The sequence below is a fragment of the Phyllobates terribilis genome, unplaced genomic scaffold (assembly GCF_046119375.1).
Source record: "Phyllobates terribilis strain yellow unplaced genomic scaffold, ASM4611937v1 Scaffold_9__5_contigs__length_417890890, whole genome shotgun sequence".
In the NCBI taxonomy this organism is placed as follows: domain Eukaryota; kingdom Metazoa; phylum Chordata; class Amphibia; order Anura; family Dendrobatidae; genus Phyllobates; species Phyllobates terribilis.
The window spans coordinates 188,017,177-189,045,765 of NW_027362769.1; the positions used below are offsets into that span (position 1 = coordinate 188,017,177).

Genomic DNA, 1,028,589 nt, shown 5'->3' on the forward strand with positions numbered 1-1,028,589 from the left:
TCTCTCTCTCTTTCTCCTCCTCCTTCTTCTCTTTCTCCCTCTCTTTCTCCTCCTTCTTCTCTTTCTCCTCCTTCCTTACCTCTTGCACAGTGCTGTAGGACATGGCTGCAGGGGGCGGGTGTGTCGCTATAGTTTAGTGTAGACTTTACCTCTGACATTTTTGTTTTGCGCCTCCAGATAATTTCATACAGAAGACGAAGCAGAGATTCAACAACCCGCGGTCACTGACCACCAAGGTGAACCTTGCCGACATGCAGACAGAAATCCGACTGCGGCCCCCCTACCAGATCTCACTGCAAGAGCTCGGCCTGGAGAACGGGATCAGCCACCGCAGAGACCCGGCCTACAAGGGGATAGGTGAGCGAGGGTCTCCTTCTACCATTCTTTCCCTTAGTTGGTGACCACTGGTCCAGCATCCTCCCGCGTATGACCGGCGGGCTGTCCAGGCAGTGTTGTCATGACCCCGTGCCTGTACAGGAAATCGCCCTCGGCCGACTTATGGAATCACATCGGCCTCAGGGCAGCAGCGGATTCTCGTTTGTTGCCCGGTCGTGGCCATTGTACTGGGCACAGACATTGTTGTCTTTCTGTACTGTCCCCCCAATGTCGGGAAGGAGCGTGCGGATGGGACTGTAGGGATCGTCCCTCTGACCCCATTGTCTGCCGGAGATAAGGGGCCGCAGTCTTGTCCTGTTCCTGCTTTTCTTTCTCCTCAGTGGAGGTAATGTGTCCATTTGGCCGAGCGTCATTCTGTCCATTGTTCTGAGCGATCAGACGTAGCTTCTGCCTCACGGCGGTATAAACTACCTGGTCGTGTATAATAAGACATCGTCCTCCTGTAAAGCCCCCCGAAACCGTGGATAACAACCGTCATGTCTGCCAGAGGGATCATCCACCCGAATAATGTACATGGAGGCCTCCTGACTGCTCGTTAATAACACGTGCACGCTCATCCAAACTGAGTGTGCACGTATACGAGGGTCCGCAGAGAGGGACAGCAAGGCCCCTTTACATTCTGCAGGGATTCAGGCTTCAGGCCACTTTTGGTTATTGATGATCCCCTGGTGGTCCGCCTATCGGGGGAGGGGGGCAGTCCCGTTGTTAGTCTTTCCAGTCCAGTGAATTAAACACAGGTGTTCCTTCTGTGTGCCCGTCCTGTGCCCGCCTGCCCTTATTGCCAGTCTAACGCCTGGTTTCTCTCCCGTCAGCTCCTCACCAGCGGCTGGAGCCATTGACCTTGTCGGGGGTCATCTCCTGCCTCCTCAGTCTGCTGTGTGCCGGACTCAACCTCATCCGCGGATTCCACTCGGTGGAGAGTCTGCTGCAGGTACCGTGTGCGGGTTATGGAGGGGCAGGGGCGGGTGGAGTGTGTGGGGGCAGGCCCGGAGTGTGAGCGGGGGAAGGACGTGTGCGCGGAGTATAAGGGGCTTGCGGGCCGGGGGCTCGGTGCCGCTGGGTGAATGTGTGGAGTCGCCCGTCTCCACCAGATCCATGCACTGAGTACATGTAAGCCCGCAGGGGCAGGGTCCTCCTCCCTCTGTACCCGTCAATCATTGTTAGTTTACTGTAAGTGATAGAAAATACAGATATGTAACAGCAGAGAGCACCGGCGGCGATCTGCACGCACAGGACCGCATCGCTCATTGCCGCCATCATGCGTCCTGCACAATGACATCACGGGGCATGACAAAACGTCATCAGGGCAAGTGTAGAGGGGTGTAAAGATAACAATGTCACCTGGCAGAGAGCAGCAGCTGCCTGTGCTGACATCGCTGGGTGACATGACGCCTCCTGACTGACGCCTCGTCAGCCGCCCCCCCATCTTCCCAGTCAACTGGGCGGGGGTCTTCTCTATAAACATCACAAACAGCTATGAACATAAGGGGAACATATTTTCCAGCCCCGTGACTAGAGCGACGCTGAATCGCGGCCTCCGCAGACATCGTGACCCGCGAGTGCACCTGGCGTCAGCAGAGATGGCGGGAGGCCTGTAATGAACCAATTACAGATGGTGACAGATACGGGCAGCGCTTGCTCCCACGCTGCGCCGAGCGCGTCCTTCTATATATTCCCCTCTTCATATGTAAATCGCCTCCGTTACCCGGAGTTCCGTCTCCTCTGATGTAGCCACAGCGCCCCCTGCTGGACAGAGTCTGGTACTGCCGGTAAAGAGGTCGGAGTTAGTTTTCTACCTTAAACATATGACAAATTCACATTGTGGATGTCGGGGGCTGGGAACGTGTGCAGCTCGCTGACACCGATAATACCGCCATATTGTGTCGCACTATCCTACTGTATCCGGCTGTTTCCTCCTGGGGTTGGGGATGATGGGAAGAGTGATACACTGTGTGATAGGAGATTAGATTGTGACGGAAACGTGTAAATCCAGCAAAGGGTCCAGTAAAAAATTATTCTTCATTTAAAGTTCATTAAAATCCACAAATATTAATAACTGCAGACGCGTTTCTGACTGACATCCTTATTCATTGCATACATATAAGGACATCAGTCAGAAACGCGTCTGCAGTTATTAATATTTGTGGATTTTAATGGACTTTAAATGAAGAATTTTGCTGGATTTACACGTTTTCTTCATCGTGGAACCTTGTAATACTACAAGATCCTTGGGGCTATAGGGATCCATTTATCCATGGGTGAACTGATTTTCTGTGGACCCTGACGGGTCTCTCACTACTTTCTCTTTAGATTGTGAGCTCCTAGGGTCAGAGATGATAGGAATAATGATACATTATGGGAGAGACATGGAAGTTTAATAATTGTGAAACTCTATATTGCAGAATGATGATGATGTCAGCTGTGTCATTGCCTTTTTCCTGGGAACAGCCGCCTGCCTATACCAGGTAACAGTATCAGGGGGAGCTCCCTGTATACAGAGATACATGATGAGATCCTGTCTGCAGCCACCACTAGGGGGAGATCCCTGTATACAGAGATACATGATAAGATCCTGTCTGCAGCCACCACCAGGGGGAGCTCCCTGTATACAGAGATACATGATAAGATCCTGTCTGCAGCCACCACTAGGGGGAGTTCCCTGTATACAGAGATACATGATAAGATCCTGTCTGCAGTCACCACTAGGGGGAGCTCCCTGTTTACAGAGATACATGATAAGATTCTGTCTGCAGCCACCACTAGGGGGAGCTCCCTGTATACAGAGATACATGATAAGATCCTGTCTGCAGCCACCAATAGGGGGAGCTCCCTGTATACTGAGATACATGATAAGATCCTGTCTGCAGCCACCACCAGGGGGAGCTCCCTGTATACAGAGATACATGATAAGATCCTGTCTGCAGCCACCACTAGGGGGAGCTCCCTGTATACTGAGATACATGATAAGATCCTGTCTGCAGCCACCACTAGGGGGAGCTCCCTGTATACAGAGATACATGATAAGATTCTGTCTGCAGCTACCACTAGGGGGAGCTCCCTGTATACAGAGAAACATGATAAGATCCTGTCTGCAGCCACCACCAGGGGGAGCTCCCTGTATGCAGAGATACATGATAAGATACTGTCTGCAGTCACCACTAGGGGGAGCTCCCTGTATGCAGAGATACATGGATAAGATCCTGTCTGCAGCCACCACTAGGGGGAGCTCCCTGTATACAGAGATACATGATAAGATCCTGTCTGCAGCCACCACCAGGGGGAGCTCCCTGTATACAGAGATACATGATAAGATTCTGTCTGCAGCCACCACTAGGGGGAGCTCCCTGTATACAGAGATACATGATAAGATCCTGTCTGCAGCCACCACTAGGGGGAGCTCCCTGTATACAGAGATACATGATAAGATCCTGTCTGCAGCCACCACTAGGGGGAGCTCCCTGTATACAGAGATACATGATAAGATCCTGTCTGCAGCCACCACTAGGGGGAGCTCCCTGTATACAGAGATACATGATAAGATTCTGTCTGCAGCCACCACTAGGGGGAGCTCCCTGTATACAGAGATACATGATAAGATCCTGTCTGCAGCCACCACTAGGAGGAGCTCCCTGTATACAGAGATAGATGATAAGATTCTGTCTACAGTCACCACTAGAGGGAGCTCCCTGTATACAGAGATACATGATAAGATCCTGTCTGCAGACACCACTAGGGGGAGCTCCCTGTATACAGAGATACATGATAAGATTCTGTCTGCAGCCACCACTAGGGGGAGCTCCCTGTATACATAGATACATGATAAGATTCTGTCTGCAGCCATCACTAGGGGGAGCTCCCTGTATACAGAGATACATGATAAGATCCTGTCTGCAGCCACCACTAGGGGGAGCTCCCTGTATACAGAGATACATGATAAGATCCTGTCTGCAGCCACCACTAGGGGGAGCTCCCTGTATACAGAGATACATGATAAGATTCTGTCTGCAGCCACCACTAGGGGGAGCTCCCTGTATACAGAGATACAGGATAAGATTCTGTCTGCATCCACCACTAGGGGGAGCTCCCTGTATACAGAGATACATGATAAGATCCTGTCTGTAGTCACCACTAGAGGGAGCTCCTTGTATACAGAGATACAGGATAAGATTCTGGCTGCATCCACCACTAGGGGGAGCTCCCTGTATACAGAGATACATGATAAGATCCTGTCTGTAGTCACCACTAGAGGGAGCTCCTTGTATACAGAACTGTATTCTTCTGCTCCATGCTTTGTGCTATTTCCCGCACTGTCGCAGGTGTCAGCCGCTGTGTCTCTTGCAGTGTTACCTGTTCTTGTACAGCACCAGCTGGAGGAACATGAAGTCATTCCTGGCGTTCGGTCTGATCTGTCTGTGTAACATGTATCTGCATGAACTGCGTAATCTGTGGCAGCTCTTCTTCCACGTCACTGTCGGAGCTTTCACAACTCTCCAGATCCGACTGCGGCAGCCGGAGAGTAAATCGCCCGATTACAACGTCTGACCCTGGCGCCGCCCGCTGCGCTGCTGGAGGAAGTGCTCGGTCTCCTTAATATCTGCCTTTTTTTTTTTTTTGCATCCAGTGCCAGCCGTGTGTTGGCGGCGGGGCTGCGTACCGTTGGCGGCGGGGCTGCGTACCGCTGCCGTCCCCGGAGTTATTGCCTTTGTAAGGCAGTCTATCCTTATTTCGTTTCTAACAAATAAAATAATTCTGTTCTGACCTCGTCCCGGTGTGAAATTCTGACGTAAGACGCCGACCAGAAGAGCGAGGGCGCGTCTGCGACCGAGACGTCTCACCTGTGTGCTGTGTGTATTACATTAATGTTCTGTTCACCGACAGCAAGCGGGATCCTGAAAACAAGGAAGAATTCAAGCGCAAAGTTTTACACAGTTGCAGAAATTTAGCTTACACGAGTACTGACTTATTTACATGGGACTGCGCCTGCTTTGTAATGACGGTTGCAGTTCTCTCTTGGGGAGCGATCAGTAGCGGTTTTGCCGTCCTTCACCTTGTCCCTTCTGACGTCTTCAGTAGTTGCAGCCATCTGCTGCTTTCCTGTTGGCTCTCAGACTCCTCTATGGGGCAGATGCACTGCAGGACTTTACTACCATGGACTGACTCCTGCAGGAGCGCTGGCAGGGGTGGGTGACCTGCAGGGGGGACCTGTGGGAGAGACAGGGGGGGGGGGACCTGTGGGAGTGCCAGCGGGGAGGGGACTTATGACCTGCGGGAGAGACGGCGGGGACAGACTGACCTGCAGGAGCGCTGGCAGGGGTGGGTGACCTGCAGGGGGGACCTGTGGGAGAGACAGGGGGGGGGGACCTGTGGGAGTGCCAGCGGGGAGGGGACTTATGACCTGCGGGAGAGACGGCGGGGACAGACTGACCTGCAGGAGCGCTGGCAGGGGTGGGTGACCTGCAGGGGGGACCTGTGGGAGAGACAGGGGGGGGGGGACCTGTGGGAGTGCCAGCGGGGAGGGGACTTATGACCTGCGGGAGAGACGGCGGGGACAGACTGACCTGCAGGAGCGCTGGCAGGGGTGGGTGACCTGCAGGGGGGACCTGTGGGAGAGACAGGGGGGGGGGACCTGTGGGAGTGCCAGCGGGGAGGGGACTTATGACCTGCGGGAGAGACGGCGGGGACAGACTGACCTGCAGGAGCGCTGGCAGGGGTGGGTGACCTGCAGGGGGGACCTGTGGGAGAGACAGGGGGGGGGGGGACCTGTGGGAGTGCCAGTGGGGAGGGGACTTATGACCTGCGGGAGAGACGGCGGGGACAGACTGACCTGCAGGAGCGCTGGCAGGGGTGGGTGACCTGCAGGGGGGACCTGTGGGAGAGACGGGGGGGGGACCTGTGGGAGTGCCAGTGGGGAGGGGACTTATGAGCTGCGGGAGAGACGGCGGGGACAGACTGACCTGCAGGAGCGCTGGCAGGGGTGGGTGACCTGCAGGGGGGACCTGTGGGAGAGACGGGGGGGGGGGACCTGTGGGAGTGCCAGTGGGGAGGGGACTTATGAGCTGCGGGAGAGACGGCGGGGACGGACTGACCTGCAGGAGCGCTGGGGAGGGAGGGGTGGGACCTGGTGGAGTGCCAGCGGGAGGGGACGGACGACCTGTGGGAGCGGCGGGGGGGGGAGGCCTGCAGGGAGGGGGCAACTGCGGGAGCGCTGGCGTGGGGAGAGGGGACCTGTGGGAGAGACGGCGGGGACGGACCGACCTGCTGGAGCATCGGGGAGGGGTGGGGGGTGGGACCTGTGGGAGTGCCAGCGGGGAGGGGACAGAGTGCCAGCGGGGAGGGGACAGACGACCTGTGGGAGTGTCAGCGGGGAGGGGACGGACGACCTGCGGGAGCGCCGGGGGGGTGACGAGCTGCGGGAGCGCCGGCGTGGGGGAAGAGGGAGCTGCGGTAGAGACAGTGGGGGAGAGTAGGGGGCGTTTTTTGGAGGACAGGACTAAAACTTTGCTTTACTGCTGCCTTTTTTTTTTGCAGAAAAGTTTTGTTTCCTTTGTGATCGTAAGACATTTAAAGGGACGGTCCATTCCAGGGTAAATAAACCTTAATCATCGTCTGAGTCTGACGATCTTTTATTGCTGCCAGTGATAGAAAAGTTTTCAGAAAGTTTGTCATGGTGGCTGCCCGCCCTTTGTATGAATGAACCCTCTTCGATAGTGACTAACTGCAGGACCATCGCTGTGGGGTGAAGGGTTAGTCACTGCTACAACCTGGGCCTAAAGAATGAATATTCCATCACTCAGATGTCGCTGCCATAGATCCATCCTTGTAGCTCCAGTAATGTTGTGTAGGTCAGGAGTTCCATCTTGTCTTCTCCAATTACCTTCGGAGCTGCATTCACCATTCTGCTGGTTCTCTGTACACCGCTGCTTCCTGCTGGTTCATTATACAGAGAATGATCTGCAGTGGTGCATTGTCATATACTCAGTGCTGACAGGTTCCAGGTGGTAGCGAGCTGAATTATAAATGCAGCTCTGGATGGGACTGGAGTATGTCTAATGTGCAGACAGCGGTGGTCCAGCAGAGCGTCGTCCCGCCGGCCCCCACATAAACCACAAGGACAGCAGTAAAACAGCATTTAATGTAGATGTTTAGTTTCCATGGGAAATCAACGCTGCACCAAATGACCAACAAAAGACGTCGCCAATGTAGGTGAGGCCCGCGAGCACAGTGCGGAGGGTACAGGACGTGGGGGGCGCGGGGTCTGCAGGTACCAGGGTGGGCGTGGCGCAGATGGAAGAAGCGTTTAACAGAGTGAATTATAAATAATATAAGGAAAGTGTCTGGAAACCTATAGTGATGTGGACGCGTCTCCTACATGGAAAGACCGGGCAGCTTCACGGGAAGACGATATACGACCAGCGCTGTAACCCCGTCACTGCCAGCAGGACAAGAGGAGACCCCCGGTATAACGAGAAGACACCGCGGAGGAAAAGACGACATCGCGGACAATGAGAAGACGCCATGGAGAATAAGACGAGACCGCAGAGGACACCGTGGAGAATAAGGAGAGACCGCGGAGGACAAGATGAGACCGTGGAGGAAAAGACGACATCGCAGACAATGAGAAGACACCGTGGAGAATAAGACGAGACCGCGGAGGACAAGAGAACACCGTGGAGAATGAGGAGACTGCGGAGGACAAGAGGACACGGTGGAGAATGAGGAGACCGTGGAGGAGACCGTGGAGGAAAAGACGACATCGCGGACAATGATAAGACACCGTGGAGAATAAGACGAGACCGCGAAGGACAAGAGAACACCGTGGAGAATGAGGAGAGACCGCGGAGGACAAGATGAGACCGTGGAGGAAAAGACGACATCGCAGACAATGAGAAGACACCGTGGAGAATAAGACGAGACCGCGGAGGACAAGAGAACACCGTGGAGAATGAGGAGACCGCGGAGGACAAGAGGACACGGTGGAGAATGAGGAGACTGCGGAGGACAAGAGGACACGGTGGAGAATGAGGAGACCGTGGAGGACACCGTGGAGGAAAAGACGACATCGCGGACAATGATAAGACACCGTGGAGAATAAGACGAGACCGCGAAGGACAAGAGAACACCGTGGAGAATGAGGAGAGACCGCGGAGGACAAGATGAGACCGTGGAGGAAAAGACGACATCGCAGACAATGAGAAGACACCGTGGAGAATAAGACGAGACCGCGGAGGACAAGAGAACACCGTGGAGAATGAGGAGACCGCGGAGGACAAGAGGACACGGTGGAGAATGAGAAGAGACCGCGGAAGACAAGAGGACACGGTGGAGAATGAGAAGAGACTGCGGAAGACAAGAGGACACCGTGGAGAATGAGACGAGACAGCGGAGGACAAGAGGACACCGTGGAGAATGAGAAGAGACTGCGGAAGACAAGAGGACACGGTGGAGAATGAGAAGAGACTGCGGAAGACAAGAGGACACGGTGGAGAATGAGAAGAGACTGCGGAAGACAAGAGGACACGGTGGAGAATGAGAAGAGACTGCGGAAGACAAGAGGACACGGTGGAGAATGAGAAGAGACCGCGGAGGACAAGAGGACACGGTGGAGAATGAGAAGAGACCGCGGAGGACAAGAGGACACGGTGGAGAATGAGAAGAGACCGCGGAGGACAAGAGGACACGGTGGAGAATGAGAAGAGACTGCGGAAGACAAGAGGACACGGTGGAGAATGAGAAGAGACCGCGGAGGACAAGAGGACACGGTGGAGAATGAGAAGAGACCGCGGAGGACAAGAGGACACGGTGGAGAATGAGAAGAGACCGCGGAGGACAAGAGGACACGGTGGAGAATGAGAAGAGACCGCGGAGGACAAGAGGACACCGTGGAGAATGAGACGAGACAGCGGAGGACAAGAGGACACCGTGGAGAATGAGAAGAGACTGCGGAAGACAAGAGGACACGGTGGAGAATGAGAAGAGACTGCGGAAGACAAGAGGACACGGTGGAGAATGAGAAGAGACTGCGGAAGACAAGAGGACACGGTGGAGAATGAGAAGAGACCGCGGAGGACAAGAGGACACGGTGGAGAATGAGAAGAGACCGCGGAGGACAAGAGGACACGGTGGAGAATGAGAAGAGACCGCGGAGGACAAGAGGACACGGTGGAGAATGAGGAGACCGCGGAGGACAAGAGAACACTGTGGAGAATGAGAAGAGACCGTGGAGGACAAGAGGACACGGTGGAGAATGAGAAGAGACCGCGGAGGATAAGAGGACACTGTGGAGAATGAGAAGAGACAGCGGAGGAAAAGAAGATATCGCGGACTATGAGAAGACACCGTGGAGAATGAGACGAGACCGCAGAGGACAAGAGGACACCGTGGAGAACGAGACGAGACCGCAGAGGACAAGAGGACACCGTGGAGAACGAGACGAGACCGCAGAGGACAAGAGGACACCGTGGAGAACGAGACGAGACCGCAGAGGACACCGTGGAGAACGAGACGAGACCGCAGAGGACACCGTGGAGAACGAGACGAGACCGCAGAGGACAAGAGGACACCGTGGAGAATGAGAAGAGACTGCGGAAGACAAGAGGACACGGTGGAGAATGAGAAGAGACTGCGGAAGACAAGAGGACACGGTGGAGAATGAGAAGAGACTGCGGAAGACAAGAGGACACGGTGGAGAATGAGAAGAGACCGCGGAGGACAAGAGGACACGGTGGAGAATGAGAAGAGACCGCGGAGGACAAGAGGACACGGTGGAGAATGAGAAGAGACCGCGGAGGACAAGAGGACACGGTGGAGAATGAGAAGAGACCGCGGAGGACAAGAGGACACGGTGGAGAATGAGAAGAGACTGCGGAAGACAAGAGGACACGGTGGAGAATGAGAAGAGACCGCGGAGGACAAGAGGACACGGTGGAGAATGAGAAGAGACCGCGGAGGACAAGAGGACACGGTGGAGAATGAGAAGAGACCGCGGAGGACAAGAGGACACGGTGGAGAATGAGAAGAGACCGCGGAGGACAAGAGGACACCGTGGAGAATGAGACGAGACAGCGGAGGACAAGAGGACACCGTGGAGAATGAGAAGAGACTGCGGAAGACAAGAGGACACGGTGGAGAATGAGAAGAGACTGCGGAAGACAAGAGGACACGGTGGAGAATGAGAAGAGACTGCGGAAGACAAGAGGACACGGTGGAGAATGAGAAGAGACCGCGGAGGACAAGAGGACACGGTGGAGAATGAGAAGAGACCGCGGAGGACAAGAGGACACGGTGGAGAATGAGAAGAGACCGCGGAGGACAAGAGGACACGGTGGAGAATGAGGAGACCGCGGAGGACAAGAGAACACTGTGGAGAATGAGAAGAGACCGTGGAGGACAAGAGGACACGGTGGAGAATGAGAAGAGACCGCGGAGGATAAGAGGACACTGTGGAGAATGAGAAGAGACAGCGGAGGAAAAGAAGATATCGCGGACTATGAGAAGACACCGTGGAGAATGAGACGAGACCGCAGAGGACAAGAGGACACCGTGGAGAACGAGACGAGACCGCAGAGGACAAGAGGACACCGTGGAGAACGAGACGAGACCGCAGAGGACAAGAGGACACCGTGGAGAACGAGACGAGACCGCAGAGGACACCGTGGAGAACGAGACGAGACCGCAGAGGACACCGTGGAGAACGAGACGAGACCGCAGAGGACAAGAGGACACCGTGGAGAATGAGGAGAGACTGTGGAGGACAAGAGGACACCGTGGAGAATGAGACGAGACCGCAGAGGACAAGAGGACACCGTGGAGAATGAGACGAGACCGCAGAGGACAAGAGGACACGGTGGAGAATGAGGAGAGACTGCGGAGGACAAGAGGACACGGTGGAGAATGAGACGAGACCGCAGAGGACAAGAGGACACGGTGGAGAATGAGACGAGACCGCAGAGGACAAGAGGACACCGTGGAGAATGAGACGAGACCGCAGAGGACAAGAGGACACGGTGGAGAATGAGGAGAGACTGCGGAGGACTGCAAGATTTACAAAAAAAAAACCTCTGCAATTCTGCCAGGAGCAGCTGCTGGACAGATATCGCCGTCAGTGTCCCGAAAGCCGCCCCTCCACGAGCTGCAATGCCCCCTACAGCCCGGCTGTGGTAATGTGAGCCACCGCTTCATTTCACCATCCAGGTGATACGTAAATGTGAATGAGGTCTTAAAAATTTGGATTTGCATTTGGAAACGCCTTCGTGTACAGGGCTTGCTGTATTTTCATACTTGTGACTTGCAACAAAAAAAAAAACAAAAAACAAACCGCGATGCACTCGTCCGGCGGCAGAAATCTGAAGGTACAAAACCCAATGTACCACCTACGGTTTTGTGGCACTTTCTCTGGTGCAGCTGCTGTTTGATGTGCGTTCTGAGAGCAGACGCCGAGCGCGCGTCGTAACGTAACCTGCCCCCGTAAGCTCAGCCCCGGCCGTGCCAATCTGCCGGGTTCGGGGAGCGCTTGCATTCTGCTGTATATCGGGCTGCTCGTGAAACTGCCGGGTCTGGAAGCTGGGAAATGAGAACTACTGGTACTATCCTGGATGGAAACGCGCTGTGTGCTCAGTTCACTCGGCGTCAGCCTTGGTATAGAATTTACAAAATATATCCTCTGTGTTTTTTTTTTTTTTTTTTACTAGATCTTCAACTAAAATATTACAAAATAAAATTACAAAAAGGTGCAGATCTCCTGGCGGGTCCGGGGCCCGGCCCTAAAGTGAACCTGGCAGCACCCACCACGGGGAGGAGACGCCCTGTGCCTTTTATACTTTTCACCAACTCACAACATGGCCTCCTCGGCATGTACGGGGGACGGGGTCACTTTACATGTGTTTCTCTAGTAATAAATAAAGAGATATTTGTCCTGCCCGCATCTTCTACCAAATGTGGTGTCAGGTAGTGAGAGAATTCCTACTGACTGGGGTCTGGTCACAAGAAAAAAGGCCGTGGGACGGTTGTGACGCGTTTCAATTCATTGCTAGTCCGCCATGTACATTACCGTCGGTCTGGTACTGTAATACATTCCTTCCTTCATAGAGGAAATCAATGAGTCGTTTAATAAATATCTCCGTCCTCCGCTCGTCTCCTGCGCAGACGTTTATACCTTCATCATCTTTGGTCGATCACCGTCAGCCTGACGGAGCTCCTGGGTCGTGTGGCTGCTCGCAGCCGTGTTGGCTCCTCGCCGGCGGGTACGGTGGACATATATCAGTGCACGGTGGTAGCTGAGCTTCTCCTGCATCGCTAACTGCTTGAGGGTCCTTCATTTAGGAAGTAGGTGGTCATCTCGCCTTTGCCTTTCACTTTGACCACCCCCCGGCACTCCAGCGTGTAATTACAGGCGGCCAGGACCTGCTGGAGATCGGCGGTGACCTGAAACGCAACAGCAGCACTGAGCAAACAGCATCCAAATCTCAGCAGCGCATGGAGGGTCCAGCGCCATCACCCACCTGAATCCGCTCAGGGACGCCAGTGCTGTCCATACGACTCGCCACATTGACCGTGTTCCCCCAAATGTCGTACTGGGGTTTACGAGCACCTATGACACCAGCAACCACGGGTCCGATGTTCAGTCCTGAGAAACAACAGCTGAGATCAGCTTCATGGGATATTTGGTGGGCGGGCGGTGCCCACGCTTCATCTACCGCTGCCAGCTGTCGCCATTACTCAGCGCACAGTATCTGACCATTCAGACATTGGGGAAGCTGAGATATGAGCTGCTGTATGTCGGGTGCTCGGTACAGAGAGAGGCAGGAAGGGATCCGCTGACCCATGACCGACGCAGACTGAATCTCGCAGGTGGTTCGCCCTCAGTTTGTAATAATCTGACAAACAGCAGCCTAAATCTCAGCTTCAAATATTAACGTAACTCAAACCTCAAAAGGATTAATCCAGGAAAAACCGATCTGCTGTGCTATGCCTGGCACGGGGGGCCGGCGGGCGGACACAGGGATGAGTTTTTGGCTGGGAGTCCACTGTTCCCGTCCTCCCCCCCCCCCCCCCCCCGCTGCACCCACCGATTTTCATCTGGAAGTTGTTGAATGAGTGCTCGTTGATGTATTTCATCTGATCCATCAGTCTCATTGCATAATCCGCCAGCGCCTTGATGTGCGACTTTCCCGCCTTGTCGTAAGTCGTGTCGTTCAGTCCCGAGGCCGCCATGTAGGTGCTGCCGATGGTCTTGATCTTCTCCAGCTGCCGGAACTCGTCCTCACTGATGATCTGTGAAGAGACCGAGATCCGTCATCAGCCGCACGACCACATGAGCAGTGGGGGGGGTCGGGGGTCTGTACCCTGCTGCAAGGCATTGTGGGAGATGTAGTGTTTACTCCATACATCAGCGATCTGATAAATCTACCAGACGCAACACACAGTGGGCAAACTAACCGCAGAGTAGTCGGTGCAGCTCTGGATGTGAGCAGTGACTGGGAGTGGTTTTTTAGGACTGGTTCACACGCAGGTGAATTTTCACAGAGTTCGGATCTAGAACAACCCGAGATAAGTGATGGCGTCCCTTCCAGCCTCACCTCATCGAAGTCGGCGATGATCTCGTTGAGTAGCCGCAGACACTCCACGCCTTCGTTGTTGGCCTCAAGTTCCACGTAGAACTCGGAGAAGTTGCTGATGGACGCGAACATGACGGCCACGCACTCGCAGGACTGGTAATACAGCTCGTCGTTACGCCGCTCCCGTGCCAGGAAATGCGCCGCCACGTCCTTGGGGAGAATGTTGTGCAGGAGACGGCGGTTGTAGGCCTGCAGCTCCTCCATCTCCTCCTTCTCCTCGGTGGCCTGGAAGACAAAGTAGGTCGACATAAGGTGCAAGATCCAGGAGAGAAATTGGCGCTGTGCCCCTCGGGCGGACAGGTGACATGACCCCATAGCCGAGATCCATCCTGTACCTGGAGCTTCCATAGAAAGTCCAGCCGGGCGGTGGACTCCACCTGCTGAGCGTGGAGGTAGAGCGCCAGCACGAAGACGCTGATGATCACCGGCGTGGCGATCTTCAGGGTGACTCTGGGAACGCCATCCGTGCTGTGGAGACAACAAGAGACGTCTCATCTGGGGCGCGATCAGTAGGATACCGGGGGGACGACGGTAACATCCGGAGGGTGGGATTACCACCTCATGGGCAAAGTCACAATATCTGGAAGTTCAGACGCCGGACTGTGGGATGAGCTCTCACCGCCATCACTATAAACCATCTTCTCCATGTTCTGGGAATAACTGGTGAGACGGCAGCAATCAAACCTCTACTTTCACCAATTCCTAAAAGGGATTTTCTAGGAAAATTAAACAAAATATTCTGGAAACCTGTCCTGACCTAATCCTGCTCACACTGTAACAAGCTCTCAGCTGTGTATCAGCGCGGACCACCCTCAGCACAGATCCCTCCTGTACCGGGACGCTGTCACGTTTCCTGCTCACACTGTAACAAGCTCTCAGTTGTGTATCAGCGCGGACCACCCTCAGCACAGATCTCTCCTGTCCCGGGACGCTGTCACGTTTCCTGCTCACACTGTAACAAGCTGTCAGCTGTGTATCAGCGCGGACCACCCTCAGCACAGATCCCTCCTGTCCCGGGACGCTGTCACGTTTCCTGCTCACACTGTAACAAGCTCTCAGCTGTGTATCAGCGCGGACCACCCTCAGCACAGATCCCTCCTGTCCCGGGACGCTGTCACGTTTCCTGCTCACACTGTAACAAGCTGTCAGCTGTGTATCAGCGCGGACCACCCTCAGCACAGATCCCTCCTGTCCCGGGACGCTGTCACGTTTCCTGCTCACACTGTAACAAGCTCTCAGCTGTGTATCAGCGCGGACCACCCTCAGCACAGATCTCTCCTGTCCCGGGACGCTGTCACGTTTCCTGCTCACACTGTAACAAGCTCTCAGCTGTGTATCAGCGCGGACCACCCTCAGCATAGATCCCTCCTGTCCCGGGACGCTGTCACGTTTCCTGCTCACACTGTAACAAGCTCTCAGCTGTGTATCAGCGCGGACCACCCTCAGCACAGATCTCTCCTGTCCCGGGACGCTGTCACGTTTCCTGCTCACACTGTAACAAGCTGTCAGCTGTGTATCAGCGCGGACCACCCTCAGCACAGATCTCTCCTGTCCCGGGACGCTGTCACGTTTCCTGCTCACACTGTAACAAGCTCTCAGCTGTGTATCAGCGCGGACCACCCTCAGCATAGATCCCTCCTGTCCCGGGACGCTGTCACGTTTCCTGCTCACACTGTAACAAGCTCTCCGCTGTGTATCAGCGCGGACCACCCTCAGCACAGATCTCTCCTGTCCCGGGACGCTGTCACGTTTCCTGCTCACACTGTAACAAGCTGTCAGCTGTGTATCAGCGCGGACCACCCTCAGCACAGATCCCTCCTGTCCCGGGACACTGTCACGTTTCCTGCTCACACTGTAACAAGCTCTCAGCTGTGTATTAGCGCGGACCACCCTCAGCACAGATCCCTCCGGTCCAGGGACGCTGTCACGTTTCCTGCTCACACTGTAACAAGCTGTCAGCTGTGTATCAGCGCGGACCACCCTCAGCACAGATCCCTCCAGTCCAGGGACGCTGTCACGTTTCCTGCTCACACTGTAACAAGCTCTCAGCTGTGTATCAGCGCGGACCACCCTCAGCACAGATCCCTCCTGTCCCGGGACGCTGTCACGTTTCCTGCTCACACTGTAACAAGCTCTCAGCTGTGTATCAGCGCGGACCACCCTCAGCATAGATCCCTCCGGTCCAGGGACGCTGTCATGTTTCCTGCTCACACTGTAACAAGCTCTCAGCTGTGTATCAGCGCGGACCACCCTCAGCACAGATCCCTCCTGTCCAGGGACGCTGTCACGTTTCCTGCTCACACTGTAACAAGCTCTCAGCTGTGTATCAGTGCGGACCACCCTCAGCACAGATCCCTCCTGTCCCGGGACGCTGTCACGTTTCCTGCTCACACTGTAACAAGCTCTCAGCTGTGTATCAGCGCGGACCACCCTCAGCACAGATCTCTCCTGTCCAGGGACGCTGTCACGTTTCCTGCTCACACTGTAACAAGCTCTCAGCTGTGTATCAGTGCGGACCACCCTCAGCACAGATCCCTCCTGTCCCGGGACGCTGTCACGTTTCCTGCTCACACTGTAACAAGCTCTCAGCTGTGTATTAGCGCGGACCACCCTCAGCACAGATCCCTCCTGTCCCGGGACGCTGTCACGTTTCCTGCTCACACTGTAACAAGCTCTCAGCTGTGTATCAGCGCGGACCACCCTCAGCACAGATCCCTCCTGTCCCGGGACGCTGTCACGTTTCCTGCTCACACTGTAACAAGCTCTCAGCTGTGTATCAGCGCGGACCACCCTCAGCACAGATCCCTCCTGTCCCGGGACGCTGTCACGTTTCCTGCACCGATACATTTGTAGCAGCCATCGGATGACGACTTTCAATGTGATTGGTGCCCGGTTCTGCGGCTCAGAGGATCGTCTCAACTGGATACAAGTGCAACAAACAGTCAGCTGTGAGAAGTTTGGGGCTTTTCAGCCTCTGGATGGGAAACTGATGCCTAAAGGAGAAAAATAAATGGGGCGCATTGTACTCCGGCGCCCTTCAGATTAAAGGGTGCGCGTCTCCTAATGAATCCGGGGGGGAGGGGCAGAAAATCTCTTATGGCGAACGCATTATTTTGTTGTTGGCAAAAAAAGTTGAACGTTTTCAGATAATTACGGGATTTTTCCATTAAAATGTGCTAATGAGAACCTCAATATCAGACAGAAGGACGAGGCCGCGCTTCTTACCAGTTCATGGTGGAGTTGGATAATTCGCTGTAAGAGAAGAAGCAGAAGATAATCAGTACCAGGCGGTGGCGGTTCATCACCCTGCAGCGCTGCGCTCCCAGCACTAGATGGCGCCATCCTCCTGGCTATCCTACATAACTGACAGCAGAGCAGCAGGGTCGGTCCACAGACTCTCCACAGCCAAGTCAGCGCCTATAATACAGGGGGCAGATCGCCAGTGATAACGCGGACACATCCCACCGCAAATCACAAGGACAATCTCTGTGCAGGTGCTGATCAAAGGGGATGCTGGGAGATTTCAGCTCTGAAGCCACTAGAACTGTGAGTGCTGCTCTGGAGCATAAGTAATGTACTGCGGATGATAACGCGTGAGTTCCTCTAATAAAAGCGCCAGTACTGATACTCACATCCCATTGGCTGCCACCAGCAGATCTGCGTTATCAAACAGCGCCACCTGCGGGACCTCCACGATAATGACGTAGACGAGCTCGATGATCAGCATCAGAATGAGTTTCCCAATGCTGCTGATCTGGAGAAAGACGGAGCAGGCCAGGAGGCTGAGGAGGACGCAGGCGGTGAAGTACTGCGGAGACACAGCCTGCAGCATTACAACTCATGTCCTATTAAAGACCCCAAGTGCCATCAATACGGATCACATTTTACCTCTGGAAAGTTGCAGTTCGGGGTCTCGTCCCCGCAGAATCCCCCCTCAGTAGAAAGGCTGTAATTAAAGGCAGAGTTCCTGAGCAGACACGGGGTCACACTGTTCAGGGGGACGTTGTACTCGGCAGCGAGGCAACTCCTCAGATCGGTATTACTGCACAGGAACTGGAAGATGAGGAATGTCAGGTACGAGCAGCCTGAGAGCTAACAGAAAGCCAGCAGAATAGTGACCGCAGCTCTGGAGGTGATTGGAGGATAAGACACGATGTAACAGCAGAATAGTGACCGCAGCTCTGGAGGTGATTGGAGGATGAGACATGATGTAACAGCAGAATAGTGACCGCAGCTCTGGAGGTGATTGGAGGATGAGACATGATGTAACAGCAGAATAGTGAATGCAGCTCTGGAGGTGATTGGAGGATAAGACATGATGTAACAGCAGAATAGTGAGTGCAGCTCTGGAGGTGACTGGAGGATAAGACACAATGTAACAGCAGAATAGTGACCGCAGCTCTGGAGGTGATTGGAGGATAAGACACGATGTAACAGCAGAATAGTGACCGCAGCTCTGGAGGTGATTGGAGGATAAGACACGATGTAACAGCAGAATAGTGACTGCAGCTCTGGAGGTGATTGGAGGATAAGACACTATGTAACAGCAGAATAGTGACCGCAGCTCTGGAGGTGATTGGAGGATAAGACACGATGTAACAGCAGAATAGTGACCGCAGCTCTGGAGGTGATTGGAGGATAAGACACGATGTAACAGCAGAATACTGACCGCAGCTCTGGAGGTGATTGGAGGATAAGACATGATGTAACAGCAGAATAGTGACTGCAGCTCTGGAGGTGACTGGAGGATAAGACACAATGTAACAGCAGAATAGTGACTGCAGCTCTGGAGGTGATTAGAGGATGAGACAGGATGTAACAGCAGAATAGTGACCGCAGCTCTGGAGGTGATTGGAGGATAAGACACGATGTAACAGCAGAATAGTGACCGCAGCTCTGGAGGTGATTGGAGGATAAGACACAATGTAACAGCAGAATAGTGACTGCAGCTCTGGAGGTGATTAGAGGATGAGACAGGATGTAACAGCAGAATAGTGACTGCAGCTCTGGAAGTGACTGGAGGATAAGACACGATGTAACAGCAGAATAGTGACTACAGCTCTGGAGGTGACTGTAGGATAAGACATGATGTAACAGCAGAATAGTGACTGCAGCTCTGGAGGTGACTGTAGGATAAGACATGATGTAACAGCAGAATAGTGACCGCAGCTCTGGAGGTGATTGGAGGATAAGACATGATGTAACAGCAGAATAGTGACCGCAGCTCTGGAGGTGATTGGAGGATAAGACATGATGTAACAGAAGAATAGTGAGTGCAGCTCTGGAGGTGACTGTAGGATAAGACACAATGTAACAAACAGCAGAATGGTGACCGCAGCTCTGGAGGTGACTGGAGGATAAGACCTGATGTAACAGCAGAATAGTGAGTGCAGCTCTGGAGGATAAGACATGATGTAACAGCAGAATAGTGACCGCAGCTCTGGAGGATAAGACGGGATGTAACAGCAGAATAGTGACTGCAGCTCTGGAGGTGACTGGAGTATAAGACATAATGTAACAGCAGAATAGTGACTGCAGCTCTGGAGGTGATTGGAGGATGAGACAGGATGTAACAGCAGAATAGTGACTGCAGCTCTGGAAGTGACTGGAGGATAAGACACAATGTAACAGCAGAATAGTGACTGCAGCTCTGGAAGTGACTGGAGGATAAGACACAATGTAACAGCAGAATAGTGACTACAGCTCTGGAGGTTAAGACATGATGTAACAGCAGAATAGTGACAGCAGCTCTGGAGGTGACTGGAGGATAAGACACAATGTAACAGCAGAATAGTGAGTGCAGCTCTGGAGGTGACTGTAGGATAAGACACAATGTAACAAACAGCAGAATGGTGACCGCAGCTCTGGAGGTGACTGGAGGATAAGACTTGATGTAACAGCAGAATAGTGACTACAGCTCTGGAGGCTAAGACATGATGTAACAGCAGAATAGTGACAGCAGCTCTGGAGGTGACTGGAGGATAAGACACAATGTAACAGCAGAATAGTGAGTGCAGCTCTGGAGGTGACTGTAGGATAAGACACAATGTAACAAACAGCAGAATGGTGACCGCAGCTCTGGAGGTGACTGGAGGATAAGACTTGATGTAACAGCAGAATAGTGACTGCAGCTCTGGAGGTGACTGGAGGATAAGACATGATGTAACAGCAGAATAGTGACTGCAGCTCTGGAGGATAAAAGTTCCATTATCTGTGGTTGTACCCTGTGGCCGCTCTCGGTGCTACACTGTGACGGATCCTCCTCGGTGTTATCGTTCATTCTTACCATGTTAATAAATGATGAGAGGAAGACGAGGATTATGGTGACGACTCCCACCGCCGTGCTGTTAATCCGAGATTGCACAATCTTTTTAGATAAAGTCTGGAGCGGAGCTGGGAAGAGCTGCAGAAGGAAATGGATCAGAGGTTACACCGGGGCCAGGAGCGTCCAGTCTGGTGATGTCAGTCCTGGTCCCCGTTACAATGTATCAGTGTGGACAATGCTCTGTGAGGAGCCAAACACAGCAGCAGTGCACATCTGTCCTGGGCTGTAGACTGATCACTGCTTAGCCTATGTTCACATGTTGCCGTTTTTTCTGCAGCAAAACCTGCTCTCGGTTTTGATGAGTTTTTGTCAGATTCATTTGTCTCTTGTGCTAAGAAAGTTTAGTGCATAAAAAAAGAATCTGATTCAACTTCCTCAGGTTTTGGCACCAAAAATGCAGCAAAACCTGATGCCTGCGTTTTTTTCTGCGTATTTGCAGCGTTTTTTTCTGCGTATTTGCAGCGTTTTTTTCTGAGTATTTGCAGCGTTTTTTCTGCGTATTTGCAGTGTTTTTTTCTGCGTATTTGCAGCGTTTTTTCTGCGTATTTGCAGTGTTTTTTTCTGCGTATTTGCAGCGTTTTTTCTGCGTATTTGCAGCGTTTTTTTCTGAGTATTTGCAGCGTTTTTTTCTGCGTATTTGCAGCGTTTTTTTCTGCGTATTTGCAGCGTTTTTTTCTGCGTTTTTTTCTGCATATTTGCAGCTTTTTTTTCTGCGTTTTTGCAGCGTTTTTTTCTGCGTATTTGCAGCGTATTTTTCTGCGTTTTTTTCTGCGTTTTTGCAGCGTTTTTTTCTGCGTATTTGCAGCGTTTTTTTCTGCGTTTTTGCAGCGTTTTTTTCTGCGTATTTGCAGCGTTTTTTTCTGCGTATTTGCAGCGTTTTTGCACTTCCCATTGCTTTCTATGGATGAAAAATGCTGAAAGAAGTGACATGCTGCATTCTGCAAAAATGCAGCTCTTGAAAAAACAGTCGGGGGGAAAAAAAAAAAAAAAAACCAAGCTGTGTGCACAAGATTTCTGAAATCTCATAGACTTTACTGGTACTGTAAAACGCAGCAGAAAATTTGCATAAAAAACGCTGCAAAAAACGCTCCAAAAATGCCACGTGTGAACATAGCCTAACATTGTAACAAGCTGTCAGCTGTTTCTCCTTCTTAGCACTAGTGAGGCAGGAAGTAGCTGACTTCTCCTCCTGCAGATACAGAGTATCCTATAGGAGGAGGAGGGGAAGTGCGAGGATTCATGGGACCCCACAGGACGATTCTCCCCCGAGACACAGACAGAGAAAATGTCGCAGCCTGTGGCTGCTGATTAGAAAGTTTCCATCTCAGCCTCAGACTATTCCGAGCGCCTCTCGTCTCCCAATGTTCAGCGTCCGGAGACTGCGGGGGATAATTTTATTACATGTCGCCTCTGGTCTGGGAGACGCTTATTTATTGGGTAATGGATCTCAATTTCCCGCTCGTCAGCATTAAATGTCGCTCAGACGGACAGAAATAAATGACGGCGACTCACAAATGATAATCAAATGACCGAGAGAAGAAAAAGCAAACGAGGCGGAGGAAGGACTGCAAGTCCCAGAACATCCAGAGCGGACACAGCTGTACCAAAAATGGGTAGAATGTGCTCATCTTTCAATGCATTTTTGTTGCGATGTTTTAATGAATTTTTTTCTCGTTCATCTGAAAGATTTGACAAACTGCAGATATAAAACTGCTTCAAATGTGCGAGGAAAAAATAATCCGCGTGTGCGGGAGATTCCAGAAATCTCATTCACTTTGCTGGAACATTGTTTTTGCAGCAAAAATGCAACATGTGAACGAGCCCTAACAATCACCAGGATGGATCTCGCAGGGTTCCTATTCACTGGCAACAAGCAGAGGACTTGAAACCTTTAAAGGGTCTACAATTAAAGGACCGGCGCCCTGCCACCTTGTAATCGTGTCCTGCCCACGTCACACTGTGACGACCACTCACCTTGATACAGGAGTAGATCAGGGAGACGCTCAGCACGATCAGGAGGACGAGGAAGCAGGTGAGATAGAAGCCCAGCATGAAGGTGGAGCTGCAAGCGGAGAGGGGGGCTGTTATTACACACCGGACCCCCAGAACCACCACCGACACCGGACTTCAGACACAACGGCCCCTCACACTACTGGTGCCCCCCAGAACCACACCGATGACAATCTGGCTCCTCAAATACCTTCAGCACAACCCCAGTGAGAACACAAAGGTTAACCCCTAAGTGCCAACTACTCCCACAACAGGGAGGTGGAATAGGAAAACATGGCTTTACTCCGCTCCGCAACCAATGTTCCACCCAGAGTCCACCTCGACATGAAGACCTTGGTGAAAGGTGATGCAGGTGAGATCTAGCAGTACCGTGATCGGCCACTGGACAGTGTACGGCGCTGTGCTGCTTCAACTACAGGTGCATCTCACTAAATTAGAATATCATCAAAAAGTGAATCTCCTATATTATATAGAGTCATTACACACAGAGGGATCTATTATATAGAGTCATTACACACAGAGGGATCTATTATATAGAGTCATTACACACAGAGGGATCTATTATATAGTCATTACACACAGAGGGATCTATTATATAGAGTCATTACACACAGAGCGATCTATTATATAGAGTCATTACACACAGAGGGATCTATTATATAGAGTCATTACACACAGAGGGATCTATTATATAGAGTCATTACATGCAGAGGGATCTATTATATAGAGTCATTACACACAGAGCGATCTATTATATAGAGTCATTACACACAGAGGGATCTATTATATAGAGTCATTACACACAGAGCGATCTATTATATAGAGTCATTACACACAGAGGGATCTATTATATAGAGTCATTACATGCAGAGGGATCTATTATATAGAGTCATTACACACAGAGCGATCTATTATATAGAGTCATTACACACAGAGGAATCTATTATATAGAGTCATTACACACAGAGCAATCTATTATATAGAGTCATTACACACAGAGGGATCTATTATATAGAGTCATTACACAGGGATCTATTATATAGAGTCATTACACACAGAGGGATCTATTATATAGAGTCATTACACACAGAGGGATCTATTATATGGAGTCATTACACACAGAGGGATCTATTATATAGAGTCATTACACACAGAGGGATCTATTATATAGAGTCATTACACAGGGATCTATTATATAGAGTCATTACACACAGAGGGATCTATTATATAGAGTCATTACACACAGAGGGATCTATTATATGGAGTCATTACACACAGAGGGATCTATTATATAGAGTCATTACACACAGAGGGATCTATTATATAGAGTCATTACACAGGGATCTATTATATAGAGTCATTACACACAGAGGGATCTATTATATAGAGTCATTACACACAGAGGGATCTATTATATAGAGTCATTACACACAGAGGGATCTATTATATAGAGTCATTACAAACAGGGATCTATTATATAGAGTCATTGCACACAGAGGGATCTATTATATAGTCATTGCACACAGAGGGATCTATTATATAGAGTCATTACAGACAGAGGGATCTATTATATAGAGTCATTACACGCAGAGGGATCTATTATATAGTCATTACACACAGAGCGATCTATTATATAGAGTCATTACAGACAGAGGGATCTATTATATAGAGTCATTACACACAGGGATCTATTATATATAGTCATTACACACAGAGGGATCTATTATATATAGTCATTACACACAGAGGGATCTATTATATAGAGTCATTACACGCAGAGGGATCTATTATATAGTCATTACACACAGGGATCTATTATATAGAGTCATTACACGCAGAGGGATCTATTATATAGAGTCATTACACGCAGAGGGATCTATTATATAGAGTCATTACAGACAGAGGGATCTAGTATATAGAGTCATTACACACAGAGAGATCTATTATATAGAGTCATTACACACAGGGATCTATTATATAGTCATTACACACAGAGGGATCTATTATATAGAGTCATTACACACAGAGGGATCTATTATATAGAGTCATTACACAGAGGGATCTATTATATAGAGTCATTACACGCAGAGGGATCTATTATATAGAGTCATTACACGCAGAGGGATCTATTATATAGAGTCATTACACGCAGAGGGATCTATTATATAGAGTCATTACACACAGGGGGATCTATTATATAGAGTCATTACACACAGAGGGATCTATTATATAGTCATTACACACAGAGGGATCTATTATATAGAGTCATTACACGCAGAGGGATCTATTATATAGAGTCATTACACGCAGAGCGATCTATTATATAGAGTCATTACACGCAGAGGGATCTATTATATAGAGTCATTACACGCAGAGGGATCTATTATATAGAGTCATTACAGGCAGAGGGATCTATTATATAGAGTCATTACACGCAGAGGGATCTATTATATAGAGTCATTACACGCAGAGGGATCTATTATATAGAGTCATTACACGCAGAGGGATCTATTATATAGTCATTACACACAGGGATCTATTATATAGAGTCATTACACACAGAGCGATCTATTATATAGAGTCATTACAGACAGGGATCTATTATATAGAGTCATTACAGACAGAGGGATCTATTATATAGAGTCATTACACACAGGGATCTATTATATAGAGTCATTACACACAGAGGGATCTATTATATAGAGTCATTACACACAGAGGGATCTATTATATAGAGTCATTACACGCAGAGCGATCTATTATATAGAGTCATTACACGCAGAGGGATCTATTATATAGAGTCATTATACACAGAGGGATCTATTATATAGAGTCATTATACACAGAGCGATCTATTATATAGAGTCATTACACGCAGAGCGATCTATTATATAGAGTCATTACACGCAGAGGGATCTATTATATAGTCATTACAGACAGGGATCTATTATATAGAGTCATTACACAGAGAGGGATCTATTATATAGAGTCATTACAGACAGAGGGATCTATTATATAGAGTCATTACAGACAGAGGGATCTATTATATAGAGTCATTACACACAGAGGGATCTATTATATAGAGTCATTACACACAGAGGGATCTATTATATAGAGTCATTACACACAGATGGATCTATTATATATAGTCATTACACACAGAGGGATCTATTATATAGAGTCATTACACGCAGAGGGATCTATTATATAGTCATTACACACAGAGGGATCTATTATATAGAGTCATTACACACAGAGGGATCTATTATATAGTCATTACACACAGAGGAATCTATTATATAGAGTCATTACACACAGAGGGATCTATTATATAGAGTCATTACACACAGAGGGATCTATTATATAGAGTCATTACACACAGATGGATCTATTATATATAGTCATTACACACAGAGGGATCTATTATATAGAGTCATTACACGCAGAGGGATCTATTATATAGTCATTACACACAGAGGGATCTATTATATAGAGTCATTACACACAGAGGGATCTATTATATAGTCATTACACACAGAGGGATCTATTATATAGAGTCATTACACACAGAGGGATCTATTATATAGAGTCATTACACACAGAGGGATCTATTATATAGAGTCATTACACGCAGAGGGATCTATTATATAGAGTCATTACAGACAGAGGGATCTATTATATAGAGTCATTACACACAGAGGGATCTATTATATAGAGTCATTACACACAGAGGGATCTATTATATAGTCATTACACACAGAGGGATCTATTATATAGAGTCATTACACACAGAGGGATCTATTATATAGAGTCATTACACGCAGAGGGATCTATTATATAGAGTCATTACACGCAGAGCGATCTATTATATAGAGTCATTACACGCAGAGGGATCTATTATATAGAGTCATTACAGACAGAGGGATCTATTATATAGAGTCATTACACGCAGAGGGATCTATTATATAGAGTCATTACACGCCGAGGGATCTATTATATAGAGTCATTACACGCAGAGGGATCTATTATATAGTCAGTACACACAGAGGGATCTATTATATAGAGTCATTACACACAGAGGGATCTATTATATAGAGTCATCACACACAGAGGGATCTATTATATAGAGTCATTACAGACAGAGGGATCTATTATATAGAGTCATTACAGACAGAGGGATCTATTATATAGAGTCATTACACACAGAGCGATCTATTATATAGAGTCATTACACACAGAGCGATCTATTATATAGAGTCATTACAGACAGAGCGATCTATTATATAGAGTCATTACAGACAGAGGGATCTATTATATAGAGTCATTACACACAGAGGGATCTATTATATAGAGTCATTACACACAGAGGGATCTATTATATAGAGTCATTACACACAGAGGGATCTATTATATAGAGTCATTACAGGCAGAGGGATCTATTATATAGAGTCATTACACACAGAGGGATCTATTATATAGAGTCATTACACACAGAGAGATCTATTATATAGAGTCATTACACACAGAGGGATCTATTATATAGTCATTACACACAGAGGGATCTATTATATAGAGTCATTACACACAGAGGGATCTATTATATAGAGTCATTACACGCAGAGGTATCTATTATATAGAGTCATTACACGCAGAGGGATCTATTATATAGAGTCATTACAGAGAGAGGGATCTATTATATAGAGTCATTACACACAGAGGGATCTATTATATAGAGTCATTACACACAGAGGGATCTATTATATATAGTCATTACACACAGGGATCTATTATATAGAGTCATTACACGCAGAGGGATCTATTATATAGTCATTACACACAGAGGGATCTATTATATAGAGTCATTACACGCAGAGGGATCTATTATATAGAGTCATTACACGCAGAGGGATCTATTATATAGAGTCATTACACGCAGAGGGATCTATTATATAGAGTCATTACAGACAGAGGGATCTATTATATAGAGTCATTACACACAGAGGGATCTATTATATAGAGTCATTACACACAGAGAGATCTATTATATAGAGTCATTACACACAGGGATCTATTATATAGTCATTACACACAGAGGGATCTATTATATAGAGTCATTACACACAGAGGGATCTATTATATAGAGTCATTACACACAGAGGGATCTATTATATAGAGTCATTACACGCAGAGGGATCTATTATATAGAGTCATTACACGCAGAGGGATCTATTATATAGAGTCATTACACGCAGAGGGATCTATTATATAGAGTCATTACACACGGAGGGATCTATTATATAGAGTCATTACACACAGAGGGATCTATTATATAGTCATTACACACAGAGGGATCTATTATATAGAGTCATTACACGCAGAGGGATCTATTATATAGAGTCATTACACGCAGAGCGATCTATTATATAGAGTCATTACACGCAGAGGGATCTATTATATAGAGTCATTACACGCAGAGGGATCTATTATATAGAGTCATTACAGACAGAGGGATCTATTATATAGAGTTATTACACGCAGAGGGATCTATTATATAGAGTCATTACATGCAGAGGGATCTATTATATAGAGTCATTACACGCAGAGGGATCTATTATATAGTCATTACACACAGAGGGATCTATTATATAGAGTCATTACACACAGATGGATCTATTATATAGAGTCATTACACGCAGAGGGATCTATTATATAGTCATTACACACAGAGGGATCTATTATATAGAGTCATTACACACAGAGCGATCTATTATATAGAGTCATTACACACAGAGCGATCTATTATATAGAGTCATTACACACAGAGCGATCTATTATATAGAGTCATTACAGACAGAGGGATCTATTATATAGAGTCATTACAGACAGAGGGATCTATTATATAGAGTCATTACACACAGAGGGATCTATTATATAGAGTCATTACACACAGAGGGATCTATTATATAGAGTCATTACACACAGAGATCTATTATATAGAGTCATTATGCACAGAGGGATCTATTATATAGTCATTACACACAGAGGGATCTATTATATAGTCATTACACACAGAGGGATCTATTATATAGAGTCATTACACGCAGAGGGATCTATTATATAGAGTCATTACACGCAGAGCGATCTATTATATAGAGTCATTACACGCAGAGGGATCTATTATATAGAGTCATTACACGCAGAGGGATCTATTATATAGAGTCATTACAGGCAGAGGGATCTATTATATAGAGTCATTACACGCAGAGGGATCTATTATATAGAGCCATTACACGCAGAGGGATCTATTATATAGAGTCATTACACGCAGAGGGATCTATTATATAGTCATTACACACAGGGATCTATTATATAGAGTCATTACACACAGAGCGATCTATTATATAGAGTCATTACAGACAGGGATCTATTATATAGAGTCATTACAGACAGAGGGATCTATTATATAGAGTCATTACACACAGGGATCTATTATATAGAGTCATTACACACAGAGGGATCTATTATATAGAGTCATTACACACAGAGGGATCTATTATATAGAGTCATTACACGCAGAGCGATCTATTATATAGAGTCATTACACGCAGAGGGATCTATTATATAGAGTCATTATACACAGAGGGATCTATTATATAGAGTCATTATACACAGAGCAATCTATTATATAGAGTCATTACACGCAGAGCGATCTATTATATAGAGTCATTACACGCAGAGGGATCTATTATATAGAGTCATTACACGCAGAGGGATCTATTATATAGTCATTACAGACAGAGGGATCTATTATATAGAGTCATTACACAGAGAGCGATCTATTATATAGAGTCATTACACACAGAGGGATCTATTATATAGAGTCATTACAGACAGAGGGATCTATTATATAGAGTCATTACAGACAGAGGGATCTATTATATAGAGTAATTACACACAGAGGGATCTATTATATAGAGTCATTACACACAGAGGGATCTATTATATAGAGTCATTACACACAGATGGATCTATTATATATAGTCATTACACACAGAGGGATCTATTATATAGAGTCATTACACACAGAGGGATCTATTATATAGTCATTACACACAGAGGGATCTATTATATAGAGTCATTACACACAGAGGGATCTATTATATAGAGTCATTACACGCAGAGGGATCTATTATATAGAGTCATTACAGACAGAGGGATCTATTATATAGAGTCATTACACAAAGAGCGATCTATTATATAGAGTCATTACACACAGAGGGATCTATTATATAGTCATTACACACAGAGGGATCTATTATATAGAGTCATTACACACAGAGGGATCTATTATATAGAGTCATTACACGCAGAGGGATCTATTATATAGAGTCATTACATGCAGAGGGATCTATTATATAGAGTCATTACAGACAGAGCGATCTATTATATAGAGTCATTACAGACAGAGGGATCTATTATATTGAGTCATTACACGCAGAGGGATCTATTATATAGAGTCATTACACGCAGAGGGATCTATTATATAGAGTCATTACAGACAGAGGGATCTATTATATAGAGTCATTACACACAGAGGGATCTATTATATAGAGTCATTACACACAGAGGGATCTATTATATATAGTCATTACACACAGGGATCTATTATATAGAGTCATTACACGCAGAGGGATCTATTATATAGTCATTACACACAGAGGGATCTATTATATAGAGTCATTACACGCAGAGGGATCTATTATATAGAGTCATTACACGCAGAGGGATCTATTATATAGAGTCATTACACGCAGAGGGATCTATTATATAGAGTCATTACAGGCAGAGGGATCTATTATATAGAGTCATTACACACAGAGGGATCTATTATATAGAGTCATTACACACAGAGAGATCTATTATATAGAGTCATTACACACAGAGGGATCTATTATATAGTCATTACACACAGAGGGATCTATTATATAGAGTCATTACACACAGAGGGATCTATTATATAGAGTCATTACACGCAGAGGTATCTATTATATAGAGTCATTACACGCAGAGGGATCTATTATATAGAGTCATTACAGACAGAGGGATCTATTATATAGAGTCATTACACACAGAGGGATCTATTATATAGAGTCATTACACACAGAGGGATCTATTATATATAGTCATTACACACAGGGATCTATTATATAGAGTCATTACACGCAGAGGGATCTATTATATAGTCATTACACACAGAGGGATCTATTATATAGAGTCATTACACGCAGAGGGATCTATTATATAGAGTCATTACACGCAGAGGGATCTATTATATAGAGTCATTACACGCAGAGGGATCTATTATATAGAGTCATTACAGACAGAGGGATCTATTATATAGAGTCATTACACACAGAGGGATCTATTATATAGAGTCATTACACACAGAGAGATCTATTATATAGAGTCATTACACACAGGGATCTATTATATAGTCATTACACACAGAGGGATCTATTATATAGAGTCATTACACACAGAGGGATCTATTATATAGAGTCATTACACACAGAGGGATCTATTATATAGAGTCATTACACGCAGAGGGATCTATTATATAGAGTCATTACACGCAGAGGGATCTATTATATAGAGTCATTACACGCAGAGGGATCTATTATATAGAGTCATTACACACGGAGGGATCTATTATATAGAGTCATTACACACAGAGGGATCTATTATATAGTCATTACACACAGAGGGATCTATTATATAGAGTCATTACACGCAGAGGGATCTATTATATAGAGTCATTACACGCAGAGCGATCTATTATATAGAGTCATTACACGCAGAGGGATCTATTATATAGAGTCATTACACGCAGAGGGATCTATTATATAGAGTCATTACACGCAGAGGGATCTATTATATAGTCATTACACACAGAGGGATCTATTATATAGAGTCATTACACGCAGAGGGATCTATTATATAGAGTCATTACACGCAGAGGGATCTATTATATAGAGTCATTACAGACAGAGGGATCTATTATATAGAGTCATTACACACAGAGAGATCTATTATATAGAGTCATTACACACAGGGATCTATTATATAGTCATTACACACAGAGGGATCTATTATATAGAGTCATTACACACAGATGGATCTATTATATAGAGTCATTACACGCAGAGGGATCTATTATATAGTCATTACACACAGAGGGATCTATTATATAGAGTCATTACACACAGAGCGATCTATTATATAGAGTCATTACACACAGAGCGATCTATTATATAGAGTCATTACACACAGAGCGATCTATTATATAGAGTCATTACAGACAGAGGGATCTATTATATAGAGTCATTACAGACAGAGGGATCTATTATATAGAGTCATTACACACAGAGGGATCTATTATATAGAGTCATTACACACAGAGGGATCTATTATATAGAGTCATTACACACAGAGATCTATTATATAGAGTCATTATGCACAGAGGGATCTATTATATAGTCATTACACACAGAGGGATCTATTATATAGTCATTACACACAGAGGGATCTATTATATAGAGTCATTACACGCAGAGGGATCTATTATATAGAGTCATTACACGCAGAGCGATCTATTATATAGAGTCATTACACGCAGAGGGATCTATTATATAGAGTCATTACACGCAGAGGGATCTATTATATAGAGTCATTACAGGCAGAGGGATCTATTATATAGAGTCATTACACGCAGAGGGATCTATTATATAGAGTCATTACACGCAGAGGGATCTATTATATAGAGTCATTACACGCAGAGGGATCTATTATATAGTCATTACACACAGGGATCTATTATATAGAGTCATTACACACAGAGCGATCTATTATATAGAGTCATTACAGACAGGGATCTATTATATAGAGTCATTACAGACAGAGGGATCTATTATATAGAGTCATTACACACAGGGATCTATTATATAGAGTCATTACACACAGAGGGATCTATTATATAGAGTCATTACACACAGAGGGATCTATTATATAGTCATTACACGCAGAGCGATCTATTATATAGAGTCATTACACGCAGAGGGATCTATTATATAGAGTCATTATACACAGAGGGATCTATTATATAGAGTCATTATACACAGAGCAATCTATTATATAGAGTCATTACACGCAGAGCGATCTATTATATAGAGTCATTACACGCAGAGGGATCTATTATATAGAGTCATTACACGCAGAGGGATCTATTATATAGTCATTACAGACAGAGGGATCTATTATATAGAGTCATTACACAGAGAGCGATCTATTATATAGAGTCATTACACACAGAGGGATCTATTATATAGAGTCATTACAGACAGAGGGATCTATTATATAGAGTCATTACAGACAGAGGGATCTATTATATAGAGTCATTACACACAGAGGGATCTATTATATAGAGTCATTACACACAGAGGGATCTATTATATAGAGTCATTACACACAGATGGATCTATTATATATAGTCATTACACACAGAGGGATCTATTATATAGAGTCATTACACGCAGAGGGATCTATTATATAGTCATTACACACAGAGGGATCTATTATATAGAGTCATTACACACAGAGGGATCTATTATATAGTCATTACACACAGAGGGATCTATTATATAGAGTCATTACACACAGAGGGATCTATTATATAGAGTCATTACACGCAGAGGGATCTATTATATAGAGTCATTACAGACAGAGGGATCTATTATATAGAGTCATTACACAAAGAGCGATCTATTATATAGAGTCATTACACACAGAGGGATCTATTATATAGTCATTACACACAGAGGGATCTATTATATAGAGTCATTACACACAGAGGGATCTATTATATAGAGTCATTACACGCAGAGGGATCTATTATATAGAGTCATTACATGCAGAGGGATCTATTATATAGAGTCATTACAGACAGAGCGATCTATTATATAGAGTCATTACAGACAGAGGGATCTATTATATTGAGTCATTACACGCAGAGGGATCTATTATATAGAGTCATTACACGCAGAGGGATCTATTATATAGAGTCATTACAGACAGAGGGATCTATTATATAGAGTCATTACACGCAGAGGGATCTATTATATAGAGTCATTACACGCAGAGGGATCTATTATATAGAGTCATTACACGCAGAGGGATCTATTATATAGTCATTACACACAGAGGGATCTATTATATAGAGTCATTACACAGGGATCTATTATATAGAGTCATTACACACAGAGGGATCTATTATATAGAGTCATTACACACAGAGGGATCTATTATATAGAGTCATTACACACAGAGGGATCTATTATATAGAGTCATTACAAACAGAGGGATCTATTATATAGAGTCATTGCACACAGAGGGATCTATTATATAGTCATTGCACACAGAGGGATCTATTATATAGAGTCATTACAGACAGAGGGATCTATTATATAGAGTCATTACACGCAGAGGGATCTATTATATAGTCATTACACACAGAGCGATCTATTATATAGAGTCATTACAGACAGAGGGATCTATTATATAGAGTCATTACACACAGAGGGATCTATTATATATAGTCATTACACACAGAGGGATCTATTATATAGAGTCATTACACGCAGAGGGATCTATTATATAGTCATTACACACAGAGGGATCTATTATATAGAGTCATTACACGCAGAGGGATCTATTATATAGAGTCATTACACGCAGAGGGATCTATTATATAGAGTCATTACAGACAGAGGGATCTATTATATAGAGTCATTACACACAGAGAGATCTATTATATAGAGTCATTACACACAGGGATCTATTATATAGTCATTACACACAGAGGGATCTATTATATAGAGTCATTACACACAGAGGGATCTATTATATAGAGTCATTACACACAGAGGGATCTATTATATAGAGTCATTACACACGGAGGGATCTATTATATAGAGTCATTACACGCAGAGGGATCTATTATATAGAGTCATTACACGCAGAGGGATCTATTATATAGAGTCATTACACACAGAGGGATCTATTATATAGAGTCATTACACACAGAGGGATCTATTATATAGTCATTACACACAGAGGGATCTATTATATAGAGTCATTACACGCAGAGGGATCTATTATATAGAGTCATTACACGCAGAGGGATCTATTATATAGAGTCATTACAGGCAGAGGGATCTATTATATAGAGTCATTACAAGCAGAGGGATCTATTATATAGAGTCATTACACGCAGAGGGATCTATTATATAGAGTCATTACACGCAGAGGGATCTATTATATAGTCATTACACACAGGGATCTATTATATAGAGTCATTACACACAGAGCGATCTATTATATAGAGTCATTACAGACAGGGATCTATTATATAGAGTCATTACAGACAGAGGGATCTATTATATAGAGTCATTACACACAGGGATCTATTATATAGAGTCATTACACACAGAGGGATCTATTATATAGAGTCATTACACACAGAGGGATCTATTATATAGAGTCATTACACGCAGAGCGATCTATTATATAGAGTCATTACACGCAGAGGGATCTATTATATAGAGTCATTATACACAGAGGGATCTATTATATAGAGTCATTATACACAGAGCGATCTATTATATAGAGTCATTACACGCAGAGCGATCTATTATATAGAGTCATTACACGCAGAGGGATCTATTATATAGAGTCATTACACGCAGAGGGATCTATTATATAGAGTCATTACAGACAGAGCGATCTATTATATAGAGTCATTACAGACAGAGGGATCTATTATATAGTCATTACACGCAGAGGGATCTATTATATAGAGTCATTACACGCAGAGGGATCTATTATATAGAGTCATTACAGACAGAGGGATCTATTATATAGAGTCATTACACGCAGAGGGATCTATTATATAGAGTCATTACACGCAGAGGGATCTATTATATAGAGTCATTACACGCAGAGGGATCTATTATATAGTCATTACACACAGAGGGATCTATTATATAGAGTCATTACACAGGGATCTATTATATAGAGTCATTACACACAGAGGGATCTATTATATAGAGTCATTACACACAGAGGGATCTATTATATAGAGTCATTACAAACAGAGGGATCTATTATATAGAGTCATTGCACACAGAGGGATCTATTATATAGTCATTGCACACAGAGGGATCTATTATATAGAGTCATTACAGACAGAGGGATCTATTATATAGAGTCATTACACGCAGAGGGATCTATTATATAGTCATTACACACAGAGCGATCTATTATATAGAGTCATTACAGACAGAGGGATCTATTATATAGAGTCATTACACACAGAGGGATCTATTATATATAGTCATTACACACAGAGGGATCTATTATATAGAGTCATTACACGCAGAGGGATCTATTATATAGTCATTACACACAGAGGGATCTATTATATAGAGTCATTACACGCAGAGGGATCTATTATATAGAGTCATTACACGCAGAGGGATCTATTATATAGAGTCATTACAGACAGAGGGATCTATTATATAGAGTCATTACACACAGAGAGATCTATTATATAGAGTCATTACACACAGGGATCTATTATATAGTCATTACACACAGAGGGATCTATTATATAGAGTCATTACACACAGAGGGATCTATTATATAGAGTCATTACACACAGAGGGATCTATTATATAGAGTCATTACACACGGAGGGATCTATTATATAGAGTCATTACACGCAGAGGGATCTATTATATAGAGTCATTACACGCAGAGGGATCTATTATATAGAGTCATTACAGACAGAGGGATCTATTATATAGAGTCATTACACGCAGAGGGATCTATTATATAGTCATTACACACAGAGCGATCTATTATATAGAGTCATTACAGACAGAGGGATCTATTATATAGAGTCATTACACACAGAGGGATCTATTATATATAGTCATTACACACAGAGGGATCTATTATATAGAGTCATTACACGCAGAGGGATCTATTATATAGTCATTACACACAGAGGGATCTATTATATAGAGTCATTACACGCAGAGGGATCTATTATATAGAGTCATTACACGCAGAGGGATCTATTATATAGAGTCATTACAGACAGAGGGATCTATTATATAGAGTCATTACACACAGAGAGATCTATTATATAGAGTCATTACACACAGGGATCTATTATATAGTCATTACACACAGAGGGATCTATTATATAGAGTCATTACACACAGAGGGATCTATTATATAGAGTCATTACACACAGAGGGATCTATTATATAGAGTCATTACACACGGAGGGATCTATTATATAGAGTCATTACACGCAGAGGGATCTATTATATAGAGTCATTACACGCAGAGGGATCTATTATATAGAGTCATTACACACAGAGGGATCTATTATATAGAGTCATTACACACAGAGGGATCTATTATATAGTCATTACACACAGAGGGATCTATTATATAGAGTCATTACACGCAGAGGGATCTATTATATAGAGTCATTACACGCAGAGGGATCTATTATATAGAGTCATTACAGGCAGAGGGATCTATTATATAGAGTCATTACACGCAGAGGGATCTATTATATAGAGTCATTACACGCAGAGGGATCTATTATATAGAGTCATTACACGCAGAGGGATCTATTATATAGTCATTACACACAGGGATCTATTATATAGAGTCATTACACACAGAGCGATCTATTATATAGAGTCATTACAGACAGGGATCTATTATATAGAGTCATTACAGACAGAGGGATCTATTATATAGAGTCATTACACACAGGGATCTATTATATAGAGTCATTACACACAGAGGGATCTATTATATAGAGTCATTACACACAGAGGGATCTATTATATAGAGTCATTACACGCAGAGCGATCTATTATATAGAGTCATTACACGCAGAGGGATCTATTATATAGAGTCATTATACACAGAGGGATCTATTATATAGAGTCATTATACACAGAGCGATCTATTATATAGAGTCATTACACGCAGAGCGATCTATTATATAGAGTCATTACACGCAGAGGGATCTATTATATAGAGTCATTACACGCAGAGGGATCTATTATATAGAGTCATTACAGACAGAGCGATCTATTATATAGAGTCATTACAGACAGAGGGATCTATTATATAGAGTCATTACACGCAGAGGGATCTATTATATAGAGTCATTACACGCAGAGGGATCTATTATATAGAGTCATTACAGACAGAGGGATCTATTATATAGAGTCATTACACGCAGAGGGATCTATTATATAGAGTCATTACACGCAGAGGGATCTATTATATAGAGTCATTACACGCAGAGGGATCTATTATATAGTCATTACACACAGAGGGATCTATTATATAGAGTCATTACACAGGGATCTATTATATAGAGTCATTACACACAGAGGGATCTATTATATAGAGTCATTACACACAGAGGGATCTATTATATAGAGTCATTACAAACAGAGGGATCTATTATATAGAGTCATTGCACACAGAGGGATCTATTATATAGTCATTGCACACAGAGGGATCTATTATATAGAGTCATTACAGACAGAGGGATCTATTATATAGAGTCATTACACGCAGAGGGATCTATTATATAGTCATTAAACACAGAGCGATCTATTATATAGAGTCATTACAGACAGAGGGATCTATTATATAGAGTCATTACACACAGAGGGATCTATTATATATAGTCATTACACACAGAGGGATCTATTATATAGAGTCATTACACGCAGAGGGATCTATTATATAGTCATTACACACAGAGGGATCTATTATATAGAGTCATTACACGCAGAGGGATCTATTATATAGAGTCATTACACGCAGAGGGATCTATTATATAGAGTCATTACAGACAGAGGGATCTATTATATAGAGTCATTACACACAGAGAGATCTATTATATAGAGTCATTACACACAGGGATCTATTATATAGTCATTACACACAGAGGGATCTATTATATAGAGTCATTACACACAGAGGGATCTATTATATAGAGTCATTACACACAGAGGGATCTATTATATAGAGTCATTACACACGGAGGGATCTATTATATAGAGTCATTACACGCAGAGGGATCTATTATATAGAGTCATTACACGCAGAGGGATCTATTATATAGAGTCATTACACACAGAGGGATCTATTATATAGAGTCATTACACACAGAGGGATCTATTATATAGTCATTACACACAGAGGGATCTATTATATAGAGTCATTACACGCAGAGGGATCTATTATATAGAGTCATTACACGCAGAGGGATCTATTATATAGAGTCATTACAGGCAGAGGGATCTATTATATAGAGTCATTACACGCAGAGGGATCTATTATATAGAGTCATTACACGCAGAGGGATCTATTATATAGAGTCATTACACGCAGAGGGATCTATTATATAGTCATTACACACAGGGATCTATTATATAGAGTCATTACACACAGAGCGATCTATTATATAGAGTCATTACAGACAGGGATCTATTATATAGAGTCATTACAGACAGAGGGATCTATTATATAGAGTCATTACACACAGGGATCTATTATATAGAGTCATTACACACAGAGGGATCTATTATATAGAGTCATTACACACAGAGGGATCTATTATATAGAGTCATTACACGCAGAGCGATCTATTATATAGAGTCATTACACGCAGAGGGATCTATTATATAGAGTCATTATACACAGAGGGATCTATTATATAGAGTCATTATACACAGAGCGATCTATTATATAGAGTCATTACACGCAGAGCGATCTATTATATAGAGTCATTACACGCAGAGGGATCTATTATATAGAGTCATTACACGCAGAGGGATCTATTATATAGTCATTACAGACAGAGGGATCTATTATATAGAGTCATTACACAGAGAGCGATCTATTATATAGAGTCATTACACACAGAGGGATCTATTATATAGAGTCATTACAGACAGAGGGATCTATTATATAGAGTCATTACAGACAGAGGGATCTATTATAGAGTCATTACACACAGAGGGATCTATTATATAGAGTCATTACACACAGAGGGATCTATTATATAGAGTCATTACACACAGATGGATCTATTATATATAGTCATTACACACAGAGGGATCTATTATATAGAGTCATTACACGCAGAGGGATCTATTATATAGTCATTACACACAGAGGGATCTATTATATAGAGTCATTACACACAGAGGGATCTATTATATAGAGTCATTACACACAGAGGGATCTATTATATAGAGTCATTACACACAGAGGGATCTATTATATAGAGTCATTACACACAGAGGGATCTATTATATAGAGTCATTACACGCAGAGGGATCTATTATATAGAGTCATTACAGACAGAGGGATCTATTATATAGAGTCATTACACAGAGAGCGATCTATTATATAGAGTCATTACACACAGAGGGATCTATTATATAGTCATTACACACAGAGGGATCTATTATATAGAGTCATTACACACAGAGGGATCTATTATATAGAGTCATTACACGCAGAGGGATCTATTATATAGAGTCATTACACGCAGAGCGATCTATTATATAGAGTCATTACACGCAGAGGGATCTATTATATAGAGTCATTACAGACAGAGGGATCTATTATATAGAGTCATTACACGCAGAGGGATCTATTATATAGAGTCATTACACGCCGAGGGATCTATTATATAGAGTCATTACACGCAGAGGGATCTATTATATAGTCATTACACACAGAGGGATCTATTATATAGAGTCATTACACACAGAGCGATCTATTATATAGAGTCATTACACACAGAGCGATCTATTATATAGAGTCATTACAGACAGAGCGATCTATTATATAGAGTCATTACAGACAGAGGGATCTATTATATAGAGTCATTACACACAGAGGGATCTATTATATAGAGTCATTACACACAGAGGGATCTATTATATAGAGTCATTACACACAGAGGGATCTATTATATAGAGTCATTACACACAGAGGGATCTATTATATAGAGTCATTACACACAGAGGGATCTATTATATAGAGTCATTACACACAGAGAGATCTATTATATAGAGTCATTACACACAGAGGGATCTATTATATAGTCATTACACACAGAGGGATCTATTATATAGTCATTACACACAGAGGGATCTATTATATAGAGTCATTACACGCAGAGGTATCTATTATATAGAGTCATTACACGCAGAGGGATCTATTATATAGAGTCATTACAGACAGAGGGATCTATTATATAGAGTCATTACACACAGAGGGATCTATTATATAGAGTCATTACACACAGAGGGATCTATTATATATAGTCATTACACACAGGGATCTATTATATAGAGTCATTACACGCAGAGGGATCTATTATATAGTCATTACACACAGAGGGATCTATTATATAGAGTCATTACACGCAGAGGGATCTATTATATAGAGTCATTACACGCAGAGGGATCTATTATATAGAGTCATTACAGACAGAGGGATCTATTATATAGAGTCATTACACACAGAGGGATCTATTATATAGAGTCATTACACACAGAGAGATCTATTATATAGAGTCATTACACACAGGGATCTATTATATAGTCATTACACACAGAGGGATCTATTATATAGTCATTACACACAGAGGGATCTATTATATAGAGTCATTACACACAGAGGGATCTATTATATAGAGTCATTACACGCAGAGGGATCTATTATATAGAGTCATTACACGCAGAGGGATCTATTATATAGAGTCATTACACGCAGAGGGATCTATTATATAGAGTCATTACACACAGAGGGATCTATTATATAGAGTCATTACACACAGAGGGATCTATTATATAGTCATTACACACAGAGGGATCTATTATATAGAGTCATTACACGCAGAGGGATCTATTATATAGAGTCATTACACGCAGAGCGATCTATTATATAGAGTCATTACACGCAGAGGGATCTATTATATAGAGTCATTACAGACAGAGGGATCTATTATATAGAGTCATTACAGACAGAGGGATCTATTATATAGAGTCATTACACACAGAGGGATCTATTATATAGAGTCATTACACACAGAGGGATCTATTATATAGAGTCATTACACACAGATGGATCTATTATATATAGTCATTACACACAGAGGGATCTATTATGTAGAGTCATTACACGCAGAGGGATCTATTATATAGTCATTACACACAGAGGGATCTATTATATAGAGTCATTACACACAGAGGGATCTATTATATAGTCATTACACACAGAGGGATCTATTATATAGAGTCATTACACACAGAGGGATCTATTATATAGAGTCATTACACGCAGAGGGATCTATTATATAGAGTCATTACAGACAGAGGGATCTATTATATAGAGTCATTACACAGAGAGCGATCTATTATATAGAGTCATTACACACAGAGGGATCTATTATATAGTCATTACACACAGAGGGATCTATTATATAGAGTCATTACACACAGAGGGATCTATTATATAGAGTCATTACACGCAGAGGGATCTATTATATAGAGTCATTACACGCAGAGGGATCTATTATATAGAGTCATTACAGACAGAGCGATCTATTATATAGAGTCATTACAGACAGAGGGATCTATTATATAGAGTCATTACACGCAGAGGGATCTATTATATAGAGTCATTACACGCAGAGGGATCTATTATATAGAGTCATTACACGCAGAGGGATCTATTATATAGAGTCATTACACGCAGAGGCATCTATTATATAGTCATTACACACAGAGGGATCTATTATATAGAGTCATTACACACAGAGCGATCTATTATATAGAGTCATTACACACAGAGCGATCTATTATATGGAGTCATTACAGACAGAGCGATCTATTATATAGAGTCATTACAGACAGAGGGATCTATTATATAGAGTCATTACAGACAGAGGGATCTATTATATAGAGTCATTACACACAGAGGGATCTATTATATAGAGTCATTACACACAGAGGGATCTATTATATAGAGTCATTACACACAGAGGGATCTATTATATAGAGTCATTACAAACAGAGGGATCTATTATATAGAGTCATTGCACACAGAGGGATCTATTATATAGTCATTGCACACAGAGGGATCTATTATATAGAGTCATTACAGACAGAGGGATCTATTATATAGAGTCATTACACGCAGAGGGATCTATTATATAGTCATTAAACACAGAGCGATCTATTATATAGAGTCATTACAGACAGAGGGATCTATTATATAGAGTCATTACACACAGAGGGATCTATTATATATAGTCATTACACACAGAGGGATCTATTATATAGAGTCATTACACGCAGAGGGATCTATTATATAGTCATTACACACAGAGGGATCTATTATATAGAGTCATTACACGCAGAGGGATCTATTATATAGAGTCATTACACGCAGAGGGATCTATTATATAGAGTCATTACAGACAGAGGGATCTATTATATAGAGTCATTACACACAGAGAGATCTATTATATAGAGTCATTACACACAGGGATCTATTATATAGTCATTACACACAGAGGGATCTATTATATAGAGTCATTACACACAGAGGGATCTATTATATAGAGTCATTACACACAGAGGGATCTATTATATAGAGTCATTACACACGGAGGGATCTATTATATAGAGTCATTACACGCAGAGGGATCTATTATATAGAGTCATTACACGCAGAGGGATCTATTATATAGAGTCATTACACACAGAGGGATCTATTATATAGAGTCATTACACACAGAGGGATCTATTATATAGTCATTACACACAGAGGGATCTATTATATAGAGTCATTACACGCAGAGGGATCTATTATATAGAGTCATTACAGGCAGAGGGATCTATTATATAGAGTCATTACACGCAGAGGGATCTATTATATAGAGCCATTACACGCAGAGGGATCTATTATATAGAGTCATTACACGCAGAGGGATCTATTATATAGTCATTACACACAGGGATCTATTATATAGAGTCATTACACACAGAGCGATCTATTATATAGAGTCATTACAGACAGGGATCTATTATATAGAGTCATTACAGACAGAGGGATCTATTATATAGAGTCATTACACACAGGGATCTATTATATAGAGTCATTACACACAGAGGGATCTATTATATAGAGTCATTACACACAGAGGGATCTATTATATAGAGTCATTACACGCAGAGCGATCTATTATATAGAGTCATTACACGCAGAGGGATCTATTATATAGAGTCATTATACACAGAGGGATCTATTATATAGAGTCATTATACACAGAGCAATCTATTATATAGAGTCATTACACGCAGAGCGATCTATTATATAGAGTCATTACACGCAGAGGGATCTATTATATAGAGTCATTACACGCAGAGGGATCTATTATATAGTCATTACAGACAGAGGGATCTATTATATAGAGTCATTACACAGAGAGCGATCTATTATATAGAGTCATTACACACAGAGGGATCTATTATATAGAGTCATTACAGACAGAGGGATCTATTATATAGAGTCATTACAGACAGAGGGATCTATTATATAGAGTAATTACACACAGAGGGATCTATTATATAGAGTCATTACACACAGAGGGATCTATTATATAGAGTCATTACACACAGATGGATCTATTATATATAGTCATTACACACAGAGGGATCTATTATATAGAGTCATTACACACAGAGGGATCTATTATATAGTCATTACACACAGAGGGATCTATTATATAGAGTCATTACACACAGAGGGATCTATTATATAGAGTCATTACACGCAGAGGGATCTATTATATAGAGTCATTACAGACAGAGGGATCTATTATATAGAGTCATTACACAAAGAGCGATCTATTATATAGAGTCATTACACACAGAGGGATCTATTATATAGTCATTACACACAGAGGGATCTATTATATAGAGTCATTACACACAGAGGGATCTATTATATAGAGTCATTACACGCAGAGGGATCTATTATATAGAGTCATTACATGCAGAGGGATCTATTATATAGAGTCATTACAGACAGAGCGATCTATTATATAGAGTCATTACAGACAGAGGGATCTATTATATTGAGTCATTACACGCAGAGGGATCTATTATATAGAGTCATTACACGCAGAGGGATCTATTATATAGAGTCATTACAGACAGAGGGATCTATTATATAGAGTCATTACACACAGAGGGATCTATTATATAGAGTCATTACACACAGAGGGATCTATTATATATAGTCATTACACACAGGGATCTATTATATAGAGTCATTACACGCAGAGGGATCTATTATATAGTCATTACACACAGAGGGATCTATTATATAGAGTCATTACACGCAGAGGGATCTATTATATAGAGTCATTACACGCAGAGGGATCTATTATATAGAGTCATTACACGCAGAGGGATCTATTATATAGAGTCATTACAGGCAGAGGGATCTATTATATAGAGTCATTACACACAGAGGGATCTATTATATAGAGTCATTACACACAGAGAGATCTATTATATAGAGTCATTACACACAGAGGGATCTATTATATAGTCATTACACACAGAGGGATCTATTATATAGAGTCATTACACACAGAGGGATCTATTATATAGAGTCATTACACGCAGAGGTATCTATTATATAGAGTCATTACACGCAGAGGGATCTATTATATAGAGTCATTACAGACAGAGGGATCTATTATATAGAGTCATTACACACAGAGGGATCTATTATATAGAGTCATTACACACAGAGGGATCTATTATATATAGTCATTACACACAGGGATCTATTATATAGAGTCATTACACGCAGAGGGATCTATTATATAGTCATTACACACAGAGGGATCTATTATATAGAGTCATTACACGCAGAGGGATCTATTATATAGAGTCATTACACGCAGAGGGATCTATTATATAGAGTCATTACACGCAGAGGGATCTATTATATAGAGTCATTACAGACAGAGGGATCTATTATATAGAGTCATTACACACAGAGGGATCTATTATATAGAGTCATTACACACAGAGAGATCTATTATATAGAGTCATTACACACAGGGATCTATTATATAGTCATTACACACAGAGGGATCTATTATATAGAGTCATTACACACAGAGGGATCTATTATATAGAGTCATTACACACAGAGGGATCTATTATATAGAGTCATTACACGCAGAGGGATCTATTATATAGAGTCATTACACGCAGAGGGATCTATTATATAGAGTCATTACACGCAGAGGGATCTATTATATAGAGTCATTACACACGGAGGGATCTATTATATAGAGTCATTACACACAGAGGGATCTATTATATAGTCATTACACACAGAGGGATCTATTATATAGAGTCATTACACGCAGAGGGATCTATTATATAGAGTCATTACACGCAGAGCGATCTATTATATAGAGTCATTACACGCAGAGGGATCTATTATATAGAGTCATTACACGCAGAGGGATCTATTATATAGAGTCATTACACGCAGAGGGATCTATTATATAGTCATTACACACAGAGGGATCTATTATATAGAGTCATTACACGCAGAGGGATCTATTATATAGAGTCATTACACGCAGAGGGATCTATTATATAGAGTCATTACAGACAGAGGGATCTATTATATAGAGTCATTACACACAGAGAGATCTATTATATAGAGTCATTACACACAGGGATCTATTATATAGTCATTACACACAGAGGGATCTATTATATAGAGTCATTACACACAGATGGATCTATTATATAGAGTCATTACACGCAGAGGGATCTATTATATAGTCATTACACACAGAGGGATCTATTATATAGAGTCATTACACACAGAGCGATCTATTATATAGAGTCATTACACACAGAGCGATCTATTATATAGAGTCATTACACACAGAGCGATCTATTATATAGAGTCATTACAGACAGAGGGATCTATTATATAGAGTCATTACAGACAGAGGGATCTATTATATAGAGTCATTACACACAGAGGGATCTATTATATAGAGTCATTACACACAGAGGGATCTATTATATAGAGTCATTACACACAGAGATCTATTATATAGAGTCATTATGCACAGAGGGATCTATTATATAGTCATTACACACAGAGGGATCTATTATATAGTCATTACACACAGAGGGATCTATTATATAGAGTCATTACACGCAGAGGGATCTATTATATAGAGTCATTACACGCAGAGCGATCTATTATATAGAGTCATTACACGCAGAGGGATCTATTATATAGAGTCATTACACGCAGAGGGATCTATTATATAGAGTCATTACAGGCAGAGGGATCTATTATATAGAGTCATTACACGCAGAGGGATCTATTATATAGAGTCATTACACGCAGAGGGATCTATTATATAGAGTCATTACACGCAGAGGGATCTATTATATAGTCATTACACACAGGGATCTATTATATAGAGTCATTACACACAGAGCGATCTATTATATAGAGTCATTACAGACAGGGATCTATTATATAGAGTCATTACAGACAGAGGGATCTATTATATAGAGTCATTACACACAGGGATCTATTATATAGAGTCATTACACACAGAGGGATCTATTATATAGAGTCATTACACACAGAGGGATCTATTATATAGAGTCATTACACGCAGAGCGATCTATTATATAGAGTCATTACACGCAGAGGGATCTATTATATAGAGTCATTATACACAGAGGGATCTATTATATAGAGTCATTATACACAGAGCAATCTATTATATAGAGTCATTACACGCAGAGCGATCTATTATATAGAGTCATTACACGCAGAGGGATCTATTATATAGAGTCATTACACGCAGAGGGATCTATTATATAGTCATTACAGACAGAGGGATCTATTATATAGAGTCATTACACAGAGAGCGATCTATTATATAGAGTCATTACACACAGAGGGATCTATTATATAGAGTCATTACAGACAGAGGGATCTATTATATAGAGTCATTACAGACAGAGGGATCTATTATATAGAGTCATTACACACAGAGGGATCTATTATATAGAGTCATTACACACAGAGGGATCTATTATATAGAGTCATTACACACAGATGGATCTATTATATATAGTCATTACACACAGAGGGATCTATTATATAGAGTCATTACACGCAGAGGGATCTATTATATAGTCATTACACACAGAGGGATCTATTATATAGAGTCATTACACACAGAGGGATCTATTATATAGTCATTACACACAGAGGGATCTATTATATAGAGTCATTACACACAGAGGGATCTATTATATAGAGTCATTACACGCAGAGGGATCTATTATATAGAGTCATTACAGACAGAGGGATCTATTATATAGAGTCATTACACAAAGAGCGATCTATTATATAGAGTCATTACACACAGAGGGATCTATTATATAGTCATTACACACAGAGGGATCTATTATATAGAGTCATTACACACAGAGGGATCTATTATATAGAGTCATTACACGCAGAGGGATCTATTATATAGAGTCATTACATGCAGAGGGATCTATTATATAGAGTCATTACAGACAGAGCGATCTATTATATAGAGTCATTACAGACAGAGGGATCTATTATATTGAGTCATTACACGCAGAGGGATCTATTATATAGAGTCATTACACGCAGAGGGATCTATTATATAGAGTCATTACAGACAGAGGGATCTATTATATAGAGTCATTACACGCAGAGGGATCTATTATATAGAGTCATTACACGCAGAGGGATCTATTATATAGAGTCATTACACGCAGAGGGATCTATTATATAGTCATTACACACAGAGGGATCTATTATATAGAGTCATTACACAGGGATCTATTATATAGAGTCATTACACACAGAGGGATCTATTATATAGAGTCATTACACACAGAGGGATCTATTATATAGAGTCATTACACACAGAGGGATCTATTATAGAGTCATTACAAACAGAGGGATCTATTATATAGAGTCATTGCACACAGAGGGATCTATTATATAGTCATTGCACACAGAGGGATCTATTATATAGAGTCATTACAGACAGAGGGATCTATTATATAGAGTCATTACACGCAGAGGGATCTATTATATAGTCATTACACACAGAGCGATCTATTATATAGAGTCATTACAGACAGAGGGATCTATTATATAGAGTCATTACACACAGAGGGATCTATTATATATAGTCATTACACACAGAGGGATCTATTATATAGAGTCATTACACGCAGAGGGATCTATTATATAGTCATTACACACAGAGGGATCTATTATATAGAGTCATTACACGCAGAGGGATCTATTATATAGAGTCATTACACGCAGAGGGATCTATTATATAGTCATTACAGACAGAGGGATCTATTATATAGAGTCATTACACACAGAGAGATCTATTATATAGAGTCATTACACACAGGGATCTATTATATAGTCATTACACACAGAGGGATCTATTATATAGAGTCATTACACACAGAGGGATCTATTATATAGAGTCATTACACACAGAGGGATCTATTATATAGAGTCATTACACACGGAGGGATCTATTATATAGAGTCATTACACGCAGAGGGATCTATTATATAGAGTCATTACACGCAGAGGGATCTATTATATAGAGTCATTACACACAGAGGGATCTATTATATAGAGTCATTACACACAGAGGGATCTATTATATAGTCATTACACACAGAGGGATCTATTATATAGAGTCATTACACGCAGAGGGATCTATTATATAGAGTCATTACACGCAGAGGGATCTATTATATAGAGTCATTACAGGCAGAGGGATCTATTATATAGAGTCATTACAAGCAGAGGGATCTATTATATAGAGTCATTACACGCAGAGGGATCTATTATATAGAGTCATTACACGCAGAGGGATCTATTATATAGTCATTACACACAGGGATCTATTATATAGAGTCATTACACACAGAGCGATCTATTATATAGAGTCATTACAGACAGGGATCTATTATATAGAGTCATTACAGACAGAGGGATCTATTATATAGAGTCATTACACACAGGGATCTATTATATAGAGTCATTACACACAGAGGGATCTATTATATAGAGTCATTACACACAGAGGGATCTATTATATAGAGTCATTACACGCAGAGCGATCTATTATATAGAGTCATTACACGCAGAGGGATCTATTATATAGAGTCATTATACACAGAGGGATCTATTATATAGAGTCATTATACACAGAGCGATCTATTATATAGAGTCATTACACGCAGAGCGATCTATTATATAGAGTCATTACACGCAGAGGGATCTATTATATAGAGTCATTACACGCAGAGGGATCTATTATATAGAGTCATTACAGACAGAGCGATCTATTATATAGAGTCATTACAGACAGAGGGATCTATTATATAGTCATTACACGCAGAGGGATCTATTATATAGAGTCATTACACGCAGAGGGATCTATTATATAGAGTCATTACAGACAGAGGGATCTATTATATAGAGTCATTACACGCAGAGGGATCTATTATATAGAGTCATTACACGCAGAGGGATCTATTATATAGAGTCATTACACGCAGAGGGATCTATTATATAGTCATTACACACAGAGGGATCTATTATATAGAGTCATTACACAGGGATCTATTATATAGAGTCATTACACACAGAGGGATCTATTATATAGAGTCATTACACACAGAGGGATCTATTATATAGAGTCATTACAAACAGAGGGATCTATTATATAGAGTCATTGCACACAGAGGGATCTATTATATAGTCATTGCACACAGAGGGATCTATTATATAGAGTCATTACAGACAGAGGGATCTATTATATAGAGTCATTACACGCAGAGGGATCTATTATATAGTCATTACACACAGAGCGATCTATTATATAGAGTCATTACAGACAGAGGGATCTATTATATAGAGTCATTACACACAGAGGGATCTATTATATATAGTCATTACACACAGAGGGATCTATTATATAGAGTCATTACACGCAGAGGGATCTATTATATAGTCATTACACACAGAGGGATCTATTATATAGAGTCATTACACGCAGAGGGATCTATTATATAGAGTCATTACACGCAGAGGGATCTATTATATAGAGTCATTACAGACAGAGGGATCTATTATATAGAGTCATTACACACAGAGAGATCTATTATATAGAGTCATTACACACAGGGATCTATTATATAGTCATTACACACAGAGGGATCTATTATATAGAGTCATTACACACAGAGGGATCTATTATATAGAGTCATTACACACAGAGGGATCTATTATATAGAGTCATTACACACGGAGGGATCTATTATATAGAGTCATTACACGCAGAGGGATCTATTATATAGAGTCATTACACGCAGAGGGATCTATTATATAGAGTCATTACAGACAGAGGGATCTATTATATAGAGTCATTACACGCAGAGGGATCTATTATATAGTCATTACACACAGAGCGATCTATTATATAGAGTCATTACAGACAGAGGGATCTATTATATAGAGTCATTACACACAGAGGGATCTATTATATATAGTCATTACACACAGAGGGATCTATTATATAGAGTCATTACACGCAGAGGGATCTATTATATAGTCATTACACACAGAGGGATCTATTATATAGAGTCATTACACGCAGAGGGATCTATTATATAGAGTCATTACACGCAGAGGGATCTATTATATAGAGTCATTACAGACAGAGGGATCTATTATATAGAGTCATTACACACAGAGAGATCTATTATATAGAGTCATTACACACAGGGATCTATTATATAGTCATTACACACAGAGGGATCTATTATATAGAGTCATTACACACAGAGGGATCTATTATATAGAGTCATTACACACAGAGGGATCTATTATATAGAGTCATTACACACGGAGGGATCTATTATATAGAGTCATTACACGCAGAGGGATCTATTATATAGAGTCATTACACGCAGAGGGATCTATTATATAGAGTCATTACACACAGAGGGATCTATTATATAGAGTCATTACACACAGAGGGATCTATTATATAGTCATTACACACAGAGGGATCTATTATATAGAGTCATTACACGCAGAGGGATCTATTATATAGAGTCATTACACGCAGAGGGATCTATTATATAGAGTCATTACAGGCAGAGGGATCTATTATATAGAGTCATTACACGCAGAGGGATCTATTATATAGAGTCATTACACGCAGAGGGATCTATTATATAGAGTCATTACACGCAGAGGGATCTATTATATAGTCATTACACACAGGGATCTATTATATAGAGTCATTACACACAGAGCGATCTATTATATAGAGTCATTACAGACAGGGATCTATTATATAGAGTCATTACAGACAGAGGGATCTATTATATAGAGTCATTACACACAGGGATCTATTATATAGAGTCATTACACACAGAGGGATCTATTATATAGAGTCATTACACACAGAGGGATCTATTATATAGAGTCATTACACGCAGAGCGATCTATTATATAGAGTCATTACACGCAGAGGGATCTATTATATAGAGTCATTATACACAGAGGGATCTATTATATAGAGTCATTATACACAGAGCGATCTATTATATAGAGTCATTACACGCAGAGCGATCTATTATATAGAGTCATTACACGCAGAGGGATCTATTATATAGAGTCATTACACGCAGAGGGATCTATTATATAGAGTCATTACAGACAGAGCGATCTATTATATAGAGTCATTACAGACAGAGGGATCTATTATATAGAGTCATTACACGCAGAGGGATCTATTATATAGAGTCATTACACGCAGAGGGATCTATTATATAGAGTCATTACAGACAGAGGGATCTATTATATAGAGTCATTACACGCAGAGGGATCTATTATATAGAGTCATTACACGCAGAGGGATCTATTATATAGAGTCATTACACGCAGAGGGATCTATTATATAGTCATTACACACAGAGGGATCTATTATATAGAGTCATTACACAGGGATCTATTATATAGAGTCATTACACACAGAGGGATCTATTATATAGAGTCATTACACACAGAGGGATCTATTATATAGAGTCATTACAAACAGAGGGATCTATTATATAGAGTCATTGCACACAGAGGGATCTATTATATAGTCATTGCACACAGAGGGATCTATTATATAGAGTCATTACAGACAGAGGGATCTATTATATAGAGTCATTACACGCAGAGGGATCTATTATATAGTCATTAAACACAGAGCGATCTATTATATAGAGTCATTACAGACAGAGGGATCTATTATATAGAGTCATTACACACAGAGGGATCTATTATATATAGTCATTACACACAGAGGGATCTATTATATAGAGTCATTACACGCAGAGGGATCTATTATATAGTCATTACACACAGAGGGATCTATTATATAGAGTCATTACACGCAGAGGGATCTATTATATAGAGTCATTACACGCAGAGGGATCTATTATATAGAGTCATTACAGACAGAGGGATCTATTATATAGAGTCATTACACACAGAGAGATCTATTATATAGAGTCATTACACACAGGGATCTATTATATAGTCATTACACACAGAGGGATCTATTATATAGAGTCATTACACACAGAGGGATCTATTATATAGAGTCATTACACACAGAGGGATCTATTATATAGAGTCATTACACACGGAGGGATCTATTATATAGAGTCATTACACGCAGAGGGATCTATTATATAGAGTCATTACACGCAGAGGGATCTATTATATAGAGTCATTACACACAGAGGGATCTATTATATAGAGTCATTACACACAGAGGGATCTATTATATAGTCATTACACACAGAGGGATCTATTATATAGAGTCATTACACGCAGAGGGATCTATTATATAGAGTCATTACACGCAGAGGGATCTATTATATAGAGTCATTACAGGCAGAGGGATCTATTATATAGAGTCATTACACGCAGAGGGATCTATTATATAGAGTCATTACACGCAGAGGGATCTATTATATAGAGTCATTACACGCAGAGGGATCTATTATATAGTCATTACACACAGGGATCTATTATATAGAGTCATTACACACAGAGCGATCTATTATATAGAGTCATTACAGACAGGGATCTATTATATAGAGTCATTACAGACAGAGGGATCTATTATATAGAGTCATTACACACAGGGATCTATTATATAGAGTCATTACACACAGAGGGATCTATTATATAGAGTCATTACACACAGAGGGATCTATTATATAGAGTCATTACACGCAGAGCGATCTATTATATAGAGTCATTACACGCAGAGGGATCTATTATATAGAGTCATTATACACAGAGGGATCTATTATATAGAGTCATTATACACAGAGCGATCTATTATATAGAGTCATTACACGCAGAGCGATCTATTATATAGAGTCATTACACGCAGAGGGATCTATTATATAGAGTCATTACACGCAGAGGGATCTATTATATAGTCATTACAGACAGAGGGATCTATTATATAGAGTCATTACACAGAGAGCGATCTATTATATAGAGTCATTACACACAGAGGGATCTATTATATAGAGTCATTACAGACAGAGGGATCTATTATATAGAGTCATTACAGACAGAGGGATCTATTATAGAGTCATTACACACAGAGGGATCTATTATATAGAGTCATTACACACAGAGGGATCTATTATATAGAGTCATTACACACAGATGGATCTATTATATATAGTCATTACACACAGAGGGATCTATTATATAGAGTCATTACACGCAGAGGGATCTATTATATAGTCATTACACACAGAGGGATCTATTATATAGAGTCATTACACACAGAGGGATCTATTATATAGAGTCATTACACACAGAGGGATCTATTATATAGAGTCATTACACACAGAGGGATCTATTATATAGAGTCATTACACACAGAGGGATCTATTATATAGAGTCATTACACGCAGAGGGATCTATTATATAGAGTCATTACAGACAGAGGGATCTATTATATAGAGTCATTACACAGAGAGCGATCTATTATATAGAGTCATTACACACAGAGGGATCTATTATATAGTCATTACACACAGAGGGATCTATTATATAGAGTCATTACACACAGAGGGATCTATTATATAGAGTCATTACACGCAGAGGGATCTATTATATAGAGTCATTACACGCAGAGCGATCTATTATATAGAGTCATTACACGCAGAGGGATCTATTATATAGAGTCATTACAGACAGAGGGATCTATTATATAGAGTCATTACACGCAGAGGGATCTATTATATAGAGTCATTACACGCCGAGGGATCTATTATATAGAGTCATTACACGCAGAGGGATCTATTATATAGTCATTACACACAGAGGGATCTATTATATAGAGTCATTACACACAGAGCGATCTATTATATAGAGTCATTACACACAGAGCGATCTATTATATAGAGTCATTACAGACAGAGCGATCTATTATATAGAGTCATTACAGACAGAGGGATCTATTATATAGAGTCATTACACACAGAGGGATCTATTATATAGAGTCATTACACACAGAGGGATCTATTATATAGAGTCATTACACACAGAGGGATCTATTATATAGAGTCATTACACACAGAGGGATCTATTATATAGAGTCATTACACACAGAGGGATCTATTATATAGAGTCATTACACACAGAGAGATCTATTATATAGAGTCATTACACACAGAGGGATCTATTATATAGTCATTACACACAGAGGGATCTATTATATAGTCATTACACACAGAGGGATCTATTATATAGAGTCATTACACGCAGAGGTATCTATTATATAGAGTCATTACACGCAGAGGGATCTATTATATAGAGTCATTACAGACAGAGGGATCTATTATATAGAGTCATTACACACAGAGGGATCTATTATATAGAGTCATTACACACAGAGGGATCTATTATATATAGTCATTACACACAGGGATCTATTATATAGAGTCATTACACGCAGAGGGATCTATTATATAGTCATTACACACAGAGGGATCTATTATATAGAGTCATTACACGCAGAGGGATCTATTATATAGAGTCATTACACGCAGAGGGATCTATTATATAGAGTCATTACAGACAGAGGGATCTATTATATAGAGTCATTACACACAGAGGGATCTATTATATAGAGTCATTACACACAGAGAGATCTATTATATAGAGTCATTACACACAGGGATCTATTATATAGTCATTACACACAGAGGGATCTATTATATAGTCATTACACACAGAGGGATCTATTATATAGAGTCATTACACACAGAGGGATCTATTATATAGAGTCATTACACGCAGAGGGATCTATTATATAGAGTCATTACACGCAGAGGGATCTATTATATAGAGTCATTACACGCAGAGGGATCTATTATATAGAGTCATTACACACAGAGGGATCTATTATATAGAGTCATTACACACAGAGGGATCTATTATATAGTCATTACACACAGAGGGATCTATTATATAGAGTCATTACACGCAGAGGGATCTATTATATAGAGTCATTACACGCAGAGCGATCTATTATATAGAGTCATTACACGCAGAGGGATCTATTATATAGAGTCATTACAGACAGAGGGATCTATTATATAGAGTCATTACAGACAGAGGGATCTATTATATAGAGTCATTACACACAGAGGGATCTATTATATAGAGTCATTACACACAGAGGGATCTATTATATAGAGTCATTACACACAGATGGATCTATTATATATAGTCATTACACACAGAGGGATCTATTATGTAGAGTCATTACACGCAGAGGGATCTATTATATAGTCATTACACACAGAGGGATCTATTATATAGAGTCATTACACACAGAGGGATCTATTATATAGTCATTACACACAGAGGGATCTATTATATAGAGTCATTACACACAGAGGGATCTATTATATAGAGTCATTACACGCAGAGGGATCTATTATATAGAGTCATTACAGACAGAGGGATCTATTATATAGAGTCATTACACAGAGAGCGATCTATTATATAGAGTCATTACACACAGAGGGATCTATTATATAGTCATTACACACAGAGGGATCTATTATATAGAGTCATTACACACAGAGGGATCTATTATATAGAGTCATTACACGCAGAGGGATCTATTATATAGAGTCATTACACGCAGAGGGATCTATTATATAGAGTCATTACAGACAGAGCGATCTATTATATAGAGTCATTACAGACAGAGGGATCTATTATATAGAGTCATTACACGCAGAGGGATCTATTATATAGAGTCATTACACGCAGAGGGATCTATTATATAGAGTCATTACACGCAGAGGGATCTATTATATAGAGTCATTACACGCAGAGGCATCTATTATATAGTCATTACACACAGAGGGATCTATTATATAGAGTCATTACACACAGAGCGATCTATTATATAGAGTCATTACACACAGAGCGATCTATTATATGGAGTCATTACAGACAGAGCGATCTATTATATAGAGTCATTACAGACAGAGGGATCTATTATATAGAGTCATTACAGACAGAGGGATCTATTATATAGAGTCATTACACACAGAGGGATCTATTATATAGAGTCATTACACACAGAGGGATCTATTATATAGAGTCATTACACACAGAGGGATCTATTATATAGAGTCATTACAAACAGAGGGATCTATTATATAGAGTCATTGCACACAGAGGGATCTATTATATAGTCATTGCACACAGAGGGATCTATTATATAGAGTCATTACAGACAGAGGGATCTATTATATAGAGTCATTACACGCAGAGGGATCTATTATATAGTCATTAAACACAGAGCGATCTATTATATAGAGTCATTACAGACAGAGGGATCTATTATATAGAGTCATTACACACAGAGGGATCTATTATATATAGTCATTACACACAGAGGGATCTATTATATAGAGTCATTACACGCAGAGGGATCTATTATATAGTCATTACACACAGAGGGATCTATTATATAGAGTCATTACACGCAGAGGGATCTATTATATAGAGTCATTACACGCAGAGGGATCTATTATATAGAGTCATTACAGACAGAGGGATCTATTATATAGAGTCATTACACACAGAGAGATCTATTATATAGAGTCATTACACACAGGGATCTATTATATAGTCATTACACACAGAGGGATCTATTATATAGAGTCATTACACACAGAGGGATCTATTATATAGAGTCATTACACACAGAGGGATCTATTATATAGAGTCATTACACACGGAGGGATCTATTATATAGAGTCATTACACGCAGAGGGATCTATTATATAGAGTCATTACACGCAGAGGGATCTATTATATAGAGTCATTACACACAGAGGGATCTATTATATAGAGTCATTACACACAGAGGGATCTATTATATAGTCATTACACACAGAGGGATCTATTATATAGAGTCATTACACGCAGAGGGATCTATTATATAGAGTCATTACACGCAGAGGGATCTATTATATAGAGTCATTACAGGCAGAGGGATCTATTATATAGAGTCATTACACGCAGAGGGATCTATTATATAGAGTCATTACACGCAGAGGGATCTATTATATAGAGTCATTACACGCAGAGGGATCTATTATATAGTCATTACACACAGGGATCTATTATATAGAGTCATTACACACAGAGCGATCTATTATATAGAGTCATTACAGACAGGGATCTATTATATAGAGTCATTACAGACAGAGGGATCTATTATATAGAGTCATTACACACAGGGATCTATTATATAGAGTCATTACACACAGAGGGATCTATTATATAGAGTCATTACACACAGAGGGATCTATTATATAGAGTCATTACACGCAGAGCGATCTATTATATAGAGTCATTACACGCAGAGGGATCTATTATATAGAGTCATTATACACAGAGGGATCTATTATATAGAGTCATTATACACAGAGCGATCTATTATATAGAGTCATTACACGCAGAGCGATCTATTATATAGAGTCATTACACGCAGAGGGATCTATTATATAGAGTCATTACACGCAGAGGGATCTATTATATAGTCATTACAGACAGAGGGATCTATTATATAGAGTCATTACACAGAGAGCGATCTATTATATAGAGTCATTACACACAGAGGGATCTATTATATAGAGTCATTACAGACAGAGGGATCTATTATATAGAGTCATTACAGACAGAGGGATCTATTATATAGAGTCATTACACACAGAGGGATCTATTATATAGAGTCATTACACACAGAGGGATCTATTATATAGAGTCATTACACACAGATGGATCTATTATATATAGTCATTACACACAGAGGGATCTATTATATAGAGTCATTACACGCAGAGGGATCTATTATATAGTCATTACACACAGAGGGATCTATTATATAGAGTCATTACACACAGAGGGATCTATTATATAGAGTCATTACACACAGAGGGATCTATTATATAGAGTCATTACACACAGAGGGATCTATTATATAGAGTCATTACACGCAGAGGGATCTATTATATAGAGTCATTACAGACAGAGGGATCTATTATATAGAGTCATTACACAGAGAGCGATCTATTATATAGAGTCATTACACACAGAGGGATCTATTATATAGTCATTACACACAGAGGGATCTATTATATAGAGTCATTACACACAGAGGGATCTATTATATAGAGTCATTACACGCAGAGGGATCTATTATATAGAGTCATTACACGCAGAGCGATCTATTATATAGAGTCATTACACGCAGAGGGATCTATTATATAGAGTCATTACAGACAGAGGGATCTATTATATAGAGTCATTACACGCAGAGGGATCTATTATATAGAGTCATTACACGCCGAGGGATCTATTATATAGAGTCATTACACGCAGAGGGATCTATTATATAGTCATTACACACAGAGGGATCTATTATATAGAGTCATTACACACAGAGCGATCTATTATATAGAGTCATTACACACAGAGCGATCTATTATATAGAGTCATTACAGACAGAGCGATCTATTATATAGAGTCATTACAGACAGAGGGATCTATTATATAGAGTCATTACACACAGAGGGATCTATTATATAGAGTCATTACACACAGAGGGATCTATTATATAGAGTCATTACACACAGAGGGATCTATTATATAGAGTCATTACACACAGAGGGATCTATTATATAGAGTCATTACACACAGAGGGATCTATTATATAGAGTCATTACACACAGAGAGATCTATTATATAGAGTCATTACACACAGAGAGATCTATTATATAGAGTCATTACACACAGAGGGATCTATTATATAGTCATTACACACAGAGGGATCTATTATATAGAGTCATTACACACAGAGGGATCTATTATATAGAGTCATTACACGCAGAGGTATCTATTATATAGAGTCATTACACGCAGAGGGATCTATTATATAGAGTCATTACAGACAGAGGGATCTATTATATAGAGTCATTACACGCAGAGGGATCTATTATATAGTCATTACACACAGAGCGATCTATTATATAGAGTCATTACAGACAGAGGGATCTATTATATAGAGTCATTACACACAGAGGGATCTATTATATAGAGTCATTACACACAGAGGGATCTATTATATATAGTCATTACACACAGGGATCTATTATATAGAGTCATTACACGCAGAGGGATCTATTATATAGTCATTACACACAGAGGGATCTATTATATAGAGTCATTACACGCAGAGGGATCTATTATATAGAGTCATTACACGCAGAGGGATCTATTATATAGAGTCATTACAGACAGAGGGATCTATTATATAGAGTCATTACACACAGAGGGATCTATTATATAGAGTCATTACACACAGAGAGATCTATTATATAGAGTCATTACACACAGGGATCTATTATATAGTCATTACACACAGAGGGATCTATTATATAGTCATTACACACAGAGGGATCTATTATATAGAGTCATTACACACAGAGGGATCTATTATATAGAGTCATTACACGCAGAGGGATCTATTATATAGAGTCATTACACGCAGAGGGATCTATTATATAGAGTCATTACACGCAGAGGGATCTATTATATAGAGTCATTACACACAGAGGGATCTATTATATAGAGTCATTACACACAGAGGGATCTATTATATAGTCATTACACACAGAGGGATCTATTATATAGAGTCATTACACGCAGAGGGATCTATTATATAGAGTCATTACACGCAGAGCGATCTATTATATAGAGTCATTACACGCAGAGGGATCTATTATATAGAGTCATTACACGCAGAGGGATCTATTATATAGAGTCATTACAGACAGAGGGATCTATTATATAGAGTTATTACACGCAGAGGGATCTATTATATAGAGTCATTACATGCAGAGGGATCTATTATATAGAGTCATTACACGCAGAGGGATCTATTATATAGTCATTACACACAGAGGGATCTATTATATAGAGTCATTACACACAGATGGATCTATTATATAGAGTCATTACACGCAGAGGGATCTATTATATAGTCATTACACACAGAGGGATCTATTATATAGAGTCATTACACACAGAGCGATCTATTATATAGAGTCATTACACACAGAGCGATCTATTATATAGAGTCATTACACACAGAGCGATCTATTATATAGAGTCATTACAGACAGAGGGATCTATTATATAGAGTCATTACACACAGAGGGATCTATTATATAGAGTCATTACACACAGAGGGATCTATTATATATAGTCATTACACACAGGGATCTATTATATAGAGTCATTACACGCAGAGGGATCTATTATATAGTCATTACACACAGAGGGATCTATTATATAGAGTCATTACACGCAGAGGGATCTATTATATAGAGTCATTACACGCAGAGGGATCTATTATATAGAGTCATTACAGACAGAGGGATCTATTATATAGAGTCATTACACACAGAGGGATCTATTATATAGAGTCATTACACACAGAGAGATCTATTATATAGAGTCATTACACACAGGGATCTATTATATAGTCATTACACACAGAGGGATCTATTATATAGTCATTACACACAGAGGGATCTATTATATAGAGTCATTACACACAGAGGGATCTATTATATAGAGTCATTACACGCAGAGGGATCTATTATATAGAGTCATTACACGCAGAGGGATCTATTATATAGAGTCATTACACGCAGAGGGATCTATTATATAGAGTCATTACACACAGAGGGATCTATTATATAGAGTCATTACACACAGAGGGATCTATTATATAGTCATTACACACAGAGGGATCTATTATATAGAGTCATTACACGCAGAGGGATCTATTATATAGAGTCATTACACGCAGAGCGATCTATTATATAGAGTCATTACACGCAGAGGGATCTATTATATAGAGTCATTACACGCAGAGGGATCTATTATATAGAGTCATTACAGACAGAGGGATCTATTATATAGAGTTATTACACGCAGAGGGATCTATTATATAGAGTCATTACATGCAGAGGGATCTATTATATAGAGTCATTACACGCAGAGGGATCTATTATATAGTCATTACACACAGAGGGATCTATTATATAGAGTCATTACACACAGATGGATCTATTATATAGAGTCATTACACGCAGAGGGATCTATTATATAGTCATTACACACAGAGGGATCTATTATATAGAGTCATTACACACAGAGCGATCTATTATATAGAGTCATTACACACAGAGCGATCTATTATATAGAGTCATTACACACAGAGCGATCTATTATATAGAGTCATTACAGACAGAGGGATCTATTATATAGAGTCATTACACACAGAGGGATCTATTATATAGAGTCATTACACACAGAGGGATCTATTATATATAGTCATTACACACAGGGATCTATTATATAGAGTCATTACACGCAGAGGGATCTATTATATAGTCATTACACACAGAGGGATCTATTATATAGAGTCATTACACGCAGAGGGATCTATTATATAGAGTCATTACACGCAGAGGGATCTATTATATAGAGTCATTACAGACAGAGGGATCTATTATATAGAGTCATTACACACAGAGGGATCTATTATATAGAGTCATTACACACAGAGAGATCTATTATATAGAGTCATTACACACAGGGATCTATTATATAGTCATTACACACAGAGGGATCTATTATATAGTCATTACACACAGAGGGATCTATTATATAGAGTCATTACACACAGAGGGATCTATTATATAGAGTCATTACACGCAGAGGGATCTATTATATAGAGTCATTACACGCAGAGGGATCTATTATATAGAGTCATTACACGCAGAGGGATCTATTATATAGAGTCATTACACACAGAGGGATCTATTATATAGAGTCATTACACACAGAGGGATCTATTATATAGTCATTACACACAGAGGGATCTATTATATAGAGTCATTACACGCAGAGGGATCTATTATATAGAGTCATTACACGCAGAGCGATCTATTATATAGAGTCATTACACGCAGAGGGATCTATTATATAGAGTCATTACACGCAGAGGGATCTATTATATAGAGTCATTACAGACAGAGGGATCTATTATATAGAGTTATTACACGCAGAGGGATCTATTATATAGAGTCATTACATGCAGAGGGATCTATTATATAGAGTCATTACACGCAGAGGGATCTATTATATAGTCATTACACACAGAGGGATCTATTATATAGAGTCATTACACACAGATGGATCTATTATATAGAGTCATTACACGCAGAGGGATCTATTATATAGTCATTACACACAGAGGGATCTATTATATAGAGTCATTACACACAGAGCGATCTATTATATAGAGTCATTACACACAGAGCGATCTATTATATAGAGTCATTACACACAGAGCGATCTATTATATAGAGTCATTACAGACAGAGGGATCTATTATATAGAGTCATTACAGACAGAGGGATCTATTATATAGAGTCATTACACACAGAGGGATCTATTATATAGAGTCATTACACACAGAGGGATCTATTATATAGAGTCATTACACACAGAGATCTATTATATAGAGTCATTACACACAGAGGGATCTATTATATAGTCATTACACACAGAGGGATCTATTATATAGTCATTACACACAGAGGGATCTATTATATAGAGTCATTACACGCAGAGGGATCTATTATATAGAGTCATTACACGCAGAGGGATCTATTATATAGAGTCATTACACGCAGAGGGTTCTATTATATAGAGTCATTACAGGCAGAGGGATCTATTATATAGAGTCATTACACGCAGAGGGATCTATTATATAGAGTCATTACACGCAGAGGGATCTATTATATAGTCATTACACACAGGGATCTATTATATAGAGTCATTACACACAGAGCGATCTATTATATAGAGTCATTACAGACAGGGATCTATTATATAGAGTCATTACAGACAGAGGGATCTATTATATAGAGTCATTACACACAGGGATCTATTATATAGAGTCATTACACACAGAGGGATCTATTATATAGAGTCATTACACACAGAGGGATCTATTATATAGAGTCATTACACGCAGAGCGATCTATTATATAGAGTCATTACACGCAGAGGGATCTATTATATAGAGTCATTATACACAGAGGGATCTATTATATAGAGTCATTATACACAGAGCAATCTATTATATAGAGTCATTACACGCAGAGCGATCTATTATATAGAGTCATTACACGCAGAGGGATCTATTATATAGAGTCATTACACGCAGAGGGATCTATTATATAGTCATTACAGACAGAGGGATCTATTATATAGAGTCATTACACAGAGAGCGATCTATTATATAGAGTCATTACACACAGAGGGATCTATTATATAGAGTCATTACAGACAGAGGGATCTATTATATAGAGTCATTACAGACAGAGGGATCTATTATATAGAGTCATTACACACAGAGGGATCTATTATATAGAGTCATTACACACAGAGGGATCTATTATATAGAGTCATTACACACAGATGGATCTATTATATATAGTCATTACACACAGAGGGATCTATTATGTAGAGTCATTACACGCAGAGGGATCTATTATATAGTCATTACACACAGAGGGATCTATTATATAGAGTCATTACACACAGAGGGATCTATTATATAGTCATTACACACAGAGGGATCTATTATATAGAGTCATTACACACAGAGGGATCTATTATATAGAGTCATTACACGCAGAGGGATCTATTATATAGAGTCATTACAGACAGAGGGATCTATTATATAGAGTCATTACACAGAGAGCGATCTATTATATAGAGTCATTACACACAGAGGGATCTATTATATAGTCATTACACACAGAGGGATCTATTATATAGAGTCATTACACACAGAGGGATCTATTATATAGAGTCATTACACGCAGAGGGATCTATTATATAGAGTCATTACACGCAGAGGGATCTATTATATAGAGTCATTACAGACAGAGCGATCTATTATATAGAGTCATTACAGACAGAGGGATCTATTATATAGAGTCATTACACGCAGAGGGATCTATTATATAGAGTCATTACACGCAGAGGGATCTATTATATAGAGTCATTACACGCAGAGGGATCTATTATATAGAGTCATTACACGCAGAGGCATCTATTATATAGTCATTACACACAGAGGGATCTATTATATAGAGTCATTACACACAGAGCGATCTATTATATAGAGTCATTACACACAGAGCGATCTATTATATGGAGTCATTACAGACAGAGCGATCTATTATATAGAGTCATTACAGACAGAGGGATCTATTATATAGAGTCATTACAGACAGAGGGATCTATTATATAGAGTCATTACACACAGAGGGATCTATTATATAGAGTCATTACACACAGAGGGATCTATTATATAGAGTCATTACACACAGAGGGATCTATTATATAGAGTCATTACACACAGAGGGATCTATTATATAGAGTCATTACACACAGAGGGATCTATTATATAGAGTCATTACACACAGAGAGATCTATTATATAGAGTCATTACACACAGAGGGATCTATTATATAGTCATTACACACAGAGGGATCTATTATATAGAGTCATTACACACAGAGGGATCTATTATATAGAGTCATTACACGCAGAGGGATCTATTATATAGAGTCATTACACGCAGAGGGATCTATTATATAGAGTCATTACAGACAGAGGGATCTATTATATAGAGTCATTACACGCAGAGGGATCTATTATATAGTCATTACACACAGAGCGATCTATTATATAGAGTCATTACAGACAGAGGGATCTATTATATAGAGTCATTACACACAGAGGGATCTATTATATAGAGTCATTACACACAGAGGGATCTATTATATATAGTCATTACACACAGGGATCTATTATATAGAGTCATTACACGCAGAGGGATCTATTATATAGTCATTACACACAGAGCGATCTATTATATAGAGTCATTACAGACAGAGGGATCTATTATATAGAGTCATTACACACAGAGGGATCTATTATATAGAGTCATTACACACAGAGGGATCTATTATATATAGTCATTACACACAGGGATCTATTATATAGAGTCATTACACACAGAGGGATCTATTATATAGAGTCATTACACGCAGAGGTATCTATTATATAGAGTCATTACACGCAGAGGGATCTATTATATAGAGTCATTACAGACAGAGGGATCTATTATATAGAGTCATTACACGCAGAGGGATCTATTATATAGTCATTACACACAGAGCGATCTATTATATAGAGTCATTACAGACAGAGGGATCTATTAATAGAGTCATTACACACAGAGGGATCTATTATATAGAGTCATTACACACAGAGGGATCTATTATATATAGTCATTACACACAGGGATCTATTATATAGAGTCATTACACGCAGAGGGATCTATTATATAGTCATTACACACAGAGGGATCTATTATATAGAGTCATTACACGCAGAGGGATCTATTATATAGAGTCATTACACGCAGAGGGATCTATTATATAGAGTCATTACAGACAGAGGGATCTATTATATAGAGTCATTACACACAGAGGGATCTATTATATAGAGTCATTACACACAGAGAGATCTATTATATAGAGTCATTACACACAGGGATCTATTATATAGTCATTACACACAGAGGGATCTATTATATAGAGTCATTACACACAGAGGGATCTATTATATAGAGTCATTACACACAGAGGGATCTATTATATAGAGTCATTACACGCAGAGGGATCTATTATATAGAGTCATTACACGCAGAGGGATCTATTATATAGAGTCATTACACGCAGAGGGATCTATTATATAGAGTCATTACACACAGAGGGATCTATTATATAGAGTCATTACACACAGAGGGATCTATTATATAGTCATTACACACAGAGGGATCTATTATATAGAGTCATTACACGCAGAGGGATCTATTATATAGAGTCATTACACGCAGAGCGATCTATTATATAGAGTCATTACACGCAGAGGGATCTATTATATAGAGTCATTACACGCAGAGGGATCTATTATATAGAGTCATTACAGACAGAGGGATCTATTATATAGAGTTATTACACGCAGAGGGATCTATTATATAGAGTCATTACATGCAGAGGGATCTATTATATAGAGTCATTACACGCAGAGGGATCTATTATATAGTCATTACACACAGAGGGATCTATTATATAGAGTCATTACACACAGATGGATCTATTATATAGAGTCATTACACGCAGAGGGATCTATTATATAGTCATTACACACAGAGGGATCTATTATATAGAGTCATTACACACAGAGCGATCTATTATATAGAGTCATTACACACAGAGCGATCTATTATATAGAGTCATTACACACAGAGCGATCTATTATATAGAGTCATTACAGACAGAGGGATCTATTATATAGAGTCATTACAGACAGAGGGATCTATTATATAGAGTCATTACACACAGAGGGATCTATTATATAGAGTCATTACACACAGAGGGATCTATTATATAGAGTCATTACACACAGAGATCTATTATATAGAGTCATTACACACAGAGGGATCTATTATATAGTCATTACACACAGAGGGATCTATTATATAGTCATTACACACAGAGGGATCTATTATATAGAGTCATTACACGCAGAGGGATCTATTATATAGAGTCATTACACGCAGAGGGATCTATTATATAGAGTCATTACACGCAGAGGGTTCTATTATATAGAGTCATTACAGGCAGAGGGATCTATTATATAGAGTCATTACACGCAGAGGGATCTATTATATAGAGTCATTACACGCAGAGGGATCTATTATATAGTCATTACACACAGGGATCTATTATATAGAGTCATTACACACAGAGCGATCTATTATATAGAGTCATTACAGACAGGGATCTATTATATAGAGTCATTACAGACAGAGGGATCTATTATATAGAGTCATTACACACAGGGATCTATTATATAGAGTCATTACACACAGAGGGATCTATTATATAGAGTCATTACACACAGAGGGATCTATTATATAGAGTCATTACACGCAGAGCGATCTATTATATAGAGTCATTACACGCAGAGGGATCTATTATATAGAGTCATTATACACAGAGGGATCTATTATATAGAGTCACTATACACAGAGCAATCTATTATATAGAGTCATTACACGCAGAGCGATCTATTATATAGAGTCATTACACGCAGAGGGATCTATTATATAGAGTCATTACACGCAGAGGGATCTATTATATAGTCATTACAGACAGAGGGATCTATTATATAGAGTCATTACACAGAGAGCGATCTATTATATAGAGTCATTACACACAGAGGGATCTATTATATAGAGTCATTACAGACAGAGGGATCTATTATATAGAGTCATTACAGACAGAGGGATCTATTATATAGAGTCATTACACACAGAGGGATCTATTATATAGAGTCATTACACACAGAGGGATCTATTATATAGAGTCATTACACACAGATGGATCTATTATATATAGTCATTACACACAGAGGGATCTATTATATAGAGTCATTACACGCAGAGGGATCTATTATATAGTCATTACACACAGAGGGATCTATTATATAGAGTCATTACACACAGAGGGATCTATTATATAGTCATTACACACAGAGGGATCTATTATATAGAGTCATTACACACAGAGGGATCTATTATATAGAGTCATTACACGCAGAGGGATCTATTATATAGAGTCATTACAGACAGAGGGATCTATTATATAGAGTCATTACACAGAGAGCGATCTATTATATAGAGTCATTACACACAGAGGGATCTATTATATAGTCATTACACACAGAGGGATCTATTATATAGAGTCATTACACACAGAGGGATCTATTATATAGAGTCATTACACGCAGAGGGATCTATTATATAGAGTCATTACACGCAGAGGGATCTATTATATAGAGTCATTACAGACAGAGCGATCTATTATATAGAGTCATTACAGACAGAGGGATCTATTATATAGAGTCATTACACGCAGAGGGATCTATTATATAGAGTCATTACACGCAGAGGGATCTATTATATAGAGTCATTACAGACAGAGGGATCTATTATATAGAGTCATTACACGCAGAGGGATCTATTATATAGAGTCATTACACGCAGAGGGATCTATTATATAGAGTCATTACACGCAGAGGGATCTATTATATAGTCATTACACACAGAGGGATCTATTATATAGAGTCATTACACACAGAGCGATCTATTATATAGAGTCATTACACACAGAGCGATCTATTATATAGAGTCATTACAGACAGAGCGATCTATTATATAGAGTCATTACAGACAGAGGGATCTATTATATAGAGTCATTACAGACAGAGGGATCTATTATATAGAGTCATTACACACAGAGGGATCTATTATATAGAGTCATTACACACAGAGGGATCTATTATATAGAGTCATTACACACAGAGGGATCTATTATATAGAGTCATTACACACAGAGGGATCTATTATATAGAGTCATTACACACAGAGGGATCTATTATATAGAGTCATTACACACAGAGAGATCTATTATATAGAGTCATTACACACAGAGGGATCTATTATATAGTCATTACACACAGAGGGATCTATTATATAGAGTCATTACACACAGAGGGATCTATTATATAGAGTCATTACACGCAGAGGGATCTATTATATAGAGTCATTACACGCAGAGGGATCTATTATATAGAGTCATTACAGACAGAGGGATCTATTATATAGAGTCATTACACGCAGAGGGATCTATTATATAGTCATTACACACAGAGCGATCTATTATATAGAGTCATTACAGACAGAGGGATCTATTATATAGAGTCATTACACACAGAGGGATCTATTATATAGAGTCATTACACACAGAGGGATCTATTATATATAGTCATTACACACAGGGATCTATTATATAGAGTCATTACACGCAGAGGGATCTATTATATAGTCATTACACACAGAGGGATCTATTATATAGAGTCATTACACGCAGAGGGATCTATTATATAGAGTCATTACACGCAGAGGGATCTATTATATAGAGTCATTACAGACAGAGGGATCTATTATATAGAGTCATTACACACAGAGGGATCTATTATATAGAGTCATTACACACAGAGAGATCTATTATATAGAGTCATTACACACAGGGATCTATTATATAGTCATTACACACAGAGGGATCTATTATATAGAGTCATTACACACAGAGGGATCTATTATATAGAGTCATTACACACAGAGGGATCTATTATATAGAGTCATTACACGCAGAGGGATCTATTATATAGAGTCATTACACGCAGAGGGATCTATTATATAGAGTCATTACACGCAGAGGGATCTATTATATAGAGTCATTACACACAGAGGGATCTATTATATAGAGTCATTACACACAGAGGGATCTATTATATAGTCATTACACACAGAGGGATCTATTATATAGAGTCATTACACGCAGAGGGATCTATTATATAGAGTCATTACACGCAGAGCGATCTATTATATAGAGTCATTACACGCAGAGGGATCTATTATATAGAGTCATTACACGCAGAGGGATCTATTATATAGAGTCATTACAGACAGAGGGATCTATTATATAGAGTTATTACACGCAGAGGGATCTATTATATAGAGTCATTACATGCAGAGGGATCTATTATATAGAGTCATTACACGCAGAGGGATCTATTATATAGTCATTACACACAGAGGGATCTATTATATAGAGTCATTACACACAGATGGATCTATTATATAGAGTCATTACACGCAGAGGGATCTATTATATAGTCATTACACACAGAGGGATCTATTATATAGAGTCATTACACACAGAGCGATCTATTATATAGAGTCATTACACACAGAGCGATCTATTATATAGAGTCATTACACACAGAGCGATCTATTATATAGAGTCATTACAGACAGAGGGATCTATTATATAGAGTCATTACAGACAGAGGGATCTATTATATAGAGTCATTACAGACAGAGGGATCTATTATATAGAGTCATTACACACAGAGGGATCTATTATATAGAGTCATTACACACAGAGGGATCTATTATATAGAGTCATTACACACAGAGATCTATTATATAGAGTCATTACACACAGAGGGATCTATTATATAGTCATTACACACAGAGGGATCTATTATATAGAGTCATTACACACAGAGGGATCTATTATATAGAGTCATTACACGCAGAGGGATCTATTATATAGAGTCATTACACGCAGAGGGATCTATTATATAGAGTCATTACACGCAGAGGGATCTATTATATAGAGTCATTACACACAGAGGGATCTATTATATAGAGTCATTACACACAGAGGGATCTATTATATAGTCATTACACACAGAGGGATCTATTATATAGAGTCATTACACGCAGAGGGATCTATTATATAGAGTCATTACACGCAGAGCGATCTATTATATAGAGTCATTACACGCAGAGGGATCTATTATATAGAGTCATTACACGCAGAGGGATCTATTATATAGAGTCATTACAGACAGAGGGATCTATTATATAGAGTTATTACACGCAGAGGGATCTATTATATAGAGTCATTACATGCAGAGGGATCTATTATATAGAGTCATTACACGCAGAGGGATCTATTATATAGTCATTACACACAGAGGGATCTATTATATAGAGTCATTACACACAGATGGATCTATTATATAGAGTCATTACACGCAGAGGGATCTATTATATAGTCATTACACACAGAGGGATCTATTATATAGAGTCATTACACACAGAGCGATCTATTATATAGAGTCATTACACACAGAGCGATCTATTATATAGAGTCATTACACACAGAGCGATCTATTATATAGAGTCATTACAGACAGAGGGATCTATTATATAGAGTCATTACAGACAGAGGGATCTATTATATAGAGTCATTACACACAGAGGGATCTATTATATAGAGTCATTACACACAGAGGGATCTATTATATAGAGTCATTACACACAGAGGGATCTATTATATAGAGTCATTACACACAGAGATCTATTATATAGAGTCATTACACACAGAGGGATCTATTATATAGTCATTACACACAGAGGGATCTATTATATAGAGTCATTACACACAGAGGGATCTATTATATAGAGTCATTACACGCAGAGGGATCTATTATATAGAGTCATTACACGCAGAGCGATCTATTATATAGAGTCATTACACGCAGAGCGATCTATTATATAGAGTCATTACAGACAGGGATCTATTATATAGAGTCATTACACGCAGAGGGATCTATTATATAGAGTCATTACACGCAGAGGGATCTATTATATAGAGTCATTACACGCAGAGGGATCTATTATATAGTCATTACACACAGAGGGATCTATTATATAGAGTCATTACCCACAGAGCGATCTATTATATAGAGTCATTACAGACAGGGATCTATTATATAGAGTCATTACAGACAGAGGGATCTATTATATAGAGTCATTACACACAGGGATCTATTATATAGAGTCATTACACACAGAGGGATCTATTATATAGAGTCATTACACACAGAGGGATCTATTATATAGAGTCATTATACACAGAGGGATCTATTATATAGAGTCATTATACACAGAGCGATCTATTATATACAGTCATTACACGCAGAGCGATCTATTATATAGAGTCATTACACGCAGAGGGATCTATTATATAGAGTCATTACACGCAGAGGGATCTATTATATAGAGTCATTACAGACAGAGGGATCTATTATATAGAGTCATTACACAGAGAGCGATCTATTATATAGAGTCATTACACACAGAGGGATCTATTATATAGAGTCATTACAGACAGGGATCTATTATATAGAGTCATTACACACAGAGGGATCTATTATATAGAGTCATTACACACAGAGGGATCTATTATATAGAGTCATTACACACAGAGGGATCTATTATATAGAGTCATTACACAGAGATGGATCTATTATATATAGTCATTACACACAGAGGGATCTTTTATATAGAGTCATTACACACAGAGGGATCTATTATATATAGTCATTACACACAGAGGGATCTATTATATAGAGTCATTACACGCAGAGGGATCTATTATATAGTCATTACACACAGAGGGATCTATTATATAGAGTCATTACACGCAGAGGGATCTATTATATAGAGTCATTACACGCAGAGGGATCTATTATATAGAGTCATTACAGACAGAGGGATCTATTATATAGAGTCATTACACACAGAGAGATCTATTATATAGAGTCATTACACACAGGGATCTATTATATAGTCATTACACACAGAGGGATCTATTATATAGAGTCATTACACACAGAGGGATCTATTATATAGAGTCATTACACACAGAGGGATCTATTATATAGAGTCATTACACACGGAGGGATCTATTATATAGAGTCATTACACGCAGAGGGATCTATTATATAGAGTCATTACACGCAGAGGGATCTATTATATAGAGTCATTACACACAGAGGGATCTATTATATAGAGTCATTACACACAGAGGGATCTATTATATAGTCATTACACACAGAGGGATCTATTATATAGAGTCATTACACGCAGAGGGATCTATTATATAGAGTCATTACACGCAGAGGGATCTATTATACAGAGTCATTACAGGCAGAGGGATCTATTATATAGAGTCATTACACGCAGAGGGATCTATTATATAGAGTCATTACACGCAGAGGGATCTATTATATAGAGTCATTACACGCAGAGGGATCTATTATATAGTCATTACACACAGGGATCTATTATATAGAGTCATTACACACAGAGCGATCTATTATATAGAGTCATTACAGACAGGGATCTATTATATAGAGTCATTACAGACAGAGGGATCTATTATATAGAGTCATTACACACAGGGATCTATTATATAGAGTCATTACACACAGAGGGATCTATTATATAGAGTCATTACACACAGAGGGATCTATTATATAGAGTCATTACACGCAGAGGGATCTATTATATAGAGTCATTACACGCAGAGGGATCTATTATATAGAGTCATTACACGCAGAGGGATCTATTATATAGAGTCATTACACACAGAGGGATCTATTATATAGAGTCATTACACACAGAGGGATCTATTATATAGTCATTACACACAGAGGGATCTATTATATAGAGTCATTACACGCAGAGGGATCTATTATATAGAGTCATTACACGCAGAGCGATCTATTATATAGAGTCATTACACGCAGAGGGATCTATTATATAGAGTCATTACACGCAGAGGGATCTATTATATAGAGTCATTACAGACAGAGGGATCTATTATATAGAGTTATTACACGCAGAGGGATCTATTATATAGAGTCATTACATGCAGAGGGATCTATTATATAGAGTCATTACACGCAGAGGGATCTATTATATAGTCATTACACACAGAGGGATCTATTATATAGAGTCATTACACACAGATGGATCTATTATATAGAGTCATTACACGCAGAGGGATCTATTATATAGTCATTACACACAGAGGGATCTATTATATAGAGTCATTACACACAGAGCGATCTATTATATAGAGTCATTACACACAGAGCGATCTATTATATAGAGTCATTACACACAGAGCGATCTATTATATAGAGTCATTACAGACAGAGGGATCTATTATATAGAGTCATTACAGACAGAGGGATCTATTATATAGAGTCATTACAGACAGAGGGATCTATTATATAGAGTCATTACACACAGAGGGATCTATTATATAGAGTCATTACACACAGAGGGATCTATTATATAGAGTCATTACACACAGAGATCTATTATATAGAGTCATTACACACAGAGGGATCTATTATATAGTCATTACACACAGAGGGATCTATTATATAGAGTCATTACACACAGAGGGATCTATTATATAGAGTCATTACACGCAGAGGGATCTATTATATAGAGTCATTACACGCAGAGGGATCTATTATATAGAGTCATTACACGCAGAGGGATCTATTATATAGAGTCATTACACACAGAGGGATCTATTATATAGAGTCATTACACACAGAGGGATCTATTATATAGTCATTACACACAGAGGGATCTATTATATAGAGTCATTACACGCAGAGGGATCTATTATATAGAGTCATTACACGCAGAGCGATCTATTATATAGAGTCATTACACGCAGAGGGATCTATTATATAGAGTCATTACACGCAGAGGGATCTATTATATAGAGTCATTACAGACAGAGGGATCTATTATATAGAGTTATTACACGCAGAGGGATCTATTATATAGAGTCATTACATGCAGAGGGATCTATTATATAGAGTCATTACACGCAGAGGGATCTATTATATAGTCATTACACACAGAGGGATCTATTATATAGAGTCATTACACACAGATGGATCTATTATATAGAGTCATTACACGCAGAGGGATCTATTATATAGTCATTACACACAGAGGGATCTATTATATAGAGTCATTACACACAGAGCGATCTATTATATAGAGTCATTACACACAGAGCGATCTATTATATAGAGTCATTACACACAGAGCGATCTATTATATAGAGTCATTACAGACAGAGGGATCTATTATATAGAGTCATTACAGACAGAGGGATCTATTATATAGAGTCATTACACACAGAGGGATCTATTATATAGAGTCATTACACACAGAGGGATCTATTATATAGAGTCATTACACACAGAGGGATCTATTATATAGAGTCATTACACACAGAGATCTATTATATAGAGTCATTACACACAGAGGGATCTATTATATAGTCATTACACACAGAGGGATCTATTATATAGAGTCATTACACACAGAGGGATCTATTATATAGAGTCATTACACGCAGAGGGATCTATTATATAGAGTCATTACACGCAGAGCGATCTATTATATAGAGTCATTACACGCAGAGCGATCTATTATATAGAGTCATTACAGACAGGGATCTATTATATAGAGTCATTACACGCAGAGGGATCTATTATATAGAGTCATTACACGCAGAGGGATCTATTATATAGAGTCATTACACGCAGAGGGATCTATTATATAGTCATTACACACAGAGGGATCTATTATATAGAGTCATTACCCACAGAGCGATCTATTATATAGAGTCATTACAGACAGGGATCTATTATATAGAGTCATTACAGACAGAGGGATCTATTATATAGAGTCATTACACACAGGGATCTATTATATAGAGTCATTACACACAGAGGGATCTATTATATAGAGTCATTACACACAGAGGGATCTATTATATAGAGTCATTATACACAGAGGGATCTATTATATAGAGTCATTATACACAGAGCGATCTATTATATACAGTCATTACACGCAGAGCGATCTATTATATAGAGTCATTACACGCAGAGGGATCTATTATATAGAGTCATTACACGCAGAGGGATCTATTATATAGAGTCATTACAGACAGAGGGATCTATTATATAGAGTCATTACACAGAGAGCGATCTATTATATAGAGTCATTACACACAGAGGGATCTATTATATAGAGTCATTACAGACAGGGATCTATTATATAGAGTCATTACACACAGAGGGATCTATTATATAGAGTCATTACACACAGAGGGATCTATTATATAGAGTCATTACACACAGAGGGATCTATTATATAGAGTCATTACACAGAGATGGATCTATTATATATAGTCATTACACACAGAGGGATCTTTTATATAGAGTCATTACACACAGAGGGATCTATTATATATAGTCATTACACACAGAGGGATCTATTATATAGAGTCATTACACGCAGAGGGATCTATTATATAGTCATTACACACAGAGGGATCTATTATATAGAGTCATTACACGCAGAGGGATCTATTATATAGAGTCATTACACGCAGAGGGATCTATTATATAGAGTCATTACAGACAGAGGGATCTATTATATAGAGTCATTACACACAGAGAGATCTATTATATAGAGTCATTACACACAGGGATCTATTATATAGTCATTACACACAGAGGGATCTATTATATAGAGTCATTACACACAGAGGGATCTATTATATAGAGTCATTACACACAGAGGGATCTATTATATAGAGTCATTACACACGGAGGGATCTATTATATAGAGTCATTACACGCAGAGGGATCTATTATATAGAGTCATTACACGCAGAGGGATCTATTATATAGAGTCATTACACACAGAGGGATCTATTATATAGAGTCATTACACACAGAGGGATCTATTATATAGTCATTACACACAGAGGGATCTATTATATAGAGTCATTACACGCAGAGGGATCTATTATATAGAGTCATTACACGCAGAGGGATCTATTATACAGAGTCATTACAGGCAGAGGGATCTATTATATAGAGTCATTACACGCAGAGGGATCTATTATATAGAGTCATTACACGCAGAGGGATCTATTATATAGAGTCATTACACGCAGAGGGATCTATTATATAGTCATTACACACAGGGATCTATTATATAGAGTCATTACACACAGAGCGATCTATTATATAGAGTCATTACAGACAGGGATCTATTATATAGAGTCATTACAGACAGAGGGATCTATTATATAGAGTCATTACACACAGGGATCTATTATATAGAGTCATTACACACAGAGGGATCTATTATATAGAGTCATTACACACAGAGGGATCTATTATATAGAGTCATTACACGCAGAGCGATCTATTATATAGAGTCATTACACGCAGAGGGATCTATTATATAGAGTCATTATACACAGAGGGATCTATTATATAGAGTCATTATACACAGAGCGATCTATTATATAGAGTCATTACACGCAGAGCGATCTATTATATAGAGTCATTACACGCAGAGGGATCTATTATATAGAGTCATTACACGCAGAGGGATCTATTATATAGTCATTACAGACAGAGGGATCTATTATATAGAGTCATTACACAGAGAGCGATCTATTATATAGAGTCATTACACACAGAGGGATCTATTATATAGAGTCATTACAGACAGAGGGATCTATTATATAGAGTCATTACAGACAGAGGGATCTATTATATAGAGTCATTACACACAGAGGGATCTATTATATAGAGTCATTACACACAGAGGGATCTATTATATAGAGTCATTACACACAGATGGATCTATTATATATAGTCATTACACACAGAGGGATCTATTATATAGAGTCATTACACGCAGAGGGATCTATTATATAGTCATTATACACAGAGGGATCTATTATATAGAGTCATTACACACAGAGGGATCTATTATATAGAGTCATTACACACAGAGGGATCTATTATATAGAGTCATTACACACAGAGGGATCTATTATATAGAGTCATTACACACAGAGGGATCTATTATATAGAGTCATTACACGCAGAGGGATCTATTATATAGAGTCATTACAGACAGAGGGATCTATTATATAGAGTCATTACACAGAGAGCGATCTATTATATAGAGTCATTACACACAGAGGGATCTATTATATAGTCATTACACACAGAGGGATCTATTATATAGAGTCATTACACACAGAGGGATCTATTATATAGAGTCATTACACGCAGAGGGATCTATTATATAGAGTCATTACACGCAGAGCGATCTATTATATAGAGTCATTACACGCAGAGGGATCTATTATATAGAGTCATTACAGACAGAGGGATCTATTATATAGAGTCATTACACGCAGAGGGATCTATTATATAGAGTCATTACACGCCGAGGGATCTATTATATAGAGTCATTACACGCAGAGGGATCTATTATATAGTCATTACACACAGAGGGATCTATTATATAGAGTCATTACACACAGAGCGATCTATTATATAGAGTCATTACACACAGAGCGATCTATTATATAGAGTCATTACAGACAGAGCGATCTATTATATAGAGTCATTACAGACAGAGGGATCTATTATATAGAGTCATTACACACAGAGGGATCTATTATATAGAGTCATTACACACAGAGGGATCTATTATATAGAGTCATTACACACAGAGGGATCTATTATATAGAGTCATTACACACAGAGGGATCTATTATATAGAGTCATTACACACAGAGAGATCTATTATATAGAGTCATTACACACAGAGGGATCTATTATATAGTCATTACACACAGAGGGATCTATTATATAGAGTCATTACACACAGAGGGATCTATTATATAGAGTCATTACACGCAGAGGTATCTATTATATAGAGTCATTACACGCAGAGGGATCTATTATATAGAGTCATTACAGACAGAGGGATCTATTATATAGAGTCATTACACGCAGAGGGATCTATTATATAGTCATTACACACAGAGCGATCTATTATATAGAGTCATTACAGACAGAGGGATCTATTATATAGAGTCATTACACACAGAGGGATCTATTATATAGAGTCATTACACACAGAGGGATCTATTATATATAGTCATTACACACAGGGATCTATTATATAGAGTCATTACACGCAGAGGGATCTATTATATAGTCATTACACACAGAGGGATCTATTATATAGAGTCATTACACGCAGAGGGATCTATTATATAGAGTCATTACACGCAGAGGGATCTATTATATAGAGTCATTACAGACAGAGGGATCTATTATATAGAGTCATTACACACAGAGGGATCTATTATATAGAGTCATTACACACAGAGAGATCTATTATATAGAGTCATTACACACAGGGATCTATTATATAGTCATTACACACAGAGGGATCTATTATATAGTCATTACACACAGAGGGATCTATTATATAGAGTCATTACACACAGAGGGATCTATTATATAGAGTCATTACATGCAGAGGGATCTATTATATAGAGTCATTACACGCAGAGGGATCTATTATATAGAGTCATTACACGCAGAGGGATCTATTATATAGAGTCATTACACACAGAGGGATCTATTATATAGAGTCATTACACACAGAGGGATCTATTATATAGTCATTACACACAGAGGGATCTATTATATAGAGTCATTACACGCAGAGGGATCTATTATATAGAGTCATTACACGCAGAGCGATCTATTATATAGAGTCATTACACGCAGAGGGATCTATTATATAGAGTCATTACACGCAGAGGGATCTATTATATAGAGTCATTACAGACAGAGGGATCTATTATATAGAGTTATTACACGCAGAGGGATCTATTATATAGAGTCATTACATGCAGAGGGATCTATTATATAGAGTCATTACACGCAGAGGGATCTATTATATAGTCATTACACACAGAGGGATCTATTATATAGAGTCATTACACACAGATGGATCTATTATATAGAGTCATTACACGCAGAGGGATCTATTATATAGTCATTACACACAGAGGGATCTATTATATAGAGTCATTACACACAGAGCGATCTATTATATAGAGTCATTACACACAGAGCGATCTATTATATAGAGTCATTACACACAGAGCGATCTATTATATAGAGTCATTACAGACAGAGGGATCTATTATATAGAGTCATTACAGACAGAGGGATCTATTATATAGAGTCATTACACACAGAGGGATCTATTATATAGAGTCATTACACACAGAGGGATCTATTATATAGAGTCATTACACACAGAGATCTATTATATAGAGTCATTACACACAGAGGGATCTATTATATAGTCATTACACACAGAGGGATCTATTATATAGTCATTACACACAGAGGGATCTATTATATAGAGTCATTACACGCAGAGGGATCTATTATATAGAGTCATTACACGCAGAGGGATCTATTATATAGAGTCATTACACGCAGAGGGTTCTATTATATAGAGTCATTACAGGCAGAGGGATCTATTATATAGAGTCATTACACGCAGAGGGATCTATTATATAGAGTCATTACACGCAGAGGGATCTATTATATAGTCATTACACACAGGGATCTATTATATAGAGTCATTACACACAGAGCGATCTATTATATAGAGTCATTACAGACAGGGATCTATTATATAGAGTCATTACAGACAGAGGGATCTATTATATAGAGTCATTACACACAGGGATCTATTATATAGAGTCATTACACACAGAGGGATCTATTATATAGAGTCATTACACACAGAGGGATCTATTATATAGAGTCATTACACGCAGAGCGATCTATTATATAGAGTCATTACACGCAGAGGGATCTATTATATAGAGTCATTATACACAGAGGGATCTATTATATAGAGTCATTATACACAGAGCAATCTATTATATAGAGTCATTACACGCAGAGCGATCTATTATATAGAGTCATTACACGCAGAGGGATCTATTATATAGAGTCATTACACGCAGAGGGATCTATTATATAGTCATTACAGACAGAGGGATCTATTATATAGAGTCATTACACAGAGAGCGATCTATTATATAGAGTCATTACACACAGAGGGATCTATTATATAGAGTCATTACAGACAGAGGGATCTATTATATAGAGTCATTACAGACAGAGGGATCTATTATATAGAGTCATTACACACAGAGGGATCTATTATATAGAGTCATTACACACAGAGGGATCTATTATATAGAGTCATTACACACAGATGGATCTATTATATATAGTCATTACACACAGAGGGATCTATTATGTAGAGTCATTACACGCAGAGGGATCTATTATATAGTCATTACACACAGAGGGATCTATTATATAGAGTCATTACACACAGAGGGATCTATTATATAGTCATTACACACAGAGGGATCTATTATATAGAGTCATTACACACAGAGGGATCTATTATATAGAGTCATTACACGCAGAGGGATCTATTATATAGAGTCATTACAGAGGGATCTATTATATAGAGTCATTACACAGAGAGCGATCTATTATATAGAGTCATTACACACAGAGGGATCTATTATATAGTCATTACACACAGAGGGATCTATTATATAGAGTCATTACACACAGAGGGATCTATTATATAGAGTCATTACACGCAGAGGGATCTATTATATAGAGTCATTACACGCAGAGGGATCTATTATATAGAGTCATTACAGACAGAGCGATCTATTATATAGAGTCATTACAGACAGAGGGATCTATTATATAGAGTCATTACACGCAGAGGGATCTATTATATAGAGTCATTACACGCAGAGGGATCTATTATATAGAGTCATTACAGACAGAGGGATCTATTATATAGAGTCATTACACGCAGAGGGATCTATTATATAGAGTCATTACACGCAGAGGGATCTATTATATAGAGTCATTACACGCAGAGGCATCTATTATATAGTCATTACACACAGAGGGATCTATTATATAGAGTCATTACACACAGAGCGATCTATTATATAGAGTCATTACACACAGAGCGATCTATTATATGGAGTCATTACAGACAGAGCGATCTATTATATAGAGTCATTACAGACAGAGGGATCTATTATATAGAGTCATTACAGACAGAGGGATCTATTATATAGAGTCATTACACACAGAGGGATCTATTATATAGAGTCATTACACACAGAGGGATCTATTATATAGAGTCATTACACACAGAGAGATCTATTATATAGAGTCATTACACACAGAGGGATCTATTATATAGTCATTACACACAGAGGGATCTATTATATAGAGTCATTACACAAAGAGGGATCTATTATATAGAGTCATTACACGCAGAGGGATCTATTATATAGAGTCATTACACGCAGAGGGATCTATTATATAGTCATTACACACAGAGCGATCTATTATATAGAGTCATTACAGACAGAGGGATCTATTATATAGAGTCATTACACACAGAGGGATCAATTATATAGAGTCATTACACACAGAGGGATCTATTATATATAGTCATTACACACAGGGATCTATTATATAGAGTCATTACACGCAGAGGGATCTATTATATAGTCATTACACACAGAGCGATCTATTATATAGAGTCATTACAGACAGAGGGATCTATTATATAGAGTCATTACACACAGAGGGATCTATTATATAGAGTCATTACACACAGAGGGATCTATTATATATAGTCATTACACACAGGGATCTATTATATAGAGTCATTACACACAGATGGATCTATTATATAGAGTCATTACACGCAGAGGTATCTATTATATAGAGTCATTACACGCAGAGGGATCTATTATATAGAGTCATTACAGACAGAGGGATCTATTATATAGAGTCATTACACGCAGAGGGATCTATTATATAGTCATTACACACAGAGCGATCTATTATATAGAGTCATTACAGACAGAGGGATCTATTATATAGAGTCATTACACACAGAGGGATCTATTATATAGAGTCATTACAGACAGAGGGATCTATTATATAGAGTCATTACACGCAGAGGGATCTATTATATAGTCATTACACACAGAGCGATCTATTATATAGAGTCATTACAGACAGAGGGATCTATTATATAGAGTCATTACACACAGAGGGATCTATTATATAGAGTCATTACACACAGAGGGATCTATTATATATAGTCATTACACACAGGGATCTATTATATAGAGTCATTACACGCAGAGGGATCTATTATATAGTCATTACACACAGAGCGATCTATTATATAGAGTCATTACAGACAGAGGGATCTATTATATAGAGTCATTACACACAGAGGGATCTATTATATAGAGTCATTACACACAGAGGGATCTATTATATATAGTCATTACACACAGGGATCTATTATATAGAGTCATTACACACAGAGGGATCTATTATATAGAGTCATTACACGCAGAGGTATCTATTATATAGAGTCATTACACGCAGAGGGATCTATTATATAGAGTCATTACAGACAGAGGGATCTATTATATAGAGTCATTACACGCAGAGGGATCTATTATATAGTCATTACACACAGAGCGATCTATTATATAGAGTCATTACAGACAGAGGGATCTATTATATAGAGTCATTACACACAGAGGGATCTATTATATAGAGTCATTACACACAGAGGGATCTATTATATATAGTCATTACACACAGGGATCTATTATATAGAGTCATTACACGCAGAGGGATCTATTATATAGTCATTACACACAGAGGGATCTATTATATAGAGTCATTACACGCAGAGGGATCTATTATATAGAGTCATTACACGCAGAGGGATATATTATATAGAGTCATTACAGACAGAGGGATCTATTATATAGAGTCATTACACACAGAGGGATCTATTATATAGAGTCATTACACACAGAGAGATCTATTATATAGAGTCATTACACACAGGGATCTATTATATAGTCATTACACACAGAGGGATCTATTATATAGAGTCATTACACACAGAGGGATCTATTATATAGAGTCATTACACACAGAGGGATCTATTATATAGAGTCATTACACGCAGAGGGATCTATTATATAGAGTCATTACACGCAGAGGGATCTATTATATAGAGTCATTACACGCAGAGGGATCTATTATATAGAGTCATTACACACAGAGGGATCTATTATATAGAGTCATTACACACAGAGGGATCTATTATATAGTCATTACACACAGAGGGATCTATTATATAGAGTCATTACACGCAGAGGGATCTATTATATAGAGTCATTACACGCAGAGCGATCTATTATATAGAGTCTACACGCAGAGGGATCTATTATATAGAGTCATTACACGCAGAGGGATCTATTATATAGAGTCATTACAGACAGAGGGATCTATTATATAGAGTTATTACACGCAGAGGGATCTATTATATAGAGTCATTACATGCAGAGGGATCTATTATATAGAGTCATTACACGCAGAGGGATCTATTATATAGTCATTACACACAGAGGGATCTATTATATAGAGTCATTACACACAGATGGATCTATTATATAGAGTCATTACACGCAGAGGGATCTATTATATAGTCATTACACACAGAGGGATCTATTATATAGAGTCATTACACACAGAGCGATCTATTATATAGAGTCATTACACACAGAGCGATCTATTATATAGAGTCATTACACACAGAGCGATCTATTATATAGAGTCATTACAGACAGAGGGATCTATTATATAGAGTCATTACAGACAGAGGGATCTATTATATAGAGTCATTACACACAGAGGGATCTATTATATAGAGTCATTACACACAGAGGGATCTATTATATAGAGTCATTACACACAGAGATCTATTATATAGAGTCATTACACACAGAGGGATCTATTATATAGTCATTACACACAGAGGGATCTATTATATAGTCATTACACACAGAGGGATCTATTATATAGAGTCATTACACGCAGAGGGATCTATTATATAGAGTCATTACACGCAGAGGGATCTATTATATAGAGTCATTACACGCAGAGGGTTCTATTATATAGAGTCATTACAGGCAGAGGGATCTATTATATAGAGTCATTACACGCAGAGGGATCTATTATATAGAGTCATTACACGCAGAGGGATCTATTATATAGTCATTACACACAGGGATCTATTATATAGAGTCATTACACACAGAGCGATCTATTATATAGAGTCATTACAGACAGGGATCTATTATATAGAGTCATTACAGACAGAGGGATCTATTATATAGAGTCATTACACACAGGGATCTATTATATAGAGTCATTACACACAGAGGGATCTATTATATAGAGTCATTACACACAGAGGGATCTATTATATAGAGTCATTACACGCAGAGCGATCTATTATATAGAGTCATTACACGCAGAGGGATCTATTATATAGAGTCATTATACACAGAGGGATCTATTATATAGAGTCACTATACACAGAGCAATCTATTATATAGAGTCATTACACGCAGAGCGATCTATTATATAGAGTCATTACACGCAGAGGGATCTATTATATAGAGTCATTACACGCAGAGGGATCTATTATATAGTCATTACAGACAGAGGGATCTATTATATAGAGTCATTACACAGAGAGCGATCTATTATATAGAGTCATTACACACAGAGGGATCTATTATATAGAGTCATTACAGACAGAGGGATCTATTATATAGAGTCATTACAGACAGAGGGATCTATTATATAGAGTCATTACACACAGAGGGATCTATTATATAGAGTCATTACACACAGAGGGATCTATTATATAGAGTCATTACACACAGAGGGATCTATTATATAGAGTCATTACACACAGATGGATCTATTATATATAGTCATTACACACAGAGGGATCTATTATATAGAGTCATTACACGCAGAGGGATCTATTATATAGTCATTACACACAGAGGGATCTATTATATAGAGTCATTACACACAGAGGGATCTATTATATAGTCATTACACACAGAGGGATCTATTATATAGAGTCATTACACACAGAGGGATCTATTATATAGAGTCATTACACGCAGAGGGATCTATTATATAGAGTCATTACAGACAGAGGGATCTATTATATAGAGTCATTACACAGAGAGCGATCTATTATATAGAGTCATTACACACAGAGGGATCTATTATATAGTCATTACACACAGAGGGATCTATTATATAGAGTCATTACACGCAGAGGGATCTATTATATAGAGTCATTACACGCAGAGGGATCTATTATATAGAGTCATTACAGACAGAGCGATCTATTATATAGAGTCATTACAGACAGAGGGATCTATTATATAGAGTCATTACACGCAGAGGGATCTATTATATAGAGTCATTACACGCAGAGGGATCTATTATATAGAGTCATTACAGACAGAGGGATCTATTATATAGAGTCATTACACGCAGAGGGATCTATTATATAGAGTCATTACACGCAGAGGGATCTATTATATAGAGTCATTACACGCAGAGGGATCTATTATATAGTCATTACACACAGAGGGATCTATTATATAGAGTCATTACACACAGAGCGATCTATTATATAGAGTCATTACACACAGAGCGATCTATTATATAGAGTCATTACAGACAGAGCGATCTATTATATAGAGTCATTACAGACAGAGGGATCTATTATATAGAGTCATTACAGACAGAGGGATCTATTATATAGAGTCATTACACACAGAGGGATCTATTATATAGAGTCATTACACACAGAGGGATCTATTATATAGAGTCATTACACACAGAGGGATCTATTATATAGAGTCATTACACACAGAGGGATCTATTATATAGAGTCATTACACACAGAGGGATCTATTATATAGAGTCATTACACACAGAGAGATCTATTATATAGAGTCATTACACACAGAGGGATCTATTATATAGTCATTACACACAGAGGGATCTATTATATAGAGTCATTACACACAGAGGGATCTATTATATAGAGTCATTACACGCAGAGGGATCTATTATATAGAGTCATTACACGCAGAGGGATCTATTATATAGAGTCATTACAGACAGAGGGATCTATTATATAGAGTCATTACACGCAGAGGGATCTATTATATAGTCATTACACACAGAGCGATCTATTATATAGAGTCATTACAGACAGAGGGATCTATTATATAGAGTCATTACACACAGAGGGATCTATTATATAGAGTCATTACACACAGAGGGATCTATTATATATAGTCATTACACACAGGGATCTATTATATAGAGTCATTACACGCAGAGGGATCTATTATATAGTCATTACACACAGAGGGATCTATTATATAGAGTCATTACACGCAGAGGGATCTATTATATAGAGTCATTACACGCAGAGGGATCTATTATATAGAGTCATTACAGACAGAGGGATCTATTATATAGAGTCATTACACACAGAGGGATCTATTATATAGAGTCATTACACACAGAGAGATCTATTATATAGAGTCATTACACACAGGGATCTATTATATAGTCATTACACACAGAGGGATCTATTATATAGAGTCATTACACACAGAGGGATCTATTATATAGAGTCATTACACACAGAGGGATCTATTATATAGAGTCATTACACGCAGAGGGATCTATTATATAGAGTCATTACACGCAGAGGGATCTATTATATAGAGTCATTACACGCAGAGGGATCTATTATATAGAGTCATTACACACAGAGGGATCTATTATATAGAGTCATTACACACAGAGGGATCTATTATATAGTCATTACACACAGAGGGATCTATTATATAGAGTCATTACACGCAGAGGGATCTATTATATAGAGTCATTACACGCAGAGCGATCTATTATATAGAGTCATTACACGCAGAGGGATCTATTATATAGAGTCATTACACGCAGAGGGATCTATTATATAGAGTCATTACAGACAGAGGGATCTATTATATAGAGTTATTACACGCAGAGGGATCTATTATATAGAGTCATTACATGCAGAGGGATCTATTATATAGAGTCATTACACGCAGAGGGATCTATTATATAGTCATTACACACAGAGGGATCTATTATATAGAGTCATTACACACAGATGGATCTATTATATAGAGTCATTACACGCAGAGGGATCTATTATATAGTCATTACACACAGAGGGATCTATTATATAGAGTCATTACACACAGAGCGATCTATTATATAGAGTCATTACACACAGAGCGATCTATTATATAGAGTCATTACACACAGAGCGATCTATTATATAGAGTCATTACAGACAGAGGGATCTATTATATAGAGTCATTACAGACAGAGGGATCTATTATATAGAGTCATTACAGACAGAGGGATCTATTATATAGAGTCATTACAGACAGAGGGATCTATTATATAGAGTCATTACACACAGAGGGATCTATTATATAGAGTCATTACACACAGAGATCTATTATATAGAGTCATTACACACAGAGGGATCTATTATATAGTCATTACACACAGAGGGATCTATTATATAGAGTCATTACACACAGAGGGATCTATTATATAGAGTCATTACACGCAGAGGGATCTATTATATAGAGTCATTACACGCAGAGGGATCTATTATATAGAGTCATTACACGCAGAGGGATCTATTATATAGAGTCATTACACACAGAGGGATCTATTATATAGAGTCATTACACACAGAGGGATCTATTATATAGTCATTACACACAGAGGGATCTATTATATAGAGTCATTACACGCAGAGGGATCTATTATATAGAGTCATTACACGCAGAGCGATCTATTATATAGAGTCATTACACGCAGAGGGATCTATTATATAGAGTCATTACACGCAGAGGGATCTATTATATAGAGTCATTACAGACAGAGGGATCTATTATATAGAGTTATTACACGCAGAGGGATCTATTATATAGAGTCATTACATGCAGAGGGATCTATTATATAGAGTCATTACACGCAGAGGGATCTATTATATAGTCATTACACACAGAGGGATCTATTATATAGAGTCATTACACACAGATGGATCTATTATATAGAGTCATTACACGCAGAGGGATCTATTATATAGTCATTACACACAGAGGGATCTATTATATAGAGTCATTACACACAGAGCGATCTATTATATAGAGTCATTACACACAGAGCGATCTATTATATAGAGTCATTACACACATAGCGATCTATTATATAGAGTCATTACAGACAGAGGGATCTATTATATAGAGTCATTACAGACAGAGGGATCTATTATATAGAGTCATTACACACAGAGGGATCTATTATATAGAGTCATTACACACAGAGGGATCTATTATATAGAGTCATTACACACAGAGGGATCTATTATATAGAGTCATTACACACAGAGATCTATTATATAGAGTCATTACACACAGAGGGATCTATTATATAGTCATTACACACAGAGGGATCTATTATATAGAGTCATTACACACAGAGGGATCTATTATATAGAGTCATTACACGCAGAGGGATCTATTATATAGAGTCATTACACGCAGAGCGATCTATTATATAGAGTCATTACACGCAGAGCGATCTATTATATAGAGTCATTACAGACAGGGATCTATTATATAGAGTCATTACACGCAGAGGGATCTATTATATAGAGTCATTACACGCAGAGGGATCTATTATATAGAGTCATTACACGCAGAGGGATCTATTATATAGTCATTACACACAGAGGGATCTATTATATAGAGTCATTACCCACAGAGCGATCTATTATATAGAGTCATTACAGACAGGGATCTATTATATAGAGTCATTACAGACAGAGGGATCTATTATATAGAGTCATTACACACAGGGATCTATTATATAGAGTCATTACACACAGAGGGATCTATTATATAGAGTCATTACACACAGAGGGATCTATTATATAGAGTCATTATACACAGAGGGATCTATTATATAGAGTCATTATACACAGAGCGATCTATTATATACAGTCATTACACGCAGAGCGATCTATTATATAGAGTCATTACACGCAGAGGGATCTATTATATAGAGTCATTACACGCAGAGGGATCTATTATATAGAGTCATTACACACAGAGGGATCTATTATATAGAGTCATTACACACAGAGGGATCTATTATATAGAGTCATTACACACAGAGGGATCTATTATATAGAGTCATTACACACAGAGGGATCTATTATATAGAGTCATTACACACAGAGGGATCTATTATAGAGTCATTACACGCAGAGGGATCTATTATATAAAGTCATTACACACAGAGGGATCTATTATATAGAGTCATTACACGCAGAGTGATCTATTATATAGAGTCATTACACGCAGAGGGATCTATTATATAGAGTCATTACACACAGAGGGATCTATTTCACGTGTTTATTTCTGTTAATGTTGATGATTATGGCTTACAGCCAATGAAAACACAAAAGTCATTATCTCAGTAAATTAGAATACTTTATGACAGCAGCTTGTCGTCCTCCTGAAATGTCTGTTCAGTAAATGCCTCAATACTTGGTCGGCTCCTTGTGCATCAATTACTGCATCAATGCGGCAATGTGGCATGGAGGGATCAGCCTGTGGCATGGAGGGATCAGCCTGTGGCATGGAGGGATCAGCCTGTGGCATGGAGGGATCAGCCTGTGGCATGGAGGGATCAGCCTGTGGCTGCTGAGGGGTTATGGAAGCCCAGGTGGCTTTGATAGCCGCCTTCAGCTCGTCTGCATTGTTGGCTCTGGGGTCTCATCTTCCTCTTGACAATACCCCATAGATTCTCTATAATAGATTCTCTATGGTGTTAAGGTCAGGCGAGTTTGCTGCCAATCAAGCACAGTGATCCTGTTGTTTTTAACCCCTTTCCGACCAAGTCAGTAATGGTATGTCCCTGTGTCCTGGGACTTATGGACCAGCTACATACTATTACACATGCGGTGCGGGGCGATCGCCACCAGGTGTCAGCTTGTCATAGCTGACACCCGGTGCTATATGCACGGAGTGGTCCTGCACCGCTCCCTGCGCATTAACCCCCGCAATGCTGCGATCGAAGTTGATCGCAGCATTGCTGGGGCAAGGGGGGAGGTGATCGCTATACTGCTGCTGCTCTCTCTGCTATACAGCCGATCAGGCTGCAAAAAGTGAAAATCCATATAGTGGGACAATGTGTAAAAGTAAAAAAAAAAGTGTAGTAAAATGTAAAAAAAAGAAAAAAAAAATGTAAAAATATGAAAAAAAATAATCCCCCAAAAATAAAAATATATTGAAGCTATAATATTTATTTATTATGAAAAAACAAAACAAAAAAAACAATAAAAGTACACATATTTGATATCGCCGCGTCCGGAACGACCTGACCTATAAAACTCTCCCACTAGTTAACCCCTTTAGTGAACACAGTAAAAATAAAAAACTAAGCAAAACACACTGCTTTATCATCATACCGCCAAACATAAACACCAAGGTTACTTACCGGTAGCCGTTTTTTCCTGAACCCATGACGGCACACCTTGAGAGAGGGATCCGCCCCATCAAGAACAAGAAGCCGTCTCAGTTGTTTACAGAGCATTGAGAGGACCTCCCAAAAAGGTTAGACATATAACCAACACCTACATTATATAAAACACCCCAGGGTGTGAGAAACAGAAAAAAACAGGGGGGGGGGGTGGAGAGAACTACGGGTGCTGTCATGGGTTCAGGAAAAACCGGCTACCGGTAGGTAGCCTTGGTGTTTTCCCCTCACCCATGACAGCACACCTTGAGAGAATTTTGGAGAATTATGAGCACCCTAGGGAAAGACCACTGCCTGAAGTACCCATCTCCCAAAGGTAAGGTCAGAGGAGGACAGATCCAACCGATAGTGTTTATAGAAGGTGGATGGTGTAGACCAGGTAGCAGCTCTACATATCTGATCGATTGAGACGTCTGCCCTCTCCGCCCAGGAGGTTGCGACGGCTCTGGTGGAATGAGCCTTGATATTATCCGGAGCCGGAACTCCTTTGCTAAACAAATGGCCTCCCTAAGCCACCTAGAAATGGTACCCTTGGACACCCCGTGACCTTTCCTACTCCCCTGAAAGGCCAGGAACAAGGAATGGTCCTTCCTCCAAACACTAGTCATGTTAATGTACTGTAGTAGGGATCTTCTAACATCTAGGTTATGGAACCTAACTTCCCTGGGGTTTTTAGGATTGCTGCAAAACGAGGGTAGTACAATCTCCTGGTTACAGTGGAATCTAGATACCACCTTGGGAAGATATGCTGGATCTGGACGCAAGGTGACTCTATCATAATAAATTTGCGTGTACGGAGGATCAATCGAAAGGGCCTGTAGGTCACCCACCCTACGGGCTGATGTTAAGGCCACTAAGAGGATGGTCTTAACGGTGAGGATCTTTGGAGAGACGTCCTGTAGGGGCTCAAATGGGTCACTGGTAAGTGTGTTCAAGACCAAATTCAGGTCCCAGGAAGGAACTCTGAGGGACCGAACCGGTCCGGCTCTGGCACAGAACTTGATAAACCTCGAGACCCACCTGTTCCCAACCAAGTTACAATTATAGAGCGCCGCCAAGGTCGACACCTGGACCTTGAGAGTCCCTGTGGCTAGACCTAGGTCATGTCCCTTTTGCAGAAACTCCAGGATTCCCCTGATTGGAGGCTTGTCTGATAATGGGGCATCTATAAAATCTAGGAACTTCCCCCAGACTCGGTTATAAATTTTAGCCGTTATTGGTTTCCTACTACCCAGCAGGGTAGAGACTAACCCTGGTGAAAACCCCTTGTTACTCTGTAGTGACCTCTCAAATTCCACGCCGCAAGATGGAAACCTCTGGCTTGGGTGTGGAATACCGGTCCCTGAATGAGAAGGTCCGGCCTCTCTGGTATACCGGTCCCTGAATGAGAAGGTCCGGCCTCTCTGGTAGGACCCAGGGATCTGAAACCGACATTAGACGAAGCAGGGAGAATCAGGGTCTCTTTGGCCAAAAATGGGCTATAAGAATTATCCTTGCGCCATCCTCCCGAATCTTCCTCACCACTGCCGGAACCATTACTAAAGGGGGAAAGGCATAGGCCTTCCTGAACTTCCAAGGGATCTGGGGGGCATCCACGGCATGGGGATTTTCTGCTGGGTTTAAGGAACAGAATCTGTCTACCTTCCTGTTTGCTCTTGTGGCGAACAGATCTATGTCTGGTTGTCCCCATAACTGGACAATCTGTTGGAAGACCCCAGGGTTTAAGCTCCACTCCCCTTGTCTTAGGGTATGGCGGCTGAGAAAATCTGCCTTTACGTTTTCCACTCCTTTATGTGAAGGGCACTGAGGGATGGGAGGTGTCGCTCTGGCAGATGTAGGATTCTGTCTGCCACAGCCATCAGGGAGCGTGACCTTGTTCCCCCCTGGTGATTTACATAGGCTACTGATGTCCGATTGTTGGACCTGACCTGGACGTGGTGACCCTGAATGTGAGGAAGGAAGCCTATCAGGGATCTCTCTACTGCCCAAAGTTCTTTTAAGTTTGAGGATGCCCCCATCTCGTGGTATGCCCAGTGACCCTGTACTGAGAGCTCTGCTAGATGACCCCCCCATCCGGAGCCGCTCGCATCGGTCGTAATCACCCGATCTACTGGTCTGGACCACTGTACGCCTGAGGTCAGATTTCCCCTGTCTGTCCACCATGAAAGGGAATCTACAGCTTCTAGGGAAAGAGCTTTCTTTCTAAACGCCCGTTGAAGGACCTCTGCGCTGACAGGACCTCCCACTGAAGAAGTCTCATATGCCCCTGAGGCCACCTGACTGCTGGGAGACAGGCCGTCATGGAGCCCAGGAGGGACATTGCTTCTCTTAGGGACATCACTGGAGACCGCATGGCTTTCAAGACTAAACCGATTACTTTGTGGACCTTGTCTTCTGGGAGGAAGCAGGCTTGGAGATGAGAGTCTAGGATTAGACCAAGGAAGATTTAAGTCCTTGAGGGGGTTAAGTTTGACTTTTGGTAATTTACCAACCATCCTAGCTGTTGCGACACCGCCGTGACTTCTAGAAGTTGACTGGAGCAGTGGACTTCTGATTTCCCTATTACCAAAAAGTCATCTGAATAGGGAACGATCACAACGTTTTTGATTCGTGGAAAGGCTGTTAATTCCGCTATTAATTTCGTGAATATTCTCGGGGCTATGGAGAGGCCGAAGGGTAGGGCAGCAAACTGAAAATGCCTCAGCTGTTTCTGAATGAACAGGGCTACTCTCAGATACTTCTGGTAGTCTGGATGGATTGGGACGTGATAATAGGCGTCCTTCAAGTCTATTACTGCCATAAAGCAATTGTGGTGCAAGACTTCACTGCCGAGCTCACGGACTCCATCTTGAAAGTCTGGTTCTCTATCAACTGGTTTAGACTCCTGAGGTTGATGATGGTCCTTAAGGACCCATTGTTTTTTTTTATCATGAATAGAGGGGAATAGAATCCCTTCTTCCTTTGTGGTATCGGCACTTCGAGAAGGACCCGTTTCTCTACTAGCCCTAATATTTCTGACTCCGGGGCTATCTGTTCTTCCTGGACCTCCCTCTTGGGGGTAATTATAAAGGTCCGGCGAGGAATCTGGCTGAACCGTATCTTCAGGCCACCACTCACAATATTCAGAATCCAGGGGTTTGATGTAATGGCTTCCCAAGCTGGAATAAAGTGGGAAAGCCTCCCCCTACCTCCGGCCTGGTGTCATTGGGAAGATTTTTTTGTATTGGAGGACGGTCCTCCAAACATATAGCCTGACTCCTTCTTGGATTTGGACTCCCATCTTCTCCTGTCTCCTGGAGGGCGACCCCGATTAAATTTTCTCCTCCGAAAACTAAACCTTTTTTGAGTCTCCTGAAAATCCTGGGAACCCTTTGTTCCTATCGCCCGCTTTTTCTAAAAGGTCATCCAGCTTCTGGCCAAACAGGAGTCTGCCGTCACACGGGAGGGGACATAATTTATGTTTGGATTGTAGGTCACCTGGACAACCCTTGAGGCACAAGGCCCGTCTGGCAGCATTAGATAGACTTGCTGATCTAGCCGAGAGTCTAACCGAGTCCGCTGAAGAGTCTGCCAGGAAGGCCGACGCTGCCTGCATTAGGGGCAGATTTGAAAGGATTCTGCCCCTAGGGATCTTTTTACCCCTAAGTTGGTCTTCCAACTGTTGGAGCCACACCATGAGGGATCTTGCCACAAGTGCCAGCTACCGCCAAGTGTGACGTAGAAAGGAGTCAGCCTTTTTTATCAAGGGCATCCCTTAGGTCGTCTGAATCCTCCAAGGGTAGGGAAGATTTTTTGGACGACCTGGCTACCGCCCCGCCAACTTTGGGGATTTTATCCCAAGGCTCAGAGTCCTTCTCCTCAAAGGGGTACCTTCTTTTAGAGAAGGAGGGTAAGGCCCCAGATCTCTGGTTTCTTCGACTCTTGGTCAATGAGGCCCTGAATTTTAGTGTTTACCGGAAAGGAGCGTCTTTTTTTTCTCCAAGGCCCGCAAACATAACGTCTTCCTGGGATTTAGATGCCTTCTCCTCCCCCAGACTCATAGTTGATCTGACTGCTCTGACCAGTTTGTCCGTACTCTCAATTGGGAAGCAGTGTCTACCGTTATCCGATGAGGAAGAGGATGATGAATCACTCAGCCATAGATCCTCGGACTGGGAGGAATCAGAGTTGGAGGAGACATCTTTATGGGATCTTTTCTTCCCTCTAAACAACCCCTTCAGGGACCCCTGAATCTCTGCGTGGACCGTGGATTTCAGATTGGATGCGAAATCCAGAGAATTTCCTGATATGGTTTTATTAATGCAGTTCGGGCAAAGCTGTTTATGCCAATCTATGGGAAGGGAAGTTTGTAATGGGGCACAAATCCTGTGCTTTTGCTTGGCGCTACTCTTCTTAGGCTCCTACAGAAGGAAGCACATAAGAGACTTCCCATTACTAAAAGGGTGACATTCACGAAGATCACTCACCCCTGAAGTCACAAACGGGTACCGGATTCGGAGGCTGGAGCGGAACACGCGATGATTCCTTTCCGGATGGTCCAGAGGTGTTTGATACCTTGTGGCTGCCACTGCGATTGCTCGAGCGGCTGTCCGTGTGAGAGGTGTCCGTCTGCCTCTTCCGTTGCTGACGTGTGGGGGGGGGTTAGCTGCTGCTTTTGACTATCCTGGTCAGCCATTTCGCAGATGCGTGAAACACGCTCCCAGGATAAAACCCCCTCCCCCATAATATAGGGCCATCCAGAACCTCCTCCGGTTCAAGGCCGCCCCCCCCCCCTTCCCAGTCCGAGGCTCCAAACAAAAAAACGGCCCGGGAGCACTTTACAGGGCGCCGCCATCTTGGATCAGGCGCCGCCCCCTGAAGTCACACGGCACGCCTCTCCCAGCGTGCCCCGCGCCGTGACGTCAGGCGCGTCATACCCAGAAGTTGCCGCTCTGGAATGCGGCCGACTGAGGCAGCAAGGGGAGGGCGGCGCAGCGGAGAAGCCGGAGCCAGCCTCACCGCGTGCGCCCGCTCGGACACAGGAGCCAAGGGAGCTTCTGGAGGCTGGAAACCGGTGCACAGGCAATGCCCGTTCTTCCACACTGGAACAGACCCAGGTAAGTTTTCTTCTTTCCAGACAGGTTCCCCTCAAGGACAGGAAACCAACTGAAGCGAGGGAGACGTACCGCCCTTTTATTTCAGTCGGTTTCCTGTCCTTGATGGGGCGGATCCCTCTCTCAAGGTGTGCTGTCATGGGTGAGGGGAAAAATGGAATAACGCGCGATCAAAACGATGAATATAAATAAAAATGGTACCACTGAAAACGTCATCTTGTCCCGCAAAAAACAAGCTGCCATACAGCTCCATCATCCAAAAAATCAAAAAGTTATAGGTCTCAGAATAAAGTGATACAAAAAAAATATTAAAAAAAACATTAAAAAAAACTATATAAATGCTGTAAACGTACTGACCCGAAGAATAACGCTGCCTTATCAATTTACCACACGTGGAGCTGCATAAAGAACCCCCCCATAAAAACAATTCTGGAATTGCTGTTTTTTGTTTATTCTGCCTCCCAAAAATCAGAATAAAAAGCGATCAAAAAATGACACATGCCTGAAAATGGTACCAATAACACGTCAACTTGTCCCGCAAAAAACAAGCCGTCACATGACTCTGTTGACCAAAATATGGAAAAATTATAGCTCTCAAAATATGGCGATGCAAAAACTAGTCCTTGCAAAAAAAAAAAAGCGTCTTTTAGTGTGTGACAGCTGTCAATCATAAAAACCCCATATGATTCTGGTATCGCTGTAGTCTCACCGACCCAAATAATAAGGTCGTCTAATCACTTATACCACACGAGAAACGGTGTAAAAAAATAAACTCTAGGGTTAGGGTTATGCTAGGGTTAGGGCTGGGGTTGGGGTTAGGGTTGTGCTAGGGTTAAGGTTGGGCTATGGTTAGGGTTGGGGTTGTATTAGGGTTGAGGTTAGGATTGTGGTAGGGTTGAGGTTAGGTTTGGGCAAGGGTTAGGGTGGGGCTAGGGTTGGGCTTAGGGTTGGGATTTTTTCAAAAGTAAAGAAAAAAAAAATGATGACGATATGGTGACCAGTGTTGAGCGCAAGTGCTCGCTACTTGAGTTTGCATCGGGGGCTCGGGTATGCACAGAGTATCGTGGGTGTTCGAGTGACATGCTCGAGTCTCCACCCCACATGCTTCACGAGCACTTGCGCTCAAGACTAATGACAACTTATTCAATATGATGACCTAATGTTATCAAAGTCTGTCGTACCTCAAAATATGACGATGAAAAAACTAGTCTTTGCAAAAAAAAACGTCTTTTAATGTGTGACTCATAAAAACCAGTTCTGAATCTGGTATCGCTGTAATCGCACCGACCCGAAGAATAAAGTCGTCTAATGACTTATACCACACGAGGAACCGTGTAAAAAAATAAACTCTAGGGTTAGGGTTGTATTAGGGTGGGGGTTGTGCTTGGGTTAGGGTTGTGCTAGGGTTAGTGTAGGGTTAGGGTTCTATTAGGGCTGGGGTTAGGGTTGAGCTAGGGTTAGGGTTGGGCTAGGGCTAGGCTAGGGTTGGAGTTAGGGTAGGGTTAGGGTTGGGCTTAGGGTTGGGATTTTTTCAAAAGTAAAGGAAAAAAATGATGATGATATGGTGACCAGTGTTGAGCGCAAGTGTTCGCTACTTGAGTTTGCATCGGGTGCTCTGGTATGCACAGAGTATCGCGGGTGCTCGAGTGACATGCTCGAGTCTCCACCCCACATGCTTCGCGGCCCAAAAAAACATTGCTGGGATCGCCTGCCATGCATGAGCGATCCCCGCATGTTTTTTTTTGGGTGTCTAACAACCGTGAAACATGCGGGCGGGGACTCGAGCATGTCACTTGAACACCCGCGATACTTTGTGCATACCAGAGTACCCGATGCAAACTCAAGTAACGAGCAATTGCGCTCAAGACTAATGACAACTTATTCAATATGATGACCTAATGTTATTAAATTCTGTCGTACCTCTGGGTTCAAAATGGACACTATACCCCTTGATAAAATCCTTGAGGGGTCTAGTTTCCAAAATGGAGTCAATTGTGGGGGGTTTCCACTATTTAGGCACAGCAGGGGCTCCCGAAATGAGACATGGCGTCCGCTCTCGATTCCAGCCAATTTTGCGTTCAAAAATTCACACAGTGCTCCTTCCCTTCTGAACCCTGACGTGCGCCCAAAGTGTATTTTCCCCACATATGGGGTATCGGTTTACTCAGGAGAAATTGCACAACAGTTTTTAGGTTCCATTTTTTCCTCTTACCCTTGTAAAAATAAAAAATTTGGGGCTAAACGATCATTTTTGTGGAAAAAGTTAGATTTTTTTTGTTTTCACGGCTCCATGATTCTGTGAAGCATCTGGGGTTCAGGGTGCTCACCACACATCTAGATAAGTTCCCTGAGAGGTATAGTTTCCAAAATGGTGTCACTTGTGGGGGATTTCCACTGTTTAGGCACATCAGGGGCTCCCCAAACACAACATGGCGTCCGCTAATTATTCAAGCAAATTTTACATTCAAAAAGTCAAATGGCGCTCCTTCCCTTCTGAACCCTGCCGTGCACCCAAACAGTGGTTTTTCCGCACGTATGGGGTATCTGCGTGCTCAGGGGAAACTGCACAACAAATTCTGGGGTCCATTTTTTCCTCTTACAACAGCAAAAATAAAAAAAAGTCCAAAAATTCCTGTGAAGCACCTGAAGGGTTAATAAACTTTGTGAATGTGGTTTTGAGCACCTTGAGGGGTGCAGTTTTTAGAATGGTGTCACTTTTGGGTATTTTCTGTCATAAAGACCCCTCAAAGTGACTTCAAATGTGATGTGGTCCCTAAAAAAATGGTTTTGCAAATTTTGTTGTAAAAATGAGAAATCGCTGGTCAACTTTTAACCCTTATAGCTCCCTAACAAAAAAAAATTGGGGTTCCAAAATTGTTCTGATGTAAAGTAGACATGTGGGAAATGTTATTCATTAACTATTTTGTGTGATATATCGCTCTGATTTAAGGGCATAAAATTTTAAATTTTGAAAATTGCGTAATTTTAAACATTTTCGCCAAATTTCCGATTTTTTTCACCAATAAACGCAAGTGATATCTAAGAAATCAGTGGGATCCGTTGAAGCGTTCCAGAGTTATTATCTCATAAAGTGACAGTGGTCAGATTTGTAGAAATTGGCCTGGTCATTAACGTGCAAACCACCCTCGGGGGTAAAGGGGTTAAACCAGGTATTGGTACTTTTGGCCGTGTGGACAGGGGCCAAGTCCTGCTGGAGAATGACATTTCCATCTCCATAAAGCTTGTCGGCAGAGAAGCATGAAGGGCTGTAAAATGTCCTGGTAGAAGGCTGCACTGACTTTGGTCTTGATAAAACCCAGTGGACCTCCACCAGCAGATGACATGGCCCCCCAAACCATCACTGATTGTGGAGACTTCACACAAGACCTCCAGCAGCTTGGATTGTGGCCTCTCCACTCTTCCTCCAGACTCTGGGACCTTGTGGAGTGTGTCAGTGACTGCCTTCTGGACATCTGTCAAGTCAGCAGTCATCCCCATGATTGTGGAGCCTACTGAAACAGACTAAGGGACCTTTTTAAACGCTTCGGAAGCCTTTGCAGGTGTTAATTATTCTAATTTACTGAGATAATGACTTTTGTGTTTTCATTGGCTGTAAGCCATAATCATCAACATTAACAGAAATAAACACGTGAAATAGATCACTCTGCGTGTAATGACTCTATATAATAGATCCCTCTGTGTGTAATGATTCTATATAATAGATCCCTCTGTGTGTAATGACTCTATACAATTGATCCCTCTGTGTGTAATGACTCTATATAATAGATCCCTCTGTGTGTAATGACTCTATATAATAGATCCCTCTGCGTGTAATGCCTCTATATAATAGATCCCTCTGTGTGTAATGACTCTATATAATAGATCCCTCTGTGTGTAATGACTCTATATAATAGATCCCTCTGTGTGTAATGACTCTATATAATAGATCACTCTGCGTGTAATGACTCTATATAATAGATCACTCTGCGTGTAATGACTCTATATAATAGATCCCTCTGTATAATGACTCTATATAATAGATCACTCTGTGCGTAATGACTCTATATAATAGATCCCTCTGTGTGTAATGACTCTATATAATAGATCCCTCTGTGTGTAATGACTCTATACAATTGATCACTCTGTGTGTAATGACTCTATATAATAGATCCCTCTGTGTGTAATGACTATATAATAGATCCCTCTGTGTGTAATGACTCTATATAATAGATCCCTCTGTGAGTAATGACTCTATATAATAGATCGCTCTGTGTGTAATGACTCTATATAATAGATCGCTCTGTGTGTAATGACTATATAATAGATCCCTCTGTATAATGACTCTATATAATAGATCACTCTGTGCGTAATGACTCTATATAATAGATCCCTCTGTGTGTAATGACTCTATATAATAGATCCCTCTGTGTGTAATGACTCTATACAATTGATCCCTCTGTGTGTAATGACTCTATATAATAGATCCCTCTGTGTGTAATGACTCTATATAATAGATCCCTCTGTGTGTAATGACTCTATATAATAGATCCCTCTGTGAGTAATGACTCTATATAATAGATCGCTCTGTGTGTAATGACTCTATATAATAGATCCCTCTGCGTGTAATGACTCTATATAATAGATCCCTCTGTGTGTAATGACTCTATATAATAGATCCCTCTGTGTGTAATGACTCTATATAATAGATCCCTCTGTGTGTGATGACTCTATATAATAGATCACTCTGTGTGTGATGACTCTATATAATAGATCCCTCTGTGTGTAATGACTCTATATAATAGATCCCTCTGTGTGTAATGACTGTATATAATAGATCCCTCTGTGTGTAATGACTCTATATAATAGATCACTCTGTGTGTAATGACTCTATATAATAGATCACTCTGTGTGTAATGACTCTATATAATAGATCCCTCTGTGTGTAATGACTCTATATAAAAGATCACTCTGTGTGTGATGACTCTATATAATAGATCCCTCTGTGTGTAATGACTCTATATAATAGATCCCTCTGTGTGTAATGACTGTATATAATAGATCCCTCTGTGTGTAATGACTCTATATAATAGATCACTCTGTGTGTAATAACTCTATATAATAGATCCCTCTGTGTGTAATGACTGTATATAATAGATACCTCTGTGTGTAATGACTGTATATAATAGATCCCTCTGTGTGTAATGACTCTATATAATAGATCCCTCTGTGTGTAATGACTGTATATAATAGATCCCTCTGTGTGTAATGACTCTATATAATAGATCGCTCTGCGTGTAATGACTCTATATAATAGATCCCTCTGTGTGTAATGACTCTATATAATAGATCCCTCTGCGTGTAATGACTCTATATAATAGATCGCTGTGTGTGTAATGACTCTATATAATAGATCCCTCTGTGTGTGATGACTCTATATAATAGATCACTCTGTGTGTGATGACTCTATATAATAGATCCCTCTGTGTGTAATGACTCTATATAATAGATCCCTCTGTGTGTAATGACTGTATATAATAGATCCCTCTGTGTGTGATGACTCTATATAATAGATCACTCTGTGTGTAATGACTGTATATAATAGATCACTGTGTGTGACGACTCTATATAATAGATCACTCTGTGTGTGATGACTCTATATAATAGATCACTCTGTGTGTAATGACTCTATATAATAGATCACTCTGTGTGTGATGACTCTATATAATAGATCCCTCTGTGTGTAATAACTCTATATAATAGATCGCTCTGTGTGTAATGACTCTATATAATAGATCCCTCTGTGTGTAATGACTCTATATAATAGATCGCTCTGCGTGTAATGACTCTATATAATAGATCCCTCTGTGTGTAATGACTCTATATAATAGATCCCTCTGCGTGTAATGACTCTATATAATAGATCCCTCTGTGTGTAATGACTCTATATAATAGATCCCTCTGTGTGTAATGACTCTATATAATAGATCCCTCTGTAATGACTCTATATAATAGATCCCTCTGTGTGTAATGACTCTATATAATAGATCCCTCTGTGTGTAATGACTCTATATAATAGATCCCTCTGTGTGTAATGACTCTATATAATAGATCCCTCTGTGTGTAATGACTCTATATAATAGATCCCTCTGTGTGTAATGACTCTATACAATAGATCACTCTGTGTGTAATGACTCTATATAATAGATCGCTCTGCGTGTAATGACTCTATATAATAGATCCCTCTGTGTGTAATGACTCTATATAATAGATCGCTCTGCGTGTAATGACTCTATATAATAGATCCCTCTGTGTGTAATGACTATATAATAGATCCCTCTGCGTGTAATGACTCTATATAATAGATCCCTCGGTGTGTAATGACTCTATATAATATATCCCTCTGTGTGTAATGACTCTATATAATAGATCCCTCTGTGTGTAATGACTCTATATAATAGATCACTCTGCGTGTAATGACTCTATATAATAGATCCCCCTGCGTGTAATGACTCTATATAATAGATCCCTCTGTATAATGACTCTATATAATAGATCACTCTGTGCGTAATGACTCTATATAATAGATCCCTCTGTGTGTAAAGACTCTATATAATAGATCCCTCTGTGTGTAATGACTCTATACAATTGATCCCTCTGTGTGTAATGACTCTATATAATAGATCCCTCTGTGTGTAATGACTCTATATAATAGATCCCTCTGTGTGTAATGACTGTATATAATAGATCCCTCTGTGTGTAATGACTCTATATAATAGATCACTCTGTGTGTAATGACTCTATATAATAGATCACTCTGTGTGTGATGACTCTATATAATAGATCACTCTGTGTGTAATGACTCTATATAATAGATCACTCTGTGTGTAATGACTCCATATAATAGATCACTCTGTGTGTGATGACTCCATATAATAGATCCCTCTGTGTGTAATGACTCTATATAATAGATCCCTCTGTGTGTAATGACTCTATATAATAGATCACTCTGTGTGTAATGACTCTATATAATAGATCACTCTGTGTGTGATGACTCTATATAATAGATCCCTCTGTGTGTAATGACTCTATATAATAGATCCCTCTGTGTGTAATGACTCTATATAATAGATCACTCTGTGTGTAATGACTCTATATAATAGATCACTCTGTGTGTGATAACTCTATATAATAGATCCCTCTGTGTGTAATGACTCTATATAATAGATCCCTCTGTGTGTAATGACTCTATATAATAGATCCCTCTGTGTGTAATGACTCAATATAATAGATCACTCTGTGTGTGATGACTCTATATAATAGATCACTCTGTGTGTAATGACTCTATATAATAGATCACTCTGTGTGTAATGACTCTATATAATAGATCCCTCTGTGTGTAATGACTCTATATAATAGATCCCTCTGTGTGTAATGACTGTATATAATAGATCCCTCTGTGTGTAATGACTCTATATAATAGATCACTCTGTGTGTAATGACTCTATATAATAGATCACTCTGTGTGTGATGACTCTATAAAATAGATCACTCTGTGTGTAATGACTCTATATAATAGATCACTCTGTGTGTAATGACTCCATATAATAGATCACTGTGTGTGATGACTCCATATAATAGATCCCTCTGTGTGTAATGACTCTATATAATAGATCCCTCTGTGTGTAATGACTCTATATAATAGATCCCTCTGTGTGTAATGACTCTATATAATAGATCCCTCTGTGTGTAATGACTCTATATAATAGATCCCTCTGCATATAATGGCTCTATATAATAGATCCCTCTGTGTGTAATGACTCTATATAATAGATCCCTCTGTGTGTAATGACTCTATATAATAGATCCCTCTGTGTGTAATGACTTTTTATAATAGATCACTCTGTGTGTAATGACTCTATATAATAGATCCCTCTGTGTGTAATGACTCTATATAATAGATCCCTCTGTGAGTAATGACTCTATATAATAGATCGCTCTGTGTGTAATGACTCTATATAATAGATCGCTCTGTGTGTAATGACTATATAATAGATCCCTCTGTATAATGACTCTATATAATAGATCACTCTGTGCGTAATGACTCTATATAATAGATCCCTCTGTGTGTAATGACTCTATATAATAGATCCCTCTGTGTGTAATGACTCTATACAATTGATCCCTCTGTGTGTAATGACTCTATATAATAGATCCCTCTGTGTGTAATGACTCTATATAATAGATCCCTCTGTGTGTAATGACTCTATATAATAGATCCCTCTGTGAGTAATGACTCTATATAATAGATCGCTCTGCGTGTAATGACTCTATATAATAGATCCCTCTGCGTGTAATGACTCTATATAATAGATCCCTCTGTGTGTAATGACTCTATATAATAGATCCCTCTGTGTGTAATGACTCTATATAATAGATCCCTCTGTGTGTGATGACTCTATATAATAGATCACTCTGTGTGTGATGACTCTATATAATAGATCCCTCTGTGTGTAATGACTCTATATAATAGATCCCTCTGTGTGTAATGACTGTATATAATAGATCCCTCTGTGTGTAATGACTCTATATAATAGATCCCTCTGTGTGTAATGACTGTATATAATAGATCCCTCTGTGTGTAATGACTCTATATAATAGATCACTCTGTGTGTAATAACTCTATATAATAGATCCCTCTGTGTGTAATGACTGTATATAATAGATCCCTCTGTGTGTAATGACTGTATATAATAGATCCCTCTGTGTGTAATGACTCTATATAATAGATCCCTCTGTGTGTAATGACTCTATATAATAGATCCCTCTGTGTGTAATGACTCTATATAATAGATCGCTCTGCGTGTAATGACTCTATATAATAGATCCCTCTGTGTGTAATGACTCTATATAATAGATCCCTCTGCGTGTAATGACTCTATATAATAGATCGCTGTGTGTGTAATGACTCTATATAATAGATCCCTCTGTGTGTGATGACTCTATATAATAGATCACTCTGTGTGTGATGACTCTATATAATAGATCCCTCTGTGTGTAATGACTCTATATAATAGATCCCTCTGTGTGTAATGACTGTATATAATAGATCCCTCTGTGTGTGATGACTCTATATAATAGATCACTCTGTGTGTAATGACTGTATATAATAGATCACTGTGTGTGATGACTCTATATAATAGATCACTCTGTGTGTGATGACTCTATATAATAGATCACTCTGTGTGTAATGACTCTATATAATAGATCACTCTGTGTGTGATGACTCTATATAATAGATCCCTCTGTGTGTAATAACTCTATATAATAGATCGCTCTGTGTGTAATGACTCTATATAATAGATCCCTCTGTGTGTAATGACTCTATATAATAGATCGCTCTGCGTGTAATGACTCTATATAATAGATCCCTCTGTGTGTAATGACTCTATATAATAGATCCCTCTGCGTGTAATGACTCTATATAATAGATCCCTCTGTGTGTAATGACTCTATATAATAGATCCCTCTGTGTGTAATGACTCTATATAATAGATCCCTCTGTAATGACTCTATATAATAGATCCCTCTGTGTGTAATGACTCTATATAATAGATCCCTCTGTGTGTAATGACTCTATATAATAGATCCCTCTGTGTGTAATGACTCTATATAATAGATCCCTCTGTGTGTAATGACTCTATATAATAGATCCCTCTGTGTGTAATGACTCAATACAATAGATCACTCTGTGTGTAATTACTCTATATAATAGATCGCTCTGCGTGTAATGACTCTATATAATAGATCCCTCTGTGTGTAATGACTCTATATAATAGATCGCTCTGCGTGTAATGACTCTATATAATAGATCCCTCTGTGTGTAATGACTATATAATAGATCCCTCTGCGTGTAATGACTCTATATAATAGATCCCTCGGTGTGTAATGACTCTATATAATAGATCACTCTGTGTGTAATGACTCTATATAATAGATCCCTCTTTGTGTAATGACTCTATATAATAGATCCCTCTGCGTGTAATGACTCTATATAATAGATCCCTCTGTGTGTAATGACTCTATATAATAGATCCCTCCGTGTGTAATGACTCTATATAATAGATCCCTCTGCGTGTAATGACTCTATAAAATAGATCCCTCTGTGTGTAATGACTCTATAATAGATCGTTCTGCGTGTAATGACTCTATATAATAGATCCCTCTGCGTGTAATGACTCTATATAACAGATCCCTCTGTGTGTAATGACTCTATACAATAGATCCCTCTGTGTGGAATGACTCTATATAATAGATCCCTCTGTGTGGAATGACTCTATATAATAGATCCCTCTGTGTGTAATGACTCTATATAATAGATCCCTCTGCGTGTAATGACTATATAATAGATCCCTCTGTGTGTAATGACTCTATATAATAGATCCCTCTGTGTGTAATGACTCTATATAATAGATCACTCTGCGTGTAATGACTCTATATAATAGATCCCCCTGCGTGTAATGACTCTATATAATAGATCCCTCTGTATAATGACTCTATATAATAGATCACTCTGTGCATAATGACTCTATATAATAGATCCCTCTGTGTGTAAAGACTCTATATAATAGATCCCTCTGTGTGTAATGACTCTATACAATTGATCCCTCTGTGTGTAATGACTCTATATAATAGATCCCTCTGTGTGTAATGACTCTATATAATAGATCCCTCTGTGTGTAATGACTGTATATAATAGATCCCTCTGTGTGTAATGACTCTATATAATAGATCACTCTGTGTGTAATGACTCTATATAATAGATCACTCTGTGTGTGATGACTCTATATAATAGATCACTCTGTGTGTAATGACTCTATATAATAGATCACTCTGTGTGTAATGACTCTATATAATAGATCACTCTGTGTGTAATGACTCTATATAATAGATCACTCTGTGTGTGATGACTCTATATAATAGATCCCTCTGTGTGTAATGACTCTATATAATAGATCCCTCTGTGTGTAATGACTCTATATAATAGATCACTCTGTGTGTAATGACTCTATATAATAGATCACTCTGTGTGTGATAACTCTATATAATAGATCCCTCTGTGTGTAATGACTCTATATAATAGATCCCTCTGTGTGTAATGACTCTATATAATAGATCCCTCTGTGTGTAATGACTCAATATAATAGATCACTCTGTGTGTGATGACTCTATATAATAGATCACTCTGTGTGTAATGACTCTATATAATAGATCACTCTGTGTGTAATGACTCTATATAATAGATCCCTCTGTGTGTAATGACTCTATATAATAGATCCCTCTGTGTGTAATGACTGTATATAATAGATCCCTCTGTGTGTAATGACTCTATATAATAGATCACTCTGTGTGTAATGACTCTATATAATAGATCACTCTGTGTGTGATGACTCTATATAATAGATCACTCTGTGTGTAATGACTCTATATAATAGATCACTCTGTGTGTAATGACTCCATATAATAGATCACTCTGTGTGTGATGACTCCATATAATAGATCCCTCTGTGTGTAATGACTCTATATAATAGATCCCTCTGTGTGTAATGACTCTATATAATAGATCCCTCTGTGTGTAATGACTCTATATAATAGATCCCTCTGTGTGTAATGACTCTATATAATAGATCCCTCTGCATGTAATGGCTCTATATAATAGATCCCTCTGTGTGTAATGACTCTATATAATAGATCCCTCTGTGTGTAATGACTCTATATAATAGATCCCTCTGTGTGTAATGACTTTTTATAATAGATCACTCTGTGTGTAATGACTCTATATAATAGATCCCTCTGTGTGTAATGACTCTATATAATAGATCCCTCTGTGAATAATGACTCTATATAATAGATCGCTCTGTGTGTAATGACTCTATATAATAGATCGCTCTGTGTGTAATGACTATATAATAGATCCCTCTGTATAATGACTCTATATAATAGATCACTCTGTGCGTAATGACTCTATATAATAGATCCCTCTGTGTGTAATGACTCTATATAATAGATCCCTCTGTGTGTAATGACTCTATACAATTGATCCCTCTGTGTGTAATGACTCTATATAATAGATCCCTCTGTGTGTAATGACTCTATATAATAGATCCCTCTGTGTGTAATGACTCTATATAATAGATCCCTCTGTGAGTAATGACTCTATATAATAGATCGCTCTGCGTGTAATGACTCTATATAATAGATCCCTCTGCGTGTAATGACTCTATATAATAGATCCCTCTGTGTGTAATGACTCTATATAATAGATCCCTCTGTGTGTAATGACTCTATATAATAGATCCCTCTGTGTGTGATGACTCTATATAATAGATCACTCTGTGTGTGATGACTCTATATAATAGATCCCTCTGTGTGTAATGACTCTATATAATAGATCCCTCTGTGTGTAATGACTGTATATAATAGATCCCTCTGTGTGTAATGACTCTATATAATAGATCCCTCTGTGTGTAATGACTGTATATAATAGATCCCTCTGTGTGTAATGACTCTATATAATAGATCACTCTGTGTGTAATAACTCTATATAATAGATCCCTCTGTGTGTAATGACTGTATATAATAGATCCCTCTGTGTGTAATGACTGTATATAATAGATCCCTCTGTGTGTAATGACTCTATATAATAGATCCCTCTGTGTGTAATGACTCTATATAATAGATCCCTCTGTGTGTAATGACTCTATATAATAGATCGCTCTGCGTGTAATGACTCTATATAATAGATCCCTCTGTGTGTAATGACTCTATATAATAGATCCCTCTGCGTGTAATGACTCTATATAATAGATCGCTGTGTGTGTAATGACTCTATATAATAGATCCCTCTGTGTGTGATGACTCTATATAATAGATCACTCTGTGTGTGATGACTCTATATAATAGATCCCTCTGTGTGTAATGACTCTATATAATAGATCCCTCTGTGTGTAATGACTGTATATAATAGATCCCTCTGTGTGTGATGACTCTATATAATAGATCACTCTGTGTGTAATGACTGTATATAATAGATCACTGTGTGTGATGACTCTATATAATAGATCACTCTGTGTGTGATGACTCTATATAATAGATCACTCTGTGTGTAATGACTCTATATAATAGATCACTCTGTGTGTGATGACTCTATATAATAGATCCCTCTGTGTGTAATAACTCTATATAATAGATCGCTCTGTGTGTAATGACTCTATATAATAGATCCCTCTGTGTGTAATGACTCTATATAATAGATCGCTCTGCGTGTAATGACTCTATATAATAGATCCCTCTGTGTGTAATGACTCTATATAATAGATCCCTCTGCGTGTAATGACTCTATATAATAGATCCCTCTGTGTGTAATGACTCTATATAATAGATCCCTCTGTGTGTAATGACTCTATATAATAGATCCCTCTGTAATGACTCTATATAATAGATCCCTCTGTGTGTAATGACTCTATATAATAGATCCCTCTGTGTGTAATGACTCTATATAATAGATCCCTCTGTGTGTAATGACTCTATATAATAGATCCCTCTGTGTGTAATGACTCTATATAATAGATCCCTCTGTGTGTAATGACTCAATACAATAGATCACTCTGTGTGTAATGACTCTATATAATAGATCGCTCTGCGTGTAATGACTCTATATAATAGATCCCTCTGTGTGTAATGACTCTATATAATAGATCGCTCTGCGTGTAATGACTCTATATAATAGATCCCTCTGTGTGTAATGACTATATAATAGATCCCTCTGCGTGTAATGACTCTATATAATAGATCCCTCGGTGTGTAATGACTCTATATAATAGATCACTCTGTGTGTAATGACTCTATATAATAGATCCCTCTTTGTGTAATGACTCTATATAATAGATCCCTCTGCGTGTAATGACTCTATATAATAGATCCCTCTGTGTGTAATGACTCTATATAATAGATCCCTCCGTGTGTAATGACTCTATATAATAGATCCCTCTGCGTGTAATGACTCTATAAAATAGATCCCTCTGTGTGTAATGACTCTATAATAGATCGTTCTGCGTGTAATGACTCTATATAATAGATCCCTCTGCGTGTAATGACTCTATATAACAGATCCCTCTGTGTGTAATGACTCTATACAATAGATCCCTCTGTGTGGAATGACTCTATATAATAGATCCCTCTGTGTGGAATGACTCTATATAATAGATCCCTCTGTGTGTAATGACTCTATATAATAGATCCCTCTGCGTGTAATGACTATATAATAGATCCCTCTGTGTGTAATGACTCTATATAATAGATCCCTCTGTGTGTAATGACTCTATATAATAGATCACTCTGCGTGTAATGACTCTATATAATAGATCCCCCTGCGTGTAATGACTCTATATAATAGATCCCTCTGTATAATGACTCTATATAATAGATCACTCTGTGCGTAATGACTCTATATAATAGATCCCTCTGTGTGTAAAGACTCTATATAATAGATCCCTCTGTGTGTAATGACTCTATACAATTGATCCCTCTGTGTGTAATGACTCTATATAATAGATCCCTCTGTGTGTAATGACTCTATATAATAGATCCCTCTGTGTGTAATGACTGTATATAATAGATCCCTCTGTGTGTAATGACTCTATATAATAGATCACTCTGTGTGTAATGACTCTATATAATAGATCACTCTGTGTGTGATGACTCTATATAATAGATCACTCTGTGTGTAATGACTCTATATAATAGATCACTCTGTGTGTAATGACTCCATATAATAGATCACTCTGTGTGTGATGACTCCATATAATAGATCCCTCTGTGTGTAATGACTCTATATAATAGATCCCTCTGTGTGTAATGACTCTATATAATAGATCACTCTGTGTGTAATGACTCTATATAATAGATCACTCTGTGTGTGATGACTCTATATAATAGATCCCTCTGTGTGTAATGACTCTATATAATAGATCCCTCTGTGTGTAATGACTCTATATAATAGATCCCTCTGTGTGTAATGACTCAATATAATAGATCACTCTGTGTGTGATGACTCTATATAATAGATCACTCTGTGTGTGATGACTCTATATAATAGATCACTCTGTGTGTGATGACTCTATATAATAGATCCCTCTGTGTGTAATGACTCTATATAATAGATCCCTCTGTGTGTAATGACTCTATATAATAGATCACTCTGTGTGTGATGACTCTATATAATAGATCCCTCTGTGTGTAATGACTGTATATAATAGATCACTCTGTGTGTGATGACTCTATATAATAGATCACTCTGTGTGTAATGACTCTATATAATAGATCACTCTGTGTGTAATGACTCTATATAATAGATCACTCTGTGTGTGATGACTCTATATAATAGATCCCTCTGTGTGTAATGACTCTATATAATAGATCCCCCTGCGTGTAATGACTCTATATAATAGATCCCTCTGTATAATGACTCTATATAATAGATCACTCTGTGCGTAATGACTCTATATAATAGATCCCTCTGTGTGTAAAGACTCTATATAATAGATCCCTCTGTGTGTAATGACTCTATACAATTGATCTCTCTGTGTGTAATGACTCTATATAATAGATCCCTCTGTGTGTAATGACTCTATATAATAGATCCCTCTGTGAGTAATGACTCTATATAATAGATCCCTCTGTGTGTAATGACTCTATATAATAGATCCCTCTGTGTGTAATGACTGTATATAATAGATCCCTCTGTGTGTAATGACTCTATATAATAGATCACTATGTGTGTGATGACTCTATATAATAGATCCCTCTGTGTGTAATGACTCTATATAATAGATCCCTCTGTGTGTAATGACTGTATATAATAGATCCCTCTGTGTGTAATGACTCTATATAATAGATCACTCTGTGTGTAATGACTCTATATAATAGATCACTCTGTGTGTGATGACTCTATATAATAGATCACTCTGTGTGTAATGACTCTATATAATAGATCACTGTGTGTGTAATGACTCCATATAATAGATCACTCTGTGTGTGATGACTCCATATAATAGATCCCTCTGTGTGTAATGACTCTATATAATAGATCCCTCTGTGTGTAATGACTCTATATAATAGATCACTCTGTGTGTAATGACTATATAATAGATCACTCTGTGTGTGATGACTCTATATAATAGATCCCTCTGTGTGTAATGACTCTATATAATAGATCCCTCTGTGTGTAATGACTCTATATAATAGATCCCTCTGTGTGTAATGACTCTATATAATAGATCACTCTGTGTGTGATGACTCTATATAATAGATCACTCTGTGTGTGATGACTCTATATAATAGATCACTCTGTGTGTGATGACTCTATATAATAGATCCCTCTGTGTGTAATGACTCTATATAATAGATCCCTCTGTGTGTAATGACTCTATATAATAGATCACTCTGTGTGTGATGACTCTATATAATAGATCCCTCTGTGTGTAATGACTCTATATAATAGATCCCTCTGTGTGTAATGACTATATAATAGATCCCTCTGTGTGTAATGACTCTATATAATAGATCACTCTGTGTGTAATGGCTCTATATAATAGATCACTCTGTGTGTGATGACTCTATATAATAGATCACTCTGTGTGTAATGACTCTATATAATAGATCACTCTGTGTGTAATGACTCTATATAATAGATCACTCTGTGTGTGATGACTCTATATAATAGATCCCTCTGTGTGTAATGACTCTATATAATAGATCCCTCTGTGTGTAATGACTCTATATAATAGATCACTCTGTGTGTAATGACTCTATATAATAGATCACTCTGTGTGTGATGACTCTATAATAGATCCCTCTGTGTGTAATGACTCTATATAATAGATCCCTCTGTGTGTAATGACTCTATACAATAGATCCCTCTGTGTATAATGACTCTATATAATAGATCACTCTGTGTGTGATGACTCTATATAATAGATCTCTCTGTGTGTGATGACTCTATATAATAGATCACTCTGTGTGTGATGACTCTATATAATAGATCCCTCTGTGTGTAATGACTCTATATAATAGATCCCTCTGTGTGTAATGACTCTATATAATAGATCACTCTGTGTGTAATGACTCTATATAATAGATCACTCTGTGTGTAATGACTCTATATAATAGATCACTCTGTGTGTAATGACTCTATATAATAGATCACTCTGTGTGTGATGACTCTATATAATAGATCCCTCTGTGTGTAATGACTCTATATAATAGATCCCCCTGCGTGTAATGACTCTATATAATAGATCCCTCTGTATAATGACTCTATATAATAGATCACTCTGTGCGTAATGACTCTATATAATAGATCCCTCTGTGTGTAAAGACTCTATATAATAGATCCCTCTGTGTGTAATGACTCTATACAATTGATCTCTCTGTGTGTAATGACTCTATATAATAGATCCCTCTGTGTGTAATGACTCTATATAATAGATCCCTCTGTGAGTAATGACTCTATATAATAGATCCCTCTGTGTGTAATGACTCTATATAATAGATCCCTCTGTGTGTAATGACTGTATATAATAGATCCCTCTGTGTGTAATGACTCTATATAATAGATCACTATGTGTGTGATGACTCTATATAATAGATCCCTCTGTGTGTAATGACTCTATATAATAGATCCCTCTGTGTGTAATGACTGTATATAATAGATCCCTCTGTGTGTAATGACTCTATATAATAGATCACTCTGTGTGTAATGACTCTATATAATAGATCACTCTGTGTGTGATGACTCTATATAATAGATCACTCTGTGTGTAATGACTCTATGTAATAGATCACTGTGTGTGTAATGACTCCATATAATAGATCACTCTGTGTGTGATGACTCCATATAATAGATCCCTCTGTGTGTAATGACTCTATATAATAGATCCCTCTGTGTGTAATGACTCTATATAATAGATCACTCTGTGTGTAATGACTCTATATAATAGATCACTCTGTGTGTGATGACTCTATATAATAGATCCCTCTGTGTGTAATGACTCTATATAATAGATCCCTCTGTGTGTAATGACTCTATATAATAGATCCCTCTGTGTAATGACTCTATATAATAGATCACTCTGTGTGTGATGACTCTATATAATAGATCACTCTGTGTGTGATGACTCTATATAATAGATCACTCTGTGTGTGATGACTCTATATAATAGATCACTCTGTGTGTAATGACTCTATATAATAGATCACTCTGTGTGTGATGACTCTATATAATAGATCCCTCTGTGTGTAATGACTCTATATAATAGATCCCTCTGTGTGTAATGACTCTATATAATAGATCACTCTGTGTGTAATGACTCTATATAATAGATCACTCTGTGTGTGATGACTCTATAATAGATCCCTCTGTGTGTAATGACTCTATATAATAGATCCCTCTGTGTGTAATGACTCTATACAATAGATCCCTCTGTGTATAATGACTCTATATAATAGATCACTCTGTGTGTGATGACTCTATATAATAGATCACTCTGTGTGTGATGACTCTATATAATAGATCACTCTGTGTGTGATGACTCTATATAATAGATCCCTCTGTGTGTAATGACTCTATATAATAGATCCCTCTGTGTGTAATGACTCTATATAATAGATCACTCTGTGTGTAATGACTCTATATAATAGATCACTCTGTGTGTGATGACTCTATATAATAGATCACTCTGTGTGTGATGACTCTATATAATAGATCACTCTGTGTGTAATGACTCTATATAATAGATCCCTCTGTGTGTAATGACTCTATATAATAGATCGCTCTGTGTGTAATGACTCTATATAATAGATCCCTCTGTGTGTAATGACTCTATATAATAGATCGCTCTGTGTGTAATGACTCTATATAATAGATCCCTCTGTGTGTAATGACTCTATATAATAGATCCCTCTGCGTGTAATGACTCTATATAATAGATCCCTCTGTGTGTAATGACTCTATACAATTGATCCCTCTGTGTGTAATGACTCTATATAATAGATCCCTCTGTGTGTAATGACTCTATATAATAGATCCCTCTGTGTGTAATGACTCTATATAATAGATCCCTCTGTAATGACTCTATATAATAGATCCCTCTGTGTGTAATGACTCTATATAATAGATCCCTCTGTGTGTAATGACTCTATATAATAGATCCCTCTGTGTGTAATGACTCTATATAATAGATCCCTCTGTAATGACTCTATATAATAGATCGCTCTGTGTGTAATGACTCTATATAATAGATCGCTCTGCGTGTAATGACTCTATATAATAGATCCCTCTGTGTGTAATGACTCTATATAATAGATCGCTCTGCGTGTAATGACTCTATATAATAGATCGCTCTGCGTGTAATGACTCTATATAATAGATCCCTCTTTGTGTAATGACTCTATATAATAGATCCCTCTGCGTGTAATGACTCTATATAATAGATCCCTCGGTGTGTAATGACTCTATATAATAGATCCCTCTGTGTGTAATGACTCTATATAATAGATCCCTCTGTGTGTAATGACTGTATATAATAGATCCCTCTGTGTGTAAAGACTCTATATAATAGATCCCTCTGTGTGTAATGACTCTATATAATAGATCCCTCTGTGTGTAATGACTCTATATAATAGATCGCTCTGTGTGTAATGACTCTATATAATAGATCACTCTGTGTGTAATGACTCTATATAATAGATCCCTCTGTGTGTAATGACTCTATATAATAGATCCCTCTGTGTGTAATGACTCCATATAATAGATCCCTCTGTGTGTAATGACTCTATATAATAGATCCCTCTGTGTGTAATGACTCTATATAATAGATCCCTCTGTGTGTATTGACTCTATATAATAGATCACTCTGTGTGTAATGACTCCATATAATAGATCCCTCTGTGTGTAATGACTCTATATAATAGATCCCTCTGTGTGTAATGACTCTATATAATAGATCGCTCTGTGTGTAATGACTCTATATAATAGATCCCTCTGTGTGTAATGACTCTATATAATAGATCCCTCTGTGTGTAATGACTCCATATAATAGATCCCTCTGTGTGTAATGACTCTATATAATAGATCCCTCTGTGTGTAATGACTCTATATAATAGATCCCTCGGTGAGTAATGACTCTATATAATAGATCCCTCGGTGTGTAATGACTCTATATAATAGATCCCTCTGTGTGTAATGACTCTACAGAATATATCCCTCTGCGTGTAATGACTCTATATAATAGATCCCTCTGTGTGTAATGACTCCATATAATAGATCCCTCTGCGTGTAATGACTCTATATAATAGATCCCTCTGTGTGTAATGACTCTATATAATAGATCCCTCTGTGTGTAATGACTCTATATAATAGATCACTCTGTGTGTAATGACTCTATATAATAGATCGCTCTGCGTGTAATGACTCTATATAATAGATCCCTCTGTGTGTAATGACTCTATATAATAGATCCCTCTGTGTGTAATGACTCTATATAATAGATCCCTCTGTGTGTAATGACTCTATATAATAGATCCCTCTGTGTGTAATGACTCTATATAATAGATCGCTCTGCGTGTAATGACTCTATATAATAGATCCCTCTGTGTGTAATGACTCTATATAATAGATCCCTCTGCGTGTAATGACTCTATATAATAGATCCCTCTGCGTGTAATGACTATATAATAGATCCCTCTGTGTGTAATGACTCTATATAATAGATCACTCTGCGTGTAATGACTCTATATAATAGATCGCTCTGCGTGTAATGACTCTATATAATAGATCCCTCTGTGTGTAATGACTCTATATAATAGATCCCTCTGTGTGTAATGACTCTATATAATAGATCCCTCTGTGTGTAATGACTCTATATAATAGATCCCTCTGTGTGTAATGACTCTATATAATAGATCCCTCTGTGTGTAATGACTCTATATAATAGATCCCTCTGTGTGTAATGACTCTATATAATAGATCCCTCTGTGTGTAATGACTCTATATAATAGATCACTCTGTGTGTAATGACTCTATATAATAGATCACTCTGTGTGTGATGACTCTATATAATAGATCCCTCTGTGTGTAATGACTCTATATAATAGATCCCTCTGTGTGTAATGACTCTATATAATAGATCCCTCTGTGTGTAATGACTCAATATAAAAGATCACTCTGTGTGTGATGACTCTATATAATAGATCACTCTGTGTGTGATGACTCTATATAATAGATCCCTCTGTGTGTAATGACTCTATATAATAGATCCCTCTGTGTGTAATGACTCTATATAATAGATCACTCTGTGTGTGATGACTCTATATAATAGATCCCTCTGTGTGTAATGACTCTATATAATAGATCCCTCTGTGTGTAATGACTGTATATAATAGATCCCTCTGTGTGTAATGACTCTATATAATAGATCACTCTGTGTGTATTGACTCTATATAATAGATCACTCTGTATGTGATGACTCTATATAATAGATCACTCTGTGTGTAATGACTCTATATAATAGATCACTCTGTGTGTAATGACTCTATATAATAGATCACTCTGTGTGTGATGACTCTGTATAATAGATCCCTCTGTGTGTAATGACTCTATATAATAGATCCCCCTGCGTGTAATGACTCTATATAATAGATCCCTCTGTATAATGACTCTATATAATAGATCACTCTGTGCGTAATGACTCTATATAATAGATCCCTCTGTGTGTAAAGACTCTATATAATAGATCCCTCTGTGTGTAATGACTCTATACAATTCATCTCTCTGTGTGTAATGACTCTATATAATAGATCCCTCTGTGTGTAATGACTCTATATAATAGATCCCTCTGTGAGTAATGACTCTATATAATAGATCCCTCTGTGTGTAATGACTCTATATAATAGATCCCTCTGTGTGTAATGACTGTATATAATAGATCCCTCTGTGTGTAATGACTCTATATAATAGATCACTATGTGTGTGATGACTCTATATAATAGATCCCTCTGTGTGTAATGACTATATAATAGATCCCTCTGTGTGTAATGACTGTATATAATAGATCCCTCTGTGTGTAATGACTCTATATAATAGATCACTCTGTGTGTAATGACTCTATATAATAGATCACTCTGTGTGTGATGACTCTATATAATAGATCACTCTGTGTGTAATGACTCTATATAATAGATCACTGTGTGTGTAATTACTCCATATAATAGATCACTCTGTGTGTGATGACTCCATATAATAGATCCCTCTGTGTGTAATGACTCTATATAATAGATCCCTCTGTGTGTAATGACTCTATATAATAGATCACTCTGTGTGTAATGACTCTATATAATAGATCACTCTGTGTGTGATGACTCTATATAATAGATCCCTCTGTGTGTAATGACTCTATATAATAGATCCCTCTGTGTGTAATGACTCTATATAATAGATCCCTCTGTGTGTAATGACTCTATATAATAGATCACTCTGTGTGTGATGACTCTATATAATAGATCACTCTGTGTGTGATGACTCTATATAATAGATCACTCTGTGTGTGATGACTCTATATAATAGATCCCTCTGTGTGTAATGACTCTATATAATAGATCCCTCTGTGTGTAATGACTCTATATAATAGATCACTCTGTGTGTGATGACTCTATATAATAGATCCCTCTGTGTGTAATGACTCTATATAATAGATCCCTCTGTGTGTAATGACTGTATATAATAGATCCCTCTGTGTGTAATGACTCTATATAATAGATCACTCTGTGTGTAAAGACTCTATATAATAGATCACTCTGTGTGTGATGACTCTATATAATAGATCACTCTGTGTGTAATGACTCTATATAATAGATCACTCTGTGTGTAATGACTCTATATAATAGATCCCTCTGTGTGTATTGACTCTATATAATAGATCCCTCTGTGTGTAATGACTCTATATAATAGATCACTCTGTGTGTAATGACTCTATATAATAGATCACTCTGTGTGTGATGACTCTATAATAGATCCCTCTGTGTGTAATGACTCTATATAATAGATCCCTCTGTGTGTAATGACTCTATATAATAGATCCCTCTGTGTATAATGACTCTATATAATAGATCACTCTGTGTGTGATGACTCTATATAATAGATCACTCTGTGTGTGATGACTCTATATAATAGATCACTCTGTGTGTGATGACTCTATATAATAGATCCCTCTGTGTGTAATGACTCTATATAATAGATCCCTCTGTGTGTAATGACTCTATATAATAGATCACTCTGTGTGTAATGACTCTATATAATAGATCACTCTGTGTGTGATGACTCTATATAATAGATCACTCTGTGTGTGATGACTCTATATAATAGATCACTCTGTGTGTAATGACTCTATATAATAGATCCCTCTGTGTGTAATGACTCTATATAATAGATCGCTGTGTGTAATGACTCTATATAATAGATCCCTCTGTGTGTAATGACTCTATATAATAGATCGCTCTGTGTGTAATGACTCTATATAATAGATCCCTCTGTGTGTAATGACTCTATATAATAGATCCCTCTGCGTGTAATGACTCTATATAATAGATCCCTCTGTGTGTAATGACTCTATACAATTGATCCCTCTGTGTGTAATGACTCTATATAATAGATCCCTCTGTGTGTAATGACTCTATATAATAGATCCCTCTGTGTGTAATGACTCTATATAATAGATCCCTCTGTAATGACTCTATATAATAGATCCCTCTGTGTGTAATGACTCTATATAATAGATCCCTCTGTGTGTAATGACTCTATATAATAGATCCCTCTGTGTGTAATGACTCTATATAATAGATCCCTCTGTGTGTAATGACTCTATATAATAGATTGCTCTATGTGTAATGACTGTATATAATAGATCGCTCTGCGTGTAATGACTCTATATAATAGATCCCTCTGTGTGTAATGACTCTATATAATAGATCGCTCTGCGTGTAATGACTCTATATAATAGATCCCTCTTTGTGTAATGACTCTATATAATAGATCCCTCTGCGTGTAATGACTCTATATAATAGATCCCTCGGTGTGTAATGACTCTATATAATAGATCCCTCTGTGTGTAATGACTCTATATAATAGATCCCTCTGTGTGTAATGACTGTATATAATAGATCCCTCTGTGTGTAAAGACTCTATATAATAGATCCCTCTGTGTGTAATGACTCTATATAATAGATCCCTCTGTGTGTAATGACTCTATATAATAGATCGCTCTGTGTGTAATGACTCTATATAATAGATCACTCTGTGTGTAATGACTCTATATAATAGATCCCTCTGTGTGTAATGACTCTATATAATAGATCCCTCTGTGTGTAATGACTCCATATAATAGATCCCTCTGTGTGTAATGACTCTATATAATAGATCCCTCTGTGTGTAATGACTCTATATAATAGATCCCTCTGTGTGTATTGACTCTATATAATAGATCACTCTGTGTGTAATGACTCCATATAATAGATCCCTCTGTGTGTAATGACTCTATATAATAGATCCCTCTGTGTGTAATGACTCTATATAATAGATCGCTCTGTGTGTAATGACTCTATATAATAGATCCCTCTGTGTGTAATGACTCTATATAATAGATCCCTCTGTGTGTAATGACTCCATATAATAGATCCCTCTGTGTGTAATGACTCTATATAATAGATCCCTCTGTGTGTAATGACTCTATATAATAGATCCCTCGGTGAGTAATGACTCTATATAATAGATCCCTGGTGTGTAATGACTCTATATAATAGATCCCTCTGTGTGTAATGACTCTACAGAATATATCCCTCTGCGTGTAATGACTCTATATAATAGATCCCTCTGTGTGTAATGACTCCATATAATAGATCCCTCTGCGTGTAATGACTCTATATAATAGATCCCTCAGTGTGTAATGACTCTATATAATAGATCCCTCTGTGTGTAATGACTCTATATAATAGATCACTCTGTGTGTAATGACTCTATATAATAGATCGCTCTGCGTGTAATGACTCTATATAATAGATCCCTCTGTGTGTAATGACTCTATATAATAGATCCCTCTGTGTGTAATGACTCTATATAATAGATCCCTCTGTGTGTAATGACTCTATATAATAGATCCCTCTGTGTGTAATGACTCTATATAATAGATCGCTCTGCGTGTAATGACTCTATATAATAGATCCCTCTGTGTGTAATGACTCTATATAATAGATCCCTCTGCGTGTAATGACTCTATATAATAGATCCCTCTGCGTGTAATGACTATATAATAGATCCCTCTGTGTGTAATGACTCTATATAATAGATCACTCTGCGTGTAATGACTCTATATAATAGATCGCTCTGCGTGTAATGACTCTATATAATAGATCCCTCTGTGTGTAATGACTCTATATAATAGATCCCTCTGTGTGTAATGACTCTATATAATAGATCCCTCTGTGTGTAATGACTCTATATAATAGATCCCTCTGTGTGTAATGACTCTATATAATAGATCCCTCTGTGTGTAATGACTCTATATAATAGATCCCTCTGTGTGTAATGACTCTATATAATAGATCCCTCTGTGTGTAATGACTCTATATAATATACGAGCTTCACTTTTTGTATTGAAAAACTGAAATAAATGAACTTTTTTGATGATATTCTAATTTAGTCAGATGCACCTGTATATGCTGTGAACCCACCACGGGACCCAGTATCAGCCTATCAGTGGGTGCCGGGGGTTGGACCCCACTCATATTAATGATCATTTCTAATCCTAGTTCCATAATCCCCCTCAAGTTTAACTCACTGTGGAACGATGATGATCTGCACAAAACAGATGAAGAGGAAGACGATAAACGCACACGAGACGTAAGCACCAAACCGATCATCCACCTGCTTAGAATACTGCGGAGAAAAGGTAGGGTCAGAAAACCCCGGTCACATCAACCCCAAAAGACAAGTCCCAGCACAACACCCGTCCCTCATAGAGCCATGGATTTCCTACAGATCAATATAACAAACTAACAAAGCAGAAACCTGCAGAAAATATCATTATAGTGGTGGCTGCAGACAGGATCTTATCATGTATCTCTGTATACAGGGAGCTCCCCCTAGTGGTGACTGCAGACAGAATCTTATCATGTATCTCTGTATACAGGGAGCTCCCCCTAGTGGTGGCTCCAGACAGGATCTTATCATCTATCTCTGTATACAGGAAGCTCCCCCTAGTGGTGGCTGCAGACATAATCTTGTCATGTATCTCTGTATACAGAGAGCTCCCCCTAGTGGAGGCTGCAGACAGGATCTTATCATGTATCTCTGTATACAGGGAGCTCCCCCTAGTGGTGGCTGCAGACAGGATCTTATCATGTATCTCTGTATACAGGGAGCTCCCCCTAGTGGTGGCTGCAGACAGGATCTTATCATCTATCTCTGTATACAGGAAGCTCCCCCTAGTGGTGGCTGCAGACATAATCTTATCATGTATCTCTGTATACAGGGAGCTCCCCCTAGTGGTGGCTGCAGACAGGATCTTATCATGTATCTCTGTATACAGGGAGCTCCCCCTAGTGGTGGCTGCAGACAGGATCTTATCATGTATCTCTGTATACAGGCAGCTCCCCCTAGTGGTGGCTGCAGACAGGATCTTATCATCTATCTCTGTATACAGGGAGCTCCCACTAGTGGTGGCTGCAGACATAATCTTATCATTTATCTCTGTATACAGGGAGCTCCCCCTAGTGGTGGCTGCAGACAGGATCTTATCATGTATCTCTGTATACAGGGAGCTCCCCCTAGTGGTGGCTGCAGACAGGATCTTATCATCTATCTCTGTATACAGGGAGCTCCCCCTATTAGTGGCTGCAGATAGGATCTTATCATGTATCTCTGTATACAGGGAGCTCCCCCTAGTGGTGGCTGCAGACAGGATCTTATCATGTATCTCTGTATACAGGGAGCTCCCCCTAGTGGTGGCTGCAGACAGGATCCTATCATGTATCTCTGTATACAGGGAGCTCCCCCTAGTGGTGGCTGCAGACAGGATCTTATCATCTATCTCTGTATACAGGGAGCTCCCCCTAGTGGTGGCTGCAGGCAGAATGTTATCATGTATCTCTGTATACAGGGAGCTCCCCCTAGTGGTGGCTGCAGACAGAATCTTATCATGTATCTCTGTATACAGGGAGCTCCCCCTAGTGGTGGCTGCAGACAGGATGTTATCATGTATCTCTGTATACAGGGAGCTCCCCCTAGTGGTGGCTGCAGACAGGATCTTATCATGTATCTCTGTATACAGGGAGCTCCCCCTAGTGGTGGCTGCAGACAGGATCTTATCATCTATCTCTGTATACAGGAAGCTCCCCCTAGTGGTGGCTGCAGACATAATCTTATCATGTATCTCTGTATACAGGGAGCTCCCCCTAGTGGTGGCTGCAGACAGGATCTTATCTATCTCTGTATACAGGGAGCTCCCCCTAGTGGTGGCTGCAGACAGGATCTTATCTATCTCTGTATACAGGGAGCTCCCCCTAGTGGTGGCTACAGACAGAATCTTATCATGTATCTCTGTATACAGGGAGCTCCCCCTAGTGGTGGCTGCAGACAGGATCTTATCATGTATCTCTGTATACAGGGAGCTCCCCCTAGTGGTGGCTGCAGACAGGATCTTATCATGTATCTCTGTATACAGGGAGCTCCCCCTAGTGGTGGCTGCAGACAGGATCTTATCATCTATCTCTGTATACAGGGAGCTCCCCCTAGTGGTGGCTGCAGACAGGATCTTATCATGTATCTCTGTATACAGGGAGCTCCCCCTAGTGCTGGCTGCAGGCAGAATGTTATCATGTATCTCTGTATACAGGGAGCTCCCGCTAGTGGTGGCTGCAGACAGAATCTTATCATGTATCTCTGTATACAGGGAGCTCCCCCTAGTGGTGGCTGCAGACAGAATCTTATCATGTATCTCTGTATACAGGGAGCTCCCCCTAGTGGTGGCTGCAGACAGAATCTTATCATGTATCTCTTTATACAGGGAGCTCCCCCTAGTGGTGGCTGCAGACAGAATCTTATCATGTATCTCTTTATACAGGGAGCTCCCCCTAGTGGTGGCTGCAGACAGAATCTTATTATGCATCTCTGTATACAGGGAGCTCCCCCTAGTGGTGGCTGCAGACAGGATCTTATCATGTATCTCTGTATACAGGGAGCTCCCCCTAGTGGTGGCTGCAGACAGGATCTTATCATCTATCTCTGTATACAGGGAGCTCCCCCTAGTGGTGGCTGCAGACAGGATATTATCATGTATCTCTGTATACAGGGAGCTCCCCCTAGTGGTGGCTGCAGACAGGATCTTATCATCTATCTCTGTATACAGGGAGCTCTCCCTAGTGGTGGCTGCAGACAGGATCTTATCATGTATCTCTGTATACAGGGAGCTCCCCCTAGTGGTGGCTGCAGACAGGATCTTATCATCTATCTCTGTATACAGGAAGCTCCCCCTAGTGGTGGCTGCAGACATAATCTTATCATGTATCTCTGTATACAGGGAGCTCCCCCTAGTGGTGGCTGCAGACAGGATCTTATCTATCTCTGTATACAGGGAGCTCCCCCTAGTGGTGGCTGCAGACAGGATCTTATCATGTATCTCTGTATACAGGGAGCTCCCCCTAGTGGTGGCTGCAGACAGGATCCTATCATGTATCTCTGTATACAGGGAGCTCCCCCTAGTGGTGGCTGCAGACAGGATCTTATCATCTATCTCTGTATACAGGGAGCTCCCCCTAGTGGTGGCTGCAGACAGGATCTTATCATCTATCTCTGTATACAGGGAGCTCCCCTTAGTGGTGGCTGCAGGCAGAATGTTATCATGTATCTCTGTATACAGGGAGCTCCCCCTAGTGGTGGCTGCAGACAGAATCTTATCATGTATCTCTGTATACAGGGAGCTCCCCCTAGTGGTGGCTGCAGACAGGATGTTATCATGTATCTCTGTATACAGGGAGCTCCCCCTAGTGGTGGCTGCAGACAGGATCTTATCATGTATCTCTGTATACAGGGAGCTCCCCCTAGTGGTGGCTGCAGACAGGATCTTATCTATCTCTGTATACAGGAAGCTCCCCCTAGTGGTGGCTGCAGACATAATCTTATCATGTATCTCTGTATACAGGGAGCTCCCCCTAGTGGTGGCTGCAGACAGGATCTTATCTATCTCTGTATACAGGGAGCTCCCCCTAGTGGTGGCTGCAGACAGGATCTTATCTATCTCTGTATACAGGGAGCTCCCCCTAGTGGTGGCTACAGACAGAATCTTATCATGTATCTCTGTATACAGGGAGCTCCCCCTAGTGGTGGCTGCAGACAGGATCTTATCATGTATCTCTGTATACAGGGAGCTCCCCCTAGTGGTGGCTGCAGACAGGATCTTATCATGTATCTCTGTATACAGGGAGCTCCCCCTAGTGGTGGCTGCAGACAGGATCTTATCATCTATCTCTGTATACAGGGAGCTCCCCCTAGTGGTGGCTGCAGACAGGATCTTATCATGTATCTCTGTATACAGGGAGCTCCCCCTAGTGGTGGCTGCAGGCAGAATGTTATCATGTATCTCTGTATACAGGGAGCTCCCCCTAGTGGTGGCTGCAGACAGAATCTTATCATGTATCTCTGTATACAGGGAGCTCCTCCTAGTGGTGGCTGCAGACAGGATCTTATCCATGTATCTCTGTATACAGGGAGCTCGCCTTAGTGGTGGCAGCAGACAGGATCTTATCATGTAACTCTGTATACAGGGAGCTCCCCCTAGTGGTGGCTGCAGACAGAATGTTATCATGTATCTCTGTATACAGGGAGCTCCCCCTAGTGGTGGCTGCAGACAGAATCTTATCATGTATCTCTGTATACAGGGAGCCCCCCCTAGTGGTGGCTGCAGACAGGATCTTATCCATGTATCTCTGTATACAGGGAGCTCGCCTTAGTGGTGGCAGCAGACAGGATCTTATCATGTATCTCTGTATACAGGGAGCTCCCCCTAGTGGTGGCTGCAGACAGGATCTTATCATGTATCTCTGTATACAGGGAGCTCCCTCTAGTGGCGGCTGCAGACAGAATCTTATCATGTATCTCTGTATACAGGGAGCTCCCCCTAGTGGTGGCTGCAGACAGGATCTTATCCATGTATCTCTGTATACAGGGAGCTCGCCTTAGTGGTGGCAGCAGACAGGATCTTATCATGTATCTCTGTATACAGGGAGCTCCCCCTAGTGGTGGCTGCAGACAGAATCTTATCATGTATCTCTGTATACAGGGAGCTCCCCCTAGTGGTGGCTGCAGACAGGATCTTATCATGTATCTCTGTATACAGGGAGCTCCCCCTAGTGGTGACTGCAGACAGGATCTTATCATGTATCTCTGTATACAGGGAGCTCCCCCTAGTAGCGGCTGCAGACAGGATCTTATCATGTATCTCTGTATACAGGGAGCTCCCCCTAGTGGTGGCTGCAGACAGAATCTTATCATGTATCTCTGTATACAGGGAGCTCCCCCTAGTGGTGGCTGCAGACAGGATCTTATCATGTATCTCTGTATACAGGGAGCTCCCCCTAGTGGTGGCTGCAGACAGGATCTTATCATCTATCTCTGTATACAGGGAGCTCCCTCTAGTGGTGACTGCAGACAGGATCTTATCATCTATCTCTGTATACAGGGAGCTCCCCCTAGTAGCGGCTGCAGACAGAATCTTATCGTGTATCTCTGTATACAGGGAGCTCCCCCTAGTGGTGGCTGTAGACAGAATCTTATCATGTATCTCTGTATACAGGGAGCTCCCCCTAGTAGCGGCTGCAGACAGAATCTTATCATGTATCTCTGTATACAGGGAGCTCCCCCTAGTGGTGACTGCAGACAGGATCTTATCATCTATCTCTGTATACAGGGAGCTCCCCCTAGTGGTGACTGCAGACAGGATCTTATCATCTATCTCTGTATACAGGGAGCTCCCCCTAGTGGTGACTGCAGACAGGATCTTATCATCTATCTCTGTATACAGGCAGCTCCCCCTAGTGGTGGCTGCAGACAGGATCTTATCATGTATCTCTGTATACAGGGAGCTCCCCCTAGTGGTGACTGCAGACAGGATCTTATCATGTATCTCTGTATACAGGGAGCTCCCTCTAGTGGTGGCTGCAGACAGGATCGTATCATGTATCTCTGTATACAGGGAGCTCCCCCTAGTGGTGACTGCAGACAGAACCTTATCATGTATCTGTGTATACAGAGGGCTCCCCCTAGTGGTGACTGCAGACAGAACCTTATCATGTATCTGTGTATACAGAGAGCTCCCCCTAATGGTGACTGCAGACAGAATCTTATCATGTATCTCTGTATACAGGGAGCTCCCCCTAGTGGTGACTGCAAACAGGATCTTATCATGTATCTCTGTATACAGGGGGCTCCTCCTAGTGGTTGCTGCAGACAGGATCTTATCATGTATCTCTGTATACAGGGAGCTCCCACTAGTGGTGGCTGCAGACAGGATCTTACCCATGTATCTCTGTATACAGGGAGCTCCCCCTAGTGGTGACTGCAGACAGAATCTTATCATGTATCTCTGTATACAGGGAGCTCCCCCTAGTGGTGGCTGCAGACAGGATCTTATCATGTATCTCTGTATACAGGGAGCTCCCCCTAGTGGTGACTGTAGACAGAATCTTATCATGTATCTCTGTATACAGGGAGCTCCCCCTAGTTTTGGCTGCAGACAGAATCTTATTATGTATCTCTGTATACAGGGAGCTCCCCCTAGTGGTGGCTGCAGACAGAATCTTATCATGTATCTCTGTATACAGGGAGCTCCCCCTAGTTTTGGCTGCAGACAGAATCTTATTATGTATCTCTGTATACAGGGAGCTCCCCCTAGTGGTGGCTGCAGACAGAACCTTATCATGTATCTCTGTATACAGGGAGCTCCCTCTAGTGGTGGCTGCAGACAGAATCTTATCATGTATCTCTGTATACAGGGAGCTCCCCCTAGCGGTGGCTGCAGACAGGATCTTATCATGTATCTCTGTATACAGGGAGCTCCCCCTAGTGGTGGCTGCAGACAGAATCTTATCATGTATCTCTGTATACAGGGAGCTCCCCCTAGTGGAGGCTGCAGACAGAATCTTATCATGTATCTCTGTATACAGGGAGCTCCCCCTAGTGGTGGCTGCAGACAGAATCTTATCATGTATCTCTGTATACAGGGAGCTCCCCCTTGTGGTGGCTGCAGACAGAATCTTATAATGTATCTCTGTATACAGGGAGCTCCCCCAAGTGGTGACTGCAGACAGAATCTTATCATGTATCTCTGTATACAGGGAGCTCCCCCTAGTGGTGGTTGCAGACAGAATCTTATCATGTATCTCTGTATACAGGGAGCTCCCCCTAGTGGTGGCTGCAGACAGGATCTTATCCATGTATCTCTGTATACAGGGAGCTCGCCTTAGTGGTGGCAGCAGACAGGATCTTATCATGTATCTGTGTATACAGGGAGCTCCCCCTAGTGGTGGCTGCAGACAGAATGTTATCATGTATCTCTGTATACAGGGAGCTCACCCTAGTGGTGACTGCAGACAGGATCTTATCATGTATCTCTGTATACAGGGAGCACCCTCTAGTGGTGACTGCAGACAGGATCTTATCATCTATCTCTGTATACAGGGAGCTCCCCCTAGCAGCGGCTGCAGACAGAATCTTATCGTGTATCTCTGTATACAGGGAGCTCCCCCTAGTGGTGGCTGTAGACAGAATCTTATCATGTATCTCTGTATACAGGGAGCTCCCCCTAGTAGCGGCTGCAGACAGAATCTTATCATGTATCTCTGTATACAGGGAGCTCCCCCTAGTGGTGACTGCAGACAGGATCTTATCATCTATCTCTGTATACAGGGAGCTCCCCCTAGTGGTGACTGCAGACAGGATCTTATCATCTATCTCTGTATACAGGGAGCTCCCCCTAGTGGTGACTGCAGACAGGATCTTATCATCTATCTCTGTATACAGGCAGCTCCCCCTAGTGGTGGCTGCAGACAGGATCTTATCATGTATCTCTGTATACAGGGAGCTCCCCCTAGTGGTGACTGCAGACAGGATCTTATCATGTATCTCTGTATACAGGGAGCTCCCTCTAGTGGTGGCTGCAGACAGGATCGTATCATGTATCTCTGTATACAGGGAGCTCCCCCTAGTGGTGACTGCAGACAGAACCTTATCATGTATCTGTGTATACAGAGGGCTCCCCCTAGTGGTGACTGCAGACAGAACCTTATCATGTATCTATGTATACAGAGAACTCCCCCTAGTGGTGACTGCAGACAGAATCTTATCATGTATCTCTGTATACAGGGAGCTCCCCCTAGTGGTGACTGCAGACAGGATCTTATCATGTATCTCTGTATACAGGGAGCTCCCTCTAGTGGTGACTGCAGACAGGATCGTATCATGTATCTCTGTATACAGGGAGCTCCCCCTAGTGGTGACTGCAGACAGAACCTTATCATGTATCTGTGTATACAGAGGGCTCCCCCTAGTGGTGACTGCAGACAGAACCTTATCATGTATCTGTGTATACAGAGAGCTCCCCCTAGTGGTGACTGCAGACAGAATCTTATCATGTATCTCTGTATACAGGGAGCTCCCCCTAGTGGTGACTGCAGACAGGATCTTATCATGTATCTCTGTATACAGGGAGCTCCCACTAGTGGTGGCTGCAGACAGGATCTTATCCATGTATCTCTGTATACAGGGAGCTCCCCCTAGTGGTGACTGCAGACAGAATCTTATCATGTATCTCTGTATACAGGGAGCTCCCCCTAGTGGTGGCTGCAGACAGGATCTTATCATGTATCTCTGTATACAGGGAGCTCCCCCTAGTGGTGACTGTAGACAGAATCTTATCATGTATCTCTGTATACAGGGAGCTCCCCCTAGTAGCGGCTGCAGACAGAATCTTATCATGTATCTCTGTATACAGGGAGCTCCCCCTAGTTTTGGCTGCAGACAGAATCTTATTATGTATCTCTGTATACAGGGAGCTCCCCCTAGTGGTGGCTGCAGACAGAATCTTATCATGTATCTCTGTATACAGGGAGCTCCCCCTAGTGGTGGCTGCAGACAGAATCTTATCATGTATCTCTGTATACAGGGAGCTCCCCCTAGCGGTGGCTGCAGACAGGATCTTATCATGTATCTCTGTATACAGGGAGCTCCCCCTAGTGGTGGCTGCAGACAGAATCTTATCATGTATCTCTGTATACAGGGAGCTCCCCCTAGTGGAGGCTGCAGACAGAATCTCATCATGTATCTCTGTATACAGGGAGCTCCCCCTAGTGGTGGCTGCAGACAGAATCTTATCATGTATCTCTGTATACAGGGAGCTCCCCCTTGTGGTGGCTGCAGACAGAATCTTATCATGTATCTCTGTATACAGGGAGCTCCCCCTAGTGGTGACTGCAGACAGAATCTTATCATGTATCTCTGTATACAGGGAGCTCCCCCTAGTGGTGGCTGCAGACAGAATCTTATCATGTATCTCTGTATACAGGGAGCTCCCCCTAGTGGTGGCTGCAGACAGGATCTTATCCATGTATCTCTGTATACAGGGAGCTCGCCTTAGTGGTGGCAGCAGACAGGATCTTATCATGTATCTCTGTATACAGGGAGCTCCCCCTAGTGGTGGCTGCAGACAGAATCTTATCATGTATCTCTGTATACAGGGAGCTCCCCCTAGTGGTGGCTGCAGACAGGATCTTATCATGTATCTCTGTATACAGGGAGCTCCCCCTAGTGGTGACTGCAGACAGGATCTTATCATGTATCTCTGTATACAGGGAGCACCCTCTAGTGGTGACTGCAGACAGGATCTTATCATCTATCTCTGTATACAGGGAGCTCCCCCTAGTAGCGGCTGCAGACAGAATCTTATCGTGTATCTCTGTATACAGGGAGCTCCCCCTAGTGGTGGCTGTAGACAGAATCTTATCATGTATCTCTGTATACAGGGAGCTCCCCCTAGTAGCGGCTGCAGACAGAATCTTATCATGTATCTCTGTATACAGGGAGCTCCCCCTAGTGGTGACTGCAGACAGGATCTTATCATCTATCTCTGTATACAGGGAGCTCCCCCTAGTGGTGACTGCAGACAGGATCTTATCATCTATCTCTGTATACAGGCAGCTCCCCCTAGTGGTGGCTGCAGACAGGATCTTATCATGTATCTCTGTATACAGGGAGCTCCCCCTAGTGGTGACTGCAGAGAGGATCTTATCATGTATCTCTGTATACAGGGAGCTCCCTCTAGTGGTGGCTGCAGACAGGATCGTATCATGTATCTCTGTATACAGGGAGCTCCCCCTAGTGGTGACTGCAGACACAACCTTATCATGTATCTGTGTATACAGAGGGCTCCCCCTAGTGGTGACTGCAGACAGAACCTTATCATGTATCTGTGTATACAGAGAGCTCCCCCTAGTGGTGACTGCAGACAGAATCTTATCATGTATCTCTGTATACAGGGAGCTCCCCCTAGTGGTGACTGCAGACAGGATCTTATCATGTATCTCTGTATACAGGGGGCTCCTCCTAGTGGTTGCTGCAGACAGGATCTTATCATGTATCTCTGTATACAGGGAGCTCCCACTAGTGGTGGCTGCAGACAGGATCTTATCCATGTATCTCTGTATACAGGGAGCTCCCCCTAGTGGTGACTGCAGACAGAATCTTATCATGTATCTCTGTATACAGGGAGCTCCCCCTAGTGGTGGCTGCAGACAGGATCTTATCATGTATCTCTGTATACAGGGAGCTCCCCCTAGTAGCGGCTGCAGACAGAATCTTATCATGTATCTCTGTATACAGGGAGCTCCCCCTAGTTTTGGCTGCAGACAGAATCTTATTATGTATCTCTGTATACAGGGAGCTCCCCCTAGTGGTGGCTGCAGACAGAATCTTATCATGTATCTCTGTATACAGGGAGCTCCCTCTAGTGGTGGCTGCAGACAGAATCTTATCATGTATCTCTGTATACAGGGAGCTCCCCCTAGCGGTGGCTGCAGACAGAATCTTATCATGTATCTCTGTATACAGGGAGCTCCCCCTTGTGGTGGCTGCAGACAGAATCTTATAATGTATCTCTGTATACAGGGAGCTCCCCCAAGTGGTGACTGCAGACAGAATCTTATCATGTATCTCTGTATACAGGGAGCTCCCCCTAGTGGTGGCTGCAGACAGGATCTTATCCATGTATCTCTGTATACAGGGAACTCCCCCTAGTGGTGGCTGCAGACAGGATCTTATCATGTATCTCTGTATACAGGGAGCTCCCCCTAGTGGTGACTGCAGACAGAATCTTATCATGTATCTCTGCATACAGGGAGCTCCCCCTAGTGGTGGCTGCAGACAGAATCTTATCATGTATCTCTGTATACAGGGAGCTCCCCCTAGTGGTGGCTGCAGACAGAATCTTATCATGTATCTCTGTATACAGGGAGCTCCCCCTAGTGGTGGCTGCAGACAGGATCTTATCCATGTATCTCTGTATACAGGGAGCTCCCTCTAGTGGTGGCTGCAGACAGGATCTTATCATGTATCTCTGTATACAGGGAGCTCCCCCTAGTGGTGACTGCAGACAGAATCTTATCATGTATCTCTGTATACAGGGAGCTCCCCCTAGTAGCGGCTGCAGACAGAATCTTATCATGTATCTCTGTATACAGGGAGCTCCCCCTAGTGGTGGCTGCAGACAGAATCTTATCATGTATCTCTGTATACAGGGAGCTCCCCCTAGTGGTGGCTGCAGACAGGATCTTATCCATGTATCTTTGTATACAGGGAGCTCGCCTTAGTGGTGGCAGCAGACAGGATCTTATCATGTATCTCTGTATACAGGGAGCTCCCCCTAGTGGTGGCTGCAGACAGGATCTTATCATGTATCTCTGTATACAAGGAGCTCCCTCTAGTGGCGGCTGCAGACAGAATCTTATCATGTATCTCTGTATACAGGGAGCTCCCTCTAGTGGCGGCTGCAGACAGAATCTTATCATGTATCTCTGTATACAGGGAGCTCCCCCTAGTGGTGACTGCAGACAAGATCTTATCATGTATCTCTGTATACAGGGAGCACCCTCTAGTGGTGACTGCAGACAGGATGTTATCATCTATCTCTGTATACAGGGAGCTCCCCCTAGTAGCGGCTGCAGACAGAATCTTATCGTGTATCTCTGTATACAGGGAGCTCCCCCTAGTGGTGGCTGTAGACAGAATCTTATCATGTATCTCTGTATACAGGGAGCTCCCCCTAGTAGCGGCTGCAGACAGAATCTTATCATGTATCTCTGTATACAGGGAGCTCCCCCTAGTGGTGACTGCAGACAGGATCTTATCATCTATCTCTGTATACAGGGAGCTCCCCCTAGTGGTGACTGCAGACAGGATCTTATCATCTATCTTGTATACAGGGAGCTCCCCCTAGTGGTGACTGCAGACAGGATCTTATCATCTATCTCTGTATACAGGCAGCTCCCCCTAGTGGTGGCTGCAGACAGGATCTTATCATGTATCTCTGTATACAGGGAGCTCCCCCTAGTGGTGACTGCAGACAGGATCTTATCATGTATCTCTGTATACAGGGAGCTCCCTCTAGTGGTGGCTGCAGACAGGATCGTATCATGTATCTCTGTATACAGGGAGCTCCCCCTAGTGGTGACTGCAGACAGAACCTTATCATGTATCTGTGTATACAGAGGGCTCCCTCTAGTGGTGACTGCAGACAGAACCTTATCATGTATCTGTGTATACAGAGAGCTCCCCCTAGTGGTGACTGCAGACAGAATCTTATCATGTATCTCTGTATACAGGGAGCTCCCCCTAGTGGTGACTGCAGACAGGATCTTATCATGTATCTCTGTATACAGGGAGCTCCCTCTAGTGGTGACTGCAGACAGGATCGTATCATGTATCTCTGTATACAGGGAGCTCCCCCTAGTGGTGACTGCAGACAGAACCTTATCATGTATCTCTGTATACAGAGGGCTCCCCCTAGTGGTGACTGCAGACAGAACCTTATCATGTATGTGTATACAGAGGGCTCCCCCTAGTGGTGACTGCAGACAGAACCTTATCATGTATCTGTGTATACAGAGAGGTCCCCCTAGTGGTGACTGCAGACAGAATCTTATCATGTATCTCTGTATACAGGGAGCTCCCCCTAGTGGTGACTGCAGACAGGATCTTATCATGTATCTCTGTATACAGGGGGCTCCTCCTAGTGGTTGCTGCAGACAGGATCTTATCATGTATCTCTGTATACAGGGAGCTCCCACTAGTGGTGGCTGCAGACAGGATCTTATCATGTATCTCTGTACACAGGGAGCTCCCCCTAGTGGTGGCTGCAGACAGAATCTTATCATGTATCTCTGTATACAGGGAGCTCCCCCTAGTGATGACTGCAGACAGGATCTTATCATGTATCTCTGTATACAGGGGGCTCCTCCTAGTGGTTGCTGCAGACAGGATCTTATCATGTATCTCTGTATACAGGGAGCTCCCACTAGTGGTGGCTGCAGACAGGATCTTATCATGTATCTCTGTATACAGGGAGCTCCCCCTAGTGGTGGCTGCAGACAGGATCTTATCATCTATCTCTGTATACAGGGAGCTCCCCCTAGTAGCGACTGCAGACAGAATCTTATCATGTATCTCTGTATACAGGGAGCTCCCCCTAGTGGTGGCTGCAGACAGAATCTTATCATGTATCTCTGTATACAAGGAGCTCCCCCTAGTGGTGGCTATAGACAGGATCTTATCATATACAGTACAGACCAAAAGTTTGGACACACCTTCTCATTTAAAGATTTTTCTGTATTTTCTTGACTATGAAAATTGTACATTCACACTGAAGGCATCAAAACTATGAATTACCACATGTGGAATTATATACTTAACAAAAAAGTGTGAAACAACTGACAATATGTCTTATATTCTAGGGTCTTCACAGTAGCCACCTTTTGCTTTGATGACTGCTTTGCACACTCTTGGCATTCTCTTGATGAGCTTCAAGAGGTAGTCACCGGACATGGTCTTCCATCTTGAAGGAGTTCCCAGAGATGCTTAGCACTTGTTGGCCCTTTTGCCTTCACTCTGCGGTCCAGCTCACCCCAAACCATCTCGATTGGGTTCAGGTCTGGTGACTGTGGAGGCCAGGTCATCTGGCGTAGCCCCCCATCACTCTCCTTCTTGGTCAAATAGCCCTTACACAGCCTGGAGGTGTGTTTGGGGTCATTGTCCTGTTGAAAACTAAATGATGGTCCAACTAAACGCAAACCGGATGGAATAGCATGCCGCTGCAAGATGCTGTGGTAGCCATGCTGGTTCAGTATGCCTTCAATTTTGAATAAATCCCCAACAGTGTCACCAGCAAAGCCCCCCACACCATCACACCTCCTCCTCCATGCTTCACGATGGGAACCAGGCATGTAGAGTCCATCCGTTCACCTTTTCTGCGTCGCACAAAGACCCGGTGGCTGGAAACAAAGATCTCAAATTTGGACTCATCAGACCAAAGCACAGATTTCCACTGGTCTAATGTCCATTCCTTGTGTTCTTTAGCCCAAACAAGTCTCTTCTGCTTGTTGCCTGTCCTTAGCAGTGGTTTCCTAGCAGCTATTTTACCATGAAGGCCTGCTGCACAAAGTCTCCTCTTAACAGTTGTTGTAGAGATGTGTCTGCTGCTAGAACTCTGTGTGGCATTGACCTGGTCTCTAATCTGAGCTGCTGTTAACCTGCGATTTCTGAGGCTGGTGACTCGGATGAACTTATCCTCAGAAGCAGAGGTGACTCTTGGTCTTCCTTTCCTGGGGCGGTCCTCATGTGAGCCAGTTTCTTTGTAGCGCTTGATGGTTTTTGCAACTGCACTTGGGGACACTTTCAAAGTTTTCCCAGTTTTTCGGACTGACTGACCTTCATTTCTTAAAGTAATGATGGCCACTCGTTTTTCTTTACTTAGAATTTGTATTATGGCAAGAAAAAAAGCAGCTAACAGTTTATTCAGTAGGACTATCAGCTGTGTATCCACCTGACTTCTGCACAACACAACTGATGGTCCCAACCCCATTTATAAGGCAAGAAATCCCACTTATTAAACCTGACAGGGCACACCTGTGAAGTGAAGACCATTTCCGGTGACTACCTCTTGAAGCTCATCAAGAGAATGCCAAGAGTGTGCAAAGCAGTCATCAAAGCAAAAGGTGGCTACTGTGAAGAACCTAGAATATAAGACATATTTTCAGTGGTTTCACACTTTTTTGTTAAGTATATAATTCTACATGTGGTAATTCATAGTTTTGATGCCTTCAGTGTGAATGTACAATTTCCATAGTCATGAAAATACAGAAAAATCTTTAAATGAGAAGGTGTGTCCAAACTTTTGGTCTGTACTGTATCTCTGTATACAGGGAGCTCCCCCTAGTGGTGGCTGTAGACAGGATCTTATCATGTATCTCTGTATACAGGGAGCTCCCCCTAGTGGAGGCTGTAGACAGGATCTTATCATGTATCTCTGTATACAGGGAGCTCCCCCTAGTGGTGGCTGCAGACATGATCTTATCATGTATCTCTGTATACAGGGAGCTCCCCCTAGTGGTGGCTGCAGACATGATCTTATCATGTATCTCTGTATACAGGGAGCTCCCCCTAGTGGTGGCTGCAGACATGATCTTATCATGTATCTCTATATACAGGGAGCTCCCCCTAGTGGTAGCTGCAGATATGATCTTATCATGTATCTCTGTATACAGGGAGCTCCCCCTAGTGGTGGCTGCAGGATATTTAGTTTTCCGTGTTGCCCTCTCTATAACCACCTTTATTCTCTGGACTCTTGATGATGATAATAAGGTGTCAGTATTATGATACAGATATGAGGTCGGCTTTGTACTGAGCCGTATTTGCGGACATGTCACATGGATCTATAGGGCGTCTTGCAGATTCCCGGCTGGATGTCACACTAGGGCAGGGAGGTCACAGGACGAGACAATCACCTTCTTCTCCAGGTCAGGCTCCCGGAAGGTCAGGAGGATTTTTCGAACGTGTTCTGAGCGCAGTCGGTCGATGCTTCGGGCATCAATAGCGCGACCCAAAAATTCGTCCACTTCATCCTCAGGGTTCATGTTCTCTTGAATGTTCCTAAAAGGCCAGACATGGGAAATGAGGGGTTAACCGACATGGAGAAGAGAAGTTCCTTTCTCGGCAGTCCCCTTGTCCCTGATGTCACATACAAGATACTGAAGACGTGATGATCGGGACCACAAGTCACCAGGGGGCCCTATAGGTACAGGGTAGAGCAAGGGCCCCTATATTGGCCTTGCTCAGGGGCCCCTGACCCATAACAATGAGGGTGATGATGAGATATTTTGGAGTTTACCCCTCAGAATGGCGTTCTATGAAGTATTGGCGCCCGGTGTCCTCACTTTTGTATCATGGACTTGCTGACATGACTTTGCTGCTTCTCTGGGCAGGAAGTGGTTAATCCGCATGTCTTACTTTTCCCGGCTCCAGGACACAGGGGGTCATTTCTGTGAATATGGGATGACCCGGAGACGTTTTACCCGTGAGAAAAGCGGCGTCCCGGGGGTCCGAGCAGAAGACGCTTTTATCCCGAATATCCGGATTGTTTGCCCAGCGACACAGCTGAGCCGCCAAAAGGACTACAACTCCCAGAGGAGCCGATGACCTCCACACAGGCGCCCTCCATCATCACTGACCATTACAGGCGTCATTTGTAATATTTGGGGGATCTAAAACCTTTTTATAGACTTTGTGCTTCTGTTCCTCACATTGCTCAATAGTTCTCCTTTATGTCTCTATCTCTCTCCTGCTCCGGATAGTTTGTTACAATGTATCACCGCAGGTGAAATGTATCAGTCTGCAGTCCAGGCTCATGACATAGTCTCCACTCACTGACAGCCAGCAACACTAAGTTTGATTGTTTAGATTTGCATAGGACTGCCTGGACCCTGCAGGTTGAGGACCCCCTAATGCGCATCGATAATCTGTCTGAAAATGGGTTAAAAGTCTTCAGTAATTGTAAAAGCCTCATAATGATGGAGGTGATAATCCGGAGCGGCTGCCAGAATCTGGGATTTACAGATTACTGAGAAATGGACACCAGAAGTCCAGCGACGGGGCCGCCCCTCCCCCGCGCTGAGCGCACAATGATGGGAAGACCCCCACCATCCGCACCGTGGAGGAGACGTGCGGAGACTTCAGGATACTCACTTGTCTTTTGGATCCTCAAATCCCTGAAAACAGGAAAGAAACTAATCAGAAAACTGGGGAGGATGATGGGTGTGATGGAGGATGATAAGGGTGATGGAGGATGATGAGGGTGATGGGTGTGATGGAGGATGATAAGGGTGATGGAGGATGATGAGGGTGATGGGTGTGATGGAGGATGATGGGAGTGATGGAGGATGATGGGAGTGATGGAGGATGATGGGAGTGATGGATGATGATGGGAGTGATGGATGATGATGAGGGAGATGGGTGTGATGGAGGATGATGGGAGTGATGGAGGATGATGAGGGTAATGGGTGTGATGGAGGATGATGAGGGTGATGTAGGATGATGAGGGTGATGGGTGTGATGGAGGCTGATGGGAGTGATGGAGGATGATGAGGGTGATGGGTGTGATGGAGTAAGATGGGTGTGATGGAGTAAGATGGGTGTGATGGAGGATGATGATGGAGGATGATGGGTGTGATGGAGGATGAATGAGGGTGATGGAGGATGATGGGAGTGATGGAGGATGATGAGGGTTTGGAGGATGATAAGAGTGATGGAGGATGAAGGGGGTAACAGAGACTCATGGAGGTGATTGATGAGGGTGATGACCCATTAACCTCTTACCATTCTCTTCATCTCCTTGGACACTTGGTTGCCCCCCAGGTGGTTGTAGAAGTTGCGCTCCACCCCCCAGTGCGCCGGGTTGTGCCCGATGGAGTTGGCTCTCTGGCGGCTCATCTTCGCCATCATCGCCTTCTCTTCTTTCTGTGGCAGAGGATGACATGGACGGTGACACATCTGCGCAGTCATTTCCTCGGTCCATGATCAGGACACAGCGGCTTCTGCCCCCGGACTCCGCGGCCCGCTCCTTCCATCCCCCATGCTGAACATTGGGATCCGGGGTTGCCCGCTGTAACATGGGCTTTATCCCAGAGGAGTCTCCGGGTGGTGGAGTCTCCGGGTGGTGGAGTCTCTGGGTGGTGGAGTCTCCGGGTGGTGGAGTCTCCGGGTGGTGGAGTCTCCGGGTGGTGGAGCCGGGGAGGACGCTGCTTTCCTTGGCCGGAGCTCTCGCTCTATAAACTAATCACCCGCGGACGTGGATTCTGGGGCCGGTAATTTCATTACAGCCGTGTTTGTCTTTCATTACATCCAGGGAAGAAAATAAATCCAGAAGTTTCCATAACCAGAAGATTAAGGGAGCGAGGGGCGGATGATCCTGAGAGCCCGTCCATATCATCCCCATGTGGGAACGTCCAGCAATTGCAGCCTACTCCAAGTGAAAGGTCAACGGGCCCCCAGGGCAGATCAGAGGGGCCCGGAACCTGCTCACATCGACCAACCTGAGGCTGCCGGAGCACATTGGGAGTAGTAGTCTGCAAAGTCTGGACATCCGCAGCTCCAAAACCCGACATTCTCCAATAAATCTAATCTTCTTAAGTAAGAGACAATCTGCAGCTGCAGGACATCACATTCACCGCTGCCACCCTGCAAACATATCTTATCCTCTACTCACCTCCAGAGCTGCAGTCACTATGCTCCTGTTACATCGTGTCTTATCCTCCTGTCACCTCCAGAGCTGCGGTCACTATTCTGCTGTTACATTGTGTCTTATCCTCCAGTCACCTCCAGAGCTGCAGTCACTATTCTGCTGTTACATCATGTCTTATTCTCCTGTCACCTCCAGAGCTGCAGTCACTATTCTGCTGTTACATCATGTCTTATTCTCCTGTCACCTCCAGAGCTGCAGTCACTATTCTGCTGTTACATCGTGTCTTATCCTCCAGTCACCTCCAGACCTGCAGTCACTATTCTGCTGTTACATCGTGTCTTATCCTCCAGTCAGATCCAGAGCTGCAGTCACTATTCTCCTGTTGCATTATGTCTTATTCTCCTGTCACCTCCAGACCTGCAGTCACTATGCTCCTGTTACATCACGGCTTATCCTCCAGTCACCTCCAGAGCTGCAGTCACTATTCTGCTGTTACATCGAGTCTTATCCCCCTGTCACCTCCAGACCTGCAGTCACTATTCTCCTGTTGCATTATGTCTTATTCTCCTGTCACCTCCAGAGCTGCAGTCACTATGCTCCTGTTACATCACGGCTTATCCTCCAGTCACCTCCAGACCTGCAGTCACTATGCTCCTGTTACATCACGGCTTATCCTCCAGTCACCTCCAGAGCTGCAGTCACTATGCTCCTGTTACATCGTGTCTTATCCCCCTGTCACCTCCAGAGCTGCAGTCACTATGCTCCTGTTACATCGTGTCTTATCCCCCTGTCACCTCCAGAGCTGCAGTCACTATGCTCCTGTTACATCGTGTCTTATCCCCCTGTCACCTCCAGAGCTGCAGTCACTATTCTGCTGTTACATCGTGTCTTATCCTCCAGTCACCTCCAGAGCTGCAGTCACTATTCTGCTGTTACATCGTGTCTTATTCTCCTGTCACCTCCAGAGCTGCAGTCACTATGCTCCTGTTACATCGTGTCTTATCCCCCTGTCACCTCCAGAGCTGCAATCACTATTCTCCTGTTGCATTATGTCTTATTCTCCTGTCACCTCCAGAGCTGCAGTCACTATTCTCCTGTTGCATTATGTCTTATTCTCCTGTCACCTCCAGAGCTGCAATCACTATTCTCCCGTTACATCGTGTCTTATCCCGCTGTCACCTCCAGAGCTGCGGCCACTATTCTGCTGTTACATCGTGTCTTATCCTCCAGTCACCTCCAGAGCTGCAGTCACATTATGTCTTATCCTCCAGTCAGATCCAGAGCTGCAGTCACTATTCTCCTGTTGCATTATGTCTTATTCTCCTGTCACCTCCAGAGCTGCAATCACTATTCTCCTGTTACATCGTGTCTTATCCCCCTGTCACCTCCAGAGCTGCGGCCACTATTCTGCTGTTACATCATGTCTTATCCTCCAGTCACCTCCAGACCTGCAGTCACTATGCTCCTGTTACATCACGGCTTATCCTCCAGTCACCTCCAGACCTGCAGTCACTATGCTCCTGTTACATCACGGCTTATCCTCCAGTCACCTCCAGAGCTGCAGTCACTATGCTCCTGTTACATCGTGTCTTATCCCCCTGTCACCTCCAGAGCTGCAGTCACTATGCTCCTGTTACATCGTGTCTTATCCCCCTGTCACCTCCAGAGCTGCAGTCACTATTCTGCTGTTACATCGTGTCTTATCCTCCAGTCACCTCCAGAGCTGCAGTCACTATTCTGCTGGTACATCGTGTCTTATTCTCCTGTCACCTCCAGAGCTGCAGTCACTATGCTCCTGTTACATCGTGTCTTATCCCCCTGTCACCTCCAGAGCTGTAGTCACTATTCTCCTGTTGCATTATGTCTTATTCTCCTGTCACCTCCAGAGCTGCAATCACTATTCTCCTGTTGCATTATGTCTTATTCTCCTGTCACCTCCAGAGCTGCAGTCACTATTCTCCTGTTGCATTATGTCTTATTCTCCTGTCACCTCCAGAGCTGCAGTCACTATTCTCCTGTTACATCGTGTCTTATCCTCCAGTCACCTCCAGAGCTGCAGTCACATCATGTCTTATCCTCCAGTCAGATCCAGAGCTGCAGTCACTATTCTCCTGTTGCATTATGTCTTATCCCCCTGTCACCTCCAGAGCTGCAGTCACTATTCTCCTGTTACATCATGTCTTATCCTCCAGTCAGATCCAGAGCTGCAGTCACTATTCTCCTGTTGCATTATGTCTTATTCTCCAGTCACCTCCAGAGCTGCAGTCACTATTCTCCCGTTACATCGTGTCTTATCCCCCTGTCACCTCCAGAGCTGCGGCCACTATTCTGCTGTTACATCATGTCTTATCCTCCAGTCACCTCCAGAGCTGCAGTCACTATTCTGCTGTTACATCGTGTCTTATCCTCCAGTCACCTCCAGAGCTGCAGTCATACGCCACCCCTATCTTGCTGACTGAACTGTGACCTGTGCTTTTCTCTGCATAAGCTAGCTGTGGTGCAGCCATTGTGATCAGCCCGGATCCCATAGTCGCTGCCTTTAACGCCATCTGCGGATTCAGGTGAAATGACTTCAGGGAAAAGGAGTGGGCAGCATTACTGATCTATCCAGGCAAAGAGAGGGGGCTTTTAATATATGGAGGCACAAGGGGCACGGCACTATTCGTGTGGGGGGGGGAGGCAGTATTATTGGGGCAGGCACTATTAGTGGGGGAGGCAGTATTATTGGTGTGTGCACTATTAGTGGGGGAGGCAGTATTATTGGGGTGGGTACTATTAGTGAGGGGGAGGCAGTATTATTGGGGCAGGCACTATTAGTGAGGGGGAGGCAGTATTATTGGGGTGGGCACTATTAGTGGGGGGAGGCAGTATTATTGGGGCAGGCACTATTAGTGGGGGGGGCAGTATTATTGGGGCAGGCACTATTAGTGGGGGGGGCAGTATTATTGGGGCAGGCACTATTAGTGGGGGAGGCAGTATTATTGGGGTGGGCACCATTAGTGAGGGGGAGGCAGTATTATTGGGGCAGGCACTATTAGTGGAGGGAGGCAGTATTATTGGGGCAGGCACTATTAGTGGGGAGAGGCAGTATTATTGGGGCAGGCAGTATTAGTGGAGGGAAGCAGTATTATTGGGGCAGGCACTATTAGTGAGGGGGAGGCAGTATTATTGGGGTGGGCACTATTAGTGGGGGGAGGCAGTAATATTGGGTCGTGCACTATTAGTGGGGGGGGGCGGTATTATTGGGACAGGCACTATTAGTGGGGGGAGGCAGTATTATTGGGGCAGGCACTATTAGTGGGGGGAGGCAGTATTATTAGGGCAGGCACTATTAGTGGGGGAGCCAATATTATTGGGGTGGGCACTATTAGTGGGGGAGGCAATATTATTGGGGCAGGCACTATTAGTGGGGGTGGTATTATTGGGACAGGCACTATTAGTGGGGGGAGGCAGTATTATTGGGGCAGGCACTATTAGTGGGGGAGGCAATATTATTGGGGCAGGCACTATTAGTGGGGGAGGCAATATTATTGGGGCAGGCACTATTAGTAGGGGGAGGCAGTATTATTGGGGCAGGCACTATTAGTGAGGGGGAGGCAGTATTATTGGGGCAGGCACTATTAGTAGGGGGAGGCAGTATTATTGGGGCAGGCACTATTAGTAGGGGGAGGCAGTATTATTGGGGTGGGCACTATTAGTGAGGGGGAGGCAGTATTATTATGGCGGGTATTATTAGTAGGGGGAGGCAGTATTATTGGGGTGGGTACTATTAGTGAGGGGGAGGCAGTATTATTATGGCGGGTATTATTAGTAAGGGGGAGGCAATATTATTGGGGCAGGCACTATTAGTAGGGGGAGGCAGTATTATTGGGGTGGGCACTATTAGTGGGGGGAGGCAGTATTATTATGGTGGGTATTATTAGTAAGGGGGAGGCAATATTATTGGGGCAGGCACTATTAGTGAGGGGGAGGCAGTACTATTATGGCGGGTATTATTAGTAGGGGGAGGCAGTATTATTGGGGCAGGCACTATTAATGAGGGGGAGGCAGTATTATTGGGACAGGCACTATTAGTGAGGGGGAGGCAGTATTATTGGGGCGTGCTCTATTAGTGGGGGGAGGCAGTATTATTGGGACAGGCACTATTAATGAGGGGGAGGCAGTATTATTGGGGTGGGCACTATTAGTGAGGGGGAGGCAGTATTATTGGGGTGGGCACTATTAGTAGGGGGAGTCAGTATTATTGGGGTGGGCACTATTAGTGAGGGGGAGGCAGTATTATTGGGGCAGGCACTATTAATGAGGGGGAGGCAGTATTATTGGGGTGGGCACTATTACAGGGGGGAGGTAGTATTATTATTGGGGCAGGCACTATTAGTGAGGGGGAGGCAGTATTATTATGGCGGGTATTATTAGTAAGGGGGAGGCAGTATTATTGGGGTGGGCACTATTAGTGAGGGGGAGGCAGTATTATTGGGGCGTGCTCTATTAGTGGGGGGAGGCAGTATTATTGGGACAGGCACTATTAATGAGGGGGAGGCAGTATTATTGGGGTGGGCACTATTAGTGAGGGGGAGGCAGTATTATTGGGGTGGGCACTATTAGTGAGGGGGAGTCAGTATTATTGGGGTGGGCACTATTAGTGAGGGGGAGGCAGTATTATTGGGGCAGGCACTATTAATGAGGGGGAGGCAGTATTATTGGGGTGGGCACTATTACAGGGGGGAGGTAGTATTATTATTGGGGCAGGCACTATTAGTGAGGGGGAGGCAGTATTATTATGGCGGGTATTATTAGTAAGGGGGAGGCAGTATTATTGGGGCAGGCACTATTAGTGAGGGGAGGCGGTATTATTATGGCGGGTATTATTAGTAAGGGGGAGGCAGTATTATTGGGGCAGGCACTATTAGTGAGGGGGAGGCAGTATTATTATGGCGGGTATTATTAGTAAGGGGGAGGCAGTATTATTGGGGTGGGCACTATTAGTGGGGGGAGGCGGTATTATTATGGCGGGTATTATTAGTAAGGGGGAGGCAGTATTATTGGGGCAGGCACTATTAGTGAGGGGGAGGCAGTATTATTATGGCGGGTATTATTAGTAAGGGGGAGGCAGTATTATTGGGGTGGGCACTATTAGTGAGGGGGAGGCAGTATTATTATGGCGGGTATTATTAGTAGGGGGAGGCAGTATTATTATGGCGGGTATTATTAGTAGGGGGAGGCAGTATTATTGGGGCAGGCACTATTAGTAGGGGGAGGCAGTATTATTGGGGTGGGCACTATTAGTGAGGGGGAGGCAGTATTATTATGGCGGGTATTATTAGTAGGGGGAGGCAGTATTATTGGGGCAGGCACTATTAGTAGGGGGAGGCAGTATTATTGGGGTGGGCACTGTTAGTGAGGGGGAGGCAGTATTATTATGGCGGGTATTATTAGTAAGGGGAAGGCAGTATTATTGGGGTGGGCACTATTAGTGAGGGGGAGGCAGTATTATTGGGGCAGGCACTATTAGTAGGGGGAGGCAGTATTATTGGGGCAGGCACTATTAGTGGGGGGAGGCGGTATTATTATGGCGGGTATTATTAGTAAGGGGGAGGCAGTATTATTATGGCGGGTATTATTAGTAAGGGGGAGGCAGTATTATTGGGGTGGGCACTATTAATGAGGGGGAGGCAGTATTATTGGGGCAGGCACTATTAATGAGGGGGAGGCAGTATTATTGGGGTGGGCACTATTACAGGGGGGAGGTAGTATTATTATTGGGGCAGGCACTATTAGTGGGGGTACAGCACTATCACTGTGTGGAGGGAGGTGCTATTACTACTGCTCGCAGGGTGGGGGGATTATCACCGTCAGGTCTGAATGGCGGCAGCGCTACTCCGGGCCAGAGAAGCATCAGCCACGTCTGCGTGTTCATCCGCTATATGGTCACTGTGTGAGAGCGATATCAGACGTTGTAGTTAGGTCGTCATTTATGGCAGTATTATGTCCTGTATATGGCGGTATTATCGGTAATTTCGGCCTTGGTGGTTTATGTATGTGGGTGCTGGTGATATGGTCTCGGGGTGGCGGTGTCATCTCTCCATTATATATTGTTATTACTGGTAATATCGGAGATATATTTGTGTCATGTTTTGAGGGGGGACGCGTCTATGGATTCTAGCAGCAGCTGCGGGGGCATCCGAGCTGGCAGGGAAGAGACCGGGTCTAGAGGTCTCTGGCTCCACAGTAAACCACACAGGTCATGAACCAGCAGGGGGCAGCGGGGAGATGTAAGGGAGCCTGAGAGCTAACTGGAAAGCAGCAGGACTTTGATTGCAGCTTTAGATGTGACTATGTTTCCCAATAGGCTGCTCGGACCCCTTTGAATGCCTGGTAGTAATGGCAGCCATATTGGTAGTCACCCAGCTTTCCCAGGTACAGAAATGACTGGCTGCACAGACCCCGATCCCCGGATCCTGTGCCCGCAGCGTCTCACCCTCTTCTGGCTGCAGCGGACGATCAGGAAGGTCTCGATATTGTGCTTCTTCAGATAGGGGTTGCGTTCTCCTCCGGCGCCGGGCTCCACCTCGTAATCTCCATTCAGGTAATTCAGAGTCACCTTCGTGATGTGAATGCGGCTGAAAATACAAGATTAGGATTATTAGTCACTAGATCTAGTCCTGCTCTCACAGCTGAGGGTTCGTCACAATAGTATCTAGTCCAGATAAACAGCAGCATCAGATCTCTCCTGCGCGGATTACAAGGTATCATTAGATGTATCAGGAGTACTGGATGCCACTGAAGCAGATCCTCAGCTGTGAGCAGGACTAGATCATGGCAATGAGACCCTCAAATGGGGAGGAACTTTCTGCACTCGTGAGTTTAACTTACAGGGACGCTGGCCCTTTAAAATCATTGTCCTATTATCTGATATTTCCATAAAATCTGCACATTAATTGGTGCAATTATTCCGGGCGTCTCGTCGTTTCCATCAGATCAGCGCGAAATCGTCAGCAATCAGTGTTTGATTGAAATATTATATTTCAGGCAATTAATATGTAAATGAAGGAATATTGTAACCTGGCGCCAATATTCATGGGCTGTGACCTGCGCTGCCCTTCTATGCCGCCAGTCACCTCCCATCAATAATGAATGGCAGTGACGAGCACAGCAAGGGTTAAATAGGGTCAGAGGGTCAACGCTCCGCCACAGGTAAAATGTCTTACGCCGTCACCTGGAGAAGCGCGCCAAACACAGATCATGTGACAAGATCGCCAATAATCTCACAAGGATGAGAAGGATTAAAGCATTAGATTGTGAGCTCTGGGGTCAGGGATGATGGGAGTAGTGATACATTGTGTGATAGGAGATTAGATTGTGAGCTGCGGGGTCGGGGATGATGGGAGTAGTGATACATTGTGTGATAGGAGATTAGATTGTGAGCTCCGGGGTCAGGGATGATGGGAGTAGTGATACACTGTGTGATAGGAGATTAGATTGTGAGCTCCTGGGGTCAGGGATGATGGGAGTAGTGATACATTGTGTGATAGGAGATTAGATTGTGAGCTCTGGGGTCAGGGATGATGGGAGTAGTGATACATTGTGTGATAGGAGATTAGATTGTGAGCTCCGGGTCGGGGATGATGGGAGTAGTGATACACTGTGTGATAGGAGATTAGATTGTGAGCTCTGGGGTCAGGGATGATGGGAGTAGTGATACATTGTGTGATAGGAGATTAGATTGTGAGCTCTGGGGTCGGGGATGATGGGAGTAGTGATACATTGTGTGATAGGAGATTAGATTGTGAGCTCTGGGGTCAGGGATGATGGGAGTACTGATACATTGTGAGATAGGAGATTAGATTATGAGCTCCTGGGGTCAGGGATGATGGGAGTAGTGATACATTGTGTGATAGGAGATTAGATTATGAGCTCCTGGGGTCAGGGATGATGGGAGTAGTGATACACTGTGTGATAGGAGATTAGATTGTGAGCTCTGAGGTCAGGGATGATGGGAGTAGTGATACATTGTGTGATAGGAGATTAGATTGTGAGCTCTGGGGTCAGGGATGATGGGAGTAGTGATACACTGTGTGATAGGAGATTAGATTGTGAGCTCTGGGGTCAGGGATGATGGGAGTAGTGATACACTGTGTGATAGGAGATTAGATTGTGAGCTCTGGGGTCAGGGATGATGGGAGTAGTGATACATTTTTTACTCTGCACTTACCCGGCTTTGCCGCCCGCTTCCATGTGATTGGCCAGGGTGACATCATTTGACCACACATCAAACTGCCACTTCCGCAGCCCCAGGACCCCGCAGTGCACCCGTCCACTGTGGATTCCCACTCTCATGTTCACGTTGACGCCGGTCACTTCTCTCACCAGCCTGCGGGGGGAGAGAAAGAGTCAATGTACAGACGGAGGAAGGTCGGGGCTCATGGGGCGGAGAATGGGGGAGTCCGTGTCCTTCCTACAAACACCGGTCATACAATGTGAAGGAGCCGCACCCCAAAACTAAAAGCAAAACCACAGTAAGAGGAGCTAGAATTCTCCCAAAAATTCAAGTATTAACACAGCAATGTTTACCTGCAGAGGTCTCAGAACTAATGCACTAACAGGATGCAGCAAAGCCATATAATAAAGTTCTGAGACCTGGGCAGGTAAACACTGCTGCCCCTGTTTTTGCTGTGTTAAGGTGTGCACCCCCTAAAATAAAGGAGTCCCCATGAAATCCAGGCCTGCAATGGTCCTCTGCAGCTATTGATGTAGTATCTATCAGTATGTCTGCCTCTCCAGCTTTCCCACAGCCCAGAATAGCAAATCCGTATGTGATGAGAGATTCCTCACTCACTTATCAGGCACCTGGGAAAGCTGGGTGACGCCTCACGTGGAGATGTAATAGCAACTGTTACCACAGTGTGGCTGAGTAAAGCGTGAGGTCTGCACTTGCTGCAGATTTGGTAGTGTGCTGTGTCCTCGGGTGACGGCTGCCGTGTGCTATAATCTCCAGGGTGTCCTCTATTTAACGTCCGAGTGATGGAAGCTCTTGGAAAGTCTGAAGTTTATTACTGTGAGTAGCAAAGCCAGGTAGGGCAGGGTTAACTCCTAGCACTGCAGGTCTTGGTTAGATGCACCTGGCGAGCTTTGTCTAAGAACCAGGAAATGGAGTCAGTCTACTGGATGTTGAGCAGAGTGGAGTGTGCTGCTGGTGAGTGACCAGCCAAAATGTGAGCCGCATCTGAGAGAGAGACAAGTCAGGGTCTCTCTCTGAATGGAGAATCAGCTAGGAAAGCTGAGCAGTCTGTGTGCTGGAGCTGTAAAGTAAGTAACATGTGGAGCCGCAGCCTGTGCAGTGTGAACTGTGCACAGAGTTGAACCCTTCTGTTTGGTGCTGGAAGCTGCTGGAGCTCGTGCTGAAGATGATACCGATACTGGGGGGGGGGATTGGTCTCTCCTGTGTATGGAGTCTGCTCTAGGACAGGACTGTACTCTGTTGGGGGGAGCCGCACTGACATATGTGCTGCTGAATGAGCCGGTTATTGGCTGTGATACCTTTGTGTTTTGGCTTTGAATCCCTTGGAGTTTTATGAAAGCAATAAAACTGCACCTGTTTGGACCAAACCACATGCCTGTGTGAACGCTAACTACTGGATACCTGAGAGAGTGAATCCCTACAATTGGTGTACAGGAGATTGCAGTAAAGACTGAATGTCGGGGTAAAGGCGGCTACAGCATAGCGAGCATAGTCTGAAGCGTGGAGGAGCTGTCCTGCTGGAGGGTGACATTGCTGCGGTGTCATGGCGTCGCTGCTGCTGCAGCTCGGGGGAGTGCTGGGAGCCGTCTCTTTAAATGGAGTTGTGTGGAGGAGATACCGGGGCGAGATTCACATAGCACCTCAGTATAGAGAGATGGTGGAACTGACCAAGACCCAGAACCGATGGACTGCAGCGTATAGGCCGGCGCTGCTCCTCCTCTGACTACCTGGCCTGCAGCGCTGCTCCTCAGGAACGCCAGGTGAGTGTGACCGGGGTCCAAGGGACTCAGAGTATGGTGACCCTGGTAAGGGCCACACTTCCGCATGGGCTAGTCCCTGGGAGGGGGGGTTGGGGGAAACATCCCATGGTCCAGGTGGCCATAAGCTGTGTGTGAGGCGGTGTCCGCAGAGCAGTATGGACCTCCACCAAGCCAAATGCAAATGATGTGTGAAGCTGATATGTGACTTTCTTCAAACATCAGAGTCACAATGACTTTTAGACTCCCTGAGTATTTTTATGGTTGATCTCATAAGCCAAGAAAAACTGCTTTCATCAACTGAGTGTATAGCTGAATGGTAAGTGCCCTGGCATCTACACATAGAGTCCCAGCAGCGAACAGCGACTTTTTATTATTATTATTATTATTATTATTATCAGTTGTCAAAGTCACTTCTCAGACAGGGTATTTTGGCCTCAAACTGACATTACTCTAATGTTTGACTTTGATCATGTCCTAAAATGGACACAGTAATGGTGCTTGTGCAAGAGTCATGCGTGTGTGTGATGTGCAGGCGGCAGAGCCCTGCGCATGCGTGTGTGTGATGTGCAGGCGGCAGAGCCCTGCGTGCGTGTGTGTGGTGTGCAGGCGGCAGAGCCCTGCGTGCGTGTGTGTGATGTGCAGGCGGCAGAGCCCTGCGTGCGTGTGTGTGATGTGCAGGCGGCAGAGCCCTGCGTGCGTGTGTGTGATGTGCAGGCGGCAGAGCCCTGCGTGCGTGTGTGTGATGTGCAGGCGGCAGAGCCCTGCGTGCGTGTGTGTGATGTGCAGGCAGCAGAGCCCTGCGTGCGTGTGTGTGATGTGCAGGCGGCAGAGCCCTGCGTGCGTGTGTGTGATGTGCAGGCGGCAGAGCCCTGCGTGCGTGTGTGTGATGTGCAGGCGGCAGATGGTATCCAGCCCCCGACTCTGGGCACAGCAAGGGGGGTATGGAGCAAAGCCAGGTAAGACTTAAATTCTAGCACTGCAAGAACAAGAGCTTGTCGTCACTATGGAGTCAGTCTCCTGGATGGAGCAGAGTCGAGTGTGCTGCTGCTGAGTGGCCAGCAAAATTGTGAGCTGAAGTTGAGAGAGAGATGTGCCAGGGTTTCTCTGAATGCAGACTGCATGGTTCAGCTAGGAAAACTGAGCAGTCTGTGTGTTGGAGCTGCAGAGTAATGTGCGGAAGCTGCATTGTATTCAGTGTGAATTGTGCCCGGAGTTGAACACTTCTGTTTGAGGCTGGAAGCTGCTGGAGCTCGGGCTGAAGGTGATACCGATACCGGGGGGGGGGGTATTGGCCTCTTCTGTGTATGAAGTCTGCTCCAAGACAGGACTGTACTCTGTTGGGGTGAGCTGCATTGACATATACGTGCTGCTGAATGGCTGTGATACCTTTGTGCAAGACGCTGGTTTTTGAAAGTTTTATGAAAGCAATAAAACTGCATTTGTTTAGACCAAACCGCATTGTCTGTGTGAATTCTGCCTAATGCCTTTCTGAGAGAGTGAATCCCTACAAGTGATACAAGTCTCCTCCACTGACACATTTTAGCAAACCTCCAGGACAGGAGACAGATTTGCATTGTTGATTTGTTTATCTCTAGAATTGTGTGCACGGATACATTGTAGCGGACCCTCTGCTGTGAAATAATATTGAGGCAGGATATTCGCCTCTGGATGTGAATAAGAATCTATGCATTTCCTGGCTACAAACAGAAGAATTGAAGCAAAATTCCCCGCAGGGGCGGTGTTCTCACGAGATCGCCTCGATCATATCCAGGCCCATCTCCACGCAGCAGTGTGCATGGTCAGCGCGCGCCTCCGGCAGCCCCGACACACAGTAATAGCAGTCGCCCAGGATCTTGATCCGCAGACAGTGGTTCTCCTGCAAAAAGAAGCGAATCCGTGAATAATGATGATGAAGGTACAAAGTATCACTAAGGGGAGCTCCACCCACGACTGTCACTGTCACCGGCCCCTGATGGCTTGGCCACTGGGGCACTGGAGGGGGCACAGTACTGCTCTGGCTACAGGCACATGTATAAGGGATGGAGCTAATGACGAGTGCTCAGTTCTGGGCACAGTTCACACAATTTCATATAAACTCACAGCCGCCAGTTTATCAAATCGGGCAAAGAGTTCATTCAGCGTCATAACCAGTTCCTGCGCGGTGCACTGCGAGGCGAGGCTGGTGAACCCCTCAATGTCAGCAAAGAGGATGCTGGGAAATAAGAGAGAAAAAATGAGGGATACAAAATATATACAATGTAGCAAATCCAGCAATGTCACCACAACCAGCCAATCACAAGCCACCGTCTACCACCACAAAAAAGAGATAATGATATACAATGATCACAGGACAAGAAGGACCCCGACTACACTGTCCGAACGTCTACAACCGATTCAGCTGTACATAGGGGGCAGTATTATAGTAGTTATATTCTTGTACATAGGGGCAGTATTATAGTAGTTATATTCTTGTACATAGGGGGCAGTATTATAGTAGTTATATTCTCGTACATAGGGGGCAGTATTATAGTAGTTATATTCTTGTACATAGGAGCAGTATTATAGTAGTTATATTCTTGTACATAGGGGGCAGTATTATAGTAGTTATATTCTTGTACATAGGGGCAGTATTATAGTAGTTATATTCTTGTACATAGGGGGCAGTATTATAGTAGTTATATTCTTGTACATAGGAGCAGTATTATAGTAGTTATATTCTTGTACATAGGAGCAGTATTATAGTAGTTATATTCTTGTACATAGGGGGCAGTATTATAGTAGGTATATTCTTGTACATAGGAGCAGTATTATAGTAGTTATATTCCTGTACATAGGGGCAGTATAAGAGTAGTTATATTCTTGTACATAGGGGCAGTATTATAGTAGTTATATTCTTGTATATAGGGGCAGTATTATAGTAGTTATATTCTTGTACAAAGGAGGCAGTATTATAGTAGTTATATTCTTGTACATAGGAGGCAGTATTATAGTAGTTATATTCTGGTACATAGGGGCAGTATTATAGTAGTTATATTCTTGTACATAGGAGCAGTATTATAGTAGTTATATTCTTGTACACAGGAGCAGTATTATAGTAGGTATATTATTGTACATAGGAGCAGTATTATAGTAGATATATTCTTGTACATAGGGAGCAGTATTATAGTAGTTATATTCTTGTACATAGGGGGCAGTATTATAGTAGTTATATTCTTGTACATAGGGGCAGTATTATAGTAGTTATATTCTTGTACATAGGGAGCAGTATTATAGTAGTTATATTCTTGTACATAGGGGGCAGTATTATAGTAGTTATATTCTTGTACATAGGGGGCAGTATTATAGTAGTTATATTCTTGTACATAGGGGGCAGTATTATAGTAGTTAAATTCTTGTACATAGGGGCAGTATTATAGTAGTTATATTCTTGTACATAGGGGCAGTATTATAGTAGTTATATTCTTGTACATAGGAGCAGTATTATAGTAGTTATATTCTTATATATAGCGGCAGTATTATAGTAGTTATATTCTTGTACATAGGAGCAGTATTATAGTAGTTATATTCTTGTACATAGGAGCAGTGTTATAGTAGTTATATTCTTGTACATAGGAGCAGTATTATAGTAGTTATATTCTTGTACATAGGAGCAGTATTATAGTAGTTATATTCTTGTACATAGGAGCAGTATTATAGAACTTATATTCTTGTACATAGGGGCAGTATTATAGTAGTTATATTCTTGTACATAGGGGGCAGTATTATAGTAGTTATATTCTTGTACATAGGGGGCAGTATTATAGTAGTTATATTCTTGTACATAGGGGGCAGTATTATAGTAGTTATATTCTTGTACATAGGAGCAGTATTATAGTAGTTATATTCTTGTACATAGAGGCAGTATTATAGTAGTTATAGTCTTGTACATAGGGGCAGTATTATAGTAGTTATATTCTTATATATAGTGGCAGTATTATAGTAGTTATATTCCTGTACATAGGGGGCAGTATTATAGTAGTTATATTCTTGTACATAGGAGCAGTATTATAGTAGTTATATTCTTGTACATAGGGGCAGTATTATAGAACTTATATTCTTGTACATAGGGGCAGTATTATAGTAGTTATATTCTTGTACATAGGGGGCAGTATTATAGTAGTTATATTCTTGTACATAGGGAGCAGTATTATAGTAGTTATATTCTTGTACATAGGGGGCAGTATTATAGTAGTTATATTCTTGTACATAGGGGGCAGTATTATAGTAGTTATATTCTTGTACATAGGGGGCAGTATTATAGTAGTTAAATTCTTGTACATAGGGGCAGTATTATAGTAGTTATATTCTTGTACATAGGGGCAGTATTATAGTAGTTATATTCTTGTACATAGGAGCAGTATTATAGTAGTTATATTCTTATATATAGCGGCAGTATTATAGTAGTTATATTCTTGTACATAGGAGCAGTATTATAGTAGTTATATTCTTGTACATAGGAGCAGTATTATAGAACTTATATTCTTGTACATAGGGGCAGTATTATAGTAGTTATATTCTTGTACATAGGGGGCAGTATTATAGTAGTTATATTCTTGTACATAGGGGGCAGTATTATAGTAGTTATATTCTTGTACATAGGGGGCAGTATTATAGTAGTTATATTCTTGTACATAGGGGGCAGTATTATAGTAGTTATATTCTTGTACATAGGGGGCAGTATTATAGTAGTTATATTCTTGTACATAGGAGCAGTATTATAGTAGTTATATTCTTGTACATAGAGGCAGTATTATAGTAGTTATAGTCTTGTACATAGGGGCAGTATTATAGTAGTTATAGTCTTATATATAGTGGCAGTATTATAGTAGTTATATTCCTGTACATAGGGGGCAGTATTATAGTAGTTATATTCTTGTACATAGGGGACAGTATTATAGTAGTTATATTCTTGTACATAGGGGGCAGTATTATAGTAGTTATAATCTTGTACATAGGAGCAGTATTATAGTAGTTATATTCTTGTACATAGGGGCAGTATTATAGTTGTTATATTCTTGTGTTTCAGAAGAAATGTTATACTATGCTCTTGAATATAGGGGGCGGTGTTACGTTCATTTTCTCATGTTTTCAGAATCTTTGATAGTTTTGTCTCTGTGCACAATCAGTGTTTTCTTTGCTCCTGTCACAGTGAATCTGTCTGGTGAATGGGCCGGAGCACTTTAGCAGTGAGCAGACTGGATGCGTTGCTCCAGAACTGCTGGGGATTATAGGAGCCTCATGTCTGGAGTTTACAATATATTGGATCTGATGTGAGATTGATCCCGGGGCAGAGGCTGCTTTGTTACTGATGATGGGAATCCCGGGCTTTTCTACGAGTTCTGTTCTCATCCTCCACTGTATATATTTATCCAGGGTGGAGTTTTATCCTGAGTTCCGGTCCATGAATAGAATGACAGAAGTGCGGTGAGAACTGACACACTGACAGGAAGAGAAGCTGTGGAGGGGAAATCTGCAATAATGGTGATGGAGTTTCCTTCCTCCAGTTTGGGGGTCATCACTCTGCGACATCTTTTATAATGGAGCTTTAATAAAGGTTCGATCCCCTGAAGAAAGCAGTAGGTGAGAAGCTGCGGTCACAGGACCGGGGCCGGGATCGACCACTTCGGTGTCTATGTCTTTACTATGGAATATCCGACAGTAAGAATCATCCATCGCGTCTCTATGGAAACTGAGGAGGAGGCGTGGCGCTCATAAATCCTGGCATGAGGAGCGTCGTCACCGTGGGGGTCACACCGCCGCCATGTTCTCCAGAGGTATCACTTCACTAGACAGAAATCTGACAAATCCACGTGGACGACGAGAACTGAGAAATGACCGGATCATTACTGATAAAGAGGTCACCGTCACAGTGCAGATCAGTAATGGAGGAGCGAGAAGAGCGGCGCCTCGTGACGCTCATCGTATCCGCGGTATTGATAGAATTCATCCCCAGCAGAAGCCAACAGTCCGGATGTTGCTACAATGTAACAGTCTGGATTCTGCAGCAGATTGTCTACAATGGATACAACTGCAACAAACCCTCAGCGGTGAGAATGATTAGGTCAAGTGGGATTTCAGCTCTGGAGATTAACAAAGGATTTACTGACAGCAAGCTGAGGTATAAAAACCTGCTGAGATGTATCAATCTAGACTGCAGCTCACAGATACAGTTGTAACAAACCCTCAGCTGTGAGCAGGACTCAGTCCCATGTGGTTTACACATCTCAATGTAAAGTACCAGATTTCCACTGACTGACAGCAAGCAGAGGTCTAGAAAAAGGAAAGGGGTTAAACTAGCACAAGAGAACTGCTGGGTCCGGCCGCCTGGGAGGTAATAAGGAGCCAGGACAATAGAGACCGCAGCTCTGGAGGATAGGATACGATGTAACAGCAGAATAGTGACTGCAGCTCTGGAGGTGACTGGAGGATAAGACACGATGTAACAACAGCATAGTGACCGCAGCTCTGGAGGATAAGACACGATGTAACAGCAGAATAGTGACCACAGCTCTGGAGGATAGGACACGATGTAACAGCAGAATAGTGACCGCAGCTCTGGAGGTGACTGGAGGATAAGACACGATGTAACAGCAGGATAGTGACTGCAGCTCTGGAAGATAGGACACGATGTAACAGCAGAATAGTGACTGCAGCTCTGGAGGTGACTGGAGGATAAGACACGATGTAACAGCAGTATAGTGAGTGCAGCTCTGGAGGTGACTGGAGGATAAGACACAATGTGACAGTAGAATAGTGAGTGAAGCTCTGGAGGTGACTGGAAGATGAGACAGAATGTAACAGCAGAATAGTGACTGCAGCTCTGGAGGTGACTGGAGGATAAGACATGATGTAACAGCAGCATAGTGACCGCAGCTCTGGAGGTGACTGGAGGATATGTGAGGGGTCTGTGCAGTACTGGAGCAGCGCTGGCTCTGGAGCTCGTCCACATGTGCAGGAAGTGCTGGTATTTCTCCAGAAGCGGCAGGAAGCTCGTACTGAATGGGCCGGAGAGAACGTTACGCTCTGCTGTGCTCGTACAATGCTCTGGACACTGGAAGTGTAAAAATACCGGAGGATTGTGCAACACGGCTAATTATAGAGACCTGGAGGGAAAGAAGCAACATGGCGGCAGTCACATGGTCTCAGCACCTATAGACTGACCTAAGCCCCAATCATCCCAAACATCAGTAATGACGACCAGTAATCAATGAGCGCCAGGCAGAGAAGGGGTTATGTATGGATGCATCCCACCTGTGAGAGTGTTATAGGGGTCCTGCTCTGTGGATGGGTTGTCACATAATTGTCTCTATAAATTAGGATTCTAGAAGAAATTATCATTGACCTTATAGTGTCTGACTGCAGGAAACAATGTCACCGTCCACGGAAGACCCCAAAGGACCTCCAGGAAAAGGATCAACAGCGTGCAGGATATACACAAATAACCTGACTACGTAAAATCCGTATTATCCTCCAGAGCTGCACTCACTATTCTGCTGGTGCAGTCACTGTGTACATACATTACATTACTGATCCTGAGTTACCTCCTGTATTATACTCCAGAGCTGCACTCACTATTCTGCTGGTGCAGTCACTGTGTACATACATTACATTACTGATCCTGAGTTACATCCTGTATTATACTCCAGAGCTGCACTCACTATTCTGCTGGTGCAGTCACTGTGTACATACATTACATTACTGATCCTGAGTTACCTCCTGTATTATACTCCAGAGCTGCGCTCACTATTCTGCTGGTGCAGTCACTGTGTACATACATTACATTACTGATCCTGAGTTACCTCCTGTATTATACTCCAGAGCTGCGCTCACTATTCTGCTGGTGCAGTCACTGTGTACATACATTACATTACTGATCCTGAATTACATCCTGTATTATACTCCAGAGCTGCACTCACTATTCTGCTGGTGCCGTCACTGTGTACATACATTACATTACTGATCCTGAGTTACCTCCTGTATTATACTCCAGAGCTGCACTCACTATTCTGCTGGTGCAGTCACTGTGTTCATACATTACATTACTGATCCTGAGTTACATCCTGTATTATACTCCAGAGCTGCACTCACTATTCTGCTGGTGCAGTCACTGTGTACATACATTACATTACTGATCCTGAGTTACATCCTGTATTATACTCCAGAGCTGCATTCACTATTCTGCTGGTGCAGTCACTGTGTACATACATTACATTACTGATCCTGAGTTACCTCCTGTATTATACCCCAGAGCTGCACTCACTATTCTGCTGGTGCAGTCACTGTGTACATACATTACATTACTGATCCTGAGTTACCTCCTGTATTATACTCCAGAGCTGCACTCACTATCCTGCTGGTGCAGTCACCGTGTACATACATTACATTACTGATCCTGAGTTACATCCTGTATTATACTCCATAGCTGCACTCACTATTCTGCTGGTGCAGTCACTGTGTACATACATTACATTACTGATCCTGAGTTACCTCCTGTATTATACTCCAGAGCTGCACTCACTATTCTGCTGGTGCAGTCACTGTGTACATACATTACATTACTGATCCTGAGTTACATCCTGTATTATACTCCAGAGCTGCACTCACTATTCTGCTGGTGCAGTCACTGTGTACATACATTACATTACTGATCCTGAGTTACATCCTGTATTATACTCCAGAGCTGCACTCACTATTCTGCTGGTGCAGTCACTGTGTACATACATTACATTACTGATCCTGAGTTACATCCTGTATTATACTCCAGAGCTGCACTCACTATTCTGCTGGTGCAGTCACTGTGTACATACATTACATTACTGATCCTGAGTTACATCCTGTATTATACTCCAGAGCTGCACTCACTATTCTGCTGGTGCAGTCACTGTGTACATACATTACATTACTGATCCTGAGTTACATCCTGTATTATACTCCAGAGCTGCACTCACTATTCTGCTGGTGCAGTCACTGTGTACATACATTACTTTACTGATCCTGAGTTACATCCTGTATTATACTCCAGAGCTGCACTCACTATTCTGCTGGTGCAGTCACTGTGTACATACATTACATTACTGATCCTGAGTTACATCCTGTATTATACTCCAGAGCTGCACTCACTATTCTGCTGGTGCAGTCACTGTGTACATACATTACATTACTGATCCTGAGTTACCTCCTGTATTATACTCCAGAGCTGAACTCACTATTCTGCTAGTTCAAACCAAGTCCAGGCGCTCGATGCATCACGGCGTCCACACATTTAAGCGCACCTTCCCACCTCCTTGTTTTCCATCTATCTCCGCCCACCTCTTCTTTGATTGACAGCTCTGGCTTTATAGAGCAGAGAACGGCGTAATACGAAAACAAGCAGGTGGGAAGGTGCGCTGAGGGGTATGGCCGCCATGAAGCACCGAGTGGTGGGGCTTGGTTTGAACAGTCATTTAGAGGCCCATAAGAGCTGAAATCTCCCACACGAGGGCCATACACACGGCCTGGAGCGGCACCGCACATTACAGAACTCCGTATATCCTTGGTGGCCGGGAATCAGCCTCCACCGCTCCCTCCCCCGATCTATCACCGGTCCTGGTTGTGAGGCGGTGCTCCCTGTATTCTGCCTCCTCATCTGATGGGGATAGTAGTGCTCGGGACTGTGTGCGGCTCTTGCACGCTCTGTGCTCCGGGATTTCCTTGTTATTAGTGGGGTGCACATCAGGTGGCGGATCTCTGGAGGAACGGTGAGTGCTGCATGGAGAATGCATCCAACAGGGGCGGGGGATCCGTACAACGGTACAACCACCGCCAGATCCAGGAGAGGCACCAAGCACTGGGCAGCAGAGCTTACACTCAGCACCGAGCTCCGGCCGGGCAAAGCGTCTGCACCCAACACATGACAGCTGCATCTTGGGGATCAAATGGCCCCCCAAATCATTACCCTACAGACCCCACAGAATGTCAACCGCCAAGTGTAACCCCCATCCTCCTGCAGATCCTAAAAACTCAGTATAACCCCCATCCTCCTCCAGACCCTATGATCTCAGTATAACCCCCATCCTCCTGCAGACCTTATAATCTCAGTATAACTCCCATCCTCCTGCAGACCTTATGATCTCAGTATAACCCCCACCTTCCTGCAGACCTTATAATCTCAGTATAACCCCCATCTTCCTGCAGACCTTATAATCTCAGTATAACTCCCATCCTCCTGCAGACCTTATAATCTCAGTATAACTCCCATCCTCCTGCAGACCTTATGATCTCAGTATAACCCCCATCTTCCTGCAGACTATATAATCTCAGTATAACCCCCATCCTCCTGCAGACCTTATAATCTCAGTATAACCCCCATCTTCCTGCAGACTTTATAATCTCAGTATAACCCCCATCCTCCTGCAGACTTTATAATCTCAGAATAACCCCCATCCTCCTGCAGACTTTATAATCTCAGTATAACCCCCATCCTCCTGCAGACCCTATAATCTCAGTATAACCCCACCCTCCTGCAGACTCTATGATCTCAGTATAACCCCCACCCTCCTGTAGACTGATCTCAGTATAACCCCCATCCTCCTTCAGACCCTATAATCTCAGGATAACCCCCATCCTCCTGCAGACCTTATTATCTCAGTATAACTCCCATCTTTCTGCAGACTATATAATATCAGTATAACCCCCATCCTCCTGCAGACTCTCTGATCTCAGTATAACCCCCACCCTCCTGCAGACTGATCTCAGTAAAACCCCCATCCTCCTGCAGACCTTATAATCTCAGAATAACCCCCATATTCCTGCAGATTTTATAATCTCAGTATAACCCCCATCCTCCTGCAGACTCTATGATCTCCTTATAACCCCCATCCTCCTGCAGACCTTATAATCTCAGAATAACCCCCATATTCCTGCAGACTTTATAATCTCAGTATAACCCCCATCCTCCTGCAGACTCTATGATCTCCTTATAACCCCCATCTGTGACGATACAGCGTAAAATCTTAATTATGCCAGACATACTTTCTGATGGCAAGAGCAGCATACGTCGACCCTGGAAATCTCCAAAGTCGCGGCTGTTCGATCCCAGGCGGGTGGAGAAGAAAGGATGAGCCTGTGTGATGTTGTACCATCTTGGGTATTTGCTGGGACCGTTCTGGGTGTTTATTGTCCGCTTTGTGGTTCAATAAAGTATTGCCACGCTGTTCTACCCGCACCCTGTGTTGTCTGAGTAGCGTTATGCCCACGGAAGACCCCGGGTTTTCACATTTTGGTGGCAGCGGTGGGATACTACTCAGTCCAGCAGGGCTGTGGGAGCTGCAGGGGACTGGTGTTCGCACACACCGTCCAAAGGGCTCCACAACCAGGGAGGCATGTAGACAGACCCAGCAGTCCATAGGTGAGGCATACACAGCGGATTTCGAATGCTACCAGGTCCAGCCTCACCAGCCCAGCCTTGGGAGGAGGACTGAAGAGGATATAGAGCAGCAGCAAGAAACAGCAACTACAGGAGCTGTGCCAGCTTCAACGGATTGAACATCAGGCCACCGACACTCATCGAATTTAATTCAGGAACCACAGGATGCTGAGGACGGCATGTGTGGACACAATGGATACCAGTCTGTTTTCTTCAATTACGTTTGGAGTATATTTGCAAGGAAGACATGGAATATGCTCTGAGGAAACTGCATGATACAGAGTTTTGTTCTAATGAAGGTGAGACCTCTTACATTCGTGTCTGTGCTTAAAGACATACTGATGGACTGTCCCCAATAAATGGATAAGGATGATTGGGATCCTGTCATGTCTGGCTAATTAAGATTGGGGAAGCAATGTGACGATACAGCGTAAAATCTTAATTATGTCAGATATACTTTCTGATGGCAAGAGCAGAACACCTTTAATTTTATGTTAACTCTTTAGTCTGTGTTCTTCTTTAGTTGATTAACACAGACTATTATTTGTATAACCCTAAATGTTATCTGCTCTTTGATTCTGAAACAATGATGTATATTTACAAGACTCCCTATGATACCAACTATGTAAATAGATTAGCTAGAACAATGAATGTTTGCTAGATATGTTAAATACCATTGTAGGGTGTTTTCCAGTCAATCTTGGGGGATGAGCTGTGGATACTCAAGCCCTGTGGAATAATATCATCCCTAATTCTTAACCTGTGGATGTGTATTTAAGAAGGGACATGTGTTTCTGTACAGAGACAGAATCAGTCTTGGGACAGAGAATCAAGGAACATCAGAAAGACCTTAGAAGGAGAATGAGAGACATCCTTCAGGAAAGTAGATGGATTGCATGGCATCCAAAGAGACACAGATTTGAATTCTATATGATTCTAGCCGAAGGGTACCGGCCCTGACTGGAAAGATTCAGATCTGCTCCATTAACCATCAGAGAGACATGGATACATTTTGGGGAGTCCAGGAGAGGACGAAGAAGTCACCTGGCCCCATGGATATGTTGTTTTGGGGTTCGAAGGAGGGACCCACCGGTCGCCTAGAACCCATGGAGACATTTGGAGTTGCCAGGAGGGACCCACCGGTCGCCTGGCCCCATGAAAAACTCTCGGAGAGGCCAGGGTGGGACCCTCGGGTCTTCTGGCCTTGTACCTCGATGGACTGCTAGCTTCCTAAGCTTGCTGCTACCTTCTCTCTGTGGGGGTCCACCAGAAGCGGGGGGCCACTGGTTGAGGTAGTTGGCCCAGGAAGTCTCCAAAGTCGCGGCTGTTCTATCCAAGGCGGGCGGAGAAGGAAGGGTGAGACTGTGTAATGTTGCACCATCTTGGGTATTTGCTGGGACTGTTCTATGTGTTTATTGTCCACTTTGTTCTTCAGTAAAGTATTGCCACACTGTTTTACCATCACATTGTGTTGTCTGAGTAGCGTTACACCCACGTAAGACCCCGGGTCTTCACACCATCTTTCTGCAGACCCTATAACCTCAGGATAACCCCCATCTTCTTGCACACCTTATAATCTCAGTATAACCTCCATCCTCCTGCAGACCCTATGATCTCAGGATAACCTCCATCCTCCTACAGACCCTATGATCTCAGGATAAGCCCCATCCTCCTACCTCACGTTGTCATGCTTCTGGATGTAGATTTTGTGGAACATCATGTCCTCCTGTTTGGCGTTGATATCGGCCTTCATCTCCATGGCCACATGGCGCGGCAGGACGGACAGCAGGAGCCGTTCCTGGAGCAAAGCAAAGGGTCAATAAGGGGGACCACCACATCGGGCTGTGGTCATAAAGCGGAGGACGGACTGTTCTTATCCAGAGTCACCCCAAATGATGCAGAATAGACAATCACAGACATAACGTACAGAAGTGGTCCAATCCCCCCGCTGACGGATCCGCAGCAATATTACTCCCTGTTATCAGCCATTCCTGGAGGAGGTGACTGTAGGACAGGAGACTACAATCTATTACTCCCTGTTATCAGCCATTACTGGGGGAGGTGACTGTAGGACAGGTGCCTACAATCAGTTTCTCCCTGCTGAGAGTAGCACCTGCCTCGTGAGCTCCAGGACTTCCAGGAGGAGGGTCGTAGTCTGATGCAGTGAATGGTGGGAGTAGTAGTGGTGAAGCAAATGGTGGGAGTAGTAGTGGTGCAGCAAATGGTGGTAGTAGTGGTGCAGCAAATGGTGGGAGTAGTAGTGGAGTGAATGATGGGAGTGGTGGTCCTGCGAATGGTGGCAGTAGTAGTGGAGTGAATGGTGGGAGCAGCATTGGTGTTGGTGGGGGGGAAGTAGGCGATGGTCCCGCTGCCTCCCCAGCATTGGCTGGGGTTTCAGCCCAAAGCTATTCAGGAGCTGTCAGTGCTGGGGGTAGTAGTGCGCCCTCGTCTGGTGGCCCTGGGGATGGTGACTTGCAACAGCAACTCCTGGACGCCCTGAGGAGAGGGGAGAGCTCCATCACTGTAGAGGGGAGGGAGGTTGATCTGTCTTTCTGGATAGAGAGACATGGTCTTTCAGCCTTCCGAGATAGAGGGGCAGAGACTGTCTGGTCTCTGCCGACAACTGGGCAGAGGAGTAACCGTAGGAACGTGGTCCGTCTCCAGTGGGTAAGCAAGGATGCCTGTCCTGATAGGTCGAAGGTGGTTGAGCTCCTGCTGGGGATGGGCTTTGCGGCATATGACATCTTTGCCTTGATCCATCCCTACGGGACCTCCTACTTCGATGTCAGCTTCGTGAGACCAGAGGGCCTTGAGCTTTTCTGGTCTCGCCATGAGCTGGCTCGGAGTCGCCCCGAATGGCATGGTCTCTTTCCCCTGGCAATAACCCGCCAAGATTCAGTCAGGAAAGTGACCGTTTTGACTAGTAACAAGTCGCTTTCCTGTATGGACATTACGACATGGGTGAGTCGATACGGAGAGGTCACCAATATTCCCCAAAAGAATCTGGATTACCATGGTATCTGGTCAGGGGCCTGGACCTTCATGGTGAAATTGAAGGTTTCGGGAAACACTGTTACCCATATCCCCTCCTCAACCTTTTTGGGGAGGGATAGGATCTTGATTTTCTACCGGGGGCAGCCTAATGTCTGTCACAGGTGCGGTAGCCCCACACACTTCAGTGCGCAGTGTACCACCCAGAAATGCGCACTGTGTGGGGACCTCGGTCATCTTGCTGCTGCCTGTCGCAGGATTAGGTGTAACTTGTGTGGTGACCTCGGTCACCCGTTCAGTCGCTGTCCGCGTTCCTTCGCCAATGCGGTCCTGAAAGCGGCGAGTGCGGGACAGGCGAAAGCCGGGACTAATCTTGCCGGTGAAGGGACCAGCAGAGGCGGGGGAGGCAGGGATCCGGTGAGGAGCAAGTTGCCGCCATCCAACATCAGGCGGCAGGAGCAGCGCCGTGGGGACAGGGGGCAGGGAGTAATGTCCCTAAACTCTGACCCAGGTACTTCACTTGCAGCTGAGGATCCTAAAGACAGAGAATTGAGCGAGGAGGTCAAGAGACTTGAAAGGGAAGAGCGAGAGGACGCCACGTCTTCCCAGGAACCCTCTTCTGGTGACAGTCTAGATGAGGGAGAGGGGGAGTGGTCACAGAAAAAGAAAAAGGGTAACAGGAAAACGGTCAGAGGTAGGAGGGGGACCAGGTCTCGAGCTGCCTCTTTGGAGTGCGACCCCTCTGACTCTCTGGCCGTGATCCAGGCGCCATTGGAGGGTTCAGCCGCCCCCCCTCTGGTGGATCTCTCCAACCGGTTCGGGGCTCTCCAGGACCTCCCTCTGGAGGGGGGAAGTGGGGACCAGGGGCCGGAGGTTGCGGACAAGGTGGTTGGGGCTCAGGAGATGGCTGGGTCTTCCTCTCGGGGGGCAAATACAAAGCCCTCTGGGGGGACGACTAACCCAGGACCACCAGACAAGGGCAAGAATGTATGTAAGGAGAGAATGGACGAGTCTGTTTGTCTTAAGCGCACTAAAAACCCGTCGTTATCGGAGGAAGAGGTTGGGACTGTCAGTGGTGGGAAGAAAAAGGCTATCTAATTCAATCAATCATGATGGCGGCACCCACCCCGTTGACGCTGGCAACTATTAACGTTTGCAGCATAAAGTCAGATGCGGCAAGGTACACGGCCTTTCATTTTCTCGGCCAACTTGACGCCAACATTTTGTTTTTGCAGGAGACCAGGTTGACCGATATATCAACCTTGCATAAAGCAAGGTGGGAGTGGAGGCATGGGCCCTCCTACTGGTCTCTTGCAGCCGAGCCGTATAGCGGGGTGGCGGTCCTTTTTAAGACCGCAGCGGTTGAATGCAGACGAGTGATCAAATTAGAAATGGGGAGATGCTTGATCCTAGATGTCTCCATGGGGGGACAAGAGCTTCGGCTCATTAACATCTACGGTCCCCAGTCCAAGTGGGACCGCAAATGTCTCTTCCTGAAGATCAAACCTTTTTTATTTTCGAGTCGGCAGGTGGTCTTCGGAGGGGATTTCAACAACGTCACGAGATCCTGTGATAGAGGAGGTTCCGGAGACCGGCTTGCTTATGACTGCGTCGCGTTAAACAGGATAGTGAGTGAGGCTCGCCTGGTGGATGTCCACATCCGACACAACCCGGGCGACACGGGATTCACCTTTTTTAGAGGTAGTCAGTGCAGGTCTAGGCTAGACAGGTTTTATTTGAAGGAGGAGGCCGTCTCTTCACCGTTGTCGGTTGTGGAGGTGGAGTTCTCCGATCACTGTTTGATTATGTTTTCTCTGAACGTTACAGAGACTCCTCGGATGGGAAGAGGTTATTGGAAGCTGAATTCGTCACTCCTTGAGGAAGAAGCTGTAAGACGGTCTTTTGAGGAATTCCTTCAGAGCCAGGTACCATTGCTGGGCCTAAGTAACACTAAGTCAGAGTGGTGGGAGATGTTCAAACATCGGGTGGCGAGATTCTTCCGGCAGCTCTCGAACCTCAGAAGCCTGAACAGGGATCGCCTGTATCAGAGCCTGAGGAGGAAACTCGAGCATCTTGTCTCGACTGGAGGTAGCCGTGAGGAGATCTCCAGAGTGAAGTCCTTGCTGAAGAGGTGTCAGTACGATAGGCACGCATCTTTGGTTTTCGAGAGGGACTACGGGAAGTACTGCTCGCCCGACCCTTACAGAAACTGTAAGATGTCAGTGAATAGTAAGATAGTGACGGGGCTGGTGGACAGTACGGGGTCCCTGAGAAGGTCCAGATCAGGGATCTTGGAGGTCGTCAGTTCCTACTACTCGCACCTCTTGGGAAGGAGGGAGCTGGATCGTGACGGGATGTCGGTTTTCCTGGCTGAATCTGTTCCTGAGCCAGGGGCTGACCTCTCGCTGGACGGGTTGGCAGAAGCGATCAAAGAAGAGGAAGTGAGACTGGCGATCCATGGGCTTAGGCCCAAAAAGTCGCCAGGTCCGGATGGCTTAACATCCGAGTTCTTTAGGACCTTTAGGGACTCTTTGGTCCCCCTCTTGACTCAGGTGTTTAACGAGTGTCTCACCTCGGGCACTCTGCCGAGATCATTAAGGAGGTCAGCTTTGATCATTTTGTCAAAGGGTAAGGATCCGTCACGCATTGAGAACTGGCGTCCCATAGCACTTCTCAATGTGGACAGGAAGATTTTGGCTAAGATACTTTTCAACAGGCTGGGGAAGTTTGCACCCCGGCTCCTTTCGGAGGTTCAGCACTGTTGCGTTCCTGGCCGTAGCACTTTTAGTGCTGTTCTAGGTGTCCGAGAGGCCGTGGAGCAAGGCAGGGCGGGCCTCTGGAAGGGGTTCTTGCTGACCCTGGATCAGGCAAAAGCCTTTGATCGGGTTAACCACGAGTACCTCTGGTCCACTCTTTTGAGGTATGGTCTGCCTGGAGGGTTTGTGGACTGGCTTAAGACCTTGTATGCAGGAGCTGAGACTTTCCCTCTGGTGAATGGGTGGATTGGACGACCTTTCGGGGTAGGGTCCGGCGTCCGTCAGGGCTGTCCTCTTAGCCCTTTGCTTTACGCGTTTGCGATCGATCCCTTCCTCAGAAGGATCGATTGTGGACCGTTGGCGGGGGTGCGGATGGGCGGGGCGGCGCCGGAGGCTATCCTGAGGGTGGTGGCCTACGCGGACGATGTCACCGTCTTTGTTTCTTCGCAAGAGGAGGCAGCGGCGGTGATGTCAGAAGTGGAGCGCTACTCGGAGGCATCCGGGTCCAAGGTCAACCAGGATAAGTGTGAGAGTCTCTGGCTGGGAGGTGGAGATCCCGGTTTTGATCTTCCGGACACCCTCCCCGAACCCCAAGAACATGCCAAAGTCCTGGGCATCGAATTTGGCCAGGGTGATTACCCCACGAAAAACTGGGAAGGCAGAATCAAAGGTGTCGCCCAAAGAGTGGACCAATGGAGGGGTTGGTCTTTGACCCTGAGGGAAAGGGTTGGCCTGTGCAAAGCTTTCCTGCTCCCCTTGCTAATCTACCTGGGCAGCGTCTGTGTCTTGCCAGAGCCTCTTTGGACACGGGTCTACAGTCTGTTCTTCCAGATGTTATGGGGGAAAAGACTGAACCTAGTCAAGCGGGAGGTCACTTACCGCACGAGACTAGGGGGTTTGAATATGGTGAACCCTGTGGTGTTCCTAGTGAACACCTTCTTGAAAGTGAACGTGGCAAACCTCTGGAAAGAGAGGGCTCCTCCGTGGGTATTCTCATGCAAGGGATGGTTTCAGCCTTTCTTCCAGGAATGGGAGACCGGGGGAAGTTTGAAGGATCTCCGCACACCACACGGGCATCTCCCGGCTTACGTTACCCCGGTTCTGAAAATGATCCGCCGGTGGGGTCTGGGAATGTGGGAGGTGAGGTCCCTCCCGAGGAAACTCCTCGATATGAGGGTCTTGCTTTCTCATTTTCAGAGTCCATTGGTCTTCGAAGACTGCCCAAGTCGGGATCTGGAGGTTGGGTTGAGTTTGTTAAATTCTACCAGGATCCCCGAGAAGTACTGGGACTTGACTTGGCGCTGCTTCCATGGTAAGCTGTATGTGAGGGACAATTTGAAGTTCAGGAGCTCCGAGGACAGAAATTGCCCCCGTGAGTCTTGTGCTAACGTGCTGGAAAGCATGGAGCACTTCCTGCTTCATTGTCCCTTTTAATACAAAGGTGTACAACAGGGTGGGGGCTTCCATTGGTTGGCCGCGGCTGGCTACTCTGTCCTACGCCGGGTGGGCCTATGGAGCGTTCGGAGACCTTGGGAGAAGGGACCGAGACACTTTATTCATAGTCAGCGCAGTGGTCAGGTATTTCACGTGGAACGCACGAGTTTTAGTCTCGACGCAGAGTAAAATCCTCCATGTAGATGAAGTCTGTAGGAACATCCTAGGTGACCTGGTGAAGGTACGTTCTCTGGAGTATGAAGGACTGGGTGCCCGGAGGGCGGCCTGTCTCTGGAGGGGCTTTTCCTTCAGGGTGCCTTAGTCCGGTAGTACTCCTATATCCTGGTGGTGGGCTGATGTCTTTCCACCCTAGATTTTTGTTTTGTATTTCTGTCTCCTGAATAGAAGGTTTGCCGGCATCGAACTTGAGCCTTGGATGGTGAGTGTGTAGGTTGTGTCCTGTATATATTGTATATAATGTATAATAGGGGGTTTTAGTTAGGTTGGGTGGGGGATTTGGGGGGGTTTTCATCGGCGGTGATAAGAGGACTGATCTGGCCTGGTCCAGGCCCCGCCTGGGGAAAAACTTTGGGGCCTGATCCTAGCTCGGAGTAATCCTGAACTTTGTGGCCAGAGCTGGATCAGGGGTGGTGGGATAGTTAGTGTAGGGCTGTGTTTTATATATGTATTAAAAATTACAAAAAAATATATATATAAAAAAAAAAAAAAAAAGGTTTAAATTTGTCCATGTCACTATTGTATATATTGTTATTTTTGTTTTTCTGTGGTGTGAATGAGGTGCGGTAAGGGGGTGACTAAGGTCAGGCAGTGGGACCAGTAGGTTAGTGTTAGTGTCCGGTTGTATATACGTTATATTAGGTTTAGTGTTTTATTGTATATAATCTTGTATATAGGACGGTGTTTTATGTGTATATAGGACGGTGTGAGCGTTGTGTGGGATTGTATATAGTAGTATGAATGAAGCTGGGCCGGGGGTCTTATAGGTTTTATAATAGTTATTTCCTGTATATGTATATATTCCTGGGGGGATTTTGTTCTTTCTCTGTAGGTCGGATCTTCTATTTTCTGTGATTTGTGTCGGGTTTTTGTCGTCTTGTTCTGCAGTTTTTGTTCTTATGTTTTGTGTCCTGTAGTGTTCTTCTTCTATAAATAAAAAAGACCTACAATCTATTACTCCCTGTTATCAGCCATTACTGGAGGAGGTGACTGTAGGACAAGGGCCTACACTCTATTACTCCCTGTTATCAGCCATTACTGGAGGAGGAGACTATAGGACAGGAGACTACCATCTATTACTCCCTGTTATCAGCCATTACTGGGGGAGGAGACTGTAGGACAGGAGACTACCATCTATTACTCCCTGTTATCAGCCATTTCAGCCCACAGTGGCGGCTTTTGACTGCCACCATTGTTCTTGCTGTCGGTGTGTTCAGTAATGTGGGGTGAGATGATTCTCGGCTGCAGAGATTGGGGAGCAGCAGGGGCCTGACTTCCTCCGGGGGGTGCTGTGGGGGTCTCACCTGCTGCTGGTTCTCTCGCTGGGAGTGCAGTCTCGCCTGGATACATTCCCTCGTCTCCTGGAACGCTTGTCTCTGGGACACTTCGGCCGGATAGTGCGTACAGACACCAACGATATTCGTGCACAAGAAGATGAGGATGTTGGACGCCAACTGAAAGCAAAAGGAGACGGAAGGTGAGAATCCCCCGCAGCACAGAGGAGATTTGGAGGCAGCGGCCGGTGATCACTGGGGCTACAGCAGGATTCCTGCACTTCTTGGCTCCATCACTCCCCAGATCGGGATCTCTGAAGTACTGAGGGTCCAGAAGAAGTGGGCTCCGCCCCCTGACCTGGGGGTCACATGACATACTGCCCTGGAATCCTGACTCTTCCTGTTTCTATCGAGTCTGGGGGGCGGGGCTAACTACTGAGATGGGACATGCCCTCTATAACCACAGATATCTGACCAATTTCTGACCAATCAGACCTAGACCAATCTAAAACATAATCTGACTCATCTGCCCAATCTGATGTCTGTATCGTCTGCTACATCCGAGAAAACGCAAGTGAATAAGTCACAATCACTCGAGCAGATCTGCAGCTCTGAGGGTGATACTGCAGCCATCACATCCTGTGACATCGGCTCCTCCATCATCAGCTTCTTCAGCGAGACCTTGATCTAGAGCCATCTACAAGGAGTCCTGATCCCAGAACCGAGGGCGAGACCTCGACCAGAGAGCATGATGGGAATCTGAGGATGGATGTGGCGGCAAGTCACCAGATACTGAGGATGGAGGTGGCGGGTGGTCACCAGATACTGATGATGGAGGTGACAGGCGGTCACCAGATACTGAAGATGGAGGTGACGGGCGGTCACCAGATACTGATGATGGAGGCGACAGGCGGTCACCAGATACTGAAGATGGAGGTGACGGGCGGTCACCAGATACTGATGACGGAGGTGACGGGCGGTCACCAGATACTGATGATGGAGGCGACGGGCGGTCACCAGATACTGATGATGGAGGTGGCGGGTGGTCACCAGATACTGATGATGGAGGCGACAGGCGGTCACCAGATACTGAGGATGGAGGTGACGGGCGGTCACCAGATACTGATGACGGAGGTGACGGGCGGTCACCAGATACTGAGGATGGAGGTGACGGGCGGTCACCAGATACTGAGGATGGAGGTGACGGGCGGTCACCAGATACTGATGACGGAGGTGACGGGCGGTCACCAGATACTGATGACGGAGGTGACGGGCGGTCACCAGATACTGATGATGGAGGCGACGGGCGGTCACCAGATACTGAGGATGGAGGTGACGGGCGGTCACTAGACACTGATGATGGAGGCGACGGGCGGTCACCAGATACTGAGGATGGAGGTGGCGGCAGGTCACCAGATACTGAAGATGGAGGCGACGTGCAGTCACCAGATACTGAGGATGGAGGTGACAGGCGGTCACCAGATACTAATGATGGAGGTGACAGGCGATCACCAGCTACTGAGGATGGAGGTGACGGGCGGTCACCAGATACTGATGATGGAGGTGGCGGGTGGTCACCAGATACTGATGATGGAGGCGACAGGCGGTCACCAGATACTGAGGATGGAGGCGGCGGCAGGTCACCAGAGACTGATGATGGAGGCGACGGGCGGTCACTAGACACTGATGATGGAGGTGACGGGCGGTCACCAGATACTGATGATGGAGGTGACGGGCGGTCACCAGATAGTGAGCGGATTTAGATTTCTTTTCTCTTCAGTCACTTTTCATTTTGTTAATTGATAGAAATAAACTATTAACCCTTCTATTACCGGAGCTTCTTCCTCTGCGGCATGTTTTCAGCACCTACCTAAGACTTTTGCACAGTGCTGAATATTAGATATATCATAGGGAAGGGTTATGGGACTCCCCCCGACTCCTGCGCTCTCGCGTCCTCTCATTTCATTTTCCATTTTGGCCTTTTTTACCGTACATGGGTTTAGTCCCGATCCGCCGCTGCCCGTCATCTCCGCGGCTATTTTTACTCTCGGCCTTTGTTGTGGTCTCTAATCTTCGCTGATAGAAATGATTTGCTCTAAGCTGAAAGGGGTTAAACCCCGTGGCTGTGCGCCGGGCGCGAGGCTTTGATCCGTGGGCTGCGCACATTGCACATTATAAATTATTCCCCGCTAACATCGCTGCATCTCATTATCAGTTAACACCTTGTCTGCCGCTGGCCGTGTCAGCCACCAACTGATGTGACGCACTCGAGAACAGCTTCTTAAAGAAACAGTAACATTCAATATATCTGATGCTGCTCTGGAGGTGAACATTTCTCTGGTGTTGAAGCCGCGGCTCGTATATAGTCCGGTCTTCTCTGTGGTAACAAATAGATGCGAAACCTGGACGATAAAGAAACAAGACAGAAGAATCAACGCCTCCTAAATGTGGAGAAGGAGAAGGAGATTATCAATACCATGGATGGCAAGAAGAACAAACCAAGCCAGACATGTCACTGGAAGCGAGGATCACCGAGCCAGGCATGTCACTGGAAGCAAGGATCACCAAGCCAGGCATGTGACTGGAAGCAAGCATCACCGAGCCAGGAATGTCACTGGAAGCAAGGATCACCGAGCCAGGCATGACACTGGAAGCAAGGATCACCGAGCCAGGCATGACACTGGAAGCAAGGATCACCGAGCCAGGCATGTCACTGGAAGAGAGGATCACCGAGCCAGGCATGTCACTGGAAGCGAGGATCACCGAGCCAGGAATGTCACTGGAAGCAAGGATCACCGAGCCAGGAATGTCACTGGAAGCAAGGATCACCGAGCCAGGAATGTCACTGGAAGCGAGGATCACCGAGCCAGGCACGTCACTGGAAGAGAGGATCACCGAGCCAGGCATGTTACTGGAAGCGAGGATCACCAAGCCAGGCATGCCACTGGAAGCAAGGATCACTGAGCCAGGAATGTGACTGGAAGCAAGACTCACCGAGCCAGACATGTGACTGGAAGCAAGGATCACCGAGCCAGGCACGTCACTGGAAGAGAGGATCACCGAGCCAGGCATGTTACTGGAAGCGAGGATCACCAAGCCAGGAATGTCACTGGAAGCAAGGATCACCGAGCCAGGAATGTGAATGGAAGCGAGGATCACCGAGCCAGGCATGTCACTGGAAGCGAGGATCACCGAGCCAGGCATGTCACTGGAAGCGAGGATCACCGAGCCAGGCATGTCACTGGAAGCGAGGATCACCGAGCCACAACTATGGACACATCATACGACGACAGTGATCACTGGAGAAAGACATCATGGCCGGAAGAATAGAAGGAAGAAGGCGAAGAAGAAGAAAAGCAGCCCGATGGCTCGATACTATCCAGATAACGGCGGAGAAGACCCTGGTGCCCGATCTCGTCTGCACAGAATCGATCTTCCCACAGAGCGTTCATCCATCAAGTCGCCATGGCTGAGATCCAGCAGGAGGCCGTTATACAATAATAAGTATGGACAAATCACACATGTAATCCGCTTAAAAAAACGCAGCTAAAAACACTGGAAAAACGCAGAAAAAAATGCTGCAAAAAATAGTAAAACCTGCATTTTGAAAGTAGCATATTTACTGCCAAGAAAGCAGGTTCTGCTGCAAAAACGCTGCATGTGAACATAGCCTTAAAGGGGACAATTACGGCATATCTGCAGTTCCCACCGTCACCTGTCATCACTAATGGAGAATTAGCCCTACATGTGTGGCGGCCTGTGCTGAGATCATGCTGCACACAGCTGAGGGTTTGCTGCAATGCATCAGTACAGACAATGTCACAAACCTCTCTCCTTCCTCACAGACTGAGACATTGTAACAAACTCATCAGTTGTTGGAATAATCAGGGCTGGATGGTTTTCCAGTAGAGATGAGTGAATCGATTTGCAGGACCCTGGACCAGCGCCATATCGCTGGGAATCCCGGCGCCTCTTTGTGTCGCGCCACAATGTTGCGCTGGGGATTTCAGCAAATTGATTCCTTCAGATCCAAGTTTCAGCCCCGGGGTGTAAACCGTGATGATAAAATTAACTGACAGGAAGTAGAGATTTTGAATTAAACCAAAGTTTATTAGAAAATTCTAGAACATCGGTGATGATTAGTTACTTTTTGGAGGCCGCACCGGCCCTTTAATTCTATTTTGCTCAGAAGTCAGGATTCTCATGGCAGAGAGCTGCTCGTTGCACTTTTGCGTATGGGGCATCGTGTATTATAATGAGAGCGATGCGCAGATCCCCGGACGCTCCGGTAATAATAAAGCAATGACGGACGTGTCACCGACACAGGTGACATTGTAACAGGCAGGAGGACGTGGTGCCGTTACAATGTATCCTGGGACCAGTCGGCCCGGACTCTGCTCCCACCACTGACTGACGCGTTTCGCTGTGTAACCACAATGGTGACTCGCCCGCGTTTCGTCTCCTTCCTTGGCTTTTTCTGGTAGTTGTGAGCCGCTGGCCGATGCTGTTTATCTCCTCTTTGTGGTCTTTGGCCACGGCCCCTCTATCAGTATCTGGTCAGTATTTGGTCTCAGGAGGGGGTGATAAATGCTGAATTGGTGACTTGTTTCTATTCTACCTTTTCTCTGATTGTTCCTCACCTGGTTTTCGCTCCCACTCCTGAGAAACAATACTGACCGAATACTGACCGAATACTGATAGTGGGGCAAATACTGGACAGGGCGAGGAGAACTGAATCTCCACTGTGACCCTGCGAGGAGTCTATGTACAGGGGGCTGCGGCTGATGTAGCAGAGCTGAGTGGGCACCACTGGCAATAACTAGGTTCCGGACCCCCGGTAATTACGTCTGCTCCTCATTTTATCACATGTGCAGGAAAACACAATTATAAGAGAAGATCCACAAACTCACAGACGCCCTTAAAGGGACTCATTAACTTACACTTAAAGGAGCAGTCAGATTTTTTTTTCAGGTCGCTGTCATTGGGCGTAACATTGTGACGTTTCTTTTCTTTGCACTCTTGTCGTTCCTCAGCTACATGTGGAGATTACTTGCTCTCCGGACATCACCATGACCCTGGTCGCCGGGGCTTGTCCACTACAGAGCGGACACTGTCTTATGAGGACATGCCAGGAGGAATAGAAGAGGAACATCACAACACGGAAATCTTAGAAAAGAAGCTCCAGAAAGTATCTTTTGTTGGAGGAAGTAAATATTTACTCCCTGAATAATGATAAATTCAGCACCAAATCTCTGCTGTCAGTGAATCACAACCCCACTGCTTATGTTAGGGGCTGGAACCTGCCATGACCTATTCAGGTTTGCACAGGTGAGGGTTTGTCACAATGTAAAACAGACAGTCTAGAAACGTCTCTGGATTCAGGGGCGTAACTTATAATTCATTGTAAAATGCGCCTAATTAATAATGATAAAACCCGAAACAAATGGTGAAAACTGAATGTAAACGCCGTGTGAATCCCCATAGTGAGGAGCCGCTCAGAGCCTCACGCCTCGCTGGGTGTCGGGAGCCTGGAAACCTAAGCAGCATTGTCAGGAGGATGAATGTAGGGACAGCGGTTCATTATTATCCAGGAAATTAAATTAGCCCCTCTCCCCCGGGAGTTGGAATGACGAGGATCCCTCATTAGAGCCCCCTGGCACCTGCACCAGTCACCTGGGAGCCCCTGGTGCTTATTCGCCAGCGCAGCACAATCTGCCCCAGGAGACGGTTTTATTTATGCTGTGATAAATGCGCCGCCGTCACATGTCCCCCCGCACAGGTGCCTGCTCCTGGCGCCCCCACTGCCAAATGCCCGTGGTTGAAAAGTTTTATAGTTTCTGCAAAAAAAAAAAAAAGTTTCATTGATTACAAAGTGTTCAGAGGGCACGATAGCGGTGATATAAGCAAGCATCACAAGATGGTTTCTATGTCGCATTTTCCTGAAAAGCTGAGTGGAGCCTGCAGTGTAAAGAATGGAGGTTTTCTTTCTACAGCCAGTTTCCTGTAGATGTGGATCCATGTATATACACTGCCTCCTTGTGTATATATATATATATATATATATATATATATATATATATATATATATATATATATATATATATTATACACACCAGATCATACACTACTATAGTCCCCAACACAATTATATCCGCCTGTCGTCCTGCCGCGCTCAGCTCCTCGGATCCATCGCCGCCTCCACTTCTTCAGGGCAAATACTAAACATAAATGAAATCTGTTTAGGACAAAGGAGTGTTATGCGGCAGCAACCATCTCGCCTGCCGCTGCGCTAATCTTATTACCTGCAGCCTTAACAAAGATGAGGAAAGAACCAGAGCTGTATTCCTCTGTGCTGCGGGGAGACTCTGCACCTGACTCCACCAAAGCCGATTTATATTCTACCGTCTCTTTAAGGCAGTGATGCCCCAGGGCAATATTCCTATAGGAGGAAGCGACATGTAGGATCAATCAGTGGGATCTGCTCCTGATCCCATATTAGATCCCAGCGTCAGGTCCATGTGATCCAGTACCAAGAACACTGGGATTGTGTGGATCGCCCCGCAGTGCTGTCCAGTTTGCTGCCATCTTTACTGTTCACAGTAATGTCCACCAGACAACAACGCGGAAATCAGAGGAATATCCTACAGAGGATACAAGAAGAAGCAGATTGCAGAGATTACGTGTGATAATCCCAATCCCCAGATGTTATAGAGGAAATATGAAGATTATAAGGGGCGTTTCTTCCCTATAATCCGCTGTGCAGACGGCAGCGGGATGAACACGTTAAATCATAAAGATACAGAACGTGGTGAAAACACCGAGGCCCAGGACGAGCACGTGCGAAGGAAACAGCGTGGAGCTAACCCTGACCATAGACGACATAGAGGCCCAGGACGAGCGCGTGCGAAGGAAACAGCGTGGAGCTAACCCTGACCATAGACAACACCGAGGCCCATGACAAGCGCGTGCGAAGGAAACAGTGTGGAGCTAACCCTGACCATAGACGACATAGAGGCCCAGGACGAGCGCGTGCGAAGGAAACAGCGTGGAGCTAACCCTGACCATAGACGACATCGAGGCCCAGGACGAGCGCGTGCGAAGGAAACAGCGTGGAGCTAACCCTGAACCATAGACAACACCGAGGCCCAGGATGAGCACGTGCGAAGGAAACAGCGTGGAGCTAACCCTGAACCATAGACAACACCGAGGCCCAGGACGAGCACGTGCGAAGGAAACAGCGTGGAGCTAACCCTGAACCATAGACAACACCGAGGCCCAGGACGAGCACGTGCGAAGGAAACAGCGTGGAGCTAACCCTGAACCATAGACAACACCGAGGCCCAGGACGAGCGCGTGCGAAGGAAACAGCGTGGAGCTAACCCTGACCATAGACGACATCGAGGCCCAGGACGAGCACGTGCGAAGGAAACAGCGTGGAGCTAACCCTGAACCATAGACAACACCGAGGCCCAGGACGAGCACGTGCGAAGGAAACAGCGTGGAGCTAACCCTGACCATAGATGACACCGAGGCCCAGGACGAGCGTGTGCGGACGAAACAGCGTGGAGCTAACCCTGACCATAGACAACACCGAGGCCAAGGACAAGCGCGTGCAGAGGAAACAGCGAGGAACTAACCCTGACCATGGACGACAGCGAGGCCCGGGACGAGTGTGTGCGAAGGAAACAGCGTGGAGCTAACCCTGACCACAGACGACACCGAGGCCCAGGACGAGCGCGTGCGAAGGAAACCACGTGGAACTAATCCTGACCATAGACGACACCGAGGCCCAGGATGAGCGCATGCGGAGGAAACAGCGTGGAGCTAACCCTGACCATAGTTGACACCGAGGCCCAGGACGAGCGCGTGCGAAGGAAACCACGTGGAACTAATCCTGACCATAGATGACACCGAGGCCCAGGATGAGCGAGTGCGGAGGAAACAGCGTGGAGCTAACCCTGACCATAGACGACACCGAGGCCCAGGACGAGCGCGTGCGGAGGAAACAGCGTGGAACAAACCCTGACCATAGACGACACCAAGGCCCAGGATGAGCGCATGCGGAGGAAACAGCGTGGAGCTAACCCTGACCATAGACGATACCGAGGCCCAGGAATAGCGCGTGCGGAGGAAACAGCGTGGAGCTAACCCTGACCATAGACGACACCGAGGCCCAGGACAAGCTGATGCGGAGGAAACAGCGTGGAGCTAACCCTGACCATAGACGACACCGAGGCCCAGGACGAGCGCGTGCGGAGGAAACAGCGTGGAGCTAACCCTGACCATAGACGACACCAAGGCCCAGGATGAACGCATGCGGAGGAAACAGCGTGGAGCTAACCCTGACCATAGATGATACCGAGGCCCAGGACAAGCTGATGCGGAGGAAACAGCGTGGAGCTAACCCTGACCATAGACGACACCGAGGCCCAGGACGAGCGCGTGCGGAGGAAACAGCGTGGAGCTAACCCTGACCAAAGACGATACCGAGGCCCAGGATTAGCGCGTGCGGAGGAAACAGCGTAGAGCTAACCCTGATGATAGACGACACTGAGGCCCAGGACGAGCGCGTGCGGAGGAAACAGCGTGGAGCTAACCCTGACCATAGACGATACCGAGGCCTAGGACGAGCGCGTGCGGAGGAAACAGCGTGGAGCTAACCCTGACCATAGACGACACCGAGGCCCAGGACAAGCTGATGCAGAGGAAACAGCGTGGAGCTAACCCTGACCATAGACGACACCGAGGCCCAGGACGAGCGCGTGCGGAGGAAACAGCGAAGAGCTAACCCTGACCATAGACAACACTGAGGCCCAGGACAAGCTAATGCGGAGGAAACAGCGTGGAGCTAACCCTGACCATAGACGATACCGAGGCCCAGGACGAGCGCATGCGGAGGAAACAGCGTGGAGCTAACCCTGATCATAGACGACACTGAGGCCCAGGACGAGCGCGTGCGGAGGAAACAGCGAAGAGCTAACCCTGACCATAGACGATACCGAGGCCCAGGACGAGCGTGTGCAGAGGAAACAGCGTGGAGCTAACCCTGACCATAGATGACATACAGAGAAGCTTGGGGGCGGTACTAGCTATAATAACCTCCCCCAAAGAACGCAGCCCCACCCACAACCCAACCTACTAAACTACTCCTGGGCATACCCTAGAATCCAGATAGAATACCACTCTAAGTACACGCATTGCTCAAAGTGCCAGATCTATAATTAGCACCTATAGTGCCAGCGATTCTTGTATCTACAGGTCCAGAACATTGTACCCGCAGCACCAAACTTATAAGAGTGTCTGTACTGGTGACCTGAAATCAGAGTGCCCATTGTGCCCATCTCACAGTAATGCCCATCGTGCCGGCCTCATTGTGCCCATCTCACAGTAATGCCCATTGTGCCAGTCTCACAGTAATGCCCATCATGCCAGTCTCATAGTGCCCATCTCACAGTAATGCTCATCATGTCGGCCTCATTGTGCCCGTCTCACAGTAATGGTGCCCATCTCACAGTAATGCCCATCATGTCTGCCTCATTGTGCCCGTCTCACAGTAAAACCCATCATGCCAGCCTCCTTGTGCCTGTCTCACAGTAATGCCCATTGTGCCCGTCTCACAGTAATGGCCATCATGCCGGCCTCATGGTGCCCGTCTCACAGTAATGCTCATCGTGCTGTCCTCATTGTGCCCGTCTCACAGTAATGCCCATTGTGCCCGTCTCACAGTAATGCCCATCATGCCGGCCTCATTGTGCTCGTCTCACAGTAATGCCCATCATGCCAGTCTCATTGTGCTCGTCTCACAGTAATGCCCATCATGCCAGTCTCATTGTGCCCGTCTCACAGTAATGCCCATCATGCCAGTCTCATTGTGCCCGTCTCACAGTAATGCTCATCATGCCAGTCTCATTGTGCCCATCTCACAGTAATGTCCATCGTGCCAGCCTCATGGTGCCATCTCACAGTAATGCCCATCATGCCAGTCTCATTGTGCCCGTCTCACAGTAATGCCCATCATGCCGGCCTCAGTGTGCCCGTCTCACAGTAATGCCCATCATGCCGGCCTCAGTGTGCCCGTCTCACAGTAATGCCCATCATGCCGGCCTCAGTGTGCCCGTCTCACAGTAATGCCCATCATGCTGGCCTCAGTGTGCCCGTCTCACAGTAATGCCCATCATGCCGGCCTCATTGTGCCCGTCTCACAGTAATGTCCATCATGCCGGCCTCAGTGTGCCCGTCTCACAGTAATGCCCATCATGCCGGCCTCAGTGTGCCCGTCTCACAGTAATGCCCATCATGCCGGCCTCAGTGTGCCCGTCTCACAGTAATGCCCATCATGCCGGCCTCAGTGTGCCCGTCTCACAGTAATGCCCATCATGCCGGCCTCAGTGTGCCCGTCTCACAGTAATGCCCATCATGCCGGCCTCAGTGTGCCCGTCTCACAGTAATGCCCATCATGCCGGCTTCATTGTGCCAGTCTCACAGTAATGCCCATCATGCCAGTCTCATTGTGCCCGTCTCACAGTAATGCCCATCATGCCGGCCTCAGTGTGCCCGTCTCACAGTAATGCCCATCATGCCGGCCTCAGTGTGCCCGTCTCACAGTAATGCCCATCATGCCGGCCTCAGTGTGCTCGTCTCACAGTAATGCCCATCATGCCGGCCTCAGTGTGCTCGTCTCACAGTAATGCCCATCATGCCGGCCTCAGTGTGCTCGTCTCACAGTAATGCCCATCATGCCGGCCTCAGTGTGCTCGTCTCACAGTAATGCCCATCATGCCGGCCTCAGTGTGCCCGTCTCACAGTAATGCCCATCATGCCGGCCTCAGTGTGCTCGTCTCACAGTAATGCCCATCATGCCGGCCTCAGTGTGCTCGTCTCACAGTAATGCCCATCATGCCGGCCTCAGTGTGCTCGTCTCACAGTAATGCCCATCATGCCGGCCTCAGTGTGCTCGTCTCACAGTAATGCCCATCATGCCGGCCTCAGTGTGCTCGTCTCACAGTAATGCCCATCATGCCGGCCTCATGGTGCCGCAGTATCGGTTGTGTTGGTATCGCAGCACTGATTCTCACACCCCATAATACATCGTCCTGGCATTTACCAAGATTCTAGGCAGCGAAGTAGAGAAGAGGCGTCAGGAGCCGCGGTTTCTACAGTCGTCTGCGGAACTAGAAGGGCAGAAAGGAGCTGGGGCGCAGATGAGCGCGCGCTGCTAACGAGGCGCTGCTAACGAGGCGCAGCTAACGAGGCGCTGCTCGGATCTCCAGGATTCTCTGCCTCGGTTTCCATGATAACGACTTCCTATTAATTAGTCTTATAGATACAGACAGGAAACGATCCGCGGATTACTGACACCGCAAGTCACACTCTGCCCCAGGGAGACTCCTAACAACCAGATCATCACCCAAACTGTCCGTAAAGCCCGGCTGCCACCTGACACCATCCGAGAGCAACACCTGGGGTGTCCCTGGGCACAGGGCAGGGGGTAACAAGAGCCCCTGCCCAGGCCAGATGTGACCTGTAGTGTTACATGGGACTGCAAGTGACATCTACTACATTATCTGTACTCACTGTTATATGTGGTGTTACATAGGACTGCAGGTGACATCTACTACATTATCTGTACTCACTGTTATATGTGGTGTTACATAGGACTGCAGGTGACATCTACAACATTATCTGTACTCACTGTTATATGTGGTGTTACATAGGACTGCAGGTGACCTCTACAGTGAGTACGGAAAGTATTCAGACCCCTTTACATTTTTCACTCTTTGTTTCATTATAGCCATTTGGTAAATTCTAAAAAGTTCATTTTATTTTCTCAGTAAAGTCCCTTTGCTCAGACACTCATATTTAAGTCACGTGCTGTCGATTTCCTTGTGATCCTCCTTGAGATGGTTCTACTCCTTCATTGGAGTCCAGCTGGGTTTAATTAAACTGATAGGACTTGATTTGGAAAGGCGCACACCTGTCTATATAAGACCTCACAGCTCACAGTGCATGTCAGACCAAATGAGAATCATGAGCTCAAAGGAACTGCCCAAGGAGCTCAGAGACAGAATTGTGGCAAGGCACAGATCTGACCAAGGTTACAAAAGAATTTCTGCATTACTCAAGGTTCCTAAGAGCACAGTGGCCTCCATAATCCTTAAATGGAAGAAGTTTGGGACCAGCAGAAGTCTTCCTAGACCTGGCCGTCCAGCCAAACTGAGCAATCGTAGAAGAAGAGCCTTGGTGAGAAAGGTAAAGAAGAACCCCAAGATCCCTGTGTCTGAGCTCCAGAGATGCAGTAGGGAGATGGGAGAAAGTTCCACAAAGTCAACTATCACTGCAGCGTTCCACCAGTCGGGCCTTTATGGCAGAGTGGCCCGACAGAAGCCTCTCCTCAGTGCAAGACATATGAAAGCCGAATAGAGTTTGCTCAAAAACACATGAAGGACTCCCAGACTATGAGAAATAAGATTCTCTGGTCTGATCAGGGGAAGATAGAACTTTTTGGTGATAATTCTAAGCGGTATATGTGGAGAAAACCAGGCACTGCTCATCACCTGCCCAATACAATCCCAACAGTGAAACATGGTGGTGGCAGCATCATGCTATGGGGGTGTTTTTCAGCTGCAGGGACAGGACGACTGGTTGCAATTGAAGGAAGCATGAATGCGAAATAGTACAGCGATATCCTGGATGAAAACCTCTTCCAGAGAGCTCTGGACCACAGACTTGGCTGAAGGTTCAACTTCCAACAAGACAATGACCCTAAGCACACAGCTAAAATAACAAAGGAGCGGCTTCAGAACAACTCTGTGACCATTCTTGACTGGCCCAGCCAGAGCCCTGACCTAAACCCAATTGAGCATCTCTGGAGAGACCTGAAAATGGCCGTCCACCAACGTTCACCATCCAACCTGACGGAACTGGAGAGGATCTGCCAGGAAGAATGGCCGAGGACCCCCAAATCCAGGGGTGAAAAACTTGTTGCATCATTCCCAAGAACACTCACGGCTGTACTAGCTCAAAAGGGGGCTTCTACTCAATACTGTGCGAAGGGGCTGAATACTTATGACCATGTGAGATTTCAGTTTTTCTTTTTTAATAAATTTGCAAAAATTTCTACATTTCTGTTTTTTTTCAGTCAAGATGGGGTGCAGAGTGGACTGTAATGAGAAAAAAAATGAACTTTTTAGAATTTACCAAATGGCTGCAATGAAACAAAGAGTGAAAAATTTAAAAGGGTCTGAATACTTTCCGTACCCACTGTACTACATTATCTGTACTCAGAGAGTTATCACTGTGTTATCTGTGGTGTTACATAGGACTGCAGGTGACATCTACTACATTATCTGTACTCAGAGAGTTATCACTGTGTTATCTGTGGTGTTACATAGGACTGCAGGTGACATCTACTACATTATCTGTACTCAGAGAGTTATCACTGTGTTATCTGTGGTGTTACATAGGACTGCAGGTCACATCTACTACATTATCTGTACTCAGAGAGTTATCACTGTGTTATCTGTGGTGTTACATAGGACTGCAGGTGACATCTACTACATTATCTGTACTCAGAGAGTTATCACTGTGTTATATGTGGTGTTACATAGGACTGCAGGTGACATCTACTACATTATCTGTACTCAGAGAGTTATCACTGTGTTATCTGTGGTGTTACATAGGACTGCAGGTGACATCTACTACATTATCTGTACTCAGAGTTATCACTGTGTTATCTGTGGTGTTACATAGGACTGCAGGTGACATCTACTACATTATCTGTACTCAGAGAGTTATCACTGTGTTATCTGTGGTGTTACATAGGACTGCAGGTGACATCTACTACATTATCTGTACTCAGAGAGTTATCACTGTGTTATATGTGGTGTTACATAGGACTGCAGGTGACATCTACTACATTATCTGTACTCAGAGAGTTATCACTGTGTTATCTGTGGTGTTACATAGGACTGCAGGTGACATCTACTACATTATCTGTACTCAGAGTTATCACTGTGCTATCTGTGGTGTTACATAGGACTGCAGGTGACATCTACTACATTATCTGTACTCAGAGAGTTATCACTGTGCTATCTGTGGTGTTACATAGGACTGCAGGTGACATCTACTACATTATCTGTACTCAGAGAGTTATCACTGTGTTATATGTGGTGTTACATAGGACTGCAGGTGACATCTACTACATTATCTGTACTCAGAGAGTTATCACTGTGTTATCTGTGGTGTTACATAGGACTGCAGGTGACATCTACTACATTATCTGTACTCAGAGAGTTATCACTGTGTTATATGTGGTGTTACATAGGACTGCAGGTGACATCTACTACATTATCTGTACTCAGAGAGTTATCACTGTGTTATCTGTGGTGTTACATAGGACTGCAGGTGACATCTACTACATTATCTGTACTCAGAGTTATCACTGTGCTATCTGTGGTGTTACATAGGACTGCAGGTGACATCTACTACATTATCTGTACTCAGAGAGTTATCACTGTGCTATCTGTGGTGTTACATAGGACTGCAGGTGACATCTACTACATTATCTGTACTCAGAGAGTTATCACTGTGTTATCTGTGGTGTTACATAGGACTGCAGGTGATATCTACTACATTATCTATACTCAGAGAGTTATCACTGTGTTATCTGTGTGTTACATAGGACTGCAGGTGACATCTACTACATTATCTGTACTCAGAGTTATCACTGTGTTATCTGTGTGTTACATAGGACTGCAGGTGACATCTACTACATTATCTGTACTCAGAGTTATCACTGTGTTATCTGTGGTGTTACATAGGACTGCAGGCGATATCTGCTGCATTATCTGTACTCAGAGAGTTATCACTGTGTTATCTGTGGTGTTACATAGGACTGCAGGCGATATCTGCTGCATTATCTGTACTCAGAGAGTTATCACTGTGTTATCTGTGGTGTTACATAGGACTGCAGGTGACATATACTACATTATCTGTACTCAGAGAGTTATCACTGTGTTATCTGTGGTGTTACATAGGACTGCAGGTGATATCTACTACATTATCTATACTCAGAGTTATCACCGTGTTATCTGTGGTGTTACATAGGACTGCAGGCGATATCTGCTGCATTATCTGTACTCAGAGAGTTATCACTGTGTTATCTGTGGTGTTACATAGGACTGCAGGTGACATATACTACATTATCTGTACTCAGAGAGTTATCACTGTGTTATCTGTGGTGTTACATAGGACTGCAGGTGATATCTACTACATTATCTATACTCAGAGAGTTATCACTGTGTTATCTGTGTGTTACATAGGACTGCAGGTGACATCTACTACATTATCTGTACTCAGAGTTATCACTGTGTTATCTGTGTGTTACATAGGACTGCAGGTGACATCTACTACATTATCTGTACTCAGAGTTATCACTGTGTTATCTGTGGTGATATATAGGACTGCAGGTGATATCTGCTGCATTATCTGTACTCAGAGAGTTATCACTGTGTTATCTGTGGTGTTACATAGGACTGCAGGCGATATCTGCTGCATTATCTGTACTCAGAGAGTTATCACTGTGTTATCTGTGGTGTTACATAGGACTGCAGGTGACATATACTACATTATCTGTACTCAGAGAGTTATCACGGTGTTATCTGTGGTGTTACATAGGACTGCAGGTGATATCTACTACATTATCTATACTCAGAGAGTTATCACTGTGTTATCTGTGTGTTACATAGGACTGCAGGTGACATCTACTACATTATCTGTACTCAGAGTTATCACTGTGTTATCTGTGTGTTACATAGGACTGCAGGTGACATCTACTACATTATCTGTACTCAGAGTTATCACTGTGTTATCTGTGGTGTTACATAGGACTGCAGGTGACATCTAATACATTATCTGTACTCAGAGAGTTATCACTGTGTTATCTGTGGTGTTACATAGGACTGCAGGTGATATCTGCTGCATTATCTGTACTCAGAGAGTTATCACTGTGTTATCTGTGGTGTTACATAGGACTGCAGGTGACATCTACTACATTATCTGTACTCAGAGAGTTATCACTGTTATCTGTGGTGTTACATAGGACTGCAGGTGACATCTACTACATTATCTGTATTCAGAGAGTTATCACTGTGTTATCTGTGGTGTTACATAGGACTGCAGGTGACATCTACTACATTACCTGTACTCAGAGAGTTATCACTGTGTTATATGTGGTGTTACATAGGACTGCAGGCGATATCTGCTGCATTATCTGTACTCAGAGAGTTATCACTGTGTTATCTGTGGTGTTACATAGGACTGCAGGTGACATCTACTACATTATCTGTACTCAGAGAGTTATCACTGTGTTATCTGTGGTGTTACATAGGACTGCAGGTGATATCTGCTGCATTATCTGTACTCAGAGAGTTATCACTGTGTTATCTGTGGTGTTACATAGGACTGCAGGTGATATCTACTGCATTATCTGTACTCAGAGAGTTATCACTGTGTTATCTGTGGTGTTACATAGGACTGCAGGTGACATCTACTACATTATCTGTACTCAGAGAGTTATCACTGTGTTATCTGTGGTGTTACATAGGACTGCAGGTGACATCTACTACATTATCTGTACTCAGAGAGTTATCACTGTGTTATCTGTGGTGTTACATAGGACTGCAGGTGACATCTACTACATTACCTGTACTCAGAGAGTTATCACTGTGTTATCTGTGGCATTACATAGGACTGCAGGTGATATCTACTACATTATCTATACTCAGAGAGTTATCACTGTGTTATATGTGGTGTTACATAGGACTGCAGGTGATATCTGCTGCATTATCTGTACTCAGAGAGTTATCACTGTGTTATATGTGGTGTTACATAGGACTGCAGGTGATATCTGCTGCATTATCTGTACTCAGAGAGTTATCACTGTGTTATCTGTGGTGTTACATAGGACTGCAGGTGACATCTACTACATTATCTGTACTCAGAGTTATCACTGTGTTATATGTGGTGTTACATAGGACTGCAGGCGATATCTGCTGCATTATCTGTACTCAGAGTTATCACTGTGTTATCTGTGTGTTACATAGGACTGCAGGTGACATCTACTACATTATCTGCACTCAGAGTTATCACTGTGTTATCTGTGGTGTTACATAGGACTGCAGGTGACATCTAATACATTATCTGTACTCAGAGAGTTATCACTGTGTTATCTGTGGTGTTACATAGGACTGCAGGTGACATCTACTACATTATCTGTATTCAGAGAGTTATCACTGTGTTATCTGTGGTGTTACATAGGACTGCAGGTGACATCTACTACATTATCTGTATCCAGAGAGTTATCACTGTGTTATATGTAGTGTTACATAGGACTGCAGGTGACATCTACTACATTATCTGTACTCAGAGTTATCACTGTGTTATCTGTGGTGTTACATAGGACTGCAGGTTACATCTACTACATTATCTGTACTCAGAGTTATCACTGTGTTATATGTGGTGTTACATAGGACTGCAGGTGACATCTACTACATTATCTGTACTCAGAGAGTTATCACTGTGTTATATGTGGTGTTCCATAGGACTGCAGGTGATATCTGCTGCATTATCTGTACTCAGAGAGTTATCACTGTGTTATATGTGGTGTTACATAGGACTGCAGGTGATATCTGCTGCATTATCTGTACTCAGAGAGTTATCACTGTGTTATCTGTGGCATTACATAGGACTGCAGGTGACATCTACTACATTATCTGTACTCAGGGAGTTATCACTGTGTTATCTGTGGTGTTACATAGGACTACAGGTGACATCTACTACATTATCTGTACTCAGAGAGTTATCACTGTGTTATCTGTGGTGTTACATAGGACTGCAGGTGACATCTACTACATTATCTGTACTCAGAGTTATCACTGTGTTATCTGTGGTGTTACATAGGACTGCAGATGACATCTACTACATTATCTGTACTCAGAGAGTTATCACTGTGTTATATGTGGTGTTACATAGGACTGCAGGTGACATCTACTACATTACCTGTACTCAGAGAGTTATCACTGTGTTATCTGTGGCATTACATAGGACTGCAGGTGATATCTACTACATTATCTATACTCAGAGAGTTATCACTGTGTTATATGTGGTGTTACATAGGACTGCAGGTGATATCTGCTGCATTATCTGTACTCAGAGCGTTATCACTGTGTTATCTGTGGTGTTACATAGGACTGCAGGTGACATCTACTACATTATCTGTACTCAGAGTTATCACTGTGTTATATGTGGTGTTACATAGGACTGCAGGCGATATCTGCTGCATTATCTGTACTCAGAGTTATCACTGTGTTATCTGTGGTGTTACATAGGACTGCAGGTGACATCTACTACATTATCTGTACTCAGAGAGTTATCACTGTGTTATCTGTGGTGTTACATAGGACTGCAGGTGACATCTACTACATTATCTGTATCCAGAGAGTTATCACTGTGTTATATGTAGTGTTACATAGGACTGCAGGTGACATCTACTACATTATCTGTACTCAGAGAGTTATCACTGTGTTATATGTAGTGTTACATAGGACTGCAGGCGATATCTGCTGCATTATCTGTACTCAGAGAGTTATCACTGTGTTATCTGTGGTGTTACATAGGACTGCAGGTGACATCTACTACATTATCTGTACTCAGAGAGTTATCACTGTGTTATCTGTGGTGTTACATAGGACTGCAGGTGATATCTGCTGCATTATCTGTACTCAGAGAGTTATCACTGTGTTATCTGTGGTGTTACATAGGACTGCAGGTGACATCTACTACATTATCTGTACTCAGAGAGTTATCACTGTTATCTGTGGTGTTACATAGGACTGCAGGTGACATCTACTACATTATCTGTACTCAGAGAGTTATCACTGTGTTATATGTGGTGTTCCATAGGACTGCAGGTGATATCTGCTGCATTATCTGTACTCAGAGAGTTATCACTGTGTTATCTGTGGCATTACATAGGACTGCAGGTGACATCTACTACATTATCTGTACTCAGGGAGTTATCACTGTGTTATCTGTGGTGTTACATAGGACTACAGGTGACATCTACTACATTATCTGTACTCAGAGAGTTATCACTGTGTTATCTGTGGTGTTACATAGGACTGCAGGTGACATCTACTACATTATCTGTACTCAGAGTTATCACTGTGTTATCTGTGGTGTTACATAGGACTGCAGGTGACCTCTACTACATTATCTGTACTCAGAGTTATCACTGTGTTATATGTGGTGTTACATAGGACTGCAGGTGACATCTACTACATTACCTGTACTCAGAGAGTTATCACTGTGTTATCTGTGGCATTACATAGGACTGCAGGTGATATCTACTACATTATCTATACTCAGAGAGTTATCACTGTGTTATATGTGGTGTTACATAGGACTGCAGGTGATATCTACTACATTATCTGTACTCAGAGAGTTATCACTGTGTTATATGTGGTGTTCCATAGGACTGCAGGTGATATCTGCTGCATTATCTGTACTCAGAGAGTTATCACTGTGTTATATGTGGTGTTACATAGGACTGCAGGTGATATCTGCTGCATTATCTGTACTCAGAGAGTTATCACTGTGTTATCTGTGGCATTACATAGGACTGCAGGTGACATCTACTACATTATCTGTACTCAGGGAGTTATCACTGTGTTATCTGTGGTGTTACATAGGACTACAGGTGACATCTACTACATTATCTGTACTCAGAGAGTTATCACTGTGTTATCTGTGGTGTTACATAGGACTGCAGGTGACATCTACTACATTATCTGTACTCAGAGTTATCACTGTGTTATCTGTGGTGTTACATAGGACTGCAGATGACATCTACTACATTATCTGTACTCAGAGAGTTATCACTGTGTTATATGTGGTGTTACATAGGACTGCAGGTGACATCTACTACATTACCTGTACTCAGAGAGTTATCACTGTGTTATCTGTGGCATTACATAGGACTGCAGGTGATATCTACTACATTATCTATACTCAGAGAGTTATCACTGTGTTATATGTGGTGTTACATAGGACTGCAGGTGATATCTGCTGCATTATCTGTACTCAGAGCGTTATCACTGTGTTATCTGTGGTGTTACATAGGACTGCAGGTGACATCTACTACATTATCTGTACTCAGAGTTATCACTGTGTTATATGTGGTGTTACATAGGACTGCAGGCGATATCTGCTGCATTATCTGTACTCAGAGTTATCACTGTGTTATCTGTGGTGTTACATAGGACTGCAGGTGACATCTACTACATTATCTGTACTCAGAGAGTTATCACTGTGTTATCTGTGGTGTTACATAGGACTGCAGGTGACATCTACTACATTATCTGTATCCAGAGAGTTATCACTGTGTTATATGTAGTGTTACATAGGACTGCAGGTGACATCTACTACATTATCTGTACTCAGAGAGTTATCACTGTGTTATATGTAGTGTTACATAGGACTGCAGGCGATATCTGCTGCATTATCTGTACTCAGAGAGTTATCACTGTGTTATCTGTGGTGTTACATAGGACTGCAGGTGACATCTACTACATTATCTGTACTCAGAGAGTTATCACTGTGTTATCTGTGGTGTTACATAGGACTGCAGGTGATATCTGCTGCATTATCTGTACTCAGAGAGTTATCACTGTGTTATCTGTGGTGTTACATAGGACTGCAGGTGACATCTACTACATTATCTGTACTCAGAGAGTTATCACTGTTATCTGTGGTGTTACATAGGACTGCAGGTGACATCTACTACATTATCTGTACTCAGAGAGTTATCACTGTGTTATATGTGGTGTTCCATAGGACTGCAGGTGATATCTGCTGCATTATCTGTACTCAGAGAGTTATCACTGTGTTATCTGTGGCATTACATAGGACTGCAGGTGACATCTACTACATTATCTGTACTCAGGGAGTTATCACTGTGTTATCTGTGGTGTTACATAGGACTACAGGTGACATCTACTACATTATCTGTACTCAGAGAGTTATCACTGTGTTATCTGTGGTGTTACATAGGACTGCAGGTGACATCTACTACATTATCTGTACTCAGAGTTATCACTGTGTTATCTGTGGTGTTACATAGGACTGCAGGTGACCTCTACTACATTATCTGTACTCAGAGTTATCACTGTGTTATATGTGGTGTTACATAGGACTGCAGGTGACATCTACTACATTACCTGTACTCAGAGAGTTATCACTGTGTTATCTGTGGCATTACATAGGACTGCAGGTGATATCTACTACATTATCTATACTCAGAGAGTTATCACTGTGTTATATGTGGTGTTACATAGGACTGCAGGTGATATCTGCTGCATTATCTGTACTCAGAGAGTTATCACTGTGTTATCTGTGGTGTTACATAGGACTGCAGGTGACATCTACTACATTATCTGTACTCAGAGAGTTATCACTGTGTTATCTGTGGTGTTACATGGGACTGCAGGTGACATCTACTACATTATCTGTACTCAGAGAGTTATCACTGTGTTATCAGTGGCATTACATAGGACTGCAGGTGATATCTACTACATTATCTATACTCAGAGAGTTATCACTGTGTTATCTGTGGTGTTACATAGGACTGCAGGTGATATCTGCTGCATTATCTGTACTCAGAGAGTTATCACTGTGTTATCTGTGGTGTTACATAGGACTGCAGGTGATATCTACTACATTATCTGTACTCAGAGAGTTATCACTGTGTTATCTGTGGTGTTACATAGGACTGCAGGTGACATCTACTACATTATCTGTACTCAGAGAGTTATCACTGTGTTATCTGTGGTGTTACATAGGACTGCAGGTGACATCTACTACATTATCTGTACTCAGAGAGTTATCACTGTGTTATCTGTGGTGCTACATAGGACTGCAGGTGACATCTACTACATTATCTGTACTCAGAGAGTTATCACTGTGTTATCTGTGGTGTTACATAGGACTGCAGGTGATATCTGCTGCATTATCTGTACACAGAGTTATCACTGTGTTATCTGTGGTGTTACATAGGACTGCAGGTGACATCTACTACATTACCTGTACTCAGAGAGTTATCACTGTGTTATATGTGGTGTTACATAGGACTGCAGATGATATCTGCTGCATTATCTGTACTCAGAGAGTTATCACTGTGTTATCTGTGGTGTTACATAGGACTGCAGGTGACATCTAATACATTATCTATACTCAGAGAGTTATCACTGTGTTATCTGTGGTGTTACATAGGACTGCAGGTGATATCTACTACATTATCTATACTCAGAGAGTTATCACTGTGTTATCTGTGGTGTTACATAGGACTGCAGGTGATATCTGCTGCATTATCTGTACTCAGAGAGTTATCACTGTGTTATCTGTGGTGTTACATAGGACTGCAGGTGATATCTGCTGCATTATCTGTACTCAGAGAGTCATCACTGTGTTATCTGTGGTGTTACATAGGACTGCAGATGACATCTACTACATTATCTGTACTCAGAGAGTTATCACTGTGTTATCTGTGGTGTTACATAGGACTGCAGGTGACATCTACTACATTATCTGTACTCAGAGTTATCACTGTGTTATCTGTGGTGTTACATAGGACTGCAGGTGACATCTACTACATTATCTGTACTCAGAGAGTGATCACTGTTATCTGTGGTGTTACATAGGACTGCAGGTGACATCTACCACATTATCTGTACTCAGAGAGTGATCACTGTTATCTGTGGTGTTACATAGGACTGCAGGTGACATCTACCACATTATCTGTACTCAGAGAGTGATCACTGTTATCTGTGGTGTTACATAGGACTGCAGGTGACATCTACCACATTATCTGTACTCAGAGAGTGATCACTGTTATCTGTGGTGTTACATAGGACTGCAGGTGACATCTACTACATTATCTGTACTCAGAGAGCTATCACTGTGTTATCTGTGGTGTTACATAGGACTGCAGGTGACATCTACTACATTATCTGTACTCAGAGAGTTATCACTGTGATATCTGTGGCATTACATAGGACTGCAGGTGACATCTACTACATTATCTGTACTCAGAGAGTTATCACTATGTTATCTGTGGTGTTACATAGGACTGCAGGTGACATCTACTACATTATCTGTACTCAGAGAGTTATCACTGTTATCTGTGGTGTTGCATAGGACTGCAGGTGACATCTACTACATTATCTGTACTCAGAGAGTTATCACTGTGTTATCTGTGGTGTTACATAGGACTGCAGGTGACATCTACTACATTATCTGTACTCAGAGAGTTATCACTGTGTTATCTGTGGTGTTACATAGGACTGCAGGTGACATCTACTACATTATCTGTACTCAGAGAGTTATCACTGTGTTATATGTGGTGTTACATAGGACTGCAGGTGACATCTACTACATTATCTGTACTCAGAGAGTTATCACTGTGTTATCTGTGGTGTTACATAGGACTGCAGGTGACATCTACTACATTATCTGTACTCAGAGAGTTATCACTGTGTTATCTGTGGTGTTACATAGGACTGCAGGTAGCGTTGACCCTCTGCTGGGTATAGTGCGCTCGTACTTTCGCCCGCTCTTTTCTCGTCACTGATTGGTCCGTTCTTTCGGGTGAGATGGATTTTACTTTGCGTTTTTATCGCGCCCCATAATGTACGGGCCCCCGGCAGACGAGGGGTTAATGACGCTCTTCTCCCAATATTCCGGGGGGAGTCGGCGTGAACACATTAAAATGACAATGTTGATCTTATGGGACAAATGAGTGTTGTGTTCCCATGGAAACGCGTTACCTGCAGCCCCCGGCGTGAGCGAGTGACTCCATGGAGGATGTGACACACAATCTGCAGAATTTCTACAATTCTCTCATTTTTAATCCTTTTATGGGCAAAAAGCGGCCAGAAAATTGTAAGAATTTATTTTTGCTGTGAACCTTCCTATATAGACGTCGTCACTGTATACGGGGGGCGATGAGAGCGAAATACAAGGACCGCAGCACCAAAAACCGCACTCCGGCCTCCTCTGCCGGGAACGGATGCGCTCGGTACAGAGAACATAGGGGTCCTGACGGGCAGCGATCGGGTGACACCATGAAAGAACCCGCCACCATGAAAACGCGCCCAAGCTGCGGAGCGGATGGAGGCGCAGATTGCGGGGGAAGACGCAGCGCACTGGGGACTTTCATTGTGGGCTTAGGAGTCCAGTGGGCGGGGTCTTAATGACTGACAGCTGTGCTGCCAATCACTAGGACCGCCCACTGGACTCCTAGTGCCAGAGAAATGGAGAGTATCGTTACCATAATACAGCGAACACGTCGAGCGCAAATATCCATAAATCAGAGTCACCTCCCAGCGCTGCCAACAATCACCGCCCGATCAGAGGAGGCCGTGCTCCATTTTTATATCTCTCAGAGTTTATAGAAGTCTGCGCTGCCTGGAAAAGTGATTAAACATTGTCATCGTTAACCGAAAATGACGGCTCCAGAGCGAAGTCCAATAAACAGCCCAGAACATTCTCCTCGTCCCAGGACCGCCGGAATGTCTGCCAGAAAGATCACACAGCATCTATACACCCTGCTCTCAGCTTATCTCAGGGCTAATGCTCCCGTCACCTCCAGAGCAGCACTCAATATTCTGCTGCTACATCATGTCTAATGCTCCAGTCACCTCTAGAGCTGCACTCACTATTCTGCGGCTACATCATGTCTAATGCTCCAGTCACCTCCAGAGCTGCACGCACTATTCTGCTGCTACATCATGTCTAATGCTCCAGTCACCTCCAGAGCTGCACTCACTATTCAGCTGCTACATCATGTCTTACTCTCCAGTCACCTCCAGAGCTGCACTCACTATTCTGCTGCTACATCATGTCTAATGCTCCAGTCACCTCCAGAGCTGCATTCACTATTCAGCTGCTATATCATGTCTTACTCTCCAGTCACCTCCAGAGCTGCGGTCACTATTCTGCTGCTACATCATGTCTAATGCTCCAGTCACCTCCAGAGCTGCACTCACTATTCAGCTGCTACATCATGTCTTACTCTCCAGTCACCTCCAGAGCTGCACTCACTATTCTGCTGCTACATCATGTCTAATGCTCCAGTCACCTCCAGAGTTGCAGTCACTATTCTGCTGCTACATCATGTCTTACTCTCCAGTCACCTCCAGTGCTGCGGTCACTATTCTGCTGCTACATCATGTCTTACTCTCCAGTCACCTCCAGAGCTGCAGTCACTATTCTGCTGCTACGTCATGTCTTACTCTCCAGTCACCTCCAGAGCTGCGGTCACTATTCTGCTTTTACATCGTGTCTAATGCTCCAGTCACCTCCAGAGCTGCAGTCACTATTCTGCTGCTACATCATGTCTAATGCTCCAGTCATCTCTAGAGCTGCACTCACTATTCTGCTGCTACATCATGTCTAATGCTCCAGTCACCTCCAGAGCTGCACTCACTATTCTGCTGCTACGTCATGTCTTAATCTCCAGTCACCTCCAGAGCTGCGGTCACTATTCTGCTTTTACATCGTGTCTAATGCTCCAGTCACCTCCAGAGCTGCACTGTCCTGCAGACATCATTATCATCTCCGATCCCTTTCTGGGCCTGTGAATTATTAACCCTGCTTCCCCCATTATCCCATGGAGTCTGTGCGTCAGACGTGTGACAGTGAAATGTATAATTGATATACGAGGCGCGAGTCTGCGTCACCGGCGAGCTGATAACTCCTCTCACGTGACATTCCAGGGTACTACTGATAACCTGCCTAGTGTGAACAGGCCGCTAATATTTTCTGGTAGCAGCCGCTCCTTGGTGACCTCAATGGTCACCTGCCATAGCGCACGTCGCGGTGTCGCACCCTGAAGGGTTAACCGGTCCGATTACATAAAGCTCAATCACTGCACAATAAAACATTGTGCAACTCTCTAATTTACCGCAAACCCCTCTCCAGGACCTCAGAGAATGGGAACATCCTTGTATCTGTACATTGAACCCTGCAGGCTGACCCCACGCGTCTCACAGCTGAGTGTTTGTTACATGTGGCTCCAGTCTGGATAATGCTCTGTGAGCTAAACGGGAATTGGATTTTTCGCCCCCATCTGTTCGCCCCCAGGTACATTTCACCCCCGTACATATCGCCCCCCAGTTCGAAACGTCCGGGGGCGAAATGTGCGGGGACGAATCTTCCTGGGGGCGAAATGTACCTGCGGCGAAATTTACTTGGGGGCGAACAGATGGGGGCGAAACTTCCTATAACCCAGCTAAACATCCACAGCACAAATCTCCCCCCTGTTACAATGTATCGGCCTGAGCTCACAGAGGATTGTCAACTGGATGCAAGTGTAGCAGATGCTCAGATGTGAGAAGTATCCGGTCCATACAGGACTCGGCCTTCTGCGGTGCTGCGGTGTATGACCTTGCAGGAGGTCGGTGGGTTGTGGACGCCCGCTGAGCTGCTCAGCACTGACACAAGGTAACGACCATGTTGCCGCCGATTAATTACTTTGGTTCATTGTTGTATTTGCGCTTTTTTTTCTCGACCTTTTGGCGTTTCTCGCCTGATTTTCATTCGCACTTTACTCTTTGCGCCTTTCCAAACGTCTATTTTATGAGTTCACCTTTTCCTGTTCAGCAATGAGCGCGGGGCTGGAGATCTGCAGATGTTTTCAGCTGATTAATCATCCGCGACTAGTGTTGAGCATTCCGATACTGAAATATCGGGTATCGGCCGATATTCACTGTATCGGAATTCCGATACTTAATTCCGATACTTTTATAATATCGAATACCGGAATCGGAAGTTCCCATAATGCCTGCGCTCTGCAGTGTCTGTGAAGGATGACAAGCTGGGTGGCAGCGCTCAGCTGCGATCCAGCTTGTCATCAGAATGCCATCCCAGCGTGGGAGAATTCTCCTGATTGTTTAAAAGCCGGCGCGCGGTAAAAAGCCGCCGGCTTTTAAACAATCACGCAGCCCCATACTGCTTCCCCGCAGCCTCCCACCCCGATCCTCCGCTCCCCTCGCCACCTCCCATCCCGATCGTAAATTAGGACCGGGCGGGGAGCGCAGCACCAAGGAGCGAAGGACCCGGGCGGGGAAGCCGGCAGTGAAAAGACTTCACCGCCGGCTTTCCCGTTCTGTGCTGCGCTTTCCCGCCGGTTATTTCAAATGAACAGCTGAGGTATCAGGTGATGCCGATCAGCTGTTCATTTGAAGTAGCCGCGGTGCCCTTAGAGGGTTCATGTGAGTTCATGCTTGACTGCATGAACTCACATGAACTTTCCCACGGCCGCACAGGTCAGCCTCACCTCCCAGACCCGTCATGATTAGTGTGTGCGGGGTGTGTGTGTGTGTGCGGGGTGTGTGTGTGTGTGCGCGGGGTGTGTGTGTGTGCGGGGTGTGTGTGTGTGCGGGGTGTGTGTGTGTGCGGGGTGTGTGTGTGTGCGGGTGTGTGCGGGTGTGTGTGCGGGCAGACATAGGCCGATGTGACACTACTACTCCCATCGGCCTATGTCTGTCCCCCGTCCACTCCTGCCAGCAGGATCAGCTCGATGGGAGCAGTAGTTCCCATCAGCCTGATCCTGCTATTTAAATTGCCCTACTGTGTCCCCAATAAATGTTAAAAACATGTCATTGGTGGCCAGTGGTTACCTAAAAGAAATTAGTTCATACATTACCTGTCCCCGCCGATCGCCACCTGAAATAAAGTAAAAAATAAAAAACTACACCTATACTCACCAAGACACCTAATTCCCCGAAGCCATCGATCTCCTGTAATAAAATATAAAATAATAAACCACAACCTTATCCTTACCCCTCCGTAGTAGTCCACGAGTGTCCCACGAAGATCTCCAGTTCAGAGCAGCCACATAGAATGTGACCGCTCTGAACCGCCGCCGCCGCTAGAATGACGGGGCCGTAAGGGTTCACCGGAGTTCAGGCAGCGCTGCTCCGGTTAGCTCCTTTACGGCACTGCTGTATCGTGAGAAATTCCCACGGTACAGCACTGCCGTAAAGGAGGTCTCCGGAGCTGCGCTGCCTGAATGCACTCCGGTGACCTCAGTCAGTGGCTCCCGCTGCCGGGAGCGGACGTGTTCCCGGCAGCCTGAGCTTACAGCAGCCATGCACAGCTGTCACCATCTCCAGATGTGACAGCTGTGCATGGGAGATCAGCGCAGGAACGTGGACAGGTAACTATTTTTTTTTTAGTAAACTAAGAATTAAATAAAATGGTGTGTTTTATTTCAAATAAATTATTTTTTCTGGGTGTAGTGTGTTTTTTCTTTTTAACACTTTGTAGGTTAGTAATGGGGGTGTCATATAGACGGCCATCATTACTAACCTGGGCTTCATGGCAGCTGGCGCTGACATGAACCCCACCACTATTACCCCCTGCCACCGCACCAGGGCAGCGTGGAAGAGCGAGGCTAAGTGCCAGAATTGGCGCATCCTATGGATGCGCCATTTCTGGGGCGGCTGACGGCTGGTGTTTCTAGCCTGGGAGGGGGCCAATATTCATGGCACCCTTCCTGGGCTATTAATATCAGCCCCCAGCTGTCTGCCTAGCCTTTGCTAGCTATTAAAATAGAGGGGACCCCACGTCATTTTTTTTTGGGGGGTCCCCCATTTTAATAGCTAGTAAAGGCTAGGTATTCAGCTGGGGGCTGATATTAGTAGCCTGGGAAGCTCCGTGGGTTTTACCCCCTTCCCAGGCTTCAAACATCTGCCCCAGCCGTCTGCTTAACCTCCGCTAGAGACTAAAATTATGGGGGATCCCACGCCATTTTTTTTTTAAATAAATCCTTTATTTTAACACTAAATGACATTTGAGGACTTAATAAAGATGCAGTCCCTAAATTATTATTTATTTTTTAATAAATTTTTCCCAAAACTTTTGACGTGGGCTTCGCCATATTTTTGTATGCCAGCCAGGTACAGCATCCAGCTTCTATGAACGCGCCATTTTCCGGGGCGGCCGCGGACTGCAATTTTCAGCGGGGGGGGGGAGGGCAAAAAGCTTGGGCCTCCCTGCGCTGCAGATTCCATCCCCCAGCTGCCTAGTTGTACCTGGCTGGACACAAAAATAGGGAGAAGCTCCACGTTTTTTTTTTTTAAATTATTTCATGAAATTCATGGAATAATTAAGAAAAAAAGGGCTTCCCTATATTGTTGTGTCCGGCTAGGTACAAATAGGCAGCTGGTGGTTGGGGGCAGCCCGTTCCTGCCTGCTGTACCTGGCTGGACACAAATATAGTGTGAAGCCCCACGTCAATTTTTTTTTAATTATTTCAGGAAATTCATGAAATAATTAAAAAAAAATTATGTGGGGCTTCGCCCTATAATTGTGTCCAGCCAGGTACAGCAGGCAGGAACGGGCTGCCCCCAACCACCAGCTGCCTATTTGTACCTAGCCGGACACAACAATATAGGGAAGCCCTTTTTTTCTTAATTATTCCATGAATTTCATGAAATAATTAAAAAAAAAAATGTGTGGCGCTTCGCCCTATTTTTGTGTCCAGCCAGGTACAACTAGGCAGCTGGGGGCTGGAATCTGCAGCGCAGGGAGACCCAAGCTTTCTGGGTCCCACCCGCTGCAAATTGCAGTCCGCAGCCGCCCCGGAAAATGGCGCGTTCATAGAAGCGCCATCTTCTGGCGCTGTACCCAACTCATCCAGGGCCCTGGTGCGGTGGCTCACTGGGTAATAAAGGGGTTAAGGCCAGCTTGGCATTATCAGCTGGCCCTAAGCCCGAAATTCATGGGGTCACGCCAATATTAGACATGACCGCCATGAATTTCTAGTAAAGTATTTAAAAAAAACACAAACACCCAGAAAAAAGTCCTTTAATTGAAATAAAGACACAATTCTTTATTGTTCTAAATTAAACCATACTTACCGCCACACCCATTCCAGCTGAAGCCAACGATCTCCTGCAATAAAAGTAAAATAATAAAGCAACCTCATCCTTACCTTTCCATGGTTCCCAGGACAGCTTCAGCTCTGCTACATCGAGATGACAGGCTGGACCGCAGCAGAACGCTGCCATCCAGCCTGTCATCCCGCGGACACTGAGAAGCGCAGGCATGCTTGCGCTCCTCAGTGTCTTTCTGTGACGTCATCCAGATGAGCCGAGGTCATGTCCAATGAACTCAGCTCACCTCATGCACGTCACTGACAGCGTGGGAAAATTCTCCTGCACTCAGCGCTTCAGCGTGAGAATTCTCCCACGCTGTCAGTGACGTGCATGAGGTGCGCCGAGTTCATGGGACATGACCTCACCTCATGCACGTCACTGACAGCGTGGGAAAATTCTCACGCTGAAGCGCTGAGTGCAGGAGAATTCTCCCACGCTGTCAGTGACGTACATGAGGTGAGCCGAGTTCATTGTCGGCTCATCTGGATGCCGTCACAGCCAGACACTGAGGAGTGGAAGTATGCCTGCGCTTCTCAGTGTCTGCGGGATGACAGGCTGGATGGCAGCGTTCTGCTGCGGTCCAGCCTGTCATCTCGATGTAGCAGAGCTGGAGCCGTCGTGGGAGCCATGGAAAGGTAAGGATGAGGTTGCTTTATTATTTTTCTTTTATTGCAGGAGATCGTTGGCTTCAGCTGGAATGGGCGTGATGGTAAGTATGGTTTAATTTAGAACAATAAAGAATTGTGTGTTTATTTCAATTAAAGGACTTTTTTCTGGGTGTTTGTGTTTTTTTTAAATACTTTACTAGAAATTCATGGTGGTCATGTCTAATATTGGCGTGACCCCATGAATTTCGGGCTTAGGGCCAGCTGATAATGCCAAGCTGGCCTTAACCCCTTTATTACCCAGTGAGCCACCGCATCAGGGCCCTGGATGAGTTGGGTACAGCGCCAGAAGATGGCGCTTCTATGAACGCGCCATTTTCCGGGGCGGCTGCGGACTGCAATTTGCAGCGGGTGGGGCCCAGAAAGCTTGGGCCTCCCTGCGCTGCAGATTCCAGCCCCCAGCTGCCTAGTTGTACCTGGCTGGACACAAAAATAGGGCGAAGCTCCACGTTTTTTTTTTTTTAAATTCATGAAATTCATGGAATAATTCAGAAAAAAAGGGCTTCCCTATATTGTTGTGTCCGGCTAGGTACAAATAGGCTGCTGGTGGTTGGGGGCAGCCCGTTCCTGCCTGCTGTACCTGACTGGACACAAATATAGGGCGAAGCCCCACATCAATTTTTTTAAATTATTTCATGAATTTCCTGAAATGATTTAAAAAAAATTGACGTGGGGCTTCGCACTATATTTGTGTCCAGCCAGGTACAGCAGGCAGGAACGGGCTGCCCCCAACCACCAGCTGCCTATTTGTACCTGGTTGGACACAACAATATAGGGAAGCCCTTTTTTTCTTAATTATTTCATGAATTTCATGAAATAATTAAAAAAAAAAAATACGTGAAGCTTCTCCCTATTTTTGTGTCCAGCCAGGTACAACTAGGCAGCTGGGGGATGGAATCTGCAGCGCAGGGAGGCCCAAGCTTTCTGCCCCCCCCCTCCCCCCGCTGAAAATTGCAGTGCGCAGCCACCCCGGAAAATGGCGCGTTCATAGAAGCTGGATGCTGTACCTGGCTGGCATACAAAAATATGGCGAAGCCCACGTCAAAAGTTTTGGGAAAAATTAATTAAAAAATAAATAATAATTTAGGGACTGCATCTTTATTAACTCCTCAAATGTCATTTAGTGTTAAAATAAAGGACTTATTTTAAAAAAAATTGACGTGGGGCTTCGCCCTATATTTGTGTCCAGCCAGGTACAGCAGGCAGGAACAGGCTGCCCCCAACCACCAGCTGCCTATTTGTACCTGGCCGGACACAACAATATAGGGAAGCCCTTTTTTTCTTAATTATTCCATGAATTTCATGAAATAATTTAAAAAAAAAATGCGTGGGGCTTCGCCCTATTTTTGTGCCCAGCCAGATACAACTAGGCAGCTGGGGGCTGGAATCCGCAGCGCAGGGAGACCCAAGCTTTCTGGGCCACCCCCGCTGCAAATTGCAGTCCGCAGCCGCCCCAGAAAATGGCGCGTTCATAGAAGCGCCATCTTCTGGCGCTGTACCCAACTCATCCAGGGCCCTGGTGCGGTGGCTCACTGGGTAATAAAGGGGTTAAGGCCAGCTTGGCATTATCAGCTGGCCCTAAGCCCAAAATTCATGGGGTCACGCCAATATTAGACATGACCACCATGAATTTCTAGTAAAGTATTTAAAAAAACACAACACCCAGAAAAAAGTCCTTTAATTGAAATAAACACACAATTCTTTATTGTTCTAAATTAAACCATACTTACCATCACGCCCATTCCAGCTGAAGCCAACGATCTCCTGCAATAAAAGTAAAATAATAAAGCAACCTCATCCTTACCTTTCCATGGTTCCCATGACAGCTTCAGCTCTGCTACATCGAGATGACAGGCTGGACCGCAGCAGAACGCTGCCATCCATCCTGTCATCCCGCAGACACTGAGAAGCGCAGGCATACTTCCACTCCTCAGTGTCTGGCTGTGACGGCATCCAGATGAGCCGAGGTCATGTCCAATGAACTCCGCTCACTTCATGTACGTCACTGACAGCGTGGGAAAATTCTCCTGCACTCAGCACTTCAGCGTGAGAATTTTCCCACGCTGTCAGTGACGTGCATGAGGTGAGCTGAGTTCATTGGACATGACCTCACCTCATGTATGTCACTGACAGCGTGGGAGAATTCTCACGCTGAAGCGCTGAGTGCAGGAGAATTTTCCCACGCTGTCAGTGACGTGCATGAGGTGAGCTGAGTTCATTGGACATGAACTCGGCTCATCTGGATGACGTCACAGAGAGACACTGAGGAGCGCAAGCATGCCTGCTCTTCTCAGTGTCTGCGGGATGACAGGCTGGATGGCGGCGTTCTGCTGCGGTCCAGCCTGTCATCTCGATGTAGCAGAGCTGGAGCTGTCCTGGGAACCATCGAAAGGTAAGGATGAGGTTGCTTTATTATTTTACTTTTATTGCAGGAGATCGTTGGCTTCAGCTGGAATGGGCGTGATGGTAAGTATGGTTTAATTTAGAACAATAAAGAATTGTGTCTTTATTTCAATTAAAGGACTTTACTCTGGGTGTTTGTGTTTTCTTTTAACTTTGACTATGGGGTTAGTAATGGGGGTGTCTTATAGACGCCTCTCCATTACTAACCTGGGCTTGATGTCAGCTGGCATTATAAGCTGACATCAACCCCAACCCTATTACCCCCTGCCACCGCACCAGGGCAGCGTGGAAGAGCGAGGCTAAGTGCCAGAATTGGCGCATCCTATGGATGCGCCATTTCTGGGGCGGCTGACGGCTGGTGTTTCTAGCCTGGGAGGGGGCCAATATTCATGGCACCCTTCCTGGGCTATTAATATCAGCCCCCAGCTGTCTGCCTAGCCTGTGCTAGCTATTAAATTAGGGGGGACCCCACGTCATTTTTTTGGGGGGGTCCCCCATTTTAATAGCTAGTAAAGGCTAGGTATTCAGCTGGGGGCTGATATTAGTAGCCTGGGAAGCTCCGTGGGTATTACCCCCTTCCCAGGCTTCAAACATTTGCCCCAGCTGTCTGCTTAACCTCCGCTAGAGCCTAAAATTAAGGGGAACCCCACGCCAATTTTTTTTTAAATAAATCCTTTATTTTAACACTAAATGACAAGTACAGTAATCAACACTGTCACTGTACTTCATATATATGTGACTGACATGTTTCTATCTATCTAATCTATGTGTGATTCTCTATTCCTTCTATTCTAAATTGTCGGGTACAGATGCTGAATTGCCGGCCGGCTTTCTTAAAGAGACGGTGCATGAAAACACTATTATTTTTTTAAATAAATCCTTTACACTAAATGACAAGTTCTGTAAGCAACACTGTCACTGTACTTCTTATATATGTGACTGACATGTTTCTATCTATCTAATCTATGTGTGAAGCTCTATTCTGTCTGTTATAAATTGTCGGGTACCGCTGCTGAATTGCCGGCCGGCTTTTTTAAAGAGACGGTGCACGAAAACACTAATATTTTTTTTAATAAATCCTTTACACTAAATGACAAGTACAGTAAGCAACACTGTCACTGTACTTCATATATATGTGACTGACATGTTTCTATCTATCTAATCTATGTGTGAAGCTCTATTCTTTCTGTTGTAAATTGTCGGGTACCGGTGAATGCCGCTGATGAATTGCCGGCTTTTCATGTCATTCTACATTATTCTTAGTTGTTTTACTTCATGTAGAATTAACCTACAAGGAAAGAAAGGGTTTATTTTCATTCCGATATTTGTGTCCCATTGACTTGCATTGGTTTCCGGTATCGGAATCGGCGATATCCGATACTTTTTGGGTATCGGCCCGATCCAATCCGATACGATATTTCCTGATATCGGAAGGTATCGCTCAACACTATCCGCGACTTTTTTTTATATAGACACAAAACGTCTGCACAAATGCGCTGCAGCCCACAGATTGTATGAACGTCTGCACATTTTACAACATTGTAGTGAAACTGGGCAGCACGGTGGCTCAGTGGTTAGTACATGGTGGCTCAGTGGTTAGCACGGTGGCTCAGTGGTTAGTACATGGTGGCTCAGTGGTTAGTACATGGTGGCTCAGTGGTTAGTACATGGTGGCTCAGTGGTTAGCACGGTGGCTCAGTGGTTAGCACTGCAGCATTGCAGCGCTGGGGTCCTGGGATCAAATCCCACCAAGGACAACATCTACAAGGAGTTTGTATGTTCTCCCCGTGTTTTGTGGGTTTCCTCCGGGTTCTTCCTCCAAAGACTGATAGGGAATGTGGATTGTGAGCCCCGATGGGGACAGCGATGATAATAATGTATGTAAAGCGCTGCAGAATTAATGGCGCCATATAAGTGAGTAAAATAAATAAATAAATTGCGACTAAAAATTCACAAAACAGGTAAAGGCCAAAATAAAGATCATTATTGATTTTGCACACAATTAATTAAACCGCGTGCGCCATTATGAGGAATTTGGCGGAGAAAACGGCAACAAATACCACGAGACAAAGATAGAAAAGGGACTTAAAAAAACGCCACTCATCAGACAAGCTGCGCGGCACGCTGCTCCGGGGAACTCTAGGATCAGAATGCAGCCGCCATGTGATGTCCTTACACAAGGACTGTTCCTAATGCGTCTCATCGATCCATCCACTCACCGTCTGACTGATGGCAGAGTGTGCGATCAGAGGGGCGACTGTGTCCTCTACTGACAGCGCACAGAACGGGGTCAGCACACAAATCTTCAGGGTCTGGGCTGGATAGATGGCGGTACTACGCAGGTACCGCCTGCACTTTTAGTTCTGCTGTGTGTGGCATGGTCATAGGAGTATTGCATGGTGGTATGAATTGTCCTCTACATGGCAGTAGTAGGATTACACCTGCACTGTATGGTAGCATTACGTGTCATCTGCTTATGTGCAGCATACGGCACTGATATTTCAGCACTATACGGCGGTATTCTTGTTTTCTGTATCATAGTATTACTAGGGTTTATGACATAATTACACCTGCACCTTGTGTGCTATACGGCAGCATTATGTGTGATCCGATTATTACGCTGGTAGCTTTGCTCTGAATAGCGGCACTATCAGCCCTACATTTAATAGCAATAATATGGCACTATAGGGCTGAATCACATGCAGGAATTGACCATTAGTTACTGATATTTCTTCTCTGGCAGCACAACACAAGTATACACTGAATGAATATAGAAATATCTGCGGTGACCGGAGGGAGGACAAGTTTCTGCTGCTACAAATGTCACAACAAAATTATCATTTACAAATCAGAAAACAAAAAAAAAAAAAGCCCCCCAAAAAAATGCTGCACCAGATAGTAATGTAATCTGATGAATGTGATCTAACAAGTGGCGGCAAGGGTTAAATCTCGGCTTCTGATCTGCTGGTTGCAGTGAACGGGTCCAGATCAGTGATGTAGTTTAAGATGTCTGCGTGTGTCGTCATGGCAACAAGATACGGTTGTTTCTATAGAAGTCACAGAAATGATGCAAAGAAAGAACCAATAATAGCGATTGATGCAACTCCTGGTTCAGAAAGGATTCATCCTCACAGCCGGATACAGTCACTACGTACATACATTACTGTTCCTGTATTATCCTCCAGAGCTGCGCTCACTATTCTGCTGGAGCAGTCACTGTGTACATACATTACATTACTGATCCTGAGTTACATCCTGTATTATACTCCAGAGCTGCACTCACTATTCTGCTGGTGCAGTCACTGTGTACATACATTACATTACTGATCCTGAGTTACCTCCTGTATTATACTCCAGAGCTGCACTCACTATTCTGCTGGTGCAGTCACTGTGTACATACATTACATTACTGATCCTGAGTTACCTCCTGTATTATACTCCAGAGCTGCACTCACTATTCTGCTGGTGCAGTCACTGTGTACATACATTACATTACTGATCCTGAGTTACCTCCTGTATTATACTCCAGGGCTGCACTCACTATTCTGCTGGTGCAGTCACTGTGTACATACATTACATTACTGATCCTGAGTTACATCCTGTATTATACTCCAGAGCTGCACTCACTATTCTGCTGGTGCAGTCACTGTGTACATACATTACATTACTGATCCTGAGTTACATCCTGTATTATACTCCAGAGCTGCACTCACTATTCTGCTGGTGCAGTCACTGTGTACATACATTACATTACTGATCCTGAGTTACATCCTGTATTATACTCCAGAGCTGCACTCACTATTCTGCTGGTGCGGTCACTGTGTACATACATTACATTACTGACCCTGAGTTACATCCTGTATTATACCCCAGAGCTGCACTCACTATTCTGCTGGCGCAGTCACTGTATACATAAATTACATTACTGATCCCGAGTTACATCCTGTATTATACTCCAGAGCTGCACTCACTATTCTGCTGGTGCAGTCACTGTGTACATACATTACATTACTGATCCTGAGTTACATCCTGTATTATACTCCAGAGCTGCACTCACTATTATGCTGGTGGAGTCACTGTGTACATACATTACATTACTGACCCTGAGTTACATCCTGTATTATACCCCAGAGCTGCACTCACTATTCTGCTGGTGCAGTCACTGTATACATAAATTACATTACTGATCCCGAGTTACATCCTGTATTATACTCCAGAGCTGCACTCACTATTCTGCTGGTGCAGTCACTGTGTACATACATTACATTACTGATCCTGAGTTACATCCTGTATTATACTCCAGAGCTGCACTCACTATTATGCTGGTGGAGTCACTGTGTACATACATTACATTACTGACCCTGAGTTACATCCTGTATTATACCCCAGAGCTGCACTCACTATTCTGCTGGTGCAGTCACTGTATACATAAATTACATTACTGATCCCGAGTTACATCCTGTATTATACTCCAGAGCTGCACTCACTATTCTGCTGGTGCAGTCACTGTGTACATACATTACATTACTGATCCTGAGTTACATCCTGTATTATACTCCAGAGCTGCACTCACTATTATGCTGGTGGAGTCACTGTGTACATACATTACATTACTGACCCTGAGTTACATCCTGTATTATACCCCAGAGCTGCACTCACTATTCTGCTGGTGCAGTCACTGTATACATAAATTACATTACTGATCCCGAGTTACATCCTGTATTATACTCCAGAGCTGCACTCACTATTCTGCTGGTGCAGTCACTGTGTACATACATTACATTACTGATCCTGAGTTACATCCTGTATTATACTCCAGAGCTGCACTCACTATTCTGCTGGTGCAGTCACTGTGTACATACATTACATTACTGACCCTGAGTTACATCCTGTATTATACCCCAGAGCTGCACTCACTATTCTGCTGGTGCAGTCACTGTATACATAAATTACATTACTGATCCCGAGTTACATCCTGTATTATACTCCAGAGCTGCACTCACTATTCTGCTGGTGCAGTCACTGTGTACATACATTACATTACTGACCCTGAGTTACCTCCTGTATTATACTCCAGAGCTGCACTCACTATTCTGCTGGTGCAGTCACTGTGTACATACATTACATTACTGACCCTGAGTTACATCCTGTATTATACCCCAGAGCTGCACTCACTATTCTGCTGGTGCAGTCACTGTATACATACATTACATTACTGATCCCGAGTTACATCCTGTATTATACTCCAGAGCTGCACTCACTATTCTGCTGGTTCAGTCACTGTGTACATACATTACATTACTGATCCTGAGTTACATCCTGTATTATACTCCAGAGCTGCACTCACTATTCTGCTGGTGCAGTCACTGTGTACATACATTACATTACTGATCCTGAGTTACCTCCTGTATTATACTCCAGAGCTGCACTCACTATTCTGCTGGTGCAGTCACTGTGTACATACATTACATTACTGATCCTGAGTTACATCCTGTATTATACTCCAGAGCTGCACTCACTATTCTGCTGGTGCAGTCACTGTGTATATACATTACATTACTGATCCTGGGTTACATCCTGTATTATACTCCAGAGCTGCACTCACTATTCTGCTGGTGCAGTCACTGTGTACATACATTACATTACTGATCCTGAGTTACATCCTGTATTATACTCCAGAGCTGCACTCACTATTCTGCTGGTGCAGTCACTGTGTACATACATTACATTACTGATCCTGAGTTACATCCTGTATTATACTCCAGAGCTGCACTCACTATTCTGCTGGTGCAGCCGCTCCCTCTCTCCTCACACACATATTATACATATATACACAATAATAACTACCTACACCATGACATCTGGTCCGGTTACCAAACAAATAATAACAATATAATAAACAATAACCGACAAATTATATACAAACTAATATATACATTCTTCTTCTTTTTTTTTTTTTTTTTTTTAAATAAATAAAATAAATACTAACTATACAAATATCTACAAGACAAAACAAAACCCCCCACACTGGAGCCCACCAGTCCCTCCCCGGCACTGACCTGAGAGCTGGTCCTGCGCCTCATGCCTCAGTCCATGTCCAACGTCCATAGGCCAGATCAGGCAGTGCCAGTTTTTCACCCAAATAACCAGTGTCCCACAAGATGAACCCACCTCCCCCCTTTTCCCTCCACCCAACCTAACACCTCCACCCAAACCCATATATACAATATATACAGACACAAACAATACAATAACCACAACTGACAAAGCCCAAGTTCGGTGCCTGCAGCCCTACATCACTGTCTACTGATCAATAAAACAAAAATCTATGGTGTCAGCAGCAGCCCACCACCAGGAGAGGAGACGACCAGACTAGGGCACACTAAAAGAAAAGCCCCTCCAGAGGAGAGCGGCCCTCCGTGTACCCAGTCTCTCATACTCCAGAGAACGCACCTTCACCAGGTCACCGAGTATGGTCCTAAACACATCGTCCACTGGGAGGATTTTCCGCTGCGTCGATACTAAGCACCGTGCGTTCCACGTGTGATACTTAACCACTGCGCTAACTAGAAATAAGGTGCAGCGGTCCCGACCACCCAGGTCCCCGAATGCTCCATAGGTCCATTCCGCATAAGAGAGACCGGCCAGCCGGGGCCAGCCAATGGAGGCGCCCACCCTGTTGTACACCTCTATGTTAAAGGGACAACGAAGTAGGAAGTGGTCCATGCTTTCAAGCATGGTACCACAATGCTCCCGAGGACAGTTCCTGTCCTCGGAGCTCCTACACTTCAGATTGTCCCTCACACACAGTTTCCCATGGAAGCAGCGCCAAGTCAAGTCCCAAACCTTCGAGGGGATCCTGATAGAATTCAAAAGATGCAGACCCACCCCAAGATCCCGACTTGGGCAATCCCTGAGCGCCAGAGGCCTCTGAAAATGGGTCAACAGAACCCTTTTGTCAAGGACCCGGATGCCTCCGAGTAGCGATTTACCTCTGACATCAGCCATTCTGCCTCCCCATCAGAGGAAACAAAAACGGTGACGTCATCGGCATACGCCACCACTCTCAGAGTGGCTTCCGGTGCTGCCCGGTCCATCCCGATCCCAGCCAACGGTCCACGCTCCACCCTCCTAAGAAGTGGGTCAATCGCAAACACGTACAGTAGCGGGCTCAAGGGACAACCCTGGCGAACACCACACCCAACCTCAAAAGAGCTGCCAATCCAACCGTTCACAAGCGGGAAACTCTCTGCCCCAGCGTACAAGGTCTTAAGCCAATCAACAAACCCCCCCGGCAGGCCATACCTCAGAAGAACAGACCAGAGGTACTCATGATTAACCCGATCAAACGCTTTTGCCTGGTCCAATGACAGCATGTACCCCTTCCAGTGACCAGCCCTACCCTGCTCCACCGCCTCTCGGACACAGAGTACAGCACTAATTGTACTGCGGCCCGGAACAGAGCAATGCTGGGCCCCCGAAAGGAGCTGGGGTGCAAATTTCACCAGCCGATTAAACAGCACCTTTGCCAAAACCTTCCTGTCTGCATTGAGAAGCGCTATGGGACGCCAATTCAAAAATGCAAGATGGGTCCTTACCCTTTGACAAGATGATCAGGACAGACCTCCTCATTGACTTTGGCAGAGTGCCCGAGGAAAGACACTCATTGAATACCTCAGTCAAGAGGGGAACCAAGGCGTCCTTAAAGGTCTTATAGAATTTAGATGTTAAGCCATCCGGACCGGGAGATTTCTTCAGGGCAAGCCCTTCAATCGCCAACTTAACTTCCTCTTCCCTGATCATCTCTGTCAAAACGCCAAGAGAGGGGTCTACCCCTGGTTCGGGGATGGCTTCAGCCAGAAAAGCAGACATCTCATCCCAATCCAGATCCCTCTTCCCCACGAGGTGCGAGTAGAAGGATCTGACGACCTCCAGGATCCCCGATCTGGATCTTTTCAGGGACCCCGCAGTGTCAACCAGTCCTGTAACAACTTTACTATTCACTGACATCTTGCAGTTTCTATAAGGGTCGGGCGAGCGGTACTTCCTGTAATCCCTCTCAAAAACCAAAGATGCGTGTCTATCATACTGACACCTCATTAGCAAAGATTTCACTCTGGAGATCTCCTCGCGGCTACCTCCAGTTGAGACAAGATGCTCGAGTTTCCTCCTCAGGCCCTGATACAGGCGGTACCTGTCCAGGCTCCTGAGGCTCGAGAGCTGGCGGAAGAATCTCGCCACCCTTTTCTTAAACATCTCCCACCACTCTGACTTACTACTACAAAGATCCAGTAAGGGTACCTGGCTCTGAAGAAAATCCTCAAAGGACTGTCTTATCTCCGCTTCTTCCAAGAGAGACGAATTGAGCCTCCAAAAGCCTCTTCCCATCCGGGGGGTCTCTGTAACATTCAGGGAAAACAAAATCAAACAGTGATCGGAGAACTCCACCTCAACAACAGATACTGCTGAAGAGACGGCTTCCTCCTTTAAATAAAACCTGTCTATCCTGGACCTACAGTTACCTCTATGATAGGTGAACCCCTCGTGGCCTGCGGTGTGCCGGATGTGGACATCCACCAGGCGAGCCTCACTAGCTATACTATTAAGGGCGACGCTATCATAAGTCAGCTTGTCTCTGGAACCTCCTCTATCCCGGGGCCTCGTGACAGTGTTGAAGTCCCCTCCAAAGACGACCTGCCGACTCGTAAAAAGGTAGGGCTTGATCCTCGTAAAGAGACACTTCCGGTCCCACTTAGATTGGGGACCATAAATGTTAATGAGCCGAAGCTCCTGTCCCTTCATGAGGACATCTAATATCAGGCACCTCCCCATTTCTAGCTCAATAACCCGTCGGCATTCTACCGGTGCGGTAAAAAGGACCGCCACTCCGCTATACGGCTCGGCCGCAAGAGACCAATAGGAGGGCCCGAGTCTCCACTCCCTCTTGGCTATAAACACCTCTGCCATATTTAGCAGCCTGGTCTCTTGCAAAAAGAAAATGTCAGCTTCAACCCGGCTGAGAAAATCAAAGGCCGCAAATCTAGCCATATTTGACTTAATGCTGGTGACATTAATGGACGCCAGCGTCAACGGAGTAGGTACCGCCATCATTGGTGATTGAGTTAGATGGCTTTCTTCTTCCCACTCCCCTTATCCTCTGCCTCAGAGGAGGAATCCTTCCCCCTCTTTAATGACACAGAGGTGTCCATTCACACATTTTTCTTTCTTTTCTCGTCCTCGTCTCCGGACTCTGGGCCAGTCCCTCCCCCCAAGGACCTTGCATCCCCAGGAGAAGGAGACTCGGCACCCCCTGTAAGCTCCGCTGAAGCCGGAACCTCAGCCTCCTCCTCAGAGGAAGAGATGTTATCAAGGGCTTGGAACCGGTTAGAAAGACCAACCAGAGGGGAGTCGGTTTTACCTTCCTTAGGTACCTTGGTCAGAGCGGGAGAAGATGTTTTATCTCCCTTCTTTCTCTTCTTTTTGGTGCCGAGCTTACGCTTGTGCTCTAGCCACCGCTTATTATCCTCATCCATACTTTCATAATGGGAGGATTCTGAGGCAGAGGCGGTTTCCTCCCTGTAGATCCTCCTGACCTCCTCATCCAACTCATCATCCCTCGGGGCCTCAGCAGCAAGACTGGCATCCAGGACAGGGGCTGCCCCGGTAGTCTGGGGCTCGCCCCGCTCCCTCTCCTGTCTGCGCTTGTCTAGACGCCTCAGCTGGGCAGGCGTCTTTTTATTGCTTTTCTTCCCTGGCCCCTCAGCTCCCCCACCCCTGCTAGTCCCCTCCCCAGCAGAATCGGCCTCACGGCTTACTCCCACCGGGGTCTCGACTGCATTAGCAAAGGAGCGAGGACAACGGCTGAATGGGTGACCTAACTCACCACACAGGTGGCACTTAATCTCCACACAAGAGGCGGCAAGATGGCCGACACCCCCACACAACGCGCATTTCTGCACGGTGCAGTTTGCACTGAAGTGTGTGGGGTCGCCGCACCTGTGACAGAGCTTCGGTTGCCCCTGGTAGAAGACCAGGATACGATCCCTACCCAGGAAGGCAGACGATGGAATGTGAGCAACCGTACCACCTGAACGCTTAAGTTTTACCATAAACGTCCAGGCCCCCGACCAGATACCAAACTCGTCGCGGTTTTTCTTTGGCATCTCCACCACCTCTCCATACCGACCAAGCCACGTCATGATGTCATAGCAAGAAAGCGACTCGTTACGAGTCATCACGGTCACTTTCTTGATCTGGTTTTGGCGAGACACTGCCTGAACGGCAAAGTCTCGCCAGCCGGGCTCATTTTTTGCCAACTCATAATTCGCCCAGAAGAGCTCAAGCCCCTCCGGCCGAACAAAGCTGACATGAAACTCAGGCGTGGAATAGGGATGTATCAAGGCGTAGATGTCAATCGCCTTGAAGCCCATCCTCAGCAGGAGCTCCACAACTTTAGACCTTGGAGGACATGCATCACTGCCCCTCCACCGAAGACGGACCACATTCCTACGCACACTGCCTGGCCTGGCTGTTGGGAGGGACCACACTGTATCTCCCCCTTTTTGCTCTCGGAAGGCCCCGAGGCCATGCCTCTCTATCCAGAAGGATAGATCAACCTCTCGACCCTCTACCATTAGTGATCTCTCACCCTTCTTTAGAGCCTCCAGAAGGCGCCGTTGCAACATGCCGTCCCCAAAGCCCGGATACGAGGAGGATGCCCTATTTGCCCCGGAGGTGACACTGGCATAACTCTGGACAGGTGTTGCCATCCCCGGGGGGGCAACCGGACCAGTGACCACGTCAGCCCCAACAGTATCACCATTACCCACCTCTATCTCACCCTCCACCAAACCAGCAACCACACCACTAGACAATGAATTAGCCTCATTCACCTCCACCACCACATTCATTCCTGCTGGACCAGTAACAATGGTGGATGACCTTTTGACCTCCGCATCAGTCACAAGGGGCTCAGTCACCTCCATAGAACTGGAGGCGACCTCACCCCCGGTCTTATGTGTGCCCTCCACATCATCGGTTGGTAATTTACGCTGTTTGGCATTTGGTATAATGTGCCGCTGATCTCTAGCTGCAGTTAGGCGCCGCTGATCTTTAGCATCAGGATCTTCCGGACCAGCGACGCCAACACAAAATAGCACTTTCGTGGGAGGACCGGAACGCTCAGCCCCGACAGCCCCCTCACACCGCCGTCGCTTCTCAACTAAGTGATCAGCGGCAACAGCATTCAGAGGCGCCGAGGCTACCGGAGCTGCCCCCGACACCGGGCTGCTCCCCCCTCCCACTGAGGAGCGCACCACAGCATCGTGGCCTGATGGAACGCCCGGGCCGCCCTCACTGTCCAGCCTCTCGGCTGATGCACCTCCTGCTACGTCCCCACTACTACAAGCAGAGACGGAGCTCTGCGCCTCACTACCGCGCTCTGTAATCTCCCCGCGCCTTTGCACCGGATCCACAGCAGAACCCGGGCTGGGCTGGGCAACGGGGCTTATACAGCGAGCTGAGCCTGCCGCCGACTCAGGGGGTACAGGGAGGGGGGCATATACGTATCTTACCGCCTCCTGCAGCTTTGGCTTGGTCTTCTTTGCCTTTTTGTGGCCCCCAGGTGCCTCTTCTGGTAGATCGTCACCAAGATGGAAGTTTTGGAGGCACACTGGGGACTCCAGGAGCTTAATCTCCGCCATTAGCGCCCCTCCCTGGCCGCTGCTGTCACTGTCCTCCCCAGAGCCAGCAGAACTGCGACCGGATGTCGCCTGTCCTGCAGGGAGCTCGCTGCACGTGGCCTGCGGGTGACTTTGCAGGCTGCCAGGTGGGGCTTGCTGCTGGTCATCATCACTCTCATCATCCACCTGGCTCTCAGGCTGCAGCCCCATCTGCCTTTGCTCTCTGGTATCAGCCATTTCTCTGTAGCGGTCTTCATTTATAAGTTTTTCTTTGAAAGGACCACTCTGCTCCCTGATGTCAGCTTTCCTAAGTTCCAGGCGTTGAATTTCACTGCTCAGTCTTTTTACCTCGGCTTGGAGTTTAGCCTTGCTCTGTTTGGAGGCCCCCGCAGCTTTGGCGCTTGTGCAGCGCAGTTCCTCCCGGAGCCTCCTGATGAGCTTACTGGCATCTTCATACTCACGGAGGTGGATCATGACCCGGGAGGCATAGGTGGACACAGACTCCCGGGGTCCCTGCAGCGCCCACCCCCCCTCAGGGAGGTCGGCCTCACCTCCGTGAGCACTCAGCTTTCCTCCGGAAGGAGAGCCATCTTGCATGCCGCTGTCAGGCTTTTCCTCCATGCTGGAAGCCTTGCGGCTTCTGGGGGTCTCCACAATCCCGGGGGGAGTAGGAGCCACATTGCTGCGACTCCTGGTGCAGCGTCTCACCCCCGAGTCCTCTGATGTGCAGGCCGGTTGCTGGTTTCTTCTGCCCCCCGCCGGCCTGGTTCGGGAAGCAGAAGCCTGGGACTTGGCTCCATCACTCATCCCAGAAACCCGCTCTCTCTCTGGGAAAGAGAGAGAGCAGGTCCCCAGGTGGAAAGGTGTTGGTTTCTCAGAGATCAGGAGCTCACAGCAGGATCTGCAGCCACCACACCCGTAATCAGCACACTGACTAGCAGCTGATCAGAGCTGCACACAGTGTGCTGCTGGTGCAGTCACTGTGTACATGCAATACATTAATGATCCTGAGTTACATCCTGTATTATACTCCAGAGCTGCACTCACTATTCTGCTGGTGCAGTCACTGTGTACATACATTACATTACTGATCCTGAGTTACATCCTGTATTATACTCCAGAGCTGCACTCACTATTCTGCTGGTGCAGTCACTGTGTACATACATTACATTACTGATCCTGAGTTACATCCTGTATTATACTCCAGAGCTGCACTCACTATTCTGCTGGTGCAGTCACTGTGTACATGCATTACATTACTGATCCTGAGTTACCTCCTGTATTATACTCCAGAGCTGCACTCACTATTCTGCTGGTGCAGTCACTGTGTACATACATTACATTACTGATCCTGAGTTACATCCTGTATTATACTCCAGAGCTGCACTCACTATTCTGCTGGTGCAGTCACTGTGTACATGCATTACATTACTGATCCTGAGTTACCTCCTGTATTATACTCCAGAGCTGCACTCACTATTCTGCTGGTGCAGTCACTGTGTACATACATTACATTACTGATCCTGAGTTACATCCTGTATTATACTCCAGAGCTGCACTCACTATTTCTCCCTCTGCATTACAGGAGCTTATCTAAGGTATTGCTTGCTGACAGTTCCATATAACAACCAGCAGAATTCTGCATCCAGACGTGACAGTACTTATATAACAGACTATTTCAGAATCAGGACTCAGAATTTCAAGTAGATGAAAACTACCTGCTCCCTTGCAGATAAGCGAAACATTTTAGGGTCCAGTCACAGGCTTGATGACGATTTCCAACAGAAAACAAGTACGAGGTAAGTGATATACAAAAAGTGAAGCTCCTATATTATATAGAGTCATTAGACACAGAGGGATCTACTATATAGAGTCATTACACACAAAGGGATCTATTATATAGAGTCATTACACACAGAGGGATCTATTATATAGAGTCATTACACACAGAGGGATCTATTTAATATAGAGTCATTACACACAGAAGGATCTATTATATAGAGTCATTACACACAGAGGGATCTATTATAAAGAGTCATTACACACAGAGCGATCTATTATATAGAGTCATTACACGCAGAGGGATCTATTATATAGAGTCATTACACACAGAGGAATCTATTATATAGAGTCATTACACGCAGAGCGATCTATTATATAGAGTCATTACACGCAGAGGGATCTATTATATAGAGTCATTACACACAGAGGGATGTATTATATAGAGTCATTACACGCAGAGCGATCTATTATATAGAGTCATTACACACAGAGGGATCTATTATATAGTCATTACACGCAGAGGGATCTATTATATAGAGTCATTACACGCAGAGGGATCTATTATATAGAGTCATTACACACAGAGATGTATTATATAGAGTCATTACACGCAGAGCGATCTATTATATAGAGTCATTACACGCAGAGGGATCTATTATATAGTCATTACACGCAGAGGGATCTATTATATAGAGTCATTACACACAGAGCGATCTATTATATAGAGTCATTACACGCAGAGGGATCTATTATATAGAGTCATTACACACAGAGCGATCTATTATATAGAGTCATTACACACAGAGGAATCTATTATATAGAGTCATTACACGCAGAGGGATCTATTATATAGAGTCATTACACGCAGAGGGATCTATTATATAGAGTCATTACACACAGAGATGTATTATATAGAGTCATTACACGCAGAGCGATCTATTATATAGAGTCATTACACGCAGAGGGATCTATTATATAGAGTCATTACACACAGAGGGATCTATTATATAGAGTCATTGCACAGAGGGATCTATTATATAGAGTCATTACACACAGAGCGATCTATTATATAGAGTCATTACACGCAGAGGAATCTATTATATAGAGTCATTACACGCAGAGCGATCTATTATATAGAGTCATTACACGCAGAGCGATCTATTATATAGAGTCATTACACGCAGAGGGATCTATTATATAGAGTCATTACACACAGAGGAATCTATTATATAGAGTCATTACACGCAGAGCGATCTATTATATAGAGTCATTACACACAGAGGGATCTATTATATAGTCATTACACGCAGAGGGATCTATTATATAGAGTCATTACACGCAGAGGGATCTATTATATAGAGTCATTACACACAGAGATGTATTATATAGAGTCATTACACGCAGAGCGATCTATTATATAGAGTCATTACACGCAGAGGGATCTATTATATAGTCATTACACGCAGAGGGATCTATTATATAGAGTCATTACACACAGAGCGATCTATTATATAGAGTCATTACACGCAGAGGGATCTATTATATAGAGTCATTACACACAGAGCGATCTATTATATAGAGTCATTACACACAGAGGAATCTATTATATAGAGTCATTACACGCAGAGGGATCTATTATATAGAGTCATTACACGCAGAGGGATCTATTATATAGAGTCATTACACACAGAGATGTATTATATAGAGTCATTACACGCAGAGCGATCTATTATATAGAGTCATTACACGCAGAGGGATCTATTATATAGTCATTACACGCAGAGGGATCTATTATATAGAGTCATTACACACAGAGCGATCTATTATATAGAGTCATTACACGCAGAGGGATCTATTATATAGAGTCATTACACACAGAGCGATCTATTATATAGAGTCATTACACACAGAGGAATCTATTATATAGAGTCATTACACGCAGAGCGATCTATTATATAGAGTCATTACACGCAGAGGGATCTATTATATAGAGTCATTACACACAGAGGGATCTATTATATAGAGTCATTGCACAGAGGGATCTATTATATAGAGTCATTACACACAGAGCGATCTATTATATAGAGTCATTACACGCAGAGGAATCTATTATATAGAGTCATTACACGCAGAGCGATCTATTATATAGAGTCATTACACGCAGAGCGATCTATTATATAGAGTCATTACACGCAGAGGGATCTATTATATAGAGTCATTACACGCAGAGGGATCTATTATATAGAGTCATTACACGCAGAGCGATCTATTATATAGAGTCATTACACGCAGAGGGATGTATTATATAGAGTCATTACACGCAGAGCGATCTATTATATAGAGTCATTACACACAGAGGGATCTATTATATAGAGTCATTACACACAGAGGGATCTATTATATAGTCATTACACACAGAGGAATCTATTATATAGAGTCATTACACGCAGAGCGATCTATTATATAGAGTCATTACACGCAGAGCGATCTATTATATAGTCATTACACGCAGAGCGATCTATTATATAGAGTCATTACACGCAGAGGGATCTATTATATTGAGTCATTACACGCAGAGGGATCTATTATATAGAGTCATTACACGCAGAGGGATCTATTATATAGTCATTACACACAGAGGGATCTATTATATAGAGTGATTACACACAGAGGGATCTATTATATAAAGTGATTACACACAGAGGGATCTATTATATAGAGTGATTACACACAGAGGGATCTATTATATAGAGTGATTACACACAGAGGGATCTATTATATAGAGTGATTACACACAGAGGGATCTATTCTATAGAGTGATTACACACAGAGGGATCTATTCTATAGAGTGATTACACACAGAGTGATCTATTATATAGAGTCATTACACACAGAGGGATCTATTATATAGAGTCATTACACACAGGGATCTATTATATAGAGTCATTACACGCAGAGGGATCTATTATATAGAGTCATTACATACAGAGGGATCTATTTCACGTGTTTATTTTTGTTAATGTTGATGATTATGGCTTACAGCCAATGAAAACACAAGTCATTATCTCAGTAAATTAGAATAATTAACTAAAAACACCTGCAAAGGCTTCCGAAACGTTTAAAAAGGTCCCTTAGTCTGTTTCAGTAGGCTCCACAATCATGGGGAAGACTGCTGACTTGACAGATGTCCAGAAGGCAGTCACTGACACACTCCACAAGGTCCCAGAGTCTGGAGGAAGAGTGGAGAGGCCACAATCCAAGCTGCTGGAGGTCTAGTGTGAAGTCTCCACAATCAGTGATGGTTTGGGGGCCATGTCATCTGCTGGTGGAGGTCCACTGTGTTTTATCAAGACCAAAGTCAGTGCAGCCTTCTACCAGGACATTTTACAGCCCTTCGTGCTTCTCTGCCGACAAACTTTATGGAGATGGAAATGTCATTCCCCAGCAGGACTTGGCCCCTGTCCACACGGCCAAAAGTACCAATACCTATCAAAGCCACCTGAGCTTCCATAACCCCTCAGCAGCCACAGGCTGATCCCTCCATGCCACAGGCTGATCCCTCCATGCCACATTGCCGCATTGATGCACAAGGAGCCCGACCAAGTATTGAGGCATTTACTGAACAGACATTTCAGATTTTAAAATCATTTTTCAAGCTGTTATAAAGTATTCTAATTTACTGAGATAATGACTCTTGTGTGTTCATTGGCTGTAAGCCATAATCATCAACATTAACAGAAATAAACACGTGAAATAGATCCCTCTGTGTGTAATGACTCTATATAATAGATCACTCTGTGTGTAATGACTCTATATAATAGATCCCTCTGTGTAATGACTCTATATAATAGATCCTCTCTGTGTGTAATGACTCTATATAATAGATCCCTCTGTGCAATGACTCTATATAATAGATCCCTCTGCGTGTAATGACTCTATATAATAGATCCCTCTGCGTGTAATGACTCTATATAATAGATCCCTCTGCGTGTAATGACTCTATATAATAGATCCCTCTGCATGTAATGACTCTATATAATAGACCCCTCTGCGTGTAATGACTCTATATAATAGATCCCTCTGCGTGTAATGACTCTATATAATAGATCCCCCTGCGTGTAATGACTCTATATAATAGATCCCCCTGTGTGTAATGACTCTATATAATAGATCCCTGTGTGTAATGACTCTATATAATAGATCCCTCTGTGTGCAATGACTCTATATAATAGATCCCTCTGTGTGCAATGACTCTATATAATAGATCCCTCTACGTGTAATGACTCTATATAATAGATCCCTCTGCGTGTAATGGCTCTAAATAATAGATCCCTCTGCGTGTAATGGCTCTATATAATAGATCCCTCTGCGTGTAATGGCTCTATATAATAGATCCCTCTGCGTGTAATGACTCTATATAATAGATCCCTCTGCGTGTAATGACTCTATATAATAGATCCCTCTGTGAGTAATGACTCTATATAATAGATCCCTCTGTGTGTAATGACTCTATATAATAGATCCCTCTGTGTGTAATGACTCTATATAATAGATCCCTCTGTGTGTAATGACTCTATAATAGATCTCTCTGTGTGTGATGACTGTATATAATAGATCCCTCTGTGTGTGATGACTCTATATAATAGATCCCTCTGTGTGTAATGACTGTATATAATAGATCCCTCTGTGTGTAATGACTCTATATAATAGATCCCTCTGTGTGTAATGACTCTATATAATAGATCCCTCTGTGTAATGACTCTATATAATAGATCCTCTCTGTGTGTAATGACTCTATATAATAGATCCCTCTGCGTGCAATGACTCTATATAATAGATCCCTCTGCGTGTAATGACTCTATATAATAGATCCCTCTGCGTGTAATGACTCTATATAATAGATCCCTCTGCGTGTAATGACTCTATATAATAGATCCCTCTGTGTGTAATGACTCTATATAATAGATCCCTCTGCGTGTAATGACTCTATATAATAGATCCCTCTGCGTGTAATGGCTCTATATAATAGATCCCTCTGCGTGTAATGACTCTATATAATAGATCCCTCTGCGTGTAATGACTCTATATAATAGACCCCTCTGCGTGCAAAGACTCTATATAATAGATCCCTCTGCGTGTAATGACTCTATATAATACACCCCTCTGCGTGTAATGACTATATATTAGATCCCTCTGCGTGTAATGACTCTATATAATAGATCCCCCTGCGTGTAATGACTCTACATAATAGATCCCCCTGTGTGTAATGACCCTATATAAAAGATCCCTCTGTGTGTAATGACTCTATATAATAGATCCCTCTGTGTGCAATGACTCTATATAATAGATCCCTCTGTGTGTAATGACTCTATATAATAGATCCCTCTGCGTGTAATGGCTCTAAATAATAGATCGTTCTGCGTGTAATGACTCTATATAATAGATCGCTCTGTGTGTAATGACTCTATAGAATAGATCCCTCTGCGTGTAATGACTCTATAGAATAGCTCCCTCTGCGTGTAATGACTCTATAGAATAGATCCCTCTGCGTGTAATGACTATAGAATAGATCCCTCTGCGTGTAATGACTCTATATAATAGATCGCTCTGCGTGTAATGACTCTATATAATAGATCCCTCTGCGTGTAATGACTCTATATAATAGATCCCTCTGCGTGTAATGGCTCTATATAATAGATCCCACTGCGTGTAATGACTCTATATAATAGATCCCTCTGCGTGTAATGACTCTATATAATAGATCCCTCTGCGTGTAATGACTCTATATAATAGACCCCTCTGCGTGTAATGACTCTATATAATAGATCCCTCTGCGTGTAATGACTCTATATAATAGACCCCTCTGCGTGTAATGACTATATATTAGATCCCTCTGCGTGTAATGACTCTATATAATAGATCCCCCTGCGTGTAATGACTCTATATAATAGATCCCCCTGCGTGTAATGACTCTATATAATAGATCCCTCTGTGTGTAATGACTCTATATAATAGATCCCTCTGTGTGCAATGACTCTATATCATAGATCCCTCTGTGTGCAATGACTCTATATAATAGATCCCTCTACGTGTAATGACTCTATATAATAGATCCCTCTGCGTGTAATGGCTCTAAATAATAGATCCCTCTGCGTGTAATGGCTCTATATAATAGATCCCTCTGCGTGTATTGGCTCTATATAATAGATCCCTCTGCGTGTAATGACTCTATATAATAGATCCCTCTGCGTGTAATGACTCTATATAATAGATCGCTGCGTGTAATGACTCTATATAATAGATCGCTCTGCGTGTAATGACTCTATATAATAGATCGCTCTGCGTGTAATGACTCTATATAATAGATCCCTCCTCGTGTAATGACTCTATATAATAGATCCCTCCTCGTGTAATGACTCTATATAATCGATCCCTCCGCGTGTAATGACTCTATGTAATAGATCCCTCCGCGTGTAATAACTCTATGTAATAGATCCCTCCGCGTGTAATGACTCTATGTAATAGATCACTCCGTGTGTAATGACTCTATATAATAGATCCCTCCGCGTGTAATGACTATATAATAGATCCCTCCGCGTGTAATGACTCTATATAATAGATCCCTCCGCGTGTAATGACTCTATATAATAGATCCCTCTGCGTGTAATGACTCTATATAATAGATCCCTCTGCGTGTAATGACTCTATATAATAGATCCCTCTGCGTGTAATGACTCTATAGAATAGATCCCTCTGCGTGTAATGACTATATAATAGATCCCTCTGCGTGTAATGACTCTATATAATAGATCGCTCTGCGTGTAATGACTCTATATAATAGATCCCTCTGCATGTAATGACTCTATATAATAGATCCCTCTGCGTGTAATGACTCCATATAATAGATCCCTCAGCGTGTAATGACTCTATATAATAGATCCCTCTGCGTGTAATGACTCTATATAATAGATCCCTCTGCGTGTAATGACTCTATATAATAGATCCCTCTGCGTGTAGACTCTATATAATAGATCCCTCTGCGTGTAATGACTCTATATAATAGATCCCCCTGCGTGTAATGACTCTATATAATAGATCCCTCTGCGTGTAATGACTCTATATAATAGATCCCCCTGCGTGTAATGACTCTATATAATAGATCCCTCTGTGTGTAATGACTCTATATAATAGATCCCTCTGCGTGTAGTGACTCTATATAATAGATCCCTCTGCGTGTATTGACTCTATATAATAGATCCCTCTGCGTGTAATGACTCTATATAATAGATCCCTCTGCGTGTAATGACTCTATATAATAGATCCCTCTGTGTGTAATGACTCTATATAATAGATCCCTGTCTGTAATGACTCTATATAATAGATCCCTGTGTGTAATGACTCTATAGAATAGATCAATCTGTGTGTAATGACTCTATAGAATAGATCACTCTGTGTGTAATGACTCTATAGAATAGATCGCTCTGCGTGTATTGACTCTATATAATAGATCCCTCTGCGTGTAATGACTCTATATAATAGATCCCTCTGCGTGTAATGACTCTATATAATAGATCACTCTGCGTGTAATGACTCTATATAATAGATCCCTCTGCGTGTAATGACTCTATATAATAGATGCCTCTGCGTGTAATGACTCTATATAATAGATCTCTCTGCGTGTAATGACTCTATATAATAGATCCCTCTGCGTGTAATGACTCTATATAATAGATCCCTCTGCGTGTAATGACTCTATATAATAGATCCCTCTGCGTGTAATGACTCTATATAATAGATCCCTCTGCCTGTAATGACTCTATATAATAGATCCCTGTGTGTAATGACTCTATAGAATAGATCACTCTGTGTGTAATGACTCTATAGAATAGATCACTCTGTGTGTAATGACTCTATAGAATAGATCACTCTGTGTAATGACTCTATAGAATAGATCCCTCTGCGTGTAATGACTCTATATAATAGATCCCTCTGCGTGTAATGACTCTATATAATAGATCCCTCTGTGTGTAATGACTCTATATAATAGATCGCTCTGCGTGTAATGACTCTATATAATAGATCCCTCTGCGTGTAATGACTCTATATAATAGATCCCTCTGCGTGTAATGACTCTATATAATAGATCGCTCTGCGTGTAATGACTCTATATAATAGATCCCTCTGCGTGTAATGACTCTATATAATAGATCCCTCTGCGTGTAATGACTCTATATAATAGATCCCTCTGCGTGTAATGACTCTATATAATAGATCCCTCTGCGTGTAATGACTCTATAGAATAGATCCCTGTGTGTAATGACTCTATAGAATAGATCCCTGTGTGTAATGACTCTATAGAATAGATCCCTCTGCGTGTAATGACTCTATATAATAGATCCCTCCGCGCGTAATGACTCTATATAATAGATCCCTCCGCGCGTAATGACTCTATATAATAGATCCCTCCGCGCGTAATGACTCTATATAATAGATCCCTCCGCCTGTAATGACTCTATATAATAGATCCCTCCGCCTGTAATGACTCTATATAATAGATCCCTCCGTGTAATGACTCTATATAATAGATCCCTCCGCGCGTAATGAATCTATATAATAGATCCCTCCGCGCGTAATGACTCTATATAATAGATCCCTCCGCGCGTAATGACTCTATATAATAGATCCCTCCGCGCGTAATGACTCTATATAATAGATCCCTCCGCGCGTAATGACTCTATATAATAGATCCCTCCGCGCGTAATGACTCTATATAATAGATCCCTCCGCGCGTAATGACTCTATATAATAGATCCCTCCGCGCGTAATGACTCTATATAATAGATCCCTCCGCCTGTAATGACTCTATATAATAGATTCCTCTGCGTGTAATGACTCTATATAATAGATTCCTCTGCGTGTAATGACTCTATATAATAGATTCCTCTGCGTGTAATGACTCTATATAATAGATTCCTCTGCGTGTAATGACTCTATATAATAGATCCCTCTGCGTGTAATGACTCTATATAATAGATCCCTCTGCGTGTAATGACTCTATATAATAGATCCCTCTGTGTGTAATTACTCTATATAATAGATCCCTCTGTGTGTAATGACTGTATATAATAGATCCCTCTGTGTGTAATGACTCTATATAATAGATCCCTCTGTGTGTAATGACTCAATATAATATAGGAGTTTCACTTTTTGATGATATTCTAATTTAGTGAGATGCATGTGTATTTACAAAATGACTGATTTATTATAAAACTGTGGCTCCAAAGTGAAAATAATATTTAAAAAGGGGACATTATTTTGGGGGAACTTCACTTTGCTTAGATCTCTGTTCCCACCCCCCATGTGACCATTGAGATCCCTAAATCTTAACTATGGGATCTCATCAAGTCATCTCGATCAGCAGAGATGACCTTCACATTGGGGAGGAAGCCCCTGTGCCGCGGATCGTCAGCCTGTAATTAATGGCTCCATGTGTCCACAGTGTCCCAGAGCTGAACCTTCTCTCATTTGCTTCCTTCTCTCTGTAAATTATTAATATATGAAAACCGCACAAAAGACAAAGAACAACAAATCAATTACACTAAAGCTTCAGGCAAACAGCGAGACGGAGCAGGAAGATGTGTGCAGATCCAACCACCGGACCCCGAAGAAGTGACCGCACCAATGATGAGAGGAACCAATGCAGACACAGCCCAGACAGGGGTCTCCAGACGATGGGCGGCTAAGACCCACAATAACCCCCAACATCTGTATCTATACTATGCAATAAACCCTATTTTCATCCAAACAAATCCCAGCAACAGTCACACGTCTTAACACCATGCCCCCGCAAAGTAGTAAATTTGCGCAGCCGTATTTATGAAATGTCCTTCAGTTCCATCCTCGCAGCAGAGACTCCATGTATACATGGATGACAACAGCCAGAACACCTCGGATAGTTATCACGCTAGAATGCTTGGAATATGAAGCTGGAACGATTGGGGAACGATGCCCTGGGAATTAGAAGAGACTACAGAAATTTCCAGGTAATAGATTACAATGCTCCAAGTCAAATGTCATCCTGGAGTGCTAGGCTGTAATTCTAGAACATAAGACTAGAATGCTCCAGGCGCTGCAGTAGACTGAAATGCTCCAGGCGCTGCAGTAGACTGGAATTCTCCAGGCGATGCAGTAGACTGGAATGCTCCAGGCGCAGCAGTAGACTGAAATGCTCCAGGCGCTGCAGTAGACTGGAATGCTCCAGGCGCTGCAGTAGACTGGAATGCTCCAGGCGCTGCAGTAGACTGGAATGCTCCAGGCGCTGCAGTAGACTGGAATGCTCCAGGCGCTGCAGTAGACTGGAATGCTCCAGGCGCTGCAGTAGACTGGAATGCTCCAGGCGCTGCAGAAGACTGAAATGCTCCAGGCGCTGCAGTAGACTGAAATGCTCCAGGCGCTGCAGGAGACTGGAATGCTCCAGGCGCTGCAAGAGACTAGAATGCTCCAGGCGCTGCAGGAGACTGGAATGCTCCAGGCGCTGCCGTAGACTGGAATGCTCCAGGCGCTGCCGTAGACTGGAATGCTCCAGGCGCTGCCGTAGACTGGAATGCTCCAGGCGCTGCCGTAGACTGGAATGCTCCAGGCGCTGCCGTAGACTGGAATGCTCCAGGCGCTGCCGTAGACTGGAATTGTCCAGGCGCTGCAGTAGACTGGAATTGTCCAGGCGCTGCAGTAGACTGGAATTGTCCAGGCGCTGCAGTAGACTGGAATTGTCCAGGCGCTGCAGTAGACTGGAATTGTCCAGGCGCTGCAGTAGACTGGAATTGTCCAGGCGCTGCAGTAGACTGGAAATGTCCAGGCGCTGCAGTAGACTGGAATTGTCCAGGCGCTGCAGTAGACTGGAATTGTCCAGGCGCTGCAGTAGACTGGAATGCTCCAGGCGCTGCAGTAGACTGGAATGCTCCAGGCGCTGCAGTAGACTGGAATGCTCCAGGCGCTGCAGTAGACTGGAATGCTCCAGGCGCTGCAGTAGACTAGAATGCTCCAGGCGCTGCAGTAGACTAGAATGCTCCAGGCGCTGCAGTAGACTAGAATGCCCTAAGTGCTTCAGAATAGGAGACTAGAATGCTCCAGGTGCTGCAGGAGACTAGAATGCTCCAGGCGCTGCAGTAGACTAGAATGCTCCAGGCGCTGCAGTAGACTAGAATGCTCCAGGCGCTGCAGTAGACTAGAATGCCCTAAGTGCTTCAGAATAGGAGACTAGAATGCTCCAGGTGCTGCAGGAGACTAGAATGCTCCAGGTGCTGCAGGAGACTAAAATGCTCCAGGCGCTGCAGGAGACTAGAATGCTCCAGGCGCTGCAGGAGACTAGAATGACCTGGACACTGCAATAGACTAGAATGCTCCAGGCGCTGCAGTGACATAGAATGCTCCAGGTGCTGCTATAGACTAGAATGCCCTGGACACTGCAATAGACTGGAATGCTCCAGGCACTGCAGTAGACTGGAATGCTCCAGGCACTGCAGTAGACTGGAATGCTCCAGGCACTGCAGTAGACTGGAATGCTCCAGGCACTGCAGTAGACTGGAATGCTCCAGGCGCTGCAGTAGACTGGAATGCTCCAGGCGCTGCAGTAGACTAGAATGCTCCAGGCGCTGCAGTAGACTAGAATGCCCTAAGTGCTTCAGAATAGGAGACTAGAATGCTCCAGGCGCTGCAGGAGACTAGAATGCTCCAGGCGCTGCAGGAGACTAGAATGCTCCAGGCGCTGCAGGAGACTAGAATGCTCCAGGCGCTGCAGGAGACTAGAATGACCTGGACACTGCAATAGACTAGAATGCTCCAGGCGATGCAGTGACATAGAATGCTCCAGGTGCTGCTATAGACTAGAATGCCCTGGACACTGCAATAGACTAGAATGTTCTGGGCACTGCAGTAGACTAGAATGCTCGGGGTGCTTGAATAGGCAAGAATGCTCCAGGCACTGCAGGAGACTAGAATGCTCCAGGCGCTGCAGTAGACTAGAATACTCCAGGCGCTGCAGTAGACTGGAATGCTCCAGGCGCTGCAGTAGACTAGAATGCCCTAAGTGCTTCAGAATAGGAGACTAGAATGCTCCAGGTGCTGCAGGAGACTAAAATGCTCCAGGCGCTGCAGGAGACTAGAATGACCTGGACACTGCAATAGACTAGAATGCTCCAGGCGCTGCAGTGACATAGAATGCTCCAGGTGCTGCAATAGACTAGAATGTTCTGGGCACTGCAATAGACTAGAATGTTCTGGGCACTGCAGTAGACTGGAATGCTCCAGGCGCTGCAGTAGACTGGAATGCTCCAGGCGCTGCAGTAGACTGGAATGCTCCAGGCGCTGCAGTAGACTGGAATGCTCCAGGCGCTGCAGTAGACTAGAATGCTCCAGGCGCTGCAGTAGACTAGAATGCTCCAGGCGCTGCAGTAGACTAGAATGCCCTAAGTGCTTCAGAATAGGAGACTAGAATGCTCCAGGTGCTGCAGGAGACTAGAATGCTCCAGGTGCTGCAGGAGACTAGAATGCTCCAGGCGCTGCAGGAGACTAGAATGCTCCAGGCGCTGCAGGAGACTAGAATGACCTGGACACTGCAATAGACTAGAATGCTCCAGGCGATGCAGTGACATAGAATGCTCCAGGTGCTGCTATAGACTAGAATGCCCTGGACACTGCAATAGACTAGAATGTTCTGGGCACTGCAGTAGACTAGAATGCTCGGGGTGCTTGAATAGGCAAGAATGCTCCAGGCACTGCAGGAGACTAGAATGCTCCAGGCGCTGCAGTAGACTGGAATGCTCCAGGCGCTGCAGTAGACTAGAATGCCCTAAGTGCTTCAGAATAGGAGACTAGAATGCTGCAGGTGCAGCAGGAGACTAGAATGCTCCAGGCGCTGCAGTAGACTGAAATGCTCCAGGCGCTGCAGTAGACTGGAATGCTCCAGGCGCTGCAGAAGACTGAAATGCTCCAGGCGCTGCAGGAGACTGGAATGCTCCAGGCGCTGCAGGAGACTGGAATGCTCCAGGCGCTGCAAGAGACTAGAATGCTCCAGGCGCTGCAGGAGACTAGAATGCTCCAGGCGCTGCAGGAGACTGGAATGCTCCAGGCGCTGCCGTAGACTGGAATGCTCCAGGCGCTGCCGTAGACTGGAATGCTCCAGGCGCTGCCGTAGACTGGAATGCTCCAGGCGCTGCCGTAGACTGGAATGCTCCAGGCGCTGCCGTAGACTGGAATGCTCCAGGCGCTGCCGTAGACTGGAATTGTCCAGGCGCTGCCGTAGACTGGAATTGTCCAGGCGCTGCCGTAGACTGGAATTGTCCAGGCGCTGCCGTAGACTGGAATTGTCCAGGCGCTGCAGTAGACTGGAATTGTCCAGGCGCTGCAGTAGACTGGAATTGTCCAGGCGCTGCAGTAGACTGGAATTGTCCAGGCGCTGCAGTAGACTGGAATTGTCCAGGCGCTGCAGTAGACTGGAATTGTCCAGGCGCTGCAGTAGACTGGAATTGTCCAGGCGCTGCAGTAGACTGGAATTGTCCAGGCGCTGCAGTAGACTGGAATTGTCCAGGCGCTGCAGTAGACTGGAATTGTCCAGGCGCTGCAGTAGACTGGAATTGTCCAGGCGCTGCAGTAGACTGGGAAATGTCCAGGCGCTGCAGTAGACTGGGAAATGTCCAGGCGCTGCAGTAGACTGGGAAATGTCCAGGCGCTGCAGTAGACTGGGAAATGTCCAGGCGCTGCAGTAGACTGGAATTGTCCAGGCGCTGCAGTAGACTGGAATTGTCCAGGCGCTGCAGTAGACTGGAATTGTCCAGGCGCTGCAGTAGACTGGAATTGTCCAGGCGCTGCAGTAGACTGGAATTGTCCAGGCGCTGCAGTAGACTGGAATTGTCCAGGCGCTGCAGTAGACTGGAATTGTCCAGGCGCTGCAGTAGACTGGAATTGTCCAGGCGCTGCAGTAGACTGGAATTGTCCAGGCGCTGCAGTAGACTGGAATTGTCCAGGCGCTGCAGTAGACTGGAATTGTCCAGGCGCTGCAGTAGACTAGAATGCTCCAGGCGCTGCAGTAGACTAGAATGCTCCAGGCGCTGCAGTAGACTAGAATGCTCCAGGCGCTGCAGTAGACTAGAATGCCCTAAGTGCTTCAGAATAGGAGACTAGAATGCTCCAGGTGCTGCAGGAGACTAGAATGCTCCAGGTGCTGCAGGAGACTAGAATGCTCCAGGCGCTGCAGGAGACTAGAATGACCTGGACACTGCAATAGACTAGAATGCTCCAGGCGCTGCAGTGACATAGAATGCTCCAGGTGCTGCTATAGACTAGAATGCCCTGGACACTGCAATAGACTAGAATGTTCTGGGCGCTGCAGTAGACTGGAATGCTCCAGGCGCTGCAGTAGACTGGAATGCTCCAGGCGCTGCAGTAGACTGGAATGCTCCAGGCGCTGCAGTAGACTGGAATGCTCCAGGCGCTGCAGTAGACTGGAATGCTCCAGGCGCTGCAGTAGACTGAAATGCTCCAGGCGCTGCAGTAGACTGGAATTCTCCAGGCGATGCAGTAGACTGGAATGCTCCAGGCGCAGCAGTAGACTGAAATGCTCCAGGCGCTGCAGTAGACTGGAATGCTCCAGGCGCGGCAGTAGACTGGAATGCTCCAGGCGCGGCAGTAGACTGGAATGCTCCAGGCGCGGCAGTAGACTGGAATGCTCCAGGCGCTGCAGTAGACTGGAATGCTCCAGGCGCTGCAGTAGACTGAAATGCTCCAGGCGCTGCAGTAGACTGGAATGCTCCAGGCGCTGCAGTAGACTGGAATGCTCCAGGCGATGCAGTAGACTGGAATGCTCCAGGCGATGCAGTAGACTGGAATGCTCCAGGCGATGCAGTAGACTGGAATGCTCCAGGCGCAGCAGTAGACTGAAATGCTCCAGGCGCTGCAGTAGACTGGAATGCTCCAGGCGCTGCAGTAGACTGAAATGCTCCAGGCGCTGCAGTAGACTGAAATGCTCCAGGCGCTGCAGTAGACTGAAATGCTCCAGGCGCTGCAGGAGACTGGAATGCTCCAGGCGCTGCAAGAGACTAGAATGCTCCAGGCGCTGCAGGAGACTAGAATGCTCCAGGCGCTGCAGGAGACTAGAATGCTCCAGGCGCTGCAGGAGACTGGAATGCTCCAGGCGCTGCCGTAGACTGGAATGCTCCAGGCGCTGCCGTAGACTGGAATGCTCCAGGCGCTGCAGTAGACTGGAATGCTCCAGGCGCTGCCGTAGACTGGAATGCTCCAGGCGCTGCCGTAGACTGGAATGCTCCAGGCGCTGCAAGAGACTAGAATGCTCCAGGCGCTGCAGGAGACTAGAATGCTCCAGGCGCTGCAGGAGACTGGAATGCTCCAGGCGCTGCCGTAGACTGGAATGCTCCAGGCGCTGCCGTAGACTGGAATGCTCCAGGCGCTGCCGTAGACTGGAATGCTCCAGGCGCTGCCGTAGACTGGAATGCTCCAGGCGCTGCCGTAGACTGGAATGCTCCAGGCGCTGCCGTAGACTGGAATGCTCCAGGCGCTGCCGTAGACTGGAATGCTCCAGGCGCTGCCGTAGACTGGAATGCTCCAGGCGCTGCCGTAGACTGGAATTGTCCAGGCGCTGCAGTAGACTGGAATTGTCCAGGCGCTGCAGTAGACTGGAATTGTCCAGGCGCTGCAGTAGACTGGAATTGTCCAGGCGCTGCAATAGACTGGAATTGTCCAGGCGCTGCAGTAGACTGGAATTGTCCAGGCGCTGCAGTAGACTGGAATTGTCCAGGCGCTGCAGTAGACTGGAATTGTCCAGGCGCTGCAGTAGACTGGAATTGTCCAGGCGCTGCAGTAGACTGGAATTGTCCAGGCGCTGCAGTAGACTGGAATTGTCCAGGCGCTGCAGTAGACTGGAATGCTCCAGGCGCTGCAGTAGACTGGAATTGTCCAGGCGCTGCAGTAGACTGGAATGCTCCAGGCGCTGCAGTAGACTGGAATGCTCCAGGCGCTGCAGTAGACTGGAATGCTCCAGGCGCTGCAGTAGACTAGAATGCTCCAGGCGCTGCAGTAGACTAGAATGCTCCAGGCGCTGCAGTAGACTAGAATGCCCTAAGTGCTTCAGAATAGGAGACTAGAATGCTCCAGGTGCTGCAGGAGACTAGAATGCTCCAGGTGCTGCAGGAGACTAAAATGCTCCAGGCGCTGCAGGAGACTAGAATGCTCCAGGCGCTGCAGGAGACTAGAATGACCTGGACACTGCAATAGACTAGAATGCTCCAGGCGCTGCAGTGACATAGAATGCTCCAGGTGCTGCTATAGACTAGAATGCCCTGGACACTGCAATAGACTGGAATGCTCCAGGCACTGCAGTAGACTGGAATGCTCCAGGCACTGCAGTAGACTGGAATGCTCCAGGCACTGCAGTAGACTGGAATGCTCCAGGCACTGCAGTAGACTGGAATGCTCCAGGCGCTGCAGTAGACTGGAATGCTCCAGGCGCTGCAGTAGACTAGAATGCTCCAGGCGCTGCAGTAGACTAGAATGCTCCAGGCGCTGCAGTAGACTAGAATGCCCTAAGTGCTTCAGAATAGGAGACTAGAATGCTCCAGGCGCTGCAGGAGACTAGAATGCTCCAGGCGCTGCAGGAGACTAGAATGCTCCAGGCGCTGCAGGAGACTAGAATGCTCCAGGCGCTGCAGGAGACTAGAATGACCTGGACACTGCAATAGACTAGAATGCTCCAGGCGATGCAGTGACATAGAATGCTCCAGGTGCTGCTATAGACTAGAATGCCCTGGACACTGCAATAGACTAGAATGTTCTGGGCACTGCAGTAGACTAGAATGCTCGGGGTGCTTGAATAGGCAAGAATGCTCCAGGCACTGCAGGAGACTAGAATGCTCCAGGCGCTGCAGTAGACTAGAATACTCCAGGCGCTGCAGTAGACTGGAATGCTCCAGGCGCTGCAGTAGACTAGAATGCCCTAAGTGCTTCAGAATAGGAGACTAGAATGCTCCAGGTGCTGCAGGAGACTAAAATGCTCCAGGCGCTGCAGGAGACTAGAATGACCTGGACACTGCAATAGACTAGAATGCTCCAGGCGCTGCAATAGACTAGAATGTTCTGGGCACTGCAATAGACTAGAATGTTCTGGGCACTGCAGTAGACTGGAATGCTCCAGGCGCTGCAGTAGACTGGAATGCTCCAGGCGCTGCAGTAGACTGGAATGCTCCAGGCGCTGCAGTAGACTGGAATGCTCCAGGCGCTGCAGTAGACTAGAATGCTCCAGGCGCTGCAGTAGACTAGAATGCTCCAGGCGCTGCAGTAGACTAGAATGCCCTAAGTGCTTCAGAATAGGAGACTAGAATGCTCCAGGTGCTGCAGGAGACTAGAATGCTCCAGGTGCTGCAGGAGACTAGAATGCTCCAGGCGCTGCAGGAGACTAGAATGCTCCAGGCGCTGCAGGAGACTAGAATGACCTGGACACTGCAATAGACTAGAATGCTCCAGGCGATGCAGTGACATAGAATGCTCCAGGTGCTGCTATAGACTAGAATGCCCTGGACACTGCAATAGACTAGAATGTTCTGGGCACTGCAGTAGACTAGAATGCTCGGGGTGCTTGAATAGGCAAGAATGCTCCAGGCACTGCAGGAGACTAGAATGCTCCAGGCGCTGCAGGAGACTAGAATGCTCCAGGCGCTGCAGTAGACTGGAATGCTCCAGGCGCGGCAGTAGACTGGAATGCTCCAGGCGCTGCAGTAGACTGGAATGCTCCAGGCGCTGCAGTAGACTGGAATGCCCTAAGTCCTTCAGAATAGGATACAAGAATGCTGCAGGTGCAGCAGGAGACTAGAATGCTCCAGGCGCTGCAGTAGACTGAAATGCTCCAGGCGCTGCAGTAGACTGGAATGCTCCAGGCGCTGCAGAAGACTGAAATGCTCCAGGCGCTGCAGTAGACTGAAATGCTCCAGGCGCTGCAGGAGACTGGAATGCTCCAGGCGCTGCAGGAGACTGGAATGCTCCAGGCGCTGCAAGAGACTAGAATGCTCCAGGCGCTGCAGGAGACTAGAATGCTCCAGGCGCTGCAGGAGACTAGAATGCTCCAGGCGCTGCCGTAGACTGGAATGCTCCAGGCGCTGCCGTAGACTGGAATGCTCCAGGCGCTGCCGTAGACTGGAATGCTCCAGGCGCTGCCGTAGACTGGAATGCTCCAGGCGCTGCCGTAGACTGGAATGCTCCAGGCGCTGCCGTAGACTGGAATGCTCCAGGCGCTGCCGTAGACTGGAATGCTCCAGGCGCTGCCGTAGACTGGAATGCTCCAGGCGCTGCAGTAGACTGGAATTGTCCAGGCGCTGCAGTAGACTGGAATTGTCCAGGCGCTGCAGTAGACTGGAATTGTCCAGGCGCTGCAGTAGACTGGAATTGTCCAGGCGCTGCAGTAGACTGGAATTGTCCAGGCGCTGCAGTAGACTGGAATTGTCCAGGCGCTGCAGTAGACTGGGAAATGTCCAGGCGCTGCAGTAGACTGGGAAATGTCCAGGCGCTGCAGTAGACTGGAATTGTCCAGGCGCTGCAGTAGACTGGAATGCTCCAGGCGCTGCAGTAGACTAGAATGCTCCAGGCGCTGCAGTAGACTAGAATGCTCCAGGCGCTGCAGTAGACTAGAATGCTCCAGGCGCTGCAGTAGACTAGAATGCCCTAAGTGCTTCAGAATAGGAGACTAGAATGCTCCAGGTGCTGCAGGAGACTAGAATGCTCCAGGTGCTGCAGGAGACTAGAATGCTCCAGGCGCTGCAGTAGACTGGAATGCTCCAGGCGCTGCAGTAGACTGGAATGCTCCAGGCACTGCAGGAGACTAGAATGCTCCAGGCGCTGCAGTAGACTGGAATGCTCCAGGCGCTGCAGTAGACTGGAATGCTCCAGGCGCTGCAGTAGACTAGAATGCTCCAGGCGCTGCAGTAGACTAGAATGCTCCAGGCGCTGCAGTAGACTAGAATGCCCTAAGTGCTTCAGAATAGGAGACTAGAATGCTCCAGGTGCTGCAGGAGACTAGAATGCTCCAGGTGCTGCAGGAGACTAGAATGCTCCAGGCGCTGCAGGAGACTAGAATGACCTGGACACTGCAATAGACTAGAATGCTCCAGGCGCTGCAGTGACATAGAATGCTCCAGGTGCTGCTATAGACTAGAATGCCCTGGACACTGCAATAGACTAGAATGTTCTGGGCACTGCAGTAGACTGGAATGCTCCAGGCGCTGCAGTAGACTGGAATGCTCCAGGCGCTGCAGTAGACTGGAATGCTCCAGGCGCTGCAGTAGACTGGAATGCTCCAGGCGCTGCAGGAGACTGGAATGCTCCAGGCGCTGCAGTAGACTGGAATGCTCCAGGCGCTGCAGTAGACTAGAATGCTCCAGGCGCTGCAGTAGACTAGAATGCTCCAGGCGTTGCAGTAGACTAGAATGCCCTAAGTGCTTCAGAATAGGAGACTAGAATGCTCCAGGTGCTGCAGGAGACTAGAATGCTCCAGGTGCTGCAGGAGACTAGAATGCTCCAGGCGCTGCAGGAGACTAGAATGACCTGGACACTGCAATAGACTAGAATGCTCCAGGCACTGCAGTGACATAGAATGCTCCAGGTGCTGCTATAGACTAGAATGCCCTGGACACTGCAATAGACTAGAATGTTCTGGGCACTGCAGTAGACTAGAATGCTCGGGGTGCTTGAATAGGCAAGAATGCTCCAGGCAGTGCAGGAGACTAGAATGCTCCAGGCGCTGCAGTAGACTAGAATGCCCTAAGTGCTTCAGAATAGGAGACTAGAATGCTCCAGGTGCTGCAGGAGACTAGAATGCTCCAGGCGCTGCCGGAGACTAGAATGCTCCAGGCGCTGCAGGAGACTAGAATGCTCCAGGCGCTGCAGGAGACTAGAATGACCTGGACACTGCAATAGACTAGAATGCTCCAGGCGATGCAGTGACATAGAATGCTCCAGGTGCTGCTATAGACTAGAATGCCCTGGACACTGCAATAGACTAGAATGTTCTGGGCACTGCAGTAGACTAGAATGCTCGGGGTGCTTGAATAGGCAAGAATGCTCCAGGCACTGCAGGAGACTAGAATGCTCCAGGCGCTGCAGTAGACTGGAATGCTCCAGGCGCTGCAGTAGACTAGAATGCCCTAAGTGCTTCAGAATAGGAGACTAGAATGCTCCAGGTGCTGCAGGAGACTAGAATGCTCCAGGCGCTGCAGGAGACTAGAATGCTCCAGGCGCTGCAGGAGACTAGAATGCTCCAGGCGCTGCAGGAGACTAGAATGACCTGGACACTGCAATAGACTAGAATGCTCCATGCGCTGCAGTGACATAGAATGCTCCAGGTGCTGCTATAGACTAGAATGCCCTGGACACTGCAATAGACTAGAATGTTCTGGGCACTGCAGTAGACTAGAATGCTCGGGGTGCTTGAATAGGCAAGAATGCTCCAGGCACTGCAGGAGACTAGAATGCTCTGGGCACTGCAGGAGACTAGAAATCTCCAGGCGCTGCAAAGCGCGGGTCCGGAGAACGGTTTGGAGCAGCAGGTTTCCGGCCTGGACCCTGCCCCTCCACACTCCTCACGCCATACTCAACCCTGCAAGGGAAAGCATACCCACCCAGACCGCAATGCACGCAGATCTCCATATACAGAAAGTCTACCGCCGACGTGCCTACTACAGCACAACTGTAAGTTACCAGTTGATTTATTTCCACCACGTGAAGACTTCTGGACTAGCGCAGCAGCGCTCTATCTGCACCAACTCGAAGTGCCATATGACCAAGTTTATTCCCCCTACAAAAGGGAACAAGCTACTCTACTCAGGGGACAATCCCCATCCAAGCCTTGGGACTATCACTTGGTGCCAAGACAGGCATGGATCAGCACCTGACTTGCGCTGCAGAATCTTCGCCTTGACTTATCCCACAGGGAGCATATCCAGCCAAACAGTCACTCTCGGGTGTCACTCACACCCGTTTCGGGACTGAACCCTTTCAAAGGATTTCTTCATCTCTATAAAGACCCTTGCTGGCACGTCCTTCCTCCTTCTATCAACTCTCCCACAACCAGGACTCCTGCTCCACAGGTGTATTATTGCCCCCTAAGAGTAACACATTAACTGTACAGCCTTAGGTCACAACTATCCATTAATTATTTGCAGCTTTACCTCAATCTGGGGACCCCATATTAGGCGGTACCTAAAACACCCGTTGTCCATTAATAAATCGAGGTAAATATCTGTCTGCAATTATTCCCCACAGGTTATCCTATCTTAACCTCTTCCTAAACAAAGAACTCTTTCTATTTTCTAAAGGGGTCTTCCCCACGCAGAACCCTCTATTAGACTGACAAAAAAAGAGTCATCCGTCCTTCATCAAAAAAATTCAGGTAACTATCTGTCCTTTATTATTATTATCTCCTCTACACAGAATCCTCTACCACATTGACAAAAAAGAAGCACAGCGCACCTTTATCCAGGACCATTAGGATCTACCCCAAGTGTCCGTAGTGTTTTATACCCTCTTTTAAATATTTCCAGCAACCCCCCTTAAGTGTTTTAACCCTAGCCTAATAAATTTGGATTTTAATCACCTGGTAATTTTCATCCCCTTTTGTTTTTTTGCCTATGCTACCAGCGCAAGTCTATATATATATATTTTTTTACATATTATTACATTTAATCTACCCACCACACAACTGTGGTAGTTGTCTCTCATGCAGCAGGTTCAAAATGCCTACCTGCAAGCGCCACCATCTCTTGTATTATTAAGACACTAGAATGTTCCGGGCGCTGGAGCAAGCTAGAATGCTCCGGGTTCCAGAGTAGGTAAGAACGCTCTGGGCGCTGCAGAGAACTAGAATGCTCTGGGTTCTAGAGTAGGTAATAACGCTCTAGGGGCTGCAGAGGACTAGAATGCTCCGGGTTCTAGAGTAGGTAAGAACGCTCTGGGTGTTGCAGAGGACTAGAATGCTCTGGGTTCTAGAGTAGGTAAGAATGCTCTGGGTGCTGCAGAGAACTAGAATGCTCTGGGTTCTAGAGTAGGTAATAACGCTCTGGGTGCTGCAGAGAACTAGAATGCTCTGGGTTCTAGAGTAGGTAAGAATGCTCTGGGCGCTGCAGAGGACTAGAATGCTCCAGGTTCTAGAGTAGGTAAGAACGCTCTGGGCGCTGCAGAGGACTAGAATGCTCCAGGTTCTAGAGTAGGTAAGAACGCTCTGGGTGCTGCAGAGGACTAGAATGCTCTGGGTTCTAGAGTAGGTAAGAATGCTCTGGGCGCTGCAGAGAACTAGAATGCTCCAGGTTCTAGAGTAGGTAAGAACGCTCTGGGTGCTGCAGAGGACTAGAATGCTCCGGGTTCTAGAGTAGGTAAGAACGCTCTGGGCGCTGCAGAGAACTAGAATGCTCTGGGTTCTAGAGTAGGTAAGAACGCTCTGTGCGCTGCAGAGAACTAGAATGCTCCGGGTTCTAGAGTAGGTAAGAACGCTCTGGGCACTGCAGAGAACTAGAATGCTCCGGGTTCTAGAGTAGGTAAGAACGCTCTGGGCACTGCAGAGGACTAAAATGCTCTGGGTTCTAGAGTAGGTAAGAACGCTCTGTGCGCTGCAGAGGACTAGAATGCTCCGGGTTCTAGAGTAGGTAAGAACGCTCTGTGCGCTGCAGAGAACGAGAATGCTCCGGGTTCTAGAGTAGGTAAGAACGATCTGGGTGCTGCAGAGAACGAGAATGCTCCGGGTTCTAGAGTAGGTAAGAACGCTCTGGGCGCTGCAGAGGACTAGAATGCTCCGGACACTGCAGGAAACTAGAATGCTCCGGACACTGCAGGAAACTAGAATGCTCTGTGCGCTAGAGTAGGCAAGAATGGTCTGGGTGCTACAGTAGACTAGAATGCTCCAAGCAATGCAATAGACTAGAATGCTGTGAGCGCTTCAGTAAACTAGAATGCTCCGGGTGCATCAGTTAGCTGGAGTACTCAGACTGTTACATTATACTAGAATGCACATTGTTAATGTTTCTAAACCATTGGACGTTTCACTTATAATTTATATACAGGGAACGTTCATCAGCTTTGGTGACAACTCAAAAGCGTCACTCAGATCATAGTAATGAAGACTGTGATACGTGAAGAGGAAATGTCAGGCCAGGAGGCGCGCGCTCTAATAAACGTCTCTATGGCGATTTAATCCTCGGCAGCAGTGTGAGGAGCTCTGCTGATTATCATAGAATTGAGTTCACTATGTGCCCATGGTACCGCGGAGCTGCACTCGCTCACCATAATCTCCAGCAAACAATCGCCAGCGGCAGCGCGGGACTGCAGCCAATCACACTTGGCTTGTGTCCATGATGTAAATTAGTAAATCGGTCTGAGTTCCACAGTTACTAAACCCAGATTGTAGTTTAGCCGCTGCTTGTGCCCTGAAGTGACCCACAGCGCCACATACAGCAGCTCCTGCCATCTACAGGGACATCGCCGCCTTCACTGCTGAGAACTGAGGAGGCAAAGACACATGTGAAGCGGCCACTAGATGCTGGAAAGTATTCACACCTGTGTGTTCACATAGTCAATCACAAGACAGTGATACAAAGAAATCCCTCGTGTAAAATGATCTAATGTGATCAACTCTGAGTGTCCACCCATTACAGAGAAACAGTTCCTAGTGGCTGCAGATATGATCTTATCTTGTATCTCTGTATACAGGGAGCTCCCCCTAGTGGTGGCTGCAGATATGATCTTATCATGTATCTCTGTATACAGGGAGCTCCCCCTAGTGGTGGCTGCAGACAGGATCTTATCAAGTATCTCTGTATACAGGGAGCTCCCCCTAGTGGTGGCTGCAGACAGGATCTTATCATGTATCTCTGTATACAGGGAGCTCCCCCTAGTGGTGGCTGCAGACAGGATCTTATTATGTATCTCTGTATTCAGGGAGCTCCCCCTAGTGGTGGCTGCAGACAGGATCTTATTATGTATCTCTGTATTCAGGGAGCTCCACCTAGTGGTGGCTGCAGAAAGGATCTTATCATGTATCTCTGTATACAGGGAGCTCCCCCTAGTGGTGGCTGCAGACATGATCTTATCATGTATCTCTGTATACAGGGAGCTCCTCCTAGTGGTGGCTGCAGACAGGATCTTATCATGTATCTCTGTATACAGGGAGCTCTCCCTAGTGGTGGCTGCAGACAGGATCTTATCATGTATCTCTGTATACAGGGAGCTCCCCCTAGTGGTGGCTGCAGACAGGATCTTATCATGTATCTCTGTATACAGGGAGCCCCCCCTAGTGGTGGCTGCAGACAGAATCTTATCCTGTATCTCTGTATACAGGGAGCCCCCCCTAGTGGTGACTGCAGACAGGATCTTATCATGTATCTTTGTATACAGGGAGCTCCCCCTAGTGGTGACTGCAGACAGAATCTTATAATGTATCTCTGTATACAGGGAGCTCCCCCTAGTGGTGACTGCAGACAGAATCTTATAATGTATCTCTGTATACAGGGAGCTCCCCCTAGTGGTGACTGCAGACAGGATCTTATCATGTATCTCTGTATACAGGCAGCTCCCCCTAGTGGTGGCTGCAGACATGATCTTATCATGTATCTCTGTATACAGGGAGCTCTCCCTAGTGGTGGCTGCAGACAGGATCTTATCATGTATCTCTGTATACAGGGAGCTCCCCCTAGTGGTGGCTGCAGACAGGATCTTATCATGTATCTCTGTATACAGGGAGCTCCCCCTAGTGGTGGCTGCAGACAGGATCTTATCATGTATCTCTGTATACAGGGAGCCCCCCCTAGTGGTGGCGGCAGACAGAATCTTATCCTGTATCTCTGTATACAGGGAGCCCCCCCTAGTGGTGACTGCAGACAGGATCTTATCATGTATCTTTGTATACAGGGAGCTCCCCCTAGTGGTGACTGCAGACAGAATCTTATAATGTATCTCTGTATACAGGGAGCTCCCCCTAGTGGTGACTGCAGACAGAATCTCATCATGTATCTCTGTATACAGGGAGCTCCCCCTGGTGGTGACTGCAGACAGAATCTTATCATGCATCTTTGTATGAAAGGACCACCACTCCAAAAATGAAACAACGGTTGTACATGCTCACTTACTCTGCACTATGCACATAGGGGTCTTTGGGACCCCCCATCATTGTGAACACTGGGGATCGCATATTTTGGACCTGTAGTGATCATGCATATATCATTTATCTTGTGGATCGTCTGTGCTTCATGCTTTGTATTCAACTGAAGGAGGAAAAACTTATAGCTCCCTCCCCCATTCTAAAAAGTCAAACAAGGGAGTCCCTGTTCACAGGCTCGTTGACAGTTTCCAATAGCATCTGATGTCAGTGCATTCTATTCTATGATATACTTAGCTCACTATGTGTAGTCCGTGATGTCATCAGACACATATGAAGTCATTACTCTTGGACCATGATTCTGCAGCTGATCTGCCGGTCCCTGTGGCCTGGGCTGCACTGTGTGAACGCTGCTCTAGTTGCGGTGCTGGAGCCTCCTGCACCGTATCATGGTATTTCCAGATAGTAACACACAATGTCTCTCAGGTGCAGATAATAATATGCGTCAGTCTTTCCTGAATCGCGTTAGCACCTACGCCTCATGATTTCACTGATGATTCATCGCTCCCAGAAACACGACGTTATCCAAGTTGCAGCGAATGTGGAAGTCACCAGCGTTTGTCACTGCAGCGAAGCTCCATGACACAGATCCGCATCCTGGGCATCGTTGTCCTCATGGACCCTCAGGGAGACGTGTGCTGTGATGAGAGCCAGGCGCAGTGAATAAGGAGCAGTCAGCCCCCATGGGCCCCTCTGCACATGTGACAGCATGCTAGGTGGGGCCCCAGGTAGTATAAGGCACGGTGCTGTGTGGCGCCATATTTAGGCGACAAAGGATAAAATCACTCCGCACCCAGCGATCACAAGTTATCTAGTGACAACTGATGGACGGCGGAGCACTGTGCGATGAATGTCTGGGGGGGCAGAGCGCTGTGCGATGAATGTCTGGGGGGGCAGAGCGCTGTGCGATGCAGGTCTGGGGGGGCAGAGCGCTGTGCGATGCAGGTCTGGGGGGCGGGGCACTGTGCGATGAATGTCTGGGGGGGCGGGGCGCTGTGCGATGCAGGTCTGGGGGGGCGGGGCGCTGTGCGATGCAGGTCTGGGGGGGCGGAGCGCTGTGCGATGCAGGTCTGGGGGGGCGGAGCGCTGTGCGATGCAGGTCTGGGGGGCGGAGCGCTGTGCGATGCAGGTCTGGGGGGCGGAGCGCTGTGCGATGCAGGTCTGGGGGGGCGGAGCGCTGTGCGATGCAGGTCTGGGGGGGCGGAGCGCTGTGCGATGCAGGTCTGGGGGGGCGGAGCGCTGTGCGATGCAGGTCTGGGGGGGCGGAGCGCTGTGCGATGCAGGTCTGGGGGGGCGGAGCGCTGTGCGATGAATGTCTGGGGGGGCGGGGCGCTGTGCGATGAATGTCTGGGGGGGCGGGGCGCTGTGCGATGAATGTCTGGGGGGGCGGGGCACTGTGCGATGCAGGTCTGGGGGGCGGAGCGCTGTGCGATGAATGTCTGGGGGGGCGGAGCGCTGTGCGATGCAGGTCTGGGGGGGCGGAGCGCTGTGCGATGCAGGTCTGGGGGGGCGGAGCGCTGTGCGATGCAGGTCTGGGGGGGCGGAGCGCTGTGCGATGCAGGTCTGGGGGGGCGGAGCGCTGTGCGATGCAGGTCTGGGGGGGGCGGAGCGCTGTGCGATGCAGGTCTGGGGGGGCGGGGCGCTGTGCGATGCAGGTCTGGGGGGGCGGAGCGATGTGCGATGCAGGTCTGAGGGGGCGGGGCGCTGTGCGATGCAGGTCTGGGGGGGCGGGGCACTGTGCGATGAATGTCTGGGGGGCGGGGCGCTGTGCGATGCAGGTCTGGGGGGCGGAGCGCTGTGCGATGAATGTATGGGGGGGGCGTAGCGCTGTGCGATGCAGGTCTGGGGGGGCGGGGCACTGTGCGATGCAGGTCTGGGGGGCGGGGCGCTGTGCGAGGCACGTCTGGGGGGGGAGGAGCACTGTGCGATGCAGATCTGGGGGGGCGGAGCGCTGTGCGATGCAGGTCTGGGGGGGCGGTGCGCTGTGCGATGCAGATCTGGGGGGGCGGGGCGCTGTGCGATGAATGTCTGGGGGGCGGGGCGCTGTGCGAGGCACGTCTGGGGGGGCGGAGCGCTGTGCGATGCAGATCTGGGGGGCGGGGCGCTGTGCGATGAATGTCTGGGGGGGCGGGGCACTGTGCGAGGCACGTCTGGGGGGCGGAGCACTGTGTGAGGCACGTCTGGGGGGGCGGAGCGCTGTGCGAGGCACGTCTGGGGGGGCGGGGCGCTGTGCGATGCAGGTCTGGGGGGGCGGGGCGCTGTGCGATGCAGGTCTGGGGGGGCGGGGCGCTGTGCGATGCAGGTCTGGGGGGGCGGGGCGCTGTGAGATGCAGGTCTGGGGGGGCGGGGCGCTGGGCGATGCAGGTCTGGGGGGCGGGGCACTGTGCGATGCAGGTCTGGGGGGGCGGGGCACTGTGCGATGAATGTCTGGGGGGGCGGGGCACTGTGCGATGCAGGCCTGGGGGGGCGGAGCGCTGTGCGATGCAGGTCTGGGGGGGCGGAGCGCTGTGCGATGCAGGTCTGGGGGGGCGGAGCGCTGTGCGATGCAGGTCTGGGGGGGCGGAGCGCTGTGCGATGCAGGTCTGGGGGGGCGGAGCGCTGTGCGATGCAGGTCTGGGGGGGCGGAGCGCTGTGCGATGCAGGTCTGGGGGGGCGGGGCACTGTGCGATGAATGTCTGGGGGGGCGGGGCACTGTGCGATGCAGGTCTGGGGGGGGCGGAGCGCTGTGCAATGCAGGTCTGGGGGGGCGAGGCACGTCTGGGGGGCGGAGCACTGTGTGAGGCACGTCTGGGGGGGGCGGAGCGCTGTGCGAGGCACGTCTGGGGGGGCGGGGCGCTGTGCGATGAATGTCTGGGGGGGCGGGGCACTGTGCGAGGCACGTCTGGGGGGCGGAGCACTGTGTGAGGCACGTCTGGGGGGGGCGGAGCGCTGTGCGAGGCACGTCTGGGGGGGCGGGGCGCTGTGCGATGCAGGTCTGGGGGGGCGGGGCGCTGTGCGATGCAGGTCTGGGGGGGCGGGGCGCTGTGAGATGCAGGTCTGGGGGGCGGGGCACTGGGCGATGCAGGTCTGGGGGGGCGGGGCACTGTGCGATGCAGGTCTGGGGGGGCGGGGCACTGTGCGATGCAGGTCTGGGGGGGCGGGGCACTGTGCGATGAATGTCTGGGGGGGCGGGGCACTGTGCGATGAATGTCTGGGGGGGCGGGGCACTGTGCGATGCAGGCCTGGGGGGGCGGAGCGCTGTGCGATGCAGGTCTGGGGGGGCGGAGCGCTGTGCGATGCAGGTCTGGGGGGCGGAGCGCTGTGCGATGCAGGTCTGGGGGGGCGGAGCGCTGTGCGATGCAGGTCTGGGGGGGCGGAGCGCTGTGCGATGCAGGTCTGGGGGGGCGGAGCGCTGTGCGATGCAGGTCTGGGGGGGCGGAGCGCTGTGCGATGCAGGTCTGGGGGGGCGGAGCGCTGTGCGATGCAGGTCTGGGGGGGCGGGGCACTGTGCGATGAATGTCTGGGGGGGCGGGGCACTGTGCGATGCAGGTCTGGGGGGGGCGGAGCGCTGTGCGATGCAGGTCTGGGGGGGCGGAGCGCTGTGCGATGCAGGTCTGGGGGGGCGGAGCGCTGTGAGATGCAGGTCTGGGGGGGCGGAGCGCTGTGCGATGCAGGTCTGGGGGGGCGGGGCGCTGTGCGATGCAGGTCTGGGGGGGCGGGGCGCTGTGCGATGCAGGTCTGGGGGGGGCGGGGCGCTGTGCGATGAATGTCTGGGGGGGCGGGGCAATGCGATGCAGGTCTGGGGGGCGGAGCGCTGTGCGATGAATGTATGGGGGGGCGGAGCGCTGTCCGATGCAGGTCTGGGGGGGCGGGGCACTGTGCGATGAATGTCTGGGGGGGCGGGGCAATGCGATGCAGGTCTGGGGGGGCGGAGCGCTGTGCGATGAATGTATGGGGGGGCGGAGCGCTGTGCGATGCAGGTCTGGGGGGGCGGGGCGCTGTGCGATGCAGGTCTGGGGGGGCGGGGCACTGTGCGAGGCACGTCTGGGGGGGAGGAGCACTGTGCGATGCAGATCTGGGGGGCGGAGCGCTGTGCGATGCAGGTCTGGGGGGGCGGAGCACTGTGCGATGCAGATCTGGGGGGGGCGGGGCGCTGTGCGATGCAGGTCTGGGGGGGCGGAGCGCTGTGCGATGCAGATCTGGGGGGGCGGGGCGCTGTGCGATGCAGGTCTGGGGGGGCGGGGCGCTGTGCGATGCAGGTCTGGGGGGGCGGAGCGCTGTGCGATGCAGGTCTGGGGGGGCGGGGCACTGTGCGATGAATGTCTGGGGGGGCGGGGCACTGTGCGATGCAGGTCTGGGGGGGGCGGAGCGCTGTGCGATGCAGGTCTGGGGGGGCGGAGCGCTGTGCGATGCAGGTCTGGGGGGGCGGAGCGCTGTGAGATGCAGGTCTGGGGGGGCGGAGCGCTGTGCGATGCAGGTCTGGGGGGGCGGGGCGCTGTGCGATGCAGGTCTGGGGGGGCGGGGCGCTGTGCGATGCAGGTCTGGGGGGGGCGGGGCGCTGTGCGATGAATGTCTGGGGGGGCGGGGCAATGCGATGCAGGTCTGGGGGGCGGAGCGCTGTGCGATGAATGTATGGGGGGGCGGAGCGCTGTGCGATGCAGGTCTGGGGGGGCGGGGCACTGTGCGATGAATGTCTGGGGGGGCGGGGCAATGCGATGCAGGTCTGGGGGGGCGGAGCGCTGTGCGATGAATGTATGGGGGGGGCGGAGCGCTGTGCGATGCAGGTCTGGGGGGGCGGGGCGCTGTGCGATGCAGGTCTGGGGGGGCGGGGCACTGTGCGAGGCACGTCTGGGGGGGAGGAGCACTGTGCGATGCAGATCTGGGGGGGCGGAGCGCTGTGCGATGCAGGTCTGGGGGGGCGGAGCACTGTGCGATGCAGATCTGGGGGGGGCGGGGCGCTGTGCGATGCAGGTCTGGGGGGGCGGAGCGCTGTGCGATGCAGATCTGGGGGGGCGGGGCGCTGTGCGATGCAGGTCTGGGGGGGCGGGGCGCTGTGCGATGCAGGTCTGGGGGGGCGGAGCGCTGTGCGATGCAGGTCTGGGGGGGCGGAGCGCTGTGCGATGCAGGTCTGGGGGGGCGGAGCGCTGTGCGATGCAGGTCTGGGGGGGCGGGGCGCTGTGCGATGAATGTCTGGGGGGGCGGGGCAATGCGATGCAGGTCTGGGGGGCGGGGCAATGCGATGCAGGTCTGGGGGGCGGAGCGCTGTGCGATGAATGTATGGGGGGGCGGAGCGCTGTGCGATGCAGGCCTGGGGGGGCGCGGAGCACGACACTAGTATGCTCCACCCTGTGTTACATGATTCTGGGTCACACTCCGCCCCTCGGCCTCAGGAACACAATGTATCACTTCTGGCCAGATTGTTCCTTTAAGTAAAAGCTTATAGCAACTCTGTCCGGCCTCCTCTGCTGTGCGATATCCACTGATGAGAATAAGAAGGTGATAAAATGTCAATGGCGCGGAGGGTGTCTGTTCACCGGCGATCCCGGACTATTCTAGACATAAATGATCCGACGCTCTGTGGTCTCTCCTCAGTCACATGAGCGTGATTCTTCTGCACTAGGAAAACTGGAGAGAATCAAGAATCCTCCAATAAGAACGTAGAAAGAAAGCGAAAAAGCAACTGCTGAATCACTGCAGATAATCCCACAATGTGTAGAGGAAGGAGCTGGCAGAATAGTGAGTGCAGCTCTGGAGTATAATACAGGAGGTAACTCAGGGTCAGTAATGTAATGTATGTACACAGTGACTGCACCAGCAGAATAGTGAGTGCAGCTCTGGAGTATAATACAGGATGTAACTCAGGATCAGTAATGTAATGTATGTACACAGTGACTGCACCAGCAGAATAGTGAGTGCAGCTCTGGAGTATAATACAGGATGTAACTCAGGATCAGTAATGTAATGTATGTACACAGTGACTGCACCAGCAGAAAAGTGAGTGCAGCTCTGGAGTATAATACAGGATGTAACTCAGGATCAGTAATGTAATGTATGTACACAGTGACTGCACCAGCAGAATAGTGAGTGCAGCTCTGGAGTATAATACAGGAGGTAACTCAGGATCAGTAATGTAACGTATGTACACAGTGACTGCACCAGCAGAATAGTGAGTGCAGCTCTGGAGTATAATACAGGATGTAACTGAGGATCAGTGCAGCTCACTGACACACTGGGCAGAAGAGCTCATACAGACAATATTATACATACCAGCTCAATTCTGCCGGTTTTCCTTCCTGGAGAATTTTTTCCTTTTCTGAATCGCTCTCATAGAATATGTATCATGGGAATATAAGAGATAAGCGGCCGCCCGGCTCCTGGGGGGCAGATCTTCATTACTCATCATTATTGAAAGAAAGATAATTAATACTCCACAATACCCCGGGAGCTGATTATTCTCCAGAGCAATTAACTTGTTGGGATCCGTTAATGAAATGAGATCTGGAGGGAATTACGGCAGCAGATCTGCAGCGCTGTGCCAGGACGGGATAACGTGGGTTAATGATCACATGACCGCTGGCAATTGTCACCACCGCTGTCACATTACAATCCTGCTCGGGGTGTCAGAGTCCGGGGATCAGTGAGGAACATAAAGCATCATCTGCTCCAGGCACAGCTGGCAACTACTACTCCCAACATAAACCAAACCTACCACATCCTTGTCATGAACATTATCAGCCCCCGAAAATCCACCCAGTCACAATGAGAGAGGAAAGTGAGGGAGGAGGGAGATGGAGCTGCAGATTTTCTCCCTCAGGTGTGGGAGGAGTAGATCTGCAGTATACTGACGTTTGATTGGCTGAGCTGGAGACCCCAGATCCGCCGCTTACACGGCATTTCTAGAATTTTGATGGATTATTTGGGGTAACTGTTCTCTAAATAATGTTCTAAGGGCCTGAGGTCGCGCCCCTCTCCGGAGGAAGGAAACGTCGAGCTGAATCTTTGAAGCAGAATCTTTTATAATGAAGAGGATTCCAAAAAAGAAGTCTGGGAGGGAGACAACATATTAATCATAAGACATCGCACGTCAGCGCCCGCTCTGCACTTAACGCTGCTCTTTCTTCAGGGCTGGCAAGAAAAACATCCCGAGATTTCACCTATTGTTCAAGAACAAGATCCTACAGTTCCTGCCGGGTGATCTGCCCCCCGGTCACACAGCGAGCCGCCAAGATCACATCACCCCATTACACAACACCCTAATTAATCACTATCATATCGGCCGAGCCTCCAGCATTCCATCATAAAGTGGGGATTTAGTCCGGACCCCCGGTCATCACCAAACTCCAGAAGGAAACATTGTAGGTGGTGTTACGTGAAGGTGCTCGAATAAAGCGTTATCCGCGCACGCTCGAGTCCTGAGTATCTTCGGCGTGCTCGCAAAATATGTTTGCGTCGCCGCGGCTGCACGCCTCGCAGATGTCCCACAACCACAACACATGGAGCCATATTCTGCGAGCACGCCGAAGATACTCGGTTAGGACTCGAGCGTGCTCAGATAACGCCCTATACACGTCCGCGCAACACTCATTGTAGGCAACGTTCACGCTTGCATCTTGACATTCCATTTGTTTTTGTTCCTAAAAAGCAGAATTCATGGGTTTCTCCACTTTCAGAAAATCTTGGTTTCTGGGCACAATCAATCTTGTTACAAAACAAACAAACGGTGCTTTACTCATCGTCCCCGGGTCCAGCGCAGGGGACTGACGCTACGCCTGGTATTGGCTGCAGCGCTGACATCATGTAGACAGCCAATCAGTGAGCTCAGCAGCACTGCCGTGCAGACAGAATGTCCCGGACACAGCTGCTGAGCTCACTGATTGGCTGTCGACATGATGTCAACGCTGCAGCCAATACCGGACATGGGAAGCAGCGGCAGAGACGACTGTCAAAAACAGATTCACTGCATTACTGCTGCAAGCACTAGAAGAGGGCCCACTGATCACCCCGGGGGTCCACTGATCCTCGCAGGAGCCCACTGATCCTCGCGGGGGGCCAACTGGTCATCGCGGGGGGCCAACTGGTCGATCTGTTTTGTGTCCACTTTTAGACTGGAAGAAAACGTGTATAATGTAGAACTTGTTTTCTAAAAACTGGCATAGAAATTTTTTTTAAAGTCCCTCTGTCTGTAGCTGTTACATGGGACTTGTCGGTAGCTCTTACATGGGACTTGTCGGTAGCTCTTACATGGGACTTGTCGGTAGCTCTTACATGGGACTTGTCGGTAGCTCTTACATGGGACTTGTCGGTAGCTCTTACATGGGACTTTAAAAAAAAAAAGATGTGACGAGTCTGAACAGTGATTTGCAGGAAGATCCACATGATCTTGTGCAGCTCTGCGGAGATCCCTGCGGATACTTTCAGAATGGATGTGGAAAGCGTCCACCGCGAATCCGCAATTTGAGGACATACCTTTACACACTCTCTCATGCAGTTCTGCATGTGTGTCAGTATTCCCTGTGGTTCTGGAATTCTATTCATGTATCAGGAGGATCAGGATACACCCATGGTAACGGCTCACCTGTTTGGAGCAGCAGGATGAGTGATGGATAAACCATATCCCGGATGCTTTATGTGCGACTGCAGACGCCAGGCGACTCCTGGAAATGCATCTCGCTGAATAAAGACATCCCATCCCCCGCCCGCACGGTTAATTTAAGAAATTAATTAAGCTAAATTGAGCGCTGCTTTGGAGAATTCATGTTTACATGAGTCATGGGGGCCGCACATGAGCTGCACCGAGAGCCGGAGATGGATCCTCGGGGGTCTGCAGTGGGGACAGGATCAGACCTCACACCACAGAGGATCTGATTGTGATTTTTTAGATTTAGACCTCTTGTGATCTCCTAAACAAGATTTGTTCTCTGCCCTGATGTCGCCTCATAGAGAGAGATCATGTACCCAAAACTCTGCATGAAAGAAAAAAGACCCAACAAAACGGGACAGCTGCAAAAAAGGGTCTGCACAGCAGGATAGAGACGCGACAGCCTGCAGCCATCATTGGGATAACGCCCGAATACTGCACACGCAGAGCGCAAATAATCCCCCCATACAGTGCCAAATACTACTGCCATACACAGCTCAAATAATCCCCCCATACAGTGCCAAATACTACTATATACTGCACATATAATGCTGCCATACACAGCTCAAATAATCCCCCCATACAGTGCCAAATACTACTATATACTGCACATATAATGCTGCCATACACAGCTCAAATAATCCCCCCACACAGTGTCAAATACTACTATATACTGCACATATAATGCTGCCATACATAGTTCAAATAATCCCCCCACACAGGGCCAAATACTACTATATACTGCACATATAATGCTGCCATACACAGCTCAAATAATACCCCCACACAGTGTCAAATACTACTATATACTGCACATATAATGCTGCCATACACAGTTCAAATAATTCCCCCATACAGTGTCAAATACTACTATATACTGCACATATAATGCTGCCATACACAGCTCAAATAATCCCCCCACACAGGGCCAAATACTACTATATACTGCACATATAATGCTGCCATACAGAGCTCAAATAATCCCCCCACACAGGGCCAAATACTACTATATACTGCACATATAATGCTGCCATACACAGCTCAAATAATACCCCCACACAGTGTCAAATACTACTATATACAGCACATATAATGCTGCCAAATACAGCTCAAATAATACCCCCACACAGTGCCAAATACTACTATATACTGCACATATAATGCTGCCATACACAGTTCAAATAATTCCCCCATACAGTGTCAAATACTACTATATACTGCACATATAATGCTGCCATACACAGTTCAAATAATTCCCCCATACAGTGTCAAATACTACTATATACTGCACATATAATGCTGCCATACACAGCTCAAATAATACCCCCACACAGTGTCAAATACTACTATATACAGCACATATGCTGCCATACACAGCTCAAATAATCCCCCCACACAGTGCCAAATACTACTATATACTGCACATATAATGCTGCCATACATAGTTCAAATAATCCCCCCACACAGGGCCAAATACTACTATATACAGCACATATGCTGCCATACACAGCTCAAATAATCCCCCCACACAGTGCCAAATACTACTATATACTGCACATATAATGCTGCCATACATAGTTCAAATAATCCCCCCACACAGGGCCAAATACTACTATATACTGCACATATAATGCTGCCATACACAGCTCAAATAATCCCCCCACACAGGGCCAAATACTACTATATACTGCACATATAATGCTGCCATACATAGTTCAAATAATCCTCCCATACAGTGCCAAATACTGCTATATGCTGCACATATAATGCTGCCATACACAGTTCAAATACTACTATATACTGCACATATAATGCTGCCATACATAGTTCAAATAATCCCCCCACACAGGGCCAAATACTACTATATACTGCACATATAATGCTGCCAAACACAGCTCAAATAATACCCCCACACAGTGCCAAATACTACTATATACAGCACATATGCTGCCATACACAGCTCAAATAATCCCCCCACACAGTGCCAAATACTACTATATACTGCACATATAATGCTGCCATACATAGTTCAAATAATCCCCCCACACAGGGCCAAATACTACTATATACTGCACATATAATGCTGCCATACACAGCTCAAATAATCCCCCCACACAGGGCCAAATACTACTATATACTGCACATATAATGCTGCCATACATAGTTCAAATAATCCCCCCATACAGTGCCAAATACTGCTATATACTGCACATATAATGCTGCCATACACAGTTCAAATACTACTATATACTGCACATATAATGCTGCCATACATAGTTCAAATAATCTCCCCATACAGTGCCAAATACTACTATATACTGCACATATAATGCTGCTATACAGAGCTCAAATAATGCCCCCACACAGTGCCAAATACTATACTGTATCATTTATATTCTGGCTGCTGCATTCACTCACATCCACCATCCTTACACACACTCTGTATACTCCAACCATATCGGCCCCTCTATTCTCTCCTATGTAGAGAACTCATGCTCTTTTCACAATCCTAAATGGCACAGATCCATTCACTCCCAACATACAACACAAGAAACGCTCTCACAAGTCACTTAACCATCTGCTCACACGCTCTATCCTCCTTCTCCTAGTCACAGGAGATCTCTCCCAACCCTGGCCCTCCTAATAGTAAGTCGAACCCCTCCCCTGCTTCACTCAGAAACCCTGCTAACCTCATTAATATGCCCTGCATGCCTTCTGTCTCCTTCAATTATGCTCTTTGGAACGCTCGGTCAGTATGTAAGAAACTCTCCTACATCCATGACTTTTTCCTTTCAGATTCCCTTAACCTTTTGGCATTTGCTGAAACCTGGATCCAGCAGTCGGACACCACCGCCGCTGTTGCTCTCTCATATGGTGGCCCACAGTTTTCACATACCCCCAGACCCGAGAGCAGACAAGGTGGAGGTGTTGGTCCTATCAGCACAATGTACTTTTCAGGTTATCCCCCAGTACCCTCACTTATCTTCCCTTCTTTTGAGGTCCACACTGTCAGACTTTACCGGCCCTTCTTCCTGCAAGTGGCGGTTGTATATCGCCCTCAGGACCCCTCTCGTCAGTTCTTGGATCACTTTGCCACCTGGCTTCCTCACTTTCTATCCTGCGACATCCCCACCCTCATCATGGGGGACTTCAACATCCCCATCAATAATCCCCTCTCTCCATCTGCCTCCCACCTTTTATCTCTAACCTCCTCCTTCGGCCTTTCACAGCTTACTAACTCTCCTACTCACAAAGATGGAAACACGCTGGACCTGATCTTCTCCTGGCTCTGCTCAGTGCATGATTTTACTAACTCCCCTCTCCTGCTCTCTGACCACAACCTTCTGTCATTCTCTGTCAGTAACTGTCGCTCCGCTCAGGACACCCCCACTTACTACACTTATAGAAATATACGCTCCATTAACACCCAGAAACTTCTTAAGAAATTGCAGTCATCATTGGCCTCGATCTCCTTCCTCTAATGTCCTGACTCTGCACTGAAACATTATAACGAAACATTGCAGATCGCCCTGGATGAAGCCGCTTCTCCTACACAGAGAACAACTCGGCACAGACGGCGACAACCCTGGCACACGCCTCAAACACGTCTTCTCCAGCGGTGCTCCAGGTGCGTTAAATATCTGTGGAGAAAATCCAATCTGGCCGAAGATTTCATCCATTATAAGTTTATGCTTAAAACATACAACTCCGCTCTTCACCTCTCCAAACAAACCTATTTCAATACCCTCATCACCTCACTTTCCAAAAATCCTAAACGACCCTGACACTTTTCATTCCCTCCTCCATCCAACAGTGAAAGCCCAGACTACAACCTCAGCGCTGACGATCTGGCTAATTATTTCAAAGAAAAAATTGACCATATCAGACAGAAAATTTTCTCCCAATGCCCTAATACCATGCACGGTCCTCCCTCTCCCATTGCATCAAGCTCACTCTCTGTCTTTGAACCAGTCATGGAAGAAGTGATCAGGCTCTTTGCATCTTATCGCCCTACTGCCTGCACCAGTGACCCTATTCCCTCACATCTTCTTCAGTCCCTTTCTCCAGTCGTCACCACTCACCTAACTAAAATATTTAATCTCTCTGTCTCATCCGGTATCTTTCCCTCCTGATTTAAACACTCCAGCATACATCTATTACTTAAAAAAACATCCCTCGACCAGAACTGTGCTGCTAACTACAGACCTGTCTCTAATCTTCCCTTTATCTCTAAACTCCTGGAACGCCTGGTCCACTCCAGTCTAATCCGCTATCTCTCAGACAACTCTCTTCTTGACCCTTTACAATCTGTTTTCCGCTCTTTACATTCTACTGAAACTGCCCTCACTAAAGTCTCTAATGATCTACTAACAGCCAAATCTAATGGTCCCTGCTGATCTCCTGGATCTCTCTGCAGCATCTGACCCTGTGGATCACCAGATCCTCCTCACTATGCTCCGCACTATTGGCCTTAAGGACACCATTCTTTCCTGGTTCTCCTCCTACCTCTCTGACCGCTCCTTCTCTGTGTCTTTCGCCAGCTCCTCCTCCTCTCTCCTTCCTCTTACCGTCGGGGTTCCTCAAGGATCAGTCCTAGGCCCCCTTCTTTTCTCCTTATACACCGCTCCTATTGGACAAACAATCAGTAGATTCGGTTTTCAGTACCATCTCTATGCTGATGACACCAATTATACACCTCTGCTCCGGACATCACCCCGGCATTACTACAAAACACCAGTGATTGTCTTTCTGCTGTGTCTAACATTATGTCCTCCCTCTGTCTGAAACTGAACCTGTCAAAACCTGAACTCCTCGTCTTTCCTCCTTCCACTAACCTCCCTGTGCCCGATATTGCCATCTCCGTGTGTGGCTCCACCATTACTCCCCAGCAACAAGCCCGCTGTCTTGGGGTCATACTTGATTCAGATCTTTCCTTCTCTCCCCAGATCCAATCACTTGCCCGCTCATTACATCTCCACCTCAAAAACATTTCTAGAATTAAATATTTTCTTACTTTGACTCTGCAAAAACTCTTACTGTCGCTCTTATTCATTCTCGTCTGGACTACTGCAACTCTCTACTAATTGGTCTCCATCTTACTAAACTCTCTCCCCTCTCCAATCCATCCTGAACGCAGCAGCCAGCATCATATTCCTCGCCACCCGCTACACCGATGCCTCTTCCCTGTGCCAGTCGTTGTACTGGTTGCCCATCCAATATAGAGTTCAATATAAACTCATCACCCTCACCCACAAAGCGCTCCATGCTTCAGCACCGCCCTACATCTCCTCCCTCGTCTCAGTCTACCACCCTTCCCGTGCCCTCCGTTCTGCTAATGACCCAAGATTAACATCTAATATATATATATATATATATATAAAATCGTCTTATCCCGTCTGACTGTCCTTCTGTCCAGGAAATCCCGCGTCGCTGATTGGTCCGGCCGCGGCCAATCAGCAACGCTGGATTTCAGAAAAAGATGGCGGCCGTTAGCGGCTCATCTGCCGCACGGAGGTCAGCGGTGATGCAGCCGGGAGATGACCGGCTGCTCGCAGCAGAAGTACCCCGACTGGCGGCGGCGCTGACCTCCATGCGGCTACCTTCGGGAGATCAGTGGCTAGGGCCGCTGATCTCCCGACGGCAAGTGTGAAGGGAGGACCGGGGAGCGGCGCCGCCGGTCGGGATACTTCTGCTGCGAGCAGCCGGTTATCTCCGGGCTGCTCGCAGCAGAAGTACCCGCACAGGCAGCGCCGCTCCCCGGTCCTAACTAAATACGCCAGCCGCGACCAATCAGCGATTTTGGCGCCAAATTTAAACACCGCTCTGCTGATTGCGCCCGGTCGGCCGCATACATATTCTAGAATACCCGATGCGTTAGAATCGGGCCACCATCTAGTCCTCAATAATCCGGACCTCCCACTCCGATCTCCAAAACTTCTCACGTGCTGCGCCAATTCTTTGGAAAGCACTAACCAGGACTCTAAGATTAATCCCTAATACCCACAGTTTTAAGCGTAGCCTAAAAACGCATTTCTTTAGACTGGCCTATCACCTCACTTATCTAACTATCCCTCCCCTCCCCCACCATACAAAACATCCTTCCAAATCAGGACCCTCGTATCATCTGTTCACACCCCCATGTTGTCTACTTGTTCACATTCTGGTTGGTGACTGGTTCATGCAGCGTTATGTGATTACCCTTTTTATTACATTGATGGTTGACCGTATAATACAAGCAGTTGTTACCCTCCACCATTCGTGTCCCCCCTATTTCCTCATAGATTATAGCTTGCGAGCAGCGGGGTCCTCGCTCCTCCTGGTATCTGGTGATTCATGTGATTATTGTTATTCTGTAATGTCTTTTATTGTCTGTACAAATCCCCTCTAAAATGTAAAGTGCTGCCGAATATGTTGACGCTATAAAAATAAAAATTATTATTATTATATACTGCACATATAATGCTGCTATACAGAGCTCAAATAATACCTCCATACAGTGCCAAATACTAAATAATACACATATAATGCTGCATATTATACCTCCACAGTGCCAAATACTACTATATACTGCACATATAATGCTGCCATGTAGTGCTCAAATAATACCCCCATTTACTGCCATCACAGACTGCAGAACATTGAGATCAGTGGGAAAATAATTAGTAACAGAGTGGAAATTGCCTCTTCAGAGAGGAAGAAGACAGGAACTCTAGCGCCACCAATTGGAAGTAGCGATCCTAAAAGTCAATATCGGCCCTATAACGAGCCTTGCCACATGACAGGATAAAAGCCAAACCAGAAACTGCACTTTCTGGTTTGGTTTCTTATCAGTTGATGAGTACATCCAATAGGTGGCGCTAGAGTTCCCCTCCTCTTTCTCTCTGAAGAGGTTATTTACATATTAACTTCCCAGAGGAACATTACACGGCCCGGAAGTCTCCTTACACTGGACTACAAGTCTCCACACAGAGAAATATGGTGGGACATTTGCTATTTTCTATTTGATAATCCGGAGCATCTGATAATCCGGAGCATCTGATAATCCGGCACAACTCCCCTCCTGGAGATCATGGAGTCATTACACTGAAGAGAGCATCAAGTAAAAAGCATCTAGAGCCTAGAAATCATTATAATAAGAACGGCGGTATAATGGGATTAGTGCCGGGGCGATTACCATCACCCTAATAACAACATCACATCATATTATTACAGCACAGAAATAATCCCAGGAGAGCGTCTGCAGCCACCGGAGTCCTCACATCCGAATATCTGATACTAACACCCAAATACCTGGAAACAAACAAGAAGCAGAGATATAAAGGGAACCTGTCACCTGCTTTTTCGATATTAAAACTGCCCCCAATGTCTGCAATGTGCATCATTAACATGGTCTTCTCAAGAAAACTTCCAACTATTTATATAAAAAGACACTTTTTATCCTTAGGCGTTTCCATCACAGTCCTCTCTTCAGTCACAGGGGCGGCGCTTCATCCTTCCAGTCGTGGCCTGGACTGCCCCGATGTCACGGCAATTGCCCAGTGAACCCCATGCTCGCTCAGATCCCCGCACACGGGCACTGAATCTGGGTGTACGTCCCCGGCTTCATTTCATATCTCCAGAGCAGCGGTCAGTCAGTGGCAGGATCGCTTGTTATTACGGACAGATCTCAGCCGGCTCCGGCTTCCACTGATGTCACGTCAGGCGCGAGTCAGTGCTGCGCTCCCGGCGGTGGATGCCGGGCTGTGGAGGGGTTACCCTGCGCTTTGTCACACCCAGCATCCACCGCACGCTGTGCCTCTCCCTCTCCTCCATTCATTGGGAAAGAGGGCGTCATCTAATGCAAGTCTATGGGGAAAATCCGCAAGAGAAAGACATGCTGCGGATCTGAAAAACGCACCTCATGTCAGTTTCCGCGGGTGATCCGCAGCTGCACAAAAACACAGGGAGCATGGGATTTCTAGAAATCTCATCCATTGTGCTGTAACATCTGGGCGCTGCGGTTTTGATGCTGCATAAAAACGCAGCGTCAAAACTGCAGCAAACCCGTACCGTGTGCACATACCCTAAAGGTTACTGTCTCCTTAAATGGGCATCCCTATTGTATCACGTTACCCTGGTGATTGTATTATTATACTCCCCCCACACCCGTTCTGCAATAAGAATGTGTGTTCCAGTTCCTCTGACATATAGTCTCACAGGGAATAGACCTTTGACCATCAGTCCAGTCCAGGATGGCTTTCCCATGTCGAGCAGCTGGACACCGGCCACAAGAAAGAGCCTGCTCTCCTCCGAGACAAGCTAAAGATAGAGCGAAAGTATGTAACTGTGAGAGCGGCGGGCGGAGGAGACTGCACAATCCACAGATGTCAGAATGTAGCCACCAGCAGAATAGTGAGTGCAGCTCCGGGGGATAATACAGGAGGTAACTCAGGATCAGTAATGTAATGTATGTACACAGTGACTGCACCAGCAGAATAGTGAGTGCAGCTCTGGAGTATAATACAGGATGTAACTCAGGATCAGTAATGTAATGTATGTACACAGTGACTGCACCAGCAGAATAGTGAGTGCAGCTCTGGAGTATAATACAGGAGGTAACTCCGGATCAGTAATGTAATGTATGTACACAGTGACTGCACCAGCAGAATAGTGAGTGCAGCTCTGGAGTATAATACAGGATGTAACTCAGGATCAGTAATGTAATGTATGTACACAGTGACTGCACCAGCAGAATAGTGAGTGCAGCTCCGGGGGATAAAACAGGAGGTAACTCAGGATCAGTAATGTAATGTATATACACAGTGACTGCACAAGCAGAATAGTGAGTGCAGCTCTGCAGTATAATACAGGATGTAACTCAGGATCAGTAATGTAATGTATGTACACAGTGACTGCACCAGCAGAATAGTGAGTGCAGCTCTGGAGTATAATACAGGATGTAACTCAGGATCAGTAATGTAATGTATGTACACAGTGACTGCACCAGCAGAATAGAGAGTGCAGCTCTGGAGTATAATACAGGATGTAACTCAGGATCAGTAATGTAATGTATGTACACAGTGACTGCACCAGCAGAATAGTGAGTGCAGCTCTGGAGTATAATACAGGATGTAACTCAGGATCAGTAATGTAATGTATGTACACAGTGACTGCACCAGCAGAATAGTGAGTGCAGCTCCGGGGGATAAAACAGGATGTAACTCAGGATCAGTAATGTAATGTATGTACACAGTGACTGCACCAGCAGCATAGTGAGTGCAGCTCTGGAGTATAATACAGGATGTAACTCAGGATCAGTAATGTAATGTATGTACACAGTGACTGCACCAGCAGAATAGTGAGTGCAGCTCTGGAGTATAATACAGGATGTAACTCAGGATCAGTAATGTAATGTATGTACACAGTGACTGCACCAGCAGAATAGTGAGTGCAGCTCTGAAGTATAATACAGGATGTTACTCAGGATCAGTAATGTAATGTATGTACACAGTGACTGCACCAGCAGAATAGTGAGTGCAGCTCTGGAGTATAATACAGGATGTAACTCAGGATCAGTAAGGTAATGTATGTACACAGTGACTGCACCAGCAGAATAGTGAGTGCAGCTCTGAAGTATAATACAGGATGTAACTCAGGATCAGTAATGTAATGTATGTACACAGTGACTGCACCAGCAGAATAGTGAGTGCAGCTCTGGAGTATAATACAGGATGTAACTCAGGATCAGTAATGTAATATATGTACACAGTGACTGCACCAGCAGAATAGAGAGTGCAGCTCTGGAGTATAATACAGGATGTAACTCAGGATCAGTAATGTAAAATATGTACACAGTGACTGCACCAGCAGAATAGTGAGTGCAGCTCTGCAGTATAATACAGGATGTAACTCAGGATTAGTAATGTAATGTATGTACACAGTGACTGCACCAGCAGAATAGTGAGTGCAGCTCCGGGGGATAATACAGGAGGTAACTCAGGATCAGTAATGTAATGTATGTACACAGTGACTGCACCAGCAGAATAGTGAGTGCAGCTCTGGAGTATAATACAGGAGGTAACTCAGGATCAGTAATGTATGTACACAGTGACTGCACCAGCAGAATAGTGAGTGCAGCTCTGGAGAATAATACAGGAGGTAACTCAGGATCAGTAATGTAATGTATGTACACAGTGACTGCACCAGCAGAATAGTGAGTGCAGCTCTGGGGTATAATACAGGATGTAACTCAGGATCAGTAATGTAATGTATGTACACAGTGACTGCACCAGCAGAATAGTGAGTGCAGCTCTGGAGTATAATACAGGATGTAACTCAGGATCAGTAATGTAATGTATGTACACAGTGACTGCACCAGCAGAATAGAGAGTGCAGCTCTGGAGTTTAATACAGGATGTAACTCAGGATCAGTAATGTAATGTATGTACACAGTGACTGCACCAGCAGAATAGTGAGTGCAGCTCTGGAGTATAATACAGGATGTAACTCAGGATCAGTAATGTAATGTATGTACACAGTGACTGCACCAGCAGAATAGAGAGTGCAGCTCTGGAGTATAATACAGGATGTAACTCAGGATCAGTAATGTAATGTATGTACACAGTGACTGCACCAGCAGAATAGTGAGTGCAGCTCTGGAGTATAATACAGGATGTAACTCAGGATCAGTAATGTAATGTATGTACACAGTGACTGCACCAGCAGAATAGAGAGTGCAGCTCTGGAGTATAATACAGGAGGTAACTCAGGATCAGTAATGTAATGTATGTACACAGTGACTGCACCAGCAGAATAGTGAGTGCAGCTCTGGAGTATAATACAGGATGTAACTCAGGATCAGTAATGTAATGTATGTACACAGTGACTGCACCAGCAGAATAGTGAGTGCAGCTCTGGGGGATAATACTGAGGTAACTCAGGATCAGTAATGTAATGTATGTACACAGTGACTGCACCAGCAGAATAGTGAGTGCAGCTCTGGAGTATAATACAGGAGGTAACTCAGGATCAGTAATGTATGTACACAGTGACTGCACCAGCAGAATAGTGAGTGAAGCTCTGGAGTATAATACAGGATGTAACTCAGGATCAGTAATGTAATGTATGTACACAGTGACTGCACCAGCAGAATAGTGAGTGCAGCTCTGGAGTATAATACAGGAGGTAACTCAGGATCAGTAATGTAATGTATGTACACAGAGACTGCACCAGCAGAATAGTGAGTGCAGCTCTGGAGTATAATACAGGATGTAACTCAGGATCAGTAATGTAATGTATGTACACAGTGACTGCACCAGCAGAATAGTGAGTGCAGCTCTGGAGTATAATACAGGATGTAACTCAGGATCAGTAATGTATGTACACAGTGACTGCACCAGCAGAATAGTGAGTGCAGCTCTGGAGTATAATACAGGAGGTAACTCAGGATCAGCAATGTAATGTATGTACACAGAGACTGCACCAGCAGAATAGTGAGTGCAGCCCTGGAGTATAATACAGGAGGTAACTCAGGATCAGTAATGTAATGTATGTACACAGTGACTGCACCAGCAGAATAGTGAGTGCAGCTCTGGTGTATAATACAGGAGGTAACTCAGGATCAGTAATGTAATGTATGTACACAGTGACTGCACCAACAGAATAGTGAGTGCAGCTCTGGAGTATAATACAGGAGGTAACTCAGGATCAGTAATGTAATGTATGTACACAGTGACTGCACCAGCAGAATAGTGAGTGCAGCTCTGGGGTATAATACAGGAGGTAACTCAGGATCAGTAATGTAATGTATGTACACAGTGACTGCACCAGCAGAATAGTGAGTGCAGCTCTGGAGTATAATACAGGATGTAACTCAGGATCAGTAATGTAATGTATGTACACAGTGACTGCACCAGCAGAATAGTGAGTACAGCTCTGGAGTATAATACAGGAGGTAATTCAGGATCAGTAATGTATGTACGCTGGTTACGGAGATTTATTCTATAACAATGCCCTGGAGTCTGGCAGTGCAGGAGTCCCTGGTTGGCAGTACCATACCCTGCTGTTGCCTGTGCCATGTCGGCGTACGTCCCATTGTGTCAGGGTAACAATGTATCAGTGTATAGACGGAGCGCTGACCTCCCGTATACAGAGCGTCCAGCTGCAACAACAAATAATCAGATAGCTATTATTAATCTCATAGGGATACAGAGCGGAGCCAAGTCCGTGTGCAGAGCAGATGGTGTGTGATGGACAGGCGCTGGCTCCGACACCCAGCCGCTCACACATAACTTAACCTAACATCTGCCAGGGGCATCCACAGCGCCAAGGAGAAGGGGCACAAACATTCATTACACCAGAGGAATCTGCACCTGAAATCATCCCAGGAGCCGCCCGCTGGCAGCTTCACTATGGTCTACGGCAGAGCCTCCCCCAATAAGAAGCAGCCGACTGGAAACCATCAGCAAGCAGGACACCAGCTGTTCACTGATGCTTGTGTGAAGCTACAGCTTTAGTAAATGCCCAGGACAGGAGTACAGGCTTTGGTTCCAGATTATCAGATTTTCCGAATGATCAGATACTAGATAACAGGGATTGTCACAATACGGGTTATTATGGGCCAGGTCAGCACAGAGAGGGTTAAATCAGAAAGGAGGAAATCACAACAGAGCGAATGGGCCGCCACGGGACGCACGCCAAGCAAACGCCGATTGCCATGGCAACAGCAATACGAAATGTGATGAGGAGGGGGGCGCAGTGCCGCTAATTACCACAGAATCACGTGTGTGCGTCTGTTTACACACAACGCAGCCGCCATGAGGAGACGGCGCCTCCAGCACCTGCTCGGGCAGCAGCGGCCGGACGTCGCCATGGCTGTCCATCACTACAAAACCATGGAATCAAGAGAGGGCGCGACCCTGGCGCAGATAATCCCTGCCGGGGGGCAACACGACCGGCCGCCGCCGCGGGACCCAAACTGCACGGAGATGGCGCAGTCACAGGACAATGGACGATGCAAGGACACAGGGAGCCCGGCTGCCCCATAGTTACCCGGCGGTGAACATTACATCTCTGCTGCTGCATCACTGCGCACTGTGACATCACTGTGTGCACTGTACCCAAGTGTGACATCACACGAGCCCTGCACTGTGACATCACTGTGTGCACTGTACCCAAGTGTGACATCACAAGAGCTCTGCACTGTGACATCACTGTGAGCACTGTACCCAAGTGTGACATCACAAGAGCTCTGCACTGTGACATCACTGTGTGCACTGTACCCAAGTGTGACATCACTGTGTGCACTGTACCCAAGTGTGACATCACACGAGCTCTGCACTGTGACATCACTGAGCACTGTACCCAAGTGTGACATCACAAGAGCTCTGCACTGTGACATGACTGTGTGCACTGTACCCAAGTGTGACATCACAAGAGCTCTGCACTGTGACATCACTGTGTGCACTGTACCCAAGTGTGACATCACTGTGTGCACTGTACCCAAGTGTGACATCACACGAGCTCTGCACTGTGACATCACTGTGAGCACTGTACCCAAGTGTGACATCACAAGAGCTCTGCACTGTGACATCACTGTGTGCACTGTACCCAAGTGTGACATCACAAGAGCTCTGTACTGTGACATCACTGTGTGCACTGTACCCAAGTGTGACATCACAAGAGCTCTGTACTGTGACATGACTGTGTGCACTGTACCCAAGTGTGACATCACAAGAGCTCTGCACTGTGACATCACTGTGTGCACTGTACCCAAGTGTGACATCACAAGAGCTCTGTACTGTGACATGACTGTGTGCACTGTACCCAAGTGTGACATCACTGTGTGCACTGTACCCAAGTGTGACATCACACGAGCTCTGTACTGTGACATCACTGTGTGCACTGTACCCAAGTGTGACATCACACGAGCTCTGCACTGTGACATCACTGTGAGCACTGTACCCAAGTGTGACATCACAAGAGCTCTGCACTGTGACATCACTGTGTGCACTGTACCCAAGTGTGACATCACAAGAGCTCTGCACTGTGACATCACTGTGTGCACTGTACCCAAGTGTGACATCACAAGAGCTCTGCACTGTGACATCACTGTGTGCACTGTACCCAAGTGTGACATCACAAGAGCTCTGCACTGTGACATCACTGTGTGCACTGTACCCAAGTGTGACATCACAAGAGCTCTGCACTGTGACATCACTGTGTGCACTGTACCCAAGTGTGACATCACAAGAGCTCTGCACTGTGACATCACTGTGTGCACTGTACCCAAGTGTGACATCACAAGAGCTCTGCACTGTGACATCACTGTGTGCACTGTACCCAAGTGTGACATCACTGTGTGCACTGTACCCAAGTGTGACATCACACGAGCTCTGCACTGTGACATCACTGTGTGCACTGTACTCAAGTGTGACATCACAAGAGCTCTGCACTGTGACATCACTGTGTGCACTGTACCCAAGTGTGACATCACAAGAGCTCTGCACTGTGACATCACTGTGTGCACTGTACCCAAGTGTGACATCACAAGAGCTCTGCACTGTGACATCACTGTGTGCACTGTACCCAAGTGTGACATCACTGTGTGCACTGTACCCAAGTGTGACATCACAAGAGCTCTGCACTGTGACATCACTGTGTGCACTGTACCCAAGTGTGACATCACTGTGTGCACTGTACCCAAGTGTGACATCACACGAGCTCTGCACTGTGACATCACTGAGCACTGTACCCAAGTGTGACATCACAAGAGCTCTGCACTGTGACATGACTGTGTGCACTGTACCCAAGTGTGACATCACAAGAGCTCTGCACTGTGACATCACTGTGTGCACTGTACCCAAGTGTGACATCACTGTGTGCACTGTACCCAAGTGTGACATCACACGAGCTCTGCACTGTGACATCACTGTGAGCACTGTACCCAAGTGTGACATCACAAGAGCTCTGCACTGTGACATCACTGTGTGCACTGTACCCAAGTGTGACATCACAAGCGCTCTGTACTGTGACATCACTGTGTGCACTGTACCCAAGTGTGACATCACAAGAGCTCTGTACTGTGACATGACTGTGTGCACTGTACCCAAGTGTGACATCACAAGAGCTCTGCACTGTGACATCACTGTGTGCACTGTACCCAAGTGTGACATCACAAGAGCTCTGTACTGTGACATGACTGTGTGCACTGTACCCAAGTGTGACATCACTGTGTGCACTGTACCCAAGTGTGACATCACACGAGCTCTGTACTGTGACATCACTGTGTGCACTGTACCCAAGTGTGACATCACACGAGCTCTGCACTGTGACATCACTGTGAGCACTGTACCCAAGTGTGACATCACACGAGCTCTGCACTGTGACATCACTGTGTGCACTGTACCCAAGTGTGACATCACAAGAGCTCTGCACTGTGACATCACTGTGTGCACTGTACCCAAGTGTGACATCACAAGAGCTCTGCACTGTGACATCACTGTGTGCACTGTACCCAAGTGTGACATCACAAGAGCTCTGCACTGTGACATCACTGTGTGCACTGTACCCAAGTATGACATCACAAGAGCTCTGCACTGTGACATCACTGTGTGCACTGTACCCAAGTGTGACATCACTGTGTGCACTGTACCCAAGTGTGACATCACACGAGCTCTGCACTGTGACATCACTGTGTGCACTGTACTCAAGTGTGACATCACAAGAGCTCTGCACTGTGACATCACTGTGTGCACTGTACCCAAGTGTGACATCACAAGAGCTCTGCACTGTGACATCACTGTGTGCACTGTACCCAAGTGTGACATCACAAGAGCTCTGCACTGTGACATCACTGTGTGCACTGTACCCAAGTGTGACATCACTGTGTGCACTGTACCCAAGTGTGACATCACAAGAGCTCTGCACTGTGTCATCACTGTGTGCACTGTACCCAAGTGTGACATCACAAGAGCTCTGCACTGTGACATCACTGTGTGCACTGTACCCAAGTGTGACATCACTGTGTGCACTGTACCCAAGTGACATCACAAGAGCTCTGCACTGTGACATCACTGTGTGCACTGTACCCAAGTGTGACATCACAAGAGCTCTGCACTGTGACATCACTGTGTGCACTGTACCCAAGTGTGACATCACTGTGTGCACTGTACCCAAGTGTGACATCACACGAGCTCTGCACTGTGACATCACTGTGTGCACTGTACCCAAGTGTGACATCACAAGAGCTCTGCACTGTGACATCACTGTGTGCACTGTACCCAAGTGTGACATCACTGTGTGCACTGTACCCAAGTGTGACATCACACGAGCTCTGTACTGTGACATCACTGTGTGCACTGTACCCAAGTGTGACATCACACGAGCTCTGCACTGTGACATCACTGTGTGCACTGTACCCAAGTGTGACATCACTGTGTGCACTGTACCCAAGTGTGACATCACACGAGCTCTGCACTGTGACATCACTGTGAGCACTGTACCCAAGTGTGACATCACACGAGCTCTGCACTGTGACATCACTGTGTGCACTGTACCCAAGTTTGACATCACACGAGCTCTGCACTGTGACATCACTGTGTGCACTGTACCCAAGTTTGACATCACACGAGCTCTGCACTGTGACATCACTGTGTGCACTGTACCCAAGTGTGACATCACAAGAGCTCTGCACTGTGACATCACTGTGTGCACTGTACCCAAGTGTGACATCACACGAGCCCTGCACTGTGACATCACACAAGCTCTGCACTGTGACATCAGGTGTGCACTGTACCCAAGTGTGACATCACACGAGCTCTGCACTGTGACATCACTGTACCCAAGTGTGACATCACACGAGCTCTGCACTGTGACATCACTGTGTGCACTGTACCCAAGTGTGACATCACACGAGCTCTGCACTGTGACATCACTGTGAGCACTGTACCCAAGTGTGACATCACACGAGCCCTGCACTGTGACATCACACGAGCTCTGCACTGTGACATCAGGTGTGCACTGTACCCAAGTGTGACATCACACGAGCTCTGCACTGTGACATCACTGTGTGCACTGTACCCAAGTGTGACATCACACGAGCTCTGCACTGTGACATCACTGTGTGCACTGTACCCAAGTGTGACATCACACGAGCTCTGCACTGTGACATCACTGTGAGCACTGTACCCAAGTGTGACATCACATGAGCCCTGCACTGTGACATCACTGTGTGCACTGTACCCAAGTGTGACATCACACGAGCTCTGCACTGTGACATCACTGTACCCAAGTGTGACCTCACACGAGCTCTGCACTGTGACATCAGGTGTGCACTGTACCCAAGTGTGACATCACACGAGCTCTGCACTGTGACATCACTTTGTGCACTGTACCCAAGTGTGACATCACACGAGCTCTGCACTGTGACATCAGGTGTGCACAGTACCCAAGTGTTGCATCACACGAGCTCTGCACTGTGACATCACACGAGCTCTGCACTGTGACATCACTGTGTGCACTGTACCCAAGTGTGACATCACACGAGCTCTGCACTGTGATATCACACGAGCTCTGCACTGTGACGTCAGGTGTGCACTGTACCCAAGTGTGACATCACACGAGCTCTACACTGTGACATCACTGTGTGCACTGTACCCAAGTGTGACATCACATGAGCTCTGCACAGTGACATCAGGTGCGCACTGTACCCAAGTGTGACATCACACAAGCTCTGAACTGTGACATCAGGTGCGCACTGTACCCAAGTGTGACATCACACAAGCTCTGAACTGCGACATCAGGTGCGCACTGTACCCAAGTGTGACATCACACGAGCTCTGCACTGTGACATCACACGAGCTCTGCACTGTGACATCAGGTATGCACTGTACCCAAGTGTGACATCACACGAGCTCTGCACTGTGATATCACACGAGCTCTGCACTGTGACGTCAGGTGTGCACTGTACCCAAGTGTGACATCACACGAGCTCTACACTGTGACATCACTGTGTGCACTGTACCCAAGTGTGACATCACACGAGCTCTGCACTGTGACATCAGGTGTGCACTGTACCCAAGTATGACATCACACGGTCTCTGCACTGTGACATCACACGAGCTCTGCACTGCGACATCAGGTGTGCACTGTACCCAAGTGTGACATCACTGTGTGCACTGTACCCAAGTGTGACATCACACAAGCTCTGCACTGCGACATCAGGTGTGCACTGTACCCAAGTGTGACATCACACGAGCTCTGCACTGTGACATCATTGTGTGCACTGTACCCAAGTGTGACATCACACGAGCCCTGCACTGTGACATCATTGTGTGCACTGTACCCAAGTGTGACATCACACGAGCTCTGCACTGTGACATCATTGTGTGCACTGTACCCAAGTGTGACATCACACGAGCTCTGCACTGTGACATCACTGTGTGCACTGTACCCAAGTGTGACATCACACGAGCTCTGCACTGTGACATCACTGTGTGCACTGTACCCAAGTGTGACATCACACGAGCTCTGCACTGTGACATCAGGTGTGCACTGTACCCAAGTGTGACATCACACGGTCTCTGCACTGTGACATCATTGTGTGCACTGTACCCAAGTGTGACATCACATGAGCTCAACACTGTGACATCACTGTGTGCACTGTACCCCAGTGTGACATCACACTAGCTCTGCACTGTGACATCAGGTGTGCACTGTACCCAAGTGTGACATCACACGGTCTCTGCACTGTGACATCACACGAGCTCTGCACTGCGACATCATTGTGTGCACTGTAACCAAGTGTGACATCACACGAGCTCTGCACTGTGACATCATTGTGTGCACTGTAACCAAGTGTGACATCACACGAGCTCTGCAGTGTGACATCATTGTGTGCACTGTAACCAAGTGTGACATCACTCGAGCTCTGCACTGTGACATCAGGTGTGCACTGTACCCAAGTGTGACATCACACAAGCTCTGCACTGTACCCAAGTGTGACATCACACGAGCTCTGTACTGTGACATCACACGAGCTCTGCACTGTGACATCACTGTGTGCATTCTTTTTGCACTGTGACATTACTTTGTGTATTATCCTGTGTTACCACATCATGGCTTGTATAACTCCTTAACTATATCTTCACCAATGTGATGTCACCATGGGCATAGTCCCTATGCTCTGACATCACTGTGTGCATCATCCCTGTACTGCAACCCCACGGGATTTATTTCTTCATTGTGACATTTCATTACCTTTATGCACAAAGATAATTTCTCTTCACATCACAAACACCTGATTCCACTAATGTGTGAAGTTCCCCTTTAAGTACAACAATCCAGAGGATGAGGACTGGGAAATCCTCGATATATGGGAGAAATTCTGGTTACATCTGTATCACCATAAAAGAATGTGGAGGGTGGGAAATGCGCTTCTATAAATAACAGTATATGGGAATGAAGTGAGACGCATGTGACCGGAGACGCAACGCACTTCAAATCACTGAATACAAAGTGCACAGACCCTCCTGACCCTCCGCTGGCCACACGGAGGGGCTGACCCACGTCGCCAGTGACGATGGATGGTCTCTGGATCAGTTTGTGATCATACCTATGATGCTTCACAGTGAAGAGGCCGCAGAGGACGGATGAGCAAACGCCCAGTACTGTGGGGCAGGGCTGTGGGGTCGGAGTTGGAGTCTGAGGTTTGGCTTACCGGCTCCACAGCCCTGCTGTGGGGGCCACAGACGTAGACAGAGTCCTGCACTAGTGTAATATCCAATGTGGACGGTCAGAGTAAAGAAAGAAGCCATTGTGCATCCCCATCCTGCCGCCTATCAGGGGTGTAGGACCCATAAGAGCCAGGGCCGTGGAGTCCGAGTCGTGGAGTCAGAGGTCATTTTGGTGGAGTATAAACTCCTAAAATATATAATATATTGGGTGCAGTCGTTCAATGCAGTTTGTGGGGAATATTTTTTCATAATAATTTGGGAAAGTCATGAAATATCCTATAAATGTCTGTCCTATTCCTGATCTCAGGGTCTGGACTTTTAGCTGAGATGAATCTGTGCTGCAGTAAATTTATCACTTACACATGAGCCGTGTATGAGGGGGCCGGAGCCGCGTATGAGGGGGCCGGAGCCGCGTATGAGGGGGCCGGAGCCGCGTATGAGGGGGCCGGAGCCGCGTATGAGGGGGTCGGAGCCGCGTATGAGGGGGTCGGAGCCGCGTATGAGGGGGTCGGAGCCGCGTATGAGGGGGTCGGAGCCGCGTATGAGGGGGCCGGAGCCGCGTATGAGGGGGCCGGAGCCGCGTATGAGGGGGCCGGAGCCGCGTATGAGGGGGCCGGAGCCGCGTATGAGGGGGCCGGAGTCGCGTATGAGGGGGTCGGAGCCGCGTATGAGGGGGTCGGAGCCGCGTATGAGGGGGTCGGAGCCGCGTATGAGGAGGTCGGAGTCGCGTATGAGGAGGTCGGAGTCGCGTATGAGGAGGTCGGAGTCGCGTATGAGGAGGTCGGAGTCGCGTATGAGGGAGTCGGAGCCGCGTATGAGGGAGTCGGAGCCGTGTATGAGGGAGTCGGAGTCGTGGAAATGGAGGCGTCCAGAGCCCTGAGAGCTCCCGCATGATGTCAGCCAGTGCCCAAGATCCTACAGCATCTATTATAGTCCTGCTCTCCCCCAACCCACAGTCATTACAGATCAGGACAGATGGAGGACCAAGGTAGAACATGCAGTAGGAGGCTCCTTGTTCTGGCCGTTGGGAAATGGAGACTGTTGCCCTAAACTGCCTAGATTTTAGTGACACAGAATATTTATATAACACCGCTACACAGAACCCATATAATACTCGCCAAATGGACCCCACGTGACACCGCTACACAGAACCCATATAATACCCGCCAAATGGACCCCACGTGACACCGCTACACAGAACCCATATAATACTCGCCAAATGGACCCCACGTGACGCCGCTACACAGAACCCATATAATACCCGCCAAATGGTCCCCACGTGACGCCGCTACACAGAACCCATATAATACCCGCCAAATGGACCCCACGTGACGCCGCTACACAGAACCCATATAATACCCGCCAAATGGTCCCCACGTGACGCCGCTACACAGAACCCATATAATACCCGCCAAATGGTCCCCACGTGACGCCGCTACACAGAACCCATATAATACCCACCAAATGGTCCCCACGTGACGCCGCTACACAGAACCCATATAATACCCGCCAAATGGTCCCCACGTGACGCCGCTACACAGAACCCATATAATACCCGCCAAATGGTCCCCACGTGACGAAGCTACAAAGAACCCATATAATACCGGCCAAATGGTCCACACGTGACACCGCCACACAGAACCCATATAATACCCGCCAAATGGTCCCCACGTGACGAAGCTACACAGAACCCATATAATACCCGCCAAATGGACCCCACGTGACGCCGCTACACAGAACCCATATAATACCCGCCAAATGGACCCCACGTGACGCCGCTACACAGAACCCATATAATACCCGCCAAATGGACCCCACGTGACGCCGCTACACAGAACCCATATAATACCCGCCAAATGGACCCCACGTGACGCCGCTACACAGAACCCATAGAATACCCGCCAAATGGACCCCACGTGACGAAGCTACACAGAACCCATATAATACCCGCCAAATGGACCCCACGTGACGCCGCTACACAGAACCCATATAATACCCGCCAAATGGACCCCACGTGACGCCGCTACACAGAACCCATATAATACCAGCCAAATGGACCCCACGTGACGCCGCTACACAGAACCCATATAATACCCGCCAAATGGACCCCACGTGACGAAGCTACACAGAACCCATATAATACCCGCCAAATGGACCCCACGTGACGAAGCTACACAGAACCCATATAATACCCGCCAAATGGACCCCACGTGACGCCGCTACACAGAACCCATATAATACCCGCCAAATGGACCCCACGTGACGCCGCTACACAGAACCCATATAATACCCGCCAAATGGTCCCCACGTGACGCCGCTACACAGAACCCATATAATACCCGCCAAATGGACCCCACGTGACGCCGCTACACAGAACCCATATAATACCCGCCAAATGGACCCCACGTGACGCCGCTACACAGAACCCATATAATACCCGCCAAATGGACCCCACGTGACGCCGCTACACAGAACCCATATAATACCCGCCAAATGGACCCCACGTGACGCCGCTACACAGAACCCATATAATACCCGCCAAATGGTTCCCACGTGACACCGCTACACAGAACCCATATAATACCGGCCAAATGGTTCCCACGTGACACCGCTACACAGAACCCATATAATACCCGCCAAATGGACCCCACGTGACGCCGCTACACAGAACCCATATAATACCCGCCAAATGGACCCCACGTGACGCCGCTACACAGAACCCATATAATACCCGCCAAATGGACCCCACGTGACGCCGCTACACAGAACCCATATAATACCGGCCAAATGGTTCCCACGTGACATCGCCACACAGAACCCATATAATACCCGAAAATGGACCCCACGTGACGCCGCTACACAGAACCCATATAATACCGGCCAAAAGGACCCCACGTGACACCGCTACACAGAACCCATATAATACCCGCCAAATGGACCCCACGTGACACCGCTACACAGAACCCATATGATACCCGCCAAATGGTCCCCACGTGACACCGCTACACAGAACCCATATGATACCCGCCACATGGTCCTCACGTGACACCGCTATAGAGTTCACATGTAATACCCGCCAAAAGGTCCCCACGTGACACCGCCACACAGAACCCAATCTAATATCCGCCACATGGTCCCCACGTGACGCCGCTACACAGAACCCATATGATACCCGCCAAATGGTCCCCACGTGACGCCGCTACACAGAACCCATATAATACCCGCCAAATGGTCCCCACGCGACGCCGCTACACAGAACCCATATAATACCCGCCAAATGGTCCCCACGTGACGCCGCTACACAGAACCCATATAATACCCGCCAAATAATCCCCACATGACACCGCTACACAGAACCCATATAATACCCGCCAAATAATCCCCACATGACACCGCTACACAGAACCCATATAATACCCGCCAAATAATCCCCACATGACACCGCTACACAGAACCCATATAATACCCGCCAAATAATCCCCACATGACACCGCTACACAGAACCCATATAATCTTACAAATTGTGCCAAAATAATACCGCAATTCAGTGCCCATGTAATACCCACAAAATAGCCTCTAAACAACACCGCTACCCCGAACCCGTGTAATCATATACACTGCCCATAGAATGACCACCATATAGTCAACATATAGCACCACTATACAGTGCCCATATAATCACATACAGTTACCTAATTAACACAATACAACACAGCTGCAACCTTTTAAGAAGTCAGTTTTTGGGCCCCATACAGCGAGGGCCCCAGCAGATGGAAGCTTCAGTGTAATCAGAAGTTTTGCACAGATTTGGCTTCAATATTAATCACCGACTCGTTCGCGCCATCAACGGCACAGAGGACAGAGCGCACAATAAGAACTGCTCCCACAGCTGAGGGTTTGTTACATTGTTCAGTATCAGTGTAGCTTACACTCATTAGTACCAAGTCCAGGACTTTTTTACCCCTCATAGAGGACTGTCAGGACTTCAGCCGTGATGATAGCACGCACGGCTAGTCATCGCTGCCTGGCAGGTAAACAATGATGAGGACCACCAGAGCATCAGGGCTGGAGCAGCGGGTAACCCCTGAAGATTCAAGGCTGAAGGAGATGGAACCACCAGACCATCAGGGCTAGAGAGGTGGGGGACACCTGCAGATTCAAGACTGGGATAGAGAGAACCACCAGGAGTATCAGGGCTGGAATCAGAGCTTGAGCGGTGGGGGCTACCTAAGGATTCAAAGTGGCAGCAAAGAGAACCACCAGAGAATCAAGGCTGGAGGGCCTGCGGATTCAAGGCTGCAGCAGAGAGGACCACCACAGCATCAGGGATGGAGCAGCGGGGACCGCTGAAGATTCAAGGCTGAAGCAGAGGGAAATACCAGAGCAACAGGGCTGGAGGGTAGGGGGCCACCTGCAGATTCACGACTGGGATAGAGAGAAGCACCAGGAGTTGCAGGGCTGGAGCAGCGGTGGCCATCTGAGGATTCCAGGCAGCAGGAGAGAGGACCACTAGAGAATCAGGGCTGGAGCAGAGAGGACCACCACAGCATCAGGGCTAGAGCAGCGGGGAACACCTGCAGATTCAAGACTGGGATAGAGAGAAGCACCAGGAGTTGCAGGGCTGGAGCAGCGGTGGCCATCTGAGGATTCCAGGCAGCAGGAGAGAGGACCACTAGAGAATCAGGGCTGGAGCAGAGGGGGCCACCTGCAGATTCAAGGCTGGAGCAGAGAGGACCACCACAGCATCAGGGCTAGAGCAGCGGGGAACACCTGCAGATTCAAGGCTGCAGCAGAGAGGACCACCACAGCATCAGGGCTAGAGCAGCAGGGGGGCCACCCGCAGATTCAAAGCTGCAGCAGAGAGGACCACCACAGCATCAGGGCTAGAGCAGCAGGGGGCCACCCGCAGATTCAAAGCTGCAGCAGAGAGGACCACCACAGCATCAGGGCTAGAGCAGCAGGGGGCCACCCGCAGATTCAAAGCTGCAGCAGAGAGGACCACCACAGCATCAGGGCAGGAGTAGTGGGGGACCACCTGCAGATTCAAGGCTGCAGCAGAGAGGACCACCACAGCATCAGGGCTGGAGCAGCGGGGAACACCTGCAGATTCAAGGCTGCAGCAGAGAGGACCAGCACAGCATCAGGGCTGGAGAGGTGGGGGTCACCTGTGGATTCAAAGCTGCAGCAGAGTGGACCACCAGAGCATGAGAGGTGGGGGTCACCTGTGGATTCAAAGCTGCAGCAGACAGAACCAAAGTATCAAGGCATGTAACAGGTGCAGAACTCATTTTTTTTTCATTTAACTTTTAAAACTAATCGACCGCCCTTTAAGAACTGCTCCGTCCTGTGCATAGCATATACATCTCTCATATATGTGCGCACGCGTCTTTCTGCACAACCATCAGTCAGTTATGGTGGATGCTCCGGACACTTCTGACAGTGATCGGCTCAGATCACAGATAGTCTTCTGCCTTAAAAGGGAAGAAATAAAATGTTTCCTCGCACTGTATGATCAGAACTGGGACACGTGCAGTGCGGAGACGCCGCTGCAGCCAGCTCCACTAGTGGACACAGTGAATGAGAACGTATGTGACGGGGACATGCACGACGGGCAGCAGGTATACAGAGTATACAGCACAGCTACATGGATGGAAATGAATCTCACAATCAATGTACAATGTGAACGAAGCCAGTCAGCGACCTCCCCACCTACCGCTCTGACCTATTTCTTAGGTCTGTTTCTTGGTTAGTTCAGTGACCACCATGATGGCAGCCAGGAGGATTATCACCCAACTCTCCCCAAAACAGCGATTTTTGAGGGAGGGATAGTTACTGAGGGTAAATCATTGTAGGGGTGATGCCCCCAGGGTCCCTACGAAACCAGCGCTGCCCAGTGACAGCAATTCTCAGAGTAGTCGCGTGAAGAAAATGGTTTCTGCATCTCCTCCGCGACCCGCAGCGCACGACTAGTTTACAGATGCGATTTATCTGGTAATTCTCCTGTGGCACAGGCCAGTAACCAGTTTGGGTCTGTGCTCTGCGGTCGAGCAGGGCCCCCAGTGTAGAGGTGATCTTCAAGTCTCTGTGTAACCTATACTGTGGGATGGAAGGAGATGGGGGGCACTCACCTGCTTCACCAAGAATTCGTCGCTTTCATTGATTTTCAGGGAGATGGCGAGATGAGTGGCGGACAGGACGATCCCGCTGAGGACCGCCGCTCTCATCCGCACTGGAAGCAGAGTGTACACGGTGTAGATGAAGAACATGGTCCACCAGATCCCATCAGAGGCGCTGCGGGGTCTCACCAGAAGGACGCAGACCACCTGCACCATGAAGATGACGATGATGACGGTGTAACACGCCAGCCACATGTAGTCCTGGTGGAAGTCGTTCCGATTGCATACACCGATGAGCACTATAATGATCAGCATGGCCACACACAGGACCACCACATAAGGCACCTGGTAGAGCTGGTGGAGGCAGTGGAAGGTGAGCAGCACCAGGCACAGCAGGATCAGCACAGACATCAGCATGGTCAGACTGCTCTGGTTCAGCCTGAAGAAGTAGCGCTGGTAAAGCTTCTCAAGTTTATCCGACTGGAACTTCTTAGAGCGGAAAATCTGCAGGATATTGGTCAGACAGACCCCCATGGAGAAGCGGAACTCCGAGCCATCCTCCGGGCCTTTACCCGACTTCTCATCCAACCCCAGTTCCACCGATTTGGGTCTCACCTCCCCCGCGGGCCGCTTCTGGAGGGGCTTGTTGTTGTTTCTGCTCTCCTCCCCATGCTCCTGCCAGGCCGACCGGGATCGGAAGCCGACCTTATTGTCCGACAGGGCGTTCTTCCCCGGCTGAGGCTCGTAGTCCTCCTCGCTCCTCCACAGTCCCATCATCCGGGAGGTCTTCTTCCTAGAATAGGGGCAGCCATTGGCCCTGGTCTCTGCTTCGCCCCAAGCTGAACGGTGCTCTGCCCCAGAACGTACGACTGTTGCCCCAAATCCTGGTGGGCTCACACTGTTTGACCTAGACATGGCCCCTGATTCCAGGCCTGTGGGTCACATGCCACAGGTGAGCCACCCGCTCAGGGGGAGCCACAGAAGCCCCAAATCTCACGGCTGCAGGAGGATCTCCGGGGGGAGCTGACCCTTTCCTTCCATTGTCACCTGTGGCACCAGAATCCACCAATCACAATGATAACGATATGGAGAAGGTTCCGCGATCAGCAGCGATCACATGGATCTATTATAATCCACCAGTAAGCGAATCATCCAGATCCCCAGGATCCAGCCCCAGATCTGTGCAGATCCATCACCAGATCCCAGAGCAGCCGAACAAGACGATACATTAACCCTTACTTATCAGGCTGAGTGCAACCACCCAAAGGCGAGATCAGCTCCAATCCACAGAGGATGATGGGCGCAGCAGAGATGATGGGAGACATCCCCAGCAGATCGTCAGTCAGATGGTGCCTCGGTGTGAGGGCAGGAGGGGCTGGAAGCCGCGTCCCCCAGCAGAGGCTTCAGGAGGGAGGCATGGAGTCATCCACAGGCTCTGCAGCCAGCCTCCTCCATGCGCTCAGGCTGTGGAGCTTCCTCCCCCTCTCATGCAGTCATCCAGCAGCCAGCATGGAAGGCTTCTCTGCACCCACAGCTGCAATCCGCACCAGATTCCTCAGATCGCTCACAGCAGATTTCCGAATCGCTCCTAGGAGCACAGATGGCTCTTAGCAGAGGTTGGATCATCCGACCTTGTGGATTCCACACGATCCAGTTGTTGGGATCTTGTTCATATACTTGACTCCAGAGTAAAATTCTCGATCGAATAGCAAAATCCAGATCTTCGGCGGCTACGGCAGCACCGGATCCAGCACCGACCGCTATGAGCTTTGTAGTCTCATTCAACCGAACGGCAAGCACAAGCCCCGCCCACTGCCCGCCTCTGATCAAAGGGGATTGGCTCAGACGCGCTGTTAGAATCTACCCCTGTTCTCTGATTGGTCAGAAACCTGTTTAATGCCTGAAAAGTGATACATTGCACATAAGCATATGTAAATAGCGATCACAGGACACAAGAGTGTGATACAGAGCACCTATGTATACACATATCTTATACACACATAGTATATATCTACGGAGGGAAGTACTGATCCCAAAGTCCTAATCATTCAATTCCAGATTCTGAATCAGCCTCATCACCCCCCAGTATATAATATCTGGCCTCATCACCCCCCAGTATATAATATCTGGCCTCGTCACCCCCCTGTGTATAACATCCAGCCCCATCACCCCCCAGTGTATAACATCTAGCCCCATCACCCCCCGGTGTATAACATCCAGCCCCATCACCCCCCAGTATATAATATCTGGCCTCGTCACCCCCCTGTGTATAACATCCAGCCCCTCACCCCCCAGTGTATAACATCCAGCCCCTCACCCCCCCAGTGTATAACATCCAGCCCCTCACCCCCCGGTGTATAACATCCAGCCCCATCACCCCCCAGTGTATAACATCCAGCCCCTCACCCCCCAGTGTATAACATCCAGCCCCATCACCCCCCGGTGTATAACATCAGCCCCATCACCCCCCAGTGTATAACATCCAGCCCCATCACCCCCCAGTGTATAACATCCAGCCCCTCACCCCCCAGTGTATAACATCCAACCCCATCACCCCCCAGTGTATAACATCCAGCCCCTCACCCCCCGGTGTATAACATCCAGCCCCATCACCCCCCAGTGTATAACATCCAGCCCCTCACCCCCCAGTGTATAACATCCAGCCCCATCACCCCCCGGTGTATAACATCAGCCCCATCACCACCCCCAGTGTATAACATCCAGCCCGATCACCCCCCAGTGTATAACATCCAGCCCCTCACCCCCCAGTGTGTAACATCCAGCCCCTCACCCCCCAGTGTATAACATCCAGCCCCATCACCCCCCGGTGTATAACATCCAGCCCCATCACCCCCAGTGTATAACATCCAGCCCCTCACCCCCCAGTGTGTAACATCCAGCCCCTCACCCCCCAGTGTATAACATCCAGCCCCATCACCCCCCGGTGTATAACATCCAGCCCCATCACCCCCCCAGTGTATAACATCAGCCCCATCACCCCCCCAGTGTATAACATCCAGCCTCATCACCCCCCCAGTGTATAACATCCAGCCCCATCACCCCCCGGTGTATAACATCAGCCCCATCACCACCCCCAGTGTATAACATCCAGCCCCTCACCCCCCAGTGTATAACATCCAGCCCCATCACCCCCCCAGTGTATAACATCAGCCCCATCACCCCCCCAGTGTATAACATCAGCCCCATCACCCCCCCCAGTGTATAACATCAGCCCCCCCCCCCAGTGTATAACATCAGCCCCATCACCCCCCAGTGTATAACATCCAGCCCCATCACCCCCCGGTGTATAACATCCAGCCCCATCACCCCCCCAGTGTATAACATCCAGCCCCATCACCCCCCGGTGTATAACATCCAGCCCCTTCACCCCCCCAGTGTATAACATCCAGCCCCTCACCCTCCAGTGTATAACATCCAGCCCCATCACCCCCCAGTGTATAACATCAGCCCCATCACCCCCCCAGTGTATAACATCCAGCCCCATCACCCCCCCAGTGTATAACATCCAGCCCCATCACCCCCCCAGTGTATAACATCAGCCCCATCACCCCCCCAGTGTATAACATCCAGCCCCATCACCCCCCCAGTGTATAACATCCAGCCCCATCACCCCCCAGTGTATAACATCCAGCCCCTCACCCCCCAGTGTATAACATCCAGCCCCATCACCCCCCAGTGTATAACATCCAGCCCCCCCCCCAGTGTATAACATCAGCCCCATCACCCCCCAGTGTATAACATCAGCCCCATCACCCCCCCCAGTGTATAACATCAGCCCCATCACCCCCCCAGTGTATAACATCAGCCCCATCAAACCCCCCAGTGTATAACATCCAGCCCCATCACCCCCCAGTGTATAACATCCAGCCCCTCACCCCAGTGTATAACATCCAGCCCCATCACCCCCCAGTGTATAACATCAGCCCCATCACCCCCCAGTGTATAACATCCAGCCCCTCACCCCAGTGTATAACATCCAGCCCCTCACCCCAGTGTATAACATCCAGGCCCATCACCCCCCAGTGTATAACATCCAGCCCCATCACCACCCCCAGTGTATAACATCCAGCCCCATCACCCCCCAGTGTATAACATCAGCCCCATCACCCCCCAGTGTATAACATCCAGCCCCTCACCCCCCAGTGTATAACATCCAGCCCCTCACCCCAGTGTATAACATCCAGCCCCATCATCCCCCAGTGTATAACATCAGCCCCATCACCCCCCAGTGTATAACATCAGCCCCATCACCCCCCAGTGTATAACATCCAGCCCCATCATCCCCCAGTGTATAACATCAGCCCCATCACCCCCCAGTGTATAACATCCAGCCCCATCACCCCCCAGTGTATAACATCAGCCCCATCACCCCCCAGTGTATAACATCCAGCCCCTCACCCCCCAGTGTATAACATCCAGCCCCATCACCCCCCAGTGTATAACATCCAGCCCCTCACCCCAGTGTATAACATCCAGCCCCATCATCCCCCAGTGTATAACATCAGCCCCATCACCCCCCAGTGTATAACATCAGCCCCATCACCCCCCAGTGTATAACATCCAGCCCCTCACCCCCCAGTGTATAACATCCAGCCCCATCACCCCCCAGTGTATAACATCCAGCCCCTCACCCCAGTGTATAACATCCAGCCCCATCATCCCCCAGTGTATAACATCAGCCCCATCACCCCCCAGTGTATAACATCAGCCCCATCACCCCCCAGTGTATAACATCAGCCCCATCACCCCCCGGTGTATAACATCAGCCCCATCACCCCCCAGTGTATAACATCCAGCCCCATCACCCCCCAGTGTATAACATCCAGCCCCTCACCCTCCAGTGTATAACATCAGCCCCATCACCCCCCAGTGTATAACATCAGCCCCATCACCACTCCCAGTATATAACATCCAGCCCCATCACCCCCCAGTGTATAACATCCAGCCCCATCACCCCCCCCAGTGTATAACATCAGCCCCATCACCACTCCCAGTGTATAACATCCAGCCCCATCACCCCCCCAGTGTATAACATCCAGCCCCATCACCCCCCAGTGTATAACATCAGCCCCATCACCCCCCAGTGTATAACATCCAGCCCCATCACCCCCCAGTGTATAACATCCAGCCCCTCACCCCAGTGTATAACATCCAGCCCCATCACCCCCCAGTGTATAACATCCAGCCCCATCACCCCCCAGTGTATAACATCCAGCCCCTCACCCCAGTGTATAACATCCAGCCCTATCACCCCCCAGTGTATAACATCAGCCCCATCACCACTCCCAGTATATAACATCCAGCCCCATCACCCCCCAGTGTATAACATCCAGCCCCTCACCCTCCAGTGTATAACATCCAGCCCCATCACCCCCCAGTGTATAACATCAGCCCCATCACCCCCCAGTGTATAACATCAGCCCCATCACCCCCCAGTGTATAACATCCAGCCCCATCACCCCTCAGTGTATAACATCAGCCCCATCACCCCCCAGTGTATAACATCCAGCCCCATCACCCCTCAGTGTATAACATCAGCCCCATCACCCCCCAGTGTATAACATCCAGCCCCATCACCCCCCAGTGTATAACATCAGCCCCATCACCACTCCCAGTATATAACATCCAGCCCCATCACCCCCCAGTGTATAACATCCAGCCCCTCACCCTCCAGTGTATAACATCCAGCCCCATCACCCCCCAGTGTATAACATCAGCCCCATCACCCCCCAGTGTATAACATCAGCCCCATCACCCCCCAGTGTATAACATCCAGCCCCATCACCCCTCAGTGTATAACATCAGCCCCATCACCCCCCAGTGTATAACATCCAGCCCCATCACCCCTCAGTGTATAACATCAGCCCCATCACCCCCCAGTGTATAACATCCAGCCCCATCACCCCCCGGTGTATAACATCAGCCCCATCACCCCCCAGTGTATAACATCCAGCCCCATCACCCCCCAGTGTATAACATCCAGCCCCATCACCACCCCCAGTGTACAACATCCAGCCCCATCACCCCCCCAGTGTATAACATCCAGCTCCATCACCCCCCTGTGTATAACATCCAGCCCCATCACCCCCCGGTGTATAACATCCAGCCCCATCACCCCCCGGTGTATAACATCCAGCCCCATCACCCCCCCAGTGTATAACATCCAGCCCCTCACCCCCCAGTGTATAACATCAGCCCCATCACCCCCCGGTGTATAACATCAGCCCCATCACCCCCCAGTGTATAACATCCAGCCCCATCACCCCCCAGTGTATAACATCCAGCCCCATCACCCCCCTGTGTATAACATCCAGCCCCATCACCCCCCAGTGTATAACATCAGCCCCATCACCCCCCAGTGTATAACATCAGCCCCATCACCCCCCAGTGTATAACATCCAGCCCCATCACCCCCCCAGTGTATAACATCCAGCCCCATCACCCCCCTGTGTATAACATCCAGCCCCATCACCCCCCGGTGTATAACATCCAGCCCCATCACCCCCCGGTGTATAACATCCAGCCCCATCACCCCCCAGTGTATAACATCCAGCCCCTCACCCCCCAGTGTATAACATCCAGCCCCATCACCCCCCAGTGTATAATATCCATCCCAATCACTACCCCCAGTGTATAACATCCAGCCCCCCCCCAGTGTATAACATCCAGCCCCATCACCCCCCAGTGTATAACATCCAGCCCCTCACCCCAGTGTATAACATCCAGCCCCATCACCCCCCAGTGTATAACATCCAGCCCCATCACCCCCCAGTGTATAACATCCAGCCCCTCACCCCAGTGTATAACATCCAGCCCTATCACCCCCCAGTGTATAACATCAGCCCCATCACCACTCCCAGTATATAACATCCAGCCCCATCACCCCCCAGTGTATAACATCCAGCCCCTCACCCTCCAGTGTATAACATCAGCCCCATCACCCCCCAGTGTATAACATCAGCCCCATCACCCCCCAGTGTATAACATCCAGCCCCATCACCCCTCAGTGTATAACATCAGCCCCATCACCCCCCAGTGTATAACATCCAGCCCCATCACCCCTCAGTGTATAACATCAGCCCCATCACCCCCCAGTGTATAACATCCAGCCCCATCACCCCCCGGTGTATAACATCAGCCCCATCACCCCCCAGTGTATAACATCCAGCCCCATCACCCCCCAGTGTATAACATCCAGCCCCATCACCACCCCCAGTGTATAACATCCAGCCCCATCACCCCCCCAGTGTATAACATCCAGCTCCATCACCCCCCTGTGTATAACATCCAGCCCCATCACCCCCCGGTGTATAACATCCAGCCCCATCACCCCCCGGTGTATAACATCCAGCCCCATCACCCCCCAGTGTATAACATCCAGCCCCTCACCCCCCAGTGTATAACATCAGCCCCATCACCCCCCGGTGTATAACATCAGCCCCATCACCCCCCAGTGTATAACATCCAGCCCCATCACCCCCCAGTGTATAACATCCAGCCCCATCACCCCCCTGTGTATAACATCCAGCCCCATCACCCCCCAGTGTATAACATCAGCCCCATCACCCCCCAGTGTATAACATCAGCCCCATCACCCCCCAGTGTATAACATCCAGCCCCATCACCCCCCCAGTGTATAACATCCAGCTCCATCACCCCCCTGTGTATAACATCCAGCCCCATCACCCCCCGGTATAACATCCAGCCCCATCACCCCCCGGTGTATAACATCCAGCCCCATCACCCCCCAGTGTATAACATCCAGCCCCTCACCCCCCAGTGTATAACATCCAGCCCCATCACCCCCCAGTGTATAATATCCATCCCCATCACTACCCCCAGTGTATAACATCCAGCCCCCCCCCAGTGTATAACATCCAGCCCCCCCCCCCAGTGTATAACATCAGCCCCATCACCACCCCCAGTGTATAACATCCAGCTCCATCACCCCCCGGTGTATAACATCCAGCCCCATCACCCCCCAGTGTATAACATCCAGCCCCATCACCACCCCCAGTGTATAACATCAGCCCCATCACCACCCCCAGTGTATAACATCCAGCCCCATCACCCCCCAGTGTATAACACCAGCCCCATCACCCCCCGGTGTATAACATCAGCCCCATCACCACCCCCAGTGTATAACATCCAGCCCCATCACCCCCCAGTGTATAACATCCAGCCCCATCACCCCCAGTGTATAACATCAGCCCCATCACCCCCCGGTGTATAACATCAGCCCCATCACCACCCAGTGTATAACATCAGCCCCATCACCCCCCAGTGTATAACATCCAGCCCCATCACCCCCCAGTGTATAACATCAGCCCCATCACCCCCCGGTGTATAACATCAGCCCCATCACCACCCAGTGTATAACATCCAGCCCCCTCACCTCCCCCGGTGTATAACATCCAACCCCATCACCACCCCTGGTGTATTACATCATCCCCATCACCACCCCCGGTGTATAACATCATCCCCATTACCACCTCCAGTGTATAACATCCAGCCCCATCACCCCCCCAGTGTATAACATCCAGCCCCATCACCCCCCAGTGTATAACATCCAGCCCCATCACCACCCCCAGTGTATAACATCCAGCCCCATCACCACCCCCAGTGTATAACATCCAGCCCCCCCCAGTGTATAACATCAGCCCCATCACCCCCCAGTGTATAACATCAGCCCCATCACCCCCCCAGTGTATAACATCAGCCCCATCACCCCCCCAGTGTATAACATCAGCCCCATCACCCCCCCCAGTGTATAACATCCAGCCCCATCACCCCCCCAAGTGTATAACATCCAGCCCCTCACCCCAGTGTATAACATCCAGCCCCATCACCCCCCAGTGTATAACATCAGCCCCATCACCCCCCAGTGTATAACATCCAGCCCCATCACCCCCCAGTGTATAACATCAGCCCCATCACCCCCCAGTGTATAACATCCAGCCCCTCACCCCAGTGTATAACATCCAGCCCCTCACCCCAGTGTATAACATCCAGCCCCATCACCCCCCAGTGTATAACATCAGCCCCATCACCCCCCAGTGTATAACATCCAGCCCCTCACCCCAGTGTATAACATCCAGCCCCTCACCCCAGTGTATAACATCCAGGCCCATCACCCCCCAGTGTATAACATCCAGCCCCATCACCACCCCCAGTGTATAACATCCAGCCCCATCACCCCCCAGTGTATAACATCCAGCCCCTCACCCCAGTGTATAACATCCAGCCCCATCATCCCCCAGTGTATAACATCAGCCCCATCACCACCCCCAGTGTATAACATCCAGCCCCATCACCCCCCAGTGTATAACATCAGCCCCATCACCCCCCGGTGTATAACATCAGCCCCATCACCCCCCAGTGTATAACATCCAGCCCCATCACCCCCCAGTGTATAACATCCAGCCCCATCACCCCCCAGTGTATAACATCCAACCCCTCACCCTCCAGTGTATAACATCAGCCCCATCACCCCCCAGTGTATAACATCAGCCCCATCACCACTCCCAGTGTATAACATCCAGCCCCATCACCCCCCAGTGTATAACATCCAGCCCCATCACCCCCCAGTGTATAACATCCAGCCCCATCACCCCCCAGTGTATAACATCAGCCCCATCACCCCTCAGTGTATAACATCAGCCCCATCACCCCCCAGTGTATAACATCAGCCCCATCACCCCCCGGTGTATAACATCAGCCCCATCACCCCACAGTGTATAACATCCAGCCCCTCACCCCCCAGTGTATAACATCCAGCCCCATCACCACCCCCAGTGTATAACATCCAGCCCCATCACCCCCCCAGTGTATAACATCCAGCTCCATCACCCCCCTGTGTATAACATCCAGCCCCATCACCCCCCGGTGTATAACATCCAGCCCCATCACCCCCCCGTGTATAACATCCAGCCCCATCACCCCCCAGTGTATAACATCCAGCCCCTCACCCCCCAGTGTATAACATCCAGCCCCATCACCACCCCCAGTGTATAACATCCAGCCCCCCCCCAGTGTATAACATCCAGCCCCCCCCCCCAGTGTATAACATCAGCCCCATCACCACCCCCAGTGTATAACATCCAGCTCCATCACCCCCCGGTGTATAACATCCAGCCCCATCACCCCCCAGTGTATAACATCAGCCCCATCACCCCCCCAGTGTATAACATCAGCCCCATCACCACCCCCAGTGTATAACATCAGCCCCATCACCACCCCCAGTGTATAACATCAGCCCCATCACCACCCCCAGTGTATAACATCCAGCCCCATCACCCCCCAGTGTATAACACCAGCCCCATCACCCCCCGGTGTATAACATCAGCCCCATCACCACCCCCAGTGTATAACATCAGCCCCATCACCCCCCAGTGTATAACATCCAGCCCCATCACCACCCAGTGTATAACATCCAGCCCCATCACCCCCCAGTGTATAACATCAGCCCCATCACCCCCGGTGTATAACATCAGCCCCATCACCACCCAGTGTATAACATCAGCCCCATCACCCCCCGGTGTATAACATCCAGCCCCATCACCCCCCGGTGTATAACATCAGCCCCATCACCACCCAGTGTATAACATCCAGCCCCATCACCCCCCAGTGTATAACATCAGCCCCATCACCCCCCAGTGTATAACATCCAGCCCCATCACCCCCCAGTGTATAACAACCAGCCCCATCACCCCCCAGTGTATAACATCCAGCCCCATCACCCCCGGTGTATAACATCCAGCCCCATCACCCCCCCAGTGTATAATATCCAACCCCATCACCCCCCCAGTGTATAACATCCAGCCCCATCACCACCCAGTGTATAATATCCAGCCCCATCACCCCCCAGTGTATAACATCCAGCCCCATCACCCCCCAGTGTATAACATCCAGCCCCATCACCCCCCAGTGTATAACATCCAGCCCCATCACCCCCCGGTGTATAACATCCAGCCCCATCACCCCCCCAGTGTATAATATCCAACCCCCCCCCAGTGTATAACATCAGCCCCATCACCACCCCCAGTGTATAACATCAGCCCCATCACCACCCTCAGTGTATAACATCCAGCCCCATCACCCCCCAGTGTATAACATCCAGCCCCATCATCCCCCAGTGTATAACATCCAGCCCCATCACCCCCCAGTGTATAACATCCAGCCCCATCATCCCCCAGTGTATAACATCCAGCCCCATCACCCCCCAGTGTATAACATCAGCCCCATCACCCCCCAGTGTATAACATCCAGCCCCATCACCCCCCAGTGTATAACATCCAGCCCCATCACCCCCCAGTGTATAACATCCAGCCCCATCACCCCCCGGTGTATAACATCCAGCCCCATCACCCCCCCAGTGTATAATATCCAACCCCATCACCCCCCCAGTGTATAACATCCAGCCCCATCACCACCCAGTGTATAACATCAGCCCCATCACCCCCCAGTGTATAACATCCAGCCCCATCACCCCCCAGTGTATAACATCCAGCCCCATCACCCCCCAGTGTATAACATCCAGCCCCATCACCCCCCGGTGTATAACATCCAGCCCCATCACCCCCCCAGTGTATAATATCCAACCCCATCACCCCCCCAGTGTATAACATCCAGCCCCATCACCACCCAGTGTATAACATCCAGCCCCATCACCCCCCAGTGTATAACATCCAGCCCCATCACCCCCCAGTGTATAACATCCAGCCCCATCACCCCCCGGTGTATAACATCAGCCCCATCACCACCCCCAGTGTATAACATCAGCCCCATCACCACCCCCAGTGTATAACATCCAGCCCCATCACCCCCCAGTGTATAACATCCAGCCCCATCACCCCCCGGTGTATAACATCCAGCCCCATCACCCCCCCAGTGTATAATATCCAACCCCCCCCCAGTGTATAACATCAGCCCCATCACCACCCCCAGTGTATAACATCCAGCCCCATCACCCCCCCCAGTGTATGACATCCAGCCCCATCACCCCCAGTGTATAACATCCAGCCCCATCACCCTCCGGTGTATAACATCCAGCCCCATCACCCCCCCAGTGTATAACATCAGCCCCATCACCCCCCAGTGTATAATATCCAGCCCCATCACCCCCCGGTGTATAACATCCAGCCCCATCACCCCCCCAGTGTATAATATCCAACCCCCCCCAGTGTATAACATCAGCCCCATCACCACCCCCAGTGTATAACATCCAGCCCCATCACCCCCCCCAGTGTATAACATCCAGCCCCATCACCCCCCAGTGTATAACATCCAGCCCCATCACCCCCCAGTGTATAACATCCAGCCCCATCACCCCCCGGTGTATAACATCCAGCCCCATCACCCCCCCAGTGTATAACATCCAACCCCCCCCCAGTGTATAATATCCAGCCCCATCACCCCCCAGTGTATAACATCCAGCCCCATCACCACCCCCAGTGTATAACATCCAGCTCCATCACCCCCCTGTGTATAACATCCAGCCCCATCACCCCCCGGTGTATAACATCCAGCCCCATCACCCCCCGGTGTATATCATCCAGCCCCATCACCCCCCAGTGTATAACATCCAGCCCCTCACCCCCCAGTGTATAACATCCAGCCCCATCACCCCCCAGTGTATAACATCCAGCCCCTCACCCTCCAGTGTATAACATCCAGCCCCATCACCCCCCGGTGTATAACATCCAGCCCCATCACCCCCCGGTGTATAACATCCAGCCCCATCACCCCCCAGTGTATAACATCCAGCCCCTCACCCCCCAGTGTATAACATCCAGCCCCATCACCCCCCAGTGTATAACATCCAGCCCCTCACCCCCCAGTGTATAACATCCAGCCCCATCACCCCCCGGTGTATAACATCCAGCCCCATCACCCCCCAGTGTATAACATCAGCCCCATCACCCCCCCAGTGTATAACATCCAGCCCCATCACCACCCCCAGTGTATAACATCCAGCCCCCCCCCCAGTGTATAACATCCAGCCCCCCCCCAGTGTATAACATCAGCCCCATCACCACCCCCAGTGTATAACATCCAGCCCCATCACCACCCCCAGTGTATAACATCCAGCCCCATCACCCCCCAGTGTATAACATCAGCCCCATCACCCCCCGGTGTATAACATCAGCCCCATCACCACCCAGTGTATAACATCCAGCCCCATCACCCCCCCAGTGTATAACATCCAGCCCCTCACCCCCCAGTGTATAACATCCAGCCCCATCACCACCCCCAGTGTATAACATCCAGCCCCCCCCCAGTGTATAACATCCAGCCCCATCACCCCCCAGTGTATAACATCAGCCCCATCACCCCCCGGTGTATAACATCCAGCCCCATCACCCCCCCAGTGTATAACATCCAGCCCCTCACCCCCCAGTGTATAACATCCAGCCCCATCACCACCCCCAGTGTATAACATCCAGCCCCCCCCCAGTGTATAACATCAGCCCCATCACCACCCGGTGTATAACATCAGCCCCATCACCCCCCGGTGTATAACATCAGCCCCATCACCACCCCCAGTGTATAACATCCAGCCCCATCACCCCCCAGTGTATAACATCAGCCCCATCACCCCCCGGTGTATAACATCAGCCCCATCACCACCCCCAGTGTATAACATCAGCCCCATCACCACCCCCAGTGTATAACATCCAGCCCCATCACCCCCCAGTGTATAACATCCAGCCCCATCATCCCCCAGTGTATAACATCCAGCCCCATCACCCCCCAGTGTATAACATCCAGCCCCATCACCCCCCGGTGTATAACATCCAGCCCCATCACCCCCCAGTGTATAACATCCAGCCCCATCACCCCCCGGTGTATAACATCCAGCCCCATCACCCCCCCAGTGTATAATATCCAACCCCCCCCCCCAGTGTATAACATCCAGCCCCATCACCCCCCCCCAGTGTATAACATCCAGCCCCATCACCCCCCCCAGTGTATAACATCCAGCCCCATCACCCCCCAGTGTATAACATCCAGCCCCATCACCCCCCGGTGTATAACATCCAGCCCCATCACCCCCCTAGTGTATAACATCCAACCCCCCCCAGTGTATAATATCCAGCCCCATCACCCCCCAGTGTATAACATCCAGCCCCATCACCACCCCCAGTGTATAACATCCAGCCCCATCACCCCCCAGTGTATAACATCCAGCCCCATCACCCCCCGGTGAATAACATCCAGCCCCATCACCCCCCCAGTGTATAACATCCAGCCCCATCACCCCCCAGTGTATAACATCCAGCCCCATCACCCCCCGGTGTATAATATCTGGCCTCGTCACCCCCCAGTGTATAACATCCAGCCCCTCACCCCCCGGTGAATAACATCCAGCCCCATCACCCCCCCAGTGTATAACATCCAACCCCCCCCCAGTGTATAATATCCAGCCCCATCACCCCCCAGTGTATAACATCCAACCCCCCCCCCAGTGTATAATATCCAGCCCCATCACCCCCCAGTGTATAATATCCAGCCCCATCACCCCCCGGTGTATAATATCTGGCCTCGTTACCCCGCGGTGTATAACATCCAGCTCCATCACCCCCCGGTGTATAACATCCAGCTCCATCACCCCCCCAGTGTATAACATCCAACCCCCCCCCCCCAGTGTATAATATCCAGCCCCATCACCCCCCAGTGTATAATATCCAGCCCCATCACCCCCCGGTGTATAATATCTGGCCTCGTCACCCCGCGGTGTATAACATCCAGCCCGATCACCCCCCGGTGTATAACATCCAGCTCCATCACCCCCTGGTGTATAATATCCAGCCCCATCACCCCCCGGTGTATAATATCTGGCCTCATCACCCCCCAGTATATAATATCTGGCCTCGTCACCCCCCAGTGTATAATATCTGGCCTCGTCACCCCGCGGTGTATAACATCCAGCCCCATCACCCCCCGGTGTATAACATCCAGCCCCATCACCCCCTGGTGTATAACATCCAGCCCCATCACCCCTCAGTGTATAATATCCAGCCCCATCACCCCCCGGTGTATAATATCCAGCCCCATCACCCCCCGGTATATAATATCCAGCCCCATCACCCCCCGGTGTATAATATCTGGCCTCGTCACCCCGCGGTGCATAACATCCAGCCCCATCATCCCCCGGTGTATAATATCTGGCCTCGTCACCCCCCGGTGTATAATATCCAGCCCCATCATCCCCCGGTGTATAACATCCAGCCCCATCACCCCCCCGGTGTATAATATCCAGCCCCATCACCTCATCACCCCCCGGTGTATAATATCTGGCCTCGTCACCCCGCGGTGTATAACATCCAGCTCCATCACCCCCCCGGTGTATAACATCCAGCTCCATCACCCCCCCGGTGTATAACATCCAGCCCCATCACCCCCCGGTGTATAATATGTGGCCTCGTCACCCCGCGGTGTATAATATCCAGCTCCATCACCCCCCGGTGTATAACATCCAGCCCCATCACCTCATCACCCCCCGGTGTATAATATCTGGCCTCGTCACCCCGCGGTGTATAACATCCTGCCCCATCACCCCCCCGGTGTATAACATCCAGCCTCATCACCCCCTGGTGTATAACATCCAGCCCCATCACCCCTCAGTGTATAATATCCAGCCCCATCACCCCCCGGTGTATAATATCCAGCCCCATCACCCCCCGGTATATAATATCCAGCCCCATCACCCCCCGGTGTATAATATCTGGCCTCGTCACCCCGCGGTGCATAACATCCAGCCCCATCATCCCCCGGTGTATAATATCTGGCCTCGTCACCCCCCGGTGTATAATATCCAGCCCCATCATCCCCCGGTGTATAACATCCAGCCCCATCACCCCCCCGGTGTATAATATCCAGCCCCATCACCTCATAACCCCCCGTGTATAATATCTGGCCTCGTCACCCCGCGGTGTATAACATCCAGCTCCATCACCCCCCCGGTGTATAACATCCAGCTCCATCACCCCCCCCGGTGTATAACATCCAGCCCCATCACCCCCCGGTGTATAATATCCAGCTCCATCACCCCCCGGTGTATAACATCCAGCCCCATCACCTCGTCACCCCCCGGTGTATAATATCTGGCCTCGTCACCCCGCGGTGTATAACATCCAGCCCCATCACCCCCCGGTGTATAACATCCAGCCCCATCACCCCTCAGTGTATAATATCCAGCCCCATCACCCCCCGGTGTATAATATCCAGCCCCATCACCCCCCGGTATATAATATCCAGCCCCATCACCCCCCGGTGTATAATATCTGGCCTCGTCACCCCGCGGTGCATAACATCCAGCCCCATCATCCCCCGGTGTATAATATCTGGCCTCGTCACCCCCCGGTGTATAACATCCAGCCCCATCACCCCCCCGGTGTATAATATCCAGCCCCATCACCTCATCACCCCCTGGTGTATAATATCTGGCCTCGTCACCCCGCGGTGTATAACATCCAGCTCCATCACCCCCCCGGTGTATAACATCCAGCTCCATCACCCCCCCGGTGTATAACATCCAGCCCCATCACCCCCCGGGGTATAATATCTGGCCTCGTCACCCCGCGGTGTATAATATCCAGCTCCATCACCCCCCGGTGTATAACATCCAGCCCCATCACCTCGTCACCCCCCGTTGTATAATATCTGGCCTCGTCACCCCGCGGTGTATAACATCCTGCCCCATCACCCCCCGGTGTATAACATCCAGCCCCATCACCCCCTGGTGTATAACATCCAGCCCCATCACCCCCCGGTGTATAATATCTGACCTCGTTACCCTGCGGTGTATAACATCCAGCCCCATCATCCCCCAGTGTATAATATCTGGCCTCGTCACCCCCCTGTGTCTAACATCCAGCCCCATCACCCCCCAGTGTATAACATCCAGCCCCATCACCCCCCGGTGTATAACATCCAGCCCCATTACCCCCCGGTGTATAACATCCATCCCCATCACCCCCTGGTGTATAATATCTGGCCTCGTCATTCCCCGGTGTATAATATCTGGCCTCGCCACCCCGCGGTGTATAACATCCAGCCCCATCGCCCCCCAATGTATAATATCCAGCCCCATCACCATACGGTGTGTAATATCCAGCCCCATCACCCCCCAGTGTATAATATCCAGCCCCATCACCCCCTGGTGTATGACATCCAGCCCTATCACCCCCCCAGTGTATAATATCTGACCTCGTTACCCCGCGGTGTATAACATCCAGCCCCATCACCCCCCCTGTGTATAATATCCAGCCCCATCACCCCCCGGTGTATAATATCTGACCTCGTCACCCCGCGGTGTATAACATCCAGCTCCATCACCCCCCCGGTGTATAATATCTGACCTCGTCACCCCGCGGTGTATAACATCCAGCCCCATCACCCCCGGGTGTATAACATCCAGCCCCATTACCCCCCGGTGTATAACATCCGGCCCCATAACCCCCTGGTGTATAATATCTGGCCTCGTCATTTCCCGCGGTGTATAACATCCAGCCCCATCGCCCCCCAATGTATAATATCCAGCCCCATCACCCCCCAGTGTATAATATTCAGCCCCATCACCCCCCAGTGTATAATATCTGGCCTCGTCACCCCCTGGTGTATGACATCCAGCCCCATCACTCCCCCTGTGTATAATATCTGACCTCGTTACCCTGTGGTGTATAACATCCAGCCCCATCACCCCCCCTGTGTATAATATCCAGCCCCATCACCCCCCGGTGTATAACATCCATCCCCATCACCCCCCGGTGTATAATATCTGACCTCGTCACCCCGCGGTGTATAACATCGAGCTCCATCACCCCCCAGTGTATAATATCTGGCCTCGTCACCCCGTTGTGTATACCATCCAGCCCCATCACCCCCCAGTGTATAATATCCAGCCCCATCACCCCCCAGTGTATAATATCTGGCCTCGTCACCCCGTTGTGTATACCATCCAGCCCCATCACCCCCCAGTGTATAATATCCAGCCCCATCACCCCCCAGTGTATAATATCTGGCCTCGTCACCCCGTTGTGTATACCATCCAGCCCCATCACCCCCCAGTGTATAATATCCAGCCCCATCACCCCCCAGTGTATAATATCTGGCCTCTTCTCCCCCAGTGTATAATATCTTGCCTCGTCACCCCCTGGTGTATAGCATCCAGCCCCATCACCCCCCAGTGTATAATATCCAGCCCCATCACCCCCCCTGTGCATAATATCCAGCCCCATCACCCTGCGGTGTATAACATCCAGCTCCATCACCCCCCGGTGCATAATATCTGACCTCGTCACCCCGCGGTGTATAATATCCAGCCCCATCAGCCCCCGGTGTATAATATCTGACCTCGTTACCCCGCAGTGTATAACATCCAGCCCCATCATCCCCCAGTGTATAATATTTGGCCTCTTCACCCCCAGTGTGTAATATATGGCCTTGTCACCCCCTGGTGTATAAAGTCCAGCACTATCGCCCCCTGGTGTAAAAAATCCGGCTCCATTGCCCCCGATGCATAACAACCGGCCCCGTCGCCCCCCAAAGGTATAACATCCAGACACGTCGCCTCCTGGTCTATAACTGCTGGCCCAGGTCATCCCGGTGTATGAGATCCAGGCCCTCACCCACCATTAAGTGACCTCCGGCCCCTCCATTACACCCCAGTGTATAACTTCTGCCCCCCTGCTCCATGCCATCGCCTTTACTACTATGTGACAGCAGCTGGTGGTGCAGAGCTCACAGATACCAGCGCGGTCCTGTAATAGGAACCACCTGGGTAACAAGTCCGTCCTTGACATTTCTTCCTCCTGGATCTTCACCTGTGAGTGATATAATGGAGAAGAGGAAAGAATCACAGCAACTCAGCCATGAACTGGAGACTCCGTAATGGTGCAGAGCGTGTTGCCGGGAGCTGAGGACCAGAGGGCAGAAAAGTCACCACTGCTCTGCTGACCCTATAACTGCAGAGTCCAGACCTCTTCTGGTATCAGCACTGCGCCCCCGCCGGGAGCTTCATGGCCGAGCAGCTCCATGCAGCCATACATCACCAAGCACAATGCCAAGCGTCGGATGGAGTGGTGTAAAGCCGCCACCACTGGACTCTGGAGGAGACGTGTTCTGTGCAGTGACGGATCGCACTTCTCTATCTGCGTCTGATGGAGGAGTCTGGTGATTCCAGGAGGACGTTACCCCCCGACTGCATTGTGTCCCCTGTACAGATGGTGGAGGAGGATAATGCTATGGGCTGTTATCAGGGGGCGGCCGCGGCCCCTCAGCTCCAGTGGTGGGAAATCTTAATCTTCAACACAAGACATTGTGGACAATTGTAGCTTCAGCTTTGTGGAAACAGTTTAGGGAAGACCCTTATCTGTCCCCCCATGACTGTGCCCAGTGCACAAAATGCATAAAGACACGGGGCTCGATACATCACGATACCAATACAATATCTTTGATAAGAAGATGTGTTGGAGCCAGACAAGTGACCTGCACCTCTGTGTGCGCCTCGCCAAAAAATCTACTCCAGTTCCTAGAAATTTTGTGGCGTAGCAAACACCGCAATTGCCATGTCCCTGTCCCACCCCAGCTCTGCCCATGTTATCGGAGCTGAGCCGAAATGATCTGAGAACGCTAAAAGTCACATCATTGTAGCGCAGCTGTCAGTTGCACCAAAATTAGGCAACTTTTCAAAGCTTTTTACACAAGAATACTGGCATAAAAGCTTTGATGAATTGGGCCCATTGTCTGGGGAGTTTGGTGAAGGAACATATCCCACCTCACAGAGCCCAGACCTCCACCTCATCCAACAGCTTTGGGATAACCTATAATGGAGATTGTGAGACTGGCCTCCCCCCAGACATCAGGGACTGACCTCAAATGCTCTTCTGGATGAAGGGGCAAAAATTCCCACCATCCAAAATCTTGTAGAAATCCTTCTCAGAAGAGCGGGAGCCGTTATATCTGCAGAGGGGTGAGGCCATACAGTATAAATGTCTATGGATGTAGGATGGGGACAGAAAAGCTCCTGGATGTGGGGGCACATATGTATATATAACGTATGTATAATATTCACAGAACACGGGAGCGGGGCTGACAACCTCTCACACATAATATACAGGCTGGTTGTCAGCAGTAATAGATTATGAGCTCGGCTTATACAATATATAATGTTACGACCATCCTCCCCTCCTGCAGCTGTAGATTAGATGTGGAGCAGTCAATAATGTTTGGCTGCTCTGAAGATTGGCTTTTTATCTTCCCCATCTCTATACCTCTGCTGTGTCCTTTTGGTGACAGATTTTTGGGGTAATAAGTAGATTTGGGAAAATGCAGAGATATTGTGGGCACAGCGCCTCCTGGTGGAGTTATACACATACAGTCGTGGCCAAAATATTTGTGGCTGAAGCAGCAAACTTTATTAAATCTAAAATTTGTCAGTGTTATTCGTTCTTTTAGTTGGCGGCTCCTATAGTTACTGACGGACAATTATAAACATTTCAGACGTTTTTACACTTTTATTGACAAATCCGTGAAGTTTCTGTAGAGGCTCAATATTCCCATCGCTGCCCCTTATTCTCCACACTTCTGACCTTCGCATATTGTGAGTGAGCACTCACCATGGATGAGAAGCCCCCACACATTGTGAGTGATCCCCTCCAAGGATGAGAAGCCCCCACAAATTGCGAGTGACCCCCTCCATGGATGAGGAGCCCCTACACATTGTTAGTGACCCCCTCCATGGATGAGAAGCCTCCACACATTGTGAGTGACCCCCTCCATGGATGAGAAGCCCCCACACATTGTGAGTGACCCCCTCCATGGATGAGAAGCCTCCACACATTGTGAGTGACCCCCTCCATGGATGAGGAGCCCCCGCACATTGTGAATGATCCCCTCCATGGATGAGAAGCCCCCACACATTGTTAGTGACCCCCTCCATGGATGAGAAGCCCCCGCACATTGTGAGTGATCCGCTCCATGGATGAGAAGCCCCCACACATTGTGAGTGAGCCCCCTCCATGGATGAGAAGCCCCCGCACATTGTGAGTGACCCCCTCCATGGATGAGAAACCCCCACACATTGTGAATGATCCTCTCCATGGATGAGAAGCCCCCTCAAATTGTGAGTGACCCTCTCCATGGATGAGAAGCCTCCACACATTGTGAGTGACCCCCTCCATGGATGAGAAGCCCCCACACATTGTGAGTGATCCCACAACATGGATGAGAAGCCCCCACACATTGTGAGTGACCTCCTCCATGGATGAGAAGCCCCCACACATTGTGAGTGATCCCCTCCATGGATGAGAAGCTCCTACACATTGTGAGTGAGCTCCATCAATGGATAAGAAGCCCCACACATTGTGAGTGAGCCCCTCCATGGATGAGAAGCCCCCGCATATTGTGAGTGACTCCCTCCATGGATGAGAAGCCCCCACACATTGTCAGTGATCTCCTCCATGGATGAGAAGCCCCCACACATTGTGAGTGACCCCCTCTATGGATGAGAAGCCCCCACACATTGTGAATGAGCCCCCTCCATGGATGAGAAGCCCTCACACATTGTGAGTGATCCCCTCCATGGATGAGAAGCCCCCGCACATTGTGAATGAGCCCCCTCCATGGATGAGAAGCCCCCCGCACACTGTGAATTTGCCCCCTCCATGGATGAGAAGCCCCCGCACATTGTGAATGAGCCCCCTCCATGGATGAGAAGCCCCCGCACATTGTGAGTGAGCCCCTCCATGGATTAGAAGCCCCCACACATTGGGAGTGATCCCCCTCCATACATTAGAAGACCTAACACATTGTGAGTGATCCCCTCCATGGATAAGAAGCCCCCACACATTGGTAGTGAGCCCCTCCATGGATGAGAAGCCCCCGCACATTGTGAGTGACCCCCTCCATGGATGAGATGCCCCCGCACATTGTGAGTGACCCCCTTCATGGATGAGAAGCCCCCACACATTGTGAGTGGGCCCCCCTCCATGGAAGAGAAGCCCCTACACATTGTGAGTGGGCCCCCCTCCATGGATGAGAAGCCTCCGCACATTGTGAGTGACCCCCTCCATGGATGAGAAGCCCCCACACATTGTGAGTGTCCCCTTCCATGGATGAGAAGCCCCTACACATTGTGAGTGAGCCCTCCTCCATGGATGAGAAGCCCTTACACATTGTGAGTGGGCCCCCCTCCATGGATGAGAAGCCTCCGCACATTGTGAGTGACCCCCTCCATGGATGAGAAGCCCCCACACATTGTGAGTGTCCCCTTCCATGGATGAGAAGCCCCTACACATTGTGAGTGAGCCCTCCTCCATGGATGAGAAGCCCTTACACATTGTGAGTGGGCCCCCTCCATGGATGAGAAGCCTCCGCACATTGTGAGTGACCCCCTCCATGGATGAGAAGCCCCCACACATTGTGAGTGTCCCCTTCCATGGATGAGAAGCCCCTACACATTGTGAGTGAGCCCTCCTCCATGGATGAGAAGCCCTTACACATTGTGAGTGGGCCCCCCTCCATGGATGAGAAGCCTCCGCACATTGTGAGTGACCCCCTCCATGGATGAGAAGCCCCCACACATTGTGAGTGTCCCCTTCCATGGATGAGAAGCCCCTACACATTGTGAGTGAGCCCTCCTCCATGGATGAGAAGCCCTTACACATTGTGAGTGGGCCCCCCTCCATGGATGAGAAGCCTCCGCACATTGTGAGTGACCCCCTCCATGGATGAGAAGCCCCCACACATTGTGAGTGTCCCCTTCCATGGATGAGAAGCCCCTACACATTGTGAGTGAGCCCTCCTCCATGGATGAGAAGCCCTTACACATTGTGAGTGGGCCCCCTCCATGGATGAGAAGCCTCCGCACATTGTGAGTGACCCCCTCCATGGATGAGAAGCCCCCACACATTGTGAGTGTCCCCTTCCATGGATGATAAGCCCCTACACATTGTGAGTGAGCCCTCCTCCATGGATGAGAAGCCCTTACACATTGTGAGTGGGCCCCCCTCCATGGATGAGAAGCCTCCGCACATTGTGAGTGACCCCCTCCATGGATGAGAAGCCCCCACACATTGTGAGTGTCCCCTTCCATGGATGAGAAGCCCCTACACATTGTGAGTGAGCCCTCCTCCATGGATGAGAAGCCCTTACACATTGTGAGTGGGGTCCCTCCATGGATGAGAAGCCCCCGCACATTGTGAGTGAGCCCCTCCATGGATGAGAAGCCTCCACACATTGTGAGTGATCCCCTCCATGGATAAGAAGCCCCCACACATTGTGAGTGATCCCCTCCATGGATGAGAAGCCCCTACACATTGTGAGTGAGCCCCCTCCATGTATGAGAAGCCCCCGCACATTGTGAATGAGCCCCCTCCATGGATGAGAAGACCCTGGACTAGTAGTCAGGCTGGCGGACAGGACTTTTAGTCAGGCTGGTGGACTGGACTTGTAGTCAGGCTGGTGGGCTGGACTAGTAGTCAGGCTGGCGGACTGGACTTGTAGTCAGGCTGGCGGACTGGACTTGTAGTCAGGCTGGCGGCTGGACTAGTAGTCAGGCTGGCAGCGGGACCTGAGGGCTGAAGCAGAGTTTAACACACAAAGCTACGACCTTGCACGGGCACTTCCATTTTGGAGGAGGTGCCTTTTATATGAGAGGTCCTCCGGCCATTGGCCGGGGACTCCTTAGGACGGCGCGGCAGCAGCAGAAGCAGGAGCGCTGAAGGACGCCGGCGGTAAGAGGGACGGCGTCTCTGCCTGTCAGGGGGCAGAGACGCCGATACTACACAAACATACTTCTCATCTCTCATATCCTTTCTGTCTCACAACCCTATACAGCTATTCAACACTTTCAATTCTCTCCTCCATCCACCCACACCTCCTCCCTCTACTCTTATATCAGCTGAAGACTTTGCCTCATTTTTCAAGCAGAAGATTGATAACATCAGAGAAAGCTTTGGCCTACAACCCCTCACAGCCCCTCATCATAACTACTCAACCCTCCTCCTACAAAACCAGCTTCTCCGCCATTACAGAAGATCAAGTTTACTCTCTCCTCTCAAGATCACATCTCACCACCTGTGCACTCGACCCAATCCCGTCCCTCATCATCCCAAATCTCACCACAGTCTTCATCCCAAACCCTGACCCATCTCTTCAACCTGTCACTAACAACTGGTGTTTTCCCCTCATGCTTCAAACAGGCCTCGATCACACCCATCCTCAAATAGCCCTCCCTTGACTCATCCTCTCTGTCTAGCTATTGCCCCATATCACTTCTTCCCTATGCCTCAAAACTACTGGAACAATACGTCCATCTTGAATTGTCCTCCCACCTCTCCTCCTGCTCCTTCTTTGACCGCCTACAATTTGGCTTCTGACTGGATCACTCCACTGAAATGGCCCTGATTAAATTCACCAATGACCTACTAACCACCAAAGCCAAGCGACACTACTCTGTCCTCCTCCTGGACCTGACCTCCTCCTCCTCGATCTGTCCTCGGCCTTCGACACAGTTGAGTTGACCATTCCCTCTTACTAGAGACTCTCTCATCTCTCGGCATCACAGACTTGGCCCCATCTTGGATCTCTTCATGCCTAACAAACCGGACATTCAGTGTCTCCCACTCACACACCACATCCTCATCTTGCCCCCTGTCAGTGTCCCCCAAGGTTCAGTCCTAGGACCCCTACCCTTCTCCATCTACACCTTTGGCCTGGGACAGCTCATAGTCTCCCGGCTTTCAATATCACCTCTATGCTGATGACACACAGATCTACCTCTCTGGACCCGATATCTCCTCCCTACTAATCAGAATCCCACAATGTCTGTCCGCTATCTCATCCTTTTTCTCTGCTAGATTTCTAAAACTTAAAATGGATAAAACTGAATTCATCATCTTTCCACCATCTCACTCAATCCCCCCAACTGACCTATCTATCAAAGTCAATGGCAGCCCCCCAGTCCCACAAGCTCGCTGCCTCGGGGTAACCCTGGACTCTGATCTCTCCTTCACCACATATCCAAGCCCTTTCCACGTCCTGCCGACTCCAACTCAAAAATATCTCCTGGATCCGCACATTCCTCAACCACGAATATGCAAAAACACTAGTGCATGCCCTCATCATCTCCCGCCTCGACTACTGCAACCTCCTGCTCTGTGGCCTCCCTTCTAAAACTGTGGCATTTCCCCTCCCCTGACGAAGCCACTTCTATGGCGATACACGTGGGGTCTCTCCCCTATATCCACCTGTGATTTCTGCTGTGGACACAGGTTCAGTATTCTTTGTGTTGTCATTTGCTCACTGCAGTGTTGGTGCCTGTCTTACATCTTTTGGCAGGCTCCCTCACTAAGTAGGTTTTGCCTCATGTTGCAGCATCACCTTCATTTTATGGTGATACTGGCATTAGCGCAGGGAAGCCTGTTTGTTATGAGTTAGTGGGAGTACACTACGTCCCCTCCTATAACCATTATCCTGGCTGCTGCTAGTTGATCAGGCTTCTTTCATATGCACTTGCACTTTAGAGATTATTTTCTCTTAAGGTTTATATGCTGCTGTGGGCCCTGCACAATATATACCATTGATTGTGTTTTTTTCTTTTTCAATGTTACATATATTCTTCATGTGTGATTACCTTGTAGCCTGTGGTTTGTGCAGCAGGGTGGTTTATGGTTGTCATAATCTTATCATCGGTTATTTAACATGTTTGCATTCCTTTTTTGAGTTTTAATTGTTTTTAATCTATTGTGTGTTTTGGCTTAATATATTTATACACCACATGCAGAATTATTAGGCAAATGCGTATTTTGCTCACATGATACTTTTTCTACATGTTGTCCTCCTCCAAGCTGCATATTCTTGAGAGCCAACTACCAATGAAGTAAATCTGGTGATGTGCGTCTCTGTAATGAGGAGGGGTGTTGACTAATGACATCAACACCCTATATAAGGTGTGCTTAATTATTAGGCAACTTCCTTTCCTTTGGCAAAATGGGTCAGAAGAGAGATTTGACGGCTCTGAAAAGTCCACAATTGTGAGATGTCTTTCAGAGGGAGGCAGCAGTCTTGAAATTTCCAAACTTTTGAAGCGTGATCACCGAACAATCAAGCGTTTCATGGCAAATAGCCAACAGGGTCGCAAGAAGCGTGTTGGCCAAAAAAGGCGCACAATAACTGCCCATGAATTGAGGAAAATCAAGCGTGAAGCTGCCAAGATGCCATTCGCCACCAGTTTTGCCATATTTCAGAGCTGCAACGTTACTGGAGTATCAAAAAGCACAAGGTGTGCGATACTCAGGGACATGGCCAAGGTAAGGAAGGCTGAAAAACCACCACCTCTGAACAAGAAACATAAGATAAAACGTCAAGAATGGGCCAAGAAATATCTGAAGACTGATTCTTCAAAGGTTTTATGGACTGATGAAATGAGCGTGACTCCTGATGGGCCAGATGGATGGGCCAGAGGCTGGATCAGTAAAGGGCAGAGAGCTCCACTCCGACTCAGACGCCAGCAAGGTGAAGGTGGGGTACTGGTATGGGCTGGTATCATCAAAGATGAACTTGTGGGACCTTTTCGGGTTGAGGATGGAGTGAAGCTCAACTCCCAGACCTACTGGCAGTTTCTGGAAGACAACTTCTTCTAGCAGTGGTACAGGAAGAAGTCGGTATCGTTCAAGAAAAACATGATTTTCATGCAGGACAAAGCTCCATCACATGCATCCAACTACTCCACAGCGTGGCTGGCCAGTAAAGGTCTAAAAGAAGAAAAAATAATGACATGGCCCCCTTGTTTACCTGATCTGAACCCCATAGAGAACCTGTGGTCCATCATAAAATGTGAGATCTACAGGGAAGGAAAACAGTACACCTCTTGGAACAGTGTCTGGGAGGCTGTGGTGAGATCTACAGGGAGGGAAAACAGTACACCTCTGGGAACAGTGTCTGGGAGGCTGTGGTGAGATCTACAGAGAGGGAAAACAGTACACCTCTAGGAGCAGTGTCTGGGAGGCTGTGGTGGCTGCTGCACGCAATGTTGTTCGAAAACAGATCAAGCAACTGACAGAATCTATGGATGGAGGCTGCTGAGGGTCATCATAAAGAAAGGTGGCTATATTCATCACTAATTTTTTTGTTTTTTGTTTTTGCATGTCAGAAATGTTTATTTCTAAATTTTGTGCACTGATATTGGTTTACCTGGTGAAAATAAACAAGTGAGATGGGATTATATTTGGTTTTTATTAAGTTGCCTAATAATTCTGCACAGTAATAGTTACCTGCACAAACAGATATCCTCCTAAGATAGCCAAATCTAAAAAAAAATAACACTCCAACTTCCAAAAATATTAAGCTCGGATATTTATGAGTCCTTTTGGTTGATTGAGAACATAGTTGCTGATCAATAATAAAAATAATCCTCTAAAATACAACTTGCCTAATAATTCTGCACACAGTGTATGTCAAAAAAATGTATTACTTTGTTTAGAGATCCCCTCTTGTTGCATTCCTTTTTTCTTCTTTTTTTAATTCTCCCTTCCAACACTCTCGCGCCCCTCCAATCTATCCTAAACTCCGCTGCCCGACTAATCCACCTGTCCCCCCTCTATTCCCCAGCCTCTCCTCTCTGTCAATCCCTTCACTGGCTCCACATTATACAGAGACTGCAGTTCAAAACCCTAACCATGACATACAAACTGTAACGGGTCTGGGAGGCGGAACCTTTGAGCTACTATACAAAGGGGCAGTCCTTGTAAGGAAGCGGGTGGCTCCCAGGGAAGGTGGGCAGGTAGACACGGCAAGTGACAGGAACAGTCTCTGGGTAGAAGGGCAGGAGGTCACGGCAAGTGACGGGGAAAGTCTCTTGACAGGCGGGTGGTCACGGCAAGTGACAGCAGGGTAAGAGTCTCTAGACAGGCAGGTGGTCACGGCAAGTGACGGCAAAGCCCCCAGGTAGGCTAGCAGGCAGGTAGCAGGTGAGCGCTCCCAGGTGAGCGGGCAAGAGTCTCTCGGCTGGCTGGCAGGTGGTCTCAGGCAGGTAACAGGCAGGTATCAGGCAGGAATCAGGCAGGAATCAGGCAGGTATCAGGCAGGTATCAGGCAGGTGCTTCCTGATCCGCAGGCGGACTGGTCCATAGACAGACTGGCGGATGCTGGTAGACAGACTGTCGGACCGCAGGAAATGTAAGCAGGTAGACAGAGCTGGAAAACAAACTGGCAACGGGACCTGAGGGCTGAAGCAGAGGTGAAAGGCTTTGCAACAACTTTGCTCGGGCACCTCCATTTTGGAGGAGGTGCCTTATATATGGGAGCTCCACCGGCAATTGGCCGGGGACTCCTTAGGACAGCGCGCGCAGCCCCTTTAAGAGAGAGGGAGCGCGCGCGCGCGCCCTAAGCACAGTGCCCGGGAAGCGGCGAGCGCTGCCAGCAGCATGGGAAGAGGACGCCGAGGACGGAGCAGGGAGGAGAGAGGAACGGCGTCCCTGCCTAGCAGGAGGCAGGGACGCCGACGCTACAGTACCCCCCCTCTTTCGGCCCCCCCTTTTTTAGGCCGGAGAGAAATTTATCAAGCATGAGCGGGGCATGGATGTTCTCCCGGGGCTCCCACGTTCTCTCCTCAGGACCAAGCTCCTTCCAATCCACTAGAAAAAAGGTCTTTCCTCTTACCCTTTTGGTGGCCAGAATGCTCTCTACCTCAAACTCGTCTTCAGCGGAAACCGGAGCAGGAGGCGTACCTGTAGACTTGGAAAAAGAGTTAAGTACCACAGGTTTGAGGAGAGATACATGGAAGGAGTTAGGGATCCGCAAGTTGGCCAGGAGTTTCAATTTATAGGCCACCGGGTTGATTTGTTTGATAATTTCCAGTGGGCCGATGAACCGAGGCCCTAACTTGTAGGAAGGAATCTTGAGCCGGACATACTTGGACGAGAGCCAGACTTTATCTCCAGGACGGAATTGGGGCGGATCCAGATGTCTTTTGTCAGCCTGTTTCTTCATCCGCTCGGAGGACTGAAGAAGTGCGGATCTGGTACTTTCCCAAATGGAGGAGAATTCGCTAACGAGAGATTCCGCGGCCGGATTATCCACCGAGGCGGAGACGGGAAACGGGATTCGAGGATGTTGACCGTAGACAATAAAAAACGGGGATTTGGAGGAAGACTCGCTCTCGTGATTATTATAGGAAAATTCGGCCCACGGTAAAAGATCCACCCAGTCGGAATGGTGGTCATTAACAAAGTGCCGGAGGTAACTGGTTAAAATTTGGTTGATCAGCTCTACTTGACCATTGGACTGTGGGTGATAAGCAGAGGAGAAGTCCAAGGTGACCCCCAGCAGTTTACACATGGCTCTCCAGAAGCGAGAGGTGAACTGAACTCCTCGGTCGGATACGATGTGGAGAGGGAGACCATGAAGACGAAAAATATGATGGATAACGTCTTTAGCCAATTCAGATGCAGACGGAAGGCCCGGCAGGGGAATGAAGTGAGCCATCTTAGAGAAGCGGTCAGCGACCACCCAAATGACCGTACAACCAGCAGAGACAGGGAGATCCGTTATAAAGTCCATGGCTATATGCTGCCAAGGGGCAGCAGGTATGGGAAGAGGCAGAAGGCGGCCGGCTGGCAGATGTCTAAGAACTTTGTTGCGGGCGCAGGACGCACAGGCTGAGACAAAGTCTATTACGTCCTTGTGCGGGGTAGGCCACCAGTAATGCCGGGTAATAAGCAGGAGGGTCTTTTTCTGGCCAGCATGGCCAGCTAGCTTAGACGAATGTCCCCAGTGTAGGACTTTCTCACGATCAGGTACTGTTACGAACGTCTTACCGGGTGGAAGACGATTCAGATCCACGGGAGCCACCAGCATTACCTTGGCGGGGTCGATGATGTGCTTTGGCTCCTCCTCTAGATCGGAGAACAAAAAGGATCGGGACAAGGCATCAGCTTTGATATTTTTGTCTGCCGGGCGAAAATGAAGAATGAAATCAAAGCGGGCGAAGAACAAGGACCACCGGGCTTGGCACGGGTTAAGTCTTTGGGCACTCTGGAGATACGCCAAGTTTTTGTGATCCGTGTAGATTATTACCGGGTGAAGAGCCCCCTCGAGCAGGTAACGCCACTCCTCCAGTGCCAACTTAATGGCTAACAATTCTCGGTCTCCTATAGAATAATTGCGCTCAGATGAGGAGAAGAGTTTGGAGAAGAAGCCGCAGGTTACCATTCTTCCGGATGACGACTTTTGGGTGAGCACCGCTCCGGCTCCGGAGGAGGAAGCGTCTACTTCTAAGAAGAATTGTTTGTTGCTGTCCGGACGGTGCAGCACAGGAGCGGAGGAGAAAGCTTGTTTCAAAGACAGGAAGGCCTCCTCTGCCTCGGGCAGCCATTCTTTGGGATTAGCGCCCTTACGGGTGAGCGCAGAGATAGGGGCAGTCCGGGAAGAGAAGTGCGGAATGAAGAGGCGGTAGTAGTTGGCGAAGCCCAGGAACCGCTGGATAGCCTTCAACCCCTCCGGTCGGGGCCACTTCTGGATGGCAGAAAGTTTCTCAGGATCCATTCGTAGACCGGTCTGAGAGATGATGTAGCCCAGAAATGGAAGCGAGGTCTGCTCAAAGAGGCACTTCTCAAATTTTGCGTAGAGGTGGTTTAGCCTGAGCCTGAGCAGGACCTGACGAACGTCCCTCCGGTGTGTGGGGAGATCCGGAGAGAAGACCAAGATGTCGTCCAGGTATACAACCACGCAGGAGTAGAGAAGGTCACGGAAGATATCATTGACCAACTCTTGAAAGACAGCGGGAGCATTATAGAGACCGAAGGGCATTACGAGGTATTCATAGTGGCCGTCCCGGGTGTTGAATGCCGTCTTCCATTCATCCCCCTGATGGATACGAACCAGGTTATAGGCCCCACGGAGGTCCAGTTTGGTGAAGATTCTAGCACCCCTCAGACGGTCAAATAATTCAGGAATGAGCGGAAGGGGGTATTTATTCTTCACCGTAATCTGGTTAAGGCCTCTATAGTCTATGCAAGGACGGAGTGAGCCGTCCTTCTTTTTAACGAAGAAGAAGCCTGCTCCCGCCGGGGAGGTAGATTTCCGGATAAATCCCCGGGCCAGGTTCTCCTCGATATATTCAGACATGGACCGGGTCTCAGCAGCGGACAAAGGGTAGATACGTCCTCGGGGCAGAGTAGCGCCAGGTACCAAGTCGATAGGTCAATCTTATGGTCTATGAGGAGGTAATGTCTCTGCTTCCTTTTTATTAAAGACATCAGCATAAGACCAATAGGGTACCGGCAGGCCGGGTAGATTGGCTGGGGGAGGAGAAGGACGGGCAGGATGAACGGGAACTAAACAAGTCTTATGGCAGTCCTGTCCCCAGTGAAGGACTTCTGCGGTCTGCCATTCAAGCACGGGTGCATGTCTCTGGAGCCAAGGTAGGCCAAGCAAAAGAGCATGAGAGAGTCCAGGCAGAACATGAAAGAAGATGCTCTCAGAGTGCAGCATTCCCACCTGCAGAGTTATGGGTTCGGTGATAAGTTGGATGGGATGCGGTAAGAGACCCCCGTCCACGGAGGCGACAGATAAGGGTTCGGCCAGAGGTTTGGTGGGAATGCGGTGTTTCTCTACCAGGGACTGAGAAATAAGATTTCCGGCAGCTCCAGAATCAAGTTGAGCTAGTTCAAAGTAATGGTTCTCCCCGCAGATGATAGAGACCGACAGCATCAGAGATGGAGAGGGTTTATTCTTGTCTAGGACGACCTCTCTGAGCGATCCTAGACACAGGCGTTTCCCGACCTCTCCGGGCAGGAACGGATCCGGTGATCCTTACTGCCACAGTAGAAGCAGCTCTCCTCGGCACGGCGTGACTCTTGACGGGTTTTGACCATCTTGGTCTGGTCGACCTGCATTGGCTTGGGTGAGTGCACCTGGGGAGTAACAGAGGAAGTGACGGGATTCTGGAAGGTAGGAGCAAGGCGAGGAAACCTCCTCTCACTGGTGACCTCTTTGGTGCGCTCCTGGAACCGGATGTCAATCCGGGTGGCAAGTGTTATTAAATCTTCGAGAGTGGTAGGAATGTCCCGACCGGCAAGTTCATCCTTAATCCGGCCGGATAGACCTTCCCAGAAGACGAACACCAGGGCGTCGTTATCTCAGGCAAGCTCAGAAGCAAGGGTACGGAACCGTATGGCATATTGGCCCACGGTGAGACTCCCTTGACGGAGGCGTAGCAGAGATGAGGCGGATGAGGTCTTTCGTCCTGGTTCGTCGAAGACTTTCCGGAAGGCCGTGAGAAAGGCTGGCAGGTTGGACACCAGGGGGTCTCCTCTATCCCATAGAGGATTTAGCCAAGCTAGCGCTTCCCAAGTGAGATGGGACATGATGAAGGCCACTTTGGCTCGGTCGGTGGAAAACTGGTGTGCCAAAAGTTCGAAGTGCTGGGTGCACTGGTTAATGAAGCCCCGTCCCTGACCGGGGTCTCCACCAAAACGAGGCGGGGCGAAAAGGCGGGGACCGGGAAGGGATGCCATGGTATTGATGGGCAGCGGCGCTGCCGGGGTAGTAGTTGTGCGAGTGGAAGCAGCTCCCGACGAGGCAGTCAGTGTGTCCAGGCGGGAGTGAACACTACGCAGGTGGCCCAAGATGGAGTCCTGTTGGGACCTCTGACGGGAAAGTTCATGACATAGGTCCGAGAGCAAGGGAGCTTGGGTGCCACCGGGTTCCATGGTCCGAGCAAACTGTAACGGGTCTGGGAGGTGGAACCTCTGAGCTACTATGCAAAGGGGCAGTCCTTGTAAGGAAGCGGGTGGCTCCCATGGAAGGCGGGCAGGTAGACACGGCAGGTGACAGGAACAGTCTCTGGGTAGAAGGGCAGGAGGTCACGGCAAGTGACTGGGAAAGTCTCTTGACAGGCGGGTGGTCACGGCAAGTGACAGCAGGGTAAGAGTCTCTAGACAGGCAGGTGGTCACGGCAAGTGACGGCAAAGCCGCTAGGTAGGCTGGCAGGCGGGTAGCAGGTGAGCGCTCCCAGGTGAGCGGGCAAGAGTCTCTCGGCTGGCTGGCAGGTGGTCTCAGGCAGGTAACAGGCAGGTAGGCAGATATCAGGCAGGAATCAGGCAGGTATCAGGCAGGTATCAGGCAGGTATCAGGCAGGTGCTTCCTGATCCGCAGGCAGACTGGTCCATAGACAGACTGGCGGATGCTGGTAGACAGACTGTCGGACCGCAGGAAATGCAAGCAGGTAGACAGAGCTGGAAAACAGACTGGCAACGGGACCTGAGGGCTGAAGCAGAGGTGAAAGGCTTTGCAACAACTTTGCTCGGGCACCTCCATTTTGGAGGAGATGCCTTATATATGGGAGCTCCACCGGCAATTGGCCTTAGGACGGCGCGCGCGGCCCCTTTAAGAGAGAGGGAGCGCGCGCGCCCTAAGCACAGTGCCTGGGAAGCGGCGAGCGCTGCCAGCAGAGCGGGAAGAGGACGCCGAGGACGGAGCAGGGAGGTGAGACGAACGGCGTCTTTGCCTAGCAGGAGGCAGGGATGCCGACGCTACACAAAGCCATTCACAACCTGTCTCCTCCATACATCTGTGACCTAGTCTCCCGGTACATACCTGCACGCAACCTCCGATCCTCACAAGATCTCCTTCTCTACTCCCCTCTTATCTCCTCCTCCCACAATCACATACAAGATTTCTCCCGTGCTTCCCCCATACTCTGGAACTCTCTACCCCAACACATCAGACTCTCGCCGACCGTGGAAACCTTCAAAAGGAACCTGAAGACCCTCCTCTTCCGACAAGCCTACAACCGAGCAGGGTCCTCGCTCATCCATACCGCTGCACGACCAGCTCTACCCTCACCTACTGTATCCTCACCCATCCCTTGTAGACTGTGAGCCCTCATGGGCAGGGTCCTCGCTCCACCATACCGCTGCACGACCAGCTCTACCCTCACCTACTGTATCCTCATCCATCCCCTGTAGACTGTGAGCCCTCGCAGGCAGGGTCCTCTCTCCACCACACCGCTGCACGACCAGCTCTACCCTCACCTACTGTATCCTCACCCATCCCCTGTAGACTGTGAGCCCTCGCGGGCAGGGTCCTCGCTCCACCATACCGCTGCACGACCAGCTCTACCCTCACCTACTGTATCCTCACCCATCCCCTGTAGACTGTGAGCCCTCATGGGCAGGGTCCTCTCTCCACCATACCGCTCCACGACCAGCTCTACCCTCACCTACTGTATCCTCACCCATCCCCTGTAAACTGTGAGCCCTCGCGGGCAGGGTCCTCGCTCCACCATACCGCTGCACGACCAGCTCTACCCTCACCTACTGTATCCTCACCCATCCCCTGTAGACTGTGAGCCCTCATGGGCAGGGTCCTCTCTCCACCATACCGCTCCACGACCAGCTCTACCCTCACCTACTGTATCCTCACCCATCCCCTGTAGACTGTGAGCCCTCGCAGGCAGGGTCCTCGCTCCACCATACCGCTGCACGACCAGCTCTACTCTCACCTACTGTATCCTCACCCATCCCTTGTAGATTGTGAGCCCTCGCGGGCAGGGTCCTCGCTCCACCATACCGCTCCACGACCAGCTCTACCCTCACCTACTGTATCCTCACCCATCCCTTGTAGACTGTGAGCCCTCGCGGGCAGGGTCCTCGCTCCACCATACCGCTCCACGACCAGCTCTACCCTCACCTACTGTATCCTCACCCATCCCTTGTAGACTGTGAGCCCTCGCGGGCAGGGTCCTCGCTCCACCATACCGCTGCACGACCAGCTCTACCCTCACCTACAGTATCCTCACCCATCCCCTGTAGACTGTGAGCCCTCGCGGGCAGGGTCCTCGCTCCACCATACCGCTGCACGACCAGCTCTACCCTCACCTACAGTATCCTCACCCATCCCCTGTAGACTGTGAGCCCTCATGGGCAGGGTCCTCTCTCCACCATACCGCTCCACGACCAGCTCTACCCTCACCTACTGTATCCTCACCCATCCCCTGTAGACTGTGAGCCCTCGCGGGCAGGGTCCTCGCTCCACCATACCGCTGCACGACCAGCTCTACCCTCACCTACTGTATCCTCACCCATCCCCTGTAGACTGTGAGCCCTCATGGGCAGGGTCCTCTCTCCACCATACCGCTCCACGACCAGCTCTACCCTCACCTACTGTATCCTCACCCATCCCCTGTAGACTGTGAGCCCTCGCAGGCAGGGTCCTCGCTCCACCATACCGCTGCACGACCAGCTCTACTCTCACCTACTGTATCCTCACCCATCCCTCGTAGATTGTGAGCCCTCGCGGGCAGGGTCCTCGCTCCACCATACCGCTCCACGACCAGCTCTACCCTCACCTACTGTATCCTCACCCATCCCTTGTAGACTGTGAGCCCTCGCGGGCAGGGTCCTCGCTCCACCATACCGCTCCACGACCAGCTCTACCCTCACCTACTGTATCCTCACCCATCCCTCGTAGACTGTGAGCCCTCGCGGGCAGGGTCCTCGCTCCACCATACCGCTCCACGACCAGCTCTACCCTCACCTACTGTATCCTCACCCATCCCTTGTAGACTGTGAGCCCTCGCGGGCAGGGTCCTCGCTCCACCATACCGCTGCACGACCAGCTCTACCCTCACCTACAGTATCCTCACCCATCCCCTGTAGACTGTGAGCCCTCGCGGGCAGGGTCCTCGCTCCACCATACCGCTGCACGACCAGCTCTACCCTCACCTACTGTAGCCTCACCCATCCCCTGTAGACTGTGAGCCCTCGCGGGCAGGGTCCTCGCTCCACCATACCGCTGCACGACCAGCTCTGCCCTCACCTACTGTATCCTCACCCATCCCTCGTAGATTGTGAGCCCTCGCGGGCAGGGTCCTCGCTCCACCATACCGCTGCACGACCAGCTCTACCCTCACCTACTGTATCCTCACCCATCCCTTGTAGACTGTGAGCCCTCGCAGGCAGGGTCCTCGCTCCACCATACCGCTGCACGACCAGCTCTACCCTCACCTACTGTATCCTCACCCATCCCTTGTAGACTGTGAGCCCTCGCGGGCAGGGTCCTCGCTCCACCATACCGCTGCACGACCAGTTCTACCCTCACCTACTGTATCCTCACCCATCCCTTGTAGACTGTGAGCCCTCGCAGGCAGGGTCCTCACTCCTCCTGTGCCAGTCGCTGACTTGTATTGTTCAAATTATTGTAATTGTTTGCGCCATGTATATCAATATCACATGTAAAGTGCCATGGAATAAATGCCGCTATAATAATAAATAATAATAATAATTTCTATGGCCATTAATGACTTTGTCATTCATTAATTGCTCCTTACAGACTTAATGCAAATTGTCATTATAAAAACTGAAGCATAAAAATGTGTAAAAACCAAAATTTGTGTCAGTGTGAAACCTTTCATCCACGACTGTAGAGATTTACACGACGTACCCACCTGCTGCCTCCTGCGCGGCGCCTCCTGGTGGTGTAACATGGAAGCGGACGTCAGTGACAGCGAGGGAGCTCTGCAGCGTGACCTGCGCCTCATCGAGCTGCCAAACCGTCTGCTGTGGAAAAATGAAAGCTGCGCTCTGATTGGTTGCTATCTGGGCCTCCTGTAGTAACACATACTAGCTGCCCATAGCAACCAATCAGAATTTAGATTTCAATTCTTAAACTACTGTGGAGCAATGAAAGCTGTGCTCTGATTGGTTGCTATGGGCATGAGGCGCCCGGTGAGGTACTCGTCGGCCTGTCACGCGGATTTACGGCCTCTTCTCCATCTTACGGTTGAGTCCCAGGAGCCGAGAACGACCCGGTGAGTTCTGTGGTGACGGGCAAAGACTCCCACGTCCAGGTAAAGGCGCCATGAAGTGCGGGGGGCCATGCCCGCTCCTTCTGTGATGAGGGACTCGCCGACATCCTGCCACTCGCTGTGGTAATAAACCACGTTCCACCATTTTTAATCTTCCGTAGGTTTTTATGTTATTTCCCCTTCGTCCTCGCCACGTGAGCGCTCGCATTCTGCCAACATCATGTCATTTACCACGTGAAGAGAAGAAACAACAATTGCGCCGTGTTGTTGCGGTTGGGCCCGTGTTGTTGCGGTTGGGCCCGTGTTGCGGTTGGGCCCGTGTTGTTGCGGGTGGGCCCGTGTTGTTGCGGTTGGGCCCGTGTTGTTGCGGTTGGGCCCGTGTTGTTGCGGGTGGGCCCGTGTTGTTGCGGTTGGGCCCGTGTTGCGGTTGGGCCCGTGTTGCGGTTGGGCCCGTGTTGTTGCGGGTGGGCCCGTGTTGTTGCGGTTGGGCCCGTGTTGTTGCGGGTGGGCCCGTGTTGTTGCGGTTGGGCCCGTGTTGTTGCGGTTGGGCCCGTGTTGTTGCGGTTGGGCCCATGTTGTTGCGGGTGGGCCCGTGTTATTGCGGTTGGGCCCGTGTTATTGCGGTTGGGCCGGTGTTGTTGCGGTTGGGCCCGTGTTGTTGCGGTTGGGCCCGTGTTGTTGCGGGTGGGCCCGTGTTGTTGCGGGTGGGCCCGTGTTGTTGCGGTTGGGCCCGTGTTGTTGCGGTTGGGCCCGTGTTGTTGCGGTTGGGCCCGTGTTGTTGCGGGTGGGCCCGTGTTGTTGCGGGTGGGCCCGTGTTGTTGCGGTTGGGCCCGTGTTGTTGCGGTTTGGCCCGTGTTGTTGCGGTTGGGCCCGTGTTGTTGCGGTTGGGCCCGTGTTGTTGCGGTTGGGCCCGTGTTGTTGCGGGTGGGCCCGTGTTGTTGCGGTTGGGCCCGTGTTGTTGCGGTTGGGCCCGTGTTGTTGCGGTTGGGCCTGTGTTGTTGCGGGTGGGCCTGTGTTGTTGCGGTTGGGCCCGTGTTGTTGCGGTTGGGCCCGTGTTGTTGCGGTTTGGCCCGTGTTGTTGCGGGTGGGCCCGTGTTGTTGCGGTTGGGCCCGTGTTGTTGCGGTTGGGCCCCTGTGGCGGTCGCACTGCGCTTCACTCTGCGGGTCGCTGACATTTATACCATTTTCTTCATATTTTACTGATATAAAACAAACATTTACCATCCTGCACGGCCTTGTTCACACGTCCAATGTTTTCTGGTAGGAGACAGTCGGGCGGATTATTCTGCTCCGAGCGCCTTAGATTTTCTCGTACGTGGAGAAATAAATGGCCTAGTGCTTCCCACACCACTGGACCAGCCCTTATTAATGGCCACAAGATGCCACATACATTAAAATTCCCCTATATTAACTCCCGGACTGGCGCCGCTCCTCTGCTTTTGGTGTTGTGACCCCTGCCGGTCTCCTGACATAAAAAAAGTCACATGACCACTGCTGCTGCTGCCATCATCACAGCTTTATGTACACTGTTCTTACACTATGATTGGCTGCAGTGGTCACATTACGTTGTTGAGACCAGTAGAGACAGAGCAGAGGAGCGGCGCCAGTCCGGGAGGAAAATATAGATTATTTCTAATTTATACAGCACCATGGAACCATTAATAAAGGGATTTTCCAGTAGTAGACATCCCCTTTAAGATGTCCATGTAGATTGACTGTCGTGAAATCCTTACCACTCTGACCAGTACAGTCATCAGAGTCCATGGCTAAATGGGGCATAGTTTAAAGGGGTTTTCCCATGAACAAAAGTTCATTAAAATCAACGGCTGTGTCTGACCGTGCAGGAACACGGTCTGATTATACCACATCCACATCTCCTGGCAGGGGGGAAGCAAAAGAGTATACAGACAGGACGGCCGGGATCACATGAGAGTATACAGACATTACAGCCGGGATCACATGAGAGTATACAGACATTACAGCCGGGATCACATGAGAGTATACAGACATTACAGCAGGGGATCACATGAGAGTATACAGACAAGACGGCCGGGATCACATGAGAGTATACAGACATTACAGCCGGGATCACATGAGAGTATACAGACATTACAGCCGGGATCACATGAGAGTATACAGACATTACAGCAGGGGATCACATGAGAGTATACAGACATTACAGCCGGGATCACATGAGAGTATACAGACATTACAGCCGGCATCACATGAGAGTATACAGACATTACAGCCGGGATCATATGAGAGTATACAGACATTACAGCCGGGATCACATGAGAGTATACAGACATTACAGCCGGGATCACATGAGAGTATACAGACATTACAGCCGGGATCACATGAGAGTATACAGACATTACAGCAGGGGATCACATGAGAGTATACAGACATTACAGCCGGGATCACATGAGAGTATACAGACATTACAGCCGGGATCATATGAGAGTATACAGACATTACAGCAGGGGATCACATGAGAGTATACAGACATTACAGCACGGGATCACATGAGAGTATACAGACATTACAGCATGGGATCACATGAGAGTATACAGACATTACAGCCGGGATCACATGAGAGTATACAGACAGGACGGCCGGGATCACATGAGAGTATACAGACATTACAGCAGGGATCACATGAGAATATACAGACATTACAGCACGGGATCACATGAGAGTATACAGACATTACAGCCGGGATCACATGAGAGTATACAGACATTACAGCCGGGATCACATGAGAGTATACAGACATTACAGCCGGGATCATATGAGAGTATACAGACATTACAGCCGGGATCATATGAGAGTATACAGACATTACAGCACGGGATCACATGAGAGTATACAGACATTACAGCCGGGATCACATGAGAGTATACAGACATTACAGCAGGGGATCACATGAGAGTATACAGACATTACAGCCGGGATCACATGAGAGTATACAGACATTACAGCACGGGATCACATGAGAGTATACAGACATTACAGCCGGGATCATATGAGAGTATACAGACATTACAGCAGGGGATCACATGAGAGTATACAGACATTACAGCCGGGATCACATGAGAGTATACAGACATTACAGCACGGGATCACATGAGAGTATACAGACATTACAGCCGGGATCACATGAGAGTATACAGACATTACAGCAGGGGATCACATGAGAGTATACAGACATTACAGCCGGGATAACATGAGAGTATACAGACATTACAGCCGGGATCACATGAGAGTATACAGACATTACAGCCGGGATAACATGAGAGTATACAGACATTACAGCCGGGATCACATGAGAGTATACAGACATTACAGCCGGGATCACATGAGAGTATACAGACATTACAGCCGGGATCACATGAGAGTATACAGACATTACAGCACGGGATCACATGAGAGTATACAGACATTACAGCCGGGATCATATGAGAGTATACAGACATTACAGCAGGGGATCACATGAGAGTATACAGACATTACAGCCGGGATCACATGAGAGTATACAGACATTACAGCACGGGATCACATGAGAGTATACAGACATTACAGCCGGGATCACATGAGAGTATACAGACATTACAGCAGGGGATCACATGAGAGTATACAGACATTACAGCCGGGATAACATGAGAGTATACAGACATTACAGCACGGGATCACATGAGAGTATACAGACATTACAGCCGGGATCACATGAGAGTATACAGACATTACAGCCGGGATAACATGAGAGTATACAGACATTACAGCCGGGATCACATGAGAGTATACAGACATTACAGCCGGGATCACATGAGAGTATACAGACATTACAGCACGGGATCACATGAGAGTATACAGACAGGACAGCACGGGATCACATGAGAGTATACAGACATTACAGCCGGGATCACATGAGAGTATACAGACATTACAGCCGGGATCACATGAGAGTATACAGACATTACAGCCGGGATCACATGAGAGTATACAGACATTACAGCAGGGGGATCACATGAGAGTATACAGACATTACAGCCGGGATCACATGAGAGTATACAGACATTACAGCCGGGATCACATGAGAGTATACAGACATTACAGCCGGGATCACATGAGAGTATACAGACAGGACGGCCGGGGATCACAGAGGATTCATTTTGTGAGGTAAAATATTGTTTAAAACAGGCAGTGAAATGTTTTACCTCACAGAAAGAATCAGCCGTGATCCCCGGCTGTCCTGTCTGTATACTCTCATGTGATCCCATGCTGTAATGTCTGTATACTCTCATGTGATCCCGGCTGTAATGTCTGTATACTCTCATGTGATCCCGGCTGTAATGTCTGTATACTCTCATGTGATCCCCCTGCTGTAATGTCTGTATACTCTCATGTGATCCCGGCTGTAATGTCTGTATACTCTCATGTGATCCCGGCTGTAATGTCTGTATACTCTCATGTGATCCCGTGCTGTAATGTCTGTATACTCTCATGTGATCCCGGCTGTAATGTCTGTATACTCTCATGTGATCCCGGCTGTAATGTCTGTATACTCTCATGTGATCCCGGCTGTAATGTCTGTATACTCTCATGTGATCCCCCTGCTGTAATGTCTGTATACTCTCATGTGATCCCGGCTGTAATGTCTGTATACTCTCATGTGATCCCCCTGCTGTAATGTCTGTATACTCTCATGTGATCCCGGCTGTAATGTCTGTATACTCTCATGTGATCCCGGCTGTAATGTCTGTATACTCTCATGTGATCCCCTGCTGTAATGTCTGTATACTCTCATGTGATCCCGTGCTGTAATGTCTGTATACTCTCATGTGATCCCGTGCTGTAATGTCTGTATACTCTCATGTGATCCCGGCTGTAATGTCTGTATACTCTCATGTGATCCCGTGCTGTAATGTCTGTATACTCTCATGTGATCCCGGCTGTAATGTCTGTATACTCTCATGTGATCCCATGCTGTAATGTCTGTATACTCTCATGTGATCCCGGCTGTAATGTCTGTATACTCTCATATGATCCCGGCTGTAATGTCTGTATACTCTCATGTGATCCCGTGCTGTAATGTCTGTATACTCTCATGTGATCCCGTGCTGTAATGTCTGTATACTCTCATGTGATCCCGGCTGTAATGTCTGTATACTCTCATGTGATCCCGGCTGTAATGTCTGTATACTCTCATGTGATCCCGTGCTGTAATGTCTGTATACTCTCATGTGATCCCGGCTGTAATGTCTGTATACTCTCATGTGATCCCGGCTGTAATGTCTGTATACTCTCATGTGATCCCGGCTGTAATGTCTGTATACTCTTTTGCTTCTCCCCTGCCAGGAGCTGTGGTATCATCAGACCACGTCCCTGCACAATCAGACACAGCCATTAATTTTAATAAACTTTTGTTTGTGGGAAAACCCCTTTAATTGCTTTAACACAATATATAGCGCTATTACTTAATGGGGTTATTCCAGGTCCAACATTTATCACTTACCACAGGATGTTCGATAGTGGGGATCCAATCACTGCGCTCTACTACTGATCCCAGGAACTGGAGTCCTAAAATCCAGTGTGAATGGAGTGATAGTGTGTATAAGTGACCACCGCTCCATTCACTTCTATGGGAGTAGTAGTGCACAGGTGTGACCACCACTCCATTCACTTCTATGGGAGTAGTAGTGCATAGGTGTGACCACCGCTCCATTCACTTCTATGGGAGTAGTAGTGCACAGGTGTGACCACCGCTCCATTCACTTCTATGGGAGTAGTAGTGCACGTGTGACCACCACTCCATTCACTTCTATGGGAGTAGTAGTGCACAGGTGTGACCACTGCTCCATTCACTTCTATGGGAGTAGTAGTGCACAGGTATGACCACCGCTCCATTCACTTCTATGGGAGTAGTAATGCACAGGTGTGACCACCGCTCCATTCACTTCTAAGGGAGTAGTAGTGCACAGGTGTGACCACCGCTCCATTCACTTATATGGAAGTAGTAGTGCACAGGTGTGACCACCGCTCCACTCACTTCTATGGGAGTAGTAGTGCACAGGTGTGACCACTGCTCCATTCACTTCTATGGGAGTAGTAGTGCACAGGTATGACCACCGCTCCATTCACTTCTATGGGAGTAGTAGTGCACAGGTGTGACCACCGCTCCATTCACTTCTATGGGAGTAGTAGTGCACAGGTGTGACCACCACTCCATTCACTTCTATGGGAGTAGTAGTGCACAGGTGTGACCACCGCTCCATTCACTTCTATGGGAGTAGTAGTGCACAGGTGTGACCACTGCTCCATTCACTTCTATGGGAGTAGTAGTGCACAGGTATGACCACCGCTCCATTCACTTCTATGGGAGTAGTAATGCACAGGTGTGACCACCGCTCCATTCACTTCTATGGGAGTAGTAGTGCACAGGTGTGACCACTGCTCCATTCACTTCTATGGGAGTAGTAGTGCACAGGTGTTACCACCGCTCCATTCACTTCTATGGGAGTAGTAGTGCATAGGTGTGAGCAGCACTCGATTCACTTCTATGGGAGTAGTTATGCACATGTGTGACCACTGCTCCATTCACTTCTGTGGGAGTAGTAGCGCAGAGGTGTGACCACCGCTCCATTGAAATCTATGGGAGTAGTTATGCACAGGAGTGACCACCACTCCACTCACTTCTGTGGGAGTGGTAGTGCACAGGTGTGACCACCGCTCCATTCACTTCTATGGGAGTAGTTATGCACAGGTGTGACCACCACTCCACTCACTTCTATGGGAGTAGTAGTGCACAGGTGTGACCACCACTGTGTTCACTTCTATGGGAGTAGTAGTGCACAGATTTGACCACTGCTCCATTGACATCTATGGGAGTAGTAGTGCACAGATGTGACCACCGCTCCATTGACATCTATGGGAATAGTAGCGCACAGGTGTGACCACCGCTCCATTGACATTTATGGGAGTAGTTATGCACAGGTGTGACCACCACTCCACTCACTACTATGGGAGTAGTAGTGCACAGGTGTGACCACCACTCCACTCACTTCTATGGGAGTAGTAGTGCACAGGGGTGACCACCGCTCCATTGACATTTATGAGAGTAGTAGTGCACAGGTTGGACCACTGCTCCATTCACTTCCTTGGGAGTAGTAGTGCACAGATGTGACCACTGCTCCATTGACATCTATGGGAATAGTAGCGCACAGGTGTGACCACCGCTTAATTGACATCTATGGGAGTAGTTATGTACAGGTGTGACCACCACTCCACTCACTTCTATGGGAGTAGTAGTGCACAGGTGTGATCACCACTGCATTCACTTCCTTGGGAGTAGTAGTGCACAGGTGTGACCACCACTCCATTCACTTCAATGGGAGTAGAAGTGCACAGGTGTGACCACCGCTCCATTGACATCTATTGGAGTAGTTATGCACAGGTGTGACCACCACTCCACTCACTTCTATGGGAGTAGTAGTGCACAGGTGTGACCACCACTGCATTCACTTCTGTGGGAGTAGTAGTGCACAGGTGTGACCACCGCTCCGTTCACTTCTATGGGAGTAGTTATGCACAGGTGTGACCACCACTCCACTCACTTCTATGGGAGTAGTAGTGCACAGGTGTGACCATCACTCCACTCACTTCTATGGGAGTAGTAGTGCACAGGTGTGACCACCGCTCCATTGACATCTATGGGAATAGTAGCGCACAGGTGTGACCACCGCTTAATTGACATCTATGGGAGTAGTTATGCACAGGTGTGAGCACCACTCCACTCACTTCTATGGGAGTAGTAGTGCACAGGTGTGACCACCACTCCATTCACTTCCTTGGGAGTAGTAGTGCACAGGTGTAACCACCGCTCCATTCACTTCTATGGGAGTAATAGTGCACAGGTGTGACCACCGCTCCATTCACTTCTATGGGAGTAGTAGTGCACAGGTGTGACCACTGCTCCATTCACTTCCTTGGGAGTAGTAGTGCACAGATGTGACCACCGCTCCATTGACATCTATGGGAGTAGTAGCGCACAGGTGTGACCACCGCTCCATTGACATCTATGGGAGTAGTAGTGCACAGGTGTGACCACCACTCCATTCACTTCCTTGGGAGTAGTAGTGCACAGGCGTGACCACCGCTCCATTCACTTCTATGGGAGTAGTTATGCACAGGTGTGACCACCACTCCACTCACTTCTATGGGAGTAGTAGTGCACAGGTGTGACCACCTCTTAATTGACATCTATGGGAGTAGTTATGCACAGGTGTGACCACCACTCCACTCACTTCTATGGGAGTAGTAGTGCACAGGTGTGACCACCGCTTAATTGACATCTATGGGAGTAGTTATGCACAGGTGTGACCATCACTCCACTCACTTCTATGGGAGTAGTAGTGCACAGGTGTGACCACCGCTTAATTGACATCTATGGGAGTAGTTATGCACAGGTGTGACCACCACTCCACTCACTTCTATGGGAGTAGTATTGCATAGGTGTGACCACCGCTCCATTCACTTCCTTGGGAGTAGTAGTGCACAGGTGTGACCACCGCTCCATTGACATCTATGGGAGTAGTAGTGCACAGGTGTGACCACCGCTCCATTCACTTCCTTGGGAGTAGTAGTGCACAGGTGTGACCACCACTCCATTCACTTCTATGGGAGTAGTTATGCACAGGTGTGACCACCACTCCACTCACTTCTATGGGAGTAGTAGTGCACAGGTGTGACCACCTCTTAATTGACATCTATGGGAGTAGTTATGCACAGGTGTGACCACCACTCCACTCACTTCTATGGGAGTAGTAGTGCACAGGTGTGACCACCGCTTAATTGACATCTATGGGAGTAGTTATGCACAGGTGTGACCATCACTCCACTCACTTCTATGGGAGTAGTAGTGCACAGGTGTGACCACCGCTTAATTGACATCTATGGGAGTAGTTATGCACAGGTGTGACCACCACTCCACTCACTTCTATGGGAGTAGTAGTGCATAGGTGTGACCACCGCTCCATTCACTTCCTTGGGAGTAGTAGTGCACAGGTGTGACCACCGCTCCATTGACATTTATGGGAGTAGTAGTGCACAGGTGTGACCACCGCTCCATTCACTTCCTTGGGAGTAGTAGTGCACAGGTGTGACCACCACTCCATTCACTTCTATGGGAGTAGAAGAGCACAGGTGTGACCACCACTCCATTCACTTCTGAGGGAGTAGTAGTGCACAGATGTGACCACCGCTCCATTCACTTTTATGGGAGTAGTTATGCACAGGTGTGACCACCAATCCACTCACTTCTATGGGAGTAGTAGTGCACAGGTGTGACCACCACTCCATTCACTTCTATGGGAGTAGTAGTGCACAGGTGTGACCACTGCTCCATTGACATCTATGGGAGTAGTAGTGCACAGATGTGACCACCGCTCCATTGACATCTATGGGAATAGTAGCGCACAGGTGTGACCACCGCTCCATTGACATCTATGGGAGTAGTTATGCACAGGTGTGACCACCACTCCACTCACTTCTATGGGAGTAGTAGTGCACAGGTGTGACCAACACTCCATTCACTTCTATGGCAGTAATAGTGCACAGGTGTGACCACCGCTCCATTCACTTCTATGGGAGTAGTAGTGCACAGGTGTGACCACTGTTCCATTCACTTCCTTGGGAGTAGTAGTGCACAGGTGTGACCACCGCTCCATTCACTTCTATGGGAGTAGTTATGTACAGGTGTGACTACCACTCCACTCACTTCTATGGGAGTAGTAGTGCACAGGTGTGACCATCACTCCACTCACTACTATGGGAGTAGTAGTGCACAGGTATGACCACCGCTCCATTGACATTTATGGGAGTAGTAGTGCACAGGTTGGACCACTGCTCCATTCACTTCCTTGGGAGTAGTAGTGCACAGATGTGACCACCGCTCCATTGACATCTATGGGAATAGTAGCGCACAGGTGTGACCACCGCTCCATTGACATCTATGGGAATAGTAGCGCACAGGTGTGACCACCGCTTAATTGACATCTATGGGAGTAGTTATGCACAGGTGTGAGCACCACTCCATTCACTTCTTTGGGAGTAGTAGTGCACAGATGTGACCACCGCTTCATTGACATCTATGGGAATAGTAGCGCACAGGTGTGACCACCGCTCCATTGACATCTATGGGAGTAGTTATGCACAGGTGTGATCACCACTCCACTCACTTCTATGGGAGTAGTAGTGCACAGGTGTGACCACCACTCCATTCACTTCCTTGGGAGTAGTAGTGCACAGGTGTGACCACCGCTCCATTGACATCTATGGGAGTAGTTATGCACATGTGTGACCCCCGCTCCATTCACTTCTATGGGAGTAGAAGTGCACAGGTGTGACCACCACTCCATTCACTTCTTTGGGAGTCGTAGTGCACAGGTGTGACCACCGCTCCATTGACATTTATGGGAGTAGTAGTGCACAGGTGTGACCATCACTCCATTCACTTCTATGGGAGTAGTAGTGCACGGTGTGACCGCTGCTCCATTCACTTCTACGGGAGTAGTAATACACGTGGCCATTGCTGTCACAGAAAGTGAATTTAGCGGTGGTCACACCTGTGCACTACCTCTCTAATCATATGGAGCACATGGGACCCCCACTCTTGTGATTTGTGAAGGTTGCAGTGGTCCCGGTCCCCACAGACCCTTAGCACCTATCTTGTGAAAAGCTGATAAATGTTCTTGTCGGGATGGCTCCTTTAATTTCCGGTGCTGTGTTATTTGGCCCTGTATAACATTATTGATGTGCATGTGCTTGGTATGGCAGTATTATTTGAGCCCTGTATGACATGTTATGACTTGTCTATATTAGTATTACTCACTGACTATATAGCAGTATTAGATGATGTGTATGGCGGTATTATTACATCATTATGTGATATGATTATTTGAGCAGTTTATAGTATTTTTCTTCTTGGCTGTATGGCAGTATTATTTGGGCTGGATGTGGTGGCATTAGTCGCTCACTATATGGCAGTATTGTTCTCTGATTTGAGCCAGCGACCAGGCCTTGATGTCAGGGGAGGTCATCCCCTCCGGGCTGGAGCCTGCAGGCTCCTCAGTGCTTCCCCTGCCGTCTGTATCCAACAAATATTTTTTTATATATTTTGTTTCTTCTGATTTTTTTAGTTGCAATTTTCATATACGAGAAATTAAAGAAATAATAATAAAAAAGAAAAATCGCAGAAAGGGGCCGAACCGTGCTGATACCTGACAGGTCTAGATACAAATGCTCAGCAGGATACTCATATAGTGACACTTAGTGGTTGTAACCATGGATACCTAAGCTACTACAATGACCTGCACATTGGGTAAGCAACATGGAGAATCAGAAGAACTGTACTACATTTCTAATTGGAAGTATTTGCTAACATTATTATTTATTTATACAGCACCATTGATTCCACGGTGCTGTACATGAGAAATGGTTACATACAAAATACAGATATCACTTACAGTAAGCAAACTAACAATGATAGACTGGTACAGAGGGAAGAGGACCCTGCCCCTGCGGGCTTACATTCTACAGGATGATGGGGAAGGCTATGTGCCCACGATGCAGAAATGAAGCAGAAAATTTCTGCAGCATTTCTGCATCTCCCTGGCAGAAAAAACGCATGCAGATTGTGCATGCGTTTTTCCTGCAGAATACATGCGGCTCCACATGCGGATTCACATGCGTTTCCGCATGCAGATTGACAAGCGCTTTCCAGGCGATAGCATCACTTGGAAAGTGCTTGACAACTAGGTCACACTATATAAATCCATGCAAAAAGCATGGATTTATACAGTGTGAACCGTAAAAATTGAAACAAATAAAGCTATACTCACCCCCGAGGCCCCGGCGCAGCTGCAGCGCTGCTTCCTGGCTGGTTCCCGGCTGCCGGCATATCGCGAGACAGAGCGGTGAAGGGACTGCGGTCACATGACTGTGACGTCACCGCAGGTCCTCAAGCGATGCCGGCATTCAGAGAAGCCTTCGGAAAGGTGAGTATAAACTTTATTTGTTATTTTATTCTTTTTTTACAGGTACAATGGTACCCAGGTCTGGATGAGAGTCTTCTCTCCTCCAGAACTGGGTACCATCCGCACATAGAGACGCATAGAAGCCGCTTGTACAAATGTACAGTCGCGGTTTCTATGCGTCTCAATGCAAGTCAATGGCGGGAGTTCCGCTGCGCTTCCGCAAAATTAAATGACATGCTGCGGATTTTTGTACGCAGCATAAACGCTGCGGAAAAATCCGCAGCATGTGCATAGAACATGCGGAATCCCCTTGGGGACCATGGGGTGCGGATTACCTAGCGTTTCACAAGCGTTTATGCTGCGGAAATTCCGCAGCATTAACGCTTGAAAAAAGCTACGTGGGCACCCAGCCGAAGGAGAGAATAGGTTGGGGAGTTACAGCAGCTCCGGTGGTGGTGGTGAGGCAGCTCCGATGGTGGGGATGCGGCAGCTCCAGTGGTGGCATTGGCGGATTATAATGAGGGCATCTGGGCTACCGGGACTCTGGGGGGCCCATGGCCAGATTGCCCTCATTATAATATGTGCGGCGCCAATGCGGCAAATACCGGCAGGCAGAGGCGGGGGTGGGGGCCCGGACTGCTCCTCCAGCAGCTGCGCAGGGCCGCTGCTTCACACAGGGGAGTTAACAGGTGCAGTGCTGGCCCTGTGCGCGGCCGTGTCTGCTAGTGTGACGTCACGCAGTGTGCGCCCTGCACTGCTGCACCGTAGAGCAGCTGGACGACTGGAGACGAGCCGGGGGATATTGAGTGAGTGTGTGTGTGTGTGAGTGTGTGTGTGATTGAGTGAGAGATTGAGTGAGTGAGTGTGTGTGCGTGTGTGCAGGCAGATATCATTATGTGATGTCTGTTTATATGTATTTTTGAGTTTCAAATGTGTTTATGTGTGTATGTATATGTCTGTATATGTTTGCGTGTGTGCGTGACTGAGTGCGGCCTTCTGCTGTGTATAGAGGGCTACATGCGGCCTCCCGCTGTGTATAGATGGCTACGTGCGGCCTCCCGCTGTGTATAGATGGCGCCATGCGGCCTCCCGCTGTGTATAGATGGCTAAGTGCGGCCTCCCGCTGTGTATAGATGGCTACGTGCGGCCTCCCACTGTCTCTGGGGGGCGCCGTGCGGCCTCCCGCTGTGTATACGTGGCTACGTGCGGCCTCAAGCTGTTTATAGGTGGCTATGTGCGGCCTCCCGCTGTGTATAGATGGCTACGTGCGGCCTCCCGCTGGGTATAGATGGCTACGTGCGGCCTCCCGCTGTGTATAGATGGCTACGTGCGGCCTCCTGCTGTGTATAGATGGCTATGTGCGGCCCCCTGCTGTGCATAGATGGCTACGTGCGGCCTCCCGCTATGTATAGATGGCTACGTGCGGCCCCCTGCTGTGCATAGATGGCTACGTGCGGCCTCCCGCTGTGTATAGATGGCTACGTGCGGCCCCCTGCTGTGTATAGATGGCTACGTGCGGCCTCCTGTTGTGTATAGATGGCGCCGTGCGGCCTCCCGCTGTGTATAGATGGCTACGTGCGGCCTCCCGCTGTGTATAGATGGCTACGTGCGGCCCCCTGCTGTGCATAGATGGCTACGTGCGGCCTCCCGCTGTGTATAGATGGCTACGTGCGGCCTCCCGCTGTGCATAGATGGCTATGTGCGGACTCCCGCTGTGTATAGATGGCTACTTGCGGCCTCCCGCTGTGTATAGATGGCGCCGTGCGGCCTCATGTTGTATATGGATGGCGCCGTGGGGCCTCACTGCTGTGTATAGATGGCTACGTGCGGCCTCCCGCTATGTATAGATGGCTACATGCGGCCTCCCGCTGTGTATAGATGGCTACGTTCGGCCTCCCGCTGCGTATAGATGGCTACGTGCGACCTCTGCTGGCATAGATGGCTACGTGCGGCCTCCCGCTGTGTATAGATGGCTACGTGTGGCCTCCTGCTGTGTATAGATGGCGCCGTGCGGCCTCCCACTATGTATAGATGGAGCCATGCAGCATCCCGCTGTGTATAGATGGCTACGTGCGGCCTCCTGCTGTGTATAGATGACTATGTGCGGCCTCCCGCTGTGTATAGATGGCTACGTGCGGCCTCCTGCTGTGTATAGATGACTATGTGCGGCCTCCCGCTGTGTATAGATGGCTACGTGCGGCCTCCCGCTGTGTATAGATGGCTACGTGCGGCCTCCTGCTGTGTATAGATGGCTACATGCGGCCCCCTGCTGTGTATAGATGGCTCCGTGCGGCCTCATGTTGTATATGGATGGCGCCGTGGGGCCTCACCGCTGTGTATAGATGGCTACGTGCGGCCTCCTGCTGTGTACAGATGGCGCCGTGCGGCCTCCCGCTGTGTATAGATGGCTACGTGCGGCCTCCCGCTGTGTATAGATGGCTATGTGCGGCCCCCCGCTGTGTATAGATGGCTACATGCAGCCTCCTGCTGTGTATAGATGGCTACGTGTGGTCTCCCGCTGTGTATAGATGGCTACGTGCGGCCTTCCGCTGTGTATAGATGGCTACGTGAAGGCTCCCACTGTGTATAGATGGCTACGTGCGGCCCCCTGCTGTGTATAGATGTCTACGTGTGGCCTCCCACTGTCTCTGGGGGGGGGCACCGTGCGGCCTCCTCCTGTGTATAGATGGCTACGTGCGGCCTCCCGCTGTGTATAGATGGCTACGTGCGGCCTCCCGCTCTGTGTAGATGGCTACGTGCGGACTCCCGCTCTGTGTAGATGGCTACGTGCGGCCTCCCGCTGTGTATAGATGGCACCATGCGGCCTCCTGCTGTGTATGGATGGCGCCGTGCGGCCTCCCACTATGTATAGATGGAGCCGTGCGGCATCCCGCTGTGCATAGATGGCTACGTGCGGCCTCCCGCTGTGTATAGATGGTGCCATGAGGCCTCCCGCTGTGTATAGATGGCTACGTGCGGCCTCCCGCTGTGTATAGATGGCTACGTTCGGTCCCCTGCTGTGCATAGATGGCTACGTGCGGCCTCCCGCTATGTATAGATGGCTACGTGCGGCCTCCCGCTGTGTATAGATGGCTACGTGCGGCCTCCCGCTGTGTATAGGTGGCGTTGTGCGGCCTCCTGCTGTGTATAGATGGCTACGTGCGGCCTTCCGCTGTGTATAGATGGCTACGTGAAGGCTCCCACTGTGTATAGATGGCTACGTGCGGCCTCCCGCTGTGTATAGATGGCTACGTGCGGCCTCCCGCTGTGTATAGATGGCTATGTGCGGCCCCCTGCTGTGTATAGATGTCTACGTGTGGCCTCCCACTGTCTCTGGGGGGGGGCACCGTGCGGCCTCCTCCTGTGTATAGATGGCTACGTGCGGCCTCCCGCTGTGTATAGATGGCTACGTGCGGCCTCCCGCTCTGTGTAGATGGCTACGTGCGGCCTCCCGCTCTGTGTAGATGGCTACGTGCGGCCTCCCGCTGTGTATAGATGGCACCATGCGGCCTCCTGCTGTGTATGGATGGCGCCGTGCGGCCTCCCACTATGTATAGATGGAGCCGTGCGGCATCCCGCTGTGCATAGATGGCTACGTGCGGCCTCCCGCTGTGTATAGATGGTGCCATGAGGCCTCCCGCTGTGTATAGATGGCTACGTGCGGCCTCCCGCTGTGTATAGATGGCTACGTTCGGTCCCCTGCTGTGCATAGATGGCTACGTGCGGCCTCCCGCTATGTATAGATGGCTACGTGCGGCCTCCCGCTGTGTATAGATGGCTACGTGCGGCCTCCCGCTGTGTATAGGTGGCGTTGTGCGGCCTCCTGCTGTGTATAGATGGCTACGTGCGGCCTCCCGCTGTGTATAGATGGCTATGTGCGGCCTCCCGCTGTGTATAGATGGCTACGTGCAGCCTCCCGCTGTGTATAGATGGCTACGTGCGGCGTTCCGCTGTGTATAGATGGCTACGTGAAGCCTCCCACTGTGTATAGATGGCTACGTGCGGCCTCCCGCTGTGTATAGATGGCTACGTGCGGCCTTCCGCTGTGCATAGATGGCTACGTGCGGCCCCCTGCTGTGTATAGATGTCTACGTGTGGCCTCCCACTGTCTCTGGGGGGGGCACCGTGCGGCCTCCTGCTGTGTATAGGTGACTACGTGCGGCCTCCCGCTGTGTATAGATGGTTACGTGCGGCCTCCCGCTGTGTATAGATGGCTACGTGCGGCCTTCCACTGTGTATAGATGGCACCATGCGGCCTTCTGCTGTGTATAGATGGTGCCGTGCGGCCTCCCACTATGTATAGATGGAGCCGTGCGGCATCCCGCTGTGTATAGATGGCTACGTGCGGCCTCCCGCTGTGTATAGATGGTGCCGTGCGGCCTCCCGCTGTGTATAGATGGCTACGTGCGGCCTCCCGCTTTGTATAGATGGCTACGTGAAGCCTCCCGCTGTGTATAGATGGCTACGTGCGGCCTCCCGCTGTGTATAGATGGCTACGTGCGGCCTCCCGCTGTGTATAGATGGCTACATGCGGCCTCCCGCTGTGTATAGATGGCTACGTGCGGCCTCCCGCTGTGTATAGATGGCCACGTGCGGCCTCCCGCTGTGTATAGATGGCTACGTGCGGCCTCCTGCTGTGTATAGATGGCGCCATGTGGCTTCCCGCTGTGTATAGATGGAGCCGTGTGGCATCCCGCTGTGTATAGATGGCTACGTTCGGCCTCCTGCTGTGTATAGATGGTGCCATGCGGCCTCCCGCTGTGTATAGATGGCTACGTGTGGCCTCCCGCTGTATATAGATGGCTACGTGCGGCCTCCTGCTGTGTATAGATGGCACCGTGCGGCCTCCTGCTGTGTATAGATGGCGCCGTGTGGCCTCCCGCTGTGTATAGATGGAGCCATGCGGCATCCCGCTGTGTATAGATGGCACCGTGCGGCCTCCCACTGTGTATAGATGGCACCGTGCTGCCTTCCGCTGTGTATAGATGGCGCCATGCGGCCTCCCGCTGTGTATAGATGGAGCCGTGCGGCATCCCGCTGTGTATAGATGGCTACGTGCGGCCTCCCGCTGTGTATAGATGGTGCCGTGTGGCCTCCCGCTGTGTATAGATGGAGCCGTGCGGCATCCCGCTGTGTATAGATGGCTACGTGCAGCCTCCCGCTGTGTATAGATGGTGCCGTGCTGCCTCCCGCTGTGTATACACTGTGTTCCAAATTATTATGCAAATAATATTTTCTCAGATTTTCCCAAATTACCTATATGAATTGCAGTCATTGTAATTTTCCAGTCAAATAACTATTAGAGTACAATTGAAAGGTTTTTGTACAAACTGCCTATGATAACAGTATATTTTTTTAAAAATAAAACACTCAAACTGCACTCAAAATGCATGTTTTCCAAATTATTATGCACAGCGGAGTTTTCAACCTTTTCATTTTAATAAAGAACAAAAAAATGGTCATTTTTTAAATTATAAGCATTAGCAGGTTATTACACACTGAAATCAAACAGTTTTCAACACAAAACTTTATTCTAGGTGATGTTACATTTGCACATAGGACCGCTTGTTCGAAAGGAGCTTCTGAACTCTCTCGTCCATTGAATTTGTCAGGTTTTGGATGGTTTCTGCTTTAATTGTTTTGCATGAGGACAGAATACCCTCCCAGAGCTGTTGCTTAGATGTGAACTGCCTCCCGCCATCATAGACACTCCTTTTGATGATGCTCCAGAGGTTCTCAATGGGGTTGAGGTCAGGGGAGCATGGGTGCCACACCATAAGTTTGTCCCCTTTTATGCCCATAGCAGCCAGAGATGCAGATGTGTTATGTGCAGCATGAGACGGGGCATTATCATGCATGAAAATGATCTTGCTGCGGAATGAACGGTTCTTCTTCTTGAACTATGGAAGGAAGTGCTGTTTGAGAAACTCAACATGCACTATGGAGTTCATCTTTACCCCTTCAGGGATCCTAAAAGGGCCGACAATCTCTCTCCCCATGATTCCAGCCCAAAACATTACTCCACCTCCTCCTTGTTAGCGCCGTAGCCGTGTTTGCATGGGGTGTCCATCAACCAGCCATCCTCCACTCCATCCATCTGGACCATCGAGATTGTTTCATGCATGATAATGCCCCGTCTCATGCTGCACATAATACATCTGCATCTCTGGCTGCTATGGGCATAAAAGGGGACAAACTTATGGTGTGGCCCCCATGCTCCCCTGACCTCAACCCCATTGAGAACCTCTGGAGCATCATCAAAAGGAGTGTCTATGATGGCGGGAGGCAGTTCACATCTAAGCAACAGCTCTGGGAGGGTATTCTGTCCTCATGCAAAACAATTAAAGCAGAAACCATCCAAAACCTGACAAATTCAATGGACGAGAGAGTTCAGAAGCTCCTTTCGAACAAGCGGTCCTATGTGCAAATGTAACATCACCTAGAATAAAGTTTTGAGTTGAAAACTGTTTGATTTCAGTGTGTAATAACCTGCTAATGCTTATAATTTAAAAAAATGACCATTTTTTTGTTCTTTATTAAAATGAAAAGGTTGAAAACTCTGCTGTGCATAATAATTTGGAACATGCAGTTTGAGTGTTTTATTTTTTTTAAAAATATACTGTTATCATAGGCAGTTTGTACAAAAAACTTTCAATTGTACTCTAATAGTTATTTGACTGGAAAATTACAATGACTGCAATTCATATAGGTAATTTGGGAAAATCTGAGAAAATATTATTTGCATAATAATTTGGAACACAGTGTAGATGGCACCGTGCGGCCTCCTGCTGTGTATAGATGGCGCCGTGCGGCATCCCGCTGTGTATAGATGGTGCCGTGCGGCCTCCCGCTGTGTATAGATGGCTACGTGCGGCCTCGCGCTGTGTATAGATGGTGCCGTGCGGCCTCCTGCTGTGTATAGATGGCTACGTGCGGACTCCCGCTGTGTATAGATGGTGCCGTGCGGCCTCCCGCTGTGTATTGATGGCTACGTGCAGCCTCCTGCTGTGTATAGATGGCTACGTGCAGCCTCCCGCTGTGTATAGATGGTGCCATGCGGCCTTCCGCTGTGTATAGATGGCTACGTGCGGCCTCCCGCTGTGTATAGATGGTGCCGTGCGGCCTCCTGCTGTGTATAGATGGCTACGTGCGGACTCCCGCTGTGTATAGATGGTGCCGTGCGGCCTCCCGCTGTGTATAGATGGCACCGTGCAGCCTCCTGCTGTGTATAGATGGCGCCATGCGGCCTCCCTCTGTGTATAGATGGAGCCGTGCGGCATCCCGCTGTATATAGATGGCTACGTGTGGCCTCCCGCTGTGTATAGATGGTGACGTGCGGCCTCCCGCTGTCTATAGATGACGCCATGCGGCATCCCGCTGTGTATAGATGGCTATGTGTGGGATCCCGCTGTGTATTGATGGCTACGTGCGGCCTCCCGCTGTGTATAGATGGTGCCGTGTGGCCTCCCACTGTGTATAGATGGCTACGTGCGGCCTCCCGCTGTGTATAGATGGTGCCGTGTGGCCTCCCACTGTGTATAGATGGCTACGTGCGGCCTCCCGCTGTGTATAGATGGCTACGTGCGGCCTCCCGCTGTGTATAGATGGCACCGTGCGGCCTCCTGCTGTGTATAGATGGCGCCATGCGACCTCCCGCTGTGTGTATAGATGGAGCCGTGCAGCATCCCGCTGTGTATAGACGGCTACGTGCGCCCTCCCGCTGTGTATAGATGGTGGCGTGCGGCCTCCCGCTGTGTATAGATGGCGCTGTGCGGCCTCCCGCTGTGTATAGATGGCTACGTGCGGGATCCCGCTGTGTATTGATGACTACATGCGGCCTCCTGCTGTGTATTGATGGCTACGTGCGGCCTCCCGCTGTGTATAGATGGCGCAATGCGGCCTCCCGCTGTGTATAGATGGCTAAGTGCGGCCTCCTGCTGTGCATAGATGGCACCGTGCGGCCTCCTGCTGTGTATAGATGGCGCCATGTGGCCTCGCGCTGTGTATAGATGGAGCCGTGCGGCATCCCGCTGTGTATAGATGGCTACGTGCAGCCTCCCGCTGTGTATAGATGGTGCCGTGCGGCCTCCCGCTGTGCATACATGGCTTCTTGCGGCCTCCCGCTGTGTATTGATGGCTACGTGCGGCCTCCTGCTGTGTATAGATGGAGCTGTGCGGCATCCCGCTGTGTATAGATAGCTACATGCGGCCTCCCGCTGTGTATAGATGGCTACGTGCGGCCTCCCGCTGTGTATAGATGGCTACGTGCGGCCTCCCGCTGCGTATAGATGGCTACGTGCGGCCTCCCGCTGTGTATAGATGGCTACATGCGGCCTCCCGCTGTGTATAGATGACCACGTGTGGGATCCCGCTGTGTATTGATGGCTACGTGCGGCCTCCCGCTGTGTATAGATGGCTACGTGCGGCCTCCTGCTGTGTATAGATGACTACGTGCGGCCTCCCGCTGTGTATAGATGACTACGTGCGGCCTCCCGCTGTGTATAGATGGCTACGTGCGGCCTCCCGCTGTGTATAGATGGCACCGTGCGGCCTCCCGCTGTGTATAGATGGCGCCATGTGGCCTCCCGCTATGTATAGATGGAGCCGTGTGGCATCCCACTGTGTATAGATGGCTACGTGCGGCCTCCTGCTGTGTATAGATGGTGCCGTGCGGCCTCCCGCTGTGTATAGATGGCTACGTGCGGCCTCCCGCTGTATATAGATGGCTACGTGCGGCCTCCTGCTATGTATAGATGGAGCCGTGTGGCCTCCCGCTGTGTATAGATGGAGCCGTGCGGCATCCCGCTGTGTATAGATGTCACCGTGCGGCCTCCCGCTGTGTATAGATGGCACCGTGCGGCCTCCTGCTGTGTATAGATGGCGCCATGCGGCCTCCCACTGTGTATAGATGGAGTCGTGCGGCATCCCGCTGTGTATAGATGGCTACGTGCGGCCTCCTGCTGTGTATAGATGGCACCGTGCGGCCTCCTGCTGTGTATAGATGGCGCCGTGCGGCATCCCGCTGTGTATAGATGGCTACGTGAGGCCTCCCGCTGTGTATGGATGGTGCCGTGCGGCATCCCACTGTGTATAGATGGCTACATGCGGCCTCCCGCTGTGTATAGATGGTGCCGTGCGGCCTACCGCTGTGTATAGATGGCACCGTGCGGCCTCCTGCTGTGTATAGATGGCACCATGCGGCCTCCCGCTGTGTATAGATGGAGTCGTGCGGCATCCCGCTGTGTATAGATGGCTACGTGCGGCCTCCCGCTGTCTATAGATGGCTTCGTGCGGGATCCCGCTGTGTATTGATGGCTACATGCGGTCTCCTGCTGTGTATTGATGGCTACGTGCGGCCTCCTGCTGTGTATTGATGGCTACGTGCGGGATCCCGCTGTGTATTGATGGCTACGTGCGGCCTCCTGCTGTGAATAGATGGTGCCGTGCTGCCTCCCGCTGTGTATAGATGGCTACGTGCGGACTCCCGCTGTGTATAGATGGTGCCGTGCGGCCTCCCGCTGTGTATAGATGGCACCGTGCAGCCTCCTGCTGTGTATAGATGGCGCCATACGGCCTCCCTCTGTGTATAGATGGAGCCGTGCGGCATCCCGCTGTGTATACATGGCTACGTGCGGCCTCCCGCTGTGTATAGATGGTGACGTGCGGCCTCCCGCTGTCTATAGATGACGCCATGCGGCATCCCGCTGTGTATAGATGGCTATGTGTGGGATCCCGCTGTGTATTGATGGCTACGTGCGGCCTCCCGCTGTGTATAGATGGTGCCGTGTGGCCTCCCACTGTGTATAGATGGCTACGTGCGGCCTCCCGCTGTGTATAGATGGCTACGTGCGGCCTCCCGCTGTGTATAGATGGCACCGTGCGGCCTCCTGCTGTGTATAGATGGCGCCATGCGACCTCCCGCTGTGTGTATAGATGGAGCCGTGCAGCATCCCGCTGTGTATAGATGGCTATGTGCGCCCTCCCGCTGTGTATAGATGGTGGCGTGCGGCCTCCCGCTGTGTATAGATGGCCCTGTGCGGCCTTCCGCTGTGTATAGATGGCTACGTGCGGGATCCCGCTGTGTATTGATGACTACATGCGGCCTCCTGCTGTGTATTGATGGCTACGTGCGGCCTCCCGCTGTGTATAGATGGCGCAATGCGGCCTCCCGCTGTGTATAGATGGCTAAGTGCGGCCTCCTGCTGTGCATAGATGGCACCGTGCGGCCTCCTACTGTGTATAGATGGCGCCATGTGGCCTCCCGCTGTGTATAGATGGTGCCGTGCGGCCTCCCGCTGTGCATACATGGCTTCTTGCGGCCTCTCGCTGTGTATTGATGGCTACGTGCGGCCTCCTGCTGTGTATAGATGGAGCTGTGCGGCATCCCGCTGTGTATAGATAGCTACGTGCGGCCTCCCGCTGTGTATAGATGGCTACGTGCGGCCTCCCGCTGTGTATAGATGGCTACGTGCGGCCTCCCGCTGCGTATAGATGGCTACGTGCGGCCTCCCGCTGTGTATAGATGGCTACATGCGGCCTCCCGCTGTGTATAGATGACCACGTGTGGGATCCCGCTGTGTATTGATGGCTACGTGCGGCCTCCCGCTGTGTATAGATGGCTACGTGCGGCCTCCCGCTGTGTATAGATGACTACGTGTGGCCTCCCGCTGTGTATAGATGACTACGTGCGGCCTCCCGCTGTGTATAGATGGCTACGTGCGGCCTCCCGCTGTGTATAGATGGCACCGTGCGGCCTCCCGCTGTGTATAGATGGCGCCATGTGGCCTCCCGCTATGTATAGATGGAGCCGTGTGGCATCCCACTGTGTATAGATGGCTACGTGCGGCCTCCTGCTGTGTATAGATGGTGCCGTGCGGCCTCCCGCTGTGTATAGATGGCTACGTGCGGCCTCCCGCTGTATATAGATGGCTACGTGCGGCCTCCTGCTATGTATAGATGGAGCCGTGTGGCCTCCCGCTGTGTATAGATGGCACCGTGCGGCCTCCCGCTGTGTATAGATGGCACCGTGCGGCCTCCTGCTGTGTATAGATGGCGCCGTGCGGCATCCCGCTGTGTATAGATGGCTACGTGAGGCCTCCCGCTGTGTATAGATGGTGCCGTGCGGCATCCCACTGTGTATAGATGGCTACATGCGGCCTCCCGCTGTGTATAGATGGTGCCGTGCGGCCTCCCGCTGTGTATAGATGGCACCGTGCGGCCTCCTGCTGTGTATAGATGGCACCATGCGGCCTCCCGCTGTGTATAGATGGAGTCGTGCGGCATCCCGCTGTGTATAGATGGCTACGTGCAGCCTCCCGCTGTCTATAGATGGCTTCGTGCGGGATCCCGCTGTGTATTGATGGCTACATGCGGTCTCCTGCTGTGTATTGATGGCTACGTGCGGCCTCCTGCTGTGTATTGATGGCTACGTGCGGGATCCTGCTGTGTATTGATGGCTACGTGCGGCCTCCTGCTGTGAATAGATGGTGCCGTGCGGCCTCCCGCTGTGTATAGATGGCTACGTGCGGCCTCCCGCTGTGTATAGATGGCACAGTGCGGCCTCCCGCTGTGTATAGATGGCTACATGCGGCCTCCCGCTGTGTATAGGTGGTGCCGTGCGGCCTTCCGCTGTATATAGATGGCACCGTGTGGCCTCCCGTTGTGTACAGATGGAGCCGTGCGGCATCCCACTGTGTATAGATGGCTACGTGTGGCCTCCCGCTGTGTATAGATGGTGCCGTGCAGCCTCCCGCTGTCTATAGATGGCGCCGTGCGACCTCCCGCTGTGTATAGGTGGCTACATGCGGGATCCCGCTGTGTATTGATGGGTACATGCGGCCTCCTGCTGTGTATTGATGGCTACGTGCGGCCTCCCGCTGTGTATAGATGTCGCCGTGCGGCCTCCCGCTGTGTATAGATGGCACCGTGCGGCCTCCTGCTGTGCATAGATGGCACCGTGCGGCCTCCTGCTGTGTATAGATGGCGCCATGCGGCCTCCTGCTGTGTATAGATGGAGCAGTGCGGCATCCCGCTGTGTATAGATGGCGCCATGCGGCCTCCCGCTGTGTATAGATGGAGCCGTGCGGCATCCTGCTGTGCATAGATGGATACGTGCGGCCTCCTGCTGTGTATAGATGGCTACGTGCGGCCTCCCGCTGTGTATAGATGGCTACGTGCGGCCAAATTAATTTCACGTGAACTATCACATGATCTATCACAGGGGATCATGTGACATGTGACGTGATACATCAGGTAAGTGTGTGTGTGTGTGGAGGGGGGTGTGTGAGGGGAAACACCTTCTAAATTGCCTGGGGCCCTTGCTACTCTTAATCCACCGCTGAGTGGTGGTGATGCGGTAGCTCCAGTGGCGGTGATGCGGCAGTTCCAGTGGTGGTGATGTGGCAGCTCCGGTGGTGGCGGTGAGGAGGCAGCTCCGGTGGTGGTGATGCTGTAGCTCCGGTGGTGGTGGTGATGCAGCAGTTCCAGTGGTGGTGAGGCAGCTCCAGTGGTGGTGATGCGGCAGTTCCAGTGGTGATGTGGCAGTTCCGGTGGTGGTGAGGCAGCTCCAGTGGTGGTGATGCAGCAGTTCCAGTGGTGGTGATGCGGAAGCTCCAGTGGTGGCGTTGAGGCGGCAGTTCCGGTGGTGGTGATGTGGCAGCTCCGGTAGTGGTGGTGATGCAGCAGTTCCAGTGGTGGTGAGGCAGCTCCGGTGATGGTGGTGAGGCGGCAGTTCCAGTGGTGGTGATGTGGCAGCTCCGGTGGTGGTGGTGATGCAGCAGTTCCAGTGGTGGTGATGCGGCAGCTCCGGTGGTGGTGGTGATGCAGCAGTTCCAGTGGTGGTGATGCGGCAGCTCCGGTGGTGGTGGTGATGCAGCAGTTCCAGTGGTGGTGATGCGGCAGCTTCGGTGGTGGTGGTGATGCAGCAGTTCCAGTGGTGGTGATGCGGCAGCTTCGGTGGTGGTGGTGATGCAGCAGTTCCAGTGGTGGTGAGGCAGCTCTGGTGGTGGTTATGCGGCAGTTCCAGTGGTGATGTGGCAGTTCCGGTGGTGGTGAGGCAGCTCCAGTGGTGGTGATGCAGCAGTTCCAGTGGTGGTGATGCGGAAGCTCCAGTGGTGGCGTTGAGGCGGCAGTTCCGGTGGTGGTGATGTGGCAGCTCCGGTAGTGGTGGTGATGCAGCAGTTCCAGTGGTGGTGAGGCAGCTCCGGTGATGGTGGTGAGGCGGCAGTTCCAGTGGTGGTGATGTGGCAGCTCCGGTGGTGGTGGTGATGCAGCAGTTCCAGTGGTGGTGATGCGGCAGCTCCGGTGGTGGTGGTGATGCAGCAGTTCCAGTGGTGGTGATGCGGCAGCTCCGGTGGTGGTGGTGATGCAGCAGTTCCAGTGGTGGTGATGCGGCAGCTTCGGTGGTGGTGGTGATGCAGCAGTTCCAGTGGTGGTGATGCGGCAGCTTCGGTGGTGGTGGTGATGCAGCAGTTCCAGTGGTGGTGAGGCAGCTCTGGTGGTGGTTATGCGGCAGCGCGTCATTGCAGGTTGTAAGCTTTCTTGAAGAGATGGGTTTTCAAATTGTGTCTGAAGGATCCCAATGTGGCAGATATTCGGACGTGTTGGGGCACCGAAGTCCAGAGAATGGGGGATATGAGGGAGAAGTCTTGGAGGCGATTGGGTGAGGAACGAATAAGTGTGGAGGAGAGAAGGAGGTCTTGGGAGGACCAGAGATAATGTGAGGGAAAATATTGGGAGATATTGTTCAGATATATACAGAGGAGAGAGGTTATGGATGGCTTTGTAGGTCAGTGTATGTTTGAACTGGATACGCTGGGCAATTGGGAGCCAGTGAAGGGATTTGCAGAGGGGAGAAGCGGAGGAGTAGCAAGGAGAGAGATGAGCTAGTCAGGCAGCATGGATTGGAGGGGTGTGAGAGTGTTAGCAGGTCGGCCACAGAGGAGGATGTTGTAGTAGTCGAGGCAGGAGATGATGAGGGCATGCACAAGCAGTTTAGTAGATTGAGGGTTGAGGAAAGGACGCATTCTGGAAATATTTTTGAGCTGGAGGCGACAGAAGGTGGCGAGAGCTTGGATGTGGGGTTTGAAGGACAGGGCAGAGTCAAGGGTTACTCCGAGGCAGCGGATGTCCGGTACAGTGGAATTAAATTAAATGTAAAAAGTAAAATAAATAAATAACCCTTCCTAAATACTTCGTACGTGCTGTTATCGCTAAAAAAAGAGCACGTACAAAGTATTTGGGAAGGGTTATTTAGTTATTTTCCTTTTTACATTTAATTTATTAACTATTGAATCTATGATATATTAGTGAAATGTTATTAAGATCTTGTATAAAAGAACCAGAGTTATTTTAAATTATACAAATTTTCAAACTCAAACTGCCACGCTGGTTTTGGCGCCAGTTTTTTCATGATGACCTTGTTTATATATACAGTATGTCCGCACCATGAGGTATCTTGTATAAGCTACGCACTTGATGAAGTGGACAAGACGTCCATGAAACGCGTCTGATTTTAGCTTTCAAATAAAATAAGTTTATTGTGATAGAAAGATCAGGTAGGGATGAGGAAAGATGAGATGGAGGAAAGATGAGATGGAGGAAAGATTAGATGGAGGAAAGATGAGGAGTTCAGCTTTGTCCACATTGAGCTTGAGGAAGCGAGAGGAGAAGGAGGAGGATATGGCTGCTAGACATGCTGGGATTCTGGACAGCAGAGAGGTGACGTCTGGGCCAGAGGTAGATCTGATCTTATTCATTATTATTATTACACCTGCTACATATTGGGATAGGATCTTGGAGATGGAAATACCCCTTTAACACAGAAAGGAAAAGATTATTGACAGTGTATGTGTTATGCTGAAAATCTGTTATTTATACCAGTTCCGAAACATTTACATTCAGTGTATAAGCGGTAATATTTCTATCTGCCTCTAGGGGTCAGGATCGCTTTACTTATAATTAATATGATGTTCTGTTTCATTAGGTTATCCCTTTAGTAGATGTTAGCAGCTATCCAGGGCCATGTGACATTGTTGTGTCACCGGTCAGGTCTGCTGCAACCAATTAGTGGCCGTTAATCTGCTGTTGGTCATCAATATTCCATCAGGGCAGAAGTACACTCCGGCGGAATAGTACGGCTGCAACCGGACAGTGACCGCCGATTGTCTGCAGCAGACCCTTAACTCAACAACATCACTTGACCAGCTGGAAGTAGCAGCACCAACACCGCTGGATTAACACAGCTGGATTAACACCGCTGGATTGGCACCGCTGGATTGGCACCGCTGGATTAACACCGATGGATTAACACCGCTGGATTGGCACCGCTGGATTAACACCGCTGGATTAACACCGCTGGATTGCCACCGCTGGATTAACACCGCTGGATTAACACCGCTGGATTGGCACCGCTGGATTGGCACCGCTGCAGGAGGTGAGCAGTCACTGTACTTATATAAAATGAGGCCCTGGAATGATTAAGCAGGGGTCCTGAAGTAGTGGACAATCCCTCTCATTCTACTGTCTATGTAGAGTAGACAATTGTTCTGTACAGGAAACGTGCATCGGTTATAATGGGTCCCTGTATGGTCTGCGGCTCACACGGACCAATTATATGCTTGTCTGAATCAGCCCTAAGGCCACATTCACACCATCATTATTTGGTTAGTACTTGTAAACCAAAACCAGGAGTGGGTGATAAATACAGAATTAGTGACGTGTCTCTATTATACTTTTCCCCTGATTGTTTCACTCCAGGTTTTGGCTTACACATACACTGGGTGACTGTACTTGGATTTGATTGTTGATCAGTGCAGGGTTCACATACTGCATTCCCTGAATTATTGCCATGTATCTTTTTGACTTATTTTTTAAGTTACTTTTCTTTTTTGATTTGTGTTTTTCGCAGATTTTTCTTTGTGCCAAATTCAAGAAAACGGTGCATGCGATTCATAGAATTTCACACACAGCCCAAAATAGTTTTTTCCCTCTACCTTTAACCGTTTCTTGCAACCTTTTAGCACCAAAAGTTGCAAATTTGCAAAATGTGACTTTTTAACTGGTGTGGTGTACATGAAATCACTCCAAGATAGGTATGATCGAAGGTGCACCAGATTTTGCAACTTCATATAGACTTACCTGTCCTACAGTCAACTCTCCCCAGTAATGGCTGATAACAGGGAGTAATAGATTGTAGGTCTTTTTTATTTATAGAAGAAATACACTACAAGACACAAAACATAAGAACAAAACAAGACAACAAAAACCCGACACAAATCACAGAAAATAGAAGCAAAATAAATCAAAACAGAAATATAAGATCCGACCTACAGAGAAAGAACAAAATCACCATCACCCCAGGAATATATACATATACAAGAAATAACTATTATAAAACCTATAAAACCTCCGGCCCAGCTTCATTCATACTATATAAAATCCCACACAACGCTCACACCGTCCTATATACACATAAAACACCGTCCTATATACAAGATTATATACAATAAAACACTAAACCTAATATAACGTATATACAACCGGGAACTAACACTAACCTACTGGCCCCACTGCCTGACCTTAGTCAACCCCTTACCGCACCTCATTCACACCACAGAAAACCAAAAATAACAATATATACAATAGTGACATGGACAAAAACTTTTTTTATATATATATATATATATATATATATATATATATATATATATTACATATTTTTTTGTATTTTTTCCTATATATAAAACACAGCCCTACACTAACTATCCCGCCACCCCTGATCCAGCTCTGGCCACAAAGTTCAGGATTACTCCGAGCTAGGATCAGGCCCCAAAGTTTTTCCCCAGGCGGGGCCTGGACCAGGCCAGATCAGTCCTCTTATCACCGCCGATGAAAACCCCCCCAAATCCCCCACCCAACCTAACTAAAACCCCCTATTATACATTATATACAATATATACAGAACACAACCTACACACTCACCATCCAAGGCTCAGTTCGATGCCGGCAAACCTTCTATTCAGGAGACAGAAATACAAAACAAAAATCTAGGGTGGAAAGACATCAGCCCACCACCAGGATATAGGAGTACTACCGGACTAAGGCACCCTGAAGGAAAAGCCCCTCCAGAGACGGGCCGCCCTCCGGGCACCCAGTCCTTCATACTCCAGAGAACGTACCTTCACCAGGTCACCTAGGATGTTCCTACAGACTTCATCTACATGGAGGATTTTACTCTTCGTCGAGACTAAAACTCGTGCGTTCCACGTGAAATACCTCACCACTGCGCTTACTATGAATAAAGTGTCTCGGTCCCTTCTCCCAAGGTCTCTGAACGCTCCATAGGCCCACCCGGCGTAGGACAGAGTAGCCAGCCGCGGCCAACCAATGGAAGCCCCCACCCTGTTGTACACCTCTGTATTAAAGGGACAATGAAGCAGGAAGTGCTCCATGCTTTCCAGCACGTTAGCACAAGACTCACGGGGGCAATTCCTGTCCTCGGAGCTCCTGAACTTCAAATTGTCCCTCACATACAGCTTACCATGGAAGCAGCACCAAGTCAAGTCCCAGTACTTCTTGGGGATCCTGCTAGAATTTAACAAACTCAACCCAACCTCCAGATCCCGACTTGGGCAGTCTTTGAGGACCAATGGACTCTGAAAATGAGAAAGCAAGACCCTCATATTGAGGAGTTTCCTCGGGAGGGACCTCCCACATTCCCAGACCCCACCGGCGGATCATTTTCAGAACCGGGGTAACGTAAGCTAAGCCGGGAGATGCCCATGTGGTGTGCGGAGACCCTTCACTCTTCCCCCTGTCTCCCATTCCTGGAAGAAAGGCTGAAACCATCCCTTGCAGGAGAATACCCACGGAGGAGCCCTCTCTTTCCAGAGGTTTGCCACGTTCACTTTCAAGAAGGTGTTCACTAGGAACACCACGGGGTTCACCATATTCAAACCCCCTAGTCTCCCCGTGCGGTAAGTGACCTCCCGCTTGACTAGGTTCAGTCTGTTCCCCCATAACATCTGGAAGAACAGACTGTAGACCCATGTCCAGAGAGGCTCTGGCAAGACACAGACGCTGCCCAGGTAGATTAGCAAGGGGAGCAGTAAAGCTTTGCACAGGCCAACCCTTTCCCTCAGGGTCAAAGACCAACCCCTCCATTGGTCCACTCTTTGGGCGACACCTTTGATTCTGCCTTCCCAGTTTTTCGTGGGGTAATCACCCCGGCCGAATTCGATGCCCAGGACTTTGGCATGTTCTTGGGGTTCGGGGAGGGTGTCCGGAAGATCAAACCCGGGATCTCCGCCTCCCAGCCAGAGACTCTCACACTTATCCTGGTTGACCTTGGACCCGGATGCCTCCGAGTAGCGCTCCACTTCTGACATCACCACCACTGGCTCGTCTTGTGAAGAAACAAAGACGGTGACATTGTCCGCGTAGGCCACCACCCTCAGGATAGCCTCCGGCGCCGCCCCGCCCATCCGCACCCCCACCAACGGTCTACAATCGATCCTTCTGAGGAAGGGATCGATTGCAAACGCGTAAAGCAAAGGGCTAAGAGGACAGCCATGACGGACACCGGATCCTACCCCGAAAGGTTGTCCGACCCACCCATGTACCAGAGGGAAAGTCTCAGCCCCTGCATACAAGGTCTTAAGCCAGTCCACAAACCCTCCAGGCAGACCATACCTCAAAAGAGTGGACCAGAGGTACTCGTGGTTAACCCGATCAAAGGCTTTTGCCTGATCCAGGGTCAGCAAGAACCCCTTCCAGAGGCCCGCCCTGCCTTGCTCCACGGCCTCTCGGACACCTAGAACAGCACTAGAAGTGCTACGGCCAGGAACGCAACAGTGCTGAACCTCCGAAAGGAGCCGGGGTGCAAACTTCACCAGCCTGTTGAAAAGTATCTTAGCCAAAATCTTCCTGTCCACATTGAGAAGTGCTATGGGACGCCAGTTCTCAATGCGTGACGGATCCTTACCCTTTGACAAAATGATCAAAGCTGACCTCCTTAATGATCTCGGCAGAGTGCCCGAGGAGAGACACTCGTTAAACACCTGAGTCAAGAGGGGGACCAAAGAGTCCCTAAAGGTCCTAAAGAACTCAGATATTAAGCCATCTGGACCTGGCGACTTTTTGGGCCTAAGCCCATCGATCGCCAGTCTCACTTCCTCTTCTTTGATCGCTTCTGCCAAACCGCCCAGCGAGAGGTCAGCCCCTGGCTCAGGAACAGATTCAGCCAGGAAAGCCGACATTCCGTCACGATCCAGCTCCCTCCTTCCCAAGAGGTGCGAGTAGTAGGAACTGACGACCTCCAAGATCCCTGATCTGGACCTTCTCAGGGACCCCATACTGTCCACCAGCCCCGTCACTATCTTACTATTCACTGACATCTTACAGTTTCTGTAAGGGTCGGGCAAGCAGTACTTCCCGTAGTCCCTCTCGAAAACCAAAGATGCGTGCCTATCGTACTGACACCTCTTCAGCAAGGACTTCACTCTGGAGATCTCCTCGCGGCTACCTCCAGTCGAGACAAGATGCTCGAGTTTCCTCCTCAGGCTCTGATATAGGCGATCCCTGTTCAGGCTTCTGAGGTTCGAGAGCTGCCGGAAGAATCTCGCCACCCGATTTTTGAACATCTCCCACCACTCTGACTTAGTGTTACTTAGGCCCAGCAATGGTACCTGGCTCTGAAGGAATTCCTCAAAAGACCGTCTTACAGCTTCTTCCTCAAGGAGTGACGAATTCAGCTTCCAATAACCTCTTCCCATCCGAGGAGTCTCTGTAACGTTCAGAGAAAACATAATCAAACAGTGATCGGAGAACTCCACCTCCACAACCGACAACGGTGAAGAGATGGCCTCCTCCTTCAAATAAAACCTGTCTAGCCTAGACCTGCACTGACTACCTCTAAAAAAGGTGAATCCCGTGTCGCCCGGGTTGTGCCGGATGTGGACATCCACCAGGCAAGCCTCACTCACTATACTGTTTAACGCGACGCAGTCATAAGCCAGCTGGTCTCCGGAACCTCCTCTATCACAGGATCTCGTGACATTGTTGAAATCCCCTCCGAAGACCACCTGCCGACTCTAAATAAAAAAGGTTTGATCTTCAGGAAGAGACATTTGTGGTCCCACTTGGACTGGGGACCATAGATGTTAATGAGCCGAAGCTCTTGTCCCCCCATGGAGACATCTAGGATCAAGCATCTCCCCATTTCTAATTCGATCACTCGTCTGCATTCAACCGCTGCGGTCTTAAAAAGGACCGCTGCCCCGCTATACGGCTCGGCCGCAAGAGACCAGTAGGAGGGTCCATGCCTCCACTCCCGCCTTGCTTTATGCAAGGTTGATATATCGGTCAACCTGGTCTCCTGCAAAAACAAAATGTCGGTGTCAAGTTGGCCGAGAAAATGAAAGGCCGTGTACCTTGCCGCATCTGACTTTATGCTGCAAACGTTAATAGTTGCCAGCGTCAACAGGGTGGGTGCCGCCATCATGATTGATTGAATTAGATAGCCTTTTTCTTCCCACCACTGACAGTCCCAACCTCTTCCTCCGATAATGGCGGGTTTTTAGTTCGCTTAAGACAAACAGACTCATCCATTCTCTCCTTACATACATTCTTGCCCTTGTCTGGTGGTCCTGGGTTAGTCCCCCCCAGAGGGTTTTGTATTTGCCTCCCGAGAGGAAGACCCAGCCATCTCCTGAGCCCCAACCACCTTGTCCGCAACCTCCGGCCCCTGGTCCCCACCCCCCCCCCTCCAGGGGAAGGTCCTGGAGAGCCCGGAACCGGTTGGAGAGATCCACCAGAGGGGGGGGCGGCTGAACCCTCCAATGGCGCCTGGATCACGGTCAGAGAGTCAGAGGGGTCGCACTCCAAAGAGGCAGCTCGAGACCTGGTCCCCCTCCTACCTCTGGCCGCTTTCCTGTTACCCTTTTTCTTTTTCTGTGACCACTCCCCCTCTCCCTCATCTAGACTGTCACCAGAAGAGGGTTCCTGGGAAGACGTGGCGTCCTCTAGCTCTTCCCTTTCAAGTCTCTTGACTTCCTCGCTCAATTCGCTGTCTTTAGGATCCTCAGCTGCAAGTGAAGTACCTGGGTCAGAGTTTAGGGACATTACTCCCTGCCCCCTGTCCCCACGGCGCTGTTCCTGCCGCCTGATGTTGGATGGCGGCAGCTTGCGCCTCACCGGCTTTCGCCTCTCCCGCACTCGCCGCTTTCAGGACAGCATTGGCGAAGGAACGCGGACAGCGACTGAACGGGTGACCGAGGTCACCACACAAGTTACACCTAATCCTGTCACAGGCAGCAGTAAGATGACCAAGGTCCCCAAAAAGTGCGCATTTCTGGGTAGTACACTGCGCACTGAAGTGTGTGGGGCTACTGCACCTGTGACAGACCTTAGGCGGCCCCCGGTAGAAAATGAAGATCCTATCCCTCCCCAAAAAGGTTGAGGAGGGGATATGGGTAACAGTGTTTCCCGAAACCTTCAATTTCACCATGAAGGTCCAGGCCCCTGACCAGATACCATGGTCATCGAGGTTCTTTTGGGGAATATCGGTGACCTCTCCGTATCGACTTACCCAGGTCGTAATGTCCATACAGGAAAGCGACTCGTTACTAGTCAAAACGGTCACCTTCCTGACTGAATTTTGGCGGGTTATTGCCAGGGGAAAGGGACCCTGCCATTCGGGGCGACTCCGAGCCAGCTCATGGCGAGACCAGAAAAGCTCAAGGCCCTCTGGTCTCACGAAGCTGACATCGAAGTAGGAGGTCCCGTAGGGATGGATCAAGGCAAAGATGTCATATGCTGCAAAGCCCATCCCCAGCAGGAGCTCAACCACCTTCGACCTATCAGGACTGGCGTCCTTGCTTACCCACTGGAGACGGACCACGTTCCTACGGTTACTCCTCTGCCCCATTGTCGGCAGAGACCAGACAGTCTCTGCCCCTCTATCTCGGAAGGCTGAAAGACCATGTCTCTCTATCCAGAAAGACAGATCAACCTCCCTCCCCTCTACAGTGATGGAGCTCTCCCCTTTCCTCAGGGCGTCTAGGAGTTGCTGTTGCAAGTCACCATCCCTAGGGCCACCAGACAAGGGAGCACTACTGCCCCCAGCACTGACAGCTCCTGAATATCTTTGGGCTGAAACCCCCACCATTGCTGGGGGGCAGCGGGACCAGCGCCTACTCCCCCCCCACCAACACCAGTGCTGCTCCCATCATTCACTCCACTACTACTCCCACCATTCCCACTACTCCCATCATTCACTCCACCACTACCCCCACCATTTGCTGCACCACTACTTTCATTCCCTTTACTTGTCACCCCATTACCACCATTTTATCCACTGTTCTCTGCACCTTCCACAGTCACCTCCATTCCTGCACTCACACCTGCTGGGCCGGGGGAGGGGAGCACTCCCAGAGAATCCTTTCCCTGCAGCACCACACCCGTTTTCCCTTGGTTGGTGCTGGCTTTCTGCAGGTCCTCTCCTGGAGGAGACCTTGTGGTGGGCAGACTGTTTGTTGGGCACCGCTGCCCACCCTGTACCCACAGACTTTGGGGCCTTAGTGTCCTTTTTGGGCGCTGGGGCACACTGCCCCCCTGTCGCAGCAGTGCGCCCAGTATTCCTCGCAGAGGTTTTGTTTTTTTTTTTTTACATCCCTCCCGGCCCCCCAGCCCCGGTGATAACCGGCTTAGCCGCAGAGGGCAGGGAGGGAAACTCCACAGAACTTGCTATGTCCGGCGCCATGAGTACTTCCACAGCCTCGCCCCCTGCACTGTTCCCCGCACAGATGGCAGCATCGCTGGACGTCCTTCTCCTCTCCCCACCTTGCCTCTGCCTCGAGCCCACTGCAGAGCCCGTGCCTTTAGGTTTGGTGGGGTTTACACAGGAGGTGGCAGGCGCAACATCAGACATTGGTACATACTTGTAACTCACCATCTCCTACTCACCATCTCCTGTGCAGCTCCTCCAGTCTTTTTCTTCCTCTTTGTGTCCTCTAGTGGTTCATCCTCCCCGAAGGAAAACCGCATCAGGTCCACAGGAGACTCCAGCAGTCGGATCTCTCTAGGCAATCCACCTTCCTCCTCCTCTTCCTCCCCCGACACTCCAGCCTCTGCTGTGGGAGTCCTCTGCCCTGCAGGGAGACCACTGGAACTCCGGCTCTGCCCCTCACTGGCTTCAGCACCTGGGACTCCAGTCACCTCTTCATCCTCCTCCTCCTCTTCACTAAGGACGCCGGCTGGCGGTTCTCCTGAGGTGTTTAACCCCTTCATTTCTGAGAACCGCCGCTGGTTCTTAAACCTCTCCAGGAAGGGACCTGCGCTTTTCTCAATCCCCTCCCGGAGGAGGACTAACCTGACCACCTCGTCTCTGAGGGCTTTAAACCTCTGGGAGGTCGCGGGTCTCTCCTTGTTGGACGCCCGGGTGTTCAGGACCCGGGCCTCCCTCAGCTCCTCTTTCAGCTGGGTTAGTGCTTTGCCGGCGTCCTCGTATTCTCGTAGCATGGCGACCACTCGGGAGGAGAAGGAACTTGTGGACTCGCTGGAGCTCATCTCCCCCCAGGATCTTGCTGGGCTCTTGTTCCTGGGGCCTGGGGTGCCCCGGTCTCCCTCTCTGGGCGGGCGATGAACCGTCTAGGGGTTGGAATAGGTGGGTACATTTTTCTTCACCCTACCCGATCTCATTCCCTCCCGGGCCGGTTGTTGTGGCTCCTTGTCCCTCGCCGGCATAAACCGGGGGATAGGAGGCTGGGAAGCCATGCCGGCCTCCCAGTAAACCTGCCTCTCCCTGGGGAGAAGAGAGGCAGACGACGACCCTCCTGGAAATCCTGTAGCTCCACAGACAGCTGCTACTCTCAGCAGGGAGAAACTGATTGTGGGCACCTGTCCTACAGTCACCTCCTCCAGTAATGGCTGATAACAGGGAGTAATAGTGTTCTCTGTAGTGAATATATGTCCAAGTGTGAAATGTAATTTTATAGTGCAGCCTTTTTCATGGATACACACTGTATAATATGAGGATTATATAATGAACCCGATATTCTGGAAGTACAGACGTATTTATAAATTGGAGGATTCCTTGCGCTGCTACTTCTCCCTATAATCCCCCTGTTGTAGTTGTTGGGAGAGATCGGAGGAGTTTGTGCTTTGTATTTTGGAGGGTCATACCTATTTTTGCTCCATGAACAGGAGGGTAAGTAAGGCTGGGTGCCCACGTAGCGTTTTTCAAGCGTTTATGCTGTGGAATTTCCGCAGCGTAAACGCTTGTGAAACGCTAGGTAATCCGCACCCCATGGTCCCCAAGGGGATTCCGCATGTTCTATGCACATGCTGCGGAATTTTCCGCAGCGTTTATGCTGCGTACAAAAATCCGCAGCATGTCATTTAATTTTGCGGAAGCGCAGCGGAATGGCCGCCATTGACTTGCATTGAGACGCATAGAATGCGCGTCTGTTCATTTCTACAAGCGAATTCTATGCGTCTCTATGTGCGGATGGTACCCAGTTCTGGAGGAGAGAAGACTCTCATCCAGACCTGGGTACCATTGTACCTGTAAAAAAAAGAATAAAATAATAAATAAAGTTTATACTCACCTTTCCGAAGGCTTCTCTCTGAATGCCGGCATCGCTGAAGGACCTTCGGTGACGTCACAGTCATGTGACCGCAGGCCCTTCACCGCTCTGTCTCGCGATATGCCGGCAGCCGGGAACCAGCCAGGAAGCAGCGCTGCAGCCACGCCGGGGCCTCGGGGGTGAGTATAGCTTTATTTGTTTTAATTTTTACGGTTCACACTGTATAAATCCATCCTGGTTGCATGGATTTATACAGTGTGACCTAGTTGTCAAGCACTTTCCAAGTGATGCTATCGCCTGGAAAGCGCTTGTCAATCTGCATGCGTTTTTTTCTGCCAGGGAGATGCAGAAATGCTGCAGAAATTTTCTGCTTCATTTCTGCATCGTGGGCACATAGCCTAACACAAGTATTTATCCTCCTGCCACTGCGAAATCTCAGAATTAAACCTGGAAAACTGTTGGAAAGGGGGGAAAGAGTTCACTGCTGCTCAATGCTGGGGGATTCACAAAAAGCATGATGAACCACAAAGATATTTTTGTGACACATGGGGTGCAGGGTGACACTGACACTTGGGGTACCTATGATCCCCTTAGTTCTGATGTAATGATCCCCTTAGTTCTGATGTAATGAGTGTAGGGCACGTGATGGATTGGGTGGGTTTATTGGTTTCTGTGTTGGTCGCGTCTTGCACTGCAGTGGAGTCTCGGCTCTGGTGATGATGGTGATGGTGACAGTGGAGATGAGGTTTGTGCGGCTCCCAGTAACTGCCCCATGTCCAGGCATGGTGTGTACAATGCCTGAAAATCCAGCCTAAGAGAAGGACATTTTTTACCATTTAGCCCCCATTTGTTTGTTTTTCCTCACTTATATAGCACAATTAATTCCACAGCCCTTTCCAAACAAAATCATCACTGTCCCCATTGGGGCTCACAATCAGGGGTGTACATTGGAATCATGGGGCCCCATAGCCGAAGTTCTGATTGCCATCCTAAGGATGCAGATACTGTTGAAAACAAACAGGCTCGTTCAGAACCTCCAGAGGTTCAATGGGCCGGAGTCAGGACCCACCTCTCCACCTCTGGCTGCACTGTGGTCTGTCCGGCTGCGCAGACGATGCCTCATTGTCTCTGTAAGTGCAGGAGATGAGGCTCAGCCCACCTGCTCCGGCCTGTAGTTCCAGCAGAGGGGCTACTCCAGCATGGCCCCTGCTCTCCCTGTCTCCCCTGCTCTGTAGGTGTCTTACTGCTCCTCTCTCCCCCTCCTGCCTTCAGCCCTGCAATTTGCAAGAACACTGCTGTCGGGACCTGGGAGATGGGAGGCTGCACCAGAGAAATGCATCATGTGGGATCATCTGCAGAGAGGGTAAGTCCATGTCTAATGTGTGTGTGCGCATATATGTGTATGCATATGTGTGTGTATATATGTGTGTGTGCATATGTGTGTATAAATATATATATATGTGTTTGTGCATATATGTAGTGGTGTACCGCCAATGGCGGCAGGCCACACAACTGCTATGGGACCCGTGAGCCGCACCTCACTGGGCCCTGCTTCCGCCTGTTAGCACCCGCACTGCCCAGCCGCTCTCTTGCATAGAATAATGGGAATGGAAACGTCTTCTGATGCTCCCTCGTCCATCATCATTGCTCGCTCTGAAGGCCAGAGGGGGGGCCCAGTGAGAGCAATGATGATGGAGAAGACGCTTCCATTACCATCATTCTTACTCTACGTATGATGTCATTAAAGGGCGCTCGCTGCTCTGAGATGTCCGGCAATTCACACTGCACGCTGAGGGGACTGGAGCATCGGCTGAAACCAGGAGAGGTGAATATTGTATTTATTTGACCGATGGCCATAATACAGTATGAGGACTATATTATACTGCATGGAGGACCAGGGGGGTGCATTATACTGCATGGAGGACCATGGGGGTGCATTATACTACATGGAGGACCATGGGGGTGCATTATACTACATTGAGGACCATGAGGCTGCATTATACTGCATGGAGCACCATGGAGGTGCATTATACTGTATGGAGGACGATGGGGAGTGCAGTATACTGTATGGAGGACTATGGGGAGTGCAGTATACTGTATGGAGGACTATGGGGAGTGCATTATACCGTATGGAGGACTATGGGGAGTGCATTATACTGTATGGAGGACTCTGGGGAGTGCAGTATACTGTATAGAGGACTATGGGGAGTGCAGTATACTGTATGGAGATGGGCTTCGGAGCCCATTTTGGTGGAGTCAAAGTCGGTATAAAATGGACCAACTCAGACTCCTATAATATATAATATATTGGGTGCAGTCGTTCAATGCAGTTTGTGGGGAATATTTTTTCATAAGAATTTGGGAAAGTTATGAAATATCCTATAAATGTCTGTCCTATTCCTGATCTCAGGGTCTGGACTTTTAGCTGAGATGAATCTGTGTTACAGTAAATTTATCACTTAAGCATGAGCCGTGTATGAGGGAGTCGGAGCCGTGGAGTCGGAGTCATGGAAATTGAGGAGTCGGAGTCGGAGGTTTGGCTTACCGACTCCACAACCCTGGTATGGAGGACTATATGGAATGCCGTATACTGTATGGAGGACCATGGTGAGTGTCTTATACTGTGTGGAGGACCATGGCGAGTGCATTATACTGTGTGGAGGACCATGGCGAGTGTCTTATACTGTGTGGAGGACCATGGCGAGTGTCTTATACTGTGTGGAGGACCATGGCGAGTGCATTATACTGAGTGGAGGACCATGGTGAGTGCATTATACTGTATGGAGGATCATGGCGAGTTCATTATACTGTATGGAGGATCATGGCGAGTGCATTATATTGTGTGGAGGACCATGGCGAGTGCCTTATACTGTATGGAGGACCATGGCAAGTGCATTATACTCTGTGGAGTATGGAGAGGTGTGGGGCCATTATATTGTATGTAGGCCCATTATACTGCATGGAGGGCTGTGTGGGGGTCACAGTTGGGGGATCATACTGTGTTGGGGTCACCATACTTTGCCTTGGGAGTTGAGGTGGGGTACAATAGGGTCATTATATTGTGAATGTGGAGGAATTCACCATGGGGGTATCATACCGTGTTTGGGGGATACTTTTGTTGGCATCACACTTTATGGGGCAATGAAAAAGGAATCTAGGACTTCAGCAGGTGGAAAATTACTATGTAAAGGCTGGAAAGTTGTGAGATCTGCTCTTCTGTGACCCCGACAATTATTTACTTTTTTTTGGGGGGGGGGGGAATTAGAACTTCTGCTATGGGGCCCCATTATTCCTATGTACGCCCCTGCTCCCAGGGCAAAGTATGCTGACCCCAGCACAGTATGATCCTCCAACTGTAGCCCCCTAGAGCTAGAGAGGATGGTAGGTAATAAGGGAGGGTGTTATACAGAATAAAAGATGAAACTATGTAACTTAGGACGGCGCTATACATAATAAGTGAGTACACTATATACTAAGGGAGTATGCTATACATAATAAGGCTACATTCCTGCATCTGTGTGCAGTGTCGGTGTGCTGCCCGCTTTTACAGACGCATTGAGAATGTCCTATTCTAATCCTCAAAATCAAATCCGAACAGGACATTCTCTGACCCTCACAGATCTCATTCACAGATCCGTGATTTTCATGGATGTGTGAATGGATCTATAAAACTCTACGAGTCCGTGGACCATCCGAGAAAAAAATCTGGCAGCTCACGGACATTTCACACAAATGTGAGAATGTGGCCTAAGGGATTTTACAGATAACATTATTGTTCCAAGTCCTATAGTGCTGATACAGAATAATATTTACATCCAGGCACTTACCGCTGACATCTCATCTGATCAGAGTTGGTTTCTGCTGTTTCTTCTCCATCTGGTCAGACCTTCATGTCGACATCTCCCAGTCACGACTCGTCTTGTCCAAGGCTGAGGAGTCGGTAAGCCAAACCTCCGACTCTGACTCTTCAATTTCCATGACACCGACTCCAACTCCGACTCCCTCATACACGGCTCATGTTTGAGTGATAAATTTCCTGTAGCACAGATTCATCTCAGCTAAAAGTCCAGACCCTGAGATCAGGAATAGGACAGACATTTATAGGACATTTCATGACTTTCCCAAATCCTTATGAAAAAATATTCCCCACAAACTGCATTGAACTCCTGCACCCAATATATTATATATTTTAGGAGTCAGAGTCGGTCCATTTTATACTCCACCAAAATGGGCTCCAACTCCACAGCCCTGGTCTTGTCACGATGATCACCGCAGCCCTAAAAATAACAAGGTCACATATATTGTATAGATACAAGTGTCTCCCTCACACTGCGCCCCTGACTACAGATATGTACCCCACCATTAGTATACTATTAGCCACTTAGTAATCAAAATATAAAGTCATAAGCTGCACTGTGCCCCCCATTAACTATAATCTCCACCGGCCAATAATATAAATTATTCAGTCTCTGTGACTCTCCTCAATTAACTGTAAGGCTATATGCACACGGAAAATATACAAGCACCCCCATCATTGCTCTGTCCCAGCACCCCAGTCAATGCTCTCCCCATCCCCATCATTGCTCTCTCCCACCTCCATCATTGCTCTACCCATCCCCATCATTGCTCTCTACTACCTCCATCATTGCTCTCCCCATCCCCACCATTGCTCTCTCCCACCTCCATCATTGCTCTCCCCATCCCCACCATTGCTCTCTCCCACCTCCATCATTGCTCTCCCCATCCCCACCATTGCTCTCTCCCACCTCCATCATTGCTCTCCCCATCATTGCTCTCCCCAGCCCCATCATTGCTCTCCAAAGCCCCACCATCCCCATCATTGCTCTCCCCAGCCCCACCATCCTCATCATTGCTCTCTCCAGCCCCATTGCTGGCGCTGCAAGGCCACAGCGCTAACCACTGAGCCACCGTGCTGCCCTATAGTACAGTGCTAACCACTGAGCCACTGTGCTGCCCTATATATAGTACAGTGCTGACCACTGAGCCACTGTGCTGTCCTATATATAGTACAGTGCTGACCACTGAGCCACCGTGCTTCCCTATAGTACAGTGCTAACCACTGAGCCACCATGCTGCCCTATAGTACAGTGCTAACCACTGAGCCACTGTGCTGCCCTATATATAGTACAGTGCTGACCACTGAGCCACCGTGCTGCCCTAAATTTTGTACAGTGCTGACCACTGAGCCACCGTGCTTCCCTAAATATTGTACAGTGTTGACCACTGAGCCACCGTGCTGCCCTAAATATTGTACAGTGCTGACCACGTAGCCACCGTGCTGCCCTATATATAGTACAGATTAACCAGTGAGACACCGTTCTGCTCTATATATAGTACAGTGCTGACCACTGAGCCACCATGCTGCCCTTTTATATAGTACAGTGCTGACCACTGAGCCACCGTGCTTCCCTATATATAGTACAGTGCTAACCACTGAGCCACCGTTCTGCCATATAGTACAGTGCTAACCACTGAGCCACTGTGCTGCCCTATATATAGTACAGTGCTAACCACTGAGCCACCGTGCTGCCCTAAATTTTGTACAGTGCTGACCACTGAGCCACCGTGCTTCCCTAAATATTGTACAGTGCTGACCACTGAGCCACCGTGCTTCCCTAATGTACAGTGCTGACCACTGAGCCACCGTGCTGCCCTAAATATTGTACAGTGCTGACCACTGAGCCACCGTGCTGCCCTTTTATATAGTACAGTGCTAACCACTGGCACCGTTCTGTCTATATATAGTACAGTGCTGACCACTGAGCCACAGTGCTGCCCTATATATAGTACAGTGCTAACCACTGAGGCACCGTGATGCCCTTTTATATTGTACAATGCTGACCACTGAGCCACCGTGCTGCCCTATGTATACTACAGTGCTGACCACTGAGCCACCATGCTGCCCTATATATAGTACAGCGCTGACCACTGAGCCTCCGTGCTGCCCTATATATAGTACAGTGCTGACCATTGAGCCACCGTGCTGCCCTATATATAGTGCAGTGCTGACCACTGAGCCACCATGCTGCCCTTTTATATAGTACAGTGCTGACCACTGAGCCACCGTGCTGCCCTATAGTACAGTACTGACCACTGAGCCTCCGTGCTGCCCTATATATAGTACAGTGCTGACCACTGAGCCACCCTATATATAGTACAGTGCTAACCACTGAGCCACCGTGCTGCCCTATATATAGTACAGTGCTGACCACTGAGCCAGCGTGCTGCCCTTTTATATAGTACAGTGCTGACCACTGAGCCACCGTGCTGCCCTATATATTGTACAGTGCTGACCACTGAGCCACCGTGCTGCCCTATATATAGTACAGTGCTGACCACTGAGCCACCGTGCTGCCCTATATATAGTACAGTGCTGACCAGAGGCACCGTGCTGCCCTATATATAATACAGTGCTGACCACTGAGCCACCGTGCTGCCCTATATATAGTACAGTGCTGACCACTGAGCCACCGTGCTGCCCTTTTATATAGTACAGTGCTAACCACTGAGCCACCGTGCTGCCCTATATATAGTACAGTGCTGACCACTGAGCCACCATGCTGCTCTATATATAGTACAGTGCTGACCACTGAGCCACCCTATATATAGTACAGTGCTGACCACTGAGCCACCGTGCTGCCCTTTTATATAGTACAGTGCTAACCACTGAGCCACCGTGCTGCCCTATATATAGTACAGTGCTAACCACTGAGCTACCGTGTTGCTCTATATATAGTACAGTGCTGACCACTGAGCCACCGTGATGCCCTTTTATATAGTACAGTGTTGACCACTGAGCCACCGTGCTGCCCTATATATAGTACAGTGCTGACCACTGAGCCACCGTGCTGCCCTAAATATTGTACAGTGCTGACCACTGAGCCACCGTGCTGCCCTAAATTTTGTACAGTGCTGACCACTGAGACACCTTTCTGCCCTATATATAGTACAGTGCTGACCACTGAGCCATCGTGCTGCCCTTTTATATAGTACAGTGCTGACCACTGAGCCACCGTGCTGCCCTATATATAGTACAGTGCTGACCACTGAGCCTCCGTGCTGCCCTATATATAGTACAGTGCTGACCACTGAGCCACCCTATATATAGTACAGTGCTGACCACTGAGCCACCGTGCTGCCCTTTTATATAGTACAGTGCTAACCACTGAGCCACCGTGCTGCCCTATATATAGTACAGTGCTGACCACTGAGCCACCGTGATGCCCTTTTATATAGTACAGTGTTGACCACTGAGCCACCGTGCTGCCCTATATATAGTACAGTGCTGACCACTGAGCCACTGTGCTACCCTATATATAGTACAGTGCTGACCACTGAGCCATCGTGCTGCCCTATATATAGTACAGTGCTGACCACTGAGCCACTGTGCTGCCCTATATATTGTACAGTGCTGACCACTGAGCCACCGTGCTGCCCAAAATATTGTACAGTGCTAACCACTGAGCCACCGTGCTGCCCTAAATATTGTACAGTGCTGACCACTGGCACCGTTCTGTCTATATATAGTACAGTGCTGACCACTGAGCCACCGTGCTGCCCTATATATAGTACAGTGCTAACCACTGAGGCACCGTGATGCCCTTTTATATTGTACAGTGCTGACCACTGAGCCACCGTGCTGCCCTATGTATAGTACAGTGCTGACCACTGAGCCACCATGCTGCCCTATATATAGTACAGTGCTGACCACTGAGCCACCGTGCTGCCCTAAATATTGTACAGTGCTGACCACTGAGCCACCGTGCTGCCCTAAATTTTGTACAGTGCTGACCACTGAGACACCTTTCTGCCCTATATATAGTACAGTGCTGACCACTGAGCCATCGTGCTGCCCTTTTATATAGTACAGTGCTGACCACTGAGCCACCATGCTGCCCTATATATAGTACAGTGCTGACCACTGAGCCTCCGTGCTGCCCTATATATAGTACAGTGCTGACCACTGAGCCACCCTATATATAGTACAGTGCTGACCACTGAGCCACCGTGCTGCCCTTTTATATAGTACAGTGCTAACCACTGAGCCACCGTGCTGCCCTATATATAGTACAGTGCTGACCACTGAGCCACCGTGATGCCCTTTTATATAGTACAGTGTTGACCACTGAGCCACCGTGCTGCCCTATATATAGTACAGTGCTGACCACTGAGCCACTGTGCTACCCTATATATAGTACAGTGCTGACCACTGAGCCATCGTGCTGCCCTATATATAGTACAGTGCTGACCACTGAGCCACTGTGCTGCCCTATATATTGTACAGTGCTGACCACTGAGCCACCGTGCTGCCCAAAATATTGTACAGTGCTAACCACTGAGCCACCGTGCTGCCCTAAATATTGTACAGTGCTGACCACTGGCACCGTTCTGTCTATATATAGTACAGTGCTGACCACTGAGCCACCGTGCTGCCCTATATATAGTACAGTGCTAACCACTGAGGCACCGTGATGCCCTTTTATATTGTACAGTGCTGACCACTGAGCCACCGTGCTGCCCTATGTATAGTACAGTGCTGACCACTGAGCCACCATGCTGCCCTATATATAGTACAGTGCTGTCCACTGAGCCTCCGTGCTGCCCTATATATAGTACAGTGCTGACCATTGAGCCACCATGCTGCCCTATATATAGTGCAGTGCTGACCACTGAGCCACCATGCTGCCCTTTTATATAGTACAGTGCTGACCACTGAGCCACCGTGCTGCCCTATAGTACAGTACTGACCACTGAGCCTCCGTGCTTCCCTATATATAGTACAGTGCTGACCACTGAGCCACCCTATATATAGTACAGTGCTAACCACTGAGCCACCGTGCTGCCCTATATATAGTACAGTGCTGACCACTGAGCCACCGCGCTGCCCTTTTATATAGTACAGTGCTGACCACTGAGCCACCGTGCTGCCCTATATATTGTACAGTGCTGACCACTGAGCCACCGTGCTGCCCTATATATAGTACAGTGCTGACCACTGAGCCACCGTGCTGCCCTATATATAGTACAGTGCTGACCAGAGCCACCGTGCTGCCCTATATATAGTACAGTGCTGACCACTGAGCCACCGTGCTGCCCTATATATAGTACAGTGCTGACCACTGAGCCACCGTGCTGCCCTTTTATATAGTACAGTGCTAACCACTGAGCCACCGTGCTGCCCTATATATAGTACAGTGCTGACCACTGAGCCACCATGCTGCTCTATATATAGTACAGTGCTGACCACTGAGCCACCCTATATATAGTACAGTGCTGACCACTGAGCCACCGTGCTGCCCTTTTATATAGTACAGTGCTAACCACTGAGCCACCGTGCTGCCCTATATATAGTACAGTGCTAACCACTGAGCTACCGTGCTGCTCTATATATAGTACAGTGCTGACCACTGAGCCACCGTGATGCCCTTTTATATAGTACAGTGTTGACCACTGAGCCACCGTGCTGCCCTATATATAGTACAGTGCTGACCACTGAGCCACCGTGCTGCCCTATATATAGTACAGTGCTGACCACTGAGCCACCGTGCTGCCCTAAATATTGTACAGTGCTGACCACTGAGCCACCGTGCTGCCCTAAATTTTGTACAGTGCTGACCACTGAGACACCGTTCTGCCCTATATATAGTACAGTAATGACCACTGAGCCATCGTGCTGCCCTTTTATATAGTACAGTGCTGACCACTGAGCCACCGTGCTGCCCTATATATAGTACAGTGCTGACCACTGAGCCTCCGTGCTGCCCTATATATAGTACAGTGTTGACCACTGAGCCACCCTATATATAGTACAGTGCTGACCACTGAGCCACCGTGCTGCCCTTTTATATAGTACAGTGCTAACCACTGAGCCACCGTGCTGCCCTATATATAGTACAGTGCTGACCACTGAGCCACCGTGATGCCCTTTTATATAGTACAGTGTTGACCACTGAGCCACCGTGCTGCCCTATATATAGTACAGTGCTGACCACTGAGCCACCGTGCTACCCTATATATAGTACAGTGCTGACCACTGAGCCATCGTGCTGCCCTATATATAGTACAGTGCTGACCACTGAGCCACTGTGCTGCCCTATATATTGTACAGTGCTGACCACTGAGCCACCGTGCTGCCCTAAATATTGTACAGTGCTGACCACTGAACCACCGTGCTGCCCTAAATATTGTACAGTGCTAACCACTGAGCCACCGTGCTGCCCTAAATATTGTACAGTGCTGACCACTGAGCCACCGTGCTGCCCTAAATATTGTACAGTGCTAACCACTGAGCCACCGTGCTGCCCTAAATATTGTACAGTGCTGACCACTGAGCCACTGTGCTGCCCTAAATATTGTACAGTGCTAACCACTGAGCCACTGTGCTGCCCTAAATATTGTACAGTGCTAACCACTGAGCCACCGTGCTGCCCTATATATAGTACAGTGCTGACCACTGAGCCACTGTGCTGTCCTATATATAGTACAGTGCTGACCACTGAGCCACCGTGCTTCCCTATAGTACAGTGCTAACCACTGAGCCACCATGCTGCCCTATAGTACAGTGCTAACCACTGAGCCACTGTGCTGCCCTATATATAGTACAGTGCTGACCACTGAGCCACCGTGCTGCCCTAAATTTTGTACAGTGCTGACCACTGAGCCACCGTGCTTCCCTAAATATTGTACAGTGTTGACCACTGAGCCACCGTGCTGCCCTAAATATTGTACAGTGCTGACCACGTAGCCACCATGCTGCCCTATATATAGTACAGATTAACCAGTGAGACACCGTTCTGCTCTATATATAGTACAGTGCTGACCACTGAGCCACCATGCTGCCCTTTTATATAGTACAGTGCTGACCACTGAGCCACCGTGCTTCCCTATATATAGTACAGTGCTAACCACTGAGCCACCGTTCTGCCATATAGTACAGTGCTAACCACTGAGCCACTGTGCTGACCTATATATAGTACAGTGCTAACCACTGAGCCACCGTGCTGCCCTAAATTTTGTACAGTGCTGACCACTGAGCCACCGTGCTTCCCTAAATATTGTACAGTGCTGACCACTGAGCCACCGTGCTTCCCTATTGTACAGTGCTGACCACTGAGCCACCGTGCTGCCCTAAATATTGTACAGTGCTGACCACTGAGCCACCGTGCTGCCCTTTTATATAGTACAGTGCTAACCACTGGCACCGTTCTGTCTATATATAGTACAGTGCTGACCACTGAGCCACCGTGCTGCCCTATATATAGTACAGTGCTAACCACTGAGGCACCGTGATGCCCTTTTATATTGTACAGTGCTGACCACTGAGCCACCGTGCTGCCCTATGTATAGTACAGTGCTGACCACTGAGCCACCATGCTGCCCTATATATAGTACAGTGCTGACCACTGAGCCTCCGTGCTGCCCTATATATAGTACAGTGCTGACCATTGAGCCACCGTGCTGCCCTATATATAGTGCAGTGCTGACCACTGAGCCACCATGCTGCCCTTTTATATAGTACAGTGCTGACCACTGAGCCACTGTGCTGCCCTATAGTACAGTACTGACCACTGAGCCTCCGTGCTGCCCTATATATAGTACAGTGCTGACCACTGAGCCACCCTATATATAGTACAGTGCTGACCACTGAGCCAGCGTGCTGCCCTTTTATATAGTACAGTGCTGACCACTGAGCCAGCGTGCTGCCCTTTTATATAGTACAGTGCTGACCACTGAGCCACCGTGCTGCCCTATATATTGTACAGTGCTGACCACTGAGCCACCGTGCTGCCCTATATATAGTACAGTGCTGACCACTGAGCCACCGTGCTGCCCTATATATAGTACAGTGCTGACCAGAGGCACCGTGCTGCCCTATATATAATACAGTGCTGACCACTGAGCCACCGTACTGCCCTATATATAGTACAGTGCTGACCACTGAGCCACCGTGCTGCCCTTTTATATAGTACAGTGCTAACCACTGAGCCACCGTGCTGCCCTACATATAGTACAGTGCTGACCACTGAGCCACCATGCTGCTCTATATATAGTACAGTGCTGACCACTGAGCCACCCTATATATAGTACAGTGCTGACCACTGAGCCACCGTGATGCCCTTTTATATAGTACAGTGTTGACCACTGAGCCACCGTGCTGCCCTATATATAGTACAGTGCTGACCACTGAGCCACCGTGCTACCCTATATATAGTACAGTGCTGACCACTGAGCCATCGTGCTGCCCTATATATAGTACAGTGCTGACCACTGAGCCACTGTGCTGCCCTATATATTGTACAGTGCTGACCACTGAGCCACCGTGCTGCCCTAAATATTGTACAGTGCTGACCACTGAACCACCGTGCTGCCCTAAATATTGTACAGTGCTAACCACTGAGCCACCGTGCTGCCCTAAATATTGTACAGTGCTGACCACTGAGCCACCGTGCTGCCCTAAATATTGTATAGTGCTAACCACTGAGCCACCGTGCTGCCCTAAATATTGTACAGTGCTGACCACTGAGCCACTGTGCTGCCCTAAATATTGTACAGTGCTAACCACTGAGCCACTGTGCTGCCCTAAATATTGTACAGTGCTAACCACTGAGCCACCGTGCTGCCCTATATATAGTACAGTGCTGACCACTGAGCCACCGTGCTGCCCTAAATATTGTACAGTGCTAACCACTGAGCCACTGTGCTGCCCTTAATATTGTACAGTGCTGACCACTGAGCCACCGTGCTGCCCTATATATAGTACAGTGCTGACCACTGAGCCACCGTGCTGCCCTTTTATATAGTACAGTGCTAACCACTGAGCCACCGTGCTGCCCTACATATAGTACAGTGCTGACCACTGAGCCACCATGCTGCTCTATATATAGTACAGTGCTGACCACTGAGCCACCCTATATATAGTACAGTGCTGACCACTGAGCCACCGTGATGCCCTTTTATATAGTACAGTGTTGACCACTGAGCCACCGTGCTGCCCTATATATAGTACAGTGCTGACCACTGAGCCACCGTGCTACCCTATATATAGTACAGTGCTGACCACTGAGCCATCGTGCTGCCCTATATATAGTACAGTGCTGACCACTGAGCCACTGTGCTGCCCTATATATTGTACAGTGCTGACCACTGAGCCACCGTGCTGCCCTAAATATTGTACAGTGCTGACCACTGAACCACCGTGCTGCCCTAAATATTGTACAGTGCTAACCACTGAGCCACCGTGCTGCCCTAAATATTGTACAGTGCTGACCACTGAGCCACCGTGCTGCCCTAAATATTGTACAGTGCTAACCACTGAGCCACTGTGCTGCCCTAAATATTGTACAGTGCTAACCACTGAGCCACCGTGCTGCCCTATATATAGTACAGTGCTGACCACTGAGCCACCGTGCTGCCCTAAATATTGTACAGTGCTAACCACTGAGCCACTGTGCTGCCCTTAATATTGTACAGTGCTGACCACTGAGGCACCGTGCTGCCCTATATATAATACAGTGCTGACCACTGAGCCACCGTGCTGCCCTATATATTGTACAGTGCTGACCACTGAGGCACCGTGCTGCCCTATATATAGTACAGTGCTGACCACTGAGCCACCGTGCTGCCCTATATATAGTACAGTGCTGACCACTGAGGCACCATGCTGCCCTGTATATAGTACAGTGCTGACCACAGCCACCGTGCTGCCCTAAATATTGTACAGTGCTGACCACTGAGCCATCGTGCTGCTCTTTTATATAGTACAGTGCTAAACACTGAGGCACCGTGCTGCCCTAAATATTGTACAGTGCTAACCACTGAGCCACCGTGCTGCCCTTTTATATAGTACAGTGCTAACCACTGAGCCACCGTGCTGCCCTATATATAGTACAGTGCTGACCACTGAGGCACCGTGCTGCCCTATATATAGTACAGTGCTCACCACTGAGCCACCGTGCTGCCCTATATATAGTACAGTGCTGACCACTGAGCCACCGTGCTGCCCTTTTATATAGTACAGTGCTAACCACTGAGCCACCGTGCTGCCCTATATATAGTACAGTGCTGACCACTGAGCCACCGTGCTGCTCTATATATAGTACAGTTCTGACCACTGAGCCACCCTATATATAGTACAGTGCTGACCACTGAGCCACCGTGCTGCCCTTTTATATAGTACAGTGCTAACTACTGAGCCACCGTGCTGCCCTATATATAGTACAGTGCTAACCACTGAGCCACCGTGCTGCTCTATATATAGTACAGTGCTGACCACTGAGCCACCGTGATGCCCTTTTATATAGTAGTGTTGACCACTGAGCCACCGTGCTGCCCTATATATAGTACAGTGCTGACCACTGAGCCACCGTGCTGCCCTATATATAGTACAGTGCTGACCACTGAGCCACCGTGCTGCCCTAAATTTTGTACAGTGCTGACCACTGAGACACCGTTCTGCCCTATATATAGTACAGTGCTGACCACTGAGCCTCTGTGCTGCCCTATATATAGTACAGTGCTGACCACTGAGCCATCGTGCTGCCCTATATATAGTACAGTGCTGACCACTGAGCCACTGTGCTGCCCTATATATAGTACAGTGCTGACCACTGAGCCACCGTGCTGCCCTAAATATTGTACAGTGCTGACCACTGAGCCACCGTGCTGCCCTATATATAGTACAGTGCTGACCACTGAGCCACCGTGATGCCCTTTTATATAGTACAGTGTTGACCACTGAGCCACCGTGCTGCCCTATATATAGTACAGTGCTGACCACTGAGCCACCGTGCTACCCTATATATAGTACAGTGCTGACCACTGAGCCATCGTGCTGCCCTATATATAGTACAGTGCCGACCACTGGGCCACTGTGCTGCCCTATATATAGTACAGTGCTGACCACTGAGCCACCGTGCTGCCCTAAATACTGTACAGTGCTGACCACTGAGCCACCGTGCTGCCCTAAATATTGTACAGTGCTGACCACTGAGCCACCGTGCTGCCCTAAATATTGTACAGTGCTAACCACTGAGCCACCGTGCTGCCCTATATATAGTACAGTGCTGACCACTGAGCCACCGTGCTGCCCTATATATAGTACAGTGCTGACCACTGAGCCACCGTGCTACCCTATATATAGTACAGTGCTGACCACTGAGCCATCGTGCTGCCCTATATATAGTACAGTGCTGACCACTGAGCCACTGTGCTGCCCTATATATAGTACAGTGCTGACCACTGAGCCACCGTGCTGCCCTAAATATTGTACAGTGCTGACCACTGAGCCACCGTGCTGCCCTAAATATTGTAGTGCTGACCACTGAGCCACCGTGCTGCCCTAAATATTGTACAGTGCTGACCACTGAGCCACCGTGCTGCCCTAAATATTGTACAGTGCTGACCACTGAGCCACCGTGCTGCCCTAAATATTGTACAGTGCTGACCACTGAGCTGCCCTAAATATTGTACAGTGCTAACCACTGAGCCACCGTGCTGCCCTATATATAGTACAGTGCTGACCACTGAGCCACTGTGCTGCGCTAAATATTGTACAGTGCTAACCACTGAGCCACTATGCTGCCCTAAATATTGTTCAGTGCTGACCACTGAGGCACTGTGCTGCCCTATATATAATACAGTGCTGACCACTGAGCCACCGTGCTGCCCTATATATAGTACAGTGCTGACCACTGAGCAACCGTGCTGCCCTATATATAGTACAGTGCTGACCACTGAGCCACCGTGCTGCCCTATATATAGTACCGTGCTGCCCTATATATAGTACAGTGCTGACCACTGAGGCACCGTGCTGCCCTAAATATTGTACAGTGCTGACCACTGAGCCATCGTGCTGCTCTTTTATATAGTACAGTGCTAACCACTGAGGCACCGTGCTGCCCTAAATATTGTAGTGCTAACCACTGAGCCACCGTGCTGCCCTTTTATATAGTACAGTGCTGACCACTGAGGCACCGTGCTGCCCTATATATAGTACAGTGCTAACCACTGAGCCACCATGCTGCCCTATATATAGTACAGTGTTAACCACTGAGCCACCGTGCTGCCCTTTTATATAGTACAGTGCTAACCACTGAGGCACCGTGCTGCCCTAAATATTGTAGTGCTAACCACTGAGCCACCGTGCTGCCCTTTTATATAGTACAGTGCTGACCTATATATAGTACAGTGCTAACCACTGAGCCACCGTGCTGCCCTATATATAGTACAGTGTTAACCACTGAGCCACCGTGCTGCCCTATATATAGTATAGTGCTGACCACTGAGCCACCGTGCTGCCCTAAATATTGTAGTTCTGACCACTGAGCCATCATGCTGCCCTTTTATATAGTACAGTGCTAACCACTGAGGCACCGTGCTGCCCTAAATATTGTAGTGCTAACTACTGAGCCACCGTACTGCCCTATATATAGTACAGTGCTGACCACTGAGGCACCGTGCTGCCCTATATATAGTACAGTGCTAACCACTGAGCCACCATGCTGCCCTATATATAGTACAGTGCTAACCACTGAGGCACCGTGCTGCCCTATATATAGTACAGTGCTGACCACTGAGCCACTGTGCTGCCCTAAATATTGTACAGTGCTAACCACTGAGCCACCGTGCTGCCCTATATATAGTACAGTGCTGACCACTGAGGCACCGTGCTGCCCTATATATAGTACAGTGCTGACCACTGAGGCACCGTGCTGCCCTATATATAGTACAGTGCTGAGCACTGAGGCACCGTGCTGCCCTATATATAGTACAGTGCTAACCACTGAGCCACCGTGCGGCCCTATATATAGTACAGTGCTAACCACTGAGCCACCGTGCTGCCCTATATATAGTACAGTACTAATCACTGAGCCACTATGCTTGATCTATATACAATACAGTGCTAACCACTGTGCTGCCCTATATATACTACAGTGCTAACCACTGAGCCACCGTGCTGCCCTATATATAGTACAGTGCTGACCACTGAGGCACCGTGCTGCCCTTTAGTTAGCAGCACTAATTTATAACCTCCATGTTAGTCCAGGGGAGAAGGTACACACATCATTTTAGAGGACTTGGGCTTTAGCCATGAGAAGCAGAATGAAATCCACCTTTCTTTACACTGCAGGAGCCGTCCAGAGTAAATCAGAAGCAAACAGTCCATGTGCGGCCTGATCCTGCAGTCCTACTCCCCTTCCTCTGCACCTTTCTGCTAATCTTGTGATGTGGGAGTTTGATTACCGACTACACTCCCTTGTGTAGTGTTGTTACCATAGAGACACACAATTCTACATTGGAGCTGTGTACAGGAGATATTGTAGTAAGACTGTATACTCACTTCATTTCTGATGCACTGGAGTTGGGTGGACTCTTGTCAAGATAAGTGGAGGCAGAGGCAGATGGCAGCCGCTTATCTCTCTGCTACATGCGTGCAGAGCTGAGCGATCACATGGGGAAATGATCAAATATGTATGAGCAGCTTTCCAACAGGAGAGTGATAAATGGCTGTCAGATATATTTACTGCCGCTTATCTGTGGCCCCAACTGATCCACGTAGATAACAAGACAACCTGCTGCAGAGTGAATCCTGCGGAGATCAGACATTTCTGCTGCCGCCAAACAAAATGGAAACTCTGCAACTTTCAAACAGATTTTACATTTTGATGTCACCATTTTCAAGATCCCTGCTTGCAGTCAGTGAATGGAAGCATTCCCATTTACAGCCAGACATTGAAAACCAGTCTTCACATTCACAGCTGAAGAACTGTCACAATGTATCAGTCTGTCACATGATACGCGACATAAAAGAAGACGCAGACACCTGGAGGTCACTGGTATTGGAAGCATGCGTCGTGCTAGACTTTATTTATAATGTGAGGAACCACAACTGTAGTGTTCTCATCTCCGGCAAAGGTCAGACATGAATAAACCCCTGACAACAAGAGGAAGAAGGAAGCGAGGAAGAGGAGAAACGACAGAAGCGAGAGAACGAGTGACAAAGGAGAAAGAACGAAGGAAAAGGAGCAACAACAGGAGGCAGGAGAAAAAAGAGGGAGAAAGTGGATGAAGGAGGAAAAGGACAGGAAGAGGTGAAGAGGAAGTAAAGAGGAGGGAGGAAGAAAGGAAAAAGGGACAGGAAATAACGAGAGAGAAGAGAAAATAGAAAAATAAGAGAATAGAAAAAATAGGGAAAAAAACAGGAGAAAGTGAGAGGAAGGGAATGAAGGTGGGCAGGAGAAGGAAGAAGTAGAGGAAGGAGGAGACAAACGGAAGGAGGAAGAGGGGAAAGGAAGGAGTAAGGAAAAAAAGGAGGAAAGGGATGAAGGAGAAAGGAAGTATGACAGCTAAAGGGAGGAAGAAGAATATAAGAGGAAGAAGAAAAAGGGAAGAAAAGTAGTCGGAAGGTGGGAGGGCGAGAGTATTCTCATCACAACATAAGAATACAGTATGGAGAGGCGACTAAAGCTTTGAACTGTGAACACTAACACTTTTTCCATTCATGGCTACAGCGACAATCGGCGATTACAGCACTACATGACTGACCGGTGTTAACCCTGTGTGCCACGGTAAATGATAGGTTTAGGGTATAACATATCCAGTCTCCTGTAAATCAGCTTCACTTTGTGAAAAGTTCAGTTATTTTCTGCTTCTTGAGAAGATGTAATGACGTAGCTGCAGTACCCAAGAACGGCCACTACACAGTGTAGGGCGCCGTGGTGTCCCAGCTCTGCACACTGTGAACCTCTGGTGGATCAGGTCCATTATACCAGAAGCCTCTGCTCCAGCAGACCGGACGCCGGCACATCACATAACCTTTATTAATATCCAGAGCCAAGAATCCACGTGGACATAAGTCCCCTCTGTATCTTCGCACTGCATCAAGCTGAGGTGGCGTTACTGTGTATCATCTCATCAGTATTATTTCTTGTTCAGTATGCAGATAATTAACATTTAGAGGAATCTTTCATTATAATAGACACAGGTGTGATCAGTAGGGGCTCTGCCCCTGGGAACCCACTGATCCCATGAGCGAGGGGAGTCCAGGTTCCCGTTCATGGACATGTGGTTACAAACAAAAGGCCTCTCCCTCAATAACATTAATGGACGATATGGAAATGAAGGCAAAACTATTGGTGGAAATCTCCGGAGCCCATCGTCTCCATATCCTCCACTATCTGCAGAGTTATAGTGTGAAGTGTCACATTGTCAGCGGAAACGAAGACGACTGCATGCCCCAAATCTGTCCAGGACGGGATTACATCAAGCTAATATATTGTGGCGGAGAACGCACACGGATTATTCACACAGAGACACACACACGCTGTGCGGCACACCAACACGTCCACGCCGGCGTCGCCACCCGCGCCTGACATTATATCCCCAGAAAATAAAACAACAAGGTGCTAATACGGTGAAAGCAAAGTGCAAGCGGGAAATCCGGTACTGGACACAAAGCGGCTTCACATATCCAAACAATAACCCTCATCATTAACCGGGGATTCTGCACTCGGGGTCTGGAGCGCCAGCAGGAGGAGGATTTTCTATTCATTTACATTGGTGGGAGACAGGATGATATCCAAGTGCTGGAGCACTACAACTCTCAGCGTGCCTGGCTGTGACAGTCTGATGTACTGGAAACCAGGGACTGACAGTGTCTGCAATCTGAGAGAGGCCCCCCGTGTCCTCCATGTTCCTGCACAGACTGTGCTTATTACAGGGCCCCCCATACTCCTCAGCTGGCAGGGACTTTACATTGGCACAAGTGGCTCCTATACAGAACTGACACGACAATCGTCACACTAAAGGAAGGGACCGGGCAGGTGACACTGTGCAGAGCACATAATGGGGGTTATAATCATCAGCCTGTAACAAGGAGAAGAGACTGAAGGTGTCCGTGCGGACTACAAGGGGCAACCATTTACATCCAACTACTCCCCTATGCTACATTGTATCCCCCATATACTACATGATATCCCCCCACTCACACTACAATGTATACCCATATACTACATTGTATCCACCCAATCACACTACAATGTATCCCCATATACTACATTGTATCCACCCAATCACACTACAATGTATCCCCCATATACTACATGATATCCCCCCACTCACACTACAATGTATCCCCCATATACTACATGATATCCCCCCACTCACACTACAATGTATCCCCCATATACTACATGATATCCCCCCACTCACACTACAATGTATCCCCATATACTACATGATATCCCCCCCAATCACACTACAATGTATTCCCAAATACTACATTGTATCCCCCCCAATCACACTACAATGTATCCCCATATACTACATTGTATCCCCCCCAATCACACTACAATTTATCCCCTATATGCTACATTGTATCCCCTCCAATGACAATACAATGCATCCCCATATACTACATTGTATCCCCTCCAATCACACTACAATGTATCCCCTATGTGCTACATTGTATCCCCCCCCAATCACACTACAATGTATCCCCATATACTACATTGTATCCCCCCCAATCACAGTACAATGTATCCCCATATACTACATTGTATCCCCCCAATCACAGTACAATGTATCCCCATATACTACATTGTATCCTCCCCAATCACACTACAATGTATCCCCTATATGCTACATTGTATCCCCCCCAATCACACTACAATGCATCCCCATATACTACATTGTATCCCCCCCAATCACACTACAATGTATCCCCTATATGCTACATTGTATCCCCCCCAATCACACTACAATGTATCCCCATATACTACATTGTATCCCCCCCAATCACACTACAATGCATCCCCATACTACATTGTATCCCCCCCAATCACACTACAATGTATCCCCTATATGCTACATTGTATCCCCCCAATCACACTACAATGTATCCCCTATATGCTACATTGTATCCCCCCCACTCACTACAATGCATCCCCATATACTACATTGTATCCCCCCAATCACACTACAATGCATCCCCATATACTACATTGTATCCCCCCAATCACACTACAATGTATCCCCTATATGCTACATTGTATCCCCCCCACTCACTACAATGCATCCCCATATACTACATTGTATCCCCCCAATCACACTACAATGCATCCCCATATACTACATTGTAGCCCCTCCACTCACTACAATGTATCCCCCATATACTACATTGTATCCCCCCCGATCACACTACAATGCATCCCCATATACTACATTGTAGCCCCTCCACTCACTACAATGTATCCCCCATATACTACATTGTATCCCCCCCGATCACACTACAATGCATCCCCATATACTACATTGTATCCCCCCCACTCACTACAATGTATCCCCCATATACTACATTGTTTCCCCCCCCACTCACTACAATGCATCCCCATATACTACATTGTATCCCCCCCACTCACTACAATGTATCCCCCATATACTACATTGTTTCCCCCCCCACTCACTACAATGCATCCCCATATACTACATTGTATCCCCCCCAATCACACTACAATGCATCCCCATATACTACATTGTATCCCCCCCACTCACTACAATGTATCCCCCATATACTACATTGTATCCCCCCGATCACACTACAATGTATCCCCATATACTACATGATATCCCCCCACACACTACAATGTAACCCCCATATACTACATCGTATCCCCCCCCGATCACACTACAATGTATCCCCATATACTACATGATATCCCCCACTCACACTACAATGTATTCCCCACTCACACTACAATGCATCCCCCATATATTACATTGTATTCCCCCATTCACACAGTGTATCCCCCCACTCACACTAATATGTATTCCCCCAATCACACTACAATGTATCCCCTATATATTACATTGTATCCCCCACTCACAGTACAATGTATCCCCTATATATTACATTGTAGCCCCCCACTCACACTACATTTTATCCCCCATACACTACATCGTATCCTCCCATTCACACTCCTCATTCTGCATGGTCTTGTATGATACACTGTGTTCTCTCCCGATTGTATCCAGTCCCCCCCATTTACACCTCAGCACGTCCCCCCTACATTACATCCACCCAGCACATGGTATCACATCTCCCCTCCTGGATTTTGTGCTTCTCATCAGATCTGCTCTCCTAGAAACATTAGCTCCCCTGGATAATGACAGATCAGAGTGTTTATTCTGTATATAACGAGTGCGCAGTGAGACAATCCCCGGTGCAGGGCGTTACAGGCGGAGGACGTGGTCTTCAGACAGTGGGGTGGAATAGGACTTCCAGCTTTGTTGAGTGTCTTTCTGGGATTCAGGTGGGAAAATTTCCCTGTAGTTTGTGGCTAGAAATATGTCCTGTATGAAATATTGATTCACTCTTCTTCCTCCTCTTCCTCCTCCTCCTCTTCCTCCTCCTCCTCTTCGGCCATCACTTCCACCAGCAGCTCGGCTTTGCAGCTCGCCTCCCCCTGGCTGTTGATGGCTTTGCAGGTGTACTTGGCATCGTCATCCCCACACACCTCGGCGATGGTCAGGGAGCAGTTCCCATCCTCGTCGTAGTCGATCTGGAAGTGACGCGACTCCTTGATGGGCTGATCATCTTTGTACCAGATCACCTCCGGATCCGGATGACCTGGAGAATGGAGAGAAGGAATTGTAGGGCGATAAGCAGGTGGCACATACACGGTGTGCACCCCACCCCCAGCAACCCCAAAGATCACCTTCAATCCTGCAGTCAAATCTGGCGGCGCTGCCCTCCACTACCTCAATGTCCATTATGGTCCTGGTGAATACCGGCTTTAAGGGGGGTCGCTCCTCGGATACAGATTCCAGGAAAGCCTGGTTATCCTCTGTAAGAAACATCGGTGTTACCTATGACACACGGTTATAAATATGACACACTGTGACAAACCCACAGCTCTGCACAGATCTCTTCTTCTGGGATGTTTATAATAACTTTTCATTTATAAGGGGTTTTCAAGATTTCAGTACAAAAAAAAAACCTTTGTGGAAGGGATTTGTGCGGTTTCAATGCCGCAACATTTGCAGATTTCTCTAGGCCAGATGTTCCAATATGCCGGAGTCCTGTGTCTCAGTCCATCTGCACTTAGCGTATGTGCGAACGATCAGTATTTTCCGCAGAAATTTCTGCAGCATTTCTGCACGTCTTGGCAGCAAAAACTCTGCGGAAATTCTGCATGTTTTTGGTGCCTTTTGATGCATTTTCTGCCAATGCATTACATAGGAAAAACGCAGGCGAAAACGCACAAAGAATTGATATACTGCAGATTTAAACGCACAGGAAAATTCCTGATCATGTGCACAGATCTTCAAAATTCACATAGAAAATGCTGGGGATAAAGATTGAAAATGGTGGGGAATAGAAACAGAAGGTCCGACATGAACATTCGTTACATAAACCCAGATTCATCTTTTCTGGGTACACGGGACATTTGGCGACCGCTGTCCCCTTTCCTGAACAGAACACTGAGCGCAGCCCAACAGAAGCATTGTATCTCGCAGTGTATCCCCCCAGCCTGGGTACGGTCCTAACCTTCAATGCCTTCTGCCTCCGTAGACAGGGGGCTGGTCGGGGCGCTTCCAGATGACTTCCGGCCGCTCAGCCCAGAGATCATGGCCATGGATGACAGGCGCCCGATAGCTCGCACCGCGTGCCCCGTTTTCTAGAAGGAAGCGACAAGACTTATCATTTCCTCTATCAAATTTGGTTGCAATCCTCAAATCTCCTCCCTTGATCATAAGTGGGACCCCAAGAAAGACGTGTAAAGAAGGAATGGACCTGCCCGTGCGAGGTCAGAGGGTCGGTCCACATATATTAGCTTATGTAACTGCTATTAAAGGATCGGGGTGTGATGGCCGCCCCCGCTGGGCCCCTCTGCCGTATGCGGACCCTCCACTTTTCATGGGATGTAATAAGCCCCTCGCCGGACCAGCGCATCACGTGTATAATGGGCAGAGCATTACTTCCTTGTCACCACAGTCTTGCCGCCATATTACCTGCCACTTCCGCCGCGCCATGTACTTCTTCATCCTCTCCTTGGACAGCTTCTTGGCCTCCATTGTGCTGGTGTCTTGCTGCAGCCAAGTGTGTTGCAGACAATTTGTACAATTCAGCCGGTTCCTGATGAGAAACCATAAGTGTGAGGTCGGCGCCAACAATGACTGCGCTAAAAGAGGACAGAAGCCTTCAGTCCCCACATGTTACATTATGTCCCATACGCCTGTCACATCCAGAGCAGCACTCACAATTCTACTGGAAAGCGACTATAGTTTATGTATTCAGACAAAACTTACAATACCTGATACATTACGCCCTATAGTCTGATAACCAGAACCAGCCCGCAGCTCTGGATGTGACTGGAGTACAGCAAATTCACCAAATCACAATGAAACCTGTGACCAGAGATAAGTATCTGATGCCTCATATAACAACATGTCCTTCTCTAGTCACACCCAAAACCCCCGGCGGCACTAATGGCCGCCTCCACTGGGGAGCATTTACTTCATGTCCTTCTTCAGGAGGCTGCTGATAAAGGTCTTGGCCTCTTCCGAAATCTCATCGAAAGCTTCATCATCGAAGTCCCAGGTCGCAGAGGTGACGTTCGCCAAGGTCTCGTTATCGTTATCACCCATGAATGGCGACAGGCCGCTAACCCTGGAAGAGAAGCAGAGAGGGGGCAGCAGTGAGGGCGCTGATCTATTGAATGTGGTGACCTGCCATACATCACTGCTATAGGATGTGTATCTACAGGGGCGCAGCGTTCTCACAGCTATGGGGGAAGCGCCTCCGATCTGGATGGAGTCTCACAGTCAGTGGAAATGTTCCTAGCACATTGCACCAGAACCCCTGCTCTGTGCAAAGAGGGCGCCACCGCATGAGCAGCTCAAAGAACCTAGTGTTGCGTTTAACCCCTAATGACCTGGACAGCATTACATGATGCAGCCCCTCCTGGAGAGGCGAGTACCCAATACGTCTCACATTCATTGTAAGGTGATTTAGGAATTCTCATTCTAATGTGTAAGGCATTAAAGGGCCCGGAAAAGCCCGAGAGCGGGTGCCTAAGCGAGAAAGCGAGCGCGAGCGAGGGTCTGAGCGAGCGAGCGCGAGCGAGGGTCTGAGCGAGCGAGCGCGAGCGAGGGTCTGAGCGAGCGAGCGCGAGCGAGGGTCTGAGCGAGCGAGCGCGAGCGAGGGTCTGAGCGAGCGAGCGCGTGCGAGGGTCTGAGCGAGCGAGCGCGTGCGAGGGTCTGAGCGAGCGAGCGCGTGCGAGGGTCTGAGCGAGCGAGCGCGTGCGAGGGTCTGAGCGAGCGAGCGCGTGCGAGGGTCTGAGCGAGCGAGCGCGTGCGAGGGTCTGAGCGAGCGAGCGCGTGCGAGGGTCTGAGCGAGCGAGCGCGTGCGAGGGTCTGAGCGAGCGAGCGCGTGCGAGGGTCTGAGCGAGCGAGCGCGTGCGAGGGTCTGAGCGAGCGAGCGCGTGCGAGGGTCTGAGCGAGCGAGCGCGTGCGAGGGTCTGAGCGAGCGAGCGCGTGCGAGGGTCTGAGCGAGCGAGCGCGTGCGAGGGTCTGAGCGAGCGAGCGCGTGCGAGGGTCTGAGCGAGCGAGCGCGTGCGAGGGTCTGAGCGAGCGAGCGCGTGCGAGGGTCTGAGCGAGCGAGCGCGTGCGAGGGTCTGAGCGAGCGAGCGCGTGCGAGGGTCTGAGCGAGCGAGCGCGTGCGAGGGTCTGAGCGAGCGAGCGCGTGCGAGGGTCTGAATGAGCGAGCGCGTGCGAGGGTCTGAATGAGCGAGCGCGTGCGAGGGTCTGAATGAGCGAGCGCGTGCGAGGGTCTGAGCGAGCGCGTGCAAGTGTCTGAGCGAGCGCGTGCAAGTGTCTGAGCGAGCGCGTGCAAGTGTCTGAGCGAGCGCGTGCAAGTGTCTGAGCGAGCGCGTGCAAGGGTCTGAGCGAGCGCGTGCAAGGGTCTGAGCGAGCGCGTGCAAGGGTCTGAGCGAGCGCGTGCAAGGGTCTGAGCGAGCGCGTGCAAGGGTCTGAGCGAGCGCGTGCAAGGGTCTGAGCGAGCGCGTGCAAGGGTCTGAGCGAGCGCGTGCAAGTGTCTGAGCGAGCGCGTGCAAGTGTCTGAGCGAGCGCGTGCAAGGGTCTGAGCGAGCGCGTGCAAGGGTCTGAGCGAGCGCGTGCAAGGGTCTGAGCGAGCGCGTGCAAGGGTCTGAGCGAGCGCGTGCAAGGGTCTGAGCGAGCGCGTGCAAGGGTCTGAGCGAGCGCGTGCAAGGGTCTGAGCGAGCGCGTGCAAGCGTCTGAGCGAGCGCGTGCAAGCGTCTGAGCGAGCGCGTGCAAGCGTCTGAGCGAGCGCGTGCAAGCGTCTGAGCGAGCGCGTGCAAGCGTCTGAGCGAGCGCGTGCAAGCGTCTGAGCGAGCGCGTGCAAGCGTCTGAGCGAGCGCGTGCGTCTGAGCGAGCGCGTGCGTCTGAGCAAGCGGTGCGTCTGAGCGAGCGCGTGCAAGCGTCTGAGCGAGCGCGTGCAAGCGTCTGAGCGAGCGCGTGCGTCTGAGCGAGCGCAAGTGTCTGAGCGAGCGCGTGCAAGCGTCTGAGCGAGCGCGTGCAAGCGTCTGAGCGAGCGCGTGCGTCTGAGCGAGCGCAAGTGTCTGAGCGAGCGCAAGTGTCTGAGCGAGCGCAAGTGTCTGAGCGAGCGCAAGTGTCTGAGCGAGCGAGTGTCTGAGCGAGCGATCAAGTGCTTGAGTGAGCGAGTGTCTGAGCAAGCAAGTGCGAGTGGCTGAGCAAGCGAGCGTCTGAGAGTGCGAGGGTTTGCACGACTGCGAGTGTGTGAGCGAGCGAGTGTCTGAGCGAGCGAGTGCAAGCATCTAAGCGAGCGAGTGAGAGTGTCTGAGCGAGCAAGTGAGCGCAAGAGTCTGAGCGAGGGCGAGTATCTGAGCGAGCGAGTGAGTGCGAGTGCCTGAGTGAGGGTCTGTTAGCAGTCGGGGGGGGGGGGGGGAGATACTGAAGGGAGACCCATACTCAGGATGAGTTGCTACTGTAGTCGCCTCCATGATCTGGATAATAACACAGGACCTGCCTAAGCCCCTCTCGTTTTTAGTACGCAGCTGCTGGCGGGGGGCAGGCAGGTCCATCACCTCCACTTCTCCGTCGCTCATTGCTCTCTAATAACCATTTATAGGAATCCAGGTCCGTTCTGAGAGTTGCAATGATCAGAGATCAATGTAGCGGTGGCGGCCCGCCCGGCAGTGAAGGAGGCGGCCCGCCCGGCAGTGAAGGTGGCGGCCCGACCGGCAGTGAAGGAGGAGGCACGACCGGCAGTGAAGGAGGAGGCACGACCGGCAGTGAAGGAGGAGGCACGACCGGCAGTGAAGGTGGCGGCACGCCCGGCAGTGAAGGTGGCGGCACGCCCGGCAGTGAAGGAGGTGGCACGCCCGGCAGTGAAGGAGGCGGCACGTCCGGCAGTGAAGGAGGCGGCACGCCCGGCAGTGAAGGAGGCGGCACGCCCGGCAGTGAAGGAGGAGGCACGCCCGGCAGTGAAGGAGGAGGCACGCCAGGCAGTGAAGGAGGAGGCACGCCAGGCAGTGAAGGAGGAGGCACGCCCGGCAGTGAAGGAGGCGGCCCGCCCGGCAGTGAAGGAGGCAGCCCGCCCGGCAGTGAAGGAGGCGGCCCGCCCGGCAGTGAAGGAGGCGGCCCGCCCGGCAGTGAAGGAGGAGGCGAAACGCCCGGCAGTGAAGGAGGAGGCGAAACGCCCGGCAGTGAAGGAGGAGGCGAAACGCCCGGCAGTGAAGGAGGAGGCGAAACGCCCGGCAGTGAAGGAGGCGAAACGCCCGGCAGTGAAGGAGGCGAAACGCCCGGCAGTGAAGGAGGCGATACGCCCGGCAATGAAGGAGGCGAAACGCCCGGCAGTGAAGGAGGCGAAACGCCCAGCAGTGAAGGAGGCGAAACGCCCAGCAGTGAAGGAGGCGAAACGCCCAGCAGTGAAGGAGGCGAAACGCCCAGCAGTGAAGGAGGCGAAACGCCCAGCAGTGAAGGAGGCGGCACACCGGGCAGTGAAGGTGGCGGTACGCCCGGCAGTGAAGGAGGCGGCACACCCAGCAGTGAAAGCAGTGAAGGTTGCGGCACGCCCGGCAGTGAAGGAGGCGGCACGCCCGGCAGTGAAGGAGGCGGCACGCCCGGCAGTGAAGGAGGCGGCACGCCCGGCAGTGAAGGAGGCGGCACGCCCGGCAGTGAAGGAGGCGGCACGCCCGGCAGTAAAGGAGGCGGTACGCCCGGCAGTGAAAGCAGTGAAGGTGGCGGCACGCCCGGCAGTGAAGGAGGCGGCACGCCGGGCAGTGAAGGAGGCGGCACGACCGGCAGTGAAGGAGGCGGCACGACCGGCAGTGAAGGAGGCGGCACGCCCGGCAGTGAAGGAGGCGGCACGCCCGGCAGTGAAGGAGGCGGCACGCCGGGCAGTGAAGGAGGCGGCACGACCGGCAGTGAAGAAGGCGGCACGCCGGGCAGTGAAGGAGGCGGCACGCCCGGCAGTGAAGGAGGCGGCACGCCCGGCAGTGAAGGAGGCGGCACGCCCGGCAGTGAAGGAGGCGGCACGCCCGGCAGTGAAGGAGGCGGCACGCCCGGCAGTGAAGGAGGCGGCACACCCAGCAGTGAAAGCAGTGAAGGTGGCGGCACGCCCGGCAGTGAAGGAGGCGGCACGCCGGGCAGTGAAGGAGGCGGCACGCCCGGCAGTGAAGGAGGCGGCACGCCCGGCAGTGAAGGAGGCGGCACGCCCGGCAGTGAAGGAGGCGGCACGCCCGGCAGTGAAGGAGGCGGCACGCCCGGCAGTGAAGGAGGCGGCACGCCCGGCAGTGAAGGAGGCGGCACGCCCGGCAGTGAAGGAGGCGGCACGCCCGGCAGTGAAGGAGGCGGCACGCCCGGCAGTGAAGGAGGCGGCACGCCCGGCAGTGAAGGAGGCGGCACGCCCGGCAGTGAAGGAGGCGGCACGACCGGCAGTGAAGGAGGCGGCACGACCGGCAGTGAAGGAGGCGGCACGACCGGCAGTGAAGGAGGCGGCACGCCGGGCAGTGAAGGAGGTGGCACGCCCGGCAGTAAAGGAGGCGGTACGCCCGGCAGTGAAGGAGGCGGCACGCCCGGCAGTGAAGGAGGCGGCACGCCCGGCAGTGAAGGAGGCGGCACACCCAGCAGTGAAAGCAGTGAAGGAGGCGGCACGCCGGGCAGTGAAGGAGGCGGCACGCCGGGCAGTGAAGGAGGCGGCACGCCCGGCAGTGAAGGAGGCGGCACGCCCGGCAGTGAAGGAGGCGGCACGCCTGGCAGTGAAGGAGGCGGCACGCCCGGCAGTGAAGGAGGCGGCACGCCCGGCAGTGAAGGAGGTGGCACGCCCGGCAGTGAAGGAGGCGGCACGCCCGGCAGTGAAGGAGGCGGCACGCCCGGCAGTGAAGGAGGCGGCACGCCGGGCAGTGAAGGAGGCGGCACGCCCGGCAGTGAAGGAGGCGGCACGCCGGGCAGTGAAGGAGGCGGCACGACCGGCAGTGAAGGAGGCGGCACGACCGGCAGTGAAGGAGGCGGCACGACCGGCAGTGAAGGAGGCGAAACGCCCAGCAGTGAAGGAGGCGAAACGCCCAGCAGTGAAGGAGGCGAAACGCCCAGCAGTGAAGGAGGCGGCACACCGGGCAGTGAAGGTGGCGGTACGCCCGGCAGTGAAGGAGGCGGCACACCCAGCAGTGAAAGCAGTGAAGGTTGCGGCACGCCCGGCAGTGAAGGAGGCGGCACGCCCGGCAGTGAAGGTGGCGGTACGCCCGGCAGTAAAGGAGGCGGTACGCCCGGCAGTGAAAGCAGTGAAGGTGGCGGCACGCCCGGCAGTGAAGGAGGCGGCACGCCGGGCAGTGAAGGAGGCGGCACGACCGGCAGTGAAGGAGGCGGCACGACCGGCAGTGAAGGAGGCGGCACGCCCGGCAGTGAAGGAGGCGGCACGCCCGGCAGTGAAGGAGGCGGCACGCCCGGCAGTGAAGGAGGCGGCACGCCCGGCAGTGAAGGAGGCGGCACGCCCGGCAGTGAAGGAGGCGGCACAACCGGCAGTGAAGAAGGTGGCACGCCGGGCAGTGAAGGAGGTGGCACGCCCGGCAGTGAAGGAGGTGGCACGCCCGGCAGTGAAGGAGGCGGCACGCCCGGCAGTGAAGGAGGCGGCACGCCGGGCAGTGAAGGAGGCGGCACGCCGGGCAGTGAAGGTGGCGGCACGCCCGGCAGTGAAGGAGGCGGCACGCCCGGCAGTGAAGGAGGCGGCACGCCCGGCAGTGAAGGAGGCGGCACGCCCGGCAGTGAAGGAGGCGGCACGCCCGGCAGTGAAGGAGGCGGCACGCCCGGCAGTGAAGGAGGCGGCACGCCCGGCAGTGAAGGAGGCGGCACGCCCGGCAGTGAAGGAGGCGGCACGCCCGGCAGTGAAGGAGGCGGCACGCCCGGCAGTGAAGGAGGCGGCACGACCGGCAGTGAAGGAGGTGGCACGCCGGGCAGTGAAGGAGGTGGCACGCCCGGCAGTAAAGGAGGCGGTACGCCCGGCAGTGAAGGAGGCGGCACGCCCGGCAGTGAAGGAGGCGGCACACCCAGCAGTGAAAGCAGTGAAGGAGGCGGCACGCCCGGCAGTGAAGGAGGCGGCACGCCCGGCAGTGAAGGAGGCGGCACGCCCGGCAGTGAAGGAGGCGGCACGCCCGGCAGTGAAGGAGGCGGCACGCCCGGCAGTGAAGGAGGCGGCACGACAGGCAGTGAAGGAGGCGGCACGACAGGCAGTGAAGGAGGCGGCACGCCCGGCAGTGAAGGAGGCGGCACGCCCGGCAGTGAAGGAGGCGGCACGCCCGGCAGTGAAGGAGGCGGCACGCCCGGCAGTGAAGGAGGCGGCACGACCGGCAGTGAAGGAGGCGGCACGCCGGGCAGTGAAGGAGGTGGCACGCCCGGCAGTGAAGGAGGCGGCACGCCGGGCAGTGAAGGAGGCGGCACGACCGGCAGTGAAGGAGGCGGCACGACCGGCAGTGAAGGAGGCGGCACGACCGGCAGTGAAGGAGGCGGCACGCCCGGCAGTGAAGGTGGCGGCACGCCCGGCAGTGAAGCAGGCGAAACGCCCATCAGTGAAGGAGGCGAAACGCCCATCAGTGAAGGAGGCGAAACACCCGGCAGTGAAGGAGGCGAAACACCCAGCAGTGAAAGCAGTGAAGGTGGCGGCATGCCCGGCAGTGAAGGTGGCGCCACGCCCGGCAATGAAGGAGGCGGCACGCCCGGCAGTGAAGGAGGCGGCACGCCCGGCAGTGAAGGCGGCGGCACGCCCGGCAGTGAAGGCGGCGGCACGCCCGGCAGTGAAGGCGGCGGCACGCCCGGCAGTGAAGGCGGCGGCACGCCCGGCAGTGAAGGCGGCGGCACGCCCGGCAGTGAAGGCGGCGGCACGCCCGGCAGTGAAGGAGGAGGCACGCCCGGCAGTGAAGGAGGAGGCACGCCCGGCAGTGAAGGAGGAGGCACGCCCGGCAGTGAAGGAGGAGGCACGCCCGGCAGTGAAGGAGGAGGCACGCCCGGCAGTGAAGGAGGAGGCACGCCCGGCAGTGAAGGAGGAGGCACGCCCGTCAGTGAAGGAGGCGGCACGCCCGGCAGTGAAGGAGGCGGCACGCCCGGCAGTGAAGGAGGCGGCACGCCCGGCAGTGAAGGAGGCGGCACGCCCGGAAGTGAAGGAGGCGGCACGCCCGGAAGTGAAGGAGGCGAAACGCCCATCAGTGAAGGAGGCGAAACGCCCATCAGTGAAGGAGGCGAAACACCCGGCAGTGAAGGAGGCGAAACACCCGGCAGTGAAAGCAGTGAAGGTGGCGGCACGCCAGGCAGTGAAGGTGGCGGCACGCCCGGCAATGAAGGTGGCGCCACGCCCGGCAATGAAGGAGGCGGCACACCCAGCAGTGAAAGAAGTGGCACGCCCGGCAGTGAAGGTGGCGGCACGCCCGGCAGTGAAGGAGGCGGCACGCCCGGCAGTGAAGGAGGCGGCACGCCCGGCAGTGAAGGAGGCGGCACGCCCGGCAGTGAAGGAGGCGGCACGCCCGGCAGTGAAGGAGGCGGCACGCCCGGCAGTGAAGGAGGCGGCACGCCCGGTAGTGAAGGAGGCGGCACGCCCGGCAGTGAAAGTGTCGGCACGCCCGGCAGTGAAGGTGGCGGCACGCCCGGCAGTGAAGGAGGCGGCACAACCGGCAGTGAAGAAGGTGGCACGCCGGGCAGTGAAGGAGGTGGCACGCCCGGCAGTGAAGGAGGTGGCACGCCCGGCAGTGAAGGAGGCGGCACGCCCGGCAGTGAAGGAGGCGGCACGCCGGGCAGTGAAGGAGGCGGCACACCCAGCAGTGAAAGCAGTGAAGGTGGCGGCACGCCCGGCAGTGAAGGAGGCGAAACACCCGGCAGTGAAGGAGGCGAAACACCCGGCAGTGAAGGAGGCGAAACACCCAGCAGTGAAAGCAGTGAAGGTGGCGGCATGCCCGGCAGTGAAGGTGGCGCCACGCCCGGCAATGAAGGAGGCGGCACGCCCGGCAGTGAAGGCGGCGGCACGCCCGGCAGTGAAGGCGGCGGCACGCCCGGCAGTGAAGGCGGCGGCACGCCCGGCAGTGAAGGCGGCGGCACGCCCGGCAGTGAAGGCGGCGGCACGCCCGGCAGTGAAGGCGGCGGCACGCCCGGCAGTGAAGGCGGCGGCACGCCCGGCAGTGAAGGCGGCGGCACGCCCGGCAGTGAAGGCGGCGGCACGCCCGGCAGTGAAGGAGGAGGCACGCCCGGCAGTGAAGGAGGAGGCACGCCCGGCAGTGAAGGAGGAGGCACGCCCGGCAGTGAAGGAGGAGGCACGCCCGGCAGTGAAGGAGGAGGCACGCCCGGCAGTGAAGGAGGAGGCACGCCCGGCAGTGAAGGAGGAGGCACGCCCGGCAGTGAAGGAGGAGGCACGCCCGTCAGTGAAGGAGGCGGCACGCCCGGCAGTGAAGGAGGCGGCACGCCCGGAAGTGAAGGAGGCGGCACGCCCGGAAGTGAAGGAGGCGAAACGCCCATCAGTGAAGGAGGCGAAACGCCCATCAGTGAAGGAGGCGAAACACCCGGCAGTGAAGGAGGCGAAACACCCGGCAGTGAAAGCAGTGAAGGTGGCGGCACGCCAGGCAGTGAAGGTGGCGGCGCGCCCGGCAATGAAGGTGGCGCCACGCCCGGCAATGAAGGAGGCGGCACACCCAGCAGTGAAAGAAGTGGCACGCCCGGCAGTGAAGGTGGCGGCACGCCCGGCAGTGAAGGAGGCGGCACGCCCGGCAGTGAAGGAGGCGGCACGCCCGGCAGTGAAGGAGGCGGCACGCCCGGCAGTGAAGGAGGCGGCACGCCCGGCAGTGAAGGAGGCGGCACGCCCGGCAGTGAAGGAGGCGGCACGCCCGGCAGTGAAGGAGGCGGCACGCCCGGCAGTGAAGGAGGCGGCACGCCGGGCAGTGAAGGAGGCGGCACACCCAGCAGTGAAAGCAGTGAAGGTGGCGGCACGCCCGGCAGTGAAGGAGGCGGCACGCCCGGCAGTGAAGGAGGCGGCACGCCCGGCAGTGAAGGAGGCGGCACGCCCGGTAGTGAAGGAGGCGGCACGCCCGGCAGTGAAAGTGTCGGCACGCCCGGCAGTGAAGGTGGCGGCACGCCCGGCAGTGAAGGTGGCGGCACGCCCGGCAGTGAAGGTGGCGGCACGCCCGGCAGTGAAGGTGGCGGCACGCCCGGCAGTGAAGGTGGCGGCACGCCCGGCAGTGAAAGTGTCGGCACGCCCGGCAGTGAAAGTGTCGGCACGCCCGGCAGTGAAAGCAGTGAAGGTGGTGGCATGCCCGGCAGTGAAGGTGGCGGCACGCCCGGCAGTGAAGGAGGCGGCACGCCAGGCAGTGAAAGCAGTGAAGGTGGAGGCACGCCCGGCAGTGAAGGTGGTGGCACACTTGGTAGTGAAGGTGGCGGCACGCCCGGCAGTGAAGGTGGCGGCACACTTGGTAGTGAAGGAGGCGGCACGCCCGGCAGTGAAGGTGGCGGCACGCCCGGCAGTGAAGGTGGCGGCACGCCCGGCAGTGAAGGTGGCGGCACGCCCGGCAGTGAAGGTGGCGGCACGCCCGGCAGTGAAGGAGGAGGCACGCCCGGCAGTGAAGGAGGAGGCACGCCCGGCAGTGAAGGAGGAGGCACGCCCGGCAGTGAAGGAGGAGGCACGCCCGGCAGTGAAGGAGGAGGCACGCCCGGCAGTGAAGGAGGAGGCACGCCCGGCAGTGAAGGAGGAGGCACGCCCGGCAGTGAAGGAGGAGGCACGCCCGGCAGTGAAGGTCCTACACGCACCGGTCAGTGCAGCAGCCGCTCAGCCCAGGGATGTACACATCAGACAATGCTGTAGATCGGAGGAGGCCGCATTAACCCCCACACTGCCAGGAGGATTCCTACTTACAGAATGTAGCAGATGACTCCGATGCTCCACATGTCTGTGGCGTATCCGATTGGCTCATAGTTGATCACCTCCGGGGCTACAAATTCAGGGGTCCCGAATAACACTTTAAGATTCGGTGTGCTTTCTGCAACAAAGAACAAAAGATCTCTGATGTGTGAATGGAATCTATTGCTTTCTGATATCAGCCAGTATTGGGGAGAGACGACTGTAGGACAGGTGACTATAATCTATTACTCCCTGGTATCATCCCTTTCAGTAACAGATGGTTGTTTATAATGTTTTGCTTTAACTCGATTTGCCTGCACAGCTCTGCTGGGAGTTGTGGTTCCCCTTTACCTTCATGTGAGGACCCCAGGAGTCCCATAAAGGAGAACAGAAGCCGCAGGATCTGATCTAAATATTTATCCGCTCATCATGTGACATGTCACCGCACAATGACGAGCACAGACAGGACGCTGCAGCTTTGTCCTTCTATATAGGGGACACAACAGCCCTGAATGACCACCCCAACCTTTATGTAAACAAAGCCCCCCACAGCCACGTGGAACATGACACGCCACTAAGCTGCTGTCCTGGTGGAAACTTAGACATCCGAAGAGTTAAAGAGAAGAAAGAGAAGAACTCCGCTCGGCCAGATTATCTGAAATGAAGTTTACACGAGACATTAAACAGACCAAAAAAGGGCAGGAATCAAATCCCATCACTTACGGAGGAATGTCCAACCATAATAACAGCCTTAATGAGCTTCAGAGCAGCGAGCGCAGCGCCCCAAAGCAAGATCGCACCTCGATTAGATTACAGGGCAGCAGATAGGGAGAAGATACTGCAGGGGAGGGCGCTGTAAACCCAGAAAGAGTAATGGGGGCAGTGAACTGATATGTGACTATCCCCAGCAGCACAGAGGAACGGCCACACACCTAATCTCCGGGCCAGGCCAAAGTCAATGAGTTTGATCTTGGTTCCGGTCTTGTTGACGCACATGATGTTCTCGGGTTTCAGGTCCAGGTGGACGATGCCCTGCTTGTGAATGAACTCCACACCTTCCGCAATCTGCTTCATGTACTTGATGACTTCTCTCTCCGACAACTCAAAGTCCTCATCGATGATCCTCTCAAACAGCTCCCCTCCAGAGACCCTGCCACAGCAGCACAGAGGATGTCAGAGACTCATATACATCCACCACTCATATATACACAGCCCCCTCCAGAGACCCTGCCACAGCAGCACAGAGGATGTCAGAGACTCATATACATCCACCACTCATATATACACAGCCCCCTCCAGAGACCCTGCCACAGCAGCACAGAGGATGTTAGGAGACTCATATACATCCACCACTCATATATACACAGCCCCCTCCAGAGACCCTGCCAGAGCAGCACAGAGGATGTCAGAGACTCATATACATCCACCACTCATATATACACAGCCCCCTCCAGAGACCCTGCCAGAGCAGCACAGAGGATGTCAGAGACTCATATACATCCACCACTCATATATACACAGCCCCTCCAGAGACCCTGCCACAGCAGCACAGAGGATGTCAGAGACTCGTATACATCCACCACTCATATATACACAGCCCCCTCCAGAGACCCTGCCACAGCAGCACAGAGGATGTCAGAGACTCATATACATCCACCACTCATATATACACAGCCCCCTCCAGAGACCCTGCCACAGCAGCACAGAGGATGTCAGAGACTCATATACATCCACCACTCATATATACACAGCCCCCTCCAGAGACCCTGCCACAGCAGCACAGAGGATGTCAGAGACTCGTATACATCCACCACTCATATATACACAGTCCCCTCCAGAGACCCTGCCACAGCAGCACAGAGGATGTTAGGAGACTCATATACATCCACCACTCATATATACACAGCCCCCTCCAGAGACCCTGCCACAGCAGCACAGAGGATGTCAGAGACTCGTATACATCCACCACTCATATATACACAGCCCCCTCCAGAGACCCTGCCACAGCAGCACAGAGGATGTCAGAGACTCATATACATCCACCACTCATATATACACAGCCCCCTCCAGAGACCCTGCCACAGCAGCACAGAGGATGTCAGAGACTCGTATACATCCACCACTCATATATACACAGCCCCCTCCAGAGACCCTGCCACAGCAGCACAGAGGATGTCAGAGACTCATATACATCCACCACTCATATATACACAGCCCCCTCCAGAGACCCTGCCACAGCAGCACAGAGGATGTCAGAGACTCATATACATCCACCACTCATATATACACAGCCCCCTCCAGAGACCCTGCCACAGCAGCACAGAGGATGTCAGAGACTCATATACATCCACCACTCATATATACACAGCCCCCTCCAGAGACCCTGCCACAGCAGCACAGAGGATGTCAGAGACTCATATACATCCACCACTCATATATACACAGCCCCCTCCAGAGACCCAGCCACAGCAGCACAGAGGATGTCAGAGACTCATATACATCCACCACTCATATATACACAGCCCCCTCCAGAGACCCTGCCACAGCAGCACAGAGGAGGTCAGAGACTCATATATACACAGCCCCCTCCAGAGACCCTGCCACAGCAGCACAGAGGATGTCAGAGACTCATATACATCCACCACTCATATATACACAGCCCCCTCCAGAGACCCTGCCACAGCAGCACAGAGGATGTCAGAGACTCGTATACGTCCACCACTCATATATACACAGCCCCCTCCAGAGACCCTGCCACAGCAGCACAGAGGATGTCAGAGACTCGTATACATCCACCACTCATATATACACAGCCCCCTCCAGAGACCCTGCCACAGCAGCACAGAGGATGTCAGACTCGTATACGTCCACCACTCATATATACACAGCCCCCTCCAGAGACCCTGCCACAGCAGCACAGAGGATGTCAGAGACTCATATACATCCACCACTCATATATACACAGCCCCCTCCAGAGACCCTGCCACAGCAGCACAGAGGATGTCAGAGACTCATATACATCCACCACTCATATATACACAGCCCCCTCCAGAGACCCTGCCACAGCAGCACAGAGGATGTCAGAGACTCATATACATCCACCACTCATATATACACAGCCCCCTCCAGAGACCCTGCCACAGCAGCACAGAGGATGTCAGAGACTCATATACATCCACCACTCATATATACACAGCCCCCTCCAGAGACCCTGCCACAGCAGCACAGAGGATGTCAGAGACTCATATACATCCACCACTCATATATACACAGCCCCCTCCAGAGACCCTGCCACAGCAGCACAGAGGATGTCAGAGACTCATATACATCCACCACTCATATATACACAGTCCCCTCCAGAGACCCTGCCACAGCAGCACAGAGGATGTCAGAGACTCATATATACACAGTCCCCTCCAAAGACCCTGCCACAGCAGCACAGAGGATGTCAGAGACTCATATACATCCACCACTCATATATACACAGCCCCCTCCAGAGACCCTGCCACAGCAGCACAGAGGATGTCAGAGACTCATATACATCCACCACTCATATATACATAGCCCCCTCCAGAGACCCTGCCACAGCAGCACAGAGGATGTCAGAGACTCGTATACATCCACCACTCATATATACACAGCCCCCTCCAGAGACCCTGCCACAGCAGCACAGAGGATGTCAGAGACTCGTATACATCCACCACTCATATATACACAGCCCCCTCCAGAGACCCTGCCACAGCAGCACAGAGGATGTCAGAGACTCATATACATCCACCACTCATATATACACAGCCCCCTCCAGAGACCCTGCCACAGCAGCACAGAGGATGTCAGAGACTCGTATACATCCACCACTCATATATACACAGCCCCCTCCAGAGACCCTGCCACAGCAGCACAGAGGATGTCAGAGACTCATATACATCCACCACTCATATATACACAGTCCCCTCCAGAGACCCTGCCACAGCAGCACAGAGGATGTCAGAGACTCATATACATCCACCACTCATATATACACAGCCCCCTCCAGAGACCCTGCCACAGCAGCACAGAGGATGTTAGGAGACTCATATACATCCACCACTCATATATACACAGCCCCCTCCAGAGACCCTGCCACAGCAGCACAGAGGATGTCAGAGACTCGTATACATCCACCACTCATATATACACAGCCCCCTCCAGAGACCCTGCCACAGCAGCACAGAGGATGTCAGAGACTCATATACATCCACCACTCATATATACACAGCCCCCTCCAGAGACCCTGCCACAGCAGCACAGAGGATGTCAGAGACTCGTATACATCCACCACTCATATATACACAGCCCCCTCCAGAGACCCTGCCACAGCAGCACAGAGGATGTCAGAGACTCATATACATCCACCACTCATATATACACAGTCCCCTCCAGAGACCCTGCCACAGCAGCACAGAGGATGTCAGAGACTCGTATACGTCCACCACTCATATATACACAGCCCCCTCCAGACACCCTGCCAGAGCAGCACAGAGGATGTCAGAGACTCATATACATCCACCACTCATATATACACAGCCCCCTCCAGAGACCCTGCCACAGCAGCACAGAGGATGTCAGAGACTCATATACATCCACCACTCATATATACACAGCCCCCTCCAGAGACCCTGCCACAGCAGCACAGAGGATGTCAGAGACTCGTATACATCCACCACTCATATATACACAGCCCCCTCCAGAGACCCAGCCACAGCAGCACAGAGGATGTCAGAGACTCATATACATCCACCACTCATATATACACAGCCCCCTCCAGAGACCCTGCCACAGCAGCACAGAGGATGTCAGAGACTCGTATACATCCACCACTCATATATACACAGCCCCCTCCAGAGACCCTGCCAGAGCAGCACAGAGGATGTCAGAGACTCATATACATCCACCACTCATATATACACAGCCCCCTCCAGAGACCCTGCCACAGCAGCACAGAGGATGTCAGAGACTCGTATACGTCCACCACTCATATATACACAGCCCCCTCCAGAGACCCTGCCAGAGCAGCACAGAGGATGTCAGAGACTCATATATACACAGCCCCCTCCAGAGACCCTGCCACAGCAGCACAGAGGATGTCAGAGACTCATATACATCCACCACTCATATATACACAGCCCCCTCCAGAGACCCTGCCACAGCAGCACAGAGGATGTCAGAGACTCATATACATCCACCACTCATATATACACAGCCCCCTCCAGAGACCCTGCCACAGCAGCACAGAGGATGTCAGAGACTCGTATACATCCACCACTCATATATACACAGCCCCCTCCAGAGACCCTGCCACAGCAGCACAGAGGATGTCAGAGACTCGTATACATCCACCACTCATATATACACAGCCCCCTCCAGAGACCCTGCCACAGCAGCACAGAGGATGTCAGAGACTCATATATACACAGCCCCCTCCAGAGACCCTGCCACAGCAGCACAGAGGATGTCAGAGACTCATATACGTCCACCACTCATATATACACAGCCCCCTCCAGAGACGCTGCCACAGCAGCACAGAGGATGTCAGAGACTCGTATACGTCCACCACTCATATATACACAGCCCCCTCCAGAGACGCTGCCACAGCAGCACAGAGGATGTCAGAGACTCGTATACGTCCACCACTCATATATACACAGCCCCCTCCAGAGACCCTGCCACAGCAGCACAGAGGATGTCAGAGACTCGTATACATCCACCACTCATATATACACAGCCCCCTCCAGAGACCCTGCCACAGCAGCACAGAGGATGTCAGAGACTCATATACATCCACCACTCATATATACACAGCCCCCTCCAGAGACCCTGCCACAGCAGCACAGAGGATGTCAGAGACTCGTATACATCCACCACTCATATATACACAGCCCCCTCCAGAGACCCTGCCACAGCAGCACAGAGGATGTCAGAGACTCATATACATCCACCACTCATATATACACAGCCCCCTCCAGAGACCCTGCCAGAGCAGCACAGAGGATGTCAGAGACTCATATACATCCACCACTCATATATACACAGCCCCCTCCAGAGACGCTGCCACAGCAGCACAGAGGATGTCAGAGACTCGTATACATCCACCACTCATATATACACAGCCCCCTCCAAAGACCCTGCCACAGCAGCACAGAGGATGTCAGAGACTCGTATACATCCACCACTCATATATACACAGCCCCCTCCAGAGACCCTGCCACAGCAGCACAGAGGAGGTCAGAGACTCATATACATCCACCACTCATATATACACAGCCCCCTCCAGAGACCCAGCCACAGCAGCACAGAGGATGTCAGAGACTCGTATACATCCACCACTCATATATACACAGTCCCCTCCAGAGACCCTGCCACAGCAGCACAGAGGATGTCAGAGACTCATATACATCCACCACTCATATATACACAGCCCCCTCCAGAGACCCTGCCACAGCAGCACAGAGGATGTCAGAGACTCGTATACATCCACCACTCATATATACACAGTCCCCTCCAGAGACCCTGCCACAGCAGCACAGAGGATGTCAGAGACTCGTATACATCCACCACTCATATATACACAGCCCCCTCCAGAGACCCTGCCACAGCAGCACAGAGGATGTCAGAGACTCATATACATCCACCACTCATATATACACAGTCCCCTCCAGAGACCCTGCCACAGCAGCACAGAGGATGTCAGAGACTCATATACATCCACCACTCATATATACACAGTCCCCTCCAGAGACCCTGCCACAGCAGCACAGAGGATGTCAGAGACTCATATACATCCACCACTCATATATACACAGCCCCCTCCAGAGACCCTGCCACAGCAGCACAGAGGATGTCAGAGACTCATATACATCCACCACTCATATATACATAGCCCCCTCCAGAGACCCTGCCACAGCAGCACAGAGGATGTCAGAGACTCATATACATCCACCACTCATATATACACAGCCCCCTCCAGAGACCCTGCCACAGCAGCACAGAGGATGTCAGAGACTCATATACATCCACCACTCATATATACACAGCCCCCTCCAGAGACCCTGCCACAGCAGCACAGAGGATGTCAGAGACTCATATACATCCACTACTCATATATACACAGCCCCCTCCAGAGACCCTGCCACAGCAGCACAGAGGATGTCAGAGACTCGTATACGTCCACCACTCATATATACACAGCCCCCTCCAGAGACCCTGCCACAGCAGCACAGAGGATGTCAGAGACTCATATACATCCACCACTCATATATACACAGCCCCCTCCAGAGACCCTGCCACAGCAGCACAGAGGATGTCAGAGACTCATATACATCCACTACTCATATATACACAGCCCCCTCCAGAGACCCTGCCACAGCAGCACAGAGGATGTCAGAGACTCATATACATCCACCACTCATATATACACAGCCCCCTCCAGAGACCCTGCCACAGCAGCACAGAGGATGTCAGAGACTCGTATACATCCACCACTCATATATACACAGCCCCCTCCAGAGACCCTGCCACAGCAGCACAGAGGATGTCAGAGACTCATATACATCCACTACTCATATATACACAGCCCCCTCCAGAGACCCTGCCACAGCAGCACAGAGGATGTCAGAGACTCGTATACGTCCACCACTCATATATACACAGTCCCCTCCAGAGACCCTGCCACAGCAGCACAGAGGATGTCAGAGACTCATATACATCCAACACTCATATATACACAGCCCCCTCCAGAGACCCTGCCACAGCAGCACAGAGGATGTCAGAGACTCATATACATCCACCACTCATATATACACAGCCCCCTCCAGAGACCCTGCCACAGCAGCACAGAGGATGTCAGAGACTCATATACGTCCACTACTCATATATACACAGCCCCCTCCAGAGACCCTGCCACAGCAGCACAGAGGATGTCAGAGACTCATATACATCCACCACTCATATATACACAGCCCCCTCCAGAGACCCTGCCACAGCAGCACAGAGGATGTCAGAGACTCGTATACATCCACCACTCATATATACACAGCCCCCTCCAGAGACCCTGCCACAGCAGCACAGAGGATGTCAGAGACTCATATACATCCACCACTCATATATACACAGCCCCCTCCAGAGACCCAGCCACAGCAGCACAGAGGATGTCAGAGACTCATATACGTCCACTACTCATATATACACAGCCCCCTCCAGAGACCCTGCCACAGCAGCACAGAGGATGTCAGAGACTCATATACATCCACCACTCATATATACACAGCCCCCTCCAGAGACCCTGCCACAGCAGCACAGAGGATGTCAGAGACTCGTATACATCCACCACTCATATATACACAGCCCCCTCCAGAGACCCTGCCACAGCAGCACAGAGGATGTCAGAGACTCATATACATCCACCACTCATATATACACAGCCCCCTCCAGAGACCCTGCCACAGCAGCACAGAGGATGTCAGAGACTCATATATACACAGCCCCCTCCAGAGACCCTGCCACAGCAGCACAGAGGATGTCAGAGACTCATATATACACAGCCCCCTCCAGAGACCCTGCCACAGCAGCACAGAGGATGTCAGAGACTCGTATACATCCACCACTCATATATACACAGCCCCCTCCAGAGACCCTGCCACAGCAGCACAGAGGATGTCAGAGACTCATATATACACAGCCCCCTCCAGAGACCCTGCCACAGCAGCACAGAGGATGTCAGAGACTCATATATACACAGCCCCCTCCAGAGACCCTGCCACAGCAGCACAGAGGATGTCAGAGACTCATATACATCCACCACTCATATATACACAGTCCCCTCCAGAGACCCTGCCACAGCAGCACAGAGGATGTCAGAGACTTGTATACGTCCACCACTCATATATACACAGTCCCCTCCAGAGACCCTGCCACAGCAGCACAGAGGATGTCAGAGACTCGTATACGTCCACCACTCATATATACACAGCCCCCTCCAGAGACCCTGCCACAGCAGCACAGAGGATGTCAGAGACTCATATACATCCACCACTCATATATACACAGCCCCCTCCAGAGACCCTGCCACAGCAGCACAGAGGTTGTCAGAGACTCATATACATCCACCACTCATATATACACAGCCCCCTCCAGAGACCCTGCCACAGCAGCACAGAGGATGTCAGAGACTCATATACATCCACCACTCATATATACACAGTACCCTCCAGAGACCCTGCCACAGCAGCACAGAGGATGTCAGAGACTCATATATACACAGTCCCCTCCAGAGACCCTGCCACAGCAGCACAGAGGATGTCAGAGACTCATATATACACAGTCCCCTCCAAAGACCCTGCCACAGCAGCACAGAGGATGTCAGAGACTCGTATACATCCACCACTCATATATACACAGCCCCCTCCAGAGACCCTGCCACAGCAGCACAGAGGATGTCAGAGACTCATATACGTCCACCACTCATATATACACAGCCCCCTCCAGAGACCCTGCCACAGCAGCACAGAGGATGTCAGAGACTCATATACATCCACCACTCATATATACACAGCCCCCTCCAGAGACCCAGCCACAGCAGCACAGAGGATGTCAGAGACTCATATACATCCACCACTCATATATACACAGCCCCCTCCAGAGACCCTGCCACAGCAGCACAGAGGTTGTCAGAGACTCATATACATCCACCACTCATTTATACACAGCCCCCTCCAGAGACCCTGCCACAGCAGCACAGAGGATGTCAGAGACTCGTATACATCCACCACTCATATATACACAGCCCCCTCCAGAGACCCTGCCACAGCAGCACAGAGGATGTCAGAGACTCATATACATCCACCACTCATATATACACAGCCCCCTCCAGAGACCCTGCCACAGCAGCACAGAGGATGTCAGAGACTCGTATACATCCACCACTCATATATACACAGCCCCCTCCAGAGACCCTGCCACAGCAGCACAGAGGATGTCAGAGACTCATATACGTCCACCACTCATATATACACAGCCCCCTCCAGAGACCCTGCCACAGCAGCACAGAGGATGTCAGAGACTCGTATACATCCACCACTCATATATACACAGCCCCCTCCAGAGACCCTGCCACAGCAGCACAGAGGATGTCAGAGACTCGTATACATCCACCACTCATATATACACAGCCCCCTCCAGAGACCCTGCCACAGCAGCACAGAGGATGTCAGAGACTCATATACATCCACCACTCATATATACACAGCCCCCTCCAGAGACCCAGCCACAGCAGCACAGAGGATGTCAGAGACTCATATACATCCACCACTCATATATACACAGCCCCCTCCAGAGACCCTGCCACAGCAGCACAGAGGATGTCAGAGACTCATATACATCCACCACTCATATATACACAGCCCCCTCCAGAGACCCTGCCACAGGAGCACAGAGGATGTCAGAGACACATATACATCCACCACTCATATATACACAGCCCCCTCCAGAGACCCTGCCACAGCAGCACAGAGGATGTCAGAGACTCATATACGTCCACCACTCATATATACACAGCCCCCTCCAGAGACCCTGCCACAGCAGCACAGAGGATGTCAGAGACTCATATACATCCACCACTCATATATACACAGTCCCCTCCAGAGACCCTGTCACAGCAGCACAGAGGATGTCAGAGACTCATATACATCCACCACTCATATATACACAGCCCCCTCCAGAGACCCAGCCACAGCAGCACAGAGGATGTCAGAGACTCATATACATCCACCAATCATATATACACAGCCCCCTCCAGAGACCCTGCCACAGCAGCACAGAGGATGTCAGAGACTCATATACATCCACCACTCATATATACACAGCCCCCTCCAGAGACCCTGCCACAGCAGCACAGAGGATGTCAGAGACTCATATACATCCACCACTCATATATACACAGCCCCCTCCAGAGACCCTGCCACAGCAGCACAGAGGATGTCAGAGACTCGTATACATCCACCACTCATATATACACAGCCCCCTCCAGAGACCCTGCCACAGCAGCACAGAGGATGTCAGAGACTCGTATACGTCCACCACTCATATATACACAGCCCCCTCCAGAGACCCTGTCACAGCAGCACAGAGGATGTCAGAGACTCATATACATCCACCACTCATATATACACAGCCCCCTCCAGAGACCCTGCCACAGCAGCACAGAGGATGTCAGAGACTCGTATACATCCACCACTCATATATACACAGCCCCCTCCAGAGACCCTGCCACAGCAGCACAGAGGATGTCAGAGACTCATATACATCCACTACTCATATATACACAGCCCCCTCCAGAGACCCTGCCACAGCAGCACAGAGGATGTCAGAGACTCATATACATCCACCACTCATATATACACAGCCCCCTCCAGAGACCCTGTCACAGCAGCACAGAGGATGTCAGAGACTCATATACATCCACCACTCATATATACACAGCCCCCTCCAGAGACCCTGCCACAGCAGCACAGAGGATGTCAGAGACTCGTATACATCCACCACTCATATATACACAGCCCCCTCCAGAGACCCTGCCACAGCAGCACAGAGGATGTCAGAGACTCATATACATCCACCACTCATATATACACAGCCCCCTCCAGAGACCCTGCCACAGCAGCACAGAGGATGTCAGAGACTCATATACGTCCACTACTCATATATACACAGCCCCCTCCAGAGACCCTGCCACAGCAGCACAGAGGATGTCAGAGACTCATATACATCCACCACTCATATATACACAGCCCCCTCCAGAGACCCTGCCACAGCAGCACAGAGGATGTCAGAGACTCGTATACATCCACCACTCATATATACACAGCCCCCTCCAGAGACCCTGCCACAGCAGCACAGAGGATGTCAGAGACTCATATACGTCCACTACTCATATATACACAGCCCCCTCCAGAGACCCTGCCACAGCAGCACAGAGGATGTCAGAGACTCATATACATCCACCACTCATATATACACAGCCCCCTCCAGAGACCCTGCCACAGCAGCACAGAGGATGTCAGAGACTCGTATACATCCACCACTCATATATACACAGCCCCCTCCAGAGACCCTGCCACAGCAGCACAGAGGATGTCAGAGACTCATATATACACAGCCCCCTCCAGAGACCCTGCCACAGCAGCACAGAGGATGTCAGAGACTCGTATACATCCACCACTCATATATACACAGCCCCCTCCAAAGACCCTGCCACAGCAGCACAGAGGATGTCAGAGACTCGTATACATCCACCACTCATATATACACAGCCCCCTCCAGAGACCCTGCCACAGCAGCACAGAGGTTGTCAGAGACTCATATACATCCACCACTCATATATACACAGCCCCCTCCAGAGACCCTGCCACAGCAGCACAGAGGTTGTCAGAGACTCATATACATCCACCACTCATATATACACAGCCCCCTCCAGAGACCCAGCCACAGCAGCACAGAGGATGTCAGAGACTCATATACATCCACCACTCATATATACACAGCCCCCTCCAGAGACCCTGCCACAGCAGCACAGAGGATGTCAGAGACTCATATACATCCACCACTCATATATACACAGCCCCCTCCAGAGACCCTGCCACAGCAGCACAGAGGATGTCAGAGACTCATATACATCCACCACTCATATATACACAGCCCCCTCCAGAGACCCTGCCACAGCAGCACAGAGGATGTCAGAGACTCATATACGTCCACCACTCATATATACACAGCCCCCTCCAGAGACCCTGCCACAGCAGCACAGAGGATGTCAGAGACTCATATACATCCACCACTCATATATACACAGCCCCCCCAGAGACCCTGCCACAGCAGCACAGAGGATGTCAGAGACTCGTATACGTCCACCACTCATATATACACAGCCCCCTCCAGAGACCCTGCCACAGCAGCACAGAGGATGTCAGAGACTCATATACGTCCACTACTCATATATACACAGCCCCCTCCAGAGACCCTGCCACAGCAGCACAGAGGATGTCAGAGACTCGTATACGTCCACCACTCATATATAAACAGCCCCCTCCAGAGACCCTGCCACAGCAGCACAGAGGATGTCAGAGACTCATATACGTCCACTACTCATATATACACAGCCCCCTCCAGAGACCCTGCCACAGCAGCACAGAGGATGTCAGAGACTCGTATACGTCCACCACTCATATATACACAGCCCCCTCCAGAGACCCTGCCACAGCAGCACAGAGGATGTCAGAGACTCATATACATCCACCACTCATATATACACAGTCCCCTCCAGAGACCCTGCCACAGCAGCACAGAGGATGTCAGAGACTCATATACATCCACCACTCATATATACACAGCCCCCTCCAGAGACCCTGCCACAGCAGCACAGAGGATGTCAGAGACTCGTATACATCCACCACTCATATATACACAGCCCCCTCCAGAGACCCTGCCACAGCAGCACAGAGGATGTCAGAGACTCATATACATCCACCACTCATATATACACAGTCCCCTCCAGAGACCCTGCCACAGCAGCACAGAGGATGTCAGAGACTCATATACATCCACCACTCATATATACACAGCCCCCTCCAGAGACCCTGCCACAGAAGCACAGAGGATGTCAGAGACTCATATACGTCCACTACTCATATATACACAGCCCCCTCCAGAGACCCTGCCACAGCAGCACAGAGGATGTCAGAGACTCATATACATCCACTACTCATATATACACAGCCCCTTCCAGAGACCCTGCCACAGAAGCACAGAGGATGTCAGAGACTCATATACGTCCACTACTCATATATACACAGCCCCCTCCAGAGACCCAGCCACAGAAGCACAGAGGATGTCAGAGACTCATATACGTCCACTACTCATATATACACAGCCCCCTCCAGAGACCCTGCCACAGAAGCACAGAGGATGTCAGAGACTCATATACGTCCACTACTCATATATACACAGCCCCCTCCAGAGACCCTGCCACAGCAGCACAGAGGATGTCAGAGACTCGTATACGTCCACCACTCATATATACACAGCCCCTTCCAGAGACCCTGCCACAGCAGCACAGAGGATGTCAGAGACTCGTATACATCCACCACTCATATATACACAGTCCCCTCCAGAGACCCTGCCACAGCAGCACAGAGGATGTCAGAGACTCATATACATCCACCACTCATATATACACAGCCCCCTCCAGAGACCCTGCCACAGCAGCACAGAGGATGTCAGAGACTCGTATACATCCACCACTCATATATACACAGTCCCCTCCAGAGACCCTGCCACAGCAGCACAGAGGATGTCAGAGACTCATATACATCCACCACTCATATATACACAGTCCCCTCCAGAGACCCTGCCACAGCAGCACAGAGGATGTCAGAGACTCATATACATCCACCACTCATATATACACAGCCCCCTCCAGAGACCCTGCCACAGCAGCACAGAGGATGTCAGAGACTCGTATACATCCACCATTCATATATACACAGCCCCCTCCAGAGACCCTGCCACAGCAGCACAGAGGATGTCAGAGACTCATATACATCCACCACTCATATATACACAGCCCCCTCCAGAGACCCTGCCACAGCAGCACAGAGGATGTCAGAGACTCATATACATCCACCACTCATATATACACAGTCCCCTCCAGAGACCCTGCCACAGCAGCACAGAGGATGTCAGAGACTCGTATACATCCACCACTCATATATACACAGCCCCCTCCAGAGACCCTGCCACAGCAGCACAGAGGATGTCAGAGACTCGTATACATCCACCACTCATATGTACACAGCCCCCTCCAGAGACCCTGCCACAGCAGCACAGAGGATGTCAGAGACTCATATACATCCACCACTCATATATACACAGCCCCCTCCAGAGACCCTGCCACAGGAGCACAGAGGATGTCAGAGACTCGTATACATACACCACTCATATATACACAGCCCCCTCCAGAGACCCTGCCACAGCAGCACAGAGGATGTCAGAGACTCGTATACGTCCACCACTCATATATACACAGCCCCCTCCAGAGACCCTGCCACAGCAGCACAGAGGATGTCAGAGACTCATATACATCCACCACTCATATATACACAGCCCCCTCCAGAGACCCTGCCACAGCAGCACAGAGGATGTCAGAGACTCATATATACACAGCCCCCTCCAGAGACCCTGCCACAGCAGCACAGAGGATGTCAGAGACTCGTATACGTCCACCACTCATATATACACAGCCCCCTCCAGAGACCCTGCCACAGCAGCACAGAGGATGTCAGAGACTCATATACATCCACCACTCATATATACACAGCCCCCTCCAGAGACCCTGCCACAGCAGCACAGAGGATGTAAGAGACTCGTATACATCCACCACTCATATATACACAGCCCCCTCCAGAGACCCTGCCACAGCAGCACAGAGGATGTCAGAGACTCGTATACATCCACCACTCATATATACACAGTCCCCTCCAGAGACCCTGCCACAGCAGCACAGAGGATGTTAGGAGACTCATATACATCCACCACTCATATATACACAGCCCCCTCCAGAGACCCTGCCACAGCAGCACAGAGGATGTCAGAGACTCATATACATCCACCACTCATATATACACAGCCCCCTCCAGAGACCCTGCCACAGCAGCACAGAGGATGTCAGACTCATATACATCCACCACTCATATATACACAGCCCCCTCCAGAGACCCTGCCACAGCAGCACAGAGGATGTCAGAGACTCATATACATCCACCACTCATATATACACAGCCCCCTCCAGAGACCCTGCCACAGCAGCACAGAGGATGTCAGAGACTCATATACATCCACTACTCATATATACACAGCCCCCTCCAGAGACCCTGCCACAGAAGCACAGAGGATGTCAGAGACTCATATACATCCACCACTCATATATACACAGCCCCCTCCAGAGACCCTGCCACAGCAGCACAGAGGATGTCAGAGACTCATATACATCGACCACTCATATATACACAGCCCCCTCCAGAGACCCTGCCACAGCAGCACAGAGGATGTCAGAGACTCGTATACGTCCACCACTCATATATACACAGCCCCCTCCAGAGACCCTGCCACAGCAGCACAGAGGATGTCAGAGACTCGTATACATCCACCACTCATATATACACAGTCCCCTCCAGAGACCCTGCCACAGCAGCACAGAGGATGTCAGAGACTCGTATACGTCCACCACTCATATATACACAGCCCCCTCCAGAGACCCTGCCACAGCAGCACAGAGGATGTCAGAGACTCATATACATCCACCACTCATATATACACAGCCCCCTCCAGAGACCCTGCCACAGCAGCACAGAGGATGTCAGAGACTCGTATACATCCACCACTCATATATACACAGCCCCCTCCAGAGACCCTGCCACAGCAGCACAGAGGATGTCAGAGACTCGTATACGTCCACCACTCATATATACACAGCCCCCTCCAGAGACCCTGCCACAGCAGCACAGAGGATGTCAGAGACTCGTATACATCCACCACTCATATATACACAGTCCCCTCCAGAGACCCTGCCACAGCAGCACAGAGGATGTCAGAGACTCGTATACGTCCACCACTCATATATACACAGCCCCCTCCAGAGACCCAGCCACAGCAGCACAGAGGATGTCAGAGACTCATATACATCCACCACTCATATATACACAGTCCCCTCCAGAGACCCTGCCACAGCAGCACAGAGGATGTCAGAGACTCGTATACGTCCACCACTCATATATACACAGCCCCCTCCAGAGACCCAGCCACAGCAGCACAGAGGATGTCAGAGACTCATATACATCCACCACTCATATATACACAGTCCCCTCCAGAGACCCTGCCACAGCAGCACAGAGGATGTCAGAGACTCATATACATCCACCACTCATATATACACAGCCCCCTCCAGAGACCCTGCCACAGCAGCACAGAGGATGTCAGAGACTCATATACATCCACCACTCATATATACACAGCCCCCTCCAGAGACCCTGCCACAGCAGCACAGAGGATGTCAGAGACTCGTATACATCCACCACTCATATATACACAGCCCCCTCCAGAGACCCTGCCACAGCAGCACAGAGGATGTCAGAGACTCGTATACATCCACCACTCATATATACACAGCCCCCTCCAGAGACCCTGCCACAGCAGCACAGAGGATGTTAGGAGACTCTGGCACAACAGCACATGTCACTATCTAAGTACTGGGAAACGGGGGGGGGGGGGGATTCATATTTTTCGCCAATTTCTAATTGCACTGAAAACCCCTTATACAATCTTTAGATGGGTGTGACCCCAGCCCCCCGTTGCCGCTGACCCTCCCGCTATTACTTACAGTTCCAGCACCATCACCATGTCGCTCTTGGACTCGAAGGCGTCTATACATTGCACCAGTTTGGGGTGGTGCAGACAGTTCATGATGTCGATCTCCTGCCTGATGCTTTCCTTGTCCTTGGCGGAATAAGCTTTCAGGAACTTTCCGGCCCAAACCTTTTTCGTTTTCTTATCCACGATGCGGAACACTTGTCCGAACTTCCCCCTGTGAGGACCGAAACACAATCCGACATCTGAGGCTCTCTGCAACTCAAAAATGCAATACCATGTGAAGGGCGACAAGACCGGTGACCCTGCAGGAGGACGCACCGACATCCTGGAAAAGCTGGGTGACCACCAACATGAGTGTGAACAGAGACATGTGTACAAAGCCGTCTGTAGCCTGTGACCTGACAGTGAAAACTATAACTCCCAGCATTCTAGGACACTTCTTGGAAAGGTGGGTGATAATCCCTGCAGGTGCTGTAATGTCGGCCACAGCACTTGTCATCCATCCCCCTGTGAGCCATGGGCAGGTATTGAGACCTCCGCACATCACATGACCAGGACGGATCTACACGTCTGCAGGTCACCAGCAATGCACCGATGGCTGCCGCCACTTTACAAGGGTCGTCTCCTGAATCACTAAATCCCCAGAGAGAGCTCTGAACCGCTGGATACACAACCCCCCGACATGGAAGGAGAGAAACCAGCAACGGGGGCTGCCAGCAATGGAGCCCAAAATGTGAAGCTGCGTCTCTATAAACTGCAGAAACCTAATATCACTGTGCGTCGTCTAATACTGTCCTCTAATCAGACCGGAAACAACCAGAAAGCAAATACTGAGAACGAGGCTAGGTTCACAAACAGGTGGCGAAAATCCTACTAAAAATACCCATGTTCTTCCAATGCAACTGTGAAAAATCCACTTTCCTGTTCATTTTACAATTTTATCAAGCTTTTTTCTACAAAGAAGTTTTGAAAACCTCCAGCAGAAAATCCCCAACAAAGTCAAGTCATTAGTCTGCAAAACACTGTGGAAAAAAACCCTTCAAAATTAGCATTTCTTGAAGCATGAAACATTGTCATTTTCCCACATCCAAAAAAAGACTGTGTGAATCTAGACTATGTACTAATTTACATACTGTAGTATAATCCAGAGCAGAACTCACTATTCTGCTGGTGCAGTCACTGTGTACATACATTACATTACTGACCCTGAGTTACATCCTGTATTATACTCCAGAGCTGCACTCACTATTCTGCTGGTGCAATCACTGTGTACATACATTACATTACTGATCCTGAGTTACATCCTGTATTATACTCCAGAGATGCACTCACTATTCTGCTGGTGCAGTCACTGTGTACATACATTACATTACTGATCCTGAGTTACATCATGTATTATCCTCCAGAGCTGCACTCACTATTCTGCTGGTGCAGTCACTGTGTACATACATTACATTACTGATCCTGAATTACATCCTGTATTATCCTCCAGAGCTGCACTCACTATTCTGCTGGTGCAGTCACTGTGTACATACATTACATTACTGATCCTGAATTACATCCTGTAATATACTCCAGAGCTGCATTCACTATTCTGCTGCTGCAGTCACCCTGTACATACATTACATTACTGATACTGAGTTACATCCTGTATTATACTCCAGAGCTGCACTCACTATTCTGCTGGTGCAGTCACTGTGTACATACATTACATTACTGACCCTCAGTTACATCCTGTATTATACCCCAGAGCTGCACTCACTATTCTGCTGGTGCAGTCACTCTGTACATACATTACATTACTGATCCGGAGTTACATCCTGTATTATACTCCAGAGCTGCACTCACTATTCTGCTGGTGCAGTCACTGTGTACATACATTACATTACTGACCCTGAGTTACATCCTGTATTATACCCCAGAGCTGCACTTACTATTCTGCCGGTGGAGACACTGTGTACATACATTACATTACTGATCCTGAGTTACATCCTGTATTATACTCCAGAGCTGCACTCACTATTCTGCTGGTGCAGTCACTGTGTACATACATTACATTACTGACCCTGAGTTACATCCTGTATTATACCCCAGAGCTGCACTTACTATTCTGCCGGTGGAGACACTGTGTACATACATTACATTACTGATCCTGAGTTACATCCTGTATTATACTCCAGAGCTGCACTCACTATTCTGCTGGTGCAGTCACTGTGTACATACATTACATTACTGATCCTGAGTTACATCCTGTATTATACTCCAGAGCTGCACTCACTATTCTGCTGGTGCAGTCACTGTGTACATACATTACATTACTGATCCGGAGTTACATCCTGTATTATACTCCAGAGCTGCACTCACTATTCTGCTGGTGCAGTCACTGTGTACATACATTACATTACTGATCCTGTGTTACATCCTGTATTATACTCCAGAGCTGCACTCACTATTCTGCTGGTGCAGTCACTGTATACATACATTACATTACTGATCCTGAGTTACATCCTTTATTATACTCCAGAGCTGCACTCACTATTCTGCTGGCGCAGTCACTGTGTATACACATTACATTACTGATCCTGAGTTACATCCTGTATTATACTCCAGAGCTGCACTCACTATTCTGCTGGTGCAGTCACTGTGTACATACATTACATTACTGATCCTGAGTTACATCCTGTATTATACTCCAGAGCTGCACTCACTATTCTGCTGGTGCAGTCACTGTGTATATACATTACTGATCCTGAGTTACATCCTGTATTATACTCCAGAGCTGCACTCACTATTCTGCTGGTGCAGTCACTGTGTATATACATTACTGATCCTGAATTACATCCTGTAATAGACTCCAGAGCTGCACTCACTATTCTGCTGGTGCAGTCACTGTGTACATACATTATATTACTGATACTGAGTTACCCCCTGTATTATAATCCAGAGCTGCACTCACTATTGTTCTGGTGCAGTCACTGTGTACATACATTACATTAGTGATCCTGAATTACATCCTGTATTATCCTCGAGAGCTGCACTCACTATTCTTCTGGTGCAGTCACTGTGTACATACATTACATTACTGATCCTGAATTACATCCTGTATTATACTCCAGAGCTGCATTCACTATTATGCTGCTGCAGTCACCCTGTACATACATTACATTACTGATCCTGAGTTACATCCTGTATTATACTCCAGAGCTGCACTCACTATTCTGGTGGTGCAGTCACTCTGTACATACATTACATTACTGATCCGGAGTTACATCCTGTATTATACTCCAGAGCTGCACTCACTATTCTGCTGGTGCAGTCACTGTGTACATACATTACATTACTGACCCTGAGTTACATCCTGTATTATACTCCAGAGCTGCACTCACTATTCTGCTGGTGCAGTCACTGTGTACATGCATTGCATTACTGAGGCTGAGTTACATCCTGTATTATACTCCAGAGCTGCACTCACTATTCTGCTGGTGCAGTCACTGTGTACATACATTACATTACTGATCCTGAGTTACATCCTGTATTATACTCCAGAGCTGCACTCACTATTCTGCTGGTGCAGTCACTGTGTACATACATTACATTACTGATCCTGAGTTACATCCTGTATTATACTCCAGAGCTGCACTCACTATTCTGCTGGTGCAGTCACTGTGTACATACATTACATTACTGATCCTGAGTTACATCCTGTATTATACTCCAGAGCTGCACTCACTATTCTGCTGGTGCAGTCACTGTGTACATACATTACATTACTGATCCGGAGTTACATCCTGTATTATACTCCAGAGCTGCACTCACTATTCTGCTGGTGCAGTCACTGTGTACATACATTACATTACTGATCCTGAGTTACATCCTTTATTATACTCCAGAGCTGCACTCACTATTCTGCAGGTGCAGTCACTGGGTACATACATTACATTACTGATCCTGAGTTACCTCCAGTATTATACTCCAGAGCTGCACTCACTATTCTGCTGGTGCAGTCACTGTGTACATACATTACATTACTGATCCTGAGTTACATACTGTATTATACCCCAGAGCTGCACTCACTATTCTGCTGGTGCAGTCACTGTGTACATACATTACATTACTGATCCGGAGTTACATCCTGTATTATACTCCAGAGCTCCACTCACTATTCTGCTGGTGCAGTCACTGTGTATATACATTACTGATCCTGGCTTACATCCTGTAATAGACTCCAGAGCTGCACTCACTATTCTGCTGGTGCAGTCACTGTGTACATACATTATATTACTGATACTGAGTTACCCCCTGTATTATAATCCAGAGCTGCACTCACTATTCTGCTGGTGGAGTCACTGTGTACATACATTACATTACTGATACTGAGTTATCCCCTGTATTATACTCCAGAGCTGCACTCACTATTCTGCTGGTGCAGTCACTGTGTACATACATTACATTACTGATCCTGAGTTACATCCTGTATTATACTCCAGAGCTGCACTCACTATTCTGCTGGTGCAGTCACTGTGTATATACATTACTGATCCTGAGTTACATCCTGTATTATACTCCAGAGCTGCACTCACTATTCTGCTGGTGCAGTCACTGGGTACATACATTACATTACTGATCCCGAGTTACATCCAGTATTATAACCCAGAGCTGCCCTCAGTATTCTGCTGGTGCAGTCACTGTGTACATACATTACATTACTGATCCTGAGTTACATCCTGTATTATACTCCAGAGCTGCACTCACTATACTGCTGGTGCAGTCACTGTGTACATACATTACATTACTGATCCGGATTTACATCCTGTATTATGCTGCAGAGCTGCACTCACTATTCTGCTGGTGCAGTCACTGTGTACATACATTACATTACTGATCCTGAGTTACCTCCTGTATTATACTCCAGAGCTGCACTCACTATTCTGCTGGTGAAGTGACTGTGTACATACATTACATTACTGATCCTGAGTTACCTCCTGTATTATACTAGAGCTGCACTCACTATTCTGCTGGTGCAGTCACTGTTTACATACATTACATTACTGATCCTCAGTTACATCCTGTATTATACTCCAGAGCTGCACTCACTATTCTGCTGGTGCAGTCACTATGTACATACATTACATTACTGATCCTGAGTTACATCCTGTATTATACCCCAGAGCTGCACTCACTATTCTGCTGGTGCAGTCACTGTGTACATACAGTACATTACTGATCCTGAGTTACATCCTGTATTATACTCCAGAGCTGTACTCACTATTCTGCTGGTGCAGTCACTGTGTACATACATTACATTACTGATCCTGAGTTACATCCTGTATTATACTCCAGAGCTGCGCTCACTATTCTGCTGGTGCAGTCACTGTGTACATACATTACATTACTGATCCTGAGTTACATCCTGTATTATTCCCCAGAGCTACACTCACTATTCTGCTGGTGCAGTCACTGTGTACATACATTACATTACTGATCCTGAGTTACATCCTGTATTATACTGCAGAGCTGCACTCACTATTCTGCTGGTGCAGTCACTGTGTACATACATTACATTACTGATCCTGAGTTACATCCTGTATTATACTCCAGAGCTGCACTCACTATTCTGCTGGTGCAGTCACTGTGTACATACATTACATTACTGATCCTGAGTTACATCCTGTATTATACTGCAGAGCTGCACTCACTATTCTGCTGGTGCAGTCACTGTGTACATACATCACATTACTGATCCTGAGTTACATACTGTATTATACTCCAGAGCTGCACTCACTATTCTGCTGGTGCAGTCACTGTGTACATACATTACATTACTGATCCTGAATTACATCCTGTATTATACTCCAGAGCTGCACTCACTATTCTGCTGGTGCAGTCACTGTGTACATACATTACATTACTGATCCGGAGTTACATCCTGTATTATACTCCAGAGCTGCACTCACTATTCTGCTGGTGCAGTCACTGTGTACATACATTACATTACTGATCCTGAGTTACCTCCTGTATTATACTCCAGAGCTGCACTCACTATTCTGCTGGTGAAGTGACTGTGTACATACATTACATTACTGATCCTGAGTTACCTCCTGTATTATACTAGAGCTGCACTCACTATTCTGCTGGTGCAGTCACTGTTTACATACATTACATTACTGATCCTCAGTTACATCCTGTATTAAACTCCAGAGCTGCACTCACTATTCTGCTGGTGCCGTCACTGTGTACATACATTACATTACTGATCCTGAGTTACATCCTGTATTATACCCCAGAGCTGCACTCACTATTCTGCTGGTGCAGTCACTGTGTACATACATTACATTACTGATCCTGAGTTACATCCTGTATTATTCCCCAGAGCTACACTCACTATTCTGCTGGTGCAGTCACTGTGTACATACATTACATTACTGATCCTGAGTTACATCCTGTATTATACTGCAGAGCTGCACTCACTATTCTGCTGGTGCAGTCACTGTGTACATACATTACATTACTGATCCTGAGTTACATACTGTATTATACTCCAGAGCTGCACTCACTATTCTGCTGGTGCAGTCACTGTGTACATACATTACATTACTGATCCTGAGTTACATCCTGTATTATTCCCCAGAGCTACACTCACTATTCTGCTGGTGCAGTCACTGTGTACATACATTACATTACTGATCCTGAGTTACATCCTGTATTATACTGCAGAGCTGCACTCACTATTCTGCTGGTGCAGTCACTGTGTACATACATCACATTACTGATCCTGAGTTACATACTGTATTATACTCCAGAGCTGCACTCACTATTCTGCTGGTGCAGTCACTGTGTACATACATTACATTACTGATCCTGAATTACATCCTGTATTATACTCCAGAGCTGCACTCACTATTCTGCTGGTGCAGTCAGTCTGTACATACATTACATTACTGATCCGGAGTTACATCCTGTATTATACCCCAGAGCTGCACTCACTATTCTGCTGGTGCAGTCACTGTGTACATACATTACATTACTGATCCTGAATTACATCCTGTATTATACTCCAGAGCTGCACTCACTATTCTGCTGCTGCAGTCACCCTGTACATACATTACATTACTGATACTGAGTTACATCCTGTATTATACTCCAGAGCTGCACTCACTATTCTGCTGGTGCAGTCACTGTGTACATACATTACATTACTTATCCTGAGTTACATCATGTATTATACTCCAGAGCTGCACTCACTATTCTGCTGGTGCAGTCACTGTATACATACATTACATTACTGATCCTGAGTTACATCCTGTATTATACTCCAGAACTGCACTCACTATTCTGCTGGTGCATTCACTGTGTACATACATTACATTACTGATCCTGAGTTACATCCTGTATTATACTCCAGAGCTACACTCACTATTCTGCTGGTGCAGTCACTGTGTACATACATTACATTACTGATCCTGAGTTACCTCCTGTATTATACTCCAGAGCTGCACTCACTATTCTGCTGGTGCAGTCACTGTGTACATACATTACATTACTGATCCTGAGTTACATCCTGTATTATACTCCAGAGCTGCACTCACTATTCTGCTGGTGCAGTCACTGTGTACATACATTACATTACTGATCCTGAGTTACCTCCTGTATTATACTCCAGAGCTGCACTCACTATTCTGCTGGTGAAGTGACTGTGTACATACATTACATTACTGATCCTGAGTTACCTCCTGTATTATACTAGAGCTGCACTCACTATTCTGCTGGTGCAGTCACTGTTTACATACATTACATTACTGATCCTGAGTTACATCCTGTATTATACTCCAGAGCTGCACTCACTATTCTGCTGGTGCAGTCACTATGTACATACATTACATTACTGATCCTGAGTTACATCCTGTATTATACTGCAGAGCTGCACTCACTATTCTGCTGGTGCAGTCACTGTGTACATACATTACATTACTGATCCTGAGTTACATCCTGTATTATTCCCCAGAGCTGCACTCACTATTCTGCTGGTGCAGTCACTGTGTACATACATTACATTACTGATCATGAGTTACATCCTGTATTATACTCCAGAGCTGCACTCACTATTCTGCTGGTGCAGTCACTGTGTACATACATCACATTACTGATCCTGAGTTACATACTGTATTATACTGCAGAGCTGCACTCACTATTCTGCTGGTGCAGTCACTGTGTACATACATTACATTACTGATCCTGAATTACATCCTGTATTATACTCCTGAGCTGCACTCACTATTCTGCTGGTGCAGTCACTCTGTACATACATTACATTACTGATCCGGAGTTACATCCTGTATTATACCCCAGAGCTGCACTCACTATTCTGCTGGTGCAGTCACTGTGTACATACATTACATTACTGATCCTGAATTACATCCTGTATTATACTCCAGAGCTGCACTCACTATTCTGCTGCTGCAGTCACCCTGTACATACATTACATTACTGATACTGAGTTACATCCTGTATTATACTCCAGAGCTGCACTCACTATTCTGCTGGTGCAGTCACTGTGTACATACATTACATTACTTATCCTGAGTTACATCATGTATTATACTCCAGAGCTGCACTCACTATTCTGCTGGTGCAGTCACTGTGTACATACATTACATTACTGATCCTGAGTTACATCCTGTATTATATTCCAGAGCTGCACTCACTATTCTGCTGGTGCAGTCGCTGTGTACATACATTACATTACTGATCCTGAGTTACATCCAGTATTATACTCCAGAGCTACACTCACTATTCTGCTGGTGCATTCACTGTGTACATACATTACATTACTGATCCTGAGTTACCTCCTGTATTATACTCCAGAGCTGCACTCACTATTCTGCTGGTGCAGTCACTGTGTACATACATTACATTACTGATCCTGAGTTACATCCTGTATTATACTCCAGAGCTGCACTCACTATTCTGCTGGTGCAGTCACTGTGTACATACATTACATTACTGATCCTGAGTTACATCCTGTATTATACTCCAGAGCTGCACTCACTATTCTGCTGGTGCAGTCACTGTGTACATACATTACATTACTGATCCTGAATTACATCCTGTATTATACTCCAGAGCTGCATTCACTATTCTGCTGCTGCAGTCACCCTATACATACATTACATTACTGATACTGAGTTACATCCTGTATTATACCCCAGAGCTGCACTTACTATTCTGCTAATGGAGACACTGTGTACATACATTACATTACTGATCCTGAGTTACATCCTGTATTATACTCCAGAGCTGCACTCACTATTCTGCTGGTGCAGTCACTGTGTACATACATTACATTACTGATCCTGAGTTACATCCTGTATTATACTCCAGAGCTGCACTCACTATTCTGCGGGTGCAGTCACTGTGTACACATACATTACATTACTGATCCTGAGTTACATCCTGTATTATACTCCAGAGCTGCACTCACTATTCTGCTGGTGCGGTCACTGTGTACATACATTACATTACTGATCCTGAGTTACATCCTGTATTATACTCCAGAGCTGCACTCACTATTCTGCTGGTGCAGTCACTGTGTACATACATTACATTACTGATCCTGAGTTACATACTGTATTATACTCCAGAGCTGCACTCACTATTCTGCTGGTGCAGTCACTGTGTACATACATTACATTACTGATCCTGAGTTACATCCTGTATTATTCCCCAGAGCTACACTCACTATTCTGCTGGTGCAGTCACTGTGTACATACATTACATTACTGATCCTGAGTTACATCCTGTATTATACTGCAGAGCTGCACTCACTATTCTACTGGTGCAGTCACTGTGTACATACATCACATTACTGATCCTGAGTTACATACTGTATTATACTCCAGAGCTGCACTCACTATTCTGCTGGTGCAGTCACTGTGTACATACATTACATTACTGATCCTGAATTACATCCTGTATTATACTCCAGAGCTGCACTCACTATTCTGCTGGTGCAGTCAGTCTGTACATACATTACATTACTGATCCGGAGTTACATCCTGTATTATACCCCAGAGCTGCACTCACTATTCTGCTGGTGCAGTCACTGTGTACATACATTACATTACTGATCCTGAATTACATCCTGTATTATACTCCAGAGCTGCACTCACTATTCTGCTGGTGCAGTCACTGTGTACATACATTACATTACTGATCCTGAGTTACATCCTGTATTATACTCCAGAGCTGCACTCACTATTCTGCTGGTGCAGTCACTGTGTACATACATTACATTACTGATCCTGAATTACATCCTGTATTATACTCCAGAGCTGCACTCACTATTCTGCTGCTGCAGTCACCCTGTACATACATTACATTACTGATACTGAGTTACATCCTGTATTATACTCCAGAGCTGCACTCACTATTCTGCTGGTGCAGTCACTGTGTACATACATTACATTACTTATCCTGAGTTACATCATGTATTATACTCCAGAGCTGCACTCACTATTCTGCTGGTGCAGTCACTGTATACATACATTACATTACTGATCCTGAGTTACATCCTGTATTATATTCCAGAGCTGCATTCACTATTCTGCTGGTGCAGTCGCTGTGTACATACATTACATTACTGATCCTGAGTTACATCCAGTATTATACTCCAGAGCTACACTCACTATTCTGCTGGTGCATTCACTGTGTACATACATTACATTACTGATCCTGAGTTACCTCCTGTATTATACTCCAGAGCTGCACTCACTATTCTGCTGGTGCAGTCACTGTGTACATACATTACATTACTGATCCTGAGTTACATCCTGTATTATACTCCAGAGCTGCACTCACTATTCTGCTGGTGCAGTCACTGTGTACATACATTACATTACTGATCCTGAATTACATCCTGTATTATACTCCAGAGCTGCATTCACTATTCTGCTGCTGCAGTCACCCTATACATACATTACATTACTGATACTGAGTTACATCCTGTATTATACCCCAGAGCTGCACTCACTATTCTGCTGGTGCAGTCACTGTGTACATACATTACATTACTGATCCTGAATTACATCCTGTATTATACTCCAGAGCTGCACTCACTATTCTGCTGGTGCAGTCACTGTGTACATACATTACATTACTGATCCTGAGTTACATCCTGTATTATACTCCAGAGCTGCACTCACTATTCTGCGGGTGCAGTCACTGTGTACACATACATTACATTACTGATCCTGAGTTACATCCTGTATTATACTCCAGAGCTGCACTCACTATTCTGCTGGTGCGGTCACTGTGTACATACATTACATTACTGATCCTGAGTTACATCCTGTATTATACTCCAGAGCTGCACTCACTATTCTGCTGGTGCAGTCACTGTGTACATACATTACATTACTGATCCTGAGTTACATCCTGTATTATACTCCAGAGCTGCACTCACTATTCTGCTGGTGCAGTCACTGTGTACATACATTACATTACTGATCCTGAGTTACATCCTGTATTATACTCCAGAGCTGCACTCACTATTCTGCTGGTGCAGTTACTGTGTACATACATTACATTACTGATCCTGAGTTACATCCTGTATTATACTCCAGAGCTGCACTCACTATTCTGCTGGTGCAGTCACTGTGTACATACATTACATTACTGATCCTGAGTTACATCCTCTATTATACCCCAGAGCTGCACTCACTATTCTGCTGGTGGAGTCACTGTGTACATACATTACATTACTGATACTGAGTTATCCCCTGTATTATACTCCAGAGCTGCACTCACTATTCTGCTGGTGCAGTCACTGTGTACATACATTACATTACTGATCCTGAGTTACATCCTGTATTATACTCCAGAGCTGCACTCACTATTCTGCTGGTGCAGTCACTGTGTATATACATTACTGATCCTGAGTTACATCCTGTATTATACTCCAGAGCTGCACTCACTATTCTGCTGGTGCAGTCACTGGGTACATACATTACATTACTGATCCCGAGTTACATCCAGTATTATACCCCAGAGCTGCCCTCAGTATTCTGCTGGTGCAGTCACTGTGTACATACATTACATTACTGATCCTGAGTTACATCCTGTATTATACTCCAGAGCTGCACTCACTATACTGCTGGTGCAGTCACTGTGTACATACATTACATTACTGATCCGGAGTTACATCCTGTATTATACTCCAGAGCTGCACTCACTATTCTGCTGGTGCAGTCACTGTGTACATACATTACATTACTGATCCTGAGTTACCTCCTGTATTATACTCCAGAGCTGCACTCACTATTCTGCTGGTGAAGTGACTGTGTACATACATTACATTACTGATCCTGAGTTACCTCCTGTATTATACTAGAGCTGCACTCACTATTCTGCTGATGCAGTCACTGTTTACATACATTACATTACTGATCCTGAGTTACATCCTGTATTATACTCCAGAGCTGCACTCACTATTCTGCTGGTGCAGTCACTATGTACATACATTACATTACTGATCCTGAGTTACATCCTGTATTATTCCCCAGAGCTACACTCACTATTCTGCTGGTGCAGTCACTGTGTACATACATTACATTACTGATCCTGAGTTACATCCTGTATTATACTGCAGAGCTGCACTCACTATTCTGCTGGTGCAGTCACTGTGTACATACATTACATTACTGATCCTGAGTTACATACTGTATTATACTCCAGAGCTGCACTCACTATTCTGCTGGTGCAGTCACTGTGTACATACATTACATTACTGATCCTGAGTTACATCCTGTATTATTCCCCAGAGCTGCACTCACTATTCTGCTGGTGCAGTCACTGTGTACATACATTACATTACTGATCATGAGTTACATCCTGTATTATACTCCAGAGCTGCACTCACTATCCTGCTGGTGCAGTCACTGTGTACATACATTACATTACTGATCCTGAATTACCTACTGTATTATACCCAAGAGCTGCACTCACTATTCTGCTGGTGCAGTCACTGTGTACACACATTACATTACTGATCCTGAGTTACATCCTGTATTATACTGCAGAGCTGCACTCACTATTCTGCTGGTGCAGTCACTGTGTACATACATCACATTACTGATCCTGAGTTACATACTGTATTATACTCCAGAGCTGCACTCACTATTCTGCTGGTGCAGTCACTGTGTACATACATTACATTACTGATCCTGAATTACATCCTGTATTATACTCCAGAGCTGCACTCACTATTCTGCTGGTGCAGTCACTGTGTACATACATTACATTACTGATCCTGAATTACATCCTGTATTATACTCCAGAGCTGCACTCACTATTCTGCTGGTGCAGTCACTGTGTACACACATTACATTACTGATCCTGAGTTACATCCTGTATTATACTGCAGAGCTGCACTCACTATTCTGCTGGTGCAGTCACTGTGTACATACATCACATTACTGATCCTGAGTTACATACTGTATTATACTCCAGAGCTGCACTCACTATTCTGCTGGTGCAGTCACTGTGTACATACATTACATTACTGATCCTGAATTACATCCTGTATTATACTCCAGAGCTGCACTCACTATTCTGCTGGTGCAGTCACTCTGTACATACATTACATTACTGATCCGGAGTTACATCCTGTATTATACCCCAGAGCTGCACTCACTATTCTGCTGGTGCAGTCACTGTGTACATACATTACATTACTGATCCTGAATTACATCCTGTATTATACTCCAGAGCTGCACTCACTATTCTGCTGCTGCAGTCACCCTGTACATACATTACATTACTGATACTGAGTTACATCCTGTATTATACTGCAGAGCTGCACTCACTATTCTGCTGGTGCAGTCACTGTGTACATACATTACATTACTGATCCTGAGTTACATCCTGTATTATACTCCAGAGCTGCACTCACTATTCTGCTGGTGCAGTCACTGTGTACATACATTACATTACTGATACTGAGTTACATCCTGTATTATACTCCAGAGCTGCACTCACTATTCTGCTGGTGCAGTCACTGTGTACATACATTACATTACTTATCCTGAGTTACATCATGTATTATACTCCAGAGCTGCACTCACTATTCTGCTGGTGCAGTCACTGTGTACATACATTACATTACTGATCCTGAGTTACATCCTGTATTATATTCCAGAGCTGCACTCACTATTCTGCTGGTGCAGTCGCTGTGTACATACATTACATTACTGATCCTGAGTTACATCCAGTATTATACTCCAGAGCTGCACTCACTATTCTGCTGGTGCATTCACTGTGTACATACATTACATTACTGATCCTGAGTTACCTCCTGTATTATACTCCAGAGCTGCACTCACTATTCTGCTGGTGCAGTCACTGTGTACATACATTACATTACTGATCCTGAGTTACATCCTGTATTATACTCCAGAGCTGCACTCACTATTCTGCTGGTGCAGTCACTGTGTACATACATTACATTACTGATCCTGAATTACATCCTGTATTATACTCCAGAGCTGCATTCACTATTCTGCTGCTGCAGTCACCCTGCACATACATTACATTACTGATCCTGAATTACATCCTGTATTATCCTCCAGAGCTGCACTCACTATTCTGCTGGTGCAGTCACTGTGTACATACATTACATTACTGATCCTGAATTACATCCTGTATTATCCTCCAGAGCTGCACTCACTATTCTGCTGGTGCAGTCACTGTGTACATACATTACATTACTGATCCTGAATTACATCCTGTATTATACTCCAGTGCTGCATTCACTATTCTGCTGCTGCAGTCACCCTATACATACATTACATTACTGATACTGAGTTACATCCTGTATTATACCCCAGAGCTGCACTTACTATTCTGCTAATGGAGACACTGTGTACATACATTACATTACTGATCCTGAGTTACATCCTGTATTATACTCCAGAGCTGCACTCACTATTCTGCTGGTGCAGTCACTGTGTACATACATTACATTACTGATCCTGAGTTACATCCTGTATTATACTCCAGAGCTGCACTCACTATTCTGCGGGTGCAGTCACTGTGTACACATACATTACATTACTGATCCTGAGTTACATCCTGTATTATACTCCAGAGCTGCACTCACTATTCTGCTGGTGCGGTCACTGTGTACATACATTACATTACTGATCCTGAGTTACATCCTGTATTATACTCCAGAGCTGCACTCACTATTCTGCTGGTGCAGTCACTGTGTACATACATTATATTACTGATACTGAGTTACCCCCTGTATTATAATCCAGAGCTGCACTCACTATTCTGCTGGTGGAGTCACTGTGTACATACATTACATTACTGATACTGAGTTATCCCCTGTATTATACTCCAGAGCTGCACTCACTATTCTGCTGGTGCAGTCACTGTGTACATACATTACATATCCTGAGTTACATCCTGTATTATACTCCAGAGCTGCACTCACTATACTGCTGGTGCAGTCACTGTGTACATACATTACATTACTGATCCTGAGTTACATCCTCTATTATACCCCAGAGCTGCACTCACTATTCTGCTGGTGGAGTCACTGTGTACATACATTACATTACTGATACTGAGTTATCCCCTGTATTATACTCCAGAGCTGCACTCACTATTCTGCTGGTGCAGTCACTGTGTACATACATTACATTACTGATCCTGAGTTACATCCTGTATTATACTCCAGAGCTGCACTCACTATTCTGCTGGTGCAGTCACTGTGTATATACATTACTGATCCTGAGTTACATCCTGTATTATACTCCAGAGCTGCATTCACTATTCTGCTGCTGCAGTCACCCTGCACATACATTACATTACTGATCCTGAATTACATCCTGTATTATACTCCAGAGCTGCACTCACTATTCTGCTGGTGCAGTCACTGTGTACATACATTACATTACTGATCCTGAGTTACCTCCTGTATTATACTCCAGAGCTGCACTCACTATTCTGCTGGTGAAGTGACTGTGTACATACATTACATTACTGATCCTGAGTTACCTCCTGTATTATACTAGAGCTGCACTCACTATTCTGCTGGTGCAGTCACTGTTTACATACATTACATTACTGATCCTGAGTTACATCCTGTATTATACTCCAGAGCTGCACTCACTATTCTGCTGGTGCAGTCACTATGTACATACATTACATTACTGATCCTGAGTTACATCCTGTATTATTCCCCAGAGCTACACTCACTATTCTGCTGGTGCAGTCACTGTGTACATACATTACATTACTGATCCTGAGTTACATCCTGTATTATACTGCAGAGCTGCACTCACTATTCTGCTGGTGCAGTCACTGTGTACATACATTACATTACTGATCCTGAGTTACATACTGTATTATACTCCAGAGCTGCACTCACTATTCTGCTGGTGCAGTCACTGTGTACATACATTACATTACTGATCCTGAGTTACATCCTGTATTATTCCCCAGAGCTGCACTCACTATTCTGCTGGTGCAGTCACTGTGTACATACATTACATTACTGATCATGAGTTACATCCTGTATTATACTCCAGAGCTGCACTCACTATTCTGCTGGTGCAGTCACTGTGTACATACATTACATTACTGATCCTGAATTACCTACTGTATTATACCCAAGAGCTGCACTCACTATTCTGCTGGTGCAGTCATTGTGTACACACATTACATTACTGATCCTGAGTTACATCCTGTATTATACTGCAGAGCTGCACTCACTATTCTGCTGGTGCAGTCACTGTGTACATACATCACATTACTGATCCTGAGTTACATACTGTATTATACTCCAGAGCTGCACTCACTATTCTGCTGGTGCAGTCACTGTGTACATACATTACATTACTGATCCTGAATTACATCCTGTATTATACTCCAGAGCTGCACTCACTATTCTGCTGGTGCAGTCACTGTGTACATACATTACATTACTGATCCTGAATTACCTACTGTATTATACTCCAGAGCTGCACTCACTATTCTGCTGGTGCAGTCACTGTGTACACACATTACATTACTGATCCTGAGTTACATCCTGTATTATACTGCAGAGCTGCACTCACTATTCTGCTGGTGCAGTCACTGTGTACATACATCACATTACTGATCCTGAGTTACATACTGTATTATACTCCAGAGCTGCACTCACTATTCTGCTGGTGCAGTCACTGTGTACATACATTACATTACTGATCCTGAATTACATCCTGTATTATACTCCAGAGCTGCACTCACTATTCTGCTGGTGCAGTCACTCTGTACATACATTACATTACTGATCCGGAGTTACATCCTGTATTATACCCCAGAGCTGCACTCACTATTCTGCTGGTGCAGTCACTGTGTACATACATTACATTACTGATCCTGAATTACATCCTGTATTATACTCCAGAGCTGCACTCACTATTCTGCTGCTGCAGTCACCCTGTACATACATTACATTACTTATCCTGAGTTACATCATGTATTATACTCCAGAGCTGCACTCACTATTCTGCTGGTGCAGTCACTGTGTACATACATTACATTACTGATCCTGAGTTACATCCTGTATTATATTCCAGAGCTGCACTCACTATTCTGCTGGTGCAGTCGCTGTGTACATACATTACATTACTGATCCTGAGTTACATCCAGTATTATACTCCAGAGCTACACTCACTATTCTGCTGGTGCATTCACTGTGTACATACATTACATTACTGATCCTGAGTTACCTCCTGTATTATACTCCAGAGCTGCACTCACTATTCTGCTGGTGCAGTCACTGTGTACATACATTACATTACTGATCCTGAGTTACATCCTGTATTATACTCCAGAGCTGCACTCACTATTCTGCTGGTGCAGTCACTGTGTACATACATTACATTACTGATCCTGAATTACATCCTGTATTATACTCCAGAGCTGCATTCACTATTCTGCTGCTGCAGTCACCCTGCACATACATTACATTACTGATCCTGAATTACATCCTGTATTATCCTCCAGAGCTGCACTCACTATTCTGCTGGTGCAGTCACTGTGTACATACATTACATTACTGATCCTGAATTACATCCTGTATTATCCTCCAGAGCTGCACTCACTATTCTGCTGGTGCAGTCACTGTGTACATACATTACATTACTGATCCTGAATTACATCCTGTATTATACTCCAGTGCTGCATTCACTATTCTGCTGCTGCAGTCACCCTATACATACATTACATTACTGATACTGAGTTACATCCTGTATTATACTCCAGAGCTGCACTTACTATTCTGCTGGTGCAGTCACTGTGTACATACATTACATTACTGATCCTGAGTTACATCCTGTATTATACTCCAGAGCTGCACTCACTATTCTGCTGGTGCAGTCACTGTGTACATACATTACATTACTGATCCTGAGTTACATCCTGTATTATACTCCAGAGCTGCACTCACTATTCTGCGGGTGCAGTCACTGTGTACACATACATTACATTACTGATCCTGAGTTACATCCTGTATTATACTCCAGAGCTGCACTCACTATTCTGCTGGTGCGGTCACTGTGTACATACATTACATTACTGATCCTGAGTTACATCCTGTATTATACTCCAGAGCTGCACTCACTATTCTGCTGGTGCAGTCACTGTGTACATACATTATATTACTGATACTGAGTTACCCCCTGTATTATAATCCAGAGCTGCACTCACTATTCTGCTGGTGGAGTCACTGTGTACATACATTACATTACTGATACTGAGTTATCCCCTGTATTATACTCCAGAGCTGCACTCACTATTCTGCTGGTGCAGTCACTGTGTACATACATTACATATCCTGAGTTACATCCTGTATTATACTCCAGAGCTGCACTCACTATACTGCTGGTGCAGTCACTGTGTACATACATTACATTACTGATCCTGAGTTACATCCTCTATTATACCCCAGAGCTGCACTCACTATTCTGCTGGTGGAGTCACTGTGTACATACATTACATTACTGATACTGAGTTATCCCCTGTATTATACTCCAGAGCTGCACTCACTATTCTGCTGGTGCAGTCACTGTGTACATACATTACATTACTGATCCTGAGTTACATCCTGTATTATACTCCAGAGCTGCACTCACTATTCTGCTGGTGCAGTCACTGTGTATATACATTACTGATCCTGAGTTACATCCTGTATTATACTCCAGAGCTGCATTCACTATTCTGCTGCTGCAGTCACCCTGCACATACATTACATTACTGATCCTGAATTACATCCTGTATTATACTCCAGAGCTGCACTCACTATTCTGCTGGTGCAGTCACTGTGTACATACATTACATTACTGATCCTGAGTTACCTCCTGTATTATACTCCAGAGCTGCACTCACTATTCTGCTGGTGAAGTGACTGTGTACATACATTACATTACTGATCCTGAGTTACCTCCTGTATTATACTAGAGCTGCACTCACTATTCTGCTGGTGCAGTCACTGTTTACATACATTACATTACTGATCCTCAGTTACATCCTGTATTATACTCCAGAGCTGCACTCACTATTCTGCTGGTGCAGTCACTATGTACATACATTACATTACTGATCCTGAGTTACATCCTGTATTATACTCCAGAGCTGCACTCACTATTCTGCTGGTGCAGTCACTGTGTACATACATTACATTACTGATCCTGAGTTACATCCTGTATTATTCCCCAGAGCTACACTCACTATTCTGCTGGTGCAGTCACTGTGTACATACATTACATTACTGATCCTGAGTTACATCCTGTATTATACTGCAGAGCTGCACTCACTATTCTGCTGGTGCAGTCACTGTGTACATACATTACATTACTGATCCTGAGTTACATACTGTATTATACTCCAGAGCTGCACTCACTATTCTGCTGGTGCAGTCACTGTGTACATACATTACATTACTGATCCTGAGTTACATCCTGTATTATTCCCCAGAGCTACACTCACTATTCTGCTGGTGCAGTCACTGTGTACATACATTACATTACTGATCCTGAGTTACATCCTGTATTATACTGCAGAGCTGCACTCACTATTCTGCTGGTGCAGTCACTGTGTACATACATCACATTACTGATCCTGAGTTACATACTGTATTATACTCCAGAGCTGCACTCACTATTCTGCTGGTGCAGTCACTGTGTACATACATTACATTACTGATCCTGAATTACATCCTGTATTATACTCCAGAGCTGCACTCACTATTCTGCTGGTGCAGTCAGTCTGTACATACATTACATTACTGATCCGGAGTTACATCCTGTATTATACCCCAGAGCTGCACTCACTATTCTGCTGGTGCAGTCACTGTGTACATACATTACATTACTGATCCTGAATTACATCCTGTATTATACTCCAGAGCTGCACTCACTATTCTGCTGCTGCAGTCACCCTGTACATACATTACATTACTGATACTGAGTTACATCCTGTATTATACTCCAGAGCTGCACTCACTATTCTGCTGGTGCAGTCACTGTGTACATACATTACATTACTTATCCTGAGTTACATCATGTATTATACTCCAGAGCTGCACTCACTATTCTGCTGGTGCAGTCACTGTATACATACATTACATTACTGATCCTGAGTTACATCCTGTATTATATTCCAGAGCTGCATTCACTATTCTGCTGGTGCAGTCGCTGTGTACATACATTACATTACTGATCCTGAGTTACATCCAGTATTATACTCCAGAGCTACACTCACTATTCTGCTGGTGCATTCACTGTGTACATACATTACATTACTGATCCTGAGTTACCTCCTGTATTATACTCCAGAGCTGCACTCACTATTCTGCTGGTGCAGTCACTGTGTACATACATTACATTACTGATCCTGAGTTACATCCTGTATTATACTCCAGAGCTGCACTCACTATTCTGCTGGTGCAGTCACTGTGTACATACATTACATTACTGATCCTGAATTACATCCTGTATTATACTCCAGAGCTGCATTCACTATTCTGCTGCTGCAGTCACCCTGCACATACATTACATTACTGATCCTGAATTACATCCTGTATTATCCTCCAGAGCTGCACTCACTATTCTGCTGGTGCAGTCACTGTGTACATACATTACATTACTGATCCTGAATTACATCCTGTATTATCCTCCAGAGCTGCACTCACTATTCTGCTGGTGCAGTCACTGTGTACATACATTACATTACTGATCCTGAATTACATCCTGTATTATACTCCAGAGCTGCATTCACTATTCTGCTGCTGCAGTCACCCTATACATACATTACATTACTGATACTGAGTTACATCCTGTATTATACCCCAGAGCTGCACTTACTATTCTGCTAATGGAGACACTGTGTACATACATTACATTACTGATCCTGAGTTACATCCTGTATTATACTCCAGAGCTGCACTCACTATTCTGCTGGTGCAGTCACTGTGTACATACATTACATTACTGATCCTGAGTTACATCCTGTATTATACTCCAGAGCTGCACTCACTATTCTGCGGGTGCAGTCACTGTGTACACATACATTACATTACTGATCCTGAGTTACGTCCTGTATTATACTCCAGAGCTGCACTCACTATTCTGCTGGTGCGGTCACTGTGTACATACATTACATTACTGATCCTGAGTTACATCCTGTATTATACTCCAGAGCTGCACTCACTATTCTGCTGGTGCAGTCACTGTGCACATACATTACATTACTGATCCTGAGTTATATCCTGTATTATACTCCAGAGCTGCACTCACTATTCTGCTGGTGCAGTCACTGTGTACATACATTACATTACTGATCCTGAGTTACATCCTGTATTATACTCCAGAGCTGCACTCACTATTCTGCTGGTGCAGTCACTGTGTACATACATTACATTACTGATCCTGAGTTACATCCTGTATTATACTCCAGAGCTGCACTCACTATTCTGCTGGTGCAGTCACTGTGTACATACATTACATTACTGATCCTGAGTTACATCCTGTATTATACTCCAGAGCTGCACTCACTATTCTGCTGGTGCAGTCACTGTGTACATACATTACATTACTGATCCTGAGTTACATCCTCTATTATACCCCAGAGCTGCACTCACTATTCTGCTGGTGGAGTCACTGTGTACATACATTACATTACTGATACTGAGTTATCCCCTGTATTATACTCCAGAGCTGCACTCACTATTCTGCTGGTGCAGTCACTGTGTACATACATTACATTACTGATCCTGAGTTACATCCTGTATTATACTCCAGAGCTGCACTCACTATTCTGCTGGTGCAGTCACTGTGTATATACATTACTGATCCTGAGTTACATCCTGTATTATACTCCAGAGCTGCACTCACTATTCTGCTGGTGCAGTCACTGGGTACATACATTACATTACTGATCCCGAGTTACATCCAGTATTATACCCCAGAGCTGCCCTCAGTATTCTGCTGGTGCAGTCACTGTGTACATACATTACATTACTGATCCTGAGTTACATCCTGTATTATACTCCAGAGCTGCACTCACTATACTGCTGGTGCAGTCACTGTGTACATACATTACATTACTGATCCGGAGTTACATCCTGTATTATACTCCAGAGCTGCACTCACTATTCTGCTGGTGCAGTCACTGTGTACATACATTACATTACTGATCCTGAGTTACCTCCTGTATTATACTCCAGAGCTGCACTCACTATTCTGCTGGTGAAGTGACTGTGTACATACATTACATTACTGATCCTGAGTTACCTCCTGTATTATACTAGAGCTGCACTCACTATTCTGCTGGTGCAGTCACTGTTTACATACATTACATTACTGATCCTGAGTTACATCCTGTATTATACTCCAGAGCTGCACTCACTATTCTGCTGGTGCAGTCACTATGTACATACATTACATTACTGATCCTGAGTTACATCCTGTATTATACTCCAGAGCTGCACTCACTATACTGCTGGTGCAGTCACTGTGTACATACATTACATTACTGATCCGGAGTTACATCCTGTATTATACTCCAGAGCTGCACTCACTATTCTGCTGGTGCAGTCACTGTGTACATACATTACATTACTGATCCTGAGTTACCTCCTGTATTATACTCCAGAGCTGCACTCACTATTCTGCTGGTGAAGTGACTGTGTACATACATTACATTACTGATCCTGAGTTACCTCCTGTATTATACTAGAGCTGCACTCACTATTCTGCTGGTGCAGTCACTGTTTACATACATTACATTACTGATCCTGAGTTACATCCTGTATTATACTCCAGAGCTGCACTCACTATTCTGCTGGTGCAGTCACTGTGTACATACATTACATTACTGATCCTGAGTTACATCCTGTATTATACTGCAGAGCTGCACTCACTATTCTGCTGGTGCAGTCACTGTGTACATACATTACATTACTGATCCTGAGTTACATACTGTATTATACTCCAGAGCTGCACTCACTATTCTGCTGGTGCAGTCACTGTGTACATACATTACATTACTGATCCTGAGTTACATCCTGTATTATTCCCCAGAGCTGCACTCACTATTCTGCTGGTGCAGTCACTGTGTACATACATTACATTACTGATCATGAGTTACATCCTGTATTATACTCCAGAGCTGCACTCACTATTCTGCTGGTGCAGTCACTGTGTACATACATTACATTACTGATCCTGAGTTACATCCTGTATTATTCCCCAGAGCTGCACTCACTATTCTGCTGGTGCAGTCACTGTGTACATACATTACATTACTGATCATGAGTTACATCCTGTATTATACTCCAGAGCTGCACTCACTATTCTGCTGGTGCAGTCACTGTGTACATACATTACATTACTGATCCTGAGTTACATCCTGTATTATACTCCAGAGCTGCACTCACTATTCTGCTGGTGCAGTCACTGTGTACATACATTACATTACTGATCCTGAATTACATCCTGTATTATACTCCAGAGCTGCACTCACTATTCTGCTGGTGCAGTCACTGTGTACATACATCACATTACTGATCCTGAGTTAAATACTGTATTATACTCCAGAGCTGCACTCACTATTCTGCTGGTGCAGTCACTGTGTACATACATTACATTACTGATCCTGAATTACATCCTGTATTATACTCCAGAGCTGCACTCACTATTCTGCTGGTGCAGTCACTCTGTACATACATTACATTACTGATCCGGAGTTACATCCTGTATTATACCCCAGAGCTGCACTCACTATTCTGCTGGTGCAGTCACTGTGTACATACATTACATTACTGATCCTGAATTACATCCTGTATTATACTCCAGAGCTGCACTCACTATTCTGCTGCTGCAGTCACCCTGTACATACATTACATTACTGATACTGAGTTACATCCTGTATTATACTCCAGAGCTGCACTCACTATTCTGCTGGTGCAGTCACTGTGTACATACATTACATTACTTATCCTGAGTTACATCATGTATTATACTCCAGAGCTGCACTCACTATTCTGCTGGTGCAGTCACTGTGTACATACATTACATTACTGATCCTGAGTTACATCCTGTATTATATTCCAGAGCTGCACTCACTATTCTGCTGGTGCAGTCGCTGTGTACATACATTACATTACTGATCCTGAGTTACATCCAGTATTATACTCCAGAGCTACACTCACTATTCTGCTGGTGCATTCACTGTGTACATACATTACATTACTGATCCTGAGTTACCTCCTGTATTATACTCCAGAGCTGCACTCACTATTCTGCTGGTGCAGTCACTGTGTACATACATTACATTACTGATCCTGAGTTACATCCTGTATTATACTCCAGAGCTGCACTCACTATTCTGCTGGTGCAGTCACTGTGTACATACATTACATTACTGATCCTGAATTACATCCTGTATTATACTCCAGAGCTGCATTCACTATTCTGCTGCTGCAGTCACCCTGCACATACATTACATTACTGATCCTGAATTACATCCTGTATTATCCTCCAGAGCTGCACTCACTATTCTGCTGGTGCAGTCACTGTGTACATACATTACATTACTGATCCTGAATTACATCCTGTATTATACTCCAGAGCTGCACTCACTGTTCTGCTGGTGCAGTCACTGTGTACATACATTACATTACTGATCCTGAGTTACATCCTGTATTATACTCCAGAGCTGCACTCACTATTCTGCGGGTGCAGTCACTGTGTACACATACATTACATTACTGATCCTGAGTTACATCCTGTATTATACTCCAGAGCTGCACTCACTATTCTGCTGGTGCGGTCACTGTGTACATACATTACATTACTGATCCTGAGTTACATCCTGTATTATACTCCAGAGCTGCACTCACTATTCTGCTGGTGCAGTCACTGTGTACATACATTACATTACTGATCCTGAGTTACATCCTGTATTATACTCCAGAGCTGCACTCACTATTCTGCTGGTGCAGTCACTGTGTACATACATTACATTACTGATCCTGAGTTACATCCTTTATTATACTCCAGAGCTGCACTCACTATTCTGCTGGTGCAGTCACTGTGTACATACATTACATTACTGATCCTGAGTTACATCCTGTATTATACTCCAGAGCTGCACTCACTATTCTGCTGGTGCAGTCACTGTGTAAATACATTACATTACTGATCCTGAGTTACATCCTGTATTATATTCCAGAGCTGCACTCACTATTCTGCTGGTGCAGTCACTGTGTATATACATTACTGATCCCGAGTAACATCCTGTATTATACTCCAGAGCTGCACTCACTATTCTGCTGGTGCAGTCACTGTGTATATACATTACGGATCCTGAGTTACATCCTGTAATAGACTCCAGAGCTGCACTCACTATTCTGCTGGTGCAGTCACTGTGTACATACATTATATTACTGATACTGAGTTACCCCCTGTATTATAATCCAGAGCTGCACTCACTATTCTGCTGGTGCAGTCACTGTGTACATACATTACATTACTGATCCTGAATTACATCCTGTATTATACTCCAGAGCTGCACTCACTATTCTGCTGGTGCACTCACTGTGTACATACATTACATTCCTGATCCTGAGTTACATCATGTATTATACTCCAGAGCTGCACTCACTATTCTGCTGGTGCAGTCACTGTGTACATACATTACATTACTGATACTGAGTTATCCCCTGTATTATACTCCAGAGCTGCACTCACTATTATGCTGGTGCAGTCACTGGGTACATACATTACATTACTGATCCCGAGTTACATCCAGTATTATACCCCAGAGCTGCCCTCAGTATTCTGCTGGTGCAGTCACTGTGTACATACATTACATTACTGATCCTGAGTTACATCCTGTATTATACTCCAGAGCTGCACTCACTATACTGCTGGTGCAGTCACTGTGTACATACATTACATTACTGATCCGGAGTTACATCCTTTATTATACTCCAGAGCTGCACTCACTATACTGCTGGTGCAGTCACTGTGTACATACATTACATTACTGATCCTGAATTACATCCTTTATTATCCTCCAGAGCTGCACTCACTATTCTGCTGGTGCAGTCACTGTGTACATACATTACATTACTGATCCTGAGTTACATCCTGTATTATACTCCAGAGCTGCACTCACTATTCTGCTGGTGCAGTCACTGTGTACATACATTACATTACTGATCCTGAGTTACATCCTGTATTATACTCCAGAGCTGCACTCACTATTCTGCGGGTGCAGTCACTGTGTACACATACATTACATTACTGATCCTGAGTTACATCCTGTATTATACTCCAGAGCTGCACTCACTATTCTGCTGGTGCGGTCACTGTGTACATACATTACATTACTGATCCTGAGTTACATCCTGTATTATACTCCAGAGCTGCACTCACTATTCTGCTGGTGCAGTCACTGTGTACATACATTACATTACTGATCCTGAGTTACATCCTGTATTATACTCCAGAGCTGCACTCACTATTCTGCTGGTGCAGTCACTGTGTACATACATTACATTACTGATCCTGAGTTACATCCTTTATTATACTCCAGAGCTGCACTCACTATTCTGCTGGTGCAGTCACTGTGTACATACATTACATTACTGATCCTGAGTTACATCCTGTATTATACTCCAGAGCTGCACTCACTATTCTGCTGGTGCAGTCACTGTGTACATACATTACATTACTGATCCGGAGTTACATCCTGTATTATACTCCAGAGCTGCACTCACTATTCTGCTGGTGCAGTCACTGTGTATATACATTACGGATCCTGAGTTACATCCTGTAATAGACTCCAGAGCTGCACTCACTATTCTGCTGGTGCAGTCACTGTGTACATACATTATATTACTGATACTGAGTTACCCCCTGTATTATAATCCAGAGCTGCACTCACTATTCTGCTGGTGCAGTCACTGTGTACATACATTACATTACTGATCCTGAATTACATCCTGTATTATACTCCAGAGCTGCACTCACTATTCTGCTGGTGCACTCACTGTGTACATACATTACATTCCTGATCCTGAGTTACATCATGTATTATACTCCAGAGCTGCACTCACTATTCTGCTGGTGCAGTCACTGTGTACATACATTACATTACTGATCCTGAGTTACATCCTGTATTATACTCCAGAGCTGCACTCACTATTCTGCTGGTGCAGTCGCTGTGTACATACATTACATTACTGATCCTGAGTTACATCCAGTATTATACTCCAGAGCTACACTCACTATTCTGCTGGTGCATTCACTGTGTACATACATTAAATTACTGATCCTGAATTACATCATGTATTATACTCCAGAGCTGCACTCACTATTCTGCTGCTGCAGTCACTGTGTACATACATTACATTACTGATCCTGAGTTACATCCTGTATTATACTCCAGAGCTGCACTCACTATTCTGCTGGTGCAGTCACTGTGTACATACATTACATTACTGATCCTGAATTACATCCTGTATTATCCTCCAGAGCTGCACTCACTATTCTGCTGGTGCAGTCACTGTGTACATACATTACATTACTGATCCTGAATTACATCCTGTATTATACTCCAGAGCTGCATTCACTATTCTGCTGCTGCAGTCACCCTGCACATACATTACATTACTGATCCTGAATTACATCCTGTATTATCCTCCAGAGCTGCACTCACTATTCTGCTGGTGCAGTCACTGTGTACATACATTACATTACTGATCCTGAATTACATCCTGTATTATCCTCCAGAGCTGCACTCACTATTCTGCTGGTGCAGTCACTGTGTACATACATTACATTACTGATCCTGAGTTACATCCTGTATTATACTCTAGAGCTGCACTCACTATTCTGCTGGTGCAGTCACTGTGTACATACATTACATTACTGATCCTGAGTTACATCCTGTATTATACTCCAGAGCTGCACTCACTATTCTGCGGGTGCAGTCACTGTGTACATACATTACATTACTGACCCTGAGTTACATCCTGTATTATACCCCAGAGCTGCACTCACTATTCTGCTGGTGCAATCACTGTGTACATACATTACATTACTGATCCGGAGTTACCTCCTGTATTATACTCCAGAGCTGCACGCACTATTCTGCTGGTTGTTATTGGAAACAGTCAGCAAGCCTGTTGTCAGACACTCCCTTAACTATTTTCTTTTTTTAGTCATGTATTTTTATTAATTTTGTGATAAAACCAGTACAAACAAACAAATATAAAACACAACTCCTTTTTTCCCTTCCCAAAACAGTAAATAGATAACAAAGCTTTTCAGTACAGAAAAAGAAAACCTGCTCTAATGGTAATAATCAGGAACTATTCGGCAATATTTCCATCAAAACAAACAAGTGATCTCGCGGTCGGTCAGACACAGAGCACTGGCTTCAGCCCTCACTCACCTCATCTATAGGACTCCGCTCCATCGCTAATACCCAACCAGATTATTTACTTTCCATTCTTCCTATTTTCTTAGATCTAGAACACAACCCCGAATCCAAACAGGTTGTGCCGCTGTGTAAAATGTCAAGAAAACTATAAGTGATGAACCAGGAACCTTTTATCATATGTTATTACACAGAACAGATCGGACGGTGAACACATTTAGAAATTGATGATGGCGGCAAATCTCAGAAAAGTCAGGACAGGGATAACAAAAGGCTGGAAAAAAGTTCTGAAATGATTCTTCTTAGAAAGATTTTTTTTTACATGAAAAAAACTTGGGATTTTAACATCGGTGTGTAGACATTTTATATCAACTGTGTATCAACACAAACCAGAAATGCTGCCGTCTTCTCTGGGACAAACTTCATTTATAAAGACTGAGGCAAACTGGAAAACTGTTCTGTGGTCGGATGAATCAGAATGTGAAAATCTTTATGGATTGGTGGGGGCGGTAGCCGTGTCCTGTGGCCTCATGAGGAGAGGAACCATTCTGCTTGTTATCGAGGAGAGGGACCATCCAGTTTGTAATGGGTGAGCAGGACCATCCAGCTTTTAATGGAGGAGAAAGACCATCCAGCTTGTAATGGAGGAGAAGGACCATCCACCTTGTAATGGAGGAGAAGAACCATCCAGCTTGTAATTGAACAGAGGGGATATCCAGCTTATCGAGGAAAGGGACCATCCAGCTTGTTATCGAGAAAAGGGACCATCCAGCTTGTTATCAAGGAGAGGGACCATCCAGCATGTTATCGAGGAGAGGTACCATCCAGGTTGTTATCGAGGAGAGGGACCATCCAGCTTGTTATTGAGGAGAGGGATCATCAACTTGTAATGGAGGAGAGGGACCATATAACTTGTTATGGGGGAGAGGGACCATCCAGCTTGTTATCAAGAGAGGGATCATCAAGCTTGTAATGGAGGAGAGGGACCATATAACTTGTTATGGGGGAGAGGGACCATCCAGCTTGTTATGGAGGAGAGGGACCATCCAGCTTGTTATGGGGGAGAGGGACCATCCAGGTTGTTATGGGGGAGAGGGACCATCCAGCTTGTTATTGAAAGGGACCATCCAGCATCTTATGGAGGAGAGGGACCATCCAGCTTGTTATCGAGGAAAGGGATCATCAAGCTTGTAATGGAGGAGAGGGACCATATAACTTATTATGGAGGGAGAGGGACCATCCAGCTTGTTATGGTGGAGAGGGACCATCCAGCTTGTTAAGGAGGAGAGGGACCATCCAGCTTGTTATGGAGGAGAGGGACCATACAGCTTGTTATGGAGGAGAGGGACCATCCAGCTTGTTATGGGGGAGAGGGACCATCCAGCTTGTTATGGGGGAGAGAGACCATCCAGCTTGTTATGGGGGAGACAGACCATCCAGCTTGTTATGGGGGAGAGAGACCATCCAGCTTGTTATGGGGGAGAGAGACCATCCAGCTTGTTATGGGGGAGAGGGACCATCCAGCTTGTTATCAGGGCACAGTTTACATCTCTGATGTATAGGGGACATTACTGCCTTTGGCAGGGGCAGCACACATGGGAGGCGCCATCAATGCTGAGCATTATATAGAGGTGAAAGAACAACATCTGCTCCATCCAGACAACATCTATTTCAAGGAAGACCTTGTATACTTCAGCAAGCCAATAGTAAAACCCCATCCTGCAAACATCACACAGCACGGCCCCGCAGAAGAGTCCTGTGATCAACAGTCCGTCTGCAGTCCGGACCCTCCACCAATAGAAAACATCTGGTGCGTAAGAAATTAGAAATACGGCAAAGACCCCGAACTGTGGAGCAGTGAGAACCCGACATCAGACAAGAAAGGGACAACGTTCCTCTCCCAAAACTCCAGCTATTGTCTCCTCACTTCCCCGACATCTACAGACTGTTGTAAGAAGAGGAGGGCACGCTGTACAATGGGGGAAGCGGCCTGGGCACAGTGGTGGACACGGCCCGCCCGGGAATAATGGAGGACATGGTACGGCCACAGTGGGGAGAATGGCCCAGGCACAATGGGGGACACGGCCCACCGGGGAACAATGGAGGACATGGTACGGTCACAGTGGGGAGCATGGCCCAGGCACAATGGGGGACACGGCCCGCCCGGGAACAATGGAGGACATGGTACGGCCACAGTGGGGAGCATGGCCCAAGCACAATGGGGGACACGGCCCGCCCGGGAACAATGGAGGACATGGTACGGCCACAGTGGGGAGCATGGCCCAGGCACAATGGGGGACACGGCCCGCCCGGGAACAATGGAGGACATGGTACGGCCACAGTGGGGAGCATAGCCCAGGCACAATGGGGGACACGGCACCGCCCGGGAACAATGGAGGACATGGTACGGTCACAGTGGGGAGCATAGCCCAGGCACAATGGGGGACACGGCCCGCCCGGGAACAATGGAGGACATGGTACGGCCACAGTGGGGAGCATGGCCCAAGCACAATGGGGGACACGGCACCGCCCGGGAACAATGGAGGACATGGTACGGCCACAGTGGGGAGCATAGCCCAGGCACAATGGGGGACACGGCCCGCCCGGGAACAATGGAGGACATGGTACGGCCACAGTGGGGAGCATAGCCCAGGAACAATGGGGGACACGGCCCGCCCGGGAACAATGGAGGACATGGTACGGCCACAGTGGGGAGCATAGCCCAGGAACAATGGGGGACACGGCCCGCAAACAACTGTTCCCAGATGCGTCGCTGCCATCAGATTCTAAATGAAGTAATTGATCAGATGAAATAGGAAATTGTCCAAGGTCTGATCTGTTCTCTGTGATAAAACATGGAGATAAGAGATTTCTGGATCATCACATTCCTGTGTTATTTAACTTTTCCAACCCTTTTGGATTTGGGGGTGCACATGGTGGTTCTTCCTGAACCTGACGGCTCATGCAATCAGCAGAGCTGTGTGCGGACATGTGAGTGACAGCGGCTCGTCATGCTCAGCGGGTGGCGCAGTTTTACACTCACGTTCCCAACCGTTCCTCCACATCGTAGAAGTCGGCCACCTTCTGTGCGGTGTTTATAACGACGTCTCGGTATTCCGGCTCGGTCTCCTTGTCCTCTGCGAAATAGAAAGGAGCAACATTATCACTTCTCCACAAATCTTGGGTTACATCATACAGGAGTGACATCATCATACGACCTCTGATACCAAACGGATCAATATTCACAACTCACCGTCATCCGAAACTTCAGCTTCATCTTTACGTTCTGCAAAAAAGAGAAAATGAAATTATCCACGTCATCCTGACAATGAGCCTCCATGCAGATGAGCGTGGTAGGAGAATATATGGCATCTAAACACCAGGTGACACAATACATTTCCTGTAGTTTATATAGCACTAGTACGATATAATGTGACGACACAAATGAGCGGTCACCTTCCACCTTCTCTTTATAGGCCACCGGGTCGGACTCCTGGCTGGGCTCGCTGGTCCCGTGCACGTTGGTGGCTCGTACCCGGAATTTGTACTCCCGGTCGTGCAGTAAATTCTCCACGTGGTAGGAGGTGCTCCTGCACTGCGGCAGGTCCGACCAGGACTTCTCTGCAGAGTCCCAGATCTCCACCGTGTAGGACTGCACCACGCTGCCGCCATCGTAGGTCGGTCCATACCATGACAAAGTGAGCGCAGAACCTTTCATTTCCGATGCACATGGCTGACCCGCGGGGGGGTCGGGCTTATCTGGAAGAAAATAATCTAAATTACTGGACCCTCCTTGAGCAAAATGATAATGGTGTGTCTTATGGTTTTATCTGTTAGAATGTGAATGGCAGCGTACGTTGTTCTCGCGAGGTATATAGCAGTATATAGCAATCCCAAGCTCCTGTATCATCAGCTCTGAACACTGGAAAGCAATGAGATCTGATAATGTTCTTATTATATTTCATCAATGTGTAACACAGATTTATGCGTTATAGTGTTATCTACTGTATTATAGTTATAGGGGTATATCATAATCCCATGTATTATAGGGGTATATATCATAATCCCATGTATTATAGAGGTATATATCATAGTCTCATGTATTATAGGGGTATATATCATAGTCTCATGTATTATAGGGGTATATATCATAGTCTCATGTATTATAGGGGTATATATCATAGTCTCATATATTATAGGGGTATATATCATAATCTCATGTATTATAGGGGTATATATCATAGTCTCATGTATTATAGAGGTATATATCATAGTCTCATGTATTATAGAGGTATATATCATAGTCTCATGTATTATAGAGGTATATATCATAGTCTCATGTATTATAGGGGTATATATCATAGTCTCATGTATTATAGGGGTATATATCATAGTCTCATGTATTATAGGGGTATATATCATAGTCTCATGTATTATAGGGGTATATATCATAGTCTCATGTATTATAGGGGTATATATCATAGTCTCATATATTATAGAGGTATATATCATAGTCTCATGTATTATAGGGGTATATATCATAGTCTCATGTATTATAGAGGTATATATCATAGTCTCATGTATTATAGGGGTATATATCATAGTCTCATGTATTATAGGGGTATATATCATAGTCTCATATATTATAGAGGTATATATCATAGTCTCATGTATTATAGGGGTATATATCATAGTCTCATGTATTATAGGGTATATATCATAGTCTCATGTATTATAGGGGTATATATCATAGTCTCATGTATTATAGGGGTATATATCATAGTCTCATGTATTATAGGGTATATATCATAGTCTCATGTATTATAGGGGATATATCATAGTCTCATGTATTATAGAGGTATATATCATAGTCTCATGTATTATAGAGGTATATATCATAGTCTCATATATTATAGGGGTATATATCATAGTCTCATGTATTATAGGGGTATATATCATAGTCTCATGTATTATAGAGGTATATATCATAGTCTCATATATTATAGGGGTATATATCATAGTCTCATATATTATAGGGGTATATATCATAGTATCATGTATGATAGGGGTATATATCATAGTCTCATGTATTATAGAGGTATATATCATAGTCTCATGTATGATAGGGGTATATATCATAGTCTCATGTATTATAGAGGTATATATCATAGTCTCATGTATTATAGAGGTATATATCATAGTCTCATGTATTATAGAGGTATATATCATAGTCTCATGTATTATAGGGGATATATCATAGTCTCATGTATTATAGAGGTATATATCATAGTCTCATGTATTATAGAGGTATATATCATAGTCTCATGTATTATAGAGGTATATATCATAGTCTCATATATTATAGGGGTATATATCATAGTCTCATGTATTATAGGGGTATATATCATAGTCTCATGTATTATAGGGTATATATCATAGTCTCATGTATTATAGGGGTATATATCATAGTCTCATGTATTATAGAGGTATATATCATAGTCTCATGTATTATAGGGGTATATATCATAGTCTCATATATTATAGAGGTATATATCATAGTCTCATGTATTATAGGGGTATATATCATAGTCTCATGTATTATAGAGGTATATATCATAGTCTCATGTATTATAGAGGTATATATCATAGTCTCATGTATTATAGGGGTATATATCATAGTCTCATGTATTATAGGGGTATATATCATAGTCTCATGTATTATAGAGGTATATATCATAGTCTCATGTATTATAGAGGTATATATCATAGTCTCATGTATTATAGAGGTATATATCATAGTCTCATGTATTATAGGGGTATATATCATAGTCTCATGTATTATAGAGGTATATATCATAGTCTCATGTATTATAGAGGTATATATCATAGTCTCATGTATTATAGAGGTATATATCATAGTCTCATGTATTATAGGGGTATATATCATAGTCTCATGTATTATAGAGGTATATATCATAGTCTCATGTATTATAGAGGTATATATCATAGTCTCATGTATTATAGGGGTATATATCATAGTCTCATGTATTATAGGGGTATATATCATAGTCTCATGTATTATAGGGGTATATATCATAGTCTCATGTATTATAGAGGTATATATCATAGTCTCATGTATTATAGAGGTATATATCATAGTCTCATGTATTATAGAGGTATATATCATAGTCTCATGTATTATAGAGGTATATATCATAGTCTCATGTATTATAGGGGTATATATCATAGTCTCATATATTATAGGGGTATATATCATAATCTCATGTATTATAGGGGTATATATCATAGTCTCATATATTATAGAGGTATATATCATAGTCTCATGTATTATAGAGGTATATATCATAGTCTCATGTATTATAGAGGTATATATCATAGTCTCATGTATTATAGAGGTATATATCATAGTCTCATGTATTATAGGGGTATATATCATAGTCTCATGTATTATAGGGGTATATATCATAGTCTCATGTATTATAGGGGTATATATCATAGTCTCATATATTATAGAGGTATATATCATAGTCTCATGTATTATAGGGGTATATATCATAGTCTCATGTATTATAGAGGTATATATCATAGTCTCATGTATTATAGGGGTATATATCATAATCCCATGTATTATAGGGTATATATCATAGTCTCATGTATTATAGGGGTATATATCATAGTCTCATGTATTATAGGGGTATATATCATAATCCCATGTATTATAGGGTATATATCATAGTCTCATGTATTATAGGGGTATATATCATAGTCTCATGTATTATAGGGGTATATATCATAATCCCATGTATTATAGGGGTATATATCATAATCCCATGTATTATAGGGGTATATATCATAGTCTCATGTATTATAGGGGTATATATCATAATCCCATGTATTATAGGGTATATATCATAGTCTCATGTATTATAGGGGTATATATCATAGTCTCATGTATTATAGGGGTATATATCATAGTCTCATGTATTATAGGGGTATATATCATAGTCTCATGTATTATAGGGGTATATATCATAATCCCATGTATTATAGGGTATATATCATAGTCTCATGTATTATAGGGGTATATATCATAGTCTCATGTATTATAGAGGTATATATCATAGTCTCATGTATTATAGGGGTATATATCATAATCCCATGTATTATAGGGTATATATCATAGTCTCATGTATTATAGGGGTATATATCATAGTCTCATGTATTATAGGGGTATATATCATAGTCTCATGTATTATAGAGGTATATATCATAGTCTCATGTATTATAGGGGTATATATCATAATCCCATGTATTATAGGGGTATATATCATAATCCCATGTATTATAGGGGTATATATCATAATCCCATGTATTATAGGGGTATATATCATAATCCCATGTATTATAGGGGTATATATCATAATCCCATGTATTATAGAGGTATATATCATAGTCTCATGTATTATAGGGGTATATATCATAGTCTCATGTATTATAGAGGTATATATCATAGTCTCATGTATTATAGAGGTATATATCATAGTCTCATGTATTATAGAGGTATATATCATAGTCTCATGTATTATAGGGTATATATCATAGTCTCATGTATTATAGGGGATATATCATAGTCTCATGTATTATAGAGGTATATATCATAGTCTCATGTATTATAGAGGTATATATCATAGTCTCATGTATTATAGAGGTATATATCATAGTCTCATGTATTATAGGGGTATATATCATAGTCTCATGTATTATAGAGGTATATATCATAGTCTCATGTATTATAGGGGTATATATCATAGTCTCATGTATTATAGGGGTATATATCATAGTCTCATGTATGATAGGGGTATATATCATAGTCTCATGTATTATAGGGGTATATATCATAATCTCATGTATTATAGAGGTATATATCATAGTCTCATGTATTATAGGGGTATATATCATAGTCTCATGTATTATAGAGGTATATATCATAGTCTCATGTATTATAGGGGTATATATCATAGTCTCATGTATTATAGGGGTATATATCATAGTCTCATGTATTATAGGGGTATATATCATAATCTCATGTATTATAGAGGTATATATCATAGTCTCATGTATTATAGGGGTATATATCATAGTCTCATGTATTATAGAGGTATATATCATAGTCTCATGTATTATAGGGGTATATATCATAGTCTCATGTATTATAGGGGTATATATCATAGTCTCATGTATTATAGGGGTATATATCATAATCTCATGTATGATAGGGGTATATATCATAGTCTCATGTATTATAGGGGTATATATCATAGTCTCATGTATTATAGAGGTATATATCATAGTCTCATGTATTATAGGGGTATATATCATAGTCTTATGTATTATAGAGGTATATATCATAGTCTCATGTATTATAGGGGTATATATCATAATCCCATGTATTATAGAGGTATATATCATAGTCTCATGTATTATAGGGGTATATATCATAGTCTCATGTATTATAGGGGTATATATCATAGTCTCATGTATTATAGGGGTATATATCATAGTCTCATGTATTATAGGGGTATATATCATAGTCTCATGTATTATAGGGGTATATATCATAGTCTCATGTATTATAGGGGTATATATCATAGTCTCATGTATTATAGAGGTATATATCATAGTCTCATGTATTATAGGGGTATATATCATAGTCTTATGTATTATAGAGGTATATATCATAGTCTCATGTATTATAGGGGTATATATCATAGTCTCATGTATTATAGAGGTATATATCATAGTCTCATGTATTATAGGGGTATATATCATAGTCTCATGTATTATAGAGGTATATATCATAGTCTCATGTATTATAGAGGTATATATCATAGTCTCATGTATTATAGGGGTATATATCATCTCATGTATTATAGGGGTATATATCATAGTCTCATGTATTATAGAGGTATATATCATAGTCTCATGTATTATAGAGGTATATATCATAGTCTCATGTATTATAGGGGTATATATCATAGTCTCATGTATTATAGAGGTATATATCATAGTCTCATGTATTATAGAGGTATATATCATAGTCTCATGTATGATAGGGGTATATATCATAGTCTCATGTATTATAGGGTATATATCATAGTCTCATGTATGATAGGGGTATATATCATAGTCTAATGTATTATAGGGGTATATATCAATCTCATGTATTATAGGGGTATATCATAATCCCATGTATTATAGGGGCATATCATAATACCATGTATTATAGGGGTATATATCATAATCCCATGTATTATAGGGGTATATATCATAGTCTCATGTATTATAGGGGTATATATCATAGTCTCATGTATTATAGGGGTATATATCATAGTCTCATGTATTATAGGGGTATATATCATAGTATCGTGTATTATAGGGGTATATATCATAGTCTCATGTATTATAGGGGTATATATCATAGTCTCATGTATTATAGGGGTATATATCATAGTCTCATGTATTATAGGGGTATAGATTATAGTCTAATGTATTATAGGGGTATATATCAATCTCATGTATTATAGGGGTATATATCATAGTCTCATGTATTATAGGGGTATATATCATAGTCTCATGTATTATAGGGGTATATATCATAGTCTAATGTATTATAGGGGTATATATCATAGTCTAATGTATTATAGGGGTATATATCAATCTCATGTATTATAGGGGTATATATCATAGTCTCATGTATTATAGGGGATATATCATAATCTCATGTATGATAGGGGTATATATCATAGTCTCATGTATTATAGGGGTATATATCATAGTCTCATGTATTATAGGGGTATATATCATAGTCTCATGTATTATAGGGGTATATATCAATCTCATGTATTATAGGGGTATATATCATAGTCTCATGTATTATAGGGGATATATCATAATCTCATGTATGATAGGGGTATATATCATAGTCTAATGTATTATAGGGGTATATATCATAGTCTAATGTATTATAGGGGTATATATCATAGTCTCATGTATTATAGGGGCATATCATAATACCATGTATTATAGGGGTATATATCATAGTCTCATGTATTATAGGGGTATATATCATAGTCTCATGTATTATAGGGGTATATATCATAGTCTCATGTATTATAGGGGTATATATCATAATCTCATGTATGATAGGGGTATATATCATAGTCTCATGTATTATAGGGGTATATATCATAATCTCATGTATTATAGGGGTATATATCATAGTCTAATGTATTATAGGGGTATATATCATAATCTCATGTATGATAGGGGTATATATCATAGTCTCATGTATTATAGGGGTATATATCATAGTCTCATGTATTATAGGGGTATATATCTTAGTCTCATGTATTATAGGGGTATATATCATAGTCTAATGTATTATAGGGGTATATATCATAATCTCATGTATGATAGGGGTATATATCATAGTCTCATGTATTATAGGGGTATATATCATAGTCTCATGTATTATAGGGGTATATATCATAGTCTCATGTATTATAGGGGTATATATCATAGTCTCATGTATTATAGGGGTATATATCATAGTCTCATGTATTATAGGGGTATATATCATAGTCTAATGTATTATAGGGGTATATATCATAGTCTAATGTATTATAGGGGTATATATCAATCTCATGTATTATAGGGGTATATATCATAATCCCATGTATTATAGGGGTATATATCATAGTCTCATGTATTATAGGGGTATATATCATAGTCTCATGTATTATAGGGGTATATATCATAGTCTCATGTATTATAGGGGTATATATCATAGTCTCATGTATTACAGGGGTATATATCATAGTCTCATGTATTATAGGGGTATATATCATAGTCTCATGTATTATAGGGGATATATCATAGTCTCATATTATAGGGGTATACAGTTATATGAAAAAGTTTGGGCACCCCTATTAATCTTAAACTTAATGTTTTATATAAATTGGTGTTTTTGCAGCAGCTCTTTCAGTTTGATCTATGTAATAACTGTTGGACACAGTAATGTTTCTGCCTTGAAATGAGGTTTATTGTACTAACAGAAAATGTGCAATCTGCATTCAAACAAAATTTGACAGGTGCATAAGTATGGGCACCCCACCAGAAAAGTGACATTAATATTTAGTAGATCCTCCTTTTGCCTGTAGTCGCTTCCTGTAGCTTTTAATGAGTTCCTGGATCCTGGATGAAGGTATTTTTGACCATTCCTCTTTACAAAACAATTCCAGTTCAGTTAAGTTTGATGGTCGCCGAGCATGGACAGCCCTCTTCAAATGATCCCACAGATGTTCAATGATATTCAGGTCTGGGGACTGGGATGGCCATTCCAGAACATTGTAATTGTTCCTCTGCATGAATGCCTGAGTAGATTTGGAGCGGTGTTTTGGATCATTGTCTTACTGAAAGATCCATCCCCTGCGTAACTTCAACTTTATCACTGATTCTTGAACATTATTGTCAAGAATCTGCTGATACTGAGTGGAATCCATGCGTCCCTCAACTTTAACAAGATTCCCGGTGCCGGCATTGGCCACACAGCCCCAAAGCATGATGGAACCTCCACCAAATTTTACTGTGGGTAGCAAGTGTTTTTCTTGGAATGCTGTGTTTTTTTGCCGCCATGCATAACGCCTTTTTGTATGACCAAACAACTCAATCTTGGTTTCATCAGTCCACAGGACCTTCTTCCAAAAAGAAATTGGCTTCTCCAAATGTGCTTTTGCATACCTCAGCCGACTCTGTTTGTGGCGTGCTTGCAGAAACGGCTTCTTTCGCATCATTCTCCCATACAGCTTCTCCTTGTGCAAAGTGCGTTGTATAGTTGACCGATGCACAGTGACACCATCTGCAGCAAGTTGATGCTGCAGCTCTCTGGAGGTGGCCTGAGGATTGTCCTTGACTGATCTCAGCATTCTTCTTCTCTGCCTTTCTGATGTTTTTCTTGGCCTGCCACTTCTGGCCTTAACAAGAACTGTCCCTGTGTTCTTCCATTTCCTTACTATGTTCCTCACAGTGGAAACTGACAGGTTAAATCTCTGAGACAGCTTTTTGTATCCTTCCCCTGACAACTATGTTGAATAATCTTTGTTTTCAGATCATTTGACAGTTGTTTTGAGGAGCCCATGATGCCACTCTTCAGAGGAGATTCAAACAAGAGAACAACTTGCAAGTGGCCACTTTAAGTAGCTTTTCTCATGATTGCATACACCTGGCTATGAAGTTCAAAGCTCAATGAGGTTACAAAACCAGAAAAAGGGCTTTAGTAAGTCAGTAAAAAGTAGGTAGGAGTATTTAAAACAAGAAAATGATAAGGGTGCCCATACTTATGCACCTGTCAAATTTTGTTTGAATGCAGATTGCACATTTTCTGTTAGCACAATAAACCTCATTTCAAGGCAGAAACATTACTGTGTCCAACAGTTATTACATATACCAAACTGAAAGAGCTGTTGCAAAAACACCAATTTTTATAAAACATTAAGCTTAAGATTAATAGGGGTGCCCAAACTTTTTCATATAACTGTATATCATAATATCATGTATTATAGGAGTATATATCATAGTCTCATGTATTATAGGGATATATATAATGTCTCATACATAATAGGGGTATATATCATAGTCTCATGTATTATAGGGGTATATATCATAGTCTCATGTATTATAGAGGTATATATCATAGTCTCATGTATTATAGAGGTATATATCATAGTCTCATGTATTATAGGGGTATATATCATAGTCTCATGTATTATAGGGGTATATATCATAGTCTCATATATTATAGGGGTATATATCATAATCTCATGTATTATAGGGGTATATATCATAATCTCATGTATTATAGGGGTATATATCATAATCTCATGTATTATAGGGGTATATATCATAATCTCATGTATTATAGGGGATTATATCATACACTCATGTATTATAGGGGTATATATCATCTCATGTATTATAGGGGTATATCATAATCTCATGTATTATATCATACGCTCATGTATTATAGGGGTATATCATAATATCATGTATTATACGGGTATATATAATAGTCTCATGTATTATAGAGGTATATATCATAGTCTCATATATTATAGGGGTATATATCATAGTCTAATGTATTATAGGGGTATATATCAATCTCATGTATTATAGGGGTATATATCATAATCCCATGTATTATAGGGGTATATATCATAGTCTCATGTATTATAGGGGTATATATCATAGTCTCATGTATTATAGGGGTATATATCATAGTCTCATGTATTATAGGGGTATATATCAGTCTCATGTATTACAGGGGTATATATCATAGTCTCATGTATTATAGGGGTATATATCATAGTCTCATGTATTATAGGGGATATATCAGTCTCATATTATAGGGGTATACAGTTATATGAAAAAGTTTGGGCACCCCTATTAATCTTAAGCTTAATGTTTTCTTATAATTGGTGTTTTTGCAGCAGCTCTTCCAGTTTGATATATGTAATAACTGTTGGACACAGTAATGTTTCTGCCTTGAAATGAGGTTTATTGTACTAACAGAAAATGTGCAATCTGCATTCAAACAAAATGTGACAGGTGCATAAGTATGGGCACCCCACCAGAAAAGTGACATTAATATTTAGTAGATCCTCCTTTTGCCTCTAGTCGCTTCCTGTAGCTTTTAATGAGTTCCTGGATCCTGGATGAAGGTATTTTTGACCATTCCTCTTTACAAAACAATTCCAGTTCAGTTAAGTTTGATGGTCGCCGAGCATGGACAGCCTCTTCAAATGATCCCACAGATGTTCAATGATATTCAGGTCGGGGGACTGGGACGGCCATTCCAGAACATTGTAATTGTTCCTCTGCATGAATTCCTGAGTAGATTTGGAGCGGTGTTTTGGATCATTGTCTTACTGAAAGATCCATCCCCTGCGTAACTTCAACTTTATCACTGATTCTTGAACATTATTGTCAAGAATCTGCTGATACTGAGTGGAATCCATGCGTCCCTCAACTTTAACAAGATTCCCGGTGCCGGCATTGGCCACACAGCCCCAAAGCATGATGGAACCTCCACCAAATTTTACTGTGGGTAGCAAGTGTTTTTCTTGGAATGCTGTGTTTTTCATCAGTCCACAGGACCTTCTTCCAAAAAGAAATTGGCTTCTCCAAATTTGCTTTTCCATACCTCAGCCGACTCTGTTTGTGGCGTGCTTGCAGAAACGGCTTCTTTCGCATCATTCTCCCATACAGCTTCTCCTTGTGCAAAGTGCGTTGTATAGTTGACCGATGCACAGTGACACCATCTGCAGCAAGTTGATGCTGCAGCTCTCTGGAGGTGGCCTGAGGATTGTCCTTGACTGATCTCAGCATTCTTCTTCTCTGCCTTTCTGATGTTTTTCTTGGCCTGCCACTTCTGGCCTTAACAAGAACTGTCCCTGTGTTCTTCCATTTCCTTACTATGTTCCTCACAGTGGAAACTGACAGGTTAAATCTCTGAGACAGCTTTTTGTATCCTTCCCCTGACAACTATGTTGAATAATCTTTGTTTTCAGATCATTTGACAGTTGTTTTGAGGAGCCCATGATGCCACTCTTCAGAGGAGATTCAAACAAGAGAACAACTTGCAAGTGGCCACTTTAAGTAGCTTTTCTCATGATTGCATACACCTGGCTATGAAGTTCAAAGCTCAATGAGGTTACAAAACCAGAAAAAGGGCTTTAGTAAGTCAGTAAAAAGTAGGTAGGAGTATTTAAAACAAGAAAATGATAAGGGTGCCCATACTTATGCACCTGTCAAATTTTGTTTGAATGCAGATTGCACATTTTCTGTTAGTACAATAAACCTCATTTCAAGGCAGAAACATTACTGTGTCCAACAGTTATTACATATATCAAACTGAAAGAGCTGCTGCAAAAACACCAATTTTTATAAAACATTAAGCTTAAGATTAATAGGGGTGCCCAAACTTTTTCATATAACTGTATATCATAATATCATGTATTATAGGAGTATATATCATAGTCTCATGTATTATAGGGATATATATAATGTCTCATACATAATAGGGGTATATATCATAGTCTCATGTATTATAGGGGTATATATCATAGTCTCATGTATTATAGAGGTATATATCATAGTCTCATGTATTATAGGGGTATATATCATAGTCTCATGTATTATAGAGGTATATATCATAGTCTCATGTATTATAGAGGTATATATCATAGTCTCATGTATTATAGAGGTATATATCATAGTCTCATGTATTATAGGGGTATATATCATAGTCTCATGTATTATAGGGGATATATCATAGTCTCATGTATTATAGGGGTATATATCATAGTCTCATATATTATAGAGGTATATATCATAGTCTCATGTATTATAGGGGTATATATCATAATCTCATGTATTATAGGGGTATATATCATAATCTCATGTATTATAGGGGTATATATCATAATCTCATGTATTATAGGGGTATATATCATAATCTCATGTATTATAGGGGATTATATCATACACTCATGTATTATAGGGGTATATATCATCTCATGTATTATAGGGGTATATCATAATCTCATGTATTATATCATACGCTCATGTATTATAGGGGTATATCATAATATCATGTTTTATACGGGTATATATAATAGTCTCATGTATTATAGAGGTATATATCATAGTCTCATATATTATAGGGGATATATCATAGTCTCATGTATTATAGGGGTATATATCATCGTCTCATATATTATAGGGGATATATCATAGTCTCATGTATTAAAGGGGATATATCATAGTCTCATGTATTACAGGGGTATATATCATCTCATTTATTATAGGGGTATATATCATAGTCTCATATATTATAGGGGTATATATCATAGTCTCATGTATTATAGGGGTATATATCATAGTCTCATGTATTATAGGGGATATATCATAGTCTCATGTATTATAGGGGATATATCATAGTCTCATGTATTATAGGGGTATATATCATAGTCTCATGTATTATAGGGGTATATATCAAAATCTCATGTATTACAGGGGTATTATCATAATCTCATGTATGATAGGGGTATATATCATAGTCTCATGTATTATAGGGGTATATATCATAGTCTCATGTATTATAGGGGTATATATCATCTCATGTATTATAGGGGATATATCATCTCATGTATTATAGGGGATATATCATCTCATGTATTATAGGGGTATATATCATAGTCTCATGTATTATAGGGGTATATATCATCTCATGTATTATAGGGGTATATATCATCTCATGTATTATAGGGGATATATCATCTCATGTATGATAGGGGTATATATCATAGTCTCATGTATTATAGGGGATATATCATCTCATGTATTATAGGGGATTATATCATCTCATGTATGATAGGGGTATATCATAATATCATGTATTATACGGGTATATATAATAGTCTCATGTATTATAGGGGTATATATCATAGTCTCATATATTATAGGGGATATATCATAATCTCATGTATTATAGGGGTATATATCATAGTCTCATATATTATAGGGGTATATATCATAGTCTCATATATTATAGGGGTATATATCATAGTCTCATGTATTATAGGGGTATATATCATAGTCTCATGTATTATAGGGGTATATATCATCTCATGTATTATAGGGGTATACAGTGCCTACAAGTAGTATTCAACCCCCTGCAGATTTAGCTGGTTGACACATGCGGAAGTAACTTGGCATTGTGACATTTGTACTGTAGATCAGCCTGGAAGTGGGAAATGCACTGCAGCAAATTTTTTTTTTTTTTTTTTTTTTAAAAAACGTTAAAAGTTAATTCAGAGTGTCATTTATTATTCTACCCCTCAAACCACAAGAATTCTGTTTGGTCCCCCAAAAGTATTAAGAAGTAGTTCAGGCACCAAGAATAATGAGCTTCACATGTGTGGATTAAAGATCTCTTTTGCCAGCCTTTTCTGACTATTTAAGACCCTCCCCAAACTTGTGAACAGCACTCAGACATGGTCAACATGGGAAAGACAAAGGAGCATTCCAAGGCCATCAGAGACAAGATCGTGGAGGGTCACAAGGCTGGCAAGGGGTACAAAACCCTTTCCAAGGAGTTGGGCCTACCTGTCTCCACTGTTGGGAGCATCATCCGTAAGTGGAAGGCTTATGGAACTACTGTTAGCCTTCCACGGCCTGGACAGCCTTTGAAAGTGTCCTCCCGTGCCGAGGCCAGGCTTGTCCGAAGAGTCAAGGCTAACCCAAGGACAACAAGGAAGGAGCTCCGGGAAGATCTCATGGCAGTGGGGACATTGGTTTCAGTCAATACTATAAGTAACGTACTCCACCGCAATGGTCTCCGTTCCAGACGAGCCTGTATGGTACCTTTACTTTCAAAGCGTCATGTCAAGGCTCGTCTACAGTTTGCTCATGATCACTTGGAGGACTCTGAGACAGACTGGTTCAAGGTTCTATGGTCTGATGAGACCAAGATCGAGATCTTTGGTGCCAACCACACACGTGACGTTTGGAGACTGGATGGCACTGCATACGACCCAAAGAATACCATCCCTACAGTCAAGCATGGTGGTGGCAGCATCATGCTGTGGGGCTGTTTATCAGACAAGGGGCCTGGCCATCTGGTCCGCATCCATGGGAAGATGGATAGCACGGCCTACCTGGAGATTTTGGCCAAGAACCTCCGCTCCTCCATCAAGGATCTTAAGATGGGTCGTAATTTCATCTTCCAACAAGACAACGACCCAAAGCACACAGCCAAGAAAACCAAGGCCTGGTTCAAGAGGGAAAAAGTCAAGGTGTTGGAGTGGCCTAGTCAGTCTCCTGACCTTAACCCAATTGAAAACTTGTGGAAGGAGCTCAAGAATAAAGTCCACATGAGACACCCAAAGAACCTAGATAACTTGGAGAAGATCTGCATGGAGGAGTGGGCCAAGATAACTCCACAGACCTGTGCCGGCCTGATCAGGTCTTATAAAAGACGATTATTAGCTGTAATTGCAAACAAGGGTTATTCCACAAAATATTAAACATAGGGGTTGTATAATAATTGACCCACACTTTTATGTTTAAAATTTAATAAAATTCAACTGAGCAACATAACTTTTTGGTTTGTAAGATTTATGCTTCTGTTCATAAAACCTACTCTCGTTTGCAGTTTGAAGGCTCGAACTTATTTGCATCTTATCAAACCAGCTAAATCTGCAGGGGGTTGAATACTACTTGTAGGCACTGTATATCATCTCATATATTATAGGGGTATATATCATAGTCTCATATTATAGGGGTATATATCATAGTCTCATATTATAGGGGTATATATCATAGTCTCATATATTATAGGGGTATATATCATCTCATGTATTATAGGGGTATATATCATCTTATGTATTATAGGGGTATATATCATAGTCTCATGTATTATAGGGGTATATATCATAGTCTCATGTATTATAGAGGTATATATCATAGTCTCATGTATTATAGAGGTATATATCATAGTCTCATGTATTATAGAGGTATATATCATAGTCTCATGTATTATAGGGTATATATCATAGTCTCATGTATTATAGAGGTATATATCATAGTCTCATGTATTATAGGGGTATATATCATAGTCTCATGTATTATAGGGGTATATATCATAGTCTCATGTATGATAGGGGTATATATCATAGTCTCATGTATTATAGAGGTATATATCATAGTCTCATGTATTATAGAGGTATATATCATAGTCTCATGTATTATAGGGTATATATCATAGTCTCATGTATGATAGGGGTATATATCATAGTCTAATGTATTATAGGGGTATATATCATAGTCTCATGTATTATAGAGGTATATATCATAGTCTCATGTATGATAGGGGTATATATCATAGTCTCATGTATGATAGGGGTATATATCATAGTCTCATGTATTATAGAGGTATATATCATAGTCTCATGTATTATAGGGTATATATCATAGTCTCATGTATGATAGGGGTATATATCATAGTCTCATGTATTATAGGGTATATATCATAGTCTCATGTATTATAGAGGTATATATCATAGTCTCATGTATTATAGGGTATATATCATAGTCTCATGTATTATAGGGTATATATCATAGTCTCATGTATGATAGGGGTATATATCATAGTCTAATGTATTATAGGGGTATATATCATAGTCTCATGTATTATAGGGGTATATATCATAGTCTCATGTATTATAGGGGTATATATCATAGTCTCATGTATGATAGGGGTATATATCATAGTCTCATGTATTATAGAGGTATATATCATAGTCTCATGTATTATAGGGGATATATCATAGTCTCATGTATTATAGAGGTATATATCATAGTCTCATGTATTATAGGGTATATATCATAGTCTCATGTATGATAGGGGTATATATCATAGTCTAATGTATTATAGGGGTATATATCATAGTCTCATGTATTATAGGGGTATATATCATAGTCTCATGTATTATAGGGGTATATATCATAGTCTCATGTATGATAGGGGTATATATCATAGTCTCATGTATTATAGAGGTATATATCATAGTCTCATGTATTATAGGGGATATATCATAGTCTCATGTATTATAGAGGTATATATCATAGTCTCATGTATTATAGAGGTATATATCATAGTCTCATGTATTATAGAGGTATATATCATAGTCTCATGTATTATAGAGGTATATATCATAGTCTCATGTATTATAGGGGTATATATCATAGTCTCATGTATTATAGAGGTATATATCATAGTCTCATGTATTATAGGGGTATATATCATCTCATGTATTATAGGGGTATATATCATCTCATGTATTATAGGGGTATATATATAGTCTCATGTATTATAGGGTATATATCATAGGCTCATGTATTATAGGGGTATATATCATAGTCTCATGTATTATAGGGTATATATCATAGTCTCATGTATTATAGGGGTATATATTATCTCTTGTATTATAGGGGTATATATCATAGTCTCATGTATTATAGGGGTATATATCATCTCATGTATTATAGGGGTATATATCAGTCTCATGTATTATAGGGGTATATATCATAGTCTCATGTATTATAGAGGTATATATCATAGTCTAATGTATTATAGGGGTATATATCATAGTCTCATGTATTATAGGGGTATATATCATAGTCTCATGTATTATAGAGGTATATATCATAGTCTCATGTATTATAGGGGTATATATCATAGTCTCATGTATTATAGGGGTATATATCATAGTCTCATGTATTATAGGGGTATATATCATAGTCTCATGTATTATAGGGGTATATATCATCTCATGTATTATAGGGGTATATATCATAGTCTCATGTATTATAGAGGTATATATCATAGTCTCATGTATTATAGAGGTATATACAGTGTTACATTGTAGAATCTCACATAATCCTGTTACATAATGTCATGTATTATGATTCCTGCTCTTAGTCACGTAGTTCCCAGGACTGCAGAGTCAGTAATAGGACGGGATCTTTAGGAACGGCAGATAATCATCAGCCGCCTCCCTATTACAGGGATTCCCATAGAGCAGCGGCCGCAGCCTCGTGGGAACTTCTCCATCCGGCAATCACCGTACATAAAAGCTCAGCGATGACGGATAAGCGGCAGCGACCAACGGTGTAATGACCGCTAGTGACCATTATACAAGGATCATATACAGAAAAATTACTTCTATCTGGCCTCCCATATTCTGGATTATTGGACGGCCATTAAAAAAGGCCCAATTTTGCGATTAGAAAGAATTAAAATCAGAAATCTGTAAATATATACATCCTTTTACTAATGTGAAAGCAGCAGCATGATTACTGCTCTGGAGAACAGCTCTACACTGACTGCTGACAGTAAATCAATTTCAGGCTGCGCCCAAGGACAACAGTAAGAATAGGGACCGCAGCTCTGGAGGTGACTGGAGGATAATACACGATGTAACAGCAGAATATTGACCGCAGCTTTGGAAGTGACTGGAGGATAAGACAGGATGTAACAGCAGAATAGTGACTACAGCTCTGGAGGTGACTGGAGGATAAGACAGGATGTAACAGCAGAATAGTGACTGCTGATCTGGAGGTGACTGGAGGATAAGACATGATGTAAGAGCAAAATAGTGACTGCAGCTCTGGAGGTGACTGGAGGATAAGACACAATATAACAGCAGAATAGTGACCGCAGCTCTGGAGGTGACTGGAGGATAAGACATGATGTAAGAGCAGAATAGTGACCGCAGCTCTGGAGGTGACTGGAGGATAAGATATGATGTAAGAGCAGAATAGTGACTGCAGCTCTGGAGATGACTGCAGGATAAGACATGATGTAACAGCGGCATAGTGACCGCAGCTCTGGAGGTGACTGGAGGATAAGACACAATATAACAGCAGAATAGTGTCCACAGCTCTGGAGGTGACTGGAGGATAAGACAGGATGTAACAGCAGAATAGTGACTGCTGATCTGGAGGTGACTGGAGGATAAGACATGATGTAACAGCAGAATAGTGACTGCAGCTCTGGAGGTGACTGGAGGATAAGATATGATGTAAGAGCAGAATAGTGACTGCAGCTCTGGAGATGACTGGAGGATAAGACATGATGTAACAGCGGCATAGTGACCGCAGCTCTGGAGGTGACTGGAGGATAAGACACAATATAACAGCAGAATAGTGACCACAGCTCTGGAGGTGACTGGAGGATAAGACACAATATAACAGCAGAATAGTGACCGCAGCTCTGGAGGTGACTGGAGGATAAGTCACAATATAACAGCAGAATAGTGACCACAGCTGTGGAGGTGACTGGAGGATAAGACACAATATAACAGCAGAATAGTGGCCACAGCTCTGGAGGTGACTGGAGGATAAGACACAATATAACAGCAGAATAGTGACCACAGCTCTGGAGGATAAGACACAATATAACAGCAGAATAGTGGCCACAGCTCTGGAGGTGACTGGAGGATAAGACACAATATAACAGCAGAATAGTGACCGCAGCTCTGGAGGTGACTGGAGGATAAGTCACAATATAACAGCAGAATAGTGACCACAGCTGTGGATGTGACTGGAGGATAAGACACAATATAACAGCAGAATAGTGACTGCAGCTCTGAAAGTGACAGGAGGATAAGACATAATGTAACAGCAGAATAGTGACCGCAGCTCTGGAGGTGACTGGAGGATAAGTCACAATATAATAGCAGAATAGTGACCGCAGCTCTGGAGGATAAGACATGATGTAACAGCGGCATAGTGACCACAGCTCTGGAGGTGACTGGAGGATAAGACACAATATAACAGCAGAATAGTGTCCACAGCTCTGGAGGTGACTGGAGGATAAGACACGATATAACAGCAGAATAGTGACCACAGCTCTGAAAGTGACTGGAGGATAAGACATGATGTAACAGCAGAATAGTGACTGCTGATCTGGAGGTGACTGGAGGATAAGACATGATGTAACAGCAGAATAGTGACTGCAGCTCTGGAGGTGACTGGAGGATAAGATATGATGTAAGAGCAGAATAGTGACTGCAGCTCTGGAGATGACTGGAGGATAAGACATGATGTAACAGAGGCATAGTGACCGCAGCTCTGGAGGTGACTGGAGGATAAGACACAATATAACAGCAGAATAGTGACCACAGCTCTGGAGGTGACTGGAGGATAAGACACAATATAACAGCAGAATAGTGACCACAGCTCTGGAGGATAAGACACAATATAACAGCAGAATAGTGGCCACAGCTCTGGAGGTGACTGGAGGATAAGACACAATATAACAGCAGAATAGTGACCGCAGCTCTGGAGGTGACTGGAGGATAAGTCACAATATAACAGCAGAATAGTGACCACAGCTGTGGAGGTGACTGGAGGATAAGACACAATATAACAGCAGAATAGTGACCGAAGCTCTGGAGGTGACTGGAGGATAAGTCACAATATAACAGCAGAATAGTGACCACAGCTCTGGAGGTGACTGGAGGATAAGACACAATATAACAGCAGAATAGTGACCGAAGCTCTGGAGGTGACTGGAGGATAAGACACAATATAACAGCAGAATAGTGACTGCAGCTCTGAAAGTGACAGGAGGATAAGACACAATATAATAGCAGAATAGTGACCGCAGCTCTGGAGGATAAGACTGGATGTAACAGCAGAATAGTGACCGCAGCTCTGGAGGTGACTGGAGGATAAGACACAATATAACAGCAGAATAGTGACTGCAGCTCTGGAGGATAAGACTGGATGTAATAGCAGAATAGTGACCGCAGCTCTGAAAGTGACTGGAGGATAAGACATGATGTAAGAGCAGAATAGTGACCGCAACTCTGAAAGTGACTGGAGGATAAGACATGATGTAAGAGCAGAATAGTGACCGCAGCTCTGAAAGTGACTGGAGGATAAGACATGATGTAAGAGCAGAATAGTGACTGCAGCTCTGGAGGTGACTGGAGGATAAGACATGATGTAAGAGCAGAATAGTGACTGCAGCTCTGGAGGTGACTAGAGTATAAGACATGATGTAAGAGCAGAATAGTGACTGCAGCTCTGAAAGTGACTGGAGCATAAGACTGGATGTAAGAGCAGAATAGTGACTGCAGCTCTGGAGGTGACTGGAGGATAAGACTGGATGTAAGAGCAGAATAGTGACTACAGGTCTGGAGGTGACTGGGGGATAAGACATGATGTAACAGCAGAATAGTGACTGCAGCTCTGGATCTGACTGGAGGATAAGACATGATGTAACAGCAGAATAGTGACTGCAGCTCTGGATCTGACTGGAGGATAAGACATGATGTAACAGCAGAATAGTGACTGCAGCTCTGGAGGTGACTGGAGGATAAGACATGATGTAAGAGCAGAATAGTGACTGCAGCTCTGGAGGTGACTGGAGGATAAGACATGATGTAACAGCAGAATAGTGACTGCAGCTCTGGAGGTGACTGGAGGATAAGACATGATGTAACAGCAGAATAGTGACTGCAGCTCTGGAGGTGACTGGAGTATAAGACATGATGTAACAGCAGAATAGTGACTGCAGCTCTGGAGGTGACTGGAGGATAAGACATGATGTAACAGCAGAATAGTGGCCGCAGCTCTGGAGGTGACAGGGGGATAAGACATGATGTAACAGCAGAATAGTGACTGCAGCTCTGGAGGTGACTGGAGGATAAGACACGATGTAACAGCAGAATAGTGACTGCAGCTCTGGAGGTGACTGGAGGATAAGACATAATGCAACAGGAGAATAGTGACCGCAGCTCTGAAAGTGACTGGAGGATAAGACATGATGTAAGAGCAGAATAGTGACCGCAACTCTGAAAGTGACTGGAGGATAAGACATGATGTAAGAGCAGAATAGTGACTGCAGCTCTGGAGGTGACTGGAGGATAAGACATGATGTAAGAGCAGAATAGTGACTGCAGCTCTGGAGGTGACTAGAGTATAAGACATGATGTAAGAGCAGAATAGTGACTGCAGCTCTGAAAGTGACTGGAGGATAAGACTGGATGTAAGAGCAGAATAGTGACTGCAGCTCTGGAGGTGACTGGAGGATAAGACTGGATGTAAGAGCAGAATAGTGACTACAGGTCTGGAGGTGACTGGGGGATAAGACATGATGTAACAGCAGAATAGTGACTGCAGCTCTGGATCTGACTGGAGGATAAGACATGATGTAACAGCAGAATAGTGACTGCAGCTCTGGATCTGACTGGAGGATAAGACATGATGTAACAGCAGAATAGTGACTGCAGCTCTGGAGGTGACTGGAGGATAAGACATGATGTAAGAGCAGAATAGTGACTGCAGCTCTGGAGGTGACTGGAGGATAAGACATGATGTAACAGCAGAATAGTGACTGCAGCTCTGGAGGTGACTGGAGGATAAGACATGATGTAACAGCAGAATAGTGACTGCAGCTCTGGAGGTGACTGGAGTATAAGACATGATGTAACAGCAGAATAGTGACTGCAGCTCTGGAGGTGACTGGAGGATAAGACATGATGTAACAGCAGAATAGTGGCCGCAGCTCTGGAGGTGACAGGGGGATAAGACATGATGTAACAGCAGAATAGTGACTGCAGCTCTGGAGGTGACTGGAGGATAAGACACGATGTAACAGCAGAATAGTGACTGCAGCTCTGGAGGTGACTGGAGGATAAGACATAATGCAACAGCAGAATAGTGACTGCAGCTCTGGAGGTGACTGGAGGATAAGACATGATGTAACAGCAGAATAGTGACCGCTGATCTGGAGGTGCAGAATGGAGATGGAGAATTTGGATAAACCTGAAGGAATGGGGGTCTCAATCTCTAGGGATCTTGGGCTCAGGCTGCAGAGGACTCAGGTCATCAGTCCATAGTGGTCTGGGGGGCTCAGTCTGAGGGGGTCTGGAAAGTTCAGGCTTCAGAGGACTGAAGAGCTCAGTCTGTAGGAGACAGAGGATGTTGGGGGGAGTAATTTCCGATTCCATCTATTCAATGGCAAACAAGATTTATTTTGGATAAGCCGTAGAATGATGTGTGCTGACTCCATGCCCCGCGGGTTCCTCCTGGACTTGGCAGCACAGATATGATTGCACTATGCAGCCCCTTCATCTCAGGAGCCGCTGCACAATCAGCAGATGCAGAGCTGACAATCTGCGGCATTAAGCTGCATACACAAAACCAGCCCAAAAACAGACAAAAGCAAAAAAATCCAAATCCAGAAAGTTCTTCTCCAGACCTCAGATAGGTGGATAGAGGGCTCTCACACATGACCGAATGTAATACCCACACCCCGGCCATCCCCCTCATATGGCGGCAGCAGAGGCTGTAGTTGCACTTGGGCCCTGGTACCTGAGGGCCGTACATAACAGGACTGTAGCAGAGCCATAAATGGCCCCTGGAACAAATCATGCACTGGGTCACGATGTTTTACATGACACGTGATGTGGGGCCCCCATTACCGGATGACACATGATGTGGGGGCCCCTATTACTGGATGAAACTAGATGCGGGGGCCCCAATTACTGGATGACACTAGATGTGGGGGCCCCCATTACTGGATGACAAATTATGTGGGGGCCCTGATTACCGGATGACACATGATGTGGGGGCCCCCATTACTGGATGACACTAGATGCGGGGGCCCCAATTACTGGATGACACATGATGTGGAGGCCCCCATTACTGGATGACACTAGATGCGGGGACCCCAATTACTGGATAACACATGATGTGGGGGCCCCCATTACTGGATGACACATGATGTGGGTGCCCCTATTACTAGATGACACTAGATGTGGGGGCCCCATTACCGGATGACACATGATGTGGAGGCCCCCATTACTGGATGACACTAGATGCGGGGACCCCAATTACTGGATAACACATGATGTGGGGGCCCCTATTACTAGATGTGGGGGCCCCATTACCGGATGACACATGATGTGGAGGCCCCCATTACTGGATGACACATGATGTGGGAGTCCCATTACTGGATGACACATGATGTGGGGGCCCCCATTACTGGATGACACATGATGTGGGGGCCCCCATTACTGGATGACACATGATGTGGGGGCCCCCATTACTGGATGACACATGATGTGGGGGCCCCCATTACTGGATGACACATGATGTGGGGGCCCCCATTACCGGATGACACATGATGTGGGGGCCCCTATTACTGGATGACACATGATGTGGGGGCCCCCATTACTGGATGACACATGATGTGGGGGCCCCCATTACTGGATGACACATGATGTGGGGCCCCTATTACCGGATGACACATGATGTGGGGGCCCCCATTACTGGATGACACATGATGTGGGTGCCCCTATTACTAGATGACACTAGATGTGGGGGCCCCATTACCGGATGACACATGATGTGGAGGCCCCCATCACTGGATGACACATGATGTGGGGGTCCCATTACTGGATGACACATATTACAGCCCCTAGGTTATAGCACGGTTATTATACGGGGGGGGGGGTAACGGATGCATAGGAAGCCCCCCGCCCCGTGCAGCTGGAGCAGATATCTCGTGCGTGTCTGGAGCCAGGTTGGATGGGGGCCATGCCGTCGACACTGGCAGAATCTCAACTTAAAATTCAGCACTGGGAAGAAAGCGAGCCTTAAAAGGTCACAGGCGCGGAGAGCATTAGTGCAAACCGGGTCTGGGACGCCACATACATTCCCAGGGGCCACACAGGGACCAGCGTCTGTCACGTGGGGGGAGGGGATGAGACTAATGGGGGATTTCCTGTAATCCCAATAAACAATATTAATGGATACATTGTCTCTTTTTTTATAAACATAAAGCTTTATACAAAACATGACAATGAGTCCCGGGCCCCTCCCCAACACCCCTCTATTACAGTCCATACATCGACACATCCAGGCAGTGACGATCCCCTGATTAGTGTCACTGTTACATGGTACCTAATAATATCAAGGGGCAATCCAGACCCTCCACAACACACGAAAATATAGATGGGGGTCTGGTACCTAAAACCAGGAAGAAAATGTCCCAAAAATGTGAGATTACAGGATGGCAAGCTGTGGGGCTACTGGGCACCTGGAGAGGGAACCCATTTCAGGGTGATCTTGACCCTTTAAAAAGACCCCTATATTGGCCACAATGCATGCAAACTGAATGGAAAATGTTCTTAGGTCATGAAGATGGAGGCGGCAGAACTGAAGAGGGAAAGTAGGAGAGCAGCAGTGTCAGGCAGCCCCTGATCTCATCTTCACTACAGATATCTGCCCCCAGAGAAGTATAATGGGTATCTGCAGGTCAGAAGAGCTGGGATGATGGGAGTTAGGGGCGGAAATACCATTGGTGCCACCTGTGCAACCGCACAGGTGCCCAAGAGGTAAAGGGGCCACATCCACCTCCAGAGCAGCAACCAGCAACCAGCAATCAGCTTCTGGCACAGACACATTATTGCACTGCAAATGGCCCAAATATTGTTCTTTCACAGGGTCCTTCTTCTGGTTGGGTCCTCCAATTATGGGATTTGAAGTGATTAGATTGTGAGCTCCTGGGGTCAGGGATGATGGGAGTAGTGATACATTGTGTGATAGGAGATTAGATTGTGAGCTCCGGGGTCAGGGATGATGGGAGTAGTGATGCATTGTGTGATAGGAGATTAGATTGTGAGCTCTGGGATCAGGGATGATGGGAGTAGTGATACATTGTGTGATAGGAGAGTAGATTGTGAGCTCTGGGGTCAGGGATGTTGGGAGTAGTGATGCATTGTGTGATAGGAGATTAGATTGTGAGCTCTGGGGTCAGGGATGATGGGAGTAGTGATACACTGTGTGATAGGAGATTAGATTGTGAGCTCCTGGGGTCAGGGATGATGGGAGTAGTGATACACTGTGTGATAGGAGATTAGATTGTGAGTTACCAGCGTGCACATGCGCCGGACCTGCTGCGCGTCAAGTAAGTGAAGCTGGAAACTATACACAGCTTCACTGCGCATGCGCTGGGAGCCCGCTCGTCATGGCGCATGCGCTGCTCCCCGATACACACTGCGCCAGTGCAGCATTTCAAAGAGGATTTCAGTGATGTCAGCGCACACCCGGGAACATCATTCAAATTGTGTGGGTGGTGACGCCCATAGCTGAACGCAATGAAGGGCACCCCTATGACTAAACGAGCACGTAAGATATAACTATATAAAGTGTTTTTTTGCAAAGTATTACAGCACTGATTTTAATAAAAAAAAAAGCGTGTTAGTGATCACATTGCACCACCAACAAAGCGCTGGGGACAGTTTAGATGCTACATGTCACAGATGATTCTTTTTGTGAGTTAAAACATTTTCCTGCCTATTTTTAAACACAATCATCTGCGCTCCCCGGCCGTCCTTTCTGTAGACTTTCCTGCGTCCCCCCCCGGCCGTCCTGTCTGTAGACTCTCCTGCGTCCCCCGCCGTCCCGTCTGTAGACTCTCCTGCGTCCTCCCCGGCCGTCCTGTCTGTAGACTCTCCTGCGTCCCCCCCGGTCGTCCTGTCTGTAGACTCTCCTGCGTCCCCCCCGGCCGTCCTGTCTGTAGACTCTCCTGCGTCCCCCCCGGCCGTCCTGTCTGTAGACTCTCCTGCGTCCCCCCGGCCGTCCTGTCTGTAGATTCTCCTGCGTCCTCCGCGGCCGTCCTGTCTGTAGACTCTCCTGCGTCCTCCGCGGCCGTCCTGTCTCTAGACTCTCCTGCGTCCCCCCCGGCCGTCCCGTCTGTAGATTCTCCTGCGTCCTCCCCAGCCGTCCTGTCGGTACTCTCCTGCGTCCCCCCCCCCTCGCCGTCCCGTCTGTAGACTCTCCTGCATCCCCCCCGGCCGTCCTGTCTGTAGACTCTCCTGCGTCCTCCCCGGCCATCCTGTCTGTAGACTCTCCTGCGTCCTCCGCGGCCGTCCTGTCTGTAGACTCTCCTGCGTCCCCCCCGGCCGTCCTGTCTGTAGATTCTCCTGCATCCTCCGTGGCCGTCCTGTCTGTAGACTCTCCTGCGTCCCCCCCGGCAGTCCCGTCTGTAGATTCTCCTGCGTCCTCCGTGGCCGTCCTGTCTGTAGACTCTCCTGCGTCCTGAGTGGCCATCCTGTCTGTAGACTCTCCTGCGTCCTCCCCGGCCGTCCTGTCTGTAGATTCTCCTGCGTCCCCCCCGGCCGTCCCGTCTGTAGACTCTCCTGCGTCCCCCCCGGCCGTCCCGTCTGTAGACTCTCCTGCGTCCCCCCCGGCCGTCCCGTCTGTAGACTCTCCTGCGCCCTCCCCCGGCCGTCCTGTCTGTAGACTCTCCTGCATCCTCCCCCGGCCGTCCTGTCTATAGACTCTCCTGCATCCTCCCCCGGCCGTCCTGTCTATAGACTCTCCTGCGTCCTCCCCGACCATCCTGTCTGTAGATTCTCCTGCATCCCCACCGGCCGTCCTGTCTGTAGATTCTCCTGCGTCCTCCCAGGCCGTCCTGTCTGTAGACTCTCCTGCGTCCCCCCCGGCCGTCCCGTCTGTAGACTCTCCTGCGTCCCCCCCGGCCGTCCCGTCTGTAGACTCTCCTGCGTCCTCCCCGGCCATCCTGTCTATAGACTCTCCTGCGTCCCCCCCGGCCGTCCTGCCTGTAGACTCTCCTGCGTCCCCCCCGGCCGTCCCGTCTGTAGACTCTCCTGCGCCCTCCCCCGGCCGTCCTGTCTGTAGACTCTCCTGCATCCTCCCCCGGCCGTCCTGTCTGTAGACTCTCCTGCGCCCTCCCCCGGCCGTCCTGTCTGTAGACTCTCCTGCATCCTCCCCCGGCCGTCCTGTCTGTAGACTCTCCAGCGTCCTCCCCCGGCCGTCCTGTCTGTAGACTCTCCTGCGTCCTCCCCGGCCGTCCCGTCTGTAGACTCTCCTGCATCCTCCCCCGGCCGTCCTGTCTGTAGACTCTCCTGCGCCCTCCCCCGGCCGTCCCGTCTGTAGACTCTCCTGTGTCCTCCCCGGCCGTCCCACCTGTAGACTCTCCTGCATCCTCCCCCGGCCGTCCTGTCTATAGACTCTCCTGCGTCCTCCCCTGGCCAGGAGATGTGGTATGATCAGATCATGTTCCTGCACGGTCAGACCCGGCCATTACACAGGACACAGCAGGGGCACATTTTTCTCAGCACAGGGAAAAAAAAATGTAAACATCCAATTGTGGAAATTATTATTATTAAAAGATCTATTGATTAAAATGTTGATTAAAATTAACTTTGTTAGTGGGAAAACCCCTTTAAGGTCGGGACTAAGTAAAGAGACAATGAGGAGGTCACAGAGATCTTGAAAATTGCAATGAATAAAACACAGTCCATTAGAAATTTACAGACATTTTCATGACACAATGATGAAGCTTTCCTCACCATCTGATAAAGCCACCAGATAACCTAATATTACAGACAGTTCCCTCCCGTTCAGAGTATAAACCTTACAAAAGAGTCAGGAACTACGGTATCTTGTATGTCCCTATTATAATCTCCCATCCTAACCACAGCCCAAAAGCTGCAACCTGAACGGAAATGAATACAGTGTTGCAATGGTTAAAAGAGAAAACTCCGTCCAAAATGTTGTTGGCCCCAGATATTCGGGATCACATCCAAAACAAGTCACAGACAAAGTGTCTGAGGATCTCCGAAAATATGTGGAGAAGTTAGCGGAATTTACACAACAGAAAAGAAAGTATAAATAAACAGAAAACTAGGAAAAGGATTAAATCACAACGAAGGAAAACAAATGAGGCGACAGGAAAATCAAAGAGAATCTAATCATACAGGAAATCCTAACCATAATGATCCATAGGGACCAGTACTATATTCTTGTACATAGGGAGCAGTATTATAGTACTTATATTCTTGTACATGGGAGCAGTATTATAGTAGTTATATTCTTGTACATAGGGAGCAGTATTATAGTACTTATATTCTTGTACATAGGAGCAGTATTATAGTAGTTATATTCTTGTACATAGGGGCAGTATTATAGTAGTTATATTCTTGTATATAGGAGCAGTATTATAGTAGTTATATTCTTGTACATGGGAGCAGTATTATAGTAGTTATATTATTGTACATAGGAGCAGTATTATAGTAGTTATATTCTTGTACATAGGGGCAGTATTATAGTAGTTATATTCTTCTACATAGGGGGCAGTATTATAGTAGTTATATTCTTGTACATAGGGGGCAGTATTATAGTAGTTATATTCTTGTACATAGGGGGCAGTATTATAGTAGTTATATTCTTGAACATAGGGGGCAGTATTATATTAGTTATATTCTTGTACATAGGAGCAGTATTATAGTAGTTATATTCTTGTACATAGGGGGCAGTATTATAGTAGTTATATTCTTCTACATAGGAGCAGTATTATAGTAGTTATATTCTTGTACATAGGGGGCAGTATTATACTAGTTATATTCTTCTACATAGGAGCAGTATTATAGTACTTATATTCTTGTACATGGGAGCAGTATTATAGTAGTTATATTATTGTACATAGGAGCAGTATTATAGTAGTTATATTCTTGTACATAGGGGCAGTATTATAGTAGTTATATTCTTCTACATAGGGGCAGTATTATAGTAGTTATATTCTTGTACATAGGGGGCAGTATTATAGTAGTTATATTCTTGTACATAGGGGGCAGTATTATAGTAGTTATATTCTTGTACATAGGGGGCAGTATTATAGTAGTTATATTCTTCTACATAGGGGCAGTATTATAGTAGTTATATTCTTCTACATAGGGGGCAGTATTATAGTAGTTCTATTCTTGTACATAGGGGGCAGTATTATAGTAGTTATATTCTTGTACATAGGGGGCAGTATTATAGTAGTTATATTCTTGAACATAGGGGGCAGTATTATATTAGTTATATTCTTGTACATAGGAGCAGTATTATAGTAGTTATATTCTTCTACATAGGAGCAGTATTATAGTAGTTATATTCTTGTACATAGGGAGCAGTATTATAGTAGTTATATACTTGTACATGGGAGCAGTATTATAGTAGTTATATTCTTGTACATAGGGGCAGTATTATAGTAGTTATATTCTTCTACATAGGAGCAGTATTATAGTAGTTATATTCTTCTACATAGGAGCAGTATTATAGTAGTTATATTCTTCTACATAGGAGCAGTATTATAGTAGTTATATTATTGTACATAGGAGCAGTATTATAGTAGTTATATTCTTATACATAGGAGCAGTATTATAGTAGTTATATTCTTGTACATAGGGGGCAGTATTATAGCAGTTATATTCTTTTACATAGGGGGCAGTATTATAGTAGTTATATTCTTCTACATAGGAGCAGTATTATAGTAGTTATATTCTTGTACATAGGGGGCAGTATTATGGTAGTTATATTCTTGTACATAGGAGCAATATTATAGTAGTTATATTCTTGTACATAGGGGCAGTATTATAGTAGTTATATTCTTGTACATAGGGGGCTGTATTATAGTAGTTATATTCTTCTACATAGGAGCAGTATTATAGTAGTTATATTCTTGTACATAGGGGGCAGTATTATGGTAGTTATATTCTTGTACATAGGAGCAATATTATAGTAGTTATATTCTTGTACATAGGGGCAGTATTATAGTAGTTATATTCTTGTACATAGGGGCAGTATTATAGTAGTTATATTCATGTACATAGGAGCAGTATTATAGTAGTTATATTCTTGTACATAGATGGCAGTATTATAGTAGTTATATTCTTGTATATAGGGGCAGTATTATAGTAGTTATATTCTTGTACATAGGGGACAGTATTATAGTATTTCTATTCTTGTACATAGGAGCAGTATTATAGTAGTTATATTCTTGTACATAGGAGCAGTATTATAGTAGTTATATTCTTGTACATAGGGGCAGTATTATAGTAGTTATATTATTGTACATAGGGGCAGTATTATACTAGTTATATTCTTGTACATAGCGGCAGTATTATAGTAGTTATATTCTCCTACATATGAGCAGTATTATAGTATTTATATTCTTCTACATAGGAGCAGTATTATAGTAGTTATATTCTTGTACATAGGGGGCAGTATTATAGTAGTTATATTCTTGTACATAGGAGCAGTATTATAGTAGTTATATTCTTGTACATAGGGGGCAGTATTATAGTAGTTATATTCTTGTACATAGGGGCAGTATTATAGTAGTTATATTCTTGTACATAGGAGCAGTATTATAGTAGTTATATTCTTGTACATAGGAGCAGTATTATAGTAGTTATATTCTTGTACATAGGAGCAGTATTATAGTAGTTATATTCTTGTACATAGGAGCAGTATTATAGTAGTTATATTTTTGTACATAGGAGCAGTATTATAGTAGTTATATTCTTGTACATAGGAGCAGTATTATAGTAGTTATATTTTTGTACATAGGAACAGTATTATAGTAGTTATATTCTTGTACATAGGAGCAGTATTATAGTAGTTATATTCTTGTACATAGGAGCAGTATTATAGTAGTTATATTCTTGTACATAGGAGCAGTATTATAGTAGTTATATTTTTGTACATAGGAACAGTATTATAGTAGTTATATTCTTGTACATAGGAGCAGTATTATAGTAGTTATATTCTTGTACATAGAGGGCAGTATTATAGTAGTTATATTCTTGTACATAGGAGCAGTATTATAGTAGTTATATTCTTGTACATAGGAGCAGTATTATAGTAGTTATATTCTTGTACATAGGAGCAGTATTATAGTAGTTATATTATTGTACATAGGAGCAGTATTATAGTAGTTATATTCTTATACATAGGAGCAGTATTATAGTAGTTATATTCTTGTACATAGGGGGCAGTATTATAGCAGTTATATTCTTGTACATAGGGGGCAGTATTATAGTAGTTATATTCTTCTACATAGGAGCAGTATTATAGTAGTTATATTCTTGTACATAGGGGGCAGTATTATGGTAGTTATATTCTTGTACATAGGAGCAATATTATAGTAGTTATATTCTTGTACATAGGGGCAGTATTATAGTAGTTATATTCTTGTACATAGGGGGCTGTATTATAGTAGTTATATTCTTCTACATAGGAGCAGTATTATAGTAGTTATATTCTTGTACATAGGGGGCAGTATTATGGTAGTTATATTCTTGTACATAGGAGCAATATTATAGTAGTTATATTCTTGTACATAGGGGCAGTATTATAGTAGTTATATTCTTGTACATAGGGGCAGTATTATAGTAGTTATATTCATGTACATAGGAGCAGTATTATAGTAGTTATATTCTTGTACATAGATGGCAGTATTATAGTAGTTATATTCTTGTATATAGGGGCAGTATTATAGTAGTTATATTCTTGTACATAGGGGACAGTATTATAGTATTTCTATTCTTGTACATAGGAGCAGTATTATAGTAGTTATATTCTTGTACATAGGAGCAGTATTATAGTAGTTATATTCTTGTACATAGGGGCAGTATTATAGTAGTTATATTATTGTACATAGGGGCAGTATTATACTAGTTATATTCTTGTACATAGCGGCAGTATTATAGTAGTTATATTCTCCTACATATGAGCAGTATTATAGTATTTATATTCTTCTACATAGGAGCAGTATTATAGTAGTTATATTCTTGTACATAGGGGGCAGTATTATAGTAGTTATATTCTTGTACATAGGAGCAGTATTATAGTAGTTATATTCTTGTACATAGGGGGCAGTATTATAGTAGTTATATTCTTGTACATAGGGGCAGTATTATAGTAGTTATATTCTTGTACATAGGAGCAGTATTATAGTAGTTATATTCTTGTACATAGGAGCAGTATTATAGTAGTTATATTCTTGTACATAGGAGCAGTATTATAGTAGTTATATTCTTGTACATAGGAGCAGTATTATAGTAGTTATATTTTTGTACATAGGAGCAGTATTATAGTAGTTATATTCTTGTACATAGGAGCAGTATTATAGTAGTTATATTTTTGTACATAGGAACAGTATTATAGTAGTTATATTCTTGTACATAGGAGCAGTATTATAGTAGTTATATTCTTGTACATAGGAGCAGTATTATAGTAGTTATATTCTTGTACATAGGAGCAGTATTATAGTAGTTATATTTTTGTACATAGGAACAGTATTATAGTAGTTATATTCTTGTACATAGGAGCAGTATTATAGTAGTTATATTCTTGTACATAGAGGGCAGTATTATAGTAGTTATATTCTTGTACATAGGAGCAGTATTATAGTAGTTATATTCTTGTACATAGGAGCAGTATTATAGTAGTTATATTTTTGTACATAGGAACAGTATTATAGTAGTTATATTCTTGTACATAGGAGCAGTATTATAGTAGTTATATTCTTGTACATAGGAGCAGTATTATAGTAGTTATATTCTTGTACATAGGAGCAGTATTATAGCAGTTATATTTTTGTACCTAGGAGCAGTATTATAGCAGTTATATTTTTGTACATAGGAACAGTATTATAGTAGTTATATTCTTGTACATAGGAGCAGTATTATAGTAGTTATATTCTTGTACATAGGAGCAGTATCATAGTAGTTATATTCTTGTACATAGGAGCAGTATCATAGTAGTTATATTCTTGTACCTAGGGACAGTATTATAGTAGTTATATTCTTGTACATAGGAGCAGTATTATAGTAGTTATATTCTTGTACATAGGAGCAGAATTATAGTAGTTATATTCTTGTACATAGGAGCAGAATTATAGTAGTTATATTCTTGTACATAGGAGCAGTATTATAGTAGTTATATTTTTGCACATAGGAGCAGTATTATAGTAGTTATATTCTTGTACATAGGGGCAGTATTATAGTAGTTATATTATTGTACATAGGAGCAGTATTATAGTAGTTATATTCTTGTACATAGGAGCAGTATTATAGTAGTTATATTCTTGTACATAGGAGCAGTATTATAGTAGTTATATTCTTGTACATAGGGGCAGTATTATAGTAGTTATATTCATGTACATAGGGGCAGTATTATAGTAGTTATATTCTTGTACATAGGGGCAGTATTATAGTAGTTATATTCTTGTACATAGGAGCAGTATTATAGTAGTTATATTCTTGTACATAGGAGCAGTATTATAGTAGTTATATTCTTGTACATAGGGGCAGTATTATAGTAGTTATATTCTTGTACATAGGAGCAGTATTATAGTAGTTATATTCTTGTACATAGGGGCAGTATTATAGTAGTTATATTCATGTATATAGGAGCAGTATTATAGTAGATATAATCTTGTACATAGGGGCAGTATTATAGTAGTTATATTCTTGCACATAGGAGCAGTATTATAGTAGTTATATTCTTGTACATAGGAGCAGTATTATAGTAGTTATATTCTTGTACATAGGAGCAGTATTATAGTAGTTATATTCTTGTACATAGGGGCAGTATTATAGTAGTTATATTCATGTACATAGGGGCAGTATTATAGTAGTTATATTCTTGTACATAGATGGCAGTATTATAGTAGTTATATTCTTGTATATAGGGGCAGTATTATAGTCGTTATATTCTTGTACATAGGGGACAGTATTATAGTATTTCTATTCTTGTACATAGGAGCAGTATTATAGTAGCTATATTCTTGTACATAGATGGCAGTATTATAGTAGTTATATTCTTGTATATAGGGGGCAGTATTATAGTAGTTATATTCTTGTACATAGGAGCAGTATTATAGTAGTTATATTCTTGTACATAGGAGCAGTATTATAGTAGATATATTCTTGTACATAGGGGCAGTATTATACTAGTTATATTCTTGTACATAGGGGACAGTATTATAGTAGTTATATTCTTGTATATAGGGGCAGTATTATAGTAGTTATATTCTTGTACATAGATGGCAGTATTATAGTAGTTATATTCTTGTATATAGGGGCAGTATTATAGTATTTCTATTCTTGTACATAGGAGCAGTATTATAGTAGTTATATTCTTGTACATAGGAGCAGTATTATAGTATTATATTCTTGTACATAGAGGCAGTATTATAGTAGTTATATTCTTGTACATAGGAGCAGTATTATAGTAGTTATATTCTTGTACATAGGGGAAGTATTATAGTAATTATATTCTTGTACATAGGGAGCAGTATTATAGTAGTTATATTCTTGTACATAGGGGCAGTATTATAGTAGTTATATTCTTGCATATAGGGAGCAGTATTATAGTAGTTATATTCTTGTACATAGGGGGCAGTATTATAGTAGTTATATTCTTGTACATAGGGAGCAGTATTATAGTAGTTATATTCTTGAACATAGGGGCAGTATTATAGTAGTTATATTCTTGTACATAGGGGGCAGTATTATACTAGTTATATTCTTGTACATAGGAGGAGTATTATAGTAGCTATATTCTTGTACATAGGAGCAGTATTATAGTAGTTATATTCTTGTACATAGGGGAAGTATTATAGTAATTATATTCTTGTACATAGGGAGCAGTATTATAGTAGTTATATTCTTGTACATAGGGGCAGTATTATAGTAGTTATATTCTTGCATATAGGGAGCAGTATTATAGTAGTTATATTCTTGTACATAGGGGAAGTATTATAGTAATTATATTCTTGTACATAGGGAGCAGTATTATAGTAGTTATATTCTTGTACATAGGGGCAGTATTATAGTAGTTATATTCTTGTACATAGGAGCAGTATTATAGTAGTTATATTCTTGTACATAGGGGAAGTATTATAGTAATTATATTCTTGTACATAGGGAGCAGTATTATAGTAGTTATATTCTTGTACATAGGGGCAGTATTATAGTAGTTATATTCTTGCATATAGGGAGCAGTATTATAGTAGTTATATTCTTGTACATAGGGGGCAGTATTATAGTAGTTATATTCTTGTACATAGGGAGCAGTATTATAGTAGTTATATTCTTGTACATAGGGAGCAGTATTATAGTAGTTATATTCTTGTACATAGGGGCAGTATTATAGTAGTTATATTCTTGTACATAGGGGGCAGTATTATACTAGTTATATTCTTGTACATAGGAGGAGTATTATAGTAGCTATATTCTTGTACATAGGAGCAGTATTATAGTAGTTATATTCTTGTACATAGGGGCAGTATTATAGTAGTTATATTCTTGTACATAGGGGAAGTATTTTAGTAATTATATTCTTGTACCTAGGGAGCAGTATTATAGTAGTTATATTCTTGTACCTAGGGAGCAGTATTATAGTAGTTATATTCTTGTACATAGGAGCAGTATTATAGTAGTTATATTCTTGTACATAGGAGCAGTATTATAGTAGTTATATTCTTGTACATAGGGGGCAGTATTTTAGTAGTTATATTCTTGTCCAAAGGGGGCAGTATTATAGTAGTTATATTCTTGTACATAGGGGACAGTATTATAGTAGTTATATTCTTGTACATAGGAGCAGTATTATAGTAGTTATATTCTTGTACATAGGAGCAGTATTATAGTAGTTATATTCTTGTACATAGGAGCAGTATTATAGTAGTTATATTCTTGTACATAGGAGCAGTATTATAGTAGTTATATTCTTGTACATAGGAGCAGTATTATAGTAGTTATATTCTTGTACATAGGAGCAGTATTATAGTAGTTATATTCTTGTACATAGGGAGCAGTATTATAGTAGTTATATTCTTGTACATAGGAGCAGTATTATAGTAGTTATATTCTTGTACATAGGAGCAGTATTATAGTAGTTATATTCTTGTACATAGGGGCAGTATTATAGTAGTTATATTCTTGTACATAGGGAGCAGTATTATAGTAGTTATATTCTTGTACATAGGGGGCAGTATTTTAGTAGTTATATTCTTGTACAAAGGGGGCAGTATTATAGTAGTTATATTCTTGTACATAGGGGACAACATTATAGTAGTTATATTCTTGTACATAGGAGCAGTATTATAGTAGTTATATTCTTGTACATAGGAGCAGTATTATAGTAGTTATATTCTTGTACATAGGGGTAGTATTATAGTAGTTATATTCTTGTACATAGGAGCAGTATTATAGTAGTCATATTCTTGTACATAGGAGCAGTATTATAGTAGTTATATTCTTGTACATAGGGGCAGTATTATAGCAGTTATATTCATGTACATAGGGGCAGTATTATAGTAGTTATATTCTTGTACATAGATGGCAGTATTATAGTAGTTATATTCTTGTATATAGGGGCAGTATTATAGTAGTTCTATTCTTGTACATAGGGGACAGTATTATAGTAGTTCTATTCTTGTACATAGGGGACAGTATTATAGTAGTTATATTCTTGTACATAGATGGCAGTATTATAGTAGTTATATTCTTGTATATAGGGGGCAGTATTATAGTAGTTATATTCTTGTACATAGGAGCAGTATTATAGTAGTTATATTCTTGTACATAGGGGCAGTATTATAGTAGTTATATTCTTGTACATAGGAGCAGTATTATAGTAGTTATATTCTTGTACATAGGGGGCAGTATTATAGTAGTTATATTCTTGTACATAGGGGACAATATTATAGTAGTTATATTCTTATACATAGGAGTATTATAGTAGTTATATTCTTGTACATGGGAGCAGTATTATAGTAGTTATATTCTTGTACATAGATGGCAGTATTATAGTAGTTATATTCTTGTATATAGGGGCAGTATTATAGTAGTTATATTCTTGAACATAGATGGCAGTATTATAGTAGTTATATTCTTGTATATAGGGGCAGTATTATAGTATTTCTATTCTTGTACATAGGAGCAGTATTATAGTAGTTATATTCTTGTACATAGGAGCAGTATTATAGTATTATATTCTTGTACATAGGGGCAGTATTATAGTAGTTATATTCTTGTACATAGGAGCAGTATTATAGTAGTTATATTCTTGTACATAGGGGGAAGTATTATAGTAATTATATTCTTGTACATAGGGAGCAGTATTATAGTAGTTATATTCTTGTACATAGGGGCAGTATTATAGTAGTTATATTCTTGCATATAGGGAGCAGTATTATAGTAGTTATATTCATGTACATAGGGGGCAGTATTATAGTAGTTATATTCTTGTACATAGGGAGCAGTATTATAGTAGTTATATTCTTGTACATAGGGAGCAGTATTATAGTAGTTATATTCTTGTACATAGGGAGCAGTATTATAGTAGTTATATTCTTGTACATAGGGGCAGTATTATAGTAGTTATATTCTTGTACATAGGGGGCAGTATTATACTAGTTATATTCTTGTACATAGGAGCAGTATTATAGTAGCTATATTCTTGTACATAGGAACAGTATTATAGTAGTTATATTCTTGTACATAGGGGCAGTATTATAGTAGTTATATTCTTGTACATAGGGGAAGTATTATAGTAATTATATTCTTGTACCTAGGGAGCAGTATTATAGTAGTTATATTCTTGTACCTAGGGAGCAGTATTATAGTAGTTATATTCTTGTACATAGGAGCAGTATTATAGTAGTTATATTCTTGTACATAGGAGCAGTATTATAGTAGTTATATTCTTGTACATAGGGAGCAGTATTATAGTAGTTATATTCTTGTACATAGGAGCAGTATTATAGTAGTTATATTCTTGTACATAGGGGGCAGTATTTTAGTAGTTATATTCTTGTACAAAGGGGGCAGTATTATAGTAGTTATATTCTTGTACATAGGGGACAGTATTATAGTAGTTATATTCTTGTACATAGGAGCAGTATTATAGTAGTTATATTCTTGTACATAGGAGCAGTATTATAGTAGTTATATTCTTGTACATAGGAGCAGTATTATAGTAGTTATATTCTTGTACATAGGAGCAGTATTATAGTAGTTATATTCTTGTACATAGGAGCAGTATTATAGTAGTTATATTCTTGTACATAGGAGCAGTATTATAGTAGTTATATTCTTGTACATAGGGAGCAGTATTATAGTAGTTATATTCTTGTACATAGGAGCAGTATTATAGTAGTTATATTCTTGTACATAGGAGCAGTATTATAGTAGTTATATTCTTGTACATAGGGGCAGTATTATAGTAGTTATATTCTTGGACATAGGGAGCAGTATTATAGTAGTTATATTCTTGTACATAGGGGGCAGTATTTTAGTAGTTATATTCTTGTACAAAGGGGGCAGTATTATAGTAGTTATATTCTTGTACATAGGGGACAATATTATAGTAGTTATATTCTTGTACATAGGGGCAGTATTATAGTAGTTATATTCTTGTACATAGGAGCAGTATTATAGTAGTTATATTCTTGTACATAGGGGCAGTATTATAGTAGTTATATTCTTGTACATAGGAGCAGTATTATATTAGTTATATTCTTCTACATAGGAGCAGTATTATAGTAGTTATATTCTTGTACATAGGAGCAGTATTATAGTAGTTATATTCTTGTACATAGGGGGCAGTATTATAGTAGTTATATTCTTGTACATAGGGGCAGTATTATAGTAGTTATATTCTTGTACATAGGAGCAGTATTATAGTAGTTATATTCTTGTACATAGGAGCAGTATTATAGTAGTTATATTCTTGTACATAGGAGCAGTATTATAGTAGTTATATTCTTGTACATAGGAGCAGTATTATAGTAGTTATATTCTTGTACATAGGGGCAGTATTATAGCAGTTATGTTCATGTACATAAGGGCAGTATTATAGTAGTTATATTCTTGTACATAGATGGCAGTATTATAGTAGTTATATTATTGTATATAGGGGCAGTATTATAGTAGTTTTATTCTTGTACATAGGGGACAGTATTATAGTAGTTCTATTCTTGTACATAGGAGCAGTATTATAGTAGTTATATTCTTGTACATAGGAGCAGTATTATAGTAGTTATATTCTTGTACATAGGGGGCAGTATTATAGTAGTTATATTCTTGTACATAGGGGACAGTATTATAGTAGTTATATTCTTGTACATAGATGGCAGTATTATAGTAGTTATATTCTTGTATATAGGGGCCAGTATTATAGTAGTTATATTCTTGTACATAGGAGCAGTATTATAGTAGTTATATTCTTGTACATAGGGGCAGGATTATAGTAGTTATATTCTTGTACATAGGAGCAGTATTATAGTAGTTATATTCTTGTACATAGGGGGCAGTATTATAGTAGTTATATTCTTGTACATAGGGGACAGTATTATAGTAGTTATATTCTTGTACATAGGAGCAGTATTATAGTAGTTATATTCTTGTACATGGGAGCAGTATTATAGTAGTTATATTCTTGTACATAGATGGCAGTATTATAGTAGTTATATTCTTGTACATAGGGGACAGTATTATAGTAGTTATATTCTTGTACATAGATGGCAGTATTATAGTAGTTATATTCTTGTACATAGGGGGCAGTATTATAGTAGTTATATTCTTGTACATAGGGAGCAGTATTATAGTAGTTATATTCTTGTACATAGGGAGCAGTATTATAGTAGTTATATTCTTGTACATAGGGGCAGTATTATAGTAGTTATATTCTTGTACATAGGGGGCAGTATTATAGTAGTTATATTCTTGTACATAGGAGCAGTATTATAGTAGTTATATTCTTGTACATAGGAGCAGTATTATAGTAGTTATATTCTTGTACATAGGAGCAGTATTATAGTAGTTATATTCTTGTACATAGGAGCATTATTATATTAGTTATATTCTTGTACATAGGGAGCAGTATTATAGTAGTTATATTCTTGTACATAGGAGCAGTATTATAGTAGTTATATTCTTGTACATAGGAGCAGTATTATAGTAGTTATATTCTTGTACATAGGGGCAGTATTATAGTAGTTATATTCTTGTACATAGGGAGCAGTATTATAGTAGTTATATTCTTGTACATAGGGAGCAGTATTTTAGTAGTTATATTCTTGTACAAAGGGGGCAGTATTATAGTAGTTATATTCTTGTACATAGGGGACAATATTATAGTAGTTATATTCTTGTACATAGGAGCAGTATTATAGTAGTTATATTCTTGTACATAGGAGCAGTATTATAGTAGTTATATTCTTGTACATAGGGGCAGTATTATAGTAGTTATATTCTTGTACATAGGAGCAGTATTATAGTAGTTATATTCTTGTACATAGGGGGCAGTATTTTAGTAGTTATATTCTTGTACACAGGGGAAGTATTATAGTAATTATATTCTTGTACCTAGGGAGCAGTATTATAGTAGTTATATTCTTGTACCTAGGGAGCAGTATTATAGTAGTTATATTCTTCTACATAGGAGCAGTATTATAGTAGTTATATTCTTGTACATAGGGGGCAGTATTATAGTAGTTATATTCTTGTACATAGGGGGCAGTATTATAGTAGTTATATTCTTGTACATAGGGGCAGTATTATAGTAGTTATATTCTTGTACATAGGAGCAGTATTATAGTAGTTATATTCTTGTACATAGGAGCAGTATTATAGTAGTTATATTCTTGTACATAGGAGCAGTATTATAGTAGTTATATTTTTGTACATAGGAGCAGTATTATAGTAGTTATATTTTTGTACATAGGAACAGTATTATAGTAGTTATATTCTTGTACATAGGAGCAGTATTATAGTAGTTATATTTTTGTACATAGGAACAGTATTATAGTAGTTATATTCTTGTACATAGGAGCAGTATTATAGTAGTTATATTCTTGTACATAGGAGCAGTATTATAGTAGTTATATTCTTGTACATAGGAGCAGTATTATAGTAGTTATATTTTTGTACCTAGGAGCAGTATTATAGTAGTTATATTTTTGTACATAGGAACAGTATTATAGTAGTTATATTCTTGTACATAGGAGCATTATTATATTAGTTATATTCTTGTACATAGGGAGCAGTATTATAGTAGTTATATTCTTGTACATAGGAGCAGTATTATAGTAGTTATATTCTTGTACATAGGAGCAGTATTATAGTAGTTATATTCTTGTACATAGGGGCAGTATTATAGTAGTTATATTCTTGTACATAGGGAGCAGTATTATAGTAGTTATATTCTTGTACATAGGGGGCAGTATTTTAGTAGTTATATTCTTGTACAAAGGGGGCAGTATTATAGTAGTTATATTCTTGTACATAGGGGACAATATTATAGTAGTTATATTCTTCTACATAGGAGCAGTATTATAGTAGTTATATTCTTGTACATAGGAGCAGTATTATAGTAGTTATATTCTTGTACATAGGGGCAGTATTATAGTAGTTATATTCTTGTACATAGGAGCAGTATTATAGTAGTTATATTCTTGTACATAGGGGGCAGTATTTTAGTAGTTATATTCTTGTACACAGGGGAAGTATAGTAATTATATTCTTGTACCTAGGGAGCAGTATTATAGTAGTTATATTCTTGTACCTAGGGAGCAGTATTATAGTAGTTATATTCTTCTACATAGGAGCAGTATTATAGTAGTTATATTCTTGTACATAGGGGGCAGTATTATAGTAGTTATATTCTTGTACATAGGGGGCAGTATTATAGTAGTTATATTCTTGTACATAGGGGCAGTATTATAGTAGTTATATTCTTGTACATAGGAGCAGTATTATAGTAGTTATATTCTTGTACATAGGAGCAGTATTATAGTAGTTATATTCTTGTACATAGGAGCAGTATTATAGTAGTTATATTTTTGTACATAGGAGCAGTATTATAGTAGTTATATTTTTGTACATAGGAACAGTATTATAGTAGTTATATTCTTGTACATAGGAGCAGTATTATAGTAGTTATATTTTTGTACATAGGAACAGTATTATAGTAGTTATATTCTTGTACATAGGAGCAGTATTATAGTAGTTATATTCTTGTACATAGGAGCAGTATTATAGTAGTTATATTCTTGTACATAGGAGCAGTATTATAGTAGTTATATTTTTGTACCTAGGAGCAGTATTATAGCAGTTATATTTTTGTACATAGGAACAGTATTATAGTAGTTATATTCTTGTATATAGGAGCAGTATTATAGTAGTTATATTCTTGTACATAGGAGCAGTATAATAGTAGTTATATTCTTGTACATAGGAGCAGTATCATAGTAGTTATATTCTTGTACCTAGGGACAGTATTATAGTAGTTATATTCTTGTACATAGGAGCAGTATTATAGTAGTTATATTCTTGTACATAGGAGCAGAATTATAGTAGTTATATTCTTGTACATAGGAGCAGTATTATAGTAGTTATATTCTTGTACATAGGAGCAGAATTATAGTAGTTATATTCTTGTACATAGGAGCAGTATTATAGTAGATATATTCTTGTACATAGGGGCAGTATTATAGTAGTTATATTCTTGTACATAGGGGCAGTATTATAGTAGTTATATTCTTGCACATAGGAGCAGTATTATAGTAGTTATATTCTTGTACATAGGAGCAGTATTATAGTAGTTATATTCTTGTACATAGGAGCAGTATTATAGTAGTTATATTCTTGTACATAGGGGCAGTATTATAGTAGTTATATTCATGTACATAGGGGCAGTATTATAGTAGGTATATTCTTGTACATAGATCGCAGTATTATAGTAGTTATATTCTTGTATATAGGGGCAGTATTATAGTCGTTATATTCTTGTACATAGGGGACAGAATTATAGTATTTCTATTCTTGTACATAGGAGCAGTATTATAGTAGTTATATTCTTGTACATAGATGGCAGTATTATAGTAGTTATATTCTTGTATATAGGGGGCAGTATTATAGTAGTTATATTCTTGTACATAGGAGCAGTATTATAGTAGTTATATTCTTGTACATAGGAGCAGTATTATAGTAGATATATTCTTGTACATAGGGGCAGTATTATACTAGTTATATTCTTGTACATAGGAGCAGTATTATAGTAGTTATATTCTTGTACATAGGGGGCAGTATTATAGTAGTTATATTCTTGTACATAGGGGACAGTATTATAGTAGTTATATTCTTGTACATAGGAGCAGTATTATAGTAGTTATATTCTTGTACATAGATGGCAGTATTATAGTAGTTATATTCTTGTATATAGGGGCAGTATTATAGTAGTTATATTCTTGTACATAGATGGCAGTATTATAGTAGTTATATTCTTGTATATAGGGGCAGTATTATAGTACTTCTATTCTTGTACATAGGAGCAGTATTATAGTAGTTATATTCTTGTACATAGATGGCAGTATTATAGTAGTTATATTCTTGTATATAGGGGCAGTATTATAGTAGTTATATTCTTGTACATAGTGGACAGTATTATAGTAGTTATATTCTTGTACATAGATGGCAGTATTATAGTAGTTATATTCTTGTACATAGGGGGCAGTATTATAGTAGTTATATTCTTGTACATAGGGAGCAGTATTATAGTAGTTATATTCTTGTACATAGGGAGCAGTATTATAGTAGTTATATTCTTGTACATAGGGGCAGTATTATAGTAGTTATATTCTTGTACATAGGGGGCAGTATTATAGTAGTTATATTCTTGTGCATAGGAGCAGTATTATAGTAGCTATATTCTTGTACATAGGAGCAGTATTATAGTAGTTATATTCTTGTACATAGGGGCAGTATTATAGTAGTTATATTCTTGTACATAGGGGAAGTATTATAGTAATTATATTCTTGTACCTAGGGAGCAGTATTATAGTACTTATATTCTTCTACATAGGAGCAGTATTATAGTAGTTATATTCTTGTACATAGGAGCAGTATTATAGTAGTTATAATCTAGTACATAGGAGCAGTATTATAGTAGTTATATTCTTGTACATAGGGAGCAGTATTATAGTAGTTATATTCTTGTACATAGGAGCAGTATTATAGTAGTTATATTCTTGTACCTAGGGAGCAGTATTATAGTAGTTATATTCTTCTACATAGGAGCAATATTATAGTAGTTATATTCTTGTACATAGGGGCAGTATTATAGTAGTTATATTCTTGTACATAGGAGCAGTATTATAGTAGTTATATTCTTGTACATAGGAGCAGTATTATAGTAGTTATATTCTTGTACATAGGGGCAGTATTATAGTAGTTATATTCATGTACATAGGGGCAGTATTATAGTAGTTATATTCTTGTACATAGATGGCAGTATTATAGTAGTTATATTCTTCTATATAGGGGCAGTATTATAGTAGTTCTATTCTTGTACATAGGGGACAGTATTATAGTAGTTCTATTCTTGTACATAGGAGCAGTATTATAGTAGTTATATTCTTGTACATAGGAGCAGTATTATAGTAGTTATATTCTTGTACATAGGGGCAGTATTATAGTAGTTATATTCATGTACATAGGAGCAATATTATAGTAGTTATATTCCTGTACATAGGGGGCAGTATTATAGTAGTTATATTCTTGTACATAGGGGACAGTATTATAGTAGTTATATTCTTGTACATAGGAGCAGTATTATAGCAGTTATATTCTTGTACATAGGAGCAGTATTATAGTAGTTATATTCTTGTACATAGGGGGCAGTATTATAGTAGTTATATTCTTGTACACAGGGGGCAGTATTATAGTAGTTATATTCTTGTACATAGGGGGCAGTATTATAGTAGTAATATTCTTGTACATAGGAGCAGTATTATAGTAGTTATATTCTTGTACATAGGGGCAGTATTATAGTAGGTATATTCTTGTACATAGGAGCAGTATTATAGTAGTTATATTCTTCCATATAGGGGCAGTATTATAGTAGTTATATTCTTGTATACAGGAGCAGTATTATAGTAGTTATATTCCTGTACATAGGAGGCAGTATTATAGTACTTATATTCTTATACATGGGGAGAAGTATTATAGTAGTTATATTCATGTACATAGGGGCAGTATTATAGTAGTTATATTCTTGTACATAGGAGCAGTATTATAGTAGTGCTATTCTTATACATAGGGGCAGTAATATAGTAGTTATATTCATGTACATAGGGGCAGTATTATAGTAGTTATATTCTTGTACATAGGAGAAGTATTATAGTAGTTATATTCTTGTACATAGGAGCAGTATTACAGTAGTTATATTCTTGTACATAGGGGCAGTATTATAGTAGTTATATTCATGTACATAGGGACAGTATTATAGTAGTTATATTCTTGTACATAGGGGGCAGTATTATAGTAGTTATATTCTTGTATATAGGGGCAGTATTATAGTAGTTATATTCTTGTACATAGGGGACAGTATTATATTTGTTATATTCTTGTACATAGGAGCAGTATTATAGTAGTTATATTCTTGTCCATAGGAGCAGTATTATAGTAGTTATAATCTTGTACATAGGGAACAGTATTATAGTAGTTATATTCTTGTACATAGGAGCAGTATTATAGTAGTTATATTCTTGTATATAGGATCAGTATTATAGTAGTTATATTCTTGTACATAGGGGGCAGTATTATAGTAGTTATATTCCTATACATAGGGGCAGTATTACAGTAGTTATATTCTTGTACATAGGGGCAGTATTATAGTAGTTATATTCTTGTACATAGGGGCAGTATTATAATAGTTATATTCTTGTACATAGGGGGCAGTATTATAGTAGTTATATTCTTGTACATAGGAGCAGTATTATAGTAGTTATATTCTTGTACATAGGGGGCAGTATTGTAGTTATATTCTTGTACATAGGAGCAGTATTATAGTAGTTATATTCTTGTACATAGGGGCAGTATTATAGTAGTTATATTCTTGTACATAGGGGCAGTATTACAGTAGTTATATTCTTGTACATAGGAGCAGTATTATAGTAGTTATATTCTTGTACATAGGAGCAGTATTACAGTAGTTATATTCTTGTACATAGGGGCAGTATTATAGTAGCTATATTCATGTACATAGGGACAGTATTATAGTAGCTATATTCTTGTACATAGATGGCAGTATTATAGTAGTTATATTCTTGTACACAGGGGGCAGTATTATAGTAGTTATATTCTTGTACATAGGGGGCAGTATTATAGTAGGTATATTCTTGTACATAGGAGTAGTATTATAGTAGTTATATTCTTGTACATAGGATCAGTATTATAGTAGTTATAATCTTGTACATAGGGGACAGTATTATAGTAGTTATATTCTTGTACATAGGAGCAGTATTATAGTAGTTATATTCTTGTATATAGGATCAGTATTATAGTAGTTATATTCTTGTACATAGGGGGCAGTATTATAGTAGTTATATTCCTATACATAGGGGCAGTATTACAGTAGTCATATTCTTGTACATAGGGGCAGTATTATAGTAGTTATATTCTTGTACATAGGAGCAGTATTATAGTAGTTATATTCTTGTACATAGGGGGCAGTATTACAGTAGTTATATTCTTGTACATAGGAGCAGTATTATAGTAGTTATATTCTTGTACAGAGGAGCAGTATTATAGTAGTTATATTCTTGTACATAGGGGGCAGTATTATAGTAGTTATATTCTTTTACACAGGGGGCAGTATTATAGCAGTTATATTCTTGTATATAGGGGGCAGTATTATAGTAGGTATATTCTTGTACATAGGAGCAGTATTATAGTAGTTATATTGTTGTACATAGGAGCAGTATTATAGTAGTTATATTCTTGTATATACGGGCAGTATTATAGTAGTTATTTTCTTGTATATAGGAGCAGTATTATAGTAGTTATATTCGTATACATGGGGCAGTATTATAGTAGTTATATTCTTGTACATAGGGAGAAGAATTATAGTAGTTATATTCATGTACATAGGGGCAGTATTATAGTAGTTATATTCTTGTACATAGGAGCAGTATTACAGTAGTGCTATTCTTATACATAGGGGCAGTATTATAGTAGTTATATTCATGTACATAGGGGCAGTATTATAGTAGTTATATTCTTGTACATAGGAGCAGTATTATAGTAGTGCTATTCTTATACATAGGGGCAGTAATATAGTAGTTATATTCATGTACATAGGGGCAGTATTATAGTAGTTATATTCTTGTACATAGGAGAAGTATTATAGTAGTTATATTCTTGTACATAGGAGCAGTATTACAGTAGTTATATTCTTGTACATAGGGGCAGTATTATAGTAGTTATATTCATGTACATAGGGACAGTATTATAGTAGTTATATTCTTGTACATAGATGGAAGTATTATAGTAGTTATATTCTTGCATATAGGGGCAGTATTATAGTAGTTATATTCTTGTACATAGGAGAAGTATTATAGTAGTTATATTCTTGTACATAGGAGCAGTATTATAGTAGTTATATTCTTGTACATAGATGGAAGTATTATAGTAGTTATATTCATGTACATAGGGGCAGTATTATAGTAGTTATATTCTTGTACATAGGAGAAGTATTATAGTAGTTATATTCTTGTACATAGGAGCAGTATTACAGTAGTTATATTCTTGTACATAGGGGCAGTATTATAGTAGTTATATTCATGTACATAGGGACAGTATTATAGTAGTTATATTCTTGTACATAGGGGGCAGTATTATAGTAGTTATATTCTTGTATATAGGGGCAGTATTATAGTAGTTATATTCTTGTACATAGGGGACAGTATTATATTTGTTATATTCTTGTACATAGGAGCAGTATTATAGTAGTTATATTCTTGTCCATAGGAGCAGTATTATAGTAGTTATAATCTTGTACATAGGGAACAGTATTATAGTAGTTATATTCTTGTACATAGGAGCAGTATTATAGTAGTTATATTCTTGTATATAGGATCAGTATTATAGTAGTTATATTCTTGTACATAGGGGGCAGTATTATAGTAGTTATATTCCTATACATAGGGGCAGTATTACAGTAGTTATATTCTTGTACATAGGGGCAGTATTATAGTAGTTATATTCTTGTACATAGGGGCAGTATTATAATAGTTATATTCTTGTACATAGGGGGCAGTATTATAGTAGTTATATTCTTGTACATAGGAGCAGTATTATAGTAGTTATATTCTTGTACATAGGGGGCAGTATTGTAGTTATATTCTTGTACATAGGAGCAGTATTATAGTAGTTATATTCTTGTACATAGGGGCAGTATTATAGTAGTTATATTCTTGTACATAGGGGCAGTATTACAGTAGTTATATTCTTGTACATAGGAGCAGTATTATAGTAGTTATATTCTTGTACATAGGAGCAGTATTACAGTAGTTATATTCTTGTACATAGGGGCAGTATTATAGTAGCTATATTCATGTACATAGGGACAGTATTATAGTAGCTATATTCTTGTACATAGATGGCAGTATTATAGTAGTTATATTCTTGTACACAGGGGGCAGTATTATAGTAGTTATATTCTTGTACATAGGGGGCAGTATTATAGTAGGTATATTCTTGTACATAGGAGTAGTATTATAGTAGTTATATTCTTGTACATAGGATCAGTATTATAGTAGTTATAATCTTGTACATAGGGGACAGTATTATAGTAGTTATATTCTTGTACATAGGAGCAGTATTATAGTAGTTATATTCTTGTATATAGGATCAGTATTATAGTAGTTATATTCTTGTACATAGGGGGCAGTATTATAGTAGTTATATTCCTATACATAGGGGCAGTATTACAGTAGTCATATTCTTGTACATAGGGGCAGTATTATAGTAGTTATATTCTTGTACATAGGAGCAGTATTATAGTAGTTATATTCTTGTACATAGGGGGCAGTATTACAGTAGTTATATTCTTGTACATAGGAGCAGTATTATAGTAGTTATATTCTTGTACAGAGGAGCAGTATTATAGTAGTTATATTCTTGTACATAGGGGGCAGTATTATAGTAGTTATATTCTTTTACACAGGGGGCAGTATTATAGCAGTTATATTCTTGTATATAGGGGGCAGTATTATAGTAGGTATATTCTTGTACATAGGAGCAGTATTATAGTAGTTATATTGTTGTACATAGGAGCAGTATTATAGTAGTTATATTCTTGTATATACGGGCAGTATTATAGTAGTTATTTTTTGTATATAGGAGCAGTATTATAGTAGTTATATTCCTGTACATAGGAGGCAGTATTATAGTAGTTATATTCGTATACATGGGGCAGTATTATAGTAGTTATATTCTTGTACATAGGGAGAAGAATTATAGTAGTTATATTCATGTACATAGGGGCAGTATTATAGTAGTTATATTCTTGTACATAGGAGCAGTATTATAGTAGTGCTATTCTTATACATAGGGGCAGTATTATAGTAGTTATATTCATGTACATAGGGGCAGTATTATAGTAGTTATATTCTTGTACATAGGAGCAGTATTATAGTAGTGCTATTCTTATACATAGGGGCAGTAATATAGTAGTTATATTCATGTACATAGGGGCAGTATTATAGTAGTTATATTCTTGTACATAGGAGAAGTATTATAGTAGTTATATTCTTGTACATAGGAGCAGTATTACAGTAGTTATATTCTTGTACATAGGGGCAGTATTATAGTAGTTATATTCATGTACATAGGGACAGTATTATAGTAGTTATATTCTTGTACATAGATGGAAGTATTATAGTAGTTATATTCTTGCATATAGGGGCAGTATTATAGTAGTTATATTCTTGTACATAGGGGACAGTATTATATTTGTTATATTCTTGTACATAGGAGCAGTATTATAGTAGTTATATTCTTGTCCATAGGAGCAGTATTATAGTAGTTATAATCATGTACATAGGGAACAGTATTATAGTAGTTATATTCTTGTACATAGGAGCAGTATTATAGTAGTTATATTCTTGTATATAGGATCAGTATTATAGTAGTTATATTCTTGTACATAGGGGGCAGTATTATAGTAGTTATATTCCTATACATAGGGGCAGTATTACAGTAGTTATATTCTTGTACATAGGGGCAGTATTATAGTAGTTATATTCTTGTACATAGGGGCAGTATTATAATAGTTATATTCTTGTACATAGGGGGCAGTATTATAGTAGTTATATTCTTGTACATAGGAGCAGTATTATAGTAGTTATATTCTTGTACATAGGGGGCAGTATTGTAGTTATATTCTTGTACATAGGAGCAGTATTATAGTAGTTATATTCTTGTACATAGGAGCAGTATTATAGTAGTTATATTCTTGTACATAGGAGCAGTATTACAGTAGTTATATTCTTGTACATAGGGGCAGTATTATAGTAGTTATATTCATGTACATAGGGACAGTATTATGGTAGTTATATTCTTGTACATAGATGGCAGTATTATAGTAGTTATATTCTTGTACACAGGGGGCAGTATTATAGTAGTTATATTCTTCTACATAGGGGGCAGTATTATAGTAGGTATATTTTTGTACATAGGAGCAGTATTATAGTAGGCATATTCTTGTACATAGGATCAGTATTATAGTAGTTATAATCTTGTACATAGGGGACAGTATTATAGTAGTTATATTCTTGTACATAGGAGCAGTATTATAGTAGTTATATTCTTGTATATAGGAGCAGTATTATAGTAGTTATATTCTTGTACATAGGGGGCAGTATTATAGTAGTTATATTCCTATACATAGGGGCAGTATTACAGTAGTCATATTCTTGTACATAGGGGCAGTATTATAGTAGTTATATTCTTGTACATAGGAGCAGTATTATAGTAGTTATATTCTTGTACATAGGGGGCAGTATTACAGTAGTTATATTCTTGTACATAGGAGCAGTATTATAGTAGTTATATTCTTGTACATAGGAGCAGTATTATAGTAGTTATATTCTTGTACATAGGGGGCAGTATTATAGTAGTTATATTCTTTTACACAGGGGGCAGTATTATAGCAGTTATATTCTTGTATATAGGGGGCAGTATTATAGTAGGTATATTCTTGTACATAGGAGCAGTATTATAGTAGTTATATTGTTGTACATAGGAGCAGTATTATAGTAGTTATATTCTTGTATATACGGGCAGTATTATAGTAGTTATTTTCTTGTATATAGGAGCAGTATTATAGTAGTTATATTCCTGTACATAGGAGGCAGTATTATAGTAGTTATATTCGTATACATGGGGCAGTATTATAGTAGTTATATTCTTGTACATAGGGAGAAGAATTATAGTAGTTATATTCATGTACATAGGGGCAGTATTATAGTAGTTATATTCTTGTACATAGGAGCAGTATTATAGTAGTGCTATTCTTATACATAGGGGCAGTATTATAGTAGTTATATTCATGTACATAGGGGCAGTATTATAGTAGTTATATTCTTGTACATAGGAGCAGTATTATAGTAGTTATATTCTTGCACATAGGGGCAGTATTAAAGTAGTTATATTCTTGTACATAGGGGCAGTATTATAGTAGCTATATTCTTGTACACAGGCGGCAGTATTATAGTAGTTATATTCTTGTACATAGGAGCAGTATTATAGTAGTTAATATTCTTGTACACAGGCGGCACTATTATAGTAGTTATATTCTTGTACATAGGGGCAGTATTATAGTAGTTATATTCTTGTACGTAGGAGCAGTATTATAGTAGTTATATTCTAGTACATAGGAGCAGTGTTATAGTAGTTATATTCTTGTATATAGGAGCAGTATTATAGTAGTTATATTCTTGTACATAGGGGTAGTATAATAGTTATATTCTTGTACATAGGAGCAGTATTATAGTAGTTATATTCTTGTACATAGGAGCAGTATTATAGTAGTTATATTCTTGTATTTAGGAGCAGTATTATAGTAGTTATATTCTTATACATAGGGAGCAGTATTATAGTAGTTATATTCTTGTACATAGGAGCAGTATTATAGTAGTTATATTCTAGTACATAGGAGCAGTATTATAGTAGTTATATTCTCGTATATAGGAGCAGTATTATAGTAGTTATATTCTTGTATATAGGAGCAGTATTATAGTAGTTATATTCTTATACATAGGGAGCAGTATTATAGTAGTTATATTCTTGTACATAGGAGCAGTATTATAGTAGTTATATTCCTGTATATAGGAGCAGTATTATAGTAGCTATATTCTTGTACATAGGGGCAGTATTATAGTAGTTATATTCTTATACATATGAGGCAGTATTATAGTAGTTATATTTTTGTACACAGGAGCAGTATTATAGTAGCTATATTCTTGTACATAGGGGGCAGTATTATAGTAGTTATATTCTTTTACATAGGAGGCAGTATTATAGCAGTTATATTCTTATACATAGGAGGCAGTATTACAGTAGTTATATTCTTGTACATAAGAGCAGTATTATAGTAGTTATATTCTTGTACATAGGGGGCAGTATTATAGTAGTTATATTCCTGTACATAGGAGGCAGTATTATAGTAGTTATATTCTTATACATGGGGCAGTATTATAGTAGTTATATTCTTGTACATAGGGAGAAGAATTATAGTAGCTATATTCATGTACATAGGGGCAGTATTATAGTAGTTATATTCTTGTACATAGGAGCAGTATTATAGTAGTGCTATTCTTATACATAGGGGCAGTATTATAGTAGTTATATTCATGTACATAGGGGCAGTATTATAGTAGTTATATTCTTGTACATAGGAGCAGTATTATAGTAGTTATATTCTTGTACATAGGGGCAGTATTATAGTAGCTATATTCTTGTACACAGGCGGTAGTATTATAGTAGTTATATTCTTGTACATAGGAGCAGTATTATAGTAGTTAATATTCTTGTACACAGGCGGCAGTATTATAGTAGTTATATTCTTGTACATAGGGGCAGTATTATAGTAGTTATATTCTTGTACGTAGGAGCAGTATTATAGTAGTTATATTCTAGTACATAGGAGCAGTGTTATAGTAGTTATATTCTTGTATATAGGAGCAGTATTATAGTAGTTATATTCTTGTACATAGGGGTAGTATAATAGTTATATTCTTGTACATAGGAGCAGTATTATAGTAGTTATATTCTTGTCTATAGGAGCAGTATTATAGTAGTTATATTCTTGTATTTAGGAGCAGTATTATAGTAGTTATATTCTTATACATAGGGAGCAGTATTATAGTAGTTATATTCTTCTACATAGGAGCAGTATTATAGTAGTTATATTCTAGTACATAGGAGCAGTATTATAGTAGTTATATTCTCGTATGTAGGAGCAGTATTATAGTAGTTATATTCTTGTATATAGGAGCAGTATTATAGTAGTTAGATTTTTATACATAGGGAGCAGTATTATAGCAGTTATATTCTTGTACATAGGAGCAGTATTATAGTAGTTATATTCTTGTATATAGGAGCAGTATTATAGTAGCTATATTCTTGTACATAGGGGCAGTATTATAGTAGTTATATTCTTATACATATGAGGCAGTATTATAGTAGTTATATTCTTGTACATAGGAGCAGTATTATAGTAGTTATATTCTTGTACATAGGGAGCAGTATTATAGTAGTTATATTCTTGTACATAGGAGCAGTATTATAGTAGTTATATTCTTGTACATAGGGGGCAGTATTTTAGTAGTTATATTCTTGTACAAAGGGGGCAGTATTATAGTAGTTATATTCTTGTACATAGGGGACAGTATTATAGTAGTTATATTCTTGTACATAGGAGCAGTATTATAGTAGTTATATTCTTGTACATAGGAGCAGTATTACAGTAGTTATATTCTTGTACATAGATGGCAGTATTACAGTAGTTATATTCTTGTACATAGATGGCAGTATTATAGTAGTTATATTCTTGTATATAGGGGCAGTATTATAGTAGTTATATTCTTGTACATAGGGGACAGTATTATAGTAGTTATATTCTTGTACATAGATGGCAGTATTATAGTAGTTATATTCTTGTACATAGGGGGCAGTATTATAGTAGTTCTATTCTTGTACATAGGGAGCAGTATTATAGTAGTTATATTCTTGTACATAGGGAGCAGTATTATAGTAGTTATATTCTTGTACATAGGGGGCAGTATTATAGTAGTTATATTCTTGTACATAGGAGCAGTATTATAGTAGCTATATTCTTGTACATAGGAGCAGTATTATAGTAGTTATATTCTTGAACATAGGGGCAGTATTATAGTAGTTATATTCTTGTACATAGGGGAAGTATTATAGTAATTATATTCTTGTACCTAGGGAGCAGTATTATAGTAGTTATATTCTTGTACCTAGGGAGCAGTATTATAGTAGTTATATTCTTCTACATAGGAGCAGTATTATAGTAGTTATATTCTTGTACATAGGAGCAGTATTATAGTAGCTATATTCTTGTACCTAGGGAGCAGTATTATAGTAGTTATATTCTTGTACATAGGAGCAGTATTATAGCAGTTATATTCTTGTACATAGGAGCAGTATTATAGTAGTTATATTCTTGTACATAGGGGGCAGTATTACAGTAGTTATATTCATGTACATAGGGGCAGTATTATAGTAGTTATATTCTTGTACATAGGAGCAGTATTATAGTAGTTATATTCTTGTACATAGAGGGCAGTATTACAGTAGTTATATTCTTGTACATAGGAGCAGTATTATAGTAGTTATATTCTTGTACATAGGAGCAGTATTATAGTAGTTATATTCTTGTACATAGGGGGCAGTATTATAGTAGTTATATTCTTGTACACAGGGGGCAGTATTATAGTAGTTATATTCTTGTACATAGGGGGCAGTATTATAGTAGTAATATTCTTGTACATAGGAGCAGTATTATAGTAGTTATATTCTTGTACATAGGGGCAGTATTATAGTAGGTATATTCTTGTACATAGGAGCAGTATTATAGTAGTTATATTCTTGCATATAGGGGCAGTATTATAGTAGTTATATTCTTGTATACAGGAGCAGTATTATAGTAGTTATATTCCTGTACATAGGAGGCAGTATTATAGTAGTTATATTCTTGTACATAGGGAGAAGTATTATAGTAGTTATATTCATGTACATAGGGGCAGTATTATAGTAGTTATATTCTTGTACATAGGAGCAGTATTATAGTAGTGCTATTCTTATACATAGGGGCAGTAATATAGTAGTTATATTCATGTACATAGGGGCAGTATTATAGTAGTTATATTCTTGTACATAGGAGAAGAATTATAGTAGTTATATTCTTGTAAATAGGAGCAGTATTACAGTAGTTATATTCTTGTACATAGGAGCAGTATTATAGTAGTTATATTCATGTACATAGGGACAGTATTATAGTAGTTATATTCTTGTACATAGATGGCAGTATTATAGTAGTTATATTCTTGTATATAGGGGCAGTATTATAGTAGTTATATTCTTGTACATAGGGGACAGTATTATATTTGTTATATTCTTGTACATAGGAGCAGTATTATAGTAGTTATATATCTTGTCCATAGGAGCAGTATTATAGTAGTTATAATCTTGTACATAGGGAACAGTATTATAGTAGTTATATTCTTGTACATAGGAGCAGTATTATAGTAGTTATATTCTTGTATATAGGATCAGTATTATAGTAGTTATATTCTTGTACATAGGGGGCAGTATTATAGTAGTTATATTCCTATACATAGGGGCAGTATTACAGTAGTTATATTCTTGTACATAGGGGCAGTATTATAGTAGTTATATTCTTGTACATAGGGGCAGTATTATAATAGTTATATTCTTGTACATAGGGGGCAGTATTATAGTAGTTATATTCTTGTACATAGGAGCAGTATTATAGTAGTTATATTCTTGTACATAGGGGGCAGTATTGTAGTAGTTATATTCTTGTACATAGGAGCAGTATTATAGTAGTTATATTCTTGTACATAGGGGCAGTATTACAGTAGTTATATTCTTGTACATAGGAGCAGTATTATAGTAGTTATATTCTTGTACATAGGAGCAGTATTACAGTAGTTATATTCTTGTACATAGGGGCAGTATTATAGTAGTTATATTCATATACATAGGGACAGTATTATAGTAGATATATTCTTGTACACAGGGGGCAGTATTATAGTAGTTATATTCTTGTACATAGGGGGCAGTATTATAGTAGGTATATTCTTGTACATAGGAGCAGTATTATAGTAGTTATATTCTTGTACATAGGATCAGTATTATAGTAGTTATAATCTTGTACATAGGGGACAGTATTATAGTAGTTATATTCTTGTACATAGGAGCAGTATTATAGTAGTTATATTCTTGTATATAGGATCAGTATTATAGTAGTTATATTCTTGTACATAGGGGGCAGTATTATAGTAGTTATATTCCTATACATAGGGGCAGTATTACAGTAGTCATATTCTTGTACATAGGGGCAGTATTATAGTAGTTATATTCTTGTACATAGGAGCAGTATTATAGTAGTTATATTCTTGTACATAGGGGGCAGTATTACAGTAGTTATATTCTTGTACATAGGAGCAGTATTATAGTAGTTATATTCTTGTACATAGGAGCAGTATTATAGTAGTTATATTCTTGTACATAGGGGGCAGTATTATAGTAGTTATATTCTTTTACACAGGGGGCAGTATTATAGCAGTTATATTCTTGTATATAGGGGGCAGTATTATAGTAGGTATATTCTTGTACATAGGAGCAGCATTATAGTGGTTATATTGTTGTACATAGGAGCAGTATTATAGTAGTTATATTCTTGTAGATACGGGCAGTATTATAGTAGTTATTTTCTTGTATATAGGAGCAGTATTATAGTAGTTATATTCCTGTACATAGGAGGCAGTATTATAGTAGTTATATTCGTATACATGGGGCAGTATTATAGTAGTTATATTCTTGTACATAGGGAGAAGAATTATAGTAGTTATATTCATGTACATAGGGGCAGTATTATAGTAGTTATATTCTTGTACATAGGAGCAGTATTATAGTAGTGCTATTCTTATACATAGGGGCAGTATTATAGTAGTTATATTCATGTACATAGGGGCAGTATTATAGTAGTTATATTCTTGCACATAGGGGCAGTATTAAAGTAGTTATATTCTTGTACATAGGGGCAGTATTATAGTAGCTATATTCTTGTACACAGGCGGCAGTATTATAGTAGTTATATTCTTGTACATAGGAGCAGTATTATAGTAGTTAATATTCTTGTACATAGGCGGCAGTATTATAGTAGTTATATTCTTGTACATAGGGGCAGTATTATAGTAGTTATATTCTTGTACGTAGGAGCAGTATTATAGTAGTTATATTCTAGTACATAGGAGCAGTGTTATAGTAGTTATATTCTTGTATATAGGAGCAGTATTATAGTAGTTATATTCTTGTACATAGGGGTAGTATAATAGTTATATTCTTGTACATAGGAGCAGTATTATAGTAGTTATATTCTTGTCTATAGGAGCAGTATTATAGTAGTTATATTCTTGTATTTAAGAGCAGTATTATAGTAGTTATATTCTTATACATAGGGAGCAGTATTATAGTAGTTATATTCTTGTACATAAGAGCAGTATTATAGTAGTTATATTCTAGTACATAGGAGCAGTATTATAGTAGTTATATTCTCGTATATAGGAGCAGTATTATAGTAGTTATATTCTTGTATATAGGAGCAGTATTATAGTAGTTATATTCTTATACATAGGGAGCAGTATTATAGTAGTTATATTCTTGTACATAGGAGCAGTATTATAGTAGTTATATTCTTGTATATAGGAGCAGTATTATAGTAGCTATATTCTTGTACATAGGGGCAGTATTATAGTAGTTATATTCTTATACATATGAGGCAGTATTATAGTAGTTATATTCTTGTACATAGGAGCAGTATTATAGTAGTTATATTCTTGTACATAGGGAGCAGTATTATAGTAGTTATATTCTTGTACATAGGAGCAGTATTATAGTAGTTATATTCTTGTACATAGGGGGCAGTATTTTAGTAGTTATATTCTTGTACAAAGGGGGCAGTATTATAGTAGTTATATTCTTGTACATAGGGGACAGTATTATAGTAGTTATATTCTTGTACATAGGAGCAGTATTATAGTAGTTATATTCTTGTACATAGGAGCAGTATTATAGTAGTTATATTCTTGTACATAGGAGCAGTATTATAGTAGTTATATTCTTGTACATAGGAGCAGTATTATAGTAGTTATATTCTTGTACATAGGGGCAGTATTATAGTAGTTATATTCTTGTACATAGGGAGCAGTATTATAGTAGTTATATTCTTGTACATAAGGGGGCAGTATTTTAGTAGTTATATTCTTGTACAAAGGGGGCAGTATTATAGTAGTTATATTCTTGTACATAGGGGACAATATTATAGTAGTTATATTCTTGTACATAGGAGCAGTATTATAGTAGTTATATTCTTGTACATAGGAGCAGTATTATAGTAGTTATATTCTTATACATAGGAGCAGTATTATAGTAGTTATATTCTTGTACATAGGAGCAGTATTATAGTAGTTATATTCTTGTACATAGGGGCAGTATTATAGCAGTTATATTCATGTACATAGGGGCAGTATTATAGTAGTTATATTCTTGTACATAGATGGCAGTATTATAGTAGTTATATTCTTGTATATAGGGGCAGTATTATAGTAGTTCTATTCTTGTACATAGGGGACAGTATTATAGTAGTTCTATTCTTGTACATAGGAGCAGTATTATAGTAGTTATATTCTTGTACATAGGAGCAGTATTATAGTAGTTATATTCTTGTACATAGGGGGCAGTATTATAGTAGTTATATTCTTGTACATAGGGGACAGTATTATAGTAGTTATATTCTTGTACATAGATGGCAGTATTATAGTAGTTATATTCTAGTACATAGGAGCAGTGTTATAGTAGTTATATTCTTGTATATAGGAGCAGTATTATAGTAGTTATATTCTTGTACATAGGGGTAGTATAATAGTTATATTCTTGTACATAGGAGCAGTATTATAGTAGTTATATTCTTGTCTATAGGAGCAGTATTATACTAGTTATATTCTTGTATTTAGGAGCAGTATTATAGTAGTTATATTCTTATACATAGGGAGCAGTATTATAGTAGTTATATTCTTGCACATAGGAGCAGTATTATAGTAGTTATATTCTAGTACATAGGAGCAGTATTATAGTAGTTATATTCTCGTATATAGGAGCAGTATTATAGTAGTTATATTCTTGTATATAGGAGCAGTATTATAGTAGTTATATTCTTATACATAGGGAGCAGTATTATAGTAGTTATATTCTTATACATAGGAGCAGTATTATAGTAGTTATATTCTTGTATATAGGAGCAGTATTATAGTAGCTATATTCTTGTACATAGGGGCAGTATTATAGTAGTTATATTCTTATACATATGAGGCAGTATTATACTAGTTATATTCTTGTACATAGGAGCAGTATTATAGTAGTTATATTCTTGTACATAGGGAGCAGTATTATAGTAGTTATATTCTTGTACATAGGAGCAGTATTATAGTAGTTATATTCTTGTACATAGGGGGCAGTATTTTAATAGTTATATTCTTGTACAAAGGGGGCAGCATTATAGTAGTTATATTCTTGTACATAGGGGACAGTATTATAGTAGTTATATTCTTGTACATAGGAGCAGTATTATAGTAGTTATATTCTTGTACATAGGAGCAGTATTATAGTAGTTATATTCTTGTACATAGGAGCAGTATTATAGTAGTTATATTCTTGTACATAGGTGCAGTATTACAGTAGTTATATTCTTGTACATAGGGGCAGTATTATAGTAGTTATATTCTTGTACATAGGGAGCAGTATTATAGTAGTTATATTCTTGTACATAGGGGGCAGTATTTTAGTAGTTATATTCTTGTACAAAGGGGGCAGTATTATAGTAGTTATATTCTTGTACATAGGGGACAATATTATAGTAGTTACATTCTTGTACATAGGAGCAGTATTATAGTAGTTATATTCTTGTACATAGGAGCAGTATTATAGTAGTTATATTCTTGTACATAGGAGCAGTATTATAGTAGTTATATTCTTGTACATAGGAGCAGTATTATAGTAGTTATATTCTTGTACATAGGAGCAGTATTATAGTAGTTATATTCTTGTACATAGGAGCAGTATTATAGTAGTTATATTCTTGTACATAGGAGCAGTATTATAGTAGTTATATTCTTGTACATAGGGGCAGTATTATAGTAGTTATATTCTTGTACATAGGGAGCAGTATTATAGTAGTTATATTCTTGTACATAGGGGGCAGTATTTTAGTAGTTATATTCTTGTACAAAGGGGGCAGTATTATAGTAGTTATATTCTTGTACATAGGGGACAATATTATAGTAGTTATATTCTTGTACATAGGAGCAGTATTATAGTAGTTATATTCTTGTACATAGGAGCAGTATTATAGTAGTTATATTCTTGTACATAGGAGCAGTATTATAGTAGTTATATTCTTGTACATAGGAGCAGTATTATAGTAGTTATATTCTTGTACATAGGGGCAGTATTATAGCAGTTATATTCATGTACATAGGGGCAGTATTATAGTAGTTATATTCTTGTACATAGATGGCAGTATTATAGTAGTTATATTCTTGTATATAGGGGCAGTATTATAGTAGTTCTATTCTTGTACATAGGGGACAGTATTATAGTAGTTCTATTCTTGTACATAGGAGCAGTATTATAGTAGTTATATTCTTATACATAGGAGCAGTATTATAGTAGTTATATTCTTGTACATAGGGGGCAGTATTATAGTAGTTATATTCTTGTACATAGGGGACAGTATTATAGTAGTTATATTCTTGTACATAGATGGCAGTATTATAGTAGTTATATTCTAGTACATAGGAGCAGTGTTATAGTAGTTATATTCTTGTATATAGGAGCAGTATTATAGTAGTTATATTCTTGTACATAGGGGTAGTATAATAGTTATATTCTTGTACATAGGAGCAGTATTATAGTAGATATATTCTTGTCTATAGGAGCAGTATTATACTAGTTATATTCTTGTATTTAGGAGCAGTATTATAGTAGTTATATTCTTATACATAGGGAGCAGTATTATAGTAGTTATATTCTTGCACATAGGAGCAGTATTATAGTAGTTATATTCTAGTACATAGGAGCAGTATTATAGTAGTTATATTCTCGTATATAGGAGCAGTATTATAGTAGTTATATTCTTGTATATAGGAGCAGTATTATAGTAGTTATATTCTTATACATAGGGAGCAGTATTATAGTAGTTATATTCTTGTACATAGGAGCAGTATTATAGTAGTTATATTCTTGTATATAGGAGCAGTATTATAGTAGCTATATTCTTGTACCTAGGGGGCAGTATTATAGTAGTTATATTCTTTTACATAGGAGGCAGTATTATAGCAGTTATATTCTTATACATAGGAGGCAGTATTATAGTACTTATATTCTTGCACATAGGAGCAGTATTATAGTAGTTATATTCTTGTATATAGGAGCAGTATTGTAGTAGTTATATTCTTATACATAGGAGGCAGTATTACAGTAGTTATATTCTTGTACATAGGAGCAGTATTATAGTAGTTATATTCTTGTACATAGGAGCAGTATTATAGTAGTTATATTCTTGTACATAGGGGGCAGTATTACAGTAGTTATATTCTTGTACATAGGAGCAGTATTATAGTAGTTATATTCTTGTACATAGGGGGCAGTATTATAGTAGTTATATTCTTGTACATAGGGGGCAGTAGTATAGTAGTTATATTCTTGTACATAGGAGCAGTATTATAGTAGTTATATTCTTGTACATAGGAGCAGTATTATAGTAGTTATATTCTTGTACATAGGAGAAGTATTATAGTAGTTATATTCTGGTACATAGGGGCAGTATTATAGTAGCTATATTCTTGCACATAGGAGCAGTATTATAGTAGATATATTCTTGTACATAGGGGGCAGTATTATAGTAGTTATATTCTTGTACATAGAAACAGTTTTATAGTAGTTATATTCTTGTACATAGGGGCAGTATTATAGTAGTTACAGTATATTCTTGTATATAGGGGCAGTATTATAGTAGTTATATTCTTGTACATAGGAGCAGTATTATAGTAGTTATATTCTTATACATAGGAGGCAGTATTATAGTAGTTATATTCTTGTACACAGGAGCAGTATTATAGTAGTTATATTCTTGTACACAGGAGCAGTATTATAGTAGTTATATTCTTGCACATAGGGTGCAGTATTATAGTACTTATATTGTTGTACATAGGGAGCAGTATTATAGTACTTATATTCTTGTACATAGGGGCAGTATTATAGTAGTTATATTCTTGTACATAGGGGGCAGTATTATAGTAGTTATATTCTTGCACACAGAAGCAGTATTATAGTAGTTATATTCTTGCACATAGGAGAAGTATTATAGTAGTTATATTTTTGTACATAGGGGGCAGTATTATTGTAGTTATATTCTTGTACATAGGGGGCAGTATTATAGTAGTTATATTCTAGTACATAGGGGAGCAGTATTATAGTAGTTATATTCTTGTACATAGGAGCTGTATTATAGTAGTTATATTCTTGTACACAGGAGCAGTATTATAGTAGTTGCATTCTTGTACATAGGGGCAGTATTATAGTAGTCATATTCTTGTACATAGGGGCAGTATTATAGTAGTCATATTCTTGTACATAGGGGCAGTATTATAGTAGTTATATTCTTGTACATAGGAGCAGTATTATAGTAGTTATATTCTTGTACATAGGAGCAGTATTATAGTACTTATATTCTTGTACATAGGAGCAGTATTATAGTAGTCATATTCTTGTACATAGGGGCAGTATTATAGTAGTTATATTCTTGTACATAGGAGCAGTATTATAGTACTTATATTCTTGTACATAGGAGCAGTATTATAGTACTTATATTCTTGTACATAGGGGTAGTATTATAGTAGTTATATTCTTAGACATAGGGAGCAGTATTATAGTAGTTTTATTCTTATACATAGGGAGCAGTATTATAGTACTTATATTCTTGTACATAGGAGCAGTATTATAGTAGTTATATTCTTGTACATAGGAGCAGTATTATAGTAGTCATATTCTTGTACAAAGGGGTAGTATTATAGTAGTTATATTCTTATACATAGGGAGCAGTATTATAGTAGTTATATTATTGTACATAGAGGGCAGTATTATAGTAGTTATATTCTTGTACATAGGAGCAGTATTATAGTAGTTATATTCTTGTACATAGGGAGCAGTATTATAGTAGTTATATTCTTGTACATAGGAGCAGTATTATAGTAGTTATATTCTTGTACATAGGAGCAGCATTACAGCAGTTATATTCTTGTACATAGGGGGCAGTATTACAGTAGTTATATTCCTGTACATAGGAGCAGTATTATAGAAGTAATACTCTTGTACATAGGGGGCAGTATTATAGTAGTTATATTCTTGTACATAGGAGCAGTATTATAGAAGTTATATTCTTGAACATAGGGAGCAGTATTATAGTAGTTATATTCTTGTACATAGCGGCAGTATTATAGAAGTTACATTCTTGTACATAGGGGCAGTATTATAGTAGTTATATTCTTGTACATAGGGGGCAGTATTATAGTAGTTATATTCTTGTACATAGGGGGCAGTATTATAGTAGTTATAATCTAGTACTTAGGGAGCAGTATTATAGTAGATATATTCTTGTACATAGGAGCAGTATTATAGTAGTTATATTCTTGTACATAGGGAGCAGTATTATAGTAGTTATATTCTTGTACATAGGAGCAGTATTATAGTAGTTATATTCTTGTACATAGGGGGCAGTATTATATTAGTTATATTCTTGTACATAGGGGGCAGTAGTACAGTAGTTATATTCTTGTACATAGGAGCAGTATTATAGTAGCTATATTCTTGTACACAGGAGCAGTATTATAGTAGTTATATTCTTGTACATAGGAGAAGTATTATAGTAGTTATATTCTTGTACATAGGGGCAGTATTATAGTAGCTATATTCTTGCACATAGGAGCAGTATTATAGTAGATATATTCTTGTACATAGGGGGCAGTATTATAGTAGTTATATTCTTGTACATAGAAACAGTTTTATAGTAGTTATATTCTTGTACATAGGGGCAGTATTATAGTTGTTACAGTATATTCTTGTATATAGGGGCAGTATTATAGTAGTTATATTCTTGTACATAGGAGCAGTATTATAGTAGTTATATTCTTATACATAGGAGGCAGCATTATAGTAGTTATATTCTTGTACACAGGAGCAGTATTATAGTAGTTATATTTTTGAACATAGGAGCAGTATTATAGTAGTTATATTCTTGTACACAGGAGCAGTATTATAGTAGTTATATTCTTGTACATAGGGAGCAGCATTATATTAGTTATATTCTTGTACATAGGAGCAGTATTATAGTAGTTATATTCTAGTACATAGGAGCAGTGTTATAGTAGTTATATTCTTGCACACAGAAGCAGTATTATAGTTGTTATATTCTTGCACATAGGAGAAGTATTATAGTAGTTATATTCTTGTACATAGAGGGCAGTATTATTGTAGTTATATTCTTGTAGATAGGGGGCAGTATTATAGTAGTTATATTCTAGTACATAGGGGAGCAGTATTATAGTAGTTATATTCTTGCACACAGAAGCAGTATTATAGTAGTTATATTCTTGCACATAGGAGAAGTATTATAGTAGTTATATTTTTGTACATAGGGGGCAGTATTATTGTAGTTATATTCTTGTACATAGGGAGCAGTATTATAGTAGTTATATTCTAGTACATAGGGGCAGTATTATAGTAGTTATATTCTTGCATATAGGTGCAGTATTATAGTAGTTATATTCTTGTACATAGGGAGCAGTAATATAGTAGTTATATTCTTGTACATAGGAGCAGTATTATAGTACTTTTATTCTTATACATAGGTTCAGTATTATAGTAGTTATATTCTTGTACCCAGGAGTAGTTTTATAGTAGTTATATTCTTGTACATAGGGGCAGTATTATAGTAGTTATATTCTTGTCATAGGAGGCAGTATTATAGTAGTTATATTTTTGTATATAGGGGCAGTATTATAGTAGTTATATTCTTGTCATAGGAGGCAGTATTATAGTAGTTATATTCTTGTACATAGGGAGCAGTATTATAGTAGTTATATTCTTGTACATAGGGGCAGTATTACAGTAGTTATATTCTTGTACATAGGGGCAGTATTATAGTAGTTATATTCTTGTACATAGGAGCAGTATTATAGTAGTTATATTCTTGTACATAGGGGCAGTATTATAGTAGTTATATTCTTGTACATAGGAGCAGTATTATAGTAGTTATATTCTTGTACATAGGAGCAGTATTATAGTAGTTATATTCTTGTACATAGGGAGCAGTATTATAGCAGTTATATTCTTGTACATAGGAGCAGTATTATAGTAGTTATATTCTTATACATAGGAGCAGTATTATAGTAGTTATATTCTTGTACATAGGGGACAGTATTATAGTAGTTATATTCTTATACATAGGAGCAGTATTATAGTAGTTATATTCTTGTACATAGGGGGCAGTATTATAGTAGTTATATTCTTGTACATAGGAGCAGTATTATAGTAGTTATATTCTTGTACATAGGGGGCAGTATTATAGTAGTTATATTCTTGTACCTAGGAGTAGTTTTATAGTAGTTATATTCTTTTACATAGGAGCAGTATTATAGTAGTTATATTCTTGTACATAGAAGCAGTATTATAGTAGTTATATTTTTGTATATAGGGGCAGTATTATAGTAGTTATATTCTTGTCATAGGTGGCAGTATTATAGTAGTTATATTCTTGTACATAGGGAGCAGTATTATAGTAGTTATATTCTTGTATATAGGGGCAGTATTATAGTGGTTATATTCTTGTACATAGGGGCAGCATTATAGTAGTTATATTCTTGTACATAGGGGCAGTATTATAGTGGTTATATTCTCGTACATAGGGGGCAGTATTATAGTGGTTATATTCTCGTACATAGGGGGCAGAATTATAGTAGTTATATTCTTGTACATAGGGGGCAGTATTATAGTAGTTATATTCTTGTACATAGCAGCAGTATTATAGTAGTTATATTCTTATACATAGGAGCAGTATTATAGTAGTTATATTCTTGTACATAGGACCAGTATTATAGTAGTTATATTCTTATACATAGGAGCAGTATTATAGTAGTTATATTCTTGTACATAGGGAGCCGTATTATAGTAGTTATATTCTTGTACATAGGGGTAGTATTATAGTAGTTATAGTCTTGTACATAGGGAGCAGTATAATAGTAGTTATATTCTTGTACATAGCGGCAGTATTATAGTAGTTATATTCTTGTACATAGGGGCAGTATTATAGTAGTTATATTCTCGTACATAGGGGGCAGTATTATAGTAGTTATATTCTCGTACATAGGGGGCAGTATTATAGTAGTTATATTCTTGTACATAGGAGCAGCATTATAGTAGTTATATTCTCGTACATAGGGGGCAGTATTATAGCAGTTATATTCTTGTACATAGGAGCAGTATTATAGTAGTTATATTCTTATACATAGGAGCAGTATTATAGTAGTTATATTCTTGTACATAGGAGCAGTATTATAGTAGTTATATTCTTATACATAGGAGCAGTATTATAGTACTTATATTCTTGTACATAGGGGCAGTATTATAGTAGTTATATTCTTGCACATAGGGTGCAGTATTATAGTACTTATATTCTTGTACATAGGGAGCAGTATTATAGTACTTATATTCTTGTACATAGGGGCAGTATTATAGTAGTTATATTCTTGTACATAGGGGGCAGTATTATATTAGTTATATTCTTGTACATAGGAGCAGTATTATAGTAGTTATATTCTTGCACACAGAAGCAGTATTATAGTAGTTATATTCTTGCACATAGGAGAAGTATTATAGTAGTTATATTCTTGCACATAGGGGGCAGTATTATTGTAGTTATATTCTTGTACATAGGGGGCAGTATTGTAGTAGTTATATTCTAGTACATAGGGGAGCAGTATTATAGTAGTTATATTCTTGTACATAGGAGCTGTATTATAGTAGTTATATTCTTGTACACAGGAGCAGCATTATAGTAGTTGTATTCTTGTACATAGGGGCAGTGGCAGTATTATAGTAGTCATATTCTTGTACATAGGGGCAGTATTATAGTAGTTATATTCTTGTACATAGGAGCAGTATTATAGTACTTATATTCTTATACATAGGAGCAGTATTATAGTAGTTATATTCTTGTACATAGGGGGCAGTATTATAGTAGTTATATTCTTATACATAGGAGCAGTATTATAGTAGTTATATTCTTGTACATAGGGGGCAGTATTATAGTAGTTATATTCTTGTACCTAGGAGTAGTTTTATAGTAGTCATATTCTTGTACATAGGGGGCAGTATTATAGTAGTTATATTCTTGTACATAGGAGCAGTATTATAGTAGTTATATTCTTGTACATGGGGGCAGTATTATAGTAGTTATATTCTTGTACCTAGGAGTAGTTTTATAGTAGTTATATTCTTGTACATAGGAGCAGTATTATAGTAGTTATATTCTTGTACATAGAAGCAGTATTATAGTAGTTATATTTTTGTATATAGGGGCAGTATTATAGTAGTTATATTCTTGTCATAGGTGGCAGTATTATAGTAGTTATATTCTTGTACATAGGGAGCAGTATTATAGTAGTTATATTCTTGTACATAGGGGCAGTATTATAGTGGTTATATTCTTGTACATAGGGTGCAGTATTATAGTACTTATATTCTTGTACATAGGGAGCGGTATTATAGTAGTTATATTATTGCACATAGGGTGCAGTATTATAGTACTTATATTCTTGAACATAGGGGCAGTATTATAATGGTTATATTCTCGTACATAGGGGGCAGTATTATAGTAGTTATATTCTTGTACATAGGAGCAGTATTATAGTAGTTATATTCTTATACATAGGAGCAGTATTATAGTAGTTATATTCTTGTACATAGGGAGCAGTATTATAGTAGTTATATTCTTGTCATAGGAGGCAGTATTATAGTAGTTATATTTTTGTATATAGGGGCAGTATTATAGTAGTTATATTCTTGTCATAGGAGGCAGTATTATAGTAGTTATATTCTTGTACATAGGGAGCAGTATTATAGTAGTTATATTCTTGTACATAGGGGCAGTATTACAGTAGTTATATTCTTGTACATAGGGGCAGTATTATAGTAGTTATATTCTTGTACATAGGAGCAGTATTATAGTAGTTATATTCTTGTACATAGGGGCAGTATTATAGTAGTTATATTCTTGTACATAGGAGCAGTATTATAGTAGTTATATTCTTGTACATAGGAGCAGTATTATAGTAGTTATATTCTTGTACATAGGGAGCAGTATTATAGCAGTTATATTCTTGTACATAGGAGCAGTATTATAGTAGTTATATTCTTATACATAGGAGCAGTATTATAGTAGTTATATTCTTGTACATAGGGGACAGTATTATAGTAGTTATATTCTTATACATAGGAGCAGTATTATAGTAGTTATATTCTTGTACATAGGGGGCAGTATTATAGTAGTTATATTCTTGTACATAGGAGCAGTATTATAGTAGTTATATTCTTGTACATAGGGGGCAGTATTATAGTAGTTATATTCTTGTACCTAGGAGTAGTTTTATAGTAGTTATATTCTTTTACATAGGAGCAGTATTATAGTAGTTATATTCTTGTACATAGAAGCAGTATTATAGTAGTTATATTTTTGTATATAGGGGCAGTATTATAGTAGTTATATTCTTGTCATAGGTGGCAGTATTATAGTAGTTATATTCTTGTACATAGGGAGCAGTATTATAGTAGTTATATTCTTGTACATAGGGGCAGTATTATAGTGGTTATATTCTTGTACATAGGGGCAGCATTATAGTAGTTATATTCTTGTACATAGGGGCAGTATTATAGTGGTTATATTCTCGTACATAGGGGGCAGTATTATAGTGGTTATATTCTCGTACATAGGGGGCAGTATTATAGTAGTTATATTCTTGTACATAGGGGGCAGTATTATAGTAGTTATATTCTTGTACATAGCAGCAGTATTATAGTAGTTATATTCTTATACATAGGAGCAGTATTATAGTAGTTATATTCTTGTACATAGGACCAGTATTATAGTAGTTATATTCTTATACATAGGAGCAGTATTATAGTAGTTATATTCTTGTACATAGGGAGCCGTATTATAGTAGTTATATTCTTGTACATAGGGGTAGTATTATAGTAGTTATAGTCTTGTACATAGGGAGCAGTATAATAGTAGTTATATTCTTGTACATAGCGGCAGTATTATAGTAGTTATATTCTTGTACATAGGGGCAGTATTATAGTAGTTATATTCTCGTACATAGGGGGCAGTATTATAGTAGTTATATTCTCGTACATAGGGGGCAGTATTATAGTAGTTATATTCTTGTACATAGGAGCAGCATTATAGTAGTTATATTCTCGTACATAGGGGGCAGTATTATAGCAGTTATATTCTTATACATAGGAGCAGTATTATAGTAGTTATATTCTTGTACATAGGAGCAGTATTATAGTAGTTATATTCTTATACATAGGAGCAGTATTATAGTACTTATATTCTTGTACATAGGGGCAGTATTATAGTAGTTATATTCTTGCACATAGGGTGCAGTATTATAGTACTTATATTCTTGTACATAGGGAGCAGTATTATAGTACTTATATTCTTGTACATAGGGGCAGTATTATAGTAGTTATATTCTTGTACATAGGGGGCAGTATTATATTAGTTATATTCTTGTACATAGGAGCAGTATTATAGTAGTTATATTCTTGCACACAGAAGCAGTATTATAGTAGTTATATTCTTGCACATAGGAGAAGTATTATAGTAGTTATATTCTTGCACATAGGGGGCAGTATTATTGTAGTTATATTCTTGTACATAGGGGGCAGTATTGTAGTAGTTATATTCTAGTACATAGGGGAGCAGTATTATAGTAGTTATATTCTTGTACATAGGAGCTGTATTATAGTAGTTATATTCTTGTACACAGGAGCAGCATTATAGTAGTTGTATTCTTGTACATAGGGGCAGTGGCAGTATTATAGTAGTCATATTCTTGTACATAGGGGCAGTATTATAGTAGTTATATTCTTGTACATAGGAGCAGTATTATAGTACTTATATTCTTATACATAGGAGCAGTATTATAGTAGTTATATTCTTGTACATAGGGGGCAGTATTATAGTAGTTATATTCTTATACATAGGAGCAGTATTATAGTAGTTATATTCTTGTACATAGGGGGCAGTATTATAGTAGTTATATTCTTGTACCTAGGAGTAGTTTTATAGTAGTTATATTCTTGTACATAGGGGGCAGTATTATAGTAGTTATATTCTTGTACATAGGAGCAGTATTATAGTAGTTATATTCTTGTACATGGGGGCAGTATTATAGTAGTTATATTCTTGTACCTAGGAGTAGTTTTATAGTAGTTATATTCTTGTACATAGGAGCAGTATTATAGTAGTTATATTCTTGTACATAGAAGCAGTATTATAATAGTTATATTTTTGTATATAGGGGCAGTATTATAGTAGTTATATTCTTGTCATAGGTGGCAGTATTATAGTAGTTATATTCTTGTACATAGGGAGCAGTATTATAGTAGTTATATTCTTGTACATAGGGGCAGTATTATAGTGGTTATATTCTTGTACATAGGGTGCAGTATTATAGTACTTATATTCTTGTACATAGGGAGCGGTATTATAGTAGTTATATTATTGCACATAGGGTGCAGTATTATAGTACTTATATTCTTGAACATAGGGGCAGTATTATAGTGGTTATATTCTCGTACATAGGGGGCAGTATTATAGTAGTTATATTCTTGTACATAGGAGCAGTATTATAGTAGTTATATTCTTATACATAGGAGCAGTATTATAGTAGTTATATTCTTGTACATAGGACCAGTATTATAGTAGTTATATTCTTATACATAGGAGCAGTATTATAGTAGTTATATTCTTGTACATAGGGAGCAGTATTATAGTAGTTATATTCTTGTACATAGGGGCAGTATTATAGTAGTTATATTCTTGTACATAGGGAGCAGTATTATAGTAGTTATATTCTTGTACATAGCGGCAGTATTATAGTAGTTATATTCTTGTATATAGGGGCAGTATTATAGTAGTTATATTCTCGTACATAGGGGGCAGTATTATAGTAGTTATATTCTCGTACATAGGGGGCAGTATTATAGTAGTTATATTCTCGTACATAGGGGGCAGTATTATAGTAGTTATATTCTTGTACATAGGAGCAGTATTATAGTAGTTATATTCTCGTACATAGGGGGCAGTATTATAGCAGTTATATTCTTGTACATAGGAGCAGTATTATAGTAGTTATATTCTTATACATAGGAGCAGTATTATAGTAGTTATATTCTTGTACATAGGGGGCAGTATTATAGTAGTTATATTCCTGTACATAGGGGCAGTATTACAGTAGTCATATTCTTGTACATAGGGGCAGTATTATAGTAGTTATATTCTTGTACCTAGGAGTAGTTTTATAGTAGTTATATTCTTGTACATAGGAGCAGTATTATAGTAGTTATATTCTTGTACATAGTGGCAGTATTATAGTAGTTATATTCTTGCACATAGGGTGCAGTATCATAGTACTTATATTCTTGTACATAGGGAGCAGTATTATAGTACTTATATTCTTGTACATAAGGGCAGTATTATAGTAGTTATATTCTTGTACATAGGGGCAGTATTATAGTAGTTATATTCTTGTACATAGGGGGCAGTATTATATTAGTTATATTCTTGTACATAGGAGCAGTATTATAGTAGTTATATTCTTGCACACAGAAGCAGCATTATAGTAGTTATATTCTTGCACATAGGAGAAGTATTATAGTAGTTATATTCTTGTACATAGGGGGCAGTATTATTGTAGTTATATTCTTGTACATAGGGGGCAGTATTATAGTAGTTATATTCTAGTACATAGGGGAGCAGTATTATAGTAGTTATATTCTTGTACATAGGAGCTGTATTATAGTAGTTATATTCTTGTACACAGGAGCAGCATTATAGTAGTTGTATTCTTGTACATAGGGGCAGTGGCAGTATTATAGTAGTTATATTCTTGTACATAGGAGCAGTATTATAGTACTTATATTCTTTTACATAGGAGCAGTATTATAGTACTTATATTCTTGTACATAGGGGTAGTATTATAGTAGTTTTATTCTTATACATAGGGAGCAGTATTATAGTACTTATATTCTTGTACATAGGAGCAATATTATAGTAGTTATATTCTTGCACATAGGAGCAGTATTATAGTAGTCATATTCTTGTACATAGGGGTAGTATTATAGTAGTTATATTCTTATACATAGGGAGCAGTATTATAGTAGTTATATTATTGTACATAGGAGCAGTATTATAGTAGGAATATTCCTGTACATAGGAGCAGTATTATAGTAGTTATATTCTTGTACATAGACGGCAGTATTATAGTAGTTATATTCTTGTACATAGGAGCAGTATTATAGTAGTTATATTCTTGTACATAGGAGCAATATTATAGTAGTTATATTCTTGTACATAGGGGGCAGTATTATAGTAGTTATATTCTTGTACATAGGAGCAGTATTATAGTAGATATATTCTTGTACATAGGAGCAGTATTACAGTAGTTATATTCTTGTACATAGGGCGCAGTATTACAGTAGTTATATTCCTGTTCATAGGAGCAGTATTATAGAAGTTATATTCTTGTACATAGGGGGCAGTATTATAGTAGTTATATTCTTGTACATAGGGGGCAGTATTATAGTAGTTATATTCTTGTACATAGGAGCAGTATTATAGAAGTTATATTCTTGTACATAGGGGGCAGTATTATAGTAGTTATATTCTTGTACATAGGGGGCAGTATTATAGTAGTTATATTCTTGTACATAGGGAGCAGTATTATAGTAGTTATATTCTTGTACATAGGGGGCAGTATTATAGTAGTTATATTCTTGTACATAGGGAGCAGTATTATAGTAGTTATATTCCTGTACATAGGAGCAGTATTATAGTAGTTATATTCTTGTACATAGGGGCAATATTATAGTAGTTATATTCTTGTACATAGGGGCAGTATTATAGTAGTTATATTCCTGTACATAGGAACAGTATTATAGTAGTTATATTCTTGTACATAGGGGCAGTATTATAGTAGTTATATTCTTGTACATAGGGGCAGTATTATAGTAGTTATATTCTTGTACATAGGGGACAGTATTATAGTAGTTATATTCTTGTACATAGGGGGCAGTATTATAGTAGTTATATTCTTGTACATAGAAGCAGTATTATAGTAGTTATATTCTTGTACATAGGGGGCAGTATTATAGTAGTTATATTCTTGTACATAGGGGGCAGTATTATAGTAGTTATATTCTTGTACATAGGGGGCAGTATTATAGTAGTTATATTCTTGTACCTAGGAGTAGTTTTATAGTAGTTATATTCTTGTACATAGGAGCAGTATTATAGTAGTTATATTCTTGTTTATAGGGGCAGTATTATAGTAGTTATATTCTTGTACATAGGGAACAGTATTATAGTAGTTATATTCTTGTACATAGGAGCAGTATTATAGTAGTTATATTCTTGTACATTTTGTACATAGAGGGCAGTATTATAGTAGTTATATTCTTGTACATAGGAGCAGTATTATAGTAGTTATATTCTTGTACATTTTGTACATAGAGGGCAGTATTATAGTAGGTATAATCTAGTACTTAGGGAGCAGTATTATAGTAGATATATTCTTGTACATAGGAGCAGTATTATAGTAGTTATATTCTTGTACATAGGGAGCAGTATTATAGTAGTTATATTCTTGTACATAGGAAGCAGTATTATAGTAGTTATATTCTTGTACATAGGAGCAGTATTATAGTAGTTACATTCTTGTACATAGGAGCAGTATTATAGTAGTTATATTCTTGCACATAGGGGCAGTAGTATAGTAGTTATATTCTTGTACATAGTGGGCAGTATTATAGTAGTTATATTCTTGTACATAGGGGGCAGTATTATAGTAGTTACAGTCTTGTACATAGGGGGTAGTATTATAGTAGTTATATTCTTGTACATAGGGGCAGTATTATAGTAGTTATAGTCTTGTACATAGTAGCAGTATTATAGTAGTTATATTCTTGTACATAGGAGCAGTATTATAGTAGTTATATTCTTGTACATAGGGGGCAGCATTATAGTAGTTATATTCTTGTACATAGAAGCAGTATTATAGTAGTTATATTCTTGTACATAGGGGGCAGTATTATAGTAGTTATATTCTTGTACATAGGGGGCAGTATTATAGTAGTTATATTCTTGTACATAGGGGGCAGTATTATAGTAGTTATATTCTTGTACCTAGGAGTAGTTTTATAGTAGTTATATTCTTGTACATAGGAGCAGTATTATAGTAGTTATATTCTTGTTTATAGGGGCAGTATTATAGTAGTTATATTCTTGTACATAGGGAACAGTATTATAGTAGTTATATTCTTGTACATAGGAGCAGTATTATAGTAGTTATATTCTTGTATATAGGGGCAGTATTATAGTAGTTATATTCTTGTACATAGGGAGCAGTATTATAGTAGTTATATTCTTGTACCTAGGAGTAGTTTTATAGTAGTTATTTTCTTGTACATAGGGGCAGTATTATAGTAGTTATATTCTTGTCATAGGAGGCAGTATTATAGTAGTTATATTTTTGTATATAGGGGCAGTATTATAGTAGTTATATTCTTGTCATAGGAGGCAGTATTATAGTAGTTATATTCTTGTACATAGGGAGCAGTATTATAGTAGTTATATTCTTGTACATAGGGAGCAGTATTATAGTAGTTATATTCTTGTACATAGGGGCAGTATTACAGTAGTTATATTCTTGTACATAGGGGCAGTATTATAGTAGTTATATTCTTGTACATAGGAGCAGTATTATAGTAGTTATATTCTCGTACATAGGGGAAGTATTATAGTAGTTATATTCTCGTACATAGGGGGCAGTATTATAGTAGTTATATTCTTGTACATAGGGAGCAGTATTACAGTAGTTATATTCTTGTACAAAGGGGCAGTATTATAGTAGTTATATTCTTGTACATAGGAGCAGTATTATAGTAGTTATATTCTCGTACATAGGGGCAGTATTATAGTAGTTATATTCTCGTACATAGGGGGCAGTATTATAGTAGTTATATTCTTGTACATAGGGAGCAGTATTATAGTAGTTATATTCTTGTACATAGGAGCAGTATTATAGTAGTTATCTTCTTATACATAGGAGCAGTATTATAGTAGTTATATTCTTGTACATAGGAGCAGTATTATAGTAGTTATATTCTTGTACATAGGGGGCAGTATTATAGTAGTTATATTCTTGTACATAGGGGCAGTATTATAGTAGTTATATTCTTGTACATAGGGGGCAGTATTATTGTAGTTATATTCTTGTACATAGGAGCAGTATTATAGTAGTTATATTATTGTACATAGGGGCAGTATTATAGTAGTTATATTCTTATACATAGGAGCAGTATTATAGTAGTTATATTCTTGTACATAGAGGACAGTATTATAGTAGTTATATTCTTATACATAGGAGCAGTATTATAGTAGTTATATTCTTGTACATAGGGGGCAGTATTATAGTAGTTATATTCTTGTACATAGGAGTAGTATTATAGTAGTTATATTATTGTACATAGGGGCAGTATTATAGTAGTTATATTCTTATACATAGGAGCAGTATTATAGTAGTTATATTCTTGTACATAGAGGGCAGTATTATAGTAGTTATATTCTTATACATAGGAGCAGTATTATAGTAGTTATATTCTTGTACATAGGGGGCAGTATTATAGTAGTTATATTCTTGTACATAGGGGGCAGTATTATAGTAGTTATATTCTTGTACCTAGGAGTAGTTTTATAGTAGTTATATTCTTGTACATAGGGGGCAGTATTATAGTAGTTATATTCTTGTACATGGGGGCAGTATTATAGTAGTTATATTCTTGTACATAGGAGCAGTATTATAGTACTTATATTCTTGTACATAGGAGCAGTATTATAGTACTTATATTCTTGTACATAGGGGTAGTATTATAGTAGTTATATTCTTGTACATAGCGGCAGTATTATAGTAGTTATATTCTTGTATATAGGGGCAGTATTATAGTAGTTATATTCTCGTACATAGGGGGCAGTATTATAGTAGTTATATTCTCGTACATAGGGGGCAGTATTATAGTAGTTATATTCTTGTACATAGGAGCAGTATTATAGTAGTTATATTCTCGTACATAGGGGGCAGTATTATAGCAGTTATATTCTTGTACATAGGAGCAGTATTATAGTAGTTATATTCTTATACATAGGAGCAGTATTATAGTAGTTGTATTCTTGTACATGGGAGCAGTATTATAGTAGTTATATTCTTTTACCTAGGAGTAGTTTTATAGTAGTTATATTCTTGTACATAGGAGCAGTATTATAGTAGTTATATTCTTGTACATAGGGGCAGTATTATAGTAGTTATATTCTTGTACATAGGGGGCAGTATTATAGTAGTTATATTCTTGTACATAGGGAGCAGTATTGTAGTAGTTATATTCTTGTACATAGGGGGCAGTATTATATTAGTTATATTCTTGTACATAGGAGCAGTATTATAGTAGTTATATTCTTGCACACAGAAGCAGTATTATAGTAGTTATATTCTTGCACATAGGAGAAGTATTATAGTAGTTATATTCTTGTACATAGGGGGCAGTATTATTGTAGTTATATTCTTGTACATAGGGGGCAGTATTATAGTAGTTATATTCTAGTACATAGGGGAGCAGTATTATAGTAGTTATATTCTTGTACATAGGAGCTGTATTATAGTAGTTATATTCTTGTACACAGGAGCAGCATTATAGTAGTTGTATTCTTGTACATAGGGGCAGTGGCAGTATTATAGTAGTCATATTCTTGTACATAGGGGCATAATTATAGTAGTTATATTCTTGTACATAGGAGCAGTATTATAGTACTTATATTCTTGTACATAGGAGCAGTATTATAGTACTTATATTCTTTTACATAGGGGTAGTATTATAGTAGTTATATTCTTAGACATAGGGAGCAGTATTATAGTAGTTTTATTCTTATACATAGGGAGCAGTATTATAGTACTTATATTCTTGTACATAGGAGCAATATTATAGTAGTTATATTCTTGCACATAGGAGCAGTATTATAGTAGTCATATTCTTGTACATAGGGGTAGTATTATAGTAGTTATATTCTTATACATAGGGAGCAGTATTATAGTAGTTATATTATTGTACATAGGAGCAGTATTATAGTAGGAATATTCCTGTACATAGGAGCAGTATTATAGTAGTTATATTCTTGTACATAGACGGCAGTATTATAGTAGTTATATTCTTGTACATAGGAGCAGTATTATAGTAGTTATATTCTTGTACATAGGAGCAGTATTATAGTAGTTATATTCTTGTACATAGGAGCAGTATTACAGTAGTTATATTCTTGTACATAGGGGGCAGTATTACAGTAGTTATATTCCTGTACATAGGAGCAGTATTATAGAAGTTATATTCTTGTACATAGGGGGCAGTATTATAGTAGTTATATTCTTGTACATAGGGGGCAGTATTATAGTAGTTATATTCTTGTACATAGGAGCAGTATTATAGAAGTTATATTCTTGTACATAGGGGGCAGTATTATAGTAGTTATATTCTTGTACATAGGGAGCAGTATTATAGTAGTTATATTCTTGTACATAGGGGGCAGTATTATAGTAGTTATATTCTTGTACATAGGGAGCAGTATTATAGTAGTTTTATTCCTGTACATAGGAGCAGTATTATATTAGTTATATTCTTGTACATAGGGGCAATATTATAGTAGTTATATTCTTGTACATAGAGGCAGTATTATAGTAGTTATATTCCTGTACATAGGAACAGTATTATAGTAGTTATATTCTTGTACATAGGGGCAGTATTATAGTAGTTATATTCTTGTACATAGGGGCAGTATTATAGTAGTTATATTCTTGTACATAGGGGACAGTATTATAGTAGTTATATTCTTGTACAAAGCGGCAGTATTATAGTAGTTATATTCTTGTACATAGGGGCAGTATTATAGTAGTTATATTCTTGTACATAGGAGCAGTATTATAGTAGTTATATTCTTGTACATTTTGTACATAGAGGGCAGTATTATAGTAGTTATATTCTTGTACATAGGAGCAGTATTATAGTAGTTATATTCTTGTACATTTTGTACATAGAGGGCAGTATTATAGTAGTTATAATCTAGTACTTAGGGAGCAGTATTATAGTAGATATATTCTTGTACATAGGAGCAGTATTATAGTAGTTATATTCTTGTACATAGGGAGCAGTATTATAGTAGTTGTATTCTTGTACATAGGAAGCAGTATTATAGTAGTTATATTCTTGTACATAGGAGCAGTATTATAGTAGTTATATTCTTGTACATAGGAGCAGTATTATAGTAGTTATATTCTTGCACATAGGGGCAGTAGTATAGTAGTTATATTCTTGTACAAAGAGGGCAGTATTATAGTAGTTATATTCTTGTACATAGGGGCAGTATTATAGTGGTTATATTCTTGTACATAGGGGGCAGTATTATAGTAGTTACAGTCTTGTACATAGGGGGTAGTATTATAGTAGTTATAATCTAGTACTTAGGGAGCAGTATTATAGTAGATATATTCTTGTACATAGGAGCAGTATTATAGTAGTTATATTCTTGTACATAGGAGCAGTATTATAGTACTTTTATTCTTATACATAGGTTCAGTATTATAGTAGTTATATTCTTGTACCTAGGAGTAGTTTTATAGTAGTTATTTTCTTGTACATAGGGGCAGTATTATAGTAGTTATATTCTTGTCATGAGGCAGTATTATAGTAGTTATATTTTTGTATATAGGGGCAGTATTATAGTAGTTATATTCTTGTCATAGGAGGCAGTATTATAGTAGTTATATTCTTGTACATAGGGAGCAGTATTATAGTACTTATATTCTTGTACATAGGGGCAGTATTACAGTAGTTATATTCTTGTACATAGGGGCAGTATTATAGTAGTTATATTCTTGTACATAGGAGCAGTATTATAGTAGTTATATTCTCGTACATAGGGGCAGTATTATAGTAGTTATATTCTCGTACATAGGGGGCAGTATTATAGTAGTTATATTCTTGTACATAGGGAGCAGTATTATAGTAGTTATATTCTTGTACATAGGAGCAGTATTATAGTAGTTATCTTCTTATACATAGGAGCAGTATTATAGTAGTTATATTCTTGTACATAGGACCAGTATTATAGCAGTTATATTCTTATACATAGGAGCAGTATTTTAGTAGTTATATTCTTTTACATAGGGAGCAGTATTATAGTAGTTATATTCTTGTACATAGGGGCAGTATTATAGTAGTTATATTCTTGTACATAGGGAGCAGTATTATAGTAGTTATATTCTTGTACATAGGGGCAGTATTATAGTAGATATATTCTTGTACATAGGGGCAGTATTATAGTAGTTATATTCTCGTACATAGGGGGCAGTATTATAGCAGTTATATTCTTGTACATATGAGCAGTATTATAGTAGTTATATTCTTGTACATAGGGTCAGTATTATAGTAGTTATATTCTTGTACATAAGTGCAGTATTATAGTAGTTATATTCTTGTACATAGGCACAGTATTATAGTAGTTATATTCTTGTACATAGTGGCAGTATTATAGTAGTTATATTCTTGTACATGGGAGCAGTATTATAGCAGTTATATTCTTGTATATAGGGAGTAGTATTATAGTAGGTATCTTCTTGTACATAGGGGGCTGTATTATAGTAGTTATATTCTTGTACATAGGGGCATTATTATAGTAGTTATATTCTTGTACATAGGAGCAGTATTATAGTAGTTATATTTTTGTACATAGGGGAGCAGTATTATAATAGTTATATTCTTGTACATAGGAGCAGTATTATAGTAGTTATATTCTTGTACATAGGGGGCAGTATTATAGTAGTTATATTCTTGTACATAGGGTCAGTATTATAGTAGTTATATTCTTGTACATAGGGGGCAGTATTATAGTAGTTATATTCTTGTATATAGGGGGCAGTATTATAGTAGTTATATTCTTGTACATAGGGGCAGTATTATAGTAGTTATATTCGTCTACATACTGGCAGTATTATAGTAGTTATATACTTGTACATAGGGGACAGTATTATAGTAGTTATATTCTTGTACATAGGAGCAGTATTATAGTAGTTATATTTTTGTACATAGGAGCAGTATTATAGTAGTTATATTTTTGTACATAGGGGCAGTATTATAGTAGTTATATTCTTGTACATAGGGTCAGTATTATAGTAGTTATATTCTTGTACATAGGGGGCAGTATTATAGTAGTTATATTCTTGTACATAGGGGCAGTATTATAGTAGTTATATTCGTCTACATACTGGCAGTATTACAGTAGTTATATTCTTGTACATAGGGGGCAGTATTATAGTAGTTATATTCTTGTACATAGGAGCAGTATTATAGTAGTTATATTTTGTACATAGGAGCAGTATTATAGTAGTTATATTCTTGTACATAGGAGCAGTATTATAGTAGTTATATTTTTGTACATAGGAGCAGTATTATAGTAGTTATATTTTTGTACATAGGGGGCAGTATTATAGTAGTTATATTCTTGTACATAGGGAGCAGTATTATAGTAGTTATATTCTTGTACATAGGAGCAGTATTATAGTAGTTATATTCTTGTACATGGGTGGCAGTATTATTGTAGTTATATTCTTGTACATAGGAGCAGTATTATAGTAGTTATATTCTTGTACATAGGGGGCAGTATTATAGTAGTTATATTCTTGTACATAGGGGGCAGTATTATAGTAGTTATATTCTTGTACATAGGAGCAGTATTATAGTAGTTATATTCTTGTATATAGGATCAGTATTATAGTAGTTATATTCTTGTACATAGGGGGCAGTATTATAGTAGTTATATTCTTGTACATAGGAGCAGTATTATAGTAGTTATATTCTTGTACATAGGAGCAGTATTATAGTAGTTATATTCTTGTATATGGAAGCAGTATTATAGTAGTTATATTCTTGTACATAGGGGGCAGTATTATAGTAGTTATATTCTTGTGCAAAGGAGCAGTATTATAGTAGTTATATTTTTGTACATAGGAGCAGTATTATAATAGTTATATTTTTGTACATAGGAGCAGTATTATAGTAGTTATATTCTTGTACATAGGGAGCAGTATTATAGTAGTTATATTTTTGTACATAGGGGCAGTATTATAGTAGTTATATTCTTGTACATAGGGGCAGTATTATAGTAGTTATATTCTTGTACATAGGAGCAGTATTATAGTAGTTATATTTTTGTACATAGGAGCAGTATTATAGTAGTTATATTCTTGTACATAGGAGCAGTATTATAGTAGTTATATTCCTGTACAAAGGGGACAGTATTATAGTAGTTATATTCTTTTACATAGGGGCAGTATTATAGTAGTTATATTCTTGTACATAGGGGGCAGTATTATAGTAGTTATATTCTTGTACATAGGGGGCAGTATTATAGTAGTTATATTCTTGTACATAGGAGCAGTATTATAGTAGTTATATTCTTGTATATAGGATCAGTATTATAGTAGTTATATTCTTGTACATAGGGGGCAGTATTATAGTAGTTATATTCTTGTACATAGGAGCAGTATTATAGTAGTTATATTCTTGTACATAGGAGCAGTATTATAGTAGTTATATTCTTGTATATGGAAGCAGTATTATAGTAGTTATATTCTTGTACATAGGGGGCAGTATTATAGTAGTTATATTCTTGTGCAAAGGAGCAGTATTATAGTAGTTATATTTTTGTACATAGGAGCAGTATTATAATAGTTATATTTTTGTACATAGGAGCAGTATTATAGTAGTTATATTCTTGTACATAGGGAGCAGTATTATAGTAGTTATATTTTTGTACATAGGGGCAGTATTATAGTAGTTATATTCTTGTACATAGGGGCAGTATTATAGTAGTTATATTCTTGTACATAGGAGCAGTATTATAGTAGTTATATTTTTGTACATAGGAGCAGTATTATAGTAGTTATATTCTTGTACATAGGAGCAGTATTATAGTAGTTATATTCCTGTACAAAGGGGACAGTATTATAGTAGTTATATTCTTGTACATAGGGGCAGTATTATAGTAGTTATATTCTTGTACATAGGAGCTGTATTATAGTAGTTATATTCTTATACATAGGAGCAGTATTATAGTAGTTATATTATTGTACATAGGGAGCAGTATTATAGTAGTTATATTCTTGTACATAGGAGCAGTATTATAGTAGTTATATTCTTGTACATGGGTGGCAGTATTATTGTAGTTATATTCTTGTACATAGGAGCAGTATTATAGTAGTTATATTCTTGTACATAGGGGGCAGTATTATAGTAGTTATATTCTTGTACATAGGGGGCAGTATTATAGTAGTTATATTCTTGTATATAGGAGCAGTATTATAGTAGTTATATTCTTGTATATAGGATCAGTATTATAGTAGTTATATTCTTGTACATAGGGGGCAGTATTATAGTAGTTATATTCTTGTACATAGGAGCAGTATTATAGTAGTTATATTCTTGTACATAGGAGCAGTATTATAGTAGTTATATTCTTGTATATGGAAGCAGTATTATAGTAGTTATATTCTTGTACATAGGGGGCAGTATTATAGTAGTTATATTCTTGTGCAAAGGAGCAGTATTATAGTAGTTATATTTTTGTACATAGGAGCAGTATTATAATAGTTATATTTTTGTACATAGGAGCAGTATTATAGTGGTTATATTCTTGTACATAGGGAGCAGTATTATAGTAGTTATATTTTTGTACATAGGGTCAGTATTATAGTAGTTATATTCTTGTACATAGGGGCAGTATTATAGTAGTTATATTCTTGTACATAGGAGCAGTATTATAGTAGTTATATTTTTGTACATAGGAGCAGTATTATAGTAGTTATATTCTTGTACATAGGAGCAGTATTGTAGTAGTTATATTCCTGTACAAAGGGGACAGTATTATAGTAGTTATATTCTTGTACAAAGGGGACAGTATTATAGTAGTTATATTCTTGTACATAGGAGCAGTATTATAGTAGTTATATTCTTGTACATAGGGAGCAGTATTATAGTAGTTATATTTTTGTACATAGGGGCAGTATTATAGTAGTTATATTCTTGTACATAGGAGCAGTATTATAGTAGTTATATTATTGTACATAGGGAGCAGTATTATAGTAGTTATATTCTTGTACATAGGAGCAATATTATAGTAGTTATATTCTTGTACATGGGTGGCAGTATTATTGTAGTTATATTCTTGTACATAGGAGCAGTATTATAGTAGTTATATTCTTGTACATAGGGGGCAGTATTATGGTAGTTATATTCTTGTACATAGGGGGCAGTATTATAGTAGTTATATTCTTGTACATAGGGGGCAGTATTATAGCAGTTATATTCTTGTACATAGGGGGCAGTATTATAGCAGTTATATTCTTGTACATAGGAGCAGTATTATAGTAGTTATATTCTTGTACATAGGGGCAGTATTATAGTAGTTATATTCTTGTACATGGGAGCAGTATTATAGTAGTTATATTCTTGTACATAGGGGCAGTATTATAGTAGTTATATTCTTGTACGTAGGGGCAGTATTATAGTAGTTATATTCTTGTACGTAGGGGCAGTATTATAGTAGTTATATTCTTGTACGTAGGGGCAGTATTATAGTAGTTATATTCTTGTAAATAGTGGCAGTATTATAGTAGTTATATTCTTGTACATAGGGAGCAGTATTATAGTAGTTATATTCTTGTACATAGGAGCAGTATTATAGTACTTTTATTCTTATACATAGGTTCAGTATTATAGTAGTTATATTCTTGTACATAAGGGCAGTTTTATAGTAGTTATATTCTTGTACATAGGAGCAGTATTATAGTAGTTATATTCTTGTACATAGGGGGCAGTATTATAGTAGTTATATTCTTGTACATAGGGGGCAGTATTATAGTAGTTATATTCTTGTACATAGGGGGCAGTATTATAGCAGTTATATTCTTGTACATAGGAGCAGTATTATAGCAGTTATATTCTTGTATATAGGAGCAGTATTATAGTAGTTATATTCTTGTATATAGGAGCAGTATTATAGTAGTTATATTCTTGTACATAGGGGGCAGTATTATAGTAGTTATATTCTTGTATATGGAAGCAGTATTATAGTAGTTATATTCTTGTACATAGGGGGCAGTATTATAGTAGTTATATTTTTGTACATAGGGGCAGTATTATAGTAGTTATATTCTTGTACATAGGGGCAGTATAGTAGTTATATTCTTGTACATAGGAGCAGTATTATAGTAGTTATATTTTTGTACATAGGAGCAGTATTATAGTAGTTATATTCTTGTACATAGGAGCAGTATTATAGTAGTTATATTCTTGTACAAAGGGGACAGTATTATAGTAGTTATATTCTTGTACATAGTGGCAGTATTATAGTAGTTATATTCTTGTACATAGCGGCAGTATTATAGTAGTTATATTCTTGTACATAGGAGCAGTATTATAGTAGTTATATTCTTGTACATAGGGGGCAGTATTATAGTAGTTAGATTCTTGTACATATGGGGCAGTATTATAGTAGTTATATTCCTGTACATAGGAGCAGTATTATAGTAGTTATATTCTTATACATAGGAGCAGTATTATAGTAGTTATATTCTTGTGCGTAGGGAGCAGTATTATAGTAGTTATATTCTTGTACATAGGGGCAGTATTATAGTAGTTATATTCTTGTACATAGGGAGCAGTATTATAGTAGTTATATTCTTGTACATAGGTGGCAGTATTATAGTAGTTATATTCTTGTACATAGGAGCAGTATTACAGTAGTTATATTCTTATACATAGGAGCAGTATTATAGTAGTTATATTCTTGTACATAGGGGGCAGTATTATAGTAGTTATATTCTTGCACATAGGGGCAGTATTATAGTAGTTATATTCTTGTACATAGGGAGCAGTATTATAGTAGTTATATTCTTGTACATAGGGGCAGTATTATAGTAGTTATATTCTTGTACATAGGGAGCAGTATTATAGCAGTTATATTCTTGTACATAGGAGCAGTATTATAGTAGTCATATTCTTATACATAGGAGCAGTATTATAGTAGTTATATTCTTGTACATAGGGGCAGTATTATAGTAGTTATATTCTTGTACATAGGGAGCAGTATTATTGCAGTTATATTCTTGTACATAGGAGGCAGTATTATAGTAGTTATATTCTTGTACATAGGAGCAGTATTATAGTAGTTATATTCTTGTACATAGGAGCAGTATTATAGTAGTTTTATTCTTGTACATAGGAGCAGTATTATAGTAGTTATATTCTTGTACATAGGAGCAGTATTATAGTAGTTATATTCTTGTACATAGGGGGCAGTATTATAGTAGTTATATTCTTGTACATAGGGGGCAGTATTATAGCAGTTATATTCCTGTACATATGAGCAGTATTATAGTAGTTATATTCTTGTACATAGGGTCAGTATTATAGTAGTTATATTCTTGTACATAAGTGCAGTATTATAGTAGTTATATTCTTGTACATAGGAGCAGTATTATAGTAGTTATATTCTTGTACATAGGAGCAGTATTATAGTAGATATATTTTTGTACATAGGGGCTGTATTATAATAGATATATTTTTGTACATAGGGGCTGTATTATAGTAGTTATATTCTTGTACATAGGGGGCAGTATTATAGTAGTTATATTCTTGTACATAGGGGGCTGTATTATAGTAGTTATATTCTTGTACATAGGAGTAGTATTATAGTAGTTATATTCTTGTACATAGGGGGCAGTATTATAGTAGTTATATTCTTGTACATAGGGAGCAGTATTATAGTAGTTATATTCTTGTACATAGGGGGCTGTATTATAGTAGTTATATTGTTGTACATAGGAGCAGTATTATAGTAGTTATATTGTTGTACATAAGGGGCAGTATTATAGTAGTTATATTCTTGTACATAGGCACAGTATTATAGTAGTTATATTCTTGTACATAGTGGCAGTATTATAGTAGTTATATTCTTGTACATAGTGGCAGTATTATAGTAGTTATATTCTTGTACATAGGGGCAGTATTATAGTAGTTATATTCTTCTATATAGGGAGTAGTAATATAGTAGGTATCTTCTTGTACATAGGGGGCTGTATTATAGTAGTTATATTCTTGTACATAGGGGCAGTATTATAGTAGTTATATTCTTGTACATAGGAGCAGTATTATAGTAGCTATATTCTTGTACATAGGGGCAGTATTATAGTAGTTATATTCTTGTACATAGGGGAGCAGTATTATAATAGTTATATTCTTGTACATAGGAGCAGTATTATAGTAGTTATATTCTTGTACATAGGGGGCAGTATTATAGTAGTTATATTCTTGCACATAGGGGGCAGTATTATAGTAGTTATATTCCTGTAAATATGAGCAGTATTATAGTAGTTATATTCTTGTACATAGGGTCAGTATTATAGTAGTTATATTCTTGTACATAGGGGGCAGTATTATAGTAGTTATATTCTTGTATATAGAGGGCAGTATTATAGTAGTTATATTCTTGTACATAGGGGCAGTATTATAGTAGTTATATTCGTCTACATACTGGCAGTATTATAGTAGTTATATTCTTGTACATAGGGGGCTGTATTATAGTAGTTATATTCTTGTACATAGTAGCAGTATTATAGTAGTTATATTCTTGTACATAGGGGGCAGTATTATAGTAGTTATATTCTTGTACATAGGGGCAGTATTATAGTAGTTATATTCTTGTACATAGGGAGCAGTATTATAGTAGTTATATTCTTGTACATAGGGGCAGTATTATAGTAGTTATATTCTTGTACATAGGGAGCAGTATTATAGCAGTTATATTCTTGTACATAGGAGCAGTATTATAGTAGTTATATTCTTGTATATAGGGGGCAGTATTATAGTAGTTATATTCTTGTACATAGGGGCAGTATTATAGTAGTTATATTCGTCTACATACTGGCAGTATTATAGTAGTTATATTCCTGTACATATGAGCAGTATTATAGTAGTTATATTCTTGTACATAGGGTCAGTATTATAGTAGTTATATTCTTGTATAAAGGGTCAGTATTATAGTAGTTATATTCTTGTATATAGGAGCAGTATTATAGTAGTTATATTCTTGTATATAGGGGGCAGTATTATAGTAGTTATATTCTTGTACATAGGGGCAGTATTATAGTAGTTATATTCATCTACATACTGGCAGTATTATAGTAGTTATATTCTTGTACATAGGGGGCTGTATTATAGTAGTTATATTCTTGCACATAGGAGCAGTATTATAGTAGTTATATTCTTGTACATAGGGGCAGTATTATAGTAGTTATATTCTTGTACATAGGGAGCAGTATTATAGTAGTTATATTCTTGTACATAGGGGCAGTATTATAGTAGTTATATTCTTGTACATAGGAGCAGTATTATAGTAGTTATATTCTTATACATAGGAGCAGTATTATAGTAGTTATATTCTTGTACATAGGAGCAGTATTATAGTAGTTATATTCTTATACATAGGAGCAGTATTATAGTAGTTATATTCTTGTACGTAGGGGGCAGTATTATAGTAGTTATATTCTTGTACATAGGGGCAGTATTATAGTAGTTATATTCTTGTACATAGGGAGCAGTATTTTAGCAGTTATATTCTTGTACATAGGAGCAGTATTATAGTAGTTATATTTTGTACATAGGAGCAGTATTATAGTAGTTATATTCTTGTACATAGGAGCAGTATTATAGTAGTTATATTTTTGTACATAGGAGCAGTATTATAGCAGTTATATTTTTGTACATAGGGGGCAGTATTATAGTAGTTATATTCTTGTACATAGGGAGCAGTATTATAGTAGTTATATTCTTGTACATAGGGAGCAGTATTATAGTAGTTATATTCTTGTACATAGGGAGCAGTATTATAGTAGTTATATTCTTGTACATAGGAGCAGTATTATAGTAGTTATATTTTTGTACATAGGAGCAGTATTATAGTAGATATATTTTTGTACAAAGGGGACAGTATTATAGTAGTTATATTCTTGTATATAGGGGGCAGTATTATAGTAGTTATATTCTTGTACATAGGGAGCAGTATTATAGTAGTTATATTCTTGTACATAGGGGGCAGTATTATAGTAGTTATATTTTTGTACATAGTGGCAGTATTATAGTAGTTATATTCTTGTACATAGGAGCAGTATTATAGTAGTTAAATTTTTGTACATAGGAGCAGTATTATAGTAGTTATATTCTTGTACATAGGAGCAGTATTATAGTAGTTATATTCTTGTACAAAGGGGACAGTATTATAGTAGTTATATTCTTGTACATAGGAGCAGTATTATAGTAGTTATATTCTTGTACATAGGGAGCAGTATTATAGTAGTTATATATTTGTACATAGGGGCAGTATTATAGTAGTTATATTCTTGTACATAGGAGCTGTATTATAGTAGTTATATTCTTATACATAGGAGCAGTATTATAGTAGTTATATTATTGTACATAGGGAGCAGTATTATAGTAGTTATATTCTTGTACATAGGAGCAGTATTATAGTAGTTATATTCTTGTACATGGGTGGCAGTATTATTGTAGTTATATTCTTGTACATAGGAGCAGTATTATAGTAGTTATATTCTTGTACATAGGGGGCAGTATTATAGTAGTTATATTCTTGTACATAGGGGGCAGTATTATAGTAGTTATATTCTTGTACATAGGGGGCAGTATTATAGTAGTTATATTCTTGTATATAGGAGCAGTATTATAGTAGTTATATTCTTGTACATAGGATCAGTATTATAGTAGTTATATTCTTGTACATAGGGGGCAGTATTATAGTAGTTATATTCTTGTACATAGGAGCAGTATTATAGTAGTTATATTCTTGTACATAGGAGCAGTATTATAGTAGTTATATTCTTGTATATGGAAGCAGTATTATAGTAGTTATATTCTTGTACATAGGGGGCAGTATTATAGTAGTTATATTCTTGTGCAAAGGAGCAGTATTATAGTAGTTATATTTTTGTACATAGGAGCAGTATTATAATAGTTATATTTTTGTACATAGGAGCAGTATTATAGTAGTTATATTCTTGTACATAGGGAGCAGTATTATAGTAGTTATATTTTTGTACATAGGGGCAGTATTATAGTAGTTATATTCTTGTACATAGGGGCAGTATTATAGTAGTTATATTCTTGTACATAGGAGCAGTATTATAGTAGTTATATTTTTGTACATAGGAGCAGTATTATAGTAGTTATATTCTTGTACATAGGAGCAGTATTATAGTAGTTATATTCCTGTACAAAGGGGACAGTATTATAGTAGTTATATTCTTGTACATAGGGGCAGTATTATAGTAGTTATATTCTTGTACATAGGAGCTGTATTATAGTAGTTATATTCTTATACATAGGAGCAGTATTATAGTAGTTATATTATTGTACATAGGGAGCAGTATTATAGTAGTTATATTCTTGCACATAGGAGCAGTATTATAGTAGTTATATTCTTGTACATGGGTGGCAGTATTATTGTAGTTATATTCTTGTACATAGGAGCAGTATTATAGTAGTTATATTCTTGTACATAGGGGGCAGTATTATAGTAGTTATATTCTTGTACATAGGGGGCAGTATTATAGTAGTTATATTCTTGTATATAGGAGCAGTATTATAGTAGTTATATTCTTGTATATAGGATCAGTATTATAGTAGTTATATTCTTGTACATAGGGGGCAGTATTATAGTAGTTATATTCTTGTACATAGGAGCAGTATTATAGTAGTTATATTCTTGTACATAGGAGCAGTATTATAGTAGTTATATTCTTGTATATGGAAGCAGTATTATAGTAGTTATATTCTTGTACATAGGGGGCAGTATTATAGTAGTTATATTCTTGTGCAAAGGAGCAGTATTATAGTAGTTATATTTTTGTACATAGGAGCAGTATTATAATAGTTATATTTTTGTACATAGGAGCAGTATTATAGTAGTTATATTCTTGTACATAGGGAGCAGTATTATAGTAGTTATATTTTTGTACATAGGGGCAGTATTATAGTAGTTATATTCTTGTACATAGGGGCAGTATTATAGTAGTTATATTCTTGTACATAGGGGGCAGTATTATAGTAGTTATATTCTTGTGCAAAGGAGCAGTATTATAGTAGTTATATTTTTGTACATAGGAGCAGTATTATAATAGTTATATTTTTGTACATAGGAGCAGTATTATAGTAGTTATATTCTTGTACATAGGGAGCAGTATTATAGTAGTTATATTTTTGTACATAGGGGCAGTATTATAGTAGTTATATTCTTGTACATAGGGGCAGTATTATAGTAGTTATATTCTTGTACATAGGAGCAGTATTATAGTAGTTATATTTTTGTACATAGGAGCAGTATTATAGTAGTTATATTCTTGTACATAGGAGCAGTATTGTAGTAGTTATATTCCTGTACAAAGGGGACAGTATTATAGTAGTTATATTCTTGTACAAAGGGGACAGTATTATAGTAGTTATATTCTTGTACATAGGAGCAGTATTATAGTAGTTATATTCTTGTACATAGGGAGCAGTATTATAGTAGTTATATTTTTGTACATAGGGGCAGTATTATAGTAGTTATATTCTTGTACATAGGAGCAGTATTATAGTAGTTATATTATTGTACATAGGGAGCAGTATTATAGTAGTTATATTCTTGCACATAGGAGCAATATTATAGTAGTTATATTCTTGTACATGGGTGGCAGTATTATTGTAGTTATATTCTTGTACATAGGAGCAGTATTATAGTAGTTATATTCTTGTACATAGGGGGCAGTATTATAGTAGTTATATTCTTGTACATAGGGGGCAGTATTATAGTAGTTATATTCTTGTACATAGGGGGCAGTATTATAGCAGTTATATTCTTGTACATAGAGGGCAGTATTATAGCAGTTATATTCTTGTACATAGGAGCAGTATTATAGTAGTTATATTCTTGTACATAGGGGCAGTATTATAGTAGTTATATTCTTGTACATAGGAGCAGTATTATAGTAGTTATATTCTTGTACATAGGGGCAGTATTATAGTAGTTATATTCTTGTACGTAGGGGCAGTATTATAGTAGTTATATTCTTGTACGTAGGGGCAGTATTATAGTAGTTATATTCTTGTACGCAGGGGCAGTATTATAGTAGTTATATTCTTGTAAATAGGGGCAGTATTATAGTAGTTATATTCTTGTACATAGGGAGCAGTATTATAGTAGTTATATTCTTGTACATAGGAGCAGTATTATAGTACTTTTATTCTTATACATAGGTTCAGTATTATAGTAGTTATATTCTTGTACATAAGGGCAGTTTTATAGTAGTTATATTCTTGTACATAGGAGCAGTATTATAGTAGTTATATTCTTGTACATAGGGGGCAGTATTATAGTAGTTATATTCTTGTACATAGGGGGCAGTATTATAGTAGTTATATTCTTGTACATAGGGGGCAGTATTATAGCAGTTATATTCTTGTACATAGGAGCAGTATTATAGCAGTTATATTCTTGTATATAGGAGCAGTATTATAGTAGTTATATTCTTGTATATAGGAGCAGTATTATAGTAGTTATATTCTTGTACATAGGGGGCAGTATTATAGTAGTTATATTCTTGTATATGGAAGCAGTATTATAGTAGTTATATTCTTGTACATAGGGGGCAGTATTATAGTAGTTATATTTTTGTACATAGGGGCAGTATTATAGTAGTTATATTCTTGTACATAGGGGCAGTATAGTAGTTATATTCTTGTACATAGGAGCAGTATTATAGTAGTTATATTTTTGTACATAGGAGCAGTATTATAGTAGTTATATTCTTGTACATAGGAGCAGTATTATAGTAGTTATATTCTTGTACAAAGGGGACAGTATTATAGTAGTTATATTCTTGTACATAGTGGCAGTATTATAGTAGTTATATTCTTGTACATAGTGGCAGTATTATAGTAGTTATATTCTTGTACATGGGAGCAGTATTATAGTAGTTATATTCTTGTATATAGGGAGTAGTATTATAGTAGATATCTTCTTGTACATAGGGGGCAGTATTATAGTAGTTATATTCTTGTACATAGGAGCAGTATTATAGTAGTTATATTCTTGTACATAGGGGCAGTATTATAGTAGTTATATTCTTGTACATAGGGGCAGTATTATAGCAGTTATATTCTTGTACATAGGGAGCAGTATTATAGCAGTTATATTCTTGTACATAGGAGGCAGTATTATAGTAGTTATGTTCTTGTATATAGGAGCAGTATTATAGTAGTTATATTCTTGTACATAGGAGCAGTATTATAGTAGTTATATTCTTGTACATAAGTGCAGTATTATAGTAGTTATATTCTTGTACATAGGAGCAGTATTATAGTAGTTATATTCTTGTACATAGGGGGCAGTATTATAGTAGTTAGATTCTTGTACATATGGGGCAGTATTATAGTAGTTATATTCCTGTACATATGAGCAGTATTATAGTAGTTATATTCTTGTACATAGGGTCAGTATTATAGTAGTTATATTTTTGTACATAAGTGCAGTATTATAGTAGTTATATTCTTGTACATAGGAGCAGTATTACAGTAGTTATATTCTTGTACATAGGAGTAGTATTATAGTAGATATATTCTTGTACATAGGGGCTGTATTATAGTAGTTATATTCTTGTACATAGGGGGCAGTATTATAGTAGTTATATTCTTGTACATAGGGGGCAGTATTATAGTAGTTATATTCTTGTACATAGGCACAGTATTATAGTAGTTATATTCTTGTACATAGTGGCAGTATTATAGTAGTTATATTCTTGTACATAGTGGCAGTATTATAGTAGTTATATTCTTGTACATGGGAGCAGTATTATAGTAGTTATATTCTTGTATATAGGGAGTAGTATTATAGTAGGTATCTTCTTGTACATAGGGGGCTGTATTATAGTAGTTATATTCTTGTACATAGGGGCAGTATTATAGTAGTTATATTCTTGTACATAGGAGCAGTATTATAGTAGTTATATTCTTGTACATAGGGGAGCAGTATTATAATAGTTATATTCTTGTACATAGGAGCAGTATTATAGTAGTTATATTCTTGTACATAGGGGGCAGTATTATAGTAGTTATATTTCTGTACATATGAGCAGTATTATAGTAGTTATATTCTTGTACATAGGGTCAGTATTATAGTAGTTATATTCTTGTACATAGGGGGCAGTATTAAAGTAGTTATATTCTTGTATATAGGGGGCAGTATTATAGTAGTTATATTCTTGTACATAGGGGCAGTATTATAGTAGTTATATTCGTCTACATACTGGCAGTATTATAGTAGTTATATTCGTCTACATACTGGCAGTATTATAGTAGTTATATTCTTGTATATAGGGGGCAGTATTATAGTAGTTATATTCTTGTACATAGGGGCAGTATTATAGTAGTTATATTCGTCTACATACTGGCAGTATTATAGTAGTTATATTCTTGTATATAGGGGGCAGTATTATAGTAGTTATATTCTTGTACATAGGGGCAGTATTATAGTAGTTATATTCGTCTACATACTGGCAGTATTATAGTAGTTATATTCTTGTACATAGGAGCATTATTATAGTAGTTATATTTTTGTACATAGGAGCAGTATTATAATAGTTATATTTTTGTACATAGGGGCAGTATTATAGTAGTTATATTCTTGTACATAGGGTCAGTATTATAGTAGTTATATTCTTGTACATAGGGGGCAGTATTATAGTAGTTATATTCTTGTATATAGGGGGCAGTATTATAGTAGTTATATTCTTTTACATAGGGGCAGTATTATAGTAGTTATATTCGTCTACATACTGGCAGTATTATAGTAGTTATATTCTTGTATATAGGGGGCAGTATTATAGCAGTTATATTCTTGTACATAGGGGCAGTATTATAGTAGTTATATTCGTCTACATACTGGCAGTATTATAGTAGTTATATTCTTGTATATAGGGGGCAGTATTATAGTAGTTATATTCTTGTACATAGGGGCAGTATTATAGTAGTTATATTCGTCTACATACTGGCAGTATTATAGTAGTTATATTCTTGTACATAGGAGCATTATTATAGTAGTTATATTTTTGTACATAGGAGCAGTATTATAGTAGTTATATTTTTGTACATAGGGGCAGTATTATAGTAGTTATATTCTTGTACATAGGGTCAGTATTATAGTAGTTATATTCTTGTACATAGGGGGCAGTATTATAGTAGTTATATTCTTGTATATAGGGGGCAGTATTATAGTAGTTATATTCTTGTACATAGGGGCAGTATTATAGTAGTTATATTCGTCTACATACTGGCAGTATTATAGTAGTTATATTCTTGTACATAGGGGGCAGTATTATAGTAGTTATATTCTTGTACATAGGAGCAGTATTATAGTAGTTCTATTTTGTACTTAGGAGCAGTATTATAGTAGTTATATTCTTGTACATAGGAGCAGTATTATAGTAGTTATATTTTTGTACATAGGAGCAGTATTATAGTAGTTATATTTTTGTACATAGGAGCAGTATTATAGTAGTTATATTCTTGTACATAGGGAGCAGTATTATAGTAGTTATATTCTTGTACATAGGGAGCAGTATTATAGTAGTTATATTCTTGTACATAGGGAGCAGTATTATAGTAGTTATATTCTTGTACATAGGGAGCAGTATTATAGTAGTTATATTCTTGTACATAGGAGCAGTATTATAGTAGTTATATTTTTGTACATAGGAGCAGTATTATAGTAGTTATATTTTTGTACAAAGGGGACAGTATTATAGTAGTTATATTCTTGTACATAGGGGGCAGTATTATAGTAGTTATATTCTTGTACATAGGGAGCAGTATTATAGTAGTTATATTCTTGTACATAGGGAGCAGTATTATAGCAGTTATATTTTTGTACATAGGGGCAGTATTATAGTAGTTATATTCTTGTACATAGGAGCAGTATTATAGTAGTTATATTTTTGTACATAGGAGCAGTATTATAGTAGTTATATTCTTGTACATAGGGAGCAGTATTATAGTAGTTATATTCTTGTACATAGGGGCAGTATTATAGTAGTTATATTCTTGTACATAGGGGCAGTATTATAGTAGTTATATTCGTCTACATACTGGCAGTATTATAGTAGTTATATTCTTGTACATAGGAGCATTATTATAGTAGTTATATTTTTGTACATAGGAGCAGTATTATAGTAGTTATATTTTTGTACATAGGGGCAGTATTATAGTAGTTATATTCTTGTACATAGGGTCAGTATTATAGTAGTTATATTCTTGTACATAGGGGGCAGTATTATAGTAGTTATATTCTTGTATATAGGGGGCAGTATTATAGTAGTTATATTCTTGTACATAGGGGCAGTATTATAGTAGTTATATTCGTCTACATACTGGCAGTATTATAGTAGTTATATTCTTGTACATAGGGGGCAGTATTATAGTAGTTATATTCTTGTACATAGGAGCAGTATTATAGTAGTTCTATTTTGTACTTAGGAGCAGTATTATAGTAGTTATATTCTTGTACATAGGAGCAGTATTATAGTAGTTATATTTTTGTACATAGGAGCAGTATTATAGTAGTTATATTTTTGTACATAGGAGCAGTATTATAGTAGTTATATTCTTGTACATAGGGAGCAGTATTATAGTAGTTATATTCTTGTACATAGGGAGCAGTATTATAGTAGTTATATTCTTGTACATAGGGAGCAGTATTATAGTAGTTATATTCTTGTACATAGGGAGCAGTATTATAGTAGTTATATTCTTGTACATAGGAGCAGTATTATAGTAGTTATATTTTTGTACATAGGAGCAGTATTATAGTAGTTATATTTTTGTACAAAGGGGACAGTATTATAGTAGTTATATTCTTGTACATAGGGGGCAGTATTATAGTAGTTATATTCTTGTACATAGGGAGCAGTATTATAGTAGTTATATTCTTGTACATAGGGAGCAGTATTATAGCAGTTATATTTTTGTACATAGGGGCAGTATTATAGTAGTTATATTCTTGTACATAGGAGCAGTATTATAGTAGTTATATTCTTGTACATAGGAGCAGTATTATAGTAGTTATATTCTTGTACATAGGAGCAGTATTATAGTAGTTATATTCTTGTACATAGGGAGCAGTATTATAGTAGTTATATTTTTGTACATAGGGGCAGTATTATAGTAGTTATATTCTTGTACATAGGAGCAGTATTATAGTAGTTATATTATTGTACATAGGGAGCAGTATTATAGTAGTTATATTCTTGTACATAGGAGCAATATTATAGTAGTTATATTCTTGTACATGGGTGGCAGTATTATTGTAGTTATATTCTTGTACATAGGAGCAGTATTATAGTAGTTATATTCTTGTACATAGGGGGCAGTATTATAGTAGTTATATTCTTGTACATAGGGGGCAGTATTATAGTAGTTATATTCTTGTACATAGGGGGCAGTATTATAGCAGTTATATTCTTGTACATAGAGGGCAGTATTATAGCAGTTATATTCTTGTACATAGGAGCAGTATTATAGTAGTTATATTCTTGTACATAGGGGCAGTATTTTAGTAGTTATATTCTTGTACATAGGAGCAGTCTTATAGTAGTTATATTCTTGTACATAGGGGCAGTATTATAGTAGTTATATTCTTGTACGTAGGGGCAGTATTATAGTAGTTATATTCTTGTACGTAGGGGCAGTATTATAGTAGTTATATTCTTGTACGTAGGGGCAGTATTATAGTAGTTATATTCTTGTAAATAGGGGCAGTATTATAGTAGTTATATTCTTGTACATAGGGAGCAGTATTATAGTAGTTATATTCTTGTACATAGGAGCAGTATTATAGTACTTTTATTCTTATACATAGGTTCAGTATTATAGTAGTTATATTCTTGTACATAAGGGCAGTTTTATAGTAGTTATATTCTTGTACATAGGAGCAGTATTATAGTAGTTATATTCTTGTACATAGGGGGCAGTATTATAGTAGTTATATTCTTGTACATAGGGGGCAGTATTATAGTAGTTATATTCTTGTACATAGGGGGCAGTATTATAGCAGTTATATTCTTGTACATAGGAGCAGTATTATAGCAGTTATATTCTTGTATATAGGAGCAGTATTATAGTAGTTATATTCTTGTATATAGGAGCAGTATTATAGTAGTTATATTCTTGTACATAGGGGGCAGTATTATAGTAGTTATATTCTTGTATATGGAAGCAGTATTATAGTAGTTATATTCTTGTACATAGGGGGCAGTATTATAGTAGTTATATTTTTGTACATAGGGGCAGTATTATAGTAGTTATATTCTTGTACATAGGGGCAGTATAGTAGTTATATTCTTGTACATAGGAGCAGTATTATAGTAGTTATATTTTTGTACATAGGAGCAGTATTATAGTAGTTATATTCTTGTACATAGGAGCAGTATTATAGTAGTTATATTCTTGTACAAAGGGGACAGTATTATAGTAGTTATATTCTTGTACATAGTGGCAGTATTATAGTAGTTATATTCTTGTACATAGTGGCAGTATTATAGTAGTTATATTCTTGTACATGGGAGCAGTATTATAGTAGTTATATTCTTGTATATAGGGAGTAGTATTATAGTAGATATCTTCTTGTACATAGGGGGCAGTATTATAGTAGTTATATTCTTGTACATAGGAGCAGTATTATAGTAGTTATATTCTTGTACATAGGGGCAGTATTATAGTAGTTATATTCTTGTACATAGGGGCAGTATTATAGCAGTTATATTCTTGTACATAGGGAGCAGTATTATAGCAGTTATATTCTTGTACATAGGAGGCAGTATTATAGTAGTTATGTTCTTGTACATAGGAGCAGTATTATAGTAGTTATATTCTTGTACATAGGAGCAGTATTATAGTAGTTATATTCTTGTACATAAGTGCAGTATTATAGTAGTTATATTCTTGTACAAAGGAGCAGTATTATAGTAGTTATATTCTTGTACATAGGGGGCAGTATTATAGTAGTTAGATTCTTGTACATATGGGGCAGTATTATAGTAGTTATATTCCTGTACATATGAGCAGTATTATAGTAGTTATATTCTTGTACATAGGGTCAGTATTATAGTAGTTATATTTTTGTACATAAGTGCAGTATTATAGTAGTTATATTCTTGTACATAGGAGCAGTATTACAGTAGTTATATTCTTGTACATAGGAGTAGTATTATAGTAGATATATTCTTGTACATAGGGGCTGTATTATAGTAGTTATATTCTTGTACATAGGGGGCAGTATTATAGTAGTTATATTCTTGTACATAGGGGGCAGTATTATAGTAGTTATATCCTTGTACATAGGCACAGTATTATAGTAGTTATATTCTTGTACATAGTGGCAGTATTATAGTAGTTATATTCTTGTACATAGTGGCAGTATTATAGTAGTTATATTCTTGTACATGGGAGCAGTATTATAGTAGTTATATTCTTGTATATAGGGAGTAGTATTATAGTAGGTATCTTCTTGTACATAGGGGGCTGTATTATAGTAGTTATATTCTTGTACATAGGGGCAGTATTATAGTAGTTATATTCTTGTACATAGGAGCAGTATTATAGTAGTTATATTCTTGTACATAGGGGAGCAGTATTATAATAGTTATATTCTTGTACATAGGAGCAGTATTATAGTAGTTATATTCTTGTACATAGGGGGCAGTATTATAGTAGTTATATTCTTGTACATAGGGGGCAGTATTATAGTAGTTATATTTCTGTACATATGAGCAGTATTATAGTAGTTATATTCTTGTACATAGGGTCAGTATTATAGTATTTATATTCTTGTACATAGGGGGCAGTATTAAAGTAGTTATATTCTTGTATATAGGGGGCAGTATTATAGTAGTTATATTCTTGTACATAGGGGCAGTATTATAGTAGTTATATTCGTCTACATACTGGCAGTATTATAGTAGTTATATTCGTCTACATACTGGCAGTATTATAGTAGTTATATTCTTGTATATAGGGGGCAGTATTATAGTAGTTATATTCTTGTACATAGGGGCAGTATTATAGTAGTTATATTCGTCTACATACTGGCAGTATTATAGTAGTTATATTCTTGTATATAGGGGGCAGTATTATAGTAGTTATATTCTTGTACATAGGGGCAGTATTATAGTAGTTATATTCGTCTACATACTGGCAGTATTATAGTAGTTATATTCTTGTACATAGGAGCATTATTATAGTAGTTATATTTTTGTACATAGGGGCAGTATTATAGTAGTTATATTTTTGTACATAGGGGCAGTATTATAGTAGTTATATTTTTGTACATAGGGGCAGTATTATAGTAGTTATATTCTTGTACATAGGGTCAGTATTATAGTAGTTATATTCTTGTACATAGGGGGCAGTATTATAGTAGTTATATTCTTGTATATAGGGGGCAGTATTATAGTAGTTATATTCTTGTACATAGGGGCAGTATTATAGTAGTTATATTCGTCTACATACTGGCAGTATTATAGTAGTTATATTCTTGTACATAGGGGGCAGTATTATAGTAGTTATATTCTTGTACATAGGAGCAGTATTATAGTAGTTCTATTTTGTACTTAGGAGCAGTATTATAGTAGTTATATTCTTGTACATAGGAGCATTATTATAGTAGTTATATTTTTGTACATAGGAGCAGTATTATAGTAGTTATATTTTTGTACATAGGGGCAGTATTATAGTAGTTATATTCTTGTACATAGGGTCAGTATTATAGTAGTTATATTCTTGTACATAGGGGGCAGTATTATAGTAGTTATATTCTTGTATATAGGGGGCAGTATTATAGTAGTTATATTCTTGTACATAGGGGCAGTATTATAGTAGTTATATTCGTCTACATACTGGCAGTATTATAGTAGTTATATTCTTGTACATAGGGGGCAGTATTATAGTAGTTATATTCTTGTACATAGGAGCAGTATTATAGTAGTTCTATTTTGTACTTAGGAGCAGTATTATAGTAGTTATATTCTTGTACATAGGAGCAGTATTATAGTAGTTATATTTTTGTACATAGGAGCAGTATTATAGTAGTTATATTTTTGTACATAGGAGCAGTATTATAGTAGTTATATTCTTGTACATAGGGAGCAGTATTATAGTAGTTATATTCTTGTACATAGGGAGCAGTATTATAGTAGTTATATTCTTGTACATAGGGAGCAGTATTATAGTAGTTATATTCTTGTACATAGGGAGCAGTATTATAGTAGTTATATTCTTGTACATAGGAGCAGTATTATAGTAGTTATATTTTTGTACATAGGAGCAGTATTATAGTAGTTATATTTTTGTACAAAGGGGACAGTATTATAGTAGTTATATTCTTGTACATAGGGGGCAGTATTATAGTAGTTATATTCTTGTACATAGGGAGCAGTATTATAGTAGTTATATTCTTGTACATAGGGAGCAGTATTATAGCAGTTATATTTTTGTACATAGGGGCAGTATTATAGTAGTTATATTCTTGTACATAGGAGCAGTATTATAGTAGTTATATTTTTGTACATAGGAGCAGTATTATAGTAGTTATATTCTTGTACATAGGGAGCAGTATTATAGTAGTTATATTCTTGTACATAGGGGCAGTATTATAGTAGTTATATTCTTGTACATAGGGTCAGTATTATAGTAGTTATATTCTTGTACATAGGGGGCAGTATTATAGTAGTTATATTCTTGTATATAGGGGGCAGTATTATAGTAGTTATATTCTTGTACATAGGGGCAGTATTATAGTAGTTATATTCGTCTACATACTGGCAGTATTATAGTAGTTATATTCTTGTACATAGGAGCATTATTATAGTAGTTATATTTTTGTACATAGGGGCAGTATTATAGTAGTTATATTCTTGTACATAGGGTCAGTATTATAGTAGTTATATTCTTGTACATAGGGTCAGTATTATATTAGTTATATTCTTGTACATAGGGGGCAGTATTATAGTAGTTATATTCTTGTATATAGGGGGCAGTATTATAGTAGTTATATTCTTGTACATAGGGGCAGTATTATAGTAGTTATATTCGTCTACATACTGGCAGTATTATAGTAGTTATATTCTTGTACATAGGGGGCAGTATTATAGTAGTTATATTCTTGTACATAGGAGCAGTATTATAGTAGTTCTATTTTGTACTTAGGAGCAGTATTATAGTAGTTATATTCTTGTACATAGGAGCAGTATTATAGTAGTTATATTTTTGTACATAGGAGCAGTATTATAGTAGTTATATTTTTGTACATAGGAGCAGTATTATAGTAGTTATATTCTTGTACATAGGGAGCAGTATTATAGTAGTTATATTCTTGTACATAGGAAGCAGTATTATAGTAGTTATATTCTTGTACATAGGGAGCAGTATTATAGTAGTTATATTCTTGTACATAGGGAGCAGTATTATAGTAGTTATATTCTTGTACATAGGAGCAGTATTATAGTAGTTATATTTTTGTACAAAGGGGACAGTATTATAGTAGTTATATTCTTGTACATAGGGGGCAGTATTATAGTAGTTATATACTTGTACATAGGGAGCAGTATTATAGTAGTTATATTCTTGTACATAGGGAGCAGTATTATAGCAGTTATATTTTTGTACATAGGGGCAGTATTATAGTAGTTATATTCTTGTACATAGGAGCAGTATTATAGTAGTTATATTTTTGTACATAGGAGCAGTATTATAGTAGTTATATTCTTGTACATAGGGAGCAGTATTATAGTAGTTATATTCTTGTACATAGGGGCAGTATTATAGTAGTTATATTCTTGTACATAGGGTCAGTATTATAGTAGTTATATTCTTGTACATAGGGGGCAGTATTATAGTAGTTATATTCTTGTATATAGGGGGCAGTATTATAGTAGTTATATTCTTGTACATAGGGGCAGTATTATAGTAGTTATATTCGTCTACATACTGGCAGTATTATAGTAGTTATATTCTTGTACATAGGGGGCTGTATTATAGTAGTTATATTCTTGTACATAGGAGCAGTATTATAGTAGTTATATTCTTGTACATAGGGGGCAGTAATATAGTAGTTATATTCTTGTACATAGGGGCAGTATTATAGTAGTTATATTCTTATACATAGGAGCAGTATTATAGTAGTTATATTCTTGTACATAGGAGCAGTATTATAGTAGTTATATTCTTATACATAGGAGCAGTATTATAGTAGTTATATTCTTGTACGTAGGGAGCAGTATTATAGTAGTTATATTCTTGTACATAGGGGCAGTATTATAGTAGTTATATTCTTGTACATAGGGAGCAGTATTATAGTAGTTATATTCTTGTACATAGGTGGCAGTATTATAGTAGTTATATTCTTGTACATAGGAGCAGTATTACAGTAGTTATATTCTTATACATAGGAGCAGTATTATAGTAGTTACATTCTTGTACATAGGGGGCAGTATTATAGTAGTTATATTCTTGTACATAGGGGCAGTATTATAGTAGTTATATTCTTGTACATAGGGAGCAGTATTATAGTAGTTATATTCTTGTACATAGGGGCAGTATTATAGTAGTTATATTCTTGTACATAGGGAGCAGTATTATAGCAGTTATATTCTTGTACATAGGAGCAGTATTATAGTAGTCATATTCTTATACATAGGAGCAGTATTATAGTAGTTATATTCTTGTACATAGGGGCAGTATTATAGTAGTTATATTCTTGTACATAGGGAGCAGTATTATTGCAGTTATATTCTTGTACATAGGAGGCAGTATTATAGTAGTTATATTCTTGTACATAGGAGCAGTATTATAGTAGTTATATTCTTGTACATAGGAGCAGTATTATAGTAGTTATATTCTTGTACATAGGAGCAGTATTATAGTAGTTATATTCTTGTACATAGGGGGCAGTATTATAGTAGTTATATTCTTGTACATAGGGGGCAGTATTATAGTAGTTATATTCCTGTACATATGAGCAGTATTATAGTAGTTATATTCTTGTACATAGGGTCAGTATTATAGTAGTTATATTCTTGTACATAAGTGCAGTATTATAGTAGTTATATTCTTGTACATAGGAGCAGTATTATAGTAGATATATTTTTGTACATAGGGGCTGTATTATAGTAGTTATATTCTTGTACATAGGGGGCAGTATTATAGTAGTTATATTCTTGTACATAGGGGGCTGTATTATAGTAGTTATATTCTTGTACATAGGAGTAGTATTATAGTAGTTATATTCTTGTACATAGGGGGCAGTATTATAGTAGTTATATTCTTGTACATAGGGAACAGTATTATAGTAGTTATATTCTTGTACATAGGGGGCTGTATTATAGTAGTTATATTGTTGTACATAGGAGCAGTATTATAGTAGTTATATTGTTGTACATAAGGGGCAGTATTATAGTAGTTATATTCTTGTACATAGGCACAGTATTATAGTAGTTATATTCTTGTACATAGTGGCAGTATTATAGTAGTTATATTCTTGTACATAGTGGCAGTATTATAGTAGTTATATTCTTGTACATAGGGGCAGTATTATAGTAGTTATATTCTTCTATATAGGGAGTAGTAATATAGTAGGTATCTTCTTGTACATAGGGGGCTGTATTATAGTAGTTATATTCTTGTACATAGGGGCAGTATTATAGTAGTTATATTCTTGTACATAGGAGCAGTATTATAGTAGCTATATTCTTGTACATAGGGGCAGTATTATAGTAGTTATATTCTTGTACATAGGGGAGCAGTATTATAATAGTTATATTCTTGTACATAGGAGCAGTATTATAGTAGTTATATTCTTGTACATAGGGGGCAGTATTATAGTAGTTATATTCTTGTACATAGGGGGCAGTATTATAGTAGTTATATTCCTGTACATATGAGCAGTATTATAGTAGTTATATTCTTGTACATAGAGTCAGTATTATAGTAGTTATATTCTTGTACATAGGGGGCAGTATTATAGTAGTTATATTCTTGTATATAGAGGGCAGTATTATAGTAGTTATATTCTTGTACATAGGGGCAGTATTATAGTAGTTATATTCGTCTACATACTGGCAGTATTATAGTAGTTATATTCTTGTACATAGGGGGCTGTATTATAGTAGTTATATTCTTGTACATAGTAGCAGTATTATAGTAGTTATATTCTTGTACATAGGGGGCAGTATTATAGTAGTTATATTCTTGTACATAGGGGCAGTATTATAGTAGTTATATTCTTGTACATAGGGAGCAGTATTATAGTAGTTATATTCTTGTACATAGGGGCAGTATTATAGTAGTTATATTCTTGTACATAGGGAGCAGTATTATAGCAGTTATATTCTTGTACATAGGAGCAGTATTATAGTAGTTATATTCTTGTATATAGGGGGCAGTATTATAGTAGTTATATTCTTGTACATAGGGGCAGTATTATAGTAGTTATATTCGTCTACATACTGGCAGTATTATAGTAGTTATATTCCTGTACATATGAGCAGTATTATAGTAGTTATATTCTTGTACATAGGGTCAGTATTATAGTAGTTATATTCTTGTACATAGGGGGCAGTATTATAGTAGTTATATTCTTGTACATAGGGGCAGTATTATAGTAGTTATATTCATCTACATACTGGCAGTATTATAGTAGTTATATTCTTGTACATAGGGGGCTGTATTATAGTAGTTATATTCTTGCACATAGGAGCAGTATTATAGTAGTCATATTCTTGTACATAGGGGCAGTATTATAGTAGTTATATTCTTGTACATAGGGAGCAGTATTATAGTAGTTATATTCTTGTACATAGGGGCAGTATTATAGTAGTTATATTCTTGTACATAGGAGCAGTATTATAGTAGTTATATTCTTATACATAGGAGCAGTATTATAGTAGTTATATTCTTGTACATAGGAGCAGTATTATAGTAGTTATATTCTTATACATAGGAGCAGTATTATAGTAGTTATATTCTTGTACGTAGGGAGCAGTATTATAGTAGTTATATTCTTGTACATAGGGGCAGTATTATAGTAGTTATATTCTTGTACATAGGGAGCAGTATTATAGTAGTTATATTCTTGTACATAGGGGCAGTATTATAGTAGTTATATTCTTGTACATAGGGAGCAGTATTTTAGCAGTTATATTCTTGTACATAGGAGCAGTATTATAGTAGTCATATTCTTATACATAGGAGCAGTATTATAGTAGTTATATTCTTGTACATAGGGGCAGTATTATAGTAGTTATATTCTTGTACATAGGGAGCAGTATTATAGCAGTTATATTCTTGTACATAGGAGGCAGTATTATAGTAGTTATATTCTTGTACATAGGAGCAGTATTATAGTAGTTATATTCTTGTACATAGGAGCAGTATTATAGTAGTTATATTCTTGTACATAAGTGCAGTATTATAGTAGTTATATTCTTGTACATAAGTGCAGTATTATAGTAGTTATATTCTTGTACATAGGAGATGTATTATAGTAGTTATATTCTTGTACATAGGGGGCAGTATTATAGTAATTATATTCTTGTACATAGGGGGCAGTATTATAGTAGTTATATTCCTGTACATATGAGCAGTATTATAGTAGTTATATTCTTGTACATAGGGTCAGTATTATAGTAGTTATATTCTTGTACATAAGTGCAGTATTATAGTAGTTATATTCTTGTACATAGGAGCAGTATTATAGTAGTTATATTCTTGTACATAGGAGCAGTATTATAGTAGTTATATTCTTGTATATAGGGGGCAGTATTATAGTAGTTATATTCTTGTACATAGGAGCAGTATTATAGTAGTTATATTCTTGTACATATGAGCAGTATTATAGTAGTTATATTCTTGTACATAGGAGCAGTATTATAGTAGTTATATTCTTGTACATAGGGGGCAGTATTATAGTAGTTATATTCTTGTACATAGGGGGCAGTATTATAGTAGTTATATTCCTGTACATATGAGCAGTATTATAGTAGTTATATTCTTGTACATAGGGTCAGTATTATAGTAGTTATATTCTTGTACATAAGTGCAGTATTATAGTAGTTATATTCTTGTACATAGGAGCAGTATTATAGTAGTTATATTCTTGTACATAGGAGCAGTATTATAGTAGATATATTTTTGTACATAGGGGCTGTATTATAGTAGTTATATTCTTGTACATAGGGGGCAGTATTATAGTAGTTATATTCTTGTACATAGGGGGCTGTATTATAGTAGTTATATTCTTGTACATAGGAGTAGTATTATAGTAGTTATATTCTTGTACATAGGGGGCAGTATTATAGTAGTTATATTCTTGTACATAGGGAGCAGTATTATAGTAGTTATATTCTTGTACATAGGGGGCTGTATTATAGTAGTTATATTGTTGTACATAGGAGCAGTATTATAGTAGTTATATTGTTGTACATAAGGGGCAGTATTATAGTAGTTATATTCTTGTACATAGGCACAGTATTATAGTAGTTATATTCTTGTACATAGTGGCAGTATTATAGTAGTTATATTCTTGTACATAGTGGCAGTATTATAGTAGTTATATTCTCGTACATAGGGGCAGTATTATAGTAGTTATATTCTTCTATATAGGGAGTAGTAATATAGTAGGTATCTTCTTGTACATAGGGGGCTGTATTATAGTAGTTATATTCTTGTACATAGGGGCAGTATTATAGTAGTTATATTCTTGTACATAGGAGCAGTATTATAGTAGCTATATTCTTGTACATAGGGGCAGTATTATAGTAGTTATATTCTTGTACATAGGGGAGCAGTATTATAATAGTTATATTCTTGTACATAGGAGCAGTATTATAGTAGTTATATTCTTGTACATAGGGGGCAGTATTATAGTAGTTATATTCTTGTACATAGGGGGCAGTATTATAGTAGTTATATTCCTGTACATATGAGCAGTATTATAGTAGTTATATTCTTGTACATAGGGTCAGTATTATAGTAGTTATATTCTTGTACATAGGGGGCAGTATTATAGTAGTTATATTCTTGTATATAGAGGGCAGTATTATAGTAGTTATATTCTTGTACATAGGGGCAGTATTATAGTAGTTATATTCGTCTACATACTGGCAGTATTATAGTAGTTATATTCTTGTACATAGGGGGCTGTATTATAGTAGTTATATTCTTGTACATAGTAGCAGTATTATAGTAGTTATATTCTTGTACATAGGGGGCAGTATTATAGTAGTTGTATTCTTGTACATAGGGGCAGTATTATAGTAGTTATATTCTTGTACATAGGGAGCAGTATTATAGTAGTTATATTCTTGTACATAGGGGCAGTATTATAGTAGTTATATTCTTGTACATAGGGAGCAGTATTATAGCAGTTATATTCTTGTACATAGGAGCAGTATTATAGTAGTTATATTCTTGTATATAGGGGGCAGTATTATAGTAGTTATATTCTTGTACATAGGGGCAGTATTATAGTAGTTATATTCGTCTACATACTGGCAGTATTATAGTAGTTATATTCCTGTACATATGAGCAGTATTATAGTAGTTATATTCTTGTACATAGGGTCAGTATTATAGTAGTTATATTCTTGTACATAGGGGGCAGTATTATAGTAGTTATATTCTTGTATATAGGGGGCAGTATTATAGTAGTTATATTCTTGTACATAGGGGGCTGTATTATAGTAGTTATATTCTTGCACATAGGAGCAGTATTATAGTAGTCATATTCTTGTACATAGGGGCAGTATTATAGTAGTTATATTCTTGTACATAGGGAGCAGTATTATAGTAGTTATATTCTTGTACATAGGGGCAGTATTATAGTAGTTATATTCTTGTACATAGGAGCAGTATTATAGTAGTTATATTCTTATACATAGGAGCAGTATTATAGTAGTTATATTCTTGTACATAGGAGCAGTATTATAGTAGTTATATTCTTATACATAGGAGCAGTATTATAGTAGTTATATTCTTGTACGTAGGGAGCAGTATTATAGTAGTTATATTCTTGTACATAGGGGCAGTATTATAGTAGTTATATTCTTGTACATAGGGAGCAGTATTATAGTAGTTATATTCTTGTACATAGGGGCAGTATTATAGTAGTTATATTCTTGTACATAGGGAGCAGTATTTTAGCAGTTATATTCTTGTACATAGGAGCAGTATTATAGTAGTCATATTCTTATACATAGGAGCAGTATTATAGTAGTTATATTCTTGTACATAGGGGCAGTATTATAGTAGTTATATTCTTGTACATAGGGAGCAGTATTATAGCAGTTATATTCTTGTACATAGGAGGCAGTATTATAGTAGTTATATTCTTGTACATAGGAGCAGTATTATAGTAGTTATATTCTTGTACATAGGAGCAGTATTATAGTAGTTATATTCTTGTACATAAGTGCAGTATTATAGTAGTTATATTCTTGTACATAAGTGCAGTATTATAGTAGTTATATTCTTGTACATAGGAGCTGTATTATAGTAGTTATATTCTTGTACATAGGGGGCAGTATTATAGTAATTACATTCTTGTACATAGGGGGCAGTATTATAGTAGTTATATTCCTGTACATATGAGCAGTATTATAGTAGTTATATTCTTGTACATAGGGTCAGTATTATAGTAGTTATATTCTTGTACATAAGTGCAGTATTATAGTAGTTATATTCTTGTACATAGGAGCAGTATTATAGTAGTTATATTCTTGTACATAGGAGCAGTATTATAGTAGTTATATTCTTGTATATAGGGGGCAGTATTATAGTAGTTATATTCTTGTACATAGGAGCAGTATTATAGTAGTTATATTCTTGTACATAGGAGCAGTATTATAGTAGTTATATTCTTGTACATAGGAGCAGTATTATAGTAGTTATATTCTTGTACATAGGGGCAGTATTACAGTAGTTATATTCTTGTACATAGGGGCTGTATTATAGTAGTTATATTCTTGTACATAGGAGCAGTATTATAGTAGTTATATTCTTGTACATAGGAGCAGTATTATAGTAGATATATTCTTGTACATAGGGGCTGTATTATAGTAGTTATATTCTTGTACATAGGGGGCAGTATTATAGTAGTTATATTCTTGTACATAGGGGGCTGTATTATAGTAGTTATATTGTTGTACATAGGGGGCAGTATTATAGTAGTTATATTCTTGTACATAGGGGGCAGTATTATAGTAGTTATATTCTTGTACATAGGCACAGTATTATAGTAGTTATATTCTTGTACATAGTGGCAGTATTATAGTAGTTATATTCTTGTACATAGGGGCAGTATTATAGTAGTTATATTCTTGTATATAGGGAGTAGTATTATAGTAGGTATCTTCTTGTACATAGGGGGCTGTATTATAGTAGTTATATTCTTGTACATAGGGGCAGTATTATAATAGTTATATTCTTGTACATAGGATCAGTATTATAGTAGTTATATTCTTGTACATAGGGGCAGTATTATAATAGTTATATTCTTGTACATAGGAGCAGTATTATAGTAGTTATATTCTTGTACATAGGGGGCAGTATTATAGTAGTTATATTCTTGTACATAGGGGGCAGTATTATAGTAGTTATATTCCTGTATATATGAGCAGTATTAGTAGTAGTTATATTCTTGTACATAGGGTCAGTATTATAGTAGTTATATTCTTGTACATAGGGGGCAGTATTATAGTAGTTATATTCTTGTATATAGGGGGCAGTATTATAGTAGTTATATTCTTGTACATAGGGGCAGTATTATAGTAGTTATATTCGTCTACATACTGGCAGCATTATAGTAGTTATATTCTTGTACATAGGGGGCTGTATTATAGTAGTTATATTCTTGTATATAGGAGCAGTATTATAGTAGTTATATTCTTGTACATAGGGGGCAGTATTATAGTAGTTATATTCTTGTACATAGGGGCAGTATTATAGTAGTTATATTCTTGTACATAGGGAGCAGTATTATAGTAGTTATATTCTTGTACATAGGAGCAGTATTATAGTAGATATATTCTTGTACATAGGGGCTGTATTATAGTAGTTATATTCTTGTACATAGGGGGCTGTATTATAGTAGTTATATTCTTGTACATAGGAGCAGTATTATAGTAGTTATATTCTTGTACATAGGGGGCAGTATTATAGTAGTTATATTGTTGTACATAGGAGCAGTATTATAGTAGTTATATTGTTGTACATAGGGGGCAGTATTATAGTAGTTATATTCTTGTACATAGGCACAGTATTATAGTAGTTATATTCTTGTACATAGTGGCAGTATTATAGTAGTTATATTCTTGTACATAGTGGCAGTATTATAGTAGTTATATTCTTGTACATAGGGGCAGTATTATAGTAGTTAAATTCTTGTATATAGGGAGTAGTATTATAGTAGGTATCTTCTTGTACATAGGGAGCTGTATTATAGTAGTTATATTCTTGTACATAGGGGCAGTATTATAGTAGTTATATTCTTGTACATAGGAGCAGTATTATAGTAGTTATATTCTTGTACATGGGTGGCAGTATTATTGTAGTTATATTCTTGTACATAGGAGCAGTATTATCGTAGTTATATTCTTGTACATAGGGGGCAGTATTATAGTAGTTATATTTTTGTACATAGGAGCAGTATTATCGTAGTTATATTCTTGTACATAGGGGGCAGTATTATAGTAGTTATATTCTTGTACATAGGGGGCAGTATTATAGCAGTTATATTCTTGTACATAGGGGGAGTATTATAGTAGTTATATTCTTGTACATAGGGGCAGTATTATAGTAGTTATATTCTTGTACATAGGGGCAGTATTATAGTAGTTATATTCTTGTACATAGGAGCAGTATTATAGTAGTTATATTTTTGTACATAGGAGCAGTATTATAGTAGTTATATTCTTGTACATAGGGGCAGTATTATAGTAGTTATATTCTTGTACATAGGAGGCAGTATTATAGTAGTTATATTCTTGCACATAGGGGCAGTATTATAGTAGTTATATTCTTGTACATAGGAGGCAGTATTATAGTAGTTATATTCTTGTACATAGGAGCAGTATTATAGTAGTTATATTCTTGTACATAGGGGCAGTATTATAGTAGTTATATTCTTGTACATAGGGGGCAATATTATAGTAGTTATATTCCTGTACATAGGGGCAGTATTATAGTAGTTATATTCTTGTACATAGGGGCAGTATTATAGTAGTTATATTCTTGTACATAGGGGCAGTATTATAGTAGTTATATTCTTGTACATAAGTGCAGTATTATAGTAGTTATATTTTTGTACATAGGAGCAGTATTATAGTAGTTATATTCTTGTACATAGGGGGCAGTATTATAGTAGTTATATTCTTGTACATAGGGGGCAGTATTATAGTAGTTATATTCTTGTACATAGGGGGCAGTATTATAGTAGTTATATTCTTGTACATAGGGGGCAGTATTATAGTAGTTATATTCTTGTACATAGGGAGCAGTATTATAGTAGTTATATTCTTGTACATAGGGGGCAGTATTATAGTAGTTATATTCTTGTACATAGGGGGCAGTATTATAGTAGTTATATTCTTGTACATAGGGGGCAGTATTATAGTAGTTATATTCTTGTACATAGGGGCAGTATTATAGTAGTTATATTCTTGTACATAGGGGGCAGTATTATAGTAGTTATATTCTTGTACATAGGGGGCAGTATTATAGTAGTTATATTCTTGTACATAGGAGCAGTATTATAGTAGTTATATTCTTGTACATAGGGGGCAGTATTATAGTAGTTATATTCTAGTACATAGGGGGCAGTATTATAGTAGTTATATTCCTGTACATAGGGGGCAGTATTATAGTAGTTATATTCTTGTACATAGGAGCAGTATTATAGTAGTTATATTCTTGTACATAGGGGCAGTATTATAGTAGTTATATTCTTGTATATAGGAGCAGTATTATAGTAGTTATATTCTTGTACATAGGGAGCAGTATTATAGTAGTTATATTCTTGTATATAGGGGCAGTATTATAGTAGTTATATCCTTGTACATAGGGGCAGTATTATAGTAGTTATATTCTTGTACATAGGGAGCAGTATTATAGTAGTTATATTCTTGTACATAGGAGCACTAATATAGTAGTTATATTCTTGTACATAGGAGCAGTATTATAGTAGTTATATTCTTGTACATAGGGGGCAGTATTATAGTAGTTATATTCTTGTACATAGGAGCAGTATTATAGTAGTTATATTCTTGTACATAGGGAGCAGTATTATAGTAGTTATATTCTTGTACATAGGAGCACTAATATAGTATTTATATTCTTGTACATAGGAGCAGTATTATAGTAGTTATATTCTTGTACATAGGGGGCAGTATTATAGTAGTTATATTCTTGTACATAGGGGGCAGTATTATAGTAGTTATATTCTAGTACATAGGGGGCAGAATTATAGTAGTTATATTCTTGTACATAGTGGGCAGTATTATAGTAGTTATATTCTTGTACATAGGAGCAGTATTATAGTAGTTATATTCTTGTACATAGGGGCAGTATTATAGTAGTTATATTCTTGTACATAGGGGGTAGTATTATAGTAGTTATATTCTTGTACATAGGGGCAGTATTATAGTAGTTATATTCTTGTACATAGGGGGTAGTATTATAGTAGTTATATTCTTGTACATAGGGGCAGTATTATAGTAGTTATATTCTTGTACATAGGGGCAGTATTATAGTAGTTATATTCTTGTACATAGGGGGTAGTATTCTAGTAGTTATATTCTTGTACATAGGGACAGTATTATAGTAGTTATATTCTTGTACATAGGGGCAGTATTATAGTAGTTATATTCTTGTACATAGGGAGCAGTATTATAGTAGTTATATTCTTGTACATAGGAGCAGTATTATAGTAGTTATATTCTTGTACATAGGGGCAGTATTATAGTAGTTATATTCTTGTACATACTTGCAGTATTAGAATATAGTTCATGTTATCAGAGTTGTATCACTCGTTTGTAGCATTTATTCTACCAGGCAATGTACTGCATCGTTTGTGGTGAGGCCGGTGAGGGTCGGGGACACACGATATTATTCATCCCGTACTAAGCTGATGTTAATATATATAATGATATTCCTTTTCTCCATTACTGACTCCGCAGCTCATTTAGTTTATTCATGTCTATTGCACTGGGAACAGTTTCTAAAAATATATGATGGAAAAGCGACAGCGACGCTGATGAGGGTATAAATAGTAGATGTAACAATGGTGATCCTGCGCGCGGCTCGCTGGTAATTCACCCTGTATAATGTTACGTTATATGTAAACAGCTGTCACGGGGGCTCCCTGATATCACTGGGGGGGAGCCGGGCCAGCGATGAGGTAACCGAGGAGTCAGGGCGGCTGTGAAGTTACTTGTGTTCAGTACTTTGAGGTTTGGGGAGAAATTCTTAGCTGTACAATTAGTTACTTTGTATCAGACACGAGACAATAAAGCCCCCCGAGTGTGAACGTACCGAACACCGTCAGGTTGATCTGCGCTTGCTTGGAGCCATGTTTGTTTTCTGCAAGCAGCGTGTAGCAGCCGCAGTGTTCCTGCCGTGCGGAGGAGATGGTCAGTTTACAAGAGTCCTCCGTCTTCTCGATCTTGATGTGCTCACTTTCTTTTATCTGATCGAAAAAAAGAGTAGAGAATGGTTACAGGGAAAACAATAAGAACCCCCCAGACAAATAACCTCTCATATTCTCCCACATACGACCTACACAAACACCACCACTTGCCCCCTGACCAGACCCCTGCGCTGCCCTATCAATCCCCTCGATTTTCCTATTGCCCCCTGACCAGACCCCTGCGCTGCCCTATCAATCCCCTCGATTTTCCTATTGCCCCCTGACCAGACCCCTGCGCTGCCCTATCAATCCCCTCGATTTTCCTATTGCCCCCTGACCAGACCCCTGCGCTGCCCTATCAATCCCCTCGATTTTCCTATTGCCCCCTGACCAGACCCCTGCGCTGCCCTATCAATCCCCTCGATTTTCCTATTGCCCCCTGACCAGACCCCTGCGCTGCCCTATCAATCCCCTCGATTTTCCTATTGCCCCCTGACCAGACCCCTGCGCTGCCCTATCAATCCCCTCGGTTTTCCTATTGCCCCCTGACCAGACCCCTGCGCTGCCCTATCAATCCCCTCGATTTTCCTATTGCCCCCTGACCAGACCCCTGCGCTGCCCTATCAATCCCCTCGGTTTTCCTATTGCCCCCTGACCAGACCCCTGAACTGCCCTATCAATCCCCTCGATTTTCCTACATCCTATTTCAGCCCGTACAAGACCATAGTGAACGAGTGTGATCACCCCCCACAGAGGAGCTAAGCAGCCCCCAAATTTATCAACATTTGCCACTATCACAGATGATTTATAAGTGAACTGTAACAGGAAACCTGCAATTCCCAATAAACCCGTTTATCCGAGGAAACCTTTGTAATGTGTGGCCTGATTATCCTGCCAATGGAAAAGATTCCTTCCAAACCCCAAGTACTGCAGAGGATTTTCTCATGTCTTCATACTCTGTATAATCTATCTGTATGCTCTCACAGGAAAGAAGCCTTTCACAGATACTGAATGAACCTTCATAGATTATGTTACTTGGGGGCGCTCCAGCCATGTACATACAGTAACCATGCCCGGCTTCTTATAATGTCTTGCTCATATTTTCTGACTCTTATCAGTTTCGTTGACCTCCGGTGCTGAACTGTTCCCCGCTCCTAGACACATGTTTGTGCCTTTGGAGTCTCTGACTTTGTTAGGTCCTTTTACAGAGTTAGATAATCTGCCTGTAATGAGTAACATCTGAGGATGCAGTCAGTCGGTGCTTTTACACTCCCATTGACTTTAGTAGCAGCTGACTGGCATTGTGCAATCATCCGGTTTATGATCCACAATTACGCCCGGATCATTCTCCATTGTGACATCAGCCTGGATATTATAGACGCCTGCCATAGACTGTACGAGTATTAGCTACACCGCTCAGTGCCATCTATGTTAGTATTATAACTCTCATCATCTGTATCATTTATAAACACGACACACAATAATGGTGCCTGTCCGAGAGTCATCACATGACCAGGAACCATGTAGAATATTAATCACTTTACCAAAGCCAAATATCTGTCTGTCCACAGAGCCATTGATTGTTTCAGACACCTTTCTTGTAGTAATCGCTGAGTTTATAGTTTTAGGATATCCTGGGGAGACATCAGCAGCACATGTGCTTTACACCAGTCTCCTGGCACTCAAAACAAGACTAAGCTCTTTGAGGACTCGTGGGTGAAGTCCATCAGTTCCCAGCACTTTGCATACATTTTTCCAAGATTATCCAATGTAATAAAACCCAATAAGAGAAGCGGTTACCTCTTTTCTGAACTTCATCCACATGCAGGAGATGGGCTGTGTCCCGGCCACCTTGCAGAACAGCTCCACAGACTCCGCGGCTTGGACCTTCCGATCTTCTGGAAATTGAAGGATCTGTGGTGGAGATGCTGCAGAAGGTAGAAACAAAGTAACATGCTGAGGACAAAACCAGTATGAGTCATCTAAAAGCTACAAGCACATGAAGCTCATCAGGCTCCGCAGCTACGACTAATACCTGCACACCACTAATCCTCACGCCAGAAGCCTCAAACACTGGATAGGACACATGACAGCTGGAGAGGCCTCATGTCCATCTGGTCAGGGGGACAGAGAACGTGGACATTGCCTCCCACTTTCTCTTGCAATATCTCATAAATATTGGTCAGCGAATAATGGCCGTTCTTAGGGAACAGTCATCCCTCACGCTGGTCAGATTTCATGAATAGTGGTCATAGCTCATGAGCAGTGGGAGCCCCTCGTGAATAATGGTGGTCTCATTACTTGGGGTCATCCCTCATTCATAGCTGTCAGTCATGTATAACCAGAGCTAGTTATTCATGAATAGTGGACGTAACTCATTATCAGGGGCTATCCCCCAATAACACCGGTCATTCCGTCCAAGGACAGGCGCCATTTCTCATGAATAGTAGATATTCCTCACAAATAGTGGTCATTCAGTGATAATGGTTGTCCCTCAAGGATGAGCAGCAAATTGGCTCAGTGGTTAGCACTGTACTATAGATAGAGCAGCACAGTGGCTCAGTGGTTACCAATGTAACTGTACTATAGATAGAGCAGCACAGTGGCTCAGTGGTTACCAATGTAACTGTACTATAGATAGAGCAGCACAGTGGTTCAGTGGTTACCAATGTAACTGTACTATAGATAGAGCAGCACAGTGGCTCAGTGGTTAGCACTGTACTATAGATAGAGAAGCACAGTGGCTCAGTGGTTAGCACTGTACTATAGATAGAGAAGCACAGTGGCTCAGTGGTCAGCACTGTAATATAGATAGGGCAGCACAGTGGCTCAGTGGTTACCAATGTAACTACTATAGATAGAGCAGCACAGTGGCTCAGTGGTTACCAATGTAACTGTACTATAGATAGGGCAGCACAGTGGCTCAGTGGTTACCAATGTAACTGTACTATAGATAGGGCAGCACAGTGGCTCAGTGGTTACCAATGTAACTGTACTATAGATAGGGCAGCACAGTGGCTCAGTGGTTACCAATGTAACTGTACTATAGATAGGGCAGCACAGTGGCTCAGTGGTTACCAATGTAACTGTACTATAGATAGAGCAGCACAGTGGCTCAGTGGTTAGCACTGTACTATAGATAGGGAAGCACAGTGGCTCAGTGGTTAGCACTGTACTATAAATAGGGCAGCACAGTGGCTCAGTGGTTAGCACTGCATGGTGGCTCAGTGACTAACACTGTACTGTTTATAGGGCAATACGATGGCTCAGTGGTTAGCACTTGCAGCACTGGGATCCTGGGTAAATCCCACCAAGGACGACATGTACAAGGAGTCTGTATGTTCCCCCGTGTTTGTGTGGGTTTCCTGCAGATTCTCCGGTTTCCTCCCACACTCAATGACATACTGATAGGGGATGTCTATTGTGAGCCCCAATAGGGACAGTGCTGATGTCTGTAACGCTGGGGTATATGGTGGCGCTACCTATGTGAGTAAAATAAATAAATGGTATTCGTGCCTTATTAACTTTGCTTGTCCCTCATTAATGTTAGTCAGTCCTCATTTATAGTGGCCATCCAAGCCCTGAGAATATAATCTTTCACCACTCATGAACATTAGGTGGATCCTCAATGGGACAAACCAGAACATACATGTCAAGCTGTGGCGCATGGGTCAAATCTGGCCCGAAGGGTGGTTTTATTCGGCCTGCGACACCAGAATCACCACCCCTATGTGGGGCCCATTATTCTGTATGGAGGACTATGTGGGGCCATTATTCTGTATGGAGGACTGTGTGGGGCCATTATACTGTATGGAGGACTATGTGGGGCCATTATACTGTATGGAGGACTATGTGGAGCCATTATACTGTATGGAGGACTATGTGGGGCCATTATACTGTATGGAGGGCTATGTGGGGCCCATTATTCTGTATGGAGGACTATGTGGGGCCCATTATTCTGTATGGAGGACTATACAGGGCCCATAATACTGCATAGAGGACTATGTGGGGCCCATTATTCTGTATGGAGGACTATGTGGGGCCATTATACTGTATGGAGGACTATGTGGGGCCCATTATTCTGTATGGAGGACTATGTGGGGCCATTATACTGTATGGAGGACTATGTGGGGCCCATTATTCTGTATGGAGGACTATGTGGGGCCATTATACTGTATGGAGGACTATGTGGAGCCCATTATTCTGTATGGAGGACTATGTGGGGCCATTATACTGTATGGAGGACTATGTGGGGCCCATTATTCTGTATGGAGGACTATGTGGGGCCATTATACTGTATGGAGGACTATGTGGAGCCCATTATTCTGTATGGAGGACTATGTGGGGCCTATTATTCTGTATGGAGGACTAAATGGGGCCATTATACTGTACGGAGAACTATGTGGGGCCCATTATACTGTATGGAGGACTATGTGGGCCCATTATACTGTATGGAGGACTATGTGGGGCCCATTATACTGTATGGAGGACTATGTGGGGCCATCATACTTTATGGTGGACTCTGTTGGGCCCATTATACTGTATGGAGGACTATGTGGGGCCCATTATATTGTATGGAGGGCTATGTGGGGCCATTATATTGTATGGAGGACTATGTGGGGCCCATTATACTGTATGGAGGACTGTGTGGGGCCCATTATATTGTATGGAGGACTATGTGGGGCCCATTATATTGTATGGAGGACTATGTGGGGCCCATTATATTGTATGGAGGACTATGTGGGGCCCATTATATTGTATGGAGGACTATGTGGGGCCCATTATATTGTATGGAGGACTATGTGGGGCCCATTATATTGTATGGAGGACTATGTGGGCCCATTATATTGTATGGAGGACTATGTGGAGCTCATTATACTGTAAAACGGTTGGCTTGAGACTTTGTCCAAGTTTTTAATTTTGTCCCTCTGTGTGTTTGAGTTTGACATCCTTGAACTAGAACAAACAAAATATTCAGATTACCCACAATGCCGCTGTCTGACGACCTGCTACATAGCATTATCATGGGACTTTAATGCACAGACTGTGAACTGAAATCTTCTTCATTTTTCTGTTCTCCCCAGCCCCGATACAAGACCCCAAATATTTCTCCACCTGTTGGTCCGGCTTGGGGCCTGTACATGTCATCCAGGCCTTATTTTAGTAAGTGAACAGTTCTAGACGGACTCAGGATTTTGCAGCGTTCTTGCTGGATATGAATATGTCAAGAACTGGACAATGTGGCAGCTATAGATGGAATCATTGACTGGAGGATGAGAAAATGATACAATGTAGCAATCACAAAGCGGAGGAGGGGCTGATTAACCTTCTACCTGATTTAAGGGGTGTCTTCGGAGCTGGCTTCTTCTTAATGGTGCCTTCATCTGGAAGGAAAGTGTAAGCACTTATTACAGATCTTACGGACCTCGCAGGGGGGATACAATGGGACTGAATATACCTTAAAGGAAGAGAAGGAGAATAGACATGCTATGCCCAGACGGGACGGCAATGAGTCACGATGTGCAATGGAAGATGGTCCAATGCTAACAAGCAGCAATAATGGCGCAATCCATGAATTAAAACGATATTAGAGATGACGAATAATGAGATTAGTGAGATGAGAAGGCGTCCGGAATCAGACAATGACCGAGGAGCGGATGCATCCAAAGAAGCCAAAGATGGCAGAGGATCAGCTGATGACAGCACCACGAGGGGCGCAAAGAAATCGCAGGCAGATGACATGACCCCCTGCAAGGTGAGGAGTCGCAGGCAGCGATGATGAAGATTAGAGGATATCTTCACTGGTTATAATAAAGGAAGATATAATACATGCGGTTAGAATAAGATGTCGCTCTTCATATGTCACAGATTAGATAGTGGTGAGACAAGTGACATCAGGGATGAGGATGATGGAAACGATGAAGAGGTTCATGTTCTAGGGTAAAATACTGCATAAATGATAAGCTGTTCTGTCACCGAACCCAAAACCACCCACACAACAGCCCCATAAACATTCACATACGTATAAAGCAACAGATGGAGCATATCCACGGCAGAAAGTCTGCTCCGACCCACGATCAGGACGGATGAAACTAAAGGGCACTAACGGGCTCAGAATCATGAAGCTCATGTGGACAGGGACTGATGTAATGGATGTCTATACTGCGCTGCAGTATATGTTGGTGCGGGCGCTGTGTATGCTTGTAACCCCCGTAAGTTTCCAGACTCTGCAGCGCTCCTCTATGACCAGCTGTGCGGTGCCTTCCTGGCATTAAATCTTATAGTCGTCCTCCGCGTCCACTGAATCTTCACATTGGGGTCTGTTTCCTTAAAAGGACGGTCAGTCACCCACTATGTAAACGCTTCCCAGCAGCGCGGTGGGGAGGACCCTCGATAAATTCCCATTGAGATATTTCTGGAGGAGACTAGGCGCTTTACAGGACATAATGCCATATTTAGACGATTGCGGTGAAATGTCAGCGCAGATCGCTCACCGCTCCTGACAAGACGATTTGTAACACTCATTGCGGAATTTTAAGTTAAATCTGATGGTGAATCATAAGGAAATGCTCAACACACATGGAAACATCTGCAAGAAGGAGGACGATGCACAGAAGTTCAGAGTTTACTCTTCCCGCACCTAAAAAATCAGAAATCATCAGCAGCAACGTCCCATGGCTTATAATACGGGATTGTTCTGTAAGAGGGTGGAGGACCGAGAGCTGGGACCCCAAATAATCCTAAAAATCACTAGACCGGTGGGGTTTAGAGATCTTTGGTTTGTGCATAGTTGTGCGCTAATGATTTTGGTGTCATCATTGCACACAATCAGTAATACACGAACAGAAACCTGAAACGTTACCGGTAGACGGGGTCCAGGCCGACACGAGTGTAAGTGGAGCACAAGCCGTCGAACCCCCGACCCAGAATATCCAGTATAAAGCTTTTGTGCAATGTGGTACAACGTGATACCTGACGTGGTGCAGCGCGATACCTGACGTGGTGCAACGCGATACCTGACGTGGTGTAACGCGATACCTGACGTGGTGCAACGCGATACCTGACGTGGTGCAACGCGATACCTGACGTGGTGCAACGCGATACCTGACGTGGTGCAACGCGATACCTGACGTGGTGCAACGCGATACCTGACGTGGTGCAGCGCGATACCTGACGTAATGCAACGCGATACCTGAAGTGGTGCAACGCGATACCTGACGTGGTGCAGCGCGATTCCTGAAGTGGTGCAGCGCGATACCTGAAGTGGTGCAACGCGATACCTGACGTGGTGCAACGCGATACCTGACGTGGTGCAACGCGATACCTGACGTGGTGCAACGCGATACCTGACGTGGTGCAGCGCGATACCTGACGTGGTGCAGCGCGATACCTGACGTGGTGCAGCGCGATACCTGACGTGGTGCAGCGCGATACCTGACGTGGTGCAGCGCGATACCTGACGTGGTGCAGCGCGATACCTGACGTGGTGCAGCGCGATACCTGACGTGGTGCAGCGCGATACCTGACGTGGTGCAACGCGATACCTGACGTGGTGCAGCGCGATACCTGACGTGGTGCAGCGCGATACCTGACGTGGTGCAGCGCGATACCTGACGTGGTGCAGCGCGATACCTGACGTGGTGCAACGCGATACCTGACGTGGTGCAACGCGATACCTGACGTGGTGCAACGCGATACCTGACGTGGTGTAACGCGATACCTGACGTGGTGCAACGCGATACCTGACGTGGTGCAACGCGATACCTGACGTAGTGCAGCGCGATACCTGATGTTGTGCAGCGCGATACCTGATGTGGTGCAATGCGATACCTGACGTGGTGCAACGCGATACCTGACGTGGTGCAACGTGATACCTGAAGTGGTACAACGCGATACCTGACGTGAGGCAGCGCGATACCTGACGTGGTGTAACGCGATACCTGACGTGATGCAGCGCGATACCTGACGTGGTGCAGCGCGATACCTGACGTGGTGTAACGCGATACCTGACGTGATGCAGCGCGATACCTGACGTGGTGCAGCGCGATACCTGACGTGGTGTAACGCGATACCTGACGTGGTGCAGCGCGATACCTGACGTGGTGCAGCGCGATACCTGACGTGGTGTAACGCGATACCTGACGTGGTGCAACGCGATACCTGACGTGGTGCAACGCGATACCTGACGTGGTGCAGCGCGATACCTGACGTAGTGCAGCGCGATACCTGATGTTGTGCAGCGCGATACCTGACGTGGTGCAACGCGATACCTGACGTGGTGCAACGTGATACCTGAAGTGGTACAACGCGATACCTGACGTGAGGCAGCGCGATACCTGACGTGGTGTAACGCGATACCTGACGTGATGCAGCGCGATACCTGACGTGGTGTAACGCGATACCTGACGTGGTGCAGCGCGATACCTGACGTGGTGTAACGCGATACCTGACGTGGTGCAGCGCGATACCTGACGTGGTGCAGCGCGATACCTGACGTGGTGTAACGCGATACCTGACGTGGTGCAGCGCGATACCTGACGTGGTGTAGCGCGATACCTGACGTGGTGCAGCGCGATACCTGACGTGGTGTAACGCGATACCTGACGTGCTGCAGCGCGATACCTGACGTGGTGCAGCGCGATACCTGACGTGGTGCATCGCGATACCTGACGTGGTGCAACGCGATACCTGACGTGGTGCAACGCGATACCTGACGTGGTGTAACGCGATACCTGACGTGGTGCAACGCGATACCTGACGTGGTGCAACGCGATACCTGACGTAGTGCAGCGCGATACCTGATGTTGTGCAACGCGATACCTGACGTGGTGCAACGCGATACCTGACGTGGTGCAACGCGATACCTGAAGTGGTACAACGCGATACCTGACGTGAGGCAGCGCGATACCTGACGTGGTGTAGCGCGATACCTGACGTGGTGTAACGAGATACCTGACGTGGTGTAACGCGATACCTGACGTGGTGCAGCGCGATACCTGACGTGGTGCAGCGCGATACCTGACGTGGTGTAACGCGATACCTGACGTGGTGCAGCGCGTTACCTGACGTGGTGTAGCGCGATACCTGACGTGGTGCAACGCGATACCTGACGTGGTGTAACGCGATACCTGACGTGCTGCAGCGCGATACCTGACGTGGTGCAGCGCGATACCTGATGTGGTGCATCGCGATACCTGACGTGGTGCAGCGCGATACCTGACGTGGTGCAGCGCGATACCTGACGTGGTGCAGCGCGATACCTGACGTGGTGCAGCGCGATACCTGACGTGGTGTAACGCGATACCTGACGTGCTGCAGCGCGATACCTGATGTGGTGCAGCGCGATACCTGACGTGCTGCAGCGCGATACCTGACGGGCTGCAGCGCGATACCTGACGTGCTGCAGCGCGATACCTGACGTGCTGCAGCGCGATACCTGACGTGCTGCAGCGCGATACCTGACGTGGTGCAGCGCGATACCTGACGTGGTGCAGCGCGATACCTGACGTGGTGCAGCGCGATACCTGATGTGGTGCAGCGCGATACCTGACGTGGTGCAGCGCGATACCTGACGTGGTGCAGCGCGATACCTGATGTGGTAGTATTGTGAGGGTACTAAATTGCAGATGGACATTTTTATCAAATCAATGACAGAAACAGAGTGTTGCATTCCCAGAGCGGTCATCCCAGTTGTGCGATTGATTCCCTCCCTTGGAGTCAATTTTCAAGGGTTAGGAGAATAGTTAATTATTACCAAAAGGTTAGTGATCACCTAGATGCAACGAGTGAGAAATTTATCAAAAAAAGGCAGCACTACAGCCCTGGTAGAAAAAAAATAAAAAGGAAAGCGCACTGCTCACTCCTGTGATAGGGGGTCTTTTGACATATAAGAAAGACTGGGACAAGAACAGGTTCAGTTTGTATCTACATACAATAGGGTTAATGGTTGGATTGCAAACATATTAAAGACATATTGGTCAATGCTAATGATAAGGTGCCAAACAATAACAGATTAAAGAGTAATCGTCATTTTATAAATCAATAGTTTTCAAGAAAATAAGCAACTTTGTAACGGATCTTCTCAGAGGAATCCGCTTCTATCTCCTCCTGGACGGATCATTCACTCTCAACACAAGTGTAAAATCTGTGCTCTGATTTTTATATTATGGAGATAGGAGATGACAGATTCCTCTGATAAGATTGTATCTCAGCAATATAAAAATCTGTCTTCACTGGATGCAGATTTTACTCTTGTATTGCAAGCGAATAATCAGTCCAGGAGGAGATAGAAGCCGACTCCTCCGATCAGATCTGTTACAAAGTTGCTTCATTTCATGTGAAGTGTTGATTAATGAAAATGCAAATTAAAACGATGGTTACTTTTTAATTCTCCGCCGTTACTCTCCTATGAGAGAAGCAGAAATCTCAGGCATGAATTAGTTAACACAGGTTTAGGACCTGAAAAGAGCAGTGTGCAAACATTTTTTGGAATTCCAAAATTAAGAAATCCTCCTTGTTTAGAATGTGTCTGTCGTAGTAATGTGGTAAAGGGAGACATTTTCATCCACAGGTCTAATATTTCATATCAGACAGAGATATACAAGTGATTCCAGCTTATGTACACGATTACCTGCCATTGACCACAGCCCTACGATCAGTATTCAGTCAGTATTTTTTCTAAGGAGTGGGAGCCAAAACCAGGAGTGGGTGATAAATGCTACTATGTACAAGAATATAACTACTATAATACTACCCCCTATGCAGGGTCGGTCTGGGCTGGCGGGATACCGGGAAATTTCCCGGTGGGCCCCGCCCCTGCTGCAGAGTAGAGGGGGGAGAAGAGAACAAAAAAAAATCCTGCGGTTTTAAGGGGCACGGGCCCTTTAAAAGCGCAGGCACAGTGTATGCAGGGACGCGCACGCAGCATTCATTACCTGAACCACCGCGGCGCACGTCCCAGTGAAGCAGCTGAAGCTGCGTGTCTCCCTTCGCCGGCCGGCGTATGACGTCATCGTCATGCGCCTGCTGTGAAGGAGGCGCGCAACTCAGGAGAAGGAGGACACCGCACGGGATCGCAGGAAGGTAAGAGGTGTGTGTGTGTGTGTGTGTGTGTGTAATGGTCTGGACACACAAGGGGGGGCCCAGCTGGACAGACACACAAGGGGGGGCCCAGCTGGACAGACCCACAAGGGGGGGGCCCAGCTGGTCAGACACACAAGGGGGGGCCCAGCTGGACAGACACACAAGGGGGGGCCCAGCTGGACAGACACACAAGGGGGGGCCCAGCTGGACAGACCCACAAGGGGGGGGCCCAGCTGGTCAGACACACAAGGGGGGGCCCAGCTGGACAGACACACAAGGGGGGGGGCCCAGCTGGACAGACACACAAGGGGGGGCCCAGCTGGACAGACACACAAGGGGGGGGGCCCAGCTGGACAGACACACAAGGGGGGAGCCCAGCTGGACAGACACACAAGGGGGGGCCCAGCTGGACAGACACACAAGGGGGGGCCCAGCTGGACAGACACACAAGGGGGGGCCCAGCTGGACAGACACACAAGGGGGGGCCCAGCTGGACAGACACACAAGGGGGGGCCCAGCTGGACAGACACACAAGGGGGAGCCCAGCTGGACAGACACACAAGGGGGAGCCCAGCTGGACAGACACACAAGGGGGGGCCCAGCTGGACAGACACACAAGGGGGGCCCAGCTGGACAGACACACAAGGGGGGGCCCAGCTGGACAGACACACAAGGGGGGGCCCAGCTGGACAGACACACAAGGGGGGGCCCAGCTGGACAGACACACAAGGGGGAGCCCAGCTGGACAGACACACAAGGGGGAGCCCAGCTGGACAGACACACAAGGGGGGGCCCAGCTGGACAGACACACAAGGGGGGCCCAGCTGGATGGACACACAAGGGGGGCCCAGATGGATGGACACACAAGGGGGGCCCAGCTGGACGGACACACGAGGGGGGCCCAGCTGGACGGACACACGAGGGGGGGCCCAGCTGGACGGACACACGAGGGGGGGCCCAGCTGGACGGACACACGAGGGGGGGCCCAGCTGGACGGACACACGAGGGGGGGCCCAGCTGGACGGACACACGAGGGGGGGCCCAGCTGGACGGACACACGAGGGGGGGCCCAGCTGGACACACGAGGGGGGAACCCTGGCTGGACACGCAAGGGGGGGGGCCCTGGCTGGACACGCAAGGGGGGGAGCCTTGGCTGGACACGCAAGGGGGGAGCCCTGGCTGGACACGCAAGGGAGGGGAGCCCTGGCTGGACACACAAGGGGGAGCCCTGGCAGGACACACAAGGGGGAACCAAGGTGGACCCAGGCAAAGGGGGGTGGGCAGGATGGGTATATGGGGGGCAGGATGGATATATGGGGGGGGCAGGATGGATATATGGGGGGGCAAGATGGATATATGGAGGCCAGGATGGATATATGGGGGGGGGCAAGCTGGACTTATGGAGGCCAGGATGGATATATGGGGGGGGGGCAGGCTGAACACATGGAGGCCAGGATGGATATATGGGGGGGGCTAGGATGAATATGTGGGGGGGGCGGGCTCGATACACATGGGCTAGCATAAATATATGGAGGGGCACGCTGGATATATGGGGGGTGTCAGGATGGATATATGCAGGGGGTAAGGGCAGTATGGATATATGAGGGGAGAGGCTGGACACATGGAGGCCAGGATGAATATGTAGAGGGCAGGCTGGACACATGGAGGATATATGGGGGGGACATATGGGGGCGCAGGCTGGAAACATGGAGGCAAGGATGGATATGTGGGGGGGCAGACTGGCACATGGGGGGGCTAGGATGGGTATATGGGAGGGGGCAGGCTCGATACACATGTGCTAGGATAAATATATGGAGGGGTCACACTAGACAAATGGTGGCCAGAAGGGACATATGGGGGTGCCTGGCTAGACAAGGGACTTAATTACTGTTTGGGAGTCAGATTGAGGAACATACTTTATTAGTTTATGGTGACCAGTGGGGAACATTATTACTTTAGATTCCAATTATTATTACATTATTACTTCTGTAATATAATTTACTTTTTAGGAAATTGTTTTCCATGGGATGGGACAAAAGAGAGGTCCTGTTACTGTGCAGGACGGCACTATGTTGCTTTTTTTCTTCAACTGGTGTAGTGTAGAGGTCGGGGGTGGGGTGGGAATATTCTCTAGAAGAGATCAGTTATTAATAACTGTGTGTTATTTTCTGCAGAGATGATTCCTGGCTGGAAGAAGTGATGGCTGTCTGTGCCAGATGAAGAAGAAAAGCGAAGATGAAGGACTTCACCTAGAGACGTCACTGGTGAGTCAGTGTGTTACATGTACACTTACACTACACACGTGGTCAAAATTGTTGGTACCCCTCGTTTAATGAAAGAAAAACCCACAATGGTCACAGAAATAACTTCAATCTGATAAATTACAAATTTTTGAAAATGAACAGATGAAGGTCAGACATTGATTTTCTGCTTCCACAGAATTTAAAAAAAAATTAACCTCATGAAATCGTCCTGGACAGAAATGATGGTTCTTCTTCTTAACTTAATATTTTGTTGAACCTTTTGAGGCGATCACTGCAATCAGACGATTCCTGTAACTGTCAATGAGACTTCTGCGCCTCTCGACAGGTATTTTGGAGACTCCTCATGAGTAAACTGCTCCAGTTGTCTCGTGTGTGAAGGTTGCCTTTTCCAGACGCCATGTTTCAGCTCTTTCCAAAGATGCTCCATAGGATTTAGGTCAGGGCTCATAGAAGCCACTTCAGAATAGTCCAATGTTTTCCTCTTAGCCATTCTTGGGTGTTTTTAGCTGTGTGTTTTGGGTCATTATCCTGTTGCTAGACCTGCGACTGAGACCAAGCTTTCTGACACTGGGCAGCACATTTCTCTCTAGAATCCCTTGATAGTCTTGAGATTTCATTGTACCCTGCACAGATTCAAGACACCCTGCGCCAGATGCAGCAAAGCAGCCCCAGAACATAACAGAGCCTCCGCCATGTTTCACAGTAGGGACAGTGTTCTTTTCTTGATATGCTTCATTTTTCCATCTGTGAACATAGAGCTGATGTGCCTTGCCAAAAACTTCAATTTTTGTCTCATCTGTCCATAGTACATTCTCCCAGAAGCTTTGTGGCTTGTCAACATGTAGTTTGGCAAATTCCAGTCTGGCTTTTTTACTATTTTTTTTCCCAACAATGGTGTTCTCCTTGGTCGTCTTACATGAAGTTCACTTTGGATCAAACAACGGTGGATAGTACGATCTGACACTGATGTTCCTTGAGCTTGAAGTTCACCTTTAATTTCTTTAGAAGTTATTCTGGGCTCTTTTGTTACCATTCATATTATCCGTCTCTTTGATTTGTCATCAATTTTCCTCCTGCACCCACGTCCAGGGAGGTTGGCTACAGTCCCATGGATCTTAAATTTCTGAATAATATGTGCACCTGTAGTCACAGGAACATCAAGCTGCTTGGAGATGGTCTTATAACCTTTACCTTTTAACATGCTTTTCTATAATTTTCTTTCTAATCTCCTGAGACAGCTCTTTCCTTTGCTTCTTCTGGTCCATGTTGAGTGTGGTACACACCATGTCACCAAACAACACAGTGAGTATCTGTAGCCCTATATACAAGCACAGTGAGTATCTGTAGCCCTATATACAAGCACAGTGAGTATCTGTAACCCTATATACAGGCACAGTGAATATCTGTAACCCTATATACAGGCACAGTGAGTATCTGTAGCTCTATATACAGCACAGTGAGTATCTGTAGCTCTATATACAGCACAGTGAGTATCTGTAGCCCTATATACAGGCACAGTGAGTATCTGTAGCTCTATATACAGGCACAGTGAGTATCTGTAGCTCTATATACAGCACAGTGAGTATCTGTAGCTCTATATACAGCACAGTGAGTATCTGTAGCTCTATATACAGGCACAGTGAGTATCTGTAGCTCTATATACAGCACAGTGAGTATCTGTAGCCCTATATACAGCACAGTGAGTATCTGTAACTCTATATACAGGCACAGTGAATATCTGTAACCCTATATACAGGCACAGTGAGTATCTGTAGTCCTATATACAGGCACAGTGAGTATCTGTAACCCTATATACAGGCACAGTGAGTATCTGTAGCCCTATATATAGCACAGTGAGTATCTGTAGCCCTATATACAGGCCCACTGACTGATTACAAGATTGTAGACCCCTGTGATGCTAATTAGTGGACACAACTTTATTTAACATGTCCATTTTGTCACATTATTTTCAGGGGTACCATCATTTCTGTCCAGGCCGATTTCATGAGTTTAATTTTTTTTTTAAATTCAGTGGAAGCAGAAAAGCAATGTCTGACTTTCATTTGTTCATTTTCATAGATTTTTAATTTATTATTACTTTTGTCAGATTCAAGTTATTTCTGTGACCATTGTGGGTTTTTCTTTCATTAAACGAGGGGTACCAACAATTCTGACCACGTGTGTATATAGTATATACAGAACTCCTGTGTATGTCACTGGTGATCACTATATTATGTATACACTATATACAGAGCTTCTGTGTATAATGTCACTTGTGACCACTGTATTACCTGTGCACTATATACAGAGCTCCAGTGTATAATGTCACTGGTGATCACTGTATTACCTGTACACTGACACTATATACAGAGCTCCTGTGTATAATGTCACTGGTGATCCCTGTATTACCTGTACACTATACACTATATACAGAGCTCCTGTGTATAATGTCACTGGTGACCACTGTATTACCTGTACACTATATACAAAGCTCCTGTGTATAATGTCACTGGTGACCACTGTATTATCTGTACACTATATACAGAGCTCCTGTGTATAATGTCACTGGTGACCACTGTATTACCTGTGCAATATATACAGAGCTCCTGTGTATAATGTCACTGGTGACCACTGTATTACCTGTACACTATATACAGAGCTCCTGTGTATAATGTCACTGGTGACCACTGTATTATCTGTACACTATATACAGAGCTCCTGTGTATAATGTCACTGGTGACCACTGTATTACCTGTGCACTATACACTATGTACAGAGCTCCTGTGTATAATGTCACTGGTGACCACTGTATTACCTGTACACTATATACAGAGCTCCTGTGTATAATGTCACTGGTGACCACTGTAATACCTGTACACTAAATACAGAGCTCCAGTGTATAATGTCACTGGTGATCACTGTATTACCTGTACACTGACACTCTATACAGAGCTCCTGTGTATAATGTCACTGGTGAACCCTGTATTACCTGTACACTGACACTATATACTGAGCTCCAGTGTATAATGTCACTGGTGGTCACTGTATTACCTGTACACTGTACACTATATACAGAGCTCCTGTGTATAATGTCACTGGTGATCCCTGTATTACCTGTACACTCACACTATATACAGAGCTCCTGTGTATAATGTCACTGGTGATCCCTGTATTACCTGTACACTGACACTATATACAGAGCTCCTGTGTATAATGTCACTGGTGGTAATAACAGTGTTGTTAGTATTGTGGTTTGTATTCATGATCAGTATTGTAGTATTTGGTCACTTTGGGGTGGTAATATGTGGTCTGGTCATGGTGTGGCCGTATTTGTTCCTTGTATGTAGTATTATTCGGTCACTATGTGGTGGTAATATGTGATCTAGTCATGGTGTGGCGATATTTGTCTCTTTTGTATGTGGTATTATTGGTGTTGATATAGTGGACTGTGTTGTGTATGGCAGTCATTTTGTTCTTGCTGATATTAATTAGGAAAAGATTTTTTTCCATTAGGCCACAGCCCCACCATCAGTATTCGGTCAGTATTTTTTCTCAGGAGTAGCTGCCAAAACCAGGAGTGGGTGATAAATACAGAATTGGTGACTTGTTTCTATTCTACCTTTTCTCTGATTGTTCCTCACCTGGTTTTGGCTCCCACTCCTGAGAAAAAATACTGACCGAATACTGTCCAAATACTGATAGTGGGGCCGTGGCCTTAGAGATTAAATACTTGGACCAGAGCGGCAGAGACGCACTTACAGGGGTTCTCTGGTGAAAACAAGTAATCACCTCTCCACAGGATCAGTGATGATATTGATTGGTGGGGGTCTGACTGCTGGGACACACCGGCAGAATGTGGAGCTTTTCTCCCCATTAGACTGGAGCGGCATGTGAGATGCGACCACTCATCCAGTCATTCCCTCAGTGACTGTGAGCGCTGCTCTTTTTTGGAAGCTGCATTTTAAAATGGGGATAAGTGTCCTGTCAGGGATGAAACTTCCCCATTCTTCTGATAGGCGCGTTTTCCAATGTTCGGACCCAAACGATCAATAAGTGATCACCGATCCTGTGGATCCCATGGATCGGTGATAACTTGTTTTAACCAAAGAAGCCCTTTAATGCAAACTACCGTAATTGTACATCCCAGTTATAGTGGTGCACAGTAGATGTGCAGGAGCCGCCAGTCAATGCTCAACTATAACAGGGATAGCGGATAATAGATATTTGCATATGGCTGTAGGTGGGCCCCTAGAGTCAGTTCTCCCTGTGGGCCCCAGACACCCCAGTCCGACCCTGCCCCTATGTACAAGAATATAACTACTATAATACTGCCCCTATGTACAAGAATATAACTACTATAATACTGCCCCTATGTACAAGAATATAACTACTATAATACTGCTCCTATGTACAAGAATATAACTACTATAATACTGCCCCCCATATACAAGAATATAACTAGTATAATACTGCCCCTATGTACAAGAATATAACTACTATAATACTGCCCCTATGTACAAGAATATAGCTACTATAATACTGCTCATATCTACAAGAATATAACTACTATAATACTGCCCCTATGTACAAGAATATAACTACTATAATACTGCTCCTATGTACAAGAATATAACTACTATAATACTGCTCCTATGTACAAGAATATAACTACTATAATACTGCTACTATGTACAAGAATATAACTACTATAATACTGCCCCCTATGTACAAGAATATAACTACTATAATACTGCCCCCTATGTACAAGAATATAACTACTATAATACTGCCCCCTATGTACAAGAATATAACTACTATAATACTGTCCCTATGTACAAGAATATAACTACTATAATACTGCCCCTATGTACAAGAATATAACTACTATAATACTGCTCCTATGTACAAGAATATAACTACTATAATACTGCTCCTATGTACAAGAATATAACTACTATAATACTGCCCCCTATGTACAAGAATATAACTACTATAATACAGCCCCCTATGTACAAGAATATAACTACTATAATACTGCCCCCTATGTACAAGAATATAACTACTATAATACTGCTCCTATGTACAAGAATATAACTACTATAACACTGCTCCTATGTAAAAGAAAATAACTACTATAATACTGCCCCTATGTACAAGAATATAACTACTATAATACTGTCCTCTATATACAAGAATATAACTACTATAATACTGCCCACTATGTACAAGAATATAACTACTATAATACTGACCCCTATGTACAAAAATATAACTACTATAATACTGCTCCTATGTACAAGAATATAACTACTATAATACTGCCCCTATGTACAAGAATATAACTACTATAATATTGCTCCCTATGTACAAGAATATAACTACTATAACACTGCCCCCTATGTACAAGAATATAACTACTATAATACTGTCCCCTATGTACAAGAATATAACTACTATAATACTGCTCCCTATGTACAAGAATATAACTACTATAATACTGCCCCTATGTACAAGAATATAACTACTATAATACTGCCCTCTATATACAAGAATATAACTGCTATAAAACTGCTGCTATGTACAATAATATAACTACTATAATACTGCTCCTATATACAAGAATATAAGTACTATAATACTGCCCCCTATGTACAAGAATATAACTACTATAATACTGCTCCTATGTACAAAAATATAACTACTATAATACTACCCCCTATGTACAAGAATATAAGTACTATAATACTGCTCCTATGTACAAGAATATAACTACTATAATACTGCCCCTATGTACAAGAATATAACTACTATAATACTGCCCTCTATATACAAGAATATAACTACTATAACACTGCTCCTATGTACAAGAATATAACTACTATAATACTGCCCCTATGTACAAGAATATAACTACTATAATACTGCCCCTATGTACAAGAATATAACTACTATAATACTGCCCCCTATGTACAAGAATATAACTACTATAATACTGCCACCTTTGTACAAGAATATAACTACTATAATACTGCCCCTATGTACAAGAATATAACTACTATAATACTGCCCCTATGTACAAGAATATAACTACTATAATACTGCTCCTATGTACAAGAATATAACTACTATAATACTGCTCCTATGTACAAGAAGATAACTACTATAATACTGCTCCTATGTACAAGAAGATAACTACTATAATACTGCCCCCTATGTACAAGAATATAACTACTATAATACTGCCCCCTATGTACAAGAATATAACTACTATAATACTGCTCCTGTGTACATGAATATAACTACTATAATACTGCTCCTATGTACAAGGATATAACTACTATAATACTGCCCCTATGTACAAGAATATAACTACTATAATACTGCTCCTATGTACAAGAAGATAACTACTATAATACTGCCCCCTATGTACAAGAATATAACTACTATAATACTGCCCCCTATGTACAAGAATATAACTACTATAATACTGCTCCTGTGTACATGAATATAACTACTATAATACTGCTCCTATGTACAAGGATATAACTACTATAATACTGCCCCTATGTACAAGAATATAACTACTATAATACTGCTCCTATGTACAAGAATATAACTACTATATTATTGCCCCTATGTACAAGAATATAACTACTATAATACTGCCACTATGTATAAGAATATAACTACTATAATACTGCTCCTATGTACAAGAATATAACTACTATAATACTGCTCCTATGTACAAGAATATAACTCCTATAATACTGCCCCTAAATATAAGAATATAACTCCTATAATACTGCTTCTATGTACAAGAATATAACTACTATAATGCTGCTATAATGCTGCCCCTATGTACAAGACTATATCTACTATAATACTGCCCCCTATGTACAAGAATATAACTACTATAATACTGCCCCTATGTACAAGAATATAACTACTATAATACTGCTCCCTATATACAAGAATATAACTACTATAATACTGCTCCTATGTACAAGAATATAACTACTATAATACTGCCCCTATGTACAAGAATATAACTACTATAATACTGCTCCTATGTACAAGAATATAACTCCTATAATACTGCCCCTATATACAAGAATATAACTCCTATAATACTGCTTCTATGTACAAGAATATAACTAATATAATACTGCTCCTATGTACAAGAATATAACTACTATAATACTGCCCCCTATGTACAAGAATATAACTACTATAATACTGCTCATGTGTACAAGAATATAACTACTATAATACTGCTCCTATGTACAAGAAGATAACTACTATAATACTGCCCCTATGTACAAGAATATAACTACTATAATACTGCCCCCTATGTACAAGAATATAACTACTATAATACTGCTCCTATGTACAAGAATATAACTATTATAATACTGCTCCTATGTACAAGAATATAACTCCTATAATACTGCCCCTATATACAAGAATATAACTCCTATAATATTGCTTCTATGTACAAGAATATAACTACTATAATGCTGCTATAATGCTGCTCCTATGTACAAGACTATATCTACTATAATACTGCCCCCTATGTACAAGAATATAACTACTATAATACTGCCCCTATGTACAAGAATATAACTACTATCATACTGCTCCCTATATACAAGAATATAACTACTATAATACTGCTCCTATGTACAAGAATATAACTACTATAATACTGCCCCTATGTACAAGAATATAACTACTATAATACTGCTCCTATGTACAAGAATATAACTCCTATAATACTGCCCCTATATACAAGAATATAACTCCTATAATACTGCTTCTATGTACAAGAATATAACTACTATAATACTGCTCCTATGTACAAGAATATAACTACTATAATACTGCCCCCTATGTACAAGAATATAACTACTATAATACTGCTCCGGTGTACAAGAATATAACTACTATAATACTGCTCCTGTGTACAAGAATATAACTACTATAATACTGCTCCTTTGTACAAGAAGATAACCACTATAATACTGCCCCTATGTACAAGAATATAACTACTATAATACTGCCCCCTATGTACAAGAATATAACTACTATAATACTGCCTCCTATGTACAAGAATATAACTACTATAATACTGCCCCTATGTACAAGAATATAACTACTATAATACTGCCCCCTATGTACAAGAATATAACTACTATAATACTGCTCCTATGTACAAGAAGATAACTACTATAATACTGCCCCTATGTACAAGAATATAACTACTATAATACTGCCTCCTATGTACAAGAATATAACTACTATAATACTGCCCCCTATGTACAAGAATATAACTACTATAATACTGCCCCTATGTACAAGAATATAACTACTATAATACTGCCCCCTATGTACAAGAATATAACTACTATAATACTGCCCCCTATGTACAAGAATATAACTACTATAATACTGCTCCTATGTACAAGAATATAACTACTATAACACTGCCCCCTATGTACAAGAATATAACTACTATAATACTGCCCCCTATGTACAAGAATATAACTACTATAATACTGCTCCTATGTACAAGAATATAACTACTATAATACTGCCCCCTATGTACAAGAATATAACTACTATAATACTGCCCCCTATGTACAAGAATATAACTACTATAATACTGCCCCCTATGTACAAGAATATAACTACTATAATACTGGCCCTATGTACAAGAATATAACTACTATAATACTACCCCCTATGTACAAGAATATAACTACTATAATACTGCTCCTATGTACAAGAATATAACTACTATAATACTGCTTCTATGTACAAGAATATAACTAGTATAACACTGCCCCCTATGTACAAGAATATAACTACTATAATACTGCCCCCTATGTACAAGAATATAACTACTATAATACTGCCCCCTATGTACAAGAATATAACTACTATAATACTGCTCCTATGTACAAGAATATAACTACTATAATACTGCTCCTATGTACAAGAATATAACTAGTATAACACTGCCCCCTATGTACAAGAATATAACTACTATAATACTGCCCCCTATGTACAAGAATATAACTACTATAATACTGCCCCCTATGTACAAGAATATAACTACTATAATACTGCTCCTATGTACAAGAATATAACTACTATAATACTGCTCCTATGTACAAGAATATAACTAGTATAACACTGCCCCCTATGTACAAGAATATAACTACTATAATACTGCCCCCTATGTACAAGAATATAACTACTATAATACTGCTCCTATGTACAAGAATATAACTACTATAATACTGCTCCTATGTACAAGAATATAACTACTATAATACTGCTTCTATGTACAAGAATATAACTACTATAATGCTGCTATAATGCTGCCCCTATGTACAAGACTATATCTACTATAATACTGCCCCCTATGTACAAGAATATAACTACTATAATACTGCCCCCAATGTACAAGAATATAACTACTATAATACTGCTCCTGTGTACAAGAATATAACTACTATAATACTGCTCCCTATGTACAAGAATATAACTACTATAATACTGCCCCCAATGTACAAGAATATAACTACTATAATACTGCCCCTATGTACAAGAATATAACTACTATAATACTGCCCCCTATATACAAGAATATAACTACTATAATACTGCTCCTGTGTACAAGAATATAACTACTATAATACTGCTCCCTATGTACAAGAATATAACTACTATAATACTGCCCCCAATGTACAAGAATATAACTACTATAATACTGCCCCCTATGTACAAGAATATAACTACTATAATACTGCCCCCTATGTACAAGAATATAACTACTATAATACTGCTCCCTATGTACAAGTATATAACTACTATAATACTGCCCCTATGTACAAGAATATAACTACTATAATACTGCCCCCTATGTACAAGAATATAACTACTATAATACTGCTCCCTATGTACAAGTATATAACTACTATAATACTGCCCCTATGTACAAGTATATAACTACTATAATACTGCCCCTATGTACAAGAATATAACTACTATAATACTGCCCCTATGTACAAGAATATAACGACTATAATACTGCCCCCTATGTACAAGAATATAACTACTATAATACTGCTCCCTATGTACAAGTATATAACTACTATAATACTGCCCCTATGTACAAGTATATAACTACTATAATACTGCCCCTATGTACAAGAATATAACTACTATAATACTGCCCCTATGTACAAGAATATAACTACTATAATACTGCCCCCTATGTACAAGAATATAACTACTATAATACTGCTCCTATGTACAAGAATATAACTACTATAATACTGCCCCCAATGTACAAGAATATAACTACTATAATACTGCTCCCTATGTACAAGAATATAACTACTATAATACTGCTCCTATGTACAAGAATATAACTACTATAATACTGCCCCCTATGTACAAGAATATAACTACTATAATACTGCTCCTATGTACAAGAATATAACTACTATAATACTGCCCCCAATGTACAAGAATATAACTACTATAATACTGCCCCCTATGTACAAGAATATAACTACTATAATACTGCTCCTATGTACAAGAATATAACTACTATAATACTGCCCCCAATGTACAAGAATATAACTATTATAATACTGCTCCCTATGTACAAGAATATAACTACTATAATACCGCCCCCTATGTACAAGAATATAACTACTCTAATACTGCTCCTATGTACAAGAATATAACTACTATAATACTGCCACTATGTACAAGAATATAACTACTATAATACTGCCCCTATGTACAAGAATATAACTACTATAATACTGACCCCTATGTACAAGAATATAACTACTATAATACCGCCCCCTATGTACAAGAATATAACTACTATAATACTGCCCCTATGTACAAGAATATAACTACTATAATACTGCCCCCTATGTACAAGAATATAACTACTATAATACCGCCCCCTATGTACAAGAATATAACTACTCTAATACTGCTCCTATGTACAAGAATATAACTACTATAATACTGCCACTATGTACAAGAATATAACTACTATAATACTGCCCCTATGTACAAGAATATAACTACTATAATACTGACCCCTATGTACAAGAATATAACTACTATAATACCGCCCCCTATGTACAAGAATATAACTACTATAATACTGACCCCTATGTACAAGAATATAACTACTATAATACTGCCCCTATGTACAAGAATATAACTACTATAACACTGCCCTGTGATGTAGTTTTTTGTGGTTCACATCACATCAGTAATAATAATTTTTCTGGTCATTTTCTTGTTTTTTTTCCAGATATCTAGATAATGTTTTTTCATTTTGAGATATAACTTAAGACATAAGTAGACTTCTTCTGGCGCTGCGCCTCTTGCGGTTGGTGTCGCGGTGCAGCAGTGTTAGGTTTCTGTGCTTTCCAGATATTTGCTCTGCTCTGGATCTCGTGCTGACATTACATATACAGATGTCACCCGTAGATTAATCTCTGCTCATTTTGCTCTCCAGTAGCCACAAGATGGAGGCCGCTCTCCCCGCACACTTCACTGCGACGCGCTGTTTATACAGAACAAGTTTCCATTGTGCCAGAAAAGCAAAACGTGAAACTTAGGAGCAAAAATAGAACAATCTGCGCAATCAGCTGTGGAGTGAGCGCGGAGACGAGGCTGAGAGGTCAAACATGGAGTTGTGCACATGGTGGCGGCACAGCAATTACAGAACGTCGGCTGCTGTCTATGCTATTAACAGCTATTTGTTGCTTAACAGTGTGACAGAGTCCCTGGTATGATATGTGAGAGGAGGTATGTTTTGCCACGGCTGCTAGCCTTGGTGAACTGAACCTACAACTTTCCTCCAGCATGTTATATGTTGGGGGGTTAAATCACCTAAAGGGAGTGGTTTTGTGTGAACAACATGGAGATGGAAGTAAATACTTTTATGCCCAAAAATGACAAAAGTATTCTTGCAGTGATACCTTTATTGGCTAACCAGAAGAAAATATATATGTGCAAGCTTTCAGAGCACAGAGGCTCCTTCGTCAGACAATATTACAAATGAATTCATAAGACAAGGGGCACAACATTTAAGAGATGTTACAGTACGACATTTGTTCATGAGGAGGAGGGGGTGATGCCTCCTATTGATAAGTCCAAGAGATGTCTGTGGGAATGCTTAATTATTTGGAGACCATCTGGTGGAGTTGTGCATTGACTCCATGTACTGAGTCATAAACCCAGGTGTTAGATTGAGTCCTGTTATCAGTGAATTGAACATCTTTATCAGTTTGAATTCCCAGATTCTTCTTTCCAGGTCAATCAATCAGAATACTCCTAAGGAACTCGTCAAGTAAGAGTATAGCCCGGGAGCTGGTCCATATTTTTGCTCGGACAGGTCTGCCGAAAGAGATTTTGACAGACCAGGGAACCCCCTTCATGAGCAAAGTGATGAAGGAGCTATGTAAAGTCCTTCAGATTGCCCAGATATGGACCTCAGTTTACCATCCACAGACAGATGGCCTAGTGGAACGCTTTAACAAGACCTTAAAGGCGATGCTCAGGAAGGTCGATGAAAAGGATGGGCGAGACTGGGACTACCTGCTTCCATTTCTACTCTTCTCCGTCAGAGAAGTTCCTCAAGCCTCCACTGGCTTTATCTCCCTTCAAGCTCCTATATGGTCGGCATCCAAGAGGTCTCCTAGACATCGCCAAGGAAACCTGGGAAGCCGAGGTCACGCCCCACCGAAGCATCATCGAACATGTCGCCCAGTTGCAGGAGAGAATGGCGAAAGTGATGCCCGTCGTGAAGGAACATCTCCTCCAGGCGCAGGAAGCCCAGGCGAGGATGTATAACCGGTCGGCGAAGCTGAGACAGTTCCAGCCTGGGGATCGCGTTCTGGTTCTTATTCCGACCATCGAAAGCAAGTTTCTAGCCAAGTGGCAAGGCTCGTATGAGGTGGTGGAGAAACACAGTGAAGTGAACTATAAAGTCCACCAGCCTGGCCAAAGAAAGCCGCGCCAAGTGTACCACGTAAACCTGCTCAAGTCGTAGCGAGATCGGGAACCCGCGGGAGCTCCTTGCCTGGGAACCGCTCCCGAAGGCAAGGTGGAAGATGTCACGATAGCGGAGACTCTATTGCTGGCCCAGAAGCAATAGAGTCGAGAACTGCTCCAGCGGAATCGGGACCTGTTCTCAGACTTGCCCGGGGCATACGTAGGTGGTAGAGCATGACGTGTTAACAGAGCAGCATGTCAGAGTCAACCCAAAGCCCGATAAGATTCCTGAAGCATGCCGGGAGGTGATCTCGTCCGAAGTGAAAAGGATGTTAGACCTCGCCATGGTAGAGGAGTCAAAGAGTGGGTGGTCGATTCCTATCGTTCTTGTGCCAAAACCCAATGGGGAGTGGAGGTTTTGCAATGACTACTGCCGGCTGAATGAGGTATCCAAGTGTGATGCATACCCGATGCCCCACGTCGATGAACTCATCGAGAGGCTTGGAACTGCAAGGTATATTACCACCCTCGACTTGATGAAGGGCTACTAGCAGATCCCCATGGCTCTGAGGACCAAGGAGAAGACGGCGTTCTCAACACCTGATGGGTGTTTCCAATACACCCGAATGCCTTTCGGACTGCAGGGAGCCCCAGCCACCTTCCAAAGGACGATGGATCGGATCCTAGCCCCACATAAGAAGTATGAAGCAGCCTACCTTGACGACATTGTCGTCTTTAGCCAAGATTGGGCTAGTCATCTGCCGAAGGTACAGGCGATTCTGGATGCTCTGAGGCGGGCTTTACTATTAATCCGAAAATATGTGCCGTTGGAAAGTACTTGGGTATGTAGTCGGGAGAGGCGAAATTAAGCCACAAGTCAATAAAGTCGAGGCAATCCAGAACTGACCGCAACCGCTCTCCAAGAAGCAAGTGAGAGCATTTCTGGGAATTGTGGGGTATTACCGATGGTTTATCCCAAACTTTGCCAGGATGGCCGCGCCACTTACGGATCTCCTAAAAGGCACGAGATCAACGATGGTGAAATGGACGGATGAAACGGAGATGGCGTTCCAACAGCTCAAGCTGGCACTGTGTAAGCAACCTGTTCCGGTCGCACCAGACTTTGAGAAAGAATTCGTGGTCCAGACAGACCCTTCAGAAGTTGGCGTAGGAGCCGTGCTCTCTCAAGAGATAAATGGGGAAGAACATCCCATTCTCAATCTGAGCCAGAAGCTCTCTTACTGCGAGAAGAACTACGCTATAGTAAAAAAAAGAGTGCTTAGCCATAAAATGGGCCGTAGATACACTGAGATACTACCTACTAGGCCGGAAGTTTAAACTGGTGTCAGACCATGCCCCCTTGAGATGGTTGAGGGAAAAGAAGGGTAAGAATGCTCAGGTAACTAGGTGGTTCTTGGGTCTCCAGGACTTCAGTTTTCTCGTAGAGCATAGGCCTGGGAAGTTACACGGAAACGCTGATGACCTCTCTTGAATTCCCTGTATGGTGTCTGAAGGTGCTCAAACCCCCGGCTTTGGGCAGAGGGGGAGAATATGTGACAGTGTCACTGGTGTTATATGTCAGGGGAGGTATGTTTTGCCACGGCTGCTAGCCTTGGCGAACTGAATCTACAACTCTCCTCGATACGTTGGAGGGTTAAATCACCTAAAGGGAGTGGTTTTGTGTGAATGACATAGAAATGGGAGGGAAGTCATTCACCCTACCGCCCCCTGAGGTTGTGGCTGAGCAAAGTTAAATGCTCAGTCACTTTTTTTTGTTTCTGTGGTTGTGTGTCTGGAGAGGCAAGGTCTCCAGACTGGGAAGCTTCAGCTCAGGAGGAGCTGAAGGGTGTGCTATAAATTGTGCGGGCGAACCCCACACATATATGGACTGTGCTATCGTTTATCTTTTGTTTTGCCGTTATGCCAGCACGCCTGAGTTTATTTTGATGAACCTGCAGCGCTTTATGCCGTTACAATAAACCTGCAAAGGAAACCGTTTCCTGCGTCTACTTCTGAAAGCAGCCGAGTGAGTCGTCTTACCACAACAGAAAATTGTAGAACTTTTTATAATAACATGTTACAATGTATCAGTGCAGGTAAATGTATCAGCTTGGAGTAAATGTTGTTCAGCTCTAGACTGTATATAATTGTAACAAACCCTCAGCTGTGAAAAGAATTATGCTTCGAATTATAAAAGAATCTTCCTATAAACTACTCAGAAATTTTCGTCTATGAAGCATGTGAGAATCCTGATATGAACAGTCATCCACAAATCAGTATCACACGGCTCAGTACAGACACGGAGCCAGCAGGCAGCAGGGCAACGGGCCGCTCCACAGAGCTAACAGGAAAACAGCAGAAGTGTAAAACAGTTTATCAGGCTCCTAGGATAGAGCCACATGACTGGCAGGAGTCATCAGGTTCTTAGGATAGGGCCACATGACTGGCAGGAGTCATCAGGCTCTTAGGACAGAACCGCGTGACTAGCAGCAGTCGTCAGGCTCTTAGGACAGAACCACGTTACTAGCAGCAGTCGTCAGGCTCTTAGGACAAGGCCACGTGACTATCAGCAGTCGCCAGTCTCTTAGGACAGGGCCATGTGACTAGCAGCAGTCGCCAGTCTCTTAGGACAGAACCGCGTGACTAGCAGCAGTCGTCAGGCTCTTAGGACAGAACCACGTTACTAGCAGCAGTCGTCAGGCTCTTAGGACAAGGCCACGTGACTATCAGCAGTCGCCAGTCTCTTAGGACAGGGCCATGTGACTAGCAGCAGTCGCCAGTCTCTTAGGACAGGGCCACGTGACTAGCAGCAGTCGCCAGTCTCTTAGGACAGGGCCATGTGACTAGCAGCAGTCGCCAGTCTCTTAGGACAGGGCCACGTGACTAGCAGCAGTCGCCAGTCTCTTAGGACAGGGCCACGTAACTAGCAGCAGTCGCCAGTCTCTTAGGACAGGGCCACGTAACTAGAAGCAGTCATCAGGCTATTAGGACAGGGCCACGTGACTAGCAGCAGTCGCCAGTCTCTTAGGACAGGGCCACGTGACTAGCAGCAGTCGCCAGTCTCTTAGGACAGGGCCACGTGACTAGCAGCAGTCGCCAGTCTCTTAGGACAGGGCCACGTGACTAGCAGCAGTCGCCAGGCTCTTAGGACACGGCCACGTAACTAGCAGCAGTCGTCAGGCTCTTAGGACAGAACCACGTGACTAGCAGCAGTCGTCAGTCTCTTAGGACAGGGCCACGTGACTAGCAGCAGTCGCCAGGCTCTTAGGACAGGGCCACGTGACTAGCAGCAGTCGCCAGTCTCTTAGGACAGGGCCACGTGACTAGCAGCAGTCGCCAGGCTCTTAGGACAGGGCCACGTGACTAGCAGCAGTCGTCAGGCTCTTAGGACAGGGCCACGTGACTAGCAGCAGTCGCCAGGCTCTTAGGACAGGGCCACGTGACTAGCAGCAGTCGTCAGGCTCTTAGGACAGAACCACGTGACTAGCAGCAGTCGTCAGGCTCTCAGGACAGAACCACGTGACTAGCAGCAGTCATCAGGCTCTCAGGACAGAACCACGTGACTAACAGCAGTCATCAGGCTCTTAGGACAGAACCACGTGACTAGCAGCAGTCGCCAGTCTCTTAGGACAGGGCCACGTAACTAGCAGCAGTCGCCAGTCTCTTAGGACACGGCCACGTGACTAGAAGCAGTCATCAGGCTATTAGGACAGGGCCACGTGACTAGCAGCAGTCGCCAGTCTCTTAGGACAGGGCCACGTGACTAGCAGCAGTCGCCAGTCTCTTAGGACAGGGCCACGTGACTAGCAGCAGTCGCCAGGCTCTTAGGACACGGCCACGTGACTAGCAGCAGTCGCCAGGCTCTTAGGACAGGGCCACGTGACTAGCAGCAGTCGCCAGGCTCTTAGGACAGGGCCACGTGACTAGCAGCAGTCGTCAGGCTCTTAGGACAGGGCCACGTGACTAGCAGCAGTCGTCAGGCTCTTAGGACAGAACCACGTGACTAGCAGCAGTCGTCAGGCTCTTAGGACAGAACCACGTGACTAGCAGCAGTCGTCAGGCTCTTAGGACAAGGCCACGTGACTAGCAGCAGTCGTCAGGCTCTTAGGACAAGGCCACGTGACTAGCAGCAGTCGTCAGGCTCCTAGGACAGGGCCACGTGACTAGCAGCAGTCGTCAGGCTCTTAGGACAGAACCACGTGACTAGCAGCAGTCGTCAGGCTCTTTGGACAGGGCCACGTGACTAGCAGCAGTCGTCAGGCTCTCAGGACAGAACCACGTGACTAGCAGCAGTCGTCAGGCTCTTAGGACAGAACCACGTGACTAGCAGCAGTCGCCAGTCTCTTAGGACAGGGCCACGTAACTAGCAGCAGTTGCCAGTCTCTTAGGACAGGGCCACGTGACTAGCAGCAGTCGCCAGGCTCTTAGGACAGGGCCACGTGACTAGCAGCAGTCGCCAGGCTCTTAGGACACGGCCACGTGACTAGCAGCAGTCATCAGGCTCTTTGGACAGGGCCACGTCACTAGCAGCAGTCATCAGGCTCTTTGGACAGGGCCACGTCACTAGCAGCAGTCATCAGGCTCTTAGGACAGGGCCACGTCACTAGCAGCAGTCATCAGGCTCTTAGGACAGGGCCACGTCACTAGCAGCAGTCATCAGGCTCTTAGGACACGGCCATGTCACTAGCAGCAGTCATCAGGCTCTTAGGACAGGGCCACGTCACTAGCAGCAGTCGTCAGGCTCTTAGGACAGAACCACGTGACTAGCAGCAGTCGCCAGGCTCTTAGGACAGGGCCACGTGACTAGCAGCAGTCGTCAGGCTCTCAGGACAGAACCACGTGACTAGCAGCAGTCATCAGGCTCTCAGGACAGAACCACGTGACTAGCAGCAGTCATCAGGCTCTCAGGACAGAACCACGTGACTAGCAGCAGTCGTCAGGCTCTTAGGACAGGGCCACGTGACTAGCAGCAGTCGCCAGGCTCTTAGGACAGGGCCACGTCACTAGCAGCAGGTGTTGAGTTCAGTACATGGACATTATTTGTGCGTCTTTACCTTTTGCATTTTTGTAGTGAAGCATGTCGGCAGCTCGCACAGCCACGTCACATTCTGTACTTTCCATCCATCGGCCCCTCGGCAGCTTTTAGCCCTTTGTATAATTTCGTCAGATTGCACTGGATATAACTATTCCTTCGGGGCGATATCCTAAGTGTTTAGTGCGACGACTTTTTTTTAACTTCCCATTATTTTATATACATTTATTGACTTGTGCAAAATAAAGGGGGTTTGTTTGAAGATTATGGTTTGTGGGGGGTAAGGCGTTTTGGGGGCTTGTTTCTGCAAGGTTACTTACACACTAAAATATAAAGGGAAAGGCCCTCCTGTCAGCACTTAACAGGTTAAACAAGCGTCCCCCAGATCGTCCGCCCCCAAACAGGATGTTCACATGACCCAGCAGGAGGGTTAAAGACACACATGGAAATCATCTCCAGGACAGAAGGGCAACTCCGCTGATCTCTGGGCCGAGTCCAGAAAGGGAACCATTCAAGCTTCATCTGTGGCCGGAGAAGAAAGAAACCAGCCCCAGAAATACAGCGAGGGCTGTCCCCGGTAACAGGGCGAGAGCCGACCCCGAAAACAGGGCGAGAGCCGACCCCGATAACAGGGCGAGAGCCGACCCCGATAACAGGGCGAGAGCCGACCCCGATAACAGGGCGAGAGCCGACCCCGATAACAGGGCGAGAGCCGACCCCGATAACAGGGCGAGAGCCGACCCCGATAACAGGGCGAGAGCCGACCCCGATAACAGGGCGAGAGCCGACCCCGATAACAGGGCGAGAGCCGACCCCGATAACAGGGCGAGAGCCGACCCCAGTAACAGGGCGAGAGCCGACCCCAGTAACAGGGCGAGAGCCGACCCCAGTAACAGGGCGAGAGCCGACCCCGATAGCAGGGCGAGAGCCGACCCCGATAACAGGGCGAGAGCCGACCCCGACAGCAGGGCGAGAGCCGACCCCGACAGCAGGGCGAGAGCCGACCCCGACAGCAGGGCGAGAGCCGACCCCGGTAACAGGGCGAGAGCCGACCCCGGTAACAGGGCGAGAGCCGACCCCGGTAACAGGGCGAGAGCCGACCCCGGTAACAGGGCGAGAGCCGACCCCGGTAACAGGGCGAGAGCCGACCCCGGTAACAGGGCGAGAGCCGACCGCGGTAACAGGACGAGAGCCGACCGCGGTAACAGGACGAGAGCCGACCGCGGTAACAGGACGAGAGCCGACCCCGGTAACAGGACGAGAGCCGACCCCGGTAACAGGGCGAGAGCCGACCCCGACAGCAGGGCGAGAGCCGACCCCGACAGCAGGGCGAGAGCCGACCCCGACAGCAGGGCGAGAGCCGACCCCGACAGCAGGGCGAGAGCCGACCCCGGTAACAGGGCGAGAGCCGACCCCGGTAACAGGGCGAGAGCCGACCCCGGTAACAGGGCGAGAGCCGACCCCGGTAACAGGGCGAGAGCCGACCCCGGTAACAGGGCGAGAGCCGACCCCGGTAACAGGGCGAGAGCCGACCCCGGTAACAGGGCGAGAGCCGACCCCGGTAACAGGGCGAGAGCCGACCCCGGTAACAGGGCGAGAGCCGACCCCGGTAACAGGACGAGAGCCGACCCCGGTAACAGGGCGAGAGCCGACCGCGGTAACAGGACGAGAGCCGACCGCGGTAACAGGACGAGAGCCGACCCCGGTAACAGGGCGAGAGCCGACCCCGGTAACAGGGCGAGAGCCGACCCCGGTAACAGGGCGAGAGCCGACCCCGGTAACAGGGCGAGAGCCGACCCCGGTAACAGGGCGAGAGCCGACCCCGGTAACAGGGCGAGAGCCGACCCCGGTAACAGGGCGAGAGCCGACCCCGGTAACAGGGCGAGAGCCGACCCCGGTAACAGGGCGAGAGCCGACCCCGGTAACAGGGCGAGAGCCGACCCCGGTAACAGGGCGAGAGCCGACCGCGGTAACAGGACGAGAGCCGACCGCGGTAACAGGACGAGAGCCGACCCCGGTAACAGGGCGAGAGCCGACCCCGGTAACAGGGCGAGAGCCGACCCCGGTAACAGGGCGAGAGCCGACCCCGGTAACAGGGCGAGAGCCAACCCCGGTAACAGGGCGAGAGCCAACCCCGGTAACAGGGCGAGAGCCGACACCGATAACAGGGCGAGAGCCGCCCCCGGTAATAGGGCGAGAGCCGACCCCGGTAACAGGGCGAGAGCCGCCCCCGGTAACAGGGCGAGAGCCGCCCCCGGTAACAGGGCAAGAGCCGCTCCCGGTAATAGGGCGAGAGCCGCCCCCAGTAATAGGGCGAGAGCCAACCCCGGTAACAGGGCGAGAGCCGACCCCGGTAACAGGGCGAGAGCAGACCCCGGTAACAGGGCGAGAGCAGACCCCGGTAATAGGGCGAGAGCCGCCCCTGGTAATAGAGAAGGGATTTGATTTCAGTTTTTCTGCGCTATATGATGCATCCTGTACAGCTGACATTTCACATGATGCGACAGAATAATCTTTTCCAGCTGATTCTGCAGAATCACTTTCTCTGCTGATTTTCTTGCTTACTCTCCAATATATAGGGGGTCACTTATTTTCTGCGCTGATTTTCTTGCTTGCCCTTTCAGGGGTTCACTTACTTTCTGTGTGATTTTGTAGCTTGCTCTTCGTTATATGCAGTCGGGGGGTCACTTACTTTCGGTGTGATTCTGTTGCTTGCTCTCCATTATATGCACTTGGGGTTCACTTACTTTCGGTGTGATTCTATTGCTTGCTCTCCATTATATCCACTCGGGGTTCACTTACTTTCGGTGTGAGATTTTATTGTTTGTTTTCTCAGGGGGTCACTTATATTCTGTGCCGATTTTATTGCTTGCACTCCATTATATACAATCGGGGGTCACTTACTTTCTGCGCTGATTTTCTTGCTTGCCCTTTCAGTGGGTCACTTACTTTCTGTGTGATTTCATTGCTTGCCTGTTCAGGGGGTCACTTACTTTCGGTGTGATTTTATTTCTTGCTCTCCGTTATACGAGGTCGGGGGTCACTTACTTTCTGTGTGATTTCATTGCTTGCGCTCCGTTATATGCATTTAGGGGGTCACTTACTTTCTATGTGATTTCATTGCTTGCTCCCGTAGGGGGTCACTTACTTTCTGACGTGATGGTGGGCGCAGCGTTACTTTTGGGTTTCTTCATCTTCTTTATCCCGGTGTTTCCTGAAGTGTCTGAAACGAGAGATATCAGAGGAGACGTAACGATGAGGAGTCGGGTGACGTCACAAGGTGAAGGATCGTCTGATCGCCAGGAGATCAGCGGTCACGCAGGCTGCCGTCAGTCTCACAGGTGCCTGTCACTCCGGGACTCCATTAACCTCGCGCCTTGGACAGACACTTCAGATAAACTCCACTAACTCTCCAGCGGTCTCATATTTGACCCCATTTCTTACCATTGCTGTCAGTGAATTGCAGCTATTGTATCCAGTTTAGAGGAGCTTTAATTAAGAAGTGAACAGAAGGACGGACACATTCACTGACAGCAAGAAAGAGCAGACGTGAAGCCGTCTACCAGAAAGTAGCGGATCATTTCACCGCACCATGATCACATACAGCCCCACTGTCTGCACTGTGGGACTGCAGATGATGGGGGTTATCCTGCACAATTTGTCTACATTTATAAAGGCTTCATAATGCAGTACTGAGGTCGAGAATGTGGCGGGATGTGCGGGGTCAGGACGTGGCGGGGTCAGGACGTGGCGGGGTCAGGACGTGGCGGGGTGTGCGGGGTCAGGACGTGGCGGGGTCAGGACGTGGCGGGGTGTGCGGGGTCAGGACGTGGCGGGGTGTGCGGGGTCAGGACGTGGCGGGGTGTGCGGGGTCAGGACGTGGCGGGGTGTGCGGGGTCAGGACGTGGCGGGGTGTGCGGGGTCAGGACGTGGCGGGGTGTGCGGGGTCAGGACGTGGCGGGGTCAGGACGTGGCGGGGTCAGGACGTGGCGGGGTGTGCGGGGTCAGGACGGTGCTCACCTTCCACAGTCACATGACAGGTGCAGTCGGCTCTTCCGGCGCAGTTCTCGGCCGCACATCTGTACTGTCCTCCGTCCTCCGGGAACGTCTTCTCAATGGTGAGAGAACACAGCGGCCCTGCAACAAGACGGAGCGGTCAGCAGCCGCCCCTGCGAAGGGTACCAAGGAAACCCCTCCACACGGGCACAGAGACAGCCTCATACCCAAGGACACTGGCCGCATCACACAGGATTAGATACACGGCTCAGCAGACAGTATCACACAGGATTAGATACATAGTTCAGCAGACAGTATCACACAGGATAGGATTAGATACACGGCTCAGCAGACAGTATCACACAGGATAGGATTAGATACACGGCTCAGCAGACAGTATCACACAGGATAGGATTAGATACACGGCTCAGCAGACAGTATCACACAGGAGAGGATTAGATACACGGCTCAGCAGACAGTATCACACAGGATAGGATTAGATACACGGCTCAGCAGACAGTATCACACAGGAGAGGATTAGATACACAGCTCAGCAGACAGTATCACACAGGAGAGGATTAGATACACGGCTCAGCAGACAGTATCACACAGGATAGGATTAGATACACGGCTCAGCAGACAGTATCACACAGGAGAGGATTAGATACACGGCTCAGCAGACAGTATCACACAGGATAGGATTAGATACACAGCTCAGCAGACAGTATCACACAGGATAGGATTAGATACACGGCTCAGCAGACAGTATCACACAGGATAGGATTAGATACACGGCTCAGCAGACAGTATCACACAGGAGAGGATTAGATACACGGCTCAGCAGACAGTATCACACAGGATAGGATTAGATACACGGCTCAGCAGACAGTATCACACAGGATAGGATTAGATACACGGCTCAGCAGACAGTATCACACAGGATAGGATTAGATACACGGCTCAGCAGACAGTATCACACAGGAGAGGATTAGATACACGGCTCAGCAGACAGTATCACACAGGATAGGATTAGATACACGGCTCAGCAGACAGTATCACACAGGAGAGGATTAGATACACGGCTCAGCAGACAGTATCACACAGGATAGGATTAGATACACGGCTCAGCAGACAGTATCACACAGGATAGGATTAGATACACGGCTCAGCAGACAGTATCACACAGGATAGGATTAGATACACGGCTCAGCAGACAGCATCACACAGGATAGGATTAGATACACGGCTCAGCAGACAGTATCACACATGATAGGATTAGATACACGGCTCAGCAGACAGTATCACACATGATAGGATTAGATACACGGCTCAGCAGACAGTATCACACATGATAGGATTAGATACACGGCTCACCAGACAGCATCACACAGGATAGCATTAGATACACGGCTCAGCAGACAGTATCACACAGGATAGGATTAGATACACGGCTCACCAGACAGTATCACACAGGATAGCATTAGATACACGGCTCAGCAGACAGTATCACACAGGATAGGATTAGATACACAGCTCAGCAGACAGTATCACACAGGATAGGATTAGATACACGGCTCAGCAGACAGTATCACACAGGATAGGATTAGATACACGGCTCAGCAGACAGTATCACACAGGATAGGATTAGATACACGACTCAGCAGACAGTATCACACAGGATAGGATTAGATACACAGCTCAGCAGACAGTATCACACAGGATAGGATTAGATACACGGCTCAGCAGACAGTATCACACAGGACAGGATTAGATACACGGCTCAGCAGACAGTATCACACAGGATAGGATTAGATACACGGCTCAGCAGACAGTATCACACATGATAGGATTAGATACACGGCTCAGCAGACAGTATCACACATGATAGGATTAGATACACGACTCAGCAGACAGTATCACACATGGTAGGTTTAGATACAGTGTTTTAGCAGACAATATTATAATTACTAAATTAAGATATGACAAACAATATCACACATTATCATGGATTAGATACATGAGGAGGTATCAGACATGAGAGGATTAGATACAGGAGGAGGTATCAGACATGAGAAGATTAGATACAGGAGGAGGTATCAGACATGAGAGGATTAGATACAGGAGGAGGTATCAGACATGAGAGGATTAGATACAGGAGGAGGTATCAGACATAATAGGATTAGATACAGGAGGAGGTATCAGACATAATAGGATTAGATACAGTAGGTGGTATCAGACATGAGAAGATTAGATACAGGAGGAGGTATCAGACATGAGAAGATTAGATACAGTAGGTGGTATCAGACATGAGAGGATTAGATACAGGAGGAGGTATCAGACATGAGAGGATTAGATACAGGAGGAGGTATCAGACATGAGAGGATTAGATACAGGAGGAGGTATCAGACATGAGAGGATTAGATACAGGAGGAGGTATCAGACATGAGAGGATTAGATACAGTAGGTGGTATCAGACATGAGAGGATTAGATACAGGAGGAGGTATCAGACATGATAGGATTAGATACAGGAGGAGGTATCAGACATGATAGGATTAGATACAGGAGGAGGTATCAGACATGAGAGGATTAGATACAGGAGGAGGTATCAGACATGAGGATTAGATACAGGAGGAGGTATCAGACATGAGAGGATTAGATACAGTAGGTGGTATCAGACATGAGAGGATTAGATACAGGAGGAGGTATCAGACATGATAGGATTAGATACAGGAGGAGGTATCAGACATGATAGGATTAGATACAGGAGGAGGTATCAGACTTGAGAGGATTAGATACAGGAGGAGGTATCAGACATGAGAGGATTAGATACAGGAGGAGGTATCAGACATGAGAGGATTAGATACAGGAGGAGGGATCAGACATGAGAGGATTAGATACAGGAGGAGGTATCAGACATGAGAGGATTAGATACAGGAGGAGGTATCAGACATGAGAGGATTAGATACAGGAGGAGGTATCAGACATGAGAGGATTAGATACAGGAGGAGGTATCAGACATGAGAGGATTAGATACAGGAGGAGGTATCAGACATGAGAGGATTAGATACAGGAGGAGGAATCAGACATGAGAGGATTAGATACAGGAGGAGGAATCAGACATGAGAGGATTAGATACAGGAGGAGGTATCAGACATGAGAGGATTAGATACAGGAGGAGGTATCAGATATGAGAGGATTAGATACATGAGGAGGTATCAGACATGAGAGGATTAGATACAGGAGGAGGTATCAGACATGATAGGATTAGATACAGAAGGAGGTATCAGACATGAGAGGATTAGATACAGGAGGAGGTATCAGACATGATAGGATTAGATACAGAAGGAGGTATCAGACATGATAGGATTAGATACAGAAGGAGGTATCAGACATGAGAGGATTAGATACAGTAGGTGGTATCAGACATGATAGGATCAGATACAGGAGGAGGTATCAGACATGAGAGGATTAGATACAGGAGGAGGTATCAGACATGAGAGGATTAGATACAGTAGGTGGTATCAGACATGATAGGATTAGATACATGAGGAGGTATCAGACATGAGAGGATTAGATACAGGAGGTGGTATCAGACATGAGAGGATTAGATACAGGAGGAGGTATCAGACATGAGAGGATTAGATACAGGAGGAGGTATCAGACATGAGGATTAGATACAGGAGGAGGTATCAGACATGAGAGGATTAGATACATTAGGTGGTATCAGACATGATAGGATTAGATACATGAGGAGGTATCAGACATGAGAGGATTAGATACAGGAGGAGGTATCAGACATGAGAGGATTAGATACAGGAGGAGGTATCCGACATAAGATTAGATACAGGAGGAGGTGGAGGAGGTATCAGACATGAGAGGATTAGATACAGGAGGAGGTATCAGACATGAGAGGATTAGATACAGGAGGAGGTATCAGACATGATAGGATTAGATACAGGAGGAGGTATCAGACATGAGAGGATTAGATACAGGAGGAGGTATCAGACATGAGAGGATTAGATACAGGAGGAGGTATCAGACATGAGAGGATTAGATACAGGAGGAGGTATCAGACATAAGATTAGATACAGGAGGAGGTGGAGGAGGTATCAGACATGAGAGGATTAGATACAGGAGGAGGTATCAGACATGAGAGGATTAGATACAGGAGGAGGTATCAGACATGATAGGATTAGATACAGGAGGAGGTATCAGACATGAGACGATTAGATACAGGAGGAGGTATCAGACATGAGAGGATTAGATACAGGAGGAGGTATCAGACATGAGAGGATTAGATACAGGAGGAGGGATCAGACATGAGGATTAGATACAGGAGGAGGTATCAGACATGAGAGGATTAGATACAGGAGGAGGTATCAGACATGATAGGATCAGATACAGGAGGAGGTATCAGACATGATATGATTATATACAGAAGGAGGTATCAGACATGAGAGGATTAGATACAGGAGGAGGGATCAGACATGAGAGGATTAGATACAGGAGGAGGTATCAGACATGAGAGGATTAGATACAGGAGGAGGTATCAGACATGAGGATTAGATACAGGAGGAGGTATCAGACATGATAGGATCAGATACAGGAGGAGGTATCAGACATGATAGGATCAGATACAGGAGGAGGTATCAGACATGAGGATTAGATACAGGAGGAGGTATCAGACATGATAGGATCAGATACAGGAGGAGGTATCAGACATGATAGGATCAGATACAGGAGGAGGTATCAGACATGAGAGGATTAGATACAGGAGGAGGTATCAGACATGAGGATTAGATACAGGAGGAGGTATCAGACATGATAGGATCAGATACAGGAGGAGGTATCAGACATGATAGGATCAGATACAGGAGGAGGTATCAGACATGAGGATTAGATACAGGAGGAGGTATCAGACATGATAGGATCAGATACAGGAGGAGGTATCAGACATGATAGGATCAGATACAGGAGGAGGTATCAGACATGATATGATTATATACAGAAGGAGGTATCAGACATGAGAGGATTAGATACAGGAGGAGGGATCAGACATGAGGATTAGATACAGGAGGAGGTATCAGACATGAGAGGATTAGATACAGGAGGAGGTATCAGACATGATATGATTATATACAGAAGGAGGTATCAGACATGAGAGGATTAGATACAGGAGGAGGGATCAGACATGATAGGATTAGATACAGAAGGAGGTATCAGACATGAGAGGATTAGATACAGGAGGAGGTATCAGACATGAGAGGATTAGATACAGGAGGAGGTATCAGACATGAGAGGATTAGATACAGGAGGAGGTATCAGACATGAGGATTAGATACAGGAGGAGGTATCAGACATGATAGGATCAGATACAGGAGGAGGTATCAGACATGATATGATTATATACAGAAGGAGGTATCAGACATGAGAGGATTAGATACAGGAGGAGGGATCAGACATGATAGGATTAGATACAGAAGGAGGTATCAGACATGAGAGGATTAGATACAGGAGGAGGTATCAGACATGAGAGGATTAGATACAGGAGGAGGTATCAGACATGAGAGGATTAGATACAGGAGGAGGTATCAGACATGAGAAGATTAGATACAGTAGGAGGTATCAGACATGATAGGATTAGATACAGGAGGAGGTATCAGACATGATAGGATTAGATACAGGAGGAGGTATCAGACATGAGGATTAGATACAGGAGGAGGTATCAGACATGATAGGATTAGATACAGAAGGAGGTATCAGACATGATATGATTAGATACAGAAGGAGGTATCAGACATGATAGGATTAGATACAGAAGGAGGTATCAGACATGATATGATTAGATACAGAAGGAGGTATCAGACATGATAGGATTAGATACAGAAGGAGGTATCAGACATGAGAGGATTAGATACAGAAGGAGGTATCAGACATGAGAGGATTAGATACAGTAGGTGGTATCAGACATGATAGGATCAGATACAGGAGGAGGTATCAGACATGAGAGGATTAGATACAGTAGGTGGTATCAGACATGATAGGATCAGATACAGGAGGAGGTATCAGACATGAGAGGATTAGATACAGGAGGAGGTATCAGACATGAGAGGATTAGATACAGGAGGAGGTATCAGACATGATAGGATCAGATACAGGAGGAGGTATCAGACAAGAGAGGATTAGATACAGGAGGAGGTATCAGACATGAGAGGATTAGATACAGGAGGAGGTATCAGACATGAGAGGATTAGATACAGGAGGAGGTATCAGACATGATAGGATTAGATACAGAAGGAGGTATCAGACATGATATGATTAGATACAGAAGGAGGTATCAGACATGAGAGGATTAGATACAGGAGGAGGTATCAGACATGATAGGATTAGATACAGAAGGAGGTATCAGACATGATAGGATTAGATACAGAAGGAGGTATCAGACATGAGAGGATTAGATACAGGAGGAGGTATCAGACATGAGAGGATTAGATACAGTAGGTAGTATCAGACATGAGAGGATTAGATACAGGAGGAGGTATCAGACATGATAGGATCAGATACAGGAGGAGGTATCAGACATGAGAGGATCAGATACAGGAGGAGGTATCAGACATGAGAGGATTAGATACAGGAGGAGGTATCAGACATGATAGGATCAGATACAGGAGGAGGTATCAGATATGAGAGGATCAGATACAGGAGGAGGTATCAGACATGAGAGGATCAGATACAGGAGGAGGTATCAGACATGAGAGGATTAGATACAGGAGGAGGTATCAGACATGATAGGATCAGATACAGGAGGAGGTATCAGACATGAGAGGATTAGATACACGGCTCGGCAGCAGAAGTTATACTAGTTTTCTGGTTTCTGGGTCAGATGGAGGGTCCCGAGGGGATTTGGGGGTCCCAGCTGATGTGGATGGCTGAGGTTACAGCTGGGAGTGGAAGCAGCAGATTGGGAGTTGTAGTTCCACCGTTACAAATAGTGGGTTTACCCCATATAGACCTAGATCTGTGCAGATGCTGGCGGTGATACCGAGCAGCACCGGAACCGGTAAACAGCCAGGAGCCCGGGACACGAGATAAGGATCGGGTCTCACGGCGCTCAGACTTTCATCCAGATCTTACAATCATCTGGTATTTCCTCCACACGGACCTCACCGACCACAGACAGAAACCCCTGCAGGGAACGTTTATGTCATTAACTCTCTAAGGAAACGGCTCCGGTCCGCAAATCAGAACCTGCTGCAGCCGGCGGCGTCTGTGGAGGGTCCGAGCTGTGCCAGGCCCCACCCGGGCGAAGGCCAAGGCCCCCTGTACCCACATACACTGGCCAAATAAAAGCGCCCCCGGCACAGGAGCTTATGCCCCCCCGGCACCCACACAGCTGTGCCCCTGGGGAGTTATAGGGGGGTGCAGATACTGTAATGGAGGGGAGGGCACAAGACCCCAATAACAGGACGGCAGATGTGAGACCTATAAATAATAATCTAATCACAAATCACAGAACAACATCACAGCACAGTCACTATATAGATCACCACCGTATACAGCAGAATGTGACATCACGATCTACACTACATGTAGAAAACTATGTGCCCCCTCCATATCCACCTCCGGGGGCTTCTCTGTTCTCTCATCAATAGCCATAGGCACAATGCAGTCGGGGGGTAACATCCTCCTGGAATCACCAGACTCCTCCATCAGACACAGATAGAGACGTGCGATCCGTCACTGCACAGAACACGTCTCCTCCAGAGTCCAGTGGTGGCGGCTTTACACCACTCCATCCGACGCTCGGCATTGTGCTTGGTGATGTACGGCTGCAGGCAGCTACTCGGCCATGAAGCTCCCGGCGGGGGTGCAGTGCTGATACCAGAAGAGGTCTGGACTCTGCAGTTATGGGGTCAGCAGAGCAGTGGGGACTTTTCTGCCCTCTGCTCCTGAGCCCTCGGCCAGAGGTTATACACTAGGGGCGAGAAGGGCCTGAGGTTATACACTTGAGACATTAGAGGGGCTGGGTGAATAATGAATGGGATTTAAACGTCCAAGGACAACTTCTCCCATCATTCAACACAATGTGGGGATGATGCTTTTTCCAGCATTATGGAGACCAGATCACAAAACAAAAGTGAGGAAACTCCCCAGATCTCAGTCCAACTGAGAACCTGCGCTCAACCCTTCAAAAATGGGAGGACAAACCCAGAAAATGTGAAACCTCCGAGCTATGATGAAACAAGAACCGGCGTCCATCAGTCGGTATCTGCCCAGGAGCCGATATCCAGCTGCCGGGGGAAGGGCAGAAGTCTGGAGAATAAGGGGCAGCGCTGCCAGGAATATTGAGGAGTCACAGAAACTTCATGGATTTGTCAATAAAAGTGGAAAAACTTCTGGAATGTTTATAATTGTCCGTCAGTAACAATAGGAACCGCCAACTAAAAGAACGACCAACACTGAAGAGGCAAAATGTGAAAACCAAAACTTGTGTCAGTCACAAAACTTTTTGACACATTTTTATTTACTGTAAGTAATTTTATCTCCCTTTCCAGTACATAAATCACTGTGTACATACATTATATTACTGATCCTGAGTTACATCCTGTATTAAACTCCAGAGCTGCACTCACTATTCTGCTGGTGCAGTCACTGTGTACATACATTACATTACTGATCCTGAGTTACATCCTGTATTATACTCCAGAGCTGCACTCACTATTCTGCTGGTGCAGTCACTGTGTACATACATTATATTACTGATCCTGAGTTACATCCTGTATTAAACTCCAGAGCTGCACTCACTATTCTGCTGGTGCAGTCACTGTGTACATACATTACATTACTGATCCTGAGTTACATCCTGTATTATACTCCAGAGCTGCACTCACTATTCTGCTGGTGCAGTCACTGTATACATACATTACATTATTGATCCTGAGTTACATCCTGTATTATACTCCAGAGCTGCACTCACTATTCTGCTGGTGCAGTCACTGTATACATACATTACATTACTGATCCTGAGTTACATCCTGTATTATACTCCAGAGCTGCACTCACTATTCTGCTGGTGCAGTCACTGTATACATACATTACATTACTGATCCTGAGTTACATCCTGTATTATACTCCAGAGCTGCACTCACTATTCTGCTGGTGCAGTCACTGTGTACATACATTATATTACTGATCCTGAGTTACATCCTGTATTAAACTCCAGAGCTGCACTCACTATTCTGCTGGTGCAGTCACTGTGTACATACATTATATTACTGATCCTGAGTTACATCCTGTATTAAACTCCAGAGCTGCACTCACTATTCTGCTGGTGCAGTCACTGTGTACATACATTATATTACTGATCCTGAGTTACATCCTGTATTAAACTCCAGAGCTGCACTCACTATTCTGCTGGTGCAGTCACTGTGTACATACATTATATTACTGATCCTGAGTTACATCCTGTATTAAACTCCAGAGCTGCACTCACTATTCTGCTGGTGCAGTCACTGTGTACATACATTACATTACTGATCCTGAGTTACATCCTGTATTATACTCCAGAGCTGCACTCACTATTCTGCTGGTGCAGTCACTGTGTACATACATTATATTACTGATCCTGAGTTACATCCTGTATTAAACTCCAGAGCTGCACTCACTATTCTGCTGGTGCAGTCACTGTGTACATACATTATATTACTGATCCTGAGTTACATCCTGTATTATACTCCAGAGCTGCACTCACTATTCTGCTGGTGCAGTCACTGTGTACATACATTATATTACTGATCCTGAGTTACATCCTGTATTAAACTCCAGAGCTGCACTCACTATTCTGCTGGTGCAGTCACTGTGTACATACATTATATTACTGATCCTGAGTTACATCCTGTATTATACTCCAGAGCTGCACTTACTATTCTGCTGGTGCAGTCACTGTGTACATACATTACATTACTGATCCTGAGTTACATCCTGTATTAAACTCCAGAGCTGCACTCACTATTCTGCTGGTGCAGTCACTGTGTACATACATTACATTACTGATCCTGAGTTACATCCTGTATTAAACTCCAGAGCTGCACTCACTATTCTGCTGGTGCAGTCACTGTGTACATACATTACATTACTGATCCTGAGTTACATCCTGTATTAAACTCCAGAGCTGCACTCACTATTCTGCTGGTGCAGTCACTGTGTACATACATTATATTACTGATCCTGAGTTACATCCTGTATTAAACTCCAGAGCTGCACTCACTATTCTGCTGGTGCAGTCACTGTGTACATACATTACATTACTGATCCTGAGTTACATCCTGTATTAAACTCCAAAGCTGCACTCACTATTCTGCTGGTGCAGTCACTGTGTACATACATTACATTACTGATCCTGAGTTACATCCTGTATTATACCCCAGAGCTGCACTCACTATTCTGCTGGTGCAGTCACTGTGTACATACATTACATTACTGATCCTGAGTTACCTCCTGTATTATACCCCAGAGCTGCACTCACTATTCTGCTGGTGGAGTCACTGTGTACATACATTATATTACTGATGCTGAGTTACCTCCTCTATTATACTCCAGAGCTGCACTCACTATTCTGCTGGTGCAGTCACTGTGTACATACATTACATTACTGATCCTGAGTTACCTCCTGTATTATACTCCAGAGCTGCACTCACTATTCTGCTGGTGCAGTCACTGTGTACATACATTACATTACTGATCCTGAGTTACCTACTGTATTATACTCCAGAGCTGCACTCACTATTCTGCTGGTGCAGTCACTGGGTACATACATTATATTACTGATCCTGAGTTACATCCTATATTATACTCCAGAGCTGCACTCACTATTCTGCTGGTGCAGTCACTGTGTACATACATTACATTACTGATCCTGAGTTACATCCTGTATTATACCCCAGAGCTGCACTCACTATTCTGCTGGTGCAGTCAGTGTGTACATACATTACATCACTGATCCTGAGTTACATCCTGTATTATACTCCAGAGCTGCACTCACTGTTCTGCTGGTGCAGTCACTGTGTACATACATTACATTACTAATCCTGAGTTACATCCTGTATTATACTCCAGAGCTGCACTCACTGTTCTGCTGGTGCAGTCACTGTGTACATACATTATATTACTGATCCTGAGTTACATCCTGTATTATACTCCAGAGCTGCACTCACTATTCTGCTGGTGCAGTCACTGTGTACATTACATTACTTATCCTGTACTGATCCTGAGTTACATCCTGTATTATACTCCAGAGCTGCACTCACTATTCTGCTGGTGCAGTCACTGTGTATATACATTACTGATCCTGAGTTACATCCTGTATTATACCCCAGAGCTGCACTCACTATTCTGCTGGTGCAGTCACTGTGTACATACATTACATCACTGATCCTGAGTTACATCCTGTATTATACTCCAGAGCTGCACTCACTGTTCTGCTGGTGCAGTCACTGTGTACATACATTATATTACTGATCCTGAGTTACCTCCTGTATTATACTCCAGAGCTGCACTCACTATTCTGCTGGTGCAGTCACTGTGTACATACATTACATTACTGATCCTGAGTTACATCCTGTATTATACCCCAGAGCTGCACTCACTATTCTGCTGGTGCAGTCAGTGTGTACATACATTACATCACTGATCCTGAGTTACATCCTGTATTATACTCCAGAGCTGCACTCACTGTTCTGCTGGTGCAGTCACTGTGTACATACATTATATTACTGATCCTGAGTTACATCCTGTATTATACTCCAGAGCTGCACTCACTATTCTGCTGGTGCAGTCACTGTGTACATTACATTACTTATCCTGTACTGATCCTGAGTTACATCCTGTATTAAACTCCAGAGCTGCACTCACTATTCTGCTGGTGCAGTCACTGTGTACATACATTACATTACTGATCCTGAGTTACATCCTGTATTATACTCCAGAGCTGCACTCACTATTCTGCTGGTGCAGTCACTGTGTACATACATTATATTACTGATCCTGAGTTACATCCTGTATTAAACTCCAGAGCTGCACTCACTATTCTGCTGGTGCAGTCACTGTGTACATACATTATATTACTGATCCTGAGTTACATCCTGTATTATACTCCAGAGCTGCACTCACTATTCTGCTGGTGCAGTCACTGTGTACATACATTATATTACTGATCCTGAGTTACATCCTGTATTAAACTCCAGAGCTGCACTCACTATTCTGCTGGTGCAGTCACTGTGTACATACATTATATTACTGATCCTGAGTTACATCCTGTATTATACTCCAGAGCTGCACTTACTATTCTGCTGGTGCAGTCACTGTGTACATACATTACATTACTGATCCTGAGTTACATCCTGTATTAAACTCCAGAGCTGCACTCACTATTCTGCTGGTGCAGTCACTGTGTACATACATTACATTACTGATCCTGAGTTACATCCTGTATTAAACTCCAGAGCTGCACTCACTATTCTGCTGGTGCAGTCACTGTGTACATACATTACATTACTGATCCTGAGTTACATCCTGTATTAAACTCCAGAGCTGCACTCACTATTCTGCTGGTGCAGTCACTGTGTACATACATTATATTACTGATCCTGAGTTACATCCTGTATTAAACTCCAGAGCTGCACTCACTATTCTGCTGGTGCAGTCACTGTGTACATACATTACATTACTGATCCTGAGTTACATCCTGTATTAAACTCCAGAGCTGCACTCACTATTCTGCTGGTGCAGTCACTGTGTACATACATTACATTACTGATCCTGAGTTACATCCTGTATTATACCCCAGAGCTGCACTCACTATTCTGCTGGTGCAGTCACTGTGTACATACATTATATTACTGATCCTGAGTTACCTCCTGTATTATACTCCAGAGCTGCACTCACTATTCTGCTGGTGCAGTCACTGTGTACATACATTACATTACTGATCCTGAGTTACCTCCTGTATTATACCCCAGAGCTGCACTCACTATTCTGCTGGTGGAGTCACTGTGTACATACATTACATAACTGATCCTGAGTTACCTCCTGTATTATACTCCAGAGCTGCACTCACTATTCTGCTGGTGCAGTCACTGTGTACATACATTACATTACTGATCCTGAGTTACCTCCTGTATTATACCCCAGAGCTGCACTCACTATTCTGCTGGTGCAGTCACTGTGTACATACATTATATTACTGATGCTGAGTTACCTCCTCTATTATACTCCAGAGAAGCACTCACTATTCTGCTGGTGCAGTCACTGTATACATACATTACATTACATTACTGATCCTGAGTTACCTCCTGTATTATACTCCAGAGCTGCACTCACTATTCTGCTGGTGCAGTCACTGTGTACATACATTACATTACTGATCCTGAGTTACCTACTGTATTATACTCCAGAGCTGCACTCACTATTCTGCTGGTGCAGTCACTGGGTACATACATTACATTACTGATCCTGAGTTACCTCCTGTATTATACTCCAGAGCTGAACTCACTATTCTGCTGGTGCAGTCACTGTGTACATACATTACATTACTGATCCTGAGTTACATCCTGTATTATACTCCAGAGCTGCACTCACTGTTCTGCTGGTGCAGTCACTGTGTACATACATTACATCACTGATCCTGAGTTACATCCTGTATTATACTCCAGAGCTGCACTCACTGTTCTGCTGGTGCAGTCACTGTGTACATACATTATATTACTGATCCTGAGTTACCTCCTGTATTATACTCCAGAGCTGCACTCACTATTCTGCTGGTGCAGTCACTGTGTACATACATTACATTACATTACTGATCCTGAGTTACCTCCTGTATTATACTCCAGAGCTGAACTCACTATTCTGCTGGTGCAGTCACTGTGTACATACATTACATTACTGATCCTGAGTTACATCCTGTATTATACTCCAGAGCTGCACTCACTATTCTGCTGGTGCAGTCACTGTGTACATACATTACATTAATGATCCTGAGTTACATCCTGTATTATACCCCAGAGCTGCACTCACTATTCTGCTGCTGCAGTCACTGTGTACATACATTACATTACTGATCCTGAGTTACCTCCTGTATTATACTCCAGAGCTGCACTCACTATTCTGCTGGTGCAGTCACTGTGTACATACATTACATTACATTACTGATCCTGAGTTACCTCCTGTATTATACTCCAGAGCTGAACTCACTATTCTGCTGGTGCAGTCACTGTGTACATACATTACATTACTGATCCTGAGTTACATCCTGTATTATACTCCAGAGCTGCACTCACTATTCTGCTGGTGCAGTCACTGTGTACATACATTACATCACTGATCCTGAGTTACATCCTGTATTATACTCCAGAGCTGCACTCACTGTTCTGCTGGTGCAGTCACTGTGTACATACATTATATTACTGATCCTGAGTTACCTCCTGTATTATACTCCAGAGCTGCACTCACTATTCTGCTGGTGCAGTCACTGTGTACATACATTACATTACATTACTGATCCTGAGTTACCTCCTGTATTATACTCCAGAGCTGAACTCACTATTCTGCTGGTGCAGTCACTGTGTACATACATTACATTACTGATCCTGAGTTACATCCTGTATTATACTCCAGAGCTGCACTCACTATTCTGCTGGTGCAGTCACTGTGTACATACATTACATTAATGATCCTGAGTTACATCCTGTATTATACCCCAGAGCTGCACTCACTATTCTGCTGCTGCAGTCACTGTGTACATACATTACATTACTGATCCTGAGTTACATCCTGTATTATACTCCAGAGCTGCACTCACTATTCTGCTGGTGCAGTCACTGTGTACATACATTACATTACGGATCCTGAGTTACATCCTGTATTATACTCCAGAGCTGCACTCACTATTCTCCTGGTGCAGTCACTGTGTACATACATTACATTACTGATCCGGAGTTACATCCTGTATTATACTCCAGAGCTGCACTCACTGTTCTGCTGGTGCAGTCACTGTGTACATACATTACATTACTAATCCTGAGTTACATCCTGTATTATACTCCAGAGCTGCACTCACTGTTCTGCTGGTGCAGTCACTGTGTACATACATTATATTACTGATCCTGAGTTACATCCTGTATTATACTCCAGAGCTGCACTCACTATTCTGCTGGTGCAGTCACTGTGTACATTACATTACTTATCCTGTACTGATCCTGAGTTACATCCTGTATTATACTCCAGAGCTGCACTCACTATTCTGCTGGTGCAGTCACTGTGTATATACATTACTGATCCTGAGTTACATCCTGTATTATACCCCAGAGCTGCACTCACTATTCTGCTGGTGCAGTCACTGTGTACATACATTACATCACTGATCCTGAGTTACATCCTGTATTATACTCCAGAGCTGCACTCACTGTTCTGCTGGTGCAGTCACTGTGTACATACATTATATTACTGATCCTGAGTTACCTCCTGTATTATACTCCAGAGCTGCACTCACTATTCTGCTGGTGCAGTCACTGTGTACATACATTACATTACTGATCCTGAGTTACATCCTGTATTATACCCCAGAGCTGCACTCACTATTCTGCTGGTGCAGTCAGTGTGTACATACATTACATCACTGATCCTGAGTTACATCCTGTATTATACTCCAGAGCTGCACTCACTGTTCTGCTGGTGCAGTCACTGTGTACATACATTATATTACTGATCCTGAGTTACATCCTGTATTATACTCCAGAGCTGCACTCACTATTCTGCTGGTGCAGTCACTGTGTACATTACATTACTTATCCTGTACTGATCCTGAGTTACATCCTGTATTATACTCCAGAGCTGCACTCACTATTCTGCTGGTGCAGTCACTGTGTATATACATTACTGATCCTGAGTTACATCCTGTATTATACCCCAGAGCTGCACTCACTATTCTGCTGGTGCAGTCACTGTGTACATACATTACATCACTGATCCTGAGTTACATCCTGTATTATACTCCAGAGCTGCACTCACTGTTCTGCTGGTGCAGTCACTGTGTACATACATTATATTACTGATCCTGAGTTACCTCCTGTATTATACTCCAGAGCTGCACTCACTATTCTGCTGGTGCAGTCACTGGGTACATACATTATATTACTGATCCTGAGTTGCATCCTATATTATACTCCAGAGCTGCACTCACTATTCTGCTGGTGCAGTCACTGTGTACATACATTACATTACTGATCCTGAGTTACATCTTGTATTACACCCCAGAGCTGCACTCACTATTCTGCTGGTGCAGTCAGTGTGTACATACATTACATCACTGATCCTGAGTTACATCCTGTATTATACTCCAGAGCTGCACTCACTGTTCTGCTGGCGCAGTCACTGTGTACATACATTATATTACTGATCCTGAGTTACATCCTATATTATACTCCAGAGCAGCACTCACTATTCTGCTGGTGCAGTCACTGTGTACATACATTATATTACTGATCCTGAGTTATCTCCTGTATTATACTCCAGAGCTGCACTCACTATTCTGCTGGTGCAGTCACTGTGTACATACATTATATTACTGATCCTGAGTTACATCCTATATTATACTCCAGAGCAGCACTCACTATTCTGCTGGTGCAGTCACTGTGTACATACATTATATTACTGATGCTGAGTTACCTCCTCTATTATACTCCAGAGCAGCACTCACTATTCTGCTGGTGCAGTCACTGTATACATACATTACATTACTGATCCTGAGTTACCTCCTGTATTATACTCCAGAGCTGCACTCACTATTCTGCTGGTGCAGTCACTGTGTACATACATTATATTACTGATCCTGAGTTACATCCTATATTATACTCCAGAGCAGCACTCACTATTCTGCTGGTGCAGTCACTGTGTACATACATTATATTACTGATCCTGAGTTATCTCCTGTATTATACTCCAGAGCTGCACTCACTATTCTGCTGGTGCAGTCACTGTGTACATACATTATATTACTGATCCTGAGTTACATCCTATATTATACTCCAGAGCAGCACTCACTATTCTGCTGGTGCAGTCACTGTGTACATACATTATATTACTGATGCTGAGTTACCTCCTGTATTATACCCCAGAGCTGCATTCACTATTCTGCTGGTGCAGTCACTGTGTACATACATTACATTACTGATCCTGAGTTACCTCCTGTATTATACTCCAGAGCTGCACTCACTATTCTGCAGGTGCAGTCACTGTGTACATACATTACATTACTGATCCTGAGTTACCTCCTGTATTATACTCCAGAGCTGCACTCACTATTCTGCTGGTGCAGTCACTGTATACATACATACATTACTGATCCTGAGTTACATCCTGTATTATACTCCAGAGCTGCACTCACTATTCTGCTGGTGCAGTCACTGTGTACATACATTACATTACTGATCCTGAGTTACATCGTGTATTATACTCCAGAGCTGCACTCACTATTCTGCTGGTGCAGGCACTGTGTACATACATTACATTACTGATCCTGAGTTACATCCTGTATTATACTCCAGAGCTGCACTCACTATTCTGCTGGTGCAGTCACTGTGTACATACATTACATTACTGATCCTGAGTTACATCCTGTATTATACTCCAGAGCTGCACTCACTATTCTGCTGGTGCAGGCACTGTGTACATACATTACATAACTGATCCTGAGTTACCTCCTGTATTATACCCCAGAGCTGCATTCACTATTCTGCTGGTGCAGTCACTGTGTACATACATTACATTACTGATCCTGAGTTACCTCCTGTATTATACTCCAGAGCTGCACTCACTATTCTGCTGGTGCAGTCACCGTGTATATACATTACATTACTGATCCTGAGTTACATCCTGTATTATACTCCAGAGCTGCACTCACTATTCTGCTGGTGCAGTCACTGTGTACATACATTACATTACTGATCCTGAGTTACATCCTGTATTATACTCCAGAGCTGCACTCACTATTCTGCTGGTGCAGTCACTGTATATACATACATACATTACTGATCCTGAGTTACATCCTGTATTATACTCCAGAGCTGCACTCACTATTCTCCTGGCGCAGTCACTGTGTACATACATTACATTACTGATCCTGAGTTACATCCTGTATTATACCCCAGAGCTGCACTCACTATTCTGCTGGTGCAGTCACTGTGTACATACATTACATTACTGATCCTGAGTTACCTCCTGTATTATACCCCAGAGCTGCACTCACTATTCTGCTGGTGCAGTCACTGTGTACATACATTACTGATCCTGAGTTACATCCTGTATTATACTCCAGAGCTGCACTCACTATTCTGCTGGTGCAGTCACTGTGTACATACATTACATTACATTACTGATCCTGAGTTACCTCCTGTATTATACTCCAGAGCTGAACTCACTATTCTGCTGGTGCAGTCACTGTGTACATACATTACATTACTGATCCTGAGTTACATCCTGTATTATACTCCAGAGCTGCACTCACTATTCTGCTGGTGCAGTCACTGTGTACATACATTACATTAATGATCCTGAGTTACATCCTGTATTATACCCCAGAGCTGCACTCACTATTCTGCTGCTGCAGTCACTGTGTACATACATTACATTACTGATCCTGAGTTACATCCTGTATTATACTCCAGAGCTGCACTCACTATTCTGCTGGTGCAGTCACTGTGTACATACATTACATTACGGATCCTGAGTTACATCCTGTATTATACTCCAGAGCTGCACTCACTATTCTCCTGGTGCAGTCACTGTGTACATACATTACATTACTGATCCGGAGTTACATCCTGTATTATACTCCAGAGCTGCACTCACTATTCTGCTGGTGCAGTCACTGTGTACATACATTACATTACTGATCCTGAGTTACATCCTGTATTATACTCCGGAGCCGCACTCACTATTCTGCTGGTGCAGTCACTGTGTACATACATTACATTACTGATCCTGAGTTACATCCTGTATTATACTCCAGAGCTGCACTCACTATTCTGCTGGTGCAGTCACTGTGTACATACATTACATTACTGATCCTGAGTTACCTCCTGTATTATACTCCAGAGCTGCACTCGCTATTCTGCTGGTGCAGTCACTGTGTACATACATTACAATACTGATCCTGAGTTACCTCCTGTATTATACTCCAGAGCTGCACTCACTATTCTGCTGGTGCAGTCACTGTGTACATACATTACATTACTGATCCGGAGTTACATCCTGTATTATACTCCAGAGCTGCACTCACTATTCTGCTGGTGCAGTCACTGTGTACATACATTACATTACTGATCCTGAGTTACATCCTGTATTATACTCCGGAGCCGCACTCACTATTCTGCTGGTGCAGTCACTGTGTACATACATTACATTACTGATCCTGAGTTACATCCTGTATTATACTCCAGAGCTGCACTCACTATTCTGCTGGTGCAGTCACTGTGTACATACATTACATTACTAATCCTGATTTACCTCCTGTATTATACTCCAGAGCTGCACTCACTATTCTCCTGGTGCAGTCACTGTGTACATACATTACATTACTGATCCGGAGTTACATCCTGTATTATACTCCAGAGCTGCACTCACTATTCTGCTGGTGCAGTCACTGTGTACATACATTACATTACTGATCCTGAGTTACATCCTGTATTATACTCCAGAGCTGCACTCACTATTCTGCTCGTGCAGTCACTGTGTACATACATTACATTACTGATCCTGAGTTACCTCCTGTATTATACTCCAGAGCTGCACTCACTATTCTGCTGGTGCAGTCACCGTGTATATACATTACATTACTGATCCTGAGTTACATCCTGTATTATACTCCAGAGCTGCACTCACTATTCTGCTGGTGGAGTCACTGTGTACATACATTACATTACACATGGCAAGGACTACGAGTGCAGAACTAACTAGCGAGGCTGCATTGAGCGTCCCAGAGGTGGCAGGTAAGTACATAGTTAAACCCAATATCATAGTTTAACGCGAGAGCATAGTTTGGTGTTTTCTTACTCTTTCCTTACTAGCCTTCTATTAGTTTTTTTGCTTTTACCTCTATTGTTTATCCCCCATTTAATATGTGCCTTGAGCAGCCGTTTGAGGGTGAATATGTCTGCGCCCGATGTCAGCGAGTTACACGTTTGGAAGCCCAGATACTGGATCTAAATGTGCAGGAGCATTGCAAACCTGGAGAGGAGTTTAGAGCTCACTGAGCGGCTCTGGCTGGGGACAGTGATATAGAGGAGGGTGGAGGCGGCGAAGATCAGGACCCAGAAGTAGGTACCTGGGTAACAGAAGGAGTAGGTTGAAAAGTGCCAGGGAGCCCAGTCCTGATATGGCACAACCTAGTAAATCTGCTTGGTTGGTTGATATTAGGAATGCAAGACCAGGACAGGGATCGCTACGGCAAGGCCCCCAGGACCGGGATCGCTACGGCAAGGGCCCTAGGACCGGGATCGCTACGGCAAGGCCCCCAGGACCGGGATCACTACGGCAAGGCCCCCAGGACCGGGATCACTACGGCGAGGCCCCCAGGACCGGGATCACTACGGCGAGGACCCCAGGACCGGGATCACTACGGCAAGGCCCCCAGGACCGGGATCACTACGGCAAGGCCCCCAGGACCGGGATCACTACGGCGAGGCCCCCAGGACCGGGATCACTACGGCGAGGACCCCAGGACCGGGATCACTACGGCAAGGCCCCCAGGACCGGGATCACCACTGCAGGTCCTGGACCGGGATCACTACAGCAGGCCCTGGACCGGGATCACTACAGCAGGCCCTGGACCGGGATCACTACAGCAGGCCCAGGACCGGGATCACTACAGCAGGCCCTGGACCGGGATCACTACAGCAGGCCCATGACCGGGATCACTACAGCAGGCCCTGGACCGGGATCACTACAGCAGGCCCATGACCGGGATCACTACAGCAGGCCCAGGACCGGGATCACTACAGCAGGCCCTGGACCGGGATCACTACAGCAGGCCCATGACCGGGATCACTACAGCAGGCCCTGGACCGGGATCACTACAGCAGGCCCTGGACCGGGATCACTACAGCAGGCCCATGACCGGGATCACTACAGCAGGACGTTACTCTTAGCAACCAGGAAAACCACTACTGTAGGAAGGAGGGAAATAGGAGTGCAGCAAAGGCCAGACAGATGTTGGTGGTAGGGAACTCTATATAATTAGGCGGACAGACAGGGTCATCTACCGCCGAGACCGTGAATGCCAAACAGTGTGTTGTCTGCCGGGTGCTCGGGTTCGGCATATTGCGGATCGGATAGACAGATTGGTGGGTGGGGATGGGGAAAACCCAGCGGTCATGGTACACATCGGTACAAATTACAAAGTTGGAGGAGGTGGAAGGTCCTTACAAATGATTACAGGGAGCTAGGAGAGAAGCTGAAGGCCAGGACCTCCAAAGTGGTGTTTTCAGAAATACTGCCGGTGCCACAAGCGTCACTAGATAGACTGCGGGAGCTTAGGGAGATAAATAAGTGGCTTAGAAATTGGTGCAGGAAGGAAGGGTTTGGGTTCATGGAGAACTGGGCTGACTTCGCTGTTGGCCACAGGCTCTACGGTAGGGACGGGCTGCATCTCAATGGGGAGGGTGCAGCTGTGCTGGGGGAAAAAATGGACAGACGGATGGAGGAGCTTTTAAACTAAGATCTGGGGGAGGGAGGGTATTCGTGCTAATAAGGGGATAGATGGAGTAGACAGAGAGAGTGGGACAGTAGGGGTTATAGAGGATCTAGGGGGCTGGGATATGCAAGGAAAGTAGGGAGCTGAGTAGGAGTAACAAAAATGCTAATGGTATTAAATGTCTGCTGGCAAATGCAAGAAGTCTCACAAACAAAATGAATGAACTGGAGACTCTTGTGTCGGTCACGGAATATGATGTGGTGGGCATTACGGAAACCTGGCTGGATGAAAACCATTACTGGGTGATAAACATGTAAGGGTGTACTACATTTAGAAAGGACAGGAAGACAAAAAAGGTGGAGGGGTGTGTATTTTCGTTAGATCCAATTTAAAACCTGCGCTCAGTGACGACATTGGGGGGAGCTGTGACAATGTAGAGTCAGTCTGGGTCAATGTACATGGGGATGGACATAAAGGAAAGCTGCTAATTGGAGTTTGTTACAAGCCTCCTAATATAGCTGAACTGGTAAAGGATGAAATGCTGCAACAAATTAAAAAGGCAGCAAATAAAAATAGGGTCCTTTATTATGGGGGATTTTAACTATCCAGACCTTCATTGGGACATATAATCGTCCAATTGTGCTAAAAGCTGCAAGTTCTTATCCACAGTTCAGGACAATGACCTCTCTCAGCTGTAGATGAACCAACCAGGGGAGGTAATCTGCTGGATCTGGTCACATAGACCAAATACAATTTCAGATCTACAGTAATATGTAATGTAAAGTAATATTCAATAAAACATTTCAAAAAGGAAATGCAAAAACATGGATCTTTAGGAAGGCTGATTTCAACAAATTAAAGCGAAGAGCTTAATCGAGTAGACTGGGACCATGTGATGGTAACTGGAGATAATGAACATAAATGTGGCATGTTTAAGAAAATACTACTAGAATCCTGTAGAAAATGTATACCCTCTGGTAATAAAATGTCCAGGAATATAAAGAAACCATTATGGATAAATAAGACAGTACTGAGTTTAATAAGACAAAAACAAAGGGCCAAGAAATCTTGAAGGCCGAGAATACAGAAATAGCATTTCTGAAGTATAAAGACCTCAATAAGAAATGTAAAAAAGAAATCCTGCTAGCAAAATAATCTACAGAGAAACAAATCACCAGCAACATTAAAATAAATCCAAAAAATTCTATAAATACATCAATGCCAAAAAGAAAAAAAACAAGACGGTATCGGCCTCTTAAAAGACAATAATAACAAGAAAATTATAGAGGACAAAGAAAAGGCTGAGATATTAAACAGGCACTTTTCATCCATGTTCACCAATGAACTGTCTTTTCCAGGGATCTTTCAACAGGGCAAAAATCAAAGTTCACCACCTAATATACCGTATATACTCGTGTATAAGCCAACTTTTTCAACATATTTTTTAAGCTGAAAAAGCCCCCCTCGGCTTATACTCAAGTATATACTTATATTATAGTATATTCCGGCTGTGGAGGGGTGTTGCGGCAGCGAAGGAGCAGTGCACAGGCAGTAGCCGGTTGCTGGAGCTACCAGGTGTGCCCGCTGCTAAAGGGAATAAATATTCACTTTTCTCCACGCCCATGGGCATGGAGAGGAGTGAATATTCAATTTCTTTAATAGAGCGCAGTGTCAGCAGAGGCCGCAGCTCCAGCTGTGGCTCAGCGATCCTGTGTGCCCACTATTAGAGAGTATGAATATTCACTCTTCTAAACTCCCATGGGTGTGGAGAAGAGTGAATATTCATTCTCTTTAATAGTGGGCACACAGGATCGTTGAGCTGCAGCAGGAGCTGCGGCCGCTGCTGACACTGTGCGCTATTAAAGAAAATGAATATTCACTCCTCTCCATGCCCATAATGCCGGCGTAGAGAGGAGTGGATATCCCTGCAACTCACCTCGGCGCCTGAGGGCGCATGGCAGTGATGTCATGTGCTGCTCAGAGGCTGAGATCAGATGCTCCTGGCAGCAGAACAGGACGCAGCGGTAGAGCAGAGGGGATGAAGGTGAGTGGAAGTGTGTGCAGTGATGGGGGGCCATGCATACCAGGATAGGGGGCCATGCATATCAGGATTGGGGATGAGGTGTGCCATGCATACAAGGATTGGGGATGAGGAGTGCCATGCATACAAGGATTGGGGATGAGGGGTCCATGCATACAAGGATTGGGGATGAGGTGGCAATGCATACTAGGATTGGAATGAGGGGACCATGCATACCAGGATTGGTGATGAGGGGGCCATGCATATCAGGATTGGGATGAGGGGGCCATACATACAAGGATTGGTGATGAGGGGGCCATGCATACAAGGATTGGTGATGAGGGGGCCATGCATACAAGGATTGGTGATGAGGGTGCCATGCATACCAGGATTGTGAATAAGGGGGCCATGTATACCAGGATTGGGGATGAGTGGGCCACACATACCAGGACTGGGGATGAGGGGGTCATGCATACCAGGATTGGGGACAAGGGGGCCATGCATACCACGACTGGTGATGACGGGGCCATGGATACCAGGATTGGGGGATGAGGGGGCCATGCATACCAGGATTGGGGATGACGGGGAAATGCATACCAGGATTGGAGATGAGTGGGCCATGCATACCAGGATTGGTGATGAGTGGGTAATGCTTGCCAGGATGCGGAAATTTACCAGTAGCTACTGAATTTCCCACCCTAGGCTTATACTCGAGTCAATAAGTATTCCCAGTTTTTTGTGGTATAGTTAGGTGCCTCGGCTTATATTCGGGTCGGCATATATTCTCGATTATACACGGTAACTAGTTTAACACAAACAGTACACCTACGTCTGAGCAATATAAACATTGACAAATCCCCCGGCCCAGATGGTATTCATCCACGGATACTGAGGGAATTGAGCTCAGCAATTGACAGACCGATGTATCTCATATTCTTAGACTCTCTTGTAATAGGGTCGGTGCCACAGGATTGGAGGAGGCTGATGTGGTACCGATATTTAAGAAAGGTAAGAAGGTGGATCCAGGTAACTACCATCCAGTAAGTGACATCAGTGGTGTGTGACATATATGAGGGCATCATAAGAGATGAGCTGCAGAATTATATCACAGAATAATATAATAAATGATAATCAGCGCGGATTCATGAAGGATCGGTCGAGTCTGACAACATGTCGGGTCTATGAGGAGGTGAGTGCAGATCTGGATGGTGGATGCAGCTGATGTGATTTATCTGGACTCTGATCCTACAGCACATAACAGTGGGGACCGGAGGGATCTGTACCGGGAGCAGTGGGGACCGCAGGGATCTGTACCGGGAGCAGTGGGGACTGCAGGGATCTGTACCGGGAGCAGTGGGGACCGCAGGGATCTGTACCGGGAGCAGTGGGGACCGCAGGGATCTGTACCGGGAGCAGTGGGGGCCGCAGGGATCTGAACCGGGATCAGTGAGGACCGCAGGGATCTGTACCGGGAGCAGTGAGGACCGCAGGGATCTGTACCGGGAGCAGTGGGGACCGCAGGGATCTGTACCGGGAGCAGTGGGGACCGCAGGGATCTGTACCAGGAGCAGTGGGGACCGCAGGGATCTGTACCGGGAGCAGTAGGGGCCGCAGGGATCTGTACCGGGAGCAGTGGGGACTGCACTGATCTGTACCGGGAGCAGTGGGGACCGCAGGGATCTGTACCGGGATCAGTGAGGACCGCAGGGATCTGTACCGGGAGCAGTGGGGACTGCAGGGATCTATACTGGGAGCAGTGAGGACCGCAGGGATCTATACTGGGAGCAGTGAGGACCGCAGGGATCTGTACCGGGAGCAGTGAGGACTGCAGGGATCTGTACCGGGATCAGTGAGGACCGCAGGGATCTGTACCGAGAGCAGTGAGGACCGCAGGGATCTGTACCGGGAGCAGTGGGGACCATAGGGATCTGTACCGGGAGCAGTGGAGGCCGCAGGGATCTGTACCGGGAGCAGTGGGGGCCGCAGGGATCTGTACCGGGAGCAGTGGGGACCGCAGGGATCTGTACCGGGAGCAGTGAGGACCGCAGGGATCTGTACCGGGAGCAGTGGGGACCGCAGGGATCTGTACAAGGAGCAGTGGGGACCGCAGGGATCTGTACCGGGAGCAGTGGGGACTGCAGGGATCTGTACCGGGAGCAGTGAGGACCGCAGGGATCTGTACCGGGAGCAGTGGGGACCGCAGGGATCTGTACAAGGAGCAGTGGGGACCGCAGGGATCTGTACCGGGATCAGTGAGAACCGCAGGGATCTGTACCGGGAGCAGTGGGGACCGCAGGGATCTGTACCGGGAGCAGTGGGGACCGCAGGGATCTGTACCGGGAGCAGTGGGGACCACAGGGATCTGTACCGGGTGCCGCAGGGATCTGTACCGGGTGCAGTGGGGGCCGCAGGGATCTGTACCGGGAGCAGTGGGGGCCGCAGGGATCTGTACCGGGAGCAGTGAGGACCGCAGGTATCTGTACCGGGAGCAGTGGGGACCGCAGAGATCTGTACCGGGAGCAGTGAGGACCGCAGGGATCTGTACCGGGAGCAGTGGGGACTGCAGGGATCTATACTGGGAGCAGTGAGGACCGCAGGGATCTGTACCGGGAGCAGTGAGGACTGCAGGGATCTGTACGGAGAGCAGTGGGGACCACAGGGATCTGTACCGGGAGCAGTGAGGACCGCAGGAATCTGTACCGGGAGCAGTGAGGACCGCAGGGATCTGTACCGGGAGCAGTGAGGACTGCAGGGATCTGTACCGGGAACAGTGAGGACCGCAGGGATCTGTACTGAGAGCAGTGGGGACCGCAGGGATCTGTACCGGGAGCAGTGAGGACCGCAGGGATCTGTACCGGGAGCAGTGAGGACCGCAGGGTTCTGTACCGGGAGCAGTGGGGACCGCAGGGATCTGTACCGGGAGCAGTGGGGACCGCAGGGATCTGTACCGGGAGCAGTGAGGACCGCAGGGATCTGTACCGGGAGCAGTGAGGACCGCAGGGATCTGTACCGGGAGCAGTGAGGACCGCAGGGATCTGTATCGGGAGCAGTGAGGACCGCAGGAATCTGTACCGGGAGCAGTGAGGACCGCAGGGATCTGTACCGGCAGCAGTGAGGACCGCAGGGATCTGTACCGGCAGCAGTGAGGACCGCAGGGATCTGTACCGGAAGCAGTGAGGACCGCAGGGATCTGTACTGAGAGCAGTGGGGACCGCAGGGATCTGTACTGGGAGCAGTGAGGACCGCAGGGATCTGTACCGAGAGCAGTGGGGACAGCAGGGATCTGTACCGGGAGCAGTGGGGGCCGCAGGGATCTGTACCGGAAGCAGTGAGGACCGCAGGGATCTGTACTGAGAGCAGTGGGGACCGCAGGGATCTGTACTGGGAGCAGTGGGGACCGCAGGGATCTGTACCGGCAGCAGTGAGGACCGCAGGGATCTGTACCGGAAGCAGTGAGGACCGCAGGGATCTGTACCGGAAGCAGTGAGGACCGCAGGGATCTGTACCGAGAGCAGTGAGGACCGCAGGGATCTGTACTGAGAGCAGTGGGGACCGCAGGGATCTGTACCGGGAGCAGTGGGGACCGCAGGGATCTGTACCGGGAGCAGTGAGGACCGCAGGGATCTGTACCGGAAGCAGTGAGGACCGCAGGGATCTGTACTGAGAGCAGTGGGGACCGCAGGGATCTGTACTGGGAGCAGTGAGGACCGCAGGGATCTGTACCGAGAGCAGTGGGGACAGCAGGGATCTGTACCGGGAGCAGTGGGGGCCGCAGGGATCTGTACTGAGAGCATTGGGGACCGCAGGGATCTGTACTGAGAGCAGTGGGGACCAAAGGGATCTGTACTGGGAGCAGTGGGGACAGCAGGGATCTGTACCGGGAGCAGTGGGGGCCGCAGGGATCTGTACCGGGAGCAGTGGGGGCCGCAGGGATCTGTACTGGGAGCAGTGTGGGCCACAGGGATCTGTACCGGGAGCAGTGGGGTCCGCAGGGATCTGTACCGGGAGAAGTGGGGGCCGCAGGGATCAGTACCGGGAGAAGTGGGGGCCGCAGGGATCAGTACTGGGAGCAGTGGGGACAGCAGGGATCTGTACCGGGAGCAGTGGGGGCCGCAGGGATCTGTACCGGGAGCAGTTGGGACCGCAGGGATCTGTACTGGGAGCAGTGGGGACAGCAGGGATCTGTACCGGGAGCAGTGGGGGCCGCAGGGATCTGTACCGGGAGCAGTGGGGGCCGCAGGGATCTGTACTGGGAGCAGTGGGGACAGCAGGGATCTGTACTGAGAGCAGTGGTGACCGCAGGGATACACTCCTGTGTATAATGTCACTGGTGATCAATTTGTTATCTGTATACTATATACAGAGCTGCAGTATATAATGTCTCTGGTGATCCCTGTATTATCTGTACACTGGCACTATATACAGAGCTCCTGTGTATAATGGCACTTATGATAATATTAGTATTGTGTTTTTTTATTAATGATCAGTGTTGTAGTATTTGGTCACTATGTGATGATAATATTTGGTCTGGTCTCGGTGTGGCGGCATTTTTCCCCTGTATGTAGTATTCTGCGGTCACCATGTGGTGGTAATTTGTGGTCTGGTCACGGTGTGGCGGTATTTATCGCTTGCATGTGGTGCTATTTGGTCACTATGTGGTGGTAATATGTGGTCTGGTCACGGTGTGGTGGTATTTGTTCCTTGTATGTGATATTATTCGGTCACCATGTGGTGGTAATATGAGGTCTGATCATGGTGTGGTGCTATTTCTTCCTAGTATGTGGTATTATTCGGTCACTATGGGGTGGTAGTATGTGGTCTGATCATGGTGTGGTGGAGTTTGTTCCTTGCATGTGGTATTATTTCGGTCACTGTGTATTCGGACACTATGTTGTGGTCATCTTTGGTCTGGTCACGGTGTGGCAGTATTTGCCCCCTGTATGTGGTATTATTCGGTCACTATGTGGTGGTAACATGTGGTACGGCCATGATGTGGTGGTATCTGTTCCTTGTATGTGGTATTATTCGGTCACTATGGGGTTGTAATATGTGTTCTGGTCATGGCGTGGCTGTATGTGTCCCAGTATGTGGTATTATGTGGTCACTACGTGGTGGTAATATGTGTTCTGGTCATGGTGTGACTGTATTTGTCTTTGTATGTGGTATTATTCAGTCACTATGTGGTAGTGATATGTGATCTAGTCATGGTGTGGCGGTATTTGTCCCCTGTATGTGGTATTATTCGGTCACTATGTGGTGGTAATATGTGGTCTGGTGATGGTATGATGGTATTTACCCCTAGTATGTGGTATTATTTGATCACTATGTGGTGGTAATATGTGGTATGGTAATGGTGAGGCGGTATTTGTTCCTTATATCTGGTATTATTCAGTCACTGATTTGGTCATGATGTGGCAGTATTTGTCCCTTAAATGTGGTATTATTGATCATTTTAAAAAATGTATGTGACACATTACCTTAAAGAAAAATAAATACAAATATACCTAAAAAGAGTATTGGATATTTTAACAAATGTTTAATAGTTTAGAGTGAAGTAGGGCCAGACCAAAAGAGTCTACCTTGTGGTGGCGGCTTAAAAAATCTTTTGGCCAAAACAAAAACTGATAGCTATGTATGTGATATGGTGTTTAATGTTAATGTGTGATTGCTGAAGACGTGGTGCAGAAGTGGAGTTTTTCCAAGAGTGGGTGATGGGATTGTGGAAGGTTTGAAGGTTGGAGGCGGAGCTAGGGTGGAGCCTGGGTGGAGTCCAAGGGGGCTCAAAAATTTTGCCAGTATGGGGCCCTGAAATTCCTGGTGGTAGCCCTGTCTTCAAATAAAGGAAAGAAGATGGAGCCAAGAAATGACAGGCCAGTGAGCCTTACTTCTATACCAGAAAAGATCTTAGAACAAATTATTAAACAGCAAATATGTAAGCACTTAGATAAGAATACAGTAATTAACCAGAGCCAGCATGGGTTTGTAGCAAACCAGTCAAGCCAGACTCATCTAATATCCTTCTATGATGGAATCACTGACTGGGTGGAGCAGGGAAATGCGGTAGATATAGTATATCTCGAATTCAGCAAAGCATTTGATAAAGTATCTCATACTATCCTTACTGAAAACACACTGACACACTGATAGCAACACCGCAGAAGAAATGCTAGCACAGGCTTCCAGGATCCGTTGTTTCAGATGCTGCACATCTCGTATCTTGATGGTATGGTGTGGTATATGGGGTACAAAGATAGTGGGGTCATTCTTCATCAATGGAAACCTCAATGCCGCTGGATATCTGAAATTGCTCCATGATGATGTGTTGCCCTCTTTATGCACTGAAGATGGCACGTTACCTGAGTTTTTCCAACAAGCTGGTCACCACCACATTATGGGTGTCAGGTCCGAGCATTCCTACATGAACAGCTTCCTGGAAAGTGGATCGGTCGTCGTGAGCCAGGTGAATGGCCACCAAGGTCTCCCGATCTGACCCCCTTAGACTTTTATCTTTGGGGTCATCTGAAGGCAATTGTCTATACTGTGAAGATACGAGATGTGCAGCATCTGAAACAACGGATCCTGGAAGCCTGTGCTGGCATTTCTTCTGTGGTGTTGCTATCAGTGTGTCCAGAGTGGGAGAAGAGGGCGGCATTCACAATCCAACACAATGGGCTGCACTCTGAACACATTTTATAAGTGGTCATAAACTTGTAAAAAACTCATGAAAGAATAAAGTTACGTTAAAACCAAGCACATCATTGTTTTCCTTACGAAATTCTCAATAAGTTTGATGTGTCACATGAACCTCTTCCTTTTGAAAAAAAAAAAGATGGATCCAAAATGGCCAACTTCAAAATGGCCGCCACCGTCAACACCCATCTGGAAAAGTTTCCCCCTCCCATATACTAATGTGCCACAAACAGGAAGCTGATATCACCAACCATTCCCCTTTAATTTAGGTGTATCCATATAAATGGCCCACCCTGTACAAGGTGTTCAGTGCTCAGAGATCGGGCCGAGCCCGACCACCACTGAGCAAGACACAGTAGTAAAAGGTGTTCAGTGCTCAGAGACACGCCCGAGGTGAGGAGGCCGAGCCCGACCACCAGTGAGCAAGACACAGTAGTAAAAGGTGTTCAGTGCTCAGAGACACGCCCGAGGTGAGGAGGCCGAGCCCGACCACCACTGAGCAAGACACAGTAGTAAAAGGTGTTCAGTGGTCAGTGACACGCCCGAGGTGAGGAGGCTGAGCCCGACCACCACTGAGCAAGACACAGTAGTAAAAGGTGTTCAGTGCTCAGAGACATGCCCGAGGTGAGGAGGCCGAGGCCGAGCCCGACCACCACTGAGTAAGACACAGTAGTACAAGGTGTTCAGTGCTCAGAGACACGCCCGAGGTGAGGAGGCCGAGCCCGACCATCACCGAGCAAGACACAGAAGTACACGGTGTTCAATGCTCAGAGACAAGGGCAAAGTGAAGAGGCCGAGCCCGACCACCACTGAGCAAGACACAGAAGTACACGGTGTTCAATGCTCAGAGACACGGTCGAGATGAGGAGGCCGAGCCCGACTACCACTGAGCAAGACACAGAAGTGGAAACAAAAGAACTGGACTAAGAAATTCCCAGATTTTACGGACTGGTGAGATGAGACGACTCTGGACGGAGCAGGTGGACGGGCTGGATCAGTACCGGGCACCGACCTCCACTGCCCCCCAGACTCCAGCGGGATGGAGGTGGGCGCTGCTATGGGGGGATTATTACAGAGAAGCTTGTTGAATCTTTTCAGGTTGAGGAGAAGGGCGGCCATATTACTATATATATATTACCATATTATACTGAGGAGAAGGGCGGCCATATTACTATATATATTACTATATCACACTGAGGAGAAGGGCGGCCATATTACTATATATATTACTATATCACACTGAGGAGGAGGGCGGCCATATTACTATATATATTACTATATCACACTGAGGAGAAGGGCGGCCATATTACTATATATATTACTATATCACACTGAGGAGGAGGGCGGCCATATTACTATATATATTACTATATCACACTGAGGAGAAGGGCGGCCATATTACTATATATATTACTATATCACACTGAGGAGGAGGGCGGCCATATTACTATATATATTACTATATCACACTGAGGAGAAGGGCGGCCATATTACTATATATATTACTATATCACACTGAGGAGGAGGGCGGCCATATTACTATATATATTACACTGAGGAGAAGGGCGGCCATATCACTATATATATTACTATATCACACTAAGGAGAAGGGCGGCCATATTACTATATATATTACTATATCACACTAAGGAGAAGAGTGGCCATATTACTATATATATTACTATATCACACTGAGAAGGGCGGCCATATTACTATATATATTACTATATCACACTGAGGAGGAGGGCGGCCATATTACTATTACTATATCACACTAAGGAGAAGGGCGGCCATATTACTATATATATTACTATATCACACTGAGGAGAAGGGCAGCCATATTACTATATATATTACTATATCACACTGAGGAGAAGGGCGGCCATATTACTATATATATTACTATATCACACTGAGGAGAAGGGCGGCCATATTACTATATATATTACTATATCACACTGAGGAGAAGGGTGGCCATATTACTATATATATTACTATATCACACTGAGGAGAAGGGCGGCCATATTACTATATATATTACACTGAGGAGAAGGGCAGCCATATTACAATATATATTACTATATCACACTGAGAAGGGCGGCCATATTACTATATATATTACTATATCACACTGAGGAGAAGGGCGGCCATATTACTATATATATTACTATATCACACTGAGGAGAAGGGCGGCCATATTACTATATATATTACTATATCACACTGAGGAGAAGGGCGGCCATATTACTATATATATTACACTGAGGAGAAGGGCAGCCATATTACAATATATATTACTATATCACACTGAGGAGAAGGGCGCCATATTACTATATCACACTGAGGAGAAGGGCGGCCATATTACTATATATATATTACACTGAGGAGAAGGGCAGCCATATTACAATATATATTACTATATCACACTGAGGAGAAGGGCGGCCATATTACTATATATATTAATATATCACACTGAGGAGAAGGGTGGCCATATTACTATATATATTACTATATCACACTGAGAAGGGCGGCCATATCACTATATATATTACTATATCACACTGAGGAGAAGGGCAGCCATATTACTATATATATTACTATATCACACTGAGAAGGGAGGCCATATTACTATATATACTACTATATCATCACGGAGGAGAAGGGCGGCCATATTACTATATATATTACTATATCACACTGAGGAGAACGGCGGCCATATTACTATATATACCACTATATCATCATGGAGGAGAAGGGCGGCCATATTACTATATATATTACTATATCACACTGAGGAGAAGGGCAGCCATATTACTATATATATTATTATATCACACTGAGGAGAAGGGCGGACATATTACTATATATATTACTATATCACACTGAGGTGAAGGGCGACCATATTACTATATATATTATTATATCACACTGAGGAGAAGGGCGGACATATTACTATATATATTATTATATCACACTGAAGAGAAGGGCGGCCATATTACTATATATATTACTACATCACACTGAGGAAAAGGGATGCCATATTACTATATATATTACTATATCACACTGAGAAGAAGGGCGGTCATATTACAATATATACTACTATATCACACTGAGGAGGAGGGCGACCATATTACTATATATATTACTATATCACACTGAGGAGAAGGGCGGCCATATTACTATATATATTACTATATCACACTGAGGAGAAGGGTGGCCATATTACTATATATATTACTATATCACACTGAGGAGAAGGGCGGCCATATTACTATATATATTACTATATCACACTGAGGAGTAGGGCGGCCATATTACTATATCACACTGAGGAGAAGGGCGGCCATATTACTATATCACACTGAGGAGTAGGGCGGCCATATTACTATATATATTACTATATCACACTGAGGAGAAGGGCGGCCATATTACTATATATATTACTATATCACACTGAGAAGGGTGGCCATATAACTATATATATTACACTGAAGAGAAGGGCTGCCATATTACTATATATATTACTATATCACACTGAGAAGTGTGGCCATATTACTATATATATTACTATATCACACTGAGAAGTGTGGCCATATTACTATATATATTACTATATCACACTGAGGAGAAGGGTGGCCATATTACTATATATATTACTGTATCACACTGCGGAGAAGGGCGGCCATATTACTATATATATTACTATATCACACTAAGGAGAAGGGTAGCCATATAACTATATATATTACACTGAGGAGAAGGGCGGCCATATTACTATATCACACTGAGAAGGGTGGCCATATTACTATATATATTACTATATCACACTGAGGAGAAGAGTGGCCATATTACTATATATATTACCATATCACACTGAGGAGAAAGGTGGCCATATTACTATATATATTACTATATCACACTGAGAAGGGTGGCCATATTACTATATATATTACTATATCACACTGAGGAGAAGGGTGGCCATATTACTATATCACACTGAGGAGAAGGGCGGCCATATTACTATATATATTACTATATCACACTGAGGAGAAGAGCGGCCATATTACTATATATATTACTATATCACACTGAGGTGAAGGGCGGCCATATTACTATATATATATTACTATATCACACTGAGGAGAAGGGCGGCCATATTACTATATATACAGTAAATTATATCACACTGAGGAGAACGGCGGCCATATTACTATATGTATTACACTGAGGAGAAGGGCGGCCTTATTACTATATATATTACTATATCACACTGAGGAGAAGGGCGGTCATATTACTATATACATTACTATATTACACTGAGGAGAAGGGCGGCCATATTACTATATACATTACTATATTACACTAAGGAGAAGGGCAGTCATATTACTATATATATTACTATATCACACTGAGGAGAAGGGTGGCCAAATTACTATATATATTACTATATCACACTGAGGAAAAGGGCGGCCATATTACTATATATATTACTATATTATCACTGAGGAGAGTGCGGCCATATTACTATATATATATTACTATATCACACAGAGGAGAAGGGCGGCCATATTACTATATATATATTACTATATCACACTGAGGAGAAGGGCGGCCATATTACTATATATATTACACTGAGGAGAAGGGTGGCCATATTACTATATATATTACTACATCACACTGAGGAGAAGGGTAGTCATATTACTATATATATTGCAATATCACACTGATGAGATGGGCAGCCATATTACTATATATATTACTGTATTACACTGAGGAGAAGGGCGGCCATATTACTATATATATTACTATATCACACTGAGGAGAAGGGCGGCCATATTACTATACATATTACACTGAGGAGTAGGGCGGCCATATTACTATATATATTACTATATCACACTGAGGAGTAGGGCGGCCATATTACTATATATATTACTATATTACACAGAGGAGAAGGGAGTTCATAATACGCTATATAATACTATATCACACTGAGGAGAAGGGCAGCCATATTACTATATTGATTACTATATCACACTGAGGAGAAGGGCGGCCGTATTACTATATATATATTACTATATCACACTGAGGAGAAGGGCAACCATATTACTATATATATTACTATATCACACTGAGGAGAAGGGCGGCCATATTACTATATATATTACTATATCACACTGAGGAGGAGGGTGGCCATATTACTATATATATTACTATATCACACTAAGGAGAAGGGTGGCCATATTACTATATATATTACTATATCACACTGAGGAGGAGGGCGGCCATATTACTATTATTATATCACACTAAGGAGAAGGGCGGCCATATTACTATATATATTACTATATCACACTGAGGAGAAGGGCAGCCATATTACTATATATATTACTATATCACACTGAGGAGAAGGGCGACCATATTACAATATATATTACTATATCACACTGAGGAGAAGGGAGGCCATATTACTATATATATTACTATATCACACTGAGGAGAAGGGCGGCCATATTACTATATATATTACTATATCACACTGAAAAGGGAGGCCATCTTACTATATATACTACTATATCATCACGGAGGAGAGGGGCGGCCATATTACTATATATATTACTATATCACACTGAGGAGAAGGGCGGCCATATTACTATATATACCGCTATATCATCATGGAGGAGAAGGGCGGCCATATTACTATATATATTACTATATCACACTGAGGAGAAGGGCGGCCATATTACTATATATATTATTATATCACACTGAGGAGAAGGGCGGACATATTACTATATATATTACTACATCACACTGAGGAAAAGGGATGCCATATTACTATATATATTACTATATCACACTGAGAAGAAGGGCGGTAATATTACAATATATATTACTATATCACACTGAGGAGGAGGGCGACCATATTACTATATATATTACTATATCACACTGAGGAGAAGGGCGGCCATATTACTATATATATTACTATATCACACTGAGGAGAAGGGTGGCCATATTACTATATATATTACTATATCACACTGAGGAGAAGGGCGGCCATATTACTATATATATTACTATATCACACTGAGGAGAAGGTCGGCCATATTACTATATATATTACTATATCACACTGAGGAGTAGGGCGGCCATATTACTATATATATTACTATATCACACTGAGGAGAAGGGCGGCCATATTACTATATATATTACTATATCACATTGAGGAGAAGGGCGGCCATATTACTATATATATTACTATATCACACTGAGAAGGGTGGCCATATAACTATATATATTACACTGAAGAGAAGGGCGGCCATATTACTATATATATTACTATATAACACTGAGAAGAGTGGCCATATTACTATATATATTACTGTATCACACTGCGGAGAAGGGCGGCCATATTACTATATATATTACTATATCACACTGAGGAGAAGGGTGGCCATATAACTATATATATTACACTGAGGAGAAGGGCGGCCATATTACTATATATATTACTATATCACACTGAGAAGGGTGGCCATATTACTATATATATTACTATATCACACTGAGGAGAAGGGTGGCCATATTACTATATATATTACTATATCACACTGAGGAGAAGGGTGGCCATGTTACTATATATATTACTATATCACACTGAGGAGAAGGGTGGCCATATTACTATATATATTACTATATCACACTGAGGAGAAGGGCGGCCATATTACTATATATATTACTATATCACACTGAGGAGAAGGGCGGCCATATTATTATATATATTACTATATCACACTGAGGAGAAGAGCGGCCATATTACTATATATATTACTATATCACACTGAGGAGAAGGGCGCCCATATTACTATATATATATTACTATATCACACTGAGGAGAAGGGCGGCCATATTACTATATATACAGTAAATTATATCACACTGAGGAGAACGGCGACCATATTACTATATGTATTACACTGAGGAGAAGGGCGGCCTTATTACTATATATATTACTATATCACACTGAGGAGAAGGGCGGCCATATTACTATATATATTACTATATTACACTAAGGAGAAGGGCAGTCATATTACTATATATATATTACTATATCACACTGAGGAGAAGGGCGGCCTTATTACTATATATATTACTATATTACACTAAGGAGAAGGGCAGTCATATTACTATATATATATTACTATATCACACTGAGGAGAAGGGTGGCCATATTACTATATCATCACTGAGGATAAGGGCGGCCATATTAAAATATATATTACTATATTAAGCTGAGAAGGGCGGCCATATTACTATATATATATTACTATATCACACTGTAGAGAAGGGCGGCCATATTACTATATATATTACTATATCACACTGAGGAAAAGGGCGGCCATATTACTATATATATTACTATATCATCACTGAGGAGAGTGCGGCCATATTACTATATATATATTACTATATCACACAGAGGAGAAGGGCGGCCATATTACTATATATATTACTATATCACACTGAGGAGAAGGGCGGCCATATTACTATATATATTACACTGAGGAGAAGGGCGGCCATATTACTATATATATTACTATATCACACTGAGGAGAAGGGCGGCCATATTACTATACATATTACACTGAGGAGTAGGGCGGCCATATTACTATATATATTACTATATCACACTGAGGAGTAGGGCGGCCATATTACTATATATATTACTATATCACACAGAGGAGAAGGGAGTTCATATTACGCTATATAATACTATATCACACTGAGGAGAAGGGCAGCCATATTACTATATTGATTACTATATCACACTGAGGAGAAGGGCGGCCGTATTACTATATATATATATATATTACTATATCACACTGAGGAGAAGGGCAGCCATATTACTATATATATTACTGTATCACACTGAGGAGAAGGACGGCCATATTACTATATATATTACTATATCACACTGAGGAGGAGGGTGGCCATATTACTATATATATTACTATATCACACTAAGGAGAAGGGCGGCCATATTACTATATATATTACTATATCACACTGAGGAGAAGGGCAGCCATATTACTATATATTACTATATCACACTGAGTAGAAGGGCGGCCATATTACTATATATATTACTATATCACACTGAGGAGGAGGGCGGCCATATTACTATTACTATATCACACTAAGGAGAAGAGCGGCCATATTACTATATATATTACTATATCACACTGAGGAGTAAGGCGGCCATATTACTATATATATTACTATATCATACTAAGGAGAAGGGCGGCCATATTACTATATATATTACTATATCACACTGAGGAGTAAGGCGGCCATATTACTATATATATTACTATATCACATAGAGGAGAAAGGAGTTCATATTACGATATATAATACTATATCACACTGAGGAGAAGGGCGGCCATATTACTATATTGATTACTATATCACACTGAGGAGAAGGGCGGAGGCATTACTATATATACATTACTATATCACACTGAGGAGAAGGGCAGCCATATTACTATATATTACTATATCACACTGAGGAGAAGGGCGGCCATACTAGTATATATATTACTATATCACACTAAGGAGAAGGGCGGCCATATTACTATATATATATTACTATATCACACTAAGGAGAAGGGCGGCCATATTACTATATATATTACTATATCACACTGAGGAGAAGGGCGGCCATATTACTATATATATTACTATATCACACTGAGGAGAAGGACGGCCATATTACTATATATATTACTATATCACACTGAGGAGTAGGGCGGCCATATTACTATATATATTACTATATCACACTGAGGAGAAGGGCGGCCATATTACTATATATATTACTATATCACATTGAGGAGAAGGGCGGCCATATTACTATATATATTACTATATTACACTGAGGAGAAGGGCGGCCATATTGCTATATATATTACTATATCACACTAAGGAGAAGGGCGGCCATATTACTATATATATATTACTATATCACACTGTAGAGAAGGGCGGCCATATTACTATATATATTACTATATCACACTGAGGAAAAGGGCGGCCATATTACTATATATATTACTATATCATCACTGAGGAGAGTGCGGCCATATTACTATATATATATTACTATATCACACAGAGGAGAAGGGCGGCCATATTACTATATATATTACTATATCACACTGAGGAGAAGGGCGGCCATATTACTATATATATTACACTGAGGAGAAGGGCGGCCATATTACTATATATATTACTATATCACACTGAGGAGAAGGGCGGCCATATTACTATACATATTACACTGAGGAGTAGGGCGGCCATATTACTATATATATTACTATATCACACTGAGGAGTAGGGCGGCCATATTACTATATATATTACTATATCACACAGAGGAGAAGGGAGTTCATATTACGCTATATAATACTATATCACACTGAGGAGAAGGGCAGCCATATTACTATATTGATTACTATATCACACTGAGGAGAAGGGCGGCCGTATTACTATATATATATATATATTACTATATCACACTGAGGAGAAGGGCAGCCATATTACTATATATATTACTGTATCACACTGAGGAGAAGGACGGCCATATTACTATATATATTACTATATCACACTGAGGAGGAGGGTGGCCATATTACTATATATATTACTATATCACACTAAGGAGAAGGGCGGCCATATTACTATATATATTACTATATCACACTGAGGAGAAGGGCAGCCATATTACTATATATTACTATATCACACTGAGTAGAAGGGCGGCCATATTACTATATATATTACTATATCACACTGAGGAGGAGGGCGGCCATATTACTATTACTATATCACACTAAGGAGAAGAGCGGCCATATTACTATATATATTACTATATCACACTGAGGAGTAAGGCGGCCATATTACTATATATATTACTATATCATACTAAGGAGAAGGGCGGCCATATTACTATATATATTACTATATCACACTGAGGAGTAAGGCGGCCATATTACTATATATATTACTATATCACATAGAGGAGAAAGGAGTTCATATTACGATATATAATACTATATCACACTGAGGAGAAGGGCGGCCATATTACTATATTGATTACTATATCACACTGAGGAGAAGGGCGGAGGCATTACTATATATACATTACTATATCACACTGAGGAGAAGGGCAGCCATATTACTATATATTACTATATCACACTGAGGAGAAGGGCGGCCATACTAGTATATATATTACTATATCACACTAAGGAGAAGGGCGGCCATATTACTATATATATTACTATATCACACTAAGGAGAAGGGAGGCCATATTACTATATATATTACTATATCACACTGAGGAGAAGGGCGGCCATATTACTATATATATTACTATATCACACTGAGGAGAAGGACGGCCATATTACTATATATATTACTATATCACACTGAGGAGTAGGGCGGCCATATTACTATATATATTAGTATATCACACTGAGGAGAAGGGCGGCCATATTACTATATATATTACTATATCACATTGAGGAGAAGGGCGGCCATATTACTATATATATTACTATATTACACTGAGGAGAAGGGCGGCCATATTGCTATATATATTACTGTATTACACTGAGGAGAAGGTCAGCGATATTATTATATATATATTGCTATATTACACTGAGGAGAAGGGCGGCCATATTACTATATATATTACTATATCACACTGAGGAGAAGGGCGGCTATATTACTATATATATTACTACATCACATTGAGGAGAAGGGGAGTCATATTACTATATCACACTGAGGAGAAGGGCGGCCATATTACTATATATATTTCTCTATCACACTGAGGAGAAGGGCGGCCATAATACTATATATATTACTATATCACACTGATGAGAAGGGCGGCCATTTTACTATATATATTACTATATCACACTGAGGAGAAGGGCGGCCATATTATTATATACAGTGCCTACAAGTAGTATTCAACCCCCTGCAGATTTAGCTGGTTTGATAAGATGCAAATAAGTTCGAGCCTTCAAACTGCAAACGAGAGTAGGTTTTATGAACAGAAGCATAAATCTTACAAACCAAAAAGTTATGTTGCTCAGTTGAATTTTATTAAATTTTAAACATAAAAGTGTGGGTCAATTATTATACAACCCCTATGTTTAATATTTTGTGGAATAACCCTTGTTTGCAATTACAGCTAATAATCGTCTTTTATAAGACCTGATCAGGCCGGCACAGGTCTGTGGAGTTATCTTGGCCCACTCCTCCATGCAGATCTTCTCCAAGTTATCTAGGTTCTTTGGGTGTCTCATGTGGACTTTATTCTTGAGCTCCTTCCACAAGTTTTCAATTGGGTTAAGGTCAGGAGACTGATTAGGCCACTCCACCACCTTGACTTTTTCCCTCTTGAACCAGGCCTTGGTTTTCTTGGCTGTGTGCTTTGGGTCGTTGTCTTGTTGGAAGATGAAATTATGACCCATCTTAAGATCCTTGATGGAGGAGCGGATGTTCTTGGCCAAAATCTCCAGGTAGGCCGTGCTATCCATCTTCCCATGGATGCGGACCAGATGGCCAGGCCCCTTGGCTGAGAAACAGCCCCACAGCATGATGCTGCCACCACCATGCTTGACTGTAGGGATGGTATTCTTGGGGTCGTATGCAGTGCCATCCAGTCTCCAAACGTCACGTGTGTGGTTGGCACCAAAGATCTCGATCTTGGTCTCATCAGACCATAGAACCTCCTTGAACTAGTCTGTCTCAGAGTCCTCCAAGTGATCATGAGCAAACTGTAGACGAGCCTTGACATGACGCTTTGAAAGTAAAGGTACCTTACGGGCTCGTCTAGAACGGAGACCATTGCGGTGGAGTACGTTACTTATGGTATTGACTGAAACCAATGTCCCCACTGCCATGAGATCTTCCCGGAGCTCCTTCCTTGTTGTCCTTGGGTTAGCCTTGACTCTTCAGACAAGCCTGGCCTCGGCACGGGAGGACACTTTCAAAGGCTGTCCAGGCCGTGGAAGGCTAACAGTAGTTCCATAAGCCTTCCACTTACAGATGATGCTCCCAACAGTGAAGACAGGTAGGCCCAACTCCTTGGAAAGGGTTTTGTACCCCTTGCCAGCCTTGTGACCCTCCACGATCTTGTCTCTGATGGCCTTGGAATGCTCCTTTGTCTTTCCCATGTTGACCATGTCTGAGTGCTGTTCACAAGTTTGGGGAGGGTCTTAAATAGTCAGAAAAGGCTGGCAAAAGAGATCTTTAATCCACACATGTGAAGCTCATTATTCTTGGTGCCTGAACTACTTCTTAATACTTTTGGGGGACCAAACAGAATTCTTGTGGTTTGAGGGGTTGAATAATAAATGACACTCTGAATTAACTTTTAACGCTTTTAAAAAAAAAAAAAAAAATTTGCTGCAGTGCATTTCCCACTTCCAGGCTGATCTACAGTACAAATGTCACAATGCCAAGTTAATTCCGCATGTGTCAACCAGCTAAATCTGCAGGGGGTTGAATACTACTTGTAGGCACTGTATATTTCTATCTTACACTGAAGAGAAGGGCGGCCATATTACTATATCACACTGAGAAGGGCGGCCACATTACTATATATATTACTGTATTACACTGAGGAGAAGGGCGGCCATATTACTATATATATTACTATATCACACTGAGGAGTAGGGCGGCCATATTACTATATATATTACTGTATTACACTGTGGAGAAGGGCGGCCATATTACTATATATATTACTATATCACACTGAGGAGAAGGGCGGCCATATTACTATATATATTACTATATCACACTGAGGAGAAGGACGGCCATATTACTATATATATTACTATATCACACTGAGGAGAAGGGAGGCCATATTGCTATATATATTACTGTATTACACTGAGAAGGGCGGCCATTTTACCATATATATTACTATATCACACCGAGGAGAAGGACGGCCATATTATTATATATATTTCTATCTCACACTGTGGAGAAGGGCGGCCATATTACTATATATATTACTATATCACACTGAGGAGAAGGGCGGCCATGTTACTATATATATAACTATATCACACTGAGGGGAAGTGCGGCCATATTACTATATATATTACTATATCACACTGAGGAGAAGGGCGGCCATATTACTATATCATACTGAGGAGAAGGGCGGCCATATTACTATATATGTATTACTATATCACACTGAAGAGAAGGGCGGCCATATTACTATATATATATATTACTATATCACACTGAGAAGGGCGGCCATATTACTATATATATTACTATATCATACTGAGGAGAAGGGCGGCCAAAGTACTATATATATTACTACATCACACTGAGGAGAAGGGCGGCCATATTACTATATATATTTCTATCTCACACTGAACAGAAGGGCGGCCATATTACTATATACATTACTATATCACACTGAGGAAAAGGGTGGCCATATTACTATATATATTACTATATCACACTGAGGAGAAGGGCGGCCATATTACTATATATATTACTATATCACACTGAGGAGAAGGGTGACCATATTACTATATATATTACTATATCACACTGAGGAGAAGGGCGGCCATATTACTATAACACACTGAGGAGAAGGGCAGCCATATTACTATATCATACTGAGGAGAAGGGCGGCCATATTACTATATATGTATTACTATATCACACTGAAGAGAAGGGCGGCCATATTACTATATCACACTGAGGAGAAGGGCGGCCATATTACTATATATATTACTATATCACAATAAGGAGAAGGGCGGCCATATTACTATATATATTACTATATCACACCGAGGAGAAGGACGGCCATATTATTATATACAGTATATTTCTATCTTACACTGAAGAGAAGGGCGGCCATATTACTATATATATTACTATATCACACTGAGGAGGAGGGCAGCCATATTACTATATATATTACTATATCACACTAAGGAGAAGGGCGGCCATATTACTATATATATTACTATATCACACCGAGGAGAAGGACGGCCATATTATTATATACAGTATATTTCTATCTTACACTGAAGAGAAGGGCGGCCATATTACTATATATATTACTATATCACACTGAGAAGGGCGGCCACATTACTATATATATTACTGTATTACACTGAGGAGAAGGGCGGCCATATTACTATATATATTACTATATCACACTGAGGAGTAGGGCGGCCATATTACTATATATATTACTGTATTACACTGTGGAGAAGGGCGGCCATATTACTATATATATTTTTATATCACACTGAGGAGAAGGACGGCCATATTACTATATATATTACTATATCACACTGAGGAGAAGGGAGGCCATATTGCTATATATATTACTGTATTACACTGAGAAGGGCGGCCATTAGACCATATATATTACTATATCACACCGAGGAGAAGGACGGCCATATTATTATATATATTTCTATCTCACACTGTGGAGAAGGGCGGCCATATTACTATATATATTACTATATCACACTGAGGAGAAGGGCGGCCATGTTACTATATATATAACTATATCACACTGAGGAGAAGGGCGGCCATATTACTATATATATTACTATATCACACTGAGGAGAAGGGCGGCCATATTACTATATCATACTGAGGAGAAGGGCGGCCATATTACTATATATGTATTACTATATCACACTGAAGAGAAGGGCGGCCATATTACTATATATATATATATTACTATATCACACTGAGAAGGGCGGCCATATTACTATATATATTACTATATCATACTGAGGAGAAGGGCGGCCAAAGTACTATATATATTACTACATCACACTGAGGAGAAGGGCGGCCATATTACTATATATATTTCTATCTCACACTGAACAGAAGGGCGGCCATATTACTATATACATTACGATATCACATTGAGGAAAAGGGTGGCCATATTACTATATATATTACTATATCACACTGAGGAGAAGGGCGGTCATATTACTATATATATTACTATATCACACTGAGGAGAAGGGTGACCAAATTACTATATATATTACTGTATCACACTGAGGAGAAGGGCGGCCATATTACTATAACACACTGAGGAGAAGGGCAGCCATATTACTATATCATACTGAGGAGAAGGGCGGCCATATTACTATATATGTATTACTATATCACACTGAAGAGAAGGGCGGCCATATTACTATATATATATTACTATATCACACTGAGGAGAAGGGCGGCCATATTACTATATATATTACTATATCACAATAAGGAGAAGGGCGGCCATATTACTATATATATTACTATATCACACCGAGGAGAAGGACGGCCATATTATTATATACAGTATATTTCTATCTTACACTGAAGAGAAGGGCGGCCATATTACTATATATATTACTATATCACACTGAGGAGGAGGGCAGCCATATTACTATATATATTACTATATCACACTAAGGAGAAGGGCGGCCATATTACTATATATATTACTATATCACACCGAGGAGAAGGACGGCCATATTATTATATACAGTATATTTCTAGCTTACACTGAAGAGAAGGGCGGCCATATTACTATATATATTACTATATCACACTGAGAAGGGCGGCCACATTACTATATATATTACTGTATTACACTGAGGAGAAGGGCGGCCATATTACTATATATATTACTATATCACACTGAGGAGTAGGGCGGCCATATTACTATATATATTACTGTATTACACTGTGGAGAAGGGCGGCCATATTACTATATATATTTTTATATCACACTGAGGAGAAGGACGGCCATATTACTATATATATTACTATATCACACTGAGGAGAAGGGAGGCCATATTGCTATATATATTACTGTATTACACTGAGAAGGGCGGCCATTAGACCATATATATTACTATATCACACCGAGGAGAAGGACGGCCATATTATTATATATATTTCTATCTCACACTGTGGAGAAGGGCGGCCATATTACTATATATATTACTATATCACACTGAGGAGAAGGGCGGCCATGTTACTATATATATAACTATATCACACTGAGGAGAAGGGCGGCCATATTACTATATATATTACTATATCACACTGAGGAGAAGGGCGGCCATATTACTATATCATACTGAGGAGAAGGGCGGCCATATTACTATATATGTATTACTATATCACACTGAAGAGAAGGGCGGCCATATTACTATATATATATATATTACTATATCACACTGAGAAGGGCGGCCATATTACTATATATATTACTATATCATACTGAGGAGAAGGGCGGCCAAAGTACTATATATATTACTACATCACACTGAGGAGAAGGGCGGCCATATTACTATATATATTTCTATCTCACACTGAACAGAAGGGCGGCCATATTACTATATACATTACGATATCACATTGAGGAAAAGGGTGGCCATATTACTATATATATTACTATATCACACTGAGGAGAAGGGCGGTCATATTACTATATATATTACTATATCACACTGAGGAGAAGGGTGACCAAATTACTATATATATTACTGTATCACACTGAGGAGAAGGGCGGCCATATTACTATATATATTACTATATCACACTGAGGAGAAGGGCAGCCATATTACTATATCATACTGAGGAGAAGGGCGGCCATATTACTATATATGTATTACTATATCACACTGAAGAGAAGGGCGGCCATATTACTATATATATTACTATATCATCACTCAGGAGAAGGGCGGACATATTACTATATATATTACTATATCATACTGAGGAGAAGGGCGGCCATATTACTATATATATTACTATATCACACTGAGGAGAAGGGCGGCCATATTACTATATATATTACTATATCACACTGAGGAGAAGGGCGGCCATATTACTATATCATACTGAGAAGGGCGGCCATATTACTATATATGTATTACTATATCACGCTGAAGAGAGGGCCGGCCATATTACTATATATATATTACTTTATCACACTGAGGAGAAGGGCGGCCATATTACTATATATATTACTATATCATACTGAGAAGGGCGGCCATATTACTATATATATTACTATATCACACTGAGGAGAAGGGCGGCCATATTACTATATATATTTCTATCTCACACTGAAGAGAAGGGCGGCCATATTACTATATACATTACTATATCACACTGAGGAAAAGGGCGGCCATATTACTATATATATTACTATATCACACTGAGGAGAAGGGCGGCCATATTACTATATATATTACTATATCACACTGAGGAGAAGGGTGACCATATTACTATATATATTACTATATCACACTGAGGAGAAGGGCGGCCATATTACTATATATATTACTATATCACACTGAGGAGAAGGGCGGTCATATTACTATATATATATTACTATATCACACTGAGGAGAAGAGCGGCCATATTACTATATATATATTACTATACCACACTGAGGAGAAGGGCGGCCATATTACTATATCATACTGAGGAGAAGGGCGGCCATATTACTATATATATTACTATATTACACTGAGGAGAAGGGCAGCCATATTACTATATATATTACTATATCATACTGAGGAGAAGGGCGGCCACATTACTATATATATTACTATATCACACTGAGAAGGGCGGCCATATTACTATATATATTACTATATTAAACTGAGGAGAAGGGCAGCCATATTACTATATATATTACTATATCACACTGAGAAGGGAGGCCATATTACTATATATACTACTATATCACACTGAGGAGAAGGGCGGCCATATTACTATATATACCACTATATCATCAAGGAGGAGAAGGGCGGCCATATTACTATATATATTACTATATCACACTGAGGAGAAGGGCGGCCATATTACTATATATATTATTATATCACACTGAGGAGAAGGACGGACATATTACTATATATATTACTATATCACACTGAGGTGAAGGGCGACCATAATACTATATATATTACTATATCACACTGAGGAGAAAGGCGGCCATATTACTATATATATTATTATATCACACTGAAGAGAAGGGCGGCCATATTACTATATATATATTACTACATCAAACTGAGGAAAAGGGATGCCATATTACTATATATATTACTATATCACACTGAGAAAAGGGCGGTCATATTACAAAATATACTACTATATCACACTGAGGAGGAGGGCGACCATATTACTATATATATTACTATATCACACTGAGGAGAAGGGCGGCCATATTACTATATATATTACTATATCACACTGAGGAGAAGGGTGGCCATATTACTATATATATTACTATATCACACTGAGGAGAAGGGCGGCCATATTACTATATCACACTGAGGAGTAGGGCGGCCATATTACTATATATATTACTATATCACACTGAGGAGAAGGGCGGCCATATTACTATATATATTACTATATCACACTGAGAAGGGTGGCCATATAACTATATATATTACACTGAAGAGAAGGGCTGCCATATTACTATATATATTACTATATCACACTGAGAAGTGTGGCCATATTACTATATATATTACTATATCACACTGAGGAGAAGGGTGGCCATATTACTATATATATTACTGTATCACACTGCGAAGAAGGGCGGCCATATTACTATATATATTACTATATCACACTGAGGAGAAGGGTAGCCATATAACTATATATATTACACTGAGGAGAAGGGCGGCCATATTACTATATCACACTGAGAAGGGTGGCCATATTACTATATATATTACTATATCACACTGAGGAGAAGGGTGGCCATATTACTATATATATTACTATATCACACTGAGGAGAAAGGTGGCCATATTACTATATATATTACTATATCACACTGAGGAGAAGGGTGGCCATATTACTATATATATTACTATATCACACTGAGGAAAAGGGTGGCCATATTACTATATATATTACTATATCACACTGAGGAGAAGGGCGGCCATATTACTATATATATTACTATATCACACTGAGGAGAAGAGCGGCCATATTACTATATATATTACTATATCACACTGAGGAGAAGGGCGCCCATATTACTATATATATATATATATATATATATATATATATATATTACTATATCACACTGAGGTGAAGGGCGGCCATATTACTATATATATATTACTATATCACACTGAGGAGAAGGGCGGCCATATTACTATATATACAGTAAATTATATCACACTGAGGAGAACGGCGGCCATATTACTATATGTATTACACTGAGGAGAAGGGGGGCCTTATTACTATATATATTACTATATCACACTGAGGAGAAGGGCGGCCATATTACTATATACATTACTATATTACACTAAGGAGAAGGGCAGTCATATTACTATATATATTACTATATCACACTGAGGAGAAGGGTGGCCATATTACTATATATATTACTATATCACACTGAGGAGAAGGGCGGCCATATTACTATATATATTACTATATCACACTGAGGAGAAGGGCGGCCATATTACTATATATATTACTATATCACACTGAGAAGGGTGGCCATATAACTATATATATTACACTGACGAGAAGGGCGGCCATATTACTATATATATTACTATATAACACTGAGAAGAGTGGCCATATTACTATATATATTACTGTATCACACTGCGGAGAAGGGCGGCCATATTACTATATATATTACTATATCACACTGAGGAGAAGGGTGGCCATATAACTATATATATTACACTGAGGAGAAGGGCGGCCATATTACTATATATATTACTATATCACACTGAGAAGGGTGGCCATATTACTATATCACACTGAGGAGAAGGGTGGCCATATTACTATATATATTACTATATCACACTGAGGAGAAGGGTGGCCATATTACTATATATATTACTATATCACACTGAGGAGAAGGGTGGCCATGTTACTATATATATTACTATATCACACTGAGGAGAAGAGCGGCCATATTACTATATATATTACTATATCACACTGAGGAGAAGGGCGCCCATATTACTATATATATATTACTATATCACACTGAGGAGAAGGGCGGCCATATTACTATATATACAGTAAATTATATCACACTGAGGAGAACGGCGACCATATTACTATATGTATTACACTGAGGAGAAGGGCGGCCTTATTACTATATATATTACTATATCACACTGAGGAGAAGGGCGGCCATATTACTATATACATTACTATATTACAGTAAGGAGAAGGGCAGTCATATTACTATATATATATTACTATATCACACTGAGGAGAAGGGGGGCCATATTACTATATCATCACTGAGGATAAGGGCGGCCATATTAAAATATATATTACTATATTAAGCTGAGAAGGGCGGCCATATTACTATATATATATTACTATATCACACTGTAGAGAAGGGCGGCCATATTACTATATATATTACTATATCACACTGAGGAAAAGGGCGGCCATATTACTATATATATTACTATATCATCACTGAGGAGAGTGCGGCCATATTACTATATATATATTACTATATCACACAGAGGAGAAGGGCGGCCATATTACTATATATATTACTATATCACACTGAGGAGAAGGGCGGCCATATTACTATATATATTACACTGAGGAGAAGGGCGGCCATATTACTATATATATTACTATATCACACTGAGGAGAAGGGCGGCCATATTACTATACATATTACACTGAGGAGTAGGGCGGCCATATTACTATATATATTACTATATCACACTGAGGAGAAGGGCAGCCATATTACTATATTGATTACTATATCACACTGAGGAGAAGGGCGGCCGTATTACTATATATATATATTACTATATCACACTGAGGAGAAGGGCAGCCATATTACTATATATATTACAATATCACACTGAGAAGGACGGCCATATTACTATATATATTACTATATCACACTGAGGAGGAGGGTGGCCATATTACTATATATATTACTATATCACACTAAGGAGAAGGGCGGCCATATTACTATATCACACTGAGGAGAAGGGCAGCCATATTACTATATATTACTATATCACACTGAGTAGAAGGGCGGCCATATTACTATATATATTACTATATCACACTGAGGAGGAGGGCGGCCATATTACTATTACTATATCACACTAAGGAGAAGAGCGGCCATATTACTATATATATTACTATATCACACTGAGGAGTAAGGCGGCCATATTACTATATATATTACTATATCATACTAAGGAGAAGGGCGGCCATATTACTATATATATTACTATATCACACTGAGGAGTAAGGCGGCCATATTACTATATATATTACTATATCACACAGAGGAGAAGGGAGTTCATATTACGATATATAATACTATATCACACTGAGGAGAAGGGCGGCCATATTACTATATTGATTACTATATCACACTGAGGAGAAGGGCGGAGGCATTACTATATATACATTACTATATCACACTGAGGAGAAGGGCAGCCATACTACTATATATTACTATATCACACTGAGGAGAAGGGCGGCCATACTAGTATATATATTACTATATCACACTAAGGAGAAGGGCGGCCATATTACTATATCACACTAAGGAGAAGGGCGGCCATATTACTATATCACACTGAGGAGAAGGGCGGCCATATTACTATATATATTACTATATCACACTGAGGAGAAGGACGGCCATATTACTATATATATTACTACATCACACTGATGAGAAGGGCGGCCATATTACAATATATATTACTATATCACACTGATGAGAAGGGCGGCCATATTACTATATATATTACTATATTACACTGAGGAGAAGGGCGGCCATATTGCTATATATATTACTGTATTACACTGAGGAGAAGGTCAGCGATATTATTATATATATATTGCTATATTACACTGAGGAGAAGGGCGGCCATATTACTATATATATTTCTCTATCACACTGAGGAGAAGGGCGGCCATATTACTATATATATTACTATATCACACTGATGAGAAGGGAGCTCATTTTGTTATATATATTACTGTATTACACTGAGAAGGGAGGCCATTTTACTATATATATTACTATATCACACCGAGGAGAAGGACGGCCATATTATTATATACAGTATATTTCTATCTCACACTGAAGAGAAGGGCGGCCATATTACTATATATATTACTATATCACACTGAGAAGGGCGGCCACATTACTATATATATTACTGTATTACACTGAGGAGAAGGGCGGCCATATTACTATATATATTACTATATCACACTGAGGAGTAGGGCGGCCATATTACTATATATATTACTGTATTACACTGTGGAGAAGGGCAGCCATATTACTATATATATTACTATATCACACTGAGGAGAAGGACGGCCATATTACTATATATATTACTATATCACACTGAGGAGAAGGGAGGCCATATTGCTATATATATTACTGTATTACACTGAGAAGGGCGGCCATTTTACCATATATATTACTATATCACACCGAGGAGAAGGACGGCCATATTATTATATATATTTCTATCTCACACTGAGGAGAAGGGCGGCCATGTTACTATATATATAACTATATCACACTGAGGAGAAGGGCGGCCATATTACTATATCACACTGAGGAGAAGGGCGGCCATATTACTATATCATACTGAGGAGAAGGGCGGCCATATTACTATATATGTATTACTATATCACACTGAAGAGAAGGGCGGCCATATTACTATATCACACTGAGGAGAAGGGCGGCCATATTACTATATATATTACTATATCATACTGAGGAGAAGGGCGGCCATAGTACTATATATATTTCTATCTCACACTGAACAGAAGGGCGGCCATATTACTATATACATTACTATATCACACTGAGGAAAAGGGTGGCCATATTACTATATATATTACTATATCACACTGAGGAGAAGGGCGGCCATATTACTATATATATTACTATATCACACTGAGGAGAAGGGTGACCATATTACTATATATATTACTATATCACACTGAGGAGAAGGGCGGCCATATTACTATATATATTACTATATCACACTGAGGAGAAGGGCAGCCATATTACTATATCATACTGAGGAGAAGGGCGGCCATATTACTATATATGTATTACTATATCACACTGAAGAGAAGGGCGGCCATATTACTATATATATATTACTATATCACACTGAGGAGAAGGGCGGCCATATTACTATATATATTACTATATCATCACTCAGGAGAAGGTCGGCCATATTACTATATATATTACTATATCATACTGAGGAGAAGGGCGGCCATATTACTATATATATTACTATATCACACTGAGGAGAAGGGCGGCCATATTACTATATATATTACTATATCACACTGAGAAGGGCGGCCATATTACTATATCATACTGAGGAGAAGGGCGGCCATATTACTATATATATTACTATATCACACTGAGGAGAAGGGTGACCATATTACTATATATATTACTATATCACACTGAGGAGAAGGGCGGCCATATTACTATATCATACTGAGGAGAAGGGCGGCCATATTACTATATATATTACTATATCACACTGAGGAGAAGGGTGACCATATTACTATATATATATTACTATATCACACTGAGGAGAAGGGCGGCCATATTACTATATATATTACTATATCACACTGAGGAGAAGGGCGGTCAAATTTAAAAAAAAAACAACAACAACGATGGGTCTCCTGCCTTCTTCCTAACCTAAAAATACAAGTCCGCAGTCGCCCCAGAAGGGGCACACCACATTAGGTGCGCCAATTGTGGTGCTTATCTACACTCTTTCCGACGTCTCTGATGAGCGGTGACGTCAGGAACGTTATTACTACAAAATTGTAGACCTCCACAAGGCTGGGATGGGCTACAGGACAATAGACAAGCGGCTTGGTGAGAAGGAAACAACTGTTGGCACAATTTTTAGAAAAATGGAAAAAACACAAGATGACCATCAATCTTCCTTGATCTGGGACTTCATGCAAGATCTCGCCTCGTGGGGTAAGGATGATTCTGAGAAAGCTCAGGAATCAGCCCAGATCTACACGGGAGGACCTGGTCAATGATCTGAAGAGAGCAGGGACCACAGTCTCACACTTTACCGTTAGTAACACACTACGCCGTCATGGATTAAAATCCTGCAGAGCACGCAAGGGCCTCCTGCTCATACCAACACAAGTTCAGGCCCATTTGAAGCTCGCCAATGACCAGGTGGATGATTTAAGGGGAGGAATAGAAGAAGGTCATGTGGTTAGATGAGACCAAAAGAGAACTTTTTGGTATCAACTCCACTTGCCATGTTTGGAGATAGAAGAAGGATGAGTACAACCACAAAAACACCATCCCAACCGTGATAAATGGTGGGGGAAGAATCATACTTTGGGGGTGCTTTTCTGCAAAGGTAAATGGACGACTGAACCGTATTGAAGGGAGCATGCATGTCAACAACCTCCTTCCCTCAGTAAGAGCATTGAAGATGGGTCATGGCTGGGTCTTCCAGCATGATAATGACCCAAAACACACAGGCAGGTCAACTAAGGAGCGGCTCCGTAAGAAGCATTTCAGGGTCCTGGAGTGGCCTAGCCAGTGTCCAGACCTGAACCCAATAGAAAATCTTTGGAGGGAGCAGAAACTCAATGTTGGCCAGCGACAGCCCCGAAACCTGAAAGATCTGGAGAAGATCTGTATGGAGGAGGGGGCCAAAATCCCTGCTGCAGTGTGTGCAAACCTGGTCAAGATCTATAAGAAACATCTTGTGCAAACAAAGGTTTCTGGATCAAATATTAAGTTCTGTTTTTTTATTGTATCAAATACTTAATTAATGCAATAAAATGCAAATTAATTCTGCAACAATCCTACAATGGGATTTTCTGTTTTTTATTTTTAGATTCTGTCTCTCACAGGTGAAGTGACCTACGATAAATATTACAGACTTCTCCGATCTTTGTTGGTGGGAAAACTTGCAAAATTGGTCGTGTATCAAATACTTATTTCCCCCACTGTATATCTCAGTGATATCTATCACCATTACCTCCGTCAATCATAGCCTATAGCGCAGAGCACTTTACCTGCTATTTTGATACAAGTTGTGATAAATGAGATTTTCTGAATGTGCTTCAGGTTTCTCTATGTAAATGTTCCGTGCGACACCTGACGGCAGGATTCTTGTTTGTGGTCAGACTGTGCGGACCCTTCGTGGTATAATGGTATCTGGGCTATATCCGGTATAAACCATCAGACAGGAGGCAGCGAGGATTCTCTCCTCGCTAAGAAAGATTTCCCAGATAATAAGGCTCTGCCATCCGGGATCCCAGCCGCCCTGGGAACCAACATGCGGCCCTCGGGGGACGGTCTGATTCTCACGCATTAAACCCCTCATAGACAGACAGGTCCCTTCCTCCCACACACCCAGTGACTTCCTGTGAGAACTGACACAGTAAATATCAATCAATGTGACACACTGAGACGACACATCAGCAGTCACAGACACAAAGTGCCTGGCAGCGACTCAAACTATAAAACAAAGAGAATTTATTACACGGCTTTACTGTGGGAAGGAACAGATCCCCCCAGAAGAATGTGCGGTGAACACCCAGCGAGACACAGGGTCACTGGGCCGAGGACCCCACTAATACGCAGCCCCCCAATCCCCAGTCATTCATTAACCTCTGCAATCCCATTATATAACCACCTACCTCACTGGTAATGCCCTACAGTCGTATCTGTTCTGCTGATCGTACTACAACTCCCATTGGATTTCACCGTGAGAGTCACAGATTATTAGCAGGTGACGCACAGCTCTACAACGCTGTGATAGATTTATCATATTCAGGATCTCTGCTCGCAATCAAAGAATAGAAAGAAGATGAAATTCCAAAGCAGAAACGCTGCATGAAGCCAATAAATCCCAAAGCTGAGGTTTGGTTACATTGTATTAGTCTGAGCTATGACCTGCTGGACTCCAGACTGATACATTGTAACTGCCTAGAAGATCCAGACAGACGCTGGTTCTGCAACTTCTAAGGGTACGTGCACATGATCAGGAATGGCCACGGGTTGGAAGCAGTGCACTTGTGCTGTCCGCAGGGGCCAGATGTTAGAGCACAGAGGAAGGATTTCAAGAAATACCATGCCCACTATGCGTCTCCGAGCACCTGCGGACCACCCGCGGAGACGGACATGCAGGGCATCTTCACAGACCGCAGTATGTTAATTTCCCTCCGCAAGAGAAATTCTATCAGTGCAAAGTCTAGGATGCGGTGAATGGATCAATGAACACATAGGATTCACCTGCGGGCGGCGCTGTGGACGCAGCATAGAGTATAAAGTATACTGCCTTCAAAGCGCTGCCAGAAAGGATCGTGTGAACACAGCCTAAAGGGGTTGTCCGGAGAATACGAGTCATCACCTATCTGCAGTAGGTGACCATATCAATCATGGGGTCCGACCCCGGGGACTCGCACCGATAGGCAGCATGGAGAACTTTTATCCCCCTTATAATGTATAATGCAGTGTGCATACTCGACCGCTCCATCCATCCCATCTGGCGCTGCCAAGAGCGGAGCTCTGCTTTTTCCAGCAGCCCCATGGAGGACTAAACAATTGAGAAATGCAGACACATTGTAACAAACCCTCAGCTGTTTTTTTTAGTCTCTGAATTATGGAATTTAGTGACAGAGATCAGCAAATGATCAGCAACTTTCCCCTCATACAAACGATGAAGCTTGTTTATAAAATCAGAACATAATGAATGACGGCAGCGAAGCAGAAGAGACAGCGACCGAGCAAGACACAGCAATCACATGGTGAAGAGACGGCACACTCGCCCCCGGGGCAACACTCACCCGCTCATAGCAGAGACACCCTCATACACCAGGGACACTCACCCGCTCATAGCAGGGACACCCTCATACACCAGGGACACTCACCCACTCATAACAGGGACATCCTCATACACCAGGGACACTCACCCGCTCATAGCAGGGACACCCTCATACACCAGGGACACTCACCCGCTCATAGCAGGGACATCCTCATACACCAGGGACACTCACCCGCTCATAGCAGGGACATCCTCATACACCAGGGACACTCACCCGCTCATAGCAGGGACACCCTCATACACCAGGGACACTCACCCGCTCATAGCAGGGACACCCTCATACACCAGGGACACTCACCCGCTCATAGCAGAGACACCCTCATACACCAGGGACACTCACCCGCTCATAGCAGGGACACCCTCATATACCAGGGACACTCACCCGCTCATAGCAGGGACACCCTCATACACCAGGGACACTCACCCGCTCATAGCAGGGACATCCTCATACACCAGGGACACTCACCCGCTCATAGCAGGGACACCCTCATACACCAGGGACACTCACCCGCTCATAGCAGGGACATCCTCATACACCAGGGACACTCACCCGCTCATAGCAGGGACATCCTCATACACCAGGGACACTCACCCGCTCATAGCAGGGACACCCTCATACACCAGGGACACTCACCCGCTCATAGCAGGGACACCCTCATACACCAGGGACACTCACCCGCTCATAGCAGGGACACCCTCATACACCAGGGACACTCACCCGCTCATAGCAGGGACATCCTCATACACCAGGGACACTCACCCGCTCATAGCAGGGACATCCTCATACACCAGGGACACTCACCCGCTCATAGCAGGGCCACCCTCATACACCAGGGACACTCACCCGCTCATAGCAGGGACATCCTCATACACCAGGGACACTCTCATATACCAGGGACACTCACCCGCTCATAGCAGGGACACCCTCATACACCAGGGACACTCACCCGCTCATAGCAGGGCCACCCTCATACACCAGGGACACTCACACGCTCATAGCAGGGACACCCTCATACACCAGGGACACTCACCCGCTCATAGCAGGGACACCCTCATACACCAGGGACACTCACCCGCTCATAGCAGGGACATCCTCATACACCAGGGACACTCACCCGCTCATAGCAGGGCCACCCTCATACACCAGGGACACTCACCCGCTCATAGCAGGGACACCCTCATACACCAGGGACACTCACCCGCTCATAGCAGGGACACCCTCATACACCAGGGACACTCACCCGCTCATAGCAGGGACATCCTCATACACCAGGGACACTCATCCGCTCATAGCAGGGACACCCTCAAACACCAGGGACACTCACCCGCTCATAGCAGGGACACCCTCATACACCAGGGACACTCACCCGCTCATAGCAGGGACACCCTCATACACCAGGGACACTCACCCGCTCATAGCAGGGACACCCTCATACACCAGGGACACTCACCCGCTCATAGCAGGGACACCCTCATACACCAGGGACACTCACCCGCTCATAGCAGGGACATCCTCATACACCAGGGACACTCACCCGCTCATAGCAGGGCCACCCTCATACACCAGGGACACTCACCCGCTCATAGCAGGGACATCCTCATACACCAGGGACACTCTCATATACCAGGGACACTCACCCGCTCATAGCAGGGACACCCTCATACACCAGGGACACTCACCCGCTCATAGCAGGGCCACCCTCATACACCAGGGACACTCACCCGCTCATAGCAGGGACACCCTCATACACCAGGGACACTCACCCGCTCATAGCAGGGACACCCTCATACACCAGGGACACTCACCCGCTCATAGCAGGGACATCCTCATACACCAGGGACACTCACCCGCTCATAGCAGGGCCACCCTCATACACCAGGGACACTCACCCGCTCATAGCAGGGACACCCTCATACACCAGGGACACTCACCCGCTCATAGCAGGGACACCCTCATACACCAGGGACACTCACCCGCTCATAGCAGGGACATCCTCATACACCAGGGACACTCATCCGCTCATAGCAGGGACACCCTCATACACCAGGGACACTCACCCGCTCATAGCAGGGACACCCTCATACACCAGGGACACTCACCCGCTCATAGCAGGGACACCCTCATACACCAGGGACACTCACCCGCTCATAGCATGGACACCCTCATACACCACGGTCACTCACCCGCTCATAGCAGGGACACCCTCATACACCAGGGACACTCACCCGCTCATAGCAGGGCCACCCTCATATACCAGGGACACTCACCCGCTCATAGCAGGGACATCCTCATATACCAGGGACACTCACCCGCTCATAGCAGGGACATCCTCATACACCAGGGACACTCACCCGCTCATAGCAGGGACATCCTCATACACCAGGGACACTCACCCGCTCATAGCAGGGACATCCTCACACACCAGGGACACTCACCCGCTCATAGCAGGGCCACCCTCATATACCAGGGACACTCACCCGCTCATAGCAGGGACATCCTCATACACCAGGGACACTCACCCGCTCATAGTAGGGACACCATCATATACCAGGGACACTCACCCGCTCATAACAGGGACATCCTCATACACCAGGGACACTCACCCGCTCATAGCAGGGACATCCTCATACACCAGGGACACTCACCCGCTCATAGCAGGGACATCCTCATACACCAGGGACACTCACCCGCTCATAGCAGGGACATCCTCATATACCAGGGACACTCACCCGCTCATAGCAGGGACATCCTCATATACCAGGGACACTCACCCGCTCATAGCAGGAACATCCTCATATACCAGGGACACTCACCCGCTCATAGCAGGGACACCCTCATACACCAGGGACAGTCACCCGCTCATAGCATGGACACCCTCATACACCAGGGACACTCACCCGCTCATAGCAGGGACACCCTCATACACCAGGGACACTCACCCGCTCATAGCAGGGACATCCTCATACACCAGGGACACTCACCCGCTCATAGCAGGGACACCCTCATACACCAGGGACACTCACCCGCTCATAGCAGGGACATACTCATACACCAGGGACACTCACCCGCTCATAGCAGGGACACCATCATATACCAGGGACACTCACCCGCTCATAGCAGGGACACCCTCATATACCAGGGACACTCACCCACTCATAGCAGGGACACTCTCATACACCAGGGACCCTCACCCGCTCATAGCAGAGACACCCTCATACACCAGGGACACTCACCCGCTCATAGCAGGGACACCCTCATACACCAGGGACACTCACCCGCTCATAGCAGGGACACCATCATATACCAGGGACACTCACCCGCTCATAGCAGGGACACCCTCATACACCAGGGACACTCACCCGCTCATAGCAGGGACACCCTCATACACCAGGGACACTCACCCGCTCATAGCAGGGACATCCTCATACACCAGGGACACTCACCCGCTCATAGCAGGGACATCCTCATACACCAGGGACACTCACCCGCTCATAGCAGGGACACCCTCACACACCAGGGACACTCATCCGTTCATAGCAGGGACATCCTCATACACCAGGGACACTCACCCGCTCATAGCAGGGACACCCTCATACACCAGGGACACTCACCCGCTCATAGCAGGGACATCCTCATACACCAGGGACACTCACCCGCTCATAGCAGGGACACCCCCATACACCAGGGACACTCACCCGCTCATAACAGGGACATCCTCATACACCAGGGACACTCACCCGCTCATAGCAGGGACACCCTCATATACCAGGGACACTCACCCGCTCATAGCAGGGACATCCTCATACAACAGGGACACTCACCTGCTCATAGCAGGGACACTCTCATATACCAGGGACACTCACCCGCTCATAGCAGGGACATCCTCATACACTAGGGACACTCACCCACTCATAGCAGGGACACCCTCATACACCAGGGACACTCACCCGCTCATAGCAGGGACACCCTCATACACCAGGGACACTCACCCGCTCATAGCAGGGACACCCTCATACACCAGGGACACTCACCCGCTGATAGCAGGGACATCCTCATACACCAAGGACACTCACCCGCTCATAACAGGGACATCCCCATACACCAGGGACACTCACCCACTCATAGCAGGGACACCCTCATACACCAGGGACACTCACCCACTCATAACAGAGACATCCTCATACACCAGGAACACTCACTCGCTCATAGCAGGGACACCCTCATACACCAGGGACACTCACCCGCTCATAACAGGGACATCCTCATACACCAGGGACACTCACCTGCTCATAGCAGGGACACCCTCATACACCAGGGACACTCACCCGCTCATAGCAGGGACACCTTCACACACCAGGGACACTCACCCACTCATAGCAGGGACATCCTCATATACCAGGGACTCTCACCCGGTTATGGCAGGGGCACTCAACCGCTCATAGCAGGGACACCGTCACACACCAGGGACTTTCTTTCATAATTACCTTCCTGAGCAAGTACAATGAACTTGGAGGACTTTATGACTTTTCCATCAAGGGTCCATGTGATAGCCGGTGGAGGCTCTGAGGTGACCCGGCACTGTAAAACCAACTTTTCACCATCCACTAACTTGGCATCTTGTAAGACCTCAGAGAACACAGGAGGGGTCCCGGCCACACTCTCCAAAGTTGCCTTGTTCTCCACCTCTCCATCCACTTCGGACACACAGTTCTGCTCCACCTTCTCCTCTTTTGCTGCAGGTTTGGGTTTCTCCTCCACAACTGAGGGCTTAGTAGCATCCACTTTGCCCAGAGGCTTGGAGCTTTCTTCATTGGCCGCAAGTTTTACCTTCTCCTCCTTGGATGAGAGCTTCGTCTTTTCCTGATTTAATGCTGGTTTGATTTCTTCTTTGACACTCACTTTCGCTTTTTCCTGGTTGACCGCAGGTTTAGTATTTTCCTCCTTGGTCAGGGGTTTAGTTTTCTCCTGGTTGACCGCAGGTTTAGCATTTTCCTCCTTGGTCAGGGGTTTAGTTTTCTCCAGGTTGACCGCAGGTTTAGCATTTTCCTCCTTGGTCAGGGGTTTAGTTTTCTCCAGGTTGACCGCAGGTTTAGCATTTTCCTCCTTGGTCAGGGGTTTAGCTTTTTCCTGGTTGAAAGCAGGTTTAGCATTCTCCTTGGTCAGGGGTTTCACCTTTTCCTGATTGACTGCTGGCTTGGCATTCTCTTCCTTGATGGCAGGTTTGAGCTTCTCATCCTTTATGGCAGGAGGTTTGGCTTTTTCCTGGGTGAACAGAGACTTTGCCTTCTCCTGATTAACCACTGGCTTTGTGTTTTCCTCCTTCACTGCAGGCTTTGGCTTCTCATCTTTGACCAGTGGCTTGAGTTTTTCTTCTTTGCTGAAGGGCTTTGCGTTTTCGTGGGGCTCAGTGCTGTTGGAGTTTCCATTCTCGGTCGGCACTTTCTTCTTATTTCCGAGCAGTGACCTGAAGTCGGAGGTGGCGGGTTTGGCTTCAACCTTTTCCACTACTTGAGCTTTTGAGACAGGAGTCTTTTTGCCCAGTACTGATCGGAAATCCACCTGCTGTGGGCTGTTCACCTTGCGCTCATCCTCTGACGAGGCCTTGGGTTTAACCTGTCGCTGAAGGTTGGCCCTGAAGTCCATTTGCTCGGCCGAGACGTCTTTAAGGTTCTCCTCGGAAACTGTTCTAGTGGTCACTTTCTTTCCCAGCAGATTCCGGAAGTCCAGTTGCTCAGCTTCTTGCAGTCGGAAGTTTTCCTCAGTATGCTCCTTCACCTCTACTCTTCTCTTGAGTACGCCACAGATGCTCTCTTGATTGTCAGCTCTTTGGCTCACTTCTCCAATCTTTAGTGCATTGTCAGGGCCACATCCATCTCTTTCTGAAAAGCCCGGTTGCTCCCTTTGCCTAAGTGTCAGCGAGAGAAAAGAGAAAGAGGCACTTAAGGAGGATTGGCTCTGGAATCAAACAAGTCCTAGGGGAGGAGAATGTGCGGAGAAGGAACCGAGTCCACCGCTTTATTGCATCAGTGATGACTTCAGTACCCTTATAAGGAAAACAGCCATAAAAAAGATCCCCCAGCCCCACTCTCTGGCTGTGTCCGGAGGGTCACATTTGGGGGATTAGAGGCTCATAGGTCTGGGAGGGAAGAGAATTAGCTGAGCAAAAAATAGCAGCCGCCCCGTCCTGAGAACCCCGCGGTGACTTACTGTGTGAGCGCTCGGTCCGAGAGCTCGTCCTCCTGCAGCACCACCGACACCTGGCAGCTGCATTCACCCACCGCGTTCCTACAAGACAAACACAGGGAATTTTTTATCCTCAGGAAAAACAATTAAACGGCAGAAAATGGAACGAAAAGTTTCTTTCAGTCTCTAAACAATAGTTTATTCACCCGCCTCACTATCTCGCATCCCGGGACGTGTTCACCGCTCTGTCACTATCCCAGAGCCAAAGACATAAAAAAACAAGTGAAACATGTAAAATATGTGGTTTGTATTTATGTTGATCGGCACAAAACAGCAGCAGAAGCAGCAGATGCGGAGGAAGAAAGAAGAGCACGACGGCTCTGCAGCGGTCCAGGAGGAGAGGGGTTAATTATAACCCTGCGCCGATCGTCTGAGAATAGGTTCCGTCTGGGAACCCAAACTTGGAACAATTATGGGGTTTTTTCAGCCAAATAAGAAAGAAAACCTAAAAACCTGAAAACTCAGGGGCGACTGAGCGAAACTAGAGCACAGAAAGCTGAGATATGAGGAGCTGTCTGCAGCCGTCGCACCTCCTCCGCTGCCGGTAACATAAAGATACTGCGGCCACCAGTGATCTCCAGACCCCACGATCAGCTCCGCAGGGTCAAGGACTCAAAACCAAAGTGAGTCTGACCCCCGAGGAAGAGAAAATCCAGGGTAACCACAGGGCTACCTCCAAATCACAGGCAGCACCGGGGCGACTACAGCTGCAAACAATCCTCAAATCTCAGCTCCCAATGCTATAGTATCACTCCAGCCACAGCACAGAGATAAAGGCAGCAACATTACTTATAATCACCTGGAATATAATGTATCCACCACATATAGAGTAACCTGTATCTCTGTATACAGTGAGCTCCCCCTAGTGGTGGCTGCAGACAGGATCTTATCATGTATCTCTGTATACAGGGAGCTCCCCCTAGTGGTGGCTGCAGACAGAATCTTATCATGTATCTCTGTATACAGGGAGCTCCCCCTAGTGGTGGCTACAGACAGGATCTTATCATGTATCTCTGTACACAGGGTGCTCCTCCTAGTGGTGGCTACAGACAGGATCTCATCATGTATCTCTTTATACAGGGAGCTCCCCCTAGTGGTGGCTGCAGACAGGATCTTATCATGTATCTCTGTATACAGGGAGCTCCCCCTAGTGGTGGCAGGAGACAGAATCTTATCATGTATCTCTGTATACAGGGAGCTCCCCCTAGTGGTGGCAGCAGACAGAATCTTATCATGTATCTCTGTATACAGGGAGCTCCCCCTAGTGGAGGCTGCAGACAGATTCTTATCATGTATCTCTGTATACAGGGAGCTCCCCCTAGTGGTGACTGCAGACAGGATCTTATCATGTATCTCTGTATACAGGGAGCTCCCCCTAGTGGTGGCTGCAGAAAGGATCTTATCATGTATCACAGTATACAGGGAGCTCCCCCTAGTGGTGGCTGCAGACAGAATCTTATCATGTATCTCTGTATACAGGGAGCTCCCCCTAGTGGTGACTGCAGACAGAATCTTATCATGTATCTCTTTATACAGGGAGCTCCCCCTAGTGGTGACTGCAGACAGCATCTTATCATGTATCTCTGTATACAGGGAGCTCCCCCTAGTGGTGGCAGCAGACAGAATCTTATCATGTATCTCTGTATACAGGGAGCTCCCCCTAGTGGAGGCTGCAGACAGATTCTTATCATGTATCTCTGTATACAGGGAGCTCCCCCTAGTGGTGGCTGCAGACAGGATCTTATCATGTATCTCTGTATACAGGGAGCTCCCCCTAGTGGTGACTGCAGACAGGATCTTATCATGTATCTCTGTATACAGGGAGCTCCCCCTAGTGGTGGCTGCAGACAGGATCTTATCATGTATCACAGTATACAGGGAGCTCCCCCTAGTGGTGGCTGCAGACAGAATCTTATCATGTATCTCTGTATACAGGGAGCTCCCCCTAGTGGTGACTGCAGACAGATTCTTATCATGTATCTCTGTATACAGGGAGCTCCCCCTAGTGGTGGCTGCAGACAGAATCTTATCATGTATCTCTGTATACAGGGAGCTCCCCCTAGTGGTGATTGCAGACAGAATCTTATCATGTATCTCTGTATACAGGGAGCTCCCCCTAGTGGTGGCTGCAGACAGAATCTCATCATGTATCTCTGTATACAGGGAGCCCCCCCTAGTGGAGGCTGCAGACAGGATCTTATCATGTATCTCTGTATACAGGGAGCTCCCCCTAGTGGTGGCTGCAGACAGAATCTTATCATGTATCTCTGTATACAGGGAGCTCCCCCTAGTGGTGGCTGCAGACAGGATCTTATCTTGTATCTCTGTATACAGGGAGCTCCCCCTAGTGGTGACTGCAGACAGAATCTTATCATGTATCTCTGTATACAGGGAGCTCCCCCTAGTGTTGGCTGCAGACAGAATCTTATCATGTATCTCTGTATACAGGGAGCTCCCCCTAGTGGTGATTGCAGACAGAATCTTATCATGTATCTCTGTATACAGGGAGCTCCCCCTAGTGGTGGCTGCAGACAGAATCTCATCATGTATCTCTGTATACAGGGAGCTCCCCCTAGTGGTGTCTGCAGACAGGATCTTATCATGTATCTCTGTATACAGGGAGCTCCCCCTAGTGGAGGCTGCAGACAGGATCTTATCATGTATCTCTGTATACAGGGAGCTCCCCCTAGTGGTGGCTGCAGACAGGATCTTATCATGTATCTCTGTATACAGGGAGCTCCCCCTAGTGGTGACTGCAGACAGGATCTTATGTATCTCTGTATGCAAGGAGTTCCCCCTATTGGTGGCTGCAGACAGGATCTTATCCTGTATCTCTGTATACAGGGAGCTCCCCCTAGTGGTGACTGCAGACAGGATCTTATGTATCTCTGTATGCAAGGAGCTCCCCCTATTGGTGGCTGCAGACAGGATCTTATCCTGTATCTCTATGTCTTTGCAGATGAGTGGAGTTCTGTATCAGAAAATCAGCTGCTTTTAGAAATATTAAAAATTATTCCGTTCAGAATGTTAGATCTAGAAATAAAAATCCTAAAAATCTTCCTGGTTCTGGATTTGATGAGGGATGTACAGTGAATACTGACAATGCCGCAGGTTAGAGGAAGCAGGAGAGATTTTTTAGCTTTAGAGAAGATATTTATGTCTTTTGGAGACGACTTATTACAATTGAGGGATTTATATTTCTTTGTTGTGCTCCTGTTATTTTAAGTGTAAATTCCTTGTAAGACTCATAACTCATTCTTGAAACATCAGACTGTAAATCCTCACCCTCATCACATTCAGGAGGGTCCAAGAAGCTGAGATCCAGGGAGCTGTTTGGCAGAGCTGGGGGATGTTTCTCTGTAGCTTCTGCAGTCAATAATTAAATATTTGCATCCTATGGAGCCGCTGTCTTGTAAGTGTGTGAGGAGGGATGTGGGGGATCGTAGTGTTCGCCGCGGTCTCCCCTGAATTTGCAGGTTGTGTTTGGTCTTCTCTCTGCAGTTTCTATAGGACAGGCGAGCGCTGGTTGATGCAATGTCTGCACCTGCACTGATCGCCCCCTCCCCCGGTGTATCTGTAGGACGGACCACCACTGACCATGGATCATGTCCTGCAGGAAACTGGATCCATGTGTAGCGTTTTTATAAGCTTCATGTTTGACCTGAGAACTACTCCCCCCATCCTCCTTCTTCACATTCAGCCCCTGAATTTTCCACTGAATCTGAGCTGCGCCTCATCCCGCGAGGATTCACCCCTCCTCCTGTTCTCGTTTATATTAAAAACTTAAAAGTGTCGCCATATATGGAGCGGAGAAAGTATTCCTCCGGGCAAATGCCTCCGTCACAGAGAGCAGCACCTCGCTGCCTTCAAAGAGATACATTGAACATAATGGATCAGTAATATTTTATCGCACTCACAGACGGAGGCGCACGGGGCAGGCAGAGCCGCGCACAATCAATACCATATTAAGTTCTTTCCAGCAGATTCTCCGGCCTGAGATACAAGCAGCGAGGACTCTCCGCCCTGTATATACCAGAGCTATACATCCAGAGTGAGGGCCCCCCGGCCCCACAGGAATATCCTGCATCCAATGCACCAGGAGCCGCCCGGGCGTTATCGTCCTATAGTCACTGTCTGCGCTGAGCATTTAGCACATTTTTATTCTTTTGTTAAAGGGGCTGCCAGTCTCTATGAAATCCCTCTTCTATATGACTCCGCCCCCGAGCAGCCTGGCTCCTCCCACTGGGAACAGTTTTTAGAACGTGAAAAATTCAAGCATCAGCAACTTTGTGTCTGTCTCTGATTTACTTTGTGCTTCAGTTCCTTTACTTTAAAGATCTGTGCTTTCTGTCACTGAACAGAAGCTTGGCCTGGCCCGGCTCTGCTTACACAGCTGTAGGGTTTGCTACAATTGTATTTTCCTACCGGGATTTTTGTGGCTGAAGAATGAAGCGGTCTACGATTTCAGGCTGATACACTGTGACAAAAACTCAGAACATCAGATGTTTTGGATGCTGCTGCGTATGCCAGCACTATGGCATCTCTCTATGAAAACCCCTGAAAAGTTACATCACCTGGTAACATTGTCAGTCTGATTTCTGCACTAGGATACTCTATGATATGTCATTACTATATGGAAATGGCTCAGTTGAAATACTCTGTGCTGCTGTACGTCAAAGCACTAAATATTAATGTACTTTTCTGACTGTGATTAAAAAGAATCTCATGCCCCCTTTTTCAGTCCTCCCTCCCTTCTCTTGAGGCCCCTCTTTCCTCTTGAGGCCCCGCCCTCTTCTTGAGGCCACTCCCTCTTCTTGAGGACTCACCTTCCTCTTGAGGCCCCTCCTTTTTGATGCCCCATCCTCTTCTTGAGGCCCCTCCATCCATCTTTTTGACACCAACCGTCTTCTTGAGGCTCCTCCCCTTTCTTGAATCCTCCCTCCCTCTTCTTTAGGCCACTCCAACTTTTGAAACTTCCTACTTCTTCTTGAGGCCACTCCCTCTTCTTGAGGCCCCTTCTTTTTGATGCCCCATCTTCTTTTTGAGGCCCCTCCATCTATCTTTTTGACACCAACCCTCTTCTTGAGGCTCCTCCCCTTTCTTGAATCCTCCCCCTCTTCTTGAGGCCCCTCCCTCTTCTTTAGGCCCCTCCCTCTTTTGAAACCTCCTACTTCTTCTTGAGGCCACGCCCTCTTCTCGAGGCCCCTCCCATCGTACTATCAGCAGCAATTTCCTGATATACTTTATTTTCTCACTTTTAGTTCTCTGCACTTTATAATAATTCTGGTCTAACTGTAATGGAAATCACCATGCCACCGTGCTTCACCTTCTATACATCAGCCACTCCGAACAAGAAGAGCTGAAGTGTAAATCATGGCAGACGGCGACTGCAGCATCGAAACGGAAGTCTCTTACCGGAGGCAGATCTGATACACTCCGGCATCTTGCTCGTGAATGTTCCTCAGGATTAATGTGAAGACGTCTTCATTCTGCAGAACGTCGCGGCCGCTGAGCTCCTGTCCATCCTTCATCCACTGAACCTCAGGGAAGGGATCTCCAGCGATTGCACAAGAGAGCAGTGCGCTCTGCCCCGGCAATAACACCATGGATTTAGGCTTACTGATGAACCAGGGCTGCGTCCCCTCCTGCGGCTCTGAGACAAAAAAAAAATACATGAAATACACTATATACATATATATATATACACTGCTCAAAAAAATAAGGGGAACACTTAAACAACAGAATATAACTCCAAGTAAATGAAACTTCTGTGAAATCAAACTGTCCACTTAGGAAGCAACACTGATTGACAATCAATCTCACCTGCTGCTGTGCAAATGGAATAGACAATAGATGGAAATTATTGGCAATTATCAAGACCCCCTCAATAAAGGAGTGGTTCTGCAGGTGGGGACCACAGACCACATCTCACTACCAATGCTTTCTGGCTGATGTTTTGGTCACTTTTGAATGTTGGTTGTGTTTTCACACTCGTGGTAGCATGAGACGGACTCTACAACCCACAGAAGTTGCTCAGGTAGTGCAGCTCGTCCAGGATGGCACATCAATGCGAGCTGTGGCAAGGTGGTTTGCTGTGTCTGTCAGCGTAGTGTCCAGAGGCTGGAGGCGCTATCAGGAGACAGGCCATTATACCAGGAGACGTGGAGGGGGCCGTAGGAAGGCAACAACCCAGCAGCAGGACCGCTACCTCCGCCTTTGTGCAAGGAGGAACAGGAGGAGCACAGCCAGAGCCCTGCAAAATGACCTCCAGCAGGCCACAAATGTGCATGTGTCTGCACAAACGGTTAGAAACCGACTCCATGAGGTGGTATGAGGGCCCGACGTCCACAGATAGGGGTTGTGCTCACAGCCCAACACCGTGCAGGACGCTTGGCATTTGCCACAGAACACCAGGATTGGCAAAGTGGCCACTGGCGCCCTGTGCTCTTCACAGATGAAAGCAGGTTCACACGGAGCACATGTGACAGACGTGACAGAGTCTGGAGACGCCGTGGAGAGCGATCTGCTGCCTGCAACATCCTTCAACATGACCGGTTTGGCAGTGGGTCAGTAATGGTGTGGGGTGGCATTTCTTTGGAGGGCCGCACAGCCCTCCATGTGCTCGCCAGAGGTAGCCTGACTGCCATTAGGTACCGAGATGAGATCCTCAGACCCCTTGTGACACCATATGCTGGTGAGGTTGGCCCTGGGTTCCTCCTAATGCAGGACAATGCCAGACCTCATGTGGCTGGAGTGTGTCAGCAGTTCCTGCAAGATGAAGGCATTGAAGCTATGGACTGGCCGCCCGTTCCCCAGACCTGAATCCGATTGAGCACATCTGGGACATCATGTCTCGCTCCATCCACCAACGTCACGTTGCTCCACAGACTGTCCAGGAGTTGGCGGATGCTTTAGTCCAGGTCTGCGAGGAGATCCCACAGGAGACCATCCGCAGCCTCATCAGGAGCATGCCCAGGCGTGGTAGGGAGGTCATACAGGCACGTGGAGGCCACACACAATACTCAGCCTCATCAGGAGCATGCCCAGGCGTTGTAGGGAGGTCATACAGGCACGTGGAGGCCACACACAATACTCAGCCTCATCAGGAGCATGCCCAGGCGTTGTAGGGAGGTCATACAGGCACGTGGAGGCCACACACAATACTCAGCCTCATCAGGAGCATGCCCAGGCATTGTAGGGAGGTCATACAGGCACATGGAGGCCACACACAATACTCAGCCTCATCAGGAGCATGCCCAGGCATTGTAGGGGGGTCATACAGGCACGTGGAGGCCACACACAATACTCAGCCTCATCAGGAGCATGCCCAGGCATTGTAGGGAGGTCATACAGGCACGTGGAGGCCACACACAATACTCAGCCTCATCAGGAGCATGCCCAGGCGTTGTAGGAAGGTCATACAGGCACGTGGAGGCCACACACAATACTGAGCCTCATCAGGAGCATGCCCAGGCGTTGTAGGGAGGTCATACAGGCACGTGGAGACCACACACAATACTCAGCCTCATCAGGAGCATGCCCAGGCGTTGTAGGGAGGTCATACAGGCATGTGGAGGCCACACACAATACTCAGCCTCATCAGGAGCATGCCCAGGCATTGTAGGGAGGTCATACATGCACGTGGAGGCCACACACAATACTCCCCCCTCATCAGGAGCATGCCCAGGCGTTGTAGGGAGGTCATACAGGCACGTGGAGGCCACACACAATACTCAGCCTCATCAGGAGCATGCCCAGGCATTGTAGGGAGGTCATACAGGCACGTGGAGGCCATACACAATACTGAGCCTCATCAGGAGCATGCCCAGGCGTTGTAGGGAGGTCATACAGGCATGTGGAGGCCACACACAATACTCAGCCTCATCAGGAGCATGCCCAGGCGTTGTAGGGAGGTCATACAGGCACGTGGAGGCCATACACAATACTCGGCCTCATCAGGAGCAAGCCCAGGCGTTGTAGGGAGGTCATACAGGCACGTGGAGGCCTCACATAATACTCAGCCTCATCAGGAGCATGCCCAGGCGTTGTAGGGAGGTCATACAGGCACGTGGAGGCCATACACAATACTCGGCCTCATCAGGAGCATGCCCAGGCGTTGTAGGGAGGTCATACAGGCACGTGGAGGCCACACACAATACTCAGCCTCATCAGGAGCATGCCCAGGCGTTGTAGGAAGGTCATACAGGCACGTGGAGGCCACACACAATACTCAGCCTCATCAGGAGCATGCCCAGGCGTTGTAGGGAAGTCATACAGGCACGTGGAGGCCACACACAATACTCAGCCTCATCAGGAGCATGCCCAGGCGTTGTAGGGAGGTCATACAGGCACGTGGAGGCCACACACAATACTGAGACTCATTTTGACTTGTTTTAAAGGACATTACATCAAAGTTGGATCAGCCTGTAGTGTGTTTTTCCACTTTAATTTTGGGGGTGACTCCACATCCAGGCCTCCAGTGGTTAATAAATGTGATTTCCATTGATGATTTTTGTGTGATTTTGTTGTCAGCACATTCAGCTTTGTACAGAACAAAGTATTCACTGAGAAGATTTCATTCATTCAGATCTAGGATGTGTTATTTGAGTGGTCACTTTATTTTTTTGAGCAGTGTATATTGTATGTATATGTATATATACATACATACACACAAACTGTAGCAAAGCCAGGTAAGACTGGGTTAACTCTGAAGGTCTTGATTAGATGGACCTGGCGAGCTTTGACTAAGAACCAGGTAATGGGTTCACTATGGAGTCAGTCTACTGGATGTTGAGTGGAGTGCATTGAAGTTGGTGAGTGACCAGCTAAAACGTGAGCTGCGTCTGAGAGAGAGACAAGCCAGGGTCTCTCTCTGAATGGAGACTGCACGGGACAGCTAGGAAAGCTGAGCAGTCTGTGTGTTGGAGCTGCAGTTTGATCAGCGTGAGATTCTGGCTAGCCTCTCTTTCCATCTTTAATACAATTCACTCTGGTCAGCTGCCCAGCTGACTGACTAAGGAGTTGAACCCTTCTGTTTGGTGCCGGAAGATGCTGGAGCTTGGGCTGAAGGTGATACCAATACTGGAAGGATCGTATCCCTTATTTGAGTAAAGTTTGCTCAGGGAGAAAGGACTGTATATATCACCTTATTGTGCCTGGAGGAAGAAGAGACGTCCGGTGTTGGCAGTGTTAGCCAGAAGCTGAGAGCGAGAGGACTGTACTCCGTTGGGGGGAGCCGCACTGACATATACGAGCTGCTGAATGAGCCGGTTATTGGCTGTGATACCTTTGTTGCCAGCAGAGGCTGTTTTTGGTTTTGAATCACTTGGGAGTTTTATGAAAGCAATAAAACTGCACTTGTTTGGACCAAACCGCATTGTCTGTGTGAATTCTGCCTAATGCTTACGTGAGAGAATGAAACCTTACAATATCACATACACATCATCCATATATACCCCATACAGTGCTGTACTGATATATATATATGTACTATACTGAAATATCTGTCTTGGAAGGTTTATGTATCTATATCGTACTGAGATGTAATAGACAGATAAACAGATGTACGCTGTGCTGTAATATCTGAATATACACTGCACGGCACAGTGGACTGTGTACATATGTTTTATATATACACACAACAGGTTAAATAAATATTGAACTTGTCACCAATTTTCTTAGTAAATCTATTTGAAAAGGTGCTATTGACATGAAATTCTCCCCAGATGTCGGTAACAATCCATCCAATCCACACGGGAAAGAAATCATCATAGATGTCCATGAATTGTGTTTAATAATGAGAAATGACACCGGGAAAAAGTACTGACCACATGAAGAAAGAGGAGCAAAAAGCCCTGGAAAGTCCTGACACCGGCTGAGATCTGTCCGATATTAGGAAGCGATCCTGACACTGACTGACCAATAATATCAGCAGGTTCACCTGACGGCCGATTAAAAGGAGTCTCATTACCCAGGGGTCAGACAAACATCTCATGATGGAGAAGATCCAGTGAGCGGCATCAAGACCTTCACAACCTGGAGTCAGCAGGCACAACTGTGTCACAGAAAACTGTATGTGGTGCACTCAACCTCCATGATCTGTAAGCACGCTCACCACTCAACCTCCATGATCTGTATGCACACTCACCACTCAACCTCCATGATCTGTATGCACGCTCACCACACAACCTCCACGACCTGTATGCACGCTCACCACGCAACCTCCACGACCTGTATGCACACTCACCACGCAACCTCCACGACCTGTATGCACGCTCACCACTCAACCTCCATGATCTGTATGCACGCTCACCACACAACCTCCACGACCTGTATGCACGCTCACCACGCAACCTCCACGACCTGTATGCACGCTCACCACGCAACCTCCACGGCCTGTATGCACGCTCACCACGCAACCTCCACGACCTGTATGCACGCTCACCACACAACCTCCACGACCTGTATGCACGCTCACCACACAACCTCCACGACCTGTATGCACGCTCACCACACAACCTCCATGATCTGTATGCACGCTCACCACACAACCTCCACGACCTGTATGCACGCTCACCACACAACCTCCACGATCTGTATGCACGCTCACCACACAACCTCCACGACCTGTATGCACGCTCACCACACAACCTCCACGACCTGTATGCACGCTCACCACACAACCTCCACGACCTGTATGCACACTCACCACACAACCTCCACGGCCTGTATGCACGCTCACCACACAACCTCCATGATCTGTATGCACGCTCACCACACAACCTCCACGACCTGTATGCACGCTCACCACACAACCTCCATGACCTGTATGCACGCTCACCACACAACCTCCATGATCTGTATGCACGCTCACCACACAACCTCCATGATCTGTATGCACGCTCACCACACAACCTCCACGACCTGTATGCACGCTCACCACACAACCTCCATGATCTGTATGCACGCTCACCACACAACCTCCACGACCTGTATGCACGCTCACCACACAACCTCCACGACCTGTATGCACGCTCACCACACAACCTCCATGATCTGTATGCACGCTCACCACGCAACCTCCACGACCAGTATGCACACTCACCACGCAACCTCCACGACCAGTATGCACGCTCACCACGCAACCTCCACGACCTGTATGCACGCTCACCACGCAACCTCCACGGCCTGTATGCACACTCACCACGCAACCTCCACGACCTGTATGCACGCTCACCACGCAACCTCCACGGCCTGTATGCACGCTCACCACGCAACCTCCATGATCTGTATGCACGCTCACCACACAACCTCCATGATCTGTATGCACCCTCACCACACAACCTCCACGACCTGTATGCACGCTCACCACACAACCTCCACGACCTGTATGCACGCTTACCACGCAACCTCCACGGCCTGTATGCACGCTCACCACGCAACCTCCATGATCTGTATGCACACTCACCACGCAACCTCCATGATCTGTATGCACGCTCACCACACAACCTCCACGGCCTGTATGCACGCTCACCACACAACCTCCATGATCTGTATGCACGCTCACCACACAACCTCCATGATCTGTATGCACGCTCACCACACAACCTCCACGGCCTGTATGCACGCTCACCACACAACCTCCACGGCCTGTATGCACACTCACCACACAACCTCCACGGCCTGTATGCACGCTCACCACACAACCTCCATGTCCTGTATGCACGCTCACCACACAACCTCCATGTCCTGTATGCACGCTCACCATGCAACCTCCACGGCCTGTATGCACGCTCACCACGCAACCTCCATGTCCTGTATGCACGCTCACCACACAACCTCCATGTCCTGTAGCACGCTCACCACGCAACCTCCACGGTCAGTATGCATGCTCACCACGCAACCTCCATGGCCTGTATGCACGCTCACCACGCAACCTCCATTGCCTGTATGCACGCTCGCCACACAACCTCCATTGCCTGTATGCACGCTCGCCACACAACCTCCATTGCCTGTATGCATGCTCACCACGCAACCTCCATTGCCTGTATGCACGCTCACCATGCAACCTCCACGGCCTGTATGCACGCTCACCACGCAACCTCCATTTTCTGTATGCACGCTCACCACGCAACCTCCATTGCCTGTATGCACGCTCACGATGCAACCTCCATTGCCTGTATGCACGCTCACCACGCAACCTCCATTTTCTGTATGCACGCTCACCACGCAACCTCCATTGCCTGTATGCACGCTCACGACGCAACCTCCATGGCCTGTATGCACGCTCACCACGCAAGCTCCATTGCCTGTATGCACGCTCACCACACAACCTCCATGGCCTGTACGCACGCTCACCACACAACCTCCGTTGCCTGTATGCACGCTCACCACACAACCTCCGTTGTCTGTATGCACGCTCACCACGCAACCTCCACGGCCTGTATGCACGCTCACCACGCAACCTCCATTGCCTCTATGCACGCTCACCACGCAACCTCCATTTTCTGTATGCACGCTCACCACGCAACCTCCATTGCCTGTATGTACGCTCACCACGCAACCTCCATTGCCTCTACGCACGCTCACCACACAACCTCCATTGCCTGTATGCACTCTCACCACGCAACCTCCATTGTCTGTATGTACGCTCACCACACAACCTCCATGGCCTGTATGCACGCTCACCACACAACCTTCATTGCTGAACAAAAATCATGTTCAAGCACATTTATAGTTAGCTCGACAACATTTAGACAAGCCTGTGAAATACTGCGAGAATATAGTCTGGTCACATAAGACCATAATTGAACTCTTTGGATGCCATAATACACATCATGTTTGGAGGCCAAAAGGCAACTGCATATCACCCCAAAAACACCATACCAACATTCAAGTGTGGCGGTGGAACATCATGGTGTGCGGCTGGTTTTCAGTACACGGCACTGGCAAACTTCATATAATTGGGGGAAGGATGAATGAACAAATGTACCCAGACATTCTTGATAAAATTCTGCTGCCATCTACCAGGATGATGATGATGAAACGAGGGTGGACATTTCAGCAAGACAATAATCCCAAACACACAGCCAAAGAAACTCTCTATTGGTGTCAGAGAAAGATGAAGCTGCTAGAACGGCCGAGCCGATCACCCGACCTGAATCCAAGAGAAAATGTATGGAAGGAACTAAAGCTCAGAGTTCATAGAAGAAGCCACGGAAGTTTCAGGATGTGACGAGTGTTTGTGTGGAAGAATGGGCCAAAATCACACCTGAGCAATGCCTGCGACTAGTTTCTCCATACAGGAGGCGTCTTGAACCTTCATCACCATCAAAGGTTTTGAACAAAGTCTTGATTACATTTCAGTAAGCATGGTCAATACTTTTCTTGGTGTCATTTCTCATTATTACACATAATTTATGGACATCTATGGAATATTTCTTTGCCTGTGTGGATTGGATGGTTGTTACCGAGATCTGGTGAGAATTTCATGTCAATAGCACCTTTACAAATAGATTTACTAAGAAAATCAGTGATGTGTCCAATACTTATTTCACCGGCTGTAAATAGCATAGGGGACTTGGTAAACACGGTCTGTTTTTTGGTCAAAAAAAGTGTAAAAAAACATTCTTCCAGTGCCAAGGTGTACCACCCATTCAGGACGATCCTGACCTCTAGTATTAAAACCTTACCATGTGTCAAAAATGACCTCAATGTGAATAATGGCTCTGGTTATGGACACATGCACACTTCTCACCTTGCACGGTCAGCATGGCCTCGGTCCGCGCCCGTCCCAGGCTATTCCAGGCCTCACAAGTGTACTTCCCAGTGTCCTCAGGAAACACCTCCTGGATGTACAGGCAGAAGGTGTCGCCGCTCCTCTCAAAGTGAAAATCCTCCGTCTCCTGGATCTCTTTACCATTATGGAACCAGACCATCTCTGCCGGGGGATGAGCTTAATCAATTGGAAATAAAGAGCAAATCAACAAAAACTAATGACTTGGGTTTATACTTCCCATGAAAAACTCTGCAATGTTCTACTGATCATAAGAACCATGACAGCAGCTGACCTCACTACAGAGAAATGCAAAATATTATGACATAATTCAGCTGTTTATTGTTATAGTAGAAAAATGAGGGCTCTGCTTCCTAATGTAGTCAGAACCCCCATCTCCTGTGTGCAGTGGTCCGCTCCACATTGGAGCAGTCAGTCCATGAGTTCATGGGTGGAACAGAGCACTGAAAAAAATGGGGGTTCTGACTACACTATAAGACAGTTAATAAATTCAGTTTCCTGGGGATTGTGGTTTCTGCTACAAAAAATAAATGGGCAAAAAATATTTTACTAAATGGGGTAAAAAAAATGGTGCGTTCGAGACAAATATCAGGATGCTGCTTTCTTGAAAACCATCATACAGACACAGCAATGAATTACCTGTAACCTCAACGCTCATCACCACCTGGCTCCCATCCATAACCTGGAGATCACAGAGACCCTTCACAAAAACTGGAGCAGAACTGATCCTGGGAGGTGGCACTCTGGAACTTTTCATTTTTCCAGTAGACTGTCTTTCTGAAAAACAAAAAGAAGAGGAGGATTACTAAAAATCCAGAGATGAAACAAACCCCAAGGAGCCAGAGAAACCATAGTGGAAACCCTAAGGAAGCCACAGAAAAACCATGGAGGAAACCCAAAGAAAGCCCACAGAGAAACCATGGAGGAAACCCCAAGGAAGACAGTAAGAAACCATGCAGAAATCCCCAAGGAAGCCAGAGAGAAATTATGAAGGAAAACCCAAGGATGCCACAGAAAAATTATGGAGGAAATCCCAAGGATGCCACAGAAAAAATCGAGGAGGAAACCTTAAGGAAGCCACAGAGGAACCATGGAGGAAGTCCCAATGAAGCCACAGAAAAAAACATGAAAGAAACACCATGGAAGCCAGAGAGGAACCATGGAGAAAACCCCAAGGAAGGCACAGAGGAACTGTGTAGGAAACTGCAAGGAGGACACAGAGGAACCATGAGGGAAAACGCAAGGAAGCCACAGAGGAACCATGTAGGAAACCCCAAGGAAGCCACAGAAAAATTATGGAAGAAACCCCAAGGATGCCACAGAAAAATCATAGAGGAAACCCCAAGAAAGGCACAGAAAAATCGTGGAGGAAACCTCAAGGAAGCCACAGAGGAACCATGGAGAAAACCCCAAGGAAGCCACAGAGGAAACTGTAAGAAAGCCATAGAAAAAAACATGGAGGAAATCACAAGGAAGCCACAGAGGAACCATGTAGGAAACCGCAAGGAGGCCACAGAAAAACCATGGAGAAAACCCCAAGGAAGGCACAGCAGTATCATGGGGGGAACCTCAAGGAAGGCACAGAAAAATCATGGAGGAAACCTCAAGGAAGCCACAGAGAAACCATGGAGGAAGTCCAAATGAAGCCACAGAAAACCCATTAAAGAACCCCCAAGGAAGCCAGAGAGGAACCATGGAGGAAACCGCAAGGAAGCCACAGAGGAACCATGTAGGAAACCCCAAGGAAGACACAGAAAAACCAAGGAGAAAACCTGAAGGAAGAAGCAGAGAAACCATGGCGAAAACCCCAATGAAGCCACAGAAAAAACATGGAGGAAACCCAAAAAAGACATAGAGAAACCATGGAGGAAACCCAAAGGGAGCCACAGAGGAAGCATGGAGGAAACCACAAGGATGAAACAGGAAAGCCATGGAAGAAACCCCAAGGAAACCACATAGGAACAACGGAGGAAACCCCAAAGAAACCAGAGAGGAACCATGGAGAAAATCCCAAAGAAAGTACAGAAGAACTATGAAGGAAACACCAAAGAAGCCACAGCGGAACCATAGAGGAAACCGCAAGGAAGCCACAGAAAAACCATGGAGGAAACCCAAAATAGACACAGAGAAACCATGGAGGAAACCCAAGGAAGCCACAGAAGAACCATGGAGGAAGTCCAAATGAAGCCACAGAAAACCCATTGAAGAAACCCCAAGGAAGCCAGAGAGGAACCATGGAGGAAACCGCAAGTAAGCCACACAGGAACCATGAAGGAAACCCCAAGGAAGACACAGAAAAATCAAGGAGAAAACCTTAAGGAAGCCGCAGAGGTACCATGGAGGAAACCCCAAGGAAGCCACAGAAAAACTATGTAGAAAACCCCAAGGAAGCCACAGAAAAAACATGGAGGAAACCCAAAAAAGACACAGAGAAACCATGGAGGAAAGCCCAAGGGAGCCACAGAGGAACCATGGAGGAAAACACAAGGATGCCACAGGAAAGCCATGGAAGAAACCCCAATGAAACCACAGAGGAACAATGGAGGAAACCCCAAAGAAACCACAGAGGAACCATGGAGGAAATCCCAAAGAAAGTACAGAGGAACCATGGAGGAAACCCAAGGAAGCCACAGAAAAACAATGGAGGAGACCCCAAGGAAGCCACAGAAAAACCATGGAAGAAACCCCAAAGAAACCACAGAGGAACCATGGAGGAAACCCCAAAGAGTTACAGAGTCACAACGTCTAGGTGTAAATAGTAATGAAAGGATTCACTGACAAAAAGCAGGGATCTTAAGAATGATGAGAAATTGAGTCTATAAAGAAGTTGCAGGACTGCACGTTCCACAATGTTGACTTGTTTTGAACTCTTTACTGATGATGGTCACACCGAACCAGTGATTGCTGGTTTATAATGTGAGACCGGACTTCCGATCATCAGATACAACTCTAGATCCAGCGATCGCAGCTATGGAGATAACGCATTAATTCTCCTCAATTTAAGAAGTAGTCCATGTTAAATCTGTCTTGCTGCAGGGAGGATAGGAATCGAGGTCTTGGAGGGGGCACACATCTGTAGCCTCCGACAGCCGCGCTCATTATGGAAAAATGGGATCCACAGATTGTCAGTAATGTACACACACTAAAAATACTGGCAGATTTTCCCACACAATTCCACTCCTGAAATAGCCACAATTCCTGTCCACAGGACAGCGGTGCCGGAGGGGGGTAAACGCTGCTCATATGTACAGAGCACGGGGGCATCACACAGCTGGAGGAGCGCCACAGCGCCACATGGCAGGTCCGGCCTCAGATCTACTGACATACGGACCAGGTCCAGCCTCAGATCTACTGACATACGGACCGGGTCCAGCCTCAGATCTACTGACATACGGAGCGGGTCCAGCCTCAGATCTACTGACATACGGAGCGGGTCCAGCCTCAGATCTACTGACATAAGGACCGGGTCCAGCCTCAGATCTACTGACATACGCACCGGGTCCAGCCTCAGATCTACTGACATACGGAGCGGGTCCAGCCTCAGATCTACTGACATACGCACCGGGTCCAGCCTCAGATCTACTGACATACGGAGCGGGTCCAGCCTCAGATCTACTGACATACGGAGCGGGTCCAGCCTCAGATCTACTGACATACGGAGCGGGTCCAGCCTCAGATCTACTGACATACGCACCGGGTCCAGCCTCAGATCTACTGACATACGGAGCGGGTTCAGCCTCAGATCTACTGACATTCGGAGCGGGTCCTGCATCAGATCTACTGGCATAAGGACCGGGTCCAGCCTCAGATCTACTGACATAAGGACCGGGTCCAGCCTCAGATCTACTGACATTCGGAGCGTGTCCTGCATCAGATCTACTGACATTCGGAGCGGGTCCTGCATCAGATCTACTGACATACGCACCGGGTCCAGCCTCAGATCTACTGACATACGCACCGGATCCAGCCTCAGATCTACTGACATACGCACCGGGTCCAGCCTCAGATCTACTGACATAAGGAGCGGGTCCAGCCTCAGATCTACTGACATAAGGAGCGGGTCCAGACTCAGATCTACTAACATACGGACCGGGTCCAGCCTCAGATCTACTGACATACGGACCGGGTCCAGACTCAGATCTACTGACATACGGAGCGGGTCCTGCATCAGATCTACTGACATACGGACCGGGTCCAGCCTCAGATCTACTGACATACGGACCGGGTCCTGCATCAGATCTACTGACATAAGGACCGGGTCCAGCCTCAGATCTACTGACATACGGAGCGGGTCCAGACTCAGATCTACTGACATACGGAGCGGGTCCAGCCTCAGATCTACTGACTTACGGACCGGGTCCAGCCTCAGATCTACTGACATACGGACCGGGTCCTGCATCAGATCTACTGACATACGGACCGGGTCCAGCCTCAGATCTACTGACATACGGACCGGGTCCTGCATTAGATCTACTGACATACGGACCGGGTCCGGCCTCAGATCTACTGACATACGGAGCGGGTCCTGCATCAGATCTACTGACATAAGGACCGGGTCCTGCATCAGATCTACTGACATACGGACCGGGTCCAGCCTCAGATCTACTGACATACAGACCGGGTCCTGCATCAGATCTACTGACATAAGGAGCGGGTCCAGACTCCGATCTACTGACATACGGAGCGGGTCCAGCCTCAGATCTACAGACATACGGACCGGGTTCTGCATCAGATCTACTGACATAAGCACCGGGTCCTGCATCAGATCTACTGACATACGGACCGGGTCCAGCCTCAGATCTACTGCCATACGGACCGGGTCCAGCATCAGATCTACTGACATATGGACCGGGTCCTGCATCAGATCTACTGACATACGGACCGGGTCCAGGCTCAGATCTACTGACATACGAACCGGGTCCAGCCTCAGATCTACTGACATACGGACCGGGTCCAGCCTCAGATCTACTGACATACGGACCGGGTCCAGCCTCAGATCTACTGACATACGGAGCGGGTCCTGCATCAGATCTACTGACATACGGACCGGGTCCAGCCTCAGATCTACTGACATACGGACCGGGTCCTGCATCAGATCTACTGACATAAGGACCGGGTCCAGCCTCAGATCTACTGACATACGGAGCGGGTCCAGCCTCAGATCTACTGACATACGGAGCGGGTCCAGCCTCAGATCTACTGACATACGGACCGGGTCCAGCCTCAGATCTACTGACATACGGAGCGGGTCCAGCCTCAGATCTACTGACATACGGAGCGGGTCCTGCATCAGATCTACTGACATACGGACCGGGTCCAGCCTCAGATCTACTGACATACGGACCGGGTCCTGCATTAGATCTACTGACATACGGACCGGGTCCGGCCTCAGATCTACTGACATACGGAGCGGGTCCTGCATCAGATCTACTGACATACGGAGCGGGTCCTGCATCAGATCTACTGACATACGGACCGGGTCCAGCCTCAGATCTACTGACATACAGACCGGGTCCTGCATCAGATCTACTGACATAAGGAGCGGGTCCAGACTCCGATCTACTGACATACGGACCGGGTCCAGCCTCAGATCTACAGACATACGGACCGGGTTCTGCATCAGATCTACTGACATACGCACCGGGTCCTGCATCAGATCTACTGACATACGGACCGGGTCCAGCCTCAGATCTACTGCCATAAGGACCGGGTCCTGCATCAGATCTACTGACATACGGACCGGGTCCAGGCTCAGATCTACTGACATACGGACCGGGTCCAGCCTCAGATCTAATGACATACGGAGCGGGTCCAGCCTCAGATCTACTGACATACGGAGCGGGTCCAGACTCAGATCTACTGACATACGGAGCGGGTCCTGCATCAGATCAACTGACATATGGACCGGGTCCTGCATCAGATCTACTGACATGCGGACCGGGTCCAACATCAGATTTACTGACATACGGACCAGGTCCTGCATCAGATCTACTGATGCAAGGACCGGGTCCACCTTTTATAATCACTGATGCATGGACCGGGCCCACTTTTTATATTTACTGATGCACGGACCGGGTCCACCTTTTATATTTACTGATGCAAGGACCGGGTCCACCTTTCAGATTTGCTGACGCATGGACCGGGTCCACCTTTTATATTTACTGACGCAAGGACCGGGTCCACCTTTTATAATCACTGATGCATGGACCGGGCCCACTTTTTATATTTACTGATGCACGGACCGGGTCCACCTTTTATATTTACTGACGCAAGGACCGGGTCCACCTTTCAGATTTTCTGACGCACGGACCGGGTCCACCTTTCAGATTTTCTGACGCATGGACCGGGTCCACCTTTTATATTTACTGATGCACGGACCGGGTCCACCTTTTATATTTACTGATGCACGGACTGGGTCCACCTTTCAGATTTGCTGACGCATGGACCGGGTCCACCTTTTATATTTACTGACGCAAGGACCGGGTCCACCTTTCAGATTTGCTGACGCATGGACCGGGTCCACCTTTTATATTTACTGACGCAAGGACCGGGTCCACCTTACAGAATTGCTGACGCATGGACCGGGTCCACCTTTTATATTTACTGATGCACGGACTGGGTCCACCTTTCAGATTTGCTGACGCATGGACCGGGCCCACCTTTTATATTTACTGATGCACGGACTGGGTCCACCTTTCAGATTTGCTGACGCACGGACCGGGTCCACCTTTTATATTTACTGACGCACGGACCGGGTCCACCTTTCAGACTTGCTGACGCACGGACCGGGTCCACCTTTTATATTCACTGATGCACGGACCGGGTCCACCTTTTATATTCACTGACGCACGGACCGGGTCCACCTTTCAGATTTGCTGACGCACGGACCGGGTCCACCTTTCAGATTTGCTGACGCATGGACCGGGTCCACCTTTTATATTTACTGATGCACGGACTGGGTCCACCTTTCAGATTTGCTGACGCATGGACCGGGCCCACCTTTTATATTTACTGATGCACGGACTGGGTCCACCTTTCAGATTTGCTGACGCACGGACCGGGTCCACCTTTTATATTTACTGACGCACGGACCGGGTCCACCTTTCAGACTTGCTGACGCACGGACCGGGTCCACCTTTTATATTCACTGATGCACGGACCGGGTCCACCTTTTATATTCACTGACGCACGGACCGGGTCCACCTTTCAGATTTGCTGACGCACGGACCGGGTCCACCTTTCAGATTCGCTGACGCACGGACCGGGTCTACCTTTCAGATTCGCTGAGGCACGGACCGGGTCCACCTTTCAGATTTGCTGACGCACGGACCGGGTCCACCTTTCAGATTTGCTGACGCACGGACCGGGTCCACCTTTCAGATTTTCTGACGCACGGACCGGGTCCACCTTTCAGATTTTCTGACGCACGGACCGGGTCCACCTTTCAGATTTTCTGACGCACGGACCGGGTCCACCTTTCAGATTTGCTGCCGCGCTGTACGGATCCATCATTACTCCGTGTAATAACAGGAGAGCTCTCGGAGTCGCGCTGATATTACAGATGGAGGAGATGATAAATGGCCGACAGTTTATAAATACCGAGACTGGAAACTGGCGGAGATTTCACAATCCAGAGATTTCCCCATCTCAGGATCCAGCAGAAATAGAAGCGAGCAGAAAGCAAAGGCTGGGAATACTGGGAAATCAGCCATAAACATAGACAGCGGTATTGTGTCTGGACCGGGCGGAGTTAACCCTTCACCTGCTGCAGAAATATTGAATGGGAAATCATCACAACCAATTGGAACTGGGCGATGATTCGCTAACTTGCCAATGCGACTTTCCAGTATCCCACACCCTCCTCTGCTTGCTGTCAATGAGGTTTATCTATAGGGGTGTGCCATAGGGGGTGTAGAGGTGGTGGTCGCATCTGGTCCTGAAGATTAAAGTTACATCTTCACTACATTGGTACATTGTCACAAATGCTCAGCTGTGGGACAAGACAGATTTACAGGTTCAGTAGACAAATTTTCCCCAATTAATGACAGCAAGCGGAGATCTTGGTGAATAACTGAAATACAAGTCTATTGGGAAGTTACACAATATTTCAAACAAAAAAGCTTTATTTATAGAGCGCTGGCCCTTTAATGGTGACGGGGATTGGAAATTTGGTAATGTTTAGATCGCGCTCATAGACTGTGTGGCCGATGTATGGTGCAGCGCAGCACCGACAACAACTCCCATCAGCCCCGGGCACCTGATCGGAGTTAGCAGGAAGCAATTACCCATCAGAATCAGCGCACGACCGTGGGAAAAAGGAAAGAAAACAAATCCAGAACATTCAAGAGAAAAATGCTGCATCCGTCCACAGATCACAACTCCCCAGCTCCAGGGCATACTCCAGTCACCTCCAAAGCTGCAGTCACTATTCTGCTGTTACATCGTGTCTTATCCTCCAGTCACCTCCAAAGCTGCAGTCACTATTCTGCTGTTACATTGTGTCTTATCCTCCACTCACCTCCAGAGCTGCAGTCACTATTCTGCTGTTACATCGTGTCTTATCCTCCACTCACCTCCAGAGCTGCAGTCACTATTCTGCTGTTAAATCGTGTCTTATCCTCCACTCAAATCCAGAGCTGCAGTCACTATTCTGCTGTTACATCGTATCTTATCCTACAGTCACCTCCAGAGCTGCAGTCACTATTCTGCTGTTACATCGTGTCTTATGCTCCACTCACCTCCAAAGCTGCGGTCACTATTCTGCTGTTACATTGTGTCTTATCCTCCACTCAAATCCAGAGCTGCAGTCACTATTCTGCTGTTACATCATGTCTTATCCTTCAGTCACCTCCAGAGCTGCGGTCACTATTCTGCTGTTACATCGTATCTTATCCTACAGTCACCTCCAGAGCTACAGTCACTATTCTGCTGTTACATCATGTCTTATCCTCCAGTCACCTCCAAAGCTGCAGTCACTATTCTGCTGTTACATTGTGTCTTATCCTCCACTCACCTCCAGAGCTGCGGTCACTATTCTGCTGTTACATCGTGTCTTATCCCCCAGTCACCTCCAGAGCAGCAGTCACTATTCTGCTGTTACATGGGGTCTTATCCTCCAGTCACCTCCAGAGCTGCAATCACTATTCTGCTGTTACATCAGGTCTTATCCTCCAGAGCTGCAATCACTATTCTGCTGTTACATCAGGTCTTATCCTCCAGAGCTGCGGTCACTATGCTCCTGTTACATCGTGTCTTATCCTCCAGTCACCTCCAGAGCTGCAGTCACTATTCTGCTGTTACATCGTGTCTTATCCCCAGTCACCTCCTGAGCAGCACTCACTATTCTGCTGTTACATCATGTCTTATCCCCCAGTCACCCCAAGAGCTGCACTCACTATTCTGCTGTTACATCATGTCTTATCCTCCACTCACCTCCAGAGCTGCAGTCACTCTTCTGCTGTTACATCGTGTCTTATGCTCCAGTCACCTTCAGAGCGGACGTCACTATTCTGTTGTTACATCATGTCTTATCCTCCAGTCACCTCCAGAGCTGCAGTCACTATTCTGTTGTTACATGGTGTCTTATCCTCCAGTCACCTCCAGAGCTGCAGTCACTATTCTGCTGTTACATGGTGTCTTATCCTCCAGTCACCTCCAGAGCTGCAATCACTATTCTGCTGTTACATCATGTCTTATCCTCGAATCACCCCAAGAGCTGCACTCACTATTCTGCTGTTACATTGTGTCTTATCCTCCAGTCACCTCGAGACCTGCGATCACTATTCTGCTGTTATACCAGGTCTTATCCTCCAGTCACCTCCAGAGCTGCAGTCACTATTCTGCTGTTACATCGTGTCTTATCCTCCAGAGCTGCAGTCACTATTCTGCTGTTACATGGTGTCTTATCCTCCAGTCACCTCCAGAGCTGCGGTCACTATTCTGCTGTTACATCGTGTCTTATCCCCTAGTCACCTCCAGAGCTGCAGTCACTATTCTGCTGTTACATCATGTCTTATCCTCCAGTCACCTCCAGAGCTGCAGTCACTATTCTGCTGTTACAATGTGTCTTAGCCTCCAGTCACCTCCAGAGCTGCAGTCACTATTCTGTTGTTACATGGTGTCTTATCCTCCAGTCACCTCCAGAGCTGCAGTCACTATTCTGCTGTTACATGGTGTCTTATCCTCCAGTCACCTCCAGAGCTGCAGTCACTATTCTGCTGTTACATCAGGTCTTATCCTCCAGAGCTGCACTCACTATTCTGCTGTTACATCAGGTCTTATCCTCTAATCACCTCCAGAGCTGCAGTCACTATTCTGCTGTTACATTGTGTCTTAACCTCCAGTCACCTCCAGAGCTGCACTCACTATTCTGCTGTTACATTATGTCTTATCCTCCACTCACTTCCAGAGCTGCAGTCACTATTCTGCTGTTACATCTCTTATCCTCCAGTTACCTCCAGAGCTGCAGTCACTATTCTGCTGTTACATCAGGTCTTATCCTCCATTCACCTCCAGAGCTGCGGTCACTATTCTGCTGTTACATCGTTTCTTATCCTCCATTCACCTCCAGAGCTGCATTCATTATTCTGCTGTTACATCATGTCTTATCCTCCAGTCCACTATTCTGCTTACATCGTGTCTTATCCTCCAGTCAACTCCAGAGCTGCGGTCGCTATTCTGCTGTTACATCGTGTCTTATGCTCCAGTCACTTCCAGAGCTGCAGTCACTCTTCTGCTGTTACATCGTGTCTTATGCTCCAGTCACCTTCAGAGCTGCAGTCACTATTCTGCTGTTACATCGTGTCTTATGCTCCAGTCACCTTCAGAGCTGCAGTCACTATTCTGCTGTTACATCGTGTCCTATCCTCCAGTCGCCTCCAGAGCTGCAGTCACATCAGGTCTTATCCTCCAGTCAGATCCAGAGCTGTGGTCAATATTCTGCTGTTACATTATGTCTTATCCTCCAGAGCTGCACTCACTATTCCGTTGTTACATCATGTCTAATCCTCCAGAGCTGTAGTCACTATTCTGCTGTTACATTGTGTCTTATCCTCCAGTCACCTCCAGAGCTGCAGTCACTATTCTGCTGTTACATCGTGTCTTATCCTCCAGTCACCTGCAGAGCTGTAGTCACTATTCTGCTGTTACATCCGGTCTTATCCTACATTCACCTCCAGAGCTGCGGTCACTATTCTGCTGTTACATGGTGTCTTATCCTCCATTCACCTCCAGAGCTGAATTCATTATTCTGCTGTTACATAATGTCTTATCTTCCAGTCACCTCGAGACCTGCGATCAGTATTCTGCTGTTATACCAGGTCTTATCCTCCAGTCATCTCCAGAGCTGCAGTCACTATTCTGCTGTTACATGTGTCTTATCCTCCAGTCACCTCCAGAGCTGCAGTCACTATTCTGCTGTTACATCGTGTCTTATCCTCCAGTCAACTTCAGAGCTGCAGTCACTATTCTGCTGTTACATCGTGTCTTATGCTCCAGTCACATTCAGAGCAGCGGTCACTATTCTGTTGTTACATCATGTCTTATCCTCCAGAGCTGCAGTTACTATTCTGCTGTTACATTGTGTCTTATCCTCCATTCACCTCCAGAGCTGCACTCACTATTCTGCTGTTACATCATGTCTTATCCTCCAGAGCTGCACTCACTATTCTGCTGTTACATCGTCTCTTATCCTCCGGATCTGTTTGTGATGGAGGACACCAGAATAGCACCTCTGCTGTATGGATGTGAACAGGGAGGTGTCTGTCCTCCATAATCAGAGAACTGAACTCCAGTCCTGGGAATGTCTGCGTGATTAACCCCTGCACGTCCGGACTTCCTTCCTCATTTGTCAGCGGGCACTCTCTGCTGTTTAGTCTCTGACAGAAGCATCAGAAGAATCTCTGGCAGCAGGGAAGGAGGAAGAGAGGCCAACCTGGGCGCCGCTCTCCTTACCATCTATGGTGCTCTGCGATCATCCTGGGTCCTCCGGCCATAAATCTCCCCAGTGACTGCTTGCTGCAGGTACACAGCCCTGTTACAACACATCCCAGCGTCAAGGAACCTGCAGCTCTTCACAGCCAAAGGGACGAATGTGCTGCAGAACCCCGAGAGCCCAGGCTGCAACCATCTGCACCAGGAAGAAAATGCGGGTTCTCAGTGTGCACAGTCCTTTACCCATAAATCTATTTGCAATGCCTTGTAACCCCCTAACATCATGAAAAAGGCCATGAACCTCAACTATCCTGTGTACACCCCCTGAACCCCCATTAATCATGAACAGTTCCGCACCCCCATAGCCCTGCATATATCATCCGGCACCCCCATATACCTGCATACACCTTCCTGCACCTCCATACTCCCGTGTACATCGTCTTGCGCCCCCATAGCCTTGTGTACACCATCCTTCACCACCCATAGTCCTATATACATCATCCTGCACCCCCATATACCTAAATACACAATCCTGGGCCCACATAGTCCTGTGTAATCTGTCCTGTGCCACATAGTCCTGTTTACACCATCACGCACCCCCATAGTCCTGTTTAATCTGCCCTGTGCCCCATAGTCCTGCATACACCATCTGCACCCCCATAGTCCTGCATACACCATCCTGCACCCCCATAGTCCTGCATACACCATTCTGCACCCCCATAAACCTGTGTACACCATCCTGCACTCCCCATACTCCTGTGTACACTGTCCCGTGCCCCATAGTCCTTCATACATCATCCTCCACCCACCATCCTGCACCCCTATAGTCCCCCATACACTATCCTTAACCCCCAAAGTCCTGCATACACTATCCTGCACCCCCATAGTCCTGTATACACCATCCTGCAGTCCCGTAGTCCCGTATACACCATCCTGCAGCTTCATAGACCTGTGTATACTGCCCCTTTCCCCATTGTCTTGTATACACCATCCTGCACCTCTATAGTCCTGCATACACCATCCTGCACCCACATAGTCCTGTGAACACTGTCCTGTGCCCCCATAGCCCTGCATACAACATCCTGAACCCCCATATACCTCCATAAGTCATCCTGTACCCCCATAGTCCTGTATACACCATCCTGCACCCCCATAGTCCTGTATACCCTGTCCCCCATTCTCTTGTGTACCCCATCCTGCAGCCCCAGTCCTGTGTACACCATCCTGCACCCCCCATACTCCTGTGTACACTGTCATGTGCCCCATAGTCCTTTATATACCATCCTGCACCCCAATAGTCCTGTGTACACCATCCTGCATCCCCCATACTCCTGTGTACACGGTCATGTGCCCCATAGTCCTTTACACACCATCCTGCACCCCCCATAATACTCCTGTGTACACTGTCATGTGCCCCATAGTCCTTTATATACCATTCTGCACCCCCATAGTTCTGTGTACACCATCCTGCACCCCCCATACTCCTGTGTACACTGTCCTGTACCCCATAGTCCTTTATATACCATCCTGCACCCCCATAGTACTGTGTACACCATCCTGCACTCCCCATACTCCTGTGTACACTGTCCTGTGCCCCATAGTCCTTTATATACCATCCTGCACCCCCATAGTCCTGTGTACACCATCCTGCATCCCCCATACTCCTGTGTACACTGTCATGTGCCCCATAGTCCTTTACACACCATACTGCACCCCCATAGTCCTGTGTACCCTGTCCTGTGCCCCATTGTCTTGTGTACACCATCCTGCACCCCCATAGTCCTGTGTACCCTGTCCTGTGCCCCATTGTCCTTTGTACACCATCTTGCACCCCCATAGTCCTGTGTACCCTGTCCTGTGCCCCATTGTCCTTTGTACACCATCCTGCACCCCCATAGTCCTGAGTACCCTGTCCTGTGCCCCATTGTCCTTTGTACACCATCCTGCACCCCCATAGTCCTGAGTACACTGTACTGTGCCCCCATAGTCCTGTATACACCACCCTGCACCCCCATAGTCCTGTGTACACCATGCTGCACCCCCATAGTCCTGCGTACATCGTCATGCAAGCTCATAACCCTGAGTGTACTGTCTTACGCCCCTATAATCCTGTGTGCACCGTCTTACGTCCCCATAGTCCTGTGTACACCATCCTGCACCCCCATAGTCCTGTGTACACTGTTCTGTACCCCCATAGTCCTGTATACACCATCCTGCACCCCTATAGTCCTGTATACACCATCCTGCACCCCCATAGTCCTGAGTACACTGTACTGTGCCCCCATAGTCCTGTATACACCACCCTGCACCCCCATAATCCTGTGTACCTTGTCCTGTGTACACCATCCTGCACCCCCATAGTACTGCGTACATCGTCATGCAAGCTCATAACCCTGAGTGTACTGTCTTACGCCCCTATAATCCTGTGTGCGCCGTCTTACGTCCCCATAGTCCTGTATGCACCATCTTGTGCCTCCATATCAGGGCGCACCCTGCACACAGCCCCCCAGCTCCTCGCAGATCAGATCTCAGTGTGAAAGGATTAAAGGATAAACTCAGCATTAAACCCACAACAAGGTCAGCGCTGCGGCGCCTGCACCTCCACTGGTCACGATTTACCCCCTGACCACGGCGCTGTATGAAATGGCGACTTCTCCAAACAAAACATCATTGTGTGCAAAACTGCACGACAGTGGATGAAAGTTCAGACATTCTCTGAAATACCTGATATATTGATTTCTCATCATGGTAAGATCTCTGTTTGTTGTCAGTGAATGGGAAGATTCTTCAGGGGCTCAAAATCCATCCTGAACAGCTGAGGGTTTGTTACAGTATCAGAGCAGAAATCTCTCCTGACAGTTTGCTACAATGTATCAGTCTGAACTGTGCAGGATGTTCATCTCCCAGAAGATGGTCTACACTGGATACAACAAACCCTCAGCGGTCTTAGGACAGGACAAGTTTTTGTCCATTTCAATGTAGTCATTCACTGACAACAAGCAGAGGATCTTGAAAATTGTACGAAAAGCACAAAGTCTTAGTATAAAGGGGCAGCTGGAGGCGAGGAGTCACACAAGAGGTTAAGAAAAGCCAAAAACGCAGAATAAACTGGAAGCAGAATGTAATAAATCCACGGCTGGACTGTGCAGGATGTGTCTCCCCTATAGACCTTGCACCGCATGTCACACCTGGCAGGTAAAGTATGGGGGACATCAGAGGATTATCCAGAGCTGTGGAGGAGAACACTGAACATCCGCAGCCCTGGCAGAGAAGATAAAACTACAACTCCTACCGTGCACTCTGTACAACGCTGGTAGTAATGCCCCAGGATCCGGGCGCAGACACAGCCTCGCCATCCCGCAAAGACACCCGCTCGGGATTAAACTTCATTGTAAGGAAACCTCCCTCTGACTAATGGGATTATCAAAAGGGCAGCAGATCCCGGCCCTCACCCCCAGGTCTGTGCTACAATTTATAGAATTTGGGGGGTCCGGGTGATCTCTGCACCCTGGGGGATGAACATCGCCCCCTGCAGACAGAGCACTGAGGAGCCCCCGACAATGTGCAGTTCACCTGCAACCCAACATGGGGCCACCAAAGACCTCCTCAGTGGGAGTATTACCCCCAACATTTACCCAGCGCGCTGTACATTTGCCCTGTGCCCCAACATCTCCCCGTTCTTCCAATCCCTTCCTGCTCCTGCTCGTATTCTGTTACAGTGTATCAGCGCAGGTGATATCAGGCCGCCGACATAGGCGAATGTGTAGATCGATACATTGTAACAAGTTGTGTGATCAGGTTCAGGTTCGATCTGGTTTGGATGTATGAACACACAGAGAACATTGGAAAGCTGCCAATATTCGAAATCTTATAAGGCGATCGCACTCCGTCCAGTGAATGACACCTAAGCAATGTGGCGCGGGAGAACTCCATTCCCTCTGGGGTCTTCTCATAGAGATTACAGGGGGAGATTTGCCGCCTTGCAACTTTGCAGCCTTTTTGGACCTTTGCTGGGTTATCCCATTATATGAAGAGAAGCGGTGCCAGGCAGACGCTTATCCCAATTATTTCCGATGTTGCAGTGAGCAGCTGCTGACAATCCTGTGCCCGCCAGTCGGGGGGCTGCCCGGGGAGCGCTGCACATGAATCCCAGACAAGATCCAGATCCCGGTGGGTTCTGCTTACAGTAGATAGGTGACAGTAATGCGTCTCTGTGCTGCCAGGTTTATGTTCTGCGATGATTTGTGCAGAGCTGCAGACATTTTCCACGTCCTTTACTTCTGGATCTCGGGGATTAATCAGGAATTCCTGCTCTATCCATTAAATCACCTCCTCCGATCACATATATATATACATATATATATATGGTCTTCTCTCCCCTCCGGGCGATATATGTGGGCGGGATTCACAGCAGAGCAAAAAAAGGTGATGAAGGGGCGCAGGCGACTAATGTGCACCCCTAAACCCTGCCCCCATCACAGGGCCGGGCACCAGGAGAAAGGCGCACAATAAAGTAGCTGCCTGGCTATATAGGTTTCTGACTCCGCTCGCTGTGGTGTCACAGACACATCGAACAACCAGAAGCTTAAACTCTGTACTCACCTAACACTTCTCACATCTGAGGGTTTGTTACAATTGCATCCAAACTAAACAATCCTCTGTAAGGTAACAAGCCTGGCCCCCGGACTGATACATTGTAACTACCAGGACAGGAGACATACAGTGGGTACGGAAAGTATTCAGACCCCTTTACATTTTTCACTCTTTGTTTCATTGCAGCCATTTGGTAAATTCTAAAAATTCTAAAAAAAATTCTTTTTTTCCCCTCATTAACCCCTTAAGCCCCGCGGGTGGTTTGCACGTTAATGACCGGGCCAATTTTTACAATTCTGACCACTGTCACTTTATGAGGTAATTACTCTGGAACGCTTCAACGGATCCCCCTGATTCTGAGACTGTTTTTTCGTGACATATTGTACTTCATGATAGTGGAAAAATTTCTTCGATATCACTTGCGTTTATTTGTGAAAAAAACGGAAATTTGGCGAAAATTTTGAAAATTTTGCAATTTTCAAAATTTGAATTTTTAAGCCCTGAAATCAGAGCGATATGTCACACAAAAGAGTTAATAAATAACATTTCCCACATGTCTACTTTACATCAGCACAATTTTGGAACCAAAATTTTTTTTTGTTAGGAAGCTATAAGGGTTAAAAGTTGACCAGCGATTTCTCATTTTTCCAACAAAATTTACAAAACCATTTTTTTAGGGACCACATCACATTTGAAGTCACTTTGAGGGGTCTTTATGACAGAAAATACCCAAAAGTGACACCATTCTAAAAACTGCACCCCTCAAGGTGCTCAAAACCACATTCAAGAACTTTATTAACCCTTCAGGTGCTTCACAGGAATTTTTTGAACGTGGAAGAAAAAAATGAACATTTAACTTTTTTCACAAAAATGTTACTTTAGACCCAATTTTTTTTTATTTTCACAGGGGTAACAAGAAAAAATGGACCCCAAAATTTGTTGTGCAATTTCCCCTGGGCACGCAGATACCCAATATTTGGAGAAAAAACACTGTTTGGGCGCACGACAGGGCTCGGAAGGGAAGGAGCGCCATTTGACTTTTTGATTGTAAAATTTGCTTGAATAATTAGCGGACGCCATGTTGTGTTTGGAGAGCCCCTGTGTGCCCAAACTTTGGAGCTCCCCCACAAGTGACCCCATTTTGGAAAATAGACCCCCAAAGGCACCTTTATAGATGCATAGTGAGCACTTGGAACCCCCAGGTGCTTCACAAATTGATTCGTAAAAATGAAAAAGTGAAAAAAAAAACACTTTTTCATTTTTACGAATCAATTTGTGAAGCACCTAGGGGTTCCAAGTGCTCACTATGCATCTAGATAGGTGCCTTGGGGGGTCTAGTTTCAAAAATGGGGTCACTTGTGGGGGAGCTCCAATGTTTGGGCACACAGGGACTCTCTAAATGCAACATGGTATCCGCTAACAAATTGAATGGAAAATCGGCTCAAATTGTTAGCGGACACCACATTGCGTTTGGAGAGCCCCTCTGTGCCCAAACTTTGGAGCTCCCCCACAAGTGACCCCATTTTGGAAACTAGACCCCCCAAGGCACCTATCTAGATGCATAGTGAGCACTTGGAACCCCTAGGTGCTTCACAAATTGATTCGTAAAAATGAAAAAGTGTTTTTTTTTTCACTTTTTCATTTTTACGAATCAATTTGTGAAGCACCTGGGGGTTCCAAGTGCTCACTATTCATTTAGAAAGGAGCCTTGGGGGGTCTAGTTTCCAAAATGGGGTCACTTGTGGGGGAGCTCCAAAGTTTGGGCACAGAGGGGCTCTCCAAACGCAACGTGGTGTCCGCTAACAATTTGAGCCGATTTTCCATTCAATTTGTTAGCGGATATCATGTTGCATTTGGAGAGTCCCTGTGTGCCCAAACATTGGAGCTCCCCCACAAGTGACCCCATTTTGGAAACTAGACCCCCCAAGGCACCTATCTAGATGCATAGTGAGCACTTGGAACCCGAAGTGCTTCACAAATTGATTCATAAAAATTAAAAAATGTTTTTTTTTTCACTTTTTCATTTTTACGAATCAATTTGTGAAGCACCTGGGGGTTCCAAGTGCTCACTATGCATCTAGATAGGTGCCTTGGGGGGTCTAGTTTCCAAAATGGGGTCACTTGTGGGGGAGCTCCAATGTTTGGGCACACAAGGGCTCTCCAAACGCAACATGGCGTCCGCTAACAATTTGAGCCGATTTTCCATTCAATTTGTTAGCGGACACCATGTCGCGTTTGGAGAGCCCGTGATGTGCCTAAACAGTGGAGCTCCCCCACAAGTGTCCCCATTTTGGAAACTATACCCCTCAAGGATTTTATTAAGGTGTATAGTGAACATTTTGAACCCAGAGGTACGGCACAGAATTTGTTTACATTAGGTCATCATATTGAATAAGTTGTCATTATTCTTGAGCGCAAGTGCTCGCTACTTGAGTTTGCATCGGGTACTCAGGTATGCACCATGTACAGCGTGTGCTCGAGTGACATGCTCGAGTCCCCGCCCGCATGTTTCACGGTTATTAGACACCCAAAAAAAAACATGCGGGGATCGCTCGTGCATGGCAGGCAATCCCCGTAAAGTTTTTTGGCCGCGAAGCATATGGGGCAGAGACTCGAGCATGTCACTCAAATACCCACGATACTCAATGCATACCAGAGCACCCGATGCAAACTCAAGTAGCGAGCACTTGCTCTCAACACTAGTCGCCATATCGTCATCTTTTTTTCTTACTTTTGAAAAAAATCCCAACCCCAGCCCTAACCCTAGCACAACCCTAGCCCCAGCACAACCCTAGCCCCAGCACAACCCTAGCCCCAGCACAACCCTAGCCCCAGCACAGGCCTAGCCCCAGCACAGGCCTAGCCCCAGCACAACCCTAGCCCCAGCACAGGCCTAGCCCCAGCACAGGCCTAGCCCCAGCACAGGCCTAGCCCCAAACCCAGCCCTAACCCTAGCCCAATCCTAACCCAAGAGTTTATTTTTGACGCTGTTCCTTGTGCGGTATAAGTGATTAGACGACTTTATTCTTCGGGTCGGTGTGATTACAGCAATGCCAGAATCATATGGGGATTTTATGACTGACAGCTGTCACACACTAAAAGACACATATTTTGTAAAATCTAGTTTTTGCATCGCCATATTTTGAGAGCTATAATTTTTCCAGATTTTGGCAGACAGTCATGTGATGGCTCGTTTCTTGCGGGATGACTTGACGTGGTTATTGGTGCCAGTTTCAGGCACGTGACATTTTTTGATCGCTTTCTATTCCGATTTTTGGGAGGCAGAATAAACAAAAACCAACAATTCAGGAATTGTTTTTTTTTTAATTCTGTTCCGCGTGTGGTAAAATTGATGAGGTAGCTTTATTCTTCGGGTCAGTACGTTTACAGCGGTACCACATTTGTATCATTTTTCTATGTTTTGGCGCTTATATACAATAAAAGCTATTTTATAGAACAAAATATTTTTTAGCATCGCTTTATTCTGAGAGCTATAACTTTTTTATTTTTCGGCTGATGGAGATGTATGGCGGCTTGTTTTTTGCGGGACGAGATGATGTTTTCAGCGGTATCATTTTTATTTATATGCGTCTTTTTGATCGCGTGTTATTCCACTTTTTGTTTGGCGGTATGGTGATAAAGCATTGTTTTTTGCTTCGGTTTTTTTTTTTTACCATGTTCACTGAAGGGGTTAACTAGTGGGACAGTTTTATAGGTCAGGTTGTTCCGGACGCGGCGATACCAAATATGTGTACTTTTATTGTTTTTTGTTTGTTTTTTTATAATAATATTTATTGATGGGTACATTATATTTTTATTTTTGGTGGATTATTTTTTTTTTCCACTTTCACACAGTTTATACACTTTATTACTTTGTCCCACTCTGGGACTTTCACTTTTTTTTCTCTGATCGCCTGCATGGCACAGGAATGGAGCACCATCCCTATGCCATGAAGGCTGTCAGAAGTGCACAGTGTGAAGATTGCTTGGAGATGCACTGCGCATGTCCAAACAATCTTCCTGCTGTCTGGTGACCCGGATGTTGTCATGACGACATCGGGTCGTCATGGCAACACCCGGGAATCCTTTGCAGACTGCGCTGGAAGCCGGAAGAGTCGGTGATTGTCGGCGATCACCTCCCCTTGCCCCCGCAATGTCGCGATCGACTTCGATCGCAGCATCGCGGGGGTTAATGTGCTGGGAGCGGTGCAGGACCGCTCCCTGCACATAGTACCGGGTGTCAGCTGTGACAATCAGCTGACACCCGGCGGCGATCGCGCCCGCACAGCCTGTGTGCGCGTGCGAACGCCATGACGGACTAATACGGGTCTGGCTCTTAAGTCCCAGGGCACAGACGCGTATTAGTACGGCAAATGTTGTTAAGGGGTTAAAGTCCACTCTGCACCCCATCTTGACCAAAAAAAACAGAAATGTAGAAATTTTTGCAAATTTATTAAAAAAGAAAAGCTGAAATATCACATGGTCATAAGTATTCAGACCCTTTGCTCAGACACTCATATTTAAGTCACATGCTGTCCATTTCCTTGTGATCCTCCGTGAGATGGTTCTACTCTTTCATTGGAGTCCAGCTGTGTTTCATTAAACTGATAGGACTTGATTTGGAAAGGCGCACACCTGTCTATATAAGACCTCACAGCTCACAGTGCATGTCAGACCAAATGAGAATCAGGAGCTCAAAGGAACTGCCCAAGGAGCTCAGAGACAGAATTGTGGCAAGGCACAGATCTGGCCAAGGTTACAAAAGAATTTCTGCATTACTCAAGGTTCCTAAGAGCACAGTGGCCTCCATAATCCTTAAATAGAAGAAGTTTGGGACCACCAGAAGTCTTCCTAGACCTGGCCTTCCAGCCAAACTGAGCAATCATGGGAGAAGAACCTTGGTGAGAAGAACCCCAAGATCCCTGAGGCTGAGCTCCAGAGATGCAATAGGGAGATGGGAGAAAGTTCCACAAAGTCAACTATCACTGCAACCCTCCACAAGACAGGCCTTTATGGCAGAGTGGCCAGACGGAAGCCTCTCCTCAGTGCAAGACATATGAAAGCCCGCATAGAGTTTGCTCAAAAACACATGAAGGACTCCCAGACTATGAGAAATAAGATTCTCTGGTCTGATGAGACGAAGATAGAACTTTTTAGTGATAATTCTAAGCGGTATATGTGGAGAAAACCAGGCACTGCTCATCACCTGCCCAATACAATCCCAACAGTGAAACATGGTGGTGGCAGCATCATGCTATGGGGGTGTTTTTCAGCTGCAGGGACAGGACGACTGGTTGCAATTGAAGGAAACATGAATGCGGCCAAGTACAGAGATATCCTGGATGAAAACCTCTTCCAGAGAGCTCTGGACCTCAGACTTGGCCGAAGGTTCACCTTCCAACAAGACAATGACCCTAAGCACACAGCAAAAATAACAAAGGAGCGGCTTCAGAACAACTGTGACCATTCTTGACTGGCCCAGCCAGAGCCCTGACCTAAACCCAATTGAGCATCTCTGGAGAGACCTGAAAATGGCCGTCCACCAACGTTCACCATCCAACCTGACGGAACTGGAGAGGATCTGCCAGGAAGAATGGCCGAGGATGCCCAAATCCAGGGGTGAAAAACTTGTTGCATCATTCCCAAGAAGACTCATGGCTGTGCTAGCTCAAAAGGGGGCTTCTCCTCAATACTGCTGTGGGCACGAGCTACTCACCTGTCACAGTCACCGTGGCTTTACAAGAGGACGATCCACAGCTGTTCCGTGCCACGCAGGTGTAGACGCCCTGATCTTCAGGTAGAGCATCCTGCATCGTCAGCTTCGCAATCTGGTCTTCATATGTGGAGCGGGTAAACTTGATGGGCTGATCTGAGGAGAATCAAAGTGATCAGCGCAAAAGATCAATCATCAAAATACAACAGGAATCATCACAACCGCAAAAAAGCAACAAAAAAGAAAAGCGAAAATGTGAAATTCTGCAGATGGAAAATCTGAGTCTGTGATGCCCCCACGTGGTAAAGAGTGGAACTGCATGTGAAGAAGAGAAAGAACGTCTGAGACCAATTACTTCTGGAATAAAAGAAAATTATATTCTAATGATCCCCCACAGCCTGTGTGCACCGGATCACAGCAACACTGGTCACACAACGAAGAAGAAGCTGCCCACTCACCAAGGAAAAGATCCTGGAACCAAACACTTATTACTAGACGAAAATAAACATGAGAACATAAGTATAATATACTGCTCACAAGTAACCTCCTGTGTTATTGTCCAGAGCTGCACTCACTATTCTGCTGGTGCAGTCACTGTGTACATACATTACATTACTGATCCTGAGTTACATCCTGTATTATACCCCAGAGCTGCACTCACTATTCTGCTGGTGCAGTCACTGTGTACATACATTACATTACTGATCCTGAGTTACATCCTGTATTATACTCCAGAGCTGCACTCACTATACTGCTGGTGCAGTCACTGTGTACATACATTACATTACTGATCCTGAGTTACCTCCTGTGTTATTGTCCAGAGCTGCACTCACTATTCTGCTGGTGCAGTCACTGTGTACATACATTACATTACTGATCCTGAGTTACCTCCTGTGTTATTGTCCAGAGCTGCACTCACTATTCTGCTGATGCAGTCACTGTGTACATACATTACATTACTGATCCTGAGTTACTTCCTGTATTATACTCCAGAGCTGCACTCACTATTCTGCTGGTGCAGTCACTGTGTACATACATTACATTGCTGATCCTGAGTTACATCCTGTATTATACTCCAGAGCTGCACTCACTATTCTGCTGGTGCAGTCACTGTGTACATACATTACATTACTGATCCTGAGTTACATCCTGTATTATACTCCAGAGCTGCACTCACTATTCTGCTGGTGCAGTCACTGTGTACATACATTACATTACTGATCCTGAGTTACATCCTGTATTATACTCCAGAGCTGCACTCACTATTCTGCTGGTGCAGTCGCTGTGTACATAAATTACTGATCCTGAGTTACATCCTGTATTATACTCCAGAGCTGCATTCACTATTCTGCTGGTGCAGTCACTGTGTACATACATTACATTACTGATCCTGAGTTACATCCTGTATTATACTCCAGACCTGCACTCACTATTCTGCTGGTGCAGTCACTGTGTACATACATTACATTACTGATCCTGAGTTACATCCTGTATTATACTCCAGAGCTGTACTCACTATTCTGCTGGTGCAGTCACTGTGTACATACATTACATTACTGATCCTGAGTTACATCCTGTATTATACTCCAGAGCTGCACTCACTATTCTGCTGGTGCAGTCACTGTGTACATACATTACATTACTGATCCTGAGTTACATCCTGTATTATACTGCAGAGCTGCACTCACTATTCTGCTGGTGCAGTCCCTGTGTACATACATTACTGATCCTGTACTGATCCTGAGTTACATTCGGTATTATACTCCAGAGCTGCACTCACTATTCTGCTGGTGCAGTCACTGTGTACATACATTGCTGATCCTGAGTTACATCCTGTATTATACTGCAGAGCTGCACTCACTATTCTGCTGTTGCAGTCACTGTGTACATACATTACATTACTGATCCTGAGTTACATCCTGTATTATACTCCAGAGCTGCACTCACTATTCTGCTGGTGCAGTCACTGTGTACATACATTACATTACTGATCCGGAGTTACCTCCTGTATTATACTCCAGAGCTGCACTCACTATTCTGCTGGTGCAGTCACTGTGTACATACATTACCGTATATTCCGGCGTATAAGACGACCTGGTGTATAAGACGACCCCCCTACTTTCCTGTTAAAATATAGAGTTTAGGATATATTCACCGTATAAGACTACCCCTTTTCCAACGCATACCAAACACCGGTAAAAATTAAAAAAAAACAGATTTGAATTTAACATGGTCCTTTTTTAATTTAAATTCTTATGACATGCAGGTATATAGCAGGAAAACTGTCACTCATAAACATATTAAAATAGGGGGGACCCCACGTCATTTTTTGGGGGGGTCCCCCATTCTAATAGCTAGTAAAGGCTAGGTATTCAGCTGGGGGCTGATATTAGTAGCCTGGGAAGCTCCGTGGGTATTACCCCCTTCCCAGACTTCAAACATCTGCCCCAGCCGTCTGCTTAACCTCCGCTAGAGACTATAATGATGGTGGATCCCACGCCAATTTTCTTTTTAAAAAATCCTTTATTTTAACACTAAATGACAATTGAGGGGTTAATAAAGATGCAGTCCCTAAATTATTAATTTTGTAATTAATTTTTCCCAAAAATGTTGACGTGGGGCTTCGCCATATTTTTGTGTCCAGCCAGGTACAGCAGGCAGGAACGGGCTGCCCCCAACCACCAGCTGCCTATTTGTACCTTGCCGGACACAACAATATAGGGAAGCCCTTTTTTTTTTAATTATTTCATGAAATAATAAAAAAAAAAAATACGTGGGGCTTCGCCCTATTTTTGTGTCCAGCCAGGTACAACTAGGCAGCTGGGGGCTGGAATCTGCAGCGCAGGGAGGCCCAAGCTTTCTGGGCCCCCCCTGCTGCAAATTGCAGTCCGCAGCCACCCCGGAAAATGGCGCGTTCATAGAAGCGCCATCTTCTGGCGCTGTACCCAACTCATCCAGGGCCCTGGTGCGGTGGCTCACTGGGTAATAAAGGGGTTAGGGCCAGCTTGGCATTATCAGCTGGCCCTAAGCCCGAAATTCATGGGGTCACGCCAATATTAGACATGACCGCCATGAATTTCTAGTAAAGTAATTAAAAAAAACACAACACCCAGAATAAAGTCCTTTAATTGAAATAAACACACAATTCTTTATTGTTCTAAATTAAACCATACTTACCATCACGCCCATTCCAGCTGAAGCCAACGATCTCCTGCAATAAAAGAAAAATAATAAACCAACCTCATCCTTACCTTTCCATGGTTCCCAGGACCGGTCCAGCTCTGCTACATTCACATGACAGGCTGCACCGCAGCAGAACGCTGCCGTTCAGCTTGCCATGCGGCAGACACTGAGAAGCGCAGGCATGCTTGTGCTCCTCAGTGTCTGACTGTGACGGCATCCAGATGAGCCGAGATCATGTCCAATGAACTCGGCTCACCTCATGCACGTCACTGACAGCGTGGGAAAATTCTCCTGCTCCCCGCATGCGCAGTAGAAGTTTCCCACGCTGTCAGTGACGGACGTCCAGGAGGTGAGCTGAGTTCATTGTCGGCTCATCTGGATGCCGTCACAGTCAGACACTGAGGAGCGCAAGCATGCCTGCGCTTCTCAGTGTCTGCGGGATGACAGGCTGGATGGCAGCGTTCTGCTGCGGTCCAGCCTGTCATCTCGATGTAGCAGAGCTGGAGCGGTCCTGGGAACCATGGAAAGGTAAGGATGAGGTTGGTTTATTATTTTTCTTTTATTGCAGGAGATCGTTGGCTTCATCTGGAATGGGCGTGATGGTAAGTATGGTTTAATTTAGAACAATAAAGAATTGTGTGTTTATTTCAATTAAAGGACTTTATTCTGGGTGTTTGTGTTTTTTTTAACTTTGACTATGGGGTTAGTAATGGGGGTGTCTTATAGACGCCTCTCCATTACTAACCTGGGCTTGATGTCAGCTGGCATTATAAGCTGACATCAACCCCAACCCTATTACCCCCTGCCACCGCACCAGGGCAGCGTGGAAGAGCGAGGCTAAGTGCCAGAATTGGCGCATCCTATGGATGCGCCATTTCTGGGGCGGCTGACGGCTGGTGTTTCTAGCCTGGGAGGGGGCCAATATTCATGGCACCCTTCCTGGGCTATTAATATCAGCCCCCAGCTGTCTGCCTAGCCTTTGCTAGCTATTAAATTAGGGGGGACCCCACGTCATTTTTTTGGGGGGGTTCCCCATTTTAATAGCTAGTAAAGACTAGGTATTCAGCTGGGGGCTGATATTAGTAGCCTGGGAAGCTCTGTGGGTATTACCCCCCTCCCAGGCTTCAAACATCTGCCCCAGTCGTCTGCTTAACCTCCGCTAGAGCCTAAAATTAAGGGGAACCCCACGCCAATTTTTTTAATAATAAATCCTTTATTTTAATACTAAATGACAAGTACAGTAATCAACACTGTCACTGTACTTCATATATATGTGACTGACATGTTTCTATCTATCTAATCTATGTGTGAAGCTCTATTCTGTCTGTTATAAATTGTCGGGTACCGCTGCTGAATTGCCGGCCGGCTTTTTTAAAGAGACAGTGCATGAAAACACTATTATTTGTTTTAATAAATCCTTTACACTAAATGACAAGTACAGTAAGCAATACTGTCACTGTACTTCATATATATGTGACTGACATGTTTCTATCTATCTAATCTATGTGTGAAGCTCTATTCTTTCTATTCTAAATTGTCGGGTGCCGGCTTATGCCGCTGCTGAATTGCCGGCTTTTCATATATTGTCACAGAAGCGATGCGAACTTCCCTGCTCCGGACACAGCGCAGCGCTTCTGTGACAAGTGAAAGCTGTCGGCACAGAAGCCCTGCGCTGTGTCCGGAGCTGGGAATACGCAGCCATGTGTCAGTTTCAGCACAGAAGCGCTGACTGTCTGGACGTACCGCCGCCGTATTTTAACTCCCTCCACCTTATATTAACTCCGACATGGCAGGGATACGGCCACGGCAGCTTATTAACACCCCCAGAGTATCCCCGCATGTCAATTTCTGAAAGTTCAAAAGCATTACCGGCGTATAAGACGACCCCAGACTAGACAGAAGATTTTTCAGTCTTCAAAAGTCGTCTTATACGCCGGAATATACGGTACATTACTGATCCTGAGTTACAGTACATCCTGTATTATACTCCAGAGCTGTACTCACTATTCTGCTGGTGCAGTCACTGTGTACATACATTACATTACTGATCCAGAGTTACATCCTGTATTATACTGAAGAGCTGCACTCACTATTCTGCGGGTGCAGTCACTGTGTACATATATTGCTGATCCTGAGTTACATCCTGTATTATACTCCAGAGCTGCACTCACTATTCTGCTGGTGCAGTCGCTGTGTACATACATTACTGATCCTGTACTGATCCTGAGTTACATCCTGTATTATACTCCAGAGCTGCACTCACTATTCTGCTGGTGCAGTCACTGTGTACATACATTACATTGCTGATCCTGAGTTACATCCTGTATTATACTCCAGAGCTGCACTCACTATTCTGCTGGTGCAGTCACTGTGTACATACATTACATTACTGATCCTGAGTTACATCCTGTATTATACTCCAGAGCTGCACTCACTATTCTGCTGGTGCAGTCACTGTGTACATACATTACATTACTGATCCTGAGTTACATCCTGTATTATACTCCAGAGCTGCACTCACTAATCTGCTGGTGCAGTCACTGTGTACATACATTGCTGATCCTGAGTTACATCCTGTATTATACTCCAGAGCTGCACTCACTATTCTACTGGTGCAGTCACTGTGTACATACATTACATTACTGATCCAGAGTTACATCATGTATTATACTGCAGAGCTGCACTCACTATTCTGCTGGTGCAGTCACTGTGTACATACATTACATTACTGATCCTGAGTTACATCCTGTATTATACTCCAGAGCTGCACTCACTATTCTGCTGGTGCAGTCACTGTGTACATACATTACAATACTGATCCTGAGTTACATCCTGTATTATACTACAGAGCTGCACTCACTATTCTGCTGGTGCAGTCACTGTGTACATACATTACATTACTGATCCTGAGTTACATCCTGTATTATACTCCAGAGCTGCACTCACTATTCTGCTGGTGCAGTCACTGTGTACATACATTACATTACTGATCCTGAGTTACATCCTGTATTATACTCCAGAGCTGCACTCACTATTCTGCTGGTGCAGTCACTGTGTACATACATTACATTACTGATCCAGAGTTACCTCCTGTATTATATCCCAGAGCTGCACTCACTATTCTGCGGGTGCAGTCACTGTGTACATATATTGCTGATCCTGAGTTACCTCCTGTATTATACTCCAGAGCTGCACTCACTATTCTGCTGGTGCAGTCACTGTGTACATACATTACATTACTGATCCTGAGTTACATCCTGTATTATACTCCAGAGCTGAACTCACTATTCTGCTGGTGCAGTCACTGTGTACATACATTACATCACTGATCCTGAGTTACATCCTGTATTATACTCCAGAGCTGCACTCACTATTCTGCTGGTGCAGTCACTGTGTACATACATTACATTACTGATCCAGAGTTACCTCCTGTATTATATTCCAGAGCTGCACTCACTATTCTGCTGGTGCAGTCACTGTGTACATACATTACATTACTGATCCGGAGTTACATCCTGTATTATACTCCAGAGCTGCACTCACTATTCTGCTGGTGCAGTCACTGTGTACATACATTACATTACTGATCCTGAGATACATCATGTATTATACTCCAGAGCTGCACTCACTATTCTGCTGGTGCAGTCACTGTGTACATACATTACATTACTGATCCGGAGTTACATCCTGTATTATACTCCAGAGCTGCACTCACTATTCTGCTGGTGCAGTCACTGTGTACATACATTACATTACTGATCCTGAGTAACATCCTGTATTATACTCCAGAGCTGCACTCACTATTCTGCTGGTGCAGTCAATGTGTACATACATTACATTACTGATCCTGAGTTACATCCTGTATTATACTCCAGAGCTGCACTCACTATTCTGCTGGTGCAGTCACTGTGTACATACATTACTGATCCTGTACTGATCCTGAGTTACCTCCGGTATTATACTCCAGAGCTGCACTCACTATTCTGCGGTTGGTGGTGGACTCACACAGGGATGTAGAACATTTGCACATATGTGGGTGACTTTTACCATTTAATAACCAGGTGATTTCAGGCCGCGGATCTCCGTACACGGTGCAGCTCAGGACCAGGTCCTGTCCTTCTGTTAAGATGCGGCTCTTCAAAACTTTAACAAAGCGCGGAGCAAACTGCAGAGCTTCAAAGCCTGAAATTACCAAAGAGGAAAAGCGACGAGGGGGCGACAGGATTTCGCAAATCTCCAGTAACAATACGTCTGCAAACTCAATGAATGTTAATCAGTCTGCTCCTTGCATCTAGCTACATCGATGGTGCCGTCAGCAACGTTTTGGGTTTCTTGACCATGGAGTGAATTACCTGTATGATGGACTCTTTGCTAGAGATGGGTTGCATCTTATGAAAACAGGAAAACACATATATGGTAGACACCTTGCTACACTCATCAGGAGATCTTTAATGTAGAGCACTATGGGATGGGAAACATACGGCCAGGAAAATGTATGCAGCTAATGAATTCTGCCATTAGAAGTGGAAATAAAGAACACAAACAACAAATTCTGAATGAAAGCAGAGGAGCAAGAGAAACCGACTACAAACTAAAATGTGTCTACACAAATGTACAGAGCATGGGTAACAAACAAGGAGAATTAGAGCTGCTAACAGAGAGATATGATGTCACAGGCATCACTGAAACTTGGTGGGACGATACACATGACTGGATTAAAAACCTTGAAGGCTACAATTTATCTATAAGAAACAGGATTAACAAGTGGGGAGAAGGTGTTGCATTGTATGTTAAGAAGAGCAAACCTCCACACAGATCCAAGCTTCAGAGAATGGTAGCTCTGAAGAAACTGTTTGGGTAAGAATACAAGGAGAGAAGGACATAAAGGACACTACTGTAGGTGTTTACTACAGGCCACCTGGACAGACTGAAGATATGGATGAACTCCTTTTACATCAGATGTCTTTGTTCTCAGAAAAGTAAGACATAGTAATTATGGGAGATTTTAACTATCCAGATATTTGTTGGGAATCTCTCTCAGGCAAAAGTAATGGGTCCAGAAAGTTCTTATCTTCTCTCGCTGCCAACTTTATTTTTCAAAAGATAGAAGAGAGAACAAGAGGATCTGCCATCTGGTACCTAATTATTACCAACATGGAGGAAACGGTTGAGGAAGTAAAGGTGGCTGGTAACTTAGAAGGCAGCGATCATGTATCCTCGAATTTTGAATTATGAGAGGAGGAAGACTAGTGAGGACTCAGACTTTAAAATTGGACTTCAGAAAGACAGATTTTAATAGACTCAGAAAGAGGGTAGGAAAGGTCCAATATCCGGATGTTCTAAAGGACAGAAATGTCCATGAAGGATGGGAGATTTTGCAAAATGAATTTCTCACTGCACAATCAGTAACAATCCCGAAAAGAAGGAAGAATTGGAAGCATTTAAAGAGACCAGGATGGATGAACACAGAAGTTAAACACTTGTTAAAAAGGAAAAAAGAAATGTATATTAAATGGAAAGAGGGGGTCATATCTATAGAAGAATATAATGCTGTCTGCAGGGAATGCAGGGCAAGCGTTAGAAGAGCTAAAGCCAGTAATGAAGTGAGGCTTGCAAGGGAGACCAAAAGCAATAAAAAGGAGGTATGTCCAAAGCAAAAGAAAAGTCAAAGATGGTATAGGATTTTTACAGGATGAAAAGGGTGAAGTGGTCAAAAATGATGTTGAGAAGACCGAACTTTTACATTCCTGTTTTGCATCTGTGTTTTGTAAGAAAAGAAATGTAACATCAACTGATCTTCACGGTGCTATCGAAGGAAAAGAAGAATCCACACTATCTATAAACAGAGAGATGGTGAGGGGACACATAGCTGATTTACATGAATTTAAATCTCCTGGTCCAGATGAATTACATCCTAGGGTAAGGAAAAAGATAGCAGAGGAAACTGCAGAACCACTAGCCAGAATCTTTGAAAATTCCTGGAGAACAGAAATAGTCCCAGAAGATTGGAGAAGGGCAAATGTTGTCCCTATCTTCAAAAAAGGAAACAAGATGGAGCCAGGAAATGGCAGGACAGTGAGCCTTAATTCTATACAAGGAAAAATCTTTGAACAAATTATTAAACAGCAAATATGTAAGCACTTAGATAAGAATACAGTAATTAACCAGAGCCAGCATGGGTTTGTAGCAAACCAGTCAAGCCAGACTCATCTAATTTCCTTCTATGATGGAATCACTGACTGGGTAGATCAGGGAAATGTGGTAGATATGGTATATCTCAACTTATTAATAATAATTTTTATTTTTATAGTACCATCATATTCCGCAGCACTTTACAATTTTAGGAGGGGGCTTGTACAGACAAAAAGACGTTACAGAATAAGCATAACTCAGATATTAAAAGGATTGAGGGCCCTGCTCGCAAGCTTACAGTCTATAAGTAAGTAGGGGAGACACAAAAGGTAAAATGTACATATATTGTATAATGCAGCCATAATATGCTAAATAGGGTAAGTACATAACACTACATGAACTGGTCGCCAGTCAGTATGTGTACAGTACAGACAGAGGCGAATCAGTGCATGGAGGGTATGAACATGATTTTGAAGAAAATGTTAATATGGGCCAAACTGGGACAGTTAGATAAGTGTGTTGAGGAAATAGGCCAAATGGGTTTTTAGGGCATGCCTAAAACTGTGGGTATTGGGAGTTAATCGAATTGTCCTGGGTAGTGCATTCCAAAGAATTGGCGCAGCACGTGAGAAATCTTGGAGACGGGAGTGGGAGGTTCGGATTAAGGAGGATTTTAGTTTAAGTCATTAGCAGAACGGAGGGCACGGGAAGGGTGGTAGACTGGGACGAGGGAGAAGATGTAGAGTGGTGCTGAAGCATGGAGCGCTTTGTGGGTGAGGGTGATGAGTTTATATTGAACTCTATATTGGATGGGCAACCAGTGCAACGACTGGCACAGGGTGGAGGCATCGGTGTAGCGGTTGGCGAGGAATATGATCCTGGCTGCTGCATTCAGGATGGATTGGAGAGGGGAGAGTTTAGTAAGAGAGAGACTGATCAGTAGAGAGTTGCAATAATCCAGACGAGAATGAATAAGAGCGACAGTAAGAGGGTTTACTGAGTCAAAGGTAAGAAAAGTTCTGATTCTAGAGATGATTTTGAGGTGTAGATGACACGAGCGAGTGATTTGATGTGCGGAGTGAAGGAAAAATCTGAATCGAGTATGACCCCAAGACAGCGGGCATGATGCTGGGGAGTAATGGTTGAGCCACACACGGAGATGGCAATATCGGGCACAGGTAGGTTAGTGGAGAGTGGAAACACAAGAAGTTCAGTTTTTCACAGATTCAGTTTTAGGCGGAGGGAGGACATAATGTTAGACACAGCAGAAAGACAATCACTGGTGTTTTGTAGTAATGCCGGGGGGATGTCCGGAGCAGAGGTGTATAATTGGTGTCATCAGCATAGAGATGGTACTGAACACCGAATCTACTGATTGTTTGTCCAATAGGAGCGGTGTATAAGGAGAAAAGAAGGGGGCCTAGGACTGATCCTTGAGGAACCCCGACAGTAAGAGGAAGGAGAGAGGAGGAGGAGCTGGCGAAAGACACAGAGAAGGAGCGGTCAGAGAGATAAGAGGAGAACCAGGAGAGAATGGTGTCCTTGAGGCCAATAGTGCGGAGCATAGTGAGGAGGAGCTGGTGATCCACAGTGTCGAATGCTGCAGAGAGATCCAGGAGATCAGCAGGGACCATTAGATTTAGCTGTTAGTAGATCATTAGAGACTTTAGTGAGGGCAGTTTCAGTAGAATGTAAAGAGCGGAAAACAGATTGTAAAGGGTCAAGAAGAGAGTTGTCTGAGACTGTCTGACTGGAGTGGACCAGGAGTTCCAGGAGTTTAGAGATAAAGGGAAGATTAGACACAGGCCTGTAGTTGACCGTGCAGTTCTGGTCGAGGGATGGTTTTTTAAGTAATGGATGTATGCTGGAGTGTTTAAATGAAGAGGGAAAGATACCAGATGAGAGGGAGAGGTTGAATATTTTAGTTAGATGAGTGGTGACAGCTGGAGAAAGGGACTGAAGGAGATGTGAGGGAATAGGGTCACTGGTGCAGGTGGTAGGGCGAGAGGAAGCAAAGAGCCTGATCAATTCTTCTTCCGTGACTGGTTCAAAGTCAGAAAGTGAGCAAGATACAATGTGGCGGGGGACAGCATGCATAACATTTGGGGATTGGGAGAAAATTTCCTGTCGGATATGGTCAATTTTTCTTTGAAATAATTGGCCAGATCGTCAGCGCTGAGGTCGGTGATCGGGGCCTGTGCTGTTTGATTAAGGAGAGAGTGAAAAGTGTCATAGAGGAGTTTATGATTATAGGACAGTGAGATGAGGTTGTTAAAGTAGGTTTGTTTGGAGAGGTGAAGCGCAGAGTTATAGGTTTTCAGCATAAATTTATAATGGATGAAATCTTCGGGCAGATTGGATTTTCTCCACAGCCGTTCAGCGCACCTGGAGCACCGCTGGAGAAGACGTGTTTGAGGCGTGTGCCAGGGATGTCACTGTCTGTGCCGAGTTGTTCTCTGTGTAGGAGAAGCGGCTTCATCCAGGGCGCGTAGCATTATTTCGTTATAATGCTTCAGTGCAGAGACAGGGCATGAGAGGGAGGAGATTGGGGCCAATGATGATTGCAACTTTTTCATGAATTTCTGGCTGTTAATGGCGCGTATATTTCTATAGGTGTGGAAAGTGGGGGGGTCTTTGTTAGGGTCACAGTTCTTGACAGAGAATGAAAGAACATTATGGCCAGACAGTGGAAGGGGAGAATTACTAAATATCATATATTGAACAGAGCCGGGAGAAGATCAGGTCCAATGTGTTCCCGTCCTCATGTGTAGGAGAGTTAGTAAGTAGTGTTGAGCCACCCCCGTAGTGTTCGAGTTCGGTTCGGTTCGTCGAACACCTTCGAACACCGTTAAAACCAATGGCAGGCAAACAAAAACACATAGAAACACATAGAAAACACCTTCAAAGGTGTCCAAAAGCTGACAAACTGCTCAGAAGACACAACTAACACATGGAAAAGTGACAAGTACATATAGTCATGCGAAAATAAAAGAGGTGGAGGAGTAAAATGAGGGGGAGACACAGATATAGGCATGTCATGCCCTTCTAAAATCCAAAAAGTGAGAAGCCGAGACGGCCAGTCCGCTCCTGCCCGTGCCACCTCCGTGTCGCCGGGTTTGTGCCAGAGCCGCGGTGAACCCTGACGGCCAGCCCCCCTCTCCCAATACTGGTGCCTGTCCGCTGGTGGGTCGAGCGAGCCCCCCTGTGGTGGAGGCAGCTCTAAGCTTTTTAATTTAAATTGTCTCTCTAATTTGAATGAATACACTTTAAATCCATTTACAAGGATCTATTGGAGGGCAAGTCTCATGCCAGCAGCCGCGTAATTCCAGCTCCAGTAGCGTCCACTAAAGCTGCTGCAGTTAAAAAGCTTTTATAAGGATCGAGCTCGGCTGTCCACCGCAAGGCATCCTACTGCCAGTCCCAGCCCCTATGCCTTGGGGTGCCTCCTGATGCTCTTCACTAAGTATCCCATGGTCCCGAAGCATTTCCTTTGAAAAAATTAAGTGTCTAAACTACAGGTGGTGCAGCTTGCTTAACAGCCGGGATAATCCGCTGACTAGCAGACACTGCTACTAGGCACAAAGTATTTCCTGGGCTAGATGCAGTTAAAAATTTGTAATTAGATACTCTCGTTGGATGCTGAGAAAGCATTCCATAGAGTCTCCTGGCACGCCATATATGATTCTCTTAAAAAGCTTGGGGTAGGGGTCTAGGGGACCCTTTTATAGCCAAAATCACGGCCCTGTATCGCAATACGTCACCTAGGCTGAAGATAAATGGAACTGTAGCACCCTGAGGGCTCGGTTGCTACAGACGTATTGCACCTCACCCAGAGGTGTGATATCTCACTCCCAGGTAAGGATGGAGTGTGGATCAGGACCCGACACCTGCATGCATTACACCACATTGCCGTGGGGCAGGGCAACCAATATGCCCCTGAGATGGGCACGACAGTCCCTGTCCCTGGCTGGAGTGGGGGGAGGGAACACTGAGGAAGGGGAACCCTGTAGTGCAGGAGCAGGGAGGAAGCAGTTCCTGGGTGCATTGAGAAGGGAGTATAAAAGGTGGGCACCATCTTAGTTCAGTGCAGAGAAGTCTGAGCAGAAGTGGCAGGGAGCAGGGGCTCTGCATGAGCTCTGCTCCGGAGGCGGGCCTAGTAACAGAGGCCCAGGCCTGGAAGAGGGAGAAGGAAGGAAGAGGAGCGGAGAAGGCTCCAGGAACGAGGAATGAAGGGATCCCAGGGGTGCGGACGGGCGAGTCGCCACCGCACGCCCGAATCCACCTGCGTGGAGGGGTCAGGCCAAAGGGGAAGACCGGTCCCCGAACTAGTGGAGGCAGGAAACGACCCTCAGCTAGAAACCAGAGGCTCTGACATTTTATGTGGCGCAGCCCCTCGCTACACCCGCTAGGAAGGCACCACATAGGGTCAGGGAAACTGGCGCCAAGTTTACCAAGAGGAGGCCCGAGGCAGCCGGACAGAAGTGTTGGTAAGAAAGGCCAGACAAAGGACACACAAAGGGGGTCCTGTGAAGTGCTCCAAAGTTATCTGGGAGTTGTCTGAGCCCCTCACCTGGTGAGCACAGTACGACGTGGGCAGCCGTTACCTGCAGACGTGGTCTGGATAATAAGAACTGTGAGTAAAGGCCCTGGACTGCATCACTGACTCCGTGTCGTTACTGCTGCTGCCCTGCACCATCACCCCCATCCTCCGCATACACTGCCCTGAGGCTATACTCCTCCCGTGGGGAGTTATGCTACGCTCTGCTGCACCCACAACACCAGCCTCAGCGGTCTGCCCTGTAGCGGCGGTTCACTCTGACCGCAATCCACGGGTGGCGTAGTCGGACATTTAAACATCAAAACCACATAAATAGTTCCGCCACTGGTTTGACCGCCCTGAGCCGCGGAACCGGGTCGCCGCCACGAAGACTACAACCACCAGCATCCACCAAAAAGGGTCCGGCTCCGGGTGTCCCAAGGCCCAGGGGGTGCGTCAGAACATTTTCATCACCTTTCACAATCACCAATGGGACAAGGCAGGGATGTCCTCTGTCCCCTCTCTTATACATCCTAGTGACGGAGCACCTGCTCTCATCAATTCGCCATAACCCCAATATTAGGTGGATTGGGGTGGGAGGCACCGAGTACAAGTGCTCTCTATTTGCTGATGATGTCCTAGTATATATCACTCAATCACATATATCCATCCCTGCTGTTATGGCTGAAATAGATCACTTTGTTACATGGTCAAATTTTAAAATCAATGCAGCGAAGTCTGAGGCCCTCGATGTCTCCCTCCCTAAATCCATATAGGATTCCATCCAGTCCAACTTTCCCTTTGCCTGGCCCTCACAGGGTATCAAATACTTAGGAATTCCTATTCATAGAGACCTCTCCCATCTATGTTATCTTAATTTTGGGCCCTTTATTGAACAACTCCATACAGACCACGGTTGGCAAGTTAGAACTGTAAGATTCACTACGTGAACCACTGGTGTTTTGTGGAAAAGCACATGTACACCGCGTTCCAAATTATTATGCAAAAAGTGTTTAGGAGTGATAAGGGAAGAATTTGTTTGTTTGTCAGTTAAACTCATTGATGGTGATGTGTGTCAGGGCTCTTTATATCACTGTAAGCAATTGCAGACACCTGTGCTAATTAGTTTGGCAGGTGTGTCCAATGAAAGGCAAGACTACTTAAGAAGGCTGTCTCACATTATTAAGCAGCCTACATTTTCTGCCAAAATGGGAAAGAAAAAGGATGTGTCGGCTGCTGAGAAGCAACAAATTGTGGAGTGTTTAGGTCAAGGCATGACTACAATCAACATTGTGCGATGATCAGGATGAAGTGTCTTGGCAATCAAGAAGTATGTAGCTGATTCACAGTACACACGTGTGCGTGCTGATAAGGGCAAATTGAGGACTCTTTCCTACAGGCAATTACGTCAGGTTAAAAGAGCAGCGGCAAAAAAGCCTTGTCATAGCAGCAGACAAGTTTTTGAAGCTGCTTGTGCCTCCAACGTCCCCCGAACAACAAGATGCAGGGTCCTTCAGAGGTTTGCAGCTGTGCATACGCCATCCTGTCGACCTCCTCTATCCACTTCACACAAGCAGAAATGGCTCCAGTGGGCCAAACATTACATGAAGACTGATTTCAAAACAGTTTTGTTCACGGATGAGTGCCGTGCAGCGCTCGATGGTCCAGATGGATGGAGTGGAGGATGGCTGGTTGATGGACACCCCACGCAAACACGGCTACAGCGCCAACAAGGAGGAGGTGGAGTAATATTTTGGGCTGGAATCATGGGGAGAGAGATTGTCGGCCCCTTTAGGATCCCTGAAGGCGCTAAAGATGAACTCCATAATGTATGTGGATTTTCTCAAACAGCACTTCCTGCCATGGTTCAAGAAGAAGAACCGTGTATTTCACAGCAAGATCATTTTTCTGCATGATAATGCCCCGTCTCATGCTGCACATAAAACATCTGCATCTCTGGCTGATATGGGCATAAAAGGGGACAAACTTATGGTGTGACCCCCATGCTCCCCTGACCTCTACCCCATTCAGAACCTTTGGAGCATCATTAAAAGGAGTGTCTATGATGGCGGGAGGCAGTTCACATCTAAGCAACAGCTCTGGGAGGGTATTCTGTCCTCATGCAAAACAATTGAAGCAGAAACCATCCAAAACCTGACAAATTCAATGGACGAGAGAGTTCAGAAGCTCCTTTCGAACAAGGGGTCCTATGTGCAAATGTAACATCACCTAGAATAAAGTTTTGAGTTGAAAACTGTTTGATTTCAGTTTCTAACAACCTGCTAATGCTTATAATTTCAAAAATGACCATTTTTTTGGTCTTTATTAAAATGAAAAGGTTGATCGAAAAGTTTGGGGGATCTAAGAGTGTGGCAACCCAGTAGTCATGATTACTTCGAATTCTGACAATATGAGGGTCATGCTGCAGGTAGTGCAGCAAGAAGGCACTTATGTGTCTTGCGCATCTCGGAGCCCCAAAATTATTTTCCGGGCTAGATGCAGCTAAAAATTATTTTTAATTTTAAATCTGGTGGAGCTTAGTATAGATGGCCTAATAGGATCAGTGCTGCACACTGCTACAAAGCCCAAATTATTTTCCAGTCAAGATACAGATAAACATGATTAGTAATTTGAAAGCTTAAAACGGTTGGTAGGGTGATTTTAACCAATCATCAAGCTTTTACTCTCCCCAGGATGACACAGGGGTAGAAAAGTCGTTTCGGATCCATGATTTGTTCATCTTTATGAACGTGAGTCTGTCTACATTATCAGTGGAGAGCCGCGTGCGCTTATCTGTCAGCACACCACCAGCAGCGCTGAACACACGTTCAGACAGAACGCTGGCTGCGGGGCATGACAAGATCTCCAAGGCGTAAGTGGCTAGCTCCGGCCATTTATCCAGATTGGAAGCCCAAAAAGAGCAAGGGTCCAGTGACACAGTCGTGGCTTCAATGTTTACTTGGAGATACTCCTGTACCATCGTCTCTAGGCGTTGACTATGTGTCAGACTTCTTGTCTCCTGTGGCCTTGCAAAGGATGGGCTAAAAAAGTGGTGAAATGATTCCGCAAAATTGATGTTACCAGCAGATACTGTGGTTCTGTTACGGTTTGAGTGCTGAACACTCGACGGTCCCACGGTTGGCAAGTTGGAACTGTGAGATTCACTACGTGCACCACTGGTATTTTGTGGAAAAGCACATGTAAGATTCTGCAACAGTCTCTGCTGATACTCCTGCATGCGTGCATCCCTTTCTATGGCAGGAATAATTTCTGCAAATTTACTTTTGTACCGGGGATCTAACAGTGTGGCAACCCAGTAGTCAGGATTATTTCTAATTCTCACAATTCGAGGGTCATGTTGCAGGTAGTGCAGCAAGAAGGCACTCATGTGTGTTGCGCATCCAGGAGCACCAAGTCCCTGTTGTGTTGGTGGCGAGGTAACAATCATGCTTCCTTCCTCTGTCCTCTCCCCCCAACCTCGCACAACAGAAATGTGATCAAGGTCTCCCTCATCTGATGAGTCTTCCATCAGTTCGTCCTCCACTTCTTCCTGGGCTCCTGCACCTTCCTCACTAGTTTGGCTGCTACCATGCACCCTGGTAAAACCATCTCCCCCACCCTCACATGCCTGCCGCCCTGGTGCTGCCGACCGTCTGGACCTTGCAGATGTTAGCCCTTCCGCATACAACTCCTCCTCCTCTACTTCCTCCACCTCCTCTTGTGCCACCACCTGACTCCGAATTCTGTTTAACATGTGCTCCAGCATGTAAATCACCGGAATAGTCATGCTGATAATGGCATCGTCAGCACTAAACATCTTCGTCGCCATTTCAAAACTGTGCAGAAGGGTGCATAGGTCCCTGATCTGAGACCACTCCTCCAGCGTGATTTGCCCCACCTCTGAATCTCGTTGGCCCAGGCTATACGTCAGAACGTATTGCACCAGGGCTTGTCGGTGCTGCCACAGTCGCTGCAACATGTGCAGAGTTGAATTCCACCGGGTAGGCACATTGCATTTTAGCCGGTGAAGTGGCAGGCCCAACGACTTCTGTAGAGATGTAAGTCGCTGAGCTGCGGGATGCGAACGGCGGAAGTGAGCACACAGCGACCGTGCCCTCTGCAGAAGGCCATCTAGTCTGGGATAGTGGGCTAAAAATTGCTGGACAACCAGGTTCAACACGTGAGCCATACAAGGCACGTGTGTGACATTGCCCCGGCGAAGGGCCGCACCCAGGTTTGCAGCATTGTCGCACACGGCCTTCCCTGGTTTCAGGTCCAGTGGAGACAACCATTCATGAAATTGGTTCTCCAGAGCTGACCACAACTCCTCAGCTGTGTGACTCACATTTCCCAGACATTTCAATGTAAAAACCGCCTGATGACGTTGAGCCCTACTGCCAGCATAGTAAGGAGGTGTGCAGGATCCCTTCTGCGCAGTTAGAAAGCTTGTGGCATGACCAGACAGGCTTTGGGTGCAGGTGGAAGACCGAGAGGAGGTTGAGGAGGCAGAAGCAGTGGAGGAAAAATGACATAAAGAGGATTGACGCACAACTCGTGGGGACGGCAAGACTTGGACAGCAGCCCCTTGTCCTGCTGTCACCATAGTTACCCAGTGCCCAGTCAGCGACATGTAACGCCCCTGTCCATGCCTACTCGTCCAAGTGTCTGTGGTGAAATGCACCCTGTCACACACAGAGTTTCTCAAAGAAGCGGTGATGTTGTGTGCGACATGCTGGTGGAGCGCAGGCACACCTTTCTTTTAGAAGTAGTGCCGACTGGGCATCTGGTACTGGGGCACTGCGACGGACATAAGGTCTCAAAAATCCTCTGTGTCCACCAGGCGGAAAGGCAGCATTTCTGTAGCCAAGAGCTTGCAGATGGTGAAATTCAACCTCTTAGCTTTCTCATGGCTAGGAGGAAATGGTCTTTTACTTGTCCACATCTGAGGGACCGAGGGCTGGCTATTGTGCTTAGACGGGGTTGATAAGGGTGTCCCCGGCAAACTGCCGGTCTGTGAGGAAGATGCAGGCGGACATGTTAGGTTGCCTTGATCCAAAGGTGGTGCTATCGATGTCGGACAGCGCTCAAGACCAGCTGGTGTTACCACCTCCAAAGAAAATGATGACCTGCCAATCACGCTGGCTGTTGCGGGTAAAGAGGTGGCAGGTCTGCGCCCCAAAACAGGTGTGACTGCTGTCCCCCCAGTCACAGAGGATGAAGAGGCCGCGGATGCACAAGATATGGCAGACGGTGGTTGGCCCGGCCGGCTAGGCCGCATTGTAGCACACTGAGCTTCCCACTGCAACTTATGCTTCATGTCCATGTGCCGGTTCATGCATGAAGTACTCAAACTCTGTATTTTTTGGCCTCTACTTAGCTTTTGCTGACAAATGTTACAGATAACACGAGTTGGGTCATCTTTATCGATCTGAAAAAATGCCCAGGCTATGCAAGGCTTAGCACCCATGCGACCTGAAGAGCCACCACGACTTGTGGTGAGAGGCAGAGTTGTGTTTGAGGATGCAGTTGTTGACGTGCTTCCAGTACTACGTCTCTGTCCAGGAAGGCGCAACCTGACCTCGTCGTCACTAGCATCTTCCTCCACCTCCTCTGCTGACCTCATCTCTTGGCTGACTGTGGGTTGACAGTAAGTGGGATCTCCGACCTCATCATCATCACCCTGTGCGTTATCACACCCGTCGTCCTCAGAGCCAACCTGTTCCTGCCCTGACAAAAAACTAAAGTTGTCGCTCCAATCAGGTATTTGAGTCTTATCATCGTCTTCCTCATTGTCTCCACCAACAGGAGTTACAGTTTGGGAATGAGGGTCTACATTATGGTCAGAACCTTGTGCGTCTGGTCCTGGATCCGATTCATAAAGATTCTGGGCATCAGTGCAGATCATTTCCTCGTCTGGATTCACAGAAGCGCTGGAGTCGACCTCTGATTCCCAGGCTATAGTATGAGTAAACAGCTCTGCAGACTCAACCATCTGTTCTACCTCATACTCAGACGGGCAGCTGGAGATTTGGGAGCTGTGAGGAAGCAAGTGCGATTTGGGTGACACCTTTGAGGACTGGAGTATTTGTGATGTTGAAGTTGAGGTGGAGGAGAGCCCACTTAAAGGAGCACTTGATATCCGTTGAAGCACCTGCTGTTTTTGTGCCTCATCTGGAATTTGTAGCGATTGGCGTGGCCGTAAGAAAGGGATCTTATCACATTGTCCGCTAAAAGAAGTAGACATTTTAGTTTGGCTGGAAGATGGTCTTTCTTCTGCACCTACCCCACGGACACAACCTTTTTTCCCCTTCCCAACACGCCTATTCCCCTTTCCACCAGCAGCAGGCCTTTTTCCACTCATTTTGGTGGTTAACTAATTCACAACTCTGGAGTTGTTTGCACAAAAAAACAATGGATGGTAACCGAGCAGAGCTGAGTGGCCAAACTGTGGTATTAGGCCAAAACTATTGGCTGGGCTAGATGCAGAAAAAAATTATTTTTAATTTGCAACCTGATGGAGGTCAGTATAGATGGACTAATAGACCAAGTCCCACACACCGCTAGAAGCCCAAATATTTTTTCAGAGATAAATGAAGAAAAAAATTATTTTTAATTTGCAACCTGATGGAGGTCAGTATAGATGGACTAATAGACCAAGTCCCACACACAGCTAGAAGCCCAATATTTTTTCAGAGGTAGATGCAGAAAAAAATATATTCAGTTTGCAACCTGATGGAGGTCAGTATAGATGGACTAACAGAGAAAGACCCACACACAGCTAGAAGCCCAATATTTTTTTAGAGGTAGATGCAGAAAAAAATATATTCAGTTTGCAACCTGATGGAGGTCAGTATAGATGGACTAATAGAACAAGTCCCACACACTGCTAGAAGCCCAAATATTTTTTCAGAGGTACTGTAGATGCAGATAAAAATTAGTTTTAATTTGCAACCTGATGGAGGTCAGTATAGATGGACTAATAGAGAAAGTCCGACACACTGCTAGAAGGCCAAATATTTTTTCAGAGGTAGATGCAGAAAAAAATATATTCAGTTTGCAACCTGATGGAGGTCAGTATAGATGGACTAATAGAACAAGTCCCACACACAGCTAGAAGCCCAATATTTTTTCAGAGATAGATGCAGAAAAAAATTATATTCAGTTTGCAACCTGATGGAGGTCAGTATAGATGGACTAATAGAATGATGCTATGCCCAAAAGATTTTACTTCACTAGGTGCAGTAAAAAAATTGGTATTCTATACACAGGTGGTATATCTTGCAACACAGATAGGCTACTCCACTGACTAACACACTCTGCAATAGGCCAAAAAGGATTAGCTTTGCTAGATTCAGCCAAATGCTGTGAAAAAAACTTGCACAGCACTGGCACAGACCTGCCTGGCAAAAACTGATAGGAACTGATGTAACCTAGTCCTGAAAAGGACTCCAATTACAATTAGTCTTTACTCCCACAATCTATCTATTTAAGAGCACAGACCTGCCTGATAAAAGTCGTAGGAAATGCTGTAACCTAGTCCTTAAAAGGACTGCAATCACAACTATTCCCTACTCCCAAGCTATCTGTATATTTGTGCGAAAATTGGCTTGAAATTAACAAGGTATAGCGCACACAGCAACAGCGGTGCCGTCTAACACGCAGCTGCAGCAGTGAGAAAATGGTGGCGACGGGGAAAATGGCTTGGTCTTATAGGGCAAGGACATGTGACATACACTGCCAATGACACATGCCCTTGCTTGTGTGAAAAAAAGCACTTCGCTCCGTGTGTGCGCTGCTGATAGGCTGACAGATTGCACCTCCCCACTGCAAATGCGGGAAAGAGAAAAAAAAATGGAGATCTTCATTGTTCCTGCAGAGATCCATCCCCTGCCCCTCCCCCCGCCCCGCTGTACACTCAAACTGCGGATTAACATTAATTTTCATCATTACTGAGAAAAAATCCAGTTATGATTTTGGTGCACGAACAGTTATCGAACATAACCTCGAACAGCCGAATTTTTCTCAAATTGTTCGTGTTCGCCGAACGGCTCGAACACCGCCCAAAACAGCTCGAATTTGAGATTGGCGAACAGTTCGAGTAGAACAACGCTCATCTCTATTAGTAAGCTGTGAAAGGCCGAAGGAGGAGGTTAGCGATAAAAGGTGAGCGGCAGATGGGGAGAGGGGATCGCCAATTGGGATGTTAAAGTAATAATAATTAATTTTTATTTTCTATAGAATCAACATATTCGGCAGCACTTTACATTTTAGAGGGGATTCGTACAGACAATAAAAGACATTACAGAATAACAATAATCACATGAATCACCAGATACCAGGAGGAGCGAGGACCCCGCTGCTCGCAAGCTATAATCTATGAGGAAATAGGGGGGACACGAAAGGTGGATAGTAGCAATTGCTTGTAATGTATGGTCAGCCAACAATGTAAAAAAAAAAAGGGTAATCACATAGTACTAAATGAACCAGTCCCCCATGATGAGGGTTGGGATGTCACAGGATAGAAAGTTTGGAAGCCAAGTGGCAAAGTGATCCAAGAACTGGCGGGGGGAGCCTGGAGGGCGATACACAACTGCGCAGGGAGAAGGGCCGGTAGAGTCTGACTGTTTGGGCCTCAAAAGAAAGGAATATAAGGGAGGGTACAGGGGGGATAACCTGAAAAGTACATTTTGTTGAAAGGAGCAGACCAACACCTCCACCTGACCTGTTGTCAGGTCTCGGGGTATGGCCACCATATGAGAGAGCAGCAGCGGCTCTGGTGTCCGATTACTGGATCCATGTGTCAGTGAGAGCCAGAAGGATAAGGGAATTTGAGAGGAAGAAGTCATGGATGTAGGAGAGTTTATTACATGCTGACCGCACATTCCAAAGGGCACAATTAAAAGAGACAGAAGGCATGCAGGGCATATTAATGAGGTTAGCAGGGATTCTGAATGTAGCAGGGAAGGAGTTGGTCTTATTATTACAAAAAGGTCCTTGATTAGGAGAAATATCACCTGTGATTAAGAGAAGGAAAATAGAGTGAGCAGATGGCTGAGTGATTTGTGAGAGCATTTCTTGTGTTGTATGGTGGGTATGAATGGGTCTGTGCGGTATAACATTTTGAAGAGAGCATGACAGCTATACATAGTAGAAGGGAGGAGAGAGGGGTTAATATGGATGAAATGTGCCGAGTTTGTGGGAGAACGGTGAATGTGGATGATTGTAGTAGCCAGAACATAAATGGCGCTAATACAAATGGTGACACTGCAAAACAGACGACCTGGAAGCAAATTTGTTTAATTGTCTTGCATGTCTTACCTGTCTCCTGCCCTGTCCAACTGCCATGTCTAACTGTGCTGGGACTTGGAAAAAATAAGGGACTTTGATAAAATATGCATAAATGCATCCCGCATAAATGCACCCCGTATAAATGCAGCCCCTTAGCTTTGCCTCAATATATAGGGAAGCAGGTGCTTAGATATAAAACAAATTTAACTCATTAGCAATCAATCAGCTAGCCTAAGACAGCAGGAGACCATAAAACTGCAGAAACAAAAACAAAACTGGCAGATCAACATGGATCATAAACTTGGTCAAGTAAGTGTGATGACCTTAAAGCATCATTAAAAAATACAGATGTATGAGATATATATACCAATGAATAGCAGAGCAATGCAGACAACTTCAGCAAACCATTTGATAAAGTTTCTCATACCATCCTTATTGAAAAAATGACCAAGTATGAAATTGACAAGGCGACGGTTAGGTGGATTCATAACTGGCTCCGTGATCGTACTCAAAGAATGGTAATACATGTTTGCACATCCAATTGGAAGTGTTTCCAGTGGGGACCACAAGACTCTGTCCTGGCCCCAGTGTTGTTCAATATTTTTATAAATTATCTAGTTAAGGGAACTGAAGGAAAACTAATCACATTTGCAGATGATGCAAAACTAGGAGGGATAGCTAACACTAGAGAAGACAGAGAAAAGAGCTGCACACAGCTCCTGTATATAAGGACACCGCACAGCTCCTGTATATAAGGACACTGCACACGGCTCCTGTATATAAGGACACTGCACAGCTCCTGTATATAAGGACACTGCACACAGCTCCTGTATATAAGGACACTGCACACAGCTCCTGTATATAAGGACACTGCACACAGCTCCTGTATATAAGGACACTGCACACGGCTCCTGTATATAAGGACACTGCACACGGCTCCTGTATATAAGGACACCGCACACAGCTCCTGTATATAAGGACACTGCACACAGCTCCTGTATATAAGGACACTGCACACAGCTCCTGTATATAAGGACACCGCACACAGCTCCTGTATATAAGGACACTGCACACAGCTCCTGTATATAAGGACACTGCACACAGCTCCTGTATATAAGGACACTGCACACGGCTCCTGTATATAAGGACACTGCACACGGCTCCTGTATATAAGGACACTGCACACAGCTCCTGTATATAAGGACAGTGCACACAGCTCCTGTATATAAGGACACCGCACACAGCTCCTGTATATAAGGACACCGCACACAGCTCCTGTATATAAGGACACCGCACACAGCTCCTGTATATAAGGACACTGCACACGGCTCCTGTATATAAGGACACTGCACACAGCTCCTGTATATAAGGACACTGCACACGGCTCCTGTATATAAGGACACCGCACACAGCTCCTGTATATAAGGACACTACACACAGCTCCTGTATATAAGGACACTGCACACAGCTCCTGTATATAAGGACACTGCACACAGCTCCTGTATATAAGGACACTGCACACGGCTCCTGTATATAAGGACACTGCACACGGCTCCTGTATATAAGGACACTGCACACGGCTCCTGTATATAAGGACACCGCACACAGCTCCTGTATATAAGGACACTACACACAGCTCCTGTATATAAGGACACTGCACACAGCTCCTATATATAAGGACACTGCACACAGCTCCAGTATATAAGGACACTGCACACAGCTCCTGTATATAAGGACACTGCACACAGCTCCTGTATATAAGGACACTGCACACAGCTCCTGTATATAAGGACACTGCACACGGCTCCTGTATATAAGGACACTGCACACGGCTCCTGTATATAAGGACACTGCACACGGCTCCTGTATATAAGGACACTGCACACAGCTCCTGTATATAAGGACACTGCACACGGCTCCTGTATATAAGGACACTGCACACGGCTCCTGTATATAAGGACACTGCACACGGCTCCTGTATATAAGGACACTGCACACAGCTCCTGTATATAAGGACACTGCACACGGCTCCTGTATATAAGGACACTGCACACGGCTCCTGTATATAAGGACACTGCACACGGCTCCTGTATATAAGGACACTGCACACGGCTCCTGTATATAAGGACACTGCACACGGCTCCTGTATATAAGGACACTGCACACGGCTCCTGTATATAAGGACACTGCACACGGCTCCTGTATATAAGGACACTGCACACGGCTCCTGTATATAAGGACACTGCACACGGCTCCTGTATATAAGGACACTGCACACGGCTCCTGTATATAAGGACACTGCACACGGCTCCTGTATATAAGGACACTGCACACGGCTCCTGTATATAAGGACACTGCACACGGCTCCTGTATATAAGGACACTGCACACAGCTCCTGTATATAAGGACACTGCACACGGCTCCTGTATATAAGGACACTGCACACGGCTCCTGTATATAAGGACACTGCACACGGCTCCTGTATATAAGGACACTGCACACGGCTCCTGTATATAAGGACACTGCACACGGCTCCTGTATATAAGGACACCGCACAGCTCCTGTATATAAGGACACCGCACACGGCTCCTGTATATAAGGACACTGCACACGGCTCCTGTATATAAGGACACTGCACACGGCTCCTGTATATAAGGACACTGCACACGGCTCCTGTATATAAGGACACTGCACACGGCTCCTGTATATAAGGACACTGCACACAGCTCCTGTATATAAGGACACTGCACACAGCTCCTGTATATAAGGACACTGCACACAGCTCCTGTATATAAGGACACTGCACACAGCTCCTGTATATAAGGACACTGCACAGCTCCTGTATATAAGGACACTGCACACAGCTCCTGTATATAAGGACAGTGCACACAGCTCCTGTATATAAGGACACTACACACAGCTCCTGTATATAAGGACACTGCACACAGCTCCTGTATATAAGGACACTGCACACAGCTCCTGTATATAAGGACACCGCACACAGCTCCTGTATATAAGGACACTGCACACAGCTCCTGTATATAAGGACACTGCACACAGCTCCTGTATATAAGGACAGTGCACACAGCTCCTGTATATAAGGACACTACACACAGCTCCTGTATATAAGGACACTGCACACAGCTCCTGTATATAAGGACACTGCACACAGCTCCTGTATATAAGGACACTACACACAGCGCCTGTATATAAGGACACTACACACAGCTCCTGTATATAAGGACACCACACAGCTCCTGTATATAAGGACACCACACAGCTCCTGTATATAAGGACACTGCACACAGCTCCTGTATATAAGGACACCACACAGCTCCTGTATATAAGGACACTGCACACAGCTCCTGTATATAAGGACACCGCACGCAGCGCCTGTAAATAAGGACACCGCACACAGCGCCTGTATATAAGGACACTACACACAGCGCCTGTATATAAGGACACTGCACACAGCTCCTGTATATAAGGACACCACACAGCTCCTGTATATAAGGACACCACACAGCTCCTGTATATAAGGACACTGCACACAGCTCCTGTATATAAGGACACCACACAGCTCCTGTATATAAGGACACCACACAGCTCCTGTATATAAGGACACTGCACACAGCTCCTGTATATAAGGACACCACACAGCTCCTGTATATAAGGACACCGCACGCAGCGCCTGTAAATAAGGACACCGCACACAGCGCCTGTATATAAGGACACTGCACACAGCTCCTGTATATAAGGACACCACACAGCTCCTGTATATAAGGACACCACACAGCTCCTGTATATAAGGACACTGCACACAGCTCCTGTATATAAGGACACCACACAGCTCCTGTATATAAGGACACTGCACACAGCTCCTGTATATAAGGACACCGCACGCAGCGCCTGTAAATAAGGACACCGCACACAGCGCCTGTATATAAGGACACCGCACACAGCGCCTGTATATAAGGACACCGCACACAGCGCCTGTATATAAGGACACCGCACACAGCGCCTGTATATAAGGACACCGCACACAGCGCCTGTATATAAGGACACCGCACACAGCGCCTGTATATAAGGACACCGCACGCAGCTCCTGTATATAAGGACACCGCACGCAGCGCCTGTATATAAGGACACCGCACGCAGCGCCTGTATATAAGGACACCGCACACAGCGCCTGTATATAAGGACACCGCACACAGCGCCTGTATATAAGGACACCGCACACAGCGCCTGTATATAAGGACACCGCACACAGCGCCTGTATATAAGGACACTGCACACAGCGCCTGTATATAAGGACACTGCACACAGCTCCTGTATATAAGGACACTACACACAGCTCCTGTATATAAGGACACTGCACACAGCTCCTGTATATAAGGACACTGCACACAGCTCCTGTATATAAGGACACTGCACACAGCTCCTGTATATAAGGACACTACACACAGCTCCTGTATATAAGGACACTGCACACAGCGCCTGTATATAAGGACACTGCACACAGCTCCTGTATATAAGGACACTGCACATAGCTCCTGTATATAAGGACACTGCACACAGCTCCTGTATATAAGGACACTGCACGGCTCCTGTATATAAGGACACTGCACGGCTCCTGTATATAAGAACACTGCACGGCTCCTGTATATAAGGACACTGCACGGCTCCTGTATATAAGGACACTGCACACAGCGCCTGTATATAAGGACACTGCACACAGCTCCTGTATATAAGGACACCGCACGCAGCTCCTGTATATAAGGACACTACACACAGTGTCTGTATATAAGGACACTGCACGGCTCCTGTATATAAGGACACTGCACGGCTCCTGTATATAAGAACACTGCACGGCTCCTGTATATAAGGACACTGCACGGCTCCTGTATATAAGGACACTGCACACAGCGCCTGTATATAAGGACACTGCACACAGCTCCTGTATATAAGGACACCGCACGCAGCTCCTGTATATAAGGACACTACACACAGTGTCTGTAAATAAGGACACTACACACAGTGTCTGTATATAAGGACACTGCACGGCTCCTGTATATAAGGACACTACACAGTGTCTGTATATAAGGACACTACACACAGTGTCTGTATATAAGGACACTACACACAGTGTCTGTATATAAGGACACCGCACAGCTCCCGTATATAAGGACACTACACACAGTGTCTGTATATAAGGACACTGCACGGCTCCTGTATATAAGGACACTACACACAGTGTCTGTATATAAGGACACTGCACAGCTCCTGTATATAAGGACACTGCACAGCTCCTGTATATAAGGACACCGCACAGCTCCTGTATATAAGGACACTACACACAGCTCCTGTATATAAGGACACTACACACAGCTCCTGTATATAAGGACACTACACACAGCTCCTGTATATAAGGACACTGCACACAGCTCCTGTATATAAGGACACCGCACGCAGCTCCTGTATATAAGGACACCGCACACAGCTCCTGTATATAAGGACACCGCACGCAGCGCCTGTATATAAGGACACCGCACACAGCGCCTGTATATAAGGACACCGCACACAGCGCCTGTATATAAGGACACCGCACACAGCGCCTGTATATAAGGACACCGCACACAGCTCCTGTATATAAGAACACTGCACGGATCCTGTATATAAGGACACTGCACAGCTCCTGTATATAAGGACACTGCACACAGCTTCTGTATATAAGGACACTGCACAGCTCCTGTATATAAGGACACTGCACAGCTCCTGTATATAAGGACACCGCACACAGCTCCTGTATATAAGGACACCGCACACAGCTCCTGTATATAAGGACACTGCACAGCTCCTGTATATAAGGACACTGCACACAGCGCCTGTATATAAGGACACTGCACACAGCGCCTGTATATAAGGACACTGCACACAGCGCCTGTATATAAGGACACTGCACACAGCGCCTGTATATAAGGACACTGCACACAGCTCCTGTATATAAGGACACCGCACAGCTCCTCTATATAAGGACACCGCAAAGCTCCTCTATATAAGGACACTGCACAGCTCCTGTATATAAGGACACTGCACACAGCACCTGTATATAAGGACACCGCACACAGCTCCTGTATATAAGGACACCGCACACAGCTCCCGTATATAAGGACACTGCACACAGCTCCTGTATATAAGGACACCGCACAGCTCCTCTATATAAGGACACCGCACACAGCTCCTGTATATAAGGACACCGCACACAGCTCCTGTATATAAGGACACCGCACACAGCTCCTGTATATAAGGACACCGCACACAGCTCCTGTATATAAGGACACCGCACACAGCTCCTGTATATAAGGACACCGCACACAGCTCCTGTATATAAGGACACCGCACACAGCTCCTGTATATAAGGACACCGCACACAGCTCCTGTATATAAGAACACTGCACACAGCTCCTGTATATAAGGACACTGCACACAGCTCCTGTATATAAGAACACTGCACAGCTCCTGTATATAAGGACACTGCACACAGCTCCTGTATATAAGGACACTGCACACAGCTCCTGTATATAAGGACACTGCACACAGCTCCTGTATATAAGGACAGTGCACACAGCTCCTGTATATAAGGACACTGCACACAGCTTCTGTATATAAGGACATTGCACACAGTGTCTGTATATAAGGACACTGCACACGGCTCCTGTATATAAGGACACTACACAATGTCTGTATATAAGGACACTGCACACGGCTCCTGTATATAAGGACACCGCACACGGCTCCTGTATATAAGGACACTGCACACGGCTCCTGTATATAAGGACACCGCACACGGCTCCTGTATATAAGGACACCGCACACAGCTCCTGTATATAAGGACACCGCACACAGCTCCTGTATATAAGGACACTGCACACAGCTCCTGTATATAAGGACACTGCACACAGCTCCTGTATATAAGGACACTGCACACAGCTCCTGTATATAAGGACACTGCACACAGCTCCTGTATATAAGGACACTGCACACAGCTCCTGTATATAAGGACACTGCACACAGCTCCTGTATATAAGGACACTGCACACAGCTCCTGTATATAAGGACACCGCACACAGCTCCTGTATATAAGGACACTGCACACAGCTCCTGTATATAAGGACACTACACACAGCTCCTGTATATAAGGACACTGCACACAGCTCCTGTATATAAGGACACCGCACACAGCTCCTGTATATAAGGACACCGCACACAGCTCCTGTATATAAGGACACCGCACACAGCTCCTGTATATAAGGACACCGCACACAGCTCCTGTATATAAGGACACCGCACACAGCTCCTGTATATAAGGACACCGCACACAGCTCCTGTATATAAGGACACTGCACACAGCTCCTGTATATAAGGACACTGCACACAGCTCCTGTATATAAGGACACTGCACACAGCTCCTGTATATAAGGACACTGCACACAGCTCCTGTATATAAGGACACTGCACACAGCTCCTGTATATAAGGACACTTCACACAGCTCCTGTATATAAGGACACTGCACACAGCTCCTGTATATAAGGACAGTGCACACAGCTCCTGTATATAAGGACACTGCACGGCTCCTGTATATAAGGACACTGCACAGCTCCTGTATATAAGGACACTGCACGGCTCCTGTATATAAGGACACTGCACACAGCTCCTGTATATAAGGACACTGCACACAGCTCCTGTATATAAGGACACTGCACGGCTCCTGTATATAAGAGCAGGTGACAATACGCAGGGACTCACCTTTACATTTTGACACTACGCTGCTGCCCTCTGCCGCCTCCAGACTGGTCGAAGCTTTCTTTGCCTCTGCCGCCCCCTGCTGGTCACCATCAGACACTCTGTGGCTCTGGCACAGGAGGGTTTCCCCGCTTTGCCGTTTCCCAGTAAGGCTGTGCTCCACTCCCGGCTGAATCTTCACAGATCTTAAAGTGATGGAGCTGGACGAGATCTGAGGAGCCTTCAAGCCTCTGGCAGACGTCTCCGTTGCAGCTCTCCACTCACTCTCTGCACTTGGGTCAGGACTTCCCTTATCAGAAGGTTTAGATGTTGGGGACGTTTTCTTCAGCGAGATGTTCTGTATGGACTGGCGGGACAGTTCAATGGCTGGTTCTTGCAAAGGTTTTTGGGTCGGTTCTTTGGCAAGTTCTCGAGAAGGTTTTTGGGTCTGTTCTTTGGCAAGTTCTCGAGAAGGTTTTTGGGTCTGTTCTTTGGCAAGTTCTCGAGAAGGTTTTTGGGTCGGTTCTTTGGCAAGTTCTCGAGAAGGTTTTTGGGTCGGTTCTTTAGCGAGTTTTAGAGAAAATTTTTGGGTCGGGTCTTGGGTCCGTCCTGTCCTGGGTGCGGTATGACTTGTTGCATTGGGCGATGTCTTGGACTCAGTTGGAGAGATGTTCTTCTTGCTGGTGGAGCTCAGTGAAGTCTGCTTTGTGGACATATACGGAGAACTTTTAGAAGCTGATTCCACTGACTGGGGACCACCAGGACATTCACCCGCAGGGGTCTTTGCTGTCCCTTTAGGACCGGGCTCCATGGCTCCCATTGGAGAGATGTTCTGTGAGGTTCGAGCAGAAGACACCATGGTTGCTCGCCCTGTAGATTGAGGTCGGATGTTTGACTCAATGTTTCTCACGTTCCTGGAGGTGATTGTGCTCCGGTCTCCGCTGAGTCCTGGGGTCTCCTTTGTGGACAACGAGGTTCTCAGTGTTGACTCTATGCCAGGATGTGAAGTCACCGCGGGGGTCCGGGATTCCATAGCAGAGGAGCTCAGTGAGGACAGAGATTTCTTCTTTTCAGTTTCTCCACCAGGCGATGATAATTGAGTCTTTGCATCCAGGATGGAGATGTAATGGGAGACGATGGAGGGGGTATTTTTGGTAGAACCTGTGACTTGAGGGTTAGTGTAGGAGCTGCTCTTCATGGACCCAGAACCAGAACCTTCTGAGCTCAGAGGAGGCGAGGCTAGAACTTCCTCTACCTGTCCTGGAGGCTTAGCGCTGGGCAAACGAGAGCCCAACGACGCGGCGGACATTGTGGACGCTGAAGATGTCCTCTTTGAGGAAATGTTGGACTCATCTTTTGCAGAACTTTTCATGGGCCCTTTGCCGCTCTGGACAGGATCCATCTTCTCTGCACCCCTCTGACTTTTTCCAGTACTGTCAGTGGCCACCTGAGCCGAGACGGCCGTCTTATTTGTTGACGTTAAAGGGGGTCCAAGACCTGGAGAAATTCTGAAAAAAAAATATATAAAAGCGGTGTGCTACAGCTGCAGTGTAAAGTATGGGGGCAGAAAAAAAATCTTAGAGTGGTTGTCCAGTGGTGGACAGACCCTTTAGATCTCTGCAGAGACAGGAGGTGGATTTCAGACTAATTCAGCTTTAGTCACTCATAATAATTGTGCCCTACTGGAGCAATGCTGCAATGTAAAGCACAGAGGAGACAACTCCCCTGAGGATTTCAGAATACCTCAGACACCAACATGCAATGCAGAGGAGCTGGAGTCACTGATCACAGCTGATCTCTAATGGAGTGAAGCTGCAGTGTATAGCATGAAGGACACGGCAGCAGCCTGAGCTTCTGATGAGACAGGAGGGGGATTTAGAAGACCTCTGTCTGTTGCAGTCTGAGTCACTGATTATTTGCTTTAATGGAGCAGAGCTGCAGTATAAAGCATTGAAGAGCAATACAGCAGTCGCAGCCTCTGGTGACATAGGAGGTGGATCAGAGATGAAAAGCAGCAAACATTACTGATGGCATTACTACTGCACCAGGTACTTTGCCGTCTTCGGGCCCCTGGGCCTCGTCGTGGTGCCGCCCCGGCTCTAGATGTACATTATAAGGACTATAATAATCAGGTGACTGAGTAAACAGCAGCTGCAATCTGCAGAGCGCTACGTACCCGTCCGTCCCGTCACATCCTGCAACAGAACAGAGACGTCAACAGTCAAAACCCGCCTGGACAGGAAGAGTAACAGAGCCACAAGCTCCCGCCATGTGCGGACCCCGCTGATTACCGTGAACGACCAACTCCGCAGACGCTGCGCTGCTCCCGCCACTGTTAGTCACCGAGCAGGTGTAGACCCCCGCGTCCACCTCGCACGCTCCGCCAATCTCCAGGTAGTACACCCCGGCCTTGTCGTACATGTTATACCGCTCTCCGCTCTGCAGCTGAACATCGCCCTGCACAGGAACAAAACAAGGTCGTAACGTAACTCCAGTCACCCCCAGAGCTGCGGTCACTATTCTTCTGTTACATCATGTCTTATCCTCCAGAGCTGCGGTCACTATTCTTCTGTTACATCATGTCTTATCCTCCAGTCACCTCCAGAGCTGCGGTCACTATTCTTCTGTTACATCATGTCTTATCCTCCAGAGCTGCGGACACTATTCTGCTGTTACATCGTGTCTTATCCTTCAGTCACCTCCAGAGCTGCAGTCACTATTCTTCTGTTACATCATGTCTTATCCTTCAGAGCTGCGGTCACTATTCTGCTGTTACATCGCGTCTTATCCTTCAGTCACCTCCAGAGCTGCAGTCACTATTCTGCTGTTATATCATGTCTTATCCTTCAGTCACCTCCAGAGCTGCAGCCACTATTCTGCTGTTACATCATGTCTTATCCTCCAGAGCTGCAGTCACTATTCTGCTGTTACATCATGTCTTATCCTCCAGAGCTGCAGTCACTATTCTGCTGTTACATCGTGTCTTATCCTTCAGTCACCTCCAGAGCTGCAGTCAGTATTCTGCTGTTACATTGTGTCTTATCCTCCAGTCACCTCCAGAGCTGCGGTCATTATTCTGCTGTTACATCATGTCTTATCCTTCAGTCACCTCCAGAGCTGCAGTCACTATTCTGCTGTTACATCATGTCTTATCCTCCAGTCACCCCCAGAGCTGCGGTCACTATTCTTCAGTTACATCGTGTCTTATCCTCCAGTCACCCCCAGAGCTGCGGTCACTATTCTTCTGTTACATCATGTCTTATCCTCCAGAGCTGCGGACACTATTCTGCTGTTACATCGTGTCTTATCCTTCAGTCACCTCCAGAGCAGCAGTCACTATTCTGCTGTTACATCGTGTCTTATCCTTCAGTCACCTCCAGAGCTGCAGTCACTATTCTGCTGTTACATCGTGTCTTATCCTTCAGTCACCTCCAGAGCAGCAGTCACTATTCTGCTGTTACATCGTGTCTTATCCTTCAGTTACCTTCAGAGCGGCAGTCACTATTCTGCTGTTACATCGTGTCTTATCCTTCAGTCACCTCCAGAGCTGCAGTCACTATTCTGCTGTTACATCGTGTCTTATCCTTCAGTCACCTCCAGAGCTGCAGTCACTATTCTGCTGTTACATCGGGTCTTATCCTTCAGTCACCTCCAGAGCTGCAGTCACTATTCTGCTGTTACATCGTGTCTTATCCTTCAGTCACCTCCAGAGCTGCAGTCACTATTCTGCTGTTACATAGTGTCTTATCCTTCAGTCACCTCCAGAGCTGCAGCCACTATTCTGCTGTTACATCATGTCTTAGCCTCCAGAGCTGCGGTCACTATTCTGCTGTTACATCATGTCTCCAGTCACACATTGCTCTGGTGAGTTGCATTCTGAGATGTACCATCATCTGATGTAGAAAATACTGACTTTCCCTGGATTATAGTACCTCAGCTAGGAGGTTAGGGGACGCCACAAGCTTGCTGACTGTTTACAATATCTAGCAGAATTATGACTGCAGCTCTGAAGCGTTATACAGAACGTACCTTCTGCATGTTGCACAGACAGGTTTGCTCTGCTGCGACTGGGACGTACACTGCACAAACTGAGACAGGAGGCCCAGACAAGGACCTTAGGGTCACAGCTATGGGGGGTGATGGGTGATTTTTGAAGGGGAGAATCCCATGAATTCTACATATAATCAGTTACATTGTGTCAGATGGGGAATTCACACCTTTAGGATTTGAGGGGTCTTCTGTTCGGTGAACTCATCTACAAAAATGTTCAGAGTAGTCAGAGCGCGGGTCACTCACCTTGCGCCATTTGGCGGTTGGTTGCGGACGCCCCGTTATCTTGAACATGAATCTTCCGGTCTGACCCTCTTTCACCACAACTCGAGTCGGTTTAGTCACAAATTTAGGAGGACTCTCTCCCCAAATACTTGGCCGGTTCTCTATCGCAGGGACAGCAAAAGGGCTACTGGAGAGAAATGAGATGTGAAAGCCAAGGGTTAAAGGTCCTCCCCTCCAGTCACCTCCAAAGCTGCACTGACTATTCTGCTGTTGCATCATGTCTTATCCTAGAGTCACCTCCAGAGCTGCTAAGAAATAACCTTTATTAATTTTCTATTATAAAGTGGTCAACATTTAAAGTTACTATAGCGGTCCCATATTATTCTTATATATAAGAGAGAGTTTCCTCACATTGGAACACCTCTTTAATCTGCTAAAGACATTCAACCATATATATATATATATATATATATATATATATATATATATATATATATATATATATATATATATATATATATATATATATATATATATATATATATATATATATATATATATACAGTACAGACCAAAAGTTTGGACACAACTTCTCATTTAAAGATTTTTCTGTATTTTCTTGACTATGAAAATTGTACATTCACACTGAAGGCATCAAAACTATGAATTACCACATGTGGAATTATATACTTAACAAAAAAGTGTGAAACAACTGAAAATATGTCTTATATTCTAGGGTCTTCACAGTAGCCCCCTTTTGCTTTGATGACTGCTTTGCACACTCTTTGCATTCTCTTGATGAGCTTCAGTCACCGGAAATGGTCTTCCAACAATCTTGAAGGAGTTCCCAGAGATGCTTAGCACTTGTTGGCCCTTTTGCCTTCACTCTGCGGTCCAGCTCACCCCAAACCATCTCGATTGGGTTCAGGTCTGGTGACTGTGGAGGCCAGGTCATCTGGCGTAGCCCCCCCATCACTCTCCTTCTTGGTCAAATAGCCCTTACACAGCCTGGAGGTGTTTGGGGTCATTGTCCTGTTGAAAAATAAATGATGGTCCAACTAAACGCAAACCGGATGGAATAGCATGCCGCTGCAAGATGCTGTGGTAGCCATGCTGGTTCAGTATGCCTTCAATTTTGAATAAATCCCCAACAGTGTCACCAGCAAAACACCACCACACCATCACACTTCCTCCTCCATGCTTCACGGTGGGAACCAGGCATGTAGAGTCCATCCGTTCACCTTTTCTGCGTCGCACAAAGACACGGTGGTTGGAACCAAAGATCTCAAATTTGGACTCATCAGACCAAAGCACAGATTTCCACTGGTCTAATGTCCATTCCTTGTGTTCTTTAGCCCAAACAAGTCTCTTCTGCTTGTTGCCTGTCCTTAGCAGTGGTTTCCTAGCAGCTATTTTACCATGAAGGCCTGCTGCACAAAGTCTCCTCTTAACAGTTGTTGTAGAGATGTGTCTGCTGCTAGAACTCTGTGTGGCATTGACCTGGTCTCTAATCTGAGCTGCTGTTAACCTGCGATTTCTGAGGCTGGTGACTCAGATAAACTTATCTTCAGAAGCAGAGGTGACTCTTGGTCTTCCTTTCCTGGGGCGGTCCTCATGTGAGCCAGTTTCTTTGTAGCGCTTGATGGTTTTTGCAACTGCACTTGGGGACACTTTCAAAGTTTGCCCAATTTTTCGGACTGACTGACCTTCATTTCTTAAAGTAATGATGGCCACTCGTTTTTCTTTACTTAGCTGCTTTTTTCTTGCCATAATACAAATTCTAACAGTCTATTCAGTAGGGCTATCAGCTGTGTATCTACCATACTTATGCACAACACAACTGATGGTCCCAACCCCATTTATAAGGAAAGAAACCCCACTTATTAAACCTGACAGGGCACACCTGTGAAGTGAAGACCATTTCTGGTGACTACCTCTTGAAGCTCATCAAGAAAATGCCAAGAGTGTTCAAAGCAGTCATCAAAGCAAAAGGTGGCTACTGTGAAGACCCTAGAATATAAGACATATTTTCAGTTGTTTCACACTTTTTTGTTAAGTATATAATTCCAAATGTGGTAATTCATAGTTTTGATGCCTTCAGTGTGAATGTACAATTTTCATAGTCATGAAAATACAGAAAAATCTTCAAATGAGAAGGTGTGTCCAAACTTTTGGTCTGTACTGTATATATATATATATATATACACATACAGTTATATGAAAAAGTTTGGGCACCCCTATTAATCTTAAGCTTAATGTTTTCTTATAATTGGTGTTTTTGCAGCAGCTATTTCAGCTTGATATATGTAATAACTGTTGGACACAGTAATGTTTCTGCCTTGAAATGAGGTTTATTGTACTAACAGAAAATGTGCAATCTGCATTCAAACAAAATTTGTCAGGTGCATAAGTATGGGCACCCTTATCATTTTCTTGTCTTAAATACTCCTACCTACTTTTTACTGACTTACTAAAGCACTTTTTCTGGTTTTGTAACCTCATTGAGCTTTGAACTTCATAGCCAGGTGTATGCAATCATGAGAAAAGATACTTAAAGTGGCCACTTGCAAGTTGTTCTCCTGTTTGAATCTCCTCTGAAGAGTGGCATCATGGGCTCCTCAAAACAACTGTCAAATGATCTGAAAACAAAGATTATTCAACATAGTTGTTCAGGGGAAGGATACAAAAAGCTGTCTCAGAGATTTAACCTGTCAGTTTCCACTGTGAGGAACATAGTAAGGAAATGGAAGCACACAGGGACAGTTCTTGTTAAGGCCAGAAGTGGCAGGCCAAGCAAAACATCAGAAAGGCAGAGAAGAAGAATGGTGAGATCAGTCAAGGACAATCCTCAGACCACCTCCAGAGAGCTGCAGCATCAACTTGCTGCAGATGGTGTCACTGTGCATCGGTCAACTATACTACGCACTTTGCAGAAGGAGAAGCTGTATGGGAGAGTGATGCGAAAGAAGCCGTTTCTGCAAGCACGCCACAAACAGAGTCGGCTGAGGTATGCAAAAGCACATTTGGAGAAGTCAATTTCTTTCTGGAAGAAGGTCCTGTGGACTGATGAAACAAAGATTGAGTTGTTTGGTCATACAAAAAGGCGTTATGCATGGCGGCAAAAAAACACAGCATTCCAAGAAAAACACTTGCTACCCACAGTAAAATTTGGTGGAGGTTCCATCATGCTTTGGGGCTGTGTGGCCAATGCCGGCACTGGGAATCTTGTTAAAGTTGAGGGACGCATGGATTCCACTCAGTATCAGCAGATTCTTGACAATAATGTTCAAGAATCAGTGACAAAGTTGAAGTTACGCAGGGGATGGATCTTTCAGCAAGACAATGATCCAAAACACTACTCCAAATCTACTCAGGCATTCATGCAGAGGAACAATTACAATGTTCTGGAATGGCCATCCCAGTCCCCAGACCTGAATATCATTGAACATCTGTGGGATCATTTGAAGAGGGCTGTCCATGCTCGGCGACCATCAAACTTACAGGAACTGGAATTGTTTTGTAAAGAGGAATGGTCAAAAATACCTTCATCCAGGATCCAGGAAATCATTAAAAGCTACAGGAAGCGACTAGAGGCAAAAGGAGGATCTACTAAATATTAATGTCACTTTTCTGGTGAGGTGCCCATACTTATGCACCTGTCAAATTTTGTTTGAATGCAGATTGCACATTTTCTGTTAGTACAATAAACCTCATTTCAAGGCAGAAACATTACTGTGTCCAACAGTTATTACATATATCAAACTGGAAGAGCTGCTGCAAAAACACCAATTATAAGAAAACATTAAGCTTAAGATTAATAGGGGTGCCCAAACTTTTTCATATAACTGTATATATATATATATATATATATATATATATATATATATATATATATATATATATATATATATATATATATATATATAGACAAAAGTAAACACATTCAGAAAGCGCTGCTTAGATGCACGGACTGCAGCCGGGATCTAGAGAGGACTATATATATATATATAAGGCTGAATGTCTGTAGCAGATTAAAGAGATGTTCCAATGTGAGGAAACTCTCTCTTATATATAAGAATAATATGGGACCGCTATAGTAACTTTAAATGTTCACCACTTTATAATAGAAAATTAATAAAAGTTATTTCTTAGCAGATTCCTGAAACAGAGTTTATTTACCCTCTGGGTAACCTGTTTCGAATTTAACTATTGATCTAACTATTCAGCTGTTACATCATGTATTATCCTCCAGTCACCTCCAGAGCTGCAGTCACTATTCAGCTGTTACATCATGTCTTATCCTCCAGTCACCTCCAGAGCTGCAGCCACTATTCAGCTGTTACATCATGTCTTATCCTCCAGTCACCTCCAGAGCTGCAGTCACTATTCTGCTGTTACATCCAGTCTTATCCTCCAGAGCTGCAGTCACTATTCTGCTGTTACATCCCGTCTTCTCCTCCAGAGCTGCAGTCACTATTCTGCTGTTACATCCTGTCTTCTCCTCCAGAGCTGCAGTCACTAATCTGCAGTTACATCCTGTCTTATCCTCCAGAGCTGCAGTCACTATTCTGCTGTTACATCCAGTCTTATCCTCCAGAGCTGCAGTCACTATTCTGCTTTTACATCCGGTCTTATCCTCCAGAGCTGCAGTCACTATTCTGCGGTTACATCCCGTCTTATCCTCCAGAGCTGCAGTCACTATTCTGCTGTTACATCGCGTCTTATCTTCCAGAGCTGCAGTCACTATTCTGCTTTTACATCCGGTCTTATCCTCCAGAGCTGCAGTCACTATTCTGCTGTTACATCGTGTCTTATCCTCCAGAGCTGCAGTCACTATTCTGCTTTTACATCCCGTCTTATCCTCCAGAGCTGCAGTCACTATTCTGCTGTTACATCCAGTCTTATCCTCCAGAGCTGCAGTCACTATTCTGCTTTTACATCCCGTCTTATCCTCCACAGCTGCAGTCACTATTCTGCTGTTACATCGTGTTTTATCCTCCAGAGCTGCAGTCACTATTCTGCTGTTACATTTTGTCTTATCCTCCAGAGCTGCAGTCACTATTCTGCTTTTACAGCCCGTCTTATCCTCCAGAGCTGCAGTCACTATTCTGCTGTTACATCGTGTTTTATCCTCCAGAGCTGCAGTCACTATTCTGCTGTTACATTGTGTCTTATCCTCCAGAGCTGCAGTCACTATTCTGCTGTTACATTGTGTCTTATCCTCCAGAGCTGCAGTCACTATTCTGCTGTTACATTGTGTCTTATCCTCCAGAGCTGAAGTCACTATTCTGCTGTTACATTGTGTCTTATCCTCCAGAGCTGCGGTCACTATTCTGCTGGTTACTTTGTGTCTTACTCTCCAGTATTTTGCCAGAAAGAACAATCATAGGGATAATGAACTGATGGAGAATAATAAAACACGACTATTTGTAGCGGATCTCGAGATTCTTCTGAGTAAATCTCCACCCGGAGTCATTGACTTATGAAACTGGGCTTTGAGAAAAGCGGAGTGACAACCAATATGGCTGCCATGCGAGTGCTCGTCACCCAGCTTTCCCACAACCCTGCGGTCACATAGGGATAGCCGGAGTGGACGTGACGCCCGGAGGGACTGTCGATCCCCGTGGGAGCTGTACTGGATATTTCACACCTTTCTTTAAAATCTAGGATTTGTATTTTCCTGGATTTCAGGGTAAATGTCTCTTTATTTAAAGTGACCTTTCCCTTATGTGCGGTCACCGCACCCGGCCAGGGTCGGCCCAGACTGTCAGCTCTTCTGGGCTCCTGTCTGTCCAGGTGGCAGTGCCAGGAAGGTTTATGTTGGTGACGTTCCAGCAGGACCGTATAGATTGTATAGGGCACAGTCAGCAGCCGTCCGCTCCCTGCACCCGTGTCTGACGGCGCGGACATCACAGCGACTACACGGCTGGTACTGATAACGGAGACAGGCTTCCATCAGAAGGTTAAACACGCGGCGGGCCAAGGGAAGCATGGCAGATCGGCTGCCCAGAACCAGTGCCGCCATCCTGCCGGCTCACCCCGCGCTCCGGCTGCCTCCGGGCAAACTGTACTTCACGGCCGAGCTACCTGCAAAAGAAGGACATAGATGGGGTGAGCGCCGCAGACACGGCCGGATCAGAGCCCGCATTACATCCTGCCGTGTCAGTAACATTTGATAGTCTGGAAACCCTGGTAATCCGGCAGGAGATAAGAACAGTCCCCATGACGGACTGATGGCAGCAGCGGCTGTCCTCCATCGTGGCAGGGTGATCGGGTCATACCGTGATGTCGCGCTTATCATGGATTCGTCCTTGTGGTGGATTGTACAATCCTCCCTTGTTCTGAGAGTGCGGACACAATAAGAACACTGTGCACCTGATGGGGGTTGTAGTTACTGATTCACCTGATCCTACGCTTGCACCTCTCCAGTTTCTGGAGCCATGCCGCAGTATCTTTGTGATGGCTGATTGCGGGCGTCTTACCCTCCACGGTGAGTTCTATGGTCACTTGTCGCACGCCCTCCTCATTGGAGGCCTCACACGTGTATTTGCCGCCATCGTCCACGGTGACGTCTTTAATGATGAGGCAGAAGGTTCCTCTCGCGCTCTGCTCCACGATGCACCGCTCCTCGCTCACAACCGGCTGTCCGCGCCTGTACCAAGTGACCCGAGGATCTGGACACCCGCCGACCTGAAACGAAAACAACCGGATCAGCGTCCGCACACCTCCATCGCTCAGAGGGATCGCCAGCAACAAATAAGGGTTAAATGTGTAGAGAATCCCATACAAGGGATCATAAGCCGTCTGGGTAGATCAGTGCTCAGGATCTCTGCTTGCTGGAAGCTCGTCTGCGGATCTGACTGCTCACACAGCGGCAGGGGACGGCACAGTCAGGCTGCGAGCCCACGATCTGTAATAGCAGCGTTCTGGACGCAGCTCACCTGCTCTGCGTCCAAACTGCTGCGTCCAAACCGCTGCATTCTACTTTACAAGCAGAGTGTTGGATTTATAGGAATCTCCTGCCCCCTGTGCTTCCGATTGATGCTGCGGAAACTCACCGGCGGCGCAGCTTTACGAGCCGCAGCATGTCAATTTCTGTTGCGGAGACGCTTGAATGTATAGGGTGCGGTGACTTTGCATGGATCAATGAACACAGCGGATTTACCTGCGCGATCGGATGCAGCGAAAGCAAGCTGCGTCCAAAGCGCTGCTGTAGCATGATCGTGGGCACACAGCCTTACAGTTCGGCTGGGCCGAGAATGACGCAGAATTAACACTTTCCTGTCTGCTGGGGTGATCTAATCTCCGATACTGCTGCCAGCTGCATTCTTCCTGGTGATGATATACAGAGATTGCCCTGTAGATGGCGCTCACTAACCATGTAACATGAGAGAGTGCATATTGTCTCTTCAGAGAGGAAGAAGACCAGAACTCTAGTGCCACCTACAGGAAGCAGCGATCCTACAAGTCAGCCTTATCACATGCCTTAAGATAAAAGCCAGAACCAGAAACTCCATTTGCAGACACTGTTTCAGGGTACTGCCCCTCGTCAGTGCAAAGTGTGAGTTCTGGTTTGGCTGGGTGAGGGGCAGTACCCCAAAACAGAGTGTCTGCAAATGGAGTTTCTGGTTCTCACTTATATCCGAAGTCATGTGATAACGCTCGTTAAAGGGTCACTATTGACTTTTAGGATTGCTACTACCTGTAGGTGGCACTAGAGTTCTGGTCCTCTTCCTCTCTGAAGAGACAATTTGCATATTTCCCAGAGGAGCATTGCGGCTTTAAAAGTCTCCTCACTGTGACATGCTTAACATGTCGCTCTCCGCAAGGAGAAATGTTACCTCTTAGATACGAGAGAGTGCAGCACACAAGACACAAAATGCTGAAAATCACAGGAGAAAAGGGGAAAAAAGGAGTCAGAACTGACAAATATCTCTGCGCAGGACGTCATTCCAGTGATTGTAGGTCATCACGGTGGACGCCATCAGGGCAGGAATTGTCACTTAAATTCAGACATTTTGGTTAAAGCATATTGGCAAATAGGTTCACAAGAAAAATAAAGTCTGTTTTCTCCATCTTCCATGACAGTAAATAGTGTCAGTGAGGTCGTCGTGCCCCACTGATCTCTCCTGATCCACTGTCTGGACCGATTTATCACCAACTTTATCAGTCAACTTTCATAAAACAGAATAAAGATACAACCGGGTGAAGAGAGCAAGAGAAGGGGAAACCATCCTGCAGCCTATGTACTATAACAGATAGAGAAGACATAGAGGATATACAGATAATACATAGAGGATAGACGGAGGAGAGGATAGACGGAGGAGAGGATAGAGGGAGGAGAGGATAGAGGGAGGAGAGGATAGAGGGAGGAGAGGATAGAGGGAGGAGAGGATAGAGGGAGGAGAGGATAGAGGGAGGAGAGGATAGAGGGAGGAGAGGATAGAGGGAGGAGAGGATAGAGGGAGGAGAGGATAGAGGGAGGAGAGGATAGAGGGAGGAGAGGATAGAGGGAGGAGAGGATAGAGGGAGGAGAGGATAGAGGGAGGAGAGGATAGAGGGAGGAGAGGATAGAGGGAGGAGAGGATAGAGGGAGGAGAGGATAGAGGGAGGAGAGGATAGAGGGAGGAGAGGATAGAGGGAGGAGAGGATAGACGGAGGAGAGGATAGACGGAGGAGAGGATAGACGGAGGAGAGGATAGACGGAGGAGAGGATAGACGGAGGAGAGGATAGACGGAGGAGAGGATAGACGGAGGAGAGGATAGACGGAGGAGAGGATAGACGGAGGAGAGGATAGACGGAGGAGAGGATAGAGGGAGGAGAGGATAGAGGGAGGAGAGGATAGACGGAGGAGAGGGTAGACGGAGGAGAGGATAGACGGAGGAGAGGGTAGACGGAGGAGAGGGTAGACGGAGGAGAGGATAGACGGAGGAGAGGATAGACAGAGGAGAAGATAGACAGAGGAGAAGATAGACAGAGGAGAAGATAGACAGAGGAGAAGATAGACAGAGGAGAAGATAGACAGAGGAGAAGATAGACAGAGGAGAAGATAGACAGAGGAGAAGATAGACAGAGGAGAAGATAGACAGAGGAGAAGATAGACAGAGGAGAAGATAGACAGAGGAGAAGATAGACAGAGGAGAAGATAGACGGAGGAGAAGATAGACGGAGGAGAAGATAGACGGAGGAGAAGATAGACGGAGGAGAAGATAGACGGAGGAGAAGATAGACGGAGGAGAAGATAGACGGAGGAGAGGATAGAGGGAGGAGAGGATAGAGGGAGGAGAGGATAGAGGGAGGAGAGGATAGAGGGAGGAGAGGATAGAGGGAGGAGAGGATAGAGGGAGGAGAGGATAGAGGGAGGAGAGGATAGAGGGAGGAGAGGATAGAGGGAGGAGAGGATAGAGGGAGGAGAGGATAGACAGAGGAGAGGATAGACAGAGGAGAAGATAGACAGAGGAGAAGATAGACAGAGGAGAAGATAGACAGAGGAGAAGATAGACAGAGGAGAAGATAGAGAGAGGAGAAGATAGAGAGAGGAGAAGATAGAGAGAGGAGAAGATAAGACAGAGGAGAAGATAAGACAGAGGAGAAGATAGACAGAGGAGAAGATAAGACAGAGGAGAAGATAAGACAGAGGAGAAGATAAGACAGAGGAGAAGATAAGACAGAGGAGAGGATAAGACAGAGGAGAGGATAAGACAGAGGAGAGGATAAGACAGAGGAGAGGATAAGACAGAGGAGAGGATAAGACAGAGGAGAGGATAAGACAGAGGAGAGGATAAGACGGAGGAGAAGATAGACGGAGGAGAAGATAGACGGAGGAGAGGATAGAGGGAGGAGAGGATAGAGGGAGGAGAGGATAGAGGGAGGAGAGGATAGAGGGAGGAGAGGATAGACAGAGGAGAAGATAGACAGAGGAGAAGATAGACAGAGGAGAAGATAGAGAGAGGAGAAGATAAGAGAGAGGAGAAGATAGAGAGAGGAGAAGATAGAGAGAGGAGAGGATAAGACAGAGGAGAGGATAAGACAGAGGAGAGGATAAGACAGAGGAGAGGATAAGACAGAGGAGAGGATAAGACAGAGGAGAGGATAGACAGAGGAGAGGATAGACAGAGGAGAGGATAGACAGAGGAGAGGATAGACAGAGGAGAAGATAGACAGAGGAGAAGATAGACAGAGGAGAAGATAGACAGAGGAGAAGATAGACAGAGGAGAAGATAGACAGAGGAGAAGATAGACAGAGGAGAGGATAGACAGAGGAGAAGATAGACAGAGGAGAGGATAGACAGAGGAGAGGATAGACAGAGGAGAGGATAGACAGAGGAGAGGATAGACAGAGGAGAGGATAGACAGAGGAGAGGATAGACAGAGGAGAGGATAGACAGAGGAGAGGATAGACAGAGGAGAGGATAGACAGAGGAGAGGATAGACAGAGGAGAGGATAGACAGAGGAGAAGACAGACAGAGGAGAAGACAGACAGAGGAGAAGACAGACAGAGGAGAAGACAGACAGAGGAGAAGACAGACAGAGGAGAAGACAGACAGAGGAGAAGACAGACAGAGGAGAAGACAGACAGAGGAGAAGACAGACAGAGGAGAAGACAGACAGAGGAGAAGACAGACAGAGGAGAAGACAGACAGAGGAGAAGACAGACAGAGGAGAAGACAGACAGAGGAGAAGACAGACAGAGGAGAAGACAGACAGAGGAGAGGATAGACAGAGGACAGGGTAGACAGAGGAGAGGATAGACAGAGGAGAAGACAGACAGAGGAGAAGACAGACAGAGGAGAGGATAGACAGAGGAGAGGATAGACAGAGGAGAGGATAGACAGAGGAGAGGATAGACAGAGGAGAAGACAGACAGAGGAGAAGACAGACAGAGGAGAAGACAGACAGAGGAGAAGACAGACAGAGGAGAAGACAGACAGAGGAGAAGACAGACAGAGGAGAGGATAGACAGAGGAGAGGATAGACAGAGGAGAGGATAGACAGAGGAGAGGATAGACAGAGGAGAGGATAGACAGAGGAGAGGATAGACAGAGGAGAGGATAGACAGAGGAGAGGATAGACAGAGGAGAGGATAGACAGAGGAGAGGATAGACAGAGGAGAGGATAGACAGAGGAGAAGACAGACAGAGAAGATAGACAGACAGAGAAGATATACAGAGGATATACAGATAATACATAGAAGATAAACAGATAATACATAGAGGATAAACAGATAATACATAGAGGATAGACAGAGAAGATGATAGACAGAGAAGACAGACAGACAAAATAGACAGAGAGAAAATAGACAGACACAGAAGATAGACAAAGAAAATAGACAGACAGAAGACAGACAGAGAAAATAGACAGAGAAGATAGACAGACAGAGAAGATAGACAGACAGAGAAGATAGACAGACAGAGAAGATAGACAGACAGAGAAGATAGACAGACAGAGAAGATAGACAGACAGAGAAGATAGACAGACAGAGAAGATAGACAGACAGAGGATATACAGATAATACATAGAAGATATACAGATAATACATAGAGGATAGACAGATAATACATAGAGGATAGACAGAGAAGAGGATAGACAGAGAAGATAGACAGAGGATATACAGATAATACATAGAAGATATACAGATAATACATAGAGGATAGACAGATAATACATAGAGGATAGACAGATAATACATAGAGGATAGACAGAGAAGAGGATAGACAAAGAAGACGATAGACAGAGAAGATGACAGACAGAGAAGATGATAGACAGAGAAGATGATAGACAGAGAAGATGATAGACAGAGAAGATGATAGACAGAGAAGATGATAGACAGAGGATACATAGAGAAGATAGACAGAGAATATAGACAGAAGATAGACAGAGGATACATAAAGGAAGACAGAGGATACATAAAGGAAAACAGAGGATACATACAGGATAGACAGAGGATACATACAGGATAGACAGAGGATACATAGAGGATATACAGAGGATACATAGAGGTTACACAGAGGATACATAGAGGATGTACAGAGGATACATAGAGGATATACAGAGGATACACAGAGAATATACAGAGGATACACAGAGGATACATAGAGGATACATAGAGGATATACAGATAATACATAGAGGATATACAGATAATACATAGAGGATATACAGAGGATACATAGAGGATATACAGAGGATACATAGAGGATATACAGAGGATACACAGAGGATATACAGATGATACATAGAAGATATACAGATAATACATAGAGGATATACAGAGGTTACATAGAGGATATACAGAGGATACACAGAGGATATACAGATGATACATAGAGGATATACAGAGGATACACAGAGGATACATAGAGGATATACAGATAATACATAGAGGATACACAGAGGATATACAAAGGATATACAGATAATACATAGACAACATACAGAGGCTATACAGATAATACATAGAGGATATACAGAGGATACAGATCTGTAAAGTATTATGAGGCAGATATGAATGCCGGCAAACATCTACTATATAATCGGCTTATCCCATCTGTCTGTCCGTCCAGGAAATCCCGCGTCGCTGATTGGTCCGGCCGCGGCCAATCAGTGACGCGGGATTTCAGAACAAGTCGGGAGATAGCAGGGCTGACTCCGCCCATGTGGTCATGTGACTCACCAACTGCCCATGACATACTGAACACGTTCTGTCAGTCACAGTGTAATGTACTTCTGTCACGTTCAGTGAACAAGTTCTGTCAGTCAGAGTGTGACGTACTTCTGTCACGTTCAGTGAACAAGTTCTGTCAGTCACAGTGTGATGTACGTCTGTCATGCTCAGTGAACACGTTCTGTCAGTCACAGTGTGACGTACTTCTGTCACGTTCAGTGAACACGTTCTGTCAGTCACAGTGTGATGTACTTCTGTCACGTTCAGTGAACACGTTTTGTCAGTCACAGTGTGATGTACTTCTGACACGTTCTGTCAGTCACAGTGTGACGTACTTCTGTCACGTTCAGTGAACACGTTCTGTCAGTCACAGTGTGATGTACTTCTGTCACGTTCAGTGAACACGTTCCGTCAGTCACAGTGTGATGTACTTCTGTCACGTTCAGTGAACACGTTCCGTCAGTCACAGTGTGATGTACTTCTGTCACGTTCAGTGAACACATTCTGTCAGTCACAGTGTGACGTACTTCTGTCACGTTCAGTGAACACGTTCTGTCAGTCACAGTGTGATGTACTTCTGTCACGTTCAGTGAACACGTTCTGTCAGTCACAGTGTGATGTACTTCTGTCACATTCAGTGAACACGTTCTGTCAGTCACAGTGTGACGTACTTCTGTCACGTTCAGTGAACACGTTCTGTCAGTCACAGTGTGATGTACTTCTGTCACGTTCAGTGAACACGTTCTGCCAGTCACAGTGTGACGTACTTCTGTCACGTTCAGTGAACAAGTTCTGTCAGTCAGAGTGTGATGTACTTCTGTCACGTTCAGTGAACACGTTCTGTCAGTCACAGTGTGATGTACTTCTGTCACGTTCAGTGAACACGTTCTGTCAGTCACAGTGTGATGTACTTCTGTCACGTTCAGTGAACACGTTCTGTCAGTCACAGTGTGACGTACTTATGTCACGTTCAGTGAGGACGTTCTGTCAGTCACAGTGTGATGTACTTCTGTCACATTCAGTGAACACATTCCGTCAGTCACAGTGTGATGTACTTCTGTCACGTTCAGTGAACACGTTCTGTCAGTCACAGTGTGACGTACTTCTGTCACGTTCAGTGAACATGTTCTGTCAGTCACAGTGTGATATACTTCTGTCACGTTCAGTGAACACGTTCTGTCAGTCACAGTGTGACGTACTTCTGTCACGTTCAGTGGACAAGTTCTGTCAGTCACAGTGTGACGTACTTCTGTCACGTTCAGTGAACACGTTCTGTCAGTCACAGTGTGACGTACTTCTGTCACGTTCAGTGAACACGTTCTGTCAGTCACAGTGTGACGTACTTCTGTCACGTTCAGTCAACATGTTCTGTCTGTCACAGTGTGACGTACTTCTGTCACGTTCAGTGAACATGTTCTGTCAGTCACAGTGTGACGTACTTCTGTCACATTCAGTGGACACGTTCTGTCAGTCACAGTGTGATATACTTCTGTCACGTTCAGTGAACACGTTCTGTCAGTCACAGTGTGACATACTTCTGTCACGTTCAGTGAAGACGTTCTGTCAGTCACAGTGTGACATACTTCTGTCACGTTCAGTGGACACGTTCTGTCAGTCACAGTGTGATGTACCTCTGTCACGTTCAGTGAACACGTTCTGTCAGTCACAGTGTGACATACTTCTGTCACGTTCAGTGAAGACGTTCTGTCAGTCACAGTGTGACATACTTCTGTCACGTTCAGTGGACACGTTCTGTCAGTCACAGTGTGATATACTTCTGTCACGTTCAGTGAAGACGTTCTGTCAGTCACAGTGTGACATACTTCTGTCACGTTCAGTGGACACGTTCTGTCAGTCACAGTGTGATATACTTCTGTCACGTTCAGTGGACACGTTCTGTCAGTCACAGTGTGACGTACTTCTGTCACGTTCAGTGAACACGTTCTGTCAGTCACAGTGTGATGTACCTCTGTCACGTTTCATTCACCGTGGTACGCGGAACAGGAGACCTCCGGCTGCAGCCGCAAATAGTCGTGATGTAAGCGGAAGCAAGAGCCGGCTGCAGCTGGGGGTATTACGTGCTGGCTGTGAGTGGTCAGCGATGTTGTCACAAGCAGCATTGACAACATGACGTAATTACAAAATTCATTAGGGGTCCCGGGGGGATACATTGGGGGGTTAATTTAAAGTAGTGCACAACCCATTTAAACACTTCTTCGCTGCTTAGTCGCGCCCGGTCGGCCGCATACATATTCTAGAATACCCGATGCGTTAGAATCGGGCCACCATCTAGTAGTATACACATATCTTTCTAACTTCTTTACCCACCGAATTTATTGTTGAAAGAGTTTGCTGCCCGATAATAATTCACAGGATCTTCATCCGATTGATTCATCATTGCTGCTGCTTATCTGCTCTATTTATTATATCTACCTCAACCCCTCCTGTTAGCTGTTGCCTCTAGTGTTTCCTCACTGTGCCTTTATTTTAAATCATGTCTAAATTTAGGTTTCTAATAAAAATTATATATTTGGTTATCTCCTTGCTTGGATATATTTTTAGTGTATAGGCATGTTGTTTACATTATAGCCCTGTTTGGTACATTTTGCCTTTCACTGCCACTTTATATATATATTTTTTTCTGTTATTACTATATTCATGAGATATTCTCACTTAGTGTGCACTATATTGTTTGGCTGACAATTTGCACACTATTCTGATGGTGCAGTCACTGTGTACATACACACGAGCAGAATAGTGAGTGCAGCTCTGGAGTATAATACAGGAGGTAACTCAGGATCAGTAATGTAATGTATGTACACAGTGACTGCACCAGCAGAATAGTGAGTGCAGCTCTGGAGTATAATACAGGATGTAACTCAGGAACAGTAATGTAATGTATGTACACAGTGACTGCACCAGCAGAATAGTGAGTGCAGCTCTGGATCAGCTGCTGGTCAGTGTGCTGATTACGGGTGTGGTGGCTGCAGATCCTGCTATGTGCTCCAGCTCTCCTGAGAACCAACACCTCTCCACCTGGGGATCTGCTCTCTCTTACCCAGGGAGGGAGTGGGTTTCCTGGGATGAGCGATGGAGCCAAGTCCCAGGCTTCTGCTTCCCGAACCAGGCCAGCGGGGGGCAGAAGAAACCAGCAACTGGCCTGCACATCGGAGGACTCGGGGGTGAGAAGCTCCACCAGGAGTCGCAGCAATGTGGCTCCTACTCCCCTTGGGTTTGTGGAGACTCCTAGAAGCCGCAAGGCTTCCAGCATGGAGGTAAAGCCTGACAGAACGCATGATGGTGCTCCTTCCGGAGGAAAGCTGAGTGCTCACGGAGGTGAGGCCGACCTCACTGAGGGGGGTTGGGGGCTGCAGGGACCCCAGGAGTATGTGTCCACCTATACCTCCCGGGTCATGATCCACCTCTGTGAGTATGAAGATGCCAGTAAGCTTGTCAGGAGGCTCTGGGAGGAGCTGCGCTGCACAAGCGCCAAAGCTGCGGGGGCCTCCAAACAGAGGAAGGCTAAACTCCAGGCTGAGGTAAAGAGGCTCACCAGAGAGATTCATGAGCTGGAACTTAGGAAAGCTGACATCAGGGAGCAGAGTGGTCCTTTTAAGGAAAAACTGATAAATGAAGACCGCTTCAGAGAAATGGCTGATAACAGAGAGCAAAGGCAGATGGGGCTGCAGTCTGAGCGCCAGGTGGATGATGAGAGTGATGATGACCAGCAGCAAGCCCCACCTGGGAACCTGCAAAGTCACCCGCAGGCGACGTGCAGCGAGCTCCCTGCAGGACAGGCGACAGTGGCATCCGGTCGCAGTTCTGCTGGCTCTGGGGAGGACAGTGACAGCAGCGGCCAGGGAGGGGCGCTAATGGCGGAAATAAAGCTCCTGGAGTCCCCAGTGTGCCTCCAAAACTTTCATCTTGGTGACGATCTACCAGAAGAGGCACCTGGGGGCCACAAAAAGGCTAAGAAGACCAAGCCAAAGCTGCAGGAAGCGGTAAGCTATGTATATGCCCCCCTCCCTGTACCCCCTGAGTCGGCGGCAGGCTCAGCTCGCTGTATAAGCCCCGTTGCCCAGCCCAGCCCGGGTTCTGCTGTGGATCCGGTGCAAAGGCGCGGGGAGATTACAGAGCGCGGTAGTGAGGCGCAGAGCTCCGTCTCTGCTTGTAGTAGTGGGGACGCAGCAGGAGGTGCATCAGCCGAGAGGCTGGACAGTGAGGGCGGCCCGGCGGCGGGCGTTCCGTCAGGCCACGATGCTGTGGTGCGCTCCTCAGTGGGAGGGGGGAGCAGCCCGGTGTCGGGGGCAGCTCCGGTAGCCTCGGCGCCTCTGAATGCTGTTGCCGCTGATCACTTAGTTGAGAAGCGACGGCAGTGTGAGGGGGCTGCCGGGGCTGAGCGTTCCAGTCCTCCCACGAAAGTGTTATTTTGTGTTGGCGTCGCTGGTCCGGAAGATCCTGATGCTAAAGATCAGCGGCGCCTAACAGAAGCTAAAGATCAGCGGCACATTATACCGAATGTCAAACAGAAATTACCGACTAATTTATGTGGAGGGCACACATAAGACCAGGGGCGAGGTCGCCTCCAGTTCTATGGAGGTGACTGAGCCCCTTGTGCCTGATGCGGAGGTCAAAATGTCATCCACCATTGTTACTGGTCCAGCAGGAATGAATGTGGTGGTGGGTGTGAATGAGGCCAATTTGTTGTCTAGTGGTGTGGTTGCTGGTTTGGTGGAGGGTGAGATGGAGGTGGGTAATAGTGATGCTGTTGGGGCTGATGTAGTCACTGGTCCAGTTGCCCCCCTAGGGGTGGCAACGCCTGTCCAGAGTTATGCCAGTGTCACCTCCGGGGCAAATAGGGCATCCTCCTCGTCTCCGGGATTTGGGGACGGCATGTTGCAACGGCGCCTTCTGGAGGCTCTAAAGAAGGGGGAGCGATCACTAATGGTAGAGGGTCGAGAGGTTGATCTATCCTTCTGGATAGAAAGGCATGGCCTCGGGGTCTTCCGAGAGCAAAAAGGGGGGGATACAGTGTGGTCCCTCCCAACAGCCGGGCCGAGCAGTGTGCGTGGGAATGTGGTCCGTCTTCGGTGGAGGGGCAGTGATGCATGTCCTCCAAGGTCTAAAGTTGTGGAGCTCCTGCTGAGGATGGGCTTCAAGGCGATTGACATCTACGCCTTGATACATCCCTATTCCACGCCTGAGTTTGATGTCAGCTTTGTTCGGCCGGAGGGGCTTGAGCTCTTCTGGACGAATTATGAGTTGGCAAAAAATGAGCCCGGCTGGCGAGACTTTGCCGTTCAGGCAGTGTCTCACCAAAACCAGATCAAGAAAGTGACCGTGATGACTCGTAACGAGTCGCTTTCTTGTTATGACATCATGACGTGGCTTGGTCGGTATGGAGAGGTGGTGGAGATGCCAAAGAAAAACCGCGACGAGTTTGGTATCTGGTCAGGGGCCTGGACGTTTATGGTAAAACTTAAGCGTTCAGGTGGTACGGTTGCCCACATTCCATCATCTGCCTTCCTGGGTAGGGATCGTATCCTGGTCTTCTACCAGGGGCAACCGAAGCTCTGTCACAGGTGCGGCGACCCCACACACTTCAGTGCAAACTGCACTGGGCAGAAATGTGCGTTGTGTGGGGGTGTCGGCTGCCTCTTGTGTGGAGATTAGGTGCCACCTGTGTGGTGAGTTAGGTCACCCATTCAGCGGTTGTCCTCGCTCCTTCGCTAATGCAGTCGAGACCCCGGTGGGAGAAAGCCGTGAGGCCGATTCTTCTGGGGAGGGGACTAGCAGGGGTGGGGGAGCAGAGGGGCCAGGGAAAAAAAGCAATAATAAGACGCCTGCCCAGCTGAGGCGTCTAGACAAGTGCAGACAGGAGAGGGAGCGGGGCGAGCCCCAGACTACCGGGGCAGCCGCTGTCCTGGATGCCAGTCTTGCTGCTGAGGCCCCGAGGGATGATGAGTTGGATGAGGAGGTCAGGAGGATCCACAGGGAGGAAACCGCCTCTGCCTCAGAATCCTCCCATTATGAAAGTATGGATGAGGATAATAAACGGTGGCTAGAGCACAAGCGTAAGCTCGGCACCAAAAAGAAGAGAAAGAAGGGAGATAAAACATTTTCTCCCGCTCTGACCAAGGTACCTAAGGAAGGTAAAACTGACTCCCCTCTAGTTGGTCTTTCTAACAGGTTCCAAGCCCTTGATAACATCTCTTCCTCTGAGGAGGAGGCCGAGGGTGAGGTTCCGGCTTCGGTGGAGCTTACAGGGGGCGCCGAGTCTCCTTCTCCTGGGGATGCAAGGTCCTTGGGGGGAGGGACTGGCCCAGAGTCCGGAGACAAGGACGAGAAAAGAAAGAAAAATGCTGGAATGGACACCTCTGTGTCATTAAAGAGGGGGAAGGATTCCTCGTCTGAGGCAGAGGATAAGGGGAGTGGGAAGGAGAAAGCCATCTAACTCAATCACCAATGATGGCGGTACCTACTCCGTTGACGCTGGCGTCCATTAATGTCACCAGCATTAAGTCAAATATGGCTAGTTTTGCGGCCTTTGATTTTCTCAGCCGGGTTGAAGCTGACATTTTCTTTTTGCAAGAGACCAGGCTGCTAAATATGGCAGAGGTGTTTATAGCTAAGAGGGAGTGAAGACTCGGGCCCTCCTATTGGGTCTCTTGCGGCCGAGCCGTATAGTGGAGTGGCGGTCCTTTTTACCGCACCGGTAGAATGCCGACGGGTTATTGAGTTAGAAATGGGGAGCAGCCTGATATTAGATGTCCTCATGAAGGGACAAGAGCTCCGGCTCATTAACATCTATGGTCCCCAATCTAAGTGGGACCGGAAGTGTCTCTTTACAAGGATCAAGCCCTACCTTTTTACGAGTCGGCAGGTCGTCTTTGGAGGGGACTTCAACACTGTCACGAGGCCCCGGGATAGAGGAGGTTCCAGAGACAAGCTGACTTATGATAGCGTCGCCCTTAATAGTATAGCTAGTGAGGCTCGCCTGGTGGATGTCCACATCCGGCACACCCCAGGCCACGAGGGGTTCACCTATCATAGAGGTAACTGTAGGTCCAGGATAGACAGGTTTTATTTAAAGGAGGAAGCCGTCTCTTCAGCAGTATCTGTTGTTGAGGTGGAGTTCTCCGATCACTGTTTGATTTTGTTTTCCCTGAATGTTACAGAGACCCCTCGGATGGGAAGAGGCTTTTGGAGGTTCAATTCGTCTCTCTTGGAAGAAGCGGAGATAAGACAGTCCTTTGAGGATTTTCTTCAGAGCCAGGTACCCTTACTGGATCTTTGTAGTAGTAAGTCAGAGTGGTGGGAGATGTTCAAGAAAAGGGTGGCGAGATTCTTCCGCCAGCTCTCGAGCCTCAGGAGCCTGGACAGGTACCGCCTGTATCAGGGCCTGAGGAGGAAACTCGAGTATCTTGTCTCAACTGGAGGCAGCCGCGAGGAGATCTCCAGAGTGAAATCTTTGCTAATGAGGTGTCAGTATGATAGACACGCATCTTTGGTTTTTGAGAGGGATTATGGGAAGTACCGCTCGCCCGACCCTTACAGAAACTGCAAGATGTCAGTGAATAGTAAAGTTGTTACAGGACTGGTTGACACTGCGGGGTCCCTGAAAAGATCCAGATCAGGGATCCTGGAGGTCGTCAGATCCTTCTACTCGCACCTCTTGGGGAAGAGGGATCTGGATTGGGATGAGATGTCGGCTTTTCTGGCTGAAGCCATCCCCGAACCAGGGGTAGACCCCTCTCTTGGCGTTTTGACAGAGATGATCAGGGAAGAGGAAGTTAAGTTGGCGATTGAAGGGCTTGCCCTGAAGAAATCTCCCGGTCCAGATGGCTTAACATCTGAATTCTATAAGACCTTTAAGGACGCCTTGGTGCCCCTCTTGACTGAGGTATTCAATGAGTGTCTTTCCTCGGGCACTCTGCCAAAGTCAATGAGGAGGTCTGCCCTGTTCATCTTGTCAAAGGGTAAGGACTCATCTTGCATTGAGAATTGGTGTCCCATAGCGCTTCTCAATGCAGACAGGAAGGTTTTGACAAAGGTGCAGTTTAATCGGCTGGTGAGATTTGTGCCCCAACTCCTTTCGGGAGCCCAGCATTGCTCTGTTCCGGAACCGCAGTACGATTAGTGCTGTACTCTGTGTCCGAGAGGCAGTGGAGCAGGGTAGGGCTGGCCACTGGAAGGGGTACATGCTGTCATTGGACCAGGCAAAAGCATTTGATCGGGTTAATCATGAGTACCTCTGGTCTGTCCTTCTGAGGTATGGCCTGCCGGGGGGGTTTGTTGATTGGTTTAAGACCTTGTACGCTGGGGCAGTTTCCCGCTTGTGAACGGTTGGATTGGCAGCTCTTTTGAGGTTGGGTATGGTGTTCGCCAGGGTTGTCCCTTGAGCCCGCTGCTGTACATGTTTGCGATTGACCCGCTTCTTAGGAGGGTGGAGCGTGGACCGTTGGTTGGGATCGGGATGGACCGGGCAGCACCTGAAGCCACTCTGAGAGTGGTGGCATATGCCGATGACGTCACCGTTTTTGTTTCCTCTGATGGGGAGGCAGAATGGCTGATGTCAGAGGTAAATCGCTACTCGGAGGCATCCGGGTCTAAGATCAACCGGGATAAGTGTGAGAGTCTCTGGCTGGGAGGAGGAGATCCTGGTTTTGATCTCCCAGGCACACCCTTCCAGGACCCAAAGTCTCTGCAAAAGTTCTAGGCATCGAATTTGGCCAGGGGGATTACCCCAAACAAAATTGGGACAGCAGGCTAGAGATCGCCACTCAGAAGGTGAACCAATGGAAGGGTTGGTCCTTGACCCTAAGGGAAAGGATAAACCTGATCAAAACTTACCTGCTCCCTTTGCTGATCTATCTGGGCAGTGTGTGCATCTTGCCGGAGACTCTCTGGACTCAGGTCTACAGTTTATTCTTCCAACGGTTACGGGGGAATAGACTGAACCTGGTCAAGAGGGAGGTTACTTACCGTACGAGGAGACTAGGAGGGTTGGGTATGGTCAACCCTGTGGTATTCCTTGTGAATACCTTCATTAAGATCAATATTGCAGACCTCTGGAAAGAGAGGGCTCCTCCGTGGGTATTCTCCTGTAGGGGATGGTTTCAGCCTTTCTTCCAGGAATGGGAGACAGGAGGGCAAGTGAAGGATCTCCGCACACCGCATGGACATCTCCCGGCTTACGCTACCGTGGTTCTTAAGGTAATTTGCCGGTGGGGTCTGGGAATGTGGGAGGTCAGGACTCTGCCAAGGAAGCTCCTTGACAAAAGGGTTCTGTTGACCCATTTTCAGAGGCCTCTGGCGCTCAGGGTTTGCTCAAGTCGGGATCTTGGGGTGGGTCTGCATCTTTTGAATTCTATCAGGATCCCCTCGAAGTTTTGGGACTTGGCTTGGCGCTGCTTCCATGGGAAACTGTGTGTGAGGGACAATCTGAAGTGTAGGAGCTCCGAGGACAGGAACTGTCCTCGGGAGCATTGTGGTACCATGCTTGAAAGCATGGACCACTTCCTGCTTTGTTGTCCCTTTAACACAGAGGTGTACAACAGGGTGGGCGCCTCCATTGGCTGGCCCCGGCTGGCCGGTCTCTCTTATGCGGAATGGGCCTAAGGAGCATTCGGGGACCTGGGTGGTCGGGACCGCTGCACCTTATTTCTAGTTAGCGCAGTGGTTAGGTATCAACGTGGAACGCACGGTGCTTAGTATCGACGCAGCGGAAAATCCTCCCAGTGGACGATGTGTTTAGGACCATACTCGGTGACCTGGTGAAGGTGCGTTCTCTGGAGTATGAGAGACTGGGTACACGGAGGGCCGCTCTCCTCTGGAGGGGCTTTTCTTTTAGTGTGCCCTAGTCTGGTGGTCTCCTCTCCTGGTGGTGGGCTGCTGCTGACACCATAGATTTTTGTTTTATTGATCAGTAGACAGTGATGTAGGGCTGCAGGCGCTGAACTTGGGCTTTGTCAGTTGTGGTTATTGTATTGTTTGTTTCTGTATATATTGTATATATGGGTTTGGGTGGAGGTGTTAGGTTGGGTGAAGGGAAAAGGGGGAGGTGGGTTCATCTTGTGGGACACTGGTTATTTGGGTGAAAAACTGGCACTGCCTGATCTGGCCTATGGACGTTGGACGTGGACTGAGGCATGAGACGCAGGACCAGCTCTCAGGTCAGTGCCGGGGAGGGACTGGTGGGCTCGAGTGTGGGGGGTTTTGTTTTGTCTTGTATATATTTGTATAGTTAGAATTTATTTTATTTATTTAAAAAAAAAAAAAAGAATGTATATATTAGTTTGTATATAATTTGTCGGTTATTGTTTATTATATTGTTATTATTTGTTTGGTAACCGGACCAGATGTCATGGTGTAGGTAGTTATTATTGTGTATATATGTATAATATGTGTGTGAGGAGAGAGGGAGCGGCTGCACCAGCAGAATAGTGAGTGCAGCTCTGGAGTATAATACAGGAGGTAACTCCGGATCAGTAATGTAATGTATGTGCACAGTGACTGCACCAGCAGAATAGTGAGTGCAGCTCTGGAGTATAATACAGGATGTAACTCAGGATCAGTAATGTAATGTATGTACACAGTGACTGCACCAGCAGAATAGTGAGTGCAGCTCTGGAGTATAATACAGGATGTAACTCAGGATCAGTAATGTAATGTATGTACATAGTGACTGCACCAGCAGAATAGTGAGTGCAGCTCTGGAGTATAATACAGGATGTAACTCAGGATCAGTAATGTAATGTATGTACACAGTGACTGCACCAGCAGAATAGTGAGTGCAGCTCTGGAGTATAATACAGGATGTAACTCAGGATCAGTGATGTAATGTATGTACACAGTGACTGCACCAGCAGAATAGTGAATGCAGCTCTGGAGTATAATACAGGATGTAACTCAGGATCAGTAATGTAATGTATGTACACAGTGACTGCACCAGCAGAATAGTGAGTGCAGCTCTGGAGTATAATACAGGATGTAACTCAGGATCAGTGATGTAATGTATGTACACAGTGACTGCACCAGCAGAATAGTGAGTGCAGCTCTGGGGTATAATACAGGATGTAACTCAGGATCAGTAATGTAATGTATGTACACAGTGACTGCACCAGCAGAATAGTGAGTGCAGCTCTGGAGTATAATACAGGATGTAACTCAGGATCAGTAATGTAATGTATGTACACAGTGACTGCACCAGCAGAATAGTGAGTGCAGCTCTGGAGTATAATACAGGATGTAACTCAGGATCAGTAATGTAATGTATGTACACATTGACTGCACCAGCAGAATAGTGAGTGCAGCTCTGGAGTATAATACAGGAGGTAACTCAGGATCAGTAATGTAATGTATGTACACAGAGACTGCACCAGCAGAATAGTGAGTGCAGCTCTGGAGTATAATACAGAAGGTAACTCAGGATTCATATAACGATGGGGGCACCCAGACCTTCAGGGAAAGTGTTTTTCCAGTGTCTCATTAAATCTCTTCTCATTGTTCTGAGCTCATTTTCTGCCATTATATGGAGAATTTTCATCAGAAAGGTATTTTGGAGTAGATCTCGTGTCTGACTGATTGTATAGAAATATTACTGTTTTCCGGGCTCCTTTTTGCAGATGTACAATGTGAAATGTCCACAGATAAACACTGCAGGACGAGGCTGTCTCCACACCCAAAAGAAAAAAAAAACACCTAGAAGGCACAGCAGACAGCTCCCCGGCCGGTGGATCCCCCCACATCTCACAGGTACGGCAGAAAGCTCCCCGGCCGGTGGATCCCCCCACATCTCACAGGTACGGCAGACAGCTCCCCGGCCGGTGGATCCCCCCACATCTCACAGGTACGGCAGACAGCTCCCCGGCCGGTGGATCCCCCCACATCTCACAGGTACGGCAGACAGCTCCCCGGCCGGTGGATCCCCCCACATCTCACAGGTACGGCAGACAGCTCCCCGGCCGGTGGATCCCCCCACATCTCACAGGTACGGCAGACAGCTCCCCGGCCGGTGGATCCCCCCACATCTCACAGGTACGGCAGACAGCTCCCCGGCCGGTGGATCCCCCCACATCTCACAGGTACGGCAACAGCTCCTCGGATGGTGGATCCCCCCACATCTCACAGGTACGGCAGACAGCTCCCCGGCCGGTGGATCCCCCCATATCTCACAGGTACGACAGCAGATGACCCCCGTCAGTCCGTTATATAACTCTGCCTATGGCGCTTATGTACAGAGCAGAGAGGGAGCAGACTGTCAGCTCTTGGGGCGAGCGGCAGCAGATGGCCCCCGTCAGTCCGTTATATAACGCTGCCTATGGCGCTATATGTACAGAGCAGAGAGGGAGCAGACTGTCAGCTCTTGGGGCGAGCGGCAGCAGATGACCCCCGTCAGTCCGTTATATAACGCTGCCTATGGCGCTATATGTACAGAGCAGAGAGGGAGCAGACTGTCAGCTCTTGGGGCGAGCGGCAGCAGATGACCCCCGTCAGTCCGTTATATAACGCTGCCTATGGCGCTATCACTTTATTCGGTGACTGGTGATAAATCCTCGCACATTCTTGGCCGCCAGTCGCTCTCACTTAATATCTGGAAAGTTGGAGCGCGGAGAGTCGGCAGGATTTCCAGTCATTACGCAATGGCAGCTCAGACGGAGCCCGGACCTGGCGGACGGAGCAGATCCTGGGCGTCTCGTGTGTCCCATCATCATAGTGGATTTAACCTGCTTAGTACGGAGGAGACGGGAGCGACAACCACCGATACAATGTAACGACCTGCAGAGCGGAGGAATCTGATGGTCCAGAACGTCTGATAATTCGGCATCGGTTGTCATATAGTTTCGCTGTGCTGTAGTGATCTACAAGCCTGGCGGTAAAGCTGCTGTGTGATAGCGGAAGCCGCCGTGACAATTGTGCGGTGCGTATCCAGAGCTCGTCCAATCACAGACCACGGGAGCCGTGACAGGGGTCCTACCTTCCCATCGATCCGGGCCGTACTGCCTGCAGAGACGCGGCTGTTCCTCGGGGGCAGGATAAATGCTGGGGCAGCTCGGGGCAGGAAGGAGGTCGGATACATGCGCTCCCCGGCCACAGGGGTCCTAGCGATATTCAGGCTGGACACCAGCTTCACCTCCGCCATACTGACTGCAGGAGAGAAAGAAAACTCAGTGAGCCGGCTCAGAAACAACCGCAACTGACACGATGAGTAAGAGCGCCTCAGTGACCGAGGGGAAAACATGAGGAACCGAGAGGAAAACCTAAGGGACTGAGCAGAGGAGTAACAGAGGGACCGAGAGGAAAACCTACAGGACTGAGAGGAGGAGTAACAGAGGGACCACGAGGAAAACCTAAGGGACTGAGAGGAGGAGTAACAGAGGGACCACGAGGAAAACCTAAGGGACTGAGCAGAGGAGTAACAGAGGGACCACGAGGAAAACCTAAGGGACTGAGCATAGGAGTAACAGAGGGACCACGAGGAAAACCTAAGGGACTGAGAGGAGGAGTAACAGAGGGACCGAGAGGAAAACCTACGGGATTGAGAGGAGGAGTAACAGAGGGACCGAGAGGAAAACTAAGGGACTGAGAGGAGGAGTAACAGAGGGACCGAGAGGAAAACCTACGGGACTGAGAGGAGGAGTAACAGAGGGACCACGAGGAAAACCTAAGGGACTGAGAGGAGGAGTAACAGAGGGACCGAGAGGAAAACCTAAGGGATTGAGCGGAGGAGTAACAGAGGGACCGAGAAGAAAACCTAAGAGACTGAGCGGAGGAGTAACAGAGGGACCGAGAGGAAAACCTAAGGGACTGAGCGGAGGAGTAACAGAGGGACCGAGAGGAAAACCTAAGGGAATGAGCGGAGGAGTAGCAGAGGGACCGAGAAGAAAACCTAAGGGACTGAGCGGAGGAGTAACAGAGGGACCGAGAGGAAAACCTAAGGGATTGAGCGGAGGAGTAACAGAGGGACCGAGAGGAAAACCTAAGGGAATGAGCGGAGGAGTAGCAGAGGGACCGAGAGGAAAACCTAAGGGACTGAGCGGAGGAGTAACAGAGGGACCGAGAGGAAAACCTAACGGACTGAGAGGAGGAGTAACAGAGGGACAACGAGGAAAATCTAAGGGACTGAGAGGAGGAGTAACAGAGGCACCGAGAGGAAAACCTAAGGGACTGAGCGGAGGAGTAACAGAGGGACCACGAGGAAAACCTAAGGGACTGAGCGGAGGAGTAACAGAGGGACCACGAGGAAAATCTAAGGGACTGAGAGGAGGAATAAAAGAGGGACCGAGAGGAAAACTTAAGGGACTGAGTGGAGGAGTAACAGAAGGACCGAGAGGAAAACCTAAGGGACTGAGCAGAGGAGTAACAGAGGGACCGAGAAGAAAACCTAAGGGATTGAGCGGAGGAGTAACAGAGGGGGAGGAGTCCAGGGGAGGAGTCCTGAGGAGATAATTTGCATATTCCCACTGCATTTTGGGGTAAGTGAAGAGTCTCCGCGAGCTCAAAGAACACTGGATTTTGGCTGTTGCAACTGAAAAGAGGACATCGGTAAACCGCGCGCGCATTTTGAAGCTTTTTTTTAAGCCTTTTTCACTGTTTTCAGAACATTAACAGTAAGAACATGGAAGAGTCCAGGAGCCATTTGGTGAGCTGCATATCCTGCTACATGTTCACAGACTTGCCAGTGGAAAAGCCAAACTTCACATGCCAGAAATGCAAGCTTGTGTCCCTGTTGGAGGAAAAGTTGCGAAATCTAGAAGAGAGGTTAACTACCTTGAAAATCATTAAGGAAGGTGAAGAGTTCTTAGACAGAGTAGAATTATCTCTTCATGATTCAGAAAGAGAAGAAATTCTCTCTGCACCTGAGGAAACAGAGGAATGGAAGCATGTGACCCACAGAAGCAGGAGGATCGAGAGGCAGTCAGCACCCATACTGCTCAGGAACCAGTACCAGGCTCTCACGCAGGAGAACCATGAAGAAATACAGCAAAATAAGACTTTGCCAGCAATGAATAACCTTGTAAGCCCTCAGAATCCTCCTGGATGGAGAAAGAAGAATGTTGTGAAGAAAAAACGGAGCGTGGTGGTCATGGGGGATTCCCTGTTAAGAGGAACAGAGGCCGCTATCTGCAGACCAGACATAACCTCAAGAGAAATGTGCTGTCTTCCAGGAGCAAAAATTAAAGATGTGTCTGACAGGATATCAAGACTCTTCAGACCTACAGATCACTACCCATTCCTGCTAATACATGTGGGGACAAATGACACCGCAAGAAAGGACCTGGAAACCATCTGCAGTGACTTTGAAGACTTAGGCAAGAAAGTGAAAGAATTGGGAGCGCAGGTGGTCTTCTCATCCATCCTCCCAGTGGATGGCCATGGAACAATGAGGTGGAATAAGATTCTACAGGTGAACAACTGGCTACGTCGATGGTGCCGTCAACAAGGATTTGGATTTCTGGATCACGGGATGAATTACCTATACGATGGACTACTTGCTAGAGATGGGGTGCACCTTACGAAGACTGGAAAACATGTATTTGGAAGTCGCCTTGCTACACTCATCAGAAGAGCTTTATACCAGAACAATGTGGGAAGGGAAGCAAAAGGCCAGAAAAAGCCATACAGCTGACAAATACTATTGAGATCTCTGCTGCTGGAAGTGGAAAGGAAGAACAAAGACAAAAAAATCTAAATAAAAATATGGGAGGAAGAGAAACCAATCACAAACTAAAATGTTTTTATACAAATGCACAAAGCATGGGCAACAAACAAGGAGAATTGGAACTACTAATGCAGGAAAAGGAATATGATGTCATTGGAATCACTGAAACTTGGTGGGACGATACACATGATTGGAATAAAAGGCTAAAAGGATACAACTTATTTGCAAGAAACAGACTTGATAAACGAGGAGGAGGTGTTGCATTGAATGTTAGAAAAGCGTATATCTGCACAGAGATTGAAGCTTCAGAGACTGGGAGTTCTGTGGAAACTGTTTGGGTAAGAATACAAGGAGAGAACAACGGAAAGGACACCATTGTAGGCATTTACTACAGGCCACCTGGGCAAGCTGAAGATATGGATGAACTCTTTATGTATCAAATGACCAAGTTCTCCAAAAAATATGACGTAGTGGTCATGGGAGATTTCAACTATCCAGACATTTGTTGGGAATCTCTCTCAAGTAAAACTAACAGGTCAAGCAAATTCTTATCCTCTCTTGCTGACAACTTTATCTTCCAAAAGGTAGGGGAGAAAACAAGGGGATCTGCTACTTTGGATCTAATCCTTATAAACAGGGAGGAAATGGTTGAGGAGGTAAAGGTGGCTGGGACTCTAGGAGGCAGCGATCATGCTATTATAGAATTTTGGATAACTAGAGGAGGAAGACATGTGAAGACTCAAACTTCAAGGTTAGATTTTAGAAAGGCAGATTTTAAGAGACTCAGAAAGAGAATAGGAGGGATCCAATGGCTGGATGTCCTTAAGGACAAAAATGTCCAGGAAGGATGGGAAATTTTTAAAAATGAGATTCTCAAAGCACAATCGTTAACAATCCCGAAAAGTAGGAAGAATGGGAAGCATTTAAGGAAACCAGGATGGATGAACACAGAACTTAAACACATGCTAAAAAGAAAGAAAGAAATGTTTATTAAATGGAAAGAGGGAGGCATATCTAAAGAAGATTATAATGCAGTCTGCAGATCCTGTAGGGCACGTATCAGGGTAGCTAAAGCTGACAATGAATTAAGGCTTGCAAGAGATGTCAAAAGCAATAAAAAAGGATTTTGGGGGTATGTCAAAAGTAAAAGAAAAGTCAAAGATGCTATAGGATTTTTACAGGATGAAAATGGAGAAATGGTAAGAGAGGATGTTGAGAAGGCCGAACTTTTTAATTCCTATTTTGCATCTGTTTTCTCTCAGAAAGAAAATGTAACATCAACTGATCTTCACTGTCCTTTTAAAGGAATAGAGGAATCCAAGTTATCTGTAAACAGAAAGATTGTGAGGGAATATTTAGCTAACATAAATGAGTTCAAGTCTCCAGGTCCAGATGAATTACACCCCAGAGTACTGAAGGAGATCGTAGAAGAAATTTTAGAACCACTCTCCATAATCTTTGAAAATTCTTGGAGAACAGGAGAAGTCCCAGAAGACTGGAGAAGAGCAAATGTTGTTCCTATCTTCAAAAAGGGGAAGAAGGTGGACCCAGGGAACTATAGGCCGGTGAGTCTGACTTCTATACCAGGAAAGATCTTTGAACAAATTATTAAACAACATGTATGTAAGTACATGGATAAGAATGAAGTGATTAACCAGAGTCAGCATGGGTTTGTAACTAACAAGTCATGTCAGACTAACTTAATTTCCTTCTATGACAGAATCACTGACTGGGTGGATCAGGGAAATGCTGTAGATATAGTATATCTTGACTTCAGCAAAGCATTTGACAAAGTATCTCACACCATCCTTATTGAAAAAATGACCAAGTATGCAATGGACCAGGCAACTGTTAGGTGGATTCATAACTGGCTTAGTGATCGGACTCAAAGGGTGATTGTAAATGGCTTCACATCCAGCTGGATGAATGTCTCAAGTGGGGTACCACAGGGCTCCGTCCTGGGACCTGTATTGTTCAACATCTTTATCAATGATTTAGATGAAGGAATTGAGGGTAAACTGATTAAATTTGCTGATGACACAAAGCTAGGAGGGATAGCTAATACTAGAGAAGAGAGAGAGAGGATTCAAAAAGACCTAAATAAACTGGAGCAGTGGGCAGCAACCAACAGAATGGTTTATAACAGGGAAAAATGCAAAGTACTACATCTGGGCAATAAAAATGAAAAAAGCATCTACAGAATGGGAGGAATAGAGCTAAGCAACAGTACATGTGAAAAAGACTTAGGTATACTAATAGATCATAGACTGAACATGAGTCAACAGTGTGATGCAGCAGCAAAAAAGGCAAATACAATTCTGGGATGTATTAACAGAAGCATACAGTCTAGATCACGTGAAGTCATTATCGGTCTTTACTCCTCTTTGGTCAGACCTCATCTGGAATACTGTGTACAGTTTTGGGCACCACATTTTAAAAAAGACATAGACAAACTGGAGCAAGTTCAGAGAAGAGCGACCAGAATGGTGACTGGTCTGCAAACCATGTCCTATGAGGAACGGTTGCAGGATTTGGGAATGTTTAGCTTGCAAAAAAGAAGACTGAGAGGAGACTTAATAGCTGTCTACAAATATGTCAAGGGCTGTCACATTGTAGAAGGATCATCTTTATTCTCATTTGCACAAGGAAAGACTAGAAGCAATGGGATGAAACTAAATGGGAGGAGACACAGATTAGATATTAGAAAAAACTTTTTGACAGTTAGGGTGATTAATGAGTGGAACAGGCTGCCACGAGAGGTGGTGAGTTCCCCTTCAATGGACGTCTTCAGACAGAGGCTGGACAGACATCTGTCTGAGATGATCTAGTGAATCCTGCTTTGAGCAGGGGGTTGGACCAGATGACCCAGGAGGTCCCTTCCAACTCTACCATTCTATGATTCTATGATTCTATGATTCTAGGGACCGAGAGGAAAACCTAAGGGACCGAGCGGAGGAGTATCAGAGGGACCACGAGGAAAATCTAAGGGACTGAGAGGAGGAGTAACAGAGGGACCAAGAGGAAAACCTAAGGGACTGAGCGGAGGAGTAACAGAGGGACCGAGAGGAAAACCTAAGGGACTGAGCGGAGGAGTAACAGAGGGACCGAGAGGAAAACCTAAGGGACTGAGCAGAGGAGTAACAGAGGGACCGAGAGGAAAACCTAAGGGATTGAGCGGAGGAGTAACAGAGGGACCGAGAGGAAAACCTAAGGGACTGAGCGGAGGAGTAACAGAGGGACCGAGAGAAAAACCTACGGGCCTGAGCGGAGGAGTAACAGAGGGACCAAGAGGAAAACCTAAGGGACTGAGAGGAGGAGTAACAGAGAGACCAAGAGGAAAACCTAAGGGACTGAGCGGAGGAGTAACAGAGGGACCAAGAGGAAAACCTAAGGGACTGAGAGGAGGAGTAACAGAGGGACCGAGAGAAAAACCTAAGGGACTGAGAGGAGGAGTAACAGAGGGACCACGAGGAAAACCTAAGGGACTGAGCAGAGGAGTAACAGAGGGACCGAGAAGAAAACCTAAGGGATTGAGCGGAGTAACAACAGAGGGACCGAGAGGAAAACCTACGGGACTGAGCAGAGGAATAACAGAGGGACCGAGAGGAAAACCTATGGGACTGAGAGGAGGAGTAACAGAGGGACCGAGAGGAAAACCTACGGGACTGAGCGGAGGGGTAACAGAGGGACCAAGAGGAAAACCTAAGGGACTGAGAGGAGGAGTAACAGAGAGACTGAGAGGAAAACCTAAGGGACTGAGCGGAGGAGTAACAGAGGGACCGAGAGGGAAACCTAAGGGACTGAGAGCAGGAGTAACAGAGGGACCGAGAGGAAAACCTAAGGGACTGAGCTGAGGAGTAACAGAGGGACCAAGAGGGAAACCTAAGGAACTGAGCGGAGGAGTAACAGAGGGATCGACAGAGAAACCTAAGGGACTGAGCGGAGGACTAACAGAGGGACTGAGAGGGAAACATAAGGGACAGAGTGAAGGAGTAACAGAGGAACTGAGCGGAGGAATAACAGAGGGACCGAGAGGAAAACCTAAGGGACTGAGAGGAGGAATAACAGAGGGATTGAGAGGAGGAGTAACAGGGATCGAGCAGAAAACCTAAGGGATTGAGCGGAGAAGTAACAGAAGGACCGAGCGGAGAGTAACAGTGGAACCGAGAGGGAAATCTAAGGAACTGAGCAGAGGAGTAACAGAGGGACAGAGAGGGAAACATAAGGGACTGAGCGAAGGAGTAACAAGGAACCGATAGGCATACATGAGGGACTGAGAGGAGGAGTAACAGACGGACCAAAAGAAACAGAGGGATCGAGAGGTAAACCTAAGGGACTGAGAGGGAAATGTGAGGGAGTAAATATGAGCGACAGACAAGGACCGTGAGGCTGGGTGTCAGGGACTGGGCAGAGTGACAGGGATTGTGAGGGTAGGAGATACACCAGTAAGCCCCCGGGGCCCCACCATCGTTGTTCTGCTCCTGAACCCTGGGCCTTGCCAGGTCAGCCGGGATCAGGATGATATAATGGCCGCTGACATCATGGCAGGTCACATCCAGGAGTCGAGCTGCCTTCTTGGACACGAAAACCTCACACCTTCCTCAGACAACGGAGAAGCTTTTCTGCAGACGCCGAGAAATGGCAGAAACTTCTCCACGTCCACAAGAGGAAAAATCCTGAGTGTTAGCCCAGAATCCTGGTACCCCCGAAAATACAGGCGTGTGGACGTGTGCAATCTGGATGTGTATCTAATCCTCTCCTGTGTGATACTGTCTGCTGAGCCGTATATCTAATCCTGTCCTGTGTCATGCTGTCTACTGAGCCGTGTATCTAATCCTCTCCTGTGTGATACTGTCTGCTGAGCCGTGTATCTAATCCTCTCCTGTGTGATACTGTCTGCTGAGCCGTGTATCTAATCCTCTCCTGTGTGATACTGTCTGCTGAGCTGTGAATCTAATCCTCTCCTGTGTGATACTGTCTACTGAGCCGTGTATCTAATCCTCTGCTGTGTGATACTGTCTGCTGAGCTGTGTATCTAATCCTGTCCTGTGTCATGCTGTCTACTGAGCCGTGTATCTAATCCTCTCCTGTGTGATACTGTCTGCTGAGCCGTGTATCTAATCCTCTCCTGTGTGATACTGACTGCTGAGCTGTGTATCTAATCCTCTCCTGTGTGATACTGTCTACTGAGCCGTGTATCTAATCCTCTGCTGTGTGATACTGTCTGCTGAGCTGTGTATCTAATCCTGTCCTGTGTGATGCTGTCTACTGAGCCGTGTATCTAATCCTCTCCTGTGTGATACTGTCTACTGAGCCGTGTATCTAATCCTCTGCTGTGTGATACTCTCTGCTGAGCCGTGTATCTAATCCTGTCCTGTGTGATGCTGTCTACTGAGCCGTGTATCTAATCCTCTCCTGTGTGATACTGTCTGCTGAGCCGTGTATCTAATCCTGTCCTGTGTGATACTGTCTGCTGAGCCGTGTATCTAATCCTCTCCTGTGTGATACTGTCTACTGAGCCGTGTATCTAATCCTCTGCTGTGTGATACTCTCTGCTGAGCCGTGTATCTAATCCTGTCCTGTGTGATGCTGTCTACTGAGCCGTGTATCTAATCCTCTCCTGTGTGATACTGTCTACTGAGCCGTGTATCTAATCCTCTCCTGTGTGATACTGTCTACTGAGCCGTGTATCTAATCCTGCCCTGTGTGATACTGTCTACTGAGCCACGTATCTAATCCTGTCCTGTGTGATACTGTCTACTGAGCCACGTATCTAATCCTATCCTGTGTGATACTGTCTGCTGAGCTGTGTATCTAATCCTGCCCTGTGTGATACTGTCTACTGAGCCACGTATCTAATCCTGTCCTGTGTGATACTGTCTACTGAGCCACGTATCTAATCCTGTCCTGTGTGATACTCTCTGCTGAGCCGTGTATCTAATCCTATCCTGTGTGATACTGTCTGCTGAGCTGTGTATCTAATCCTATCCTGTGTGATACTGTCTGCTGAGCTGTGTATCTAATCCTATACTGTATGATACTGTCCGCTGAGCCGTGTATCTAATCCTATCATGTGTGATACTGTGCTGAGCCGTGTATCTAATCCTATCCTGTGTGATACTGTCTGCTGAGCCGTGTATCTAATCCTATACTGTATGATACTGTCTGCTGAGCCGTGTATCTAATCCTATACTGTATGATACTGTCTGCTGAGCCGTGTATCTAATCCTATACTGTATGATACTGTCTGCTGAGCCGTGTATCTAATCCTATACTGTATGATACTGTCTGCTGAGCTGTGTATCTAATCCTATACTGTATGATACTGTGTGCTGAGCTGTGTATCTAATCCTATCCTGTGTGATACTGTCTGCTGAGCCGTGTATCTAATCCTATACTGTATGATACTGTCTGCTGAGCTGTGTATCTAATCCTCTCCTGTGTGATACTGTCTGCTGAGCTGTGTATCTAATCCTCTCCTGTGTGATACTGTCTGCTGAGCTGTGTATCTAATCCTCTCCTGTGTGATACTGTCTGCTGAGCTGTGTATCTAATCCTCTCCTGTGTGATACTGTCTGCTGAGCTGTGTATCTAATCCTCTCCTGTGATACTGTCTGCTGAGCCGTGTATCTAATCCTATCCTGTGTGATACTGTCTGCTGAGCCATGTATCTAATCCTATACTGTATGATACTGTCGGCTGAGCCGTGTATCTAATCCTCTCCTGTGTGATACTGTCTGCTGAGCTGTGTATCTAATCCTCTCCTGTGTGATACTGTCTGCTGAGCCGTGTATCTAATCCTCTCCTGTGTGATACTGTCTGCTGAGCCGTGTATCTAATCCCATCCTGTGTGATACTGTCTGCTGAGCCTTGTGTCTAATCCTATCCTGTGTGATACTGTCTGCTGAGCCGTGTATCTAATCCTCTCCTGTGTGATACTGTCTGCTGAGCCGTGTATCTAATCCTATCCTGTGTGATACTGTCTGCTGAGCCGTGTATCTAATCCTCTCCTGTGTGATACTGTCTGCTGAGCTGTGTATCTAATCCTCTCCTGTGTGATACTGTCTGCTGAGCCGTGTATCTAATCCTCTCCTGTGTGATACTGTCTGCTGAGCCGTGTATCTAATCCCATCCTGTGTGATACTGTCTGCTGAGCCTTGTATCTAATCCTATCCTGTGTGATACTGTCTGCTGAGCCGTGTATCTAATCCTCTACTGTGTGATACTGTCTGCTGAGCCGTGTATCTAATCCTATCCTGTGTGATACTGTCTGCTGAGCCGTGTATCTAATCCTCTCCTGTGTGATACTGTCTGCTGAGCCGTGTATCTAATCCTATCCTGTGTGATACTGTCTGCTGAGCTGTGTATCTAATCCTCTCCTGTGATACTGTCTGCTGAGCCGTGTATCTAATCCTATCCTGTGTGATACTGTCTGCTGAGCCGTGTATCTAATGCTATCCTGTGTGATACTGTCTGCTGAGCCGTGTATCTAATCCTATCCTGTGTGATACTGTCTGCTGAGCCGTGTATCTAATCCTATCCTGTGTGATACTGTCTGCTGAGCCGTGTATCTAATCCTATCCTGTGTGATACTGTCTGCTGAGCCGTGTATCTAATCCTGCCCTGACAGCTGCTACAACATTGATCTTCAATATGGCGTTAGATCCATGATCACATTTGGTAATATGGGCGCACGAGAAGAAGGAAACAGTCAGATGCGGAGCGGCGCTCTACACCGGGCCGACACCGATCAGACCAATCATCTGATGCTTCTGTCGATACCCGTCATTAATGAGACCGCAGGTTTCCTGCAATAATGTCCGGACAGTCCGGGGGTGGAGGGTCCCGTCAGACATTGTGTGTGAGGGTCCTGTCCAGCATTACGCAGACGTCCCATTGATATGTATGTGCACCATGTAATGCCCTATTCACCCTGTGGTGGCGCTGCAGAGAAAGGAGCACTTACTGTTCGGATCCTCAGTGCTCACTGGGGGTCCCAGTGCTTATGACCCTTCTGACAAATACGTTTTTTTCCAAGCAGAGACGCCCTTTAATGAGCAGCGTTACTTGTCGTGATGAGTGACCGCGGCTGATCATATCCAGAGCTGCGCTCATCTCCTGTCACCGGATCACGACTAGTAGGCCGGAGACACATTAGTGTAGAGCATCAGATCGCAAGTGGGAGGAGGGTCCATACTGGGAATCCAGTCATATGACGCCACATTCCCAGCTGCAGGAACTTAGGCTTCCTGCAGTGGGAGGAGCTTGTAAGTCACATGATCCCAACGGGGCGGAGCGCGAGCGGTTAATATGCACAGTGAGAAAGAGGGGCATGTATAAAATATGCGGGGGAGGGGGCTCACATGCTATGCGGGGGAGGGGCACAGAAAATATAAAGAGAGGGGGCTCACACCCTATGCAGGGGAGGGGGTTCACGCCCTATGCGGGGGAGGGGCACAGAAAATATAAAGAGAGGGGGCTCACACCCTATGCAGGGAAGGGGGTTCACGCCCTATGCGGGGGAGGGGGCTCACACCCTATGCAGGGGAAGGGGCTCATGCACTATGCAGGGGAGGGGCTCACACACTATGCAGGGGAGGAACACAGAAAATATGCAGGGGAGGGGCTCACACACTATGCAGGGGAGGGACACAGAAAATATGCAGGGAAGGGGCTCACACGCTATGCAGGGGAGGGACACAGAAAATATGCAGGGAAGGGGCTCACACACTATGCAGGGGAGGGACACAGAAAATATGCAGGGAAGGGGCTCACACACTATGCAGGGGAGGGACTGAGAAAATATGCAGGGGAGGGGGCTCACACGCTATGCAAAGGAGGGACACAGAAAATATGCAGGGGAGGGGACTCACACGCTATACAGAGGAGGGACACAGAAAATATGCAGGGGAGGGGCTCACACACTATGCAGGGGAGGGACACAGAAAATATGCAGGGGAGGGGCTCACACACTATGCAGGGGAGGGACACAGAAAATATGCAGGGAAGGGGCTCACACACTATGCAGGGGAGGGACAGAGAAAATATGCAGGGGAGGGGACTCACACGCTATGCAGGGGAGGGACAGAGAAAATATGGAAAATATGCAGGGGAGGGGACTCACACGCTATGCAGGGGAGGGACACAGAAAATATGCAGGGAAGGGGCTCACATGCTATGCAAAGGAGGGACACAGAAAATATGCAGGGGAGGGGACTCACACGCTATGCAGGGGAGGGACACAGAAAATATGCAGGGAAGGGGCTCACACGCTATGCAAAGGAGGGACACAGAAAATATGCAGGGGAGGGGACTCACACGCTATGCAGAGGAAGGACACAGAAAATATGCAGGGGAGGGGCACAGAAAATATGCAGGGAAGGGGCTCACACACTATGCAGGGGAGGGACACAGAAAATATGCAGGGAAGGGGCTCACACACTATGCAGGGAAGGAACAGAGAAAATATGCAGGGGAGGGGACTCACACGCTATGCAGGGGAGGGACAGAGAAAATATGCAGGGGAGGGGACTCACACGCTATGCAGGGGAGGGACACAGAAAATATGCAGGGAAGGGGCTCACACACTATGCAGGGGAGGGACACAGAAAATATGCAGGGAAGGGGCTCACACGCTATGTAAAGGAGGGACACAGAAAATATGCAGGGAAGGGGCTCACACGCTATGCAGGGGAGGGACACAGAAAATATGCAGGGAAGGGGCTCACACACTATGCAGGGGAGGGACACAGAAAATATGCAGGGAAGGGGCTCACACGCTATGCAGGGGAGGGACAGAGAAAATATGCAGGGGAGGGGACTCACACGCTATGCAGGGGAGGGACACAGAAAATATGCAGGGGAGGGGCTCACACACTATGCAGGGGAGGGACACAGAAAATATGCAGGGAAGGGGCTCACACGCTATGCAAAGGAGGGACACAGAAAATATGCAGGGAAGGGGCTCACACGCTATGCAGGGGAGGGACACAGAAAATATGCAGGGAAGGGGCTCACACACTATGCAGGGGAGGGACACAGAAAATATGCAGGGAAGGGGCTCACACACTATGCAGGGGAGGGACAGAGAAAATATGCAGGGGAGGGGGCTCACACGCTATGCAAAGGAGGGACACAGAAAATATGCAGGGGAGGGGACTCACACGCTATACAGAGGAGGGACACAGAAAATATGCAGGGGAGGGGCTCACACACTATGCAGGGGAGGGACACAGAAAATATGCAGGGGAGGGGCTCACACACTATGCAGGGGAGGGACACAGAAAATATGCAGGGAAGGGGCTCACACACTATGCAGGGGAGGGACAGAGAAAATATGCAGGGGAGGGGACTCACACGCTATGCAGGGGAGGGACAGAGAAAATATGGAAAATATGCAGGGGAGGGGACTCACACGCTATGCAGGGGAGGGACACAGAAAATATGCAGGGAAGGGGCTCACATGCTATGCAAAGGAGGGACACAGAAAATATGCAGGGGAGGGGACTCACACGCTATGCAGGGGAGGGACAGAAAATATGCAGGGAAGGGGCTCACACGCTATGCAAAGGAGGGACACAGAAAATATGCAGGGGAGGGGACTCACACGCTATGCAGAGGAGGGACACAGAAAATATGCAGGGGAAGGGCACAGAAAATATGCAGGGAAGGGGCTCACACACTATGCAGGGGAGGGACACAGAAAATATGCAGGGAAGGGGCTCACACACTATGCAGGGAAGGAACAGAGAAAATATGCAGGGGAGGGGACTCACACGCTATGCAGGGGAGGGACAGAAAATATGCAGGGGAGGGGACTCACACGCTATGCAGGGGAGGGACACAGAAAATATGCAGGGAAGGGGCTCACACACTATGCAGGGGAGGGACACAGAAAATATGCAGGGAAGGGGCTCACACACTATGCAGGGGAGGGACACAGAAAATATGCAGGGGAGGGGGGTCACACGCTATGCAGGGGAGGGACAGAGAAAATATGCAGGGGAGGGGACTCACACGCTATGCAGGGGAGGGACACAAAATATGCAGGGGAGGGGACTCACACGCTATGCAGGGGAGGGACACAGAAAATATGCAGGGGAGGGGTTCACACACTATGCAGGGGAGGGACACAGAAAATATGCAGGGAAGGGGCTCACACACTATGCAGGGAAGGGACACATAAAATATGCAGGGGAGGGGGGTCACACACTATGCAGGGGAGGGACACAGAAAATATGCAGGGGAGGGGGGGCCACACGCTATGCAGGGGAGGGACAGAAAATATGCAGGGGAGGGACACAGAAAATATGCAGGGGAGGGACACAGAAAATATGCAGGGGAGGGGGCTCACACGCTATGCAGGGGAGGGACACAGAAAATATGCAGGGAAGGGGCTCACACGCTATGCAGAGGAGGGACACAGAAAATATGCAGGGGAGGGGACTCACACGCTATGCAGGGGAGGGACACAGAAAATATGCAGGGGAGGGGACTCACACGCTATGCAGGGGAGGGACACAGAAAATATGCAGGGGAGGGGACTCACACGCTATGCAGGGGAGGGACACAGAAAATATGCAGGGGAGGGAACTTACACGCTATGCAGGGTAGGGACACAGAAAATATGCAGGGAAGGGGCTCACACACTATGCAGGGGAGGGACACAGAAAATATGCAGGGGAGGGGGGTCACACACTATGCAGGGGAGGGACACAGAAAATATGCAGGGGAGGGGGGGTCACACGCTATGCAGGGGAGGGACAGAAAATATGCAGGGGAGGGGACTCACACGCTATGCAGGGGAGGGACACAGAAAATATGCAGGGGAGGGAACTTACACGCTATGCAGGGTAGGGACACAGAAAATATGCAGGGAAGGGGCTCACACACTATGCAGGGGAGGGACACAGAAAATATGCAGGGGAGGGGGGTCACACACTATGCAGGGGAGGGACACAGAAAATATGCAGGGGAGGGGGGTCACACGCTATGCAGGGGAGGGACAGAAAATATGCAGGGGAGGGACACAGAAAATATGCAGGGGAGGGACACAGAAAATATGCAGGGGAGGGGGCTCACACGCTATGCAGGGGAGGGACACAGAAAATATGCAGGGAAGGGGCTCACACGCTATGCAGAGGAGGGACACAGAAAATATGCAGGGGAGGGGTTCACACACTATGCAGGGGAGGGACACAGAAAACATGCAGGGAAGGGGCTCACACACTATGCAGGGAAGGGACACATAAAATATGCAGGGGAGGGGGGTCACACACTATGCAGGGGAGGGACACAGAAAATATGCAGGGGAGGGACACAGAAAATATGCAGGGGAGGGGGCTCACACGCTATGCAGGGGAGGGACACAGAAAATATGCAGGGAAGGGGCTCACACGCTATGCAGAGGAGGGACACAGAAAATATGCAGGGAAGGGGACTCACACGCTATGCAGGGGAGGGACACAGAAAATATGCAGGGGAGGGGACTCACACGCTATGCAGGGGAGGGACACAGAAAATATGCAGGGGAGGGGACTCACACGCTATGCAGGGGAGGGACACAGAAAATATGCAGGGGAGGGAACTTACACGCTATGCAGGGTAGGGACACAGAAAATATGCAGGGAAGGGACTCACACGCTATGCAGGGGAGGGACACAGAAAATATGCAGGGGAGGGGACTCACACGCTATGCAGGGGAGGGACACAGAAAATATGCAGGGGAGGGAACTTACACGCTATGCAGGGTAGGGACACAGAAAATATGCAGGGAAGGGGCTCACACACTATGCAGGGGAGGGACACAGAAAATATGCAGGGGAGGGGGGTCACACGCTATGCAGGAGAGGGACAGAGAAAATATGCAGGGGAGGGGACTCACACGCTATGCAGAGGAGGGACACAGAAAATATGCAGGGGAGGGGACTCACGCTATGCAGGGGAGGGACACAGAAAATATGCAGGGGAGGGGCTCACACACTATGCAGGGGAGGGACACAGAAAATATGCAGGGAAGGGGCTCACACGCTATGCAGGGGAGGGACACAGAAAATATGCAGGGAAGGGGCTCACACGCTATGCAGGGGAGGGACAGAGAAAATATGCAGGGGAGGGGACTCACACGCTATGCAGGGGAGGGACACAGAAAATATGCAGGGGAGGGGACTCACACGCTATGCAGGGGAGGGACACAGAAAATATGCAGGGGAGAGAACTTACACGCTATGCAGGGTAGGGACACAGAAAATATGCAGGGAAGGGGCTCACACACTATGCAGGGGAGGTACACAGAAAATATGCAGGGGAGGGGGGTCACACGCTATGCAGGGGAGGGACAGAGAAAATATGCAGGGGAGGGGACTCACACGCTATGCAGGGGAGGGACACAGAAAATATGCAGGGGAGGGGACTCACGCTATGCAGGGGAGGGACACAAAATATGCAGGGGAGGGGTTCACACACTATGCAGGGGAGGGACACAGAAAATATGCAGGCAAGGGGCTCACACACTATGCAGGGGAGGGACAGAAAATATGCAGGGGAGGGGGGGTCACACACTATGCAGGGGATGGGGGTCACACACTATGCAGGGGAGGGACAGAAAATATGCAGGGGAGGGGACTCACACGCTATGCAGGGGAGGGACACAGAAAATATGCAGGGGAGGGACACAGAAAATATGCAGGGGAGGGGGCTCACACGCTATGCAGGGGAGGGACACAGAAAATATGCAGGGGAGTGGGCTCACACGCTATGCAGGGGAGGGACACAGAAAATATGCAGGGGAGGGGTTCACACGCTATGCAGGGGAGGGACACAGAAAATATGCAGGGGAGGGACACAGAAAATATGCAGGGGAGGGGTTCACACACTATGCAGGGGAGGGACACAGAAAATATGCAGGGGAGGGGCTCACACACTATGCAGGGGAGGGACACAGAAAATATGCAGGGGAGGGGGCTCACACACTATGCAGGGGAGGGACACAGAAAATATGCAGGGGAGGGGTTCACACACTATGCAGGGGAGGGACACAGAAAATATGCAGGGGAGGGGCTCACACACTATGCAGGGGATGGACACAGAAAATATGCAGGGGAGGGGCTCACACACTATGCAGGGGAGGGACACAGAAAATATGCAGGGGAGGGGGCTCACACTACGCAGGGGAGGGACACAGAAAATATGCAGGGGAGGGGTTCACACACTATGCAGGGGAGGGACACAGAAAATATGCAGGGGAGGGGTTCACACGCTATGCAGGGGAGGGACACAGAAAATATGCAGGGGAGGGGTTCACACACTATGCAGGGGAGGGACACAGAAAATATGCAGGGGAGGGACAGAGAAAATATGCAGGGGAGGGGTTCACACTATGCAGGGGAGGGACACAGAAAAAATGCAGGAGAGGGGGCTCACACACTATGCAGGGGAGGGACACAGAAAATATGCAAGGGAGGGGATCACACTATGCAGGGGAGGGACACAGAAAATATGCAGGGGAGGGGTTTACACACTATGCAGGGGTGGGACACAGAAAATATGCAGGGGAGGGGGCTCACACACTATGCAGGGGAGGGACGCAGAAAATATGCAGGGGAGGGGGCTCACACACTATGCAGGGGAGGGACGCAGAAAATATGCAGGGGAGGGGGCTCACACACTATGCAGGGGAGGGACAAATAAAATATGCAGGGGAGGAGTTATCACACTATGCAGGGGAGGGACACAGAAAATATGCAGGGGAGGGGCTCACACACTATGCAGGCGAGGGACACAGAAAATATGCAGGGGAGGGGGCTCACACACTATGCAGGGGAGGGACACAGAAAATATGCAGGGGAGGGGTTTACACACTATGCAGGGGAGGGACACAGAAAATATGCAGGGGAGGGGGCTCACACACTATGCAGGGGAGGGACGCAGAAAATATGCAGGGGAGGGGGCTCACACACTATGCAGGGGAGGGATGCAGAAAATATGCAGGGGAGGGGGCTCACACACTATGCAGGGGAGGGACGCAGAAAATATGCAGGGGAGGGGGCTCACACACTATGCAGGGGAGGGACAAAGAAAATATGCAGGGGAGGAGTTATCACACTATGCAGGGGAGGGACACAGAAAATATGCAGGGGAGGGGGCTCACACACTATTCAGGGGAGGGACACAGAAAATATGCAGGGGAAGGGCTCACACGCTATGCAGGGGAGGAACACAGAAAATAAGCAGGGGAGGGGGCTCACACACTATGCGGTGGAGGGGTGCAGAAAATATGCAGGGGAGGGGGCTCACACACTATGCAGGGGAGGGGCACAGAAAATATGCAGGGGAGGGGGCTCACACACTATGCAGGGGAGGGACACAGAAAATATGCAGGGGAGGGGATCTCACACTATGCAGGGGAGGGACACAGAAAATATGCAGGGGAGGTGCTCACACACTATGCAGGGGAGGGACACAGAAAATATGCAGGGGAGGTGCTCACACACTATGCAGGGGAGGGACACAGAAAATATGCAGGGGAGGGGCTCACACACTATGCAGGGGAGGGACACAGAAAATATGCAGGGGAGGGGCTCACACACTATGCAGAGGAGGGACACAGAAAATATGCAGGGGAGGGGGCTCACACACTATGCGGTGGAGGGGCGCAGAAAATATGCAGGGGAGGGAGCTCACACACTATGCAGGGGAGGGACAGAAAATATGCAGGGGAGGGGCTCACACTATGCAGTGGAGGGGTACAGAAAATATAAGGAGGAGGGGCTCACACGCTATGCGGGGAAGGGGAGGAGCCTACGCAGCCTGAGCAGGGGGGGGGGGAAGAGTCTACGCGGCCTGAGCAGGGGGGGGGAGCCTACGCGGCCTGAGCAGGGGGGGGGGAGCCTACGCGGCCTGAGCAGGGGGGGAGGAGCCTACGTGGCCTGAGCGGGGGGGGGGGGAGCCTACGCGGCCTGAGCAGGGGGGGAGCCTAAGCGGCCTGAGCAGGGGGGGGGAGCCTACGCGGCCTGAGCAGGGGGGGGGGAGCCTACGCGGCCTGAGCAGGGGGGGGGGGAGCCTACGCGGCCTGAGCAGGGGGGGGGAGCCTACGCGGCCTGAGCAGGGGGGGGGGAGCCTACGCGGCCTGAGTAGGGGGGGAGCCTACGCGGCCTGAGCAGGGGGGGAGCCTACGCGGCCTGAGCAGGGGGGGGGAGGGGAGCCTACGCGGCCTGAGTTGGGGGGGAGCCTAGGTGGACTGAGCAGGGGAGGCGCTGACACAGCCTGAGAAGGGGAGGCGCTGACACAGCCTGAGAAGGGGAGGCGCTGACACAGCCTGAGAAGGGGAGGCGCTGACACAGCCTGAGAAGGGGAGGCGCTGACACAGCTTGAGCGGGGGAGAAGCAGAAGCGGCCTGAGCGGAGGAGGGGCTTCCGCGGCCTAAGCAGGGAGGAGCCGACACAGCTCGAGCTAGCTGAATCACCTCACTTCAAAAAGAAAGAAACAATACAGAAAGTTAAATATAAATAATATGTAGCTAACATTAATATACAGGGTGGGCCATTTATATGGATACACCTAAATTAAATGGGAATGGTTGGTGATATCAGCTTCCTGTTTTTGGCACATTAGTATATGGGAGGGGGAAACTTTTCCAGATGGGTGTTGACCATGGCGGCCATTTTGAAGTTGGCCATTTTGGATCCATCTTTATTTTTTTCAATGGGAAGAGGGTCATGTGACACATCAGACTTATTGAGAATTTCGTAAGAAAAACAATGGTGTGCTTGATTTTTACATAACTTTATTCTTTCATTAGTTTTTTACAAGTTTATGACCACTTGTAAAATGTGTTCAGAGTGCAGCCCATTGTGTTGGATTGTCAATGCCGCCCTCTTCTCCCACTCTGGACACACTGATAGCAACACCACAGAAGAAATGCCAGCACAGGCTTCCAGGATCCGTTGTTTCAGATGCTGCACATCTCGTATCTTCACAGCATAGACAATTGCCTTCAGATGACCCCAAAGATAAAAGTCTAAGGGGGTCAAATCGAGAGACCTTGGTGGCCATTCACCTGGCTCACGACGACCAATCCACTTTCCAGGAGACTGTTCATGTAGGAATGCTCGGACCTGACACCCATAATGTGGTGGTGACCAGCTTGTTGGAAAAACTCAGGGAACGTGCCATCTTCAGTGCATAAAGAGGGCAACACATCATCATGGAGCAATCTCCGATATCCAGCGGCATTGAGGTTTCTATTGATGAAGAATGGCCCCACTATCTTTGTACCCCATATACCACACCATACCATCAAGATACGAGATGTGCAGCATCTGAAACAATGGATCCTGGAAGCCTGTGCTGGCATTTCTTCTGCGGTGTTGCTATCAGTGTGTCCAGAGTGGGAGAAGAGGGCGGCATTGACAATCCAACACAATGGGCAGCACTCTGAACACATTTTACAAGTGGTCATAAACTTGTAAAAAACTAATGAAAGAATAAAGTTACGTTAAAACCAAGCACACCATTGTTTTTCTTAGGAAATTCTCAATAAGTTTGATGTGTCACATGACCCTCTTCCCATTGAAAAAAATAAAGTTGGATCCAAAATGGCCAACTTCAAAATGGCCGCCATGGTCATCACCCATCTGGAAAAGTTTTCCCCCTCCTATATACTAATGTGCCACAAACAGGAAGTTGATATCACCAACCATTCCCCTTTAATTTAGGTGTATCCATATAAATGGCCCGCCCTGTATAGGTGGTAAAGGCTATAAAGGAGGTGGGAAAAACTCCCCCTTCCCCTATTGAAATAGCAGAATTGCCTTTTCAGTAATAATAATTTTCTAGTAATAATACATTTTTATTTCTATAGCGTCAACATATTCCGCAGCACTGTACAATAAACAGTGACATGTACAAACAATAAAGACATCACAGGGTATTACATCAATCGCCAGTTACAGATTATCTGAGGGTCCGGCTGCTCGCAAGCTACAATCTATAAGGAAATAGGGGGGACATAATAGGTAGAACGTGCTGTCACGTACAGCCATCAGTATAATGGCTGATGATCTGCTCTGAGTAAAATTTGGAAAGAGGAAACAGGGGAGAGTTAGGTTAGTGAAGTGAGGGGATAGTCCTGTCTAAAGAGATGTGTCTTTCAAGCACGTTTAAAAACCTGGGGGTTAGATATTAGTTGGATTGTCTAGAGTAGTGCATTCCAGAACACTGGCGCAGCATGAGAGAAGTCTTGGAGACGGAGGTTCGGATTATGGAGGAAGTTAGTCTTAGATCAGTTGCAGAACGGAAAGCATGGGTAGGTGATAGACAGAGATGAGGGAGGAGATATAGGGCGGTGCAGAACTGTGGAGAGCTTTGTTGGCGAGAGTGATCAGTTTGTATTGTATTCTGGAGTGGATGGGTAACCAGTGCAATGACTGGCACAGGGTGAAGGCATCGGTGTAGGGGCTGGACAAAAATACGACCCTGACTGCCGTATTTCGGACGTATTGAAGGGGAGAGTTTAGTAAGAGGGAGACCGATCAGAAGAGAGTTGCAGTAGCCCAGACGAGAATGAATAAGAGCAACAGGTTTTACAGTTTCAAAGGTGAGAAAACGTCGGATTCTGGAGATGTTTTTAAGATGCAGGTTACACGAGCGAGTGAGTGAGTTATTGTATATGAGGAATAAAGGAAAGTTCTGTGTCACATATGACCCCACGAGAGCGGGTGTGCTGCTGGGGAGTTATGGTAGAACCACACAAGGTAATTGCAATATCGGGTACAAGTCGGTTAGTGGAGGGGGGAAACACGAGAAATTCAGTTTTGTAGAGAGTCAGTGTCAGACAAAGGGAGAACATCAAGTTTGCTACAATGTAATGTCAGGGAATGCTTAGGTACCTAAACCCAACAGCAGCAGGAATCGCTCTCCTGTCCGGATAGTTTGTTACAATGTATCAGTCTGGACACTTCTCGATATCCAGTATATGGGCCCTTTGAGGGTTAACAACTCGTCGCTCTGATCAGCTGCAGATTTTATGCTCATTATTGCCAAAAATAATGTTTTTCTCCTGTGAAATTTGCCGGTAAGTGCGAGCAGGTGGGACACAGGAATGTCCAGCTGACTGCGATGCGTCATCTGCACGCTGCTCTCATCCCGAAGATGAGCGGCTCAGCAAGTGCCAAACCTCAGAGGCGGCTCATTGAGGGCCCTGGACGACATCTGGAAAAGAAACCTGGAGACGGCACTCGTAGGAGTGTTAACAGCTGAGCTGAAAATCCGGAGAATGTGGGGGAGAGACGGAGCGCCGGGGCGGGGGAGAGACGGTGCGACGGGGCGGGGGGGGGGGGGGACAGAGCGCCGGGGCAGGGGGGGGGGGTTGAGACGGAGAGACAAGGGGGGGGGGGGGGAGACGGAGCGCCGGGGCGGGGGGGGGAGACAGAGCGCCGGGGCGGGGGGGAGACAGAGCGCCGGGGCGGGGGGGGGGGGGGGGAAAGAGACGGAGCGCCGGGGCGGGGGGGAGAGACGGTGCGCCGGGGCGGGGGGGAGAGACGGTGCGCCGGGGCGGGGGGGAGAGACGGTGCGCCGGGGCGGGGGGGAGAGACGGTGCGCCGGGGCGGGGGGGGGGAGCAGCGGACAGAAGGACGGACCGCAGAGGGGGGGATGGAGCGCAGAGGAGAGAAAAAACGCAGGGGGGACAGGCAACGGAGTGTAATGGAGGAATAGAGAGCAGCGGGGGGACGGAGCGCAGCGGAGGGACAGAGCGCAGGGAGACAGAGCACAGCGGAGGGACAGAGCGCAGGGGGACGGAGCACAGCGGAGGGACAGAGCGCAGGGGGACGGAGCACAGCGGAGGGACAGAGCGCAGGGGGACGGAGCGCGGGGCGGGAGAGAGACGGAGCGCCGGGGCGGGGGGGAGGAGACGGAGCGCCGGGGCGGGGGGGGAGAGACGGAGCGCCGGGGCGGGGGGGGAGACGGAGCGCCGGGGCGGGGGGGGGGGGGGGAGACGGACAGAGGGACGGACCGCAGAGGGGGGATGGAGCGCAGAGGAGAGAAAAAACGCAGGGGGGACAGGCGACGGAGTGTAATGGAGGAATAGAGAGCAGCGGGGGACGGAGCGCAGCAGGAGAACGGAGCACACCGGAAGGAATGTAGCATGGAGAAATGGAGCACAGGGAGACGGAGCACAGCGGAGGGACAGAGCACAGGGAGACGGAGCACAGCGGAGGGACAGAGCGCAGGGGGACGGAGCGCGGGGCGGGAGAGAGACGGAGCGCCGGGGTGGGGGGGGGGGGAGACGGAGCGCCGGGGCGGGGGGGAGAGACGGAGCGCCGGGGCGGGGGGGAGAGACGGAGCGCCGGGGAGGGGGGGGAGAGACGGAGCGCCGGGGCGACGGAGCGCCGGGGCGGGGGGGGGAGACGGACAGAGGGACGGACCGCAGAGGGGGGATGGAGCGCAGAGGAGAGAAAAAACGCAGGGGGGACAGGCGACGGAGTGTAATGGAGGAATAGAGAGCAGCGGGGGACGGAGCGCAGCAGGAGAACGGAGCACACTGGAAGGAATGTAGCATGGAGAAATGGAGCACAGGGAGACGGAGCACAGCGGAGGGACAGAGCACAGGGAGACGGAGCACAGCGGAGGGACAGAGCACAGGGAGACGGAGCACAGCGGAGGGACAGAGCACAGGGAGACGGAGCACAGCGGAGGGACAGAGCACAGGGAGACGGAGCACAGCGGAGGGACAGAGCACAGGGAGACGGAGCACAGCGGAGGGACAGAGCACAGGGAGACGGAGCACAGCGGAGGGACAGAGCACAGGGAGACGGAGCACAGCGGAGGGACAGAGCACAGGGAGACGGAGCACAGCGGAGGGACAGAGCGCAGGCCATTGCCTTCTTATAACGGATCAATAACTGAACTGTAAGAATTTCTCATAGGAAAACAAAGTCTGAGAAAATGTTAGGCTGCCCCATACTGTACAAACTCATTCTCCACGTGCCATCTCCGGATACTTTACATATTTCCAATACAAACTCAAAGCTCAGGCTCTGCCCCACTCCATGCTTTATACTACAGCTCTGCTCTATTCTTTCAATATCCATGGGGCTCAGGGACCTAACAGTCTGACCCATGCTCTGGATCTAATGGTGTTAACTATGTGCATCAGAGAATGTCCCAAATATCAGGAGTGACCACAACATTGTACAAAAACAACAATGTCACGTTCTGCCAAACCACAAGCTCCGCACCTCCGATCTGCTGTGGAAACGCTTGTTACGTGGAGATCAGTCGTCTACAGGAACCACCGGCCGCACACAAATCTCAGAAATCAGTCACCTGAAACAAGAGAGAAACGTGACAAAATGTACAGGGTGCACAGGAGCACCCCGGGTCAGGGGGCACAGCGGGCGGGGGTGCCCCGAATCAGGGGGCACAGCGTGCATGGGCGCCCCGGGTCATGGGGCACAGAGTGCAGGAGCGCCCCGGGTCAGGGGGCACAGAGTGCGGGGGCGCCCCGGGTCAGGGGGCACAGAGTGCGGGGGCGCCCTAGGTCAGGGGGCACAGAGTGCGGGAGCGCCCCGGGTCAGGGGGCACAGAGTGCGGGGGCGCCCCGGGTCAGGGGGCACAGAGTGCGGGGGCGCCCCGGGTCAGGGGGCACAGTGTGCAGGGGTGCCCCGGGTCAGGGGGCACAGAGTGCGGGGGTGCCCCGGGTCAGGGGGCACAGAGTGCGGGGGTACCCTGAATCAGGGGGCACAGTGTGCGGGGGTGCCCCGGGTCAGGGGGCACAGCGTGCGGGGGCGCCCCGGGTCAGTGCCAGTTGCAGGGCGGCTTTTCAGTAGAATACAAGGCGAAGGCAGCACTGTGAACAGAGGGTGAGAGCACTGAAATCTAGAGATTACACCCTCCTCGTGACTGGGTAACCCATCATCTTTGTGCCCAGGGTTCGGATGCAGAAAGTCCACCACCCTGATCTTCTCTCATATAATCCTGTCTCGGGCCCCCTGAACACAGGAGCTGATCGGGGCCCCGGGTCTGTCAGCCGTCAGTATCAGGAGCTCTGATAAAGCCTCCTTTGGGACAGTACTAAAAAGAATGAAGCAAAGCAATAAATAAATAAAAAGAATGAACATAATAACTTATAGGTACAAACATATGAAGAGGTATTGTAGATTTCTTGTGCATCTTGAACATGGAATGAGCATGAAATATACGTAGATAATAGGGGAATGAACACATATCCCATATAAACAGGTGTAGATTATATTCCCTGTGTGTCACGGGTTTACAGCGACAGAGAGGAGCCAGAAGGCCGCAGCGTCCGATTCCTCCCACTCCTGCACTCATTAGAAGCCTTTCACCTTCATATTAAACGGTGCAGGTTTCTTTTAGCAGTGCAGGGGTTAATCAGCTCAGTTGTGAGCTCCTGGAAGCTTACCTTCATTTAAACGTGCTGCCTGTGAGTGGCCACCGATCGCGCCGCTCACAGGCAAAAACAGCACCAGGAGGTAATTATAAAGTAGCTTCTATTCATCATTAAAACACATTGGCATATTTTTAAAAGTACTGGACAACCCCTATAAGCTCTCAGCTGTTCAGTGTTAGCCACTCCCCGCTCCTATATATTCTGGGCTTTGGCAGGCTATCATTGCCAGAGCTAGCTTATGCTGCATGGTTCTAGGAGTGTGGTGGAGAGTGGTTATGTGAGAAGGCATTTGGAGGATTTAAGCTGAGACTGTTGTGTGGTTTAGGTTGTCTGTTAATCCTATTCTTCTTCTATTTTGGTTTGTTCCCCATCCTCCACTTTCCAGTGTTAACCTCTGTTGTTTGTGGGCATACACCGCGTGCAGAATTATCAGGCAAATGCGTATTTTGATCACATGATACTTTTTCTACATGTCGTCCTACTCCAAGCTGCATAGGCTTGAGAGTCAACTACAAATTAAGTAAATCTGGTGATGTGCATCTCTGTAATGAGGAGGGGTGTTGACTAATGACATCAACACCCTATATAAGGTGGGCTTAATTATTAGGCAACTTCCTTTCCTTTGGCAAAATGGGTCAGAAGAGAGATTTGACGGGCTCTGAAAAGTCCAGTATTGTGAGCTGTCTTGCAGAGGGAGGCAGCAGTCTTGAAATTTCCAAACTTTTGAAGCGTGATCACCGAACAATCAAGCGTTTCATGGCAAATAGCCAACAGGGTCGCAAGAAGCGTGTTGGCCAAAAAAGGCGCAAAATAACTGCCCATGAATTGAGGAAAATCAAGCGTGAAGCTGCCAAGATGCCATTCCCCACCAGTTTGGCCATATATCAGAGCTGCAACGTTACTGGAGTATCAAAAAGCACAAGGTGTGCGATACTCAGGGACATGGCCAAGGTAAGGAAGGCTGAAAAACGACCAGCTATGAGCAAGAAACATAAGATAAAACGTCAAGAATGGGCCAAGAAATATCTGAAGACTGATTTTTCAAAGGTTTTATGGACTGATGAAATGAGAGTGACTCCTGATGGGCCAGATGGATGGGCCAGAGGCTGGATCAGTAAAGGGCAGAGAGCTCCACTCCGACTCAGACGCCAGCAAGGTGAAGGTGGGGTACTGGTATGGGCTGGGATCATCAAAGATGAACTTGTGGGACCTTTTCGGGTTGAGGGTGGGGTGAAGCTCAACTCCCAGACCTACTGCCAGTTTCTGGAAGACAACTTCTTCAAGCAGTGGTACAGAAAAGTCGGTATCGTTCAAGAAAAACATGATTTTCATGCAGGACAATGCTCCATCACATGCATCCAACTATTCCACAGCGTGGCCGGCCAGTAAAGGTCTAAAAGAAGAAAAAATAATGACATGGTCCCCTTGTTCACCTGATCTGAACCCCATAGAGAACCTGTGGTCCATCATAAAATGTGAGATCTACAGGGAGGGAAAACAGTACACCTCTGGGAGCAGTGTCTGGGAGGCTGTGGTGAGATCTACAGGGAGGGAAAACAGTACACCTCTGGGAGCAGTGTCTGGGAGGCTGTGGTGGCTGCTGCACGCAATGTGGATCAAAACCAGATCAAGCAGCTGACAGAATCTATGGATGGAGGCTGCTGAGGGTCATCATAAAGAAAGGTGGCTATATTCATCACTCATTTTTTGGGTTTTTGCATGTCAGAAATGTTTATTTCTAAATTTTGTGCACTGATATTGGTTTACCTGGTGAAAATAAACAAGTGAGATGGGATTATATTTGGTTTTTATTAAGTTGCCTAATAATTCTGCACAGTAATAGTTTCCTGCACAAACAGATATCCTCCTAAGATAGCCAAATCTAAAAAAAAAAACACTCCAACTTCCAAAAATATTAAGCTTGGCTATTTATGAGTCTTTAGGGTCAATTGAGAACATAGTTGTTGATCAATAATAAAAATAATCCTCTAAAATACAACTTGCCTAATAATTCTGCACACAGTGTATATTTGTATGATTGGTATTTTCCTTTAGCCCTGTTTGTATTACCTTGTTAGTCTGTGTGATGATACAGTTTAAAATCTTTATCAGCCAGACGTTTAGATTAATAGATGAATTAGTTAATCCAAGATAAATACACTATTATCTTTGTGTTGACGTCTATTGGTCTGTGGAACAATGAATGTTTGCTAATTATGTTGATTAACATTTATGGACCATGTGACTTATTGACTCACAAGAAAGGAGGACAAACTAAGCAAATTCATTAAATGCTAAAACAATGAGACATGAGGCTGCCCTTTCCTACGAACCTGTGGATGTGTACTTAAAAAAGACATGTGTTTCTGTAGCAGGGGAGACTTGAAACAGAGATTGAAAAGTGAATTTAAAAGGAGAATCAAAGATCAGACTCTCTTCACACCATCAGCTTGGTAGCATGGCTTTACCCAAAGATACACAGATTTGGATTCTACACGATTCTAGCCTAAGGGTATATAGCCCTGACTGGAAAGATAAGTATCTGCTCCATTTGACCATGACTACATTTTAGGAGATTGGGAGGATGAAGTCACCTGGCCCCATGGATATGTTGTTTGGGGTTGCCAGGTGGGACCCTCCGGTCACCTGGAGCCCATGCAGACATTCGGAGAAGCCCGATTGGGACCAGCCAGTCATCTGGCCCCATGGAAACTCTCGGAGAGGCCAGGTGGGACCCTCGGGTCTCCTGGTCTTGTACCTCGATGGACTGCTAGCTTCTTAAGCTTGTCGATACCTTCTCTCTGTGGGGTCCGCCAGAAGCGGGGGGCCACTGGTTGAGGTAGTCGGCCCTGGAAGTCTCCAGAGTCGCAGCTGTTCTATCCCAGGCGGGCGGAGAAGGAAGGGTGAGGACTGTGTAATGTTGCACCATCTCGGGTATTTGCTGGGACTGTTCTCTGTGTTTATTGTCCTATTTTGTGGTTCAGTAAAGTATTGCCACGCTGTTTTACCGGCACCCTGTGTTGTCTGAGTAGAATATACCTGTTTACATGGGATATGTGTTCATTCCCCTATTGTCTACATATATTCCATGTTCATTCTCCAGCTATCAAGCACAGGGAATATAATCTACACCTGTTTATATGGGATATGTGTTCATTCCCCTATTATCTACCTATATTCATTTTCATTTCATGTCCTAGATGCACAAGAAATCTATAATACCTCTTCATATGTCTGGACCTATAAGTTATGTTCATTCTTGTCATTTATTCTTTTTCTTCATTCTTTATAGTACGTCCCGCCTTCGTTGTGTATTCGGGGTCGGGGTTCCTTCATTTCTCCTATTTTGGATTAAAGTAGAAACCTGCAATTAGAGACCGGGGGCAGAGCGGAGCGGGCAGACTTCCCGGCCATCCATCACTGCGCCCTTAATGGCGCCTTTTGTTCAGATCCGTCCATTACACAATGATTTGTGCAACAGTCAGAATCCTGCACGAACAAGATCCTACAACCGGCCACAGAGGTAGCAGAGGTGAGCGAGCGCAAGGCTGCAATGCCGATCATTCATCCTCCCTGCAACTAACTGTCTGCTAGATCTGAATCTTGAGGACCAAGTTGGCCGGTATCACCTCTGCGCCCCCCAGGCCAGCACATTGGAGGTTTCACCAGTGCAATCTGCAGGGAGATCACCCGCAGACTGCTGCATCAGGTGACCCTGGGCCGAGCCCGTCATTACCGGAGACCAAACTGGTCCTGGATCTGGCCGAACATGTTTGTCACTTCCATTCAAGCATTGTTTCCCTGACACAAATCACTCAGTAGAGAAGCCCCGGCCAGGGGCAGCCTGCAGCACCCTCTGTACTGGAGCGCACAGCAAATACCGGGGCTGTACATCCTGTATTATACTCCAGAGCTGCACTCACTATTCTGCTGGTGCAGTCACTGTGTACATACATTACATTACTGATCCTGAGTTACATCCTGTATTATACTCCAGAGCTGCACTCACTATTCTGCTGGTGCAGTCACTGTGTATATACATTACATTACTGATCCTGAGTTACATCCTGTATTATACCCCAGAGCTGCACTCACTATTCTGCTGGTGCCGTCACTGTGTACATACATTACATTACTGATCCTGAGTTACATCCTGTATTATACTCCAGAGCTGCACTCACTATTCTGCTGGTGCAGTCACTGTGTACATACATTACATTACTGACCCTGAGTTACATCCTGTATTATACTCCAGAGCTGAACTCACTATTCTGCTGGTGCAGTCACTGTGTATATACATTACATTACTGATCCTGAGTTACATCCTGTATTATACCCCAGAGCTGCACTCACTATTCTGCTGGTGCCGTCACTGTGTAAATACATTACATTACTGATCCTGAGTTACACCCTGTATTATACTCCAGAGCTGCACTCACTATTCTGCTGGTGCAGTCACTGTGTACATACATTACATTCCTGATCCTGAGTTACATCATATATTATACTCCAGAGCTGCACTCACTATTCTGCTGGTGCAGTCACTGTGTACATACATTACATTACTGATCCTGAGTTACATCCTGTATTATACCCCAGAGCTGCACTCACTATTCTGCTGGTGCAGTCACTGTGTACATACATTACTGATCCTGAGTTACATCCTGTATTATACTCCAGAGCTTCACTCACTATTCTGCTGGTGCAGTCACTGTGTACATACATTACATTACTGATCCAGAGTTACCTCCTGTATTATACTCCAGAGCTGCACTCACTATTCTGCTGGTGCAGTCACTGTGCACATACATTACATTACTGATCCTGAGTTACCTTCTGTATTATACTCCAGAGCTGCACTCACTATTCAGCTGGTGCAGTCACTGTGTACATACATTACATTACTGATCCTGAGCTACATCCTGTATTATACTCCAGAGCTGCACTCACTATTCTGCTGGTGCAGTCACTGTGTACATACATTACATTACTGATCCTGAGTTACCTCCTGTATTATACTCCAGAGCTGCACTCACTATTCAGCTGGTGCAGTGACTGTGAACATACATTACATTACTGATCCTGAGTTACCTCCTGTATTATACTCCAGAGCTGAACTCACTATTCTGCTGGTGCAGTCACTGTGTAGATTTAGTACTATATGTTGGTACATTACACCATAGAGTGTGATATCACATACAGTGCTCCACATAAGTGAGTACACCCCAACAGATGTGTCCGAAAAGCTTTCGTCTCCTTCAGATTGGACATTCTCTATGGCACTCCGCCCTACAGAACACTTCACAAATGTCGGCCATTGATTACAAACAAGATTTGTTATTTTGCACCAATACAAAGTAATTTTTCTAATTAATTCAAGACTATGTTGCAAAAATGAGTGCACCCCAAGAAAAGTATTAGGAGCAAAAGCTGAAGTTTAGACTACAAAATGCCAACAAGAATCCCCCCAGGTCAGTGTAATCCTTCATTACACCGGTGTCCAGCAGACGGGCGACTATAAGAGGCCGGTACCTAACACAGAAAACCCCTCTGCCTATTTCATGCTGTCAGCAATGGCACCACATGGAAGAGAAATGTCACAAGACCAACAAAGGTGACGGCTACAAGAAGATAAGCGAAGCTTTACTGATCAGACACTGGAGCAGAAGTGATAGGAAATGTAAGAAAGATGGAGCCGCAGCTTCTCACAGAGACGTCCAGCGACCACAGAAGTCACCACCGAGACAGGAGGAGCATCTACTGATGAGAAGGAAGACAATCCTCATGTAAGGGATACCGAACCGGGGGACACGATCCGGCGCACAATGCAGGGGGGCGGCAGCACGGGGGGCGTCCATGGAGGAAGCCGCTCCTAAAGCCCAGGCGTGAAAAAGTCGCCTACAATGTGCCGGGGCCACGGCCGAGAAATATGGAGATAACGAGAATCTGGAGGGATGAGAACAAGAGAAACGGTGTCACAAAGGTGAGGACACATGAGCTGCTGGTGTCGGGGGGCACATGAGCTACTGGTGTTGGGGGGCACATGAGCTACTGGTGTCGGGGGCACATGAGCCGCTGGTGTCCGGGGGCACATGAGCTGCTGGTGTCGGGGGGCACATGAGCCGCCGGTGTCGGGGAGCACGCGAGAAGCCAGTGTCGGGGAGCACGCGAGAAGCCAGTGTCGGGGAGCACGCGAGAAGCCAGTGTCGGGGAGCACGCGAGAAGCCAGTGTCGGGGAGCACGCGAGAAGCCAGTGTCGGGGAGCACGCGAGAAGCCAGTATCGGGGGGCACGCGAGAAGCCAGTGTCGGGGGGCACGCGAGCCGCCGGTGTCGGGGGGCATGCGAGCCGCCGGTGTCGGGGGGCACGCGAGCCGCCGGTGTCGGGGGGCACGCGAGCCGCCGGTGTCGGGGGGCACGCGAGCCGCCGTCCTGATAAACGGACCCCTATGGGGAGTTCTGCAGATGGAGAAAGTTGGACGCTGTAATATGTCGCCACCTTGCTCCATCCAGGCCGAGAAGACTCGGAGCCTCCTTACATATCATGGAGGTCACACACAACACTAGATGGAGGAGTTACTGATGGAGGGTGCACTCATTATTGCATCAACTAATTTTAACTGAAGGTTTTGTAGAGAGTTATATTATAACCATGTCAGGTTATGGAGGAAATGTTCTACGAAACCGAGAATTGTCAGAAAGTGGAAACTGTTCTTGTGTCGAGTGAGGTATGGATTAATATCTGACTTGTCACAGGGGGTGTACTCACTTATACAGAGCGATGTATATATAATGTACTGATAATACAGGGGTGTACTCACTTATACTGAGCCCTGTATATATAATGTGCTGATAATACAGGGGTGTACTCACTTATACTGAGCCCTGTATATATAATGTACTGATAATACAGGGGGTGTACTCACTTATACTGAGCCCTGTATATATAATGTGCTGATAATACAGGGGTGTACTCACTTATACTGAGCTCTGTATATATAATGTACTGATAATACAGGGGGTGTACTCACTTATACTGAGCCCTGTATATATAATGTGCTGATAATACAGGGGTGTACTCACTTATCCTGAGCTCTGTATATATAATGTACTGATAATACAGGGGTGTACTCACTTATACTGAGCCCTGTATATATAATGTACTGATAATACAGGCGTGTACTCACTTATACTGAGCGCTGTATATATAATGTACTGATAATACAGGCGTGTACTCACTTATACTGAGCCCTGTATATATAATGTGCTGATAATACAGGGGAGTACTCACTTATACTGAGCACTGTATATATAATGTACTGATAATACAGGCGTGTACTCACTTATACTGAGCTCTGTATATATAATGTACTGATAATACAGGGGTGTACTCACTTATACTGAGCCCTGTATATATAATGTACTGATAATACAGGGGTGTACTCACTTATACTGAGCTCTGTATATATAATGTACTGATAATACAGGGGTGTACTCTCTTATACTGAGCCCTGTATATATAATGTGCTGATAATACAGGGGTGTACTCACTTATACTGAGCTCTGTATATATAATGTACTGATAATACAGGGGTGTACTCACTTATACTGAGCCCTGTATATATAATGTACTGATAATACAGGGGTGAAGTTGACGCGCCCCCTGGGCCATATTCGTTAGGGGGAATATCCGGAGCCGGATCAGATGGGAGTTGTAGTCTTCCGAGTGGCTGTGACCCGGTCCGTGCCCAGGGTGTCAAACTCAGTTGTATGTGGCAGTCCTACAGATGTTATTAAGTTCTTTATTGTCGACTACGCCACCCGTTGTATTGCGGTCACTACGGCCGCCGCTGCAGCAGGGTCCGCTGAGGCTGATGGTGTAGGTGCAGCTTTTGGTGGTATAACCCCCAACGGGTGGGGTATAGCCTCAGGGGGTCAGGTGCAGAGGATGGGGGTTGTGGTGGTGCAGCATAGATGTTAAAGGAAGACAGAGTCGGGTTGTGCAGTTTAGGGTATTTACTCACTGCTGATGTTCCGGTCACTCCAGCTTCAAGTGACCTCCCGAGCCATGCTGCGTCCACCAGGTCCTGGATCCAGCCAACCCCCAAGCGAGTCCGGAGCGTGACCCTGAGCTCTCCTTCTGTCTTTTCTCTGGCCGTCCCCACTATTGATCCACCCAGGTCCAGCTCCCTCGGGCCTTCTGTTGGGTGACCCTTGGCCTTGGGTTCCCTGACCCTCCACGTGGTATGCCTTCGTGGTGGATGTGGTGGGTGGCCGTGGCAGACGCTGCCCACGGCCTCCGGTCTCTGGCTGGGGTGTGTTTTTGCCCCCACCAGCTTGGGTTCCGGTACCCTAATGCCGACTCTTCACCCGTAGCTTGAATTTGGGTTCTCAGAGTCCTCTCTTTGTCCCCTCTCTGGGTCTTTCCTTCTTTCTCCTCTCTCTCTCTCTCTCTAGGGCTTCTCTGCTCCTCTTCCTCCTCTGACTTCTCTCTGCAAAAGGCTGACAGACTGACTGACCTCTCACAGACTGACCCTGATCTTTGATGGTGCCCACCTTATATACACCCTCTATGTGTGAGCTCTGGTGACCAGCACCCAATGAGCTCCTATCTTTACCCAGGCTGCTCCCCCTATCTGCCCCAACACTACTTGGGATGTACCACCCCCCTCCCACTCCAGCCAGGAACAGACTCGGTCGTACCTGCACATTTCTAAGTGGGAGTACCGTCGGCCTGCTCCTCGGAAATGGGATGTGTGTAGTGCATGCAGCCTACCGAGCTCAGTTCCACACTCCATCCTTACCCGGGAGTGGAATATCACACCTCTGGGTTGAGGTGCAATACCCCTGTAGCAGCCGAATCCTCAGGGTGCTACATACTCACTTATACTGAGCGCTGTATATATAATGTACTGATAATACAGGGGTGTACTCACTTATACTGAGCCCTGTATATATAATGTACTGATAATACAGGGGTGTACTCACTTATACTGAGCTCTGTATATATAATGTACTGATAATACAGGGGTGTACTCACTTATACTGAGCCCTGTATATATAATGTGCTGATAATACAGGGGTGTACTCACTTATACTGAGCCCTGTATTTATAATGTGCTGATAATACAGGGGTGTACTCACTTATACTGAGCTCTGTATATATAATGTACTGATAATACAGGGGTGTACTCACTTATACTGAGCTCTGTATATATAATATACTGATAATACAGGGGTGTACTCACTTATACTGAGCGCTGTATATATAATGTACTGATAATACAGGGGTGTACTCACTTATACTGAGCTCTGTATATATAATGTACTGATAATACAGGCGTGTACTCACTTATACTGAGCCCTGTATATATAATGTACTGATAATACAGGCGTGTACTCACTTATACTGAGCTCTGTATATATAATGTACTGATAATACAGGGGTGTACTCACTTATACTGAGCTCTGTATATATAATGTACTGATAATACAGGGGTGTACTCACTTATACTGAGCTCTGTATATATAATGTACTGATAATACAGGGGTGTACTCACTTATACTGAGCCCTGTATATATAATGTACTGATAATACAGGGGTGTACTCACTTATACTGAGCGCTGTATATATAATGTACTGATAATACAGGGGTGTACTCACTTATACTGAGCCCTGTATATATAATGTACTGATAATACAGGGGTGTACTCACTTATACTGAGCTCTGTATATATAATGTACTGATAATACAGGGGTGTACTCACTTATACTGAGCCCTGTATATATAATGTGCTAATAATACAGGGGTGTACTCACTTATACTGAGCCCTGTATATATAATATGCTGATAATACAGGGGTGTACTCACTTATACTGAGCTCTGTATATATAATGTACTGATAATACAGGGGTGTACTCACTTATACTGAGCTCTGTATATATAATATACTGATAATACAGGGGTGTACTCACTTATACTGAGCGCTGTATATATAATGTACTGATAATACAGGGGTGTACTCACTTATACTGAGCGCTGTATATATAATGTACTGATAATACAGGGGGTGTACTCACTTATACTGAGCCCTGTATATATAATGTGCTGATAATACAGGGGTGTACTCACTTATACTGAGCCCTGTATATATAATGTACTGATAATACAGGGGTGTACTCACTTATACTGAGCGCTGTATATATAATGTACTGATAATACAGGGGTGTACTCACTTATATTGAGCACTGTATATATAATGTACTGATAATACAGGGATGTACTCACTTATACTGAGCGCTGTATATATAATGTACTGATAATACAGGGGTGTAATCACTTATACTGAGCTCTGTATATATAATGTAATGATAATACAGGGGTGTACTCACTTATACTGAGCCCTTTATATATAATGTACTGATAATACAGGGGTGTACTCACTTATACTGAGCCCTGTATATATAATTTACTGATAATACAGGGGTGTACTCACTTATACTGAGCCCTGTATATATAATGTACTGATAATACAGGGGTGTAGTCACTTATATTGAGCGCTGTATATATAATGTAATGATAATACAGGGGTGTACTCACTTATACTGAGCACGGTATATATAATTTACTGATAATACAGGGGTGTACTCACTTATACTGAGCCCTGTATATATAATTTACTGATAATACAGGGGTGTACTCACTTATACTGAGCGCTGTATATATAATGTACTGATAATACAGGGGTGTACTCACTTATACTGAGCGCTGTATATATAATGTACTGATAATACAGGGGTGTACTCACTTATACTGAGCGCTGTATCTATAATGTACTGATAATACAGGGGTGTACTCACTTATACTGAGCGCTGTATATATAATGTACTGATAATACAGGGGTGTACTCACTTATACAGAGCGCTGTATATATAATGTACTGATAATACAGGGGTGTACTCACTTATACTGAGCGCTGTATATATAATGTACTGATAATACAGGGGTGTACTCACTTATACTGAGCGCTGTATATATAATGTACTGATAATACAGGGGTGTAGTCACTTATACTGAGCCCTGTATATATAATGTACTGATAATACAGGGGTGTACTCACTTATACTGAGCGCTGTATATATAATGTACTGATAATACAGGGGTGTAATCACTTATACTGAGCCCTGTATATATAATGTACTGATAATACAGGGGTGTACTCACTTATACTGAGCCCTGTATATATAATGTACTGGTAATACAGGGGTGTACTCACTTATACTGAGCGCTGTATATATAATGTACTGATAATACAGGGGTGTACTCACTTATACTGAGCGCTGTATATATAATGTACTGATAATACAGAGTGTACTCACTTATATTGAGCGCTGTATATATAATGTACTGATAATACAGGGGTGTACTCACTTATACTGAGCGCTGTATATATAATGTACTGATAATACAGGGGTGTACTCACTTATACTGAGCCCTGTATATATAATGTACTGATACTACAGGGGTGTACTCACTTATACTGAGCCCTGTATATATAATGTACTGATAATACAGGGGTGTACTCACTTATACTGAGCGCTGTATATATAATGTACTGATAATACAGGGGGTGTACTCACTTATACTGAGCCCTGTATATATAATGTACTGATAATACAGGGGTGTACTCACTTATACTGAGCCCTGTATATATACACTGTACTGATAATACAGGGGGTGTACTCACTTATACTGAGCACTGTATATATAATGTACTGATAATACAGGGATGTACTCACTTATACTGAGCGCTGTATATATAATGTACTGATAATACAGGGGTGTACTCACTTATACTGAGCCCTTTATATATAATGTACTGATAATACAGGGGTGTACTCACTTATACTGAGCCCTTTATATATAATGTACTGATAATACAGGGGTGTACTCACTTATACTGAGCCCTGTATATATAATGTACTGATAATACAGGGGTGTACTCACTTATATTGAGCGCTGTATATATAATGTAATGATAATACAGGGGTGTACTCACTTATACTGAGCGCTGTATATATAATGTACTGATAATACAGGGGTGTACTCACTTATACTGAGCGCTGTATATATAATGTACTGATAATACAGAGTGTACTCACTTATATTGAGCGCTGTATATATAATGTACTGATAATACAGAGTGTACTCACTTATATTGAGCGCTGTATATATAATGTACTGATAATACAGGGGTGTACTCACTTATACTGAGCACTGTATATATAATGTACTGATAATACAGGGGTGTACTCACTTATACTGAGCACTGTATATATAATGTACTGATAATACAGGGGTGTACTCACTTATACTGAGCGCTGTATCTATAATGTACTGATAATACAGGGGTGTACTCACTTATATTGAGCGCTGTATCTATAATGTACTGATAATACAGGGGTGTAATCACTTATACTGAGCTCTGTATATATAATGTAATGATAATACAGGGGTGTACTCACTTATACTGAGCCCTTTATATATAATTTACTGATAATACAGGGGTGTACTCACTTATACTGAGCCCTGTATATATAATTTACTGATAATACAGGGGTGTACTCACTTATACTGAGCGCTGTATATATAATGTACTGATAATACAGGGGTGTACTCACTTATACTGAGCACTGTATATATAATGTACTGATAATACAGGGGTGTACTCACTTATACTGAGCACTGTATATATAATGTACTGATAATACAGGGGTGTACTCACTTATACTGAGCGCTGTATATAAAATGTACTGATAATACAGGGGTGTACTCACTTATACTGAGCGCTGTATCTATAATGTACTGATAATACAGGGGTGTACTCACTTATATTGAGCGCTGTATCTATAATGTACTGATAATACAGGGGTGTACTCACTTATACTGAGCGCTGTATATATAATGTACTGATAATACAGGGGTGTACTCACTTATACTGAGCGCTGTATATATAATGTACTGATAATACAGGGGTGTACTCACTTATACTGAGCGCTGTATATATAATGTACTGATAATACAGGGGTGTACTCACTTATACTGAGCGCTGTATATATAATGTACTGATAATACAGGGGTGTACTCACTTATACTGAGCGCTGTATCTATAATGTACTGATAATACAGGGGTGTACTCACTTATACTGAGCGCTGTATCTATAATGTACTGATAATACAGGGGTGTACTCACTTATACTGAGCGCTGTATATATAATGTACTGATAATACAGGGGTGTACTCACTTATACTGAGCCCTGTATATATAATGTACTGATAATACAGGGGTGTACTCACTTATACTGAGCCCTGTATGTATAATGTACTGATAATACAGGGGTGTACTCACTTATATTGAGCGCTGTATCTATAATGTACTGATAATACAGGGGTGTAATCACTTATACTGAGCTCTGTATATATAATGTAATGATAATACAGGGGTGTACTCACTTATACTGAGCCCTTTATATATAATTTACTGATAATACAGGGGTGTACTCACTTATACTGAGCCCTGTATATATAATTTACTGATAATACAGGGGTGTACTCACTTATACTGAGCGCTGTATATATAATGTACTGATAATACAGGGGTGTACTCACTTATACTGAGCACTGTATATATAATGTACTGATAATACAGGGGTGTACTCACTTATACTGAGCACTGTATATATAATGTACTGATAATACAGGGGTGTACTCACTTATACTGAGCCCTGTATATATAATGTACTGATAATACAGGGGTGTACTCACTTATACTGAGCCCTGTATATATAATTTACTGATAATACAGGGGTGTAATCACTTATACTGAGCCCTGTATATATAATGTACTGATAATACAGGGGTGTACTCACTTATACTGAGCCCTGTATATATAATGTACTGATAATACAGGGGTGTAATCACTTATACTGAGCTCTGTATATATAATGTACTGATAATACAGTGGGTGTACTCACTTATACTGAGCACTGTATATATAATGTACTGATAATACAGGGGTGTACTCACTTATACTGAGCGCTGTATATATAATGTACTGATAATACAGGGGTGTACTCACTTATATTGAGCGCTGTATCTATAATGTACTGATAATACAGGGGTGTACTAACTTATACTGAGCGCTGTATATATAATGTACTGATAATACAGGGGTGTACTCACTTATACTGAGCGCTGTATATATAATGTACTGATAATACAGGGGTGTACTCACTTATACTGAGCGCTGTATATATAATGTACTGATAATACAGGGGTGTACTCACTTATACTGAGCGCTGTATATATAATGTACTGATAATACAGGGGTGTACTCACTTATACTGAGCGCTGTATCTATAATGTACTGATAATACAGGGGTGTACTCACTTATACTGAGCGCTGTATATATAATGTACTGATAATACAGGGGTGTAGTCACTTATACTGAGCCCTGTATATATAATGTACTGATAATACAGGGGTGTACTCACTTATACTGAGCGCTGTATATATAATGTACTGATAATACAGGGGTGTAATCACTTATACTGAGCCCTGTATATATAATGTACTGATAATACAGGGGTGTACTCACTTATACTGAGCCCTGTATATATAATGTACTGATAATACAGGGGTGTACTCACTTATACTGAGCCCTGTATATATAATGTACTGGTAATACAGGGGTGTACTCACTTATACTGAGCACTGTATATATAATGTACTGATAATACAGGGGTGTACTCACTTATACTGAGCGCTGTATATATAATGTACTGATAATACAGGGGTGTACTCACTTATATTGAGCGCTGTATATATAATGTACTGATAATACAGGGGTGTACTCACTTATACTGAGCACTGTATATATAATGTACTGGTAATACAGGGGTGTACTCACTTATACTGAGCACTGTATATACAATGTACTGATAATACAGGGGTGTACTCACTTATACTGAGCACTGTATATATAATGTACTGATAATACAGGGGTGTACTCACTTATACTGAGCGCTGTATATATAATGTACTGATAATACAGGGGTGTACTCACTTATACTGAGCCCTGTATATATAATGTACTGATAATACAGGGGTGTACTCACTTATATTGAGCGCTGTATATATAATGTAATGATAATACAGGGGTGTACTCACTTATACTGAGCACGGTATATATAATTTACTGATAATACAGGGGTGTACTCACTTATACTGAGCCCTGTATATATAATTTACTGATAATACAGGGGTGTACTCACTTATACTGAGCGCTGTATATATAATGTACTGATAATACAGGGGTGTACTCACTTATACTGAGCACTGTATATATAATGTACTGATAATACAGGGGTGTACTCACTTATACTGAGCACTGTATATATAATGTACTGATAATACAGGGGTGTACTCACTTATACTGAGCACTGTATATATAATGTACTGATAATACAGGGGTGTACTCACTTATACTGAGCGCTGTATATATAATGTACTGATAATACAGGGGTGTACTCACTTATATTGAGCGCTGTATATATAATGTACTGATAATACAAGGGGTGTACTCACTTATACTGAGCGCTGTATATATAATGTACTGATAATACAGGGGTGTACTCACTTATACTGAGCGCTGTATATATAATGTACTGATAATACAGGGGTGTAGTCACTTATACTGAGCCCTGTATATATAATGTACTGATAATACAGGGGTGTACTCACTTATACTGAGCGCTGTATATATACTGTACTGATAATACAGGGGTGTAATCACTTATACTGAGCCCTGTATATATAATGTACTGATAATACAGGGGTGTACTCACTTATACTGAGCCCTGTATATATAATGTACTGGTAATACAGGGGTGTACTCACTTATATTGAGCGCTGTATATATAATGTACTGATAATACAGGGGTGTACTCACTTATACTGAGCCCTGTATATATAATGTACTGATAATACAGGGGTGTACTCACTTATACTGAGCACTGTATATATAATGTACTGATAATACAGGGGTGTACTCACTTATACTGAGCGCTGTATATATAATGTACTGATAATACAGGGGTGTACTCACTTATATTGAGCGCTGTATATATAATGTACTGATAATACAGGGGTGTACTCACTTATACTGAGCCCTGTATATATAATGTACTGATAATACAGGGGTGTACTCACTTATACTGAGCGCTGTATATATAATGTACTGATAATACAGGGGGTGTACTCACTTATACTGAGCCCTGTATATATAATGTACTGATAATACAGGGGTGTACTCACTTATACTGAGCCCTGTATATATACTGTACTGATAATACAGGGGGTGTACTCACTTATACTGAGCACTGTATATATAATGTACTGATAATACAGGGATGTACTCACTTATACTGAGCGCTGTATATATAATGTACTGATAATACAGGGGTGTAATCACTTATACTGAGCTCTGTATATATAATGTAATGATAATACAGGGGTGTACTCACTTATACTGAGCCCTTTATATATAATGTACTGATAATACAGGGGTGTACTCACTTATACTGAGCCCTGTATATATAATGTACTGATAATACAGGGGTGTACTCACTTATACTGAGCCCTGTATATATAATGTACTGGTAATACAGGGGTGTACTCACTTATACTGAGCACTGTATATATAATGTACTGATAATACAGGGGTGTACTCACTTATACTGAGCGCTGTATATATAATGTACTGATAATACAGGGGTGTACTCACTTATATTGAGCGCTGTATATATAATGTACTGATAATACAGGGGTGTACTCACTTATACTGAGCCCTGTATATATAATGTACTGATAATACAGGGGTGTACTCGCTTATACTGAGCGCTGTATATATAATGTACTGATAATACAGGGGGTGTACTCACTTATACTGAGCCCTGTATATATAATGTACTGATAATACAGGGGTGTACTCACTTATACTGAGCCCTGTATATATACTGTACTGATAATACAGGGGGTGTACTCACTTATACTGAGCACTGTATATATAATGTACTGATAATACAGGGATGTACTCACTTATACTGAGCGCTGTATATATAATGTACTGATAATACAGGGGTGTAATCACTTATACTGAGCTCTGTATATATAATGTAATGATAATTCAGGGGTGTACTCACTTATACTGAGCCCTTTATATATAATGTACTGATAATACAGGGGTGTACTCACTTATACTGAGCCCTGTATATATAATTTACTGATAATACAGGGGTGTACTCACTTATACTGAGCCCTGTATATATAATGTACTGATAATACAGGGGTGTACTCACTTATATTGAGCGCTGTATATATAATGTAATGATAATACAGGGGTGTACTCACTTATACTGAGCACGGTATATATAATTTACTGATAATACAGGGGTGTACTCACTTATACTGAGCCCTGTATATATAATTTACTGATAATACAGGGGTGTACTCACTTATACTGAGCGCTGTATATATAATGTACTGATAATACAGGGGTGTACTCACTTATACTGAGCACTGTATATATAATGTACTGATAATACAGGGGTGTACTCACTTATACTGAGCACTGTATATATAATGTACTGATAATACAGGGGTGTACTCACTTATACTGAGCACTGTATATATAATGTACTGATAATACAGGGGTGTACTCACTTATACTGAGCGCTGTATATATAATGTACTGATAATACAGGGGTGTACTCACTTATATTGAGCGCTGTATCTATAATGTACTGATAATACAGGGGTGTACTCACTTATACTGAGCGCTGTATATATAATGTACTGATAATACAGGGGTGTACTCACTTATACTGAGCGCTGTATCTATAATGTACTGATAATACAGGGGTGTACTCACTTATACTGAGCCCTGTATATATAATTTACTGATAATACAGGGGTGTACTCACTTATACTGAGCGCTGTATATATAATGTACTGATAATACAGGGGTGTACTCACTTATACTGAGCCCTGTATATATAATGTACTGATAATACAGGGGTGTACTCACTTATACTGAGCGCTGTATATATAATGTACTGATAATACAGGGGTGTACTCACTTATACTGAGCGCTGTATATATAATGTACTGATAATACAGGGGTGTACTCACTTATACTGAGCGCTGTATCTATAATGTACTGATAATACAGGGGTGTACTCACTTATACTGAGCGCTGTATATATAATGTACTGATAATACAGGGGTGTAGTCACTTATACTGAGCCCTGTATATATAATGTACTGATAATACAGGGGTGTACTCACTTATACTGAGCGCTGTATATATAATGTACTGATAATACAGGGGTGTAATCACTTATACTGAGCCCTGTATATATAATGTACTGATAATACAGGGGTGTACTCACTTATACTGAGCCCTGTATATATAATGTACTGGTAATACAGGGGTGTACTCACTTATACTGAGCACTGTATATATAATGTACTGATAATACAGGGGTGTACTCACTTATACTGAGCGCTGTATATATAATGTACTGATAATACAGGGGTGTACTCACTTATATTGAGCGCTGTATATATAATGTACTGATAATACAGGGGTGTACTCACTTATACTGAGCACTGTATATATAATGTACTGGTAATACAGGGGTGTACTCACTTATACTGAGCACTGTATATACAATGTACTGATAATACAGGGGTGTACTCACTTATACTGAGAACTGTATATATAATGTACTGGTAATACAGGGGTGTAATCACTTATACTGAGCCCTGTATCTATAATGTACTGATAATACAGGGGTGTACTCACTTATACTGAGCGCTGTATATATAATGTACTGATAATACAGGGGTGTACTCACTTATACTGAGCGCTGTATCTATAATGTACTGATAATACAGGGGTGTACTCACTTATACTGAGCCCTGTATATATAATTTACTGATAATACAGGGGTGTACTCACTTATACTGAGCCCTGTATATATAATTTACTGATAATACAGGGGTGTACTCACTTATACTGAGCGCTGTATATATAATGTACTGATAATACAGGGGTGTACTCACTTATACTGAGCCCTGTATATATAATTTACTGATAATACAGGGGTGTACTCACTTATACTGAGCGCTGTATATATAATGTACTGATAATACAGGGGTGTACTCACTTATACTGAGCGCTGTATCTATAATGTACTGATAATACAGGGGTGTAGTCACTTATACTGAGCGCTGTATATATAATGTACTGATAATACAGGGGTGTAGTCACTTATACTGAGCGCTGTATATATAATGTACTGATAATACAGGGGTGTACTCACTTATACTGAGCGCTGTATCTATAATGTACTGATAATACAGGGGTGTACTCACTTATACTGAGCGCTGTATATATAATGTACTGATAATACAGGGGTGTAGTCACTTATACTGAGCCCTGTATATATAATGTACTGATAATACAGGGGTGTACTCACTTATACTGAGCGCTGTATATATAATGTACTGATAATACAGGGGTGTAATCACTTATACTGAGCCCTGTATATATAATGTACTGATAATACAGGGGTGTACTCACTTATACTGAGCCCTGTATATATAATGTACTGGTAATACAGGGGTGTACTCACTTATACTGAGCACTGTATATATAATGTACTGATAATACAGGGGTGTACTCACTTATACTGAGCGCTGTATATATAATGTACTGATAATACAGGGGTGTACTCACTTATATTGAGCGCTGTATATATAATGTACTGATAATACAGGGGTGTACTCACTTATACTGAGCACTGTATATATAATGTACTGGTAATACAGGGGTGTACTCACTTATACTGAGCACTGTATATACAATGTACTGATAATACAGGGGTGTACTCACTTATATTGAGAACTGTATATATAATGTACTGGTAATACAGGGGTGTAATCACTTATACTGAGCCCTGTATCTATAATGTACTGATAATACAGGGGTGTACTCACTTATACTGAGCGCTGTATATATAATGTACTGATAATACAGGGGTGTACTCACTTATACTGAGCGCTGTATCTATAATGTACTGATAATACAGGGGTGTACTCACTTATACTGAGCCCTGTATATATAATTTACTGATAATACAGGGGTGTACTCACTTATACTGAGCCCTGTATATATAATTTACTGATAATACAGGGGTGTACTCACTTATACTGAGCGCTGTATATATAATGTACTGATAATACAGGGGTGTACTCACTTATACTGAGCCCTGTATATATAATTTACTGATAATACAGGGGTGTACTCACTTATACTGAGCGCTGTATATATAATGTACTGATAATACAGGGGTGTACTCACTTATACTGAGCGCTGTATCTATAATGTACTGATAATACAGGGGTGTACTCACTTATACTGAGCGCTGTATATATAATGTACTGATAATACAGGGGTGTAGTCACTTATACTGAGCGCTGTATATATAATGTACTGATAATACAGGGGTGTAATCACTTATACTGAGCCCTGTATATATAATGTACTGATAATACAGGGGTGTACTCACTTATACTGAGCCCTGTATATATAATGTACTGGTAATACAGGGGTGTACTCACTTATACTGAGCACTGTATATATAATGTACTGATAATACAGGGGTGTACTCACTTATACTGAGCGCTGTATATATAATGTACTGATAATACAGGGGTGTACTCACTTATATTGAGCGCTGTATATATAATGTACTGATAATACAGGGGTGTACTCACTTATACTGAGCGCTGTATATATAATGTACTGATAATACAGGGGTGTACTCACTTATACTGAGCCCTGTATATATAATGTGCTGATAATACAGGGGTGTACTCACTTATATTGAGCGCTGTATATATAATGTACTGATAATACAGGGGTGTACTCACTTATACTGAGCGCTGTATATATAATGTACTGATAATACAGGGGTGTACTCACTTATACTGAGCGCTGTATATATAATGTACTGATAATACAGGGGTGTACTCACTTATACTGAGCACTGTATATATAATGTACTGGTAATACAGGGGTGTACTCACTTATACTGAGCCCTGTATATATAATGTGCTGATAATACAGGGGTGTACTCACTTATACTGAGCGCTGTACATATAATGTACTGATAATACAGGGGTGTACTCACTTATACTGAGCACTGTATATATAATGTACTGATAATACAGGGGTGTACTCACTTATACTGAGCCCTGTATATATAATGTGCTGATAATACAGGGGTGTACTCACTTATACTGAGCGCTGTATATATAATGTACTGATAATACAGGGGTGTACTCACTTATACTGAGCCCTGTATATATAATGTGCTGATAATACAGGGGTGTACTCACTTATATTGAGCGCTGTATATATAATGTACTGATAATACAGGGGTGTACTCACTTATACTGAGCGCTGTATATATAATGTACTGATAATACAGGGGTGTACTCACTTATACTGAGCCCTGTATATATAATGTGCTGATAATACAGGGGTGTACTCACTTATATTGAGCGCTGTATATATAATGTACTGATAATACAGGGGTGTACTCACTTATACTGAGCACTGTATATATAATGTACTGATAATACAGGGGTGTACTCACTTATACTGAGCCCTGTATATATAATTTACTGATAATACAGGGGTGTACTCACTTATACTGAGCGCTGTATATATAATGTACTGATAATACAGGGGTGTACTCACTTATACTGAGCGCTGTATATATAATGTACTGATAATACAGGGGTGTACTCACTTATACTGAGCGCTGTATCTATAATGTACTGATAATACAGGGGTGTACTCACTTATACTGAGCGCTGTATATATAATGTACTGATAATACAGGGGTGTAATCACTTATACTGAGCCCTGTATATATAATGTACTGATAATACAGGGGTGTACTCACTTATACTGAGCCCTGTATATATAATGTACTGGTAATACAGGGGTGTACTCACTTATACTGAGCACTGTATATATAATGTACTGATAATACAGGGGTGTACTCACTTATACTGAGCGCTGTATATATAATGTACTGATAATAAAGGGGTGTACTCACTTATATTGAGCGCTGTATATATAATGTACTGATAATACAGGGGTGTACTCACTTATACTGAGCGCTGTATATATAATGTACTGATAATACAGGGGTGTACTCACTTATACTGAGCCCTGTATATATAATGTACTGATAATACAGGGGTGTAATCACTTATACTGAGCCCTGTATATATAATGTACTGATAATACAGGGGTGTACTCACTTATACTGAGCGCTGTATATATAATGTACTGATAATACAGGGGTGTAATCACTTATACTGAGCCCTGTATATATAATGTACTGATAATACAGGGGTGTACTCACTTATACTGAGCCCTGTATATATAATGTACTGGTAATACAGGGGTGTACTCACTTATACTGAACACTGTATATATAATGTATTGATAATACAGGGGTGTAATCACTTATACTGAGCCCTGTATATATAATGTGCTGATAATACAGGGGTGTACTCACTTATACTGAGCCCTGTATATATAATGTACTGATAATACAGGGGTGTACTCACTTATACTGAGCCCTGTATATATAATGTACTGATAATACAGGGGTGTACTCACTTATACTGAGCGCTGTATATATAATGTACTGATAATACAGGGGTGTACTCACTTATACTGAGCGCTGTATATATAATGTACTGATAATACAGGGGTGTACTCACTTATACTGAGCGCTGTATATATAATGTATTGATAATACAGGGGTGTACTCACTTATACTGAGCACTGTATATATAATGTACTGATAATACAGGGGTGTACTCACTTATACTGAGCACTGTATATATAATGTACTGATAATACAGGGGTGTACTCACTTATACTGAGCGCTGTATATATAATGTACTGATAATACAGGGGTGTACTCACTTATACTGAGCACTGTATATATAATGTACTGATAATACAGGGGGTGTACTCACTTATACTGAGCGCTGTATATATAATGTACTGATAATACAGGGGTGTAATCACTTATACTGAGCGCTGTATATATAATGTACTGATAATACAGGGGTGTACTCACTTATACTGAGCACTGTATATATAATGTACTGATAATACAGGGGTGTAATCACTTATACTGAGCACTGTATATATAATGTATTGATAATACAGGGGGTGTACTCACTTATACTGAGCACTGTATATATAATGTACTGATAATACAGGGGGTGTACTCACTTATACTGAGCTCTGTATATATAATGTACTGATAATACAGGGGTGTACTCACTTATACTGAGCTCTGTATATATAATGTACTGATAATACAGGGGTGTACTCACTTATACTGGGCTCTGTATATATAAAGTACTGATAATACAGGGGTGTACTCACTTATACTGATCGCTGTATATATAATGTACTGATAATACAGGGGTGTACTCACTTATACTGAGCACTGTATATATAATGTACTGATAATACAGGGGTGTAATCACTTATACTGAGCCCTGTATATATAATGTACTGATAATACAGGGGTGTACTCACTTATACTGAGCCCTGTATATATAATGTACTGATAATACAGGGGTGTACTCACTTATACTGATCCCTGTATATATAATGTACTGATAATACAGGGGTGTAATCACTTATACTGAGCCCTGTATATATAATGTACTGATAATACAGGGGTGTACTCACTTATACTGAGCACTGTATATATAATGTATTGATAATACAGGGGGTGTACTCACTTATACTGAGCACTGTATATATAATGTACTGATAATACAGGGGTGTACTCACTTATACTGAGCGCTGTATATATAATGTACTGATAATACAGGGGGTGTACTCACTTAAACTGAGCCCTGTATATATAATGTACTGATAATACAGGGGGTGTACTCACTTATACTGAGCCCTGTATATATAATGTACTGATAATACAGGGGTGTACTCACTTATATTGAGCACTGTATATATAATGTACTGATAATACAGGGGTGTACTCACTTATACTGAGCCCTGTATATATAATGTACTGATCATACAGGGGTGTACTCACTTATATTGAGCACTGTATATATAATGTACTGATAATACAGGGGTGTACTCACTTATATTGAGCACTGTATATATAATGTACTGATAATACAGGGGGTGTACTCACTTATACTGAGCCCTGTATATATAATGTACTGATACTACAGGGGTGTACTCACTTATACTGAGCTCTGTATATATAATGTACTGATAATACAGGGGTGTACTCACTTATACTGAGCGCTGTATATATAATGTACTGATAATACAGGGGTGTACTCACTTATACTGAGCACTGTATATATAATGTACTGATAATACAGGGGGGTGTACTCACTTATACTGAGCACTGTATATATAATGTACTGATACTACAGGGGTGTACTCACTTATACTGAGCCCTGTATATATAATGTACTGATAATACAGGGGTGTACTCACTTATACTGAGCGCTGTATATATAATGTACTGATAATACAGGGGGTGTACTCACTTATATTGAGCACTGTATATATAATGTACTGATAATACAGGGGGTGTACTCACTTATACTGAGCTCTGTATATATAATGTACTGATAATACAGGGGTGTACTCACTTATACTGAGCTCTGTATATATAATGTACTGATAATACAGGGGTGTACTCACTTATACTGGGCTCTGTATATATAAAGTACTGATAATACAGGGGTGTACTCACTTATACTGATCGCTGTATATATAATGTACTGATAATACAGGGGTGTACTCACTTATACTGAGCACTGTATATATAATGTACTGATAATACAGGGGTGTAATCACTTATACTGAGCCCTGTATATATAATGTACTGATAATACAGGGGTGTACTCACTTATACTGAGCCCTGTATATATAATGTACTGATAATACAGGGGTGTACTCACTTATACTGATCCCTGTATATATAATGTACTGATAATACAGGGGTGTAATCACTTATACTGAGCCCTGTATATATAATGTACTGATAATACAGGGGTGTACTCACTTATACTGAGCACTGTATATATAATGTATTGATAATACAGGGGGTGTACTCACTTATACTGAGCACTGTATATATAATGTACTGATAATACAGGGGTGTACTCACTTATACTGAGCGCTGTATATATAATGTACTGATAATACAGGGGGTGTACTCACTTAAACTGAGCCCTGTATATATAATGTACTGATAATACAGGGGGTGTACTCACTTAAACTGAGCCCTGTATATATAATGTACTGATAATACAGGGGTGTACTCACTTATACTGAGCCCTGTATATATAATGTACTGATAATACAGGGGTGTACTCACTTATATTGAGCACTGTATATATAATGTACTGATAATACAGGGGTGTACTCACTTATACTGAGCCCTGTATATATAATGTACTGATCATACAGGGGTGTACTCACTTATATTGAGCACTGTATATATAATGTACTGATAATACAGGGGTGTACTCACTTATATTGAGCACTGTATATATAATGTACTGATAATACAGGGGGTGTACTCACTTATACTGAGCCCTGTATATATAATGTACTGATACTACAGGGGTGTACTCACTTATACTGAGCTCTGTATATATAATGTACTGATAATACAGGGGTGTACTCACTTATACTGAGCGCTGTATATATAATGTACTGATAATACAGGGGTGTACTCACTTATACTGAGCACTGTATATATAATGTACTGATAATACAGGGGGGTGTACTCACTTATACTGAGCACTGTATATATAATGTACTGATACTACAGGGGTGTACTCACTTATACTGAGCCCTGTATATATAATGTACTGATAATACAGGGGTGTACTCACTTATACTGAGCGCTGTATATATAATGTACTGATAATACAGGGGGTGTACTCACTTATACTGAGCCCTGTATATATAATGTACTGATAATACAGGGGTGTACTCACTTATACTGAGCCCTGTATATATACTGTACTGATAATACAGGGGGTGTACTCACTTATACTGAGCACTGTATATATAATGTACTGATAATACAGGGATGTACTCACTTATACTGAGCGCTGTATATATAATGTACTGATAATACAGGGGTGTAATCACTTATACTGAGCTCTGTATATATAATGTAATGATAATACAGGGGTGTACTCACTTATACTGAGCCCTTTATATATAATGTACTGATAATACAGGGGTGTACTCACTTATACTGAGCCCTGTATATATAATTTACTGATAATACAGGGGTGTACTCACTTATACTGAGCCCTGTATATATAATGTACTGATAATACAGGGGTGTACTCACTTATACTGAGCTCTGTATATATAATGTACTGATAATACAGGGGTGTACTCACTTATACTGAGCTCTGTATATATAATGTACTGATAATACAGGGGTGTACTCACTTATACTGGGCTCTGTATATATAAAGTACTGATAATACAGGGGTGTACTCACTTATACTGATCGCTGTATATATAATGTACTGATAATACAGGGGTGTACTCACTTATACTGAGCACTGTATATATAATGTACTGATAATACAGGGGTGTAATCACTTATACTGAGCCCTGTATATATAATGTACTGATAATACAGGGGTGTACTCACTTATACTGAGCCCTGTATATATAATGTACTGATAATACAGGGGTGTACTCACTTATACTGATCCCTGTATATATAATGTACTGATAATACAGGGGTGTAATCACTTATACTGAGCCCTGTATATATAATGTACTGATAATACAGGGGTGTACTCACTTATACTGAGCACTGTATATATAATGTATTGATAATACAGGGGGTGTACTCACTTATACTGAGCACTGTATATATAATGTACTGATAATACAGGGGGTGTACTCACTTAAACTGAGCCCTGTATATATAATGTACTGATAATACAGGGGGTGTACTCACTTAAACTGACCCTGTATATATAATGTACTGATAATACAGGGGTGTACTCACTTATACTGAGCCCTGTATATATAATGTACTGATAATACAGGGGTGTACTCACTTATATTGAGCACTGTATATATAATGTACTGATAATACAGGGGTGTACTCACTTATACTGAGCCCTGTATATATAATGTACTGATCATACAGGGGTGTACTCACTTATATTGAGCACTGTATATATAATGTACTGATAATACAGGGGTGTACTCACTTATATTGAGCACTGTATATATAATGTACTGATAATACAGGGGGTGTACTCACTTATACTGAGCCCTGTATATATAATGTACTGATACTACAGGGGTGTACTCACTTATACTGAGCTCTGTATATATAATGTACTGATAATACAGGGGTGTACTCACTTATACTGAGCGCTGTATATATAATGTACTGATAATACAGGGGTGTACTCACTTATACTGAGCACTGTATATATAATGTACTGATAATACAGGGGGGTGTACTCACTTATACTGAGCACTGTATATATAATGTACTGATACTACAGGGGTGTACTCACTTATACTGAGCCCTGTATATATAATGTACTGATAATACAGGGGTGTACTCACTTATACTGAGCGCTGTATATATAATGTACTGATAATACAGGGGGTGTACTCACTTATATTGAGCACTGTATATATAATGTACTGATAATACAGGGGGTGTACTCACTTATACTGAGCTCTGTATATATAATGTACTGATAATACAGGGGTGTACTCACTTATACTGAGCTCTGTATATATAATGTACTGATAATACAGGGGTGTACTCACTTATACTGGGCTCTGTATATATAAAGTACTGATAATACAGGGGTGTACTCACTTATACTGATCGCTGTATATATAATGTACTGATAATACAGGGGTGTACTCACTTATACTGAGCACTGTATATATATTGTACTGATAATACAGGGGTGTAATCACTTATACTGAGCCCTGTATATATAATGTACTGATAATACAGGGGTGTACTCACTTATACTGAGCCCTGTATATATAATGTACTGATAATACAGGGGTGTACTCACTTATACTGATCCCTGTATATATAATGTACTGATAATACAGGGGTGTAATCACTTATACTGAGCCCTGTATATATAATGTACTGATAATACAGGGGTGTACTCACTTATACTGAGCACTGTATATATAATGTATTGATAATACAGGGGGTGTACTCACTTATACTGAGCACTGTATATATAATGTACTGATAATACAAGGGTGTACTCACTTATACTGAGCGCTGTATATATAATATACTGATAATACAGGGGGTGTACTCACTTAAACTGAGCCCTGTATATATAATGTACTGATAATACAGGGGTGTACTCACTTATATTGAGCACTGTATATATAATGTACTGATAATACAGGGGTGTACTCACTTATACTGAGCCCTGTATATATAATGTACTGATCATACAGGGGTGTACTCACTTATATTGAGCACTGTATATATAATGTACTGATAATACAGGGGTGTACTCACTTATATTGAGCACTGTATATATAATGTACTGATAATACAGGGGGTGTACTCACTTATACTGAGCCCTGTATATATAATGTACTGATACTACAGGGGTGTACTCACTTATACTGAGCTCTGTATATATAATGTACTGATAATACAGGGGTGTACTCACTTATACTGAGCTCTGTATATATAATGTACTGATAATACAGGGGTGTACTCACTTATACTGAGCGCTGTATATATAATGTACTGATAATACAGGGGTGTACTCACTTATACTGAGCACTGTATATATAATGTACTGATAATACAGGGGGGTGTACTCACTTATACTGAGCACTGTATATATAATGTACTGATACTACAGGGGTGTACTCACTTATACTGAGCCCTGTATATATAATGTACTGATAATACAGGGGTGTACTCACTTATACTGAGCGCTGTATATATAATGTACTGATAATACAGGGGGTGTACTCACTTATACTGAGCCCTGTATATATAATGTACTGATAATACAGGGGTGTACTCACTTATACTGAGCCCTGTATATATAATGTACTGATAATACAGGGATGTACTCACTTATACTGAGCGCTGTATATATAATGTACTGATAATACAGGGGTGTAATCACTTATACTGAGCTCTGTATATATAATGTAATGATAATACAGGGGTGTACTCACTTATACTGAGCCCTTTATATATAATGTACTGATAATACAGGGGTGTACTCACTTATACTGAGCCCTGTATATATAATTTACTGATAATACAGGGGTGTACTCACTTATACTGAGCCCTGTATATATAATGTACTGATAATACAGGGGTGTACTCACTTATATTGAGCGCTGTATATATAATGTAATGATAATACAGGGGTGTACTCACTTATACTGAGCACGGTATATATAATTTACTGATAATACAGGGGTGTACTCACTTATACTGAGCCCTGTATATATAATGTACTGATAATACAGGGGTGTACTCACTTATATTGAGCGCTGTATATATAATGTAATGATAATACAGGGGTGTACTCACTTATACTGAGCAAGGTATATATAATTTACTGATAATACAGGGGTGTACTCACTTATACTGAGCACGGTATATATAATTTACTGATAATACAGGGGTGTACTCACTTATACTGAGCCCTGTATATATAATTTACTGATAATACAGGGGTGTACTCACTTATACTGAGCGCTGTATCTATAATGTACTGATAATACAGGGGTGTACTCACTTATACTGAGCACTGTATATATAATGTACTGATAATACAGGGGTGTACTCACTTATACTGAGCACTGTATATATAATGTACTGATAATACAGGGGTGTACTCACTTATACTGAGCGCTGTATATATAATGTACTGATAATACAGGGGTGTACTCACTTATATTGAGCGCTGTATCTATAATGTACTGATAATACAGGGGTGTACTCACTTATACTGAGCGCTGTATATATAATGTACTGATAATACAGGGGTGTACTCACTTATACTGAGCCCTGTATATATAATGTACTGGTAATACAGGGGTGTACTCACTTATACTGAGCACTGCATATATAATGTACTGATAATACAGGGGTGTACTCACTTATACTGAGCGCTGTATATATAATGTACTGATAATACAGGGGTGTACTCACTTATATTGAGCGCTGTATATATAATGTACTGATAATACAGGGGTGTACTCACTTATACTGAGCGCTGTATATATAATGTACTGGTAATACAGGGGTGTACTCACTTATACTGAGCACTGTATATACAATGTACTGATAATACAGGGGTGTACTCACTTATACTGAGAACTGTATATATAATGTACTGGTAATACAGGGGTGTAATCACTTATACTGAGCCCTGTATCTATAATGTACTGATAATACAGGGGTGTACTCACTTATACTGAGCGCTGTATATATAATGTACTGATAATACAGGGGTGTACTCACTTATACTGAGCGCTGTATCTATAATGTACTGATAATACAGGGGTGTACTCACTTATACTGAGCCCTGTATATATAATTTACTGATAATACAGGGGTGTACTCACTTATACTGAGCCCTGTATATATAATTTACTGATAATACAGGGGTGTACTCACTTATACTGAGCGCTGTATATATAATGTACTGATAATACAGGGGTGTACTCACTTATACTGAGCCCTGTATATATAATTTACTGATAATACAGGGGTGTACTCACTTATACTGAGCGCTGTATATATAATGTACTGATAATACAGGGGTGTACTCACTTATACTGAGCGCTGTATCTATAATGTACTGATAATACAGGGGTGTACTCACTTATACTGAGCGCTGTATATATAATGTACTGATAATACAGGGGTGTACTCACTTATACTGAGCACGGTATATATAATTTACTGATAATACAGGGGTGTACTCACTTATACTGAGCGCTGTATATATAATGTACTGGTAATACAGGGGTGTACTCACTTATACTGAGCACTGTATATATAATGTACTGATAATACAGGGGTGTACTCACTTATACTGAGCGCTGTATATATAATGTACTGATAATACAGGGGTGTACTCACTTATATTGAGCGCTGTATATATAATGTACTGATAATACAGGGGTGTACTCACTTATACTGAGCGCTGTATATATAATGTACTGATAATACAGGGGTGTACTCACTTATACTGAGCCCTGTATATATAATGTACTGATAATACAGGGGTGTAATCACTTATACTGAGCCCTGTATATATAATGTACTGATAATACAGGGGTGTACTCACTTATACTGAGCGCTGTATATATAATGTACTGATAATACAGGGGTGTAATCACTTATACTGAGCGCTGTATATATAATGTACTGATAATACAGGGGTGTACTCACTTATACTGAGCGCTGTATATATAATGTACTGATAATACAGGGGTGTAATCACTTATACTGAGCCCTGTATATATAATGTACTGATAATACAGGGGTGTACTCACTTATACTGAGCCCTGTATATATAATGTACTGGTAATACAGGGGTGTACTCACTTATACTGAGCACTGTATATATAATGTACTGATAATACAGGGGTGTACTCACTTATACTGAGCGCTGTATATATAATGTACTGATAATACAGGGGTGTACTCACTTATATTGAGCGCTGTATATATAATGTACTGATAATACAGGGGTGTACTCACTTATACTGAGCGCTGTATATATAATGTACTGATAATACAGGGGTGTACTCACTTATACTGAGCCCTGTATATATAATGTGCTGATAATACAGGGGTGTACTCACTTATATTGAGCGCTGTATATATAATGTACTGATAATACAGGGGTGTACTCACTTATACTGAGCGCTGTATATATAATGTACTGATAATACAGGGGTGTACTCACTTATACTGAGCGCTGTATATATAATGTACTGATAATACAGGGGTGTACTCACTTATACTGAGCACTGTATATATAATGTACTGGTAATACAGGGGTGTACTCACTTATACTGAGCCCTGTATATATAATGTGCTGATAATACAGGGGTGTACTCACTTATACTGAGCGCTGTATATATAATGTACTGATAATACAGGGGTGTACTCACTTATACTGAGCACTGTATATATAATGTACTGATAATACAGGGGTGTACTCACTTATACTGAGCCCTGTATATATAATGTGCTGATAATACAGGGGTGTACTCACTTATACTGAGCGCTGTATATATAATGTACTGATAATATAGGGGTGTACTCACTTATACTGAGCCCTGTATATATAATGTGCTGATAATACAGGGGTGTACTCACTTATATTGAGCGCTGTATATATAATGTACTGATAATACAGGGGTGTACTCACTTATACTGAGCACTGTATATATAATGTACTGATAATACAGGGGTGTACTCACTTATACTGAGCCCTGTATATATAATGTGCTGATAATACAGGGGTGTACTCACTTATATTGAGCGCTGTATATATAATGTACTGATAATACAGGGGTGTACTCACTTATACTGAGCACTGTATATATAATGTACTGATAATACAGGGGTGTACTCACTTATACTGAGCCCTGTATATATAATTTACTGATAATACAGGGGTGTACTCACTTATACTGAGCGCTGTATATATAATGTACTGATAATACAGGGGTGTACTCACTTATACTGAGCGCTGTATATATAATGTACTGATAATACAGGGGTGTACTCACTTATACTGAGCGCTGTATCTATAATGTACTGATAATACAGGGGTGTACTCACTTATACTGAGCGCTGTATATATAATGTACTGATAATACAGGGGTGTAATCACTTATACTGAGCCCTGTATATATAATGTACTGATAATACAGGGGTGTACTCACTTATACTGAGCCCTGTATATATAATGTACTGGTAATACAGGGGTGTACTCACTTATACTGAGCACTGTATATATAATGTACTGATAATACAGGGGTGTACTCACTTATACTGAGCGCTGTATATATAATGTACTGATAATACAGGGGTGTACTCACTTATATTGAGCGCTGTATATATAATGTACTGATAATACAGGGGTGTACTCACTTATACTGAGCGCTGTATATATAATGTACTGATAATACAGGGGTGTACTCACTTATACTGAGCCCTGTATATATAATGTACTGATAATACAGGGGTGTAATCACTTATACTGAGCCCTGTATATATAATGTACTGATAATACAGGGGTGTACTCACTTATACTGAGCGCTGTATATATAATGTACTGATAATACAGGGGTGTAATCACTTATACTGAGCCCTGTATATATAATGTACTGATAATACAGGGGTGTACTCACTTATACTGAGCCCTGTATATATAATGTACTGGTAATACAGGGGTGTACTCACTTATACTGAACACTGTATATATAATGTATTGATAATACAGGGGTGTAATCACTTATACTGAGCCCTGTATATATAATGTGCTGATAATACAGGGGTGTACTCACTTATACTGAGCCCTGTATATATAATGTACTGATAATACAGGGGTGTACTCACTTATACTGAGCCCTGTATATATAATGTACTGATAATACAGGGGTGTACTCACTTATACTGAGCGCTGTATATATAATGTACTGATAATACAGGGGTGTACTCACTTATACTGAGCGCTGTATATATAATGTACTGATAATACAGGGGTGTACTCACTTATACTGAGCGATGTATATATAATGTATTGATAATACAGGGGTGTACTCACTTATACTGAGCACTGTATATATAATGTACTGATAATACAGGGGTGTACTCACTTATACTGAGCACTGTATATATAATGTACTGATAATACAGGGGTGTACTCACTTATACTGAGCGCTGTATATATAATGTACTGATAATACAGGGGTGTACTCACTTATACTGAGCACTGTATATATAATGTACTGATAATACAGGGGGTGTACTCACTTATACTGAGCGCTGTATATATAATGTACTGATAATACAGGGGTGTACTCACTTATACTGAGCACTGTATATATAATGTACTGATAATACAGGGGTGTAATCACTTATACTGAGCACTGTATATATAATGTATTGATAATACAGGGGGTGTACTCACTTATACTGAGCACTGTATATATAATGTACTGATAATACAGGGGGTGTACTCACTTATACTGAGCTCTGTATATATAATGTACTGATAATACAGGGGTGTACTCACTTATACTGAGCTCTGTATATATAATGTACTGATAATACAGGGGTGTACTCACTTATACTGGGCTCTGTATATATAAAGTACTGATAATACAGGGGTGTACTCACTTATACTGATCGCTGTATATATAATGTACTGATAATACAGGGGTGTACTCACTTATACTGAGCACTGTATATATAATGTACTGATAATACAGGGGTGTAATCACTTATACTGAGCCCTGTATATATAATGTACTGATAATACAGGGGTGTACTCACTTATACTGAGCCCTGTATATATAATGTACTGATAATACAGGGGTGTACTCACTTATACTGATCCCTGTATATATAATGTACTGATAATACAGGGGTGTAATCACTTATACTGAGCCCTGTATATATAATGTACTGATAATACAGGGGTGTACTCACTTATACTGAGCACTGTATATATAATGTATTGATAATACAGGGGGTGTACTCACTTATACTGAGCACTGTATATATAATGTACTGATAATACAGGGGTGTACTCACTTATACTGAGCGCTGTATATATAATGTACTGATAATACAGGGGGTGTACTCACTTAAACTGAGCCCTGTATATATAATGTACTGATAATACAGGGGGTGTACTCACTTAAACTGAGCCCTGTATATATAATGTACTGATAATACAGGGGTGTACTCACTTATACTGAGCCCTGTATATATAATGTACTGATAATACAGGGGTGTACTCACTTATATTGAGCACTGTATATATAATGTACTGATAATACAGGGGTGTACTCACTTATATTGAGCACTGTATATATAATGTACTGATAATACAGGGGTGTACTCACTTATATTGAGCACTGTATATATAATGTACTGATAATACAGGGGGTGTACTCACTTATACTGAGCCCTGTATATATAATGTACTGATACTACAGGGGTGTACTCACTTATACTGAGCTCTGTATATATAATGTACTGATAATACAGGGGTGTACTCACTTATACTGAGCGCTGTATATATAATGTACTGATAATACAGGGGTGTACTCACTTATACTGAGCACTGTATATATAATGTACTGATAATACAGGGGGGTGTACTCACTTATACTGAGCACTGTATATATAATGTACTGATACTACAGGGGTGTACTCACTTATACTGAGCCCTGTATATATAATGTACTGATAATACAGGGGTGTACTCACTTATACTGAGCGCTGTATATATAATGTACTGATAATACAGGGGGTGTACTCACTTATATTGAGCACTGTATATATAATGTACTGATAATACAGGGGGTGTACTCACTTATACTGAGCTCTGTATATATAATGTACTGATAATACAGGGGTGTACTCACTTATACTGAGCTCTGTATATATAATGTACTGATAATACAGGGGTGTACTCACTTATACTGGGCTCTGTATATATAAAGTACTGATAATACAGGGGTGTACTCACTTATACTGATCGCTGTATATATAATGTACTGATAATACAGGGGTGTACTCACTTATACTGAGCACTGTATATATAATGTACTGATAATACAGGGGTGTAATCACTTATACTGAGCCCTGTATATATAATGTACTGATAATACAGGGGTGTACTCACTTATACTGAGCCCTGTATATATAATGTACTGATAATACAGGGGTGTACTCACTTATACTGATCCCTGTATATATAATGTACTGATAATACAGGGGTGTAATCACTTATACTGAGCCCTGTATATATAATGTACTGATAATACAGGGGTGTACTCACTTATACTGAGCACTGTATATATAATGTATTGATAATACAGGGGGTGTACTCACTTATACTGAGCACTGTATATATAATGTACTGATAATACAGGGGTGTACTCACTTATACTGAGCGCTGTATATATAATGTACTGATAATACAGGGGGTGTACTCACTTAAACTGAGCCCTGTATATATAATGTACTGATAATACAGGGGGTGTACTCACTTAAACTGAGCCCTGTATATATAATGTACTGATAATACAGGGGTGTACTCACTTATACTGAGCCCTGTATATATAATGTACTGATAATACAGGGGTGTACTCACTTATATTGAGCACTGTATATATAATGTACTGATAATACAGGGGTGTACTCACTTATACTGAGCCCTGTATATATAATGTACTGATCATACAGGGGTGTACTCACTTATATTGAGCACTGTATATATAATGTACTGATAATACAGGGGTGTACTCACTTATATTGAGCACTGTATATATAATGTACTGATAATACAGGGGGTGTACTCACTTATACTGAGCCCTGTATATATAATGTACTGATACTACAGGGGTGTACTCACTTATACTGAGCTCTGTATATATAATGTACTGATAATACAGGGGTGTACTCACTTATACTGAGCGCTGTATATATAATGTACTGATAATACAGGGGTGTACTCACTTATACTGAGCACTGTATATATAATGTACTGATAATACAGGGGGGTGTACTCACTTATACTGAGCACTGTATATATAATGTACTGATACTACAGGGGTGTACTCACTTATACTGAGCCCTGTATATATAATGTACTGATAATACAGGGGTGTACTCACATATACTGAGCGCTGTATATATAATGTACTGATAATACAGGGGGTGTACTCACTTATACTGAGCCCTGTATATATAATGTACTGATAATACAGGGGTGTACTCACTTATACTGAGCCCTGTATATATACTGTACTGATAATACAGGGGGTGTACTCACTTATACTGAGCACTGTATATATAATGTACTGATAATACAGGGATGTACTCACTTATACTGAGCGCTGTATATATAATGTACTGATAATACAGGGGTGTAATCACTTATACTGAGCTCTGTATATATAATGTAATGATAATACAGGGGTGTACTCACTTATACTGAGCCCTTTATATATAATGTACTGATAATACAGGGGTGTACTCACTTATACTGAGCCCTGTATATATAATTTACTGATAATACAGGGGTGTACTCACTTATACTGAGCCCTGTATATATAATGTACTGATAATACAGGGGTGTACTCACTTATATTGAGCGCTGTATATATAATGTAATGATAATACAGGGGTGTACTCACTTATACTGAGCACGGTATATATAATTTACTGATAATACAGGGGTGTACTCACTTATACTGAGCCCTGTATATATAATGTACTGATAATACAGGGGTGTACTCACTTATACTGAGCGCTGTATATATAATGTAATGATAATACAGGGGTGTACTCACTTATACTGAGCGCTGTATATATAATGTACTGATAATACAGGGGTGTACTCACTTATACTGAGCGCTGTATATATAATGTACTGATAATACAGGGGTGTACTCACTTATACTGAGCACTGTATATATAATGTACTGATAATACAGGGGTGTACTCACTTATACTGAGCACTGTATATATAATGTACTGATAATACAGGGGTGTACTCACTTATACTGAGCGCTGTATATATAATGTACTGATAATACAGGGGTGTACTCACTTCTATTGAGCGCTGTATCTATAATGTACTGATAATACAGGGGTGTACTCACTTATACTGAGCGCTGTATATATAATGTACTGATAATACAGGGGTGTACTCACTTATACTGAGCGCTGTATCTATAATGTACTGATAATACAGGGGTGTACTCACTTATATTGAGCGCTGTATATATAATGTACTGGTAATACAGGGGTGTACTCACTTATACTGAGCGCTGTATATATAATGTACTGATAATACAGGGGTGTACTCACTTATACTGAGCGCTGTATATATAATGTACTGATAATACAGGGGTGTACTTACTTATATTGAGCGCTGTATATATAATGTACTGATAATACAGAGGTGTACTCACTTATACTGAGCGCTGTATATATAATGTACTGATAATACAGGGGTGTAATCACTTATACTGAGCCCTGTATATATAATGTACTGATAATACAGGGGTGTACTCACTTATACTGAGCCCTGTATATATAATGTACTGGTAATACAGGGGTGTACTCACTTATACTGAGCACTGTATATATAATGTACTGATAATACAGGGGTGTACTCACTTATACTGAGCGCTGTATATATAATGTACTGATAATACAGGGGTGTACCCACTTATACTGAGCACTGTATATATACTGTACTGATAATACAGGGGTGTACTCACTTATACTGAGCCCTGTATATATAATGTACTGATAATACAGGGGTGTAATCACTTATACTGAGCACTGTATATATAATGTACTGATAATACAGGGGTGTAATCACTTATACTGAGCCCTGTATATATAATGTACTGATAATACAGGGGTGTACTCACTTATACTGAGCCCTGTATATATAATGTACTGATAATACAGGGGTGTACTCACTTATACTGAGCACTGTATATATAATGTATTGATAATACAGGGGGTGTACTCACTTATACTGAGCACTGTATATATAATGTACTGATAATACAGGGGTGTACTCACTTATACTGAGCACTGTATATATAATGTACTGATAATACAGGGGTGTACTCACTTATACTGAGCGCTGTATATATAATGTACTGATAATACAGGGGGTGTACTCACTTAAACTGAGCCCTGTATATATAATGTACTGATAATACAGGGGTGTACTCACTTATACTGAGCCCTGTATATATAATGTACTGATAATACAGGGGTGTACTCACTTATATTGAGCACTGTATATATAATGTACTGATAATACAGGGGTGTACTCACTTATACTGAGCCCTGTATATATAATGTACTGATCATACAGGGGTGTACTCACTTATATTGAGCACTGTATATATAATGTACTGATAATACAGGGGTGTACTCACTTATATTGAGCACTGTATATATAATGTACTGATAATACAGGGGGTGTACTCACTTATACTGAGCCCTGTATATATAATGTACTGATACTACAGGGGTGTACTCACTTATAATGAGCTCTGTATATATAATGTACTGATAATACAGGGGTGTACTCACTTATACTGAGCGCTGTATATATAATGTACTGATAATACAGGGGTGTACTCACTTATACTGAGCACTGTATATATAATGTACTGATAATACAGGGGGGTGTACTCACTTATACTGAGCACTGTATATATAATGTACTGATACTACAGGGGTGTACTCACTTATACTGAGCCCTGTATATATAATGTACTGATAATACAGGGGTGTACTCACTTATACTGAGCGCTGTATATATAATGTACTGATAATACAGGGGGTGTACTCACTTATACTGAGCCCTGTATATATAATGTACTGATAATACAGGGGTGTACTCACTTATACTGAGCCCTGTATATATACTGTACTGATAATACAGGGGGTGTACTCACTTATACTGAGCACTGTATATATAATGTACTGATAATACAGGGATGTACTCACTTATACTGAGCGCTGTATATATAATGTACTGATAATACAGGGGTGTAATCACTTATAATGAGCTCTGTATATATAATGTAATGATAATACAGGGGTGTACTCACTTATACTGAGCCCTTTATATATAATGTACTGATAATACAGGGGTGTACTCACTTATACTGAGCCCTGTATATATAATTTACTGATAATACAGGGGTGTACTCACTTATACTGAGCCCTGTATATATAATGTACTGATAATACAGGGGTGTACTCACTTATATTGAGCGCTGTATATATAATGTAATGATAATACAGGGGTGTACTCACTTATACTGAGCACGGTATATATAATTTACTGATAATACAGGGGTGTACTCACTTATACTGAGCCCTGTATATATAATTTACTGATAATACAGGGGTGTACTCACTTATACTGAGCGCTGTATATATAATGTACTGATAATACAGGGGTGTACTCACTTATACTGAGCGCTGTATATATAATGTACTGATAATACAGGGGTGTACTCACTTATACTGAGCGCTGTATATATAATGTACTGATAATACAGGGGTGTACTCACTTATACTGAGCACTGTATATATAATGTACTGATAATACAGGGGTGTACTCACTTATACTGAGCGCTGTATATATAATGTACTGATAATACAGGGGTGTACTCACTTATATTGAGCGCTGTATATATAATGTACTGATAATACAAGGGGTGTACTCACTTATACTGAGCGCTGTATATATAATGTACTGATAATACAGGGGTGTACTCACTTATACTGAGCGCTGTATCTATAATGTACTGATAATACAGGGGTGTACTCACTTATACTGAGCCCTGTATATATAATTTACTGATAATACAGGGGTGTACTCACTTATACTGAGCGCTGTATATATAATGTACTGATAATACAGGGGTGTACTCACTTATACTGAGCGCTGTATATATAATGTACTGATAATACAGGGGTGTACTCACTTATACTGAGCGCTGTATATATAATGTACTGATAATACAGGGGTGTAGTCACTTATACTGAGCGCTGTATATATAATGTACTGATAATACAGGGGTGTAGTCACTTATACTGAGCCCTGTATATATAATGTACTGATAATACAGGGGTGTACTCACTTATACTGAGCCCTGTATATATAATGTACTGGTAATACAGGGGTGTACTCACTTATACTGAGCACTGTATATATAATGTACTGATAATACAGGGGTGTACTCACTTATACTGAGCGCTGTATATATAATGTACTGATAATACAGGGGTGTACTCACTTATATTGAGCGCTGTATATATAATGTACTGATAATACAGGGGTGTACTCACTTATACTGAGCACTGTATATATAATGTACTGATAATACAGGGGGGTGTACTCACTTATACTGAGCACTGTATATATAATGTACTGATACTACAGGGGTGTACTCACTTATACTGAGCCCTGTATATATAATGTACTGATAATACAGGGGTGTACTCACTTATACTGAGCGCTGTATATATAATGTACTGATAATACAGGGGGTGTACTCACTTATACTGAGCCCTGTGTATATAATGTACTGATAATACAGGGGTGTACTCACTTATACTGAGCCCTGTATATATACTGTACTGATAATACAGGGGGTGTACTCACTTATACTGAGCACTGTATATATAATGTACTGATAATACAGGGATGTACTCACTTATACTGAGCGCTGTATATATAATGTACTGATAATACAGGGGTGTAATCACTTATACTGAGCTCTGTATATATAATGTAATGATAATACAGGGGTGTACTCACTTATACTGAGCCCTTTATATATAATGTACTGATAATACAGGGGTGTACTCACTTATACTGAGCACTGTATATACAATGTACTGGTAATACAGGGGTGTACTCACTTATACTGAGCACTGTATATACAATGTACTGATAATACAGGGTTGTACTCACTTATACTGAGCACTGTATATTTAATGTACTGGTAATACAGGGGTGTAATCACTTATACTGAGCCCTGTATCTATAATGTACTGATAATACAGGGGTGTACTCACTTATACTGAGCGCTGTATATATAATGTACTGATAATACAGGGGTGTACTCACTTATACTGAGCGCTGTATCTATAATGTACTGATAATACAGGGGTGTACTCACTTATACTGAGCCCTGTATATATAATTTACTGATAATACAGGGGTGTACTCACTTATACTGAGCGCTGTATATATAATGTACTGATAATACAGGGGTGTACTCACTTATACTGAGCCCTGTATATATAATTTACTGATAATACAGGGGTGTACTCACTTATACTGAGCGCTGTATATATAATGTACTGATAATACAGGGGTGTACTCACTTATACTGAGCGCTGTATATATAATGTACTGATAATACAGGGGTGTACTCACTTATACTGAGCCCTGTATATATAATTTACTGATAATACAGGGGTGTACTCACTTATACTGAGCGCTGTATCTATAATGTACTGATAATACAGGGGTGTACTCACTTATACTGAGCGCTGTATATATAATGTACTGATAATACAGGGGTGTAGTCACTTATACTGAGCCCTGTATATATAATGTACTGATAATACAGGGGTGTACTCACTTATACTGAGCGCTGTATATATAATGTACTGATAATACAGGGGTGTAGTCACTTATACTGAGCCCTGTATATATAATGTACTGATAATACAGGGGTGTACTCACTTATACTGAGCCCTGTATATATAATGTGCTGATAATACAGGGGTGTACTCACTTATACTGAGCGCTGTATATATAATGTACTGATAATACAGGGGTGTACTCACTTATACTGAGCACTGTATATATAATGTACTGATAATACAGGGGTGTACTCACTTATACTGAGCCCTGTATATATAATGTGCTGATAATACAGGGGTGTACTCACTTATATTGAGCGCTGTATATATAATGTACTGATAATACAGGGGTGTACTCACTTATACTGAGCCCTGTATATATAATGTGCTGATAATACAGGGGTGTACTCACTTATATTGAGCGCTGTATATATAATGTACTGATAATACAGGGGTGTACTCACTTATACTGAGCGCTGTATATATAATGTGCTGATAATACAGGGGTGTACTCACTTATATTGAGCCCTGTATATATAATGTACTGATAATACAGGGGTGTACTCACTTATACTGAGCCCTGTATATATAATGTGCTGATAATACAGGGGTGTACTCACTTATATTGAGCGCTGTATATATAATGTACTGATAATACAGGGGTGTACTCACTTATACTGAGCACTGTATATATAATGTACTGATAATACAGGGGTGTACTCACTTATACTGAGCCCTGTATATATAATGTGCTGATAATACAGGGGTGTACTCACTTATATTGAGCGCTGTATATATAATGTACTGATAATACAGGGGTGTAATCACTTATACTGAGCGCTGTATATATAATGTACTGATAATACAGGGGTGTACTCACTTATACTGAGCGCTGTATATATAATGTACTGATAATACAGGGGTGTACTCACTTATACTGAGCGCTGTATATATAATGTACTGATAATACAGGGGTGTACTCACTTATACTGAGCGCTGTATATATAATGTACTGATAATACAGGGGTGTACTCACTTATACTGAGCGCTGTATCTATAATGTACTGATAATACAGGGGTGTACTCACTTATACTGAGCGCTGTATATATAATGTACTGATAATACAGGGGTGTAATCACTTATACTGAGCCCTGTATATATAATGTACTGATAATACAGGGGTGTACTCACTTATACTGAGCCCTGTATATATAATGTACTGGTAATACAGGGGTGTACTCACTTATACTGAGCACTGTATATATAATGTACTGATAATACAGGGGTGTACTCACTTATACTGAGCGCTGTATATATAATGTACTGATAATACAGGGGTGTACTCACTTATATTGAGCGCTGTATATATAATGTACTGATAATACAGGGGTGTACTCACTTATATTGAGCGCTGTATATATAATGTACTGATAATACAGGGGTGTACTCACTTATATTGAGCGCTGTATATATAATGTACTGATAATACAGGGGTGTACTCACTTATACTGAGCGCTGTATATATAATGTACTGATAATACAGGGGTGTACTCACTTATATTGAGCGCTGTATATATAATGTACTGATAATACAGGGGTGTACTCACTTATATTGAGCGCTGTATATATAATGTACTGGTAATACAGGGGTGTACTCACTTATACTGAGCACTGTATATATAATGTACTGATAATACAGGGGTGTACTCACTTATACTGAGCGCTGTATATATAATGTACTGATAATACAGGGGTGTACTCACTTATATTGAGCGCTGTATATATAATGTACTGATAATACAGGGGTGTACTCACTTATACTGAGCGCTGTATATATAATGTACTGATAATACAGGGGTGTACTCACTTATACTGAGCGCTGTATATATAATGTACTGATAATACAGGGGTGTACTCACTTATACTGAGCGCTGTATATATAATGTACTGATAATACAGGGGTGTACTCACTTATACTGAGCACTGTATATATAATGTACTGATAATACAGGGGGTGTAATCACTTATACTGAGCCCTGTATATATAATGTACTGATAATACAGGGGTGTACTCACTTATACTGAGCACTGTATATATAATGTACTGATAATACAGGGGTGTACTCACTTATACTGAGCACTGTATATATAATGTACTGATAATACAGGGGTGTACTCACTTATACTGAGCGCTGTATATATAATGTACTGATAATACAGGGGTGTAGTCACTTATACTGAGCCCTGTATATATAATGTACTGATAATACAGGGGTGTACTCACTTATACTGAGCCCTGTATATATAATGTGCTGATAATACAGGGGTGTACTCACTTATACTGAGCGCTGTATATATAATGTGCTGATAATACAGGGGTGTACTCACTTATATTGAGCGCTGTATATATAATGTGCTGATAATACAGGGGTGTACTCACTTATACTGAGCGCTGTATATATAATGTACTGATAATACAGGGGTGTACTCACTTATACTGAGCGCTGTATATATAATGTACTGATAATACAGGGGTGTACTCACTTATACTGAGCGCTGTATATATAATGTACTGATAATACAGGGGTGTACTCACTTATACTGAGTGCTGTATATATAATGTACTGATAATACAGGGGTGTACTCACTTATACTGAGCGCTGTATCTATAATGTACTGATAATACAGGGGTGTACTCACTTATACTGAGCGCTGTATATATAATGTACTGATAATACAGGGGTGTAATCACTTATACTGAGCCCTGTATATATAATGTACTGATAATACAGGGGTGTACTCACTTATACTGAGCCCTGTATATATAATGTACTGGTAATACAGGGGTGTACTCACTTATACTGAGCACTGTATATATAATGTACTGATAATACAGGGGTGTACTCACTTATACTGAGCGCTGTATATATAATGTACTGATAATACAGGGGTGTACTCACTTATATTGAGCGCTGTATATATAATGTACTGATAATACAGGGGTGTACTCACTTATATTGAGCGCTGTATATATAATGTACTGATAATACAGGGGTGTACTCACTTATATTGAGCGCTGTATATATAATGTACTGATAATACAGGGGTGTACTCACTTATACTGAGCGCTGTATATATAATGTACTGATAATACAGGGGTGTACTCACTTATACTGAGCGCTGTATATATAATGTACTGATAATACAGGGGTGTACTCACTTATATTGAGCGCTGTATATATAATGTACTGATAATACAGGGGTGTACTCACTTATATTGAGCGCTGTATATATAATGTACTGGTAATACAGGGGTGTACTCACTTATACTGAGCACTGTATATATAATGTACTGATAATACAGGGGTGTACTCACTTATACTGAGCGCTGTATATATAATGTACTGATAATACAGGGGTGTACTCACTTATATTGAGCGCTGTATATATAATGTACTGATAATACAGGGGTGTACTCACTTATACTGAGCGCTGTATATATAATGTACTGATAATACAGGGGTGTACTCACTTATACTGAGCGCTGTATATATAATGTACTGATAATACAGGGGTGTACTCACTTATACTGAGCGCTGTATATATAATGTACTGATAATACAGGGGTGTACTCACTTATACTGAGCACTGTATATATAATGTACTGATAATACAGGGGGTGTAATCACTTATACTGAGCCCTGTATCTATAATGTACTGATAATACAGGGGTGTACTCACTTATACTGAGCGCTGTATCTATAATGTACTGATAATACAGGGGTGTACTCACTTATACTGAGCGCTGTATATATAATGTACTGATAATACAGGGGTGTAATCACTTATACTGAGCCCTGTATATATAATGTACTGATAATACAGGGGTGTACTCACTTATACTGAGCCCTGTATATATAATGTACTGGTAATACAGGGGTGTACTCACTTATACTGAGCACTGTATATATAATGTACTGATAATACAGGGGTGTACTCACTTATACTGAGCGCTGTATATATAATGTACTGATAATACAGGGGTGTACTCACTTATATTGAGCGCTGTATATATAATGTACTGATAATACAGGGGTGTACTCACTTATATTGAGCGCTGTATATATAATGTACTGATAATACAGGGGTGTACTCACTTATATTGAGCGCTGTATATATAATGTACTGATAATACAGGGGTGTACTCACTTATACTGAGCGCTGTATATATAATGTACTGATAATACAGGGGTGTACTCACTTATATTGAGCGCTGTATATATAATGTACTGATAATACAGGGGTGTACTCACTTATATTGAGCGCTGTATATATAATGTACTGATAATACAGGGGTGTAATCACTTATACTGAGCGCTGTATATATAATGTACTGATAATACAGGGGTGTACTCACTTATACTGAGCGCTGTATATATAATGTACTGATAATACAGGGGTGTAATCACTTATACTGAGCGCTGTATATATAATGTACTGATAATACAGGGGTGTACTCACTTATATTGAGCGCTGTATATATAATGTACTGATAATACAGGGGTGTAATCACTTATACTGAGCGCTGTATATATAATGTACTGATAATACAGGGGTGTACTCACTTATATTGAGCGCTGTATATATAATGTACTGATAATACAGGGGTGTACTCACTTATACTGAGCGCTGTATATATAATGTACTGATAATACAGGGGTGTACTCACTTATACTGAGCGCTGTATATATAATGTACTGATAATACAGGGGTGTACTCACTTATACTGAGCGCTGTATATATAATGTACTGATAATACAGGGGTGTACTCACTTATACTGAGCACTGTATATATAATGTACTGATAATACAGGGGGTGTAATCACTTATACTGAGCCCTGTATATATAATGTACTGATAATACAGGGGTGTACTCACTTATACTGAGCACTGTATATATAATGTACTGATAATACAGGGGTGTACTCACTTATACTGAGCACTGTATGTACAGTGCCTACAAGTAGTATTCAACCCCCTGCAGATTTAGCTGGTTTGATAAGATGCAAATAAGTTCGAGCCTTCAAGCTGCAAACGAGAGTAGGTTTTATGAACAGAAGCATAAATCTTACAAACCAAAAAGTTATGTTGCTCAGTTGAATTTTATTAAATTTTAACCCCTTAATAACATCTGACGTACTAATACGCGTCTGTGCCCTGGGACTTAAGAGCCAGACCTGTATTAGTACGTCATGGCGTTCGCACGCGCACACAGGCTGTGCGGGCGCGATCGCCGCCGGGTGTCAGCTGATTGTCACAGCGAAGTCGATCGCGGCATTGCGGGGGCAAGGGGAGGTGATCGCCGATACTCACCTCCTCTTCCGGCTTCCAGCGCAGTCTGCAAAGGCTTCCCGGGTGTTGCCATGACGACCCGATGTCGTCATGACAACATCCGGGTCACCAGAGAGCAGGAAGATTGCTTGGACATGCGCAGTGCATCTCCAAGCAATCTTCACACTGTGCACTTCTGACAGCCTTCATGGCATAGGGATGGTGCTCCATTCCTGTGCCATGCAGGCGATCAGAAAAAAAAAAGTGAAAATCCCAGAGTGGGACAAAGTAATAAAGTGTATAAACTGTGTGAAAGTGGAAAAAAAAAAATGTGCAAAAATATTATAAAAAAAATAAAAAAAATAATACACCAAAAATAAAAATATAATGTACCCATCAATAAATATTATTATAAAAAAACAAACAAAAAACAATAAAAGTACACATATTTGGTATCGCCGCGTCCGGAACAACCTGACCTATAAAACTGTCCCACTAGTTAACCCCTTCAGTGAACACGGTAAAAAAAAAAAAAAAAAACGAAGCAAAAATCAATGCTTTATCACCATACCGCCAAACAAAAAGTGGAATAACACGCGATCAAAAAGACGCATATAAATAAAAATGATACCGCTGAAAACGTCATCTCGTCCCGCAAAAAACAAGCCGCCATACAGCTCCATCAGCCGAAAAATAAAAAAGTTATAGCTCTCAGAATAAAGCGATATTAAAAATATTTTTTTCTATAAAATAGCTTTTATTGTGTATAAGCGCCAAAACATAGAAAAATGATACAAATGTGGTACCGCTGTAAATGTACTAACCCGAAGAATAAAGCTACCTCATCAATTTTACCACACGCGGAACAGAATAAAAAAAAAAAAAAAAAAAACAATTCCTGAATTGTTGGTTTTTGTTTATTCTGCCTCCCAAAAATCGGAATAGAAAGCGATCAAAAAATGTCACGTGCCTGAAAATGGCACCAATAACAACGTCAAGTCATCTCGCAAAAAACGAGCCGTCACATGACTGTCTGCCAAAATCTGGAAAAATTATAGCTCTCAAAATATGGCGATGAAAAAACTAGATTTTACAAAAAATGCGTCTTTTAGTGTGTGACAGCTGTCAGTCATAAAACCCCATATAATTCTGGTATCTCTGTAATCACACCGACCCGAAGAATAAAGTCGTCTAATCACTTATACCGCACAAGGAACGGCGTCAAAAATAAACTCTTGGGTTAGGATTGGGCTAGGGTTAGGGCTGGGTTTGGGGCTAGGGTTGTGCTGGGGCTAGGGTTGTGCTGGGGCTAGGGTTGTGCTGGGGCTAGGGTTGTGCTGGGGCTAGGGTTGTGCTGGGGCTAGGGTTGTGCTGGGGCTAGGGTTGTGCTAGGGTTAGGGCTGGGGTTGGGATTTTTTTCAAAAGTAAGAAAAAAAGATGACGATATGGCGACTAGTGTTGAGAGCAAGTGCTCGCTACTTGAGTTTGCATCGGGTGCTCTGGTATGCATTGAGTATCGTGGGTATTTGAGTGACATGCTCGAGTCTCTGCCCCATATGCTTCGCGGCCAAAAAACTTTACGGGGATTGCCTGCCATGCACGAGCGATCCCCGCATGTTTTTTTTTGGGTGTCTAATAACCGTGAAACATGCGGGCGGGGACTCGAGCATGTCACTCGAGCACACGCTGTACATGGTGCATACCTGAGTACCCGATGCAAACTCAAGTAGCGAGCACTTGCGCTCAAGAATAATGACAACTTATTCAATATGATGACCTAATGTAAACAAATTCTGTGCCGTACCTCTGGGTTCAAAATGTTCACTATACACCTTAATAAAATCCTTGAGGGGTATAGTTTCCAAAATGGGGACACTTGTGGGGGAGCTCCACTGTTTAGGCACATCACGGGCTCTCCAAACGCGACATGGTGTCCGCTAACAAATTGAATGGAAAATCGGCTCAAACTGTTAGCGGACGCCATGTTGCGTTTGGAGAGCCCCTATGTGCCCAAACATTGGAGCTCCCCCACAAGTGACCCCATTTTGGAAACTAGACCCCCCAAGGCACCTATCTAGATGCATAGTGAGCACTTGGAACCCCCAGGTGCTTCACAAATTGATTCGTAAAAATGAAAAAGTGAAAAAAAAAACATTTTTTAATTTTTATGAATCAATTTGTGAAGCACCTGGGGGTTCCAAGTGCTCACTATGAATCTAGATAGGTGCCTTGGGGGGTCTAGTTTCCAAAATGGGGTCACTTGTGGGGGAGCTCCAAAGTTTGGGCACAGAGGGGCTCTCCAAACGCAATGTGGTGTCCGCTAACAATTTGAGCCGAATTTCCATTCAATTTGTTAGCGGATACCATGTTGCATTTAGAGAGTCCCTGTGTGCCCAAACATTGGAGCTCCCCCACAAGTGACCCCATTTTTGAAACTAGACCCCCCAAGGCACCTATCTAGATGCATAGTGAGCACTTGGAACCCCTAGGTGCTTCACAAATTGATTCGTAAAAATGAAAGTGTTTTTTTTTTCACTTTTTCATTATTACGAATCAATTTGTGAAGCACCTGGGGGTTCCAAGTGCTCACTATGCATCTAGAAAGGTGCCTTGGGGGGTCTAGTTTCCAAAATGGGGTCACTTGTGGCGGAGCTCCAAAGTTTGGGCACAGAGGGGCTCTCCAAACGCAATGTGGTGTCCGCTAACAATTTGAGCCGATTTTCCATGCAATTTGTTAGCGGATACCATGTTGCATTTAGAGAGTCCCTGTGTGCCCAAACATTGGAGCTCCCCCACAAGTGACCCCATTTTGGAAACTAGACCCCCCAAGGCACCTATCTAGATGCATATTGAGCAGTTGGAAACCCCAGGTGCTTCACAAATTGATTCGTAACAATGAAAAAGTGTTTTTTTTTTCACTTTTTAATTTTTACGAATCAATTTGTGAAGCACCTGGGGGTTCCAAGTGCTCACTATGCATCTATAATGGTGCCTTGGGGGGTCTAGTTTCCAAAATGGGGTCACTTGTGGGGGAGCTCCAAAGTTTGGGCACAGAGGGGCTCTCCAAACGCAATGTGGTGTCCGCTAACAATTTGAGCCAATTTTCCATTCAATTTGTTAGCGGATACCATGTTGCATTTAGAGAGTCCCTGTGTGCCCAAACATTGGAGCTCCCCCACAAGTGACCCCATTTTTGAAACTAGACCCCCCAAGGCACCTATCTAGATGCATAGTGAGCACTTGGAACCCCTAGGTGCTTCACAAATTGATTCGTAAAAATGAAAAAGTGTTTTTTTTTTCACTTTTTCATTTTTACGAATCAATTTGTGAAGCACCTGGGGGTTCCAAGTGCTCACTATGCATCTATAAAGGTGCCTTTGGGGGTCTATTTTCCAAAATGGGGTCACTTGTGGGGGAGCTCCAAAGTTTGGGCACACAGGGGCTCTCCAAACACAACATGGCGTCCGCTAATTATTCAAGCAAATTTTACAATCAAAAAGTCAAATGGCGCTCCTTCCCTTCCGAGCCCTGTCGTGCGCCCAAACAGTGTTTTTTCCCCAAATATTGGGTATCTGCGTGCCCAGGGGAAATTGCACAACAAATTTTGGGGTCCATTTTTTCTTGTTACCCCTGTGAAAATAAAAAAAAATTGGGTCTAAAGTAACATTTTTGTGAAAAAAGTTAAATGTTCATTTTTTTCTTCCACGTTCAAAAAATTCCTGTGAAGCACCTGAAGGGTTAATAAAGTTCTTGAATGTGGTTTTGAGCACCTTGAGGGGTGCAGTTTTTAGAATGGTGTCACTTTTGGGTATTTTCTGTCATAAAGACCCCTCAAAGTGACTTCAAATGTGATGTGGTCCCTAAAAAAATGGTTTTGTAAATTTTGTTGGAAAAATGAGAAATCGCTGGTCAACTTTTAACCCTTATAGCTTCCTAACAAAAAAAAATTTTGGTTCCAAAATTGTGCTGATGTAAAGTAGACATGTGGGAAATGTTATTTATTAACTCTTTTGTGTGACATATCGCTCTGATTTCAGGGCTTAAAAATTCAAATTTTGAAAATTGCAAAATTTTCGCCAAATTTCCGTTTTTTTCACAAATAAACGCAAGTGATATCGAAGAAATTTTTCCACAATCATGAAGTACAATATGTCACGAAAAAACAATCTCAGAATCAGGGGGATCCGTTGAAGCGTTCCAGAGTAATTACCTCATAAAGTGACAGTGGTCAGAATTGTAAAAATTGGCCCGGTCATTAACGTGCAAACCACCCGCGGGGCTTAAGGGGTTAAACATAAAAGTGTGGGTCAATTATTATACAACCCCTATGTTTAATATTTTGTGGAATAACCCTTGTTTGCAATTACAGCTAATAATCGTCTTTTATAAGACCTGATCAGGCCGGCACAGGTCTGTGGAGTTATCTTGGCCCACTCCTCCATGCAGATCTTCTCCAAGTTATCTAGGTTCTTTGGGTGTCTCATGTGGACTTTATTCTTGAGCTCCTTCCACAAGTTTTCAATTGGGTTAAGGTCAGGAGACTGATTAGGCCACTCCACCACCTTGACTTTTTCCCTCTTGAACCAGGCCTTGGTTTTCTTGGCTGTGTGCTTTGGGTCGTTGTCTTGTTGGAAGATGAAATTACGACCCATCTTAAGATCCTTGATGGAGGAGCGGAGGTTCTTGGCCAAAATCTCCAGGTAGGCCGTGCTATCCATCTTCCCATGGATGCGGACCAGATGGCCAGGCCCCTTGGCTGATAAACAGCCCCACAGTATGATGCTGCCACCACCATGCTTGACTGTAGGGATGGTATTCTTTGGGTCGTATGCAGTGCCATCCAGTCTCCAAATGTCACGTGTGTGGTTGGCACCAAAGATCTCGATCTTGGTCTCATCAGACCATAGAACCTTGAACCAGTCTGTCTCAGAGTCCTCCAAGTGATCATGAGCAAACTGTAGACGAGCCTTGACATGACGCTTTGAAAGTAAAGGTACCTTACGGGCTCGTCTGGAACGGAGACCATTGCGGTGGAGTACGTTACTTATGGTATTGACTGAAACCAATGTCCCCACTGCCATGAGATCTTCCTGGAGCTCCTTCCTTGTTGTCCTTGGGTTAGCCTTGACTCTTCGGACAAGCCTGGCCTCGGCACGGGAGGACACTTTCAAAGGCTGTCCTGGCCGTGGAAGGCTAACAGTAGTTCCATAAGCCTTCCACTTACGGATGATGCTCCCAACAGTGGAGACAGGTAGGCCCAACTCCTTGGAAAGGGTTTTGTACCCCTTGCCAGCCTTGTGACCCTCCACGATCTTGTCTCTGATGGCCTTGGAATGCTCCTTTGTCTTTCCCATGTTGACCATGTCTGAGTGCTGTTCACAAGTTTGGGGAGGGTCTTAAATAGTCAGAAAAGGCTGGCAAAAGAGATCTTTAATCCACACATGTGAAGCTCATTATTCTTGGTGCCTGAACTACTTCTTAATACTTTTGGGGGACCAAACAGAATTCTTGTGGTTTGAGGGGTAGAATAATAAATGACACTCTGAATTAACTTTTAACGTTTTTAAAAAAAAAAAAAAAAAAAAAAAAAAAATTTGCTGCAGTGCATTTCCCACTTCCAGGCTGATCTACAGTACAAATGTCACAATGCCAAGTTACTTCCGCATGTGTCAACCAGCTAAATCTGCAGGGGGTTGAATACTACTTGTAGGCACTGTATAATGTACTGATAATACAGGGGGTGTACTCACTTATACTGAGCACTGTATATATAATGTACTGATAATACAATAATATTCAGGTCTGGGGACTGGGATGGCCACTCCAGAACATTGTAATTGTTCCTCTGCATGAATGCCTGAGTAGATTTGGAGCGGTGTTTTGGATCATTGTCTTGCTGAAAGATCCATCCCCTGAGTAACTTCAACTTTGTCACTGATTCTTGAACATTATTGTCAAGAATCTGCTGATACTGAGTGGAATCCATGCGTCCCTCAATTTTAACAAGATTCCCGGTGCCGGCATTGGCCACACAGCCCCAAAGCATGATGGAACCTCCACCAAATTTTACTGTGGGTAGCAAGTGTTTTTCTGGGAATGCTGTGTTTTTTTGCCGCCATGCATAACGCCTTTTTGTATGACCAAACAACTCAATCTTGGTTTCATCAGTCCACAGGACCTTCTTCCAAGAAGAAATTGGCTTCTCCAAATGTGCTTTTGCATACCTCAGCCGACTCGGTTTGTGGCGTGCTTGCAGAAACGGCTTCTTTCGCATCACTCTCCCATACAGCTTCTCCTTGTGCAAAGTGCGTTGTATAGTTGACCGATGCACAGTGACACCATCTGCAGCAAGTTGATGCTGCAGCTCTCTGGAGGTGGTCTGAGGATTGTCCTTGACTGATCTCACCATTCTTCTTCTCTGCCTTTCTGATGTTTTTCTTGGCCTGCCACTTCTGGCCTTAACAAGAACTGTACCTGTGTTCTTCCTTACTATGTTCCTCACAGTGGAAACTGACAGGTTAAATCTCTGAGACAGCTTTTTGTATCCTTCCCCTGAACAACTATGTTGAATAATCTTTGTTTTCAGATCATTTGACAGTTGTTTTGAGGAGCCCATGATGCCACTCTTCAGAGGAGATTCAAACAGGAGAACAACTTGCAAGTGGCCACTTTAAGTAGCTTTTCTCATGATTGCATACACCTGGTATGAAGTTCAAAGCTCAATGAGGTTACAAAACCAAAAAAAGTGTTTTAGTACATCAGTAAAAAGTAGGTAGGAGTATTTAAAAAAAGAAAATGATAAGGGTGCACATACTTATGCACCTGTCAATTTTTCTTTGAATGCACATTGCACATTTTCTGTTAGTACAATAAACCTCATTTCAAGGCAGAAACATTACTGTGTCCAACAGTTATTACATAGATCAAACTGAAATAGCTGCTGCAAAAACACCAATTATAAGAAAACATTAAGCTTAAGATTAATAGGGGTGCCAAACTTTTTCATATAACTGTATATAATGTACTGATAATATAGGGGGGTGTACTCACTTATACTGGGCCCTGTGTATATAATGTACTGATAATACAGGGGGGTGTACTCACTTATTTTGAGCGCTGTATATATAATGTACTGATAATACAGGGGTGTACTCACTTATACTGAGCCCTGTGTATATAATGTAATGATAATACAGGGGGGTGTACTCACTTATTTTGAGCGCTGTATATATAATGTACTGATAATACAGGGGTGTACTCACTTATACTGAGCGCTGTATATATAATGTACTGATAATACAGGGGTGTGCTCACTTATACTGAGCACTGTATATATAATGTACTGATAATACAGGGGTGTACTCACTTATACTGAGCACTGTATATATAATATACTGAAAATACAGGGGTGTATTCACTTATATTGAGCGCTGTATATATAATATACTGATAATACAGGGGTATACTCACTTATACTGAGCGCTGTATATATAATGTACTGATAATACATGGGTGTACTCACTTATACTGAGCTCTGTATATATAATATACTGATAATACAGGGGTGTACTCACTTATACTGAGCGCTGTATATATAATGTACTGATAATACAGGGGTGTACTCACTTATACTGAGCTCTGTATATATAATATACTGATAATACAGGGGTGTACTCACTTATACTGAGCGCTGTATATATAATGTACTGATAATACAGGGGTGTACTCACTTATACTGAGCTCTGTATATATAATATACTGATAATACAGGGGTGTACTCAATTATACTGAGCACTGTATATATAATGTACTGATAATACAGGGGTGTACTCACTTATACTGAGCGCTGTATATATAATGTACTGATAATACAGGGGTGTACTCACTTATACTGAGCGCTGTATATATAATGTACTGATAATACAGGGGTGTACTCACTTATACTGAGCTCTGTATATATAATATACTGATAATACAGGGGTGTACTCAATTATACTGAGCGCTGTATATATAATGTACTGGTAATACAGGGGTGTAATCACTTATACTGAGCCCTGTATATATAATGTACTGATAATACAGGGGTGTGCTCACTTATACTGAGCGCTGTATATATAATGTACTGATAATACAGGGGTGTACTCACTTATACTGAGCGCTGTATATATAATGTACTGATAATACAGGGGTGTACTCACTTATACTGAGCTCTGTATATATAATATACTGATAATACAGGGGTGTACTCAATTATACTGAGCACTGTATATATAATGTACTGATAATACAGGGGTGTACTCACTTATACTGAGCACTGTATATATAATGTACTGATAATACAGGGGTGTACTCACTTATACTGAGCACTGTATATATAATGTACTGATAATACAGGGGTGTACTCACTTATACTGAGCGCTGTATATATAATGTACTGATAATACAGGGGTGTACTCACTTATACTGAGCGCTGTATATATAATGTACTGATAATACAGGGGTGTGCTCACTTATACTGAGCGCTGTATATATAATGTACTGATAATACAGGGGTGTGCTCACTTATACTGAGCGCTGTATATATAATGTACTGAAAATACAGGGGTGTACTCACTTATACTGAGCGCTGTATATATAATGTACTGATAATACAGGGGTGTACTCACTTATACTGAGCTCTGTATATATAATGTACTGATAATACAGGGGTGTAATCACTTATACTGAGCCCTGTATATATAATGTACTGATAATACAGGGGGTGTACTCACTTATACTGAGCGCTGTGTATATAATGTACTGATAATACAGGGGGTGTACTCACTTATACTGAGCGCTGTATATATAATGTACTGATAATACAGGGGGTGTACTCACTTATACTGAGCGCTGTATATATACTGTACTGATAATGCAGGGGTGTAATCACTTATACTGAGCTCTGTATATATAATGTACTGATAATACAGGGGTGTACTCACTTATACCGAGCCCTGTATATATAATGTACTGACAATACAGGGGTGTACTCACTTATACTGAGCACTGTATATATAATGTACTGATAATACAGGGGTGTACTCACTTATACTGAGCGCTGTATATATAATATACTGATAATACAGGGGAGTACTCACTTATACTGAGCGCTGTATATATAATGTACTGATAATACAGGGGGGTACTCACTTATATTGAGCTCTGTATATGTAATGTACTGATAATACAGGGGTGTACTCACTCATACTGAGCCCTGTGTATATAATGTACTGATAATACAGGGGTGTACTCACTTATACTGAGCACTGTATATATAATGTACTGATAATACAGGGGTGTACTCACTTATACTGAGCGCTGTATATATAATATACTGATAATACAGGGGAGTACTCACTTATACTGAGCGCTGTATATATAATGTACTGATAATACAGGGGGGTACTCACTTATATTGAGCTCTGTATATGTAATGTACTGATAATACAGGGGTGTACTCACTTATATTGAGCTCTGTATATATAATGTACTGATAATACAGGGGTGTACTCACTTATACTGAGCGCTGTGTATATAATGTACTGATAATACAGGGGGTGTACTCACTTATACTGAGTACAGCATATATAATGTACTGATAATACAGGGGTGTACTCACTTATACTGAGCGCTGTATATATAATGTACTGATAATACAGGGGTGTACTCACTTATACTGAGCCCTGTATATATAATGTACTGATAATACAGGGGTGTACTCACTTATACTGAGCGCTGTATATATAATGTACTGATAATACAGGGGTGTACTCACTTATACTGAGCTCTGTATATATAATATACTGATAATACAGGGGTGCATTCACTTATACTGAGAGCTGTGTATATAATGTACTGATAATACAGGGGTGTACTCACTTATACTGAGAGCAGTGTATATAATGTACTGATAATACAGGGGTGTACTCACTTATACTGAGAGCTGTGTATATAATGTACTGATAATACAGGGGAGTACTCACTTATACTGAGCACTGTATATATAATGTACTGATAATACAGGGGTGTAATCACTTATACTGAGCGCTGTATATATAATGTACTGATAATACAGGGGTGTAATCACTTATACTGAGCGCTGTATATATAATGTACTGATAATACAGGGGTGTAATCACTTATACTGAGCACTGTATATATAATGTACTGATAATACAGGGGTGTACTCACTTATACTGAGCCCTGTATATATAATGTACTGATAATACAGGGGGTGTACTCACTTATACTGAGCACTGTATATATAATGTACTGATAATACAGGGGTGTACTCACTTATACTGAGCTCTGTATATATAATATACTGATAATACAGGGGTGTACTCACTTATACTGAGCTCTGTATATATAATGTACTGATAATACAGGGGTGTACTCACTTATACTGAGCGCTGTATATATAATGTACTGATAATGCAGGGGTGTACTCACTTATACTGAGCTCTGTATATATAAAATGTACTGATAATACAGGGGTGTACTCACTTAAACTGAGCGCTGTATATATAATGTACTGATAATACAGGGGTGTACTCACTTATACTGAGCGCTGTATATATAATGTACTGATAATACAGGGGTGTACTCACTTATGCTGAGCGCTGTATATACAGTGGTGGCCGAAAGTATTGTCACCCCTGCAATTCTGTCAGATAATACTCAGTTTCTTGCAATCACAAATTCTTTGGTCTTATTCTCTTCATTTAATTTGCTTGCAAGGAAAAAACACAAAAGAGAATGAAGCAAAAATCAAATCATTGATCATTTCACACAAAACTCCAAAAATGGGCCAGACAAAAGTATTGGCACCCTCAGCCTAATACTTGGTTGCACAACCTTTAGCCAAAATAACTGGGAACAACCGCTTCCGGTAACCATCAATGAGTTTCTTGCAATGCTCTGCTGGAATTGTAGACCATTCTTCTTTGGTAAACTGCTCCAGGTCCCTGATATTTGAAGGGCGCCTTCTCCAAACTGCCATTTTGAGATCTCTCCACAGGTGTTCTATGGGATTCAGGTCTGGACTCATTGCTGGCCACCTTAGAAGTCTCCAGTGCTTTCTCTCAAACCATTTTATAGTGCTTTTGGAAGTGTGTTTTGGGTCATTGTCCTGCTGGAAGACCCATGACCTCTGAGGGAGACCCAGCTTTCTCACACTGGGCCCTACATTATGCTGCAACATTTGTTGGTAGTCTTCAGACTTCATAATGCCATGTGCACGGTCAAGCAGTCCAGTGCCAGAGGCAGCAAAGCAACCCCAAAACATCAGGGAACCTCCACCATGTTTGACTGTAGGGACCGTGTTCTTTTCTTTGAATGCCTCTTTTTTTTCCTGTACACTCTATGTTGATGCTTTTTCCCATCTACTTTTGTCTCATCTGACCAGAGAACATTCTTCCAAAACGTTTTAGGCTTTCTCATGTAAGTTTTGGCAAACTCCAGCCTGGCTTTTTTATGTCTCGGGGTAAGAAGTGGGGTCTTCCTGGGTATCCTACCATACAGTCCCTTTTCATTCAGACGCCGACGGATAGTACGGGTTGACACTGTTGTACCCTCGGACTGCAGGGCAGCTTGAACTTGTTTGGATGTTAGTCGAGGTTCTTTATCCACCATCCGCACAATCTTGCGTTGAAATCTCTCAATTTTTCTTTTCCGTCCACATCTAGGGAGGTTAGCCACAGTGCCATGGGCTTTACACTTCTTGATGACACTGCGCACGGAAGACACAGGAACATTCAGGTCTTTGGAGATGGACTTGTAGCCTTGAGATTGCTCATGCTTCCTCACAATTTGGTTTCTCAAGTCCTCAGACAGTTCTTTGGTCTTCTTTCTTTTCTCCATGCTCAATGTGGTCACACAAGGACACAGGACAGAGGTTGAGTCAACTTTAATCCATGTTAACTGGCTGCAAGTGTGATTTAGTTATTGCCAACACCTGTTAGGTGCCACAGGTAAGTTACAGGTGCTGTTAATTACACCAATTACAGAAGCAGCACAGGATTTTTCAAACAGTGCCAATACTTTTGTCCACCCCTTTTTTAGGTTTGGTGTGGAATTATATCCAATTTGGCTTTAGGACAATTCTTTTTGTGTTTTTTTCATTGAAGACAAATTAAATGAAGAGAATAAGACCAAAGAATTTGTGATTGCAATCATTTTCAGGAAGAAACTGAGTATTATCTGACAGAATTGCAGGGGTGCCAATACTTTTGGCCACCACTGTATAATGTAGTGATAATACAGGGGTGTACTCACTTATACTGAGCTCTGTATATATAATGTACTGATAATACAGGGGTGTACTCACTTATACTGAGCTCTGTATATATAATGTACTGATAATACAGGGGTGTATTCACTTATACTGAGCCCTGTATATATAATGTACTGATAATACAGGGGTGTACTCACTTATACTGAGCTTTGTATATATAATGTACTGATAATACAGGGGGTGTACTCACTTATACTGAGCACTGTATATATAATGCACTGATAATACAGGGGGTGTACTCACTTATACTGAGCACTGTATATATAATGTACTGATAATACAGGGGGTGTACTCACTTATACTGAGCACTGTATATATAATGTACTGATAATACAGGGGTGTACTCACTTATACTGAGCTCTGTATATATAATGTACTGATAATACAGGGGGTGTACTCACTTATACTGAGCGCTGTGTATATAATGTACTGATAATACAGGGGTGTACTCACTTATACTGAGCACTGTATATATAATGTACTGATAATACAGGGGTGTACTCACTTATACTGAGCGCTGTATATATAATGTACTGATAATACAGGGGTGTACTCACTTATACTGAGCACTGTATATATAATGTACTGATAATACAGGGGGTTTACTCACTTATACTGAGCCCTGTATATATAATGTACTGATAATACAGGGGTGTACTCACTTATACTGAGCCCTGTATATATAATGTACTGATAATACAGGGGTGTACTCACTTATACTGAGCCCTGTATATATAATGTGCTGATAATACAGGGGTGTACTCACTTATACTGAGCGCTGTATATATAATGTACTGATAATACAGGGGTGTACTCACTTATACTGAGCCCTGTATATATAATGTGCTGATAATACAGGGGTGTACTCACTTATACTGAGCGCTGTATATATAATGTACTGATAATACAGGGGTGTACTCACTTATACTGAGCGCTGTATATATAATGTACTGATAATACAGGGGTGTACTCACTTATACTGAGCCCTGTATATATAATGTACTGATAATACAGGGGTGTACTCACTTATACTGAGCGCTGTATATATAATGTACTGATAATACAGGGGGTTTACTCACTTATACTGAGCGCTGGATATATAATGTACTGATAATACAGGGGTGTACTCACTTATACTGAGCCCTGTATATATAATGTACTGATAATACAGGGGTGTACTCACTTATACTGAGCGCTGTGTATATAATGTACTGATAATACAGGGGGTGTACTCACTTATACTGAGTACAGCATATATAATGTACTGATAATACAGGGGTGTACTCACTTATACTGAGCGCTGTATATATAATGTACTGATAATACAGGGGTGTACTCACTTATACTGAGCCCTGTATATATAATGTACTGATAATACAGGGGTGTACTCACTTATGCTGAGCGCTGTATATATAATGTACTGGTAATACAGGGGGTGTACTCACTTATACTGAGCGCTGTATATATAATGTACTGATAATACAGGGGTGTACTCACTTATACTGAGCTCTGTATATATAATATACTGATAATACAGGGGTGCATTCACTTATACTGAGAGCTGTGTATATAATGTACTGATAATACAGGGGTGTACTCACTTATACTGAGAGCTGTGTATATAATGTACTGATAATACAGGGGAGTACTCACTTATACTGAGCCCTGTATATATAATATACTGATAATACAGGGGTGTACTCACTTATACTGAGCCCTGTATATATAATGTACTGATAATACAGGGGTGTACTCACTTATACTGAGCGCTGTATATATAATGTACTGATAATACAGGGGTGTAATCACTTATACTGAGCCCTGTATATATAATGTACTGATAATACAGGGGGTGTACTCACTTATACTGAGCGCTGTATATATAATGTACTGATAATACAGGGGTGTACTCACTTATGCTGAGCCCTGTATATATAATGTACTGATAATACAGGGGTGTACTCACTTATACTGAGCGCTGTATATATAATGTACTGATAATACAGGCGTGTACTCTCTTATACTGAGCCCTGTATATATAATGTACTGATAATACAGGGGTGTACTCACTTATACTGAGCGATGTATATATAATGTACTGATAATACAGGGGGTGTACTCACTTATACTGAGCTCTGTATATATAATGTGCTGATAATACAGGGGTGTACTCACTTATACTGAGCACAGTATATATAATGTACTGATAATACAGGGGTGTACTCACTTATACTGAGCGCTGTATATATAATGTACTGATAATGCAGGGGTGTACTCACTTATACTGAGCGCTGTATATATAATGTACTGATAATACAGGGGTGTACTCTCTTATACTGAGCTCTGTATATATAATGTACTGATAATACAGGGGGTGTACTCACTTATGCTGAGCGCTGTATATATAATGTACTGATAATACAGGGGTGTACTCACTTATACTGAGCCCTGTATATATAATGTACTGATAATACAGGGGTGTAATCACTTATACTGAGCTCTGTATATATAATGTACTGATAATACAGGGGGTGTACTCACTTATGCTGAGCGCTGTATATATAATGTACTGATAATACAGGGGTGTAATCACTTATACTGAGCGCTGTGTATATAATGTACTGATAATACTGGGGTGTACTCACTTATACTGAGCACTGTATATATAATGTACTGATAATACAGGGGTGTACTCACTTATATTGAGCCCTGTATATATAATGTACTGATAATACAGGGGTGTACTCTCTTATACTGAGCTCTGTATATATAATGTACTGATAATACAGGGGGTGTACTCACTTATGCTGAGCGCTGTATATATAATGTACTGATAATACAGGGGTGTAATCACTTATACTGAGCTCTGTATATATAATGTACTGATAATACAGGGGGTGTACTCACTTATGCTGAGCGCTGTATATATAATGTACTGATAATACAGGGGTGTAATCACTTATACTGAGCGCTGTGTATATAATGTACTGATAATACAGGGGGTGTACTCACTTATACTGAGCACTGTATATATAATGTACTGATAATACAGGGGTGTACTCACTTATACTGAGCCCTGTATATATAATGTACTGATAATACAGGGGTGTACTCACTTATGCTGAGCACTGTATATATAATGTACTGATAATACAGGGGTGTACTCACTTATACTGAGCGCTGTATATATAATGTACTGATAATACAGGGGTGTACTCACTTATACTGAGCACTGTATATATAATGTACTGATAATACAGGGGTGTACTCACTTATACTGAGCCCTGTATATATAATGTACTGATAATACAGGAGTGTACTCACTTATACTGAGCCCTGTATATATAATGTACTGATAATACAGGGGTGTACTCACTTATGCTGAGCACTGTATATATAATGTACTGATAATACAGGGGTGTACTCACTTATACTAAGCGCTGTATATATAATGTACTGATAATACAGGGGTGTACTCACTTATACTGAGCACTGTATATATAATGTACTGATAATACAGGGGTGTACTCACTTATACTGAGCCCTGTATATATAATGTACTGATAATACAGGAGTGTACTCACTTATACTGAGCACTGTATATATAATGTACTGATAATACAGGGGTGTACTCACTTATACTGAGCTCTGTATATATAATGTACTGATAATACAGGGGTGTACTCACTTATACTGAGCTCTGTATATGTAATGTACTGATAATACAGGGGTGTACTCACTTATACTGAGCGCTGTGTATATAATGTACTGATAATACTGGGGTGTACTCACTTATACTGAGCCCTGTATATATAATGTACTGATAATACAGGGGTGTACTCACTTATGCTGAGCGCTGTATATATAATGTACTGGTAATACAGGGGGTGTACTCACTTATACTGAGCGCTGTATATATAATGTACTGATAATACAGGGGGTGTACTCACTTATACTGAGCTCTGTATATATAATGTACTGATAATACAGGGGTGTACTCACTTATACTGAGCTCTGTATATGTAATGTACTGATAATACAGGGGTGTACTCACTTATACTGAGCGCTGTATATATAATGTACTGATAATACAGGGGTGTACTCACTTATACTGAGCGCTGTATATATAATGTACTGATAATACAGGGGTGTACTCACTTATACTGAGCCCTGTATATATAATGTACTGATAATACAGGGGGTGTACTCACTTATACTGAGCACTGTATATATACAATGTACTGATAATACAGGAGTGTACTCACTTATACTGAGCCCTGTATATATAATGTACTGATAATACAGGGGTGTAATCACTTATACTGAGCACTGTATATATAATGTACTGATAATACAGGGGTGTACTCACTTATACTGAGCGCTGTATATATAATGTACTGATAATACAGGGGTGTACTCACTTATACTGAGCACTGTATATATAATGTACTGATAATACAGGGGTGTAATCACTTATACTGAGCCCTGTATATACAATGTACTGATAATACAGGAGTGTACTCACTTATACTGAGCCCTGTGTATATAATGTACTGATAATACAGGGGTGTACTCACTTATACTGAGCGCTGTATATATAATGTACTGATAATACAGGGGGTGTACTCACTTATACTGAGCTCTGTATATATAATGTGCTGATAATACAGGGGTGTACTCACTTATACTGAGCACAGTATATATAATGTACTGATAATACAGGGGTGTACTCACTTATACTGAGCACAGTATATATAATGTACTGATAATACAGGGGTGTACTCACTTATACTGAGCTCTGTATATATAATGTACTGATAATACAGGGGTGTACTCACTTATACTGAGCTCTGTATATATAATGTACTGATAATACAGGGGTGTACTCACTTATACTGAGCTCTGTATATATAATATACTGATAATACAGGGGTGTACTCACTTATACTGAGCTCTGTATATATAATGTACTGATAATACAGGGGGTGTACTCACTTATACTGAGCTCTGTATATATAATGTACTGATAATACAGGGGTGTACTCACTTATACTGAGCCCTGTATATATACTGTACTGATAATACAGGGGTGTACTCACTTATACTGAGCGCTGTATATATAATGTACTGATAATACAGGGGTGTACTCACTTATACTGAGCTCTGTATATATAATGTACTGATAATACAGGGGTGTACTCACTTATACTGAGCTCTGTATATATAATGTACTGATAATACAGGGGTGTACTCACTTATACTGAGCTCTGTATATATAATATACTGATAATACAGGGGGTGTACTCACTTATACTGAGCGCTGTATATATAATGTACTGATAATACAGGGGGTGTACTCACTTATACTGAGCGCTGTATATATAATGTACTGATAATACAGGGGTGTACTCACTTATACTGAGCCCTGCATATATAATATACTGATAATACAGGGGTGTACTCTCTTATACTGAGCGCTGTATATATAATGTACTGATAATACAGGGGGTGTACTCACTTATACTGAGCGCTGTATATATAATGTACTGATAATACAGGGGTGTACTCACTTATACTGAGCTCTGTATATATAATGTACTGATAATACAGGGGTGTACTCACTTATACTGAGCTCTGTATATATAATGTACTGATAATACAGGGGTGTACTCACTTATACTGAGCGCTGTATATATAATGTACTGATAATACAGGGGTGTACTCACTTATACTGAGCGCTGTATATATAATGTACTGATAATACAGGGGGTGTGCTCGTACATTAGCCCACACAGGGCAGAAGGTGCATGACCACAATCATCTCTGGCACGGACCATCCTGGTGTCGCCGGCGGCCGGGGGCAATGTCCTGCCTGTCACATCCGCACGCACATGGTCACTGGCCGGTGGGAGATTCGCGGCCTTGACCTCTTCCAACACGAAGTCATTTCACAAAACTCCACATCCGGCCACCTGCGGAGAGCAGCAGATCCAATGCCCGGGGCTCGGCGCCTGCTGTGCCCTCGTCCCATGCACCAGGCTGAGTGACTACCTCAATGGGAGCTGTAGTGGTGGCCATAATGGCAATCATCCAGCTTTCCCATAAGCTGAGGTGGATTTGACAGTGGGATCTCATGTACATAACTGTATTATAACAGATAGACTATAGTCGGCACCATAGACTTCAATGGGCTGTTCTGCACATTGTGGTGGTATATGGAGCTTGTGGCTCCATTGGATGGTATATTATAGAGGCAACCCCCATATAAGACGTAAAGGAAAACCTCTGTAGTCCGGGGCTGGAGGTTCTCCATGTGCCACCCCTCTGATATGTGCGTGAGGCCGGACCCTCATATACTGGACCCCCATAATCTGTGCCAATCTCCCATTCTCAGCTCGTTATCACCAGTGGACCGATCCCCTATAATTAGCTGGAGACGCGATTATTACGTTATCAGCACAAAGCAGGAGCCGGAGATGAATCATTGTGGTCACCGAGGAGCACGATACAAGAGTCAAAACTACGGATACAATGTAACACTCAAGCCCTTCATTATACAATGCAAAAATGCACCGCAACATGTACACGCTACGGATGCACCGCAACATGTACACGCTACGGATACACCCTAATATGGACACACTAATGATACACCGCAACATGTACACGCTACGGATACACAGTAACATGTACACACTATGGATACACCGCAACGGATACACGGTAACATGTACACACTACGGATACACGGCAACATGTACACACTATGGATACAACCTATATACACTATAGCTACAATGTAATATATACTCACTACGGATACACTGTAATATATACTCACTACGGATACACTGTAAGATATACTCACTACGGATACACTGTAAGATATACTCACTACGGATACACTGTAAAATACACTCACTACAGCTACAACGTAACATACACACAATGAATACAACATAACAAACAGCCGCCCCCAACAGATAAATAGTATCTTTGCCTCTTAGTCTGGTCACATGCGGCGTTTTCGCAGCTGTTTTTTACGCAGTGTATTTGGTGCATGAGATACACAGCATTTTACAGTACAAGCAGAGTCAATGACATTTCTGAAATCTCATGCACACGATGGGTTTTTTATGCAGATATTTTAAGCCCTTCTGTGTTTTTTGCCAAGACAAAGCATGAATGGTTGAAAAACGCAAGAAAAACGTTACAAAATCAAGTGTATTGTATGCAAAACGCAATATGTTAACATACTTTAGACTGGTTCTATAGTGAGTGTATGGTACATTGTATCTGGAGTAAAATGAACATAAACTCTGCTGTAAATAAATAAATAAAAAGGAAAAGTGCATTTAAATAAAATAGGGTTCTTAGTAACACGGTTTTTGATCAAAAATAGCATCAAAGCCATCCCACCAGCGACAAGGTAAACCCTTTTGGATTAGTCCTTCTCTGTCTAATATTAAAAACCTTACCATGTGTGAAAGTTGACCTCTGTGTGTGAATAAGGGCAAAGGACCGGGTCCCGAACTGTGGACATCAGCTTAGGGAAGCTTTAAATGTATTATGCAGCTCTAGGAAGGGCGGCCACACCCCGCCTGGCACAGAATGCAAAAAATACAAAGAAAAAAAAAAACTACATTTGAGCTTGTTTTTTGCTTTTTATTTATTTATTTACAGCAGGGTTTATGTTCATTTTGCTTCTTGTACGTTTTTTTCCTGATTTATAGCCATTGTGAACATGTGTTTATGTGCTGCATGTACACCAAGGTAAACCAAGCTCAAATTCTGTGTTTTTTCATTATATCTGGAGTGTGTTACATTGTATCTTCATTGAGCGACTTAACTCACACAATGCAACAAAGTTGTTCACAATAGATGCAATGTGCCATCCACACTTTAGTTGCAATGTAACAGTTGCTCACAATACATATATATTTATCTATAGGGTGTGTGTTACATTGAAACATCCATACAGTATAGCTACAATGTAACAGTCACACATTATAGCTTCCTTGTAGCGGCTGCTTAATACTGGGTAAGCTCAGATACCTCGCACATATTTTTCACATACATTTCTGATAGTGTTCTGTAACAAAATCCGCATGAAAACTGTCCGCACGAACCTTCCGCTGCTTTCAGTGGGAATCTGCATTGATGTTCATATTGCAGCATATTGGCCGCCGCAGTTTTGAAAGCAACTGCAGGAAGTGACAAGTCCCTGATTGGCGCAGCGGGTGTCATTACTGTCACCGTGCGCTCATACACCCGTCTCCCAGACGAGTTACTAATACTTATAGACAGGTGTGAATGAGCCCCAATATGAAGAATATTCTCCAATCTTGTGCCTGGCAGGATCCAGACCAATCACAGGGGAGGATTTTAAAGATCCTTTTACATCTAAGACGTAGATCCGATAAATCGTTGTATTCATTGCCTGTCAGACCCCCACACGTTGTTCTGCCCCCTATATCTCATTATTGGTAAATTCAATTAACTTCAAAGAGAAATCGCCAAACCAGGCAGTCGCCCCCTCCAGCGGCGCTGTGTGCGGACCCCACAATCTTTAAGTTGTGGATGCAAGAAAGTGCCAATGATTCAGCGCTCCTCCGGGTCAAAGAAGGGATGCAATACCCAGTGCTTAGTTAAGAGTCCATTTATTTATAAGCTAAAATCAGACCCCACAATGTACACAGACGCCTCTCAGCGCTGCAGCCACGGTGCCCCCCGGCCTCAGACCCCACTTTATCACTGTGTGCCCACGATCAGCTTTTGGTTGAGTTTTTGATGTTACAGACTTTCTGCACCTATTTTGTAAAGTAGGTGACTTGCGTTTTTTTCATTACATTTTTTTGTCTCTTTTTGGTCCGTCAAGCTTTTAATAAAGCTACTTTGTTTTTGATACTTCCTGGTATTTGGCTTTGACAAAACGTTATTGATACAGTCGTGCGCGTGCTTTTTTTTTACCTGCGGGTTTTCTGCATCTAATGTAATTCTATAGGAAAAATCTGCACCCAAGGGTCTGTGCACACGATCAGTAATCGCTGCGGATAGGACGCCAGATGTGACAGCAAAGAGGATGAGATTTGTAGAAACCCCATGTCCGCCATGCGAGGACAAGAAATTGACAAGTTGCGGATCTGAAACTCGCACCGCAGCTCAGTTTACGCGGAGTAAAAAAAAAAGCGCAGTCTGCATGAGGCTTCTATAAACCCATCCGCTTTGCTGTAAGACGCTGCGCTTTTTATGCAGAGAAAAGAAAGTGTCAAAAACTCCCCAAAAAGCTCATTGTGGGCACATGGCCTAAAAGAGGCGACCAATGATCCCACCACTTTCACTCTCGTCCTTGCAGGGTCTCAACAACAGAGGCTTGTGGAAGCAGTGAGGGCTCTTCAAAAGGTGCAGAAAATTGGATCCCCAGATTAACCTCTGAACTGCTGGAGCTTTCTGATCGCTCATGTTCTCAACTCAAAGGAGACAGTGGCAAAGTGCAAAATCCACAGGACACTCCTCTAATCCAGCAGCAATGAGAACATGAGGTGCCGGACTATCAGACATCATGAATTATCAGGACTGCTCCAGTTTCTGGATTATCAGGTGTTTCCAGATTACATCATCACTGCTCATAATCCTGTAGCTGCCCTACTGGCGCTGCTGGCAGCAATGTCATGTACTCTGTTCTGTAGAACAGCTACCTGGGACCACCCAGCTGTTGTGGATCTACAAAACAGAAGGAACATCCGTGCAGGACGGAAACAGTCAGGAGGAACATCCGTGCAGGACGGAAACAGTCAGGAGGAACATCCGTGCACCAAAGGAAACAGTCAGGAGGAACATCCGTGCACCAAAGGAAACAGTCAGGAGGAATATCCGTGCAGCAAAGGAAACAGTCAGGAGGAATATCCGTGCAGCAAAGGAAACAGTCAGGAGGAATATCCGTGCAGCAAAGGAAACAGTCAGGAGGAATATCCGTGCAGCAAAGGAAACAGTCAGGAGGAATATCCGTGCAGCAAAGGAAACAGAAGGAACAGCTGTTCAGCAAGGAAACAGTCAGGAGGAATAGCGTGCAGAAAGGAAATAGTCAGGAGATACAGCCGTGCACCGAGGAAACAGAAAGAATATCTACAGTGGTGGCCAAAAGTATTGGCACCCCTGCAATTCTGTCAGATAATACTCAGTTTCTTGCAATCACAAATTCTTTGGTCTTATTCTCTTCATTTAATTTGCTTGCAAGGAAAGAACACAAAAGAGAATGAAGCAAAAATCAAATTATTGATCATTTCACACAAAACTCCAAAAATGGGCCGGACAAAAGTATTGGCACCCTCAGCCTAATACTTGGTTGCACAACCTTTAGCCAAAATAACTGCGAACAGCCGCTTCCGGTAACCATCAATGAGTTTCTTACAATGCTCTGCTGGAATTGTAGACCATTCTTCTTTGGTAAACTGCTCCAGGTCCCTGATATTTGAAGGGCGCCTTCTCCAAACTGCCATTTTGAGATCTCTCCACAGGTGTTCTATGGGATTCAGGTCTGGACTCATTCCTGGCCACCTTAGAAGTCTCCAGTGCTTTCTCTTAAACCATTTTATAGTGCTTTTGGAAGTGTGTTTTGGGTCATTGTCCTGCTGGAAGACCCATGACCTCTGAGGGAGACCCAGCTTTCTCACACTGGGCCCTACATTATGCTGCAACATTTGTTGGTAGTCTTCAGACTTCATAATGCCATGTGCACGGTCAAGCAGTCCAGTGCCAGAGGCAGCAAAGCAACCCCAAAACATCAGGGAACCTCCACCATGTTTGACTGTAGGGACGGTGTTCTTTTCTTTGAATGCCTCTTTTTTTCCTGTACACTGTATGTTGATGCTTTTTCCCATCTACTTTTGTCTCATCTGACCAGAGAACATTGTTCCAAAACGTTTTAGGCTTTCTCAGGTAAGTTTTGGTAAACTCCAGCCTGGCTTTTTTATGTCTCGGAGTAAGAAGTGGGGTCTTCCTGGGTGTCCTACCATACAGTCCCTTTTCATTCAGACGCCGACGGATAGTACGGGTTGACACTGTCGCACCCTCGGACTGCAGGGCAGCTTGAACTTGTTTCAATCTTGCGTTGAAATCTCTCGTCAGTTTTTCTTTTCCGTCCACATCTAGGGAGGTTAGCCACAGTGCCATGGGCTTTACACTGACACTGCGCACGGAAGACACAGGAACATTCAGGTCTTTGGAGATGGACTTGTAGCCTTGAGATTGCTCATGCTTCCTCACAATTTGGTTTCTCAAGTCCTCAGACAGCTCTTTGGTCTTCTTTCTTTTCTCCATGCTCAATGTGGTCACACAAGGACACAGGACAGAGGTTGAGTCAACTTTAATCCATGTTAACTGGCTGCAAGTGTGATTTAGTTATTGCCAACACCTGTTAGGTGCCACAGGTAAGTTACAGGTGCTGTTAATTACACCAATTACAGAAGCATCACAGGATTTTTCAAACAGTGCCAATACTTTTGTCCACCCCCTTTTTTAGGTTTGGTGTGGAATTATATCCAATTTGGCTTTAGGACAATTCTTTTTATGTTTTTTCATTGAAGACAAATTAAATGAAGAGAATAAGACCAAAGAATTTGTGATTGCAATCATTTTCAGGAAGAAACAGAGTATTATCTGACAGAATTGCAGGGGTGCCAATACTTTTGTCCACCACTGTAAGTACCAAGGAAACAGTCAGGGGGAACATCTGTGTAACAAGGAAAAATTCAGGAGGATAAAATGTAAAGGAAGAAAACAGCAAGGAGGAAAATATATATATATACTAAGAAAACAGATGGAACATATAAAAGCACCAAGGAAACAGTCAGGAAGAATGGCTATGCACCAAAGAAGCCAGAGGAATTTCTATTCAGCCCCCACTATCTGGAGAGTAGTTACCCCTTCTTTTATGCCCCTAAAATATATTGCACGACCTCCAGTTATCAGCAGTGTGAGCCCCCCGAGCCCCCGTGTACCTGAGCGATCAGTCCCTGCACCTCCTCTTCTCATCCACCCGGGAGCAGACGAAGGGTATAAACGTGGCTGACAAGCCCCCCTACATCCCACTACTAGGGGCCGCTGCCAGCTCCGAGGAAATCCCGGGACACTCCTGCATGTGAGGCTGCAGACCGAGAAGGAGGGGACATCTGGGGGGCAGGAGACGCAGACCGAGGGGGCATCTGGGGGGCAGGAGGCGAACACCGAGAAAGAGGGGACATCTGTGGGCAGGAGGAGCAGACCGAGGGGGCATCTGGGGGGCAGGAGGCGCAGACCGAGGGGGCATCTGGGGGGCAGGAGGCGCAGACCGAGGGGGCATCTGGGGGGCAGGAGGCGCAGACCGAGGGGGCATCTGGGGGGCAGGAGGCGCAGACCGAGGGGGCATCTGGGGGGCAGGAGGCAAACACCGAGAAAGAGGGGACATCTGTGGGCAGGAGGCGCAGACCGAGGGGGCATCTGGGGGGCAGGAGGCGCAGACCGAGGGGGCATCTGGGGGGGCAGGAGGCGAACACCGAGAAAGAGGGGACATCTGTGGGCAGGAGACGGAGACCGAGGGGGCATCTGGGGGGCAGGAGGCGAACACCGAGAAAGAGGGGACATCTGTGGGCAGGAGGCGCAGACCGAGGGGGCATCTGGGGGGCAGGAGGCGCAGACCGAGGGGGCATCTGGGGGGCAGGAGGCGCAGACCGAGGGGGCATCTGGGGGGCAGGAGGCGCAGACCGAGGGGGCATCTGGGGGGCAGGAGGCGAACACCGAGAAAGAGGGGACATCTGTGGGCAGGAGGCGCAGACTGAGGGGGCATCTGGGGGGCAGGAGGCGCAGACCGAGGGGGCATCTGGGGGGCAGGAGGCGCAGACCGAGAAAGAGGGGACATCTGGGGGCAGGAGGCGCAGACCGAGGAGGGCATCTGGGGGCAGGAGGTGCAGACCGAGGGGGGCATCTGGGGGCAGGAGGCGCAGACCGAGGTGGGCATCTGGGGGCAGGAGGCGCAGACCGAGGTGGGCATCTGGGGGGCAGGAGGCGCAGACCGGGGGGGCATCTGGGGGGCAGGAGGCGCAGACCGGGGGGGCATCTGGGGGGCAGGAGGCGAACACCGAGAAAGAGGGGACATCTGGGGGCAGGAGGCGCAGTCCGAGGGGGCATCTGGGGGGCAGGAGGCGAACACCGAGAAAGAGGGGACATCTGGGGGCAGGAGGCGCAGTCCGAGGGGGGCATCTGGGGGCAGGAGACGCATACCGAGGGGGCATCTGGGGGCAGGAGACGCATACCGAGGGGGCATCTGGGGGCAGGAGGTGCAGACCGAGGGGGGCATCTGGAGGCAGGAGGCGCAGACCGAGGGGGCATCTGGGGGCAGGAGGCGCAGACCGAGGGGGGCATCTGGGGGCAGGAGGCGCAGACCGAGGGGGGCATCTGGGGGCAGGAGGCGCAGACCGAGGGGGCATCTGGGGGCAGGAGGCGCAGACCGAGGGGGGCATCTGGGGGCAGTCCGGGTATCAGGGGGTTCAGTCTATAGGGGCAGTCCGTGTATTGGGGGGGCTCCGTCTATAGGGGCAGTCCGTGTATTGGGGGGGCTCCGTCTATAGGGGCAGTCCGTGCTCTTGGCTCCACGTCTCAGCTTCGCACTCACCTTGTACACGGAGCTCACACTTCATCTTTCTCCCTGACGAGCTGTGACCCTGCTCTGAGCTCCGCCCCCCTGCGGGCTGCACACGGATCTATTTCTCCGCGCGGTTGCCTTGGTGACAGCTCCGGGTGTCAGTGACTGTTCATTCCCTGCGGCTGCAGTCGGGACAATGTGAATACACAACCAGCGATAGCGCGGAGAAGAGCGGCAGGTGCGAGCACAGCGCCGGGACGGGGAAACCTGCACTGCGGCGACATCTGCTGGAGAAAAGGAGAACTGCAGGCAGCTGAGTACTACAGATCCAATCACCAATACTCCACCCTATAATAGATTCGATCATCAATACTGCACCTATAATAGATTCGATCATCAATACTCCACTCTATAATAGATCTGATCATCAATACTGCACCTTATAATAGATCTAATCATCAATACTCCGCCCTATAATATATTCGATCATCAATACTCCACCTATAATAGATCTGATCATCAATACTCCACCTATAATAGATCTAATCATCAATACTCCACCTATAATAGATCTGATCATTAATACTCCACTTATAATAGATCTGATCATCAATACTCCGCCCTATAATAGATCTGATCATCAATAATCCACCTATAATAGATCTGATCATCAATACTCCACCTATAATAGATCTGATCATCAATACTCCACCTATAATAGATCTGATCATCAATACTCCGCCCTATAATAGATCTGATCATCAATTATCCACCTATAATAGATCTGATCATCAATAATCCACCTATAATAGATCTAATCATCAATACTCCACCTATAATAGATCTGATCATTAATACTCCACCTATAATAGATCTGATCATCAATACTCCACCTATAATAGATCTGATCATCAATACTCCGCCCTATAATAGATCTGATCATCAATTCTCCACCTATAATAGATCTGATCATCAATAATCCACCTATAATAGATCTAATCATCAATACTCCACCTATAATAGATCTGATCATCAATAATCCACCTATAATAGATCTGATCATTAATACTCCACCTATAATAGATCTGATCATCAATACTCCACCTATAATAGATCTGATCATCAATACTCCGCCCTATAATAGATCTGATCATCAATTCTCCACCTATAATAGATCTGATCATCAATAATCCACCTATAATAGATCTAATCATCAATACTCCACCTATAATAGATCTGATCATCAATAATCCACCTATAATAGATCTAATCATCAATACTCCGCCTATAATAGATCTGATCATTAATACTCCACCTATAATAGATCTAATCATCAATAATCCACCTATAATAGATCTGATCATTAATACTCCACCTATAATAGATCTGATCATCAATACTCCACCTATAATAGATCTTATCATCAATATTCCACCTATAATAGATCTGATTATTAATACTCCGCCTATAATAGATCTGATCATCAATACTCCACCTATAATAGATCTGATCCTCAATACTCCGCCTATAATAGATCTGATCCTCAATACTCTGCCCTATAATAGATCTGATCATCAATAATCCACCTATAATAGATCTGATTATTAATACTCCACCTATAATAGATCTGATCATCAATACTCTGCCCTATAATAGATCTGATCATCAATACTCCACCTATAATATATCTGATCCTCAATACTCCACCTATAATAGATCTGATTATCAATACTCCACCTATAATAGATATGATCATCAATAATCCACCTATAATAGATCTAATCATCAATACTCCACCTATAATAGATCTGATCATCAATACTCTGCCCTATAATAGATCTAATCATCAATACTCCACCTATAATAGATCTGATCATCAATACTCCACCTATAATAGATCTAATCATCAATACTCCACCTATAATAGATCTGATCATCAATACTCCACCCTATAATAGATCTGATCATCAATACTGCACCTTATAATAGATCTAATCATCAATACTCCACCTTTAATAGATCTGATCATCAATACTCCACCTATAATAGATCTGATCATCAATACTCCACCTATAATAGATGGGATCATCAATACTGCGCCCTATAATAGATCGGATCATCAATAATCCACCTATAATAGATCTGATTATTAATACTCCACCTATAATATATCTGATCATCAATACTCCACCTATAATAGATCTGATCATCAATACTCCACCTATAATAGATCTGATCATCAATAATCCACCTATAATAGATCTGATCATTAATACTCCACCTATAATAGATCTGATCATCAATACTCCACCTATAATAGATCTGATCATCAATAATCCACCTATAATAGATCTGATCATTAATACTCCACCTATAATAGATCTGATCATCAATACTCCACCTATAATAGATCGGATCATCAATACTGCGCCCTATAATAGATCGGATCATCAATAATCCACCTATAATAGATCTGATTATTAATACTCCACCTATAATATATCTGATCATCAATACTCCACCTATAATAGATCTGATCATCAATACTCCACCTATAATAGATCTGATCATCAATAATCCACCTATAATAGATCTGATCATTAATACTCCACCTATAATAGATCTGATCATCAATACTCCACCTATAATAGATCTGATCATCAATAATCCACCTATAATAGATCTGATCATTAATACTCCACCTATAATAGATCTGATCATCAATACTCCACCTATAATAGATCTGATCATCAATACTCCACCTATAATAGATCTGATTATTAATACTCCGCCCTATAATAGATCTGATAATCAATACTCCGCCCTATTATAGATCTGATCATTAATACTCCACCTATAATAGATCTGATCATCAATACTCCGCCCTATAATAGATCTGATCATCAATAATCCACCTATAATAGATCTGATCATCAATACTCCACATATAATAGATCTGATCATCAATACTCCACCTATAATAGATCTGATCCTCAATACGCCACCTATAATAGATCTGATCATCAATACTCCACCTATAATAGATCTGATCATCAATACTCCACCTATAATAGATCTGATCTTCAATACTCCACCTATAATAGATCTGATCATCAATACTGCACCCTATAATAGATCTGATCATCAATACTCCACCTATAATAGATTCGATCATCAATACTCCGCTCTATAATAGATCCGATCATCAATACTCCGCCTATAATAGATCTGATCATTAATACTGCGCCTATAATAGATCTGATCATTAATACTCCACTTATAATAGATCTGATCATTAATACTCCACCTTTAATAGATCTGATCATCAATAATCTACCCATAATAGATCTGATCATTAATACTCCACCTATAATAGATCTGATCATCAATAGTCCACCTTTAATAGATCTGATCATTAATAATCCACCTATAATAGATCAAATTATTAATACTCCACCTATAATAGATCTGATCATTAATACTCCACCTATAATAGATCTGATCATCAATACTCCGCCCTATAATAGATCTGATCATCAATAATCCACCTATAATAGATCTGATCATCAATACTGCACCCTATAATAGATCTGATCATCAATACTTCACCTATAATAGATTCGATCATCAATACTCCGCCCTATAATAGATCTGATCATTAATACTCCGCCTATAATAGATTCGATCATCAATACTCCGCCTATAATAGATCTGATCATTAATACTGCGCCTATAATAGATCTGATCATTAATACTCCGCCTATAATAGATCTGATCATTAATACTCCACCTATAATAGATCTTATCATCAATAATCCACCTATAATAGATCTGATCATTAATACTCCACTTATAATAGATCTGATCATTAATACTCCACCTTTAATAGATCTGATCATCAATAATCTACCTATAATAGATCTGATCATTAATACTCCACCTATAATAGATCTGATCATCAATAGTCCACCTTTAATAGATCTGATCATTAATAATCCACCCATAATAGATCTAATTATTAATACTCCACCTATAATAGATCTGATCATTAATACTCCACCTATAATAGATCTGATCATCAATAATCCACCTATAATATATCTGATCATTAATACTCCACTTATAATAGATCTGATCATCAATACTCCGCCCTATAATAGATCTGATCATCAATAATCCACCTATAATAGATCTGATCATCAATACTCCACCTATAATAGATCTGATCATCAATACTCCACCTATAATAGATCTGATCCTCAATACGCCACCTATAATAGATCTGATCATCAATACTCCACCTATAATAGATCTGATCTTCAATACTCCACCTATAATAGATCTGATCATCAATACTCCACCTATAATAGATTCGATCATCAATACTCCGCTCTATAATAGATCCGATCATCAATACTCCGCCTATAATAGATCTGATCATTAATACTGCGCCTATAATAGATCTGATCATTAATACTCCGCCTATAATAGATCTGATCATTAATACTCCACCTATAATAGATCTGATCATCAATAATCCACCTATAATAGATCTGATCATTAATACTCCACTTATAATAGATCTGATCATTAATACTCCACCTTTAATAGATCTGATCATCAATAATCTACCTATAATAGATCTGATCATTAATACTCCACCCATAATAGATCTGATCATCAATAGTCCACCTTTAATAGATCTGATCATTAATAATCCACCTATAATAGATCTAATTATTAATACTCCACCTATAATAGATCTGATCATTAATACTCCACCTATAATAGATCTGATCATCAATACTCCGCCCTATAATAGATCTCATCATCAATAATCCACCTATAATAGATCTGATCATCAATACTGCACCCTATAATAGATCTGATCATCAATACTCCACCTATAATAGATTCGATCATCAATACTCCGCCCTATAATAGATCTCATCATCAATAATCCACCTATAATATATCTGATCATCAATACTCCACCCTATAATAGATCTGATCATTAATACTCCGCCTATAATAGATCCGATCATCAATACTCCGCCTATAATAGATCTGATCATTAATACTGCGCCTATAATAGATCTGATCATTAATACTCCGCCTATAATAGATCTGATCATTAATACTCCACCTATAATAGATCTTATCATCAATAATCCACCTATAATAGATCTGATCATTAATACTCCACTTATAATAGATCTGATCATTAATACTCCACCTTTAATAGATCTGATCATCAATAATCTACCTATAATAGATCTGATCATTAATACTCCGCCTATAATAGATCTGATCATTAATACTCCACCTATAATAGATCTTATCATCAATAATCCACCTATAATAGATCTGATCATTAATACTCCACTTATAATAGATCTGATCATTAATACTCCACCTTTAATAGATCTGATCATTAATAATCCACCTATAATAGATCTAATTATTAATACTCCACCTATAATAGATCTGATCATTAATACTCCACCTATAATAGATCTGATCATCAATAATCCACCTATAATATATCTGATCATTAATACTCCACTTATAATAGATCTGATCATTAATACTCCACCTATAATAGATCTGATCATCAATACTCCACCTTTAATAGATCTGATCATCAATAATCCACCTATAATAGATCTGATCATCAATACTCCACCTTTAATAGATCTGATCATCAATAATCCACCTATAATAGATCTGATCATCAATACTCCACCTATAATAGATCTGATCATTAATACTCCACCTATAATAGATCCGATCATCAATACTCCACCTTTAATAGATCTGATCATCAATAATCCACCTATAATAGATCTGATCATTAATACTCCACCTATAATAGATCTGATCATTAATACTCCACCTATAATAGATCTGATCATTAATACTCCACCTATAATAGATCCGATCATCAATACTCCACCTATAATAGATCCGATCATCAATACTCCGCCCTATAATAAATCCGATCATCAATAATCCACCTATAATAGATCTGATCATTAATACGCCACTTATAATAGATCTGATCATTAATACTCCACCTATAATAGATCCGATCATCAATACTCCACCTATAATAGATCCGATCATCAATACTCCGCCCCATAATAGATCTGATCATCAATAGTCCACCTATAATAGATCTGATCATCAATACTCCACCTATAATAGATCTGATCATCAATACTCCACCTATAATAGATCTGATCATCAATACTCCACCCTATAATAGATCTGATCATCAATACTCCACCTATAATAGATCTGATCATCAATACTCCACCTATAATAGATCTGATCATCAATACTCCACCTATAATAGATCTGATCATCAATACTCCACCCTATAATAGATCTGATCATCAATAGTCCACCTATAATAGATCTGATCATCAATACTCCACCTATAATAGATCTGATCATCAATACTCCACCCTATAATAGATCTGATCATCAATACTCCACCCTATAATAGATCTGATCATCAATACTCCACCTATAATAGATCTTATCATCAATACTCCGCCTATAATAGATCTGATCATTAATACTCCACCTATAATAGATTAGATCATTAATACTCCACCTATAATAGATCTGATTATCAATACTCCGCCCTATAATAGATCTGATCATCAATACTCCACCTATAATAGATCTGATCATCAATACTCTGCCTATAATAGATCTGATTATTAATACTCCACCTATAATAGATCCGATCATCAATACTCCACCTATAATAGATCCGATCATCAATACTCCACCTACAATATATCTGATCATCAATACTCCGCCTATAATAGATCTGATTATGAATACTCCACTTAAAATAGATCTGATCATCAATACTCCGCCTATAATAGATCTGATTATTAATACTCCACCTATAATAGATCTGATCATCAATACTCCACTTATAATAGATCTGATCATCAATACTCCACCTATAATAGATCTGATCATCAATACTCCGCCTATAATAGATCTGATCATCAATACTCCGCCTATAATAGATCCGATCATCAATACTCCACCTATAATAGATCTGATCATTAATTCTCCACCTATAATAGATCTGATCATCAATACTCCGCCTATAATAGATCTGATCATCAATACTCCACCTATAATAGATCTGATCATCAATACTCCACCTTTAATAGATCTGATCATCAATACTCCACCTTTAATAGATCCGACCATCAATACTCCACCTATAATAGATTAGATCATTAATACTCCACCTATAATAGATCTGATTATCAATACTCCGCCTATAATAGATCTGATCATCAATACTCCACCTATAATAGATCCGATCATCAATACTCCACCCTATAATAGATCCGATCATCAATACTCCACCTATAAGAGATTTGATCATCAATACTCCACCTATAATAGATCTGATCATCAATACTCCACCTATAATAGATCCGATCATCAATACTCCGCCCTATAATAGATCTGATCATCAATACTCCACCTATAATAGATCTGATCATCAATACTCCACCTATAATAGATCCGATCATCAATGCTCCACCTATAATAGATTAGATCATTAATACTCCACCTATAATAGATTCGATCATCAATGCTCTGTCACGCAAGGTGAGGGAAAGACTAAGTGCAACACGAAGGGAAGAGGGGGAGGAAGCCCAAACACTAGGGAAAGGGGGAGTGGAGACCCCTAGGCAGATCTAATATCACCCTGCCTGCCCTAGCATCCAAATATAGGTTCCACACCTATCACCGAGCAGGAATCTAAGCCCTGGATGTCCCCAGAGCTTGGTCCTAGATAGGGAGGAGACAAGGTGAGCACTAGTCAAGCCCCACTACAAACTAAATACAACAAGGTAAACAAACAAAGGGGATACACTTAACTTGAGCAGACACCAGAGAGATAAAGCCAACGGTCCTCCAAGGGCACCAGAGAAGAAACTAGCCGACTGCTAGTGCTCCAAACCTACACTGAAATACATAGAAGTATCACCGGCAACTCTCTGGAGAAACTGAAACTATTTAACTACCCAGCAAGGGTGTGTCATTCAGCAGCAGAAGGTGGAGGTCGCTGCTGGGTCCTAAAGGAAGAAGGATATACCTATGCTACAGATATGAGGGAATCAAGAAGGCGTCTGCAGTGCCAAGCGCAATGACCTTCTACAGCCGGCTCCAGAGCGACTGTCTGTCACCTCTGACACACCCCTGACAGTACCCTCTCTTCTACGAGTAGCCTCCAGACACTCAGGACCAGGTTTCTCAGGATAAGAGGTGTGGACTGAACGAACCAACCTGGGAGCGTTCACCTCTGATGCTGAAACCCACAGCCTTTCCTCGGGACCATAACCCTTCCAGTGCACCAAGTATTGTAGGGAACGATGCTGAAGATGAGAATCTACAATCCTCGAAATCACCATCAACCATTACTGGGGGCAGTGGTAGGGGAGAGGACTCAAGAGGTTATACATATTTCTTGAGCAGAGACCTGTGAAACACATTGTGGATCTTAAGGGCCTGAGGAAGCTCAAGACGAAACGCTGCTGAGTTAATGACGGCGGTTATTTTATAGGGACCAATAAACCTAGGTCCCAGCTTCCAGGAAGAAACCTTCAACTTGATATTCCTGGTAGACAACCTCACAAAGTGATTCACATTCAGGTCCGGACCTGGCAAGCGTTTTCTGTCAGCCATACGTTTATACCTGTCTCCCATGATCTTTAAATTACTCAGAACACCATGCCATACCGAGGAGAGCGACGAAGCAAACCGTTCCTCCTCAGGAACTCCTGAAGTTCCTCCTCCACTAAAGGTACCAAACTGTGGGTAATAACCGTATGCACCGAAGAACGGTGACCTGCCAGTGGATTCTTGACCATGATTATTAATAGCAAATTCTGCCAGCGGTAGGTAGAATGCCCAATCCTCCTGATTTTCAGAGATGAAATACCATAGGTAGGTCTCCAAATACTGATTGACCCGCTCGGTCTGACCATTCGACTGAGGGTGGAAGGCAGAGGAAAAGGACAGCTGCACCCCCAGTCGAGAACAGAATGCCTTCCAGAACTTGGAAACAAACTGGGTCCCCCGATCTGACACCACATCGGAGGGAACCCCGTGAAGCTTCACAATCTCATTTATGAACACCTGAGCAAGAGTCTTGGCATTCGGAAGTGCTGGAAATGTGACGAAGTGAACCATTTTACTGAACCTATCTACAACCACCAGAACTACAGTCTTGCCTGCAGATACCGGTAGGTCAGTAATAAAATACATGGACAAGTGTGTCCATGGCCTACTAGGGATAGGTAGTGGAAGAAGAGGACCAGACGGATGGGTATGCGAAACCTTAGAACGCGCGCAAATACTGCAAGCAGCTACGTGTTTAATTACATCCCGATGTAACCTCAGCCACCAAAAACGACAAGAAAGGAGGTCCGCAGTTGCCTGACCACCTGGATGACCAGCAACACAGAGTTGTGATGTTGCCTAATTACTTTGCGGCGCAGATTAGATGGTACAAATAACCTCCCTCAAGGGCAGGAGGTAGGGGCGTCCCCGTGAGCCTCCAACACCTCACCCTCCAGTTCAGGGTACAATGCCGAAATGACTACCCCCTTCTGTAAAATCGGGGCAGGGTTCTCATGGTCACCACCACCAGGGAAGCTCCGGGACAAAGCATGAGGCTTAACGTTTTTGACCCCTGTGTGGCAGAGTCACCTGGGATATATGTGAGGGGAGATATGTTTAACTGCGGCTACTAAGTTCAGTGAACTAAACCTACAAATTTCCACCAGCATGTTATGTGTTGGGGGTTAAACCATCATTTTAAAAAGGGAGTGTTTTTTTGTGAATGACATTGAGAAGGGTGGGAAGTCATTCACCATATCTCCACCTCAGGGTTTGGCTGGGCAAGTTAAATGCTCAGTCACTGTTTTTTTTTTCTGTGTTGTGAGTTTGGAGAAGGAAGTCTCCAGACTGTGGAACTTTAGCTCAGGAGGAGCTGAAGTGTGCTGCAACTTAAGAGGGCGAATCCCGCACACATATGAACTGTGCTATCGTTTATCTTTTGTATTACTGTTATGCCAGCAAGGCTGTGTTTATTTTGTTGAGCCTGCAGTGCTTTATGCTGTTGTAAATAAGCTTGCAGACAAAAACGTTCTTGTGTCTACTTCTGGAAGCAGCCGAGTGAGTCGTCTTACCACAGTTGGTGTGAGAGTGCGCGCAAGATTCCAGGAACATGTGTACCTGCCACAGAGAACGGTGGATGTCCTGGGTAAAGGCCGTCAGCCAGCAAGAGATGTCCAGCAGCATGGAGTAGCTAATCAAGCACCTGGTCCAAAGCCAACAGCAGCAGCACCAACAGCACCTGCAGAGCCAGCAGTACATGCAGCAGCAGCAGCACTGGGAGCAGCTACAGCAGCAACGGGAGCAGCTACAGTAGCAACGAGAGCAGCAGCAGCACAGCCAGCAGCACCTGCACCGGGAGCAGCAGCAGGTACAGCAGGAGACAAATAAACTCCTCATGCAGCAGATCCAACATCAGCAAATGGAACTCCTAGCAGGGGAGGTCCGCAGCAGAGAAACCGCCCCTCCTCCAACTTAAGGTGATGTCTTCTACATCCGGAAGGCGGTAAGTTGAGCTATGGAAAACATGACCCCACGTGATGATGTTGAGGCATTTTTGACTGTTCGAAAGGGTAGCAGAGCGGGAAAAGCTGCCTCCGGAGCAGTGGGCGGAGGTGCTGGCCCCCTATTTAACGGGTGAACCCCAAAAGGCTTATTATGACGTGGCCCTACAGGATGCACAGGAATATGCCATGTTAAAGACTGAGATAGTGGCACGCTCTGGAGTGACTATGTCTGTTAGAGCTCAAAGGGTCCACCACTGGGCATATGCTGGTGAGAAACCCCCTCGCTCACAGATGTTTGACTTGTTACATCTAGTCCAAAAATGGTTGCAGCCAGAGTCTTCCACTCCTGCCCAGATGGTCGAGCGTGTGGTGATGGACAGACTCATCCACTCCTTTCCCAGGCCGGTGCAGACCTGAGTTGCCCAGGGTGATCCTTGGAACGCGGACAACCTGGGAGGTCTAGTAGAGAGGTACCAGGTTGTCGAGAAATTCCACGGGAAACTGGACATCGTCACTTCCCCTTACTGGAATACCCAAAGGGGGGTGGGTTCGGCACAGAGGAGGTCTAGAGCCACAACTGGGGGTCGTCCCAGTTCCACTGAGGGTCCCGCAAAGACTGTTGTTAAAGATGTGGTCTGTTGGCGTTGTCACAATCCTGGACATGTAGCCACACGGTGTCATATGTTCCTTGAGCCAATGGACTGCAGCCTAGGTCAGCATTGTTCCTATTACGCTTATCGGGCCTGCAATGTGGACGGTCAACCTGGTGAGGGGCCGCAAGCGTGTGCCATGTCCATTTATAGAGTGAGTGTGCTTGGACGGTTGGACTCTGGGAGTTTGGTAACCCTAATCAGTGCTACCCTTCCCCACCAGTTGGTCCCTGCTAAAACCGTGGGCGTTCGTTGCATACATGGGCACGCCAAGCACTACCCTGTGGCCACAGTGACCGTCAGAACAGACTGTGGTGCCCAGTCCCACGAGGTCGGGGTGTTCAAGGACCTGATACATCCCGTCATATTGGGGAGTTATTTTTCTTTGTTTTGGAACTTGTGAGAAAAGGGAACCGCATTGAGTCGTGTGGACAAAAGCCAGCTCCCTAGGGAAGAACCCCCATTGAAATCTCAAGTGGATCAGTTCCCATTGTGTGTCCTTGCCGGCGATGAGGACGAGATGGTGACCGAGGAGGCCGACCTCCTTGAGTTTGAAGTGTCCGGAGAGAACTTTGGGACTGCTCAAGTTCGGGACCTGACCTTAAAGGGGGCATTTGACCAGGTTACTGTCTGTAACAGGGTTGCTCGAGAGCCGGGGGCAGACACCAGGTTCCCCCACTTTGCAGTGCAGGGGGAGTTATTGTATCGGGTGTCCAAACTAAAGGGAAAGAGTGGTGAGATAGTGGAGCAGTTGTTAGTTCCAGGGCCATACCGACGGAGGGTATTAGACATGGCCCATTCACATATTCTGGGGGGACACCTGGGGGTCGAGAAAACTCAGGAGAGGGTAATGAGGAGGTTCTATTGGCCAGGGTGTTACCGGGAGATCCTGAACTATTGTAGGTCCTGCCCCACCTGCCAGATAACCATGCCCACCTCCCACTTCCGTAGTCCTCTAATCCCACTACCTGTGATAGAAATCCCTTATGAGAGGATAGCCATGGACCTAGTGGGGCCCTTAGTCAAATCGGCCCGGGGCCACCAATACATCCTGGTGGTAATGGACTATGTGACTCGGTACCCAAAAGCGGTACCACTGAGGAACTCGTCGAGTAGGAGCATCGCCCGGGAACTTCTCCATATATTTGCCAGGACCGGACTGCCGAAGGAGATACTAACGGACCAAGGAACCCCGTTCATGAGCAAGGTAATGAAGGAGCCAGGAATGGATTAAGAGTAGCCAGGGCCCCGGGCAGGTTAGAAGGCGTGGGCCCTCCCCTCCCCCTGGTACCTGATGTATCACGTGACATGTCATATGATCCCCTTTGATACATCATGTGATAGGTCATGTGGGTAACGCACAGGTGCTCTGCTGCAGATCTGTACACGGAAAAAGACAGATAGCAAATTTTTCCTTTGTGTACAGCACGATGCATAACACAGCGCTATACAAAACAGAGCAGGGGTGGGAGATTAATGTTCTCAAGGGGCCACATGAGAGACCGTGACTGTTGTGGAGGCCGAAACAATAGGCTGAAATTAATTCTGCTCAATATTAATATATTCATTATAATTATTTTTTTACATTAATTGTGTGGCACCTCAGAGGGTCTGGCTGCCACAGTGGTATTGCTTCCCTCAAAAGGGGTAATGCCATGTCTGGATGCAAGCAGGGGTTTCCTGATCAGGAACATAACACACATATATCAAACTTTTCAAATTTTTAAGTCTCTTGTATACCTTTACGGGTAACTATATACAGTATCCATTTAAATACGTTTATACTTTAAATTTCTGAATTTCTAAATCCTCCAACGGGCAGGGGGCTGACCTCTTGTACTTCTGGTAGATCTACGTAATGCACTATCTGTCACTGCGCTACCCTGGTCCCTTGTGTCTACCCCTGGTGTGGTGGGTTCAGTGTGAACTGCATCACTAGTATTTTGAAGTGACACTGGTAGGTTGGGCAGCTTCCTACGGATCCTTTGGCTTACCGTGGGTACGACAGGTTCACTATTAGCAGAGGGTTGATTCTCCTCGTCTGCTGATGAGGAAACTTCTGCCTCCAGGGCCAATTGTTCTTCCAACTCTTCTGGGACTTCTGCAGCTTCCTGAGGGGCTGGTTGGAGAAAGGTAAGGACTGGCACGACAATTGCATTGTTCACTTGTGTCCACGACCGGGGAAATTCTCCGAGTACTGTGCTGACCATTTCTTCCACTTCCTCCGTGGGTTGAGGGCTATCTTGGTCTTCCTTAGGGTGTTGCAGTTGCTCGGGACATTTCTTCAAGTGGTCTCTTGAAACTGTTGCCGATGTTTCTCCTCCATCCTTACTAATGAGGCACACCTTGGTGTTATCATGACTCGAGGGTAGGATGGTGTATGGCTCTTCCTCCCACTGGTCATCTAGTTTGTGGAGTCGCCTCTTTCTCTTAAGGACTTGCTCTCCAGGTGACAGGGGAACAGCAGGTGCGTGTTGATTGTAAGTCTTCTCTTGTCTTTGTCTTGCTTGGGACAGACTCCTTTCAACACTCTCTTGCACTTTGCGGTATTGTTGCTGCCGCTTGGTATCCCAATCTGCATCCGGTGAGGAAGTCTCTGGTGTTAGGACTCCCATGTCCAGGTCGATGGGTAGCTTACCAGGCCTTGCTCTCATCAGGCAAGCAGGTGTGCAGTTAGTGGAGTTTACTGGGATATGGTTGTATAGGTCCACCAGATCTGGTAGCTTTTCTGGCCACAGGCTGCGTTCCTCAAGGGGCAACGTCTTCAGCAGGTCTATCACCACCTGGTTCATCTTCTCACACAACCCGTTGGTTTGGGGGTGATACGGCGTTGTCCTGATTTTCTTGCAGCCGTACAGGTTGCAGAATTCCTGGAACACCTCCGCTTCGAAGGCCGGACCTTGGTCATTTATCACATGTTCTGGGTAACCATGTGGGCGACAGAAGAGCTGTTGGAAAGCTCTGGCTGCTGTATGAGCCGTCTGGTCCTTTACTGGCACTACTACCAGGAACCGGGAGTAGTGGTCTACGATGGTGAGAGCGTAGACATAGCCTGACCTGCTTGGAGCTAGCTTCACATGGTCCAGGGCTACCAGTTCGAGTGGCTGCTTGGTGATGATGGGCTGCAGGGGAGCCCTCTGGCTGTCACGGTCTTTTCGCCTCAGGTTGCATGGTTCACATTCTCGACACCACCTCTCGATTGCTTTCCTCATGCCAGCCCAGTAGAACCGTTCACGTAGCAGAACTTCCAACTTCTTCCAGCCAAAGTGTCCTGCTCCATCGTGGTACGCTTCCAAGACCATCGACGCATCCCGCCTCGGGACTATCACCTGCCAGACCAGTTCATGTGTCCGGGAGTTGATACTTCTTCGACACAGCTTCCCTTCATAGATGAATAGCTTGCCCTTCTCCTTTCACAACTGTTTGGTCTCCTCTGAAGCATTTGGATCAGGGTACGAGTCAGCTCGTGTCAGCAACTCCTTGACTAGGCAGACAGCCGGGTCACTATCTTGTGTTTCAGCCCATTCATGGTGGGGCAATGGATTGAACGTGGCCTCTCTGTTGGCAGAGCACCTGTTCTTCACACAATGGGAGCACTGAGTTACCCCATGATGGTGGAAAGCGGGGATCTCTATCTCCTCCAGTTCTTCCGGGTCTTCTCCCCCATCTGGCAAGTTAGGCATCCTGGACAACGCATCAGCGTTTGCATTCTTGCACCCAGCCTGGTACTTGATGGTGAACTCATAATTAGACAGTCAGGCCATCCATCTTTGTTCCAGGGCACCAAGTTTCGCAGTGTCCAGGTGCGTCAGCGGGTTATTATCCGTGAAGACTGTAAACTTGGAGGAGGCGAGATAGTGCTTGAAACGTTCTGTCACAGCCCAGACTACGGCGAGGAACTCCAACTTGAAGGAGCTGTAGTTTTCGTGGTTCCTTTCTGTGGGCCGGAGATTCCTGCTGGCATAGGCAATCACTCTTTCTCCGCCTTGCTGTATCTGGGACAGCACCGCTCCTAGCCCCACGATGCTTGCGTCTGTATGAAGTATAAAGGGTTGGCCATAGTCAGGGTAGGCCAGGATCTCGTCTCCTGTGAGAGCCATCTTCAGCCTACTGAAGGATTTGTCTTCCGGCTTATCCCATTTAAATGGAGGCTTCGGGTTTTTGGCCTTCCTGGACTGGCCTACTAGGAGGTCCTGCATGGGTGCCGCCATCTTGGTGAAGCCTTGGATAAATCTTCGGTAGTAGCCCACCAACCCGAGGAACTGCCGCACTTCCTTAATAGTGGAGGGTCTTGGCCAGTCCTTGATTACTGTGACCTTGTCAGGGTCTGGTGCTATACCTTCAGCGCTTACAGCATGACCTAGGTACTGTACCTTGGGCTTCAACAGGTGGCATTTTGATGGCTTCACCTTCAGGCCAAAACCAGCTAGGGCTTCAAACACCTCTGCCAGGTGCTTCAGGTGGTCTTCATAGGACTTGGAGTATACTATGACGTCATCTAGGTACAGCAGGACTGTCTCGAAGTTCTTATGTCCTAGACAGCACTTCATCAACCGTTGGAAGGTTCCTGGGGCGTTGCAGAGCCCGAATGGCATGCAGTTGAACTCGCTGAGGCCCATCAGCGTTGTGAACGCGGTCTTTTCTTTATCCGCCTCTGCTACAGGAACCTGCCAATACCCACTAGTAAGATCCAAATTAGAGAAATAATTAGCAGATTTTAATGCAGCCAGTGACTCCTCAATCCTGGGTAGTGGGTATGCATCTTTGTGTGTGATGCGGTTAATTTGCCTGTAGTCTACACACATTCTCATTGTGCCATCTTTTTTCCTTACGAGAACTAATGGAGCTGCTCAGGGGCTACAACTATCTCTTAACACCCCAGCCTCCTTCATCTCTCGTAGCATTCCTTTGGCACTTTGGTAGTGTGCTGGCGGTACAGGCCGGTACCTTTCTTTAATGGGTGGATGGTCTCCCGTGGGGATATGGTGTTGAACCCCCTTTACCTGCCCGAAGTCGAGCGGGTGTTTACTGAAGACCCTTTCATACTCCTGGACCACCCGGTATATTCCATGATTTTGGTGCTGAGGGGTGGAGTCAGTGCCCACATGCAGCTTCTGACACCAGTCCTCCATCTGTCCCTTGGAGCCATTATCCTCCGCCGGTTTGGATGGAGGTAAGGGTTCCACTGTCTTTATAGAATTAAAAATATATCTCATACCCTACCATCATTATATATAAATGTGAAGCAAAGTTGCATATGAAATATAGGGTACTTAGTGAACTATTTTTGATCAAAAAAAGTATACAAGCCGTCCCACCAGCGACAAGGTGACCCTAAATTGGGACGGTCCTACACTGTCTATATTAAAAACCTTTTTGATCAAAAATAGTTCACTAAGTACCCTATATTTCATATGCAACTTTGCTTTACATTTATATATAATGATGGTAGGGTATGAGATATATTTTTTGTCTTTTGTAGGTTTTGCATCTTTTTGCTAGTGTGAACATGCTCCTATTTCTTGCATGTGTACCATCTTAGACCTCAGTTCACATTGCTTGGTTTTTTGTCTTTATAGAATTGTTGCTGACGGTGAATAATTTGGCAAGGGTGGCATACCGGGGCAAATGGACTTCTTTCTCCCCAATATTTAGGATGCGGACTGGCACTCTCCCATGGCGGACATCAACCACCCCCCTGGCTGTCAAGATGGTGGGCCTACTGTCGGAGTATACGGGCTCTACCAGGGCCTGGTAATCTCTACCCCTGAGACCGATTGATGCCCGGCACCATATCAACATTTCACTTCTTGGGGGCATGGCATTAGAGAATGGGTCACTCATCCTGACACTGCCAATCTCACCACCAGACAGTTCTACCTGTTGTCTTTTCATCAGGGCTCTGATCTCTCTCTGTAGACCCCGCTGCTGGCTGGAACTGGCGGTCTCCGCAACCTGCTGTAACAAGACAATTATTTCTGAAAGACAATTTTCAATGACATTAGTGCCTAAGGTTATAATGGGATGACTTTCTCGGCGATCAATGTCAACAATTATCATTCCTTGCGCCGGCAATTCCACTTTGCCAACCTTTATGGTCACTTCTTTATACCCCACTTGAGGTACGGGCTGACCATTGCTGGCGTAAATGCTTAAATGTTCATCTGGACGGCGGGTAATGTCTGAGTCAGTCCAGTATCGCTGGTAAAGAATGTAGGGGATAGTGGTCACCTGGGATCCAGTGTCCAGCAACGCGCTCATGGGGAAGCCAGTGCGTGAGGCGGGGCTTGGGCTTCGCGCGCTTCCAGCGGTTATGCCCCTCTTCTTCCCGCGCGGCGACCCGAAAATGGCGGACAATGGCGGGAAACAGCGGCAATTGGCGGGAAAACTTCACCACGGTATGCGACACAGTTCGTGAAGGCACACTACTATCCCCAGCGTCTACCGGCCCGGCTCCGGGTACCCCACGGCCCAGGGGGCGCGTCAATTGTATGACTTAATATTGAGCACAATTAAGTATGCTGACATCCCCTATATACAGTATGAGACCCTACATACAATATGAACCCCCACATACAGCATAAGCCCCCAGATAGCCCTCTACAAACAGTATGAGCCCCCTCAAAACTCCCTATATACAGTATCAGCCAACACATAGCCATCTATTTACAGCATTGGGCCGCATGTAGCCATCTATATACAGCAGGGGGCCTCACGGCGCTCCCCATATACAGCACAGGGGCTGCATGGAGCTCCCCAGATACTGCAGGGGGCAGCATGGCACTCCCCAGATACTACAGGGGGCCGAACGGCACTCCCCAGTACCTACAGGGGGCCGCACAGCGCTCCCAGATACTACAGGGGGCCCCACGGCGCTCCCCAGATACTGCAGGGTGTAACATACCTGGCGGCGTCCTTGCATGGTGGTCCATCTCCCACTGTGCAAGAGGGCGCACTTGATCTCCTGTCCAGAATGTCTCTCTGGCTTCCCTCCATGCTGTCTGTTTGTGTCTGTTTCTGCTGCTTAAGGGCGGCGCCCGATCACTTCCTGCCTTTTGTACCTGCTGTGGGTCACACCCCTTGTGCGTCCTCAGCCTATTGCTGTCTGTCACTTGGTATATAGCTCAGCAGCTCCCTTCTATCCCTGCCTGAGCATAGTGTTTCCTTCAGTGTGTGCTTGCACTCTGAAGGTGCCAGGTCCCGTCTCTTGTCTCCTGCTTTTTGTATCAGTTCCCGTGTCTGAACTGAGTCCTGTATGTCTCCTGCTTTGCGGTATCAGCTCCCGTGTCTGAACTGAGTCCTGTATGTCTCCTGCTTTGCGGTATCAGCTCCCCTGTCTGAACACGCTCCTAGCCTGTTCCTCTCGCCTTCTAGTGGCCGATTTCCTAGACCCGCTCCTGTGTCTGGTCTGTCCTGTCTGAACACGCTCCTAGCCTGTTCCTCTCGCCTTCTAGTGGCCGATTTCCTAGACCCGCTCCTGTGTCTGGTCTGTCCTGTCTGAACACGCTCCTTGCCTGTTCGTTCCGCCTCTCTGGGGGCCGTATTCCCAGACCCGCTCCTGTATCCCTCTGCAGTGTCGGTCTCCTCCGTACACTCAGTTCCAGTCTGAACTCTCTCCTGTCCTTTACCTGTTTTGCCTCTATGTCCGTTCCCTTCCTTTTTCTGCAGAGTCTGAACTCGTACCTAACTCCTGCTTGTTGTCTCTGCAAGTACTGTGTGAGTATCTGGCTCTGTCTTTCCCTTCCTGTCTGTTCCGTGTGAACAGAGCCCTGTCCTCCCTGCTCAGCCTTGTCTGCACTCTAGCTGTGCTTGCCTGTAACCCTCTGCCTGTATTGTTCCTGAGTCCCGGTGTGTACTGGGTCCTATCCCGCCTGTGTTCCTACCTGCTAGTGCCTCCCTGTCTGCACTCTAGCTGTGCTTGTCTTTACCCCCCTGCCTGCATACCCGCCTGCCTGCATACCAGTCGTGCCTGCCTATACCCACCAGTCTGTGTGCCAGCCTACCAGCCTGTTTGTAACATACCTGGCGGCGTCCTTGCATGGTGGTCCATCTCCCACTGTGCAAGAGGGCGCACTTGATCTCCTGTCCAGAATGTCTCTCTGGCTTCCCTCCATGCTGTCTGTTTGTGTCTGTTTCTGCTGCTTAAGGGCGGCGCCCGATCACTTCCTGCTTTTTGTACCTGCTGTGGGTCACACCCCTTGTGCGTCCTCAGCCTATTGCTGTCTGTCACTTGGTATATAGCTCAGCAGCTCCCTTCTATCCCTGCCTGAGCATAGTGTTTCCTTCAGTGTGTGCTTGCACTCTGAAGGTGCCAGGTCCCGTCTCTTGTCTCCTGCTTTTTGTATCAGTTCCCGTGTCTGAACTGAGTCCTTTCTTGTTCTCTTGTCTGTCCTGTCTGAACACGCTCCTAGCCAGTTCCTCTCGCCTTCTAGTGGCCGATTTCCTAGACCCGCTCCTGTGTCTGGTCTGTCCTGTCTGAACACGCTCCTTGCCTGTTCGTTCCGCCTTCTAGTGGCCGATTTCCTAGACCCGCTCCTGTGTCTGGTCTGTCCTGTCTGAACACGCTCCTTGCCTGTTCGTTCCGCCTCTCTGGGGGCCGTATTCCCAGACCCGCTCCTGTATCCCTCTGCAGTGTCGGTCTCCTCCGTACACTCAGTTCCAGTCTGAACTCTCTCCTGTCCTTTACCTGTTTTGCCTCTATGTCCGTTCCCTTCCTTTTTCTGCAGAGTCTGAACTCGTACCTAACTCCTGCTTGTTGTCTCTGCAAGTACTGTGTGAGTATCTGGCTCTGTCTTTCCCTTCCTGTCTGTTCCGTGTGAACAGAGCCCTGTCCTCCCTGCTCAGCCTTGTCTGCACTCTAGCTGTGCTTGCCTGTAACCCTCTGCCTGTATTGTTCCTGAGTCCCGGTGTGTACTGGGTCCTATCCCGCCTGTGTTCCTACCTGCTAGTGCCTCCCTGTCTGCACTCTAGCTGTGCTTGCCTTTACCCCCCTGCCTGCCTATACCCTCCAGTCTGTGTGCCAGCCTACCAGCCTGTTCCTGTATTTCCCTGTGTGGGTCAACAGCCGTGTCCGGGGTCTGTCCTGGAGTAGCACCTGGTCCCTCTGCTCGGTTCCTCCTTGGTGCACTGGCGTCGTATGCCGTCGTGCGACCCTGGTCGGATCGGGTGAATACTTAGTCACGCCCCTCCAGGCATTCACTCTCCGGCACGGTCCAGTGGAATCACTACCAATCACACGCACACGCCGCTTAGCCCGGGCGTGTGCATAACAGCATGCTCAGGCCATGGTTCCCGTTGAGCCCCACGGCCTTCGCTCTTTGAGAAGTTTTTCCAGCGAATACATGCATTAAAATAAATAAATAAATTTTTTTCCCCCTTTAGCTGAGTTCCAGGCGAATTACGCACCCGTCCAGATGGATCTATCAGCTCTCGTTCCTGCGGATCCGCCACGTTACTATGGGGATCCAAGACAGTGTCGTGCATTTGTGGAGCAATGCATGCTACACTTTAAGGCCTACCCTCTCTATTTTCCTTCCGATTGGGCTAAAGTGGCCTTTATGATTGACTACCTAGCGGGTGATGCCTTGAAATGGGTCACCCCCCTATGGGAAGCATGGGATCCTGTCATCCTTGACCTGCAGGCCTTCCTGGTGGCCTTTCGTATGGTCTTCGAGGACCCTAACTCTGAAGCCCCTGCTGAAGCTTCACTTCCCAATATCCCGGAGCAGCCCCGACGGGTAATGTGTGTGGGTAGCGCAATAGTCCTCCAGCCCAATGAGACTACTGCCCACCCAGAATCCTCACAGGGTGACTACGCTTTCCGGAATACTTCTCTCAACCTCAAGAGGCAGTCCAGACGTGCTAGACTTAGAGGCAAGCCGTCACGCCAGGGTCTGTCCTCCCTGAGACCTCCTGACCCCAGCCTTGGAGTCCCTACTGAAGCTTCATCTCCCTGTATCCCGGAGAAACCCCAATGGGTAATGTGCGTGGGTAGTGCACCAGTTCTCCTGGCCGAAGAGACTTCTGCCCATCCAGACTCCACACAGGAGAACTTCCTGCACCCGGCATCAGATGCTTCTTTCTCTTTAACCGGTGTGCATGTCCAAGGATGCTCCAAAGCTGTGGTTACCTCAGAGTCTGTGCACCTCTACTACCTGGCGGAGGATCCCCTGTTGCCTCCTGAACCCTCCGGGATACCACTCGATGACAAATGGAGAGAGACTTCTCTACACCCGGTACTCAATACTTTGTCCGCTTCGTCCTGTGAGCCTGACAATGGGTACCCCAAAGTGGTAGTTACCTCCGAGTCTCTACACCCCTCCGACCAGGCGGAGGATCTCCAGTTGTCTCCTGAACCCTTCGGGGTGCTACCTGGTAGCGAAAGGACAGAGACTCTCTTATACTCTGTACCTGATACCTCGCTCGCTTCGTCCAGTGAGTCCAACCTAGTGTACTCCGAAGCAGAGGTTACTCCTGAGTCTCTACACCCCTCCGACCAGGCGGAGGACCTCCAGTTGTGTTCAGAATCCTTCGGGGTGCCACCTGGTGGTGAATGGACAGAGACTTTCCTATATCCTGGATCTGATACCTCGCTTGCTTCGTCCAGTGAGTCCGACCTAGTGTACTCTGAAGCAGAGGTTACCCGTGAGTCTCTACACCCCTCTGACCAGGCGGAGGACCGCCAGCTGTCTCCAGAACCCTTCGGGGTGCCACCTGGTGGTGAATGGACAGAGACTTTCCTATACTCGGTACCCGATACCTCGCCTGCTTCCTCCAGTGAGTCCGACCTAGTGTACTCTGAAGCAGAGGTTACCCGTGAGTCTCTACACCCCTCTGACCAGGCGGAGGACCGCCAGCTGTCTCCAGAACCCTTCGGGGTGCCACCTGGTGGTGAATGGACAGAGACTTTCCTATACTCGGTACCCGATACCTCGCCTGCTTCCTCCAGTGAGTCCGACCTAGTGTACTCTGAAGCAGTTGTTTTCTCTGAGCCTCTGCACTCTTCTGACCCGGCGGAGGACCTCCAGTTGTTTCCTGAATCCTCCGGGATACCACCAGATAACAAAGAGACAGTGACTTTTCCTCATTATGTACCTGATAAGCCGTCTATTTCTTCCTGTGAGCTTGACAAGATGTACCTCGAAGCAGAGATTACCCTTAAGTCTCTGTCCCCCTCCAACCCAGTGAACGACTGGTCCTCGAATTCCCTGCGGAAGATTCTGGCAGGCCTGAAGAAGAGGGGGCGTAAGGGGGGAGGTACTGTAACATACCTGGCGGCGTCCTTGCATGGTGGTCCATCTCCCACTGTGCAAGAGGGCGCACTTGATCTCCTGTCCAGAATGTCTCTCTGGCTTCCCTCCATGCTGTCTGTTTGTGTCTGTTTCTGCTGCTTAAGGGCGGCGCCCGATCACTTCCTGCCTTTTGTACCTGCTGTGGGTCACACCCCTTGTGCGTCCTCAGCCTATTGCTGTCTGTCACTTGGTATATAGCTCAGCAGCTCCCTTCTATCCCTGCCTGAGCATAGTGTTTCCTTCAGTGTGTGCTTGCACTCTGAAGGTGCCAGGTCCCGTCTCTTGTCTCCTGCTTTTTGTATCAGTTCCCGTGTCTGAACTGAGTCCTTTCTTGTTCTCTTGTCTGTCCTGTCTGAACACGCTCCTAGCCAGTTCCTCTCGCCTTCTAGTGGCCGATTTCCTAGACCCGCTCCTGTGTCTGGTCTGTCCTGTCTGAACACGCTCCTTGCCTGTTCGTTCCGCCTTCTAGTGGCCGATTTCCTAGACCCGCTCCTGTGTCTGGTCTGTCCTGTCTGAACACGCTCCTTGCCTGTTCGTTCCGCCTCTCTGGGGGCCGTATTCCCAGACCCGCTCCTGTATCCCTCTGCAGTGTCGGTCTCCTCCGTACACTCAGTTCCAGTCTGAACTCTCTCCTGTCCTTTACCTGTTTTGCCTCTATGTCCGTTCCCTTCCTTTTTCTGCAGAGTCTGAACTCGTACCTAACTCCTGCTTGTTGTCTCTGCAAGTACTGTGTGAGTATCTGGCTCTGTCTTTCCCTTCCTGTCTGTTCCGTGTGAACAGAGCCCTGTCCTCCCTGCTCAGCCTTGTCTGCACTCTAGCTGTGCTTGCCTGTAACCCTCTGCCTGTATTGTTCCTGAGTCCCGGTGTGTACTGGGTCCTATCCCGCCTGTGTTCCTACCTGCTAGTGCCTCCCTGTCTGCACTCTAGCTGTGCTTGCCTTTACCCCCCTGCCTGCCTATACCCTCCAGTCTGTGTGCCAGCCTACCAGCCTGTTCCTGTATTTCCCTGTGTGGGTCAACAGCCGTGTCCAGGGTCTGTCCTGGAGTAGCACCTGGTCCCTCTGCTCGGTTCCTCCTTGGTGCACTGGCGTCGTATGCCGTCGTGCGACCCTGGTCGGATCGGGTGAATACTTAGTCACGCCCCTCCAGGCATTCACTCTCCGGCACGGTCCAGTGGAATCACTACCAATCACACGCACACGCCGCTTAGCCCGGGCGTGTGCATAACACTGTTCCTGTATTCCCCTGTGTGGGTCAACAGCCGTGTCCGGGGTCTGTCCTGGAGTAGCACCTGGTCCCTCTGCTCGGTTCCTCCTTGGTGCACTGGCGTCGTATGCCGTCGTGCGACCCTGGTCGGATCGGGTGAATACTTAGTCACGCCCCTCCAGGCATTCACTCTCCGGCACGGTCCAGTGGAATCACTACCAATCACACGCACACGTCGCTTAGCCCGGGCGTGTGCATAACAGCATGCTCAGGCCATGGTTCCCGTTGAGCCCCACGGCCTTCGCTCTTTGAGAAGTTTTTCCAGCGAATACATGCATTAAAATAAAATAAATAAATTTTTTTTTCCCCCTTTAGCTGAGTTCCAGGCGAATTACGCACCCGTCCAGATGGATCTATCAGCCCTCGTTCCTGCGGATCCGCCACGTTACTATGGGGATCCAAGACAGTGTCGTGCATTTGTGGAGCAATGCATGCTACACTTTAAGGCCTACCCTCTCTATTTTCCTTCCGATTGGGCTAAAGTGGCCTTTATGATTGACTACCTAGCGGGTGATGCCTTGAAATGGGTCACCCCCCTATGGGAAGCATGGGATCCTGTCATCCTTGACCTGCAGGCCTTCCTGGTGGCCTTTCGTATGGTCTTCGAGGACCCTAACTCTGAAGCCCCTGCTGAAGCTTCACTTCCCAATATCCCGGAGCAGCCCCGACGGGTAATGTGTGTGGGTAGCGCAATAGTCCTCCAGCCCAATGAGACTACTGCCCACCCAGAATCCTCACAGGGTGACTACGCTTTCCGGAATACTTCTCTCAACCTCAAGAGGCAGTCCAGACGTGCTAGACTTAGAGGCAAGCCGTCACGCCAGGGTCTGTCCTCCCTGAGACCTCCTGACCCCAGCCTTGGAGTCCCTACTGAAGCTTCATCTCCCTGTATCCCGGAGAAACCCCAATGGGTAATGTGCGTGGGTAGTGCACCAGTTCTCCTGGCCGAAGAGACTTCTGCCCATCCAGACTCCACACAGGAGAACTTCCTGCACCCGGCATCAGATGCTTCTTTCTCTTTAACCGGTGTGCATGTCCAAGGATGCTCCAAAGCTGTGGTTACCTCAGAGTCTGTGCACCTCTACTACCTGGCGGAGGATCCCCTGTTGCCTCCTGAACCCTCCGGGATACCACTCGATGACAAATGGAGAGAGACTTCTCTACACCCGGTACTCAATACTTTGTCCGCTTCGTCCTGTGAGCCTGACAATGGGTACCCCAAAGTGGTAGTTACCTCCGAGTCTCTACACCCCTCCGACCAGGCGGAGGATCTCCAGTTGTCTCCTGAACCCTTCGGGGTGCTACCTGGTAGCGAAAGGACAGAGACTCTCCTATACTCTGTACCTGATACCTCGCTCGCTTCGTCCAGTGAGTCCAACTTAGTGTACTCCGAAGCAGAGGTTACTCCTGAGTCTCTACACCCCTCCGACCAGGCGGAGGACCTCCAGTTGTGTTCAGAATCCTTCGGGGTGCCACCTGGTGGTGAATGGACAGAGACTTTCCTATATCCTGGATCTGATACCTCGCTTGCTTCGTCCAGTGAGTCCGACCTAGTGTACTCTGAAGCAGAGGTTACCCGTGAGTCTCTACACCCCTCTGACCAGGCGGAGGACCGCCAGCTGTCTCCAGAACCCTTCGGGGTGCCACCTGGTGGTGAATGGACAGAGACTTTCCTATACTCGGTACCCGATACCTCGCCTGCTTCCTCCAGTGAGTCCGACCTAGTGTACTCTGAAGCAGTTGTTTTCTCTGAGCCTCTGCACTCTTCTGACCCGGCGGAGGACCTCCAGTTGTTTCCTGAATCCTCCGGGATACCACCAGATAACAAAGAGACAGTGACTTTTCCTCATTATGTACGTGATAACCCGTCTATTTCTTCCTGTGAGCTTGACAAGATGTACCTCGAAGCAGAGATTACCCTTAAGTCTCTGTCCCCCTCCAACCCAGTGAACGACTGGCCCTCGAATTCCCTGCGGAAGATTCTGGCAGGCCTGAAGAAGAGGGGGCGTAAGGGGGGAGGTACTGTAACATACCTGGCGGCGTCCTTGCATGGTGGTCCATCTCCCACTGTGCAAGAGGGCGCACTTGATCTCCTGTCCAGAATGTCTCTCTGGCTTCCCTCCATGCTGTCTGTTTGTGTCTGTTTCTGCTGCTTAAGGGCGGCGCCCGATCACTTCCTGCCTTTTGTACCTGCTGTGGGTCACACCCCTTGTGCGTCCTCAGCCTATTGCTGTCTGTCACTTGGTATATAGCTCAGCAGCTCCCTTCTATCCCTGCCTGAGCATAGTGTTTCCTTCAGTGTGTGCTTGCACTCTGAAGGTGCCAGGTCCCGTCTCTTGTCTCCTGCTTTTTGTATCAGTTCCCATGTCTGAACTGAGTCCTGTATGTCTCCTGCTTTGCGGTATCAGCTCCCGTGTCTGAACTGAGTCCTGTATGTCTCCTGCTTTGCGGTATCAGCTCCCCTGTCTGAACACGGTCCTAGCCTGTTCCTCTCGCCTTCTAGTGGCCGATTTCCTAGACCCGCTCCTGTGTCTGGTCTGTCCTGTCTGAACACACTCCTAGCCTGTTCCTCTCGCCTTCTAGTGGCCGATTTCCTAGACCCGCTCCTGTGTCTGGTCTGTCCTGTCTGAACACGCTCCTTGCCTGTTCGTTCCGCCTCTCTGGGGGCCGTATTCCCAGACCCGCTCCTGTATCCCTCTGCAGTGTCGGTCTCCTCCGTACACTCAGTTCCAGTCTGAACTCTCTCCTGTCCTTTACCTGTTTTGCCTCTATGTCCGTTCCCTTCCTTTTTCTGCAGAGTCTGAACTCGTACCTAACTCCTGCTTGTTGTCTCTGCAAGTACTGTGTGAGTATCTGGCTCTGTCTTTCCCTTCCTGTCTGTTCCGTGTGAACAGAGCCCTGTCCTCCCTGCTCAGCCTTGTCTGCACTCTAGCTGTGCTTGCCTGTAACCCTCTGCCTGTATTGTTCCTGAGTCCCGGTGTGTACTGGGTCCTATCCCGCCTGTGTTCCTACCTGCTAGTGCCTCCCTGTCTGCACTCTAGCTGTGCTTGTCTTTACCCCCCTGCCTGCATACCCGCCTGCCTGCATACCAGTCGTGCCTGCCTATACCCACCAGTCTGTGTGCCAGCCTACCAGCCTGTTCCTGTATTCCCCTGTGTGGGTCAACAGCCGTGTCCGGGGTCTGTCCTGGAGTAGCACCTGGTCCCTCTGCTCGGTTCCTCCTTGGTGCACTGGCGTCGTATGCCGTCGTGCGACCCTGGTCGGATCGGGTGAATACTTAGTCACGCCCCTCCAGGCATTCACTCTCCGGCACGGTCCAGTGGAATCACTACCAATCACACGCACACGTCGCTTAGCCCGGGCGTGTGCATAACACAGGGCATTACACGGCGCTCACCATATACAGCAGGAGGTCGCACAGAGCTCCCCAGATACAGCAGGGGATGCACGGCGCTCCCCAGGTACTGCAGGGGGCCGCACGGTGCTCCCCAGATACAGCAGGGGGACGCACGGCGCTCCCCAGGTACAGCAGGGGGGCGCACAGCGCTCCCCAGATAGAGCAGGGGGCCGCACTGCGCTCCCCAGATACAGCAGGGGGATGCAAGGCGCTCCACAGATACAGCAGGGGGCCGCAAGGCGCTCCCCAGATACAGCAGGGGGACGCAAGGCGCTCCACAGATACAGCTGGGGGACGCAAGTGTGGTGCCCCTGAGGGTTCAGTCGCCACAGAGGTACTGCACCTCACCCAGAGGTGTGGTGTCTCCTTCTCTCAGGTAAGGAGGGAGTGCTGCCCAGAACCCCAACACCTGCATCCAACACTACACTGCTCCAGGCCGGCTGGAAGGGCAAGATGCAAAGTGTTTTCCTGCTGAGCCCTGTCCCTTGCTGGAGTGGGGAGAACCCAGAGGTAGGGGGGAACCAGTAGTGGGTGTGGGTGGAGAAAGTAGTTTAAGGGAGCACTATAGTACAGTCATGGCCAAAAGTATTGAGAATAAGACAAATAGTAATTTTTCCAAAGTTTACTGCTTCATTTTTTGTAATGGCAATTTGCATATACTCCTGAATGTCAAAGAGTGATCAGCTTAACAGCAATTACTGTACTTGCAAAGTCAATATTTGCCCAGAAAATGAACTTTAACCCCCAAAACACATTTCAACATCATTGCAGTCCTGCCTTAAAAGGAGCAGCTGACATCGTTTTAGTGATTGATCCATTAACACAGGTGTGGGTGTTGATGAGGACAGGGCTGGCGATCAATCAGTCATGATTAAGTAAGAATGACATCACTGGACACTTTAAAAGGAGGCTGGTTCTTGGTATCATTCTTTCTCTTCAGTTAACCATGGTTATCTCTAAAGAAACACGTGCAGCCATCATTGCACTGCACAAAAATGGCCTAACAGGGAAGAGTATCGCAGCTACAAAGATTGCACCTCAGTCAACAATCTATCGCATCATCAAGAACTTCAAGGAGAGAGCTTACATTGTTGTCAAAAAGGCTCCAGGGCGCCCAAGAAAGACCAGCAAGCGCCAGGACCGTATCTTAAAACTGTTTCAGCTGCGGGATGGGACTACCAGCAGTGCCGAGCTTGCTCAGGAATGGCAGCAGGCTGGTGTGAGCGCTTCTGCACGCACTGTGAGGCGGAGACTCTTTGAGCAAGGGCTGGTTTCAAGGAGGGCAGCAAAGAAGCCACTTCTCTCCAGAAAAAACATCAGGGACCGACTGATATTCTGCAAAAGGTACAGGGAGTGGACTGCTGAGGACTGGGGCAAAGTCATTTTCTCTGATGAATCCCCTTTTCGATTGCTTGGGACATCTGGAAAACAGCTTATTCGGAGAAGAAGAGGTGAGCGCTACCACCAGTCTTGTCTCATGCCCACTGTAAAGCATCCTGAAACCATTCATGTGTGGGGTTGCTTCTCAGCCAAGGGAATCGGCTCACTCACAGTCTTGCCTAAAAACACAGCCATGAATAAAGAATGGTACCAGAATGTCCTCCAAGAGCAACTTCTCCCAACCGTCCAAGAGCAGTTTGGCGCCCAACAATGCCTTTTCCAGCATGATGGAGCACCTTGCCATAAAACAAAGGTGATAACTAAATGGCTCATGGAACAAAACATAGAGATTTTGGGTCCATGGCCTGGAAACTCCCCAGATCTTAATCCCATTGAGAACTTGTGGTCAATCATCAAGAGACGGGTGGACAAACAAAAACCAACAAATTCTGGCAAAATGCAAGAATGGACTGCTATCAGTCAGGATTTGGTCCAAAAGTTGATTGAGAGCATGCCAGGGAGAATTACAGAGGTCTTGAAGAAGAAGGGGCAACACTGCAAATATTGACTTGCTGCATTAACTCATTCTAACTGTCAATATAACCTATTGGTCCTCATAATATGATTGCAATTATATTTCTGTATGTGATATAAACATCAGACAAACACTAATAAAAACCAGAGGCCAGCAGATCATGGGAAAATATCATTTTGGTGTCATTCTCAAAACTTTTGGCCATGACTGTAGAAGGTATATAAAGGGGAGCCATTTTAGGGTGGCAGGAGAGTTTGGTAGAGAAGTCAGTGGAGAACAGTCAGGGAGCAGAGGCTCTTTAGGAGCTCTGCTCCACAAGTAGGGCCCAGTCCTAGAAGCCCAGGTGGGGAGCAGAGGAGTAGGCTCCGTTCTAAGAAGGGATCCTAGGGGGTACGGCGAGTGCAGGATGGCACCCGAATGCCGCACATCTGTCAGAAGACAGAGGGATCGTAGGCCGCAAGAAGGGGACCGGCCCCTGGTCCAGCCGTGTTACTCCAGGTCTCGGCTGGGAAAACCGGAGGCTTCTGGCTTATATAGTCAGTTGCCGAAGCCTCATTCTTATCTCCGTGAGGGTCAAGCAGGTCTGTGAACTCCGACGGACAGGAGGGACTTCAGAGCACCCGAGCGGGATTGAGAGTGGGAAGCGCAGGGCAGGAGGGAGAAAGACCCAGCGTGAAGACAGTCTAGAGAGGAACACGAGAAAGTGGGGTTCTGTCAGGTACTCCCAATATACCTGAGGAAGTGCTGAACCCCTGCCTGGTGAACGCAGCGCGACATGGGAGGCCGACACCTGTACAGTGCACCAGTGGAACTGTCATAAGAACTGTGAGTAAAAACTCGGATGACTGCACCGCACTGCCTCCGTCCCTTCTTTATCTGTGCCATCTTTCCCTCCCTGCACTACAACGCCCAGCGCAACCTTCACCGCCTTACACTGCCCTGCAGCAAGCTCTACCTGTGGAGAGCCACACCATCCCTACTGCCGTAACACCAGCTCCAGAGGACTGCTCCGCAGCAGCGGCTCCCTTTAGCCGCATTCCACAGGTGGCGTCACGACAAATCCCCTATAAATAATATACCCTTTTTGCACTGACCGCCCTGGGTCACGAACCGGGTCAGCCACCGTGATATTCCCCAGACCGGCATCCTTAGGCCCGGCTGCCGAGTACCCCACGGCCCTGGGGGCGCGTCACAAGGCGCTCCACAGATACAGCAAGGGGCCGCAAGGCGCTCCCCAGATACTGCAGGGGGCCACAAGGTGCTCCCCAGATACTGCAGGGGTCCGCACGGCACTCCCCAGATACAGCAGGGGGCCGCACGCAGTCACGCACATACGCAGTCATGCAGACTTGCGCGCATACGGGTCGCAGAAATGTGCACACACACAAACATATACAAAGACACATACAGGCATAAACATATTTGAAAAACAAAAATACATGTAAACAGACATATCACACATACATAGATAACACACTGTAACACACACACGGCACTCACCATCCCCCTGCTCGGCTCCCGTCATCCAGCTCCTCTCCGGTGGTAAGTAGCAGTACTGGGCACACTGCGTGACGTCACTTCAGCAGACATGGCTGCGCACAGGGACAGCACACAAACAAGTTTTCAGGTGCAGTGCCGGCCTGGCCGAAGAAGCAAGGGCCCTGCGCAGCTGCTGGGGGAGAAGCCCGGGGGCCCCCGGCCCAGCCCGCCCCTGCGGCAGGATATGTGCGCCGCACACTTTATAATGAGGGCAATCTAGCCATGGGCCCACCCGGAGCCTCGGGCCCCGGGCAGTAGGCCAGATTGCCCTCATTATAATCCGCCTATGGAAGGAGCTGTGTAAGGTCCTCCAGATTGCCTAGCTGCGAACCTCCGTTTACCATCCGCAGACAGACGGCCTGGTGGAGCGCTTTAATAAAACTTTAAAAGCGATTCTCAGAAAGGTCGTGGAGAAGGATGGTCATGACTGGGACTATCTGCTGCCGTTCCTGCTATTTTCAGTAAGAGAGTTCCCACAAGCCTCTACAGGTTTCTCGCCGTTTGAGCTACTGTATGGACAACATTCGCGAGGGCTCCTGGATATTGCCAAGGAAACCAGGGAGGCCGAGGTTACGTCCCACCGGAACATCATAGAAGATGTCGCCCAGATGCAAAAGAGAATGGCGAAAGTGAAGCCTATCGTGAAGGCGCATCTCCTCCAGGCACAGGAGGCCCAGGCAAGGGTCTATAACCGATCAGAGAGGCTGAGGGAGTTCCAGCTTGGGGACCGTGTTCTGGTGCTAATCCCCACAGTCGAGAGCAAGTTCCTGGCCAAGTGGCACGGCCCGTACGAGGTGGTGGAGAAACTCAGCGATGTTAATTCTAAAGTTCGCCAGCAACGCCGAAGAAAGCTGCACCAGATATATCATGTAAACTTACTCAAGCCGTGGCAAGATCGGGAACCCGTGGGAGCTCCTTGCCTGGGAGCCGCTACAGAAGGCAAGCGTTGAGAACTGCTCAAGCGGAATCAGGAACTGTTCTCAGAGTTGCCGGGGCGTACGCAGGTGGTAGATCATGATGTACTTACAGAGCCGCATATATGAGTGAATCTGAAGCCCTATAGGATTCCTGTAGCACGCCAGGAGGTGATCTCAACCGAGGTGAAAAGGATGTTGGACCTCGGTGTGATAGAGGAGTCACAGAGTGGATGGTCGAGTATCATCGTTCTCGTGCCAAAACCCAACGGGGAGTGGAGATTTTGCAATCACTACCGCCGACTGAATGAGGTATCCAAGTGTGACGCATACCTGATGCCCTGCGTCGATGAACTCATAGACAGGCTTGGACCTGCAAGGTATATCACCACCCTTGACCTGACGAAGGGCTACTGACTGATCCCCATGTCCCAGAGGGCCAAGGAGAAAACAGCTTTCTCAACACCTGATGGGTGTTTCCAATACACCCGAATGCCTTTCGGACTGCAGGAGGCCCCAGCCACCTTCCAGAGGGCCATGGATTGGATCCTAGCCCCACATAAGAAATGTGCCACAACGTAGCTTGATGACATTGTAGTCTTTAGTCCAGACTGGGGTAGTCATCTACCAAAGGTACAGATGATTCTGTATGCTCTGAGGAAGGCGGGATTTACTATGAATGTGCCATTGGGAGGGAGGAGGCAAAGTACTTAGGCTATGTCGTCAGGAGAGGCGAAATTTAGCCGCAAGTCAATAAAGTCGAGGCAATCCAGAACTGGCCACAACCGACCTCCAAAAAGCAGGTGAGAGCGTTTCTTGGAATTGTGGAATATTACCTGCGGTTTATCCCAAATTTTGCCATGATGGCCGTGCCACTTACGGATCTTCTCAAAGGCACCAGATCAACGAAGGCGAAATGGACGGATGAAACAGAGACAGTGTTCCAACAGCTGAAGATAGCACTGTGTAAGCAGCCGGTCCTGGTCGCACCAGACTTTAATAAAGAGTTTGTGGTCCAGACAGAAACTTCAGAAGTTGGCCTAGGAGCCGTGCTCTCCCAAGAGATAAATGGGGAGGAACATCCCATCCTGTATCTGAGCTGGAAGCTCTCATCCTGTGAGAAAAACTACGCTATACTATAAAAAGAGTGCTTAGCCATAAAATGGGCCGTAGATAGGCTAAGATATTACCTACTAGGCCGGAAGTTTAAACTGGTGTCAGACCATACCCCTTTGAGATAGTTGAGGGAAAAGAAGGGTAAGAATGCCCGGGTGACTAAGTGGTTCTTAGGTCTCCAGGACTTTAATTTTCATGTGGAGCATAGACCCGGGAAGTTACACGGTAACGCGGATGCCCTCTCTAGAATTCCTTGTTTGGTGTCTGAGGATGCCCAAACCCCCGGCTTTGGGCAGAGGTGGGGAATATGTGACAGAGTCACTGGTGTTATATGTGAGGGGAGATATGTTTCTCTGCTGCTACTAGCTTCAGTGAACTAAACCTACAACCTCCAGCATGTTATGTGTTGGGGGTTAAACCACCATTTTAAAAGGGAGTGTTTTTTTATGAATGACATTGAGAAAGGTGAGAAGTCATTCACCATATCTCCACCTCAGGGTGTGGCTGGGCAAGTTAAATGCTCAGCTAATATGTGAAGACCCGGGGTCTTCCGTGGGCGTAACGCTACTCAGACAACACAGGGTGAGGGTAAAACAGCGTGGCAATACTTTATTGAACCACAAAGTGGACAGCAAACACACAGAATAGTCCCAGCAAATACCCAAGATGGTACAACATTACACAGTCTCACCCTTCCTTCTCCGCCCGCTTGGGATAGAACAGCTGCGACTTTGGAGACTTCCAGGGCCGACTACCTCAACTAGTGGCCCCCCCGCTTCTGGCGGGCCCCCACAGAAAGAAGGTAGTGGCAAGTTTAGGAAGCAAGCAGTCCATCGAGGTACAAGGCCAGGAGACCCGAGGGTCCCAACCTGGCCTCTCCGAGAGTTTCTGTGGGGCCTGATGACCGGTGGGGCCCAATCTGGCTTCTCCAAATGTCTCCATGGGTTGCAGGTGACCGGTGGGACCCTCCTGGCAACCCCACACAACATATCCATGGGGCCAGGTGACTTCTTCGTCCCAACCCTGGTTTCCCAAAAATGTATCCATGGTCTCTCTGATGGTCAATGGAGCAGATCCGAATCCTTCCAGTCACAGCCGATACCCTTAGACTAGAATCATGTTGAATTCAAATCTGTGTCTCTTTGGGTAATGCCATGCAATCCATCTACTTTCCTGAAGGATGTCTCTCATTCTCCTTGTAAAGTCTTCTGATTCTCTGTCCCAAGTCTGACTACTACAAAAAACACATGTCCCTTCTGCTTCTCTGGGCTCAGCCCCCTCAATGGCAGAACTGCTCTCACCCTCCTCCCCCAAAGCTAAGTGTGCACTAGTGGAGCTATCTTTCTCAGGTGACCTCATCACCTGGGTCTACATGTAAGACTCCCTGTGGTGAAGGCTCCGCCGGATCTTCTTGCAACACTTACACAATGGGCCTAGACAATTTTTTGAACAATGGTTAGAGGCTCATGAGATCGATGGCGTACCACCAATGGCGGCAGGCCACGCGACTGCTATGGGGCCCATGAGCCGGGGGGGCCCCGAAGCAGTGGGGGAACGAGGAGGATAGGTGAGTATTGTATTTACAGTATATACTCGAGTGTAAGCCGAGTTTTTCAGCACATTTTTTGTGCTGAAAAAGCCCCCCTTGGCTTATACTCGAGTATATACTCGAGTATATAGAAATTCTGTTGGTGGATAGTGGGGGGGGATTGTGGTGGCGGAGGAGCGGGGCACACGCAGTAGCAGCCTGCTGCCGCTACCATGTGTGCCCGCTGCTAATGGGAAATGAATATTCCCTCTTCTCCACTCCCATGGGCATGGAGAATGAATATTCATTCTCTTTAGTAGCGGGCACAGAGGAGCGCTGAGCTCCTGCTGACAGTGCCCGCTACTAAAGAGAATGCATATTCACTCTTCTCCACGCCCATAGTCCAGGCGTGGAAAAGAGTGAATATGCCAGCAGCTCACATCAGCGTCTGAGAGCGCATGGCTGTGAAGCCATGAGCTGCACAGATGCTGACATGAGCTGCTGCAGCAGAACAAGACGCAGCGCTGGAGCAGAGGTGAGGAAGGGAGGTGAGTATAAGTGTTTTGTTTTTTTATGTGTGCAGTGATGGGGCCATACATACCAGGATTGGGGGATGATCAGGCCATGCATACCAGGATTGGGGGATGAGGAGGCCATACATATCAGGATTGGAAGATGAGGGGTACCATACATACAAGGATTGGAGATGAGGGTGCCATACATACCAGGATTGGGGGATGAGGAGGCCATGCATACCAGGATTGGGGGATGAGGAGGCCATGCATACCAGGATTGGGGATGAGGAGGCCATGCATACCAGGATTGGGGGATGAGGAGGCCATGCATACCAGGACTTGGGAAGAGGAGGCCATGCATAACAGGACTGGGGGATGAGGAGACCATGCATACCAGGATTGGGGATGAGGAGGCCATGCATACCAGGATTGGGGGTGATGGGTGCCATACATACCAGGATTAGGGGATGAGGGGGCCATGCATACCAGGATTGGGGGATGAGGAGGCCATACATACCAGGATTGAGGGATGAGGGGGCCATGCATGCCAGGATTTGGGGATGAGGGGTGTCATACATACCAGGATTGGGGGATGAGGAAGGCATGCATGCCAGGATTGGGGATCAGGGGCCATATATACCAGGATTGGAGGATGAGGGGTGCCATACATACCAGGATTGGGGGTGAGGGGACCATGCATACCAGGATAGGGATGAGGCATGCCATGCACACCAGGATTGGAGATGAGGGGTGCCATGCATACCAGGATTGGGATGAGGGGACCATGCATACCAGGATTGGGGATGAGGGGCCACACATACCAGGATTGGGGGATGAGGGGGCCATACATTATTATTATTATTTATTATTATAGCGCCATTTATTCCATGGCGCTTTACATGTGAAAAGGGGTATACATTGCGAAAACAATTACAATAATATTGAACAAAACATGACGACGACTGGCACAGGAGGAGCGAGGACCCTGTCCGTGAGGGCTAACAGTCTACAAGGAATGGGTGAGGATACAGTAGGTGAGGGTAGGGCTGGTCATGGAGCGGTATGGTGGAGTGATGGTTAAGGCAGGTTGTAGGCTTGTCGGAAGAGGTGGGTCTTCAGGTTCCTTTTGAAGGTTTCGACGGTCGGCGAGAGTCTGATATGCTGGGGTAGAGAGTTCCAGAGTAGGGGGGATGCATGGGAGAAATCTTGTATGCGATTGTGGGAGGAGGAGATAAGAGGGGAGTAGAGAAGGCGATCTTGTGAAGATCGGAGGTTGCATGCGGGTATGCACTGGGAGACTTGGTCAGAGATATATGGAGGAGACAGGTTGTGAATGGCTTTGTATGCCATGGTTAGGGTCTTGAACTGGAGTCTCTGGGCAATGGGGAGCCAGTGAAGAGATTAACAGAGAGGAGAGGCCAGGGAATAGCGGGGGGACAGGTGGATTAGTCAGGCAGCAGAGTTTAGGATGGATTGGAGGGGTGCGAGAGTATTGGAAGGGAGGCCAAAGAGCAGGAGGTTGCAGTAGTCGAGGCGGGAGATGATGAGGGTGTGCACTAGTGTTTTTGCAGATTCATGGTTGAGGAATGTGCGGATCCGGGAGATATTTTTGAGTTGGAGTCGGCAGGAAGTGGAAAGGGCTTGGATATGTGGTTTGAAGGATAGTTCAGAGTCCAGGGTTACCCCAAGGCAGCGAGCTTGCGGGACTGGGGAGAGTGGACAGCCATTGACGTTGATAGATAGGTCAGATGGGGGGGTGAACAAGATGGCGGAAAGATGATGAATTCTATTTTGTCCATGTTAAGTTTTAGAAATCTGGCAGAGAAGAAGGATGAGATAGTGGACAGACATTGTGGGATTCTGGTTAGTAGGGAGGAGATATCAGGTCCAGAGAGGTAGATCTGTGTGTCATCAGCATAGAGGTGATAGTGAAAGCCGTGAGTCTCTATGAGCTGTCCCAGGCCGAAGGTGTAGATGGAGGAGAGCAGGGGTCCTAGGACTGAACCTTGGGGGACACCGACAGATAGGGGGCGAGATGAGGACGTGTTGTTCCAGTAGTTTTGAGGCGAGAAGTGATATGGGGCTATAGCTAGTCAGAGAGGATGGGTCAAGGGAGGACTTTTGAGGATGGGTGTGATCGAGGTATGTTTGAAGCTTGAGGGGAAGACGCCAGTTGTTAGTGACAGGTTGAAGACGTGGGTTAGGGTTGGGATGAAGATAGTGGTAAGATTTGGGATGAGATGGGATGGGATTGGGTCAAGTTCACAGGTGGTGAACTTGAGGATCCCCAGGATTGGGGATGAGGGGGGCCATGCATACCAGGATTGGAGATGAGGGAGCAATGCATACCAGGATGGGGAAATTTACCAGTAGCTGCTGCATTTCCCACCCTAGGCTAATACTCGAGTCAATACGTTTTCCCAGTTTTTTTGTGGTAAAATTAGGGGCCTCGGCTTATACTCGGGTCAGCTTATTTAAAATATACAGTATTTTAAAATCAGTGAGTATGTGGTGCCCATAATACTGCAAGACTGTGGGGTGCATTATACTATATGAAGGATGCATTTTACCCTATGGGGTGTGTGATATACTGTATGGAGGACTATGGAGAGTGCATTATATTCTATGGAGGACTATGGGGAGTGCATTATATTCTATGGAGGACTATGGGGAGTGCATTATACTGTATGGAGAGTTATGGGGAGTGCATGATACTGTATGGAGGACTTTGGAGAGTGCATTATATTCTATTGAGGACTATGGGGAGTGCATTATACTATATGGAGGATTATGGGGTGCATTATACTATATGGAGGACTATGGGCAGTGCATTATACTGTATGGCGGACTACGGGGAGTGAATTATATTCTAAGGAGGACCATGGGAAATTCATTATACTATATGGAGGATTATGGGGGCGCATTATACTATATGGAGGACTATGGGCAGTGCATTATACTGTATGGTGGACTACGGGGAGTGAATTATATTCTAAGGAGGACCATGGGAAATTCATTATACTATATGGAGGATTATGGGGGCGCATTATACTATATGGAGGATTATGGGCGGCATATTATACTATTTGTAAGGCTATGTCGGGTCATTATAATATTTTGAGGGTTATATGGGGGGCCATTATACTGTATGAAAGCAATTATACAGTGTGAAGGTTTGTGTGGGGTCCTGCATACTGTTTGGAGGGCTAGTGTGAGCCATTATACTGTATGGAGGGCTGTGTGGGGGTCACAGTTGGGGGATCATACTGTGTTGGGGTCACCACACTTTGCCTTGGGAGTTGAAGTGAGGTACAATAGGGTCATTATACTGTGCACTAGATTGTGGCCCGATTCTAATGCATCGGGTATTCTAGAATATGCATGCGGCTGACCGGGCGCCACTAAGCAGCGAAGCAGTGTTTAAATGCGTTGTGCACTACTTTTAATTAACTTCACAATGTGTCCCCTCGGTGCCCCTAATGAATTTTGTCATTACGTCATGTTGTCAATCCTGCTTGTGACAACATCGCTGACGACGCACAGCCAGCACGTAATTCTCCCGCCTGCAGCCGGATCTTGCTTCCGTTTACATCACGATTATTTGCAGCTGCAGCCGGAGGTCTGCTGTTCCGCGTACCACGGTGAATGACGGGCTGTGGGCGGGGTTATCCCACATCGTGTCACATCCAGCATCCACAGCGCGGTCTGTCAATGTGGTTTGTATGGCTGCCTCATTCCTCTAATCCTGGTTTGTATGGCTGACTTATTTTGGATTGTACGCCTTCCTCATCTTAGCTTGTATGGCCTCCTTATCCTGGTTTTGTATGACCTACTCATTCCCCCATCTCCACAGCACAGTTAAAAAACTAAACCCTAATCCTCCCCTTGTTTCCTTTCTCTGCTCCAGCGCTGTCTGTCCTGTTTTCAGCAGCTCCTCGCAGGATCGGAGGCGCAGCACGCGCTCTCAGATACTGCTGTGATTAGCTGCTGTCTGTCCTGTTTTCAGCAGCTCCTCGCAGGGTGTGAGGCACAGCACGCGCTCTCAGATACTGCTGTGATTAGCTGCTGTCTGTCCTGTTTTCAGCAGCTCCTCGCAAGATTGGAGACACAGCACGCGCTCTCAGATACTGCTGTGATTAGCTGCTGTCTGTCCTGTTTTCAGCTGCTCCTCGCAGGATCGGAGGCACAGCACGCGCTCTCAGATACTGCTGTGATTAGCTGCTGTCTGTCCTGTTTTCAGCAGCTCCTCGCAGGATGTGAGGCACAGCGCGCGCTCTCAGATACTGCTGTGATTAGCTGCTGTCTGTCCTGTTTTCAGCAGCTCCTCGCAGGATCGGAGACACAGCACGCGCTCTCAGATACTGCTGTGATTAGCTGCTGTCTGTCCTGTTTTCAGCAGCTCCTCGCAGGATCGGAGGCGCAGCACGCGCTCTCAGATACTGCTGTGATTAGCTGCTGTCTGTCCTGTTTTCAGCAGCTCCTCGCAGGATGTGAGGCACAGCACGCGCTCTCAGATACTGCTGTGATTAGCTGCTGTCTGTCCTGTTTTCAGCAGCTCCTCGCAAGATCGGAGACACAGCACGCGCTCTCAGATACTGCTGTGATTAGCTGCTGTCTGTCCTGTTTTCAGCTGCTCCTCGCAGGATCGGAGGCACAGCACGCGCTCTCAGATACTGCTGTGATTAGCTGCTGTCTGTCCTGTTTTCAGCAGCTCCTCGCAGGATGTGAGGCACAGCGCGCGCTCTCAGATACTGCTGTGATTAGCTGCTGTCTGTCCTGTTTTCAGCAGCTCCTCGCAGGATCGGAGACACAGCACGCGCTCTCAGATACTGCTGTGATTAGCTGCTGTCTGTCCTGTTTTCAGCAGCTCCTCGCAGGATCGGAGGCGCAGCACGCGCTCTCAGATACTGCTGTGATTAGCTGCTGTCTGTCCTGTTTTCAGCAGCTCCTCGCAGGATGTGAGGCACAGCGCGCGCTCTCAGATACTGCTGTGATTAGCTGCTGTCTGTCCTGTTTTCAGCAGCTCCTCGCAGGATGTGAGGCACAGTACGCGCTCTCAGATACTGATGTGATTAGCTGCTGTCTGTCCTGTTTTCAGCAGCTCCTCGCAGGATCGGAGGCGCAGCACGCGCTCTCAGATACTGCTGTGATTAGCTGCTGTCTGTCCTGTTTTCAGCAGCTCATCGCAGGATCGGAGGCACAGCACGCGCTCTCAGATACTGCTGTGATTAGCTGCTGTCTGTCCTGTTTTCAGCAGCTCCTCGCAGGATCGGAGGCGCAGCACGCGCTCTCAGATACTGCTGTGATTAGCTGCTGTCTGTCATGTTTTCAGCAGCTCCTCGCAGGATCGGAGGCACAGCACGCGCTCTCAGATACTGCTGTGATTAGCTGCTGTCTGTCCTGTTTTCAGCAGCTCCTCGCAGGATGTGAGGCACAGCACGCGCTCTCAGATACTGCTGTGATTAGCTGCTGTCTGTCCTGTTTTCAGCAGCTCCTCGCAGGATGTGAGGCGCAGCACGCGCTCTCAGATACTGCTGTGATTAGCTGCTGTCTGTCCTGTTTTCAGCAGCTCCTCGCAGGATGTGAGGCGCAGCACGCGCTCTCAGATACTGCTGTGATTAGCTGCTGTCTGTCCTGTTTTCAGCAGCTCCTCGCAGGATGTGAGGCGCAGCACGCGCTCTCAGATACTGCTGTGATTAGCTGCTGTCTGTCCTGTTTTCAGCAGCTCCTCGCAGGGTGTGAGGCACAGCACGCGCTCTCAGATACTGCTGTGATTAGCTGCTGTCTGTCCTGTTTTCAGCAGCTCCTCGCAGGATCGGAGGCACAGCACGCGCTCTCAGATACTGCTGTGATTAGCTGCTGTCTGTCCTGTTTTCAGCAGCTCCTCGCAGGATCGGAGGCGCAGCACGCGCTCTCAGATACTGCTGTGATTAGCTGCTGTCTGTCCTGTTTTCAGCAGCTCCTCGCAGGATGTGAGGCACAGCACGCGCTCTCAGATACTGCTGTGATTAGCTGCTGTCTGTCCTGTTTTCAGCAGCTCCTCGCAGGATCGGAGGCACAGCACGCGCTCTCAGATACTGCTGTGATTAGCTGCTGTCTGTCCTGTTTTCAGCAGCTCCTCGCAGGATGTGAGGCACAGCACGCGCTCTCAGATACTGCTGTGATTAGCTGCTGTCTGTCCTGTTTTCAGCAGCTCCTCGCAGGATCGGAGGCGCAGCACGCGCTCTCAGATACTGCTGTGATTAGCTGCTGTCTGTCCTGTTTTCAGCAGCTCCTCGCAGGATCGGAGGCACAGCACGCGCTCTCAGATACTGCTGTGATTACCTGCTGTCTGTCCTGTTTTCAGCAGCTCCTCGCAGGATCGGAGGCACAGCACGCGCTCTCAGATACTGCTGTGATTAGCTGCTGTCTGTCCTGTTTTCAGCAGCTCCTCGCAGGATCGGAGGCACAGCACGCGCTCTCAGATACTGCTGTGATTAGCTGCTGTCTGTCCTGTTTTCAGCAGCTCCTCGCAGGATGTGAGGCACAGCACGCGCTCTCAGATACTGCTGTGATTAGCTGCTGTCTGTCCTGTTTTCAGCAGCTCCTCGCAGGATGTGAGGCGCAGCATGCGCTCTCAGATACTGCTGTGATTAGCTGCTGTCTGTCCTGTTTTCAGCAGCTCCTCGCAGGATCGGAGGCACAGCACGCGCTCTCAGATACTGCTGTGATTAGCTGCTGTCTGTCCTGTTTTCAGCAGCTCCTCGCAGGATCGGAGGCACAGCACGCGCTCTCAGATACTGCTGTGATTAGCTGCTGTCTGTCCTGTTTTCAGCAGCTCCTCGCAGGATGTGAGGCGCAGCACGCGCTCTCAGATACTGCTGTGATTAGCTGCTGTCTGTCCTGTTTTCAGCAGCTCCTCGCAGGATGTGAGGCGCAGCACGCGCTCTCAGATACTGCTGTGATAAGCTGCTGTCTGTCCTGTTTTCAGCAGCTCCTCGCAGGATCGGAGGCACAGCACGCGCTCTCAGATACTGCTGTGATTAGCTGCTGTCTGTCATGTTTTCAGCAGCTCCTCGCAGGATGTGAGGCACAGCACGCGCTCTCAGATACTGCTGTGATTAGCTGCTGTCTGTCCTGTTTTCAGCAGCTCCTCGCAGGATCGGAGGCACAGCACGCGCTCTCAGATACTGCTGTGATTAGCTGCTGTCTGTCCTGTTTTCAGCAGCTCCTCGCAGGATCGGAGGCGCAGCACGCGCTCTCAGATACTGCTGTGATTAGCTGCTGTCTGTCCTGTTTTCAGCAGCTCCTCGCAGGATGTGAGGCACAGCACGCGCTCTCAGATACTGCTGTGATTAGCTGCTGTCTGTCCTGTTTTCAGCAGCTCCTCGCAGGATCGGAGGCACAGCACGCGCTCTCAGATACTGCTGTGATTAGCTGCTGTCTGTCCTGTTTTCAGCAGCTCCTCGCAGGATGTGAGGCACAGCACGCGCTCTCAGATACTGCTGTGATTAGCTGCTGTCTGTCCTGTTTTCAGCAGCTCCTCGCAGGATCGGAGGCGCAGCACGCGCTCTCAGATACTGCTGTGATTAGCTGCTGTCTGTCCTGTTTTCAGCAGCTCCTCGCAGGATCGGAGGCACAGCACGCGCTCTCAGATACTGCTGTGATTACCTGCTGTCTGTCCTGTTTTCAGCAGCTCCTCGCAGGATCGGAGGCACAGCACGTGCTCTCAGATACTGCTGTGATTAGCTGCTGTCTGTCCTGTTTTCAGCAGCTCCTCGCAGGATCGGAGGCACAGCACGCGCTCTCAGATACTGCTGTGATTAGCTGCTGTCTGTCCTGTTTTCAGCAGCTCCTCGCAGGATGTGAGGCACAGCACGCGCTCTCAGATACTGCTGTGATTAGCTGCTGTCTGTCCTGTTTTCAGCAGCTCCTCGCAGGATGTGAGGCGCAGCATGCGCTCTCAGATACTGCTGTGATTAGCTGCTGTCTGTCCTGTTTTCAGCAGCTCCTCGCAGGATCGGAGGCACAGCACGCGCTCTCAGATACTGCTGTGATTAGCTGCTGTCTGTCCTGTTTTCAGCAGCTCCTCGCAGGATCGGAGGCACAGCACGCGCTCTCAGATACTGCTGTGATTAGCTGCTGTCTGTCCTGTTTTCAGCAGCTCCTCGCAGGATGTGAGGCGCAGCACGCGCTCTCAGATACTGCTGTGATTAGCTGCTGTCTGTCCTGTTTTCAGCAGCTCCTCGCAGGATGTGAGGCGCAGCACGCGCTCTCAGATACTGCTGTGATTAGCTGCTGTCTGTCCTGTTTTCAGCAGCTCCTCGCAGGATGTGAGGCACAGCACGCGCTCTCAGATACTGCTGTGATTAGCTGCTGTCTGTCCTGTTTTCAGCAGCTCCTCGCAGGATCGGAGGCACAGCATGCGCTCTCAGATACTGCTGTGATTAGCTGCTGTCTGTCCTGTTTTCAGCAGCTCCTCGCAGGATGTGAGGCACAGCACGCGCTCTCAGATACTGCTGTGATTAGCTGCTGTCTGTCCTGTTTTCAGCAGCTCCTCGCAGGATCGGAGGCGCAGCACGCGCTCTCAGATACTGCTGTGATTAGCTGCTGTCTGTCCTGTTTTCAGCAGCTCCTCGCAGGATCGGAGGCACAGCACGCGCTCTCAGATACTGCTGTGATTAGCTGCTGTCTGTCCTGTTTTCAGCAGCTCCTCGCAGGATGTGAGGCACAGCACGCGCTCTCAGATACTGCTGTGATTACCTGCTGTCTGTCCTGTTTTCAGCAGCTCCTTGCAGGATCGGAGGCACAGCACGCGCTCTCAGATACTGCTGTGATTAGCTGCTGTCTGTCCTGTTTTCAGCAGCTCCTCGCAGGATCGGAGGCACAGCACGCGCTCTCAGATACTGCTGTGATTAGCTGCTGTCTGTCATGTTTTCAGCAGCTCCTCGCAGGATCGGAGGCACAGCACGCGCTCTCAGATACTGCTGTGATTAGCTGCTGTCTGTCCTGTTTTCAGCAGCTCCTCGCAGGATCGGAGGCACAGCACGCGCTCTCAGATACTGCTGTGATTAGCTGCTGTCTGTCCTGTTTTCAGCAGCTCCTCGCAGGATGTGAGGCGCAGCACGCGCTCTCAGATACTGCTGTGATTAGCTGCTGTCTGTCCTGTTTTCAGCAGCTCCTCGCAGGATGTGAGGCGCAGCACGCGCTCTCAGATACTGCTGTGATTAGCTGCTGTCTGTCCTGTTTTCAGCAGCTCCTCGCAGGATCGGAGGCACAGCACGCGCTCTCAGATACTGCTGTGATTAGCTGCTGTCTGTCCTGTTTTCAGCAGCTCCTCGCAGGATGTGAGGCACAGCACGCGCTCTCAGATACTGCTGTGATTAGCTGCTGTCTGTCCTGTTTTCAGCAGCTCCTCGCAGGATCGGAGGCACAGCACGCGCTCTCAGATACTGCTGTGATTAGCTGTTGTCTGTCCTGTTTTCAGCAGCTCCTCGCAGGATGTGAGGCACAGCACGCGCTCTCAGATACTGCTGTGATTAGCTGCTGTCTGTCCTGTTTTCAGCAGCTCCTCGCAGGATCGGAGGCGCAGCACGCGCTCTCAGATACTGCTGTGATTAGCTGCTGTCTGTCCTGTTTTCAGCAGCTCCTCGCAGGATCGGAGGCACAGCACGCGCTCTCAGATACTGCTGTGATTACCTGCTGTCTGTCCTGTTTTCAGCAGCTCCTCGCAGGATCGGAGGCACAGCACGCGCTCTCAGATACTGCTGTGATTAGCTGCTGTCTGTCCTGTTTTCAGCAGCTCCTCGCAGGATCGGAGGCACAGCACGCGCTCTCAGATACTGCTGTGATTAGCTGCTGTCTGTCCTGTTTTCAGCAGCTCCTCGCAGGATCGGAGGCACAGCACGCGCTCTCAGATACTGCTGTGATTAGCTGCTGTCTGTCCTGTTTTCAGCAGCTCCTTGCAGGATCGGAGGCACAGCACGCGCTCTCAGATACTGCTGTGATTAGCTGCTGTCTGTCCTGTTTTCAGCAGCTCCTCGCAGGATCGGAGGCACAGCACGCGCTCTCAGATACTGCTGTGATTAGCTGCTGTCTGTCCTGTTTTCAGCAGCTCCTCACAGGATCGGAGGCACAGCACGCGCTCTCAGATACTGCTGTGATTAGCTGCTGTCTGTCCTGTTTTCAGCAGCTCCTTGCAGGGTGTGAGGCACAGCACGCGCTCTCAGATACTGCTGTGATTAGCTGCTGTCTGTAGATTCGCTGCTTTCCACGCCGGGACTAAGTGCAGGAGAGGCACAAATCTGCATTCACTTTAGTAGCACATGCTGCAGATGTCGCTATGAAGATTTAACAATAATACAATGAATACACAGAATAATACTTTATTAACTATTATTGGTTATAGAACTTAATACAACTGAACAAAATTATTAAACAGATGATGGAAATATATTAACTATTCCATGAATATGTAACAATATTTTACAATAAATCATCGGACAAAAGAAGTACGACCCTAGAATTTATTTATTAACAATATCAACCTAAAATATTTTTGTACACGACATTTTTGGTGAATACTTTTGGACTATCTGGAAGCAACTTTCCTTGTAAATGGGTATCCAAAACTTGCACCTTGACGTTGGATCTCATTTTAACTCTTGAAAATGCAACATAGAGTTGTCCATGTCCAAAAACGGGCTCCGGTAAATATATGCCAACACGGTGTAGAGTTTGACCTTGTGACTTGTTTATTCTCATGGCAAATGCTGGTTTTACTGGAAACTGTCGACGTCTAAGCCTAAATGGAAGACCGGTGTCTGAAGGACATAAATCAATGCGTGGAATGAACACTTCGTCTCCTTTTGCAGATCCAGTGATCACTGTTGCTTGAATCATGTGGGAATGGAGTCCAGTAACAATAAGGCGAGTTCCATTACATAGACCATTTCTTGTATTTAGATTCCGCAGCAACATTACGATTGCTCCAACTTTAAGTTGTAGTCTGTGGGATGGCATTCCTGATGGCGTAACACTATTTAAAAATTCAACTGGATAATGCTCTCGTTCATCTTCATTCTCGACATCCACCGAATCATCACTTTTGTACAATTTATACTCTCCAGGCATTCTATCCATCACACGGGAATTTAGCAGAGCTACGTCATCGTTCTTGGAACAGAGAATTGCATAGGAAGAGGCCCTCTCAACACTGCTTTGGTCGTTTACATCTATTTCAACGCGTTGTCCAAAACCATCACTTACGATGCAGTCAGTGCACAACATGTCTTCTGGTATTTCAATAATGTCTTCTCCAAGGTTATATTCATTGCTCAGTTCACCATTACCAAGTTTAAGAAGCCAGTTGCTGTACTCTGGGTCAGAAGATCGCATGTTGTTAATTAGTTGTAGTTTATGAAACTCTTTCCAAAGGTCTGACATTTTTAAGATTGACTCGATAATATTTGTTCTTGCTCCATTCGGTACAACTGGAAGGCATTGCCTAAAATCTCCGCCAAGGACAAAAACTTTACCTCCAAAAGGAATTTCATTTTTTTCAGCAATATTTGTAGTCATAACTTCACGCAGAAGTCTGTCAATTAAGCTCAAAGCATATTTGGGCGCCATGGTGCACTCATCAAGTATCAAAAGATTTGCACTGTTCAACTGTTTTCCTGCAAATGTGTCTTGTTTGATTCTGGAAACGGAGATTTCATTGACCGTAACTGGTATCCCAAAGAGTGAATGCATAGTGCGACCTCCTCTTAAAAGGTTTGCTGCAATACCTGTTGTAGCCGATGGCAATACGACTTTTCCTAACCCTCTAACGTGATGCATTAAAACTTCATAGAGGTATGTTTTACCGCTGCCTCCAGGACCGTCAATAAAGAAACATTTTGGCGTTGGATCGGCTTGGTTTTCTACAGCGCTCACAATAGTGTCATATGCAATCCGTTGTTCTTGATTTAAGGAGTTTTTCTTCTCTGTTGCCAACAATAATTCATAAGCTTCGTCATACTCTTGAATTTGTGCAACTTGACTTGCAGGCTGTGGCAAATTAAAGTCTGAAAACGTTTTTCCATGCAGTAGTAGGATATTTTGGACATCTTCTATGGCATAAGATTCGCAATTGTGACAATTTCCACTTTTGTTGTGAAGACGTAAGCAGTAATCTTCAATTATATGTTCTTTGAAATTTGTCCAAAGTTGAGCCAGATTTGTAGGCGGTCCAAAGACACAAATGTAGGCAAACAATTCACGAAGTTTCTTAGGCATATGTAGAGTAACTGCGTCTTCTAAAGTAAGTGTCCACATAGTATCATCCAATAGAAGTCCTAAAGCCAAAGCTGCAGCTTTAAATGTATCGTGCAATACTCCATTAACTGTTTTCAAATCTTCGTAACTTCTAGCTCCTTTGACATGCAGTAGTAACAGCCGAAGGCAATATCTTTCTTGATCTTTGACACTAACAGTATACATGCGTCCAATTATTCTGCTAAGTCCTCGTTGTCTTGGCTTCCAAGTTTTATTCCAAACGTAATGCTCTGGAAACTCTCGATACAAATACTGCCTTGCGTTTTCGTCACGTTGGTTCAGCAAAAACCATTCCATTAATGTTGACGTTGTGCTTAAATTTTTGGAGACATCTTCGACTTGAGCATTTTCAAAGCAATAAAGCTGCTGTTGATTTGGTAAATGAATAGCTAAACGTATAATGGCATGGAACTGTGAATGCATTGGAAATGCAAATATTCTCCAAGCAGCTTCTGGAGCACTGACATATCTTGAGTCAACAAACCTTGATGATTCATCGTGATTGACTGTTTTTTGTTGGATTTCGACGTTAGCTTTGTCATGCCCCTTGTAGATGTACTTGAAAAGATATTTAACACTTTTTATTGAAGCGCAGATTTCAACGTTGATGTGACAGTTGTAGCGTTTTAATAAGTACGGGTTGTATGGAACTATCCATGAGTTATTTATAATCTTTTTGTTGTGTACAATGTTATCAATCAGTTGTCTCCGGTAGGATGGGTAGCCGTCCAAATCTTTAACAGTGTGCTGTTTCAACTGCTTTGGAAACCCTTTTGTACACTTTCCGTTTTCCATGCATGGACTTTTTGGATTTGCTACACCGCATGGGCCATGAACCATATTACAATATTATACAGTTCAGGATACTTTTCTTGGTTAAGGAATTTCAGCCCACACTATGTTGTCAATTTCATCCTCCGTGTGAAACTTGGAATCCGCGTCTAAAATAATTAGTATATGCGCATGTGGGAGACCTCGTTTCTGAAACTCTATGACGTGTATCATTGCTACGACTGTTCCAAAAAGGCCTTTTTTGATGTCTTCAAAAAGGCTGCTGAGTTTTAGTCGAAATACGGGTGCAACTAAGTCCGGCCTGTGTTCAACTTGCTGCCAGGGTTGTAGATTTTCTGTAATTTCCGGCCATTTAGGATTACAGGTCATTGTTAAAAAAATGTCAGGTCTTCCATACTTTGTTACTATTGCCATTGCATCTTGATAACGCTGTTGCATGTTGCGGGGGCTACCTTCAAAGGACGACGGGAGAATTACTGTTTTTCCAATAGGAATTCCTTTTTGAATGGATTGTTTTTGCAAATGTTCTTGAAGAATGCAGTAGTCTTCAACTTTAAGTTGTTTTTGATTTCTTCGTATGAAATTGAGCCGATTTGCTTCAATTTTAACGTATGCGTCTACTAAGTACTGTTGTGTCAGTTTCCCACCGTTTAAAATAAGATTGAAGTAATTTCGCACAGACAGAAGAAAACTGTAGTACTGTAGTTGTGTAATTCTTCTTGAAGTTCCTTGCTGGTGTAAGTTTTCATGCCACCCTTGATCACCGCTTGGAAAGAATAGCGGATACAGAAGAGCATCAAGGTTGCTGTGCAAAATGCTAATCCGTTGTGTTTTAGGAACGAAAGGGTTGTTTTTGTCTGGCTTAAGATGGACTAATATATCTCTTTGAACAGGAGGCTCTCCATCATCGTTTTGAAAAACAACTGCGACCTCACTTACACGTGGTTTGTTGTAACATCGGGGATCTTGTTGACGTTCTTGTTTAATGGCCATGATAATAGAAGGCATTTCCGTTCCATTTTGTATAGCTCTCTGTTCCTCCTCAGCTTCAACGTCTTTTAGCATGTGATATGCGGCAGCAAATGGGCTGATTGTTTGTAAATGTACGGCAATTAGGTTCATCAGTTCTGCATTACACTTTTCATTTTCTTTTCGGTTCATCCTTTGTTCTGTAGCCTCATTTGGATCAAAGATGTATAATTGTGCAAATGTTGGTGGTTGTCCTAGTTCTGGGTGAAGTGTTCCAGTACGGTGGTAGATCTGGCCATGAATTTTAAAACAATACGGTCCGAATCCAGGGGGCGGTGCAATGTTGGCACCAAATGAAGCAAACGCATGAGAACTGTTGATACTTCTGATATTTTCCATAAAATTTCTACTGTGTTCATGCGTTCCTTTCATCAACTGCTCAAACAGATCTGAATAGTGACATCTTGGTAGCATCACTTTTCCTTTTTGGCAGCATTGAGTAAACTGATTGCCAGATGGTTTTTCCTCGATAAAATTTATAGATTTGCATTTTGAACAAACTACATTCATCTTCCCACAGTAGTGTTGAATAATGATAGTTTCATTGTCTGTTACGTAACGTGCAAGTTGTTGAATGTTCTGCTGGGTTTGCCTTAGTTGGTAGAGCATTCTTTTTTGATAAATTTGTCGATCGTGTTGTTCTCGGTTTGTCCTGGATTCTGGAGATTCATTCAGACGACATTGTCTATGGGATTCTGCATCGTGTTCGTGTCTAGCCGCAGTGTGTTGCGGTGTTTCCCGTTCCCGACGTTGTCTGTGAGATTCCGCATCCTGTGCTTGTCTGGCGGCAGTGTCTTGTGATGTCTCCTGTTTCCGACGTTGTCTGTGAGATTCCGCATCCTGGGCTTGTCTGACGACAGTGCGTTGTGGTGTATCCTGTTTCTGACGTTGTCTGTGAGATTCCGCATCTTGGGCTTGTCTGGCGACAGTGTGTTGTGGTATCTCTTGTTCCCGGCGTTTTTGTTGAGATTCCGCATCCTGTGCTTGTCTGGCGGCAGTGTGTGGTGTTGTCTCCTGCTTCCGAATTTTTCTGTGAGCTTCCGCATCCTGGGCTTGTCTGCTGGCAGTGTGTTGTGGTGTCTCCTGTTCCCGGCGTTTTTGGTGAGATTCCGCATCCTGGGCTTGTCTGGCGGCGGTGTGTTGCAGTGTGTCCTGCGCCCGTTGTTTCTTGCGATATTCTGCATCCTTGGCTTGTCTGACGGCAGTGTGTTGCGGTGTCTCCTGCTCCCGGCGTTTTTGTTGAGATTCTGCATCGTGGGCTTGTCTGGCGGCAGTGTGTTGCGGTGTCTCCAGTTGCTGGCGTTTTTGGTGAGATTCCGCATCCTGGGCTTGTCTGGCGGCAGTGTGTTTCGGTGTCTCCTGTTCCCGGCGTTTTTTTTGAGCTTCCGCATCCTGGGCTTGTCTTGCGGCAGTGTGTTGCGGTGTCTCCTGTTCCCGGCGTTTTTGTTGAGATTCGGCATCCTGGGCTTGTCTGGCGGCAGTGTGTTGCGGTGTCTCCTGTTCCCGGCGTTTTTTGTGAGATTCGGCATCCTGAGCTTGTCTGGCGGCAGTGTGTTGCGGTGTCTCCTGTTCCCGGCGTTTTTGTTGAGCTTCCGCATCCTGGGCTTGTCTTGCGGCAGTTTGTTGCGGTGTCTCCTGTTCCCGGCGTTTTTGTTGAGCTTCCGCATCCTGGGCTTGTCTGGCGGCAGTGTGTTGCGGTGTCTCCTGTTCCCGGCGTTTTTGGTGAGTTTCCGCATCCTGGGCTTGTCTGGCGGCAGTGTGTTGCGGTGTCTCCTGTTCCCAGCGTTTTTGGTGATATTCGGCATCCTGGTCTTGTCTGGCGGCAGTGTGTTGCGGTGTCTCCTGTTCCCGGCGTTTTTGGTGAGTTTCCGCATCCTGAGCTTGTCTGGCGGCAGTGTGTTGCGGTGTCTCCTGTTCCCAGCGTTTTTGGTGATATTCGGCATCCTGGTCTTGTCTGGCGGCAGTGTGTTGCGGTGTCTCCTGTTCCTGGCGTTTTTTGTGAGATTCCGCATCCTGGGTTTGTCTGGCGGCAGTGTGTTGCGGTGTCTCCTGTTCCCAGCTTTTTTTGTGAGCTTCCGCATCCTGGGCTTGTCTGGCGGCAGTATGTTGTGGTGTCTGTTGCTCTCGACGTTGTCGTTTTCTTGCTGCTTCTGCTGCTTTTCTGTCTTCCTCCGTGGCGTATTTTCGCTTACGACCCATTAAAAATCAGGAAGCGTAAAGAAGTATCTCTTCAGCGCGCTGTCACTGGCACAACGTGTTCAGTAAACCTGACAGAAGTCCCTCGCACAGTGTGACTGAAGTCTCTCGCACAGTGTGACAGAAGTCCCTCGCACAGTGTGACAGAAGTCCCTCGCACAGTGTGACAGAGAAAACCTGCTCAGTACGTTATGAGCATTTTGTGAGTCACATGACCACATGGGCGGAGTTAGCCGTGCTATCTCCCGAAGGTGGCGTAGATATTTGAAATGTTGCGGTAATTGGCCGGAGAGCGTGTTTAAATTTGGCGCGGAAATCTGTGATTAGTCGCGGGCGGCATCCGCGACCAATCATAGAAGCAGGTTTTAAATGTTGCGCGCCGTGTTCCTAAGGAGCGGACAGTGTGTTTGAATTCAGCGTTCAAATCTCTGATTGGTCGCGTCAGGAGGGCGCGACCAATCAGCGTATCGTATTGGTGAGGACCGGGGAGCGGCTGCCTGTGCGGCTACTTCCGCTCCGAGAAGCCGGGACATGAGCGGGCGCTCGCAGCAGAAGTATCCGGACCCGCAGCGCCGCTCCCCGGTCCTCCCTACACACGCTAGCCGCATGGATGTCAGCGCTGCTCCCCGGTCCTCCCATCCGCATGGATGTCAGCGGCGCTGCCTGTGCGGATACTTCCGCTCCGAGAAGCCGGGACATGACCGGGCGCTCGCAGCAGAAGTATCCGGACCCGCAACGCCACTCCCCGGTCCTCCCTTCACACCCTAGCCGCTGATGTCACCACAGTATCGGCATGGTGTTCCAAAGGTCCGGACATTTGTGTTAAAAATCGCTGATTGGTCGCTGGCGCTGCCCGCGACCAATCACCGATTTGGGTGCCACATTTAAATATCGGCCGCGACCAATCAGTGATCTTGGCTCCACATTTAAACACCGCTGTGCTGATTGGTCGCCGACGCTGGGCGCCACCAATCACCGATTTTGGCGCCACATTTAAATAGCGTCCGCGACCAATCAGTACAGCGGTGTTGAAATGAGGAGCCAAGATCGGTGATTGGTCGCGGCCGATATTTAAATTTGGCGCCCAAATCGGTGATTGGTCGCGGGTAGCGCCAGCGACCAATCAGCGATTTTTAACACAAATGTCCAGACCTTTGTAACACCATGCGGATACTATGGGGACATCAGCGGCTAGGGTGTGAAGGGAGGACCGGGGAGCGGCGCTGCGGGTCGGGATACTTCTGCTGCGAGCGCCCGCTCATGTCCCTGGTTCTCGCAGCAGAAGTATCCGCACAGGCAACGCCGCTCCCCGGTCCTCCCTTCACACCCTAGCCGCTGATGTCCCCACAGTATCCGCATGGTATTACAAAGGTCCGGACATTTGTGTTAAAAATCACCAATTTGGGCGCCAAATTTAAATATCGGCCGCGACCAATCACCGATCTTGGCTCCAGATTTAAACACTGCTGTGCTGATTGGTCGCGGCCGATATTTAAATTTGGCGCCCAAATCGGTGATTGGTCGCGGGCAGCGCCTGCGACCAATCAGCAATTTTTAACACAAATGTCCGGATCTTTGTAACACCATGCGGATACTGTGGGGACATCAGCGGCTAGGGTGTGAAGGGAGGACCGGGGAGCGGCGCTGCGGGTCGGGATACTTCTGCTGCGAGCAGTCGCTCATGTCCCGGCTTCTCTGAGTGGAAGTATCCGCACAGGCAGCGGCGCTCCCCGGTCCTCACTAATACGATTCCGCTCCCCGCTCCTCACCAATACGATTCGCTGATTGGTCGCGCTCTCCGCACGTGACCAATCAGTGATCTTGGCGCTAAAGTTAAACACCGCTCTGCTGATTGGTCGCGGCCGCTGCCCGCGACCAATCACCGATTTGGGCGCCACATTTAAATAGCGGGCGCGACCAATCAGTACAGCGGTGTTTAAATGTGGAGCCAAGATCGGTGATTGGTCGCAGCCGATATTTAAATTTGGCGCCCAAATCGGTGATTGGTCGTGGGCAGCGCCAGCGACCAATCAGCGATTTTTAACACAAATGTCCAGACCTTTGTAACACCATGCGGATACAATGGGGACATCAGCGGCTAGGGTGTGAAGGGAGGACCGGGGAGCGGCGCTGCGGGTCGGGATACTTCTGCTGCGAGCGCCCGCTCATGTCCCGGGTTCTCGCAGCGGAAGTATCCGCACAGGCAGCGCCGCTGACATCCATGCGGCTAGGGTGTGAAGGGAGGACCGGGGAGCGGCGCTGACATCCAATTGGTCGCGGCCGCTATTTAAATGTGCCGCACAAATCGGTGATTGGTCGCGGTCTTGGCCCGTGACCAATCACCGATTTGTGCGCCAAATTTAAATATCGGCCGCGACCAATCACCGATCTTGATTCCACATTTAAACACCGCTGTGCTGATTGGTCGCGGCCGATATTTAAATGTGGCGCCCAAATCGGTGATTGGTCGCGGGCAGCGTCCGCGACCAATCAGCACAGCGGTATTTAACTTTTGCGCTAAGATCAGTGATTGGTCGGGTCCGAAGACCGCGACCAATCATCGAATCGTCTTGGTGAGGACCGGGGAGCGGCGCTGCCTGTGCGGCTACTTCGGCTGCGAGAACCCGGGACATGAGCGGGTGCTCGCAGCAGAAGTATCACGACCAGCAGCGCCGCTCCCCGGTCCTCCCTTCCGCATGGAGGTCAGCGACGCCGGCGGTCCTTCCGCTGCTACCGGCCGGGAGATGAGTGCCTCGCGCCGCTCATCTCCCGGCTGCATCTCCGTCCCGCAGATGGGTCCGGCGGTCGGGGTCCTTCTGCTGTTACCGGCCGGGAGATGAGCGCCTCGCGGCGCTCATCTCCCGGCTGCATCGCCGCTGAGCTCCGTCCCGCAGATGAGCCGCTAACGGCCGCCATCTTTTTTCAGAAATCCCGCGGCACTGATTGGCCGCTGCCGGATCAATGAGCGACGCGGGATTTCCTGGACAGACAGACAGAAAGACAGACAGACGGGATAAGACAATTATATATATAGATGTGGAGGCTAATGTGGAGGAATGTACCATGGGGGTATTATACTGTATTTGGGGGCACTTTTATTGGCAACACACTTTATGGGGGCAATGAAAGAGGAATCTAGGACTTCAGCAGGAGGAAAATTGCTATGTAAAGGCTGGAAAGTTGTGAGATCTGCTCTTCTGTGACACAAATATTTATTTATTTATTTTGGGGGGACCCAATTAGAGCTTCTGCTATGGGGCCCCATGATTTCTATGTACGCCCCCGCCTGAGATACTAATGAGATTAGTGGAATGCTGGACACTTTACAAATTAAATTAGTGTACATAAACTGACGAGCAAGAAGAACATTAATAAAACACAATAATGTACTGTATGTCTCTTGGATTAACAAATCTAATCGTCTGGCTAATTAAGATTTTACGCTGTATTGTCAAACTCAGCCACTGTTTTTTTTTCTCTGGTGTGAGTTTGGAGAAGGAAGTCTTAGGCTAAGTGCCCACGATGCAGAAATGCTGCAGATTTTTCCCGCTTCTCCCTGGCAGGAAAAACGCATGAGGATTGTACATGCGGATTGTACATGCGGATTGCACATGCGGATTGTACATGCGGATTGCACATGCGGACTGTACATGCGGACTGTACATGCGGATTGCACATGCGGATTGTACATGCGGATTGCACATGCGGATTGCACATGCGGACTGTACATGCGGACTGCACATGCGGATTGCACATGCGGATTGTACATGCGGACTGTACATGCGGATTGCACATGCGGATTGTCCATGCGGATTGTTCATGCGGACTGTACATGCGGATTGCACATGCGGATTGTACATGCGGACTGTACATGCGGATTGCACATGCGGATTGTACATGCGGACTGTACATGCGGATTGCACATGCGGATTGTCCATGCGGATTGTTCATGCGGACTGTACATGCGGATTGCACATGCGTTTTTCCCGCCAGGTAGAAGCGTTTGTCAAGCGTTCTTCACTTGCGGGTTGACAAGCGATTTTAGCATCACTTGGAAAAGTGTTTGACAACTTGGTCACACTATATAAATCCATGCAACCGGCAACCGGCATGGATTTATATAGTGTGAATAAGTAATAGTTAAAAAAAAAGAATAAGAATGGTAAAAAATAAAGATTATACTCACCTTCCGATGACCCCCGGTCTCCTTCTCCGATGCGTCCGGTCTGCTGTATGGGCCGCGGTGATGTGAAAGGACCTGCCATGACGTCATTTAGTCATGTGACTGGTCATGGACTGTGCTATCGTTTATCTTTTGTTTTGCCGTTATGCCAGCACGCCTGAGTTTATTTTGCTGAACCGGCAGCGCTTTATGCCGCTACAATAAACCTGCAGACTAAAACGCTCCTGTGTCTACTTCTGGAGTGAGTCGTCTTACCACACCCTGGACAGAAAGTGCCAACAAAATTAAACCTAGTAAAAAACAGGGACCATCCGGCTTGAGGGTTGAGACGTTTAGCCGACTGGAGATATGACAGGTTCTTATGGTCAGTAATAACAGTAATAGGATGGACAGCCCCCTCCAACCAGTGTCACCATTCCTCCAACGCCAATCTGATCGCCAAAAGTTCCCCATTACCCACGTCATAATTTCTCTCAGCCGAAGCCAATTTTTTAGAAAAGAAGGTGCGCGGACGCCATTTACCAGGGGACGGACCCAGAGACAACACAGCCCCAACCCCGACATCCGAAGCATCGACCTCCACAATAAAGGGTTGGGAAACATCGTGTTGACTGAGTATAAGTGCAGTGGCAAAACAGCTCTTTAGGGAGGAAAAAGCCTGGAGGGAAACCTCCAACCATTTAGAAAGATCACACCCCTTCCTTGTCATGTCATTTAGGGGTTTCACAATTACCAAATAACTTTGGATACATTTCTGGTAAAAATTAGTAAACTCCAGAAAACATTATAGAGCCTTCAGGTTCTCGGAACAGTCTCAATCAAGAACTGCATGGCTCTTCTCCGGATCCATCCCAAAAACCTGAAGATGACAACAAGTACCCCAAAAACTGCACCTCCTGGACCGCGACAACACATTTCTCTAGTTTGCATAAAGTTTGTAATCCCTTAATATCTGAAGCACCTGCTTAACATGACCCTGAGGTGTCTCAAAATCAGGTGAATAAACCAAAATATCGTCCAGATAGACCACCACAAACCTCCCCACCTAATGATGGAAAATATCATTAATGAAATGCAGGAATTCTGCAGGTGCATTGGTGAAACCAAAAGGCATAACCAGACTCTCGAGATGACCTTCCGGGGTATTGAACGCCGTCTTCCATTCATCCCCTTCTCTGATTCTAACCAGATTGTAGGCCCCCCTTAAATCCAACTTGGAGAACACCTTAGCTCCCACAACCTGGCAGAACAAATCAGGAATCAGAGGAAGAGGGTATGGATCACGGATGGTAATTTGATTTAATTCCCGGAAATCTAACCAGGGACGTAGACCGCCATCTTTTTTCTTCACAAAGAAGAATCCTGCCGCCACGGGCGAAGATGAGGGTCTGATATGTCCCTTCTCCAGACTTTCCACAATGAAATCCTTCATGGCTTGTCTCTCAGGGCCAGAAAGATTACACAGTCTGGACTTCGGTAGTTTAGCTCCGGGGGTCAGGTTAATAGGACAGTCATATGCATGATGAGGAGACAAATCCTGACACCCCCTCTCAGAAAAAACGTCCTCAAAATCAGACAAAAACGCAGGTAAGGACTCTGTAGAAACTGTAGAAAGGGAAATGTTTAAGCAGTTCTCATGGCAGTAATCTCCCCACTCAATGATCTCCCTGGCTTTCCAATTCACTATTGGATTATATTTCACCAACCAGGGTAGACCCAGTACAATTGGAGTGGGAAGACCGGCCAGAACATAGCAAGGGAGTATCTCACAATGAACCGACCCCACCCTCAGTTTTACCTTATGTACAATCTGAGTTAGAGCTTTCTGTGCAAGTGGCACTGAGTCAATGGCAAAAACAGGAATGGGCTTAGCTAAAGTACAGCAAGCAATCCCATGAGTTCTCACAAACTCAGCACCAACCATGCTGACTCCAGCTCCACTGTCTACAAACACAGAAATTTTCTCAGTCCTGCTCTCTAGCACCACCTCTGCTGTCAGGACAAACCGAGAACTGCAGGTTGACGACAAACACACCCCTTGATTATCCAACTCCAGACTACCAAGGTTTAATCGAGTTTTATTTTGCTTAGTAATCGAGGGACAGACCCCAATAAAATGTCCCTTTTTTCCACAAAAAAAACAAGCCTTTTTTTTTCCGGATCTCATGGGAAATGTATGATGCAAAGACAACCCCTAAGTGCATGGGTTCTTCCACCTCTTCCATTAGTGGTTCACCTACAGACCTCTCCCCCGACAAAGGGGCATTACCCCGAAAAGAGGGCTCCGGAGAAGGTGGTCTCACCCACATGTCCCAAAGGCGTCTATCAAGACGTATAGCCAAAGACATGGCAGCCTCCAAGGACTGAGGGGTATCATATACAATCAAGGCATCTTTTAACCTTTCAGTAAGCCCCTCACAACATTGACTTCTAAGGGCTGAGTCCTTCCATTTACAATCCGTTGCCCATCTACGGAATTCAGAACTGTCCGTCTCCACTGACCGATTCCCCTGCTGAAGGCGACGTAGCTTAGACTCAGCCAAGCCGACTCGGTCAGGGTCATCATACATGAGGGCCAGAGCCCCGAAAAAAAAAACTCCACAGACTGGAGACAAACCGAGGCCTGCGGTGAAGAGAAAGCCCAGGATTGAGGATCGCCCTGCAGGAGAGACATCACAATTCCCACTCGTTGCTCCTCATTACCGGAGGACTAAGGATGAAGTTTAAAATACAGTTAGCAAACCTCCTTGAACACAAAAAAACTTGTCCCTACCTCCTGAAAACCTGTCCAGGAGGGCAGCCTTGGGTTCAAGCTGGACTGGCCTACCCGCAGAGACCCCCACATTAGGGACCTGTAACCGCTGTTGCTGCTGCTGAACCTCATAGCAGAGGTCAGTCATCTCCAGAGACAGACGGCGCAGCCGCTCTGCCAGCATTGCAATGGGATCCATGAACCAAGGGAGAAAGGAAAAAAACACACACACAAAAAAAAACAAGTGTCAGCTTTTTTTTTTTTTTCTCATTTATGCACGGCCGGAGATAATGTCACGCAAGGTGAGGGAAAGACTAAACGCAACACGAAGGGAAGAGGGACAGGAAGCCCAAACACTAGGGAAAGGGGGAGTGGAGACCCCTAGGCAGATCTAATATCACCCTGCCTACCTTACCGTCCCTATATAGGTTCTACACCTATCGCCGAGCAGGACCCTAAGCCCTGAATGTCCCTAGAGCTTGGCCCTAGATAGGGAGGGGTGAACACTGGTCAGGCCCCACTACAAACTAAAGACAACAAGGTAGACAAAGGGGATACACTTAGCTTGAGCAGACACCAGAAAGAGAACGCCAACTGTCCTCCAAGATCACCAGAGAAGAAGCCAGCTGACTGCTAGTGCTCCAAACCTACAGAGAGGTACATAGAACTATCACTGGCAACTCTCTGGAGAAACTGAAACTATTTAACTACCCACAAGGGTGTGTCAATCAGCAGCAGAAGGTGGAGGTCGCTGCTGGGTACTAAAGGAAGAAGGATATACCTATACTACAGAGATGAGGGAATCAAGAAGGCGTCTGCAATGCCAAGCGCAGTGACCTTCTACAGCGGGCTCCAGAGAGACTGTCTGTCACCTCTGACACACCCGTGACATACTCCACCTATAATAGATCTGATCATCAATACTCCACCTATAATAGATCCGATCATCACTACTCTGTCCTATAACAGATCTAATCATCAATACTCCGCCCTATAATAAATCCGATCATCAATACTCCACCTATAATAGATCTGATCATTAATACTCCACCTATAATAGATCTGATCATCAATACTCTACCTATAATAAATAGATCCGATCATCAATACTCCACCCTAAAATAGATCTGATCATCAATACTCCACCTATAATAGATTAGATCATTAATACTCAACCTATAATAGATCTGATCATCAATACTCCACCTATAATAGATCCGATCATCAATACTCCACCTATAATAGATCTTATCATCAATACTCCACCCTATAATAGATCCGATCATCAATACTCCACCTATAATAGATGTGATCATCAATACTCCACCTATAATAAATAGATCTGATCATCAATATTCCACCTATAATAGATCTGATCAATACTCCACCTATAATAAATAGATCTGATCATCAATATTCCACCTATAATAGATCTGATCATCAATACTCTGCCCTATAATAGATCTGATCATTAATACTCTGCCCTATAATAGATCTATCACCAATACTCCGCCTATAATAGATCTATCACCAATACTACACCCTATTGTCAAACAGTAGATGTAATTGTAAAATCTATAAAGCCATAGCATAGTTTTCATAAGTGAACATTGAAGCAAGGCTCACACTCTATTAACCTATACATGACCCCAATGCAGCTGGAACCCCTCGCTGCAAACAGGTAATTAAAGTTGGTTATCTGATGGATTGCAGACCCGAATTCCTGACCCAGCTTGCAGGAGAATGTGGGAGGCGACAGATTTATGGCCCTTGTCATAGGTACGTTACGTGGCAAATGTAACACATTATCTTACATCACTGAGCAGTCGCTGCAGCAGCTCCAAATTATCAGGCAGAAGGATGACAATATATGCCATATTTACTGTCTATGGATAGCTAATATCATGATGGGAAATATGGCATTAATATCTCCCACCTGGGAGCTCCAAAGGCGAAGACATCTGGAAAGTTGGAGATCTCTTAAGTTTTGAGCTCACCGAGGAGAGTTTTGTGGTTGTCATTTTTAGCTAATAAAAGCAGATTTTGAGATTTTCCTCATTGTCAGTCCTGGAAGACACAGTTCGCTGTGGTTCTGTACTGTTTCCCTCAAAAAGGAGAGCTTTCCTCCACTACGATCCGTGATATTTCCGTGACAAAGGTTTAGTAATTTTATTTTGTTATTTTTATTTCAAGTAATTGTATATACCGTATTGTTTTGTCCTTTTTGGATCATCTTTGTATATTTTTATACACACTGCCTGTCTTTCTGGATTAAATATATAACATTCAATAGCTCTGTTCCTCTTGCTGTATAAATCGCAGCACTGAAGTCATATGCTACCTGTAGCGGGTGTCCAATCGGCCTGTATAAACGATTGGTGATGGCAGCTAGTAGTTTTTAGCTATTGTGGAGCTGGCAGTGACTATACTGGTGTATATATATATTCCATGCATTGGAATCGGAGGTGTATATGCCATACGCTCACTGCGAGTTCCCCAATAACCGGCCTAGAAATGGAAGCAGCCGCAGCCTCGTCCATGACTCATCAGACACTTGTGTAATTATCCTGACGATTAATAGCAGTGGTGGGATCTGTGTGATCTCCTAGCTGTCTATCTGTCTGCTGTCATCCCTGATACTTATAATAGATCTGATCATGATCACCATTATCACCATCATCATTATCTCCACCATCATCACATCATGATTATCACCACCATCATCATCATCACCATCATCATCACCATCATTATCACCATCATCATCAACATCATCATTATCACCACCATCATCACATCATCATCATCACCATAATCAACACCACCATCAACACCATCATTATTATCACCACCATCATCATCACATCATCATTATCATCACCATCATCAACACCATCATTATTATCACCACCATCATCATCATCACTATCATCAACACCACCATCATTTATTATCACCACCACCATCACCAACATCATCACTACCATTACCATCATCATCACCATCATCATCATCACTATCACCATCTTCATTACCATCATCACCATCTTCATGATCATAACCATTGTCATCACCAACATCATCACCACGATCATCATCATCATCATCACTACAATCATCATCATCACCACCACAATCATCACCACTACCACCATCATCAATCATGATCACCATCAACACCACCATTATCACCACCACCATCAACACCTTTCATCAGTCATCATCACTATCATTATCACAACCACCATCACCAGTGCCACCATCACCATCATTATAACCATCATCATGACCATTGTCATTACCACCATCACTATCATCATCCATACAGTCCTGACTTTTCTGACATTTGGAGTTTTCTATAGATTGAGAATTATTTAGAATAACTAGTACTAATAATTCCTATGGATGTGAAGGTTCTGTCCCTCCCATTTGTCGCTTTCCTCGGTGGGTCTTGGGCTCAGTCTGTCTCGGTTCTGATGGGATTTCTTGGGTTCAGAGTTTTCAGATTCCAGCACAACCATCAGGACCAGGGATTAGTGCGGCCCCCGGGGACGTCACCACCTGGGGTCTCGTCCTACTGAGGGTCTGGTACTATTGGCCGCTGCCTAGAATCAGTCCTGGACTCTACTGACACATTGTAACATCAGGCAGGAGGCAGATTTCTGCTGGTTATTACCCCACAGATGACAGTCTGCACTGACACAATGTAACGAGCCCTCAGCTGAGAGTAGTATAAGAAGGCCTGTCCCGTTAAATGGAGGATGGGCACCGCCAGCTCTGCATGCCCAGGATGCAGTCTTTGCCCCTATAGTTCTATCGGGTCGGCTCAGCCCGTATCCTGCAGTTATGGGGGCTTCCATTGATGAAATCTCGCCTCCCGCTCTCGCTGGCGTCTCCTGGAATGTGCAGAATTCGCAGCATCACATCTGAGGAGAACGTCTGAGAAACGGGCGCAGCTCCTTATTGCAGGAGGGTTACACAACTGCAGCGGGTGAGCAGCCAGGAGGGCGCGTGCGGCCCTTATAAGGCCAAATGTGGGGCTGATTTCCAGGAGGAATGTGTCTGGGTTCTTATTTAGTAACATAAAGGCGATTGCTTCACCCTCCTGAGGAGCCGCAGCCAAAATACAGCCCCGACAGGGGCTGAGCGGCGGTCAGATAAGGGGCTGCGGGGCCGCTGGCTGCGGTACAGGCAGCCGAGGGTTAATAATACTGCGGCTCCTGGGGGAAATCTGTACAATTCTCCGAATGTTATAACGTGTTCACACTTGTCCTCGCGTGTATCCCGGGGTGTGCGATCACAGAACGGAAAGTACAGAGGGAAGCGGGACCCCCGTATCCCAGAACTGGGCAATAAGAGTGAGGGAACAGCAGGGGCCCCCAAAGCCCCAGGTCTGGCCAGCAGGAAGGGAACAGGGACCCATGTCCTGAGACAGAAGGGACATAGACGGAAGAACAGGGACCTCTGCCCTGGGAGAGAAGGGACATGGACAGCAGAACAGGGACCCATGCCCTTAGACTGAAGGGACATAGACAGAAGAACAGGGACCTCTGCCCTGGGAGAGAAGGGACATGGACGGAAGAACAGGGACCCCTGCCCTGGAAGAGAAGGGACATAGACGAAAGAACAGGGACCTCTGCCCTGGGAGAGAAGGGACATAGACGGAAGGACAGGGACCCCTGCCCTGAGACAGAAGGGACATGGACGGAAGAACAGGGACCCCTGCCCTGGGAGAGAAGGGACATGGACGGAAGAACAGGGACCCCTGCCCTTAGACAGAAGGGACATAGAAGGAAGAACAGGGACCCCTGCCCTGGAAGAGAAGGGACATAGACGAAAGAACAGGGACCTCTGCCCTGGGAGAGAAGGGACATGGATGGAAAAACACGGACCCCTGCCCTGGGAGAGAAGGGACATGGACGGAAGAACAGGGACCCCTGCCCTTAGACAGAAGGGACATAGAAGGAAGAACAGGGACCCCTGCCCTGGGAGAGAAGGGAAATAGACGGAAGAACAGGGACCCCTGCCCTTAGACAGAAGGGACATAGAAGGAAGAACAGGGACCCCTGCCCTGGAAGAGAAGGGACATAGACAAAAGAACAGGGACCTCTGCCCTGGGAGAGAAGGGACATGGACGGAAGAACACGGACCCCTGCCCTGGGAGAGAAGGGACATGGACGGAAGAACAGAGACCCCTGCACTGGGAGAGAAGGGACATGGACGGAAGAACAGGGACCCATGCCCTGGGAGAGAAGGGACATGGACGGAAGAACAGGGACCCCTGCCCTGGGAGAGAAGGGACATGGACGGAAGAACAGGGACCCCTGCCCTGGAAGAGAAGGGACATAGACGAAAGAACAGGGACCTCTGCCCTGGGAGAGAAGGGACATAGACGGAAGGACAGGGACCCCTGCCCTGAGACAGAAGGGACATGGACGGAAGAACAGGGACCCCTGCCCTGGGAGAGAAGGGACATGGACGGAAGAACAGGGACCCCTGCCCTGGAAGAGAAGGGACATAGACGAAAGAACAGGGACCTCTGCCCTGGGAGAGAAGGGACATAGACGGAAGGACAGGGACCCCTGCCCTGAGACAGAAGGGACATGGACGGAAGAACAGGGACCCCTGCCCTGGGAGAGAAGGGACATGGACGGAAGAACAGGGACCCCTGCCCTTAGACAGAAGGGACATAGAAGGAAGAACAGGGACCCCTGCCCTGGAAGAGAAGGGACATAGACGAAAGAACAGGGACCTCTGCCCTGGGAGAGAAGGGACATGGATGGAAAAACACGGACCCCTGCCCTGGGAGAGAAGGGACATGGACGGAAGAACAGGGACCCCTGCCCTTAGACAGAAGGGACATAGAAGGAAGAACAGGGACCCCTGCCCTGGGAGAGAAGGGAAATAGACGGAAGAACAGGGACCCCTGCCCTTAGACAGAAGGGACATAGAAGGAAGAACAGGGACCCCTGCCCTGGAAGAGAAGGGACATAGACAAAAGAACAGGGACCTCTGCCCTGGGAGAGAAGGGACATGGACGGAAGAACACGGACCCCTGCCCTGGGAGAGAAGGGACATGGACGGAAGAACAGAGACCCCTGCACTGGGAGAGAAGGGACATGGACGGAAGAACAGGGACCCATGCCCTGGGAGAGAAGGGACATGGACGGAAGAACAGGGACCCCTGCCCTGGGAGAGAAGGGACATGGACGGAAGAACAGGGACCCCTGCCCTGGGAGAGAAGGGACATAGACGGAAGAACAGGGACCCCTGCCCTGGGAGAGAAGGGACATAGACGGAAGAACAGGGACCCCTGCCCTGGGAGAGAAGGGAAATAGACGGAAGAACAGGGACCCCTGCCCTAGGACAGTGAATAGATAGAAGAACAGGGACCCCCGCCCGGAGACAGTACAGACATGACAGGGACTCCCCAATCCTCTGGGACCGGACAGATCTGGTTATTGATGGACAGATAATACCATTGACTTGAGCTTGTTCTGGCCGCCCCATGGGAGACAGTGGGATTGTGAAGTGCGGCTGTCTGACATCGTCTTTCCTGTCTCAATGGTCACGGATCCGTTCTGGGCTCCTCTCTGCAGCGGAGTTGGATTTTGTCAAACCAGGGCCCTAAGCAGGTGGCTTTCTGAGGGGCCACCTCTCTCTAGTTTACAAACATGGGCTCATCTTTGAAAACAGTCGGGATTTTTTGGGGATAGGCATGAGAACCAGAGCGCAGAATGAGGACGGCATAAAGGTGGGTATTTTGAGAGAGTTCACGGAGGCTTCAGTGTCGTAATTTTGGCCATTAAATGTTGGTGTTCATGTTCCTCCATATCAGCCCAGCGTCCTGCAGCTCCAAGGATCCACGTCACCATCTACATCAAAATCTACATCCGGCCTACAAAGTCTTCATGTGTGAACACTGACGTAAGGGTTATCGTGACAGGATCGGAAGTTGTGATCAGGACAAAATCGTGGGCCAACCAGCATACAGTATAATGGGCCCCACACAGTCCTCCATACAGTATAATGGGCCCCACACAGTCCTCCATACAGTATAATGGGCCCCACACAGTCCTCCATACAGTATAATGGTCCTACAAAGTCCTCCATACAGTATAATGGGCCCCACACAGTCCTCCATACAGTATAATGGGCCCCACACAGTCCTCCATACAGTATAATGGGCCTCACACAGTCCTCCATACAGTATAATGGGCCCCACACAGTCCTCCATACAGTATAATGGGTCCCACACAGTCCTCCATACAGTATAATGGGCCCCACACAGCCCTCCATACAGTATAATGGGTCCCACATAGTCCTGCATACAGTATAATGGGCCCCACACAGTCCTCCATACAGTATAATGGGCCCCACACAGTCCTCCATACAGTATAATGGGCCCCACACAGTCCTCCATACAGTATAATGGGCCCCACACAGTCCTCCATACAGTATAATGGGCCCCACATAGTCCTCCATACAGTATAATGGGCCCCACATAGTCCTCCATACAGTATAATGGCCCCGCACAGTCCTCCGTACAGTATAATGGGCCCCACACAGTCCTCCATACAGTATAATGGGCCCCACACAGTCCTCCATACAGTATAATGGGCTCCACACAGTCCTCCATACAGTATAATGGGTTCCACACGGTCCTCCATACAGTATAATGGGCCCCACATAGTCCTCCATACAGAATAATGGGCTCCACATAGTCCTCCATACAGAATAATGGGCTCCACACAGTCCTCCATACAGAATAATGGGCTCCACATAGTCCTCCATACAGAATAATGGGCTCCACATAGTCCTCCATACAGAATAATGGGCTCCACATAGTCCTCCATACAGAATAATGGGCTCTACATAGTCCTCCATACAGAATAATGGGCTCCACATAGTCCTCCATACAGAATAATGGGCTCCACATAGTCCTCCATACACTATAATGGTCCGACATAGTCCTCCATACAGTATAATGGACCCCACATAGTCCTCCATACAGAATAATGGGCCCCACATAGTCCACCATAAAGTATAATGGCCCCCACATAGTCCTCCATACAGTATAATGGGCCCCACACAGTCCTCCATACAGTATAATGGGCCTCACACAGTCCTCCATACAGTATAATGGGCTCCACACAGTCCTCCATACAGTATAATGGGCTCCACATTGTGCTCCATACAGTATTATGGGCCTCACATGGTCCTCCATACAGAATAATGGGCTCCACATAGTCCTCCATACAGAATAATGGGCTCCACATAGTCCACCATAAAGTATAATGGCCCCCACATAGTCCTCCATACAGTATTATGGCCCCACATAGTCCTCCATACAGTATTATGGACACCACATAGTCCTCCATACAGTATAATGGCCCCCACATAGTCCTCCTTACAGTATAATGGGCCCCACATAGTCCTCCATACAGTATTATGGGCTCCACATAGTCCTCCTTACAGTATAATGGGCCCCACACAGTCCTCCATACAGTATAATGGGCCTCACACAGTCCTCCATACAGTATAATGGGCTCCACACAGTCCTCCATACAGTATAATGGGCTCCACATTGTGCTCCATACAGTATTATGGGCCTCACATGGTCCTCCATACAGAATAATGGGCTCCACATAGTCCTCCATACAGAATAATGGGCTCCACATAGTGCTCCATACAGAATAATGGGCTCCACATAGTCCTCCATACAGAATAATGGGCTCCACATAGTCCTCCATACAGAATAATGGGCTCCACATAGTCCTCTATACAGTATAATGGGCCCCACATAGTCCTCCATACAGAATAATGGGCTCCACATAGTCCTCCATACAGAATAATGGGCTCCACATAGTCCTCCATACAGTATAATGGGCCCCACATAGTCCTCCATACAGTATTATGGGCCCCACATAGTCCTCCATACAGTATAATGGCCCCCACATAGTCCTCCTTACAGTATAATGGGCCCCACATAGTCCTCCATACAGTATTATGGGCCCCACATAGTCCACCATAAAGTATAATGGCCCCCACATAGTCCTCCATACAGTATTATGGCCCCACATAGTCCTCCATACAGTATTATGGACACCACATAGTCCTCCATACAGTATAATGGGCCTCACACAGTCCTCCATACAGTATAATGGGCTCCACACAGTCCTCCATACAGTATAATGGGCTCCACATTGTGCTCCATACAGTATTATGGGCCTCACATGGTCCTCCATACAGAATAATGGGCTCCACATAGTCCTCCATACAGAATAATGGGCTCCACATAGTCCTCTATACAGTATAATGGGCCCCACATAGTCCTCCATACAGAATAATGGGCTCCACATAGTCCTCCATACAGAATAATGGGCTCCACATAGTCCTCCATACAGTATAATGGGCCCCACATAGTCCTCCATACAGTATTATGGGCCCCACATAGTCCTCCATACAGTATAATGGCCCCCACATAGTCCTCCTTACAGTATAATGGGCCCCACATAGTCCTCCATACAGTATTATGGGCCCCACATAGTCCACCATAAAGTATAATGGCCCCCACATAGTCCTCCATACAGTATTATGGCCCCACATAGTCCTCCATACAGTATTATGGACACCACATAGTCCTCCATACAGTATAATGGGCCTCACACAGTCCTCCATACAGTATAATGGGCTCCACACAGTCCTCCATACAGTATAATGGGCTCCACATTGTGCTCCATACAGTATTATGGGCCTCACATGGTCCTCCATACAGAATAATGGGCTCCACATAGTCCTCCATACAGAATAATGGGCTCCACATAGTCCTCCATACAGAATAATGGGCTCCACATAGTCCTCCATACAGAATAATGGGCTCCACATAGTCCTCCATACAGAATAATGGGCTCCACATAGTCCTCCATACAGTATAATGGGCCCCACATAGTCCTCCATACAGTATTATGGACCCCACATAGTCCTCCATACAGTATAATGGCCCCCACATAGTCCTCCTTACAGTATAATGGGCCCCACATAGTCCTCCATACAGTATTATGGGCCCCACATAGTCCACCATAAAGTATAATGGCCCCCACATAGTCCTCCATACAGTATTATGGCCCCACATAGTCCTCCATACAGTATTATGGACACCACATAGTCCTCCATACAGTATAATGGGCCTCACACAGTCCTCCATACAGTATAATGGGCTCCACATAGTCCTCCATACAGTATAATGGGCTCCACATTGTGCTCCATACAGTATTATGGGCCTCACATGGTCCTCCATACAGAATAATGGGCTCCACATAGTCCTCCATACAGAATAATGGGCTCCACATAGTCCTCCATACAGAATAATGGGCTCCACATAGTCCTCCATACAGAACAATGGGCTCCACATAGTCCTCCATACAGTATTATGGGCCCCACATAGTCCTCCATACAGTATAATGGGCCCCACATAGTCCTCCATACAGTATTATGGGCCCCACATAGTCCACCATAAAGTATAATGGCCCCCACATAGTCCTCCATACAGTATTATGGCCCCACATAGTCCTCCATACAGTATTATGGACACCACATAGTCCTCCATACAGTATAATGGGCCTCACACAGTCCTCCATACAGTATAATGGGCTCCACACAGTCCTCCATACAGTATAATGGGCTCCACATTGTGCTCCATACAGTATTATGGGCCTCACATGGTCCTCCATACAGAATAATGGGCTCCACATAGTCCTCCATACAGAATAATGGGCTCCACATAGTCCTCCATACAGAATAATGGGCTCCACATAGTCCTCCATACAGAATAATGGGCTCCACATAGTCCTCCATACAGAATAATGGGCTCCACATAGTCCTCCATACAGTATAATGGGCCCCACATAGTCCTCCATACAGTATTATGGACCCCACATAGTCCTCCATACAGTATAATGGCCCCCACATAGTCCTCCTTACAGTATAATGGGCCCCACATAGTCCTCCATACAGTATTATGGGCCCCACATAGTCCACCATAAAGTATAATGGCCCCCACATAGTCCTCCATACAGTATTATGGCCCCACATAGTCCTCCATACAGTATTATGGACACCACATAGTCCTCCATACAGTATAATGGGCCTCACACAGTCCTCCATACAGTATAATGGGCTCCACATAGTCCTCCATACAGTATAATGGGCTCCACATTGTGCTCCATACAGTATTATGGGCCTCACATGGTCCTCCATACAGAATAATGGGCTCCACATAGTCCTCCATACAGAATAATGGGCTCCACATAGTCCTCCATACAGAATAATGGGCTCCACATAGTCCTCCATACAGAACAATGGGCTCCACATAGTCCTCTATACAGTATAATGGGCCCCACATAGTCCTCCATACAGAATAATGGGCTCCACATAGTCCTCCATACAGAATAATGGGCTCCACATAGTCCTCCATACAGTATAATGGGCCCCACATAGTCCTCCATACAGTATTATGGGCCCCACATAGTCCTCCATACAGTATAATGGACACACATAGTCCTCTATACAGTATAGTGGACACACATAGTCCTCCATACAGTATAATGGACCCCACATAGTCCTCCATACAGTATAATGGCCCCCACATAGTCCTCCATACAGTATAATGGTCCCACATAGTCCTCCATACAGTATAATGGGCCCACATAGTCCTCCATACAGTATAATGGGCCTCACATAGTCCTCCATACAGTATAATGAGCCCCACATAGTCCTCCATACAGTATAATGGGCCCCACATAGTCCTCCATACAGTATAATGGCCCCACATAGTCCTCCATACAGAATAATGGGCCCCACATAGTCCTCCATGTAGCGCCGGCGTCCCTGCCCTCTGCTAGGCAGGGACGCTGTTCCCCTCACCCCTCTGCTCCGAGCCCGGCGTCCTCCTCCCGCTCTGCTGGCAGCGCGCGCTCCTTCCCGGCCACTGTGCTTAGGGCGCGCGCGCGCTCCCTCCCTCTTAAAGGGGCCGCGCGCGTCGTCCTAAGGAGTCCCCGGCCAATGGCCGGAGGACTTCACCATATATAAGGCACCTCCTCCAAAATGGAGGTGCCCGAGCAATGTTGTTGCACTGTTCACTACTCTGCTTCAGCCCTCAGGTCCCGTTGCCAGTTACCTGCCAGATTCCTGTCTGATTCCTGCCAGATATTCCGCTTACCTGCCTGCTAGCCTGAGGTCCGACGGTCTGCCTACCGACTCCTGTCAGTCTGTCTAAGGACCAGCTTGCCCGCTCACCTGGGAGCGCACCTCTGCTACCTGCCTGCTAGCCTGAGGTCCGACGGTCTGCCCTCCAACTCCTGTCAGTCTGTCTATGGACCAGCTTGCCCGCTCACCTGGGAGCGCACACCTGCTACCTGCCTGCTAACCTACCTGGAGGCTCCGCCGTCACGTGCTGTGACCATCCGCCTGTCCAGAGACTCCTGCCCGCTCACCTGGGAGCGCTCATCTGCTGCCTGTCTGCTAGTCTTCCTGGAGGCTCCGCCGTCACGTGCTGTGACCACCCGCCTGTCCAGAGACTCCTGCCCGCTCACCTGGGAGCGCTCATCTGCTGCCTGTCTGCTAGTCTTCCTGGAGGCTCCGCCGTCACGTGCTGTGACCACCCGCCTGTCCAGAGACTCCTGCCCGCTCACCTGGAGCGCTCATCTGCTGCCTGTCTGTTGGTCTTCCTGGAGGCTCCGCCGTCACATGCTGTGACCACCCGCTTATCCAGTGACTCTCACCTGCTCACCTGGGAGCTCACGTCTACCATCTGCCTGCTAGCCTACCTGGAGGCTCAGCCGTCACAGGTCGTACCAACCCTTTACCCCCGGTCACTTGCCGTGACCTCCTGCCAGTTCATCCAGAGACTGCCCCGGTCACTTGCCGTGACCTCCTGCCCGTTCATCCAGAGACTGCCCCGGTCACTTGCCGTGACTTCCTGCCCGTTCATCCAGAGACTGCCCCGGTCACTTGCCGTGACCTCCTGCCCGTTCATCCAGAGACTGCCCCGGTCACTTGCCGTGATCTCCTGTCCGTTCACCCAGAGACTGTCCCGGTCACCTGCTGTGACTGCCTGCCCGTCTTCCCTGGTCGCCACCCGCTCCGTTACAAGGACCGCCCCCTTGTATAGTAGCTCAGAGGTTCCGCCTCCCAGACCCGTTACACTCCATACAGTATAATGGGCCCCACATAGTCCTCCATACAGAATAGTGGGCTCCACATAGTCCTCCATACAGTATAATGGTCCCACATAGTCCTTCATACAGTATAATGGGCCCACATAGTCCTCCATACAGTATAATGGCCCCACATAGTCCTCCATACAGAATAATGGGCCCCACATAGTCCTCCATACAGTATAATGGGCCCCACATAGTCCTCCATACAGAATAATGGGCCCCACATAGTCCTCCATACAGTATAATGGGCCTCACATAGTCCTCCATACAGTATAATGGGCCCCACATAGTCCTCCATACAGTATAATGGGCCCACATAGACCTCCATACAGTATAATGGCCCCACATAGTCCTCCATACAGAATAATGGGCCCCACATAGTCCTCCATACAGTATAATGGGCCCCACATAGTCCTCCATACAGAATAGTGGGCTCCACATAGTCCTCCATACAGTATTATGGCCCCACATAGTCCTCCATACAGAATAATGGGCCCCACATAGTCCTCCATACAATATAATGGCCCCACACAGTCCTCCATACAGAATAATGAGCTCCACATAGTCCTCCATACAGTATTATGGCCCCACATAGTCCTCCAAACAGTATAATGGGCTCCACATAGTCCTCCATACAGAATAATGGCCCCACATAGTCCTCTATACAGTATAATGGGCTCCACATAGTCCTCCATACAGAATAATGGCCCCACACAGTCCTCCACACAGAATAATGGGCCCCTCATAGTCCTCCATACAGTATAATGGGCCCACATAGTCCTCCATACAATATAATGGCCCCACACAGTCCTCCATACAGAATAATGAGCTCCACATAGTCCTCCATACAGTATTATGGCCCCACAGAGTCCTCCATACAGAATAGTGGGCTCCACATAGTCCTCCATACAGTATAATGGTCCCACATAGTCCTTCATACAGTATAATGGGCCCACATAGTCCTCCATACAGTATAATGGCCCCACATAGTCCTCCATACAGAATAATGGGCCCCACATAGTCCTCCATACAGTATAATGGGCCCCACATAGTCCTCCATACAGAATAATGGGCCCCACATAGTCCTCCATACAGTATAATGGGCCTCACATAGTCCTCCATACAGTATAATGAGCCCCACATAGTCCTCCATACAGTATAATGGGCCCACATAGACCTCCATACAGTATAATGGCCCCACATAGTCCTCCATACAGAATAATGGGCCCCACATAGTCCTCCATACAGTATAATGGGCCCCACATAGTCCTCCATACAGAATAGTGGGCTCCACATAGTCCTCCATACAGTATTATGGCCCCACATAGTCCTCCATACAGAATAATGGGCCCCACATAGTCCTCCATACAATATAATGGCCCCACACAGTCCTCCATACAGAATAATGAGCTCCACATAGTCCTCCATACAGTATTATGGCCCCACATAGTCCTCCAAACAGTATAATGGGCTCCACATAGTCCTCCATACAGAATAATGGCCCCACATAGTCCTCCATACAGTATTATGGCCCCACATAGTCCTCCATACAGTATTATGGCCCCACATAGTCCTCTATACAGTATAATGGGCTCCACATAGTCCTCCATACAGAATAATGGCCCCACACAGTCCTCCACACAGAATAATGGGCCCCTCATAGTCCTCCATACAGTATAATGGGCCCACATAGTCCTCCATACAATATAATGGCTCCACACAGTCCTCCATACAGAATAATGAGCTCCACATAGTCCTCCATACAGTATTATGGCCCCACATAGTCCTCCATACAGTATAATGGGCTCCACATAGTCCTCCATACAGAATAATGGCCCCACATAGTCCTCCATACAGTATTATGGCCCCACATAGTCCTCCATACAGTATTATGGCCCCACATAGTCCTCTATACAGTATAATGGGCTCCACATAGTCCTCCATACAGAATAATGGCCCCACACAGTCCTCCACACAGAATAATGGGCCCCTCATAGTCCTCCATACAGTATAATGGGCCCACATAGTCCTCTATACAATATAATGGCCCCACACAGTCCTCCATACAGAATAATGAGCTCCACATAGTCCTCCATACAGTATTATGGCCCCACATAGTCCTCCATACAGTATAATGGGCTCCACATAGTCCTCCATACAGAATAATGGCCCCACACAGTCCTCCATACAGAATAATGAGCTCCACATAGTCCTCCATACAGTATTATGGCCCCACATAGTCCTCCAAACAGTATAATGGGCTCCACATAGTCCTCCATACAGAATAATGGCCCCACATAGTCCTCCATACAGTATTATGGCCCCACATAGTCCTCCATACAGTATTATGGCCCCACATAGTCCTCTATACAGTATAATGGGCTCCACATAGTCCTCCATACAGAATAATGGCCCCACACAGTCCTCCACACAGAATAATGGGCCCCTCATAGTCCTCCATACAGTATAATGGGCCCACATAGTCCTCCATACAATATAATGGCCCCACACAGTCCTCCATACAGAATAATGAGCTCCACATAGTCCTCCATACAGTATTATGGCCCCACATAGTCCTCCATACAGTATAATGGGCTCCACATAGTCCTCCATACAGAATAATGGCCCCACATAGTCCTCCATACAGTATTATGGCCCCACATAGTCCTCCATACAGTATTATGGCCCCACATAGTCCTCTATACAGTATAATGGGCTCCACATAGTCCTCCATACAGAATAATAGCCCCACATAGTCCTCCACACAGAATAATGGGCCCCTCATAGTCCTCCATACAGTATAATGGGCCCACATAGTCCTCCATACATTATTATGGCCCCACATAGTCCTCCATACAGTATAATGGCCCCACATAGTCCTCCATACAGTATTATGGCATTGATTGTGTCATCCTCCGTGGGATCCTCGGTATCTCAGGGCCTGTGCGTTGCGTGTCACATCTCTATCCGCGTAGTCGCCGCTTCGTCCTCCCACGCGTGACGGATCGGACAATGTGATTTGATCCAGAAGATCAGAGAGAACGTGATGTACTGAGCAGGAGAGGTGACATCCGAGCAATGGTGGGGCCGCAGGTTATATTACAGAGGGCTCTGGGACTAACCATGGCGGCTGCCTGCGAAGCGTGTATCCATCTCCAGGACAGAGCACCTGACCTGCCGGCGACTAACACAATCATTAACAATGCAAGAAGGAAAATCTGCGACAAACCCACAGCGCAATTTGCGACAACCCCACAGCGCAATCTGCGACAACCCCACAGCGCAATCTGCGACAAACCCACAGCGCAATCTGCGACAAACCCATAGTGCAATCTGTGACAAACCCACAACACAATCTGCGACAAATTCACAGCGCAATCTGCGACAATTCCACAGCACAATATGTGACAAACCCACAGCACAATCTGCGACAAACCCACAGCGCAATCTGCGACAAACCTACAACGCAATCTGAGACAAACCCACAGCGCAATCTGCGACAAACCCACAGCGCAATCTGCGACAAACCCACAACACAACCTGTGACAAACCCACAACACAACCTGCGACAAATTCACAGCGCAATTAGCGACAAATCCACAGCACAATATGTGACAAACCCACAGCACAATCTGCAATAAACCCACAGTGCAATCTGCAACTAATCCACAGCGCAATCTGCAACTAATCCACAGAGCAATCTGCATGAAATCCACAGCGCAATCTGCATGAAATCCACAGCGCAATCTGCAACAAATCCACAGCGCAATCTGCGACAAACCCACAGTGCAATCTGCGACAAACCCACAGCGCAATCTGCGACAAACCCACAACACAATCTGCGACAAATCCACAGTGCAATCTGCGACAAACCCACAGCGCAATCTGCATGAAATCCACAGCGCAATCTGCATGAAATCCACAGTGCAATCTGCGACAAACCCACAGCGCAATCTACATGAAATCCACAGTGCAATCTGCGACAAACCCACAGTGCAATCTGCGACAAACCCACAGCGCAATCTGCGACAAACCCACAGCGCAATCTGCGACAAATCCACAGTGCAATCTGCGACAAACCCACAGCGCAATCTGCATGAAATCCACAGCGCAATCTGCATGAAAACCACAGCGCAATCTGCATGAAATACACAGCGAAATCTGCAACAAATCCACAGCGCAATCTGCGACAAATGCACAGCGCAATCTGCGACAAACCCACAGCGCAATCTGCGACAAATCCACAGTGCAATCTGCGACAAACCCATAGCGCAATCTGCGACAAACCCACAGCGCAATCTGCATGAAATCCACAGCGCAATCTGCATGAAATCCACAGCGCAATCTGCAACTAATCCAGAGGGAAATCTGCGACAAACCCACAGAGCAATCTGCATGAAATCCACAGCGCAATCTGCAACTAATCCACAGGGCAATCTGCGACAAACCCACAGCGCAATCTGCGACAAATGCACAGCGCAATCTGCGACAAATCCACAGTGCAATCTGCGATAAACCCACAGCGCAATCTGCGACAAACCTACAGCGCAATCTGCGACAAACCCACATTGCAATCTGCGACAAATCCACAGTGCATTCTGCGATAAACCCACAGCGCAATCTGCGACAAACCCACAGCGCAATATGCGACAAACCCACAGCGCAATCGGCGACAAATCCACAGCGCAATCTGCGACAAACCCACAGCGCAATCTACGACAAACCCACATTGCAATCTGCGACAAATCCACAGCGCAATCTGCGACAAACCCACAGCGCAATGTGCGACAAACCCACAGCACAATGTGCGACAAACCCACAGCGCAATCTGTGACAAACCGACATTGCAATCTGCGACAAATCCACAGCGCAATCTGCGACAAACCCACAGCGCAATCTGCGACAAACCCACAGCGCAATCTGTGACAAACTCACAGCGCAATCTGCGACAAACCCACAGCGCAATGTGCGACAAACCCACAGCGCAATCTGCGACAAACCCACAGCGCAATCTGTGACAAACCCACAGCGCAATCTGCGACAAACCCACAGCGCAATGTGCGACAAACCCACAGAACAATCTGCGACAAAGCCACAGCGCAATCTGCGACAAACCCACAGCGCACTCTGCGACAAACCCACAGCACAATCTGCATGAAACCCACAGCGCAATCTGCGACAAACCCACAGCGCAATCTGCGACAACCCCACAGCGCAATCTGCGACAAACCCACAACGCAATCTGCGACAAATCCACAGCGCAATCTGCGACAAACCCACAGCGCAATCTGCGACAAACCCACAACACAACCTGTGACAAACCCACAACAAAACCTGCGACAAATTCACAGCGCAATCAGCGACAAATCCACAGCACAATCTGCAATAAACCCACAGTGCAATCTGCAACTAATCCACAGCGCAATCTGCAACTAATCCACAGTGCAATCTGCGACAAACCCACAGAGCAATCTGCATGAAATCCACAGCGCAATCTGCATGAAATCCACAGCGCAATCTGCAACAAATCCACAGCGCAATCTGCGACAAACCCACAGTGCAATCTGCGACAAACCCACAGCGCAATCTGCGACAAACCCACAGCACAATCTGCGACAAATCCACAGTGCAATCTGCGACAAACCCACAGCGCAATCTGCGACAAACCCACAGCGCAATCTGCATGAAATCCACAGCGCAATCTGCATGAAATCCACAGTGCAATCTGCGACAAACCCACAGCGCAATCTGCATGAAATCCACAGCGCAATCTGCGACAAACCCACAGTGCAATCTGCGACAAACCCACAGCGCAATCTGCGACAAACCCACAGCGCAATCTGCGACAAATCCACAGTGCAATCTGCGACAAACCCACAGCGCAATCTGCATGAAATCCACAGTGCAATCTGCAACAAATCCACAGCGCAATCTGCGACAAATGCACAGCGCAATCTGCGACAAACCAACAGCGCAATCTGCGACAAACCCACATTGCAATCTGCGACAAATCCACAGTGCAATCTGCGATAAACCCACAGCGCAATCTGCGACAAACCCACAGCGCAATCTGCGACAAACCCACAGCGCAATCGGCGACAAATCCACAGCGCAATCTGCGACAAACCCACAGCGCAATCTGCGACAAACCCACAATGCAATCTGCGACAAATCCACAGCGCAATCTGCGACAAACCCACAGCGCAATGTGCGACAAACCCACAGCACAATCTGCGACAAACCCACAGCGTAATCTGCGACAAACCCACAGCGCAATCTGTGACAAACCCACATTGCAATCTGCGACAAATGCACAGCGCAATCTGCGACAAACCCACAGCGCAATCTGCGACAAACCCACAGCGCAATCTGCGACAAACCCACAGCGCAATGTGCGACAAACCCACAGCGCAATCTGCGACAAACCCACAGCGCAATCTGTGACAAATCCACAGCGCAATCTGCGACAAACCCACAGCGCAATCTGCATGAAATCCACAGCGCAATCTGCGACAAACCCACAGTGCAATCTGCGACAAACCCACAGCGCAATCTGCGACAAACCCACAGCGCAATCTGCGACAAATCCACAGTGCAATCTGCGACAAACCCACAGCGCAATCTGCATGAAATCCACAGCGCAATCTGCAACAAATCCACAGCGCAATCTGCGACAAATGCACAGCGCAATCTGCGACAAACCAACAGCGCAATCTGCGACAAACCCACATTGCAATCTGCGACAAATCCACAGTGCAATCTGCGATAAACCCACAGCGCAATCTGCGACAAACCCACAGCGCAATCTGCGACAAACCCACAGCGCAATCGGCGACAAATCCACAGCGCAATCTGCGACAAACCCACAGCGCAATCTGCGACAAACCCACATTGCAATCTGCGACAAATCCACAGCGCAATCTGCGACAAACCCACAGCGCAATGTGCGACAAACCCACAGCGCAATCTGCGACAAACCCACAGCGCAATCTGTGACAAACCCACATTGCAATCTGCGACAAATCCACAGCGCAATCTGCGACAAACCCACAGCGCAATCTGCGACAAACCCACAGCGCAATCTGTGACAAACCCACAGCGCAATGTGCGACAAACTCACAGCGCAATCTGCGACAAACCCACAGCGCAATTTGCGACAAACCCACAGCGCAATCTGTGACAAACCCACAGCGCAATCTGCGACAAACCCACAGCGCAATGTGCGACAAACCCACAGAACAATCTGCGACAAAGCCACAGCGCAATCTGCGACAAACCCACAGCGCACTCTGCGACAAACCCACAGCACAATCTGCATGAAACCCACAGCGCAATCTGCGACAAACCCACAGCGCAATCTGCGACAACCCCACAGCGCAATCTGCGACAAACCCACAACACAACCTGTGACAAATCCACAGCGCAATCTGCGACAAACCCACAGCGCAATCTGCGACAAACCCACAACACAACCTGTGACAAACCCACAACAAAACCTGCGACAAATTCACAGCGCAATCAGCGACAAATCCACAGCACAATCTGCAATAAACCCACAGTGCAATCTGCAACTAATCCACAGCGCAATCTGCAACTAATCCACAGTGCAATCTGCGACAAACCCACAGAGCAATCTGCATGAAATCCACAGCGCAATCTGCATGAAATCCACAGCGCAATCTGCAACAAATCCACAGCGCAATCTGCGACAAACCCACAGTGCAATCTGCGACAAACCCACAGCGCAATCTGCGACAAACCCACAGCACAATCTGCGACAAATCCACAGTGCAATCTGCGACAAACCCACAGCGCAATCTGCGACAAACCCACAGCGCAATCTGCATGAAATCCACAGCGCAATCTGCATGAAATCCACAGTGCAATCTGCGACAAACCCACAGCGCAATCTGCATGAAATCCACAGCGCAATCTGTGACAAATCCACAGCGCAATCTGCGACAAACCCACAGCGCAATCTGCGACAAACCCACAGCGCAATCTGCGACAAATCCACAGTGCAATCTGCGACAAACCCACAGCGCAATCTGCATGAAATCCACAGTGCAATCTGCAACAAATCCACAGCGCAATCTGCGACAAATGCACAGCGCAATCTGCGACAAACCAACAGCGCAATCTGCGACAAACCCACATTGCAATCTGCGACAAATCCACAGTGCAATCTGCGATAAACCCACAGCGCAATCTGCGACAAACCCACAGCGCAATCTGCGACAAACCCACAGCGCAATCGGCGACAAATCCACAGCGCAATCTGCGACAAACCCACAGCGCAATCTGCGACAAACCCACAATGCAATCTGCGACAAATCCACAGCGCAATCTGCGACAAACCCACAGCGCAATGTGCGACAAACCCACAGCACAATCTGCGACAAACCCACAGCGTAATCTGCGACAAACCCACAGCGCAATCTGTGACAAACCCACATTGCAATCTGCGACAAATGCACAGCGCAATCTGCGACAAACCCACAGCGCAATCTGCGACAAACCCACAGCGCAATCTGCGACAAACCCACAGCGCAATGTGCGACAAACCCACAGCGCAATCTGCGACAAACCCACAGCGCAATCTGTGACAAATCCACAGCGCAATCTGCGACAAACCCACAGCGCAATCTGCATGAAATCCACAGCGCAATCTGCGACAAACCCACAGTGCAATCTGCGACAAACCCACAGCGCAATCTGCGACAAACCCACAGCGCAATCTGCGACAAATCCACAGTGCAATCTGCGACAAACCCACAGCGCAATCTGCATGAAATCCACAGCGCAATCTGCAACAAATCCACAGCGCAATCTGCGACAAATGCACAGCACAATCTGCGACAAACCAACAGCGCAATCTGCGACAAACCCACATTGCAATCTGCGACAAATCCACAGTGCAATCTGCGATAAACCCACAGCGCAATCTGCGACAAACCCACAGCGCAATCTGCGACAAACCCACAGCGCAATCGGCGACAAATCCACAGCGCAATCTGCGACAAACCCACAGCGCAATCTGCGACAAACCCACATTGCAATCTGCGACAAATCCACAGCGCAATCTGCGACAAACCCACAGCGCAATGTGCGACAAACCCACAGCGCAATCTGCGACAAACCCACAGCGCAATCTGTGACAAACCCACATTGCAATCTGCGACAAATCCACAGCGCAATCTGCGACAAACCCACAGCGCAATCTGCGACAAACCCACAGCGCAATCTGTGACAAACCCACAGCGCAATGTGCGACAAACTCACAGCGCAATCTGCGACAAACCCACAGCGCAATCTGTGACAAATCCACAGCGCAATCTGCGACAAACCCACAGCGCAATCTGCGACAAACCCACAGAGCAATCTGCGACAAACCCACAGCGCAATCTGCGACAAACCCACAGCGCACTCTGCGACAAACCCACAGCACAATCTGCATGAAACCCACAGCGCAATCTGCGACAAACCCACAGCGCAATCTGCGACAACCCCACAGCGCAATCTGCGACAAATCCACAGCGCAATCTGCGACAAACCCACAGTGCAATCTGCGACAAACCCACAACACAATCTGCGACAAATTCACAGCGCAATCTGCGACAATTCCACAGCACAATATGTGACAAACCCACAGCACAATCTGCGACAAACCCACAGCGCAATCTGCGACAAACCCACAACGCAATCTGTGACAAACCCACAGCGCAATCTGCGACAAACCCACAGCGCAATCTGCGACAAACCCACAGCGCAATCTGCGACAAACCCACAACACAACCTGTGACAAACCCACAACACAACCTGCGACAAATTCACAGCGCAATCAGCGACAAATCCACAGCACAATCTGCAATAAACCCACAGTGCAATCTGCAACTAATCCACAGCGCAATCTGCAACTAATCCACAGTGCAATCTGCGACAAACCCACAGAGCAATCTGCATGAAATCCACAGCGCAATCTGCATGAAATCCACAGTGCAATCTGCAACAAATCCACAGCGCAATCTGCGACAAACCCACAGTGCAATCTGCGACAAACCCACAGCGCAATCTGCGACAAACCCACAGCACAATCTGCGACAAACCCACAGCGTAATCTGCGACAAACCCACAGCGCAATCTGTGACAAACCCACATTGCAATCTGCGACAAATGCACAGCGCAATCTGCGACAAACCCACAGCGCAATCTGCGACAAACCCACAGCGCAATCTGCGACAAACCCACAGCGCAATGTGCGACAAACCCACAGCGCAATCTGCGACAAACCCACAGCGCAATCTGCATGAAATCCACAGCGCAATCTGCGACAAACCCACAGTGCAATCTGCGACAAACCCACAGCGCAATCTGCGACAAACCCACAGCGCAATCTGCGACAAATCCACAGTGCAATCTGCGACAAACCCACAGCGCAATCTGCATGAAATCCACAGCGCAATCTGCAACAAATCCACAGCGCAATCTGCGACAAATGCACAGCGCAATCTGCGACAAACCAACAGCGCAATCTGCGACAAACCCACATTGCAATCTGCGACAAATCCACAGTGCAATCTGCGATAAACCCACAGCGCAATCTGCGACAAACCCACAGCGCAATCTGCGACAAACCCACAGCGCAATCGGCGACAAATCCACAGCGCAATCTGCGACAAACCCACAGCGCAATCTGCGACAAACCCACATTGCAATCTGCGACAAATCCACAGCGCAATCTGCGACAAACCCACAGCGCAATGTGCGACAAACCCACAGCGCAATCTGCGACAAACCCACAGCGCAATCTGTGACAAACCCACATTGCAATCTGCGACAAATCCACAGCGCAATCTGCGACAAACCCACAGCGCAATCTGCGACAAACCCACAGCGCAATCTGTGACAAACCCACAGCGCAATGTGCGACAAACTCACAGCGCAATCTGCGACAAACCCACAGCGCAATCTGTGACAAATCCACAGCGCAATCTGCGACAAACCCACAGCGCAATCTGCAACAAACCCACAGAGCAATCTGCGACAAACCCACAGCGCAATCTGCGACAAACCCACAGCGCACTCTGCGACAAACCCACAGCACAATCTGCATGAAACCCACAGCGCAATCTGCGACAAACCCACAGCGCAATCTGCGACAACCCCACAGCGCAATCTGGAACAAATCCACAGCGCAATCTGCGACAAACCCACAGTGCAATCTGCGACAAACCCACAACACAATCTGCGACAAATTCACAGCGCAATCTGCGACAATTCCACAGCACAATATGTGACAAACCCACAGCACAATCTGCGACAAACCCACAGCGCAATCTGCGACAAACCCACAACGCAATCTGTGACAAACCCACAGCGCAATCTGCGACAAACCCACAGCGCAATCTGCGACAAACCCACAACACAACCTGTGACAAACCCACAACACAACCTGCGACAAATTCACAGCGCAATCAGCGACAAATCCACAGCACAATCTGCAATAAACCCACAGTGCAATCTGCAACTAATCCACAGCGCAATCTGCAACTAATCCACAGTGCAATCTGCGACAAACCCACAGAGCAATCTGCATGAAATCCACAGCGCAATCTGCATGAAATCCACAGTGCAATCTGCAACAAATCCACAGCGCAATCTGCGACAAACCCACAGTGCAATCTGCGACAAACCCACAGCGCAATCTGCGACAAACCCACAGCACAATCTGCGACAAATCCACAGTGCAATCTGCGACAAACCCACAGCGCAATCTGCGACAAACCCACAGCGCAATCTGCGACAAACCCACAGCGCAATCTGCAACAAACCCACAGCGCAATCTGCAACAAACCCACAGCGCAATCTGCATGAAATCCACAGCGCAATCTGCATGAAATCCACAGCGCAATCTGCGACAAACCCACAGTGCAATCTGCGACAAACCCACAGCGCAATCTGCGACAAACCCACAGCGCAATCTGCGACAAATCCACAGTGCAATCTGCGACAAACCCACAGCGCAATCTGCATGAAATCCACAGCGCAATCTGCAACAAATCCACAGCGCATTCTGCGACAAATGCACAGCGCAATCTGCGACAAACCCACAGCGCAATCTGCGACAAATCCACAGTGCAATCTGCGACAAACCCATAGCGCAATCTGCGACAAACCCACAGCGCAATCTGCATGAAATCCACAGCGCAATCTGCATGAAATCCACAGCGCAATCTGCAACTAATCCACAGGGCAATCTGCGACAAACCCACAGAGCAATCTGCATGAAATCCACAGCGCAATCTGCAACAAATCCACAGGGCAATCTGCGACAAACCCACAGCGCAATCTGCGACAAACCCACAGCGCAAAATGCGACAAACCCACAGTGCAATCTGCGACAAACCTACAGCGCAATCTGCGACAAACCCACAGCGCAATCTGCAACAAACCCACAGTGCAATCTGCATGAAATCCACAGCGCAATCTGCATGAAATCCACAGTGCAATCTGCGACAAACCCACAGCGCAATCTGCATGAAATCCACAGCGCAATCTGCGACAAACCCACAGTGCAATCTGCGACAAACCCACAGCGCAATCTGCGACAAACCCACAGCGCAATCTGCGACAAATCCACAGTGCAATCTGCGCTAAACCCACAGCGCAATCTGCATGAAATCCACAGCGCAATCTGCAACAAATCCACAGCGCAATCTGCGACAAATGCACAGCGCAATCTGCGACAAACCTACAGCGCAATCTGCGACAAACCCACATTGCAATCTGCAACAAATCCACAGTGCAATCTGCGATAAACCCACAGCGCAATCTGCGACAAACCCACAGCGCAATCTGCGACAAACCCACAGCGCAATCGGCGACAAATCCACAGCTCAATTTGCGACAAACCCACAGCGCAATCTGCGACAAACCCACATTGCAATCTGCGACAAATCCACAGCGCAATGTGCGACAAACCCACAGCACAATCTGCGACAAACCCACAGCGCAATCTGCGACAAACCCACAGCGCAATCTGTGACAAACCCACATTGCAATCTGCGACAAATCCACAGCGCAATCTGCGACAAACCCACAGCGCAATCTGCGACAAACCCACAGCGCAATCTGTGACAAACCCACAGCGCAATCTGCGACAAACCCACAGCGCAATGTGCGACAAACCCACAGCGCAATCTGCGACAAACCCACAGCGTAATCTGTGACAAACCCACAGCGCAATCTGCGACAAACCCACAGCGCAATGTGCGACAAACCCACAGAGCAATGTGCGACAAACCCACAGCGCAATCTGCGACAAACCCACAGCGCACTCTGCGACAAACCCACAGCACAATCTGCATGAAACCCACAGCGCAATCTGCGACAAACCCACAGCGCAATCTGCGACAACCCCACAGCGCAATCTTCGACAAACCCACAGTGCAATCTGCGACAAACCCACAACACAATCTGCGACAAATTCACAGCGCAATCAGCGACAATTCCACAGCACAATATGTGACAAACCCACAGCACAATCTGCGACAAACCCACAGCGCAATCTGCGACAAACCCACAACGCAATCTGTGACAAACCCACAGCGCAATCTGCGACAAACCCACAGCGCAATCTGCGACAAACCCACAACACAACCTGTGACAAACCCACAACACAACCTGCGACAAATTCACAGCGCAATCAGCGACAAATCCACAGCACAATCTGCAATAAACCCACAGTGCAATCTGCAACTAATCCACAGCGCAATCTGCAACTAATCCACAGTGCAATCTGCGACAAACCCACAGAGCAATCTGCATGAAATCCACAGCGCAATCTGCATGAAATCCACAGCGCAATCTGCAACAAATCCACAGCGCAATCTGCGACAAACCCACAGTGCAATCTGCGACAAACCCACAGCGCAATCTGCGACAAACCCACAGCACAATCTGCGACAAATCCACAGTGCAATCTGCGACAAACCCACAGCGCAATATGCGACAAACCCACAGCGCAATCTGCGTCAAACCCACAGCGCAATCTGCAACAAACCCACAGCGCAATCTGCATGAAATCCACAGCGCAATCTGCATGAAATCCACAGTGCAATCTGCGACAAACCCACAGCGCAATCTGCATGAAATCCACAGCGCAATCTGCGACAAACCCACAGTGCAATCTGCGACAAACCCACAGCGTAATCTGCGACAAACCCACAGCGCAATCTGCGACAAATCCACAGTGCAATCTGCGACAAACCCACAGCGCAATCTGCATGAAATCCACAGCGCAATCTGCAACAAATGCACAGCGCAATCTGCGACAAATGCACAGCGCAATCTGCGACAAACCCACAGCGCAATCTGCGACAAATCCACAGTGCAATCTGCGACAAACCCATAGCGCAATCTGCGACAAACCCACAGCGCAATCTGCATGAAATCCACAGCGCAATCTGCATGAAATCCACAGCGCAATCTGCAACTAATCCACAGGGCAATCTGCGAAAAACCCACAGAGCAATCTGCATGAAATCCACAGCGCAATCTGCGACAAACCCACAGCGCAATCTGCGACAAACCCACAGCGCAATCTGCGACAAATCCACAGCGCAATCTGCGACAAACCCAAAGCGCAATCTGTGACAAACCCACAGCACAATCTGTGACAAACCCACAGCGCAATGTGCGACAAACCCACAGCGCAATGTGCGACAAACCCACAGAGCAATCTGCGACAAACCCACAGCACAATCTGCGACAAACCCACAGCGCAATCTGCGACAAACCCACAGCACAATCTGCATGAAACCCACAGCGCAATCTGCGACAAACCCACAGCGCAATCTGCATGAAACCCACAGCGCAATCTGCGACAAACCCACAGCGCAATCTGCGACAAACCCACAGCGCAATCTGCGACAAATCCACAGTGCAATCTGCGACAAACCCACAGCGCAATCTGCATGAAATCCACAGCGCAATCTGCATGAAAACCACAGCGCAATCTGCATGAAATCCACAGCGCAATCTGCAACAAATCCACAGCGCAATCTGCGACAAACCCACAGCGCAATCTGCGACAAATCCACAGCGCAATCTGCGACAAACCCATAGCGCAATCTGCGACAAACCCACAGCGCAATCTGCATGAAATCCACAGCGCAATCTGCATGAAATCCACAGCGCAATCTGCAACTAATCCACAGGGCAATCTGCGACAAACCCACAGAGCAATCTGCATGAAATCCACAGCGCAATCTGCAACTAATCCACAGGGCAATCTGCGATAAACCCACAGCGCAATCTGCGACAAACCTACAGCGCAATCTGCGACAAACCCACATTGCAATCTGCGACAAATCCACATTGCAATCTGCGATAAACCCACAGCGCAATCTGCGACAAACCCACAGCGCAATCTGCGACAAACCCACAGCGCAATCTGCGACAAACCCACAGCGCAATCTGCGACAAACCCACATTGCAATCTGCGACAAACCCACAGCGCAATCTGCGACAAACCCACAGCGCAATCTGCGACAAACCCACAGCGCAATCTGTGACAAACCCACATTGCAATCTGCGACAAATCCACAGCGCAATCTGCGACAAACCCACAGCGCAATCTGTGACAAACCCACATTGCAATCTGCGACAAATCCACAGCGCAATCTGCGACAAACCCACAGCGCAATCTGCGACAAACCCACAGCGCAATCTGCGACAAACCCACAGCGCAATCTGTGACAAACCCACAGCGCAATCTGCGACAAACCCACAGCGCAATGTGCGACAAACTCACAGCGCAATCTGCGACAAACCCACAGCATAATCTGCGACAAACCCACAGCGCAATCTGCGACAAACCCACAGCGCAATCTGCATGAAACCCACAGCGCAATCTGCGACAAACCCACAGCGCAATCTGCGACAAACCCACAGCGCAATCTGTGACAAACCCACATTGCAATCTGCGACAAATCCACAGCGCAATCTGCGACAAACCCACAGCGCAATCTGCGACAAATCCACAGTGCAATCTGCGACAAACCCACAGCGCAATCTGCATGAAATCCACAGCGCAATCTGCATGAAAACCACAGCGCAATCTGCATGAAATCCACAGCGAAATCTGCAACAAATCCACAGCGCAATCTGCGACAAATGCACAGCGCAATCTGCGACAAACCCACAGCGTAATCTGCGACAAATCCACAGTGCAATCTGCGACAAACCCATAGCGCAATCTGCGACAAACCCACAGCGCAATCTGCATGAAATCCACAGCGCAATCTGCAACTAATCCAGAGGGCAATCTGCGACAAACCCACAGAGCAATCTGCATGAAATCCACAGCGCAATCTGCAACTAATCCACAGGGCAATCTGCGACAAACCCACAGCGCAATCTGCGACAAATGCACAGCGCAATCTGCGACAAATCCACAGTGCAATCTGCGATAAACCCACAGCGCAATCTGCGACAAACCTACAGCGCAATCTGCGACAAACCCACATTGCAATCTGCGACAAATCCACAGTGCATTCTGCGATAAACCCACAGCGCAATCTGCGACAAACCCACAGCGCAATATGCGACAAACCCACAGCGCAATCGGCGACAAATCCACAGCGCAATCTGCGACAAACCCACATTGCAATCTGCGACAAACCCACATTGCAATCTGCGACAAATCCACAGCGCAATCTGCGACAAACCCACAGCGCAATGTGCGACAAACCCACAGCGCAATGTGCGACAAACCCACAGCACAATCTGCGACAAACCCACAGCGCAATCTGTGACAAACCCACAGCGCAATCTGCGACAAATCCACAGCGCAATCTGCGACAAACCCACAGCATAATCTGCGACAAACCCACAGCGCAATCTGTGACAAACTCACAGCGCAATCTGCGACAAACCCACAGCGCAATCTGCAACAAATCCACAGCGCAATCTGCGACAAATGCACAGCGCAATCTGCGACAAACCTACAGCGCAATCTGCGACAAACCCACATTGCAATCTGCGACAAATCCACACTGAAATCTGCGATAAACCCACAGCGCAATCTGTGACAAACCCACAGCGCAATCTGCGACAAACCCACAGCGCAATCGGCGACAAATCCACAGCGCAATTTGCGACAAACCCACAGCGCAATCTGCGACAAACCCACATTGCAATCTGCGACAAATCCACAGCGCAATGTGCGACAAACCCACAGCACAATCTGCGACAAACCCACAGCGCAATCTGCGACAAACCCACAGCGCAATCTGTGACAAACCCACATTGCAATCTGCGACAAATCCACAGCGCAATCTGCGACAAACCCACAGCGCAATCTGCGACAAACCCACAGCGCAATCTGTGACAAACCCACAGCGCAATCTGCGACAAACCCACAGCGCAATGTGCGACAAACCCACAGCGCAATCTGCGACAAACCCACAGCGCAATCTGTGACAAACCCACAGCGCAATCTGCGACAAACCCACAGCGCAATGTGCGACAAACCCACAGAGCAATCTGCGACAAACCCACAGCGCAATCTGCGACAAACCCACAGCGCACTCTGCGACAAACCCACAGCACAATCTGCATGAAACCCACAGCGCAATTTGCGACAAACCCACAGCGCAATCTGCGACAACCCCACAGCGCAATCTTCGACAAACCCACAGTGCAATCTGCGACAAACCCACAACACAATCTGCGACAAATTCACAGCGCAATCTGCGACAATTCCACAGCACAATATGTGACAAACCCACAGCACAATCTGCGACAAACCCACAGCGCAATCTGCGACAAACCCACAACGCAATCTGTGACAAACCCACAGCGCAATCTGCGACAAACCCACAGCGCAATCTGCGACAAACCCACAACACAACCTGTGACAAACCCACAACACAACCTGCGACAAATTCACAGCGCAATCAGCGACAAATCCACAGCACAATCTGCAATAAACCCACAGTGCAATCTGCAACTAATCCACAGCGCAATCTGCAACTAATCCACAGTGCAATCTGCGACAAACCCACAGAGCAATCTGCATGAAATCCACAGCGCAATCTGCATGAAATCCACAGCGCAATCTGCAACAAATCCACAGCGCAATCTGCGACAAACCCACAGTGCAATCTGCGACAAACCCACAGCGCAATCTGCGACAAACCCACAGCACAATCTGCGACAAATCCACAGTGCAATCTGCGACAAACCCACAGCGCAATCTGCGACAAACCCACAGCGCAATCTGCGTCAAACCCACAGCGCAATCTGCAACAAACCCACAGCGCAATCTGCATGAAATCCACAGCGCAATCTGCATGAAATCCACAGTGCAATCTGCGACAAACCCACAGCGCAATCTGCATGAAATCCACAGCGCAATCTGCGACAAACCCACAGTGCAATCTGCGACAAACCCACAGCGTAATCTGCGACAAACCCACAGCGCAATCTGCGACAAATCCACAGTGCAATCTGCGACAAACCCACAGCGCAATCTGCATGAAATCCACAGCGCAATCTGCAACAAATCCACAGCGCAATCTGCGACAAATGCACAGCGCAATCTGCGACAAACCCACAGCGCAATCTGCGACAAATCCACAGTGCAATCTGCGACAAACCCATAGCGCAATCTGCGACAAACCCACAGCGCAATCTGCATGAAATCCACAGCGCAATCTGCATGAAATCCACAGCGCAATCTGCAACTAATCCACAGGGCAATCTGCGACAAACCCACAGAGCAATCTGCATGAAATCCACAGCGCAATCTGCAACTAATCCACAGGGCAATCTGCGACAAACCCACAGCGCAATCTGCGACAAATCCACAGCGCAATCTGCGATAAACCCACAGCGCAATCTGCGACAAACCTACAGCGCAATCTGCGACAAACCCACATTGCAATCTGCGACAAATCCACAGTGCAATCAGCGATAAACCCACAGCGCAATCTGCGACAAACCCACAGCGCAATCTGCGACAAACCCACAGCGCAATCTGCGACAAATCCACAGCGCAATCTGCGACAAACCCACAGCGCAATCTGCGACAAACCCACATTGCAATCTGCGACAAACCCACAGCGCAATCTGCGACAAACCCACAGCGCAATCTGTGACAAACCCACATTGCAATCTGCGACAAATCCACAGCGCAATCTGCGACAAACCCACAGCGCAATCTGCGACAAACCCACAGCGCAATCTGTGACAAACCCACAGCACAATCTGTGACAAACCCACAGCGCAATCTGCGACAAACCCACAGCGCAATGTGCGACAAACCCACAGCGCAATCTGCGACAAACCCACAGCGCAATCTGCGACAAACCCACAGCACAATCTGCGACAAACCCACAGCGCAATCTGCGACAAACCCACAGCACAATCTGCATGAAACCCACAGCGCAATCTGCGACAAACCCACAGCGCAATCTGCATGAAACCCACAGCGCAATCTGCGACAAACCCACAGCGCAATCTGCGACAAACCCACAGCGCAATCTGCGACAAATCCACAGTGCAATCTGCGACAAACCCACAGCGCAATCTGCATGAAATCCACAGCGCAATCTGCATGAAAACCACAGCGCAATCTGCATGAAATCCACAGCGCAATCTGCAACAAATCCACAGCGCAATCTGCGACAAACCCACAGCGCAATCTGCGACAAATCCACAGTGCAATCTGCGACAAACCCATAGCGCAATCTGCGACAAACACACAGCGCAATCTGCATGAAATCCACAGCGCAATCTGCATGAAATCCACAGCGCAATCTGCAACTAATCCACAGGGCAATCTGCGACAAACCCACAGAGCAATCTGCATGAAATCCACAGCGCAATCTGCAACTAATCCACAGGGCAATCTGCGACAAACCCACAGCGCAATCTGCGACAAATCCACAGTGCAATCTGCGATAAACCCACAGCGCAATCTGCGACAAACCTACAGCGCAATCTGCGACAAACCCACATTGCAATCTGCGACAAATCCACATTGCAATCTGCGATAAACCCACAGCGCAATCTGCGACAAACCCACAGCGCAATCTGCGACAAACCCACAGCGCAATCTGCGACAAACCCACAGCGCAATCTGCGACAAATCCACAGCGCAATCTGCGACAAACCCACAGCGCAATCTGCGACAAACCCACATTGCAATCTGCGACAAACCCACAGCGCAATCTGCGACAAACCCACAGCGCAATCTGCGACAAACCCACAGCGCAATCTGTGACAAACCCATATTGCAATCTGCGACAAATCCACAGCGCAATCTGCGACAAACCCACAGCGCAATCTGTGACAAACCCACATTGCAATCTGCGACAAATCCACAGCGCAATCTGCGACAAACCCACAGCGCAATCTGCGACAAACCCACAGCGCAATCTGTGACAAACCCACAGCGCAATCTGTGACAAACCCACAGCGCAATCTGCGACAAACCCACAGCGCAATGTGCGACAAACCCACAGCGCAATCTGCGACAAACCCACAGCGCAATCTGCGACAAACCCACAGCGCAATCTGCATGAAACCCACAGCGCAATCTGCGACAAACCCACAGCGCAATCTGCGACAAACCCACAGCGCAATCTGTGACAAACCCACATTGCAATCTGCGACAAATCCACAGCGCAATCTGCGACAAACCCACAGCGCAATCTGCGACAAATCCACAGTGCAATCTGCGACAAACCCACAGCGCAATCTGCATGAAATCCACAGCGCAATCTGCATGAAAACCACAGCGCAATCTGCATGAAATCCACAGCGAAATCTGCAACAAATCCACAGCGCAATCTGCGACAAATGCACAGCGCAATCTGCGACAAACCCACAGCGCAATCTGCAACAAATCCACAGTGCAATCTGCGACAAACCCATAGCGCAATCTGCGACAAACCCACAGCGCAATCTGCATGAAATCCACAGCGCAATCTGCATGAAATCCACAGCGCAATCTGCAACTAATCCAGAGGGCAATCTGCGACAAACCCACAGAGCAATCTGCATGAAATCCACAGCGCAATCTGCAACTAATCCACAGGGCAATCTGCGACAAACCCACAGCGCAATCTGCGACAAATGCACAGCGCAATCTGCGACAAATCCACAGTGCAATCTGCGATAAACCCACAGCGCAATCTGCGACAAACCTACAGCGCAATCTGCGACAAACCCACATTGCAATCTGCGACAAATCCACAGTGCATTCTGCGATAAACCCACAGCGCAATCTGCGACAAACCCACAGCGCAATATGCGACAAACCCACAGCGCAATCGGCGACAAATCCACAGCGCAATCTGCGACAAACCCACATTGCAATCTGCGACAAATCCACAGCGCAATCTGCGACAAATCCACAGCGCAATCTGCGACAAACCCAAAGCGCAATGTGCGACAAACCCACAGCGCAATGTGCGACAAACCCACAGCACAATCTGCGACAAACCCACAGAGCAATCTGTGACAAACCCACAGCGCAATCTGCGACAAATCCACAGCGCAATCTGCGACAAACCCACAGCATAATCTGCGACAAACCCACAGCGCAATCTGTGACAAACTCACAGCGCAATCTGCGACAAACCCACAGAGCAATGTGCGACAAACCCACAGCGCAATCTGCGACAAACCCACAGCGCAATCTGTGACAAACCCACAGCGCAATCTGCGACAAACCCACAGCGCAATGTGCGACAAACCCACAGAACAATCTGCGACAAAGCCACAGCGCAATCTGCGACAAACCCACAGCGCACTCTGCGACAAACCCACAGCACAATCTGCATGAAACCCACAGCGCAATCTGCGACAAACCCACAGCGCAATCTGCGACAACCCCACAGCGCAATCTGCGACAAACCCACAACGCAATCTGCGACAAATCCACAGCGCAATCTGCGACAAACCCACAGCGCAATCTGCGACAAACCCACAACACAACCTGTGACAAACCCACAACAAAACCTGCGACAAATTCACAGCGCAATCAGCGACAAATCCACAGCACAATCTGCAATAAACCCACAGTGCAATCTGCAACTAATCCACAGCGCAATCTGCAACTAATCCACAGTGCAATCTGCGACAAACCCACAGAGCAATCTGCATGAAATCCACAGCGCAATCTGCATGAAATCCACAGCGCAATCTGCAACAAATCCACAGCGCAATCTGCGACAAACCCACAGTGCAATCTGCGACAAACCCACAGCGCAATCTGCGACAAATCCACAGTGCAATCTGCGACAAATCCACAGCGCAATCTGCGACAAACCCACAGCGCAATCTGCGACAAACCCACATTGCAATCTGCGACAAACCCACAGCGCAATCTGCGACAAACCCACAGCGCAATCTGTGACAAACCCACATTGCAATCTGCGACAAATCCACAGCGCAATCTGCGACAAACCCACAGCGCAATCTGCGACAAACCCACAGCGCAATCTGTGACAAACCCACAGCACAATCTGTGACAAACCCACAGCGCAATCTGCGACAAACCCACAGCGCAATGTGCGACAAACCCACAGCGCAATCTGCGACAAACCCACAGCGCAATCTGCGACAAACCCACATTGCAATCTGCGACAAATCCACATTGCAATCTGCGATAAACCCACAGCGCAATCTGCGACAAACCCACAGCGCAATCTGCGACAAACCCACAGCGCAATCTGCGACAAATCCACAGCGCAATCTGCGACAAACCCACAGCGCAATCTGCGACAAACCCACATTGCAATCTGCGACAAACCCACAGCGCAATCTGCGACAAACCCACAGCGCAATCTGCGACAAACCCACAGCGCAATCTGTGACAAACCCATATTGCAATCTGCGACAAATCCACAGCGCAATCTGCGACAAACCCACAGCGCAATCTGTGACAAACCCACATTGCAATCTGCGACAAATCCACAGCGCAATCTGCGACAAACCCACAGCGCAATCTGCGACAAACCCACAGCGCAATCTGTGACAAACCCACAGCGCAATCTGTGACAAACCCACAGCGCAATCTGCGACAAACCCACAGCGCAATGTGCGACAAACCCACAGCGCAATCTGCGACAAACCCACAGCGCAATCTGCGACAAACCCACAGCGCAATCTGCATGAAACCCACAGCGCAATCTGCGACAAACCCACAGCGCAATCTGCGACAAACCCACAGCGCAATCTGTGACAAACCCACATTGCAATCTGCGACAAATCCACAGCGCAATCTGCGACAAACCCACAGCGCAATCTGCGACAAATCCACAGTGCAATCTGCGACAAACCCACAGCGCAATCTGCATGAAATCCACAGCGCAATCTGCATGAAAACCACAGCGCAATCTGCATGAAAACCACAGCGCAATCTGCATGAAATCCACAGCGAAATCTGCAACAAATCCACAGCACAATCTGCGACAAATGCACAGCGCAATCTGCGACAAACCCACAGCGCAATCTGCAACAAATCCACAGTGCAATCTGCGACAAACCCATAGCGCAATCTGCGACAAACCCACAGCGCAATCTGCATGAAATCCACAGCGCAATCTGCATGAAATCCACAGCGCAATCTGCAACTAATCCAGAGGGCAATCTGCGACAAACCCACAGAGCAATCTGCATGAAATCCACAGCGCAATCTGCAACTAATCCACAGGGCAATCTGCGACAAACCCACAGCGCAATCTGCGACAAATGCACAGCGCAATCTGCGACAAATCCACAGTGCAATCTGCGATAAACCCACAGCGCAATCTGCGACAATCCTACAGCGCAATCTGCGACAAACCCACATTGCAATCTGCGACAAATCCACAGTGCATTCTGCGATAAACCCACAGCGCAATCTGCGACAAACCCACAGCGCAATATGCGACAAACCCACAGCGCAATCGGCGACAAATCCACAGCGCAATCTGCGACAAACCCACATTGCAATCTGCGACAAACCCACATTGCAATCTGCGACAAATCCACAGCGCAATCTGCGACAAACCCAAAGCGCAATGTGCGACAAACCCACAGCGCAATGTGCGACAAACCCACAGCACAATCTGCGACAAACCCACAGAGCAATCTGTGACAAACCCACAGCGCAATCTGCGACAAATCCACAGCGCAATCTGCGACAAACCCACAGCATAATCTGCGAGAAACCCACAGCGCAATCTGTGACAAACTCACAGCGCAATCTGCGACAAACCCACAGAGCAATGTGCGACAAACCCACAGCGCAATCTGCGACAAACCCACAGCGCAATCTGTGACAAACCCACAGCGCAATCTGCGACAAACCCACAGCGCAATGTGCGACAAACCCACAGAACAATCTGCGACAAAGCCACAGCGCAATCTGCGACAAACCCACAGCGCACTCTGCGACAAACCCACAGCACAATCTGCATGAAACCCACAGCGCAATCTGCGACAAACCCACAGCGCAATCTGCGACAACCCCACAGCGCAATCTGCGACAAACCCACAACGCAATCTGCGACAAATCCACAGCGCAATCTGCGACAAACCCACAGCGCAATCTGCGACAAACCCACAACACAACCTGTGACAAACCCACAACAAAACCTGCGACAAATTCACAGCGCAATCAGCGACAAATCCACAGCACAATCTGCAATAAACCCACAGTGCAATCTGCAACTAATCCACAGCGCAATCTGCAACTAATCCACAGTGCAATCTGCGACAAACCCACAGAGCAATCTGCATGAAATCCACAGCGCAATCTGCATGAAATCCACAGCGCAATCTGCAACAAATCCACAGCGCAATCTGCGACAAACCCACAGTGCAATCTGCGACAAACCCACAGCGCAATCTGCGACAAACCCACAGCACAATCTGCGACAAATCCACAGTGCAACCTGCGACAAACCCACAGCGCAATCTGCGACAAACCCACAGCGCAATCTGCGACAAACCCACAGCGCAATCTGCATGAAATCCACAGCGCAATCTGCATGAAATCCACAGTGCAATCTGCGACAAACCCACAGCGCAATCTGCATGAAATCCACAGCGCAATCTGCAACAAATCCACAGCGCAATCTGCGACAAATGCACAGCGCAATCTGCGACAAACCAACAGCGCAATCTGCGACAAACCCACATTGCAATCTGCGACAAATCCACAGTGCAATCTGCGATAAACCCACAGCGCAATCTGCGACAAACCCACAGCGCAATCTGCGACAAACCCACAGCGCAATCGGCGACAAATCCACAGCGCAATCTGCGACAAACCCACAGCGCAATCTGCGACAAACCCACATTGCAATCTGCGGCAAATCCACAGCGCAATCTGCGACAAACCCACAGCGCAATGTGCGACAAACCCACAGCACAATCTGCGACAAACCCACAGCGCAATCTGTGACAAACCCACATTGCAATCTGCGACAAATCCACAGCACAATCTGCGACAAACCCACAGCGCAATCTGTGACAAACCCACAGCGCAATCTGCGACAAACCCACAGCGCAATGTGCGACAAACCCACAGCGCAATCTGCGACAAACCCACAGCGCAATCTGTGACAAATCCACAGCGCAATCTGCGACAAACCCACAGCGCAATGTGCGACAAACCCACAGAGCAATCTGCGACAAACCCACAGCGCAATCTGCGACAAACCCACAGCGCACTCTGCGACAAACCCACAGCACAATCTGCATGAAACCCACAGCGCAATCTGCGACAAACCCACAGCACAATCTGCGACAACCCCACAGCGCAATCTGCGACAAATCCACAGCGCAATCTGCGACAAACCCACAGTGCAATCTGCGACAAACCCACAACACAATCTGCGACAAATTCACAGCGCAATCTGCGACAATTCCACAGCACAATATGTGACAAACCCACAGCACAATCTGCGACAAACCCACAGCGCAATCTGCGACAAACCCACAACGCAATCTGTGACAAACCCACAGCGCAATCTGCGACAAACCCACAGCGCAATCTGCGACAAACCCACAACACAACCTGTGACAAACTCACAACACAACCTGCGACAAATTCACAGCGCAATCAGCGACAAATCCACAGCACAATCTGCAATAAACCCACAGTGCAATCTGCAACTAATCCACAGCGCAATCTGCAACTAATCCACAGTGCAATCTGCGACAAACCCACAGAGCAATCTGCATGAAATCCACAGCGTAATCTGCATGAAATCCACAGTGCAATCTGCAACAAATCCACAGCGCACTCTGCGACAAACCCACAGTGCAATCTGCGACAAACCCACAGCGCAATCTGCGACAAACCCACAGCACAATCTGCGACAAATCCACAGTGCAATCTGCGACAAACCCACAGCGCAATCTGCGACAAACCCACAGCGCAATCTGCGACAAACCCACAGCGCAATCTGCAACAAACCCACAGCGCAATCTGCATGAAATCCACAGCGCAATCTGCATGAAATCCACAGTGCAGTCTGCGACAAACCCACAGCGCAATCTGCATGAAATCCACAGCGCAATCTGCGACAAACCCACAGTGCAATCTGCGACAAACCCACAGCGCAATCTGCGACAAACCCACAGCGCAATCTGCGACAAATCCACAGTGCAATCTGCGACATACCCACAGCGCAATCTGCATGAAATCCACAGCGCAATCTGCAACAAATCCACAGCGCATTCTGCGACAAATGCACAGCGCAATCTGCGACAAACCCACAGCGCAATCTGCGACAAATCCACAGTGCAATCTGCGACAAACCCATAGCGCAATCTGCGACAAACCCACAGCGCAATCTGCATGAAATCCACAGCGCAATCTGCATGAAATCCACAGCGCAATCTGCAACTAATCCACAGGGCAATCTGCGACAAACCCACAGAGCAATCTGCATGAAATCCACAGCGCAATCTGCAACTAATCCACAGGGCAATCTGCGACAAACCCACAGCGCAATCTGCGACAAATCCACAGCGCAATCTGCGATAAACCCACAGCGCAATCTGCGACAAACCTACAGCGCAATCTGCGACAAACCCACATTGCAATCTGCGACAAATCCACAGTGCAATCTGCGATAAACCCACAGCGCAATCTGCGACAAACCCACAGCGCAATCTGCGACAAACCCACAGCGCAATCTGCGACAAATCCACAGCGCAATCTGCGACAAACCCACAGCGCAATCTGCATGAAATCCACAGCGCAATCTGCATGAAATCACAGCGCAATCTGCAACAAATCCACAGCGCAATCTGCAACAAATCCACAGCGCAATCTGCGACAAACCCACAGCGCAATCTGCGACAAACCCACAGCGCAATCTGCGACAAATCCACAGTGCAATCTGCGACAAACCCACAGCGCAATCTGCGACAAACCCACAGCGCAATCTGCGACAAACCCACAGCGCAATCTGCGACAAACCCACAGCGCAATCTGCAACAAACCCACAGTGCAATCTGCATGAAATCCACAGCGCAATCTGCATGAAATCCACAGTGCAATCTGCGACAAACCCACAGCGCAATCTGCATGAAATCCACAGCGCAATCTGCGACAAACCCACAGTGCAATCTGCGACAAACCCACAGCGCAATCTGCGACAAACCCACAGCGCAATCTGCGACAAATCCACAGTGCAATCTGCGCTAAACCCACAGCGCAATCTGCATGATATCCACAGCGCAATCTGCAACAAATCCACAGCGCAATCTGCGACAAATGCACAGCGCAATCTGCGACAAACCTACAGCGCAATCTGCAAAAAACCCACATTGCAATCTGCGACAAATACACAGTGCAATCTGCGATAAACCCACAGCGCAATCTGCAACAAACCCACAGCGCAATCTGCGACAAACCCACAGCGCAATCGGCGACAAATCCACAGCGCAATTTGCGACAAACCCACAGCGCAATCTGCGACAAACCCACATTGCAATCTGCGACAAATCCACAGCGCAATGTGCGACAAACCCACAGCACAATCTGCGACAAACCCACAGCGCAATCTGCGACAAACCCACAGCGCAATCTGCGACAAACCCACAGCGCAATCTGTGACAAACCCACATTGCAATCTGCGACAAATCCACAGCGCAATCTGCGACAAACCCACAGCGCAATCTGCGACAAACCCACAGCGCAATCTGTGACAAACCCACAGCGCAATCTGCGACAAACCCACAGCGCAATGTGCGACAAACCCACAGCGCAATCTGTGACAAACCCACAGCGCAATCTGCGACAAACCCACAGCGCAATGTGCGACAAACCCACAGAGCAATCTGCGACAAACCCACAGCGCAATCTGCGACAAACCCACAGCGCACTCTGCGACAAACCCACAGCACAATCTGCATGAAACCCACAGCGCAATCTGCGACAAACCCACAGCGCAATCTGCGACAAATCCACAGCGCAATCTTCGACAAACCCACAGTGCAATCTGCGACAAACCCACAACACAATCTGCGACAAATTCACAGCGCAATCTGCGACAATTCCACAGCACAATGTGACAAACCCACAGCACAATCTGCGACAAACCCACAGCGCAATCTGCGACAAACCCACAACGCAATCTGTGACAAACCCACAGCGCAATCTGCGACAAACCCACAGCGCAATCTGCGACAAACCCACAGCGCAATCTGCGACAAACCCACAACACAACCTGTGACAAACCCACAACACAACCTGCGACAAATTCACAGCGCAATCAGCGACAAATCCACAGCACAATCTGCAATAAACCCACAGTGCAATCTGCAACTAATCCACAGCGCAATCTGCAACTAATCCACAGTGCAATCTGCGACAAACCCACAGAGCAATCTGCATGAAATCCACAGCGCAATCTGCATGAAATCCACAGCGCAATCTGCAACAAATCCACAGCGCAATCTGCGACAAACCCACAGTGCAATCTGCGACAAACCCACAGCGCAATCTGCGACAAACCCACAGCACAATCTGCGACAAATCCACAGTGCAATCTGCGACAAACCCACAGCGCAATCTGCGACAAACCCACAGCGCAATCTGCGTCAAACCCACAGCGCAATCTGCAACAAACCCACAGCGCAATCTGCATGAAATCCACAGCGCAATCTGCATGAAATCCACAGCGCAATCTGCATGAAATCCACAGTGCAATCTGCGACAAATCCACAGTGCAATCTGCGACAAACCCACAGCGCAATCTGCGACAAACCCACAGCGCAATCTGCGTCAAACCCACAGCGCAATCTGCAACAAACCCACAGCGCAATCTGCATGAAATCCACAGCGCAATCTGCATGAAATCCACAGCGCAATCTGCATGAAATCCACAGTGCAATCTGCGACAAATCCACAGTGCAATCTGCGACAAACCCACAGCGCAATCTGCAACAAACCCACAGCGCAATCTGCATGAAATCCACAGCGCAATCTGCATGAAATCCACAGTGCAATCTGCGACAAACCCACAGCGCAATCTGCATGAAATCCACAGCGCAATCTGCGACAAACCCATAGTGCAATCTGCGACAAACCCACAGCGCAATCTGCGACAAACCCACAGCGCAATCTGCGACAAATCCACAGTGCAATCTGCGACAAACCCACAGCGCAATCTGCATGAAATCCACAGCGCAATCTGCATGAAATCCACAGCGCAATCTGCAACTAATCCACAGGGCAATCTGCGACAAACCCACAGAGCAATCTGCATGAAATCCACAGCGCAATCTGCAACTAATCCACAGGGCAATCTGCGACAAACCCACAGCGCAATCTGCGACAAATCCACAGCGCAATCTGCGATAAACCCACAGCGCAATCTGCGACAAACCTACAGCGCAATCTGCGGCAAACCCACATTGCAATCTGCGACAAATCCACAGTGCAATCAGCGATAAACCCACAGCGCAATCTGCGACAAACCCACAGCGCAATCTGCGACAAACCCACAGCGCAATCTGCGACAAATCCACAGCGCAATCTGCGACAAACCCACAGCGCAATCTGCGACAAACCCACATTGCAATCTGCGACAAACCCACAGCGCAATCTGCGACAAACCCACAGCGCAATCTGTGACAAACCCACATTGCAATCTGCGACAAATCCACAGCGCAATCTGCGACAAACCCACAGCGCAATCTGCGACAAACCCACAGCGCAATCTGTGACAAACCCACAGCACAATCTGCGACAAACCCACAGCGCAATCTGCGACAAACCCACAGCGCAATGTGCGACAAACCCACAGCGCAATCTGCGACAAACCCACAGCACAATCTGCGACAAACCCACAGCGCAATCTGCGACAAACCCACAGCACAATCTGCATGAAACCCACAGCGCAATCTGCGACAAACCCACAGCGCAATCTGCATGAAACCCACAGCGCAATCTGCGACAAACCCACAGCGCAATCTGCGACAAACCCACAGCGCAATCTGCGACAAATCCACAGTGCAATCTGCGACAAACCCACAGCGCAATCTGCATGAAATCCACAGCGCAATCTGCAACAAATCCACAGCGCAATCTGCGACAAATGCACAGCGCAATCTGCGACAAACCCACAGCACAATCTGCGACAAATCCACAGTGCAATCTGCGACAAACCCATAGCGCAATCTGCGACAAACCCACAGCGCAATCTGCATGAAATCCTCAGCGCAATCTGCATGAAATCCACAGCGCAATCTGCAACTAATCCACAGGGCAATCTGCGACAAACCCACAGAGCAATCTGCATGAAATCCACAGCGCAATCTGCAACTAATCCACAGGGCAATCTGCGACAAACCCACAGCGCAATCTGCATGAAATCCTCAGCGCAATCTGCATGAAATCCACAGCGCAATCTGCGACAAATCCACAGTGCAATCTGCGACAAACCCACAGCGCAATCTGCATGAAATCCACAGCGCAATCTGCAACAAATCCACAGCGCAATCTGCGACAAATGCACAGCGCAATCTGCGACAAACCCACAGCACAATCTGCGACAAATCCACAGTGCAATCTGCGACAAACCCATAGCGCAATCTGCGACAAACCCACAGCGCAATCTGCATGAAATCCTCAGCGCAATCTGCATGAAATCCACAGCGCAATCTGCAACTAATCCACAGGGCAATCTGCGACAAACCCACAGAGCAATCTGCATGAAATCCACAGCGCAATCTGCAACTAATCCACAGGGCAATCTGCGACAAACCCACAGCGCAATCTGCGACAAATCCACAGCGCAATCTGCGACAAACCCACAGCGCAATCTGCGACAAATCCACAGCGCAATCTGCGACAAACCCACAGCGCAATCTGTGACAAACCCACATTGCAATCTGCGACAAATCCACAGCGCAATCTGCGACAAACCCACAGCGCAATGTGCGACAAACCCACAGCGCAATGTGCGACAAACCCACAGCGCAATCTGCGACAAACCCACAGCACAATCTGCGACAAACCCACAGCGCAATCTGCGACAAACCCACAGCGCAATCTGCATGAAACCCACAGCGCAATCTGCGACAAACCCACAATGCAATCTGCGACAAACCCACAGCGCAATCTGTGACAAACCCACATTGCAATCTGCGACAAATCCACAGCGCAATCTGCGACAAACCCACAGCGCAATCTGCGACAAACCCACAGCACAATATGTGACAAACCCACAGCGCAATCTGCGACAAACCCACAGCGCAATGTGCGACAAACCCACAGCGCAATCTGCGACAAACCCACAGCACAATCTGCGACAAACCCACAGCGCAATCTGCGAGAAACCCACAGCACAATCTGCATGAAACCCACAGCGCAATCTGCGACAAACCCACAGCGCAATCTGCATGGAACCCACAGCGCAATCTGCATGAAACCCACAGCGCAATCTGCGACAAACCCACAGCGCAATCTGCGACAAACCCACAGCGCAATCTGCGACAAATCCACAGTGCAATCTGCATGAAAACCACAGCGCAATCTGCATGAAATCCACAGCGCAATCTGCAACAAATCCACAGCGCAATCTGCGACAAATGCACAGCGCAATCTGCATGAAAACCACAGCGCAATCTGCATGAAATCCACAGCGCAATCTGCGACAAACCCACAGCGCAATCTGCATGAAACCCACAGCACAATCTGCATGAAACCCACAGCGCAATCTGCGACAAACCCACAGCGCAATCTGCATGAAACCCACAGCGCAATCTGCGACAAACCCACAGCGCAATCTGCGACAAACCCACAGCGCAATCTGCGACAAACCCACAGCGCAATCTGCGACAAATCCACAGTGCAATCTGCGACAAACCCACAGCGCAATCTGCATGAAATCCACAGCGCAATCAGAATGAAAACCACAGCGCAATCTGCATGAAATCCACAGCGCAATCTGCAACAAATCCACAGCGCAATCTGCGACAAACCCACAGCGCAATCTGCGACAAATCCACAGCGCAATCTGCGACAAACCCATAGCGCAATCTGCGACAAACCCACAGCGCAATCTGCATGAAATCCACAGCGCAATCTGCATGAAATCCACAGCGCAATCTGCAACTAATCCACAGGGCAATCTGCGACAAACCCACAGAGCAATCTGCATGAAATCCACAGCGCAATCTGCAACTAATCCACAGGGCAATCTGCGACAAACCCACAGCGCAATCTGCGACAAATCCACAGTGCAATCTGCGATAAACCCACAGCGCAATCTGCGACAAACCTACAGCGCAATCTGCGACAAACCCACATTGCAATCTGCGACAAATCCACATTGCAATCTGCGATAAACCCACAGCGCAATCTGCGACAAACCCACAGCGCAATCTGCGACAAACCCACAGCGCAATCTGCGACAAATCCACTGCGCAATCTGCGACAAACCCACAGCGCAATCTGCGACAAACCCACATTGCAATCTGCGACAAACCTACAGCGCAATCTGCGACAAACCCACAGCGCAATCTGCGACAAACCCACATTGCAATCTGCGACAAATCCACAGCGCAATCTGCGACAAACCCACAGCGCAATCTGTGACAAACCCACATTGCAATCTGCGACAAATCCACAGCGCAATCTGCGACAAAAACACAGCGCAATGTGCGACAAACCCACAGCGCAATGTGCGACAAACCCACAGCGCAATCTGCGACAAACCCACAGCACAATCTGCGACAAACCCACAGCGCAATCTGCGACAAACCCACAGCGCAATCTGCATGAAACCCACAGCGCAATCTGCGACACACCCACAGCGCAATCTGCGACAAACCCACAGCGCAATCTGTGACAAACCCACATTGCAATCTGCGACAAATCCACAGCGCAATCTGCGATAAACCCACAGCGCAATCTGCGACAAACCCACACCACAATCTGTGACAAACCCACAGCGCAATCTGCGACAAACCCACAGCGCAATGTGCGACAAACCCACAGCGCAATCTGCGACAAACCCACAGCACAATCTGCGAGAAACCCACAGCGCAATCTGCGAGAAACCCACAGCGCAATCTGCATGAAACCCACAGCGCAATCTGCGACAAACCCACAGCGCAATCTGCATGGAACCCACAGCGCAATCTGCATGAAACCCACAGCGCAATCTGCGACAAACCCACAGCGCAATCAGCGACAAACCCACAGCGCAATCTGCGACAAATCCACAGTGCAATCTGCATGAAAACCACAGCGCAATCTGCATGAAATCCACAGCGCAATCTGCAACAAATCCACAGCGCAATCTGCGACAAATGCACAGCGCAATCTGCATGAAAACCACAGCGCAATCTGCATGAAATCCACAGCGCAATCTGCGACAAACCCACAGCGCAATCTGTGACAAACCCACATTGCAATCTGCGACAAATCCACAGCGCAATCTGCGACAAACCCACAGCGCAATCTGCGACAAACCCACAGCGCAATCTGTGACAAACCCACAGCGCAATGTGCGACAAACCCACAGTGCAATCTGCGACAAACCCACAGCGCAATCTGCGACAAACCCACAGCGCAATCTGCATGAAACCCACAGCGCAATCTGCATGAAACCCACAGCGCAATCTGCGACAAACCCACAGCGCAATCTGCGACAAACCCACATTGCAATCTGCGACAAACCCACAGCGCAATCTGCGACAAACCCACAGCGCAATCTGCGACAAACCCACAGCGCAATCTGTGACAAACCCACAGCGCAATCTGCGACAAACCCACAGCGCAATGTGCGACAAACCCACAGCGCAATCTGCGACAAACCCACAGCACAATCTGCGACAAACCCACAGCGCAATCTGCGAGAAACCCACAGCACAATCTGCATGAAACCCACAGCGCAATCTGCGACAAACCCACAGCGCAATCTGCATGAAACCCACAGCGCAATCTGCGACAAACCCACAGCGCAATCTGCGACAAACCCACAGCGCAATCTGCGACAAATCCACAGTGCAATCTGCATGAAAACCACAGCGCAATCTGCATGAAATCCACAGCGCAATCTGCAACAAATCCACAGCGCAATCTGCGACAAATGCACAGCGCAATCTGCATGAAAACCACAGCGCAATCTGCATGAAATCCACAGCGCAATCTGCGACAAACCCACAGCGCAATCTGTGACAAACCCACATTGCAATCTTCGACAAATCCACAGCGCAATCTGCGACAAACCCACAGCGCAATCTGCGAGAAACCCACAGCACAATCTGCATGAAACCCACAGCGCAATCTGCGACAAACCCACAGCGCAATCTGCATGAAACCCACAGCGCAATCTGCGACAAACCCACAGCGCAATCTGCGACAAATCCACAGTGCAATCTGCATGAAAACCACAGCGCAATCTGCATGAAATCCACAGCGCAATCTGCAACAAATCCACAGCGCAATCTGCGACAAATGCACAGCGCAATCTGCATGAAAACCACAGCGCAATCTGCATGAAATCCACAGCGCAATCTGCGACAAACCCACAGCGCAATCTGTGACAAACCCACATTGCAATCTGCGACAAATCCACAGCGAAATCTGCGACAAACCCACAGCGCAATCTGCGACAAACCCACAGCACAATCTGTGACAAACCCACAGCGCAATGTGCGACAAACCCACAGTGCAATCTGCGACAAACCCACAGCGCAATCTGCGACAAACCCACAGCGCAATCTGCATGAAACCCACAGCACAATTTGCGACAAACCCACAGCGCAATCTGCGACAAACCCACAGCGCAATCTGCGACAAACCCACATTGCAATCTGCGACAAACCCACAGCGCAATCTGCGACAAACCCACAGCGCAATCTGCGACAAACCCACAGCACAATCTGTGACAAACCCACAGCGCAATGTGCGACAAACCCACAGCGCAATCTGCGACAAACCCACAGCACAATCTGTGACAAACCCACAGCGCAATCTGCGACAAACCCACAGCGCAATGTGCGACAAACCCACAGCGCAATCTGCGACAAACCCACAGCGCAATCTGCGACAAACCCACAGCGCAATCTGCGACAAACCCACAGCACAATCTGTGACAAACCCACAGCGCAATCTGCGACAAACCCACAGCGCAATGTGCGACAAACCCACAGCGCAATCTGCGACAAACCCACAGCACAATCTGCGACAAACCCACAGCGGAATCTGCGAGAAACCCACAACACAATCTGCATGAAACCCACAGCGCAATCTGCGACAAACCCACAGCGCAATCTGCATGAAACCCACAGCGCAATCTGCGACAAACCCACAGCGCAATCTGCGACAAACCCACAGCGCAATCTGCGTCAAATCCACAGTGCAATCTGCATGAAAACCACAGCGCAATCTGCATGAAATCCACAGCGCAATCTGCAACAAATCCACAGCGCAATCTGCGACAAATGCACAGCGCAATCTGCATGAAAACCACAGCGCAATCTGCATGAAATCCACAGCGCAATCTGCGACAAACCCACAGCGCAATCTGTGACAAACCCACATTGCAATCTTCGACAAATCCACAGCGCAATCTGCGACAAACCCACAGCGCAATCTGCGAGAAACCCACAGCACAATCTGCATGAAACCCACAGCGCAATCTGCGACAAACCCACAGCGCAATCTGCATGAAACCCACAGCGCAATCTGCGACAAACCCACAGCGCAAACTGCGACAAACCCACAGCGCAATTTGCGACAAATCCACAGTGCAATCTGCATGAAAACCACAGCGCAATCTGCATGAAATCCACAGCGCAATCTGCAACAAATCCACAGCGCAATCTGCGACAAATGCACAGCGCAATCTGCATGAAAACCACAGCGCAATCTGCATGAAATCCACAGCGCAATCTGCGACAAACCCACAGCGCAATCTGTGACAAACCCACATTGCAATCTGCGACAAATCCACAGCGCAATCTGCGACAAACCCACAGCGCAATCTGCGACAAACCCACAGCGCAATCTGTGACAAACCCACAGCGCAATGTGCGACAAACCCACAGTGCAATCTGCGACAAACCCACAGCGCAATCTGCGACAAACCCACAGCGCAATCTGCATGAAACCCACAGCGCAATTTGCGACAAACCCACAGCGCAATCTGCGACAAACCCACAGCGCAATCTGCGACAAACCCACATTGCAATCTGCGAGAAACCCACAGCACAATCTGCATGAAACCCACAGCGCAATCTGCGACAAACCCACAGCGCAATCTGCATGAAACCCACAGCGCAATCTGCGACAAACCCACAGCGCAATCTGCGACAAACCCACAGCGCAATCTGCGACAAATCCACAGTGCAATCTGCATGAAAACCACAGCGCAATCTGCATGAAATCCACAGCGCAATCTGCAACAAATCCACAGCGCAATCTGCGACAAATGCACAGCGCAATCTGCATGAAAACCACAGCGCAATCTGCATGAAATCCACAGCGCAATCTGCGACAAACCCACAGCGCAATCTGTGACAAACCCACATTGCAATCTGCGACAAATCCACAGCGCAATCTGCGACAAACCCACAGCGCAATCTGCGACAAACCCACAGCGCAATCTGCGACAAACCCACAGCGCAATCTGTGACAAACCCACAGCGCAATGTGCGACAAACCCACAGTGCAATCTGCGACAAACCCACAGCGCAATCTGCATGAAACCCACAGCGCAATTTGCGACAAACCCACAGCGCAATCTGCGACAAACCCACAGCGCAATCTGCGACAAACCCACATTGCAATCTGCGACAAACCCACAGCGCAATCTGCGACAAACCCACAGCGCAATCTGCGACAAACCCACAGCACAATCTGTGACAAACCCACAGCGCAATCTGCGACAAACCCACAGCGCAATGTGCGACAAACCCACAACGCAATCTGCGACAAACCCACAGCACAATCTGTGACAAACCCACAGCGCAATCTGCGACAAACCCACAGCGCAATCTGCGACAAACCCACAGCGCAATCTGCGACAAACCCACAGCGCAATCTGCGACAAACCCACAGCACAATATGTGACAAACCCACAGCGCAATCTGCGACAAACCCACAGCGCAATGTGCGACAAACCCACAGCGCAATCTGCGACAAACCCACAGCACAATCTGCGACAAACCCACAGCGCAATCTGCGAGAAACCCACAGCACAATCTGCATGAAACCCACAGCGCAATCTGCGACAAACCCACAGCGCAATCTGCATGAAACCCACAGCGCAATCTGCGACAAACCCACAGCGCAATCTGCGACAAACCCACAGCGCAATCTGCGACAAATCCACAGTGCAATCTGCATGAAAACCACAGCGCAATCTGCATGAAATCCACAGCGCAATCTGCAACAAATCCACAGCGCAATCTGCGACAAATGCACAGCGCAATCTGCATGAAAACCACAGCGCAATCTGCATGAAATCCACAGCGCAATCTGCGACAAACCCACAGCGCAATCTGTGACAAACCCACATTGCAATCTGCGACAAATCCACAGCGCAATCTGCGACAAACCCACAGCGCAATCTGCGACAAACCCACAGCGCAATCTGCGACAAACCCACAGCGCAATCTGTGACAAACCCACAGCGCAATGTGCGACAAACCCACAGTGCAATCTGCGACAAACCCACAGCGCAATCTGCATGAAACCCACAGCGCAATTTGCGACAAACCCACAGCGCAATCTGCGACAAACCCACAGCGCAATCTGCGACAAACCCACATTGCAATCTGCGACAAACCCACAGCGCAATCTGCGACAAACCCACAGCGCAATCTGCGACAAACCCACAGCACAATCTGTGACAAACCCACAGCGCAATCTGCGACAAACCCACAGCGCAATGTGCGACAAACCCACAACGCAATCTGCGACAAACCCACAGCGCAATCTGCGACAAACCCACATTGCAATCTGCGACAAACCCACAGCGCAATCTGCGACAAACCCACAGCGCAATCTGCGACAAACCCACAGCACAATCTGTGACAAACCCACAGCGCAATCTGCGACAAACCCACAGCGCAATGTGCGACAAACCCACAACGCAATCTGCGACAAACCCACAGCACAATCTGCGACAAACCCACAGCGCAATCTGCGACAAACCCACAGCGCAATCTGCGACAAACCCACAGCGCAATCTGCGACAAACCCACAGCACAATATGTGACAAACCCACAGCGCAATCTGCGACAAACCCACAGCGCAATGTGCGACAAACCCACAGCGCAATCTGCGACAAACCCACAGCACAATCTGCGACAAACCCACAGCGCAATCTGCGAGAAACCCACAGCACAATCTGCATGAAACCCACAGCGCAATCTGCGACAAACCCACAGCGCAATCTGCATGAAACCCACAGCGCAATCTGCGACAAACCCACAGCGCAATCTGCGACAAACCCACAGCGCAATCTGCGTCAAATCCACAGTGCAATCTGCATGAAAACCACAGCGCAATGTGCATGAAATCCACAGCGCAATCTGCAACAAATCCACAGCGCAATCTGCGACAAATGCACAGCGCAATCTGCATGAAAACCACAGCGCAATCTGCATGAAATCCACAGCGCAATCTGCGACAAACCCACAGCGCAATCTGTGACAAACCCACATTGCAATCTTCGACAAATCCACAGCGCAATCTGCGACAAACCCACAGCGCAATCTGCGAGAAACCCACAGCACAATCTGCATGAAACCCACAGCGCAATCTGCGACAAACCCACAGCGCAATCTGCATGAAACCCACAGCGCAATCTGCGACAAACCCACAGCGCAAACTGCGACAAACCCACAGCGCAATCTGCGACAAATCCACAGTGCAATCTGCATGAAAACCACAGCGCAATCTGCATGAAATCCACAGCGCAATCTGCAACAAATCCACAGCGCAATCTGCGACAAATGCACAGCGCAATCTGCATGAAAACCACAGCGCAATCTGCATGAAATCCACAGCGCAATCTGCGACAAACCCACAGCGCAATCTGTGACAAACCCACATTGCAATCTGCGACAAATCCACAGCGCAATCTGCGACAAACCCACAGCGCAATCTGCGACAAACCCACAGCGCAATCTGTGACAAACCCACAGCGCAATGTGCGACAAACCCACAGTGCAATCTGCGACAAACCCACAGCGCAATCTGCGACAAACCCACAGCGCAATCTGCATGAAACCCACAGCGCAATTTGCGACAAACCCACAGCGCAATCTGCGACAAACCCACAGCGCAATCTGCGACAAACCCACATTGCAATCTGCGACAAACCCACAGCGCAATCTGCGACAAACCCACAGCGCAATCTGCGACAAACCCACAGCACAATCTGTGACAAACCCACAGCGCAATCTGCGACAAACCCACAGCGCAATGTGCGACAAACCCACAGCGCAATCTGCGACAAACCCACAGCACAATCTGCGACAAACCCACAGCGCAATCTGCGAGAAACCCACAGCACAATCTGCATGAAACCCACAGCGCAATCTGCGACAAACCCACAGCGCAATCTGCATGAAACCCACAGCGCAATCTGCGACAAACCCACAGCGCAATCTGCGACAAACCCACAGCGCAATCTGCGACAAATCCACAGTGCAATCTGCATGAAAACCACAGCGCAATCTGCATGAAATCCACAGCGCAATCTGCAACAAATCCACAGCGCAATCTGCGACAAATGCACAGCGCAATCTGCATGAAAACCACAGCGCAATCTGCATGAAATCCACAGCGCAATCTGCATGAAATCCACAGCGCAATCTGCGACAAACCCACAGCGCAATCTGTGACAAACCCACATTGCAATCTGCGACAAATCCACAGCGCAATCTGCGACAAACCCACAGCGCAATCTGCGACAAACCCACAGCGCAATCTGTGACAAACCCACAGCGCAATCTGTGACAAACCCACAGCGCAATGTGCGACAAACCCACAGCGCAATGTGCGACAAACCCACAGCGCAATCTGCGACAAACCCACAGCGCAATCTGCGACAAACCCACAGCGCAATCTGTGACAAACCCACAGCGCAATCTGTGACAAACCCACAGCGCAATGTGCGACAAACCCACAGCGCAATGTGCGACAAACCCACAGCACAATCTGCATGAAACCCACAGCGCAATCTGCGACAAACCCACAGCGCAATCTGCATGAAACCCACAGCGCAATCTGCGACAAACCCACAGCGCAATCTGCGACAAACCCACAGCGCAATCTGCGACAAATCCACAGTGCAATCTGCATGAAAACCACAGCGCAATCTGCATGAAATCCACAGCGCAATCTGCAACAAATCCACAGCGCAATCTGCGACAAATGCACAGCGCAATCTGCATGAAAACCACAGTGCAATCTGCATGAAATCCACAGCGCAATCTGCGACAAACCCACAGCGCAATCTGTGACAAACCCACATTGCAATCTGCGACAAATCCACAGCGCAATCTGCGACAAACCCACAGCGCAATCTGCGACAAACCCACAGCGCAATCTGTGACAAACCCACAGCGCAATCTGCATGAAACCCACAGCGCAATCTGTGACAAACCCACAGCGCAATCTGCGACAAACCCACAGCGCAATCTGCGACAAACCCACAGCACAATCTGTGACAAACCCACAGCGCAATCTGCATGAAACCCACAGCGCAATCTGCATGAAACCCACAGCGCAATCTGCGACAAACCCACAGCGCAATCTGCATGAAACCCACAGCGCAATCTGCGACAAACCCACAGCGCAATCTGCGACAAACCCACAGCGCAATCTGTGACAAACCCACATTGCAATCTGCGACAAATCCACAGCGCAATCTGCGACAAACTCACAGCGCAATCTGCGACAAACCCACAGCGCAATCTGTGACAAACCCACAGCACAATCTGTGACAAGCCCACAGCGCAATCTGCGACAAACCCACAGCGCAATGTGCGACAAACCCACAGCGCAATCTGCGACAAACCCACAGCACAATCTGCGACAAACCCACAGCGCAATCTGCGAGAAACCCACAGCACAATCTGCATGAAACCCACAGCGCAATCTGCGACAAACCCACAGCGCAATCTGCATGAAACCCACAGCGCAATCTGCGACAAACCCACAGCGCAATCTGCGACAAACCCACAGCGCAATCTGCGACAAATCCACAGTGCAATCTGCATGAAAACCACAGCGCAATCTGCATGAAATCCACAGCGCAATCTGCAACAAATCCACAGCGCAATCTGCGACAAATGCACAGCGCAATCTGCATGAAAACCACAGCGCAATCTGCATGAAATCCACAGCGCAATCTGCGACAAACCCACAGCGCAATCTGTGACAAACCCACATTGCAATCTGCGACAAATCCACAGCGCAATCTGCGACAAACCCACAGCGCAATCTGCGACAAACCCACAGCGCAATCTGTGACAAACCGACAGCGCAATGTGCGACAAACCCACAGTGCAATCTGCGACAAACCCACAGCGCAATCTGCGACAAACCCACAGCGCAATCTGCATGAAACCCACAGCGCAATTTGCGACAAACCCACAGCGCAATCTGCGACAAACCCACAGCGCAATCTGCGACAAACCCACATTGCAATCTGCGACAAACCCACAGCGCAATCTGCGACAAACCCACAGCGCAATCTGCGACAAACCCACAGCACAATCTGTGACAAACCCACAGCGCAATCTGCGACAAACCCACAGCGCAATGTGCGACAAACCCACAGCGCAATCTGCGACAAACCCACAGCACAATCTGCGACAAACCCACAGCGCAATCTGCGAGAAACCCACAGCACAATCTGCATGAAACCCACAGCGCAATCTGCGACAAACCCACAGCGCAATCTGCATGAAACCCACAGCGCAATCTGCGACAAACCCACAGCGCAATCTGCGACAAACCCACAGCGCAATCTGCGACAAATCCACAGTGCAATCTGCATGAAAACCACAGCGCAATCTGCATGAAATCCACAGCGCAATCTGCGACAAACCCACAGCGCAATCTGTGACAAACCCACATTGCAATCTGCGACAAATCCACAGTGCAATCTGCATGAAAACCACAGCGCAATCTGCATGAAATCCACAGCGCAATCTGCGACAAACCCACAGCGCAATCTGTGACAAACCCACATTGCAATCTGCGACAAATCCACAGCGCAATCTGCGACAAACCCACAGCACAATCTGCGACAAACCCACAGCGCAATCTGTGACAAACCCACAGCGCAATCTGCATGAAACCCACAGCGCAATCTGCGACAAACCCACAGCGCAATCTGCGACAAACCCACAGCGCAATCTGCGACAAACCCACAGCACAATCTGTGACAAACCCACAGCACAATCTGCATGAAACCCACAGCGCAAACTGCATGAAACCCACAGCGCAATCTGCGACAAACCCACAGCGCAATCTGCATGAAACCCACAGCTCAATCTGCGACAAACCCACAGCGCAATCTGCGACAAACTCACAGCGCAATCTGTGACAAACCCACATTGCAATCTGCGACAAATCCACAGCGCAATCTGCGACAAACTCACAGCGCAATCTGCGACAAACCAACAGCGCAATCTGTGACAAACCCACAGCACAATCTGTGACAAGCCCACAGCGCAATCTGCGACAAACCCACAGCGCAATGTGCGACAAACCCACAGCGCAATCTGCGACAAACCCACAGCACAATCTGCGACAAACCCACAGCGCAATCTGCGAGAAACCCACAGCACAATCTGCATGAAACCCACAGCGCAATCTGCGACAAACCCACAGCGCAATCTGCATGAAACCCACAGCGCAATCTGCGACAAACCCACAGCGCAATCTGCGACAAACCCACAGCGCAATCTGCGACAAATCCACAGTGCAATCTGCATGAAAACCACAGCGCAATCTGCATGAAATCCACAGCGCAATCTGCAACAAATCCACAGCGCAATCTGCGACAAATGCACAGCGCAATCTGCATGAAAACCACAGCGCAATCTGCATGAAATCCACAGCGCAATCTGCGACAAACCCACAGCGCAATCTGTGACAAACCCACATTGCAATCTGCGACAAATCCACAGCGCAATCTGCGACAAACCCACAGCGCAATCTGCGACAAACCCACAGCGCAATCTGTGACAAACCCACAGCGCAATGTGCGACAAACCCACAGTGCAATCTGCGACAAACCCACAGCGCAATCTGCGACAAACCCACAGCGCAATCTGCATGAAACCCACAGCGCAATTTGCGACAAACCCACAGCGCAATCTGCGACAAACCCACAGCGCAATCTGCGACAAACCCACATTGCAATCTGCGACAAACCCACAGCGCAATCTGCGACAAACCCACAGCGCAATCTGCGACAAACCCACAGCACAATCTGTGACAAACCCACAGCGCAATCTGCGACAAACCCACAGCGCAATGTGCGACAAACCCACAGCGCAATCTGCGACAAACCCACAGCACAATCTGCGACAAACCCACAGCGCAATCTGCGAGAAACCCACAGCACAATCTGCATGAAACCCACAGCGCAATCTGCGACAAACCCACAGCGCAATCTGCATGAAACCCACAGCGCAATCTGCGACAAACCCACAGCGCAATCTGCGACAAACCCACAGCGCAATCTGCGACAAATCCACAGTGCAATCTGCGACAAACCCACAGCGCAATCTGCATGAAATCCACAGCGCAATCTGCAACAAATCCACAGCGCAATCTGCAACATATGCACAGCGCAATCTGCATGAAAACCACAGCGCAATCTGCATGAAATCCACAGCGCAATCTGCGACAAACCCACAGCGCAATCTGCATGAAACCCACAGCACAATCTGCATGAAACCCACAGCGCAATCTGCGACAAACCCACAGCGCAATCTGCAAGAAACCCACAGCGCAATCTGCGACAAACCCACAGCGCAATCTGCGACAAATCCACAGTGCAATCTGCGACAAACCCACAGCGCAATCTGCATGAAATCCACAGCGCAATCTGCATGAAAACCACAGCGCAATCTGCATGAAATCCACAGCGCAATCTGCAACAAATCCACAGCGCAATCTGCGACAAACCCACAGCGCAATCTGCGACAAATCCACAGCGCAATCTGCGACAAACCCATAGCGCAATCTGCGACAAACCCACAGCGCAATCTGCATGAAATCCACAGCGCAATCTGCATGAAATCCACAGCGCAATCTGCAACTAATCCACAGGGCAATCTGCGACAAACCCACAGAGCAATCTGCATGAAATCCACAGCGCAATCTGCAACTAATCCACAGGGCAATCTGCGACAAACCCACAGCGCAATCTGCGACAAATCCACAGTGCAATCTGCGATAAACCCACAGCGCAATCTGCGACAAACCTACAGCGCAATCTGCGACAAACCCACATTGCAATCTGCGACAAATCCACATTGCAATCTGCGATAAACCCACAGCGCAATCTGCGACAAACCCACAGCGCAATCTGCGACAAACCCACAGCGCAATCTGCGACAAATCCACAGCGCAATCTGCGACAAACCCACAGCGCAATCTGCGACAAACCCACATTGCAATCTGCGACAAACCTACAGCGCAATCTGCGACAAACCCACAGCGCAATCTGCGACAAACCCACATTGCAATCTGCGACAAATCCACAGCGCAATCTGCGACAAACCCACAGCGCAATCTGTGACAAACCCACATTGCAATCTGCGACAAATCCACAGCGCAATCTGCGACAAACCCACAGCGCAATGTGCGACAAACCCACAGCGCAATGTGCGACAAACCCACAGCGCAATCTGCGACAAACCCACAGCACAATCTGCGACAAACCCACAGCGCAATCTGCGACAAACCCACAGCGCAATCTGCATGAAACCCACAGCGCAATCTGCGACACACCCACAGCGCAATCTGCGACAAACCCACAGCGCAATCTGTGACAAACCCACATTGCAATCTGCGACAAATCCACAGCGCAATCTGCGATAAACCCACAGCGCAATCTGCGACAAACCCACAGCACAATCTGTGACAAACCCACAGCGCAATCTGCGACAAACCCACAGCGCAATGTGCGACAAACCCACAGCGCAATCTGCGACAAACCCACAGCACAATCTGCGACAAACCCACAGCGCAATCTGCGAGAAACCCACAGCGCAATCTGCATGAAACCCACAGCGCAATCTGCGACAAACCCACAGCGCAATCTGCATGGAACCCACAGCGCAATCTGCATGAAACCCACAGCGCAATCTGCGACAAACCCACAGCGCAATCTGCGACAAACCCACAGCGCAATCTGCGACAAATCCACAGTGCAATCTGCATGAAAACCACAGCGCAATCTGCATGAAATAAACAGCGCAATCTGCAACAAATCCACAGCGCAATCTGCGACAAATGCACAGCGCAATCTGCATGAAAACCACAGCGCAATCTGCATGAAATCCACAGCGCAATCTGCGACAAACCCACAGCGCAATCTGTGACAAACCCACATTGCAATCTGCGACAAATCCACAGCGCAATCTGCGACAAACCCACAGCGCAATCTGCGACAAACCCACAGCGCAATCTGTGACAAACCCACAGCGCAATGTGCGACAAACCCACAGTGCAATCTGCGAAAAACCCACAGCGCAATCTGCGACAAACCCACAGCGCAATCTGCATGAAACCCACAGCGCAATCTGCATGAAACCCACAGCGCAATCTGCGACAAACCCACAGCGCAATCTGCGACAAACCCACATTGCAATCTGCGACAAACCCACAGCGCAATCTGCGACAAACCCACAGCGCAATCTGCGACAAACCCACAGCACAATCTGTGACAAACCCACAGCGCAATCTGCGACAAACCCACAGCGCAATGTGCGACAAACCCACAGCGCAATCTGCGACAAACCCACAGCACAATCTGCGACAAACCCACAGCGCAATCTGCGAGAAACCCACAGCACAATCTGCATGAAACCCACAGCGCAATCTGCGACAAACCCACAGCGCAATCTGCATGAAACCCACAGCGCAATCTGCGACAAACCCACAGCGCAATCTGCGACAAACCCACAGCGCAATCTGCGACAAATCCACAGTGCAATCTGCATGAAAACCACAGCGCAATCTGCATGAAATCCACAGCGCAATCTGCAACAAATCCACAGCGCAATCTGCGACAAATGCACAGCGCAATCTGCATGAAAACCACAGCGCAATCTGCATGAAATCCACAGCGCAATCTGCGACAAACCCACAGCGCAATCTGTGACAAACCCACATTGCAATCTTCGACAAATCCACAGCGCAATCTGCGACAAACCCACAGCGCAATCTGCGAGAAACCCACAGCACAATCTGCATGAAACCCATAGCGCAATCTGCGACAAACCCACAGCGCAATCTGCATGAAACCCACAGCGCAATCTGCGACAAACCCACAGCGCAATCTGCGACAAACCCACAGCGCAATCTGCGACAAATCCACAGTGCAATCTGCATGAAAACCACAGCGCAATCTGCATGAAATCCACAGCGCAATCTGCAACAAATCCACAGCGCAATCTGCGACAAATGCACAGCGCAATCTGCATGAAAACCACAGCGCAATCTGCATGAAATCCACAGCGCAATCTGCGACAAACCCACAGCGCAATCTGTGACAAACCCACATTGCAATCTGCGACAAATCCACAGCGAAATCTGCGACAAACCCACAGCGCAATCTGCGACAAACCCACAGCGCAATCTGTGACAAACCCACAGCGCAATGTGCGACAAACCCACAGTGCAATCTGCGACAAACCCACAGCGCAATCTGCGACAAACCCACAGCGCAATCTGCATGAAACCCACAGCGCAATTTGCGACAAACCCACAGCGCAATCTGCGACAAACCCACAGCGCAATCTGCGACAAACCCACATTGCAATCTGCGACAAACCCACAGCGCAATCTGCGACAAACCCACAGCGCAATCTGCGACAAACCCACAGCACAATCTGTGACAAACCCACAGCGCAATGTGCGACAAACCCACAGCGCAATCTGCGACAAACCCACAGCACAATCTGTGACAAACCCACAGCGCAATCTGCGACAAACCCACAGCGCAATGTGCGACAAACCCACAGCGCAATCTGCGACAAACCCACAGCGCAATCTGCGACAAACCCACAGCGCAATCTGCGACAAACCCACAGCACAATCTGTGACAAACCCACAGCGCAATCTGCGACAAACCCACAGCGCAATGTGCGACAAACCCACAGCGCAATCTGCGACAAACCCACAGCACAATCTGCGACAAACCCACAGCGCAATCTGCGAGAAACCCACAACACAATCTGCATGAAACCCACAGCGCAATCTGCGACAAACCCACAGCGCAATCTGCATGAAACCCACAGCGCAATCTGCGACAAACCCACAGCGCAATCTGCGACAAACCCACACCGCAATCTGCGTCAAATCCACAGTGCAATCTGCATGAAAACCACAGCGCAATCTGCATGAAATCCACAGCGCAATCTGCAACAAATCCACAGTGCAATCTGCGACAAATGCACAGCGCAATCTGCATGAAAACCACAGCGCAATCTGCATGAAATCCACAGCGCAATCTGCGACAAACCCACAGCGCAATCTGTGACAAACCCACATTGCAATCTTCGACAAATCCACAGCGCAATCTGTGACAAACCCACAGCGCAATCTGCGAGAAACCCACAGCACAATCTGCATGAAACCCACAGCGCAATCTGCGACAAACCCACAGCGCAATCTGCATGAAACCCACAGCGCAATCTGCGACAAACCCACAGCGCAAACTGCGACAAACCCACAGCGCAATCTGCGACAAATCCACAGTGCAATCTGCATGAAAACCACAGCGCAATCTGCATGAAATCCACAGCGCAATCTGCAACAAATCCACAGCGCAATCTGCGACAAATGCACAGCGCAATCTGCATGAAAACCACAGCGCAATCTGCATGAAATCCACAGCGCAATCTGCGACAAACCCACAGCGCAATCTGTGACAAACCCACATTGCAATCTGCGACAAATCCACAGCGCAATCTGCGACAAACCCACAGCGCAATCTGCGACAAACCCACAGCGCAATCTGTGACAAACCCACAGCGCAATGTGCGACAAACCCACAGTGCAATCTGCGACAAACCCACAGCGCAATCTGCGACAAACCCACAGCGCAATCTGCATGAAACCCACAGCGCAATTTGCGACAAACCCACAGCGCAATCTGCGACAAACCCACAGCGCAATCTGCGACAAACCCACATTGCAATCTGCGAGAAACCCACAGCACAATCTGCATGAAACCCACAGCGCAATCTGCGACAAACCCACAGCGCAATCTGCATGAAACCCACAGCGCAATCTGCGACAAACCCACAGCGCAATCTGCGACAAACCCACAGCGCAATCTGCGACAAATCCACAGTGCAATCTGCATGAAAACCACAGCGCAATCTGCATGAAATCCACAGCGCAATCTGCAACAAATCCACAGCGCAATATGCGACAAATGCACAGCGCAATCTGCATGAAAACCACAGCGCAATCTGCATGAAATCCACAGCGCAATCTGCGACAAACCCACAGCGCAATCTGTGACAAACCCACATTGCAATCTGCGACAAATCCACAGCGCAATCTGCGACAAACCCACAGCGCAATCTGCGACAAACCCACAGCGCAATCTGCGACAAACCCACAGCGCAATCTGTGACAAACCCACAGCGCAATGTGCGACAAACCCACAGTGCAATCTGCGACAAACCCACAGCGCAATCTGCATGAAACCCACAGCGCAATTTGCGACAAACCCACAGCGCAATCTGCGACAAACCCACAGCGCAATCTGCGACAAACCCACATTGCAATCTGCGACAAACCCACAGCGCAATCTGCGACAAACCCACAGCGCAATCTGCGACAAACCCACAGCACAATCTGCGACAAACCCACAGCGCAATCTGCGACAAACCCACAGCGCAATGTGCGACAAACCCACAGCGCAATCTGCGACAAACCCACAGCACAATCTGTGACAAACCCACAGCGCAATCTGCGACAAACCCACAGCGCAATGTGCGACAAACCCACAGCGCAATCTGCGACAAACCCACAGCGCAATCTGCGACAAACCCACAGCGCAATCTGCGACAAACCCACAGCACAATCTGCATGAAACCCACAGCGCAATCTGCGACAAACCCACAGCGCAATCTGCATGAAACCCACAGCGCAATCTGCGACAAACCCACAGCGCAATCTGCGACAAACCCACAGCGCAATCTGCGTCAAATCCACAGTGCAATCTGCATGAAAACCACAGCGCAATCTGCATGAAATCCACAGCGCAATCTGCAACAAATCCACAGCGCAATCTGCGACAAATGCACAGCGCAATCTGCATGAAAACCACAGCGCAATCTGCATGAAATCCACAGCGCAATCTGCGACAAACCCACAGCGCAATCTGTGACAAACCCACATTGCAATCTTCGACAAATCCACAGCGCAATCTGCGACAAACCCACAGCGCAATCTGCGAGAAACCCACAGCACAATCTGCATGAAACCCACAGCGCAATCTGCGACAAACCCACAGCGCAATCTGCATGAAACCCACAGCGCAATCTGCGACAAACCCACAGCGCAAACTGCGACAAACCCACAGCGCAATCTGCGACAAATCCACAGTGCAATCTGCATGAAAACCACAGCGCAATCTGCATGAAATCCACAGCGCAATCTGCAACAAATCCACAGCGCAATCTGCGACAAATGCACAGCGCAATCTGCATGAAAACCACAGCGCAATCTGCATGAAATCCACAGCGCAATCTGCGACAAACCCACAGCGCAATCTGTGACAAACCCACATTGCAATCTGCGACAAATCCACAGCGCAATCTGCGACAAACCCACAGCGCAATCTGCGACAAACCCACAGCGCAATCTGTGACAAACCCACAGCGCAATGTGCGACAAACCCACAGTGCAATCTGCGACAAACCCACATCGCAATCTGCGACAAACCCACAGCGCAATCTGCATGAAACCCACAGCGCAATTTGCGACAAACCCACAGCGCAATCTGCGACAAACCCACAGCGCAATCTGCGACAAACCCACATTGCAATCTGCGACAAACCCACAGCGCAATCTGCGACAAACCCACAGCACAATCTGTGACAAACCCACAGCGCAATCTGCGACAAACCCACAGCGCAATGTGCGACAAACCCACAGCGCAATCTGCGACAAACCCACAGCACAATCTGCGACAAACCCACAGCGCAATCTGCGAGAAACCCACAGCACAATCTGCATGAAACCCACAGCGCAATCTGCGACAAACCCACAGCGCAATCTGCATGAAACCCACAGCGCAATCTGCGACAAACCCACAGCGCAATCTGCGACAAACCCACAGCGCAATCTGCGACAAATCCACAGTGCAATCTGCATGAAAACCACAGCGCAATCTGCATGAAATCCACAGCGCAATCTGCAACAAATCCACAGCGCAATCTGCGACAAATGCACAGCGCAATCTGCATGAAAACCACAGCGCAATCTGCATGAAATCCACAGCGCAATCTGCATGAAATCCACAGCGCAATCTGCGACAAACCCACAGCGCAATCTGTGACAAACCCACATTGCAATCTGCGACAAATCCACAGCGCAATCTGCGACAAACCCACAGCGCAATCTGCGACAAACCCACAGCGCAATCTGTGACAAACCCACAGCGCAATCTGTGACAAACCCACAGCGCAATGTGCGACAAACCCACAGCGCAATGTGCGACAAACCCACAGCGCAATCTGCGACAAACCCACAGCGCAATCTGCGACAAACCCACAGCGCAATCTGTGACAAACTCACAGCGCAATCTGTGACAAACCCACAGCGCAATGTGCGACAAACCCACAGCGCAATGTGCGACAAACCCACAGCACAATCTGCATGAAACCCACAGCGCAATCTGCGACAAACCCACAGCGCAATCTGCATGAAACCCACAGCGCAATCTGCGACAAACCCACAGCGCAATCTGCGACAAACCCACAGCGCAATCTGCGACAAATTCACAGTGCAATCTGCATGAAAACCACAGCGCAATCTGCATGAAATCCACAGCGCAATCTGCAACAAATCCACAGCGCAATCTGCGACAAATGCACAGCGCAATCTGCATGAAAACCACAGTGCAATCTGCATGAAATCCACAGCGCAATCTGCGACAAACCCACAGCGCAATCTGTGACAAACCCACATTGCAATCTGCGACAAATCCACAGCGCAATCTGCGACAAACCCACAGCGCAATCTGCGACAAACCCACAGCGCAATCTGTGACAAACCCACAGCGCAATCTGCATGAAACCCACAGCGCAATCTGCGACAAACCCACAGCGCAATCTGCGACAAACCCACAGCGCAATCTGCGACAAACCCACAGCACAATCTGTGACAAACCCACAGCGCAATCTGCATGAAACCCACAGCGCAATCTGCATGAAACCCACAGCGCAATCTGCGACAAACCCACAGCGCAATCTGCATGAAACCCACAGCGCAATCTGCGACAAACCCACAGCGCAATCTGCGACAAACCCACAGCGCAATCTGTGACAAACCCACATTGCAATCTGCGACAAATCCACAGCGCAATCTGCGACAAACTCACAGCGCAATCTGCGACAAACCCACAGCGCAATCTGTGACAAACCCACAGCACAATCTGTGACAAGCCCACAGCGCAATCTGCGACAAACCCACAGCGCAATGTGCGACAAACCCACAGCGCAATCTGCGACAAACCCACAGCACAATCTGCGACAAACCCACAGCGCAATCTGCGAGAAACCCACAGCACAATCTGCATGAAACCCACAGCGCAATCTGCGACAAACCCACAGCGCAATCTGCATGAAACCCACAGCGCAATCTGCGACAAACCCACAGCGCAATCTGCGACAAACCCACAGCGCAATCTGCGACAAATCCACAGTGCAATCTGCATGAAAACCACAGCGCAATCTGCATGAAATCCACAGCGCAATCTGCAACAAATCCACAGCGCAATCTGCGACAAATGCACAGCGCAATCTGCATGAAAACCACAGCGCAATCTGCATGAAATCCACAGCGCAATCTGCGACAAACCCACAGCGCAATCTGTGACAAACCCACATTGCAATCTGCGACAAATCCACAGCGCAATCTGCGACAAACCCACAGCGCAATCTGCGACAAACCCACAGCGCAATCTGTGACAAACCGACAGCGCAATGTGCGACAAACCCACAGTGCAATCTGCGACAAACCCACAGCGCAATCTGCGACAAACCCACAGCGCAATCTGCATGAAACCCACAGCGCAATTTGCGACAAACCCACAGCGCAATCTGCGACAAACCCACATTGCAATCTGCGACAAACCCACAGCGCAATCTGCGACAAACCCACAGCGCAATCTGCGACAAACCCACAGCACAATCTGTGACAAACCCACAGCGCAATCTGCGACAAACCCACAGCGCAATGTGCGACAAACCCACAGCGCAATCTGCGACAAACCCACAGCACAATCTGCGACAAACCCACAGCGCAATCTGCGAGAAACCCACAGCACAATCTGCATGAAACCCACAGCGCAATCTGCGACAAACCCACAGCGCAATCTGCATGAAACCCACAGCGCAATCTGCGACAAACCCACAGCGCAATCTGCGACAAACCCACAGCGCAATCTGCGACAAATCCACAGTGCAATCTGCATGAAAACCACAGCGCAATCTGCATGAAATCCACAGCGCAATCTGCGACAAACCCACAGCGCAATCTGTGACAAACCCACATTGCAATCTGCGACAAATCCACAGTGCAATCTGCATGAAAACCACAGCGCAATCTGCATGAAATCCACAGCGCAATCTGCGACAAACCCACAGCGCAATCTGTGACAAACCCACATTGCAATCTGCGACAAATCCACAGCGCAATCTGCGACAAACCCACAGCGCAATCTGCGACAAACCCACAGCGCAATCTGTGACAAACCCACAGCGCAATCTGCATGAGACCCACAGCGCAATCTGCGACAAACCCACAGCGCAATCTGCGACAAACCCACAGCGCAATCTGCGACAAACCCACAGCACAATCTGTGACAAACCCACAGCACAATCTGCATGAAACCCACAGCGCAATCTGCATGAAACCCACAGCGCAATCTGCGACAAACCCACAGCGCAATCTGCATGAAACCCACAGCGCAATCTGCGACAAACCCACAGCGCAATCTGCGACAAACTCACAGCGCAATCTGTGACAAACCCACATTGCAATCTGCGACAAATCCACAGCGCAATCTGCGACAAACTCACATCGCAATCTGCGACAAACCCACAGCGCAATCTGTGACAAACCCACAGCACAATCTGTGACAAGCCCACAGCGCAATCTGCGACAAACCCACAGCGCAATGTGCGACAAACCCACAGCGCAATCTGCGACAAACCCACAGCGCAATCTGCGACAAACCCACAGCGCAATCTGCGAGAAACCCACAGCACAATCTGCATGAAACCCACAGCGCAATCTGCGACAAACCCACAGCGCAATCTGCATGAAACCCACAGCGCAATCTGCGACAAACCCACAGCGCAATCTGCGACAAACCCACAGCGCAATCTGCGACAAATCCACAGTGCAATCTGCATGAAAACCACAGCGCAATCTGCATGAAATCCACAGCGCAATCTGCAACAAATCCACAGCGCAATCTGCGACAAATGCACAGCGCAATCTGCATGAAAACCACAGCGCAATCTGCATGAAATCCACAGCGCAATCTGCGACAAACCCACAGCGCAATCTGTGACAAACCCACAGCGCAATCTGCGACAAATCCACAGCGCAATCTGCGACAAACCCACAGCGCAATCTGCGACAAACCCACAGCGCAATCTGTGACAAACCCACAGCGCAATGTGCGACAAACCCACAGTGCAATCTGCGACAAACCCACAGCGCAATCTGCGACAAACCCACAGCGCAATCTGCATGAAACCCACAGCGCAATTTGCGACAAACCCACAGCGCAATCTGCGACAAACCCACAGCGCAATCTGCGACAAACCCACATTGCAATCTGCGACAAACCCACAGCGCAATCTGCGACAAACCCACAGCGCAATCTGCGACAAACCCACAGCACAATCTGTGACAAACCCACAGCGCAATCTGCGACAAACCCACAGCGCAATGTGCGACAAACCCACAGCGCAATCTGCGACAAACCCACAGCACAATCTGCGACAAACCCACAGCGCAATCTGCGAGAAACCCACAGCACAATCTGCATGAAACCCACAGCGCAATCTGCGACAAACCCACAGCGCAATCTGCATGAAACCCACAGCGCAATCTGCGACAAACCCACAGCGCAATCTGCGACAAACCCACAGCGCAATCTGCGACAAATCCACAGTGCAATCTGCGACAAACCCACAGCGCAATCTGCATGAAATCCACAGCGCAATCTGCAACAAATCCACAGCGCAATCTGCGACAAATGCACAGCGCAATCTGCGACAAACCCACAGCGCAATCTGCGACAAATCCACAGTGCAATCTGCGACAAACCCATAGCGCAATCTGCGACAAACCCACAGCGCAATCTGCATGAAATCCACAGCGCAATCTGCATGAAATCCACAGCGCAATCTGCAACTAATCCACAGGGCAATCTGCGACAAACCCACAGAGCAATCTGCATGAAATCCACAGCGCAATCTGCAACTAATCCACAGGGCAATCTGCGACAAACCCACAGCGCAATCTGCGACAAATCCACAGCGCAATCTGCGATAAACCCACAGCGCAATCTGCGACAAAAATACAGCGCAATCTGCGACAAACCCACATTGCAATCTGCGACAAATCCACAGTGCAATCAGCGATAAACCCACAGCGCAATCTGCGACAAACCCACAGCGCAATCTGCGACAAACCTACAGCGCAATCTGCGACAAATCCACAGCGCAATCTGCGACAAACCCACAGCGCAATCTGCGACAAACCCACATTGCAATCTGCGACAAACCCACAGCGCAATCTGCGACAAACCCACAGCGCAATCTGTGACAAACCCACATTGCAATCTGCGACAAATCCACAGCGCAATCTGCGACAAACCCACAGCGCAATCTGCGACAAACCCACAGCGCAATCTGTGACAAACCCACAGCACAATCTGTGACAAACCCACAGCGCAATCTGCGACAAACCCACAGCGCAATGTGCGACAAACCTACAGCGCAATCTGCGACAAACCCACAGCGCAATCTGCGACAAACCCACAGCGCAATCTGCGACAAACCCACATTGCAATCTGCGACAAATCCACAGTGCAATCTGCGACAAACCCACAGCGCAATCTGCGACAAACCCACAGCGCAATCTGCATGAAATCCACAGTGCAATCTGCATGAAAACCACAGCGCAATCTGCATGAAATCCACAGCGCAATCTGCAACAAATCCACAGCGCAATCTGCGACAAACCCACAGCGCAATCTGCGACAAATCCACAGCGCAATCTGCGACAAACCTATAGCGCAATCTGCGACAAACACACAGCGCAATCTGCATGAAATCCACAGCGCAATCTGCATGAAATCCACAGCGCAATCTGCAACTAATCCACAGGGCAATCTGCGACAAACCCACAGAGCAATCTGCATGAAATCCACAGCGCAATCTGCAACTAATCCACAGGGCAATCTGCGACAAACCCACAGCGCAATCTGCGACAAATCCACAGTGCAATCTGCGATAAACCCACAGCGCAATCTGCGACAAACCTACAGCGCAATCTGCGACAAACCCACATTGCAATCTGCGACAAATCCACATTGCAATCTGCGATAAACCCACAGCGCAATCTGCGACAAACCCACAGCGCAATCTGCGACAAACCCACAGCGCAATCTGCGACAAATCCACAGTGCAATCTGCGACAAATCCACAGCGCAATCTGCGACAAACCCACATTGCAATCTGCGACAAACCCACAGCGCAATCTGCGACAAACCCACAGCACAATCTGTGACAAACCCACAGCACAATCTGCATGAAACCCACAGCGCAATCTGCATGAAACCCACAGCGCAATCTGCGACAAACCCACAGCGCAATCTGCATGAAACCCACAGCGCAATCTGCGACAAACCCACAGCGCAATCTGCGACAAACTCACAGCGCAATCTGTGACAAACCCACATTGCAATCTGCGACAAATCCACAGCGCAATCTGCGACAAACTCACAGCGCAATCTGCGACAAACCCACAGCGCAATCTGTGACAAACCCACAGCACAATCTGTGACAAGCCCACAGCGCAATCTGCGACAAGCCCACAGCGCAATGTGCGACAAACCCACAGCGCAATCTGCGACAAACCCACAGCACAATCTGCGACAAACCCACAGCGCAATCTGCGAGAAACCCACAGCACAATCTGCATGAAACCCACAGCGCAATCTGCGACAAACCCACAGCGCAATCTGCATGAAACCCACAGCGCAATCTGCGACAAACCCACAGCGCAATCTGCGACAAACCCACAGCGCAATCTGCGACAAATCCACAGTGCAATCTGCATGAAAACCACAGCGCAATCTGCATGAAATCCACAGCGCAATCTGCAACAAATCCACAGCGCAATCTGCGACAAATGCACAGCGCAATCTGCATGAAAACCACAGCGCAATCTGCATGAAATCCACAGCGCAATCTGCGACAAACCCACAGCGCAATCTGTGACAAACCCACATTGCAATCTGCGACAAATCCACAGCGCAATCTGCGACAAACCCACAGCGCAATCTGCGACAAACCCACAGCGCAATCTGTGACAAACCCACAGCGCAATGTGCGACAAACCCACAGTGCAATCTGCGACAAACCCACAGCGCAATCTGCGACAAACCCACAGCGCAATCTGCATGAAACCCACAGCGCAATTTGCGACAAACCCACAGCGCAATCTGCGACAAACCCACAGCGCAATCTGCGACAAACCCACATTGCAATCTGCGACAAACCCACAGCGCAATCTGCGACAAACCCACAGCGCAATCTGCGACAAACCCACAGCACAATCTGTGACAAACCCACAGCGCAATCTGCGACAAACCCACAGCGCAATGTGCGACAAACCCACAGCGCAATCTGCGACAAACCCACAGCACAATCTGCGACAAACCCACAGCGCAATCTGCGAGAAACCCACAGCACAATCTGCATGAAACCCACAGCGCAATCTGCGACAAACCCACAGCGCAATCTGCATGAAACCCACAGCGCAATCTGCGACAAACCCACAGCGCAATCTGCGACAAACCCACAGCGCAATCTGCGACAAATCCACAGTGCAATCTGCGACAAACCCACAGCGCAATCTGCATGAAATCCACAGCGCAATCTGCAACAAATCCACAGCGCAATCTGCGACAAATGCACAGCGCAATCTGCGACAAACCCACAGCGCAATCTGCGACAAATCCACAGTGCAATCTGCGACAAACCCATAGAGCAATCTGCGACAAACCCACAGCGCAATCTGCATGAAATCCACAGCGCAATCTGCATGAAATCCACAGCGCAATCTGCAACTAATCCACAGGGCAATCTGCGACAAACCCACAGAGCAATCTGCATGAAATCCACAGCGCAATCTGCAACTAATCCACAGGGCAATCTGCGACAAACCCACAGCGCAATCTGCGACAAATCCACAGCGCAATCTGCGATAAACCCACAGCGCAATCTGCGACAAACCTACAGCGCAATCTGCGACAAACCCACATTGCAATCTGCGACAAATCCACAGTGCAATCAGCGATAAACCCACAGCGCAATCTGCGACAAACCCACAGCGCAATCTGCGACAAACCCACAGCGCAATCTGCGACAAATCCACAGCGCAATCTGCGACAAACCCACAGCGCAATCTGCGACAAACCCACATTGCAATCTGCGACAAACCCACAGCGCAATCTGCGACAAACCCACAGCGCAATCTGTGACAAACCCACATTGCAATCTGCGACAAATCCACAGCGCAATCTGCGACAAACCCACAGCGCAATCTGCGACAAACCCACAGCGCAATCTGTGACAAACCCACAGCACAATCTGTGACAAACCCACAGCGCAATCTGCGACAAACCCACAGCGCAATGTGCGACAAACCTACAGCGCAATCTGCGACAAACCCACAGCGCAATCTGCGACAAACCCACAGCGCAATCTGCGACAAACCCACAGCACAATGTGCGACAAACCCACAGCGCAATCTGCATGAAACCCACAGCGCAATCTGCGACAAACCCACAGCGCAATCTGCGACAAACCCACAGCGCAATCTGCGACAAATCCACAGTGCAATCTGCGACAAACCCACAGCGCAATCTGCGACAAACCCACAGCGCAATCTGCATGAAATCCACAGCGCAATCTGCATGAAAACCACAGCGCAATCTGCATGAAATCCACAGCGCAATCTGCAACAAATCCACAGCGCAATCTGCGACAAACCCACAGCGCAATCTGCGACAAATCCACAGCGCAATCTGCGACAAACCTATAGCGCAATCTGCGACAAACACACAGCGCAATCTGCATGAAATCCACAGCGCAATCTGCATGAAATCCACAGCGCAATCTGCAACTAATCCACAGGGCAATCTGCGACAAACCCACAGAGCAATCTGCATGAAATCCACAGCGCAATCTGCAACTAATCCACAGGGCAATCTGCGACAAACCCACAGCGCAATCTGCGACAAATCCACAGTGCAATCTGCGATAAACCCACAGCGCAATCTGCGATAAACCCACAGCGCAATCTGCGACAAACCTACAGCGCAATCTGCGACAAACCCACATTGCAATCTGCGACAAATCCACATTGCAATCTGCGATAAACCCACAGCGCAATCTGCGACAAACCCACAGCGCAATCTGCGACAAACCCACAGCGCAATCTGCGACAAATCCACAGCGCAATCTGCGACAAACCCACAGTGCAATCTGCGACAAACCCACATTGCAATCTGCGACAAACCCACAGCGCAATCTGCGACAAACCCACAGCGCAATCTGCGACAAACCACAAGCGCAATCTGTGACAAACCCACATTGCAAACTGCGACAAATCCACAGCGCAATCTGCGACAAACCCACAGCGCAATCTGTGACAAACCCACATTGCAATCTGCGACAAATCCACAGCGCAATCTGCGACAAACCCACAGCGCAATCTGCGACAAACCCACAGCGCAATCTGTGACAAACCCACAGCGCAATCTGTGACAAACCCACAGCGCAATCTGCGACAAACCCACAGCGCAATCTGCGACAAACCCACAGCGCAATCTGCGACAAACCCACAGCACAATCTGCGACAAACCCACAGCGCAATCTGCGACAAACCCACAGCGCAATCTGCATGAAACCCACAGCGCAATCTGCGACAAACCCACAGCGCAATCTGCGACAAACCCACAGCGCAATCTGTGACAAACCCACATTGCAATCTGCGACAAATCCACAGCGCAATCTGCGACAAACCCACAGCGCAATCTGCGACAAATCCACAGTGCAATCTGCGACAAACCCACAGCGCAATCTGCATGAAATCCACAGCGCAATCTGCATGAAAACCACAGCGCAATCTGCATGAAATCCACAGCGAAATCTGCAACAAATCCACAGCGCAATCTGCGACAAATGCACAGCGCAATCTGCGACAAACCCACAGCGCAATCTGCGACAAATCCACAGTGCAATCTGCGACAAACCCATAGCGCAATCTGCGACAAACCCACAGCGCAATCTGCATGAAATCCACAGCGCAATCTGCATGAAATCCACAGCGCAATCTGCAACTAATCCAGAGGGCAATCTGCGACAAACCCACAGAGCAATCTGCATGAAATCCACAGCGCAATCTGCAACTAATCCACAGGGCAATCTGCGACAAAACCCACAGCGCAATCTGCGACAAATGCACAGCGCAATCTGCGACAAATCCACAGTGCAATCTGCGATAAACCCACAGCGCAATCTGCGACAAACCTACAGCGCAATCTGCGACAAACCCACATTGCAATCTGCGACAAATCCACAGTGCATTCTGCGATAAACCCACAGCGCAATCTGCGACAAACCCACAGCGCAATATGCGACAAACCCACAGCGCAATCGGCGACAAATCCACAGCGCAATCTGCGACAAACCCACATTGCAATCTGCGACAAACCCACATTGCAATCTGCGACAAATCCACAGCGCAATCTGCGACAAACCCACAGCGCAATGTGCGACAAACCCACAGCGCAATGTGCGACAAACCCACAGCGCAATCTGCGACAAACCCACAGCGCAATCTGTGACAAACCCACAGCGCAATCTGCGACAAATCCACAGCGCAATCTGAGACAAACCCACAGCATAATCTGCGACAAACCCACAGCGCAATCTGTGACAAACTCACAGCGCAATCTGCGACAAACCCACAGCGCAATGTGCGACAAACCCACAGCGCAATCTGCGACAAACCCACAGCGCAATCTGTGACAAACCCACAGCGCAATCTGCGACAAACCCACAGCGCAATGTGCGACAAACCCACAGAACAATCTGCGACAAAGCCACAGCGCAATCTGCGACAAACCCACAGCGCACTCTGCGACAAACCCACAGCACAATCTGCATGAAACCCACAGCGCAATCTGCGACAAACCCACAGCGCAATCTGCGACAACCCCACAGCGCAATCTGCGACAAACCCACAACGCAATCTGCGACAAATCCACAGCGCAATCTGCGACAAACCCACAACACAACCTGTGACAAACCCACAACAAAACCTGCGACAAATTCACAGCGCAATCAGCGACAAATCCACAGCACAATCTGCAATAAACCCACAGTGCAATCTGCAACTAATCCACAGCGCAATCTGCAACTAATCCACAGTGCAATCTGCGACAAACCCACAGAGCCATCTGCATGAAATCCACAGCGCAATCTGCATGAAATCCACAGCGCAATCTGCAACAAATCCACAGCGCAATCTGCGACAAACCCACAGTGCAATCTGCGACAAACCCACAGCGCAATCTACGACAAACCCACAGCACAATCTGCGACAAATCCACAGTGCAATCTGCGACAAACCCACAGCGCAATCTGCGACAAACCCACAGCGCAATCTGCGACAAACCCACAGCGCAATCTGCATGAAATCCACAGCGCAATCTGCATGAAATCCACAGTGCAATCTGCGACAAACCCACAGCGCAATCTGCATGAAATCCGCAGCGCAATCTGCGACAAACCCACAGCGCAATCTGCGACAACCCCACAGCGCAATCTGCGACAAACCCACAACGCAATCTGCGACAAATCCACAGCGCAATCTGCGACAAACCCACAGCGCAATCTGCGACAAACCCACAACACAACCTGTGACAAACCCACAACAAAACCTGCGACAAATTCACAGCGCAATCAGCGACAAATCCACAGCACAATCTGCAATAAACCCACAGTGCAATCTGCAACTAATCCACAGCGCAATCTGCAACTAATCCACAGTGCAATCTGCGACAAATGCACAGCGCAATCTGCGACAAACCCACAGCGCAATCTGCGACAAATCCACAGTGCAATCTGCGACAAACCCATAGAGCAATCTGCGACAAACCCACAGCGCAATCTGCATGAAATCCACAGCGCAATCTGCATGAAATGCACAGCGCAATCTGCAACTAATCCACAGGGCAATCTGCGACAAACCCACAGAGCAATCTGCATGAAATCCACAGCGCAATCTGCAACTAATCCACAGGGCAATCTGCGACAAACCCACAGCGCAATCTGCGACAAATCCACAGCGCAATCTGCGATAAACCCACAGCGCAATCTGCGACAAACCTACAGCGCAATCTGCGACAAACCCACATTGCAATCTGCGACAAATCCACAGTGCAATCAGCGATAAACCCACAGCGCAATCTGCGACAAACCCACAGCGCAATCTGCGACAAACCCACAGCGCAATCTGCGACAAACCCACAGCGCAATCTGCGACAAACCCACATTGCAATCTGCGACAAATCCACAGCGCAATCTGCGACAAACCCACAGCGCAATCTGCGACAAACCCACAGCGCAATCTGTGACAAACCCACAGCACAATCTGTGACAAACCCACAGCGCAATATGCGACAAACCCACAGCGCAATGTGCGACAAACCTACAGCGCAATCTGCGACAAACCCACAGCGCAATCTGCGACAAACCCACAGCGCAATCTGCGACAAACCCACAGCACAATCTGCGACAAACCCACAGCGCAATCTGCATGAAACCCACAGCGCAATCTGCGACAAACCCACAGCGCAATCTGCGACAAACCCACAGCGCAATCTGCGACAAATCCACAGTGCAATCTGCGACAAACCCACAGCGCAATCTGCGACAAACCCACAGCGCAATCTGCATGAAATCCACAGCGCAATCTGCATGAAAACCACAGCGCAATCTGCATGAAATCCACAGCGCAATCTGCAACAAATCCACAGCGCAATCTGCGACAAACCCACAGCGCAATCTGCGACAAATCCACAGCGCAATCTGCGACAAACCTATAGCGCAATCTGCGACAAACACACAGCGCAATCTGCATGAAATCCACAGCGCAATCTGCATGAAATCCACAGCGCAATCTGCAACTAATCCACAGGGCAATCTGCGACAAACCCACAGAGCAATCTGCATGAAATCCACAGCGCAATCTGCAACTAATCCACAGGGCAATCTGCGACAAACCCACAGCGCAATCTGCGACAAATCCACAGTGCAATCTGCGATAAACCCACAGCGCAATCTGCGATAAACCCACAGCGCAATCTGCGACAAACCTACAGCGCAATCTGCGACAAACCCACATTGCAATGTGCGACAAATCCACATTGCAATCTGCGATAAACCCACAGCGCAATCTGCGACAAACCCACAGCGCAATCTGCGACAAACCCACAGCGCAATCTGCGACAAATCCACAGCGCAATCTGCGACAAACCCACAGCGCAATCTGCGACAAACCCACATTGCAATCTGCGACAAACCCACAGCGCAATCTGCGACAAACCCACAGCGCAATCTGCGACAAACCCACAGCGCAATCTGTGACAAACCCACATTGCAAACTGCGACAAATCCACAGCGCAATCTGCGACAAACCCACAGCGCAATCTGTGACAAACCCACATTGCAATCTGCGACAAATCCACAGCGCAATCTGCGACAAACCCACAGCGCAATCTGCGACAAACCCACAGCGCAATCTGTGACAAACCCACAGCGCAATCTGCGACAAACCCACAGCGCAATCTGCGACAAACCCACAGCGCAATCTGCGACAAACCCACAGCGCAATCTGCGACAAACCCACAGCGCAATCTGCGACAAACCCACAGCGCAATCTGCATGAAACCCACAGCGCAATCTGCGACAAACCCACAGCGCAATCTGCGACAAATCCACAGCGCAATCTGTGACAAACCCACATTGCAATCTGCGACAAATCCACAGCGCAATCTGCGACAAACCCACAGCGCAATCTGCGACAAATCCACAGTGCAATCTGCGACAAACCCACAGCGCAATCTGCATGAAATCCACAGCGCAATCTGCATGAAAACCACAGCGCAATCTGCATGAAATCCACAGCGAAATCTGCAACAAATCCACAGCGCAATCTGCGACAAATGCACAGCGCAATCTGCGACAAACCCACAGCGCAATCTGCGACAAATCCACAGTGCAATCTGCGACAAACCCATAGCGCAATCTGCGACAAACCCACAGCGCAATCTGCATGAAATCCACAGCGCAATCTGCATGAAATCCACAGCGCAATCTGCAACTAATCCAGAGGGCAATCTGCGACAAACCCACAGAGCAATCTGCATGAAATCCACAGCGCAATCTGCAACTAATCCACAGGGCAATCTGCGACAAACCCACAGCGCAATCTGCGACAAATGCACAGCGCAATCTGCGACAAATCCACAGTGCAATCTGCGATAAACCCACAGCGCAATCTGCGACAAACCTACAGCGCAATCTGCGACAAACCCACATTGCAATCTGCGACAAATCCACAGTGCATTCTGCGATAAACCCACAGCGCAATCTGCGACAAACCCACAGCGCAATATGCGACAAACCCACAGCGCAATCGGCGACAAATCCACAGCGCAATCTGCGACAAACCCACATTGCAATCTGCGACAAACCCACATTGCAATCTGCGACAAATCCACAGCGCAATCTGCGACAAACCCACAGCGCAATGTGCGACAAACCCACAGCGCAATGTGCGACAAACCCACAGCGCAATCTGCGACAAACCCACAGCGCAATCTGTGACAAACCCACAGCGCAATCTGCGACAAATCCACAGCGCAATCTGAGACAAACCCACAGCATAACCTGCGACAAACCCACAGCGCAATCTGTGACAAACTCACAGCGCAATCTGCGACAAACCCACAGCGCAATGTGCGACAAACCCACAGCGCAATCTGCGACAAACCCACAGCGCAATCTGTGACAAACCCAAAGCGCAATCTGCGACAAACCCACAGCGCAATGTGCGACAAACCCACAGAACAATCTGCGACAAAGCCACAGCGCAATCTGCGACAAACCCACAGCGCACTCTGCGACAAACCCACAGCACAATCTGCATGAAACCCACAGCGCAATCTGCGACAAACCCACAGCGCAATCTGCGACAACCCCACAGCGCAATCTGCGACAAACCCACAACGCAATCTGCGACAAATCCACAGCGCAATCTGCGACAAACCCACAACACAACCTGTGACAAACCCACAACAAAACCTGCGACAAATTCACAGCGCAATCAGCGACAAATCCACAGCACAATCTGCAATAAACCCACAGTGCAATCTGCAACTAATCCACAGCGCAATCTGCAACTAATCCACAGTGCAATCTGCGACAAACCCACAGAGCAATCTGCATGAAATCCACAGCGCAATCTGCATGAAATCCACAGCGCAATCTGCAACAAATCCACAGCGCAATCTGCGACAAACCCACAGTGCAATCTGCGACAAACCCACAGCGCAATCTACGACAAACCCACAGCACAATCTGCGACAAATCCACAGTGCAATCTGCGACAAACCCACAGGGCAATCTGCGACAAACCCACAGCGCAATCTGCGACAAACCCACAGCGCAATCTGCATGAAATCCACAGCGCAATCTGCATGAAATCCACAGTGCAATCTGCGACAAACCCACAGCGCAATCTGCATGAAATCCGCAGCGCAATCTGCGACAAACCCACAGCGCAATCTGCGACAACCCCACAGCGCAATCTGCGACAAACCCACAACGCAATCTGCGACAAATCCACAGCGCAATCTGCGACAAACCCACAGCGCAATCTGCGACAAACCCACAACACAACCTGTGACAAACCCACAACAAAACCTGCGACAAATTCACAGCGCAATCAGCGACAAATCCACAGCACAATCTGCAATAAACCCACAGTGCAATCTGCAACTAATCCACAGCGCAATCTGCAACTAATCCACAGTGCAATCTGCGACAAACCCACAGAGCAATCTGCATGAAATCCACAGCGCAATCTGCATGAAATCCACAGCGCAATCTGCAACAAATCCACAGCGCAATCTGCGACAAACCCACAGTGCAATCTGCGACAAACCCACAGCGCAATCTGCGACAAACCCACAGCACAATCTGCGACAAATCCACAGTGCAATCTGCGACAAACCCACAGCGCAATCTGCGACAAACCCACAGCGCAATCTGCGACAAACCCACAGCGCAATCTGCATGAAATCCACAGCGCAATCTGCATGAAATCCACAGTGCAATCTGCGACAAACCCACAGCGCAATCTGCATGAAATCCGCAGCGCAATCTGCGACAAACCCACAGTGCAATCTGCGACAAACCCACAGCGCAATCTGCGACAAACCCACAGCGCAATCTGCGACAAATCCACAGTGCAATCTGCGACAAACCCACAGCGCAATCTGCATGAAATCCACAGCGCAATCTGCAACAAATCCACAGCGCAATCTGCGACAAATGCACAGCGCAATCTGCGACAAACCAACAGCGCAATCTGCGACAAACCCACATTGCAATCTGCGACAAATCCACAGTGCAATCTGCGATAAACCCACAGCGCAATCTGCGACAAACCCACAGCGCAATCTGCGACAAACCCACAGCGCAATCGGCGACAAATCCACAGCGCAATCTGCGACAAACCCACAGCGCAATCTGTGACAAACCCACATTGCAATCTGCGACAAATCCACAGCGCAATCTGCGACAAACCCACAGCACAATCTGCGACAAACCCACAGCGCAATCTGTGACAAACCCACAGCGCAATGTGCGACAAACCCACAGTGCAATCTGCGACAAACCCACAGCGCAATCTGCGACAAACCCACAGCGCAATCTGCATGAAACCCACAGCGCAATTTGCGACAAACCCACAGCGCAATCTGCGACAAACCCACAGCGCAATCTGCGACAAACCCACATTGCAATCTGCGACAAACCCACAGCGCAATCTGCGACAAACCCACAGCGCAATCTGCGACAAACCCACAGCACAATCTGTGACAAACCCACAGCGCAATCTGCGACAAACCCACAGCGCAATCTGCGACAAACCCACAGCGCAATCTGCGACAAACCCACAGCGCAATCTGCGACAAACCCACAGCGCAATCTGTGACAAACCCACAGCGCAATCTGCGACAAACCCACAGCGCAATGTGCGACAAACCCACAGCGCAATCTGCGACAAACCCACAGCACAATCTGCGACAAACCCACAGCGCAATCTGCGAGAAACCCACAACACAATCTGCATGAAACCCACAGCGCAATCTGCGACAAACCCACAGCGCAATCTGCATGAAACCCACAGCGCAATCTGCGACAAACCCACAGCGCAATCTGCGTCAAATCCACAGTGCAATCTGCATGAAAACCACAGCGCAATCTGCATGAAATCCACAGCGCAATCTGCAACAAATCCACAGCGCAATCTGCGACAAATGCACAGCGCAATCTGCATGAAAACCACAGCGCAATCTGCATGAAATCCACAGCGCAATCTGCGACAAACCCACAGCGCAATCTGTGACAAACCCACATTGCAATCTTCGACAAATCCACAGCGCAATCTGCGACAAACCCACAGCGCAATCTGCGAGAAACCCACAGCACAATCTGCATGAAACCCACAGCGCAATCTGCGACAAACCCACAGCGCAATCTGCATGAAACCCACAGCGCAATCTGCGACAAACCCACAGCGCAAACTGCGACAAACCCACAGCGCAATCTTCGACAAACCCACAGTGCAATCTGCGACAAACCCACAACACAATCTGCGACAAATTCACAGCGCAATCTGCGACAATTCCACAGCACAATATGTGACAAACCCACAGCACAATCTGCGACAAACCCACAGCGCAATCTGCGACAAACCCACAACGCAATCTGTGACAAACCCACAGCGCAATCTGCGACAAACCCACAGCGCAATCTGCGACAAACCCACAACACAACCTGTGACAAACCCACAACACAACCTGCGACAAATTCACAGCGCAATCAGCGACAAATCCACAGCACAATCTGCAATAAACCCACAGTGCAATCTGCAACTAATCCACAGCGCAATCTGCAACTAATCCACAGTGCAATCTGCGACAAACCCACAGAGCAATCTGCATGAAATCCACAGCGCAATCTGCATGAAATCCACAGTGCAATCTGCAACAAATCCACAGCGCAATCTGCGACAAACCCACAGTGCAATCTGCGACAAACCCACAGCGCAATCTGCGACAAACCAACAGCACAATCTGCGACAAATCCACAGTGCAATCTGCGACAAACCCACAGCGCAATCTGCGACAAACCCACAGCGCAATCTGCGACAAACCCACAGCGCAATCTGCAACAAACCCACAGCGCAATCTGCATGAAATCCACAGCGCAATCTGCATTAAATCCACAGTGCAATCTGCGACAAACCCACAGCGCAATCTGCATGAAATCCACAGCGCAATCTGCGACAAACCCACAGTGCAATCTGCGACAAACCCACAGCGCAATCTGCGACAAACCCACAGCGCAATCTGCGACAAATCCACAGTGCAATCTGCGACATACCCACAGCGCAATCTGCATGAAATCCACAGCGCAATCTGCAACAAATCCACAGCGCATTCTGCGACAAATGCACAGCGCAATCTGCGACAAACCCACAGCGCAATCTGCGACAAATCCACAGTGCAATCTGCGACAAACCCATAGCGCAATCTGCGACAAACCCACAGCGAAATCTGCATGAAATCCACAGCGCAATCTGCATGAAATCCACAGCGCAATCTGCAACTAATCCACAGGGCAATCTGCGACAAACCCACAGAGCAATCTGCATGAAATCCACAGCGCAATCTGCAACTAATCCACAGGGCAATCTGCGACAAATCCACAGCGCAATCTGCGATAAACCCACAGCGCAATCTGCGACAAACCTACAGCGCAATCTGCGACAAACCCACATTGCAATCTGCGACAAATCCACAGTGCAATCTGCGATAAACCCACAGCGCAATCTGCGACAAACCCACAGCGCAATCTGCGACAAACCCACAGCGCAATCTGCGACAAATCCACAGCGCAATCTGCGACAAACCCACAGCGCAATCTGCGACAAACCCACAGAGCAATCTGCATGAAATCCACAGCGCAATCTGCATGAAATCCACAGCGCAATCTGCAACAAATCCACAGCGCAATCTGCGAAAAAACCCACAGTGCAATCTGCGACAAACCCACAGCGCAATCTGCGACAAACCCACAGCGCAATCTGCGACAAACCCACACTGCAATCTGCGACAAACCCACAGCGCAATCTGCGACAAACCCACAGTGCAATCTGCATGAAATCCACAGCGCAATCTGCATGAAATCCACAGTGAAATCTGCGACAAACCCACAGCGCAATCTGCATGAAATCCACAGCGCAATCTGCGACAAACCCACAGTGCAATCTGCGACAAACCCACAGCGCAATCTGCGACAAACCCACAGCGCAATCTGCGACAAATCCACAGTGCAATCTGCGCTAAACCCACAGCGCAATCTGCATGAAATCCACAGCGCAATCTGCAACAAATCGACAGCGCAATCTGCGACAAACCTACAGCGCAATCTGCAAAAAACCCACATTGCAATCTGCGACAAATCCACAGTGCAATCTGCGATAAACCCACAGCGCAATCTGCGACAAACCCACAGCGCAATCTGCGACAAACCCACAGCGCAATCGGCGACAAATCCACAGCGCAATTTGCGACAAACCCACAGCGCAATCTGCGACAAACCCACATTGCAATCTGCGACAAATCCACAGCGCAATGTGTGACAAACCCACAGCACAATCTGCGACAAACCCACAGCGCAATCTGCGACAAACCCACAGCGCAATCTGTGACAAACCCACATTGCAATCTGCGACAAATCCACAGCGCAATCTGCGACAAACCCACAGCGCAATCTGCGACAAACCCACAGCGCAATCTGTGACAAACCCACAGCGCAATCTGCGACAAACCCACAGCGCAATGTGCGACAAACCCACAGCGCAATCTGTGACAAACCCACAGCGCAATCTGCGACAAACCCACAGCGCAATGTGCGACAAACCCACAGAGCAATCTGCGACAAACCCACAGCGCAATCTGCGACAAACCCACAGCGCAATCTGCGACAAACCCACAGCGCACTCTGCGACAAACCCACAGCACAATCTGCATGAAACCCACAGCGCAATCTGCGACAATCCCACAGCGCAATCTGCGACAACCCCACAGCGCAATCTGCGACAAATCCACAGCGCAATCTTCGACAAACCCAGAGTGCAATCTGCGACAAACCCACAACACAATCTGCGACAAATTCACAGCGCAATCTGCGACAATTCCACAGCACAATATGTGACAAACCCACAGCACAATCTGCGACAAACCCACAGCGCAATCTGCGACAAACCCACAACGCAATCTGTGACAAACCCACAGCGCAATCTGCGACAAACCCACAGCGCAATCTGCGACAAACCCACAACACAACCTGTGACAAACCCACAACACAACCTGCGACAAATTCACAGCGCAATCAGCGACAAATCCACAGCACAATCTGCAATAAACCCACAGTGCAATCTGCAACTAATCCACAGCGCAATCTGCAACTAATCCACAGTGCAATCTGCGACAAACCCACAGAGCAATCTGCATGAAATCCACAGCGCAATCTGCAACAAATCCACAGCGCAATCTGCGACAAACGCACAGTGCAATCTGCGACAAACCCACAGCGCAATCTGCGACAAACCCACAGCACAATCTGCGACAAATCCACAGTGCAATCTGCGACAAACCCACAGCGCAATCTGCGACAAACCCACAGCGCAATCTGCGTCAAACCCACAGCGCAATCTGCAACAAACCCACAGCGCAATCTGCATGAAATCCACAGCGCAATCTGCATGAAATCCACAGTGCAATCTGCGACAAACCCACAGCGCAATCTGCATGAAATCCACAGCGCAATCTGCGACAAACCCACAGTGCAATCTGCGACAAACCCACAGCGCAATCTGCGACAAACCCACAGCGCAATCTGCGACAAATCCACAGTGCAATCTGCGACAAACCCACAGCGCAATCTGCATGAAATCCACAGCGCAATCTGCATGAAATCCACAGCGCAATCTGTAACTAATCCACAGGGCAATCTGCGACAAACCCACAGAGCAATCTGCAGGAAATCCACAGCGCAATCTGCAACTAATCCACAGGGCAATCTGCGACAAACCCACAGCGCAATCTGCGACAAATCCACAGCGCAATCTGCGATAAACCCACAGCGCAATCTGCGACAAACCTACAGCGCAATCTGCGACAAACCCACATTGCAATCTGCGACAAATCCACAGTGCAATCAGCGATAAACCCACAGCGCAATCTGCGACAAATCCACAGCGCAATCTGCGACAAACCCACAGCGCAATCTGCGACAAATCCACAGCGCAATCTGCGACAAACCCACAGCGCAATCTGCGACAAACCCACATTGCAATCTGCGACAAACCCACAGCGCAATCTGCGACAAACCCACAGCGCAATCTGTGACAAACCCACATTGCAATCTGCGACAAATCCACAGCGCAATCTGCGACAAACCCACAGCGCAATCTGCGACAAACCCACAGCGCAATCTGTGACAAACCCACAGCACAATCTGTGACAAACCCCCAGCGCAATCTGCGACAAACCCACAGCGCAATGTGCGACAAACCCACAGCGCAATCTGCGACAAACCCACAGCACAATCTGCGACAAACCCACAGCGCAATCTGCGACAAACCCACAGCACAATCTGCATGAAACCCACAGCGCAATCTGCGACAAACCCACAGCGCAATCTGCATGAAACCCACAGCGCAATCTGCGACAAACCCACAGCGCAATCTGCGACAAACCCACAGCGCAATCTGCGACAAACCCACAGCGCAATCTGCGACAAATCCACAGTGCAATCTGCGACAAACCCACAGCGCAATCTGCATGAAATCCACAGCGCAATCTGCAACAAATCCACAGCGCAATCTGCGACAAATGCACAGCGCAATCTGCGACAAACCCACAGCGCAATCTGCGACAAATCCACAGTGCAATCTGCGACAAACCCATAGCGCAATCTGCGACAAACCCACAGCGCAATCTGCATGAAATCCACAGCGCAATCTGCATGAAATCCACAGCGCAATCTGCAACTAATCCACAGGGCAATCTGCGACAAACCCACAGAGCAATCTGCATGAAATCCACAGCGCAATCTGCAACTAATCCACAGGGCAATCTGCGACAAACCCACAGCGCAATCTGCGACAAATCCACAGCGCAATCTGCGATAAACCCACAGCGCAATCTGCGACAAACCTACAGCGCAATCTGCGACAAACCCACATTGCAATCTGCGACAAATCCACAGCGCAATCAGCGATAAACCCACAGCGCAATCTGCGACAAACCCACAGCGCAATCTGCGACAAACCCACAGCGCAATCTGCGACAAATCCACAGCGCAATCTCCGACAAACCCACAGCGCAATCTGCGACAATCCCACATTGCAATCTGCGACAAACCCACAGCGCAATCTGCGACAAACCCACAGCGCAATCTGTGACAAACCCACATTGCAATCTGCGACAAATCCACAGCGCAATCTGCGACAAACCCACAGCGCAATCTGCGACAAACCCACAGCGCAATCTGTGACAAACCCACAGCACAATCTGTGACAAACCCACAGCGCAATCTGCGACAAACCCACAGCGCAATGTGCGACAAACCCACAGCGCAATCTGCGACAAACCCACAGCACAATCTGCGACAAACCCACAGCGCAATCTGCGACAAACCCACAGCACAATCTGCATGAAACCCACAGCGCAATCTGCGACAAACCCACAGCGCAATCTGCATGAAACCCACAGCGCAATCTGCGACAAACCCACAGCGCAATCTGCGACAAACCCACAGCGCAATCTGCGACAAATCCACAGTGCAATCTGCGACAAACCCACAGCGCAATCTGCATGAAATCCACAGCGCAATCTGCATGAAAACCACAGCGCAATCTGCATGAAATCCACAGCGCAATCTGCAACAAATCCACAGCGCAATCTGCGACAAACCCACAGCGCAATCTGCGACAAATCCACAGCGCAATCTGCGACAAACCCATAGCGCAATCTGCGACAAACCCACAGCGCAATCTGCATGAAATCCACAGCGCAATCTGCATGAAATCCACAGCGCAATCTGCAACTAATCCACAGGGCAATCTGCGACAAACCCACAGAGCAATCTGCATGAAATCCACAGCGCAATCTGCAACTAATCCACAGGGCAATCTGCGACAAACCCACAGCGCAATCTGCGACAAATCCACAGTGCAATCTGCGATAAACCCACAGCGTAATCTGCGACAAACCTACAGCGCAATCTGCGACAAACCCACATTGCAATCTGCGACAAATCCACATTGCAATCTGCGATAAACCCACAGCGCAATCTGCGACAAACCCACAGCGCAATCTGCGACAAACCCACAGCGCAATCTGCGACAAATCCACAGCGCAATCTGCGACAAACCCACAGCGCAATCTGCGACAAACCCACATTGCAATCTGCGACAAACCCACAGCGCAATCTGCGACAAACCCACAGCGCAATCTGTGACAAACCCACATTGTAATCTGCGACAAATCCACAGCGCAATCTGCGACAAACCCACAGCGCAATCTGCGACAAACCCACAGCGCAATCTGTGACAAACCCACAGCGCAATCTGCGACAAACCCACAGCGCAATGTGCGACAAACCCACAGCGCAATCTGTGACAAACCCACAGCGCAATCTGCGACAAACCCACAGCGCAATGTGCGACAAACCCACAGAGCAATCTGCGACAAACCCACAGCGCAATCTGCGACAAACCCACAGCGCAATCTGCGACAAACCCACAGCGCACTCTGCGACAAACCCACAGCACAATCTGCATGAAACCCACAGCGCAATCTGTGACAATCCCACAGCGCAATCTGCGACAACCCCACAGCGCAATCTGCGACAAATCCACAGCGCAATCTTCGACAAACCCACAGTGCAATCTGCGACAAACCCACAACACAATCTGCGACAAATTCACAGCGCAATCTGCGACAATTCCACAGCACAATATGTGACAAACCCACAGCACAATCTGCGACAAACCCACAGCGCAATCTGCGACAAACCCACAACGCAATCTGTGACAAACCCACAGCGCAATCTGCGACAAACCCACAGCGCAATCTGCGACAAACCCACAACACAACCTGTGACAAACCCACAACACAACCTGCGACAAATTCACAGCGCAATCAGCGACAAATCCACAGCACAATCTGCAATAAACCCACAGTGCAATCTGCAACTAATCCACAGCGCAATCTGCAACTAATCCACAGTGCAATCTGCGACAAACCCACAGAGCAATCTGCATGAAATCCACAGCGCAATCTGCATGAAATCCACAGCGCAATCTGCAACAAATCCACAGCGCAATCTGCGACAAACGCACAGTGCAATCTGCGACAAACCCACAGCGCAATCTGCGACAAACCCACAGCACAATCTGCGACAAATCCACAGTGCAATCTGCGACAAACCCACAGCGCAATCTGCGACAAACCCACAGCGCAATCTGCGTCAAACCCACAGCGCAATCTGCAACAAACCCACAGCGCAATCTGCATGAAATCCACAGCGCAATCTGCATGAAATCCACAGTGCAATCTGCGACAAACCCACAGCGCAATCTGCATGAAATCCGCAGCGCAATCTGCGACAAACCCACAGTGCAATCTGCGACAAACCCACAGCGCAATCTGCGACAAACCCACAGCGCAATCTGCGACAAATCCACAGTGCAATCTGCGACAAACCCACAGCGCAATCTGCATGAAATCCACAGCGCAATCTGCATGAAATCCACAGCGCAATCTGCAACTAATCCACAGGGCAATCTGCGACAAACCCACAGAGCAATCTGCAGGAAATCCACAGCGCAATCTGCAACTAATCCACAGGGCAATCTGCGACAAACCCACAGCGCAATCTGCGACAAATCCACAGCGCAATCTGCGATAAACCCACAGCGCAATCTGCGACAAACCTACAGCGCAATCTGCGACAAACCCACATTGCAATCTGCGACAAATCCACAGTGCAATCAGCGATAAACCCACAGCGCAATCTGCGACAAACCCACAGCGCAATCTGCGACAAACCCACAGCGCAATCTGCGACAAATCCACAGTGCAATCTGCGACAAACCCACAGCGCAATCTGCGACAAACCCACATTGCAATCTGCGACAAACCCACAGCGCAATCTGCGACAAACCCACAGCGCAATCTGTGACAAACCCACATTGCAATCTGCGACAAATCCACAGCGCAATCTGCGACAAATCCACAGCGCAATCTGCGACAAACCCACAGCGCAATCTGTGACAAACCCACAGCACAATCTGTGACAAACCCACAGCGCAATCTGCGACAAACCCACAGCGCAATGTGCGACAAACCCACAGCGCAATCTGCGACAAACCCACAGCACAATCTGCGACAAACCCACAGCGCAATCTGCGACAAACCCACAGCACAATCTGCATGAAACCCACAGCGCAATCTGCGACAAACCCACAGCGCAATCTGCATGAAACCCACAGCGCAATCTGCGACAAACCCACAGCGCAATCTGCGACAAACCCACAGCGCAATCTGCGACAAACCCACAGCGCAATCTGCGACAAATCCACAGTGCAATCTGCGACAAACCCACAGCGCAATCTGCATGAAATCCACAGCGCAATCTGCAACAAATCCACAGCGCAATCTGCGACAAATGCACAGCGCAATCTGCGACAAACCCACAGCGCAATCTGCGACAAATCCACAGTGCAATCTGCGACAAACCCATAGCGCAATCTGCGACAAACCCACAGCGCAATCTGCATGAAATCCACAGCGCAATCTGCATGAAATCCACAGCGCAATCTGCAACTAATCCACAGGGCAATCTGCGACAAACCCACAGAGCAATCTGCATGAAATCCACAGCGCAATCTGCAACTAATCCACAGGGCAATCTGCGACAAACCCACAGCGCAATCTGCGACAAATCCACAGCGCAATCTGCGATAAACCCACAGCGCAATCTGCGACAAACCTACAGCGCAATCTGCGACAAACCCACATTGCAATCTGCGACAAATCCACAGCGCAATCAGCGATAAACCCACAGCGCAATCTGCGACAAACCCACAGCGCAATCTGCGACAAACCCACAGCGCAATCTGCGACAAATCCACAGCGCAATCTCCGACAAACCCACAGCGCAATCTGCGACAAACCCACATTGCAATCTGCGACAAACCCACAGCGCAATCTGCGACAAACCCACTGCGCAATCTGTGACAAACCCACATTGCAATCTGCGACAAATCCACAGCGCAATCTGCGACAAACCCACAGCGCAATCTGCGACAAACCCACAGCGCAATCTGTGACAAACCCACAGCACAATCTGTGACAAACCCACAGCGCAATCTGCGACAAACCCACAGCGCAATGTGCGACAAACCCACAGCGCAATCTGCGACAAACCCACAGCACAATCTGCGACAAACCCACAGCGCAATCTGCGACAAACCCACAGCACAATCTGCATGAAACCCACAGCGCAATCTGCGACAAACCCACAGCGCAATCTGCATGAAACCCACAGCGCAATCTGCGACAAACCCACAGCGCAATCTGCGACAAACCCACAGCGCAATCTGCGACAAATCCACAGTGCAATCTGCGACAAACCCACAGCGCAATCTGCATGAAATCCACAGCGCAATCTGCATGAAAACCACAGCGCAATCTGCATGAAATCCACAGCGCAATCTGCAACAAATCCACAGCGCAATCTGCGACAAACCCACAGCGCAATCTGCGACAAATCCACAGCGCAATCTGCATGAAATCCACAGCGCAATCTGCATGAAATCCACAGCGCAATCTGCAACTAATCCACAGGGCAATCTGCGACAAACCCACAGAGCAATCTGCATGAAATCCACAGCGCAATCTGCATGAAATCCACAGCGCAATCTGCAACAAATCCACAGCGCAATCTGCGACAAACCCATAGCGCAATCTGCGACAAACCCACAGCGCAATCTGCATGAAATCCACAGCGCAATCTGCATGAAATCCACAGCGCAATCTGCAACTAATCCACAGGGCAATCTGCGACAAACCCACAGAGCAATCTGCATGAAAACCACAGCGCAATCTGCATGAAATCCACAGCGCAATCTGCAACAAATCCACAGCGCAATCTGCGACAAACCCATAGCGCAATCTGCGACAAACCCACAGCGCAATCTGCATGAAATCCACAGCGCAATCTGCATGAAATCCACAGCGCAATCTGCAACTAATCCACAGGGCAATCTGCGACAAACCCACAGAGCAATCTGCATGAAATCCACAGCGCAATCTGCAACTAATCCACAGGGCAATCTGCGACAAACCCACAGCGCAATCTGCGACAAATCCACAGTGCAATCTGCGATAAACCCACAGCGCAATCTGCGACAAACCTACAGCGCAATCTGCGACAAACCCACATTGCAATCTGCGACAAATCCACATTGCAATCTGCGATAAACCCACAGCGCAATCTGCGACAAACCCACAGCGCAATCTGCGACAAACCCACAGCGCAATCTGCGACAAATCCACAGCGCAATCTGCGACAAACCCACAGCGCAATCTGCGACAAACCCACATTGCAATCTGCGACAAACCCACAGCGCAATCTGCGACAAACCCACAGCGCAATCTGTGACAAACCCACATTGCAATCTGCGACAAATCCACAGCGCAATCTGCGACAAACCCACAGCGCAATCTGTGACAAACCCACATTGCAATCTGTGACAAACCCACATTGCAATCTGCGACAAATCCACAGCGCAATCTGCGACAAACCCACAGCGCAATCTGCGACAAACCCACAGCGCAATCTGTGACAAACCCACAGCGCAATCTGCGACAAACCCACAGCGCAATGTGCGACAAACCCACAGCGCAATCTGCGACAAACCCACAGCACAATCTGCGACAAACCCACAGCGCAATCTGCGACAAACCCACAGCGCAATCTGCATGAAACCCACAGCGCAATCTGCGACAAACCCACAGCGCAATCTGCGACAAACCCACAGCGCAATCTGTGACAAACCCACATTGCAATCTGCGACAAATCCACAGCGCAATCTGCGACAAACCCACAGCGCAATCTGCGACAAACCCACAGCACAATCTGTGACAAACCCACAGCGCAATCTGCGACAAACCCACAGCGCAATGTGCGACAAACCCACAGCGCAATCTGCGACAAACCCACAGCACAATCTGCGACAAACCCACAGCGCAATCTGCGAGAAACCCACAGCACAATCTGCATGAAACCCACAGCGCAATCTGCGACAAACCCACAGCGCAATCTGCATGAAACCCACAGCGCAATCTGCATGAAACCCACAGCGCAATCTGCGACAAACCCACAGCGCAATCTGCGACAAACCCACAGCGCAATCTGCGACAAATCCACAGTGCAATCTGCATGAAAACCACAGCGCAATCTGCATGAAATCCACAGCGCAATCTGCAACAAATCCACAGCGCAATCTGCGACAAATGCACAGCGCAATCTGCATGAAAACCACAGCGCAATCTGCATGAAATCCACAGCGCAATCTGCGACAAACCCACAGCGCAATCTGTGACAAACCCACATTGCAATCTGCGACAAATCCACAGCGCAATCTGCGACAAACCCACAGCGCAATCTGCGACAAACCCACAGCGCAATCTGTGACAAACCCACAGCGCAATGTGCGACAAACCCACAGTGCAATCTGCGACAAACCCACAGCGCAATCTGCGACAAACCCACAGCGCAATCTGCATGAAACCCACAGCGCAATCTGCATGAAACCCACAGCGCAATCTGCGACAAACCCACAGCGCAATCTGCGACAAACCCACATTGCAATCTGCGACAAACCCACAGCGCAATCTGCGACAAACCCACAGCACAATCTGTGACAAACCCACAGCGCAATCTGCGACAAACCCACAGCGCAATGTGCGACAAACCCACAGCGCAATCTGCGACAAACCCACAGCACAATCTGCGACAAACCCACAGCGCAATCTGCGAGAAACCCACAGCACAATCTGCATGAAACCCACAGCGCAATCTGCGACAAACCCACAGCGCAATCTGCATGAAACCCACAGCGCAATCTGCGACAAACCCACAGCGCAATCTGCGACAAACCCACAGCGCAATCTGCGACAAATCCACAGTGCAATCTGCATGAAAACCACAGCGCAATCTGCATGAAATCCACAGCGCAATCTGCAACAAATCCACAGCGCAATCTGCGACAAATGCACAGCGCAATCTGCATGAAAACCACAGCGCAATCTGCATGAAATCCACAGCGCAATCTGCGACAAACCCACAGCGCAATCTGTGACAAACCCACATTGCAATCTTCGACAAATCCACAGCGCAATCTGCGACAAACCCACAGCGCAATCTGCGAGAAACCCACAGCACAATCTGCATGAAACCCACAGCGCAATCTGCGACAAACCCACAGCGCAATCCGCATGAAACCCACAGCGCAATCTGCGACAAACCCACAGCGCAATCTGCGACAAACCCACAGCGCAATCTGCGACAAATCCACAGTGCAATCTGCATGAAAACCACAGCGCAATCTGCATGAAATCCACAGCGCAATCTGCAACAAATCCACAGCGCAATCTGCGACAAATGCACAGCGCAATCTGCATGAAAACCACAGCGCAATCTGCATGAAATCCACAGCGCAATCTGCGACAAACCCACAGCGCAATCTGTGACAAACCCACATTGCAATCTGCGACAAATCCACAGCGCAATCTGCGACAAACCCACAGCGCAATCTGCGACAAACCCACAGAGCAATCTGTGACAAACCCACAGCGCAATGTGCGACAAACCCACAGTGCAATCTGCGACAAACCCACAGCGCAATCTGCGACAAACCCACAGCGCAATCTGCATGAAACCCACAGCGCAATTTGCGACAAACCCACAGCGCAATCTGCGACAAACCCACAGCGCAATCTGCGACAAACCCACATTGCAATCTGCGACAAACCCACTGCGCAATCTGCGACAAACCCACAGCGCAATCTGCGACAAACCCACAGCACAATCTGTGACAAACCCACAGCGCAATCTGCGACAAACCCACAGCGCAATGTGCGACAAACCCACAGCGCAATCTGCGACAAACCCACAGCACAATCTGTGACAAACCCACAGCGCAATCTGCGACAAACCCACAGCGCAATGTGCGACAAACCCACAGCGCAATCTGCGACAAACCCACAGCGCAATCTGCGACAAACCCACAGCGCAATCTGCGACAAACCCACAGCACAATCTGTGATAAACCCACAGCGCAATCTGCGACAAACCCACAGCGCAATGTGCGACAAACCCACAGCGCAATCTGCGACAAACCCACAGCACAATCTGCGACAAACCCACAGCGCAATCTGCGAGAAACCCACAGCACAATCTGCATGAAACCCACAGCGCAATCTGCGACAAACCCAAAGCGCAATCTGCATGAAACCCACAGCGCAATCTGCGACAAACCCACAGCGCAATCTGCGACAAACCCACAGCGCAATCTGCGTCAAATCCACAGTGCAATCTGCATGAAAACCACAGCGCAATCTGCATGAAATCCACAGCGCAATCTGCAACAAATCCACAGCGCAATCTGCGACAAATGCACAGCGCAATCTGCATGAAATCCACAGCGCAATCTGCGACAAACCCACAGCGCAATCTGCGAGAAACCCACAGCACAATCTGCATGAAACCCACAGCGCAATCTGCGACAAACCCACAGCGCAATCTGCATGAAACCCACAGCGCAATCTGCGACAAACCCACAGCGCAAACTGCGACAAACCCACAGCGCAATCTGCGACAAACCCACAGCGCAATCTGCGACAAATCCACAGTGCAATCTGCATGAAACCCACAGCGCAATCTGCGACAAACCCACAGCGCAATCTGCATGAAACCCACAGCGCAATCTGCGACAAACCCACAGCGCAATCTGCGACAAACCCACAGCGCAATCTGCGACAAACCCACAGCGCAATCTGCATGAAACCCACAGCGCAATCTGCGACAAACCCACAGCGCAATCTGCATGAAATCCACAGCGCAATCTGCGACAAACCCACAGCGCAATCTGTGACAAACCCACATTGCAATCTGCGACAAATCCACAGCGCAATCTGCGACAAACCCACAGCGCAATCTGCGACAAACCCACATTGCAATCTGCGACAAACCCACAGCGCAATCTGCGACAAACCCACAGCGCAATCTGCGACAAACCCACAGCACAATCTGTGACAAACCCACAGCGCAATCTGCGACAAACCCACAGCGCAATGTGCGACAAACCCACAGCGCAATCTGCGACAAACCCACAGCACAATCTGCGACAAACCCACAGCGCAATCTGCGAGAAACCCACAGCACAATCTGCATGAAACCCACAGCGCAATCTGCGACAAACCCACAGCGCAATCTGCATGAAACCCACAGCGCAATCTGCGACAAACCCACAGCGCAATCTGCGACAAACCCACAGCGCAATCTGCGACAAATCCACAGTGCAATCTGCATGAAAACCACAGCGCAATCTGCATGAAATCCACAGCGCAATCTGCAACAAATCCACAGCGCAATCTGCGACAAATGCACAGCGCAATCTGCATGAAAACCACAGTGCAATCTGCATGAAATCCACAGCGCAATCTGCGACAAACCCACAGCGCAATCTGTGACAAACCCACATTGCAATCTGCGACAAATCCACAGCGCAATCTGCGACAAACCCACAGCGCAATCTGCGACAAACCCACAGCGCAATCTGTGACAAATCCACAGCGCAATCTGCATGAAACCCACAGCGCAATCTGCGACAAACCCACAGCGCAATCTGCGACAAACCCACAGCGCAATCTGCGACAAACCCACAGCACAATCTGTGACAAACCCACAGCGCAATCTGCATGAAACCCACAGCGCAATCTGCATGAAACCCACAGCGCAATCTGCGACAAACCCACAGCGCAATCTGCATGAAACCCACAGCGCAATCTGCGACAAACCCACAGCGCAATCTGCGACAAACCCACAGCGCAATCTGCGACAAACCCACAGCACAATCTGTGACAAACCCACAGAGCAATCTGCATGAAACCCACAGCGCAATCTGCGACAAACCCACAGCGCAATCTGCATGAAACCCACAGCGCAATCTGCGACAAACCCACAGCGCAATCTGCGACAAATCCACAGCGCAATCTGCGACAAACTCACAGCGCAATCTGCGACAAACCCACAGCGCAATCTGTGACAAACCCACAGCACAATCTGTGACAAGCCCACAGCGCAATCTGCGACAAACCCACAGCGCAATGTGCGACAAACCCACAGCGCAATCTGCGACAAACCCACAGCACAATCTGCGACAAACCCACAGCGCAATCTGCGAGAAACCCACAGCACAATCTGCATGAAACCCACAGCGCAATCTGCGACAAACCCACAGCGCAATCTGCATGAAACCCACAGCGCAATCTGCGACAAACCCACAGCGCAATCTGCGACAAACCCACAGCGCAATCTGCGACAAATCCACAGTGCAATCTGCATGAAAACCACAGCGCAATCTGCATGAAATCCACAGCGCAATCTGCAACAAATCCACAGCGCAATCTGCGACAAATGCACAGCGCAATCTGCATGAAAACCACAGCGCAATCTGCATGAAATCCACAGCGCAATCTGCGACAAACCCACAGCGCAATCTGTGACAAACCCACATTGCAATCTGCGACAAATCCACAGCGCAATCTGCGACAAACCCACAGCGCAATCTGCGACAAACCCACAGCGCAATCTGTGACAAACCGACAGCGCAATGTGCGACAAACCCACAGTGCAATCTGCGACAAACCCACAGCGCAATCTGCATGAAACCCACAGCGCAATTTGCGACAAACCCACAGCGCAATCTGCGACAAACCCACAGCGCAATCTGCGACAAACCCACATTGCAATCTGCGACAAACCCACAGCGCAATCTGTGACAAACCCACAGCGCAATCTGCGACAAACCCACAGCGCAATGTGCGACAAACCCACAGCGCAATCTGCGACAAACCCACAGCACAATCTGCGACAAACCCACAGCGCAATCTGCGAGAAACCCACAGCACAATCTGCATGAAACCCACAGCGCAATCTGCGACAAACCCACAGCGCAATCTGCATGAAATCCACAGCGCAATCTGCGACAAACCCACAGCGCAATCTGCGACAAACCCACAGCGCAATCTGCGACAAATCCACAGCGCAATCTGCGACAAACCCACAGCGCAATCTGCGACAAACCCACAGCGCAATCTGTGACAAACCTACAGCGCAATCTGCATGAAATCCACAGCGCAATCTGCATGAAACCCACAGCGCAATCTGCGACAAACCCACAGCGCAATCTGCATGAAACCCACAGCGCAATCTGCGACAAACCCACAGCGCAATCTGTGACAAACCCACATTGCAATCTGCGACAAATCCACAGCGCAATCTGCGACAAACTCACAGCGCAATCTGCGACAAACCCACAGCGCAATCTGTGACAAACCCACAGCACAATCTGTGACAAGCCCACAGCGCAATCTGCGACAAACCCACAGCGCAATGTGCGACAAACCCACAGCGCAATCTGCGACAAACCCACAGCACAATCTGCGACAAACCCACAGCGCAATCTGCGAGAAACCCACAGCACAATCTGCATGAAACCCACAGCGCAATCTGCGACAAACCCACAGCGCAATCTGCATGAAACCCACAGCGCAATCTGCGACAAACCCACAGCGCAATCTGCGACAAACCCACAGCGCAATCTGCGACAAATCCACAGTGCAATCTGCATGAAAACCACAGCGCAATCTGCATGAAATCCACAGCGCAATCTGCAACAAATCCACAGCGCAATCTGCGACAAATGCACAGCGCAATCTGCATGAAAACCACAGCGCAATCTGCATGAAATCCACAGCGCAATCTGCGACAAACCCACAGCGCAATCTGTGACAAACCCACATTGCAATCTGCGACAAATCCACAGCGCAATCTGCGACAAACCCACAGCGCAATCTGCGACAAACCCACAGCGCAATCTGTGACAAACCCACAGCGCAATGTGCGACAAACCCACAGTGCAATCTGCGACAAACCCACAGCGCAATCTGCGACAAACCCACAGCGCAATCTGCATGAAACCCACAGCGCAATTTGCGACAAACCCACAGCGCAATCTGCGACAAACCCACAGCGCAATCTGCGACAAACCCACATTGCAATCTGCGACAAACCCACAGCGCAATCTGCGACAAACCCACAGCGCAATCTGCGACAAACCCACAGCACAATCTGTGACAAACCCACAGCGCAATCTGCGACAAACCCACAGCGCAATGTGCGACAAACCCACAGCGCAATCTGCGACAAACCCACAGCACAATCTGCGACAAACCCACAGCGCAATCTGCGAGAAACCCACAGCACAATCTGCATGAAACCCACAGCGCAATCTGCGACAAACCCACAGCGCAATCTGCATGAAACCCACAGCGCAATCTGCGACAAACCCACAGCGCAATCTGCGACAAACCCACAGCGCAATCTGCGACAAATCCACAGTGCAATCTGCATGAAAACCACAGCGCAATCTGCATGAAATCCACAGCGCAATCTGCGACAAATGCACAGCGCAATCTGCATGAAAACCACAGCGCAATCTGCATGAAATCCACAGCGCAATCTGCATGAAATCCACAGCGCAATCTGCGACAAACCCACAGCGCAATCTGTGACAAACCCACATTGCAATCTGCGACAAATCCACAGCGCAATCTGCGACAAACCCACAGCGCAATCTGCGACAAACCCACAGCGCAATCTGTGACAAACCCACAGCGCAATCTGTGACAAACCCACAGCGCAATCTGCGACAAACCCACAGCGCAATCTGCATGAAACCCACAGCGCAATCTGCGACAAACCCACAGCGCAATCTGCATGAAACCCACAGCGCAATCTGCGACAAACCCACAGCGCAATCTGCGACAAATCCAAATTTTTTTCCGCTGAAAATATGTCCCGTGTGGAATGAAATGTCTATTTCCAATATCCACTAGAGGAAGCTCTCCAGAACGTGAGGGGTTAACTTCCAGCTGATGAGTTGATGGGGCTCATTAGGGCTCATGGTCAGGGCAGGATCTGCTGAGGAATTCTTCCCTGCAGTGAGTGTCAGCTCTTGAGACCAGGCGACCGCAGAGATGAAGACGATGGAGTCCCAGGACAATCTCGTGTGTGTCAAGGCCGGGCTGCTCTGCGTCATCCTGTTCTACTGGGTGAGGGGATCTACTCCACGCCACTGCTGGGGATATGTTGGGGTCATGTCCTGGTGATGACCCCGGGGTTGGCTTATCATCAGAATGATCAGGGGTGTACTTATATTGCACTGTATCTTTTGAAGTCAGATGTTGCTCCTGCACTGATACATTGTAACAAACTGTCAGTACAGAGCTGGGTGTGTGTGTGTGTGTGTGTGTGTGTGTGGTGTGTGTGGTGTGTGTGGTGTGTGTGGTGTGTGTGGTGTGTGTGTGTGTGGTGTGTGTGGTGTGTGTGTGGTGTGTGTGTGGTGTGTGTGTGGTGTGTGTGTGGTGTGTGTGTGTGTGTGTGTGTGGTGTGTGTGTGGTGTGTGTGTGGTGTGTGTGTGGTGTGTGTGTGTGTGTGTGGTGTGTGTGTGGTGTGTGTGTGGTGTGTGTGTGTGTGTGTGTGTTTTCTAGACTTTGTTCTACAATGGATGGATAAATGTGTGATAGCTGGGGGTCCGACTGCTGAGACCCTCAAATCACAGGAGCGGGGTCCCTCGTCTGTGAGCGGAGCGGCAGTGAGCGCTGGCTGCAGACCTACAGGCCGCACATGGCTGCCGCTGCTTTCTCGGGATGAGTGGGGGTCTCTGGAGCCAGGCCCCCTGTGATCACACTTTGGCGTTCAGTATTTGTAGCCAATACCAGCAGTGGGTGATAAATCGAATTGGTGACTCGTTTCTATTATACTTTTCTGTTCCTCTCCTGGTTTTGGCTCCGATACTGCGGTAACATTACTGCAGGTGTGAACGAGGCCTTGTCCCGTTCTTTGCTGTGTGACCGGCGCTCTTGTCCTCCGTCAGGTGACCGGGGTTGCGCTGATCTGTCTCGGGGCCTCGGTGCAGATGAAGTTGTCGGATGTTTCGATCGTTGTGGTGGAGACCTCGTCCGGCGCCCCCGTGGTCCTGACTATCGTGGGGATGATCATCTTCTTCCTCTCCGGTTTGGGGCTGTGGCTGCAATCAAAGAGAACAATATCCTGATAAAAATCGTACGTTCCCCGTAACCCTGACATCTTCAGTGTTGCCCTCCTGTTACTCCACAGCTGCACTCACTATTCTGCTGGTTTTACTGGAAACGGTCAGCAAGCTTGTGGACCTGGGGACAGTGGTGTCTTTATAGCCATCCGATGACCCGACGTTCTGGTGTGCAGACCCTGAACGAGCAGGGGATGCTGTGAGATCTCCGCTCTGAAGCTGCAGAATACTGAGTGACATAGTGGAATGGTCAACGCTCCATTCCTCGTCTGAGGGGGGCGCTCTTCTGTCTTGCCCTCCATTTTCTGTGTGAGTTCCCACCGGTCACGTCCCTTCTCCTCTCTCAGTTCACAGGGATTATGCTTCTGGTCTTCGCCGCAGAGATCGTAGTCGGGATGTCAGCCTATTCCTACAGAGACAAGGTGAGGTGGGCGGCCATGGACCCTGACCGCAGCGCCTCCTCTACAGTCGTGGCCTCTCCAGACACACAAGGGTTAATGCTGCCATATTGGAAGACGTGCTATAATGCTCTATTACAGCTTCACCGTGACCTGCTGACCAATTTCATGAAGGTGATGACAAGTACGGGGCGGAGAAGCCGGTCACCGCGGGGTGGACGGGGTGCAGCAAAGGGTGAGTCCAGAGTCACTCCACACCACGTGCCGTCACGGCACTCTCCCCCTCTTGGGCCTTGTTCAGACTTGGAGGGTTTAATTTGTGCTGGGTTTATTTTTGTGCATCTGCTGCAAAATCCTTAACAATCCTTAACAAAAAAAAAAATTGCACTAGGAAAAGTCTTCTGAGAAATCCACTTTACTATTCAGAGGTTTTGAAGGGGGGAGAGAGGAGAGGATCCTGATGATGAAATCCACTCAAACTCTGCACTGTCCAATCAGAATACTGCAAAAAAAAAAAAAAAAACTCTTCCAGACAGAGACCCTTCTTTAATAGGAGCATTTGCACTTGCAAAAAAATAGTTTTTAAATGCTTCAAAAGACTTGTGTGAATGCAGCCTTATGTGGTGCCTGGAGCTGGGGTGACTCCCCATATCACTGTCTCCTGACCTTTGGGTGGGTGGTCTCACAGGGAAATGGTGCAGTCATTGACCCCTCCTCCGCACCACACCAACTCTCCTAATATAGATCAGGTTTATAATTAAAGGGCCGTGTTCTATTAGACTTTGTTTGCAACATCACTGCTTGCTGTCTGGGAACTCAACTGTCCGGAGCACACAGGTGCCCACCCTGCGCAGTATCTGCGGAGGATTTCTGCATTTTCAGCACCAATAAGATTCTCCTGCTCTGCTACATTGTAACGACTACAGGTTTGCGCTTAAGCCCCAATGCAAGACTTGTACCAGAACCGCGACCATTATGCGCCAATTATAAATACCCCCCCCTCATGGCATCAGAGCTGGGATGAGGCAGCAATGTCTGTGTCACTCACCACCATTTCTGGGACCCCCTCTCATACCCTCCCCACACACTGGCATCCACAGCCCCCAGCTCTGTGACTGGTTTCCAGTAAGATCCTGGTAACTGATGATTGGTTTCGGTTGTCCCCAGTAGACGGTTCTGCCAGATGAAGTGGAGCCGCCGCGTTCCTGCCAGGACCTTGATGCGGTTACAGGCAGGGGTCCGCTTACATCTTTGGGGGGCAGTCTGTACTCCCACAGTGGGGACGGGGGGACACCATGGATTATAGTGCAATAGACAGACGGCCATACAACGCACAGGAGGAGCACTCCCATCGTCTTTACTGCCACTGTGACCAAAAACCCGACAAGGTGGATTTGTGACCTGAGAACTATTACTGTGCTGTCACGACGTGGCTCTGACCTCATGGAAGCGCCCCGTCCACAGGAGAGCAGAAATGATTGGGGGAGTGGGGTCTGACACCCACTTACTGGTGTAGAAAAATGGGTCAGAGAGAACGGTCACAAGCTATAGAGACCAAAAAGTTATAGACCCCCATGAGGGTGAGGGGCTCGTACGCAATTTACTCATTTTATGCATGTTGCCCCTCTTTCGGCCGACTGACGGGTCTCGCGTATGTCCCCTCTTCTTCCCGCAGTTCCAATGCTGTGGCGCAAAGAACTTTACCGACTGGTTTAACGTCTCTTCTGGGATCTATCAAAACTCTGTTCCCAGCAGCTGCTGCAGGATCCCCCGTCAGAAGTGCGGAGAGGACGCCCAGGGGCACAGCGAGAGCCTGTATCAAGAGGTATGGAGACCACCATGACGGTGAAGCAGACACGGGGTCCCCTATATTGAGGATTGGACAGTAGTGAGCGGAAACGCTGCCCTCTTCTTGCAGTAAGATCAGCCATAGCAATCTGCTCTGATCATTGCGGGCGGTTTGCTCAGACTTGATGCAGCATTTTTACTGCAGAAGCGCTGGGATTCTGGACCTAAACACCGTAACCCCCCCAAACCTAGAAGCCTATAAATAAGATGTGACATTGCACATGGTGGCCACGAGTTTTCATGGAATCGCAGCTACTTTGAGGTGTTGGGTGAAGATTTTCTGCAGAAAAAAAATGCAGCTTTTAAGTTCCCTGGGAGCAAGAACTTCACGGGTTTTCGTCTTCAATGTCGTATTTTAAGATCTCTGAATGTCCACAGGATGATTCTGTATCCTGACAGCAAGCAGAGGCCGATGACCGTCCTGCAACAAGTCTCACAGCTGAAGGTTTGTTACAATTTAATCCGGCATAGACAATCCTGTGGGATCCGCTTCACCTGCACTGCTACATTGTAACAAACCTTCAGCTATGGATGGTGTGGGGGTCACTGGAAGTTTCCAGCCTCTCCTTACTTTCGATGAACCTGTTTGCATTAAGTATCTAGGAAATGGTGAAGAATTGATACAAAGTGTCAGAAAGCTGCAAAGTTTATTTATAAAGGAGGAAGGGGCTGTAATTTGAGTTGGTGGTCTCCAGCCCTGCTCGGAGGGGCGATCCTTCCCGCATACTTAGTATTTGGTATTACACAGGTTGATGCGTCCAACCATCCTCATGTGTAATATCCTAATACAGGGAATCTGCTTGGTTGCGTTCTTGGAGATGTAGAAATGTATATCTTGCCCCTGACCACTGTGCAGATCAGGAGACCGGGCTCGGACACTGATCCAGCAGGGGCTGACGTTGATACGAGGTCCTGGGCTTAGGGGTATGTGCACACCACGTGTCTTTCAGATGCAAAAAAAAAAAAACCCTAATATAATGCACAGTTGTGCACGTTCTGTCTTTTGTTGCTTCTTTTCGGCATCCGTGAAGCAATTAAATAGTCACCTGTCCCTTCTGTGGACGGCTTCCGCTCGGACGCTGCCCACCCTAGTGTACAATTCAGAGAATAGTCCCCCCCCCCCCCCCCCCCCCCAAAAAAAAAAGGAAACCTCGACAAAGCTGCTTCAGGAAAGAGACCCCCGGCGCTTACCCGACTCAGCTTCACCTGGAAAAACCCAGTGACTCCGCCGGATAACAAGGATGTCATGTGCACGAACCCCGAGGTCAGAGTGGTCCGCTCCAACAAAACCCACTTATCTCTGTTGTAACCCCACGCTGCTGTTCACATGGTCAGTTTTTTTGAGTGTTTTTCCGCTTTAGGTGTTGGAAAGGGCCGGGTGCAGTCACTTCTAGGATGCAGCTCCTGGGGGAACAATGCTCCTAACTGGGCCCCGTCCAACAGGAGGCTGCATAACACTTCAGGATCTCCCGATGGGGAGATGGCAGTGACTGGAGTATGGGTGCGATGTCGCTGAGTACTGTGTGACCACAGTTCGCTGTTTGTCGCGCAGGGCTGCATGCTGAAGTTGAAGACGTGGATATCTGAACACTTTGATGTGATTGGCGCGGTGGGCATCGGCCTGGGGTTCACGCAGGTAACGCGTCCTCTGTTCTTGCCGCTCTGATCTCTGCGCTTTCTCTTGACTCTTGTCGTCTTCCTCCAGATCCTCGGGATTATCTTCTCCTGTTTACTGGTGAAGATCCTGCAGGACAACTATGTGTCCATGTGAGCCGCGGAGGGCCATCAATATCACTTGTGTGTCCTGTAAATATTGATGCACAGAGGCCAGGACTCTGCGGGGGTCTCGCATCATCTGCTGTTTAGTTAATAAACCATTTTCTTGTAATCGCTGTGGTCTCTATTATTGGGGGATGTATCTGTCACCATGATGTGAATGTAGAGGGGGACTGACACCTGTGTGTGACCCGATCCTCCAGAACATTAATCGCGGTGATGACTGTGGCGCCAGCCAGGGCCTCATGTACAGCAGTACGCAATCCGTGCGTTCTCGGGCAGAGGGGTTGTCTGCCTTTTTTAGGACAATTTTTCATTCTTAAATGCGTTTAACAACTATCTAACAATGATTTTTGTACTCTGGTTTCATGACAAATGCTGCGGCCTCGGGCTCCTGCGGCCTCCGTGCCTTTTCCTGAGCTCCTCTGTGCAAAAGTGTTAAACACAAATTAAAAAATTACTTTTGGCTCCAAATAAAAGCAGAATGGGGAGAGGGAATGGTCCACAAAAGTTGACAACCCCCATAAATGTACAAAAGCGAAGATAGAAATGAAATAAGCCAATCCCCTGCAGTAAGTAAAAGCAATAATGCATGAGAATAACATGGTGACGTAGTAATCAGCTATATATATATTTTTTTTAAGTGCCTGTTATCTTCCTGCATTATTGCTTTTACTTAGAAATTAAATGACTATCTCACCTTTTTGTCTGTTTCGTGGCCGGTGTGAACACGCTCCTACACGCTGTCTAGATACCAACTTATACTCCAGGTCATTTCTTTCTGTTTTATGGGGTTAATTTGTAGAAGGCTGGAAAAAATGAATAAGGCCGCGGCCCACTATCAGTATTCCGTCAGTATTTGTTCTCAGGAGGGGGTGATAATTGCAGAATTGGTGAATTGTTTCTATTCTACCTTTTCTCTGATTGTTCCTCACCTGAAGAAAAATACTGACCGAATACTGATAGGCCACGGCCCCACTAACAGTCAGGACTGAGCGACCGCTGAAAGGGAGCTGTGATGTCTGGACGAGCCGAACACAAAGCAAAGTGCGTCAGTTACAAAACAATTCACAAGTGACCGGAGGGAGAAGGACCAGCAGTGGGGCGTGGGCTCTCTGATAGGGGGGAGAAGGACCAGCAGTGGGGCGCGGGCTCTCTGATAGGGGGGAGAAGGACCAGCAGTGGGGCGCGGGCTCTCTGATAGGGGGGAGAAGGACCAGCAGTGGGGCGTGGGCTCTCTGATAGGGGGGAGAAGGACCAGCAGTGGGGCGCGGGCTCTCTCTGATAGGGGGGAGAAGGACCAGCAGTGGGGCGAAACTGTCTACTAAGTTACTGAGAAGTGTACTTTGAAAGTTGTCAGGATCTGCAGAACATCGCAGCCGTGATAGAAAATTGTCAGGATCCACAGAGAATAGCAGCCGTGGTAGAAAGGTGTAGGATCCACAGAGAATAGCAGCCATCTTTGAAAGGCGTCAGAACCTGCAGAACATCGCAGCCATCTTTGAAAGGTGTGAGGGCCCGCAGGCCGTTGTAGCCATGACAGAAAGGTTTCTGGATGTGGTGGATGGGCTCACTCAGATCTGCGTCGGTCAGGTCCAGCTGCACTCTCATACACAGATCAGGTACCGGTATCACTCAGCTCCTGAGCGTCATTCTGCTTCCGGCCAGCAGGGGGAGCCGACCGCTATCAGGGGGACCTGCCCGGGATGCGGATTTGTGCGAGTTGCCCATCCACTTGCCATCTCTACCGGAATTGTTTGGGGTCTGGTGAGTGCGATTCTTCGGGGGGTAAATCAATATCAGCAATCAGTCCAAGTACATAGAGAATAATAATCGTAAATGTAAGTAGGGATAGGGTTCTGCACGATGAATACAGCAGATAGGAAAATGTGCAACTGACAGTTAATAGGATTATACATTTATTAACATTTAGATCGAATAAAATTTATTGAAAGATGCAAATTCAAATATAAATATATCAATTAGCCCGTAGAGGGCGCCACAAAAATTATTCAACAAATGATAAAGACTTCCAAAAGGAGTTGATGGCAGATCCACTGGTCTCCTCATCGGATGAATTCTCACTTGGGGTCACTACGCTAATTTATAAGTTCATACCTTTCCCTATTTATCTGCTGCCATCTACTGGCTAATTGATATATTTATATTTTAATTAGCAGTTTTGAATAAATTGTACTTTATCTAAATTTTGTTAATACATTTTTCTCTTGGGGATTATTGTTCATGGAATAAGAAAGACATCCCCTGAAAATAAGCCCGAGCAAAAACTATTATGAAGCACAACTATGCAGCCCCTATCCGCCTACAGTATGCGGTGATCATCGGATCTGGACCATGGAGCGATGATAGTAGTCGGCTTGTTATGATGGTTCATACTCCACCTTCCCCATCAGGGGGCATGTGCATCTCATACGGGGGGAGAGGTGGTACCAGGAGACGTGGAGGGGGCCGTAGGAGGGCAACAACCCAGCAGCAGAACCGCTACCTCCGCCTTTGTGCAAGGAGAAACAGGAGGAGCACTGCCAGAGCCCTGCAAAATGACCTCCAGCAGGCCACAAATGTGCATGTGTCTGCACAAACGGTTAGAAACCGACTCCATGAGGGTGGTATGAGGCCCGCCGCCCACAGAGGGGGGTTGTGCTCACAGCCCAACACCGTGCAGGACGCTTGGCATTTGCCACAGAACACCAGGATTGGCAAAGTGGCCACTGGCGCCCCGTGCTCTTCACAGATGAAAGCAGGTTCACACGGAGCACATGTGACAGACGTGACAGAGTCTGGAGACGCCGTGGAGAGCGATCTGCTGCCTGCAACATCCTTCAGCATGACCGGGTGGGCAGTGGGTCAGTAATGGTGTGGGGTGACATTTCTTTGGAGGGCCGCACAGCCCTCCATGTGCTCGCCAGAGGTAGCCTGACTGCCATTAGGTCCCGAGATGAGATCCTCAGACCCCTTGTGAGACCATATGCTGGTGCGGTTGGCCCTGGGTTCCTCCTAATGCAGGACAATGCCAGACCTCATGTGGCTGGAGGGTGTCAGCAGTTCCTGCAAGATGAAGGCATAGAAGCTATGGACTGGCCGCCCGTTCCCCAGACCTGAATCCGATTGAGCACATCTGGGACATCATGTCTCCCTCCATCCACCAACGTCACGTTGCTCCACAGACTGTCCAGGAGTTGGCGGATGGTTTAGTCCAGGTCTGGGAGGAGATCCCACAGGAGACCATCCGCAACCTCATCAGGAGCATGCCCAGGCATTGTAGGGAGGTCATACAGGCACGTGGAGGCCATACACAATACTCAGCCTCATCAGGAGCATGCCCAGGCGTTGTAGGGAGGTCATACAGGCACGTGGAGGCCACACACAATACTCAGCCTCATCAGGAGCATGCCCAGGCGTTGTAGGGAGGTCATACAGGCACGTGGAGGCCACACACAATACTCAGCCTCATCAAGAGCATGCCCAGGCGTTGTAGGGAGGTCATACAGGCACGTGGAGGCCACACACAATACTCAGCCTCAGCAGGAGCATGCCCAGGCGTTGTAGGGAGGTCATACAGGCACGTGGAGGACACACGCAATACTCAGCCTCATCAGGAGCATGCCCAGGCGTTGTAGGGAGGTCATACAGGCACGTGGAGGCCACACACAATACTCAGCCTCATCAGGAGCATGCCCAGGCGTTGTAGGGAGGTCATACAGGCACGTGGAGGCCACACACAATACTCAGCCTCATCAGGAGCATGCCCAGGCGTTGTAGGGAGGTCATACAGGCACGTGGAGGCCACACGCAATACTCAGCCTCATCAGGAGCATGCCCAGGCGTTGTAGGGAGGTCATACAGGCACGTGGAGGCCACACGCAATACTCGGCCTCATCAGGAGCATGCCCAGGCGTTGTAGGGAGGTCATACAGGCACGTGGAGGCCACACGCAATACTCGGCCTCATCAGGAGCATGCCCAGGCGTTGTAGGGAGGTCATACAGGCACGTGGAGGCCACACGCAATACTCAGCCTCATCAGAAGCATGCCCAGGCGTTGTAGGGAGGTCATACAGGCACGTGGAGGCCACACACAATACTCAGCCTCATCAGGAGCATGCCCAGGCGTTGTAGGGAGGTCATACAGGCACGTGGAGGCCACACACAATACTCAGCCTCATCAGGAGCATGCCCAGGCGTTGTAGGGAGGTCATACAGGCACGTGGAGGCCACACACAATACTCAGCCTCATCAGGAGCATGTCCAGGCGTTGTAGGGAGGTCATACAGGCACGTGGAGGCCACACACAATACTCAGCCTCATCAGGAGCATGCCCAGGCGTTGTAGGGAGGTCATACAGGCACGTGGAGGCCACACGCAATACTCAGCCTCATCAGGAGCATGCCCAGGCGTTGTAGGGAGGTCATACAGGCACGTGGAGGCCACACGCAATACTCAGCCTCATCAGGAGCATGCCCAGGCGTTGTAGGGAGGTCATACAGGCACGTGGAGGCCACACGCAATACTCAGCCTCATCAGGAGCATGCCCAGGCGTTGTAGGGAGGTCATACAGGCACGTGGAGGCCACACACAATACTCAGCCTCATCAGGAGCATGCCCAGGCGTTGTAGGGAGGTCATACAGGCACGTGGAGGCCACACACAATACTGAGCCTCATCAGGAGCATGCCCAGGCGTTGTAGGGAGGTCATACAGGCACGTGGAGGCCACACACAATATTCAGCCTCATCAGGAGCATGCCCAGGCGTTGTAGGGAGGTCATACAGGCACGTGGAGGCCACACGCAATACTCAGCCTCATCAGGAGCATGCCCAGGCGTTGTAGGGAGGTCATACAGGCACGTGGAGGACACACACAACACTCAGCCTCATCAGGAGCATGCCCAGGCGTTGTAGGGAGGTCATACAGGCACGTGGAGGCCACACACAATACTCAGCCTCATCAGGAGCATGCCCAGGCGTTGTAGGGAGGTCATACAGGCACGTGGAGGCCACACACAATACTCAGCCTCATCAGGAGCATGCCCAGGCGTTGTAGGGAGGTCATACAGGCACGTGGAGGCCACACACAATACTCAGCCTCATCAGGAGCATGCCCAGGCGTTGTAGGGAGGTCATACAGGCACGTGGAGGCCACACACAATACTCGGCCTCATCAGGAGCATGCCCAGGCGTTGTAGGGAGGTCATACAGGCACGTGGAGGCCACACGCAATACTCGGCCTCATCAGGAGCATGCCCAGGCGTTGTAGGGAGGTCATACAGGCACGTGGAGGCCACACGCAATACTCGGCCTCATCAGGAGCATGCCCAGGAGTTGTAGGGAGGTCATACAGGCACGTGGAGGCCACACACAATACTCAGCCTCATCAGGAGCATGCCCAGGCGTTGTAGGGAGGTTATACAGGCACGTGGAGGCCACACACAATACTCAGCCTCATCAGGAGCATGCCCAGGCGTTGTAGGGAGGTCATACAGGCACGTGGAGGCCACACACAATACTCAGCCTCATCAGGAGCATGCCCAGGCGTTGTAGGGAGGTCATACAGGCACGTGGAGGCCACACACAATACTCAGCCTCATCAGGAGCATGCCCAGGCGTTGTAGGGAGGTCATACAGGCACGTGGAGGCCACACACAATACTCAGCCTCATCAGGAGCATGTCCAGGCGTTGTAGGGAGGTCATACAGGCACGTGGAGGCCACACACAATACTCAGCCTCATCAGGAGCATGCCCAGGCGTTGTAGGGAGGTCATACAGGCACGTGGAGGCCACACACAATACTCAGCCTCATCAGGAGCATGCCCAGGCGTTGTAGGGAGGTCATACAGGCACGTGGAGGCCACACGCAATACTCAGCCTCATCAGGAGCATGCCCAGGCGTTGTAGGGAGGTCATACAGGCACGTGGAGGCCACACGCAATACTCAGCCTCATCAGGAGCATGCCCAGGCGTTGTAGGGAGGTCATACAGGCACGTGGAGGCCACACACAATACTCAGCCTCATCAGGAGCATGCCCAGGCGTTGTAGGGAGGTCATACAGGCACGTGGAGGCCACACACAATACTGAGCCTCATCAGGAGCATGCCCAGGCGTTGTAGGGAGGTCATACAGGCACGTGGAGGCCACACACAATATTCAGCCTCATCAGGAGCATGCCCAGGCGTTGTAGGGAGGTCATACAGGCACGTGGAGGCCACACACAATACTCAGCCTCATCAGGAGCATGCCCAGGCGTTGTAGGGAGGTCATACAGGCACGTGGAGGCCACACACAATACTCCCCCTCATCAGGAGCATGCCCAGGCGTTGTAGGGAGGTCATACAGGCACGTGGAGGCCACAAACAATACTCAGCCTCATCAGGAGCATGTCCAGGCGTTGTAGGGAGGTCATACAGGCACGTGGAGGCCACACACAATACTCAGCCTCATCAGGAGCATGCCCAGGCGTTGTAGGGAGGTCATACAGGCACGTGGAGGCCACACACAATACTCAGCCTCATCAGGAGCATGCCCAGGCGTTGTAGGGAGGTCATACAGGCACATGGAGGCCACACACAATACTCAGCCTCATCAGGAGCATGCCCAGGCGTTGTAGGGAGGTCATACAGGCACGTGGAGGCCACACACAATACTCAGCCTCATCAGGAGCATGCCCAGGCGTTGTAGGGAGGTCATACAGGCACGTGGAGGCCACACGCAATACTCAGCCTCATCAGGAGCATGCCCAGGCGTTGTAGGGAGGTCATACAGGCACGTGGAGGCCACACACAATACTCAGCCTCACCAGGAGCATGCCCAGGCGTTGTAGGGAGGTCATACAGGCACGTGGAGGCCACACGCAATATTCAGCCTCATCAGGAGCATGCCCAGGCGTTGTAGGGAGGTCATACAGGCACGTGGAGGCCACACGCAATATTCAGCCTCATCAGGAGCATGCCCAGGCGTTGTAGGGAGGTCATACAGGCACGTGGAGGCCACACACAATACTCAGCCTCATCAGGAGCATGCCCAGGCGTTGTAGGGAGGTCATACAGGCACGTGGAGGCCACACGCAATATTCAGCCTCATCAGGAGCATGCCCAGGCGTTGTAGGGAGGTCATACAGGCACGTGGAGGCCACACACAATACTCAGCCTCACCAGGAGCATGCCCAGGCGTTGTAGGGAGGTCATACAGGCACGTGGAGGCCCCACACAATACTCAGCCTCATCAGGAGCATGCCCAGGCGTTGTAGGGAGGTCATACAGGCACGTGGAGGCCACACACAATACTCAGCCTCATCAGGAGCATGTCCAGGCGTTGTAGGGGGGTCATACAGGCACGTGGAGGCCACACACAATACTCAGCCTCATCAGGAGCATGTCCAGGCGTTGTAGGGAGGTCATACAGGCACGTGGAGGCCACACACAATACTCAGCCTCATCAGGAGCATGCCCAGGCGTTGTAGGGAGGTCATACAGGCACGTGGAGGCCACACACAATACTCAGCCTCATCAGGAGCATGCCCAGGCGTTGTAGGGAGGTCATACAGGCACGTGGAGGCCGCACACAATACTCAGCCTCATCAGGAGCATGCCCAGGCGTTGTAGGGAGGTCATACAGGCACGTAGAGGCCACACACAATACTCAGCCTCATCAGGAGCATGTCCAGGCGTTGTAGGGAGGTCATACAGGCACGTGGAGGCCACACACAATACTCAGCCTCATCAGGAGCATGTCCAGGCGTTGTAGGGGGGTCATACAGGCACGTGGAGGCCACACACAATACTCAGCCTCATCAGGAGCATGTCCAGGCGTTGTAGGGAGGTCATACAGGCACGTGGAGGCCACACACAATACTCAGCCTCATCAGGAGCATGCCCAGGCGTTGTAGGGAGGTCATACAGGCACGTGGAGGCCACACACAATACTCAGCCTCATCAGGAGCATGCCCAGGCGTTGTAGGGAGGTCATACAGGCACGTGGAGGCCGCACACAATACTCAGCCTCATCAGGAGCATGCCCAGGCGTTGTAGGGAGGTCATACAGGCACGTGGAGGCCACACACAATACTCAGCCTCACCAGGAGCATGCCCAGGCGTTGTAGGGAGGTCATACAGGCACGTGGAGGCCCCACACAATACTCAGCCTCATCAGGAGCATGCCCAGGCGTTGTAGGGAGGTCATACAGGCACGTGGAGGCCACACACAATACTCAGCCTCATCAGGAGCATGTCCAGGCGTTGTAGGGGGGTCATACAGGCACGTGGAGGCCACACACAATACTCAGCCTCATCAGGAGCATGTCCAGGCGTTGTAGGGAGGTCATACAGGCACGTGGAGGCCACACACAATACTCAGCCTCATCAGGAGCATGCCCAGGCGTTGTAGGGAGGTCATACAGGCACGTGGAGGCCACACACAATACTCAGCCTCATCAGGAGCATGCCCAGGCGTTGTAGGGAGGTCATACAGGCACGTGGAGGCCGCACACAATACTCAGCCTCATCAGGAGCATGCCCAGGCGTTGTAGGGAGGTCATACAGGCACGTGGAGGCCACACACAATACTCAGCCTCATCAGGAGCATGTCCAGGCGTTGTAGGGAGGTCATACAGGCACGTGGAGGCCACACACAATATTCAGCCTCATCAGGAGCATGTCCAGGCGTTGTAGGGGGGTCATACAGGCACGTGGAGGCCACACACAATACTCAGCCTCATCAGGAGCATGTCCAGGCGTTGTAGGGAGGTCATACAGGCAAGTGGAGGCCACACACAATACTCAGCCTCATCAGGAGCATGCCCAGGCGTTGTAGGGAGGTCATACAGGCACGTGGAGGCCACACACAATACTCAGCCTCATCAGGAGCATGCCCAGGCGTTGTAGGGAGGTCATACAGGCACGTGGAGGCCGCACACAATACTCAGCCTCATCAGGAGCATGCCCAGGCGTTGTAGGGAGGTCATACAGGCACGTGGAGGCCGCACACAATACTCAGCCTCATCAGGAGCATACCCAGGCGTTGTAGGGAGGTCATACAGGCACGTGGAGGCCACACACAATACTCAGCCTCATTGTGACTTGTTTTAAGGACATTACATCACAGTTGGATCGGCCTGTAGTGGGTTTTTCCACTTTAATTTTGGGGGTGACTCCACATCCAGGCCTCCATTGGTTAATAAATGTGATTTCCATTGATGATTTTTGGGTGATTTTGTTGTCAGCACATTCAGCTTTGTACAGAACAAAGTATTCACTGAGAAGATTTCATTCATTCAGATCTAGGAGGGGGGATTTCAGGGGTCCCTTTAGTTTTTGAGCAGTGTATGTACATTTGGACTCCACTGACCTCTTTATTAAGCAGTGACACTAGTGTGGACGGTCGTACATCACCGCCTGTCTCACACACATCTAGTTCTGATTCAGTGGCCCTGGGGGTCAGAGGCCATGGTGTTCTGGAGCCCCAAGACCCTCGTCGAGCAGCGCCTCTTCTGATTGGTAGGCCTATTGTGACGTCATTGTTGAGATGCCCGCATGGTGCAGGACAGGCCGAGTAATCAGGAGAGGCCCAGGGATGGCGTTGGGAAGAGGAGGCTCGCAGGGCTCTGGTCCAGGGGCCACAGACCACCAAATGGCCGCTGCACGAGGGGCCTGTGAATCTTTTTGCTCAACTCTGATCACTAACTTATTTTTCTCACAATCTTTCTCTCCCCTAATAATGCTGACATGTCGGTGGCATGTAAGACCCCCGATGTACAGCATTTATATCTGTCCCCTCTGTGCTATGAAGGTGACTCCATCTCTGCAATTCTTCATTTTATTACAAATATTTCTAGAAATCACAATTTATATTATAAGAATAACTTGACGTAATTTGGGGGTGGGGTGCGGCCCCTTTACTTCCGGACGCCGCTCTGTAAGGTCCGCTGCAGCTCAGCGATATTGGCGTCCAGGGCAGCGAGGCCGTTCCTGAAGTCCTGCTCGTCGTGGGAGGTGAAGGTGGAGAAGGAGCAGATGCTCCAGTCTGGTTTTCCCTCATACCCTGAGCGCTCGCTGGGGGGATCGCCCCGGACCTGCGGTAGGACAGGGGCTGGATATGACGGACGAGGGATTCTAGGTGCAGAAGCTTCCAACCTGTGGTTGTGGTGAAGGGTCTCGGAGGTGGGAGCTGATGTGTGGGACAAATGGTGTGAAGCTTCAGGGACCCTGGGATTCTTAGAGCTGTCGCGTCTGATCTGATTGTTGCCGTCCAGGTCTCTGTCCGCGCTGTGAACCTTGGGTGGGGTGCACATCCCCCTCAGGGTCGCATTGTACTTACATGGGCTGGTCACTAAAGGCAGATACAAGGTGTCGTCTGGGGGCTCGGTGCCGGTTAGATAAAACGATTCACTCCCCAGTTCTTGGGCTTTGGACTCGCGGGGGCTGTAAGAGGGTGCCGGACAAGCGCTCTGGGGATCCCCATTAGGGACATGTGCTTGAATGATCCTATAATCCTCACTCACATCGGCTTTTGCCCCGTTCCCGCAGCTTACCTGGCCGCTGGGTGGGAGCAGAGGTCTATCAGAATATATGGGGTCTGTGCCTGTGAACACCTGGTCTGTCTCCAGTCTCTTCAGGTAATTCAGTATAGAGGTGCTGGCGGGACCCTCCTCGCTCTGGAGCTGTCGCTCATAGCTGCCCAGTGCTGCCCGTGTCAGGCTGCCGCCAGGTTTGGCTTTCGGGACGTCTTTACCGAGATCGCAGAGCAGTTTGGCCATGCCGGCTTGTAGAGTCCTGTAAGGAGAAACACAGCAACTTTAGAGACCAAACAAAACGCTGCACAAGAAATCTGTGGAGAATTACAAGTCCCAGGCTTCCCGTGCAGTAAACACATCAGACTGGAATTGATGCAGATCCCATAGTTATCGGGATGAGTGGTCCTACTGGACGTGTGACCACGGCAGTGGACCACGAAAAAGCCAGAGCGCCACGGACGAGGGAATCGTCCAGATACCGACCACAGGAGGCAGAGTCACGGAACGGATGAACTGCAGCTCCTGTCACCAGTAGATCTCTATGGGAGTAATGGAAACGGTGTAAGTGCAGCCACTTTCGGCTGTGTCTGTAGCTCCGCTCTCGCAGTTGGTGTCTGGACAGAATTATTCTTGTCTCAGCCATAAAACACAGAGATTAGATTAAACCCGGAAGTTGGAGAAGCCCTTTATGATCCTGGAGCGCTGCAGCGGTTAGAAGACAATGTCCCAGGTCCGACAGCACCGACACCCAGTAACAGAAAAACCAGGACAGTGCTGGGAAGGGGCAGCCATCTTTCTTCCTCCCAGTAACAGACTATTGAGTCATGTTCACATGAGGCGCTCGCGCTGAGTTTTTTTTTTTTTAAATCACAATGTTGGAATTGGGCAAAGAAGGCCTAAGAGCTGCAGATGAGAATCGCTGCGAGGGGTGTGGGGGTCTGTCATACGCCACGCATGTAGGTGGGGGTCTGTCATACGCTAAGCGAATCTGTATTCAAGTCACTACAGCGCAATTAGTAAAAGAGAAATACTGCGGCTTGTGAGCGAGGGCGGAGGACTCCACCATGATCGTCTCATTACGTGAATTCATGGAAACAATATTTAGGACGGATCACGGTGTGAGATGACGAATGTCCTCCATTCCCACCGAACCTCATGAATTAGATCTAGTTACGATCTCACAGGGAAACATTATCTGCAGACGGAGAAATGCTCTGGATTTGCGGCGGCTCTGACCTTCCTGCTTCTCACTAATAGGAGGGAATGAGGACTGATCCCCATCAGGTGCAAGCTGCAGCAGTGTAGACTGGGCTTTACCGCGTGAGTTCTCGGAGACGGACGACCTCCGTATCCTGCTGACGGAGGGTGATCCCCAAAATCTGCTTCTCCTTCTCTGAAGCCTCCAACTTAAACTGGACGGACTTCATCTTCCCTGTGGCCTCGTCCACTTCTGAAATACACAAATATATTCAAGGCTTTTGGAAAAGTGGCGGCACATTCAGTATCAGGATCGTTATACTTTCAGCAAGAATAATAACGAAGCGCCTTACACTAAACTTAGAGGGGCTGTCCACTGCTGTACAACCCTTTCTTAATGCTAAAATGCCCCGGGTAAGAAATCATAAGGACACACTACCCTCCCGGACCGGCGCCGTTACCACAATGTCGCCGCGGTGTCTTCCAGGACAGTGAGCGCTGCAGCCCATCAGTGGCTGCAGATTGCCAGGTCACGTGACCCCTGCAGCCAAGGTCACGTAGCGGCTGGGTGACACGACGCCGACATCGTTGGATCGCTTCTTTCTATTGTACCTTGGGCACTTTAGCTTTTCACCAGGAGTTGTCCCATTTTCGCAGATTGTCATCTCTCCTCACTGATCACTAAAACAGGCTCTGATGTGAGGACCTCCGGCCCGTCACGCGAGGACCTCCGGCCCGTCACGGTGGAGCCATGTCTGACTGTCCCATAGACAAGGAATGGAGCGACAAAGAGGAGCAGCCATTGCTTCCAGGCAATCCCCAATAGCCACAGTTTTCGGCGTGCCCTTACACCCCATTCCTGTACACAGGCCTATCGCCTCAACACTTATCTAACTGTCCTAGTTTGGCACATACTAAGTTTTCTTTAAAATCCTGTTCATACCGTCCATGCACTGATTCGCCTCGGTCTGTACTGCACACATACTGGCTGGCGACCCGTTCATGTAATGTTATGTGCAGACCTTATTTAGTATATTATGGCTGTATTATACAATATATGTATATTTTACTTTTTGTGTTTCCCCTATTTCCTCATAGACTATAAGCTTGCGAGCAGCCGGACCCTCACTCCTTGTGATATCCGAGTTGTGCTTAATCTGTAATTGTCTGTACAAGTCCCCCCCTAAAATTGTAAAGTGCTGCGGAACATCTTGGCACTATAAAAATAAAAAATATTATTACTCTTGCAAGGCCCTTTGGAGCCCAGTTACCAGGATCGGTGGGGGTCCCAGCACTATGCTAGGTAGCACCGATCCCATGGTCCTCCATACAATAAAACACAGCCACGTCGGGTCAATGCAGCAGGAGGCCTCTCGTCTGTGCAGGTTCGGGTGCGGAGCGCAGGGACACCAGCATAAGAGCGTATAAAACCTTTACAGGCCCCCAGGGGCCACGCACTGGAGGAGACTTGCCTTTCCTCACATTGGCCATTTCCCGGTCCTTCTCCTGGATGATCTGGGCCGCCCGCCTGCTCTCTTCCCTCTGCGCCTCCATCGCTGTCAGCAGCTCCCTGCGTTCGCTCTGCGCGGCCTCCAGCCCTTTCTGTAGGGACTCATTCATGGACTGAAGCGAGGTCACTGCAGAGGACAGGACAAGTCTATGAGGACTACTATCATCCGTCCACTCCGGCTGTGATCGGGAGATGTCGGCAGATGCCGGGAGGTTGGGAAACATCTTCAACATTTGTAAACAAGTGCAGATGATTTCGGGTTACCGCCATCAACAGCAATATGTCTGCCCCCCTCCCGAAGACAGAAAAATGGCTGAGGTCACCGGAGCTGTGTGCGAGAACCTATAAACAGGTCTGGGAGCCGAATCCGCAGACATCACAGCAAATAAACACAGGAGGCGTCATCTCCGCTGCTCAATCGCTTGTCACCGCCAAAATCTGGAAAGAGTTTTCATTACTGGCAGCTTGTAGTGCTATAACCCAGGCCACTCACTGGGGAGGGGGGACACGGTAGGGAGACCCCCATTTTAGAGACAGATCCAGTGGCGGAGACGTCCGGTTCCTCGCTGGTCCCGACTTTCTGCTTGTAGGGTGCAGTCTCGTCACAGGGACATGCGATCGCTGAGGTTACGGGCAGTAATGGATCTCGGCTGCAGAGATCACATGTCGCCGCGACGAGACGCCATCACTGCAGCAGGAGGGAAGACGGGATCCTTCAGGGAAGATCGTTCTTTTTAAATTTTAAAGGGAACCCGCCACCTGCTTCATGCTGCCCAGAGAGGGTCCGAGCCCGGCTCCATCATTGAGGCCAGGGGTATTTTTCTCTGAAATGGGCCAGCCTGTATATATACATCCGCAGTGTTAGAGAAAAATACACCTGGCTGTAATCATGGAGCTGATTCGAGCTGTCCGCCATTTGGCCAGCATCAATCAGGGGACCCTATCTCAAACATCTGCTAAGAGTTTTTCTCCCCAGACAACCCCTTTATCCCCTTTCTGAAGTGGGGCGTAATAATTTGTACCTGTGACCTGGGCCTTATTGACCAGGTACGTATTATTATGTCTCAGCGATCACACCCGCACAGAGGCTGTGCGGGCACATTCGCCGCCAGGTGTCAGCTGACACCTGGTACTATGTGCCGGGAGTGGTACGGGCCCGCTCCCGGCACAATAACCCCCGAAATGCTGCGATCAAAGTCGATCAGTATTGCGGGAGCAGGCAGAAATGAAAGTTCCATAGTGGGACAAAGTATAAAAGTGAAAGAAGTTGTCAGAAAAAGGGAAAAAAAAAAAAAAAAAGTAAAATAATCCCCAAAAAAATATACTGTACCCATAAATATTATGAAAAAAAATAAATAAAAAGTACACTTGGTATCGCCGCTTACGGAACGACCTGACCTATAAAACTGTCCCACTAGTTAACCCCTTTAGTGAACACGGTAAAAAAAAACTAAGCAAAAAATGATGCTTTATCATCATACCGCCAAATAAAACGCGATCAAATAGACAAATGTAGATAAATATGGTACCACTGAAAATGTCATCTGGTCCCGCAAAAAACAAGCCGTCACATGACTGTCGGACAAATTATGGAAAAATGATTGCAAAAACTAGTCTTTGAAACAAAAAAAGTGTTTGACAGCTGTCAATCATAGAAACCCGATATGAATCTGGTATCGCTTTAATCGCACCGACCTGAAGAATAAGGTCGTCTAATCACTTATACCGCACAAGGAACAGCGTAACAAAATAAACTCTAGGGTAGGGGTTGTGTGTTAGGGTCCTGTTAGTGTTGGGGTTGTATTAGGGTTGGTATTTCTTCAAAAGTAAAGGAAAAAAAAAAACGATGGCGACTAGTGTTGAGCGCAAGTGCTCGCTACTTGAGTTTGCATCGGGTGCTCTGGTATGCACGGAGTATCGCGGGTGCTCGAGTCTCCGCCCCATATGTTTCGCCGCTGTTATACAGCCAAAAAAACCTTGCTGGGATCGCCTTCCATGCACGAGCAATCCCAGCATGTTTTTTTTTGGGTGTCTAACAACCGTGAAACATGCGGGCGGGGACTCGAGCATGTCACTTGAACACCCGCGATACTTTGTGCATACCCGAGCACCCGATGCAAACTCAAGTAACGAGCAATTGCGCTCAAGACTAATGACAACTTATTCAATATGATGACCTAATGTTATCAAATTCTGTGTCGTATCTCTGGGTTCAAAATGTTCACTATACCCCTTGATAAAATCCTTGAGGGGTCTACTTTCCAAAATGGGGTCACTTGTGGGGGGTTTCCACTATTTAGGTGCATTAGGGGCTCTCCAAATGAGACATGGCGTCCGCTCTCGATTCCAGCCAATTTTGCGTTCAAAAAGTCACACAGTGCTCCTTCCCTTCTGAACCCTGACGTGCGCCTAAACAGTGCATTTTCCCCACATATGGGGTATCGGCGTACTCAGGAGAAATTGCACAACAGTTTTTGGGGTCCATTTTCTCCTCTTGCCCTTGTGAAAATAAAAAATTTGTGGCTAAAAGATCATTTTTGTGGAATTTTTTTATTTTCATGGCTCTACGTTATAAACTTCAGTGAAGTACCTGGGGGTTCAGGGTGCTCACCACACATCTAAATAAGTTCCCTGAGGGGTCTAGTTTCCAAAATGGTGTCAGTTGTGGGGGGTTTCCACTGTTTAGGCACATCAGGGGCTCTTCAAATGCGACATGGCGTCCGCTAATTATTCAAGCAAATTTTACATTCAAAAAGTCAAATGGCGCTCCTTCCCTTCCGAGCCCTGCCGTGCACCCAAACAGTGGTTTTCCTCACATATGGGGTATCAGCTTACTCAAGAGAAAATTACACAACAAATTTAGGGGTTCATTTTTTTCCTGTTACCCTTGTGAAAATAAAAAATAATTGGGGTCTAAAGTAACATTTTTTGTGAAAAAGTTAAATGTTAATTTTTTTTTTCCTCCCCATTCCAAAAATTCCTGTGAAGCACCTGAAGGGTTAATAAACTTCCTGAATGTGGTTTTGAGCTCCTTGAGGGGTGCAGTTTTTAGAATGGTGTCACTTCTGGGTATTTTCTGGCCCCTCAAAGTGACTTCAAATGTGATGTGGTCCCTAAAAAAAAAATGGTTTTGTAAATTTTTCTGGAAAAATGAGAAATCGCTGGTCATCTTTTAACCCTTATGACTTCCTAACAAAAAAAAATTTGGGGTTCTAAAATTGCGCTGATGTAAAAGTAGACATGTGGGAAATGTTATTTATTAACTATTCTGTGTCACATATCTCTCTGATTTAAGGGCATGGAAATTCAAAATTTGAAATTTTCTAAATTTCCGCCAAATTTCAGATTTTTTTCACAAATAAACGTATGTGATATCGAAGAAATTTCACCACTATCATGAAGTACAATATGTCACGGAAAAACAATCTCAGAATCAGGGGGATCCGTTGAAGCGTTCCAGAGTAATTACCTCATAAAGTGACAGTGGTCAGAATTGTAAAAATTGGCCCGGTCATTAACGTGCAAACCACCCGCGGGGGTAAAGGGGTTAGTGATTCACCTTCAGAGTTCTGCTCCTCACTCCTCGCTCCTCTCTCCCGCTCTCGGAGCTGTTGGTTGAGAATTCGTAATCTCCTGAAAACAATGAAGGCACAGACAGTAGGGTTATACCATGATCATCCAAACCTTTAGCTTTAGGATTTAAGCCCTGGAGGTGAAGAGCAGCGCTCTTGATGCTCGGATGTCAGCAGAGGAGCGGCTTCCATTATATTATTCAGTAAATGGCATTTTAGATGTTACTCCGCATCCCTGCTCACTCCGTATCCCTGCTCACTCCGTACAGCTGTATGAAGAGATGTGCGAATTCTGGCCGCTGCGTCACTCCACAAGAGGGAGACAAACAAGGAATTCACAGATCCCTCTGACCGCAGCATTAACCCACAGGGATCTGTATGAATCTGTCTCCATAAGACTGCATTCACATGGACATGGTGGTAGCTGAGACCTTGACATCCCCAGACTGGAGCTGCGGGAGTCGGGGCGAAGCTGCACTGCAAATTGGTGCAGACAATGAGGACTAGCCTTATGTTGTGCACCACAACGATTTGCATGATGCCAGCTGCATTTTATGCATTTTTTTCTTCTGCACCCCCAGGACTGATGGTGGAACATCACAATGCCTCATACAGGTCAGTGTGATTCCCAGGTGCCACGGACAGCAGTGACCAGCAGCCCGGGATGAGCAGTCGAAACCTACAAACAGTAGAGCTGTACAGCAGGAAGCCTCCGCATGTTAGTCCCCTCTGCACCATACACATGCACGGGTACTACACGGGGGCGGACGTTATCCCGGAGGACTATGACGACTTGCTGGAGGTGCAGTTACCTGCGTAGCTGAGCATTCTCACTCCGCAGAGGCTGCAGAGCCAGGGCGATCTCTGCATGAACATTGACATCTCCTACAGCAGCGGGCAGCAGAGAAACGCGGTGTTCCAGCTCCGTCACCAGACGTTTCGCCTCCTCGTCACCTGCGGGGAGTGGAGATCAGAACACAACATGAATCTTTAGGAGAATCGATTATCAAGACGACTCTGCAGAAGTAACCTGAGAATCTCCCACATCAACAACCATCACTGCATCGTACAGGAATGAAGTAATATCTGAATATCTGTAGTAAATGGTCACCCAGACAATGAGGAGAGCGGACAAAAGGCTGATCCCTCTGAACTCCGCACGCATTGTCATGAAGGGTTAAAGGGTTCGGCGATATTGATGACCTATCGGGGGCTCTGGACAGCCCCATTGACTTATTAAGGTTATCTGCACCGTCCCTCTCTGTGGCTGCGCACCCCCACATTGACACGGCACATCCGCTGGAGGGTCTGGGTTTACCTGGATGGTTCTGGTGTTTGTAGTCAGCAGCCCCCCACACACACACACACACACATCACTGGACCTTGCTTCCTGCTTTGTGCCATTACATGAACATCCCCCAATAGTCACACATACCGCGATCTGCCACCAAGGACTTTATATCTCCCAGCAAATATTTCACCGTCTGTATTTTCTTCTCCGTCTTCTCGGGGGTCTTATGTTTGCTAAAACTTGTTTGACAGCTGATATCTCGCACAGGCGCGGCACCAGTATCATCCTCGTCGCTCTCTGTCGAGAGTCCCCCTCTCTCACACTCAGACTCCCCTGTATATGCTGCCGCCTGGCCCTGTACGTGGATTTCACTCTGTTGTAGCTGAGCCAAGTGAGCGGCCACACACTGCAGCAGGTCCGAGTCCCGGATAAGGCTCTTGTAGTTATCCAATACATTGGAATGATGCGCTGCTCGGTAGCTGGTGGGCACCATGGCGTTATGAAGTGCTGGTGCTTGTATATTGCCAGCCATAGCGAAAGCTGAGGAAGCGGGCATGGAGGATGGAAAGTGAGTGATGCCCCCTGGTGGCAGGGTCTGGTGGAAATCTGCATCACTGGCGCTCTACAAAACAAGGATAATGTTTAGATACCTTATGTCCAACATTCAATTACATAAAATCATAAAAGCCTGCGACAAGAAGACAAGAAAGAGAGGATACAAAACGTGTCACTTACCCGGAGATGTGCAGGATGTTGTGGGGACAGGGCTGGTGTAGATGTAGGCAGCCGACAGTTATACCGGGCCGAAGCCTCGGGACCTGGGAACGGCACAAGAGGAGATTGTGGAGTAGTAGAGGCCGAATATTCACCGTATGTGTCAGCGGGGAAATACCTGGAGCGGACGGAGCAGCGGACGGAGCGGCGCAGGCCACCGGAGACGACACGCAGTTTAACTGCTGCATCTGTGTAGTCACATGCTCCAAATGATGGGAAGGCACAATCAATGGCGGAGAAGTCACACGGAGTCTCTGTGCCTCAGCACTGCACAGCCCAGGGGCCACAGTCCTTCTGAGGGATCCTAAAAAACGAGAACCATTGAAAAAAGGCGTCAGAAGTCCTGATACCTGGGACGAGCGTGGCTGCAGAGCTGACACTCATCATTAGGCTGCATAGGGATCATCCACCGATGGTCCCACATTAGGTTCACGCCTCTCTAGAGCTTTTCCTACACCCCTGCCAATGTCAGATACTCACCCTTCTCCTTGATGACGTGAGCAGCCGTCGCATGCCTTCTCACCACAGTCTTCTTCGTTTTCATGGTGGACGATCCAACGTTCCCTTTGATACCAGACCCCTTGTGAGGCTTCAGCTGACCCTCTGTGTGATGAGTATAAAACAGATGTAGTGAACGTAGAGCTGCGGACACGTCACCTCCCCTCCCAGAGAGAGACCGTATTCGTCACCTCCCCTCCCAGAGAGAGACCGTATTCGTCACCTCCCCTCCCAGAGAGAGACCGTATTCGTCACCTCCCCTCCCAGAGAGAGACCGTATTCGTCACCTCCCCTCCCAGAGAGAGACCGTATTCGTCACCTCCCCTCCCAGAGAGAGACCGTATTCGTCACCTCCCCTCCCAGAGAGAGACCGTATTCGTCACCTCCCCTCCCAGAGAGAGACCGTATTCGTCACCTCCCCTCCCAGAGAGAGACCGTATTCGTCACCTCCCCTCCCAGAGAGAGACCGTGCCCGTAGCCGTCACCTCCCCGTCCCAGAGCCCGTAGCCGTCACCTCCCCGTCCCAGAGCCCGTAGCCGTCACCTCCCCGTCCCAGAGCCCGTAGCCGTCACCTCCCCGTCCCAGAGCCCGTAGCCGTCACCTCCCCGTCCCAGAGCCCGTAGCAGTCACCTCCCCGTCCCAGAGCCCGTAGCAGTCACCTCCCCGTCCCAGAGCCCGTAGCCGTCACCTCCCCGTCCCAGAGCCCGTAGCCGTCACCTCCCCGTCCCAGAGCCCGTAGCCGTCACCTCCCCGTCCCAGAGCCCGTAGCCGTCACCTCCCCGTCCCAGAGCCCGTAGCCGTCACCTCCCCGTCCCAGAGCCCGTAGCCGTCACCTCCCCGTCCCAGAGCCCGTAGCCGTCACCTCCCCGTCCCAGAGCCCGTAGCCGTCACCTCCCCGTCCCAGAGCCCCGTAGCCGTCACCTCCCCGTCCCAGAGCCCGTAGCCGTCACCTCCCCGTCCCAGAGCCCGTAGCCGTCACCTCCCCGTCCCAGAGCCCGTAGCCGTCAACTCCCCGTCCCAGAGCCCGTAGCCGTCAACTCCCCGTCCCAGAGCCCGTAGCCGTCAACTCCCCGTCCCAGAGCCCGTAGCCGTCAACTCCCCGTCCCAGAGCCCGTAGCCGTCAACTCCCCGTCCCAGAGCCCGTAGCCGTCAACTCCCCGTCCCAGAGCCCGGGGAGAGCCCGTAGCCGTCAACTCCCCGTCCCAGAGCCCGGGGAGAGCCCGTAGCCGTCAACTCCCCGTCCCAGAGCCCGTAGCCGTCAACTCCCCGTCCCAGAGCCCGGGGAGAGCCCGTAGCCGTCAACTCCCCGTCCCAGAGCCCGGGGAGAGCCCGTAGCCGTCAACTCCCCGTCCCAGAGCCCGTAGCCGTCAACTCCCCGTCCCAGAGCCCGTAGCCGTCAACTCCCCGTCCCAGAGCCCGTAGCCGTCAACTCCCCGTCCCAGAGCCCGTAGCTGTCAACTCCCCGTCCCAGAGCCCGTAGCTGTCAACTCCCCGTCCCAGAGCCCGGGGAGAGCCCGTAGCCATCAACTCCCCGTCCCAGAGCCCGGGGAGAGCCC

The 1,028,589-nt window shown here is 45.6% G+C and overlaps 4 protein-coding genes and 1 pseudogene across 10 annotated transcripts in view; 2 read left to right on the top strand and 3 right to left on the bottom strand.

Moving 5' to 3' along the window:
* SEC22A (SEC22 homolog A, vesicle trafficking protein) overlaps positions 1 to 5,094 on the top strand; it is a 30,732-nt gene extending 25,638 nt beyond the window's left edge. The window contains exons 4-7 of the mRNA XM_073647524.1: positions 178 to 357; positions 1,209 to 1,327; positions 2,799 to 2,861; positions 4,738 to 5,094. Of these exons, the coding sequence (XP_073503625.1) occupies positions 178 to 357; positions 1,209 to 1,327; positions 2,799 to 2,861; positions 4,738 to 4,938 (563 nt within the window). The 3' untranslated portion in view covers positions 4,939 to 5,094. The remainder of the gene's footprint in view (positions 1 to 177; positions 358 to 1,208; positions 1,328 to 2,798; positions 2,862 to 4,737) is intronic.
* A 6,223-nt stretch (positions 5,095 to 11,317) lies between these two features.
* On the bottom strand, positions 11,318 to 279,701 carry ADCY5 (adenylate cyclase 5). The gene is made up of 21 exons (XM_073647525.1): positions 277,912 to 279,701; positions 171,763 to 171,912; positions 164,717 to 164,838; positions 153,698 to 153,809; positions 153,346 to 153,473; positions 149,811 to 149,969; positions 148,077 to 148,218; positions 140,734 to 140,874; positions 140,104 to 140,126; positions 138,867 to 139,011; positions 123,605 to 123,702; positions 22,309 to 22,396; positions 20,296 to 20,412; positions 17,898 to 18,062; positions 17,642 to 17,817; positions 17,235 to 17,261; positions 14,345 to 14,477; positions 13,971 to 14,234; positions 13,461 to 13,665; positions 12,894 to 13,018; positions 11,318 to 12,816 (listed from the first exon to the last, which is right to left on the bottom strand). The coding sequence occupies exons 1-21, from the start codon at positions 278,812 to 278,814 to the stop codon at positions 12,688 to 12,690; spliced, it is 3,552 nt and encodes a 1,183-aa protein (XP_073503626.1). The 5' UTR covers positions 278,815 to 279,701; the 3' UTR covers positions 11,318 to 12,687.
* A 93,828-nt stretch (positions 279,702 to 373,529) lies between these two features.
* MYLK (myosin light chain kinase) lies at positions 373,530 to 845,458 on the bottom strand. Of its 7 annotated transcripts, XM_073647529.1 has the most exons (32): positions 845,284 to 845,458; positions 770,090 to 770,177; positions 746,169 to 746,338; positions 727,006 to 727,213; positions 726,562 to 726,610; positions 720,545 to 720,710; positions 718,540 to 718,705; positions 718,425 to 718,443; positions 716,273 to 717,756; positions 692,556 to 692,690; positions 685,329 to 685,481; positions 663,728 to 663,865; positions 663,050 to 663,247; positions 654,709 to 654,946; positions 649,258 to 649,335; positions 647,535 to 648,955; positions 585,619 to 585,735; positions 584,747 to 584,821; positions 555,516 to 555,566; positions 551,983 to 552,110; positions 550,089 to 550,242; positions 435,676 to 435,978; positions 435,473 to 435,505; positions 435,263 to 435,356; positions 403,238 to 403,441; positions 386,706 to 386,923; positions 385,789 to 385,912; positions 375,886 to 376,038; positions 375,381 to 375,504; positions 374,917 to 375,046; positions 374,084 to 374,212; positions 373,530 to 373,995 (listed from the first exon to the last, which is right to left on the bottom strand). In XM_073647529.1, exons 3-32 carry the CDS (start codon positions 746,331 to 746,333, stop codon positions 373,736 to 373,738), a joined length of 6,915 nt encoding a protein of 2,304 aa, XP_073503630.1. In that variant the 5' UTR covers positions 746,334 to 746,338; positions 770,090 to 770,177; positions 845,284 to 845,458; the 3' UTR covers positions 373,530 to 373,735. The 7 variants fall into 7 exon arrangements, with proteins under 7 accessions (XP_073503630.1, XP_073503628.1, XP_073503629.1 ...); XM_073647527.1 differs by lacking the exon at positions 770,090 to 770,177 and having other exon boundaries at positions 720,545 to 720,707; positions 845,284 to 845,323; XM_073647528.1 differs by lacking the exon at positions 770,090 to 770,177 and having other exon boundaries at positions 663,050 to 663,232; positions 845,284 to 845,323.
* A 157,118-nt stretch (positions 845,459 to 1,002,576) lies between these two features.
* Positions 1,002,577 to 1,007,666, top strand: LOC141160912 (CD63 antigen-like; annotated as a pseudogene).
* Positions 1,007,667 to 1,017,480: 9,814 nt separating this feature from the next.
* CCDC14 (coiled-coil domain containing 14) overlaps positions 1,017,481 to 1,028,589 on the bottom strand; it is a 12,095-nt gene continuing 986 nt past the window's right edge. The window contains exons 2-10 of the mRNA XM_073646128.1: positions 1,027,016 to 1,027,138; positions 1,026,654 to 1,026,839; positions 1,026,497 to 1,026,579; positions 1,025,906 to 1,026,383; positions 1,025,283 to 1,025,424; positions 1,024,458 to 1,024,531; positions 1,020,861 to 1,021,025; positions 1,019,509 to 1,019,641; positions 1,017,481 to 1,018,450 (exon numbers count right to left, since the gene is read on the bottom strand). Coding sequence (XP_073502229.1) covers positions 1,017,574 to 1,018,450; positions 1,019,509 to 1,019,641; positions 1,020,861 to 1,021,025; positions 1,024,458 to 1,024,531; positions 1,025,283 to 1,025,424; positions 1,025,906 to 1,026,383; positions 1,026,497 to 1,026,579; positions 1,026,654 to 1,026,839; positions 1,027,016 to 1,027,138 — 2,261 coding nt within the window. The 3' untranslated portion in view covers positions 1,017,481 to 1,017,573. The remainder of the gene's footprint in view (positions 1,018,451 to 1,019,508; positions 1,019,642 to 1,020,860; positions 1,021,026 to 1,024,457; positions 1,024,532 to 1,025,282; positions 1,025,425 to 1,025,905; positions 1,026,384 to 1,026,496; positions 1,026,580 to 1,026,653; positions 1,026,840 to 1,027,015; positions 1,027,139 to 1,028,589) is intronic.

What these genes read in the sequence shown, in the direction of transcription:
- ADCY5 (XM_073647525.1), bottom strand. Translation starts at nt 278,814, where the DNA reads ATGTCTAGGTCAAACAGTGTGAGCCCACCAGGATTTGGGGCAACAGTC. An exon ending in TGATCTACTCCTGTATCAAG is followed by an intron (nt 20,413 to 22,308) that starts GTGAGTGGTCGT and finishes TTCCTTCTGCAG; the next exon opens with CTCTTCCCAGCTCCGCTCCA. An exon ending in ACTTTCTATGGAAGCTCCAG is followed by an intron (nt 14,235 to 14,344) that starts GTACAGGATGGA and finishes TTTGTCTTCCAG; the next exon opens with GCCACCGAGGAGAAGGAGGA.
- MYLK (XM_073647526.1), bottom strand. Translation starts at nt 845,308, where the DNA reads ATGAAGTGTGAGCTCCGTGTACAAG. An exon ending in AGCCACGGTGACTGTGACAG is followed by an intron (nt 663,866 to 685,328) that starts GTGAGTAGCTCG and finishes TTTGTTTTTCAG; the next exon opens with AAAGACAGTCTACTGGAAAA. An exon ending in CATTGTACTTGCTCAGGAAG is followed by an intron (nt 585,736 to 647,534) that starts GTAATTATGAAA and finishes GTCTTGTTGCAG; the next exon opens with GGCCGCTGTGTTCTCTCACC.